General features: G+C 38.0%; 25 protein-coding genes and 4 long non-coding RNA genes across 43 annotated transcripts; 16 read left to right on the top strand and 13 right to left on the bottom strand.

Moving 5' to 3' along the window:
• Window positions 1-4,260: 4,260 nt before the first annotated feature.
• On the top strand, window positions 4,261-25,802 carry LOC5568294 (uncharacterized transmembrane protein DDB_G0289901). Its single transcript, XM_021841407.1, has 3 exons — window positions 4,261-4,441; window positions 4,512-4,764; window positions 23,504-25,802. Exons 1-3 carry the CDS (start codon window positions 4,397-4,399, stop codon window positions 25,732-25,734), a joined length of 2,529 nt encoding a protein of 842 aa, XP_021697099.1. The 5' UTR covers window positions 4,261-4,396; the 3' UTR covers window positions 25,735-25,802.
• Window positions 25,803-26,878: 1,076 nt separating this feature from the next.
• On the bottom strand, window positions 26,879-29,292 carry LOC5568295 (alpha-amylase I). Its single transcript, XM_001652122.2, has 2 exons — window positions 27,757-29,292; window positions 26,879-27,697 (listed from the first exon to the last, which is right to left on the bottom strand). The coding sequence occupies exons 1-2, from the start codon at window positions 29,238-29,240 to the stop codon at window positions 26,968-26,970; spliced, it is 2,214 nt and encodes a 737-aa protein (XP_001652172.1). The 5' UTR covers window positions 29,241-29,292; the 3' UTR covers window positions 26,879-26,967.
• A 5,423-nt stretch (window positions 29,293-34,715) lies between these two features.
• LOC5568296 (ubiquitin-conjugating enzyme E2 C) lies at window positions 34,716-47,326 on the top strand. The gene is made up of 2 exons (XM_001652123.2): window positions 34,716-35,369; window positions 45,177-47,326. The coding sequence occupies exons 1-2, from the start codon at window positions 35,266-35,268 to the stop codon at window positions 45,604-45,606; spliced, it is 534 nt and encodes a 177-aa protein (XP_001652173.1). The 5' UTR covers window positions 34,716-35,265; the 3' UTR covers window positions 45,607-47,326.
• Window positions 47,327-65,781: 18,455 nt separating this feature from the next.
• LOC5568297 (innexin inx4) lies at window positions 65,782-68,539 on the bottom strand. The gene is made up of 3 exons (XM_001652124.2): window positions 68,134-68,539; window positions 66,833-67,024; window positions 65,782-66,762 (listed from the first exon to the last, which is right to left on the bottom strand). Exons 1-3 carry the CDS (start codon window positions 68,381-68,383, stop codon window positions 66,035-66,037), a joined length of 1,170 nt encoding a protein of 389 aa, XP_001652174.1. The 5' UTR covers window positions 68,384-68,539; the 3' UTR covers window positions 65,782-66,034.
• A 33,794-nt stretch (window positions 68,540-102,333) lies between these two features.
• Window positions 102,334-108,698, top strand: LOC5568298. The gene is made up of 2 exons (XM_001652125.2): window positions 102,334-103,251; window positions 108,033-108,698. The coding sequence occupies exons 1-2, from the start codon at window positions 102,486-102,488 to the stop codon at window positions 108,569-108,571; spliced, it is 1,305 nt and encodes a 434-aa protein (XP_001652175.1). The 5' UTR covers window positions 102,334-102,485; the 3' UTR covers window positions 108,572-108,698.
• Window positions 108,699-113,546: 4,848 nt separating this feature from the next.
• Window positions 113,547-114,967, bottom strand: LOC5568299 (protein TSSC1). Its single transcript, XM_001652126.2, has 2 exons — window positions 114,732-114,967; window positions 113,547-114,671 (listed from the first exon to the last, which is right to left on the bottom strand). Exons 1-2 carry the CDS (start codon window positions 114,771-114,773, stop codon window positions 113,619-113,621), a joined length of 1,095 nt encoding a protein of 364 aa, XP_001652176.1. The 5' UTR covers window positions 114,774-114,967; the 3' UTR covers window positions 113,547-113,618.
• Window positions 114,968-120,405: 5,438 nt separating this feature from the next.
• On the bottom strand, window positions 120,406-127,278 carry LOC5568300 (splicing factor 3B subunit 2). Of its 2 annotated transcripts, none has more exons than XM_021841404.1 (3): window positions 127,112-127,278; window positions 125,191-127,026; window positions 120,406-121,177 (listed from the first exon to the last, which is right to left on the bottom strand). In XM_021841404.1, exons 1-3 carry the CDS (start codon window positions 127,127-127,129, stop codon window positions 120,542-120,544), a joined length of 2,490 nt encoding a protein of 829 aa, XP_021697096.1. In that variant the 5' UTR covers window positions 127,130-127,278; the 3' UTR covers window positions 120,406-120,541. The 2 variants fall into 2 exon arrangements, with proteins under 2 accessions (XP_021697096.1, XP_021697097.1); XM_021841405.1 differs by having other exon boundaries at window positions 125,191-127,023.
• Window positions 127,279-141,088: 13,810 nt separating this feature from the next.
• LOC5568301 (RNA exonuclease 1) lies at window positions 141,089-152,183 on the top strand. Its single transcript, XM_001652128.2, has 3 exons — window positions 141,089-141,270; window positions 141,465-142,383; window positions 150,970-152,183. Exons 2-3 carry the CDS (start codon window positions 141,468-141,470, stop codon window positions 152,052-152,054), a joined length of 2,001 nt encoding a protein of 666 aa, XP_001652178.2. The 5' UTR covers window positions 141,089-141,270; window positions 141,465-141,467; the 3' UTR covers window positions 152,055-152,183.
• A 112-nt stretch (window positions 152,184-152,295) lies between these two features.
• Window positions 152,296-156,363, top strand: LOC5568302 (putative uncharacterized protein DDB_G0290989). 4 transcript variants are annotated; one of them, XM_021841401.1, is made up of 3 exons: window positions 152,296-152,655; window positions 152,814-152,932; window positions 154,443-156,363. In XM_021841401.1, exon 3 carries the CDS (start codon window positions 154,478-154,480, stop codon window positions 156,218-156,220), a length of 1,743 nt encoding a protein of 580 aa, XP_021697093.1. In that variant the 5' UTR covers window positions 152,296-152,655; window positions 152,814-152,932; window positions 154,443-154,477; the 3' UTR covers window positions 156,221-156,363. The 4 variants fall into 4 exon arrangements, with proteins under 4 accessions (XP_021697093.1, XP_021697095.1, XP_021697094.1 ...); XM_021841403.1 differs by lacking the exon at window positions 152,814-152,932 and having other exon boundaries at window positions 152,296-152,445; XM_021841402.1 differs by lacking the exon at window positions 152,814-152,932 and having other exon boundaries at window positions 152,296-152,460.
• Window positions 156,364-159,572: 3,209 nt separating this feature from the next.
• On the top strand, window positions 159,573-164,176 carry LOC5568303 (probable serine/threonine-protein kinase DDB_G0282963). Its single transcript, XM_001652130.2, has one exon. The coding sequence runs from the start codon at window positions 162,020-162,022 to the stop codon at window positions 164,015-164,017; it is 1,998 nt and encodes a 665-aa protein (XP_001652180.1). The 5' UTR covers window positions 159,573-162,019; the 3' UTR covers window positions 164,018-164,176.
• Window positions 164,177-176,231: 12,055 nt separating this feature from the next.
• On the top strand, window positions 176,232-287,308 carry LOC5568305. Of its 5 annotated transcripts, none has more exons than XM_021841397.1 (5): window positions 176,232-176,458; window positions 176,703-176,783; window positions 176,857-176,920; window positions 270,542-271,174; window positions 284,863-287,308. In XM_021841397.1, the coding sequence occupies exons 4-5, from the start codon at window positions 270,861-270,863 to the stop codon at window positions 285,722-285,724; spliced, it is 1,176 nt and encodes a 391-aa protein (XP_021697089.1). In that variant the 5' UTR covers window positions 176,232-176,458; window positions 176,703-176,783; window positions 176,857-176,920; window positions 270,542-270,860; the 3' UTR covers window positions 285,725-287,308. The 5 variants fall into 5 exon arrangements, with proteins under 5 accessions (XP_021697089.1, XP_021697090.1, XP_021697088.1 ...); XM_021841398.1 differs by having other exon boundaries at window positions 176,703-176,787; window positions 176,862-176,920; XM_021841396.1 differs by having other exon boundaries at window positions 176,703-176,787.
• A 10,012-nt stretch (window positions 287,309-297,320) lies between these two features.
• On the bottom strand, window positions 297,321-299,643 carry LOC5568306 (protein TSSC4). Its single transcript, XM_001652133.2, has 2 exons — window positions 299,226-299,643; window positions 297,321-297,829 (listed from the first exon to the last, which is right to left on the bottom strand). Exons 1-2 carry the CDS (start codon window positions 299,493-299,495, stop codon window positions 297,392-297,394), a joined length of 708 nt encoding a protein of 235 aa, XP_001652183.1. The 5' UTR covers window positions 299,496-299,643; the 3' UTR covers window positions 297,321-297,391.
• Window positions 299,644-299,744: 101 nt separating this feature from the next.
• Window positions 299,745-313,313, top strand: LOC5568308 (N-alpha-acetyltransferase daf-31). 2 transcript variants are annotated; one of them, XM_021841392.1, is made up of 2 exons: window positions 299,745-299,894; window positions 312,394-313,313. In XM_021841392.1, the coding sequence occupies exon 2, from the start codon at window positions 312,623-312,625 to the stop codon at window positions 313,184-313,186; it is 564 nt and encodes a 187-aa protein (XP_021697084.1). In that variant the 5' UTR covers window positions 299,745-299,894; window positions 312,394-312,622; the 3' UTR covers window positions 313,187-313,313. The 2 variants fall into 2 exon arrangements, with proteins under 2 accessions (XP_021697084.1, XP_021697086.1); XM_021841394.1 differs by lacking the exon at window positions 299,745-299,894 and adding an exon at window positions 312,069-312,323.
• LOC5568307 (small integral membrane protein 13) lies at window positions 312,069-313,309 on the top strand. The gene is made up of 2 exons (XM_001652134.2): window positions 312,069-312,323; window positions 312,394-313,309. Exons 1-2 carry the CDS (start codon window positions 312,245-312,247, stop codon window positions 312,552-312,554), a joined length of 240 nt encoding a protein of 79 aa, XP_001652184.2. The 5' UTR covers window positions 312,069-312,244; the 3' UTR covers window positions 312,555-313,309.
• Window positions 313,314-329,557: 16,244 nt separating the features above from the next.
• Window positions 329,558-331,675, bottom strand: LOC110675710. Its single transcript, XR_002499734.1, has 2 exons — window positions 331,123-331,675; window positions 329,558-331,051 (listed from the first exon to the last, which is right to left on the bottom strand). It is a non-coding gene; the product is annotated as an uncharacterized LOC110675710 (long non-coding RNA).
• Window positions 331,676-334,127: 2,452 nt separating this feature from the next.
• Window positions 334,128-785,576, bottom strand: LOC5568309 (breast cancer anti-estrogen resistance protein 1). Of its 2 annotated transcripts, none has more exons than XM_021841383.1 (6): window positions 784,925-785,576; window positions 619,211-619,354; window positions 475,055-475,315; window positions 335,558-336,279; window positions 335,339-335,499; window positions 334,128-335,272 (listed from the first exon to the last, which is right to left on the bottom strand). In XM_021841383.1, exons 1-6 carry the CDS (start codon window positions 785,150-785,152, stop codon window positions 334,341-334,343), a joined length of 2,448 nt encoding a protein of 815 aa, XP_021697075.1. In that variant the 5' UTR covers window positions 785,153-785,576; the 3' UTR covers window positions 334,128-334,340. The 2 variants fall into 2 exon arrangements, with proteins under 2 accessions (XP_021697075.1, XP_021697076.1); XM_021841384.1 differs by lacking the exon at window positions 784,925-785,576 and adding an exon at window positions 682,483-683,777.
• On the top strand, window positions 543,479-566,277 carry LOC5570242. Of its 4 annotated transcripts, XM_021841387.1 has the most exons (9): window positions 543,481-543,698; window positions 543,753-543,943; window positions 556,832-557,037; window positions 557,198-557,265; window positions 557,319-557,406; window positions 557,683-557,766; window positions 557,836-557,956; window positions 564,702-565,198; window positions 565,805-566,277. In XM_021841387.1, the coding sequence occupies exons 3-9, from the start codon at window positions 556,845-556,847 to the stop codon at window positions 566,227-566,229; spliced, it is 1,476 nt and encodes a 491-aa protein (XP_021697079.1). In that variant the 5' UTR covers window positions 543,481-543,698; window positions 543,753-543,943; window positions 556,832-556,844; the 3' UTR covers window positions 566,230-566,277. The 4 variants fall into 4 exon arrangements, with proteins under 4 accessions (XP_021697080.1, XP_021697079.1, XP_021697078.1 ...); XM_021841388.1 differs by having other exon boundaries at window positions 543,479-543,943; window positions 557,328-557,406; XM_021841386.1 differs by having other exon boundaries at window positions 543,481-543,943.
• Window positions 552,074-582,802, bottom strand: LOC110675709. Of its 2 annotated transcripts, none has more exons than XM_021841391.1 (4): window positions 581,953-582,787; window positions 581,706-581,896; window positions 577,868-578,015; window positions 552,074-552,905 (listed from the first exon to the last, which is right to left on the bottom strand). In XM_021841391.1, the coding sequence occupies exons 1-4, from the start codon at window positions 582,006-582,008 to the stop codon at window positions 552,821-552,823; spliced, it is 480 nt and encodes a 159-aa protein (XP_021697083.1). In that variant the 5' UTR covers window positions 582,009-582,787; the 3' UTR covers window positions 552,074-552,820. The 2 variants fall into 2 exon arrangements, with proteins under 2 accessions (XP_021697083.1, XP_021697082.1); XM_021841390.1 differs by lacking the exon at window positions 552,074-552,905 and adding an exon at window positions 577,089-577,800 and having other exon boundaries at window positions 581,953-582,802.
• A 117,614-nt stretch (window positions 785,577-903,190) lies between the features above and the next one.
• LOC110677246 (DC-STAMP domain-containing protein 2-like) lies at window positions 903,191-904,825 on the top strand. Its single transcript, XM_021848349.1, has 2 exons — window positions 903,191-903,495; window positions 903,708-904,825. Exons 1-2 carry the CDS (start codon window positions 903,227-903,229, stop codon window positions 904,663-904,665), a joined length of 1,227 nt encoding a protein of 408 aa, XP_021704041.1. The 5' UTR covers window positions 903,191-903,226; the 3' UTR covers window positions 904,666-904,825.
• A 22,602-nt stretch (window positions 904,826-927,427) lies between these two features.
• LOC5568311 (DC-STAMP domain-containing protein 2) lies at window positions 927,428-929,824 on the bottom strand. The gene is made up of 3 exons (XM_021839489.1): window positions 929,296-929,824; window positions 928,758-929,232; window positions 927,428-928,545 (listed from the first exon to the last, which is right to left on the bottom strand). The coding sequence occupies exons 1-3, from the start codon at window positions 929,822-929,824 to the stop codon at window positions 927,588-927,590; spliced, it is 1,962 nt and encodes a 653-aa protein (XP_021695181.1). The 3' UTR covers window positions 927,428-927,587.
• Window positions 929,825-939,438: 9,614 nt separating this feature from the next.
• LOC5568312 (UPF0489 protein C5orf22 homolog) lies at window positions 939,439-949,463 on the top strand. Its single transcript, XM_001652139.2, has 3 exons — window positions 939,439-939,592; window positions 939,674-940,518; window positions 948,363-949,463. The coding sequence occupies exons 2-3, from the start codon at window positions 940,091-940,093 to the stop codon at window positions 949,177-949,179; spliced, it is 1,245 nt and encodes a 414-aa protein (XP_001652189.1). The 5' UTR covers window positions 939,439-939,592; window positions 939,674-940,090; the 3' UTR covers window positions 949,180-949,463.
• Window positions 949,464-976,165: 26,702 nt separating this feature from the next.
• LOC5568313 (protein Gemin2) lies at window positions 976,166-977,478 on the bottom strand. Its single transcript, XM_001652140.2, has 2 exons — window positions 977,122-977,478; window positions 976,166-976,836 (listed from the first exon to the last, which is right to left on the bottom strand). Exons 1-2 carry the CDS (start codon window positions 977,344-977,346, stop codon window positions 976,288-976,290), a joined length of 774 nt encoding a protein of 257 aa, XP_001652190.1. The 5' UTR covers window positions 977,347-977,478; the 3' UTR covers window positions 976,166-976,287.
• Window positions 977,479-985,612: 8,134 nt separating this feature from the next.
• On the top strand, window positions 985,613-1,036,712 carry LOC5568314 (cap-specific mRNA (nucleoside-2'-O-)-methyltransferase 2). The gene is made up of 2 exons (XM_001652141.2): window positions 985,613-986,515; window positions 1,035,101-1,036,712. The coding sequence occupies exons 1-2, from the start codon at window positions 985,796-985,798 to the stop codon at window positions 1,036,490-1,036,492; spliced, it is 2,112 nt and encodes a 703-aa protein (XP_001652191.1). The 5' UTR covers window positions 985,613-985,795; the 3' UTR covers window positions 1,036,493-1,036,712.
• Window positions 1,000,510-1,019,143, bottom strand: LOC5568315. Its single transcript, XM_001652142.2, has 2 exons — window positions 1,018,974-1,019,143; window positions 1,000,510-1,004,161 (listed from the first exon to the last, which is right to left on the bottom strand). The coding sequence occupies exons 1-2, from the start codon at window positions 1,019,036-1,019,038 to the stop codon at window positions 1,000,558-1,000,560; spliced, it is 3,669 nt and encodes a 1,222-aa protein (XP_001652192.2). The 5' UTR covers window positions 1,019,039-1,019,143; the 3' UTR covers window positions 1,000,510-1,000,557.
• A 33,424-nt stretch (window positions 1,036,713-1,070,136) lies between the features above and the next one.
• LOC110677242 lies at window positions 1,070,137-1,071,470 on the top strand. Its single transcript, XM_021848320.1, has 2 exons — window positions 1,070,137-1,070,477; window positions 1,070,833-1,071,470. Exons 1-2 carry the CDS (start codon window positions 1,070,316-1,070,318, stop codon window positions 1,071,316-1,071,318), a joined length of 648 nt encoding a protein of 215 aa, XP_021704012.1. The 5' UTR covers window positions 1,070,137-1,070,315; the 3' UTR covers window positions 1,071,319-1,071,470.
• A 4,788-nt stretch (window positions 1,071,471-1,076,258) lies between these two features.
• LOC110677241 lies at window positions 1,076,259-1,076,598 on the bottom strand. The gene is made up of 2 exons (XR_002501048.1): window positions 1,076,373-1,076,598; window positions 1,076,259-1,076,315 (listed from the first exon to the last, which is right to left on the bottom strand). It is a non-coding gene; the product is annotated as an uncharacterized LOC110677241 (long non-coding RNA).
• A 13,513-nt stretch (window positions 1,076,599-1,090,111) lies between these two features.
• LOC5568316 lies at window positions 1,090,112-1,090,555 on the bottom strand. Its single transcript, XR_002499730.1, has 2 exons — window positions 1,090,373-1,090,555; window positions 1,090,112-1,090,294 (listed from the first exon to the last, which is right to left on the bottom strand). It is a non-coding gene; the product is annotated as an uncharacterized LOC5568316 (long non-coding RNA).
• A 128-nt stretch (window positions 1,090,556-1,090,683) lies between these two features.
• LOC110675706 lies at window positions 1,090,684-1,105,641 on the top strand. The gene is made up of 3 exons (XR_002499731.1): window positions 1,090,684-1,090,874; window positions 1,105,294-1,105,340; window positions 1,105,414-1,105,641. It is a non-coding gene; the product is annotated as an uncharacterized LOC110675706 (long non-coding RNA).
• Window positions 1,105,642-1,113,995: 8,354 nt separating this feature from the next.
• Window positions 1,113,996-1,146,625, top strand: LOC5568317 (protein singed wings 2). Its single transcript, XM_001652144.2, has 4 exons — window positions 1,113,996-1,114,339; window positions 1,144,712-1,145,217; window positions 1,145,299-1,145,786; window positions 1,146,036-1,146,625. The coding sequence occupies exons 1-4, from the start codon at window positions 1,114,272-1,114,274 to the stop codon at window positions 1,146,420-1,146,422; spliced, it is 1,449 nt and encodes a 482-aa protein (XP_001652194.1). The 5' UTR covers window positions 1,113,996-1,114,271; the 3' UTR covers window positions 1,146,423-1,146,625.
• Window positions 1,146,626-1,146,988: the final 363 nt, after the last annotated feature.

The following is a 1,146,988-nucleotide window of genomic DNA, read 5'->3' as shown; positions in this document are numbered from 1 at the left end:
GATGCACATCTAAATGACGTTAATTTCAGGCAAATTTTTAATACGTTATTGTCTGATTCGGGAAACGTCGATCACAGTTCTTTCGATTTCGTTTTCGTGTCCTTTAACATGTAAAATAACATATTTTGCCCAATAAATCTTCAATGACACGTTTTTGTGTCGTTCCATAACTTACATCATGTGTCATTCAGTCATGACGAGTATTACGTCCACAGTAATTTTCATTATTCTTAAGAGTGTAGTTTAGAATGCTAAAATTTAGAATAAAATTTCTTACCCTCCGAAAGTTTTTGACTTTCTGAACAACTTTACTGAAGACTGAAACTATCTATCTAATGTGGATCACAAGATTGAGCTAGTTTACAACGCTCAATATTACATGCTCACTAGTGCCACCTAGCGGAAAAAAATACGAACCAGACAGTTTACCTTCCGCATGTTCCTTTCAAATGTGTTTGACCTTCCGAACTACTTTGCCTGAGACTCGAACTTTATTTTATATGTGCATCACAAAATAGAAAATGCTTAAAATTCTCAGGAATATATGATGACTAGGGCCACCCAGCGGCGAAATTACGCACCAAACTATGTACTTACCGAATGTCCTTGATCTGCTGAAGAACTTTGCTCAAGACCGCACCATTAAAGATCATCAGCATCTCGAGATATAGTAATGTGAATGTTCCTGTTTTGAGGTGATGCTAAACTTTTGAGGATGTTTCAAAATTCAGCTGGGTATTGCAATACTTTTTTTTAGTGAGTTCGTATTTATCCAGGTAGTGTATGGAATTTATCATGCTTTCTTAATATAATTACAAATATAATACAAGCCAGTTCTTCTACGCATAAGTCTTGGAATAAGGTTTACGACGATGATTTCAACGTTGCGTACAATATTTATAAGTAGATTAATATACTTCATTTTGATGATAAAATTATTATTTCAGGTCCCTGGTATGAATTTTGTGTTCAATTTCAGCTACACTTTGGATCAAAACTTGGTCAGAAAGCTGTTACAAATATCATTAGACAGAATAAAACGGTTCTGTGAAGGGAAGCTTTGATCAATCATAGAAAACCTAAATTACGCGTATGAATTTATGAACAAATCGAACACCATTGTTAAATAGTTTTCCTGGAAAACTGCAGGGTACTGTTAGATGCTTAAGGATATTCTACAAGAAATCATGAATGACATTGAGAGGTAGAACACTTTTTTCAATTTTTTTAATGTTTTCTCATTCTTCCTTTTGCTTTCGTTATGTTCTGCAAATGCGGTCAATGTAAAATTTTAAGTTAAAATGAAATTATAAACGCAGAAACTATATAAACTAGTCTTACAGACACTTAAGGCCTCAGTGAAGTATAACTCATCAAAAGCCATATAAAATAAATCAATCTTTATGATTCCTCCGCGCTATCGAGTCTTCAAATCATTTAACTTTCGAATGGTGGGTGAAAATTTTCATTCTGCTACATGAATGATTTTAAATAAATAGAAACGCGTGGATTTTTCATGACTATTATTCCTGACAATCTCTCACCTTTGTCTCATATTCCGGATACTTTGATTCGAATTCCGGACAGCTCAAGCAAATCATTAATAGAAAAGTAAAATCATCAATAGAAATCGTCGAACCACTAAAGAGACGTCTAAGGCAATTGAGCATAATAAATCCTCATAGACATTTATGAAAAATGCTTATTGAAACCAGCCTCCATATTGTGAACTTTTGAACGGCAAAAATTGAAACATTTCGTGTGAAATGTTTCCCATACAAAGTAGAGTGTCCGGAATTTGAAGCTGCCTGTTATATGAATCAAAACGGTACATAAATTCAGGGAATATGAAAAATTTGAGCGAGGTGGTCTTAAGGCTTTGCCCGTCGTCACTGTAGCTAAAAAGTTTGGAACACATTGTTCTAAGTTACCACTTAAATAAGCACAGGTGTGGATCAACCATACATTGGATATGTGTAGCTACGCCACTCTGCATCGGCATTACAAACTTGATCGTCCATTGTCTTTGAAAAAAGATCGTTGGCACCTGTTGAAAGGTAAGTGTCCGAAACGAAGTTATCTTCCTGGCCATTCGTTACTTGGTAAATGCAAATATACCGCGGTTGACCCCCAAGAACTTCCGCTTAGGTTTATTAGTGGGGAAAATCGGTGAACAATAGTGAATCAAATTAAGATCATTCGATTTTTAACATATATGCCTATAGAACGTGTCCGTAAATTCTCATCGATGGGGAATAACTGAGCTCATACGGATGATTGATAGTTCTAGTTTAACCAGTTTTTGAACTGAATCAGCACGTGACAGGTGTTAAAACCCTGATTTTTGCTCCAAAGTGAATTCAATTATTGCTATAACAAAACAGTTGCATGTTCTCGTTATCAGCAACATACAGAGAAAATCAATCTAATTATAGATTGATAATAAAAGAGCTTGTAAACTGAACTACGAACATAGCAAAATGTAAATTTAACGTCACTAATTTGTCGTTTGCTGACAAATACCTCCTGCTGGGCGGTGTTCGATGTGACTGCGTTTGCTTCTCTAGAGGAATACAGCGTGAAATAGCGATCGCACATGGGAAGATCTGCATACATAAGTTCACAGTCGAATGATATTCTAATGAGGAGATGAGGGGAACGAGCATTGCCGCCGATTGTGATGTCCGGTAGTTTAGCACGTATTAAAACGAACGTTTTTTTTGTGATAAATTCCTACTTGATTGAATTTGATCATACTGTGAATTGCAGTTTGATGAGGATGTACTAAACCATAAAATTACTATGGAGCTTCAACATTGATACAGCTTAATCAAATTTTCTCAGTAGTGTGCAAAAAAGTTCCACACGAGACCCACTTGCGTGAAGGTAGAGAAGAATAATTCCAGCCTCAACCTCAACCTTATTTCTAGTTTTCCAATTCCCGATTCCTATTTTGCATTTCCCATTTCCAATTTCTTATTTTGCATTTTGCATTTTCCATTTCCTATTTTCCATTTTCCATTTTCCATTTTCCATTTTCCATTTTCCATTTTCCATTTTCCATTTTCCATTTTCCATTTTCCATTTTCCATTTTCCATTTTCCATTTTCCATTTTCCATTTTCCATTTCTTATGTCTTCTTATTTCTGGCGTTAAATCCCAACTGTGACAGACCCTGCTTCTCTACATGATTTGCCATTTTACCAATTTTGCTTATGCATAGATACTTGATGCCCTCAAAACACTAGAAGACTTCCCACCTGGTAAGATTCCCGACCGGATTCAAACCCATGACCCTCAGCATGATCTTTTTGATAGCTAGGCTAGCGTTTGCCGCTACTGATATCTTGAATCTGAAGATGAATTGAAGCCAAACCTTAAATTTTCAAAAGAACAAATCTGGAGAACCAAGCCTTCGTTTAAGCTGAAAACATAATCGATTGGTCACTAGTTGGTGGTGACCAATCGATTAAGTTTTCAGCTCAAACGGGTGTTCGGTCTCCAGATTTTTGCTTTTGAAAATTTGAAGTTTGGCTTCGTTTCACCTTCATCTTAAACGACTATGGACGATAAGAAATGGGCTGATTGTTACGCCTAGTTGTCTGTGATGGTGTTCGTCAAGGTAGTTGTATTCAAACATTTAGTAGGTACTTGTTTATCCCGGAAACCCTGAGGCACATCTTGAACTACCCTAATTGACTAATTATTCGATAATTTATTGTCCCTCGTTTTCTCGAATACAAACACTATAATCTCTTTACTCGCGAATCAATCAAACAGCTGATGATCGATCGCGTTTAGTGTATCAATTAACCAGCAAGGTGGATCATCTACTTGGAAGCGCCTTTTTAAGCCAGAACCAACAGCGGCACGATTTACAGTCAGTCCCCAAAACACTATTATTAACGAACAATTTGATGGACCTACCACAATCTCGTCGATAGTACGACGACACGATCGATCCGGCTTTTCATGAACGTAGAAAAACGCTTAACATTTTCACCTACAACTGTGTTCGACAAGATCACCATCACTGTCATCAACTTTTATGACAAATCTATCCAATAAATGGGGATGCTATATCTACTCCTAACATGAATCATTAGTATGGGAAATGAATAGTAAAACGATAGGCTCGAGCATTGTCGGAAGGGAGGGTGTGGCAGCTGGTGGACAAAGATGGGGATGCTGCATTTGAATCTATCGGACAAGATCGTTACTAGTCTTAGTCTGGAATATGAGCTAACGCCAATTAGAATCGTCACACTTTGCGCTACCGTTGCGTGGGATTATAAAAGCTTTGATTCTGGTCGTCCGGTAGAACACTAAGTCGGGAATCGTTGAAGCTGGATAATCGATCGCGATCGATAGGTCATTAAAGTGAAAATATAGTGCAATGCGATTGTACCAGAAGATACCGTTGCAAAGGTGCACACTGACGGTGAATTGAACAGAAGAATGTCTTAAAAAACGAATTAACTGTGCTCATTGGTGTTTTTGATGCTTTATAGATTGTGTTATCCCTATTGTTAGGATCGATTACGGTACCATGTGCTACAGTTAATCCAGCATCATACTATCAGCGAAGCAACGATGGCTCGTACAGATATGCATACAACGCCGGTGATGGGTTCAATGCCAGACAAAGTGCAAATGCGGCCAACGAAGTGGTTGGCCAGTACACGCAGTTGCAACCGGATGGAAGGATAGACAATGTCCGATATAAGGCCGGAGTGGGAGGTTTTCGGCCACAATATGGAGCAGGTGGGTTAAACTCAGCGCAAAGAATAATTGTTTTAACATATTTTTTTAAGTATAGATTTTTTACAAAAAAAAATAGTTCACACATGTGTTCTGAAATGCTTGAAGCAAATCAGTCAACCATGAGACAATGTATTATTTCCTTTCAATAATTGTGCGACAAGGAGGAGGAAAGTTTATCTGCTTAGTGAACTCGTGAACCGAACCTACCAGTGAAGTGAAACCGGTCAGAAACGGCTCAAATTAAATAAACTATCAAAAAAAGGATTAAGGTACCCCGGGGCAAGTGGGACCTAAAACATCGATAGTTCAAACAAATTGTGCAATACAATTTTGAAATGTTAAGTCACAATTTGGCAACATATTTACTGGTATGTGCATGAATTTGATCGAATAATTTCGAAGAAAGTTGTATAATGAACCATTAGACGCAGTTACCTCTCTAAACGGGGCAAGTGGAACCCATCCAGTTTCATGCGTCAATCCACATCAGTAAATCAACTATTGTAATAAACGGATTGATAAATCATGAAATTCTAATTTTGAGTAAATATTTGATGTACACAAGGGGTCAACCATAAAATATATAACGCTTTAGGAAGAAAACATATATTTAATGGTATGCTACTTCGCACTTAATATTAACTTAAAATCCTCACTAAAAGCAAAACACATGTTCAAAATATATCATTTTTAAGTTATTGATTGAAAAGTTGTACGTAATTATTCACGAAATTGTAAATATGTGCTGTTATGCATGGCAAAAACCACTTAATGGGATGGAACTGTTTTTCACAACTACAAAATTTGGTACAAATAACAAGTAAAGTCAAATAAAAGTAAATAAGTAATCGTTCTCAAATATCGTCTATATCTTTTTTCAATTTTGAATTCTTATTTCAAAAAAAAAAAACAAAAAAATATATAGAAAAAATTATATGGAAATTACTATGGAAAACGCCAACCTTTTGTGTTCAGTCCTCTATCTCTTCGTCATAATATTTTATGGGAAAGGGAACAATCTCTGCTCATGTGAAATCTTCCCAGCTACAACTTTGCCGAAGACCACATTTTGATTGGACGTCAGGATAAATTGTATTCATAATTATAAAGTGGGTTCGCATTTTGCATACTTCACCAACTGCTCAGCAGGCAACAATGGACCTCCTGGCGGGAAGAATAGATCAAAATAATCCAGGCTACTATGTTCTACAGTAAAAAAAAAGTAATTGAATGATCATCTCTGCATGATCTACACTTTGGAATGAATAATAACAAATTATCCTTACGTCCCATCATGTGGTCTTAGGCAAAGTTGTAGCTGGGAAGATTTCACATAAGCAGAGTTTGTTCACTTTTCTATAGATTATCACGACGAGCAGTTAGATGACTGAACACAAAAGGTTTGTCTTTTCCATAGTAATTCCCATATCAACTTCAAATGGCGTATGCACAACCAAATTTCTTCCAAATCACTTCAAATTTTTGGAGAATTATTTTCATCATAATTGACACCGTTTAAGCATAGGGGAGTAAAAACTTCAAAATTCGCATCAGTCTAATTCTTCTTCATTTTTGTTGGGGACGGACCTGGTGTAGTGGTTAGAACGCACGCCTCTCACGCCGAGGACCTGGGATCGAATCCCATCCCCGAGATAGTCACTGACAAAAATGTTATAGTGACGACTTCCTTCGGAAGGGAAGTAAAGCCGTTGGTCCCGAGATGAACTAGCCCAGGGCTAAAAATCTCGTTAGTAAAGATAAAAAAAATCATTTTTGTTGCATTTACGCTCCCACTGGAACCAAGCTTGCAACTCATTTCAATTTTCTATGAAAACTTTGATGATTATTGATTTATTACTTTGCATTCAGATCAAACTCGGATTGGACTTGTTTGTTGACGGACCCCTCTGCCATCGCCAATGCATTTAACGTATAATTGATAATATTTTTCCAAAAATGCCTAAGGAAATATTTAGCTAGTGCTCTAGGCGTTCCTACAGATGTTCTTTACATGCTTAAAAAAATTGATGTTCCTCCTGAAATTCCTTCAATAATTTCTCCATGGACTCATCTTAAACCTTTCTGATAGTCAAATATCAAAACTATTTTTATATTTCCTTCAGGGATCTCCCCAAAATTTCACTAGTTAACCCTCCTGATATTCATGTGTAAATACATCTGAGATTTTCTTCACAAATGATTCCAGCGATTCCACCATATGTGCTTTCAAACGACATCAGTTATTCCTCCATGAGTTTTTAGGAAAATTTGATCAGTATTGACTTGACGGATTCCCGTCTTAAGCATTCTTTGAGGAATTTCACCAGAAAAATCTCATTGAATTCCACCAATAAATGGTTCGAATATTCCTCCAGGAATTTATCCAGAATATGTCCAAGAGCTTTTTCAAAAGAATGGTGGATTCTAGGAAATTTAAATTCAAGGATTATGAATTTCTCCAATAGTTTTTTTAATATATCAATAAAATCTACTATGTCATTGAAAAAAATTCACCAAGATATAAAGTGGATTCAACTATGAATTCTTCAAACCATTCCGCCTACAATATTTTTTTTCCGGAGTCTATAGATTCATAAATTATTCCAATATTTTTTATCAATTCTTCCGGCGGCCCTTTTAAAGAACAATCCAAAAAAAATCTTGGAATGATCTAGAAGTTACTCCAAAAAATCGTATAGGGATTCGTCTCAAAACCTGAAAAATAATCTTCTCGAAATATCTCCAGCAACTTCAATATAAGTTTATGCAGATTTTTCTCCAAATATTTTTGCAAGTTTCATTGCATTGTTTCGATTTGTAGATTTTGAAGAAGAGAAGTGCTTTTTCACTTTTGAAATTTGCTCCATTTTTACTGGGGCCCTTACTTTTTTAAAGATTTCAGAGAGATCTCATCTCATTCATGAATTTCAATTAGGATTTCTGAGTGTTCAAGAACTCCTCCAAAGATTTTTTAGGAATATATTTGTTTAAGGATTTCCCTAATACATATCTTTAAGGATTTCTTTAAAAGACATAAAAAAATGAAAAAAATAAGTATAGAAAAATATCGAAAAAAAATTTGTAAGAGAGACTTAAAATGCCTGCTAGGGGATCGTTCAAATATTACGTAACGCAACAGGGAGAGGGAGGGGGTCTTGCATTGTGTTACGGTCCATACAAAAATTCGAAATGTTCAATACAAACGCTGTTACGGGGGGGGGGGAGAGAGGGGGTCTAATATAGGAAAATTTTGCGTTACGTAATATGTGAATGACCCCTAGGTCAATAACATCAATTTTAGATCCATTTTCTTATACACGTTGAAAGAAATTTAGAAAAAAAAATGTTTCGATATAACGTAACGAAAATAGAAATCGATTTACCGTTTTATCCAGGTACTGTATTATCAAATCAATATTACCGTAAAATCGGGTGTAATTGATCAGAAGGGTGAAATTGATCATCGTATCACACGATTTCATTTATTCGTAATGGAGCACAAATGTCAATGTAAGCTGCAGTAAATGAACGTTGTTTGTCGTAACTATTGTCGAATTGTGTGTTGTGAAGTTTTTTGCGTTAAAGAATGTTTATTACTATGAAAATAATGTAAAATTTCAAAATCATGCACGGTGCAATATTGACAAACACCTATAAACTTCTATTTATAAGCAAGGATTTGAACATGGTATAAACCTGAAAGTTTGTGAAGATGCTTGATATATATCCCCAAACTAGATTTCATCACCAAAACTCGTACCAATTAGCTCATATGGTTGAAATAATTAAATTTATGTTGGATATCATTGAATTCCTTAGGAAATTGCATACATTTAGGCGTTTTCCGCGTAATTCTTTAAATTTAACTATTCGTTATTTATATAAATATTGCATTGTTAAGAATTTGACAAGCATTTTCGGATTCAGGGAGCTCAAATTTATCAAATAGAGTTGTTTTGAAAACTAACAATAATGGCATTGACAAGTGATCAATTTTACCCCGAAATGAAATCCTCTGATTTTTTATTTTAGAAATGTTTTTTAACACTAAAATGACATTTGTTAGAAAATTTCGGTACAGAAGTCGATGAGGCTTACCCTCGTACTTGTTTTCCTGCATTTAGTTGTTTGGCATGGTTAATATTATAGAAAACAGACTAGGAAAACCGTGAAAAATGATCAATTTCACCCGAAATTACGGTACTATCTTTTGGAATGATTCTCAAAGAAATTTATATTGTACGTTTTACAATATCCTTTACAAATCTTTGGCTTCCCAACAACTTTATGGTCGTTGGTTTTACTTTATTCTTTTTAAAAGTTTCTTACTGAGCTCTTGGAGAGATGTTTGATAGACTCATGTCAAGATTTTTAGTAGACCCAGATTATCCTGTTAGAATTCTTGCATTTTCCGTGGTGAAATACCGACGTGACTTATGGCTATATCAAGAATATCTTTTGATTCATTATATGTGAATGACCCCTAGGTCAATAACATCAATTTTAGATCCATTTTCTTATACACGTTGAAAGAAATTTAGAAAAAAAAATGTTTCGATATAACGTAACGAAAATAGAAATCGATTTACCGTTTTATCCAGGTACTGTATTATCAAATCAATATTACCGTAAAATCGGGTGTAATTGATCAGAAGGGTGAAATTGATCATCGTATCACACGATTTCATTTATTCGTAATGGAGCACAAATGTCAATGTAAGCTGCAGTAAATGAACGTTGTTTGTCGTAACTATTGTCGAATTGTGTGTTGTGAAGTTTTTTGCGTTAAAGAATGTTTATTACTATGAAAATAATGTAAAATTTCAAAATCATGCACGGTGCAATATTGACAAACACCTATAAACTTCTATTTATAAGCAAGGATTTGAACATGGTATAAACCTGAAAGTTTGTGAAGATGCTTGATATATATCTCCAAACTAGATTTCATCACCAAAACTCGTACCAATTAGCTCATATGGTTGAAATAATTAAATTTATGTTGGATATCATTGAATTCCTTAGGAAATTGCATACATTTAGGCGTTTTCCGCGTAATTCTTTAAATTTAACTATTCGTTATTTATATAAATATTGCATTGTTAAGAATTTGACAAGCATTTTCGGATTCAGGGAGCTCAAATTTATCAAATAGAGTTGTTTTGAAAACTAACAATAATGGCATTGACAAGTGATCAATTTTACCCCGAAATGAAATCCTCTGATTTTTTATTTTAGAAATGTTTTTTAACACTAAAATGACATTTGTTAGAAAATTTCGGTACAGAAGTCGATGAGGCTTACCCTCGTACTTGTTTTCCTGCATTTAGTTGTTTGGCATGGTTAATATTATAGAAAACAGACTAGGAAAACCGTGAAAAATGATCAATTTCACCCGAAATTACGGTACTATCTTTTGGAATGATTCTCAAAGAAATTTATATTGTACGTTTTACAATATCCTTTACAAATCTTTGGCTTCCCAACAACTTTATGGTCGTTGGTTTTACTTTATTCTTTTTAAAAGTTTCTTACTGAGCTCTTGGAGAGATGTTTGATAGACTCATGTCAAGATTTTTAGTAGACCCAGATTATCCTGTTAGAATTCTTGCATTTTCCGTGGTGAAATACCGACGTGACTTATGGCTATATCAAGAATATCTTTTGATTCATTATATGTGAATGACCCCTAGGTCAATAACATCAATTTTAGATCCATTTTCTTATACACGTTGAAAGAAATTTAGAAAAAAAAATGTTTCGATATAACGTAACGAAAATAGAAATCGATTTACCGTTTTATCCAGGTACTGTATTATCAAATCAATATTACCGTAAAATCGGGTGTAATTGATCAGAAGGGTGAAATTGATCATCGTATCACACGATTTCATTTATTCGTAATGGAGCACAAATGTCAATGTAAGCTGCAGTAAATGAACGTTGTTTGTCGTAACTATTGTCGAATTGTGTGTTGTGAAGTTTTTTGCGTTAAAGAATGTTTATTACTATGAAAATAATGTAAAATTTCAAAATCATGCACGGTGCAATATTGACAAACACCTATAAACTTCTATTTATAAGCAAGGATTTGAACATGGTATAAACCTGAAAGTTTGTGAAGATGCTTGATATATATCTCCAAACTAGATTTCATCACCAAAACTCGTACCAATTAGCTCATATGGTTGAAATAATTAAATTTATGTTGGATATCATTGAATTCCTTAGGAAATTGCATACATTTAGGCGTTTTCCGCGTAATTCTTTAAATTTAACTATTCGTTATTTATATAAATATTGCATTGTTAAGAATTTGACAAGCATTTTCGGATTCAGGGAGCTCAAATTTATCAAATAGAGTTGTTTTGAAAACTAACAATAATGGCATTGACAAGTGATCAATTTTACCCCGAAATGAAATCCTCTGATTTTTTATTTTAGAAATGTTTTTTAACACTAAAATGACATTTGTTAGAAAATTTCGGTACAGAAGTCGATGAGGCTTACCCTCGTACTTGTTTTCCTGCATTTAGTTGTTTGGCATGGTTAATATTATAGAAAACAGACTAGGAAAACCGTGAAAAATGATCAATTTCACCCGAAATTACGGTACTATCTTTTGGAATGATTCTCAAAGAAATTTATATTGTACGTTTTACAATATCCTTTACAAATCTTTGGCTTCCCAACAACTTTATGGTCGTTGGTTTTACTTTATTCTTTTTAAAAGTTTCTTACTGAGCTCTTGGAGAGATGTTTGATAGACTCATGTCAAGATTTTTAGTAGACCCAGATTATCCTGTTAGAATTCTTGCATTTTCCGTGGTGAAATACCGACGTGACTTATGGCTATATCAAGAATATCTTTTGATTCATTATAAGATCTTTGGAAGGTTTTCAAAAACTTTCATTTCGAGAACATTCATGATATCGTTGTTAGAGACGAACCGGCCTTGGGCCGAAAGTCTCTTTAATAAAGAAAAAAAAAATGATATCGCTACTTGCATAGCACATCTTTTTTACTCAAATCTGGGTAAACATTTACTGCGCACTCCATTCCCAAATTGAACTATGCCAAAAGTTGTAGAATACAGAAAAAAATATGATAAAAGTGCACGTTTGCATCAGTAGGGTTCTTCATTCCGACGTATTTAATACACTTCTCGATTACTTTTTCAAACCGACGTAAGTAACTTCTATACGGTTTTGAGAAAATTAATTCAGAAGAACCACAACCTGTCTTCTAAAACTGTTTTAAAATGAATCACCTTTTTAACATTTTTTCGACGAGTATATTGCTTAAATTTTGCATACAATGAGCTCGCGTTCAAAAACTATGGAGTTCCTATTATTTCACACAGAAATTTTATGACAAAATGATAAGCCGTTTTATTCAGTTAAGGTACAGTGGGGGAAGTGTAGCAGTGGGGTAAGTGGATCATTTGTCAATATAAAGCATAAATACTTGAATATGTTGAATGTTTTCGCACCATTGCTTCGTTTTAGGTTATATTCTTACGCCCACACTGAAACTATTGCAAAACTGGTACTACACGTACACTAACACAAGCAAACTTGTTAGCTGCAAAAAGTAATTAATTTGAAATTTGTTTTCCATCAATCAAAAATTCATTGTATCTCTGTCTAAAATCGAATTCTATTATTTTTTTCGACGCATGGTGAGCATTTCAGTTCTAATTGAATGAATCACAATGAAAAATATGTCATTTTTATAAATAAATACAAATATATTGGACATGGTACACTTACCCCTACTTTTTAATGGGGTGGGGTAAGTGGATCAAGAATAATTATCATTTATTGGCAGACTGCTTACGAGAAATTTAATAAGCTATAATATCCGCAAATGTTGTTTTCCTTTATTTTGTTCCATTCCCAGCTTGAATTTGTCAAATTGGCCATAGAAAATTTGATTTAATCCACCTAAAAGTTTTTTTTAACCTTTCTTGTATAAAAAAATATTAAAAGAATAATAATTTCAAAATTCACACGAAACTTTTCGTGGTTTATCTAAGCTGAGTTGTAAAATAGCAAAATATACTTATTTTCCAATCGAAAGCATCGTATTGTACCTTATTTGACCATATAAATTGTTCTAGACACATATATTCATAAATAAAATAGAAGGATTTCAGTTTGTTATTCAAAAGTAAATGTAACTAATGTTTTTAAACCATGAGTGTTTTTCGAAAATATCTTTAAGAATAATCCTACAATACTCCTGTTTAATTTATGCGTATAAAAGGAAGAATGTGCTCCAAATTTTTCTAGTCACAATGTTTTTTTTTTTGTTCAAATTAGTATGAATTAATATATACATACTTTTTATAATATTTTGATTTAATAAAAATACTTTTTAATTTTAAAGTATTAAAATGTAACTTAAGTAGCACTAATAACAAGAGCGAGGGTAATATCATTCTTATTAAACATAATCACACTACATTTGTTTCGAGAACAGATTTTTTTTTAAAGGTGATCCACTTACCCCACCATGGTGGGCAATTAGATCATTTGGCGCAAATTTTTAAGTGTCTCATACTCAATACATAACAATCAGAAAAATCGAAATAAATGACGATTTGAAGTATAATAGTCCCTTATTTGTTATCCACAGAAAAAAGTTTGAGTTACATTATTCACGTTAGCTGTACATAATAATGAAGTTAACTATTGATTTTTCTGTATCCACTTACCCCACGGTACCTTACTTGCGACGTTTTTCTACCAGTGTAAAATCGACTCAAGTAGTGTTTTGTTTTGATTCGTGGTTAAGTCACTTTGTCTCTCCATACAGCGGGGCGGCGAAAGTAATGGTTAGGTTGCGAAAGTTAAAAATCTTACTTTCGTCGTTTTGTAAATCCGAAAATTAAACGTTCTAAAAGAGAAAAATCGAGTTGGTTCAGAGCGAAACGTGTAGATGTTCGTCTGCGAAACACGTAGGATCGATAAAGTAAGTTTGTATACTTTTATGACTTGAGTCTATATGAATAAGTTTTCGAGACTTGTTGCTTGAACTACAAAAAATAAATGCACCGCAAACGCCATCAGGATAAGACATAACATTGAGCCCAGATAGCCGTAGCGGTAAACGCGCAGCTATTCAACATGACCATGCTGAGGGTCGTGGGTGCGAATCCCGCTGGTCGAAGATCTTTTCGTAAAGGAAATTTATACAATTTATACAAGTAGCTTTTTCAAAACATGTTTGATAAACTCAAATCCCTTTTGGAGCAGAACAGGATAAATCCCATCCGCTCCTGGAGATTTGAAAGGAGCAAAACTATTAAGTGCCCATTGAATTGATTCAGTAGTTACGATACTGCGAGCCGAGGCCAGAGACTCGTAACTACATGAAAAGACATTTGGTTCATCCGTAGATGCTATGTCCACACATCCGGGGAAGTGTTTATTAATAAACATTCTACAACTTCTTCATCAGAAGAAGTAAAGCCACCATTAGGTAAGCGAATTTCGTTCACTTGGAAATCCTTTGAACGAAGCAGAACGAAGAGCCTTCTTGTAAGCCTTGCGAGCCGACTTGAACGACTCTGATCCAGTTGAACGGCGTCAGTTCCAACTCCTTCTACATTGTTTCCTGAGTCTAGTTAGATCGGAATTCCACCATGGGGTGACCGCAGACCGCAGAGGACATGCTTCTTCAAAAGCTTCCATAATGTAGGATGTTGTAGTATCAACGGCATCATCCAAATCACTTGGATTTTCAATGGACGGAGAATATCCATGAAATTTGATCGCAACCAATTCAGTGTAGAGTTCCCAGTTTGTTGACCGGTGATTCCTAAAACGCAAAGTCTGCGCAGTTACATTTGAATGTTCAAAAAAGATGTAGCGATGATCAGATAACGATTCCTCATCTGATACATGCCAATTCGTCAACTCATGACTGATTCTATTCGAGCAGAGCGTTATGTCTAACACTTCTTCTCTATTAGATACCATGAAGGTTGGGCGATTGCCTATGTTAAGTACTACTTAAGTATTCCATCAAATTGGAGCCTCTCAAATTTATAACTGAGCTGCCCCAGATGATGTGATGAGCATTGGCATCACTGTCCACAATCAGCGGAAGGCCTTTTGTTACGCAGTGTACGACAACTCGTTTGAACTCATCCGTTGGGGATGGTTCATCATGTGGTAAATATACCGAGCAATAGACGTATTTCCTGTTGAAGTCACCAACAGAAACATCGATTGTGACAGCACATACATCTCTGGTAGTTAACTCAGAAATGAGTGTAGCAACGATTGCTTTATTAACGAGCACGCATGCGCGGGGCATGGAGCGCGAGTTTGCCATTTCAAGTTTGCTGAAAGTAGCAAAAACTGGATCCACAAGATTACCTAGATAGAAGTTCCCTCTACGAAAGTAGGGTTCTTGGACTAGCGCCACTTGGGCTGTACCATTTTGCATGAGTCTGCAAAGATTGATCGTTGCTGTTCTTTTATGCTGAAGATTAATCTGAGCTAACCTAACCGTAGCCACTACCCAAACTAGGCAGGATTAAGCTTTTTGCAATCTCAGCACGAAAAAGACCAGCAGCGAAAAAAACAGATCGGTATCTATTGAACAGTGGTGCATTTTGAACTGAACGCGAGCCAAAAGTGAACCGAGCCCGAGCCAAATTTGCACTTGAACGTAGTAGTCAATGAACTTACAAGCAAGAGTTTGCCGCTGCTCAAGAACGGCCCGTTCAGTTCACAATAATGATTGGAGGCCCCACTTGAGAAATGAATGTATTAATCGTCGTTATGTATCATGAATATAGAAATCATATAGCCCTTGATATTATACATATCAAAAACATAACTTTGACCTAGATTTTGTCGTAAATCAGTCAAAACTTATTGCGTTCATTTTTGTTGGAATAGAGGTAGTGTCGCACCTCAGGTAGAAGAATCGTCGGTTGAGAAGCATGCGTCGTCGTAGGTAAAAGTGTGGAAGTTCGTTGAAAGAGGTATGATATTTGTGTAGGATATTGGTTTGAATAAAGAGAGTTGCAGCTGCTGATTGAGGTATCAGTCAGTTAGCTGCCCAGTTGAAGGAAACATCTACTGTATTGTATTTCTTTATGATTTGCAATCGGATGTGGACGGGCTAGCCTCGCTAGGATCTGCGTGGTCTTAGCGGACTAGCCTTTCAACAATTTTTCGGCTCGCACGGGTTCATATTTTTGAGCTGCTCATTGTTCAAGCCTACTTGATCGTTGCGTTCAGCAAACTGAACTGGAACGCGAACTGAACGCGTTCAAATGCATCACTGCTATTGAAAGTCACCAAAGGCGAAAAAGCACATAATACGCTGTGTAAAACGCATAATGCGAAACCATATAGGTGAAAATTTAAATTAAATAGCAACATATTCATAATACCAACCTTATTTAGCTTCAAGCTAGAGACTGAAGAAGAGCAGCCGATTATCTCGGAGAAACACAAGATCACCTGCGCCATTGCTCCGGGTAGCACAATACTGCAGAGGGTGTCCTGGTACTCCACAGGCTCCGTTAGCGGTTAGGATAAATTATGGTTACACCATAAATTAGGGGTCACCTTGTTACCGTTTGTAACAATAAGCCTGTTAGTTTGTAAGTTTTGTTTTTTTCTATTATTATTATTTATATGTCTCCGTGAAATTTTAAATTTAAATTCTATTGCATGCCATAAAAACACCCCTACACCTGATATAAATTTAGTACACTACACTACAATAAAAACTAGCTATAAGTAAATGTATAACAGTTAGAGTTCAGTGGAGGAAAAGTAAGAGAAAAAGACTACCCAACGATAGAGGGATTAGGCATCGGAGAAGGATAGATTCGGTCTATTTCCTATAAGGATCCAATTCGAAGTGGACGTTAGAAGTTAAAAGAAAGTTAAAAGGAAGTTAAGAGAGTTAAGAAAGAGAAGTGAGGAGCGAAGAAGCGAATCAGGTATGCCTGTGACTGCAGAAAAATTGTTAGACCCTAAAAGGTTATATTCATGAATTTAGGACCCGTGGAGTTTAATTCTGGAAACTCCTTCCGGATTGAGTCCCTTAGAGCCCACTAGGGCATTTGAATCCAGGTTGGTAGTAGAACGAAGCCTGCCCCAAGACCAAGTGACCGAGTACGTAGAATCCCGTGGCCGACGACCCGGTTTCGAAGGACGCTAACCTCCAGGACGGGTCGTTTTTAGGAGTCGAGGCCAACGAGCGTCTATTCCCAGCACCCCGTTCAGCTTTTCCACGCTGTCAGTTCCGTCGAACCTGCTCCGTAGTATACCGTGCCACCATCCCTGCAGAGATCCCTGAATATACCGGCCGGTTAGGTAATTAGATATAACGACACTACACAGCACACCCACCCACACAGATATGTACATTGAGGGCAATATACAGGCTACATTATAAATCACCAAAGCTTTCATTTACACCCATCCCAATATCCGAGGTCTGATTAGCCTAATAGAGTACTCCAGCCGACCTTGAGACCAGAGAGGTGCTCCAGATCGCGCTAGCCAAGAAAAGAGGTCCTTGACGCACCCAACCTCAAAAGGCAGGCCGTTGCTTAGCCAAGCTTGCCGAGGTCTTTGTCCTGGCAGCCCACGTGTTGTCTATTGATGAGTAGTGATTGACGATATCTTCTTTATGGCAACACTGCCTCCGTTAAACGGCGTCGGCGAGACGCGCGAGTGAAGAGTAGAAGAAAATGTTCATTGTTTCATTCCAAGTTAAGCTATCGAATAAAGCACACGTAGTGAAAAGTTTGTCCGTTTTTATTCTCTTCCACGGTGACGCGAATCTCGAGTGGTTTTCTCCGGTCGGTTATCCGTTCCGTTCGGATTGTCCGCTGCGTAGCCTGCTGGTGTTGCATATTCCCACAGGTTATGGTGCCCAGGACAGTGGAAGAAGATCTGAGTGAAATTCGATAGTGCAAAGCGTGCGAGAAATTTCCGGCATCCGCCATTTTGGCTGATGGCCGATAGCGTCGGTACAGAAAAAAAAAGTGTTTCGTTGGTGTGCGGTTGGCGTGATCGTTTTCGACACGAACGAGTTCTTTCGGTTCGTCAGTGGTGTGGTGGTGTACGATCCATCCGATTGCAACGTAGCAGTACGCTTACGGTTGTGTGCGTGACGAACGGAGTGTCGAAAGTCGACAGCGCAGCGCGTGTGGTTGTGTAAGAACAAACCGAGTGAATGTTTTGAGAAGTCGAAATGGCTGAGAAATTCCTGTTTTCACGGTTAAACAACCAAAACTACCAAACGTGGAAAACACGAATGGAGATGCTCCTCAAGCGGGAGGACTTGTGGTTTGTGGTAGTGGACGCGAAACCTAACCCGTTGACGGATGCTTGGAAGAAAGCAGACCAAAAGTGTGTGGCAACAATTGTGTTGTATGTTGAAGACAATCAATTGAATCTCGTGAAGAATGCCACGGAAGCCCAAGCAGTGTGGAACGCGCTGAAAACCTACCACGAGAAGGCAACTATGACGTCGCGTGTGTCGCTCCTCAAGAGAATTTGTAGTTTGAATATGAGTGAGGGCGGTGATCTCGATCAACATTTGCAAGAGCTCGAAAGTCTCTTTGACCGGCTAACGTGCGCGGGACAGGCAATCGAAGATTCTTTGAAAATCGCGATGATTCATAGAAGTTTGCCCGATTCGTATAACGGTTTAGTTACGGCACTGGAAAGTCGTCCAGACGCCGACTTGACGATTGATTTCGTAAAACAAAAGTTGTTGGACGAATTCCAACGAAGAATCGAACTGTCGGGTGTGCGGTCGGGTGGCTCGAACGAAAAAGTGATGAAGGCAAAAGACAAGAAGAACAAAGTTTGCTTTCATTGTCAAAAGCCGGGCCATTTTAAGGCACAGTGTCGGTTGCTAAAGCAACAACATCGGTTGTGGGGGGATCGGTTGTGGCTACCGGTGTAACAAGTGGCAACCTGTACCTGTTGAAAACGGCAGAGCATGCAAAGCTGGGAAAAGTGATGCAGCACCTGAAGAACTGCCAGCACACCTGGCACAGGCGGATGGGTCATCGGGATCCAGCCGTATTGGAACGTGCCAAGGAGCTGTCGGAAGGAGTCGACGTACAGGATTGCGGAATCAGACAGGTTTGCGAACCGTGTCTACAAGGTAAATTGCCTCGTAATTCTTTCCCCAAAGCGTCATCGCATAGATCGAGTCGTGTTCTAGACCTCATACACACAGATATGTGCGGCCCGATGGCGAACGTAACACCCGGAGGTTGTCGGTACATTCTGACCTTGACCGACGATTTCAGTCGTTACTGTGTTGCGTTCTTACTTCGACAAAAGTCGGATGTAGCGGGGTGTATTAAACGGTATGTAGCCCATTGCAAAACCCGTTTTGGACGACCGCCTTGCATCATACGGTCAGATGGAGGTGGGGAATTTATTAATCGAGAATTGAAGGAGTTCTACGATCTCGAGGGTATCCAGTCTCAGGTAACCGCCCCATACTCCCCCCAGCAAAACGGCGTCGCTGAACGCAAGAACCGGACCCTGCAGGAGATGGCGTCATGTATGCTGCTGGACGCCGGGCTAGCGAAGAAATATTGGGGAGAGGCTGTTATGACGGCGACCTATTTACAAAACCGTTTGCCGTCTCGTTCCGTGAATCGTACACCGTACGAGAAGTGGTTCGGTGTTAAACCGAATCTCAAGCACCTTCGTGTATTTGGGTCAACAGCTTACGTCCACGTGCCCAACGTGAAGCGTGTGAAGTTCGATGCGAAAGGCCGAAAGCTTGTGTTCGTAGGTTACTGTGAGGATCGAAAGGCATACAGGTTCCTGGATCCGGAGGATGACAGCATTACCATCAGTCGCGATGTTTATTTCATCGAGCAGAAGAACGGGTCATCGTCCAATGGACCAGGTGGCACCAGCGAATCAGACGTTGTGGATTTGGACTGGCCTGGTTTGACAAGCATGGATGGCAAGCTTCAGATGGAACCGGACAAAGACCAGTGCTCTCTTCAGGAGGAGCAAGCAGAATCCGATGAAGAGCTTCACAGCTGCGAAGAAGACGAGGCTGAAACGGGACAGGAGGAGATCGCCAGTGGAAGCAGTGCTGCCGGCAAACGCTCTACGCGAGGAAATTTGCCAGTACGGTTCAACGATTACGTCGTGGATGTTGCTATGGCCGTGGAAGCAGAACCAGCGAGTTATGGCGAGGCAGTCGCTGGACCTGAAAAGGATTTGTGGACCGAAGCCATGCGTGAAGAGTTCCAGTCGTTAATCAAGAACAAGACCTGGAAGTTAGTAGACCTACCAGCCGGGCGCAAACCGATTGGCTGTAAGTGGGTTTACCGTCGTAAAGAAGACAGCGAAGGGAACATCACCCGTTTCAAGGCGCGCTTAGTCGCGCAAGGCTTTACACAGCAGTATGGCATCGACTATAGTGAGGTGTTCTCTCCTGTGGCGAGTCAAACAACATTGAGAGTTTTGTTGTCGGTGGCGGGCCACAAACAGATGGCAGTGCAGCATTTGGATGTAAAATGTGCATACCTGCATGGAAAACTGACGGAAGAGATTTTTATGCAGCAACCGCCAGGTTTTGTGCAACGAGGTAGTGAGAAGAAGGTTTGCAAACTCGAGCGCAGTTTGTACGGCCTAAAGCAGAGTGCTCGTGTTTGGAACGAGACAATTCACGGACTACTGGTTGACTATGGATTCGAACAGTCCAAAACTGATCCTTGCTTGTATACAATGGTAACAGCTGAAGGAGCCCGAACATATATGATCATCTATGTTGATGATATGGTTGTCGCTAGTACCGACGCAAGAGATATTACAAGACTGGAAGTAGCTTTGAAGAAGAAAATCGAGTTGACATCACTGGGAAAAATCAAACATTTCTTGGGGATTCGAATCACCAGAGACGTCGATGGTTATTTCTGTCTTGATCAGCAAGCGTATATCAGGAAGGTAGCAGCACAATTCGGTTTGGAGCATGCCAAAGGGTCGAAGCACCCGCTCGATGTTGGATACTTCAAAAGCCGCGAAGGAAGCAACAAGTTGCCGAATAATAATCGCTACCGCAGCCTAGTCGGGGCGCTACTGTATATAGCTCTCAACACTCGCCCGGATATAACAGCAAGCGTCACGATCTTGAGCAGGCAGACAAGTGAACCAACTGAAGTGGACTGGAGTGAGCTCAAAAGAGTCGTCCGATACTTGATGAAGACTAGCAAATACAAGTTGAAGTTGGCAAGCAACAGGAAGAATCCGGTCTCGCTACATGGATATTGTGATTCCGACTGGAGTGGCGATACTGCAGATAGGAAATCTACAACGGGATATATATATTCCAGCTAGGAGACGCTACTGTGTGTTTGGTAAGCCGCAAACAAACCAGCGTGGCTCTCTCAAGCATGGAAGCAGAATACGCAGCATTGTCAGAAGCATGTAAGGAGTTACTTTGGCTACGACGACTGTTGGAGGATTTTCAGGAGATTCAATCGGAGCCGACAATAGTTTACGAAGACAACAGAAGTTGCATCGACTTCGTACAACTTGATCATCTGTCACGTCGATCGAAGCATATAGATACCCGGATGCATTTCGCTAAGGATCTTGCAGAGAAAGGTGTTGTTGTGCTTCAATATTGCAGTTCAGAAGAAATGAAGGCAGACATGCTGACCAAGCCTTTGGGAAGCGTAAAGCTGAAGGTTTTTGCGGAAGCTATTGGATTAGTGGTTGCTGATTGAGAAGATTGATAAAGAACATATCGAGGAGGAGTATTGATGAGTAGTGATTGACGATATCTTCTTTATGGCAACACTGCCTCCGTTAAACGGCGTCGGCGAGACGCGCGAGTGAAGAGTAGAAGAAAATGTTCATTGTTTCATTCCAAGTTAAGCTATCGAATAAAGCACACGTAGTGAAAAGTTTGTCCGTTTTTATTCTCTTCCACGGTGACGCGAATCTCGAGTGGTTTTCTCCGGTCGGTTATCCGTTCCGTTCGGATTGTCCGCTGCGTAGCCTGCTGGTGTTGCATATTCCCACATTGTCCAACCTAGCAGTAACAACCTGTGAGGTGGACTTTTACCACCGGAACAGGCAGTCCGTAGTGTTAATTCTTAGCCAGTTGAAACAACCGCTACCGACTATCTACTACTACTATACTATCTACGCGGCTATCTAGGCTGCTCGGGAAAAGGAGGTTAATATTGATGATTAACTCCTGACGTGCCCAAGCAGCCTTGCATCAAATCATCCCGACGTATTTAATACACTTGTTGTTTGAACTACAAAAAATAAATGCACCACATACGCCATCAGGATAAGACATAGCCTTGAGCCGTTATCACACTTTGAAGGTGCGCGATTGTCCAATAGAGTCTGTAACTGCTGGTTAGCTCAGAGGGGAGCCTTCCTGAGACTCCCTGAAACATGACCTCAGGGTCGGCATGCTTACTCATTACAATTTTTCGCGAGGTAGGGAATGATCGCACTGTCACACATAAAACTCACGTCACATTGGTTTCGACACAAACTACATTTATTCCGGACTTTTCCGGCCTTTACTTTCACAGCTTTCCCACTTTCTTAATCTACTCTAACCTGTCCTTTTCTTCTAACTTCTTCGGGGCCCCTCTTCTTCCACCATCCATCACCACGACCTTCTCCATTGCTGTGTCTACGATGATCGTCGGCTTCTCTCCTACTCCTTCCATTTTGGGATGACGATGACGGCATTTCTGGACCTCATCCATTCCCCGGGCCTCCGAGTATGGTGACGGACTCGGTCAACGGCGTCTTCGCCGGAACTGCCCAACGTAAAGGGGGGGTGGGGGTTGGTTGATGAACCACCAGAACCGAAGTTCTGTCCAAAACAGCGGGGCTCTGGGAATCCAGAAATTTGCCATTAGATTCTAGAGTGGCATTGGGAGACGAACCTTGTTACTTGCTGTTCTTCTCCGCACGACACACTTCACCACTATCTTTTCCACCAATTCACACTGCTGGAGCAAAATTAAATAAACCTTATCGGTTGATGGTTACTTGATTAGTCACGTGATGCTTCTTAGGTCACTGTCCTTGAACGTACGGTCAGTGACCTAGACATTTCGGGAAACATCGTATCCGTTAGACGGTCCATATTGGTTTAATGTCTCTTTTCCCGTTTTGGCTACCAATCTTATCCTGTTCGTCGCTCTGGTGGTGGGTATTGGAAACTGCTTTAATGCAGTTGATGGTGAATGATGGTATAGTACGGTGGACTGTTCTACTATGGCCTAACATGGGTCTAACTGACGGAGAAAACTGCACAACATATACGGACACTACCTGCACTGTCTTTTTACAAAATTTACGATTCACTTACAAACAAAATCTCAAAAATACTCTACACTGAACTACGAACACTTACAAGTCCTAAACCTTGGTTCCAACTTTAGTACCAAACGCTTAAGTTTAGACCAGAAAAAAAGAGTTTACTCAGCTTTACCACCACATAGTGGTCAAAGTTGGTAGTTTTCGATGAGGGACGTTCATAAATCAGAACATGGTCGATTTGTGATTCTTTCTGTTGTGGTGTTACGATTGGTCTTATTCTTGGAGGCGAAGAATCAACCAGTCGCATAGTTTATCACATATGTATAACTGACTTATGTGCGAACGATTCTTCACTTCTGAACAGTAGAAATAACTAATTCCACCAATTATCTTATGTTTCTCTTTCATCCAGCATATTCACCTTACAATGGTGCTGATTCTGGACAACGTGCGAGACAATATGCTGGATACGGTGTTTATGGAGGTGGGTCAGGCCCTTTCGGAACTCGGTCGCTGAATGGTGGATCGCAATTTGGCTACGGGGGATATTATACACCTGGATTCCATAACAACGCCCAATCGTATGGAGGTCTTGGCGGTGAATCTTATGATGCCCGATCTTTAGGTGGTGGATCTCTAGGAGGAGGTGCAGTTGGCGCCGGATCATTAGGTGGTGGACTTGGTAGTCGATCACTTGGAGGTGGATATGTAGGAAATGGTGCAGGTGCAGGTGCCGGTGGACTGCAAGCTGGCGGAGGTCTTGGTTCTAATTTTGATGGTAGTTCCTTAGGTAATCATCCTCAAGGGGGATCACCGAGTGAACCAAACAGCAGTTCTTTGGGACCTGGATCGATCGCTAGTAGGTCGCCTATTGGGGGCTCTCTTGATGCAGGCGCACTCAATCGAAGAACGCCTGCTGATGGAACATCTGCGCTTGGTTCGACAGATGGTATAGGTTCTTCCACTGGCAGCAATCCGTTTGGAACAAATGCATTTGGACGAAGTCCCCAGCAAATTGGATCTGTTTATGGTGGAATTCCCAGTTATGCTACAAATCCTGCGCTTGGTAGAACGTTTGGTTATCCTCGTATACCTTTAGCATTTGTATACACTACACCTCGATCGTTCATCGCGCCCTCAGTTACCTCAACGCCAATAAACGGAGTAGGGACGAATCGTTTCCCTAACAATGATGGCAGAAGCACTACTCGGGGAAACCAATTCCAAGATGACGCTGGTATTCGTGATCTTGGTGCAGCCGGACCAAACACTGGATATCGTCCAACCGGTGGTAATGCTGCAACTACCCCAAATGGTCTTCCGAATCAAATTGCATCTTCCTCGCAGAATTCGCGTCCCGGGTCTCAAACGAATCCCCAGAATGACGGCACATACAACTTTGCATACAGAACTCCGGATTCTACGAGACAGGAATCAGCCGATGGCCAAGGAAACGTGCATGGTTCATACGCATTCCGTAATGCAAACGGCAATCATGATCTGTCTTTCGTAGCTGGACCAAATACCGGATTTCAACCCACGGGTGGTAGCCTAGCTGTTCCGAATGGTCTCGGACAGGGAAGATCTAATGTTAACGGGTCACCCGTTTCACCAGTTGCCTCAACTGCGGTACGGAACGACAACAATGGTGGTAATGGCCTCGGGGATCCATCGAGACATGGTTCTGGAATCGGGCAGAACAATAATGGTGCTCAAAACAGTGGTTCCAATGGGGAAGCGTTGAATGGAGGACGATCTGGTAATGATCAACGTTTGCTAAGTGATGGAACCGGTTCTGGAAGTGCAATAGGAGGAAATCTCGGTGCAGGAGGACCTAATGTGTTTCAGCAAACTGGGCTACGTGGATTAGACGGTAATTTGGGTAGCAGCGGTTCAACGGGTAATCATGGAAACGGATTAGCAAATACCGGGTTTGGAGGCAATGGTGGGGGTCCGTTATCCAATGGAAATGGGCAATCTGGCGAAGGAACTTTTGGAGGAAATTCAGGATCTGGAACACAATCTACAACTGGGAACCAGCGATCACCTAGCAGTGGTTCAAGTTTCAACAGAGGAAATGGGTTAACTAATACTGGCTCTGGTGTTAATGGTGGAGGATCCTTATCTAACACGAACGGCCAATCCGTAGCAGGCAATTCGGGTGGTCATGGAACACAATTAACGGATGGAAATTCAGGGTCATTATCGAGCACCAGTTCAACCTTAAATCGTGGGAATGGGTTTTCAAACTCCGAGTTCGGAAATATTGGAGCTGGATCGATATCTAACTCGTACGGTCAATCTGTTGGAGAAATTTCTGGTGGAACATTGGGTTCCAGTAGCGGTTCAACGTTGAATCGTGGAAATGGTTTAACAAACGCTGGGTTCAGGAATAACAATGGAGGAAGCTCCACGGGGAGTTCTAGTTTTGGCACAGCGTCGGCCAATTTATATGAAGGCGGAAACGGATCATATGGGTTTTCCAACGACGGCAGAAAAACCCGCCAAGGAAATAGGAATGGAAGATTAGATGGACAATATTCGTATCTTAGTGGTGGAAGCCAACAGAGTCTGCGTTATCGGGTAAGACCAGAGACTAGTTTTGAGGCAGCTGGAGCAACAAAAACTGCTATTCCAAAATAGTTTGCTTAGTATTCGATCCCAACACCACATGATTTTATTTGTAATAATAAACCCTACTGCTGAATTTAGCAAGTGTTTCATTCATTCTATGAAAGCCTTGAAGGTACATAAATGTACAGTTGCCTCAACTGCGGTACGGAACGACAACAATGGTGGTAATGGCCTCGGGGATCCATCGAGACATGGTTCTGGAATCGGGCAGAACAATAATGGTGCTCAAAACAGTGGTTCCAATGGGGAAGCGTTGAATGGAGGACGATCTGTTAATGATCAACGTTTGCTAAGTGATGGAACCGGTTCTGGAAGTGCAATAGGAGGAAATCTCGGTGCAGGAGGACCTAATGTGTTTCAGCAAACTGGGCTACGTGGATTAGACGGTAATTTGGGTAGCAGCGGTTCAACGGGTAATCATGGAAACGGATTAGCAAATACCGGGTTTGGAGGCAATGGTGGGGGTCCGTTATCCAATGGAAATGGGCAATCTGGCGAAGGAACTTTTGGAGGAAATTCAGGATCTGGAACACAATCTACAACTGGGAACCAACGATCACCTAGCAGTGGTTCAAGTTTCAACAGAGGAAATGGGTTAACTAATACTGGCTCTGGTGTTAATGGTGGAGGATCCTTATCTAACACGAACGGCCAATCCGTAGCAGGCAATTCGGGTGGTCATGGAACACAATTAACGGATGGAAATTCAGGGTCATTATCGAGCACCAGTTCAACCTTAAATCGTGGGAATGGGTTTTCAAACTCCGAGTTCGGAAATATTGGAGCTGGATCGATATCTAACTCGTACGGTCAATCTGTTGGAGAAATTTCTGGTGGAACATTGGGTTCCAGTAGCGGTTCAACGTTGAATCGTGGAAATGGTTTAACAAACGCTGGGTTCAGGAATAACAATGGAGGAAGCTCCACGGGGAGTTCTAGTTTTGGCACAGCGTCGGCCAATTTATATGAAGGCGGAAACGGATCATATGGGTTTTCCAACGACGGCAGAAAAACCCGCCAAGGAAATAGGAATGGAAGATTAGATGGACAATATTCGTATCTTAGTGGTGGAAGCCAACAGAGTCTGCGTTATCGGGTAAGACCAGAGACTAGTTTTGAGGCGAATAGGGCTACAAAAACTGCTATTCCAAAATAGTTTGCTTGGTATTCTATCCCAACACCACATGATTTTATTTGTAATAATAAACCCTACTGCTGAATTTTACAAGTGTTTCATTCATTCTATGAAAGCCTTGAAGGTACATAAATGGCTACAATTGAATTCTTGGGGAGCGTTATTTCTGCATCACCATTTGCATCAACATTAACTACGGTTCCTGTACATGTGCTCTGTGAAACTTCTCCGGAAATGATGTCACAATATTGACCCTGTGGAAGACACGTATGGTACTGTTGCGTGATCGTGTTTTCAGAATTGTTGAAGACGATGAAACCCTTCTCTCCGCGACAGAAAGCGAACGTGTTTTGTGTCGCTTGTATATGGTCCAGCGATGAACCAGCTACGAAGTTCTTGAATTGGATCATCTTCCTAATTTCTGGCCAACGGTGTTCGCATACCCAGCCGTTGCTACATGAGTTATTCGCTGCGAATCCGGGTGATTTTATTACTTGAACGGTATCTTGCGGGGGGCCTTGATCTGGATCCGAGAAATTGTATGAACTCATAACCCGCGCAATTCCGTAATCGGTGGCAAGAGTGAACGCCACTGCCTGGATGTACTGCCGTTTTGTCTTATAGGTCAAGATAGAATCACCTCCGGCTCCATGACCTCGTTGGTTATCGTGATTATCTACGAACACCAGAGCCTGACTTGACGGAAGAAGAACCCCAGCTGAACCATTCTTCGTAAGCAATTCTAAGGCATCCGCATTGGTTGTTCCTCGAAAGACACCTCCCACTGCAATACACCAATTGAACTCCGTTACAACTCCAAGATTGGTATATTCTTTACTGAAAAGTGTAGATAACATTACACAACTACGTTTTTGTATTGTTACATAATTACTTACGCTGAAACGCCTTCAGTACCCAAATCGATCACTTCCTGAAAGATAAAAGGCCTTGCACCAGGTGGAAAAAGAAACATTGCATTGACTGGCTTTAGGCGAACATAAATTGATTTAAGATCTTCTGGTCGCATATGTTTGCAAGCGTCCATCCTGAATCCTGCCACTCCAAGATCGAGGAGATGATTCAAATATTGGATGATCTTGTTTTGGACAAATCTATTGGATTGGTCCAAATCCGGAAGCGCAGCTAGCTCGCAATTCCGAACATTAGTCGCATTATTGTAATCGTTGATCTGGCAATCAGCGTGGAAGTGGGACCTGTTGAACGGTACACCTGGATAATCCCTAGCCTGCGGATCACAAGTTGATCCAGCCGTCCCATACAAAGGCGCTGAAGCCCCAGGAGCAGCCATGTGGTTGACTACTACATCCACGTAGATTCGAACGCCGGCTTTCATACAACGCTTCACCATATCCGAGAATTGCTTCTCGTTACCCGATCGTGACTTTATTTCGAAAGATATAGGTTGATATCTTTCCCACCAAGCTCGTGATGGCGATACCAAGTACTCGTTGATCGGAGAAACCTGCACACCGCCATACCCGTTAGGTCCCAGCACATTCTCACATTCTTCAGCAATATCGCTGAATTTCCACTCGAACAGGTGAACAATTCCCGAATGTCCTGGGAAGAAGAATGGTTGATTGCGAAGTGTAGTGTTGAGGCTTTGATCCTGCATTAAATTGGGTAAACTTTGGGCAATATTTTTCATGGCAGAAGTTATGTTCGATAGCATTTGGGTCATCGACTCAATTCTATTCTGCATTTCATGTTTGATGTCGTTGGATATATTCTTCCATATTCCAGAATTGGCAGCGGACTTAGCATAGTTAGCAACGCTATTAGCAATGCGAGATACATCGGGTAAAAATTTGTTCACCTGATTAAACATCTGCCCGGGGTCGTTGATGCCTTGATTAGTCATATTTCTCAAAGAGTTCACAAAAGGACCGAAAACATCACTCGGGTTTCCGAAACTCGGTATTTCTGGCACCTTAGGTATTTCTGGTACACGTGGTACCCCTGATAGTCCTGGTATGCGATTCAGCACCTCGTTGATGGCATTTCTGGCGCCACTGGTGCCCTCATTCGCTTGATTGCTATTGAAATTCTGATTGTTGTTGGAGTTCGCATTTGTCGAACCACTTGAACTTGTCGGTCTTGCAAATCGAGAGAATGCTGACAGAGGATTAGTAAATTGCGGTATTTTTGGAAGATTACGTTGCACATTATTCGCTACGTCCCTAAACCTTGAAGCAATGTCCGAAATACGATCTACCGGATTTGCAGGCGCGAATGAAGCGTTGAACAAAGGATTCGAAAGTGAAAAGCCCCCAAATCCACTAGGACCAAAACTGAAGCCCGGCAATTGGGCATTGGTCACCACTAAGGCACTGTACAAAATCACCAATAACTGCTTCATTTTGCTGGCCGAGTATGGAATAAGAAACTAACGAAATTGTTTTACCAAACCGTACTTTTATAATAAGGTATCGAATGTTGTTTTCTAAGCTGGAGCATGTGGATCGATCTGCATATTCTATCGATGTTTGCTATCGTATTCTTTGCACTTATTAACTGATCAACTGTGTCATTAAACAGACTGAATTTTAAATTAATCAAAACGTGACTATTTTATGGTCGTTGATATCGTAGGAATATTCTTACATCATAAGCGTATGTGTGAAAGATAAATGAATTTTAAATTAACCTCAGATACATTGTGTTACGGGTCTTTGTAGCTTAGTGAACGAACTGTGAAAAGGCCATACTGAATGTAGATGAGTTATGTATATATCCATTCCCGTTAAGTATCTACTCAGTTTTGTTAAGTGCTAAGTACACGATGGGTATAAAGAAATTCATTTCAAGTGCTACATCTGTTTGTCTGTGGAATCAAATACAACTAGATGAATGCAAAATGGCAGCATTAGCAGAAAGATCTTTTTCAAATAGAGTGATTCGCCCATTATTGCGGTATTTGCAATTATTATGGTATAAGAATTAAATCCTAATTATTAATCGAAAACTCTATTTTATATGGATATTATATGGTGTCTCAGTAAGTATTGGCACGGCTTTGATAATGAAAATCACAATATTTTTTCAGATAAATAGTTTTATGTTTTCGTATTTTTCCTTGAGGTATTTTAAATGCTCCCTGATAAAACTTTGTTTTATAATATAGCATTTAACATTGATATTTTTGATTTTAGAAAATCGATTCTTATCCAGCCAGCACTGCCCATAACTGCATAACAGTCACATTCGACATTTTTGACAAATTGGAGTTAATGCCATGGAGAGTCATCACATGAAAAATACTTTCTATTAACTTACTAAAATCTGTGAGATTGTTCTAGAAAATTCGAAAAAAATACCAAGTTGTTTTGTCACATTGGCAATTGTAACCGCATAACAGTCACATTGAGATTATACATGAGCCTCAAAATGTAGTAGCAACGAAATTTCTATCAGAATTATTTTCTTACTATTCATCCAATATGCGATATGAGTTGTACAAAATTTCAGCCTCAAATAAGCTCTTTTGAATTTTTAATGATTTTTTGAAATTTTAGTTTCCTCCCATACTGCAGTAAAATGCAAACTTGGTATCCCATTTACTCAATGCCTACTTTTGTCGAATGTTACAAATATGCAGTTATGGGCAGCAGCACGGACCCTACTTTTATGTTTTGTTGGAACTTAACTAGTAATTAATGTTTTAATCAAAATCATTCGATATGATGAGTTCAAGTGCATTGTATCTAAGATGTTCCACAAGAAATCATAGCTTTTCAGGTACTTTCAATGTAAATGGAAAAAAAATCATTTCAAATTTACTTATCTCAAATATCTATACTTTTGGACAGACAACAAAAATGTTAGATTTTACATTTCTTTTCCACGTATTTTATACTATTTAACAGACACAACTGTAACTCTTTAAGTCTTTACAAATGTAATGAAATCCTGGAAGAGAATTCTCAGAAGAAATTTCTGCGTAAATAGGGTAATGTAATTTCGGCCTGAGTTCTTACATTATCTTAAGGTTTACACAATTATAGAAAGGTATTGTAGCAGGATTCTCTGCAGGACATTGAAAGGATTCTCACACAATACGAGTAAAGATGAACTTGTGAATTTTCGGCAGTTTTTTCTGTTTGTAATGAAAGTTTATTGCATGCAAAATTGTATGATATCAAAACCATTATTTGAATTTTGCGTCCAGTCAGATATAACATCCGTTCATGACTAAAAGAGCAAAGCTGTCGGAAATGCAACCTCCTAATCACCCTAGTTATCACAGGAAATGCTGGATTTATCTGTGTATTTTAACATAATACCACAGACAAACAGACGTAGCACTAACCAAATTTTCATCGATTACTCATTTACCAATAAATTTGAATTCATTATGTTACAAACTTCACAACCAGAGGCGCGCGCATCGCTTTTCTTCGTGTATGACGTTTAACACTACTGCCGTCTGCGAGACTTGTTGCACGAAACAGTATTTCGTGCAACATGCGCACCATATGATGATGGTGTAACCTGGGCGATGGAATTCAAAGTAATTTGTTCTAAGTGTTTGTCATGTCAAGTGTTACGTCTGTTTGTCTGTGCTGTCACTTTCGGCGCACAAAATCAAAACGAAGACGAAAAAGTTAGTATCCAAGCATGCTGTCAAACTAATGTGTGATGTGTGCAAATGTGCAAATGTGCAAGATGCTCAATCATTTCTGGTAAAATCACTGGAGGAATATTTAAAAAAAGACCCTTGAGAACTCTCTGGAGGAGCCTTTGGAGAAATTCTCTTCCCACACCATTGGTCTCATTATCAATCTGACCAAGACGAATTAATAATTTGGTTTACTTCTATACTACACAGCTTTCAACGGTTGCTATGTAACGCAAGTTCGACGAACCAACATGCTTGAATGCACGAATATGTTCCTACAAAATTTTTGCAAGTTGTTTGTGCTCATATTTCACAGTTCTCACAAACATTCGTGCAACTTGCACAAATTTTCGTGCATTGCCCGCACTGTGTAATCAAATTCGATGTGAATGAGCTGAGCATTAATCCAAGCAAATGCTCTGTAATAGCATACGCAAGAAGAGTTCAACCAATTATATTTGACTACAGCTTGGGACACACGATCTTGCGGCGCGTAGGGGCCCATTCATAAATTTCATAACGCTAGAGGGGGTGGGTGGGTGTCCTAGCGATGTTGAGACCCATACAAAAATTGAATAACATTCATACAAAAAGCGTAACAAGGGGGTGGGTGGGTTCCCTAAATGTCCAATTTCAGCGTTATGAAATAAATGAATGAACCCTAGAAACTGTTCGCGATCTAGGTGTGACGATGGATCAGTGCTTAACGTTTAACGACCACATCAACACATCGTTCGACGAAAAGTTTTCACCGACTGCAGCGGGTATGGTCTTATCCATCGGTGTACTAAATTCACTCGGTCTGAGAATTTTGACACTTGAGCGGGTCCGAAACACGTGGGGAGCATACAGAAGCGTGCCCCGCTCAAGTGTCACAATTCTCAGACCGAGTGAATTTAGTACACCGGTGGATTAGACCATCGAATCCACACTTCGTGGCACAATGGTCTAATCCACCGGTGTACTAAATTCACTCGGTCTGAGAATTGTGACACTTGAGCGGGGCACGCTTCTGTATGCTCCCCACGTGTTTCGGACCCGCTCAAGTGTCAAAATTCTCAGACCGAGTGAATTTAGTACACCGATGGATAAGACCATGGTCTAATCCACCGGTGTACTAAATTCACTCGGTCGAAGAATTTTGACACTTGAGCGGGGCACGCTCCCGTATGATCCCCACGTGATCTGGACCCGCTCTAGTGTCAAAATTCTTCGACCGAGTCAGTTTAGTACACCAGTGGATAAGACCATAAAGGATTTCTAATCTGAACGATGCGCAAATTAGTGGAGTACAGATTAAAAAGTGTTCAGATTAAATGTGGTCAAACCAACGGGGGTACCCGGTATGCTTTTCGATGAGTAACACTTCACTGAGGCCTTAAGTGTCCGTAATATGAATCAAAACGGTACATTCTCGAAGGAAAACAAGTTTATTATGTTTTTCAATCCTCTCTGATCGTCTACAAAACAACTATTCCGAGCAAAAGTGTAAATTGTGTGTTCCTTCCTATGCTACACATGGTGCATTCTCAACCCAACCTCTTTTTTGACGGACAACATGAAGCACTCAGCAGCCCAGTGATTAATTTATCGTTCGACGAAAAGTTTTCACCGACTGGAGCGGGTATCGAATCCACACTTCGTGGCACAATACGCCCAGACGACTGACGCCGCTAACCGCAAGGCCATGAAGCCCAGCGTTATGAAATAAATGAATAAGCCCAAACGGAACATTTCTCGAATCTTTCTCTGAAATTGCATTTTTTTTATCTGTGATCTCTTCGAATCACACACGCTGTTGGGTAGGAGTATTCGGGACTCTTTTCAGCAAGAAACTACACCAAATGTTGAATCCAGAAACGCTAAAAGCTATATTTAATCATTTAATAATAAGTATTTGCAATCACAACAACAATAAAGTTACTCACACTGGCAACACACGCAAAAAAATTGTGCGGTACAAACTACCATATTAGGGGGTTAACTTAAGCGCTCGCACCGGCAATTTTCAGCAGACCAGAAATGCGCTTGATTTTACCATGTCTGTAGTCGAAATCAGATTGTTGTAAATTATTGCTGTCAAATGTAACAGTAATATAGTGGGATGTACCGTAAACATAGTAAATTGGTCTGAAATTGCATGGTAGTTTCAAGAATGGGCGTAGTCAGCTAAAATAGTCATTTTTACCACAAAATTATTTCCCGTGCACTGAAATGAATTTTATTGTAGAAACTACTGAATCCATGGTAAAATTAAGAACTGCACCAACGATTTTCAACCGACTACATTAATCTGTTAACTCTACCAAAACATAGTCAACATCACTACGCATGAAAATTTCTTCTGTTGATTTAACCAGAGTTGTAGTATTTTTGACTAGAAATATTCTAGATTTGAGAAGTTTAGCATCATACTTGTTGTACGGTGGGTGTCACGGATTGAAATACAATGCTTTGTAGTGGATACTACTATGGACATAGTCAAATTTACTGCACTGCTCAGTGATTTACACCAGATTATAGTAAACTTAACAGATTTTTGTAGTCGGTTGAAAATCGTTGGTGCAGTTCTTAATTCTACCATGGATTCGGTAGATTATACAACAAAATTTGTTTGCGTGCATCCTCACTCGTGATTAGCATTATTTCTGAGTGTGATCGTGAAACATTTCACTCCCAACAGCATCGATCGCATCGATGGCTGGTGCATTTTGAAATATTCCGTTTGACATCGGATTGAATTTTCTCTCATTCCAGGCAGTGTTGGCAGTGTTTTATTGAAGTAATCAACCAGAACAATTGAGCTCTCGCCGAGCGGTGTCACGAACACGTGCGCAAATTTGCTGGTTGAAAATACTGCCGTTTGATTTTGCTGGGAACAGCTGATCTTTGTTTATATTTTCAACCAGCACTCTTTAAGTAGTTTGGTGTCATGTAGCGTGTATGTACACGAGCGCAGAAACCACTATGTTTATGAGCATATGCAAATCGCCGCATATGGGTGCAACATTTCTTATTCATATGCCGTTACGTATGAAGTGATACGCTGTTTCTAAATAAATTAAAAGTTTTATATATAATGCTCGACAGTAAACGACAGTATACAATGTTAATCTTGGACTTCCTTTATTGCTTGTTTGCTTTCAACTTCGCCTAGTTCAATTCCATGATCGGCATCACTGCACTCTAAAGAACGCGAGAGAAAAAGTCCGTTTCTCTCTCCGCTCCGCCTTCCAGTGCGTGAATCGAAATTATAACGACAAAACGAATGTCAGATCTTGGCACAAAAGCAGCAGCAAACGAACGAAAGCCAGTTTGAAGAAAGGAAAAAAGACATCATCATCATCACACGAAGCTGCTGTTTGCTTTTGATGTGAAATTTTCTACGGAAAAGTGTTCCGATCCCAGTGCCAGTGCAGGTGCAAAGTTTCCGACGGGTTATTGCGCTACTGATAACACCGGTGGAAGAAGAGGAAAAAGTTCCCACATCCGGAAATTGTCCGCGAGAAAAGAGGTCCCGTAATTTGGTCGAAAGAAAAACAGTGCAAAGAAGGAAGCCATCATCGTTTTGAGGAAAGCAGAAGGCACCGCACTCTGGAAACTGGGTGTCATAAAGAAGGCGGCGTTGAAAAGTAGTTTTCGAAGATTAGAAGATTTTTGCCAACAGAGACGAAGCTCTCGTCAGCCAGGAACAGAACAAACGACAATTTCCGACGATTATTCCGTTGCTAACACGAAACTGCTGGCGGAGGGAAGACGACACAACATGGCGCAGAACATCAATCCGGAACGGGCTGCTGCCTCCAACCAGTCGTCGAAGCAGAGTGACGAAACTTTGATCAATAACAACAATCATGCCGTCAGTAAAAGGTGAGTCTCGGGGAAAAATCGGGATTTTATTTTCCCAGCAATGCAGTTATGGAGGTTGCATTGGGGATCGATGCTTCCTCAATCATATTTTGTGTTGGTCGCGTAAAATCGATGTTTTAAGGTTCAGTGTTGCCAATTATGCTGCTGCATGATGGCATAACTTTAAAACGTTTTGGACGAAATACCTGCGTTAGCCTGTCTGCGCTTCACTACAAAAACACGATTTGGTTACAATTTATTGCATGAAAATTAACGTTCAATTGCAATATTATTTCAATTTAACCAATATTTTCTTGACGACAAATTCGCTTATCACATTGTAATTGTAATTTTATTGTTAACATCACGTTAACTTATTGGTAACAACCATTATTCAAGTCAAGGAAGTACCCTATGATCATGAATGACGAGGGAATCAATAAATCACATATTTAATCGACCGCACGAATCTTCTTCTGCTGTAGAGATTTCCTTGTACCTTACATCACCACTTAAACACTCTTCTACACTTCAATTTTCTTATTTCATCATCTATTTTAGATGATTTTCAAAAGGCCACATTGGTGGCCAAGATGGTAAAAAATAGGTCACAACTAGAAGGCCTCAACACATGTTAGAGTAAACAAAGGCGTCAACTCACTGGCCTCATCAGCGTCGGCCGGCGTCTATGGGCACAAATCAAAAGGGTTCAACAGCTTTTGGTGAAATAAAAGCCTCATTTCCTTTGACTCGTTTTTTTAGCAGGATTGTTTGCTAAAATGATAGTAATGAATATTCATTGCTGTAACTCAGTTTGTTCAGCGACTTTCTGGACGATAAAATAATATACAATGCACAAAATCATTATATAAATTTGATTTATAGTTGAACAAAACAAGATTGCGTTTTTCTCATTGTTTACTTTTTGGAGATGATGCCTTTTGAATTATTAGTCTTGAAATGCGTTAAAAGGGGGTGGGTTGGTGTTGAAAATGACCATTTTTGACGTTATGAAATGTGTGATTTCCGTGAATCACAAGTCTGTCTCTTCTGCATGTTCGTCAAAATTTAATTTAGGTAATTATCATTTCTGCACTGTTACTGCATAAGGGCTTAACTTACATAAGCGATTTCTCTTCATCGATCGTCTCTCGCTAAGAACTTCGCTAAATTAGATAAATAATAATAAATAAATAAATAATAATAATAAATAAATAATTCATGTTAATGGAGCAAGAGATAGGGTAAGTGTACCAGATATGGCCATAGTGATTCCCTATTTGGCCATACGGGATAACTTGAATGTCTTCACATTTTGAAAGGTTTTGTGTGTTTTAGCAGTAAGCTGTTTACTGCCCATAACTGCATATTTGTAACATTCGACAAAAGTAGGCATTGAGTAAATGGAATAACAAGTGTGCATTTTATGGCAGTATGGAAGGAAACTTAAATTTCAAATAAATACCAGGAACTCAAAAGTGCTTATTTGAGACTGATGTTTTGTACAACTTATACCGCATACTGAGTGAATAGTGAAAAAACAGTTCTGATAGAAATTTGATGTTTATTACATTACTAGGCTCATTTATAATCTTAATGTGACTGTTATGCGGTTATAATTGCCAGTGTGACAAACAACTTGTTATTTTTTTCGAATTTTCTAGAACAATCTTACAGATTTCATTAAGTTGATCGAAAGTTTTTATCATTTAATGACTCTCTACGGTATTAACTCCAATGTATCAAAAATGTCGAATGTGACAAATATGCAGTTATGGGCAGTTTAGTAGAATACCTATAAGTAGATGAAAAAACCGAATTTAGTACTATACCATTTAATTCCACTAGAGTTTGTATCCTTTGACAGATACGCGTATTTCGACTCGACGAAGAAAACTTGAATATTTATGCATGCTGTTTCAAAGAATTAAGGCCCAAGTAAAAATGGAGCAAATGTCAAAAGTGAAAAAGCAGTTTTCGGCGTTAAAATCGACTAATCGAAAAAAAATAAAAACACACAGCTGTTTTATTTGCAAAATAAAAAGGCTGTGTATTCTTATTTTTTCCGATTTGTTGATTTCAAGGGCGAAAACTGCTTTTTCATTTTCGACATTTGCCTCATTTTTTTCTTGCACCTTAAAATTTATATTTTTTAAACAAGTATTGGTATCCTAACCATCGATTGCAGTTGATAGATTGCCAAAAGATTTGTTCTGAATGGATATACAATTTTGCATATAATCGAAAGACGGTTTTCTGTTTTCGGGTTACTTGGTAGTGGAGTATAAATCAAACAACATTGGATGAATTACGGAACATTTATAGGGCGTTGCATAACTCTAGGCGTTTAACGCTACAGTGATACCTCCATGAGTCGATGTTCCATGACTCGATATCGACTCATGGAACCATACTAAAATCAAAATTTCATGGTTACTATGATGGTCCCTAGAAGCAGCTTTCCAAAGGATTGCTGTTCCATGACTCGATATTTCCATGAGTCGATGGTCCCTTCAATATCGACTCATGGAGGTTTCACTGTATATGGAAATTTCTGACTTAGATTACAAAAATGGTCCCAATTTGTACAAATGGTATTCGCTAAGAGATTTGCCAAGGGTAAGTGACGAACTTATTAAGACTTCATCAAATAATGATCGTAGAACAGATTGTTTGTAAGCGTTCCAAAAATGCAAAAATCTTATTATTTTTTAATATTTGCATATAAATCCTCAAATGTACTTGGCTCCAACGAAAATAGCTTTAACATGAAATGCCATACAAATACTCTTCATTATTGCATTCGTTTTTCTTTACTGATTAACAGAAATTTTGTTATTTCGTTTAGTGTGTTGTGGGTCTCGCACTATTCGAGGGACCATTATAGTAACCTTGAAAGTATGGTTCCATGAGTCGATATCGAGTCATAGAACAACTCATGGAAGTTTAACTGTAATTAACTTCGTTCCATTAAAGTGGATAATTACGCTTCCGGTCGCAATATTCCGCGCAATAATTGCAAAATTCGCAATCCAACATAATTATTCGCCGTTATTACGGTGAAACTTCGTCGGTAACCTCGTCGACTCCGGTGATCGCAACGATGCCAAGCGGCTAAAACGTACCCACTGTCAGCTTTCCCCAGCAGACGATCACAATTCTCTCCCGATGGAGATCGGAACATCAATCCAACCGATGGTTGTTACTCAGAACCTCTTGGAAACGCTGTCCACTGACGACCTAGATGGAAACGTTAACAACAGATCGTTATCGCCACACAACTCAACTCCTCCAATCTCCAATCACAATCGTAAACAAAGGTACCAAACACTCTCGTGAGCTGATGAATCTGGCCAATATCCCGCAGTCCGGTTACCAACTAAAAGCTGTTACAACTGGTACACAGCTTAATGCGACGGACGAGGATGTTTTCAAGGCCGTCATCAAGGTGCCACAAGACTCCAACACGGAATATTTCACCTACACTCCATCGCACCAACAACCCGTGCGATTCTTACTTTCGGGTCTCGCACTGTATGATTTGGCAGAAGGATCGCGTTATTTTCGGCTGATGGTGCTATGCCACCCGGCACTAATTTCGAAGTGAAAAAAGTGCAAAATAGTGAAAAACGGAATACCCGGTAAATTAGCAATGCTATAATTTTGTACCACATTCAATATATAATCGTTTAGAAGTCCCTATGGACGCAAGGATCGTAAAGTGATGGACTGATTGCCGAAGATATATGTGTTTGTGTTTTTTTTTTCGAACGAGCTGACGTACTTATAAGTGGAAATATGGTTTAGAAAATTGTGTTCGTTGGAATGCTAGTAGACTATTGTATCGCTTGGCTGGCTTCCTGCTATATTACACCTCTGAAATAGGAACGGTTGGATTATCCGGTGAGTTTGTTCCATATTATTCTACACTTTTTATTTTAAATAGCTCTAGATAAACCTTGTTAAAAGCAAAGGAAAAGAATCGGTTTTGTTTTATTTGTATAGGGAAAGTGTACCAGTTATGGCCATAGTGGTTCCCTATTTGGCCATATGCAAAATTTGGATAACTTTCACATTTTTAATCTTTTTGAATGTTTTAACATCAAGATATATCCTATATCTTACTGCTAAAACTCAAAAAAAACTTTTAAAAATGTTGAGAGTTCAAGTTATCACGTATGGCGAAATAGGGTACCACTATGGCCATAACTGGTACACCTACCCTATTTGTGTATCGCCGGTTTAATTTCACTAAAATCAAGTAGCTCGCGTCCGCGCTTTTTTTTTTTTTTTTAATTTGTTTCCGTTTTTGCTTTTCTTTGTTCTTTTTTTTTTTGTTTTCATAGCAATACTACGATACGATATAATGCGTGTTTTAGTTGAAACGCGGAGCACCGTAATTTTTTTTGTCAATATTCAATACTTTATTAACGGACAGTAGTATTTTTTTCCTTTTTTTTTTTTTTTAATTCTTAAAATGTTTTCTAAACAATTCGATGACCCTAGAGGGATCGTTTCTGCTTTGAACTTACAACTGAGCAGAAAAAGACGATTAATCAATTAGTACTACTCGAAACACGATTATCCATAAAGTTAATAATAAATAACTTCTCTTTTGATTGTCGGAATTCAAGAGATTAAATTAAAAACAAGTAAACAACAAATGCTCTGGGTCCATTGATGGCTTTTCAGGCGAATCCTAATGATCTAATATCCCTCCTAACCCCCAACTCCGTAGTACTTATGAGGGTGTCGCTGAGTCGGAGGCCTCTCGTTAAGTAAATGCTACATCAACATTTCCTTCCCCTATCCCAAGTTACGGTAAAGATGGGCGTGGCCAGGAATAGCGATATTTATGTTTTTAATATTCTTGTCAACGACTGGATCAAGGTTTACTCCCCGGCCTTGTTCCTGGAAGCAGTTTAGATGAGATTATTAAAAATAATCATAAATGTTGTTAGTATCCAATCTACGAAGTATACCGTAACTACGCTAACGCTAACGCACTGTATGATTTGGCAGAAGGAGGAATTATTGCTCAATGAAGTGCGCCCGTTCGACCTTAAAATTTTCTCTCAGACAAAAGTGATCCCGAAGAATGTGTGCTGTATCTGCTTTGATTTGAGAAAGGATCTACCAAGCTTTCGGAGCTGCAAAGAGTAAAGACTTTGTTCAACACGGTGGTAAACTGGAGATTCTTCACCAGAAAACCAGACGATTCGGTCCAGTGCCATCGATATCAGCGCTTCGACCCTGGAATGCGCTTTTGTAACATCTCTCCATCTTGTGTTAAATGCGGGGAGAAACATCTCACAGCAAACTGCAAACTCCCGGTGAAGGCCAACTTCAAGGATGCTTCTGTCTCACGCAGTCTTATTCGGTGCGCTAACTGCAGTGGAAGTCCCACGGCCAACTTTCGAGGCTGGCCCTGTCAGCTGAATTATATCAAGCAACCCGAAGAGAATTGTCAGCGTGCTTTTAAGAAAACTACAGCGCCAAACACCCGCGCACCTGCAACCTCTCTTCCTAGGATCAATTCCAACGTTCAAAATCCATTGAATAATCCTAGTGTCGCCGAAGGACCTTCTTACTCGCAAGTACTACAGGGTTCTGGCCAACCAGAGCGATGCGCACATCTTTTCTCCGTCAGCGAGTTTCTTTGTCTGGCGAGGGATCTTTTTCATCGTTTGCAAGGCTGCCGTACTAAGGAGCAACAATTCCTAGCTTTACAATAGCTAGCCTACCTTGTCTGCGCGTAGTTTCAATTAGTTCGAACAAAAGATCCATTCCCAGTAAATCGCTAGAATTTTTCGATTCGACAACGTCATGACATAGATGTAGTTGTCGTCACCGGAACCTGGTTGCGCCCAATTATTTCATTTCTTCATCCAAATCAGGGGCCCAGATAGCCGTAGCGGTGAACGCGCAGCTATTCAGCATGACCAAGCTGAGGGTCGTGGGTTCGAATCCCACCGGTCGAGGATCTTTTCGGGTTGGAAATTTTCTCGACTTCCCAGGGCATAGTGTATCTTCGTACCTGCCACACGATATACACATGCAAAAATGGTCATTGGCATAGTAAGCTCTCAGTGAATAACTGTGGAAGTGCTCATAAGAACACTAAGCTGAGAAGCAGGCTCTGTCCCAGTGAGGACGTAACGCCAGAAAGAAGAAGAATCAAAATTTCACCTGTGTTCGTCTCGATCGGCCATCAAGTCATGAAGGCAGCAGAGCAGAAGGTGTACTAATAGCTGTTCGAAGAGGATTGGCTTTCAAGCAGCTGGATATTTCGACCAAAAAAATCGAGGCAACAGGCACTACCATTTCATCGACTGATAATGATATACGCATTATTGCTGCATACTTTTCTGGAACGCTTCGGGCCTCTGAGTGGTCACAGTTTCGACGTGAAATCCGCTCTGTCGTTACGCAAAACTGACCGTATCATCTAGCTTCGTAATCGACGTCGACGGCAGTGGATGAGAACCAGGGATCCTATGCTGAAACACATTGTTCTTTCGCTCAACGATCGCATTCGTGGGGAATGCGCAAACGAACGGTTCAGCAAATTTTCTCAAATCTTAGCTACAATGAAGCGTGACGATAATAAACTGGCGCATCACCAAAGCTCTGAAGAAAACGACCTAGTACAGTCCTCCGCTGCGCAGTGGAGACACGTTATTCACTTGTCCTAAGGAAAAAGCCAAACTACTTGCTGAAAGTTCCACTAGCGACAGGAACACTGTTGAGCGTACTGTCGAACAGATCGACCTTTCTCCGTCTGTTGTCGATAACTCCTGATTAGTTCGCCCCAAGAAACTATTCGCAATATGAAACCCGCTTTGCCCGGTCATGGTGAAATCAATAACTTGATTTTGAAACGACTTCCTCTAAAAGGGTATGTAGTTCTCGCTAAATTTTCTCCGCTTGCCTCAAACTATGCGTCTTTCCCGAAGACTGAAAACACGCTATAGTTGTCGCCATTCCGGAAGCGAGTAAGGACCATTCCATTCCTTCTAACTACAGTCCAATCAGCCTGTTGCCAACATTGAACAAGCATACCCCGAACGCGTCATTTTGACGTGTATCGAGAAACACCTGGAAACAGTACGTTTGATTTACAACAAATAGCCATATGTTTCCTAAACCAAATGATGTTAAACTAAATGGATTAATGTCAAACGACCCAGAACCTAGTGCTACTATAGACACATGTGTTCATATAGCGGCACAAGTGATATTAACTCTCACGCACTCAACTTTCAAAGTTTGAGCCGTCGCATGATATGAGTAAATAGGATTATTGGTCCATGGCATTACAGCTGTAGTGTTCATTATGAAAAATCATGTATATTGAGCCGTCACACGGTACTATTCTTTAAGTTTCAGAAAATGTCCTCTTTGGGTACATTCAGGAACCGGTGCCAGGTGACCGGGTATCCGAAAAGGCCATAATCATTGAAAAATAATGTCTTCTTGTAACTTTTTAGTTATATAACACGCACAGCGGGTAATTTTCTTATCGCTAATCTAGAAAATCTACGTAAAACATCACCTCCAGAACGAATATACCACATTTGAATCCGGAATAACTCCGGAATCAAGTGGTCAATCCAATTTCTCTTGGAAAATAATAAAACTTGGAGTATGTGGTTTGTTTGAGACCAAAGGATCCAAAATCGGTCTATAACTGGTCAAGTTATGATTTTTTAAGGTTCCTCAAAAGTTTAAAGATATGAGTGAATAGGATTACAAAAGTGTTCCTCTGAGGCCCTATCGAAACCAAATCCTGGGTATCTGGATGTGGCCAAGATCTCATATTGGTTCATGGCATTATAGCTGTGGTGTTCAGAATAAAAAATCATGAATGTTGAGCTGTCCCACGATATGAGTAAATAGGATTACAAAAAGTGTCCCACTGAGACCCAGCCGGAGCCAATTCCGGGGTATCCGGAAGCGGCCAGAACCTCATATTGGTCCATGGCATTATAGCTATTATATTCAGGATAAAAAATAATCCATTTTGAGCCGTCGCACGATATGAAAGAATAGGTTGCAAAAGTGTCCCTCTGAGGCCCTAATGGAACCGATTCCGCGGTATAGAAATCTGACTAGACCGCGTTGGCAGAACGCGCCCATACCCCTTTCTAAACCGAACGGTTGGAAAATTGTAAAACTCAAAATAGAACAGAAAGTACTATTACTAGGGTAAATCGCCAAATGTTGAACGGTTAAGATAGACGTTTTTTTGTTATTTGATTTTCATGGAAATTTTGATAGAAAGGTTGCTAAAAATGCATTCAACACCGTAGACGATTGTTTAACATTATTTCTGTAACATTTTTAGCACGGTAATGTCCATTTTTAATTGAAAAAGTATATATTTAAAAAGATAGTTCTATACCCAATTGTTGAACACATACATAACCCATCTTATCCTGATGTTGAACGATTGTCGCTAAATGTTGACCGTTTTACTCCCGCATTCATTCAACTTGCAAGTTCGCGCTCCTCGTCGGTTGTGAGGCCAGGGTTAGGTCCGCGAAGCACTTTCCCTGACCACTCTGGGCTGAAACGGAAGTGAATCGTCCCCTACGACACTCCATAGACTTTAGCGGCTTCTCCTAATGTACATTATTTTCGACATTACAGCATCAATCGCGAGATTGAGGTTATACTCCGGATAAATCAGCTGCCGATGCGTAATTTCAATCATGGTGTAAACAAACAAACGATGATGGCATTGATGCCATAGTGAAGATAGTGAAATTCGAAAAAAAAAAGAATCAGAATGGCTATGGGAATGGGATGCAATTAATTATACTTTTCTGAATCGCGTTTTTCACCATTGCAACATACACCATTATAGGATTTTTTATAATAATTATTCAACAGATAATTAAAGCAAAAAAACAATACTATATTGTGTAATGCAATATTCCATTTCAATATAGGTGTTTGGTACGAAAATAAAAAATCTGGCAATACTGTTGATGAAACCAAGCCTTTCATGTTATGCTAGTGTTCAACAAATTGAAAATGTACGTGAAACGAAAGTGCAATTGAAAATGATTTTATGTAATTAATACATACGAGTAAATTGTACGGATGTTTAGAAAATAACTAAAGTAGACTTTTACTGATATCGTGAATAGGTGCTTAACCCAATATACGTAGTATGTTTTACCACACAGCTTATTTCATAGCAGCCCCAGCTTAAGTTATTTTTTAAGAGAATTGAAATTTTCGTTCCACCTACCGATAAAAATTTTCAATAAATATTTCGTTTCAGAAATTGATGTGCTAATTAAATTTATTGTATCCAATAGTACAGCTAACTTACAAAATAGTCTGTATAATTTATTGAAACTGGTTCAATTTCCTGTTTTAACATGGTTTGTACAAATCGTTCAACATTTGGGTAGCGTTCAACAATTAGCGAATTACCCTACTATGTATTATTTTGAGCGATTTAATCTGGTGCTTAACTTTTTAACAGGTGCTTAAATCAATGCTTCAAATTTTGTGTTATTGAACTTGGGCATATTAAATATGCATGAAATTTTGTAGTTCCTTATCAAAATTTCATGCTTATTGATCATAAGGAAATGAAGTTACAGCATGCTAAAGCTGAGAATTTTATGTATGAAAATCGGCTTCTACAACTATTATCCTGAACGGTTAGCGTAAGTTTCTGTTGTAGTGATTCTGAACTTACCGTGATTATGAATTGTCTGACTTGCACTTTTTTTCTCTGTGCTTTTATTACCCCCAAAAAACGCTAACAAAGTTGATTGCACCTAATACATAACCGTCTCTTTTTTCCAGACTCCAGAAAGAGTTGATGGCACTGATGATGTCGTCGGATAAGTCGATTTCGGCCTTCCCCGAAGGTGAAAACTTCTTCAAATGGATCGGCACCATCTGCGGTCCGGAGGGAACCGTCTACAAGGGGCAGAAGTACAAGCTCCTGTTGGAGTTCCCCAACTCGTACCCGTACTCGGCACCGAACGTGAAATTCCTGACGCCTTGCTTCCACCCCAATGTGGATCTCAGCGGGTCCATCTGCTTGGACATCCTGAAGGACAAGTGGTCGGCACTGTACGACGTGCGGACAATCTTGCTCTCGATCCAGTCGCTGCTTGGGGAGCCCAACAACGACAGCCCGCTGAATTCACAAGCCTCGCAGATGTGGCCCAACCAGGACGAGTACAAAAAGTTTCTGGATGAGTTCTACGAGAAGCATAAAGAGGCTTAAGCTGCTGATGATGAGTGGCGGGAGCGACGCGACGAGAGATAAGGAATGAACGCGATATTGATGATGATGATGATGTTCGAGCGTGAGAGCGTGTGCGAGAGCGAAAGGATTCACACACATACAAAATAAGGTAAAATTTAACAAAAAATGGACAAAAATCGCAAGGGTGAGCGCGGACACCACACAATCTAAAGGATATACAAAGGAAGCAACGGATACAGTTTGGCAATGCGAATGGTCGGAAATAGTCAGGGGGCAAACGCAGACAGAGCCCACGGAATCAAGGATGCAGATTGAAGTGGTAGTTGCTTTCTTTCGTTGGACAATTTTGAATAATTTTTAACTTTGATGAATATTTATTATGAACATATTGATTAAAAGGTTTTACTTGTACGCATAACTCCCTGTGGTTGCAAGTTATTTTCTAGAAAACTTTCGGAAATTTCGTAACTGGATCATAGTATGTAGAAAACTATAACTTCTGTTTATTTGTTGAAACTCTGTACGTATGATGCTTTACGCGCTTTGGACCGAATTGTGTGTACTATTGAAGGGCTGGTAGCAGATCTCTTTTTAGAGACTAAGTCACTATTTGAATGCAAATCCCTAGAAACACTTTAATTTTAATGAAGATCCCTAAAGTCTCTTTTTTACATAAAATGATCCCTTTTCTGCTTGCACTGAATTCTGGTGCAACTCCAGATAAATCCTTAGAGACTCTTACACAACTATTCCAATCGTTCTTCAGGAATTTCTCCTCAAATTCCCCGAGGAAAAGTTTTAGGAATTTACGTTTCCTCGTGTTATCTCAGTTTTGAGACACTCAGCCGCTATCAGCCCCGTTATTGAAAAAAATCTCATACATTTCGAGACAATTTGCATGAAATCTTTCAATACATTCTTCAAAAATGCGTAATTTTCGATACTGCGCATGGTTTTGGCATACACGGTCTAATTGGTGTAACAATAAACTACAAGAAGAGTTTTCCAGAAAATTACGTACCATCACAGCCCACTGTTCTAAGATCTGTTCACTTTCCTGTAAACCTAATTTATTCCGACGAAAAATGTGTCGTTCAGAACCTTCCAAGTAGGACCCTAAATATATGTTTAATATAACACCTTATAGTGTACAGGCAGATTTTCGATAGAACTGAGGTTGCGGAAGTTAATACAAGTTTCAGCGATTTTGCCCCATCACTAGAGATTGTACGATATTTCCCACAAGTGGAAGATGGGAGTAAAGATCCCTTGAAAATGGATATATTTTCGAAAACCACGAACAAAAATAAATCTTAGCCATGCATGCTTTAAAAAATATCTTGGCTATTCTTGAATGAATCTAATATCACAAAAAATAAATTAACTTCGTTCATGTCCAAAATGACTTTGTTTCTCGTAGATACTATCAATTGACGTGTTAATTTCCAAAACCGGTAGATACAGTAGACAAATGAAAGTACATTATAGAGTAAAGAACAGCACGCAGCACACGTAACTAGACGCAACGATAACTCATAGCAGAGAGCTTTCAACTACCAAACCGAAGAAGCATTGTAATCGATCAAAAAGATCACCAACAAAAGCATAGAATTCTTTGCACTAACTTTTATGCGTTTCAAAATCTCTTAGTTATCCCTCTTTCCGTATACCCTTTATTTAACTATACATTGATTGGTATTTGTACACGTAATAAATGAATTACAATTATTCCAATGAAGCAATAGAATTGAACCTCTTTAGTGATGACATCTTTCTTTTTTATTAGATGCTGGTTTCAATCAAGACGTAGAAGGGCACTAAGGGCATGTGCTCAGTTCGTGGGTCTCACCTAGGGTCCTACACACTTAAATTATTTCACCGACCTCAGTAAAATTTTTCGCCGAGAATTCAACAGCTGAGAATTCGGTAATTTTTAACGCCGAATCTCGGTAAGGTACCGCGGGGCAAGTGGGTAAATGGGGTAAGTGAAAACAATTGATATATTTTACTGAATATGTGAATTAAAGTTTTAAACTCATTCGTCAACCTTTGAGGTCATTGAGAACATTACTATAGGTAAGAGATTTCTGAGATTTATTAGCCATTATTGCATAATAGAGTGAAAAATTGTTAACCTGTCAACTGTTACTCCGTAACAAGTTGGCGGCGTGCAATCTTATTTTAATATTTTCAGTAGAAAAAAGTTGCGGTAAATAATTTTCTGTACCACTTCTTAGTTGTCCTCTGTGACAGTTTCAAACTGCAATAAAAAAAGTTTTAGAATTAATTCGACGTAGACCTAAAAATAACTAAGTTTAAACACCGTCAATTTTCTTATCAGGTGGGGCAAGTGAAAAGTTTATCATTAGAGATTGAATTTGTGTTTTCTCTTTAACTAGCCATAAGTAAACATGGTTCGCAATTATCATAGAAAAACATAATGTGCTGATAATTCAAGAGACACTATACTCAAGCGTTAAAAGCTATTAGAAATCATGGAAATTCTCTAAAAGATGTTGCCAAACATTACAATATCAATATGTCTACTTCGGGCAGCCAATTAAAAGGAAGACGTTGACTGAAAAGTTGCAATATTAGAGAACACACGGAAATCTCGTGGAATGTCTATGTAAACCTAATTCAAAACATAAAAATGGGGTATAGGTCTATCCACATAAAAAAGACCCTAAAATTTATTTATACGTATTTAATACGTTATTGAAGAATTCCGTTTGATTTCACCCGAAGAGTTATCCGACGTCATATCCGACTTTCTCAAAAACAAATAACGAGCCGTGGAAATTCTACAGAGCAGAAATGCAATTGCTGTCCTATAATGTAAGACTTAACATTGGAAATGTTGCACTTATAATGTTGCCGAATCATTTCAACTAACATAACTGAACAGAAGAAAATTGAAGTGAAAAGAATAACATTTTCTTTGTTTACTGTTACTTATGTTATTGTTCATTGGGAAGCCTTAACAAGTGTTAAAGCTAATAGAAATCGTGAATATAACTGTTTGTTTTTGAATTTATTGTTCAAAACGGTAAACTTTTCACTTTTTACTTGAAAAGTAAGGACACATTTTTCAAAAACTTTTTCTGTATTTATTTCTTCAATTTTTCATAAAAATCGATTTCAGCATGCTGCTTATATATGGTGGGAGTCAAGCTAAAAAATATACACAATCTCATTTGTTTCAATTTAAAGTCCCTAGAATTGGAAGAATCTCAACTATGCGAATTCCATTACCCACTTGCCCCACGGTACCTTACTTATTTTACCGAGATTTCGGCAATCCGAATTTTTTGCTGAGATCGGCGAACGTTACCGAGATCTCGGTAAAAGTTTTACCGAGAATCGTCAAATTATTACCGAGATATCAGCTGTTGGGTTCTCGGCGAAACCGTTTAAGTGTGTAATACTGATACAAATGTGCTTATTCTGCGCGGCGTGCGAGGTGAGACGAGTCGAACAAGGTGATAATTGCAGGCTTGATAATTCTCCTCAACATCATCAGAGTTCGGTGAAATACTCTAGAGCAGCGTGCTGCCTTTGCCTCTTCGCTAGGGAGTGAAAAAAAGGTAAGCAGAGAGGCAACGAAAAATAAGCGAGGAAGATGCAGCACAAAACACAGCAGAGTAAAATTCCATCAAAAAAGGGTGCTCTCACAACTCCCCGAGGACTGTTCGGGCGGAAGACTCCAGAGTTCTTTTGAAGTGTGAGTAAAGGTGAGCATCGCAATAGCAGAGAGAGAGAGTACCTGAAAAAATCCTCGTATTTTTTTGCACTCTCACACAAATTGCTTGAGGATCGGTGTTGAAAATTTTGAGTTCAGTTTTTCTCCTCAGAAAAACGGCAAAATCACCTCCTCTTTGCCTCGCAGAGGAGTTTCTATCAAGCCTGGACAATTGTCGACTCGCTCCTATTTGATTAACATTAGTCGTCTCACGTCACTGGAGGTGAGAGCGACTCGTCTCGCCTCGCGCAGAATAAGCCCAACATTTATTGCACACTTAATCGTAGCATTTCATTTCGGTAAACTTAAATGACGAATTCAGTCGGTAAAACATATTTTCACTGATATCTCGTTCAATTTTGACAGATTAGCGATATTGACAGAAGCAAATTGACGAAAATCGGTATTTTACATAAATAACTGAGGCTCGGTAATCTATGTTTCCACAAAAATCAGTAAACAATTTTTTTACTGAATTTCGGCAAAGCGCATCTGTCAAAAACGAAAAATCAGAGCTGCAGATACCAACATATGCTCGGAGTGTATTAAAACGTTCTTGAAAAGAACGCGTGGAGAGCGCTTACATGTAAGCATTTACATAATTTATTGTATTATGACATATAATTAGGCCTACAATTCATTCGATTCAGCAATAATTAAAGCCTTTTTTCATACTTCTAGGAAGATTTCCCGGAACTTCTACTTCTCAGCATGAAAGTGAGGCGAAAAAGAACAACATTTCTCAAAATGAGTAAAAAGTTAGATGTTTATAGTGGTGGTGATTATAATGCAATAAATCATTTAGTTTCAACAATTTGGTTTTATTATTAGAATTTATGTGTTGCGTTTTCTTCTTATTTTTCTTCCAAGCGATAAATAATCATATGCCGAATTTCGGTAATAGTGTGCCGAGATTTTCGGCAACGGATTATCGATCTCTTCGTCGTATTTTGACAGCTGAGTTGATTTAACATTTTACAGCACAATCGGAACTTCAAACTTTTACCGAGATTTTCATCGAAATCTCAGCTGTTGGGTTATCGGCAATTATTTTTGCCAGTATCGGAGAAACAAATTATGTGTGTAGTTTTACTCTAGGCCTAAACGATGCCAATTTATCATGGGGCTACCCCGAATAGCATAATTAAATGGTCAAGGGTCATAATGGGCATAATGTTTATTTCGTATACTGGCAATTTGGCATGAACCACAGCTTATTTAAAAAGGAGGAGCATAACTATGATGGAACAACAGTTATGCCAAACGACCATATGCGAAATGGCCACTCAGTATTGAAAATAGATATGCCAGTAGCCTCCATGCTAAATAGGCTCCCCGCACGGTGCTCCCCTAACCGTTATTATCAGAAAAAAATCTCTATCAAATCTGTGCTCACCAGTCGTTTTCTTGGTAAATCAAGCGTGTGTTAGAATAAGGGCGTAAGTCGCATGATCGATTTCTCTTCATCGATCCTCTCTTCTGTGAAGAACAGTGACAATATGCGGGTTTGTTAGCATTTTTTCACTTCAGACCGTTTGGCAGCGATGCAATCTTGCGTCCTGAGCTGAAAAAATACTGACAAACTTGCGTCTTGTCACTTTTATTCGAAGAAGAGAGGATCGATGAAGAGAAATCGATCATGCGACTTACGCCCTTATTCTAGCACACGCTTGAAATTAAAAATATGTAGGGCCCGTTTTGCACTTACACCCTTTTGATTGTATAAGTCCACAAACTTAAAGGAAATCTAGACTTTTTAACGGGTTTTCATTGGTCGTGATTATCAGATGAATCATCCCATCAAAAGTTTATTTAAATTTGTTTATTTGGTTATTTGTACCTTATGAATTTTTGAGTTCCACCCTTTCGGAGGTGGAACCATAAAAAACACTAATTTTAAATAGATTAATTATGCATTCTCAATCAGTTAATCAAGTTTAAATGTTTTCGATAGCACATTGCACTTACATGCCGTAAGCGTTTTTCACAATCAACTGATTGTTCATAGGCTCAAGCGCTTTAAGGCATTGCGGAGTCAATTTCGTCATGTAGTTATGTTAGTTTTTGTAGCACAATATTCTGGATAGTTTGGTGTGCCGATGTACTCACGATTCAAATTATTATACACGTAACGCGTTGGTACCAAGTATTTTTCAAATAATTCTTTCAGGCTTGAGTTTTCTGTTATATGTAGCAATTCGTAATTCTTGGTTAAGTATTTCAATGAAAGTTGTTGTGACGGAGATTCTCTGTGAAACTGGAAACACTGAATAAAATAAATTGTCAGTAGTGCAGTAGAAGTGGAAGAGTTGGGAAGCTGTTTCTTTGGTAGTGCGGAGTGAACACCAAATTGTACGTAATTATATGAATAATAATTAGATAATATTTTGCATTCAATAAACCATTTTCAGCATTGAAGCTGCAAACATGAAAGTTGCTATCAATCTTTGTGTGTTATTGCCAAAGGTGACTCTCCCCAACAATCTTCAATGAATTTGTTCAAATTCAACGCAGTGCAACATGGAGGCCACAATTCAAAGGCTCAAACAGATCGAAGAGCAAAGTAAGTTGTGGCAGAAGCATTGCAAGGAGGAAGAGAGACGTATCGAGGACGAATACAACCGTGGAATAGCTGAGGTCGAGAGGGCATTTAGGGAAGAGGGCAGAAAAATTCAGTTGGAATTCCAAGCTAAGAGGGAAGCACTGAAAAGGCAGTACTGTGATGAAGATGTATGCGAGAAAACTGATGCGAAATCTCTATCGAAATGTGTATCACCGCAGACGACATCTCATGAGGAAGACATTTCTCATTTGTTGTCATCAGTATCTTACCCGTGTCTACCCGACGTCCTTGCAGAGCAAAGCGTCGTAGATGTAAAGCAAGTGGAAAGAAGACCACCGATGATGGTATCTGTGTCTCATCATCAAAATATCATCACTGATCATGCGATGGGCAAAGATGAGATAACCGAAGACATTCCAATCGAGAGAAGCAACATTCGTTGTATATTTTGCGAGATGTTTATTTATTTATTTGTTCCATCAACAGGCTAATACTAAGCCCTAAAGATACTATATCTACAAAAAACTCTTTTAAAAATTCGCTTGATCGCTTCTCTAGACAGATGGAAATCGAAATAATCTGCAACTCTATTAAAAAGCCTTAGAAGACCAACAATGGCCCCATAAGATCCGTAATTCGTACGCCGAAGGGGAATTTGTAGAAAACTCCGGTTTCGTAGGGTTCTTGGTTGCACCTGCAGCTGGATACTGTTGAGCAATACCTGGCACTCGATCCTGGAAGTGAAGACATCCGAAACGAATAACGCACGAGCAACATTACGACGTATTGTCAGCGTTTCCAACTGTATGAGCTGACAGCGGCTCTCGTAGCTGGGTAAACTGAATGGGTTGCTCCATGGAAGGCGTCGCAGGGCGAAACGGATGAACCTTCGCTGTACAGCTTCAATCCTTTCCACTGCATTATTGTAATAAGGATTCCAAACCGGCGAACAATATTCTAGGGTGGAACGCACCAGCGAGCAGTATAAATTCTTCAGGCAGTAGATGTCAGTAAACTCCTTGCCGACACGAAACAGAAATCCGAGGCTTCTGGAGGCTTTCCCGACCATGTATGATATGTGCTGCTGGAAAGATAATTTGCTATCAAGCTGCACCCCTAGATCCTTTATGCAGCTGGTTCTTTCGATAGAAGTGCCGAAAATATTGTATTCGAACAACAAAGGTTCCTTCTTCCGGCAAAAAGATATGACGGCACACTTGCTTGGGTTGACTCTCATCCGGTTTGTACTGCACCAATCCGCAAAGTGTATCAAATCCTGCTGGAGAATGTGAGCATCAGCGAACTTACTTGAAAATAAATTTTCATATCGTCGGCGAACGACAAACGAGGAACTTTCATTTTTTTATTGACGTCGTTGAAGTAAAGAAGAAATATCATTGGACCGAGGTGGCTGCCTTGAGGAACGCCTGACGGAGCAGCAAATTTGTGTGAGGTGACGTCTCCAATTCTCACTTCGAGCTGGCGGCCAATAAGGTAGGAGCGCAACCAGCCAAGAATTCTCCCACCGAAACCAAGCTTTTCTAATTTAGCCAACGCAATTTCATGGTTAATGCTGTCGAAGGCAGCAGTGAGGTTCAAATAAATTGCATCAGTTTGCTTTGCGTTATTAAAGCCTTCGGTAATGTATGAAGTAAAAGAAAGCAGATTTGTACTGGTAGATCATGAGGCATGAAGCCGTGTTGCTCTTCAACAATGTAATGTCGGCAGTGGCTAAACATAGGTTCCAGTAGCACAAGCTCAAAGAGTTTAGCAATTGAACTCACAGCGGATATTCCACGGTAGTTTTGGATGTGCATTTTGTCACCTTTCTTGTGAACAGGAAACAAGAATGCAGACTTCCATGAGTCTGGGAATTTGCCAGTGGCTAGCGACAAACTAAATATGCGCTGAAGAGGAACAACCAAACTCGAAGCACACTTTTTCAGCAAAATAGGAGGGATTCCATCGGGGCCCGTGGAGCAAGAAACTTTAAGTTTACTGGTAGCCGTCATAATCATTGATCGATCAACATCGATATGAGTGATTGATTCGCCGAGATAGGAGACATCTTCCACAGCTGCTTCAATTTGTTGAGGCGTAATCCCTTCTTCCGAAAAAACGCTACCAAACTTATCGGCAAAAAAGTCGCAAACGATTTTAGGGTCAGAGCTCCAATTTCACTCATACATCATCGTCGTGGGTAGACCAGATTCCTTTCTTTGGTCGTTTACGAACTTCCAGAAAGATTTCGGGTTCGCTTTAAGCTTGAGCTGCATGTTTTTCATGTACGATTGGTAACACGATTGGTTCATTCGTTTATACTCGTTATTCAGTTGAACGTAATAATGTCTTGACGATTCAGTCCGGTGCTTTGTATAGTATCGCAATGCCGCCCTTTTAGCAGTTTTGATTGACCGTAGCTCGTTTGTTTGCCAAGGAGTTTGTGTGTGCTTGGAATTAACTCGTTTAGGCACATGTCTATCAATCACGTAGTTCATAATATTGGAGAAATATTGCACTGCAGTATCAATTTCGTCATCACCTAAAACGTCTTCCCAATCGATATTCGATAGGACGTCAGAAATTGCGTCAAAGTCAGCATTTTTAAAATCGTAGTATACTGCAGCTACCGTTTGTCTGAAGCAATCGTTAGACCGGTTTTCTAAGACAATGTGCAGTGGAGGGTGGTGATTAACGAGTTTATCGAGCGGAGCAACAGCCTCGGAGATTACAGGAGCATAGTCGACGTTGCTTACGAAGCAGAGATCCAAAATTCTTCCATTACTGTTCTCAACGGGGTTGATTTGCTGCAGCAAATTGGTACTATACGAATCGAGCAAACTAGTAGTACTGTTTGGAAGCGTAGAACGATCGGCGTCGGGGTGCATGAAACCAAAACGGGTGGGTAACCATTTTATTCCAGGGAGATTGAAGTCGCCAATAATCACGATCTCATCCACGGGTTTCAGTGTATGGATGTGTTACAGTAGTGGGTTCTGCGATGTAAATATGTTAAAAGCAGCCGTTGTGTATATTATCTTTGATCCCGGTGGTGAGCATTCGCACAACAACTATTTGTCTACCTACACTCTGCACTCTTCCACGCATCAGATTGCTTGGGTGAGCGTACTGTTCAACAAACGATCGCAATTCCATTTGAATGCACAATTTGTTCAGACCCGTTACCAGTTTCACGGGTGGGGGTATGTTGTGACGGAGATTCTCTGTGAAACTGGAAACACTGAATAAAATAAATTGTCAGTAGTGCAGTAGAAGTGGAAGAGTTGGGAAGCTGTTTCTTTGGTAGTGCGGAGTGAACACCAAATTGTACGTAATTATATGAATAATAATTAGATAATATTTTGCATTCAATAAACCATTTTCAGCATTGAAGCTGCAAACATGAAAGTTGCTATCAATCTTTGTGTGTTATTGCCAAAGGTGACTCTCCCCAACAAAAGTAGTGTATGGAAGAAAATGAAATTAACGACATAACAATAAAATTATGCAAAATGTAGACCTTCCGTAATTATTTTGTTTAATTGAATTCAAAATTTTAACACTTATAAGCGGTTTCTTCACCACCACCTAAACCTGGTTTAATTGTATGGGTAAACTTGGTTTACGGCTTAATCGAAGGTGAAGATTTTGGCCCTTACACAGCTTAACTTTAAAAGTTTGTCTTCGTCAGCTTGGAAAAGTTTGTGTAACTCCCAAAGTACGGGTTTTTCGTTTGCCTTAACTGGTTATAGCAGCTGGTGAGTTTTAAGTTTGTTACCGAATAAAATGAAAATTTACAGAGAAATCGTCAGTTTGTGTACAGGATTCAAACCATGTTATGGTAGGCAGACCACCAGGTAACTAACAGAGCCACAAAACAATTACCGATTACCGAAAAAAAATACAAAGAATCTATTCACAACTCTGTATTTATCATATTTCATACATCTTTTTAAAATTATACCCTTTAACCCACAATTCCAGTTCCTAAAGATTAGACTCAGAAAAAATGCGACACTTTGTTTTGGGTGTAACTTTATCGCGTGGGTAAAAATTTATGAAATTTTTGATGAAACTAGTTTTTGTTATGTTATGTTTATGTGTGCAAAATTTTATCGCGATCTAAAGACAATTTACACTGTCTTCAGCGCAAAGGCTGCACAGACTGAACGTTTGACGAAAAGTTTTCACTGACTGGAGCGGGAATCGAACCCACACCCCGTGGCACAATAAGCCTAGACGACTGACGCCGCTAACAGCATGGCCACGAAGCCCACTATCATTTAGTTTTCAAGATGCATTCGAAACAAGAAGAGCTACGCCAGCAAATCTTGGGCGCGGTGATCAATAATCCTGGTCAGTCGCACAGAGGGATCGGTCAAAGACTTGGAATCCACCATTCCACCGTGTCTCGCGTTGTAAAGATGTCAATTCGTCGAAGTGGTTCGTCTAGCAGACCATGAAGCGACTACGTGTTCATAAGGTTAGGAAAGCGCCAAACCGGACTGACAAGCAACTCACGGTGGCCGATTTGCGTGCGCGGAAGCTGTAGCGTGAGTGGCTGGTCAAGCCAGACTGTCGCGTCAAGGACGACGAGACATACAGTCGGTGACAAGTACTAACTAATATTGTTCGATATAATTAAAAAAACAGTAACCTGTAAGTAGGATGATGTGTTCTGCAAGTTTGTGTAACTTCCGAAAGTGAATAACTTTGCCGAAGAAACTAATCAACCAAAACTTATCGTTTTTGAATTAAATCTCTGCTCTTTGAGCTCAGTATACACAAAAGTTCAGGTTATTTGTAGTTCGTCATCCGAATTTCAGAAAATTCGGGCTACCAGAAGCTGAGATACAAATCTAAAACTTGGGTATTTCGTATGGAAAAAAAAAGCATTTGCTTATTAACTTTTGTTACTGACTGCACATCAAGGCGGACACCAAACAAATCCCCGGCCTCGAGTTTTTTGTCAGTACGTCTTGCATGGAGATTCCGGAAGAGAAAGATGGTTAATTAACTTAGTTAACATCTTAACAATTATTGAATTAGTAAATTAATTAGTTAACAAATACTAACAAACAATACTAATTCAACTATTTCACGTCACAATGATCAGTTCGTGACAGCATCTCTCCCACCGCTGTTCTGCCCACGCTCGTCAAAATCGCCCACCTAGCTCTCTACGCTCCACAGCTTCTTGTATCAACTGAATCCGATGTGGGTTGCTGTTCGATATTCTTGCTACATGCCTATCGTATCCTTCCAGCATTGGTCACCTTCTGGATACAGGATTCATCGTAGAGTTGGGCGAGTTCGTGGTTCTATGTGGCCTCTATCGCGCCTGTCCACGCTCCATACCCGTAAAGGACTAGGGGAAAGTGGGGCAGTTTGGCCACCTTAAGAAAAAGTCGATAAAAGTGCTGGAAGTATTGTGAAATCTTCGAATTTTTGCATGATTTCCATCAATTTATAGATCAATATACTAGATCCGAATGATTTCCGTTGTCTCATAAAGTTCACAATTAAAGGAATAATTAAATAAAAGTCGATTTTTTATTGACGGGGTGATATGAGCACCCTATTTTTAGTTGTAAAATTATCTCATATAATCTAAAAACTACACTTGAAAGTTATCAGTGTTTAAAAACACTCCGTGCAAAAATATTACATTTTAAAGAACCGTCTAATAGTCAATCATCATCATTCTAAAATGATGAAATTTGAAAGAGCCGTTCGATGCAATATGAGCAGATTTTTCGAACATCATTTACCATAAAGTACCCATATTTCGCACGCGCTCCTAATTTCGCTCACTGACATTTTAAACATGCTTTGAGAAAAAAATATGTTAGGTAATATTTTGAATTATTCTTCTTCAGCCATGTTTACATAACATGCAAAAATGTAGTCCAATTTGTATCAATAAATATGAATAAAATGGCAGTGAGCGAAAAGACCCTCCCCTTGGTTATGCGACCTTGCCGCGATGGGAGGGCATATGATGGAAACCAAAGGCGTAACCTGTAGTGGTGGTATCACATTTTGGCACTTTTTGCTTAAAGCCGCGTCATAATTCATATGGCATAGACGCAATAATATCTCGGATGTGATCCAACGGACATTCTGCGTCATTGATAGAATTGATGCCCATTTCAAATAATTAATCTATTCGAAGTGGACATTAATACTATTGGTGATGTTCAGTTTGCCTTTTGCTAACCAGAATGATCCGTAGCCACTCTTACTATCAGCTAGTTAGATACATCGTTATCATATACGACGTAGGGAATACATAGGAACTTTTAGGAAAATGACTAGTAGATTCACTGAGTAGAAATAAGTGGCGACAATCTTATTTTAATATGGTTTTTACATTGCCATAATAAGAAATACCTCTTTTGTAACAGCGGTATAAATAATCTAATTCCAGCTTCATTTTCGCAAAATTTACAAGTAGAAAGTAGGCGTTGTGAAGCATTGCATTTGCCACCGAAAAGTGAATCTTGTAGGAGACTGTAATAGAAGCATAAGGTAACTTTACTCTTCAATATTCTCTATAAAATGACTATGGAAAGTAAGACGCTGAGATCGATCATTACGGTACACTTGCTAGTTTCGAAAAATTGTTGAACAGACAAGGAAAGCGACTTTTTTCTTTAAGGATATATGAACGTAATGACCAATAAACACTTTTAACAACAAAAAATAAAATTAACTAGAACTACTACTAAACAGCCTAATTTTGTCAAAACTTGACGACAATTGACATTTGGTCGGCGTTAAGTCAGAGGGGACCAAGTACAAAACTTGGAAAAATTGGCTTATTCTATCATTAAATGCGAAATTACCTTACCTCCATTTCACTTTGATCAGATTTGATGAATACTGTAAACTGCGAGAGATATGTAATAAATTTACTTTGGATGATCAATAAAAATCGATAAAAGTATGCAGTCAGAGTGGACCAAGTGCTTATTACCATAACAGCAAAAATGATCAGCGCGTTGAGGAATGCGAAAAAATTAAAAACATTTTAAGAGATTTGTCTGAATTTTCAACATCGAATGATTCTTCTATTCATCCATCAATAGGAATTCATAAATTTTATTTTATTCGATGCATTGGATTTTGATTTTTGACCATTTTCTACGTTTGAATGGGTGGTCAGAAATTTCAACAATTTCTGTGCAGACAGAGCGGACCAAGTGTTGAAATGCAATAAACTGATGTATTATTGTATTTTTTGAGTCAAGTTCAGAGTCCGATAGAAGTTTATGGTAGTTCTATGGTGTATGTATCGAATGCCATAAAACCCGCTTATTGGACCAATATATTTTGGTCGTTACTCAAGATTTTCACTTGGTCCACTCTGACTGAACGCAAATTTGAAAATTTCTGGTCTTCAATGCCCTGACCCTGCAAAACCTTAATTTTCGAGCTATCGTAATACCACTGATATCGGGATTGACGATATGGATTATTGAAGAATTTACGATACTGGTGTTGAAGGGTCTTGATAATCTGTTTATTTTAGAGATATGCACCCAGTTTGACCTTGCAAGTATTAAATGATTGTTATTTTCCTAGAAACTGTTCAGTCAGAGTGACCAACTCACTGAACGGTGGTCTTCAGTTCAGTCAGAGTGGACCAAATACATATAGTCCATCAAAAAATCGTTCTATCAGAGGTTTGGATTATGATTTTTCGTGATTATCACTTTACATTATATTGTTTGAAAGTAACACAAAGATGTGTAGAAATATTTAATTAAAATTTTAACGAGTTAAAAAATTACAAAGCGTTAGACTTTAAGCCCATTTTTCTCAACAAATGAAAAATGTCACTTGGTCCACTCTGACTTAACGCCGACCATTTAAGACTCTAATCTTACGTAAAAGACAGGAGTAATCAGAATAGCACTTGAATGATAAATTATTCAAAACCATTTCGACTAGTCAGTATTAGTAATGACACTACTACACAACTATTTCAAACAAATTCTGATGGAGCTGCTGATTTTCACAATGCTTTCTTTTCTCAGAAGCAAGGGAATATGGGTACTTTTCAAAAACTACCACGTCACAATACTAATAAAAAACAGTGTTCATGTGGGCGCCATTGCCTAGTCCGTCTGAGTATTGGTCCTGGTAGAGGGGAAGCTTGGCAAAAGCCAGACCGAGGGTTCAGCCTTGACAAGTTAAGCTGTCAGGCAGCACCAACTGAACACCATACAAAAAAAAAAATAAAAAAAAAATAAACTGGCAGTGAGCGAAATTAGGAGCGTGCGCGAAATATGGTAGCATCACAGTATTTCTTATTATTTGAGTTTTGTACACTGACTTATAATATGCCTATTGCTCCATTTCCTTGCTAGCTTTGGGGTTGCATGGTATTTCAGATGAAATTTGAAGAATTTATGCAGTTTTCAAGGGGTGCTCATTCCACCCCATTAGACAAACCGCCCCGACTACCGCTACCGGTCTTACGAGCGATTTTGGTACATAGCACATTTGGTGCGGGGTGAATATTTTTTTACCGCAGCTTCTTGTGGAGGCCATAGAAGGCCCAACTCCCACTAATGATGAGCGCCTCCGTAAATCACGTCTAACATTATTATCAACCTTCAGCAAGGATCCAAGATAGACGAAATCGTCGACCACCTCGAACGTATTCCCGTCTATAATAACACTACTTCCTAGGCGAATCCTGACGCGCTCTGCTCCACCTACTAGCATGTACTTTGTCTTGGACGCATTCACCACCAGTCCATCTTTTGCTGCCAGGCGGGTGTACAGGTCTGCCACCTTTCCAAATGTTCGGCCAGCAATGTCCATATAATCTGCGAAACAAACAAATTGACTGGATCTCGTGAAAATCGTACTCCGGCTGTTAAGTACGGCTCTCCTTAAAATACTTTCTACTGCGATATTGAACAACAGGCACGGAAGTTCATCACCTTGTCGTACTGGAATGTGGAACAGGAATGTTCACCTAAAACCTTCACACAATTTTGCACGCCTTTGCTCTTATTAGACTTGTGAGCTTCCCGGGAAAGCAGTTTTCGTCCTCTATCGATGAAAAAGGTGATGCGTTGGGCCCTGGTATTCACGACATTTTTGGAGGATTTGACGTACAGTAAAAATCTGATCCGTTGTCGATCGACCATCAAGGAAGCCGGGTTGAAAAGCTTGATAACTTTAACTGAGCATGAGCATAACGGCGCCGGCCACGTCCTTACGGTCATCAGGGAAGGGAAGGAATGTTAGTGTGACATCCATTGTTATTAAAGACCGAGTATACCTCTGCATCTTCATGGTTGTGACGGGAAGAAGTTTTGTTAGTGGGAGGGCTTAAAAGCTACATGATCAGGATTCACCTTGGTAAGTGATGTGATTAATGTAACCTCTGTAAAAAAAGTTATTAATAAATGCGTCGACATCTTAAACATCGAACTATTCAAAGGTTTGAATCTCGAAATTATTTAAAACATGAATAAGCGCGTATTTCAACACTTTAAGTGTCGAACCATCCTAAGTTTGTTCAACAAGTACATAAAAAATACATGTCATGGTACAAATGTGTTATTAAAATCATAAAACGAGCTTACCAGTTAGTAATCCATACTCGACTGAACAGTCACAACCTCAGCGTCAACACGCTGGGATACATAATCACTCGAATGGCGCGCGAACTTATTCTAAATGAAAAAAAAAAATCTCTCTGGGCGCGCGAAAATGAATCGGCCTTCGTAACCCAAGCGAACAAAGTCACCGATAAAACACTCCGAGCGCGCGAAAATGAATCGGACAGCTTGGGCCTTCGCAAAGCACTCCCGGCTTGATAACTTTAACTTTTCACGAATTCGTTTACTGCTGGTGACAGACGACGGAAGATGATCTGCGATAACACTTTGCAGGCCGCATTTAAAAAGGCGTGGGTGGTAAATGACTGGACAATGCGTACCATTGGTATTTCGCGTACCTGCATGTATAAAATAGACCCCATTTGTGGTCCTAAGCCTCTTGTTCAGTAACTCCTTTCCCTACCTCCCCGTGGTGCTGCCTGGGGTACGAGTAACCGTAGGGAAGATCGGGTAACCAACCCTGGTGGGACCTTGGTCGTATGCTGACAGGGAAGGGGGGCTCCTCTCTTTTGAGGGTGTAGCTTATCAGAGCGATGGTTTTACCATCTACCAGAGCTGCGGCAACAGACATGAGCTGGGCACAGTTTTTATCGTGATGGGTGGTGGCCAATCGACAACAGAATGTGCAAGTTGAGGATGGAAGGCTGTTTCTTCAATATCAGCATAATCAACGTGCACAGCCCTCATCTAGCAAGTGACTATGACGATAAGGACGCTTTCTACGCGCAGCTGGAACGTGAATACGACGGCTCCCAAAGCCATGATGTCAAAATAGTTATCGGAGATCTCAACGCTCAGGTTGGCCAGGAGGAGGAATTTAGACCGATCATAGGGAAGTTCAGCGCTCACTGACTGATTAATTTCGCCGCCTCCAAAAACATGGCAATACGTAGTTCCTACTTCCAGCACAGCCTCCCGTATCGGTACACCTGGAGATCACCCCAACAAACTGAATCGCAAATCGACCACGTTTTGATTGATGGAAGACACTTCTCGGACATTATCGACGTCAGAACCTATCGCGGCGCAAACATCGATTCGAGCCACTACCTAGTGACAGTTAAAGTGCGCCAACGACTCTCCGTTGTGAACAACATTCGATACCGACGCCTGCCACGGTACAATCTGGAACGATTCAAGCTACCCGAAGTCGCAACTGATTACGCGCAAAGCCTTGAAGAAGCGTTTCCGGAAGAGGGAGAGCTCACCGAAGCCCCTCTTGAGGACTGCTGGAGTAGTCCAAAAGCAGCCATCAACAACGCAGCGGAAGTGCCATTGGCTTCGTGGAAGCAAATCGACGAAACAGTTGGTTCGACGAGGAGTGTCAGACGGTTTTGGACGAGAAGAATGCAGCGCGGGCGATGATGCTGCAGCAAGGCACCCGTCAAAACGTGGAACGATACAAACAGAAGCGAAGACAGCGAACTCATCTATTCCGGGATAAAAAGCGCCGCCTGGAAGAGTTGGAGTGCGAAGAGATGGAGCACCTGTATCGTTCTCAAGAAACACGTGAGTTCTACAAGAAACTCAATGCATCCCGCAAAGGCTTTGTGCCGCGAGCCGAAATGTGCCGGGATAAGCATGGAGGTATCTTGACGGACGAACGTGAGGTTATTTGAAAGGTGGAAGCAGCATATCGATGAACACCTAAACGGCGCAGAGGAGGAAGATCAAGACAGCAGGAGGAATGGCTTCATCAGTACAGCGGGGATCAGTAGGGAGACGTGCCAACTCCCACAATAGGTGAAGTTAAAGATGCTATCAAACAGCTCAAGAACAACAAAGCAGCTGGAAAGGATGGTATTGGAGCGGAACTTATTAAAATGGGCCCGGACAGGTTGGCCACTTGTCTGCACCGATTGATAGCCAGGATCGGGGATACAGAACAGCTACCGGAGGAATGGAAGGAGGGAATAATATACTCAATATACAAAAAGGGTGACAAGTTAGAATGTGAGAACTATCGAGCGATCACCATTCTGAACGCAGCCTTTAAAATGTTTTCCCAGATCATCTTCCGCCGTTTATCGCCACTGGTAAGCAGATTTGTTGGAAGTTATCAAGCCGGTTTTGTAAACGGGCGATCGTCGACAGACAAAATCTTTATGTTACGGCAAATCCTCCAAAAGTGTCGCGAATTTCAAGTCCCTACGCACCACCTATTCATCGATTTCAAAGCGGCCTATGATACCATCGACCGCGAAGAGCTATGGAAGATTATGGACGAAAATGGTTTTCCCGGGGAACTGACTAGGCAGATCAAAGCAACGATGGATAGTGTACACTGTACAGTGCTGTGTGAAGATATCGGGTACATTATCGGACCCGTTTGAAACACGCAAAGGACTTCGACAAGGCGATGGTCTTTCCTGCCTCCTGTTCAATATTGCGCTAGAAGGTGTTATGAAACGGGCGGGCTTCAACATGCGGGGCACGATGTTCAATAAATCCAGCCAGTTCATCTGCTCTGCTGACGACGTGGACATTGTCGGAAGAACGTTCCAGGTGGTTTCTGAACAGTATACCAGGCTGAAACGTGAAGCAGATCGGGTTGGATTGAAGGTAAATACGTCGAAGACGAAATATCTGCTGGTTGAAGCAAACGAGCGCGATGGAGCTCGCAATGGCAGACGCGTGACGATCGACGGGGATAAGTTCGAGGTGGTGGACGAATTTGTCTATCTCGGATCATTGATAACGTCGGATAACAACTGCAGCAGAGAAATTCGAAGACGTATCATTGCCGGAAGTCGTGCTTACTACGGACTCCACAAGACCTTGCGGTCTGGTAAACTTCATTTCCGTACTAAGTGTACCATGCACAAGACGCTAATAAGACCGGTAGTCCTCTACGGGCATGAGACGTGGACAATGCTCGAAGAGGACCTGCAAGCGCTAGGAGTTTTTGAACGACGTGTGCTTAGGACGATCTTCGGCGGAGTATGTGAGAACGGCGTATGGAGGAGAAGAATGAACCACGAGCTTGCGCAACTATACGGTGAACCCAGTATCCAGAAAGTCGCCAAAGCTGGAAGGGTACGATGGGCGGGACACGTTGTGAGAATGCTGGACAACAATCCCGCAAAAATGATGTTCACCTCAAATCCGGCCGGTACAAGACGAAGGGGAGCGCAACGAGCTAGGTGTTTGGACCAAGTGGAGCAGGATCTTGGAAGGGTGGGACGATCGAGAAATTGGAGGATATCAGCCATGGACCGAGTTAATTGGCGTAACATTGTGGCGCAGGTCATGCCTTGAAGGACGTAGAGCCAGCAAAAGTAAGTAAATATTTAAAAAGATGATCACTCGGAAGTTCACAATCTAACTTGTCGTGTTTGTTGTAGATGGGGCATATTACCCCTTCCTTCTGCTCCTCCGGAAGCTGTTCACTTTTCCAGATTCTGCCTATCAGCCGATGCAGCTGAATGGTCAACCTCTCCGTGCAAATCTTTATGAGTTCAGTTCCGATACCATCATTACCAGCTGCTTTACTGACTTTACTTGACCTCTCTCAAAGTGGAGGCTGATTGATTTCCAAGCATTTCCTGCGTCTCCGTTGTTTCGACCTTCATTGCCTGCACTCTCAGCGCCATTCAAGTGTTCGTCGAAGTGCTGTTTCCACCTTTCGATCACCGCACGTTCGTCCGTCAAGATGCTCCCATCCTTATCCCTGCACACCTCGGCTAGCGGTACGAAACCATTGCGGAATGCGTTGAGCTTATGATAGATTTTCCGCGTCTCTTAAGACCGGCTCAACTGTTTCATCTCCTCGCACCTTGTCTCCTCCAGGCGGCGTTTTTTTTCTCCCGAAAGAGGCGGGTCTGCTGTTACCGTTTCCGTCTGGTCGTTCCCTAAACCAATTTATTCTAAAATTTTGGAATAAGCCCTTGTTGATGTTCTTGGAAGTAGAAATCAATGTATTACAACTGACGAAATCGGTGGAAGAAGTAATGGAAAATCTCTAGAGGAAATCCTGGGATAGTTCTCTAAAAATATTTCAGAGTAAACCCAGTGGCAATTACTGAAGCTAATAGTGTCTCTCCAATAAAGAAAAATAATAATATTAACTACAAGGAAAAATATAAGACTTTTAGGCTAAAATAAAGACTTCAGAGACCTTCCATTAAGAAAAGAGAATTTTAAGAGACTTACGGTCTCTAAATAAGAGTAACTACCAGCCCTGACCACGTGACCTCACTTATTGTTTGTGAACAATTTGTAATTATACAAATCCTGAAAACCTCTTATGTTTCACATACTTTATTCTATATTTGCAATATAAGTTTCCTTAAGCCTATAAGGAACACATTAGTACAACAATATGTCGCTTGGATTGGCATATGAACGACGTCAATATAAAAAGAAAAACCCCTCACCAGTTCAATTATTTACACAACAAAACAGAAACTCAACTCAATAATAATTCAATTGATTTCGTGGTACCTTCTCTCCTTGGGCCACACTTCTGAATAAGTCTTAGGACGATACTTTTATCGATCACACCGTTGCCTCGTCATCTTCAATCTCCTCCAATTCATCCTCGGCCTCGACCTCCAATTGCAGCTCATTTACGTTCGATTTCGACATGTTTAGCTCTTGATCGATTCTGGACAGATCCCGGATGATTTCCCTCATCACACCCTTATTGATGTTGCGAGCCATTTGGTACAGTAGAAACCAGTATCCGATGTTGGCTTCCCGGACAACTCGCTTCAAACGATGGTAGCTGATTGGGTCCAACAAGCTGAACAACAGTTGGAACCGAACGCTGCGGCAGGAAAGCTGCGCCAGCCTGTAGCACAGTTGCACACCGGATACGACGGCCAGCACAATGAACCAAAGCCACAGGAAGGCGAAGATTTTCTCGTTGACGATGTTCTGCGGCAGAAGGCACAGGGCATCAAAGTTTTGCTTGGATCCACTTGGGCCAATATAGCTGAAGTCACATTTGGCCAGCTTCGGAAAGACCAGAGAATTATACGAAGTCCAGGCGTTCATGTCCAGTGAAAGCAGTGCCTGAATGGCCGGTTGGTAACTGGCCCAAAAACCTCCGAACAAGAAGTTCATCAAGAACATGTTCAGGAGGACTATGAAAAAGTTGAGAATCTCACATCCGATAAAAATCAATGCGTATTTGTTGTGTCCCTTGCGGCTCTCTTGGGTCAAATAAAGTAGAGTTAAGGCTTTACGCTTCCGAGTCCACGCACCAGGTGAAAGGATAGAAGCTGGAACATGGTGATAGTATCATTTCGGGATTCATTCTAACCTTAAGAAATTCATGGTTTTCATACTTACTCAGATTGTGACACAACGTTTCAAGACGACCGCGTTCGCAAAATCGCCACAAGTGTTTGGGGAACGAGAACAGGAATGCCTGAATGGCCAACAGGAACGGAACCCACTGGTAGTACTTCTGGTAGAGTCGTTCTTCTTTGGGAATGTGACCCATGTGCGTTCCTATTTCGATGATGTCCCAGCTGGCTTCCACTGGTGGGTCAAAATACAAAAAAAAATCATTAAGGAGGATTGTACAGCTTGTGTAAACGAACTGAACCATCACCAACCAGCACAGGTTCATAAGTAACTACTGAGCCCTGCCGGGCCCTCCGTTCGAAGAGGACCCGATAATGTGCCGAAACATATTAACAGATCCTCCGCCTGAATGCAGCCGTTTCATGATAAATCATGAACCGTTAGAGGTGTGCCAAAGTATTGGGAAGGTGATATGTTTCAAGGACGGGTATTTTTATGCTGCACCTTCTACTTTGGCACCGTCAAACCCTGTGTTCTTGGTCTGGGGAGGTTTGGCTTCGATTCATCTTCACCTTAAAATAGGAATTATAAATATGGTGTAGAATCTTCAATCGAAAATTTCTCAATGTTAACGTTTCGAGTGAAGAACTTGCCGGATAATTCACACAAATAAAGTTTAAAAAAAATAGCTGATTTTCAAATACTTCGCTAGAGAAAAACACCGGTCGTCGTTAGACATTTCGGTTCTTTTCTGGTAAAAAAGGTCCGATTGTATGCCAAAGACTATGGCTCACGCTTTTCAATACAGCTGGAAAAACAAGAACTACACCCAGCACCAAATAGTATGTAACTATGAGGTGAACCGGAAGATTTGTTCCTTGACATGATTTAAAGTGTAAATACTAACATGTTATCGTATTGCCAATAAATTACAATTACAATTACAATTTGATGAGCAATCCCCACCCAAAAAAAAACAGCCCAAAATATGAGAGAAAATGAAAAGTATATGAAAAGGTCTATCTGATTTTGATGTAGATTTCCAGATAGGCCCTCTTCGGTTTACCATTTTCAGATAGGCCCTTTTAAAATTTGAATAAATTTACCTCTAAAAATGCATTTTGCATGTCCGTGAGAATATGTAGGGATAATTTATGAAAATAAATAAAATAATGAAAAATCGAGATTGTTTACATTTTGCAGTTAGGGCCTTTTCAAATGTTACGTTAGAATTCTGCTTATAAACATCCTATGATGTATTGAGCCCTCAAGTGAAATATTGACACACCCTAATGCTTATGTACCTAACCTGGCATCATGCCGAATTTCGTTGTCTCACTTACCAAAATTCGGATCGCGGCTGATGTACGTTCCCAGTGTCCAACAGAAGCTGTGTAGACTGGCCCTAACGGTGGGTGCTGCCGAGCTGATGCATTCGATCGGTTCCCCAAAATAAGACCGGGCCGACAGCAGGATGGTGAAAAAGACCAACATGTACACGGTGATCCGGCTGTGGAGGCGCCAAACCGTGTTGGTCGAGTCGAATGATTTGGGCACGAGAATATCCCGCAAGGACTTGGTGATTTCCAGCATGATGATTTAGGGGTTTGAACGTTTCTTTTTTCGGTATTTGTTGTAGGTATTTATCGTTTCAAAAAATCACATTTCAAGCACTTTTCACTTCAACACTACACAGCTTGCCGTCGTCTGGGAAGCAAAAGATGGAGAACGAGTTTGGATTGAGGTGGGGTTGTCGTTAGCCGTGAAATAGTCGATCATTTTAACGAATCGGCTACTTTCAATATGAGACATCCCTACACTGATAAAAATCCACACACGGAGACGGAATTCAATTTTGGGTTGTTTCAACGCAATTCCGTAGTTGAGCCCAATAACTCAATTTTGGCTAAATTTCCAAGGTCCCCACTAGGTAGTTTGGCTTTAATTCCATTAGAAAAATATACTCAATTTTGGGTTGATTTAACGCAAAATTGAGTTCTTTCGACCCAAACATAAGAAAAGTTGCATTTACCCAAATTTGGCTTATTGGGCCAAAGTACCCCCATTGGGTAGATGCAGCTCTCTCTATTTTTGACAACATTCGTGTGGGAGAAAGAGAAAACCGAGAGATTTTGGGTTGAAACTATAATCGATATACTTAATTTTGGGTAAAGTAAACTAAAAAATTAGGTAATAATATTTCTCCGTGCACGCTCGATCTGTGTGTTTAAAATTATGGATCGATTCATGAACGTCCATATCGATTTGCTATGATTTTCTTGCAAACTTCGTGTGTGTTACACATTAAATTCCTGTGTTTTGCTTCATGGATTGATTCATCAACCGACAACAGGGATTCCATATTTTTTCCACATAAGTTCCCAAAGCTTTCTCTTCAGATTCGTATGTGTCAACCTATAGGCCTTTTCATGTGACAGATCCGTCTATGCATTTGTTTACATCGGTGGAGGACCGGTGCTAACACGGGCCTGTCATTTTCATAGAAGAAATGTCAAAGTGCTTCCCGATCAGCTGATTTGAGACGTCATTTGAATAGGCCTATGGACGCATAGATCATCACTCCAACACGGATTCAGTGTGTTTTGCTTATGGTTATCTTGTGTCATAATCATCATGTTCAAGTTGGTCGATTCATTGATTTGCGCAATGAGATTGTTATGATGAAATCCATGAGCTATGCTATCGATTTCCATGTTCAAAGCTTCTAAATTGTTTGTGATCAACCCATGGGATGCATAGTGAACTGAATTGCGGTTGGACCTCGTGTCGAACGACAGTCATCATCATGCTTCCAAAGAGAAGAAGCAAATTTTGAAGCTGAAAGTGTTGATGAAAATTTGTGAATTCGATTTTTCTTTTATTAGTGAAGTTGACCGATATACGAGAGTTCTACCTTTCTATAAGAAAACATTGATTAATGTATAGTTTAGTAGAAAAATCGGATTCCACTAACAGATTTTCCTGGCTTTCAGTTTCGAAAAAATGAAATATGCTTATCCCTGGCTTCCCAAATTATGTATTTGCGGAGCCCCGCTTGTTGCTGGCTCACGGGTTTGAAAAAAAAATCAAGAGAGCTTGCGACAAGCAGAGGAGTCTCGGATCCATATTTTGGGGAGCTACCAAATTTCTTCTTGCAGTCCCTTGACATTTATGTTCTATCACACATGACTATCTAAAGCTACTACATTTCGAATTCAATAAGCAAATCAGTTGGTTTTCATGATTTAATATTTGGAAATTCATGTTTGTTTCACATGACAACCTAATGTTGATACACATGTTATTATACCGTGAAATCAATGATGAAATCCATATGGCTACCACACTCAAATCATGTGGTTTTCCTCATTGCGCAAATCTATAAGTAAAACACACGACCTTGACGTGTAGATTTTTCTCAGTGTATAAGCCAAAAGTTATCCGAGCAGGACTTTAGGATTCATTCAAATATTACGTAACGCAATAGGGGGAGGGAGGGGGTCTTACATAGTGTTACGGGTCATACAAAAATCTAAAATTTTCCATACAAAATCTGTTACGTAGGGGAGGGAGGGGGTCAAAAGTTGGAAAATGTTGCGTTACGTAATATTTGAATGAACCCTTAGAAAATAGGCCTATTCAAATGACGTCTCAAATCAGCTGATCGGGAAGCACTTTGACATTTCTTCTATGAAAATGACAGGCCCGTGTTAGCACCGGTCCTCCACCGATGTAAACAAATGCATAGACGGATCTGTCACATGAAAAGGTCTATGGTCGATTCTGAAAACACGGAGCCACAAATCAACCCAACTTTGACTTCTTTTGACGCAATGGATCATTAAAATAACTAAAACGGCCGCTATGGAATGCATAGATTCGTCATCAAACGTCAACATCCCACCGCAAAATCGCTAGGGTTTGGAGGGGATTTTAACCTCCAAATTGCCAAATAACCTCCAAATCATCACCTCCAAGTTAGTTCAAATACCCTCCGTTTTATGAAATATGGTGGCGCGTCGATCGTCGCAAGTTTATCGTTAAACAGTCAATAGCGCCACCGTAGCCTTGTGTGTTTGACAGAACAGCAATGCTGTCACAAGTTAAATCCCATATATAGTGGCGCCTTTGTTTTGATGCGGTGAGAGCACTGAAAAAAAACTACCTTCAATGATCCATTCTGTTCTTCCGTGGGATAGGCCTGTTCACATGACGTTCCAAATCAGCTGATCGGGAAGCTCTTTGACAGTTCTTCTATGGAAATGACAGACTCGTGTTAGCACCGGTCCTCCATCGATGTAAACAAATGCAAACACGGACCTGTCAAATGAAAAGGCCTATAATTCAAATTTGGGTAAACTGACATATAACTATCGTTAGCTAGTTCTCCTTTGACAGCAGGGAAAAAAAACAACCCAGTGCAAAAAAAAATATTACCCAGCGATAGCTGTCGAAGTCTCTGTAGTGGGTTAAAACAACTTAATTTAGGGTAAACTCGAAAGAACCCAAATTTGGCTTATTCCATTGAACTTCGACGATGGGTTGGTGCGTCTCTCTCTGTTTTTGACAACATTGCTGTTGCGAGAGAGGCAAAACAACCCAACCGTGGCTAAAAACTAAATGCAGTTTACCAAAATTTGAGTAAAAAGAACTTATTTTTTGGGTAGTCTCTTGACCTTTTATCCTGGGTGCTGCGAACTAACTCAAAATGCTTGTTAAGCGGGAGCCTGATTGCCGGAGCCAAACATCAGTATTGTGGTTAGGTTTCTCTTGAGAATGTATTGTAATCTCACGAGAAGGTATTGTTATCTCAGAGATAAAAAATATATGTGTTTTAAATATATGATCTTCCACATCAGAGGCTTTATATATGAAACCGGCGTATGTTATCAAAAAGAGTGAGCAATGAATTAAGTAAGAGCGTTCGAGATGCTGATGTCACCCGAATCTTTGCTTTCGATGTTATTCGGTATGATGTTAGGAATCGAGTTCATATCATATTAGCCCACCTTGTTGATTGAGGGGATAGTGCGTTCCTTCGACAACCTTCAAACGGACACCGCATTGTAATTCACAGGCACAATAACATAAAAATGGTATATATCCACCTTGATATCCACGCACTTCTCGCAGACCGGCTATAGTGGTTTCTGCGCTCGTGTACATACACGTTACATGTCACCAACACTACTTAAAGAGTGCTGGTGGAAAATAATAACAAAGATCAGCTGTTCCCAGCAAAATCAAACGGCAGTATTTTCAACCAGCAAATTTGCGCACGTGGTCATGACACCGCTCGGCGAGAGCTCAATTAGCCAATTTCAAGATATTTATAAACACACTTTGAGAAAATCATGTGAGCTAGAATGCATACAAGCTCTCCAGAGAGAGATCAGAGAGCGAAATTCAATAAACAGAGAATTTAAAGTGACGTTTGAGGGACTAATACGACAAATCCAATTCTTCACAAGAAACATGTTTCAAGATTTGCTTGAAAATATTAAGGGGTTTAGTTCGCAGCCTCCAGCTTTTATCTTAATATTTTAATATTTTGAAGCTGAATCATCATTTAATAACTAAAGTTTATTAAGTCAAACAAAAAAGTTTTATAAGAAACTGTTTGTTATTTTTTCAGCATTGCTCCTTTTTACCTACATGCCTCAAAATGCTACGTCCGATAGTTGGGACCTCTCCCCTCCCCCCGTCACAAATCGTCACAAATTTGTGAAGACCCCCCTCCCCCTAAATGCTACGTCATTTATGGACGACCCCTAACATAAATAGCGCAGTATCATTACGCTGATCCGTACCGGGCGCTGCTAACCGGAGTAGCAAAATGACAGCGCTGCTTTCGGAAAGCATCTGGTGAGCAAATTTAGCTGCGCTGCTATTCGATTTAAATTCAAGTTTTTGAAATAGGGTGTTTTATGTATTTTGGACAGAGCGTTACGCGTATATAATTTGGTTACCTCCATTTGAATTTGCCGTAAATGGCCAAATTATATACGGTCTGTCCAAATAACTTTGATCTCCCTATTCGATTCCTCGTAAAAATATAGATTTCGAAAAATTCTGGGATTTTGGGAATCCGACTGGAATCCTCGGGATTCTGACTGAGGGATTACTGAAACCCAAATGATATTCGCAAGGATTCCCATCAGAATCCCAAGGATTCCAGTCGGAATCCGAAGGACTCCAGTCGGAATCCCAAGAATTGGCTTGTTTAGGGATATCCTGTTTTTTTACATATTCTGATTCTATGTTAAAAACTGAGCCAGAATCCAAAGTTTCATAATTTTCCGTGCCCTAAAACTATCTTTAAAACCCATTTGAACTTAGTATGAAAATCGCATTTGAATCACCCCTCGGCAAATTTTACTTCGGGATGAACTGTCATTATGTAAATTGAATTGTCATGGAGTCGACGGAATGAAATTTTTTTTAATCATTTTCTATATCAAAATTAAGATATTAAAGCGCAGTAAAATCGTGTTACACTTAAAAAAACGTGCTCTTTTTATCAAGCTACAAAAAAACCGTGAATTTGTTATCACAGTCGGATTCATAAGCAATCTCAAAAATTTCCGATGGAATTCTAATAATTTCGCACCAGAATATAATAGATATTCCAACAGAGCTCCAAAAATCCCCAAACTGAAATGATTGACATTATTTTCATAACCCAATATACTGCTTCGCGTTAGAAAATGGGTTAACCAAACGCGCGAAGTTTGATTTTTGACCAACTTCGCCGCGTACTCGATTCTCAATAGGGTCCTAAAATGTATAATGAAATCTTGTTTTTATTTAGTAACACAAAAGAGCATGTTACTGTAACTACTTCAGCATTTTTTCCCGCTCAAATAACGGCTATATCATATTTAAACTTTAATTTCAAAATTGGGTCCATAAATGAACCTTGACACTTTTGATCATGTTTGACGTTCGCTTAGTCGACAAAAACACCACAGGGCTTTTAGTTTTAACACTGGGGTTGTTCCTATCTGACATTTTGGAAGGGACACAGAAAACAAAATACACCCAAAATTTGAGTTTGAGGCAAGGGGTGTGACAAAATATAAAGAAACATAAAAACATTTTTTTTTTTTGGACTTTAAGAAACGAAAAACATTAAAAAATTGAGTAAACATGTGTTTTTGGCCTAAGCTTAACCGTTTGGCACTAAAATTGGGACAGGGCTTTAGGACCCTATAGTGCGCATAATGCACACGTTGGTTCATCCATTTTTAGTCCCGAAGCAGTATATGTTAACTCAAAAGGCAACGACCGGTACGGAAACGTGTTAAATGCGGGAAATGCAGTGGGAAATAGAACATTTTTCTACAGTAGTTTTGGGTTGCCCTTAGCAACGGGTGTTTTGCTATTTTCAAGGCATTTTGCCTACAGCAGCGATACGCGGGATACGCGTGAGTTTCACTGGCTCCGCTGACTGTGATTTGTTACGCTTGCCTACTGTAGTGTGAATTTCAGAACTTTTCCCAGCTCTGGTAACAGCAATATTATCAGTGTTGTCGTTTTGTAAAATGGATTATACCGAGAGATTTGGGGTTGAGAGAATAATCGATATACTTAATTTTGGGTAAAGTCAAGTCAAAATATATAATTTATACTTATAGGTTGGTTTGCTACTGACAAGACAAGGAATCGCCTATCTCGATGCGTGGGAAATTTCTTCCAAGAAATGGTCCAGAAAATCACATTTTTCTGATCGCAGTATGCAGTTGAGAAGAAATGTCATTTCAAATGGGGCTCTCTGTACACAGCAAAAAATAATGTAATATGACTCGATGTAATAGTGCCGATGTAACAAAATATCAATGTAATCGCAAATTTCAGATGCATAATAACATCAACTGCAATGTGATATCACATCGCTCTTGAATTACATTGGAAGGACATGATTATTTTGCAGTACGTTGATCTTGTGTAATATTTACATATGAAACACAAACAATATTACACATAAACAGCTGCAACCACATCGTTCCGAACTGTTTTCGTGATATTACACAAAATCGATGCTTTTTCACATTCAATTCAGATGTGATAATAAATCGCGCAACACTGTCCGCATGTTGTTGTTTGATGGTCGACGGACGACGACGCCATATTTTTTTTGTTCGAAGATCTTCGCGTTTCAATTTGAATCTTTATTAAATTTTAGTGGTTTATCGCGAACCTTTTAAAATAAAATTCGAAAGTCTAGTGCTTAAGATATATTTAGTTTGGTAAGTATCGGTTTCAGATAAAAAAGCGGTGATTCATTTGAATCACAGCGGTCGTTGGAATCCGCCGAAATTGTCTTGCATATTAAATTTTTCTTTCATTCAATAGGACCAGAAAGCAGCTAAATTCATCCGGTGCAAGGACCATCAGCGGTAGCAACTCAATGAAGGAATCCGTGCCAGCAATCCTGACGGACAAACCATCGAAGGACAAACTTATTCCGATGCCTCCGCTCTCACAGCCCATCTTCCGCTTGTTAATACGCCTGGCAAGGAGAACAAGAAACTTTTCGTCGGGGAATCGGTTCCGATCCGCGCTTGTAAGTGTCCCGCTTTCTGCAGATGTTGGCCTATCAGTCGACGTAATCTTTTGGCGAGAAGGATGTCTATTTCAAGAAGCTGGAGAAACAAGGCGGGATTTGCGATTGCCAGCTCGCGGGACACTATTGTATATGCGGCCAACGCCGACAGCCGGGGACTGAAATCGGTGTCACGGATACTGGTCGATGTCGTGCTGCTGATGGTGCTATGGCTGATGGTGCCAAAACTGGCCATCGAGGAAGTGATCCGGGCATCGAGGAAGTGATCAAGGCAAGCGGTTAAATTCTAGTTGGAAACGCTAGAAAAACACCCGGAGCAGGAAACGGTTTTGACGGACAGGATCCATGTGCCAGCATTTAGAGACAACACTGCCGAAACTATGCTAGCTGAATAATGTGAAAGGGTAATTATTCATATGATTCTCTCTCAAACTTCTACTTCTCACTAGCGTTACGTTCCATTTGGATAACTCTATTTCTCAGCTTAGTATTCTGTGAGCTCTATTTTATTTGCTTTTTTATATATTTTTGCATTTTTTTATCGTGTAATGTAGTCAGCACGAGAACATCTTGAATTTTTGAAAAAAAAATCGGTTCTTTTAATTGTTTTGATAGTGAATTTTAACGCCCTCCATTAGCCGAGTGCTTAGAGTCCGCGGCTACAAAGCAAAACCATGCTGAAGGTGTCCGGGTTCTAATGCCGGTCCAGAATCTACTCGTAATGAAATTTTTCTTGACTTCCCTGGGCATAGAGTATCATCGTATCTGCCACACGATATACGAACGCGAAAATGGCAACTTTGGAAAAAGAAAGCTCTCAGTTAATAACTGGGGAAGTGCTCATAAGAACACTAAACTCAGAAGCAGGTTTTGTTCCAGTGAGGACGTTATGCCAACAAGAAGAACATAGTATATTTTCGACAAATGCTGAGTAGGGAGCCTGACCCTATTATTGGCACTTATAATTCACTTCGGCAGTGTTTTTTTTAAGCTGCGTCATATTGAAGTGAATCATGAAAGTGCCGAAGTAGCTCTGCATCCAATTCTGGCTGATTCTGGTATTTAGTTATAAATAGTTATTAGTGTCAATCCTTGCTTTACTATTAATTGTCTCAGATTCCAAATACATTGATTCATGTACAAATTTTGTTAACAGAATTAATAACTCAATTTTAAATAATATCAGGGCTGGTAGCAGGTTATTTTTTAGAGACTTTTACCCTAATTTTTGTTTGTGGTGGATCTAACTTACGATCGAATCCCCGGTCCATTTGATTGTGCTGGCGTAAACGGGAATGCACAGCGACTTTCGATAATAAGTTCATTCGTACGTACACAAGAGTAGGTGTCTATTTCAAAGGAAGCATCTAAACAGATCTGTAAGGAAGTCTCTTTTTCAATTATAAATAATTTTTGAATCGCCTCTTGGCTTTAATTCGGAAAATGTTTGCATATTATAGTTGAGTGTTTACAACTTCTAGGAAAATGCATGAAAACTATGCAAAACTTTAGGATCTTCTGGGCGATTATTTGAGAACAACTAGACTCGACTCAAGTCGAGTCTAGTACACGACACTGAAGACGGCCTTACAGTTGAGGTCGAAATACGCGTATCTGTCAAAGGATACAAACTCTAGTGGTATTAAATGGTATAGTACTAAAATCGGTTTTTTCATCTACTTATAGGTAATCTACTAAACAGCCCGAAGATTTATTACATCTTGAATGGAGAGCTTCAAAAATTATGAAACTTTCTATAGGTACGATTTGTAATGTTGCTGTAGATGACCCAAGGATTCCAAATGAGTTTTGTTGCACCGCCACTAAACCGGACAACGTGACTCACTCGCGACGTGTTTCAACTGTTTAGATTTTTATAAACATAGGTACGGTGAAATGTCAAATTAAAAATATTCAAGTCAACCTTGGTTGTTTGTCAATTATTTCAATAATTTTGAAAATAAGTGACTGATGAAATCTTGAAGCTTTTGAAAAATAAAATTTGAAGACAACGGCAATCTGAATAAAATATTTGAATTTTACGAATATTTCCACACTCAGTGAGTGCTCAGGAGTTGGGTGAATATTTGACAAATCTAAATCGAATCATCTATAACTCAACTCAAATCAAGATTTGTGAAGCTATAACATTATCAGAATATTTCTAAATGATTGGTGAGTGCGTAGCATTTCCGGGAGAATATTTGAGTATTTCTGCGGAAGAAATGGGCAAGAAACTGTGTACTGCGATTATTGACCATTTCTTGCGAGAAATTTTCCACGTATCGACCTAGGCGATTACTTTTCTTTTCAGGTGTATAGTAGGGCGATTCAAAATACAAAAATGTTTGAAAATCCAATCTCCCATATCATTTTTACCATTCTTACCATATAGTGTTCTGTGAAAATTTCAGCTTTTTCGGTGATGATTCAAAAATGGTTCAAAGCCAATGTAAATGTATATGGAGATTACCATGAAGACATTTTTAAAAATGTTACAAACACGTTAGTACTGTAATGTAAGTAAATCTTATTGTCCAATAGTGAAAACTCAATCTTCATACCTTATTGAAGGATGCAGCCGAAGAAACAAATCCCTTTTGAGCTAATTTTGTTTTGAGATTTTTGTAGATGTTTTCAAGGCTATAATCCCATAGGAAGTTAAATAATGGCAAACGAACTCATGAGTATCTCTTCTCCTATTCGTCGAATTGAATTCCTCCTTTAAATCATAACCGAAAAAGCTAAAAATAAAAAAAAACTCTACTTTTATGGTAAGGATGGTAAGGGAGATATGGGACATTGAATTTTCAAACTTTTTTAAATTTTGAACCGCCCTAATGTGTTTATACAGACTTCTTCAGTGTCCTTAAAATAATATTTATGAGAAATTTGCAAGATAATCTATTTAAAAATTCCCAAAAACTGGTTTTGAGATCTAGTGGCATCATTTTGGGCAATTGCATAATATTATTTGAGAGATTTCTTTGAAGGCCCATCATGGGTTCTTGACGAAATGTGAAAATTTCTATCAAGACCGTTGAAATAAGCCTGATCGAAAATTGGACTTCAAGAATCCTAGAATAGAATTCATGATGCATTTTTTTATGGTATTTAGTTGGAGCTGCCTGACAGCTTAACTTGTCAAGGCTAAACCCTTGGTCTGGCTTTTGCCAAGTTTCCCCTCTACCAGGACCAATACTCAGACGGACTAGGCTGTGGTGCCCATATGAACACTGTTTTTTTATTAGTATTGTGACTTGGTAGTTTTTTAAAAATATCCATATTCCCTTCTTCTGAGAAAAGAAAGCATTGTGAAAATCAGCAGCTCTTCAGATTTTTTTGAAATAGTAGTGTAGTAGTGTCATTACTGATACTGTCTAGTCGAAATGGTTTTGAATAATTTGTCATTTCAGTGCTTTTCTGATTACTCCTGTCTTTTACGTAAGATTAGAGTCTTAAATCTCAATTGTCGTCGAGTATAAACAGTTTAGTTTAGGCTGTTTAGTAGTAGTTCTAGTCAATTTCAGGTCTTTACGTTCATGTATCCTTAAAGAAAAAAATTCACTTTCCTTGTCTGTTCAACAATTTCTCTAAACTAGCAAGTTTACCCTAATGATCGATCTCAGCGTCTTTCTTTCCATAGTCATTTTTATAGTGAATATTTAAGATTAAAGTTATCTTAGGCTTCTATTACAGTCTCCTACAAGATTCACTTTTCGGTGGCAAATGCAATGCTTCACAACGCCTACTTTATACTTGTAAATTTCTTTATATTTTGACTTTGACTTTGTAAAATCAGATTATTTATACCGTTGTTACAAAAGAGGTATTTCTTATTATGGCAATGTTAAAACCATATTAAAATAAGATTGTCGCCACTTATTTCTACTCAGTGAATCTACTAGTAATTTTCGTCAGAGTAATATTCCCTACGTCGAATATAAAAACGATATGTCTAGCTAGCTAATACCGTGAGGGCCCCTAACTCTGCGCAGCTCCTAACTCTGCGCACTTTCACCAAAATCCACCAAAATCTGGTAAAATGCTTAAATTTTTGTTTACAATTTTTTTTCATATATTGCTACAATAGTAATAAAAAAGTACGCGGAGAACTTTCTTGACAAATTTACGTTTAATACTTTAATAAAAAATAAAATAGCTATAAAAATATTGAAAAACGTCCAAATTGACTGCCCGTTAGCAAAAATGCTAAGGGAGTACCTCATCACTTAAGTCATTTGAAGCAAATTAAAGATAATATATTTCAGATTTTTAGTACGTAGGCACTAGTTTATTTATCGAGCAATCATCACTGGTAAAGTGCAACTTTTTTTTATTCATTTTCTTATTCTTCTTAAGTGCGCATAGTAAGGAACCAATTTTTAAACTATGTTCCTTACTATGCGCAGCAGTGATAAAACGTTATTTTCAATAAACAATCAACCCTCCAGAGGTCGATATTGAAGGGAACCATCGACTTGTCGACACCATCGTGATATGGAATAGAAATGCTTTGGAAAATGATTTGAGGGGACCATCATAGTAAGGGAAGATTAAAAAATGACGTCCATCATATTTTAAGGATTTTTTTACAGTTCCTAATGCATGCATTGTCACATTTTCATAGACTCTTCCTCCCATCAATGATGGACGTAATTTTTGAATGCTCCCTAACCATGCAATAAAAATTTAAAAATTATTTAATAATTTAGATTTTTTGTATAGTTCCATGAGTCAATATCGAGTAATGGAACATCGAGGTTTAATCGTATTTGCTATATAGAAACGCCCATAAAGTACTGTTATTGATCTGCAATAGGAATCGTTCATTAATCGGACCCGAACCGAATCAAAGTAAATTTGGTTTTTATATTTTCTAGTGAGAATACATAAACAGTCCAAGCTAATTTTTCTTTACACGCCTAGGGTGAACGAAAAAAAGACGTAGTTTGTACCCTTTTTGTATGTTGGTTTAGATTTTAGAAAACTAAGTTAATTACATGTTTTGGAAATCATATATACCTCATTCTTGTTTACGTTCGAATGCGCTTTTGATCGAAAATTTCGCATTCTCGTTTAAGCTAGCAAAATCAAATGGGCCATGGATTCGATCGAAAGTTGGATCCACCGTAAACAAGAATAAGGGTGATAATGATTTCGATTATTTTGAGAGTTGCACTTAATGGCATTCATTAACAGTAATTATCATGGATTGAATTAAAGATAAAATTCACTTAATGTTAGAAACATTCCACGCTCCATTAGGGACGTAATGCCGGATAAAGTAAGAAAATGAAGATTAATTCAGAGTTCAACTGCTAGTAATGCTTTTAGTAAAATACTTTAACTGTTATACAGGGTGATTACTATTTCCTGTCAGTAAAATAAGTAATCATAGAAAAAAAATGGTTGATTGAATTTTAATTACCGGTGCGTATCCAGTTTTGGACATCTATAGCATTTGTCTTCACTATACATAGATAACATATTTATTTTTTTACCTTAATTTCCAGCTACATGCGTTGTTTCAGAAGCATTACAGTTAACACGAACGTTATTTAGAAGCATATATTTTAATCAAAAAAGACATATTTTTTCGCTTAAATTTTCCATAATCAGTCTTATGCTACTCCCTAGTAAGTCTGAAAGATTGTGGTAACATACTGTTTTAATCGGGCAAGTTTTTCAGCGGATTTTAGTCAAAAATACATATCTGTGGAAAACGTGCGTGCCAGGAGTTATGCTTTTAAAACAACACATATGACTAAAAACTAAGGTAAATGAAAAAAGATTTAATCTTTACTTTGTCAAAACAAACTTTATAGATGTACAAAACAGAATGTACACAGGAAATTAAAATTCATACATACATCTTTTATCTACGATCAGTTACTTTACTGACAGGAATTAGTAATCACCCTGTAAAGAATTTATCGAGTGCGCAGAGTTAGGAACCTAAATGCGCAGAATAAGGAGCATTGCAAAAATGAGTGCGCAGAGTTAGGAACACGGACACCCTTAAGAAAAAAGTAAAAATTTGCATAAAAATCATTACTTATTGAAGCTTTTACATTTTTTTCTTATACATAAGATCAATAAGTATTTGCTCCCAAAATTTCAGACTATTGTGTTTAGTTTTCAATTAATTACAGCTGTTTGAAATTTGAAAAGCCTTAACTGCGCAGAGTATGGGGCCTTCACGGTAGGAAGAGTGGCTACGGATCATTCAGGTTAGTAAAAGGCAAACTGATCGTTACCAATAGTATTAATGTCCACTTCGAATAGATTAATTATTTGAAATGAGCATCAATTCTATCAACGACGCAGAATGTCCGTTGGTTCACATCCGAGATATTAGTGCGCCTATGCCATATGAATTATGACGCGGCTTTAAGCAAAAAATGCCAAAATGTGATACCACCACTACAGGTTACGCCTTTGGTTTCCATCATATGGGCTAATGGATTATGCCCTCCCATCGCGGCAAGGTCGCATAACCAAGGGGAGGGATCATGATGCAATTTGTTAATTAATATGAATTCTGGAGATAACCTTCGAACATGTATTTATTTATCTATAAACTAAACTTTCTTATTAAACCATGTATTTTCATTGATCAAAGGGGGAAAAGATCTAACAACTAATCAGTTTTGTATGTTCCACATATGATTGTCGAAAGTTTTATAATTCTTAGATGAAACTTTTGATCGCATTTTTTCTAAAATTATTCAAGGATAGATTTCAGGATTATTAAGAAAGTTGTTTCACAAAATCGTGTAAGTTTGTAAAAAATATTCTGAAAATTATGAAATTGTTTGTTATTTATAGATTTTTTTCCTTAGAAAATTTTTTGGTTGTAATCTTGCAAAAACTGAACGACAATTCTTGAAGATATTCTAAGAAATCAGTGGAGGCATCACTGGAGAAATTATTCATCGAGTTCTAAGCGAATACCTTCGACAAAATTCTTGTGAAATAGATTGAAGAATAACTGGATGAAATCCATAATTTTCTTGAGAAGTTCATAAAAGAATCTTTGCAGGTATTCCTGAAGAAATTCGTGGCGATGTTTGTGAACTTATTTCCTAGGTTATCCTGCCAGCCCTGAAAATATTATCTAGGGGCCCAGATAGCCGTAGCGGTAAACGCGCAGCTATTCAGCAAGACCAAGCTGAGGGTCGTGGGTTCGAATCCCACCGGTCGAGGATCTTTTCGGGTTGGAAATTTTCTCGACTTCCCAGGGCATAGAGTATCTTCGTACCTGCCGCACGATATACACATGCAAAAATGGTCAATTGGCATAGAAAGCTCTCAGTTAATAACTGTGGAAGTGCTCATAAGAACACTAAGCTGAGAAGCAGGCTTTGTCCCAGTTGGGACGTAACGCCAGAAAGAAGAAGAAGAAGGGATTCATTTGTTTTTTTAGTTCCTTTATTAGTATCATTCCCATCATTATATTCATTTCGAATATCTAAGTGTTCTGTGTTGGAAAACAATATCATCCAAAATTAAGCTTTTATTAACATTTGGTTTACCGTAGCAGTTCAGAATTGTTGCAGGTGAGTTGATTCCAGAGAAAAAAAAAACCGTTTCAATTAACTTAACTTAACCTAGATAAATAACGAATTTATCGTGGCAATAGAAGATTGTTGTCTAAAATTATTATTAAATTTATTCGACATTTGTTCCAATGTTTCAGCATTGGATATTCTATGTAACTCATTAGTACTATACCAGGGAGAGAGCTTCAGAATCATTTTCAAAATTTTATTTTGAATCCGCTGCAAAGCTTTTTTTCTAATATTACATCAGCTAGTCCATATTGGTACATACAAGTGGCTGGCCTGAAAATTTGTTTGAATATCAAGAGCTTGTTCTTAAGACCCTGTCCTTTGGTTCAGAAAGGGGTACGGGCGCGTTCTGCCAACTCGGTCGAGGCAGATTTCTTGTGTGAACAAGTTACAACATGGACGTTCTAAAGTGCCAGAATGAAGTGTTGTGCTTGTGGGGAGCACTTGAAGATGGAGTGGAAGGTCATTATTTCGCGTTCGTGCTATACTTCTGCTTATCTATAAAGTTATATACAATTACTGACCCTTAGCTTAACTATTTAAATTAAAACTTGCAACTACAATAATCGTTTTGAGCTTACTAACATGTCGTCGCGTTAATTTAACCATAATGATCTTTTATCTACATCCATCGAACCATTCTGAATGGCCGTTGTGAGAATATTACTAAAAACTTCTCACATGCAATAAAGCTGGATTGTCCTACATTGAAACATTAAGGTTTTTGCTCTTTTGGATTCATTTTTTGTTGTTCGTCATCAGTAGTGTTGAGATGTTCTGAATGCCGCACATGGCGTACAGTGATCATTGCCATGGAGTTTCTCGTAAGCTGCATGGGGATTGTTATCATGGGAATCCAAAGAGCAAATGTTGTATGATTTCATTGTAGGTCAATACAGCAATAAAGCATGTAACAATCACTAACATTTCTTTTCTCTTTATCCTTGTTTTCATATCTAACCCGCCATTACAACGAGGAAAAAATCATCCGAGAGGAAAGACATGGCAGCGTATTAACCGAGAAAAGATAAGTATTATGTTTCTGTAAATATTCTTATTACTGATTGCAAGGTGAATAAGATCAACTAAATTTTTAACTAATAACAAACTTGTTCCACAGAGCTATTTACAAAAAAACCACACAAAATCCCTCCTTTTCCATATTCTTAGGCAAAACACTTCACTACCGCTATATGTATGACTGATTCATGTACTTTTGGCCTTGCATCATTCATACGTGTATTGGAAGTCAAGAGTAGAAGCAAAACTTAAAGAACCTTCTGGTCAAAGATGTTGCGTTGCCTACTTCCCAAACTCCAAAACCCCCTCGGAGTATTATGGACGGTGTGAGTTTTCAAACTTATGCTGGAGACTTGGCCCCTGACCCCCTTGTACATCAATAAAATAAAATAGAATAAAATAAAATATCAAGAGCTTGTTCTTAAGACAATGTTTAGATTTTCTATTAATAAGTGGATAAAACCATTTTACATATGTGTTACATTTGGCTTGGATGCTCTTTATATAGCATGAGTTCTAGTTATCTAACTTCATCTTATTGGAAATCCTTTTTTAGTGTATTAAGAATTACTATCGAAATTTTAACATACATTTCCATTGGAATTGTTCGGCAAATTTGTAGATCATAACACTACATGAAAATTTGCTGAATACACTTTAGCTCTATCTATTGAGTTTTATGAGATAAACCATTCTAAACATTATTTCAGCTGAATAAACTGTTATTCAGCTACTAATGTTACTTGTGGTGTCTCTCATATTTTCGGAGTTGTATGATAAATTGACTATTTCACCATCCTCTAACATTTACAGGGGCAAATTGGGGCAACATTTGTAGCTTGCATATAAAAAAGTAACTCAACAGCTATCAAATCCATGGTAACTAACTCGTGGCACTGCTGCTTTCCTTGACTTGAAATATGTTCTGTAAAATGTTTAAAAATTAAAATTATGCATCTTTTAATACCGTGTATTTTTTAAATACGCCATTTTTCAGGGCTGAGTGACAATTGTCAAGTCTTCTAGGCAATGATATATTCGGTTTGGCTAATGCTGATATTGCTTAAGATAGGATATCTTGATATCAAACGTCATACTTCTCATTTACAGTGGAAACTAGATGTATGAATCCTAAGAGAGATCCTATATTACATAACATCAGCTCTATTCTGAACGTAGTATGAAGCACATTGAATAATGTTAGTAATATTTTTGTCTTAAAACGGAAGTCATCCTTTTTTTTTCCTTCCCCTTGGTTATGCGACCTTGCCGCGATGGGAGGGCATAATCCATTAGCCCATATGATGGAAACCAAAGGCGTAACCTGTAGTGGTGGTATCACATTTTGGCACTTTTTGCTTAAAGCCGCGTCATAATTCATATGGCATAGACGCAATAATATCTCGGATGTGATCCAACGGACATTCTGCGTCATTGATAGAATTGATGCCCATTTCAAATAATTAATCTATTCGAAGTGGACATTAATACTATTGGTGACGTTCAGTTTGCCTTTTGCTAACCAGAATGATCCGTAGCCACTCTTACTATTAGCTAGTTAGATACATCGTTATCATATACGACGTAGGGAATACATAGGAACTCTTAGGAAAATGACTAGTAGATTCACTGAGTAGAAATAAGTGGCGACAATCTTATTTTAATATGGTTTTTACATTGCCATAATAAGAAATACCTCTTTTGTAACAGCGGTATAAATAATCTAATTCCAGCTTCATTTTCGCAAAATTTACAAGTAGAAAGTAGGCGTTGTGAAGCATTGCGTTTGCCACCGAAAAGTGAAGCATGTAGGAGACTGTAATAGAAGCCTAAGGTAACTTTACTCTTCAATATTCACTATAAAATGACTATGGAAAGTAAGACGCTGAGATCGATCATTAGGGTACACTTGCTAGTTTCGAAAAATTGTTGAACAGACAAGGAAAGCGACTTTTTTCTTTAAGGATATATGAACGTAATGACCAATAAACACTTTTAACAACAAAAAATAAAATTAACTAGAACTACTACTAAACAGCCTAATGTTGTTAAAACTTGACGACAATTGACATTTAAGACTCTAATCTTACGTAAAAGACAGGAGTAATCAGAATAGCACTTGAATGACAAATTATTCAAAACCATTTCGACTAGACAGTATTAGTAATGACACTACTACACAACTATTTCAAACAAATTCTGATGGAGCTGTTGATTTTCACAATGCTTCCTTTTCTCAGAAGCAAGGGAATATGGGCACTTTTCAAAAACTACCACGTCACAATACTAATAAAAAAACAGTGTTCATGTGGGCGCCATTGCCTAGTCCGTCTGAGTATTGGTCCTGGTAGAGGGGAAACTTGGCAAAAGCCAGACCGAGGGTTCAGCCTTGACAAGTTAAGCTGTCAGGCAGCTCCAACTGAATACCATACAAAAAAAAGGAAGTCATCCTTTTTAAGCTTAAAATAATAATAATAATAATAATCATAAAGGAAGGAATGTTTTCTTTAGCTTTGGTATTTTGCTTTTTTGGATTTACAAGAGAACATAATCTTTATAAATCTATCCATCTTGCTATATAAATAACATTAAAGTGGTGTTCGTATGTCACGAAACGGCTTTCAATCGGACTATCATCTGTTACCATGAACAGGCTATATATTTCGCTGTTGTGTGTATTTTCACGATTTTAGATACTACTTTTAGTGAACGTGAAGAAGAAAATTTTAAATAAGATCCTTTTTATATATTTCTGTGCGATAATACAGTCGCCTATCCACATTTCAATATGTTTGCCTTTAGATTATTTCTTTGGTCCTCTCTCTCTACAATTTCTTTCTTCATTAAAAGACTACCTTTTTTATTATTATTACTATTATTATTATTACACAAGTGTTCATATGATGATTTGTAGTCGTAGGTGAATTGATTACTTACATTATCCATTGTGCTCAAAGTGAAACATATCGGAATCTAGAGGTGGTCATCTCAATGGCCGACTTATGTCATGTAACTGTCCGAATTCTAAAAGCACTTAACTGAACAAATATTGAATTAACAATTGTAACTTACAGGCCGTGTTACTCCCAGCCTAGATGAGACCCCCGTCTCCAAGCCTCAGGGTCGGCGCTACGCTCGTGACACTCCGCGAAAGAAAACACTTACAGATCGGCTCTAGTAAAACTCCCTCTATTTCGTGGTCAATGTGCACACTTATATTTCCACTTCCTTGACGTCCTACTTCCTGTTCTACTCCTGACCCTCTCCTAATATTTCCTTCTCTTTACTTGCGTCCGTCCTTAACACCGGACGACGCCTCCCACTTTCTTATCCTACTCCTACCTTACAATTCCTTCACTTTTTCGGGGCCCCGCGTACTGCAGCACCTTCTCCACTCCTCTGTCGACCGCTTAAACTTCTCCTTCTCTCCTGGCCAGGGGCGGATGAATGGTCCTTCACTACTCTCCTGCTTCGGCTGCAGCCTCTCGTGGACCTCCTGCTTGTTCCGTGCGCCCCTCGAGTGTGGTGACGGACTCGAGGCTTCAGTGATCCGTAGATTCACTGGGAAACCTGGGTTTTGTGGCGCACTTGAAGGTCGAACTTCAGGGGTTTAGGGACACACTACAGGTTCTTCAGTAACGATTTTGAATGAAAACCGCGATGGCGATTTCAAATTAAAACCGCGAGGTCCTGTGGGCACGACGGATTCAAAATGGTGGGAGTTAGACGCGGTACGGTCAGGCTAGGTTCGGGGTTATCTGGGGACGGAAATTTACCTGGATGTCCAGTTCAACTTCACTTCCTTTCTCCTCTTCAAAATATCTAGTTTCTTAAACTTCTTCAAACTTTCTCTTATAACTTTATAACTTTTTGGAAAGCACTTCTGCTGTCTTCAACGATCACCAGGCTTATGATGTTTCGTTTTGGTGATCGTTGACCCCGAACCTCTGGCCGTTGACCCATGTCCAACTACGTCATCGATGATCCGCCTCATCATGGCCACCCATTTCGCCACCCCCATGGCCGCCCATTCGTGTGGTTTAGCGCAGCCCTGGTGGTGACTAGCGGTACTACTCTCGTCCTTCTATAGGGTGGAGCTGTGTTGGCTGCGTTCGTGGGAGCTTTCGGGACATCTTACTTAAATCTATCTACAAACGTTTTCTTTTTTTCAACAATACACTTACGAAACTAAACGCGACAAATCTCATCAACACTAGACATCACACTGACACTGGTTACACTCTCCCCCCGCTCGGGTAAAAAAAATATTAGTGGAGCTAATATTTTTTTCATTTACACACTCAACACTCTGACAACTTAACACGTACCTCTGAACCTGAAATTCACAAACTTCGTTGACATACACTTATTTTTTTTACAATGAAATAGACAAAATCTTGACACACTGCTCCACTCCTTCAATTTCAAAAATCCACCCGGGTAAAAGAGCATTTTATTTTAGCATATACATGGGACGGGGTCATAAGGCATCATCGTTGGCTTAGCCAACTCCACGCAATTTAAAGGTTCAACCTTCTACTGACCATCAACGTACTAAGACTCCGGTCTCCAACGTACCCAAGATACTAAATTTTATTGACCAACATTGATGAGAAACAATTTAAAAATATTTACAACGAATTAAAAAATTACCTATCACCAAATAAAAATGTTGCTTATACTACAATAAAAATACTACACATTCTACAATTGAAACGACATGCAAAATAATCAAACTAAATTCCGGAATTATTATTTAAAAAAACAACGTTGCAGAGATACCCTCTACTATGGTACGAAACATTTCGTTTAGTATTTTGCAATATTTCTCAGTGTCGGAGTTCACTGTCGATCGGCCGATCTACTATTATATACGCGCGTTATCGTTATCATGATCAACTGTGTGCTGTTCGGGAAGATCGAGTTATACTTATGGACTGCATATGTGGCTATTGTTAGGACGTGGTAAGTATCCAATGTGGTTCTAGTTAGGATAAATTTGTGAAAACAGGCATTTTAGAGCTTTTTTATCATTTTAATGACATTTCGTCGACGAAAGTTTGGCCAAATGATCATTTTGATGGTTCAATTCTCATAAAAAGGCCTAGTTTTCCAGGTTTATTCCTGACTAGAAGCTCATTGTGGTGCTTGCCATGAGGCATGATTCCAGGTAAGTACTTTTAATTGTACTGTGCACCGTTAAACTATTGTGAGCGATTAATTGGTTATCCTAAATTTGTTTGTCTATTGATGTGTTTCCTACAATTATTGTGGTAAGAGTTTATGTGGCTCGATCTTGCCTAGCCCATGCTCTATGGATATACTATTTTCCATGCTCACTCTCATCTATCACTAACATAGCAACCTTAGACTGGTCCATTTACAAGGAAGCTAGCTAAATGATAAAACGTACTTTGCATTTGAATACATATTTAATTATATAATTTCCAACACTTTCCAACACGGTTTAAAACAAACAAATTAAAAACAAAAGGAGAAAATAACACATAAAATTTTACTTCACAAAATTATTAAAATATTCTACGGTTTCCTAGGATTTTTGAATGGATGCGATGCCTCGTTCGTTAACGATGGGCATTGATGAATGAATGCATCTGCAGCTGCACACATTTGAATGTGTCCGTTTGTTCCATCCCCGAATTGAGCTTATGCGAATGGTATCTGACGTGACTTCCTGATGAGGATTTTACGGAAAACCTGTCGTCAACCGATTCGACCACTCGATTCTCAGGAACAAGACGTACCAAGGAGTGTTGACTACGCCTTTAAATCTGCCGACGAAAAGACGCCGAGAGATTTTCCATTCATGTCGGAGAGTTCGTATGAGCTGGTACCCTTTTTGGCAACAATGATGCAGGGGGAGTAGACTGGGCCGAGCTTGGCGTTGTAGTCGTGCCCAGCTGAGGATTGTCGGAATGACCTCTTATACACTCGCTGTCCTACATCGAATGTTGGTGAGTACCTCTTGTGCCGTAAATCGTACTGCCTTTTCGTACTCTCGTGTGTCCTTTTTAGGTTTTCTACAACCATCTCCCACACCTTTTTGGACACACCTCTCATCTTCTCCATACGAACTTCATCGTTGAGTTCCTCGTTACTCTCTAAACGGTGGTCAGATCCACGAGTCATGATCTCATTTCCGAACACGATTCGATGTGGAGAGAATTTGGTTGACGAGTGAACTGTGTTGTTCAACACGTACTCCATCTCCGACACTTTAGTGTCCCACAGACGTTGATCTGATCTGACGTATGATCTGATCATCGCGTTGATTGTACGGTTCAAACGTTCCGCAGGATTCGCCTGACTCCTGTGACGAGCATTCGCCCAGTGTTGAATCTCGTACTTTTTCAACAGTTCTTGGAACTCTTTCGACAAGAACGTTGTTGCATTGTCGGAAATCAGATATTGGGGCACCGACAACTTTCGCAGCCACAACTCTTCCACCATCTTGCACAGACTAGCGGACGAGATCTTCTTCACCGGGACAAGCAGGCAATACTTAGAGAAAATGTCAAGAATGACCAATAAGTGTGCATTTCCCTGCTTGCTCCGGGGTAAAGACTGAATGTAGTCCATACAAATGATCTGGAACGGCTTGGTTGCGATCCGTTGTTGGCCCATTTGAGGTGCAGTAGAAATTGTCGACGGTTTGTTTTCTTTGCACGAAACGCAGTTGCTTATATACTTTTTTAGGTTGGCACTCATTCGAGGCCAGTAATACCGCCTTTTGAGTTTTTCCACACATTTTTCGAAGCCGATGTGCAAGTTATCATCGTGCTCCTGCTTCATGATTTGTGGACGAGATGATTCTGGAACGCATTCCTTCCACTGGAAGCTGTAATCCAGGACATCTGATCGGGCTGATACAAGTTTGTACAATTTGCCACCGTCTATTCGGAAATCCATATAATTTTCGGGATCTTCTTCGACAGCATTGTACAAATTTTTGTACCACTCGTCCTCATCCTCTACTTCTAGAGCTTCGATTGATCGAGAAAGGGCATCCGGTACAATGTTGTCCTTCCCTTTCCTGTGCTTCACTTCCATGTCGTATTGCTGTAGAGTAATACTCCACCTGCTCAGACGTGAAGATGACCTCCATTTGGCCTTCATTATAAAGGTCAAAGCCGAGGAATCGGTTATCAGAATAAAGTGTGTGCCCTCAATGTAGCATCTGAATTTATCAATGCAGCGTAAGGCGGCTAGTCCCTCCTTTTCCGCTGCATGATAGTTCAGTTCTGCGCCCTTTAACTTTTCGGAATGGTACGCAATCACCCTTTCCTCCCCATTCTGGACCTGCGTAAGAACTCCAGCGATTGCCGTGTCACTTGCGTCTGTTTGGACACAAAAAGGCAGACTAAAGTCTGGGTTGGCCATCACAGGCGCTGATATCAGCCTCTCTTTAATGGCCTTAAAAGCTTCATTTGCTGCGTTGTTCCACTGCACTCTCTTTGGCTTGTTTTTAAGCAAGTCGGTGAGAGGTGCAGTGAGTTCACTAAATTTATCGATGAACCTACGGTAGTAGTTGACCATACCGAGGAATCGCCTTAATGAACGCACCGAGTTTGGGACCTCAAAACCCAATATCGCTTGGACTCGATCTGGGTTAGGTCTAAGACCTTCTCGGGATAAAATGTAGCCCAAATAGGGCAGTTCTTGGCAGCAAAAGTTAGACTTCTCAAGGTTTATGTAGAGATTTGCCTCCTTGAGACGTCTCGCAAGTTCTCGCAGTTTTTGGATATGATCCGCAAACGTATGACTGGCCACTACAATATCATCCAGATATACAAAAATGAAGGGTTCCAGGGCACCATACCCTAAAACACGGTCCATAAGTTTGCTTAAGGTGGCTGGGCTGTTTACCAGTCCAAACGGTAAACGTGTGAACTGATATAGACCCTTCCCTGGTACTGAGAATGCCGTAAATTTACGAGATTCTTGCCCCAAGGGCACCTGTAAAAAGGCTTGGGATAGATCTATAGTGGACAGATACTTAAATGGTCCTAAATGGCTTAAAATGCGATTTTGGTGGGGGAGGGGGTACGCATCCCTTTTTGTGCGCTCGTTGAGCTTTCTAGCGTCAAGGCACAACCTTACTTCTTCGCTATCACGTTTCTTTACTGATACTACAGGTAGAGCCCAGTCAGATTCAGAAGGTTCGATGATGTTGTCTTGGAGCATTTTGTCGACGGAATTATGTATTTTCTTCTGTATTTCTGGACTCCAGGGGTACGGATTCTTCCGAACAGGTTCCGCTCCCTGAAACTCCTCCTTAAAATCTATACGGTGTTCAATAAGATCCGTCTTTCCAAAACTCCCAGGACTGGCTACCAAGAACAACTTTTTCACCTCCTCTAACTGTTGAACCTGCTCTTCGCTCAACTGTTCTTCTTCTTCTAGCTCCCTGTTAGTGTCTTCGTCAACGGACTCGACAGACTGGCTAAACGTCGGACGAATCCCAAATTTTCGCCAAAAATCGTACCCTAGGATGCATCTACGATTGAGTTTTGGAGCAATCACTACGGGTAAGATCTTCGTTTCACCGTTAAAACTAATTGGAATGTCTGCTGAACCAATCACCTCTAACCTTTCTCCAGCTGCTGTTCTCAGATTTGTGTTCGTGGGTTTAATTTTCAGTTTTAATGAACTAATCAGCCTCCTACTTCCTACACCTAATACAGTCCTCTCCGCACCGCTGTCTAACAAACCTAACACAGAAATACCTAGAATCTCAACCTTCGCAAATGGTCTCGGATCGTTGCTCAGCGTGACAATGGTTGCGATCTCTTCACTTCCTGAGTTCTCACCGAGTACCTGCTCATAGCCGAGTTGGTTCAGTATTTCTGGAGGTTCGGACGCGACAATTTCGTGAGGACTTTCTACGTTATTTGGGAGACTGACTTGCCTCACTGAGCAGTCTCGTGCATGTTTTTTGATTGACAGTAAGGGCAGTTTTTCAATGTGAATCCAGGGAATCCACATTTGAAACAAAACATATGTTTCTCCTTAGGACATTCCTCAAAACTGTGATCATTTTCATGGCAGTTGAAGCAAATGCCCTTCTTAATTGGAATGTAAGCCTTGACAATACGCTGTAAGGCACTACTTCCACTCGGTCCTGGAGTTGGACTTTTCTGTCTCTGAGGATTGTGAGTTTTGTTGTCTGATTTCTCAGATTTCTTGTACTCATCCCTTTTTTGGTTTTCCTCACCCGAACTGCGCTGCTTCCAATAACCTTTCTGCCCATTATCTTTATTGAAATTCTGCCTGAAATTTCCCGATTCCTTCCTCCTATCTGGTTCATTTTTGTTGTATCTATCCTGTCTATTTGGGAAATTCTGTCGGTGGTAATTAATCTCATCTACCCGAATTGGCCTATTATTAAAGAATCTTTCATTTCGCTGGTATAGTTGCCAGTTGATCGCATCAAACTTCTTACCGAATTCTTTCATTTTAGCTACGTCGGTCACGTTGGCAGCAAGCATGGCGATACGCACATCCTCACGCGTATTGCGAAAGAGCACATCAAACTTGCGCCTATCATCCCAGGGGTTGGACATACCTCGGAAAATACGGACCATGTCCAAGTAATAGTCTTGAAACTTTTCCTTGGCGCCCTGTTTCCGATTATACGCCTGTCTTTCGTAGACGTAATCGATGTCAATCGGTAAGAATTCGTTTTTAATTTCGCGAACTAACACTTTCCAAGACCCTAATTCGTAATCACCATTCACCTCCATGAACCAAGCTCTGGCTTTGTTAGTGAACAGGTGATGAGCACTCTGAAACAGTTCATCTTCAGAGAACCCTTCTGAACGAGCATTGAACTCAACCTCCTTCACAAACTCATTCAGGCATTTACCGTTGTCCATGCCGTCATACCGAATCGTCCATTTATGCACCGGCAAACGGTTGCTATTTACTTTCGACCATTCTCTCTCTGACGATTTCGGTTGGCTAGGATCAACCACTACTTTTCTTGGTTCTGCTAACTGCTCTGAACTATCCATTGAACTGTTCCTGTCTTTCAACCACTCCAGAAAATCTGTCGGCTTTGGCTGAGAAGATTTTGGTGGAACCTTCTCAGTTTCGCCTAAGTGGGTGCTGTTGAACGTTTTGGCTTGTTGTTCTTGTATCGCTTGTTTTGGTTGCTTAGCCTCCAAAACTTCGATACGTTGAAGCAACTGGCTGACTACCTCTAACAATTGCTTGTTTTCGGCGGACAGCTTTTCCTGTTCTTTCTTCAACTTTTCTACATTTTCGTCTTCCTCAAGATTTCCTTCAACGGCATTTTCATTCTCATCTACTCTTTGCGTCATTCTACGCTCCTGTTCTCCTACATTCTCATCTCCATCTAAGTTCAAGCTGTTGATTTCCTTCAACTAACTCGCCTCTCATACGATTTAAACTTTCGTTTACCATCGCTAACTCGGCTGCTCTAATCTCCGGGAGATGTGAGGTGGCAGAAAAGTATGTGTTTAACAATCGCAAGCACTCTCCAGTAGAGATGGTCGGGTTTCACATTTTTCAAACCCGAACCCGACCCGTACCCGAATTATTTTATTCCTTCAAACCCGGACCCGACCCGAACCCGAGACAAAAATTGAGAAGCAAACCCGGACCCGACCCGAACCCGAAATTTTTTTCCTGTTCAAACCCGAACCCGACCCGAAACCCGAAAAAGTTTTCAAAGAAAAACCCGAATGGAACCCGAGTTCGAAAAAATGATAAATTCATCGTTTCTGATGCACAGGGAAGCTTGCTGGTTGTTACTTTGTGAACAATTCTCATCAAACCCGACCTAAACCCGAAAGTTTTGAAGCCCGAACCCGACCCGTACCCGATAATTGTTCAGCCTTCAAACCCGACCCGAACCCGAACCCGAAAAAATAAAAATTTTCAAACCCGAACCCGACCCGAACCCGTCGGGTTCGGGTTCGGGTCGGGTTTCGGGTTTGAAAACCCGAGACCCGACCATCTCTACTCTCCAGCAATTACAGCCAGGCTGTTCATACACTCTTCGCTCAACTCCCGATCTTTCAATCTTTCCATACGAAATAGAATGTGAAATAACCTGCTCTTGAAAACCTGGTCTGGAGCTTTCTTCGATCGTCTGTTCTCCAAAAACGCCTTGATCGAATTCAATTTATCGTCACATGTTTCTAACTCTTCAACAACATTTACTTTGGCAAAATCGTATGTAACATTTGACTGACTATCCTCTTCTTTCAGACGACTACGCAACGCTCTCTCCAAACTGGCACGAGGTGCGAGTTTGTCCATGCGACGGATCACTAACTCATGTTCGAGTTCATCCACGGTGAGGTGGGCAGTATTCAACGTACTGTACTGTGCACGCAGCACTGACATCTCCATGATTGCAGCTCTATCCACCGGAAATCAGTAGAATTAAATTAAAAGAAACCTATTTCAGCACAAAGCTGTAAAATTTGAAAAAAAATACCTAGTTTTGTAAACGCTTTCGTTTTTCGAAAGCTAAATTAATTTGAAAAAGTACCTAAAATTTGTTCACGCTTCTTAGCAAAAGCTCTAAATAATTTGAAAATCCTAGAAAAAATGCTGACCAAGTCTGATTGGTTCACTCGGTTAAAATTGAAATATAGTTCCTAGATTTGCTCGGTGTTTCTCTACACTCTTCTCCGAAACACACAGATCAAGATAACTTCCGGAATTCTATCGCGAAATTTAACAAATTACTCCGATTCTGTTTTAAATTCGTTCTCAACAATGATTGGTAGCTATCTTGCCACTTGGGACTTCCAAGACCTCCGTTATGGTAACAATGATTACAAGTTCTGAACAACTCCAAAGTAGTTCGTGACGTCAATTCCGTAAGTGACTTCGGGATGTTTTCCCAGAGACCTCCGCAAAGAAAAGTTATCAGAATCTAAAGTGTTTTCCTAGCACGGAATGCCAAAGACAATTCACGTTGGGTGCCAAAGTGTAACTTGCAGGCCGTGTTACTCCCAGCCTAGATGAGACCCCCGTCTCCAAGCCTCAGGGTCGGCGCTACGCTCGTGACACTCCGCGAAAGAAAACACTTACAGATCGGCTCTAGTAAAACTCCCTCTATTTCGTGGTCAATGTGCACACTTATATTTCCACTTCCTTGACGTCCTACTTCCTGTTCTACTCCTGACCCTCTCCTAATATTTCCTTCTCTTTACTTGCGTCCGTCCTTAACACCGGACGACGCCTCCCACTTTCTTATCCTACTCCTACCTTACAATTCCTTCACTTCTTCGGGGCCCCGCGTACTGCAGCACCTTCTCCACTCCTCTGTCGACCGCTTAAACTTCTCCTTCTCTCCTGGCCAGGGGCGGATGAATGGTCCTTCACTACTCTCCTGCTTCGGCTGCAGCCTCTCGTGGACCTCCTGCTTGTTCCGTGCGCCCCTCGAGTGTGGTGACGGACTCGAGGCTTCAGTGATCCGTAGATTCACTGGGAAACCTGGGTTTTGTGGCGCACTTGAAGGTCGAACTTCAGGGGTTTAGGGACACACTACAGGTTCTTCAGTAACGATTTTGAATGAAAACCGCGATGGCGATTTCAAATTAAAACCGCGAGGTCCTGTGGGCACGACGGATTCAAAATGGTGGGAGTTAGACGCGGTACGGTCAGGCTAGGTTCGGGGTTATCTGGGGACGGAAATTTACCTGGATGTCCAGTTCAACTTCACTTCCTTTCTCCTCTTCAAAATATCTAGTTTCTTAAACTTCTTCAAACTTTCTCTTATAACTTTATAACTTTTTGGAAAGCACTTCTGCTGTCTTCAACGATCACCAGGCTTATGATGTTTCGTTTTGGTGATCGTTGACCCCGAACCTCTGGCCGTTGACCCATGTCCAACTACGTCATCGATGATCCGCCTCATCATGGCCACCCATTTCGCCACCCCCATGGCCGCCCATTCGTGTGGTTTAGCGCAGCCCTGGTGGTGACTAGCGGTACTACTCTCGTCCTTCTATAGGGTGGAGCTGTGTTGGCTGCGTTCGTGGGAGCTTTCGGGACATCTTACTTAAATCTATCTACAAACGTTTTCTTTTTTTCAACAATACACTTACGAAACTAAACGCGACAAATCTCATCAACACTAGACATCACACTGACACTGGTTACACAATAGTGACGTACTTATTTGCGCTGCATAAGAACAGCGGGAGAGTAAAAGAGAGAACTAGTGGCACGCATCAATGATCTGCGCCACCTGAGTAAATCCAGAAGCTTGGGACTAATCCACAGTGATGGATGAACCATATAATGTAGCGTCTCATATAAAAAAGAGGGTAATCAGGGAGCGTAAGGGGTCAAAAATTGTCGTTTATATCTGAAATTTGTGAAATTATTTCTGAGGGAGGTCACCCTTCTTTGTAACAATTTTACATGTAACTATCGCGCTTGAAGCTTGGCATGGTCAGTACACCTACTGATTTCAGGATTTTCTGATTACTTATCTGCTCACATTGCTCTTACGAATTTAGATGTCGAAAAGTAAATGTGAATTAAGTAAAATACTTAGTTTTATCTAACTTGAATTGTTCAAGAAAATTATCTGTCAGATGGATTTTACTGAATTTAAAGCTGTTGTTTTGTTTTTCATTCCACATATTGTTTTCCAATGATGACATAAAATATACATATGTTATACAAATACTTAGTCGGATATTAATTTTCTTGTAAAACATGAAACGACATAAGTACGTGTCGGTTCAAATTAACCAATTTAACCCTTTCTTTCCCACAGCTTTGTTCGACAATTTAACTATCAAAATGGAGTTTCTAAAAAAAGGGCTTGAACAAAAGTTGTTCCAAATAAGCTATATTATTCAAAACCACAATAAAATTGATTGGTTTTCAATAGCTAGTTGATTGGTTTTCAATAGTTTGACCCTTAGGTCACTTATTTCGATGTTTGATAAGACATATGAGCGTATAAATTTATTCCAATTATTATTGAGCTACTCGTACCAATTCGGTTTAGCCCGCGTTCGTCGAAAATCGGTGGATCACCTGTGCTACCATGGGAAAGAGAGGGTTAATAATCTGTATTTTTTTTTTCTGGATCGCGGAATGCGACTGGAAGGTCAGGGAAAGTCAGGGAATTTTATTTTCAAATTTGAATTGAACTATGCTAATTCTACCGGATAAAATATTGAGAATATTATATTTTATTCTTCGTTTATGTGAAAGTATTCCAAATGAACTTTTTAGAGAAATCTTCTCTCCAGAGATTCTCTCTCAAACGATACTTTCAATTCTTGTATCCTCATGGAACTTCTGCAGCAATGTTATAAGTTACTAAACGAGGAGTTCATATATAAACCTTGAAGAAATTCTGAAAGAATTCCTCAAGAAAGACCCAAAGTAGCCTATGAACAATTTCATAAAATCCTCCGAGTGGAATTTTGAATAGAGTTCTGCTCAAAAATCTTCCTCTCTTTAACTCATGCAATTTGTAAACAAGTAAGGCCAGTAAAAGTGAAATCCCATGCAAAATCAGGCACCAATTTACAGATTCTAAGAGAAAATCTTGGAATATTTGCAGAAAACATTCCTGAAGGGTTCACAAAAGTTACATCTACCATGACCCCACAGTTATGGATCAAATAGTGTGGAGTCCAACCTATAAAATTCAATAAAACGACATGGAAAACGTAAAATTGTGATATAAAAGCACGAATCGAATCGTTTCAAATTGGAACTTCGGTTAGTAAACTGTTTTGAGTGTAATATTTACATAGGATTGCATAAAAATTAAAAATTGTATCGGTTCCTGAAAACCATATTATGGATCAATTTTCATATTTTGGATCAAAATGTGACATATTACGGATCAGTGCGCAAAATCAAGAGATTTTCAACTCAATGCATCTGTATTGCATGGTATAGCGAAAGTTAACAATGTGTCATATATTACTGCAAAAAATAGCAGTGTTAGAGCTGGAAACAAGGGTAAAATGACCTTTTTTGTGATACTGCATTGTAGTAACTGAGACATGAACTGTTTTCGCTATACACCAAGTTTTCCACCCATTTTTGTCTGCTAAAAAATGAAATTTACAAACCTTGATGTTTTATTAGTTTTATCCTTAGTGCTATTGTCTGAAAATGTCGAATCCAATGCACAAAATAGCAGAAATCTACATTCTTTGGAAGTGATCCATTACCGTGGTAAACGATCATTTCTGGTCCATATTATGGATCACTAGTTAGAAGTGCTAATATTCGATATTTAGAATCAACAATCAAGAAAAATGTTTTCCAAAGATGAATTCATACTCAATCGAAGCGAACGAGCATAAAATATGTTATAACATTTGAATTTTACCACCTGTGGGAGCTTATGAATGCTGACGGCACTTCTTACAGAAAACGACCATATAATGATAGCTGTGTGGTACCAACTAAACATTTGTCAAATACACCGTTATTTAGCGGTCGAATGTTGTGCTTAACATTACAAATGGTAGAAGACAAATAGTAAAACATGGGAAAAAATATGTTTTACGTCAACGTTTATGTTTTGAGCGAGTTATCCGATGTTGGACGCCAAAGTGATCCGTAACTGTGTGGGTATGGTACAATAATTTTAAGCCGGTTGTAACCCATGGAACAATTAAACTCCTGCGAGAATTTCATAGTAAAAATTCATGAAGAAATTTAAGATATAATTTTAATAGAAACTACAAGAAAAAAATGTATAGAAATTTTGGAAGAATTCCAATATGAAATTCTTGAAGAAATCCACAACAGAACACATAGAACAATTTTGCCAGAACACTCTGTAGCTTTTTCATACATAACTCTTAAATTATTGATAAATAACCTCATGGAGGAATTTTTGAGATAACTCCTGATTAAAAAAATTAAAGGTTTTTCTGATGGAATTGTAGAAATAATTCAAAAGCTCGAGAACTTCAAAACTTAAGACATTCTACAAAATATTGAAGGAATTACAAATAAAAGTATCCTGAAATTTTTGTCACGAAGAATTTGTTAAGTATTTATAGAGAGCTACTGGAAAAAATCGGAAGTCTGCCCACAAATCCAGAGAAAAAAAAACATTTTAAAAATAATTGAAAAATCGTCCGTAGAAAGAAATTTTTTGGGAAAATTCTTGGGACCTCCATAACAAACATGTGATGATAAATTTTAAAAGTAACTCTTTGAGTAATCCCAAGATAAATTGAAGGAGGAGGGTTATTTTTTCGTTTATTGGTAGGGGTATACATTTTTGGGTCACAATAATTTCAGTATCTGTATTTTTAATTTCTGCGGTAGAGAAAAACAATATCGGATTATTGTTGAAGTTCAAAAACAACTGTTGGTAAATTTCCTGAGTATTACAAACAAGCAAGACGGACGGACATGGGGTTCGACCACACGCCTCTCACGTTGAGGACCTGAGATTGAATCACATCATCTTGGAGTCACGTATGACGTAAGATTTATAGTGACGACTTGCTTCGGAAGGGAAGATTGGTCCAGAGATGAACTAGTCAAGGACCAAAAATCTCGTTAGTAATGATAAAAAAAAAAAACAAACAAGACTAAAAGTTTCTGGAAAACTTTTAGATGATTCTAAAAGTGTCAGTGAAAGCCAAAATTTTCAAAAATGTTTGAATCGTTAAAAATCGAATTTGAATTTATTTGGTTTTATGAATTATTAATGAATATTTAAAAATAACTTGAAATATTGAAAATTGTTAGAAATTTCTAGGGGAAGCTGATTTCTAAAAATGTTTGACAGTGATGAGCGACCTCGAAAAATATCTGGTTAGTTTCTTACAAAGTAATTCCAAGAAAAATATGCTTTTCAGATACTCTACATTATCATCGAAGTACTCAAAACGCATAAATAATGTATCATTTCTTTGTTCAGTTATTGGTTATTTTGAAGCCGAAACCATGTTTCTAAAAAAAGTGATCACACATAAATTCTTACTCTTTTTTTTCAGATGACTTTAGTTTGAAATGCCAAACAAGAAGACAAAAAATGCGCGCGCCTGTGGCTGTGAGGTTAGAAACATAGCAAATTTGAAATGATCGGTAAAAGAGTGGTTAATTAGAATTTCTTCAGTATTACGTCTGCTTGTCTATGACAATATTCTGTGCTATATTACAAGCAAGGTTAACAGATTCCTTAAATTGTATGAATTTCTACAAAAAGCATATTTTTGCTTAATTTGTTTATTTTTGCTTAATTTGGAGTATAATCTCTAGTAGTATTCCTAATGACATTTTAGGAACGCTTCCTAAGAAAAAATAAACTTAGAATCTTTGGGATCAACAGGATGATTAGAAGATGAATTTCTTGCGAAATGCATGCAAGAATTTTGATACAAGCTTTGCACCTAAGAGTTCCCCAAAAACAAAGAAAAGAATTAAGTCCTTGAGAACTGATATTACTTTTAAGTGTTTGAATATAACCTCCATTTAACATAATAATATCTCTTTCAATATTTACTATAGATCTAGAGATTATTGGAGAAGACTAACGTCATAGATGTGTATAAATTGAATAATATTTCTGTTTTTCTTTTCTTTATTTTTAGATTGGCACGAAGCATTTCAACGGGCTCTGCGATCGTATGCTGAGCACATCTTGTACCATGAACGTCTTTTGGCTATCTGAAGGAGCCAATGCAACTCCTCGGGATTATCTCCTACGTTAGGCGTCCCAGCCATTATGTTTGATCATTCATTTGATTGTCTAGTGAAATAAAAATGTAATAAATAATCAAAATTTATTATTTTTAGTTTGAAACATATTTTATTTTGTTACCATCAAATTCTATTCAATGGTTGGTTGAATTGCTTTAATTTATTTCAAAATTATAAATATTTTATCAATAATTCTTAAATTTGAGTAAAACTTCGAGAAAAGGGAAAAAAAAGCAATTTGATCAACCATTGAAAAGAATTTGTGATCGAGTTTTCCGTTAAATCGCTTCGTTTACATAGTTCTCATATTACATTGTATCGATTACATCGTATTCTGTACGTTGAATATATTACATCGGACAAATTACATCGGTCGCATTTATTACACCAAAAGCCCTCGAGTACGTCGGGTTGTGTAATATTACACAACCGAGGGAATGACTTGGTTGCAGCGGTTTCGATGTAATATTCAACAACTTTTTTTGCTGTGTAGGAAATTTCTTGACCCATTCAATCAAGAAATTTCTTTACTTTTCTTGAGCGAAACAGCATACTTAGCTTATAGGTAAAATGGTTTTCCCGTGCATTTATTTTTTTTTGTCTCCTCTCTCTCAGATTTTCAGTCACAGGCGGAGATGGAAAGCGACGCTTCACACGAATTATTTTCAAACACCAACAGCACTGCAGATAGGGCACCAGCAAAGCAAGCACTGTCAAACGTTACTGTTGTTAGTTGACCGGCTCCAAAATTTCGGTTTCTATCGCCCAGAATAATCGGTTTTATCTCTATAAAATAAACTGTTGGGGACACTTCGGGGGCTGCAAGATGGGGGACAACAACCTCCTGGCGGCGTACAAGCTTATTAACTCGCAGTTGGTACTAAGCAACCAGAAACTGAAGGAAGAAATCAAGGAAAAGGTGGAGATGATTAACGGTTTAAATGCGGAACTGATGCAGTACAGGATTGAAAACAAAACTCTCCGGGACATGGTCCAGAAGCTGTTGGAGCAGTTCAAAATGGTTACGAAGATAATGGGATCGGTTCGGGATCAGAGCGAGTCGGTGTTCAACACGGTTTTCAACGAGCACGCCAAAAAGGAACACGAACAACAGACGCGCGGACTGGTGGCCGAAATATTCTACGAAAAGCGCCGGGCGGAACGGCAACCGTATGTGGACGAAGCGGCAATCGAGGAAGCGGAGGACGAAAACCACTCGATGGAGGATTACGAAATTTCGGCCCGGGAAGGCGAGGAAACGGCCGAGGAGCTTGGCGAGGAAGAGGAAGAAATAGAGGACGCAAATTCGACTCCATCCAAAAGTCCGTTGGTCAAACGGTTGGGAAAGAAATCCCGGAATCGTAGCTTCGATGAATCATTCGAAACCATCGATACCAATCGGGTGGTCAAAGCGATGCGCAAAAGCCAAGAATACATCCAGCGGAGAGATTCACGGGATGGGAGGCAGCCAAGCGACGAAGAAAGTCTGCAGGAGAAAAGCGAAAAGAAAGAGGAGACAGATACGTCTAATGTGACCCTGACGGCACCGGTTATAACTATTGATGCCACGAGCGCCACGATTGATACGAAAGGTATGTACAAAATATAAGAGCACTTAAAGGTAAAAGAAAGGAAGAATGGTCATCCTCAGCCTAGTAATAACGTCCCCGTAAGATGCAGTGCGAAACTTGTGTTTGTCTCAAGCATCAAAATACCGCTATTTATCTTATTTAAAGTTGTTGATTATAATGCTGTTCTCTAAAATATCATAGCATGCATGCAAGTTTCGCAGCATGTATGGTGATTCATTTGCTTAATTTGCCACAGAATTCAAACTTTATGTGTTATCAACAAAGTTCATAAAACTTTCGCTGCTCAAATATTATTTATCAATGATTTAGGACAGTACTGTATATTGTTATACAAAGAAAGCAAAGAATTTTGTATGGAGACTGCAAGCATGTTGAAAAAATTGAGGAGGGCCATACGGCAGTAAAAAATCTAATTGAGAATTTATCCGCTAGGTGGCGCTAGTAACGAATTTTTTTCAATTTTCTATATCTCAAGATCCTGATAAGCTAGAAAATTGATGTCTTCGACAAAGTTGTTCAGCAGACTAAGGACTATCTGGCAATTTCAAAACTAGTTAAGAATTTCTACACTAGGTGGCGCTAGTAACAAATTTTCTTCAATTTTCTTTATCCCAAGATCCTGATTAGCTAGAAGGCAAATTTGTTTAGTAGACCAAGGACTATCTGGCCGTGATTAAGAAATTATTCGCTAGGTGGCGATAGTAACAAATTTTCTTCAATCTTCTATGTTACGAGATATTGATAAGCTAGAAAGTTTGGTGTTTTTCGCAAAGTTGTTCAGCAGATTTAGGATTTTGAGCACTTGCAAATCTAATTGAAAAATCATCCCCTAGGTGGCGCCAATAAAAAAATTTCTCAAACTTTCTGTAACTTGAGATACTGATAAGCTTAGGTAAATTTGTTCAACATATCAAGGGATATTTGGCAGTGAAACATCCTGTTGAGAATTCATGCGCTAGGTGTCGCTAGCAATATTTTTTTAAGCTGCAAAATATTTAGATCTCGAAGAGCTAGCAGGCTGGCGGTAAAAAACTAGAATGGGAATGTATCTACAAGGTGGCGCTAGTAACAATATTTCTCCAATTTTCTATACATTGAGAACGTTCATGTGTTCAGCAAACGTTTTCGAATTTAGGAATACAGAAATACATATAGAAAAAAATGAATCACGGGTCAGTCAACAATCTCAATATTTCTGTGGGCCATTTTGGGTCTCACCATATTCAAAATAGGTAAATTTAATTTGTGGTCATCACGATGATAGAAGTTTTAATTAGACGGGTTTGGTGGTCTAATGGCTACCGCTTCAGCTTCATAAGCAGAAGGTCATTGGTTCAATCCCAGGCCCGTCCCTTTCCTCGTACTTTGTAGTTGTATCTTTCACTCGCTTCTATCTACCACTCTTAATATATCACAGTTGATGTATCTATCACAGTTCATAGCATTGGCTAGAACCCGAAACTGACAGTAATAAACCGTTTCCCTACGCTTACATTCGTTCATCATTATAGCATTCCTGATACATTGGCACTGTATATCTGGCGGTGAAAAATCTGTTTGAGAGTTTATTTGCTGAAAGGTTGTTGTATACAGTATATATATTTCTAGACTGCTATAGAAGGTTTTTCGCTATCCTATAATCCTAATCAATTCCTAATATTTTGAGAATAGACTACCGGCTACGCTCATACTTACAGTTGAACAAAATAATTTAAAACGTTTCATTTTTTTATGAATAAAGTTATTTCACTGCAAATTTTCTCGAGCCATACGAAATGATTTCATATAACTTGTCGATTTATGTGCATATATAGAAGTACATCGAATCTTTTAGTACAGGAATCTCTTTGTATTTTAATTATTCATGGAAATAACGTTTAACATAATTCCAGTAAATAAATATTGTCAATATCGTGTTAAAGAACGTCGACTCATGAAAGTTTTTAATTACTCATAACTCAAAGAAATTTTCAACAAGATTTGTTATCAGTGGCATTATATGTTATTACTATGGCATTTACCTGTATTTGCTCAGATTGCTCTAACTTTAAACATTAGTGTTGAGCAGCAAGTTGAGCATCCAACCCGTCGTCTATAACATTTAGGTTGGATTGTTATACGAAAGATTATTGTTGTCTGAGAAAAAAAGCCACAAAGACCGGCATTCTAACGTAAGAGGATCTCATATTTCCATTCTATGTAAAATAAGTATTTACCTAACGTGTCCAATATGCCCCTAATCCTCCTATTCATGAGTATTTTGCATATTATTATAATACACCCTTTTTTAATACATTCCCATAAAATATACAGACTATATGTTTATTTTTGCATATATAGTGATGCACCCTTCTTTCAGTATTATCTCATTAATGATATAGGCAAAATATATCGATGGAGAGCCCATATAGCAAAAGGTCACTTGGCATAAAATAATTTGGTATAAAGCCATTTGCCATCCAGCCATACTTATGCTCCTTCTTTTCAAAAAGGATGTTCTTCATGTCATGCCAAATGGTCATAGGCCAAGTGACCATTATATCAAATGGTCCTTGATCATTTAATCAATCATGCCAAATGCCTTCTTGCCATTTGGTATCCTTACGGAAAATTTTGTCTATATCGTCAACAGGATAAGACTGAAAAAAGGGTGTATCACTATTTTGTGCAAAATTAAACAAGTCATTTGTAATTTAGACTTGACGCAAAGAAGGGCGTATCATTTTAATGTGCAGAATAGTAAGTTTTTATTCTGCCGAGTTTACGTAATCATTATATCGGAAACGTATAATATGATACTACGAACGTCTTTATTCTAATTGGTGTAGCCCTAAAAAGTAAGAGATGATGCACCTTCTTAAAACATTGATGAAAAGCTGCATACATCACTACATTTGATAAAAATTGGACATACATGTGAAATTATACATTTGGAATCTACTATACCGAAAGAAGGGTGTACCTAGCTCTATTTTGTGCAGAGCAGTGTTGCATTTGAACGCGTTCAGTTTGCGTTCCAGTTCAAATATTTGAACGAGGGATCAAGTAGGCTTGAACATTGATCAGTTCAAAAAATTGAACCCATGGGAGCTGAAAAACGAACGCGGAAAGAAAATTGTTCCCAAGGCTCATACACAACGCATTTCCACGCCAAAGTCATACAAAAGATGCTAAGAAACATCGATGGTACCATCAATTCGGAATGATATGAATTCAACATAGTTTGATTTTTTTTTCGTATTTAGGCTGCAGTGTGCATTTATAAGTGAACGGGGTGTTCTTGAACATTGACAAAATTTTGCACGAGAGTTCAATGTTAACTGCGTTTTTGTTCAAAAAAGGAACGCGTTCAGTTCATTTTTGGCTGGCGTTCAGTTCAAAATGCAGCACTGGTGCAGAGTAGTGATGAGTTGTATTCTTTTTAATAAATATTGGATAATGTGTTTCCCCATAGACTGATCTATCAGTTTTCATAAGTGCCAATAAAAGTGAAACCACTGTGATAGTTCATTTGCAAATGAAATTTGAATTATGCGTAAAGTGTTCATAATTAGCAGCACCAATGCTAATCTTCTCATGTACTTGTAAACAACTTTGTATGGAGTTCAATTTTCAAGTTTTTTAAATAGATTATTTCAAAACTTTAAAGTAGGTATATAATTTTCTGGGGAATGGTCCATTCTGGGGATTGGTTTTCTGGGGAATGGTTCATTCTGGTGAGTGAAATTCTGGGGAATGAGATTTTGGGGAATGGAATTCTGGGGAATGGGTTTCGGGGGAATGGTTTTCTGGGGAATGTTATAGAATCGTCTTTTGCATGTGAAAAGTTTGTTGGCTGGATGAAGGTTAATGGCTATGGAAAGTATACTTATAAGCCGCTGCGATTGATCATTAAGGATAAGTAGCCCCTCATTCGTTTTGGCCTGATGACTTTTCAGCTTGCATTTCAAAGTGATAAAACTCAGTCTTGATAGTTTATATTGACTTGGAAAAGTATCACTGTACGCGCTAACATGCATAAAGTATGCTAATACTTTTTCAGGTGTATCAGTGCAAAACCAACTGATTTTCTTTGATTCGAAATCGTGAGATGAATTAGCAACAATCAACAACAGCGCATACAAATTTCAATGACGGCCTACTTCGCCTTAAGGTACACATGCTAGTTGGTGAACAGACAAGGAAAGTGACTCATTTCTTCAAGGACATATGGCCAATAAAAACTTTCAACAACAAGAATAACGAAATGATCTAAAACTAAGACTAAACAATCTGATTTTGTTGAGACTTGACGATAATTAACATTTAAGACTTACGTAAAAGACAGAAGTAATCACAATAACACGACTAAAAAGGACACTTAAATGTAAAAATATTCAAAATTATTTTGATAAGACAGTATGGTAATGACACTACATTTCAAAGAAATTCTAATGGAGTAGCTGATTTGCACAATGCTTCCTTTTCTCAGAAGCAAGGGAATATGGGTATTAATCAATAACTATCACGTCACAATACTAATGAAAAAACAGTGTTCATGTGGGCGCCATTGCCAAGTCCGTCTGAGTATTGGTTCTTGTAGAGGGGAAACTTGGCAAAAGCCAGACCGAGGGTTCAGTCTTGACGAGTAAAGCTGCCATGCACCTCCAATTGAATACCATAAAAAAGACAAAGAAAATCATAAATTTCTGGGAGTTATTACTCCTAAGGGGTCATACCGTATTGATCATAATTGTATGTTCCTAAGTACATTGAACAAATCAATGATTTTTCTATTATAGGACAAATAACCATACGGAACAGCACACAACTGGAGGTCAGTAGTTTCTCTAGCAACTCGGGCGTTAGTGACCAGAGCACCCAAAGTGATTTGAATCCAACTACGGACCAGAGCTTACGCCCCGTTTCTATCAAGCGTATGGCCAGCGATTCCATGCTAACGACCCTCATCGAGCGCGAAGCCAACAAAGAGAACAGCTTTGTCAATAACGATACGATTTCCAACGCTGCCTCGTCCACACCTGTGGTGAAGAAGAGAGGTCGTCCGCAAAAGCCCAAACCGTCCTACCCGCACGGAATTGCCGGATTATCACCCGTGCCGTTTGTGTCGCTGAAGCCATTGACCAAACAGAATCTCAGCCTGCACGACATATCCATCGATGCGTTCGCCAATGACAACGATCTCAAGAAACCGAAAATCGAAGATAATTGTAGCGATCACAATAGTATAGAATCCAACGAATCTGGGAGACCCCGACGAAAGGCAGCTCCCAAAACGTTGAAGGAACCGAAAATTAACGTAAAACAGCGACGGACATAGTGTACTTTTATCCTGTTGATGTAATTTAAGGACTTTCTGCACCAGTGTTGTCTACATCAGTCATTGCTATTGATTTGTACACCCTTTAATGTAGATTGCAAGTAACAATATAGACTTAGTGTTTCAAGTTGTAGTAATTTATTTACGATCACAATATCGGGGCTGGTAGCCAGTGGCTATTTAATAGTAGTGACTTATGATTTTCAAAAAAAAATGGCTTGAAAGTCAAAACGTAATCAGTTTATTTAGTACATTTACACTGCATTACAATGAAGAAAAAAAACATCTAAATTGATCTACTGCATGTTATAGGTCTAGTCGAGTACAATTTGAAAACCAAATTATGACATTTTTACTATATTGTACTCCGCAAATATTTAAGACTCACAAACATGTTTAATTGAACACTTTCGTGAACAACTATTTTTTTTATCAAGGATCTAGAACATAATATTTCCATAAATAAAAAGGAGCTTATTTACATTCCAAAAACGATCGATTTTTGGCAGATTCTTTGTCAAAAAGGTCAAAACATGATTATCAATAGATATCTATTTTGTACAAATTATAATCAATTATCAAATCAAATGGTGTTTGTCATGTTTGTTTCGACTGAACAAAAACTTTTGAAGGTGATTTTTTTCTATGAATCCAATCAAGTACCAACTGCTATGATATCAAATAGTATCATCAAGTTATCCCAATGCCGAAAACCGACTTAAGATTGTATGAAAAATTATAGGTGCATTCGAAATTAATAGTTATGCAATCTTACAAGTGCTTGTTTTAAAAATGTAAAATAAAAATCCTGCAAACAGAATGCTCAGAATATTCCGATTTTCAGGGCTGGTAGAAGTTGGACAGCAAAATAATAGTGACTTTAGTGACCAAAATGATCAAAATAGTGACCAAATAGTGACCATAAAGTGACCTAGAAGTGACTTCAAAATTACAAGTATTAGTCATTAAAATGACTAGAAATGAAAATACGTTATATGTGTAGCCAATCTACATATTGGGTGAATTTAGAATGTAAAGAACTGCAGTAATTTCAAATCTTAAGCAATAAGCTATCTGGAATGAGGCAAAAAGATGACTCATTGAAGATTTCACATACCATTTTTTACGAGACGATCATTAACTTAATATAGGTTACTATTTTATATTTCTGATTTCAGTCGAAAAAAAAATCAAATACATGAACTATGGTACTCGTGATAGAATGTTTAGAATAATTCCTGTTCATGATGAACTAACAGGTAAAATTCATTGAAGATTTTGAAGAATTACTAGAAGCATTTCTCAACAAATCTGTGAAATAAATCGGTGGAAAAATGTTGGTTGAAGACAAAACTGTGGTGAAAATCGTGAATTTATTTCAAAGTATTCTGAAAAAAAAATTCTTACGGAATTACAAGTTCAAAAACCAACGAAATATTAACACTCAAGCTAAATTTTCGACAGAATTTCTGTAAAGTTAAACCATTTCTTCCAAATAAACAACGGTAACTCTAGAACACAACTGATTATTGGCCAACTCGAGACAAACCAAATTCGATGAATGTCTTGCATAAAGATTTAGAAAATAATTCCATGCATACTTAAAATGTTTATATTTCAATTGATCGTTTCAATAACTAAATTAGGTTTTGAAAACAATCATATCATTCAGTGGCGACTCGTAACCACACGTTTTATCTGATCTACAACCCTTAAAATGACTAATTTTAATTAATTTTAATACTTAGATCATAAAGCAAACAATAAACGATAGATATCGCATATGTTTTGCTCATATGAGTTGCTCCATAAACAGGTGGATTTGATGTTGGGGAATAGTCACTGATATCATCTTTAATTAATTATTATCGTCTCATAATGTTCAAGCATTCATTAGAGTAACGTGTTTTTTATATAGAAAGAGTTGACCATAGTCATGTATAAAACTGCCCAAAGGTAATCAATGAAAACATGTATAGTTTATATGTTGGAATATCTAATGTAATATCTGCAATGGTTCCTAGCAAAACTAGTACTTGCTATTGAAATCCTGGACGAGTTTATGACAAACTTTTTGAATTTTTGTTGTTATTTGTAATCGTCTTTGGCTTTGGCTATTATAGTATATAGGCATATAGTGGAGTTTTGATGATGTTCTTTCAGGAGGCAGGTTTAGGATTCCTTCTATAGCCGTAGATTACTGCAGAAAGATCACTGGTAATTTATTCAGCACGTCTGTTAGATATTAGTCCTGCGTTGTGTCAAAATTTATCCAAATATTTCGGACAAAAATTTCTTCCCGAAGTCGCTTCCTAAGTATTGCCAATATCTTCTCCAAAACTTTTCCCAGGAAATTTTTACATTTTCCGTTGGAAATGACTAAGGAATATTCACCTGAATTCTTCCAGAAAGTTAGTCGGGAGTCTCCATTTTACTTGAGTCAAGAATCTTAACACTTTGATTTCAAAATCACACTTTAGTTTTTTTTACTATTTCATTTATTTGAAGGCTCACACGCCGATATTCAGCATCACAGAGCCGATATTGAATAGTTGAAAAAAGTTGAACTTCTATTATGAATAGAAAAATTTAAACCCTTAACATGTTTATTATTCGGTAAACCCTTTTCAACTTCCGATGAAACAGCGGTCGCAGTGTGATCAGTGTTTGGGGAACACTGATCAGAACAAGCTTTTTTTTTTTCATTCTTCTCGTTGACCCGCCTCGATCGTCGTCGCTTATTTGTAGCCCCATTGTGTTCCGTGGATGAGTTTGACGCATTGTCATCAATCGTCCAGTCGTCGTTATTGTCGTCGTCGTTCTGTTGTTTCGCATCTGCTGGCTCATTTTCACGAACAGGAGATGGTGATTTTTGCCGGTTGTTGTTAATCGGAGGAAAGTCATCCTGATTGAACAACTCGTCCGACGATTTGGATGTTGTTGCTGTTCGCGATGATTTATTAAGAGGTGTGGGACTTGAATCTGGACACTTCTCGCCGGGATGAGACGGTTGCCCGCATCGTTGACATGATTTGGGCTGGTTAATATACGAAACCATTGTAGGCTCGTTTTCGATAGTGATGAAGGAAGGAATTTGTCGAAACAAGTTCATCCTAAGAACTCGCACTCCGTTAGATATCCCGGGAAAGTAGTGCTTCCACTTCTCGTTTCTAATGGAGATCACCTCTCCATATTTCATCATGTGGTCAGCAACGGTAACGTGACTCATCGACGGTGGGAGGTCGTGGACCCGGACCGTCACTGCGTCACAATCGATGTAGACCGGAATCCGAAATTTAGTATTACCACAAAGCATTGTACGCTTCCAATTATGCTCGGATTGGTAGCGAGCAACAATTTCTTGTGAATTCATTTCTATTAGCACACAGTTGCGCGTGTGATGCAACTGTATGCTTTTAAGGTCCGTAAGCTGGAGCTTTATTTCATTCTCCAAAAAATCCTTCACTTTTGCCACATCAGGGCGAACGGGGAGGACACTAAAGTCTACCACTAGAGTATTTTTCCGCGTACCGGACATTTTATACTAACTGCGAACGAAAGCAAGAGAGACAAAGAAGTACGTCCGACGCGAGCAGAGTTTGGGTTGCAACTGACACTTTAGTTGCCCTGATAATGATAAATATCCATTTATTTTTGATTATGTTTGAAAAGCTATCCCTGTCTAAGATTTCATTATCATCTGACCAGGAAAAAAGTGACTTTAGTGACCATTTTTCTGAAAATAGTGACTTTTTGTCGAAAATAGTGACTTTTTAGTGATCAGGTCGAAAAAAGTGACCAAGTCACTAAAAAGTGACTTACTACCAGCCCTGGATTTTCTCCCAAAAAACTGGGTGCTGCGAATTGAATCCTTTTTTATTTTCAAGCAAGTCTTGAAACATGCTTCTTGTGAAGAATTGAGTTTGTCGTATTAGTCCCACAAACGTCACTTTGAGTTCTCTGTTTATCAAATTTCGCTCTCTGATCTCTCTCTGGAGAGCTTGAATGCGTCCTAGCTTGAATGACTTTTTCATTGTGAAATCGGCTAATAGTGGGTCTGCTAGAAGTCCGTGGATCTATTCCATTTTTATGTGACTGTGCCTTTGGATTACAACGCTGAGTTCATTCAAAAGTTGCCGGAGCAGCAATTGAAAGGATCATGTCGATGGTTTTATTATTCCGGCCGTAGCATACCCCCTCAATCAAGAAGGTGAGCTAATAAGATGTATAAACTCTCGCATAACTTCTGATCTCGCCCTAAAAGCCATTGGTAACCATGAGTGTAGCTCGTTGTTTCTGAGCATTTGAATGGATTTTCATGCTATTTAACAACGCTATGAGGAAGAAAGGATCATTATCTACCTGCCCGTGATGTTGGTTTGGATGCTTATTCCTTCTTCTGCCCAGAAACAACGAGCTACACAGGTGGCTACCAATGGCTTTTAGGACGTTATCTCAGAGTATGCGAGAACTCGATTCCTAGCTTCAAACCGAATAACATCGAAAACGACGATTCTGATTAATCAATTTCGGAAACACCGATGGCGTTAGCATCTCGAACGCTTTGATTTTGAAGATTATTTGGGTGGCCAAAAGCCAAAAAGAGAAGAAATACTCAACCGACAAAATGTTGCGCATGGAGTGTCAAGTATTTTTCCTTGTGTGTATTTTAGGTACACTGTTGTTGAAATAAGTCTTAAATATTATTTAGACTATTAAGCAATTTGTTGCAATATAAAGAAATAACAAAAATAAATATATTTTTTATCTCTGAGATTACAATACTTTCTCACAAGATCACATTACTCTCTCACAAGTAACATAACCACAATCTGGAATGTTTGGCTCCGACATTCAGGCTCCCGCTTGACAAGCAAATTGAGTCAGACCGCAGCACCCAGCCAAAAAACTATCAAAGTTACCCCGTTCTATGGTAATCGCATCCTTCAAAAGATATTCTTAAGTTCAAGGAATATAATTCTAATGTTTTAAGTTGTAATAATTTATTTACGATCACGGAATATGCATTCATATAATAGACCTAAGCTTACAGCAATATTTGATACTTGTACTGTTTGGGAACCTTCGAGATTACCAATCTCCCATCGTAGCTCAGCGAAGCGAACACCCACGGATCTGCGGTACTCCACTCCACGCAGTAAACCGAATCCTCATGCTGGTCAAACATTTGCAACAATCCATCGGCCAGCTGTTCCTTGTCACTGAGATTGTCCCCGCCACTTTCCAGTGTCTCCGAACTCACACTACTGGCACAAGTCAGCAGGACTTTGCCATCGCTACTACTGGAGAGGAGCAGCTGATCGTGATAGGTGTTGTACCGTACATTCCAAATCCAATGGTGATGGTCATTCCGGGCAAATACGTGCTCCTTGGTATTCCGGAAGTCCCAAATCTTCATCACTCCGTCGTCTCCCCCCGTGACGATGTGGCACTGCTTATTCGGATTGCAGTCTAGGTCACGAACCAGCTGACTATGGGCATCCTCAATGGTCCACGCACAGTGATTCGGATCCCGGACGTCGTACGATTTGATGCTGCAATCGAACAGCGTTATAAATTGATTACCCTGGTTGAAATGGGACCAACGGCCTCCGGAGAATTTGGGCATGTGTTTGGCGTTAATTTCCGCTACCAATTTCGTACTGGCCTCTGCCCGGTTGAATAGTAACACCTTCCCATCTACAACGGTACTCAGTAGAGCCGAATCGGTTGGATGAAATTCCGTTGCCCGTATTTCTCCCCCATATCCATCCGTCTTCAAAATGTCTACGTCAGCAAACTGCAGGAACTCCTCGCTGGATTCAAACTGATCTGGCAGGCGCAATAAAGCCGTCTGCATGGTGGTTTGTGTGCCCCGGTGGATACTGTAGCAAGAGGCCAACGTGTTGCCATCGTGCGGGCTGGCGGTCAGTTTCCACACTTCGCCCAGTGGATGGGAGAACACTTTCGCCTCCAGGGAAGGGCAGCTGTCTTCGTTGAGATCCAGGACGTGCAACTGGTTATTCGGTTTCAACGACTGGGTGGCACAGAAGAAACGGACCTGGTCGCTTTCGGTCTGCCTTGATGCTAGTGCCCGGGCCTTGAAACGGGGAAAAGATGGTTCAAATATGATTTTCTATTGATATCACAAAACACATACCTGGAACTCCAAACCGTAAACCAGTGAGTTATTTTCGTCCATGTTTCACACTCACTAGCCGAGAAAATTATATCGATTTGAATTTGTTTATAAGGTCATGTATTTAATAGTAGTTTAGTGAATAAATTACATCACTTATTTCATGTATTTGAAAATTAAATTCGATGATTGCGATCCTACTGGGGAATGAGAAACTTTCCTGTAAAATACTGTTTACAAATTTGACGCAACAACCAAAACACAAAAACAAAACAGCTCAACCTGTCAATTGACGGCATCGGGCATTTCCCCGAAACGCCCAACAACGAATGAAGGCGAATGTTGTTCATTCTCTCCACTGAGAACAGCGTTGCGGTTGAAAATATTATGTATCCGGTAGAAATCAAGACCAACATTTATTTATAATTATTGTTTTCTCGGGCCCCGTGCGTCGCAGCTAATAAGTGAATAGTGTGCTTTGTTCATAAAAATCGTAAGAATGCAGCGCCACACTAAAAAACTGATTTCAAAATCGCGCGAGTTGAGGCGCGTCGCGAGTCTCACTGGCGCGATCCGGTTTGGTGGCGGTGCGACACTATATTAGAGGGTTAAATAAAATACACAACGCCACTTGATTTGTGCAGATTAAATTCGCATTTATTTAGAATATTTTAAGCATTCAATTTTACCATGGCACCATTTGTATAGTAAAAATTACTATATCATGGTTAAAAACTTGCAGCAGACCAGAATCGAACCAAGGATCTGGCGATTGCCAAGCGCGAACGCTTACCGCTCGGCTATCGATGCGGTTGGATTGAGAGAGGACAAAACGCAAATAAAAAGCGTTCATGATAGCTCAATCGTGGTTGGAATAGTAAATTTAAAAACACGTTCATGGTTCTCATTACTGCAACGCTTGTTTCAGTGTCCAAACCACTCGAGCGGTTCAGACGGTCTCTGACAAGGATTGTGAAGCGCGAAAAAGAAAAAGTGCCTGACTAATCTCAAGCAAAAAGTTGTGTTCTCCTTCATGTTAATTCAATTAGGTGTAAGAATAGAAATAATAAACCATAGAAGAATAATGTCGCTGATGCTCCCTTTGTTCTCGCTCAGAAACATGTTGGGTACCGTGAAGGCCCCTAACTCTGCGCAGCTCCTAATTCTGCGCACTTTCACCAAAATCTGGTAAAATACTTACATTTTTGTTCAAAATTTATTTTTCATATATTGCTACAATAGTAATAAAAAAGTACGCGAAGAATTTCCTTGACAAATTTACGTTTATTACTTTAATAAAAAATAAAATTGCTTTAAAAATATTGAAAAACGTCCAAATTGACTGCCCGTTAGCAAAAATGCTAAGGGAGTACCTCATCACTTAAGTCATTTTAAGCAAATTAATTAGTACGTAGTCACTAGTTTATTTATCGAGCAATGATCACTGGTGAAGTGCAACTTATTTTCTCTTCATTTTCTTATTCTTCTTAAGTGCGCATAGTAAGGAACCATTTTTCAACTATGTTCCTTACTATGCGCAGCAGGTACACTGAGGCAAAAATACTTAGGTTTTCCATAAATCAAGACTTATGAACCAGCCAAATTATGGTTTCATTGCACGCTTAAACATTTCGAAAATGGGATCATAAGTTTCATAAGTGAGAGCTTTGAATTCTTTAACAACAATTACTTGAAATTTTTATCATAGCAATCGCTAGAAGAACTACTCCGCTTTCGATGTTGGCTACAAGTTAATCAAAAACAGATCACATGTTATCAAAACATGTCAATTTTTGTGCACGCCTGAAATAAAAGGCGAACAACATTATCGATTGATAATACGATTTGAGTTAATTCCATTGCGTTTATTACCGAATTTCATTGATTGACTTATGAAATTCATTACTGAAATTCTTCACCCAAATCATAAGTAAAACTTACAAATTTTAACAATAATCGTTGTGGCGCCAAATCATAATTATTCCTTAAGAAATTATTAAGTTTTTTTGCCTCATATAAAACGTTATTTTCAACATAAAATCAACCCTCCAGAGGTCGATATTGTAGGGAACCATCGACTTGTCGACACCATCGAGATATGGAATAGAAATGCTTTGGAAAATTGTTTGAGGGGACCATCATAGTAAGGGAAGATTAAAAAATGACGTCCATCATATTTTAAGGATTTCTACACTTCGTCCCCTCAATCCCCTGTTGCGATTTTACAGTACCTAATGAATGCATTGTCACATTTTCGTATACTCCTCCTCCCCTGAACGATGGACGTAATTTTTGAATGCTCCCTAACCATGCAAAAAAAATAATTTTGATTTTTTGTATAGTTTCATGAGTCAATATCGAGTAATGGAACATCGAGGTTTAATCGTTGGTTTAGATTTTAGAAAACTAAGTTAAATAGATGTTTTGGAAAACATATGATAATTTCGATTGTTTTGAGAGTTGCACTTAATGGCATTCAATTGAATTATAGATAAAATTCACTTCACTCAGTAAACTTGTGTTAGAGACATTCTACGCTCCACTGGGAACGTAAAGCCATATAAAGCAAGGAAATGAAGATTAATTCGGAGTTTAAATGCTAGTAATGCTTTTAGTAAAATACTTCAACTGTTATAAAGAATTTATCGAGTGCGCAGAGTTAGGAACCTAAATGCGCAGAATAAGGAGCATTGCAAAAATGAATGCGCAGAGTTAGGAACACGAACACCCTTGAGAAAAATTAAAAATTTGCTATACAAATCATTACTTAGTGGAGCTTTTATATTTTTTCCTTATACATAAGATCAATAAGTATTTGTTTCCAAAATTTCAGAATATTGTGTTTTGTTTTCAATTAATTACAGCTGTTTAAAAATTGAAAAGCCTTAAGTGCGCAGAGTATGGGGCCTTCACGGTACATAAATGTCAAACTGCATACATTTTCGCGTTGACATTTATAGACTCGCCTATCTCCACCAGCAAAAGATGTTCCTACTGCGACGCCAGCGACATTCTTCTTCTATGGTTTATTACTTCTTTGGTGTAAGACTATAAAAGTGCTTTTTGGGGATATTGATATATAAGGGAGGGTAGGGAATTTTGATGTGGAAACATGATGGGGACGGGAGTTGAAGACAAGATGGAGGATGATGATTGGGCAAAAGTACCATTGCTGAAGTCAAAAGATTGACACAAAGACACAGACGACAACAGTGACTATGACAGAGAGACAAAGAGAAATAAAAAACAAGGCAACTAGGCAAGGAAATTGGACAAATATCAGGCCACAAGAGTATTGAATGACGCTAACCGGGCCTACAACTACGAACGAAAAACAAATCCAAGAAAAACAAAATGGCGACTTTCCTGAAAACAACGAAAATCAGACCACACGCACACAAAAACAGACAGGTACAGTACACAGCCGCATTTATTTAAATATATAGTCTTTAAAATTTGAAGAATCTCAACTATACGATTTCCATTACCCACTTGCGGTACCTTATAAAAAAATATTAAAAATAATAAAATCAAAAAAGATCATAATTCAATCCAGGTAGACAAATTATCGTTTTTTATTAAAAAAAAATCTTAATCTGAATTTAATGAAGTGTTAATATCATTCAATATACCAAATGATTGGAAAGTTATACCACTCCTTAAACCCTCAAAGGATTCAGATAATCCACAATCATATAGACCACTAGCGATGCTAAATGTAATGATTATGTTTAGTTAAACATATATTAAATAAGTTCATAGAATTTGATAAGCATTGGCTAGCGGCTCCGTGTATAGATCTGAAGGTCAAGAGTTCGACACTCGTTGCCGACTTTTCCCTGTCCTTCGGTTTAGAAAGGGGTATGGGCGCGTTCTGCCAACTCGGTCTAGGCAGATTTCTTGTGTGAACAAGTTTCAACATGGACGTTCTAAAGTGCCAGCATGAAGTGTTGTGCTTGTGGTGAGCACTTGAAGATGAGATGGAAGGTCATTACTTCACGTTCACGCTTGACTTTTACTTCTGTAGAAAATTAAATACAATAATCGAGCCTGAGCATAACTATCTAAATTAACAGTTGCAAATACAATAGTCGTTCTTAGCTTACTAACATGCCGTCGCGTTGATTTTATCATAATGATCTTTTATCTACATCCGTCGAACTATTCTGAATGGCCGTTCTGAGAATATCACCAAGAACTTCTCACATGCAATAAAGCTGGATTGTCCTACATAGGCCTTTTCATGTGACAGATCCGTCTATGCATTTGTTTACATCAGTGGAGGACCGGTGCTAACACGGGCCTGTCATTTTCATAGAAGAACTGTCAAAGTGCTTCCCGATCAGCTGATTTGAGACGTCATGTGAATAGGCCTATTGAAACATTAAAATTTTCGCTCTTTGGGATTAGTTTCTTGTTGTTTATAATCAGTTTCAGGGATTGTTATCGTGGGAATCCAATGAGCGAATTTTGTATGACTTCAGTGTAGGCCAATACTGCAATAAAGCATGTTACAATCACTAACATTTCTTCTCTCCCTTCTTCTTCTTCTTGGCATTAACGTCCCCACTGGGACAGAGCCGGCTACTCAGCTTAGTGTTCTTATGAGCACTTCCACAGTTATTGACTGAGAGCTTTCATTGCCAAAGTTGCCATTTTCGCATTCGTATATCGTGTGGCAGGTACGATGATACTTTATGCCCAGGGAAGTCAAGAAAATTTCCATTACGAAAAGATCCTGGACCGACCGGGATTCGAACCCAGACACCTTCAGCATGGCTTTGCTTTGTAGCCGCGGACTCTAACTACTCGGCTAAGGAAGGCCCGTATTCTATCAATTAGCTCAAAAAATAGACCCAATTTATGATGAAAATTTTAATAATAAATTATCTATTGTCAACAACATTAAAGATCTAAAAAAGAAAACATTAATTATTAATTCACAAAAACAATTCTCGAAAACTTATTCAAACAGACTCAATTCAAAAATGTATACAAACTTACTTTATCGATTCTACGTGTTTCGCAGACGAAATTCTACACATTTTGCTCTAAACCAACTCGATTTTTCACTTTTAGAACGTTTACATTCCGAATTTACAAAACGACGAAAGTAAGATTCTCAACTTTCGCTACCTAACCACTACTTTCGCCGCTCCGTTGTATGGAGAGACAAAGTGACTTAACCACGAATCAAAACAAAACACTACTTGAGTCGATTTTACACTGGTACAAAAACGTCGTAAGTAACCGAATAAATCGGCTTATCATTTTGTAATAAAATTTTTGTGGGAAATAACAGGAACTCCCTAGTTTTTGAATGCGAGCTTATTGTGTGCAAAATTTAAGCAATGTACACGGCGAAAAAATGTCAAAAAGGTGATTCATTTTAAAACAGTTTTAGAAGACAGGTTGTGATTTTTCTGAATTAATTTTCTCAAAACCGTATGGAAGTTACTTACGTCGATTTGAAAAAGTAATCGAGAATTAGTTCTAGAGTTAATTTCGAACAAATACAATAATTTTTATCTCGGCTGAATTTTATGAGCTTTCACAATAAGAAGTACTCCAGTATAGCGCACATCTTAGCCAAATATGAGGTTAAAAACCTTACCGAAGTGAATCAAAAATGCCACAAAGTTGGAAGTCAATTGGAATGGTTCGGTACGCCTTAGTACATCAAAAGCCTCGTTCATTACCATTTTGCCAAATAGTAAGTGATAGGCTTTTATTGATCCTATCGGGTTGAACAGACATAAATGTGATTGAAAATGTTTTGAAAAATGTCGTACCTTGACACAATATTCTCGTTCCGCCGCGCCGCCACCAGCCTAGAATTTGAATTCCTTGTACTTCTTGGTCTGTTTGCTGGTGGTGTCCGTTTGCTGTCGTTTTCGTTTGGATTTTTGCCTGGCCACGTGCTCGGCCAACATATCGGACAGATCTTCCTTCTGCAGGTGGCTTTGCTGTTCGCGCATTTGCTGTTCATACCGCTGGGCCATCGCTTCGTTGTCCATGTCCAGTTCGGACGGATCGAGAGCCAGCTCAACCATACCTTCCCGGTCGACAGCTCCTCCACGAGCCCCACGGGAACCACCGGCCGCAGCTGCAGCAGCCGCTCCGGCCAGATCGTACACGTGGGTAGATCCCATCATGGAGGCCCCGACACGCTCGGCACGTCTCTCCTGCAGCACCTGGTACAGGACAGGTGTCTCGTTGTCCTCCATTTCGCTCTCGATCTTCTTCTTGCGAAGTTCGATGGTGTCCGGGGTTTCCATGCCGGCAGGAACGCCACTCGTCAGCCCGGACGGTGTAACCAATCCTTCGGCCGGAGTAATCAGACCGCTTTCATCCGGTGGAGCACCCAGATCCTCGCCGTCCTCCTCCTCTTCTTCAGATGACTCTTCGGACTCCGATTCCAGTTCGCCCCATTGGGTGCGATCAACTTCCTCCTCGCCGAGACCATTCTAGAAAAGAGAGTTTGATTTAATTGAAAACTACTAACATATTACATCGGGGTTTCCCAAACGGTGATCCGCGGACCTCTAAGGAAGTTACTGATGTTCTAAATTTTATTCTTCGCGGACGTTCGCAGGTTAATCTAAATACTACAATAGTTCCAGGAAACATTTACAAAAAAACTCTAGGATATTTTTGCCAGGGATCCTTGACCGATTTAACCAAAGATGTTTGTCAGATTCCTGACAAAATGAACATTTCGGCATACTATTAGCGAAATTCAAGACAGTTTCCTTTAGAAATTCCTGATTGCAATGGCGGATTCTATCTATATCAGATATCTAATTCAGGTCAATTTTTGACTCCTCAGATAACTCTAAGTGAGACAAAATGGATGTTGATATCCTTGGAGAAAATCTTTCAAAACATGTGAAATTGAATTATTTTTGGGGGGATTTACGAGGTTGAAAGCATGAGAAAGAGTAATAAACTTTTGGCGGCTTTATGTTTCTTAGTGGATTCTAGGAAAGATAGAAGGCTGCATTATTCCAATATTTTGGAAGACTTTAGTGATAAAAAACATTATATTTTCCTATTTAGTATTGAAAAAGATTTCAAAATATATGCACAATGACATTTCAATTCACATAATGGTAACTCGTCCCGTAGTAAAATTTGCCAAGGGATGATAGAGTGATTTACATACTAATTGAAAATGCGTTTTAAAAAAAGTACCAAGGCACAGACAATTTTGTAACTTGAATTATAATTCAATTTGTAGAATCGAAATATATAAAATACACAATACACCTAAACAGTCCAATTATGTCACATGATCATTGATGTATGATGCTTTTCTAGATCTCTGGCAGGTTTCTCTGTTGTTTTGTAGTTGCAAATTTGTTTTCAGAATGATTTCTGTTTTTCTATTGATGGTTTAATTCAATTATTTTGAACAGCTACTCTTCATACTAATGGAGGCATAATAACATCAAACTTGCTGGTTTTATATGGCGTTGGTTCTAATACTGGTCCCTTAGATATGGAGTCATGGAAGTTTGACTGGATACTAAAAAAATATTGTGATTTATTTGTGAGGTTCATTATAGAACTTGCATCATACCTACGTAAGTTATGTTTGAAGTGTCGAGATTGTTTAGTCAAACTTAGGTCATCAATCTTGTGATTATAACTTTCACACGAACAACATATTATCCTCCACGATGAATATGACAGAATGTAAAGCTAATGATGCTCGTATTCAAATTTCGGTATTTCCCGGGATTTTCCAAAAATATCCCGGGATTCTCGATTTTAGGATAATAATTAATTTCAAAACAATATACGCAACTGTTCCCGTTTTTTTTTTTAAAATAAAAATAGAAACTGTAAAATGTACGGCTTTCTGTCAGATATTAATCTTCTTGAAGCTAGAAACGTTTAATTTGCAGTTTTTTTATTTGTATTGAATACATAATCTCAAAAATCAATGCTTTTCAGGATTGGTAACCAAGAGCCATTTTGATGCCTAAGACAGCTCAATGTTCAAAGAAGTTAATTTTAACTAGAGCATGCGACACGCAATAATCATTAATTCACCACTGGTTTTGAAAATTGTAATCGAGCACATTTAGCAATGCCCTGCAAAACAACCTGTAAAACTTAATCCCTCTGCTTTTCCCTTTTTTGTTCTAAATTATTTAGTTAAAATAAATAAATAACTAAATAAATAACCTGTAAAACTCTTGAATATTGTATTTTTTTGATAAATATTTACTAAGTTCATTAAAGATCAGAATGGCAGAAGTAGTTTTTTGGTAGAGGCGCAGCCGAAAACTTTTTGATTGAAAACAGTATTGTAGCAATAAAGTGGTTTCTTAACGTTTAGCTCTGGGGAATTTCAACGCTAAAATCCCTCGTTGTTTTGCTTCAAAATAAATGTACTGACAATGAATATGGCCGTAGTACTGAAATTCTTTGCACTTTATTTAGTATGACGAATATCTGATAATAATAACTAAATAGAAAATGACTGTGGAACTCCTGGAGGAATAGTAGAGTTCCCTAAAAAATCCTTAAACGCATTAGAGCATAAATGACCGTATAATTCGCAGTTGCTACTACAAGGAACCAACACACAGAGCTTGGGAGCAGCTTGTGTACCATTTCGAGAATTTCGAGAATTTCAAACATTACAAAGTCAGTAACGGCGCCGGTCACGTCCTTACGATCATCGGGGAAGGGAAGGAATGTTAGTGCGATAACCATTTCAACTAAAGATACCTTTGCATCTTCATGGTTTTTACGGAAAGGATGTTAGTGAAAAGAATTCAGAAGCTTCAAAATCTGGATTCATCTTGGTAAGTAATGCGATTCATGTAAACTCAAGACTAAATACAAAATATGTCGACACCTATGGTGACGAACAATTCCTAGCATTGAACCATTCAATTTTTTTTTTTTGCAATTACAAAAACAAAAGTTTAGGTATGTTTATTAAAATGTGTTATGTGAAACATTGATAAGAATATGCCGACACTTGTAGTGACGAACAAATCCATTTTTTCAATTAATACATGTACGTTACACTAAAACCGTTGTCACAAAATAGATCTGTGTTAACATATAGGGGAGGTGTACCAGTTTAGGCCACCCTAAGGAAAAATATTGTTTATACATAAATCAAACGACCTTTGGTTACTGTCAATACATTAAACGAAATCTTTTGAATCCATGCTCAGCAGGGAAAATATAAAAACTAATCAGAAACTTTGTTTTTGTATTAACTTGCCACCTACGTTGATTTCTTATGGAGGGTGGCGAATCAGGAACACCATGGCGAAAAATAGGTGCAGAGGAGCAAAAAATTTAAAGAAAATGATTTTTTTCTATTATTTTCTGAGAAAATTTTGCGGTTTCCAAGAATGTTTCCGTGTCATCTCAAAGCAATATAGCGAACACTAAACAACTGGCAACCATATATATCTTAAAACGGTATATATCCCGGGGTGGCGAATAACTGGAACATAGCGAATACCGGTACACCTTCCCTACAACTCATTTGAAATAGAAGCATAGAACGAGCTCACTTATTAATATTCCATCGTTGATATGGCAATTGCCAATCACTTTCCATTTCGCCAGCAGCGCCTTCAACAATCACGGATTTGCGATAGTTCTTTCGAGCCCGCACATCACGAACCGGACACTATTGATCTTGGCTCCGTAGCTCTCTCTACAAGAGTATGCAAAAGCATCAAAAGACCACTCTCGACTACGCAACAAGCAGCTAGGTATCAAGCAAAACACGAAAAACAAACGTTCACTTCGGTGGTCACAAATGAAACCGCTGCAAAATGCTTCCTAAGCGCACTCAGTTTCCTGGAAAAATCCTTAAACGAATTTATTCGAAAACTCTGTAATAAACCTTTGTGGATTTTCTCTTCTGTAGTAACAGTTGGAGAAGTCGGTGGAAGAATTTGTGGAATAATTTTTGGACGAAATGCTGGGATAGTCCCTGAGAAATTCTTCAGATGCGTTCCAGGGGAAGTGATGGGAAATAGTAGCGTTGGGAGTGCTCATCATTTCTTGGAGCAAACGTTGGAGAAATTTTGTCTTCTCTTGAAAAATCGCTGGAGGAATTACTGGACGATTATCCAAGAGAATTGATGGAGAAGTCTCAAGAGGAGCTTCGGGAGGGATCTCTGGAGAAATTGTTGAAAGTATTTCAGAGAAAATAGCTTGTAGAATCCCTAAAGTTTTTTCTCAATACATCTGAGAAGAAATTTAAAAAAAAAGAACCTATGGAATAGAGTTGTAAGAATTCACTGAAGGCATTAGGATTTTGCACTAAGAAAAACTACGAGCTTGACAATTCTGCAGTTAGAATAACTAATAGCTTGAAAAGGAAAAGAGACTTTCGAAACTTTCAATTGAAAACAGAAATTTTCATTAGTTTCATAGTGGCCGTGTCACAGCTTCAAAAAGGTTTAGAAACTACTGATTCAAAAGTCAGACTTACCTCATTCTCGCTGGCACTCATGCCGAACACATCTCCGTACAGGGGTTTGCCGTTCTCGTCGACCGGTGGTTTACCCCAACCTCCGGCATGGTAACCAAAGGAGCACCCCTCCGGAATAGGCGCATTCAAGCCGGGGATCCTCAGGTTCGGATAGCTCGGCGGTGGGCCGTAACGCTGCTGGGCGATCAACCAGGGCGGGGGAATCTTGTGACAAGCCGGACCAATGGGCATTCCGAGAGCAACGCGCAATTCTTCTGATAAATCTCCGGGTTTTTTCTCTTTGAGACGCGTCTCGAACTCCTTTCCCTCGTAGTACAAATCGCCGTGGATGGTCATTCGGGGTTTTGTTTGCCACTTGAAGAAGGCGTCGTGCAGCTTCTGGTAATCAATGTCGATCTTGCCCATTTTGGGTCGGGCCCTTTCGCGCATCTTCGCTTTGAGGGTTTTGGATTCGTCCTTCTCCTGGAGGGAGGCTCGCATTTCCATGATGCCGGTTTTCTTGATGAAGGCTGGGAGTTCGAAGGGAGGCTTCTCGATACCGCGCTTGCCCTGGAGGTACTTCCTTTTGAAGCACCAATGTCGCGGGACTTGCACCGTATTGCGATGGGATTTAAGCTGGATGAGCAGCTTTGGATCCCGGGCTGTGACGTCGTGCATTTCGACAACATCCGGACGGGCAACTAGCTGTTTCAGCTCGGCCACACTCAACCGGGTGAGCTTCTTCATTTTGCGTTTGGAAATTCTCTCCTTTTCGTCCTTCTGATCGTCATCCATGGCGTCGTCTTCGTCATCATCATCATCGTCGTCTTTTTCGTTGGCCTTCTTTAAGGCCGCGGCCCTCTCGTTTTCCGCTATTTCGGCCTTGGTTGGCTCTTTAGGTTTCGTCTCCAGTTTGAAGATTTCAAATACTCTGTAGAACTGGCGATACATCGGAGCAAGGTCTGCTATGGTCACCTTCTCCGGGACGTATTCTATTTCAACGTTATCAAGCTCGTCTTCGATCAATGTTCCGCTGCTCTTCTCTTTATCCTTCTTGCTTTCCTTGGCTTTGGCCTTATCCTTCGAGGATTTGTCCCCATCATTCTCTTTCTTGTCCTTTTCAGCGTCAGCTTTGTCCTCTTCTTTGCCATTCTCTTTCTCCGGCTCATCTTCATCGTGGTCCTCAACATCCGCTTCATCTGCCAGATCCTTTTCCTTTTCCGCCTGGCGTTCCTTGTTGGCCACATCCTTAACATTTAGCCCTTCCTTGTCCTTCTCCCGCTGCTGGAGAACTATCGCTTGCTGCTCCCTCCTGGCTTTCCTATTCTCCTTCTTCCGTTGCTTCCGTCGTCGATTCCGGTCTAGTCGTCCCTCGGCCTTCGATATGACCGGAGGCGGCGGAACCAACCCATCCAAATTGTCGTCATCCGAGTCTCCATCCATGTCCAAATACGAGCTCATAACTCCCGCTGGCGGAGGCGGAAGCATAAGCCCCGGGGCGGGAACCACTGCTCCCGTTGTGGCCAATACTTCCTCGGCGCCCAATTCCTTAGCCCTGAGCGTCTTCAGAGCCAACACATCTTCAAGCGCCTTAGGCAGTACCAACTCGGAAGGTTTCTTCGGAATTTCCGGTTCTGCCGGATTCCCAATATTGAGCGACATCAGTGGCGGAGGGACATTTTTGTTCGATTCATCTCCCGGGGGACCACATTCACCACTTCCGGTTGGGGGAGGTCCCATTAGGGATGCGGGAGGGCCGCCGAGGCCCGGTGGCCACATAGGAGGCCCACCGCTTGTCAGTAACATTTCAGGTGGAGGCGGAGGAGGAGGAAGCAATCCTCCCGAATTTGACTGCTGCTGCCAAGTAAACACGAAACATAACCTCATGAAAATTGCCGTTTTCTTCAAGATATTCAGTAAAAATCGAACATCATTCACTTACCTCGGGTTTATTCTCCATTTTAAGGATGAAATGCAGTCATTTAGGAACGAAAATCACTAGAAAAAATGATATTATTTTACGTACTGTTGATCGATTACAAGCAAAGCGGAATGATTTTCGGCAGAATCGCACACAAACTCAACAATTCGACCCGTCAAATGACTGTGCATCGCACTTGTTTGACATTATTAGCTCCCTTTAGAAACGTTTTTTGCTTTCTGAAATTTGGCAACCCTGCCTTGGGTTGGTGCACGGGAAAAAAATCTGTGCATGCGAAAAATAGCTGCCTGCAGTCAAAATTATTGTATTATTTGTACACTCAGGCAAATGGACTATCGATTAACATAGGAACCCCTTATGAAAATTCGCCACAAGGAATCGGGTTGAAATTCATAAATTTGCCTTATGAAACAGAAATTTGAAAACAAAAATAGTTTTCGCGGCAACCTGGAATCAAACCAAGGACCTTGCGATCGATAGGCTCGTGCGTATACCCTGCGCCTATCGACGCCTTGGTTTGGAGTGATGCTAAAACTATACATTAAGCGTTCGTATTGCAATATTCGTTCCACCTTTCATAAGGCAAAATGTATGAAATTCGATAGTCCAGTTCGCTGCGTGTATTATTGTATATTATTATATTTAAACCTAATAGTTCATTTAACGAAACGTTTTTGAATTGCTGATCGCTTATTTTATTAATTAAATTTTGACAGTAGGCTGTGTCGTAACGTGTGAACGTAACAGCAATATCATCAGTGTTGTCGTTTCGTAAAATGGACTATGAACCAATGCACGAGTTCATTATTTGACGTTTTAGCGGTGCCGTGTTATTTATGTGATCATGGAGACCAGTGAATTTGGCACCGCTCAAACGTCAAATTAGTGAACTCGTGCATCGATCCATGGACCTATGGAACACGACTGCCTTCAATCCAGCGAATCCGACCCGTTAGGAACGACTGACAGCTGGTGAAAATGTTCCACACTAACGCATCTGGAGAGCAAACCGAAACGCACATATACATACACTGAAAACAGCGTTGCGGTTAAAAATACTATATCAGAGGGTTAAATTAAATACACAATGCCACTTGATAAGTGCAGACTAAATTCGCATTTATTTCAAATATTTTGTGCACTCAATTTTACCATGACACCATTTTGACAGTAAAAATTACTATATCATGGTTAAAATCTTGCAGCAAGCCAGAATTGAACCGGGGATCTTGCGATTGTCAAGCGCGAACGCTTACCGCACGGCTATCGATACGGTTGGATGGACAGGGAACAAAACGCAATTAAAAAGCGTTCATGATATCTCAATCATGATTGGAATAGTAAATTTAAAAACTTGTTCATGGTTCTCATTACTTCAATGCTCGTTTCAATGTATGCATTTGTTCTATATATGGAGACTTCAATGCGACGGTACTCAGACGTCAAAGTCAGTTTGACATTTTCTGTCGAAATTTGAGTGCTTTTTAGTTGGAATATTTTCCAACAAACGAAAACCAGGTTGCATCGTGTCATTCCATGTAGCGGACCCCCAACGAGCGAATTCCCACCCAAGTAACCACTAAGCCGTAAAAACTAGCACGAACTCGGTTCTATAGTTGAATAAAAGGCATAGCCAACAGGGCTAGCAGGATCTATATCATAATTAAGGGCTGTTAAAAAGCCATTTTTTTTATTCGGTTGATAAACAGCCTATTCGTACCGAGTCACTAAAATGAGAGATGTCAAAATTTTATACACGCAAAAAAATTGTGCGGTAAAAACTATCGTTTTAGGGGGTTAACTCAAGCGCTCGCACCGGCAATTTTCAGCAGACCAGAAATGCGCTTGATTTTACCATGTCTGTTGTCGAAATTTGATTGTTGTAAATTAGTTCTGTCAAATGTATCATTAATGTGGTGGGATGTACCGTAAACATAGTAAATTGGTCTGAAATTCCATGGTAGTTTCAAGAATGGGCGTAGTCAGCTAAAATAGTTATAATCATTCCCTGTCGAGCTTTCGGACGAGTCAGACGCATTGTTCCGTTTATCATCGCGCGATAATCTTTCCACAAGTGGAGTTTTTGTTTTTTCCTCACGCTGAGGTTTTTATTTTATATCCTTGCCATCCTGCTTGTGCAATAATTCGCAAGGTGATTCCTGCCGACGACGGGAAGCGAGCTGGCATTGGCGATGCCATTGCAGCATCGTTCATCTTTAACCAAAGACGATCATCGAAGTCCATCATCGTCATCATCTGGTCGCCAATAACAACAACGACGACGGCGACATAGACGAGTACGGCTGCTGTATTGGAAATTGGCGCAGCAACAAAAAAACTACCTACACCCCGAACGGATAGATAAGTAGTTTTACTCTTTATTGCTTTTCGCCTTATTGTTTTCCCATCCATCGTCTCACGTGATAGTTGTTTTCGGGTACATATCAGTGGTTGCCAACTTACGGCCCACGTTAGTAAGTTTAAAAAGTTTTTTTTTTTTTTATTATTATTATTAATATTTGGATTGATTCATCAGTTATCATTATCATTACTACTAGTATCCTTCTTCTTTTTTTTTTTGTTTTGTTTTGTTTTGTAAATATTAGGTTAGTTGTTGATAGTTTTACTATTGTTTTTGGTTTCGGCTGTCCACTAGGGTGGTGCTAAGCCATCTCAATGGACGTAACCGATGACGGCGGGGGGGCGAAAAGGTTCGATATCTCTGATGATGATGTTGAATCAGTAGAATCTCCCTCATTTGAACTATTGAGTAAGCTCCAAGAATCGATGGATACGTCCGTCGAGGATAATGCAGTGCTTCCCTCCACCTCAGGGATGAACAATACTGGTCTGAAAATGCATTCTGTGGTTCCCCAAGCAATAAGTCTTCCTCATTCCCAGACAAATGGTTCTTCTAGCGCTTCTTCCACTGCCACCCCCCGCCTTAAAGCTTATCCGCCCGGATCTAAGGGTCCCTTTCTGGTTTTTTTTCGGCCCAAAGGCAAACCGTTAAACAAGCTTCAAATTCAGAAGGATCTGGCAAAGTCGTTTCGAGACATTGTCGAGGTGTCTTCGCCCAACCGTAATAAATTGCGGGTCACCGTCAGTGACCGCGAACAAGCAAATCGGATTGCTGGCTACGAGCTTTTTCTGAGGGAGTACCATGTCTACTTGCCTAGTCAAGAGATCGAGTGCTCAGGAGTAGTTACCGAACCGTTTTTGACATGTGAGGACATCAGATCTGGTACTGGAGGTTTTAAAAATCGTGCCGTTCCTCCAGTACAGATAATTGATGTCAAACAAATGAACCACGTGTCATCTGATGGCACCAAAAAACCTTCAAATTCGTTTCGAGTGACTTTTTCTGGGTCAGCCCTCCCGGACGTCCTCGTGATTGGGCTTCTTCGTTTACCTGTCCGTCTCTATAAACCGACGGTCATGCACTGCGAAAAATGCCAACAATTAGGGCACACCGCAACGTACTGCTGTAACAAACCTCGTTGCAGCAAGTGCGGAGAACAGCATGTGGAGGGCCCTTGTCCAAGCGAACCAAAATGTACATGCTGTGGACAAGCTCCACATGAACTAGTCGCATGCCCGAAGTTTATAGAGCGGGAGAAACACACAATTCGATCCTTGCAACAACGATCGAAGCGATCCTACGCAGAAATTCTGAAAAAGATCGCTCCGACCAATGATCCACCAGCCCAATCGAGTAACAGCAATAACCTCTTCACTTCCCTGCCTATTGAAGATCTGGGCTCTGGCACTGAGGATGGAGAAGAGTACACTGTCATTAACACAGGAACCAAGAGGAAGCGAGCCATTGCAAAGCGGCTCAAACAACGCCAGCATGATCCTCAAAACGTTTCTGTTGAACAGGTTCTCCAACCATCTCTGGTAAAATCAAGAAGGGACAGAAACTCTACTAACGCAGTACCTCCGGGTTTCAAATTCTCAGTTGGAGACTTTCCGTCACTTCCAGGAACATCCAAAACCCCGGATGCCCCCATTTTTTGCTCAGAAAACCAACAATCTTGTCACCAGAAAAGTCGACAAGAACAGGTCGACGCTTCCGGAAAAATGACTCTTTCTGGGTTAGTGGATATCATCTTCCAAATGTTCGAAGTCTCGCCCGCAATAAGGAACCTTATCAATATGATTCTTCCTTTGGTAAAACCTCTTCTGAAGCAACTGGCTTCAAATAGGGTCCTAAAGCCCTGTCCCAATTTTAGTGCCAAACGCTTAAGCTTAGGCCAATAACACATGTTTACTCAATTTTCTAATGTTTTCCGTTGGTTTGAGTCCAAAAAACATTTTTTTTAGATTTTATTACACTCCTTGGCTTAAACTCAAATTTTGGGTGTATTTTGTTTTCCGTGTCCCTTCCGAAATGTCAGATAGGAACAACCCCAGTGGTAAAACTAAAACCCCTGTGGTGTTTTTGTCGACTAAGCAAACGTCAAACATGATCTTAAGTGTCAAGGTTCATTTATGAACCCAATTTTTAAATTAAAGTTTAAACATGATATAGATGTTATTTGAGCGGGAAATATTGCTAAAGTAGTTGCAGTAAGATGCTCTTTCGTGTTATTGAATAAAAACAAGATTTCATTAAAAATTTTAGGACCCAATTGGCCAATTCTTGACTCGTTCATATCTTTCGATGGCTAATTTAACCAACGAGGTCGGGGATATGATCGAAGTGCTACAGTGGAATTGTAGAAGCATTTTAAAAAATATAGACGAGTTCAAATTTTTAGTTCACAGTACGCGCTGTGACGTATTTGCCCTTTGTGAAACATGGCTAACTTCCGATAAAGATGTCCCTTTCCACGATTTTAATATTATTCGTCTAGATCGAGGGGATGGGTATGGAGGAGTGCTTTTAGGGATCAATAAACTCCACTCCTTTTATAGAATTGATTTCCCCCCGATGGTAGGCACTGAAGTAGTTGCTTGTCATGTTACTATACGAGGTAAAAGTTGCAGCATAGCCAGCGTGTACATACCACCTAATGTCAGAGTATCTCGCAGAGATCTTTCGGCCATATGCTGCGCTATGCCTGCACCATGGTTGATCCTAGGGGATTTCAATTCTCACGGTACAGCCTGGGGGTCACCGAGGGACGACAACCGCGCTTCTTTGATATATGACCTTTGTGACTACTTCAACTTGACAATTTTGAACTCGGGGGAAGCAACACGATTAAAACCTCCAGATCCTCCAAGCATGTTAGACCTCTCAATCTGTTCGAGTTCACTATCATTGGATTGCACGTGGAAAGTAATTCAAGATCCCCATGGTAGTGATCACTTGCCTATCAGAATTTCAGTTACCAATAATTCGAATCCAATTCGTCAGATAAACCGCCCGTATGATCTCACCAAGCACATTGACTGGGACAAATACGCCGAGGTGGTCTCCGATGGCGAACAGTTAGTGGATGTCCTTCCTCCGATGGAAGAATGTCAATTTCTCTCCGGGTTAATTATTGAGAGTGCTCTTCAAGCCCAGCGTCGCCCTTTTCCAGGATCTGCAGTACGAAGCCGGCCACCCACTCTGTGGTGGGACGACGAGTGTACTAAGGTCTATCGCGATAAATCCGCCGCGTTCAAAGAATTTCGCAAACGCGGTACACTAGAAAATTACGACCGGTTTACCAAGCTCGAGCGAAAATTTAAAAGCCTTGTAAAGGCGAAAAAACGCGGATATTGGCGTAATTTTGTTAACGGGCTATCGCGCGAAACGTCAATGAGAACACTTTGGACCGTCGGGAAAAGAATGCGGAACGCTTCAAAAGTTAATGAGGATCGCGAAAGCTCTCCTCGGTGGATCTTCGACTTCGCCAAGAAGGTCTGCCCGGATTCCGTTCCAACCCAACAAATCATTCGCGACACGCAAACCAACAGAAACGAGATGGATGCACCATTTACGATGGTTGAATTTTCACTTGCTCTCCTCTCATGTAACAACTCTGCCCCAGGCATGGATGGAATTAAATTCAGCATGCTTAAAAACCTCCCAGACGTCATGAAGAGGCGCATGCTGAATCTTTTCAATCGATTCTTGGAGGGCAACATTGTTCCGGATGACTGGAGACAAGTGAGAGTAATAGCCATCCAAAAACCCGGTAAACCCGCGTCGGATTATAACTCGTATCGACCTATCGCGATGTTATCATGCATTCGAAAGCTATTAGAGAAAATGATTCTCTTTCGGCTTGACAAATGGGTTGAATCGAATGGCCTTCTATCAGATACGCAATTTGGTTTCCGCAGAGGTAAGGGAACAAGCGACTGTCTAGCGTTGCTTTCTACAGAAATCCAACTGGCCTATGCTCAAAAGGAACAAATGGGTTCAGTATTCTTGGACATTAAAGGGGCTTTTGATTCAGTTAATGTAGACGTCCTTTCAGACAAACTCCACGAGTGTGGTCTTTCCCCAATTTTAAATAACTACTTGCATAACTTGTTGTCTGAGAAACGTATGAGCTTTTCTCACGGAACCTCAACAACTTCACGAATTAGTTACATGGGTCTCCCCCAGGGCTCATGCCTAAGCCCCCTTCTTTACAATTTCTATGTCAGAGACATCGATGACTGTCTCGTGGAAAATTGCTCGTTAAGACAGCTTGCAGATGATGCCGTTGTTTCCGTAACAGGACCAGGGGCGGATGATCTGCAAAGACCACTGCAAGATACTTTAGACAATTTGTCTACTTGGGCTGTAAAGCTGGGTATCGAATTCTCTCCGGAGAAAACTGAGTTAGTTGTCTTTTCTAGGAAGCGTGACCCAGTAGAGATCAAGCTTCAATTCATGGGTAAGGAACTCACTCAAGGCCTTTCGCACATGTATCTAGGGGTCTGGTTCGACTCCAAATGCACCTGGGGAAAGCACATCAAGTATCTGCATCAGAAGTGCCAGCAACGAATCAATTTCATGCGTACACTCACAGGAACATGGTGGGGAGCTCATCCGGAAGATCTGATAAAGCTATATCGTACAACAATACTCTCGGTCCTCGAATACGGTAGCTTTTGCTTCCAATCCGCCGCGAAAACTCACATCTTGAAGCTGCAGCGTGTTCAGTATCGCTGTATTCGAATCGCTTTAGGATGCATGAACTCAACTCATACAATGAGTTTAGAAGTATTAGCAGGAGTTCTCCCATTATCAGATCGTTTCGCGGAATTGTCGCTCCGGTTCCTCATCCGCTGTGAAGTGTTAAACCCATTGGTAATTGAAAACTTTGAAAAGCTAATCGAACGAAATCCTCAAACAAAATTCATGACACTGTACTACCGGTACATGACTCTGGAGATTAATCCTTCCTCGAATGTATCCCACGGTTGTTGCTTCCCAGTATTCTCCAGTTCAACTGTAGCTTTTGATCTGACCATGAAGCGAGAAATCCATGGAATTCCAGATCCACTCCGCTCGGAGTATATACCATTAATTTTCACAGACAAGTTTGGCCAAGTCAGCAGCGACAGAACGTTTTACACAGACGGGTCAAAAATAAATGATTCCACTGGTTAGGTGTATTTAATGAATTTCATAGCGCCGCCCATAAACTTCAGAATCCTTGTTCCGTATATGTTGCTGAATTAGCGGCAATACACTACGCATTAGAGCGAATTGCCTCTCTTCCCTCTGATCAATACTTCATTTTCACGGATAGTCTTAGCTCCATCGAGGCTATTCGTTCAATGAGGCCGGTAAAGCACTCGTCGTATTTCTTACGGGAAATACGATCCATTTTGAGTGCTATATCGAATCACAAAATCACCTTGGTTTGGGTCCCTTCTCATTGCTCGATTCCGGGCAATGAGAAAGCGGACTCACTCGCCAAGGTGGGCGCTATGGAAGGTGATATTTACGAACGGCGTATTACCTTCAATGAATTTTTCACAATTGCTCGTCAGCAAGCCATGATCAGTTGGCAACAAAAATGGAATGAAGGGGATATGGGCAGGTGGTTACATTCTATTCTCCCACAGGTATCGAATAGACCGTGGTTTAAGGGGTTGGACATGAGCCGAGATTTTATCAAGGTAATGTGTCGTCTGATGTCCAATCACTACTCCCTGGGCTCACACTTTTATCGAATAGGGCTCGCAGACAGCAATCGTTGTAGTTGCGGCGCAGGCTACCAAGACATCAATCATATTGTTTGGTACTGTCCCGAATACGAAATTGCCAGAACCAATTTATGTGCATCCCTCAGGGCCCAAGGAAAACCAGATAAGGAAGACATTAGAGATGTGTTGGGTAGGTTAGATTTCGATTACATGTTCCTCCTCTTCAAATTTTTGAAGAAAATCGATGTTTTTGTTTGATTACCCTGTCTGTCGTTCCACTCGTCCGCCTCGTTCCCCTTGAAACCATTTTGTTGTATCGTTACAGGTCGTTTAAGTCCGCCCCATGATTGACGAACAGCATCATACCGCCACTTTGCTGCTATCTGTGATCAATCAAACCCTTAAATCCCATCCTTTCCCCAAAGATAATTGTATTCCCTAACCTCGACCAAACCGCGAGTTTTACGGTTCCCCAAAACTAACATAGATGTTTAAGAAGCAAACAGATTTTGTAAACCAAATCAAATGAATTCGGCTCCGTTATGCCTGTCGGCGCATGAGCCTACCAAATAAACGAATAAGTAAAAAAAAAAAAAAAATAAAATAGTTATTGTTACCACAGATTTTTTTCCCGTGTAGCGAGCGGCAAAAAAAAAAAAGTTTTGTCTATAAGCCATTTTACGAAGCCTGGTCAAATGACAGGAGACCTGGGATTTTTCAATCATCGTCGTCAGTTTTCGCGATGATGATGGTTGATGACTGTGCGCATCTCTAGCGTAGCTCTTCATCCAGGCGAAAACTTAAATGGAGAAAAATTATTAAAATATTTCTGATCACAAAAGTGCTTTTTTATGTGCAATATGGGTAACAAAGAGGTAGCTGATACAATAACTAGGTGTAATGTTGCAGTAACGAACATTTTTGGATCTCATTTTTGTCATTTTCTCCATGTCCACGTTTGGTAAGATGAGGCGTTGTTGAAAATCACGCTGGATTTAATCCCAGGTCTACTGTCAATTGACGCCGTCGCGACGATCAGCTGTTCCGAAACGTCTCGTAAAATGGCTCATTGTTGTTTTTTTCTTTTTCTCACGCTTTCTTCTGTGATGTTTTTTTTGTTGCTGCGTGATCCAGGCTCAAACTGCAGTTGTCAGTGTTCTTATCGGTAATGCTTGTCGTTTTCCCATCTGCTCCATTGTTGCACAAGTAAATTAGTAGGTTTAACATCGTATTTGAAAGAGATAACTTTGCAGCGGCATGTGTATATTTTTCCTGCTAAATCATGAGCAATACTGGTTATGCCGTCGAGGTCCTGATGGAATGCGTCTAGAGATATTTATTACCACATAGCAGCGCGACGAAAGCTAAATCCACAGAAAAACTAACCGCCAATCAACCAACAAACCAACCCCCCTCACCCCTTCCCAAACCTTTACAATCGATTTAATACATATTTTGTTTCATAACTAAAAATCTCTAGCATCATAAATCGTGATCAAACGTCAACATCCCGCCGCAAAATCGCTAGTGTTTGGAGGTGATTTTAACCTCCAAATTGCGAAATCATCACCTCCAAGTTAGTTCCAATACCCTCCGTTACATTAATGATGGTGAACGGAGAGATATGAAAATACTATTTAGAGTACTAATAGGGTCCTAAAGGCCTGTCCCAATTTTAATGCCAAACGCTTAAGTTTAGGCCAAAAACACATGTTTACTCAATTTTTTAATATTTTTTTTTGTTTAAGACCAAACAACTTTTTTTTTTAGATTTTGTCACATTCCTTGGCTTAAACTCAAATTTTGGGTGTATTTTGCATTCCGTGTCCCTTCCGAAATGTCAGATAGGAACAACCCCAGTGTTAAAACTAAAAGCCCTGTGGTGTTTTTGTCGTTTAAGCGAACGTCAAACATGATCAAAAGTGTCAAGGTTCATTTATGGACCAAATTTTTAAATTAAAGTTTAAATATGATGTAGTCGTTATTTGAGCGGGAAAAATTGCTAAAATAGTTGTAGTAACATGTTCTTTCGTGTCAATAAATAAAAACAAGATTTCATTAAACATTTTAGGACCCAATTATTACATCTACCACATTTAAGACTTTTAATCCTTGCTAATCATATTCGTTTATACTCAAGGGGGAGGTCACTCTACACACTTCAGTCGGCACAGCTGTGCCTTCAAAGCGCCAAGGTGCGCCAAGCGCGCCAAACGTACCATAATACTACATACCATAAAAATCAATGAACTGAAATTATGGAAAAACGATATCAGCAATCATTGACATATGTAAATTGAAATACTCAGAATTTTTCATTACATATTCGGGAATGCATTTGACATTGTTACGGGAAATTTACGGAACTTGCGATACAAAGCGTCAACGATTATGTACAAGGGCGTGGTGGGCGTGATATCGAGTTTGAAAAGAGGCAAGAAAGGTACAGTCAGATCTCCTATAAGACGCTGTCATTCCTTTTACGGCAAGATAGCCGAGGAATTGCGGTGGGCGTAAAGTGGGTGGTAGCGTCTAATAGGAAGCCTGACTAATTCCAAGAAGATTTTGCTCATATTTGTGCATTCGCTGTAGTATGGGTATTTGAACACGACGTGCAGAAGTACAGTTTTAGGACTAGGGAATGTTTAGAACCAGAGACTATCTAATGAAGGGAGAGTATGGACATTTCGCGGTCAGTGCGTTCGAGCCTTTAGACTGCAAAACCTTCAGAAATTTACTTGATTTGTTAGGTTTCGAATAGATATTAAACTTTTTGCCCATGCGATACTTCGTGTAAAGAGTGGTATTGACTCATTTTTTTTGTTGGATTCCCCTACTTATGTTCTCCCAGTTCCCCGGCTTTGAAATTTACTATTAGTTGGTTACAAGGCCACTGAAGCTTTTTTTTATTGGTATATATTTTATCCTATTAACTTTTTATTCACTATAAATTTAGTAGCCATGACACAAAGCAGCTACCATCACATTCAGTTCAGTTCGATGGGCTTTGCAGGTTTGGTGCCACACGATACCTTCGTTCTGAAATAAGAAAAGTTTATAAATGTAAAATCGACACTTTTTAATTTTAGCAGGTTCTTTTTGAATCCGAAACCAACTTGAAAATTTCGCGATATCCATGTTTGTCAGATAACAACAACTCAGAAAACTCAATGATTGCTGAGACGAAAATTTCAGTTCACTGCGATTTTTATGGCAACACACTATAAAACAAATCGTGCCAGTTAGTGCGCCGAAATGTGCCATAGCTGCGCAAGGCACACTGCGTAGAGTGACCACCCCCTTGTTTATACTTTCTCATGCATTTTCAAGAAATATTTTTGGCGGTGCATTTGCGTTGACAGATGCTACACTTCGGACTTGGTTGTTTTTGTCTGTTGCAGATTTGTTCTATTTTCGCTCTCAGTCAGGAGCATCTTTGAGATGTCTCCAAGTTCGCGGAATTTAGTGGATTTCAAGTATGTAGTGGCGTTTAAGAGTTTTAGCTGAAAGGCTTCTACACTGTATGTACTTTCGGAACGAAATGCTGCTATTGTTGTAGCGAAAAGTTCACTCCCTCCTGATGGAGAATATCATACTCCACATGTGCGGACAAATGGTAAGTTCCGGAATAACGTACATGTATCAGCGTACCAACCACTATCTTGGGGCACTAATCAGACTTATTTTCCATTTTCCCCATGTTTTCTCCATTAAGCGAAGCGTGGGAAATTTCTTGCAAGAAATGCTCAAGAAAAGCATTTTTCTTTGATCTCAGTACGCAGTTGAAGAGAAATGTCAATTCAAATGGAGCTCACTGTAGAAAATTTCTTGACCATTTCTTGCGCAGAAATTTTTACTTTTCTTGAGCAGAACAGCATACTTAGCTTTACCCAGCATCGGGGGAGTAAAATATTATCATCAAGCGAGCCAAGTGATTCTTGAATCAGCGAGGAAGATCGCAAGATGTCGATGAATTCATCTTGTGGCAGCAGTATTTGCGATACATAATTTGTTTTTACCGAAGGTGTCTAAGCACAACGCGATAGATGATAACAACGATCATGTGACTTATTTAAATAAACCGACATTTATCATTTTGTTTCATTTTTTACTTTGTTTGTTTTCATATTCTTCCTTGAAATCTTGAAGGTAAACAAAAGCATAGCGCAGCATAAAAAAGAAAGACATTTATGCATTACGATTGATAAATGTCGTTTATACTAAGAATAATTAAACCCCAGATATGCACCCCATGGGGTGAATAGATTGAATATCATTTTAGTATGACCTTTAAGCTTTTCAGTATTTAATTATTTAAGCGTGTGGCGCATCGGTCGTCGCAAGTTTCTCGTTAAACAGTCAATAGTGCAGCAATGCAGCATGCATCAAAGCATTCATGGCAACGTCTTCCACCGCAGATTCGTTCTGAAAGTTTTTCGGGACTTCGAAGGTCATGATACATTCGTGGATACATTATTTGCATTGTCTTGGGTGTGAGAAAAAGAGGCAGATAAGTGTGTTTCACTTTATTCTCTCATGCGTTGCCAGCTGCCTACGGTATTTTTCGTAGGTGCGAGCGCGATATGAAAATTCTTTTGGTTTCGCAACCACGATTAATTTTTGTTTTGGTTTGCAAAAGTCATGACAATAGGCCGTTGAACAGCATTGACAGTCGTTTGAACATCCGCTCTAACGAAGGTACGGTGCTGCCATCTGGAAAAAGTTTACTCTATGCGTGAAGCGTCGAAAATTTAACCCGGCAAGGTATAGGAAGTGAAATTTCAAATGCTTATATAAAATTAATTACAATAGCTATTTAAATTCTTTTCAGTACATTTGATAGACTATTGATGGGCTACATTATAGACACATTATTTTGATTTTTATATTTTTTCCTCAATATTCTGCGGATTTTATAGCTTATCATATATCTAACCCCGTACACTTAACAGAATTTAATTAAATTTAGTTTTGATTTTTTTAGAAGCATTTGAAAATTGACTTCCTATGCTTTACCATGTAAAGAAATCGTAGCTTCACGCATAGGGTCAACTGTGGTAATTGCCTCCGTCATCGCGAATTGGGAACGGTGACCACAATTTACCACAGTTCATCGATTCTGCCAGTCAACCAAAACACAAAGCAGCAGCAGCATCAATACCATCAGGCGTTGCGCTGCCAACGGTTCACACACTGCTTGAATGTTTTTGTCTCTCCACTATGATCGTTTTCGGGCAGCCATCTCGAGGTGAATGATTGAAAAAAAAAGTTCAATAATTCAATCGCTAATATTTCGCTTGTGTTTTCAACTAATTGAAATCTATTAGCGCTAATAGCAAGAGCATAATCATTCCGTTGCGATACATATAAAAAGTTCAATTTCATGCTGCCTTTATCGAGCAAAAATGCAAAACCTCAAAAAACGGAAAATCGTGTCACCACTATGCTCGAGTCATTTCGCATTCGGGATTGAAAATACGTTGCGAAGAAGAAAATTACAGTTTTGAAGAGCCGTGACATTTTTTTTGTTTTGAACGGTCATGGTTTGCTTTGAATTTTGATGGTGGTGTGGAAACATGTAAATAATGTTTGCTACAGTACTTTTCCCATCCCTGGTCTGAGAAAACTTGATGACAATTCATGTTAAAATGGTCAACAGTAGTTAAAATTAATCGTAGGAATAATATTCTTACATTTTGGAAGGATATTTAACATTGAGATAATTGAAATTCACGTGTCCGGATATTAGTCCCGTCCGGATTTTGATTCATCACGGTACTTTCAGGTACTTTGGGTGGTTCTCTATCTCACAAGCTCAGTCACAGGGGCAACTATTTACAGTTATTTATCTACCGCCCGGTCGAGCCGAGAAGTGAGCTCTGCTGCCGAAGCGATGGTTTTTTTTCATTCACGTCTCACTCGCTGTCACGAACGCGTCGAAAGAAAATCGTCTGAAGAAGTGTGGAGAAGTGAAATGGCGTTGTAAAGTGCAAATTACTGTGTTCCTACACGAGGCATCGATTTTTCTGGTAAAAAGTGATAGAATTCCGTTGATTCCGGTTACATTCATCGCGGTAAGTTGCCTTTTATCGTTTTTTGATAGTTTATGATGGAATAAGTTGGAGTTTTCGGCATAATCCGGAATAATTTCACCGGCGAAATATCGATTCGCGGCGCCATTTTTTCTTCGGTCATGTTCTTTATGATGCGTACCCTCGAAAAATAGTGTTCTTGTTTCTACCCAAATTTTCCGTTTTGTTCCGCGCAGCAAATGAAAGAACCCAACCTGACCATGCTTTCGTCTTCCAGCAGTAGTTCCGTTAGCCGGAAGGAACAACGTCTGGAACGCAAAAAGCGGAAAATCCTCGCCCTGGCCGAGGTAATGCAGTTGAACGAGCGAGACAGGGCTAGTTCTTCTGCTGGCGTGTCTTCTTGTCTCGCTTCTTCGTTGAATGAAGAAGGCAGTTCTGTTTTGGAAGTAGAGGTGAAAGGTTCTCAAGAGCTTCAAGAGCCGGATCAGAAGAAGGCAAAGTTGGAAGACGCAGATTTCCGAACCCTTAAAGCGGAAGTGAACCAAAAACGTGACAGAATGCGGAACATTCCGAAACTCCGTCTGAAGGAAGTGGGAGAGGAAGCCCTGATGAAGACCAAACCGGAAGAACGAGTTCCCTTGCTGCTGGATGACATTCAGGCCTTGTTGATGTATACCCTGTTGAGGACGGATTCCCCCACGAATCCCAACCGCTGGGCAGCACTGGAAAAATCCGCTAAACTAACACACACCACGGTTCTCCTAATCGAGGGCCTCACCTCGGACGATTTCACCGAATACGAATCCGATTTCAAGGAGTGCAAAAAGATCTTCCACAACATCCTGCAGGTGGTGACCCCGAGCGAACGGCTCGTAGAGGAGCTGGCCTGCATTCCGCTGAGCGACTCACACAAGGACATCCTGCTGGCCGAGTACGGGTCCCTGGAGGCCGCCATGTTGGCCTGCAAGGACAATCTCCTCATCCGAAAGAGCATCTTTAACAACATCGGGCTGGAACAACCAGGGGAAGGCGAAGACAACGGAGGGGAGGAGTACGACGATGTGGAGCTGCCGCCGGGTGACAAATTTCCGCGGACGCAGCTGCTCCTGTCGCCGATCCAGATGATCAACGAGGACTATCCGCTGCCGTTGACGGGTAAGTGTTATGTTTGTTTATTTAATTGTTCCTCTTGTTTCTAGCAACTTCGTTTGAATCGTTGGAACTCGTTTAAAAAAGCTTACTCAGCTATTTTGCTCCGTTCATTCGAGATAACACGTTTGAGTCATTGGTTTTGCTACCCGTTGAAATGTAACGTAAACTCAGGGTAGATTTTTTTGAAAGCAAAAAGTTCTTGCTGTCCTACAAACGAGGTAATAAATTTTGAATGCAATTTAAAAGTAATCATCAAGTAGAACTTGCTGGGCTGGTAGCAGGTTTCTTTTTAGAGACTAGGTCTCTATTTGGATGCAAGCCTTCAAAAAGTTCAAATTTTTTAATGGCAAGTCTCTAAAGCCTCCTGTTTACCTCTAAAGTAACTTGTTTCCCTATTTCTCTTTGTGGATGAAGCTTGGTGTAACATTATCGAGGCTTCAGAGATGATACAGAGATTTCACAGGTTATTCAGGAATTCCTTCACGAATTTCTCAAGGAAATGCTTCAAGAAATCAAGAAGGGATTTCTCCCAAATTTCAAGAATTCGTCCAGAAATTCCTTCGGCGGTTTATCAAGAGATGATAAAAGGAATTTCTCCAGAATTTTTTTACAACAATTTTTTTAGCACTACTACAAGCTTTACTAACTAATTTCTACAGGAATTACTCTTTCCAAAGGAATAAATACAGACTTTAATGCAGTTATTCTCCAGTTTGCACAGGTACACTTTCAAAAAAAAAAGGTTCCTTCAAATACTCATCCACGGTTGCTTCCAGGAATTGCATAAAATAATAGGTCAGGGTTATTCCAGGAAATCTATTAAGAACTCTTCCAGGATGTCCTCAATATATTACAGAATGGATTCCTCATGAAGTTTCGCTTAGAATTTTCCCACACGCAGAGAAATATATTGTAAATGCAAACGAAATCTGTAGATTCAACAAATTTTATTGTTGACTCACGGCTTATCGGCAATTTTTGTTGACTCAATGATAACTTCCATTTATTCCTACAAAATAAATTGTTGTTTCTAAAATTGTCTCAAATTAGCCAGCTGTCAAAAACAAAAAGAAATGCAATTGAAACAAAAATATAATTTGTTGATTCTAAAAACACCCCATATTGAAGTAACAAAGAATGTGTGTTGAAAGAAAAACCAACTATTGTTGTTTCTACAGTTCTGTTCATTGATATTAACAAAGTATTTATTTGATTTAAAAATCATTTTTTATTAACATTCCTACTAATTCAATGCGCAAGATTTACAGATTATATTTGATCATTGAGTTTGTGTTTCGAATTAATAGGTGTAAGATGATATAGTCCGGTACCATCGCCGCTGCACAACCGACCGGTCGGAACAAATTTAGGAAATTCTGAAATAAAATTAAAATAATCAACTTGTCGATTGTTGTTTCATTAATCGATTGTTTTTCATTACCTATAGCTTTCCTTCCTTTTGCATTTACACCGTCATAACCATCATGAATAGTAAAATCATCTTTTTCATGTGATTACTAAAATAATATTGTATTTAAATTAAACTACGACGGAAAATGTATATGTACTCACCAAAGGTATTAAAATTGACAGCTACCGAATATCCCATGAACACTTCTTTTTCAACTTTAAACAAAATTTAATTTTTGCCTCTAACTTCTCTGTTTATTTCTCAAATACAACATGGCGACAAGAAAAAAAAAAAGATTCAACAAAATGATATTGTTGAAACAACAATTGTCATTTGTTGAAATGAAAATCGAGCATCAATATTTCATTCGGCACATAGTTTTGTTGTTTCAAAAATATGCCGGATTAGAAACAATCCAGCAGATGGGTTGATTCAATTCAAACAAGAATTGTTGGTTCTAACAGGCGCGTTCTTAGATTCAACCCTGCAATATTGTTCTGCGTGCAGCATTTACCTAATACAGGAATTATTCCTGCAGTCGTTCCAGGCATTTTTGACGAGTAATTTCGCTACACCCTAAAACATTGTCATGTACGAATCATTACAATAAACATATAGCTTTTTTCCACAAAGTTCATTATGAAAATCACATAATTTTCAAGCGAAAAGATTATGGATATGTAATCCAATGGAAGTTAGTATCGTAGACAAAATCATTGACCTTTTGTGCGAAACTAACGTAAATTATAAATGTTTCTTTAATAAAAATGACAATTGGCAGTTGCTACATGATTGATAATCCAAAATAAAATTTCCAAAATAATAAATATGTTCAACGATAAATTTTAAAAAGACTATATTATTTTTTATTTGGCCGTTCTTCGATACAAAGTTAGCAGAATTCACACAAAAATTATTTGTTGAAGTGATTTTCGAGAAACCTAATACTTCGCCATTCTCCAAACGTTTCATAATTCGGGTGTTCGCACTCACTACATTCACCAGCTTATAGTTCTACGTCTGTCTAAATATGTAATTGCAGAGGGATTGTTGTGGTAGCAATTTCATGAAATCTCGATTACTTTTTCAAATCGACGTAAGTAACTTTTATACGGTTTTGAGAAAATTAATTAAGAAAAATCACAATCTATCTTCTAAAACTGTTTTAAATTGAATAATTTTTTTAACATTTTTTTACCGTGTACTTCGCTCAAATTTTGTATACACTCAGATCACGTTCAAAAACTAGGTAGTTTCTATAATTTCCCACAAAATAATTATAAGAAAATGATAAGCCGTTTCATTCAGTTACTTTCGACGTTTTTCTACCAGTGTAAAATCGGCTCAAGTAGTGTTTTGTTTTGATTCGTGGTTAAGTCACTTTGTCTCTCCATACAGCGGGGCGGCGAAAGTAGTGGTTAGGTTGCGAAAGTTGAAAATGTTACTTTCGTCGTTTTGTAAATCCGGAAATCAAACGTTCTTAAAGTGAAAAGTTGAGTTGGTACAGAGCGGTACGTGTAGAATTCCGCCTGATTAACACGTAGGATCGATAAAGTAAGTTTGTATACTTTTTTGACTTGAGTCTGTATGAATAAGTTTTCGAGAAATAATGAAAAAATAATGAATTTCAAGTCCAAAGCAAACTGCTAAATAATATAAATTACTTAGATAGCGTTAAACAGAACTTTGAAGTACAAAGTAGCAAAATTTTTAACGAAGTAAGCTCATAAAGAGTGGATCTTTGTTCTGAATTAAATGAAAAAAAAAAACATAATAAAAAATGAGCTAATCTTCACATTTTACCTTTGAAAAATTTGCAACATCTCGTAATTCTAAAACCCGCCAGCAAATTGTGTGCAGTGGCCGCGTCATCGTGACTCAGTGTAGTTAAGTCTGCACCATTTACACACTAAACGCATTTTACCGATTCCGGTGAATTTTACCATAGTATCAACAGCTGAACAAACAGTTCGAAAAATTAAAATACAGTAATTCCGTAAAAATATAGATTCCGGGTTGACAGATACACTCCAACCTCTTTTTACGACGGTTCTTTTAACGATCGAAATTCAGATTGAAATGTGGAATTCTGCCACCAGGCAGCGCTAGTGCGCATCGAAATTGTGTTTTTCTGATGTATTCAGGATTCTGACTACTTAGAAAGTTGGCGTCTTCGGTAAAGTTGCTCAGCAGCTCAAGCGCTATCATGGAAGCCATGAGATTCGACATTTAGCCAACAGGAGGCGCTAGTGAGGGATCTTGACCACTTGGAAATATGGCGGCTTCGGAAAAAATGTTTTATTCTAGCCTGAGAGAGAGGAGACAGCTGGCTTAGATTGCGAGCTTCTAAAAGTCAAGGGAACCTGTCATCAACTGTCACTGGAAAACCGCACATTCGAAGGGCAGAGCATGAAAAACCGTCAAAATTAGGCCAAACTAAAACTGGATGTGATTGAAAATGTAGGTTGTTTTCCTTTGCTCTCGCATATAAAATCGATGATTATTTAAATATTGTCGATTGGACTCAAAGTGCTATTGAATTTTTTAAATTTTTTGATCTTTTTGAAAAGAAATGGGATGTGAAAATAGTTTTTACCCAGATTGTGCTCTCCGAACCATTGTTCCCAACCCAAACATGAAAAAAAGAAATTAAAGAAGCCAAGAAAACAAGCCAGTTGTCAGTGAGCTGTCTCCTCTCTCTCAGATTCTAGCCAAGCGTTCTGAGATTTTGCCATCAGGTGGCGCAAGTGAGCAACTTTTATTTTGGAAATATCTTAGGATCCTGACCACTTAGGGCTCATTCATTTATTTCATAACGCTGAACATTACCATTTTTGACACCCACCCACCCCTTCGTAACGCTTTTTATATGATTATTTTACAAATTTTGTATGAGGCGTAACATCGTGGGGACACCCACCCCCTTCAGCGTTATGAAATTTGTGAATAAGCCCTTAGAAAATTGACGCGTTGAGCAAACTTGTTCATTAAGTCAAGGGTTATCATTGTTCGGGCCATGCAATCCAATATTTTGTCATTAGACAGTGAGTATGATTTTTTTTGTTTAAGGGATATCTCAGGATACTGGGATTTAGGAAATATGGGGTATATGGTGAAATTATTAAGTAGATCAAAGTTTGTCATTATTTTGACCATGAAATTTATTTTTTTTCCTAAAAACTTTTGTTTCTCAGAAAGATGTTGCTCAGTAGAAAATGGCATTCATGGAAGAGTTTTTATGAACGAAAAATGCTACTCTATTCGATACAGTTGATTTTTTACCTAGTGAACTTCAAATGGCGTGTGCACAGTCAAATTTCATCCAAATCACTTCAAACTTTGGGAGGACGCTATTTACCATAATTAAAATCGTTTTAATTAAATCGTTTAAATAAAATCACTAGAAATCAACCCTAGAGTCGACGGATTTCGCCAAATTTACAGTAGCTTCTGAGAGTCCAAATGAAATTTTTTGTGGGTTGAAAATTAGATTTTTACGGGTTGATTTTTCCATATAAAAATGGACCACCTCTATAGCACCTCTGCGTATCTTCCAACCCCAACGTGCAACCTACCTTATTTTTTCTTGAGGCTATTTTGAAGGCTTTCCTGTTACAGGACCTACAGTACGTCAAGTTCTTCTAAACTCTAAAACTCTGTTATAGTTTCACTTTCATTCGCCGAATCATCTATTGCCAAATTCAGAACCCCTCATCTTATACTTGTTTGTTAAAAGAACTTTTACCCGAAGGTCATTCACCCTAAGAAAAAAAACCCTAATATCTCTTAGGAAACAACCATGCAGATCAGAACGGCAAAGAATATGAGCTTCTTTTCAATCTGGCGATCCATCAGTTGCTGAATTAACCAAGTTTGCGGCTCGAAGACCAGGTCAACTTTTTATCGTTTTCTTTAATATCATTACTCCGCTTAGTTCGCCTTTTGACTTGTATACCTATTAGCTTTAGTGGATAAGCTTTGATGCCTTGTCATTGTCAGTCCAGTCATTGTCGTGGTGCTGTTTTGAGGTATCTACACAAACGGGATGTGCTTATTTTGCCGGTCATCATTAACATATGCAAAATCTTGATTAATGCAGATAAAGCCGAGATCAGCAAGTTTGGAATCAACACGCATTGAAAGTTAATCTATACATGGAGTAATGGACAAATACAATTTTTTTATTTGGTAACAATTGCTCATGAGTTTTTTTTTTTGAAAAAAATCTTAATTCATGTTTTTGCGTTCAGATTTTCTGATATTCAGCAGTGAGATGCGCTTGTATGTAAACGCACTTATTCTTTTATACAGAACATTTGTTAAAGTTACACAATTTTGTATTAGAATTATACACCTTCACATTCCCATCTCTTTTCTGTCCAGTTTTCGCTAATTTTCCACCGGATGAGATATCGGTAGTTTCTGGATTCTCTTGTAAAAGCTGTCCAGCAGTTTACATCAGGCAAACTCGCCGACAAGTGAGAGTTCACCTTAAAAAACAGAAATGATTTTGCTTAAAAAAATTAAACTCATCCAGTGTGACAGTTAATGCAGTAGATTCCAATCATGAAAATTCGAATACTTTTTCAAATCGACGTAAGTAACTTTCATACGGTTTGAGGAAATTAATTGAGAGAAATCGCAACCTATCTTCTAAAACTACTTTAACATAAATCATCTTTTGCTCTAAAAAATTGATGACAAAATCATACACCGTTTTATTCAATTCAAGCATAATTCTTCAATCCGACGTATTTGCAAAAATAAACAAACCGAGATTTGCTTTGCATGGGCTTGACAAACGCATAATCTACATATTGAGCCAACAAAAGTATTCCTAAAACCATTTTTCGATTTTTTGAAATAAATTTCAATTCTGCCCTATGTGCACTTTACTCAGTGTTTTTAATTTGGCTACATACACCATGTGTTTGTAAAGCGACTCAACTGTCAACATTTTCATGCTAGCACATACACCGTACATATGCTCATAGTAAAGCGACCGTCGGCAAACTGATGTGGAACATCATCAGTATTCGGTTCTAGACAATATTTCTTACCAAATTTCTCACAAGAACTGTTCTCCATCTACTTTTGTTACTCACAGCTACGTCCGGTGCTCCTGTTAGTCGAGTTGATATTGGAAACATTCGCAAACCAATATTCGTTGTAGTTGAACGTAGAAATTGTCGAATTAACGAACTCTATTAGGTTTTAAGGGATTTTTTAAGGGATTAAGCAAACCGGTGTATGTGCAACTTCAAAACAATACTGGTGTATATGACGTGACGCATGTGAAAAACGAACTGTCAAACCGACGCATCAAGCAAGGTGTATGTATCAATCAAGGTATGGTATCGACGAATCATCATGGTGTATGTGAGCAGCACAAAGCAAAAGGGTTTATTCGATAATTTCACCAGTTTTTCAATCTAATTCAAAACGAATCGGAATTGTTTAATAGTGGTTAGAAACAGTGTTCTTTTTTTCAACTTGTAGAAGACACAACAATAGAAAAAATGCAACACATTTTAAATAGGATTTAAAATGCTTTACAATATATTGCATCGCATTTTTCTCGAATCCATCCAAATGTTAAATACGCCGATTTGAAAAATTATGCTTGAATTACTTGCGACGTTTAGGTACCAGTGGAAAATTGACTCAAGTAGTGTTTTGTTTTTATTCGTGGTAAAGTCACTTTCACCCTTATTGTTGTTTACGGCGGATCCAACTTTTGATTGAATCCTATTCGTTGGAATCCATGGCCCATTTGATTTTGCTGGCGTAAACGGGAATGGAAAACGGTTTTCGATCGAAAGAGCATTCGAACGTAAACAAGAATAGGGATGTTTGTCTCTCCATATAACGGAGCCGTAAAAGTAATGGATAGGTTGCGAAGGTTGAAAATCTCACTTACGTTGTTTTGTGAATTCGGGAATTAAATATTCTGATAGCGAAAAATCGAGATGGTTTAGAGCGGAATGTGTAGAAATTCGTCTGTGAAACACGCAGGACAGATAAACTAAGTTTGTTCACTTTTATGACTTGAGGATGTTGCAATAAGTATTCGAGAAATATATTGGGAAAGTGCAAGGCTCGTAAAAAGTGCATCAAAAGCCAAAATCAATCAATCAATTCATGTTCATTAGCAACAACCAAGGACTGTTGATGAATGAAGACGATCTTCCTATAGTTTCGAGTCTATTAGATCTGGACACTTCATGAGCCGGTCGACAGAAAGATTATTTTTTTATCTATATTGACGATAGTAAGAACTATATGTGATATGTCTTGTTTCTTTTTGCGTTTTAAGAATGTCGTGTTGTTCATACGATAGCACAAATAACTCTAATTGATAGTAAAATTTGTTCATCATAAAATTTTTCTACAAACTTTTCAAAATATTTGTGTAGGGATTTCTCTAGCATTATATCTGGGATCACTCCTGCAGTCTCTTCCAAAGATTTCGCACAAACATCGTGTATGGATTCTTCAGAAGGTCATTAAGGGTTGCAAACCAAAAGTTGCTACGAAAATTCCCGCCGAAGTTTTACAGGGTTCCTCCAGAAAATCCTGTTGGATACTATCCCTGGTTTCGTTTAGAGACATCTCCAACAATTATTTGAGCATTTTTTTTTTGAGTTCGTCTATTTAAGATTCTCGATGGTCCAGACGTTCCTTCTACAAAAATAGAAGTTCGCTCCCGTAAGAGTTTGTCATATATTTCACCAGGTCATCAGTGCTAACTTCGGAAAAAAAATCCGAACCGTATCCCGGCCTTCAAAAAACTAAAATAAACTCTGATAATTTCATGGAGGAATTTTTTGAAGGCTTCTCTGGGAAATTTCTGAGAGGATATGTTGGGTAGTTCCTGAAGGAATCTTTGGTGTAATACTTCCTGAAATATGAGATGAATGCCCAACTAAATTCTCACATATACCATCTGAAAGATGTATGGTCGAATTCACTGAAGAATCCTTCTAAAAACATTATGCTGTATGACATTGTGCTAAACAGTGAATGTCCAATAAATTTCAGCCCATATTCCTAGATTATTCCTTCGATATAAAATCAAGATCTCGATATTCGAGATGTCTGTCATAATATTGAAAGCAATATTCACCAATCCCCCGATCATTGACCGCTAAACTATTTTGTCTCGTTGTCTCTGCTAGGATGTCTCAAGCATCGATACGCCGGGTACGTGACCACTAACGACCATTACGCACCGGTTTCGCCCAAATCGCCCATGTTCGGTCTGGATTGCGAAATGTGCAAGACCAGCATTGGCGCATCGGAACTGACCCGAGTGTCCATCATCGACGAAGAGGGCAACGAGTTCTACGAAACGTTGGTCCGACCGGAGAACAAAATCGTAGACTATCTGACGCAATTCTCCGGCATCACTGCCGAAATGATGAAAGACGTGTCGAAAACGTTGAAAGACGTCCAGAAGGATCTGAGGAACAAGCTTCCCCCGGATGCGATCCTGGTCGGTCAGTCTTTGAACTTCGATTTGAACGCCTTGAAGATGATGCACCCGTATGTGATAGATACCAGTATACTCTTCAACGTAACGGGAACGCCCGGTACGAAGAGCAAACTGAAGGTATTGTCTCAGAAGTTTTTGAAACGAGACATCCAGTGTTCCTCCAGGGGTCACAACTCCATCGAAGATTGTACGGCGTCGTTAGAGTTGGTGAAACTAAAGCTGTCGAAAAACATCTACTTCGGTGACCAGTGGCTTCAAGATCGACGTAACTACCACAAGAGGGTGAAAAGCAAGGTGGGAATCGCTACGCCAGAGGACATCCAGCGACTTGGTGAGAACTCCACCACGACCGAGATCACGGCCACCTTGTTCGGGCATGCTCGGAAGAAGAACAAGAAATCCGAGATCGTCACCAATGGTGACAATTTGGATAACTTTGCAGGATACTTCGGGGAAGCAATCAAGGCGAATGCGGCCGCTAAGAATTTACTTAGTTTCCAGAAGCTGGACAGCGACAAGGCGGCCATTGAGCACACGATGGAGAAGTGTCTCAACTACGACTTCAACCTGTGCTGCCTACAACTGAAGCGGGATGATTTGGCCACCGTGGATGCCAAACGTGCCAAAATTGAACAGATCGACGGCTGGGTTCGGAAGCTGTTCACCTCGATATCGGTGAATGGACTGCTGGTGGTGCTGCTGGCAGGCGGCGAAGTGAACGAACGCAGCCGAATGGCCGTGGCCATGATCCAAACCAGGAAGGGTTAGGAGCAACGAGGCTCCTATTAGAAGAAGTGGAGGACGTGTTCGTTATTATTTCTATGTTGAATTTTTTTAAGTTTGATTCGTTAATCGAAATAAAATCAGAGCAAAGTTCTATCTGCTGTTAATTCATAATATGCTTTTGTTTGTTGAGTTTTTGCGGTGGACTCGTGTCGTCATTTGTTGATCTCACGGTCACATTTCATGGCACGGAATCTGCTGGCGATGGAAGTTTTCCTTTTTTTGGGCTGTAGCGTAGTTCGCCTCCCCGTGGTGCAGCCTGGGTAACGCTAAATGGACTACACGCACTTCCTAGAGGCTGGAACTCTTGCCCGGGGTGGTCCATTTCTTTGATTGGAACGCATTTTCTGGGTGAAAGTTCCAGTCGTGGATGAAAGTGATACGAATTTTTGGAAATTTTAGTTTTATGGACGTAACTAAACGTTTCGGCCCTTGTTGTTTCATATTATGCGGGCTCTGGTACATAGCTATAGTTGTTTGGATCTGTTACGTTGCTAATTTTTGTCGTTTTTTTTTTAATTTAAGTTGATTACAGATAACCTAGAAGGAGTGTTCGTGCACATCAAGGCTGACTAAAAGTAAATTGGTATGTATGAAAAGACCTTTGATTCGTGATTAAATTGATAATGAAGCTTGAAAAGTCCATTAATGGTTGCTTTACAGTACTTTGATTAAAACTTCAAATTTACTGCATTAGATAGAAACATTTCTCCAGTTCTAACGAAATCTTGAACCTTCCTCTAGATGGAGTATATCTGTGCCCGTACAGTGAAAACGGAAACGAAATCAGCACATTTCCTTCAATCCTTCCGCATTGGCTGGATGTCCATGTTTGCCCGCCGCTTCTTCAAAGTCACTTCTTTGTAAGTATTTCTCGATAATGGTCATAATTGTGGCCAATTTGGAGGATTCATTAACTTGATCATCAAGTCTTGATAAAAAAAAGTCGATCTATCACTTGAAAACATACTTGGAGTAGTGACAGCTGGCCAATGTTATCGTTAAGTTTGAAAAAAGCTTTGTTTCATATTTTGTGAGCATTATCTGAGCCTCCCTCCTAGGCTGCTCCTACACGCTATGAACTAGACTATCGAAATGCATACATTTTGCCTTATGAAAGGTGGAACGGGCATTGCAATACAAACGCTTTATGTATTATGTCGATAGGCGCGTGGTGCACGCACGGGCGTAAGGGTCGCAAGGTCCTTGGTTCGATTCCAGGTAGCCGAGAAAACATTTTTTGTTTGGTTTATAAATCAAAGCTATGAATTTCAACCCGATTTATTGTGGCGAATTTTCATAAGTGGTTCCTATGTATATCGATAGTCAATTTGCCTAAGTGTATGCTTGCGGGTAAACGGCAATACACGCTTTTTCAGGCATGCTGCGATGTAAACTTGGGATGTCCTCGTCCACGGCATAAAAATTAACAAGGCAGGCTCTTTACTGGTGCAAACATCAAATTTGATCACAAGATCATTTTTTTTTTCAAAAATTTGTTTGGGGTGGATAGGAATGACGTCGTCAAATAGCTGTCAGTTTTCGGATATATCACCTTCTTAATATTGCACACCGTGTCCTCGTCGAGGGTATGTCGTTTTCAGGATGCAATTGCAAATCGCTTGCCAAATCATGGCTTTCTTCAAGAACTTGTCGGCAAACATGTACTTGAAATCTTCCCGGCACATCCCCACGTTCAGTCGCGATGTAAAACGGAAAGCTTAAATCGAGTTTGGCGCATGTTCTGTCATCGATCAAAGCGCATCCCTTGTGTTTTGACAAAACACGGGTCGTACAAGAGTTTTGTACGCATTTTGGCCACAGAAATTGGCTTTCTGTGCCAGTTCGGATGATTGTTGGCTTTGTACGACTTGTATCTTTCCCTGGCAAGGATGTTTCGAACCGTTTGAAAGTTGGCGTCGTGCCTTCTGGGCTCATCTCGGCCATATTTCTTCTTTCGAGTTCCATTTCACGTTATTTCAGAATGCGATGGACTACTTTGATCAAACTTGCATCAGTTTGTTCTCCATAGAAGTGAGGCGTGCTATAGGGGAGCACCAATTTACTTTTAGTCAGCCTTCTTTGATCAAGATAGGTATCATTGTTAACAGAGCCTAATTGAAATTGTGTTTCGATCTAGTGATTTAGTTATCAAATTCGGTGTTGAACTTTGGTTGGTATTGATCAAATTCCTGGTCGTTCAAAGTTGATTACTGTCGATTTCTCAACTCCAAAAAAGTGGAACCTTCTGTTCTCTACGATTCCAGAGCCATCGCATAAAATTGGACCGAAACCTTTAGGTAAATCGTCAAGGCCGTGGATAGTAGAATCCACAATGGCACTAATGTCGATTTTCTCTGGTTTCGCCAACAGCATAAAACCCTAAAAGCTAGCAACCAGTATCCACCATGAGTACTCCAGTTGCCGATACCAAGTCAGCTGCAGAGGAGCAGGCGCCGAAAGCAGAGAAGAAGCAGGAAACTTCTACAGCCTCAGAGGATGTACAAGTGGAAGGTGACAAAGAAGGGGCTACCCCAGAGCCCTCTACTGCTGCGGAACCGGCTGCAAGTGAGGTGGACTCGTTAACGAGCGAGACGGAACCTGAAGCTGCTTCCGGCGAAGAAGCCAAACCTGCTGAAGGTGAGCAAAGCGACGACACCAAGGCGAAGAACGACAAGATTCGTCGCAATGGTGCCACTCGCAAGCGTTACAAATGGTTGCTAGAACAGGGCTACTCACGCGAAGAGGCTGCAGACAAGGCCAAGGAACCTCTCAAGGTCCAGGAGCTGGAGGAATTCAAGAGCCTCAGTGGCGCAGCAAAGAAGCGATACAATTGGTTGTTGAAAAATGGTAACAACGAAAAGGAAGCCCTTAGATTGGCCCGTGAGCCAATGGGCACATCCAAGCGCAATCTATCGGCAAACAGCGGTCCTCCGACCAAGGTCACGAAGGCAGGAGTCGATCCTGCCGGAGGTATGGTAATGGCAGTTGCGTTTATGGACTACCCCAACTCGTCATTTAGCAAAACTCAAGCCAACGAGTTTAAGTCTGCCATCTTGAAGGAGGTCATAGCTCAAAAAGACTCGGAGCTGAAGCCTCACTTCCAGAGCTGCAATTACGTCAAGGGATATCTCAGGGTTCACTGCTCCGATGAAGATACGCGTCGTTGGCTTCAACGGGTCGTAGCCAAGCTAGCCGTTCCGGAGGGTATGGCCAACTTGAAGATTATCGCGGAAAGGAATCTGCTCAAGGGGGACATCTACATCGGATTCTTCCCCGATAGTCGCAAGGACAACAATGAAGCCATTATGGAGTTCGTCGAAAGCCAGAACGAAAGCATCGACACTTCCAAGTGGAAGATTTTGTCCCGCAAGGAGGTTCAGAATAAGCAGACGGTTGAGCTCACGTTCACAATGGACCAGGCGTCCGCCAAAAGCCTGCAAGCTCTTAGCTATGAGCTGAACTACAAGTTCAACAAGATCAAGCTTCGCAAGCAGACCAGATCTGGTGATGCGCAGCCGAATCCCAACCCTAATATGCGACCTGTTGGAAACATGGGTCCGCCGCATGCAAGACAACCCTTCATTCCACAACAGGGTCCATCGTTGAACTTGAACACCTGGGACAAGAATTTTGGCCAGAACCGTGGGGGTGTCAACAATTTCAACCGTTTCGATAACTCGCGCAACTCATTTGGCTCCAATAGTGGTGCATTCGGTTGGAACAGCGGTGGCAACTCCTTTGGCTTGGGTGGAAGTGGATCGAACAGCTCTTTTGCCAATAGCAATCCCTTTGCAAATGCCATCGCTTCGGCTGGCAATCGCGGTGGGTACCAGTCAAACAGTGACCGCCCATTCAACAACTTGATCGAAAGCCTGTACGATCAGTTGAAATTAATCAGTAACACTAGCAATAGCAGTGGCAACAACAGCAACACTAACTTTAACCCTAACAACTTCGGAAATGCTCGTCGTTCCGTCAGCGGAGCTGGGGACAACGATAACAACGGCTCCAACAACGGCAACAATAACCAATGGGGGCGGAATACTGGCGGCAATCCTGGTACTTCGTCTTCTTACACAGGTCGTAGCAGCAACAACTATTACGGTAATCGAAGCTTCTTCACAACTACACGAACAGGCTTCTTTTGAATAGCTCTACATACATCACAGTATTCCTTATAACGGAAGTGACATTTTCATTCAAATGCATTATCTTAAGTATTCGAATTCGAATTTGACTCGGTATGAACCTATACTTTGACTTAAAATAAATTTAATGTAACCCCAAATAACGACTGTGTCCGACTAACTAACTAATCCGAAACTTCTTCGGTCATGCTCGAATAAAGTTGACTGCAAAATATCACAATTTGGGCTGCAAAGTAGTCCGCCTCCCCGCGGTGCAGCCTGGGTAACGCTAAATGGACTACAACCCCCCCTTCGGAGGACCCTCTCCTTCCGCCTCGGACGAGTTCGGAGCCCTTCTGGGCAAAGGACAGAGATCGAGGCGGGGAGAGCGGAAATCCAAACCGTGGATGCTTCTTGCCGGGACTCGGCGAACGGAGCAACTAATCATTCTCCCCATTCTTTTCCGTTCCAGCTATGTACTTCCAAGCGGATGCAACTAAACGTTCCGGCCCCTACCTGTGCGGCACTAGTGTCTTGTGGAGGAAAAGCGCTTTCTTCTCCCGAAGAAATTGAAAGTCGGTCGGCATTTTAGTTTTGGTTTCTGGGAAGTTCTCTCTTGGTGTCCACTTTAGAGCACAATGGATGCGCCAGGAGGAACCAAACGGGTCGGTCCTGATCCTGATGGCGATTCCGAATCGCGTCTGTTGTTTCAGTAGAGGTATGGCACGGTCTCATTGACCAGCTTGTGGGCCAGAATTTCTAATCTTTTTGTTAGATTTGAAATCATTTCCGGGTTTTATTCGTAACGTTTTCGAAGTGAATGCTATATGAAGTGTTCTCATGTGTTTTATAAGATAATGAAGATGAAGCTGGAATATGACTGTAAATCAGAAATAACTTCAAATTCGACCTATTATGGAATAATGCCGTGGATCGTGGAACAGTGCATATAGAATACTTAAATATCTCATTTAAATCTATGTACTTCCTTTCAGTTGTTAGATAGTAGTAGATAAAAATAATATCCGCAGTCGCTCTACAGTTATGGACAACCTTCAGATATGGATCAGTGTTGGACCAAACACAGAATTCCTCATCAAATAATTTTGCAATCGCGAAAGATTACCTTACCTAATAATCTATCAAGCTTTGCAATCAGTTATAATGAGCTTTTTAAATATGTTTCTCCCATCCGTTGGAAACAATTGTTCCTATACTGCCCATAAACGCATGTCAGTCCCATGTTTGCTGGATTTCCTATTCGCATGGGACAATTATGCGTTTATGGGCAGTATACTACAGTTGTGAATTAAAGATAAAACTCATGCCTTCTCGATAACTACACAAAATCGGGCTCGTCTAGATCACACTATCTGTGTAATTACAAATCCTGAAAAACCGATTTTCTGCTGATGTCTGCTTCATTTGCTCAAATTTTACGGCACGCAGAGATGCTTAGTATTGCGAAGTTTTTTTTTTATATGTCATAAACTTACTTTGCGAAAAAGAAGAAAAGTGCGTTTCGGAAACCCTATCAAGCGGTTCATATGTTTGCATCGTCGGAGTGCTTTTTTGGTTTTTGCATTTTACTGAGCCGTGCTGGTGACGGTGATTGAGAGTGATTGACAACAAGCCCTATCAACGATGGATTATCAATTGGTGAGCTCGTTTCATGCTTCTATTTCAAATAAGTTTTATATGTAATCACAAATGGTTCTGTGACAATGGTTTCAAAGTTACCGCAGGGTGTCTACTATCTCGAAAACCCTGAAATACCTGGAATTATCAGAAAAAATAATCAACCTGGAAAACCTGGACTTCTGGAATTAAAATTAGGGAAAATATTTTGTGGCAGTAATTCATGGTACAATCTGTTCACGACAAAGGATTGTGCGTCAAAATCCAGAGATAGCCATCATTTGCCAAAAAACTCCTCAATAAAAAAAATTCGGCTGCGTCGCTATCAAAACGCTGCTTGACACGTTTATGCATTTGAGTATCCAACGGTTGCTTAGCACATGTTGGATTCGAAAAGATGGCGGCGGTGCTTAAAGAGATTTCCTGATACAAATTCTTGAGCACTTCAACGTTACTACCTCCAGTAATTTTCTCAGGAATTACTTTGAATTTTTTTCCAAAGACTATTCTAGGAGTTCCTCCAGATATTTTTCACTAACTTTTCAACCGAATTCTCCAGCGTTTACTCCAATAGATCTTCCAAAGATTCCCACAGATTTTTTTCCAAGAAGACCCACAAAGGTTGATTTATGGGTTTTTAATGAAATTTGTTCAGGGATTTCTTTAAGAAATTCTACGCCATTTTGTCCGCATTCACTCCAAAGAATTGTTACAAAAAGTTCTCGAGTGGTTGCTCGAGTAAATCTATTGGGAATGTTTCAAATAATTCCTCAAATTCGACTTGTGTTTCGTGATTCAGTTTCTGTAGAATTTTTTCTTGGAATTTCCTCAGCATTTCATCCAAGGATTACTGCAGTTCTTTTAAATATTTGTCAATAAATTTGTTATTCACACCAGTTGCTACTACTACAGTTATTTTTCCAAGAAACCGTCCGTTCATTCATACACAGTTTCTCAGAGATTTTGTTTTTAAAGAAAAAAATGATTTGTATTTTTTTTTTCAATTATCTTAGTAATTAATCTAGAAAATTTTCTAATGTTTTGTTAAGAGTTCCTCTAGAAATCTTTGTTTATCAAGAATGACTTAAGAACTTATACATGTTTTATCAGAGGTTACTCTAAGATTTGCTTCAGAAATTCGTCACGAAAACCGTCTGGAAGAATGCTACATTTTTGCTACATGGACACATTTTTGAAGACTTCTTTGAAAAATCCCTTAGAGTTACTGGAGGAATTTCCAAAGAAAGCTTATGAGCAATCTCTGGAGTAATTCCTGAAGGTGTCCTTAGAGAAATTCCTAGTCAAAATCTCAAAGACATTCTGAAGGACAATAGGAAATGCCGAAAAATTCTTGGAGGCATCTCTGGAGAAGTTTCTGGTTGATTATTCCAACATTTTTTAAATGGGAGCCTTGGAGGGTGTTCTAGGAAAACCGATAGGAGAATCACCGGAGAAAAACCTTGAGGACTAAAGGCTTTCTTGCAAAAAATATCTGAAATTATACATGAAGTTATTCCTGATGGAATCTCTGACAAAATTCTTGGAGGAATTGCTTAGGAAAATTCTTGAAGCGATTTCATAAGAAATAATACAGTCAGTGACAAAAGTTAGTAACCAAATGCTGATTTTCCATACAAGTTTGGGGATCTGTATCTCAGCTTCTGGTAGTCCGAATTGGCTGAAATTTGACTGACGAACTACAAATAACCTGAAGTTTTGCGAGCTCACTAAGTTTCAGAGGGTTGGTCAAAGAGAAAAGTAAGTAACCGAGAGATTTTTCGATTTAATTTAAAAACGGTAAGTGGTTGGTTAGTTTCTTTGGCAAAGTTGTTCACTTTCGAAAGTTTCATAAATTTGCAGAACACACCAATCGCTTACATCTCACCGTTTTTTTTTTTGAATAAATCGAAAAATCTCTCGATTACTTACTTTCCTCTTTGACCAACCTTCTAAAGGTCCTCGGAAAGTGATTAAAGTTCAATAAGCTTAGCATACACAAAACTTCAGGTTATTTGTAGTTCGTCATCCAAATTTCAGCCAATTCGGGCTACCCCAAGCTTGGGCATTTTCAATGAAAAAAAACAGCATTTGATAACTTTTGTCACCGACCGTAACTAAATGAATTCCTGAAGAAAAATGCAAATCACTCAAATTAAAATATTTATCTATCTATCCAACCTGCAGAAATTTACACTCAGTAGCTACCAGTTCTGTTTCATTAACAGTTTTTAAAAAATATTGGAGAATATTTGATTTAGGAAAAAACCGATTCCGGAAAAGTAATCTGGAATTAAGGCAACTTTCGATTTCGTAACGATCATGATTGATTTAGAGCTCTTGAACGTTTTCAAATGAAATGCAAACAATACATCATTTCGTTCCCTTGATGCTACAAAATTTGGAATTATGTGTCAAAACATGATTATCAATTAGATCTGCAAAAAAAATATGATTAGTTTGTTTTGGTCATATAAAATTAAAGTATTTCTTGAACCTGAAATTGTTCCATAATACCTAGAAGTATCAGGGAAATTTATTGCGGTAAGCGAGTAGACACCCTGTAACGATTTTGCATTTATTATAAAAAAACATTGATTGGTATTGGTTCGACACTACAAGTGTCGACATATTCTTTTTCATGTTCTACATAGCAAATCGAAACAAACATATCTATACTTTTGTTTTTGTAATTGTAAGAGAAAACTTTGAAAGGTTTGATACTAAGAGTGTCGATGTTTTCTTTAGCTACTGATGAAGGGCTATCTATCAAAACTATATGCTGTAACTTGTGAATCCGCTCTACTAAAAGAAATCTCTTTCTGTGATAATCATTGAGATACAGAAGTATGTTCGGTTGTAATAATATTAAATATCATAAATTTTCCTTTCTTCACTTAACGATCGTAACATAAAAACACATCGCACATGTCTGTTTTTGTATTTAAAAAAATCTTTGAATGGTTCGTCACCATAAGTGTCGACATATTTTGTATTTAGTCTTCATCTGTGCCAATAGATGACTTTTTTAATTGAGGTTACTTACCAAGGTGAATCCAGGTTGTATAGCCTTCTGCATCCTTCCCACTAACAAAAACTCCTTCCCGGGACAACCATGAAGATGCAGAGGTATACTCGGTCTCAAGTAACAATGGATGTCACATGCTTGATAATTACACGCTTAAATCAAACTCCTCTGGACCAACAGAAGAGTTTGATTCTATGCGAAACGTACTCTTACTGATTCATATCTGTGAAATAGACAATGTTTGTAACATCTTTCAAAATCCATAGGTTTATCGATGGATGTTTGAAAATTTTGCAGTTTCAGAATGATCATTCGTTTTTGTACAGCATCGTCTTTTTTATCACGTTTTCTTCTGAAAATGACCCTTAGTTGATTCATAACTGTGAAGTGATCGTAAATTTGCTAAGAAAACGACAATTAACGGTCGTATCCGTTTACAGTCTATGATGTTGAATCGTCATCTGGACTGTGGCTTAGTTGGTTAAGTCGCCTTACTGATGTATTGACAATCGTGGGTTCGAACTCTCATCAGTACATTGTGGACTTTTTTATTCAATACATAATAGTCGATTTCAATTATAGGTTAGATTTTATATGATTCAAATTGAAGTTATTTCTGAGGCACGTTAAAATTCCACTTAAATCATCGTTAGTTAACTCCCGAATAGTGATAACTCTGAATCAGGAAATCTCATATTTCCAAGTGTTTCAATGATATCCTAATTGCAATAACTGAAGTACAATTTATTGAATTGTAATCATACTGTACCGGATGTAAGAACAATATAGTTCATACGAAGCCAGACAGTTAACCAAATTTTCAACGATTGCTATCCTAATTCTATAGTTAGAATTACGTCTGAAGATTCCTCTTAGAGCATTTCGTAATGAAATGCTGGTTCAAATTTGGTTTGGTAGACTTCCATCCACCGTAAGCTTATTCAACGACCAGAAACTCCCTTTCTTCTCCACACTGTCCACCTGTTTCCCGCGCTTCCAGCACCTCCAAAGTCAGCATCACCCGCCTCGGACCGGAACCTTTAGTCACATCGCATTCAGCCACGAATTCCCGGCTTGTCACTAATTCTTCGATTCTCCCATGTTTTCGCCAACAGCATTAAGCAAAACAAGTATTAACTAGCAACCATCAATCAACCATGAGTACTCCAGCTACCGAAACCAAGCCAGCTGAGGAGCAGCAGGTTCCGAAGGCCGAAGAAAAGCAGGAAACTACTACAACTTCGACAGAGGCTGCCACAGAGCCTCCGAAGGGTGAGGAGTCGTCCGCAATGGAGGTGGACGCCTCGCAGACCGAGACGAAAACTGAAGCCGCTTCCGGTGAGGACGCCGCCGCCAAACCCGCCGAGGAAAAACCCGAGGGCGAAGGCGCCAAGTCCGAGGAAGCCAAACCGAAACCCGACAACAAGTTTCGCCTAAGTGGTACCGCCCGGAAGCGCTTCAGGTGGTTGCTAGACCAGGGCTACTCACGGGATGAGGCCGCCGAGCTGGCAAAGGAACCGCTGAAGACTAAGGAGCTTCGGGACAGGTTCAACGCCGACACCAAGAGGGGCAAAAAACCGAAAGACGAAAAAGTGATTGAAGCGGAAGTCAAGAAATTGAATCCCGCCGATAAGAAACGCTTTGCGTGGCTTTTGCAGAATGGCCACACCGAGGAAGAAGCCCTCGAGGTGGTGCAGAAGAAGCGTGCTACCGCACCCAAGCGCAACCTGGCAACCAATGGTGGCCCAGCGATGAAAATGTCCAAGCCAAGTCCCGACGCGGTCGGAGGTATGATTATGGCTGTCGTTGCCAAGGATTACCCTACCACGACTCTCACTCATGCACAATCGAACGAGGTCAAGGACGCCATCCTGAAGGAAGTGGTCCAACAGAAAGATTCCGAAACGAAACCACGTTTCGAAAGTTGCGCCCACGTCAAGGCTGGCTATCTGCGGGTCAACTGCTGCGACGGCACTACTCGTCAGTGGCTTCATCGTGTCGTTGTTAAGTTGACCGTCCCGGAAGGAATTTCGCTGAAATTAGTTTCTGAGAAGAACCTGATCAAGGGCGACATCTATACGGGTCTTTTCCCCGACAGCAAGAAAGAGACCAATGAAGCTATTTTGGAATTTGTCAAGAGCCAGAACGATGGTTTGGATATTTCCAAGTGGAAGGTCCTTTCTCGCAAGGAACCCCAGAATAAGCAAGCCATTGAATTGATGTTCTCGGTGGATCCTGCATCCTCCCGGAGCATTCAAAAACTTGGCGACGAGTTGAATTACAAGTTCAACAAGGTCCCTCTCCGCAAGCAAGTCAAGTCCAGCGATTCGCAAGGCCAAGGTTCGAACAGAAATGTCGTCGCTAGAACCGGTGGTAGATCCATGGGTCCACCACAGAGAAGACCACAAAACCAGCTAAGAATGCAAAACCAACAGCCAAGATTGCAAAATCAACCAAGATCGCTCAGCCAGCGAAGACCAAACTCGAACTCGTTCGTTTCTGTTTGGGACAGCAATGTGTCCCAGAGGAGCAGCAACTTCAATCAGTTCGACAATATGCGCTCGAACTCTGTGAGCTCTAGCAATAACTGGGGCAGTGGAGGTGGCCTGAACTCGTTCGGTTTGGGCAACTCTGGAAACAACGGCTACGGAATGGATAACAATTCCTTTGGTAACAACTCCTTCGGAGGTTCCAATTCATTGCGAGGCTCAAGCTCATTTTCGGATAGAAACTCCTTTGGAGGTGGTTCCAACTCCTTCGGTAGTTCGAACTCCTTCAGCAATGGCAGCAGCTTCTACGGAGGTTCAAACTCCTTTGGAGGCAGCTCAGGCAACCTATACAGCCGGCGTAACGGTGGTGGTGGAAACCAATCCGGCAGCAGCCGCCCCTTCAATTTGTCCGACAGTCTGTACGATCAGCTGAAGCTTATCGGCAGCAGTGGTGGCAATGGTAACAGCGGAAACAGCTTCGGTGGATCATCACGCCGCGCCGGTGGCCAAGGGTCATCGCGACGCACCGGTGGTGGTGGTGGTAACAGTGGCAACAACAATTCCCGGGGTCGTAATGCCGGCGGCAATTCGTCGAAACAATCGAATCGAAGCAACAGCCTGGGCAATCGCAACTTCTTCACTACCACCAGGACAGGTTTCTTCTAAGGAAGAACGATTAGGTGCAGTGGTGGTACCTTTTCGCAATTGGTGTGAATTTTCTTTTAATTGACTATCCTTACAACTATAAATATTTGAACTACAAATACATAAAGAATGTGTACTCTGAATATCTGACAAGAATAAACTTAACTACTCTAGCCGTAACTGTACTGTTTTGGTTTTTGCAGCCCTAAATATCCGAATTCCTTAACACAGGGCTTGTAGCAGGTCTTTTTTTTAATGCAAGCCTCTAAAATGTCTATTTTTAACGAAAGGTCACTAAAGTCTTCTAAAGATTTCTTCTGAAATACTTTTAGGACTCCTCTAGAGATGTTTACAGAAATTATTTAATTAGTGATTCCACCACCAGGTCTCCCAGAAATCCTTCCAGCATGTCAAAGGATGCTTAGAGGAATTTCTTCAGAATTTTCCAAGAGACTTTCTCAGGGTTTTCTCCAGAGAGTTTTTGTACATCCACTGATTTCCTTAGTTGTTACTATAGGAAATCTTCCTAAGACTTCTACAGTAGTTCAGGGATTTCCTGGAAGATCTACAAGAATTCCTACGTAAATTACTCCAGTTATACTTCTAGGCGTTTTCATATAGATTCCTTCAAGCAGGGCTGTGCATTTTCGAAAGCATTTTGTGAAACACGAAGGCTTGGTTGTGTCGTCTCGATGGTGACGAACAACTGCGTCGCTTTGTTTTTCGTTCCACACTCATTCGTTTCGTTATCCGAATTGAAAGCAACGAACAAGAAAGGTGAAATGAAAGAGTAAGAATTTCGTTTCATTTAATTTCATTGAAATCTATCAAAATGTTTCAAATTGCATTTGACCTATTTTTTGCAGTGTAATTATGTAACTTGTTGAGTAATTAATTAAGATAGAGATACTATACGGGCCACCACGTTGTTCATTTGAATTAATCAGCTCCTAAAGTTAGAGACTACCGATTGAAAGACCAGCTCGCTGCGGTGAGGCTCCGATTTATGACGCGCGACGCATAAGCAGCACGAAAGAGATGAGAGACTACGCTTGCTGCGATGAAAGGAAAGGTTCGTCGGATTGAAACGAAACAGTAGAGTTTCAACTCAAAGGCAAGCTTGAGTCAGTCAGTTGGGGACTGAAAATGCTTTCAATGAAATGCAAATGTACGGCCCTGCCTTCAAGAATTCATCACATTTAAACCCAGGATTTTCTCCGAAAATTCCTTAAGGGGTTATTCAAGGAGAGCTGTCCTGCCCACGCCCTTGCGAAAGCTGGAGAATTGGAAAGGATTGATTGAACACCTACTTAAGAAAGATGCAGAGAACTCTACGACCTCTCATAGGTGTTACGGGATGTTGTGGAATGTTGATGGAAAGGGTAGGATACAATTGGTAGATGTTCTGGCACATATAAATAATATTTGGGCATTGGTTCGTATTGGAACAAACTCACCTAATTCTGCCTTTGAAACCAATTCTGCAATTCATCCATGAATCGACCGTCCAAATAAAACATGTCTACACACGGGTTCGTTTAAACGATCCTGATGGCAGAGATCGCATTCGCAAAACACGCAAATACGAACCCAAGTAACCACTAGCCCGCTAATTCGCCTTTTTGGCCTTATAGGGCTGTTATGCGGCTAATATAGGGCTTGTCAGCTCTATAATAGATCTATACAGTTAAACCTTCTTGAGTCGATGTTCCATTACTCGATATCGACTCATGGAACCATACTAAAAATCTAATTTCATGGTTACTATGATGGTCCCCTCAAACAGCTTTCCATAGCATTGCTGTTCCATGACTCGATATTTCCATGAGTCGATGGTCCCTTCAATATCGACTCATGGAGGGTTGACTGTATTAGCACGGAGGGCGAAATAAAGTGCTAATTGGTTACTTGGGAAAGCCGAGAAAAAAAAATCATTCCGGCGACGCACAAACCGAACTAGCTTGCTTGGGATCTCTAAAGCACACTTTGACTTAGTTATTGCATGAGAATGAGCATGATTGACCGCCCGCAGTTGCTACTCCGTTATTGCAAGAACAGCTGTACTTACACAGGGAACCAACAGACGCTACTCGGGTTCAGTATCATCCTCAATGTGTACATACTGGTGGTCTTATTATTATAATAAACAATACCGGCGCCGGCTGCGTCCGAATGCAGGTCAATTTGGGAATGGGAGGGAAATGTTGACGTGTTGCTTGCTTTACAGAAGCCGAGGAGTCCTCTGCACTTCCACAAGAAAACACTGGGAGTTTGGATATGGGAAAGGATTCGTTTTGGTAAGCGATAAATATATAATTCGAAATGAATACGTGAGCATATACACGAATGACCGCACTATCCAAACCAGACACGATACTGATTTCGTTGCTCGCTCGACAGGAGCATACAACAGGTTCAACGTATCAAACTCTACTGACGCGTTTTTTTTTTGTTTTTCACCGGCGCATTTTGTTTTTTCTTCCGCGCAACGCGAACCAGACACAATGGATCCGGATTCCGTCGCTCGCCCACAAGGAGCATGCAACAGATTCAACGGATCCAACACTACTGACGCGTTTGTTTTTTTGTTTCACCGGCACACTTCGTTTTTTCTTCCGCACAGCACAAACTGGACACAATGGATCCGGATTCCGTCGCTCGCTCACAAGGAGCATGCAACAGATTCAACGGATCCAACACTACTCAGCACACTTTGATTTAGTTATTCTACAAAAACTACCTAAACACATGATTTTTTAAAGAAAAAATCAAATTTCTTTGGATTGTTTAAGTTTTTTTGAAGGACATTATATTTTTTCCAAAATTTAGGTTTATAAAGCATCTTGTTTTAATTATGAGTTGAATAGTGCATATATATTTTGATATGTGCAAAAATATTTTTAATTGAAAATTATTTAAAAATTGCTGCAAAAGTTTAACAAATAAGAAAAACCAGTTTCAGTTTTTTTTAGAGATAATGGTTAACTGGCAAAAAATTGAAAAAAATGGCATTTTTCGTTAAAAAATCATGTTTTTGTGCAGTTTTTGTTGAATAACTTGGTCAAATATATTTTTCAGTGAAATGTGTTGTATGAGCAGTTTGAAAACAGCTAAATTAGCTTTAAAGGCATGGGTAAATATTTGAATCGGTTTAGTATTCATGAAGTTATGGTCAAACAAAGATGACATTTTCAGTAAAATGAGGAAACATTTAACTAAATCTAGAGAAACTTTAAAGTAGATGGAGTACCGTGTACCTTTTAATTCCGCTCCTAAATGCTTATCTTTGACAGATACGCGTATTTCGACTACCACTTGCAGTCTTCTTCAGTGTCAGTTACTCGTATCCACACGGTACTCCATCTACTTTGAAGTTTCTCTATTTGAGATTCTGCTCAGAGGATTCGAACATTCATTAAAGAGTTAACTAAATCTAGTTATGATTTCAGACAAATTTGGTGTTCTACAAAGTTTTCATTAATATTTGATTTAATTCGAAAAATAAACAAGTAATGTTTATTTCACTGAAGGTCATTCGTTATAACGTTCGTATACGACTTAAAAATGCACCTTCAAGTCGCTTGCGCCACCACGCGTTAATATTTTTGGCTCAAATTTTGAATTTTCTCTTCTGATGTGATTTGAATTCAGAAGAGCACACGAATTTTGGTTTTGAGAACTTATCCTGGGCAATCAACAAGATCGGGTTAATCAGGATTTTTTTTTTCAGGAGGGGGCCTATCAAATTTTAGTTAATGTCGGTCGCAATAATCGTAGAATTTCGTAGATTGTGTAGATGTGTATCGTTTTTATTTATATGTGATTTTGTTCCATATCGCTGCACATCAGTGATATTTATAAATCTCAATTTTCACTACGGAAAATATTAATTTTTTGTCTAATTCAGTAAAAATCGTTGGATTCCTTACGAGGAATATCCCTTTTTTCCACAAACTTTTTAGGTATTAGGCTTTTAAGAGATTCCTCTGAGAATTTACTCGGGGATTTCTTCATAAATTAATGTTGTACCTTTTCAGTGCTTTCTTCAAGAACTCCTTCGCAGTTTTCTCTGAATTTACCCTAGGATTCCCACGGAAAATCATTCCTGGGATTAGTAGTTCTTATTCAACAGATTTTTCTTGAAGTTTTTAAAGGTTTCCTGATCCTACCAGAAAGTTCTTCGAAGTATATCTATCAAATTGCCAAACAAATCTCTTGTAGAATTCCGATAGAGCATGCTTTAGAAATTCGTTTAACTGTTTTATAGCGATTTGTCAGAGCTCCGATCTCAAAGCGTTTCTTTAGATTTCTATAAAAAATCAGTTTGATGTTGCTCCCTGCATTTCTTCATAACTCTCTCGAAAAAAATATCTTAAAATTTATTCAAAATGTCTACGTAAGAAAAAAAAATCAAATACAAATACTTATATGTACATATATTCAAAAATTTCCCGACAATTTCGTTCAGGGATTTCTTTAGGGAATTATGTTACAGTGATACCTCCATGAGTCGATGTTCCATGACTCGATATCGACTCATGGAACCATACTAAAAACAAAATTTCATGGTTACTATGATGGTCCCTAGAAACAGCTTTCCAAAGGATTGCTGTTCCATAACTCGATATTTCCATGAGTCGATGGTCCCTTCAATATCGACTCATGGAGGTTTCACTGTATTTCCCCTGGGATATCGTCCTAGGATACTTCTGTAAATTTATCAGATATTCATCCAAGCATTTTACAGAGATTTTTTCTATAAGCAGCACTAGCGTTTCGTATAGAAATATTTAAAACAAAAATTACAACAGTTTTTTAAAGGACTTAGTTGGATTTATGAATTCTTCCATAAATAACATCTAGAAATCTATCCACTCATTATTTTTGATTGAAAAACTGCTCCACAAAAGCTTGATAATTTTTAAAGGTATTTTTTTGTCATAACTCTACGAATCCCTTCATATCCATATCCAACTAGGTTAAAATGCAATTTTTATATCAGTAGATCAAGTGAAAGGACTTAATTATTTAACTATTTATTTTGAAAATTACACTATCGATCACATTGCAGACCTGGTGGCGTTCAAGTGCCTTGAATATAGGAACTTTAGAGAACTCTAGCTTGAAAAAATGGACTAAAATGAGATCAGACAGGGAACAAAAAGAGAACGAAAATAGATCAAACAGGAAACAGAAAAACAAAATGTAGCCTACAATGAACTAGAAAAAAGAGAATCAGGCCTGACATTTCTCTTTTTTGTAATTCTTCATTACGACATTACGACAGTAATACTACTGGTATTACGTATTATTCATGTTTTTTTTCTAGGAATTGTGAAAATTTAGGTATTTTCTCAAAGATTCAGAGATAATTCCGAAGATTGAGTTATTATTTCCTGTGGAATTCCTCCGAGAATTTTGTTTCGGATATCTCAAGAATATAACCTGGATTTTAACAAGGATAACAATAGAAACTACCCAGGATTTTTTTCAAAGATTCTTTTAAATATTTCAAGTTTTTCTTGGAGAAAGTCCTAAGTATCCTTTGCAAAACCTGCTGAGAAGCTGCATTAAAATCCTGGATTTTTTTTCTCTAGGGCCTATATATTTTTTTCTCTGGAGTCCATATATATTTAGCATCAGGATTCACTGCAATCTTAATGAGAGAAAAAGATACTCTAGAGAGAATTTTATAGTTTATAGGTTATTTTAATAGAGATCTTAGAGATCTTCTATTAACATTAGAATTTTTCAGAGACTTTCATTAAAATAGAGCTTCCCAATAAACATTAGTAACTGAATAATAATTTATCCGGCTAAAATATGTTTGAGAGGTTGATTCAACTCTTATTCCGTGAACATATTTGATGGGAAGTCTCTATCAGCCATACAGCAATTTCTTCAACTCACAACTGTCTAATAAAACTGTTTGTTAAACAAATTGAATATTAAACATGAATAGAATAATCATAATTTGAATTAAAGTACCTATTAGAAGAGAATCGTCAAATGAATTTTGTTGTTGACATTGACATTGATAGACATTGACAATCTACTGAAATGTATTAAACATAAAAAAAAACATTACCTACATTAATTTAAATTTCAAATTGGTTTACGTTCATAGGGAATTCAAAATATTTTTTAACACTATAAAATAGTTTGACTCTGGTAAAGACAACCTTATAAAAACATTGCAAATATCTAGTCTATGCTCAAGTATTTTTTTTTTTCTGGGGAAAGGGTCCCCACAAGATAATGGCCCCCGGGCCTCCACATTTAGAAATCCGGCCCTGACTGGAGTTATTTGTGTTTATCATCTTAAACAATGTTTAGCATGCACTCCAAACTTTTATGATACTTCATGGCGAAAAGATTGATGTAGAAACCAAAATTCTTCCTACTTGCAGGAATTCCAAACCAACGTTTTTTAGAGGGACTATTTTTAATTATTGTGGTAGAACTGTTGAAACTCAACGTGAAAATATTGGCGATATTTTACAAAAACATTGCCATAGATCACATGGTAAAATTCGTAGTGTAACATTTTACTGAATTTGAATCTTGCATTACTTTGTCTGTCTGAATTTAATTTTTGCATTACTTTGCTTGTTGAGGAATTTCTGATGGGCTTTCAGAACTCAGGAACCAGAACTCTGCATCTTGTAAAATCCTGGGAGGGAGGCACCGATACTACACACGAAATATAGAACAATGTTTGTTTGAACTGCAAGATAACTCCAGCTTGCCAACAACAATCAAGGCAGGCTTGGGGAAAATCGCTAGTTTTCTTTTGTTGTGTACTTTTGATTTTTCCTGACAAACATGGAAAAAGGGCCACAGTTTTCTATGCACTAAATATTCATTTTTATTGGAAAAAGTAAAACGATGCGTTTTTCAATGCTTTATATTCAATCAGATTGAAAGGTGCTCACGTGGCATTACTTGCATTATGTGCATGAATTGATTTTCATTCGATTTTTGTCACTTTGTCACTTTTGATGAAATGCGAAAATGTGTTTTAATCAGTTACGCTCTTTTTCCATGTTAGTCCAATGTTTGAAATCTGGGCTCACAGTGACAGTTCGTGACAGCGGAATCCCGGCTCACTATGATGTACAGAAATTTTGTATTGGTTTCTCCCTCCCAGGTAAAATCTATAGAGTAAGGTGGGGCAAAATTTCGACCTTAGTGGTATAATCGAAGTTTTCAGGAAAACAATAGCAGTTGAAACAATACAAATACCATACAGTGAAACTTCAACATATTGGCTATAATTTTGCTCAACAAACCTTTGTCAAAATATTTACCCATTTTTAGTTATAACAGTTTAAAAATTGATTGTCTTAAACGAACTTTTGCCCCACCGGTGGGGCAAGAGTTCGAATCTAGTGTGGGGCAAAAGTTCGCTGGTTAAAACACAAAATATCAATACTTTTATGACAGGCATACTTTATACCAGCCGTAAACTTAAGTTTGCCGAAAAACACACACTAAATTTTCATCAAAAAATTGCCCAAAACAGGGTTAATTGTAATATACTCAAAAATAGCGGTTTTACGTAAAACTAAGTGGAAATGTAAAATTTTGTTAACATTTTTCGCACGATCACTCAAATTTTGCTAAATTTGAAGATAATATGTGGATTTAAGGCAATTTGCAAATTATTCCGCAAGTTTATACATGGTTCGAACTTTTGCCCCGCTGATTCGAACTTTTGCCCCACTATAGGCTAAAAATTGTTTCCAAGCATTTATGCAAAAGTCAAATACACCTCAAAGCATCCTTATGATAGGCCTAGAAACGTCCTTATATAAAATATTGAAAAAGATTTTATATTCAATTGGTTCCATGCAACGAAAGTTTGACCAAAAATTACAATATTCACACCGAAAAACAACAAATATCCATAACTTTTTCAAATCTCAATTGATTTTTATGATATTTGGAGTGAAAGTCTCTTACTTGAATAGCATTCGAACTACCATGACATGTATGCTTTTTCTAAGTTCTGTATCGGAGTTTTGGATGTTTGGTATTCTCCTGGCATGGCTCTTAGTACACTAAGTGATTTCCAGATGATCTTATCAGAATTCTTGCGTTGTCTTTGGTGACTAACAGGCGTGACTTCTGCGTGTGTCTTATAAGGACAGTTTTTTAATTATAATATATTTGGTAATTTGATTCTATGGGGTTCGTGGGATGTTTGTTGAACTTCAAAGGGGGTCGAAGCCTTAAAAGGTTGAACTCTCGCTCAACGTTTCTAAAGGACCTATCTAACATTGAGAGGTTCTCTTTGTTTACTTTCTCTTTAATTAATAACTGAGTCACATTAAACTCTTCTGTTGTTTTTTTTTTGTATGAAACGCTAGTCAAGGTAAAAAAAGGTAAAAAAGCTTTAGTATTCCGCTATTATAATCGAAAAAGAGAGGAGAGAATCCCTCATTTGTACATAGGTCATTTAGTAATGTTTAGCGAGAACTACTCTAATGAATTAAAAAAAAACTTCTCATGCACATGAGATGAACCAGCCTAGGGCTGAAAATCTCAATAATAAAGAAGAAAAAAAAACTTCTCAAGAAGCTCCGTTTTTTCTTCCGCCCTAATAGTGTGAAGTAAATGAAAACCCGAATTTAGTACTCTACCATTAAATTCCACTAGAGTTGGTAGAGTACTCGCTCGAAGATTTATTAATAAAACAGTGTTTTAAGGATGATCTTATTTATGATCTCCAGATTTATTTATGGGCAAATAAGCATAGCGTCTTATTCCGAAAACAAAAACAATTGAGATTTTGAAAATATTTCTGAAAAACTTAAAAAACTTAGCGAAAGAATTCGCAATATTTTTTTTCTGTAGATTATTTGATTGAATTCACAGAGAAAGTAGAACATGAAATATCATCAGTATCAGTATAAAATTGAACAGAACCAATGATTAACTGAAATTTTTAAAGGTAAGGTAATTTTGTAGTTGAATCCAGGAACATACTCCGGAATCAATTTGTAGATGAACAGTAGACATAGAAAAAATGGTTGTCCTTCATGATGAATTCACATTGAAAGGATGAACAAATATCACATCATTATTTGACTAATTTCCAAAAGATTTGCAGCAAAAGTTCTGAAGTCACTCTTCGATATTTATTGAGGCTTGAAGAATTTAATTATACCGAAATCAATCAAGTAATATCGAAGTCTGACTTCATACATCTGTTGGAAATTAGTAAATATATTTTGAAATTTCTTAGCAATTTAAAACATAATTACCGTCAAGCTACCATTCATCGTGCATTTAAGAAAAATTTGTACTTCAAAAAATTATATAACTTTTCCAAATAATTTGAAGCGTATTAGAATACCACTACGTAGCGTACAATTATATAACAATTCAGGAAAAAATCTAAAACTAGTGATGCATAACTAAAAATTACTCAAAAATTATGTTTGAAAATCTCATGTTAAGGTCGCCTCGTACCGTTCTATGTCACCATTTACCGTGCACACTAGTGCACCATTCACCGTGAGTATAGATTTCGCCATGATTTAATTTTGTTTCTTGAAGAAACGTTGTTGATAGAGCAACTATGTTGCTAAATAGTGAGCGCACTCATTTTTAAGACTGTTCAAATCTTCATTTTCAATAAAATCCATAAAAAGTTTAAAAATTGGCTAAATAATTATTTTTTCATTAAAATCGTTATAGGAGGTTTGACTGTATTGTCCAAATCATTCCATATTCTTAGCTTAGCTTAGCTTAGCTTAGACTGACTGCACATATCAATGGTTGCTATTCCGTGATTGACCAAAGTCAGTGAAAATGCACAAAGAATCAACTAGAAGTTTGGCTGGGATTGGCCATAATCTTCTTCAGTGTGCATAATTCAGTGCCTCTATTTATACATGGTCAATAACGGCGCCGGCCACGTCCTTACAGTCAGGTGGGATTGGGGGAAGGACTGTTAGTGTGTAATCTTTGCTATTTGGAGACCGTGTTTGCCTCTGCATCTCCACAAAGGTTACTGGGAGGGATGTTTGTTAATGGGGAGGATCGTTGGGTCACAGGATTCACTTTGATAAGCGATTAGACCATGATAAATAATTATTTGTGAGATATAAACATGTTTATGTGTAAATATAATATTATATTTTATTTGATATGAACAATATCTATGTAGAGAAAAAATATGCCGACACTTGAGGTGACGAACCTTTCAAAGTTTGTTGAATAAAGTGAACCTTTTGGAAGTCTACACTTGAAGTGTCGAACCATTCAAAGTTTATTTTTAATTACAAAAAAGGTAAAAATAAGGTGTTTTTAATAAAAAAAATTAGGCAGAAATAATTTGTGAATCAGAGTTTATGTCGACACTCACAGTGACGAACCATTCATATTTTTTGAAAAATCATATTTACGTGTCACCGTTTTAACGATTAAAGGTGCAGTCATACATATTTTATAGATTAGAAACAATAGCATGAAACGAGCTCACCAATTGATCCGTCATCCTTGAGCAGCAACAATCCTCTTTCAGCTTCACTCGTTTGCTCAGCTATATAAAAGCACTCAGAGAAAATAGGCGCGCAACCCGTGAGGGAAAACAACTGACGACTGCTGGGGCTTTCTTGACGCACTCCCCAGGAGCAAGCGTCAACGTCGGAAGATCAAAAAGAACTAATCGAAAGCGGCACTTTTTCACTTTACTCGATCGACGCGGCACTTTTTCACTTTACTCGATCGACGCGGCACTGTTTCACTTTACTCAATCGACGCGCGACATGTTTGATCCTGTCCTCATCGCCGGCCCGCAGGAGCAAGCGTCAAGGTCGGAAGATCAAACTCAACTCTGTATTGTCCAAATCATTCCATATTCACTCAAAAACTAAATATGGAGTAGTTTAATGACGATATAACAATAAATCTAATATTACCGAATAATTTCATGCCTTTTACACTAACGCACGGTAATAGGAACCATACATACTGAGATGGATCCATTCACCGTGCATTTGGGTTTCGACTGAAACACGATATAAAATTCTAATTTGCATAAAATCTCATTGCTCATACGATGAAATACATCTTACTAATAGTATCTACAAAAAAAAAAAAAAAAAAATTGTTGAAATTTTGAAAAAAATCATACTCTATCGTTAAAATGAAAGATGTGAATTTTTGGTGTTTCTACTAAGAGTGTTGAAAAATCTTATTATCAAATAGAATTCACATGATTTTTACTACATAAACTAGGTTTTTCAAAATGCTTTGTGACAAAAACTACTTCATTTCATCAGTTTTATCTTATTTTGCTGACAAAAAAATAAGTTGTGAAAATTGTATGAATATTCTGTAGGAATTTGTATATGTGCACGGTGAATGGAGGCCGCACGGTGACTGGTGACTTGGAGAAATGTAGTTTAGAGTTTAAGCAATAGGTTTATCCATGTGGAATTGCTTTAAAAATTCAAAACTTTCCAATTTTAGCGTTACGTAATAAATGGATGCTGCCCTAGTGGCGTGCAAGTACCAATTAACTTTTAGTCAACATTTATTGTATAACCACAATACGCAAAGCCTTGATTTGCGTTTTCGTGCGACTGTTTGCAGGTTAAATACGCTACACGCTTATACAACATGTGGGTATACGTTCAGTGTATGTATTCAAAAGCTTCGTGGATTCACTCCAATTATTCTCTCACCCACCACTCATCTTGCAAACCATCTTATGCTCCGGCTCAGCTTTTGTGAGTGACTGAGTTACACGTGTATTGCGACTGCGATAACGATACAGAACGTCCGATGTTATCTCGTCAATATCAGACAGGGTTTCCCCTCTCACGAGGTTCGTAAAGATTTTCCTTCATCGTTCAAACAATCATGGGGCGCTTGACTGGGGGAAAACGCTCTCTTTCTCTGTTATCGGAAATTAGGGTCTGCTGTTTTCTAACTTTCTTGGAGAAAGAATTTCTCCCTGAAATGACCTATGATCACAGATGATCTCTGTGCTATGATCACTGTCTGGCAGTGAATCAATCTATCGACCAAAGTACCTGAATAACCTGAATGTACATGTACACTCTTTCAAGTGCTTACTTTGCACATGGTCAGTATTGTTTGCGCGCGCTCACCGCTCGCTCTGCCGAAGAAGGCATCGTGAGAGTTGAGTGTGCAGTCAAAAAGATCACGCGCGCAAGAATCTGCTGCTGATGTTGGTCTTCAACCAGTAGCTAGCTAGTGCAGCAGTCGATCGTGGTTGGTTCAATGCAATAGCCGTTGCGACGCGTGTTCTTCTAATTGTGGTACATCTCGTCTTCGATAACAACGTAGTGCGGGGGTGCTTTGTTATTTAAGGTTTGTTTTCTTTCGGTCGGTTTAGATTATCAAAGCGCTACAATATTGATAACAGGACCAACTGATTTACAGTGTATAATTGCGTTCGAACTTCGGTTTAGTTTTTCTATTGTAAGTTTTTTCAATCGTTAGAAAATTCAATTCGTCGAAAACAGATTTTTCTCGGAACCCATACAAGATACCCTACTTCGGAAGTGTGGCGCATTAGAGCGCATCCGGATGCGAATCGAATGCATCACTTCCGAAGATAGTTAGGTCTCGCAAAGATTTTGAGAAAAATCCAACTTCGGTGAGAAACCCTTTCTAACTTTTTACCGCGCCGACAATATTACTAATAAGTGTGACATCACTCCAGCTGTTCCAGACTTGTAGAAGAAGTATTGCCGTCGCGGTCGTGATAACAGCGAGTCGATATCGAACGTTACGTCCAGCGAGCGTGAGTGGGTGTTTGATTCTTGTGACGGCTTCTGTTTATGGTTCAGTGATATGATAGATATCTCTCGTTGTAGCTCAGATTTGAAAAGGTGCTGTTTATTACGGTACTCGTGCCACTGACGGTACCGATTGATCAAGGTAAGATTTTTGTTTTGTAAATTAATATTCTGGCTATAACTCGTTCACTGTGTTCTCTGAAAATTCAAAGCTTCAAATTCAAGTTTTAAACATTTTAGGAAAAAGACTTACTACCCTGAGTTTTATGGAGCGTAGCCATGCTGGACCAAAAGTCTTACTTTTGTAATTCCTTTATTAGTATCATTTAAAAGGAAAAAAATTATTTAAATTTTTTTTTTTCAAAATTGAAACAATCTTTATTAAAATTTATTATTAAATTGCACACGGCATATGTAATGCGGTGATAGATTTTCATGAGCTTTTCTTTAAATTTGAACGAAAAAATTGGTTTTTAATTTTAGATGTTTGCTGATGATACTTGAGCCTTAAAAATTACATTATATTATTATACATACATAGCTGTTCTGTGTTCTTACTAATAAAAATAACTTCCATTCCTTCTAATCAACCATTTTAATTATACAATGATTTCTTCATTGACACATATATTGAGCGGTTCGGTAATCTAATGAGCATGGTTTTTGAATTAATTAACTCATTAGGCTTGGTAACGATGGATAAATTATAAGTAAAACCTAGAATCTAGTAATTTTGCTAGCTTTCTGCAAAGGATTTCTCACTACGAATATGTTTCTTACAAAAAATGCAAGAATCCATGACCTGTCCCTAGGGAAGGGAGTGGCACTAGTATCTGGAAGTAAGTTGAGGAAGCATAACAATTTACAGGCCCGAACTGCTCTGAATGATTTGATCCATTAGTCGTGAAAATTGTGTGTGCATGAAATACTGTCGCGAAACCCGCGGATTTATCAAATCGTGTTGCGAAATTCATATGGTATTTAATCAATTCATATGTGTAGTTTTGAATTACGAAATTCACGAAGAGAAACTTTTTGTTTATATTGGATGTGCAGACAATTTTGAACAATTCCCTTCAAGAATGGTCATAAATTTCTTTAGTTTTTTTTTTGTATAAATACATTTTTAGGATTTGGGAGACAGACACTATGGAGTCCCCGTTTGTTTAACTTTCTAGAAATATTTAAAAAAATATAGATGAGGAGGCTTAGATGGTCACGAATTTTCGGAGGAATTCTAAGATCTTTAATTTTAATTAATCTTCCGGTATGAGTGCTCGACAATGAAAAAGTCTGTTAGTCGCAGACGAAATAGTCTTATCTGACAAGATATGCAACATATTAGAATTAAAAGATATTTGCTTGCCTTTCTAGTGATTTTTAGTATTTTCTTTTTTTTGTAAAAGTGAAGTGGTACAGGAAACAATCTACATTTTTATGTGTCACTTGGATTTTAATTATGTGTGGGAAATGTGGCATTTACGGAACTTTCAGCACCTTATTCCGTATTATTACATGATCGACATTACCTTTGAAAATCGAAGACACAGACAGTCAGACTTCAGAATATGCTTGGTTTGACAAAATGTATTAATGGACCCCGGGGCAAGTGGGACCTAAAAAAACGATAGTTCGAACAAATAGTTTAATATAATTTTCAAATGTCAATATTTTTCAAATCCAGCAACACGGTCACATTTCGGCAATATGCTTGCTGGTGTGTGCATGAAATTGATCGATTAATTTCGAAATTGTGAAAACCTTAGAAGAACGTTTTAGAATGAGCCAGTTACTTCGCTAAACTGGGCAAGTGGGACACGCTAAACTGGGCAAGTGTACATAAGGAATCAACCATAAAATACGTAACGCTTTAGGAGTAAAACATTTATTTAATAGTATGTCACATTAGACTGATGCATATTTTGAAATTTTTGCTGAAATTTGAAGTGATTTAGAAGAAGTTTGGTTGCGCACACGCCATTTTAACTTTATGGAATATGGAAATTACTATGGAAAATGCAAACCTTTTGTGTTCAGTCCTCTTACTTATCGTCGTAATAATCTAATATGGGAAAGTGAACAAACACTTCTCATGTGAAGTTTTCCCAGCTACAACTTTGCCGACGACCACATTTTGGTAAGGATAATTGGTTATTATTGATAACAAAGTCTGAACCATGCTGAGATGATTATCTAACTACTTTCAGAGCAACACTGCTTTTTTGCTGTAGAACTAGAGTTACATATTTCTCAGGAGCACATAAATGTACTGACGAGCCTCTAACCAAACCGTCTCATAGCTCATCATAATCCTAGTGTGCTGCGCTAGACTGGGGCTCACGAAAATTCTAAAAGCGCGCGCTAGGTGATGTGCACCAGAGGAGACTCGTCACAGGCGCTGCTAGGCGCTGCGGCTTGCCATCGGTATCCAAGTTTTAAAACAACTGCTTAGTAACGAAGAGCCTCTACAACTATTTTCGCCTCAATATGCAGGCGTCTAGATGGTGTACATGATATGGTCGAAGACTCTCGATCCAAGGGTTACAATTTCGATCCTCGTTGAAAACTTTTGTAATCACTTCAATTATTGCGCTGAATTTTAAACAGCACATGTGACGGAGCGCATGAGATTGCATTGAAGCACATCTCAAGAAAAAAGAGGCGCACCAAAACAGGTCTCACAATGCCCGTGTGTGTGCCCAAGTTCTAGCAGAAAGGATTCCACATGAGAAGAGTTTGTTCACTTTTTCATAAAATGTTATGACGAAGAGATAGAGGGCTGAACACAAAAGATTGGCGTTTTCCATAGTAATCTCCATATAAACTTCAAATGGTGTGTGCACAGTCAAATTTCATCCAAATCATTTTAAACTTTGGGAGGATGCTATTTACCATAATCATAATCGTTTAAGCATAAGGGAGCCAACATTTCAAAATTTGCATCACTGTAATGTCACATCGCACTTAAGGTGAAACATCTTGTAATCCAAAGATGGGCGTCACAATGGCCGACTTGTGCCCCTACTCACGTTTTCAAAGGCACTAAACTGGAGAAATTGTTGGCAGACGTTTCTGATCTTCTTATTTTAAGCTTTCTGCTAGTGCGCAAAACCGAAATAAAAAGTTCACTGTTGTTGGATGCTTTATTCGCGAGATTTGTGCCTTCGAAGTTTTAGTGCAATCCTAGAAGTTGATTCCAACTAGTGATCCTTTTTAAGAGAGATACGCGGAAGCTGACATTTCTGTCAAAGTGTGAGCCAATCGAGCAGCGAGAGCTGTCAAAGCGTGAGCCAAACGAGCATGCGTTATGTTTGTTTTGAACTTTTCTTGATGAGTAATGTAATCCGCTTGAAATTATTTCGGTGAAAGTTGTTTTGCATAGAGCAAAAAATATGAAATATTTACCTCTTTTGAATATTTGTCAATGCGATATTTAGTTAGTATTCTTTTCTGCTGTTGCTTAGTTTGGAAATGTAGCTCAAAGATCTATAACGAAACAAAATACACTTTTTAGCAATGAGAAAGTCATGTCCGTGTTATAATATTATTCTCGACGCTGAGCAAACTCAGCACTGCTGGTCTGTTGCCAAATCATTCCATTTTTCTTCCGCTAATCTCTCATATAAAGGATCACTAATTCCAACCTGTGTCACCTTAATGTTAACTGAGAATGAGAATGAGGGGCCCAAATTCAAAGTAGTGTAAGTGACATTTTCGGTTGTGAGCTATACTGCCGTGAATCGCAAGTCAGTCCCATCTGTAAAAAGTAGGCATTGAAAAAATGGGCTGTGAAGTTTCCAAACTCGTTTTCCATACGAATATTCAATTAATTCCAGAGGATTGAAACATGTTCAAATCTTTTTGCAATTTCTCATCGTAATAGGCTGTTTTTCCTCACGCCAATCTGTCATGAAACGGCCTACTTTCCTGCACTGAAGTATGCAGTGCGGGAATAGTCATTACGCAACTGAAACCAGTGCTGTAATGATTCATTACGCAACCCTTTCTCATTACGCAACTATTTTGAGTTGCGTAATGAATCATAACAAAACAATTTTTCAGAAATTGTAAAATAATGGTGAATGGATTCCGATATAATTTCTGATACCCTCAAGTGGTCTTCTACGAAATTGCAAAAAATGTTGTACGTAACTCGTTGCAGAACTCGATTTTTACAGCACTCGTCGCAATTATCCTACTCGGCAAGCCTCGTAGGACAAATTTACGACTCGTGCTGTAAAAATCATCATTCTGCAACTTGTTCCGTAAACTACTATTATGAAATTTTCACGATTTGCTTTTCAATACGATATCTTTCCGAGAAAAATATAAAGATGAACAAAACACGGTCTATTTTTGTGTTACACGGTGTGGAAATCTGTAGTGGGACTGATATGCGGTTACTTTTCATTATGGGACAATTTGACTTGCTGTTTTTCCCTATTTTTTCCTAACAGATCATATTATCTCATTAGTGCAGTTGAAAGAGCATTGGAAGCTATGTTGAAAACTGAACTCAACTCATTTTTGACGAAAATACAGATGGGACTGACTTGCGATTCACGGCAGTATATACATTGCAAAATTCGTCTGTTTTCAATAGTTTTTTGTGGTGATTTTTCCGTCCAAAGTGAAAAATATAATAATTTTTAGAAGATTGGCTGTTTTTATTGGCTAAATAATTTGTGTGGAGTAACAAATTGCTGAAAATCATCAAAGCCGTTTTTCTTTTCCTTTTGACTCTATTTAGTACAAGTTTCCAGTTTGTCTCGGTTGCCGCATTCTCTGGAAAAAAAAAATATTTATAGTATTGGCAAGAATACAGTATACAAGGCCGATTGACCTGAAAATTGAACTGCAGGTTGGAAAAAGCTTTATTTGTAAATGAATCATCAAATTCTATGCAAAGTACCTATGTTCTTAAAATCCACCCATGTCGACAAAAATGTCCAAATGTTGATATTTGAATATTTTGAAAACAAACAATTTAGGATAAGTATAATCTTCTACAAAGTTTTGCAATTAATTTAAGTGAACCAATTTGCTGAAGCATGCCTTTTTCTAAATTTTAACATTTAAAAAATATTCCAATTTGAAAATTTGGGCATTTTTCTCATAACAGTATTTTTGTACCCTCTTTAATGAATGTTCGAATCCTCTGAGCAGAATCTCAAATAGAGAAACTTTAAAGTAGATGGAGTACCGTGTACCTTTTAATTCCGCTCCTAAATGCTTATCTTTGACAGATACGCGTATTTCGACTACCACTTGCAGTCTTCTTCAGTGTCAGTTACTCGTATCCACTGAAGAAATCGTCGCATCTCTCTACCTTAAATACTAACACCAGATAAGTACCTACACAATCAAACTACCTAGGAAAAAATTTTCGACAGGAGCCCTGTCATGTCTTGGTCAAAAATTGAAAAGGGGATAATAATAATTATACAAATCCCTAACTATCTACCTATGTATTCAAGTTCGTTTATATTTCTTAGGTACAAACTTAAATAGCCTTGATTGTCCGTTTCCTTGATCCCTATTAAGAAGTAGTGAAGGCTTTTGTTTGTAAATTTCTAAACTTTCAGCGACGTCTAGTTTCCAAGATGAAGATACGCTTCGTACGATGTCTATGTTATCGCTTGTCATTTGATGTCCATCCTGGAATGTTCAGCCACTTTTGATTTAAAATCATACGCTAATCCCTTTTCTAATTCCTTGTCCGCTTTTTTTACCTCAGCAATATGTTCTTTGAATCTTATTTCTAGAGTTCGTTTTGTTTGTCCTATATAGATTTTATTACAATGGGGGCATTTTTGTAGTTGCTTCAAAACTTTTGAATCGAATTTGGTTAATTGCTCATAAATCAAATTTCAAATTATTTATGAGATGTAGTTCGAATTTCAGGTCAATCGGTTCATTAAAAGCTGTTATACAGTGCCCTTAACTTGACCATTTTTGTATGAAAATCGGCCTTCATGTACTTTATTCTTGGCAGTACTGTATATTCTATAAATTATATTCAAAGTTTACTATAAGCCTTTACTGAACTTCTCTTACGATTCATGTTTCTGATAGAATTGCAAATATGATTAAATTTCAAATTTCTGATAGGTACCAGATAAACTCTTTGAATTGAGCAGTGCATTAGAGGTTTAGTCGCATTTTTTAAGATTCTGCAAATACGTCAAGCGCATTTTCTATTCAAATATTTTTTGAAAACTAACTAGAGAAGAGTTTCAAAGATTTTGGCTTAATATTCATGACTTTTTTGTAATTTGTAATATACTGAAGGATAAAAATTGACGAAATTATACTGTGCAATCAGGTAATAAAAAATATAACTCAAATATTGGAAAGTTGACCTTGACGTTAGAATTATATGTGCAAATGTTGAAAGAGAAACTATTGTAACATATTTAATTTTTTTTGCTCTCAACTTTGATTCCTCGGGGGGCCCCTTCATCGGGGGGCCGGGGCATTTGCCCCCTTGGCACCCCCCCAAATCCGGGCCTGGCTCAGATATGAGTAATGAGTGATGGAAAATGGTGAATATGCCTGCTGAACCAGAACAAAAATAAAACGAAATGCTCGCAAGCATCAGAGTGCTGATTTTATCGCATCTGTCGTGCTCGCTTTCGAGTAAACGACGCTGTGAACGTGAACGTGTTCGGAGCTGTTCAGAGTCTATTGCTTTCTTGGTAAAATGCTATTTTCCCTCCGAAGCTTTTGGTTTTAAAGGTTTTTAAATACAAACTGATAGTTTCCCAAGTAACACCAAGCATTATAATATTACACGTATTCTACTGCATATCAACAATACTTTTGCTACATTGCTTTCATTCGACAAATTACAAGAGCTGTCAAACAAAAGAGCATTTACTCTACATTACACATGTATCAATGTACTAATATTACTTTATGAATTGCTTGGTTGCTGTATAAACATTCTTGCATTTGTTCGACTATATCAGGTCCTTTTTCCACTTTTAAACTACTTTAATGGTAGGCTTACGGCAATGCAGCTGCTTTATATAAGCAATGATATAATGCTCCTTCGTTACTTGGGTTAGTATCGATTTGATGGATATAAAATTGAATTGACAGTCAAAACCGTAATAAACCACACCTTGTTAGTCGCGAGTAAAGCTATTTTTTGTATGTTTTCCCGAGCAGGGGGAAGCGAACTTACTCACACTAAGTCTGTTCGCGAGTCGGTCATGTTTGTTTTGCGTTGGTTTACACTCGTGAGGTGCTTCGTGATGTGAATATTTCCAACACTGGAAGTAACATGAGTTTTACTCATTCACAATATCCCGAACACAAACTTCTGTGTTATTGTAAATCTCCCATTTTGCAAAAACGGCAAAAAAAAAAAATAATTTGTAGCTTCTTTGGAAGCAATCAGTTTTGACAACAATATCCTTAAACGTGTTTGTCTTATCAAATTGAACAATTTTACACAAAAGCACATTTCGTCCATGCTTGCATGATCAACGTAACCACCAGCACCATCCTTGCTGGGAAATACGTTCTTGTGTTCCAGGCTGCATTATTGCATCTGTTAACAATTTTACCCCAATAATCTGTACATTAGCAAAATATTGAAACTCAAAGGTTGACCTAGATTTTTTTATTTCATGCCAAAATTTTATAAATTAAAAACGCATACATCATTTACATCCGGAGATCCGTTTTTCTCTAATTATGACGTGAAGAATGCATAGCAACGAAAAAATGCATTTTGGCCATATTGGCGCATACGTCGACGATGCGAACATTGTCAGCATTGCTTTAAATATTTCTATTTCCTGTTATTTCAAACTCAAAATTTTGTCAAAATTGTTGATTTGCGATTACTTAAAATGTAGTTCATATACAAAGCAGTGTATTTCCAACTACGTAAATTTGAAGTTATTCTCAAATTAATGTGACAATGTCCCCATTTGACCATTTTGTAAGTCATAACTTAAACAAATAAGTATGGTTGAGTATTTACGAATAGTTGAAGCTGTTCTAAACCACAGAATCGTTTGCCAAACATTTTTTTGAAGTATGCTCAAGGCTAATTTGCTGCTGAAAAGTAATTTCTCTGTTAATCTATGTGTGGGAAATGCAGGGAATCGATCAAGAAAGCTTTTTTTGCTGATAGCATTACGCATTTGAAACGAAATGTCAGCTCAAATGTGAGTCGCTGTAAAAAAATTCTGCAAGAATTTTCTTCAGCGATCCATTTTTAACAGCAAATTAGTCTTAAAGGGGAATATGCACCTGAAAAGAAATGTAATGGCCTATTTCGATGCGTGGGAAATTTCTTATCAGGAATGGTCGAATAAATCATTTTTCTTTTATCGCAGTACGTACTTTAGAAGAAACATCATTTCAAAGGTTTGGTAGAAAATTTCTTGACCATTTCTGTTAAATAAACTATTACTCGTCATTGAATTCTGTATTCATCATTTCTCTTAGTCGATTTTCTCTTTTGCAAATTACTTGGCCGGGTGACTGTTTTCCACTGCTGATTTTGATTTAGTATAATCATAATGTAGTCATCGTTCTTCGTCATGCAGCTACGTAAAATGTTCCGAAAATCGATAACATTTCGTACACTATTCCAAAGGAAAAAAACGACGAAGAGAAATCGATCAATGCAAACGCGAGACATGTTTTTCAGCGTGTTCTGTACTTTTTCACTTATCTACTCAAGATTTGACCCTTATTTAGTGCTGATCTAGCGAAATATCATCTGAAACCGCCTTAGTTACTGTATTACCAGTATGGACTATATATGTATGTCGTATGGAATGGAGGCAAAAACAACAATTTCAGTTATTCGAATTGACTAGTATAGAGTTCCGTGATAAACTTAGATATAAAGCATACTCTTATGACGGAAAACTTAACAATATATTTCATCTTATCGATAAGCCTCTGCTTTGTAAGTTACATAAATAGGAAATAAATAAATTTTCATTACACATCGAACTTTATGCCATGTTTATTCGATGGCCGTTTGCCCCATAGTGCTGGAAAATACGCTTTTTTGGATGATATTTGGGAAGCTCCAAAACTAATACTTTTCGAAGTTATGTTCTTTTTAAATGACACACTGCTTACGAAAATATGAGAAACTAACATCATAAGGTTAAAATGGTGGGTTGAATTTTAAGTTCAATAAGCTTTGGACAAAGTTAGAGAACAATTAAGGTGCTTAAGGTGACACGCTTGTCCCAAATTCCACTACGTATGCACATACACTGCCTTGAATAGAAAGATCTGTAAAAGTAGGCATTGAGAAAACGGGTTGAGAAATTTTCAAACTTGTTTTACACACAAATATTAAAAAAATACAGGAAATCGGAACATGATTGAAACTTAATGGGAATTCCACGTCTTGCTTTTCACTCCGATATGGTGGGTGTTCCTTCAATAGACAGTCCACTATAGTCGCAGTCTGGGAGGGAGAAACCGATACGAAATTTATTTACGCCAAAGTGAGCCGAGGTTTTGCTGTCACGAACTGTCACTGTGAGCCCAGATCTTAAACAATGGACAAACATGATAAAAGCGCGTAATCGATCAAAACATATTTTCGCATTTTATCAAATGTGACAAAAAATCGTTTGAAAAGCTATTCATGCTTATTCAAAAGTAATGTCACGATAGCACCTTTTATTCTGATTGAATATACAGTATTCAAATACGCATCATTTAACTTTTTCCAAAAAAAAAAGAAAAAAAACGAAAATGAAATACATAGAAAACTTCGGCCCTTTTTCCAAGTTTGTCCAGAACGATCGAAGGTACACAACAAAAGAAAACTAGCAATTTTCATCACGCCTGCCTTGATTGTCGTAGGCAACCTGGAGTTTTCTTGAAGTTTGAAATAACTTTGTGAAATATTTCGTGTGTAGTATCTGTGCCTCCCTCCCAGGTCGCAGTAAATGCTTTTTACGATCGGTTTGCTAGAAATCATAGCGACATATTTTTCGCCACGAACTTTTTATCTAAGTACCAGATGTACTATCAATTCACAACTTGATTTTGTCCAAAAAATGATAGAAATAAATAGTTTTGATTAAAACTTCTTTGAACCTATAGTAGCACGACTGTACCTATAGTTGTACTACTTCTAACGATAATTAGTACATCTACCCTACCTTTGTAAGTAAAATATAAAGACACGGTTCATTTTTGTGTTACACAGTGTAGACATGAATAGTGGAACAATTTCACTTGGAGTTGTTTCCCAATTTCACCGCTACGTCATTGGAAGATTTGTTGCAAATTTATATCTACTAAATGTTGCCCAAAATGTATATGGGACTGACTGGTGATTCATGCCAGATGAGAAAAAAAAGTAGTTGAATTCCAAAATAGGACGTAAAATATAATTGTAATTTATGAAATTTAATTCGAATGGAACTCAAACATGTTAGCATCAAACGAAACATACGGATTACTATTGATCCGGCAAACTAATAAATTTGTTCACACAATCTTTACGTCTCCTTATCTCACGATCTGATCTCTCTCTATTTCTCCGACTCATAAAAGTGAGCGAGCAAAGCATGAATCGACCACTGTGCCAAGTTAAGTTGAGTGCCCATTTCGGTCTCCTCAACATTATTGCATCGCAACACATTGAGCCTTGAGCGCCAGTGAAAAGGCAAAGTCGGGAAAGTGCTCAGTCAGTTCTCACAGAGTGGTGTTTGTGTTGTGGAACCGTTCAGGTTTCAAGATTAAAAGTGCATTTCCCTCGCAAAAAGTAAGTAATTTGAACTCGATCTATTTCCCACAGTGAACTCAAATGATGTCGATTTGAAATGTGTCGGAATTTTATTGTTAAACTGATCACATACGATACTACCGATACTACAAGTGCGGAAAACATTCCACAGTGTCACAAGAAAAGTATCGATTTTTTCCTCCTCGAAGCGAAGGATGTATGCATCAGGCACCTATTTTGGTTTTCCCTTTCCGTGTTGTTTTTTTCTTTCTGCGAGAGAGTGGTCCATTACAACCGCACACAAACAAGCGTTCCAATTGAAAACATTACTATGCCAAACGAAGCGGCGAATTTTTACCACCCACAGCTCGCACAACTATACAGTAGGCCAGGTTTTTCCGGGTAGAAGAGAATCTTATCTGATAACTAATAAATATCAAAATTTGACAGGTTTTTCAATACGTTTTTAAAGTGTCAAACCAATGTGAAATTATAACCATGATAACATATTTGGTTATTCCTATGTTGCCATAAGTAATTCAAGTAGAACTCGTGAATATCAAAACTTGATCTGACAATAAATTTAGTCATTACAGGTCGGACTCGATTATCCGGAGACTCGATTATCCGGGGACTCGATTATCCGGGATTCGATTAACCGGAATTTTAGACTCGATTATCCGGAATTAGTATTTCGATGTTTTTGTTTTTCAATTTTTATGCATAAATCTGAGATAATTTGGTATTGTAACATACAATATGGATGGTTTTGCAGTTTTGAACCTATTTAAGAAAACGGGGGGTTGAAAAAGTGTTATTTGTGTATGCTGGTCAAAAAAAAAATTCTTGTGAAGACCCCTACTGTTCCTAGAAATAATTTCTGGTTACGCCACCGCAACAGTTAAATAAAACAACAAAAAAGAGAATAATTAAGTTCGTTAATTGAAGATTTCATTAGGGGTATTCACTTAAAGCTGTGTAAATTGAGTATTTGCGTAAATAGATTCATGAAACATTTCAAATGAAATTTTCCTGTTCTGACTCAGAGCAATGACAGATCAGATACTAATAATCTAGTTACCTATCACAACCTATCACAAACGACAGACATTTCAAAGATTGTTATTGTTTGAGCTTATTTTTTTTCTTGGAATTTTTTGGTTTAGTTGAAGACCGTTTGACCATGTCTATTGTACCTTGGCCATCATCGACGATTGAAAACTATCTCGAATGTTAGAAAAGTTCCCCATTTATCACAAATAAAAAGACTCGATGGTTGTGTCTTGTAGTCGGATTTTATATTTTCCTTATGGTCATTGTTTTTGGATCGTTATGAAGGTCAATGATCACAAGCAGAAATATTATTGAGTTTTGTAGGCAAGAAATAAAACGCAGCTCACAGTTTCACATGAGTGAGTTATTTTATTCGACGGAAATCAATTGGTATGAAACGATTGATGGTGGTTGTTTTAAACTGGGTTGGGATTTTCGTATTAGAATTAATTATCACACATAATGTTAGATACTGCACATTGATATAGGAAGGTAGCTTGAAAGTAATCCAATACGATCAGTACATCTTGCTTGTCATGGAAAAATGGTTGGGTTTTTCATTACTTATTCTTGATAAATCTACCACCGGCATCAGTTCAAGCACTTATCGCTCTCCGGCAACCTCTCTTTAGTAGGAAACTGTAGGAAAGTTTTCTAAATCAACGACGTTTTTTTGAATGAAAATGTGTTTGTTATTTTGTGATGACAAGACGACATATAGCAACGAATAACGCATTCTTGGATTGTTAGACTGCCAAACTTCAGCAACTTGAAATGTTTCGTGCGCAGTTAACACATTTCTGTGAAAGATTTAAAATACTCAGTTTAGCACGATATACGCAAAGAATTACGCCATTTAGTGAATCCCCCTATTAATTTTCTTAGTGATTCGATTATCCGGAGGATTCGATTTTCCGGAGTGAAAAAAAAATCGATACTCCGAATAATCGAGTCCGACCTGTACTCTTAGTTTGTCCGCTCGTCATTCACCTCTACCCGGGCTAGGTGGAAGGGATTGCGGTGGAGTCGAGCGTGGTTGTAAACAAACATGTGGCTCTCCGAAACTCAACATTGTTGATCTTCTCCCAGGACCGATAGCTTTCGTCTTAGGGAGTGCGATATTAGTCACTCTCGTGGACGCGAGTAAGGTTAGTTGTCAATTTTCCCTCTGCATATTGGTGTTAGTGAGAGATCATTTTCCAAGTGGGTTGGAGACGAGAGGGAAAACTAGGTCATAGAACGAGCGGTGGTTTGCTACGGAGAATAGGATAACATAGAACGCAGAACGGTGCGTGGGGGTTTTCCTTTAGAGACAAGTGTACGCACTCTTGTGTTGTCTGTGTTTTTTACACTGTTGTCGCGTTGTTAAGCCGTTTTAACTCGATTAATTTTTATCTTGTTTGCAAGAGAACTGCATTTTGGTCAATTAAACATACAACACAGCCCATAAAAGCATAACTGTCTCACGTTGGTTTTCGAAATGACAACTTTTAAATTTGTTTTGCCTGTATAGTTTATATCTATGGTTCATTCACGCGAGGGCCAGCATATTATAACCTGGGGGATGCGAACAGAAAATCAACAAACAGCCAGGCTGCTGTCAAACATAAATTTTCTGGAAATCGATCCGAGTATGCCTACACGGATAAAAATCTGATTCCCACACCATGATTTACAAGTCATGAAATTCATAAATTGGTTAGGCCATGATATCAGGACGACAAATCATGGTTTCTGGAGCCATAATCATGATTCTTCATAAACGCAACATCCAGAGCGACAACACAAAGCGGTGCACTTTGCTTCAACTCATTCGCATCGATCACCCATCATTCATCACGATAGATTGGTACTGTGGTTAGGGGCGGTCCATTAATTACATAAGACAATTTTCGTGGATTTTCAACCCCCCCTCCCCCCATAGTAATATTTTTTGTATGAAAATTAAAAATAAATTGCATGGCGCGTAAGAAATCTCAGACCCCCCCACTCCCCATAAACTCTTACGTAATTAATGGACAGCCCCTTAAGGGGACACGGGAGACCGTGTTATTTTCCCTATCTTTTGTCTCACTCTAACAATCATCATCAAAACTTTGTGAAAGCAAATCTCGAGTTTTAGTGAACCGATGAAGCTGAAAATGTATTAGGTTGTGCACTACATAGGTACCGTAAAATCGGGTGTAATTGATCAGAAGGGTGAAATTGATCATCGTATCACACGATTTTATTTATTCGTAATGGAGCACAAATATCAATGTAAGTTGCAGTAAATTAACGTTGCTTGTCGTAATTATTGTCGAATTATGGGTTGTAAAGTTTTTTGCGTTAAAGAATGTTTATTACTATGAAAATAACGAAAAATTCCAAAATCATGCACGGTGCAGTATTGACAAACACCTATGAACTTCTATTTATAAGCAAGGATTTGAACATGGTATAAACCTGAAAGTTTGTGAGGGTGCATGAGATATATCCCCAAACCAGATTTCACCATAAAAACTCGTACCAATTTGCTCATATGGTTGAAATAGCATAGCATGCATAGCATAGTATAGACTGACTGTACATGTCAATGATTGCTACTCCGTGATTGATCGGAACTGGTAAGAATTGCACTACGATCCAAATGAATAAGGGATGGGAGTTTCCGCTTACTCTCGAAGTGCAATTTTAGCAGATCTAATATTATTGATCAATAACGGCGCCGGCCAAGTCCTTACAGTCAGTTGGGATGGGGAAGGAATGTTAGGGTGTAATGATTGTTGCTTCTAGAGACCGAGAATACCTCTGCATCTCCACAATCACCACGGGAAGGGTGTTTATAAGTGAGGGAGGAAAAGATCTGGGAGTCACCTCTGGTCGATGATGCGATCCATGGACAAGGGGGAAATATACGACTTATATTTAAAGCTAGTTTTGTATTTTTGTCTCGAGAAGTTTTTGGTAGAAGCTTTAAAAAATACGTCAACATCTATAATGGCGAACAATTCAAAAGATGTTTTTGTTAATGACGAAAACTGAAAATTACATGTATATATTTTAAATTATATGAAACAGGAATAATGCCGACACTTGTAGTGACGAACTATACATAGTTTGTTTGAAAATTACATATGAGTATTACTGTGCATTTTGTCTCGATATGGTAGAAATTTTAAAAAATACGTCAACATTCACAATGTCGAACAATTCAAAAGATAATTTTTAATAATGTCAAAAAGAGAAAAATAAATGTATATTGAAATTGTATAAGAAAAAAGCATAATGCCGACACTTATAGTGACGAACCATACAAAGTTTGTTTTAATATTACTTAAAAGTTACGCTTTCAAGAAAATATGTGTTATCACAAGCATGAAACGAACTCACCAGTTGGTAATCCATCCTCGACTGAACACAAAACTGACACTGACAGCAAAACTTCTTGGCGTCCCGACAACAAACCGTCTTGCTTGTGCCTTCCCAAATACCTACCCAGCAAGACGCTCCAAAACAAAAACAAAAAAAAAAAAAGAAAAAAAATCTTCGGAGACGAAAACACGCGCGAAACCGTGAGCCATATCTATCCGACGACGCAAAACCGAACTGTCCTGCTTGGGCTTCACGAAGCACTACCCAGCAAGACGCTCCAAAACAGGAAAACAAAAAATCTCCAGCGACAAAAGCACGCGCGAAACCGTGAGCCAAATCTATCGGATGACGCAAAACCGAACTGTCCTGCTTGGGCTTCACACAGACTTGTGGTTTGAAGAAAATTCGAAAAATTAAGGCGATCAGATTATTCACGAATGAATAACATGATAGACGAAATTTTTTGAAGTGTTGCGAAGAAGAAACGGGGACAACCGTACCAACCGTTCCATAATGGGAGATAGGCAAAATCGTTGGAAGTGGCGTTGCTAAGAAAGTTATTGCGCACTCCATTGTTGTTTCCAATCCTTTTCGTGGGATGGGACATAGGTATTTTTCCCGTATGTCCTGGCTCTAGAGCCTAGGCTATAGCGCCATTACTCGCTCTGCAATTTGCTCATATGGTTGAAATAATTGAATTTCTGTTACATATCATTGAATTCCTTAGGAAATTGCATACATTTAGGCGTTTTCCGCGTAATTCTTGAAATTTAACTATTCGTTATTTATATAAATAATGCATTGTTAAGAATTTTACAAGCATATTCGGATTCAGGGAGCTCAAATTTATCATATAGAGTTATTTTGAAAACTAACAATAATGGCATTGACAAGTGATCAATTTCACCCCGAAATGAGATCCCCTGATTTTTTATTTTAGAGGCATTTGTTAACACTAAAATGTCATTTGTTAGAAAATTTCGCTACATAAGTCGATGAGGCTCACCTTCGTACTTGTTTTCCTGCATTTAGTTGTTTGGCATTGTGAACATTATAGAAAAGAGACTAGAAGAACCGTGAAAAATGATCAATTTCACCCGAAATTACGGTATATAGAATCATAGTGATACATTTTTCGCATCGATATATGGAGTGGTTCTTGGGATTTGCTTCTTCAAATGGATAGGGTGATTATGATGACGTCCCGTGCGGCCTTAAGTACGTGACTCTCAATCAGAAGGTTCTTGGTTCGAATCTTGCTTTTCAATATTTTGTTTTTTTTTTTGTTTTCATTTTATCGGGTTGACTGACAGAAATATAAATACAGTCGACTCTCCACAACTCGATATTCTATAACTCGATATACTCTATAACTCGATGGATTTTTCGGCCCCTTCAAATTCCCATACATCGTGCTCTCCATAAGTCGATATTTCTATAACTCGATATCTCCATTAGTCGATGTCACGTGAGAGGAAAATTTCCCTCCATAACTCGATATCCATTTTAAAATCCTTCTTTTACGGGGAAACTTGGGCTAATTTTTGTTTGGAAGTGAATAAATACTTGCAAGTTGTAATAAATGTTTAAAAACATTAAAATAAAAAATAATGTATGTTAAAAAAGGGGTTTTCCAAACATTTCGGAAAAAGTTTTCAAATAATTGATTGTAAAATAATATCAACAAAATATTATTGCTTTCTTACAGTAGTAATCATATATGTATTGGAAATACAGAAATTTTGCTTCTTCGATTTTGTGATTTTTTGCGTTGGTATATTCTATAACTCGATAATTCTATAAGTCGATGGTCCCTTGAATATCGAGTTATGGAGAGTCAAATGTAGATCCGAAATGGATGCACGAATCATGATTTTCGAGCATTCGATGCATGATTTCGAGCACTCAGCTGCAACTTGTGTCGCATTACGACAATCTGACTCATGATATCGTGAGCCCAAATCATGGTGTATTTCCATAAGATGAGAACACACAGGAATCATGATATCCGGGTGCATAATCATGATTTTGGATTCAGATTTCTACCCGTGTAGGGTTGTTCGGCCATGATTTTGTCACGCTAAAAAATGTTACCCGTTTCACTTACCTAGTCATGATGTTGAAGTGAGGGAGAGGAGGGAGAGAAAAATAACTCAAAAATAAGTGAAAAAACACTCAAATATGAGTTTTTCGTTTTCTCCGTAAAAATGTGCCGCTCAATTATTCCGCAACTAAAAGTGACATTTCGCTCATACTGGATCAGCTGTCAAAACTACTTTGGTAAAAAGGAGGAATCTTACCTAAGCGCTTTACGTTTTAGGTGCATACCACGCATATATGGGTGGGATGTACTACAAACATAGTAATTTTCTCTGAAATTCCATGGTAGTTTTAAGCATGGGCGTAGTCAGCTAAAATAGTAAATTTTACCACAGATTTTTTTTTCCCGTGTACAATATTTGGAATTGGAACACAAATTAATCAATGCATAAGGAACGAGTGTGTAAAATGTTATAGTTAGACAACATGAATGTGCAAGTTTACTAAAGAAGTTGCTTGAGTATTTTATTTGGTGTGCAATCCGTGCTGCTTTTTTGCAAAACGGCGGTATCGTTAAAGTCTCCCCCAACCATCATGTGAGTTCTAGCTATTCCCAAGAAGACCCGCATAAAGTTAAACCATTTTCATTGCTGTCTGCGGGAGTACTTAATTGGATAATGTTGCCATTCTTGGTCGGCCCGTTGCAGACGGTTTTTTTTAACCAATCGATGCAATGTTGCAGTCCAAGCTAATGCGACTTTCTGGGCATTTCCGTTTTATGTTTTGCCATGAAAAATACACTCGTTTGCTTTCCGTAGACGAAGACGACCGACGCCAACAGTCGTAAAGCGTCCAGAGTGTGATGGGTGGGTGATGAAATGGTCTCTTCCCACCGGATGCCTGATAAAGCAAGGTTACGGCGTATAATTCTCATTTTCACATGAATCACTCGCACCATTCCAGCACCGATGATGCAATGTAGTTTTCCATCTCGAACGGAACCATCTCATATACCTTAAGGTAGGCGTTTTCCACCCGTGGAATCGGGATCTTCTTACCCATTCACCGACGTAGTGTTCGCTTGCCTAAGAATAGCATTTCTGTGTCAAGGTTTATCGAATCTTGAGCAGAACACTGTTGCTACTACATATATGCACCAGCTCGTCGAGAAGAAAGCCGAAGCCGATACGACGACATGGCCAATTCGGGGTGATTCATGGGGAAAACTCGCGCGTTCGATTCGCTCCATTCGAGCTCCCTACGTGGATTCCAAAAGCAGCGTGAAATATTTTAAATACACCTAGAATGGGATGCTCGGTTGAGACAGTCAGTGGATGCGAGTTTCCGATACACGTAGCAAAGCGTGTTCAATAGAGTGTTCCAAAATCTGGTTGAAAAAAAGAAATTTTTACGTAACCGTCAAAATTGTTGATTTCTGTTCATAAGAGTTGTATTTGAACAGTGAAAATATTTAGATTTTCATGTTTTGAAATGATATTTGTACATATTTAGATTTAAGTCGCGTTTGTAAAAAGTAAGCATGACTTGTTAATGTAATCACTAGTTTGAAGTTTTGCAACATCACCGAAATAAACAGTTTCAGTATTGAAGTGATTTAAAGCCTGTAAACTTTGGTTTTCAAAATTGTTGTCTTTGTACCAATAATAGTGCTCCTGTCATTCACCATAAAAGTATACTAGTTGTGGACTCTCGATTATTTGCACAAAATGAATTCAAATTCCTTACAGAGCGATTGATAATAAATAATGAAGTGTTGCTTACAACATTTTCCAGAAATGTTGTGTTAAATTGATATTAAGTCAATTATTCGCAATGCGTCGAAAGGGAGTCAAAACTTTGCGAAAATTGTTTTTATTTCATTTAATATTATTTTATCAGATGAAGTAGTTTTACCGGACGAAAACATAAAATTCGGTACGACTGTCCTTGAGCAAACTGTTAAGAAGGAGACATAGGCGTGATGCAAAGTTTCTAAGTGTTCGTTTTTTTTAATAGTATTGCACGAATGTTCTTATCCAGGCCTATTTACCGTTTTCTTTGAAATGCCGAATATATGACTCATATTTATAACAGTGCGATAACCACTTTCCGTATTTCCTCAGTGAAATACGATCTACTCTGAGTGTTTTACTGAATTATACTATCACCTTGGTTTTGGTCCCTTCACATTGTTCAATTCCGGGCAATGAGAAAGTGGACGCACTCACCAAGGTTGGCGCTATGAAAGGCGATATTTATGAACGCCATATTGCCATTGTTGAATTTTTCATAATTGTACGTCAGCAACCCTTACTTAGTTGGCAACAAAAATTCCATTCTCCCGCGGGTGTCGAAGTAGGCGTGGTTCAAAAGGATAAAAATAAGTCGAGCCATCGATATGGACATATGGATATGGACATCAACCATGTTGTGTGGTACTGCCCTGATTTCAGAATTTCCAGAACTGATTTATGCGTATGCCTCAGGGCCCGAGAGAAACCAGACAAAGAGGTCATAAGGGACGTGTAGGGTAGGCTGGACTTTGATTATGATGCTTATTTTCAAATTTTTAAAGCGAATTGATATCCATGTTTGATTGTGAATCTTGTGCCGCTTGTCCAAATTGTTCCCCTCGAAACCCGTTTGTTTGTATCGTTCCACTCTTCGTTGGCCAGCATTAGTATCATGTCAGTGCACTGAATTACATTAAGCTGCTGAAAAACAACGTAAAGACCCTCAAATCTAATCCTTTCCCCAAAAATAATTGTTTTCTCTAAGCTTGACCAAACCGCGAGTTTTACGGTTCCCCAAAACTAACATAGTACAATAAGAAGCAACCATAATTTGTAATACAAAACCGTTGAACCGTGTGTGTATTACAGATATAATCACAGAACGTAAGTTAATCTTAAAATTAAATTTAATACATTAAAAACTACACAAGTTCTTAGAGGATCAAGAACATCAGTAGAATCAAAACGATACTCCATTTACTTATGTAAATAGCTAAGGGTCTGTATCATAATCAAAACCTATCAACAGACACGCTTATAGATCCTGAGGCCTATACTCGATGGAGTACTTGGAGGACCAAGAAAATCCGTATAAATCAATGCAATGCTCCTTTCTAGTTATATTAAGGGTTAAAAGTCTATATCATTATTAAAAACCACCAATGTACTACTCCTTGGGCTTGTAGATCCTCATGCCCGTATTTCATAGAGCCTTTGGAGGACTAAGAACATCGGTACCTATCCATACAATGACAAACAGACTAACAGACCTAGCACATATAACAAATTCCATTAAAATCCATCGCTTATTTTACATTACCATCATCTGGTGAGCATGTTCACGAAACACTGTTTTGTGCCTACAAGACCTGCAGATGGCGGTAGTGAGAAACGTCAAGCACGAAGAAAAACGATGCGCGAGCTTATGGGCGTGGGGTTTGAAACATAGAAAATTTGAAATGATCGTTATAAAAGTGGTCGATGGAAATTTCTTCAGTGTTCCTTCTGTTTGTCTGTGGGGTTGGGGTTGGGGCCGTATTTATTTTTATATATAGAATGTTTGCATTTCTGGCAAAACTAGAAACTTTCACCTAACCCGGCTATCTGGGGAGCACATGGGGTTTAGGCTCTGTGGTTCTCACTTAACGGTCTATTACGGTCTATTACTCAACGTCTACTGCGGACGCACGTCTCGTGTGCGGTGACGCCTTTGCGTCACCTCTTGCTCTGTTCGATCTGGCTGCAATTTGTCTCTTCAACGTCACTCACATTTTGGGGCCGACTACACGCCTGGGCCGTGTGAGAATTTTTCGATGGATGCTGCTACTGTGTTTTGTTGGTGTGCTTGACTCCATTTTTCTGCTCGTCATGCTCTACGGGCGGACCGGTTGGATGCCGAGGTCGGTCTTGCGATTCCGGTTGAGGGGTGACTTCCGGTTCGCAAGCGCCCCGACGACCCAAAGCCGACGGTTCGTCGTGATCGATACTACTCGGCTTAGTTCCCGACGGTGAAGCTAGCCTACTCCGATGGAGAGTACCTCGACGGAGGAATATCTCCCGAAACCGGTAACGTTACGCGTTGTTCATACTCCGTTGCTGGCCGGTAGAGTGCCGAAGTCGGCCCAGAGATTCCGGTTGGAGGATGGCTTCCGGTTCATTGGCGCTCCGACGTCTCAAGCCGGTGATACGCTCGCACTACTCGGAATAGCACCCGACGGTGGATCTGTCCTACTCCGACGAAGATTTCCCCGGTGGCGGAAGATCTTCCGAACCGATTCTATCCGGGCAGATGCCGAGGCCGATCCTGCGATTCCGGTGGAAGGAAACTTCCGGTTCACAGGCGCCCCGACGACAATTTGCCGGTGCTGTTTCGCGATCTACTCAGATAGTCCCCGACGGAGGATCTAGCCTACTCCGATCGCGACCGATGGTCTTCCTCTCCTGACTTATCGGGATTGGTGCCGTATTAAAACCATCAAAATATTGCTTACCATATAAGTGTATTCAATGTAATTATTCCAGGGAGTTTTAGAATGAGCTAGAACACCTCTTGTAGGTACTCACTTAGTTAGCGAAACGGTCATTTTGACGTTACAAACGGTTCTTTAAAATACAATAATTATTATCTTCTAGCATCCAGTATTGTGAGATAGTGTTCTACTTAGAAATAATGAATTGATCTTTATTTAAACATGTAGAATCATATGCCAACTCCAAGAAATTCTTAGAGGCCTTAACTTGCACACTATTTAGCCTGGTTCAGACTATGCTTTGGATACTAAAAAAGCAAAATTTTACGAAATAACAAAAATTAATTTATTTTTTTACTTAATCATTTATTTTTCAGGCTCAAGCGCCATTAGGCATAATGGAGCCGAATTAATTTTATTTTATTTATTTTTCAAAATCATATTTGCTTCTTAATGTTCTATGTTAGTTATGGGGAAACGGAAAACTCGTGGTTTGGTCGAGGTCAGGGAGTACTATGATTTTCGGGGAAGGATATGATTTAAGGGACGCTCGTTGACGCGTTCAGCAGCGTATTGTAGTGTTTCGCGTAGATAGATAATCAAACAAGGACATCAATTTGCTTCAAATACTTGTAAATTACCATCATAACTTCGAAATCCAGCCTTGTCTCTGTATCACTACTCATTTTTATAGTTTGCACCAACGTAAAAACTACACGACATTCACGAGACGCGACGGAGACAAGACATAACACTTATCGTTCTTACAAATCTGAATCACTAAAATCTTTGTAAGATTTGTAAAAACGATAGTGTTATGTCTTGTCTCCGTCGCGTCTCGTGAATGTTGTCTCTGTATCCTGCACCAAAACCGCAACGGTTACTGTCTGAGAGCTCTATCCGATAGGGGTGCGATCCCAAAGAGTAGTGGTTGGACATCAGCCACCACATTACCTCGATAAAGTCTCGACTAATGTCTGACCCTTTACATTGCTGTGTGCGTTTGAAACGCAAATATCAAATACGGGAACACCAAACGCGGTAAGATTTTCCACAAGTAAGGCGAAGTCAAAAATCCTCTGATTATTTTGTGTTGTTGAAGCTCTTTTAGACAGCATTTGCACGTCAAACGTAAACAGCAATACCATGCCTTCTTGGACACCCGAGGGAGAATGGAATGCAACGACCTACTCAAGTCACCATTGACCCATTTGCCGGATTTGCTGACGAACAATTGCGAAAAATTAATTAAAGGCGATTTAACGGTCATAAATATCGCATTCCATAGCACCCACTTTGGTGAGTGAGTCTGCTTTCTGATTGCCCGGTATCGAGCAATGTGAAGGGACCCATACCAAGGTGATGGTGTGATTCGATATAGCACTCAATGAAGATCGTATTTCGCGAAGGAAATACGAGGAATGTTTTACCGGCCTCATTGAACGTATTGAACGTATGTATAAAGCTGAGTTTATCCGTAAAAATGAAATATCGATCAGATCAGAGGGAAGAGAGGCAAATCGCTCTAATGCATAGTGTATAGCCGCTAATTCTGCGACGAAAACTGAGCATGAATTAATTTCTTACAAGTAGACTCCAAAATGCAAAACCACGTTTTACGAATTTAGCTCCCTCATTTTACGACCAGATTCAATTTACGAACCCCCGATCTAGTTCGTAATTTGAGGTTACAGTGTATCATAAGAAATAAATAGGTGCATCATTTCTGAGAATATTAGCCGTTACATAATAAATAATAAAAAAATAATAAACAAACAGACGTCATCTCGCGTTCCAAAATTGTTCTGAATCACTAAAATCTAGTCTATTCACCTTTGATTATGGTCATATCGACATCGAAATATGGAGATATTGAGATATGGAGGATATCGATATACGGAGAAAAAAATGTATGCAGATTGAAGGGACCGAAGAAATCATCGTCATACGGAGAGATATCGAGATATCTCTCCGTATGACGATCTCGATCTCATCGAGATGTGGAGAGTTCATTGTAATAACATAAATCACTTTTTAGTTAGTTTAATTGGTATTACATATAGCATATATTTAGCATAAAACACTACAGCCTATGTTATATAATATGTTATCATAAAAAGGCGAAGAAGGTAAATATTTCATATATTCTCTTTATGCAAAATATTTTTTACCAAAATAATTTCAATTGTTGTATCACATTACTGAACAAGAAAAATTTGAAAAAAAAACTTAACACTTGTTTGTTTAGCTCGCCAACCATGAAAACCAACTTTTACTATGGTTCTCTAACTCGATATCGAGATACCGAATATCGAGTAAGGGGGAGTTGACTAGTACATCATTTTTCAAATATTAAAAAAATCAGCTTCGGGAACTTTCGTGAAAAACGTATAGATATTTTTTTTCTCTATATTGTCTGTTTCATGGACAACTAAACGCGCCACCAACTTTTGAACTGATCGATTAAATCGTCGCTAGCAAACGAATCATGGGAGTCAATTTGCCTTTTGTGCTGGTAAGGCTGGCGAAACGTCAAAAACGCAGCGGCTTACAAATACAAAAAAATACAATTACAAATCATCGCGTTCGATAAATGCCAAATTCACAATGTTTTCAACTCTAATAAATACATCAAAAATATGTATAAAGAGAATGGGTGTCGTGTTGATTTGAATTATTCAGACGTTTCACCAGCCAAACATTTCAACAACAATTTCTTCAACTTTTATTGATGAAGAATGTAGAAGTTATCATAATCATGTAGGTATCCTTAGAGAAAAAACCGGAAATACCTTAAAAAGCGAGTGTCCTGCTTTCAAAGCGTCTGGAAATTCGAAGCAGCACGGTAACGCGAAAATTTACACAACTAAACATATATTTTTCAAGTCACGAAATCGACCTTATTCGAAAATCCCAACGGAGCAACCTCGAAAGGATGATAGTCAAACTTTGGGACACCCTACTGTATGTACGCACGTGAGATGATGTAGGAGATTTTAACTCTTATTAGTTTTTCAGTAATTACATGGAAAAGCGTACCAAATGATGGCAGACTCAGCTCATAAACAAATTTTCGTTGACCTCATCGGAACAGAAACATTTTTCTTTTAGAAGAAACCATCCTTGAATATCGGCTCCCGTTTTTACGGTTCTATTCCGTCGTGTAATGTTTGCCTTATGTCGGCGCTTGGTATTGCTACGCTACAACATACCTAGTCAACACGATTCGAGTTGGGATGGGATGGGAGTAGGTATTTTATCGTTTTTTCAGGGTGCTTCCTTCTCCGCCTGTAACCATTCACAAGTGGCGTTCAGTGCTGAGCCGTGGATGTTGAGCATAAAACAAACATTGCCTAGCTCGAGTTCTAACCCATGGAAATAGACGGGAACGCGAACGCATGGTGGTTGTGGAGTGAAATTTTTGAATTTGTGCTGCTGCAAGGCTAAAATTAAAACTCTGTTGGGGAAGGTGGGATGGAAAATGTATAGTTGTGTGTGCAGTGCACGCATCGTTCGGTGGTTGCCGGCATTCGTAGGGAATTGTTTATATTTCCTAACTATAATCCACGGAGTGTGTGCGTTTTGAGATCGTGGAGTGGATTTTAATTAATGCGTTTAGCAACAGATAGAAAAGGTATAGCCTTTCTCGAATTTGCGTAATAAGGAGATTAGCTGTCGGATGGTTTCAAAATAAAACAGATAAAATTGTGTCACCAATGTTATTCTAGAACGCCAAATTCGCTGTAGAAAATTGAATACACTAAAATATGTGAAGATGCATCGAAGCAAAACCCCAAATTTTCAAAGCGCAAATCTAGACAATCGTTTGTGCTGAAAATTTAACTTACTGGTAATTACCAGCTACGAACCAATTTACCAACTGCTCTAATGAAAGAATTTTGTTCTACTTAATTATTACCAATCTATTCAAGAAGCAGTAAACAATTTGGTGATGTTTTGCAAAAGTTTTTTGTACGTCGTATTCATGATGTCATTCAGAATGATACAATTATACCGTTTGCACTAGGTAGATTAATTAACGCTAAGTTTAACCCGCCTATGAAACCAATAAATGGTGTTAATTATAACTCGTCGCTTAGGCGTTGTGTGGAACTAAGTGAATATTAAATACAGGAAGTTGTAAACTATGTTCAAAATCAGCTCTTTATCGTGTCTATGCTAATATGCAAATACTGCAGGCCTTTAAAACGTCTATTTGAGAATCTATGCTCCGGATATCATAAAGAATGGTGAGCATCTCAGGAAAACATTTGTTTGATCACGTTCAGCGTTTGTTTGAACATCGTGGTCTTCATATGATTTTTATTATTCGGTATATGAGAAAAAGCCAGATATTGAAAGACACTGAAAGATCTGAAACAGTTTGGATATTTTTCATAGCGAATCAATTTTTTATCTATTACTACTAACTAACTCACTTCCTATAAATCAAATTATCCCACGCATATGTCTCAAGTTAAATCAATCACAATTAAAGGAATCCCACTCTCATCCATTGTCTTATCAGCTCAGCACCTCCAAATTACTATTATCATTTCCTCTAGTTATCGATATGCAAACTTTCCCTTCCAAGATAGACCATATGTCGTCATCAAAACTTGACCGCGTAGCCAGCAGTGGGCCATTTTCGCTATCAAAAAAAATTTAATTAACGCTCGAGCGTGATTTACTGCCCCCCATTGGAATTGTCGCCAGCATCATATTTTGATTGAGTGGAGTGTGTGGGTGACGTCTTATCGATCGGAACAATAATTAGTGGGTAACCTAAGATATGGAACCGTGACGCACCACGCCGATGAACTCTCAATGCCCCGGGGTATTGTAAATAATCGTAATCTCTTCAATGCTGTTGCAGTGACATTCTAGTAGCGATTGGCGGAAAAATAGGACAGCGAATGTGCCTTGGTAACACCCGAATTTCGTTTTCGGAAGCTTCACTACTGATACATAAATTTTAGAGGAAAGTTTTTTTTTAATTTTTATCAAACTAAAAAAAATCTGTCAAAAATAAGTGAAAATGATCAAGATTATTCTTTTGTTTCCTCTGTTTTAATGTGAGTTATAATTCAGGGCCCGACTGAACATTAGATCCAGAAAGTTTACCAACTTGCTTGATCATGCATAAGAAAAGGCTAACTCTTCAAAGCCTTTTTTCCCATTGCCACATTATCGTTCACTTTGCTTTTAATGACCGCAACCCGCATATTGCCAATTCATGCAAGAACTACCATGGAGGGTCCCTTAATTGAATCAGCGATTCAAGAATGGCCCGTTATTTTTAACTTTCAATTCAGACTGTTCCAGCATTGCACAGTGGGATAAAACCTAACTTGAAATAATAAATCTTCAAGCTGTTTAGTAGAATACCTATAAGTAGATGAAAAAACGAATTTAGTACTATACTAGTACTAAATTCGGTTTTTTTCATCTACTAATTTGAAATCTCTTGTAGTTTCAGAAACGCAATATTGATAATAAGAGCTCCAAATGAAAATTTTTAATCTGAAAGTCAATCGTGCATGGTATGTGAGAAAGTTTATCCGTGAGTTTTGAATTGATTCGCATTAATCGCAACATGTTACAATGTCAGACAAACTCGTCCTACGACAAACAGTTCATCGGATGCACGATATATCTATGATTGGTGAGGTGGTGAGGTATTAAAATCATGTTGCTGCAAGAGCGACGGCCCTCTTGGACCATTCAAATACCGTGTTGTTTCCATTTTCCATTATCCCTTAAACCCAGTATCCTCTTCATAATAACTGTGGAGATGCAGAGGAATACTCGTAGTAACAATAGTTGTCTAACAAACATTCCTTCTCTCACCCGAAGATCGTATGGACGTGGCCGGTGCCGTTATAAGACTGGAATTTCAGCTCTCGATTTTTCCATGGTAAGTAGTGGTAAACTAATTCCATGTAGCTTCGAAAGCTCTAATCAATCACGGAGTAGCAACTACGAATTTTACGGTCATCTATGCTCATGCTCATTCTTGATTTCTTATGAAGATGACGCAGTCGACAAATCTGTTCAGTAAACCAAATGCTGTCATTGATCAAGCCATGAAATTCGAGATTTTACTTCTAGGTGGCGCTAGTGAACATGAATGAATTGCGGTTATCGACAAATAAGACAGCGTCTTCTGAAAAATTGCTCTGTATTTGAAGGGCTATCATTATTTGAGCAAAATTGTTTAGTAACTCTATGGTGAGCTTTGAGATTTTGCCTCCAGGTGATACTGGTGAGCATGAAACTTTAATTTTGAATACTATCAAGACCACTAAGAAAGATGGCTTCTTCATAAAAATTGTTTGTTCTTGCCAAGAAATTCAAGATTTTTAGCACAAAATCCTAGTGAGTATGGTTTGGGGGCAAAATAATGAATTGCATGGCTCGAACAATGATAAACATTGATTTTCAAAACAATGTTTGCCAAAGGCGTTATTTCTCTAAGCAGAAACCTAATATATACGCAAATGAGTTGTGCTTGATCCTTCGACCTTTACGCTTGCTCTTGCGGGGGCCGGCGATGAGGGCAGGATCAAACATGTCGCGAGTAAAGTAAAAAAGTGCTGCGTTTCGATTAGTTTCTTTTTGATCTTTCGACGTTGACGCTTGCTCCTGGGCAGTGCGTCAAGAAAGCCTGAGCAATCGTCAGATTGTTTTCCCTCTCGGGTCGAGCGCCTATTTTCTCAGTGCTTTTATATAGCCGAGCAAACGAGTGAAGCTGAAAGTGGATTGTTGCTGCTCAAGGATGACGGACCAATTGGTGAGCTCGTTTCATGCTACTATTTCTAATCTATAAAATATGTATGACTGCACCTTCAATCGTTACAATGGTGAGATGTAAATATGAATTTTCAACAAACTTTGAAAGGTTCGTCACTGTGAGTGTCGACATAAACTCTGATTCATAAATTATTTATGTCTAATTTTTTAACCTTTATTTTTGTAATTAAAAATAACTTTGAATGGTTCGACACTACAAGTGTAGACTTGCCAGTTATCGCTCAGCTTATGAGACGCAAAGACGTGTTTACGATTGCGCTCCTCATTAGTCAGGCATTTTTTTTCAGATCGATCTTTCGATATTCCGTTGTGCCGCGTCGCGTGTGAGGTGATTACGCGATGAGGCGAGAAAACACCTTTCGGATCGACTATTCAAACTTCCCCGTGAAGCCGTCGTTCGAAAAGGTCCACGGCTTTTGCCGTACAGTGCTCGGCCTGAAGAAGGAAGATGTGTTGAGACTACAGTGTAGTAGAGGTGAACAATGTGCGTTCGTCAAGGTCGGCGACCTGACGCTCGCACAGAAAATAGTAGAAGAACATGATGGACGTCACGAAGTGGAAATAGACGGGAAGAAGCACAAGCTTCGAATAACCATCGAGGATGGAAGTGTCGAAGTGAAGGTCCATGACCTCCCCGAAAACGTGACGAAGGAGAAGATCGTGGAGTTCTTGTGTGCGTTCGGTGAAGTGATCTCGATTCACGAACTAACGTGGGGCGAGAGCTACGAGTTCGCCGGTGTACCGCTCGGCATATGGTCGGCCCGTATGCTACTCAACCGAAACATCGACTCGTGGGTCACCATTGATGGGCAGCAGGCGTACTTGGTGTACAAGGGGCAGGTGCTCTCATGCAAACACTGCAAAGAGCAGGCACACTCTGGCATATCATGTGTCCAGAATAAAAAACTGCTTGTGCAGAAGAGCTACGCCAACGTAGCGAAGCAGAGTGGCAACCGTCAGCCACCGAAAAAATCGTCCGGTGTGAAACCACCGAGCATGAAACCGGTGGGTCCTACCGCGCCATCACTCACCTCTTCGGCTGCTTTCCCCGAGCTGCCGAAGCCTCCGAGTCGGACCGAACAGTCTGCCCCGGTGACGAAAGCAAACAGTCAATCCGATAAGATTGACTTAACGGTGTCCCCCAGCATGCAACAGCAACGCGCGCACGGCTCGTCGTCGTCTCACCGATCGACTCAACAAGCCACCGAAGCTAACCAACCCAATGTTGCTGTGGTGGACTTGTTCAAAAAGCCGATCCATGCGCTGCGATCGCACAGCAAGAATGGCAACGGCAACGAAACCGACGAATCATCGGCATCCACGAGCAGCAGGCGAAGCAGAGGCCGACCACCCGGCAAAAAGCCCCGCCGAGAAGACGATGACGACGAGCAGGATGAGGATTCCCAACTGTAATGGCTCTCACATCCTACAATATCGCATCCATCAACATCGGCACCATCACCAACCCCACGAGGCTAGCGGCGCTGCGCACCTTCATCAACAGTCAAGGCCTCGATATTGTGTGTCTGCAAGAAGTGGAAAACGACCAGCTCTCCTTGCCTGGCTTCGTCGTATACACGAATGTAGACCACACGAAAAGAGGAACAGCTGTTGCTCTGAAGGAGTACATTCAGGTATCTCACATTGAGAAAAGCCTGGATAGCCGCCTAATCGCTCTGCGAGTGCATGATACCACGATTTGTAACATCTACGCTCCCTCCGGCTCTGCACAGCGCGCAGCACGGGAAGATTTTTTCAACGGCACTCTCGCTTACTATCTCCGTCATGCCACTCAGCACGTCATCCTCGCTGGCGACTTCAATTGCGTGCTTCGCTCATGCGATTCGTCCAGCCCAAACACAAGCCCTGCACTCAAAACTGCCGTTCAGCAGCTGCAACTCCACGATGCGTGGGAAAAGTTATGCCCGCGGGATGCCGGCTTTACGTAGGTTTGCCGAAACGCACAATCGCGCCTCGACCGCATATATGTGAGCAGCGGATTGCGGGAGCATTTGCGTACAGCACATACGCATGTCTGCTCGTTCACGGACCACAAAGCGCTTACACTCCGTCTGTGCCTCCCCCAGCTAGGGCATGAGCCCGGCCGTGGTTTCTGGTCCCTTCGACCGCATCTTCTCACCGACGAGAACATTGCCGAGTTCCAAACACAGTGGCAATATTGGACTCGGCAGCGCAGAAACTACGGCGTGGATCGAGTGGTGGATTTCGTACGCTAAGCCAAAAATCAAAACTTTTTTCAAGCGTAAATCGCGTATCGTCTTTGACGAATTTCACGACGCACACCAACGTCTATACGCGGAGCTACGGCTAGCGTACGACGGGTACTATCAGCACCCCGAAATGTTACCCACCATCAATCGATTAAAGGGCGAAATGTTGGCGTTGCAACGCAACTTTTCGAACATGTTCATCCGAATGAATGAGACGCACGTGGCGGGAGAACCCATATCAAGCATAATTCTTCAAATCGGCGTATCTAACATTTGCATGAAATCGAGAAAAATGCGATGCAACATATTGTAAAGCATTTCAAATCCTATTTAAAATGTTTTACATTTTTTGTATTGCTGTGTCTTGTAAAAGTTGAAGAAAAGAACACTGTTTCTAACCACTATTAAACAATTCAGATTTGTTTTGAATTGGATTGAAAAACTGGTGAAATTATCGAATAAACCCTTTTGCTTTGTGCCGCTCACATACACCATGATGATTCGTCGATACCATACCTTGATTGATACATACACCTTGCTTGATGCGTCGGTTTGACAGTTCGTTTTTCACATGCGTCACGTCGTATACACCAGTATTATTTTGAAGTTGCACATACACCGGTTTGCAAATTCCCATAAAACCTAATAAAGTTAGTAAATTCGACAGTTTCTACCTTTAACTACAACGAATATTGGGTTTCCGAATGTTTCCAGTTTCAACTCGACTAACAGGAGCGCGGACGGAGCCGTGAGTAACAAAAGTAGATGGAGAACAGTTCTTGTGAGAAAATTGGTAAGAAATATTGACTAGAACCGAATACGAACGAATGTTCCACATCAGTTTGCCGACGCGTCAGCTAGCTGCAGCTGTAGAAATCCCAATATCTCGATTTCCAACATGTTTAGTGATTCGGAAACGGTATGACGTATCTGCTGATTCAAATTTTATGTTTTGATTCTGCATATAGGTCGCTTTACTATGAGCATATGTACGGTGTATGTGCTAGCATGAACAGTGTTGACAGTTGAGTCGCTTTGCAAACGTAGGGTGTATGTAGCCAAATTAAAAACACTGAGTAAAGTGCACATAGGGCAGAATTGAAATTTATTTCAAAAAATCGAAAAATGGTTTTAGGAATACTTTTGTAGGCTCAATATGTAGATTATGCGTTTGTCAAGCCCATGCAAAACAAATCTTGGTTTGTTTATTTTTGCAGATACGTCGGAATGAAGAATTATGCTTGATATCAATTTTTCAATTGGGGGAAAGACGAAGGAGAAGGACCGTCATCACCCAGTTGCGAACGGAGGAGAATGAGACCATTGCCGAGCCAGCAGCAATCGAAGCGAATCTGCTCAACTTTTTCTCAGGCCTCTACACAGAAGAAGCAGCGGAAAACAACAACGATGACGGGTTTGCATGCGAGCGTGTAATCCCACCCGACGATCCCATCAATCAAGCCTGCACGGAGGAGATCACCACAGCAGAAATCCTCTCTGCCATCAGAGCGAGTGCCCCACGGCGTTCCCCTGGCAATGACGGTATCCCACGGGAATTTTATTTACGTCTCTTCGACGTGATCCATCGCGAACTCAATCTCCTGCTCAACGAAGCACTAGCAGGCAACCTTCCCCCTGCTTTTGTGGAGGGCATCATCGTGCTGGTGAAGAAGAAGGGTGGCGACAACACGGCCCGATCGTATCGACCCATCTCGCTGCTGAACAGCGACTACAAGCTTCTCTCGCGCATTCTAAAATCCAGACTGGAGTGCGTCATGCGAGCCCACCACGTGCTGAGCGACGGGCAGAAATGCTCTAACTCGGAGCGTAACATTTTTCAGGCCACTCTTGCTCTGAAAGATCGGATTGCGAGTCTCCGTCACCACCGGCGCGCCGGCAAGCTAATTAGCTTTGATTTGGAGAATGCATTCGATCGGGTCCGGCACTCATTTCTGTTCGACACCATGTGCTCGCTCGGCTTCAGTCGGGATCTCGTCTCTCTTCTCGCGCAAATTGCAAGACGATCCACCTCTCGGCTGCTCATCAACGGGCGTCTCTCACGTCCGTTCGAGATCCAACGTTCGGTCCGGCAGGGTGACCCGTTGTCCATGCATCTCTTCGTTCTCTACCTCCACCCCCTGGTGTGTAGACTCGAACAAGCATGTGGCAACGATTTGTTGGTTGCGTATGCCGACGATATCAGCGTCATCGTGACGTCAGCTTGGCAGATCGAGCTGATGAATGGGATTTTCGTTCGCTTCGAGGCTGTCGCCGGCGCGCGGTTGAATCTGCGCAAAACAGTGGCGATCGATGTCGGGTTTTGCGAAGGTAATCAAATTAACACCCAATGGCTGCAAACAACAAATGTGGTCAAAATTTTGGGTATTACCTTCGCAAATTCGATAAGATTAATGACCACACTAAACTGGAATGCGCTAGTGGGGAAGTTTGCGCAACAGCTGTGGCTACACTCGCTGCGCATGTTGACACTGCACCAGAAGGTGATAATGCTCAACACGTTCGGCACCAGCAAGTTGTGGTACGTTTCGTCGGTGTTGCCACCACTAGGAGTACACACGGCGAAAGTCACCTCCACGATGGGCGCGTTTCTCTGGAGAGGAATTCCCGCCCGCGTCCCGATGGTACAGTTGGCTCGTAGCAAGAAGCAAGGAGGTTTGAATCTCCATCTGCCAGCGTTTAAGGCAAAGTCGTTGGCAATCAACCGACATCTCAAGGAGATCGATTCCCTTCCCCACTATAAATCCCTTCTTTTCCATGTTCATCCTCGCCCAGCAATTTCAATAGACAATCCTGACCTCAAAATTATCCTATCAAACTATTCCCACATTCCACCCCTAATCCAAGAAAACCCCTCCGCCGATCTCATCCACCGGCACTTCGTGCAGCAGACCGATCCGCCCAAGGTGGAAGTAAACAACCCAGCTACCGACTGGCCACGTGCGTGGCGAAATATTCAATGCAAGCAGCTCTCTTCGACAGAGCGTACGAAACTGTACATGCTGGTGAATGAAAAGTGGGAGCACCGAAAACTTCTCTTCGTTATGCGGAGAGCAGACAGTGAGTTCTGCACACATTGTAACGGACAGCAAGTAGAAACGCTCCGGCATAAATTTTACGACTGTGCTCGTGTTGGCCCGGCTTGGACGGTCCTACAGCAGAGGCTGACGGTCGTAATGAATGGTTGGAGGCGACTATCTTTCGACGACCTGGTGAAAGCTGCTTTGCCAGGAGTAAATAGAGTAAAACGAGTCCAAATACTGAAATTTTTAGTTAAGTATATCACCTACGTTAACGAGTGTAACGGTGGAATAGATGTCAATGCACTAAATTTTCATTTTGACCTAGAATTTTAAGATCAACCTTTGTAAATATTTAAACCGACAAATAAACCTCAATTTTAAAACCAAAAAAAAAAAAAAAAGGTTCACTTTATTCAACAAACTTTGAAAGGTTCGTCACGTCAAGTGTCGGCATAATTTTTCTCTACATAGATATTGTTCATATCAAATGAAAATATTATATTTACATATAAGCATGTTTATATCTCACAAATAATTATTTATCATGGTCTAATCGCTTATCAAAGTGAATCCTGTGACCCAACGATCCTCCCCATTAACAAATATCCCTCCCAGTAACCTTTGTGGATATGCAGAGGCAAACACGGTCTCCAAATAGTCCCACCTGACTGCAAGGACGTGGCCGGCGCCGTTATTGACCATGTATAAATAGAGGCACTGAATTATGCACACTGAAGAAGATTATGGCCAATCCCAGCCGAACTTCTAGTTGATTCTTTGTGCATTTTCACTGACTTCGGTCAATCACGGAATAGCAACCATTGATATGTGTAGTCAGTCTAAGCTAAGCTAAGCTAAGCTAAGCAGGAACCTAATATATACACAAAATAAAAGTTTCATGCTCACTTGCACCACCTGTTAGCAAAATCTCGAATATCTTGACTAGAATAACAATTTTACGAAGACGCCATCTTACAAAGTGGTCAGGATCCTGGTCCGCAAAACAAATGTTTCATGCTTACTAGCGCCACCTGGTGGTAAAATCTCAAATCTCTTAGTTGGAATAAAGATAACCCTTGACCTGGCGAAGCTGCCGAAAACGACATTTCTTTAGGTGGCCAGGATCATGAGATATCCGAAAAAAAAAACAAAAGTTTCATGCTCACTAGCAGCGCATGGTGGATAAATCTCGAATCTCTTGACTAGAATATTGATAGCCCTTGAGCTACTGAACCACTTTGTCGAAGACGCCATTTTTCTAAATGCTCAGGATCTTTAGATATCCGCAAAACAAAAAAATAATGCACTCTAGCACTGCCTGGTGTCGGAATTTCACTTTAGCAGTGTTGCCAGCTACGACAAAATTTTGAACCCTCCATGAAAAACTGGATTCAATAGAAGAGTATGCCTATGTTGCTAAGCATTCTATTTTTCTATTCTGCTCGAGTTTTATGATTTTGATTTTTTCTTAATTCTCTTTAAACAGTGTTGCCACATAAACATATATGCTTTAGACTGGATGGCAAGCAACACTTGCTTCAACTTTGGTGATCATTCGGTATCGTTATATTTTAAATTTATTGGTATCTGCATATAACACTCCCATATAATTGGGTCTTTTGATAACAATTGAGCAGTGTTGTCATCTATTATAAGAGTATGAAAACTTGAATGGCCATTTTGGAAAGTTCTCAATCCATCCTTCAACTTTGCCGAATATCTCGGATTAGTGTTTCCACATCTAGACGCTGCATTTTTGAAAAACATTATTATAAGCCTGATTTTTTTACTACCGATTCGTTTTACGAAGCCCCCTATAACGGTCGTTAAAAGAGGTTGGGATGTTTGAACAAATATATTTTTGAATTTTTGTATGGTCGAACGCGGGGGTCTAGAATCCAAAAAAATGACCATGTGGTTAATGGACAGCTCCTTATCATCTTCTGCTACAGCTCTGATTAGATTGGGGATAACGGTGCATGGTAAAACCTATCTTAAAAGCTCCAAAGTATTGCTATCGAATGTTTTGGGATTGTTTATTACGCCTATAAAATAATACACCTACAACCAATAGTAAATATCGAGACAAATGAGTTTTATCATCGCTCTCTTTTTTGGGCTCTCGTTCGCTGCTGTTGTTTATCAAGCTTGTTACAACTTGCGAAATATTACTGATTATGGAGCAATACAGATGTGATATTTTTCTTCGCTTGTTCGATCTTGCTTCGAAATCAAATGGGAACGGATTCTGCAAAGCCTGGTTCTAAGATATTCCGTACTGATACCTTGTCGATAACCAATCATTTAATTGCTGCTGTGTAAAACACTTGGTCCTCTCTGTCTGCATAGAAATTGTTGCAATTTCTAAATAACTATCTAAATATGGTAAATGTCCAAAAATCAAATTCAAATCAACCGCATTATGTAAAATTTACCGATTTCTATTGATTGATGAGAAGAAGAATCGTTCGATGTCGAAAAAACTGACTTAACAATTGATATTTTTGCATTCCTCAAGGCACTGATTATTTTCGTCCACTCTGACTGTTTCTTTTTATTGATTTTTATTGACATTAAAAACAATGTTTCTTTTATTTCGCAGTTTATAACATTAATCAAATCTATTCAAAGTGCTCTTGAAGATTCGTGGAACGGCTACGATTCACTTTACCTTAATTTGGTCACCGTTAATGTGTTAAACTATTATCTTGTCCTAATGTTCCATAGCAGATTGTTCAAATATTCTATCGAACATTTCTGACATTCGTCACTTCCGGATTGAGGAAAACATAAATACACCGCTTCGAAGTTCGCGTGTCGCGTGGCGACGTCTTCTTACAAAACCAACAGTTTACATTACCCGCGTTGCGCGTTGCGATGATGGCCGATGGCAGTGAAGCGCATCTGGTGTCTGATTAGCACGTTTGGCGGGTGTTTACACATGTTTCGCTTCAGATAAACATCTGAGGCGATGTGCTGATTTTTTATTGATGCGGTGGATGAATGCTCACATCAATCGATCCGTTATAATGTACTGACGGTCACCGTTTTAAAAATAGTTACCGTAAAACGGGGTAACTTTGATAATGCGGGTAACTTTGATACTGCAAGACCCCCAACATATTAAACGAAATAACGAAGTTTCTGTCAATCAGTCTAGAAAAACGACAGCAAAAGTAAAGAGTATTAGTATGACACTTCATGCCAAAGCTATTTTCTTTGAAATCAAGTGCATTTGAAAATTTTTATTCAAAGATTAAAAATTTACAAGATTTTAGCATTTTCACAACGCTCACAAACAATCTGTTCTACGACCACTATTTAATAAAGTCATAATGAGTTCGTCACTTACCCATGACAGCCTAGCCTCTTAGCGAAAACCATTTTTACAAACTGGGACCATTTTTGTAATCTATGTCAGAAATTTCCATATAGCGTTAAACGCCTAGAGGTATGCAACGCCCTATAAATGTTCCGTAATTCATTCAATCTTGTTCGATTTATACACCATTATCGAAGTTACCCCAAAACAGAAAACCGACTTTCGATTATATGAAAAATTATATATCCATTCAGAATAAATCTTTTGGCAATCTATCAAGTGCAATCGATAGCTAGGATGTAAGTACTTGTTTTAAAAATATAAATTGTAATTCTTTGAAACAGCATGCATAAATATTGAAGTTTTCTTCGAAAAAACTATCAAAGTTACCCCGTTTTACGGTATATCTGAATTCGAGTGAGGTCTCCACAGTTCAAGATTAGGCATTTGCATTGGTTCACTTGGGGAACACAGGGTAGACTTGATCCAAACCTGTTCTCTCAGATTAAGGGATTTTTTGCAATATGGAAAGTGTGCTAGTTATGACTATAGTGGTTCCCTGTTTGGCCATATGTAAAATTTCGATAACCTTGATTTTTAATCTTTTTAAAGTTTAAACCTGAAGATATATCCTGTATCTTACTGCCAAAACACACAAAACCTTTTGAAATGTGAAAACGATCAAATTATCACATATGGCGAAATAGGGAACCACTATGGTCATAACCTTCCCTGCTTCATCTATAGTTCATTCATACAGGAATATGATTGTATACAAATAGTCATACAATCTTGAGCAAATTGTTTGATTAGAACAGGGCATCGTTACCGGTGAATACCTAGCAACAATAGATAGCAATTTATTTCAATCATATTCGCGTGATTGTTTTGCTCATTTTAAGGACAAAATCATGGATTTGTTTCTAGGTCAAATGGGTTCGGACAGAAATTGAAAGAACGGCTGATAATATTACAACAGCTTTCACCCGAGTACATCTAAACAGGTTTGAAATAAAATTTCAATGTTTGTTCAATCCCACTTGACATAAAAACAAATCAATGATTTGACTTCAAATGTCGGGTTTGATTAAAACGATTGAAGGAACTTGTAGGCCAAAATCACGTCAATAAATCCTAAACGCATTTAGTAATATACGATCTTGCAAAACATATTACTTGAGAGCTTCTGTACAGTCAAATTATGCGATGTCTCTGAAGACTTAGTATTAGACTTGAATGTATTGAATTACGATTTATACTGCAAGTTGTAATAACTGGCACGAGTTGACAAACGAATTTCATTACAGTTGTTCAATAATCAAACCTTCTTGCGCGAGTCATCTTCACAATCCGACTGCCGGCCGGTGTTTTAGCGACGAAGCACGTGAGTTTCAGCTGACTGAGCATGCGCCGCGGTGGCGCTTAGAAGTCTCACATATTTCGCGGCATGCCTCTGTTCATACTAGGAAGTAACACCTTCCACCGCGCCGGTACCGGACTGCACTGTCTGCTTCGCTGGGGTTGCCACAACGAACGACCCTGATATTGAACCTGTGCAGCTCCATCCAATCATATATCGGCTATCTCAAACTAAACAATCCCAACCGTTGTTTGATTCCCGCATCTTCCGTTAACGGTGGATATGAAATATGATGAGATCTAGTGTTGAGCTTTGTGTTTACATCTGGGAAGCGCATCTCAGGAAGTTCTACTGTAGCCTGGAACATGTGGATGCAAAACAAACAAGTAACCTACATTTTGCTAAATACAATTATGGCACAAACGAAATTTTCCGAGCAGCAAATCGAAGCAGGCTCTTGCCCAGTTTCTTCGATTCAAGCGAGGAAGCAAAGGATGCCACCTGGGAAGGAGAAACCGATACGAAATTTCTGTACGTAAAAGGGAGCCGAAATTCTGCTGTCACAAATTGTCACTGAGAGCCTTGATCTTAAACAATGGACAAACATGATAAAAGCGCGTAATCAAACAAAACATATTTGCATTTCGTCAAAGCTGACAAAAATCGAATGAGAATCAATTCAGGCTTTTCAAAAGTTATCCCGACTATAGCGAAGTATGCACTTCAACAGAAAAGTAATCGCCTATCTGAATGCGTGGGAAATTTCTCGCAAGAAATGCTCAAGAAAAGCATTTTTCTTTGATAGCAGTACTCAGTTGAACAGAAATGTCATTTCAAATGGAGCTCCCTGTAGGAAATTTCTTGACCATTTCTTGAGCAGAAATTTTTACTTTTCTTGAGCGGAACAGCATACCTAGCTTAATGGTACATAACAAAATTATATCAGCACATGTTATGTTATAAAGTTTTTTTCGAACATAGGTTGTTACAAAATTAATGCAGGATGTTGTTAAAATAACTAAAATTATAACAAAAAGTGTATAAATAGTAACATCAACATAACAAAATGTATTTTAATTCTATCGAAAACATATCAAAATATATTATAATGTTTGATACAAACTATCAAAATTATAATACTGTCTAATATAAGGAGTGACTCATTCAGCTACAAGCTTTTTGATAAATTGTATGACAATTCAAACAAAGCATGATACTTGGTGCAATTGACTAAAAAACGTATGATTTCACGCATACTCTGAGATAACGCCCTAAAAGCCATTGGTAACCACGTGTGTAACTCGTTGTTTCTGAGCACAAGAAAGAATAAGCATCCAAACCAACATCACGGGCAGGTAGATAATGATCCTTTCTTCCTCATAGCGTTGTTAAATAACATGAAAATCCATTCAAATGCTCAGAAACAACGAGCTACACACATGGTTACCAATGGCTTTTAGGGCGAGATCAGAAGTTATGCGAGATTTGATGTAAACAAGCAATTTAAAATTGAACTTGTGTCGCAACGAGTTAATATTCAATCACCTACATTAATCAAAAATTGAATGATGATCATAACATTCTATGAATGCTTTGATAGTTTGGCAAATCCATTCTTCGCAAATGAAACAAAGTTGCTCATTTTTATCATCATTTAGTTTATATTTGTCAAAATGTTACATGATCTGATCAACAACAATATAAATTTAGATTTTAGATCACACACACAAATCAAAAACTCAAGTTGAATGAATTGGATACAACATTATAATATCAAATAATCGTTAGTCTAAAAGAAAAGAAAAAGTTTTAAATATTGTATATTATTGAAAAGCATAAGTATGTATTTAATTTCGTTATAAAGTTGTTAAAAATGAACGCATTATGTTATGTTTTGTTTTAATGTGTTCTAAGGATAACGAAGCCTAACGAAATTATATCATAAGATGATATGCATATCATATTCTGATAAAATTTTATTATATTTTTGTTACAAGCCTCTAGTCGGGATGCTAAGTGAACACCTTCTATTCTGATTGAATATAAAATATTTAAATACGCATATTTTTACTTTTTCCAACAAAAATTAAATTTAATGCATAGAAAACTGTGGCCCTTTTTCCATGTTTGTCCAGAAAGATCGATGGTACACAACAAAAGAAAACTAACAATTCCCATCAAGTGTGTCTTGATCGTCTTTGGTAAAATGGAGTTATCTTGCAGTTTTGAGAAACTTTGTTACATATTTCGTGTGTGGTATCTGTGCCTCCCTCCCAGGATGCCACCAATTGTGATGAGTATTTCTGAATTTGGTGAATTTAGGTAAAAGATCCTAAGCTATATTAGGGAAATTAAGCTTTCCTTGTAACTCGCCATGAAAGGAAACCGTGGCGTTGTGCCGAAAAGTTTCAACGATCTCAAATGTCTTGAAGTAAAGAATCCCTAATTTATCACTTACGATGGCAGAACTGAGCGTTCGTCTTGAAAGGTATCTCAAGTGACTTTAAACAACCTGAAGGAATAAAAAGTGAACAAAATAATTTACCTTAAATTGCCAAAAAAAAAAAAATCTGCAAATTTTAGGAACGGTTTTTCTCAAGAATTTCAATTACTATTCACACTCAATCACGATTTGCTTGTTCGGTAATTTTTTGTACTGGGTATTGCGGAGAAATTTAAAAATTTGGATTGCTTCGCGGAAATAACGCGCAGCGAGCAATCCCCGCATAGAGGCAATGAACTACAGCAAGCATTGCAGGCTTGAGGAAAGAAGGCTCATTTCAATGTCAGTAAGCAAAAACTACATTGCGATTTTCTGCTTCTTTCCCTTTATTTAAGCTATAACTATCTTCACAAAGTGGGGGACTAACATCCATTGAAATCAGCTTATCTGTTGATCTGTCCATGAATTCAAAAAGTCCAAATCCGTGAATCCTAGTAATGTACCGGGATTTTTTTCGCCAACGGTTCTTTTCTTACGAGAAGCGTATCACCAATTTTGCATTCTTCTTACGATTCGTTGAAGAATAAATTGCTGGTTTGACCCAACTATCTAACGACTTGACGTAATCATCGCTCTTAACTCCTCATAAAGCATTTCAATTCCATAGATTTTTGAACACACAGTTCATTTTGCGGATATGTTACCACTCCTATCAGTTTTCATGTCAAGCATGTCTTGCTTGTTCAAAAGTCTGATTCTTCGAAATACTCATACAAGATTACATACATTTGGCACAACAGGTAAAATCAGTGCTGGGAATGGTAATAGTAGTAGGCTTGAATTTCGCGAAAATCACGTGGGTCTTCCCAGTACAGTAGTTCAAAAACGTGAATCTCATCATGTTGGGTGAATGAATTTTCTAAATCGTTAGAGCAATGTGATATATATCACAATGTCGTTAGTGTCATTGAAGGCTCTAAATGCGGGAAATGCAGCGGGAAATAGAACATTTTTCTACAGTAATTTCGAGTTGCCCTTAGCAACGGGTGTTTTGCAATTTTCAAGGCTTTTTGACTACAGCAACATTGGGCGTTAGCTAAGACAAGACGTGACAGGTCAAAGTACAAAAATGAAACCAATTGCCTGTCAAAAAAGACCACTTCTCATTGGTCGTTTTGGCAAAGGCCTACTTTCACATCGTTGAGTTGGATTGCAACAGGGCACTTTGTTGCTAGCCCGGCCGTGTTGCTAGTTCGTACATTAGGATTTTCATCAAAAGTTTAAATTTTTTTTCATGAAATCTTTTTGTTTCAAATCTATTTATATTCATTGTTGAGTTTACCCCACGTGCTTCTATAATGCTAAAATAAATAAAAAATACTCAATTGAGTGCAATATAATGAAAATGGTTTAAATTATCTTGAAAAACGTCTCCGGTTTTGAATATTACCCTAATATTAAAAAAAAGTATAGCACCCTCTATTGCACTAAATTAATGAAGCGTGCAAGAAACAATCAAAATGTGAGCTATGTTTTTTTATTTTTTCCACAAGATTTGCTTAAAAAAGATACTGGTAGCACTGGCTTTTGTATCGTCAAGGTTATCGACTGAAAAACAACGGGGCAGTCTTAGTTGAGCTGTCACGTCCTGTCCTAGGGCGTGAGTTTCACTGGCTTCGCTGAATGCGATTGGCTTTGTTTTGCTACTGTAGAGTGAGTTTCAGATTTTTTCCCAACCCTGGGTAAAATCTGCACATTGACAGACAGAAGCTGCAACAAAGTCACGGGTGACTAAGATGAATTTGATGGAAAATTTCCCGATAGTTTGCTTTCGATTTTCCATGAATCAAAATTGTTCTTGCAACGCTTAATACGAATTGTAAATCATTATATATACCGAACTTTCAGCTTTTTTATTGAAAACTTCTGAGGTTCAGTAATATTTTTTTATTTTTAACTGAACTACGCTAGCTGTTAGACCCAATTTTGCAACATTACCGAATAGACCGAAAAGTCGGAAGGGTAAACCGGGATAATGCGCCCGCTTCATTTTCAAAGGGTTGAGGCTAAATTCGGTAAATTCGGTTGGTTTCCATACTAGAGGTAAATTCATCAGCATCATTGAGTTTGCCTCTTGTATGCAAACCAACCACATAATAATTATTTTGTTTTTCGATTAATTCCACTGAGATATTAGCATACGTAGATGTTTATTCTCACGAAAAATGCTTAATTAAGGACATGTCCATGACGATTGGGCTTTTATTTGTATTGATTTTTGTAGAAACAACAAAAAAACAGAATCCGGAGGATGAAAGCTTGAAGCATGAAAAATTGGAAAGCCAGTAAAAACGCTCTTCAATTTTACTGACTAAGTCAGTAATTTCCAACAATTTTGGTTTACTGTTTTTTTTTTCGGTAATCGTAAACATTACCGAAAAATCCGTAATTCCAAAACCCAGTGAAAAAAGGTGGAACGGTTATTGCAATACGAACGCTTTATATATCGTTTTAGCAGCACATCACATCAAGGTGTCGATAGGCGCGTGATGTACGCACGGGCCTATCGATCGCAAGGACCTTGGTTCGATACCAGGTTACCATAAGTGGTCCCTATGTATTTCGATAGTCCATTTGCCTGAGTGATAGACATTCCCAAAGTGCACAACACCTAATCGATACAAGGAAGAACAAAGACATCTTCGATGATTAAAAGTTCAAACAAAAGTAAGCTTATCCTTAATCATGAGCATGAGCATAATAGAAGACCTTCAATTTGCAGTTGTACGAAGTACGTGATTGACCATAATAATCAAGGTTGTCCAGAGATTTAATTAATGTGGCTTTAGATTAGCTTACCATTATCAAAAAGCACAAATCGAGAGTTCAAAGTTTAAAAGTCAGTAACGGTGCCGGCCACGTCCTTACGCAGAGTTTGGATTTTGATTCGAAAAAGCCGTTCGAAGCATATTCAGAGAGTGTAACAACACAGTTAAAAATAATGAAGATTACACGTCATGTAAACTTCATTTATGCGATGTAAACATGACGTCATGTAAATTTCAGTTTGAAATCATGTAAAAATGTGTTATATGTCATGTAACCACTCAGGATCCTGCTAGATTACATGACATATAATTGAAGTTTACATGACATATCATGTAAATATCCATGATATTCCACGCTCCAATTATGTGCATTATATGTCTCAGAAATTTACACGTTTCGTTCGAACTGTGAAGTTCGTGAATTATAACAGTTCTTGGTACATCGCATTCGGAGATCCCTGAATGTATTTATTCACTCTCTCGTATGGCACGTAACGAGAGAGCGTTCAACAGCAGTAACTCTCTTAGACGACAACGATATCGAGCTGTTCGGCAAATTTATGTTTTGCTCAAAATTGGTAACAATTTTCATGTTTTCTGGTTATGCAGCACAAAGCAAGTAAATTATTATCTATTGGTTCATATAACACCGCTTTGGTCGCAACAATCATTGTTACTACAGACCGAAAAATCTGCTGCATCTTCACAGTTGCCATGGAAAGTGTAGAAGATAAGCTGTAGAATGAATATTGTGCCTTGTTATAAATCACTTCAATGCAGTGGCGCGGGAAGTGGGTAGGACAGGTAGGACATGTACTACGCACGAAAATACCTGGGTAGGACAGTCAAAGAATTGTCCTACCCACGATTCAACAAAAAAAATAAAACAAAATCGATTGAAAAATAACATGAACTATTCATCATATGTTCAATATACATAAAACTCGATCAAAGTCGTATAATAATGTAAAGTATTTAATGGAGTTTCTGAGCAATGAAACATGTTTGAAACTTATCCTGAAAAGTTTTTCGTTAACCGGGTCACTTTCAGTGCAAAGAAAAAAAAAATATACACAAAATCTCATAATTTTCGCTGTTTATCCATTTGTTATCTTGAATTAGATGAATTAGATGAGCAAATTGGAATCCTCACTGGTTGTAAAGGCAAGTTGTTTGACATATTTTTGTTATTAAACAAAGTTGATTTATAAAGGATATGAATTTAAAGGATTCTTATATTTTTTAAATGAATGATTACAAAAGTTGATCCAATGTAAAATGTCAAAGGCAGGACTGACATTAGGTTTCTTTTTAAAGACTTGGTCTCTGTTTTTTTGCAGGTCTCTAAAAAATCTGTATTTTTAATGGAGGGTTTCGAAAGTATCTACCGTTTTGATTCATATTACGGACACTTAAGGCCTCAATGAACTACAACCCATCAAGAAGCATAAAAATTAATCAATCTGTATGATTCCTCGGTTATATCGTGCCTTCAAAACACTTAACTTTCGAATGGTGGGCAAATATTTTGATTCCGCTACATGAAATATTTTAAATAAATGGAAATGTGTGGACTTTCCATGATTCTTATTCCGGACGCTTCCTTACTTTTGCCTCATATTCCGGACACTTTGATTCGAATTCCGGACAGCTCATGAAAATCATAAAAAGAAAAGTCAAATCATTATTTGAAATCGAAAAACCACTAAAGGAGCGTCTAAGGCAGTCGAGTATTATAAATTTTCACAGATATCTGTGGAAAAAATCATTAAAACGAGCTTCGAAAGTGTGAACTTTTGAACGGCAAAAATTGAAACATTTCGTGTGAAATGTTTCCCATACAAAGCAGAGTGTCCGGAATAAGATGCTGTCCGTAATATGAATCAAAACGGTATTTTATCCAAAGTGTCCTCTAAAGTCTCTTTTTCCTTATTTTGATTAAAGCCTGATGCAAAATTGTACAGGCTCCAAAAAACCTTCGGAGACTATACCGTTTTGATTCGAAACCCGGACAGCTTCAAATTCCGGACACTCTACTTTGTATGGGAAAGATTTCACTCGAAATGTTTCAAAATGCGCCGTCAAAAAGTTCCCAATTTGAATGATGATTTTTATAAACATTTTACATAGCAATCCATGAAAATTTACAATGGTCAACTAGTTTTGACGTTTTTCTTACGGCTTAGTGCGTTTAAATAATGATTCGATTATTCTGTTTGTTTTTTTCAAGAGCTGTCTGGAATTCGAAACAAAGTGTCCGGAATATGAAGCGAAAGTGTGATTGTGTCCGGAATAAAAATCATGAAGAGCCCGAACATTTTTATCGATTAAAGTGAATCAAAAATGTGTAATCCGAATCTTCGCCCACCATTCGAAATTTAAGTATTTGTAAGGCCTGATTACGCTAAACTTTTGTAGAGAGCGATTCAATTTGTATGTGTAGTGATTAGTTGTACTTCACTGAAGCCTTAAGTGTCCGTAATATGAATCAAAACGGTACTGCCCTTCTACGCCTACTTGTCCCATGTTCTATGTAAACTTTATGGAGCGCGAGAAAAACATGCGTAGAGTGGCAGTATAACAGATTCAACATGCTCTTCAAGAATTGCGTCATAGATTCCTCGAAGTAGAGCTTCAGAAATTATCATAGTGATTTTATTTAGTATACTTTCAGGTTTCCTACATAGATCTCTTCAGAAATACTTCTTAAATTTCTCTCTTTCTCCCAAAAAATTTTTCAGCGATTTTTCAAAGGATGCTAAAAAGAATTTCTCTAGAATTTGATCAAGGAAATCCATTAGAATTCCAAAGCTACCATCTCTAGTAATTTCCTCAGGTCTTCTTCTTTCTGGCGTTACGTCCCACCTGGGACAAAGCCTGCTTCTCAGATGTTCTTCTGAGCAGTTCCACAGTTATTAACTGAGAACTTTTTTTGTCAATTGACCATTTTTGCATGTGTATATCGTGTTTCCTCAGGTATCACTTGATTTTTTTTCCAAAACTATTTTTGAATTTCCTCCTTACATTCTTTCACAAATCTTTCAACCGAATTCGTCAGTTGTTACTCTAGCAGATCTTACAAAGATTTTACAGAATTTTTTTTCGAGGAAATTCATAAAGGTTCAGTCCAGAGTGTTTGAAAACAATAGCTCAAGGTTTTTTTTTTAAATTCCATGTAGATTCCTTCAAAAATTCATCCACGTTTTTTTTCAGAAATCTAAAATTCCTTGACAGGTTCTTCAAACTACCAGTCTTACCAAGCATTTATTGAGAAGTTTCTTAAAAAATCCATGCAATCTTCAAAAATTTGTGGTAGTTTGCCCACCAGTTTATACTACAGGGTGTCCGCAAATTATCCGAACAGCAAAATATGGGAAAGATGATCTCCCATTGAAAACAATGAAAAATCAATGACCATGTACCTTTTATAATACATCTATATGCTTACACAAAATACAACTTTAAACAATTTTGAGTTGATTGCTTGTTATTGAGATAGGCAAATTTAAATTTTTTGGAGACGTTTTTCCTGAGTGTCGCTAGTCATACTGGAGATGTGTTATCCCTAAAATCTAAAAGCGATAAATCCAAATGTCCAATTATTATTTGAAGTATCCTACAGTTTAGTGGCTTCAAGTTACACTTGGTTTTACAAATATTTGAAATCGGAATTGTGTCAAACTTACTTCTTAAGAATATAATAAGACAATGGTTAAAATCATGCAAGAATATTGAATTTATTATGCTTGATTGTATAGATCCATATCTTCAAAGTTTGTACGGATAACTTGCGGACACCCTGTACAGCAATTTTCCCAATATATAATTTAATATGCGAACCTTGTTCATTAAGAATGACTTTAAAACTTACCCCAGTTTTAGAGTTTACTCTAGGATTAACTTAAAAAAATCCTAGGCATTTCCCTGAAGATATTCCTGGGAGAATTCCTGGAGAAAAAAAACTTTAAAGACTGAAGCTTAGTATGCTGTTTTGCTAAAGAAATGTAACCGAAAGATTCTTGGACTGGATGGGTCCAGAATTTTTTTAGAAAACCCTATTTGAAATAAAAATGAAACTACGTTCAGCGATCAAAGAAATGTGATTTTAATGAACATATTTAAAAGCAAATTTTCCACGCATCGAAATAAGCGATTACTTTTCTTGTCATCAGCAAACCAGCCTTTACTTGTGAAATTCGCATGAAATTACTGGAGGAATTTCTTTTGAAATCTTAGATGGAATCTCTGGAGCAAGTGCTTAAGGTATCTCTGGAGAAATCCCTAGTTGAAATCCTATATAAATCTTGAAACACATTATTAAACGAAATCCCTAGAAATATCTGGTAAAGTTATTGATTGAAATTTAGAAGATGTTATGACCGGGAATATTCGAGGATTTCCCGGGAAAATCGACGGATAAAATCTTGAAGAAGTCAGGACTCTCTTTGAAAATTTACCAAAGAAATTTTGGTGGAATTCAGAAGATTTCTGAAATAATCTTTGGAGAATTTCCACTTCTGGGTTCTCCTTGGGAAAACCCATGTTGAATTCTTGAGGTATTTATTTTTTTTTTTTTTTGGGGAAATTCCCCAGGAAAACTCGTGGAGACATTCATTGCAAAATATTCATTAAATAAATTCCTAAAGAAATTTCCGGAGTAATATCTAAATATTTGAGCATATACCTGAATAAATTTCTGAAGAAATTCCTAGAGAAAATCATGCGAAAACACATACCGTAATACTTGTCGTAATGTACTAGGAATTCTAAAAAAAAAGTATTTGATCGTAGGCATACGCCTGCTCTGATACTAAGAAGAGTCAAACTCATATCTCCTTGCTTTTATTAGGGTTTCTTTGTTTCTTTTTCTAAGAATTATGATGAAAACATCGTTAGAACGCTTGGAAACAGTATAATTTCTTCAACCCAACTATAAAACCTACAAAAATGTCACTTACACCCTTTGTGTTTGAGCCTCTCAAATATAGTAACATTTAATTTCCAGTTCAGGGTTAAAATTTCTCCTTGCTTCACTGTGCAACAATATTTGCCAAGGTTTGTCCTACCCATGGTTGTGACCGTGGACGCGCCTCTGCTTCAATGCATTATATATAAAAGAAAGTGTTGTAGAAAATCTATTGATGATGATGATATGAGCTGCCATCTATTGTAGCAAGGTATCCACCGGTAGCAATGGTCTATTCCTGGGAGGGAGAAACCAATACAAAATTTTTGTACGTCATAGTGAGCCGAGATTCCGCTGTCACGAACTGTCACTGTGAGCCCAGATCTCAAACATTGGACTAACATGAAAAAAGCGCGTAACTGATTAAAACACATTTTCGTATTTCTTCAAAAGTGATAAAAATCGAATGAAAATCAATTCATGCACATAACGCAAGTAATTTCACGTGAGCACCATTTAATCTGATTGAACATAAAGCATTGAAAAACGCATCGTTCTACTTTTTCCAATGAAAATGAATATTTGGTGCATAGAAAACTGTGGCCCTTTTTTCATGTTTGTCAGGAAAGATCGAAGGTGCACAACAAAAGGAAACTACCGATTTTCTCGAAGCCTGCCTTGATTGTTGTTGGCAAGCTGGAGTTATCTTGCAGTTCAAAATAACGTTGTCTTATATTTCGTGTGTAGTATCGGTGCCTCCCTCCCAGGTCTATTCTAACAAAACAATTTGTTCAAGACTGTATAACTCTTTATGTTCAATCATACTCCTGTCTGAAGGGCCAAAAACGAATGCGGACTCGTAAACAGATACACTTACACGAAACCCGCAGGGAAAAAAGAATCTCCTTCCAAAAGTAAGTTCACACAAACAGTCGTACAATCAAGCCCTTGCTTGCCAGAAAGACCCAATAGATGGGGAGAAGAGCCCGCCCTTTTTCCACGAAATGTTAGCGATAGGAAGTTGACAGTTTCACTCTTTCTATCCATCTCGTTTCAATCGGGTGCCCTGATGGTCCCACCCAACCCAAAATGCATATATTAGAAATATAATCAACAAATCAGTTTATGTATTATGAATAAAATAAATGTGGTAGAAAGTGGAAAGATCTCACCAAATTAGCTGGAACCGTTGGAAGCTGTTGTCCAGTTTGTCAATAGTGAGCCAAAGTGTTCAAGTCAAGTCGTAGTATTTGCTACGACTTCGAAATTAAATGGCATTTCTCATTAATGTTTCCTAATGAGGCTTATCTTCACTATCTTCTAATATTTGATACTCCAATCTCACGCACAGCTAACACTTTGCTTGCGAATTTGCTCAAAATTTCATTAACACTACACATTTATTTTATTTTTTCATTAAACAGCAACTGCAAATCGCGCCTGCCCTTCCAGTCCTCTAGCAATTCTTTTCCAGAAAAATTCACAATAACAATATATTGTCGTACCCCCAATTCTATCGCTTTACACAAAACACGATAAACTGCATTACTCCGCCCACAGTACACATGAATCCACACATACTGAGTATTGACCTCAGTAGGGTGCTTTTTGCTGCATATCATTGCTATCACTACCACATTTTTAATACAACCAAAATGCACTACACGCTCACTATCCCATACCCGCTGTTCTAAAAATGCACGCATCACTTTTACATTATTGCCCACAACAAACTTTCACCACACACCCACCAGCAGAGCAGCTGCGTCCCCCCGGAGTGAGGAACACTGACTTTGTCACCTTTTACTTCTACCCACGATAGAAATGTGTTAGTGCATAATGAGCATCAACTCGTCGAGGTATGGCCAGAATCAGTGTTGTAGAAAATCTATTATACAAAAACTCTTCTATAGCTCATAGCGGTGAACCTCTTGTGAGAACGAGAGACTAAAGAGCGAGAGAGCCGGGATGCTCGAGCTCTCGTTAATGGAGTTTGGAAGTCAGTCATAAAAGCGATTCGCGTGAAGGCGGTTGTATCGCTTGTGAGTCATCACGGAGAAACGGAAGAACGAAGATGATAGGGCGAAACTATAATCCGAATCACCGAACGGAGCAATCCGTTGATCCCGGCCCAGATAAGGTTCTTATGAGCACTTCCACAGTTATTAACTGAGAGCTTACTATGCCAATGACCATTTTTGCATGCATATATCGTGTTTTTTTTTCTTCTAAGCAATGGGGGGATAATCTGCTCAACAGACTCCGGACCGAGGTCCGGGAGTGTGGGGTTGGGGACCATTTACTACGTACAAGCAGTAAACAGGACTACACCCCCGACCCACTAAACCATTTCCATTGCCGCCAAACCCTTCGTCTCTCCGGGACCACCAAGAAGGCATTGCTTCGGAGAGGGGCTATTGCACATCGCATCCTCCAGGTTAGCTGCGTAGCCATGCAGCAACGAACATCGATGACACGCTTATGGGGGTCCACCAAGGTAGCATACTGGCGCATTGCCAGCTTCCCGGGTGGTCCTCACCTCCCGTTGTCCGCTGAAAGCGGGCAGGGTCGACCACTAAGCCCGCGCCCAGCTGCACCGCAGGTATCAAGAACTGATACTGCGGGCTTCGCAATTTGACCTACTGATGGCTCAGGCCCTATCAGCTAGCACCAGCTGGGATTGCTGACGAAGGGGCCTCCACCTGCCCCGAACAACCAGAGGCTCGTATCCACCCAGTAGGCCGGCGCCACGACAGCAGCGCTACCAGGATGTTCTCCCCGCGGCCACTTAATCGCTGTAAGGGTCGATTTCGACCGTAGGGCACCGGTATGACCTACGTAGCCGACTGCGAACCCTTGGACCACCTGTTGATTAGCGTCTGCACTAGTCACTCCTCGAGTCCACACGCCACCTCCTTTGGAGTTCCGAGACAATGTGGGTGATAGCCGATGAAACGGCATTCCAGCCAAACTCGTCTGCACACATCCTCTGGACCAAATTGTCCGGAGTCGTGTCCCGACCGCATGTGGCAAACATGCGGTCACGCATTGTGCGGAAACGCGGGCACACGAACAAAACTTGTTCCGCCGTTTCCTCTAAACCTGCACAAACTGGACATTCGGGAGAACCCGCATGACCGAAACTGTCTAAAGCATCCATGGCCCGAAAGGACCTGTGTTAGGTGGAATGTTAGTTCCCCATGGCGCCTATTGACCCAGATATTTAACCTCGGAATCAACCTGTGAGTCCACACTCCCTTGGTGGAACTGTCCCACGCACGCTGCCATTTGACCATGGAGGTCAGTCTGGCAGTCCTGCGTATGCCTCTTGTGCCGCGCCTTTCGAAACACTCTATGTCTTCCATGATAAGGATACCAATAGGCATCATACCGGTGATGACACAGAGTGCATCGTGTGACACGGTACGGTACCCGCTCGCAACCCTCAGGCACATTAGCCTATAAGTACTCTCTAGCTTGCTACGGTAGCTATCGGTACTCAAAGCCGTGCCCCAAGCCGGGCCACCATACCTCAGTATGGACGAGGCGACACTGGCCAGAAGCTTACGCTTGCTGGCGTACACCGCAGAACTATTGGACATCATCCGGGACAGTGCCACAATAGCTGTGGAGGCTCTCTTGCAGGCATAATCGACATGGCTACCGAAGGTAAGCTTGTCGTCGATCATCACCCCCAAGTGTTTGACGGAGCGCTTAGAAGTGATTGTGCAGTCGCCTACACTGATCACCGCTTGCTGCACCGACTTTCGGTTGTTGACAACAACAGCCTCAGTTTTGTGGTGAGCCAATTCCAGTTTCCTGGAGCTCATCCACTCCTCCACAATTGCGATCGAGTGGGCTGCAGCCAATTCCACTTCTTCGATCGATTCACCGTAGACCTCCAGCGTAATATCGTCGGCAAAGCCAACGATGACCACACCCGCCGGGAATTTTAATCTCAACACCTCGTCGTACATGACATTCCATAACACCGGACCCAGGATGGAACCTTGCGGGACTCCTGAGGTTATGTGAAAGCACTTCCGACCCACCTCTGTGTCATAGACTAATACCCGATTCTGGAAGTAACTTCCGAGAATCTTGTACAGGTACTCGGGTATCCCCAGACGCAGGAGCGCATCAGCAATAGCCGCCCAACTGGCACTATTAAATGCGTTCCTTACATCCAGAGTCACTACTGCGCAGTAGCGAATACCCCTCCTCTTACGCTGGAGTGCTATCTCAGCGGTTTTCTTAACCGTCAGAATAGCGTCTACGGTGGACCTCCCTTTCCGGAAGCCGAACTGGTTGCCTGAGAGACCATTTACACCCTCGGTGTACCTCGACAGTCTGTTGAGGATGATCTTCTCGAGCACTTTCTCCACCGTGTCAATCAAGCATATTGGTCTATACGCCGACGGGTCACCGGGTGGTTTTCCCGCCTTTGGCAATAATACCAGGCTCTGCCTCTTCCACGCATCTGGAAATACTCCCTCGTCCAGGCATATCTGCATAGCAGATCTGAACATACCGGGAGCCTCCAAGATTGCGACTTTGAGGGCCAGGTTTGGAACTCCGTCCGGACCTGGTGCCTTCCCCATGCCTAGGGATTTTGCAATCCCTACAAGTTCCTCATCAGTTACTCTATCCTCATCGCCAGCCCCAATCCCCGGCTGTCCTACGAAAGGAGGCCATGGGCTAGGGTTGTGGCGCGGGAAGAGCCCCTCGATGATCCCCTCCAGCATCTGTGGAGATTGCTCCGTAGGAGCAATTGCACCTCTTGTCTTCGCCATAACGATCCTGTAGGCATGTGGGGTTCGCGTTGGCACTCTGACAGAGTCCCTCGAAGCAGGCCTTTTTGCTCGCCTTTATCTCGGACTTCAGCGCGACTTTGGCAGCGGTGAACATCGCCCGTCGTTCTTCACGCTCCTGCTCGGTACGTGCTCGCTGCATCCGTCTCCTGGCCCGTAGGCAGGCACGGCGCAGGTTCGCAATAGCTTGAGTCCACCAGTACGTCGGTGGTCTCCCATTCCTTGGGTGGACTTTTCTAGGCATGGTCGCATCGCATGCACGCGTAAGCACCGCTACCAGTTCGTCCCCGCTTAGGCCGAGTAGGTTACGCTCACGGAGTAGCGTAAGCGGAGGCGGAGCGCCTCCCTAAGTACTTCATCATTGAAGTACGATGTCTTCCACCTACGAGGGCTTGGCCTTGACCTAGCCGCTTCCTCAACCCGCTGCCTGCTGTTGTTGTAGTCTATACTGTAGCGAACCGCCAGGTGGTCGCTGTGAGTGTAGGCATCGTCTACCCTCCAGTTCGAACTACTCGTTAGGCCAGGACTACAAAAAGTAACGTCGATAATCGACTCCACTCCGTTACGGCTGAAGGTACTTTTGGTACCAACATTAGCCAGATCGACATCTAGCACGGCCAGTGCCTCTAGCAGGATTTGACCTCGCTGGTTCGTGTTACGGCTTCCCCATTCCACGGCCCAGGCATTGAAGTCACCCGCTATTACAACTGGCCTTCGCCCTGTCAGCGCGGTCGTCATACAGTCCAGCATCTGCGTGAACCGCTCGGTCGACCAACTCGGAGGCGCATAGCAGCTACAGAAGAGGACCCCGTTTACCTTGGCGATCACGAAGCCCTCGTAGGTAGTAGACACCAACTGCTGGACAGGGTATTTACCCGTAGTCCATATCGCCGCCATTTTTCCGGATCCATCCACGACCCAGTTGCCGTTGCCGGCGGGTACTCGGTATGGGTCCGATATGATGGCGATGTCCGTCCCCCACTCAGCAACTGACTGGTACAGCAGTTGCTGAGCTGCGTCACAGTGGTTCAGGTTCAGCTGCGTTACCTGCACTGTGACTTTTCGTTAATGGCTCGTTTGAAGGTCGGGCACCTTGAGCCTCCCGTTGGGTGATTGTTGTTCACGGACTTGCCGGAACAAATCAAGCACTTGGGAGGGTTCTTGCAGCCTAGTGCCTTATGACCTTCCTCACCACAACACCTGCACAACTTGGTCCTATCAGGGCCTTTACAGCCCCAGGACTTGTGTCCAGGTTCCCTGCACCTAAAGCAGCTCACTGGTTGCTCATGTATGTTCAGTGAACATACTGACCAACCAACCTTGATCTTACCTACCTTAGCGGACTTATTTGCGTCTGCCACAGGTAGGTGTACTAAGGCCACCTGAGTACCTGCCGGACCTTTCCGTAGCTGAACGGCGGTGGTGGGCACCTGTACTTCGCACTGTTGCCGCAGTGCCGTGGCGAGCTCTTCTGCGTTGGTGATCTCGTCAAGGTTCATCACCTTCAGAGTCACTGACTGCGTCAGAGCCCTCACTTCAACACCAGCGCCAAGGACCTCTTCCGCCAAACTTTTGTAGGCGGCGCCCTTGCGCTCCTTGTCGCGCTTAAGCTCGAGGATCATTTCACCTGCACGAGTGCGTCTGACACTGCGTACGTCGGCTCTTAGATCCGCAAGCTTCGCGTCACTGCGCATCGCCTTCAGGACTTCCGAGTACTTGGACTCTTCCGTCTTGATGATGATCGCATCACCCTTTTCGCGCTTGGCACCTACCCTCCTACCTTTCTTAGGTCTGGTATCCCTGCGCTCCTGGTTCTCCTGTTTCTTCTTCTTCTTCTTCCTCACTACGGTTGTCCAGGGGGCGTCCCCCCCTGCTCCGCCCTGACCTGTGGTGATGGAGGACCTCTCAAAGGTCGTATCACTCCGTGAGGGGCCAGCCTTTTCGGGCCCACCCTTCTCGGCTTTCCGGGACGCCTGGCTGGGGTCCGATTTTCCGGCACTTCTGCCGGTTTTCGGGGTTAGTATCCGCCTGGCCTTACGAGCGCCGCCGGGTAGCTCCTCCCCTGACGGCTGCCTCGCGCGCTTCTGCGATTGCTTGTTGTAAGCATTCGCTTCCACGCTTTTGGGGCTACCCGCGAAAACGAAGGGTTCCGTCTGGGTAGACTTCGGCACCTTCAATTCCACGGGTTCTGCCGCAGCCACAGTCACCATGGGTTCAGCATGGTTCTGCTTGGCCGCCAACATTGACTTACGAAGTCTAAACAAGGCCTGCTTGAGGTCCTTGCTGATGTTAGACTTCGAGGACGCAAAGTCAATTATGGAGTCGAGCTGCTGTGCAGCCACTTCCATCGCAGAGAGCCCATCTCTACTTTTATTGATGGCCCTTATCAACCACGCTCCATCCATAACTTCACCCGATGCGTTAGCCGGGGATGAAATATGGTTTCCAGCACTGGCACTACGTGCACTGCTGCCTCCTCCTGCTTCTACTCTCCTCAACGGAGATCTAGCTAGCCCACTTCTTGCGAAGGGGTTCGCTTCCCTACTACTGCTACTACCTGCACTACCACTACTATTCTGATTATTGTTTGAAATTGTACTCATTTTTGGATCCCACGAGTAGCACGGGAAAAGAGGTCCACCACGCCAGAGCCCTGCATTAACGCGGTAAGGGACAAAATACTGTGAGGGGTGCCCAGGTGCCCCACAGGCTCCGTTAATGGCCGAACATCTTTTTCACCCCTTCGACCATTCATTCCTCAGCACGGTTTTTCGCATCACACCTTGAATTGGGGTTACCCCGTTTGGTGGACTCTTACCACCGGAACAGGTCGTCCGTAGTTCTATTCTATACGCCGGAACTACACGGCTAATGCGTATATCGTGTGGCAGGTACGAAGGTACTCTATGCCCTGGGAAGTCGAGAAAATTTCCAACCCGAAAAGATCCTCGACCGGTGGGATTCGAACCCACGACCCTCGGCTTGGTCTTGCTGAATAGCTGCGCGTTTACCGCTACGGCTATCTGGGCCCCTCACTGACCAAAATGCTCACTAATGTCACAGTTTATTGGTAAGCAAAAATTGACATGATTAAGCCTGTCAAATGGATTGAAATTTACCTTGAACAATTTATAAAAGAAGATAATTCGCAAGTTTCTTTCTTGGGAGTTTCAAATTCATGGAATTTCAAAGATTTCTCTGTCAAATTGAATCCGAAGCGATAGTTATCTATGCGTAGCTTATTTTGCCCATAGAAAACAAGGAGAGAGAACCTTATTGTTTTATATTTTTGTCACATTATTTTCATTGATGTTTATTCATGTCTCTTGTACTTCGTCACCACTTATAAAACCAAACAATTTCAAGCAATAAATTCGTGTCCCAGACGAGTGATTGTAAAGAAATATTACGAATTACTACATTTTATATTGCGTATATAACTAAGTAACTATTTCAAGGCTGGTTGCGACTAGACAGCAAAATAATAGTGACTTTATTGACTAAAGTGATCAAAATAGTGTCCGAATAGTGTCTAAAAAGTGACTTCTAAACTTAAAATAACAGTTACATAAAATTCGTTTTTTGTACTAATGGGAATGAGCATTAGTACAAAAAACGAATTTTATTTAACTGTTATTTTAAGTTTAGAAGTCACTTTTTAGACACTATTCGGACACTATTTTGATCACTTTAGTCAATAAAGTCACTATTATTTTGCTGTCTAGTCGCAACCAGCCTTGAAATAGTTACTTACAGGTTTCATAAAAGTTACTAAAAGTGACTTAAAAGTCAAAACATCAAATCAATTTAACTACAGTTCAATTCGATTCGAGTGCTACGATGGAGAGAGATCATCTGAGTTGATCTACTACATGCCTTAGAGTCCAGCACTATCCATAACCAAATTAGTAAATTTATAATTACTGTATTTTGCTGTATTGCAATCTCAAATCATCAAGATATTGCTTGAAACTTTTTTTCAGAAGTACATGCTTTCATGAACCACTCAGTAAATTTGTTTCGAATTTTCAAACTGTTTAATGTTTTAGGAAGAAGAAAGATGTTCAAATTTATTAGTTCAAACTAGTGTAGAATAATCAACAAAGCAACATGGGCTTGTATCTAGGAGAAAGAAAGGTCTTGATGTGGCTCGGTAGCTTAGTTGGTAAAATACTCGTCTAGCATACAAGACTCGTGGGTTCAAATCCCACCTGAGCACGTGTATTTTTTCACAATTTCACTCATAATTTATCCATCTGCACCACGCGTAATGAGTCAATTATCATCATGTTTTGTGATTTTGGAATTTTCTCGACAAATCTCGATTACTTTTTCAAATTGACGTAAGTAACTTCCATACAGTTTTGAGAAAATTAATCAAACATAATCACAACCTGTCTTCTAAAACTGTTTCAAAATGTATCCCATTTTTAACATTTCTTCACCGTGTACATTGCTTTAGTTTGGCATGCAATCATCTCGCGTTATAATACTAGCCAGTTCCTATCGTTTCCCAAAAAAAAATGTATGACAAACTGAAAAGCCGTTTCATTCAGTTACTTTCGACGTTCTGCGAAACACGTTAGATTGATAAAGAAGGTTTGTTTACTTTTCTAACTTGAGTATGTTAATAATACTTGAGTTTGTTTGATAATATTTCAAAGATGGTATTTTAAGATTTTGTGATAGATAACTACCGTCGCAATCACTAAACAACATCATTTTCTTAGAAATATGTTTTCTTAGAAATACACGGTTTGTTTTTTTTTTTCATTGATCCGATAACGATTATCTCATGCCTAACGTTGTGCCCGAACGATTTTATTGCTACGTCAATTGAATAAACTCAGCGGCTAAACGATTAGATGCAGACTAATTATAACAACCTTCTGCATATTTATTTTGGGCAAACATCAACGCCTACTTCGCCCCATGCACGTGTATCGCCGTTCAGCTGTAGCGTTCTATCTGAGATTTTAGAACCTACTGTAAAGAAAGACGCCACCGAATCCCAAGCTACACAATCTCCGATTCAGTGGACAATGACTACATACATATATTCCTGGTAGGTAGGTGCAAAGCTTGTCGGGGACCATAGCTTCGGCTAGGTACAAGGCTTGTTTGAACTCGGCGGTCGTGTTTGCACATTGATACAGATCGCCGCCGATGTCTGTCTGCTTTACTGCCCGGGGCTGGCTGTTGATTATATTCTACCATTGTCACACCCTAAAAATGAGGTGCATCGATTCGGTAAACATGTGATAATGTAGAGGTTCACTTGCTATGGGGATACTGTTTTGAGGCAGAGGCTCTCTTCCGCAACTAATCATCATAACAAAGAAAACATCTGAATCCAATTTTATGACTTCATTGAGATATTGATGACTATCAAAATATTTATACAACACAAAAACAACGGATATGTGATTGAAGGATTCATCGTAGTGGCCTTAAAACTTTTATAAAGGCAAAATTCCAAAAAATGACTAACTTCCATGTTTTAATATAGTTTTACCTCTAATCAATTGTATTATCTTACCAGCTTACATTTAGTACATTGAGTTATATTTAGTACGGTACGAATATAGCTAATCTAAAAATTTACAAACATCGATGGCGCAATACGCATAGCGTATAAACAATATGACTCATTCGCTTCAACTTCGTTTGACTGTAATTCTTGCAAACCGAAGCTGGAGAAATCATTGAACGTAACTAGAATTCATAGCATACATATTTTCTTAAGAGTTTATTGTTTTAACTTGTAAAGTTGAACTGTTTAGAAAACTCAAACTATATGTTTCTTGAAATTGCATTAATACAAGAGCGAAAAGAATGACTGTATCTTAGTCATAGAACAAATTATGCACTACAGCAATCATCAGCAAACACCTTCCACTTATCAGGTGCGTAAAGATTGTAAAACGTCCAAATGGTGCTTGAAATAATTGCACTAAATCTCCAAGTGATTGCCACTCCTTTCGATTGATAACAACTCAAGTACATGGCGTCCGCCCAGCAGATCTTAAGTGGACAATTCCAGATTGAAAGCATTTGAGCATGTCCCTCGTTGATTTGTCATCTTTCAAAAAAGAGTGATAACTCTTTTCATTTAAAGCATTTATTTTTTACAAATGATTGTTGAGAAGGGTCAAATTGTTGTGCGAAGTTAAAGAACGACTTCTTCCTGAAAAATTATAGGCTTAATTAAATAAATACAAATAAAATAACGCATTGCAAGAAAAATTTAGATTACTGGAATATCCAGGGAAACCCACTGGAAAATTTTCTACCATCAACAACAACGACAAATTTCAATGACGGCCTACTTCGCCTGTCAACGGACAATTTCGGCCAGCGGTGTCATTATTTGATATTATGATTAGAAATAACCAGTATTCCGGATTAGGGAACTTGTGTACCTTATTACCGGGTCCCTTATTCTCTTGAATGTTGTTTCAATGGATCATTAAAATAACCAAAACGGTCGCTATGGAAAGCATAGATAGCGCCACCGTAGCCTTGTGTGTTTTTTTTTTGTAAAATTTTATATTGTCGTTTAGATGTTATTTACAGTGTTGTGAAACATAAAACTATCCAAGCCTAAATTATTTTCAGGTGTTTCTATTACATAGCTAAAGTAATTTCCTAGGGATTTGATGATATATTCTCTACTGTTGCGGCTAATGTTATGCAGGACAGGATATATGAAGTCTTCAGGTTCTAGCCTACGCAAGCTAGGTTCACATCTCAAAATAAGACTTCGCTGGTATCGCCAAATATCCCTAACTCGTTGACACCGGAAAAGCTTATGCACAACAGATTCTGGTTCTCCTGGACAAATTTCACAAACTTCATCGTCTACAGCACCTCGTTGAAAGAGCAATTCTCTATGTTTGATCTTTTTGTTCATTATTGTGTACCAGTTTGCACGCTGAGAGGAATTTAACGTGTTGCAATGAAGAATTTTGAAAATTGCTTTCCAATTTCGTTGAATTGCTGAGACAAATCCTGGATCCGGTTTCTGTGCAAGCAAATGATGGTAAATGCCTTGAGAGGACGGGTTGTCCTTAAGTTGATCCGGTAGTCTGGGCAACTCTTCTCTTAATCGAATGATATGATTGAACATGGGAGGAATCGGGTCATTTGGGTTATCCAGAAAACTGCTCAAAAATGGAAGCTGGTGCATCAAAATAATCATGCGATTAAGAAGTAAGGCTTTTGATTTAGTTTCCGGGCAGTGGAGATTTAATCCTCCTCGATTTTTGGGAAGAATCAGATTGGAGAAAGCTATCCGTTGAAGCGTTTGACCGTGCCAGACAAATTTCCCGATTTCTGCTCTAATTTTATTGATGAATCCTTTAGTGAGTGCAATATTAGACGCCATGTACCATACTTTGGAGTTAATGTAGGTGTTAAGCAAAATAATTTTCTGAATCAAGTTTAGCTTTCTTGGGTGATGCAACCATAGCCGTGTTCGCAACCCATTCAATACTGCTTGCCAATTCAGTTTTTGGGCTTGTCTGATGTTGTCACCATAGCGCACTCCAAGAATGTTGACAAAGTTTTCTATGGTTAGCCATTCCGTGTCCATAGTCAAGTTGATGTTGCCTATCATCACCGCAACAGTTTTTTGCTTGTTTAAGACCGCACCTGAGATTAGGCCGAATTCGTGAAAGATGTTAGCTACTTCGACAAGCATTTCTTCATTATCAAAAAACATGGAAATATCATCTGCATAGGCATTGATTACTGCAGTCGGGAAACGATGTACGATACGATCTAGTAACGGTTGCAAATATAGTACAAATAAGTGCATTGAGAGCGGATCCCCTTGCCTCACTGATCGATCAATTTTAAATTCCTGGGTTAGATGTCCATTGATCAGGATTTTAGAGAACGATTGACTCCAAATTGTAGCGAGAAGATTTACAAACTGCGGATTGAAGTTCATTCGAAGCATAGTTTCTTTCAAGAACTGATGATTCACTCTATCAAAGGCATGATCGAGATCAAAAGAAACCAGAAGTGCATTTCGGCGAGAATGTTTCAGTTGAGCAATTTTATCAGAGATACGGCATGTTGCTTCGAAAATAGTTCTCCTTCCATTTGAACATTTCTGATGATCTGTCAGTACGAATGAAAGCAAATTATTCATCCTTTGTTTGAGCACTCTTGCTAAGACTTTATAATCGTAGTTCAGAAGGGATATTGGACGATAACCTTTTATGCTTTTGTCTCTTCCTTTCTTCTTAACTAGAACTATGATTCCATCGAAGAATTGCTTCATCACATTTCCATGCAAAGCGTCGTTGATCACATTTGTGAATTCAAGCGCTATGATGCGCCAAGCTTTCAAGAAGAATTCTTTTGGAAGCCCATCTACGCCTGGAGACTTTCTTGATGAGCTACCTTTGATTGCAGCAAGAACTTCATCTTGTGTTGCTGCATGCATAAGATGTTCATTGGAGTAATTGTTTTCAGGAATAATTTTTGTCGGCAAGAAAACTTCAGACTCTTCATTTTCTGCTAAAGAGTACAATGATTCAAAGTACGTTTTGATCGTGTTCTTTATTTGAGCTTGATCACGGATTTCGCTTCCGTTTTCTGTTTCGAGCATGGTAATTGTACTTTTAGTTCTCTTTCCTTGGATTTGAGCTACGTGAAAAAGTGTTGTCGATTCGCCAGATAGAAACGTTTCGTTGATTTTTCTGAATTGCGTAGAAAAGTTTCGTTGATGACTAAGCATTTGAGCTTTAATATGGTTTATCGTAGCTAGTTGATCTGGATTACCGAAATAGTTATCGTAGGCTTCTTTCAGTAAACTCCGATATAATTCCATTGCGTCTCTGAAGTCACGGTGTACGATCGACGTTTTCCATTTTAGAAATGAGACTAACTTCGGTTTGGTGAATAAAACCCACCATTCTAACCAAGAACGAAAGTTTCTTCTAGAACGCACCCAGTATGCCCATTTCCTAGATAGCTCGTTCAAAACTTCAATATCGTCCAAAATGTGTGGTTGTAGGCGCCAAATTCCACGTCCAGCCGGAGTACCCAAGTTAGGAAGAACCATCCGTACTACAAAAGCCTTATGATCCGAAAACGCAGTAACTGAGAAGTGGGCAGTACGCAGTTGAGGCTTCATAACGTTTGAAATAAGTATGCGATCAAGTCGTGATGCCGTATTTGATCGAATGAAGGAAAATTCCACCCTGTTTCCATTCAGTACTTCCCAAGAATCTGCTAATTGTGCTGCGTTCATCAACCGTTTACACATCGGACTAATACTACTGCTACCTGTCGCATCTTTAGGATTAACTACCGCATTAAAGTCCCCACCTAGCACTACAAATTTCGTGGAATGATGAAGGTAATGTGCAACTGATGAATTGAAAAATTCCTCTCTCGCGTTCCTTAACAAAGCACCAGAGGGAGCATAGATGTTGATGAAAGTGACTGATCCTATCCTTAATGAGATTATGCGATTGTCTAAACTCTTTTCTATATTATGTACGTTGTACAGATCTCTAACCGCCACAGCAGTACCACGTTGTGCAGCATCAACATTGAATATCATTGTGTACCCTGGCATTTGTATCTCTTCGCTTTGCACTTCTTGCAGAAAAATAATATCCAGTTCTAAAGAACGAATGAATGATTTCAGTGCATCAACTTTTGTTTGGTTTGAGATGTTGGAGATATTAATTGTAGCTATCTTATAGCTCAACAAATCCATCGAAATAAATTTACAGAGTCGTACCTGGCGGAGCCTTACATAAACCTTGTGTGCGTTCCATGTCTCTGATCATCAATGTGACGTGGACAAAGCAGACACAATGAAGCGAAGTGCTTGTCAAACGATCAGCTGTTCGTGTGACGTCAGTTACGATGGATATTGGTTGATGTTTTGAAAGCAGAATTAGTTTCCCTATTCGCTCACCTGTGAATCGTGAATGAACTGAGTCGACATCGATCATCCTGTGGCGATTCAATAACTCGGTGAATGAAGCAGTTTTTTGCGATGGTCCGTGGTCCGAGATCAATGTGTAGTTCGTCAGTGTATGCATCTTAGCTGCCGGAGTGAAGTGAACCCACCAGGTGCGTAGTGTGTGGAAAGTTTTCGGGTCTGCAAGAAGTGTTCGGTTTTCTAGTGCGGCAGTAACTGGAATTGCTTCGGTAGGACATATACTTTGGCTTACCTCATAAAGGGAAAAGCCCACGATGCGGTAGGTGGTGTTATTCACGATGGCATGGATAGAAGTGCTGGTACATACTGGTTGCTTCCTAAGGTTGTGCGTTTTCTCGTCAATTGGAACGTTGTGATGAGTTTGTTGAATAGTTTGCAGGATGTGCAGGGTTGATAACGAATGCCAGTGTAGTTTTGTGAAAAGAGATACAAATTGCTTTAAAACGACGGCAGCATCTGTGGCTTCGGCAGTACATATACTAGGGCTTACCTGTGAAAAGGAGTAGCCCTCGCTAGAGTGAAGAATGTTTACGTTGGGTGAGTGCCGTGCATTATTGTACTCCATATCATAGCTACGTATTTTATTGTATTTTGCTGATAATAACGTCCGGCACGGTTTGAAGATGAATGATGTTGAAGAGAATGAAAGTGGAATTTGCTTGAGACGAGTGGTAGCATCTTGACTAGCTTCGGCGTGACATACACCAATTCTAAAGCTTACCGTGAAGAGGAAGTGTTATTGGTCCTACTTCTGCTCTTGCGTTTAACTTCTAAGAAGGGGGCGTCGGTTGATGTGACAGATTTTGGAGAACGATGTCTTTTGGGGGCGATGATACTTGCCGATGCTTCTTCGCCATCATCTGAGATGACGAAATCCGTGGTCTGGGGCGGGGAATCAGCACACGCATTGTTCTTGCTTGGTCCAGCGACCTGGGAGTTTCCCGATGGCAGACGCGTCACTGAAGAGGGTCTGCTAGTTGGTTTCCCAGCCGTCGCCATAATGCGATCAGTAATTGCAGCTACCAGATTGTTGTGAGCTCTGGTATTCTCTTCGGTTTCGTTTGATGTTTCCATAGCAATAGATGTGTTTGGTGACGTTGAAGATGGCGGATTTGTTGTAGATGCTGACGATGGTGGTAACATTCCCTGTACCACTTGTGCAGCCGTTAGCCGGCTATTGATGTCGAGGCCCATCTCTTTGCGGACCTCATTGCATGTACGACCAATATGCAGAGGCCGGACGCAATAACGACAGGTGCGAACCTGGTTGCGGTAAGCGATGAAGGCAGTGTATGTTCCGATCGATATGTACGATGGAATCGGTTTTTGTATCCTCATTCGTACTAGTCTTACGCCAGTGGGTAGGCCAGGCCAAAAGTCTTTCCACAGTTCATCTTGTGTGGAAAGAACTTCACCGTAGGGTGCTAGGTGCTTAACTATGCTCTCGGTAGAGATATATGACGGCATATCAGCTACCTTAACCTCAATAGCATTGTCGTATGGTACTAGCGGGATAGCATACTGTTTATCGTTGAGCTCAACGGTATGCTTCAGGCTATGTTCTGCTACTAATTCCTCCACATAAGCCTGCGATTTGAGCTCGATAATGACTCGCGCTTTACTCATGCTTGGTTGGATACAGTTTACCCTAGACATGTCTAGGTTGATTTTTTTGCTGATGAGCTCGTGAACTTTTTCCAGCTTGGGGCGGGTTGGCATGGCACTGAAGTCTAGGTAGAGGGAATCCTTGCGGTGGTCATTCATCTTGACGATGGTTTGGCCCACTCCACCGGGAGGACAGAATTCGGCAACGCGCCGACACGCGACGGTATATTAAGAACAATAGCAATTGTTTTCACTTATCGGTAAGCACAAAACACGTCTACACGATGCGAAAACGAAATGTCAACTGTTTGACAGAACAGTAAAGCTGTCACAATGTTAAATCCCATATACAGTGGCGCCTTTGTTTTGATGCGGTGAGCACTGACAAAAACGACCTTCAATGATCCATTGAAAAATTCCGAACCACATCGCCGGATTGCAGTATCTTCTTTCTAAGCCCAATGGCTCTGAGAAGTCATAAACTGATTAGGTTTCTACTGAAGGGATCTACTGAACACACCTTCTATCCCGTTTTGAAAACGGTAACCTAAACGAATGAAAAGAATTCCACTTTTTACGCAGCGGCTCAACAGAAGAAGTTGCAATTGGATTTTCGTAGAGCTGCTTACTGTCATTGAATTTAATCATGTGGTTCATTTGTTCTATGCGGAGATTGTTCACTGCGCGTTATTTCCGCGAAGCAATCCAAATTTTTAAATTTCCCCGCAATAGAATATTTTTTAAATATTGTCGTTAGTATTTATGTTAATAAGAAAGAAGCAACTATTTCTTGAGAAACTCCTTGGTAAATACTTACTTGATACTTGATGGGCAACAATTCCTTGCTATTGCGTTGAATCTACGCCGAATGAAGAAGCCTGAACGTTAAGCGACCTTAAATACTCCTTTAAGCTATCTGGTGCGACGGCTTCTCCCTGGTTCTGCTGAATATTTAGTTTAACTTGACGCCAAGCCCACCGCAGCCTGCCGTGTTTTATACGCTTAACAATATTTATTTCTCTATATACTTGGTATACCTCGTGATTCATGCGACGCCGCCAGATGCCATTGTCCAATTTACCGCCGAGTATTGTTCGCAGCACTTTACGTTCAAAAGCTCTCCGGTCGACCTCTTTCGACGTCCAACATTCGTGCCCGTACAGAGCTACCGGAAGAATTAGAGTCTTGTACAACGCGAGTTTGGTCTTCGTCTGTAAGCTGCAGGACTTGAGCTAATTACGAAGTCCGTAAAAAGCCCAACTCGCGGGTAACATTTATTATCGCAAGTCACTAGAATTCCAAGGTACACAAATTCTTCAACTACTTCAAAAATATCACCACCTATCACCACTACCAACATCACCTATGGGCCCACGGTGTCTGCCAGCGACCATGTACTTCCCAAGTAACCACTAATGGCTGCTTGGGCACGTCAGGAGTTAATCATCAATATTAACCTCCTTTTCCCGAGCAGCCTAGATAGCCGCGTAGTGTCGGTAGCGGTTGTTTCAACTGGCTAAGAATTAACACTACGGACTGCCTGTTCCGGTGGTAAAAGTCCACCTCACAGGTGACCCCTAATTTATGGTGTGATGCGTACCGTGCCTAAGAATGAATGGTTAGGGGGGTCTAAATAAAACCTAACCGCAAACGGAGCCTGTGGGGTACCAGGGCGCCCTCCACAGTATTGAGTCCTTCCTGTGCTACCCGGAGCAATGGTGCAGGTGACCTTGTGTTTCTCCGAGATAATCGGCTGCCCTTCTTCAGTCTCTATCCTGAGGCTTAATAAGGGTGGGATTATGAATATGTTGACATTTAATTTAAATTATCACCTATATGGATTCGCATTATGCGTTTTACACAGTGTATTCTGTGCTCTTTCGCCTTTGGCGACTTTAAATAGATACCGATCTGGTTTTTTCGTTGCTGGTCTTTTTCGTGCTGAGATTGCAAAAAGCTTAATCCTGCCTAGTTTGGGTAGTGGCTACGGTTAGGTTAGCTCAGATCAATCTTCAGCATAAAAGAACAGCAACGATCAATCTTTGCAGACTCATGCAAAATGGTGCAGCCCAAGTGGCGCTAGTTCAAGAACCCTACTTTCGTAGAGGGAACTTCTATCTAGGTAACCTTGTGGACCCAGTTTTTGCTACTTTCAGCAAACTAGAAACGGCAAACTCGCGCTCCATGCCCCGCGCATGCGTGCTCGTTAATAAAGCAATCGTTGCTACACTCATTTCTGAGTTAACTACCAGAGATGTATGTGCTGTCACAATCGATGTTTCTGTTGGTGACCTCAACAGGAAATACGTCTATTGTTCGGTATATTTACCACATGATGAACCATCCCCAACGGATGACTTCAAACGAGTTGTCGTACACTGCGTAACAAAAGGCCTTCCGCTGATTGTGGGCAGTGATGCCAATGCTCATCACATCATCTGGGGCAGCTCGGATATCAATTTGAGAGGCTCCAGTCTGATGGAATACTTAAGTAGTACAGACCTTGGATTACTTAACATAGGCAATCGCCCAACCTTCATGGTTTCTAATAGAGAAGAAGTGTTAGACATAACGCTCTGCTCGAATAGAATCAGTCACGAGTTGACGAATTGGCATGTATCAGATGAGGAATCATTATCTGATCATCGCTACATCTTCTTTGAACATTCAAATGTAACTGCGCAGACTTTGCGTTTTAGGAATCCCCGGTCAACAAACTGGGAACTCTACATTGAATTGGTTGCGACCAAATTTCATGGATATTCTCCGTCCATTGAAAATCCAAGTGATCTGGATGATGCCGTTGATACTACAACATCCTACATTATGGAAGCTTTTGAAGAAGCATGTCCTCTGCGGTCTGTAAAGACTACAAGAGGGACCCCATGGTGGAATTCCGATCTGACTAGACTCAGGAAACAATGTAGAAGGAGTTGGAACAGACGCCGTTCAGCTGGATCAGAGTCGTTCAAGTCAGCTCGCAAGGCTTCCAAGAAGGCTCTTCGTTCTGCTGAACGATCCGGCTGGAAAAACCTTTGTACAAATGTTTCCAGTTTGAGTGAAGTTAGTCGGTTGAACAAAATTCTTGCAAAATCTAAGGATTTCCAAGTGAACGAAATTCGCTTACCTAATGGTGACTTTACTTCTTCCGATGAAGAAGTTTTAGAATGTTTATTCAATACACACTTCCCCGGATGTGTGGACATAGCATCTACGGATGAACCAAATGTCTTTTCATGTAGTTACGAGTCTCTGGCCTCGGCTCGCAGTATCGTAACTACTGAATCGATTCAATGGGCACTTAATAGTTTTGCTCCTTTCAAATCTCCAGGAGCGGATGGGATTTATCCTGTTCTGCTCCAAAAGGGATTTGAGTCTATCAAACATGTTTTGAAAAAGCTACTTGTAAGCAGTTTTGCTACCGGGTACATTCCCAAATCCTGGCGTGATATTACTGTAAAGTTTATCCCAAAAGGAGGACGTGCGTCGTATGAGGAAGCGAAGAGTTTTAGACCAATCAGTCTGACCTCTTTTCTTCTGAAATGTCTGGAACGCATTATCGATCATCACATCCGTGATGTTTATTTGGCAAACATGCCTCTTCATGTGAATCAACATGCTTACCAATCTGGAAAGTCCACTGTGACTCTCTTACACAAAGTTGTATACGATATCGAGAAAGCATTCGCTCAGAAGCAATCCTGCTTGGGTGTTTTCTTGGATATTGAGGGTGCCTTTGATAACGTGTCTTTCGATGCCATATTGGAAGCCGCACGAAACCATGGGCTACCTACAATGATTACCAATTGGATTCATCAAATGCTCAAAAACCGACATCTCTTCTCGACATTGCGTCAAGCAACGATTCGAAAATTGAGTGTTTGCGGATGCCCCCAAGGGGGAGTCTTGTCACCACTTTTGTGGAATCTCGTAGCAGATACGCTATTGAGGCAACTCAATAATTGCGGTTTTCCAACTTATGGATTTGCCGACGACTATCTAGCTCTGATAGTTGGTATGTGCATAAGCACCCTATTCGACCTGATGCAAAGTGCTCTTCAGGTAGTCGAGAGTTGGTGTCGCCAATATGGCCTTTCGGTTAACCCGAATAAAACATCTATTGTTCTTTTTACGGAAAGACGAAACCGCGATGGAATTCGACCTTTACGTCTTTTTGGCACTGAGATTAATGTGACTGATCAAGTAAAGTATGTTGGAGTCATTCTAGATTCCAAACTTTCATGGACACCTCACATTGATTTCAGAGTCAAAAAAGCTTGCATGGCCTTCGGTCAATGCCGGCGAACCTTTGGTAAAACTTGGGGCCTCAAACCCAAATATATCAAATGGATTTACACAACAGTTGTTCGGCCAATATTGGCATATGGATGTCTTGTGTGGTGGCAAAAGGGCGAAGTGAGAACAATCCAATCAAAATTGGGCCATCTCCAAAGGATGTGCTTGATGGCGATGTCTGGTGCGTTCTCTACAACTCCCACAGCAGCGCTCGAGGCCCTTTTCGACGTTGCGCCACTACACATATATCTTAAACAAGAAGCACTTTCTTGCTCTTACCGTTTATGGGTACTGGATCTACTGGAGAAAAATCCAGTGAATCGTAGATCTACACACACTTCGTTGTTTCCACTTTTGGTGAATTGGGACAAAATTGTCCTTGCTCCAAGTGATCTCACAATTGCTTGTAACTTTCCTTACAGGACATTTACCACACAATTCCCTTCACGGGAAGAGTGGACGTCTGGCTATTTGGAAAGAAGTATATCAAGCAATATAGTATGTTACACTGATGGCTCCCTTCTTGAAGGTAGAGCTGGTGCAGGAGTATATTCTCGTGAGCTAAGGCTGAATCAGTTTTACTCACTTGGTAGAAACTGCACCGTTTTTCAGGCGGAAATATTTGCTCTTATGTGTGGAGTGCAATCAGCACTCCAACAGCGCGTAATGGGTAAAGTCATATACTTCTGTTCAGATAGTCAGGCTGCTATAAAAGCTCTCGCTTCGGCCAACTCAAGGTCGAAGCTTGTTATCGCATGTCGAACTCAAATTGAGGAACTGAATTCAGTCAACTCTGTAAACCTTGTATGGGTACCTGGCCATTCTTCCATCGCTGGAAATGAATTGGCTGATGAGCTAGCTCGCGATGGAGCATCGCATGACTTCATTGGCCCTGAGCCGGCTATTCCAATTTCGAAGTGCTGGGTGAAGCTTCAGATAAACTCTTGGGCGGCAACTCAGCACAAGCAATATTGGAATAGTTTGGAGTCGTGTCGTCAAACAAAATTGTATATTACTGAGCCATCTCCAAAGGTGGCGAAGTATTTAACAAATCTGTCAAAGCAGAATTGCAGTCTCTTGGTCAGAGCGTTGACAGGCCACTGCCGACTCAACTATCACATGGCAAATATTTAGCGTGCTGACTCATCTGTGTGTGATAGTTGTGACTCCGATTATGGAACTTCGTATCACCTGATATGTAACTGTCCAGTTTTTGCGCAAATGCGATTCCAATTACTTGGTAAACACTTATTAAGTGAAACTGAATACAGAAGCCTGAATCTTCAGGACATCCTGTTATTCTTAACCCGCTGTGGTAATGAGCTATAGGCTCTCTTTACGCTCATGCGTTTTGCAGTGCCCTTTTTAGGGCGCTGTTCGAACCCATTGTGGTATGGAGCTACATGCTCTCATTTCGCTTATGCGATCTTCCCTCTTCAAGGGACCCCACTCCTATTTCCTCCCATCTTTCCCTTCCCTTTCCTCTCCCATCGGGTAGATGATGAAATAGGCTCAAATATGGCGATGGCACAAATCTCCCAACTGGTGGGGAACGTGCCTTTGGAGCCGGCCTTCTGATACCTGGTATACCTCGTGATTCATGCGACGCCGCCAGATGCCATTGTCCAATTTACCGCCGAGTATTGTTCGCAGCACTTTACGTTCAAAAGCTCTCCGGTCGACCTCTTTCGACGTCCAACATTCGTGCCCGTACAGAGCTACCGGAAGAATTAGAGTCTTGTACAACGCGAGTTTGGTCTTCGTCTGTAAGCTGCAGGACTTGAGCTAATTACGAAGTCCGTAAAAAGCCCGACTCGCGGGTAACATTTATTATCGCAAGTCACTAGAATTCCAAGGTACACAAATTCTTCAACTACTTCAAAAATATCACCACCTATCACCACTACCAACATCACCTATGGGCCCACGGTGTCTGCCAGCGACCATGTACTTCCCAAGTAACCACTAGCCCGCTAATTCACCTTTTTGGCCTTATTTCATGGCACGTATGTCTCTGCCACGGCTCGGCGATCAATCTCGATTATGTCGATATTGTCGGCAAAACCAAGGACCATATACGAACGTGTGATAATAGTGCAATTCCCATGCACGCAAGCTCTCCTTATTGCTCCTTATTACGCTATGTTGAACAATAGGTTTGAAAGTGCATCGCCCTGCTTCAATCCGTCTAAGGTTACGGAGCATGCAATCCGTGTACTTGATTTCGATCCTTCCAACGTTGCACGAATCAGTCTAATCAGCTTCGCCGGAAAACCATGTTCCATCATTATTGCTGTGTGCGTTTGAAACGCAAATATCAAATGCGGAAACACCAAACGCGGTAAGATCTTTCACAAGAAATGCGATGTCAAAGATAGGTTTTTCTATCTAGGTCAGCGGTGATTTAGATACTCGTTGCTAGGAGTCCTTTGATTGGTTTGTGTTACCGCAATTGAAGGATATTTAGTCAAGATTTGCACCTCAAATGCAAACAGAAATATTTCCCACAACTCGTTTCTTCTCACTGAATCGCACGCCCCACAGTGCGTCGAATGTATGGAGATGCGGGACAAAAATCAAAACTGGACGATCTAACCATTTGAGCACCTTGGTAAGAAAAGGAAAGTTGTTTCTGGTCAAAAGAGCTATAATTTGCATAATTGACATATAATATACGCATAATCGCAGAATTGTCCCAAGCGTCAATTTAATCATTTTCCAAGAAAAACCTTGCAATTTATACTTTAATTGGCCATAATGATGTAAGAAGCTATTTGCGAACATGTCTCTTCTCACTCGTAGCTGCAAAAGTAACTTATACGCCTTTATGCAAAAAAATCTCTTTTTTTAATTTTGCGGTTTTTTATATAAAATTTGAATAACTTAAACTATTATTACAATATATTATTTTAAGCATAAACTTGCTCTGGTGTAATGTATGGTTGAGCCGTGAACACGTAACGTTGCAATATTTTAGGATTTTTTTTATCACAAACTTTTTTTCATACTTCTGCTGGTTAAGGAGTATACCTAAAATATACCTAAAAATGATCAAAAATCTCGAAGAGTTGCAGGGAGTTGCAGCTGTATCTTTCAGACCTCTTAGAGGATACTCTAAGAAACATGTCTGTGCGTGATTTAGGGTGGAACTCGGTGGAACTTTTTTTGAATCGATAATCAAAGTTACTTGTTGGAATATCATAAGTTTGATTTCATAGCCAACTCATCGTGACGATTTATCATATTCTCAGATAAAATTAGTGTTCTTATCACATCAAATATACTTAACCAACCTTCAGCCATGTTCTCTTTTAGATTTTGATTGAATAGATTGGTTCCAACACTATCCATACTAGTTGAAAGAAATTCTGAAAACAAGCGACAAAATTTAGTTTTTCTGCTACTCCGACAACTGTCACTTTCGACGCATGTTGTAGTAGTTTAAGCGCTTTTTAAACCTTATAAATACTTGTTTCAATAGCGTATGCTATCTATAAGCACTTGTAGAAACTTATTATCACAGGATAAAATAACTTGAAATTTGATTTTTGTCTATGGAGCAACGCATTGTGCGCCGTCTTGAAATCAATGAAATCAATGAACAGATGATAAGTCTGCAAGTTGTACTCCCGGAATCTATCGAGGATCTGTCGCAGGGTAAACATTTGATCCGACGTCGATCGGCGCTCACGAAAACCAGTTCGGTATTCGCCGACGAAGGACCCTTCAAGTGGCCTCAACATATTACGTGACATTATTTTGTACGCTGAATTGAGGAGCGTTATTCCTCGGTAATTGGCGCACTCCAATCTATGTCCTTTTTTTTGAAGAGAGGGCAAATGAGGCCATCCATCCAGCTAGCAGGCATATCATTAGCAGTAGTGAATTATTCTATGCAGCTGCTCACTACCGTGCTTGACAAGTTCGGCCGGGAGCTTATCCTTCCCAGCAGCCTTGTTGTTCTTCAGCTCCTTAATCGCCTTCTTAACCTCACCTAGTGATGGAAGTTCCACAGCTGGACCATCGTTGTCGATGTTTATTCTGTTCTCCGATGCTCTATCGTTCCCTCCACTCAATAACGTTTCGAAGCGCTTCCACCTGGCAGCCACCATCGTTTCATCTGTCAGCAAATTACCTTCACGGTCGTTGCACGCGACGGGAGACGGTGCTGACTTTCTCCGCACGCCATTGACAGCTTCATAGAATCGTCTCCTATTGTTCTGTTCCATACAGTTTTGCGCCTCAGCTATCACATTCTTATCATACTATTTTTTCTTCCTGCGATAGATTCACCTTTCGGCTGATCTTGCTTCCTTATACCGCTCTCTGTTCAGCCTGGTACCAAACACTAACATCCGACGTCTGGCCATGTTCTTCTCATGCGCCACCCTCTGGCACTCCTCGTCGGTCCATCCGCTTCTGGGGCGTCTTCGGGTAGTACCTCTCGCGCTGTTTCACTTACCACTCCATGGATTGCATCCTAGAGCATAGGTTCCCAAACTTTTTGGTTGCGCGACCCATCTAGCCAATAAGCATATTCCTTGCGACCCACCAGTGGAAAATAGTCCAGAGTAAGTTTTGTACTGAAGCATCTGAGATCACGTATTACTTTGTTTGGAATAGAATTTGATCACAAGACGTAATTGACATTGACATGTGCTTGATTGAAACTACAGTGAATACAAATCTATTTGTTAACTTGCAACTGCTATTAAAAGTGAAAATATTAACATAGAAAACTACAATGAATTGTTTCAATGTCTCGACATCTATCAACATTTCATATAGAACTGATTATATTCTTGCAAAACTTTCCAATTGAGTAAAACCTCCACGAGCTCAATATTGACTCACGGAATCAATATTTCGATTATAATCGATGTTGCATGTACCTCAGATTGTTTTTGATCCTGAAAGTTACTTCTACACCATGAAAATTTGAAAATATTTTGTCGGAGAAAATTGGAAATTTTCAAATCTTAAAGGTTATTTTACATACTTAATTCAAAAAAGTCTATTTTGCAGCTTAAACAGTTCCATACAAAATGTATGGGGAAAATTCTACGACAGAATTTGTTTTATTCTTCTGACCATAAAATCTTAGCTGAAATGCTAAACGTTTTCGTAGGAGGAGGAGCATTATATTAATTGAGATTTTGACACCGTAAACCATACCAAAATTTTATTGTGTTGTTCCTCTCAAACACCTTCCCAAAAATATTTGTTCCATTATTCGATATTTCCATGGGCCGATAATCCCTTCGACTCATGGAAATTCGACTATAGACGCTTTATTTAATAATTATTTAAATGTTTTAGCCTTAGATCTTAGCCTTAGAATACTGCCGTGAATCTCAAGTCAGTCCCATCTGTAAAAAGTAGGCATTGAAAAAATCGGCATTGAAGTTAACAATCACGTTTTCCAAACGAATGTTTAAAAATTTCCAGAAGATTGAACCATGCTTCAATTTGATTGAAACTTTCACAATTTGCTCACTTCCATATCTTTCCAATAAAAATATAAAGATGACCAATACGATCAATTTTTGTGTTACACGATGCGGAAATCAGTAGTGGGACTAATATGCGTTTACTTTTTATCATGGGACAATTTGACTTGGTGTATTTTACTGATTTTCACCAACCAATCATGTTGTCCCATTAATGCAGCTGAAAGACTATTGAAAGATATGTTGAAAACTGAACTCAATTTCGATGAAAATGCAGATGAGACTGACTTGCAATTAAATGCAGTGCCAACTGATCCAATGCCTGATCACTGGAAGAAACAATTTTAGTGTAAGTAAGAATATGATGAATAAGTTTTAACCAGTGGCCAAAGTTTTGGGAAACTTTGGAAATAAATTAATATTTTAATAAATTAAAGTTTCGGAAATTTTGGAAAATTTGGAAATAGATTACTATTTTGGGTTTTTTTCGCGACCCACCAAAAACTGGCTCACGACCCCCCAGGGGGTCGCGACCCACAGTTTGGGAAACTATGTCCTAGAGATTGTTGAGGTTTTACGCTCACATTGACCTCTCCATGAAAAATGGTTGACTGAGTAGTAACATTTCGCATTTTCGAAAAATAAGGGACGGCCTACTGAGTAGGTTGGTTTTTGGTAAAACCCCACCTCCCCTATCGTAGCCTATTTTCCCATACCTAAATACATGGTTCGTCGCAAAACAGCAGATTCCCCTCCCCCCTAAAATGATACGACATGTATGAACGGTCCCTAATGTGCAATGTTTTTAGATTTTCCCTTGATAACGACTAAATAAATCCATCCGAAACGACAAGTAATCCAAAACTAGCCGTTTTGATAACCCCTAGACTGAGAAAGCCAATCAGAAAGTACATTGGACGCAATTATTTTTTTCCGGTTGAATTAACTATTTTTATTAGTTATTTTGGAGATAACCATGTAATTTTGTTTAAAGAAATCGTAATGTAATTTTGTTTAAAGAAATAGGAGTTGCTCCAAATCAATTGTTCTAAAACATTGAACATTGTATAGGCCTAAAAAAAGCAGTAAAAATCGTATGCTGATCTAGTAAACCATGCGGGCCACCCTAATTTCACATCACTGAAAAAAAAATGTCTAAAAAGTATGGAGAAACTCTCCCGAAGACATCATATACCTAAAACTGACGGTTAAGGCACAAACATGTTTGTCGTCCTAGATATGGCTTTGGGACCAATGTGCATTGTTGATAAGTTTTTTTTAACGAGATTTTTAACTGGGCTAATTTCTCTCGGGACCAACGGCTTTACTTCCCTTCCGAAAGAAGTCGTCACTATAACTCTTACGTCATAAGTGACTGTCTCGGGGATGGGAATCGATCCCAGGTCCTTGGCATGAAAGGTGTGTGCTCTAACCACTACACCAGGCCCGTTCCCTATTGATAAGTATTGTTATACGCATGAAGCTTGAATTCTGTAGGACATTAAGCAAATAAATTATCATATAAAGCCTGATTTGCTGCTGAACAGGAATCGCTAAAGAAATTTCTCGCCGATTCCTTGCAGAAATTTTCTACAGTGACTCCCGTTTGAACTGACAGTTCTTTTCAATTGCGTACTGCGATCAGAAAAAAGCGCATTCTTGATCGATTCCTTGCAGAAATTTCCCATGCATTAAAATAGGCCGAGAAATTACTTGTCAGCAGCGAATCAGGCTTAAGCGGGTAAACTTGCATGCTAGTTGGCTGAAATAATCAAATTTTGCATTTTCAACAGCTAATATCTCAATAACTAGACGTGCTATGATATTTATGAAAACGGCAATGGATTCAGCATCCCTTGATTAAGTAATTAGAGGTTTTTTGGTGTTTGAAACAAAAACGTGCTTCGCAGTGAATTTCTACGGTTTCTAAATTCCGAATCTTTAATAATTAATTTTAAGTATGATCCCCTACAGTATCTTTAATGATCTTATAGCGTTGTTTTCGTTCGTCATAGTTATGATGACTTTTAGAACTTTCAGGCACACATTGTATTAATACTATGACTTAAATCGCAGCTTAAATGTTCACTGTACTATCATTTATATTACAGTGAAACTTCCATACAGAATAGATAATTTTCAGGTTCATCGGTCGACTAAATCGCGAAATTTGCTTCCGAACAGTGTTGATGATAATATTTAGAATAAGATGAATGATAGAAAAATAGCATGGCCTTTCGTGTTACAGTCAAACTTCCATTCGTTGATGTTGATTTTTTTACAGTGTGGTTCCATGAATCGATATCGCATAAGGCCTGCAGGCAGTACATGTACTCGAAAAAAATGCACCAGACAAAAGTGCTTGCCAAAAATATATTTTAAGTCGGATTTTTTTGAAACTTCCATTAAAACATATGGATTATGTTTCGTCATAATTATTTTATTCAATGACCTTTCCTTCGCTGAAAGCCCGCACCGTTCCCTTAAGATCCCTCATTACATTTTGTGCAATGGTGGAGTCAACCTTTTTGGTCACTTTCATCCATGCTTTCTTCAATTCCAGCTCGTTTTTAAACACTTTGGACGACTTTCCACCGGACGAATTCCTGGTGAATTTGGGGGGCTGGCGGTTTTTGGCACAAAAACAACGTTATTGTCTCTGTACAACTTCCATGCGTGGGATTTGGCCGCCGTGTTTTGTTGAACACGCCGGTTCGGTGCCTTCCAGACCTTGAATACACGAAGCCCAGCTCGTTTCATGGTTTGCTGAACGAACCAGAAGGGACGCTTGGTCTTCAGAGCGACGTCGCGAATCGAAAGGTTCGGATTACGCTTTTAATAATCCAACACCTTCCGGGCCTTCACAGGGTCAGCTGTCTTCGATTTTCTTCCATTTCCAGCCCGCTGCTCGGTCGTCTGGGACTCCTTAAAACATTTTACCACCCGAGAGACAGTTGTATGGGTGATTCCCAGTTGTGTTCCGATCCATCTCATGCTCGCAGTCGGATTTTCCATGACAGCGCGCAAAAATCCCCGGCGATTTTCTTCTTGTTTCGATGCCATCTCAATAATCACTGAACCGATGAAATTATGTTATGAAATTTTGCACATGTAAACAATACACTCCAATCTAGTCATACCCAGATTTTAATCAATTTTACCCACGGACAAAAAAGTTACACACAGATAAAAATGGTGATTTTTTTTTCGAGTACAGGCCTTAATGGACCACATCGACTCATGGAGGGTTGACTGTACCTTCATTAAATGACAGAATGATTCTCAAGCCTGTGGTAGAACCTGGCAGCTCCTGAGTACAGTGTGATGATTTATTACATACCTTTCATCTCATCCAAAATCTGGTAGTTTTCAAGAAAATATTCTCGATACAATTTCATAACAAACATTTCTTTCTTATGTCATAATCATGGTTCCGGTTCTAATTGACTAATAAAAACCCCGCACTATTTATCGTCTTATCATAGGGGGTTTCCTTTCGTGACAATTCGTCATCCTTTAGGTGATTACGACCAATGTTCGTTTGCATTAACATTGTCTATTGCGTGACAGTTTGGTAACTGATACTGTTTAGCCTAAAATCGAGTATGATCGCAAACCATCAACACTCTCTGTCTGATGTGCGGCTTGATTGGCCGATAATGGCTCGGGAATCACCTATATCGGTAGGTGATAAGGATTTCAAAAATTGATGAAATAAACCAGAGCTTACTGAATTACACGTGGGTCTCCAGTAAACGTAGTGAGCAATGGTTTGGGATTGTCGATTCGACTGAACGAGGTTCGATTACCGACCTAGTCGAGGCATAGTGTACCATTGTACCGTCAAGTAATAATACATTAGGTCTGTTGAACACAGGTCCAGCTCCAATTGAAGTGTAAAGCTACATAGAATAAGATAATCTTAATAAACTAACACAGTAAACCGATTTATTTTTGCAAAGAAATTACCCGCCTCCAAGAATAAACACTAATAGATTGATCACTTGAAAATTATCACCAATAGCCCGTGTATCTAGGTGCATTACACACCTTGTTTTGATAGTACCGCACGGGTCATGTCAACGGTTTCGATGTTTGATAACAACCGGCCGGAAGCGTGCGAAAACCAGTGGATGATTAATTTGAAAACAAAACCGAATAACGCAATGCATTATATTATTACGTTTACAGTGGGGATTCGCTCGTTGGGGGTCCGCTACATGGAATGACTCGATTGTTGGATGTTCGCTGGTTGGAAACTATTCCAACTAAAAAGCACTCAAATGTCACCAGAAAATGTCAAACTGACTTTGACGTCTGAGTACCGTCGCATTGAAGTATCCATATATAGAACAAATGCGTATGTATATGTGCGTTTCGTGACGATTTGCTCTCCAGATGCGTTAGTGTGGAGCATTTTCACCAGCTGTCAGTCGTCCCAACTAACGGGTCGGATTCGATAGATGAAAGGCAGTCGTGTTCCAACCAGCGAACCCCCACTGTATTTACAAACGGTAGGCGACAAACCTATGATCATATGAGAGGTAAATATGGATTGAAAGATACTTTTTGTTGTTGATACTTTTTGCAATTTCTTATCGTAGTAGGCCGTGCAACAGCCAACTTTACCACATCGAATGATGCATTGTCGTATTTGAGTTCATCTCTTGATTTCATCGATTTTTGCCTTCAATCATTGATAATTTTGCTGGACAATTTCTCCAATGCTTCAAAATAGGATATTCTGTGTAATTCTTAGTCATCTTCAAATGGATCATTGAAGGTAGTTTTGGTCAGTGCTCACCGCATCAAAACAAAGGCGCCACTGTATATGGGATTTAACATTGTGACAGCATTGCTGTTCTGTCAAACACACAAGACTAGGGTGGCGCTATCTATGCTTTCCATAGCGGCCGTTTTGGTTATTTTAATGATCCATTGTTATTTCAAATCCTCAATAGAATCTTCTTCGTGGTATTACAACAGTTAGTCCATATTGGTAGAGTCCAGTTGGGTTGAAAATCAAAAGCAACCGTATGAAAACGCACCATTTAGTGAATGGAATAAACCTGGGAGGGAGAAACCAATGCAAAATTTCTCTACGTCACAGTGAGCCGAGATTTTGCTGTCACGAACTGTCACTGTGAGCCCGGATCTTAAACAATGAACAAACATGATAAAAGCGCGTATTTAGCCAAAGCATATTTTTACATTTTACATTTACAATTTTCATCAAAAGTAGCAAAAATCGAATTAGAATCAATTCATGCACATTCAAAAGTAACGTAACGAGAGCACCATTTATTCTAATTGAATACAACGTAATGTAATGAGGCTCTTTTTACTGTTTTCAATAAAAACTAAAAATTAAACTGTGGCCCTTTTTCAATGTTTGTCCAGAAAGATCGAAGGTACACAACAAATGAAAACTAGCGATTTTCACCAAGCCTGCCTTGATTGTCGTTGGCAAACTGTAGTTATCTTGCAGTTTGGAAAAAAATTGTATCAAATTTCGTGTGTAGTATCGGTGCCTCCCTCCCAGGAATAAACCATAATAACAATAAATACAATGGACGAATGCACGTGTTAACTAATTTGACGTTTGAGCGGTGCCAAATTCATTCGTAGCCATGACCACATAAATAACACGGTACCGCTCAAACGTCAAAAAGTGAACTCGTGCTAGTTGATACTTGATGGGATGCAATTCGCTACGTTGAATCTGCGCCGAATAGATGAGTCTTCTCCACTGTGCTCGGTCCTGGGCCAATCAATTCCAGTCGCCCTTAAGTCCTCCTTTAAGTGCCCTTAAGTCCTCCTCAACTGCAGAAAGCCATCGTATGCGCGGCCTACCACGAAGTCGGCAGCCGGGTTCCCTGTTGAATATTATCTTTGCTTGTCGTTCTTCCGGCATACGGGCAACGGGACCAGCCCAACGCAGCCTGCCGTGTTTTATACGCTTGACAATATCCACCTCTTTATACACTTGGTACAACTCGTGATTCATGCAACGCCGCCAGATGCCGTTTTCTAGTTTACCACCGAGTATTGTTTGCATCACTTTCAAACACCCCGAAAGGTCTCCGGTCGACTTCCTTCAATGTCCATGATTCATGGCCATATAGGACAACCGGAAGGATTAGTGTCTTGTATAACGCGAGTTTTGTTTTCGTTTGCAGGCTACGGCTTTCATAGAGGAGAGAAGTGGTCTAGAAATCCTGAAAAACAATGGACGTCATTCTTGAATCTTTCCTAAAGTTCCTTACTTTGTTAGTAAACTAGCTGACTCTATTACCTTATCCACGTCTGCTATACGATCTGCTTCCTAAACATATGCGCGTACATGAGTCGGATTTGGATCGTCCAACGGGCACCATTAAATGTTCAAAAGTTACATTTTTCAGTTCTGTTTGTTGCAATTTCTCATCGTAATAGGCTGTTTTTCATCACGCCAATCTGTCATGAAACGGCCTACTTTCCTGCATTGATTTATGCAGTATCGTAAAAGTTATTATATCAGGTATCAGAAGGCCGGCTCCAAAGGCACGTTCCCCACCAGTTGGGAGATTTGTGCCATCGCCATATTTGAGCCTATTTCATCATCTACCCGATGGGAGAGGAAAGGGAAGGGAAAGATGGGAGGAAATAGGAGTGGGTCCCTTGAAGAGGGAAGATCGCATAAGCGAAATGAGAGCATGTAGCTCCATACCACAATGGGTTCGAACAGCGCCCTAAAAAGGGCACTGCAAAACGCGTGAGCGTAAAGAGAGCCTATAGCTCATTACCACAGCGGGTTAAGAATAACAGGATGTCCTGAAGATTCAGGCTTCTGTATTCAGTTTCACTTAATAAGTGTTTACCAAGTAATTGGAATCGCATTTGCGCAAAAACTGGACAGTTACATATCAGGTGATACGAAGTTCCATAATCGGAGTCACAACTATCACACACAAATGAGTCAGCACGCTGAATATTTGCCATGTGATAGTTGAGTCGGCAGTGGCCTGTCAACGCTCTGACCAAGAGACTGCAATTCTGCTTTGACAGATTTGTTAAATACTTCGCCACCTTTGGAGATGGCTCAGTAATATACAATTTTGTTTGACGACACGACTCCAAACTATTCCAATATTGCTTGTGCTGAGTTGCCGCCCAAGAGTTTATCTGAAGCTTCACCCAGCACTTCGAAATTGGAATAGCCGGCTCAGGGCCAATGAAGTCATGCGATGCTCCATCGCGAGCTAGCTCATCAGCCAATTCATTTCCAGCGATGGAAGAATGGCCAGGTACCCATACAAGGTTTACAGAGTTGACTGAATTCAGTTCCTCAATTTGAGTTCGACATGCGATAACAAGCTTCGACCTTGAGTTGGCCGAAGCGAGAGCTTTTATAGCAGCCTGACTATCTGAACAGAAGTATATGACTTTACCCATTACGCGCTGTTGAAGTGCTGATTGCACTCCACACATAAGAGCAAATATTTCCGCCTGAAAAACGGTGCAGTTTCTACCAAGTGAGTAAAACTGATTCAGCCTTAGCTCACGAGAATATACTCCTGCACCAGCTCTACCTTCAAGAAGGGAGCCATCAGTGTAACATACTATATTGTTTGATATACTTCTTTCCAAATAGCCAGACGTCCACTCTTCCCGTGAAGGGAATTGTGTGGTAAATGTCCTGTAAGGAAAGTTACAAGCAATTGTGAGATCACTTGGAGCAAGGACAATTTTGTCCCAATTCACCAAAAGTGGAAACAACGAAGTGTGTGTAGATCTACGATTCACTGGATTTTTCTCCAGTAGATCCAGTACCCATAAACGGTAAGAGCAAGAAAGTGCTTCTTGTTTAAGATATATGTGTAGTGGCGCAACGTCGAAAAGGGCCTCGAGCGCTGCTGTGGGAGTTGTAGAGAACGCACCAGACATCGCCATCAAGCACATCCTTTGGAGATGGCCCAATTTTGATTGGATTGTTCTCACTTCGCCCTTTTGCCACCACACAAGACATCCATATGCCAATATTGGTCGAACAACTGTTGTGTAAATCCATTTGATATATTTGGGTTTGAGGCCCCAAGTTTTACCAAAGGTTCGCCGGCATTGACCGAAGGCCATGCAAGCTTTTTTGACTCTGAAATCAATGTGAGGTGTCCATGAAAGTTTGGAATCTAGAATGACTCCGACATACTTTACTTGATCAGTCACATTAATCTCAGTGCCAAAAAGACGTAAAGGTCGAATTCCATCGCGGTTTCGTCTTTCCGTAAAAAGAACAATAGATGTTTTATTCGGGTTAACCGAAAGGCCATATTGGCGACACCAACTCTCGACTACCTGAAGAGCACTTTGCATCAGGTCGAATAGGGTGCTTATGCACATACCAACTATCAGAGCTAGATAGTCGTCGGCAAATCCATAAGTTGGAAAACCGCAATTATTGAGTTGCCTCAATAGCGTATCTGCTACGAGATTCCACAAAAGTGGTGACAAGACTCCCCCTTGGGGGCATCCGCAAACACTCAATTTTCGAATCGCTGATTGACGCAATGTCGAGAAGAGATGTCGGTTTTTGAGCATTTGATGAATCCAATTGGTAATCATTGTAGGTAGCCCATGGTTTCGTGCGGCTTCCAATATGGCATCGAAAGACACGTTATCAAAGGCACCCTCAATATCCAAGAAAACACCCAAGCACGATTGCTTCTGAGCGAATGCTTTCTCGATATCGTATACAACTTTGTGTAAAAGAGTCACAGTGGACTTTCCAGATTGGTAAGCATGTTGATTCACATGAAGAGGCATGTTTGCCAAATAAACATCACGGATGTGATGATCGATAATCCGTTCCAGACATTTCAGAAGAAAAGAGGTCAGACTGATTGGTCTAAAACTCTTCGCTTCCTCATACGACGCACGTCCTCCTTTTGGGATAAACTTTACAGTAATATCACGCCAGGATTTGGGAATGTACCCGGTAGCAAAACTGCTTACAAGTAGCTTTTTCAAAACATGTTTGATAAACTCAAATCCCTTTTGGAGCAGAACAGGATAAATCCCATCCGCTCCTGGAGATTTGAAAGGAGCAAAACTATTAAGTGCCCATTGAATCGATTCAGTAGTTACGATACTGCGAGCCGAGGCCAGAGACTCGTAACTACATGAAAAGACATTTGATTCATCCGTAGATGCTATGTCCACACATCCGGGGAAGTGTGTATTGAATAAACATTCTAAAACTTCTTCATCGGAAGAAGTAAAGTCACCATTAGGTAAGCGAATTTCGTTCACTTGGAAATCCTTAGATTTTGCAAGAATTTTGTTCAACCGACTGACTTCACTCAAACTGGAAACATTTGTACAAAGGTTTTTCCAGCCGGATCGTTCAGCAGAACGAAGAGCCTTCTTGTAAGCCTTGCGAGCTGACTTGAACGACTCTGATCCAGCTGAACGGCGTCTGTTCCAACTCCTTCTACATTGTTTCCTGAGTCTAGTCAGATCGGAATTCCACCATGGGGTCCCTCTTGTAGTCTTTACAGACCGCAGAGGACATGCTTCTTCAAAAGCTTCCATAATGTAGGATGTTGTAGTATCAACGGCATCATCCAGATCACTTGGATTTTCAATGGACGGAGAATATCCATGAAATTTGGTCGCAACCAATTCAATGTAGAGTTCCCAGTTTGTTGACCGGGGATTCCTAAAACGCAAAGTCTGCGCAGTTACATTTGAATGTTCAAAGAAGATGTAGCGATGATCAGATAATGATTCCTCATCTGATACATGCCAATTCGTCAACTCGTGACTGATTCTATTCGAGCAGAGCGTTATGTCTAACACTTCTTCTCTATTAGAAACCATGAAGGTTGGGCGATTGCCTATGTTAAGTAATCCAAGGTCTGTACTACTTAAGTATTCCATCAGACTGGAGCCTCTCAAATTGATATCCGAGCTGCCCCAGATGATGTGATGAGCATTGGCATCACTGCCCACAATCAGCGGAAGGCCTTTTGTTACGCAGTGTACGACAACTCGTTTGAAGTCATCCGTTGGGGATGGTTCATCATGTGGTAAATATACCGAACAATAGACGTATTTCCTGTTGAGGTCACCAACAGAAACATCGATTGTGATAGCACATACATCTCTGGTAGTTAACTCAGAAATGAGTGTAGCAACGATTGCTTTATTAACGAGCACGCATGCGCGGGGCATGGAGCGCGAGTTTGCCATTTCAAGCTTGCTAAAAGTAGCAAAAACTGGGTCCACAAGGTTACCTAGATAGAAGTTCCCTCTACGAAAGTAGGGTTCTTGAACTAGCGCCACTTGGGCTGCACCATTTTGCATGAGTCTGCAAAGATTGATCGTTGCTGTTCTTTTATGCTGAAGATTGATCTGAGCTAACCTAACCGTAGCCACTACCCAAACTAGGCAGGATTAAGCTTTTTGCAATCTCAGCACGAAAAAGACCAGCAACGAAAAAACCAGATCGGTATCTATTTAAAGTCGCCAAAGGCGAAAGAGCACAGAATACACTGTGTAAAACGCATAATGCGAATCCATATAGGTGATAATTTAAATTAAATGTCAACATATTCATAATCCCACCCTTATTAAGCCTCAAGATAGAGACTGAAGAAGGGCAGCCGATTATCTCGGAGAAACACAAGGTCACCTGCACCATTGCTCCGGGTAGCACAGGAAGGACTCAATACTGTGGAGGGCGCCCTGGTACCCCACAGGCTCCGTTTGCGGTTAGGTTTTATTTAGACCCCCCTAACCATTCATTCTTAGGCACGGTACGCATCACACCATAAATTAGGGGTCACCTGTGAGGTGGACTTTTACCACCGGAACAGGCAATCCGTAGTGTTAATTCTTAGCCAGTTGAAACAACCGCTACCGACACTACGCGGCTATCTAGGCTGCTCGGGAAAAGGAGGTTAATATTGATGATTAACTCCTGACGTGCCCAAGCAGCCAAGTAGTTCTGTTTGTTGCAATTTCTCATCGTAATAGGCTGTTTTTCATCACGCCAATCTGTCATGAAACGGCCTACTTTCCTGCATTGATTTATGCAGTATCGTAAAAGTTATTATGCAACTGATTTCAGTTACGTAATGATTATTACGAAACGCTTTTTCATTACGCAACTGTTTTGCGTTATTAGTCATAACCAGGGCCCTGCAGGCAGAGCCGTAGCGTTGCCTCATGGCGCCCTTGGCAAACCCTCATTTGGGCGCCCCCTAGTCAAAGGTAAAAACAAAACTTATCTTCGTTTTTTTTCATGAAACAAGCATTCGTCAAACATACCAAAAAAACATAAAGTTTCCAACAGGCTTTAGTCCGATAAATGTTGACGTAAAATTGAAATGCACTGAACTGTTGTAATATAAAAAATATGAACTAAAAACCTTAACTATACATGTTTATACGAGGTATTATTGTAGGTCTGTTTATCTACAGAAACTTGCTGATGTACCTATTAGGTAAACATTTCATTTGAAGTTTTAGTGAAATGCATGGAGCAAGATAAAGCGTCTTTTGAAAACTCAGCAAATTTTCCAGGTATTCCTAAAGAAAATCTTCAGGATATAGTTTTTTTTCTTTCTTTATCCATTTGTCCAACTTACAGTAGAAATCGTAGATAATCTCGTTAACCAAATTCTAAAAAACAACTCATAAAAATTAAGGGTTTCAAAAAATTATACCATATAGGGGAAGAGCACCAATTTTCGACCTATTCATAGATTTTGGTTTACTTTGTACGAAAGTCCGAAAATTGGCACAGAATTCTTGTAGGTCGAAAATTAGTGCTTTTCCCCTAGTAAAAAAATTTACAAATAGTTTGTTTTCGACTCATGAATAGTTACGCACAGTTAATTAATTGTCAGATTCCAGCCTGAGAAATTTTGCTGCTATAAGGTTTTGAAGTTTACATGTACACGACAAAACACGTGTCAAATGTACAAATTGAAACTGTGAAAAGAAACCACGTGCTCCAGTGGGGACTATTCGCTAGATGGACGGTTGGGTGACAATACGTCGAAAGACAAAACGTTGAATGCCAAAAAGTCGAAGGGACAAAACATCAAAGGGACAAAACGTCGAGAGGATAAAATTTCGAAAAGAAAGAAATTGAAGGAACCTAGATTTCTTGAAAGAATGATTCTCTTCCAAAAGAATAAATAATTCATTATGTGCCGAACGTTATTCATAGCCTATTTGATCGATCCTGATGTAAAAGAGAAGGGAAAAAATGTTGAAAATGCACCGCTTTGATGTTAACATGTACACGACGATGTATGTGTCAAATGTACATCGCATACATCCGAAGGAAGTTAAAACTGCGCAAATGATACCATGTGCTTTGGGGTAATCGAGTTCAGTTCGCCTCCGAGCGTGTGTGTTTCTCAATGATTTTCAATATGTGTAAAACATTCTTGAAGTAAACTTACCAGGATCTTGCAAGATTTTTTTCCTAAAGTTTCATCGGAAAATCGGGTGAAATTCTTTGAAAATTGTGCCAAGGGCAATATGAGAAAGACATCCGGGATTTTTACATTATTCTGCTCAAAAAATCATCAGAAGTACTCAGGCTAGTATTCTGTTCATCTAGTGTTATGTGAGAATGACATCGAATACTATGTTAAATTTCATAGATTTTTCTGAAATTTCCTTTGATAAATAGGGTGATTAGAGAGGTTTGTGCCTTTCGTCATGGACGATTGTTTAAAATTCAAATAAATTTTTATTTCGCAGTTGTATATCAGGAGCAAAAGTTTCATAACAAAATGAAAAAATTGCCGAAACAAATTCATCTATGTCTCGTATAAATCTTACTTAAGATAATGTATGAACTCTGTCCAAAATTTTCCAAAACCATTGCCCTATTTACGATGGAATTTCTCCCAAGAATTCTCTCCAGGATTTCATTAGATTTGTACTCAAATATATTATTATAGGTTAATTCAGTCTACGATCCAGTAAAGTTGTGTTTACAAATTTTGCTGTAACACAACCACTTTTCTCCAAGTTTTACAGAAATACAGTTTTGCTTGATAAATAGTTTAGAATACGTGACAGAGGAATGTTTTTTTCTATGCCGGTATTTTTCTCTCATTTATTATCGTGATTTTTGTTTCTATTGGCTAGTTCATCACTGTGATAGGGCTTGTAAAATAAACCAATTGAATAAAAAAAATGTGCATTTTCATTTTGAATCTCAAATCAAATAACAAATTAAATTTATGTGTAAAATAGCTATGATAAAGATTGCTACTTAACACTGCAAAGTTAACTTCATAAAACATGAAATTAAACTTTACAATTATATAATTTAAAAAATCTTAAATGATAATTTTAAGAACTTCTCTCAGGAATTTTCAAATTTTGAATATTGATATTTTTTTAAAGTTAGTACCCTTGTTGAAAAGCGAATCCACCGCAGAAAGAAAAGGCAGCACGAAGAAAGTGTGGTAGCTGACGCACAAGAAAGCATGAACCGGAATGATATGCGGAGATTTTATGCAACGGTCAATGGTGCGCGGCACAATACCGTACCAGTGCCCGCCATGTGCAATGACCGAGAAGGGAATTTGCTGACCGATAAAACGGCGGTGTCTGCCAGGTGGAAGGAGCACTTTCAGCAATTGTTGAACGGTGAGAATGGAAATGTAGCGAGGAACAGTATGAACATAGATGATGACGATCAAGCTGTGGACCCACCGACCATAGGAGAGGTTAAAAAGGCTATCAGCGAGCTGAAGAACTGTAAGGCTGCTGCGAAGGACGAGATCCCGGTCGAGCTTCTCAAGCACGGAAGCGAGCAGCTATACCAGTAGATCCACCGAGTACTTCTGAAGGTATGGGAGGACGAAGAATTGCCCGCCGGCTGGTTGGATGGCCTCATCCGCCCTATCTACAAGAAAGGGCACAGACTAGAGTGTGCCAATTACAGAGGAATTACCCTGCTGAATTCGGCGTACAAAATTCTGTCGCGCATCCTGTTTAACAGACTGAGACCGCTCAAGGAGTCCTTCGTCGGCGAATACCAAGCTGGTTTTCGTGAGGGCCGTTCGACAACGGACCAGATGTTTAGCTTGCGAATGATCCTAGACAAATTCCGGGAGTATAACTTGCAGACTCACCATCTGTTTATTGATTTCAAGGCAGCGTACGACTCAGTGAAAAGAAATGAGCTTTGGCAGATAATGTCTGAAAATGGTTTTCCTAATTAGGCTGATACGTGCTACGCTGGATGGTTCGAAATCAAGTGTTCGGATCGCAGACGAGGTGTCAACCTCGTTCGTGACGTTAGACGGATTAAAGCAGGGAGACGCACTTTCGAATTTACTGTTCAACATTGCACTTAAGAGTGCTATTAGGAGATCTGGCGTGCAAAGAAATGGCACTATTATCACAAGGTCGCACATGCTCCTTGGCTTTGCGGACAATATAGACCTGATTGGAATCGATCGCAGGTTAGTGGAAGAGGCCTTCGTGCCTCTGAAGAGGGAGACAGCGAGGATAGGCCTGACCATCAATTCTACCAAGACGAAGTACATGGTTGCAGGTAGAGATAGAGTCAGGCATGGTGGTGTAAGTGCTGAGGTAGTGTTTGATGGGGATGTGTTTGAAGTTGTTGAAGAATTTGTTTACCTTGGAACACTTGTGACATGTGACAACGACGTTTCCCGCGAAGTGAAAAGACGTGTTGCGGCTGCGAATAGGGCCTTTTACGGACTACGTAACCAGCTTAGGTCCCGCAGCTTGCAAACCGAAACAAAATTCGCCCTGTATAAAACATTGATTCTTCCGGTGGCTCTCTACGGGCCCGAAGTGTGGACGTTGAAAGAGTCAGACCGGAAAGCTCTCGGTGTTTTCGAGCGTACTTAAAGTACTGCGGACAATACTCGGTGGGAAACTCGAAAATGGTGTGTGGCGCAGACGCATGAATCACGAGTTGTATCAAGTGTACAAAGATGCGAATATTATCAATCGTGTAAAATACGGCAGACTTCAGGGGGCTGGTCACTTAGTGCGAATGTCGGAAGAAAGAATTGCGAAAATAATATTCAGCAGGGAACCAGGTAGAGGTCGGCGGCTTCGGGGAAGACCACGAATTCGCTGGCTGTACGCAGTGGAAGAGGACCTGGCGACCCTAAACGTTCGGGACAACTGGAGAAGTTTCGCCCAAGACCGACGAAGATGAAGCTCTACAATACGCCCGGCAATGGCGTGATGCTACGCTGTAGCCATCAAGGTATCAAGGTAGGCACCCTTGTTGAATTTGTCTTTTACAAAACTTTGTCAAGTGCATCACGAAATTTGGCGCCCCCTGGAGGCTGGCGCCCTTGGCGGGTGCCAACCTGGCCAACCGCACGCTACGGCACTGCCTGCAGGGCTGTTAAGTATCATGATCGGCTTGCGACACTGACGAAACGAGTCTTTTCACTGTCACTAGCCAAAATTATATTGCATGCTCTCACTTCGTCAAGTCGCAATGACGGAGTTCTCATGAGAACAATTTTAATGTTGTTTTGCTATTAAAGTTTCTATTTCATTTTGGAGAATTTCGGGAAGTAAATGTGTTTGACACGTTAAGTGGATATTCTTCCATGATTACAGCGATATAAACAACAATTATTCCAGATGAACTAAAAATAGTCAAGCTTGCGATTCCGTCACACGCCGTAGCGACGGAAAAATGAAAGAGAATTTAGAGAAAATCTCTGTCATTGTCTCGCCGTCCGATGGCAGTGAGGGAAGCATCTGCGTGAAAGATGTGCGATACCCTGTATTTACATTGACGCTTTCCAGCCCTGGACGACACAACTTTTTTTTTATAAATTGCTAAATAATGTCGAACGTATTTCGATATGATTTCTGGTACCCTCAAGTGGCCTTTTACGAAATTAAAGAAAATGTTGTACGTAACTCGTTGCAGAACTCGATTTTTACAGCACTCGTTCCAGTTATCGAACTCGGCAAGCCTCGTAGGCTCCGTAAACTACTATTACGCAACAAGTTGCAGAATGATGATTTTTACAGCACGAGTCCAACGAGGCTTGCCGCACCATTGATGGTGCTTAAATTTTGCGCAGTTGTTTAAGACATTATTTGAACCAGATATCGAACGGTTTTTGAAAAAAAAATTTATCTCAGATGATTGTCTTCCCGTTTTAAGCTGGAAAAGAATTGATAATTAGAAATTGTTATTATAAAAGCGCTGAACATCAATACTCGGTGCATTACCCAAGGAACAATTGGTAGCTTTTAAGATACTTACGTGCTTAATACAAGCTGCATAGCAGCAACCATTGCTGAACAAATTTTAAGTTGAATCATTAATTGAATAAAATTAATTTCCACTTATAGAAAAGCTGTTATTCCACTTGCAGTTTGTGTTTTGCATAAGAGCTGAATAAACCTCCGAAAATGCAAATATAGTAGCTTTTGTTCTACAACACATAAGAAGTTTAACAATTGACTGATTAAAAGCTTCTATAGGTTGTAGCCATCATTTTAGTAGAATATTTAACATTTGATTAACAACAAATCGTACAAAAGTTTCAGTGTCTAATACTTAAAATGTTGACCAGCATGATTAGTAAAACTTGTAAACAATGTGAATAACAGTATATTAGTATGCTCTTATTCAAGCAAAACGCGTTATGTCTTTTTATGTTATTTTCAAATGTTTCAAATGTTTTTCAAATCAAATCCAAGACGTGTATGCGATGGATGGATTAACGTAATGGACGTAATGGCGACGTAATGGATCAACGAGGGTAAAGTTCAAATCACATTGGATTAAAAATATCAAAATTTAATTTTTCCAAATGTAGTGATCATCATCTGCGACGTTATTGATATCGGAAAAAGTTACTAAGCATAACCTTTTTAATGATAATCAAATTATACATAATAATTTAACAATAGTTACATGAAAGTGGTTACCCAACTTACAGTCCAGTGTCACAAATAAACATATACATCGTTAATTATTATTGAATAATGGTGACAGCTGAAAAAATGCCCTACAAAGAGCTGATAAGATGGTATTTAGATCCAAATTTAAGTCAATGTTCAACATTTTTCATTGGAATGAATAATAGTAGAATCAACACTTATTAAACTTCTCCAAAGAATCTCTGCCGACTTGTCAAGATTGTTTTACTAATGAGTTGAACAAGTCATTTTTCCTTCTATTAAAGAGCCAATATTCCACCAAGCAAATATAATTGTGTAAACAGATGTACAGGAGACGAACTAACGTTTTGGTTGCTTCGCACTTCAGCTGTTTCCATGTTTAACATGAACATGATTAAAAGCTGAATAGGTATTTTATAAAATCCTAATACAACATAGATATATCATCCGAGCAGGTCATCCAAAGAAGTCCAAAATAACGATTACTAAACACATTGTTCAGCAACAAAGAAGCCTTACAGAATAGGTCACACCATAGCCAAATTTTTGAAAAATGGATAAAATATCTAAATAATCTAATGTATTGCAATGTTCAACTTACTAATATTATTATTATTTATCTTTATTTGAGTGGCTTTTCGCCCTTGGCGAATTCGTCACTAACTTACTAATATATAAAAACGTGTTGGATACAATAATAACTGATGCTTTCTCAATACAATATTCAAATATGTTTAGAAAATATTTTGAATCAGTCTTCTGACATAGGATTATTGATTGAAATATATTTTATATTTGTATAATGTTTAATAGATGGAAAAAAGTGCGACAATTAATTAAAATGTTAACCTAGTAGAAATATCATACATTTAATAAATGAATTTTAGTATAGTTAGATGAACAATTCAATTAAAGTTTTAACAAGTTAAAACTTATTATGAAATTCGATTAATCATTTCAGACTGTTTTTACTTTGTGAATAAACTTTATTTTTGACCAGCATTGTAATAAATTTTCTCACTGTGCGCTGTAAATAGCCCTCTGTGTTCAGCTCGCATCAGTACTGAACAGCAGCAGAAGTAATGCGCTTATTCAGTTGTTGATCAGCATAGCACGTGTTGATTAGTTATTGTTGAATAGAAGCTCAAGCATGATCAATAATCAGCTACAAGAGGTTTATATTGCGCACTGGAAGGCTGATATATGAATTCAAGGATGGCGCAGATGGCAAGGTATACCGCTGACGATGGGAAGGTCTCGAGTTTGAATCCAGTATTCAGGTAATTATTGAAAGTGTGGTTATTAATTCATGGTAAAGGTGTACACTGCATTTGATGTATACAGTGTTAGCTATTTTTAGTAATTTATTTGTTTTCAATCAATTTTGTGGCAGTTGAATAAAAGCTGAGATGAATGCTTATAAAGCGTTTTTGAAGTTGTAGAATAAAGTCAATATACAACGACACGCTTTATAACTTCTCCAAATTTGTGTGAACAACGCCTGAACAAAGGCTGCACTTGGAAATAATTAAAATGTTGTTAAACATGATGCTGAATTAAACTGCAATAATGTAGTTTGTTAAACTAGCGTTGTTAAATCATCAGTCCTTATTAAGCTAAGTGAAACCTGAATAAACATCATTGCAATATGTGATTACAGTCACTAAATGATAAGAAGCTTAATAATTTCGCCAGATTTGCTTGAACAATGTGTGCATAGCAGCTGCAAAGTAATATAATAAAGCAACTATTCAGTATGTAGTTGTGAAAATTTGCTTAATAAATGATTATAAAATAGGCAAATGTTTCTTGGGTACTACTCAAAAGCATGATCTGGAAATAATTGATTATGATGACACACCCTACCAACAACCCTGTAACGTTTATCTTAGGCTTCTAGTTTTTATCAGTTACCGATACCGTAAAGACAGTAGCCATAATGATTCGCATTCAAATAGTTGTATATATCGCATAAAATACAAGCCCTTCAACCTAGAATACATTCATATAACTGCAAATACATGAAAAGACCACAACGTGTGAAACAAACCTAATCTATCAACGCATTTTTTTTATCAATTTCTATTTTGTTTTCGCAGATTTCCGTCGCACACCGGTACTACGATTGGCGGCGTGGGTACAACATCGCATCGCCTGCTTAGACCATCGCACAACGTCCAGTCAGCTTCGAATCGTGATTCCATCCAGACGTCTGGACGTGTCCGGGAAAAGTCGTATCCTATATAGGACTATCTAGACTAGAAGTTTAGTTTATTGAGTTCCTCTGCCCATCGAGTGCCTGTGTGTAGTGTGCAATAAGGTGTAGCTATATTTGCACCCACCAGTAGTTGTCTATGACTCACGGTGGCTGTGGAGGAGCCTCGCAACTCGTCCGCAACGACGACAAATCCCGGTGCAATGGTGCGCCCTTTCAACACTTCGGCAGAGAACGGTGGCGTCCAGGCCGCTGCTAATATGCCACGACCCACGGCACCTCCCCTGGTGCAGGTCAACGGGGAAGGGGACGACTTCACGAACGCCGACCTGTACGTGGACTTTCTGATCCTGGGGAACAAGGAAAACTACAGCGTGCGCGCCGAGAAGAAACCGGTGCTGGATTCCAACACCCAACTGGCGCACATGATCAACGGCGCCGTTCCCTCCGCGACCATCGTCGATGGGAAGTACGTGGTGCGGGACGTGGACAAGGATAATTTCGAGATTTTTGTCAGGTGAGTTTCGGTTTTCGTGGAAGCTCTGCGCACTAGACTGTCTTTCTGATTTGGGTCGCGTCGTGGCTTTTGCTTATGCTGTTTGCTGTGCAGCTAATAAGCATTGGCGTAGAAACAGTGGGCCAAAACGCCCCCTCCCTTGAAATTTTTAATGATGAAAAAAAATAAACATATTTACTAAGAACTACCCAAGCAACCAAAATTTTGTTCTTGAAAAGGAATCAATTGTGTTTATTAGTTACTGAAAAGTTTCTCACTTCTTTCTAAATGAGCGCAAAATTTCACAATAAGTTAATTCACTTGTCTACAATTGGGTTGTTAAGTGATGAAAAATTCACAGTTTCTTGTAGCTTGATCGAAAGAGCACATTTTCTAAGTGTAACACGATTGTATTGCGCTTTAACATCCTAATTTTGATATAGTAAATTAATAGAAAAGCTTTTCATTCCGTCGACTCAATGACATTTCAATTTACATTATGGCAGCTCGTCTCGAAGTAAAATTTGTCGAGGGGTGATTCAAACGCAATTTCCATACTAAGTTCAAACGTGTTTTAAAATAGTTCCAGGGCACGAAAAATAATGAAACTTTGGATTCCGGCTCAGTTTTAACATAGAATCAGAATATGTAAAAATAGCCAACATGTTAAAAACAGCCAACAAGCCAATTGAGAAATATCCTAGTAGGCTATGCAAAAACCCTATCCAAAATGTTAGGTTTGTATTCGCTGTTTATTATTACTTTTTCACAACTTTTTCAATTATTTTAGTCCACACGAAGACGTCGCAGCCCTTCACCATTCTAACTATGGAAAAATTGTTAAAATCCTTTGAACCGTTCTCAAGCCTATTCGTGACATACAAACGCCTCCCATTTTTATTTATATATAGATAGATAGGAGAGGACAAACGCATAAATTGAAACTTGTGCAGTATGGTTATTTGGGTACTTGTTTCGAACCTTACCATAATGCTCACTCACTCACTGTACCTATTTTGAACTATTTTACGTCTAAGAAGTATACTTAAGGTTCCAAAAAAGATCGTAATCTAACTTCAAAACGAAGAATGTAAATTCTGTACAAAGATTATTTATTTATCTAACCGCACCTAAAGTGAACTTGTTTAAAAGTTCTGAAAAGAAAACAGAGCTTAAACGGAATTTCATCAGTTTACGCTGTTTTCTATATAAAGTTCAAACTGTTGCTTTCCTGTACATTATCAATGTACAATGTGTCTAAAAACTGTGTCCTTATTTGGAAATGTCTAAATCCTATCCTAAAGATCAAAACCAAAGTACATCGTTTAGATATATTTTAAAAAGAGGCACTACGGAGTTGTAGATGAGGTTCTTTCAATTTGCTTGATAATTTTTGCTTGTTGCACTGTGCCAACAGACAGTCCATTAAAACATCTTGAATTATTTTTCCACAAACTATCGTATAAATTCTTATCACACCACCTCATTCTTCGTTCAGTAATAAATCACTACCAAACAAAACAAATCGAGAAACTTGAAATTATTAAAGTTTATAATCAGTTCCAAGTGTACTTTATTCGAAGTAGAGATTAAGTTTTGGTGTTATCTCTCACGGGGATTGGAAGTTCACGGATGGTTCTTAATTGCATTTTTAGAAGCACAATTACGACATCAGCATATTAAGTTAAACCATAGAGCATAGATTCCCAAATTTATCGATAGCGCGACCCACCTAACCATCTGGATTATTTTCCGCGACCCTCCAGAGCAAAACGATAAAAAACTCAAGTAACTACTAAAAAATCTCAGTTCAATGCATTAACTCCAGGGAATCATCAGCTGCAAAAGTATATAATTCATTAGGATTTTTGTCTGCATTCATTGTGACAGAAAGCTTCAAATCGTTATTAGGTGAACCATTTTATATTCAACTATATAGTAATAGTTCTAGGACAGAAACGATCATAAGGGACATACAAATCAGCCTCATAAAACATAATATCACGGTACTATATTCACTTAAAACGTTAAAGTGATTTAATAAAATATTATTGTAATAAAATAATAATAATATGTCCTAGGATCTACCATAAAGGGTAAAATATAAACAATGATTTTGAATGAATATTCTCGAGAAAAAAAAAGATAGTCACAAAAGACACTCCATTAACAAAAATCGAATTGAAACACTGCCAAAACGGAGTTGGTAGATAATAGTGAGGGGAAGAAATGAAAAAATTTCTATATTCAAGATAAAGTGTTGATAAACAATTATACAATAGACAATACAGAACAAACAGTCAAGATATTTCAGATAAAATTATTGAAGAATTGTTTGACAGAACTTCTTTATAAGATTTTGGTGGAACTCTTTGACGAATCGATTAAGAAATTCCTGAATAAAAAACTATCAGGAAGCAAGAGAATGCTTCAATAATTGTTTACAGAAAATTTGATTTACTTCTGCAAATCTGCAATTTGAACATAGTTTTTTAACCAATTCCATAGGAATAACTCAAAAATCTTTAGAAATTGGAAAATAATTTAAACGGACTTGGCCAAACATTTCACCGAGATAACAACAAGAATTTCTAAATAAAAATGATAAAAATAAACTTCTACAGTAATTTTGACATTGATTTTGTCAAATACTTCGAGAAAAGTCTTTTAAGAATTTCACCAGAAATTTCTCTAGCTTAAGTGTAATAACATATTTATCATAACATAAAAAAATACCTTGCAATGTCAGCAATTGCAGAAGTTTAATCGGCAGATATATCGACAAGAAATTTCGTGAAAAATCTTCGACTATTCGTAAAGGAATTCAAAAAAAAAATCATCGAATAACTCAAGAAGTTAAATCAATATTTTCTCAGTTTTTTTAGATTAGAATTTCAATTGAGATCACCAACGCAAACCTGTATTCCGACAAGCTTAGTGGGTATTGTTTTCTTTGAATCGCATTATTTTTTATTCTGGGTTGGATTTTGAAATTTGTTATCAGTTCTGGATGGGTTAGTGAAAAAAAAAGTCTTGAAAAATTTCCGGAGAAATGTTTAAATGAAAAGCTAATAATATTTCCAAAGCATTCTTTGAATACTGGTGGAGAAAGCAATAAAAAAATTTATAGATAATTATTTTTAAATAATGCATATTGGAATGGGGGGGGGGGGGCCTTCCTTAGCTGAGTGGTTAGAGTCCGCGACTACAAAGCAAAGCCATTAGATTATTTGATCTGGTTCGATTCCCGGTCGGTCCAGGAACTTTTCGTGATGGAAATTTCCTGGACTTCCCCGGACATAGAGTTTCATCGTACCTGTCACACGATATACGAATGCAAAAATGGCAACATTAGCAAAGAAAGCTATCAGTTAATAACTGTGGAAGTGCTCATAAGAACACTAAGCTGAGAAGCAGGCTCCGTCCCAATGAGGACGTGACGCTAAGAAGTAGAAGAAGTCCATTTAGGATTATGTAGTGAATTTTCTAAAGCAAGATGATACGCTTGAAGGAATATTTAGAGGATTTGCAGAAATCAATTCCCAAAACAATTCCTGTAACAAGCACTGAAGAAGTTTTTATTAAAAAAAATACAAACTGTGAAAGGAATATTGAAGGCCTCTCTTGGGGAACTTTCACAGGAATTTCTGGTGGAACTTTTTAAAGAAAATTCATGCTAATATCTGAGATCTTCCAACTCACCGCCACTTAACTGTAATTTCCATATAAACCTGCATGGGCTACATTTAAATCACCGCCGAAAAAGCTGAAAATTTTGCAGAACACTATTTGTTTCGTAATCGTATCTGCCCCTTCCAGAAAAAACACACTAGTTACGCCAATGCCAACAAGTAAAGTAGCGATATCGATAAAAACGACGCGTGACGTCGCGCCGAAGAATGGACGAAATTCCGGGGAAATTCGATACTTCTGTATGCGCTGTGGCAGATGCAGCAATGTGGAACGGTCTGAGTCGCGAAGGATTTTCATGGATGGATGCACTGTAATGTGTGGCTACTGTATATGCATTGAAAGCCTTCGGAAGCCTGGTAGGATAATAAACATGCATCTGTTTAAATACGCCGCACAAAGACCGGTCGGCACAGGTGAATAAAACGATACCAGTGAAACCAGTAAAACATGACATTAGATTATTTGATGTGATGGAAAGTGAAATGAGAGTTTTATAATTCTTTCCTGCACTAAATACCACAAGACTAAGAAAGCTTTACGTCTTTACAGAACTGGTAGATACTGAGTACCTTAAACAATAGGAAATTAGAGACCTCTTGTTTGGAAAATGAGACCAATCAGAGACCTAAAAGGAACAAACAAAAAAAGAGACCAAACAAGAACTAGAAAACGAAACCTGATAGAAGCCAGGAGATAAGAGTTTGTTCAGAGCAGACATTTATCAAAGGCCAAAGATTTTTTTTTAGAATTCCTCGTGGCATTACGACAAGTATTGTAAATTTCTTCAGAAATGTATTCATATATTTGCTCAAATGTTCCGATATTACTCCGCAAATTTCTAAATGATCATTTAGTGATTATTTCCCAAGGAATTACAACACGATTTTTTTCTAGGGACTTTCTTCAAACATTTTGTTCAGAATACCTTAAGAGTTCAAGCTTTTTCCAAGGAGAACCACAGAAATGGAATCACTCCAAAAATTATTTCGGAAATCATCAGAATACCTCCAAAAATTGTTTGATAAATTTTTTAAGTAAGTTTCGAAGACTTTTTTTAGTGATTGATCCATCGATTTTCCTGGGACATCCTCCAAGATTCCCGGTCGAAACGTATTCTAAAATTTAATTAAGCTGTAGTATTAACTGTTGTGAAAAATTAAATAAATTGTTGAAGATTGCATGCGAATTTTTTGAGAAACTTTTTGAGAAATGTTTGGAAAAAATGCAGTAATACTTGGATGAATTGCTTTAAAAATTCCTATAGCTTGTTTGAAGAACTTCGCAAGAAAGGAATCCACATGAATTTATTGAAAAAATCCTTAAGCTATTTTCTCCTGAAACTCCGGAATAAACCTTTGTGGATTTCCTCGAGCGAAATTCTGTACAAACCTTTGGAAGATATTCTACAGTAAAAACTGGAGAATTTGGTTGAATGATTAGTGAAAAAATATCTGGAGGATATTCTAGGATAGTTTTGGAAAAAAATCAAAATAATACCTGAGGAAATTACTGGAGTTTGTTGCTTTGAAGTTCTCAAGGATTTCCTGTAGCAAATTCTAGAGAAATTTTCCTAAGTATCCTTTGAAAAATCGCGGCAAGAGAATTATCCAGAATAATTTCTGTAGAGACCTCTGTAAGAGACTCTGAATGTAGTCTTAATAAAATCAATATGATAATCTTTAAAGTTCTCCCTTGGGGAAAATAAATAACTTAGAGACCTTCCATTAAGAATAGAGACTTGCATAAAAATAAAGACCAAGTCTCTAAAAATGAACCTCCTACCAGCCTTGTCTTTAGGATCATTCATTGGACAAACTTTTGTCATCATTCATATTTTAAAATATGATTATCGTCCTTCATAAATCAATTTTAATAAACAAATTTTACAAAAATATACCAAACTGCTTACCACTACAACCAGTGAGGTTGTTCAAATTTTCTCATCTATTTCTAGTTAAAAAAATGAATGAGCAGCAAAAATTCTGTGAATTCTTGTAGTTTTTTTTTCTTTGCTTCGATGTGTCCCGGCTAATCGCTAAAGAACTGAAGATGAAGATTCTTTTCAAATGTTTCATCGCGCAGGAAATCCATTAAATATAACGCTAGTATTTCTTTGATCATTCTGCAAACAAAATCTTCCAGCAAATCTTCATAATCTGCCCAAAAAAATTCTATGCATGATGCCACAAAATATCAGTAGGAATTTAGTCACACTTGTGCTGTGTACAACACGATGCGAGTGGTATTAGATTATTCCAATACTGCATCCAATGATTTTTCAATAATCATCTGATAATACTCTTTGGATGTTCCAGAAAATATGCCCCAGAACATGTACAAGGTAGGCGGTAGATAATTTAATAAAAAACATCCATTGATTCATTCAGAAATACCATAGAGGATTGCTCCAGTGTTATTGTAGTTGTTATTTAGTTTCCCATGATGTTTACATTCTCAATCGTTCTTCTCACAAGCCAGAACTTTTGGGGATCATGCACATGTCACGCTCTACTAGGCATGAGAAAACCATGAAAAACCTTATCGTGAGTTCCATTCTCCTTAGTATAAGTACGACGCTTATCATTTTTTTATGTATATTGAACAGATGATAAATAGTTTATTTTATTCTTAAAGCTATCTACCGATCTTTTTTTTTTGAATCTTGGGTAGGACAACCCTTTGACTGTCCTACACAGGTGTTTTTGTGCGTAGCACATGTCCTACCTGTATTACCCACATCCTGCGCCACTGGTTAAAATAGTTCCAATGCCAGAAACCAGAAGCTTGTCGAATAATTTCAAGTTTTTGATACTTTTTTGATACAGGAACCACGGGCGGCCAATCAAGCTCAAGCTCAAGCTCAAGCTAACAGGAATCGTATTTAAAGGACCCCATTCACCATGCAGACATTGAGCGAAAAATCATCAAAATAATACATTTATATTTGATCTTTCGGCTCATGCGATAAAGCATATCTTATTGAACGGAGCTAAGGTGAAAATATTTTTAAAATTATGCAATAATGAATGTTTTATCCTTAAAATGTGTAATGTTAATAATAATAATGTTAAAAAGTCTACTACCCAAGATTTTCAGAATATTTTGTAACAATCCTGGTCAAGCAGTCAGTGATTTTCGATAGCAATCGATATCGTTTCGTTTTGAATTGTTAACCATCGCCATCGTTGGACAATGATCGGTAAAGATTTATAAAGACTGAAAAATGTCGTTCGTGAAAATTTTATAAAAAATTCTGTTGGTATCAGCATATGTGCACGGTGAATCCGCACGCCGCCTGATGACTTGATGTAGTCCCCTTTTTGATCCCTTGATTATTCATGCAAGCATGGAGGTCACGCTAGGGTTGATGTAGTCCTTCATGTGTTAGTATATTAGAGCCGGATTAGCGCAAGTCAGGTAATCGCATCTGAGCCTACTCTAGGAACTCGTTAAGCCTGTGGACATTTGCCTCTGTAGCTTCGATGGCGTGTAGAATCATGCCCTTGTCACTTTGCTCCTTTGGCCTCCTACTATGTTGCTGAAGTCTACCTGGTTCCAGACTAAATGCTATTTTTGCTATTCTTTCTACCGATATTCGCACCAAGTCACAAGCCTACTAAAGTCTGCCATATTTTGCACACATACGAATATTCTTTGTACTCTTGATGTAACTCATTATTCATGTGTATACGTCAGATACACCATTTTCTACTTTGTCGCAATTGGTCACCTTACGTTCCGCAGGTAGATCACCTTTACGTTGTACGTTACTAGGTAAGATCTACCGGGGCAGCAAGGACGAAACTTCAGGGGCTTAACGGACTTCCTCCAGGACCTTCTGCGAGTTGGAGTGCTGCCCAGGATGTGGTGGAGTTCACAGTGGGCTTAGAGTACGTTCCAAATCCGTCGCCTGATTGTTCCAACTGGGCGGGAGTAGGCTCAGATGCCATTACCTGACTTGCGCCGATCCGGCTCTGAACATAGTACCCCATAAACGACTCTTTCAACCCTAGCATGGCCTCCCTGCTTGCATGGATAATCATGGGATTATAAAGGCGACTAGTCCAGCGGAGATGGATAGCGGTTTTTAGGGGGACCCATAAGAGATGATCAAACAACTAGCGGAATGTGAAGGAGAGGCTTCTGGACCCATCAGTAATCGGCTAAGGTTCCCGCCTAGAAAGGAGGCGACCAACATCGACTTAAGTGAAAACAGTGTGGGCAAAATCCTAGACACTGTGACGACGGCAGGCACAGGCCGTTTCAGTGCAACATGTGAGGTGATCGAGGCCATGGATGGATCGGCCGTGGATCTTCCGAAAATGCAGGTAGTTGCTGAGCAACTCGATGTCATCATCGAGTTTGTTAAGATCAAAGGCTTGAAAACAAGTCTTCTGAAATTGCGACTATCAGTCCTAGCTGTATAGCAGGACTACGAGAAAGCCAAGGCACAACCTGGCAAAGTAGAAGGCGAAAGAGACACTAAGTCGCGTCAGACCGAAGTGTTTTTTTTTCACAGGCAACGCGAATATATCTGATGATATTTTCGATACGCGATGCGAAAGAGAGGACCTTCCGAGGGTAAATACGTGGGAAAAGACGTATGGTTGCTAAGGGAAAAGTGACCTACGTGGCCGTCCTCCAGAGCGGAAAAGCTGACACGAGTCAAGTTCCGCGATCAAGAGGATATGGCAATGGTGGAGAGGCCAACACTAAGCCTAAGGCGAATATTGCCAAGAAAAAAAGAGCCACGGGTTAGTTCGAACTAGGCAGTGCATCCCCAGGAACCACGGGCGCAAGGCAACAGCAACCCGTGGATACGAGCCGGAAAAAAGAGAGAAAGGAGAAAACCGAAAACGAAGCCCAAGGAGAATGTTAAACCGGAAACAGCGAAACGTAGGAATTTAGGCGAGGCCTTCGTTATCAAAACGAAGGAAGCGAAATACGCCGAGGTTCTGAAGGCGATGCGAACCACAGAGAAGTTATCGCCATTGGGCGCACATGTGCGGAGCATAAGGCGGACTAGGGTTGGTGAAATGATCCTAGCCTTAAAGAAGGACGCCAAGCAAAAGGGTGCAATCTATATGTATAAGCAAATGACACAAGACGTACTTGGCGACGAGGATGATGTTAGATCCCTGACTACATAAGCGACTCTCCACTGGAGCGACGACGAAGTGTTCACTGAAGCACTGAGGCGGAACACTCTGAACCTAAACGGTGAAGAGCGTGTGATGCTTTCATGCCGAGAAAAGCCCCTCCTAGAGAGAATAGGCCGCAGGTGTACTGGTGGTGCGAATCAATTGCAAATCTTCGAGCAATCTGTTTTTGAAAGTGTGGTGAAATTACCAATTGTATCTGTTTTTGAAAGTGTGGTGAAATTACCGATTTGAGTTGAACCAAATTGTTCTTCAGAGCTGACGAAATTGTCGTTTATTGTGAACATAGTTGTTCTTTTGTGAAGCAATTGCTGTATTGAGATGAACGAAATTGTTCTTTAGAGTTGGCGAATTTGTCAAATGCAATGTTGAGCAGTAAATCCAATGATTTAAATGTTTTATTGTAGTCATGGAATTAGCAAATTTGCGCATTTCAGATAAGATCGTGGAATTCTTTGGATATATTTTCGATTGTTTGTTGTATGAGTTGTTGCAACTTGTAGGTGGCTTTTAAAGAGTTATTAGAAAGTTTCTAAAGGGGAAAGGACTGTCATGTCTACCTATCTCAAGTAATATTAATTATTCTACCTTTCGACTTGGTACCTTTTATCTGTTCGTACCTACGGTATTTTTGAACTATAAGTACTGGCTGCAGTTGGCGCAGAAGAGAGACTTCCCGAACTGTGGACGGATCAACATATTATTTTATTCTTTATTTACAGGATATAAAAGCTGTCAAAAAGGAAATCAAGAGTCGAAAACGGGCATGCTTTGATAGTCTATGCCAGAGTGCCAATTCGAGTACGTGGGGTAACGCCTACAGCATAGTTTCCCAAACTGTGGGTCGCGACCCCCTGGGGGGTCGTGAGCCAGTTTTTGGTGGGTCGCGAAAAAAACCCAAAATAGTAATCTATTTCCAAATTTTCCAAAATTTCCGAAACTTTAATTTATTAAAATATTAATTTATTTCCAAAGTTTCCCAAAACTTTGGCCACTGGTTAAAACTTATTCATCATATTCTTACTTACACTAAAATTGTTTCTTCCAGTGATCAGGCATTGGATCAGTTGGCACTGCATTTAATTGCAAGTCAGTCTCATCTGCATTTTCATCGAAATTGAGTTCAGTTTTCAACATATCTTTCAATAGTCTTTCAGCTGCATTAATGGGACAACATGATTGGTTGGTGAAAATCAGTAAAATACACCAAGTCAAATTGTCCCATGATAAAAAGTAAACGCATATTAGTCCCACTACTGATTTCCGCATCGTGTAACACAAAAATTGATCGTATTGGTCATCTTTATATTTTTATTGGAAAGATATGGAAGTGAGCAAATTGTGAAAGTTTCAATCAAATTGAAGCATGGTTCAATCTTCTGGAAATTTTTAAACATTCGTTTGGAAAACGTGATTGTTAACTTCAATGCCGATTTTTTCAATGCCTACTTTTTACAGATGGGACTGACTTGAGATTCACGGCAGTATTCTAAGGCTAAGATCTAAGGCTAAAACATTTAAATAATTATTAAATAAAGCGTCTATAGTCGAATTTCCATGAGTCGAAGGGATTATCGGCCCATGGAAATATCGAATAATGGAACAAATATTTTTGGGAAGGTGTTTGAGAGGAACAACACAATAAAATTTTGGTATGGTTTACGGTGTCAAAATCTCAATTAATATAATGCTCCTCCTCCTACGAAAACGTTTAGCATTTCAGCTAAGATTTTATGGTCAGAAGAATAAAACAAATTCTGTCGTAGAATTTTCCCCATACATTTTGTATGGAACTGTTTAAGCTGCAAAATAGACTTTTTTGAATTAAGTATGTAAAATAACCTTTAAGATTTGAAAATTTCCAATTTTCTCCGACAAAATATTTTCAAATTTTCATGGTGTAGAAGTAACTTTCAGGATCAAAAACAATCTGAGGTACATGCAACATCGATTATAATCGAAATATTGATTCCGTGAGTCAATATTGAGCTCGTGGAGGTTTTACTCAATTGGAAAGTTTTGCAAGAATATAATCAGTTCTATATGAAATGTTGATAGATGTCGAGACATTGAAACAATTCATTGTAGTTTTCTATGTTAATATTTTCACTTTTAATAGCAGTTGCAAGTTAACAAATAGATTTGTATTCACTGTAGTTTCAATCAAGCACATGTCAATGTCAATTACGTCTTGTGATCAAATTCTATTCCAAACAAAGTAATACGTGATCTCAGATGCTTCAGTACAAAACTTACTCTGGACTATTTTCCACTGGTGGGTCGCAAGGAATATGCTTATTGGCTAGATGGGTCGCGCAACCAAAAAGTTTGGGAACCTATGGCCTACAGAGTGGTAATGGCTAAGATCAAAGGTGCCATAGCGCCCTAAGAGAAGTCGCTCGAGTTGCTGCGATCGATAATCGATGTACTCTTCCCGCACCATCCCATAAGCCCATGGCCCCCAGCGCCGTACACTGAGAAAAAACCACACGTTTGATCCGTGTGCCGAAAATTATGGATCGATTCATGAACGTCTATATCGATTTGTTGTGATTTTCTTACAAACCTCGTGTGTGTTACACATTCAATTCTTTAGTTTTGCTTCATGGACTGATTCATCAAAATATGGATTTGCGGCGCCACGCTTGTTGCTGACTCACTTGCTTGAAAAAAACATTCAAGTGAGCTTGCGACAAGCAGAGGAGCCTCGAATCCATATTTTGGGGAGCAAGAGTTCTTCTACCAAATTTCTTCTTTCAGTCTCATGACATTCATGTTCTATCACACATAACTATCTAAAGCCACTACATTTCGAATTCAATAAGCAAATCAGTTGGTTTTCATGATTTAATATTTTGACATTCATGTTCGTTTCACATGACAACCTAATGTTGATACACATGTTATTATACCGTGAAGTCAATTACGAAATCCATATGGCTACCACACTCAAGTCATGTGGTTTTCCTCTTTGCGCAAATCTATAAGTAAAACACACGACCTTGACGTGTAGTTTTTTCTCAGTGTATGCATGAACGAAGAGCTGGTAGAAGCCGTGAAATCATTCGCGTCAAACAAGGCACCGGGACGCGATGGTATCCCAAATGTTGCCTTAAAAGCGGCAGTGAATGCGAATCCGGTCATGTTCAGAACCACGATGCAACGCTGCATAGATCAAAGAATCTTCCCGGATGTATGGAAGCGACATAACCATAAGCGGGGAAACCACCAGGTGACCTGTCGGCGTATAGACATATCTGTCTACTAGATACGACAGGCAAGTTATTGGAGAGGTTGATCCTTGACAGGCTAGTACCGTATACGGAAGGTGCGGACGGCCTGTCCAACAACCAGTTTGGATTCAGGAAAGGTAAATCTACTCTGGACGCTATCCAGTTGGTCGTTCAGACAGCTGATGTGGCAATCGAGCATAAAAGGAGCGGCATCCGTTACTGTGCGGTCGTCACTCTGGATGTGAAGAATGCATTCAACAGCGCAAGCTTGGAAGCGTTAGCCCACGCACTTCACCGCCTCAAGGTACTGGTGCAGTTATGTAAGCTTCTAGAAAGCTATTTTGAAGGTAGGATTCTACTGTATGACACAGAGGAAGGTCAGAAAAGCGATCGAATTACCGCGGGAGTGAGTACTTCAAGGTTCAATCCTGGGCCCGCTGTTATGGAATGCGATGTACGATGACGTACTGAGGCTGCCTCTTCCGACGGGTGTTGAGATTGTTCGCTTCGCCGGCGATATCACCCTAGTGGTCTATGGTGAATCGATGGGAAAAGTAGAGTTGACAACAGCGCACTCTATTTCCATAGTTGAGGAATGGATGAGGTCTAGGAAACTAGGACTGGCCTGCCACAAGATTGAAGTGGTGGTGGCCAGTCCGAGCAACTGGCGCTTATCTCGGTTGGTGGTTGCACTATAGAGTCCAAGTAATCCCTTAGGCGTCTTGGGGTAATGATCGATGACAAGTTCAGCTTCGCTAGCTACGTTGAATATGCCTGTAAAAGAGTATCTACGGCTATAGCGACGCTTTTGAGGATGATGTCTAACAGCTCTGCTGTAATTGCCAGTGGCAGGTGTGACGCTATCCATACTAAGGTATGGAGGACCAATCTGGTCAAAAGCGCTTAAAACGAGCAGAAACCTAAAGCGGTTGGAAAGCACGTACAAGATAATGTGCTTAAGAGTAGCAAGTAAATACCGGACGGTAACAGTTTGCCGTGTGCATCATAGCCGGGATGACGCCCATAGGGCTCATCATCAAGGAAGATGTTCAATGCTTCAACCAAAGAGGTACCAGAGGAGTCCGCGACACGTGTAAAGAGGAAACGCTCAGAGGTTGGCAGGAGGAATGGGATAACTCCCCTAAGGGTAGATGGACCCATCGGCTAATACCAAATGTGTCAGATCGGTATGGTAGAAACCATGGGGAAGTGAACTTCCACCTGTCAGGACATGGTTGCTATAGACAGTACCTGCATAAGTTCAGGCGCTCAGAATCTCCTGCGTGCCCCAATTGTGCTGGTGTGGAGGAAACAGCGGATCATGTCGTGTTCGGTTGCCCCCGTTTCATTGTTGTAAGAGATCGCATGCTCGCTACATGCGGAGGGGACAATATAGTAGAGAAAATCTGTGCGGATGCCGAGTGATGGAATGTAGTAACTACGGCTGTCACTCACATTATGTTAGAATTGCAGCGCTAATGGCGTGCCAATCAAGAGTTGGCTGCAGAGCATTAACTGTTATTAATATATTCGAATCCTCTGAGCAGAATCCCAGAACTTTGATTTTAAAGAATGCAATCTATAATAACAATCGCAATAACGATTCTCCTGCATTTTCTTCCAGGTACCTCGAAACCAAATTCATCAAATTCCACTCACCAAGCCATATGCTCCAGATGCTGGAGTTGGCATCCCGCTTCCAGTGCCGGCAGCTGGAAATACACTGCGTCAAGGAACTGGATCACAATCTAACGATCGATCACGTACTGGAAGTGTTTCGCGCCCTTTGGTACTACAACTCGATCACACCGGTAAAGGCCTCGATCGTCACCGAACAGAAGAAGAAACGCCGCCACAGAAAGAACGACAAACCGGAAGGACCGGTCACTCCGGAGGAATACTTTGCTGCGTTGCTGAACAATTGTCTCCAGTTGATCGACATGCACGCAGAGGACGTTTTCGCACAAGAAGCAATGCTCGCGTTGAGATTTGAAGAGCTGGAGATGATTGCCCGGCGCGATGCCTTGCAGATGTCTTCCGAGATAGTCCTCCTGGATTTGCTAGCCAATTGGAGTCGCGAAGAATGCATGCGTAAGAATCTCGAGCTGTCGGACGAAAATCGTCGTCGCGTTCTGGGGGCGCTGTGTTACGCGCCACACTATCTCACCATGACACGGAAGGAGTTTGAAAACGTTAAGGATCGCATCGAGCTGCTGGACCCTGCCGAGTCCAAACTGGTCGGAGATATGCTGAACGGGCGCAAAGTGACGAACCTAACGCCGGAGCAGCAAACGATGGTAGCCAACTTCAAGCAACAACGGCCACCCTTTGCTGGGATGCCGATTCAGCTGAGTGCCCGCAGCAACCCGAAGAACTACCCCAAGAAAATGCGCAAAGCGGCCGAAGAGGCAGAAGGTGACAAACGAAGCTGCTGTGATAGGTTCATCTTGAACTGCATATCGGTATTTGCCTGTATCTTCGACTAGCGAGTGCTTGTCTAGGGAGGGGAGGGTAAGGGTGCAGGAGTAATCTCAACGGATTGAGCTCAGCTTGTAGTGGTAAGGCACATTTTTGTATGAATTCTCGTCGCCGTGGCATAATAGCGGCGAAATGCGGAGGTGACTTTCAAGTGTTCAAAGGCGGGGGGTGGTATTTCTGTTCAAAGTTCAGCTTTTTATACCTCACGAAACTCGTTTTTAATGCAATTATGTGTTCGCGGGACACGCTATATATCAGTATCGCAATGTTTTACTTTAAATCAATCTAGAACAAGTGGATCCAAGAATGAATATTTTTACTGAAATGTTATCGAAACTCTATTGAAAGATTAATATTTGTTAATTATTGTTAGTAGTGAATTCTAGAGCCCATTTTGTATCAAATACGAAGGTTTTATTTTTGGAAATTTTGTTGAAATTATTATCCGTGGTTCGAATTTTATGTTGTAGTCAAAACTATGTATTTTTGATTTATTTCTCTTCGAGACAAACTTACTAAGTTAAGAAACTTTCGATGATTGTTTTAAACAATTTACTTTTGGAAAAGAATAGTGAAATAGTGAATATATTAGTCGAAAATACGTTTAACATCAGAAAGGTTGAATGTTCTAGTCTATGAGTGATTTTATAACAAACATTTAGCTTAGCTTGCCATCAAATGTTCAAACACACAATATATACGAGCGCTACAAAGTTTGTGAAATCAGTTGAAAAAAATCTATTGAAACCAGTTGACATTATACGTACCTATATTCAGACACAGAATTTATTACTCCAACACGCATGGCTAAAGTAAAAGCCCCATAATAGCAGTAGCAGATACACAGCAGCATCACACAGCGAAGCAACTCCCCATGTTAAGTTTGCTTTTTGAAAGCAGTACACTCAAATTCTACAGCAAAGCTAAGAAGTTTTAAACAAGATCAAGAATATATAGCTAAAAGAAAGAGCAAGCATCATTCAGGCCATGCTTGATTATTGACCACAGCAGACCAGAATAAGATTTTAAGAACAAACCGTAATGTTAGTGCATATAAACTAAAACATAATCAATCATATATACATAATTCTCGTTGCCATATTATCCACTTTATATACAAAACAGACTTTTATGTGCTCCTAGTGTAGGCTAATGGTCGTTCATTTACCGCTTAAGTTGTACGTTAGAACGTGACTGTTTTAACAGCATACATGTAATGTGATTTCAGTGTTTAGTTTCTAAACGAAAACGAACAAAACTCAACTCGATAACAGTGAAAGATTCAAAAAGTTCTTACATCGTATTAACAACACAGTCCAATTTGCGATTCGGCAAACACTAAACTTCGTTTAGACTTCAAGACTAAAAATATGTAGTATGTCGTCTAACACGAATCTGCATAACGTTTTCAGATCTATCTAAAATACATTGGACTGTATTGTTAATAGAGTGAACTTTATTTGGTAGCTGCTACTCGTACTAAAACAATTCAGTGCCATAACTTTTGGAACGAGAAAAGAACGGTACAGCGTCAATGAGGCGCTGTTCGACGCTGTCGGTTTGGTAGTTGATTAAACGTGTGAAAAACTGTATCAAACCATATTCAATTTTGTCAGATGAATTCTTCGAAATTTCCTCCAACTATAGAATCTATGGTGTGATGGTTCTTTTTCTTCTTTCTGGCGTTACGTTCCAACTGGCACAAAGCCTGCTTCTCAGATTAGTGTTCTTATGAGCACTTCCACAGTTATTAACTGAGAGCTTTCTTTGCCGATTGACCATTTTTGCATGTGTATATCGTGTGGCATGTACGAAGATACTCTATGCCCTGGGAATCGAGAAAATTTCCTTTACGAAAAGATCCTCGACCAGCGGGATTCGAACCCACGACCCTCAGCATGGTCATGCTGAATAGCTGCGTGTTTACCGCTACGGCTATCTGGGCCCCATGGTAGTTATTATTATTATTTATCTTTATTTGGGTGGCTTTTCGCCACTTTAAACCGTGGTTGTTCCAGAGCTGATTTTTGACGAACTTGAAAAAAAAAAACGGAATAAGATAATTATTTTGCAGCTGTTACTAAAATATGATTCAATACTCAGAAGATTCATCCAAAAGTCAACTAACTGTTTCAATTGTAAAACTATTGATAAACAGAGTAGTGTTTGATCCAACGAATCTGTTGCATGCTCCTTTGTGGGCGAGCGATGAAATCCGGATCAATGTGTCCGGTTCGCGTTGTGCGGGAGAAAAAAATAAATCATGCGCGTGAAAAAAAAAAACGGAAAATGACAATAATGTTTGATCCGTTGAATCTGTTGCATGCTCCTTTGTGAGCGACCGACGCAATCCGTGTCTTGTTCGCTTAGAAACCGCATTATCGATATCGCTCGTCTGTGTGTATATTGCTGTTTGCCTTTGAGGTGCAAATCTTCACTAAACGTCCTCCAAATGCGGTAACACCAAACAATCAAAGGACACCTAGCAACGATCATACAAATCACCGCCGACCTAGCAAGAAAAATGTATCTTCGACATCGCATTTCTTGTGGAAAATCTTATCGCGTTTGGTGTTCCCGCATTTGATATTTGCATTTCAAACGCACACAGCAATACTATGACCCCACAGTTATGGATCAAATAGTGTGGAGTCCAACCTATAAAATTCAATAAAACGACATGGAAAAAGTAAAATTGTAATTTAAAAGCACGAATTGAATCGTTTCAAATTGTAACTTCGGTTAGTAAACTGTTTTGAGTGTAATATTTACATAGGATTGCATAAACATTAATAATTGTATCGGTTTCTGAAAACCGTATTATGGATCAATTTTCACAATATGGGTCAAATTGTGACATAATACGGATCAGTGCGCAAAATCATGAGATTTTTAACTCAATGCATCTGTATTGCATGATTTGGCGAAAGTTAACAATGTGTCACATATTACTGCAAAAAATAGCAGTGTTAGAGCTGGAAACAAGGGTAAAATGCCATTTTTGTGTAATACTACATGGTAGTAACTGAGACATGTACTGTTTTCGCTTCACACCAAGTTTTCCACCCATTTTTGTCTGCTAAAAAACGAAATTGACAAACCTTGATGTTTTATTAGTTTTATCCTATACTAAATCCAAGCGAACGAGCATTCATGCTATAACATTTGAGTTTTACTAACTGTGGGAGCTTATGAATGCTGACGCCACTTCTTACAGAAAACGACCATATAATGATAGTTGTGTGATACCAAGTTAACATTTGTCAAATACGTCGTTATTTAGCGGTTGAATGTTGTGGTTAACATTACAAATGGTAGAAGACAAATAGTATAACATGCGAAAAATATGTTTTTTGCAATTTCTCATCGTAATAGGCTGTTTTTCATCGCGCCAATCTGTCATGAAACGGCCTACTTTCCTGCACTGAAGTATGCAGTGCAGGAATGGTCATTACGTAACTGAAACCAGTGCTGTAATGATTAATTACGCTACGCTTTCTCATTATATAACAAATATTTTTTTCAGAAATTGTAAAATAATGGTGAATGCATTCTGATATAATTTTTGATACCCTCAAGTGGTCTTCTACGAAATTGCAAAAAATGTTGTACGTAACTCGTTGCAGAACTCGATTTTTACCGCACTCGTCGTAATTATCCTACTCGGCAAGCCTCGTAGGATAAATTTACGACTCGTGCTGTAAAAATCATCATTCTGCAACTTGTTTCGTAAACTACTATTACGTCAACGTTTATGTTTTGAGCGAGTTACCCGATGTTGAACGCCAAAGTGATCCGTCACTGTGGGTGATCCGTAACTGTGTGGGCATGGTACTCAACTGTCCATTTCAAATTACATATTTATCGTTTACCAAAACGAATCCTTTCCCATATGCAAACTCCCAGTGTTTTCTTGTGGAAGTGCAGAGGACTCCTCAGCTTCTATGAAGCAAGTAACACGTCAACATTTCTCTCCCATCCCCAAATTGACCTGCATTCGGACGCTGCCGGCGCCGGTTTTGCTTGTTATAATAATGAGAGCACTAGTATTGCCTGGTCCGCTGGATGTGATACGCCGTACGGCTGTTGTACAGTTTCCAAAAACGCGCATTTTCCCAAAATTCCACGCTGCGAATGGTGCAGGAAAAGAACGATCGCGTTTGATGAAACACCGCAAGAGTGAAGTAAAAAGGGAGCAAAACCGTGGTTGTTCTTTTCCTCCGGGAAACGCCGCGTGTCCTTTTGAGTAAACGCGGTAATAGGGGGACATGGGGCAAGAAGGACACCCGGGGCAAAAGTGCCACCTCTAATTTCACGTAGTTCAAATCAATATTTTGATGTTTTACGCAGGATAAGTATAAATTGAGTACTAATTGAGGGTTGTGTAAATATTACAGTTAAAAATGTTTAGTACAAAAAATTATAAAAATGTCTTTAACTCTCCTACGCAAAATATGCGAAATATTATAAGAATGTAAGACTGGAAAACAAGGTTTGACTCCCAATAAATACAAAACATATTGATTTTTCCGCACAGTATTGATGATTTTCAATTGTTTAATATACTGCCGTGAATCGCAAGTCAGTCCCATCTGCATTTTCGTTAAAATTGAGTTGTGTTCAGTTTTTAACATATTTCCCAATGCTCTTTCAGCTGCACTAATGAGATAATAAGATTTGTTCGGAAAAACAAGGAAAAAACACCAAGTCAAATTGTCCCATAATGAAAAGTAACCGCATATCAGTCCCACTACAGATTTTCGCAACGTGTAACACAAAAATGAACCGTGTTTTGATCATCTTTATATTTTTCCCGAAGGGATATCGTAGTGAAGAGCAAATTGTGAAAGTTTCATTAAGATTTGAACATGTTTAAATTCTCTGGAATTTTTTGAATATTCACATGGAAAACGGGTTTAGAAACTTCACAGCCCATTTTCTCAATGCCTACTTTTTACAGATGGGACTGACTTGCGATTCACGGCAGTATAGCTGTGAAGAATTTTTTTTCGAAAAAGTCCTTTTGACATTAAATTTTCCTATATAATAACAGTATGTCTTATGGGGCAATAGGGACACCGCAATTTTCTCATGTAAAATCGAATGAACTTTTATTTTTCTTGTTTAATATTGCATTAAATCAATGTTTCCTACTAAATAAAATCAAAATAAACCATCTCGGACATTCAAAATGGTTTCTGAAAATTTTTACTATTATTGTTACAGTCAAATAAGATGAAAACTAAATTAATTTCGTAAAATTACTTTTTAACTATAAGTCATCTTTTAACCCACAGTTTTTATCTTTACTTACTCTACAATTTATCGCTTAGGCGGGGAAATAATATACACAATTTATGGCATTTTGCTCTGGTAGTCTTCTTGCCCCATACGAGTGGCACTCTTGCCCCGTGTCTCGTTTAAAAACCTCATAAGAAGGGACATTTTCAAAAATCTCAAATCATCATGTGTTTCATATATTTTTGAAATCTATCGATAACATCATTTAGAGGTCAGCTTGCCCCTACACTGGAAAAATCTTCAAAAATTGTGCTAATCAACCATGATTTGAACCTATATATCTTAAGGTGTCCTTCTTGCTCCCAGCCCCCCTATTTACACATTGAGGATGCTACTGATCCTGAGTAGCGTCTGTTGGCCGCATGTGTAAGTACAGTTGTTCTTGCAATAAAGGTGTAGCAACTGCGGGCGGTCAATCATGCTCATGCTCAAGTTCATGAATAATGAAATAAACTGTATCGTAAAACTTTTAAGGGCTATGTCCCATTTATTGAGCCCGTTTGCTTGTAATTAAACATTCAAATGAATTTAAAATTTTCTTAACTTCCTTGGAGTGCTTTCCAACATTAGGCTAACAAAATTTGTCCTATTCAAGGTTATGACATAAACGCATGTATGTAGTGCTATTTAAATAATAACTAACCTCTAATTTAATGGTAAATCTGATAAATGCAAGTGTAAATGTAGATAAATGGAAGAGAGAGAATATAATAATTGATCCGGAACGTAATGCTTCTCTTGGCGTTAAGGCAGATCCTGATCCTCAGGGGCCTTCCTTAGCCGAGTGGTTAGAGTCCGCGGCTACAAAGCAAAGCCATGCTGAAGTTGTCTGGATTCCATTCCCGGTCGGTCCAGGATCTTTTCGTAATGGAAATTTCATTGACTTCCCTGGGCATAAAGTATAATCGTACCTGCCACACGATATACGAATGCGAAAATAGCAACTAAGGCAAAGAAAGCTCTCAGTTAATATCTGTGGAAGTGCTCATAAGAACACTACGCTGAGTGGCCGGCTCTGTCCCAGTAGGGGCGTTAATGCCAAGAAGAAGAAGAAGAAGAAGAAGAAGAAGAAGAAGAAGAAGAAGAAGTAGAAGAAGAAGAAGATCCTGATTCTCAGATTAGTGGTTGAATAGAACCTACATTACATTTATTGGTATTACATTGATATTACAATAAAACCGCATCAACAATTCCACGCCATACAACTCGCTTCGCAGCTGCCTCCCTCCATCCTCGGCTGCGGCCCACTCTCGCCAGATCTTGCAGCACCTGGTTGGCCCACCGTGCCCGCTGCGCTCCTCGCCTTGTTGTACCTGCCGGATCGGAAGCAAACACCATTATTGCAGGGTTGTTGTCCGGCATTCTTACAACATGCCCCGCCCAACGCATTCTTCCAGCTTTTGACACCTTCCGGGTGCTAGGTTCGCCATAGAGTGCAGCGAGCTCGTGGTTCATCCTTCGCCGCCACACAAGGTTCTCCTGCACACCGCCAAAGATCGTCCTAAGCACCCGACGTTCGAAGACTCCGAGTGCTTGCAGCTGCTCCTCGAGCATCGTTCACGTTTCATGCCCATAGAGGACTACCGTCCTTATGAACGTTTTGTACATGGTACATTTGGTGCAGGCGGGAATCTTCTTCTGGAGGCCATAGTAGGCCCGACTTCCACTGATGATGCGCCTGCGTATTTCACGGCTAACATTGTTGTCCGCCGTCAGCAAGGATCCAAGGTAAATGAATTAATCATTTACCACCAGTCCGACTCTTGTATCTTCGCGTTTCAGGCGGGTGTACATTTCTGCCACCGTTTCAAATGTTCTTCCAATTACATTTATGTCATCAGCAAAGCAAACAAATTGACTGGACCTTGAGAAAATCGTGCCTCGGCTGTTAAACCCGGCGCAATATTGAACAACAGGCACGATAGTACATCACCTTGATTTAGCCCCCGGCGGGATTCGAACGAACTGAAATGTTCGCCCGAAATCTTTACGCAGTTCTGCACACCGTCCATCGTCGCTTTAATCAGTCTTGTGAGCTTCACGGGAAAGCTGTTCTCGTCCATGATTTCCCATAGCTCTACGCGATCGATACTATCGTATGCCGCCTTGAAATCGATGAAAAGCTGATGCGTTGGGACCTGGTATTCACGACATTTTTGGAGGATTTACCGTACAGTAAAGATCTGGTCCGATCTGGGATAATACTTTGTAGGCCACATTTAGAATGGTGCTCGCTCGAAAGTTCTCACAATCTAACTTGTCGCCTTTCTTGTCGATGGGCATATTACCCCTGCCTTCCACTCCTCCGGTAGCTGTTCTGTTTCCCAGATTGCCTATCCCTGATAGGCACCAGTCGGTGCAAACAAATGGCCAGCCTCTCCGGGTCCATCTTTATGAGTTCAGCTCCGATACCATCCTTACCAGCAGCTTTATTGTTCTTGAGCTAGTGAATGGCATCCTTAACCTCCCTCAAAGTGGAGGCTGGTTGGTTTTCCATCCTCCGCAGTATCGACGAAGGCATTTCCTCCGTTGTCCCGACTTTCATTGTCTGTGCTCTCAGCGCCATTCAGGTGTTCGTCGAAGTGCTGCTTCCACCTTTCGATCACCCGGCGCTCGTCCGTCAAAATGCTCTCATCTTTATCCCTCCACATCTCGGCTCGCGGCACGAAGCCGTTGCGGGATGCATTGAGCGTCTAATAGAACTTGCGTGTTTCTTGAGACCGGCACAGCTGTTCCATCTCCTCAAGGCGGCGTTTTTTCTCCCGAACGAGGCGGGTCTGCTGTTGCCGTTTCCGTCTATAACGTTCCAAGTTCTGCCGGGTTCCTTGCTGCACCATGACCGCCCGTGCTGCATTCTTCTCCTCCAAAACCTCCTGGCACTCCTCGTCGAATAAATCGTTCCGTCGACTTCGTCCCACGTACCCGACGTTGCTCTCAGCTGCATCGTTGATGGCTGCTTTTACTGTTCTCCAGCAGTCCTCAAGAGGGGCTTCATCCAGCTCCCCCTCTTCTCAATGCAGCCTCGAGGTGCTGCGCGTATGCAGCTGCAACATCCGGTTGCTTAAGCCGCTCTAGGTCATACCGGGGCGGCCGTCGGTACCGTACGTTGTTACCGACGGAGAGTTTTAGGCGCAGTTTCATCAGGTCCGTCCCACTCGGGCTCAAATTTGGTACCACTTCTAATACTGCATTTGGTCCCTCGGTGGTGCAAAAGGTACCCAAGTTTGACAGTTCGCAGTACACTTTTCACGGCATTCTAGATTACCTTATGAGCCATAACTTTTTTGGCAACTGCAAGGGACATGGAGGTCTTTAATTTGTCTTTGGTTTCATCATCACCAGATAGTGGCCAGAGTCGATGTTAGCGTCACAATAGGTCCTGACGTCGATAATGTCGGAGAAGTGCCGACCATCAATCAGAACGTGGTCGATTTGCGATTCTGTCTGCTGTGGTGACCTCCAGGTGTATCGGTACGGAAGGCTGTGCTGGACGTAGGTGCTACGAATGGCCATATTCTTGGAGGCGGCGAAATCAATTAATTGTAGGCCGTTTTCGTCCGTCAGCCGGTGGGCGCTGGACTTTCCAATAGTCGGTCTGAATTCCTACTCCTGGCCAACCTGAGCGTTTAGATCTCCTATGAAGATTTTGACGTCGTAGCTTGGGCAGCTGTCGTACTCGCGTTCGAGCTGCGCGTAAAAAGCGTCTTTATCATCATCAGTGCTTCCAGAGTGAGGGCTGTGCACGTTTATTATGCTGAAGTTGAAGAACCGGCGTTTGAGCAGGTCCGTCACACTCGGGCTCAGATTGGGTACCACTTCTAGTACTGCATTTGGTCCCTCGGTAGTGCAAACGGTACCCAAGTTTGACAGATCGCAGTACACTTTTCACGGCATTCTAGATTACCTTATGAGCCATAAAATTTTGGGCAACTGCAAGGGACATGGAGGTCTTTAATCTGTCTTTGGTTTGAGCCTCAACTTGCACATTCTCTCATTGATCAGCAACCACCCGATCACGCGCCTCTGCATATCACCTATCACTATAAAAGCTGTTCCCAGCTCGTGTGTGTTGCTGCAGCTCTGGTAAGGGATCGTTCAAATATTACGTAACGCAACAGGGGGAGGGAGGGGGTCTAGCATAGTGTTACGGTCCATACAAAATTTTAAAATTTTCTATACAAAAGCTGTTACGTGGGGGAGGGAGGGGGTCTAAAATTGGCAAATTTTGCGTTACGAAATATTTGAATGAACCCTAAATGGAATGGTTACCTCTAAACGTTCGAACCTGGGAGGGAGGCACCGATACTACACACGAAATATAAGACAACTTTATTTTGAACTGCAAGATAACTCCAGCTTGCCAACAACAATCAAGGCAGGCTTCGAGAAAATCAGTAGTTTCCTTTTGTTGTGCACCTTCGATCTTTCCTGACAAACATGAAAAAAGGGCCACAGTTTTCTATACACTAAATATTCATTTTCATTGGAAAAAGTAGAACGAAGCGTTTTTCAATGCTTTATGTTCAATCATATTAAATGGTGCTCACGTGAAATTACTTGCGTTATGTGCATGAATTGATTTCCATTCGATTTATATCATTTTTGAAGAAATACGAAAATGTGTTATAATCAGTTACGCGCTTTTTTCATGTTAGTCCAATGTTTGAGATCTGGGCTCACAGTGACAGTTCGTGACAGCGGAATCTCGGCTCACTATGACGTACAGAAATTTTGTATTGGTTTCTCCCTCCCAGGTTCGCACCATTGATCCCTTCCAACACACTTCCTGAAAACAGCCAAGGGCTGAAAATCTCCCTAATAAAGATAAATAATAATACACTTCCTGCAGCGCTACGATGCCTAATCCACGGTCCTTCAGCACGTCGGCGAGTATGCGGGTGCTTCCGATGAAGTTGAGAGATTTACAGTTCCACATACCGAGTTTCCAATCGTCAGTCCTTTTTCGTCGTATTGGTTTATGCCGATTGTACCGGTCCGTATTATTCTGTTGACGTTCTTGTGTTTTTTATTTTTACGGTTGGCTAAATGTTCATAACGTCATAGTGCGCAGTTTAGCTTATGTTGAATTCGTTTTCGAACCTAGGTTGGAACTGGTGCAACCCGTTCTGAATCACAGTTTCAACCCCAACCCGATTCAGGTTCGACCGGACTACAATTTTCTTGACGTTGGTTTGTTTATGTCTTGATCACCGACCCAGTTTCTAAATACGATAACGACCAAGGTATCTAGAAGGGAGGTACCCCAATGTGTCAGATTTCCCATTCCGCCATTTTGAAATGCCAAGTGACAGCTGGCGAGTTTGTTTTGGTTGTTTGGATATCAGATGCATGGTGTGACAAAGTAGGTAAGAATGATTCTTTTACACTCACATCTGTGTGGTATACGCGGCAAAGTATCTGAATTTACTTCACTGTGTAATGCACTGATAGTAGAATGACTTAACTTACAAGATAAAGTTACAAGAATACAACCGACATCGTCAAACGGCGCATCCTCTCTTTCATCTGTAGACCATCGGTGGTGGGTGGCTCTCACCCGCTGCACTATTCGAAATTTCCACATTGCACATGCATGTATTACATGCAATTGTAAACCAATTTTTCAAATAATCTGCTTTTCTTCGACACAAAACACCGGAATACTACATTAAAGACGAAATTTGATTCGCGACAAAATGCTGGAGAAAATTTTCACTTCACTGTGTTTATGTTTGTTGGAATAAACATTCCCTAACAACCCCATAGAAACGGTTGAGTACACAAACCCGCCAGCTAGCCAACTCGCCAACTGTCACTTCCGCCTTCCCCGCAGCTAATTACACCGCGCACCCACTGACTGCTGAGATCGGTAAACCTGTCATTATAATAATCTTGATAACGACATTAGATTGCTTCTCGGGCACCCGTACGATGATCAGCCGCCCCTGACATGGGGAACAGACGCTGTTAACATGGAGTGCAGACGCTCAAGGTTTGCAGAAGAAAAAGCAAACTTCTTCTTTCCTGTCAGCATACGACCAGATTTCCCACCGGGGTTGGTTACTCGATCTTCCCTAAGGCTACTCGTACCCCGGCCTGTACCGCGAGGAGGTAGGGATAGGAGTTGCTGGGCAAGAGGCTAAGGACCACACAAAGGGGTATATTTTATTCCTGCAGGTACGCGAGGTACCAATGGTACCAATGACCAGTTATTTACCGTCCCTTGAATAAGACCTCCACATGGGAATTTTTTGTTAAAATTTTTAAGGATATTTTCTTTCGAATCTTCTTTGACAGACTACCTAAATTATTTACATTACATTTAATGTAGAACCACTTATTTAAAGCTTACCATCTAATTAATTTCATTATTTTCAATTCATTTCATCATCGTCATCCTCTCCGTCTGGATCTTCCTCTTCATCCATGAGATGATCCAGCTTAAGTTCCTTCGAACGATCTCGCTTGCTGGACGCCATACCCAACTTGACCGGTTTGGGCTTCTTCACTTTCTGCCCAATTACATACTCCGGCATAACGACCTTCGTACTTTTAACCTTCGGTTTTTCTTCCTCCGTGGGCGGCGTTTCCTGCTCCTCTTCCAGCTGGGACTTCAATTTGATCGACCGGTTAAATTTAACTTTGCCTCGGAATCCATGGGTGGCGGATTCGCTACCGGTCGCCTCCAGGGAGGGTTGATCTTGTTTCTTATTCTCCATTTCTCGCAGAAAGCTGAACGCGGCAGCAGTGTTGCTCCGGTCACTAATGTCCACATCTTCCAGAGAGTATTTGGTCCATTTTTGGGGATTTTTCTTGAAAGAAAAAAATAATTTAATCATATTAACTGCTCAACTTCATAACCAAAGAAAATAGAAGAAGAGATCAAACGGGAATCATAAATAGATTATGATAACAGCGTGGCAACTTATGGAGGAATTCTTATTAGGTTTCATGGAATAATCCTTTGACTAATTTCTTCAAAAAATCTGGAGTAAACCTTTGTGGATTTTCATAGAAGAGTTTCTGTACAAACCATAGTTTCTGTGGACAATAGATGAATGATAGCCTGAGATTATCCCTTTCAAAGTTCATGTAAGGGAAGTTGTATTAAATAAATTGCTAAAGGTAGTAGCGTTGAAGTGCCAAAGAATTTCTTTTAGAAAATTGTGGGGAAATTACTCTAAGCATCTTTTGAGAAATCATTGAAGGAACTTCTGGACGAATTATACGATGCGTTAATGGAGAAATTCCCAGAGGAATAGCTGAAGAGTTTCTTAAATGACTTGGAAGAAATTTCTGGAGAAATCACTAGAAGAATTCTTTAAACATTTCCATTGGAAACCCCTGAAGAAAAGCTTGAAAACATTTGGAATAGTCATGTTACATTATCTGAAGACACCTCTGGAGCCTCCAGAATACAGCACCTGAATTATTCTACGAAGAGCAAGAGGAAAAATGGGGAGATCATTTTGGTAAAAAGATACCTCCCACTAAAAATAGTGACTTTTTTGAGAATTACATTAAAGTAGAGACAAGTCTTTAAAAAGAGATTGGTACCAGCCCTCCCTGTATGAATCGTTGAACGATCTGCTAGAATAACTACTGGAAAAATTGGAGGATAACTGGAATTGGGTCCTAAAATTTTTGATAAAATCTTGTTTTTATTGAACAACACGAAAGAGCATGTTACTTCAACTACTTTAGCAATTTTTCCCGCTCAAATAACGGCTATATAATGTTTAAAATTTAATTTAAAAATTGGGTCCATAAATGAACCATGACACTTGTGATCATGTTTGACGTTCGCTTAGTCGACAAAAACACCACAGGGGTTCTAGTTTTAACACTGGGGTTGTTCCTATCTGACATTTCGGAAGGGACATGGAAAACAAAATATACCCAAAATTTGAGTTCAAGCCAAGGGGTGTGACAAAATCTATGAAAACACAAAAAAAAATGTTATTTAGACTGAGGCCAACGGAAAACATAAGAAAATTAGGTAAACATGTGTTTTTGGCCTAAACATAAGCGTTTGTCACTAAAATCGGGACAGGGCTTTAGGACCCTATTGATGAAAAATCTGAGAAGGAAATCCTGGAATAGTATTTTGGAAATTTTACAGCGTTTTGAATTAAAATAGTGACCAAGTCTCTAAAGAGAGATGTGCTACCAGCCCTGTATTACGATATTCGGGATATTCATGCTTACTTTGAAATCCGGAACCCGGGACATGGGTAAACATTTCGATATCGGCGCCGCTGGCCTTTTGAAGATGCTTTCTTTGCCGCGGAATTTCCTGATCGGGCCCCGTTCGGACGACGACCTTCGATTCCTGCGGCTTCCGCTGTCCCGATCGGTTCGTCGCCGCTGATCGTAATCTACGTTATCATCCTGGTGCAAAACGGAGTCCACTGGAATGCTGCGCTCGGCACTTTCCAAACTGGCAAACAGCGCTTTCTTTTTGTCCTCAAAGCTCATTTCGAGGCGGGACTCGAAAAGTTATTAGAGTACATATATTTAGCACTTTTCTTGATGAATATTTTAAAACTTTGATCAGATATCCAAAAATCGTCTGAACGTCTGAACTCTCAGGTCTGAACTACGACTGATTTTGTTTTGGTTTTGATAATGATGATGATGACAGCCAAATCCGAGGACCATCATCATCAAAATCCGCCACCGAGGTCGTCATTTTCGAACTCGTTCGATTTCACATACACATGTGCGCAGCAACGCACCGCACATCTTCGAGCAAAACGTCAAAAAGGTTCTCGCGGGGTGCGAAGAAAAAAGTTTCTTGTGCGGAAAGTTGGTGAAAATCGTGCCATTTGACTTTATTTCGTCAAATAAATTAACTAACGCTTTCGATTCTCTCAGGTTAGTGTCGTTTCTCTATTATATGACTGAATTTCATGTTAATGGCGTGGAATTAGATATATTTTCTAAGTTGTGTGTTAGGTTGAAGTTATAACCTTATAACCTCCAAGTTGGTTCGGCATTAGTTTTTGTTTACAAAAAAATGGTCTGCTACATGAATCTTAAAATACTTGATTAAAGCATAGAATTGAAGAGAATAATCTGTTGGATAATTCATAATCCTTGTCAAAATCAATAAAATCATATTAAATATTTTCGGTGTTGAAATATATAGTTTTCTGCTAATATGGTGAAGCGAATCCAACCCACCCAATCAATCCCGATTCAGCATCGTACCATAGATTATCGAACAGATGTAGATTTGTCAATTGAATAAGATTGATAAACTCGATTACTTTTTCAAATCGACGTATGTAACTTTCATACGATTTCGAGAAAATTAATTAAGAAGAATCACAACCTGTCTTGTAAAACCGTTTTAAAATGAATCAACTTTTAAACATTTTTTCGCCGTGTACATCGCTTAAATTTTGCATACAATCAGCTTGCGTTCAAAAACTAGGTAGTTTCTTTTATTTCCCACAAAAATAATTATAATAAAAGGATAAGCCGTTTCATTCAGTTACTTTCGACGTTTTTTTACCAGTGTAAAATCTGCTCAAGTAGTGTTTTGTTTTGATTCGTGGTTAAGTCACTTTGTCTCTCCATACAACGGGGCGGCGAAAGTGGTGGTTAGGTTGCGAAAGTTGAAAATCTTACTTTCGACGTTTTGTAAATCCGGAAATTAAACGTTCTAAAAGTGAAAAATCTAGTTGGGTGAGAGCGGAACTTGTGGAATTTCGTCTGTGAAACACGTAGGATCGATAAAGTAAGTTTGTTCACTTTTCTGACTTGAGACTATTTGAATAAGTTTTCGATAAATATTCTTAAACTAAGTTGAAGAAATATAATTCAAATTTAGGATAACAACACTGTAAGATCAAAATCTCGATTACTTTTTCAAATCGACGTAAGTAACTTTCATACGGTTTTGAGAAAATTAATTCAGAAGAATCACAACCTGTCTTCTAAAACTGTTATAAAATGAATCACCTTTTAACCAACTTTTTTTTTAGCGTATATATTTCTTAAATTTGGTATACAATGAGCTCGCGTTCAAAAAATAAGGAGTTCCTATTATTTCACACAAGAATTTTATGGCAAAATGATAAGCCGTTTTATTCAGTTACTTGCGACGTTTTTCTACCAGTGTAAAATCGACTCAAGTAGTGTTTTGTTTTGATTCGTGGTTAAGTCACTTTGTCTCTCCATACAGCGGGGCGGCGAAAGTGGTGGTTAGGTTGCGAAAGTTGAAAATCTTACTTTCGACGTTTTGTAAATCCGGAAATTAAACGTTCTAAAAGTGAAACGTTGAGTTGGTACAGAGTGGTACGTGTAGAGTTCTGCCTGCTCAACACGTAGGATTGATAAAGTAAGTTTGTATACTTTTTTGACTTGAGTCTGTATGAATAAGTTTTCGAGAAATACCCTTTGAAGAATAGAAGTAATATACCATAGAAGAAGAATGTCGCTGGTGTCGCAGTAGGAACATCTTTTGCTGGCAGAGATAGGCGGGGCTATAAATGTCAACGCGAAAATGTATGCAGTTTGACACTTACAGTATTGGACAAAACATTTGCAACTTTTTCAATTTTTCATACAAAATGACCAACTTCGGAAAGCTAGAACTCAGTTATTTATGGACCGATTCGAATGAAACTTTGACAGAACATCAGATATAACTTGAATTTTAACATATATTTTTGAATAGTTTTTCCAATCACGAGTTTATAAGTAATAACGGTTTGAAATAAAGTGTAATTTTCGACGAAAAATTCAAAACTTTTTATCTCAAAATCTGATAGCCCTACACAAAAATTGTCTTTAGCAAACTTATTCATCTCGTCAAAATCTGCAACTTTGCTGAAGATACCATGAAGCTATTCCTTCAATATGTTGAGTTATGGCAATTATAAAAAAATCGTCAAAAAATTCACTTTAGTCAAACCGTTACTGCTTTTCAACTTGTGATTGGAAAAATCACTCAAAAATATATGTTAAAATTCAAGTTATGTCTGATATTCTGTGAAAATTTCATTCAAATCAGTTCATAAATAACTGAGAATAGTTTATCAAAGTTGGTCATTTTGTATGACAAATCGAAAAAGTTGCACATGTTTTGTCCAATACTGTATGTACCCAACATGATTCTGAGCGAGAGCAAAGGGAACACCAGCGACATTATTCTTCTATGGTTTATTATTTATATTCTTTGAAGAGTAAAATAATATCTACTTTGAGAAAAACTAATTAAACTCATAAGAGGAGTAAAGTACGAGTATTTTTGAAGGGTCAGAATCCTTCATTGATTTGAGAATTTTCATAACTAGTTTTTTCGTTCGAAATCAAAAGGTTTTACTTGCAAATGTGCTCACTGTATTCTATTCTCCAAACCAAACACAGTGAACAAATTTTTATCGAATAAATTTTCAGTTTTGAACAGAAAAACTGAATTTGAAATTCTAAAGTGAGTATTTTTAACATTCAAGAATAAAGGAGAGTTTACACTGAAGGCCATGCTATCCTTGTCACTTTCAAATATATTTACTATTGCACGGTGACTTCATCAGAAAATCGCTCAATCTCACTCAATTCAGACCAGAACAATAGAATTTATGGTACTTCTATTGGATTGGTTTGAAGGCATTTTTTCGCAAAAAAGACAGTAAAATTCAATGTTTTTCATACAACAATAACATTTTTGTGTTTGTTTTGTTTTCATTTTGAATTATGATTCGTTGTTTACGGCAAACCAACTAAGTAATAGTTTATCAAGTACCGGAAGACTGAACATTACATATACGTTGCAATTAGAATAAATGGACAAATTGATGTGAAATTTGCGATAAAGTTACACGTCTTCTCGGTGATAATCGAACTCACGACTCCCTGTTCACTAGAAAGAGCGCTTTTGCGAACTATATAAGTTAAATGGCAGGGTCACATGAGTATTTTTTTTTATAAAAAACTAAAGGATTTAACTGCTCGGTTTGGAGAACGAAATTAGAATGATTTATTATTTCCAGTGTTGCGATGGATCTTCTTCGTGAACAATGATCGACGCATCTTCGCGATCCAACATTCGCCAAAATTCATTTATCATTTTTGCGTCACGAAGAGCATCGCAAAAAGCGAACGGATGCAACGCCGAAGAAGCAAAATGAACACACCGATAAGTGGTTCGCGAAGCCTTTCCACTCATAGGATTCATTTATCCACGCGCTGTTCATTCTCGTGATTTATTGCAAGGTTGCTTCTTCTCGTAAAGTCAAGCAAACACTCCACGCTAAGCCAGCTCCACGCAGCGCATGTGTTAAAACTACACAGAATGAGGCAACCAATGCAGAACTGGCTGACTGAGTCAAAATTCTGTGTAGGTCGCACTCATTCTGTGAGTTGCCGACGTGTTGGCCCTCGGCTGTGCAGGGCTCGATGGAAACGGAACTGTCAATGATCTCCCGCGCGGCAGCAAACAGTTGGCCGTTGGTAAGATGGGGAGTTTTCTGAGATGTTTTCTAGCGAAAAGCCGGAAGATGGCCGCATATGCGAAAGGGAAGATTCAAATATAGGGGACGGACCTGGTGTAGTGGTTAGAACACACGCCTCTCACGCCGAGGACCTGGGATCGAATCCCATCCCCGAGATAGTCACTAAAAAAATCAGTGACGACTTCCTTCGGAAGGGAAGTAAAGCCGTTGGTCCCGAGATGAACTAGCCCAGGGCTAAAAATCTCGTTAATAAAGATAGAAAAAAAAGAAGAAGATTCAAATATGACGTCCATCGTTTTTCGGAATTTGTAAACACCCCCCTCTGTCACGCTTTTTCCAATACCAAATACATGCACTGTCACACTTCCGTAGACCCCCCCTCCCCATAATGATGGACGTCATTTATGGATGACCCCAAAGTTTTTTCCTCATTTGCTTCCACTTCGGCTATTCAAATGAAAAAATCTCTGAAAAACTTTAAAATTGGAAGTGACTTCCGCATTCCAAGCATTCCTTCTCTGTGCGAATTTCACTCATTCAGTTTTGTTTACCACCGTTTGCACAAAACTGTGTACAGCCCCTTTGCACAGAATCTGTGCTGCACGATAAGAGGCCCATTTTGTGCGCTCGGTACTCATTTTTGAGCGGAGCAATTTTAGCGTGATTGTTGCGAGCCCGCATGAAGACGATCGAAATGAATATTTTCCTGCTCTTCGCGAAGAACAGGCCGCGTGAATCGTATCGTTCACATTACCGAGCGATGGAAAATCACCCGATGATAGCGTCAGGAGAAACAGCAATTTGAAAATGAAACACGAACGAATGAAGCGCCCGAGCGGTTGTTTGTGTTTATTCGCAGATTCTGTTTTGATGCCTACGAAAATTCATCGTGCCTCGCGTTTCCTATCGTTGTTCAGCAACATTGATTATTTTTGAATTAATTGGGTCCTAAAATTTTTAATAAAATCTTGTTTTTATTTAATAACACGAAAAAGCATGTTACTGTAACTACTTTAGCAATTGGGTCCTAAAATTTTTAATGAAATCTTTTTTTTATTTAATAAAACGAAAAAGCATGTTACTGTAACTACTTTAGCAATTTTTCCCGCTCAAATAATGGCTATAACATGTTTAAACTTTAATTTAAAAATTTGGTCCATAAATGAACCTTGACACTTTTGATCATGTTTGACGTTCGCTTAGTCGACAAAAACACCACAGGGGTTTTAGTTCGACCACTGGGGTTGTTCCAATCTGACATTTCGTAAGGGACACGGAAAACAAAATACACCCAAAATTTGAGTTTAAGCCAAAGGATGTGACAAAATCTAAAAAAAATGTTTTTTGGGCTTAAACCAACGGAAAACATTAGAAAATTGAGTAAACATGTGTTTTTGGCCTAAACTTAAGCGTTCGGCACTAAAATTGGGACAAGGCTTTAGGACCCTATTTTTCCTGCTCAAATAATGGCTATATCATGTTCAAACTTTAATTTAAAAATTTAGTCCATAAATGAACCTTGACACTTTTGATCATGTTTGACGTTCGCTTAGTCGACAAAAACACCATAGGGGTTTTAGTTCGACCACTGGGGTTGTTACTATCTGACATTTCGTAAGGGACACGGAAAACAAAATATACCCAAAATTTAAGTTTAAGCCAAAAGATTTGACAAAATCTAAAAAAATGTTCTTTGGGCTTAAACCAACGGAAAACATTAGAAAATTGAGTAAACATGTGTTTTTGGCCTAAACTTAAGCGTTTGGCACTAAAATTGGGACAGGGTTTTAGGACCCAATTGTTACAGGGGCCTAGCTTGGAAGAGAAAAAAGCCCTAGCTAAGTTAAAATATTGTAACTTAATCGCGTCGTTCTGTCGTCGTCGCGTGTAGCTCATTCGGCAAGATATGACAACTTACATTTGAATGGTTGGTTGCCAGGTGTTTTCGTGGAATTTGATGGGGTATAGTTGCTGGGTATTAGCTTGATGATTGTAGTCGATTATAATGCTGACGGTGGGTGGGGCCCAGATAGCCGTAGCGGTAAACGCGCAGCTATTCAGCATGACCATGCTGAGGGTCGTGGATTCAAATCCCGCTGGTCGAGGATCTTTTCGTAAAGGAAATTTTCTCGATTCCCAGGGCATAGACTATCTTCGTACCTGCCACACGATATACACATGCAAAAATGGTCAATCGGCAAAGAAAGCTCTCAGTTAATAACTGTGGAAGTGCTCATAAGAACACTAATCTGAGAAGCAGGCTTTGTTCCAGTTGGGACGTAACGCCAGAAAAAAAGAAGAATACTGCTGACCGTCACTTTATAATTGTGATGGTTATTCCAATGCGGCTTGTTGTTGTAGTTTTAGAGATTGACTGGGGTCGGTTGTTAGAGTTGAGGTTTTAGTACACACTCAATTTAGAATGCCGAACCTCGGCTAATTTTAGCCGAGATCCGCACAGCCGAGTAGTCGGCGAACAGATTTCCTGGGATCTCAGCAAATAAAAGCCGAGTATCAGTAAATCGTGCTTCGTTGCTAAGCAACCGGTCAACTTATTAGCTGAGTCTCGGTTAAAAACGGGAAACTGAGATTTGCACAGCCGAGCTCGTGAAAAAAAAACTGAGTGTGTAGAGGGATCGATTGTAACTGTATACGTTTTTTCGGTAGTTGCTAAACTCCTACTCGGCTGGTTAGCCGTAATTAATTGTTGCAGCAAGGCACTCGACCGGTGTGCGTTATTGGATTTTTGGCTTGACAAAAGGCGAGTATCATAAAGGGCGCAATAGAAGGGAGTGGTCACTCTACGCACTTCAGTCGTGCCTTCAATGTGCCAAGGTGCTCCAAGCGCGCCAATCGTGCTATAATGCTACATGCCATAAAAATTCAATGAACTGAAATCTCGGAAAAACGTTCTCAGCAAGCATTGACATTTTATTCTTGTTTATCCCTCGTTCTTCAGATTAAGGATACCCTGAATTTGGCATTGTGCATTGTGGGGCTTCGTGGCCGTGCGGTTAGCGGCATCAGTCGTTTAGTACTGGATAAAGTTTCAACCATAACGATTATTGTTTTCGACGATACTAACAACGGGTTGTTGAGAATGTTTACCGTTTCAAAATTGGATTTCTCTCATGCAAATTTCGTTTGTTGATTGTAACGGGAATGTATCTCGTACGGTTAACAAATCTACTGCAAGAAAATAAGAATCATTGTTTGCTTAAAGTCAAACCATAACGTTGAACAGTTGTAGGTAAGGTACACATTTCGTATTATTGCGGATTTTTATGTCTCAGAAAAAAAAAACACACACACAAAAGGAACGCTTATTTTTTTGCTTTTGCATTGATTTTTTATTAAATACACTGAAATATACATTCATCTATTTTACACTATTGATTATCACTAGGTGAATAATGATGCAATGCTGATGCGATGCTGATAAAATTGAGGCGTAAAATATTCTTAAAGCGCTTATTTCCCGAACGTGGAACTTGTATTCTTCTCCTTATTTGGGAAAACAGATTCCTGCTTCGGATGTTGGTAGGGTTCGTCCAGGTTCTTCCTTCATTGAAGTGGTATTCCTTTTCCAATTTCCCACTGGATGAACTCTTCCTGATTCCTGCATTTTGCGCTTGGTTATGCTGTGAAATAGAGACAATATGAGAACTTTCACCATTACAGGGTGTCCGCAAATAGGGTCCTAAAGCCCTGTCCCAATTTTAGTGCCAAACGCTTAAGTTTAGGCCAAAAACACATGTTTACTCAATTTTCTAATGTTTTCCGTTGGTTTAAGCCCAAAAAACTTTTTTTTAGATTTTGTCACATCCTTTGGCTTAAACTCAAATTTTGGGTGTATTTTGTTTTCCGTGTCCCTTACGAAATGTCAGATAGGAACAACCCCAGTGGTCGAACTAAAACCCCTGTGGTGTTTTTGTCGACTAAGCGAACGTCAAACATGATCAAAAGTGTCAAGGTTCATTTATGGACCAAATTTTTAAATTAAAGTTTAAACATGATATAGCCATTATTTGAGCGGGAAAAATTGCTAAAGTTGTTACAGTAACATGCTCTTTCGTGTTATTAAATAAAAACAAGATTTCATTAAAAATTTTAGGACCCAATTATCTGTACAAACTTTGAAGACATGGCTCTTTACAATCAAGCATAATAAATTCAATATTTTTGCATGGTTTTAAACATTGGCTTCCCGCATAAACCAGAACCATACTGGTACAATTTACCAAACTATCCACAACCACTAACGACAATATCTAACCCGTTTCCTGTAACATCCAAAATAACAATAAACCGACACTACCGCAAACCACTTTAACAGTTCGGTAAATGGTAAATGGGCAAATAACAATGTGAGGAATAGGCGGTTAAGTTATGTAACCATTCAAAAACGACGATTTTCTTGAACAAAATTTGTCGTGGATGGTTTGCCAAAGGGTGGTTAAACCATCCATTTTTTGCCAAATCTAATGTTGGGCAATCAGTTGAGAAATTGTTAAACCATATTTATTTATTGAAATCAAATAATGTTTGTGTAATTGTTGGCTTATAATACTTTATGGTATTTTGAACGTATGCTGAACTGTTCTATTACATTTATACGATTAAAGAAAGAACGGGGATATTTCTCAAAAGAAGCAATGAAACAAGTAAATACGTGTGAAAAAACTTAGTTTTAATTAAAACCTATGGAATTACGACTGATCACGAATAACTTGTTATCACTTTATAAACAAAATTTTTGTTTGAAATGAGTTCAGCCCACACGCACTACTTGTTTCATTATTCGCTATTGAAAATGATCAACTAGAATTGTAGAACTAAAACTATTATTATTCATCATTCAATCACTAGCATTTTAATGTAGGAGCACGGGACACTGGTTTGATAAGGTGCAATCCAAGCTGCGTGGCATCATCATCATTCCGTCCCGGTTTTTCCGCTTATCATCGTTCCGACCGAAGCAAAAACGGCAGCTGTTTTCTGGAGAGAAAAAAACAGATGAACATTACATGATGATTCATGGGATCAAACTTGGGATCAGATTACTTACCAGCACTTCCGGATCCGGTTCAATTACATTAGATATTTTTCATTTCAATGAAAAATCGACTATAAACTACTAGGAGCAGAAATAATAAACTCGCGACGTGTTTTATTTTTCTATTTTTCAGACTGCGTGAAAACAAACACGCATGGAAAATTCAACAGAGTGTATGATAAAACTTTTACACAGTAGTTATTTTTTTAAGGATTTTACATGTTCTAAAAAAACAAAACAGCAGCGCTTGTTTTAATATTGTTTTCGAGGGTGAGGAGGAATCAATTTTTTTTTCTACAAAATATACTGTGAATTTTATCACGGTGTAAATTTTCTAGCGTGTATCGCTCTAACAGTTTGCCAAACTGTTGCTGAAAAGTAGTTTATAGTTAAATATTCATGTGTTTGTGTTGCACAAAAAGAAACAAAAACCATTCCCCAGAGGGTAGATTTATGTTGTTACTGTTTCTCACGACTTTCAACTTCATATCATTCAACAATATAAGGACAAAATACTAAATTGTAACAATTTGCAATGGCCTTAGTAAAACGTTATTTATTGTTTAGAGTTTGAGGTTTCAAAGTGTTCGACATAAATGCAACAGTTTGTGATATTTTAACCGTATCAATTACATGCAGCTTATTGTTTGGGAACTAAGGCAAATTGTATTTTTCTATGCGGGTTATTATATTCTTAAGAAGTAAGTTTGACACATTTCCGATTTCAAATAATTGCACAACCAATCCAAATGTATTGAGGTGTCTTAAAGGGAGCTGTTTTCCAAGCTTTATGACGGAAGAGAAATGTCCATACAACTCACTGGATTTGAACCGTACAATTTTCTATTTCCAGTCTAACTTGAAACCACTAACCTGTAGACTACTTCAAATAATAATAGGACAATTAGATTCATCTCTTTTAGGTTTTAGGGATAACACATCTCCAGTATGACTAGCGGCCCTCAGAAAAACGTCTCCGAAATATTTAAATTTGCTTATCTCAGTAACGAGCAATTATTTTGAAATTTTTTAAAGTTGTATTTTGTGTTAACATATAGATATATTATAAAAGGTACATGGACATTGATTTTTCATTGTTTTCAATGCGAGATCATCTTTCCAATATTTTGCTGTTCGGATAATTTGCGGACACCCTGTAAACAAAATTATTAGTTTACTTACCGCGTATGATGGGCGTTGTTCATCGTGTTTTCGTCGTTAAAAGCCTGTTTTATAACTAAAATAGCCTTAATTATTGTGGAATGCACTTCTCAAAACAAATCAATCAACTAAGATGGCTTTTCGAATCTGACCTGAGTTCATCGTACGGTAGAATAATATTCATTAATGGTAACCCATATTGAGAATTGTTCTAGTGTAAAGGCCCAAACGCAATGATAGCGGAACGGCAACGGAATGCGGAACCGGTTCGCCAGCATGAACTATAACATGCTTGTCGACTCAGTGTTGGTTCACTTTCATTCGTTGACAGCTCAGTCGAGAGATGTGATTCATGTTGGCGAACCGGTTCCGTATTCCGTTGCCGTTCCGCTATCATTGCGTTTGGGCCTTAAGTGAACCATAATCAATGCTGTTAGCTTAATAGGGTCCTAAAGCCCTGTCCCAATTTTAGTGCCAAACGCTTAAGTTTAGGCCAAAAACACATGTTTACTCAATTTTCTAATGTTTTCCGTTGGTTTAAGCCCAAAAAACATTTTTTTTTAGATTTGGTCACATCCTTTGGCTTAAACTCAAATTTTGGGTGTATTTTGTTTTCCGTGTCCCTTACGAAATGTCAGATAGGAACAACCCCAGTGGCCGGACTAAAACCCCTGTGGTGTTTTTGTCGACTAAGCGAACGTCAAACATGATCAAAAGTGTCAAGGTTCATTTATGAATCAAATTTTTAAAGTAAATTTTAAACATGTTATAGCCATTATTTGAGCGGGAAAAATTGCTAAAGTAGTTACAATAACATGCTTTTTCGTGTTATTAAATAAAAACAAGATTTCATTAAAAATTTTAGGACCCAATTATAGTTAGTTGCAATATGGTTTTACCATTATACATGGACTTCATGGCGATCATAGGATTAACGGGTAACAACAGTATCTATGTTTGTGTTATATTTGCAACTGTTACATATACGGTAATTTTCTATGCGGGTAGTGAACTGCACATTTTCCTTGTTCATATCAATTGCATAACTTATGTGAGACATGAATTTTTAGTAGTGTCATTCAACTCAATAACTTTTTTTCTTTTTCGATATTTTTGCGCCATTCTAAAATTTTCAAAAAACTTCTTCAAGAATCTGTGTCGATTTTGTTCATTGGTCATCTGGATCTGGAGATATTCCGAAATTCCTTGAGAGAACGACGCGTAGTCATTACCCACGTAAATATTAAGGATTTTGCCCTCCAATACACTCACACCTGAAAAATGTTATCCCATCAAAATATTCTCACACGATGTTTGTCATATATTGGATGGCGTTGTAGCTAACAAAACCAACACGTAACGCACACCTTTGGATTGTGTATTGAATGCAACGAGCATGCGTCTGCTAAATTGCCATATAAAGTGCAGTGTAAGCATTTATTTCTCCTCGTTGAAAATTTGCACAACCATCTATTCGGCAACAAAACGAACAATATCTCAGGCTAAAGAGTTATTCTCATGTTCAGCTAATCGCGTATCGAGACATGATCAATACTTTGATGAGAGTCTGTAGTGAAAAAATGAAACAAAGTGGTGCAACCGTTTCTAAGTAACGAACTGGAAAAGTTCTTCAAAGATTCATCATCAAACAAAATTGATTAATATTAAGGGGAAAAATCATAGTTAATGCTCTTTCCAACTATAATTGACATTCTGATAAGGTATGATTCACACATTATGTTACGTTAAATTTAAACATTTTCGATCATTTTCTCCCCCGTGACAAATATTTTTTGTATGAATTCTTTGAAAATTTTGTAAGCCTTGTCACATTTAATTTGACTCTCTCCCCCTATGTTGAAGCGTGACATAATTTGTGCATGACCACTAACCACTTTTGAAGTTCAAGTGTGTGCTAGAGTAAGAACGTAAGTAACATGATCGATTTCTCTTCAGCGAATTTTTTTTTTCTGTGAATAAAGGAGACAAGATGCAAGTTTGTCAGCATTTTTTACCTCAGGACGCAAGATTACTTCGCTGCCAAGCGGTCTCAAATGAAAAAATGCTGGCAAATTTGCATCTTGTCACCTTTATTCACAGAAAAAAGAATCGTTGAAAAGAAATCGATCATGCGACTCACGTCCGTATTCTAGTACACGCTTGAATTTTGTTAAACAAAAATTTATTGTCGACGAATTAAATTATTTTCATCAAGCATCTCATCTGGACAGCATCTGTGTCCCATGCAACGTGCGATTCGCCCTTGTTTTGATGGAGACTTGCAAGTGTGTGCGTGCGATGGTATTTCGAAATTCGAACAGTCATCGAAAATGATTGCTCTTTGACAGCTTTTGTTTTCCCACCCAGTCAGTCAGTCATCGTCAGGCCAGGCAGTGTTGTTTCCACATCAGATCCATCGAAGAGTTCAATCAGTGTTCAGCTGTTCGTCATCTCATGAACTAAATTTCAATATTATACTTAACTTTCATTTGTTGTATCGCTCTCTAAGGGTACATTTAGCATTTAGTGTTAATGAAAGCGATGAAATGAATTTCCAAGAAGGTCTAATCGCTGCATTTTCCGTGGTTGCTTCACTGCTCATTGTCCTTGTTGTGGTTTGTTTAGGTTCGAGTGTGACGAAAGAATAACGCATTTCAAAAATGTATTGATTTTGAAACTTCATTTTCCTTTGCAGGTTGGTACCTGGTGTGGAAGCTGTTCCTGTCCCGATTCAAGCTGGTTCGGGAGCTATTGGGGCTGAAGCAGTCTACGGATTCGCCAACGTACGCGGAGAACCTTTCCGGAGAGGGGGCCAGCAGTAAAACACGTAACGCCCGTAAGGTACGAAGAGATTGATCCGTCTGGGAGTTGAGACACATAATTGATTTAACTAAAGAGCTCGAAGCGTAGAAAGTGCCAGCAAGATGAATATCCGTTGCGCCAAACCCGAAGACTTGATGAACATGCAGCACTGCAATTTGCTGTGCCTTCCGGAAAACTATCAGATGAAATACTACTTCTACCACGGGCTTACGTGGCCACAGCTCAGTTACGTAGCCGAGGACGATAAGGGCAATATCGTTGGGTACGTTTTGGCCAAAATGGAAGAACCGGAGCCGGGTGAGGAGAGCACCCATGGTCACATTACCTCCCTGGCGGTTAAACGCTCCTATCGTCGGCTGGGACTGGCCCAGAAGCTTATGAACCAGGCTTCGCATGCGATGGTGGAATGCTTCAACGCTCAGTACGTGTCGTTGCATGTGCGGAAATCAAACAGAGCTGCCCTGAACCTATACACCAACTCGCTTGGGTTCCGAATCCTGGAGATCGAGCCCAAATACTACGCAGACGGCGAGGATGCCTACTCGATGCGACGTGATCTAGCCGAGCTGGCGGAATTGTACGGTGCCGGACGGGAACACAGCGATGCTGTGATATCCAATCACACGGGTGGGAGCCATGCTGGACACGATGGACACTGCTGTTGAACTGCCGAAGGTATAAACCAAATAATGGATCAACTTCTCTTTTTTACTACGACAACAAATAATGAGCTAGGTAAAATGATTCTAAGCAACATCAATATAAAAGATGAACATCGATGAGGTAAACGGATTTTGCGTCCTAGAGATGATGTTGTCATTGTGTCCGAAATGTCCGGTTTTTTGTTTGTTTGAAAATTGAGTGTTATATTAGCGGAAATTTTTCAATTTTGCACAACAATTATTTCTATGGTTATGAAACATTCGTGCTTTACCTACTTGAATTTCCTAGATGATGGAGCGTATCTCGATTTAAAAACACATTAGGCTCTTATTCTGTGATCATTTTTCTTAGGTACACGGATGCGTCATACAGACTTATCATATGAATACAAATTTCATCTACATCCGTGCCAAGCAGACTGCTCGTAAGGTTATGGAAAGCTACCTGCTCGCTAGTACGCCCCAGCTATCAGAGAAAGCCAAAAGAAGGCTTATCGTTATCGGCCATAAACTGTTGCTTTATGAAAGAAAATTCCTATTTAATAACCTGTATTTATAACTAGTGAAGCTGAGTGTCAGGCTCGATTCCGGTAGGGACGTAACGTCAGGAAAATGAAGAATAATAAAAAGAAAAGTAAATTCGACAGGCTGAGTGCCATCAAGGTGAAAAATTCATTCTACTACTTAAAATCAAGATGGCGTCAAAATCCAAGATGGCCACCAGATTTTATCACTCAAAATAATACTCTTATTCTTTACTCGACTCGAACACCAACGACTCAAAACTTGTTTCTTTGTTGTACAAAAAATAATGTTTGCATTGATTGCACTCGCCATATACGTTCAAATCGTAGAACATGATTTAGAAAATCGTTCATTTCATAGGGTAAATACCATTGCTCACCTAGTTTTTGTAGCCTATCTTACGCAATTTTTCCTCAGCTTTCTGATGGTGATCTCATAATTCAAAACGAGCGGTGCGCTAATGGCGAAAAATCGATTTTTCTAACAAAATTCAAGATGGAGGTCAAATTTTTTTTGAGTTGAAAGCTATATCCTTTCTCTATACGATGCCACTAAGTTTACTATGTGCTCCAAAGGAAATATGAGACATATCACGTGAAGAAATACCCAAGATTTATCAAAAAATGGGCCTTTTCGCCAACTATTTAGCTAGCTGGCGTACGAGGGGTCCACCAATTTGAGAAAACCGAAAGGACCATCCTTAAGTTTTATCGAAAACTAGCGATCAGTGACATAAAATTGAAATTTTAACGATGGCGGCCTAGTTTCAGCGAGAATTGCTCTTATAGGGATCTCTCCAGAAATTCTACTAGAGATTCCTACACCGTAAAGTGCCGTAATTCAGCGCAGTTAAGGAATAAAACGATTCAAATTGTTAATTAAAAATTAGTATTGCATCAACAAAAAAGCTTTATGGGTGGCTCGCTAGCAAATATATTCAAGATTATGGGAAAAATATAAACTAGACTGTATTCATAATTTACAATTGTGATTTTTTTGAAATAGTTCACTCGTTGAAATTGCCTAATTCCGCGCATTTTTTAAACGCTTTTCCATATTCCGCGCAGAAGAATGCCTAATTCCGCGCACTCATGAAACAATAAAATTAACATTAATTTTGATAAGAAGCTGCATCCATTAGTTACGTAACACTTAAAATTGAAAATTTTCAACCCCCTCCCCTTCCGTAACACTTTTTGTATGGGAAAACTTAGAGTTTTGTATGAACCGTAACTTTTCAGTCTACGTTCAGTTTTTTTTTATTAACTTTTTGTCTATCACATGAAATAAAGATAACCAAAACCGTGGCATTGCTACGTGTGAATTTCGTCTAGGGGAAAGTGGGGCAATTTGGCCATCTTAAGAAAAGTCCAAAAGGGCCCCAGATAGCCGTAGCGGTAAACGCGCAGCTATTCAGCATGACCATGCTGAGGGTCGTGGGTTCGAATCCCACTGGTCGAGGATCTTTTCGTAAAGGAAATTTTCTCGATTCCCAGGGCATAGCGTATCTTCGTACCTGCCACACGATATACACATGCAAAAATGGTCAATCGGCAAAGAAAGCTCTCAGTTAATAACTGTAGAAGTGCTCATAAGAACACTAATCTGAGAAGCAAGCTTTGTCCCAGTTGGGACGTAACGCCAGAAAGAAGAAGAAGAAGAAAAGTCGTAATAATTGAAATTTTCAGATCAATACACTAGATACGCACGATTTCCGTCGTCTTAAAAAAAACACGAATGAATTTTTCGTCGATTTTTCTGTCGATGGGGTGATATGAGCACCCTATTTTATGTTGTGAAATCATCCCATAGAATCTAACAATTTAATTATTTAATTCACTGAACTGGAAAGTTTAGAAATGAAATAATCTTTCGAAATCTACTGAGCTCATATTTGGCTTAAATATGCTTCTTATTGCATAGTTTTAGACAATTCGGTCGAGAAAAAACCCCCATCTTCTTCTTCTTAGCATTAACGTCCTCACTGGGACAGAGCCTGCTTCTCATTTTAGGGTTCTTATGAGCACTTCCACAGTTATTAACTGAAGCTTTCTTTGTCAAAGTTGCCATTTTTGCATTCGTATATATTGTGTGGCAGGCACGATGATACCTCATGCCCAGGGAAGTCAAGGAAATTTCCACTACGAAAAGATCCTGGACCGACCGGGAATCGAACCCAGACACCTTCAGCATGGCTTTGCTTTGTAGCAAACTGCACTGTTCATACAATACAAGGACCAGTTCGCATTATTGCTTGGAATCAAAGGGTTTTAAGCATATCAATTAATGGTATCCACTAATGCCACGGGTAACTGAAACTTATTTTTTTAAGCAAAAAGAAACCTCAGAAGAACCTAAGAGTCATCCATAAATTACGTCACACAAAATATGGCCATTTTCAATCCCTCTCCCCCGTATTATCATACTTTTTGTATGGAGGCTTCGTAAATTATGTAGAGATCGTAAAGTTTCCGTGAATCATTTCCCGAGAGTGTGTCGTAATTTGTGGGGTCTTCTACAAATTACGACCTGTTGAACATGTGAACGATATGTTGTTTTTACAATAATTCTATATGGATTGTATAATATAAATAAGAATCATAAACAAGTATACATTGCCAATGTTATGTGTGGTTCATTATGCTAAGTAAATTTTGTGCGCACAGATGCACACACTTAATTCAGAATGCCGAATCTCGGCTTATTTCAACCGAGATCCGCACAGCCGAGCTCGTGAAAAAAATCTAAGTGTGTATAGACTATTTTGTTGAGGCTGTGCATAAACCACGTGGTATTTTTCCCTGTAAGGGACCGTCTATAAATGACGTAGCATTTTAGGGAGGAGGGGGGAGTCTACGATTTTGCTACGAACCATGTATTAAGTATGGGAAAATAAGCTACGAAGGGGGAAGGGGTGTCAAAAATTGGTCAAAAGATGTTACGTCATTTATGGCCGCTGCCTAAGTGGGCTTTCCCGATATTCCGCTTGTACATGAAAAGTATGTATGCATAAAGTTACTTTTCAGAGAAATAGACAGATGTGACGGATATAGCATGTTTTACTTGTCTGTTGTTATGCGAAGAACAGTGCGCGGAATTAGGGAATTATGAAAAAAGACGTGGCCTAACTCCGCGCAATACTTTTTTGAATAAAACTCAATAATTATGCTAATATTTGATAAGATTTCATAGAAGCACCATGAAACATATCTGTAGCAAGTAGTTCCATGGAATATTGCATAAAAAATAAAACATTTTTAATAAAGAAATCGCGTTTGTTGTTGTCCTACAGTCTTAGCGCGGACGCTAAGAAAATTAGAAATATAACGTCTACTCACTGATTATTTTTTTATGCCGCGAAAAAATGCCTTATTTGCTTTTATTTGTGATTCAAACTTATTCTTAATCAAAGTAGCCTCGAATAGCATTAAAAGTTGCTGAAATATTAATGTGTATTTCCATATATAAATAATTTTGTATGAAATGCGCGGAATTAGGCACTGCGCTGAATTAGGGCACTTTACGGTACCAATTTCCCAAAATATTGGGTACCACGTCTAGTACTGCATTTCGTCCCTCGGTAGTACAAAAGGTACCCAAGTTTGACAGATCGCAGTACACTTTTAACGGCATTCTAGATTACCTTATGGTGATTATAGAACGAAGCCACACCTCAAATTTTCAAGAGCACAAGACTTAAAAACCAAACAGCGCTCCGCGTTAAAAATCTATCCCATTGGTCACCACCAGCAAGCAAGCAAGTTGATTGGTTTTCAAAGCGAACTGTTGTCGGATACTCTCGTCTTGTGCACTTGAAAATTCAAAGTTTGGCTTCGTTTTATAATCACCTTATGAGCCATAAAATTTTGGGCAACTGCAAGGGACAGGGGGGTCCGTAGCCTTGAGGTTACGCTTTCGCTTCATAAGCATAAGGTCATGGATTCAATTCCCAGCCCCTCCACAAAAAAAACCCGTCCAGCCACCAGAAGACACCGCACGGATGAGCGTGCTTTGGGGGAGCACATTCATCCTCCGTCAGTATCAGATTGGTGACTGAGACAAACTGACCCTCTTCGCAGGCAGCTAGCCTCACTAACAGCAGAGCTCTCTCCTACCTGCTCGGTGTGAGAGTGAAAGAGTAGGAAAGAGTGAAAGTTGATGTAAAATATATAAGTTAAAAATAGATCTGTATCGATAAAGAAGCTACAGATCAACTGATTCCGGCACAGTAGTGGCCACGAGCACAAAGTGCCTTAACAAAAAAAAAAAAAAAAAAAACAAAACTGCAAGGGACATGGAGGTTTTTAATTTGTCTTTGATTTTAACGTTACTATCTCTAGTTATTTGGTCAAGGATTACTATGATTTTTTCACAAACACTATCCTAGAACTTCCTCTTGATTTTTTTCTCTAATCTTTCAACCGAATTTTCCAAACCTCCCAAAGTTTTTTACTAAACTTTTCCTACAAAATCCGCAAATGTTAATTTCAGAGTTCCAGAGACAAAAATTGTTTAGGGTTTTACGTAACTTTATATACGGTAACTGCAAAGAATTTCTCCAAAAAATCCTTGAGGGGTTATTCAAGAAATTTATCAAGAACTTTAAAAAAAATCCTCTTATTCGACCTTATGTTTCATCATTCAGTCCAACTGAAAACTAGAGGTTTCTATGAATTTTGTTACAACGGCAGCTCTTCCAAACATTTCTCAAAAAAAAAAAAAAATCCAATGGAATCTAAAAAGATTATTAAAGGTTACATACTACTAACACTATGGCATTTTTTCAGAAAATCATCCTACACATTTTTGAATTGATTCTGAGAAATATTAAAGAAATTATTTCCTACATTATATAGAGATATCCTTAAAGAAATTCTTAGTAAAAATCTTGAAGAAATTGTTTGTTTGTTTGTTTGTTTATTTCCAGTGGCGTTCCACCTGCGTTTTTAACGAGTCAAATACAATAAAAACTTAACATATAAACTACTCTTACATTCTACAATATTCACATTACATACGGTTCCAAAACTCTAGACAGCCCTTTTTAAAAACTGCTTCTGATGTCGAGCATTTGACCGCAGGAGGAAGCATATTATAATAAACCACACCTCGAACAAATAACGAGTTGGAATAGCACATTGAGTTATTGGGAGGGATCATCAAATTCTGCAAGCGACGTCCTCGGAACGGCAACAACTTTTGATGGAGTATTGGCGAAGTGTTCGTTTTCACCAACTTATACAGGAACACACAAGAACGGTGAGCATAGAAGTTTTCAAATGGGCAGCCGATCAAGTTCCTTTGTAAATGACTAACGTGCGCGTAGCGGTTCAGCCCATAAACGAAACGTACGCAGGAATTCAATGCGACACGTAGCCTGTCCATAGAATAGGCACAGGATCTGCCATGAAGTAGTTCGCCGAACATAAAGTGAGGAAGAATGAGTGCTTTGAACAGTTTCAGACGTGTACTAATAGGAGCTCCAGAAGAACAAGAATAGAGCGATCTGAGGCATGCGTAAATTTTTCCACATTGTTGATTCACAAGGCCTTCCCACTGCAGGTCTGATTGAAAGTTCAATCCAAGATTGGCAGCACTTTCCGTCCACTCTATAGTCTGCCCAGCCATACTGATAAGAGGCAGCAACTCCGTTTGAACGGTGTTTCTCCGTCGATTCTTTACCAGCATTGCTTTGCTTTTTGATTGGTTAACAAAAAGCTGATTTCGTTGAGACCATTCCGTGATTCTCTCGAGGTCCATATTCACCATACTGATGAGATCGCGAGTACAGGGACCAAGGCGACAGATATACAACTGTACATCGTCTGCATACAGTTGTATCGAACAGTATTTTAGGACGGTAGGCAAATCGTTGATATGACAGCAGAATAATAAAGGTCCAATCACCGACCCTTGAGGAACACCATACGTTAAAAAGCCACGTTCGGATTGTTGGTTCGGATTGTTTTAAAGGACAATTTTTAAGAAATCCCTGGAGGCATCTTTGGAGAAACTTCTGGTTATATTTTTGAAGAAGTTTAGCTAATAAACAAACTGAAGTCTTGGAGGATGTCCTAGGAAAATGAATGGACGAATCGCCAGATAAAATCCTGAATGACTTAGGGCTTTCTTGAAATTTTTTTGAAAAAATCTTCAAACAAATTCCTGATGAGTTCTGATTGTATTTCTGTGGTTATAATTGGCAAAAACCAGGTTGTGTTCATGAGATATAAAAAAAAATCCATGGGAAATGATCAATAAATAAACTCCTGAAAAAATTAAGAGCCTCGGGCTGCAAATCTCTCAAATGAAGAAATCTATTCATCTATCTTATCCTGAGGAAATCTTCGGAGTGATATCTGAATCTTTGGGTAAACACCTGAAATGATTGCTGACGAAATTCCTTGAGGAAATCATTGAAGAATGCATACAGTGATACAAGAAGTATTATTTGACGTAATGTCACGAGGAATTGAAAAAAAAATCTTATTTCTGATCTAACTTTATGAGAAATCAAAGTTTTATTATTTCTGCTTGTTTTTTTTTTGCTCCGGTTTGGTCTCTCTTTTGCCTCTTTTTCAGGGAAAAAGTCTCTAAAGTTCATGTTTTCAAGACACTCAGTCGCTAAAAGGGATTTGTTTCTTCAGTAACATCCTTCATTAAAGTTTGAAGAATCAGTTTTCACTATGGGATGATAAGTTACATTACAGTACTAACGTGTTTTGAACATTTTTCATAATTTCTCCTGAAAAAAATTCTTCTGAAGAGTATTTTTCAGCATTTTTTTTTTGTAGGAAATATATTGTTCATCTTCTTGATGAAAAGTTGATTGATTTACAACGAAAGTATAAAAATGCAACCTTTTTAAATCGGATATTACCTAGCTCATGCAAATTAAATTAACGAGATTCTAAAAGAAATCGAGGCTGTTCTTTATGGTTGTTGAAGATATGGTTTGACCAAACAAAAATATCAGGATAAGTAACAAAATTCAAAGCAATGCATTTTGTAGTGTTTGTCATGAAATCTGTATATCGTGAGCGGACAAATTGTGACATACAAATAGTATTGATCGACGCAATAGTTATGTTATGATACACATTTAAACACATAATTCCCCTTAAATGAGCGGAATCTAGTGCATTGATGGTATTAATAACCTTCGTAGCAAACTAGTTGATTTTTTTCCATCAGCCAGGGGGCAACGGCTCTTTCTTGCCCCTCTGGCTACGCCCATAGTTATAATTTTATTAGATTAGTCTTATTCCAATACCTACGTTACAATATGGAACTGACTCAGTATAGAGGGCGATCATGCCAATTTTCTTATAATGTTTAGAATCAAACCAAAATTTTAGGGTAGTTTTATACATATATTTACTTTTAAAATATATGTATCCATCAAAGTCAGTTCTGCTCAAGCATCTCTGTGATTCAGACGTAATTATCTCGCTCTCAGCAATCCCCTCTGTTCTATTGTTTTGCCGCTGATGGCGGTCATCGGACTTCGGCAAAATACATTCAAAGTGAATTTTGACAATTTTCAAACACGTCCGTCGTTTGAAGATATCCACCGTTTCATCCATGGATCGATCGGCCTACGTTCGGATCAGATCCAAAGGTTGCAAGTGCATCATGTGCACAATTGTGCATATGTAAAGTGCAGTGATGAAAGAATCGCTGAAAATGTTGTTCAACAACACGATGGAAAGCACAGCATCGAAGTTGGTGGTGTGAAATATAAAGTGCGTCTCTGCATGGACGACGAAAGCATTGAAGTTAAAATTCACGACCTATCCGAGAACGTTAGCAACGATGAAATTGCTGCTTATCTAAAGCAGTACGGAGATGTCCACCAAATTAAAGAACTAGTTTGAGGACCAACGTTTGCCTACAACGGGATTCCATCAGGTGTTCGCGTTGCAAAGATGACGCTTCGGCGCCACATCAAGTCATTCATCACTGTGCAAACAGAGAAAACGATGATTTCGTACAAAAATCAGCCTAAAAGCTGCCGCCATTGCACCCAGCTCCTTCACCCTGGCAAGAAGTGCACTCAGAATAAAAAGTCAGCCAAAAACAACTCTGCTTCATTCTGTGAAACAGGCACCACCGGAGCAACATTTGCAGAAGTTCTCTCTCAGCCACCCATTGGCGTAAATAGGGAGGGGCCAGAGGGGGCCTGGCCCCCCCCCCTGAACCATGGGCTTGACCCCCCGAAAAAAAAATGGAGAAGAAAAGACAATACAGTTAAAACTAGTTTTTAGTATCGATACTAGACGCATTAAATGCATTTTGAATATAAATTTATGGATGATCATTGTTTGACAGGCAATAGCAATATGTTATTTTGAAACGTCACATACTGCCATACTGTTTCCTTTTTGCCTTTCCCGATATTGAAATTCATTGAAGCAAGTTTTAGAATTAGAAGAACTGGCTTGATCTATTTGTAGTGGTATTAACAATGGTGCAGTAAGCGAAATTTTGTTTGTATACATTTTTCGCGAATTTTTAAATGTTTAATATTCAAATTTATGAGCCATTCGATAAATTTGTCTCCGAGACGTCGGGAACAGATATAAGCTGCTAGTAAGTAGACGACACTGAAGCAGTTGCATTCAAATGTGACTGCAAAACTGTGAAATTCCTTCACATATAGTAAGATAGTGGCGGATTTGTACAAAAAACCACATCGAATCGTGTAAAATCGTAGATGTCGCAACATTTTTTTTTTTTTCAATGTTATGTTGACACCAATTTTCTGAAGTTTTTCGATTGAAAAGATAATAAGACCATGTTACTATTTGTTTCTGTAGAATAAACGTAAAACCTTATTCATACTGAAGATTGTTTAAAGACACGTTTTTAATTCTTAAAAGACAATTTACACCGTCTTCAACCATAGGCTGCACAGACTGAACACAACTAACATTAGACAACGGACACACGAAACGACCAGTGGACGTGGACCAGTGAAAAAAATTTCATCTGACGAAAAGTTTTCTCCTACTGGCGCGGGAATCGAACCCACACTCCGTAGCACAATACGCCTAAACGACTGACACCACTAACCGCACGGCTACGAAGCCCATTCTACTATAAGTGTTTATAATATGACCCTTTTTTTTATTTATTTTTATTATATTTTATTGTGCCAATTTTTGTTGGCGTCTTACGTAGTTTATATGGACATTACATCAATTCTTTTTGTTTGTCTTTATTAACGAGATATTTAACCCTGGGCTAGTTCATTTCGAGACCAGCAGCTTCACTTCCCTTCCAAATAAAGTCGCCACTATAATTTTTTGAGTCATAAGTGACTACCTCCAGAATGGGATCCGATCCCAGGTCCTCGACGTGTGTTCTACACCAGGTCCGTCACCACATCAATTCGGTTCAGAAATGTTTTTTATTTCGTTATAAATATATATGCATTCATTTCTGTAATTAGAGGACGTTGCATTGTTTGTAAGAAAAATAGATAAAACTTGTTTCTAGATTAATGATAAGCTATCGAATGTTTAGGATTTCTAGCTCAAATCAAAGCTAATAAATGCCATATTGTTCAAGTAAGAGACTTTCACTACAAATATCATAAGAATCGATTCAGATTTGGAAAAATAATGGCTATTTGTTGATTTTTTGACATAAATATTATAATTTTTTATCAATTTTCCATTGCATGTAAATAAATAAGGATAAAAACTTCTTTGATTTTTTATGTAAGGGCGTTTCATAAGGATTCTTTGAAGTGTATTAGTTACTACACAACTGCTTTGAATCAATTTTTGGCCCATAATGTGGCAAAAGTTCAAATCAGCGGGCCAAAAGTTCGACCCATATAATCTAGCAGAGAAATTTACAAATTACCCCAAATTCACATATTATCTTCAAGTTTAGCGAAAGCGAAAAGCCTGATCGTGCAAAAAAAGTCACCAACATTTCACGTTTTCACCTAATTTTGCAAAAAACTGTTTTTTTGGACTTTGTGAAATTTTTTGACGAAAAATTAGAGTGTATTTATCTGTAAACATAAGTTTATATAAAATACAGTTAAATCTCCCTTACTCGATATTCCGTATCTCGATATCGAGTTGGAGAACCATAGTAAAAGTTGGTTTTCATGGCTAACTTGATGGTCCCTTAGATCGCAGTTGCACTGGTTTTGTGTTCTGTAACTCGATACCTCCCTAACTCGATGGTCCCTTCAATATCGAGTAAGGGAGAGATGACTGTATGTCTATCGTAAAAGTGTCGAACCCCACCGATGGGGCAAAAGTTTGTTGAAGACAATTAGCGAAATTATAGCAAATATGTTGTTTTTTTTATAAAAAAAAATGATTATACCACTAAGGTCGAACTTTTGCTCTGCCTTACTATGATTGGATATTAATCAATCCATGAGCAAAATACCTTCCATCCTGTTTTCTTTAAATAACTGTTATCGTACGAATTTGCTGACGACAGCTTTATTTGAATACCTAAAAACTTCAATCTTTCGATATTATGGTAGCCAAGCAACTTACGGATTTAATGTTCTTAACTCTAACAAACAAAGTATTATTCAATACTATGTACAAATGTTGGTTTCGAGAGGTTTAGAGAAATGTATCGTCTGGTACAAAAATGCTGAGCAACAATAATCCATATTTTCAAACTAGCATTTTTTTTTTCAAAGGCTTGGGCGATACATTTAAATCTTTATCTTGTTTTATAACTTTGCAAACATCTCGTTCAAATCGAATTGGAAAGGTAAATCCTGATAATAATCTGCTTATGAGGCTCAAGAATCCATCATTCAATCATCAGCAATCATCAAAAATGAAAAACCAGTTTTTTCGTTGAAAATGTATCACTGCATTACAGATAGCAAGTTCAATGCAATGATAGATTTTCATGAACATTGCCTTAGTTTTGATCAAGAAAAACTGGTTTTGAAAATTCGATAAACGATGATGGTTATTTTCCTCTTAAATTCTTGTATTCTATTCGAGAAATATAAGTTTGGGTTGAACAGGTCATCTTGGCAATCTACAACGAAAACATAAATTTTTACTATTTTCCATAAAAGTGACATTTGGTATCTAAAACAGTTGATCAGTCGGTTTTGGACGATTTTTAAATTTTTATCTACCTCTGTATGAAAGTGCGCCACTATAATCGGTTCACAAATATTATCGAAACAAGCATTGCTAAGTTATCTAAATCTTTTACGACTTTCATATCTCATGAGAAGGGGCCGTGGCCCCCCTCAAGTCTGATGGCTATTTACGCCCATGCAGCCACCACCGGTCACGCAGAACTCACATCATGTGGAATCCGACAATAAACAACTAGAGCAGCAACAAAAAAATACTCGTCCACGTTCGTCCAGCTCGCCGGAGATAAAATCACCACCACGAAATAAAACAGTTCAACAGCAAAATGAAAGCGATGGGCAAGATAGCACACAGGATAGCGAAATGGAATCAGTATGCAGTGTTCAACTTTCGGACTCGGAAGCTGAACCGGACTCGAACGATATAGGAAAGTGGATTGCACGGTTTAGTAAACAAAGGCGAAAGATAACCAAAAAGTATTGTAAAGATATTGAAAGAGGTAAACAGTTGTAATACTTTGTAGTTCAATAAAAAACCAGACCTGAATGACCCTTTAAAGGGTTAAAAGGTCTTTAAACAAAAAAAAAAAAAACATCAAAGTCTTTACAGTGTCATCCGGTACCAGTTTCTCAGTTCTTTTTTCCATTTTCTTAACATGTCCTTTTCGTCTTTGACTGTCTTCTTGCTCTTCCGAAGTTCCCGCTTCATTATTGCCCCGTACTACTTCACTGGGCGCAGCTCCGGACAGTTTGGCGGATTCATGTCCTTTGGAACAAAATGGACAGAATTGGTCTCATACCACTCCAGGACACTTTTAGAATAGTGGCATAATGCCAAATCTGGCCCAAATAGCGAAGCTTCGTCGTGCTGCTGCAAGAACGGCAAAAGGCGCTTCTCGAGGCACTCAGATTTGTATATCTCGACCTTTGTCACGAAAGGCTCACTCCTCAGTTCGCAAGAGTAGATGGCCTGCCAAATGAGATATTTGGTTTCGAACTTCGACATTTTTTTCTTCTTAAATTTGTCGTCCACATCGAACTTGCTCTTGCCGGTGAAAAACTCCAACCCCGGAATTGGCTTAAAATCGGCTTTCATATACGTTTCGTCGTCCATCACACAGCAGCAATATTTTGTCTGCATCTTCTCGTAGAGCTTCCGTGCCCGAGTTTTAACCGTTGTTGCCGCTCATCGCGGTTTGGGAAGTTCTGTAACTTGTATGTATGTAGTCTAGCTCTCTTCTTTGCATTCTGGACGTAGCTCTGCGACATGCCGATCTTTTTAGCCATATCACGGCTTGAGACGTTAGGATTTGCTTTAATCATCCGCTTCACCTTTCCCTCCGTCTTTTTGTTCTCCGGTCTCGGGTTTCTTCCAGCTCCTTTGCCGTGGTCCAACGTCAACCGCTCCTGGAACCGCTTCAACACTGTGGAGACGGTTGAATGATGAATGTTCAACATTTTTCCCAACTGCCGGTGCGGCAGGTCAGGAAATTCCAGGTGTTTGGAAAGAATTTGTTCTCTCGACTCGCGTTGGTTCACCTCCATTTTCGTTGAATCGAAAAACACGATTTCGAGTTTGACCGCATGTAAACAATACACAATAATGAGAAAGTGTGCAAAATTTGGTTGATTTTTACCCAATGGTAGGAAAGTTATGCCCTGTTGAATGTGTCGCAATAATTTCCTGTTCGCCCTTTATATTGGATTCGTCGAAAAGTGGTTTAAATTTTCAAAATCTTTATTAAAGGAAGAATACTTACACTGTTTCGGTACAGTTCAAGTGGATTGAACGTACTTCGCTCAATACCAATGAAGATAGAGCTCTGCGCTCCTTGCGATTCTGGTAAGTATTGCTGGTTGTGATATTCAATAGTGCAGATAAAAAGCTCCGATTTGTCTTCGAATAATTTATTTCATTATCTTAATATTCGGAAACTCCACTCAATGCGACGCGAAGTTCCCTCGCCAGTGTACAGAACAAACGTTCCTAAAACGTTTCGTTGAGCCCATTTGCTCCACCATTATGGGTATACCGTAACCGTGCACAACTGGCGTTGCATGACTACATTTACACAAGACTACATTCACTTAATTGCTAGGGGTTTTTTGCTCTCTAAAGTTTAGACAAAAGTGATAGTACCATTTCATCGCGCGATTATTCGATTTCTGTTCTTTTCGGTGTCGCGCAAAACTATAATGCGTATCTAAATCATCCGTTTAAAGCAACTTACTGTTGGCATCATAATTACTACTGCTGTACATAACTAACGTTTATCGAATTGATTTCAGCGAGTTGGATTAATTATTGCAAATTTCATGACGTGTCTTTTTTTTGTTTGTAAATTCCAATCTCAATTCTACTTCGTTTCGTTTTATCTTACGCTTGCAATTTGGTATGTGTGCTTTTTTCTAACAATCTATTAAATTTATATCGCTTCAAAGAAGCTTACTTGCATAAAAATGTATTCAAAATCAATAAAGTGAACAACCAATAGAAAAATACCAAGAATACTGACTATATGTACATTTTTTTTCTTTTTACCACGGAAATGTTTGACTTGATTCTAATGCTTGTTCAGATATCCATTATTACACAATAAAAAAAAACTAATAGGTAGTAATTGATAGACGACAATAATGACGAAAATCGTTTTACAGTTCGGTTCAAAGTTTCACGCCAAAGATTAGATTTACGTAGATTTTTATCGATTTCTAAAGTTCTAGGGGCATGTAAAAAGTAAATTATATCACAAATAGAAATATACAATGCGTCTCAACCCGAATCGGTGCCCAATGCTCATTTTCAGCGTCTTTTTTCTACAATCAATAATTGTTCAATTTCTTCGTTCTGTTGTGTATAGATAAAAACCTCTGCTGCTTTGCAAAAATTTTCGTTTAATTTGGCATTGTTTGTTGTGCTTATTGGCCCACCATTGATTTGTAATAATTTGTTTTACCGGTTTTTTGTTTAATACTTATTTTTGTTACTCGATGTATATTGACAGTTTTTTTTTCTGATCGATAGAATGGTCTTTTGGTGTTGCAGTAAGAGCTTTTAAGCTTATTGGAGCTATCTTTTTTTTTTCTTTATAATCGATTTTCCTCTATAACCGGTGAAATTTCAAGTCTGATAATGAGAGAAAATAATGAGATTATTTTTTACTTTTCTAATGTTATCCTCTTTTTTCTTTTTCTCATTGAAGGGAAGAATTTTTCCAGCAGTGCCTATGCAGATGTTTCCAGTTATTCTTCCTGCTTTATAATTCATTCACGGTTTTCACAGGAATTAATCTATAAATTTCTTCAGGAAAATTTCCAGGAAATCTATTGAGAACATTTCCAGGATTTCTTCAATCATTTAGACATGAGATTTCTTAAGATATCCTTTAGAATTGTTGTAGTTTTTTACAAATGGATAACTCATGCAGTTCTTTCAAACATTTTTTAAGTAATTTTTAAAGTAAATTCTTCCAACGGTAATTCAGTGCATCACGCAAGCAAATACTACAACATTCCAGTTAATTCCTCGGAAAGAAATTCATCAGAGCTTCTGTCCGGTTTTTTTCACGAGTTTGTTCAGAACCACCTGAATCTAGGAATTTGGTTACTTTTCCAATAAGCAATCAGTATGATCTAGAACAACCTCCAAGACTTACTCCAGAGTCGAGGAATTCTGCTAGATATTCTTGTAGGAATTTCTGGGAGAATTCATGATGGAACCTCAGGAAGAATCGCTGAAGTTATTCCTGAAGATATTTTTAGAGAAATATCTGAAATCTTTGACAAACCCTGAACGATTTTTTTTGACAAAACCCTTCGAAATCCCTGGAGGAATCTCTGGAAGGGAATTACCCGAAATATTCTTAGGGAAATTACTGGTTCAATTCTTCAATTAGGCCTACATGGAAATCTTAAGAAAATGGATGAAAGACTTGCTAGATAAATTCCTTGAGGTTTTAGGACTTTCTTGAGAAATTTCAAAAATAATCTTTGGATGATTTCCTGAAGAAATTCATTATGAAACCTGTAGAGTTTATACGTTAGCAAAAAAAAAAAATAGGATGAAATTTAAAAGGTATCACGAACGAAGGACAAATCGCTGAATGAGCTTCTGTAGAAATCTTCGTAGTAATACCTACCGGAAGGAAACTTTGAGCAAATACCTGAACACGGATTATTCCTGCAATTCATTCAAACATTTCTTGAATAATTTCTTAAGTTAATGTCCCATGAATTCTTCAAAAGTAATACAGGGTTTCATGCAAGCAAATTATTTAGCATTGCAGTCATCCGATGTTTTTTCAGGAATTCTTGCGAAAAATCCTGGATGATATCCAGAAATTTGTTTGATTATTTTCAAACGAGCAATCAATCTGGTCTGGACCCGAGAATTTTCCTGGAGATTGGTGTAGGAGCAATGTCTCAAAGAGTTTCTGGAAGAATTCCTAGTAAAACCTTAGGGGGAATCTCTGAAGTAATTCTTGAAGGTATCTGGTTTGAATTTGGTAAGAAATCCTGAACGAAAATTTGCAGAAAATCTATAGAAATACCTAGAGGGATTTCTCGCAATATTCTTAGGGAAATTACTGGTCGAATTCTTGAAGAAGGCCGTAATGGAAATCTTGAAGGAAATATTAGGGCAATGGATGAAGGATTTCCTAGAGGTTCCAGGATTTACTCGAGAAATTTCCGAGAATCTTTGGGTGATTTTCTGAAGGAGTTTATGGTGAAATTTCTAACGTTTATACTTTTTATAAGGTTACTTAAAAAAAAAACAGGTTGTATCCATAAAGGTATTATGAACGAAAAACTTGGAGGAATTGTTCAGGAAGTCGTTTAAAGAATCGCTGAATTAGCACCTGAAGAAAGCTTCGTAGTAATACCTGAGGGAAACTTTGAGCAAATACCTGAATTTTCCTGTGATGAGATTCATGAATTTCTGCAGAGTTTTCTCAAGAAATTTTAGGACTGTTTGCATATGGAAAAACAATCCTGAAATAGCTTCAGGACATTATGCTGAAATTTATGCAAAAATACTTTTATCTGCTTTCTTCAGGATATCTCTATAAATTTCCCTGAAGATTTTTATTACATTTAAAGTGGTTGTTCCAAGCAATTTCCTAAAATTTAGCTCTGCCAGATTTTATCAATTCTTCTGACATTTTATGAGAAATTGTTTTTCTTCAAAGTTATTCAAAAAAAAAATCCGAGAGGATTTCCCCAGAAACTTTTCCAGAACTCCACCAGGATTTGCACCAAGGTTTTCTACATGGAATTCTTCTAGTATTTCCCCATTTCTCTGCAGATTCAATAAGCAATTTACCCAGGAATGTATGTAAATAATTTGAAAGCTCTGGAGGTAATGATGGAGGATTTTCTAGATAACTTCTTCTTATAACGTATAACGTCCTCACTGGGACAGAGCCTGCTTTTCAGCTTAGTGTTCCTATGAGCACTTTCACAGTTCTTAACTGAGAGCTTTCTTTGCCAAAGTTGCCATTTTCGTATTCGTATATCGTATGGCAGTGTAGTATCCGCAACGCGGAATTGCATTCGGCTGATTCCGCCATCAGCCGAATTATACTCCCGCTGCTACTTACAGCACATCTTCACTCCACAACAATATTCACTCAACTGACTTTGCAAGTTTTACAAGCCTGCTTCACCTGCACGGTTAAAAAAATATATGCTAAACAGCATAACAGTCATACTAAAACCATATTCGGTCTATTCACCCCTTGCCATGCATATTTCAACATTATGATTCGCTAGTATAAATGACTTTTATATTACAGCATGCATATTGCGTGATTAATTTCGTCATGCATAAAACGGTTTAATTCCTCATTACCATTTAAATGTTTGTTTTTCTTATTGTTTTTTTATTTATCAATAATAAAACACAAGTTTGTGCGATGAATGTAGATTTATTAACATAATATTATCCACTTACATTCCGTTTTGACGATATTCTCGCAGAATCCATCATATCGAAACAGGATCTGCAGATCGTACGGATCCAATACGCTGTACCGCAACACAACACTACAACTTGGTCTCTGTTTGGGCCGATGTGAATCGATCAAATGAAATAGCGGAAACGGCAATGATCCCTGTCACTTAAAGCAAATTAGTTGCCGGTTGTAGTAAAGATACTGACATACCGATTCTGGATCCTTTTCCAGATGGAGGATGCAGAAATGGAGGCGTCCATGACAGGCCAATCGGACCGAGATTTTGTTCTAAGGGAAAAATAATGATTTAATTTTATCAAATATACGCAACAGTGGTAACAACTGACTGGGAAACTTACCTTTAATGGTGCCTGACAAGATGCATGATTATCCAGATGTATTTTATCGCGACATTGAACTTTTGCAAACACAGACTTGAAAATTTGACTCTACGTTCGTGAGGGCTTCCGTTTTGTAGTGGAAGAAAATGGCTAGCAAATATTGTTAAGTCCCCAGAGTAATATCTGCTGCAATATGCATAACCGATAATATCTCAAGAATAAGATTTGGAAAGTATAAAATAAATTTCAGCAGAGCATTTTTGTTATCTATTCCAATGATTAAAGCGAACTTATAGCTGGAGTGTCATATATAAAATGTTAACTAGTATTTTCAGTTTTCTCCGTGTGCATGATTTCGAACTGTCACTCATGCACGCTGAGACAATCATAGGTAATATCGTATTTATATTAACCTTCTTAGAGCACGCTCAAATAATGCTATTCTTGCAAATCGACTATATTCCTTTCCATCTACAAACTCCAGATCCTACAGGCAGGTGCGATTATACTCTATGCCCAGGGAAGTCAAGGAAATTTCCATTACGAAAAGCTCCTGGACCGACCGGGAATCGAACCCAGACACCTTCAGCATGGCTTTGCTTTGTAGCCGCGAGCTCTAACCACTTGGCTAAGGAAGGCCCTAACTAGGCAGCAGTTATGAGCATGATAATTTTGTTTTGCGAATATCTCAGGATCCTGATCACTTAGAAAAATGGCGTCTTCCCCAAAGTTGTTCACTACCTCAAGGTTTTAATTGTTCGAGATAAATAATTCAACATTTTGTCACAAGTTTACGCTAGTGAGCATGGAACTTTTCGTCTACGAATATCACAGGAGCCTAACTACTCATAAAGATGGCGTCTTCGGCATAGTTGTTCAGTAGCTTAAGAGCTAAATCAAGGAAAGCCAATCTCGAATTTCAAAGCTTAAATAAAGATCGGTTTCAAGCTACAGAACAACTCTGCCCATTACGCCATCTTTATAAGTGGGCAGGCTTCTAAGATATTTGCAAAACCAATATTTCATGCTCACTTGCGTCACTTGGTGGAAAAAAAAATAGAATCAACTAGCTCGATCAATGATTGCTCCTGGCTTATTAATTAACTTTGCCGAAGACGCCATCTCTATGAGTGGTCAGTTCTGAGACATCTGCAGAACAAAAGTTTCGTGTTCAAAATCAATTTGGTGAGCTCGTTTCATGCTTTAATTTTAAATATATAATTTTATGATGACAGCAATAGGAATGTCACTCTTATGTATTTATTCAACATAATAGGAATGTTTCGTCACAAAAAGTGTCGACAGAAACTCTTGTTTATGTATAACATAACATAGGTTCACGTTGCCTTCATTGGCTTATGTATGACTTTATAAACTGAGGCTGCATGAATTGCGCCACTTACCAAGGTGAATCTTAATTGTGTAGCCTTTGAAAACTCCCCATTAAAAATTACTTCCTTCAACTATCATTGATATGCAGAGGTGATCTCGGTCTCTAGTAATAATAGATGTCTCACTTATAATCCATCCTTTCCCCCGATAACCTTAAGGACGTGGCCAGCGCTGTGTTTGATTTTATATTGTTTGGCGTTCTCGAAGATTGAAACTACTTCCAAGCTACAACTGTTGGTACCTCAAATAAAGATAGGTGGTCAATCAAAGAGTAGCAAATACGAATTGTACTGCCAGAGCATGGTCAATCTCTTGTTTAAAACAAAAAAAAAATTGAAACTCCAAGATCATGCTTTGAAATATTTCTAGAAATTTCAGCATTAATTTCTGATTTTCATCGAAAACTTTTATATACATCTTTTGGAGAACCTTCTTATGAATTCTTGAAAATACTTTTTAATAAAATTTATACATCTGGAAGCTGGAGTACTTTATGTTCCTAGATAAAATCACGGAAAAATCTAAAAGAAGCTTCTGGTGATACTCCTTTCCATCATTTGAATTAAATCGTATGTGAATTGGGTCCTTAAATGTTTGATAAAATCTTGTTTTTATTCAACAACACGAAAGAGCATGTTACTTCAACTACTTTAGCATTTTTTCCCGCTCAAATAACGGCTATACCATGTTTAAACATTAATTTTAAAATTGGGTCCATAAATGAACCTTGACACTTGAGATCATGTTTGACGTTCGCTTAGTCGACAAAAACACCACAGGGGTTTTAGTTTTAACACTGGGGTTGTTCCTATCTGACATTTCGGAAGGGACACGGAAAACAAAATTCACCCAAAATTTGAGTTTGAGCCAAGGGGTGTGACAAAATCTAAAAAAACATAAAAACATGTTTTTCGGACTTAAACCAACGGAAAACAGTGGAAAATTGAGTAAATATGTGTTTTTGGCCTAAACTTAAGCGTTTGGCACTAAAATCGGGACAGGGCTTTAGGACCTTATTCCTGGAACCAGTTTAGAATAAAAATGTGCAGAAACTACACATAGACTCGGACCCTTGGTAAAATTATGTCCAGGTCACTATGGACCAAAGCACGAGTTCACTCGTTGACGTTTTAGCGGTGCCATGTTATTTATGTCACCATGGAAACTAGTGAATTCGGCACCGCTCAAACGTCAAATTAGTGAACTCGTGCACCGCTCCATTAATGGACCTGTGCACGAGTTCACGAATTTGACGTTTGAGCGGTGCCGAATTCACTTGTTGCCATGGTCACGTAAATAACAAGGCACCGCTCAAACGTCAGATAGTGAACTCGTGCATCGGTCCATTATGAGATGTACCAGCCTGAGGCTGAAAATCTCTTAAATAAAGATAATAATAATAATAACTATCAGCTTGGTATGATCTGTTATTCTGAATTAAGAAATAACCCCTTGAATCATGCTGAAGAATCTGCTTCTCAGCTTAATGTTCAATGAGCACTTCCACAGTTATTAACTGAGAGCTTTCTTAGTCAATGTTGCCATTCTCGCATTCGAATATCGTGTGGCAGGTACGATTATACTATATGCCCAGGGAAGTCAAGGCAATTTCTATTACGAAAAGATCCTGAACCGACTGGGACTCAAACCCAGATACCTTCAGCATGGCTTTGCTCTGTAGCCGCGGACTCTAACGCCGAGGAAGGCCTCGGAGGTTATAAGCTCTTCCAATGAACCAATGACCAATCCAACCATTCAGAACCATTTCCCAAAGAAAACGTTCAAAAAGTTGAGACCTAACCGACTTCTACGTACGCTACTTCCCCTCATAAACCCCGCCCATCTTACTGCTGCACCGCTTCCAACATGGCCACCTTCAGGTCACTCGCCAGGTGCGAAATGTCCACCACCGAGTCAACCATCTCCTGCACGGCTGTCACGCTGGGAAAGTGCTGCGCCGCCTTCTTCGTTTTGGCGACGCACGTCTTCAGCGCTTCCGACAGGGCATCGGCACACTGCAGCACCCGGGTCTTGACGTTCTCCCGGGAAACGTTCCGGTGCACGATGTCCCCGATGTTGACCAGATTGTGCGCGCTGAGCACCACAAACTTCCCGTACGCCAGGAAGAACTTTGGCGGTTGGTTGTGCTCCACGGTTTGCAGGAAGGCGTCGATGGCCTGCGTCAGGTAGCCCATGTGGGTCACCGTTTGGGTCGCGTAGTAAACCAGTACGGATTTATCGTTCGGGTCAAGGGCTTCCTTGGCCTCACTACTGCCGACGGCCGCAGCTGCGTCAGCATTCCGCACCACGTTTTCGAAATTCTTCTTCAAATCCTGAGGCAACGCGTCGTGAATCTCCGCGTTGGATTTGGCCGTAGCTTCCTTCGACTCCAGGCTGACGTAGTCGTAGTCCTCGGGCCATTCACCCTGGCCGCTAGTCCTGCTACTGTTGTTGTTGATGATGCTCTTAACGTGACCGGTTGGAGTCTGCGGAGTTGTAGCCGTGGAGGAAGAAGTGCTCCGTTTGAACAGGAGCGTTCCGTTACCCTGGATGAAGGAAGCGGTTTGTCGGACGTCCTCGGTCAACGTTTGAGCACACGCAATCAGCTGGTCCAAACTATCCGGCGGGAGCTGCTGTTGAAGCTTCTGGGTGGCCTCGGGCCGCTGGAGTGTCACCATGGTCCAGCCTTGGTTGTCCAGGTTCTGTGATGCTTCGTGAACGAGTTTGTCCGCGTCGCGTAAAGCTTTCACCAGCGGTCGAAGCTTCTGGGCTAGGCCTGAATGAAAAAGGACGATTCATTTATAAGCTTGTTACATGAAGTTCAGATTCTACGGGATGTTACCTTTATCTTCCGCTTTGGTTGCATTGCCGAGGGCGCCGTCGCCGAACTCGGCTAAGTCGTGCAGAGCAGTACGGAGCCGCACAGCGGCCAATTTGAGATCCATCAGAATCGGATCCAGCTTTTCCTTCGTCCTCCAGTTCGGGGAGACGAAGCCAAGTAGTCTACGAAAATTCGTACGTTAGTAAGCTGAACATGAAGTCCCGTTTTCACCGATCTTACCTTGAAACAGCGGAAGTAGCTTCATTCTGTAACCGAGCGAGGGTTTCCAGCGCCGACGATAGCTCCAGAGGAAGTTCCTTCGATGGCAGTGGCGTTTGCGGAGTTAGCACGTGCTGATGCTGCGGCTGCTGTTGATGAAGCGGGGTTTGAGGAACATCGTAAGTACTAGTGCTGGAGGAGAACGACGATATGGACATCGAATGGTTGCTGCTGAAGATGCCGCTGGTTTGCGAGTGGGGCGTCGCGGGATGCTGTGGAGGGGGTGGGGTGGAACGTATCGATACGGGGTTCCTCCGGGGAACGTCGTAATCGGGCATGTTGGCCAAGGAGGATCTGTTTGATGAGGACAGACTCAGACTGTCCGAGGTGAGCAAGGAGGAATTGGAACTGCTGGGAGTAAGGTTTTGTTGAGCAAGAAGGTTGTTGACCGGCCGCGGAGTGTCGTAGGACTCTTCCATCCTATTACTAAAGTGATAGGGACGGTGGGGATGACCGTAGCTCGGTGTGTGCGGCGAGTGGTGTGGATTGTGGTGGGTGTAGTAGGGTGGCGTCCGGGACCACGCTCGCGGTGTGTCGTAGTTTATGGGAACCGCCGGCTTCGGGACGTCGTATGTATCGAGGGCGTCGGCCGAACCGCTATGCTGATATGGGCTGCCTCCTCTTGTGGGGGTTGGTAGCAGATCATACAGATAGACGTCTCCACATTTTTGAGGTGTTAGGACCTGAGGTAGAAGAAGAGATGAAAATAGGAAAATCTTTAATTACTTGCTGTATACGGCAGTAGGGTAAAGTTTTTCATAGAGCTAGCTAAATTGTGGAAGATAAACTTTGCAGACAGGTGAAGGTGGCAAAGGTAAATTCCGATAGCACACCTATTGCCGTTCGGAAGCAATCAGGGGGAGTGAACTAAATGCAATTTGGTTTGCAATTGTTCCCATGAGACGGGATGAGATTTTACTCGTTGTCATTTTAGCTGCCATTGCCGATTTACTGCATTGATATGCTCTTCCTATTTTTCATTATTCCATAAAGAACGTGTTTTACAGTTTGGGGTTAAAGATGGGAAGACTAAACTTAACCAAATTGTTTTTTTGGAAACACGTTGGGAAATCCGAAGACATTTTTCTTGTAGACATTTCAAGAATAATTTCTGGAAATATTCTAAAACAATCGGTATAATCGTTCGCCGTTTTTTTTTCACGATGATTCGAAATTCTCTTTTCAAATTTCAGCAAAGTTATTAAGGAATTCTTGAAAGGATTTCTGAATGAATATATCTGTAGAGTATGGTAAACTGTTGAGTTGGAAATAAGAGTGTAACTGGAGAGATATGTAGAAAAGCGGGGTAGAGAGATAGGAGAGTCGGAACCGGAGGGGACTTGGTGTTGTGTATTGTAAGCGGACGGTTGTGGAAAATAAACGAGTAGAAATCTAAAGTGTTTTGTGAATTGGTTTGGAGTGTTGGCGTTAATCCGAAAGGTAAGACTCTACATTTTGGCGCACCGTCGGTAGGATATGATTCCGCAAGCTATAAAATTATAATTACGATTATAATAAAAAAATTGCAGCAGCGAAAAAAAAAACATAACCAAAGAACAAATGTTTAATGCGAGTCCGGTTTTGTACCGAAGCGCACCAATACCAGTCTGTATGCTGTGAAATTAGCGAGTCCGGTCTTGCACCGAAGCGCACTAGCACCATTTGCAAATGTGATTTAAAAAAAGCGAGTCCGGCTCAGTACCGAAGCGCACCAATACTGTTCAGCGAGTCCGGTTTTTGTACCGAAGCGCAGAGACATATGACAATAGTATAGTCAGCGAGTCCGGCCTTGTACCGAAGCGCACCACTACAAATCAGCCCAGCCCATACACTGGGAGCAAATATGAGTCCGGTACACACACCCAAGCGCACCATTACAATCTTAGCTCACCAGCTTATCTTTGGCTTGCAAAAAAGAGAAAAAAAAAACACCAGAAAAAAAAGTTTTGAAATTCCATGTCTTGATTTGTTTTTTTTTAATGTGTTTTATTACGTATTATTCTCAATGAGTTTTAAATATCTAACGGTATTGACGTCCTTCCTGATTGTTAAATCATCGGCATGTTAACGATTTCAATTTAATTCACGATTATTTCAAACTTCCTAGACCTCACGCTGAATATTAAAGTAATGATATATGTTCATAAACTAGGTCGATCGTTTCTTTCGGTGTACCTATCGAACTGTCATCTGTTTACAGAACGATGAACATAAACATTGAGTGTCGGTTTTGTTTTTATCTGCTGGTGTTAAGTTTGCTCATAACCGTCGTCTACGTGAAACTATTGAAGTAAATTGCAAAGAACTTAAGAAAATCAAGTGCTATAATTACATTCTTATGACCAACATTTACAGATGGTTTTCGAAGGAAAGCAGTTATCGTTTGAACCTTTCAATGATAAGGTCGACACCCACGATTTAAGGCGCGAGTGGGAGGAGTGGCACAGAGCTTTCGAGTTGACACTGGAGCTACGGAATCTCGAGTCGCAACATGAGAAACTCGTTCTGTTGCTAGCTAGCGGCGGAAGAGGTCTACAGCGTATATTTTATAACCTGAGGCCGTCGTCGGATGAAATCTACCCCGGACCTGTGAAAGTGCCATTGATGCCTGTTGAAGTTCCCGAGTACGATAACGCCATAAAGAGGCTAAATAAGTTCTTTATTGGCAAACGGAATGAACGGATTGAGTTGGAAGTGTTCCGTTCGATGAAACAGACAGGTGATGAAACTTTTAATCAATTCCTGTTGAGGCTTCGTGGACAAGCAGCGAGATGCGATTTTTCCGACCGAGAAGAAAAAGAGGTACTTCAACAAATCACCATGGGCGCACAGGATGAAAGAGTGCGCGACAAGGGGCTTGAGGATGTTATGGACCTCGACGAATTGATCAATTACGCCATCAATCGTGAAATCCTCATGAAGCAAAAAGGAAAATCGAAGCTACTTGGAGATGAGCAACCGGGATCATCAGTAGCTGCAGTGCATCAGAACTGGAATAAGCGGCAAAATTATAACGATGCGAACCAGGTCAAACATCGTAGAAATTTGGAGGTCGAGAACCGACAAACCGTTGGTAAACGGGATCAGTCCGAATGCGGCCGATGCGGATCATCAAACCACAAGACCGAATCTCCAACCTGTTACGCCCGGAATGCACGTTGCAATGGGTGCGGAAGACTTGGGCACTACATGAGGAAATGTCGGTACCTTGGTCGGAACGTGACCAGACAACGCGCTGGCTCCGATACTCGATACAGACGAGGTCGCCCGAATGCTGATCTGAATGCTGTTAACCGTTACGAAGAGTGGACGAAGGAAACAAAACCGCTAACTGATGAGGAGCCGAGACCAAAGGTAGTGTGTTATAAATAAATTAAAAAAAAATGTGAATAATAATGATGGGTTGGATTTCTGATGAATAAATCAAACCGAATATTTTGAGAATTTTATTTAATAAGAACGTATATGTCCATATAGCTCACTGTTCTCTTATTTGTCCTAGGTTAAAACTCTAATTGAACCGGATGTTTGTAGTAATGGAATGGTAGAGTGTTCGATAGACAATTACCCGGTGACTTTCTTAGTTGATTCGGGATCAGCAATTAACGCTGTCACGGAGGAGGTATGGAACAGTCTCGTTAGAAATAATGCAACTGTATACAAAACAAAACTACAATGCAATCGAACATTTACGGCATACGCGAGCCAACAACCGTTACGAGTAAGAGCTATGTTCGAAGCATGGATTTCAGTTAATGATTCGAAACCCAGCTGTTACGCAGAGTTTTTTGTGATAGAAGGAGCAACCAAGTCACTCCTGAGCAAAACTACCGCCGAACTATTGAAAATACTCAAAATTGGTCTCGATGTGAACAATGTTGATGTGTCGACCGAACATTTTCCCAAATTTCCCAACGTACTTGTAAAGCTGTCCATTGATAAGTCGATTGTTCCTCGGAAAATTGCTTACCTTAAAGTACCCGAAGCACTGAAAGAGAAAGTGGATATGAAGATTATGGATATGTTGCGTTCTGACGTGATTGAACCAGCCAACGGTCCAGCGGAATGGATTTCACCTATGGTCGTTGTGCCAAAAGGCAAGGACGACATCCGGCTCTGTATAAATATGAGACACCCCAACAAAGCGATTCAGCGCGAGCATTTTCCATTACCGATTATCGAAACATTTTTAAATAAATTGCGGGGTGCTACGTATTTTTCGAAGCTCGATATAACGTCAGCATATCATCACGTGGAGCTGCATCCAGAGTCACGAAGCATCACTACGTTTATGACGGATAGAGGTCTAATGCGGTTTAAAAGGCTGATGTTTGGCATAAACTGTGCCCCTGAGATCTTTCAGCGGATCATGACTCAGATGCTTGCAGGTACGTTTTTATGTTCCTTATGCTTTTAAGGGGTTGGGTTAAATTACATGATATACAATACTCTGTTTTAACTCAGGTGTTGAAGGGGTAATCGTTTACATTGACGACATTGTCGTATTTGGTAGAAATCAGCAGGAGCATGATGAACGACTGCGACAGGTCCTGGAGATTCTTGAGAAAAACAACGCTAAACTCAACAGAGACAAGTGTGTATTTGGCGTGGGTGAGCTCGAAATCCTTGGTTTCAAGGTGAGTGCTGCGGGTATCAGTCCAACGGAAGAGAAAATTGAAGCTATCAAGAACTTCAGAAAACCTGAAAGCAAGGAGGAAGTTAGAAGTTTTCTGGGGCTTGTAAACTTCGTAGGTCATTTTATCCCTCATCTTTCGACTAGAACAGAACCCTTACGTCAGTTTATTCGTGGTGATGCTACTGTCTTTGGCGAGGAGCAAACAAAGGCATTTGATGACCTGCGATGTGAACTGGCTAACAGCGTAAGAAAACTAGGCTACTTTGATTCGGCTGATGAGACCGAATTAGGGTAGGTGTACCAGTTATGGCCATAGTGGTTCCCTATTTCGCCATACGTGTTAACTTGATTTTTTTCACATTTTGAAAAATTTTGTGTGTTTTAGCAGTAAGATGAAGGATGTATCTAGATGTTAAAACATTCAAAAATATAAAAAATGTGAAAGTTATCGAAATTTCACATATGGCCAAATAGGGAACCACTATGGCCATAACTGGTACAATTTCCCTATACGTAGATGCGTCTCCCGTTGGCCTCGGGGCTGTGCTGGTACAGCGATATCGAGGTTCCCCCAGAATCATTTGCTTCGCGTCAAAGGGTTTAACTGCGGCCGAACGTGTGTATCCTCAAACACAACGTGAAGCGCTAGCAGTTGTATGGGCCGTCGAGAAATTTTACTTGTACCTCTTCGGTCTACGCTTCACCATATTCACGGACCATAAAACGCTTGAGTTCATTTACGGAAACAAGCACGTAGAAGGGAAAAGAGCTCTTTCGAGGGCCGAAGGCTGGGCTCTGCGCCTTCAACCGTTTGATTTTGAGGTTAAACACATTGCAGGGCTGATGAACATATCTGATCCGTTATCCAGATTGTGCTCCCAAATAGATGCTCCGTTTGACGATAACGCTGATCATTACCTATTCGCCGTCGGAGAAGGACCCACGGCAATATCGCTCGAGGAAATTAGAGACGAAACTAAACGGGACGAAATATTGATCGCAGTCAAACTGGCACTTGAATCTGGAAATTGGCACCCTGATTTATTCCGCTTCCAGGCATTTTCTAAGGAGTTGGGGATTTCCAATGGTATAATTATTCGGAATGAAAGAATTGTACTTCCGAAAAAACTTCGTTCCAGGGCTCTGGATATTGCTCATAGGGGCCATCCCGGAATAGTAGCCATGCGTAGAAATTTGAGGGAAAAGGTGTGGTGGCCGTGTATGGACCGTGACGTTATCGAGAAAATTGAGGAGTGTGCTGGCTGCGCAGCTGTCAGAAGTCAAATGCCACCCGAACCGATGTTCAGAAAGGAAATGCCGGATCGTGCTTGGCAGCAGATAGCTATCGACTTCTTTTCGGCGAAAGAATGTGCTACGTTTTTAGTAGTCATTGATTATTATAGCAGATTTTTGCAAGTCGTCGAAATGAAAAGTACAACGGCTACTAAAACAGTTGATGCATTGGAAGCAATTTTCTTGGATCACACGTACCCGGAGTGTATACGCAGCGACAACGGCCCGCCATTTTCGAGTGAAGAATTTGCTAATTACTGTTCGATTAAAAACATCAAGCTCGTTCGCACAATACCGTACTGGCCCCAAATGAACGGGCTCGTAGAAAGGGTGAATCAGGGTATTCTTCGTGCACTCAGGATCGCTAAAGCGACTAACACGGATTGGCGAAAAGCATTGAAGGAGCATGTGTACATCTATAATACGACTCCTCATTCGGTTACTGAGAAAGCACCGATGGAACTTCTAACAGGACGTCCGGTAAAAGATCTACTACCGTCCTTGCGAACGGACCCAGCTTGGAACCGCGACGAAAGCGTGCGTGATAAAGATGCCATTAGGAAAATGCAGGGTAAAATCTATGCTGATCAGCGTCGACATGCCAAAACCTCCAAGATAGAAGTAGGAGATGAAGTGATGATCAAAAACTTCAATAGCGGAAAACTGGAGCCTACTTTCAGACTGGAAAAATTTAAAGTCGTCAGTAAGTCTGGAAACGACACTACCGTTAAAGGCGAAGACGGGGTCACGTTGCGTCGCTCTGTTACCCATCTTAGGAAATGGCCCAAATCACCATCTGCATCATTTCAACAAACTTCATCAGAACTAACGCCGGCCTCTCCATCATCGCTCACATCATCTAATCAAGGAGTGGACGGAACATCTTTACACGGATGCTCAAATGAAGGAAAGCGGAAGAATGGTAATGCACATGGGGAACAAGCCACGCCTGCAAAACGTCCCATGAGGAACAAAAAAGTGCCTAAAAGATATGTACAAGTTATCAATACAGTCGAATGATTTTTTTTTTTGAGTAGGAGAGGGATGTAGAGTATGGTAAACTGTTGAGTTGGAAATAAGAGTGTAACTGGAGAGATATGTAGAAAAGCGGGGTAGAGAGATAGGAGAGTCGGAACCGGAGGGGACTTGGTGTTGTGTATTGTAAGCGGACGGTTGTGGAAAATAAACGAGTAGAAATCTAAAGTGTTTTGTGAATTGGTTTGGAGTGTTGGCGTTAATCCGAAAGGTAAGACTCTACAATATCTTGGAAGGATTTTAGATGCAACGACTTTGTGAGACGTACCAATGTGTGACGTATTCCATACCGAGAAATAATTGTTGATCGATTTAGAACAACTCCTAATAACTTCCTTCATTAAGGTGACACGGGAGACCGTGTTATTTTCCCTATCTTTTGTCTCACTCTAACAATTATCATCAAAACTTTGTGGAAGCAAATCTCGAGTTTTAGTGAACCGATGGAGCTGAACGTTTTACTATGACCGATTGAATGAATTGGTTGCTTTTCCCATAGTAATTCCCATATAAACTTTAAAGGGCTTGTGCAGTCTCAGTTTTCATCCAAATGAGCTCAAATTTTGGGGGTACACTCAGAATTTAATATAGAATCGAATTAGCAGTGTGCAGCAAAAATGATTTTTTAAACCACTTTAATATATAGAATCATAGTGATACATTTTTTTATAGTGATTTTTTTTTCTTCATTATTTTTTTTTTTTGCAGAATTCATGAAAGCATGTCTTGCGACATTTATCGAGGATTTGTAGCAGATGATTTTTTAGCCAAATGGTTTCAGGAGATTTGTTTTTGCACCCGCCTGAGTGTTATCAAATCGAACTCATAAGAAATTCTTCAATATCTATGATTTCGATTTGAAATTATAAAGAATTATAACTTTTCCTGTTCATATTTATAAAAAAATAATCCAGAAGAATTTTTACCAAAATGCAAGATGCATCGAAGCCAAACGTCGTATATCTAAGAGCACAAATCTAGAGAACTAAACAGCCGTTCAAGCTGATTTGTGCTCATGAAAATTTGAGGTTTGGCTTCGATGCATCTTCACCTTAACGTCGATGGATTCCAGAAATTACTCTAGCAATATTTCCGCAATAGTGTTCTATAAAAAAAAATGTTCGTTAGATGTGCTGCATGTTTGGTCAGCTCTACATTCTTCCACTAGGAGGCGTGCGTTAGTAAGCATTAATATTTTCAAACTGCTAATGCAGATCGAATAGAATGCTGGGAGTTTCGGTAAAATTGTTCATTGGGCCAATGGCTATGCGCTACACATCTAATAGGTCCTATATTTAGCCACTAGTAGGCTATAGTGAGTATCAAACTTTTCAATCGTATATATCATATATAGGAGCTTGGTGTGAAATGCAGTCCTTGAACTGACGAACAATTTTGCCCACGTCTCTTGTCTCTACTACTAAGAATGAGTTAATTGGGTCCTAAAATTTTTAATGAAATCTTGTTTTTATTCAATAACACGAAAGAGCATCTTACTGCAACTACTTTAGCAATATTTCCCGCTCAAATAACATCTATATCATGTTTAAACTTTAATTTAAAAATTGGGTTCATAAATGAACCTTGACACTTAAGATCATGTTTGACGTTTGCTTAGTCGACAAAAACACCACAGGGGTTTTAGTTTTACCACTGGGGTTGTTCCTATCTGACATTTCGGAAGGGACACGGAAAACAAAATACACCCAAAATTTGAGTTTAAGCCAAGGAGTGTAATAAAATCTAAAAAAAATGTTTTTTGGACTCAAACCAACGGAAAACATTAGAAAATTGAGTAAACATGTGTTATTGGCCTAAGCTTAAGCGTTTGGCACTAAAATTGGGACAGGGCTTTAGGACCCTATTCTTGAAATTTATGAATTTGAAAAAATCGAAGCGTCATTAGCGTCTTCTAGTGGCAAAGTGTAAGAATTTTTTCCGATATTGTGATAAATTGGCTTTCGTCAAACGTTCCAAAGATGCGTACACCTGCAAAGCCACCATGGGGGAATGCTCGACTCCGTTCGCTAAAGCGCGCGAAAAACTCATGTCAACGCCACTACCGCAAGCAGCGGACGCCACTTCATAAGCGGTGTTTTCAAGATGCAAGTGATGCATACAAATCGCTCAACGAACATCTTTACGCGCAGTATGTTGATAGAATGCAAGACGGCCTCCGTCGATATCCAAAACGTTTTTGGAATTTCGTTAACTCTAAGCGCAAGCAAACCGATGGTGTCCCTGCCTCGGTATCTTTTGTCGACGAAGTAGCATCGACTGCACCGGAAAAATGCGAACTCTACGCTAAGCATTTTTCAAGTGTTTTTAATGCTGATTGTGCAACTGTTAATGATGCGATGCGTGCTAGCTCCACAGTGCCAGAAAACGTATGCGACATTGGTTTGCCACTCGTTACTGATCAAGTCCTACGAAAAGCTGCGAAGAAAATGAAATCGTCTATCACTCCTGGGCCGGATGGGATTCCTGTTATCGTCTTCAAGAAATGCATCGACGTCCTTACCGTTCCGTTGTGTTACATCTTCACCCTCTTGCTACAGCAGAAGCAATTTCCTGCTAAGTGGAAAAAATCCTTCATTTTCCCAGTCTACAAAACCGGTGACAAAAGCGATGTTCGGAACTACCGGGGAATAACTTCATTATGCGCTGGCTCCAAACTGTTTGAGACAGTCATCAATGATTACCTTTTTGCCAAAACAAAAGCGTTCATCTCCAGCGACCAGCATGGTTTTTACCCTGGCAGGTCAGTAACAACAAATCTTCTTCGTTTCACCTCAAGTTGCATCAACCAGCTAGAGGATGGGAAACAAGTAGATGCCGTTTACACCGATTTGAAGGCCGCCTTTGACAACCTTCCACCGCTCCGCAGTACCACTTCGTATGGACTACACAATTGGCGATACAACAATTCAGCGTGTTAGTCACATAAGAGATTTGGGTGTATTACTCGACTCTAGACTCACTTTCAACGATCATCGTTCGGAAATCATTGATCGAGCAAATCGACAGCTGGGGTTTGTTATGCGGACGACCAAAAATTTTACTAATGTCCATTGTTTGAAAGCACTCTCCACCTCACTTGTTCGTTCAATTTTGGAATCCTCTTCCATTGTATGGTGTCCGTATCAGCCGAACTGGATTGACAGGATTGAACGTATTCAAAAACGGTTCGTGCGCTATGCTCTACGGTTGCTTCCGTGGAGGGACCGTTCAAATCTTCCACCATACGCTGACCGGTGTTGCTTGCTTGGGTTGGAAACCCTTGAACAACGTCGAATCACCCAACAAGCTGTTGCAGTCGCCAAGGTATTGAACGGAGAGATAGACTGTCCGAATCTCCTAGCAAAGCTAGCTCTGAACGCTCCAAACAGGATTCAACGCAGGAGCCTGGAAAGGATGCTTGCTCCACAGTTCCACCGTTTGCTTTTCGGGTACAACGAACCATTGTCTTCCGTAATGAGAGCATTCAACGATGTAGCGTACCTATTTCATTTTGGAATGTCCTCAACAGTGTTCAGACGAAAAATTTTAGATTCGATGAGACCTAGATTTGTTTAAATTAGTACAGTAACATTCATTGAGACTTATGTCAGATGAATTAAGAAAAAAAAAAAAAATAAATAAATAAATAAAATGTTGAAGTAGTGTTGCATGTTTGCATTGTATAAAAGAGTGGATCAAAAAAATCGGTTTTGCTCCACACCGCTCATTAGATTTTAGATCAAATTTTGAATATTTTCCCAAAATTTGAGCACATTTAGATGAAAACTGAGATTGCACAAGCCCCAACGAATTTCTATATTTCTATAGGAAAAACAAGCAATTCATTCAATCGGTCATAATGTTTGTCCATATGTTCTTGATGGCTACGCTTATTCTGTTAGATACATTCGTTAGCTACAACTTTGTCGGAGACTATTTTCAAATCGGACGCCTCAGTAATTTACGTAAAGCTTTATACACTAGGGTTGAAACTTATTTTTCGAAAGTTCTTGAAACCAAATATTCGTGTGCTCTTATAAATTCAAATTACATCAAAACGACACCTCAAAATTTTTTTGATCCTACTGGGTGGTTTGATCTAAAAAAACTGAAGAGGTGGTGCAAGCGTCTTGAATATGAATGTTTAAGTTATAGAATATGACCTACAGTTATTTCTTCATAACTTTGTAACATTCGTAACCAATTTTGGAGCTATAGTATCATTCTTCTCATTGAATTAAAATTTCTGGATAATTTGTGGAACATCAAAATTGTCTTAAATCAAAGCTTGTCTTGATTAAAAGTAGTTTTCTCCAAATATTTCCTTATTTTACTAAAAAAAAAATGCTTTGTATATGGGCATTTTTTTAAATTATCGGACAGGTTTGGGCCGGAGGTTCTCCGATTTGCATGAAATTTTCACCAGAGGTAGAGCTAGTGGATACATGACCAAAAGCGAAATTCAAAAAAATTATAGTGGCCTATTTTCCCGGAAAACTCTAGATGAATTTTCACGATTTCTCTATATACCTCAAACTTTGAAAATTCATATCTCCTGAACTATGCATCGTAGAACAAAAGTTTTTTAGTGAAATCGAAAGGAAATTTTCTCAGCAATCTATTAAAAATATAAAAAGAAAAACATTTCTTGGAAAAATTTTCACCATGGAGAAAATTGTCGGAAAAATAGCGAAAAAACTATCGTCTGTATCATGAAAAATTTTCAAAAAAATATTTTTTGTTTCATCAATCCATACTCTAACTGTCGTCCATAGACGCCAAAGTGGTATCTTTTACCGTTTAGGCGACAGAACTGAAAAACCGATGACCACCCGCACGCTTCCCATAGGAAAATGTGTTCTATTGTGGGCCTCATAATCGTGCGCTAACGGCGGCAGTAATTTACACGCATTGTAAGTGTAACACAGTAAACCATCCTTTCCTTTCCAGTCAGAAGAAGCTTTTCGTCAATCGGACCACTCTCCATTGGTCAGTTGGGTGTTTTGTGTGCCCTTCATCAGCAACGTTATTTAGTATTAAAGCTAACAGCCTCTATGAAAGCCGCACGGGAAGTTCTTGTTACAATCGATCATTATGGTACCGTTTGAAGGATCAAATCTCCAGATCCACTTTCTTGGAAAACTTATGAATATATTGTTAACTAGTGGTCCCGGCAAACTTCGTCTTGCCATCAAGTAGGCTGTTGAAAAATGCTATGAATCGTCCCATACAAAATGACAGTTCCGTGCATTCTCATTTTCCGACTTTCCCGGTGAATCTCCTAGGAATTTTATACACACAAACACGTCGGAACCCGTGCTAAACAAAACGGAGAAAGAATCATTCAGATCCGCTGACCCGTTCGTAAGTCATTTCGTGACATACAAACACCATTCCATTTTTATTTATATACACAGAAAAAAATATGTAATTTTCAATGTGATGTAAACTGAAGTCTACTGTAAAAATAAATCAAATTCGTGTGTAATTACAGCATCATGTAAATTTAAATGAATATACATTTAATTTTCAACTAAAAATGGTTGAATATTACATGATCGTGTAAATTTGAAGTGAATTCAATTGAAAAATAATGGATTGGTCGTTGAAATTTAGGTTTATTTTGATGTAATATGTGCATGAAAATAAACTCAAATTTACATTATATTTTTAGCTGTGTAGATATGTTGTTTCGGCCAGGACGTCTTTCCTACGTTGTCTTTTACGATACAACGGACGGCAAATCAAGCGAACGGCTTCATTTTAACAGATTTATTACCACTGAGAGGCAGCATGCCTACTCGGTGGAGAAACGAAAGAAACTACATTCTTACAAATTCAATGGGTGCGCCTTATATAGGCGCACGATACGGCCAGACAAAACATACAATAATTATTCATTACGCGCGTACACTTTGTTAGCATCGGAAGGTAATTATGACTGAAAATCACCGCTATGACATTGTTTTAACATAATCTACTTTTATGCAGAGGAAGAAATCGAATTTCATCAGAAGCAATAAATGATAATCGACTGATGAACTATCCACCTCGCTGTCCACAGAGATGTGACGTAGAATTATGACCAATACGAGTTGCCTCAACAAGTTGCCAATTTTTAGTTCGTCTGCTTCTACCGTTTATTATAATTAATTGTTATATCATACCACATATATTGTGGCCGTTGCAATGTGTCAATCAATCTATATAATAAACTATTTTTCTTTATTTTTGCTCATTATTGGATATAACAAGGAAACCCAAAAACGTCCATTAATATGATTTGTCTGATCAATATACTCCATTGAAGCCGCCCATGTAAAGTATGTGTCTAGGTTATGAATCGAATATAAAGTAATCATACTTTAAATGGAAATAAAGATTGGCGACACCTCATTGATTTCGCACATACATTCCATGTGCAAACCCCCATTGCAAAAATCCATATGGGTTGGCACATGCATCAAATGAGGACATTATCTTGAGTGTAGATAGCGTCCCTGAGTGTTATACAGTTGATTGATATTATATACATGCAAATACTATACTATATTCTTCCAAGGAACAATCAGAATTTACATCAAATATATCACTTTGTATAGAAAACAAAACTGAACATTGATTCGCGCGCTTTTAGTTAATTATCTAATCATTTGATAAATTGAACGAAATTTGAAAATTAAAAATAGCACTTTATGTATGCATAAATATCCTTTTTGCTTGGCAACTATACACTGAGGAAAGCAAACGTAAGACTGTCATAAGATTTGCTTATGGAATTACGACACAAGAAAAATCTTTGAAATTCATAAGACCATCGTATGGTTTTCGGCAGATGTTGTTTCCATAATACACTTCGAAGGAATTTCGTAAGATGATCTTATGAACCATCATTGACTTGATAATAAAATCCATAGATAGTCTTATGAATTACGTTCTGAACCATTCTTGGTTCCATAAGACTGTCTTGTGTAATTTGAGCTTTAGATTATAAATTTCAATGAATGAATAATACTAATCCGCGTTGAAAAATAGGTTAACCAACTTGGGAAAATCAAATTTTCATCCATTTTGTCACGCCGCAATTCGATCAAAGCACTTTACTGTAAGCATTAGAATCGATTTGCGATATGACAAAATGGATGAAAATTCGATTTTCTCTAGTTGGCGAACCTATTTTGAACGCAAAGAAGTATATCATAGCAGCGAAACATTATTGAGAAAAGTTGTGAAGAACGCCTGAATTGTTGCAGGTTTACGTTAGGGGCGGATTAATGGATGAGGGGGGTTTGTGATTTCTTACGCGTCATACAAATTGTTTTGAATTTTCATTCCCAAATCTTATTGTTTGGATCCAATTCCTTAATCTGTTCGAAAGAAAGTGTTAGTTACAGCGGAATTGATGATAAATAGAAAATATTTACCCTTTGATGCATTAGAAACGGAGTCAGCCAACGACAAATCAGTAAACACGTTCTTTTCGGAAGCCATATTGAATTTCTGATAGTGAAATGAGAAAATTTGCCTCACATGGTTCTTCACAATGATGAGCAATGGGGTTCATAAGCGTATTTATGACATTGACAATTGATTGTTATGAAAAAAATACACTTGTCTTATGAATCTCAATCTCGTCGAATGAAATACACAAGTGTCTTATGAACCAACAAACAAATAATAAAAAACGCGTTCATTAGTGTGATCTTATGAAAATCATGCGAGATTTTTGCCTCAGTGTATGATACTGAGGGTTAAGCATGGGAAACACCTACTCAGTTATTGTGTTTCCCTCACTCGCTTTCACGCGGAGCGAAAAAGCCGTTTTTTACCAAGCCGAACGTTTCAATTTCCAGTGCCCATTCTGTTTCTTCGGCGAGCACTAAGCGAAACAAAAAATGGCATCTGATCAGTCGAATGCAATACCAAAATTCGGACAAAGGACAAACATTTGGAAAGGGCCTAAGAGGTCTTGAGCCCTTTTTAGCCCGTCCACGCAAACTAACCCCACTATCAGAAAGATTGATGTTAGCTCTTCCTGATAGTGTTATTGGTGAGCGTGATCGAGTTGAATTGGGTTCAACAGCGGCTTGCAAAGCCAATGTTTACCAATGTCGATGTGCCCTTTTGAAATGTTTGTCCAGGAATGATTGTTTACATTCTGATTCCGTTCGAATGGCATTCCGGTTTGATTGCTAATGAGCGTTCACTGACTGGCAGTCCACACCACGGAATGATTCAGTGAGTAGGAATCCTCTCAGTCAGTTCAATGCATTCGGCGAATGGATGCTAAGTGCATTAACTCGTGCCTCGCAGATACAAGTGTATTGGTATTCACTTCTCTTCGCGTTCCTTCCGATTGTCGCTTTTACACAATCGGTTTCGACGCTTCCATGCTACACTCCGCCTAGGACGGTTCAGTATCACTGTATGTTCGATAGCAGCAGATTTTTTGCTATGGACCAATGCACGAGTTCACTAGTTTGACGTTTGAGCTGTGCCGAATTCACTCGTTGCCATGGTCACATAAATAACACGGCACCGCTCAAACGACAGATAGTGAACTCGTGCATCGCTCAATTTTTCATCGGTGGCGTTCGGGTGAGTGAGTGAATTTTCCCATGCTTGCTGAGGGTCAGTTCCTATCAGGGGGGTGAAATGAGACAATAATTAGCTACCCAACATTGATTCAACATGGCGTCCAGTGTCTTTGTTTTGATTCTTTTGGGACTAACAAAACATATGATTTTTTGGATAGGAGACATCAATGATACCTCACGGATGCGTAAAACATTCAACAAAATGTTGAAAAGGGGAAAAGCGTCATCAAATATGACGATGCAACGCAATATAATTAATTGCCAGAAACTAGCACTAGCAGCACTTGAGCCGTATACTCGAAAATCAGGAGCAAGTTAGGGCAAACCGACTAGAAAGTGGGTACCAAAACGCGAAGTACCAAAAACGATGTGAGGAAGAGCAAAAATGTATGCAGGATGACAGCGGTGTCAGTCCTCTGGTTCCTATTACCTATATTATTAAATGTTAGGATCGTTTTCAATTAAAGACTGTTGGTCTCAATAGTAAAGGTTACGACATACAAAACACCCAACAGACCAAAGGAGAGTGCTCCGATTGACGAAAAGCTTCTTCTGACTGGAAAGGAAAGGATGGTTTACTGCGTTACACTTACAATACGTGTAAATTACTGCCGCCGTTAGCGCACGGTTATGATGCCCACAGTAGAACACATTTTTCTATGGTAAGCGTGCGGGTGGTCATCGGTTTTTCAGTTCTGTCGCCTAAACGGTAAAAGATACCACTTTGGCGTCTATGGACGAAAGTTAGAGTATGGATTGATGAAACAAAAAATATTTTTTTGAAAATTTTTCATGATACAGACGATAGTTTTTTCGCTATTTTTCCTACAGTTTTCTCCATGGTGAAAAATTTTCCGAGAAATGTTTTTCTTTTTATATTTTTAATACATTGCTGAGAAAATTTCCTTTCGATTTCACTAAAAAACTTTTATTCTACGATGCATAGTTCAGGAGATATGAATTTTCAAAGTTTGAGGTATATAGAGAAATCGTGAAAATTCATCTAGAGTTTTCCGGGAAAATAGGCCACTATAATTTTTTTGAATTTCGCTTTTGGTCATGTATCCAAGAGCTCTACCTCTGGTGAAAATTTCATGCAAATCGGAGAACCTTCGGCCCAAATTGTCCGATAATAAAAAAAAATCCCCATATAACACATCTAACTAAAAAAATGCTGTGACTAAGTTATTTAGCTAAAACTGCCCAAAATCATAAATTTTTTTAACGAAAAATACATTTTTTTTTTAATTTTTGCTAGTCAAACGTCAAGATCAGAGCTGAAAATGGTTTTGTCATTTTTCAAACCTTCATAAATGTATCAGTAATATTTTTAATGAATTTTATGACCAACCTATTTCTGCGTTTTTTTTAAAAAATGTGAAGATTTTTTAACTCGTAGTTTTGTTTTATAAATTTCAGTTGAATAGTAAACATGTAATATGCGGCGAATAAAATTGAAAAATACAAAGAAATTTATTTTATTTAATGAACTTGATATTTTTGTTGAATAACTAGTAAAAGCTTTTTTTTTTTCTAAATGATGCTAAATGTGTTCTACACACAGTTTCAAAACTACTAAATTGGCTTCAAGATCACGTACATAATTTGTTACGGAGTTTGGCTGATACATATATTAACTTCTTTTTGTGTCACTTCTCCTTCGTCAAAATTCCAAAAAATGTATCTAAGAGAAAAAAAACCATAATATTAGGTTAGGTATTTGAAATTTTTGGAGCAAAGAACAGATAAAATGACGATTCTGAGGTTGATTGAAAAAAGATCAACAACTATCGTTGAAAATAAAAACTCAAAAAAAAAAACTTTTTCATTTATATTATTTTGTTCCTTATTTATTTTTATCCGCCCCCTCGTACCTCGGACATAAAAGAAAATAATATTTGTTTCAGCCTAATGGTGTTGGTGTTACTTAGGGTACTGTGTAAATGTGCTTTTGATCATTTTCCGCTTTTCTTTACAGTATTGAACAATACATTTGCAACTTTCTCGATTTTATATCGAGTAATTCTCGCAGCAATCGGCCCACTATTTACACTTGGTCTTTCAAAATGTTCAAATTTACACCCATTCAAAAGCTCCTGTCGAGTAAGTAAAGAAAATGCATTCGGTTGGTCAGATTGATGGGCTTCTGGGTAGTTATCCAGCTTTTTACGCTAGCTAAAAAATAACAGGGTTGATTCGATTTCCACATTTCTTGCCTACAGGTTCTATAGTTAAAGCTAGGTATGCTGTTCCGTTCAAGAAAAGTAAAAAATTTCTGCTCAAGAAATGGTCAAGAAATTTTCTACAGTGAGCTCCATTTGAATTGACATTTCTTTTCAACTGCGTATTGCGATCAGAAAAAAATGCTGTTCTTGAGCATTTCTTGCAAGAAATTTTCCACGCAACGAGATAGGTGATTACAGTCGACTCTCCACAACTCGATGTTCTATAACTCGATGGATTTTTTCGGTCCCTTGAAATTCCCATACATCTTGCCCTCCATAAGTCGATATTTCTATAACTCGATGTCTCCACTAGTCGATGTCACGTGTGAGCTAAATTTCCCTCCATGACTCGATATCTCTCTAAAAATCCTTTTTATAAAGGGAAACATGGATCACTTCTTGTTTGGAAGTGAAGAAAGACTTGCAAGTTGTAATGAAAGTTGAAAAAACCCGAAAATAACATTATTGATTTTCAGTAAAAATAAGTGATTTCTCGAAAATTTTAAGAAAAGTTTTTTAAATATGATTTTTTAAAATGCTATCAACAAAATAATATTGCTTTTTTACAAATGTGATCATAAAAGATTTGGAAGTACAGAAATTTGATCCTTTGATTTTAGGTTTTTTTTGTCGGTGTGTTCTATAACTCGATAATTCTATAAGTCGATGGTCCCTTGGATATCGAGTTATGGAGAGTCGACTGTACTTTTCTGTTGAGGTGCATATTTCCCATAAGTCTTAGTAGGCACTGATTTGAATTTGTTGACTGAACTGTCAATAATTTTCGCCACATTTGTTATTTATTTCCTAGTAATCATATTATTTTACATTTACCATTTATATTTACATTTTTTCATAAACTTATATTTTTTCTACGATTCTAGGTGTTCGAATTGAAGTAATAATTTCATCACAGAGAATAGATTAAAAGAGCATTTGTTTTGGAAATCCACGGAATAGAAATAAACTGTTTTTATGTTACCGATGAGCATCGATTTATATTCGAATCCTTCATTTTGTAGTATTTGCTTCATGCCAGGCCGATAGAAGATTCACTTGACAAAGAAGCGTTAGAAGAATAGTTGCTGGCTGATCTTACTTTTAGTCAATGTGCACTTAATTATGGATGTTTTGATGGGGATGAAAAACATCCAGTGGACGGTCATTTGACAGTTTTTTATTCGCCTGAATAACGGTTGAATGGTTGGTGTAGCTTACCCTGCAGTCTTATCAAATTCCAAAGCCAAACAGGCGTTTGGCAAATCTATTACCAATCCCTATGGACTTAGGGGCAGTCCATTTATTACGTAAGACAATTTTCGGGTTTTTCGAACCAACCTCCACCAGAGATAAGATTTTTTTGATATTAGGCGGCCATATTGAATTTGGCCGCCATATTGGATTTTATTTGAAAAATTGGAATTGGCGTGGCATGATTTGCGTGAGATACCTATGAAGTATCTAGACTAAGAACAAAAAGGTATGTGTGGCCGATACAGAATTGAATGATCAATTCAAGAAATAATTATATTTCTTTACGGGAGTCTTCTATATTAACACCCTCCCTCTCTTTGAACCCTTTCCTTTCTAGCACTGCCCATAACTGCATATTTGTAACATTCGACAAAAGTAGGCAACGAGTAAATAATGGAACACCAAGTGTGCATTAGGCCGTCCCTTATTTTTCGAAAATGCGGAATGTTATAAGTTCGTCATTGTAAAGTGCTCGTTATGGTAAGAAAAAAATCAGGTAAAATTTTGAAGTCCCTACGTGGAAGCTAAGTGGTCCCCCAACGGCCTTGAAGGTATCAGGTGTAGATGATCCCCGTGCGCAAATCGAGCTCGCTGCTCCAGTGCGATTGGAAATTGAGCTGGGAACAGCTTTTATAGTGATCGGTGATATGTAAAGGCGCGTGATCGGGTGGTGGCCGATCAATGAACGAATGTGCAAGTTAAGAATCAAAGGCCGAATTTGTAACTTCAGCATAATCAACGTGCACAGCCCACACTCCGGAAGCACTGATGATGACAAGGACGCATTTTACGCGCAGCTCGATGACGAGTACGACCGCTGCCGAAGCCACGACGTCAAGATCATCATGGGAGATTTGAACGCTCAGGTTGCTCAGGAGGAGGAGTTCAGACCGACGATTGGAAAGTTCAGTGCCCACCAGCTGACGAACGAGAGCGGCCTACGACTGATAGATTTTGCCGCCTCCAAGAACATGGCCATTCGTAGCACCTATTTCCAGCACAGCCTACACTTGGAAATCACCTCAGCAGACAGAATCGCAAACCGACCACGTTTTGATCGATGGAGGGCACTTCTCCGACATAACCGACGTTAGAACCTATCGTGGCGCTAACATTGACTCCGACCACTATCTGGTGATGGTGTAACTGCACCCAAAACTATTCGTCATCAACAGTGGCGCGGGAAGTGGGTAGGACAGGTAGGACATGTACTACGCACAAAAACACCTGGGTAGGACAGTCAAAGGATTGTCCTACCCACGATCCAACGAAAAAAAAAAAACACAAGTTCAGCAGAAAGCTGATTTATCAACTGTTCAAGATATTAAATATATGAAGAATGGAAGACACGATATAGTTTTCCATTGTTTCGTATGCCTTGTGAAGCGTGTCATAGTGTATGTATGGGCCTCAAACAGTTTTGGCTCGTTTGAGGAACGTTTGAGAATATCTCTAGAGAAAATCTTTGGAAACTAACTGTAAGAATTGTTACAAGAAACTTATTCAACCGTTAGAAAAACAAATGGAGTAATCCTCTGTGGCATTTCTGAATCAATCAATGGATGGTTTCTTAAAAAAAATGTAAATGTTCTAGGACAAATTACCGTAAATATTTCAGAAAGTAATTCTTGAACAGTTTCTGGAACATCCATCAAAATATTCTTGAAGAGCATTTGTAAGAAAAATGGATTAAACTGAGACCAATTGCATAGTTTTTTACACAATACAAGTGTGATGTTGCATGCGATTTCTGATCGTGCTATCACTCTTGATATAATCTAACAAAATATCGCTGAGTCTCTTGACGATTAACAGAGCAATTTCTATAGAACTCCTAGAGTATCAAGAAGTTCTTGGATGATTCAGAATTGCCGTAGAAGTTTCTGCAAGTAGTCCTTGATTAATTCTTCTTAAATAATAATTTGATCAAATCCCCTTTGTTATTTTGTGGCACTTTTCATGAAAATATTTAGAGCAGGAAGGAATATGATACTCTTTTTTAAATCTCTTTGTTACTTATTATGCATGAATTTAATCCTGATGCAGAATTGTACAGGCTCCAGAAACTATTACGGGTTCAACAGCCTCTTCTCAGATTCTCCGAGGAAAAGCTTCAGGAATTATCATAGTAATTTTATTTAGAATTCATTCAGGGTCTCCTAGAGAAGAAATTCTTCTAGAGATTTCTCTACCAATTCTCCCAGAAATAATTCCAGCGATTTTTCAAATGATCTTCTTCTTCTTTTCTGGCGTTACGTCCCCACTGGGACAGAGCCTGCTTCTCAGCTTAGTGTTCTTATGAGCACTTCCACAGTTATTAACTGAGAGCTTACTATGCCAATGACCATTTTTGCATGCGTATATTGTGTGGCAGGTACGAAGATACTCTATGCCCTGGGAAGTCGAGAAAATTTCCAACCCGAAAAGATCCTCGACCGGTGGGATTCGAACCCACGACCCTCAGCTTGGTCTTGCTGAATAGCTGCGCGTTTACCGCTACGGCTATCTGGGCCCCAAATGATTCAAATAATGTTTAGAGGAATTTCTCCAGAATTTGCTCCAGCAAATCCATGAAAACTCCAATGCTATTACCTCTTCTTCCACCGAATTCTCTAGTTGTTACTTTAGGAGATCTTCCAATGATTTCTACGGAATTTCTCCCCAATAAATCTACAAAGGTTTATTCCAGAGTTCTAGAATTGCTCAAGGGTTTTTTTTTTAGCAAGAAACCCTTAAAGAACTCCTCCGCCTGTTCATGTGGATTCCTTCAAGAATTCATCCACGTTTCTTCCAGAAATGTAATATTTCTTTAGGGGTTCTGCGAACAAATCTATTTTTGCAAGTGATTTTCCAGCATTTTATCCAAGTATTACTCCCGCAGTTTTTTCTACACATTTTTTAAAAATTTCTCAAAAAAATTCCCATGCAATCTTAAAAAGTTTATCTAAGTTCTTACGCCAGTTAATACTGTTGTATCCTTATCTGAATTATCCTATTCACCAAATGCTATAGAACCCCATGTTCGATGTTTCGTTAGGAGAATAAGCCCTTTTGGGTTTTCGGTTTAAACCTGTTCCACAACGGAACGGTCGAAAACAGATCCAAAAAGAAACAAAACTAAAAATATACGAGGCGAAGGTCTCATTCGATTATCGGAATTCTACATCTACACTTCACTAAAGCAATCACGGTCTTGCTATAAATTAGAGTACAAAGATATAAAAGTGGATACGAGGTAGTAGGATAAAACGCGTGCATAGAAAGAGAAGTTAACCTTTACGTGCGAGTGTTAGTTTTCTCCATCGCTGGCGCCCAAGGGTGGAAAAGGTCGGCAGAGTCCATTTTGACGTCGGTCTGGTGAGGTCGAAACGCTAAGCGTTCTGTACGGGCGACAAATTTTTTTCGTATCACCGAGGAAGCCTAATCTAAAGCGACTGAACATCTTAGGCTGAAGTTTTCGCCGATTCTTCTTGGAAGCCAGCCAGATTTTAAGTGCTAAAAACCGATTGTCAAGTGATTTTATCACAAGGCTCATTGGCGGTATCGACGACAAAACTGGTGGACGAATCAGGAGGAGCCAAATCCCGGAAAATAACTAATCGGCACCGCTGCTACGCCCAATTCCGGTCGGCATTTATTCCGGTTAAAACCAAGGTTGGGACTTTCTTGTTCGGCAAAGGTCGCAAGCGGGCAAAGGCCAGGATTCAATTGGTGAGTCAGACATTTTTTTCCTTTTTCCTCTTTTATTATTTGTTAATCATTACATCAAAAGAGCTTTTTGTTCATTTGTACATTCAATTTGATAGTTATTGTTGCTTTTGTTTCTTTTTCAAATTTCATTCTTTGTTCGGTAGTCCGGAAACATTGCTCAATTGACTATTTATTGCAAATTTCAATATTTAGATTTACAGACAGTAATTTATTTCTGCTAAATCAATATGAGTTCTTCAAGCATTGCCTGCACTGTAGAGCCTTATCGTAGAGGCAACAGTTTTAATGACTGGTACACACGTCTAAAATATTTCTTCAAAGTTAATAAAGTGAAAGATGAAGATAAGATGGCCTACTTTATAACTCTTAGTGGACCAGTCATCTTTGAGGAGATAAAGCTCCTTTATCCCACTGGAAACTTTGAGGAAATTCCTTTTGATGATTTAATCAATAAATTGAAAAATAGATTAGATAAAATTGATCCAGATTTAGTACAACGCTATAAATTTAGCACCAGGGTTCAACAGCCCGATGAGACTACAGAAGATTTCGTGCTAGCACTCAAGTTGCAGGCGGAATTTTGTGGCTTCGAAAATTTTAAGGAGGTAGCAGTTCTCGATCGCATTATTGCGGGACTACGAGACAAAAATTTGAGGCAGAAATTGCTTAGTGAAGAAAAGTTGAAATTAGCTTCGGCTGAAAAAATTATTGCTACATGGGAGGTCGCGAAAGCGAATGCGGGAACTGCTGAAACTTCTAGGGATTCTCCAAATATGGTGGCTGCAATAGGAAATTATTCCGGACGAGAGAGTGGAATGGCTATGAGGAAGCTCGCAAAGGTCTATGGTGGAATTAATGATTACCAGAGAGAAGAGGTAGGAGGTGAGGCCAGCGGTAGTCGTGGGCCAGTCAAGAATCGATTAGGGTACAGGCCATATGGAAGGACAGATCAAACAGGCAGAGGAAGACAGAATTCTGGATCAGCAGGCAGGAGAGGAGAAATGTATGCAAGACAACGACCAGACTATTCTCAGATGGTGTGCAATTACTGTGGCATTAAAGGCCACATAAAGAAAAAATGCTTCAAACTAAAAAACCTTCATCGAGATGCGGTAAATTTAGTGGAGTCCTACAAGCCTGGGCCTTCGGCCAACAGGCACATCAACGAGTTGCTCAGCAGAATGCGGACGCGGGATTCGGAAGATGATGACAGCGATACAGGTGATTTGGAATGCATGTTGGTGGCGTCCATAAATAAAATTAGTAATCCTTGTTTAATACAAGTGAAAATTGAGGGTAAATACCTTGAAATGGAAATCGACTGTGGTTCTTCCGTTTCGGTAATAAGCAAAAGGCAGTACTTTGCATTATTTGACAAACCTTTACAAAGTTATAGCAATCAATTGATTGTCGTTAATGGGGCTAAACTTAAAATTGCTGGAGAGACGATGGTTTCGGTGAGAATTAATGGACTAGAAAAGCTCATGAGTCTGTTGGTTCTTGATTGTGAAAATTCCTTCTATCCTTTGTTCGGCCGGCCTTGGCTAGATGTCTTTTATAGTGATTGGAGGCATTTTTTTTCAAACTCTATGACTATTAACAGTTTACAAGATGAGTCCAGCGAAAATGTTGTTGATAAATTGAAAAAAAAGTATAGCAAGGTGTTCGAAAAAAATTTTTCTAGCCCTATTCAGGGATTTAAGGCGGAACTTGTGATGAAAGATGAAACGCCCATTTTCAAAAAGGCGTATGATGTTCCGTACAGACTGAGAGAACAAGTGGCAGATTATCTTGATAAACTGGAAAACGAAAAGGTTATAACACCGATTGATACAAGCCAATGGGCTTCACCTATTATCATAGTCATGAAGAAAAACAGTGATATCCGTTTGGTAATAGATTGTAAAGTATCACTCAATAAATTATTGGTTCCTAACACATATCCTTTGCCTACTGCCCAAGACATTTTTGCTAATTTGGCAGGTTGTAAGTTTTTCTGTGCCCTTGATTTGGAAGGAGCTTATACTCAGTTGGAACTCTCTAAGAGATCCAAACGATTTGTAGTGATCAATACAATGAAAGGGCTGTACACTTACAATAGACTGCCACAAGGGGCTTCATCAAGCGCATCCATTTTCCAACAGGTGATGGACAAAGTGTTAGAGGGGATTGAGAACGTTACAGTTTATCTGGATGACGTATTAATTGCCGGGAAAACAGAGTGTTTAAAAAAACTTGTGATTGTTTTGGATAGGTTAACTAAAGCTAATATAAAAGTGAATTTCGATAAATGCAAATTTTTTGTGACCAAACTCACGCATTTAGGACATTTGATTACGGACAAAGGGTTATTGCCTTGCCCAGATAAAATTTTGACGATAGAGAAAGCTAATGCTCCGAAAAATGAGTCTGAGCTTAAGTCATTCTTAGGTTTGATAAATTACTATCACAAATTTATTCCGCATTTATCAGCTAAATTGCACTATTTATACAATTTACTTAAAAACAATACAAAATTTAGCTGGGATGGCAACTGCCAAAAAGCCTTCGAAGAAAGTAAAGCTGCCCTGGTAAATGCAAACATTTTAGAATTTTTTGACGCCAATAAACCAATTGTAGTTATTTCTGACGCTTCTAGTTATGGTTTAGGAGGACTTATAGCTCATGTTGTGGACGAAATGGAAAAACCTGAGAGAGACTCGCGAAGAGGAAAAATATCAACGTCATATGCAGCCCAGATTCCCCTCTCACGAAACGTCAAATGCAGCCCACCGTTTTTATGGCTGAAAAAGTGAAAAGTATTGTGTTCAAAGTAAACTGTTATTAAAAACCTCAGTCGGCGGAGCAGTTTTTTCCAAAGTTGCTGATAAATCTAAGCAGAAGATTAATTATTTCTAATGTCTGCTACGTTTGCTGGCATGAAATTTCACTCAAATGGCTATTTATGATTCGAAGTGATGCAAACTTAATCATTTTTTGCTGAGAGGTTCATGTGAGGATTTGAACAGCATGCGCATAATTGGTATGCGCATGCGCATAATTGGTATGCGCATGCGCATAATTGGTGGAATAAGAAAAAAACTCAGCAATCACAGAAAAAGAAGACCGTCTTCGCGAGTCTCGTCTCAGGGAAAAACCAATTAGTTTCACATCCTTCTCGTTAAACTCGGCCCAAAAGAAATATCCTATATTACATTTGGAAGCATTAGCTCTAATATGTACTATAAAAAAATTTCATAAATATTTATATGGAAAACATTTTACAATCTACACGGACCACAAGCCTCTAGTTGGAATTTTTGGAAAAGAGGGTAAACATTCTATTTATGTAACTAGGCTCCAGAGATTTATTTTAGATTTGTCTATTTATGATTTCGATATAATATACAGACCATCACATAAACTAGCAAATGCAGACTTTTGTTCTAGATTCCCTCTACAGCAGGGGGTCCCCGAGGAGTTAGACACAGATGTGATCAAAAGCATAAATTTCGGTAAACATATACCTATTGATTCAAAAATGATTGCAGAAGAAACTAAAAAGGATGATTTCTTGCACAAAATTAAATGGTTTATGCAAAACGGTTGGCCTGAAAGAGTGGAAAAACGTTTTGTGGATGTATTTGCAAATCAACACGATTTAGAACTGATCGATGATTGTTTGCTTTATAACGACAGAGTAATTGTGCCCACAATTTATCAAAAACAAATACTAAAGCTGTTACATGGCAATCACTCTGGTATAGTGAAGATGAAGCAGTTAGCACGAAGGATGGTTTATTGGTTTGGCATTAACACAGACATAGAAAATTATGTGAGTAAATGTGATGCATGCAACGGCATGTCAATTTCGAGCAAACCAAAGGAGTCTTCCTAATGGATGCCTACAAATAAACCATTTAGCAGAATCCATATAGATTTCTTCTTTTTTGAGCACCATACATACCTTTTGATAGTAGATAGCTTCTCCAAATGGATTGAGATTGAACATATGAAACAGGGAACGGATTGTAACAAAGTGTTGAAGAAGTTAGTGTGCTTTTTCGCAAGGTTTGGTTTGCCAGATGTTTTAGTCTCCGATAATGGACCTCCTTTCAATTCCCATAATTTTGTAAACTTTTTAGAAAGGTAAGGTATAAGGGTTATGAAAAGTCCACCTTATAACCCAGCAAGTAATGGACAAGCGGAAAGATTAGTTAGAACAGTTAAAGAGGTTCTAAAATGTTTCTTATTGGAGCCAGAAGTGGCAATTTTGGACCTGGAAGACCAGATAAATCTGTTTTTGTTCAACTTTAGAAATAATAACTTATCTAAGGACGGAAGGTTTCCTTCTGAGAAGATATTTTGCTATAAGCCGAAAACAGTGTTGGACCTTATCAATCCAAAGAAACATTACAAGAATAACATTTCGGAACCTCAGTCGGATGAAGAGACCACTACAAAGAATCAGTGCGGGAGAATCCCGAGGCGTCCAAATGATGCAATTGATGAGCTGATGACAGGGGACGAGGTGTGGTATAAAAACCACAATCCTCAAATTCACGCAAGATGGATAAAGGCAACCTTCATTAAAAAGTATTCTCACAATACTTTCCAGATACGCATTGGAAGCGCCAACGTAATGGCTCATCGGATGCAGATCAAGATCTGTAAGGATACATCCTGGCAAAGGCCAAACGTCCTGATCAACTTAGGTGGAGCAGAAAGTGTGTCAAACGAAGAGCAGGGGGCATCAACCGTGCAACAAAATGAATCTCGAGACAAACCTAAGGAGCTTCCCAGGGGAAGTAAGAAAAGGAAACATCCTGTTTCTGAAGATGAAGCAACGGAGCCCAGAAGATCAAAGCGAGAACGAAAAACAAACAAAAGTGATGATTATTTCTATTCATGATTAAGATACCGTAATTTCGGATTAGGTTAAGTGTTGAATTAGTTTTCATTCTGAAGTTGTGCAATACACTTAAAGGGGGAAGGAACTGTTGTATCCTTATCTGAATTATCCTATTCACCAAATGCTATAGAACCCCATGTTCGATGTTTCGTTAGGAGAATAAGCCCTTTTGGGTTTTCGGTTTAAACCTGTTCCACAACGGAACGGTCGAAAACAGATCCAAAAAGAAACAAAACTAAAAATATACGAGGCGAAGGTCTCATTCGATTATCGGAATTCTACATCTACACTTCACTAAAGCAATCACGGTCTTGCTATAAATTAGAGTACAAAGATATAAAAAATACTACAGATTTTTTTCCAATAATTCCTCCGATAATTTCTACACGATTTTCTTTTCTGTCCAATGTTTTTCGAGATAATCCTTTAGAAAATCCTGCGTAATACTATCCATAGATTCGATTGATTTTATCTTTGAAAGATTGACGGATTGTATCTGGTTTTTTCAAAGGTTACTTAAGGATTTTCTTTAGGATTTATTTTTCTGAAAATAATTTCATGGCATTTTCCTTGAGACATTCTTGGAAGAATTCCTGAAAAAAATACCCTTAAAACTTATTTCTGAAAATCTCTTAGGATTAGTAGAGGAATTTCTATAGTAAACTTAAAAGGAATCTCTGGAGCAATTGCTGAAGGTGCCTCCAAAAAAAAAAAAAACGCTTCAATTGAATTCATAAGAAATCCCAAGAAATTTCTAGGGGCATTTCTGGAGAAGTTATTGATTGAATTTCAAAAGACGTCTTGTACAGGAATCTTAGAGCGTATCCCAGGGAAATTGATGGATGAATCACTGGATAAAATCTTAGGGAAGTTAGGGCCATCTAAAAAAAATCAAAGAATTCCGATGATTTTTGAAATAATCTTTCTCCTTTTTCCTTCGCTGTGGCATTGGTAAATCCAGGTTGAATTCTTGAGGTATCCTTAACAAAATTCTTGGGGAAATTCCCTATGCATATTCGTGGATAAATTTCTTGGGAAATAATTACTAAATGTACTCCTTTAGAAACTTCCGGAGTAATATCTGAACATACCTGAAACAATTTCTGAAGAAATTCTTAGAAAAGATCATGAAAGAGCACATACTCAATACGAGCAGTAATCGGGTAATTTACATCTTCGGCACCATTCGACTGTTATCGGTAACCAAATTTTAAACGCCAAATACACAATATTTTTATCAAAATACACCATCAAAAAAGCACGCTTCAAATTCGACTGATTTGGAGCTTCCGAAGAGATTTGCTTGCAGTAGTTCTTATGGGAAAGCTGCCGAAGAGAAAAAGGTTGCCAACAGAAGACATACGAACATGAGGTATTCGAAGCATTGTAGAAACTTTTCCAAAAAGCTTTAAACAGGTCCGTGGGTGTGAATTGATAGAAGATTGAGCTGCTCATTATTAATGTGAACAGACAAACGCGTATGTCTGCTGATGTCCGAGAACACTACAGAAGAAGTGCAGCATTGGCTTAGGATTCGTTTTGTTTTCTTGGTTTCTGATTGATATTATTTTTGACCACTTCTTGATTCCATTTAGGTTTTTTTTTTTTTCAGGCAAAAGTTCTCTAATTTCCTATTTTTTAAGGTCCTCAGTCACTACCAGCTACGTAAAGACGAAATTTTTTATATTCTTGTGGTAACGACTGGCACCCTTTACGTTTGAGCTCCTAAAATATAGTAGCTTTCAATTTCCAGCCTAAGATTCCATAGGGTTAATTTTTTTCTTTACAACACCATGCATAAAATATCTGTCAACATTTGTCCTACCCATGATTTAGAACGTGGACGCGCCTCTGGTCATCAATGATGTAAGGTACCGACGCCCGCTTCGGTACAATCTAGCGCGACTGAAACAACCGGATATCGCCATTGAGTACGCGCAGCATCTTGAGGCAGCGTTGCCGTATGAGGGCGAGTCAAAGCAGCCATTTACACCGCTGTCGAAAGCATTGTCGGATATGTGGAACGCAGATCGAGAAACGATTGGTTCGACGAGGAGTGCCAGGAGGTTCTAGAAGAGAAGAATGCAGCGCGGTCTGCAATGCTGCAGCATGGTACGCGGCAAAACGTGAAACGATACAAACTGAAGCGGAAACAATAAACCCACCTATTCCGGGACAAAAAGCGCCGCCTGGAAGAGGTGGAATGCCAAGAGATGAAGTTGCTATACCGTTCCCAAGAAACGCGGAAGTTCTATCAGAAGCTCAACACATCCCACAAAGGCTTCGTGCCGCGAGCTGAAATGTGCCGGGATATGGATCGAAGCATCTTGACGGACGAGCGTGAGGTGATTGAAAGGTGGAAGCAGCACTGCGATGAACACCTGAATGGCGCAGAGAACACAGGCACAGAAGGTCAGGACAGCGAAGGCGTTATATGTCCTATTTACAGAAAGGGGGACAAACTGGAGTGTGAAAATTATTGTGCAATCACTATCCTAAACGCCGCCTACAAAGTGCTATCCCAGATTCTCTTCCGTCGTCTATCACCTATAGCAAACGAGTTCGTGGGAAGTTATCAAGCAGGTTTCATCGACGGCCGCTCGACAACGGACCAGATCTTTTCCGTGCGGCAAATCGTCCAGAAATGCCGTGAGTACCAGGTCCCTACGCACCATCTGTTCATCGATTTCAAGGCGGCATACGACAGTATCGACCGTGTAGAGCTATGGAAGATCATGGACGAGAACAGCTTTCCCGGGAAGCTCACAAGATTGATTAGAGCAACGATGGATGGTGTACAAATCTGCGTGAAGGCGAACACTCCAGTTCGTTTGAGTCTCGGCGGGGACTACGACAGGGCGACGGACTTTCGTGCCTGTTGTTCAATATTGCGCTTGAAGGTGTCATGCGGAGAGCCGGACTTAACAGTCGAGGCACGATTTTCACGAGATCCGGACAATTTGTTTGCTTCGCGGACGACATGGATTTGAGAAAAAAATTGAAACGGTGGTAGATTTGTTCACCCGCCTTAAACGCGAAGCAACAAGAGTCTAACAAGGGCTAATGGTGAATGCGTCGAAAACAAAGTACATGCTGGTAGGCGGAACTGAGCGCGACAGAGCCCGCCTAGGAAGCAACTAGAAAGGTTTATCACAAACAAAAGCAACTGCAAATATATAAATCATTAAATTCCACAAGTTCTTCTTTTTAAATTGCTGAATTAAAGTGATATGCTTACCGACTGCTGAATGAAACGATAAAGCCGTTCGTTGCTTCCCACTCGAATGCACTGACTTTCCTACAGTGATATTTGCCTTGCCATTCTCTCAACCGCAGACATTGCACTCACAATTCTCCAATTCCAATAACTCTCTACTAGTAGTGCATTGTTAGAGCAACTCCTTCTCGTTATATGTCTGATTTGTCTATCACAGAAGCGAAATTTCACTTAACCTAGTCTTCACTTACGACTGTTTCCAATCCTCCAGAGAACGTACTGCCGAAATGATTTCAATGACTCTTTGCTTCCATTTCAGTTCCGAATCACACTGATATGTTGTATATAGCCTGGTTTACTTCAAATTTTCCTCAGTCGTCTTGCAATAAAGCTTTTTCACCACTTCCGGTTGCAGAGATACCGCCCATTCTTTGTTAGGGTTACGGAAGAAAATGGAAAACCATTCCACAAATACGAGTCATCGACCAATTTAGCGTTTACTTTCAGAATACTGATTAAAGAGGCCAAGAGAGCAGAAAGATATTTACCAATAACAGAATTATGATTACACTCCTCAGCAAGGATCAGGACGAGCCTTCCTTCGCGATTGTCTAGCAACTAACTGACAGCGGGACTGATACAATCAAAAGTTGCCGCTCCTGGTTTCCACCCATCTTCCACCATGGCATCGACCGGATAGTGAATGCATCTCCCAACTTCGCTTCCTGTATTTTCACTCTGTCTGTAATGCTAAAACGTGAGCACAGACAAACAGACGTAACACTTAGAACAAATCGCGACCAAAAACATAGTCGCGAGAACATGTACGCCCAATGCTAAAATCACGGTGTTTGGCCGATGGGCCAACAGGTGGCGGTAGTGTGTAAACGTCAAACACGAACTAAAACGATGCGAGCGCTGCTGGTGGTGGATTGGCCACCTACCATATATTTGAATCGACCGTTAAAAAGGTGGTCGATGGACATCGATGAGAGTGTAACGTCTGTTTGTCTGTGACGTGAGTGTGTGTATGTGATAGAATAAGGATTTTCCGGGCGCATGCGCCCCTAATGATCTCCGTCCGTGGGGTGTTGACGGATGAAATGGTAACGATGGGGTGGTTGGAAAACGGGAAATGGATTGTTTTTGTTGTGCTTCGTGTACAGGTGGTCTACATTTTTGCGACGAACAACTTAAATTACTCTCTGTGCTGATTTGTGATTCAAGTTAGCTGATTCATTTTCAAGCATTCATTCGGTTAATTTTGCAATAAAATTGAGCGTGGTGTTTCGGGGGATGCAAATATTTTTTTTTGCACTGGCTATAACGCAGATTGGACACATCGATCATGCGGCTGCCCCTCGTTTTTTGGTAAAGATCTACAGTCAGGTCTCCTATTAGACGCTGCCACTCACTTTCCTTCCACGGCAATTTTTCAGTCATTTCTAATGGGATGAGGCCCATATTTTATTTACAGATAACCTATAAAACAAACTTACTGTCCATAACTGCAAAACAGTCACATTCGACATTTTTGACAAATTGGAGTTAGTACCATGAAGAGAGTCATCAAATGATAAATACTTTCGATAAACTTAATAAAATCTGTGAGATTTACGAAACGCGACGCGAGACAAGACATTCACGAAACGCGACGCGAGACAAGACATAACACACAATCTGTGAGATTGTTCTAGAAAATTCGAAAAAAATACCAAGTTGTTTTGTCACATTGGTAACTATAACCGCATAACAGTCACATTGAGATTATAAATAAGCCTCGTGATGTAATAGCAATGAAATTTCTATCAGAATTGTTTCCTGACAATTCACCTAGTATGCGATATGATTTGTACAAAATATCAGCCTCAAATGAGCACTTTTGAGTTCCTGGTAATTTTTAGAAATTCTAGTTTCCACCTATATGTAGTAACCGAAACCTAACTGATCGGCCAAACATGAGCCGAATCAACAAATAAATACATAGCAAACACCGTCCGTTCGCTACAAATGTTGTCACCAAACTGATCGAGTTGTTCTCAAAACTGATTTCTTTTCCGCACAGTTCTCGCTTCGCCCGTTTCGCCTAATCTGCTTTTCGTTCATTTTCGCTCGTTGTTTGACATCTCTTGTACACGCTTAGCATAATACAAGTAGAATCGAAAACAATTTACTTTTTTTTTTTTATATTTCAATTTATAACAACTCTATTTGCCACATTCGCCCTCTTCTCCACACTTATGATAATGATGTAGTTAAACTTGATAAATTGGTTTCTTACAACAAATCCAAAATCAATCCTTTTTTCAACCAAAATTTGAGACTAATCAAATCAAAATTCATTCTAAATTTCAATTTAAATGTAATCAAAATTCAAACAAAATTCAATTGAAATTGTATTTAAATCCAAATTCATACGATTCTAAACCAGATGAAATCCAAATTTGATTCCACCTTAAATAAAGTCCAATCAAAATAAAATACATTATTAATCACATTCAAATTCAATCGAAGTTGAACGAAAATTCAATCCATATCCAATCTACTTTTTACATTGCTCAAAAAGCTCTTTCCGACAATTTGCATTCGCTTCGGAAAAACTCTTTAACAATTGGGTCCTAAAGCCCTGTCCCAATTTTAGTGCCAAACGCTTAAGTTTAGGCCAAAAACACATGTTTACTCAATTTTCTAATGTTTTCCGTTGGTTTAAGCCCAAAAAACATTTTTTTAGATTTTGTCAAATCTTTTGGCTTAAACTCAAATTTTGGGTATATTTTGTTTTCCGTGTCCCTTACGAAATGTCAGATAGTAACAACCCCAGTGGTCGAACTAAAACCCCTATGGTGTTTTTGTCGACTAAGCGAACGTCAAACATGATCAAAAGTGTCAAGGTTCATTTATGGACTAAATTTTTAAATTAAAGTTTGAACATGATATAGCCATTATTTGAGCAGGAAAAATTGCTAAAGTAGTTACAGTAACATGCTTTTTCGTGTTATTAAATAAAAACAAGATTTCATTAAAAATTTTAGGACCCAATTTCTGATCGGAATACTCTCTTCTCGGCAATTTGGATTCATTTTGAAAAATTCTCTTTCCAAAATCTGCTCGGAAAACTCTCTTTCCGTCCTTGAAAAACTCTCTCCATAATCCACTTTTCACATTGCTCGGAAAATTCTCTTCCCGGCAATTTGGATTGATTTTGGAAAACACTCTTTTCAGAATCCGGCTCAGAAAACTCTTTCCGGCCTTGGAGAACTTTCTCTCCATAATCCACTTTTCACATTGCTCGGAAAACTTTCTTCCCGGCAAACTCTCTTTCCAAAATCTGGCTCGGAAAACCCTTTCCGGCCTTGGAGAACTCACTCTTCATAATCCACTTTTCACATTGCTCGGCAAACTCTTCTCGGCAATTTGGATTGATTTTGGAACTCTCTTTCTAGAATCCGGCTCGGAAAACTCTCTTTCCGGCCTTGGAGAACTCTCTCTCCAATTTTTTTTACATTGCTCGGAAAACTCTCTTTTCGGCAATTGAGATTCATTTCGGAAAACTCTCTTTCTAGAATCCGGCTCGGAAAACTCTCTTTCCGGCCTTGGAGAACTCTCTCCATAATCAACTTTTCACATTGCTCGGAAAACTCTCTTTCCGGCCCTGGAGAACTCTCTCTCCGTAATCAACATACAATATTGCTCGGAAAACTCTTTTCCCGGCAATAAAAATACATTCGATGTTTATCTCCTGTAGAGATAAACACAACTTACCATTAACCGATTGCGCCATGTAGTAACCGAAACCTAACTGATCGGCCAAACTTGAGCCGAATCAACAAATAAACACACTATAGCAAACACCGTCCGTTCGCTACAAAAGTTGTCACCAAACTGATCGAGTTGTTCTCAAAACTGGTTTCTTTTCCGCACAGTTCTCGTTTCGCCCATTTCGCCTAATCTGCTTTTCGTTCATTTTCGCTCGTTGTTTGACATCTCTTGTACACGCTTAGCATAATACAAGTAGAATCGAAAACAATTTACTTTATTTTTTTTTATATTTCAATTTATAACAACTCTATTTGCCACACTATACTGCCATAAAATTAACACTTTGTATTCCATTTATTTATTTTTTAACAAGAAATTCCTGTAAGAATTCCTTTATAAATTCCTTCCGAAAGTTCACCTGGAATTCCTCATGGGATTCCATCAGGAGTTCCTACAGGGATTCCGTCAGGGTTTTATCAGCTCTAGGGATTCCATCGGAAGTTCCCCTAGGAATTCCATCAAGAATTCTTCTGGGGGTTTCATCAGATGTTCGTCTAGGGATTCCATCAGGAATTCTTCAGGGATTCTATCTGGAATTCCTCCAGAGATTCGATCAGGGGTTCTTACAGGGATTGCACCTGGAGCTCAACTAGGGATTTCATCAGAAGTTTCTCCTGGGATTCTATCAGGAGATATTTTAGAGATTCGACCTGGAATTCCTCCATGGACTCTGTCCATCGTTGCTCTAGGGATTCCATCAGGAGTTCTTCTCGGGATTTTAACAGAAATTCCTCCAATGATTCCATCCAGAGTTCCTTCAAGAATATCTTTACAAATTCTTCCAAGGCTTCCTTCAGGAGTTCGCCCAGGGATTTCATTAGGAGCTCCTGTAGTAATTCTATCGGGAGTACCTTCAGGGCTTCTGGAGATTTCATCATGCGTTTTGATCCTCCAGGGATTCCATCAAGAGTAACTTCTAAAATTTCACCCGGAATACTTCGAGAGATTAAATCAGATGTTCCTCGAGGAATCCCATCAATGTTTCTTCTAGAAATATCAGGAGTTCCTCTAGGGCTTTTCTATCTGGAGAATTCTATCTGGAGATCTATCAGATACTTCAACAGTGTTTTCCCTAATTATATCACTTGTAATTTTTCGCGAGAGGAGTTTTTTAAGGAATTTCACAAGGAGTTCTTCTAGCGTTAACACTGGGAATATCACCAGAGTTTCGCTAGAATTACCACCAGAAACATCTTCCAGAGTTTCGCCAGAAGTTCAACCATAAAATTCTTCAAAGGTATTACTAGGATTGCGCTTCAGGATTATCATAAATTCCTCCAGTGAGTTAACTGATATTTACTCAGAGTTTCAAACAACACATTTCTCTAAATGCCTCAAGATGATTCCCTAAAGTAGACCTAAAATATTTTATTTTATTTCTGAAAAAAAAAACATGGAGATATATCTTTAGAAACTCTTGGAGTTATCACTAAAGAAATCAATAGATTAATTCCTAGAGAGTTTCCTGGAGGAACTTTCAAAGCACTCCCTGAAGGAGTTTCTGAAAGATTCTCTAAGGTAATTCCTGGTAGATTCCTTTGAAAAAATCCTTCAAGAAATACTGGATGGAATTGATGGATAAATTCTTTTAGGAATCCTCGGAGAAATTTATATTAGATTATTGAAGTAATTCCTACAGAAATCCCAGGACGAATGCCTCGTAGGGTCTTTTCAGAGATACAAGGAAGAATCTTTGGAGGAAACACTGGTGGAGTTTATAAAAGAATTTATTGAAGATTCTCTCTAGAGGAATACCGAGAGGGATCCTCTCAAAAAATTACAAGTGGAATCTCTAAAGGATTTCCTGCTAATTAAGTTTTTATGATTTTGTTTTCAGTATATCTCTTGAAATCTTTGAAGACTTTCTGATGTAATTTTTGGAGAAATTGTTGGTGGAATCCCTGGAGGAACTTGATGAATCCTTGGATAAATTGTGGGTAGTATCTGTATAGAAATGCTTGAAGTTTCGCTGGATGAATTCTTAAATGAATCTTTGGAGGATTTTTTGGTGGAATTCTTGAAGGAAGCATTGGATGAACCACTGGAGAAATCCCTTTGGAAGTATTTGTATAGATCCCTGGAGAAATTTGATGAAAAATTGCTAGAAAGAATCACTGAAGAAATTTCCGGTGGATTTTCTGATGTAACTCCTTGAGGAATTTGAGGAGGAGTCCTAGGAGCAAGCCCTTGGGGTAATTTCTGCTGATGATTTTTTTTTTTTTGAGAAATCCCTTGAGAAGTATCTGAATTAGTTCGTGATGAGATTCCTGGGTAACGCGTGATGAAATCCTTGGAACTAACTTCTAGAGAAATTTCTGAAGAAATCTTTGAAAAAAAAATGTTATAACAATCTGGAGGAATTCTAGGAGGCAGCCTTGGAGTTAGCCCTAAAGAAATTCCTTGGGATTTTTTTGGACAGATCTTTGAAGGAATCAGTGGTTGAAATCCACAATAATTTGTAGAGGAACCTCCAAAGGAATCCTTGGAAAAATTCCACCTGAAGGTATACCTGAAGAATGTTCCCCGGTGAAATTTCTGGTTGAATCTGTGGATAAATTTCTAAAGGAATTATTGACAAAATTCGTGGTAGAATCCCAGGAAGAGCTTTTGGTGGAATCCTTAGTATAGCTTATGGATTCATGGAAAAACTTCAAAGCAGAATAACTAGAGGAAACGACTAAAAAATTCTGGATAGAATGTTTGAAAAAAAAAATCCCTTGGCCATTCCCATATCAATGACTGCTCAGAATACTTCCCGAAAGAGACCCGTCATGATTTCTGAGTTTTGCCAGAATATTTCGTACGAATTATAACTGGAAATCCTCTTAAATATTTATTTCTTCCGGTACTTAAATATTGAAAGTTCTTCTCTTCCTTACTGCGATTATTGCCAGAAAATCGCGAAAAGATTCTCCCTCACAGCCACAGCATTCGAAAAAATAATAATCACAGACTCACTAGACTCTCGGCAAGTCTAAAAACACGCGAAGAAATATCGTGTTGCTGCAATCAACCTTGAGAGTCGGTTGTATCAACATAAGTCGGTTTTGACTAACATGGGGGCGGAGGCAATGTTGGTCAAACCGTCTGAGCGTCTTGGGCTGCATTAGGCATGAGTGGTTTTGCTCGGCAAAATTGTCTTAAAGTGTGCGTGGGGCCTTCTATAGCCGAGTAATTAGTGCGGCTACAAAGCAAGGTGTCTGGGTTCGATTCCCGGTCGGTCCACGATCTTTTCGTACTGAAATTGCCTTGACTTCTCTCTGCATTTTTCGATGATACTCGATATCGATATACGAATGCGAAAATGGTAGCTTTGGCAAAGAAAGCTCTCAGTGATTAACTGTGGAAGTGCTCATTGAATACTAAGCTGAAAAGCTTTGTCCCATTATGGACGTAATGCCAAGAAGAAGAAGAGAAAGAAGAAGTTGCTTAAATTTGTTGTTTAAGTGCAGAAATTTGAGGAGAGAACCTCCGCATGTATTCCTGGACCAATTTTGGGAACAATCACTGGAGGAATTGAAGAAAATTGAATTGTTTCTGGATTTTAATAGCCAGCTTTCTCAATCATCATCTAACTTTCAAACGCGCAATCAATTAGTTAAACTCCTCTCAGCAAATCTGCTACCAAAATTATTTAATTTCTTCAAAGCACTAAAACGCAGCTGTGGAAATTTATTTACACTTTTTCTTCAAAGAATTTGCAACAGCAAAGCACAACATCATACACCCTTGCATCAAAGTAATTAGTGGAAATTACTTCGTATGCGACTTAAACCACTGCTTGGCTGTGTGTTGCGTTACACAACAGTAAAAACCACACCTCTTTACAGTAAACCCTTTTCAGCCCAACAAGGGAGTAGGGGGACGGTTTGCCAGGAAAAACAGCAAATCATTGCACTCCGCGCCCAGTCTGCACACCACTTTTCCAAACCATTTACTTTGCAACATGGAACAGTTTCTCGCAATGGGGACCGAGCTGGATGGTATGGTAGTTAATGGCGTTGGTTTGGAAGTGTTGAAAAGTTCCAAATTAAAATTTGCTAATTACATCCACACGTTTGGCAGTCACCGTCTGGAAGATGCTCGCAGTAAACCACCAGTAACATTTACATGCGAGACCGAAGGCGAAGCTATGTGCGGGATTATGGGTTTACGGGGAGCAAGCCATTCGTTGTTCTTGAATGCTATGTTATAAAACTGCACAATAATAAGCTCAGAGTCGTAATTGAACAGCATTCGAGCCAGAGAAATATATTTTATAAACGAAAATATTGGTTTTCATTGGCTAGTTTATGCTTATTTTCCTTGACAGGGATAGTACACAAATTAGGGAAACTTACGTATTGTCGGCAGCCTAAGCAGCTGAACTTTTAAGGTGAAGCGGCGTGTAACTCAAAGAATCATTAGAAATATCATTGATGTAACAGTAGTAGTGTCGCCTTTCCATGTATATTTTCAAAACAAACAAACAAAAAATATAACATTTGTGTTAAGCATATTTTTATGTAAACACATGGAAAATTTAGTAGATTGACGAGTATTGGAAATCAAAATCAACTGTTCGATAGTACATATCAAAAGAAAACATTACAATTTAATGAAAGGCAACGGAATTTCTCTGTTTTTTATTGGATTTATCGCATATTTTTGTTATGCATCGGTATGGTTTATGTTTGCAAGGGATGACGGTGTTGCCAGGTGATTGGTGACAGATTTTTCTAGCAATTGTTATATGCTTGTTTTCGGAACATTTGCTGCATATTATAAAAATTTATCATTTTGCAAATAGTTTTCCATCACAAGATCACTGATTTAATAAAGTTTTAATGATTTTTGTGATCAATCCACATTAAATGCTGTGATTTTACAGATAGCAACTCTGACGTCACTGCGCTCAACGATCGCGATGATTGTGCACACACGATAGACGCGTCCCGACGCATCGCACTGTGGAGCTTTTCAATTATTTTGGATGGTCCAAATTGATAAACACTCGGTATGATTTTATGCTTCGTAGAGATGGTTTCTGTAATTTGAGAGAATCGAAAAACAAACAACGTATGAATTTGCTTTGCCCAACCTTTCCGCACTGAAAATTAAAACAACAGAAAAAAAAGTTGAATATTTTAGACTATAAACACAGGCATGTCTCAGTGTGCGGTGGCGGCATCGATTCGCAACAAGTGAAAATCATCGTCATAATGGTTTTGAGTGATGCGGTTGATAAAACTTTATAAATATTGAAATCCCGGTGGAAATGTGTTCCTTTAAGGAAAGTGAATAAAAGATTTGTTTAGTGGAAGTGTAGTGAACGCAATATGGAATCCAAAACACAAATGCTTGCCGCTGAATTACAATCGAAAAGGTAAGCACCTTCTATTTACAAGTGTAGTTGTGTGAGGCAATGAAATCGGAGATATTTTTTGAGAATATAATGTATATTTTCGCTAAATTGATAATGCTGTATCTGAAAGTGTTGATTAAATATTGAAATACCACCTGAAGCATTTCTCTTCGCATAAATTATCCATTTAATCAGGTGATAAGCAGTTATATTTCATCGATGTTGCATATACCAATACTATCATGATCCAAAATCATTAACATATTGTTATGCATAACAATATGTTAATGATTTTGGAAGAAGCCATTTTGTGGTGACGCACCAAAAGGCCTTAAGAGGGCAATTTTACGCAACAATAGAGCATAAAAATTAGCAGCAGACACCTTAACTACACTTGAACACTCTTCATTTGTTAATTATTATACACAAAACACTATTTTTTTCTCTTAATCTTCTATTTTTCTTCACCAAAGTCACGAGGCACTTGTTCTTTTATCGGTAATGCAATTACTATTGTCGGCAACAAAAATGTTCACTTCGGCAATCCAAAACTGCGCAAAAACTAGTTTATGTATTGGTAACATTTCGTATTTGTTGACAAATCCTGAAATTAAACGTTATCCATTATGTTCTACTCGTTAAAAGGGCCAATGCAGAAAAATACAGACTACACTGAGAACAGAATTGCAGTTATAAATAGAATAGCAGAGAGTCAAATTGAATACACAACGCCACTAAATTTATGCAGACTAAGGCACCGTCCACAAATTACGTAACGCTCTAGGGGTAGGAGGAGTAGGCTCGAACACAAAATTTATTTTTTTCATGCAAAGACCGTTGCGGAGTTGGTTGGTCGAAAATTGTGCATTTTAACGGTACCGTCAAACGGGGTAACTTGCAACAGGGGTGAAACTTGCAACACAACGACATGTAACTGAATTGACGTTTTCTAAAGCATTAAGTTAAATTGTTCTAATTTGTTACACCGGTCAATGACCTTAGGTATAAAAAGAGAGGTTTTGGTATTATTTCTACTTTGGTTGGTTTGCTGGAGGAGAAAATTATATCACACGTTTGATCGTATAAAACAAGGCGAAAAATCGTTCCTAGTACCATACAAACGGGTGATAAATATTATTCTAGGTATTTGCTTTTCGCTACAGTATTTAATAGTGTGCAAAAGCACTATAAAAAAGTTTTGTTAATTTCACGATTTTACACTGAAAATAAATGAAAACGTTTTTGACTACCCTTGTGGGGTAACTTGCAACAGCAATTTCAATCTCGATGGCAAGATGTTTTCTGCCGCTTGTCATCAAAAACACATGAAAAAGCAAGATTGATCATTTATTTGTAGAATTACATTAAAATTGTTAAACCTCAACCAACTTATTACACGTTTGGTAGAAAAAAGTAACATTAATCGCATTATTATTGGAATTTATTATTTTTTATTCGTGAAAACTATGATTAATTTTAAAAATATGTTTCAAATGTAACTTGCAGATCTGTCATTATGAACTTTTTGCATGAAATATAAATATAGCTATTTTCAATGACCAACAGAGGCCATTTCAAGACATGCGATCATATTATGATACGTTGCTTTGATTAAAACATGAATGAAAAATATCTTATGTGAAACAAAACCTCAAAACCATTGCAGTTGAATAAAAAGTAGCACTAAAACTTTTAAATGGCTTTCTAGCCGTCAAGACTTGTGATTTGCTAAAAAATTCCACTTGTGGAACAAATAAAGTACAAAATCAATCGATTTTTTAATCGTATATGGTCAATACTCATAGTTCAATCAAAAATAATGATTTTTCAAAAATGATGATACCTAGTTTCTGTTTAATGTCATGTTTTTACTGCAGTTAATTATTTAATGATTTAAAAAACGGTGTTGATAACATTTTTGATAGTAAACTTCAGTCTGTATTGTGTTTTGCATGTTACCCCACATCAGGGGTAGCATGAAAAATAGTAGTTTACGGAACAAGTTGCAGAATGATGATTTTTAAAGCACGAGTCGTAAATTTATTCTACGAGGCTTGCCGAGTAGAATAATTACGACGAGTGCTGTAAAAATCGAGTTTTGCAACGAGTTACGTACAACATTTTTTGCAATTTCGTAGAAGACCACTTGATGGTATCAGAAATTATATCGGAATGCATTCACCATTATTTTACAATTTCTGAGGAATTGTTGTGTTATGATTCATTACGCAACTCAAAACAGTTGCGTAATGAGAAAGCGTTGCGTAATGAATCATTACAGCACTGGTTTCAGTTAGGTAATGAATATTCCCGCACTGCGTACTCCAGTGCAGGAAAGTAGGCCGTTTCATGACAGATTGGCGTGATGGAAAACAGCCTATTACGATGAGAAATTGCAAAATAGTTATTTAAGCAACAAGTTGCAAAATGAAGATTTTTTCAGCACGAGTCGTACATTTATCCAACGAGGCTTGCCGAGTTGGATAAATACGACGAGTGTTGAAAAAATCGAGTTTTGCAACGAGTTGCATACAACATTTTTTGCTATTACGAAAAATGCCGTGTTGGATTATTTCTATTAGCATAAACATATTTCAAGAGTATCCACGTGGCTATTCTTGCGTAGTATCGTCTCAAAAATTTTCGATCACGTAGGCTGTGAGGTGGAGGTGGTGGTATGACTGTCACAAATTTTCACACCTGCATCGATACTATACTGATTGAAATGCTATGCTCCCAGGCTATTCCTATTCGAGGACAGAAGCCAAAAGTAATTCTGAATAATATTGTACTGTTGCTTTTGATGTGCCAAAATGCTTACCGAATCGTCGCGTGAAACATCAGACTAAAAAAACTGACTGTTCTGCCTTCACAATGTCCACTAAACGTTCCGATTTCATATCAGAAAGAACGTAGCAAGGTCCGGATCCCCCAACAAATGTATAGTTTAAATCAAATAGAAATCCATAGATTTTTGACCCCCTCTCCTCCCGTAATGCTTTTTGTATGGAAAGTTTGAAAAAATTGTATGAGTTGTAACGCTAGAGCCTACCTCTCCCCCTTCGAACGTTACATAATTTGTGGACAGCGCCTCAGAGGAATCACGTATGAAGAGACTCAGATAATGTTTAATCTGACATCACAATCAGAACTGAAAAGTGTTACTTTTCAGCACCGCTAACAGTGCTGAAAAGTAGCACTTTTCGATACTGTTTCTTTTGTTTGGAAAAGTAGGCCGTTATGTTGATCAACTTCTCAATGAAAAGTTGATTTATTTGCAACGGAATTGCAAAAATCATATTTTCAGCCTCTCCTGATCCCAGGAAAACAAATTTTAATAAAATAAATACCACATGGCATTCTTTACGTAGCGGTTTTGGCCTTCAGTGAAGTCACCAAAACTTCAGTAATTTCTAACCAGTTTTGAAACTTTCAGCACCATTATCTTAAAAACTAAATTTATGAAAACTTTGTAGAACATCAAATTTGTGTAAAATCAAAACTAGTTTCAATAAAAAAGTAGTTTACTCCAAATGTTTCCTCATTTTACTAAAATGATATCTTTGTTTGACCATAACTTCATGAATACTCAACCGATTCCAAATCTTTTTGCATGGTTTAGAAGCTTACTTAATTAATTTCATACTTTTCATTCGACACATTTCACTAAAAAAAATATTTGACCAAGTTATTCAACAAAAACTGCACAAAACCATGATTTCTTAACGAAAAACGTCAGTTTTTTTTTTATTTTTGTCAGTTAAACAATATTTTTAAAGCTGAAACTGGTTTTCCTCATTTGATAAACCTTTGAAAAGGACTTGTCAACAATTTTAAAAAAGTTTTGAAACAATAATATTTTTGCTCATGTTAAAAAAATATATGCACTATTTAACTCGTAATTAAAATAAAATGCTTTATAAACACAAGTTTTATAGGAAAAATGTAATTTTTGGTGAAAAAAACATAAATAATCCAAAGAAATTATTTAAAAAATCATGTTTTTGGGTAGTTCTTGTTACAAAACTAAGCCAAAACCATTTTCAGAAACATATGTATGAAAATAACTATTTTTTGCTTCAAAAACATGTACAGTCGAAGCTCGTTATAACGATCACTTTAATAGCGACAAAAGCTCTCTATAGCGACATTTTTCGGTCCCTTGAAAAAGATTTTAATGTTATCACTATTCTCTATAACGACATTTCTCTATTACGACGCTCCCTTGCCATGTCGTTATAACAAGCTTCGACTGTACAAATATTTGAAATAGGTTGAGTATTTATGAAGTTATGGTCAAACAAATATGAATTTTCCAGTAAAATGAAGAAAAATTTCGAGAAAACTACTTTTATTTCGATTTAAGACAAATTTGATGTTCTACAAAGTTTTCATGTATTTAATTTTGAAAATAATGATGCTAAAAGATTTGAAATAAGTGATAAATAACCGAAGTTATGGTGACTTCACTGAAGGCCATTTTTATAACTTGAAAATTCACCTTCAAGACGCATGCGCCAAAGAAAGCTCTCAGTTAATAACTGTGGAAGTGCTCATAAGAACACTAATCTGAGAAGCAGGCTTTATCCCAGTTGGGACGTAACGCCAGAAAGAAGAAGAAGAAGAACGCATGCGCTAGCCCTAAATTGTTAATAGGATAAGAGATAGAATTTAAATAAAGTACATAATATTAAGTTTTCAGTCTGTGTGACCTGTAGTCAAAGACGGTGAATAAATAAACATATAAATCTTCATATTTTTGGCTCAAACTTTGAGGTTTCTCTTCTAATATTGAATTCAAAAGAGCACACGAATTTTTGGTTTTGAGGGCTTTTGGAAAATAAGCCGCACCCTAGTGTCTATGCGCAAAAATCGCTAAAAGGTAACGCGAAATTGAAAATTCTACAGGCTATTTTTACATTTTTTTTACGTTCATATTGTTCTCAGAGTATGAGAAAATCAGAATAGGCCCTTTGCAAATCAATGCACTTATGACTTGACACAAAAACACCATCCTCTGATTGCCTGTAGAACAACAGGAGTGTTGCCAAAATAGTCTACCTATTGAAAGACGTATATTTTATATGTTTCTCAGTATATTGAAGTTTATGCGCTACAATCTTCAGAAAAGGAAAGTATTGAAAGGCTCAATTATTACCAATGCATGCTTTGTTGCCTAATTCCAATGAAATAATTAGTTGTGTTCGATTTTTTCAATGAATTTAAAGTGTGAATAAAAAATACACCGCAATGGTTTTCTGGCAACCTATTCCCGTAATAAAAAGTGATTGCCGAGGAAAGCAAAGTGCATTGATTTTAATTTGTGATTTGAAGCATAAAAAGTCAGTATTTTCGAGTGCTTTATAGACAAATATAGTGCATGAGTGATCGGTGCGTAGCTTTTGTGACAAATTGGTATTGGAGCGGAGAATTGGACCTTTCAAAGTGGTGAGTTTTTCTTAAGCTGTTCTTGTGTTGTTTTATTCTGCAGCTCACGAATGACGATAATTTCGTAAGAATTTATTTCATTCAATGATAAAACCCATGTTATATCATATTTTTGTGAAAGATGAGGTTTACATGGAAGATTATAGTTCAAGGAATATATTGAGTACATTGAAGGTAACTCTTGTTCCGTAGATAAATTTCAACAAGGACGATAAGTTAGTGCTGCCGAAAACACCCTCAGGGTGCCGAAGCCATCATTTACCCTATATCGCGGTAAATTTGAACAAATTTGATCCTATCCAACCCCCCCTTGCTATTGACTGAACAAATTGCACCCAAAGTTTGATTTTTTCAGTTTTATTTAACAAGTAAGCTATTATAAAACGACTCTCATATTCACGAAAGAGTCATGTGATAGCTACCTTATTCGTTGGTTTTCTTTTATCGACAAAATGTTTTTTATCCTATCCAAAACTTTTAAACAATATTATCCAGATTCTTTTTCAAGTTCTATTGGGTGATTTAAATGTGTATGCACCAGAACGAACTTTGCGTAGGCGTCTCTTCATTAGTCTCGAAAGTCGGAGTACTCTTTATGGACAGCATGATCCTGATTCATGACTACAAAGTTCAACGAAGTCTTCCATTTGTTCGATTTCAACGTATTGATTATAATACCTCGGAATCGTTTTGTGGAGTAATTTAGTAGAAACTGACTGTTTATGTTTGTAAGATGTACAATACACATTATATACTTAAACTAGGTACAAATTCATAATTCTAAACAGGAAAGGAAATTACAGTCGAAGGGATCATCGAGATACGGAGAGATCGAGACAAAGAACACATTTTTAATGAACACTAGATTGAAAATCACTCCATTACCAGGACAATAATAAACAAGCAGACGCGTTCTGAAATTGTTTTTTTATCCCTAAAATCTAGTCTAGTCACCTTTGATTATGGTCATATCGACATACGGAGAGAAAATTTGGAACTAACAATCAACAGGAGCACATCGAGATATGGAGATATCGAGATAAGGAGGATATCGAGATATGGAGAGAGAAAATGTATGCAGACTGAAGGGACCGAAGAAATCATCGACATAGGGAGAGATATCGATATAAAGAACATCGAGATGTGGAGAGTCGACTGTAGCATGAACCGGAACGGTATGCGGCGCAATTAACGAGAAGGGAATTTGCTGACCGATAAAACGGCGGTGGCTGCCAGGTGGAAGAAGCACTTACAGCAATTGTTGAACGATGAAAATAGAAATGTACCGAGAAATAGTTTGAACATTGATGATTACGACCAAGTTGTGGACCCACCGATTATAAAAGAGGCTATCAGCGAGCTGAAGAACTGTAAGGCTGCTGGGAAGGACGAGATCCCTGTCGAGCTTCTCAAGCAAGGAAGCGAGCAACTTTACCAGTCGATCAACCGAGTACTTCGGAAAGTATGGGAGGACCAAGAAATGGCCATCAGCTGGTTGGATGGCCCCATACACCCAATCTACAAGAAAGGGCACAGACCGGAGTGTGATGGGCAATGCTTCGTGGAAGCCCAAGCAATTGTGTTGTTTTTTTCGTGTCATTGGAATATTTTTTTTGCGTCTCCAGAGTTTTTTCTTTCTTAGTTAGTCTGTATGCGTTAAGTGAAGCTGAGTGTGGTTTTGGCTGCTGGAGGCTTGGTGGCTGGTGGCTTGGTGGAGGATCAATTGGTGAGCTCGTTCCATGCTTTTATTTAAAACCTGTAAAATATGTATGGCTAAACATTTTATCGAAACAGCGGTGAGAATGTTACGTAAATATGATTATTAAAAAACTATGCATGGTTCATCACAGTGATAAGTGGAATTTTTTGAAAATATTGAAAATCTGGTATAAACTTTAGAATTCGTGTGGGATTGGGTATTCCGGTTATTAATCTCTTGGAATTCTGTGGGTATATTTGAGACAGTATTTCTGTAAAAATCTATGAGATTTCGGTGGGATTCTTGCAAACTCTGGGGTGAATCTTTGGAATTTTGAAGTCAATCCTTGGAAACCTTGTAAAAACCTTTGAGATTTCGTTGATTTCCAGTTTGGATTTCAGAGCAAAACTTTAATGTTATCTTTTTGAATGTCGGTGTTGTGGTGATTAACTAGTGTTGTGAAACTGGCAACACTGAACTGAAAGCACTTGAGAGCGTATATATAAGTTTTGTATGAATAGAAGAAAAAGTCTGTCGGTTTCGCTTCTGGTTAGCGAATTACAATCCTCTAAGTTGATTTATTGGATGTTTTTATCTAAGTTGATTGCGATGATGTTTCTAATATAAGCATTTGGTTTGTTGATTCAACCACTATTCCGCATCATATCAGCAGAACACTATCCAGACTGGTTTGAACATCATCCATAGATATTGACGACGGACGATGCTTAATAGTTTATTCAAAAAAACGTGGAAGCTGGTCATCAAAAAACGATAAACGATTAGGGTTCATTCAAATATTACGTAACGCAAAATTTGGCAATTTTAAACCCCCTCCCTCCCCAATGTAACAGCTTTTGTATGGACAATTTTAAATTTTTGTATGGACCGTAACATTATTTGAGACCCCCTTCCTCCCCCTGTTGCGTTACGTAATATTTGAACGATCCCTTATGGGAAAGGGAAAGCCATGCCTTCTCCCTGTAGTTGGGTTGGGGATCAGTCCCTTAATGGGAAACATCCCTATCGAACTGGGAAGCGATACGTATATCAAAGCCTTACCCGGGTAGAGGAAAATAGCAAAAGAATAACAAAATTTACCATTAAAATAGAATGTTTGAATAGCAAAATTTGTTCTTTGTTTGTTTGAAATAAGAGATAAAATAGCAAAAATAATAACTAAGTTTGTATGGCATAAAAACTAAATAAAAGCATATTTTGCCATTGTAATAACAAAATAAGAGCAAAAGTATGGGCAACAGTAAATAACAAAATATGTTATTATTAAGATATTGATAACAAAATAATAGCAAAATAAGCTATTCACGAGTAGATCAAAATAATGGTAATTAATATCTTTAATATCTAAATTTAGCATGATTAAAAAATAAACGTTTTGCTTTCCTGCAAAAAAAAAAATTGCTTTTCAAATCTTCAATGAACATCATACGAATAGTAAAAAAAGCTATTATGGCAAAATTTGATATTGGTTTGTTCTCATGAATTATTTAAATAAAGTTTTCAAATATCAAAATAATGACATATTTTACTGTGATGGCGATGTTTGTTATTCTTTAGATATTGAATGTTTTTTTAGCATTTTTGCACAAATAACAAATTTTACCATGACAGTATATTTTGTTATTGATTAGTTATTAGCTTAATTTCAAGTATAACATATCAATGACAAATTTTGCTATGATTGTATGTTTTGCTATTGATGAGATATTTAATGTCATATATCAATAACATAATAATGGTTAAACTAGATATGATTGCAAAATATGTTCTTATTTTACCATTATTTTGTTATTCACCTCTACCCGGGTATCCATGCACACGATTTTCCCGCCGCTCTTGTGTGGCATGGTGGCTCATGGTTGTACGGTGACAAGTTAGCCTGACTAAACGAGTATGCTCTAACTCTGTGGAAAGACATCAAAACCCATCCTCTGTACTTAGCAGTAAAAACGAGGCTTGTATGAAAGGGGGGCTGTTGAAGCATTCAAGAGAGTTGGCAGTCAGATGACTTGCTGAAGAACGCGTGCGTTTGCATCCTTGATGGCTGATGGCAGTAAAGTGAATTACCCATATTGGAGGCAGATATTATTTGTGCAAACATAATTTTGTTGCCATCAAAAGAAATTTCGAATTTAGCACTTTGAATGTTAAACCAACTTTACCCTTCTATTTCTCAACGCTTTTCACAAGTTTTTGAAAACACAGGTGCTAGCTTTTCTTTTCGGAATTTCGGAAAAATAAAGCTGGCAACACTCTTATCACGGCATCCAGAGGCAATATGGGGCACATTTTTCCATTACTTTGTGGAGAATGGGAAACTAACTGAGTGCTGTATGATGACGCTGCCTGCAACACAGTCAGCAAGATACGATATACTGAAGGGTGGAAACTCTAGGCGAATGGCGTTGGAGACGAAAAAGCAGAGCAGAAGGGTTGATATCATTATAATTTCATTATGATCTCACTAAACAATGTATGCGCGTCGGAGATGCTTAATTTCAGTCGGTCCCAGTCGCCCTCTCGAGAGGGCATTGTTTTCCCCATTAAAGCTCGCCACAGTGCATGCATTTTGAAGTTGAGCATTTCATTATTCTATAAAGCTCCCATTGTTCTATAAATTAACTTCACTTTTGGAGTTAAGTTTGAATGAATAATAGTTATATTAAGATATATGACTGATCACAACAATAGTCTTAGTTTGTTAAATTACCATTACCAAGAAATGTTTTTTTTTCATTGATTATCAAAGATATCTCGTTTTACGGTATTAAAGTAGATGTTTTCAGTAATAAAAACAGCTTTGCTTCCTATTTGAAAAACTCCTTTTTGCAAACAGTTTTAGTTTTCCTTGCTTAGCATAACTATAGCAAGAATAATAAACTTCTTCTGCTATCCAACCACAACTACTAAAAACCATTTAACCGAGCATCGCACAAACTCAAGCTGATCAATATTCCGCAATTTGGATCCAGATAAATCATTCCTATTATCCGTCCAGGAAACACCAATCTTTCCCCCCAAATAATCGTATCGGAAAGCATCGATCAGCAAAAAGCCCCCCTCGAGTTATGTTGAATTTTATTACCGAAAAAAGTGAATTCTTCCCCATGTCCCATGCGGCAAAAGAAGATGCTTCCATAAACGGAGAGATTTTTCCTATCAAGTAAATGAATATGTGATTCCGCTTTCCCCCGGGGATGGTTGACCCCATCGAACCGTGACAAAAAACGAGAGGGAGGAAAGGGGAGATTCGACCTATATCCATTCCGGTCTGGCGGTTATCTAATATTTTTACTATTATTGCATTTTTATTGTCGGTATGACATCCGTGTCCGTGCTGTCTGTCGTCTTTCGGTTGGTTCCGGAATTCTGATGAGGCGAGACGTCATATTTTTTTTTTGCTGGGGTGCTTCCTTTCCATTACCGAGAGAGATGAATACAGTAATCAATAGCACAAAAGGCACTCTTCCACTAGAGTGGCTTGAGCTTTTTCAGCAATGAAGAGCACTTAGAATGGATCCCGCATACTATTCTAGCAAATTTTGATATTTTGAACCACCCTAACCAGCTTAGGGGTCTTTTCTAGTCGAGTGGTTAGAGTCCGCGGTTACAAAACAAAGCCATGCTGAAAATGTCTGTGATCAATTTCCGGGCGGTACAGGATCTTTCCCTAATGGAAATTTCCTTGACTTCCCTGGGCATAGAGTATCATCGTACCTGCCATACGATATACTAATGCGAAAATAGCAGCTCTGGCAAAGAAGGCTCTCAGTTGATAACTGTGGAAGTGCTCATTGAACACTACGCTGATAAGCAGATGCTGTCCCAGTGAGAACGTAAAAATAATGAGATTTACAGGTGACGTAAAGCTTATTGTTATTTAATATTATGCGACCTAATCTCAAAAATGAATGAATTTTACGTTTCAATTGATGTATTAGGCAATTTTATTGTCTTTAGAAGAAGAAGATAAGCATTGGAATATGAAAAAAATAGAGGCGTTTCATTTAACTTACAATTTTACGCAATTGGTCATATAATTTTGAAAAGCCTCATTTGCCATACACCCCCGTGCAAAAATTTGGGTTCAACCCATCAAAAACATACAAAAGTGTTTTTCCATAACTCTGTGATTGCACTCTAAATGAAGCCGTCTGTAGCGCATTCGAAAGACAATGAGTTAAATTTACTTCGTAGATATTTTAACGAAAACATTTTTTTAATTTTGTTTACAAGATTTTACATGAAGTTGTGACAATTTCCCAAAAATAATCTGAAGAAACATGACTCAATTTCTTAATATTATTAGATTGACCAAAATTGACAATTAAAGTGTCATTAGAATTGCAAAAATCTGAAAACTATTCAAAATCAGTGAAACAGTCAAGCTAGTTATCGTGTAAAAGTTTGGGTTCACTCCTTGGTATAAAGTATGCATCGTGCAAAAGTTTTGATTTGGAAAATGTCACAAATTTAAGTAAAAATTTAGTAGGCAACATTCGGAAAATGCTTTTGTTTACATACCTACGAAGTAAGAATAACTTATTGCCTTTCGAATGCGCCATAGAGAGTTTGAATTATACAGTATCGGACATATAAAATGCACCAAAACCGTTTTCCTATACAAAATGGTCAACTTCAGAGAGCTATATCTCCGCCGTTTCTCAACCGATTCTTCTCATTTTTTCTATCGTCAAGCATGAGGCTGGGTAGTGTGGCGGTTCTGAATTCGTTGAATTGTGCGACCATCGAAAAATTAATCGTCCTGCCCAAGTAACCAGTAAGCACGATAATGCGGCACGGTAACAGCATTATATGCGCATATAGGGTAATCATTTGATGCATGCCAGTTTTATAATCGCATATAATGCTATTATAATGCCAGAAAAGGCGAAATAGCGTGCCATTATAGTGCCAAGATATAACCGTGCTTCTCTGCACCACTAATGCTGATATAAGACCACGTGAGAAACATCAGTTGTTTTCGCCAGGTTTTTAGGGCGAATATTTTGTGCTTTCGCGTACGCAGCCAGAGAGCTTTCGCGTATGCGGGCAAGCAACTGGTACACGAGGTAAATAAATTAATGAATGAAAACGGAAACCTCTAATAGTATGCAAAAATGTAATAAAATGATACAAATAGTACTTCTCCGTATCAGACATATTCGTTTTGGTAGTTTTCATCCTTTTGAAGACTTGCAATTGCCACATTTTGATCCTCGTTTGATGATGAAATTCCTCATTTTGCGTCTCGAACCTGCGACACCCGTATAGTTGAGTTGTTGTCCTGCTCCTTTGCTCCTACGGCCATATAAGATGAATAGTATTGGAAAAAAAAGTGACTAATTTAAACCATCACTTTTCCCCGTCATAAAACCTGCAATTGTAGTAGTGAGAAGATTTATGTTTGACTCCCCCTTACCACTATATGCAAACACAAAGCACGTGGTATTTCTGTCAAAACACTGGATGGCATTTAAACATGCCCTGTATTCGAATATAAAGTCAATATAGTGCTTATTTAATGCCTGTATGCATCAGGCTTAGAAGCATTAATACTGCTGTGATAGGGTTTCTATGCAGCGGAAGTGCTGTTATAAGGTGTGTAAGCATTTGTGGTGCTATTATAATGCATGTACGCATCTATGATGCTGATTAAGGGCTTATTATTAGTGTTTATGGTTACTTGGGTGCTGTCGCTCGACATCTCCGTTTCAAAATATTGTGATACTAAAAAGCGTCAGTATCCTAAAAAATCGGTTCCTTAAATTCGTATTTTCTGAGTAGGGCAAACCATACTATTTCAAATGTTCTAGCACAGTGTAGCCTTTTAACTGAATCACGATTTCCTGTGTTTTTGGAGGGTGCCCTGATCGAGGTGTCCGGTGATGATGATTGTCCCCATAAGATTTCTTTAAAGAAATTCATTGATAAAAAAGGTCTCTGCAAATAAATAAATAGGCAAAATTACTAAATGAACTTCTAAGACGTAAAATAGCTGCAATTATTGGCGAAAAACAAGGCCAAATTCAAAACATATCTCTTCAAAGAATTTCGAACTTACCTAAGGCTTAAAAAAAAAAAGTAAAAAGAATCGGTCATAATTTTTGATTCCAGCAATATGTTCTTTCTCTGTTTCGCTTCATTTTTTTAAATAATTTCGTATGAATGCAATTTTTAATTTATCTCTAAACTACGTTTTACCAAGTAAGTTTTTCACAGTCTCAAGAATTTTAGTGATCAAATTCGTTAATGTATATCGAAGAGTGGTTTATACCTTTTGCTTCAAATCTTTTAGAAAGTAGTCAAATAATATTGAGATTTGCTAAAAATTGCTAAACCTTGAAAAACTTCAAACTTGTTCCTAACATTTTTTTTCTAAATAATCGTTGATTCTGTCAAATTCCTTCATATAGGGAAATTTACGTATTCTTGGCAGTCCAAACCGATGTCGCGCTTCTTTTGCAATTTTCTCGAACATCAGCAGACAAATTACGTTTTTGCCTGTTTACATGTATGCGCTGCTCAATCCTCTATCAATTCACACCGATAGACTTGTTAAAACCTTCTTGGAAAACGCTTCGAACAACCAATATCCGTGTGACTAATGTCGGCAGCCTTAAATATTCTCTTCGGCAGATTTTCCATAAGAACTGTAGATAAATCTCCAAATCAGTCGCACTTTGAGGCGTGTTCATTTGAATTGATGACATCTATGGTGAAATTGTTCGTCCAGTCTCGGCAATCTCGTCAACGGAAAGCTGACAAAACAAAGAAACATCTGAATGTTTTTGATGTGTTTTGAAGAAAAAATTCTGTGTATCTGGCATTTTAAATTTGGTTGCCGATAATAGTCCAATGGTGCCGAAGCCGTAAATGACCCTAGTTTTCCCAAAAAAGTTATTAAAAACTTTTTCGCAAAGTTCATAATAAGTCCTTCAGAAATATTTTTAAAATGCATTGTAAATTGCGTTACAAATTTTCCTTCGTTTTTTTTTTTTGTAAATTCTACTTCAAATCCCCAGATTCTACAGGAATTATATACGAAAAGTATTTTTGGAATGCCTTTTGGCTTCGAATCTCCAGAAGAAATTTATTGAAAAATCCCAGGCATATTTTCACTTCCGAAATTAGCAATTTAGCAAAATAACAGGACAGGGATTAATTAAGAAATTCATGAAGACATTTGTGAAGATCTTTGTTTTTTTATATGATTTGAGCGATTTCTATTATCCTGCAGTTTATTGTTTATTTATGCAGCCCATTGATTCACCTCTAGAGAAAAAATATAGATAATCACTTATCTTTGGTTGTTTCGATCTGATTTAACATTTTGTTGTTTCTCCTTCCTTCACATGACGTATTCTAAGGCACCTGCGTACACAAATTCGTACTCTAAAAAGAAATTTTTTAAAGAATCTAAAGGAGAAAAATGAATTCCAGGAGTTTAAAAATTTTTCAGAGTTCTTATACGTATGGCTCCTGATTTCTAAAAATCTATCAGGAATTCCTCAACGAATTTTCAAAGTTATACAAAAATTTACTCCAAATTTTAAATTATGAATTTTGTTATAAAACATTTTTAGCAGAGTTCTTGATAAAAACCGCCAATATTTTCACCTTCAACTTTTACAGTTCCACCACAATAGTTAAAAGTTTTCAGATTAATCTGCCATATTAAAGCTTCGGAGTTCATGCGAAAGATTTTCTAAAATGTAAGATACAAACACCTTCATAAAATGCTATGTGTTTTAACATAAACCATTGTCTATTATAAAGACGATAAAAATTAACAAGATTTTTTGTAGTTAATCCTACAAAAAACGCCAAAGACGATGAGTAACATTGTCAGGACGTCAGAAAGTTCCAAAAATTCTACGATTAATTCTTGAGTTTCCCGATAAGAGTTCAATATTTTTCCAAATTCAATTTGAACTTTAATAATAAAAAAAGAGAAATCTCTGAACAAATTTCTCGATTTTTTTTTTTGAATATTTGCACGGAAGAGTTTATGAAAGAATAGCTGAACCCATTCCACTAAAAACTTTGAAATGATTGAATTGAAAAAAAATGTGTAAGGAATTCGATTAATATCAAATTGATATTTAGATAAATCTAAAGAAACACTTAGAACATTTTCTGTGAAATAATGCAGATAGATCTGTTGAAAACTTCCCTGAGAAATCACTAAGAACATTTTCCCAGATAAATCTTATTCCATTATTTATGAAAACCTTGTGGAATATTAGGAGAAATCAAGAGAGAATAAATAATTTTTGCTGTGAATTTTTCAAGCAATCATCTACAGGGTGTCGGCTCAATTTGGAAAATAAAATTCCCTGACTTTCCCAGACAATTTTTCAGAAACATTTCAGAGTACTGAATTTGGTTTAAAGACGAAATAAAAATATAGTTGTCGGGCTCAGCGCTACATTTTGTTTTCCAAGTTTGACATATCGCAGTACACTTTCTACGACATTCTAGATTTTGATGTATTACTTCAAGTGCCGTCAAATTTTGAGCAACTACAAGGAAAATTTAGGTCTTTTTTGGACCGTAACAGGTCGTATAAAGAAAAAGCTTTCGCTCAGTTTAGCAAAGGCTTTCACTTTACTCGAATACAACTGTTAGATAATTTTCTAGAGCGTGTTTTAAAGCATCACTGATCACTTAAGAGTTTTCTTTCAAATCTTAAAGATTCGTATGAAACAAAAAATAGTGAAACCTGAGTAGATACCCAGAAAATCCTGAGTCATCTACTTACTAATCATACTCAGTTAAAATTTTCAAGATTTCAAATTCTCAATGTTTTTCTCTACATGTATTTGTTTAATATAAGAAGATGCTATTTCATAAACTATTACAGAAAATCTTACATCCATAAACTAATGCGAATATTTCTTCAAGAATACTTAGGAAGATTTTTTCAAGAGTCTCAATTTTTTTCACTCAAAATTAATTCATTTTTTATCGAATAGGTACTTCAAATAATTCTTCGCAAAGATTTCTTACAATTTATTTATTTTAATAAAAAAATTGGACTTTCCATATGAATTATGCCTTGGTTTTCTTCCCCGAAGAATTCATCTAAAGATGCTTTAAAAAATCATTCAGGGATTTATTATTGTTCTAATAAAAACTTGTCGTGCCTCCAGCAATGCTGTGAGGAACTGCTCCAAGAATTCAATAATCGATTCTTCTAAGAGTATCTTCAAGAAATCTCACAAAATTTCAATCTATCATAGCAGAAATTCTATTTAGAGAATTTCTGGATTCTTAAAAATCTTGGAGCGGGGGAAAAGCACTAAAATTTCGACTCACAAGAATTCGGTAAACCTTCGGTAAATGTTACAATTTGAATTTCACCGGAAAAGGCCGATGAAATTGTCAATAAAATTAAATTTATGATAGCGGGGATGATCTAGACATTACAAATTGCAAAGAATCGCAGATTGATCACTTAAGGAGAATTTCAGAAGAATCTCCAGAATATCTGGGAAATTTTTTGTGTTCATTCTGCGATTCTAAACATCAGTATAGGAAAGCTTCTAATGAAAATCCTAAAGTAGCGCTTGGAACCTTATTCATCACGTTTTCAAAATTCGAAATTCCGAGGATTTTTTTTATAGATAGTAAAATATAGTTTACTTTACCATACATAACAGCGGTTTATCAATGGTTAATAGCTAAGATTGATTACCCATTTCGTCCAACAAATTTATCGTATTCAATAATTTGCAGATAATCAACTCGTTTGATGTTGTAATGTAGTATTGATAGATAACTTTCCCTGACCTGTAGTGAGTCCCTGACTTTCCAGGTCAAAAATTGGATTCCCTGACATTCCCTGACTTTCCAGGTTTTTTCAGGTAGTCGACAACCTAACTTTAAGAATTTCAGAGAGATTTTTGAACACAATTTTGGTAGCATTCATTGTAATATTTCTTGGAGAAATCCTAAGTATTTCCAGAAAATCCTTAACACATTATTAATGAACAACTTAAGGATATTTTCAACAATTAAAATTTATGTGTGATAAGTACGTAGTTTAGCTTCATGGAGAAATGTTGAAAATTCTGATGTCTTCGTTTGAACAATTTGATACAGTTTCTTCGAAAAATTCCAGTTTATAAAGCCAAAAGAAACTCCGGGAAAAATCTGTTTAATAATAACTACTTATTACGTGGGAGTCCCAGTAAAAACTGAGTGAAAACGGGTAAAGGCGTTATTGCACTGGAAAAGTACGGAAATACTTCATGAAGAGATCCCCGATACTTGAAAAGTTTGTGCAAGAACTTCAAGATATTCTTCGTGAGTTCTTTGGAAAAATTCTTCAAGGATTTTATTTACTGGATTAGACAAAGAATTGATATTTTCCGTAATTATTATTATTATTATTATTAATATTTATTTAGGACGCTTTACCATACGTGTGGCATTCGTGTCGAATTTTCCGTGATGAAAATTGTAATTTACAAGCATTACTGATATTCAGAGATAATAGCTGATATGAGACAAAAACACAAACAGATAAAATCAACGCAAATTTTCGCAAACTACGAAATTTGCGAAAATCGGTAAATCAAGAATTTTCTAGACCCCCCCCCCCCTAGGCCCCCTCCAGGAAAAAATCATAGCTACGCCAATGCTGACGTTTAGAATAGATCATAATAATCCAGGCTACTAGGTATGTTCTACTGCAAAAAGGCAGTAATTGAATGATCATCTCAGCATGATTTAGACTTCGTTATCAATAATAACAAATTAGTTTGTTCACTTTTCCATACATTATTATTAAGAGCAGTTAGAGGACTTAACACAAAAGGTTTGCCTTTTCCATAGTAATTTCCATATAAACTTCAAATGGCGTGTGCACAACCATATTTCTTCGAAATCACTTCAAATTTTGGGAAAATGATTTTCATCATAATTGACGACACCGTTTAGGGCGAAGTAGGCCGTCATTGAAATTTGTACGCGTCGTTGATGATTTTTACTAATTCATCTCCAGATTTTGAATCGAAGAAAATCGATTAGTTTTGCACTGACGCAGTATCAGCATACATTATGCATGTTAGCGCGTATAGTGATACTTTTTCAAGTCAACATAAACTATTAAGACTGAGTTTTATCACTTTGAAATTGCAAGCTGTAAAGTCATCATCGCTGTCAAAACAAATGACGGGCTACTTAGCCTTAAGCGTAGAAGAGCAAAACCTTCAAAATTTGCATCAGTCTGATTGGCAAACACTTCTGATCTAAAATCTAATGGGCGATATGGAGCAAACACGATTTTTGAACCACCCTAAAGGACATGATCGTCCACATGTTTTTTTTTCGTTTTCTGTAATAACCATGTTTGTTCGCAATTTCAGCCCTCCTCGTCAAAACAAGGAACATATTTTTCTCCAACATATGCTAATGCCGTTCTCCGCATCACGCTAATGATGTGCTGATTGACTTTCGTCCAAAAGCCCAAAATTTATTCCACCGCAGCACTTGAGGGGGAAAAACTTGGAAAAGTCAATTTTCAGTTCACCAGAACCAGCGCAGCAGAGGTTGTATGTTTGCTTGCGCTCCGTTGATATTGGTGGGCGGTAAAAATTGAATTTGCATATTTCGGCTTCATTGATTCTCGGGTCTGGTGCTGATGATGATTTGCATCTCTTCTTCCGAGGGGGAGGGAAAATTAAATTTTCTGGAAAAAATGCCTTTCGGTTCGGATCAATTTCGCAACATGCAAATATCGACCGACAGATAGTCAGACGAGCGCATCTCATTGCTAGTCTAGTACAACTGCAGTATTTAAGGCTGCATAAATGTTAAAACAAGTAGCAGTCGGATTGTATCCAACGGTGCACAAAGTCATGTCGCTGCCTGTTTCCAGAAGAGGGTAGGGCTGAAGAGGGCGTCTCGCCTCTGAGGCTCTCAAGACGAAACGAATTTGCATAATGCACAATTTATACATTCGTTTGCTTGCACTATTGTGTGTGAGAATACGCGAAGCGAGTAGCAATTGCACCAGACAGACAGCTGGAGCAACTGTCCTGTGTAGCTGTATGACATTTTATTCCGAAGAGAGCGAAAACGTTACTCGAACTTGATTGTGATACACGGGAAAAAATCTTTTTAGCTTGAAACAACATTATTTTTTTTCATTTTCAATCCAAGAATTAGATTTCTTTTATACATTAATACCTAGTTAACACTTCTGTTTATGAACAGGTGTTCAGTAAAAAATGAGAATGATTTCCATACATTTCTGTAATTATAGTAAAGAGCGTATTTTTTTTGTCTCTAAGAGCGTTGCTCTCTGGACTCCGTAAAAATGGGTGGCATGTTTGTTTTTTCTCGGGTGCTGTCAGTTCAATCGAAGATGGCGTCGAAACATCTGATTATTTCGAATATTGAATTTATTTATAACAAATTTACGACTAACAACTTCAAACTTTTTTTTCTGGATGATTTCATATAAATGCATCAATTGTTTTCACCAATGCCAAATTAAACAACTAATATTTTGTTTGGTTTCGAATAATTTTTGTTGGATTTTAATGTTTTGTCTAGAAAGGTTTGTTTCAATCATTACAAGATGCTGAATAAAACTAAGGTTTTTCTTAGCAATATTCAACTTTACTTTGAAAATAACTAAAATTTATGTAGGTTTACCACACTATTTCCTTCGTGTACGCATACGACTAGTACCCCGTTTGTATGATGATGATGCATATCTGATAGTTTCCATCTCTCGTCGTTTGCCATTTTTGCTCAACATTTCGCCGAACCATAATTTTGCCGGCGCTACAAAACGACAATGATGACACCGACCGATGACATTAGGAACCAGGGGGGATGTTGTTGCAACAATCGCTGATACTAGATAAGAAATGTCAAGCTGGGTTTGCTTCTCTTCGTCTGGTGCAGTAACTGATACGAAACCATTTAACTTGGACAGAAAGCTGGATGCACCATCACTCTTCATGGACTCCGGAGAAGATCCCTAGACAAGTGTCGTGGTAATTCCACTTTTTCCACTGCTAGTAACTGCACTATAAATTACACAGGATTATGAAGTGATGAGCAAGAGATATCAAAATGCAAATTTCATTATTGCACACCCGAGACGTCTTTGTTTGGTGCATATTTTACGGGGTATTAAGTTTTATGGCGCTGTCAAAATCTTAATCTGTTTGGAGTATGTCAAAATGTGTTTGACGACACTCTCACGTCAAAGTCGTTCTGCATACGAAGTATTTCACCCTTGCCTGCGGATGACACACACGCGTCACGTCAGACGCAGGGGTGTGCTCTGGTTTGCATGTGAATAAAGGACGGAAGTTGAGTCAATTTATTAGCATTGGTTGGTTACACACTTGCATGGATAAAAGATTGGCAAACATCCTCACGTCGCACAGACGAGTAACTAGAACAAATTCATAGTCATATATTAAAATTTGAAAAATTGAGATTCTTGATCCCGCAGTCATTTTGTAATATAGCTAATAGTAGGTACACCTCATGGTGTGGCTATATTGAGATGATATAGAAAAACATTGAACATATAAATAATTTTTTATCATATTTTCGCATATTTTAACGCGCGTTTCAATAACCTTGAATTTGCAATCAATTAATTTTCATGATTTCAATGCGGTTGAAATAACATTAATAACATTAATAGCTTTTAAGTTGATAGTTTGTTAGTTCATTGTTCCATCGGGAAATCAATACTATACATATTGAAGTCCTTTTCTTCGAGTTTTCCCGTATCAATTCCCAGAAATTATGGGGACCTGAAGAATACTTCATGAGCTTGATGTTTGTATGAAATAATTGGTAAAATGATTCTATCCCATTACCCCGAATGCCATTAACCCGAATGCCATCACTTCGAATGTTATTTCCCCGAATTCACAAATATCTTGACATGATGACTTTTTCCCATGATATTGGAATTCGGGGTAATGTCATTCGGGATTATGGGTCGTTCGGGGGTTTGGAATTCGGGGTAATGGCACTCGGGGTAATGGTATCCGGGGTAATGGGCTAGCATCACATTAAGTCTATTCTCTCAATAAAATATTCAGACTTAAAATTTATGTGTCAGATTTTTGTCCATAAGTAAATAAAAATTATACTTGTTTTTAATTATGAATCGTGGTTTACGGCTAACCAGCCGAGTGGAAGTTTAACAACTACCGAAAAGCTAAACATTACATATAATTTGCAATTGGATTAGATGGACAAATTGATGTGAAGATTTGCGAAAAAGTTACACGTCTTCTCAGTGAGAATCGAACTCACGACTCCCCGATCTCTAGTTGGGTGCACTTTGTGAAAAAGGACCACGTGATTTTTGAGCTGAAATCGAATTCAGGTTAACTTCTGCGTTCATGAGTCCTCTCATGGCGTAGTGGTAACGCACCCCAACTAGAGATCGGGGAGTCGTGAGTTCGATTCTCACTGAGAAGACGTGTAACTTTTTCGCAAATCTTCACATCAATTTGTCCATCTAATCCAATTGCAAATTATATGTAATGTTTAGCTTTTCGGTAGTTGTTAAAAATTATACAAAAAACGCGATCAAAAACGTTTCAGATACCGTTTTGATTCATATTACGGACAGCTTTTAATTCCGGACACTCTACTTTGTATGGGAAACATTTCACACGAAATGTTTCAAATTTTGTCGTTCGAAAGTTCTCAATTTCGAGGCTGGTTTTAATAAGCTATTTTGATAAATATCTATGCAAATTTATAATGCACAACTGCCTTAGACGACTCTTTAGTGGTTTAACAACTTCATTTGATGATTTGACTTTTCTATTAATGATTTTCATTAATTGTCCGGAATTCGAATCAAAGTGTACGGAATATGAGGCAAAAATGAGGACTCGTCCGGAATAAGAATCATCAAAAGGCTATACATTTCGATTTATTTGAAATTAATTAAGTTGCGGAAGCGTATTCTTTACCCACGATTTGAAAGTTAAGGGCTTCCGGCGCTCGATAACGCTGAGGAATCATACAGAATGATTTATTTTGAATGTTCTATGCTGTGCTATACTTCACTGAGGCCTTAAGTGTCCGTAATATGAATCAAAACGGTAAAACATGCAAGCTAATTCTTTCATTACTTTAAATAAGAAATTTGATTTTATGAATTTCACATACAATAGGAAATAAAAATTGTTTCAACGAAATATAGTTACGTTAAAGATGGTTAAAGATTTTGTATCATTATGCGGCATTTAATCTCTTAGAACTCAAGCCAAAACAGATCCCTATTGGAAAATTAAGCTATAATGACCAAAAACTGCTGAAAATATTATTTTTCCTCCATTGCTTGAACTATTTCTCTTCTGTTTCAAGAATATGACAACGGTTGTTCATCAAAAATGAACTCAGAAACTGTTTGTCTATAACAGCATATTTTTCGAACTAACTACTAACTGATAGGTGGATAGGTGTCCTGCACAGTGTTGTGAAAAACTCAATTTCTCTTAACTCACGCTTGAGATGTTTCATGCGTGAGTTGTCAATCAAGCAACTCAGCAGTCAAAAAATCATGGATGAGTTTGCTCACCTTTTTGGCTCATTGTCTCGTATTTCCACAGTTTACTCACACACTGCAATGATTTCTTGTTAGTCTGATAAAATTATAGTAATCCTTTCTAACGTAAGCAACAACATTCGGGTTTCACGAGTGTTTGACGGGATTAGCGACTGAATCATTTTTTTACGGTTTGAATTGATTGAGTGATTATGCATCAACATGTCAAGCGTGAGATTTGCGAAGCAGATCTCTAATGAGTTTGCTCTCACGGGAGAGCGTATTGATTGAGATTTGAGTGTGAGTCTATAAACACTGGTCCTGCAATGGTTTAAAACTAATCCTCATCAAGCTACAACCATGTTTAGTCAATACTAGGCTATGAGAAGATCATTGAAGGCAGTAAATAATTTTAGCCATGATTGATCCAATTTACTCCTATGTGCATCGATTCATAAACGATGAGTATACGACGTGTCCGGTCGACCCCCCTGTGGATCTCATTCGTTCGGTCTGACTGAATGGCCAATAAATTAGAAAAGCAAATAGGAGTGAGTTGAACATGGGGTGTGGTCTCCGGAAGCAAACCGACAAGGAAGTAGGATTTATTCTGAAAATTTGCTAGTCACACCAAGTGTCCATATTGATGAGGTGGATGGCATTTTACTTGTTGATTTCATGCGGGGCCGTTGTTCGAGCAAAAGGGCCTGTATGCCCCAGCAACCAGAAGGCAGACAAGCTGGAATGTGACCTAACTATCATCGGTCTATGTAAGTCTTCGACTACACATATGTCTAATAATTGCCAGTTTTCTATCTTGGGATATTATTTGCTGGATCACGATAAATCTCAGAGATTAGGTGTACTGATGGTACATTCTGGAAAGGCTTCCGAAGTGAGATTTGTATAATCTTCAGAACTCACAGCTGGAGCAACTGCACGATTTATTGAACAAATTCATATTTTACTTACCAAAAAAGGATTTGAAATCCAAATTAGTCCCAATTTATTATTTGCACAGCGTACCCATGTTAAAGAACATGCCACAATGTAGAGAAAAATTTCCTCTACGACAGGTCAGCCTTTTTGAATCGCGTACCAAATCTCAGCCCAGATAGCCGTAGCGATAAATGCGCAGCTACTCAGCATAACCATGCTGAGGGTCGTGGGTTCGAATCCCACTGGTCGAGGATCTTTTCGTAAAGGAAATTTTCTCGAATCCCAGGGCATAGAGTATCATCGTACCTGCCACACGATATACACATGCAAAAATGGTCAATCGGCAAAGAAAGCTCTCAGTTAATAACTGTGGAAGTGCTCATAAGAACACCTATCTGAGAAGCAGGCTTTGTACAATTGGGACGTAACGCCAGAAAGAAGAAGAACCAAATCTCAGAAATAATATTGTGCCAAACTTTTCTCAATGCAGCAATTTCATTTTTTTTAATATAAATATAAAAGTTAAACAAACCTCCTTTGGAAAACATCAAAACTGATATTTGCTTCTGCCAGAATCTTACCGAAGATTCTGCGAAAATCGTGCTGAACAAGAACAAGATAATTCAAGAATAATTCTGGCTTGAACCCTGTGGGAATATTGTCCACGATTTTATAAAAATTTTCTCAAGATTTTATTAAAATTTTCTGTGGGAATCTCATCTAGTACTGTTTAAAAGTCCTGTTCAGTGTTCTATAAGACTCATGTCCCAAATTTGCGTTATTCCAGCATAGGAATTTATGAAAATTGACGTCAATTTCGTCAGAACTCAACTCTAAATTTATTTAAAAATCCTGTTTTAGAATCTGGAAGTCTGTGCTACTCACTATTCTGTAAAAAAAAACATTAATGATTATGTAAGAACCTTCCGCAGAATAACGGGATTCGGTAATAGTTATGCCTATTATGATTCAGGGACAATCTTGTTCAACATTTTGTGAGAATCCTGCCTAATTTGATGGTGAAATTTCCTTGAGAATCCTGCAATAAATTTAATAAGCTATTGTTTGTGATTTCAATTCAGTGAGATTGTGTTTGGCCTTCATCTTGTTGCAGACAACATTTGTCCGAACTTGATATAAACTCATTGTCCTTTTCGATAGAAAAGAAAGTTATTGGTTTGATCCGTATAAAATTAAGTATATCTTTTAATGAAAAGTTTTCAATCACATGAGAAATAAAACCAAAATTCAAATTAAAAAAGCACAACATATAATAATCTTATGTTTCAATAATCAATCTTGGAATGTTCAAACATAAAGTTTCTAAAGCAGCTAAAGGGCCAGATATGAGAAAGGTCTTCAAGCTCCTCGCGGGCCGCACAAAATGAACTGGTGGGTCGTACGTTGGGCATGCCTGCTTTACGAGATAAAATTCTCGCGTTCAGTATCATAAGGGCGTAACTGCAATGAACGATTTCTCTTCGTCGATTTTCTCTTTAGCTAATTTCTCGGCTGGCAACCGTTTTTGGCTGCTATTTTTGATTTAATAGAAAGCGCTCGTCGTCCTTCGGCATGCTACATCGTAAAATGTTACGAAAATCGTTTGATATACACGTACTATCGCAAAGAGAAAATCGATGAAGAGAAATCGATCATTTCAGTTACGCCCAAAGTATATGTAATGTTTAGTTTTTCGGTAGTTGTTAAACTTCCACTCGGCTGGTTATCCGTAAACCACGATTCATAATTAAAATCAAGTATTTATCGAGCAACGGACTCATGTTCCGTAGCCGGTCGTTTGAGAACGTCGCGAACCATTGAAAGCCCACACAATAGAAACCTCAGCCAGCGCAGTTGCTGGCTAGTGTAGTGTGCTATTTCAATGCCTTAAAAACAATGCGCTCTCGGGCTAGGCATTGGATATATATAGAAAGCGTTGTGTTTGGATGGGCATCTAATTCTTCCGAAAGAGGTTCACTTTGCGAAAAAGGACCACGTGATTATTGAGCTGAAATCGAATTCAGGTAAACTTCTGCGTTCATGAGTCCTCTCATGGCGTAGGGGTAACGCGCCCTAACTAGAGATCAGGGAATCGTGAGTTCGATTCTCACTGAGAAGACGTGTAACTTTTTCGCAAAACTTCACATAAATTTGTCCATTTATTCCAATTGCAAAGTATATGTAATGTTTAGCTTTTCGGTAGTTGTGAAACTTCCACTCGGTTGGTTATCCGTAAACCACGATTCATAATTAAAAACAAGGCTTTATCATATTTAAACTTTGTAGTACATACATACATAATATTTCCTACACAATCAAATAACTACTGCGGTTGTTTGAAAACGTGCAGAAAATGATACACCCACAGAAAATGCGCCAAGATTAATCCAATTCATCTGACGATCTCATTCAAACAAATATTTCCGCCACAACACGCCACAACCGGTGGTGGATTCCGGTTCCCAAGTTTAGACACGTTCCATCGAGATGCCGGTCTCACTAGCCAAAGTATCCAAATTCTTGCAACCGACACAGCATCCAATAGGACACGACCAAGAACGTGATACGAAAACCGGAAATAAATGCGATCCCTGACTCACACCACAAACAAATCACGTAGATTCCGTCTAGAATGGCGAAGATGGCGACAGCAGCGGCGTGGAAACTGTTTTGACTGGGCGAACCGTTTTCCATCATTTTCAGACAAGTGTTGCGGAGAAGGGGTTGCGATTCGAGGAAAGGGAAATACGTTTTGTGTGTGTTTTTACACAAATAAAATTCCGGGAAGGAACTGGGAATTGCCCGCCCAAGCGTTTTATCAACCGCCAGTTGAACAAGATGACATCCTGCCTTTCTGATGGAGTTGGAGATTTAACCAGATTTTCTTCTTTAAGAAATGTAACAGAAAAGGATGTCAATTCAGGACAAGGAACAGTTGCTTCTAACATCTCAAAATGAACTCTCGAAGAAATCAAATCCTTAATTGAAATGGCGGCTTTGGTAGGGCAAAAATATTATACTTTTCCATCAGACTCCAAAAGTTATCCCAAAGCTATTTTCGCACCCCATTCGAGGGGGGCCAAGTAACACCATCCAGCTTAACACCGCGGGCCACCCTTACCAAACATTTTCATTTCACCAGCTCCCGTCAACACCGAACGACGAACGATGATCTCCCCAACGTGCTCCGCCTAATAAATATAGCATTCTTTCCGGGCGCGATGATGAAGGAGTCCCGGTTGTGCGGGATTCTTCATCTACTATACTTGCCTTCGGTGTTGTTCTAAATTTCTTCGCAGAAATGTTATACTTTGAGGGGGTCCCATTCCAGATGCGAACATATGAAATTCAATGAATAAAAAAGTGGATGCTTTTCCTCATTCTTTGTTGTGAGCTGGGAGGGAAAAGTAGTGCAAAGTAGATCCTTTGGAATATATTTCTCAACTAACATTTTCAGGAGCTGCTTGAATTTATTCAGGTTCTATGAGAGTTACATGATGGTCATGCATATCGAAATTGATAGAATTTTTATTGAAGACTATAAGTATTCTTTAACACTTATGTAATTTATCAAATATTTTTTTATGGTTGTCAAGGGTACCTTCAATCCGAATTTAGGTCATAACAAACATTCTTAATATTCACATTAAATCTTGTTGGACGAAGTAAACACACATGTTAATCGAACTTTGAACGGATTTATTATTGCTCTTGAAATGGTAATGATTAGTGATCCTTTATAAGAGAGATACGCGGAAGCTGACATTTCTCTCAAAGTGTGAGCCAATCGAGCAGCAAAAAATGTCAAAGCATGAGCCAAACGAACATGCGTTATGTTTGTTTTGAACTTTTCTTGAGGAGTAATGTAATCTGCTTGAAATTATTTCGGTGAAAATTGTTTTGCATAGTGCAAAAATAATGAATTATTTTTCTTTTTTTTTTCAATTTTTGTCAATGAGATATTTGATTTTTTCTGATGTTTATTTGTTTGGAAATGTAGCTCAAAGATCTATAACGAAACAAAACACACTTTTTATCAATAGCAATGAGGAAGTCACACCCAGGGACCCAGATAGCCGTAGCGGTAAACGCGCAGCTATTCAGCAAGACCAAGTTGAGGGTCGTGGGTTCGAATCCCACCGGTCGAGGATCTTTTCAGGTTGGAAATTTTCTCGACTTCCCAGGGCATATAGTATCTTCGTACCTGCCACACGATATACGCATGCAAAAATGGTCATGACATAGTAAGCTCTCAGTTAATAACTGTGGAAGTGCTCATAAGAACACTAAGCTGAGAAGCAGGCTCTGTCCCAGTGGGGACGTAACGCCAGAAAGAAGATGAAGTCACATCCGTGTTACAATATTATTTTCGACGCCAATTAAACTCAGCACTGCTGGTTTGTTGCCAAATCATTCCATTTTACCTCCGCTTATCTCTCATATAAAGGATCACTAGTAATGATAACTCCTTGAAGGGTGGCCTACTTGATTGGGAGATGATCTATTAGCGGTTGTTAGTAGATTGTAATGATGCAGTATGCTTCATAAGAAGTTTTATAAAATTGTACACGACAATAAACAGAATTTTACTTAGGATGTATTTTCCTGATGCGAATACCAGTATTTCAATATTACAAGACGTAAATATAAGACTTATACAATAAGAATATAGCAATAGATAGAAAACCCGGTTCACATTACACCACTTACCCCTGTGGCAACAATCAAAGGGACGATTGCTGCTTAAGTATCTATAGATGAAAAGTTGAAAATTTGTTCTCTTTTCGTTTCAGTTTCCTCACGTAGCTGACGAATATCGAAAACGCAAAAACTTCCGGCTATGGAGGAGTTCCAAACCGTCATGTACAAGAATTTGTTTTCTTCTGGATTTTTTGTATCTTTGCTTCCAGGTTTTGTTCTGCTAGGAAAGAACTTTTCCTATCGAATACGTTAAAACCATAAGAATCAACGCGAAATATTTGGCAACCTCATTGCAGTGACCTTCCAAGGAGGTGAACACGTTGAGCTCAGGTTCAAAGAACTTTGTGAAACAGTTGAAGCTTCTCAAATCAAATAAATAACATTGCGATTGTCTGCTATTACGAAAGGAAACAGCATCCTAAGGAATATTTGTAGCTGAATAATACTTTGTTCAGTTGAAATATGTTGTCAAGTATAATGTTGTGCTGAAACAATCCAACTACACAAAAACAACCATTTTCAAATTTAATTGAATCACTACTTGTTGCGTTTTTATGAGAGAACAGCTTATGGTTGCTTGCTGACAAATTAGTTATAGCAGACTTTGAACTCGATCTCAATTTTTTTTTAGCAAGAAGCAGTGGCGTAGCTAGGGATTTCGGGCCCGATGTTGAGTCACACTCGGAAGCCCTTCCAAATATGAGTCTACCGCTAAGCTAACAAACGATTAATCGAAATCATAATATACTTTCTATCAACATTAAGATTTGTGATGAAAAATAATAGAACTTGAGTACATCTATTATTGAGATCGTTTTCAACTCATTATTTAGGAGTCAACCACATCGACCACTTTAGAGCTGGAACTTTTGGGACCTCACCTGAGAAACGTGACTAATAGGAGACTGAACAGGAGCCACGTCATAAGAAGGATTCCCCAGAGAATCCAACCTGATCTATCTCAAAGGATCTTTCTTAAAATTTATGTGGGGATTCCTCATGACGTTACGACAAATACTACTTAGTATATGTATTTCTTTTTTTTCAATTATTTTCCAAGCAGGTATTTTATTAAAGTTTCCTTCTGCTATGAACTCGAAGATTACTTCAAGATTTCATTGAGATGTTGCACCTCAAACTTCCCTAAGAATTCTTCCCAGATTTTCATTCAGAAATGTTTCCAAAGATACCCTGATATGTTATGGTCATAGGCTCGTTCAGGAATTTCTCAAAGCAATGATTTTTCTCGGAGCTCATCTAACAATTATTTCATAGATTTCAGAAACTGCTCCGGAGATCCCATCGGAGTTTTTTTTTGGAGAATTTCATCTTATGTTCGTTCAGAAATTCTTTCATATTCCAACATTATGTAAACATTCCTAAAGAATTTATTCTGGATTTCTCTAGGAATTTCTCCAAGTAGATGCTGAGGATTTTTTTGTAAATAATTGGAGCTAATTCCTGAAACAAAACAAAAAGAACTGGATATATTTCTAAACTGAATCCTAAAGATATCACTGATTCTTGTGAAAAACATTATAAATTCCAACAAGACAGAAGTTTTTTAAAGATTTTCGAAAAAAGGAGAAATCTGTAAATCTTTGAAAGTCTTCTCATTTGTTTGAATTATTTAGAAAAAAAAAAGATAAGATAATTATTGGAAAATTTATCAAACGAAAACCTGAGCAATTCTCGCTGAAACCAGACTGCCATCGGCACCCATCGTTAGAATTCCAATTTTATGTCACTGATCGCTATTAGTACTTAAGAGTGGTCCCATAGGTTTTCTTAATTGGTGTACCCCTCGTACGACAGCTAGCGAACAGTTTACGAAAAAGCCCATTTTTTATAAATCTTAAGTGTTTCTTCGCGTGATATATCTCATATTTCCCTTGGAACATATAACAAACTTAATGCATCGTATAGAGAAAAGATATAGCTTTCATATCGTCCCCTTAATGCTACAACTAGATAACTCGAAAATCAAAATTTTGGGATGGGCCACTTTGAAAATATGACCGTTTTACAAGGTGACGGTTAATCGCAGAGGATATGGTTGAAAAATAAACTTTAACTTGTGTATTTTGAATCACACGTTTATGAGCTGTAGGTATTTTACAGATCTAATTAATAAAAATGTTTTGGCATATTGAAGTCAAAAATTTCAAATTTCGAGTTATCTAGTTGTAGCATCAAGGGGACGATATGAAGCTAAACAAAATTTGGCGGCCATTTTGAATTTGACCACCAATTTGATTTTTGTTAGAAAAATCGTCTTTTCACCATTATCGAGCGGTGCCGTTTTGAATTCTGAGATCACCATCAGAAAATTCAGAAAAAATGAGTAAGATAGGCTACAAACATTAGGTGAGCAATGGTAATTACCCTATTAAATAAACGATTTTCTAAATCATGTTCTACGATTTTGACGTATATGGCGAGTGCAATCAATGCAAACATAATTCTTTGTACAATAAAGAAACAAGTTTTCAATCGTTGGTGTTTTTTCGAGTCATGTGAAGAATAGGAGTAACATTTTGAGTGAAAAAATCTGTCGGCCATCTTGGATTTTGACGCCATCTTGATTTTAAGTAGTTGTGGGGTTAGATTTCACCAACTCTCTGAAGAAAACACGATTTTGAGGTTTTGTGCGCTTTATGCTAAAATAAATTGTATTTAATTATTTATAATAATTATAGACACTTTAGGATATCTTACATATTTAGTGTACTGATCAGAAATAGGAAGGGTCGTATCTTACGTTCTCCGAATAATTTTAGTAATCTTCTGTAAATAAATCTTTTAGTTTTTCAACAAATCTAATTTTGAGTTGATGGGGTAGAAGTTGTTTTCTTTTGCAGCCATGCGTAAAAATACCTACTGGCTTTCACTTTTTCACTCAACCAGCAGATCATATAACTCAACTTCCAGTACTATGCCACTTACTAAAATTTGATATAACGCACTAATGTTCGATTTTTGAGTTGTTTTGCTCTTCGCTCTCTGACAACAATAGAAGGAGCGAATGAAATAGGGAGAGGAAAATAACTCAAAAATAAGTTTGAAAATACACAAATATGGGTTTTCCGTTTTCTCCGTGTATGGAAATGATATACACTGTAAACTCGTCATTACTCTTTAATGTGTGAAATCTACCCATTATTTTCTGGTGTCTTCTTCTTCTTTCTGGCATCACGTCCCCACTGGGACAAAGCCTGCTTCTCAGCTAAGTGTTTTTATTAGCACTTCCACAGTTATTAACTGAGAGCTTACTGTGCCAATGACCATTTTTGCATGCGTATATCGTGTGGCAGGTACGAAGATACTCTATGCCCTGGGAAGTCGAATCCTCGACCGGTGGGATTCGAACCCACGACCCTCAGCTTGGTCCTGCTGAATAGCTGCGCGTTTACCGCTACGGCTATCTGAGCCCCTATCTGGCTATCTGGTGTATGAAACGTCAAAATAACGGGTAATTTATTTTTTCACATAATGGGTATTTTGTGCCCTTTTATTTGTTTCAGACATGTACATGAAAAATCCCTTGCAATTTATAATATAGCTAAATTCTTCATCCATGTTTAGTATATACATATAGTATATTGTGTGTTTTTTTTAATAGTAAGAACAATTTTCAGAAATAAGTATAAATTTAAGGTAGGTTTATTAAGTTAGTTTTTCTGTAATGTTCTGATTTAATAAACGATCAAATTTCTTTAACTGCCGACTAAATACAATGCATGATGCGTTGTCCCACCAATAACAGAAGCCCCATTTTCCAGACCACCTAATCCTCGAGCAGTTTAATTAATGATTCGCCAGCATCGGAACATTGTTGATATGGTATTTAATAAAATGTTTTTATGTATACAAGAGTCTAATGTTGCTTATTCTATGAAAATAAATATGAAAATTAAATTATATTTCCATATTTGAAAAAGAGTAAATTTTACTCTGTTTCTCAATTAATTAGTTTGGCATAGTGGGTAAAATTTACTCGTCGATCTGACGTACAAGCCTTTACAAGACGTAAAGGCCCTTTACTCTTTTCATGAGTTAAACTAGTTTCTCTCAAAGAGGGTACTTTTTTACCCTTTGAAGAGTACTTTGTACCCCCAGAGAATTTGTTTATATACACGCAAAAAAAAATGTGCGGTAAAAACTACCATTTTAGGGGGTTAACCTAAGCGCTCCCACCGGCAATTTTCTGCAGACCAGGAATGCGCTTGATTTTACCATGTCAGTAATCGAAATCAGATTGTTGCAAATGATTTCTGTCGAATGTACCAGCAATGTGGTGGAATGTATCGTAAACATGGTAAAATGGCATTAAATTCCATGGTAGTTTTAAGAATGGGCGTAGTCAGCTAAAATAGTAATTTTTACCACAGATTTTTTTCCCGTGTAGAGAAGCGCGAATTCTGAAACCAAAGGTTCCAATTGGGTCCTAAAATTTTTAATGAAATTTTGTTTTTATTCAATAACACGAAAAAGCATCTTACTGTAACTACTTTAGCAATTTTTCCCGCTCAAATAACGGCTATATCATGTTTAAACTTTAATTTAAAAATTGGGTCCATAAATGAACCTTGACACTTAAGATCATGTTTGACGTTCGCTTATGCGACAAAAACACCACAGGGCTTTTAGTTTTAACACTGGGGTTTTTCCTATCTGACATTTCGGAAGAGACACGGAAAACAAAATACACCCAAAATTTGAGTTTAAGCCAAGGGGTGTAACAATATCTAAAAAAATGTTTTTTTTTGGGCTCAAACCAACGGAAAACATTAGAAAATTGAGTAAACATGTGTTATTAGCCTAATCTTAAGCGTTTGGCACTAAAATTGGGACAGGGCTTTAGGACCCTATTGAACCGTCAAACGTGGTTCCAATCGAGCAAATTCAATGATACTCAAACAGAAGTTACGCAAAAGAAATGATGGATGTGTGTTAGTGAAAAGCGATACTTATGTGACGTCAATGATAAGCTTGGTTTCTTACGGTGACTGACAGGATGACACGCACACTCAAATATTGTTTGAATGACCTCAATTATTGATAGTCATTACAAATGTTGTTTATAAACAAAGTCAAAATCCTCTCCACGTTTCTCTAGTATAAGGTGGCAGGGACCGTCATTGACTTCTAAATTTTCAGAAGCAGTTTTTCCTTCAAAATCAAAAACATTCACAGGAAAATGTGTTCACTGTATTCTATTTTCGAACCCAAAAACAGTGAACACATTTTCATCGAATAATTTTTAGTTTCGAACAGAAAAACTGACTCACAGAATGAGTGCGACCTACACAGAATTTTCACTCAGTCAGCCAGTTCTGCATTGGTTGCCTCATTCTGTCTAGTTTTAACACATGCGTTGCGTGGAGCTGGCTTAGCGTGTGGTTAACCACAGTGAGTGTTATGCTTTTTCTCTCTTGTGGAACAACCGGCCGCTCCTCAGTGAGACCGAAACACTTGCACTCCAGTGCTTCACACTGGTGAAATGCCATCACTGAACAAGAATATTATAAACATGAAAATTGCTATTCCCGGCCTCGGGCATATTTATCGTGATTTGGGATAGAGGAGGGAATTATAATGCAGCACTTACTTAATGAGAAAATAATAAATCCTTAATATATTCCTTGTTGCACATTTAGCATCTCCATGTTGACTTCGCTTCCAAAACACGACAAAAGGCTGACTCAAACGATTAACCTCTTCATCTCGGAAGTTTTCCTCAGCCACGTAGGAAACCGCATCCTCAAACTTATTATCATAGAATGTAGCCGTCGCTGGTAATTACACTCGGCACACTTTGCAACTTTCCAAGTAAAGTCTTCCGACTTTTCCTCGAACCAACAAACGCAAGTTATTGCAGTCAGTGCAGAGCATCGTCAGCTTCCAACAATACAGAGCAACTTCGAGTACATGTACCAACGTCTCAGCAGGAAACCAAAAGATAAGAAAAGTTTTCCGCCATAACACTTCATGCTTCTTCATTCGGTGGGACAGTTGCCAGTGTAAAAGTGGAAAAGCGTTTGTTCGGTAACGAGAATAGACATTTGTCTTGATAGGATGCTTCTGTCTGTGTAACATCCTTCTGGTTTGCTTCCGGGATAACATATTTCATTAAAGTTTTTTTTACAAAGAATCAGATGGTTCTTTTGTTTTTCTTAAATTTTAAGCATTTCGTCAAGAATATTATATCTTAAAGTGTATGATTTGAGCATATCATATTTTTGTAGACATTGCTGAGGCAACTTCTCTGCTTTCTTCGATTAAATCCCTACCGGAATTATACACCAAATAATATCAGTTGCTTTCCCATGCCCCTACAAAGCGTGAACAAAAACCTGAAGAAGCATTTCTCAGGAGACCCATCAAATCCGTGCACAGCCAACCACAACGGGAGTAATTACACCAACAACTTTTGGCTACCCATGACGGTGCTTAAAGCTTTCGACAACGTATTTCATAGGTATCGCTGCGCTGCGAAACGGATGCCTAAGTTTGGGGAAAAACTTTTCACCAGCACCAGTAATACAGCACGCCGCCGCCGAGAAGTCATTAGCCAACGGTAAATTGCTTTTTCCGGAAAATTTTGCATATTTTATGAAATCAACACCTCGGGCGAGTCTGTCGGGCGCGTGGTGGCAACTGTTGAGGTATGCAAAACTAAAGCTACCGAATGGAGTGAGCTCTAGCTTCGTGTTTACTCGCTAGATTAGTTTTTCCGAGGAAGTAATGAACTCCTAGGCTTAATAAGCATTAAATCATGGAGGATTGAACAGGAAAGTTTTCAAATTTATGGGAGAATTTAGCACGATTTGTTTCTTGTTACCTGTCATAGAATAAGGAACTTGTTGATCCGTGAGTTTACCTGCAAAAAGAAATGAAAAAGATAGTTATTAAATAGGTAAGTGTTGAGATTTACTGTTCTGTTTATTGTAGCATAATTATCGGCTCTATTTATTGTGCTTTTCTGTGTGTTGTATTTTGAGCTATTCTGCTTTTTCTGTATATTTTGTGTGTACCGTCAGTTCTGTTTATTCTGCATTTTTGTCTATTCTGTCTGTTCTGAGAATTCTGTTTGTTTGTCTGGGGCCCAGATAGCCGTAGCGGTAAACGCGCAGCTATTCAGCATGACCAAGCTGAGGGTCGTGGGTTCGAATCCCACCGGTCGAGGATCTTTTCGGGTTGGAAATTTTCTCGACTCTCCAGGGCATAAAGTATCATCGTACCTGCCACACGATATACGCATGCAAAAATGGTCATTGGCATAGTAAGCTCTCAGTTAATAACTGTGGAAGTGCTCATAAGAAAACTAAGCAGAGAAGCAGGCTCTGTCCCAGTGTGGACGTAATGCCAGAAAGAAGAAGAAGTCTGTTTTGTCAGTTATATCTGTTTCGTCTGTTCTGTTTTTTTCTGTCTATTCTATCTGTTCTGTCTGTCTGTTCTATTCTATCTGTTCTGTTTGTCCTGTTTGTTCTGTCTGTTCTTTATGGTCTGCCTGTTTTATCTGTTCTGTCTGTTTTACTGTTATGTTTGTTTTGTCATTTCTGTCTGTGTTATCTGTTCTGTCTGTTCTGACTGTACTGCCTATCCCATCTGTTTTATCTGTTCTGTCCGTTCTGTCTGTTCTGTTTGTTCTGTTTTTTGTCTTTCCTGTCTGTTATGTTTGCTTTATATATTCTGGTTGTTCTGTAAGTTCTGTCTGCTCTGTTTGTTCTGTCTTTTCTGTTTTTTTGTCTTTCCTGCCTGTTATGTTTGTTTTATATGTTCTAGTTGTTATGTAAGTTCTGTCTGTTCTGTCTGATCTGTCTGTTATATCTGTTCTGTCTGTTCTGTGTATTCTGTTTGTTTGTTCTTCCTGTCTTGTCTATTCTGGCTGCCTATCCAATCTTATTTTCCAGTTTTCCAAATGTATCAGATCCAAAATTGAATTTCTGTTGCAAAAAAAGTTTCTTAAAGGCACACCAAAAATGTTTATCTCCATCACTTAACAGCCCATTACGCAGTCCACCATCCCGGTTTTTTGCCTCATCAAAAAAGCATCCCGCCAACCATCCAACAACATCCGGAAAAATTTCCATTTAATAGTCTGTCATAATGAGCCTGCAAAAATTAGATTAAATCGTGACTGACATCCACCACCACCACCGCCATTCAGCAGCTCCGATGGGCTGGTTCGCTGATGGCGAAATATTGCAAAACAAGCGAGCCCACAAGCGACCATCAGCGTTAAGGTTGAAAAGTTCTACCGGTTGTTTTTCCGCGCGGAAAAATGGTCCGTTTTCCGGGATGTTTTTTTTTCTACGTTCGGAGGGAAATGTCCAACAGGATATAATCCGATTGGGAGCTATTTTTTTGTTGGTGATTCAAATAACGATCAGTCTTTGTTGCACGACGGAGCGACATTTACTATCGTGTTTTTTATGGCAGTAGAAGGATATGTATGGAATTAAGCACAATGGCAAAATGATGACCGTGGACATGGAAAAGTGGATCTTCCGAATGAGTTTGTTCAAATAAAAGTAATGTTTTCACTGGTTGAATTCGTTCGTTATTTTAAATGTTTGCTTTCGAAAATTTAAGTTGAAATTATCAATTAATTGTGTTTTTCAAACTTATGACGACCAACAATTTGATACTAAAATCATATTTTGTTTTTCATTGTCAAACGCACTTTGAGTTGAATATGGAATTACAACAAAATTCAAACAGCATTTGTTATATCAACAAAGGGTGTTTTCTTTTTAACAACACAACTGTGAAAAAATGTCCCTATAAATCAGGAAGCATTGGATTATGTATTGTTCATTCGCTAATTTATATGTGAACGTAACGTTAAATAATTGTCAAACTGACAATTGTTTTAGTTGAACATTTTAAACAATAATTTGCTCATGGAAAATATCAGAATCTTATTTCCTTTTTATTCTGCGTGAGCCGTAACGTTTGAGCCTACCCTCTCTACCTCTTTTCAAGCGTTACGTAATTTGAGGACGGAGCCTTATAGTTTTGTTAAGATTGTATAATTTTATTACATTATTGTTTGAAGTAGCGGTTATTTTTTAATATATTTTGTTATTTTCATTTTTCTGTGTTATTTTAAAACATTTTGTTAGAAATAAAATTTGCTTCTTAGTAACAAAATACAGTCCGGAGTGACATTGGGTCTATATTTTTACAGCAAGCTTACGCCAGAATAATGAAAACAATGAGGCAAATTTCAAGAATACGTTATAAATAGCCAATAGATGCTCATTAGAGTGATGCAAATTTTGAAATTTTGGCTCCCCTATGCTTAAACGATTTATATTATGTATATAGCATCCTCCCAAAGTTTGAAATGAATCGGAAGAAATTTGACTGTGCACAGGCCAATTGAAGTTTATATGGAAAACGCCATCCTTTTGTGTTCAGCGCTCTATCTCTTCGTCGTAATATTTTATGGAAAAGTAAACACAATCTTCTCATGTGAAATCCTTTTAGCTACAACTTTGCCGAAGACCACATTTTGATTGGACATCAGGATAAATTGCTATTCATAATCAAAAACTGGGTATGCATTTTGCATGCTTAACCAATTGCCCGGCAGGCAACAGTGGTGCTCCTGGCGGGTAGAATAGATCAAAGTAATCCAGGCTACTATGTTCTACACTGAGAACAGCGTTGCGGTTGAAATTACTATATCAGAGGGTTAAATTAAATACACAACGCCACTTGATTTGTGCAGACTAAATTCGCATTTATTTGGAATATTTTGTGCATTCAATTTTACCATGGCACCATTTGTATAGTAAAAATTACTATATCATGGTTAAAAACTTGCAGCAGACCAGAATCGAACCGAGGATCTGGCGATTGTCAAGCGCGAACGCTAGCCGCTCGGCTATCGACGCGGTTTGATTGAGAGGAAACAAAACGCAAATAAAAGGCGTTCATGATAGCTCAATCGTGGTTGGAATAGTAAATTTAAAAACACGTTCATGGTTCTCATTACTGCAACGCTTGTTTCAGTGTACAGCAAAAAAGCAGTGTTGCTATGAAAGTAATTGAATGATCATCTCAGCATGGTTCAGACTTTGTTTTCAATAATAACAAATCATCCTTACGTCCTATCGAAATGTAGTCTTCGACAAAGTTGTAGCTGGGAAGATTTCACATAAGAAGAGTTTGTTTACTTCGAATGTTGCAGTGTTGAAAATCGAAATTCTATCAGAGTTCAAAAATATTGTATAATGATTGCCGAAAGGGTAAAATGTCATTTAAAAATAACATACATATCTGACAACACAGTCATGTTAAATTTGCTGAAAAAGATTTTCCGATTATGAAAATAATGGCTAATTTGAAGAAAAGATATGATTATAAGAATAACACAGCGGAACACGTATTTGTCTCAAGCACCAAAATACTGCTATTTACTAAATTAAAGATTGCTGACTCCATTGCCGTTTTCAGAAATATCATGGCACGTTTAATTTTCGAGATATTGACTGTTGAAAATGCAAAATTCGACTGTTTCAGCCAACTTGCATGCAAGTTTACCAGCTTGAACAGCAATTTATTTGCTTAATTTGTCACAAAATTCAAACTTCATGTATAAAACAATTATTATCAACAAAGTTCATAATATGGTAAAATGTTGTTTTTTGGTGGTTCAGAAAAGTATTGTATTTAGCCATATTAGAGAATCGAAGAATTTGTTATGAAGACTGCAAGTATGTTGCAAAAAATCGATTTCAACTAAATGCACTCATCAAATAAAATTCTGCCGTTGGAACTACTATGAGAATTATTCCATGACCGATGTTATATATAATTTTATCGTGAAATTTCTACTCAATTGTTTCTAAATTAAAAGTTTAAGTTCTATTTAGCATGTTTGGTTGATTATATCACAAAAAGGTTTGATAAATCATACTTTAAATTTACGACCTGTAGCTAAAAACTGTGATGTGCTGGAACATTTCTGAGAACGGCATCAGATTCAGCGACCCAAAATCTACTAGAGACACATCATTTAATCCTTGAGACACGCAAAAATGTCATTTTTGTTACGCTGTGTAAGTGTTGATTGTACAATTCGTAGTTGCTACTCCGTAATTGTCCGGAATATACAAAATTGTACAGGGAGCCAACAGATGCAGCTTGGGAGTAGCATACACTAAAACCTCAATTTACAAAGTCTTTTTCTACGCTACCTCAATTTAAGTCACTTTTTTTATGAAGTAAACTCAATTTAAGTCACTTTTTTTACGCAGTGCGTAAATTGAGTTTTGACAATTCTGTGGGAAATCATTGACCTCTGGTTTGGGAAAATCGTTGGAAACCCATACAATATGGGTATTTTTGGAACGGGCACGACGAGGAGATGACGATAATCGATGTCCGGCGCCATTTTGGAATCCAATATGGCGACCTCCGGTTTCAGAAAATCGTTTGAAATTCATGCAGTATGGGTATTTTCGGAACGGGCACGGTGAGAGTAGGGTTTTGATACCGGGAGTACCGGTACCGAAAGTACCGGTACTACCGACCATTTTTTGGTACCGAAATACCGGTACCGGAGAGCACTGAGTACCGGTATTTTCGGTACTGATGAAAAATCTAATAACCGTTTGAATCAACAAATTCCTTCACAATAAATGGTACGTAAGTTTGGAAAGGCGGCGTACGATTCAGTTAAAAGAAACGAGTTGTGGGAAATAATGATGGAACATGGCTTTCCGACGAAGCTGATTAGACTGATTCGTGCAACGTTGGAAGGATCGAAATCAAGTATACGTGTTGCGGATGAGATTTCCACATCCTTCGTAACCTTAGACGGATTGAAGCAGGGCGATGCACTTTCAAACATAGGGTAGGTGTACCAGTTATGGCCATAGTGGTTCCCTATTTCGCCATACGGGATAATTTGAAAAACAAAAAACATTTTGAAAAGTTTTTTGTGTTTTAGCAGTAAGATAGAGGATATATCTTGATGTTGAAACATTCAAAAAGATTAAAAATGTGAAAGCTATCCGAATTCCGCATATGGCCAAATAGGGAACCACTATGTCCATAACTGGTACACTTTCCCTATTGTTCAACATAGCGTTAGAAGGAGCAATAAGGAGAGCTTGCGTGCATAGGAATGGCACTATTATCACACGTTCGTATATGCTCCTTGGTTTTGCGGACGATATCGACATAATCGGGATTGATCGCCGAGCCGTGGAAGAGGCATACGTGCCTTTTAAAAGGGAGACAACGCGAATTGGGCTCATTATCAATACCACGAAGACAAAGTACATGGTCGCTGGTAGACATCGTGGGCCCATAGGTGATGTTGATAGTGAGGTGGTGATAGGTGGTGATATATTTGAAGTAGTTGAAGAATTTGTGTACCTTGGAACTCTAGTGACTCGCGATAATGATGTTACCCGCGAGGTTAAAAGGCGTATTGCAGCTGCGAGTCGGGCTTTTTACGGACTTCGGAACCAGCTAAAGTCCCGCAGCTTACAGACGAAGACCAAACTCGCGTTGTACAAGACTCTAATTCTTCCGGTAGCTCTGTACGGCCACGAATCTTGGACGTTGAAAGAGGTCGACCGGAGAGCTTTTGGGGTCTTTGAACGTAAAGTGCTGCAAACAATACTCGGCGGTAAATTGGACAATGGCATCTGGCGGCGTCGCATGAATCACGAGTTATACCAAGTCTATAATGAAATGGATATTGTTAAGCGTATAAAACACGGCAGGCTGCGGTGGGCTGGGCATGTAGCTCGCATGTCGGAGGAACGTCAAGCTAAACAAATATTCAGCAGGGAACCAGGAAGAGGCCGTCGCCTCCGTGGAAGGCCGCGCACCAGATGGCTTTTTGCAGTTGAGGAGGATTTAAGGTCGCTTAACGTTCAGGGCGACTGGAAGCGATTGGCCCAGGACCGGGTCCAATGGAGAAGGCTTCTTCATTCGGCGTAGATTCAACGCAATAGCAAGGAATTGTTGCCCATCAAGTAAGTAAGTAAGTTTGGAAAAGTTTGTTGATGGTGAATTTCTCAGGTCGATCAAGGAACATTTACATACATGCCTATACGCTCAAAAAAGCGTTCTGGAAAACGTGAACTGTCAAAAATACACCGTGAACTACCATCATTGGTCACGGATACATGATCTAGTTCACGGTGTATTTTTGCTTGTTGACGAGTTCACGTCTGTTGTTCACGGATACGAGAATGGATTTTTTTCTGTGTATTCGAATTATAATCTTTCCAGCACTAAGGACGGTTTATCTCCGTACATAAAACGTTAGAGGCACGCTCATTGTTTGCATCTTGTTAAAACAATTTTTTTGAACATCTAAATTAAAACTTAACTTAACTTATTGAACGGAAATGGTTCAGCAGATCCTATGGTTATCAACAGGATTATCGAATTATCAATTGCCGAATACAAATGAAGTTTCTAATGGTGAATATCAAGCTTTTTAGACAACTAGGTACAAACAATATCAGGATATTGAAGCATTTAAAGGTGCTACAATTATGATACAAAGATTGATATAAATTTTTGGAATAATTCGTGAATTGCGAATCTGTTCAAAACGAAAAAAATGTTGACACTCCAGGATGCATGGGCAACAATTCAAGATGCATCCAGATGGGCTAGGAAAGAGATATCTCCGTATCTGAAGGTTTAGTTATATAAATACACAAGTATGGCAGTTAAACATTGACCTTTCAACAAGCTTTGCATTTTTAAATCCTTTTTTATGAATGATAAGCAAGGTGTTAACATGAAAATAGTCAATAAACTATTCATTTTGAACGATTTTCCGCACTATATAGAATATTACACAATGCATCTGCAACTTTTTCTAATTTCCTGTAAAACGGTCAACTATGGATGGTTAAAGAACTTATATGAATTAATGTGACCCACCACGTCAGACCAAACTTGAATGTCCACGCCTATTTTTGATTGTTTCATGAGTTATAAAGTTAGAACGGTTTACTCATTTATAAAAATGAAGAACAAGATTTAGCAAACTTGGGCTTATTGGTGAATGTGAAAAAGATGATTTAATTTTGTCCAATATTGAATGCTTTATATTGATTGCAAAAAAAATCTTCCAGTACCGGTATTTTACCGGTACTACCGGTACTGAGAGTTACAGTACCGTGGAACCGGTACTCGTCAAAAGGGGTCGGTACTAGGAACCCTAGGTGAGAGGATGACGAAAATTATTTTTTCGTGGCAGTAATTTTTCTTGCAATCGCGTGAAATTCATGCCAAAGAAAATTTACCGGTGGAATGACAAAAAAAAATCGATTTACAACAACGCGCCACAATTACAACATCATAATTGCCTATCTAATATTTTATTCCATTACTTTTTTAGAATGATTTCATGCTCTTCTCAATCTTTAATTGAGATTTCCCACACATATTGTAATTACGAACCCGAAACGGCGTTAATAAAAATGGATTCTATTTAATTTAACTTTAATTTAAATGGATTCTATTTGATTTAACTCTTGCTGGTCTTGTCTGGGATGGATTAAGATCAATTGGTGATTATTCCGTACAATATAATCATTCATGAGAGGGTTTGATCTTAAGGATCCTTGCACAAAATCCTCCTCTGGCTATTACATTCTTAAATCGGATTATTTTTTCTACAGTAAGACAAATAGATTTTATGGGAGCCTTGGCTTAAACTTATTGCGCTCAAGAAAGCTAGTGCTGTCAAAATGGTAAACAAATCGGAAGATTTGGTTTTGTGGTATAATTTAATGAACTAATTCGTGTTGTTACATATTTAACTATACTGTTACTGGAATGAATTATTGTGATAACGCCCGTGGTTGATCGATTGTGCTGATGCAGAAAACAGTAAGTTATAAGTGGATGAAAATGGAAGCTTTTTTTCGAGTAGCTCAGCTGTTGTGTGCAGCATAGTTGTCCCACGAGAAAGGGAAGTTCGGGCAAGCATGGGAAAAATATGCTACACACGGTAGTCAGATAATTCTGCGAGCGGAATGTTTGCCAGTTTATTGTGTTTTATGATTCTTTAAATTCGTGTTTCAAAACACGATGATTACATGATTTACAAAATTATCATTATCCACATAATGATTTTGGACCACTCGCAGACCATAACTTGCATCAGACATTTAAGTTTTGAGAAGACTTTAACATGACTTAGTGCAGTCTAAGGAGTTTTATCGATGCCTCTGTAAGACAAGCAAGCTAAGGTTATAAGTATAGGTTTTAATAGACACTTTATAGCTCCTTCAACATACAATTTATTATTAACAAATTTAGCTAGCATACAAGTTTTAACTGAAGCACTTAAAGGTATCTACAAAGCAATTTAAAGTGGTTTTTACTGGAAAGATCGTTTAGTACTCAATTTTAGTTTAGTTTAGTTAGTTTAGTTTAGTTTAGTTTAGATCAAAGAGCATTGAAATTGTTACTTGGGGGCCTATATTCAATGGAGTCCTTGGATGACCTAGGACATCCGCACAAATTATTACAATACACCGTTTACTCACATGAATTGTTAGGGGCTTGTGGAGTAATTGAAAAGTAACCGCTAATCTCTAATTACGGTCGTAGATCCCAAGGCCTATATTCAATAGAGCTCTTGGAGGACCTAGGACATCGGCACAAATTATAAAAATACTCATTTTACTACTATAACCCTTTCGGGACGGACCATATTTGAGTGATTATTTCAAAATTTACCTTATAAACTCATCATCTCGTAGAACAAAACATTCTTTATTTTGGCTATTCTATCACTCCATGAACTTTTTAGGGTCAAATTCAGACCAGCACAATTGTGCTGGTCCGTCCCCAAGGCGGTCGATGTTCGAAAAAAAAAAATATTTTTTTTTTATTTTTTTAGAAAGTTATTTAAATCATGCCTTTTTAAAAAATTTTGGACCCGTATTTTTTTACTTCGTCATTAGGGTGCTCTTTCGTGAGATAGGGTGACCCAAAAATTCAGAAATAATTATGTTTTTTAATGCACATTGAAATTTAAAAAAATAATGTATTTTAATTAATATGATTTTTTTTTTATAAATGGAACGAGAACAATGTACGAGAGATAAAAATACTTCATATTCTCTCTAAGATTCAAAGCATCACGTGACGATGACGTTTATCGAGATTATTCAAGAACTAGTCTACGTCATATAAAAATGGGTTAAAATACATGTGTGAATAACTTGAAAACTAATTGGCTCAATCAAATCGTCTTTGTTTTGCTATGTTTGTTTATATCCTCCTAAATTATGTGGGATTTTTCCTCAAAAATAATTATGCAATAAAAATTAAAATTGAAAATAATAATAAACCTTCGAATTGTTTAGTGGAATACCTATAACTAAATGAAAACCGAATTGAGAACTAAATCATTTTATTCCACCACAGTTTGTATCCTTTGACAGTTACGCATAATTCGACCTCCACTATAAGGCCGTTGTCAGAGTCGTGTACTAGACTCGAAAATTAAATTATTTTTTTAGAGACTCCCTCCAACCTCTTTCACTCACTTTACCTAACATATACACTATCACTTTTGAAATCACATAGCCCTCCTTCAAATGATGCTTGAACGATGTTTTTGTTAAGGTTGGTAACATGGAACTAATTTATTTTAAATAACTGGAATCATTCCTTTTATTCCTAGAGCTAAAAAGGAAACGTCAAAATATTCAGTCTGCGTAAGCAGCTTTCCTAAAATTCATGTAAATTCACGTCATATGTGCCCGACAGCTTGGACGTTTTTAAGTGCAAATAATTACCATAAAATTTCTTCTTCTTCTTTCTGACGCTAAAGAAGCCTGCTTCTCAACTTCTCATGAGCACTTCCACAGATATTAACTAACAGCTATCTTTGTCAATCGACCAATGTATATCGTGTGACAGGTACGATCATACTCTACGCTCAGGGAAGTCGAGAAAATTCCCTTTACGAAAAGATGCTCGACCGGCTGGACTCTAACCTACGACCCTCAGCATGATCTTACTTAGTATCTGCGTGTATACCGTATGGCTATCTGGCTCCCAATATCAAATTTATTTTATTTTATTTTTTACATCGAGTCTATTTGCTTAAAATGGAATTTAAGTCATTGTAATACAGTAGAGACCCGATTTTGTCAGCCCCCCGATGAATTTTAGGCTGACAAAATGGGGAACCTGACAAAATCGGGACATATATTTTGTTTCTGTTTTTTTCAAATTTTAACATGTTAATATTTGCTTATGAACTACGTTTACGACCTACATAGCTTTTAAAGGGGGCGAGGGACATGGGCGTAGTCAGGTTTTTTTGGTTATCAGGGGGAGAAAAGCGGCCCTCACAATTTCATTCTCAAATTTCACGCCAAAGGATCCCTTTGATCGGCAATTTCGCTCTGGCCTGTAATACAACCAGCATCAATCTGAATCTTAGTTCTACCTAACCGTTGAATTATCTAAGCATTTTTCTTACAGCTAAACAGCTGCAAACAGTAGACTTTTTGATTTTCCATGAGCTTTTAAAGTTTCGCAATCGGTGTGACCGTTGGATTACTAAGGAAAATGTAAAGCTCGACCATACTCGTAAGTTTTGTTTTCCCTTTCGTTTCGGTTGCATGTACATTTTTAGCTGTCAATCCTACCGTGGAATGTTTCCTGGAAAGCATTATGTACGATTATGGCCTTTAAAGGAAGCATCACACGAACCAACGGACTAGCATGCAACGCCAAATGGCACAATCGTAATACGTATCTGACGAAAAAAATACTGCAGCGGGAATTGAACCTAAACTTCTTTGATCGATACTGCTAGTTGCTTTGCAACACTATACGCACGGCAATAAAGTACAGATTTTTATTTTTATTATATCTGCTGATCTAAGTCTCAAAATTCCAGATTTAGACAATATATTTTTAAACGTAAAAGGAATAAAACGATATTTTTTATATGAGTGGATAATCTAGACTTTATAACTTCATACATTGTTTAATAGTTAAGTAGACTATTTCAAACGCATTTCATACATCATAAACAACATATTTGCGAGTAATACCTGCAGGGGCCTTCCTTAGCCGAGTGGTTAGAGTCCACGACTAAAAAGCAAAGCCATGCTGAAGGTGTCTGGGTTCGATTCCCGGTCAGTCCATGATCTTTTCGTAATGGAAATGTTTTTGACTTCCCTGGGCATAGAGTTTCATCGTACTTGCTAGAGATGGTCGAGTCCCGGGTTTTCAAACCCAAAACCCGACCCGTACCCGAACCCGACGGGTTCAAGTCGGGTTCGGGTTCGAAAATTTAAAATTTTTCGGGTTCGGGTTCGGGTCGGGTTTGAAATCTTCAAAATTATCGGGTACGGGTCGGGTTCGGGCTTCAAAAAGCTCGGGTTGAGTCGGGTTTGGGTCGGGTTTGGTGAAAATTGTGAACAAAGTAGCAACCTGAAAGCTTCCCTATGCATCAAAAACGATGAATTTACCATTTTTTCGAGCTCGGGTTTTATTCGGGTTTTTCTTACAAAATTTTTCGGGTTTCGGGTCGGGTTCGGGTTGAAATAGTGAAATATTTTCGGGTTCGGGTTGGGTCCGGGTTTGCCTTTCAATTATTTTCTCGGGTTCGGGTCGGGTCCGGGTTTGATGAAATAAAATAAGTCGGGTACGGGTCGGGTTCGGGTTTGAAAAATGTGAAACCCGACCATCTCTAGTACTTGCCACATAGGGTAGGTGTACCAGTTATGGCCATAGTGGTTCCCTATTTCGCCATACGTGATATCTTGAATGCCTTCACATTTTGAAAAATCTTTTGTGTTTCAGCACTAAAATAAAGGATAAATCTTGATGTTACAACATTCAAATAGATTAAAAATGTAAAAGTTATCCAAATTTTGCAAATGGCCAAATAGGGAACCACTATGTCCATAACTGGTACACTTTCCCTAATATACGAATGTGAAAATGGCAACTTTGGCAATGGAAGTTCTCAGGTAATAACTATGGAAGTGCTCATTGAACACTAAGCTGAGAAGCAGGCTCTATCCCAGTGAGGATGTAATGCCAAGAAGAAAAAGAAGAAGAAGACTAGCATGGGCTGCATACATCAATAGTATGCCATTCAAAGGACTCTGTGATTTGGAAGCAAATAGTAAGTAAAGGTTTTCAGCTTCAGTTGTCAAATTTCATAAATATTATGGCAGAAATTGAACCGGCATACATTGTAGAACACCAAAATGGATTATCGCGTCAACATGGTATTGATCGATTATCAAAGCAAGGGGAAATTCAAAAATTACGTCCATTGTTGCTAAGTCAATCTAAATCCTCCCCATGTCCACTATCACGCTTTTGCCCACATGCACTCTCGCACTTTCATACACCTCTACTCCCCTAAATGAATGACGTAATTTTTGAACGTTCCCCTAAACTTTTACTTTGTCTTAAACTTTGCTAAAGGAGATTTAAAACATTAAATGTGGTTCCCAATCTATTTCAAATATGGACGTATAAAAAATAAAAGTTTTTAAACCAAAGCTATGAGTTTCTGTTACATAGTTTTCGAACGGTACATCATCTATATGATTCGTATGAAATCACTCATTCATGTTTTAATGCAATATTTTGCACTATTGTGGACATTAGAACCAGATTCAGCCACTTAATTCGATCAAAATACTGAAAATGAAAATTGGTTGTCTACAACGAACATCGACCGGGTAAGTGCCGGCACCAGCACAATTGTGCTGGTCCCACTTTGTCCCTCCAGAAATATTTGTTGTGTGAATCAATTCTCATTTGGTCTTCACCATTTCAAAGAATGACTCTTTCACTCTCGATTCGTATCTGTGCATACCTAGAAATAACGAATAGTTGAAAAGTTGCGACAGATAAAACTTTTTCAATTCTTACGGTGTTTGTTTACTTTTTGTTTACCCTGAGCTGGTGTTTTCTAAACACGATGTAAACAAAAGCTGTTGTGCTTGATTACAAGTAACAATGATAATTCAATAATCGAAATCGAAAAAGTTTAGTAAAACAATGATTTATTGGCTGAAATAGTCATTCGATGTCAAGGGTGCCGAACAGCACAATTGTGCTGGTTCGTCCCGAAAGGGATAAATAGATAAGGGCCTGTGCCATATAAAAAAAAAAACATCAAAGGATCGCTAAATATGCCAGTACATTGCAGGTATATATTCCAGGAAGTTTTTGGATGAACTAGAACACATGTTGTACTCACTTAATTACCAAAAACTTGGATCTGACACTACAAACACTTCTTAAAAATTTAACAGTCTTCTAGGGTCCAGTATTGTGAGACATTCTAGAGAAGTTACATAATATTGACCTTAATATCGTCAATTATGGCGCCGGCCACGTCCTTACGGTCATCGGGGGAAGACAAGAAATATTAGTGTGGCATATTACGATGAGAAATTCAAAAAAAAATAATGTAGTTTTAAAATTGATAAGTAGTTATGGATCCAGTTGTAATTTGCGTTCAACAATAAGTTTAGCATGGTTCTTGCCAAATGAAACGAATGTGTGAAAAAAATCTTAGAATTCAGTAAGAAAATAGTAGAAACTAATTAAAAACCTTAACTTTGCTCCTTTTTAGCAGTAATATTGGTGCGTTCTTATATACAATATTGAATCTTATTAGGAAAACAATGGAAACCACTACTATAAGAACAAGTTCGAATACTGGATAAAATGCTTTATGAAAGATTCAATTATTCAAATATTTTTTTTCGAGAAATAGAATAGAGAAGCTTTGGAGTGACGTATTCAGTTATGAAAAACTAGCTATCATTATTTTTTTTACGATTTTTTATTCCTCAACCTGCTACTATTGTCTACAATTGAATGTTTTATGTTGAATTTATCGCATATTTTTGTTTTGAAACGGAACTGTTTATGTTTGCAAGAGATGACGGTGTTGCCAAGTGGTAAGTGACAAATTTTTCTTCCAATTGTAATATGTTTGTTTTCGGAACATTTGCTGCGTATTATAAAAATCTATTATTCTTAAAAAAGTGTTTCACAAGATCACCGACTTAATGATTCACATTAAATGCAATGATTTTACGGATCGCAAACCTTACATCACTGCACTCAACGATCGCGATGATTGTGTACACACGGTAGCTTGTCATTATTTTGGTCGGTCCGAATTGCTACAATTTTATGCTTTGTATAGAAGGCTTCTGTAATTTGAGACAACGCAAACAAGTAAACGTTTGAGTTCTAAGCTTCCATGCTTTACCCAAGCTTCCCGAGTTGAAAATTACTCCAACAGAAAAAAATGTTGGAAGGCTCAAATCATGTATCTCTAGAAAATTTGGGGTTTCTAAATCTGGTGTCGTTCTCAGAAATGTTCAAGTACATCACAATTTTGAGCTGCAGGACGCGAAAATTGTATACTATACTCATTACGGTTGTTTAGAAAATTTTCCGATTTACGGTAGCCGCAGAGTTCTACCGCAGCTGTCAACGTGCTACCGCAGGATTCGAAATCATCCTATCATTGAAGCAGACAATACATGCTTGAAGGCTGATTTGTTGTTGACAAGAAAAGTAATCGCCTATCTCGATGCATGGAAAATTTCTTTCCAGAAATGATCAAGAAAATCGGGTTTGTTTGATCGCAGTTAAGCAGAAATGTCATTTCAAATGGAGCTCCTGTAGGAAGTTTCCTGACTCATACAGTCTAGAAACTTCTCTTCTTAACTTGAGCGAAACAGCATACTTAGCTTGAAAGAGAAATCGCATATAACCGCATATCAGTCACATTGAGGGGCCTATTTTGTAAATCGAGCAGATCTATGTGACACGTCTGTATCTGAGAGAGACTCGCGAAGAGGAAAAATAGCAACGTCATATGCAGCCCAGATTCCCCTCTCACGAAACGTCAAATGCAGCTTACCGTTTTTATGGCTGAAAAAGTGAAAAGTGTTGTGTTCAAAGTAAATTGTTGTTGAAACCCTCAGTCAGCAGAGCAGTTTTTTCCAAAGTTGCTGATAAATCTAAGCAGAAGATACATTATTTCTAATGTCTGCTACGTTTGCTGGCATGAAATTTCACTCAAACGGCTATTTATGATTCGATGTGATGCAAACTCAATCATTTTTTGCTGAGAGGTTCATGTGAGGATTTGAACGGCTTGCGCATAATTGGTATAAACACAAAGTGGAATAAGAAAAAAACTCAGCAATCACAGAAAAAGAAGACCGTCTTCGCGAGTCTCGTCTCATGTCTGTATTAATTGTCGATCAAAGCAAGCATGCATATTTCAGATGTCGCCCGTCGACTCCCATAGAAATCCAGTCACATAGAGTGACAACTGTCGAAAAACTCGAGTGACAGAGCCGTGTCGTGCGAATTTTTTGGTCGACAGTGACTCCAGTCGAGTCATTTTGATCGACTCGACTTATAAAATAGGGCCCTGAGATTATACATGAGTCTTGTAATTTAGTAGCAATGAAATTTTTATCAGAATTATTTTCTGACTATTCATACAATATGTAATATTAGCTGTATAAAATTTAAGGCTCAAGCACTTTTGAAATCTTGGTAATTTTTAGAAATGGACACTTGGTATTCCATTTCTCGCATAATTTGTGATCTCGCCCTAAAAGCCATTGGTAACCGAGTGTGTAGCTCTTTGTTTCTAAGCAAATGAATGGCCCAGGATGAAAACTACACTGGGAGATAGAGGAGGATCTTCTCTTCATCGTACTATTGTTGAATAACGTGTAAACCCATTCGTTTGCTCGGTAACAACAAGCTACACACTCGGTTACGGTAATTTAGGGCGAGATCACAGGTTATGCGAGATTTAGGGGTCTATTTTGTAACTCGAGCGAATTCACGTGACTCGTCTGTGGTCATTGTCAATCAAAGCAAGCATGCATATTTCAGATGTCATCCATCGACTCCCATAGTAATCAAGTCACATCGAGTGACAACTGTCGATAAACTCGAGTGACAGAGCCAAGTCGAGCGAAATTTTTAGTCGACAGTGACTCCAGTCGAGTCCTTTTTGGTCTACTCGACTTATAAAATAGGGCCCTTATTCTATGCCTACTTTTGTCCTAATGGACCGATGCACGAGTACACTATTTGACGTTTGAGCGGTCCCGTGATTTTTACGTGACCATGGCAACGAGTGAATTCGACACCGCTCAAACGTCAAGTTAGTGAACTCGTGCATCGGTCCATGTTGCAAATATGCACCCAGGGTGGACAATCGTCACCGTCAAATGGAAAAAGTTGTCGACGAAACTAAAAGAAGCATCGTTATCGTCATTCAACTAACGTCGGATGACGATTTGCCGCAGAGATCCAGTCACATAGGCGCGGTGTCATGACGAACAAATACGATTTCTTCGTTATGGGCGAATCTTCGTTCGGAAGCACTGAGCCGACTACAAATATGAATCGTGTCTTCGACGAATCGAAAGATGTTTTTGAAAAAATAAAACAAAATCAAAACAGCAAAACACGTCTGGAATCAAACAAACGATCTCTGAATCGTCAACTCCACGCGCTTACCAGCAGAGCTATTGTAGAATTGGGTTCATTTGCCAATACAAGCAATTATGTGGTGGCATTCGTTGGTTGGTGCGAAGCAAGGTATATTCGCAGCAAGGTATAAACATATCAGCAGAGGAACATGGTCCAAGACGCACTGATGGGGTAAAATGGCTCACCTCATTGAATCATTCCCAGAACGTTTCAATTTGTATTCTTTGCCAAACGATGTTGAAATATGTTTACCCAAGTGTTGCCGCCACAACCCTTGGACATAAAATCATAGATTTTTTTCTTAATTTTCCGGTGAAATTCAACATTTTTCCCATTTTTGCCTTAATATTGAGGTTTTCCGATGATTTCATCAAGGAATAAGCGTTTCCATTCCACAGAGCAAATCCATGGAGAAACATGGTTGCTAACTACTAGTTCTCCATACTAAATGGCATTTTATCCCATCTATTTGGTCATTTTGAACCACCCCCATTTTTCAACCAACCTTTCTACACGATTTAAACCCGTTAAAAAACTCTAATTTGGGAAATGTTTTCATGATGGCAGCTAGCAAATATTGGAAAGTTGTTGTTAGCACATCGAATGGCGTTAAAATGTGGATCTAATTAGGAGGAACGACACAAATCCTTAAAGTGGCATTTTGGACCATTGGACCTAAACACTTTCTTCATGTGAGTAAGGGCTGGGAGGGAGGCACCGATACTACACATGAAATTGGATACAATTGTTTTCCAAAGGGGCGGTCCATTAATTACGTAAGGGTTTATGGGGGGAGGGGGGATCTGAGATTTCTTACGCGCCATACAATATATTTTTAATTTTCATACAAAAAATCTTACCATGGGGGGGGGGGGAGGGGTGGTTGAAAACCCCCAAAAATTGTCTTAAGTAATTAATGGATCACCCCAAACTGCAAGATAACTCCAGTTTGCCAACGACAATCAAGGCAGGCTTAGAGAAAATCGCTAGTTTTCATTTGTTGTGTACCTTCGATCTTTCTGGACAAACATTTAAAAAGGGCCACAGTTTTCTATGTGTTTAATTTTCAGTTTTAATGAAAACAGTAAAAAGAGCCTCATTCCAATACGTTACATTCAATAAGAATAAACGGTGCTCTCGTGACGTTACTTTTGAATGTGCATGAATTGATTCTAATTCGATTTTTGCTACTTTTGATGAAATTCAAAAATATACTCAGGCTAATTACGCGCTTTTATCATGTTTGTCCATTGTTTAAGATCCGGGATCACAGTGACAGTTCGTGACAGCAAAATCTCGGCTCACTGTGACGTAGAGAAATTTTGTATTGGTTTCTCCCTCCCAGAGTAAGGGTAGCAAACGGATTGAAGAAAAATGTGATCATTGACGATTTTGGATTAAAGTTAGTCGTGCATTCTTTCGTCGATGACGAGACGACAACCTGCTAGAGTTATTATACTAGATGATGATGCCACATGGTGACGAATTTGAAGGTTGTCTGCTCTCGTTATGGGCTGAGAGGGAGGCACAGATACTACACACGAAATATCAAAAAACGTTTGTTTGAGCTGCAAGATAACTCCCGCTTGCCAACAACAATCAAGGCAGGCTTGGGGAAAATCGCTAGTTTTCTTTGGTTGTGTACTTTCGATCTTTCCTGACAAATATGGAAAAAGGGCCACTGTTTTCTATGCACTAAATATTCATTTTCATTAGAAAAGTAAAACGATGCGTTTTTCAATGCTTAACCCCTCTACCGGCAGCTTCATTTTTTACCGCAGGATATTCAATCGGATTGAAAGATGCTCACGTGACATTACTTGCATTATGTGCATGCATTGATTTTCATTGGATTTTTTTCACTTTTGACTAAATGCGAATATGTGTTTTAATCAGTTACGCGCTTTTTCCATGTTAGTCCAATGTATGAGAACTGGGCTCACAGTGACAGTTCGTGACAGCGGAATCCCGGCTCACTATGACGTACAGAAATTTTGTATCGGTTTCTCCCTTCCAGGTTATGGGTCATATAGAATTCTTTGTTTCTCTTAAAGGGCAAGATGCAATACTTTTCTAAACCACCAAAAATAAGGCTGATACAAATATTAATTTTCTTTTATGTCACCCCCCTTCAAAAATCCGAAAATTTTAAAGGGGAGAGGTTTTTTTTAATTTTTAGTGTAAAAACCAGGTAAAATAATGATCCAGATGACGATGGAAAAAAGTTTAACAACTATCGTTAAAAATAAAAGATCGACAAAATAATTTTTGTTTTTCAATTTTATTTTTTTGTTCCTTATTTATTTTTATCCCCCCCTCGTAACTTCCAAGTGGGCTCGGACATAAAAGAAAATTATTATTTGTATCAGCCTAACTGTAGATCAACGAAAAAGTAAAATGAACTTCATGATAAGTATTTTTTTAACACAAACAGTTTGGATTCTATGGTGAATTAGGCAAATAAATCGCAGTAAAGTTGCATGCAAGTAGGCTGAAATCTAAAGAAATGCATTTCAACAGCTAATATCTCAAAACCTACACGTTTAATGATATTTAAAAAACGGAAATGGATTTAGCAACCCTACATTTAACACTTCAGTCGTCGCGCTGTTGTATTTTGTACAACAATGGTGAAAAAACCTCGCTTATCGTACACAACATCAACGTGGTGGTTCTGACGGCGGCAAACCGTGCGACGACTGAAAGGTTAATAAACAGCGAAATTTAAGTACTTGAGAAAAAAAACTTGGAAAATAAAGCTTTCACCTTTCAGAAACTGTAGAAGTGCATGTTGAACACAAAGCTGAGAGGAAAGAAGCATACAGTCAGTGACATAAGTTATTAACCAAATGCTGTTTTTCCATACAAAATGCCCAAGTTTGGAGTGCTGTATCTCAGCTTCTGGCAGTCCGAATTGGCTGAAATTTGGATGACGAACTACAAATAGCTTGAAGTTTTGCCTGTAAGGGAATTATTACATTGCAGTCATTCTACACAGAGTTTCAGAGGGTTGTTCTAAGACAAAAGTAAGTAACCAAGAAACTAATTTAATTCGAAAACGGTAAGTCGTCGAAAGTTGGTCTGTTCCACAAAGTTGTTCAGTTTCAGAAGTCACACATGTTTGCAAAACACACCAAATTTCCACGACTAACCGTTTTCGAATTAAATTAAAAAGTCTCTCGGTTACTTACTTTTGTCTTTGAACAACCCTCTGAAACTCTGTGTAAAAAGACTGCAATGTAATAATTCCCTTACAGGCAAAACTTCAAGCTATTTGTAGTTCGTCATCCAAATTTCAGCCAATTCGGACTACCAGAAGCTGAGATACAGCACCCCAAACTTGGGCATTTTGTATGGAAAAACAGCATTTGGTTACTAACTTATGTCACTGACTGTATCTCGCATTCAGTATCATAAGGGCGTTTTTACTTGGCTGAAAAATATTATGAAATAAATTGAAAAAGAAAATTGATGAAGCGAATTCGATTATTGCAGATACGCCTTTATGATTCTAAATGAGAGATATTATGAACGACGGAATAGTAACCGTATATGAACATTTTGATCTCGCTAAACGCTAGAACTCACTCGTGACGTTCCTAAATTGGAGAACCGTTTCGAGTTCATCAAAATCTTATGGCACAATCTAATTTCAAATTCCTATTATCCAATTACGCTGCACAAGTGCAGCTCGCCCAATCCAACAATGTACAGCGCGGTCAATAATTGCAGGAAAACATGTGTACGTACAGGCTTAGGCTAGGCCCATTCTCTGCAGGTCGCCAGGGAGAAAAATCATGTCAATCCATCATTGCTCCTATAAAAAGGCTTGCGACAGTCTCAACCGCCGACTGGCTGAGGCCGCCTCGCGGTCGGTATAGGTAGAGTGCGTTGGGGCAAAAAATCGATTTTAGTGGAATAATCAAAATATCCAGAAAAACTATAGAAGTTGAAGAGGATCAAATACCTCACAGTGGACCTTTGACATATCGGTTATAATTTTGCTGAATAAACTTGTCTCAAATCACTTACCTATTTTTAGTTATATCAGTTTCAAAATTTATTGTGCTAATCGAACTATTGCACCATCAGTGGGGCAAAAGTTCGAAACTAGTGTGGGTTGAAATTTCGTAAACTGAAACTCGAAATATCGATGTTTTTGTACCAGGAATACATTTTGCGAGTCATATTGTGATATCAAAAAAAAAAAAAACAATAAAATTTTTATCAGAAACATGACCAATATGAGATTTTCTTTAATATACTCAAAAAAGCAAATTTTCGCAAAACTAAGGTAAAATTGAAATTGAGTGTTGGTAATCTTTTTCGCGTGATCAGACAAACTTCGTTAGTTAGAAGTAATATGTTAGGCAATTTAGAAGTATTTGAAATCATATATGGCACGAGTTTTTATCCCGCTGATTCTAACTTTTGCCCCACTTTATGCCAAAAAATGGTTTCCAAGCATTTATTCAAAAAGAATACATTCCAAATCAGATGAACGATGAAAATTCACTTAGGATTTTATTTTAATTTAGTTGTATGTAATCAAAGATCGACCGAAAATTACAATTTTCTATATCAAGGAACAATAATTAGCTCAAATTTTTCCAAAACTCAATCGATTTCTATAACATTTGGCCTGAAGGTCTCTTACTTGAATAGCATTTGAACCACCGTAACATTAACCCCTCTACCGGGAGCTTCATTTTTTACCGCAAAATAAATATTCAAATTGCGATAACTTTAGTGTTTATCGATATTTTTGCACCATTTTTTCACAAGATCTCAAAAAACTCTTCTAGTTTAAGAATCCTAGTCGATATCAATCATTGGTGACCTAATTTTGAAGATATTCCGATGTTCTTGAGGGACCAACATTTTCCATTTTAAATGTCTTTGGTGACCATTTTGTTTTTGATCAATTTATCAAAAAAATAAAATATGGGCTATATACTGCCAGGTAATAAGGAGCTACTCTGAAGAAATCATACAAATCAATTAAGAATTCTTAGAGATACCCGAAAATTAAGATATGCTGTTTTTTTTTTAAGTTTTTAAGATCATTATTTGGCCAGCGCGGTTCCAGAAACCTAAATGCTCATTACTTAAAGACGGCTGCACTAAATTGCTTAATTATTTCACAATATACTCTCATTAATGTATTGTTCCGACGTGCAAATATCTGAATACGATTAAAGTCCTATAGCCTGAGAAATTAACGGGGGGATCAGGTTACGCGTCGGTCCACCAAGAGATTTTGGAATAACTTCAAAACCATATGACCAATGATCAATATCGTCACAGATCCTGAAACTAGAAGAGTTTTTTGAGAACTTTTGAGAACTCTTTTGAGAAGGGTTAATAACATTTATTAAGGTTATTTATTTCAAGAGCACAAATCTGGAGAACCAAACATCCGTTTAAGCTGAAAATTTAATCGATTGGTCACTAGCTGGTGGTGACCAATCGATTAAGTTTTCATCCTAAACGGGTGTTCGGTTCTCCAGATTTGTGCTCTTGAAAATTTGAAGTTTCTCCTCGATTCATCTTCACCTTAAGGATTGAATTTTAGGAGACAAACTCATACCCCAACTTACTCTACTGTTTGTCTGGTTAAAGCAGGTAGCTATAGTTGCAAACCGAATCGACAGGGAAAATAAATCTTAATCAAATTAGAATTTTATGTCGTGTCATTTGCTCAGGGCAGCTCCAACCATTGGAGAACCGGTCTCGTCAAGCGGGGACCCATCGACGCTTTTTACTGTGTCACTGAGACACCGCTGCCGCCATCAGTCCAACCCGTTGCAATCGGTTGATGGATTCGTTATTGCAGTTTCAATCTGTAGGAATACCGGCAGTACGGCAGTAGGCTTTGAAAGCCTATTAACCAGTAAGTAAAGTAGCGATCGAAGAGGGCTTCTTTTCCAAGGCTTCTGTTACTACTAACTGGCTTACTTGGATGGTTTTATAACTTTACACCGCAACTTTTGCATCTTATTTCTGGTGCTACGACCCCACTGGGACAGAGCCTGCTTATCAGCATAGTGTTCTTATGAGCACTTCCACAGTTTTGACAATTGACCATTTTTGCATGTGTATATTATAAGGCAGGTACGAAGATACTATATGCCCTGAGAAGTCAAACAAATTTTCAACCCGAAGTGACTTTGGACCGGTGGGATTCGAACCCACGACGACCCTCAGGCTGGTCTTGTTGAATAGCTGCGCGTTTACCGCTACGACTATCAGGGCCCCTAAACACCGCAACTAAGGGTAGGTGATCTAGTTTTTTTTGCTCTTTTCACTCTCCACTCCGTCGATAAAAGCATTAGCATAGAAACGGCACCGCAATTTCCATGGAGATGACCGACCCAGTTGTGGAGCCTACTCAGTTGTCTGGCGTGATCGAACGTCACGCACCGGTTAGTGTCTACCGCAGAAACTGAACAGTTTGCTGAGATGTGATTTTATTTATCATCCTGTCTAAGTAATTAGAGGGCTTAGTAAACTCATATTGATCTTTCCATCAATTTGTTTGCTTCGGTTGAGTCACAAAAAGGCTTTCGGGAATTACTCTACAGACGTTTTAGAAAATCTTCGTAGGATTAATAGATCCGATTTCAATTTTATAAAAACAAAAATTTACAGCAGAATTCTGAAATTTATTAGTGATTCAGATGTCCGATGCATAAAATACGATATATTGCAGATAGTAAAAGTTGATTTAGCAACGTTTGCAAGAACATCAATTGCACTCTTTGTGACATATGACCTACAGCTTACGGGTAAAATGTCTCCTATATCTGCCGAACAAATACACTGAAAAAGACTCATCAAACACTTAGGAACCTATCTTTCCTCAAAAGGACCACGTGTCGAACCATGCGGGGAACAAAAGGACTAGACAGCAAAACGACTGGCGCACAGAGAGAGAAAGTCATCGTACTGACAATACGGCTAGAGACTCTCAAGCCAATTGTTTCTCGTTCTGGAAAAGATCATCGTCACACGCCCGCCAACACATTGTAAGGAGATGAAGATTTATGGCAGGAAGATTTCTTAGGACCAAGCTTGTCCTCTTTGGGCTTCGTTGCCTGACGCCATCAGCCACTGAGAATTGAGAGTGAAAGTAAGGCAAAAGTTTTGTGTCGTTATCTGTGTACATCTTTTAACGGTTCTTACACCGGAGAAGCGAGTTTTTGTCTAGCTGCGGAACATACTGTAGCCGTTTTACGAAGCCTTGATTAGTTTTTTCTACACGGTTTGCACATTGAATTAGAACGATTCAATGAAATATGATGTATTGAAATGATAATTTTCACGGAAAGAGTGTGATATTTTTGACCCGTTTGTTTTGTAATTCAATTGAAGCACGTTTAACTTATAAGACTTCTTTTTTATCACACCTGCCATCCACTCCAGAAGACTCTGGTCTACATGCGTAACAAGTAACAAATTGACATGCTCATAGAAACTCAAAAAAGTTAACATTATTGAATCAGAATAGAATTTGATGGAAACGATGTTCTAATCTGGGTCATCCAAGAACTCCCTGCAATATAGATATTGAAATCTGCGAGCATATCTATTGAAGTATACGTATTGAATCCAGTATACGTCCATAAAGGTTGAAAGAATTAAAACGTGATTTTTAATCGATACAACAGATGTTTCTAGTCATCCAAGAACCTGCGGGAACAGAAGTACTTTTAGCTTCATAACTGATAGCTTAGGCTGTGAACCGTTTCACTGATTCGTTTAACTTTTAGTTAAAATTTTACATTTCGATGCTTTCTCCTCAAATGGTTAAATTGAAGTTCACGGTCGACTCATTTGAGTTTTGACAGTCGAGTAGTAGTTCAGAATAAAGTTGACAGGTGTTTAGTTATATTCAAAATTATATGGAGTAGAAAATAACTTTTGAGCTGTCAAGTCTAACCATGCTCCAGAGCAGGGTTATTTTGAACCGGAGGGGAAATAACAATCGAACTGTCAAATTTTAACTAAAAGTTCAACGATTAAGCAGAATGGTTCACAGCCTTAATATTTTTGAAGCAGTTTACATCCTGTGAGTTATCCTTTAAAAGCCCGAGACGAACCTCGATTTTTTAATGGGCCCTAATTCGGAGACAAGTAGATCAATTAATTTGAAATAATTTTTGAAGTAATTGCGGTTAGTTGGTCTTAAAATTCTTGAGTGAGATGTCCCCCATGACCCCTCCCCATTTTCTAGATAACGGAAAAAGCGTGGACACGAGGGGTCCAAAATTGGCCTCCGCCACTAGGTGGCGCAATTGACAAACTTTATACAATCATCTGTTTTTCAAGATCCTTATCAGCTAAGTGGGAGTTTGGTGGCTTCGGCAAAGATATTCAGCAAATTGAGGGCTATATGGAGAAAAACTAATCTAATTGAAAATTTACCCGCTAGGTGGCGCTAGTAACAAATTATCTTCAATTGTCTGTATCTTAAGATCTTTATCAGCTATATGGTTCAGCAGAATAGATGCAGCTCGATAGGCCGAATGTCGTTAGGCCGAATGCCGTTACACCAAAAGGGTCGTTCGACCAAAAGGGTCGTTGGGCCGAAATAACATTTGATTATTTACTATTTTTTCAAAAAGCCAACAAATTCATCAGTGTTTTTACCATCTTTTGATCAAAGGCTGTTCTTTCTAGTTATATATCACAGCGGATATTGTGAGTTTCTATGTAATGCAAATATCCTGATCTAACAACTGACAATCCATTCGACCTGAAAATTCATTCCGCAGCTTCTAGGTGATGCAAAGTGTACTGACCTATCTCTGTTAGCTACCCATTCGACATTACGGTTCTTTAGAACTATTGGTTATTTTCGGCCTAATGACCCTTTCGGCCTAACGACCCTTTCGGCCTAACGGCATTCGGCCCAATGGCTTTCGGCCTAACGGGATAGCATCTCTTCAATTGTCGATATATTTCGATCTTTAGCAACTAGCAGGGTGGTGCCTTCAGCAAAAATATTCAGCAGCTTGAGGGCTATCGGGAGGTGAAAAAATAAATGACATCAATGTATGGCCAACCAACGCGTTACTTAACAGTTATGAAGTGTGCCACATACATAATAAAACTTAAAATCAATGCAACTGAGTTTCAAGAGACTTTAAAGGAAGTATTGAAAACTTTTAATATGGTTCGATAACTGAATTTTAAAGATTATTTATATAGTATTATGGAGAGATGATGAATGGAATTTGTCACTCGCTTCAGCTAGCGAGAAAATTCTCAATCAGATTCTTCACCACCAGATAGCCCTTGATCTGCAGAACAGCTTTGCCGAATACACCAACCTTCTAGCTGAAAAGCTAGCTGAGATACGGATGATTGAAGGAAATTTGTTACTAGCGCCTCCTATCGAATGAATTCACAATCAGATTCTTCATCGCTAGATAGCCCTTGATCTGATGAATAACTTTGCGCAAGACACCAACCTTCTAGCTCATTTGCATGTTGAGACATCCGTTTGAGGCCCATTGTGGACCCGTTTTTTTTTCCATTACCTACAAAATGGGGAGCGGCCAGGGGGGATGTTTCAACAAAGGACTATAAGACTAACTAACAGCATTTACTTCAAAATTTATTTCAAAATTATTTATATACTGGTCTCTGAATTTTGCACGTTCAAAAATTCGAGATTCGTCTCGGGTTTGCAAGGGTTAATGTAATTGTACTGGAGGAACTGTTGAGTTCAATGGGCGTATTTCTTTAACCAATGACTTCTTGAAGTACAGTCAACTGTCCATAATTCGATATTGACGGAACCATCGAGTCAGGGAGGTATTGAGTTACAGAACACAAAACCAGTGTATCTGCGATCCTAGGGATCTGAGCTTGAGCTTGAGTTTGATTGGCCGCCCGTGGATGCTACTCCAGTATCGACAGATCAGCTGCACTTACATAAGAAACCAACCGAATGAATGTTTGGGATTAACAGACACCCTCAGTGTATAAGTGCTGGTGATATTCTAGTTTTAGGAAACAATGGCGCCTGCCACGTCAGAATGCAGACCAATGTGTGAAAGGGGGAGGAATTGATATTGCACTTATACTGGCCCACTGTAGACCGTGGAGTCCGACTGCATCTACACCAGTTCATGTGGAAGTGTATTGGCTTGGGGAAGGGTATGGCTGAGAGGTTTGCTGTTTGCAGATTGCCTATATATCAGGCGTAAGGAAAGGCGTGCTATAATTATAGAAGAATGTGTTGGGAAACGGTTTCTAGCGTTTGCTATGAACGAATTGCTTTGAGAGTGATAGAGTGAACGATAGAAGGGACGGGCTTGGGATTGACCCCATGACTGTCTGCTTGTGAAGCAGAAGCGGTAACCATTAGACCACCAACTCCGTCTTGTAACTGCGATCCATCGAGTAAGCCATGAAAACCAACTTTTACTATGGTTCTCTAACTCGATATCAAGATACAAAATATCGGGTAAGGGTGAGTTGACTGTAGAATTCTAAAAAAAACGTAAGTTCTTAAAAAAAAACGAAAAGATAAAAGGAATGTGAGAAATATCAAAAAAGGAAAAAAAACAGTGATAATTGACATGTGATTGAAATGTAAAATAATAAGAATCAAATCTGTTTAGAAATATTATTTGCAAATAGTGTTTAACAAACGTTGATGATCAGTCATGAAGTTGATTACGATTATTTGATTATTTTTTAGTCAAAATACATTTGTTTGGCATACGGGAAAATCAAATCCATATCTGGAATCAAACATTTTTTGATCTCATATCTCAATCTGATACTAAAAAGATGTTCAAAAACTTGGTAAACTTCTCCGCGATAGCTACGCTGCTATTTTTTATATGACAATATAACAAAAAAATCACCATGTCTCAAATTTTGTTCGATGAAAGCCAAGATTTTCCCTTCCAAATTTGCTCAAAATAATAATGAAAAAAAAAAAAAAATAAATAAAAAATATCAGGATCACGCAACTTTTTTTTTTAATTTATTTGATTGTAATGTTTTTTTAAACGTTCCATATATCAAACAATTAAGATAAGATGAACAGTTGAAACAGATTTGAAATATTTTTTTTTGAAAAATTTTGTATCAAACTTTTGTTTTATATGATTCTTACCATAAAAGCATAACTGTCCCATATTGATTTTCGAGACGACAATTTTTTTGGTCGTAATATCCGTGTTTTAATGTATATTTTACTATGCATATAAAGATTTGTTTGAAAATGTTATGGAAAAGTTGAAGTTGATGCAGTCCCGTATTGAAAAATAAAGGCATAACAGTCTCTATATGAACTTCCAACCGTAATAACAACTGCAAAATGGGAATTGCGTTCAAGTTTATATTTTTTGCAGATCAATAGACTGCCCATAAACTCATAACTGTCCCATATGGAAAAAGTAGGCATTGAGAAAATAGCGCTCAAAGTTTAAAGTTTGTCTTTTCATATAAATATTCATAAATTTCTAGTATATTTCTACATGTCATATTTGTTTAACACAACCGCTCAGACAATAAAAATACAGGCATGGGTTCCAGTGTTGGAATTAGTATTGGTATCACAATTACGTATATCAAATAACAAGGCCACGAAACTTCAAACACTTGAAAAGTTTTTACCTGAGCAACCTCGGCGTACAATGCCCTATGGTGCTCTAACTCGATATCGAGTTGACTGTATATCAAACAACATCGTTTGATTTGACAAAATATAATACTGCCAATAAATACATAACTGCTCCATATGGATTTTCGAAGCAATATCTATTTTTATCGCAACATGCATGCTTTAAAACCAGAGCTACAAGTCAGCACCAAGAAGGCAGCCCATCTAGCACGATGTAGGTCGAGCAACCCTGCTTAGGTGGCCAATCGAAGATTTTTCACCAACCAAGGAAGGCAAAAGTACAGCACGTGGCTTGATTTTACGGCAACAGACCCGGCAACGAATGAAGAACAACGATTGGAAAGTCGGATCTTGGAGCGTCTCCTTCCTCTTCTACAGTTATCAACTGACAAAGTTCGATGATACTATAAGATCTGAGAAATCAAGGGAATTTTCATTACGAAATGATCGGAGAAGAAGACTTCTTCCGACCCGTCGTTGTAACGAAAATCCTCCATTCCGTTACCAATGATAATGTCCTTAGGCTTGCAATCTTCGCTGCTGCTAGAGGGATGGCAATCAGCAGTACTTCGCACGCAATAATGTCCGCATACACACCTGGAGTCACCCGATAGGCAATGCCTACTCCCAAATGTTGGTTGATTGGCGACATTCCTCAGATGTAATGGACCTTTCGAGGCCCTAATATCGACTCGGATCATTATCTCGTTGTAGCTAAACTTCAAGCGTAATCCAGCGTCACGAGTTCCAGAACTAAGAGAACGCTGCGCTTTATTATTCCAACCTTTGTCGCACAGTACGAGCAGCTAGGAATAATCAATGTTTCTAGAGATATCAACAGCCTGTGGGACCCTATTTGCGAAGCTGTGATAACAACGGCGAGGGAAGTGATTGGCACTGGTCAACGGCGCAGCCGAAACGACTGGTTCGATGAAGAGTGCCAGAGAGTGACAGACGCGAAGAATATCGCTAGAAGCCGTATGCTTGTGGTCGGTACCCGACAGAACAGAGATCGGTACAGGGTAGCGAGAGCTGAAGAAAAGCGTATCCACCGCAAAAAGAAAAGGCGGCACGAATGAAGTGTGGTAGCTGAAGCTTAAGATAGCATGAACCGGAACGATATGCGGAGTTTTTACGCAACGGTTAATGGAATGGCTGCAAGGTTGAAGGAGCATTTTAAGCAGTTGTTGAACGGTGAAAATGGAAATGTAGCGAGATACAGAATTACCATTGATAATGACGATGAAGCTGTGGACCCAGCGATTAGAGGAGAGGTTAAAAAGGCAATCAGCGAGCTGAAGAACTGTAAAGCTGCTGGGAGGGACGATATCTTGGTCGAGCTACTCATGCACGGAAGTAAGCAGCTTTACCAGTCGATCCACCGAGTACTTCTGGAGGTATGGAAGGACGAAGAAATGCTCACTAGCTGGTTGGATGGCCTCATACGCCCAAACTACATGAAAGGGCACAGACTGTAGTGGATGCCAGTTACACAGCGTAACAAAAATGACATTTTTGCGTGTCTCAAGGATTGAATTATGTGTGTCTAGTAGTTTTGGGGTTGCTGAATCTGATGCCGTTCTCAGAAATGTTCCAGCATATCACAACTTTAAGCTACAGGACGCCAAATTTGTATAGAACACCGGTTTCATTGATGTTCACATGAAATTTAAAGTATGATTTGTTAAACTTTTTTGTAATCTAACACAGCAAGCATGAAGAATTGGACTTTAACTATCATTTCAAATATAATTTGGTTGAAATTGTATGATTAAATCGATTTTTTCAACATTTTTCAACATTTATTTTACACAACTTGTTTTACAGCCAATTTGATTTACTTTCAAAGTTGTAAGAAAAGTTCCACGCCCTTCAATGCATAAACAACGGGGACATCTCTTTCACAGTTCCTTTAAGTACGAAGTCGTAAGTTTGAAATGCAACCAGGCCGTTTGATTCCTACGGCTAGAAGTCCTCAAGACGAAAAGGACGAATCAAAAGACAGAAAACGATAGAAGGTTTATCGCAAAAGTGTTCCTGTTATGTAAGACGACAATGAAAACAAAAAAAAAACGATTCTTCTTACGCAACTGGAACGCCGGGCCCTCAGTTGGACACTTTAAGGATAAGAGGGTGTGTTCCTTTTTCGTAGAATGAGACTCAATTGAAAAGAACACACAAACATGAGGGCAGATGTCGGCAAGGACCTAATTGCCGAAGGTCATAAACGCGCCATGTGGTTTTCTATTTTTAACTGGAAACCCGTAAATAATACTGGGATGACAAGCGAGCCACTTTCGAATGGTTTAATAGCTAATGTCAATTCAGGAACGGCGCACATGTTCGAAGTTTTATTGATATTTACTGCACGGTCGATCGTACATATTAATCAACATCCATTAGCTTTCGGTGCTCGTTACGAAGGAAATGGCGCCATTTACTTGTGTCCTTTAATATTCTGCCATGTTTCTGCGAAGGAAACCAATCTGATCGAATGGAGCTTTCTTGGGAGGAAGAATCGTTTCCAATAAAATGTGGGGTGGTTCCTAGGATGGAACCGAAAGCAGTGAAAATTACTTTCGTTTTCGCATCAATGGATGCGCGTCGAAGTAAATGAGAGTGCCAATTATTTTCGAACATGAAAAGGTCATCGTATAACGGTATTTCAATTTTATGGACATTGCTTGTGTCTTTTCGTAAATACAGTCACTCCACGCAGTTGAATCACCCACAATTTATGAATCAGCTGACTTCAAAAGACAAAATTATTATCAAACTTGTCACAAAACAACACAGAATTATTTTTACTCTAAGAAACTATGTGTAAAAATAATTCTGTGATGTTTTGTGACAAGTTTGATAATAATTTTGTCTTTTGAAATCAACTGATTCATAAATTGTGGGTGATTCAACTGCGTGGGGTCACTGTAGTTATCCGTAAATTTTATCAATGCATCGTCAAATACAGACAAAAATGCTTCAGGATTCAACCAATTTCTCAATTCTTCTTCATATCCCTGAAGAAATGCTTGCATCACACTGCAAGCTAGATTGCATTTAGACCTCAAGCCACAAAGATTTTTCGTCGAAAATGAAACATCGAATGCCATAACGTCGAACAGCGAATCGTAGAATTCGACATTTGAAAGAGAATCATTCTTCCAAAAAAATTTCGTTCACAGGATGGATGGGTGACTAAACATCGAAAGACAAAGCGTCGTATTCCAAAACGTCTAATGCTAAAACGTCAAAAGAACAAAACGTCGAAAGAAGCAAATTGGAAGGGAACGAAAATTTCTTGGAAGAATGACTTTCTTCCGAAAGAATAAATAATTCGACATACTGTCCTTACGACGATTTGTCACATTCGACGTTTTAGGATTTGATGTTTAGACATTCGAAGTTTGGTCTTCCGACATTTCATCCCTAAACCCAATGAATTACTAGTTGTGCTCTCATGAGATGAAAACGATATTTCAACAACCAAAAGTTCCTTGAGCATGTTTTCGATTAAATCTGCAATGCAGCTGCTGCAAAAAAAATGAAATCCTACGCGGCAGACAAGCTAATTGGATCAACTTTTCGCGCATAATTACCGCCGCGCAACTTTTATCGCCACTTAAATCAATCCCACTCACTTCTGTTTGACGGCTTGGGCAGCTCCGGGACCGCACATTCATTCATGACTAATCTAGAGAGCTGTCAAATTTTCGCCCCTCGACGAGTGTATGTATCTCAAGCACTCGACAAGCAAGTGTTTTAGCGGGCGCGTTCCAACAACGCCTTTCCAAAATCTGCGCGGTCGGTACATGGCGGGCGCATAATGCAAACGGAACCGCAATATATCAAGTTGCAAATATCTGCTCCAGATAAATGCACTTTTCCATGGCGTAATTGACTGCAACCAGCCGCCTACTGTGACACCCTTTTGGAGACTCCCGAGTAAAATATTGTAGCTTCTGTATGGTCAATTCCACTAGAGTTTGTATCTTTTGACAATAAAGCGAAGTATTGTCTGTTTCATGGGCAACAAAACGCGCCGCCAACTTTCAAACAGACCAACCAAATCGTCGCCAGCTAACAAATCAAAGCAGGTGATGTGCCGTTATGTTGGTAAGACTGGTAAAACGTCAAATTCACAGCGGTTGGTTGCCTGGCGACGATTTTGGCGACGGTTTCACCAGCGACGATTACAAATCGTCGCGTTTGATAAGGTGCAAAATTTACAATATGCACTTCAACAGAAAAGTAATCGCCTATCTCGATGCGTGGAAAATTTCTTGCAAGAAATGGTCAAGAAAAGCATTTTTCTTTGATCGCAGTACGCAGTTGAAAAGAAATGTCATTTCAAATAGAGCTCACTGTGGAAAATTTCTTGACCATTTCTTCCGCAGAAATTTTTACTTTTCTTGAGCGGAACAGCATACTTAGCTTAACTCTTAAGGGGCTCCGCAGCTTGTAAGTTAAAGCGCCCATCTCATGTAAAGTTAAAAACTTCAAAACCTTACAACAGCATGCTTAATGCACCCCACAGACGCTCAAACGGTTTGACCAATATTGACTCAGCCCCCAGGTTGTTGCTCATGTTGGTGTTATGTTTGACCGTGTGTGATGATGTCAAATTAAGAACTGCATCAACGATTTTAAGGTGAAACTCCTTTGAATCCACAAACAACTGTATAAAAGTAGTGGTACACAAAAATATTCTCCTATTTGTTGGTAATAGTGAAATTATAATAATTGATAAGACGTTGTTGCCAGTAACCGCTACTTCAATTTGAGTCTTTTCCCCTTCGACTAAATAAGATTGCTTGATGTCGTACGTAACCATCAACGTATCTGACAGCACTGCAAGCGAGCAGCCGGCGTGAAATTAGAAAAACAAAAAAAGCGAAAGACTGTGGTCAAGTGATTGTTTTTAGCACGGTTTGGTGAAATTTTAAGTTGTTTTCATTAGAAATTAACCAGTAATTATTCTTTAATTAACAAGTAGTGAAAGTAAACAGTGTTGAAGGTTCTACGTTCAGCAAAAGTAGTAAAATTCGGCGAAAATTGTTCTTCGTTCACAGGCCGATAAGTGTAAACAATTGTAGCAAAGTTAAACGTCCGTGTTGAAAATTAGCACGGTTCATGAAATTTCCATCAGTTACTAGTGTTAAAACTACGAAAATCGTAAGGTAATAGTGTACTGATGTCTCGTTAGCAATTTGGGAGTGAACTAAGTGTAGGTAAGTGAAATATTTTGAGAAATGATGTGGACTTCCAGAAATATGTTTGTATTTGTGAAAAAGCCATTTTCAATGCCATGACAGGGATTCCTTCCTATATGTCCTTAAACCAACTACAAAAATCTGTTAAATTCACTATATTATGGTAAAAATCACTGAGCAGTGCAGTAAATGTGACTATGTCCATAGTAGCATCCACTACAAAGCATTGTATTTCAATCTGTGACACCCACCGTGCAACACAGTGTGGTCAAAAGTATAATGCCAAACTTGTCAAATCTAGAATGTTTATAGTCAGAAATACTACACCTCTGGTTAAATGAACAGACTATATTTGCTGGTGTTGTGATGTTGACTATTTTTTGGTAGAGTTAACAGATTAATGTAGTCGGTATAAAATCGTTGGTGCAGTTCTTAGTTTTAGCATGGATTCAGTAGTTTCTACAGTAAAATTCATTTCAGTGTGCTTGACAAACCAATCTGACAGATTGTGAAACCGATTTTACTCAAACCACCGGTGGGCGGAGCCAAATGAACGAACTGATCGAACCGTCTGTAGGGATGTTGCACGAACATCGACGTCAGCATGCCAAATTGAAGCTTCGACGTCCCATGAACTGCGGATGCAGATGGGTGGCAAGTCAAAATGCGTGATTTTTCACAGCGACGACGACATGATGACCTAGCAAATGAGCGCTCTTGAGTTGTTGCTATATATTCGACTGGCGTTTTCCCACAATCCTTAGCCTATTTATTTTTAGCAAATACACCAGCAGTTCTATCGATTATTCCAAAATACGGAATTCCTCCAGAGATTGTACCAGGAATTCCTACAAGGAATCCATAGGGAATTTCACCAGGAATTCAACCAGAGGAAGATTTCTTTTAAAGTTCTTTCAGAGATTCCATCAGGAGTATTTCTATCAGAAATTGTTGTAAAGATTACACCAGGTATTCAATCAGAGCTTCCACCAAGCACTCCAACAAAATTTTCTCCAGGAATTCCATCAGGAGTACTGCTAAAGTTTCAATCATGAGTTCCACGAATGATTACATCTAGAGATCCATTAGGGTTTCCATTAGAAGTTTCTCTAGGGATTCCATCGGATGTTCTTCTATGGATTCTATTAGAAGTTCCTCTAGGGATTCCATCGGTAGTGTCACTAGGAATTCCAACATGGGGATTTCATCAGATGTTCTTCTAGGGATTCCATAAGGAGTTCCTTCAATGATTCCATCTGGAATTCCTCAGAGATTATTTCATGAGTTCCTCGAAGAATTTCATCAGGAGTTATTCTAGAGATATCATAAGGAGTTCCTTTAAGAATTCTATCGAGAGTTCCATCAGGAATGTTATCAGGGATTCCTCCAGGAATTTCATCAAAAGTTCCTATAGGAGTTCCATCATGATTTCTTCTAGGGAACTCATCACAAGTTCCTCCATTGATTTCATCAGGAGTTCCTTCAAGAATATTTTAAGAATTTCCTCCAAGGATTCCATCAGGAGTTGCTATAGGAATTCCATCAGGAGTTCCTCCGGAGCTCTAGCGATTCTATCAGGAGTTGTATCAGGAATCTAATCAGGAATTCATCCAGGGATTTCATCAGGAGTTCCTGTAGAAATTCCATCAGTAACTCTTCTAGGGAATTCATCAGAAGTTTCTAAGGAGTTCCGCTTGGGATTCTATCAGGAGTTCTATCAGGAATTTCTCTAGGGATTTCAGCAGGAGCTCCTATAGGTATTCCATCAGAAGTTTTTCTAGAGATTTCATCAGAATTTTCTTCAGAAATACCACCTGAAATTCTTCTAGGGATTATATCAGGATTGCCTCAAGAAAGTGCAACAGGATTTCTTTTAGGGAGTGCATAAGGAGTTCCTCCAGAGATTCCATCAGGAATCCCTTCAGGAATCTTATCAGTAATTTCTTCAGAAATATCAACAGGAGTTTCTATAGAGATTCCCTCAGAAATTCCTCTAGATATTACAACATAAGTTTCGTTAGATATTCCACCTGGTACTCCTCCAGGGATTACATCACAAATTCTTCCAGGAATAACATCAGGAGTTCTTTAAGGGATTACTTCAGGAGTTTATTAAGAATCCCACCTGGAATCTTTGATGTTTTTTTTTCTCAGAAGTTTCGCCAGGGAGTTCCTTCGGAAATTGCATATGGAATTTATCTCAAGTAATCTCTAGATTCCTCAAGGAATTCCATCAGGATTTCTTCTTGGGATTTTATAAGGAGTTTTGCCAGGCATATTATCAGGTCTCCCCTTAAGGGATTTCTTCAGGAGTTCTTATAAGGATACCGTCAGAAGTTCCTTCAGATATTCCATTAGGTGTTCCTCCAGGCATTACATCAGAAGTTCTGCAGGAGTTCTTCTAGGGGTTCCTTTAGGAGTCCTTCTAGGGACTCTATCAAGAGTTCCTGCGAAAAATTGATCAGGAGTTCTTTCGAGAATATCAAAAGTTTATGTAGGAATTCCTTTAGGCGTTACTTCAGATATTCTACCTGGAATTCCTACAGCAATTCTATCAATAATTTCTCTAGGGATCTGATGAAATTTCTCCAGGGATCAGATCAGAGGTTCTTCCAAGGATTCCATCAGAAGTTTCTCTAGGGATTTCATCAGGAGTCTTTCAATAGTTTTCATTGGGAGTTTTTTCAGGGATTAAATCAAAAGTTATTCAATGGATTCCTTTTGCCATACTTCTAAGATTTCATTATAAAATCCTCATGAGACTCCATCATGAACACCTTCTGGAGCTCCATCAGAAGTTTTGTCAGGGATTCTATCAGGAATTCTTCTATGGTTTTATGGATTCCATCAGGCTATTTACTACGGATTCCTTCCAGAATTTATTGAGAGATTCTACCAGAATTTCCTACCAGTGGTTTTTCTAGGGAACTCTTCAAGGGATTCCTTCAGAAATTCTTAAAGGGAGTCCTCCCTGAATTGATCAAGTGATGCCTCCCGAAATTCTTTAAGGAATTAACATCTCCAAGGGTTATCAGTAAGAACAATGGTTATTTACGATTTCGCGGAAGCCGGGAAATTTAGTCCTCTCCGCGAAATATAGATAATCCCGCGAAATGCGGCGAAATTAGTCAAATTTGGAGAATTCATATGACAAACACAGTAAATTCCAAGTTTTTTTTCTTATGCAAATGTTTCATTCATCTTAAGTCAAAGTTCTACCAAAATGTTATAACAGTTTAGACTTAACTTGCACGTCCTTTTGGCTTGTTACTTTCGTTTGGAATTTCAGAAATTTTACCAAATATTTCTTATGAGGAACCACAAATAATTTGGGAATCCACCAGTATTTTCTCCAGTGACTCTATGACGAGTTCCTACTGGGATTCAAAAAAGGAATTCCGCCAGGGATTTCTTTGAGAATTCCTTCAGTAATATTACCAGGAATTCCTTCGAAAATTCCGCTAAGATTTCCTCAAATGGAACTAAAATACCCCTAAAAATCCTCTAAGGATTCCAACTAAAACTCCTCCAGTGATTCCACCAGAGGTTCCTCCATGGATTGCATCTGGAACTTACCCAGATAATTCTCCCCGATTTCCATCAGGAAAACCTTCAAGAATTTCAGCTGAAATTCTCATAGGGATTCCACTAGAAATTCTTTCGGAAACTCCATATTTTTCCAGTGATTTTATCGGGAATTAAAAAATCCTCCCAAACAAAGCATTTCTCTGAATGTCTTCAGGTTGAATCCCTAGAAGATTTTTTTTGAAAATTCCGGTGAAAAGTTTATTGTGATATCCTTCGAGAAATCACCAAAGAAATCACTGGAGAAATTCCTCAATACATCTCTGGAAGAACTTTTAAAGCAATTCTACAGCATTCTCAAAGGTAATTCCTGGTGGGCTCCTCCTCTGGAAGGAATTGATGAATAAATTCCTCGGAGAAATTTCTGGTAGATTTTTGAAGTAATCTTTTCAAAAACCCCAGGTCGAAAGCCTCGTAAGATCCCTTCAGAAATACAAGGAAGAATCTTTGAAGGAAGCACCTCTGAGAATAACCTGGGAAACATCTCAAAAAATTGCAAGCGGAATCGCTAAAGGAGTTCCTGTGGGAATCCCGTCTAGGATTTTTTTTATTTCTTGCAGTACTTTTTGTAGTTTCCCTGAAAGTTTCCTAGTGGAATCCCTGAGAAAACTCCTTGGAGAAATTTTGGGTAGAATCACTTTACGAGTTTCTGGAGTAAATCTCGGCATGTATTTCTGTAGGAATTATTGAAGGAATTTCTAGCGAAAATCGTGTAGGACTCTCTGAAGCAATCTCTACAAGAATGTTTGGATTATTAACTGAAGATTTTTTGGAGGTGTTCCAAGGGAAATAACTGCAAGATTTTTGGTAGGAGCAATTCCTTGTGGAATTTTTGACGATGTATTAATTTCTCGAGAGGGACTCATTGAATAATCTTTTTAAGATTTTTTAGAGGAATTCCTGATGGAATCACAAGAAAAAAATTCTCATTGAATCTGTTTAGAAATTTTTGAAGTTTCGCTGGAGGGATTCCTGAATAAATCGATGGAGAACTTTTAGGTGGAATACCTGAAGGAAGCACTATTAAACCCGGAGCACTCTGTAGAAAAAAGACAATAAAGAATCGCTGAAGAAATTCCTTTTGGTGGAATATTAGGAGGACTCCTAGGAGGAAGCCCTGAAAAAAGTCCTAGTGAAATTCTTGGAGGAATTTCTGGTGATGAATTTCTTGAGAAGTATCTCAAAGAATTTGTGATGTGATTCCTGAATAGTGGGATGATGGAATCCTTGGAACTAACTTCTAGAAGAATTCCTGAAGGAATCTTTGAAGAAATTGTTATAGCAATTTCTGGAGGAATTCTTTAAGGCAGCCTTGAAGTAAGCTCTGAAAAATTACTGCAGAAATCACTTGAGGTTTTATTGGGTTGATCTTTGCCCGAGATGAACCAGCCTCGGCCTGCAAATCTCGTTAATAAAGATAATAAAAATAATAATAAATTAATCTTTGAATGAATCAGTGGAGGAAATCTTGAATAATTAGTAAATGAACCTTTGAAGGAATCTCTGGAAGAAGGGTATGCCTGAAGAGACCCAACAGAAGCCCGTCATAATTTTAGAGTTTTGCCGGAGTTTTTCGTGCGAATTATAACTGCCATTCCTCATCAATATCGATTTCTTCCGGTACTTAAATTTTGAAAGTTCTGCTCTTCCTCATTACGATTAGTGCCCAAAAATCGTGGAAATATGTCCAACAACAGCCACACAATTCGAATAAAAATAACAATCACTCATTCACTAGACTTGCCGAGATTTTTCAGAATATTCGAAGAAATATAGTGTTGCTGCAACGAACTTAGACAGTCGATCCAACGGTTGCAGCAACATAAATCGGTTTGACTAACTTGGGGGCGGAGTCAATGTTGGTCAAACCGTCTGAGCATCTGTGGGCTGCATAAAACGTTAAGAAAACAAAACACAGTATACAGTTACAAGCTATGGGTGCCAATTTTAATACATTGCTGTCAGAAATATTATTTGTAGAACTAATTTTAACTCTACTTCACAAATTACAGAGGGGTAACATGAAAATTAGTAAAAAATATTTTTATTCGGCTGCCCTCAGTAACCTGCATGCATTGTACAGCTTCCCGATTCATATGTTGGCAACTTAGTCACCGGCGAGCCGTTCCACTTTTCACCAATAACCAATTCTAACCAAATTGGGTGCAATCGGAAACCCACTGCTAGCTGCAATCGCGTGGGTTTCATTCAGATCTGCAACAACACCTAGACCCTCTAGACAGTGTGCAATATCCAGCCTACTTGTTCGTTGTGGTTGCACCTGGGCCAACGGCGACTCCGTTCATCGATGTTGTGAATGAGGAGCCGCATCAGTTTGCAAGTTTTGCTCCAGCCTACTCGATTGGAAAAAAGTCAATTTCCATGAAGCAATCCAAGTGACGATGACCAGCCTACTGCCACGAGGCAATGACTTCAGACGCTTACGTAGTCAGCCATTCGTGTGTAAGAGGATATTTTTATCTACAATCTCAAGAGGTCCAAGAAAAATCTCACACTTTACGGTCCCACATGGGCAACGGCTACACGCGAGGAAGGGGAACTAGAAATTCTTCGCGTGAGTTGAATTGACTCGTAGCTCTCTGGAGTGGAAATCAAGTTGCAATTTTAGTCAATTGACTCCAAGCAATGGGACACCAGCCAGCACCGGTATGAGTTCGATACGTTGTTGTTGGCACACAGGTTGTCGTCCCCCTAGGACCCGGCATGCATGCAGAAACAGGAAGCGCAATCGTATATACAGCAATTCAATTGGCTGCTTCGTTACATGTTGGATTGCGAACAATCTCGGTCTCCAGAGGGTGCCATTTGGTTGCGATGGTACCCACTCAATTGGCAGTTTCTCGTCACTGTCGGGACTGTTTGGGATGCTAAGGACTGTATACGAAAAAAGTGCATTTTCCATTGTGTATAACTTTTTTGCTGCACGTGTAAAATTGGTGAAATTTTGGGAAAAATTAGTTTAAAGTGTAATGTTTACAGGTGAAAAATTTCGTCAGGATCTTCCAAGCTGTTATCAAGATGGCTTCCGGATAAGAAATGCTTAGACAACATAAATTGGGCATGGTCGTGAAAAAGCCAGGAATGTTTTTCGACTTCCCAGGCCATAAAGTATCTTTGTACCTGCCATACGATATACACATGCTAGAAAAGGTCAATTGGTAATGAAAGCTCTTAGTTAATAACTTTGGAAGTGCTCAAAAGAATACTTATCTGAGAGGCAGGCTCTATCTCACTTGGGACGTAACGCCAGAAAGAAAGAAATGTCAACGATCATTTTTGTATGTTTGTTCCAGCACAGTCCTTACACAGCAATAACTGTTCGATCGGTTTCAAGGAAAATGGTTCATTCCCAGTTTCCCTGTGCGCCTTTGGCACTGCTGACGACGAAGGAGAGTCCATTGACTGGTGTATTGTTTGAATTGGTTCCACTTAAGGGGCGGCTCAATTACAAACTAGCTGTAACGAGTTCTATCTGATTGCAAAGTATTCTGTTGCGATCAGGGAACTTCATTGGAATGAACATCACAGGAATTGATTTATTCATTTTCGTCCGATATAACAGTGCCTACATTATAGATTAAATCGTTCAATATATTTCCAACCAAAAAAATAAATATAGGGGAACTTACGTATTATCGGCAGTCTAAGCCGATGCCGCGCTTCTCTAGTGATTTTTTCGGACATCAGCAGACAAATTACGTGTTTGTTTGTTTGCATTTATGCTCTGCTCAATCCTTTATCGATTCACACCGACAGACTTGTTAAAAGCTTTTCGGAAACGTTTTTACAACGCTGCGAACATCTCTTGTCAGTGTGACTATTGTCGGCAGCCTCATTCTGTTCGGCAGCTTTCCCATAAGAGCTGCAAACGAATCACTTCGGCAGCTCCAGATCAGTCGCATTTTGAGGTGTGCTTATTTAATTGCTGACATCTCTGGCGAAATTGTTTGTTCCGTCTCGGAAATCCCGTCAGCGGGTAGCGGCAGAACAAAGAATCATCTGCATGTTTTCATTGATGTGTTTTGATAGAAAAATACTGTGTATTTGGCGTTTGATATTTGGTTGCCGATAATAGTCGCAAGGTGCCGAAGCCGTAAGTCTCTCTATATGCTCTTCATATCTATATATGATTGATTTTAACCCTCTAATACCCAACCCCGTCTTCAGACGAGGTACACTTTGGAATTTTATGTATTTTTTCGTAGCTCGTGAATCAAAATGATTTCATTTTTGGCTTAAACCTTGACTCATAAAACGCATATAAAATTTTTTTTTCCATAGCACATTAAGTAAACAAATATGAGTGTAATCAAAAATTTCTATTTCTACTCAAACATGCTCAGTTGACTTCTATAAGAAAATTCATGCTGAAAAAACTACATGTCATAGCCTTCAATTTTGATTTACAGACAAAAAAGCTCAGGAAATACGTTTTCTGTGTGGTTTTCTGGGTACAATAAATTTTGAGTGTTATCGGAAATTTAGTTATTTACTCAAATATGTTCACTTGGCTTTCACAATCAGTTTTATGTCGAAAAAACTATAAGTCATTGCTTTGAATTATGAGTTACAAGCAAACGGGTTCAAAGAATAGGGATTTTCGTAATATTTTACTTAATAGAAATTTTGAGTGTGTTAAAAAAATATATGTCTGCTCAAACATGTTCACCAGACTTAAACAAGTAAATTAATGTCGAAAAAACTATATAGCACCGTTTTGAATTTGTGAAAAAATGCATTTTTCAAAAATTTAGGAAGTGCCTTTACTTAATTATTTTGGGTAAACGCATCTATTTAAAAAAAAAAACGTTAAAATGAACGTCAATCTTGAATAATGTCCTGCTCCATTGCTGATTTTTTTTTTGAGAATCACTCCGAGAAACGACAGGTCAAAGTTGCACTTCCAACTTTATTTGGACCCTTGGCAGTTGGCGTAAGTTTTCACCCCCTTCGTGGAAGAAGTGTTGTGTTAGCGTCGGGGCTTCCACCTCTAATGAGTTGCAAGCCGAATACAATGGAATACTTTAACTTTTAAGGTGAACTAGTAAAACATACTAAATACCATAGGTGCATTGTAACATCATTGGCAAAATTAACGTTTTTTTTAACTAAGTTTGTTTTCCAAAAATCAATACAAAATAATTTTGCACTTTTCCTCACAAAGCTAAGTTTATCAAGTTAGGCCGAAATTTAAGGTGAAACTGTTTGGAATCAACTTCTAAGATTGCACTAAAACTTCAAAGGCACAAATCTCGCGAAGAAAGCATCCCACAACAGTGCACTGTTTATTTTAGCTTTGTGCACTAGCAGAAAGCTGAAAATAAGAAGATCAGAAACATTTGCCAACTATTCCTACAGTTTCGTGCCGTTGAAAACGTGAGTAGGTGGAGAAGTCGGCCATTGTGCCGGCCATCTTTGCATTCCGAGATGTTTCACCTTAAGTTGTTCAGTTTAAACAAAATTGAACTCGATAAAGTGCAATGAAATAATGTAGGGGGAGATCCCCCAGTACCGGACACTTAAGCCACTAAATTCATAATTCGAAAAATATTGATTTTATGGGCTCGTGTTACCCATTTATGATAAATATTATCATTTTTATAGTGTACAAAAATAAATTTGAAAATATAAATATGAATTTTGACATTGCATTTTGATGATATATTTTAGTACCAAATTGATTGATCTTGAAATGTGGCACCCAATACCGGACACGATCTGGAAATGCCTAAAATTCTGTAAATTGGAACATCATTGAATGTGTACACTATAGGAATAGTTTATAATTACCAATTCAATGCATTTGCAACATTTACAAGAATAATTTGAGTTTTTCTTAGTTTGCAAGATGCCTATCAAAAACCTCTTCCATATATGATGAAAAATAGCACATTTTACGATGTTGTTCTGAATGTTCATTCTTGTTAATTTTATTGCATGTTTGATACCATGATCGACGAAACCCATGAAAAATGAAAGTATTTTGAGACACTGGTGCAATAATGACAATGATATCATATAACAAATCAAGCTGTCCGAAACTGAGGGACAGGAGGTGCTTAACCAAAATTGTAATTTGTCAATATTTAGTTCAATTATGGTACAAAATACATTCATACTATCAAATAAGGATTATGTTCGATCATGCTTGCGGGATCCAAAGTGTTTTTTCATATTCAAAAAAATTACTAAATAGGCTCAAAATGAAGAGCATACGTCAATTTTTTAAAGATTTTCAATCTTTTCTACTTTTTTTAAAAGGCATGCATATTTCAAGGATGTGTTATTCTACGCAAACATTAGTCTACATAATAGCTTTCTTTTCTACTAATACACCATCTTGATTGGACCATGATTTCTCAATGTTTCGACTTTGTCCGGTATTGGGTGCTGTCCGGCACTGGGGGATCTCCCCCTAATAAATCAAATAAGCTTGTTGGTATACATGTTCTCAATAATGCGAAATTCATCTCTGTTTGTATTAAAAACTAGTGGTCCCGGCAAACTTCGTCTTGCCATCAAGTAGGCTGTTCAAAAACACTATAAATCGTCCTATACAAAATATCAGCTCCGTTGACGCTCGTTTTTCCGACTTTCCCGGTGAATATCCTGAAATTTGTATACACACAAACACGTCGGAACACTTGACGAACAAAACGGAAATATAATCATTCAAATCCATTGACCCGTTCGGAAGCCATTTCGTGACATACAAACCCCATTCCATTTTTATTTACATAGATAGGTTTTCGATTTTTTTTTCGAAATTTTGAGTTAAGACTCCTAGTGCAAGGATTGTGCCAGACATTTGCCTTTAATAGTTTTAAGATATTATAGTTGCAATTTGTTGAAGAATGATTATTGGTCTCTTCAAGAAAATTTGCAGAATTCTACAGATTAATGGAATTTGTTTAGGAATTTTCTCTAGAATATTTTTCAAAACACCCTTCTTGGATCATACAAAAAATTATTCCATATATCACATACAAATTTCTTATAATAACTCCTGTAAGATTTTCTGTAGGATTCCGTCAAAGATTTTTTGGAGAATTTTATCCAGAAATTCTTCCTGGAGTTATTTCAAGGGTATTCTTCTTCTTCTTTCTGGCGTTACGTCCCCTCTGGGACAGAGCCTGCTTCTCAGCTTAGTGTTCTTATGAGCACTTCCACAGTTATTAACTGAGAGCTTACTATGCCAATGACCATTTTTGCACGTGTATATCGTGTGGCAAGTACGAAGATACTCTATGCCCTGGGAAGTCGAGAAAATTTCCAATCCGAAAAGATCCTCGACCGGTGGGATTCGAACCCACGACCCTCAGCTAGGTCATTCCGAATAGCTGCGCGTTTTCAAGGGTATCTTAAACTTAAATTTCTAAAATTTGGTATTTTTGAAGAGTACTCAAAGCATTATGTTTTGATCTCCTCCAGTTCACATAGTTTATCTGAAACATCTAGCATTCCCTTGAATATTTTTTTTCAGAACTCCTCTAAATATTAAAATTGTATATAAAATAAATATGAAATTTTTTCAGGAATTTTCCCAATGCTTCTTTAGGAGGTTTTCTATAATTCTAAATACATTACGAACAATTACTGAAGTATCTATCTGGATAGATTTATGCTTATGATTAAATTTGTTCCAAAGAATGCTAAGAAGGACGCCTTAAGAAAATATTTGCCAGATTTTTCTAATAAAAAATGCAGAGAAATACTGAAGAAATATTCAACGTGATAAAATCGAAAGAATGTGAGAAAATTACTTAAATTAATCCAGGAAAAATAACTTGACGAATTGTTTAGAGTAGATTACGGAGGAATCTAACAACCCAAGCCGTAAAGATTGATACAATGTCGGTTCTATAGTCGAATAAAATACATGATTAACAGGGCTAATAGGAACTATATCGTGATTAGCCACTTTGAGCGAATTATTTAGCTGATATACTGCCTACTCGTACTAAGTCTCTGGAGCGAAATATGACAAAATTTATAGCAAAATAGAACAAAAAAAGAAAAAAAAAGTTTTTTTTTTGTACTTTTCTTTCTTTATTTGACCTAATTCACGTTGATTTTTTTGTAAGGTGGTTTAGAGTTGAACTGATGTTCTCCAGGGTCATACTGGATGATTCGGTCACATTTCCCAGTAGAAGCATTAGCCGTAGAAGGCCAATGTCGCGACTGTTCGTGTGACAAACATCTAGTTTGCCACGCTCTGACAGTCTGAGTATCGGGTCTTTAAGTGTCAAATCAAATTTTTCAACCATAATAAAACATTCTCTACAACATAGCACTAAACAAACAATCAAAAACTTTAATGGTAAGTATTAATAAAATAATTATATTTTGTGATAACAGCGCCACTAGCGTTCTACTACTTATATTTCTATTCATTTCCCTTCTGTTCCATCGATGCTCTCTGTAAATGACAGTAGTCTAACCTGGAATTAATTGTATCTTAATACGACGGCCGCTAAGCAAAGTGAAAAATAATGAGGAACCCCTAAACAATCAAGAATCAATTTCATTAATGTTCAAGTGTCGCAGTCTTCAAAATCCGGATGGTCACCGGAACGACCGGGAGAGTGTGATATTCAAAAAAAAAAAAAATCGCGTAATTTCTGGACCTCGGAATACAGATTTATATGAAGATTAAGACATCAGGTTTTTCTCCTTCGAAAATTTCCCATAGCAACAATCTTGTTGCAATTCAAAATTTACCACTTCAAATCTATCATGCCTAACAATTTACATCGTTACAACTTACAACAATTTACGGCTTACGACTAATTGATTTTACCGTCTTCAAGAAAATGACCATTCGTAGCACCTACTTCCAGCACAGCCTTCCATACCGATTCACCTGGAGATTAACACAGTAGACAGAATCGCAAATCGACCGTTTTGATTGATGGACGGCACTTCTCCGACATTATCGACGTCAGGACCTATCGTAAACTGGTAAACTGCGCCCAAAACTCTCCGTTGTTAACAACGTACGGTACCGACGGCCGCCCCGGTATGACCTAGAGCGGCTCAAGCAACCGGATGTCGCAGCGGCATACGCGCAGCACCTCGAGGCTGCATTACCGGAAGAGGGTGAGCTGGACGAAGCCCCTCTTGAGGACTGCTGGAGAACAGTAAAAGCAGCCATCAACGATGCAGCTGAGAGCAACGTCGGGTACATGGGACGGAGTCGACGGAACAATTGGTTCGACGAGGAGTGCCAGGAGGTTTTGGAGGAGAAGAATGCAGCGCGGAACGTTATAAACGGAAACGGCAACAGCAGACCCGCCTCTTTCGGGAGAAAAAACGCCGCCTGGAGGAGATGGAACAGCTGTGCTGGTCTCAAGAAACGCGTAAGTTCTATCAGAAGCTCAACGCATCCCGCATCGACAACGGACCAGATTTTTACTGTACGGCAAATCCTCCAAAAATGTCGTGAATACCAGGTCCCAACGCATCACCTTCTCATCGATTTCAAGGCGGCATACGACAGTATCGACCGCGTAGAGCTATGGAAAATCATGGACGAGAACAGCTTCCCCGGGAAGCTCACGAAACTGACAAGAGCGACGATGGAAGGTGTGCAAAATTGTGTGAAGGTTTCAGGCGAACACTCCAGTTCGTTTGGATCCCACTGGGGACTACGACGAGGTGATGGATTTTCGTGCCTGTTGTTCAATATTGCGCTAGAAGGTGTTATGCGGAGAGCCGGGCTTAACAGCCGGGGTACGATTTTTTACGAGATCCAGTCAATTTGTTTGCTTCGCGGATGATATGGACATTGTCGGCCGAACCTTTGAAAAGGTGGCAGACCTGTGCACCCGCCTGAAACGCGAGGCAGCAAAAGATGGACTGGTGGTGAAGGCGACCAAGCCAAAGTACATGCTAGCTGGTTGGGCCGAGCGCTACAGTGCTCGCTTAGGTAGCGGTATTACGATAAACGAGGATACGTTCCCCTACTATGGCCTCCATAAGAAGCTGCGGTCAAAACAGATTCACACCGAAACCAATTGTACCATGTACAATACGCTCATACGGCCGGTAGTCCTCTACGGCGGCGAAGGGTGAACCACGAGCTCGCCCAACTCTACGGCGAACCCAGTATCCAAAAGGTGGCCAAAGCTGGAAGGATACGATGGATAGGGCATGTTGCAAGCATGCCGGACAACAATTCTGTAAAGAAGTTGTTAGCTTCAGATGCGGTTGATACAAGAAGGCGTGGAGCGCAGCGAGTTAGGTTGGTGGTTCAAGTGTGCATCGATTTGGCGAGCATGGGGCAGAACCGAGGATGATGAGATGTGGCTACGAACCGAGTATTGTGACGTGAAATTGTTGATTCAGTGTTATCTATATAGATGTTAACTAAATAAATGAAAATGACCATTTTGCTTTTGGCGTTTAGTGGCAGCAAAAGTTACATTGAAACCTTAGCTCACTATAGCAAATCCCTGTCCATTTCCATTTCGTTTTCTTCGTCCCATCTGCTAAATTACCTTCCGTCATTGAGTCAAATCCATAATCCCATCGGAGATGGGCATAATAGAGCTCATAAATTTCAATTTGCAAGCCGCCCTCCTGCCCTCCCTCGGTTAGTTTTGTTCTTTGCAATCCTTACCGCCGTTCCCTTGCTACCAGCAACGATGACGACGACGACGACGACGACGACGACGTTGCAAAAATATTATGCAAATTTATATCGTCCTGTGTGAGGGTCCTGTCCCCCCACTGTTCTGCCATATCCGGAGGCAATGCGCTCCTCGGGTGAGGTGTGGGTCGATATTATGGCTTTTACAGAACCACAACAGATTGTCTTTTACGATTATTCCATTAGAGTGGTTCAAAAAATCGTTTTTGCTCCACACCGCTCATTCGATTCTAAATCAAATTCTGAGTGTCCTCCCAAAATTTGAACTCATTTGGGTGAAAACTGAGACTGCACAAGTCCTTTGAAGTTTATATGGGAATTACTATGGGAATAGCAAGCAATTCATTCAATCGGTCATAGTTATTACCCATGTGCTCTTAGGGATTAGAGCTACATTGATACTGTGAGATACATTCGTCAGCTACAACTTTACTGAAGACCGTTTTCAAATCGGACGCCTCAGTAATTAGTTATTGATTTATATACAGTCACAAATTCTTCAGCAGTGCTCATTTAACTTCTGAACAGGCAACATTGCTGCACCTGGCGCGAAAGATAGCACGCACAAATCATGGCTACTATGTTTTACTGCACATATGCAGTGATGTCCGCAGAACAGCCCAATAATTATAGATAAAGTTTTTCAACTCATTCAAAAATCAATAATTAATTACTGGGGCGTCCGATTTAAAAACGGTCTTCGCCAAATTTGTAGCTGACTATTGTATCTCACAGTATCAACGTAGTTCTAATCCCCAAGAGCACATGGGCAAACAGTATGACCGATTGAGTGAATTGGTTGCTTTTCTCATAGTAATTCCCATATAAACTTTAAAGGGCTTGTGCAGTCTCAGTTTTCATCCAAATGAGCTCAAATTTTGGGAGGACACTCAGAATTTGATCTAGGATCGAATGAGCGGTGTGGAGCAAAAACGATTTTTTGAACCACTCTATTATTCCATATGAATTGACCCGACGACGAGTCGTTGTCTGTCTGAATGTGGTTATGTCGAGTGTGGCCATGATTTCGCACTCCTGGGATCGTAAAAGAGAAGCGTACCGCTGCTGCAGTCAATGGCATACATCCTGCCTGACGGTGATACTCCCACACCCGTCAAATGGAACCACAAGATAAGAGCCTTCGTCCCGGGCAACGAACACATAGGGCAAATGTACCATTAGTGGTGCACCTAAGGGAAAACTGCTAAAACGCAGTGTTAAAATCATCAAATGTATGATTTTAACGTATCAGTCGATAGATTTCAAATCCTTCTATCATTCAAATGTATAAAAATCACGATTCATTTAAAATTTCCCTGTAAAAAGCCTTGCACCAATAATAGGAACACTGTTCCTTTAGTGGAGGTATGTTTTAAGAATGGTTCCTTTAGTGGCGCAATCCATTGATTTCTTATGGGACCCTCCACTATGGGTACTGATGCACCACTATAGGTGCAAAGGAGCAAAAATGTTAAGCAAAATAATTGTTTTAAATACTTTAACGGTTAAATTTCATGAATATTTTTCGATAACTTATATCATTTTCGCATCGTGCATCATAGAAAAATATCACATAGCCATAAATTAGTGCGAAACATGTCAAAACACACTACCTCCACTATTGGAGCTACCTCCACTAAGGGAGCGTTTGCCCTATGTGTCTAAAGTTTTATTGCTATTGGTACACTCGGTGACAAAAGTTAGTAATCAAATGCTGTTTATTCATACAAAATGTCCTAGTTTGGGAGTCCATATCCATAAAGTATATTTCATTTAATATAAATAGTTTCTTTTGACTACTCTCATTCTGGATTGGTCTCATCTATAGGTAAAATTCCAGGTCATGTGTGTTTCATCATTTCATTACTTAATTCGGATCAATAGAAGTCGAGATACAAATCCATAACCTCTGCATTTTGTTTTGGAAAACATTCTTTTGTTACTAACTTTTGTCATCGACTGTATATTCAAGTGTAGTAGGCAGATGACGTTCTTGACGGGGGGGGGGGGGACTGGGGCTGTGGCTGGGGTATTTCCGCAGCGGAATCGATGATTCCTATCAATCGATTCGTCGTTCGCGACCCAGCAGGCGAGAATAAACCATCTGTCTGGCTTTGGCGGTTGTCGTGGGTTGCTTCGTTGCTGCAATGACATAAGATGAAAGACAAACACCAGCGAACGAAGCACCTGATGCCCCCGATGACGAGATCGGATTTGCATGTCTTCATATCTGCTCTTTGCGGATTGTAGTCATATAGATATACCTAAATGAACTGCAAAAATATGAAGAGTTCATGCCCTGATTCGCTGCTCACCACATAGTAACGCACTTGCGCTAGTGTCTATGCACGAAAAATCGCTAAAAGGTAACACGAAAATCGTTTGTGTGGCGAAATTCATCTAACAATTTATTTCCCAAAATTGTGAACTATTTTCGAAAAAGAATTGGTACCGGTTGCACCTAATGCTAATGAAGATCACGCCTACTAAATATGTTTTCGATTATTGCTTTCATTTACGAGAAATTTGAAGTTAGATGCCTTTCCCCATACAAGCAGGCTATCTATTACCAAACAGCTCTAAGTTTAAATAGTGGAAATACCCTGGGAGGGAGAAACCGATACGAAATTTATGTACGTCAAGGTGAGCCGAGATTCTTCTGTCACGAACTGTCACTGTGAGCCCAGATCTTAAACAATGGACAAACATGATAAAAGCGCGTAATTCATCAAAACATATTTTTGCATTTTATCAAATGTGATAAAAAATCGATTGAAAAGCTATTCATGCTGATTCAAAAGTGATGTCACGATAGCAACTTTTATTCTGTTTGAATATAAAGTATTCAAATACTCATAATTTTACTTTTTCCAATAAAAACGAAAATTGACTGCATAGAAAACTTTGACTCTTTTTCCATGTTTGTCCAGAAAGATCGAAGGTTCACAACAAAAGAAAGCTACACGCAAAAAAATGGTGCGGTAAAAGCTACCATTTTAGGGGGTTAACTTAAGCGCTCGCACCGGCAATTTTCAGCAGACCAGAAATGCGCTTGATTTTACCATGTCTGTAGTTGGAATCAGATTGTTGTAAATTACTTCTGTCAAATGTACCAGTAATGCGGTGGGGTGTACCGTAAACATAGTAAATTGGTCTGAATTTCCATGGTAGTTTTAAGAATGGGCGTAGTCAGCTAAAATTGTTATTTTTACCACAGAATTTTTTCCCGTGTAGCGATTTTCATCAAGTCTGCCTTGATTGTTGTTGGCAAGTTGGAGTTTTCTTGCAGTTTGAAACAACTTTGTGTCATATTTCGTGTGTAGTAATACTACACTGTAGTATCGGTGCCTCCCTCCCAGGAAATACCCATCGAACACTAAGCTGAGAAGCAAGCTCTGCTTTAGTAGGGACGTAACATCTGAAATAAGTTGAAAAAATAAAGTAGTTGTCTAAATTGCAGGCTTTGATTTGAATTGAAAAGCCATTAAATATTTTTTGTACCTTTAATCTGTACTGTTGGCATCATGCAATTTTTTAACGTGTTGCCAAAATCAAACAAACTATAATGTAACAGATAGAACTCGATATCTCGAATATGCTGCAAATTAACAAATTTAAATTTTCAATTATGCTTGCAATGGAAGCGAAATCCCTCACTGTGTCAAAATCTATGTATCTCGAATAATTTGTTTTATAATTTTATCATTGGATGGTTAAAAAATATTTAATAGGCGAAACACTTTCCTTAAATTTTGTACGGGACGGATTTATCTTTCAAACTTGCAAATCATAAATTTAGTATGGAAAAATGTAGAAAAAAATCAAACTGTCAGTTTCTGTTATCAGGTTACTTATCCTCGTCGAAAAAGTACTAAGATACATACAGCTGCGATAGAAATTCGAAATTTTCACATCGTGTTGCGTCCAATATTGTTTATAATGATACATTCGATATCTTCTTCTTCTTTTCTGGCGTTACGTCCCCACTGGGACAGAGCCTGCTTCTCAGCTTAGTGTTCTTATGAGCACTTCCACAGTTATTAACTGAGAGCTTTCTATGCCAATGACCATTTTTGCATGTGTATATCGTGTGGCAGGTACGAAGATACTCTATGCCCTGGGAAGTCGAGAAAATTTCCAACCCGAAAAGATCCTCGACCGGTGGGATTCGAACCCACGACCCTCAGCTTGGTCTTGCTGAATAGCTGCGCGTTTACCGCTACGGCTATCTGGGCCCCCCATTCGATATACACTTTCTGAAAAAGTTTGGGTTTACCCCCTAAAAACATACAAAAGTATTTCGTCTACATCTCTGTGACTACACGTCTAATTGAAACTCTCTATGGCTCATTCGAAAAACAGGTTCCCGATTATTTGGCTGAATGCCGTTTGTCCGAACGCCATTTGGCCGAAAGAGTCATTTGGCCGAATGTCATTTGGGCGAAATTGGAAACATAAGTGAACAACAATTAGCATGCATTTGGAATGAATTTCAAAACTAAATTTCAAAGAACAGTTTATTCTTAAAGAAGGATAGATCATCACTGATATATGAATAATTAGCTTTTAACTTGTTTAGAAGGGCATTCTAAATGTTAGCAAATATTCACTTATCTGCTAGTGGTAATAGCTGTCAGTAAAGGTGTTTGCGTTGCGTTTGTAGTCAGCATTTAACAGTAACTAAAACGGTTTGCTTCGATACCTCGAATCGTACTTAGTAAATTATTTCATAGTTCTAGTTTCACAGTTAGTTTTTTTGACGTAAGAATTCTTATAACTATGAAAAATACTTTTCTCTTGAAAGAACAGCCTGTGATCAAGAGAGGGAAAAATCTACTATGAAAATTCAAGCAAGTGTAATGCAAATAAACGTTATATCAGTACAAATACAAAGAACAGCCGATGATTTAAAGAAGGTAGAATTCTGAAATAAAATATAAACTGAATTATTGTCAATAGATATGAAACCAGTATAACTCGAAAGAACAGCAAATGTTAAAAAAAGGAAAATTTTCTGATGCAATCATTAAGAAACACTTTGAACCCTAGCACACCATTGGTAACCCAGAGACGAACCAACCATCAGCTTAGAGTCTTGACGCAAAGGGTTTAGTTCACAACTTCGTCCTGAATTAACGGATCATTCTCTTTGAAACACTTATACAACAACAAACATAACGTTTCACCACATTATATAAAACAACAAATGAATTAGCTGATCAGTTATTGGACCACACTTATGAATCCTAACGTTAGCGTTGAAGAAATTAGATTATTTTTTGTTCGTAATTCGGTCAAATGGCATTCGGCCAAATGGCCGGACACCCCAAAAACAATGAGGTAATAGAGTGATACAAATTTTAAAATTTTTGCTCCCCTATGCTTAAACGATTTTTATTATGGTAAATAGCATCCTCCCAAAGTTTGAAGTGATTCGGAAGAAATTTGACTGTGCACACGCCATTTGAAGTTTCTATGGAGATTACTATGGAAAACTCTAACCTTTGTGTTCAGCCCTCTATCTCGTCGTCATAATATTTCATGAATAAGTGAACGAACTCTACTCATGTGAAATCCTTGCAGCTACAACTTTGCCGAAGACCACATTTCGATTGGACGTCAGGATAAATTGCTATTCATAATCATAAAGTGGGTTTGCATTATGCATGCTTAACCAACTGCAGGCAACAGTGGTGCTCCTGGCGGGTAGAATAGATCAAAGTAATCCAGGCTACTATGTTCTACAGCAAAAAAGCAGTGTTGCTCTGAAAGTAATTGAATGAAAATTTCAGCGTAATTAAGACTTTGTTATCAATTATTGTACCCCGTTTGGCATAAAGTCGTTTGACATAAGGTCGTTTGGCATAAAGCCGTTTGGCATAAAGTCATTTGGCATAATGGTTGTTTGGCATAATGGCCGTTTGGCATAATGATTGACTTAGAATGAATATCGGCATTTTCGAAGCTTTTACCGAGATCAGCTCCACTGAGCCCAAAGCAAAAAATTTTCGTAGGTTCTCAATAAGCGTAGGGGTTGTTCGGAGATAATCCAAGCTACAGGGGATAGGCAAAATGATTGAGATAGGCAAAATTTTGCCCAAATTCAAATGCATATAACTTTATGAAAAATGGATTAAATTGGATGCATCTGGAAGCAGTCGACGGCAAATTTGATCCAGTTATAGGAACTTCCTTGGCCATGCATATTGGCCACTGGACACCGGAGATGTTCCGGATTTTCTGAGGTCATGTCCAAATGTCATTTTGTCTGTCGCTTGTATTTTTGTACGGTGTAAAGTTAGATAGATGTTTGCAATTTTCCTAGAAACTAGAACTAATAGGAAGTTGAATGCCACCGGACGCATTAAGATTGGTTGGAAATCTTCAGAAATATGACCATTTCCGTAAAACTGGTTCCGGAAAGCATGGTCAGTCATGTTTGTATTTCCAATCATGTAAATATTATCCGGAGCTATATCCAAGCGGACACCAACCTTAAAAATGATGTTTCCTGCAGTGTATTCAGAACCATTAGATGCACAGGCCACTCTATAGAAGGTTCCAGGTGCCCTGGGGGAAGTGGTCAATTAGGAACATATCTGGAACCATATCAATATGGGCATCAAACTTCATGATTTTCAAAGGTTATGCTTTCCGAAGCATTTCCAGCACCACCGGCTGCCATGACCACTTTATAGTAGATTCCAGGTGCCCCGGGGATTTGTCCAATTCAAAACATGCCCGAAAACACATCAATATGGGTAAAAACATCAAGATTTTTGAAGGTGATGCTAATAGAAGTATTTACAGTGCAACTTATTTATATGACCACTGTATTGTAGGTTCCATGGGCCCTGGGGGATGAGGTCATGTTTCGAATTGGCCACATCTCTAGGAGCCCCTGGAATCTACTATAGAGGGGTTATTACATCTTGTGGTTCTAAAAATGCTCGCCATTTTCCAAGTCACATGGATCTTACTGTTTATGGTAGAATGTGATTCTAAACAGATGAACGGACATGTTCCGAATTGGACACATCCACCGGGGCACCTGGAATCTACTATAAAGTGGTCATGGCAGCCGGTGGTGCTGGAAATGCTTCGGAAAGCATAACCTTTGAAAATCATGAAGTTTGATGCCCATATTGATATGGTTCCGGATATGTTCCTAATTGACCACTACCCCCAGGGTACCTGGAACCTTCTATAGAGTGGTCTGTGCATCTAATGGTTCTGAATACGCTGCAGGAAACCTCATTTTTAAGGTTGGTGTCCGCTTGGATATAGCTCCGGATAATATTTACATGATTGGAAATACAAACATGACTGACCATGCTTTCCGGAACCAGTTTTACGGAAATGGTCATATTTCTGAAGATTTCCAACCAATCTTAATGCGTCCGGTGGCATTCAACTTCCTATTAGTTCTAGTTTCTAGGAAAATTGCAAACATCTATCTAACTTTACACCGTACAAAAATACAAGCGACAGAAAAAATGACATTTGGACATGACCTCAGAAAATCCGGAACATCTCCGGTGTCCAGTGGCCAATATGCATGGCCAAGGAAGTTCCTATAACTGGATCAAATTTGCCGTTGACTGCTTCCAGATGCATCCAATATAATCCATTTTTCATAAAGTTATAAGCATTTGAATTTGGGCAAAATTTTGCCTATCTCAATCATTTTGCCTATCCCCTGTATGAATGTCAAAAATTGTGACGTTAAAGAGCATAACTAAATAAAACGCGTGACGGGTCTGGTGGAAGATCTTTTAAGAATAATAATTTTCTCCACATCCCAGAATATAGAGTATCGTTGAGCTTGTTGCGATGTACATATTTGACAATAGTTAATTGGCAAAGAAAGTTCGCAGTTATGAATAAAGAGAACGCTCATAGAATATTTTACTGCAGTTCAAGCTCTGTCCCAGTTTGGACATAACACTTGATCATAATTACTTGGAAAAAGAATGGAAAATGTATTTGCAAAATATTAAAAACTCTTATTCAAAGATCTATTATTGCAGCATAATGCAAAAATAGCCTATATACGAGAGCAGATTATGTTTTGATTAAAATGTTTAAGGCTCTAAAGCAAAACATCTTTTCACAACATAATTCAAATGAACAACACATTTCTGAAGGAAAATATTTGTGGCAAAACTTTTGAACGATTCAATATAAATTTTAATTTTGAAAGTGTACATCAAAAACACTGTCTATTATCGAAAGGAGGGAAAATTTGTGATTGAAATAATATTTTTCCAGCATATCTCGAAAGGAGATCTTGTATTTTGCAAAAAAAAAACAAATTTATATTGACTATTGGCAGGCTCTAAATTAATTAGTATTATAACAGCACATCTTGCAAGAATTGATAAAATAGCGAAATATAAAAATGGTTAACATTTAGCTTTACTAAATAATTAAATTTAAAACAGTATAATTATAAAGAACAGCCTATTTATAAAAGAAGGCAAAATTTATGATTAAACCAATAGAAGATTGGACGCCAAAAATTATTGCGGCATAATAAAACGAAAAGACATAAAAATTGCGTTCAAAATCAAAGCTGCTACTTTTCCACGAATACCATTTCTCAGAATGATTCGCTTCCCCGAAAAGTGGTGCATTTCAAATAGGTGCTATAATAGTCTTTAGTGGCTGGATGGTGAACGTGCAAGAACGATAAGCAATCAAAAGAAGGAGTTATTCTGCCATTCTCGGCTATATACATGTTGGCAAAAATGCTGATGACGGTTAAACTCAAAAGAACCGCCAATTAAATAAAGAATGGTGCATATCAGATGACCAGTTCGTTCACCACCCTGAAATGTTTAAAGTTACGACAAGTATAAGTGCCACAAACTTTTCGGGGAAGTAGACTGTTCTGGGAAACGGGATATTCGAGGAACTGGCGTTCGGGGAAACGACATTCGGGGAACTGGCAGTGATCGATTTCTCTTTTCGCTGATAACATGAGCATATCAATGTTATCGATTGCCACCCTTTTGTCAGTTGGAAACAAAAAAAAATCTAAAAAATAATGCTTCAAAGAACAGCCTATGTATAAAAGAATGTGAAATTTGTTTAAATTTCAAATCAACAGTTTTTATGCCTATGATTATGGTTACATCATATTTAAAAAAAAAACATCCGATGTTCGAAATACCCTTCTTTATAGCTGTGCTAAATGTATAAAAATCTTCAGTGCAAAAATTTATTCCAATAGCGGAACTCAAAAAAAGAATCAATATTCGAAAGAAGGGTAATTTCTGCATAAATAATACAATAATTTTGGCAATAACTTTCCTGATATGCTTTAGTTTATTCAAGAGCATATGATTGTAGAATAAAGTGACATTTTGTATCAATTGGTCGGTGTTCAGACAGACCAGACTAGATCATAGTTTCGTGCTCTAAAGATACGTGAAGAACTCCATCGATTTTTAATTCTCCGATGCTTTTTTGATGCAGATGTATCATCAAATAGATAAGTTTCATTTTAACAGCAAACAATAGAAATATTTTAATATTTCGAATGTCTACGGTACGTTTTCCTGAAACTATTAAAAACACTTGGTTCAGTCTGTCTGAACACCGACCAATTGACTCCACAACAAGCCTGATGTCATCAGAAAGATTCAATAGAAACGTAAAAACGAATGTTCTTAAGAAATTCTTGGTTTCAGACTCATTATGCCAAACGACTATTATGCCAAACGACCATTATGCCAAACGACCGTTATGCCAAACGACTTTATGCCAAATGACCATTATGCCAAACGACTTTATGCCAAACGGCTTTATGCCAAACGACTTTATACCAAATGACCTACCACCGTTATCAATAATTACAAATTATCCTTACGTTCAATCAAAATGTGGTCTTCGGCAAAGTTGTAGCTGGGAAGAATTCACATGAGAAGAGTGTGTTCACTTTTCTATTGATTATTATTACAAGCAGTTAGAGGACTGAACACAAAAGGTTTGCCTTTTCCATAGTAATTTACATATAAACTTCAAATGGCGTGTGCACAACCAAATTTCTTCCAAATCACTTCAAATTTTGGGAGAATGATTTTTATCATAATTGACATTGTTTAAGCATATGGGAGCAGAAACTTCAAAATTTGCATCAGTCTAATGAGGTAATCTTCGTATTTTGACAAAACATTTTTTAAATTTTGTTTAGGAACATTTTTTGAATTTCATTTACGAATTTTTAGCTCAAAGTTGTGAGTTGTAGCATGTTAAAAAAAAATAAACGCACTGACAAAACATGGCTAAATTTCTCAGTATTTCTACTTAATGCGGCATTAGAACCATAATATTATATTCTTTATAGCAAAGCATTTGCTTAAATTCTGAAATATTTCATCGTGCAAAAGTTTGAGTCTAATTTTTAGTATGATGTGGTCGGGGTTCTGCCAAACCGCACCAAGTGTCATTTTTTCCCAAATTGAGTTTTTTACACCAGAGGACTCAAATAATCCAAACCTTTCTACCATAAAAATATCAAGTAATTTGAACAGTCCCTCGTAATCTTAGATCACAAATTTTCTTTGGAAGGACACGTAAACTGAAATTTAGTTCAGCCAGAGAGAACCATAAACCAACGCACGTCATCAGAGGGAATTTATTTTTCAGACATAAAACTAGATATTTCAATTTTTTTCAATTCAATTCAATTTTCTTACAATTTATCCATTCCAAGCAACTCATAGAAACAGAGGCCAGTAAGATTTGGCAGCAATTGACTTATTACAATTTAATATTGTTTCGGTGGCGTTGATCTATTTTCTTTGAAATTTTATCCAACCAAACCGCACAAAGTACTGTTCATCTGAAATTCACATTTTGAAGCCGTAATGAAATAACGAATTAATTTAATCTGATACTGTGTGAACAATTGAGGTGGACTTGGTGCGCTTAAGTTGTTCTGATAATTGCATTATTGCCATCAAACCCCGTCAGACAGAGTGCACATAACTTGTTTCTAGTTTATCACCATTCATTAATGAAGTGAAGATGACCAAGTGGTAGCTCACTAGATTACCACTAATAAGGCACGAGTTCGAATCCCGAAGAAACTTTTTTTCTGTTGTTCTATCCGATGGTAATGGAAATCAAACGACTCTTTTGATTATGTGATTATTTTTATATTGCATAAACATCAGCAGGTTAATGTACAGCTGAAATGATGGTCATTCCTGGTGAGCACTTCACGCATTGAACTGGTGAACTTGATCAGCAAAAGTGCATCAAATGGGAGCAACTTGTTGCGCTTTGGCAGAGCAAATTCATGGTTTTCTTCGATCATTAAAATCTATGAAAGAACACGTGAGGACCTTGATTCAATGCAAACGAATCCTTCCTAATCATAGTACATAAATACTTGTGACATGGATTCCAACATGCATGGTGATGATAAACATCATTTGTCTCCAATTATACTTGTGTTGTTGAAAACTACGAACTACATCCAACAATACCGAACCAAGAACCATATTATTCAATTTTTGTTCAGCCAGAGCGAACTGAGTGCTTCATATGTTTTAATAAAATGCAACTACATCGATAATTCATGATGATTTACTTGTATATTTGATCAAGTTAGCCTATGGACCAATGCACGAGTTCACTATTTGACGTTTGAGCGGTGCCGTGTTGTTTACGTGACCATGACAACGAATGAATTCGGCACCGCTCAAACGTCAAATTAGTGAATTCGTGCATCGGTCCATATTACGTTATGGATCAATGCACGAGTTCATTATTTGACGTTTTAGCAGTGCCGTGTTATTAATGTGGCCATGGAAACGAATGAATTTGGCACCGCTCAAACGTCAAATTCGTGAACTTGTGCATTGGTTTATATCAGCACTAGTCTGAACGTAGCATTACACAGTGTGTGATATATCTAGTCCAATTGAAAATGAAGTTACTCAGGAGTTCGAAAATATTCTCAATCAAGAGAACGTTTTCGAAAATGCCTGGGAGACTGATTTGGAAGAAGTGAGAACTATTATTAAAAAATTCAAAAACATGAAAGCTCCTGGCGATGATGGAATTTTCTACATCCTCATCAAGAAACTTCCAGAAAGTAGCTTATCATTTTTAGTTGATATATTTAACAAATGTTTTCAATTAGCATATTTTCCTGACAAATGGAAAAATGCTAAGGTTGTTCCAATTTTAAAACCAGACAAAAATCCTGCAGAAGCTTCTAGCTATCGTCCAATCAGTTTGCTTTCCTCCATCAGTAAACTTTTTGAAAAGGTTATTTTGAACAGAATGATGGCCCACATCAACGAAAATTCAATTTTTGCCATTGAACAGTTCGGATTCCGCCATGGACATTCGACCACTCATCAACTTTTACGTGTAACAAATTTGATCCGTTCCAACAAATCTGAAGGCTATTCTACTGGTCTTGCTCTTCTAGACATAGAAAAAGCATTCGACAGTGTTTGGCATGAAGGTTTGATTGTAAAATTAAAAAACTTTAATTTTCCAACATACATTGTTAGAATAATTCAAAGTTATCTGTCAAATCGTACACTTCAGGTTAATTATCAGAACTCCAGATCTGAAAGACTTCCTGTAAGAGCTGGTGTTCCTCAAGGCAGCATTTTGGGATCAATATTATACAATATTTTCACATCTGACTTACCTGAGCTACCTCAGGGATGTCAAAAATCTTTGTTTGCGGATGACACAGGCCTCTCCGCCAAAGGACGTAGCCTGCGTGTCATCTGTAGTCGATTGCAAAAAAGTTTGGATATTTTTTCTTCATACTTGCAAAAATGGAAGATTTCTCCTAATGCTTCCAAAACTCAACTAATAATATTCCCACATAAACCAAAAGCTCTTTATTTGAAACCTTCAAGTAGACATGTTGTCACGATGAGAGGAGTTCCAATAAATTGGTCAGATGAAGTTAAGTATCTAGGGCTCATGTTAGATAAGAATTTAACTTTCAAAAATCACATTGAGGGCATTCAAGCCAAATGTAACAAATATGTAAAATGTCTCTATCCCCTTATTAATAGAAAATCAAAACTTTGTCTTAAGAACAAGCTTTTGATATTCAAACAAATTTTCAGGCCAGCCATGTTGTATGCTGTACCAATATGGACTAGCTGTTGTAATACCAGGAAGAAAGCTCTGCAGAGAATTCAAAATAAAATTTTGAAAATGATTCTGAGACTTCCTCCCTGGTATAGTACCAATGAGTTACATAGAATATCCAATGTTGAAACATTGGAACAAATGTCAAATACAATCATTAATAATTTCAGGCAAAAATCGTTACAATCTTCTATTGCCACGATTAATGCGTTATATGTTTAGGTTAAGTTAGGTTAAGTATATTAAAAACATTTTTTTTTCTTTCTCTTATAAGCAGGTGAAATCAACTCACCTGTAAAAAAACTGAACTGCTACGGCAAATAAAATGTAATATGTTGTTAACAAAATGTTAATTAAATCTTAAATTTGTTTTACCAAATTAGGATGATAGTGTTGTCAAATAACACAGAACACCTAGATATAAGAAATGAATGTAATGTTTGGAATGATACTAATGAAGAAATTAAAAAAAAAAAAAAAAAAGTGTGTGATATACGTGGCAATCGTCAGTGATAAGTGGTTCTCATCCGAAGAACTATTCGGAATTCACACAATATGTGGGGATAGTACATACAAGAATTTATTCGCGGCAAAAAAGCTCATGAATGCTGGAGACAATTATCACTTCACTGTGTTTATGTTTGTTCGAGTAAACAAAAGCAAAACAAAATCAATTTTCATCATAAACCTTAGCGGAACAATTTGATAAAAATAATTTTTGATTTTGAACTTACCATTGAAATCATCAGAAATCATACATTTTTTCTTCTTTTATTGTAGGCTAATCTTTCTTCGCTTTAACTCAACGGCTTAACCCTCAAAGCCCCGGGACAGAACTTTTCTTTAGAATCGACTGGCGCTTAGAAACAAATAAGTTCAATGAAATGCGGTTTTCACTATGATCGATGGATCGTTAGACTTCCTGCGAGTGGAGTTTTCAAACCGGAAGTTCAGGTCTGGACATGTTTTTCAGCCGGAAATAGTTGTTCCTTAAACTTCATGAAATAACCTCATCGTAGTTGCTGGAATATGCTTCATGTCCGTATTGGCTTATCGCCAAGTTAGCCAGGTAACGACCGGATTCTGAGATCAAAAATTATCTCGCATGTATCAACACTTTAGATATAGATTCGTTCGATGAAACAAATATGAAAAAATCTACCGGTCTTTTTTTCAATAATTTTATTTTTCACATCCAACAAATGTAGCTGCCTTTCATCAGAAAATTGATTAAAAATTCGTACAAACCGTGTATTTAACAACTGAGTTGCAAAGTAAACAGCAATGCAAAACTGCGATGATTTCATGAAGTTCTAGTAGTCACGCACCTCTTTTTGTACTTTGTTCATGTTTGTCTTCGAATTCACCGAAAGTGACCTCAGAAACCGGTCATCTGGCCGAAGTGTCAATACAAGCAAGAAACATGTTCTTACAGCAACGCTGAGGTTATTTCATGTAGTTTGAGCAGTCATATGTCTAGTTTTGAGTTTCATCCATGTTTGTTTCCTGGTCCACCGGAAGTGACCTCCCAGCTCGCAGTAAGTCTAACTCATCCCATCGACCGCAGTGAAAATCGCATTTGATTTAATTTATTTGTTAGCATTAGCATTAACGTTAAGCATTTCGCACACATTCGTAGGTGGTACAAAGTCAGAAATTTGGGATTAACCTCTAACTCTTAGACAAGATTGACGCATATTCCAACAATCGAAAGCTGACCGGGTCACGCCCTTGTGAAAGCTGAGGAATGGGAAAGGATGATTGATTAAACACCTACTTAAGAAAGATGCAGAGAACTGTACGACCTCTCATCGGTATTACGGGATGTTGTGGAATGCTGATGGAAAGTGTAGTGCCGTAGGATACGTTCGGTAGACGTTTTGGCCGACAAATAGTTAACATTTAGCATTGTAATCATGCGCTTCTGATCAGAACAAACTCACAAAATTCCTTTTTTGAAACTCCTCTGAAATCCGTCGCTCCTCTTATGATGAATTACCGCTCGAAAAATCTACATTGAAACTTCAATTTTTTAATTAACGAGTCGCGCGAAACGAATTCAATTGCTGAAGCCATCACGAAGTACGCAAGCAAATCGAATAAAAGTAAAAAAAGACACTTTAATCAATTTGAAAAATATATTTCCATAGAACATTTGCACGTGGCATAGCACCATCCGCCAAATCTCTTGATTAAATTTATTTGTTTATGACATAAAAGTTCTGTACCGAGGCTTTGAGGGTTGATGGTACGGTCGACATAATTTGACAAAACTTACTTTGGCGTAATGAACATAGGCCCAATGTCCCAGTACCGCTCTGGAGATACAAGAAAGTACACTTGCTTATGAGTTTGGAAACACAAAAAAAAACTATTTCAAACTGAACTGCTTCAATACAAGTATGATTAAACTTAAAACCTGGCTGGGCCACGGAAATTCGATAAATCTAGTCTGGAACGAAACAGAAAGTTTGGCATAAAATGACACTCCCATTATTCCGGTCACATTAACTTGTTGAGCTGCTGGAAATAACGATCCGAGTTCCAAATCCAGGGCGGAATCGATCCAAAGTTATGCCTTCTCCACCATACGCAGTAACATAACGACGATTCCACCAAAGGAAGGAAGTTAAATACCAACATTCCCGAAATGTTAGGTTATAACTCACAGCTAGGAATAAAACTTCTCATTGGCTTCTCCCAGCAGTAAACGGGTGACACGACTGGAATCTCTGATGAGTTTGATCCTTGGAAGAATCCCCCGCTCAAAGAACCAAAGGAGAAAGTTCCCCACTACTGCTGGTGCTGGGAACGAATTGCCCTGCAGGACTCGGACATAATCCCCTAATGTATAATTAAAATCCATCTTCATCCCTTCTTCGATGTCGTCCTTGCACAGAGGTCCAGTTTTCTGTAAATGCTGGCATAGATCCGATTTCTAAACATGTGTTAAGTTGAAAAACAAAGTCAAACATGCATCAACAAAATAAGATAGTTGAGAACTCATAAGAAAATAAAAAAAAAATCGTTTTTAGAAAAAGTTGAGAGCTACTAAATGTATAAAAAACAGAAATTTTGATTTACGAGAACCAATATATAATGACTTTGCCAAAATGGGATATATAACACAAGAGCATGTTCCACAATACCAGTCATGACCAAAACTTTTAAAATGTTTGGAATGCGTAATTTCTGGCAAGATTTTTTAAATCTAGACCACTTGGCCTTGGTGAAATGCGTGATTGTCCTCTCGCTGGACGATTGAGAAGAAAAAAAAACCTACCTTGTTGGGATTTATGTGCCAGGATCTCCGCTTGCCCTGGTGCTGCTGATACTTTTGGTGCTTGGATCCCGGAGTCGGCATGGACGTGGCCGACGAAATGCTCGATGCCGTAGTGGTGTTCTCGTAGATGTCGCTCGGGACCGGACTGTTGAGATTGGTACAGGGCCCAATCGAGGGACATGGGGACGAAGCCGGCGAGAGGGTGAAACAGCCGGAATCATGTGGTTGGATGATTTTCAGTCTGTTCCCGGGACAGATACCCTGTGGGGGTGGGAGGAGAGAAAGAAAACAGAGATGTGAGGTGATTGATTATTTCGTGTTAACGGTAGAACTGGGAAAATTTGAATTTTTTTGTTGGTTCATAACAAGAAATGCCATTAAGAGCAGCCATGAGCGTAGCCGGGTTTTCCATCAGGGATGCGGGGAAAATCCCCAACAGTTCTTTCACGTATTTCACCCGGAAACGTTCATTTTTTTGTCTCACTCCTTGATTATCTATGGTTACGCCCATGAGAGCAGCTTATCTCCCTCGCCATAGCAGACGACAGGACCAGATCTCGTGGATAAGTAATTGCCTGTTTCACATTCCCGCTTCAAATTGTGCGTGTAATCAAATTTCGCTTCCCGAAGGGACACGAATATCGCCCAGGGGCATCTTGAAGTCGTCTCTTTTCGGTGGCAAACAGAATCAACATAATCCGGCTAATTTATATGACTGTCTCCCGTGTACTGTCACCACCTAGAAAATGTCCCCAAGTCTTGGGCGAGTTATAGGGCGTAGGCTCGGAGGATTCGCTGACATGTCCCTATAAACGGAACGAAAAAATACCTTTTACGACCAAAAGGACCTCCATAAACAAACATCCCCAAGCATAAGCAGTGCTGTTGAGTGTTGCTTCTGTCTGTCGGTTTTGCCTTTGGGGCTCATAAAATAATACCTTCCACGTGCGCTGTCGGTTGGTGCAAGGTCGCCCTAGACAAATAGATAAAATGAAAAAATGTCTTTCGTGGGCGTTTTTCTCCTTTTCGCGTGCATAAACATGTTACTTTCGTTTGATTATAGGGTGGTGAAGTCAGTGCCGAAGGGGGACTGTTTGGATCGAATCATATTAAAGACGAATTGTCAATTAGGAAATCGTCGGTTGAATTTGGCGTGAAGAGAGTGTTCCTACATTCTTCCTATATTTGAAGTTGTAGGAGTTGGATGAAAAGGAACATCAACGACTAAACAAATAGGTTGCAATAATGGTCAAAAATAATAAAATAAGTAAGTTGAGGTTTAAAACAGGGTTTCCCACCGGGAGCCGTGTTGTGTATATTTCAATCCTCGAATAAGAAATCAATGTCAAGAAAAGATTTCTAGTGAAATCCTGAAGAAAATTTTTCAAATTTTAAATCCCCCGGATCACTGGGAAAATCTATGGAGAATATCTGGCGGAATTTTTGGAGTATTTCTACGAATTTCACCTGCATGACCTTTGTGGAATTCCGGCAAGATCCTGTAGGGTTGTTCCTTAGCAAGCTGCTTAGCAAACTCCAGAAGACCATAGCAGATTTATTACATGTATTCCAGACGTGATCTTTCATGCACCTTTCAAGGACATCTGTTGATTCATTTGTGACTTTTTGTAAACTTTTAAACAGGCTTCTTCATTGATTTTAACCTTGTCTGATAAGATCATTACCAAATCCTTAGTGAGATCATTTTTTAAATGCCTAAGCGAACTTTGGAAAATTACCATATTAATGGTGAAGTGATTGCAGTCAGTTTAATTTTAACCATATTTTGACATACATTCAAATTATCAAGCCTTCATTTTCAAGAATCCGCGGAATGTTTGTAGGACACAACAGAAAGAATTTAAAGCATGGCACAGTGGGAAAAATGTATGCATATCAGCACCTGATTCATGCGGCTGATTGCGGTACTCAAAAACTTTCATATCCAATGAAAAAAAAAAGTCAAGTAATCGAATGTTGACAGTTGCATTCACCGGAATCGTGTTGAACTTCCCGTTTTGCCCTTATTTGTCATAAAAAATGTTATTTTTATGGGACGAGCAACAGTCTTAACTGATTGCGGCTAACTGAATGTATTTTTACTGGTGTAGAATAACCTGGGTAATATATTGGACCAGACTTCATTAAGTGCCAATAACTGTAAGCGCCTGTTTTACCTCATTTTGCCCAAAAAATTGACGTTAGGCATAGGTATTAGTGTGAGACAACATTTTGTTTTTTTTATCCTTTCCTTTTTGGATAGCATTTAAGTCCCATAAGAACTGCGCAGAATTTCAGCTTGATCGGTAAAACTATCTATTACTGCCAGCCTTTCAAAGTTTGTATGGGATTTACTATGGCAAAATTAACTTTTGCAAAGAAAGATCACAATCGCCCATTGACCTCTATAATAAAATCTGAACACAGACCTCGATCTGACACTTGTGAAAAAAGTTATGCAATTAAAATCTATTGGCAAGGCGACGTTGACTAACGTACGTAAAGGGCAAAATTTCTATTTTCCTATCGAGATCTGTGTTCAGAACTTTTATAGAGGACAATGGGCAACCTCTGGCGAATTTTTTTTGCAAAAGTAAGTTTTCCCATAGTAAATCCATTAGCGTAACTTGAACTCAAATCTAGAGGGGGCTTGACCCTTCTGATCGAAAAAATCCCTTAAGTAAAGCGTATACTTAGCATGAGAGTTAAAATTTTATAGGGGGGGGGGTGTCTGAACTTTTCTAGGGGGGTCTAAGACCCCCCTAGCCCCCCCTAGCCCCCCCGTATCTACGCCAATGAGTAAATCCAATAAAAACTTTGACCAGCTGGCGCTAAGACATAGTTTCACCGATCGAGCTGAAATTTTGCATAATTATTATGGGATCTAAATGTAATCCAAAAGTGGACTGGAGCGAGAATCTAAATTTTTCATATAACAGTGTCCCGGGATAATAGGTATGTTCGGCATAATGGACATTAGGCATAAAGACATCAGGCATAATGGACGTTTGCCATAAAATAACTTGCATGTTGGTAATTCAAAACTCGTCTTATATAGAAAATTGGTCGGGTTCATTTACAAATTGGGTGGGATAATTGGTTGATTAAAAATTTAATATTTTCTGTGTTATAAAATTTGACAATGAATCCATTATCGCAAGATAAGAAAGAAGATTGTTGCCAAAGTCATTGCTATCATTCTAAAGTCCAGCTCAATCCTCACAGCGTAACAAAAATTACATTTTTGCGAGTAAGGATCAAATTATGTGTCTCTAATAGATTTGGGGTTGTTATATCTAATGCCGTTCTCAGAAATGTTCCAGTACGTCCCAACTTTCAGTTACATGTCGCCTAAGTTTTATAAAATACTGTTTTAATTGATGTTTACATTAAATGGTTCATCAAATGTTTCTGTGATCTAATCCACCAAGCATGCAAAATATGATTATAATTTTCATTTCAGATATAATTTGGTTGAAATTGCACGATTAAATTGAGATTGCATCGATTTTTCCAACATGCTTGCAGTTTCCATACAGAATTTTTCGTTTCTCTTATATGGCAGAATACAATACTTTTCGAAACCATGCAAATCAACAACTTTTGAGCATCGAAAGTATTATAAACCTTGTTGATAAGTATTGTTATACACATGAAGTTTGAATTTTGTGGCAAAGCAATTTATGCCACACAAGCTGGCAAACTTCCATGTAAGTTGGCTGAAATAGTAAAATTTTTCATTTTAAACAGTCAATATCTTAAAACTAGACGTGCTATGATACTTTTGAAAACGGCAATGGATTGAGCAACCCTTATTTTAGTAAAATGCGGTATTTTGGTGCTTGAGACTAAATTGTGTTCCGCAGTGTTATTGTTAGTATCCATTAAAATTTGCGATGTGCAAGTGTTATTTGTTTCTAGAGATTTTTTTGTCGAGTATATGACAGTTTTTGTTATATTTCTCTTAGGGTAGATGTACCGAAAGTCGAGGCACTAAGCACGATTGAATTTCATTGAATCGCCTTAATTCAAGAAACGCAATTAATGTACATCTTAATGAGTTGCAACGGGAAATAACGGCCATTGACTTAATGAGAAAAATGATTTCATCGCCGTAACCCACGGCATGTCAGTTAAAATTAATACCTCCACTATTGGTACACTGTTCCTTTAGTTGCGGTAGATTTTTAATTTGTGTTCCTATAGTTGCGGTATCTGTTGTTTTCTTATGGGATCCTCCGCTATAGGAACACTTTACCGCAACTATTGGTACAAGTAAGAAACGTGTTAGCAATTTTAGTAATATTTCATCAGTTTTAAAGCAATTTGAACGCACTTTTCAACTATTCCGTGTACATACAAACCAATAGTCGATTGGCAGTGTCAGTTTTGTGGTTGATGCAATAACATCAGTAAAATTGGCATTACCACAACTATAGGAACACTCACAACTAATGAATCTCTTACCCTACATAATTGCGTGGATTAAAAAAAGATAAATCTTAGATGTTTTTATTAGTACCATCGTGCAGGGTGACATTGGTCCATAAGGGTGTCTTTGGGCCAATATTTTTATAGCAAGCTAATGCCAGAATAAGGGAAACAATGTGTCAAGCTCTTAGAATACTTTATAAATAGCCAATAGATGATCATAGATTTGTTTTTCGGCATTCCTACTTATGATGAGATGCATCGAAAGAGGCGGTCAAAGGGGTGACTTATAATGCACATTAGCAGTAGTAACTCTAAAAATTTTGTCCAAAGTATAACTTTAAAGAACAGCCTTCAATTCAAAGAAGGAAAATCTCTGATGAAAAATTTGCCAATAATATGTGTACAACCCAACTCGAAACATGAGCAGCAGTTACAGTGTCGTTATTATTATTGGCATTACGCCCCAACTCAAGTTCTAAGCTTAGTGTTCTTCCACAGCTATCAACCAAAAGTTTGCTTTGCCAAAGTAGCCATTTTGCATTTTTACTTGTGCACGATACATGAGCACGATTAATTTAAAGTGAGCACGATTATATTTCATGGCTAAGGATCTTGGATCGACTTCTAACCGAACTAAAATACCTTCAGCATGGCTTTGCTCTTTGGTCGTAGAAGTTATCACAAAGCTAATGAAGGCAATTTACAGCCTTTTTATGCCAATCATTCAATCAAGTTTTGTCCTAGAAATTGAACTCAAAAGGATTCACAATTATGGGACTTCAAGGCACTCGCATTTCAAAGGACACACTTTTGTTCTTTGAAGCTCTTCACAATTCCCAAAACAAAGTCAGCTCACTTTTCACATAAACGAATTCAATTTTCATTTTGGAAATTATGCTTATCGACCATTATACTTAATGTATATTATGTCAAACATCCATTACGCCAAACGTCCATTATGCCTATCGTACTTATGCCTAACTTCCTCATGTCTAACGTAGTTATACTTAACGTCGTGCAAAGTTTTTAGAATTGATTGCGTTTATTCAAATTATCATATTCCGGCGTCGAACCATCTGGGGAATTCAATGTAGCACTATTCACAGTCTGGCGGATAGAACTATCGGAGCCAATCGAACATAACAGGTAAAGAGTGCTTGAATCGGTGAGCAGTATTGTGCCCGTAGAGATATTTAAATAAAAGAATAATAAGAAATAATTCGCATTGAAGGACAAAATAACTAAACTAAGCGGTGCTCTGCTTCGTTCCATCACATCGAGGCTTACATCTCTGTTGTGCAGGTCTGTATGAATCAAAATTTCTTCACCTTCAGGGGAAAATTCTACAGACAAACTTCGCTTAATCACATCGAGGCTTACATCTCTGTTGCGCAGGTCTGTATGAATCAAAATTTCTTCACCTTCAGGGGAAAATTCTACAGACAAACGTTCGGCCTTAGCATGGGCAGCAAACTTTCACCTCTGTTGGCAGATGTGTTTATGAGTGATTTTGAGAACAAAGCTCAAAAACATAAACTCTTCCCCCGAGTGTGGTGGCGTTATGTAGATGACGTGTTTGCCCCTGTGAAAGAACGCTACCTTGATCAAACATTAACCATGCTAAACTCACAACATGAAACCATAAAGTTTACAGTCGAGAAAGAGCAAGATGGGAAATTGCCCTTCCTCGATCTAATGATCAGCAGGAAGGATGACAACACGCTGAGTTTTGGAATTTTTCGAAAACCCACTTCCACCGATCGGTATATTACATCCGATTCAAGCCATTCGGGTGCCCAGAAACAAGCGGCTTTCCATTCTATGGCACACCGACTCTACAATGTGCCTATGGATAATGAAGAATTCGAGGAGGAGCGAGCTCGAATCTACAACGCTGCCGAGGTGAATGGTTACGAAAGGAAGTTTGTGGATAAAATCTTCCAGAAACACAAACTCAGAAAACAACGCCAACATGTTACTACATTAGAACCGATAAAAGAAGAAACGAGAAGAGTCAGCCTGCCATTTTACCCTAAAGTAACTAATCCCATTAAAACATCATTGCAACGACAAGGTATTCAAGTTGTACACAAAAGTGACAACACGCTTCGAGACCTTCTATGCAACCTGAAGGACAAAGTTCCACCCGACGATCAGTCGGGTATCTACCAGATTCCATGCCAGGACTGCTCTGCGGTCTATATAGAACAAACCCGGCGTAAGATAAAAATAAGATTAAGAGAACACAGGAATGCTGTGGTTTCCAATAGAACAAATGAATCCAGCGTAGCGGTTCATGCATCAAATTGTAACCATAGCATAAACTGGCAAGGTGCGAAGTTAATAAAAGCAGTAAGGAAAGTTTCGCACCTAAATGCATGGGAGTCCATGTTCATCAATAAGTCTGAAGAGCCATTGATGAATGAAGACGACCCTCCGATCACGTCGTGCCTCTTCAACATAGCAGACATCACAATACATTGAAGCATCTCTTCGTTTTGGACGTATACGATCAACGTACGAGATCATCGCAGTCAGTCGGACATTGTCCTGTAGATGGGCTACATCGCGCCCGAAACCGGTCGACAAAAGGTAAAATTTTTTAACTTTTTTGACGATTGTAAGAACGATAAGTGTTATGTCTTGTCTCGCGTCGCGTCTTGTATGTGTCGTTTAGTTCTTACGTTAGCACACACCACAAAATGAGTGACTTTAAGAAACTCATTGGTTGATCAAGCGAAAATATTATTTTGTCATTGTTCAAGCAAAAAGGTCACTTGAAGGTTTTAACTTCTTGCTCAGTCGCCAGTGACTTTAGTGAGATTATCACGATATTAGTGCTTGAGATTTTCTATTCGCCAGACTGTGATTAGAGTGACTGTAATATAAATTGGTCTCGTTCACTAAAAATGCAAATTTCGTCTCATTTTGCGCTAGAATGTAATTTTGTAACTGATTGCTTTCAACGAAATATATTTTTGCTAGTTTTGAATAATCTGGGTAATTTGATAAGCGCCTGTTTAACTCCATTTTTCCTAAAATTTGATTTTTCGGTATTTTAGAGTGCCGCAAAATTAGGGACTTCCTTAGCCGAGGGGTTAGAGTCCTCGGCTACAAAGCAAAGCCATGCTGAAGGTGTCTGGGTTTGAATCCCGGTCGGTCCAGGATCTTTTCGTAATGTAAATTTCCTTGACTTCCCTGGGCATAGAGTATAATTGTACCTGCCACACGATATACGAGTGCGAAATGGCAACTTTGGCAAGGAAAGCTCTCAGCTAATAACTGTAGAAGTGCTCATGAGAACACTAAGCTGAGAAGCACGCTTAGTTCCAATGAGTACGTTAATGCCAATAAGAAGAAGAAGAAGAATTATTCCGGCTACTCAAATTATACTTTACCTGCGTCGAATCATCTGGGGAATACAATGTCGCACATTACAAATAGTCACGGTAACTGAAAAAAACCTATTTTGTCTTAGAAATGCTTTTTTTTTCTGGAATAAAGAACAGTGGTATCAAGGTGAACTATCCACTCTATTTCTATTTATTTCCTTATTTTCATTTGCATTTTTTGGATGTAATGTGATATAAGTATAATTTGAATAACCGCAATCAGTTGTAAACACTCCCAAATATCGAAAAATCAGTCATTGACACTAAATGAAGTATGTTCCATCATATGACCCAGTTTTGCATTCCAGAAAAAAGGGCAAATGGGGCAAAATGGACCCTCGCAGTTACCAAGATTTGTTTAAATGTAGTCCATTGTATTCCCCAGATGATTCTACGTCAGAAACGTATAATTTGAATAGCCGCAATTTTCACCCACAATAGTTCTAAAAAATGGACGCAGTGATCTCACACCCGACAGAAGAAGAATAGTCGCATTCAGTAGTAAATACTATTGGATATTCAATAATCTAATTTTAGGGCGAAATGGGGAAAACAGGCTCTTCTTGTCATTGGCTGTAATTAAAGTGTGTTCCATCATATTACCCAGATAATTCTACACCAGCAAATATATGTTCCGTTAGTTGCAATCTGTTACCAAAATTCTTTTTTTTTTAAGAAGAGCATTTTAGGGTGAAATGGGCACTTTTAGTCACCGAAACCACTTCAAATGTGGTCCATTGTACCTTCCGAATGGATCTACGTCGTAGAAGTATTATTTGAATAGCAGCAATCAATTGCAAATATCTTGAAACATCAATTATCAAATTTTAGGGTCTCTAATTTGGTCTTATATCTCAATCTGATTTTGAAAGGATGATCGAATACTTGGAAAAAATCACCGCGATAGCTCGAAATCTGCAAATATGTACACATGATCAAAATTAAATCAAGATGCTCTTATTAGAGTCCAGATGACATTAGCCTGGGACAACTTGGGACAACGAGTATGGAATGCGATAAAATATCAAATATATTTCTGAAAGTATAATTTTTTATTTATTTTTTTGCTGAGATTTTCTGAAGGCTGAGAAAGCCAAACTCATCAACCAACTTCCAAGATGGGCATGGTAAAATGGTAAGAAGCTGGTTGACGAGTATATATTGTTTTAAAGTTAGGCTTTCTAAGCCTTTTGAAAATCTCAGAAAAAAAATAAAAATTTGTACTCTCAGAAATATATTCGATATTTTATCACACTCTACACTATTTGTCCTAGGCTAAAATATATTTTCAAGAGTATTTCAGGATGTAAACTAAAGGATCTTGGAGAATTTAGCTGCACATATTTGCACTTTTTTAATTTTGAGCTTATTGACTTTTTTCAATATTTTTGACAATTTTCTTTTAATTACAGCTGAATATTATACCAGGGGATCATTGGACATCGTAAAATGATTGATATCATCATTACTATGTAAGTTCCAATATTTTTAATTGGTTTCACAACGTTAAACGCATAAGTGGCTTATATGCATTTAGAAAAAATAGTAATAAAACTCATTTTTCCGCTACAGGCCCTTTTTAAAAATTGGCTTGCTTTTTGAAAACAAAACATCAAATTCGTATCACAAAACTTATAAATATAACATGAGGTGGCAACAATATTTTTGGTCGCCAGTCTATATGAAAATCACCCATAGTAAAACGTCGGGAAAAACTAATCTTTTTGATTTTCCAAAGACAAAGAAAGCTTAACTAATCTCAAACATGTCATGTTCATCTACCATAAATTTTAGTAGATTTTTTTTATTCTTCGTCGTATGTAAGATAATATTATTATATTGATGTGTTGGTCAATCAATAAACATGCCTTATATTATTTTGATCCTATAATAACTTAACAAGATGTTCCCTAATACTTTTGGAAATAATTGGAAATCTCTTATTCTCAAAATAGCTAGAAATTCGATTATTCATTTTAGAACAATAAATTATGATCTTGTTCGGCTTTATTAATTAAGCTACTTACAACTTTAAATGTTTTCGATTTTTGACTAATTCCGTAACAATTTTGTAAAGATTTGTCTACCTTAGGTTTAATTTTACCATTACTTATAATCTTTGTTAGAAAACTGTGATAACTGTATTAAGAATATTGCTTGTCTTAAAATTATCATTGCCAGTTTATCTTTGTGCAAGGAAAATTCCTAGAACTAGGCTGCCCATAACTGCAAAACAGTCACATTCGACATTTGTGACAAAATGGAGTTAATACCATGGAGAGTCATCAAATGATAAATACTTTCGATCAACTAACTGAAATCTGTTAGATTGTTCTAGAAAATTCGAAAAAAATACCAAGTTGTTTTGTCACATTCGTAATTATAACCGCATAACAGTCACATTGAGATTATAAATGAGCCTTGTAATGCAGTAGCAATTAAATTTCTATCAGAATTATTTTCTGACTATTTACCTACTACATGATATGATTTGTACACAATTTCAGTCTCAAATAAGCACTTTTGAGTTCCTGGTAATTTTTAGAAATTTAAGTTTCCTCCCATACTGCCATAAAATTTACTCTTGGTATTCCATTTACTCAATGCCTACTTTTACTCGAATGTTACAAATATGCAGTTATGGGCAGTAGGTTCAATGCGGTAGTGCCGTTTTCACTGCCAATCGACGTATTGGCTTGTTGATACACGGAATAGTTAAAAAGAGCGTTCAAATTGCTTCAAAACTGATGAAATATCACTAAAATAACTAAAACTTGTCTTACTTGTACCAATAGTTGCGGTAAAGTGTTCCTATAGAGGAGGATCCCATAAGAAAACAACGGATACCGCAACTATAGAAACACAAATTTAAAATATACCTCAACTAAAGGAACAGTGTATCAATAGTGGAGGTATTATTTTTCACTGACATTCCGTGATTTACTGCGATGAAATCATTTTTCTTATCAAATCAATAGTTGTTATTTCCCGTTACAACATTATCATGTACTTTAATTGCGCTTCTTAAATTTAGGCGGTTAAATGAAGTTCAATCGTGCCAAGTATCTCCACTATTGGTACATCTACCCTACAGAATATTATTTATAAAGGCTATAAAAATAAAAAGGTAGGAAAAAAAATGTTAGTACAAGTTGCATGAAGCAGTGAGATCAAACTGAATAAGAATATTTGAAAAAGTGAAGTTATTTTTATGATAGCATAATAACTATCATGATCACCTCTCTAGTAGCCATTTTCAAATTATTTCAAGTTTAATGTAAAAATTTAATAAATCAATAATAAAATAGACCATTCCCATTAGGTTTTTGTGATTCTCCATAAAGAAAAATAAATTCACTTGAGAGGAGTATGGCCTATACTCTCAAAATTATATTTTTCTTGATGAAGAATCGTGAATAGCTAATTGAAATGGCATATTTTATTCTTTAATGAATAAATTTTTGACCAAACTTGAAATAACTCGAAACAACTACTCCAGGATTATTATTTTTTTATCAGAATGTATTTATTTTGATAAAAAATCATAATAGGGAAAGTTTACCAGTTATGGCCATAGTGGTTCCTTATTTGGCCATATGCAAAATTTTGATAACTTTCACATTTTTTATATTTTTGAATGTTTTAACATCTAGATACATCCTTTATCTTACTGCTAAAACACACAAAACTTTTCAAAATGTGAAGAAATTTAAGTTAACACGTATGGCGAAATAGGGAACCACTATGGCCATAACTGGTACACCTACCCTACTGAAAATCGATCAAAAGTTGCTTTTAGAAAAACTTTTCTATAAACAATTTCTCAATCATGAAACTCTGTCTCAAATATCTGTATCGCATCAAGATTATATGGTGAAAATTAAAAAAAAAATATTGAAATGTGGTTTTTGTGTTACAGTCGAAGCGCGTTATAACGACATTGCAAGGGACCGCCGCAATAGAGAAAAGTCGTTATAGAGAATAGATATAACATTGTAATATTTTTCATGGGACCAAAATGGTTGCAGAATGGTAAATATTTCGATCAAGGTAGGTTTATTTTTTAAAACATTTAACTTTTCACATGTTGACGAAATCGGACACTTTAGCATGAACAGGAAGAATATATGTTCAATTGAATTGGAGTGAAAAAAAGGATGATGAACAAAACAATAATCCAACTAAAGAATAAAATAGTAAGAAAAGTCAGATTAGCCAGATTAGTAAAAAATAGTACAATTTGTAAGAATTTAAATAATAATAAGAAAAGCTAGAAAGACAGAATAGCAGGACTAGTGAAAATAGAAAAAAAAATGGAAATAGTAATAATAGCGACACCTGTTAGAATAAATTTTGATTTTCATTATAAAGTTTATTTTTAGTTCTAAATGATTTTTCGTCAAATAAGCGAATTCCGATTGATTTGTTTTATTGCACATTGCTCAACCGAAAATATTTAGCTATTCGAGATGCTTTTCGGTTGATAGTTAAATTATGTACAAAGGCTGATTCTAATTAGATGTAAAAAAGGCTGATTTGTTATACAGTATCACTAGCAGGGTTTTACTGAAAGCATCATTGGTTTGTATGTTCCAATGAAGTTTTGTGTCTATGAAGGTGCAATGAGCTGCTCTTGGCAATTGCTTCAAGAATAAAATTTTTGAACTCAATCTGAAACACTTCTGACCATTTGGAGATATTTTAGAAACAAATAAAAAAAATTGATTCAAATAATAGATAATGTACAAAAGCATGTGGACATTTGGAGACTCTAGGAATGGATCAAAAAATTCAAGAGTGAAATAATATGCAATAAACCAAATTTGAAAAAAAAACAAACACAAAATAATAGATAATTAATATAGATAACAACGATGAGTGAGAACAACAAAATTGTAAAAAAGCAAAAGGTATTGAACAATTTGCAAATATTCAAAGAAACTTTAGAAAAAAAAAACTCAGCTCGTCTAAACTTTTACTTATGTGTTTAACAACATTGGCACCCACTTTCCCAACAATTCAACTTTCATGCAAACAAACCGAGGGAAAGTTCTTCCTAATGAATACAAATTGCCACAACAAGTTCAATTCTCGTCAAAACTAGCTAGGCTCGGCGTCGTCGTCGTCGGTGGTGCCCGGCCACGCATCAAAGCACGCAAAACGTCACGGAAGGGAGCTGAAAATCAATCTTAATTTCCTCACCATCCCACCAGCCGGGCAGGGCACACACCTTCCCTCATCCCTCAATGTTTTTCACACGTCAACGCGAACAACATCGCCCGGTCGTAGAAGAAACGATGATGGCGCATAGAGGCACGCACGCACGAATAAATACGTCAAAATTAATTTACACCCAACCCGTTTGTTTGAGTTTTGTATCGCTTGGAAGACTGCGGGCTGTTACTCTGACGATGCTGAGGGAAATAGAAGGGGTGCATGGGGGAGAATCTGTGCCTGCTATGTTTGCAGCAAACATAGCCTACTACTGGACGAGGAACGCTTGATTGTTGTTTTGCGGTAAATTGAAGGGAGAACTGCCTACTTGTGATGTTCCTGGAAGATAGAAACCTTGTCCCGGGTATCTTCGATGCGGCGGCAAACAGCGTAAACGAAGTTGCTTTTATCGCACAATTAAAATCACAGTTTTCAATTGCTCAGTTACAGCTGGGATGCTGGGCAACAAGTTATTACTTGCACCGTAACGGACAACATTTCTACTAAGTTGGCAGATACTGCCAATGAAGATGCACGGCAATGTGCCGAAGAGAACGATCAATTAAGTGTTGTTTTATGTAGATGGATCGGATATCTGAGCGAAGTGCATGTTCAATTCAAGCAATTGACGACCTTTTTACAGAGACTCGTTGAATTGGGTTTTCAGCTTATGGATTCATTTCTCAATTGTCGGTGTACGGTATTAATAAACACTTTTTTCATGGTTTGACAGAACTAAATTAAACATTTATTAGCATTTTGCAAAATCATATTACATTCCATTTGCGCAGTTATTCGAATTTTGTACAGGAGATACTAAACCTAAATAATTATACAATAATTATAAAAAAAATGAAAAATAAACTTGAAATGCGTAGAAATTGAAATAATCCATAAAAATGAAAAATGGAAAGCTCTCACCAGATCGGTGTGGCTTCATTCGAACACCAAACTCCGAGTTTTTATTGTTTCTTCCTTTATCCATCGACGATAAGCTGAGTTGGCCAACGGACAATCGTTGCCGCGACTGCGCCCTCATCGCCGCCGATAGCAAAGTGATAAAAAATCAATAATCATTAGCTCGAATGGGAAAGTGATCGTAAACCAACATCGCAGCCGCAAGCTCCGAGATGGCTTGCGGGTTTGTGCATTTGCATAAGCTTTGTGCGCTATCATCGAAATGGTGCGCAGCTTTGGCCTGCAGCGAGAGGAAACAGCGCCCCATTGTTCGGAAGCGTCGTCGCTATAAAAGAGTGATTTTTTAAATTATAGACGAGCTGATGTCTTTATGAATTTGCTTCGGGTCAAATTGGGGGGCAACGATGGGGCTATATAGTTGATCAGTTGGCGGGCTTCTGAAAGTGGCGGTTATGGTCACGGCTATTTACACCCCAAACTATTAGCTTGTCGTTTTTTTTTTTGGATTGGAAGGGTGAAAGTTGGGAGAATTGCTTTATTTGATACAAACGATGAATAGAGTAAGGTGGGGCGAAAGTTCGAATGAGATCTGGAAGAGTTATGACTGTATGCCGTGTTTAGACTACAGCATTTTAATTTTCGGTCGAATCATTACATAGAGAAAAATAAATATTAAATATTATGCGACTTTTAACGCAAATTCGAAACTAAATTTATCGTAAATTTGTTATTGTATAAATGTTTAGAAATAATTTCATTTCATTAAGTGTCCTATATTGAGCAACGCGATTTTCAATGGGAAAATAAGATTTATGCTCAGTCCCGTTTTTTATACATGATATGAACTGAAAGCTTACATTTGTCATATTTGCAGTGCATATTGGGCTTTCCATATATATTATTGTGTATTTCTTTCACTACTGGACTGTGAAGTGCGGCCTCATAAGTGCGAAAGTGTGAATAAAAGTGCGGGATTGCATTGAATCCTGTTGGTGTCTTCAGAGCACTTATTCTTTGATTTACGAAGAATAAGTCCCCCAAAGACACCTACCAGATTTGATGCAATTGCGCACTTTTATTAGCGTTTCCGCACTTGTAAAAAAATCTGCGATAGTCCAGTGGTGAAAGAAATGCGCAATATCATAGGTATGTTCCCTTAGGCAGGCCAAAACCGGTGCTTCTACTACCATCTTATGAATAAAATACTAATGTTAGAAACAAAAATGCTTGGAATTTAGTTAGAAATCTTAAAAACTTTTGCCCCACTGTACTCTACAGATGATAGATTGAGCATGAGAGGTATCTATATAATTTAAGGGATACCTTTTTCAAATTATAAGTATCGAGCTAAGGAGAATGTCGATTGCTATTATTATTAGAAATGGTTATCTTCTCTTCCAATACAAAACTTCCCGCTTCAATTTCTTTCGTCATCTGTTATGCAATACCATCGATTGGCTGGTGTCGATTTGACCACTGCGGTGTAAATTTCGCAGAAGATTTTATGAACAGGATAAATCATTCGGCGTATTGCAGAAAATCTCCGCTTTGCTTCCTCCCTAGTACATTGATAGCCATCAATCGGCATCCTGTTTTCGTCTTTCAGTCTCAAGTCGCCACTCTCGAGGGAAAGAAAAGTCGTAAATAAAACCCCTAAACAATCAACCCAGCTTGAGACTTGAGAGTGAGCCCAATTGTACCGCAATCTTTCCGTATTGGTCTTTGTCGTCGTCGTCGTCTTCGGCAGATTTCGAAGCCGATATCTTTTCAATTTATGTCCGCTCTCTGCACGGCTTCCTCTTATTCGCATCGATCGAGATTAGAATTGTACCTTGAAACTATATACCCACTAGATTAAGGATAACAGATCTTGAAAACGTCATTGGATGGCAATGGCTTTCTTCGTGCCAGCATGGAAGAGTCTGTAGAGACATCTGCGGTATTTTTTTTTATCATTCTTAATACTAATTTAGAAGAGCAGTAAGCAAATTATCATGTGTGTTATTCCATACATTTACATATTTTGTTCAACCAACGTTTTACAACTAAAAAAATGGTTCGAAGGCAAATAAAATATTTGAAATTTTTTAAATATGTGAATGGTCATTGATTCCTACGTATTGCGGTGTAGGAAATGCAATTTCTAAAAAAAAAAAAAATACACGGACACCGTCTTCAGCCATTTAGCTGCACAGACTGTAACTTAACACTAGACAACGGACAAGCATGCTCCAGTGGCACAGCCACGAAACATTCTTGACGAAAAGTTTCAATGGCTGAAGCGGGAATCGAACCCACACCCCATGGCACGATGCGCTTAAATGCCTGACGACACTAACCGCACGGCCACGAGGCCCCATTTCGTCGCAATATTTACAATTATTATGATTTTTAAAGTTTTCGTGAATTTTGAGTCATTTCATATTTTGTCATTTTTGCCGATATATCATTTTCTCCCAAATTGCTATGCATTAACAGTTTCCGTTATTTGTTGTGGCGGAATTTTATGTGAAACTGGCAACACTGACTGACAGAAATTGGAGAAGTGAAAAACGAACTCGAAGTGTTGGGAGGTCACATCTTGGAATTTTTTTTAGTGTATACCATAATATACGTATAATATTAAGTATAATATAATATAATAGTATATGTATAATGTTAATATTAATAATTGAATTAGAGCATTGAATTTGCTACCACGCAAGCTGCTTTCAATAATTGGTGTATTGCGCCAACGATGACGATCCCCAACATAATTTAAAATTTCAATATAGAAAATTTTGAAAGTAAACTTCTTGGATCGGTCTAAGAGCTACCTGAAGTCCTTCGTAGAGTTCCTTCACGAATTTCATTTTTATAATTCTGAGATTCCTCTAGGAATTCTTTCATGGAAAAGTACAGGAATTATCAAAAGTTTTTTTTAACATTTTTTTTCAAAATTATTAGAAAAAAATAACTTAAGAACATCTAGAATTCCCCTGAAAATCCTAGAAATCTATCATTTACAAAAGCATGGATTCTTCCCACACTTTTTCTACGGCTTACATTAGTTTTGCGTTTAGGGATTTTACTGAAACTCTTCCTAAAGATTCCCCAAACTTTAAACCATGAATTTCTCAAAAAAATCTAAAATATTTTCTCAGCGATGTTGACAGTGTATAACCTAATAATTTCTATTTTCAATGTTTTTTTTGGTTAGATTCTGTCTTCTGATATTTCTTTTGAATATTCTTAACAAATCCAAAAGGATTTCATTCATGAAATCTTGCATGAGATTTTTCGAACTGCTGCCAGTGCTTCCGTTAGATATTTTTCCAGTGTATTCCTTTAGAATTATCTCAAATAATTGTTCTATAGATACATTCCTCCAGAGATTAATCCATTACTTGTTTTAGAAATTTCAAAAAAGAACCTCAAGGAAAATTATGTGATTTTCTTCCCAACATTTCTCCGGATATTCATCGACAATTTGCTCTAAGTCTCAGTTCTCGGATTTATCTATTAATTCCACCGGAGATATGTCCCGTCTTTTTTCAATCGATTTTTCTTGGGAAAGCAAAATTGATCCTTACGGGATTCTTCCTGAAGTTTGCAGTGTATTTTTCAATTAATTGAAAAGATCTTACAAACATTTCATCTAGAAATCGAAAAGGAATTTTGCATTAACTTTATTCACTCCATTCCTCAACAATAATCTCTGGGGTTCTATGATAAATTCCTCAAGTAGAAGATTTCCCAGAAATAGCTCCAAAAAAGTTTGTTTCGAAGTTTATTTCATAAATTTGGCTAAGGGGCCGTCCATAAATGACGTAGCATTTTTTCACTGATTTTTACACCCCCCTCCCCCTTCGTAGCATTTCGTCACAAATGCTGGTATCCCCCCTGGAAAATACGTAGCATATCGAGCACCCTTGTTTTCCTTAGTGACTGGGTTGAAACAAAAAATTGGAATTGAGAAGTTCAATACAAAGTTTGATATTAATAACTGACTTAAATGAAAGGATAATCTATTCTAACAGTTTGATATACAGTAGCGCTCAAAAGTAATTTGGAAAAGTTTTAAATAAACATTTTCCTTGGTTTTGGTTTTTAGTTTCTTATACACTAAATTATATTACTATTGCTGTTCTTACCATAAAAAAAAACAAGTTTACTAAAAAAAATGTGAAAAAAAATTGATTGGATTGATGAAGCTCGTTACTGTCGAGTTAGGGTCCAATATATTTTATAGTATATTGAACAAAAATTTCGTTATATTAGAGGATTGTTTTTTTTTTAATTATTCGTTGTTAGGAAATAGATTTCAATGAATATGATCAAGAAAATAGATTAATTTTAAATGAATCATCGTTAATATTATCAAATTTAAAATCATTTTAGCAAACAGTGGCCAGATACGTAAAAGATTACACTTGAAATATTTGGAATGCTTAGAAAATTATACAAATACAATAACCTCTATTAATATTTCAGTTGATTTTCATTATCGTTTCCATACTGAAATAATCTTACACAACCTAAAATGAAACCGTTAAATAATAAAAATTCTTCAAATTACCGAGTTATTAACAAAATTTAATGATAGGGCAATTTTGTTAACACTCGAATCTATTATCCTCATTAATGTTCAGGCTATTCCATCAAGAGCATTGATATATCAAAACAAATGATGAGTTGATTGGGTGGAGATCTTTTGCAACAATGAAGGTATAATTCACGGAATAAATATCTTGCTTTAAATGTAATATTTGCCAAAAATGTATAATGTATATGTATAATGTTAATATTAATAATTGAATTAGAGCATTGAATTTGCTACCACGCAAGCTGCTTTCAATAATTGGTGTATTGCGCCAACGATGACGATCCCCAACATAATTTAAAATTTCAATATAGAAAATTTTGAAAGTAAACTTCTTGGATCGGTCTAAGAGCTACCTGAAGTCCTTCGTAGAGTTCCTTCACGAATTTCATTTTTATAATTCTGAGATTCCTCTAGGAATTCTTTCATGGAAAAGTACAGGAATTATCAAAAGTTTTTTTTAACATTTTTTTTCAAAATTATTAGAAAAAAATAACTTAAGAACATCTAGAATTCCCCTGAAAATCCTAGAAATCTATCATTTACAAAAGCATGGATTCTTCCCACACTTTTTCTACGGCTTACATTAGTTTTGCGTTTAGGGATTTTACTGAAACTCTTCCTAAAGATTCCCCAAACTTTAAACCATGAATTTCTCAAAAAAATCTAAAATATTTTCTCAGCGATGTTGACAGTGTATAACCTAATAATTTCTATTTTCAATGTTTTTTTTGGTTAGATTCTGTCTTCTGATATTTCTTTTGAATATTCTTAACAAATCCAAAAGGATTTCATTCATGAAATCTTGCATGAGATTTTTCGAACTGCTGCCAGTGCTTCCGTTAGATATTTTTCCAGTGTATTCCTTTAGAATTATCTCAAATAATTGTTCTATAGATACATTCCTCCAGAGATTAATCCATTACTTGTTTTAGAAATTTCAAAAAAGAACCTCAAGGAAAATTATGTGATTTTCTTCCCAACATTTCTCCGGATATTCATCGACAATTTGCTCTAAGTCTCAGTTCTCGGATTTATCTATTAATTCCACCGGAGATATGTCCCGTCTTTTTTCAATCGATTTTTCTTGGGAAAGCAAAATTGATCCTTACGGGATTCTTCCTGAAGTTTGCAGTGTATTTTTCAATTAATTGAAAAGATCTTACAAACATTTCATCTAGAAATCGAAAAGGAATTTTGCATTAACTTTATTCACTCCATTCCTCAACAATAATCTCTGGGGTTCTATGATAAATTCCTCAAGTAGAAGATTTCCCAGAAATAGCTCCAAAAAAGTTTGTTTCGAAGTTTATTTCATAAATTTGGCTAAGGGGCCGTCCATAAATGACGTAGCATTTTTTCACTGATTTTTACACCCCCCTCCCCCTTCGTAGCATTTCGTCACAAATGCTGGTATCCCCCCTGGAAAATACGTAGCATATCGAGCACCCTTGTTTTCCTTAGTGACTGGGTTGAAACAAAAAATTGGAATTGAGAAGTTCAATACAAAGTTTGATATTAATAACTGACTTAAATGAAAGGATAATCTATTCTAACAGTTTGATATACAGTAGCGCTCAAAAGTAATTTGGAAAAGTTTTAAATAAACATTTTCCTTGGTTTTGGTTTTTAGTTTCTTATACACTAAATTATATTACTATTGCTGTTCTTACCATAAAAAAAAACAAGTTTACTAAAAAAAATGTGAAAAAAAATTGATTGGATTGATGAAGCTCGTTACTGTCGAGTTAGGGTCCAATATATTTTATAGTATATTGAACAAAAATTTCGTTATATTAGAGGATTGTTTTTTTTTTAATTATTCGTTGTTAGGAAATAGATTTCAATGAATATGATCAAGAAAATAGATTAATTTTAAATGAATCATCGTTAATATTATCAAATTTAAAATCATTTTAGCAAACAGTGGCCAGATACGTAAAAGATTACACTTGAAATATTTGGAATGCTTAGAAAATTATACAAATACAATAACCTCTATTAATATTTCAGTTGATTTTCATTATCGTTTCCATACTGAAATAATCTTACACAACCTAAAATGAAACCGTTAAATAATAAAAATTCTTCAAATTACCGAGTTATTAACAAAATTTAATGATAGGGCAATTTTGTTAACACTCGAATCTATTATCCTCATTAATGTTCAGGCTATTCCATCAAGAGCATTGATATATCAAAACAAATGATGAGTTGATTGGGTGGAGATCTTTTGCAACAATGAAGGTATAATTCACGGAATAAATATCTTGCTTTAAATGTAATATTTGCCAAAAAGGGCATATTTTATTTTCTTGAAGAAATAAAGCCCCAACAGAAAATATGGAGAAAACTAAAACGGCTGACTTTATGTCATGTTAACAAATTAATTTAGACGCGAATATAATATAATATTCACATAATTATTTAAAGCTTCAAAACATCTGTTTGATTGCATTTATCAAGAAAATCTAAAGTTTCATAGATATTTTTTCAATCTTGTCATATGAATGTTTTGAAGCTTAATCATAATTTTATAACCCAAGTTTATAAGTTGAAAAAAAGGTTTCATAAAAAATAATTGTATGCAATTTTTTTCAGCGCCTTTCTTTTTACGGACTTGATTCAAAATGCTACGTCCACTAGCTAGGACCCCTCCCTCCCCCTCGTCACACTTCGTCACAAATTCGTGAAGACCCCCCTCCCCCCTAAAAAGCTACGTCATTTATGGACGACCCCTAAGGTTTCATTCAAAAAGATGCATTCAAAGGTGAAAGGTGAACAGTTCTTATGGGATTTTTGAAATATTCATACAGAGATCTTATTTGGCTTTACATGAATTATCTTGATAAAGCCTCGCCAACAATATTTCACCAATTCACTCGGTTCATGGCCGCTTCTCTCCATCCTCGACTGTGACCCACGCTCTCCAGGTCTTGGTGCACCTGGTCAATCCATCTAGCTCGCTGCGCCCCACGACTTCTTGTTCCGATTCGTAGCGAACACCATCTTTACAGGGTTGTTGTCCGGCATTCTTGCAACATGCCCTACCCAGCGCATCCTTCCGGCTTTCACAACCTTCTGGATACTGGGTTCGCCGTAGGTAGAGCCTAACGAGCTTGTGGTTTATTCTCCGCCGCCACACACCGTTCTCCTGTACACTGCCAAAGATGGTCCTAAGCACCCTTCGTTCGAACACTCCAAGTGCTTGCAGGTCCTCTTCCCAGACAACCAAAATGTACGTATAACGAAATCATCTGGAGGCTTTGTATGTGCAAAAATTCACTTATAAGTAGTCGCGAAAAGGCCTTCTACGAACAAAAGTGGAGGCGATATGCGTGTATGTATTATGTGATGAATAATAACATACAATGCGAGTGAATAAATATTCTAACGAACTAACCTGCGATGTTATGCGACTTAACTTATGATAACAAATGTTGATTTGACAGCTGCTACGGATTGATGCGACTTACTTTGTAGGAGTGTACGGGACGAAACAAAATGTACAAATGAACTCAGAAAAGAAGTGTTTTATGCGAGGAAACTCATCAATCTGACGAGTTTATCCACGGTGTTTTGCGGGTTTGATGTAATTAGTATGAATCAACGAGTTGTAACGTGAACTTTCATGCGATTTCTGGTTGTCTGGGTTCCAGCATCGTCCATGCTTCATGTAGAGGACCACCGGTCTTATAAGCGTTTTGTACATGGTACATTTGGTGCGGGGGTGAATCTTTCTCGACCGCAGCTTCTTCTGGAGCCCATAGTAGGCGCGACTTCCACTGATGATGCGTCTCCGTATTTCACGACTAACGTTGTTATCAGCCGTCAACAAGGATCCGAGGTAGACGAACTCATCAACCACCTCAAAAGTATCCCCGTCTATCGTAACACTGCTTCCTAGGCGGGCCCTGTCGCGCTCAGTTCCGCCACCCAGCATGTACTTTGTTTTCGACGCATTCACCACTAGCCCGACTCTTGTTGCTTCGCGTTTTAGGCGGGTGAACAAATCTGCCACCGTTTCAAATTTTCTCCCAATAATATCCATGTCGTCCGCGAAGCAAACAAATTGTCCGGATCTCGTGAAAATCGTGCCTCGACTGTTAAGTCCGGCTCTCCGCATAACACCTTCAAGCGCAATATTGAACAACAGGCACGAAAGTCCATCGCCCTGTCGTAGTTCCCGCCGAGACTCAAACGAACTGGAGTGTTCGCCCGAGATCTTCACACAGTTTTTCACACCGTCCATCGTTGCTCTGATCAATCTTGTGAGCTTCCCGGGAAAGCTGTTCTCGTCCATGATCTTCCATAGCTCTACACGGTCGATACTGTCGTATGCCGCCTTGAAATCGATGAACAAATGGTGCGTAGGGACCTGGTGCTCACGGCATTTCTGGAGGATTTGCCGCACGGAAAAGATCTGGTCCGTTGTCGAGCGGTCGTCGATGAAACCTGCTTGATAACTTCCCACAAACTCGTTTGCTATAGGTGATACACGACGGAAGAGAATCTGGGATAGGCGGCGTTTAGGATGGTGATTGCACGATAATTTTTACACTCCAGTTTGTCACCCTTTTTGTAGATAGGGCATATAACGCCTTATTTCCACTCCGCCGGTAGCTGTTCCGACTATCAGCCGATGCAGACAAGCGGCCAACCTGCTCGGGCCTATCTTGATGAGTTCGGCTCCGATACCATCCATGCCAGCGGCCTTGTTGTTCTTGAGCTGTTGAATGGCATCCTTAACTTCCCCCATCGTGGGAGCTGGTTGGTTTCCGCTGCCCGCTGAGCTGACGTTGCCATCGCCTTCGCTGTCCTGACCTTCTGTGCCTGTGTTCTCTGCGTCATTCAGGTGTTCATCGTAGTGCTGCTTCCATCTTTCGATCACCTCACGTCCGTCCGTCACGATGCTCCCATCCTTATCCCGGCACATCTCAGCTCGCGGCAGAAGCCTTTGCGGGATATGTTGAGCTTCTGATAGAACTTCCACGTTTCTTGAGAACGGTACAGCAACTCCATCTCTTGGCATTCCACCTCTTCCAGGCGGCGCTTTTTGTCCCGGAATAGGCGGGTTTGCTGTTTCCGCTTCAGCCTATATCGTTCCACGTTTTGCCGCGTACCATGCTGCAGCATTGCAACCCGCGCTGCATCCTTCTCCTCTAAAACCTCCTGGCACTCCACGTCGAACCAATCGTTTCTTGAGCTCCTTTCCACATATCCGACAATGCTTTCGGCAGCGTCGTTAATGGCTACTTTGACTGTCCTCCAGCAGTCCTCAAGAGGGGCCCTATCGAGCTCGCCCTCATCCGGCAACGCTGCCTCAAGATGCTGCGCGTACGCATTGGCGACATCCGGTTGTTTCAGCCGCTCGAGATTGTACCTGGTCGGGCGTCGGTACCGTACATCATTGATGATGGATAGTTTTGGGCGCAGTTTCACCATCACCAGGTAGTGGTCGGAGTCAATGTTAGCGCCACGATAGGTTCTGTCGTCGGTTATGTCGGAGAAGTACCGTCCATCGATCAAAACGTGGTCAATTTGCGATTCTGTCTGCTGTGGTGATCTCCAGGTGTACCGATACGGAAGGCTATGCTGGAAATTGGTGCTACGAAAGGCCATCTTCTTGGAGGCGGCAAAATCTACCAGTCTAAGGCCGTTCTCGTTCGTCAGCCGGTGGGCGCTGAACTTTCCAATCGTCGGCTTGAACTTCTCCTCCTGGCCAACCTGAGCGTTCAAATCTCCTATGATGATCTTGACGTCGTGACTTGGGCAGCGGTAGTACTCGCGTTCGAGCTGCGCGTAAAATGCGTCCTTGTCATCATCAGTGCTTCCGGAGTGAGGGCTATGCATGGCAATTTCTATAAAAGTTTCTTAAAGACTCTAGTAAGAATGTAGCATTTGTCAGAATTTTCGATGCAGTTTATTCCGATATTCAAACAAATAACAAAAATGAACAAGAACGTCAATTTATCGGTCTTTTTTTCTAGATTTGTTGTCTAGTCTGGACAAAACTGCAATTCTCGTTTTTGCAAAAGTACGATTCTCAATAGAACCTTAATGAATATAGGAACGCCAGATAGATCTATTAATAATCTATCAATATTATGGTGGTTTTAGGAACAAAGCATTTTTTTCTTCAAAAATTACTAAAAATATCCTGATTAATTATTAAGGTCACCAATTTGGGTGATTTTGGGCCGTAATGAGTGTCAGCAAAATTGAAATATGAAACTACCGGATAGCGTACTTAAGTATTTACAACTGGATCGCGTTTAGCTATTAAAAGTTTCAGTTCTCTCATGCGTGCTATCGTTTGAACAACAACAAAAACTTACAACACACATAATTGTGAAGGCCCCTGATACGGGAGGCCCAAAACCACGGCCACCCGGGGCCCTCGGTCCATTTTAAACCTAGCTCTGAAATATCAAATATAAGGAGTCATCAAGGGGCCCCTGTACATCATTGATCCAAGTCTCCTGTAAAACTTATTCTTGTCATGCTCATTTTCTTTTTGGGATCTTACAAATTGTCAGTCGAACTTTTAATACTATGAGAAATCTTCACTGCGATTTTGGGGGCCCTAAGAGCTCGGCGCCTGGTGCGAACCGCACCCCTCCCCCTAGCTACGCTACTGCGCTTGAGATTTTGATGCAAAATCACTCAATCAACTCAAACCGTAAAAAATGATTCAGTCGCAAAACCCGTCAAAAACTCGTGAAACCCGAATGTTGTAGTTTACGTTAGAAATGATAATTTTACCAGACTAACAAGAAATTATTGCCGTGTATGAGTAAACTTTAGAAATACGAGTCAATAAGTCAAACAGATGAGCAAACTCATCCATGATTTTTTGACTGCTGAGTTGCGTGATTGACAAGTCACGCATGGAAAATCTCAAGTGTGAGTTATGAGAAATTGAGTTTTTAACAACACTGGCTACAAGTTTATTAGTGCGTATTTTTTAATTTCAAAAATATCTTTGTTATAAAAATTTTGTGCTCGAGTCTTTTTGCATTCGGGCTTGAATGGGGCTCTGCACTGTTTTGATTTTGTATAGGATTTTGACGTTTACTGGCCTTGATGTTTACTAATATCATGGAAGAGTGAAAGAGAGGGACTGATTTTTGTGCAGAGCCCCATGGCAGTTGGGAAGAAGAAGATTACAGTTTTGAAGGGCCGTGACATTTTTTTGTTTTGAACGGTCATGGTTTGCTTTGGATTTTTATGGTCGTGTGGAAAGATGTAAATGTAGAGGTGGTAAATGTTTGCTCCAGCACTTTTCCCATCCCTGTGTAAGACCGACCAAACGCCCCGAACGTGGATCGATTGCCTCAGGAATTCACAGCCTGCTGCAATCGTCGTCGAAATTGGTTGCGAACCGTATCGAATTTCGATTCCTTTTCTTCCACCAGACAAACAAATAAAAATTAAGCACATTGCCACTGTGCATTTCGCCGTCATCATCATCCTCATAACCGCCGAGAGACCGTTGTAAATTTTTGTAGGATCGGATTTTGCGAGGAAGGACGGTCGGTTTCCAAATGCCACGGAAGATATCTGCGTGGCCTATACCTACATCTAGCCCCCGATACTTACCTACAGTTGTGTTCAGAATAATAGTAGTGAAAGCTGATTTTCATACAAAATGCTCAACTTTGGCATGCTGTAACTTTGTTTCCATATGAGCAATTGACATGAAATTTTGACAGTGAACTACAAATATACTCAAATTTAATATCACAAGATTTGAAAATTTTCACACTACCAGCTAAAAAGTTAAGCACCAGGTTAAATCGCTCAAAATAATAGTAGTTTTAATAATTTAAATATCTGCTGTATTTTAATTTTTTGATTTTTTCTTTATTCATCGTTTCAACCATTTCCACCTAAGCTATGAATATATAAACAACCCAATTTATTGCAAAATTGTTGCTGAACAAAAATTTGCAAAAGAAAAACTACTATTATTTTGAGCGATTTCACCTGGTGCTCAACTTTTTAGCCGGTAGTGTTAAAATTTTCAAATCTTGTGATATTAAATTTGAGTATATTTGTAGTTCACTGTCAAAATTTAATGTCGATTGCTCATATGGGAACAAAGTAACAGCATGCCAAAGTTGAGCTTTTTGTATGAAAATCGGCTTTCACTACTATTATTCTGAACACAACTGTATATACAATTGGGGTGGAAAGAAAAGGTAAAGGACGCACCTGAAAAATGAGAACAGCAAAAATTTGTTCAATGCATTCCTTCGATTTGTTGCCGGGACGAATAGCAAACGATTCAAGGTTATGGCCATTGGAGAACCAGTCCAATTAAGGCAAGCCCTACCTAGATGGCGGTTGAAGTCGTAGAGAGAGAGAGAGACATTGCCATTGCTGAAGTGGAATGAAAAATTACACCGATAAATGAATTTATTGAGCAGTAATAATAGGCCACTTTTACGATTCTGGAGTTTTTTTCGTTGATGCTAAGTGGAAGGATTTACAGTATTGGACAAAAAATAAGCATTTTTTTTTGTTTGATTCACGAAATGGATAAGTTTTAATAGACTGAATAAATGAATTTCAACACTTTTTTTTTGTAATCGTTTAATCTACGAATTCAAAAGTAATAAAAATTTGACTAGAAGAAAAGTAAAAGACATGGTTTTAGAAAGCAGTTTTTTATATATAGCTCTCCAAGGTTGGCCATTTTGTAACAAAAATAAAAATATAAATGATGCAAATATTTTGTCCACTACTGTGAAAAAGTAATGGTTATCGATTTTAAGCCCCTTGATTTGATTGCAGTCGTAATGCAACGGGATATAAAAACACTAATTTAGTACCATGTAAATCTGGCTGTGTGGTATGCTTGTTTTGACATCGACTGTCAAGACACGGAAAACTTTGAAGAAAGCCGCGACCAAAAAATAACACACAGGATGTTTGATCATAGCAAACCAGCTCCGGAAATTTCAATTTGTTTTTCTCATATTGTATAGTGTGCTTCACGGTGATTCGGCCAACTTGGATATTGACCCGCCCTCTGCCTGCATGGGGTCGTCTTTCACCGTTTATGGAGCCGCAGAGACGAAGACGAAGAAAGAACACTGACCAAGCCCAAATCGGATTACTTTGCACGAATCAATAAACGTATCGCGCATTTGAGGAAATTGCTTGTTGTTCGGGGTTCGGTCGACAAAAACAGGGAAAACAAATTATTTTGATGTCCTTGAAATGGGATGAGACCGACACGGACATAACAAATTATTTATTGCTTACAAAGTTGGGAATCGTACGGCTAGGCTGTTTGGCCTAAAGTTTGATTGCGGCAGTGTCCTTCGCATGTCTTAAGCAATCGAAATAGTAGACGAACTTTTATTCCGTGTGATTGAGCAGGTCCATTTCCGACACCAGAATTGGATATAGGGTCCTGCCACAGGCATTTCCTCATTGAGTAACGAAACCATATTCAGTACTAGTACAGACATCAGAACCGTACGATCGCAAGAAGGACGATTGGATTCAGTTGGTTGGTAGGTTCTACATACACCCCCCATACGGTAAGAAAACGGTAGGGATAAATAGAGATTCCAGTAGTGTCTCTCCCAAGCACTTCATTAGAAGGCGCTAGTATGAAACGCGAAAAACAAAGGAAAACGAAACGCGCGCCTCTGGTTGTGAGTTATGAAATGATAATTATAAGCTGGGAGGGAGAAACCAATACAAAATTTCTGTACATAGAGGGGAGCCGAGATTTTGCTGTCACGAATTGTCACTGTGAGCCTACATCTTAAAGATTGGACAGACATGGTAAAAGCGCGTAATTAAGGCTCAAGAATCCATCATTCAATCATCAGCAATCATCAAAAATGAAAAACCAGTTTTTTCGTTCAAATTTAAAGAAATCCTCTTGAAAATCTATCACTGTCCTATAGATAGAAAGTTTAATGCAATAATAGATTTTCATAAGCATTGTTTCAATTTTGAGCAAAAAAACTGGTTTGGAAAATTTGTAAAACGATGATGGTTATTTTCCTCTTAAGCAAAATATATTTTTGCATTTTATCAAAGTTGACAACAATTGAAAATCAATTCCTGCACATCCAAAAGCAATGTCACGATAGCACCTTTTATTTTGATTGATTATAAAGTATTGAAACACGCATATTTTAACTTCTTTTCAACAATAAATGTTTGTTAATGTTTCTGAACTACGTGTACTCTGGTTGACGGTTGCGCATAAGGTGAAAGAAATTAAATAATCATCACCTACTAGATCACATTACCTAGAGGGCCTGTAAACTAGAGTGACGTCATGTTCCAGTTTTGACAGGTCTCCTGCTCGACTGGAACGCGGATTTGTATGCACGGAGAAAACGGAAAACCCATATTTGAGTATTTTTTAACTTCTTTAATTAATATTCGTATCCTCTGAGCAGAATCTCGATAGAGAAACTTAAAAGTAGATGTAGTACCGTATACCTTTTAATTCCGCTCCTAAATGCTTATCTTTGACAGATACGCGTATTTCGAATACCACTTGCAGTCTTCTTCAGTGTCAGTTACGCGTACTAAGCATTGCGATCTCCTGTATTTGTACAAGTCGAACGGGCAATTGATTATTGTGGTCAAAAATGTTCCACATGAGCTCGACAGACTTGGTACATACTATATTTATATACTTTTACATAAAAACATTCGAAACATATTGAAATTTCATCAAGAATCACTGATAGAGTGAGAAGTGTACACTACATTTCTGGCTGTGTATCCGGACTGGCCACAGATATCCAAATATTTGTGGATGCATTTGGAAGTGCAACGATTCCCCTACACAAAGCTGTTAAAATTACGAGAATTGGTCAATACGGTCCTAATGCCCTGTCCCAATTTTAGTGCCAAACGCTTGAGTTTTGGTCAAAACACATGTTTACTCATTTTTTGTTATTGTTTTTCGTTTGTTGAGGTCCAAAAATTTTTTTCTATTTTTTTAGGTTTTGTCACACCTCTTGGCCTAAACTCAAATTTTGGGTGTATAATGTTTTCCGTGTCTCTTCCGAAATGTCATAGAGGAACAACCCCAGTGTTAAAACTTAAACCCCTGTGGTGTTTTTGTGGACTAAGCGAACGTCCAACATGATCAAAAGTGTCAAGGGTTATTTATGGACCCAATTTTAAAATTAATGTTTAATTATGATCTAACCGTTATTTGAGCGGGAAAAAATGCTAAAGTAATTGCAGTAACATGCTTTTCCGTGTTATTAAATAAAAACAAGATTTCATCAAACATTTTAGGACCCTATTGAGTCAAAAGGTATAAGCTAAAGAGTGCAAAAAAGTCATCCACGCCTTTTTAAGGGTAAACTGCCACATAATTCAAACCTTATGAGTTAAACAATGCTTATTAATAAAGATCATAACATTTCCGATGCTCAAAATTTATGTTTTGATGTTTTAGAAAAACGATGTATTTTGTCATATAAAAGACGTGAAGAATTTTGCATGGAGATTACATGAATGACGAAAAATAAACGATTTGAACGAAATTCAATCGCGTAATTTAAATCAGATTATATCCAACATGAGAGTTGAAGTCCTATTTAGTATGCTTGGTGGCATAGATAACACCATATTTGGTTGAACCATACTAAAAATGTCATGTACACATTTTTTTTGACACAGCACCGTTGACAACGACAGGTGAGAAATAAAGAGAAGGGGAAATGACGGATGTCATAGAACTGTCATCATTAAAGGTAAATGTAAATAAAAACAAATAAGAGTTAGAAATTAGAAAAGGTGAAAACATAGTTGAGCGGGGATGTGAAAATAATTTGGAATATCAAAAGTTGTTTTTTGGAGAAAAAGTTTAGCGAAGTTTTACCGAATCAGTCACAAACGTGGAGTCGCTGAAGGCAGTAAGTTTGTTAATTTGTTATAAAAAAACGAGAAAGACGTAAGACTGTCATATGATTTGCTTATGGAATTACGACACAAGAAAAATCTCAAGAAACAGAAGAAAAAAAATGGAATATCCACACAAGAAAAATATATGACACAAGAAAAAAAGGGCCCAGATACCCGTAGCGGTAAACGCGCAGCTATTCAGCATGACCATGCTGAGGGTCGTGGGTTCGAATCCCACTGGTCGAGGATCTTTTCGTAAAGGAAATTTTCTCGATTCCCAGGGCATAGAGTATCTTCGTACCTGCCACACGATATACACATGCAAAAATGGTCAATCGGCAAAGAAAGCTCTCAGTTAATAACTGTGGAAGTGCTCATAAGAACACTACTGAGAAGCAGGCTTTGTCCCAGTTGGGACGTAACGCCAGAAAGAAGAAGACAAGAAAAAAATATGTCACAAGAAAAAAAAAAGACACAAGAAAAAAAAAGTCTAGTGTAAAATTAAATCAAATTCGTGTGTGGTTACAGCATCATGTAAATTTAAATGAATATACATCCAATTTTCTACTAAAAATGGTTGAACATTACATGATCGTGTAAATTTAAAGTGAATTCGATTAAAAAATAATGGATTAGTCGTTGAAAGTTAGGTTTATTTTGATGCTACAAATATGTGCATGAAAATAAACTTAAATTTATAACATATTTTTAGCTGTGACATGATGACAAAATCCATAGAAAGTCTTATGAATTCCGTACCAATCCATTTTTGCTTAATTTGTAATAGTGAAATGCCGGCAGGGAGAAAATTTGTCTCACGTAGTTTTTCAATAATATCAATAGCATAGTCACAGCGTTGAAATTGACAATGGATAGTTATGAAAAAAATACACTAGTCGTTAAATCTTAATCTAGTTGTATGATATACACGAGTGTCTTATGAAAAAACAAGAAATAATAAACGCTTCCATTAGTTTCACCTTATGAAAATCATGCGAGATTTAGCCTTAGTGTACATCCACTATACGGATACGGACGCTAGACGATACGGATAATCAATCAAATAGACGGTAAACAATTCAAGAGAACTCAAGACGGACAGGTAAAGGACAATTATTACTGTAAATAAGACGAACTAGAATGTTAATTTTACAACAGACAAAGGACGCATGATATTGAACTCAAACAGTCGGTTTATAGTAAATAGTTCCACCGGAAAATTGTAAGTTGTTAGTGATTAGGGTGGAACAGAAAACATGATAGGGGGAGATCCCCCAGTACCAGACACTTAAGCCACTAAATTCATAATTCGAAAAATATTGATTTTATGGGCTCGTGTTACCCATTTATGATAAATATTATCGTTTTTGTAGTGAACAAAAATAAATTTGAAAATAGAAATATGAATTTTGACATTGCGTTTTGATGATGTATTTTAGTACCAAATGGATCGATCTTGAAAGGTGGCACCCAATACCGGACACGATCTGGAAATGCCTCGAATTCTATAAATTTGAACATCATTGAATGTGTACACTGTAGGAATAGTTTATAATTACCAATTCAATGCATTTGCAACATTTACAAGAATAATGTGAGTTTTTCTTAGTTTGCAAGATGCCTATCAAAAACCTCTTTCATATATGATGAAAAATAGCACATTTTACGATGTTGTTCTGAATGTTCATTCTTCTCAATTTTATTGCATGTTTGATACCATGATCGACGGAACCCATGAAAAATGAAAGTATTTTGAGACACTGATGCAATAATTACAAAGATTTCATATAACAAATCAAGCTGTCCGAAACTAAGGGACAGGAGCAGTCTTCAAAATCTCCTTTGCATTACGTTGCTTTGATCTATAAATCAGGGAGAAGGAAAATGCACACTCCTCTTATCCCAATCCAGCATTGCTTTGATTTGTTCCTATCATTTCGAGAAAATACTGCATCAATGATCTAGAAAAATATTAGCTCCTTCCGTTGGGCAAATATGGATAGTAGGCATAGCAACCGGACAATTTTCGTTTCATTGCGTGGTTGAAAAATTTGAAAACTGTCAGACTGCAGTTGTTTGCAGGTGAAAATGTCCATTGTTGGAAACTGGTGGAGTATTTTATAATGCGAAATTTTAGTTTATTTGATTTTATTGAATTTATTTGTTGATCTTTTTTTTCTTATAGAGAACACCCAATGGATGGTACGGGCATACAAAAGCCAACGATAAACGACTATGTCATAAAAGTCCCATTACATTTGGTCGAGGCTTGTCCGATGAGAACCTAAACCCCCAAAAACAATCGAACCCAGTGACAATCTTCATACCCATCAAGTGCTATTTTCACTTCAAGTGTTTTTTTACTATGAACTATAAATTTAATCTTATTGCAAAAATTTCCCTCATGTCTTTTTTTCGGTTAGCGTTTTAATCTGACTGTCCTTAATCCGACTGTCTTCGCCATTGGCCATTGGTTCTATCAGGAGCAATATGGAGCATATTTTTTTACTACCACGCCTATACTGACAACATTGGGAATTTCGTGCATCGAGCTTTAAGGAGGCAGAATCCGTCATCAATTTGGAAATTTTGAACTTTTCTTATTCTACTTTCAACTGAATGCGACTAGACTCTGCAGCTCTTTCTGACGATTGAAAGCATCTATTCCACTACTTATCAGTTTTTTATACGTCGTTCCCGGGAACAGTTCACTTAGTTATTACATGCGACATTTTCACCAAAAACTACCCTCTTATGACATGTATCGAATCTTAAACCAAAACTCCTCCACATCCCAGAAATCTTTACGGGGCTATGTACGATTCAGATTTCGCTAGATTACATGGTGAACTCAACAAGGAGCTTCCTTATGAGCAACTACCCACTTCATTCAAATTATTCTTCCTTGAAGTTCTCCCTGCTAGACACTTTCCTAAAAAAAAGCGTGGTTATCACACATACTCTTCCGTCGAAAAAAGTTATTCTTTCGTATGGGATTGTTATTCGGATAATAGAAAGTTTCTGTAGCATTTATTAATTAAAGCAATCACTTTAAATCATGTGATGCTATATCCAAACGACAAAAAACGTTCTAATCCAGATCAGCTGAAATGATTTGCATCAATGATGCAATATTCTAGATCAAATGATCATAGGAGCATTGAAATGCGAGGATTCAAATTCATCATAATGAAATGAAATTTTTCAAGGCATGCTTTTTAAATCTTTCTTGCGCAATGATGGTTTTGGAAGACTGGACAGGAGGTACTTAACCAAAATTGTAATTTGTCCATATTTACTTCAGTTATGCTACAAAATACATTCATACTATCAAATTAGGATTATGTTCGACCATGCTTGCGGGATCCAAAGTATTTTTTCATATTCAAAATATTTACTTAATAGGCTCAAAATTAAGAAAATTCGTCATTTTTTTTTAAGATTTTCAAACTTTTCTACTTTTTTAAAAAGGCATGCATCGGAAAGGAAGAAAATAAGCCTTATTGTGAAGGCAAACTAAAATTGGAAGTGGGCTCATTTACCATGAATGTTACATCCTGAATACTAATACTGAACATTTAATTAAAATTGCAGTTTGATCTGTCAAATTGAAGAGGCTGATTAACAAAAATCATTTGTGCTACCGACTTGATCCGAAAAATATCAAAAATAGAGTTTCTATACAATTTGGACCCACTTTTAGCTCAAAGCTGGAATATTTCTATGAACAACATCAGTTTATTAATTTCATCCTTGAGACACTAAAAAAGATTTGTTACACTGTATAACTTGGCAAGTGCTCTTTGAACACTAAGCACAGAAGCAGATTCTGTTCCAGCGAAGCTTAATGCCTGAAAGGAACAAGGAAATGGTAATATTGTGCATCCCGATAAAATTCAGAAAAAGAACTTCGCTCATTTTCCTCTTCTTTATCAACGAACTTAAGGTAACACACGATAGACTCATCGTGGCATCCATGAACAATCTATGTTCAAACTATCGTTGAAAAGAAAATATTTCTGGTGTATATCATATCGATCATTCGGTGATCTATCCGGATCATATGCTTGCTAACAACAGGCATGTTGATACACTTTCAGTTCATCTATGTCCGGTAGAACCGATATCACATCCCCAAAACTACAAAATCGATCATCATTTATGGATAGCAAACAGTTGCACCTTAAGCACCGCCAACACATTTTCAATCGGAAGGATTTTGGCGCGCTCGAACTGACAAATCCTCCGTTGTGGTGAAACTTCTTCCGTCGACGTGATGTTGGACAGTTTTCTAAAACAGTCGAGATAAAAGCCGAGCCGGCAGAGCAATGACAGTTAGTTCGTTCAAAACTTCGCTTCGGAAGTCCAACCGGCGAACTCCAGATTGGTGCTGCGAAGTCAATATATACAATACTACACTATTCAGTGATACTATTATAAAACGAACCATTGTTTGCATGAAGATTTTATCGGAGATAATGAACCCGTAAGAATTATTGCTTTCTAAATAAGATTCCATCGAGTAGGAATCTCCTTTCAACTATCCGATGGGTCTCTAGAACTTTATTGAAGAGATTAACCTTAATTACATCTCCCAAAACAAAAGACTTCTTCGTCGCACTTACTCCTTACTCCTATCCAGCCAAACAAAGGCATATCCCATCCTAGCAGGCCAATAAATTCTTATCCTCGGCTGGGCCCTAAATGGACCATTCTCTCGGGAAGATGAAAAAACAGGACCTGCTGCCTTCTAATGAAATTAGAAGGTACGGCTACCGACACCGGCCCTTCTTCGGGCGTTCGATCTAATCAAGATCGAAAAACATACAAATCTTGAGAAAAGATACAAATTCCATTCGACCCATAATAAATCCCTTCCGCCTTCGCTTTCCTAGGAATGCCTAGCTAAGTTTAATCCCTTCGGTGGTGTCATCCGAGCCGAAGTCAACTTAAACTTCCAATCCTTTCAAAGATATGTTGAGGAACGAAAAAACCCGTTTTGTTTTGCTTCCTTTTTTACAACAGAGGTAGTGTCAGGGAAAAAAGTGTAAATATTTACCAGCTGATTAGATTTTACGCCACAAGTCGTCTGCTTTAGACGGAATACTGGTAAGTACCAGTAGGCCGGGTGATGCCGCAAGATGCGAGGACCCGTGAAGGACTTAGCAACCGAGTGCAGCCTACTACGCTTCCACCCGGTATTGATTCTGCGTTATCTTGATTCAGGTAGCTGTTTTCCAGTTTGAGCTCAAGGAACGGCAACCACCTTCGGAGGATTATGTAGATTGTTCAAGTTTTACGGTGTTTTGTTTGTCAAGTGGATGGAGAGCACGTGGAGTGAGGGAACTTTACGCGTCATGGTTCCAAAAATCCTTACTGAATGGCAGCCAAGAAGTTCGTTACTACCGATACTAAGGATGTTACTGACTGAAATGAAGTCAATATTTCTTCGTTATCAATTAGGGGAACGAGGAAGCAAATTGAAAAACTTTTACCATTATCGTTAGGGTGATTGAATTGCGATTGAAGTTTTCTCGACCGATTTCGGCATTTGAAACTGTGTTTGACTTCTCAACAATTATCATATTTTGAAGTTGTTAAGGTAATGCTAAACATGCTGATAAGGTAGGAATTGGAGATCCCAGATGCAAGACATTTGCTACAGAAATTGGACCCTATCATCGGTACCACTTCTAGTACTATATTCGGTTCCTTGGTAGGTTACTTTTGGTACCCAAGTTTGACAGATCCAAGAACGCCTTTCACATAATTTGAAATTTTGTTTTTTACCTCATGTGCTACAAAATGTTGTGCAACTGCAAGAACATCAAGGTCCTTATTTCATTTTTGATGCCATACCTGAAAATAAAAAAAAGAGAAAATTATTAGTTAAATATGGACAGGCAATGAAAACATCTTTCAAAAACATTGTTTAATTAAAATGAAAATTGGTAGCAAAAGTTGATAAGAAGTAAACTCTCGTTTCCCACAGTTAGAGTCTCTCTAAATTTCCTGTCCCGAACAGAAGTGGCCCAAAACGACCCCGTAAATCCATGCAAATTATGTGTGCTCAATCAAGCGGAGCAACCGTGTCGGTCGGTCGCGGCCATTATCAAAAGGGCAAACACCAACCAGAAGAAAGAGCTCTGAATTAAATCGGATTTATGAACATAAACAACATCCAGCTTGCCACGCTGGTGAAGAAGTTTAGTCGAGTCAGTGAGTAGTGAAGTGAGTGGTTAACTGACTGACTAACTGGCGGACGACGACCATGGCAATCATAAAAAATAAAATCAAAAAGCATCATAATAAAAAAATGGAAAGAAAGGCAAACGCCGCCGCCTGCGATCGTTTCGCTTCGCTTTTCCCAGGCTGTCTTCTGGTGGCGACGGACGCGAAGTAAGTTTGCGAAAGAAGCGCAATACCCGACTAGGGGATTGCAACAAAATTGTTTCACAGGTTATATCAAAATTTGATATAATAAACAAATTTTCTTTCATTTTTGTTAGATGCACTATGAGTTGGTTGAGATCATCTTCCCAAGCAGAGCTATTTGCCACACTTTTTTTTTTTGGTGAGCTGTTTGGATTTAATCACGGTTTATGAGAGTTTTGTAACGGTCATGAATAATGTCAAGTTTGATTAGGTACTTTAAGAGTTCTTTGAAACCATGATAAAACCTTTACAAAACTTTGCGTTTGATTCATTGATGATTGATTTATTTTATGGTTTTCAAGAACTCCATCAATCAAACCAACTTTTAGCACCGTTATATAGTTTTAACATTTTTTATATTTTTGACATTGTATTTGCAAACAACTGGTGTTTGAAACAACTGATGATTCACATCAGTCTGTTACGATCTTGTTTCTTCTACCTGGTCGGGTGGTAAACCAACGCGAGGATCAGTAGATATGTACCCGGCAGCAGCCAACGAACCTGTGGGATGACGACGACAACGACGGAACACATTATTTGATATGTTAATTATGCGAATCGTGTCGTTCTTCGATGTAGCCTTCCAACGTTGTCCGGTTGTCCGTGTCCGAAGACGACGACGACGTATTTTGCAACGACTTTTTGGCCGACGGGTCTTGTGGAGTTTCGTGAAACTGCGCTTCAGATGAGGTGCAATCAGGCCGTCAAAAGGTTCAACAACCGTTGCCGGTTTACTGAAGTAGTTTGACGATTATACTGATGCCTTCTTTTCCGAAAGTTCTATTAGCGTAAAGTTACGTAAATAGAATTTGTGTGCATTTTTTAATACTGAGTGTTGAAGCTTGTGACATTATGCATGATCAAACAGCTCTGATCTATTATGCTTGGGTTCAATATTTCAATATAGGACTTCATATCTACACGTGTTACCAGTGACTATTTTGAAGTTAACCTTTACAACATCGAAGTTTCAAAATTCTGTATATTCGCCATCGTTCAGTTTTCAGTGTACCAGATGGAGCAAATGCATTGAGGCAATTAAGTGTCACCAGTTATTTAGAATTTGAAAAATTCTGGGTCCATGAACTTTGTATTTTTTTTTTAAATTTTATAATTGAAAGATCTTAATATAAGATCTTTTATAAGTCAATACAAGAAAGTTAGATAAATTAAAACCTACCCCAATAAGAAAAGAGTGAAGCACAATCAACATGCGCGTCCAGCGGTCACTTTCTCGCAGCTTGAAGGAGTTGTACCATACCCCATGCAGCAAGCAACTCCAGGTGTTAGCCTGGCCACGCCAACCTCATCATTACTTTATCAGCACCGAAGGCAATTCGATATCCGTCCGGTTGTTGGTTGATTGGATGAGTTGGTTGCAGGAGTTGCTAGGCTCTAAAATGGCCCATTTCCCATCGTTCAAGTCGTGGACATGGTGACGGGACGAACCTAGGGTTGTTGCAAATTAATCGATTATTTCGATTAATCGATTAATCGACTCACTAATCGATTATTTTTTCATCGATACCTGGCTCGCTCATTAATCGAGATAATCGAATAATTGGTGTCGATTATAGCAAAAAAAAAGTCCAGTTCAAGCTGTTTTCCTCAAAAACTCACGCCGTAAATCTTAAAACGACGGAATATGCTTATAGATCTTCGTAGTTACATTTAATAGTTTTCTCTGTTCATTTACCTCAACTTATCGGTGTGAGAATGTTTTGCGCCATGTACTGTCTAACGCTCCCATTCACCATGGAATGAACCTCCTCTGGAAGTAAGCCGCTCGAGTCGCTCCTTCATCAACCCAATCAATTCATTCAATAGTTGTTTTCTATAGTAACTTTCGTCAAACTCGATATTTTTTAATTCGATGGCTTACTTAATAGGGTAACGACTGTTTATTTCGTTTATAACCACTAACAGTTGGCGCCAGCGGCAAAAATTGCAGACAACAACCTTTCGAACATTCAGTTTCTCTTACCGGCCTCAAACTTTCAACACAAGCGCATGGAAGAATGGTAGTCGGAGAGCTGTCAAAACGTATAGAAAATAATGAAAATCGTAAATTGCTCGCAATTAGGAAAGTGAATCAAAAAAGTAGTGATTAGAAATCAAGTGTAGAGTGAAAACATAACTTTTTGTGTTTAGTTCATCATCCGTGGTGCTTTCTTTGCTTCAGGATTTCGATTTTACTACCATTGAAAAAGAGCCATCTATTGCCTTTTCAGTTTTGATTATCGCCCTATTGTGTTTTGTATATTGGCTTCACAGGTTGAAATATTCGTTCCAATAGCCACGGTTCAACGTTTTTCGTAGTTGGCATGAATTAATAGTGATTGTATTTTTATGATGTTTGTAGATCTATCCTGCTGTCTGACGTAATTGAGTATTTTCAACAATACTTATAATTAGTATTGTTTAAAATGGAATAATTTAAAGCAGTGCTACTCAACCAGTGGTCCATTGATGGCCATCTTTGGGACTGTGATGACTTTTTAAATGACCTGAAAAGTCTTGCCAAAATATATCGCTGTTTAATCTTGGAGAAGTCAAAACCAAATCTTGTTGAGTTATTTGGACAACTTATTACGAAATGCCAGCCACTTTTGGTATGAAGTTTTTAGACGATCCATGCGACCTCTATGGGCGGCATAGCAAAAAAAATTACACATTATGCATTGAGAATCAAAAATGTCCAATGACCTTCAAATATCATTTTGTACCGATTTTCATTTTGTTCAGTGCCTTAACTCTGACCATTTTTGTAAATTTGGTCATACTGTAAACAAGGGTACTTAGCCTATTTAGAGTAAACAATTGGGACACACATTATATTCAGAATTTTATACGCATTCATGTCTGTTATCTTATTTATTTTTTTATTTCTATTTACAAAAGCAACATGTCATGGACGATTAGATTTGGCCATTTCGTAGTATTCCGATGATTTTTTTCTCACATTCAAACAGACGTCATGTTATAGAGCCAACAATTAAAACGTTATATCTGGTTCCAACCCTGAAAAACCAGGACGATTTTATAATACAACAAAGACGTGTCGGAATTCATGATTTTGTTTTATTCTGAAGTAAAAACACCTAAAACATTCGACCAACACAACAACTCTCTCGTGATTCCTCCAAAAATTCTCTAAGAGGCCTATACGAATTTTCCCAGAATTCTAGAGATTGCCATCCAAAATTTCTCCTTGGATTTCTGCAGGAAGTCTTACAGAAATACCACTAAGAAGTCTTTTAGAGATTCAAAAAACAAAAAATGTGATGTAATTGTCTAAGAAATCTGAATACAAATGAGAAACAAATTCAATACTAAATTCGTTTATCAATAATTTATAGGCATTCCACTAAACTAACTGCTTGAAGATTTATTAAAACAATCTTTCATAATTCGGTCAGAAATTGTTTTAGAAATTCATTCCTTGATATCTTCATGAATTCTTCCAAGGCTCCTCTAGGAATTTCTCCAAAAATATCTTCTGGGGTTTCTGGAAGAATTCTTCGAAAGATTCGTCTATCAATAGAGTCCTAAAGTTCTGTTCCAATTTTAGTATCAAACGCTTATGTTTAGACCAAACACACATGTTTACTCAATTTTTAAATGTTTTTTCTTCGTTGAAGCCCACAGGACATTGTTTCCTGATTTTTGAGATTTTGTCACAACCCTTGGTTTAAACTCAAATATCGAGTGTTTTTTGTTTTTCATGTCCCTTCTGAAATATTAGATAAGAACATCTCCAGTGTTAAAAAGTTAAACCCCTGTGGGATTTTTGTCGACTAAGCGAACGTCAAATATGATCAAAAGTGTCAAGGTTCAGATTTGGACCCGCTTTGGGAAAAGCGGGAAAAGTAATTTCATAAAAATTGTAGGTTCATTCATCCTGGAATTCTTCTAGAAAATTCAACAAGAGAACTCTCATATACTCTTGCATGGCATCCTTTATTTGCAGCTCCAATATTTACCTCAAGAATCCTTACAGAAACTCTCCACGCTCTTCTTTTTTTAAATTCCGTACGAAATTCCTGCAAGAATTCTTTCTGGTATTCTTTTGAAAAATGCCTGAAGTAAATCCTGGAGGAATTTTAAAAGAAAATTTTGAAGTAATCCTTGAAGAGATTTCTGAACAAATCCAAGATGGAAGGTCTTTGAAGAAATTCAAGAAATGATGAATGGATAAATATTGTGTAATTCTCCTAGGATTCGACTAAACAGCTCGTAGATTTATTATCAGAAATATTGCCAAGAGAATTCTCTTGAAGAATTCATGTATGTACCTCTAGGGATTTCAGGAGGAATAAATATATATTACTAATAATATATTACTTAAGGAACTTCATGAGATACATCTTCTTTAATTCCTGAAGGAATCTCAAATTGAATGAATTCCTAGAGGAATCCCAGGGTACATTCCAGGAGACGTTTGTGGAAAAACAAATGTTTAGAAGCCTTAGAGAAATTTTTGAAGAATCCCTATAAGAATCTTTGGAGAAATATTTGGAATAATGCATGGAGGAATCTCTGAAAGAATTCTTGAAGCAATTCCAAAAAGAAATTTTGGAAGCCTCCTCCTCCAAAGAGAAATCCCTAGTGGAATTTTGAGACAAAGCCCCGACAAAATTATTGAAAAAAAAATTCTTGGTGGAATCTCTAATTAAATTCCTGGAACATTCCTTGGTGTAATTTATACTGCAATCTCTGTCGGAATTCTTAGAGAAATTCTCTGTGGAATGCCTAGAGCAATCTTTTTTCGTTTTGTTTGTAACTTCAACAGGAGTTCTTTCTGGGATGTATCTTGGCGTATCTTGGTGGAATTTTCAGAGGAATCCTTGTTGAAGTTCCTGCAGCGACACATGGTGAATAAAAACCGTTTGCAAGAATCCAATAGTTGCCATATACATCAACGGGTAAAAGTAATTCTAGCTTTGGATTAGAAAAAAAAACATGAATTTCGATCCGTCGAATGATATCTTTGAATTATGTTATAAAATTGTTCTGATTTGGTAGGTTCTTTGGAATAGTAATCCGCATATAACCGTTTTATTGTTTTGAAGTGACGTCTACCTATTTGAACGGATAAAAAAAAATTCGAGTGGTCGAATGATGGTATTATATGATGACCTAAAATTGTCTACACCACGCTCTACACGAACTACTATCGGAATGTTCCGGTATGTTCAAATCAAATTGTTCGTGACTTTATGCCCTTATACATCGAAATAAAAAGTCATAAAATTTGAGCCGTCATACAACAAGCGTATGATATTCTGTGCGCAATTCTTACTCAGATAGGTGTCCTTGTATCCAGAATGGCCAAACTTACATAAACTGTCAATGGCTCCATTCTAGGGTCTAATATATTTCCATCAAAGCTAAAAAAATTCAAAGCGGTTTTAAAATAGGGTTTGACTCGTGTATCTGTTTTTTAACGCATTATTAGGAAGGTTAAATCATCATCTAAAAATTTCTCCAGTATTTCCAGCAAGAATCCTCTGATAAATTGTACCAAAAATTTCCCTTAACATTCCTCCTGATATGTCTTAACCAGAATTTAAAATGTTCTTTAGGAATCAAATTCTAGAAATCTGTAAAACTTTTACGCAGTTTCCTTAGATTTTTTTTCGGACATTTTTGCTTAAAAAAATATGGCTCATATTCCTACGAAATTATACAAAAAGTAATTTATTAATATTTTTAAAGACATTCCAGAACTAATATGCGAAATTTTATAATTGAAAATACCTTGCTTCAAAATTGTTAGAACATTTCACGTGAAAATAATTGACGATCTATTTAGCAGAACTTTGGCAAAAGAGGTATAAAGAATACAAAATAATTAGATGAAATGAAATTTAGTTGTATTTTTTGGAGAAGTTCATTTTGTTCATCCATTAAAGGTGACAGCACAATCACTATTCGTATCGATACGTTAGGATTTCTAACATTACTTTTAAGATATAAGTACCCACAATCTTAGAAGAGTCTCTTACGTAATAGTTTACGGAATCGTGGACAACATTTTTTGCATTTTTTTTTTCGGAATTATTTTATGCGATACGTAGATTCTATAGTTAAAACTGATATAAATCCGAATTTTCACGTTTTCGTAACAAATTAACTTCATTCAAATGAAAATTTTCTGATCACAAAAATGTCTGCCATACATCATGGCTGGCTATTTTTGTCCGTAACGGATGTCATCTGCTCAAATCTCGACGAACCTAACTTCCTTCTCAACAATTCAGCTCAATTCACACTCCTACCGCTACACTCAAGAAAAAATAGTAATGACTCTCACAAACTGCTACATTACCAAGTTCAGAAATATAACTGTTAAAAGTTATTGAGCATCCAGCTGAAATATTTATAGAGATTTTTTAAGTTATTTTATCTTGGATTTTTTTCGTGGAATACATATTACTCAACATATATGGTGTTCAATCCACAATAATGAAGGTGTCTTTTTTAGAAATTGTGTCAAAGATGCCTTCTTAAATTTTATCTATATTGTATTAAAAACATTTTCCTGTAATTCAATAAATCTACTAAAAATTATGAAGGTGCTCCTTCCATAAACCTATGCGAAAATGTTCTACCACGAATCTATTTGAGAAATTGCACCAGAATTGTACCCAACAATAACTAACGTTTTCTAAGGCTACCATAAAATATTTTTCCAAAGTCTTGGGTTTGGGGGCATTTGTATCGAGGTCTATGCAATTGAAAAATTTAAATCTTTTTGTTAGAAACATCTTAGATTCACACTTTTTCACGGTTTTTCAGGAAGACATAGTCGCCTATCACACTTAAACTAAACCTCAACTCCTGTTCATCAGAATTCGGTCTCCAACGGTTTAGATATGGATCACTCCTATTATTTTACATGGGCGAATGTCCGAGACAAGACCTGTGAAGAATCTCTCACCATCGTAGACGTTCTAAAAGCTCACATTAAAAAATATGTTAAGCTTGATCAAATTAGATGGAATGTTTTCAATTCTCTTAAATATATATTTTTTATACTGAATATCATCTTAGTTTGAACGAAATATAAAGAACATTAAGGAATAATTTACTAAACATGAGCTCATCTATAAGGTTTAAAGTTTGGTGTTTGGTTTCACTAGGGGTTGAACCTACATTCTTTTAACAAGGACTTATTTATTGCGAGTATTTCTTCAAACTGTGTTTTGCCTGAATTACGGTGAAGTAGCAGTTGTTTGAGAACAAATTAGTGATTACAGTGGAGCATATATCAATAAAAACACATATTTACCGAAATTAATTCGATCAATCGAATAATACTGACCGATTAATCGTTATCTATAATCGACATTCTTTGACTGTAATCGATTATGAACTAATCGATTAATTGAGATTTTGCGACAACCCTAGACGAACCTGACTGATGGTGATGGAGCAAGCGATACCTTCTCTAATGGTGAAATGCGATACCCACATCCATCGGTTGGGCAGAGAAGCAGCAGCTGGATCGATGCTTACTCGGTTGGTCGCGCTTACAGCAACCGGTCCGATGTATCAGCTGTTATTGCTACGTTTCAATTACGTTTCGATGGTGCGCTGCTTGCTTCCAACGACTTCAACGAAGTGCGCCCGCCAATCAGCATTTCTCCGCAAATAACGGATAGGTCGTGGCCGGAGTCGGCGTTTGATGAGACCAAGTTTCACTTTCCTGCTGTTGCTGCTGCTGCTACCGACTAATGAATAGCGTCAGTGCTTCTGCTGTAGACTCCAATAAGGGGGCTTCCCCCAGGTGCTTTTCAGACACCAGGAAGTAAATTAGACTCGATTCGACGACTGACTGCGCGAGTGGTTACCATTCATTATCTTCAAGCCATTTGGACTTCTTGCTGTGTGACATTTACTACAAAATGTCCGCTTATCAACCGTGAGCTGATTTTAATCTACTTTGAGGACTGAGAGGAGTCAAAAAAGGAACTGATGTCACCGAAAAGATTCGTACAAGCGTGTAATTCGCATTGACATCCAGCAGGATGTTGCTTCGCACTTGATTGCTCCGTCCAAGATCCCATGTCAGACGTATCAGTTTTGTCTGATTTGTGGCGTCTGGTATTTTTTTTCCTTCCTTCTGAGTTGCCACTGAATGTCGGGTTGAGTGACAGTAACAACTTGTTTGAGGGATTGGATGGTATCTTGAAAAGTTCCTTGTCTCATTTAACGATGGTACCGAAATTATCACTATATTGAGATATTTCCAAATAATCAAATACATTAAGATGCCATTACCATCCAGTATCTTTTTGACAAAATACATACAGGTCTCAGCAGTTTTTAATGATTTTTTTTTAAATTTAGATGTGTAACATGAGCCTTTAAAAGTACTCATAAAAATTACTTAAACAATAGTTTAAGGTTAAATTACTTAAACAATCAATTAAGGCTTAATCGAAGCAAATTTAATTTAATTTGGTTTGGGACTTTGTCTTAGCAGACAAAATCACTTAACTGTCACTGTGTATTTCTATCAGACACCCCAGCGGTTTTGCACTGCTGCCATTGACCACTGCCGTCATCGTTGAAGAGTTGACTGCACTTGACAAAATGCTTAATTTCGATTTTCCGGTTCTCTTTTACCATCGCGACTTCATCATCTCCCCCTGTTTCGATGTAGTCATCTTCGCTGCATCACAGATTGAGTCTTTGGGATTCGGATTTACTGCACCTACTGGAAGTTGTTTCAGTTTAGCACCACGACCGATGCACGGCTAAGTGCACTCGACGAATGCAACGACGACACAGGTCAGGTGCTTCTTTTCCGCTAGCTATCCAAAGTCAGGGCTCACTATGGATGGCACCAAGCAGGTGGACGACACAGGGCATCCACACGGAGTCACGTTTTCCAATATTGTATAGCTTTTGCGAGAGTCGGAAACTCGTGTCACTTCCTTCTTGTGGCGACGGAGAGCTGTCGTAAAATCGATGCGACGTACCGTAATTCGGGGTTAAATTGATGACTGGGATGTATTTTATCATTTTGGAACCTTATTGCAATTTCTGACAGTACAGGTAAGTCAGATGTAAAAATATTGTATAATATTGGCCTCAAAATGCTGCCTTAAGGAACACCGGCTCTTACAGGAAGTCTTTCAGATTTGGAGCTCTGATAATTAACCTGAAGTGTACGGTTTGTTAGATACTTTGGATTATTCTAACAATGTACGTTGGAAAAATATTTTTTTAAATTTTACGATCAAGCCTTTATGTAAAACACCATCAAATGCTTTTTCTATGTCTAGAAGAGCAAAACCTGTGGGAATAGAATTTGTTACACGTAATAGTTGATGTGTGGTCTTTTTTTTTTCTGTTCGGAACATAAACCACTGCGACCAATATTTGATCTATTGTAGTATATCCCGTGTCCTTTGTGTAGTGCATGTCGTTTTACTTTGTCACTATCGAGAAGTGATAAAGCATTCGGTTTTCTTACAGTTGTAATTCCTAACTTGATCACAGGAAAGGATTCTAACTGAAAGGTTCCTACCTTTCGAAGAGTGTGGTGCATGCACTCTCCACAGGCGCGCCCCTTTATCAGACAAAATCGGATCCCTCGATAAAGCCAAGAAATTACACCGATATTGTCCATGCATCAAAATCCTAGTCCCTACTTACTACAAACTAGAGAACAAAATAAATAAAAGATTAGAAAACAAATTGTTATTCGACTCATTTTTTTTCCATGTCTCAAGATCATTCTCGGCAACTGGGAAAACCGAGACTTGTCACTTTCAACAAGGTTTAAAATGTAACAAGGACTAAAAGTGTTCCTTTGATTACTATAACATCCTGTTCTCTTCGTTTGAAGCAGTCAGAACTAGGGTTCACTGGTAGATCTTTACCCCATAACGCACCACGAAAAGGTGATCTACCCGCGTTATGGGTATGATGTGTGGTCTAATATCCATGGCGGAATCCGAACTGTTATTGGCAAAAGATGAATTTTCATTGATGTGGACTATCATTCTGTTCAAAACGACTTTTTCAAAAAGTTTACTGATGGAAAAAGGCAGGCTTATTGGACAATACTAAGAAGTTTCTGCAGGATTTTATCTGGTTTTAAAATTGGTACAACTTGATTTTCGATTGGGCTAGTGAGTCCTAAATGAAAATTGTGCTTTAAAAGTACATAGCAAGTGTTTGAGCTTTTTCGAAATTACAGGGCTGGGCTGCAAAATAATAGTGATTTTAGTGATCAAAATGATCAAAATAGTGACGATTAGTCATTAAAATGACTAGAAATGAAAATTTAGAGAACTGCAGTAATTTTTAATATTTCCTAACAGTTATCTGTGCGAGATAAGATTATTTGTCATGAATGAAGAATTAAAAAGTAAATTGGAGTACTTTGTACCTTTCAATTCCGCCCTAAATGCTTACCTTGATAGATACGCGTATTCGACTACCACTTGCAATTTTCTTCAGTGTCAGTTACTCGTATCCACTGAAACTGAAGAAGACTGCAAGTGGTAGTCGAATACGCGTATCTGTCAAAGATAAGCATTTAAGGATGAATTAAAAGGTACAAGGTACCTCAATCTACTTTTTAGTTTCTCTATGAGATTCTGCTCGGAGGATTCGAATACATTAAAAATACAGTTAACTCTCCCTTACTCGATATTCCGTATCTCGATATCGAGTTAGAGAACCATAGTAAAAGTTGGTTTTCATGGCTAACTCGATGATCCCTTGGAACGCAGTTGCACTGCTTTTGTGTTCTGTAACTCGATACCTCCCTAACTCGATGGTCCCTTCAATATCGAGTAAGGGAGAGATGACTGTACTTGTCATGAATGTCATGTATAACGCATTGGAAATAAGCTGTCGACTTATTTTTTTACGAGACGAACATTAGCTATTTTTGGCATGCTCCGTTTTTGGCACCCCCCGATTTTGGCAACAAAATGGATCCGTTTTTGGCAACATTTTTCAATATCATTAAAATTTATATTTTTCTGTAAATATTATTGTGTCGTTTGTTTTAGTCATTTGAAAAGCAATCCAGCTTTACGCTTACCGCATACCAGAGTTCAATTTTCGCCGATATTTCTCAAAATGTCATCAACTTCTGCGCTTATTTAATTCTAGATGGCCGTATAGTCGCAACGTTTCATGAAGTCATTAATCTCTATGAGTATCAACTAGAGTTCCAACATCTTTTCTCAGGCATTCATGCTTTATGACCAGCTCACTTAAGTATGCCGGTAGAGAATTGTAATTAGTAAAAGTCAGTTTTCTTCAGATTTGGAATAGCTTTTCTTAACAAAGCAACATTGACAGGAACAAAAAGTCTAAAAATCACACAGAGTTTTCATCTACAAATTCGTTTCGCCATTTCAGTTCACTGTTATTTTTATTGTAGAATTACATGCATTGCTTATATAGAACATACCACAGCAAAAAATGCAAATCTCTTTTTGAAGAAACGATCCAACATTATATTCTAGTATTACTCAAGTTAAAGTATACTACGTGCCATATCAAGATTTAATTCAAGTATGCCTGCCGCATGAAATTATCAAAATGTTCCTTACGAGATCCTGGTGACCCCTGGCTGGGTCTAGGGGTTGTCTAACTGGATTCTGGAGAATCCTATCGTTTTTTGACTCTTTTGTTTTTAATATCAGCTTCTAAGAATTTTCAGTGAATTCTTGGAAATACTGAGCGAAATTTGGGAATTCCTATCGATTATTACTTAGGGATTTCTCGCGGGAACCTGAGAATGTATATAGTGGATGCTGTGTAAAATCTGTCGATTCCTTGTAAACTCCTAAGATTTCTAAGGCAGCCTGTGATTTTTTAGAGGAATACTGCGGATTCTTAATTGTATTTTGAATATCTTTGGTAAGATCTTGAGGATTCTGAATAGGTTTCCAGCGGAATGTGGGGATTGCTAGTGGCACTCTGGAAAGTCCTTATGAGCTTTTGAAAATTTCGATCAGAAACTTGAGAATTTTCAGCTATATCGCAGCGGAATCTTGAAAGTTTAAGCACTATCTTCAAAATTATCAGCAAGCTATTGGGTAGATGTGAATTCCTATCTGGCTCCTAAGTAAGATCCAAAGAATACTAAATAAGATTCTGTGGATTCTTAGCAAGCTAGTATAGAACACAAACGGATTCTATACCATTTTGTAATAATTTTCAGATGAATTTTTCATCCATATTTGAAAGACAATATACACAGGCCCGGATTTGGGGGGGGGGGGGGGGGGGGGGTTGCCAAGGGGGCAAATGCCCTTGGCCCCCCGATCAAGGGGGCCCCCGAGGAGTGAAAAAAAAGAGTTAAATGATTTATTTTTACATTAATGATTTTAAATTTCAAATACAAATTCAATATGATTTTTTACAGAGATATTCTGCCATGAGATTATTTTATTTGAAAGTAAGTAGCTAATTTCATACGACGATCATCGGAACTATTCCGTTTCAATGAAAATTCTTCTATTCAAAATTCAGCAAATTGACACAGCTTTTTGGAAACTTACTTACTTTTGCTGGCGCTACGTCCTTCAAGACATGACCTGCGCCACAATGTTACGCCAACTAACTCGGTCCATGGCTGCTAACCTCCAATTCCTCGATCGTCCCACACTTCCAAGATCCTGTTCCACTTGGTCAAACCACCTAGCTCGTTGCGCTCCCCTTCGTCTTGTACCGGCCGGATTTGAGTTGAACACCATTTTTGCGGGATTGTTGTTCGGCATTCTCACAACGTGTCCCGCCCATCGTACCCTTCCAGCTTTGGCGACTTTCGTGATACTGGGTTCACCGTAGAGTTGCGCAAGCTCGTGGTTCATTCTTCTCCTCCATACGCCGTTCTCACATACTCCGCCGAAGATCGTCCTAAGCACACGTCGTTCAAAAACTCCTAGCGCTTGCAGGTCCTCTTCGAGCATTGTCCACGTCTCATGCCCGTAGAGGACTACCGGTCTTATTAGCGTCTTGTACATGGTACACTTAGTACGGAAGTGAAGTTTACCAGACCGCAAGGTCTTGTGGAGTCCATAGTAAGCACGACTTCCGGCGATGATACGTCTTCGAATTTCTCTGCTGCAGTTGTTATCCGACGTTATCAATGATCCGAGATAGACGAATTCGTCCACCACCTCGAACTCATCCCCGTCGATCGTCACGCGTCTGCCTATGCGAGCTCTATCGCGCTCGGTTCCCCCAGCCAGCAGATATTTCGTCTTCGACGTATTTACCTTCAATCCAACCCGATCTGCTTCACGTTTCAGCCTGGTATACTGTTCAGCAACCACCTGGAACGTTCTTCCGACAATGTCCACGTCGTCAGCGAAACAAATGAACTGGCTGGATTTATTGAAGATCGTGCCCCGCATGTTGAAGCCCGCCCGTTTCATAACACCTTCTAGCGCAATATTGAACAGGAGGCAGGAAAGACCATCGCCTTGTCGAAGTCCTTTGCGTGTTTCAAACGGGTCCGATAAAGCACCCGATATCTTCACACAGCACTGTACACTATCCATCGTAGCTTTGATCAGTCTAGTCAGTTTCCCGGGAAAACCGTTCTCGTCCATAATCTTCCATAGCTCTTCGCGGTCGATGGTATCGTAGGCCGCTTTGAAATCGATGAATAGGTGGTGCGTAGGGACTTGATATTCGCGACACTTTTGGAGGATCTGCCGCAACATAAAGATTTGGTCTGTCGTCGATCGACCGTCCACAAATCCGGCTTGATAACTTCCAACAAATCTGCTTGCCAGTGGCGATAGACGGCGGAAGATGATCTGGGAAAGCACTTTATAGGCTGCATTAAGAATGGTGATCGCTCGATAGTTCTCACATTCTAACTTGTCACCCTTTTTGTATATTGGGTATATTATTCCCTCCTTCCACTCCTCCGGTAGCTGTTCTGTATCCCAGATCCTGGCTATCAATCGGTGCAGACAAGTGGCCAACCTGTCCGGGCCCATTTTAATAAGTTCCGCTCCAATACCATCCTTTCCAGCTGCTTTGTTGTTCTTGAGCTGTTTGATAGCATCCTTAACTTCACCTATTGTGGGAGTTGGCACGTCTCCCTCATCCGCCGTACTGATGAAGCCATTCCTCCTGCTGTCTTGATCTTCCTCCTCTGCGCCGTTTAGGTGTTCATCGTAGTACTGCTTCCACCTTTCAATCACCTCACGTTCGTCCGTCAAGATACCACCATCCTTATCCCGGCACATTTCGGCTCGCGGCACAAAGCCTTTGCGGGATGCATTTAGTTTCTTGTAGAACTTACGTGTTTCTTGAGAACGATACAACTGCTCCATCTCTTCGCACTCCAACTCTTCCAGGCGGCGCTTTTTATCCCGGAATAGATGGGTTTGCTGTCTTCGCTTCTGTTTGTATCGTTCCACGTTTTGACGGGTGCCTTGCTGCAGCATCATCGCCCGCGCTGCATTCTTCTCGTCCAAAACCGTCTGACACTCCTCGTCGAACCAACCGTTCCGTCGATTTGCTTCCACGAACCCAATGGCACCTTCCGCTGCGTTGTTTATGGCTGCTTTGAGACTACTCCAGCAGTCCTCAAGAGGGGCTTCGGTGAGCTCTCCCTCTTCCGGCAACGCTGCCTCAAGGCTTTGCGCGTATTCAGTTGCGACTTCGGGTTGCTTGAGTCGCTCCAGATTGTACCGGGGCGGGCGTCGGTACCGAATGTTGTTCACAACGGAAAGTCGTTGGCGCACTTTAACCGTCACAAGGTAGTGGTCCGAATCGATGTTTGCGCCGCGATAGGTTCTGACGTCGATAATGTCCGAGAAGTGCCTTCCATCAATCAAAACGTGGTCGATTTGCGATTCAGTCTGTTGGGGTGATCTCCAGGTGTACCGATACGGGAGGCTGTGCTGGAAGTAGGTACTACGTATAGCCATGTTTTTGGAGGCGGCGAAATCAATCAGTCTAAGGCCGTTTTCGTTCGTAAGCTGGTGAGCGCTGAACTTCCCTATAATCGGTCTAAATTCCTCCTCCTGGCCAACCTGAGCGTTGAGATCTCCGATAACGATTTTGACATCATGGCTTGGGCAGCCGTCGTATTCACGTTCCAGCTGCGCGTAGAAAGCGTCCTTATCGTCATCGTCACTTGCTAGGTGAGGGCTGTGCACGTTGATTATGCTGATATTGAAGAAACGGCCTTTGATCCTCAACTTGCACATTCTGTTGTCGATTGGCCACCACCCAATCACGCGCCTCTGCATTTCGCCCATCACGATAAAAGCTGTGCCCAGTTCATGTCTATTGCCGCAGCTCTGGTAGATGGTATAACCATCCCTATACGTATGTACCGTCGACCCTTTCCAGCAAACCTCCTGCAGCGCTACGATGTCGAACTTGCGGACCCTCAATAATTCGGAAAGAATGCGGGTACTTCCCAAGAAATTGAGAGACTTACAGTTCCATGATCCGAGTTTCCAATCGTTAGTCCGTTTTCGATGCCTGGGTCTATGCCGATTGTTCCGGTCCGAATTTACATTGTATGCTTCCTGTACTGATGATTTTTACGGCTGGCTTGTAAGGCCTGCACCAACCCCCTGTCTCGCCGGAGGATCATCGTGCACAGCACTGTTTAGAGTCCCACGCTGGCACTAGGACGATGATCAGCCGCTCCTAACATGGAGAACAGACGCTGTTTTGAGCCGCCCCTAACATGGAGAACAGACGCTCTGATAAGCTACACCCTCAGAAGAGAGGAGCCCCCCTTCCCTGTCAGCATACGACCAAGGTTCCACCAGGGTTGGTTACCCGATCTTCCCTACGGTTACTCGTATCCCAGGCGGCACCACGGGGAGGTAGGGATAGGAGTTACTGGACAAGAGGCTAAGGACCACAAATGGGGTCTATTTTATACCTGCAGGTACGCGAAGTACCAATGGTACGCATTGTCCAGTCATTTACCACCCAGCTTTTTGGAAAGATACTGTCAAATTAGCAATGCCCTATACCCTGGAATGATCTTGATAAGATGTCTTTTCGCTGTGTTTAAACATCTTGAAGTGCGAAAACGTTTGCTTTAAAATTCCAAAATTGAGTGTGATTGCTCCTGAGTCACTGAGCTAGTTATTCAGTGTATACGTTTTGTTTTGTTACGTTTAACGCCGATAATAAATCGACGTGAATAAATTGTGTGTTGAAACTATTGCTTCGACCATTTTCCATCTTATCGCAATGGCAAAGATTTGTGAGAAATCTCGCGTAACTTTTCAAAACGGCCTATCTAACAATTCACACATTTCGAGTAAATCGAGCTTGATGGTTGTGAAAATATATTTTGAAACTGTATCAAAATGAAACAATTTTTCCCCACTGTGTTGCTTGTAGAGGGAAGCAGTGTAATAGAGTTCAACGTAAGAAATAAAATTTTGTCAATTTATTTGGAAATTACACTGAAATCTATAAAAACATCAGATAGGACGTTTTGACCAAAAATATGTACATAGGATAAATCACATAGGTCGTTCTGTTTCAACAATTGTTACATTGGACATTCACTTCGGTCATTTTGTTTCAGTTATAGTAACATCGGACATTTTGATTTGAGCACACAGCAAGCATGTTTTATTTCATTTTGTATCCACGTGCGTTGAACTGCTTTAACATGCAAATTGAACTGCTCATTTTGTTGCAGTGTGATAATCGCAGGCACCAGCTGTGCTTTGTTTTGATTCATTTGAAGAAGGAACGAATGACCTTCGGGTTAAAGTCCCTCACAAACAACAACAATTTGATTCATTCAATGCCACGCCGTCACTTTTTCCCCTCCGTCTATGTATCCTATGTAACAACAGAAGGAGGGGAAACGTTGAGCTGTACATGGGACTTTTTGCTTTCTCGCTGTTTCTCTTTCAATCTTCCCCCCGTTTTAATGCTGGTTTCGCCCACACTTGTTCGTGTGTGAGTTACCCAATGCACGACGGGTGGTGACGACTGTGTTCATTCGGCACCAGCCGTCGGCGCAAACAAGAAATAGCGGTGGGAAATGATGACGATGACGGCGCCGTCGATTGTGTTGTAGGAAACCAATGCCAAACAAATACATACAGCTTCTCCGCTCTTCGGTGAATGATTGCTCTGCAAATATATGTGCGCAAGTCGCGCATGCACGTTGCTCATGTTGCTGCCGTGCCAAAATACAGTTTTGTGTACTTCGTTCTCTTTTTGTTATTAATATTAATATTAATATTTGAGCGTATTCAATATTGCGAGGCAGAGCGACACTGAAAATATCGACATTTTGTTGCGGTGTGCTAATCGGAGACACCAGCTGTGTTTTGTTTTGATTCATTCAATCCCACGACGTCACTTCTTCCGCTCTGTCTATGTGTCCTATGTAACAACACAAGAAGGGGAAACGTTGAGCGATATGTAGGACATTTTGCTCTCTCACTGATTCTCCCTCAATTTTCCCCCCGTTTTTATGACGGTTTCGCTCACATGATCATGTGTGAGTTTCCCACTGCATGACGTGGTGGTGGTGACAGCTGTGTTGCAATCAGCACCAGCCGTCGGTTGAAACAAGAAATTGCGGTGGGGAATGATGACGATGACAACGCCGTCCATCTTGTTGTAGGAACTTGAGAAAGGAGCCCACGCCTAACAAATGCATACAGCTTCTCATCTCTTCGGTGATTGATCGCTCTGAAAATATGTGTGAGCAAGTCGCGCATGTACGTTGCTCGTGTTGCTGCCGGGAAGCATATTTATATGCTTGATCGATCATGCATCTGAATAGGGATTGATACAATGACATCATGATGCTCAATCTTGTGCTCAATATCATTCCCCTATATGCACGCAATGCGCTAATGATATGAAAAGAGAAGTTGCAGCTAATCCAATCCACACGGTAAAAAATAGGCACCATGCTATCAATAGTTCAGCACTTGGATTTGCACTACTGTTGAATCTTGGCAAAATCAAGGTAACAGCACTTGAATTCAACGTTGCATGTTTTGATTTGAAATTAAAAAAAAAGTTAAAATAAACATTTCCGCCTGACCCAGATTTGAACCACCAACCTTCGGAATGCAAGTCCAGTGTCTTACCTCGACACTAACTCACATCTGTTGAAACGAATTGAATTGATCTCAATCACTTTCTACAACGAGCTGTCAATGTTTGCACTCATACAAAAGACATGATGTTCAAAATCAACGACTTTTCACTTCAGAGTCTAGTTCTAGAGACAGTAGAGCAAATCCAAAGCTGAAACTCTTCAAATCATGGTGATTTGTGTTTTGAATTGAGTCAAGTGATCAATCTATTCAATCGAACGTGCTGATTTTTTACCGTGCAGCGAAACGGTAAAACATGGTATGGCAAAAAGACCAAAATACAGTTTTGTGTAACTCATTCTCTTTTTGTCATTTGAGCGTTTTCAATTTTGCGACTCTGAAAATATCGACTGAAATGACTGAGAACCAGTTATTATGGCATTCTATACATTTAAGTAGTGTCTCAGACACGCTTCTACATTCATTCTACCTTTTAAACTCCATTTCAAAGCTTTATTCAGGAATGTCCAATGTAACATTAGAATCGTGTTTATTCATAAATGTTACATAGGACATGTGGTTGGTTTTCTGATCAAAGGTCCAATGTAACAATTGATTAAAAGCGATGCAGTTTTGAACATTGGTCATTTTGTTAAGCTTTTAATAGGTTAATTTATTGTTAATATATCAGAACGAGTGTTCTAGTGTGCTGCTAAGTGGTGCAACGCAAATGATTTGTAATGATAATCTCGATTTGTTTACATTTGTTACTTAGGACGTTTTGAAAAGTTACGCGAGAAATGCTCTCTCCCTATCAATGTCAACAACGAATCATTCACAGTGTGTGAAGGGCATTGCGCCAAATTGTTCCATGCCGCCTGTGTTGGTATCACCGAAACGGATTTGTGTGCTTTATCGACAAACATTATTTGGATATGTGATCCCTGTATGAAGCTGTTCTGCAAACTGAGAGAGAGAACGAGTATTGATGCGTCTACGAACACTGAATCGTCCCGATCGATCGAAGATGACATAGAAGAATTAAAATGTGCTGTAACAGAAATCGCCAACAAACTCGCCAATGTTCTACCTAGAACAGAAGATGTTGCTCCATTCCGCCATTCCACGCCTGCGTTGTCACCCAATGTTTCGAACGGATCTGATGGAATGATCTCTAGTGGACGATTGCAATCCGAGCCGCCGCAGTGTCCTGTTGAGATGTTTAACAGTGATGAAACGTTCGCTTTGTACCTAACTAACATTGATAGAAGCGCTACTGAGGATGATATTAGTGTAATGGTAGCAAGCTCTTTGAATGCTCCTATTTCGTGCAGCAAAGATGTAGTGAAACTTGTACCGAAACACAAAAACACGAACACTCCAGACTATGTGTCTTTCAAGGTTCTATTGAATATGGATTTGAAACGAATAGCATTGAGCGCTTCTTCTTGGCCTAATGGCATTAAATTTCGTGAATTTGAAAACCGAATGGATAGAACGTGGAAGCCTTCTAGATAAATGTACAGTATAAAATTGTCCTTTCTAGTTCTAGATAAATAGTTTTCTGTTTCTTGTTGATATGATAATTATGTATAATGTTTGCGAAATGATAAATCACGTAGTTCTATTTATTTGATGTGTTATTGTTGCTCTTGGAAAATTTGTTATTATCTGAAGTACGATGTAATATGGTGTTTTATGCTTAAAAAATTGTAGTGATTTAGATCTGTATTATAGATATGTACTGTAATGTGATCACTTTTACTGTTTAGCTGTTTGTTGTACGATTGTATTTTGTTTTCGCTGTTAGTTTAATCGTTTAATATTAAGTTTAACAGTCCGTACGGCATAAGTCGAAGACGGTGATTAAATAAATAAATAAATAAGATACTCGCTAATTAATACATTCTTGATTGTACCATCAGGATACTGAAACTACTATTCTATCAAACACATCTGAATTATACCAGAAATACTATATTTGTATATTTTACAGTTCTACATTATTATAGTTTTTTTTTAATTTTATATTAATATTTCCATGGCTTTGTTTTAATATTGAAATTTTTGCTAAGAGCTTCAAATTTGACCAATATCTACAGAATTTAAATAATTACGAAACTTTAGCATCATCTGCGATTTGTCGTGCATAGTTCTTCCAAACTTTTGAATATCTGGAACATTAGAATTATAAAGCAAGGAACTTAGTCATGAGCCTTTGGGAAAGCTCATACAGCTAATTCTGGAAGATGTTAGTTGACCGAGAGTGAAGCCTATGTGCTTTCTGAAAGCAATTGCTCCTTGTTCGCAAATACTAGTCGTGAGTTCCTTTCCTGTTATGAAAACCAAATTGAGTATTTCAAAGCATACTACAATAATAAGTTTTGACAATAAATGCATCAAATCAGTAAATTTGTACTCAATAAAATAATATAGCTAAACGAGTTGCTTATTGCTTCAATAATGCCTATCATTCAAGTTTATTCATTGGAAATATCTGCGGTAAAATTGAAAAAGATTTAAAAGACACGGACACCGTCTTCAGCCATTTAGCTGCACAGACTGTAACTTAACACTAGACAACGGACAAGCATGCTCCAGTGGCACAGCCGAGAAACATTCCTGACGAAAAGTTTCGACGGCTGAAGCGGGAATCGAACCCACACCCCATGACACGAAGCGATTACTGCCTGGCGACACTAACCACTCGGCCACGAAGCCCATAAATATATTTGCTATTGTTATCCAAGTCTCGATTAATCAGATAGTCTTCATTTCAACTGGAACATTTTTAATTGTGGACTTGATTGAGAACAATTCAGTCAAAAATAAATCTACTCATGTGCTATATGCGACTTTTCAAGTATTTTATACAGATGGTTTATATTACACAATATTCACGAAGTGATATGGGGATAGTCAAATTCGAGTAATATTAGAATTGTTTTGATTTTTCCGGATATTTCATTCTCAAAGAACCTAACTTTTATATGCTTAGCGTTTACCGTCCATTTTGTGCCAAGGGCCCCCGTCAAGAGATCTGACCCGGGCCCCCCGAAGCCCAAATCCAGCACTGAATATACACCGTCTTAAACCAAAGGCTGCACTTCTAGAAAGATTCGCGAATTAGGCGAAACTGACAAAATGTACACAATTTAAGAATATATAACGTTGAAATTGTAGCTTGATTGTCTATTCACTGCACTTGAACTTTTCCCCTATGGATAATTTAACTATTCAAAAAACGCAAATTTGTAGAAGACGAAACTTCACCTCATGCAAAACCACACACTTTATTGATTACGCCTGTGTTTTTGTTTATCAAAGTGATGGGCGCATCTGAAATCGAAATCAAAACACGGCGAGAGTAAAAGGCGACACTGCAAACAAAAAATAAACAAGGCGTACATAGCGGGCTTAATTGAAACCAGAATGTAAATACGACGCAAAAGTAATAGACGACACTGAAAATAATATCGATTACAGGCTCATAACATTGGGCGATACTAGCATTCTCGAGTACGTTTTGGGCGAAACCTTTAAATATATTTTGAGTACGAAATAGCTAGGGGAATTGTAGGAGATGTTTGTGGTATTGATGAGGATTTTAAAACTAGGTTTATGAAATGTGTATTAAAGTGAAAAGGTCAAAGTTTATATTTTCTCCAATTGGGATTTAAAATTGCACATGAGAATTTCATTGATTATTTTCTCATTGTTATTGATTTGTCAGATAGGCCCTTATCGCGAATCCCTCTAGACTTATATTATACAACGAACACACGGAACAACCATTCAATGAAGATGAAGAATTTTTGATTCCTGAAATTGAAAAGATTCCTCCGACAAAGGGCGAACCTTCACGAAATCGAACCTACACTCCGTAGAACAATACGCCTAAACGATTGACGCCGCTGACCTTACGGCTACGAAGCCCACATTTCTATGGAAAATCCTATTGAAGGCTTTGTCAATATTATGTTCAAAAAAATATAATAGTTTTTTATTGGTACAGCAAATGATTTCAGCTGTCTTTGTGTACTCTTTGACTGTAGTCAATCATTTGATATCAGGTACCTTACTAGGCAAGAAATTTAATTTAAAATAATCATTTTCAAATTAATGCTATAAAAAATGTGTAGAACGCCTGTCAAAATAAATATGACGAATCTTCAGATTTATAACATAGTCCTATCCTACGGAAATCTACTTCGAAATGGACCGTTCGGAACTCTGGTCATCATTTGGTTCCATAATTATGATGGAACAACGTCAAAATGATATTTTTGAAATTGGAAAAATGGGTTCCGATTTTGGCACGGTTCCGTTTTTGGCAACTGAAAATTTCGACTTTGTTGCTAAAAACGGAATCCCACCGTACATGATTTCCGGTAAACAAACGGATTGCGTTTTTAACAAAATTCTTGTTCATGAAGAGTTAACTGGCAAAAAAGTCATTGAACATTTTGAGGTAGATTTCATACCAAATCTATGGACTGAATTGAGGGAAAGTTTTTTGTTGTATACAATATTGTGGCGAAAATCGTGAATTTTGAAAAAAAAAACCTTACAAAATTAAAAAAATAGAAACTCAGGCACATTTGTGGCAGAATTCCTGTTAAGTTAAACTCTTTCATCCTAATAAACGCTAACTCCAGAATTCAATTGATTATAACACTGCGGAACACGTTTTTGTCTCAAGCACCAAAATACCGCTATTTACTAAATTAAGGGTCCATTGCTGTTTTCAGAAATGTCATGGCACGTGTAGTTGAACGGTTGAAAATGCAAAATTTGACTGTTTCATACAACTTGCATGCAAGTTTGTCAGCTTGTACGGCAATTTATTTGCTTAATTTGTCACAGAATTTAAAAAAGTTCGTCATATTTTCGATGGTAAAATGTTATTTTTTGGTGGTTCAGAAAAATATTGTTCTTTGCAATGTAAGAGAAATGAAGACGGCAGGCATGTTGAAAAAAATCGATTTAAACCAAATTGAATCGTGAAATTTCAACTAAATTGTATCTAAACCCCAGACAACCAGAATGTACGTATGACCAAATCACCTTTTGCGTTATGCGATGCTTATATGTGCAAAGTTTCACGTATAAGATGTCGAGAGAAGGCCTTATACGTACAAAAGTGGAGGTACATATATCGGTACATATTTTATATGATGAAACATAACATGCAGTGCGAGTGCGTAGATTTTCTTGCGAATTAGTCTGTACTCTTATGCGACTTAATTTATGATAACAAAGTTTATTTGACAGCTGCTACGGATTGATCCGATTTACTCTGTAAAACTATACGGGACGAAACGGAATGTACGTATTAGCTCATAAAACAACATTTTATGCGAGGAAACTCATGAATCAAACGATTTGATACACCATGTAGTGCGGAACTGATGCAGTTTGTACAAATAAACGACTTTGTTCGCATACTGCTATGCGACTTCTCGTTGTCTGGGACTGAAAGTTCAACTGCTATTTTTCAAGTTTGGTAGAATATACCACAAAAATGTTTGATAAATCATACTGTAAATTTCATGTTAACATGAATAAAACTAGTGTTTTATACAACTTTGGTGACCTGTAGCTAAAAATTGTGACATGCTGGAACATTTCTGAGAACGGAATCAGATTCAGCGACCTAAAATTTACTAGAGACACATAATTTGATCCTTATGACACGCAAAAATGTCATTTTTGTTACGCTGTGTTATTGACGAACTAGAGACAAATCGAATGTGTATTGAAAACAATCATATCACTTAGTTGTAACTCGTAACCTCACGTTTTATCTGATGTACGACCCAGTAAACAGTAAACCATAGAAATCGCACATTTGTTGCTAAAATTCATGAACAGGTGGATTTGACGATAGGAAATAGCCAAAAATAAGTGTGAAAGGTTTATCAGTTGAAAAATGTATAGTTTATTTATTGGAATATGAAATGAAATTAGTGCAATGAGTTTGAGCAAAATTAGTTTCTGACAAACTTTTTGAATTTATTTGGTTATTATTCCTAACCGTTTATGGCTTTTCTTCCGGAAGGGTTTTCATGATGTTCTCTCAGAAGGCAGGTTTAGGGTTCCTTCTAAGCCCGTACACGCAGCAAACTGGACTTTCAAAATTGATATATTTTGCCTTATGAAAGATGTAACGATTATTGCAATACAAAAGCTTTATGTGTCGCTTTAGCATCACTCTATGATGATGATGATGATGATGGTCCCACCACATACCCCTACAAAGGATTGAGCGAGACGATATATCTTTAAGGGCCGATTTCTTCACCTTCGCTTAAGCCGTAAACCACGTTTACCCATACGATTAAACCAGGTTTAAGGCCTAAGCGGTGGTGAAGAAACCGCTTATAAGATAATTAATTATGATCAATGTTAACCAGATTTGCAAACAATAAACGGTCTGATTATTTCAACAGATATAAACAACATTACAAGTTCCCATACTATACAGCAAAAAAAAAAATGGTAAAAATCTGTTGGTCTCAACCACACTTCATAAGTTTTAATAGTGATCAAGAAAGTTCAACAAAATCCTAAACATTGCCAGAATTGATCACCCCGCCGATTATGTCAAATCTATCGGAAACATTTGCATTTTCAACAAATTTCCGACATTCAACCAGAAAACTTACTACTAATGCATGGCATCCACCAACAGCATAAATTCTCAATTCAAATGATAAGTAATCAAACAGTCGTTTATACCTGTGTACCGCGCGCGGGACTCAAACCTCCGTAGACTACACATAAAAAGGAATAAACTATAACTACGTCAATATATAAAAAAATCCATCATCATCATTGAGGCGAACATCGTAGTTTATTAGTGCCCCAATAATTATTAAACATGTTTTACAATATAGTCAATACAAAATATCCGTTAGTCAAAACTTCGTCAAGATACAATATTAGTCAAGTACAAAAAAGTTGACATGTAGCTGTTCAGAAGGCAGCTTTGACGTGTGAATTACATATTCTCTTAAACTGTGATGAAGTTGCAGCACGTTTGATGTGTATAGGCATCGAATTGAAAACATTTATTCCTTTAAAAAAACAATGAGTTTTGTGAAGCACCGTACAAAAACTGTGGTGTTCTTAATTCAGTCGCGTTTCTAGTATTATATCTATGAATGTCACTTCCTCTTTCAATTCGATCACACAAATATCGAGGCAATAAACCGTTAATTACTTTAAAAATGAACACCATCACAATTCTTTGCTTCACCGATAACCACTGAAGAGCATCTAATAAGAAAGACGAGGAAGTGAATCTGTTGCATCTCAAAATCAAACGCATTATTTTATTTTTCAAACAAAAAGTTGTCAAATAGTGATCAATTTGCCCTTGATTTACGGTACCTACTTTTTGCCGGTTGGCGAAACGGTCGTAAAACTGTGCGAGATACGCTTCTTTCCTACAGCTTGGCTACTTTTTCCGCATCGCGAAGAAAGTAAAGTAACTTCCCTAAAGAGCATCATGATTTTTTTCTCTCCTACCAGGACGGAAGCGATTCAACGCAATGTAGAGGAAATTTATGGTTTCTCGTTTAGGAAGAATGCTTCCACGTTTCTGCCATTTTTTCAACCTGATTAGATTTTTATACGCGGCGGAAACTCATCACGCATAAAAAGCCCTGATTCAATCAGCTATGCTCCTAACCTATAGCAAACGGGACAGTAAACACACTCTCGAGGGCCACAAATTGACTCAAGTGAGGGTCTTCCCCTCATCTCGAAGCGGGGAACATTTCTGGGAAGACATCTGCCGAGAGACATTCGAAGAAATTCCACCTCGGAATGTATTTGGTATGCATCGGTGGGCACTAATCGGCAAGGCAAACCAATTTATATTCACACAAAGGTAGTGCTGTTTCTCGTTGCCGGGCACTTCATAAATTACCTACCATCTTCAGATGGAGTTTCTCAAGAGCAGGGGATTACACCTTGGGAGGGAAGGGACTGAGCGATAGGCAGCCGACCGAATAGTAGCTAGTAGCTTCTTGTCTTGTTGGGATCAAGATCCCTAAAGATAAGCCGCACACAAGTGATTCATAATGTAGGAGGGCGATGGGCTTCTGCAGTTTGTAAGATTGTTTATAAGCTCCTTTTACACGGTGATGGCCTGGCCTCTCTAATCGAAGAGTGGAAACGAGGGAGAAGGAATTCGTAATGAGAAGCCGAACCCTTATCGAGTGTATTCGGTGTCTATAGTTGAACATCTTCTTCAGTTTTCTTTATTTCTACGTCTGCTGTGGAAAATATTTAGACATTGCCTTAGACACTTCTGCATTGTTTTTTTTCTACAGATTTTATTGAAAAACCTTCAACATCTTCTTCAGAGGATAGCTCCTGGAATTCCTCCAGGGATTAAAACAAAATTTTCTCCAAAGGTTCATCCTGAAACACCTACAAAGACACCTCGAAGATTTTAGCAGGAATTCCTTTCCAAATTAATATCCAAAAGAACAATTCCTCACCAAGGATTTTTCCAAACATGTCTCTAAGTATTCGGCCAGGTAAGAAAAGGATTCCATCAGAAATTTCTCTAAAAATTCTTCCTTGTTAAAGTATTTTTCGGGGGATTTCTCCAGTGTTTCGTCTGTGATTCTTTTTCATTCGAGGCAATTATACCAGCAATTTATCAAGAGATCCCTCCAGGTATTCCTTCATAGATATCTTCAGTGATTCCATTAAGTATATCCAACAACTTTTTCCAAGGAATTGTCTTCGAGGATCTCTCCAATATGTTTCTTTATGGATTTCTCCACTGATTTCTTCACCAATGTCTTCACAAATGTTTCTAAGAATTCCTCTGTGGACATTTAAAGTATTTCCCTATGACCAGATTTTGTTTTCGGGACATAATTTGCGAAAAAATCAGCATATTTTTTTAATGTTCATGTGGTATGCTTAGGAGGTAATCAAATTAAAGACCTAACAAAGAGATTTCGGAATTGTTATTTTCATGTTGAAAATATGGCGTTTTAAAAAAAGTGAAAAAATCGTCAATTAAGTTTTTAGTGGGGAGTTGTTTAGAGCAAGAATTCTAGATCAATTAATTAATGAATTAGCATTAGCATTAAGCATTTCGCACAAATTCGTAGGTGGTACAGTCCTATACAATTGTATGAGGGTAGCTTCCTTCCCGTCCGATACCAAAGTCAGAGATTTGGGACTAACCTCTAACTCTTAGACAAGATTGACGCATCCTCCAATAATCGAGAGCTGTCCAGGCCACGTCCTTGCGAAAGCTGGGGAATGGGAAAGGATGATTGATTGAACACTTACTTAAGAAAGATGCAGAGAACTCTACGACCTCTCATAGATGTTACGGGATGTTGTGGAATGTTGATGGAAAGGGTAGTGCCAAAGGATACGTTCGGTAGACGTTCTGGGCGACATATGGTTAGTATTTACGCATTGTGATTATGCGCTGCTGATCAGAACAAACTCACCAAGTTCCATTTTCGAAAATCTTCCGTAGTCTATCGCTCCTTTAATAATGAACAATAGCTTGAGTCGTAACTTAGCACAGCCCATCAATATGCACGCACTGCAATTCTTAATCCATCCCGAACTAAGCATCCACGAATCACATTCAATTTTTGAATCAACACGCACGGGGGTTAAAAAAAACGAGTCACCCGAAACGAATTTAATTGATGGTGCCATCACAGAGCACTCTCGAGCAAAACGCAAACAAAACTTCACAAAACATCTTCGGTTTTAATCTCCGATAAAAAAATTATCTATCACTTTGAAAAACATGTTCCCACAGATCATTTGCACGTGGCGTAGCACCATCCGCCGAATCTAATTTTCACCAGCGAAACGAAAAAAAAAAAAAAAAAGCGAAAGAACGCGGACGAGGTAAACGTGACACAAAATTCAAAACCCAGCCGCCCGCGCGCATGGCCTGCTGCGATCTCTAGATCAATAAATCAATGAATACTCAAGAATTTTATTTTTGCCATTACACTCTCAAAGTATGCTTCTCACTTGTTTTATGAATGTTTTCATTTATTAAATCTGAAATCATTTCCAATATCTTGTATATCGTGTGTCAAAACTTGAAGTGAATCCAAAATATGTCAAAAGTAGGTAGAGAGTACACCAAAAAAAATTGAAAGATGTATTTTTTGTTTCAAATTTTATTGATAGATTAAAATACTTTGTCACAGGTGGTCAACAACTCCTCACACCACTTTTTTTTAATAATTTTGTTTTTGCATCAACAAAAACACTAGATACACGTTTACATGAGACAATTCTCACTGGCAAAGTGAGCTCTTATTACAAGTGGTGTTTGACATGAATTACCATTAATTTTAGCTACAGCGGTTTCAGAATTATTGAAGTGGTCATAAACTCCCAACCGTCCTCTATTTAAAATTATTGCTTAGTGATAGAACAGAATAGAGAGCGATACAAGGAAGTGAGAGCAGCTGAGAAAATAATTCACCAAAAAACAGTGTGAAGAAGATATCATTACTGAGGCAGCAAACAGCATGGAACAAAAGGATATGCGGATATTTCACGAAACTATCTATGGCGTGCGAAGAAAAACAGCGCCGTCTCCCGTCATGGGCAATGACCATGAAGAAAACTTGTTGACAGTCAAAATCATGGTGTCTACCAGGTGAAAAGAGCACTTCAAGCATTTGCTGAACGGAGAGCTCACAAGCACGCCTGAGAATAGATTAACCATCAGCAACGATGGTCAAGCTGTGGAGCAACCGAAGCTAAATGATGTTATAAAAGTGAACAAGGTGTGGAAGAACAGTAAGACTGCTAGAAAAGACGAACTCCTGGCCGCACATTTCAAGCACGGTAGTGAGCAATTGTACTAAATTTCACCGTATTCTGTTAAGGATATGGGAAGAAGAAGTTGCTCAATTTGGCGTACAAATTAATGTCGCGCATTTTGTTTAAAAGGTTTGAGCCGTAGGAGAAGTTCTTCATCGGATAACATCAAGATCAATGACGGATTGAATGTTTATCTTGCGACAAATCCTTGATAAGTTCCGGGAATTCAACTTGCAGACTCATCATCTGCTCATTTATTTTAAGGCGGCGTACGATTCAGTAGAGAGAAATCGTTATGGCAGATAATTATAGAACACGGTTTTCCGACGAAACTGATTAGACTGATTCGTGCATTTTCAGGTGGATTGAAATCAAGTGTGCGGTTGCGGATGAAACCGAACACTTGATTTCAACGAACCTTTTGTTCAAAATTGCCCTCGAAGCAGCTATTAGGAGAACAGACATGCAAAAAAGCATCGTTAACCAGTCGCATTTGCTCATATGTTTTGCAGACGATATTGATAAGGGGCTCTGCACAAAAATCATTCGCTCTTTTTCACTCCTTAATGAAATTAGTAAACAACAAGGCCATTAAACGTCAAAGTCCCATGCAAAATCAAAACACTACAGAACCCCATAATCGGAATTAATCGTCGAACAGTAGAAGAAGCATTCGTGCCTTGACTGTAATCTGCATTACCTGAAACATCAATTGTTCTTCAAACAATCTGTTGCGTTATCGAGTTCCAAAACTTCCGAAGACATTCAACACTGACACACCGAGCGAGCCTGTTAAGCCTTTGGGAGTTCTTCCAGATATTTGTCCATAAATCCCTTCAGAACCATCTTATAGTATGGACCAATGCACGAGTTCACTTATTTGACGTTTGAGCGAATTCACTCGTTGCCATGGTCACGTAAATAACACGACACCGCTCAAACGTCAGATAGTGAACTCGCCCAAGTAGCACTGGTAACAAATGCAATATTTTAGAAAAATAAAACAAATTACATTGCCGTTGCATTTCAGATAATTTGTAGCATATCTTATTGATGATTTTCAATTTTGGTTACTAAACTATTACATTGTAACTTACGCTTTGTTTACATTACATAGGTGTTGCATTTTTACTTGCATGTAAATTAACCTAGAGCTGTCAAAATGAATAAGTTACATTGAAATTAAATCTGTGGTTGCAGAGAAACAAATAACACGCTAGGTTACATACAGATTGCTAAGTCACATGTGTGTAACAGCATGCAGTTTGTTTACCATTTGTCATAGGGGAAAGGGTAAAAAAATGAACAGGATGGTAAAATGAACACCAAACTTGTTACGCATGAACAACAAATTTCAATGATTTTTATTGCGCACGGATGATTTAGAGCATAAATAAGAGTGTTTTTGTTGATACGGAGATAAATTGAAGTCAGAACCACGTTCAGAAATTAAAACTTATGTAATTTTAGGCACGGAGATGTTGAGGTTTTTCAAAGAGGTGAATATCGTTATGATATGATGTCGAAGCAGAAACCTTTAGAACTGTTTTCGAAGGGATTATAATCATTCATAGATGTTTTTAGGACTGTGATTAAAAAAATCAAAAATGTTTGTTTTGCTCGTGTGTTTTACCACCAACATAAAATGAACATTTCCATAATATATTAATGACAATGAAAGTTTGTGAAAATTTAGCTGTCTTAGTCTTAATTCGTGTCGCTGCTTTAATTAACATCTCTTATTTTGATGTTGTGCGATAGAACTAATTATAATTAGTAAACAAATTAATAAATGAAGGACAATTTCTGCGAGTAGACATATCACAGAACATCGAGTTACATTTGCAATGTTCTCTTTATTACTTTTGTGGGGAACGCCAATCTTTGAGCCGATGACACGGAATGACGAGAACTAGTTTAAGAAGGCAGGATCCGTCATCAATTCGATAATTTTCAAAAGCAGTTTTTTCGAACAAAATCATGAATATATTCATGTGTTCACTGTATTTTATTCTATAATCGAAACACAGTGAACACATTTTCGACGAGTAAATTTCAGTTTTGAACAGAAAAATGGCTATTGAAGTTTCGGTGATTACGATGACGGATCCTTTAACGTTAAAGTGTTTGGGTCCTCTAGACAATTCGTAATGGATTAAATACATCGGCATTTGACACGTTTCGCCGAGAGAGGCGCTTTTGACTTTTCTCACCTCTAACGGAAACTGATGGAAAGTACTGAACGTTCCATTGAACTCCGATAGATGGTGACTCAGTAGAGTAAACAATCCTACAGTGGATGTACCAAATAAGGGCCAATGATATATTAAGAATTATTATATTAAAATAAGGTATTCAGCGTACAGTTCACAAATGTTCAAATTATTTTAAATGGACCATTCATGAAATATATCGGCTTGAGTCTTGGTTTTGATTAATAGTGTCAAAATTTTATGTTAAAAACAATAAAAAAAATAAGTTTGTTCCTGAGAATGGAACGGGACGGTAATTTCGCATAATGACAACAGTGCGACAAGATAAAAGAGATTTCACAATGTACTCTAACTAACAGAAAACCTCGTAAGAAACTGTCACCGTGTGTGTGAAAAAAGCCAAAAAAAAATATTTCTCTCCTTGTTTTGCTCAAACGAAACCGAAGGAAACATCTGCAACGTCGTCGTCGTGTTGGCTCAGCTGTCAATTTGTTGTGTTATTATTGTGTTCCTTTCGCGAATCATATCCAGCTTGTTGTATTTAGTTGGAAATACCTTCAGTTTTTTGCAAATATCGAGCAAACCGCTAAGAACAGACAGATTGTGAAGCAGTGTTTAATTAATTCGGTGATACCATTCAGCAGCCGATCTAGTTTGTTGGTAATTGCACGACGACCGCAGCTAGAATTTATATAACGAATTTCCGATACATAGTGCGGACACCATCAAGGATTCTTAATGCAACAGGACCTTCCAGCCGGCGTCGAGCAGGAAATAGCAAACTGATGATCACCTAATAGATGTTTAAGCCGGAAAACCAAATCAGGACCGACGAAAAACAATACTTTAGCACGTAAGCCCAAAGGAACGCTCATCCAAGAGAAATCAGCTGCTACTTCCTACAGGTAGGCATGAGTTTGGCATCTGCTTCCAATAAGAAATGGCGTTACATACCAACTGCGGCAAAGTATGCTTCTCAGCTTAGTGTTCTTATGAGCTTCTCCACAGCTATTAACTGAGAGCTTACTTTGCCGATTGACCATTTAAAATGATACTCCATGCCCTCGAAAATCGAGTAAATTTCAAAACCGAAAAGATCCTTGACCGATGAAATTCAAACCAATGACCCCAAGCTTGGTCTAACCGAATAGCTGTGAGTTTACGGTTATCTGGGCCCCAAATTTTGGAATGCCCTCAACTCTTTTTGCTTCGGTCAATTTGTATGAAACCCTGCAGTAAGATGCCTATAATAACTTTTGAAAATACAATACAACCTATGATATTGAGCAGATTACAAATTCAACGATTCCAGGGTGTCCGCTACCTGGAACACCTGTAATTATTTGGGAATTTCATCCCACCTGAAAAAAAAAAAAACTAGAATTCTTAGGGAATTTCTGCCACAAACATGGAAATTGTTATGAACCAGTAAGGGTAGAATATGTTCATTTTGTGGCACGAACTCTTTTCAATCAAATAAATTTAGTACTAATTTATTTATGAGTTTTCCAATCATTCCAATATTTTCCCCATTACTATGTTTCTTGTAAGAATAGGGCAAAAATTGAAACAAAAAAACAGCGTATATTTTATAGAGACCTTTAGGAAATCCGAGAAAAAAAAACGCCCGGAGAAACTTTCTGCTTTCGCCGTTGATTTTTTCGTTAAGTTCGTATTCACACTAGAAGGTAGAAGATTTACTAAGAATTCCAGAAAAAAATTAAGGATTTTAGATCAATAAAAAAAATGTTCTGTACAAGTACGTTGATGAACAGAAATATTAATAATGCAGCCAAATTTTACGAAATTTGTAGTAATTAGTTCACACCAATGCTTCTCAGCAAGAAGTGTTAGTAATATGATTGGAAAAGTTAGTGGAATTCCTGAAGTCATTCTATAGTTCATACTTTGCAGATGTTTTTCGCTTTAATATCTATATAAAGCAAACTTGTTATATTTTAAGAAATTAAATAAAAAGCTCCCAAAATTGTTCCCATTACTTCTCGATTACTTTTTCAAATCGACGTAAGTAACTTTCACACGGTTTTGAGAAAATTAATTAAGAAGAATCACAACCTGTCTTCGAAAACTGTTTTAAAATGATTCAACTTTTTAACATTTTTTCGCCGTGTACATCGCTTAAATTTTGCATACAATCAGCTCGCGTTCTAAAACTTGGTAGTTTCTATTATTTCCCACAAAAAATATAACAAAATGATAAGCCGTTTCATTCAGTTACTTTCGACGTTTTTGTACCAGTGTAAAATCGGCTCAAGTAGTGTTTTTTTTTATTCGTGGTTAAGTCACTTTGTCTCTCCATACAACGGAGCGGTGAAAGTAGCGGTTGGGTTGCGAAAGTTTAAATTCTTACTTACGCCGTTTTGTAATTCCGCAATTTAACGTTCTAAAAGTGAAAAACCTAGTTGGGTAAGAGCGGAACGTGTGGAATTTCGTCTGCGATACACGTAGGACCGATAAAGTAAGTTTGTTCACTTTTTTGACTTGAGACTATTTGAATAAGTTTTCGAGACTTTAAGTGGTTAACACACTTAGAACAAAAATGTATGCACCAAATAACTAAAGATATCTTTTTCCTTGGTTCCTTTAAGAGTTTTTTTTTCTTATTTTATTTTTTTATTCCTTTTTTTCTTTTATTTTTTTTAACATATTTTCAACAATTACTGTCTACTGTTAAGGTGATTGTAGAACGAAGCCACACCTCACATTTTCAAGAGCACAAGACTTGAGAACCAAACAGCGCTCTGCGTTGAAAATTTATCCCATTGATCACCAGCAAGCAAGCAATTTGATTGATTTTCAACGCAAACTGTTGTGCACTTGAAAATTCAAAGTTTGGTTTTGTTTTATAATCACCTTAATGATTATAATTAACCTTTACAGTACTAAGTGCCGACATCAAAGTTCCAAAATTATGTAACTTCACAATCGTTTCATCGATTTCGATTAAATTATCAGAACAGAAATTTCGATTGAATTATTCAGCAGAAAAACTGCAGTTGAAGTTTCGATCATGACGATTATTACGATGATGGATCGTTGAACGTTAACGCTCTGGTGCAAACAGAGAACAGTTGTCAAAATTACCACGTACCACGTGGAGACGAAATGACAAATGAAAGAAAAGGCTGTTAAGGTGATTATAAAACGAAGCCAAACTTTGAATTTTCAAGTGCACAAGACTGGAGAATCGGACAACAGTTCGCGTTGAAAATCAATCAAATTACTTGCTTGCTGGTGGTGACCAATGGGATAAATTTTCAACGCGTAGCGCTGGTTAGTTCTCTCTTCGTTATATAATCACCTTAAGAAGTTAAGCAGCTTTCAAGTTTGACAAAATTCATAATGAACCTTAGGAAAAATTTGCGGAAAAGCTCATCAAAAGTTTATTGTGTGCTTGTTTAACCTTCATTAATGCATAAATAGGCAATGTTGTAGAATGTGTTGATTTTTGTTCAATGATTGAACTTGTTATTAAGATTATGATTACTGAATAAAATTAGCGACACCCTGGTTTCTCGGGCACCGTTCAAACAGAAATAAAATAATGATAAAATACAATTTTACATCTATTTCAAGAGTTTCATGGAAATGGTAATGGTATCTTTGTTGGAAAAAAATATCACATAACATTTATGACATTTTTTATATGTAAATTTTAAAAGGTGATTAAAAAATAAACCATTACAAGATAGAAACAATTGATATTTATTTTGATAACGTTTATTCGTCAGCGGCTTAAAGCCTGAAAAGATGACACATACTGAAAAGAACCCTTCAGGATACCTTTTTATTGTTATAAAAGAAGCAGGACACTGTCAAATACGACCAAACAAATCGTAGAGCACCGTGATTGTTAATGGAAAAATAATCCCTAATGATTGCATGTCACAAAACATGTTAAACTACCAAAAATGCTATAACAATATTACTATAATGCACGGGTTTAGTTGAAATTTGGCATGATCACTCTCTATTATGTAAACTTCTAAACGAGCACAGTATTTTGGTTAAAACAAATGCTGCACATCGAGAAAAAAAAAATGTTTTTCATAAACCAAATTATGATTTTTAAATCGACTTACCAACCCGAACTAGATCGAAAAACTAAATACGATGTATTGTAAGGTAAATCAAATTCTTTCATTTAAGATGTATTCTAGGAAGACTGTTTTAAAATTTTTTGATTTAGTTTTTTGTTGTTGGAACTTAAACAGACAATCAATTAACGGTAAGCACAACCTTAAGGCATGTCAACTATTGAACTCTTCTAACTCTGTTGAAATGTACGTGCATTTGCATTAGTATTGGTTTCATTCCATTCCATTTGATTCAAATTATCATTTAAGGTGAAACAGTTAGGAATCAACTTCTAAGATTGCACTGAAACTTCAAAGGCACAAATCTCGCGAAGAAAGCATCCAACAACAGTGAACTTTTTATTTTGGCTTTGTGCACTAGCCGAAAGCTTAAAATAAGAAGATCAGAAACATTTGCCAACTATTTCTCCAGTTTTGTGCCTTTGAAAACGTGAGTGAGGGCACAAGTCGGCCATTGTCACGGCCATCTTTGTATTCCGAGATGTTTCACCTTTAACCTAAGGTGAAACACGTTGGAATCAACTACTATAATTGCACTAAAACTTCAAAGGCACAAATCTCGCGAAGAAAGCATCCAACAACAGGGCACTTTTTATTTTGGCCTCGTGCACTAGCTTCTTCTTCTTTCTGGCGTTACGTCCCAACTGGGACAAAGCCTGCTTCTCAGATTAGTGTTCTTATGAGCACTTCCACAGTTATTAACTGAGAGCTTTCTTTGCCGATTGACCATTTTTGCATGTGTATATTGTGTGGCAGGTACGAAGATACTCTATGCCCTGGGAATCGAGAAAATTTCCTTTACGAAAAGATCCTCGACCAGCGGGATTCGAACCCACGACTCTCAGCATGGTCATGCTGAATAGCTGCGCGTTTACCGCTACGGCTATCTGGGCCGTAGCAGAAAGCTTGAAATAAGAAGATCAGAAACGTTTGCCAACTATTTCTCAAGTTTAGTGCCTTCGAAAACGTGAGTAGGGGCACAAGTCGGCTATTTTTGGATTCCGAGATGTTTCACCTTAATAGTGTCGTACAATAGAGTCCTACATTTTTTTTATTAAATCTTGTTTTTATTTGATAATACGGTAGATTATGTTGTTTCAATTACTTTGGCAAACTTCCCTGCTCAAATAACGGCTAATTTATAATTGAACTCTTATTCAAAAATGCCTTGAAAATACGTGGTTAATAGACAGCCCCTTATTTCTCAAGAAACTTATATTTTTAGAATTTGTGTCGATATTGACCATCGATCATCTGGTTTTGTAGATATTTCGATATCCCTTGGGGAACCGACATATCCCATATAAAATTTCTTTGACCGCCATTTTATTTTTAGTCAATTTATCAAATAATAATAATAATAATAAAATGTAAGCTACACAATGTAATAAAATCAGGAGCTTCTCTGAAAAAATCATAGAAATCGGTTGCGTTTTCTCCAAGAAATCTAAAAATTAGAATATAATTTTTTTTATGTTTTTAAGATCTTTTTCAACGGAGTGGTACCAGAAACATTAATGTTCATTCACATTATTTATGGCGGTCCCCCAAGATTTTGTGGATTATCGCTGTATCCAGATAAAGAAAGATCAGTATCGACACATATTCTGCAGGTGTTTTTTGAAAACTTGTAAATAATTGTGCGAAAAAAATTGAAAAATAAGTTTTAATGGTAAAAAAGGGATCCTACTACTGCAAAGAAGGGTTAAGCATTGTTTTTCTGTGGAAAATATAAGATGAATAAACTAATTGTTTTGCAATTTTATTTAGAAATCTTTATCGTTTGATAATGAATCATCGAGAGCTAATTTTTTTCTGCATTTTTACTCTATTTGTCACTGTTGATTTATAGCTGCGTTTTGTTGGCATATGTCTTTCATAAAGCCAAAAATGTGCACGTTGGCTTCCAGTTTGCCCTCCATGTATAAGGTTTATATGTCGTACTCTTATAATAGTCCGGCTCTTAAAGTATCGTTGAGCAATCGTAGGATCACAACCGGGAAATAGCCGTGAAGCTTCATCGACAGTTTTCTGTACTATATTGGTTTTGCTTTCAAATCCGGCTCTTCCGTTTGTGGAAATGAAAACCTACTCCAGTGGGTATCCCATTTCGATGAACTCGTTAATGGGCGAAGTTAATCCACCATAGGATAAGTTCGCTAGGTATAGTTGCAGATGCTGTGAATTACATTTGCATGTCGGTGAACCAAGCTCCGGATGCGTTATTTTTAACTTATGCGCTACCCATCCTAGTAAGTAGACAAATCCATAATATTTCTGATCAGACAATAAAATATCAGTTGGCAGCAATTTTCGCTCAACTTGCACTGAATCTGCTTCGGGATTTGAATTTTTTTTCGGGATGATTCATGTTATCATTGATAAACAGGATATTTTTGATATCCTGGAATGTTCCCTTTAAAAACAAAATATTTTTTAAGAATCAAAATATGATCAATGTTTCCTCGGATAACGAACTGTAACATTTTAACTTTACTTTTTAAACAATTTATTACATTCAAACATTATATTTTAATGGTAAATGTTGTTATGCATTTGCAATTCTCTTCTACCTGGGTTACTCCTTAATGTTTCATATTATTCGATGCACTATGGCAGGGGTTTTAGCCTTTCTGGCTTGCGGAGCACTTTTTGAAACAAAAATGTTGCGCGAAGCACATGTTCTTCATCATCAATTCGTTTGAAATTTTGATTTTTTACAAGCTTCCTACGAAAATCATGAAGTGAAATTTGTGTTGGACATTCTTTCATTGATTTCGATTTTAGTTTTAAAATTGAATTTATGTTTTTCAGTCTATTTTTTCAACTATTTAAAAATTCGTGGCTTGAAAACATCAAAATTACTTTGGTTGGCATTTTTTTTCTATTTAGTTGTTAGTGCGATCAACTGAGCGATTAACCACAAGTTCAGAACTGTAGGAAATTTTCATACCTTTGATGAAACTCGTGGAATATTCCTAATTGTGTACAACAGTGTCAATTAAGGTTGTTTTATTTTGAAGATTCTTTACATTATTTTTTGATCCTTATAAATTTGATTGATTTGTTTTTCAATAGTCAAAACATTTTTTATTCAAAAAATAGTTAAATTTTGTGGGGTTTGAATACAAGAAATCTAATCAATGACTTAACGTTAAACAGAGTGAATTATCACAATTAATTTGATTTCTGAAGGAGATTACAAAATACATAAGGCAGATCTGGACGCTGATTGATAGTTTATACAGTTTTAGGCAGGATTCTCAAATAAATTTCAAGGAAAACTTGGACAGAATTCCCACAAGATTTTCACAGGATTTTCTTACAGAATTTTGAGCTGATTTTCCGAAGGAATCCTGAAAACAGTTTTCACAGAATCCCCGTATTCTCGCAAAATCCCGAATTTTATTATAAGAAAATCCTAAGCCGGATTTTCTAATGATGCTTGATGAGATTCTGACGAAATCCAATGAATATTTGTGACAGAATCCTTAGAATACTTTTTTATAAAAGCTTAGGCAAGGCTCCAGGCCAGAATTTTTAAATAATCCTGGGCATTATTCTGACGAAATCATAAACGCAGTTCTCACAGAATATTCGGCAAGATTATCATAAAACATGTCTTCTTCTTGGCATAACGTCCCCACTGGACAGAGCCTGCTTCTCAGCAGTTCAATGAGCACTTCCATAGTTGTTAACTGAGAGCTTTCTTTTCCAAAGTTGTCATTTTCGCATTTGTATATCGTGTGGCAGGTACGATGATACTCTATGTCTAGGGAAGTCAAAGCAATTTCCATTACGAAAAGATCCTGGATCGACCGGGAATCGAACCCAGACACCTTCAGCATGGCTTTGCTTTGTAGCCGCGAACTCTAACCACTCGGCTAAGGAAGGCCCCATGTAGCATGTATTTATGTTCAATCGCTTCAAAGGAAATTTTCGAAACTGCTACACTAAAAAAATGGTTCGCCGCACAATACTGTACCTGAGATTTGGCCCGCCATTTAAAAAGTTTGGACTGCCCTGCTGTCGAACATCACTAACTCAGTACTTCATAAACTGTGCACCGTAACAGATACGCCGCAAGTTGGATCATTATTAACTTGAAAACAAGCCCATAATCATAAATTTTAAACGTCAGGTAAAATTATAAGTGGAATATTAAATAATAACAGACGCTTAGATCATATTTCATTTGTGAGGTATATATTTCAAAGTTGCATATTACGAAACTATATTTTTGTTACTTACACCCATTAGGTTCCAACCCCTTCATTTGAATTATATCATATCTTTGAGGTTGAATTAGAAAAAAATGTCTCAATATTGTACAAAACTTTTTTTTTAGTATTGAGCTTCCTATTCAAACTTACCTTATTTTGTTGTCTTCGTATGGCCACAGAGGATCTTCAGGTATTTAGGTACATTGTGCCAAGGAATGTGAGTTCGATTCCCGCTCCAAGTAGATAAAAATGCAAATGCAAATGTTGACGGTGCCTTTTGATAATCGATGCACAGTCACAGACAAACATACATAAACTCGCATTTATTTCATCTTTCGAGTTTGGAGTTTGTACACTACCGCCACCTAGCTGCCGTAAGGCGAAAATCAGTATTTTTAGCATTGGGCGTTAATGTTCGCGGTACCATATATTAAATATATAATTGTTCTAACTGTTATGTCTGTTTGTCTGGGGTGTCAAATTTCAAAACCATTATCTTTCTTTCTTATTTTCCATTGTTTTATTGTCAACAAAATTCAACATTTTTTTACATCAATTAAAACCAAATTTTTTACAATATTCTTCACAGAATACTTCCTTATAAAACTTATCTAGAGATGGTAATATGGAGTTAATGAAGTTTATATCATACGGTATGGTAGTAACGTGGATGCCTTTTGTGGTATATACTACAAAATGGCATTTTTTTGCTCGTGTTACGTGCAATTGAAATTGCACTTGGTAATAGTATTGGTGCGAACGGATAAGGTGTCCTGAATCGTTCAAATAATCAGCCTTAGTTGGCTCCTGAAACCTTATTTTGTAAGGACATTTTATTTCAATGATTTCAGCTCGACAACAACAAATTCCGTCCGGTGATGCCGCCAAATAGTGTCGAGACAAGTCAATGAAAAGGCCGCACTCTCGGAATGTCTTCGAACTTAGATTTTGGGCTTGAAACAGCTGAAATGCCTCTTTTTCGCGAGACTTTCCCCATGCGATAGCCGGAATCTTGGACAGATCTTTTGCTTCAAAGTTGTATCGTGCGGGTGTGACGCTGCATGCCTTATTTTGCGTACAGCTTGTTCTTATCGCTGTGCAAATTCCTTTGATGTTGGAAGCGGTAATTCTACTCCTGCGTGCTTCGAACCAACTTTTGTTGCCATTTTGTCCCATTGTATTCTGTTCTAGCTGACTGGCTTTATTCTCGTCAACATAGTTGATGTCTTCGACCGTAGTTTCGAAAAGCGATTTTCGCAAATAGAAGTGGTCATTCGCCAAGCCATGAATATTGGCTTTTCTACTTGTGTGAATGCTCAAGTTGAGTCCACTGTTCAATGAACGATTCACAAAATCGGTCGTGGCTGATGTTGATTTTGTTCGATTGTAGTGTGTTTCTTTTGTCTTTTGTCGCTTCCTCAACATTAACGAAATGGGTTCATTAATGGAACGTTTCGGTGCATGTTTTGGGGGTCGATGCCAGGCTTGCAATGTGTTTGTGCACCCTAGATCCTGCGTAACGGTACCTAAAAATTGAAACATAAAATTGTTCAAGAGATTAGGTTTGATTAGTTTTCTTATCATTCATTGTTCAGATTGCAGGGTGTCCATTCAAAATCAGTTTTTGGATTCCCGGATTTTTCCCGGATGCATAAACTTTCAAAAATAAACGATTTCAGTTTGGCTACAACTTTTTACTTCTTTCATGCAAAATGGTTCAATTTGAAAGACTTGATCTAAGATAGCTACGAATAAATTTCGATTACATCTTCCAAATGTCGTGACCGTGTGTTCAAAACAGTTTGAATTTCGATTTTTTTTTTGACATATAAACTTTAAATTGAAATATCTAATAGATATTTCAACAAACCTTCATGGATTATCAGAACTGAATTTTAAGTTAACTTAAGACTAGGTCTTCATTTTTTCTACACTATATATTTTTTTTCTTTGTCAATTGGATATGTTGAAGAATGTATTCCTACAGAGGAAATACCCTACTGGGAATCTTGTAATCAGAAGGCACAGTAAGTGTTTGATTAGTTTGAATTTTCAATCGAGTTGGCAAAATTACAGGAGATACTGAGCACTAAATATAAACTTAATACAAATGGTATCTAAGTTAAGACCATAGTTTTTTTTTGTTTTTCACAAGGAGGAAATCTGCAAACAGATCCCCTGAGAAGGTATACCTTATAATTATAACTCAGGGAATGCGGGGATGACGCACCAACGAGGACCCGCTAAAACCAGCCTATGCACTGTACTTGAGCAATTATTTTAGAATTGCTCAAGTGGTGTACAGTGCATCGACATTACCCTTGGCCTCATACACTTATCTCCCCGGAACCATCTTACGGTATTTCTTCGGGGAGGGGTCATATAGCACAACACGTGTAGCAGAAGTAGCCTAGGCAAACTGCTTCTCCTAGCCGACTTAAACAATGTTACAAGGAACCAGCCTCGGCAGGGCTAATCCTCTGCAGCCAACTCTTGGTCGGCGCGCCATAGGCGCTGCAATTCTAACATAATGCGAGTGACAGCCGTGATTACTGCATTCCAGCACTCGGCATCCGCACACATTCTCTCTATTATATTGCCGGGGGACGTGTCCCCTCCGCATGTAGCGAGCATGCGACCTCTCACAACAATGAAACGAGGGCAATCGAACACGACATGCTCCGTTGTTTCCTCCACACCAGGCTTCCCAAATGTACCGCCTCACGACAGTATTTCGACGGCTGTCATCAACTGCTTCCCATAACAGCCTTTTGAATGATCTATCCATGACAGCCTACCATGAGGTGGTCATGCGACATGTAACGATGCCGTCTTGTACAGCACACGGCAGATTGGTCACATTGCCTGTAGTGTGTTCGTTTGCCGATGACAAGCTCGGTTGTTCATTCATAACATGTCTCGTACACCCGAGCGTCGTACTGGCAAAATGAATATGCAGTCGGGGCCTCTCGTGTTCTGTATTTTGCGCAATGTGATACGTCACGCTTAAGCATTTTCAAACGTATTTTTTGAATCTTTAAAATGTTTGCTCTGCAATCACTAGACTATGCGCCTACAAGACGAACATAGTTTTGAACATAATCATATTATCAATGATTTTCAAATCATATTACTCAAAATACGTTCATATTCTCCTTTTTGTACAACATTGTATTCTTATGTGTAAAATGTTTAGCGTGAATCTCAAGTTTCATGACAGCCCACGACAGCATTCTCGCGACAGCTGGCTTGAGTAGCCGAAGTCTGTCACAGCCCTTCGGTGGCTGCAATGTAAGACAGCCCGTTCGGCTCGCTACGACATGATCACGAATGCTGTCAGCTGAGTTCGTTTGGTAGCGACTGTTCCAATACAGCCAACATTCATGCGTGTGTGTCTGGTTGCCATTACGTTCAATGTTTGTTGCGAAACTTACAGCAGCAAGAGGCAGTGAAAACACACAGCGAATGTCGGCAGGGTGTTTTCGGCTGCTGTCGTGTCGAGGCTGTACATTTGGAAGTTGGAGTCCACACCAGCACAATTGGGGCACACAGGAGATTCTAAGTGCCCGAACCTATGCAGTTACTGTCTATAGCAATCATGTCCTGACAGAAACTGCGTCAGGTTCACTTCCCCATGGTTTCTACCATACTAATCTGTCACATTTGGTATTAGCCGACTGATTTTTTAGTACCACCCTAACTTGTTTATTAAAAAAAAACATTACTCGCGAACTATAAGAGATAGAAATTTGGGTTCTTCGGTAAAGCTGCTCCAAGTTGGTTATTCCAAAACTTTTTAGAAAATTGTATAGACCTAAACTGCCCATTAGACCTATTCATTTGTCTGGAAATTTCCCAGTCAACCAATACTTTGATTTTTTATGTCAAAATGAACTTCTTGTCAAAATTTCAGTCATTTTGGAGATAATTTAGGTGTGCTTCAAATCAATTATATGTTTCTGAGCTGATTTCAAGCTTTAAAAATTCATAACTATCGAACGGAACACCAAAAATGATCGAAAATACCTCTACATAGTAGTTGATTCAATTCTACGAACATTTGTCGAACACACTTTTATGATTGGAGCAAGTTTTAACATAGTTTGGTTGAGGTTTGTGCTTCAAGGTTCTTGAAAATCACTATTTTTAGGGAGTGTTCTCTCTGAAAAGCACACCTGTATGAAACTTTCGGATTTTTAATTTACATAACATGATGACTATACATATCTAAAACTCAATCCCGATTTAAGTTACAATTTATCTTTCGGAAATAAATTATAAAAAATAGAAAATTAGGAAGGACTTTTATAAACCCGCTGTGGATGAGCTTTGGCGGGTGTAAAAAATGATTGTTTTCAAATCTTTCTGAATCGTCAATGAAATGCAATCCAAACAATCATCACTTGGAAAGAAAAAGCAATGCTAACTTGTTCAATTCATTCATTGGTTGGTACATGTGTCATGCGTGAATTAACTATCATCAGGTTGCGATGCGGTTTTCGATCTTTGGGCATTTTTTGTAATTTATTGCCTTAAGCAATATGTAAGCTGTTAATGGTTAATGAATTCATAGATTTATTTCGTTCGATTCCTGTTGACTATGTTCTGAAAAACTAATGTCAATGTGTGTTTTTTCTACCATATATATTCAGAAAACTGTGATTTTTGGGTACTATGGAGAACAAATCATGATCAAACAATGTTTAAACTCATTTTAATCTTATTTGCGTGTTCGACAAACTTGAACAGAATAGAATTAGCTTTCAAATAGTGGTAATAGCAAGTGGTTTTGATTTTCCAAATGCTAGTTATGATTTTTCAAACCTTGAAATTAGCCCTAAAACACATTTTTAACTTGAAGCATACTAAAATCTTTATCAAATTAGCTGAAAATTTGACCATACATTGTTCTTAGTACAAGAATTCAGGATACCGCTTGACCGGTAGATTTCCAGACATTTTTTCAAATATGAACAGGTCTACTGCCCATAAATGCATATCAGTCCCATGTTTGCTGGATTTCCTATTAACATGGGACAATTATGCGTTTATGGGCAGTAAATGCGCCAAGAAAAAAGTTTATATTCTGATCTCGTAAACCATGTGGGTCACCCTAACTTCACATCACCGAAAAAACTGTCTGAAAAGTATGGAGAAACTTTGCCGAAGACACCATATATCTAAAATTGACGGTTGAGACACAATCATTTTTGTCTTCCTAGTAATGTGCAATGGCTTTTAGGGCGAGATCACAGGTTATGCGAGAAATGTAGGGATCCTTTTGATTTATTTCGCCAGGGTTTTTTAAGTGAATCTTGAAGGAAACCAAGTAGTTCTGTATTCTATAATCACTTAATTTACTTCTTTAACAAATGTTTACATCGGGGTATTTTCTCGGCCAAATTGTCTGAAACTTTGCAATAAAAAGCACTTGAATCATAATCTTTTGCAGGGAAATCATCATCATGCCAACGAAGTGTTTCGCATTTGGGTGTAAAAGCATTTTACGCAAAAATCATATAAAATTTTATAGATTGCCTACCGGAAAGCATAGATTGAAGAAGTGGTTGCAAATACTAAAAATTGGAGGAACTCTAAATCACCGAACAGCAAAAATATGCTCGCTTCATTTCTCCCGCAATCAATTCCTTAATTCTGGTGAGTATAAGAATTTTTTGTCGAAGCTTCCATTTCGTGGGTGTCTTGGATACTATTTTTTTAAATCACGTTCTTCAATCCGTAACGATCAATCCAATGTACATTCTAACCTTACGATGCATTTCAAAATTTACTATAATTTCGATTATTTATTCAACAGTTTCTTACATACTTCGACCTCGTGCAGTTCCAGATCAGAATATATATGAATTTTCGCAAAAATCGGAGGTAAAAAAAATAGATACGTGTTGCTTCAACATAAGTGTTTAATTTTTTTTTAGTTAACTCAGGTGCCGCTCGAAGTGATGGAGTGCATTTCCGACTCTGTGGTAAACATTGACATGGATAATCATTCACCTACGACGAAAGGTAAATTAAAAATTTGGCATAGTTTATGTACGTGTTTTTTTAATGTCAGGCAACATTTCCAGAAGTGCCTTATAATAAATTAGTTATTTATTGATTTATTAATTCAGACTATCATATCATATCATATCTGTAACTATTGTAAGTCTCAAAATTAGTGACTACCGCTCCCCCTTAAAATGCTACGTATTTTAAACCCTCAAATAACCGTTATTGCAAAAATTTAATTTAATATTGTTTGTGCAAGTCAATACAAAAAAAGTTTGCTTTTCACTACAGGTAACCGTTTCGATCAACCATTTAGAACGTATCTACCCAGTTCACGCAAAAGGATAGTACAATCATCTGAACAAGTTTTAGAATGTACGTATATTTTATGATTGTCTCATCAGGTTTTTTTTACTTAGTTTAATATATTTGTGTTCTTTATAGATGTTCCCTCTTGCTCCGATAATTTTGGAAGTGATGTAGCTTCATATGTAGAACTGGAAACTGCAGAGGAAAAAGAATTAAGTTTTGAGGGTGTATCTAATGCAGTCGATGGTAGCGATAGGTATGACAAATTCAGTTAAATATAATGGGATTGGCATTTTTTGTGACTTAACTCTCTTTTTCCAACGACTTTGGGCTAAATTTTACGAAATCAGTTCGAAACATTTTATTTGTTTTTCAATAGTAAATTGGTGGTTTATAAGCAATTTTACTATTGAAACAATTAGTTGTCTGCTGGATAGATTATATGAGTACGGAATCATATTCTAGAAACTATTATAAACTATTAACCTGATTCGGTTTGTCTGAAGTTCGTCGAAAAACAATGGCGCCCTGGAGCTAACAGAATCTCCAAATAAATCTCTAAATATCATGCAATCTCAAACGATATTACATAGAATTGAGTACGATTAGCACAAAAGCAAGCAATTCTGGACTAACACATCATGATTCTAATTTCAACATTATTCTGAAATACTGCTCCTTTGTTGGTTTCTTCTGCTTTTTCGTACAGAGTATGACACATGAAGATGCTTCGCAATAATAAGCATCTCGTTGATGAGTCGTTAAATTTATCAGTACAAATCAGAACAAAATCAGCATAAATCAGTACATAATCAAGCTGTGTGTATTTCACTATCTTCCTTGCAGAGAAGAATCTTCTTCTTCTTTCTGGCGTTAGGCCCCAACTGGGACAAAGCCTGCTTCTCAGATTAGTGTTCTTATGAGCACTTCCACAGTTATTAACTGAGAGCTTTCTTTGCCGATTGACCATTTTTGCATGTGTATATCGTGTGGCAGGTACGAAGATACTCTATGCCCTGGGAATCGAGAAAATTTCCTTTACGAAAAGATCCTCGACCAGCGGGATTCGAACCCACGACCCTCAGCATGGTCATGCTGAATAGCTGCGCGTTTACCGCTACGGCTATCTGGGCCGAGAAGAATGGCAATGGTGTATCAAATTGGTCCATTGAAACACAATGTTTAAATGCCAAAATTTGTTATTTTTTTTAATAAAAGTTAAAATGACAAAAATAATAACTCAGTTGGAATGGCATGAAAACTCAAGAATATCTTATTTATAATATCAAAACATTAAACAAAAAGAATTAAATATAGTTATTGTTTAGATATTGATCACAAAATAATAACTAAATTAATCATTAATCAAGATAAAAATAAACTCAGCTGTTGAAATTCTTATTCTGTAGTTTACTTTTGTCTCAATTTTTTACACACTTGACATTTTTACAAACTTTCAAGATTTGATGAAAATTTTCTATTGTTTGCAGGTTGCTCATTAACCGGGAAAAGCGGGAATGTATGGGAAAAATACAGGAAATTGTAGAAAACACCAGGAAAAAATACTATAAGCGAAACAAGCAAACTTTGCCAGAGGATTTACGACACCTTTGACAACTGTATTTTGTTTTCCAGAAAACATGTTTGGCAGATTTTTCTCACATTTGGTGAAATTCTGGCTGAGAATATCGTTCAGATTCAACTGAAATCTTATAGAAAACCATCATTGTGATACATACAACCATTCTATCGTATTTTATTTGAATAAATAGCAACGTCGTTTAGTTTTGTATAGTTCTTGATGTCATTCTTGGGAAATCTTCGATCGATTCCTGGAAGACACAGCTCGATGAGGAAGAAATAACTCGCAATAACATATGAATACCTTATTTTGGTATCATACCGTAATTAGGAATTGTTCAGTTATTAATACCTCAATTTGGTATTATAATGGTATTGCAAAAACTGTTAAAAAAAAATCAAAAATACTTCATCGAGGCATTCGACAGCTATTGAGGACTGAGAACTATTATTCAAAAATTTAAATTTTATAAGAAAATCCATCACGTATTATTTAGGTATTACAATACCTGATCTAGTTATCAGTTTGGTGTTAGTAGAGCATGCATGAGATATTATTTGAGGTATTTTCCCAGACAACCAAAATGTGCGTATAACTAAATCATCTGGAGGCTTTGCACGTGCAACATTTCACTTATAAGATGTCGCGAAAAAGCCTTCTACGTACAAAAGTGGAGGCAATATACGTGCATATTGTTGAAAACTTCACCACAGTGGAAACACAACAGCGGGACGAGAAAGGAACTTTACGGACCGGAGAAAGAGCAAAACACTTGTGTTCTCTTTAACGACACTCGAACGAATATTTATTCACATCATAATATAAACAATAACAACTCGACAACACACAACATAATCATGGTATGTCCATAAAACATATAAGTTGTCTCGAGCGCGAGAGGTGTCGATTGAACATACACGGAAAGTAACATTCAACACCCCCTCTCAAGTCGACAACTCGAGTATCACAGTAAAACTTATCACAGATCCTATCATCAATAGTCCAAAGCGTAACTGTTATCGTCTCATTCTCAAACACCAAAAAACAACACTTCTCTCTTCGTCAGATCGCCAAATCTTGGCACATTACAAAATCTCGTACACGATCACAACGTCAATAACAGTAACTTTTAACAAAACAATTCTTGTCTAACTAACACATCTTTCAACAAATCGTCAACTACATTGTCTAAAAATGCTCCTTCCCACGGCGACTCCTCCTTCGCCTTCTTTTCGCTCCAGTCTTCGCATTAGCTCTTCTCTGCACTATCGGTTCTTCAAATTCTCCTAAATTCATCACATTCTTCTTATCATTTTCTTTTCCGTTCAATGGTAGCTCCGGACTCCTCGCCGCCATGTTGCACTTCTCCACATCTGCATTTCTTACGACCGGCATGGCCGCTACCACTTTTCGTCGGTTGCACTCACACCAAACCTCCAACTCGTACAGTCTTCCTGTGTAGTGCCCGACACCAGACACTGTCCCTTGCTTCACAATTTCAGCTTTATTACCGGTGAAGTTCACCTCCATTCCTGATCACGCCACACGGTTGACCGAAAACAAATTGTGGCCCAAACCGGGGAGATACAGGACATTTCTCACTTCGCACTTTTTCATCTTCTCGCCGACGACAGCGTGCACCACTACATCGCCAAAGAATTCCGCCAACATCTTCTCACCGTTCGCCACGCTCACGCTCGTTGCTCCAATCGTCGCATTTCCTTGAAGACACTGGGATCCTTCACCATGTGGTCCGTCGCACCAGAGTCTAGGAACCACTGTACCTTCACCAGCTCTTCTTCTTCTTCTTTCGACGCTACGAAGCAAACGCCGGCACGATCCGAGGAGCGATCTTCTTCAACCACTATGTCTGCTTTGTTTCTACGTTTCACAAACTCGCTCTCACTCGGAATCACTAGCAAACGCACACGGCAATCGGCTTGCTTGCGCCCAATTTTTCCACACCGAAAACAACGCAGTTTTCGCCGCACATGCCAACTGGCCATGGCGACATCTTCACTTTTGGCTTCGGGGGTCAAAAAGTTCTTCTTCTTCATGTCCACATCAAGCAACCGCTTCTTCACAAACGCCAGTGTCACGCCGCCTGGAAGCGTTTCTATGGCGGTATCAAACGAATCAAACGACGACGGCATTGTCAACAACAAATGACAAATCGCGTCGGAATCTTCCACTGCCGCACCACTCTCCTTCAACTCGCTCATCGAACGATCAAACTTTAACAAGTGTTCCGGCAAACCACCAGCAGCCCCCTCTTCATATTTCAACCGGAGGAGCTGCTTCCGAATAAATAATTGCCCGGCAACACCGCAACGCTCAAACACTGCCTTTAGCGTGTCCCATATTTGCTTCGGATTCGCGCAGTCTTTCACAAGCTCCAGCTGACTATCCGCGATGGCCGAAATAATCATCGCCTTACACTTTTTCTCAGCGGCTCTTCGTTCCACCATTTGCCTTTTCTTCTCGATCTTCACTTCCGCGGAATCGGTGGCCATCTCACGCAACTCGTCGATCTCAGCGATCTCCCGGTGGACGCAATCGAGCAGATCGTACGTGTCGAGGACGGTCTCCATCCGGAACTTCCAGTTGTGGAAGCCGGCATCGTCGAACGCGGCAACTTTCACTTTCTCGTCCATCCCTGGGCCGATAACCTGTTGAAAACTTCACCACAGTGGAAACACAACAGCGGGACGAGAATAGTAGTTTACGTAACAAGTTGCAGAATGACGATTTTTACAGCACGAGTCGTACATTTGTCCAACGAGGCTTGCCGAGTTGGATAACTACGACGAGTGCTGAAAAAATCGAGTGCTGCAACGAGTTGCGTACAACATTTTTTGCAATTTCGTAGTACACCACTGGAGGGTATCAGAAATAACATCTGGATGCTTGCACCATCATTTTGCAATTTCTGAAAATAGTTGGGTAATGAGTCATTACGCAACTCAAAACAGTTGCGTAATGAGAAAGCGTTGTGTAATGAACCATTACAGCACTGGTTTCAGTTAGGTAATGACTATTCCCGCACTGTATACTTCAGTGCAGGAAAGTAGGCCGTTTCATGACAGATTGGCGTGATGAAAAACAGCCTATTACGATGAGAAATGGCAAAAAGGAACTTTACGGACCGGAGAAAGAGCAAAACACTTGTGTTCTCTTTAACGACACTCGAACGAATATTTATTCACATCATAATATAAACAATAACAACTCGACAACACACAACATAATCATGGTGTGTCCATAAAACATATAAGTTGTCTCGAGCGCGAGAGGTGTCGATTGAACATACACGGAAAGTAACATTCAACACATATATCATGTAATGAATAGTACCATACAATGCGAGTGTATAATTTTCCACCGAACTAACCTGTAATATTATGCGACTTAATTTATGATAACAAATGTTGATTTGACAGCTGCTACGGATTGATCCGACTTACTTTGTACGAGTGTACGAGACGAACTAAAATTTACAAATGAACTCAGATAAAAGGCGTTTTATGCGAGGAAATTTATCTATCTGACGATTTGACGTGTTTTGCGGGTTTGATGTAATTTGTATGAATAAACGAGTAATTACGTGAACTTTGATGCGATTTCTGGTTGTCTGGGTTACCTCTTATGCAGGGCTCATTCGTACCTCATTCAGGTTGTTAGCATAGGAAATTATCAGGTATCGTAGGTTTTTTCTCAAAAACATTTTTTGAAATTTGTTTACTAAATTTTTACTTGAAGTTTTTTTTTTTTCAACACACTGGAAATTTATGGCTAATATATTCAGCATTGGATCGACCAAAATGGAAAATTGATGCATCATTACAACCGTAATCTTGTATTCTTTAAAAAGCACTTGCAAAAATGTGGCGGAAAAATCTGAAAACTATTCAAAATTAATGAAACAGTCATTCAGTCATCGTGCAAAAGTTTGGAATCACTCCTTAGTATATATCGTCAAAAGTTTGGGTTTACCTGAGCCGCACGTAAATCATTTTTGTCAATAATTATGTTATTTTTCGAGTAATAAAGTAATACAGAAACAATCGATTTGATGAAAACATTTGCAACTTCTTCGATAATATAAAATAATCAAATTTAAAGACTTAATAAAAAAATAGATGAAATTGTAAACTGTGGGTTTGAATTTGAAAGAGATATGGTCGGTGTTCAGACAGACCGGACTAGAAGATATTTTGGCGTTTTAAAGATACATTAAGGACTCCATTAATTCTGATTTTCCGATGCTATTTTGATACAGATGTACCGATGTACCATCAAACATTTATTCTCTATTATGTATTTCAACATAAAAGCACAGATAACAGATGTTTATGTCCGATTGTAAAACTGTGTAAGACAATTAATGGTGATTTTAAGTGGCAACACAAGTAGCAATATCATGGTGGCGCTGTTATCGCTAAGTTCCCATAGTGATGTCGGTGGTGAATATGAAACATTTCAAGATACTTATATTCACCACTGATTGCAGCAATACGTTGTGTGGCGGCGCTAGTGTTTTCAACGTGTTTTAGTTTGAATATTTACACAAGTTTTCAGAAGATTTTTGTTCTAACATAAACATCTGTTATCTGTGATAAAAGTATTTTCGATATTCTGGATGCTTGGGGTAGGTTTTCCTGAACCCATTAAGGTGAATATGAATCGAAGCCATAACTGAAATTTTCAAGAGCACAAATCTGGAGAACCGATGGCTTCGACTCATTTTCACCTTAAAAACACTTAATCCAGTTTGTCTGAACGCCGACCATATGGACAAACATATATAAATGGTTCATTGAAAAATCTAAAAGAACAACATCGCTTTTAGCCTCTCTATCAGCAGCTTCAAATTTTTACCATAAAAAAAAAAAACATTTAAATCACTATAACCTTTTTTGTTTTTTAATATTTGTTTATTTGTTTACAAACAAAATAAACAAATATTTTAGCACGAAGTTTTCAGAAACTCTTCTATTTTCAGAATCTGCTTCGATTTTGATCATTGGTCATCTGGTTTTAAAGATAATCCGATGTTCTTTGGGGGGCTGACATTCTCCATGTAAAATATCTTTGGGCGTCATTTTGTTTAGTCAACTTTTGTTTTTTTTTTTGGTGAAAAAAAATGGAAAAAAAAAACAGAAAAGTTATAGCGATCTTAATTATATTTCTGTTTTAAAAATTTTATCCTGCTAGTAGACGTCAAATTAGGCCTTATAGTTACATCGAACTGTTGAACTTCGGTTGCTGTAATTTCAACAGCAGTGAATTCGGCAAAAAATTACAGTATACTGTAAAAAATGTTAGATGTATAGTTTATTACAATGGCGAAATAAGATAGTTTTAGTTTTTATTGTTTTATATTATTCCATGCTGTTCAATAATCAAAAGTTCTTTCTAGTTCAAGCTGCAACGAAAACATAAATCAAAGCCAAATTAAAGCGGTGACCACATCAGCTGGAATTCTATCGGTGGAAACATTATATGATGAACAAATGAAGTATCTAACTGGCCATAGCAAAGTTGAATTCAATTTCATTCTGCAGTACATGACAGCAAATCAGCCTGATTCAAAATGGCCAACGGAAAAATTGAGGCTATCGGAACAACTACTGCTAACATTAATAAAATACAGGCTTAATTTAGACTATTTGCTGCTGAGTATAATGTTCAAAATTGGTTGCAGAACAGTTTCCAAAATATTTTCTTATTGGACTAACTTGATGTACGATAAACTAAGTATTATAGACTTTTGGAGCTTGCGTGCCAAATCGGAAAGCTTGTACACAGTTATTCTAGACTGTACTGAGATCCCAATCGAGAAACCCATTTCTGCCGAAGAACAGCAAATAACATGGTCCTCGTATAAGAACTGCAATACGTTCAAAGGATTGATAGGTAAGTTTATGTTTCATAAAGTAATTTCCTGTGTATCGCAAAGGGCCCTAACCAATCGCATTACCTAATTCCGCGCATTTAATTCAAATTAAGAAAATAAATAAGTAAAAATTATTTATCTTTGCGGATTTTTGTATATAATTATTATAAGGTACCGTGGGACAAGTGGGTAATGGATTAGACTGGCCCAGCTCAGTATGGGAGAAAAATAAAGTTGTATGTGGCAAGTTAACAATATTTTGATCTATTATGCAAAAATTGCTGAAAATCTCAGAAATCTCTTACGTATCGTAATGTTCTGAACGGCCTCAAAGTTTTACGCATGCGTTTAAAATGTTAATTCACATATTCAGTAAAATATACCAATTATTTTCACTTACCCCATTTACCCACTTGCCCCACGGTACCTTAGTTTGCTTTTCTACAAAACAAATATACTTGTGTATAGATATATTCTGAACTACGGCATTTTACGATACACGTCACTACTTTGGATTTTTAGGATGAACCTTAAAGAAAATGACTGCTTCAGTTCTCATTTAATTATATAAGAAATGTAAACTAAAAAAACACATGGTCACCAATATATTTTTTTTATTTATTTAGGAATTGACGAAGCAGGAACCGTTATTTTTGTGTCCAAACTATTTGGAGGAGCAGCTACCGATAACACTATTGTTAAAAATTCTGGAATACTAGAGCTACTTTCTGCTGGAGATTTTATACTAGCTGACAGAGGATTTGAAGCAACGGATGCGCTGTCGGAAAAAGGGATTATTTTAAACAAACCTCCGAAGAAAAAAGGTTTACAAATGAGTGAAACTGAGGTCGCAACTACACGGTTAGTAGCATCTCGACGCATTAACGTCGAAAGAATAATTGGTCATGCTAAAAATAGTCGCATATTATCGCAAAAAGTTGACCATAGCATGTTTAAGCATATGGATACAATTTTTTATGTTATTTTTGCATTAGTAAACATCAAGGCCTCAATATGTAAACCTGTGAAAGTCGATTGTTGGTGTAAGTAGTGTTTCTCATGAAATAGAACAAAAAATGAATAAAGCAAATAACAATTATTAATTTGATTTTTGATAATGTTCTTCGATTACATCACAACAAACTGATAGTTTTGACAGCAAATGAGCAAATGAGTTCGTGGGAAGTTATTAGGCCGGTGACGGACCAGAATCCTCCAAAAATGCCGGGAATATCTAGGGTTACTACCCGTCTTGATTTAGCAGGACATGTCCTGATTTTGAATTTTGATTGAAGTGTCCTGATTTATTTTCCATCTTTCAAGTTTTCAAGTGCTTTTTTCTGCTTGCCGAACACCTTGAAATTTGACAGATAAATCTAATTAAGAAGAGCTATCATTCTATCGCTGTCAGAATCTTCGAAACTCTGATCATTTTTTTTACAAATGGTAGCAATCATGGGAACATAAGAATGTTTCACTCCGCCGCTTAATGTTTTATGAATTGCAAGAAGGCATTCCCTCATGTGAATGTCATCTTTTTGGAACTCAAAATAGTATCGAATTGAAGATGCTTTCAAAAAGCACATTTCAGTTGAGATAATATTAATAGAAACCATGACCGTAACTACTTACTATCACTACTACTACTTACAGGGGATTCACGACCGCCTAACATCTCGTACTCCACATAATAACTTACAAAAGCATGAGAATTTGGAAAGATTATAAACGAATGCTTCTCAGAATAATAAGATCTCTGTCAAAAACTTTGATTATTAGAAGGAACCTTAGTCATATTTTGGCGAGATCCTTAGCGGATTCTAACAACATCTGAATGGAAACATAACGGAAGCTTCTTTGTGAAATTTTTAATAATATTTTTAGCAGATTGTTTGTAAAACCATGATTTGAGGAATCATAGCGCATCTTCAATAAATCTGTGAAAAATGTTTTAGTGGATTTTGAATAAGTTTTTTAGATCCTATGAAGTAGTTTTCTGATATTAATAATAATTTTCTATCGAGATCTTGATCAGACGCTAAGCCAGACCTGCCCAACCTTCTTAAACCGCGGGCCAATTCTCAGAAATAATATTGCGCGGCGGGTCGGAGCATTTTCAACTTTTTTTTTTGTTGAAACGAAAAAGAAAATCCAACATTTATTGTGTAAAAATTCAGTAAGGATCAGTAAGAATCCCTCTCAGTATTCTCTATTGATCTGTCGAAAGAGTTGTGTCCAATATTGCGTCAGAATTTAGTTGGAGAATAATTTAAAATTCTGCTCTAAATTTTATTTTATTTTAAAATCATGTCAAAGATTTAATATGAATACTACTCAGAATTTTATCTCAGTCTCTTCCTCCATTATTTGGAAATTCTGGTTAGAATTATCCTGAGAATACTGGTTGACATTTGACGAAAATCCAACGCAGGTTTCTGCAAGAAATGTTTCTATGATATCCTCGGAATCGTCATTCTAAAATCTGTTAAATATCTTTCCAAAATCGCATATGAATCCTGTTCAGAATTCCGTCAAAAAACCACTTAGAATTATTTGGAAACCTGGCTCAGAATATCTGGATAATTTAATTTTAAGAATTCTGAGATATGCTGCTAAACGTCTTGTGAGAATTTTGCCCAAGTGATCTTAATATGTATAATTAGAATGATTCTATGTTATTGGTAAAATTTATGGATTCTCATAATGAAAGTCAAACTATTGTTTGCAAGCTAGACATATGTGTGGAATAATTTTGTCGCCTTTTCACTTAAAAAAATGATATGAATTTTCCAGTTTCCAAAATTTTCAAGAGCTGCAAGTTTCATTTTTCTAAGTAAATTTAGAATTTCAGTAGCTTGAAAATCGATAGTTTAGTTATGATCCTTAGTATATTCTATCTTAAAATAAATAGAATATTCAACGGGCTAGATATGAGAAGAATCTTGACACTCTTCGAGGGCTGCACAAAACAACATAGCGAGCCGCACGTTAGGAAGCCCTGCACTAAGCAGATTTCTTTCAAAATCATCGGTAAATTCCAGACGAGATTGTTGCAGGAATTCTTTTGATATCTAAATTGATATTTTGAGGTCCTCGGTATCCTGACATCAATCACTAACCTTGAGAAATCTCTTATTAGGAATGCACCAAATCCAGTGATGAACTTCAGGCGAATCGTAAGATACTTGCATAGTCGAAACACCCGAATATATGACATTTGGTCGAATGACGTTTGGTCGAAAGTACATTTGGCCGAATGGACATTTCGTCGAATGGACATTTGGTCGAAAAGGTTTAACTGCAACATTTTGTTGAACCGGCATTTCTTGGAAAGTATATGTGGTCCAATCTTAATAGTATGTACAATTTGAAGTTTTACGTTAAGTCCGATTATCGCCGAAATTAGGATTTTGTCGCTTAAACACCGAGTGATTGAATAATTAAAAAAAAGTATCAGCCATTTTACCAACAATCTATATGCGGTTAGCACAATTTTGTTATTTAATTTGATAGACGCTACTCTCCCGACATATTTATTAACCTCTTGCGTATTGATTACATATTACATATTGATCACTGGGGTGAATTTGATCACGTCGGTACCAAATAGCATTTCCTTTCAAGGATGCTTAAAACTTCGTTGCCTCACAGTCATTCCATGTTTTCTAGTTTATAGATGTCTAATGATGATTTTAAACTATTTCATGTTTATTAAAGACAGTTTTGCATAGAAATATTCACAGTTTTGAAGGTGTTAGCAATTCTGCTGGAAATGTCGGTACTAAACAATCCGCTGGTACTAAGCCTGAATGTAAACTACAGTGTTCAAAAAGTTGTGTAAGCTTCAGTTTGAATTGCTGAACTCATTTTTGAAATCGTAAAACATTACAAGAATAGTTTTTTTTTTCACAAAACCGTTTATTGTTGAATAACGCGCTTATTTCAAGGGAAATTGCATACATTTAGGCGTATTGTGAAGATTAACAAAGTTTTATTTTGCAATAAAATGATGATATACACGAGTTGTAAGAATTTTGACATCATTTTCAGATTCAGGAGACCCAAATTTAGTAGATAGGGAAATTTTGCATTCAAAAATAAGCTTTGTTGTATAGTGATCAATTTCGCCCCAATGTGTCATTTTCGACTTTCGATATAAAAACTAATTTTATAAAATGTTAAATTTTATTTCATAGAAAATCGATTACATAAACTGATAGAGATCAATGAAGTACTGATTTTACCGAAATAAATTTGACAATTTTTGAATTCCAAAGGAAAACATGTTAAAAAGTTGTGAAATAGTGATCAATTTGCCCCCGGATTACGGTAATAGCTTTACATGTCCCTAGGAGTTCTACATTGGATTACTCTATGAGTTGTTTTGTTTCGATTATTTAAGGAATTTTGTCAATAATTACCTCTGCGCAGCTCCTAACTCTGCGCACTATCTACAAAATCCATCAATATCCGATAAAATACCTAAATCTTTGTTTAATATTTTTTTCATATATTGCTACAATAGTAATAAAAAAGTACGCAAAGAATTTTCTTGACAAATTTACGTTTATTAATTTAATAAAAAATAAAATAGCTTTGAAAATATTAAAAAAACTGCCCACCAGCAAAAATGCTAAGGGAGTACCTCATCACTTAAGTCATTTGAAGCATATTAAAGAGAATATATTCAGATTTTTAGTACGTAGGCACTAGTTTATTTATTGAGCAATCATCACTGGTAAAGTGCAACTTATTTTTTCTTTATTTTCTTATTCTTCTTAAGTGCGCATAGTAAGGAACCATTTTTAAACTATGTTTCTTACTATGCGCAGCTGTTATAAAACGTTTTTTTCAACATACAATCAACCCTCCAGAGGTCGATATTGAAGAGAACCAACGACTTGTCGACACCATCGAGATATGGAATAGAAATGCTTTGGAAAATTGTTTGAGGAGACCATATTAGTAAAAGAAGATTTAAAAATGACGTCCATCATATTTCAAAAATTTCTACACTCCGTCCCCTCAATCCCATCAATATGATGATTTCGATAATTTTGAGAGTTGCACTTAATGGCATTCAGTAACAGTAATATCATGGATTGAATTATAGATAAAACGTAGTAAACTTCTACAGGGTGTCTACTACCTGGAAAAACCTGGAATAATCAGGGAATTTTGATCACAATCAGGGAAATTATTTTGAGGCAGTAATTCATGATAGAATATGTTCACGACCGAGGATTTTTGCTTTATAACCAAGAGCTATCATTAATTGCCAGAAAACTATCTCCATTTGAAAAAAAATTCGGCTGCGCCGCTCTCCAAACACTATATGAGCTGTTCAGTGAGGATCCATTCGAGTATGAAATTTTATTAGCTTATCAAAACATGATTGATGTTTTTAATGTATCTCAATTTCTTCGGTAAAGGATTAACATATCTAGGGCTGGTAGCAGGTTTCTTTTTAGATACCATTTTTATGCAAGTCTCTAAAAAATCTCTATTTTTGATAAAAGGTATCTGAACTCTCTATTTTAACCAAAATAGTCTCTAAAGTCTCTTTTTTTCCTTATCTTGCTTGCTGATAACTGAGATGCAAAATTTCTTCTTTCTTTCACAATTTCTGCAAAATTTTTCGAGAACAGTCTCAGGAAATATCCTTGAGGTTTCTCCAGAGATTTTATCAGGAAAACAGTCTAAGGAAATATCCTTGAGGTTTCTCCAGAGATTTGATCAGGAATTTTTCAAGAAATTCCTTCAGAATTTTTGCATAGGATGCTTACACTGCCCATAACTGCTAATTTGTAACATTCGACAAAAGTAGGCATTGAGTAAATGGAATACCAAGTGTGCATTTTATGGCAGCATGGGAGGAAACCAAAATTTCTAAAAATTACCAGGAACTCAAAAGTGCTTATTTGAGGCTGATATTTTGTACAACTCATATCACATACTAGGTGAATAGCCAGAAAATAATTCTGATAGAAATTTCATTGCTATTACATTTCGAGGCTCACCTATAATCTCAATGTGGCTGTTATGCGGTTATAATCACCAATGTGACAAAACAACTTGCTATTTTTTTGAACTTTCTAGAACAAACTCACAGATTTCAGTGAGTTGATCGAAAGTATTTATCATTTGATGACTCTCCATGGCATTAACTCTAATTTGTCAAAAATGTCGAATGTGACTGTTTATGCAGTTATGGGCAGTACAGGAGTTCCTCCATAATTTGCTTCAGGAAATCCTTGAACATTTCAACGTTACCACTTCTATAGGGTGTCCCATAAAGTACTTCCTCCAGATATTTTTTCACTAACTATCCAATTCTACAGTCGTTAATCTAAGAGATATCCAAAGTTTTCCACAGAATTTCTCCCAACAAAACTGGACAAGAATTTCAACGCCATTTCATCTACAGTTATTCCAAAGAATAGATCCAAAAGCTCCTCGAGGGGTTATTCGAGTGAATATATAAGAACATTTCAAATAATTCCCTCAATTCGACCTGCGTTTCGTTATTAAGTTCCTTTAAAAAAAAATTCTAGGAATTTCTCCAGCATTTCATCCATGGATTACTGAAGTTCATCCAAACATTTTTCAATGAATTTCTAAAAAAATCCCCATGGAATATTGACAAGTTCTTTTAAGGTTCCACACAATTTAACACCACAGCAATTTTTTTCTATGAAATCCTTCGATTGTAGGAATGATTATTCCTACACAATTTTCTAGTAATTTCGTCCTGTGTTCCAGGAGATCCTGTGCAATATCCTGCGAGATATTATGATTTTTTTTATTGTAGCAATAATCTTGGAAATCTTCTAAAAGTTCTTAAAGAGTGAGTCTTCCTGAAAATGCTCTTTGATCAAGGGTGACCTAAGAGATTACATAAGTAACTGTAACAGAAGATACCCGTAAATTTGCTTCAGGAATACGTCACGAATTTTCTCAACAATTTCTCAGCTTTCTGGGAAATTACATTCAAATTTACTTGGTGAAAACTCCTAAAAAATGCTTGAGAAAAAAGTTTTGAAAACTTCCTTGAGAAATCTCTTAGAATTAATAGAGGAATTTCCGAAGAAATCCTAGGAGCAATCTCTGGAGTAATTGCTGAAGGTATCCTCAGAGAAACTTGTACTCAAAATCTTATAAAAAATCTAAAGAACAATTTTGTAGAAAAACCTAAGAAATCCTTGGAGGCATCTGAAGAAGTTTCTGGTTGAATATTACAACATGTATGTCGCCCTTAAACATACACCGATACACCACGACAGCGTGAATAATGTATATTGTATTTGAAATGATAATAAACGATGCGAGCAGCTACTCGTTCTCTTTCAACGTCTAGCTGTTGACCAAATCAGATGTCTTTCATTTTACTTAAAAACATCCCTTAATAGTTTAACGTATTTTAAACTTAGATCGTATTGTACCTTAATACCGGTATGTAAAAATGTATTAAACGGGAGTCTGTTCTAGAAAGGGCTTTTTTTTTTTAATTATCTGAAATAATATGTAAAGGAATTTCTGATGAAAGCCTTGAGGTATTTTTTGTGATATTGTTTGAAAAATCCTGGTTCTATTTTGAGATATCCAAAACCCATTTTTTGGAGGAATTCCTTAGGAAAAATTTTGGAGAGTGAATATCTCAAATATAGATATCAATTCATCCCTCTCGTAATGTCGTCGTAATACATCAATGAATGTTTGTCCTTTACTGGCATATACCAGATGCGCTGGTATGTCGTCGTAATGTCGCGAAAAAAAAATTGAGAAAAAAAAGTTTTAAAAATATTTTTAGAGAAATGTCTGGTCTGATTAAACTATTTTGTCCTGGTTCCTGTTAGACTTCGTATTTTGATTACTGTTTTGTCTCTTTTCGGTCTCTTCTCAATTATTTTTTAATCTTTTTTTCCTGGAAAGGTTTCTAAATTTAATATTTTCAAGAAATTCATTCGATTGTGAAAGACTTCATGCACAATTTTCAAAATTATGGAAAATATTTAATTTCAGAGAAAATTTTTTTCGAAAAGTAAACTGGAATTTGAACAACTTTAAATTCGAAATTTCATAACAGTCTTGATTAATTTAGAACTTTTTCGAACAAAACGCAAACATTTATAATTTATTCATATTACCACAGTTGAATGTTATACGGTCGAACGCGATTACCAAGGGGCTTGATAATCCGTGATTCTATTATCAAATAAAAGTACTGATGCACTTGAAAGTTCCGTTCAGTTCACAGAGCTCTTACAAACGAAATAAAAAACATCATCATTGGAAAATACGATTCCTTTGAATAAAACTTAGCTTTGGTATTGTTATAATCTTCATATTGTAATATTGGATATTGGAACAGTTTCAGTATGCTTTACATAATGTTTAGAAGTGTATAAATAGCTATCAAATCGAAAACACTTTAAAATTTGTCATTAATTTGTTTTAGACATATAAAATTAGTGTATTTCTTGAACCTGGAATTAATTTTATAAAACCTGGAAATATCAGGGAATTTCATTTCGCTCAACGAGTAGACACCCTGTTCTATGTTAGAGACATTTCACGCTCCACTGGGGACGTAAAACCGTATAAAGCAAGCAAATGAAGATTAATTCAGAGTTTAAATGCTAGTAATGCTTTTAGTAAAATACCTAAACTGTTATAAAGAATTTATCAAGTGCGTAGAGCTAGGAACCTAAATGCACAGAATAAGGAGCATTGCAAAAAAGAGTGCGCAGAGTTAGGAACACGGAAACCCTTGAGAAAAATTAAAAATTTGCAATAAAAGTCATCACTTAGTGAAGCTTTTATATTTTTTCCTCATACATAAGATCAATAAGTATTTGATCCCAATATTTCAGAGTATTGTGTTTTGTTTTCATTCAATTACAGCTGTTTGAAAGTGAGCAGAGTATGGGGCCTTCACGGTACCGTAATCCGGGGTAACATTGATCATTTTTTTGAATATTTCTTAAATATTTCGTTTGAAAATGCAAATGTTCTACTTTTTATATTTTTAAAACAAGTACTGCCACCCATAGCTCGTGACTATAAACTGCATTTTCTTTTTTGAAAAATTTAAGCATGTTTAAATAAATGTTTTAAGCGATTTTTTCATTTAGCTGATATGGGGTAACATTGATCACCTATGTAAACAACGTTCGGTTATATTGAAAATGTCGTTACTTACTTAAATCATGACCCCTGAAGCCGAATATGAAGGCCAAACGCTTACAAGTCATTTACTTTTTGAGTTATTTTAAAATTAAAAACACCTCGAACCACGGAATACGCCTAAAGGTAGGCAATTTCCTAAGGGAATTCTATATTCTTCACAATAATTCGTTTATGTTACCTAATTGAGCATGCTTATGAAAGTTTTGACAACGGTATCGTTTTCAGCGATGCCATTTTTAGTAAGAACCGCATTTTCCTTGCTCATATCGTTTACAGAACTTATGTGAGACATAAATCTTCGGTAGTGTCATCCTTACCCATTGAAATCATTGTTTCGAAAAGTGGACAAATTTACGCATTAGGTAAACGCAATTTTCGCAAAAATCTTCACTTTCATTAGCTTATGAATATGAGAAAGAGAAGCACCATTCATTATTTGGAAATGTTCCATCAATAAATGATGATACGAACTTTTTATGAGATGAGTCATTCCGATCAATGTTACCCCGCTGATCAATGATACCCCGGATTACGGTACTTCAAATCATTTGTTGATTGTTATTTTATTAAAATATGTGCTGTTTGTCGTTCATATAACGAAAACTTCAGTGATGCTTGCGAACATGGGCAGACCAGCCCTGGAAAGTTATGGAGATCGTTTCATTAGGTGACACATCTTACTCATCCTTACCCTATTGACCTCAAGGAGGCGAACGTCTCCAGTAATTTCAAATTAAAATATTGTTCTAAGATTGCATTGTGCTATCAAGTAATTTATCTGGGTATGCTTTTATTTTTATGGAATTTCGTTGGGCATCCATTTTAAGGAATTTCAACAAAAGGCATTAAAACATAAAAATAAGCAATCAATATTTCCAGAGATCCCAGGTAATCCAAGGAAATAGTTATTGAAAACTATTGTTTTTGGGCATAATTTATGGAAAATAAACAAACTAAAAATAATACTTACCAGTTGTCACGAAATCTTCAACGCAACACATCAGAGCAGCACAATGCTTACAGGCGGATGAGTTACCGGCACCTGCTACGCATTCACAACGTGATTTTGTAATTCTCTGATTTTGGCAGCAGATTTCAAATTGGACCTTGTACAACACCTGTTTCTTCATTGTAGCTCCACAATATCCTCTGAATTGTAGAACGTTTTCAGAAACCTATAATTGTTAAAACATAACCAACGTTAAATTAACACAGCAAACTAATGTAATATAACACATAACAAATAATACGCAATAACATAGAGCAAAAACAATTTACACCATTATTACAAACATCTAATAAAATATCATGCAAAGAAACAAAATGATTTGTTAAGTTTGTTAATACGCAACACAATACGAATATTAGTTTCAAACAACATTATTTTCAGCAAGTTACCATGATCACCCTACCAAATTTGACTTGAAATCCAGATTAGCATTAATAATATAAAATCACTTTTGGACATACTTCAAAACTCACCTTGAAAACTTAGACGTGTTCTGTGGATGTTTTACAAATTTATTTTTTTCTTATTTTGATACAATAGGCTAAAATATCATGATTATCACTTTTATTTGTTTATATATAAAAACGCGACAATAAAATTCACCTGAAAGCGCACACAACTTCAATTTAGGACATACTAGTCCAATACAAAATTAAGTTACTCACGATTTCGAAAACATTCTCAATCAAGAAAACGTTTTTTCGAAAATTCATGATAGACTGATTTGGAAGAAATGTGAACTATTATGACCGAATTCAAAAATATGAAAGCCCCTGGCGATGATGGAATTTTCTACGTGGAAAGTATCAGAATAAAATTCGTGAGATTTTATATTAATTTATATTAATTAATTTTATATTTATTTATAAAAAATAATTTTAGGCTGTTTTATGCGATAAACATGAGTTTAACAATGATTTTATTATGGCAGATCGAAAAATCTTAGCTGTCACGATTTAATATGTTGTTGTACTATACTGCCGTGAATCGCAAGTCAGTCCCATCTGTAAAAATGGGCTGTAAAGTCGCCAAACTCGTTTTCCATACGAATATTCAAACAATTCCAGAGGATTGGAACATGTTCAAATCTTAAGGAAACACAATTTTCATAATTTGCTTTTCACTAGATATCGTACGAGAAAAATATAAAGATGATCAAAACACGACTCATTTTTATTTTACAGTGAGGAAATCTGTAGTGGGACTAATATGCGGTTACTTTTCATTATGGGACAATTAGACCTGCTGTTTGTTCTTAATTTTTCCGAACAAATCATATAACCTTATTACTGCAGCTGAAAGAGCATTGGAAGATATGTTGAAAATTGAACTCAACTCAATTTTGACGAAAATGCAGATGGGACTGAATTGCGATTCACGGCAGTATAGTACAAATAATACAATCAGCTAATGAAAGTAAATTAATTTGCACTAGTGCTGTATATAGGGCCTCATACTCAGGATGAGCGATGAATGGCGCCCTAAATCTGTATCATTTGCATACATGTCTACCATACATTTTTCACAATTCATCTTTTTTTTACAAAAACAAATGGTTTATCTTGCGTCTATTGCAAAAAGTTGTGAAAAATATCGAACAGCCGATTTTTGACTGAATTTAACCTGTTGAAAAGCAGTTAAATGAGCGGTAAATGGCGTCCTTACGGTAGAAGTGATAACCAGCATTACCATGCTCAACCGATGCCAAGTTTTTTTTTTCGAAAATGGTTTCCAATTTTGAGAAATCATTCGTTAGATGCATTTCGCCATACAAATATTTTTCGCGTTATCTACTTTTTACTCTATTCCACTTGTCTCACGTAACAGTTAGAACAAATCCCAATAAAAATCAACGTTGCGAGAGCATGTACGTCTAATGCTAAAATCACTGTGTTTGGCCAATACAAAACCAAGTGGCAGCAGTGTGTAGTTATCAAACCCGGACAAATATAAAGCGAGCGCTCTGTATGACCGATTGGCTACCTATCACATGTTTGAATCAATCATTAAAATAGTGGTCGACGAGAGTGCGTCTGTCGACCAGTTTACAAACTTAACAACACCAAATCTACATATACCATATTACTACTAAATAACATTTACTGTAAATATCAATTCTACTAATTACAAATAAATATAGCTTAGTAAAGCTTCATTAAAATCATTACCCGTCCATACGATACATGTTTTAGGAAGCAATCCTTTAATAGCGTTCTTCCGTTTTTGTAACTATTCATAGCATTTCTATCTTGAAAGTAGTTGAAAACGGCAACTGCAGACAGCCAGGTGATATTAGCAACCGAAATGTCACGCAAGGCCCAGTAAGGTGGCACATCGCGAAACTCTGTAGCATCCAGAGGCAAGACAGTCATAGCAGTTTCGACAAGGCTTCGGTTCAGATCATTTTCTCTGTATATTTTTAATCTACAACAGACAAAAAGAACGAGTTATTGTACATTGGTCATTTTGTTTAATTGAGTGAATAGCTCACCGTTTTTCTAGTTGGGCCTTTGTTCCTTTTGTAGGTAACTTCAGCTGTGTCGCCTCCTCTTGTAATCGCTTCAACGTCTTCTTTCCGTTTGCTGTTTGTATCGTTTGTTCATCATATGACGCAGGAGCTGAACCAAAAGCTGTAGATGCTAAAATAAGATAAAAAAGACGAAATTCATTAAAATAGTTTGAAGTTACCTTCTATTTTACTATCCAGAAGAAAAAACGCATTTTTAGCGGTTAAACGATCGCGCAAAAAGCAATATTTACTTTATCTCTAATACTTAATTTTTTTATTTTCGCTCTAAATATCAGTTTTTGCTATTTAAAATTGGTCTGTGCACGTTTTGGGCAATAATTTATTTTAAATCGCGAATTTATAAATTTGATCTTTTTAATGTTTATTCCTATCCTTTTTCATTTTTCTCTGGAAATTCCTATTTCTACACATTTTACCAATGTGATCAATTTTTTTTAATAGTTTCATTAAGAGCCAGTTCGCGAGAACCGCAACCCCCTTTCCAAGGGAAGTTGTATTGATATTGTCCGATCTGGCTGAAATTTTCAGGGATTGTTCTTCTATATAAAAGAAGATGTTTTGCAAAGTTTTAGATTTTTATATTAGGGGGAAGTGGGACAAAATGACCCCCAATGGTTCCATGTCACTTAACATGCAAAATCACAAAAACTGATATAACTATAGTAAGTTTATATCTTGAATAGAATTTTGATTTTTCCTGGCCTTGATGCTTGCAATTTTCACTAAAAAGTGAAAGAGAGAGAGAAAGATTGTTGGAAGTTGCATTTTCTCACGAAAATTATGTATTTTTGAAATGGCATATCTGGATTACATCTCAAATGAAAGCCCATGAGTTGCCCTACAAAACGTCATATTTAGATTTTTGACCTAGTTCGGTTGGCAAAAAAAAAAATCGATTTGAAAATCACTAATTTTTTTTATGAAAAACTCATTTTTCTCGATTTGAAGTACTTTCAAAATCCATATACCATGCCAATCTTAAAGTTTATATAACGTAGAGTAATCATGCCAAATTTTAACATAATCCGTGCACTTTTACTATAGTTATATCAGTTTTTGTGATTTCGCATGTTAAGTGACATGAAATCATTGGGGGTCATTTTGTCCCACTTCCCCCTAATATTAAAATCTAAAACATTGCAAAACATCTTCTTTTATATAGAAGAACAATCCCTGAAAATTTCAGCCTGATCGAAGAACATCGATACAAGAAGGGGTTGCGGCGTTCGCGAACTGGCTCTAAAAACCCCCATATTCACACTCATATGCTTTTATTCAACTCTTACTATAAAGGGGGAGACAACTTACGCTTACTAGAACAGGGTCCAGAAAAAGATCAAAGTCCAACTTTGACGATGCATATCTCACACTTTTGTTATCCTTCTAACTTCTATCGTGCGACGGCTCAAAATTCGTGATTTTTTATCCTGAACATCATAGCTATAATGCCTTGGTCCATTGGAGGTTCTGGCCACTTTCGGATTCCCCGTAGTCGGTTCTGGCAGGGCCACTTTGGGACACTTTTGTAATCCATGATTTTTTTCTATCCTGGACACCATAACTATAGTGGGGCCCAGATAGCCGTAGTGGTAAACGCGCAGCTATTCAGCAAGACCATTCTGAGGGTCGTGGGTTCGAATCCCGCTGGTCGAGGATCTTTTCGTAAAGGAAATTTTCTCGATTCCCAGGGCATAGAATATCTTCGTATCTGCCACACGATATACACATGCAAAAATGGTCAATCGGCAAAGAAAGCTCTCAGTTTATAACTGTGGAAGTGCTCATAAGAACACTAATCTGAGAAGCAGGCTCTGTCCCAGTTGGGACGTAACGCCAGAAAGAAGAAGAACCATAACTATAATGCCATGGACCAATATGAGGTTTTGGTTACATCCGAAAACCCCGGAATAGGTTCCGGCTGGGACTCAGTGGGACACTTTTGTAATCCTACTAACTTATATCGTGCGACGGCTCAAAATTCGTGATTTTTTATCCTAAAATCCTTTATTCAATTTTTTTCTGACATATTCAAAACGTATAATGACGTCGCACGATATAAGTTAGTAGGATTACAAAAGTGTCCCACTGGATCCCTGCCGGAACCGATTCCAGTGTATCCGGAAATGGCCAGAACCTTATATTGGTCCTTGGCATTATATCTATGGTGTTCAGGATAAAAAACCACGAATTTTGAGCCGTCGCACGATATAAGTTAGTAGGATTACAAAAGTGTCCCACTGGCTCCCTGCCGGAACCGATTCCGGCATCCGAAAGTGGCCAGAACCTCATATTGGTCCATGGCATTATATCTATAAAAAATCACGAACTTTGAGCCGTCGCACGATATAAGTTAGTAGGATTATAAGTGTCCCTGCCGGAACCGGTTCCGGGGTATCCGGAAGTGGCCAGAACCTCATATTGGTCCTTGGCATTATATCTATGGTGTTCAGGATAAAAAATCACGAATTTTAAGCCGTCGCACTGTACTATAATGTTCAGGAGTTATTAGGATGTACAAAAGTGTCCCACTAAGGCCCTGCCGGAACCGATTCCGGGGTATCCGGAAGTGATAAGAACCTCATATTGGTCCTTGGCATTATATATATGATCTTCTTCTTTCTGGCGTTACGTCCCCACTGGGACAGAGCCTGCTTCTCAGCTTAGTGTTCTTATGAGCACTTCCACAGTTAACTGAGAGCTTACTATGCCAATGACCATTTTTGCACGCGTATATCGTGTGGCAGGTACAAAGATACTCTATGCCCTGGGAAGTCGAGAAAATTTCCATTACGAAAAGATCCTCGACCGGTGGGATTCGAACCCACGACCCTCAGCTCGGTCTTGCTGAATAGCTGCGCGTTTACCGCTACGGCTATCTGGGTCCCTTATATATATATGATGTTCAGGATAAAGAATCACGAATTTTGAGGCGTCGCACGATATAAGTTAGTAGGATTACAAAAGCGTCTCACTGAGGCCCTGCCGGAACCAATTCCGGGGTATCCGGAAGTTGCCAGAACCACATATTGAACCTTGGCATTATATCTATAGTGTTCAGGATAAAAAAACCACGAATTTTAAGCCCCTCGGGTTTAGGCCCTTCTCAAACGATTTTTTTTTTTAAATCACGAATTTTAAGCCGTCGCACGGTACTATTCTGTAAGTTTCATAAAATGTCCTCTCAGGGTACAGGTGACCGGGTATCCGAAATGGCCAGAATTAATGAGAACCAATATCATTCGACCTTCTGACAGCTATTTACTTATAGAAAGTACACAATGAATAATTTTCTTACCGCTTATCTTGAAAAATCTACGTGAACCATCACTTCCGGAACGAATATACCCCATTTGAATTCGTAATAACTCCGGAACCAATTGGCAATCCCCTTTTTTCTGGAACATAATAAATCTGTTCGAGACCAAAAGATCCAAAATCGGTTAATAATTGGCCAAATTATGATTTTTAATGAAAAGTGAGACATTGTAGGTTTGAGAGTTAATATGTATGCCCAGAGACCTCCACACATACCACAAATCTGGGGCACATGGAACTCTACATATTGAACCCATCAAGACATGGGCCAGGACCAACGGCATCACTTCCCTTCCGAAGGCAGACATGATCATAGATTTTTTCCCAGAAAATCCCTACGGCGTCGGGGGGGAATCAATAACCGACCGACTGGGGTGGGAGGCAATCACGCTTGCCACTACACCACCTACAGGGCTGCGAAAAACCGGTAGGCGATTACTTTTCTTTTCAGGTACATATTCCTCATTAGAACGGAAAAACTTACCGAATATATGCGCGTTGCTCTCATTGATGTACCTCCGGACTACAGAGGATGGCAGCCTCTGCACCAAAACCATGGGAGTTTTTCCTCTGCTAGTTCCGCACTCTGGCTCCGGCGGGTCCGGCAGGTACCAATCTGATTCCGACACGTACACCGCCTCTACTTGCAGCGGCGAAGAGGCTTCCGGATGGCATCTGTAATACATTTTTTGTTAACAAAACGCACTCCCTGAATAATATATTATACAAACCTTTCCCAATCGCCGTCCTGCGGGCCTTCACTGCCGGTCAATCCGGTTGCTTGCATTTTTCAGGCACGTCGAGAAAAAAACCTGCTTTGCGGAGGAGCTTAGTGTTCAGAATAAAAAAACCAACGTTCCTAAGCCAGTCGAAAAATAAAAACAAACAAACGCGTGTTCTGACACTTAAGCTAACAAAAATCCATGTATATTTATCAGGAAATGGATCCCATGTATATAGAAATGCAAGAGCATGAAAAGTCAAACCAGGAGTTTTCGGTCATTGAAAATGTATGGAGATTTCAATATATTTTCAAATATTTCAAAAATGTCGTAGTTTCCGCGAAAAATATTTGGTCCCGGAGTTAGCCAACATTATTACCTACAACCTGTACCAAATATTTTCCATGATAATTCGTTTGTTGAGCATAAAATCTAATTTTAATAAATTTCTCCATACATTTAAAATGCTCAAGACTTCTGCTCACTAATGCCATCTGTTGCATTTTTTGCCGAAGCCAATAATCCATTAAACGTCAACATTCCACCGCAAAATCGCTAGTTTTTGGAGGTGATGTTTACTTCAAATTTTCGAAATCAACATCTTCAACTTAGTTCTAATACCCTCCGTCCACAAATTATTGTGGCGCGTCGATCGTCGCAAGTTTCTCGTTAAACAGTCAATCCAGTAAATGATTGTGTTTTGTTAAGCTTAATTACTTTTGGACGACAGCAGTCAGTGGCTGTCTTCTTTGTTGAAATTTGTTCTGGGATTACAACCGCCACAGGGTCCACTTATGCACTGTCATAGTTTGTATTACGTGCAATAAATATGGTAAATTTGTTCTTGAAAAACTTTCGAAGGACCTAAACTTTAATCAACTCGTGGGGCAAAACGGCCACCCCCATTTCATAACACCAAAACAGCCGTATGAATTCAAATTCTACCAAACGTGCCACGCTCAAGTAACGCGCAAATTAGAACCTTACAAATGTAAATTTTTCGCATCAGCATGTAGGTATGCAATGCAGAATCGATGAAGAGAAATCACTCATGTTAGTTAGGCCCTATTGAAGTGACAGCACAGAAATGCACAAGGGGCTACCATTAACAACGCTGTTATTTTTTCCCAATTTTAGACCCACCTTCTCCCTAGTAGTCATTTGTCCATACACAAAATTTACATTTTTTTGGTCCGTGGTCATTGAGCAGAATCTCTCCCCTCCCCTAATAAATGACTACGTGGTTTATGGATGACCCATAAGCACGCATTTTTTTAATTGATTTATTAACCCTAGAAATACTTAAATGGATGGATGTTGTTTCTACTATTTGATAGAGAACATATTTGTATATCCGATTATAATAAAAAGCATGTTTTTCAAATCTAAATCGCTATTTTCCTTGTCGGGCATATTACCCTCAGTCCCAAATATTTTCACAAATTGATCAATTTCTAAATTCAATTCGTTGTTTCACCTCAGGAGGCAAGATTGCATTACTTCCTAGCGTCTTGTAGTGAAAAATTGTTAACAAACCCGCACCTTGTCACCTTTATTCACAGAAGAGAAAATCGATGAAGAGAAATCGATCATGCGACTTGCGCCCTTATTATAGCACGCCCTTATTATAGCATTTACCTTCTTTGGAGCTATTTGAGCCATTTGAGCACGTCACAAACCATGTGATTGCTTGGACGGGGCATTTAATTTTCATACTTTTGTAAGGTTCCAGTCATTTGGCTTAGGGGATTTTTGCACATTATTTGATGATTTAGCGCAAATTCATCGTTTTTCCCATTAACCTTCCGTCAGTCGCTCAAAAAAAAGTTACACCAGCGGTCGCATCGTGTACTGAGTACACGCGGAGCAATTTTGATTGTACATCCAAAGCTAGGCAAGATAGAATATGGATGTCTTCGACAAATTTCTCCAGTCCAACGGTACCAATTGGTCAGTGGACAGAGAACACTTTGGAAACATCCTCATCTTTCTGTGGCCATCGGATTGTGCCCCGGGGGAACCGATGTAGTGGTCATTTCGCAATGCAACATCTCGTACACAAATATCTCAGGATCTAGATTTTTTAGCAAGATGGTGTCTTCGGCAAAGTTGTTCAGTAGATCAAGGGCTAACATGTGATAGGCTGCTTGTTTAGAAATTCTGCCGCCAGATGGTGCTAGTGAGCATTTAATTTTTCAAACACCGATATCTCAAGATCCTGATTACCTAGAAAGATGATGTCTTCGACAAAGTTGTTTAGTAGGTCAAGGACTAACATATGATAAGCTACCTAACAAGAAAAACTGCCACAAGATGGCGCTAGTGAGCATGCAATATTTCAATCACGAATATCTCAGGATCCCGATTTTTTAGAAAGATGGTGTTTTCAGCAAAGTTGTTCAGTAGTTCAAGGGCTACCATGTGATGATCTTCTAGATTCAGAATTCTTTCAATAGATGGCGCTAGTGAGCATGATATATTGCAAACACAGATATCTCAGGATCCAGGCTACCTATAAAGTTGACGTCTTCGACAAAAGTTTTGAATAGGTCAAGGTCTAGTATGTAATATGCCACCCAACTTGAAATTCTATCACCAAATGGCAATAGTAATCATGCTGTATTTTGATCGCGAATATCTTAAGATAATGATATTTTAGCAAGATGGTGTTTTCAGCAAAGATGTTTAGTAGGTCAAAGACTAAACATGTGATATGCAGTTTGATTCAGAATTCTTCCACAAAACGAAATTTTCGAATTGAATTATTTCAGGATCCTGGTTAGAAAAATGAAATTAGATTACAAAGATGGTGTCTTTGATGAAGTGGTTCTGTATATCATGGACCAACGTGTTAAGTATAAAATATACCTACTCAAAATTCTTCCGCATTCAATTCAAAATGCAATGGGCCGTTAGAGTTCAAACAATTCCATCAGGCTAGAGAAAGAGCTCTTGGTTTAATTTTTTTCAAATATCGAATCTCAAGTTCCCGATTATTTTAAAACTTGACGTCTTCATAAAATTTATTAGGTAAAGAAAGTGCTCACATGTTATTGGCAATTATATTTTGAGTAATCCTGCGCCAGTGAGCATTTAATTTGCTGAACATCTTATGATACTGATCATTTGGGCTCATCAATACACGTTTTGTCAAATGTTAAAACATTTCGCTACCAGTAAATTAATAAATAAGCACAAAATAAAATTAAACATATAGGGTTCATTCTACTTCAAATTCAAGATTCAAATTGAACAATATTATTTTTATGTTTAGTAGAAAAGTAGGACGCAAACTTCTCGTTGCTGGTGATAATCTAAATTCGTTGCTGCACATCTCGTGAGAGCACACTCTCGCAGTACTGGTCGGGTTTGATATTATGGCACGTCTTTTTCCTCCGGAAAATCAGCTTGAGAGATAGGCTTATGATTATCGCCGTGACCGATAATTTCACTTTCTGATTGTTTACAAATAAATTCAAAGTGCTATTTGTGCTAGTATAATCATAATATCTAGAAAGATTCGCGAGCCAGGCGAAACTGACAAAATGTACACAATTTAAGAAAATATAGCGTTGAAATTGTAGCTTGATTGTCTATTCACTGCACTTGAACTTTTCCCCTGTCGATAATTTAACTATTCGAAAAACGCAAATTTGTAGAAGACGAAACTTCACCTCATGCAAAACCACACACTTTATTGATTACGCCTGTGTTTTTGTTTATCAAAGTGATGGGCGCATCTGAAATCGAAATCAAAACACGGCGAGAGTAAACGGCGACACTGCAAACAAAAAATAAACAAGGCGTACATGGCGGGCTTAATTGAAACCAGAATGTAGACACGGCGCTAAAGTAATAGGCGACACTGAAAATAATATCGATTACAGGCTCATAACATTGGGCGATACTGGCATTCTTGAGTAAGTTTTAGGCGAAACCTTTAAAGATCTTTTGAGTACGAAATAGCTAGGGGATATTGTAGGAGATGTGTGTGGTATTGATGAGGATTTTAAAACTAGGTTTATGAAATATGTTTTAAAGTGAAAAGGTTTAAGTTTGAGTATATTTTCTCCAATTGGGATTTAAAATTGCACATGAGAATTTCATTGATTATTTTCTCATTGTTATTGATTTGTCAGATAGGCCCTAATCGCAAATTCCTCTAGATATGGTTATACTAGCACAAAGAGCACTTTGAATTGATTTGTAAACAACACAGGCAATATCTATCACATTCGAGGTGATTCAAACAATGTTGTAGTGTGCGTGCCATCCCGTGAGTCGCCATGAGAGACCGAGTTTCTCATATCACTTTGCACTAACACATCCATCTTTGTTTTTGTGTAACGTCTTTCTGCCGCCCATGAGCCGCTGTACGTGCCATAAATTCTTTTGTTCTTTAACTCATGAGCCTATGCATGCTATAAAACGTTTGACTTTTACTGTGCGCTCTGTTTTCAAGTTGCCCGTGAGAGAGAAAGAGACAGCACCAACACACGGCGCACAGTAAAAGTCATGAGAACAAAAGAATTTATGGCACGTACAAAGGCTCATTAGATATTTGATAGGCCTTTTCATTTTTTTTTCAAATGGAAGTAAAAATGAAAAGCATCGTGTGCTAAGTCTAGCACCAGTTTTAAGGCTATTATTCGCATTATTTAAACCAATCAATGTGCTTGAAATATACTGTTTGATAGCAGAAAAATATCACGTGCTACTGCAGTATGCTATTGATAATTTTATCAGAAAATTCAGTTGAATTCTCAGAATAGATGTTTTCTGGAAAACCGATTACGCCTTCATAATTATTTGATCGTTATTTTGTATTATTGTTTACCTTTTAGAACCACCGACACGTTCGGCATTTGTATAGAAGAACTGTCAAAGACCTTCCGAATCAGCTGATTTGAGACGTCTCGTGAAAAGGCCTATTGCTCAAATGTAACCACCATTGACAGTTCTTCAGTTGATTCAGGCACAGACAAAAAGGCGTCACACTCTCATAGGTGTCCATCGATCATTTTTTTAACGACCGACTCGTATATATGCGACCAACTGCAGGCTGCAATGATTTTGATCGTCATATTTTTAAATATAGTCAAACCTGTATTAGTCGATGTTCCATAGTTCGATATCGACTCATGAAACCATAATTAAAAACAAAAAAATCATAATTACTATAATGCTCCCTTTTATCAGCTTTCTGAAGAATATCTGTTCCATGAGTCGATGATCTTTTGAGTATCGACTGGAAATTTGACTGTCCATGAAAGTATATTCTAATGGGATTTTCATGCTGAAGAGCACCGTTTTCGAATCACACGGTTTATTACATGGTAAACATGCATCAGTCTTGGACAGAATAAACAACTTAGTTGAAGACGTCATTTTCATGATTAAGCAATCACGATCCTAGATATTTGGGTTGAAAATTTAGCATACTCAGTGGCACCATCTAGTGGAAGAATTCCCAAACAAGTGTGGCCCATCACAAGTTTGTACTTGACTTACTGAACTTTTGAGCCGAGAAGTTTTTATTTGGATGTAATCGGGATCCTCAGATATTAGCAATCAAAATATGCATGCTGAATATCGCTACCAGTTGAAAGAATTTTAAAACATGAGGTTCCTTGCATTTAGGCCTTCATCTTAGAACAACCTTGCCGAAGGGGTAATATTTATTAGTTATGAAAATATCTCAGGATCATTTTTCTAAGCGATCAGGATCCAAATATATCTGCGTTCGGAAAATTGCATCTTCAGCGTCGTTTTGTGGAAGAAATCCGAATCAAACGGCACATCACACGTTTAGTCCTTAATCTGCTAAACATCTTTGCCGATTACACCATCTTGCTAAAATATTGTTATCCTGAGATATTCGCGATCAAAATACGCCATCTGTTGGTAGAATTTCAAGTTAGGTGGCTTATTACATGCTAGACCTTAACCTATTCAACACTTTTGTCCAAGACGTCAACTTTACAGGTAACCAGGATCCTGAGATATCTGTCTTCGCAAAATATCATGCTCACTAGCGCCATCTATTGAAAGAATTCCGAATCAAGAAGATCATCACATGGTAGCCCTTGAACTACTGAACAACTTTGCTGAAAACACCATCTTTCTAAAAAATCGGGATCCTGAGATATTCGTGATTGAAATATTGCATGCTCACTAGCGCCATCTTGTGGCAGTTTTTCTTGTTAGGTAGCTTATCATATGTTAGTCCTTGACCTACTAAACAACTTTGTCGAAGACATCATCTTTCTAGGTAATCAGGATCTTGAGATATCGGTGTTTGAAAAAATAAATGCTCACTAGCACCATCTGGCGGCAGAATTTCTAAACAAGCAGCCTATCAAATGTTAGCCCTTGACCTACTGAACAACTTTGCCGAAGACACCATCTTGCTAAAAAATCTAGATCCTGAGATATTTTTGTTCGAGATGTTGCATTGCGAAATGTCCACTACATCGGTTCCCCCGGGGAACACAATCCGATGGCCACAGGAAGATGAGGATGTTTCCAAAGTGTTTTCTGTCCACTGATCAATTGGTACTGTTGGACTGAAGAAATTTGTCGAAGACATTCATATTCTATCTTGCCTAGCTTTGGATGTACAATAGAGTGATGCAAATTTTGAAATTTTAGCTCCCCTATGCTTAAACGATTTTAATTATGGTAAAAGGCATCCTCCTAAAGTTTGAAGTGATTCGGTAGAAATTTGACTGTGCACACGCCATTTGAAGTTTATATGGAGATTGCTATGGAAAACGCCAATCTTTTGTGTTCAGCCCTCTATCTCTTCGTCATAATATTTTATGGAAAAGTGAACACACTCATCTCATGTGAAAACTTCCCACCTACAAATTTGCAGAAGACCACTTTTTGATTGGACGTCAGGATAAATTGTTATTTATCATCATAAAGTTAGTTTGCATGTAGCATGCTTCACCAACTGTTCGCCAGGCAACAGTGGTGCTCCTGGCGAAAAGAATAGATCAAAGTAATCCAGGCTACTATGTTCTACAGCAAAAAAGCAGTGTTGCTCTGAAAGTAATTGAATGATCATCTTAGCATGATTTAGACTTTGTTATCAATGATAACAAATTATCCTTACGTCTCATCAAAATGTGGTCTTCAGCAAAGTTGTAGCTGGGAAGTTTTCACATGAGATGAGTGTGTTCACTTTTCCATAAAATATTATGATTAAGAGATAGAGGGCTGAACACAAAACATTGGCGTTTTCCATAGTAATCTCCATATAAACTTCAAATGGCGTGTGCACAGTCATATATCTTCCGAATCACTTCAAATTTTGGGAGGATCATTTTCATCATAATTGGCATCGTTTAAGCATAGGGGAGCAAAAACTTCAAAATTTGCATCAGTCTAATGTACAATCAAAATTGCTCCGCGTGTACTCAGTACACGATGCGACCGCTCGTGTGACGGGCCTGGTAAAAAAAAGTTACACGAGCGGTCGCACTGGTGTACTGAGTACACACCTAAAAACTTAGGTTAAAAACACGATGTTTTCGAATACTTTTCGTTGATTTTTTCGAAAAATTTCTTCTCTACAAGCAAGAAGAAGAGTAGATCTTGGAATAGGATCAACACCCGGATCAATTTGAAGGGATTTTCAACGTATTTTTCGACTTTTCGCAAAGTGCGTGTACTCAGTACACTAGGGCGACCGACGGTGGGTTAAAAGCAAGATACTAGGTGTTCATTTTAATACCCCTTCTCCTATTAACAGCAGTGTAATTTATAGGCAGTTTCAGTATAGTTACACATCAGTTTCAAAATAACATAAGATTTCTGGGTGATTGATGTGTAACAAACGAGTAACTTGCTGACAGTGGTCAACACTACATGCCAAAAGTTTTCATACGTATTGTGAATTTTGATATAAAAACTTTACTATTTTATGACTAGTTATTGTTTTCATAGATATTTTTCCAGTGATTAATTAAAATTGTTGAATTTACAATTTGCAGCCTCTCTAACAGCTTTTTAATAGTTTTCATCATTTTAGATTGACTGTCCTCAAACAGTTATTCGGAAGTGTTTCTGCAGCAAGATGAAATTAAATGGCGATTTATGATAGGCAACCCAGAAAATCCAACTGTGGGACACGAAACAACGTGATTTTAGAATCACAATCTTCACAAACAATTAAGGTAAAATCAAAAACACTGCTGATTTGAGTAACAGTGTCAATTTCCATTTTTTTGTGTCAGTTCTAATGGAATAATATCTCAATAATGCAGGTATCATGTGTTATTCAATATAAAATTATTATCTATTTTATGAGCGCGTCAATTTTAAGCAAGTTAAATCTATTATGTACTTGTGAAAAATTACGCGTTCGAAAATCATACGTATTACTTTTATTGACATTCAATTGTAAAATGGTTGTTCGGTTCCAAAATTGTCAGAAAGTAACAACAACTTTAACGCCGTTCCATTTATTTTGTCGCAGGAAAACCCATGCGTAATCAACAAATTACATAGCAGTCGCTTGTAAACTACTTATGTAACGGACAAACAAGTTACATAAGGCTCGACTTTTTGCGCTTTTTCGGTTACATAGCAGTATTTTTCCATGTTGCAAATGTATCATATTGTAACTATTGAATATGTTAGGTAGCCGTTGCTGTAAGCTACTTGTAACAATATGTGCTGCTTGGGCGTGCATCGGTTCATAGGTATAAACATTTTCTTTGTGATCGTTCAAGAGGAAATGCATGCATTGCTCTTGGCTACTGCGATTGACTTCTGCATAGGGAAATTATAGGTAAAATGAACACCCACAGCAATTTTGGAGTTTTAGTTCTGAATTCGTTTTAAATTGCTCAGATGGCTTAAAGATGGCTTTTTATATTACGTAATGAGTTGAAATAACTGTCTTTTCTTCAGACATGTGCGTAAAATAATCATGTAACGGGGGTAATATGAACGTTTAATTAGGGTAATAAGAAAAGCGGCTGAGAGTATGATAAACATGCAGTGGAAGTAAAATGAGCACCATTCAAATAGAACTCTTCTCGGCCAACTCATATGCTAGTTTTTGCATATCTGTCATAGTAATCCTGTTGTAGCGTGAATTAAAATGCAGGGTGTGCTTCAACAGTTCGTTTTCCTGTTCCACGAAAAATCCTGGTTTCTTTCATCCTCAGTCTCTTCCAGGATATCAGTCTTTTGCATAAAATGAAAATTTTAGATGGGTCTAAACGATATCCGATTGTTTTTCTTTCGAATAAAGTCCTATAGAAAATATCAAGTCTTTTCCACTTTTTAGCGCCAACTAAGCAGTGTTGTAATCCTAAGTGTTGCTTCACACGAGAAAAACAGCGCATACAAAAAAGTGTCACCCATGAAGCCATTACGGAGGCGTGGGCGATTGCAAATTTATGACCACATATCGGTATGGGTTACCTACCTATTCTCCACGCTCAGCACCGGTAGGTATAGGTACGCAATATGCAATAATTTGTAATGAAATTGAGATTAATGCCATCCGGGGCCTTACCGTTTTCGATGGCAAAATATCTGCGAGCCTTACATCGCTGCCACGTGGGTGTAGACTGTTGCGAACACCAAAGTTTCCCGAGTAGGAACGAATAACTCGTATCTATCTATGCGTACCATAATTTGGTATTTTGGTATAGTCCACACCTCAATTTGTTATTATTAAATGAATAAAAATACCTTTTGAGGAATTCTTGAGGTATTGAACTACTATTGACTAATTTCACTTCTATATAAAAATGTATCACGAATCATTTAGGTATTGCAATACCTGATTTGTAGAATTTGCATGATATATTATTTGAGGTATTTTACATCTTATGCAGGGCTCTTTCAAACCTATTTCGGATGGAAAATATTGAAAACTATCTGGTACGGAATACCTTGGTTTGGCATTCTGTAGAAATTCCTTCTGCTCGGGTCACCATAGGATCGGCGGATGCGGTGAATGGCCGACCAACCAGAATGGTCAACCGAGACTGCTTGCAAGCAGCTGTTAATTTATTAGCCATATAAAACTATGATATTTATATTCACGCAAACCGTCGATTATATGGATTATATACATTCATTCAACCCCAGTCCGAATGTGGGCGTTTGTTGCTCGGAGAGAATGGACTGAAAGGGGTCTCGAAACGATGAGTGGTTCGGGCTTTCAACTGTGCGTAGGTTCATTCATAAAATGTTGGATTGAGATCGCAGGAAGGTGGATTAGTTGCTGCTGTTTTAATGGTCCACACGTATTCGAAAATTGGATTTGTGGTCGAATAAATTGGTTTTCTTTCCGAGCGTCTTTGTTTGCTCTTAAATATTATTCGAACTACAAGGCTTGCAAACGACTTTGATGTGGAAAATTCCCGGCACGAACCCCACATCCTTTTATGATTCCAATTTTGGGTGTCAAAACACACGTCAAAGATCACGTTCAGCGACACCTAAACACCATATAAGTGAAATATGCAAATTACGCCATTCGTACATTTACGGAGGGCCAGTGGTTCTCATTCTTCTTATCACATTTGGTCGGCGTTAAGTCAGAATGGACCAAGTACAAAACTTGAGAAAATTGGATTATTCTGTCATGAGATGCTTTTGATTTCTGACCAATTACCATATTTCGATAGGTGGTCAGAAATTCCAACAGTTTCTGTGCAGAAAAGCTAAGAGCTGATTAATTACTGCATTTTTCATGTCGATTCCAGAGTCCGATAGAAGTTTTTGATAGTGTCAGGTGGTATTTGGTGGTGTCTGTATGGAAAATCTTAGAGCCCTTCTATTGGATATGTATATTCTGGTCGGTACTCAAGATTATCGCTTGGTCCATTCTGATTGAACGCAAGTTTGAATATTTCTGGTCTCCAATGCTCTGATCCAACAATATTTTAGTTTTGAAGCTATCGTAATGTCACTGATATCAGATTTAAAGATATGGATACGTGAAAAATTTACGATACTAATGTCGAAGGATAATCAATTTATCTCAAAGATATGAACCCAGTTTGACTATGCTAACATCAAATGACTGTTACTTTCCAAGAAATTTTCAGTCAGAGTGAACTAAGACACTGAACGGTATTCTTCAGTTCGGTTAGAGTGGACCAACTCTAATAAGTCCATCAAAAAATCGTTCTATTAGAGATTTGAATTATGTTTCTTCATGATTATCATTTCAGGTTTTATTGTTCGAAAGTAACGCTAAGATGTGTAGAAAAATTGATCCAAAATGTTTAAGATTAGACAAAACTAATAAAAATGCAATGTGTATGAAATCCTTTAGCACAACGATACTTAATTCCAGTTATTTTCTCAGGAATTACCTCGATTTTTTTTGTGCAAAGATCCTCTACATATTTTTTTCACTAGCCTTTCAAACGCATTTTCCAGTTGTTTCTCTAGGAGATCTAACAACGATTTTTGATGATGTTCTAATCGGAAATCTTGAAGGATAAACTAATAAAATCGATGAAAGGATCACAAGATAAAATCCCGGAAAACTTGGGACTTTCTTAAAAAAATATCAAAATGATTTTTTGGAGAAATACCTGAAGTAAACATGTAAAAATCTAGGTTACATTCTTGAGATATCCAAAACAAAATACTTGGAGGGATTTTTTCAAAAAATAATTACTTAATGAACCTCTGGAGAAATCTTCAGAATAATCTCTGAATCTTTATAAAAATACCTAAATTTTTACGAAATTCCTTGAGAAAGTCATGAAAAAATACCGTTTTGATTCGAATCCCGGACAGCTTCAAATTCCGGACACTCTACTTTGTTCTTCTTCTTCTTTCTGGCGTTACGTCCCCACTGGGACAGAGCCTTCTTCTCAGCTTAGTGTTCTTATGAGCACTTCCACAGTTATTAACTGAGAGCTTACTGTGCCAATGACCATTTTTGCATGCGTATATCGTGTGGCAGGTACGAAGATACTCTATGCCCTGGGAAGTCGAGAAAATTTCCAACCCGAAAAGATCCTCGACCGGTGGGATTCGAACCCACGACCCTCAGCTTGGTCATGCTGAATAGCTGCGCGTTTACCGCTACGGCTATCTGGGCCCCTACTTCTACTTTGTATGGGAAAGATTTCACTCGAAATGTTTCAGAATGGACCGTTAAAAAGTTCCCAATTTGAAAGATGATTTTTATCAACATGCTACATAGCAATCCATGAAAATTTACAATGTTCAACTAGTTTTGACGTCTTTCTAACGGATTAGTGCATTTAGTTAATGATTCGACTATTCTAATTGTGTTTTTCATGAGCTGTCCGGAATTCGAATCAATGTGTCCGGAATATGAAGCAAAAGTGTGGTTGTGTCCGGAATAAAAATCATGAAGAGGCCGAACATTTTTGTTGATTAAAGTGAATTAAAGCTGTAGAATCCAAATCTTCACCCAGCATTTGAAATATAAGTGTTTGCAAGGCCAGTGCGCATCGTACCTTCGTGCTGTGCGTACACGAATTCTCTCTGCTCTTGGAAGTTTTCTTAAAAACTACCTAAAGCAATAAAACAGTACTTTTCAGTGCTACAAAAAAGTACTTTTCAGTGCTAAAATTAAAAACGGTACTTTTCAGTGCTACTAAAACAGTACTTTTCAGTACTATTTTTTCTACTATTGATCCCTTTACGATCCTTGTTTGGACCCGTGCCTTCGATTTTTCGTTGGACCCGTTGGCGAAAGCTAGCGGTGGTAATCCTTCTTGGACACCGTCTTGGGAAAAAACCTCTCGAAGGCCACGTCTTCTTTCGTTTATTAACTAAACATGGTATCAACAACAAACAAAAGGAAGGGTGAATCTCTGAATTCACTACTTCCTTCCAAAAAAGTGGGTTTTAAAACTGTCACTACACGTGGCAAGAATGGAAGAAAGGACGCTTCCCCGGAATGCGAACTTTCTTCCAAGGGTGAAATGAATAATTGTATCGAAATGAGCAATCAGTTCGATGCTCTAGACAAATTTTCCGAACACCAAATCGAAGCAGCCTCTAGCCCAGGCTCTTTGATTCAAGTGAGGAAGCAAAGAGTGCCGCCTATCGTGGTCAGTTGTTCCGAATTTGGGGGATTTAGGCAGGAGATCTTGAACTCCATTAGGGGAATCAAGGTTTCCTTCCAAATCGCAAAGAAAGGAGACTGTCGCGTTTTGCCGGAAACTCTTAAAGATCGTGAGCTTCTTCTCAAACATCTTGAAGAGAAGAAGCACAAATTTTTTACTTATGACGACAAAACTGAACGTTTGTTCAAAGTTGTCTTGAAAGGTCTCTCAAGTGACTATAAATCACCTGAAGAGATCAAAAATGGAATAAATGATTTACTTGGATTTTCCCCAGTCCAAGTAATCATTATGAAAAAGAGAACCCAATCTGGCATTGTTCGGAAAGGGCTTTCTCAAGAATTTTATTTAGTTCACTTTAACAAAAAAGAACTAAATAATATTAAAGCTTTAGAAAAAGCAAAACTTTTGTTTGATGTCCGTGTGACATGGGAACATTTCCAGAAACCTGGAGGAAATTACCAGAACCCCACTCAGTGCCGTCGGTGCCAAAAGTGGGGTCATGGTACAAAAAATTGTCGCATGGATGCTAAATGCATGATTTGCGGAGGTTCTTCTCACGCCAAAGACGTCTGTCCAGTGAAGGAAGATACCACCAAATTCATATGTTGTAATTGCGGGCTAACCATAAGTCCAATTTTTGGAATTGTCCTTCACGAAAAAAGGTCATTGAGGCTCGTGCCAGGCAGATGAAAGATAATATCCGTTACGATAACGGTCGTTTCCGGAATTTGCCTGGTAGAGTATCGAACAATGCTCATTTTTCAGTTAACGATCGCTTGATTAGGAATCATACCCATCAGGAAGATCATAATCATGCTCAGTCACAAACTAATTTTAATCCGTCGGGTAGCCGTTCGAATCTTTCTATTTCGAATGTATCTACCCACGGTAAATCCTTTGCCGATATCGTAGCAGGAAATTCGAACTCCTCCCCTGCTCGATCCATGGGTACCCATTCTACTAGTTTCAAATCAAATGGAAAAAACCCTACCGCCACAGGTAACTCCGCTTCTTCGTCTACCGAAAATTCCAATGGGAAATCACATGACATGTCTGCCTCTGATTTTAATTTTCTTACTGAACAATTGAATCTAATGATTGATGCAATGTTCAAAGCCACCACTATGACTGAAGCAGTCCAAGTAGGTGTAAAATTTACAAATCAAATTGTTATTGGATTACGTTTTTCTAATGGATCCAAATAATAATTTAAATATTTTAAATTGGAATGCTCGTTCTCTGAATGGTAAAGAGGACGAGCTGTTTAATTTTCTTACGGTTAATAACGTGCATATAGCAGTTATTACCGAAACGTATTTAAAACCTGGATCTAAACTCAAAAGAGATCCTAACTTTTTTGTTTATCGTAATGATCGACTTGATGGGGCATGTGGGGGAGTTGCAATCATCATTCATAGGCGTATAAAACATCAACTGTTTTCATCATTTGAAACTAAAGTTTTTGAAACTTTAGGTATTTCTGTTGAAACACAGTTTGGTAAATATACTTTCATAGCTGCCTATTTGCCTTTTCAATGCTCTGGGCAGCAAGTTAATTTGCTCCAAACTGACTTGCGTAAATTGACTCGCAATAAGTCAAAATTTTTTGTCATTGGTGACTTTAATGCCAAACATCGGTCATGGAATAATTCTCAAAGTAATTCCAACGGCAGAATTTTATTTGATGAGTGCTCTTCAGGATATTTCTCAATTCAATACCCTGATAGCCCCACATGTTTTTCCTCTTCGAGAAATCCATCTACGATTGATTTGGTCTTAACCGACTCTAGTCATCTTTGTAGCCAACTGATTACTCATGCTGATTTTGATTCTGATCATGTCCCTGTTACATTTCAAATATCCCAAGAAGCGATTCTCAATCCTATCAGCTCCACTTTCAATTATTTACGAGCCGACTGGAATATATATAAAACGTATGTTGACTCCAATCTTGATGTTAACATTTCTTTAGAAACTAAACTTGATATTGACAATGCTCTTGAAACTTTAACAAATTCCATTGTTGAAGCCCGGAGCATTGCAATTCCAAAATGTGAAGTAAAATTTGAATCCGTGATTATAGACGATGATTTTAAACTCTTGATCCGTCTTAAAAACGTGAGGAGAAGGCAATTTCAACGCACTCGCGATCCTGCTATGAAAATTATATGGCAGGATTTGCAGAAAGAAATCAAGAAACGTTTTGCTCAATTAAGAAACAAAAATTTTGAAAATAAAATTTCTCAATTGGACCCTGGCTCTAAGCCCTTTTGGAAATTATCGAAAATCTTGAAAAAACCTCAGAAGCCAATACCGGCATTGAAAGAGGAAAACAAATTATTACTAACTAATTGCGAAAAAGCTCAAAAACTTGCTATGCAGTTTGAAAGTGCGCACAATTTTAATTTAGGACTTACTAGTCCAATTGAAAATGAAGTTACTCAGGAGTTCGAAAATATTCTCAATCAAGAGAACGTTTTCGAAAATGCCTGGGAGACTGATTTGGAAGAAGTGAGAACTATTATTAAAAAATTCAAAAACATGAAAGCTCCTGGCGATGATGGAATTTTCTACATCCTCATCAAGAAACTTCCAGAAAGTAGCTTATCATTTTTAGTTGATATATTTAACAAATGTTTTCAATTAGCATATTTTCCTGACAAATGGAAAAATGCTAAGGTTGTTCCAATTTTAAAACCAGACAAAAATCCTGCAGAAGCTTCTAGCTATCGTCCAATCAGTTTGCTTTCCTCCATCAGTAAACTTTTTGAAAAGGTTATTTTGAACAGAATGATGGCCCACATCAACGAAAATTCAATTTTTGCCAATGAACAGTTCGGATTCCGCCATGGACATTCGACCACTCATCAACTTTTACGTGTAACAAATTTGATCCGTTCCAACAAATCTGAAGGCTATTCTACTGGTCTTGCTCTTCTAGACATAGAAAAAGCATTCGACAGTGTTTGGCATGAAGGTTTGATTGTAAAATTGAAAAACTTTAATTTTCCAACATACATTGTTAGAATAATTCAAAGTTATCTGTCAAATCGTACACTTCAGGTTAATTATCAGAACTCCAAATCTGAAAGACTTCCTGTAAGAGCTGGTGTTCCCCAAGGCAGCATTTTGGGACCAATATTATACAATATTTTCACATCTGACTTACCTGAGTTACCTCAGGGATGTCAAAAATCTTTGTTTGCGGATGACACAGGCCTCTCCGCCAAAGGACGAAGCCTGCGTGTCATCTGTAGTCGATTGCAAAAAAGTTTGGATATTTTTTCTTCATACTTGCAAAAATGGAAGATTTCTCCTAATGCTTCCAAAACTCAACTAATAATATTCCCACATAAACCAAAAGCTCTTTATTTGAAACCTTCAAGTAGACATGTTGTCACGATGAGAGGGGTTCCAATAAATTGGTCAGATGAAGTTAAGTATCTAGGGCTCATGCTAGATAAGAATTTAACTTTCAAAAATCACATTGAGGGCATTCAAGCCAAATGTAATAAATATGTAAAATGTCTCTATCCCCTTATTAATAGAAAATCAAAACTTTGTCTTAAGAACAAGCTGTTGATATTCAAACAAATTTTCAGGCCAGCCATGTTGTATGCTGTACCAATATGGACTAGCTGTTGTAATACCAGGAAGAAAGCTCTGCAGAGAATTCAAAATAAAATTTTGAAAATGATTCTGAGGCTTCCTCCCTGGTATAGTACCAATGAGTTACATAGAATATCCAATGTTGAAACATTGGAACAAATGTCAAATACAATCATTAATAATTTCAGGCAAAAATCGTTACAATCTTCTATTGCCACGATTAATGCGTTATATGTTTAGGTTAAGTTAGGTTAAGTATATTAAAAACATTTTTTTTCTCTTATAAGCAGGTGAAATCAACTCACCTGTAAAAAAAAAACTGAACTGCTACGGCAAATGAAATGTAATATGTTGTTAACAAAATGTTAATTAAATCTTAAATTTGTTTTACCAAATTAGGATGATAGTGTTGTCAAATAACACAGAACACCTAGATATAAGAAATGAATGTAATGTTTGGAATGATACTAATAAAGAAATTAAAAAAAAAAAAAAAAAAAAAAAAAAAAAAAAAAAAAAAAAAAAAAAAAAAAAAAAATTGTTTGCAAGGCCTGATTACGCTAAAGTTGTAAAGGGAACGATTCAATTTATATATGTTTCGATTAGTTGAAGTTCACTGAAGCCTTAAGTGTCCGTAATATGAATCAAAACGGTACATATGTTATAAGGAGTTACAAAAAAAAAGAGAAGAAGATTTTCGAAGAAAAATCAAACTTTTTTTTCTGATTCCTATTATTTTACGTTTTGATTTTCTGTTTCCTGTTTGGTCCATTTTTGGTTTCGTTTTGTTTCTTGCCTGGTCTCTTTTTGGTCTTTTTTCAGGCTAGAAGTCTGAAGTTCATATTTTCAAGGCTTTTTATTTAGTTTTTTTTTTTTTTTTTTTTTTTTTTTTTTTTTTTTTTTTTTTTTTTTTTTTTTTTTTTTTTTTTTTTATTTGAGTATGCCAAGGGCTGAAAATCTCCCTAATAAAGATAAATAATAATAATAATATTTGAGTATTACTTGATCGATTGTACGACATTTCCCAGAATGACGTTCCCCAGAATGACATTCCCCAGAACGCCATTCCCCAGAATGAGACATTCCCCAGAAATCCATTCCCCAGAAAACCATTCACCAGAATGGGACATTCCCCAGAAAAAAATTACAAGAGATTTTTGGGCTGTTTAAATCCAGGTAAATTGTAAATAGTAAATAGTAAACACATTATACTGAAAAATTCGAGGAAACCCAAATTTTAGTATTGATAGGTAAAACATTTTAGTTTTGTTTTTTTTAACGACAGCACTTCCGATTTGTTGCAGTCTTTCATTTATTAATAAGAAATCTTTGGAACTATTTAACAATTAGAAATCTTTAGAACCGCTTGGATGATTTTTATATATCTTGACGATTTTCTCCTTACAAATTTCAAGCTGGTTGAGCTCCTAAAAAGAAATTATCAAAGACAAGAGAAATTTTCTAGCGTAATTGTGATTCATTAATCTACATAATTACGAAGACAATAAACCTAGGAAGAACAGCATATGTTCAAAAGAAGGGATAATATGCTATGAAAGCAAAAAAAAACATTCCATCAATTTATTTTGTATATATGAAGAATATTACAGTAATATAAATCACCCTTTGGAAATACAATTAGAAATAACAGCCAATTTTTTAAGAAGGAAGAATAACTATGAAAACAAACAAAAAATCAATAGCTTGGGTCAAGTTTGATCATAAAACATAGTATGACATATGTAAGAACGGTTGTGCTACTTTTCTCCGAATGACGGTTCCCCGAATTTCGTTTCCACGAACGCCAGTTCCAATAATGCTAGTGCCGCGATTACCCTGTTTCCCCGAATAGCCTAATTCCCCAAAAAAGTATTTAGCTCTTATAATTGTCATAACTTTAGGACTATTCTTTACTTGATTTGCGGTTCTTTCGAGTTTCACCATCATCGGCATTTTTGGCAAAATGTTCTTACATATTTAGTCGAGGATAACCTTATAATCTACATTATCTTCTTCTTTTAATTGCTTATCATTCTTTATAGTTCAGCACCTAGTCCCCAAAGACTATTCTTGCACCTGTTTGAACTGCATCTTTTTTCAGGGAAACTTGCATCACTTCATTTGGGGAAATATCTTTTGTGGAAATGTATCATTCGGTAAGCTGGCATTCGGGGAAATTATATTCAGGAAAATGACAGTAGCAAAATCATGTTAATCAGATGTAAAATTGTTAAACAGTATTTTCCCCTTAAGATTTTGGTTGGTGAACCACGTAGACAATTGTTTTGGAATCTCAAACCCCCATCTTTCGTCATTGGCCCGTACAAACGTTTTGAAATTTGTATAGGCCGTGGTCTTTGGACAAACCATGCACCTCCTCCCATAGATGACCAAGTGGTTTATGGACGGCCCCAGATGGTTTGCCTGAGTAAAGGGAAGCAAACACTCGCCTTTTAAAATATTTTTTTTTGACTCCATCCTGATTTTATTTGCTTGAGATCCATAATAATAATTTTGATCAAATAATATTTTGGGTGAATTGACGCCTGTGTCCGGAATTCGAAGTTTCTGGGAATTAGAATCAATTCAGCAGGTACATTTTTTAACAACAATAAAACTAAATAACCAAATTTATTTTTTCCACTCTTTTATAACGTACTAGTGGCCCCGGAAAACTTCGTCTTGCCATCAAGTCATCAAGTAGGCTGTTGAAAAATGTCATGGTATCTCCTATACAAAATGACATATTAGTACTCCCCCGTTTTACCAAATTTTCCGATAACTTCCCTAAACTTTTTCATCACACGAACACGTCGGAGCCCTTCAAGAAGACAATAGTGAAAGAATTGTGCAAATAAGATGTTCTGTTCTCAAGTTATTTCGTGACATACAAACACCACTCCATTTTTATTTATATAGATAGATAGATAAAAACGATTCTGGGGAATGGATTTCTGGGGAATGTCCCATTCTGGGAAATGGGATTCTGGTGAACGTCATTCTGGGGAATGTCGTTCTGGGGTTTGGCTTTCTGGGAAATGTGGTACAACCACTTGATCTGCATATATATAAATTGCATTCAATCCTAGTCATAAACATCGTTGGGAAAGCTTTCGTTACAGTTGAAAAGTCACTTTAAAAATCGTTAGGAATTTGAGGACAATGATGTCACTTTAATTGTTTATACAAATCGTTTTTGAATCTTTCTCAATCTTCTTGTTCCCTGTGAAGTCAACGAAATCCCATTCTGAATTTTATGATGTGTTGTTTTAGTAATTTTATTTGAGTTTATTTGCATAAATTTCGCCCATTATTCCGGATTTATGGAACCACCTTGAATCTTTTAAATCATGTGGAGTAAATCCAAAAAGTATGTACCATTGCATTGATTCTAATTATTCAAAAAAGCCTTACTATAAATATATTAGTCGAGATTAGTGAGGGGCCCTAAAATGTGGGGGCCCGGGGGCCATGGTCCCCTCGGCCCCCCCCATAAATGCGGCTCTGGGTGCAAGTCACCCCGTTTGACGGTAGGTTTTTTGTAGTGTTTTGGTACAAAAACTCAGTTCAGTAAAAATGTCAGTTTTTCCCATTTTTTGGCAAAAACGGTATATATTTTAGCATGACTGTCTTCCACAAACATTTGCTTTTAATGATCTCAAGCAAATTTGCAGAACGTTTCTTGTATTGGTCATATGAGCAATTTCAGTGCTGTTGTTTTTTGTGTACAAACTGCATCCCTGAAAACCTGGAAAAACCTGAATCGTCGATCATTTAATATCAGGTTCAGCAATAATATGGACATTATAAGACATCAATACAAATTGAAGATAATTTGTTTAGCCTTACGCATCTGGTATATACAGAAGTTAAAATTGTCTCATACTTACCGTTAAATAGAAAATGCACTAAAACGCTATGAAAAACTGTGAATAGTGCCTCAACATGTTCACAAACGTTGTGCTATTTTGTGTGAAGAATATTTCGTCGGAAGATGGCATTTAGGAATTCACAATACCTTATGAGCTCTATCGTACGATTCTACCCCGTTTGGCATAAGGTCGTTTGGCATAAAGCCGTTTGGCATAAAGTCGTTTGGCATAAAGGTCGTTTGGCATAAAGGTCGTTTGGCATAATGACCGTTTGGCATAATGACCGTTTGACATAATGGTCGTTTGGCATAATGGCCGTTTGGCATAATGATTGAATTAGAATGGATATCGGCATTTTCGAAGTTTTCACCGAGATCAACATCACCGAGCCCATAGCAAAAATTTTTCGTAGATTCTTAATAAGCATGCTGATTGTTCAGAGATATTCCAAGCTATGGATGTCAAAAATTGTAGTGATAATAGAGAGCATTGCTGACGGGTCTGGTGGATGATGTTTTCAGAATGATAATTTTCTCTACATCACAGAACATAGAGTATCTTTGAGCTTGTTGCGATATACATATTTGAAAATAGTAAATCGGCAAAGAAAGTTTGCAATTATTAATAAAGGAAACGCTCATAGAATATTTCGCAGCAGATCAAGCTCTGTCCCAGTTTGGACGTAACACTTGATGAAAATTACTTGGTTAAAGAAGGGAAAAATTATTTGCAAAATCTTATCCCAAGAACTATTATTGCAGCATAATGCAAAAATAGCCTATATACGAGAGCAGATTATTTTTCGTTGAAAATGTTTAAGACTCTAACCAAAGATGGTAAGAAGGAAAAAGATAATCGACTCTCGTGTTTTCTAGGCGACATGAATAGTACCGCTCTGGTGAGTCAAAAGCCAACTAATATGCAATGTTCTCCTAGTAACCACCAGATGTTGAGGTGTTCGTTAATGACATTCACGCATGAAAAAAGGTACACAGCTCAAACGAGGACATTGCCAATCATCTCTAAATGGCATAAAATGGGAGAAAAAGAAGAAAAAATAGCACATGAACAGTTTTTAGTATATATAAAAATTACTTAAATTTTGTGTTGTTCAAGAAAAGCCTGATGTTATGTGAGTCGAACTCACTTCTGTGTAACAATTTTTAAGCGTGGTTGTTTTGATTTCTTCCACTTTTCGTTTTTTGATTGTACGATGATTTTAATTTAGCTGAATATAATGTTTACGCGCTTTTGACTCAACAGATGGCAGTAGTTTTACTTGAATAACGTGTCGTCGACAAAATATATGGCAAAATAAAGAGTCGATCATCTTTTTCCTTTTAACCATCTTTGCTCTAACGCAAAAAAAAAACTTCTCACAACATAACTCAAATGAACAACACATTTTTTGAAAGTAATTATTGTGGCAAAAGTTTTGAACGATTCAATATAAATTTTAATTTTGGAAGTGTACATCAAAAACACTGTCTATTATTGAAAGAAGGGGAAATTTGTGAATAAAATAATATTTTTTCAGCACATCTCGAAAAAAGATCATGTGTTTGCAAAAAAAATATGTAAATATTGGCAAATTTTAAAGCGCATCTTGCAAGAATTGATAAAACAGCAAAATATGAAAATGGTTAACATGTAGCTTAACTTATAAATAAAATGTAAAAAGAAAAATAGTTTAAATATTAAGAACAGCCTATTTCTATAAGAAGGCAAAATGTATGATTCAATAGAAGATTAGACGTCAAAAATAATTGCGGCATAATATAACAAAAAGACATCAAAAATTGCGTTCAGCATCATCGAAGTGATTGTGCAACTTATCTCCGAATGTCGGTTCCCCGAATGCCAGTTCCCCAAATGCCAGTTCCCCGAATGACCCTTTTTCCCGAGTGTCATTCCTCCGAATGACCCGTTTCCCCGAAAAGTTGTGCAGTTTAAATAGGTGCTATAATAGTCTTTAGTGGCTAAAGAACTGCCAATTAAATAAAGAAGGGTGCATATCAAATGGCCAGTTCATTCACCACCCTGAAACGTTTAAAGTTATGACAATTATGAATCCCAAAGTATTTTCGAGGAACTGGAGTTCGGGATAACGACATTCGTTGAACCGATCTTCGGGGAAAAGTAGCACAACCCATCGAAGTCATCGATTTCTCGTTTCGCTGATAACTTGAGCAGATTATTAAATCGATTGCCGCCGTTTTGTAAGATGGAAACAAAAAAATATCTAAAAATAAAGCTCCAAAGAACAGCCTATGTATAAAAAAAGGTGAAATTTATTTAAATTTTAAATCAACAGTTTTGTACCTTTATTTATAGTTTTATCATATTAAAAAAAAAAACATAGAATGTTTAGAAGAAGGGTAAATTTGTGCTAAATATATCAAAATCTTCAATGCAAAATTTTATTCCAATAGCGGGACTCAAATAAAGAATAAATATTTGAAAGAAGGGTAATTTCTGGATAAATTATAAAATAGTATTGGCAATAACTTTCCTTTAGTTTATTGTAGAGCATATGATTGTTGAATAATGCGACGTTTTGTATCAATTGACTCCACAACCTTCCTGTTATCATCAGAAAGATTCAATAGAAACGTAAAAACGAATGTCATCTTAATAAATTCTTGGTTTCATTATGCCAAATGACTATTATGCCAAACGATCATTATGCTAAACGACCATTATGCCAAACGACTTTATGCCAAATGACCATTATGCCAAACGACTTTATGCCAAACGGCTGCCAAAAGACTTTATGCCAAATGACCTAGCACCCTATCGTACTAAGGAAAAATCAAGATGAAAGACTGAAAAGGGCTTAACAATAAATTTTGAGCTAATCTTTTTTTTAAACCAAAATAGGGTTTTGCGAGTATGGGTGTGCACTTTCAAGAACTGCAGTCAGAATTTTTTAACATTCTGTGTGTTGCACTGTGTTATCATAGGAGAGTTCGCTGGTGACGCTTGTAGATATGACAACCTCATTACGTGAAAGGCAGGTGCCAGTATTTTTCATTCAGAAATTCCAAATAGTTTACGAAGCAAAGGCAATATCCAGCCTAAAACATGAAAATGGCCCAACTGAAAAATTCAAACTAAATAGACATATATTAAAAAGGATGTTGAAAGCTATTTTCAGCCAATGAAGTCAGAATGTTGTTTGTGTTTAATTATTATTATTATTTATTAAGGAGGTTTTAACTTCAAATGTTTGTGTTTAATGTGGTCCTATGTGTTATAATTGAGAATCTCTGTCGTTGGCTGGTGTGTAAGGACCCATCTTCACCATCGACATCGAAACATAACGTTAATAATCCTTTTGTTCACCCCTTCCCCCCTGGCCCTGTCTACATGTGAGATTTTATGCTTTCCAGAAAGAACGGTTTCCTTTCAGAACCTTCTTTCACATGTGCCTTCAAGAAGAAAGAGAGCTTGCCGGGGATCATCATCATATTCAAAGCGTATAATTTTTGATTATACCTGCGCTCCCACTTCGAAACTCTGCGGATGGACTTTATTGTGAAGGTACAAGGAGGACAGACAGAGATTCCAATGATGGTGCCTTCAATAAACTTCCTAATGTGCGTTCCGATTCGTAACTTCGACTATGGAACGGTTCCACGCCATAGTTTGTACTGTATTGGACAATACATTACTAAAATTTTCGATCACGGTTCAAAGCTAATGAATTCATGTGAGAAATATGTATTCTTTAAAATCGATCCATAAACAGCCGAGAATTGATCCACGAAAGTTTGCCATTTTGAACGAAACGTCGAAAAAGTTTCAAATGTTTCGTCCAATACTGTAGGTAGAGAGCAGGAACAAAACTGAGAGCGCGGTTCGAGGATCGTGAAATTAAGATTGAGGTAAATATTTACACGTTTCGAAGCACTTTTCGAATGGTTCTGGAGGGTGGTGCGGATGGCGGCGATGCCATCGAGGAGGAAGAATTCATTCTGAATTCTGCACAGTTTTGCTCTGTAGATTTATGGGGGAGTCCTCATGCACCTTCTGCCAGTGACGGCACACGTTTCCGTTCTGGCGATGTCGGGAGGATTATTAAATTTTGCGCCTCGCGTTCAAAAATGGGAAAGATTAAAAGCGAAATTGTGTGCTTTGTGAATTATTATCATTAGAGCTAGGGCGGGTGGTGAGAGCTGCTCGCTGCTGGTGGCGAAGGAATTTGCCAAGACGATTCGACGAAGGATCGCTGTGTTTTTTGCTTGGCGTAATTAGTGGATCATTGAGGATATGACTTTGGCTTTCGAGCTTTATTGTGTTCTTCTGGTCTGATTCTTCGGAAGTGTGGAATTTGCTAAAACATCTTCATCATCTAATGACCTTGTTTCATATTTTAGTGTTCGTTTAAGTTGTCCATAGTTAGTGGTTTTAGTGTATTGGAAATGTGACAGAGACATGATCAGAATCAATATCAGCATGAGTAACCAGTTGGCTACAAAGGTGACTAGAGTCGATTAAGACCAAATAAATCGTAGCAGGGTATCTAGAAGAGGAAAAGCAAGTAGGGCTACCAGGGTATTAAATTGAGAAATATCCCGAAAAGCACTCGTCAAATAAAATACTGCCATTGGAATTACTTTACGAATTATTCCTTGAGCGATGTTTGGCATTAAATGCCATGACAATTACAATGGCAATGACTTATCGCGAGTCAATTTCCGCAAGTCATTTTGAAGCAAATTAACTTGCTGCCCAGAGCATTGAAAATGCAAATAGGCAGCTATAAAAGTATATTTACCAAAATGTGTTTCAACAGAAACACCTAAAGTTTCAAAAAAAAAAAAAAATTGTTTCAAACGACAAAAAAAAGTTGATGTTTTACTTGATAGCAACTCCACCATATGCTCCATCCAGTCGATCATTGTGATACACAAAAAAGTTCGGATCTCTTTCGGGTTTGGATCCAGCTTTCAAATAAGTTTCAATAAAACTGCTATATGTAAAAACTTACCCTTTAATTGCGTTATGTCTCCCTCATTCCCATCAACAGTCCCGTATTCCCTTCGCAAAGAAAAACACGAAAGCAACAAATCAATCGAAATGCTGGCAGCTGTCCGAGGACTTCTCATTTTTTAAAACTCATTTCGTTGAGTCAATTCGAGTAGTGCGGTGCGCTGCTTGCATATGGTGGCGCGAGGAATTTGATTCCGCATATGCGGGTGCAGGTAATTATGGGCGACTTCATTGACGCCCGCCCTCATGCCATAATCAGTGATTCATCAGTTTAAATGACTCGTGCGTATGCGTTTTCGTTCTGGTTGTTGTTGTGGTAATTGAATAAATTTTAATAAACCGAGATGTGGGGTTTAACCCTACCAATGGTGTTGAATTTTGATCAAGTTCCCCATGAATAGTTTTGATTAAGAGAGATTATTTATTTGGTGACCGATTCAAACTGGCAATAATGCCACAACAGTTTGACAGCCGAAAAGGATGTCAAACATTCCATGGCATTTTAAACCAGAACTCAAACTCAAGGTACAAATTGTTTCGTTTATCTAAATATATGCATTGATGGAGCACGTGGTGGAGTTGCTACCATCATTCATAAGCGTATAAAACAACAACTTTTTTCGTGTTTTCGAATCAATGGTTTGGAAACTTTGGGAGTTTCGCTTGAAGCAGAGCTTGTGAATATCCTTTCAAAGCTGCCTTTTTTCCATTTCAATGTACTGAAAAGTAAGTTCAACTGCTTCAAATTGACATGCGGAAATTGATTAACAATAAGTTCTGAAGGAATCCTTTCAGGATTGCTTAAGCAAACCTTCAGGATTTCTGAAGGAGTTCTTTTAGGATTTCTGAAGGAATCCTAGCAGGATTTCTGAATGTATCCTTGCTGGATTCTTTCAGGATTACAGATGGGTTCCTTTCAGGATTTCTGAAGGAATCCTTTCAGGATAATCGTATCTGGATTTCTGAAGGAATTCTGTTAATGTTTCTGGAGAAATCGTTTCAGGATTTTCGAAGGAATCCAGTTTCTTAAACAATCGAGTCCAGATTTTTGAAGGAATTCTCTCAGGATTTCTGAAGAAATCCTGGCAAGATTTCTGTAGGAATTCTGTCAAAACTTCTGAAGGAATTCTGTCAAGATTGCTGTAAGAATCCTGGCAGGATTTCTACAAAGTTCCTGACAAGATCTCTGGAATCCTTTCTGGATTTCCGAAGGAATCCTTTTGAGGATTGCTGCAAGAATCCTGTCAAGATTTCTGCAAGAATCTTGTCAGGATTTGTGCAAATACCCTGTCGGTTTTTTTTAAGAATTCTGACAGGATTTCTGCGAGAATTCTGACAGAATTTCTGCAAAAAAACTTGACTGGATGTCTGAAAAAATCCTGACCAAATTTCTGCAAGAATCCTGACAAAATTTCTGTAAGATTCCTGACAAGATTTCTTCAAGAATCCTGACCGGATTTCTGGAAGTACCGTAATCTGAGGGCAAATTGATCACTGGGGCGAATTTGATCAGGTCGGTACCAAAAAACATTTCTTCCCAAGGATGCTGAAGGTTTCGTTGGCACCACTTACATCCCATGCTTTATAGTTTATAGATGTCTAATGATGATTTTGAACTATTTAATTTTTATTAGGGTCAGTTTTGCATAGACATATTCACAGTTTTTGAAGCTGTAAGCAATACAGTTGGAAATGTCGGTGCTAAACAATCCACTGGTGCTATGCCTACATGTCAACATTAAGTGTTTAAAATGTTGTGTAAGCTTAGGTATGAACTACTGAACTCATTTTTGATATCAAACAGCATAGCAAGTATGGAAGTTTTTGCTCATAAAACCGTTTATTCTCTAATAATGTGCTTATTTCAAAGAAAATTGCCTACATTTAGGCGTTTAAGGCAGATTTTCTAAGTTTAATTTTGCAATAAAATGATCAAAAACCCAAGTTGTAAGAATTTTGACATCAATTTTAGATTCAGGAGACCCAAATTGAGTAGATAGGGAATTTTTTTTATTCTTAAACCAGCTCTGTTATATGATGATCAATTTCGCCCCAGTGTGTCATTTTAATTTTTTGATATTTAAACTATTTTTATGACATGTTAAATATTATTTCACGAAAAGTAGATTACATAAATTGATAAAGATCGATGGAGTACTAAAAGTAGTAAAAGTTGTAAAAAAGTGATCAATTTGCCCCCGGATTACGGTACCGAGACAGTATTTCTGCAAGAATTTCTAATATTCAAGATCCTTTCAGGATTTCCGGAGGAATCCTTTCAGGATTTCCGAAGGAATCCTTCCAGGATTTCCGAAGGAATCCTTTCAGGATTTTCGGAGGAATCCTTTCGGGATTTCCGGAGGACTCCTTTCAGGATTTCCGGAGGAATCCTTTCAGTATTTCCGGAAGAATCCTTTCAGGATTTCCGGAGGAATCCTTTCAGGATTTCTGGAGGAATCTTTTCAGGATTTCCGGAGGAATCTTTCTAGGATATCCAGAGGAATCCTTTCAGGATTTCCGGAGGGCTCCTTTCAGGATTTCCGGAGGAATCCTTTCAGGATTTCCGGAGGAATCCTTTCAGGATTTCCGGAGGAATCCTTTCAGGATTTCCGGAGGAATCCTTTCAGGATTTCCGGAGGAATCCTTTCAGGATTTCCGGAGGAATCCTTTCAGGATTTCCGGAGGAATCCTTTCAGGATTTCCGGAGGAATCCTTTCAGGATTTCCGGAGGAATCCTTTCAGGATTTCCGGAGGAATCCTTTCAGGATTTCCGGAGGAATCCTTTCAGGATTTCCGGAGGAATCCTTTCAGGATTTCCGGAGGAATCCTTTCAGGATTTCCGGAGGAATCCTTTCAGGATTTCCGGAGGAATCCTTTCAGGATTTCCGGAGGAATCCTTTCAGGATTTCCGGAGGAATCCTTTCAGGATTTCCGGAGGAATCCTTTCAGGATTTCCGGAGGAATCCTTTCAGGATTTCCGGAAAAATCCTTTCAGGATTTCCGGAGGAATCCTTTCAGGATTTCCGGAGGAATCCTTTCAGGATTTCCGGAGGAATCCTTTCAGGATTTCCGGAGGAATCCTTTCAGGATTTCCGGAGGAATCCTTTCAGGATTTCCGGAGGAATCCTTTCAGGATTTCCGGAGGAATCCTTTCAGGATTTCCGGAGGAATCCTTTCAGGATTTCCAGAGGAATCCTTTTAGCATTTCTGAGGGAATCGTGTTTGGATGTCTGAAGGAATCCTGTTCAGATTTCCGAAGAAATCCTGCCAAGATTTCCGAAGAAATCCTGCCAAGATTTCCGAAGAAATCCTGTCAAGATTTTGAATGAATCCTTCCAGAATTTCTGAATGAATCTTGTCAAAATTTCATTTCTGTCAGGATTTCTGACGGAATCCCGTTAGGATTTATGAAATAATTCTGTCAGGATTCCTGAAGGAATGTTGCCAGGTTTTCTGTAGCAACCCTGTCAAGATTTCTAAATGAATCCTGTCCGAATTTCTGAAGGAATCCTGTCAGGATTTCTGAAGGAATCCTATCAGGTTTTCTGAAGAAATGGAGTCATGATTTACGAAGGAATCTAGTCAGGATTTCTGAAACAATCTTGTCCCGATTTTCAAGGAATCCTGGTAGGATTTCTGTGGGAACTCTGTTTAGACTAATGAAAGAATCCTGTCAGGATTTCTGAAAGAATCCTGGCAGGATTTCTGAAAAGTTCCTGGCAGGATTTCTGAAGGAATCCTTTCAGGATTTCTGAAGTAATCCTTTTAGGATTTCTGAAGAAATTCTTTCAGAGTTTCAAAAGGATTTCCTTCAGGATTTCTGAAGGAATCGTGACTGGATTTCTGAAGGAATCCTGTCAAGATTTCTTTGGAAATCCTGTCAGGAGATCTGAAGGATCCTGTCAAGATCTGATTTCCGAAGAAATCCTGTCAAGTTTTCTAAAAGAATCCTGCCAGAATTTCTGAATGAATCTTGTTTGAATTTCTGTGAGGATTTCTGAATGAATCATGACAGGATTTCTGACGGAATATTGTCAGGATTTCCGTAGGAATCCTGGCAAGATTTCTAAATGAATCCTGTCGAATTCCTGAATGTCAGTATTTTTGAAGAAATCGTGTCAGGATTTCCGAAGGAATCCAGTCAGGATTTCTGAAACCATCCTGTCCGGATTTTTGAAGAATTCCTGGCAGGATTTCTATGGGAATTCTATCAAGACTTCTGAAGGAATCCTGTCAGGATTTCTGAAGGAACCATTTAAGGATTTCTTAAGGAATCCTGTCAGGATTAATTGAAGGATTTTTCCAGGATTTCTGAAGTAATCCTTTCCGGATTTTTAATGGAATCTTTTCACGATTTCTGAAGTATTTACTTAAGGATTTATGACGGAATCATTACCTGATGTATGAAGGAATCCGTGCAGAATTTCTAATGAAATCTCTGCAGAAATTCTGAAAAAATCTTTACAGGATTTCTGAAGAAATTATTAAATAATTTCTGAAGGAATCTTTTTAAAATTTTTGAAGCAATCCTTGCAAGATTTCAAAGGATTTCATTGCAGGAGCTGTTTTTCAACAGGAATCCTGTGAGGATTTCTGATAAATAATGCACTGATTGTCCTCGCACAAAGCAAGATGAAAATCAGGTCAAATTTATTTCTTTGAAAGCCTTATTCAATTTATTAGCTCAACCACAATGGCTCCCTCTGCCATTTCAGAAAAGATAACAAATAGAACATCCATAAAGGAGCAACACTTACTTATTTTTACTCCAATCCAGCGCCTCTCATTCTTTCGATTGAGCTTGCAATTGTGAGAAGCTTTCGAAGAGATCAAAGATTCATCGACTCCATCCCGACGTTCGACGAGCACGAGATAATTGGATTGCTACTTATTGAATTCTTGAGTTCTTCCTTGGTGGTTTTTCGAGTCGAGTCAGCTTTCTCGAGTCGCACTTGAAGCGATTCTTTCGCTGCTTTTCAAGAACTTTAGCTCCGCTTCCGGAGATGGCTCTATTTGCCTAATTTACCCATGACCCAGCTGTGTACTCTATTAGCACAATTGGAATCCAGAAATCCTGTGTGTGTGTCTACCATAACCCGACCCGAGTAGATTAAAGTGGAATGAAATTCGTTCCATAAACACGTGTCCCACCTTGCCTGGCCTTTCCCCGATGAATATGCGGAGGCGTTTCTTTGAACATTCTGCCGGAATAGATATTCCCGACGACAGGCAGCCAGCCGTTCTATTCAAAACAACATACCATAACCTCGATGACGACGACGGCCCAGCATAATGTGCCACATTCATGCCCTCCTGCTGCAGCTGCACAGTGGCCTGAAGATGACCAAAAATGAAATAAATAGGTTTACAAATTCTATCACTGATTCATTTCCTTGCTTTCTATTGTATTGGATTGTAACTCTCCAAATGTTTCGATCGATTGGTATATATTTCGGTTTTTCACATCCTGTGAACTGAAGAGATGTCAGCAAAATATTTTGAACTTTCCAAAATTTCTTGTTGTTCTTTCAGAACCACAATATTTGGACTTAATCTCGATCAAATTTAGCTCAAACAATTTCATTAGAAAGAAAAAAAAACATATTCTATGTTTTGAAGATGTTTAGAATCGAATTTGACATGTTTACCTTTAAATATATAAAGATCTATGGTATAGAAGAAATCTAAAAATTTTGAAATTTTTCAAAGCTGTTTTAAGAATTAAAGTACTATGGAAATATTTGTTTAACAAATGGGTGTTTGTTTAACAAATGTTGTATGTTATTATTGTAGTATGTTACAAATGTTGTATGATGTGTATGGCTTCGTTTGCCTTTTTTTGTGTTAAAAACCATAATTCAAAAATGTTTATTGTACAGTAAATAGGATCATCAATTATCAGACTCGTTTTTATCAACGCATTTTTTTGCTTTTTCGGCTTCCAAATAAATCAAGAAATCACTAGAACATAGGGCACGGATGTTCTTTTTTAAGTCTTTGTGCAAACAATTACGCTTCAGTACAGTTTTATTTAGATATCGTTGCTGTATTATGGGTTTTGAAAAAATTGAAATAGTTTCGAGATTTTAGTCACATTTAGTATGAATCGCAACCACTGTCTGTCGTTGGCGTAGTTGCTTTTTCATTTCTGAGCCTCCTTTCAGTTCAGAAAGTACGGCGCACACATCACCCTTTTGGATTCATGTGTGTTTTCATAGAAACGGGTCCTGCCTCAACTGGTCGTCCGATTCCATTCCCCGGGATGTTTTGTTTGCATTCCTACTTCACTTCCCTCCTTCAGCATCCGATGGTCCATCGGAGGCGCTCTGACTGATGCTGTTGTTGTTTGCTTACTAGGGAGCCTTTGGTTTGGATGCTTTGAAATTGAATTGAAATGAAATTATTTTCCTCTCGGTGAGCAACAGCAGTAGAGTGGGATTACCTGCAAACAATTTGTTCAAACTGTGATGGAAATTTTGCGGGACTTGTTGGGAATTGGACTATGTTGGGAATTGGAGCTGAATTTTTGTAAAGAGCGCTCGTTAGGATGATTGTTTGTCCAAGCAACAAAATTCAGTTTTTCTATTTTTGTTATCGACATCAGTCAGTTAAGCATTTGCACAGAATTCAAAAATAGATGACAAAGATTTTTTTTATATTTGAATGCCTTAAAACAAATAAGAATTAAATATGTAAGTAGATTCAAAAATAATTATTATTGAATTTATCACTTTATATATTTATGAAAGAATTCTTTCAGATATCTCAAAAAAAAAATTTCAGGAATCCTCAAAAGATTCTTTCGGAAACCCTAAAAGGATTCTAATAAAAATCATGACAGGATTCTTCAAAAAAGCTTGACAGGACTCTTCCAAAATTTTCAACAGGATTCTTCCAGAAACTTCTAAGGATTATCCTAGAAATCCTGTCAGCATTCTTCCAGAAATACTGACAGAATTCTTCCAAACATCTTAGAAGATTTCTTCCAAAAGTCGTGAAAGGATTCCCCCAGAAATTCTGTCAGGATTCTTCCAAATAACCTGACAGGATTCTTCAAAAAATTCTTCCAGAAATCCTCTTAGGATCCTTCCAGATATCCTGTCAGGATACTTCCAGTTATCCTGTCAAGATTCTTCCATATATCCTGAAAAGATTCTATCAAAAATTTCTGAGAGAATTGTTCAAAAAATCGGGACAGGAATCTTCCAGAAATCCTCTCAGGATTCCTCCAGAAATCCTGACAGGATTTCCCCAGAAATCCAGGAATTCTGTGAGGATTCTTCCAAAAAAACTGACAGGATTCTTTCAGAAATTCTGACTAGATTTTTTCAAATATCCTCAAAGGCACCTTTCAGAAATCCTTAAAAAATTCTTTCAGGAATCCTAACAGGATTCCTTCAGGATGGGAAGGATTGTTTCAGATTCTTGCAAAAATCCTGACCAGATTCTCTCAGAAACCCTGACAGAATTCTGTCAGAAATAAAACAGGGTTATCATAAAAATCCTCATAAGATTTTCTAGGAAATCCTCGCATGATAAGCTTAGAAATCCCGACAGGATACTTTCAGAAAACCTGACAGGATTCTTTCAGAAATGATGACAGGGTTTTCTCAGAAATCCTGACAGGATTCTTTCCGAAATCCTGGAAGGATTATTTTACAAACATTGACAGCATTCTTTCTGAAATCCTAACAGCATGCTTTCAGTCATCCTGACAGCATTCTATCAGAAATCCTGACAGAATGCTTTCAGAAATCCCGAAAGTATTATTTCAGAAATCCCGACAGTGTTCTTTCAGAAAACCTAAAAGGAATCTTTCAAAAATCCTGAAAAAATTCTTCTAAAAACATGAAAGGATTCTTTCACAAATCGTGAAAGGATTCTTTCACAAATCCTGAAAGCATTCTTTCAGAAATCCTGACAAGATTCTTTAAGAAATCCTGACAGAATTCTTTCAGAAATCCGGACCAGATTTTTTCAGAAATTTAAACCGGATTTTATCAGAAATTTTGACAGGATTGTTTCAGAAATCCTGACAGATTTCTCTAAGAAATCCTGATAGGATTCCTTCAGAAATCCTGGCAGGATTCTTTCAGAAATGCTGGCAGGGGTTTTTCAGAAATCCTGACAGGATTCTTTAAGAAATCCTGACCAAATTCTTTCAGAAATCCTGACAGAATTCTTTCAGAAATCCTGACAGATTTCTCTAAGAAATCCTGATAGGATTCCTTCAGAAATCCTGGCAGGATTCTTTCAGAAATGCTGTCAGGATTTTTTTTCAGAAATTCTGACAGGATTCTTCGAGAACTCCAGACAGGATTCTTTCAGAAATTCTGACAGGGTTCTTTCAGAAATCCTGACAGGATTTTTTCAGAAATCCTGACAGGATTTTTTCAGAAATCCTGACAGAGCTCTTTCAGAAATCCTTACCGGATTTTTTTCAGAAATATCTACCGCATTTTTCAGAAATTTTGACAGGATTCTTTCAGAAATCCTGACAGATTTCTCTGAGAAATCCTGATAGGATTCCTTCAGAAATCCTGGCAGGATTCTTTCAGAAATGCTGGCAGGATTTTTTTCAGAAATTCTGACAGGATTCTTCGAGAACTCCAGACAGGATTCTTTCAGAAATTCTGACAGGATTCTTTCAGAAATCCTGACAAGATTCTTTCAGAAATCCTGACAGAGCTCTTTCAGAAATCCTTACCGGATTTTTTTCAGAAATATCTACCGAATTTTTTCAGAAATTTTGACAGGATTTGTCAAAATTTCTGAAAAAATGCGGTAGATATTTCTGAAAAAAATCCGGTAAGGATTTCTGAAAGAGCTCTGTCAGGATTTCTGAAAAAATCCTGTCAGGACTGACCGGGTTCTTTCAGAAATTCTGACAGGATTCTTCGAGAACTCCAGACAGGATTCTTTCAGAAATCCTGACAGGATTCTTTCAGATATCCTGACAGGATTCTTTCAGAGAATCAGGATTTTTTCAGAAAATTATTTCAGTAATCCTGACAGGATTCTTTCAGAAATCCTGACAGGTTTCATTCAGAAATCCTGACATGATTCTTTAAGAAATCCTGACAGGATTCTTCCACAAATCCTGAAAGGATTCATTCAAAAATCCTTAAAGGATTCTTTCAGAAATCCTGAAAGGATTCTTCAGAAATCCTGAAAGCATTCTTTCAGATATCCTGACAAGATTCTTTAGGAAATCCTGACAGAATTCTTTCAGAAATCCTGACAGGATTCCTTCAGGAATCCTGACAGAATTCTTTCAGAAATTCTGACCGGATTTTTTCAGAATTTTTAACCGGATTTTTTCAGAAATTTTGACTGGATTTTTTCAGAAATTTTGACAGGATTCTTTCAGAAATCCTGACAGATTTCTCTAAGAAATCCTGATAGGATTCCTTCAGAAATCCTGGCAGGATTCTTTCAGAAATGCTGGCAGGATTTTATTCAGAAATTCTGACAGGATTCTTCGAGAACTCCAGACAGGATTCTTTCAGAAATTCTGACAGGATTCTTTCAGAAATCCTGACAGGATTTTTTCAGAAATCCTGACAGAGCTCTTTCAGAAATCCTTACCGGTTTTATTTCAGAAATATCTACCGCAATTTGTCAGAAATTTTGACAGGATTGTTTCAGAAATCCTGACATGTTTCTCTAAGAAATCCTGATAGGATTCCTTCAGAAATTCTGGCAGGATTCTTTTAGAAATGCTGGCAGGATTTTTTCGGAAATCCTGACAGGATCCTTTCAGAAATCCTGACCGGGTTCTTTCAGAAATTCTGACAGGATTCTTCGAGAACTCCAGACAGGATTCTTTCAGAAATCCTGGCAGGATTCTTTCAGAAATCCTGACAGGATTCTTTGAAAAATCCTGAAAGAACTCTTTCAGAAATCCTCCTTAGATTTTTTCAGAAATATCACCGCATTTTTTCAGAAATTTTGACAGGATTATTTCAAAAATCCTGACAGGTTTCTCTCAGAAATCCTGATGGGATTCCTTCAGAAATTCTGGCAGGATTCTTTCAGAAATGCTGGCAGGATTTTTTCGGAAATCCTGACAGGATCCTTTCAGAAAACCTGACCGGATTCTTTCAGAAATCCTGACAAAATTATTTCAGAAATCCTGACCAGATTTTTTCAAAAATTTTGACAGGATTTTTTCAGAAATCCTGACAGATTTCTTTAAGAACTCCTGGAAGGATTCTTTCAGAAATCCTAAAAGGATTCTTCCTTTCTTTCAGAAATGCTGGCAGGATTTTTTCAGAAATCCTGACAGGATTCTTACAGAAATCCTGTCAGGATTCTTTCAGAAATCCTGACCAGACTTTCAGAAATCCTGACAGAATACTTTCAGAAATTCTGACAGGATTCTTTCGAGGATGCTGACAGGTTTCTCTCAGATTTTTTTCAGAAATATCGACTGGATTTTTTCAGAAATTTTGACTGGATTTTTTCAGAAATCCTGACAGATTTCTCTCAGAAATCCTGACAGGATTCTTTCAGAATTTCTGAATTTTTTTGGGAGGTTTTTTACAGAAATTGTCCAAACAAGAAGTCAGATTTTTTTTAATCCTGCCATCTGAGAATGATACTATCTGTTATTTAAAAAAAAAAGTCCTACGTTGTACATTTTAATTCACTGTTGGAAGTATTTTCATCGCATTCATTAATTGTTCAGGGTGCAGAATAATTTGTTGACTCTCTTACTTGTTTTCATCGTTCCAACCCATCAAAAACACTCATTCAAAACTTATGTTCAACCCCAAACAAACAACTACTTTATGGCGACACGTTTTCCATCTCATTATACGGCAGCATTTTATTTGACGGTAGCTAAATGGCTCATATTAATCATCGTGAATAATTCATAGTAGGAAAGGTATGCCCTCCATGTCTGGCTCACCCATCAGCGCCGAACCTTTCCGGAACATTCCGGCGTTCTTCTCACATTCGGCAGAGTGGAAACAAGAGATAAATTAGAAGTAGGAAAACACCCATGTATACGTAGGAAAGCGCCTACCTTGCATAAAACATTCACCATGTCACTCTGCTGATGTAAGACAAGACAAACGCTTGCGGGGAGTGATGCAACCTTTAGGTTGGTACTTGAGTTAACATATAGAAGCTATAGTGTGAATAAAGTTTCAACATCTATGCGCCATGTAGCTGGGATGCCGGCCGGCATCCAAGATAGCGTTGGAAGAAGATTGGCAAGCCGGATGATGTCTATAACGTTTGATATAGTAGCGCCACGCTCGAGAAAAAAATAGAACTATGTTTAACCTTCCGTTTTGACAACAAATTTGTATAGAAGCAATGCTACTCAAAAATGTTTCGATTTTAAGTACTCTATATATAGATTGTAATTTAAGTTGTCAATCTTCCCAGAATTTAGTTTTGCAGGCAATCTCAAAACCTAAACAGCGATAAATTATTCACCCGGGAACAACAGCATTTTCCACTTTGTCATCATTCCCGGGAATCCATCGGATCGAAACAAAGAGGAGAAAAATGAGTGTTTTTCGGAAGAAAACAAAGCAATCGCGTTGTAACCATCCAGCCAAAGATTTCAACAAAAAATGCGACGCCTACAATGTTTCGAAATTTGTAAACCCTATGTATCTATCCCATATCATCCCTTTCCCTTAATCGCGTGGATCTAGGGTTACTGAACGGTGGTGGTCCTACCTGTCGTCCCCGCAGCTGGCACAGCCACCACCCCTTGAGGTCGCTGGTGTCCGTTTCGATGACCGTCAGAATGTCGCCCTTGCGGAAGGCCAACTCGTCGGTGCTCTCGGCGATGTTATCGTAGATGGCTTTGGCCAGGATTTTCTGCAAAACAAAACGAAAAAGCAAAGCAAGCGCGTGCGATTAATGGGATTGTTTCCGAAGGGGTAATTATTGTTGCAAGGTTTGGATTCTAGCTCGGTTTTTGCTACGGTACATGGCGTTTAAAAAGATTGGATCCATTAGTATAGATGTAATCCCCTCGAGGACTGATTGCAACGTGGAGATCACGGGCGGGTCGTAAATAGAGATACAATGAGATATAAGCGTTTTAAGCATCGATGCTTGTCTTTTCCATTCTAGTATCCGTAGAGGGAGGAAAAACTATGCTAATTATGCTAATGAGTCGTATGTACGGACGCGCGGTATTAATTTCGCAGTCGCTGTTGTCGCTTTTGTTTGTTTATTTGAAGCTATGTGGAAATTGTACCTTTGAGAGATGGAAATCGCATGGGAAATGCAAACACACGAGGTATCTAGTACTGTCTACTTGTCATAATGGGGCAATTAGCACGAGCCCGTGGTCTTTGAGGTGATGACAATTGAAGATACATTGAGAGAATGCGAATTCTATTGCAAAGCAGCGTTGGAGAAGGCGTTTACTCATTATGCTAATTTTAACGCCATGTTGAAGGTTACACTTATGGTTATCTCTGATTTATGCCAGCAAATACAAAACACCTCATGAACTTTGGCTAGACTTAACACAGAGACGAAATAAAAACGTAGTTATCAGGCTCAGAATTGGCACCTCCTCTAGTACTATACTCGGTATTCAAGTAAGACTAATCGCAGTAAACTATTTTAAGTATTATTCAGATTCTGCTGTATTTGGAAGCACAATCAAAGCAAGCGAAGAAAAACATAGCATATGTGTCGGTCCATGATCGGCAATGTTTCGCAAATTGTAATAAGCTCGATAAATTATAGCAGCGTATAACAATAGTGAACCCCAGATTTGGAGCTTGTTTACGATGTGTTGTGGATCATGATTGTTACAGAGAGCGATGATTGAGAGATGCTCTCAATTTTGTCCAAATTCAACCGCTCGACATGAACATTTTTGATTAACACTCAATTGAAATTGGTGTTGTGCTCAACAACTTGATGTATATTGAATCCAAATTTTTTATCTTTGACAAATTTCAGGGCAAACTATCTAAAGAAAATTATTTAGCCGTTTCAGATGCCATCCAATGGTGAAAAATTAAAATTATGGTGTTTCTTGGATAAAACCTTGAAGTCGCTCTAAAAATGGCAAAACCTATCCAATTTAGTTATTTAGTTGTAGATATTTTAACGTATTACCTTACGAGTACTTTTCGAGGACAAATGCTTATTTTCAGGTAACGTTCTCAATGCATTGGGTTTAAAAAATCACTTGGGATCGCTCACAAAATTCCATTTTCGAACCGATATTGTTGTAAGTATGACCATTCTGAACACAAGAGCACCTGCAATCTATTTCAGAAGGAACTGGTCATATCATATTCAGAAGATCATACGCATGTATGGTACAACGGTTCAGATTTCATGATTCTTCATTCTGATCTACAAGAGCGGACAAACAATTAGATTTGACCAGATTTGGATGGAATAACCGGTTCCGGTATGGTGTTATGTGGACATTTGCAGACCATCATACAGTTCCATCATGCGTCAGCTCAAAAGTCATGACTTTACATCCAAATCAGACATTGCCGAATCCATTCTCAACTGACATCGAAGCACGATCAAAGCAAGCAAAGAAATACATCGCATTCGTATCGGCCCATGATCGGCAATGATTCGCAAGTTGTAACAGACTTGATAAATAGCATTTAGGAAAGAGAGCCCCAAAGAGAGAGAGCGATGAAAGAACCCATTTTTCTCGCTCAATTACTATGGGGCAGGGCCGCATTTACGAGGGGGCCATGGCCCCGGGCCCCACCATTTTAGGGGCCCCCACAAATCTTGCCAAATATTCTTGTATTTAAAATTTAACGAATAATTAGAATCAATGCAATAGTACATACTTTTTTGAATCGCATCATATGATTTGAAAGCTTCAATTTATTTTGAGAAATCGGCGAAATTTATGTATATAACCTCAAATGAATTTCCAAAACAAAATATTAGAATGGAATTTTGTAGACTTCATGAGAAACTGGAAGATTAAGAAAGATTCCAAAAAGATTTAGATCAACAAACAGAGTGTAATTCTTTTGCTTAAATTCCTTACGATTTTAAATGCGACTTTTCCAACTGTTACGAAAACTTTCTCAACAAAGTTTAAGACTAGGATCGAATGCAAATTATAGATCAGCAGATTAAGTATTAGAACTTAACTATTAGTATCATTTTTAAAAATGACTAACGATCACATTGCAAGGCTAGTTATGTTTAAGTGTCTTGAATATAGGAGCTTTTGAGACATTTAGCTTGGAGAAAGAGACCAGACAGGAAACAGAAAGAGAGCAAAAATGGCCCAAACAGGAACCAAAAACGTAACGTAATAGGAAACAGAAGATAAGAGTTTGATTCTTGATCATAGAATCAGGCGAGACATTTATTACTCTTTTTTTGTGATTCCTCATGTCTTTCCGATAGTATAACTGTTTGTATTTTTGTCATGCTTTTCTCTAGAAATTTCGTGAGAACTCTGGTATTTTCCGAAACATTCAGAGCTTATTTTGAAGATAAGCTTATTTCTAAGAAATTCATTAGGTGATTATTTTTCGAGGAGAATTTTCATAAGGAAATCCTCCAAGAATTTTGTTTCGGTATCTCAACAATATAACCTGTAGTTTTACAAGTATAACCATAAAAACTACCGTAGAGATTCTATCAAAAGTTTATTTAAAGATCCGTGTAGATATTTTTAAGGAAGTTTAAAGTCACCAAGGAGTTTCCGGTGATTTTTCCATCGATTTCCTATGTCCTCCAGGCTTTACGTTGAGACTCCAGGCATTACGTTAAGAACAACTTCAAAAAATATTAGTAAGATCTCCTAGAATACAAATGGAGAATTCGGTTGAAGAATTAGTGAAAATCTACCTAGGGGAACTCTTGGTACAGTCTTTGGAAAGCAATCTGAGGAAATTACAATCGATTTCCTGGTGAAAATTATCTAATAATCTTCTAAAATTTTCTAGAATTTTTGGGAGAATTAGAAGAGAAATCTCTAGAAGAATTTCTAGAGGGATCCCTGTATAAGTTTCTTAAAGTATTCCAGACAAATAACTAGAAGGTTTCTTGAAGTTTTCCCTCGAGACATGTAAGACGAAAGACTTGAAGAACCTGTTGAATAGCCGCGTTCAAGTTTTTGATTTTTTTTTTCTGGAATCTGTAGAATTTTCCATCAGGATTCACTGCAATCCAAATAAGAAAAAAAGATACTTTAGAGACACATTTTGATTGAACTAGAGACCTTAGAGACGTTCCTTGAAAAATAGAGACCAAGTTTCTAGATAAAGACTACACCAATTTCTTCAACTCAAATCTGTCAAATGAATCTGTATGTTTAACAACTTGTATAGAAAACAGAAATAGAATAAGCATAATTTGAATGAATTTTATGTTGAAAAAAAAATTTTTTTCTATAAGATGTAAAATGTATTTCTGGGAAAAGTACCCCCACAAGACAATGGTCCCGGGCCCCAACATTTGTAAATCCGGCCCTGATGTTAGGGAGCATTTAAGGCTAAATATATGAAAATCGAAGGATTTAACTACACGCAAACAAATTTTGTTGTATAATCTACCGAATCCATGGTAGAATTAAGAACTGCACCAACGATTTTTAACCGACTACAAAAATCTGTTAAGTTTACTATAATCTGGTAAAAATCACTGAGTCGTGTAGTAAATGTGACTATGTCCATAGTAGCCACGACTACAAAGCATTGTATTTCAATCCGTGACACCCACCGTACAACACAGTATGGTGAAAGGTACAATGCCAAACTTGTCAAATCTAGAATGTTTCTAGTCACAAATACTACAACTCTGGTTAAATAAACAGAATATATTTTCTTGTTGACTATGTTATGGTAGAGTTAACAGATTAATGTAGTCGGTTGAAAATCGTTGGTGCAGTTCTTAATTTTACCATGGATTCAGTTGTTTCTACAATAAAATTCATTTCAGTGTATATCATATAAAAACACGATAAGTAGAAATTGATAAGCGTGGATTTCAACTTCCTTTCTGTCTATTTTGTGCTATCGTTCTCAACCTCGGTTGCAACCGAAGATTTGTATCAAAATTTGGACCGCTGTTACAATCGCAGTACAAATGAACCAGCGTTCGAACCGGTGTTCAAACCGATGCTCGCTTTACACATGTTTGAGTCTACATGTATTTACTAAGAACTTTCTCCAGTGATTTATCATTTTCACAGGTGTATATTTTCACCTATAGACCTCAGCTTGGTCATGCTGAAAAGCAAAGCGTTTACCTCTACAGCTATCTAGGCCTCCCGAACAAAAAAAAGTATTCAAATACCCGGAACCAGATCCTTTAATGTCATATTATTAAAATTTGATAATGTTACAACTCACCATCATTTATTTAGTCATAAATCATGTGTTTTACCTTGAAGTAATAAGGCGTTATATTGCTGATCAATTAGAGCTTTTTAAGCAGGCGCAATTTTGGGAACGGTTTGAATAAGGCTTCCGCAATTCTTTCAGGAAAACCTCCAGAGATTTCGTTGAGAATTCCTCTTGAAATATCTCAAGCAGTTTCTCCAAAGACTCTTCCAGAGATTTTTCCAAGAATTCCTTCGAAGATTCCTTCAGGGATTTTATCATAAATTCTTTCAAAATAATCTTCACAATAATCCCTACAGCGATTTCACCGGAAGTTCTTCTTAGATTTCTCCAGGAAGAATTTTTGATCGCTACCAGATTTTTAGACCGAATTCGATAGGAATTCAGGAATACCTTCAGTAATTCCTCCAGGAGTTCTTCCAGGGATTCCATTAAGGATTGTTCCAGGTATTCCTGCAGCAAAATCTCAATTGGGATTGGGAATAGAGATTTCGCAAGATTTCCTCCAGGGATTCTTTTGCAGATTTTTTTTTGTAAAATCTTTACTGGGTTTTCTCGAAGAATTTCGCTAAGACTTCCTCTAGGATCGTTTTAATGAGCTCTTCCATACATTGTTCCAGGGATTACACTGGAGATTCTTCCAGATATTCTTCAATCAATTTCTCCTGATAATCCTTCAGAGAAATTCTCCCAGGTTCTCTTCCAACAATCCCTCTAAGAAAATCTCTACAGGGATTTTTATAGAGCTGTTTTTACGGCACTCTCCATAAATCCCTCCAGAGGTTACACGAGGAAAATCTCTTTAATGATTACTCCAGATATTTATCCAGTAATTTCTCCAAAAAATCCTCCAACGTTACATGCAGGGATATCTTCAGGTAGTTCTCTTGTGTTTCCTCTAGGAATTATTCCACAGATTTCTGCAGGGATCGCTTCAAAGATTCTACAAGGAATTCTTTCAGAAATATCATCAGAAATTCCTCCAGGTATTCTTCAAAGAATTACTTCACGACTTTTCAAAAGATTTCTCAAGAGTTTCCTTTAAGAATTCTACTAGAGATACCTTTAAAAAAATCACTACATGAATTACTTCATGGGTTTTCCCGGGTGATTCGTCAGGGATTCCTCCAGAAATTCATCTGTGGATTCCTACAACAGTTCCTCTAGGGATTTCTCCCCTATTGATACCTCGAGGAAAAAAGAAAAAACAAAAATTACACTTGGAATTTCTCCAAGGATTACATTAAGAAAATCTCTACATGAATTCCTCTAGGAAAATCCTTTCACATATTCATAGAGATTTATCCATGGATTCCTCCAAATTTCTCCATGAATACCTCCAAGGATTATTTCACGAATTTGTCCAGAACAATTTCTAAAGGTTTTTTTTTTCTAGGGTTGTATCCAGCAGTATCTTCATAGTGATTTTTCAAGAATACCTCCAAGGATTACACCAGGAATTTCTCCAGAGATTCCTGCAGGCATTCTTCCCGAGGATTCTACCAGAGATATACCTCCAGGGAGACGTGCAGCAATAGGGTGATATTCAAAACTGAAAAGGCAATAGATGGTTCTTGTTCAGTGGTATTAAAAACTGAAGCAAAGAAAGCACCACAGAAGATGAACTAAACACTAAAAGTTATGTATTCAATTTACACTTGATTTCTTATCACGACTTTTTTGATCCAGTTTCCTAATTGCAAGTAATTTACGTTTTTCATTATTTTCCATACGTTTTGACAGTTCTCCGACTACCATTCTTCCATGCGCTTGTGTTGAAAGTTTGAGAAATTTGAGAATCCAGCGTAGCGCAATCAGTGGGAGGAATACAAACAACAGTGTCGTCGCTCGGCGGCCAATGAAAGAAGCTGAATGTTCGAAAGGTTGTTGCCTGTACTTTTTGCCGCTGGTGCCAACTATTAGCGTTTAAGAACGAAATAAATATTTACTCAGGTAATCCTTCAGATATTTCTACAAAAAAATCTTCATAGATCTCTTCCAGGTATCCGTCTAGCAAAATCTCTACAGGGATTGCACCAGAGACTTATTCAGCAAATTTGGTTCCAAGATTAGTCCAGAGAAATCTCTACATGGGTTCCTCTAAAAATTGTTCCAGTGATTTCTTCAGGAATTCCTCCAGATAACTACGGGTATCCCTCCATCCCTCCGCTTCTTCAAGAATTAGTCCTTTAGGTCCTACAGAGATTTCACCAGAATTTTTTCTTGAGGTTCGTCCAAGGACTTCTTCAGGAAAATCTCTGCATGACTATTTGCACAGTACAATTTACTTCTTTCTGTATCACCAATATAGGTGAAGGTTTTAAAATTGATACGGTTTACGGGGATCTGCAATCTGCATTTGATCAAGTTAACCAGTCGATGTTCTTTTTGGAGCTACTGCTGTCATGGATAGTTCATTCTAAAGGGCTGTCGTGGCAAGCAGTTGATGACAGCCGTCGAAATACTGTCGAGAGGCGGTACATTTGGGAAGCCTGCACGCAAGGCTGCAAAGATCGGGTCACAAGCAACCCAAAAGCAAAGAAACCTAAGTATGACGTACAAACTACACTACAAACGACTTCAAAAAGGCATACGACATAGTACCGCACTCTGAGTCCTTCTCATCAGCGTTGAAGCAATTTGATTTTTTTTTTTCGTAATTTGGCCACACGGTATTCGGCCAAACGACCCGTTCGGCCAAATGGCATTCGGCAAAATGGCGTTCGACCAAACGGCACCAGTTAAGCCGCTTTTCGTAATAATGGTTACACGATTCCCATTTATTGCGTACTCTTAAGTTTAAGTTGTAGGGGAGACCTGGGAGAGACTATCGAGCATGTCACTACCAGCTGTTACATACAAATTGCCCTGGGTAGGTGACTGTTTCCAGCATTTTTTTGCTGAGAAGTGCCTAAACACTCTGAGTCCTTCTCATCAGCGTTGAAGCAATTTGATTTTTTTTTCGTAATTTGGCCACACGGTATTCGGCCAAACGACCCGTTCGGCCAAATGGCATTCGGCAAAATGGCGTTCGACCAAACGGCACCAGTTAAGCCGCTTTTCGTAATAATGGTTACACGATTCCCATTTATTGCGTACTCTTAAGTTTAAGTTGTAGGGGAGACCTGGGAGAGACTATCGAGCATGTCACTACCAGCTGTTACATACAAATTGCCCTGGGTAGGTGACTGTTTCCAGCATTTTTTTGCTGAGAAGTGCCTAAACTATAAAATTAATAATAAAAGAAATAGCGAGATTATTCATGACGCTGTCCAATATGACAGCTACATCATTTACAACATTATTGTTGTTTCAATAAGGGGTTTTTATTTTAAACGATATTTATATTTGAAAGTAATATTGGTGTTATAAATAACAAATTTGCTTTATTTTCTATTGTAAACTAGTGGGCCCGGCAAACTCCGTCTTGCCATCAAGTAGGCTGTTGGAAAACGTCAAGAAATCCCCCATACAAAATGACACATCAGTTCTCTCCCGTTTTCCCGATTATTCCGGAGAATTTCCTGAACTTTTTCCTCGCACGAACACGTCACACCACTTGTAGAGGGCAACAGTGAAAAACTTGCGACCATTTGTTGACCCGTTCTCGAGCCATTTCGTGACATACAAACACCACTCCATTTTTATTTATATAGATATGATACAAGATTTTATTGTCTATATAATATATAATATATAAATATATAATACATTGAATGATAGTTAAAAAACCTAAAATCGTTAGGTAATTTATGTCGTGACACCACTTGTATGTATTGTTCATGGACTTCTTATGTAAAAGATTCGAGTTCTCTTCGAAATTTGACTTGTATGTTTCATTAATTTCAAATCGGTATACAAGCCAGGTGATGGAAGAATATGTTTTTTTACCAAAGAAACAAACCCAGAGAAAGTATTTCTTGCTAGTGTGAATTTCTACATATCAAAAATATGGACACTAATTTACAAAATTGTATTCACTAAATTTCAAGAGTGCACATTGGTCCCAAAGCCATATCTAGGAAGACAAAAATGGTTGCGCCTAAACCGTCAATTTTAGATATATGGTGTCTTCGGCAAAGTTTCTCCATATTTTTCAGACATTTTTTTCAGAGTTGTGAAATTAGGGTGGCCCACATGGTTTACGAGATCAGCACATAAACTTTTTTGCAGACGCATTTAGGACTACACAATGTTCTACAATGTTTTAGAACAACCGATTTGGAGCAACTTTGCCGAAGAACCCAAATTTCAATCTCTTATGGTTCGCGAGTAATGATTTTTTTTAACACAAAAGTTAGGGTGGTACTGAAAAATCAGTTTTTTCTTGATAACTTTTTATACGATAATTTCTCACAAAAACTTTGTTCAAAGCACTTTTAGAACTTTTGATTGCGTAACTTTTTGCCCAAGAAACTATTGTTCTATCTCTTATGGTTACAGAGTTATCAGAAATTTTCTTCGAAAAAAATGGTTGCTTTCAAATGCCGATATCTCCGAAAGGCGCAAACGGATTTTCAATCTTTTGTCGGCATCAGAAAGATAATTTCTTTCTCTATTTAAGGTGAAAAAAGCTGTGAGGACGTTTTTTGTTTGAAAATATTGACAAAATTTTGAAAATGATGTGTTTTTCAACCGAAAATTGTCCATAACTTGAAAAACATTCGAGATAGCTCTTTGGTGCCTTCAGCAAAAATGTGCAAAATTGAAAGTTCTAAAAGTGCTTCATATAAAGTTTTCATAAAAAATCATTGCTTTAAGATATATTCACCATAAACCGAATTTTGTATGGTAAAGAAAGCGAAAAAAAAGATATTTGCTGGAATGTAAAGTCATTTAATATTGAACATATATGTAATGAAATAAGATCGATCACAGTAAGCGAAATGTTTGGAGTTAGGGAAAGTTAGTTGCTGAAGCAGTTTTACCAGTGATCCATGGAACATTAATCCATAAACGGTGTCTTGTTATTTAACGCGACATAATGTTTGTCCAGCTAACCTATGCCGTGAGTTATAAATTGCTACCGCTTCGGCTTACTAAGCAGAAGGTCATGCGTTCAATACCGGTTCCGTTTATTATATTATCAACCCCAAACGATAACAAAACGAAATTCCTTCGAATTACCAAAACCTTACATCCGGTGATATCCTCCCATAGAAATAAAGAAGTATCTGCAATTATTCTATCCAGGCCTCCAACTTATCCCATTCAATTCAATCAAATCCAATAAATCTGCTACAACAAATCAGTCAGGGCAGCATTCGCCTGTTGAAGAATACATGAATCTTGAACAAGAGCCAGATATAAATCCCAGATATCTGTCTAAGGTAACGAACCAGAAGGTGGGCCTTGATCACTTGAAAACTGCTTCAGCAAATAATTTTCCGTTTTTCAACTCCTTAGATTCCGCTTACTATGATCGATATCAATACATGTGTATTCAATTTTAAATGACATACATACAGTTATTTCGATTGTTCTAGAAAATATCTCCTTTTTTGCTTTTTTACCATATAAAATTCGGTTTATGGTGAATTTATGTGTAAGCGTTGATTTTTTATGAATACTTTGTATGAAGCACTATCAGAACATTCAATTTTGCACATTTTTGCTGAAGGCACCATAGAGCTATCTCGAATATTTTTCAAGTTTTAGACAATTTTCGGTTAAACACAGATTATTTTCAAAATTTTGTCAATCTTTTCAAACAAAAAACGTCCTCACAGTTTGTTTCACCTTAAACAGAGAAAGAAATAATCTTTCTAATGCCGACAAAAGATTGAAAATCCGTTTGCGCCTTTCGGAGATATCGGCATTTGAAAACAACCATTTTTTCGAAGAAAATTTCTGATAACTCTGTAACCATAAGAGATAGAACAGTAGTTTCTTCGGCAAAAAGTTGCGCAATCAAAACTTCTAAAAGTGCTTTGAACAAAGTTTTTGCGAGAAATTATCGTATAAAAAGTTATCAAGAAAAAATGGATTTTTCAGTACCACCCTAACTTTTTTGTTAAAAAAAAATCATAACTCGCGAACCATAAGAGATAGAAATTTGGGTTCTTCGGCAAAGTTGCTCCAAATCGGTTGTTCTAAAACATTGTAGAACATTGTGTAGTCCTAAATGCGTCAGCAAAAAAGTTTATGTGCTGATCTCGTAAACCATGTGGGCCACCCTAATTTCAAAACTCTGAAAAAAATGTCTGAAAAATATGGAGAATCTTTGCCTAAGACACCATATATCTAAAATTGACGGTTTAGGCGCAATCATTTTTGCCTTCCTAGATATGGCTTTGGGACCAATGTGGAGTGTATTTTCCTGGATACCCTTTTATTACTCATTTTTGTACCTTATTTTATGTCTCGTTTTTCTTACATTTGATATGATTTTTATTGCCATGATTGAATTCAGCACGCCATACTTATATGAAACAAGAAAACTAATGGAATGTAATTGAAAAGAATAGTACGATACTCAAAACTGAAAAGGCAATGACTCTTTTTAGTGACAGTAAAAACGAAATCCTGAAGCAAAGAAAGCACCACAGAAGATGAATTATCACTACATTTACGATCCAGTTTCCTAATTGCAAGTAATTAACGTTTTTCATTATTTTCCATACGTTTTGACAGTTTTCGACTACCATTCATCCATGCGCTTGTGTTGGAAATTTGAGAAACGAACGTAGCGCGCAGTGATGCCACATACACAGATTTATCTGTAATTACACAGATTTTTTTCCTGTTCTTGCCTACAGATATCTTTGACCACAGATCACAGATTAATGAGATGTAAAAGATTATAAAGGTTTTAGGATAATTTCACGAGTCAAGGACACAGTTTTGAATGATTTAAAGCAGAAATGTTATTACACTGTTTAGTTATTCTGAAATTTTAAACTTTTATAAACAATTTTGCATCTTTGACTTACTTTTAGTAGAATTAGTTCAATTTAATAATTGTTGACATGCCAAATACAGCTTAAATACGTTTTCGAAGGTTTTTTCAATATAAAAAATTAATAATTTTTAAATTTTTGCACAACACAGATTTTTACTAAGATTTTTGGAGGTTGACCTAAGATAAAAAAGATTTTTTCGGCCGAAAACACAGATGAGATTCAGAAAAAATGTGGCAACACTGGTAGCGCGGTCAGTGAGTGGAATGCAAACATCAGTCTCGCTGCTCGGCGGCCAGTGAGAGAAACTGCATGTTCGAAAGGTGGTTGTCAGTACTCTTTGCCGCTGACGCCAACTTTTAGCAGTTTAGAACGATGTAAACAGTCGTTACCCTATTGCCGTGTTATGGTCCTGCAATGAACTCAAGCTTGCTTTGTCCAGTAATCTCTTAATTCCCCTACGTTTGTTGTTTAGGTATGGGTTGTTTGTTCAAATAATGAGTAAACAAATTTTAAAGATAAAATATTTTTTTTAAACTACTATTATTTTGAACGATTTTATCACATATTTATAAGATATTCCCTATTTGAGTGTCAAAGGTGGATCAAATCTGTCACTACAAGTACCCACCAATTTTGTTGATGTTCAACCCGTCAGACATGTTATCCAATTTCAACAAACAACCTCTGCCCCATGTCATCCGATTTTTCCGAAAGCCAAACAAAATGACATGCACAAAATTTAATTACAATCAATGGCATCGTTCAACAATCGCAATAATGCCCAATGGTAGTAATCCTCTTTGAACATTGCATTGGAAGCGCCAGGCCAATTACCCAACCAACTGCACATTTTCACCATGATTTGCAAATGTTTGAGTTTGAGCCATTTCAACGACAATGACAGAATGAACGCATGAGTGAAATATTCCAAAACCTATCGAAAATCTTACAAATTGGATTAAATTTGAACCGATGCCGAAATAGCCTCGGGGGTGCGTGAAATTAATGATTCGACCAACAATGTGAAAAGCAGCATCCAACAACAACGGTTGAAATCTGTCGATTCATCTCCCTGAAGATAGGGTCTCGTCAAATCAACGGTGCGATTTATAGGGGGAAGTAGTCAATAACGATACAGCCTAATGCACAATGTGTACAATAGGGTGCAAAAGTTCTCTAAACTAAGAATTTATGAAAAATAAACTGTAAAAATGTTGAACGGTACTTAAGTAATGTCATTGCAAGAAATGTTCCCCTACAGCTTCTAGCTGGAAAGTCGTTCCATGTGATACCAACCAGCTTCGTGATCCGATCAAATCGAGATGGAAACGCACAATCCGGCACCGTCATTCCAATCATCCAGCAGCGACAGATGTTAATCTGACATTTTGATTCTGGTGTGGTGACTGTTTGCCTATGTACGAGCGCAAACAAATTAGAAGATTACAGTGTATCGATTGGGCTTTGATGTAAAAATCACAGTTATAAGGAACGGTTTAACTGCTGCCATCGAGCGAAAGAAGACTTGGTACGACCGACATTGGGGGAAGTGACTTTGACCTTTACCATTTTTGGAGTTTTGGATCTGATGGGAAAAGCATTTGCTGAAACCAGACGAAGGGGCTCCCCAAATAGCATTAGGAAGGTAAATTATTCAAATCGCCGACATCGAAGACAACCAGGGAAGCCAGATTGTTTTTTCGAGTAACTGAGGTACAACATAATTTAGAAAATAAAACTTTAGTCAAACGGACGAATACATAGATTTAAAATATCAAATTGATTTTCTAGAGATTGAAAAACAATGAATTATAATTTCAAAAACTATTGATTTGAAGTGTTATAGCAAGAATTGAGGAACCTTCCTTAGGCGAGTGGTTAGAGTCCGCAGCTACAAAACAAAGCCGTGGTGAAGGTGTCAGGGTTCAATTTCCGGTCGGTCCATGATCTTATCGTAATGAAAATTTCCTTGACTTTCCTGGGCATAGAGTATCGTCGTACCTGCCACACGATATACGAATGCGAAAATGGCAACTTTTGTCAAAAGCTCTCAGTTATTAACTATTGAAGTGCTCATCTGATTCTATCCCAGACATTTGAATAGAGTGGAAGAGAATTTTTGATTGTTCTTCTTCTCTTTGGCATTACGTCCCCAATGCCAAAAAGAAGAAGAACAATCAAAAATTCTCTTCCACTCTACACAAATGTCTTCCAATGGACATTTGGGCATTCTATCCTGGCATCCCTGCTCTCGAAGACGACAAAGAAGGCGATGACGACTGTTGGGCAAAAAGACCTAAAACAGACTTCGAGCCAAAGCTGTCACAACAAAGTAACCCGGGCGAATGGCTTCCCAAATTGAATCCAAACAAAGCACCATGAATAAAATAGGGGATTTATCTTCGGAGAAATGGAAAATGTGTATTTGCATTGCTTCTCGTTTTGGGCATAAAACGTATTTGGGATTCCTAAAACGATGGGGCACAAGAATAACAAGATCCGATCGGCCCACGCGCTCGATTGGAGAAAATGTCACATGAACTGTTTTTTGGCTCAGTATCTGTCGCAGGGGTGGGCTACTTTGATCAGCAGCCCTGGTGTCTGTTCTATCAACTGGCGTGAATAATGATAATTTATTTAATCGCTTAATAAATTTGTAATTCAATCTCCGAATAATCCCCGTATAGTGCCTCACACAGTGTGAATTTATGCGGTCCAATTCACTATTTTAATAACCAAATTTATGTCGGTACCGTTGTTGTCTGTCGCTCGGCGTTGGAAAAGCCGTACAGGGAAGCTTCACATACGAAACATGATGGTGGTGGGGTCTTTGACTGTCAACCGTTTTTGAAGTGGCCATAAATTTCGTGTTGGCCTTTTGCCTTCACTATGCTGACTGTCGGTTGGGTCTTCATTGGGTAAAACGTGGACCGACGGTAGGGCTTGCTATTATGCTCAATGCTTTATGGCTTCAAAGTTGGAAAGTGCAACTTTTTGAATGGTTGCCATGTAATGCGGTGGAGCTGCGGTTCATTTGAGTTTTCATTACCAGAGTTCGTAGCTAGTAATATCCATACATTTTTACTCTGACAGTGTGTGGCATAGTATGTACCGTCGATGGGGGTGACAATGGGTCTAGGGGGTGAGATTGGGTCAAAACGGAAAAATATGTTTTATGAAATATTATGCATATGTTAGGGAACATATTCAGGGTGTCTACTCATATACAGAAATGCAATTCCCTGATATTTCCAGGTTTTTCCAGATTTTAAAAATAATTCCAGTTGTGCGAAATTCTGCAGAAAACAAATGATTGACGAATGATTAAATATATATAACTAAAAATTTGTTTTCAAAAATAGCTGGTTTGGCTTCGAAACACTCAAACAAAAAAAAACTAACGATAAATTTCAAAGTTGTTTTTACATCAATAAATAATCTATAAATCTGTTTTTTCTAAATGCATAAACAATATACGAAAAATTAAGAGAAATTTGGTTTATGCAATTATTCAATGACCACGAAAAACAAAAATGATTATAAAATGATCTGAAAGTGTATTTAATCATCAAAATCAGAAATGAAAGAAAAGGAAGGCCCAAGCAAGACGGTTTATTTTCGGGACGCCAAGAAGTTTTGCTGTCAGTGTCAGTTTTGTGTTCAGTCGAGAATGGATTACCAACTGGTGAGTTCGTTTCATGCTTATGATAACACATATTTTCTTGAAAGCGTTACTTTTATGTAATATTAAAACAAACTTTGTATGGTTCGTCACTATATGTGTCGGCATTATGCTTTTTTCTTATACAATTTGAATATACATATATTTTTCTCTTTTTGACATTATTAAAAATTATTTATTAAAAAATCTTTTGAATTGTTCGACAATGTGAATGTTGACGTATTTTCTAAAACTTCTACCATATCGAGACAAAGTGCACAGTAATACTCATATGTAATTTTCAAACAAACTATGTATGGTTCGTCACTACACTGCCCATACTCGCAATACAGTCCCATTAGGAAAACCATCATATCGAGAAAAACACATCTAAACATAAATGTTGAAGTTTTCGTTACGCCGCTGCTGGCAGTCGAAAATTCTGGTGGCATTACTCAACACATTATCATTGATGTATAAGAATTTGTTCAATAACTAAAATTTAGTTGATGCGATTGTTTTTTACGTGCAAATCCAAGATAAGAGCAAATGGGACTCGTTATCCGAGTATTTTTCTCGCAAAATGCAAGTATACCCGCATACCAGTCCCATTACTTGGGACTCGCTTACTTTGTTATCGCGGACGATGACATATTTATTTTCAATTTTACAAGACATTCCAAGACACCGTTCCTTTTGAAACTTTTAGGACTCGCATTTTTTAATCGTAAACGTAATTGTAGTGCTGAAGATTACCCTAGATTGGTTGGGCCGGTGCGACCGATCAACACGAACAATTTTCTGGATCCACTTGCTGTTGAAGTTCTAGAGGCCTGATGTCAGCGAAGCAGTTGGAAATTCAATAGATATAGATAATCATACTAAGTGTCCAGGACCTTCTTATTTTCCGGCATTCGATGTCACACTCAGTTTGACCTACCTTGTCGACTGCATGTGCCAATGGCTATGTGCGCATTTCTACGCTGGTATCAAAAGCTTTCCCCTTCATGACTTCGGATGATAAATCTACAAGAGATTTCGTTGTTATAACCGGATCATGATAGTAATGACCGACATGGACTCTACGGGAAGCTTTCGTCTCCAGGATACACGGCAAGATGTGGTTCTATAACTTATCCCGTAAAAAGGCTTACTGGGAATATTTTCAAGTCGAACAAAAACAACCATCTTTCTTGAATAAAACTGATTTGAACCTCTGTAATTTGTATTATATCTACTTTTAATGTGATCAAAACTAGGATGTAAGATTGCAGAGATCCTTACAGTAATTATACACGGGAAAATATTCTGTGGTAAAAATAACTATTTTAGCTGACTACGCCCATTCTTAAAACTACCATGAAAATTCAGACCAATTTACTATGTTTACGATACACCCCACCGCAGTACTGGTACATTTGACAGAAATAATTTACAACCCGACTACAGACATGGTAAAATCAAGCGCATTTCTGGTCTGCTGAAAATTGCCGGTGCGAGCGCTTAAGTTAACCCCCTAAAATGGTAGTTCTTACCGCACAATTTTTTTGCGTGTAGTGTAACCGTAAAGCGGTTCAATAAACCCTAGTCCAAGAGAAATGTAGATACTTGTGCGATTCTCACCATCTTGCTAGTTGTCCTAGATAGGACGTAAAGTTTAGAACCCTATTCGCGGGTGAGGCAATGGTAGCAAGCCAAATTACCCCTAGATGGCTTGAGCGGGTGTGGTTACCAACAGGTTTTGGAGGAAGTGGTGACCCTGCAAACGGAACATGTGGAAAGAGGAATGAGCGTGCAAAAAGGGGCAGCTGGAGCCTCGGAAAAGGGACTCGGGTCTCTTAAGTTGTGACCGTGGTCGTGCACAGTCGAAGAAGCCTTGTGCTAATAAGTTTTCCGAAAAAGTGAGCTAGTGAGCCGTTGGGACGGTCCAACTGACTACAGTGTCCCGATCACCACCCCTAGTGGCTGGTTGAACGCCAAGGATCGGTAAGAGTAAACCGGTCTCGCCCGGAACGGTTTCGAATCGTCACGGCTAACCGTAAAAGAGACAAGCCGGTGTTCGTCGCGGATCCCTCTCGGAAGCTGCAGCGATCCGACACACCATCCGCTAATCGCTAAGGACGAATAGATCTGCGGATCTCCATCCTGCCAGAAGGGTCCCAAAAGGAAACTCACCAATCAACAATAGTCAAGCGTGCGCATCCCTGGTTGGTCGCACAGCAAGCCATTGGCCACGTGCCTCATCTTCCACTTCTGCCGCTCGCCTCCAATCCACCGCCGCCATTGCTGAGAACCCGATATCCCCGTCAAACCTCCCGCCGTCGAGCCACCCGCCATCAAGCCACCCGCCGTCAAGCCACCCGCCGTCAAGCCACCCCCGTCGTCCACTCGCCACCATGCCATCAACCCAAAGCCTAGATCTCGCAACGTAACCTCCAACCATCAATCCGTGAGTAATAAAGTGTCTAAATTCACTTCCGAACTTTGACCACTAGCAAGGTCCGAAAACCTCCCCATAACCTCCAACGACCCTGGGACTCGAGGACCAAAAGAGGCCTTGTGTGCCCGCCCCGTAGGTTGCCGTTGGCTTTAGACCAGCAACCTGGGGTTTAGGACGTTCCCCCTTCTGGGTGCGTCGATCATATCCTCGAGGGCTAAGAGGCCGTACCAGAAACGGTAACATTTGGCGCCCAACGTAAAATTCTGGAAGTTACCCAGCAAGGAAAAGTATTCAGGGAATATTTTTTCTCTCGAGGTGTGGGGGAGTTTTCGCGAAAATCGCATTTTCTCTCAATCAATTAAATTCGCCCTGGTTGGTCCTTATCTAGCCTGCCAAAATTAGCTTGATTGCGCTGGGGAAAGTATTGAAAACGTGTCGCGGTCGCGGGTGCTGAAGCACAAAATAGGCTCAGTAGAATATCTATCAGACAGATTATCGAAAAATACTAACCTGCTTTGTTCATCTACGGAAAATTAGCTACATGTGAGTTTGAAGACTTAGAAACTATCGGAGTTTTCGTTCGTCCTAAAGGTGAATCCAATCGACATACATCCCTCCCATAGTTGAGTTTATTAGCCAATTGTCCAGAAGATCATTTTCAAAATGCCACGACTCTCAGGAGAAGAATTCTGCACCGTGTACCGTACGCTTCGCGTTGACCACCTCACAGCGGGTGAGTTAGATTACGAACTGCTTCTTCGAAACATCGCGATCGCCGAAGATGAGTCTCTTTGTAAACGTAGACGCCGGTTGCGGGAGATCCTAAAACAAGAGAAAGAAGGCCATGAGAATATTATGGAGTTCGATCTAGATCCGGAAGTTGATTTTAACTATTGCTTGAAGATTTTCCAAGAGATCAGAAGAACCCTTGAAATTAAAGACAAGAGCAGCGACCATTGTAGAGCTAGACTTCTTCACTTAGGTCATCGTTTGACCGTGATTAGAAACCACTGTAGTGGCGAGTTAGCGTCAAAATGCCATGAGTTGTATCAAAAGGTAATAGCCTTGTTCTCAAACCATTTTGGGAATGAAAACAGTTTTTCCACCGACGGTGATTCTTCAACTTCAAGTGGAAATGAATTACCACAAGGAGCGGCTGCGCTTAGGCCCCCTCCTGCGGCACCTTATACGGGAACAAAACCAAAACGAATGATGGTAAAATATGTGACTAAGCAAGATTTTACATCCGCCATGAAAGAAGTTGCTGATCTTTTCAAGGGGTTGACTACTGAACTCCGAGAATTGAAAACGGAACTTCAAACAAGAAAATCTACACCGGTTTGTGACTTTGATCTGTCAGACATCAGCGACCCTATCGCTGAATCCGAACGGAAAGGTGAACATATCACAACTGAGGTGGAAACTAAATCGTTTCCGCGTCCCGTAACTCAGGTAACGACTGCAATCAGTCAGAGCATTCCTTTTCCTCCCCCTCAAGCGGTTCAGAATTTCACTGAATCATCACGCTCACAAGCGCCAACTACACTGCCTCCCATTGGGAATAACCTTATGTTCAACACCACGAACCCTTTTACCCAAGATGTTTCAGGGTTGGGTCAGACAGTGGATCCAGGTCGCTCTGAACCGACAGTGACATTCGCTAGACCACCGGCCGCATATCGAGAGTTTGTTCCATCGACGGCGCCAATGAATGGATCGTTTCAGATAAGTCCTACTTGGTATAATAATCGATACAATACAGAGGTAGTCCAATATCCCCGGTGGTCGGAGTCCGAAGCTCCCCCACCACCACAGGTTCACAACCCTGGGTTAACGCGTTCATTCTCACCTGTCCTTGGATGCCAACCATCCCTTCCGGTGATGCACAGCCATCCCAACCCCCAGAGAGAAAGACGCACACCCGTCTTCCAGCCTCGTAAAGTTATCCCTGTTTCGCAGTGGAAAATCCAAAAATACAAGGCAGACGACCAAGGACTAGGAATGAATGAGTTCTTGGAGAATGTGAATCAAATGGCTCTCTCTGAGCATGTTTCAGAAGAGGATTTGTTTGACTCAGCCATCCATCTATTTGACGGGCCAGCACTTAGTTGGTACACGGCCATGAGGAGTCAAGGTCGGTTGAGGGATTGGAGCCACTTGATTCAAGAACTAAAACAAGCATTCCGACATCCCGATTTGGATGCGGTGCTTAGAGTAAAAATTTATCAATACCGACAACAGCGACATGAAACGTTCCAGCAATATTATTTGCACATGGAAAAAATGTTCCGGAGCATGAGCCAACCAATGACAGAGTTGGACAAGCTAGAAGTTCTCAAAATGAACCTTAGGTTTGACTACCGAAAATTATTGGTAGGAAGACCAATAACGTCACTGCAATCACTGGTAACCCTAGGTCATGATCTCGATGCAGCAGACTCGTCTGCTTTCGCTAGAGTTTTCGGGAATTCGAAAAAGGAGGCTTGTGCCCTCAGCAGCAGTGGTAAAGGTAGTCCACAAGCTACGCGAGGGTGTCCCAATAAGAATCCGCAAGCTGGGAAATTTAATCAGTATCCTAAAAATGACAAAAATTCCAAAGCGGTTTCAACACCTAAACAACTCAAAACCGACAACAACACCAATGATTACCGGAAACCGAAAGGAGATCAGCATCCACCAAAGCGAGGATCTGCCGATCCGTTCACTAAGATGGTGAAAAACTATCGTCCTCCCCCGCATGGTGAATGCTTTAACTGTAGAGACGATCACGACACAGGAGAATGTCCTCTGCCAAAACGACTATTCTGTCAAATCTGTGCGTTCCCAGGAGTGGAGTATAAAAATTGCCCGTTCTGTACAAAAAACCCGTTAAGAGAGTCCTAAAGCCGCCGGATTCTCCTCAGGCGCTCGTTCATCAGACTTTCACGGCACTCGTTGCAGACCTGGGTAAGTTTTATGAGCCTTGTTCCAATATCGTTAGGGAAGACATTCGGCTACCGCAAGTTAATAAAATTACTCTAACTTCTCCTGATGGGGATGATGACCGACCTCACGTCCACTTAAAAATATTTGATGTGGCCGTGAATGCCCTTCTTGATAGCGGAAGTCACAGAACAATGTTCAACTCCAACATTTATCAACGATTAAAAAACGTACGATTTCGGAACCCAGTGGAACCCACCGAGTTGGTCACGGCTAGTGGTGATCCATTGGAAATAGCCGGAGAAGTATTAGTACCTTATTCCTTCCAAGGTAAAACCCGGGTCATACCCACACTATATGTTCCTGGTCTAGCTGTTGATTGCATATGTGGAATTGATTTTTGGCAAGCTTATCGCATTCGACCGACTGTCTCATCCTTCGCGATAACAAAGCCCTCCAATATCCAGCAATCGAACGTAGAACAATCCGTCAGATTGACAGAAAATCAAAAATTTATTCTGGAACAAGTAAAAGGAGCTTTCAAAGTAGCGTCTCCTGAAAAGCTAGATACCACTCCACTAGTCGAGCACAGGATAATTCTCGGAGAAGAAGCTCAAAAACTCAAACCAGTTCGACAGTACCCCTACCCGATATCTCCAAAGATTCAGGCCGGTCTCTTCAAAGAAATAGATCGCCTATTAGCTAAGGGGATCATTGAGGAATCCAACTCAGAATGGTCCCTTAACATAGTTCCCATTAAGAAAAGTTCAGGAGATATACGATTATGCCTCGACGCCCGCAAACTAAACGAGCGGACGATCCGTGATGCTTATCCCCTACCACATCCTGGGCGCATCCTTGGGCGATTACCACGAGCCAGATATCTTAGCACAATAGATCTCACAGAAGCATTTCTGCAAATCCCGTTGGCTCGGGGATCGCGTAAGTACTGTGCGTTCAGCGTCCAGGGTAAGGGGATGTTCCAGTTCACCAGGCTCCCATTCGGTCTCATCAACAGTCCCGCTACGTTGGCTCGTCTGATGAACCGAGTGCTCGGGCAGGGTGTACTGGAACCAAACGTCTTCGTGTACTTAGACGATATAGTCATTGTCTCGGAGACGTTTGAAGAACACGTTCGTCTGCTCAATGACGTTGTGAGGCGCCTTAGCGCAGCCAATTTATCAATTAAATTGGAAAAATCCCATTTTTGTGTATCAGAAATCCCATTTCTGGGATATATTCTGTCTTCCCGAGGTTTACAGACGAACCCGGAAAAGATCAGACCAATTGTGGAGTTTGAGCGACCTGTTACAGTGTCGAAGCTTCGCCGGTTCCTCGGCATGTCGAACTACTATAGGCGTTTTATCGCCGACTATAGCAGTATCACTGCTCCCCTTTCAGAGCTTTTGAAATCCCAATCTAAAAATCTGAAATGGAATCAGGATGCAGAAGAAGCATTCCAAAATATTAAAGAAAAACTCATCACTACTCCAATTTTAGCAAGTGCTAATTTCGATCATGAATTTATCATCCACACGGATGCCAGCGACCAAGCTATTGCGGGAATATTAACCCAGAAAATAGAGGGCCGAGAGCATGTCATAGAATACTTTTCAAAAAAACTGACTACACCTGAGCGAAGCTATCACGCCACTGAGAAAGAAGGATTGGCTGCCCTTCTTTCGATCGAACATTTTCGGGGCTACGTTGAAGGAAGTCACTTCACACTTGTGACGGATTCTTCAGCATTGACTTTCATAATGCGGACAAAATGGAAGACATCATCGCGATTAAGCCGCTGGAGCTTATCATTACAACAATTTGACATTACCATTCTCCACCGCCGTGGGAAAGAAAATGTAGTGCCAGATGCGTTATCCAGAAGCGTACTAATGATTTCGCAGAAATCGGACTCCTCTTGGTACCATACACTCAAGGATAAAGTGGAGCACACCCCTGAAGAGTATCCGGATTTCCGGATTCAGGATGGTCAACTAAGGAAATATGTATTTTCCAACGATCCCACCGATCACAGGTTTGATTGGAAAATCGTACCCTCTCCCGACGCTCGGAAAATGATCGTTGTCAACGCCCACGATGAGTCGATGCATATCGGGGTGGATAAAACGATAGCTAAAATCCGCCTAAAATATTACTGGCCTCGTTTAACGAACGATGTGCGGACACACATACAAAAATGCACAGTTTGCAAAGAAATCAAGCCGTCCAATGTACCAACTGTTCCTTTAATGGGAAGTATGCGAGTTTCCAGTCAACCCTGGCAGATAATAGCCTTGGACTATATCGGCCCTTTGCCAAGGACACGTTCTGGAAAACAGTACATACTTGTCATCATGGATCTGTTTAGCAAATGGACGCAGCTGCATGCATTTCCAAGCATTTCCGTGTCTTCCCTCAAGATGGTTCTGCAGGACCATTGGTTTTTTAGGAACTCTGTCCCTTCCATTTTGCTATCGGACAATGCTAGCACATTTTTATCGAAAGATTTCGGTGCTTTACTGGAAAGGTTTGGAGTGAAACACTGGCTGACAACCAGATATCACTCCCAAGCCAATCCAGTAGAACGCGTTAATCGGTCAATAAACACGGCCGTTCGTTCCTATGCTAGGGAAGACCAGAGATCCTGGGATTGCAAATTATCTGAAATTGAGCTGGTAATCAACTCTACCATTCATGCCTCCACAGGTTATTCACCTTTCATGATAACAAGGGGGCAGGAGATCGTGGTGGATGGGGGAGACTATCATCGCTTCGAGAACGACGACGAACAGTCCCTTGAAGCTCGAATGGTTAGGATCAAATCAAATTCGCCTCGAATTTATGATTTAGTCACAAAAAACCTCCGAAAGGCGCATGATCTATCAAGTCACAACTACAATCTACGCCATCGTAAAAATGCAAAACCTTTCAATGTAGGTGACAAGGTATATAAGCGCAACACTCGACAATCAAACGCCAGTGACTACTATAATGCAAAACTGGGGTCTCAATATCTTCCGTGCACTGTAGTGGCAAAGCACGGCTATTCCTCTTATGAGTTGATGGATAGCACTGGCCGAAATATCGGTGTTTGGCCAGCAAATTTGATAAAGCCAGCATGAAACAAAAGAAATCTTCACACAATAGTTATAACAACCAATCCTACCGTTTTGGAGATCAGCCTAAAAAGAAAGAAACAACTGTTATATACTTAGGTACGACACCGCATGTGGTGATATCGGATGGATACTTACCAGCTCATAAACGCTTATCTTAGGGAGTTTTACGCCGTGTTCCTTGGCCATTGGTCCCGTATATAGGTATTTTGCTCATTGTGAAGGTCCATCGAAGCCCATGCGGGTCCGAAAATAGTCCCATCGCAAATACTTTGCGAAAATCGAGGCAGCATATTAGGGTACAGAATCAAATCGCGCGCGGTAATCGATCTGTGCCGATCAAATGATAATGGTTAACTGAAGCCGATGTGGAAGCCGAGCTTCATTTCTCTCCTCACTAATCGTCCCTCTCTCGCCGGATAACTTCGCCCTGAAAAGCCGATCGGAAGAGTAGGCAAATAGTCGAGCAGTTTTATAGCACTTTTGAATCTCCTAGACGAATATATAAGTAGGTAACTGATACCTGGGTCTTCGGAAAAGATTCGTCGCGTTAGATAACCCGATCTGCGAATCAAATGGTCGAGGTGAAGAGGACTTGATCATTATAGTTAGTGCCATTTTGATCGTGGGCAACCTAGGATCGGTCCTCGGAAGGTAGTTTTCTTCACGTCGCGGTCGTCGCGTTTGTAAATATGTATAGATGTATATATAAGCAGTTCATGTGTTAATATGTTAGTGAAATGTACCGGTACATAAGTTGTTTTTCCGTTATTTACATAGAATATTCCGTTAGTTTTGTTCCTCATTATTTGCATGTAGTTAACTTATATTATACTTACAACTAAGAAAATAGTGTATGGTCAGGATCCAGTAAAGAAACGATTCTCTGAAAGGTAATGTTCTACAAGAGTCGGTCGGCGATTAGAGTTAAAGTATTCCATAGCATGTATGGACGCCCCAGTAACATCTTAGCTACAAGTAAGCAAACAGATAATTTTCGAAAAAGAAATATTATACATATTTCTTTTTCTCTCCAACCACAGGCGAGTTGTAACCGTAAAGCGGTTCAATAAACCCTAGTCCAAGAGAAATGTAGATACTTGTGCGATTCTCACCATCTTGCTAGTTGTCCTAGATAGGACGTAAAGTTTAGAACCCTATTCGCGGGTGAGGCAATGGTAGCAAGCCAAATTACCCCTAGATGGCTTGAGCGGGTGTGGTTACCAACAGGTTTTGGAGGAAGTGGTGACCCTGCAAACGGAACATGTGGAAAGAGGAATGAGCGTGCAAAAAGGGGCAGCTGGAGCCTCGGAAAAGGGACTCGGGTCTCTTAAGTTGTGACCGTGGTCGTGCACAGTCGAAGAAGCCTTGTGCTAATAAGTTTTCCGAAAAAGTGAGCTAGTGAGCCGTTGGGACGGTCCAACTGACTACAGTGTCCCGATCACCACCCCTAGTGGCTGGTTGAACGCCAAGGATCGGTAAGAGTAAACCGGTCTCGCCCGGAACGGTTTCGAATCGTCACGGCTAACCGTAAAAGAGACAAGCCGGTGTTCGTCGCGGATCCCTCTCGGAAGCTGCAGCGATCCGACACACCATCCGCTAATCGCTAAGGACGAATAGATCTGCGGATCTCCATCCTGCCAGAAGGGTCCCAAAAGGAAACTCACCAATCAACAATAGTCAAGCGTGCGCATCCCTGGTTGGTCGCACAGCAAGCCATTGGCCACGTGCCTCATCTTCCACTTCTGCCGCTCGCCTCCAATCCACCGCCGCCATTGCTGAGAACCCGATATCCCCGTCAAACCTCCCGCCGTCGAGCCACCCGCCATCAAGCCACCCGCCGTCAAGCCACCCGCCGTCAAGCCACCCCCGTCGTCCACTCGCCACCATGCCATCAACCCAAAGCCTAGATCTCGCAACGTAACCTCCAACCATCAATCCGTGAGTAATAAAGTGTCTAAATTCACTTCCGAACTTTGACCACTAGCAAGGTCCGAAAACCTCCCCATAACCTCCAACGACCCTGGGACTCGAGGACCAAAAGAGGCCTTGTGTGCCCGCCCCGTAGGTTGCCGTTGGCTTTAGACCAGCAACCTGGGGTTTAGGACGTTCCCCCTTCTGGGTGCGTCGATCATATCCTCGAGGGCTAAGAGGCCGTACCAGAAACGGTAACAGTAGTAATACTTTTGGTTGAATTTCATCGTAATTTACTAATGGGACTGTTATGCGGGTATATTCAATATGGGACGCACATGGTTTGGTATTTTTTTCGCATTTTGTCCATACAAAAACACAATTTTAAGAATGGTACCGAAAAGTACACTAAAAATAAACACTATTCATGGAGCTAACTCAAATGTGTCGAAAATTGAAATGGGACTGTTATGCGAGTATGGGCAGTACAAGTGTCGGCATTATTCCTGTTTCATATAAGTTAAAATATATACATGTAATTTTCAGTTTTCGTCATTAATAAAAACGTCTTTTGAATTGTTCGACATTATAGATGTTGACGTATTTTTCCAAAAACTTCTCGAGACAAAAATACAAAACTAGCTTTAAATACAAGTCATATATTTCCCCCTTGTCCATGGATCGCATCACCGACCAGAGGTGACTCCCAGATCTTTTCCTCCCTCACTAATAAACACCCTTCCCGTGGTGATTGTGGAGATGCAGAGGTATTCTCGGTCTCTAGAAGCAACAATCATTACACCCTAACATTCCTTCCCCACCCCAACTGACTGTAAGGACTTGGCCGGCGCCGTTATTGATCAATAATATTAGATCTGCTAAAATTGCACTTCGAGAGTAAGCGGAAACTCCCATCCCTTATTCATTTGGATCGTAGTGCAATTCTTACCAGTTCCGATCAATCACGGAGTAGCAACCATTGACATGTACAGTCAGTCTATGCTATGCTATGCTATGCTATCAAAATCAGAAATGAAAGAAAAATCTATTTGATCTTGAAGAAAAATTAACCTTTCCCTTAAAATTGGATTACTATTTAGAAATATTCAGCGACGTACACAGACTATTTCTCTGAAGGCCGTTTTGTATTTTTCCAAGACGATCATGGGGAAATCAGGGCTGATAGCGACTTATAGTCTTAGAAATAGAACTAATAAACCATCTATGAAAAATAAACCATCTATGAATTATGAATATAAAAATAAACCTAACATGAACCACGACATGAGATTTTGATTCCTAATTTGAACAGACATTCAAGAATATTTCTAAGACTTCGACGTGAAATTAATAGAAAGTATTACTACTCGTTTCAATGTGAATTTCTTTCACATATAGGAGTTTGTTTTGTGATTTTCACGAACTTTTTATGTAATTCTTCGAAGAATCGTTTAAATAACTAAAAAAAAAATCAATCGATTTTTTTTAACAAAAACCACGCTTATTCATTAACACTATACCCTTACATCTACCACGGATGGTTTTCTACAGTTTTCTTTATAAGAGTAATGATTTTAGTTCAAAAGATCATCAAAATGGTTGGTTCTTTATCATGGCGAAGCAATCAATTATATCAATCAGGAATTTCCCCAAAGATTGTTTCAGACATTTCTCGATTACTTTTTCAAATCGGCGTAAGTAACTTCCATACGGTTTTGAGAAAATTAATTCAGAAGAATCACAACCTGTCTTCTAAAATTGTTTTAAAATGAATCACCTTTATAACATCTTTTCGACGTATATATTGCTTAAGTTTTGCATACAATGAGCTTGCGTTCAAAAAGTATAGAGTTCCTATTATTTTACACAAGAATTTTATGACAAAATGATAAGCCGTTTTATTCAGTTACTTGTGACGTTTTTCTACCAGTGTAAAATCGACTCAAGTAGTGTTTTGTTTTGATTCGTGGTTAAGTCACTTTGTCTCTCCATACAACGAAAGTAGAGGTTAGGTTGCGAAAGTTGAAAATCTTACTTTTGTCGTTTTGTAAATCCGAAAATTAAACGTTTTAAAAGTATAAAATCTTAAATTTGTTTTACCAAATTAGGATGATAGTGTTGTCTAATAACACAGAACACCTAGATATAAGAAATGAATGTAATGTTTGGAATTATACTAATAAAAAAATTGAAAAAAAAAACGTACTAAAAGTGAAAAATTAAGTTGGTTCAGAGCGAAGAGTGAAGAATTTCGTCTGCGAAACACGTAGGATCGATAAAGTAAGTGTGTATACTTTTTTGACTTGAGTCTATATGAATAAGTTTTCGAGATTATTCAAGAAAGTCCCAAGTTCTACGAAAATTAATTTTTGCGTGTTTCATTGATTTCCCTAGGACCTACCTTTTTTTTAGGATCCCCAGGAAAGAATTCAAAGTCTTCAGGGAAACGACAACAACAAATTTCAGATTTTTTATGTAGAATTTTAAAAAATCCGTGAGGAATTTCTAAGGCAAATCCTAGTGTAATTTCTGATGAAACTTGTGTAAGTTATAATGATGAATGCTTATAAGGGTCTATGAAAGAAGTCCTGGATTCTTGATATTTTATTTTCTAAGATTTTCTTGATAAATTGCTTAGATGATGGAAAAATAAATCGAAGCTCAGAATAATATCCTACAAGGCTTTTTGAAGAAATTCGAAATGAATCCAGTAATAATTGTAATAATTGCTGTAGTTATAACTGGTATGGAACCTTGAATGAAGTTTTGAAGAATCCATTGAGATTTAGAAATTGTATTTGAAAAAATATAAGTGAAGTGTTTGAACCGCAGCAACAGTATTTTGATGAAATTCTGGATACATTTCTAGAGGAATCAAATGAGGAATCTCAGTTGCAGTTTATCAAGGAATTCTTGGAAAAGTTTTTAATAGATTTCATCGTATAATGATTTAAGGAAGTCTTGAGTAGTTCCGGAGAGTTGTTGTAGATGTAACACTTGGAGAAATCGGTGAAAGAATCATTAGAAAAACATCTGGAGGAAATACTGAGATTTTTTCTTCAGAGTAATCTCTGTGAAAATAACTAGAATAGTAATAGCGTAGGAGTGCTCTAAAATTTTCTGGATCAAATTCTGAAGAATTTCCTCTAAGCATCATTGAAAAATCACTGGTTGGATCCCTGATGGAGTTCTTGAAAGTGTTCCAGAAGAAATCTTTGGAGAAATAATTACGTAATAGTCTCTGAAAGTTTTTCTGGAGCCTCTAGAATGTTGCACCAAAATTCACTGCAAGCAGATTAACCCTTTCTTTCCCACGACTTTGATCGACTGAAATGAAAAAGCGTTTTATAATAAGTAAATGAACGAACAATGTTTCAAACAGTTTATTTATGTTTTAATCAGTTGATTTTTTTGGTTGTTTTATAACAGTCAATTGATTGTTCATCAATAGCTTTACTATTCGAACAGTTAGTTGACTTTTGAATTAATCTGATGATTATAGAACCAAATTTAGTATTCATCTGGTTCGGTTTGTTCAAGTTCGTTGAATATTAATGGAGTTCTGGAGCTTCCATGGGAAAGAGAGGGTTAAGCCAAAAAGTGACTTTGGAGACCATACCCGGTCAACCATATCTTTAAATTTCTTCACTTTTCTTTACATCGAGCTTTAAAGACACTCATATCACAAATCGATAGCGATCGTCATCGATTCGTAAAAAAATAACTGTGCGTAAAGAATATTCGATAAATGTTATCAAAATTTCGACACCAAAATAAGCGGACTTCTTCTGCTTTACCGACTTTGAAAAAAATAATCATTAATCAAAAACATTTGTGGGGTTCCATGCGAACCGAACCGTTTATGTTTAATATGATTTTTTTTTGTCAATATCTTTATGATTGGGAATTGAACTCTAATTGTTAGAGGAATAGCAAGCCGAAGGACACTTATCAACTATGCCACACTATATCACATCCCTAAGGGTGGCAAAAGGCATTCATAAACTAGGCCTCAAGAATGACCAGCACTCTAGCAGCAGGTATGTTTCTTGCGCATACATATTTGCGATAATACCTACCAATTCAAGAGCATCCTTCTGGTTATGATATTAAAAATGCTTATCAGTAATGTTTCCGATCTGAAAGAAAAGATCCGAAAAAGCCATGCAGAATCATATTCGGTCTCAAATATGCCGATCCTTGGAAAATCAAAACATCGAGACCTGCCATGCGATGTACCAGAATACCTTTACGCTGCTAGAAAAAGCATTCGACAGTGTTTGGCATGAAGGTTTGATTGTAAAATTAAAAAACTTTAATTTTCCAACATACATTGTTAGAATAATTCAAATTTATCTGTCAAATCGTACACTTCAGGTTAATTATCAGAACTCCAGATCTGAAAGACTTCCTGTAAGAGCTGGTGTTCCTCAAGGCAGCATTTTGGGACCAATATTATACAATATTTTCACATCTGACTTACCTGAGCTACCTCAGGGATGTCAAAAATCTTTGTTTGCGGATGACACAGGCCTCTCCGCCAAAGGACGAAGCCTGCGTGTCATCTGTAGTCGATTGCAAAAAAGTTTGGATATTTTTTCTTCATACTTGCAAAAATGGAAGATTTCTCCTAATGCTTCCAAAACTCAACTAATAATATTCCCACATAAACCAAAAGCTCTTTATTTGAAACCTTCAAGTAGACATGTTGTCACGATGAGAGGGGTTCCAATAAATTGGTCAGATGAAGTTAAGTATCTAGGGCTCATGCTAGATAAGAATTTAACTTTCAAAAATCACATTGAGGGCATTCAAGCCAAATGTAATAAATATGTAAAATGTCTCTATCCCCTTATTAATAGAAAATCAAAACTTTGTCTTAAGAACAAGCTGTTGATATTCAAACAAATTTTCAGGCCAGCCATGTTGTATGCTGTACCTATATGGACTAGCTGTTGTAATACCAGGAAGAAAGCTCTGCAGAGAATTCAAAATAAAATTTTGAAAATGATTCTGAGGCTTCCTCCCTGGTATAGTACCAATGAGTTACATAGAATATCCAATGTTGAAACATTGGAACAAATGTCAAATACAATCATTAATAATTTCAGGCAAAAATCGTTACAATCTTCTATTGCCACGATTAATGCGTTATATGTTTAGGATAAGTTAGGTTAAGTATATTAAAAACGTTTTTTTTTTCTCTTATAAGCAGGTGAAATCAACTCACCTGTAAAAAAAACTGAACTGCTACGGCAAATGAAATGTAATATGTTGTTAACAAAATGTTAATAAAATCTTAAATTTGTTTTACCAAATTAGGATGATAGTGCTGTCAAATAACACAGAACACCTAGATATAAGAAATGAATGTAATGTTTGGAATGATACTAATAAAGAAAAAAAAAAAACCTTTACGCTGCTTTACGAAACGATATGGAAAAGAATGATAAAGGTGATTCGATACAAAGCTTCATTTTTCTTTGTCAATATATAACTTTACATTGACGTAAAACATGATCAAATGTGCCAAGGTTCAAATTTGTCCCATTTTCAAAATTAATGTTCAAATATAGCCGAATTGTCAAAGTGACAGCAAGAACACACTCTATAGTGTCATGCAATAAAAACCGGGTTTTATCAACCATTTTAGGACCCTATTATGAAACTCACAAACTTTTCCTGAAATGCTTCCGAAATGTCGATCAACTGAGCATGATTGTTTGGTTTTGCTTATCATGGGAAACGATCGATAAGTGTTCCTTTCCTACTATATGTGTAATTGTCGACAATTAACGGGGAATCGCCCTACATTTATCGGGCGTAACTCGGTCAGCACTCAACCAACCCAACCGAAGCAAATACCTAACGTAAACTGGATTGCTTCGTACTTTATCTAACTACTAGTAGAAAAAGAACGCGATAGATAGCCTTAGAAGCGTTATCTTCGGTCGGGTGACAGCGTAGCTTGTTATCGCTATCATCAGCTTTTACCTGGAACCACAGTTGGATACAATTTACACAACCTTAGCCCCATATCGTTATCACTTCTTCTTGTTGTTGGCATTACGTCCCTATTGGGACAGAGCCTGCTTCTCAGCTTCGTGTTCAATGAACACTCCCATAGTTGTTACCTGAGAGCTTTCTACTGCCAAACTTACCATTTTCGTATTCGAAGTCATGGAAAAGCCATTAGAAAAATATCTTGAAACGACCGAGAATCAAACCCAAACACCTTCAGCATGGCTTTATTTTGTGGCCGCCTACGTTACCACTAAGCTATGGAAGGCCCCCGAAATCGTTATCAGGAATAGATACCAACAACGAAACAGTTTCAGTTATTTGAACGAGCGCGTGATGATTGAAGTCACTTTGTTTGTCCAACGTAGAAACACCTTTTCGTCCAACATATTCTGTTGACCTCTCCCTTCAATGAATCATAAAAAAGCCAGCAATTTCAAGCATTCCTGGAAAGTACTGATTCACCATCATAATTATAAATCACGTACAGCTGAGTAGGGCCCAACTTTTGCAAATTCCTCTTTACCTTTTACCTCACACGCAAAGGTACATATTTACGATTCTTCTGTTGATCCATCCAGTCCGTATGATTCATGTTCAAACTTGCCAAACAACAACAGTCACCGTATACCAATACGTGAGAGACCCTGAAAACGACCGAACAACCGTTTAATAACCCCCCGAAACGGATTTGCAAGTTGATATACCTGCCTGTGCTCGGATTCGGTGAGCTGATGCTGCTGGTGGTTGAAATAGGGTCCTAAAGTTATTTCTCAATGTTTATACCAAACGCTTGAGCTTACATCAACAATACACGATTACTCAAATTACTACTGTTTTGTAAAGGTTAAACTTAGAAAATCCTTTTTGTTTTTGCTTTTTCTGGGTTTATGGTACATTCCTAGATTTCAACTCAGATTTTGGGACAATTATCTTTTCCGTGTAGCTTCCGATCTATGTCAGAAAGGAACAACCCCAGTGTTAAAAAGCAAAACACCAGTGGGATTTTGTCGGCGAATTAAAAGTCAAAGATGATCAAAAGTTCTTCTTCTTTCTGGCGTTACGTCCCCATTGGGACAGAGCCTACTTCTCAGCTTAGTGTTCTAATGAGCACTTCCACAGTTATTAACTGAGAGCTTACTATGCCAATGACCATTTTTGCATGCGTATATCGTGTGGCAGGTACGAAGATACTTGATGCCCTTGGAAGTCGAGAAAATTTCCAACCCGAAAAGATCCTCGACCGGTGGGATTCGAACCCACGACCCTCAGCTTGGTCTTGCTGAATAGCTGCGCGTTTACCGCTACGGCTATCTAGGCCCCTGATCAAAAGTGTTAAGGTTAAATTTCAATTGCAGTTTCATTTTTGTAAATTAATTTAGGAATAACTAGTTGAATGAACCAGTTGTAAGGACATAGAAATAAAAACAAGATTTTATCAACAATTTTAGGACCCTATTACTCTTCAAGAGACTCGTCCAGCAGGTACACGAAAGTGTGTAAAGGGACTCATGCGGTGATCCGAAAAATAACTCCATACTCACTCACATCCGGAAGCTGGGCAGAATAAGCCATGATCAATGGCTTTGGTTGCGATACGGAGGTATGAACTCGACAGAATGCGCGTTCCAGTCATAAGCAAAGCATTACGCCAACAGAACCTGTATATTTAGCATGCTCTGCTTGGTAGTCAGTGGTAGCGGTATACAGTGGTTCCATTTGTTTTTCGAAGTGGTCATAAATTATCTCATTGCATACTAGGTGGAAAAACCTTCATAAATTGTCGAATAAATTATTTCCTGACTGTCAAAAACACTCCCGTTGTTGTTGTTGTCATTTACAGCACAAAAATTCTCATAAGGATTTCACCCTAAAAAATGAGTTTTATTCAAAAGACTATATGAGCAATGGCATGAGGATGGGTATTGATGATCGTACAATTCATAGTTGCTATTTCTTAATTCACAAGAATGATCGAAATTGCATATTATTTCATATTATTGAGAATAAAGTGTAGTTTGGACTGTGTTCGCATTTGTCATGGTACTGGTGGAATTCTTAAAAGAATAATACAGAATGTAGTAAAATATGCAGTCTTAAACATTGACACTTCTACAATTCTCTTGAATAATGCAATTCGTTCAATAAAAATCCTGAAGAGTTATGATGCACGACATTTTTCTGTATTTATATCAATTACTGCGGTGTGTTTTACATATGCAATGTATGATAATCCGTAATAATAAAAACAGTGAGCCAAAAAGCTGAGACGAAATTTAGGATTGCAACTCTGTGTGAGTCATAGAATTTTTGTTCCTCTTATGTCGGTGCTTGTGTTCAAACAAGCTGTTCCAAATATGAAGAAAATTGTTTGTTTGTGTATCAGCTACTGGCAGACTCAAGTGGGCTGGTCACTCAGTATGAGTGCCTAAGAAAAGAGATTGGTCTCTAGTTGAGATACTAGTGGAAATTATTGGCCTCATGAAACGTTGCGGATGCATGACCAATGACCATCCCAAAGTAAATAAGCGCGTACGGGAGCCCTTAGTAGTTTGTGAGATTTGGGGGAATATCGACGAAAATGGAGCTCTGGAATGTAATCGGTGTGGAGTTGACTGTTATTCAAATGACTAAAGCAACAAACACAAAAATATTTACAAAAATTCGTAAATTTTAATGGTATTCAAAGCTCAAAGCTTTGAGCCAACCCTTTTCCAGTAGAGAAGCTAGGCAAAATACAGGACGCTTCGATGCTTACTGACTTTAAAAATGGCTTGCTCAATTTTCACCACCTAATTAAAAATTTTCAATCTTGTCGCTCCCTTGCGACGCCTATGCACCTATTCGTTTCCATCATTTGCTTCTATAGACTCCCTTTAGCTTTGAGTCGCATGACCGCTATAGCCGTAAAACAAAATAAAATAAAACAATCACGGTCGATACCTTCTCCTAGGTATTCAAAAATGTTGCCAAAAACGGATCCATTTTGTTGCCAAAATCGGGGGGTGCCAAAAATGGAGCATGCCAAAAACGGAATCCCACTGTATAATTATGCATATAAAACTGAAATATATACAGTCTTTTTTTTTTAAATTCATTTAAGACAGTTGTATTCTTTTTGATATGCGCTAATTTCTATGAATATTGTAATCTAGCCTCTAGGAATGTATTTCATCGGGATGGTGTCTTCGGAGGATTATCTTGGATTAATTTGTTCTTTTATTTGATGATAAAAGTTACCTCATAGGTGGTGCTGCAATGTAATCTTTTTCGTGTCCTAAAGCCTCCACGTCTGCGGCGTAAAATGCGACAAGTTATCGAAGACACCAAGATTCTAGTACATTACATGACAAAGTTATGGCAAAACATGTTAAGAAATACTACAATTTTAAGTTTTGTTTTGTCTCTTCACGTCAAAATCATAAAATGTTTCATTTAAACACCTTGTTAAAACATATATGTGCTTTATGAAAAAAAATCTTCTTTTTAATTGAAAAGTATATGTTTTGAAAAAAAAAAATTGCAGAAATATCATTATTTTTAATATAACTTTACTCAAAAAGATGCAAATACGATATATTTCATCTACCAAATGTCAAAGTTTGCTGGATATATATTTTGGTATTACTAAGATATCTGAATTCAAAATAACCTCCTTCTTTATAATAATAGAATAAAATTAGTGTTGCTCTCATATATTATTTATTATATTGCAAAATTCACAATACATTCTATGAATTGTGATTTATATCAGAGAACTGTCTCGTCGTGGTCATCACAGGGTATGAAAAATAAATTATAGTAGGCCACGCGAATTACCAACAGTGTTGCTACTGGAGGAGACACAAAAGTCTTTCAACTATTAAAAAAATTCTAGATATTTAAACACCTGGCTAACAGAAAGTAAATGTTCAACGGCTTCTTTTGAGATCTGACTTCGTATTATCTAAGACCGAGTTTTCTTTGACTAACAAATCATAATTGACGAAGTTTGTTCAAATATTTATAGTTCATATATCTCAAATATATCAAAATAAATATCCAACAAACTTTGAAAGATGAAATATAGCATATATTAGAATATTGATAAGTTTTTGTAGAAACTTGCACCTTTTTTAGTGAAGGGGTATTAGAAATTATGATACATTTACAATATTTAATAATTTGATTTTTTTAAATAAATATCAAGATTTTTTCATATATCACATGCTTGTTATCTAATTTTAGTGAAACAAAAAAAAAACGAAAAACTTTAGTAATAATAATTTTCTATCATAATTTTGCTATTTGAAGTCCTAGAACTTTGGTATCTTCAAAAACTCGCCTTATTTTACATGTTCTAAAACTTAGCCAAAGCACAAAAGCTCTAGGATGCGAAATAAAAAAGTTCGCATCGCAGCGCCACCTATGCGGCGAAATTTCTTACTAACTTTTTGCATCAAATTAAAGAACAAAGATAAGTCTCCAAAGTTATCAACCCAGAAAAATGCACTCCTAAAGCAATGAAGGTTTTGTCTGGCTAAACTCTGTTTCTGGCCCTGTGTGCGTTGAAGGTACAATATTTGCAGTTAGAACCTTCACAAAACGTCGATTGCCAAAACAATAAAACATCGAATTCCAAAACGTCAAATGCAAAACGTCGAAAGGACAATACGTCGAATAGAGAGAATATGAACGAAACGGAAGTTTTTTGGGTGAATGAATCTCTTACTTAAGAATAAATATGTGAATAATGTGCCAGAGGTTATTGATCGCATATTAAATCGAACACGATGTGAAAAAATGAATTTGGAAATAATCTTAAATTGCTGAAGAAAAATTGACTGTTTCCGACGTTTTGTCGTTTCGATGTTTTGTCCCTTTCAAAGTTTGGTCTTTCGAAGTTTTGGGTTTCGACATTTTGTCCCTAGACCACTACAAAAAAAAAAGTTTTGAAGGCATTAAATGAGCTTGTTTCTGTGCTTTAAGTGAAATAACATTAAATGATTTAGAAAGACAAAACGTCGAAACCCATAACGTCGAGAGGGAAAAAAACGTCGAAAGGATAAAACTTCGAAAGCAACTAATTTACAAAGGCGATTTGGCGGTTAATTGTGTAAAATCCGTAAATTTTTCACGACGAACTTTAGCTTAATTTTCTCGCGAGCCCGACAGATGCGAGTAAATCAGCACTCTGATGTTCGCGAGTACTTTGTTTGTTTTTTTTTTCAGTTCAATAGACATGTTCACTACTTTTCATCACTGTTCAAGAGCTTAATAAGTTATTGAGTTGGTATTACATAACTAATCAATATCAAATTATGTAATTAAGATGGTATTCAATAACAAATCATGCCTGGTATGTTTTCGAAAAATCTTCACTCTTGACCCTTCTACTAGCAACTTATTTTTTTGTAGCAAATAATATATTCAAATTGTGATAACTTTTTTGTTTCTCAATATCTTTCAACAAATTTTTCAGAAGTTATCAAACAAAAAATTCTATCTTTAGAATTTGTATCGATATTGATCATTGGTCTTTTGGATCCGGAGTTATTCCAAAATGCTATGGGGAACGATGCCTAGCCATAACGCACGTGAATTTATCAGGCTAGAGAATTTTTATCGTATCCGCATATTCACTCTTCCGAACAATAAATTAATGAGATTATGTTGTGAAAAAATATAAGCATTGTGGTGCAGCCGTCTTTGAGTAATGGGCATTTAGATTTCTGGTACAACGCAAACCAAATAAAAATCTTGAAAACTTTTAAAAACATCATATCGTAATTTTCAGATATTTCCATGAGTACTTTACCGATTTGTATGATTTTTTCATAGTAGCTCCTTATCAGAGCAGTGGAGTGGCCTTTGCTGATAAGGAGCGACATTTCCAAAATCACACAATAACGTATTTAAAATTCGACACAAGTTTACGTTGTTCGGCTCGCTTCTTTTATGTGCATCTAAAAAACGTAAAATAACACGATTTTTTGGGAGTGTGCTGCTATGGAGCACTATTTTAATATTATTGTTTTTTTTTATAGCTAAGTCCAAAAATCAGGGAAATTTTAATTAATTTTAATTTAAGTTTCAATCTACCATGTTTTTGAACAGAGCTAATAAGTTTTATAGAAAGAATGACGTGACATTAGTCCTCTACAGTTATTTATCGATAATTGTTTATGTACGTGATTGTTTTTCCAAACATTATAACGCTTTTACTAAACTTGTACAGTCGACTCTCCACATTTCGATATCGAAGGGACCATCGAGAAAGGGAGAGATCGAGACATAGAACAATATATTATTGAATACTAGATTGGAAATCACTGCGTTACTACGAAAATTCAAAACAAACAGACATCATTTCGTCTTTGAAAATTGCTCTGAATCCCTAAAATCTAGTCTTGTAACCTTTGATAATGGGCATATCGACATACGGAGAAAACCAGGAATGAAAATTTTCATCGAGATAGTGAGATATCGAGATAAGGACCATATCGAGATATGAAGAGTGAAAATGTATGCAGAAGAAAGGGACCGAAAAAATTATCGACATAGGGAGAGATTTCGAGATGTAGAACATCGAGATGAGGAGAGTCGACCGTATCTCCAAAAATATCCTGTTACTAAATATGCATCTTCCAAAATTGCCCATTTTGGCGCCCCCTGTAGCCAGGCGCCCTTGGCGGGTGCCAATCTGGTCAACCGCACGCTACGGCACTGCTCATTATAACTTGGCATTGTTGAGTCCACATTTTATTTATTTTTATTTTTTGATAAATTAACCAAAAACAAAATGGCCACAAAAGACATTTTATATGGAGAATGTGAGTCGCCCAAGAAGCGTCGGAATATTAGTTCGTTGCTCGATAAACCACGATTCATAATTAAAAACAAGTCTCGATTACTTTTTCAAATCGACGTAAGTAACTTTTATACGGTTTTGAGAAAATTAATTAGGAAAAATCACAATCTGTCTTCTAAAACTGTTTTTAAATGAATCACCTTTTTAACATTTTTTTTTGCCGTGTACTTCGCTCAAATTTTGCATACACTCAGCTCACGTTCAAAAACTAGGTAGTTTCTATTATTTCCCACAAAAATAATTATAAGAAAATGATAAGCCGTTTTATTCCATTACTTTCGACGTTTTTCTACCAGTGTAAAATCGGCTCAAGTAGTGTTTTGTTTTGATTCGTGGTTAAGTCACTTTGTCACTCCATACAGCGGGGCGGCGAAAGTAGTGGTTAGGTTGCGAAAGTTGAAAATGTTACTTTCGTCGTTTTGTAAATCCGGAATTTAAACGTTCTAAAAGTGAAAAGTTGAGTTGGTACAGAGCGGTACGTGTAGAATTTCGCCTGCTTAACACGTAGGATCGATAAAGTAAGTTTGTATACTTTTTTGACTTGAGTCTGTATGAATAAGTTTTCGAGAAGTATTTATCGAGCAACGGACTCTTGTTCCGTAACCGATCGTTTGAGAACGTCGCGACCCATTGGAAGCCCACACAATAGAAACCTCAGCCAGCGCAGTTGCTGGCTAGTGTAGTGTGCTATTTCCATACCTAAAAAATAATGCGCTCTCGGGCTAGGCATTGGATATATATAGAAAGCGTTGTGTTTGGATGGGCATCTAATTCTTCCGAAAGAGGTGCACTTTGCAAAAAAGTACCACGTGATTATTGAGGTGAAATCGAATTCAGGTTAACATCTGCGTTCATGAGTTCTCTCATGGCGTAGGAGTAACGCGCCCTAACTAGAGATCAGGGAGTCGTGAGTTCGATTCTCACAGAGAAGACGTGTAACTTTTTCGCAAATCTTCACATCAATTTGTCCATCTAATCCAATTGCAAATTATATGTAATGTTTAGCTTTTCGGTAGTTGATAAAATTTATGTTTCTACATTCTTGAGATCGTAAGTGATTCATATGAGAGTGAAAATAAGACAATTTAGTTTTTAAATTGTGGCCTATGGCCGATACCACTGTGTGCTGTGGTGGAATGCCTTTTAGCACTTGCCGCACCACCGATCGGCACCACGTTGTCCATAAATGGAAGAAATTCGGTTGTCCATTGCCGGTGAGTTTTTTCTGCTGCTACTGCTGCCACTCAGGGTTGAGTTTGATTATAATATTGGCTGACTTCGGCCGAACAACAACCGAAGCTAAACGGATGGACAAACCCAGCGTGAATTGGATATTGAAGGTTACCTGAACTGGCTGAATCAGCTGTTTTGTTCCAATGTGCAAATTTGTTTGTCGCAGTTCTGAAATCCCCTAAAATTCAACGCCCAATGTACGTCTTAGACTTGGCTAGCAACACTCACTCAGTACAATTAACCTCTGAGGGCACAGACAATCATACATAACACCAATAAAATTTCCTTCGAACATACTTCAAACAATCATTTCCAATTTCTTATGTTTGATAGCTCATCGTTTTTCTTCGCGTTTGACGTTTGAGCGCTTTCTACATGCCTTGTTGCACATAATCGTATTTCGTACAACATGGCTACCAGATGATAATTGTATAATGTGGTGAATGAATTCCAAAGGGTATGGTGCTAAGTGTCACGTCTGTTTGTCTGTATCTGAGGGTATTACTTTTCAGATATTTTTGCTAATCGTGTGCACCGACAGAGGCGATAAACGGTGCAGTAAACTTGCAATTATTTGCGGATTTCATGTGTCCCATGGACAATTTTGTTAGAGAACGTCAACAGAAGGTGCACGAAATAGGTACCTGTAGCTCAACAAACGCAAACACTTCGTAATGTCGAGTATACTTGAGAACATATTGAAACAAGAGACGACAGCCTGTAGCAAAGGCAATGGAATTGTTTGAACGAAACTCGAAAAATCGCACCTTCGGTTCTACTGATAAGAGTTGTGGTACAGTTCACGATAAGATACGAAATTTGCTATGGGTATGCTTTTTTTAGACCTTTCCACTTTTTCTCAGGTTTTCATTGTGCAGTCTCAATTTTCAACTCTAAAAAAAGATGAGACGACAAATACGATTGCTCCTTTTAAAAATAGTTACTTAATAAAAACAGATTACCACAGCTTTCTCCATTCGATGACATCGGCAAGTTGAAATCAAAATCCATACAGCACTTTTACAACACCCCCATAAAGATAATTGCATTGATAAGGGATGTTCGCCTAAAGTACCATGGACATTCCTAGGCGATCTTTGTACTGGGTATCACATTGTGGAAAGGCTCGGCTAGCTTCTCAGTAAAAGCATACAAGCGTCCAACACACAGTGTGTGGACAAAAATCATGATTTATTACCCTTTGTAGTACATCGCTTGCAATATGTGCGATATCAGAGCCTGATGGTGCAACAACGACAACAACATCGAGCTACGTAAAAGTAGTAAACAATTCAGGGGTGGAATGCAACTCTGGCAGACATACCCCTGCTTCACCAAACGACGGAGCTGATGGCGATGACTTCGATAACGGAAGATTGCTGTTGCTAGCTGTTGATTAATGGCCGGATAATATGGTTGGTGTGAAAACAATCTCTCGACGCTCTTTCAAACCTGCAGCAGGTTGCGTTTGCGTGTAAACATAATTGTAAATTGAAAGTAATGCCTGTTTTGATGTGAATAGACCACACTGAAACCTTTATTTACGTTATGAGTCAGGGCCAGGTATTGCAGAATTCATTCTCAGTTGATTTCGAAGCACGATCAAAGCATGCGAAGAGAAACATTGCATCTGTAAGTTCTTACGAGTTTGATAAATATCAACAGCGAATGAGAGCTCTAAAGAGAAAGCGATGATAAAACCCTTTTTTGTCGTTCTTTTACCGTAGAGAATAGGTGTTTTATTTCACTGGCAAGACAAATAATCCCCTAACATCTGATAGCAATAGTGTCCTCCAGGTTTAGAGCTTGTTTAGATGGGGTTTATCCATCAGCGTGGGCCCCCCAATTCAATCATAGCTGTAGCAGTAGATGATCAACAGGTTCTCATAATGTGTTGCGGATCATGATTGTTACGGAGAGCGATAAGTGAGAGATACTCTCAAATTTCTCCGAATTCAATCCCTGATTATTATAATCAAATAACTTAAAGTAAGGAATTAAGTCAATTTATGAAATTAGAATTCACGCAAACGTAGGTTTTAGTGTACCATGGAAAAGAGAAAATTGGTTGTATTGTGTTGATTGCAATGAAGTTGAAACCGGATAATAATACCGTTTTGTTTATCATATTGTAGCGAACTTCATGAGTGCGATGGCTCCAAAACTGCAAAATGTTTGGACGTCTCCTGGAACAATATTGTGAGCACGTTGTAGGGTTGAACTCTTCAGCTCAACCTCGGACCGGCCACCGCGTCCGTCATAGCGGACACGAAACGACCTTTACTCACCTAGCTGAGTGATAGTGACCGCAAGAATCATAACAGCAACCACAAGTAGGTACAGTGCAGAACAACAGCTATTCATGACCAAAACAACCGGCGTCAGCAAAACAGTTTTGCGTTTGCAGTAGCAACAAAAAAAGTCCACAAAAATGCGAAACATGCAGCAAAGGTAAATGCGCTGCAAGTAAACGCCACTAATACCTCACATACGTTCATAACAGAACGGTGTAGCCTTGTCCAAGGAGGACTCCAATGGCAAAAACAGCACGTTGCGTCTTGGGTTTGCTTGACTTTTACGGCCGTACGTGCATAGGTGTGGGCAGAATTTAGATCAGGAGGGGGAAGTCGAACAACCTCAAAGGCATCATTCATCAATTTCTCACGAAACTACCATTCTTTTCGGGCGGTTAAGCACATTAATCCTCATCTTTTCATAACAGTGGGAAGTAGAGCCCAAAATGTGACCTAATAGATTTTTGTCCAATAGATAGCAGGCCCAACTACGGGTTTTGGACAGTTAGAAAAATGTCTGAAAATTGTATAGACTGTCTGATTTTGCCCTGGCTAGTCGAAGGCTCATGAAGAGCCTGAGGAAATCTACAAGAAATAATCCTCCACCCACACAACCAGAATGTATATATATAACAAAATCACCTTTTGCGTTATGCGATGCTTATATGCGCAAAGTTTCACGTATAAGATGTCGTGAAAAGGCCTTATACGTACAAAAGTGGAGGCGATACACGTGCAAATTTTATATGATAAAAAGTAGTATGCAATGCGAGTGTGTATACTTTATTGCGAACTAATCTGTACTCTTATACGACTTAATTTGTAACAACAAAGTTTATTTGACAGCTGCTACGGATTGATCTGACTTACTTTGTATGTGTATGTGGGACGAAACGAAATGTACATATGAACCCATAAAAAAGCGTTTTATGCGAGGAAACTCGTCGGTCAAACGATTTCGCACACCATGTAGTGCGGGTGTGATGCAATTTGTATTAATAAACGACTTTGATTGTATACTGTTATGCGACTTCTGATTGTCTGGGCAGCGTTTCCATCACTAATAACTCTAGAATGGCTCAAGGAATCCTGCGTAAATCTGTGAAAGAATCTGTCAGGAATACCCCAGAATATTTTTTCGTTGGATTTTTGTAGATTTTACAGATCGTTTCATCACAATACTGCCCATAAAAGCATAACTGTCCCATATTGATTTTCGAACCAACAGCTTTTTTCATCGCAACATTCATGTTTTAACATACACTTCACTACGCATATGAACATTTATACACTTTGTTTGAAAATGTTCTGGAAAAATATGAAGTTGGTGCAGTCCCATATTGAAAAATAAAGGCATAACAGTCTCTATATGAACTTTGAACCCCAATAACAACTACTAAACTGTAATTATGTTCAACTTTATATTTTTTACTGATCAATATAAAGAAAATGAGTATTCTGTGGGGTGAAGACAAATGAATATTGCATTCAAAAATTAACTGGAAAATTATAAACATTTGTATGAAAATGTGGACTTCAAACTTTGATCGGTATTTTCTCAATGCCTACTAATTCCATATGGGACAGTTATGTCCTTATGGGCAGAATACATGAGCTTTAAAAAACGCTTTAGGTTCCAACAAAGATTTTGTTTTTAAAATCACATGAAATCACTTAATGTTTTTTTTAGTAATTTCAGCCAAAGTTCCTGCATAAGCTATTACGATTTCTTCATGAATTTTCCAAGGATTTCTCCTTCAATCATTTCATGCTTAGATTTATTCAGAATAAACATCCCAAACTACTCAAGTAGTCCATATATTACTCCCAGATCACTATTTTCCTTTCACAATGGTCGGGCTCCATATAAAGGAGCGGTCAAAACTACCAAAACACTTTTTTTTGAGATTTTCATGGTTTTTATCATTTTAAAATATACCTCATGTATTATATTATTATGATTCTTAATTGAAATTGAACTAACATTTAAATTTCTTTGGCTTTTATGACGTCATACTGATTGAAGTCAAAAAATTGAAAAATGTAACAATAAAATAAGGTACACAATTAATATTTAAGGAATGCAATATTTTCCCAAAGTTACACACTATCTGAAAGCTTATGGTTCAACACTTTTATCGAGTTTGAGGATGAAAAAATATTTGGTTGAAGCTTGATCACTATTCAATTTTACAATATATAGTAATTTTGATTATTTTAAACATGAAAAACAACTCTTGTCGCGTCATGTCACCGCCATTTCGAACATTGCACTTTAAAATGCATCCTTAGATCTTACAAAAAACGTTTAATTTTTTTGCAGAAATTTGCTGATTTGCAAGTTAGAGCTATTTGAATAATTCAATATTTTCATACATTTTGAAGATATTTTTCATACAAAGTTGATATGAAATATATTTAACCACTCTTCATACAAATTTTGATCAAACTCGTTAAAATACAAACATAATTTGTGCTTTCAGCCAAATTTGATTGCATTTCTAATAAAAAAAAGCTTTTTAAAAAAAGTTACGTAGTATGTGAACAACCCCTTCTGAATCAATTAAGATGCTAAATAACATATTCAGATTACATATTTCATCGATTAAGACGATAAAACTAGTTTTGGCCAAACTTCGTTTTTTTTTCGACCATTGTGCCTTTGTAAATTCATTCAAAAATATAGAAATTCATAAATTTACAGTGGAATTCATTTTTTTTACTTTCTAGAATATCTCCAGTGATTCCACCGGAAGTTCATTCAGAAATTTGTCAACGAAATATCGAAAAATTGCTCAGGAGCATCTTTTTTGAACTTTCAGGTTCAGCAAAAGTAATCAGATGGTACTGTAGCAGTGAAATCCAAAGATTACTTTTTGTAAAAATCTAGTTTCAGTGAAACTTATTCGCCGATTATGAAAACATTACGGATATCGACGGAACTTGATTCTCGAAAGAGTAACTCGTGAAATTATCAATAACTAGAATGTTCAGAACAAGCTTGAATTGAACTTCTTTCTGACTTGAAGGTGAATGTCATTCTCTATAAGCAACCCAAACGAACTTTGTCTAATCTGTAAAGTTCAGTTTAAAAAGTGTTAACAAATTTTTTACTCTTCTATTTGAAGAATTTGTGCCGATATTCATCGTTAGTTCTCTGGTTCCTTAGATATTCCAAAATGTCTTGAGGGAACGACGTTTATCCATAACACACGTGAATACCTTAAGCCAGTGCTTCCCAAACTTTTTCAACTTTCGCCCCCTTGAGGCCAATATTTATCTGGAATCGCCCCCCTGATATGTGATTTCAATATTTAATTAACACCGAAAAATGTCTTCGACTCGCATATCCATAGAATCATAATGGAATAATCTTTAAAATATTTTCTCAAATATCAGTAATCCCCAATTATTTGGAATTATTTACTGGACTGCAAGTTATCATAGCAATTTTCACAATATTTTGCGTGCATTGTAGGCTACTGAGTCAATTTTTGATACAAGTTCGGTCCAGTTAAATGTAATATATGTTATATATGTTCGGTCTAGTTAAATGTAATATATGCAAAGGCGCCAACTAGTGGAGTAGTTGGAGGATGATTCGTAAATTGTGATTTCAAACTGATTTATCTACTATTTCTAAAATGACTCCATTAATGTTTGATATTTCTGGGAACGCTTTTTTATCTAATCTAAAAACACTGAAAAAATGTACATGGAAATCCAGAATGGGTTTCAACTTATGTTTCAATGATGTAATATATTTAAAGGATATTTTTGTAATATCAAGAAAAACTCAGATTTTTTTGGACGCCCTGATATTTCTGCATTTTTTTAAATTGAGTGTTACTTGGGATCGGCATCAAACGGTTTTGTCGTTGGAATCCGATTTTTGTCTGCTAAATTTTTCAAAATTTGTATTTAAAATGATTTGTACCATTATAAATGATAAGAATGAGTTTAACCGAAATTTCAAAAGTTCAGTACCCATAATTTTTTTTTCCGTAAAAAGCTGGATTCCAATAAAATAAATATTAGCTTCTTAACCTCAAATTTCTCACACAAAAAAATCATTGTATAAAATATTGGACATTTGCAAAAAAATCTAATCATTCTCAGATACATGTTTTATACATCTTAAATATGTTGTGTTTTAAATGTTATCAGTGACTTACCATCTGACCTTGTGAAAATCTCAAATACCGAATATTCTAAAAAACTCACATGATATTAAAAAACCTGAACGCATTACACAAACATTTTGTGTTTGACAATTATCACATGTTGTTCATCATAATTTTAAAATGGCCACGATTAGAGATATATCGATCTAAGGTATAAATTCCTGGGATTAGTTAAGTTTGGAATTGATTAACATTCAGATGTGTGGTTATGCGTTATTATTTTCAAATGATCCCGTGTTAGCCTTCTCGCCCCCCCCCTTAAAATCTGTTGTACAAATTTTTGCCCTCTCGAGCCTGAAAATCGCCCCCAGGGTGGCGAATTTTCCCACTTTGGGAATCATTGCCTTCGGCTATAGATTTTTCTCAAATTCTCACATTTGTTTCTCGAAACAATACTTCGGTGAGAGTCTACTCTAAAAAAATGAAGCAAATTGGTGCAACAGTTTTCGAGTAATGATCATTTTTGTTTTTGGTACCAATCTGGCCTTATAAAGGTATTGAAATTTTCGAAAAACATAGTTTTGTAATTTTCAGATTTCTCAACCGATTTTCATGATTTTTCAGAGAAGCTCCACATTGGATAGCCCACATTTGAATTTTTTAAATTAACTAAAAACAAAATGGCGACCAAAGGATTTTTATACGGGAAAATAGGTCCTCCAAGGAACATCTAAATATCTCCAAAACCACATGATCCATGACCATATTGACACAGATTCTAAAACGTTTTTTGAACGTTCGTGAAAAAATGGTGCAAAAATATCGAAAAACAAAAACGTTATCACTGTTTGGATATTGTTTTGTGCTTAAAAAATGAAGCTGCCGGTAGAGAAGTTTAGCCAAAACATGCTCTTTATTCGAACTTTTGGTTGCTTGGGCGAGGTTTAGAAAAAAAAGTGTAACATAATATACTAGGGAAATAGCTGGATTATTTTCCACCAAAAAGAAATTGTTTGTTTCTGAATACACCCTAGAGGAAACAAAGGGATGACAATTAGAAAAACATCTAAAAAAGAACACTTATTTTTCTATGTTCAGAAAAAAAACATTGAAAACAAACTTATGGAAAAACACAAATTCCAGGCGTTTCTGTAAGAATTTCTTGAGTAAAAAACTCTTTATTATTTTTGAGCAATTCAGGACAACATTATTGGAAAAAGTTGTTGAAAGTATATCTTATGATATTCCCACCTAGATAGTGGCATAGTGACTTGCTTTAGGTGAGTACCAGGTCGAATCCTTGACAGATTTCTGTGAGAGTATTTTAAACATTATAAAATATAATATCTTAATGTCTACAGATATGCTTGTAAAAAGGTTTGACAAATTTAAGACTTGCCTTTATAGACACTGTTGTAGGATTGCAAGCCCTATTAAATGTAGTGATTTTTTGCACTAGACCCATATATGAGCTTTTTTTTAGAAATACTTGAAAAACCCGGGTAAAATCGCTCATAAATCTGTGAAAAGCATGCCGAAGCGAACGAAGTGGAATTTCTTGAGGATATTTCAAAGTTACCTATGAATGAGTTTTTGGATGAGTTATTCATTTTTGATTAATTTCAGGATAGGAATCTTTTAAGAGACTCAGAAAGAATTTATGGAGTTGTTCAAGGCCAAATCTATGAAGAATTAACCTTTTTTTTCTGACTTTAGGTCCCACTGGAATAAAGCCTGCTTCTCAACTTATGAGCACATCCACAGATATTAACTAAGGTCTCTTTGCCAATGCCTATTTTTGCATGTATATATCATGTGGCAAATACGAAGATAGTCTATGCCCTGCGAAGTTGAGAAAATTTCCTTAACGGATAGATCCTTGACCGGCGAGGTTCAAACCTTCGACCCTTGGCTTGATCTAGCTGAATAGCTGCCCGATTACTGCTACGGTTATCTAGGCTCAACGAAGAACTATCCAGAATGCATTGTCAAGATATCGTGAGATCTATTTTTAAGAAATTTTTGATAATTTACTAAAAATCTCTTAAATACCAAAAATTTTGAGGAAGAATGTTTGATTTTTTTTAAGTATAAGGTGAAGATGAATTGAAGCCAAACTTCAAACCTTCAAGAGCACGGATCTGGAGTACCAAACATCCGTTTAAGCTGAAAACTTAATCGAATGGTCACCACCAGCGACTGACCAATCGATTCAGTTTTCAGCTTAAACGGATGTTTGGTTCTCCAGATTCGTGCTCTTGAAAATTTGAAGTTTGGCTTCGATTCATATTCACCATAAGTAAAGAATCGCCCGGAGGTGGTATTAGTTGACATCCTAGACGAATACATGGCATAATCCTCAGACATTTTTATATCAATGTTACCAAGATTATTTTTCGAAAAATACTTGAAAAGATTCATGAAGTAATTTATTTATATTTTTAAAGAAAATGTATTTTCAGATGATATTTTGTCTAGTGAGAGTAATTGGAGGTAATTCATGGGAGATTTTCTGAAAGAATTCTTATAAGAAATCATGAGACTATCTGCAGAGGAAAGTTCGAAATACTTTTCTTGTAAGATCTTCGGCAGAAGGCTGATTTTATGTGGACCCTAAAAATACTATCATTACGCATTTTTTATGAATATGAATACTGGAGACAATGTTTCAATACACAACTTTAATTTTTTTTTCGCTTTTCTTTTTGCACGGTTTTTTACACGGCTTTTTGCACAGATTTCGGAATTTACACGGTATTTTTTAACGGCACGTATCCCCAGTGTAAAAAAAAACTTTAGTGTAGTTTAATAAATTATTATTATTTAGATTGAATGTTTGAAAAGTTCAAAGATATATAAGTTTTCAAGACCACTTGATTTAAATTCCTTTTCTGTCGACCACCCCTTGCCCCCCTTGGTAACGCCCTTGCAAGCACGTCACCACTTAAGCAAACAACAGCCACAAAGAGGATTGAACTTTTGTGGGTCTGCGGTCTATTATGGTCTTCTTTGGCCAGGGTACATCGCACTGGTGAAATATAGTCCATTGGGCATGAAATTACTCCTAGCTCAAGGTCTCCAGGGTGAAGTTGGGCTATGGACAGTTCACAAAACAGAACCTCTTTCTCAATGACGCCATTGCAACAAAACAGCGCATCAAAATTGGCGCTATAGAATCGTTGTTTTAGTGGAAACAGTCGATTAAGCTGATGAGCAAAAAAGGGACTCCAATTTTTCTTCTTCTTTTTGACATTACGTCCTCACTGGGACAGAGCCTGCTTCTCAATTTAGTGTTATCATTAGAAATTCCATAGTTGTTAAGCATTCTTTGCTAAAGTTGCCATTTTACCATTCGTATTTCGCGTGGCAAGTACGATGATACTCTATGCGCAGGGAAGTCTAGGAAATTTCCATTTCGAGAATATCCAGGAAACGAACCCAGACACCTTCAGCATGGCTTTGCTTTGTAGCCGCAGACTTTTACCACTCGGCTAAGGAAGGCCCGGTTATTGTATTAATTATTTGTGTGATTGTCCTTTTCTGACGTCTTTATGCATTAGTCACTATGGGTTAGTAGATAATATAGAGTAAGGTAGGTCAAAAACTCGAACTTTGTGAAAAAAAACAACATTTTGAAGAATTAAGTTGGTTGAAATGGAGTAAAACCCACACGGTGAATTGTTAATCAGTTGATCAAAAAGTAGCTAATCAATCATTCATGTATATACTGACTTATAGTTTGAAAATTGATTGTAATTGATAATTTGTAACATGATTCGGTAATTTTGCGTCACGGTATCAACTGGCAGATAGTTTTTATGTAAAATGGAATATTTCTTACGAAAATCATAGTATGCTGAATCTCTGAGGTAGCGCAGATTGGCGCCAGAAGCGGGTGCCGCTGTAAAAAAAACAGCAAACATGCGACATTGCAGACCTGATGTCTCACACCACTCCTGACTTCTCGGGGTTGCTACAGCAGGAGGAGGTATCTCCCCACGTTCCCATTCCAGAGCCGCAGTGTTACGGCAGTTGTGGCAGAAAAGTTCAAACGAAGCATGAACCCTTGTTGTGTCGTGTGCACTTTATAGCTATCACACAGCCAGAGTACACCTATCTGCAGTTACGACGGCGGCGGCGGCAGTGCTTACGCCTTTGCACGTTTTCACCGCCTGCTTGTCGTCGATGCGGCCGACGACGAAAGCGAGGTGAAGCGAGAGGAAAATGATATCGATTTTAAAGAGTACTTCTGGAGTTGCTCCAGCAGCCGCCTCAGTCACTTGTTTCTGCATCTGCATTTCTCGCCACGTGAACCACGTGTAAGCAGTCTCGCAGCAGACTACAATGAACTCGAACATGAAAGTCGTGTTTTTGGCCATGCTATTGCAGTCGACGGATGCAGTTCACGTTGCAAATCACGAAATGGATCGTTAAAAAGCGATACACAGTCCGGTGCATTCACGAATCCGAATCTAATCTGCTGTCGAGTGGATAAAAACACCTGGAGTTCGTTGGACTACCGGTTGGAATCATGCTGAGCTGGTGTAAAACAACTAACTGGGAGTTGTCAAAATAGAAGAGAGTTGTGTGGTAGGGAATCATACAAAGTAAATCGACATAAATCAGTTTAACATTTTCACCTTTCCAATAATACTTCCATCCTATTTCGGCATTAAGCCAGTTGGCCATTTGAATGTTTGTGCAATCTACATTTTATCCTTTCAACAGTTTGCCCTTTTGAACCCTACTTCTTCAACCTTCTGTTCTATGATGTTCTGAAGAAGGTCTCAAATCTCTCTATTTTTACCAACATTGTCTCTAAAGTTTCTTTTTCCTTATTCGGTTCCAGAATAAACCTTCAGAGACCATTACGCGACTATTGTATAGGTTTCTCAAGAATTTCTTCTCATATTTATTCCTCGAGGAAAGGCTTCTTCTGGTATACTTTCATGGAATCCTCCAGGGCTCCCTCCGCTTACAGCAATCTTCCCAGTGATGTTTCCAGGTATCTTTAGAGGAATTTCTTCATAATTTTCTCTAGGAAATGCTAGAGCACTTCAACTACCTCTAGTAAATTCCACAGGGATCACTATTAATTGTTTTACTGATACTATCTGGTATATTGCTCCACATATTTTAAGACTGATTGGTCGGCGTTAAATCGTAGGGGACCAACAACAAAACTTAAAAAAAAAAACAGATTGTTCTGCCATTAGCTGAAGATTTACTTGATCTTTATTCCACTTTGATAAGATATGATAAATGTTGTTAACTGCTAAAGATATTTAACAAATTTTGTTTCAATGATTCATAAAAATTGTTAGAAGTATGTAGCGGGTCACCCTGGCTACATGCTTCTACCCATGTTTATTGATCATACAAAACAAAATATTACATATCTCTATCAGTTTACACATTCATCAAATCTTATCAAAGTGAAATGAAGCTGAGGTAGTGATCATAAGCATAACAACAAAAACGATCAGTGCGCTGAGGAATATTTCGTCAGAAATTGCAACAATTTCTACTGAAGACATATGTCAAAAAGCTGTTAGATTATTTCCCTCTTCAGATATGTCGTTCAACATTCACTCCAAATCCAAATTTGCGATAAGTTTCGAGCCCCGGAAATAATTTGAAAAAATATGAGATAATTTTGAAGAAAAATTTTAATTCAGGCTACATGGCTTTGACAAACTACGCCATGTTCGTCCAGACAACCTGTGTTCATCCTTACACAATGGCCTCCTTTGCAATTCGTCAACAAACTATGAACGACATATTAGGGTAAAAATTGAGCTGTTATCAAGATATCCGTCTGTAAATAAGGCAATCTGACGTTTATTCAGCTTTCTCTTTCCTGCATACGTACGCTTATGGATTGTTTTCATACGGAAACCGTTTCCGTATGAAAACAACAAACAAAAAAACCCATTCGATCTTGTTGCTGGAAAGAGAAGGGTGCGAGAGCCTTATAAGCGAAGTTTTATCCAGCTTTTTACGCTAGCTATAAAAGTACGGAGGGTAATTTGACTTTGAAATTTCTTGCTACCGTTTTTATAGTTAGGTCTTAGTAGGCCATTGAGCTTTTGCCGAGCGGTGCCACGAACACGTGCGCAAATTTGCTGGTGGAAAATTCTGCCGTTTGATTTTGCTGAGAACAGCTGATCTTTGTTTATATTTTCCACCAGCACTCTTTAAGTAGTGTTGGTGACATGCTGAAAGAGAGGAGACAGCTCACTGACAACCAAGGCGAGTCCAATTCCAAGAGAATTGGGCTCGCCTTGCTGACAACTGGCTTGTTTTCTTGGCTTCTTCGATTTATTCTTCTCATGTTTGGGTTGTGTACAATGGTTTCGAGAGCACAAACTGGATCAAAACCATTTTTACATCCCATTTATTATCAAAAAAAATCATAAAATTAAAAACAATCTATACTCCACTGCACTGTGACGTCACGCATCAATTTTGACAGGTACTGGTCCTGTTGTTTACAGTTTGGACTTAGTACTTTTTTCGAATTATTCTTAATTTCGTGAAAGTTTGCTGCGAGGAGAGGTCAAATCCACTGCAGATACCCACGGATCGTATTATTCTATCTTCCTACCATGGAAAATCGTCACCATCAGCATGCTGGTGATAGAAATGCGAAGATGAAAAAATGATGTAAAAAACGACTAAGTCCGTAACGTAAACAACAGGATAAATAAGTGAGGTTAGGCTCGTCATATGCAGTGCTCTATAGCAATTTGAGTCCAATCGACAAGATTTATATATTCAACAATTTTATATGCGAGGGCACAGGAAAAGAACTCATTCACAAATTTCATAACGCTGTAGCGGGTGGGTGGGTGTCGATAAGTTGTTACAGTTCATACAACATTTGAAAAATATTCATACAAAATGCGTTATAAGGGGGTGGGTAGGTGTCAAAAATGGTCATTTTTGGCGTTATGAAATTTGTGAATTCGCCCAAACAACCTGTATTTTCAGTCACATCCAGTTTTAGTTAGGCAAGTTTTGACGGTTTTTTCACGCTCTGCCCTTCGAATGTGCGGTTTTCCAGTGACAGTTGATGACAGGTTCCCTTGACTTTTGGGAGTTCGCAATCGAAGCCAGCTGTCCTAATTATTGCCGATAAAGAAATTCGAGAGAATAGCATTTTGGACATCGTTATTGGCATCGATTACTCTGATTAATAGGATCAGCAAACATAACCAAACCTGGCTTGGCCTTTATTTGCTAATCTTTCAGTAACTTCATGAAAAAGAGGATATATTAAAACTAACATGCAAATTTTCAAAGGTACCCGACTAGAGGCTTGTAACAAAAATATAATAAAGTTTTATCAGAATATGATATGCATATCATATTATGATATAATTTTGTTATCCACAGAACATATCAAAACAAAAATATAACATAATGTGTTTTATTTCCCTTTAAGATATTTTTTTGTTCATTTTTAACAACTTAATAACAAAATTAAATAGATACTTATGCATTTCAATAATATACAATATTATCGTCTATCGAACAGAATTTTAATTTTGATACTTTGCATCAAACATTATAACTTGGTTTGATATGTTTTTGATATAATAAAATACATTTTTTTATGTTTATGTTACTATTCATACACTTTTTGTTATAAATTTAGTTATTTTAACAACATCCTGCATCAAGTTTATAACAACCTATGTTCGAAAAAAACCTTATAACATAATAACATGTGCTGATATAATTTTGTTATGTACCTTTAGTCGGGTAGAGTGGACTGAGATGTTCGAATATTGATCTTCGTCAAGGTGTTTGTCATTCATATATGCTGATGCATTTGGGATTTTTCTACGAATGGCGTGACGTGAGAAATTTAGGTCTGGTATAGCGAGGTGACAATTCTAGACTTAAGTGAAGTGACTCGCCGTGTAAACCAACTGCAGTCGAGTATTGTCACCTCGCTATACGAGACCGAGATTTTTCACCTCACGCCACTCGTAGAATAAACCGATATTTCTTAACCATTGTCGGAGAGTTGGCTTGTTTATATCATTTGTGAGGACAGTCTACCTATTGGATCCAGAAAACGTGACCCAAGCTAGAGGTGCGATAAAAATATGTTTGACTTCTTCGTATTCAAAAATGGTCAGTAACGGCTCAGGCATTGATTTGGGCTGTTTTTAAGGCTGCTACTGACAATAAAAGGAACCGCCTATCTTGATACGTTGAAAATTTCTTCCCAGAAATGGTCCAAAAAATCACATTTTTCTGATCGCAGTACGCAGTTGAAAAGATATGTCATTTCAAATGGGACTCTCTGTAGGAAACTTCTTAATCTTAGTCAATGTTCATGTCAATGGTTGCTACTCCGTGATTGATCGGAACTGGTAAGAATAGCACTACGATCCAAATGAATAAGGGATGGGAGTTTCCGCTTACGCTCGCAATTTTAGCAGATCTAATATTATTGAACAATAACGGCGCCGGCCAAGTCCTTACAGTCAGTTGGGATGGGGAAGGAATGTTAGGGTGTAATGATTGTTGCTTCTAGAGACCGAGAATACCTCTGCATCTCCACAATCACCACGGGAAGGTTATTTATTAGTGAGGGAGGAAAAAATCTGGGAGTCACCTTTGGTCGGTGATGCGATCCATGGACAAGGGAGAAAATATACGACTTATATTTAAAGCTTGTTTTGTATTCTTGTCTCGAGGAAGTTTTGGTCCCGAAAACAAACCGTCTTGCTTGGGCTTTCCTTAATACCTACCCAGCAAGACGCGTGTAAACAAGAAAAAAAAGAAGTTCTCCGTTGACGAAAACACGCGCGAAACCGAGAACAAAACCTATCCGACGACGCATCAACGAACCATCCTGCTTGGGCTTTACGAAGCACTACCCAGCAAGACGCTCGAAAACAGCGAAAAAATCTCCGTCGACGAAAACACGCGCGAAACCGAGAACAAAACCTCTCCGACGATGCAAAAATCGAACTGTCCCGCTTGGGCTTCACGAAGCACTCTCCAAAACAGCATACTTAGCTTTAAACGAGAATTACTCAGAACTCCATAAATTTATTCGTTTATTATTTATTTATTAAGGTATGTCTTACAGAAAATCTCAAGCAAAATCATTAGTATTCGATCCCTGTAGCAATTTGTTTGGCACCAAATTTGTTGTTTGTTCGTAAAATTCGTTCACGTGATTCAGTTCTAATGGCTTCTTTTATCATAAATCTAAAACGGCAAAATATATAATTGAATTGTATAAAATGCAGAAAATTCGGAATAAAGCTTTCAGATTTTTGATACCTCAATGAGGGATTATTTTTTTTTGACTTTCCTTGGCATAAACATGAAAAAATTTCCACAACGCAAAGCTTGCGTAGATCGAACCATAAAAAAAATATAATGTAGGCGAGAAACGTCAAAAAGGGGTGATTCAAATATTATAGCTAGCTTGCGTAACAAGCTGGATTTTTGCGTTGTTATTCATGTCTCGCGATTGAGAGGAGCAAAAATCTAAAAAAATAATGTTAATAACTTCCAGAAAACCCCAATTGATTGATTATTACATATTTTCGGTCGATTACAGAATCAGATGGAAGTTTATGGTAGGTATGGAATATCCTAGAGCCCGCTTTTTGGACCATTACACTTCGACTGGCACTCAAAAATCTTTCTTGGTCTACTCTGACTGAATGCACATTTGAATATTATGTTCTTCAATGCCTTGAGCCAAAAAAAGTTTAGTTTTCAAATTGAAGTAGTGAAAAAACCAGGCAACTAAAGATACTGATGTCAAAGACAAATAGATCAAGTTTTCAGTCTGATCAGCTGACTAGATTTCCAAATTTGTGCTTTTGTAATTCATCTTTATCTATAGAAATACAAATATAATAAGAATGCCATGCTTTTATTTTTTTTAATATCCAATACTATCAAAAATTAATCGAAACACGTTTCGGAATTATTTTTTTTATTCGCTAATTAAAGAATTTGTTAGTTTTTTTATAATTGATCATCACTTTTCTTATTTATTTTTGAGGCCTCTTTTGATTACCGAATATACGAATATTTTCATTTTTTTATTATTTGTTTCTAATTTCCTTGTGACCACCGAAAAAAACGGGTTTGAACTTGTCTTTTCTTCTATGATAGACTGATTGTGGTAAAATATTAAATATTTTACGCTTGTCAATATATTAACCCATTTTTAGTTGTAACAGATTAAAAATTGATTGTCTTAAACGAATCGGTGGGGCAAGAGTTCGAATCAAGTGGGGGGTAAATTTTTTTTTATCGATAATTTTTGCACCGAGAATAGATCTCACTCATTATAAAATGCATAAAAATACACACTCAATTTAGATCAAATCACAATCGATCACACCCAATCACAAATCACAAACGCATTCTATGATATTTGGAACGCAACTTCAAGTTCCTTACTTGAATATTGTAAATTTTGCACCTTATCAAACGCGACGATTTGTAATCGTCGCTGGTGAAACCGTCGCCAAAATCGTCGCCAGCCAACCAACCGCTGTGAATTTGACGTTTTACCAGTCTTACCAACATAACGGCACATCACCTGCTTTGATTTGTTAGCTGGCGACGATTTGGTTGGTCTGTTTGAAAGTTGGCGGCGCGTTTTGTTGCCCATGAAACAGACAATACTCTAGCGTCGAACGAACGAGCGAACAGTACAGCGACTTGAGGCAATTCATATTGGTGAAGTCCTTGGCGATACGAAAAATAAATCCCAAGGTTATGCCTATCCTCTGTATTGTGTAGACTATTCTCAGAATGATTGGAAGAGTTTCTTGGAAAACCATTAGTGCATCCAACAGTTGTCTTTAAGTCAATTTTTGTAAAATCATAGCTAGCTTCATTACGAAGGATCGCAGCAATCTGTGAGCGTGGACGGACGTTCAAAAAATGTGGCTGTCATTTTTTGCGTATAAAAAGTTGAGCTTTTGCTGCTGGTTGAAGATTGTGCGTAAATTGAAGAGCTGGAGAAATTTGATGAAGTGGGAAAAGCTGACCCGAAAAAAATCGCTGGATTTGGAAGCAGATGATCCTGATCGACAAGACAGATTTCCTATTTTATTCATCGAGAACTGCTTGGACTTACGATTAAAGAAAGAAGATGTTGTACATCAATTTGGTGAGAGAATTCCATTTGATTATGTTTAACTGTGAACAAGTCATTCTAGCTTCATGACTAATTTGTGTATGGATTTAACCGTGGATAAGTATTTCACAGCGGTATATTTTTCGACACAGAATGACTTTTGCAAGCTTCAATTTATTTTTTTAGCCATGGGCATTCATTAGCCAATAAGCATTCATAGCCTATTTTTGCTCCTGTGTTTTCCAAACATTGATTTGTTTCTTAATGGGGAATAGGAATGTTTTCTTTTCTTTTCATTTCAGAGAGCGAGTAATGGCACTTAAGCCAAGGCTCTAGAGCCAGGGCATAAGGCAGAAATACCTATGTCCCATCCCAGGAATAGTGCACTACAATGGAGTGCGCCCTAACATTCTTAGCAAAGCCACTCCCAACGATTTTATCTATCCCCTGCAATGAAACGGTTGGTACGGTTGTCCCCGTTTCTTCCTTCAAACAGATTAGGAATTTTCGTCTATCATATTATTCATGAGTGAATAATCTGATCGCCGCCAGTTTCTAAACTATCTTCAATACAAAGTCTGCACAGCGGGCCTGGCCATTTTAATATTTGTATCATATTACCGATTTGCTGCAAATATTAATGCTGACAAGAAACTACTGGAAGAAATTTCGGAATTTCCAGGATGCTTTTCAACATTGGCTGTGCAAGCGCTTAGAATAGAATAGAATAGAATCATAGCTAGCTTCATTACAATAAGTTTTTGCTCTAGCATAAAATCCACCACTTCAATTTCTTGAGATTTATTCAGGAATCTTTAGAATAAATGCTGGTAAAATTGTTCATGAATGTCTACAGAGATACTTCTAGATCTAACTTCAAGAATTCTTGAAGCAATGTCTAGATGAATTGCTGAAGTTATCCTTAAAATCATAATTGAAGGCGTTCCAAGAGGCATCTTCAAGAATCACTCAAGTTTTCATATTAAGGCTGTGAACCGTTTCACCAGTTCGTTTAACTTTTAGTTAAAATTTGACAGCTCGATAGTTATTTCCCCTCCGGTTAGAAATAACCCTGCTCTGGAGAATGGTTAAACTTGACAGTTCGAAAATTATTTTTTGCTAACGTGAATTTGAGAATAACTAACCATCCGTCAACTTTGTTCTGAAATAACTACTCGACTGTCAAACCTCAAATGGGTCGACTGCGATGTTCAATTTAACCATTTGAGGGGAAAATAACTATTGAAATGTCAAATTTTAACTAATAGTTAAACGAACTGGTGAAACGGTTCACAGCCTAAGAGAGTTTTAACTTTGAGCGTTTCTTTTCGTCAATGCCTACTTTTTCCATAAAGGACAGTGAAGCTTTTATGGGCAGTATGTGCAGTGAACAAATCGATCCAATTGATGCAATCAACAGTCAAAACGGCCTCCGCCGTTTGCATTATTCACGGTTGCAACAATTGATGACAGCAGTCGGTAAGCGACGCCATCCGAAACCGAATTATGGACTACGTAATTAACCATCTGGACTTCCACCGTTTGTTCTCCCGGACCCGGTATTGATTGCCAATATACAGCCTAAGGCTACAGTGTAAACTAATTTTCAACCGTCGACGATGTCGCCCTCGCTCAGTTTCGTTGCTAACTTCACATCCTTTATTGCTCCGTGGTCATTCGGAAACCGGAAAGCTTGCCTAACTGACCGTGCTTATTTTCAAATTAGCCCGCTAGAATGGAATCGCAGTGTTGCCAGTATCTTTTCTAAGTGCAAAAGCATTTATTTTCAGATATGTCGCAATACTGAGTCGCAAACATATTAATAATTTCGCATACTAAAATTTGGATTTATGGTATAGTAGATTTATTACAAATTTCCATAGCTTGCTCAAAAGAACTAATTTTTCTAAGTACGACAGAACTGAACCAGAACACTGCGATCCTATGTTGCCAGATTTCTTAAATTTTCTTCTCTCCACGAATTTGACAAATAATTCATGTTCTTGTTGAAGTTATCTTGAATAACCAGATCGATTTTAACGTAGATCTGGCACCCCTTAACACCCCGTGTATCGAATCAAGTAGCCCGCGGAGCATTGATCGACCAACGCAACGATCGGAAATCGATTTTGACTTTCTCCCCCTGCGGTTCTACCATCAACAACACTGATGATTGGTTTTTGTTTTGGCTCGTGCACTCCGCCGCCTACTGCGAGTTGTTTCCAAACAAAGGTGCGCAAATGCTTTCGTTTTCATCAATCAACTGTCGATACACGTTTTTTGACGTTGGATAACGTCTTACGGCAACATACTGGGGTACAAATTTCGAAAAACGAAAAATCGCTCGCGTCACGAAAAGTGGTTAGATTTTGACTGTTAATAACTTACTAACGCCCGCATAAATTTTCAAGATTCTTGCACCAATCGTTTGCAAATCTTTCTACGAATCTACTCAAATAATGAAAACTATTGATTTTCATGGCTAAACTATTGAACAATTGGTAAATATCGAGGCATGTCTTATTTTTAATAGAAAAGCACATTTTTCTTGCTGTTATAAGGTTTTGACGTTTTGGAGTTTACATGTGCCGTAATTTAGTGATAATTGTAATTTAGGTAATTGATAATTTAGGTAATTGATAATTTTTCATGGTTTTTCTTGTCTGTTTTCAATCATGTTGAAAATGACAAACAACTGAATACAAGTACGACGGTCTAGCCTCTTTGGCTCATGTGCCAAAATTTTATAACAAATGTGGTTTTAGTGCTAAAAATCATCCCTTAAATAAAAAATCGGGTAATCCCATTTCGGGGTGAAATTGATCTCTTGTCAATGCGATTATTGTTATTTTTTGAAACGACTCTACATAATGAATATGAGCTCCCTGAATTCGAATATGCTTGCAAAATGCTTAATAATGCAGTATGTAAAGAAATAATGAACAGTTAATTTCAAGAAATGTGATAAAAACGCCTAGATGTAGGCAATTTCCTAAGGAAAAACCTGATATATAACAGAAATTTAATTATTTCAACCGTATGAGCTAATTGGTACCAGTTTAGAAGATGAAATTGGGCTCGGGGATATATTTTAAGCATCCTTACAAACTTTACTTACTTTGAATAATTCCGTTGTCGTCGTCGCTACCTACATGCAAATGCATGCTAGAGCGATCAGAGTATTAATTTGTCAAACAAAGAGCTAAAACTAATCAGCAACAGCTAACTAGAAAACTAATCAACCAAAATTATAATTGATAAATTTCGTATAATTTGTGATCTCGCCCTAAAAGCCATTGGTAACCTAGTATGTAGCTCCCCGTTTCTAAGCAAATGAATGGTCCAGGATGGAAACTGTTACCACTAGGAGATAGAGGAGAATCTTCTCTTTATCGTATCATAGTTGAATAATGTGTAAATTCATTCATTTGCTCGGTAATAAAAAGCTACACGCTTGGTTACCAATGGCTTTTGAGGCGAGATCACAGGTGATGCGAGAAATGAATAATTTAATTAATAAATTAATAGTAATAGATGAAATGTCTCTGGTTGCAACTCTTTTACGTCGAATACATTGTTGTGACCCGTTTTGTTTGAAATTGTGCTGCAATTCAATTTAAGCGCGTTCTCCACGGATACGACGAGTCAGTTGGATGTCCTTCGATATGATGCTGAAACGCTTGGCGTGGATCGCGCACAGGTTGGTAATCTTAAACAAACCGATCAGATAGGCCATTCGCTTCCTGCATGACCATGACGGCCGAGCTCTGGAATTGCAGATTTGCCTCTACATTTCCCTGGATACCACTACGAAGCAGAAAAAGTTCTTCATGGTGCGGAACTTCTTCCAGTATCAAAAGGAACTTTAACATCGATTTGAGCAAAGAGGAGAACATGGAGCTCGCGGACTTCATGGAGAAGTACCTCAACCTCAAACTGGATTCGTAAACTACTAAAGAAACCAATCTTAGTGGATCATGCGTGGATCTAACTTTCGACCGAAATATTTGTTTGGGAAGCAAGAGTTACCGCTCATGCTTATTCTTCCATCAACCGAGTCTATCGGTGTTGAAGTGTTAACCGAACCAAACTTACACCACAGATTTTCTGTGCTAACACACAATGTCCACAATAGGTCAGAATTGACATGCAACAAATAATATGAAAATTGATAAGATTTTTATCAGTAGAAATCTTCCATAAGTTTGTGCCGGTCTTAAGCCAGGAAATAGATGAAGCTAACGTTATCCAACGTCAACTTGGCGGTTGTATCTCGGAAACAACCTTTTACTTTTTTTCTCATTATTTTTCCTAGCAATTGCAAAGACTGGTACACAATAAAAGGAAGAAACCACTTGTCACTCGTGTTGTGGCGAAAAGCTTTTAATTATTACCTGAGACGAGACTCGCGGAGACGGTCTTCTTTTTCTGCGATTGCTGAGTTTTTTTTCTTATTCCATTCAGTGTGTACATCAATTTTGCGCAAGCCGTTCAAGCTCTCACATGATCATCTCAGCAAAAAACTATTGCGTTCGCTTCACACTGAAGTATAAACGGCATTTTGAGTGAAATTTCATGTCAGAAAACGTAGCAGACATTATAAATAATTAGTCTTGTGTTTAGATTTATCAGTATTTTTGGAAAAATTGCTCCGCTGACGGAGGTCTTTAATAACAGTTTATTTTGAATACAATACTTTTCACTTTTTCAGCCATGAAAACGATGGGCTGCATTTGACGTTTCGTGACAGCGGAATCTGGGCTGCATATGACGTTGATATTTTTCCTCTTCGCGAGTCTCTCTCGGATTATTACGAAACAGTGAACAACATCATTATTGTTGATCTGCTGTTATGCATGTGCCCGTGAGTGACGGCTAACTGTAAGATGACGAATCACACCTACTTTCGGTAATGGCAATTTATGACACTTTGCCGAGTTTCACCTTAAATGGATGAAAGTGCAAGTACAAATATAGCACTGTTTTCTGTTATTAAATGTAACAGTTGGAGTACGGTTTTCAACGGATTCAATCAATTTGTTTGCTTGAGCTTTATCAGACGAACGGAATGTTTGAACTTTATCAGACGATCTTTTGAAAACATGACAGAAATCAACAACGATGTCCTCGTCATAATCAGTCATTTGTATATGATAAATTTTAGGTAATACCGTTACATGAGATTGTAAAAGTAAGCAGTAGAAAAAAAAAAACAATATTAATATGAATATGTCTATATGAATTTGTTACACTCATTCAACGTAAAAATGGTGCAAAAGTCAAAACTGAAAACGCAGTTTTCTCCTTTTAAACCAACAACTTGAAGAAACTAAAAACTCACAGCTGTTTTATTTGGCAAATAATAAAGCTGTGTTTTTATTTTTTTTTATTTGTCTAGTTAAAATCTGAGAGAGAGGAGACAGCTCACTGACAACTGGCTTGATTTCTTGACTTTTTTGATTTCTTCTTCTCATGTTTGAGTTGTGCACAATGGTGCACTATTTTCACATCTCATTTCTTATCAAAAAGATCACAAAATTGAAAAATATCAATAGCAATTTGAGTCCAATCGACAATATTTAAATAATCAACGATTTTATATGCGAGAGCAAAGGGAAACAACCTGCATTTTCAATCATATACAGTTTTAGTTTGGCCTAGTTTTGACGGTTTTTCACGCTCTGCCCTTCGAATGTGCGGTTTTCCAGTGACAGTTGATGACAGGTCCCTTGACTTTTGGGAGCTTGCAATCTAAGCCAGCTGTCTCCTCTCTCTCAGGTCAAAATGAGAAAACTGCTTTTTTCAGTTATGACTTTTGCACCATTTTGACTTGGACCTTGAATAACTTAAGAAAATAGTAAAACTATGCATAGAAGAACAATGTTGGTTAATTCGATTGACATGATTTTGGTAAACAGACATTAATTGTATTTACAATTTTATGATGCAATAAATACAAGTACAATTGAAACAGATCGAATAAACTCAGACTTAAAACGATAACAAATCCCTAAACAAAACATTCCCCACCTTTGCCGGCTTCGGTTCATCATAGTCGTATTCGATGTGCATGCTGCTACCACGACTGCTGCTTAGCAACGTCGGCGTCGGTGACTGTGGTGACATTGGATGCGGCATGATGATACGTTCTTGTCAACTTGTCAACCCAACGCCTACTACAAGATTCCTGTTCCAGCGAAGCAGGCTTTCACTCACTTTGTCCACAACCTTTTTTTTTCTTCTTTCTTTCTCCTCTTTCGTGCCCTGTAGAAGTCACGTTTTCGTGACAACTGAACGTTTAGCTAATCTACGTTAATGACCGCCACTGCTGCTGCTGCTTGGATTTGCCTTTTCACTTAATCTCCTGCTTGCGTGAGCTGGCTTTGCCTCGATCAAACGACACTGAACTGGTTAGCTGGACTCCGTTACTGCATCCAATTAGCTAATTAATCGCACACACAAACCGAGACCGAATCACCATTTTACCAGTTGAGGTAGCTTTGAACTTGACGTGACTGGGCGATATCAATTCAAAATATTTCCGCTTCACATCACTTGTACCGCTGCCAATCGGAAGCCGTGATTTTTCATCTTTCCTTTCATTCACTTTTCACAACATTCCCGAAAATCATTTCAAGTAATTTTCACCTCACACTTATCATCGCTTTGTGCTTCATCACTTTCTCGAAACTTTCGCACCTCTGGACGATTTGCTTGGAATTCTCTTCTACTCAACTGCACCTTTTCATCGCGGCAATTGGTCAAGCAATTTTAACGCAATTATTTTGCATACATATGCACAATACGCGATCACGCAGAGTGAACTCCACAACACTTCTCAGCATGAGCACTTTGGCCACATCAAGTGAGCACTTCAGCACTGAAAAACATTCAATCAATCATTTATCATTACATTTCGATTGCATTCTCCTTTGCGGCAATCTTCTGCCGGTTATATCGCAAAAGCCGCACGTTAACTGCCGGCTGCACCGAAACTTTCCGCTCTTTTGACAAACCACAACAATCCGGTCCAATAAATAAAATTTATTATCCAAATGGACCGAATTTCTCGATATCACACTTTTCTCCGGCTATAATCACTTCGATGATGACAATGTCACGCGCGCGTTGGTGACCGAAACACTTGTAAAAACATCAACGCTTATACCGACAAATACCGCACACGGTGGTATGCACAATTCACCTTTTCCCAACGACAACAATAAAAAAAAATCGATCGGAAAATCGTATTTGGAAGCGTGACAACAATAGGAAACGACGACGACGTCCGAGTGTACCCGTACGCTTCGGACGACGGCTCACGAGCGAATGACGAGAGAGGTTGCGTTGGTTCGTCGCGATGCGTTCGGCGCATTCGGCCGGCGCTGATTGGTACACGAGAGAGAGAGAGGGCCGAAGTTCGGGAGATGCAGAGAGAATATCTTTCATCGTTATTTGCTGGAGAAGCGAAAAAAGCGGGCGAAATTCATTGATGAATGCGTGAGAACAAACAGACTCTCGGAATTTTGGTTTGATTGATATGGGCAGGACAAATTCAAATATCAAAGCATGTTGGAAAATAGGGAATAAGTATCGTTGAATCAGTTGTAGCTTAGTTGAAACGATGCGTGGGAAACTTCTTGCAAGAAAAGGCCATAAGCAAATTATCTTGAAATTTCTTAGCAAATAACTACGAGGATTATTTGTCTAAAAATTTTAAATGCTGACAGATTTATACACTCACCTAAGCGCTTGCTTGGAATGTATTGTTACATTAGACGACGAACCTTCAAAAAGCATATCTCTCCAAATGAGGTTCGAATTCATGCATTCACATAGAGCGCATGTGAAGTTTCATCTTCTCTAAATTTTTATTAAGCTTTTATCATGACCATAACGATGGTCAACGCCACCCAAGGAAAGGTTCCTAGAAAGCCGCTATGTTGTGATCCAATTTAACGCTTCCTCATGTTAACGACCACTCATTTAGAGACATAGGTTTCATGATCCCTTTGCTCATTCGTAGGATACTAACTAATAGGTGGCAGCCACCAGCCATCAAGATCGAGACCCCCTTTCTTGACAGAGATCTACGCAGATAGCTAGTTAATTAGTTAAGCCTGGCACATGAAGCTCAACTTTGTACCTTCGAGTTCGAATCATCAGATGAAGATATCAGCCTCGGTAGAATCCGGTTTGCGGCGCCACAGAGAAATTATGCCGAGACATCAGTAACAGTTTTCTGTTGTCATCATCATAGTTAAGGCGAAGAGAGGTGAAGGTGCACTGAGTTTATTTTTGATATAATTCATAATGAAAACATTTTCTCAGTGTTTGTAACGAGTGAACAAGCAATCAATAACTATTTTTTCCTGTATCTTTATAAGCCCTAAGCTAGTTAATCTCGGGACCAACGGCTTTACATCCCTTCCGAATGAAGTCGTCACTATGACATGTGTGTCATATGTGACAAATTCGGGATTGGGATTCAATCCCAGGTCCTCAGCGTGAGAGGCGTGAGTTATATCTTTATGATCTTGATAGGACTGTTAAATGATTACCCAAGTAACTATAAGTGGGAGACCGGATCAGCATTAGATATAGGGATTGGGTAGCTTTCCCCAATAATGCAGCAATGCGTTCTGATGCCTGTCAGTTTTATGTAGGGTGGGTGTACCAAATATGAATGCAATTAGTCAACAGTGTGGATAAAAATCAAAATTGTTGGCTTGTTGATGTTAATTATAAACTTTCAGCCTAGCGGAACAGATTAATTAAACAGTTTAAGTGCTAAATTAACTTAAAGTTCCAAAACAATGTTTTAAAAAAATATGTAGTGTTCCTATCATTCGGCGTAAATGTGTTGCGATCAAGATTTATTGAAGGCAGGTTCAGCAATCTAAGCAGTCAGTGAGTGCGAGATGAGGTCAGCTACAGGGAAAATGGAAGTGTTAGGGATTGTTTACCACAGAAAACAAATCCTACCGGTAATGTGAAAATAAAGTAAAGTAACGTTTACCTTCTTCGTGTGTTTTAGAGGATGTAAAATTCAAGTGTTTTTTTTATTTAATTGAAGAGAAGCTATTATGATGCTAAATGCCTTCTATGACATGGTGAATTAAAAAGACAAACGAAACGAGATGGCGTGTGGCTGTGAAAAATGTCTGGAGGTGCGTCTTGAGTTAGCATCTTCAAACAAAAACAAACTCGCTTGGTATTTCAAAATGGCGAATAGGACATCATGACACTATGAACTACCTCCCTTCTAGATACCTTGGTTCCGATGATGTATGGATTATTTTCATTAATGAACTCCAATGCCATCCACAATTATTGATATTGTTACACTTATAAGTAAAGAAGTAATAAATCAATTTATTGCAATGGGTTCATGGGAGCAAATACATTTTCGAAAAGGAGTCGAAAAATTGTGGAAATTCTAAATATGATACAGAACAGCATTCATGAAGATACATTGGTTTTTCGGTTCGTGGTTTTGGGGAAAATACTGCGAAAATTCAAAATTTAGCATCGCTAACATGAAGTCAGCAGCTGCCGCTTGCTAATGTTTTTGTAGACATAAAACTGTGCAACAAACATAACATTTTTGCGTGTTACAAAGATCAAATTATGTGTCTAGGAGTTGTTGAATCTGATGCCGTTTTAGGAAATGTTCCAGCTCGTCACAATTTTGAGCGTTATTGTAACGTTTAAATTTATATTTCAATGCATTGAATTGAACATGAACGAATTTATTGCATGGTATATTGTATACAAGCTTAATACTGAAGCCAAGCTATAATTTTAAATTCTAATGAATAAAATGGGATGAATGGGATAAAGGTGATTTTGTTACGTGATAGTCAATGTAACACTTTTTTTAAATGTATACTTTTGCAAAAAAACATGTTTTTTTAATTATGATTCGTGGTTCACGACTAACTAGCCGAGTGGAAGTTTGACAACTACCAAAACTAAGCATTACATAAAAAAGTTACACGTTCGAGTAAAGACTTCACGCCAACTCGACAAAGGGATTGGCAGTACCCCTTTAGAATTCAATGAAACTTTCTGGGTGTGATGACTATGTGAAACTAAGATACTTTACATACTTTGTTTTTTTTTTCAAAATCGATCTAGACTAACATTTGGAAAGGGTCAAAGTTTGTTTATACTTTTTTTTATAAACCCGTATAACTCGAAAACGATAAGACCTACAAAAAAGTGTTGTATGGGGGACTGTCGTGAAATTTTCTGACGTTTTAGAGAAAAAAAATGAAAAAATAATAACACATTTTCTACACTGAAAAAAAAAATGATTCAAAACTTTAAAGTCGATTTAAAAAAAAACGGCCATTTCAGATTTTGATCATCTTTAAGCAAAAAGTTTTGTAATTAAATTTACTAAAAGTCGTCCATACATTGCAAATTGGGCATATTTTAGGGAAAAAAGTTTTTCTAACATCGAATTTTTTAAGTCCCAAAGTTTTTTTTTTACTTTTTTTATAAACCCGTATAACTCGAAAACGGTAAAACCAACAAAAAAGTGTTGTATGGGGGACTGTCGTGAAATTTCCTGACGTTTTAGAGAAAAATAAAAACACATTTTCTGCACTGAAAAAAAAATATTCAAAACTTTAAAAACGATTTAAAAAAAAACGGCCATTTCAGATTTTAATCACCCTTAAGCAAAACGTTTCGTAATTAAATTAAATAAAAGTCGTCCATACATTGCAAATTGGGCATATTTTAGGGAAAAAAGTTTTTCTAACATCGAATTTTTTAAGTCCCAAAGTTTTTTTTTTACTTTTTTTATAAACCTGTATAACTCGAAAACGGTAAGACCTACAAAAAAGTGTTGTATGGGGGACTGTCGTGAAATTTCCTGAAGTTTTAGAAAAAAATATTGAAAAAATAAAAACACATTTTCTACACTGAAAAAAAAAATATTCAAAACTTTAAAGTCGATTTAAAATAAAAACGGCCATTTCAAATTTTGATCATCCTTAAGCAAAAATTTTCGTAATTAAATTTTCTAAAAGTCGTCCATACATTGCAAATTGGGCATACCTAGTCAACATTTTGGTTGGTATAACTTTTGTTATACATCATTCTATATGAATCAATTCAATCGTATAGAATGCACGACCAGGCTATATACCTACCAAAGGGGAGGCTATATGCGTACTTGGCACGACTTATTCGGACTTTCTGCGATCAGATATACGATGTCACAAAATTTGGATGAAAATAAAAAAAAAAAAGTTTCCAGCAAGTCTCGAACACGGGACCTCTGGATCAGGAATCGGGCACCTTACTATTGTACCACCAAGGGTTACTTATCTGATGGGTGATCATTTGCCAATTTTAATACATGTTTCATGTAAAGCGACACATACTTTGTTGTTCTTTGAGGCCCATCGTCAGCAGATAGACAAAGTTTGGGAAGCAATTTTTGCTAAGTTATTGCGATTTCATACGATGCTTACTGGATTGATATATGATCTGTCAGTTTGTATAACATAACGTGATTCTATGTTGCACTATTTACGACATGTTTTGTTGTCAACACAGATTGTCGTTTATGAATCGTATTGGGGATTTATATACAACTTGTATTGACATTGAGAACGCTTAATATGGCATCTTGTGCAATTCTGGTTTTGGACGCATGAATATGTGATTTTGGATGCACATTCTTATACGATACGTGGTTCACTTGGTATTTTAGGAAAAAAGTTTTTCTAACTTCAAACTGAAATTTATTTTTTCAAAGATTTTGTTTTAAACCGTCAAATATGATCGTTTTTTTCAAGTGATAAATGAGTTTGAATCAGAAAATAGATTGTATTTTTTATTGAGAATAGTTAAAAAACGGAATTATACAGTGATTATGTTTTTTAAAAGCAGGCAATCAATGGACTTCGCCTCTGTCTATGAGAAAATCAACTCCGTCTAACAATCCCACGGATTTTTATGGTTTGAAAGGTATCACAACAGTATTGCAAACATTAAAAAGTAACAACCTTATCCATACCCCATTTAAAAGTTTTGTGAAAAAAAAAATTACTAAACGTACTTGCGTTAAACGCCAGATGAGTCAGAAATAATGAATATGTTTGTATTGCTATCTACCTAATAAAAGTTGATAAGCTGACTCATGATTTTACTTGCAAATAACAGTCTGCTTTTCTACGAAACAAAAAAGACTCCTTTAAACAAGGTTAAATACTGGTAATTAGCGACTTTTCAGAGAATTATAACGCTGCTCAAGGATATCACTGGAATAATTTCCAAGCAACGATACACCAATTCTAGATTTACCATAAAAAAGATAATAAATTGGAAAATGTTAGTTTTATTATAATATCAGACCCATGACACAGTAGCAGTTCAGCTATTTATTTCAAAATTGATAAATTTTGTTAAACAAATCAAAAGTTATTTTTAAGTCAGATGGAGCTGCAGCTCATTATAAAAAAAGGAAACAGAGTGGCACTTTTTTGCAACATCTCACGGCAAAGGCCCCTGTGACGCTATTGGTGGAACTCTCAAGCAAATGGCAAAAGAGCAAGTCTTGCAAAATGCTATGGAAACACAATCGCAACTCCGCGAGAACTATTCGACTGGGCAGTGAAACAAACTGATACATGTATCACCAAATTAAATTTCTGTTATAAATCTCATGAACAATATGTTAAAATGTCAGAGGAATTGGTGGAATTGTTTGATAAGGTTAAAACTGTCCCTGGTACCCAAAAATATCATTGTTTTATGCCTATTAGTGATACACAAATTGCACCCAAACGGTATACCAATTCAGAGGATGAACCAAAAATATTCAATTTATTCAGTAAAGCCCAAAACTAATGTAAATATTCACGTGCAGATACTACGTTTAAGGATATATAGCAATAATAAAAATAAAAACAAACCACGACTTTTTTCATAAGCATAATATTGACCCTTTCCAGACACCTGTTAAGATTGGCTTTGACCAAATAAGAAATTAAATATTATTGTGATATCTTTCCAACCATAAAAACCCATCGGATTGTTAGACGGAGTTGATTTTCTCAAAAGCGGTATGGTGCAAGATCAATTGAATTTAATTAAAAAAAAAACACTGTATAATTCCGTTTTATTTCTTTTAACTACTCCCAATAAAACAAATATGGGCTGTTTTGTGATTAAAACTCATTTATCACTTGAAAATATGATCATACTAGACTATTTAAAGCGAAATAAACATAAAATAAAAAAATCATTTTGGACTTAAAAAAAATGATGTTAGAAAAACTTTTTTCTCTAAAATATGCCCAATTTGCAATGTATGGACGACTTTTAGTAAATTTAATTACGAAACTTTTTGCTTAAGGATGATCAAAATCTGAAGTGGCCGTTTTTTTTAAATCGACTGTAAAGTTTTGAATCATTTTTTTTTCAGTGTAGAAAATGTGTTTTTATTTTTTCATTTTTTTTCTCTAAAAAGTCAGGAAATTTCACGAAAGTCCCCCATACAACACTTTTTTGTACACTTTACCCTAATTTCCCAATTTTTAAGGTATTATATCTCTTTACATTTTCATACAATAAGCTACACTAAGAATTCTTCAAGCGATGCCTAAAATAATATCTGCACTGTTTCCTGTGCAATTTAACTTCCTAAATTATTCTAGGAATTTGTACCGTTTTTTTTTTTGTTTCAATTTCCAGTAAGTCATTTTATGAGACGTTTCGAACCATATGTTTTCCAGGTAGTCCCTTGAATCTGTTGCATGCTCCTGTGGAGCTGGCAACGACATCCGGATCGTATCCGGTTCGCGTAGTGACCGCACTATCGGTATCGATCATCCGTGTAAACGCTTACGTATTCATTTCAAATCATACCAAAACGAATCTTTTCCCATGTCCAAACTCCCAGTATTTTCTTGTGGAAGTACAGAGGACTCCTCGGCTCCTATAAAGCAAGTAACTCGTCAACATTCTCCTCCGATTTCCAAATTGACCTGCATTCGGATGCAGCCGGCGCCGGTATTGTTTGTTATAATAATGAGATCACCAGTACTTATACCTACATCGAAGATGCTACTGATCCTGAGTAGCGTCTGTTGTAGTACAACTATTCTTGCAATAACGGAGTAGCATCTGCGGGTGGTCAATCATGCTCATGCTCATGCTCAACGAAGGTCGTAGGTGTCATCTTTTGTTCGGCAATAATAAATTAATGAATACAATTTGAATCTTTGGAATAATGGAAAAGTATTGAATATGTCTCAAAAATTAACCCGATTCCATATTCGTAAACTTAACAAAAATCAAACATAACACAATAAAAACTTTTTTTTCAATGTGCTAGATGCTTTCTCAAGTCCTTCAAAATGTTGTTTATGTGTAGTAGAGTCTACTGGGATATTTTATTATCGAAGATTTTTGAAGCTCGATTAATTTTAAGAAAAAAAAACGTATTTTCAATGATTTAGCGTAGCATAGCTATAACGACTGTACAAATCGTAGGTGGCTGTACAATACTCAGCTCTATTAATTTTGAGAAATCGATATGGAGTGTCGCAAAAAAAAAAAACGTTTGGGATGAACGTATTTTTCTACATAATAGAAATATACAAAACAAGCATCACATTGTATACCTGACCACGTCCTTACAATCGCTGGAGGATGGAAGGAATGTTAGTTCAACGTCTACTTAAGAAGATACAGGGAACTCAAACTATCTTCATACACGTCACGGGATATGGAGATTGTGTTAGTAGGGTAGAGTGTATAGAAAGATGAGCTCAATTCGAAAACTTAGAGCATTATAAATAAAATACGGCAAAAAGTACATAAATATCAATTTGAAATTTACCTGATTTATCCGAACCATTACTGAAAGAAAAGTTTTAATTAGTTAGACCTCAAAGATATATATTTGCATAGCGTTTTCTCTTTTAAGCATACTAAGGGTGTGAACCGTTTCATCGATTCGTTAAACTTTCAGTTAAAATTTGACAGCTCAATGGTTATTTCTCCTCCTATTAAAAATAACCCTGCTCTGAAGCATGGCAACTTGACAGTTTGAAAGTTATTTACTGCTCCCGCTAATTTGAGAATCACTAACCATCTGTCCTGTCAACTTTGTTCTGAAATAACTACTCGACTGTCAAAGCTCAAATGGGTCGACCGCGAAGTTCAATTTAACCATTTCAGGGGAAAATAACAGGGGGCCAACGAAAGACGATTTCTCCGTAGCTTACAACAATAACACGTTGAAAATAGTTTCTCCTTTTATATAATGGCCTACACAATTGTTTACTCATTCACTTGCATATTTCTAGCAATCGTGTAATTTTTGAACAATAGCACACTAAAATCAATTTCGTCATTATGCGTCTTACCCAGCTTAAACCCACGTTAATGAGTAGTTATAAGTTGACGTGAAGAACCCAAAATTTTTGGATTTCCAAAAATGTCAAAATCATGTTGACCACGGTTCATATATATGTGGTTGACAAGCTTGGAGGACCCGTGGAAAATAACTATCGAAACGTCAAATTTAAACTAATAGTTAAACGAATTGGTGAAACAGTTTACAGCCTAAGATTAAATTGTTTGCTTCAATGATAAAATGATTTCGAGATATCGAAATAAGGAGGATATCGAGATATGGAGAGTGATGAGATTTTTCATAAAATTTGTTCCATGCTTACTTTCACGGCATAAAAATTAACAAGGCAGGATCTTTACGGGTGTAAACATCGAACTTGATTGTAAACCTGTGACGTCACTCCTATCGTACCATATACCATCCGGACAACTAGATCATTTTTTCACAATGTTTTACTGGTTCTAACAGCAATTCCGAGACGGTTAATGTAGTTGGAAACAGCTCTAGCTGAAATATTTAATTGCTTTTTAAATTCAGTTACATATAATTTTACAGGTACACTCCAACCTCTTTTTACGACCGTTTTTTACCGACGGTTCTTTTTCCGACCACTTTTTTACGACCGAAATTCAGATTAACGACCGTTTTTATAAATGATTATTATCTTAAAAAGTGTTTAAAATAGAGGATCATGATTTTCAGCAAAATTGTTCAGTAGTTCAAAGGCTAACATATGGTGGTCATTGAATTGCGGAATTCTGCCGCTAGGTGGCGTTAGTAAGCATAGAAATTTTGTTTGCGGATATCTCAGGATCCTGACCACTTAGAAAGATGGCGTCTTCGACAAAGTTGTTCAGTAGCTCAAGGACTATCATTTTAAACGCTATGAGGTTCAAAATTTTGCCACCAGGCGACACAAGTGGGCATGAAACTTTTGTTTTGCGGTTATCTTAATATCCTGGCCACTTAGAAAGATGACGCTCTCGGCAAATTTGTTCAGTAGCTCAAGCGCTACCATTATAAAAGCTATGAGATTCAAAATGTTGCCACCAGACGGCGCTAGTGAGCATAGATTTTTTGTTTTCCGGATAGCTCAGGATCCTGACGACTTAGATAGATGGCGTCTTCGGCAAAGTTGGTCAGTAGCTCAAGCGCTATCATCATAAAAGTTATGAGATTCGAAATTTTGCCACCAGGTGGTGCTAGTGAGCATAGAATGTTTGTTTTGTGGATAGCTCAGGATCCTGGCCACTTAGAAAGATGGCGCCTTCGGCAAAGTTGTTCAGTAGCTTAAGGACTATCATTATAAAAGCTATGAGATTCAAAATTTCCATAGTATTGCTGTTCCATTTCTCGATATTTCCATGAGTCGATGGTCCCTTCAATATCGACTCATGTAGGGTTGACTGTATCAATGTTTTATCAAAAAGTGAAATTGGTTCAGAGTTGAATCAAAGTTTGTTTGCTCTTCTGAAATACGGTTGTTTTAAAAAGTATTCGAGAATTTTCATCCAGTGCGAGAAACGTAGGTGGAAGACAAACACAAAAATATACGAAAACGCATATCTACGAATTGTATATCGCACATTTTACGACTATTTCATAAAGACATTGAATAATCGTGAAATTCAGTCAAGTACAAATATTTCGTACAATGAATGATAATAGCGTTAGATGTACGAAATCTTGTTTTACGAAATGGGTTTAGGATAAAATACGAAGAGTTGTATTCAGTGTAAGAATGCGAATAAAATGGAAAATAACCTAAAGGAGGTCAAATTGCTAACTTTGGATTACGAAAATCAGCTAAATACGTGCTAAATCTGTTCAATTATATTAGAGTTCCATCTCATAAACACTTTTCGTAGATTGAGGCACCCGGTCGACCTAACGACAACTCGTCCAACAATACGCTTCTCTTCATTGTAAGAAAAACAAAGAGAAACAACAGAATAACAAAGTTGCAATTATCACCAACCAAAAGCCGTGATGACCATAATCGAATTATCGATCTTACGTGGTCCCAACTCGAAGCGAATTCCGTTCTTTCGCTGTTTGCTTCTGATTGTTGTTTTTTTTTTATTTCAATCCCCCCATGATGGGTCGCAATTCCAATCACGGTTGTTCATTAAAAATCCGAAAGGTGCACTCGTATTCCTTCTCCACAAATGTTGATCATTAATTCGATCGCCCCGGTAGATCCAGATGGAACGTAACGAGTAAATGGAGAACGAAACAAAAAATTGAATCGAAGTTAAAGATTCGCGCCTTAACCTTAAACACCACCTCACAATTATGGACTGAGCTGTAATTAACCCAATCGCCAAAATTGGCGGGTGATTCAACTGGGGAAAGGGCTCTGGTAACGAGATTCAAAAAAGGAAGAAGGAAAAAAGATTAGCAGAGATAAAGTTTGACGGAAATGGTTATCATTTGTTAAATATTTGTAATGCGAATGGAGCATTTGAAATTCGTGTTATTCGTTGTAGATACATAGTGCAGAGCTACTTGGGTACTGCCATGATTCACTTTGGCACGGTTATTTTTACGGCTGAATTGTCTTCTTGTCTTCTTGTCTTCTTGTCTTCTTGTCTTCTTGTCTTCTTGTCTTCTTGTCTTCTTGTCTTCTTGTCTTCTTGTCTTCTTGTCTTCTTGTCTTCTTGTCTTCTTGTCTTCTTGTCTTCTTGTCTTCTTGTCTTCTTGTCTTCTTGTCTTCTTGTCTTCTTGTCTTCTTGTCTTCTTGTCTTCTTGTCTTCTTGTCTTCTTGTCTTCTTGTCTTCTTGTCTTCTTGTCTTCTTGTCTTCTTGTCTTCTTGTCTTCTTGTCTTCTTGTCTTCTTGTCTTCTTGTCTTCTTGTCTTCTTGTCTTCTTATCTTCTTGTCTTCTTGTCTTCATTTATTTAACTATTTGTGAACCACCCTTCTACACGTTTTGAGCGTAGCCGTATGTTCGTATTACTTTGTTTCATGTTCGTATTCGAAGCTTACCTGTAATGCGAACACGTAACAAAGGCATTCCATAAATCTCCCCGGTTGCGTCATCAAGTTTCACGAGCAAACAAATGATCCGCTATTATAACGTACAAGTTGTAATTAATCAGCAGTAAAATTGATTACACTACCTACTCTGCTTGTATTACAAGGTGCTCAACTCTTCATCGCCTCCACTGAAAGACGAAGTCGCAAAAGCTCAAAAATGGGCTCACCTTTAAAAATATACGAACAATGCCGTCAGTCAATAAATTTTCTTTTACTCCGTATCTCCTCGGAAATATTGATACTCATTAATTCCAAATTACAAAACAATTAGCTTTTTTTCAGTTTAGATAAATCAACAAACTCACGATTTCAAGGACGACAAAAACCATCAGCGTTTAAGTATGACGGCTCGGCATCAAAGCAGGCCGGATCGAATTTCGTCCGGTTGCATATGGACGGGGAATGCACTGGCTACTTGGACTGATGGCCTTCCATCAGCAACAGATCAAGCCAATGAAAGATTGCTGCAAAAGAGCGCCTCAAGGGCCTCACGAGCGGCGAGCAAAACACGACAAAGAGAAGTGATTACGCTTCACTGAAGACCACATTTACGCCTCATCCCATTCGAATTCTGGTGCCGCTTTTGTCGCTTTTTGTCGCCAAATACAAATCGATGTCGTGAGTCGGCTGTCTGTGATGCGATCAAGGACTTAAGTGTCACAATTTAATCGTATTTTGCTGATAAAGATACCATTATTTTTCGAGGATTTATCTTGATAAGTGGTAAACATTATGTCAAAATATCTGAGATTTTGTTGAAGACTCAATCAAATAAGATTTGTTTGAGAATTTTTATAGGAAAGGATTTTTATGACTTTTTACGACTAGATCAAAAGATCAAAGGAAAGGAAAGGAATAATTTAGCAAAAAATGACACCTAGCAAATCACAAAAAAAACTGAAAGTCCAAAAGCATTCTCATTGAGGACTGTTCAGAATATTGTGGTACAAAATTAGTTTAAATAATAAAATTAGCTCCGTAATGATTTATAGCGCTTGAGCAATGCAAGATCAATTATTTGTGAAAAACTACAGCATGTAACTGTGGTTTGCGTTGACAGCATTTGTACACGATTATTGATATTAGACCGCCTGATATCAAATGATGAATAAAATTAATGTTTATTAGATTACGCCACAAACGAGCGTAACGCAAATTTTGTTGCCTTTCTCATTTAAAACTTCTCTCTTAGGAATCAAACAACTAATCAAACTTACTTTTAATTAAGTTTTGAGCTATATTTTTTCTGATAATCATGGAAAATTTAAACATGTTTAAAGTTTTACATTTGGACACACACACACACACACCATAGAAAAGGCGTAACTTTAAAACGGAGCTAACTTTTTTTTCAGTGTAGATTATCCATAGCAAACAACGGGTGGGCACAGATTCAATTACGTTTAAGTAGAGTTAAAAGAAGATACAAATAATATATACACAAATATTGTTAATCGGAATTTTAATGTATTAGTCTGATCGTATCAGTTTCACATCACTTCCTTTCCAAAAGCAAACAAATCCTTACTTAGAAGTAAAATACGAAACATTAACAGAAAAGGATGCTGCCATCCGGGCAATTTAATTATACACTAACAACAGTGAGAGATACCATTCAGTGTTTTTCCCTTATTTTACATTTATTACCCACTTCGTGGTCATATAAACAAATTTCATTTCCCGTTCTTCGGTCACATTTCTCGCGTCCAATATCATAAGGGCGTAATTGCAATGATCGATTTCTTTTATATGATTTTCTCTAACTATTATTTTAGCTAGGTGACTGTTTTCGACAGATATTTTCAATTCGTGCTTCATCATGTTGCATCAAAATCATCGAAGAGAAATCGATCTCTGCAGACACGCCAGTATGATACTGAACTCGAGATTTATTTAATTTTTGCTCCTGACGTCTTCTTGTTACAGAAACCCAAAGCGGCCCAACTAGCACCATCGAGATGATCTGCTCAAGTGATACAATTGCGGTGCCTTTAGTTTTGCAACTCGAGAAATTGCAGCTTCGCTTCTGGCAGAAAAAAAGACATAAAATATGATCCCAAGAAAAAAGAATCAAAACAAAACACTTGTGTATCTCATCATCATCACGAATCGACTCTCGGGCTTTGGAGCATAAGAAAGTGATTTCCGTTGAAGGCGTTTTTGCTCTGCCTTTGCACCATACGTGCATCTTCTTCGGTTGCAAAGGGCACAGAAAGCGAAACAGATTTCTTCAAGTGTCGGCTTCGTTGGTCAACCTCTGCTCTCGAAAACATGGTGTTAATGAAATTTCTCGGAAGTTTGGAAATTATTACGCCATGGGTAATGACATTTACGGCCACTTCCAAGGAACGGGCGAGAGAGCTTGTTTGAGAGTGAACATTTGAAGTAGGAAAATAAACAGAACAAGTGGTTGCAGGAAATTATGACACTGGATTCAAAATAAATCCAGATTTCGTTTTAGATAGTATAACAAGAAGACAAGAAGACAAAAGACGAAGACAAGAAGACAAGAAGACAAGAAGACAAGAAGACAAGAAGACAAGAAGACAAAGAAGACAAGAAGACAAGAAGACAAGAAGACAAGAAGACAAGAAGACAAGAAGACAAGAAGACAAGAAGACAAGAAGACAAGAAGACAAGAAGACAAGAAGACAAGAAGACAAGAAGACAAGAAGACAAGAAGACAAGAAGACAAGAAGACAAGAAGACAAGAAGACAAGAAGACAAGAAGACAAGAAGACAAGAAGACAAGAAGACAAGAAGACAAGAAGACAAGAAGACAAGAAGACAAGAAGACAAGAAGACAAGAAGACAAGAAGACAAGAAGACAAGAAGACAAGAAGACAAGAAGACAAGAAGACAAGAAGACAAGAAGACAAGAAGACAAGAAGACAAGAAGACAAGAAGACAAGAAGACAAGAAGACAAGAAGACAAGAAGACAAGAAGACAAGAACAAGAAGACAAGAAGACAAGAAGACAAGAAGACAAGAAGACAAGAAGACAAGAAGACAAGAAGACAAGAAGACAAGAAGACAAGAAGACAAGAAGACAAGAAGACAAGAAGACAAGAAGACAAGAAGACAAGAAGACAAGAAGACAAGAAGACAAGAAGACAAGAAGACAAGAAGACAAGAAGACAAGAAGACAAGAAGACAAGAACACAAGAAGGACAAGACAAAATGTTTAAAAGACTAAAAAATGGCTAGCGGGCATAGAAATGACGACAAGAATTTAACAAGAAAACATTAAGAAGACCAAAATGTGATAAGCAGACAACAAGACAAGACGACAAAATGACCACAATTAAATTTCAGATGCATTATATCCCGAAACTGAAAATTAACATGAAGAAACAATTACACAAATGCGCAGCCGACAACGTGACGACACCACGATCCAGAGCCGCCGACACAGAGAGAGAGAGAGTAATAAAATGCACCGTCTTCAAGCATTATAATGGCAGTTGCAGAAAAGTAGCACTCAATTAAATCGAGCTCAATACGAAAAGCAGTATAACAATAAAATCCACCCGAGGACCCGTGGCATGCATGGCTGGGCACCAGCACAAAACTAGTCAGCCGGCAGCTTTTGCAATCGGCTCCATTAGGATCTTCAGTTTCCTGTCTAGCGAGCAGAGCGATTTTCTGCACGTGATCACTTCGGGAGCCCGAGAGCATGTATGGCAGGGCTTCCCAACCGGTGGTTTGCGGACCACTAGGGGACTATGAGACGGATGGCTCTAAATGGTCATTGCAGATTTTTACATGACCTTTGGTGGGTTTTAGCGTTGGATACCTGTCAAGAATATCTGTTGATTCTTTCAAAAATTATCGGCCTCCACAAGATGTTTGTATGGAGGTCGTAGCTCAGAAAAGGGTTGAGAACCACTGGTGTTTGGCATGGCAGTGGTGGTAGCTGAATCGGTTCAGGTGGAGTAACACCCACTTGTACTTTAGGTTTTAATGGTCATTTTGTTGGGGTGGGTGGTGGCAACTGTTTCGGTCGCTAATGAACAGATGGCTTCATTGCAGCCAGAGCGTAACATTTCATTTCATACCATGGAGCCCGTTCGTGACTTGTGTTCGCTAGTGATTAGGTATTGATTTATTTATTCCTATTTGGCACAATATTAGACTCGTAGGTGTTCCACGAATTGTCTTGATTCATCGGGTAAATCGAATTTTCTACGCTTGCCACACCATGTAAATCATAAGAGAATCATTAATATCGCAGCAATCCATCATTCACGTGACGAGCGTGAGCCCAGTTTGCGGGTGGCACGACAAGCGATCTTCAGAGAAGCCTACTGCGTTAGCAATGTATTCTCATAGTCACGGTGCTCCTCAGACTGTTACTTACTAAAAAAAATCTCCATAAAATTTGTTCTCACCAGTCGTTTTCTATGGCAAAACTGCATATCTGGCGAAATGGAAGGAGTCCGGCTTCCACACATGCAGCGTCGGCCGGCGTGGAAGGGAGAAGCCTCGAGACAATTCGAATATATCGGTTCTAGATCGGGGATAGCGCGTGATTTCCAATCCGTACAGCACGCGACTATCGATGATGGCAGCGGCTACACGGAATCGGTTGTTGCTGTGATGAGGTCTCGATAAGGATCTCAATAAATTTAGGCGACTTTGGCAGTCGGCTCTGACTCCTTTTTAGTGGGGCTCGAAGATCAGGCCTCGGTCGATGGTGACACCGAGGATTCTTGCTGTTTTACGGACGGGGATGGCTTGGTTGTTGATGTTGATCGGAGGCCCAGTAATCCTGTGCCCGGATTCGCACACACGGCATCGGACACTTTTAGAAGCCGACCTAGTTAAGCCCTCTTGGCTAGCTGGTAACGGCAGCTTGGGATTTCCTTCGTGCACGGATAAAAATCTGATTCCCACACCATGATTTAAAAGTCATGAAATTCATAATATGGTTAGGTCGTGATATCTGGACGACAAATCATGGTTTCTGGAGTCATAATCATGATTCTTCATAAACGTAACATCCAGAGCGACAACACAAAGTGGTGCACTTTGCTTCAATTCATTCGCATCGATCACCCATCATTCATCACGATACACGGGTAAAAATGTGGCACTAAAAATAAGGAGAAAAGGTGATGATTTTTGGAGGAATGTGTATTTTAATGTTATGAAAATACAACATGACCAAAAGTCATGAAATCATGAATCTTTTCACCGTAACTCCAGCTGTGCGTTACGTTTCCAACGTGTAAATTCAAATCATCAAATCATAAACTATGTATGGTGGAACCATGAATAAAATTCATGAAATCATGAACGCTATTCATGGATTTAGATACCTGGCATTCATGATTCCAGTTTTGGCGATGAAAAGTGGAAATTTGAGTCATGAAATCATGAAGCAGGGCCATGAAATCATGAACTAACTTCATGAAAACATACAAACGTCAATTATGATCCCAGTATATTTGTCATAGGTTAACAAATAACATGGAGATGGATTTTGCGCCGGTAGTTTCGGAATAAACTGTGAGAAGAGTCAACTTAAGGTGAAACTCCATTGAATCCGTAAATTTATGTGTGCAAGTAGTGGTACACAAGAAACATTCTCGTAACTGCTAGTATTAGTGAAGTTATAATTAATAATACGATGTTGCCAGTAATCACTGCATCAGTTTGAGTCTTTTTCACTTCGAGTGAATAATATCGCTTGATGTCGTACTCAATCATCAACATTCCTGACAGCACTGCAAGCGATCAGTCGAACCAAAATTAGAAAAATAAAAAAGCGAAAATTTGTGATCGAGTGATTGTTTTAAGCACGGGTTTGTGAAGTTTTAAGATGTTTTCCTCAGAAATCAACTATACAGGGTGTCCGCAAATTATCCGAACAGCAAAATATTGGAAAGATGATCTCACATTGAAAACAATGAAAAGTCAATGTCCATGTACCTTTTATAATAAATCTATATGTTAACTCAAAATACAACTTTAAAAAATTTCGAAATAATTGCTTGTTACTGAGATAGGCAAATTTAATTTTTTCAGAGACGTTTTTCCTGAGGGCCGCTAGTTATGCTTGAGATGTGTTATCCCTAAAACCTAAAAGAGATGAATCCAAATGTGCTATTATTATTTGAAGTAATCTACAGGTTATTGGCTTCAAGTTAGAATGGAAATAGAAAATTGTACGGTTCAAATCCAGTGAGTTGTATGGACATTTCTCTTCCGTCATAAAGCTTGGAAAACAGCTCCCTTTAAGACACCTCAATACATTTGGGTTGGTTGTGCAATTATTTGAAATCGGAAATGTGTCAAACTTACTTCTTAAGAATATAATAAGCCAATGTTGAAAACCATGCAAGAATATTGAATTTATTATGCTTGATTGTATAGAGCCATGTCTTCAAAGTTTGTACGGATAATTTGCGGACACCCTGTAAAGTGTTCTTTAATAAACGAGTAAAGAAAGTAAACTGTATAAGATGGTCTACGTGTGGCAAAAATTATACAATTGTGGGAAAAGTGTCCTCTGGTCGCGGGTGAATAAGTGTAAACAAACGTAGCAATGTTCGCCGCTCGTGTTGAAAATTAGCACGATTCGTGAAAATTTGAATAGTTACTAGTTAAAAAACTATGAAAATTGTAAGGTAGCAGTGTTCGGATGTCCCTTTAGCAATATGGGAGTGATTAATTATAGGTAGGGAAAGTGTACCAGTTATGGCCATAGTGGTTCCCTATTTGGCCATATGTGAAATGTCGATGACTTTCACATTTTTAAACTTTTTGAATGTTTTAACATCAAGTTATATCCTATTTCTTACTGCTGAAACACACAAAACTTTTCAAAATATGGAGACATTCAAGTTATCACGTATGGCGAAATAGGGAACCACTATGGCCATAACTGGTACACCTACCCTAAGTAAAATAATTTGAGAAAAACGCGAACCACCGTCAAATGCGTTTGTAAGTGTGAGGCAGCCATTTTTCCTGCCATGACAGGGATTCGTTCCTATATGTCCTTAAAGAGTGCCACATCTTGGGCAGGAACGCGAACATCCGGTGGTTAGGTTTGCACGCAAAATGTCAGTTCAAACATCAATTGAATTGGCTCATCGTCTCTGGACTGCAATGGTACTTGTGGGCTTCGTAGCCGTGCGGTTAGCGGCGTCAGTCGTTTAGGCGTATTGTGCTACGGAGTGTGGGTTCGATTCCCGCCCCAGCCGAAGAAAACTTTTCGTCAAACGAAAAACTCTTCACTGGTCCACTGGTCGTTCCGTGTGTCCGTTGTCTAATGTTAGTTATGTTCAGTCTGTGCAGCCTATAGCTGAAGACGGTGTAAATTGTCTTTCCAAAATGCCGCTGGATTGTATTGGCTATGGAAAAATCCTAAACGACTCTGCAGGCGTGGAAAGTGGTAAAGATCATCCGGCTGCCGAAGGTTTGTGTGAGCTGCTCTATTGTAAGATGTGAGGATGCACCACATCCAAACATTTAAAATCGCCGACGAATTTGTCAAGAAAAACCTTCGTCAATCATTTCCCGGTACGGAATAATTCGTGAGAAAGCTGGCAAGTACATTTTCGCACATCTTATAGAATCCGACAGTTTAATTCGGTCATCGGAAATGTCATCGACATGATGGCAAAGTTCCGACGAGCATGGTATTCAGATTAACTCCTTCCTAACTTAATTATAATTTCATTTAAAAAAAAAACACTACCGATCGCAAAAGACGTGTTGACATAAATGAAAAAAGTGACAGTTGGATTTATGTAACGCCCTGAGCACACAAATTCTTGATTAATAGCCATGGTTTCATGACTTGTAGTCATGATATTATGAAACATAAAATTTTATGATTTCATGACTTATTGTTCATGATTCCGGCAACGATTTTTTTTTCGTGTAGAATGGTACTGTGGTAAAGTACGTGGCTCTCAATCTGAAGGTTCTTGGTTCGCAACTTGTGTCGCGTGGTGTATTTTCATAAGATGAAAACACACTGGAATCATGACATCCGGGTGCATAATCATGATTTTGGATTCTGATTACTACCCGCGTGTAGCCGAGATTGTAGGTCCGGATACTAAAATAACGATGTAGTCAGCGTAGAAAAATATTTTGACGCTGTTTGGAAGGTCTTGGAAGACGCCGTTCATAATTATAAGGAAAAAAATTACCGATATGACAGATCCTTGCGGAATGCCGAACACTTATAAAAAAAATCCATAGTAATTTCAATATAATTTTTATGGTAAGGATTGTAAGAAAGATATGGGAGATGGGATGTTCAAACATTTTTTAAATTTGTACAACCCTAGTGCACCCGTAAGTTTATGCATACAAATCTGAACAGGAAAGCTTCTGGAACTTATGTAGAAAAAATATGGAATCTCGGTTGTTGAATCAGTCCATAAAGCAAAACTAAAGAATTGAATGTGTAACACACGCGAAGTTTAATAACTTTTCTTAACAATAGGTTTCTTGATTGGAAGATAACAAGCAGCTTCAGTAAGATTTCTTTCCAGTTTTGAAATAGTTACAACCTTGGAATTTTTCATTCGTCAGAACAATGTTCCAACTGAAAACATGTGGTTAATATATCAACCGAGAATGATAAGCCACTTTCGTGAAGTTTCCTGAAGAATCTGTGAATTTACATCAACGCATTCATATTTTTGAATTTTTCTATAATAATTCGCATTCAGTTTCCAGAGAAAACTTTTATTTTTATTTGCAATCAGATTAGTTTTTTGACATGTGTACAAGTCATGATATCTATCCAAAAAGGCGGCAAATGTCCCTTCATGAAGATGTATCACAGAATATAACGTTGAGTCTATTTCGTTTAAAAATTATCTTACAGTGTAAACGATGTTTACCCGTGTTAAGAGCAAATCCGTAATCCCACTTCGAAGCAATACCATAATCTTGGTCACATCCTATTTAGACCACCAATTGCCACTTTCTTTTTGTGGCACTTCTTTATGGTTTTGAACCCAATCGATGTAGTCAATTCCCTCCCATAATAATCGACTCTGAACACATGTGCGACGAGTATAAAACATGCAACTCACTATCGAAACGAACAGCTTCAGCAAAGGTCTCCCAAATGCACCCATGTCTGGTCTGGTGCATGACACTTATGGCATGTAAGTGAAGAAAAAAAAACCCGTAAGTAAGTTATTGGCTAGTTTCGAGTTTACCCACATAAATTACGAAAGTGGTTGCCATTTCTCTTTCTGAAAAAGTTTCGTTCGAAACGGATGCTGACCCGGCCCGAAGTGAAATTGAAAACTGGTGTCGCTGGGACAGTTTTCGTCGTGTAGTCTAAGTGTAAGTTGCAATCTTCAATGTCACCACTTGAAAGACGACTGGACCCAACCAACCAACATCTTGGACCCTTTTTCATCTGGAGGCGAGATGAGAAATCGTTTCCCCTAGTGAGTGTGTTACTCAATAATGATCATGATGATGACTTGACCAGTGGTATATTCATGGGTGTAACCTAAGGGGAGCTGGTAGGGACGTTGTGGCCCCCTAGCAGACGAAAAAAAACTTAATAATTGATTTCTTACGAAGGTTAGTTAGTTGTTAGGATTTTTCTAAAATTGTTTTCAGCAACTATTTTATAAAAATTCACATTCTTTGAGTTAAACAAAAAATCAGGCTCTTGCGAAAAGGTTTGATTGTAAAATAATAAAAAAAAACTTTAATTTTCCAACATACATTGTTAGACAAATCTAAAGTTATCTGTCAATTCGTACACTTCAGATTAATTATAAGAACTCCAAGCCTGAAAGACTTCATGTGAGAGCTGGTGTTCCTCAAATCAGCATTTTGGGACCAATATTGTACGATATTTACACATCTGGGGATTTTTTTTATTTCCGTACGGGTTTGGGCCGAAAGGTCTCAGATTTTCATGAAACTTTTTCCACAGGCAGGGCTCATCAATATATAAATAAAAAAAATTGAGAAAAATTCAGGGTCGCCTATTTTCCCGGAAAACTCAGTTGGAAATTTTTTGTTTTCCTCTGACACTACTTACTTCAAAAATCATAACTCAAGAACGAAGCATCATAGAAACAAAGTTTTTTTTATGAAATGAAAGCAAATTTTCTCAGGAATAAAAAAAATATTAACTGGAAAAAGTTTTCCACAAAATTTTCCACCGTTGAGAAAATTCGTAAAGAAAAGCCAGAAAAACTTTGCTTCAACTCGTGAAAAATTTTCAAAAAAATATTTTTGAGAAGATAGTTTTATAAGCTTCAATCGCTGAAATTTTTGAAATGTATTTTTTTACGTTTTTCAGTTATGGCCATTTTTTTAAAAAATGTGCAAATGTGTTATTTTGAGCCTTTTCTTTGAAAAATTATAACTCAAGAAAGAAGCATCGTAGAAACAAAGATTTTTCGTCAAAGCAATTGCAAATTTTCTAAAACATCTGAAAAAAAGATATGGGATTGGTTTTAATGAAGTATAAGTCGGAATGGATGATATTTTTCATGAAAAATTACACCGCTAAGAAAAACTGAAAAAACTGTTTCTGCCTCAATTTTTCATTACACCGAAAAGGGATTCTTTCTTTTCTATGGAACAAATAAGATTATTATTATTTTTTTTAAATTTTATTTATTCAATTATTCAGTATATAACTTACATTTTCATCTTAATACTACCTTTTTTTTAACCGGGAAGATTATCTTTGGTTGCTAACACCAGAAGATTTTCGTTTCTTTGTATTATTAAGAACAAAGCATGCTGTATATGCTTCGTTCGTCTTTTGGTATAAACGAATGATATTTTTTTGTTCCAGGAATTGGAACAAGGTTAGAAAATCTTTCCTGAAGAAATTTTTCAGCCTCTGAATAGTCATTTTCAGTTGCATGGATAAATTCCCAATCTTTTTTAAATTGGTCTTTCACCTTTTGCGACACAGCCCAGTCGAAAACTTGTTTGGCGTTTTTAATTTCTGCTGACTTTCTAATACTAGCATCTCTAGCCATTCGCTTAATGTTGCCACCGATACCATCACAAAGACCTTTTCCATGTGAGGTTGGGAAAAAGTGCCATTCTGCTTTAATTTTAAAATCATTTTCATGGTTGCATACATTTTCGAAATTTGACATTAAGCGAATGGCTAGAGATGCTAGTATTAGAAAGTCAGCAGAAAAGAATAACGCCAAACAATTAGAATCTATTTTATTTTATGGAATTCTCTTAAGGAAATAGAAATGAATTTCTACATAAATATTTCCATGGTCGATGTCAGCATTTCCAGGGGATGACAAGATGAGACTTAATGTAACGTAACCACCAAGCAACGGGTTCAGTTAACGGTTCTGAACGGATTGGATAAATTCCGATGATCGGCGGCGAAAAGGTCCAAAAACAAATCTCCCCGAGAATTTTTTTTTTCCGCGTCCAGTTTTTTAATCACAGTTCTTGCAGGCATTCTTCAGACAGTGTTTGATAGGATACTTCCAATAAAGGAGATTGTGCAAATCTGGGCCCGGAATGTACACAAATGACTCATGTGTCATTTGAAAGATTTAAATGAGACAAGAAAAAGTTAGTATGGGGTCAAAAATATCCGTCGTGGGAGAAAAAAGTTATTCCGCATGGTTTGAGATGGATTTTCTATGTATTTTATTATATTTTTGCTATATTTTTTTATCGATTTAAAATGAAAACATATATTTTTCTGCACCTATATGATGATTAGAAGCTATATGTTTTAAAGAAATGATTTAGGGCTTTGATTCAAAGATGAAAACATTACAAGGTGATGTTAGACCGTAATAACATTAAAAATCGTTTTAAAATACTTATGTATATTCAGTAAAGTTTTCTACCAGACCCTACTACCCACATTATACTAATCAAAATTCCCAACGGTTTTTCAACCGACTTATACGATACTTTTTGTTCGAATAAGGTAATATTACGACTTGTATTCAAGTAAAAAAGTCGGCCTCATTCGATGAAAAATAATTGGGAAATAGTGGTTAAAGAAAAGTTTGTGGTGTCTTATGAAAGAACTGACTGCAATTGTTTTTGCTGAAGTAAATATTTTTCCAGAACGAATTTTGCGAAGACATCAATAAAATCATCAGCTCAACCTCAATGAACAACATCATCTGCATAAAAAAAAAGTTTAATGTAAGTTGAAATGCTCATTGCTAAATGCTACGCAGTAACATATGCGTAGTTTCAGGATTTCATGTGTATAAATCAATGACAATCTATCTCGCTAGTATAAACCATCTCGCGCTGTATACTGCATACGAGGATGTTTAGTATCACCTGTACTACTACATTATCCAACCGTTTTACGAGTTGGTATACAAAATCCGTGGAGTCCAATGACGTTATTTTTTCTAATGAGTGCATATCTTATATTTTCTCCTATCTCTCTCTTCGTCTATTACCCTCCAGTAACTTGTGTTCAAGCCCTTGACAATCTCTATACTAGTATTACAGATAGAAGAAAACACAGATAGATAAGCTCTAACGTTTTCTGTAGATAGACTATTTAACCCCTTGGGTCTACTCCTCTTGCAGATGTTATGTCTGCCAGGTTCTTACTATCAGCCGATGCAGACAAGCGATCAACTTTTCCGGGCTCATCTTGATGAGTTCCAGTCATATACCATCCACAGCAATTGCTGTGTTATTCTTGAGCTGTTGAACGTTATCCTTTACTCAAATGGGATCTGGTTGACTTCTTTTGTCCAACATTCAAACGTAGAAATGCTCTCCTTTGTCTTGAACCTCCGGTCTTGTGTCATCAATTCAAGTCTGCTGCTTCCGCTTATGTGTATGGTGCTTCAAAATTTTTACCTTTAGAATAATTCTACACCCTTCAGCAAACCAATCGTACCATGGACTACGTTCAACGCACAATGACCTGTGAGACGATGGCTACTTTTACTGTAGTACAACAGCCAAGAAGGGTTTCAGCAATCAAAACCTATTCCGGTTACGCTTGCAAGAGAAGTAGAACGATACTGTGGAGACAACCTTCTTCTCCAGACGCTGAAGGTCATGCTGAAGCGGGCGTCGGTACCATTCACTGTTAACTGTTCACTGTTAAGCGCATTTTTACAATTATCAGGTAGTGGGTAGAGTGAATGTTAGAACCACGATAGAATTTGACGTTGAATATGTCGGAGATGTGCAATCATCAAGCAATACTTGATCGATTCGAGATTCCATTTGCTGTGAATAACTGGCGATCACCATTGGTACGGGAGGTTATCTTGGAAGTAGGTGCTAGACCATAATGACCATATTCTTAGAGGCGGCAAAACAATCAAACATTGGACATTGCCAGTCCAAGAGCACTGATCTTCCCAATCGTCCATCTCAATTCCTTATCTTGGCGTTTTAATCTCCTATAATGATCTTGACGTGGAATCATGGGTGGCCGTCCTACTTGCGTTCCAGCTGCGTCTTTGTCATCATCCGTTGATCTATTCTTTCTATATTCTTTTGTTGGTCAACCCCATCCGATCTCCTGTTTTTGCATGTCGTTCATCACGATGAAAGCTGATCCCAGCTCAAGTGTGTCGCGCAGCTCTGGAAGATGATATGATTACTTCTAAACATTCACATTGACATCATTATGAGTATTTAGCGTTCTTAGCGAAGCATTTGTAGAGCCACATGTGCTCAGGCATCGCCAATGGAGCAGACATTGATAGCAAACTGAAGTGGTTCTACTCGGATGATTGGCAGCTTGTTCGCAGCAAACAGTCAAACACTACATTTACTTCTAGTTCAAATGATCTCCTTCTCTAAAAAGCAATAGCATGCTAGTATAATGTTATTGATATCAAAGATTTTAGTGTGGTAACTGTCGCGCGGATTTCCAGCACGCTAAAGCTGTGTACGATAAGCGAGGTATTTCTTCCAGTGTAGTACACAATACCACAAGGCAACCACTGTAATGTTAAAACGGATATCGTCTGACAATCCTTCCTGAGTAAACCACCGGTTTATACAAACATATTGCTAGAACACTGAAATAGGATAACACGATTTGATATTTGTGTTCAACTGTTACCCCAGACAACCAAAATGTACGTATAACGAAATCACCTGGAGGCTTTATATGTGCAAAACTTCACTTATAAGATGTCGCGAAAAGGCCTTCTATATACAAAAGTGGAGGCGATATGCGTGCATAAATTATGTGATGAATAGAGTAAAGTGGGGCAAAAGTTCGAGTGGGGTAAGAGTTTCTTTTTAAGATTTCTAGCTCAATTCAAAACAAATCTTATAAATGTCATTGTGGTTCGAATGCTATTCAAGTAAGAGACTTTCACTCCAAATATCATAAAAATCGATTGAGATTTGGAAAAGTTATGGCTATTTGTTGTTTTTCAACGTGAATAGAGTAAAGTGGGGCAAAAGTTCGAGTGGGGTAAGAGTTTCTTTTTAAGATTTCTTGCTTAATTCAAAACAAATCTTATAAATGTCATGGTGGTTCGAATTCTATTCAAGTAAGAGACTTTCACTCCAAATATCATAAAAATCGATTGAGATTTGGAAAAGTTATGGCTATTTGTTGTTTTTCGACGTAAATATTGTAATTTTTAGTCAAACCTTCGTTGCATGGAACCAATTGAATATAAAATCTTTTTCAATATTTTATGTAAGGGCGTTTCTAGGCCTATCATAAGGTTGCTTTGAGGTGTATTAGTTTTTGCATAAATGCTTGAAAACAATTTTTGGCCCATAGTGGGGCAAAAGTTCGAATCAGCGGGGCAAAAGTTCGACCCATGTTCAAAATCACGGCAAAATTTGCAAATTGCCTAAAATCCACATATTTTCTTCAAATTTAGGTAAATTTGTCTGATCGTGTGAAAATTGTCACCAAAATTTTACATTTCCACTTAGTTTTGCGAAAAACTGCTATTTTTGAGTATATTACAATTAACTCGGTTTTGGGCAATTTTTTGATGAAAGTTTAGTGTGTATTTTTCGTTAAACTTAAGTTTACGGCTGGTGTAAGGTATGCCTGTCATAAAAGGATCGATATTTTGTGTTTTAGCCAGCGAACTTTTGCCCCACACTAGATTCGAACTGTTGCCCCACCGGTGGGGCAAAAGTTCGAATAAGACAATCAATTTTGAAACTGTTATAACTAAAAATGAGTAAATATTTTGACACAAGTTTGTTCAGCAAAATTATAGCCAATATGTTGAAGGTTCACTGTATGGTATTTGTTTTGTTTAAACTGCTATTGTTTTCCTGGAAACTTTGATTATACCACTAAGGTCGAACTTTTGCCCCACCTTACTCTATTGTAATTTTTGGTCAAACTTTCGTTGCGTGGAACCAATTGAAGATAAAATCTTTTTCAATATTTTATGTAAAGGCGTTTCTAGGCCTATCATAAGGTTGCTTTGAAGTGTATTAGATTTTACATAAATGCTTGAAAACAATTTTTGGCCCATAGTGGGGCAAAAGTTCGAATCAGCGGGGCAAAAGTTCGACCCATGTATAAAATCACGGAAAAATTTGAAAATTGCCTAAAATCCACATATTATCTTCAAATTTAATTAAATTTGTCTGATCGTGTGAAAACTGTCACCAAAATTTTACATTTCCACTTAGTTTTGCGAAAAACTGTTATATTTGAGTATATTACAATTAACCCGCTGCTATTGTTTTCCTGGAAACTTAGATTATACCACTAAGGTCGAACTTTTGCCCCACCTTACTCTAATAACATACAATCCGAGTGTATAAATATTCTACCGAATCAACCTGTGATTTTATGCGACTTAACTTATGATAACAAATGTTGATTTGACAGCTGCTACGGATTGATGCGACTTACTTTGTACGAGCGTACGAGACGAAAAAAAATGTATAAATGAACTCAGAAAAGAAGTGTTTTATGCGAGGATACTCATCAAACTGAGGTGTTTTGCGAGTTTGATGTAATTAGTATGAATAAACGAGTTGTAACGTGAACTTTCATGCGATTTCTGGTTGTCTGGGACCTAAAGTGACATGTTTGTCAAACGCTCATACCTATATCTTTATATTATTTATCTCCGTATGTTTTAAGTATTCACATTTCAGCAACTCAAAACGTTCTGAAATCTGTGCCAAATCACAATATTTTTAAAATATTTACAATTAAGATAAAACATTCCTAAGCACATACATAGGCATGAATTCATTACATTAGCGCAAGCAAATATTATTAAATAGAAATCTGTCCAAAACACACCTCTTTTTACACCATTCCAGCACACATAACTTTTTTCTCCCACGACGATTATTTATGGCCCCATAACATCTTTTTTTTTGTCTCATTTAGATCTTTCAAATGATATATGTGTCATCCGTGTACATTCTGGGACTAAACTCCATATATTTTTACCCAATCTCCTTTGGCTTCGATTCATATTCACCTCTAGGACAGGACGTGGCAGCTCAACTAAGACTGCCCCGTTGTTTTTCAGTCGACAACATTGACTATACTGAATCCTGTGTTACCAGTATCCTATTAAAGCAAATCTTGTGAACAAATTTGAATACAAAGCCTCATAATTTGACTGTTTTTCGCACGATTCATTCATTAAGTACAATAGGGGAAGCTATATTTAAAAAAAATAGGGTATAATTGAAAACTGGCGATATTTTTAGTAGGAATTGACAAAATTCCTTTATATTGGTTACAATTAGTTATTGTTTTTATCCATTTTTGCATTGAAGGAGCACATGTTTTGAACATAACATCGAATATAAAAAGATTTCAAACAAAAAGATATCATGAATAATTTCCAAACTTTTGATAAAAACTCCAGTCTATGAACTAGCGACACGGCCGGACTAGCAACAAAGTGCCCTGTTGCAATCCAACTCAACGATGTGAAAGTAGGCCTTTGCCAAAACAACCAATTAGAAGTAGTCTTTTTTGTAAGGTTTTTTGGTTTCGTTTTTGTATTTTGACCTGTCACGTCTTGTCTAAGGGGAAAACTTCTTTCTCCCCTGTTTGAAATCCTGGCTACACCCATTAGTAGATTACTCACTTAGGTAGCCGCGCTAGGTAATGGAGCACAGAGAGTCACTTTATGAACTTCATCATCGAACGGTTGTTGCCTCTCGACGACGCGGGAAAACGATAATTAGTTTCGTATGCAAACCATCACTCAACGTCAGACTGACCTGAAAAGCCGCGACCGGCTACCAGTTGTGAAATTGCCATTTATGGATCACTTTAGACGCGCACGATATCACTTCGGTTCGGCTGGGACATTTACCTCAATCTTGATTTGAATCTACGAGGCGAGGCGACGTGACGGTATTGCAGTCATCGAGGCATAGCCAAAACATTCTTAACCTCAAAACAAATTCCAGTCGAATCGAATCCATCAGAGGTCGTTTACTATGGGCGAAACGGTCACACGCTTTGGGCTTCGAATTTTCGCCAACGGTATTCAAACCATTCGATCAAGGTCTTTCTTGTGGTCCAGTAGCCTACTACGGCTACCACAGCATATGTGCGATTCGAACCATTTGTCCATCTGTGACGGTCGGTGGTCTGCATGTTGCAACACTCAATCCAACAAATGGATGACCTAATGTAGTAGGCTTTGGTGCCAAACTGATGACCATTCCAAATGGAAGTCAAGCGCAGCCTACTCATTAATTTCGATTGGAAAAGTAATAAACATGAATTTGTCGAAATTAACTCTAATTACATATGTATGCCAGCATCTTGTATTTAGTCAAGAATCGATGGAACGTTCCAAATGACCGACGAGTAAGTCGACCAGCAGCCTTCACCCTCAGGCATTGTTTTGACTTTTAAATTGGAGATAAATTAAGGACCATTGTATATATTTTCTTTTTTTCTAACATTGTATTATATTATTGCTCACTGGCGACTCAATGGCGAACTATCGGTAGGTCTGACAACAATCGCTAACATTCAAATAACTAGAACTAGCATCTATTGCATTTATGATGACCGTTTCACAGATATCCAGTCAATCTATCGATCTTCATGCAATACTTCACATCTGATAATGCGTGGGGGCCTTTGACCGGAAGACCTCGTTGAACGAACAATCAAATTCCTGCTTCAATCATTCGTTGGTAGGATTCCATCAATCTCCTTCCTTGACTGAGTGCTTTCCCGGCCAAGTCTCACGCTCCTTTACACCGGATCCATTGCTCACCCGTGTGATTCAAACACTCTCCATCACAAAAGCAATAAATCACATCGCATCGTGGCAATTACAGAACAACAATAACAACAAAAGCGATAACCGTGATTTTTGTTTTTCTTTCCGCTGAGTTCGGTTTAGAGGGCTGACGAACGATTTATGACCCATATTTCATGACAAACATGACAGAACCGGTGCGCACATTCAACCGAAGGCTAAGTGGGGCCACTTTAGACGAATAATTGCTGGGTTCTACAACCAATTCTAGATGGAATTATTGTCACGGTGCTCCACAGGCCGTCGATATCAGAAACAAATATCCATTGAATATGTGCTCACCAGGCCTTTTAGAAGGCTAAGCGAAAATGTGAGGAAAAAAAGTAGAACTCATTTTGAAGGAAATTTTTTAATTCCATGTTTCGAAATTGAAAAAAAAAAAATATGTTCAAGCGGGTTTCCATTTACCGTGATTATCAGAAGAAAAACAAAATAAATCTGTGTGAAGGTTGGTTTATTTAATTGAGCGAAGTGAAATGAATAGGGATAGCAATATGAACACTAGCCTGGGTCACGGTAATATGAAAAATTTAGATTCTCGCTCCAGTCCACTTTTTGGATTGCATTTAGGTCCCATAACAACTGTGCAAAATTTCAGCTCGATCGGTGAAACTATATTTACGCGCCAGCCGTTCAAAGTTTTTATGGGATTTACTATGGGAAAACTTACTTTTGCAAAGAAAAATCGCCAAAGGTCTCCCATTGACCTCTATAAAAATACTGAACACACATCTCGATAAGTATTTCTACAATGAACAACATTGTCAAAGACCGCAAAGCAATCCGACGCTTGTGAAAAAAGTTATTAAACAAATACTATTCGGAAATTTTGCCCCAATTTTGTTATTATTGTTATTACTTTACGTGTTAATCAAAGTCGCCTTGCTAATAGGTTTTCATTGAATAACTTTTTTCACAAGTGTCGGATTGTTTCGCACTCTTCGGCAATATTCTTCATCGTTGAAATACCTATCGAGGTCTGTGCTCAGAATTTTTAAAGAGGTCAATGGGCAGCCTCTGGCAATTTTTCTTTGCAAAAGTAAGTTTTCCCATAGTAAATCCCATACAAACTTTGAACGGCTGGCGCGTAAATATAGTTTCACCGATCGAGCTGAAATTTTGCACAGTTGTTATGGGACCTAAATGCAATCCAAAAAGTGGACTGGAGCGAGAATATAAATTTTGTCCTACACTAATGAACACCCAGCTGAATACAAATAAAAAATCAAACTTTAGATAATTTTGATTTGGAGGTTAATTGATCTGACAACGAATCTATGACATTTGGTCGAAAGACATTTGGTCGAATGACGTTTGGTCGAAAGTACATTTGGTCGAACGGACATTTCGTCGAATGGACATTTGGTCGAAAAGGTTTAGTTGCAACAGAATGCATTTGATATTTGGTCGAACCGACATTTCGTGGAAAGGATAGTGGTCGAATCTAAATAGTGTTGAAACAAAGTTTTATGTTCAGTCTGGATATCGTCGAGAGTAGCATTTTGTAACTAATAAAAGAGTGATTGAATAATCCAAACAGTATCAGCCATTTAACGAACAATCTCTATGCGATTAGTAAAATTTTATTTTTCGATTTGATGGACGCTCTTTCATCATATTGATCAAACTCTTACGTTTTTAATGTTTCGTGCTGCATTTTAGTTCAGCGTTCAGCTTCAAGCTGATCCTAAATGGAAGCCATCCAACTTTTGTCTCCTAAGACAATTCGTCTTTCCTTACCCGATACATAGAGTCAGCACAATTTTCATTTTTAATTATTCAAATCTTCTAATGCAAACTCTGTTATTGACCCGAGGTCATCAACACTGTCAGCAAAGCCATATACTTGCTTGAGGAATGTCACAATAAGACAATCGGCCATAAGTCGAGTTACCGACACCTGACATTCACTTCGTCATAGAGGTTTTTCTTGAAGAATTTTTTAAATTCTGATTTCCGCATTCAAAAATCTTACCCACGTCCGTAAGCTGCAAGACCAGGAATTCAAAGCAAGATCCCGAGCACTCTCTCTGAATTATTCCATCAAATGAAGATCAGCAGTTCATTACGTAGAACGATGACATTTCAAATGAAGAATAAATAATGAACACATTATGTTCACATCGTTGAGTAATAAAATAAAAACTTGTTAAGCTGGTTTTCAAAGAATAGTGATATTTTCAAAGAATAATAAATTCACTAGAGCGAAATATTTTAGTCAATGTACAAAAAAATAACTTCCAAAATGTTCATTTGAATAATCATCGAAATCCTAGATTTTGGCATAACTTCAAATTACAAATCAAAAGATGTATGAAATGTGTATAACACTACAAAAAATGTCCCATTTTTTTTATTCAACTACAGTTAATGATTCAGATTATTCAAAAGAATACGTTATCTTACCAACTTTGCGAAATCTAGAGAACAATAATCAATTTTATGAAACTATCTTTCAATAAACCATTTGAAAATAAGCTTTCAATCAAATTTCCATTCAGCCAAACGTCATTCGACCAAAATAAATGTTCCAAAGCGATTCGACCAAATGTCCATTCGACCAAATGTCCTTTCGACCAATGTACTTTCGACCAAATATCATTCGACCAAACGTCATTCGACGAAATGTCCTAAAGCCCTGACAACATCAACACAAATGAAAAATATAAGATCAGTAGGTGAATTTCGGCGCAAATTTTCTTCGAAGAGAAGAAATTTTCTTCCATAATCCACCAGCAAGAAAATTTTCTTCGAAGAAAAGAAAATTTTCTTGCTGGTGAGTAATGGAAGACAATAGCTGTGATGGTAAATCCACCAAAATGGTTTTGGTGAGTGAATTTGACGGATAGCGCCGACAATTTTTGTCGCATAGGATTCATCGAATGTAGCGCGGTTGTTGCACCATGGACAGATGCACAAGTTCACTAATTTGACGTTTGAGCGGTGCCATATTCACGCGTTTCCATGGTCACATGAATAACACAGCACCGCTCAAACGTCAAATAATGAACTCGTGCATTGGTCCATGGCCAGATTCATTTCCGAGCGCGTGCACGGAAAGAAATAACAATTGTGATTGAAAACAAATCTGTAGGGGAAAATCAACTGATGATCATTGTCGTTCTACTAAACGTTGCGTGAAAAAATATTGCAAACAATATTTTTAATAAAAATAAAATGCTTTTAGAAGTGCGCAGCAATGGTAAATCGGTCTGGTGTATTCTGCGCAGTTCATACTTATTTTAGACACGCTCTCCTATAATTGTCTTTAATCCACTTCGATACCGTCAATCCGCCTCCAATCTGGATGGCGTATTCAGCTCAACGCAATTTATGATTATGTATTGAGTTGTATATATTAGTATATATTAGATGTGGTGCTAGAGTACTTCTTGAAAATCCACTGAGATTCTTTCAGAAACCCTTCTGAAATTATTAAATGTAGTTATTTCTTGATCGCTCTGTGATTCTTCCAATGACCTCCTTGGGACTTCCTATTGGATTATCCCGGAAACCCATCTTTGGTTATTATGGAAATCCTTTCAGGATTCTTCTGTAAAATTTCCCTGGAATTCTGCCGAAAATGATTTAATGATTGCTTTCGCGTGGAATGGAATCTATTTCAAAATCTGGGTTTCATCTGGGTTCTTGGATTCTCACAAAATTTCTCGGGATTTCTTCTGGAAATCCAACCGAAATTAATACTTAAATTCTGATATTTTCCTCGTAATCCTTCAGTATTTCTTCCGTGAAACTCTTTGAAACTTCTTCAAAAATCCCTCTGAGATTCTTTCAGAAAAATGTCTTAGATTATACCTATTATCCTGGAATACTTTTGGAAACACGCCTGAGACTATAATGAAAAAAAATCTATTATTTCACTCCACTTTCTTCCGTGCAAACTCTTGGGATTCTTTCGGAAATTCCTCTGGGATTCTTTTGTAAATCCCAATGGAATTCGCCCAGAAATCCCTGTGAAATACTTTCGAAAATCCTGTGGAATACTTTCGAAAAGAATTTTCAGAAGGATATTTTTCCCTAAGAATCTCAATGTAATTTCTGGAAAAAATACCAGAACGATTTACGGTCGAATCTCACGAAAACTTCCGGGAGAATTCTTGAATGCTAATCATTCAAGGTGAATTCCAGTCGTATTTCCGGATGACTCTCAGCAGGTTTTATGGAAGAATCCCAGCAGAATTTCTTGAAAAATTCTAGTAAAATTTCTGGAAGAATCTTCGAAAGATGTTTTGAAGCCCTCCAGCAGGATAACAGAAAGAAATCTGGGGGTATTTCAGAAGAATTTCCGAAAAAATCCTAGAGAGATACTCGAAAGAATAACCGAGTTTTCTTGGAAAATTCAGGATACTCCCAGATCCTAGAGGTAATTTGGGAAGAATTTCTGCAAGAATCTTCAACAGAAGGATTTGAAGGATCCTCAGAAAGATTTACGAAAGAATCCCAGAAGGCTTCCCGAAAGAATGCTAGAAAGATATCCGGAAGATTTTCAACAGAATTTTTGGAAGAGTCCCAGAAAAATTTCAAGACTATTGACGTAAAAATCTCAGTGGCATTTCTAGAATAATTTCAGAAAGATTTTCGGAAGCATCCTCGAAAGTATTCTAAAAGGATTCCGAAAGCATCCCAGGTTATTTCCGGAAGAATACCAGAGGTATTCTCATAATAATCCCAGAAGAATTTCTAGTAGAGTCGTAGTACATTTTTTGGCAAAATCCTCTAAAAATATCCAGAAGAATTGCATTAGGATTTTCGGTAGAATTTTCCACTGAATTCCGAAAGAATCTTCGTGAATTTCGATTCGAATTTAATTTCTAGGATTTCAAAAGTAATCCTTAAGGAGATAAACGCAAAATCACATACAGATTTCTGCAAACATTCCAATAAGATGTCCAGAAGAACCACAAAGGATATCCGAAAGAATCTCAGAAATAGTACCGGAATGCTAACGATTTTTTTAGATGAATTCAAAAGCGATATCTGGAAGTATTATTTGATTTACAAGTAATCAAGGTTGTTCATTTTACCCCCCCCCTGTTCATTTTACCCACAGTTCCCCTAATAAATAAGTATGTATGGAACAGTAACAATTTTATTTTATCGTCATAATTGAACGACAATTTTAATTAGAATGTGCATCCACCACATCATCTCTCTCAGAAGGATTTCGATTCTCAATATTTTTGCGGTGATTCAGAATTGTAATCACATACTAGTTTAATTGTATGTGGTGTCATTCAATATTTAAACTAAGATTCGTTAAGCCGAACATTCGATAAGAATCAACGAGCATTGATTACTGATTAATTTTTCTGAGAATCTTCTAAAAGTTACTTTCAAATGAAATCTTCTGGAGGTCTGTGAATTTCCTTTAAATCTTTCAGGGATTCTTGCGAAATAACTTCTGGGACTCTTTTAAATATCACTGTAATTTGGATTTAGAATTCTCATGGGGTTGTTTCTGATATTTACGAAAATCCTTCATACAGAAGTAATTCTTCTGTAAATCGACCTGGAATTCTTCCGGAAATCCTTTTATAATCCCAAAGCAATTCCCAGAAAAATTTTCTGAAGGATATTTTTAAGAATTCAAAGAATCTCAATGGAACTTATGAAAAAATACCAGAACGTTCTACGGTTGAATCTCACGAAAACTTTCGGTAGAATTCTTGAATGATATCCGGAAGAATGACAGTCGTATTTTTGGATGAATCTCGGCACTGCCCATAACTGCAAAACAGTCACATTCGACATTTTTGACAAATTGGAGTTAATACCATGGAGAGTCATCAAATGACAAATACGTTCGATCAACTTACTGATTGATTGATTGATGATTAAGTTGATCGAAAGTATTTGTCATTTGATGACTCTCCATGGTATTAAGGGCAGTGCAGGTTTTACGGCACAATCCCAGCAAAATTTATTGAAAAATTTCTGGAAGCATCTTTGAAAGATATTTTGAAGCCTTCCAGCAGGATAACAAAAAAAATCTGGGGGTATTTCAAAAAAAAAATCCGAAAGAACGCTAGGGAGATACTCGAAAGAATAGAAAGTTTTTATGAAAAATTCAGAATGCTCCTGGATCCTAGAGGACATTCGGGGAAAATTTCTGCATGAATCCTCAAAAAATCTAGCACGAAGGATTTGAAGGATCCTCAGAAAGATTTTCGAAAGAATGCCGCAGATATCACAGATTAAAATGATTTTCAACATAAAGTAGAAAAAATATATAAAAATAGTAAAAATAAAAACAAACACTGTCCAAAATTTTGATTGTCGGAGAGAGTTCAAGAGGCAAGGAAGAACAAAAATCAAAGTAGAGCAAACTAGAATAAACAATCATCACTAGAAATCTCCTTAAATTCAAGAAAGCACAAGCAATTTTTGATGACACCAAAAAGAGGAAAAATCAAATAAATTTATGGAATTTGTAGCTAACATCGATCCATCACTAAACTCTTCCCAACTCTGGGACCAAATTAATAAATATATTATAAATCATTTATCTCGGATATGAGTGGCGTAAATCAAATTCCAAAGTTGAACGAAAATATTTATTTCCATTCCCTTCGTTACCACTCAGGATATATGTTTTCTTTGATATATTTCAATACAATGCTGATTAATGTATTGGTTGTATAACTCTTTTGACATTTCAATGTCCTTATACCAGCATGCTAATACAGTACTGACCCGATTTTGTCAGCCTCCGATTTTGTCTACCCCCGATTTTGTTAGCCTATTTTAAATTTGTCAAAAAATTGTTATCGTTATGTTTTACCATGTTTACATTAAAATTGATGATGATTTTTGATATACACGCATGGGCGTAGCCAGAGGGGGCAATGGCAATGCCTTTTATTAAGTGTTAAAAATCGATATAACCAATATAAGGGAGGGGGAGCCCCGGATAAAAAAAAACTAGCTACGCCCATGTTCATCGCCCTCTTTAAAGTTCATATAACCATGTAACACGTCAAAATTTGAAAAACGGGAACAAAATAATGTGACCCGATTTTGTCAGGTTCCCCATTTTGTCAGCCTAAAATTCATCGAGGGGCTGACAAAATCGGGTCCTTACTGTATTAAAGTGGGTACAACTTTTTAAGCTCGAGTTCCACTTATAATATGTGGTATGGGTCTATTATGCGCAAAGACATTTTGCTTGAGGACTTTTGACGTAATAGGGTAACCAATATATTTTGGACCCCTATATAACACGTTACACACAAAAATTGAAGCCGTCAGAATTTTTTTTTCAAATGTTAACAAACACTTTTTCAAATTTCTGATCTAAAAGCGTAGAGTTTCTTTGGTTTTCCATTGTCAATCGATTGATTAGACTATGGCAGAAGCATATTAGGGTAGAAGCACCGGTTTTGGCCATACGCCAGTTGTAGCCATAGTGGATTATACACCGTTTTACATAGCCAATCAGCATGAAACCTTTTGTGTTCAGTAGATTATATTCATATGATAGAGCTACATTCATTTACTCGTCCAAATTGATTCAAAACATAAGAAAAATAATTCATTTTCCTTATAATTTTAACTCCCATACACCTAATTTGGCCAGGGCACTCCTAATTTAGCAACTCACTTGAGAAATCAATGCAATTGGCCAAATTAGGAAGCGAATTTAAATCTCTGGCCGAAGCTGGTTCCGTTGGCCTATATTGACCAACGGGATTTTGAAAGCGAAAAAATTGTTTTAGCTCAGTTTTGATATTTTACACACATAATATGGATTGAAAGCTTACATTTGACATATTTGTAGTAAAAATACGGCTTCCGATTTATTTTTTATTTACATTTTCTCTTAGGCTGGCCAAAACCGGTGCTTTTACCCTAAACAACCAGTGTCGTGGACTTTGTCGCCAAACGGTAAAAAATGCCGGGTGTCCAAAATATATACTTCGAGGGTCCAAAATGTATTGGTGTGTCCAAAATAATGAAAAACAGCGCTTCACTATTCAATTATTTTCGACGTTTTTTTGGATCCTACATGACCGTATGGGCATGTTTATCTTGTAGAGGTAGTTTTTCTCTACATTTTGGCATGTTCTTTGACTTGGTTACGCTGTTCAAATAATTAATTGTTACAAAAAACTAAAACCACTTCCTTAGGGGGTCCGAAATACGACCGTTACTCTAGACGTTTCGAACAAAACAGTTTTATGCAAGACCAGGTAACATTATGAAGGTTTATGTATATCATTATGTGAAATATACAAGGATAATGCTTAATTCAAAACGTGTGCGCAAGTTATTTATGCGGAATGCCCACTAACGTAATAAATGGACAATGACCGCACATTGTTTTACCGAGTACAGTAAGATAAATCTTAAGATCCGAATTTAGGCTTAATTCAATCAAAATAATCCATTTCCAAAAGGTATCCCCATAGCGTATTTGAAAGATAGTCAAATCTTTCTATAGTCACCGGTAGTGCACACTTCATCCCGGACAACATCCGTAGGTGTAGCAATTACAAGCTTATCGCCCTTTAAGGTTGAATGAAAATGGCGTGCGAAAAGGTCGCTGGTTCCTCACCGGCACAAATCGTGCCCAAAACAATACCCTGAATATGTAGCAGTACCAGCAATCAACGTTGGTATACCTTCCTAGTAAAATTCACCTTTGTCAACGGTGGCAACTGCGACGTCGCACAGTGGCGCATGGCCGGACCAAATCTCGAAAACCTTTGTTCTCCGAATTACTTGGTAATATATTTTTACTATTGTGTGACGATTACTTAAAATTTAACCTTTATTAGGTTTGTTTTCAATATAAAAATCTTGTTACTTTTTAGATTTGTTTCGGAGTTAGTAAATAATATCTTAGTGCCTCCATCGAATTGCTCTGGGTTCGTCAATGGCATTGTCTACTAACTTCTGGTTCTATACTCTTTGGACGACCCGAATTCGACTCAGATTAGGGATTCTGAGTGAAAATAGGATCGATGTTCCTAGAAACAATCTATCTAGGTATACCGACATTTTTCGTACTTGCGAAAAATGTTGCCTCGTTGGAAAAATTTATGACTTCTGCAGAAAACATGTTCGTTTTGCAACTTGTTGCTTAAATAACTAATTTATATCTATATCAAACGTTTGAAAACCCATTACTTTAGAAAGAATCATCAACATGTTTGTATAGTATGTTTACTGCCCATAACTGCATAACAGTCACATTCGACATTTTTGACAATTTAGAGTTAATACCGGGGAGAGTCATCAAATGACAAATACTTCCGATCCACTTACTAAAATCTGTGAGATTGTTCTAGAAAATTTGAAAAAAATACCAAGTTGTTTTGTCACATTGGCAATTGTAACCGCATAACAGTCACATGGAGATTATACTTGAGCCTCATAATGCAGTGGCAACGAAATTTCTATCAGATTTTTTTTCTGACTATTCACCCATTAAGTGATATGAGTTGTACAAAGTTTCAGCCTCAAATAAGCACTTCTGAATTCTTAGTGATTTTTTGAAATATCAGTTCCTTGCCATACTGCAATAAAATGCAAACTTGGTATCCCATTTACTCAATGCCTACTTTTGTCGAATGTTACAAATATGCAGTTATGGGCAGTTTAGTTCTTATACAACCAAAGTTTATATGGTTCAAATGACATGGTTGGTGGTCTAATGGCTACCGCTTCTGCTTCACAAGCAGAAAGTCTTGGGTTCAATCCCAATCCCGTCCCTTTCCACGTACTTTGAAGTTGTATCTATCATTTGCTTCTATCTACCACTCTAATATATCACAGTTCCATAACATTTGCTAGAACCCGGGACGGACAGAAATAAACCGTTTCCCTACGCTTCCATTCTTTCATCATTATAGCACGCCTTTCCTTACGCCTGATACATATGCAGTCTGCTAACCAAACAGCAGCCTCTCTGCCTTAAAAAATACCCCACCTTTTCACCCTTCCCGCATAAACTGGCGTAGATGCAGTGGTATATACGGTCTACCGTGGGAGCCAGTTGAATGCATCATCAATTCCTCCCCCTTTCCCTCATTGGTCCGCAATCTGACGTGGCAGGCACCATTATCGCCTAAACATAGAAGATCACCAGCACTAATACACTGAGGGTGCCTGTGAAACCCAAGCAGTCATCTGGTTCGTTCCTTGTGTAAGTGCAGCTGATCTGGCGATACTGGAGTAGCCACCACGGGTGGCAATCAAGCTCAAGCTCAACGAAGGTTTATATGGTTAATACAGTAAATTTTACGGGAATACTGATAAATCAAAAACTATCGATTTCGATTTTGGTAAAAAAAAAACGATTTAAGCTTTCATAGAGATCCTACCCTATTACCCCGAATGCCATCACCCTGAATTCCATTACCCCGAATGTAACATTACCCCGAATGCTATTTCCCCGAATTTACAATTATCTTGACATGATGATATTAATGACATTTCCCCATTATATTGGAATTCGGGGTAATGTCATTCGGGGTGATGGATAGTTCGCGGTTTTGGAATTCGGGCTAATGGCGTTCGGGTTAATGGCATTCGGGGTATTAATGATATTCGGGGTAATGGGGTAGAATCTTCATAGAGTTTGTCTGGTAACAGCTAGGGTGAAATTACCAGAATAATGAATTTTTTTACTAGTTATAAGGTCTATGTAGTTTTTATGCATTACATCCAAATTATAATTAATACAAGCCTTTTTTCATGGAATGGAGAACATAATTTGAACAAATTTCATTCAAAAACCGAATTTTCAATTTGACTTAAACTTTAAACGCGATGAATTGTGGTATCAGAGAAATTTAGGAAATAGATTATCGTTTTCAATCGATTTGCGAAGTATTTGGATTTTTTCTCGACCTTTGTATGGAGGCGCGTCACTGTGCATCGGACGACAACACGGGGACTGGCAATTGGAATGAATGTTACTGCCCTCACTGACTTTAGATGGGACGTGCAGTTATGGACCCTTTCCGCTGCTGGTGCGTGGCTTGACGGCCGTGTTGACTCTATGTTCATTTATTTGAAACGTGCCTTATCGGGCAAACCATTGGTGCAATCTTTTTTTTGTTTCTTGCGCTGGAACCCGACGCTGGAGGAACTTTTTCACGATCGCAGCTTTAATGTTTGAAATAGGAATTCGTTGAATTTCAGTACAAGCAGCGGTATTGCAAACTGTCGTCATTACCGTCGAATCTGGAATTCGGCGTTTGAGACTTGATGGAATGAATGATTTTTTTTTTTTTCAAATTATATGACATTTAACGAGAATAATTACCCCTGAAATCAGAGATTGCAATAGAAAATAAAACCATCAATACATGTAAGTTGAAGCCATAAAAAAATTCAATTTTTAAAAAGATACACGGCTAAAAATATGTTTACTATCTTCTTCTATTTACGCTGCATCGAAATTTAAATATTTTTATCTGTGTATCTCCCTGTAATGTAAGAAAGTTTATTCTGCTCAAATACATTCAGGACAAAACGATGAGCTTGCAAGGATCAGCATACTCTCTCGGTCTATGATTTCAGCATCTTCGAACCATAAAATTTAATGAACTACAAACACTTAAATCAATGCACCGGCAACTTCATGCTTTGAATTACCAACTCTGTCAAAGGATGAAACGGCCAAGTTTTGCTATCGTCGATTGTCACCGGTATCGAAATGGTCGTTGTTGTGCATTTCGCGTAAGCTAAGGATAGTTTTCTGCACTTTAGTACTCCATCTCGACTAACAATACCAGGCTCAACAAGGATGTCGTTGACATAAGATACGTGAATAAGTGAAAGATGAAGTTTCCAACGAGTTTTATATGAAGAGAACAATGAACTGGTAAGCACAAGTTTTCGCTTTACTCAGCTTACGTCGAAGCAAGGTGTCAAGATGCTGTTGGATGCTCACTTTGAACTACTGTTTCATGCTTCTTTGTATTACGTTCTCACTGGGACAGAGCCTGCTTCTCAGCTTAGTGTTCTATGAGCCACAGTTATTAACTGAGAGCTTTCTTTGTAAAAGTTGTCGTTTTTCGCATTCGTATCTCGTGTGGCAGGTACAATGATACTCTATGTCCAGTATTGTTTGTATTTCAGTCGTGTTAAACCAAAGATATCCGAAGTCGAAGTAGAGTCTAATACACGAAACTGAAGATGGCCTTACATAAAAACTTGTTTCTGATTCCGCAAGAAAATATCCTACACTATTACTTTGGGCTTACGCACAAATAACCTAGGAAACCAAAATTTTAAGAAATTCATCCGAAAATTCCCCAACGAAATCCTATCACATCGATCGAGATTCTCGCCCATGGTGCAAATTCTTAAGGAATCTGTTAAAAATTTCTGTAATATATCTGTTCGCTCAGTTGAAAATAAGCGAATTAATTTCACGAAGGAATTTTGGGAAAAGCGAAATCGAAATTTCTGCTGGAATTTCTTTTTTGGATTCCTAAATATAATTATCCTAAATATAATTATCAAGATACCTACCTTGACACCTTGATGGCTACAGCGTAGCGTCACGCCATTGCCGGGCGTATTGTAGAACTCCATCTTCGTCGGTCTTGGGCGAAATACAGCCAGCATATTCGTGGTCTTCCCCGAAGCCGCCGACCTCTACCTGGTTCCCTGCTAAGTTATTTTCGCAATTCTTTCTTCCGACATTCGCACTAAGTACCCAGCCCACTGAAGTCTGCCGTATTTTACACGCTTGATAATATTCGCATCTTTGTACACTTGATACAACTCGTGATTCATGCGTCTGCGCCACACACCATTTTCGAGTTTCCCACGGAGTATTGTCCGCAGCACTTTACGCTCGAAAACACCAAGAGCTTTCCGATCTGACTCTTTCAACATCCACGCTTCGTGCCCGTAGAGAGTCACCGGAAGAATCAATGTTTTATACAGGGCGAATTTGTTTCCGTTTGCAAGCTGCGAGACCTAAGCTGGTTACGTAGTCCGTAAAAGGCATGTAAAATCAATCTGTTTACTCTACTTTTTACCATCCACGTTTATCAGGATTTTGGACCTGTAGCTGTGGTTCTCAATAGTTTCAAGTTCTTTCAGACGTACTACTATGGTGAGCCGTGATGCACTAGCGGTGTTATTCCATGAATACCTCAAGGTATTTCTATAAGAATGCTCCAGGCATTCCTATAGCAATACTTTCCAGGATTTCTTAATGAATTCCTGCTTAGGTTCCGGCTCCTAAGATTTTTCTGAAATGTTGCCAAAAATTCCTACTGGATAACTAACAACGATTCTTTCAGCAATTTCTCCAGGGATTTGTACAGAAGTTCTCCAGTAACTCCTTCAATGATTCTTGAAAAGTATTCCTGCAGAAATTCCCCAGCGGTTTCTCCAGGAATGTTTTCAGAAATATCAGAAATATCTCTAGGGCTTCCTCTGCAATTGTCTCAAAGGAATTGTCTATGCATACCGACGAGGTTTTTCTTTATGAATATCTATCTCCAAAGGATTTGTCCTAAAATACCTCCAGAAATTCTTATAATAATATCTCTAGAGCTTTTTTAAAGAATAACACCACGTTTTTCCCCAGAAATATCTCCAGAGATTCCATCAATAACATCCCCAAGGAACCCTCCTGGAATACCTCCGGATCCTTGGAATAAGTACAAGGATTTCGTCAGAAATAGCTCTAAAAGTTTCTCCACGAATATCCATAAGGATTGCTCCAGGAAAACCACCAAGGTTTCCTTCAGGGATTTATTCTGAAATTATTCCATGAATTCTTCGGGAGATTCCTTCAGTAATCCCTTCAGGCATAACTCTAAGAAGTTTTCCAGGAATTCCTCTAGGATATCATCCAACAATTTCCCTTGGAGTCCCTCCAAAGATTCCTTCCGGGGCTCCTCCAATGTTTTCTCCAGGAATTCTTCCAGAGTATCTTCCAGTTTCTAAGAATACTTCCAGAACTTTCTTTGGAATTCTTTCAGGAATTTCTCTAATGAAGATTTCTACAGTGACGCATCCAGAAACAACTCCCAGAAGATTTCCAGAAATTCTACCACGAATATCTGCAAGGATTCTTTCAGAAATACCTCCGAAAATTCCTTTTGCTTGAAAGGTTTTGTTCAATAATTCACCAAAGGTTTACTGGGAAACTCCCCAAGCAATTTCCCCTCGAATTACTACAGAAGCTGTTTATCTAGCGCTTTAGAAAGGTTTCCTTTTTTTTTCAGTGATATTTCCAGATATTTTGCCTGATATTCTTTCAGGTATTTTCTACAAATTCCTATAGAAATGCTTTCAGGAATTCCCAGAAGAGTAGTTGAGCAATCCTCGCTGAAACCAGGCCGCCATCGGCACCCATCGTTAGAATTCCTATTTTATATCACTGATCGCTAGTTTTCGATAAAACTTAAGGGTGGTCCTTTCTGTTTTCTCAAATTGGTGGACCCCTCGTACGCCAGCCAGCTGAACAGTTTGCGAAAAAGCCCATTTTTTGATAAATCTTGGGTATTTCTTCACGGGATATGTCTCATATTTCGCTTGGAACACATAGCAAACGTAGTGGCATCGTATAGAGAAAGGATATAGCTTTCATTTAAACTTGAAAAAATTTCCACGGCCATTTTGAATTTGGCCGCCATCTTGAATTTTGTTTGAAAAATCAATTTTTCACCATTAGCGCACCGCTAGTTTTAAATTCTGAGATCACCATCAGAAAGCTGAGGAAAAATTGCGTAAGATAGGCTACAGAAACTAGGTGAGCAAAGGTATTTACCCTATGATATGAACGATTTTTTAAATCATGTTCTACTATTTTGACGTATATGGCGAGTGAAATCAATGCAAACATAATTTTTTGTACAATAAACAAACAAGTTTTCAACCTTTGGTCAAATAGAATTTTTTTAACACTTATTTGCTACCTGAATGATTCTTCTGCATATCTTCGAGTTGTAAAATAGCATTATTTCTTTCATTTATTTGGTATAAAACCATTGATACATATGAACAATCAGTTGAACAGCTGAGATAAAATAAGAAAGATAGAATCTGATAATTTTTTTTTTAACGGAGGCCTTATAATTCAACATGATGAGCACTGAGATGTTAAAAAATCATGCAACTGCTAAAAACCAAGATGGCGTCGAAAGCCAAGATGGCCGCCAGTTTTTGTAACCTCGAAATTATACACCTGCGTTTCAGCATTACGTCCACATTAGAACAAAACCTGCTTCTCATCTTTCAATTTCGCTATTTTCCACATGCATGTTAGGCGGTACTAAAAACGATACTTTATGACTTAGAAAATCAATCTATAAACTTCATACAATGAACAACAATGCATAGGGTAAAAAATATTTGTTTAATACAATCAATGTTTTTCGACGGTTTTCATTTATTGAATTTATTTATTCATTATTACTGAATTCAAAGATATGTCGAAGAATTATTCTGTTGTCAGCAATCGCATTAAAAAGAAAATTCCTGTTTAATAACCTGGATTTATAACTAATAAAGCTGAGTATCAGGCTCGGTTCCAGTAGGGACGTAACGTCAGTAAAATGAAGAATAATAAGAAGAAGAGTATACGTAACCTTTTTTATTGGTAGCCTCTAAATTCGACATGCTGAGTGCTATCAAGGTGAAAAATTAATTCTACTACCTAAAATCAAGATGGCGTCAAAATCCAAGATGGCCGCCAGATTTTTTCACCAAAAATAATATTCTTATTCTTTACTCGACTCGAATAAAACACCAAAGGTTGAAAACTTGTTTCTTTGTTGTACAAAAAATGATGTTTGTATTGATTGCACACGCCAAATACGTCAAAATTGTATAACATGATTTAGAAAATCGTTCATTTGATAGAGTAAATACCATTGCTCACCTAGTTTCTGTAGCCTATCTTACGCAATTTTTCCTCAGCTTCCTGATGGTGATCTCAGAATTCAAAACTAGCGGTGCGCTAATGGTGAAAAATCGATTTTTCAAACAAAATTCAAGATGGCGGCCAAATTCAAAATGGCCGTGGAAATTTTTTCAAGTTTAAATAAAAGCTATATTCTTTCTCTATACGATGCCACTAAGTTTGCTATGTGTTCCAAGCGAAATATGAGACATATCCCGTGAAGAAATACCCAAGATTTATCTAAAAATGGGCTTTTTCGCAAACGGTTCAGCTAGCTGGCGTACGAGGGGTCCACCAATTTGAGAAAACAGAAAGGACCACCCTTAAGTTTTATCGAAAACTAGCGATCAGTGACATTAAATTGGAATTCTAACGATTGGTGCCGATGGCGGCCTGGTTTCAGCAAGAATTGCTCAGTTCCAGACTTTCTACCTGGAGCTCTTCCAGAGTTTACTCCAAGAACTTATCCAGGCTTTCCTCCATCAATTTTCCCATTTCATCTTCCAGGAAATTCTCCAGAGATTCCTCTAGGAACTATTTTAAGAATTTCCCTAAAAAACATCTCTAGATACTTTGAGACATTTAGAAATTCTTAAGTATTTCCTCCAAAAACTCCTCCTTGAAGTTCTCCAAGAACTCTAGAAACTCTTTAATTATTTTTTAAATCCATCCAACAAGTGCTGGTGAAGCATCTTCAAATATTTACGAATGCATTCTTTTTTATTCTATTGTTTTTCGTTAAAAAATCCTGAAAAAATCATCGGTCATAAGTCGGTGATAAGTATCATAAGTATGAAATTTGAACAGAAACTAAAATACCGATTTCAGCTATGGTTGATTTTCAAAAGGGTCAAAACCAAGTCCTTGTTTATCTGTTGGGACATGTAAAAATGTTTTTTTTTTGTTGCATATCTGAAAGTATAAAGATTTGACATAAGTCACATTGAAATGAATTATTTTTGTACAGTAAAAATATCTGGATGGAATTAAAAGAGAAATCTTTGAACAAAATGTCGTATAAAATAAAAATAGGGTGCCGGTCGTATTTTGGACCCCCTAAGGAAGTGATTTTAGTTTTTTGTCCCAACTAATTATTTGCACAGCATAACTAAGTCAAAGAACATGCCAAAATGCAGAGAAAAACTTCTTCTACGAGATAAAACTGTCCATACGGTAATGTAGAATCCAAAAAATGGAGAAAATAATTGAATTGTGAAGCACGGTTTTTCATTATTTTGAACACACTAATACATTTTGGACCCTCAAAGTATATATTTTTGACCCCCGGTATTTTTTATCGTTTGGCGACAAAGTCCACGACACTGATTTTATGATATGCTTGCCCATAGTCAAATCAATCGATTGACAATGGAAAACCGAAGAAATTCTACGCTTTTAATTCAGAAATTTGAAAAAAGTTTTTGTTTACATTTGGAAATCATCTCACGGCTCCAATTTCTGTGTGTAACGTGTTGTAACGGTTGCATGGATGAATCAATTAAATTAAACTTAGGGTAACCAATATATTGTGGCCCTCTATGTATTTTGGACCCCCTGGGCCATTTTCCTGCAAAATTTCCAGTTTAAATCGAAAGACCAATATAATCCGCATGCCATTTGGAAAGATAGGACCATTCCGCACTTGCATCAAGCGTTTGTGCATGGAAAATGTGTTTATTTTATCTGAAATTAATTTAATTTAATCGGTTCATCGATGCAAAAAGTCACACACAGAAATTGAAGACGTCAGAAATTTTTCAAATGTAAACAAAAACTTTTTTCTAATTTCTGAACTAAAAGCGTAGAATTTCCTCGCTTTTCCATTGTCAATCGATTGATTAGATTATGGGCAAGCATATTATACAACCAGTGCCGTGGACTTTGTCGCCAAACGATAAAAAATTGCCGGGGGTCCAAAATATATACTTTGAGGGTCCAAAATGTATTGGTGTGTCCAAAATAAAGAAAAACAGTGCATCACAATTCAATTATTTTCGACGCCTTTTGAATCCTACATGCCCGTATGGGCATTTTTATCTCGTAGTGGAAGTATTGGTATGTTATTTGACTTGGTTACGCTGTGCAATTAATTAATTGGGACAACAATGTAAAATCACTTCCTTAGGGGGTCCAAAATACGACCGTTACCCTATTTCAGATAAAATAAACACATTTTCTTTGTACAAACGGTTGATGCAACTGCGGAATAATCCTACCTTTCCAAATGGCATGCGAATTGAGTTGGTCTTTCGATTCAAACTGGGAAATTTGAAGGAAAATGGCCCACGGGGTCCAAAATATATTGGTTACCCTATTCCCAATTAAGGATTTTCAATAACAACTGAATAATAACTGATTACCTTGGGAAATGTTTCACGATTTCTTTGCAATACTCACGCAAAAAAATATGGAAGAATCCAAATTGAAAAGAATCCTATATAATTTTTCAAGAGATTAATTAAAATGTTTAAAGTAATATTTTCAAGATGTGTTCAGATAATTCCAATGATATATAACTTTTAGAAAGTGAGGCTACATGAAGATAGGCGATATCTTACCAAGATGTAAACCATGGAGATGCAAAGGAGACTGGGTCTCTGGTAGCAAAGTCACATTAACATTCCTTCCCTTCCCCGATGACCGTAAGGACGTGGCCGCCGCCGTTATTGACATTACTAAGTTTGAAGTCCTCGAAATTGTACATTGAATATGATATGCTACTCTCAAGCTACATCTGTCTGTTCTCTGCGCCATTTTGATTTTTCTGATCAACTTTAACGGTCATCAATGTTAATGCTTATGCTTTATACTAAAAACTATCTGATATATTGTTAATATGCAATGTAAAACTTAGATTTGAGTTCTATAGTGAATTTTTATTCTTCGCTTTATTCTCATATGTTAGTCAAACAATGAAGTCGCGCGTTTAGACCATGAGTCAGCTTAGGTTGATCCATCATCTCTTTCATCTGAACAGGATTTACAAACGGCCTTGGCACTTCTTCTCACAGCACAAGAACACACCGGAGCATTCCTTTTCGCCTCGGTAATCGTTATTATCGTCTTTGTCTCACCTTCAGCAAAGGTAAGAATACCAGCAGTCCTGTCGCTACACGAGGTTCCTCTCCATTGAATTCATCTCAGCCGTATCGAAACAGGTTATAGGTATGTAGCTATGTATAATTATATTCAAACAAGAAAGTGAAAAGCAAGGCGTCCGCGGCAGGAGCCGCCTCAAGATTCTGGATTGAGATCAGCCGCGGGCTGTCAAAGGTTCGAACTATTTGTACGACGATCAACCGGCCGGCGCGGTGAACGGATGCCCGTGATCTAACTAATAAGAAATTAATCAGAAACAGAGAACGGATGATTTAAGATGCGCGAGATAGAGCCAGGGCTGGTGGTGACTGGGAGCCTTAACCCGTATAGGCCTGAGAGAAAGGAAAAAAAAAACTAAAACTCTCACCGCTCAGCTAATACTTGCAATTATGTTTTATAATTACAGATTTCAGTTTTGTCAGTATACTCGTACAAATATCTAGTTCCTAAAAGTGGTCAAAGGATCTCGGACATGTTTCTGTGGCCGGAGTTTTTGCGGTTAGTCACTGGGTTAGGTCGGATGACAAGGGTTCCGTGCTGTTTTGCCCCTTGAGGAAGGCAAATTTCAAGTCACAGATAATTTCCTGAATTGGCTATAATGTGGCCACTATATCAAGGAGTTTTAAGGAAAACTTTTAGAGAATTGAAACGGTGGAGTATCCAACAAATCTAGAGCCGGTTCTTAAGAGCATCATTACAAGTGGCCACATCTGGTACATTCTAAACGGTGCAAACTATTCATTTATAATGTTGAATATCAGATTTTAATGGTTTATGCAAATTAAAAAGATTGCCATTGGAAATAAATAGAGATAAGTTTGCATGTCTAAAAAAATCATCTTTTTTTACCCGACTTAACCCAGTAGCCCACCGGAATAACTCCGGCTTCAAATTATTCCTGAGTTCCTCTGGCCACTTCTAGAAACTGGATATGTGTACTAGTAAACTGACAAAAAAAAGTGAATCCGTTAGGTATTCGCTGAGCTTTAGTATTTTTGCTTTCACTCAGGCCTAAAAAAAAGGAACTTTGGTGACCGCCAGAAAAAGAGATCAAGAAACAGAAATGCTAGGAATGCCTGCTAAGATATTATCAGAAATTTCTCAAGAAAGTTCCAATTATATTGAAATGAATTAATCCAGACCTCTTCGAGGAATCCGATAAGGGACAACTCCACATGTTCATCAGGATTCCTCTATATATTACTACTATATATGTTGTTTAAATAGCGCAAGGAATTCGTTTAATGACTATTTTAATAATTTATTTCAGAAATCGTTTCTGGAACAGGCTCTCATTTCTTCAGCAACAGTTCTCAACAATATCTCAGGATAGTTTTGTGCGATTCAATTTTTATCCTTCATTTCATCAGAGAATTTCTATGAAATCTCACCAAAGTTTCACAAAACATTTCTCTCAAGACACCTCCAAGAATTAGTTTATGGAATCCCATTTTTTTTTCAAAATTGTAAAATTACTTAATTAATTGTTTCGGTAATTCTAGCACAGCACATATTGAAAAAAATGTAGAAGTTCCTTCATGTAGTAGTTTAAAATTCTCCGACATTCTCCCATAATTAAGCTTTAAGAACTGACTTTTTTATAAATATGATTTTTTAATTTTTCCTTGTAACATTCTTCTAGATGTATCCATCAGACGTCTATGGTAACCCCTCAAGATATTCTTTTAGAAATTGATCCTAATAACTCTCCTGATATTTTGCTTTAAATGATTCAATGCGGTCCTTCATGTAAAGATTCTTGAAATTTGAAAATTTCCCAGGGTTACATTAATTTCACCAAAAGTACCTACCTAAAACATGATATTCTTATTTTCTCCAGGAAGTACAGAAAAGTGTATGTTTAACATGTCGCATTGATTTCTCCAGGAATTAATCCAATAGCTTCTCAGAAATTTTTTTTCTCAGAATTCCTCCAAATATTGAAACAACGAAATTTCACGAGATATTATTTCTTGGATTTTATTAATTTTTGCTAGGCATATTTTTAAATGATGGATAAATCCATAAAAGAGTTGCTGCAGAAAAAATGTAGTGTTCTTAGGAGAAATTCATAAAGAATCGTCTAGATGGATTTTCCAGGAATTCTGAGGAAAAAATATGCGAAAACCTCTTTACAAAAAAAAAGAAGAAAAATCATTCAAATTATACACAAAGGAGTGCTAAGAGAACCTCTTGAGAAAATAACTGTTTGAAGTTTCTGAAGAAATCCACAGTGCAGCTCAGTGATTCTAAGTTTAATTCTTGATTTTAAAGGTATCCCATACAACCAGATTGTACATATAACGAAGTCACCTTTGCGTTATGCGATGCTTAAATATGCAAAATACATGTGTCTGAAATGTAGGATGTAAGCGAAAATGCGTTTTTGAGTTTTATTTAAGACTGAAAGCCATAACCTCAAACATATGTGCAAAGATGCAGTATAAGATGTCGTCTAAAATGTAGGTATATTTTAAATAAATGTATAATTCTATACACTCGAATTATAGATTTTATAGTTAATCAATCTGTAATCTTATGCGACATTATTAATAATAACAAAGTTTATTTGACAGCTTCTACATATTGATTCGATTTACTTTGTACGTGTATGAAGAACTAGACAAAATGTACGGATGAACTCAGAAAATAGAGTTTCATGCGAGAAAACTATTCAATCAAATGATTTCAATCATCCTGTTGTACGGATGTTATGTATTTCATAGAAGTAAATGTCTTTTTACGTCATTCCTTGTACGACTTCTGGTTGTCTAGGTAGTTGTTGATGTCGCAAAAAAAAATATTTATAGAATTTTAAAAGTTTATTAAAAATAAATCGTGGGAGAACTTTTGGAGAAATCCTTAGATGTATTTCATTAAAACCCTCGAGGGAATTCCGCCTCAGGCATCGATAGAAGAATACTTGAGAGAATTCTGGAACATGTATGGTAGAATCCCAGAAACAAAGTTCTAGGAGTAGTAATCAATTTCTGCTTGAAGGAATTCTGAGTGTAGTTTCTAAAGAAGTTTAAAAGGAAATATTCGCAAGAATCTATTGAGATATTTAATATATTATAAGTAAAACTTTTAACAAATAATTAGAGGAATCCATGAAAAAATGCTTTTGTAGTTTGGGGAGGAATCTTTGCAACAAATGTTCCCGATTGGTGTAGAATCACAAACTAAATTATTCCATACCAGATAATTTCAGATACTTACCGCCTGAAGTTATGAAAGAGACCTGCATAAGAGGTAAAATACCTCAGATAATTAGATCATTAGATTAGGTTTTGAGACCTTCTCGGGGTTTCGGGCTTTCTGTATTTTTTGCTCGGTAATGCAGCATAAAATTAAACTTGTTTTTATGTTTTGTAACGGAATGATTGATTGAACATTTTTTTCAATCATTCATCTTGGAATTCGAATCTACGAAGGTACGGTGCTGCCATCTGAAAAATGTTTGCTCGATGCGTGAAGCGTCGAAAATTTAACCTGGAAAGGTATAGAAAGAAATGACTACGTCGAAATGTTGGACAATAGCAACCAATCAGCTCCCACTTTGAGGGAAGTTAAGAAAGCCGTTCAACAGCTCAAGAATAACAAAGCAGCTGGGAAGGATTGTATCGGAGCGGAACTCATTAAAATGGCTCAGAATCTGGAAAACGGAACAGCTACCGGAGAAGTGGAAGCAAGGGGTTATATGCCCTATCGACAAAAGGAGCGACAAGCTAGAATGTGAGAACTATCGAGCGATCACTATTCTAAATGCCGCCTACGAAGTGTTATCCAAGATCATCTTTCGTCGTCTATCGCCAATAGCAAATGAGTTCGTGGGAAGTTATCAAGCTGGTTTCGTGAACGGTCGCTCGACGACGGCCAGATCTTAAAAGTACAACAAATCCTCCAAAAATGCCGGGAATATCAGGTCCCTACGCATCACCTGTTCATTGATTTTAAAGCGGCATACGACAATATCGACCGCATAGAGCTATGGAGAATCATGGACTAAAACAGCTTCCCTGGAAAGCTCACAACACTGATTAGAGCGGTGGGTGTGCAGGACTCCGTAAAGATTTCGGGCGAACACTCCAGTTCGTTCGAAACCCGCCGGGGGCTAAGACTGTTATTCAACATTGCACTAGAGGGTGTCATGTGGAGAGCCGGGTTTAACAGCCGAGGCACGATTTTCACAAGATCCAGTCAATTTATTTGCTTTGCTGATGACATGGATATTATCGGAAGAACATTTGAAACGGTGGCAGGAATGTACACCCGCCTGAAACGTGAAGCAACAAGAGTCGGACTGGTGGTGAATGCGTCGAAAACAAAGTAGGGTAGAAGCACCAGTTTTGGCCATACGCCAGTTGTAGCCATAATGGATTATACATCGTATTACGTAGCCAATCAGCATGAAACCTTTTGTATTCATTAGATCACATTCACATGATGGATCTATATTCATTTACTCGTCCAAATTGATTCAAAATATAAGAAAAACAATTCATTTTCCTTATAATTTCAACTCTCATACACCTAATTTCACCAGGTTACTCCTAATTTGGCCACTCTTATAAGAAATCAATGTGATTGGTCAATTTAGGAACCGGAGTTAAGTCTCTGGCCAAAACTGGTTCTGGTGGCCTATATTGACCAATGATATTTTCGAAGAGAAACGATGGTTTTAGCTCAGTTTCGATATTTACACACATAATATGGATTAAAAGCTTGTTGTTGTGGTGGCGATTCAATCGTTGCTCAGCTTTTTAAAGCAGATCAAATCACGGTGTTTTGTGGATCAGCTTAAACTATAAATAACTTTATTGAATTTCATTTCACATTAAATCTTATCATTACTACTTACAATTTACAGTGCTTCTTTCCACTCACTACGATATAAACTTAAATCTCCAAGATGTTGTAATTATACTTCTTATCAAACCCTATGCAACAATTCAACTGTCTAGAGATTTATTTTCCTTTGTCTTATGCATTCTCTTATGCTACTTATATAGCGTTGCCATTTGTAGTTAGCGCGCCAACACTTGCAGTTGACATATTTGTAGTATAAATACGGCTTTCTATATAATTTTTATTGATTTTCTCTTAGACTGGTCAAAACCGGTGCTTTCACCCTACACGCTGTTAGGCGAAACCAAACGCGACAGTGTTACGATAGATGGGGATCAGTGAATCAATTGTCACCCATCACGGAATAACAAAGACATTGTCATCTCCTGTGCTTGTTGCAACAATTTCATTCCGTAACATCAGTTTATCATCACTTGAACAGAATATGACAATGATCGATCATTACGAGCGCAGCGATTTTCTGGGCTTCGCATTGCAATTTTCGAGAACTTTCTCCGTGTTGGTAAACATTAGCACATTATCGAATAACATCTATAAAACAAATATGGTTTTTTGTTTAAAATAACTGATTAATCCAGAGTTGAAAAGGTTGCAACAATGTTGCGCCCTGTGATTGTCATGACAATTTTGCTTTTGATTGTATCCTTATTCGCAACAGTTGGGACACACGGTTGTGAGCGAGCTTGGTTTGTTGTTTGTTTTTCATCTGTTTTGATGACAATTTGATTCACTGATGGGGATACGTTCGAGGTGGTCGACGAGTTTGTCTACCTTGGATGCTTGCTGACGGCTGACGATAACGTTAGCCGTGAAATACGGAGGCGCATCATCAGTGAAAGTCGGGCCTACTATGGCCTCCAGAAGAAGCTGCGGTCAAAACAGATTCACGCCCGCACCAAATGTATCATGGACAAAACGCTCATGAGGCCGGTAGTCTTCTACGGGTATGAAACGTGGACGATGCTCGAGGAGGACCTGCAAGCACTTGGAGTCTTCGAACGTCGGGTGCTTAGGATGATCTTCAGCGGTGTGCAGGAAAACGGTGTGTGGCGGCAAAGGATGTACCACGAGCTCGCCCAACTCTACCGCGAACCCAGTATCCAGAAGGTAGGCAAAGCTGGAAGGATACGATGGGCAGGGCATGTTGCAAGAATGCCGGATAGCAACCCTGCAAAAATGGTGTTCGCTTCGGATCCGATTGGTACAAGAAGGCGTGGAGCGCAGCGAGCTAGGTGGGTAGATCAAGTGCGCATTGATTTGACGAGTGTGGGGCAGAACCGAATATACGGCTACGAACCGAGTATTGTGGCGTGAAATTGTTGTTTCAGTGTTACATGTTTAGATGTTAACTAAATAAACAAACAGTAACTCTTTTTTTACATGCAACAGTTATGTTTTTATAGGCAGTGTGTCATTGAAGGCTTGTATAGAGTCTCAAGAATATTGTACCAGGATTTACTGCAAGCATAAAAAGGCTAGAAGGGACTATTGCGATCATTTTGTTTCAAATAAAGATTTTAGAGATCTTCCATTAACAATAAATACTTCTGAGAAACTTGCTTTAAAATAGTAACCAGCCTGCTACCAGCCCTGTAAGAAGGCAAATTTGCCACTACTTGTAGGTATGTTCATGCCTCGTACCTGCGCGCTGATGATGATCAAGCACTTGATCATTTGAATACACGAAGCCTCTGCCCATGATCGCACCCGGGAGGATGACGCGTCAAGTCGGGTGCAATCCGAAACACTTCGCCGACGAGTGCAATGTTCATATAGAATAAACGGGCCCTTGGCACGACGCGCGGTACCTTATAAGGAGGGGGTCTTCGTCTGCGAAAAATGCAAATCTGATTCTATCGTTGCGCGTGGTCAGGACAAGATCGTGTTCTGTTGTGCGGGTATGCGATGTTTTCGATGATTCCGAAAGAAAATCCTGGCCTAAAATTTATTTGAAGATCTGACAAAGTTTCGATTTTCTATTAATAAGTGGAATCAGGCATTTTATATATTTGTTACATTTGTAAGAGTGATTTTTGAAAGTTAAATTTTTGTCTAGCATGAGCCCTAGACACTTAGCTTCATCTGACCAAATTATTGGAACTCCTCTCAACCTGACAACATGTCTACTTGAAGGTTTCAAATAATGAGCTTATGGCTTATGTGGGAATATTATTAGTTAAGTTTTGGAAGCATAGGATAAAACTTCAATTCAGTGGAGAAAAAATATCCAAACTTTTTATTTTGCAATCTACTACAGATGACATGCAGTCTTCTTCCTTTGGCGGACAGGCCTGTGTCATCGGCAAACAAAGATTTTTGACAACTCTGAGGTAACTCAGGTAAGACAGATGTAAAATATTGTATAAAATCGGTCCCGAAATGCTGCCTTGAGGAAAACCAGCTCTTACAGGATGTCTTTCAGACTTTTAGTTCTAATAATTAACTTGAAGTGTACGATTTGACAGATAACTTTGGATTATTCCAAAAATGTATCTTGGAAAATTAAAAATTTTCAATTTTACAGCCGCCGCATACCCTTATTCTGATCAACTGACCGGTGCAGTTAGCTCAAGTGGCCTGTCATGTTCGCTTGAACAGAACACAACGACGACTCGAGCTGGGACACGGAGTATTCTGCGGCCGTTAGTGTTTTGACTCATATCATGAACCTTCTTGCGAACGTAGATCGTCAACAAGGCGCGAAATAAATTGACGCGTCATATTGACCCATCGGACTGTCGTGGACGCATCAACCATCAACTGTCGATCGATTTGATGAGTAATGGCAAAAATAAACACGTCTTGAGATGAGCATTAGGCGCTAATAGTGGCGGCAATCATCGCACCATGAGCCCAAGAATGGGCACCTAATGAGGAGTTGGAGTAATTTGCAAGATGAGAGAGAAGGGTCATGGTCGTATGGTTGGTTGACTAGGTGAACGGCTCAGTGGCGCCATCGAGAAATGACCTTCTCACAGTCTATTTCTGATCGTGATGCTTTCCACTCAGGAGAATTTGTATCATTCCAGGGACGGAATTCAATTAACGACTAATAGAGGCACGACGTGAACCGATTCAAAGCCTATTCACCGAAAGAGTCGATTGAATTCAAATTTTCACTTTTCCTATAGCCTGTCATGCATTCGTCACGGTATTACAGCGGCCTTTCTACAAAGCAGCTGTGGCGGATAGACCTGTGCACCGCCGTCGATTAGTTTTACGTCATAATCATCGCTACGCCGATTTTTTTTTTTGACGACGCTAAAACAAATGTTCCTAGAGGCATTGTTTCAAGAACTCCTAAAAAAATTCTTACAGACCATGAATAGAAGATTTCTTTATAGATTCAATCGAGAATCCTCTAAACGTCTTTCCACTTAGAGAGATTAGGGTATGAACATTCCCTTGTTCTCCGAGAATATATACATTGTATCTCAGTAGCGCAACCAGGATTAGGTTCTGGGGGGGGTTTGTCAGCTTCAAGGTAATGCTTTCTGGTAATAAGTAACGAACAAATGGAGAGTTGAAGAATTGTTATATATTTAACTTTTTAAAACACATGATGAAAGAGTGAGAGTTGATCTAAAACTTCTTCTTCATCTACAGCTTCATTAAGATGCACATACATCAACGCGATACCGTTCAATCGCTCTTCACCTGTGCTGTTTCTCAAATACGTTTTCAAGTTCTTTAATGATGAGAATAATCGTTCGGCGCAGCAAGTTGTGACAGGAAGCGTTGCCATTATCGTTAGCAGTTGATGCATGGTAGGAAGTAAATCGACATTGCACAACTTCAGTGCTTCGATAGCATTCCGTGGTTTCTTCTCCTTGATAATTGAATACCAGAGGATCGCTTCTCCGGGAATTCCTGTGCTCTGTAGGTCGTAAAATTCGGATAGATGCTGCACTGACTGCGAGATTTTCGATGCATCTGATAGCACGAGCGCCGTCGTATTCCTGACCAACAAGGTACTTCGTATTGATTCCGATATCAACCAGGGCTGTACAAATTACATCAGCCAGACCTTTCCCTGTGACGTCTGTTACCGGAATAAACTGCAAAAACTCTTCGCAAACAATGTTGTTCTCAACAAACCTCACGCACAAGGAAAGCTGACAAACGTTCGATATATCTGTTGTTTCATCGCTTAAGACGGTGAAGTACCTGGCCTTGTTGACTCGATCAACAAGTTATCGTAGAATAATATTGTTGAATGCTTGAATTATATCGTTCTGCGATTTCCAACTGATATACCTACCATTTTTTGCTGAATTCTCCAAATGACTCTTCAGACCGTTATCTCCTGATTCAACACGAAACTTCAGAAGAGACCTAAAGTTACCATCTCCCTTTTTCAAGCCTTCATTCAACTGAAATATGTCAGTATCCCGATGACCCCTAAAAGCTAGTCCACGCCGGGCCAAAAACATAGCTGTTTTAATAATCGGTTTCAGAGTCTCTCTGTTTTTCTCCTCTTGGGATTTTTTTTCCATCATCAAGAGCCTTGTCAATACTACACGCAAAAAAATTGTGCGGTAATAACCTGAGAGAGACTCGCGAAGAGGAAAAATATCAACGTCATATGCAGCCCAGATTCCCCTCTCACGAAACGTCAAATGCAGCCCACCGTTTTTATAGCTGAAAAAGTGAAAAGTATTGTGTTCAAAGTAAACTGTTATTAAAATCCTCAGTCAGCGGAGCAGTTTTTTCCAAAGTTGCTGATAAATCTAAGCAGAAGATTAATTATTTCTAATGTCTACTACGTTTGCTGGCATGAAATTTCACTTAAACGGCTATTTATGATTCGATGTGATGCAAACTCAATCATTTTCTTCTGAGAGGTACATGTGACGGTTTGAACGGCTTGCGCATAATTGGTATAAACACAAAGGGGAATAAGAAAAAAACTCAGCAATCACAGAAAAAGAAGACCGTCTTCGCGAGTCTCGTCTCAGGTAATAACTACCATTTTAGAGGGTTAACTTAAGCGTTCGCACCGGCAATTTTAAGCAGACCAGAAATGCGCTTGATTTTACCATGTCTGTAGTCGAAATCAGATTGTTGTAAATTCTTTCTGTCAAATGCACCAGTTATGTGGTGTGATGTACCGTAAACATAGTAAATTGGTCTGAAATTCCATGGTAGTTTTAAGAACGGGCGTAGTCAGCTAAAATAGTAATTTTTATCACAGAATTTTTTCCCGTGTAGTAACTGACTCAGAGAACGTAGCCGTAAACAGTCCTGCCTTTTCTATGCAAAACTAATGATATTTCGTGCCTTCATGGTGGCGAAAATCTTCCGTTGCCTTTTTCCATTGCGTATAAGCTTGTTTCACAAGCTTTCCACCTTGACTACCTTGCTGACCGACTGTCATTGCAAAAAGAGTGCAAAATTTGCAGTATGCCCCATCTTGAGAGGGAGAGTACGTGAGCCAGTTCCATTCTCCTAGCCATCGTAGATTGAATTTCAGATTTCGTGGACCTGATGAAGGGAACTTGAAACCAATATCCGGTTTCCATGAATTGGTCAGCAGTTTGAATTTTTGCGAATCACTGATCTGTAAGATCAGTGCTTTCCCACAAATAAGCCGAAATCATTGCTGAAATTATCACTTAACGTGGAACCCGATGTGGACGGTTCGGTGATACTACTACTTTCCGAATAGCGGACCTTCTTATAGGGACTTTCCGCAGGTTTTTCATCACCTGTCGCTGTGACCGAAAGTTCGTCACTTTCTTTTTTATCTAGGATGCGTGAAAATGATAAATATTGTACCTACCCAATAAGACAGCATTTTGTGTGCTCACCTTGACTCTGACGCTTTCGCTTTCACAGCAAAGAAACATCTGATGTCCATCGTAGAACCCGAATTTGCTTTTTGGAGAGATTGAGAAAAACACGACTAGGGAATACTGTTTTAAACAATTGAAATTCACACCGTTCGTTCAAATGAAACTCAAACTAATCTGCACCAAGTAACTGCGCCAACGTACCAAAGTTCAATGGTAGACGGCTTGTCATACAGACACTGTCCACACTCACACAACGAATCATCGAACGTCGCTTCATTCATATTCTCACGATATATGCCCGTGTGTGAGTGTGAATATAACTCGAAAACATGTTCAAAGTGAACACGAAAAAGAAAGATTACCCATTCATCAACTTGGCTTGACGATCTTTGCAAGTTTTATTTATAGAATATTGAGTGGTGTTTTTCAAAATTTGCACACAATCAACAACAACAACATGCCACAACACAACAAATATCTCATGAATTGGTTCAAGAGTTCCAGTAAAAACTAGCTGCAAAGTTTTCAAGAATTCCTACAAGTATTCGTGTAAAATAACACCTTCGGGAATTCTTCCGCATATTTTTCAAGAATTTTTTCACGCCTGCTGTCTGGAATTCGGTTAGGAGTTAAATTATGAAATCCACCAGGTGTTTTCAGGAATTACACGGGGTTTTTCTCGTCTGATATTCCTTTAGAAACTTCTCCTAGGATTTTGTTTTGGGCTCATAAATAACTCCATGATCTCCTTCAATGATTCTTTTAAAATCCCTTTTTCTGGCATTTTTTTCTAGAAATCTTTGATAAAAATTGATAAAGATTAGTGTGTGGTCTTCCGATTTTGTGGCATGCTCTTGCAGAGCGGGCGACAGAATCAAAGCCAATCGTTTTCGGTCTGCGTGACGCGAGTGCGAAAAAATATTCACGTTAGTAGTGTAAGGTCTTCCGATTCTGTGGCACGCTCTTGCAGGGCGAGCGACGGAATCAAGACCAATTGTTTTCGGTCCACGTGGTGCGAGTGCGAAAAAAGATTCGCGTTTCTCAGTTAGTATGTATGCTTCAAACAAAACTGAAAATTGTGGCTGCTCAATCAAGGATGAAAGATCAGTGGGTGAGCTCGTTTTTTTTAATCTATAAAATATATATGACAGCACATTTAATCGTTACAACGGTGGGACATAATATAAATATGATTATTCAACAAACTATGAATGTTTCGTCACTGTAGGTGTCGGCATAAACTCTAATTCATTTTTTTTGTTTTATCTTTTCATATAAAATCGCTTGCCTTTTACCTTTATTTTTATAAAAAAAAAAGCTTCGAATGGTTCGGTCTGTTTGTCTGTGCTAGAAGTATAGACTTGCAAAACGTTCATTTTATTCAAAACACTTTGAATGGTTCGCCACTGTAAGTGTCGGCATAAGAATATTATATGATGGTCCAGACAATCGATTTATTTTTTCAATTTGAGTAATATATTGTTACACATGCTTTCGTCCTAACAGCTGTAGGAATGTTGCTTTTAGCTATTTGTTCAACAAACTTTGAATGGTTCGTCACTTCAAGTAACGACATTATTTACTCCTGTTTGGAAATTTTCCATGTCAATTGAAAATATTATATTCCTTAGCATGTTATGTTTATATCTAACAAATAATCGTTTATTATAGTCTAATCGCTTATCAAAGTGAATCCTGTGACTCATCAATCCTCCCCATTAACAAACATCCCTCCCAGTAGCCTTTGTGCAGATGCAGAGGAAAACACGGTCTCCAAATAGCAAAGGTTACACACTAACATTCCTTCCCTCAATCCCACCTGACTGCAAGGACGTGGCCGGCGCCGTTATTGACCATGTATAAATAGAGGCACTGAATTATGCACACTGAAGAAGATTATGGCCAATCCCAGCCGAACTTCTAGTTGATTCTTTGTGCATCTTCACTGACTTTGGTCAATCACGGAATAGCAACCATTGATATGTGTAGTCAGTCTAAGCTAAGCTAAGCTAAATCTTTGATAAAAATTGATAACGTTCTGGGATACCTATGAGAATTGTTCCCTAGCACTATTTCAGAGCTTCGTACATACCTAACTTGTTTTTCTTCCGAAGTTTCTATAAAACTTACATCAATATCATTTCATTTTCACCTGAAACTGCTAAGATTATAGAAGGATTCCTATAAAAAAACTTCAAGGATGAATTTCACTTAAAACATCTGTATGCATTGCCTTAGGGAGAAATTGCAAAGTAGTTTGCCTAAAATAGGTTTTGGATACTATCCTACGGATTTTACCGGAAACACCATTGGAGATGCTTCAAAAAAGTTCGCCGAATACCTCCAAGGACTGGAATTTGTTAAGAAACTTCCCAAGTTAATTTATCCATTCTTAACCGAATGTTTACAGGAATTATTCCAAGTATTATATCAATAGATTTTAGACGTTTCCTGAAGATATTTCTCCAGGTAATTTTGGTGATTTCTTAAACGATTCTCAAGAATTTATTCAAGGAATTATATTTGGAGTTCTCAAAGATTTCTTGGAATATTCTTATAGAGTATTCGGAAACTTTCAAGAGTTCCTTCATGAATTTAACCAGAATTACCAGCTGGAACGTATCGTATCGATTATTCCGGAAGGCAGCTCCTGGAAGAATTTCTTGGATGTTTATGTCAAATCTGGTGGTAGGTCATTTGACATAAAGTCGTTTGGCATAAAGCCGTTTGGCATAAAGTCGTTTGGCATAACGGTCGTTTGGCATAATGGTCGTTTGGCATAATAGTCGTTTGGCATAATGAGTCTGAAACCAAGAATTTCTTAAAATATGACATTAGTTTTTTTTACTTTTCTATTGAATCTTTCTGATGACATCAGGCTTGTTGTGGAGTCAATTGGTCGGTGTTCAGACACACTGAAACAAGTGTTTTTAATAGCTTCAGGAACGTACCGCAGACCGGAGAATTAAGAATTGATGGAGTTCTTCACGTATCTTTAGAGCACGAAAGTATCATCATCATTTCTGAACACCGACCAATTGATACAAAATGTCACTTTATTCTACAATCATATGCTCTTGAATAAACTAAAGCATATTATGAAAGTTATTGCCAACAGTATTTTATTGTTTATGCAGAAATTACCCTTCTTTCAAATATAAATTCTTTTTTTGAGTTCTGCTATTGAAATAAATTTTTGCACTGAAGATTTTTATATATTTAGCACTAATTTACCCTTCTTTCAAATATTGGAAGCTTTTTTTAGATATTTTTTTGTTTCCAACTGACAAAAGGGCGGCAATCGATAACATTGATCTGCTCAAGTTTTCAGCGAAAAGAGAAATCGATTACTGCAGTTACTTTGATGAGTTGTGCTACTTTTCCCGTAATGTCGGTTCTCCGCATGTCGTTACCTCGAACGCCAGTTCCCCGAATGACTGTTCCTCGAATATTCCGTTTCCCCGAACAGTCCACTTCTCCGAAAAGTTTGTGGCACTCATACTTGTCGTAGCTTTATACATTTCAGGGTGGTGAACGAACTGACCATCTGATATGCACCCTTTTTTATTTAATTGGCGGTTCTTTCGAGTTTATCCGTCCTCAGAATTTTTGCCAACATGTGTATAGCCGAAAATGACAGAATACCTCCTTCTTTTGATTGCTTATCTTTCTTGCTCGTTCACCTATTCTTGCTATTTAAACTGCACCACTTTTCGGGGAAACGAGTCATTCTAGGAAATGGCATTCGGGGAAAAAGGTCTTTCGGGGAACTGGCATTCGGGAAACCGAAATTCAGAGAAACGACATTTGGGGAAAAGTAGCACAATCACTTCTATGATTCTGAACGCAATTTTTGATGTCTTTTCGTTTTGTTAGGCCGCAATAATTGTTAGCGTCCAATCTTCTATTGGTCTAATCATAAATTTTGCCTTCTTTTAAAAATAGGCTGTTCTTTATATTTATACTGTTTTAAATTTTATTATTTAGTCAAGCTAAATGTTGATCACTTTTATATTTCGCTATTTTATCAATTCTCGCAAGACGTGCTGTTAGAATGACAATTACATTAGTTTAGAACCTGCCAATATTCAACATATTTTTTTGCAAACACAAGATCTCCTTTCGTGATATGCTGGAAAAATAAAATTTCAATCACAAATTTTGCCTTCTTTCGATAATAGACAGTGTTTTTGATGTACACTTTCAAAATTAAAATTTATATTGAATCGTTCAAAAGTTTTGCCATAAATATGTTCTTTAAAAAATGTGTTGTTCATTTGAGTTATGTTGTGAGAAGATATTTTGCGTTAGAGCCTTAAACATTTTGAACGAAAAATAATCTGCTCTCGTATAAAGGCTATTTTTGCATTTTGCTGCAATAATAAATCTTTGGATAACAGCTTTTAATATTTTGCAAATAAATTTTCCCTTCTTTTACTAATTAATTTTCATCTAGGGTTACGTCCAAACTGTTTCAGAGCTAGATCTGCAGCAAAATATTCTATGAGCGTTTCCTTTATTAATAACTGCGAACTTTCTTTGCCAATTTACTATTTTCAAATATATGTATCGCAACAAGCTCAAAGATACTCTATGTTCTGGGATGTGGAGAAAATTATTATTCCGAAAAGATCTTCCAGCAGATTCGTCACCAGTTTTATATAGTTATGCTCTAATGTCACTACAATTTTTGACATTCATAGCTTGGATTATCTATGAACGACCACCACGCTAATTGAGAACTTACGAAAATGTTTTGCTATGGGCTCAGTGATGTTCGTCTCGGTAAATGCTTCGAAAATGATATTCGTTCTAAGTCAATCATTATGCCAAACGGCCATTATGCCAAACGACCATTATGCCAAACGGCTATTATGCCAAACGACCATTATGCCAAACGATTTAATGCCAAACGGCTTTATGCCAAACGACCTTATGCCAAACGACTTTATGCCAAACGGGGTACAATCGTCAAATCTGTGGATGAAATTCTGATGGAATTATTTAATTAAAGGGATTCCAAGAAGAGCTCCTGAGAAAATTGTTACTTTTTTGGTGGAATTTCCATCGAAAACCTAGTTAAATTTTCGGAATTTCAGTGATGTGAAAGAAAGTTCTTGGTGTAATTGTTGGAAGATGTGCTATAATAAATTTCTGTATTCTTTTAAGATTTTTCCAAAGTTTTGCCAGAATCGTTTCTTAAATAACTTTTGATAAAATCCTTGAATGATTTTTTTTTCAAGAATTCCCATAGATATACATCAGAAAAGAGATGGATGAATGATTATTTTAATAAATTAATAGAAAATGTATGGCATAGTCTTAGAAAAAAATAACCGTACTAATGTCTAAAGAACGATACATGTTTAGGTTAAGTTAGGTTAAGTAAATTGAAAACGTTATTTTTTTTTCTCTTATAAGCAGGTGAAATCAACTCACCTGTAAAAAATCTGAACTGCTACGGCAATTGAAATGTAATATGTTGTTAACAAAATGTTAATAAAATCATAGATTTGTGTTACCAAATTAGGATGATAGTGTTGTCTAATAACACAGAATACCTAGATATAAGAAATGAATGTAATGTTTGGAACGATACTAATAAAGAAAAAGAAAAAAAATCTAAAAAAAATATCTTGAGAATACTTCAAGGAAAAAAATCTTGTAAAATCTTGAACTGCTTCCTGATCAACAGACTTTCAAATGTAATTCCTGAAGGAATTTTAAAGAAATCATTTGAAGGCATCTATTGGATGTATTATTAGTTGAACACTGAGAAAAATACTTAGTGGAGTCCAGAAAAAAATTGGTTTAATTTACGGAGGAAATTAGCAAAAAAAATATTAGTACAGACTTTACAGATTCGATGACCTCGTGCATTGTGTTTTTGTAGAAAGGGTGACTGATATTCGCCACCCTGGATTATATACCGTTCTTCGACACAAATAGACAAAAATTGTATAGTGTTCGTCAAATCACCTTAAAAATGATACGGAAACATTCTTAGACACCTCGTGCTCAAAAAATAACAATAAAAAAACATTTTCCTTCAAATTTTTGTTTCTTTAGGTGCAAAGAAACTATGATGTTTCTGAATTTTCCGCCCATTATCGCAAATTATCTGAACGAGAAATTAAAAACATGTCTTGGAAAAAAAGCACTCTACAGGAATTCCTAGACATTTTACTCAGGAACTTTTTGTTAAATTCATTGGAGGAATACTTGCTAGATAAAATGATGGTGGAATCTATGTTGAAATTACCGCTCAATAGGAACTCTCGCAACATAATCCAATCTTCCATTCTCATAACTTGTCAAGGCTTCAAATGGATTCGGTTATCAGCTAACAATTTGTATCAAGATATGTTTAAAGGCTTCACTCTGCTCACTATAGACGAAAGGGAAGGTGAATGTCCTTCATAACGTAAGGTGAAGATGAATCGAAGCCAAACCTCGAATTTTCAAGAGGACAAATTTAGAGAACCGTCTCTGCTGAAATTTTACCTCACTGGTCACTCGCTGGTGGTAACCATTTGATCAAATTTTCAGCGCGAACAGTTGTCAGGTTCTCTTGGTTAAGTACAATGATCGTTTTGCGTGAAATACGTGAATGAATTTATGAGCTCACTTACAAAAATTTCACCACAATTTTGCCCAAAAACTTTTCGAATGAATTATTTCCAAGGATAAGTCTATTATCGGCATTCCTGCAAACTTTCTTACGGATGGAATCTACCAAAAAATACTCATAGGTCTCTTCAGAAAAGAATCGAATAATCCTACCTGAATTTCTGCAAAGAATCATTCAAGAATTTCTACAGATTTCATCAGAATTCTTCTAAGAGATCCTCCAAGTCTTAATCCAACTGCTTCTCTAGATCTTTTTCTTCTTGCTGGCGTTACGTCCCAACTGGGACAAAGCCTGCTTATCAGATTAGTGTTCTTATGAGCACTTCCACAGTTACTAACTGAGAGCTTTCTTTGCCGATTGACCACTTTTGCATGTGTATATCGTGTGGCAGGTACGAAGATACTCTATGCCCAGGGAATCGAAAAAAATTCCTTTACGACAAGATCCTCGACCAGTAGGATTTGAACCCACGACCCTCTGCATGGTCATGCTGAATAGCTGCGCGTTTACCGCTACGGCTATCTGGGCCCCTCTAGATATTCTTCCGTTTGTTCCTTCAAGATCTTATTCAAGTATTTCTTCAGACATTTTTTCTCAAAAACTTCCAAGTAATTTATTGAAGAAATCTTCCTGAGAATCCTCTCAGCTTTTTCTAAGGAATAATCATATGACTAATGCGCGCATCTGCGTCCTTCTTTATAGGCATTCCTTCAAAAATTCGTCCAGAAATTTCATTAGAAATCCTTAACAGTTATTCTGTCTTGTGTTTACCCAGGTTTAGATTTTCTCTCATTTTTGAGGGGTTGCTGTTGTGGATTTTTTCTCTCGGTTTTCGCATTTGCTGAGAAGATTATGGTTTGTTCTTTTGATTCTGTGGTATATTCCTGTGGAACGAGCGAAGCAATCTGGATCAATCGTGTTCGATACGCGTTGTGCGAGTGCAAAAAATATTCGTTAACATTCGAGGGTGGATTGCCAACTGGTGAGCTCGTTTCATGCCTAAGATAACACTCTTTTTATCGTGGTAACGTTAGTTTTCAAACAAACTATGCATGGTTCATCTCTCACGGTGCTCCCCTGACCGTTATTATCAGACAAAAATCTCCATCAAATCTGTGCTCTCCAGTCGATTTCTATAGCTAAGATGCATGGCTGGGCAAAATTTAAAAAAAAAAACGTAGGGCCCGTTTTTAAGTAAAGCCCTTTTGAATGTGTAAGTCCATTAATTCTAAGGAAATCTGAGATATTAAAATAAGTTTTTATTGGTTGTGATTACCAGAATAGATATAATATTTAAATTTGAATCAAAGTTGGTTTATGTAGTTGTTTGTAACTTCTGGGAGTGGTTTTGAATGAGTAGATAGACGAAATTTGGAATTACGTCCTTTTGGAAGCGTAACCATTGAAAACACTAATTTCCAATAGATTAATTAGGCATTCTTTTAAGCAGGCATTCCGTTAAGCATGTTCAAATGTTTTCAATGACACATTGAACTTACATGTCGCCAAAGTCTTTTACAATTGATTATTTTTTCAAAGGCTCAAGCGCTGTAAGACATTATGGAGCAATTTTCGTGTCATTATTATTATTCATAAAATATTGTTATGAATCAACTAGCTACCTTGGGCCTTCCTTAGACGAGTGATTAGAGTCCGCGGCTAAAAAGTAAAGCCATTGGGGTGATTGGGTTCAATTCCCAGTCGGTCCAGGATCTTTACGTAATGGAAATTTCTTTCCCTGGGCATAAAGTATATTCGTACCTGCCACACGATATACGATGCGAAAATGGCAACTTTGGCAAAGAAAGCTCTCAGTTAATAATTAAGAAAGTGCTCATTAAACATTAAGTAGAGAAGCAGGCTCTGTCCCAGTGGGGACGTAATGCCAATAAGAAGGAGCAGAAGCTACCGGCTATTGCGGCTAGTTTTGTACTGCATCAGAACATAAACATTAATTGCTGAGTAATGCACAATTGGCCAAACTATAGAAGTAGAGTTCTGTCAATACTTTTATGATCATTTGTAGCATACATTACTACATTTATATTTTTCAAAAATCTACAATTTTACCTTTGGGATTCTCGGTCTTTTCGATTACACAAACACGTAAGAGCTCTGTATAAATATAATAGTGAAATAATTGTATAAATCAATCAATTAATCCATTCTCATGCTAACTCGTGAATAGAAAGCCTCAGTACTTGAAATATGCTTAAGAAAAGTAAGAAACATTCGTTTGTATTTGGTTTCATTGAATTTAAAATCATAACACTTTCAGAGCTTTATGTTACTATATGTCACGCTAAATTTCAACTTTTTGACCCCCCCCCCTTGGTCACACTTTTTGTATGAATCCTCCGAAATTTGTGCTAGCACCCCCCCCCCCCCCCCCCCCCTTGGAGCGTGACATAATTTGTGCATGACCCCATATGTGATCATCAAATCCATGAAAAATTAATAAATTTTTAAACATTGATGATAAAATAGCGAAGATATCTCGTTGGACTTTTTACCGATTTAACAATGACAGATTTTTTCTTCCCTCGCTTTCTAAAAAAAATGCAATACCAGAGCTTATGCTAAGTTTTTCACTTTAGATCGAAAGACAATGTCCTTGGCAAGCGTTTCATACAAAAAAAATGCAACAGAAGAGGTTAATGTAGACTAAAGAGAAAGTAAACAAAGAGAGCCTCTAAATGTGAGATGAATCCCCTCGAAAATTTACGCGAGATATTCTTCAATAAATCAAGTTGTCATTTCGGCGCACGAGTCTAATGGCGACGTGGTGCTGCTGACTGACAATAATGCCCGCAAATCAAACAGATTGTGAAGTTCGTGGAAAAGTTTGTTATTTCTTCAACACGGGTGCGCGCGATGAATAGTCAATTTGTGTATAGAATAATGCCGCACCATATCAAAATATTCATACACCCAATCCAAAGAGGTACCGTACGGGTACGAACTTCTGGCGGCATGTTCAAGAATTCCCATAAACGATCTACGTCTATTGTAGTAGATCTGAAAGAGACACATTAAAAAATCAATTGAGAATTCCGACATCTTCCAAAAATTGAATCTGTCCGCAAATGGGTTCAACACGGATTATATCTGTCCTAAGCTATCATCCACAAGGCGCTCATGATGGCAAGATAGAAGGGAGAACAGGTATCAATAGAATTTCTGTGAACATATCAGCCTTTTTTCAATTTGGGCTTCTATTCTAGCATTATGAATGCGTCGTTCTTTTCCTCGATGTCCACCGCACGTGTTCGGCGGGATCTCATTAATGGCTCCCGTAGTGCATTTTAATTGAAAGCTATTCGCCACGCTTCCACCATGTTCTGGATGACCTGTCAGCTGTCATATGAGACATTGTGCCGGTCGGCCAATTCTTGAAAGCTAGTGTTTCTCGGTATAGACGATGGCATGTTTTTCTCTCGTCGTTATTATGTGGATACCGAGAATCATGGATCCAATAAGGATGGTAAACATGGGTTGTTCTCAAAATATTCCGCATATTTGATTTTCCATATCCTGGAATGGAAATTAACACTCGTGGACAGTAAACATAAAACATCATTCATACATAACATTCATTTACAATTTGAAACAGATTAAAATGAAAGGCTATTAGCAGCGTTCCCTTTAATATCAAGTTTTGAAAAGTTGACTGTATGTCAAACTATTGAAGAGCTACTGCGGAACTGACTCTTCCGAACAGTTGATCGTCTCTGCAGCATGTTCCAATGACAAAACTCAAAACATTAATCCTCCGACTGCAATACCAGTTACTTAATCCCAAATACTTTCACCGACGATTCGTTAGCAACGAGCAATTACTTTCGTGAGTTATTCATAAATGTCCCCGAAAGCCACCCACTGCGATTCACCATATTCATTTCATCCGAAACCACTCGGTCATTAATTCCAAATTTATCCCCCAATCCACATAAGCGCTTCCCCCGAGGTCATTAATTCACGTATTTATCAATGTACACACAGATTTATCGCTTATTTAAATTATCTCCTTAATGACACTTTTTCCTTTGCCGAAAAATGAGCTTCGAATTAATCTGAATTATTTATGTGGCAACTTTGAACGGCATCTGACCCTCCTCTTGGCACTGAGAACCCGTCCCATTCTTTCCTCATTCTTTGCCCGATTCGTTCCGAGTGGTGGGTTATGTAGTGTCACCAAATACGACCCGAGACGAATGCAGCGGAGAATGACCACATGTGGGACTTCTTAACATAGAAATTGGGTCCTAAAATTTTTAATAAAATCTTGTTTTTATTTAACAACACGAAAGAGCATGTTACTTCAACTACTTTAACATTTTTTCCCGCTCAAATAACGGCTATGTCATGTTTTAACTTTAATTTAAAAATTGGGTCCATAAATGAACCTTGACACTTGAGATCATGTTTGACGTTCGCTTAGTCGACAAAAACACCACAGGGGTTTTAGTTTTAACACTGGGGTTGTTCCTATCTGACATTTCGGAAGGGACACGGAAAACAAAATACACCCAAAATTTGAGTTTAAGCCAAGGGGTGTGACAAAATCTGAAAAAAACATAAGAAAATGTTTTTTGGACTTAAACCAACGGAAAACATGAGAAAATTGAGTAAACATGTATTTTTGGCCTAAACTTAAGCGATTGGCACTAAAATCGGGACAGGGCTTTAGGACCCTATTCTGAACCTTAGAAATAGCGGTTTTCAGATCGTGCTCTCCGGAGCTTTTCGCAACATTTCGTAAAATTCTAACAAAGCTCTAGAATTTTGAGTAACTTGAAAATTGAAGTAAAGTTTGAACTGTAATATATAGTGCTAAATATCTTAAATTTCCGACTAAAATTACTTGCTGACAAATAATGGTGTAGTATCAAATATAATCTTTATTTACCTAAATACATTTGAACATTTGAAAATGAATATTCAAGCTTATGTGTGTCTAGTAGTTTTGGGGTTGCTAAATCTGATGCCATTCTCAGACATTTTCCAGCACGTCACAATTTTTAGCTACAGGTCGCCAAGTTGTATAAAATACTGGTTTTCTTGATGTTTACATAAAATTTAAAGTATAATTTATCAAACTTTTTTTGTGATCTTATCCACTAAGCATGCGAAATAGGACCTGAACTTTCAATTTGGATATAATTTGGTTGAAATTGAACGATTGAATTTAGTTTAAATTGATTTTTTCAACATACTTGCTGTATCTATACAAAATTCTTCGTTTCTCTTGTATGGGAAAATACAATACTTCTTCAAATCATCGAAAAATAACTTTCCCGCATCGAAAGTATTATAAACTTTACTAATAAGCATTGTTATACACCCCGCATAAAACAATACAATTTGCCTAAGTTTCCAAACAATATGTTGCATGTAATTAAAATGGTTAAAATATCACAAACAGTTGCATTAATGTCGAACATTATGAAACCTCAAACTCTCAACAATAAAAAACGTTTTGGTTGAAACATTGCAAATAGTTACAATACGGGAATATGTCCTTACATTGTTGAATGGTATGAAGTAAAAACTCGGAGAAATAGTGGCAACATAAATTCACCGTCTGTGGAATGGTAATAGCTTATATTCGTGCAACACATACACAGATGAATATTTTACTTTATACTACTTTTATTTAACAATTAGGCAAACAGTTGAATGACTGGTGTAAGTATAAGCGACACACGCTAAAAAATTTACACCGTGATGAAATTCACAGTATATATGTAGAACTTACATATTTCAATACAAAACAAAAATGTCTCCACAGATTCGATTAAAATATTGAAACAACGCTTCTACTCCTATATAAAAATGTAAAGTAAAACAAAACTGCCATGCAAAATTTGTGACATACGCTCGGTTCAATTTTTCATGCGTGCTTGTTTTCACGCTGTCTAAAAAAACAGAAAAATAAAAAAAAAACTCGCGAGCTTATAATTTTTGCTCCTACTAGTTTGCATTCGTTTTGTTTTCAACCAACGTGATATTAGAACCGAATCCGGAACTGCTGGTAAGTAAGCTGATCCCAAACGTGCAACTGTTTTTTTTTCTCCAGAAAAGATGTGCGATGGAATCATCCAAGCAGGAACGAGTATAAACCGAAGAACCGGGACGGATTGATGGTCTACCGTGCCGATCAAGCTCGCTGTCGCTGCTTCATATTGCACCTAATTCACCCAGTCTCTAGTGTTCCTAATTATGGTCTTAATTACAGACGTGAAAATTCCAGTGCACAGTGGGACGGATAGGGGTTTTAGGAGGAAAGATGGAACTCACGCCTTCAATTGCGATTTTACGTAAAAATGATGTTCTACAAAGTTGTTTCTAATATAAAAACAATTTTTTTGGTCGGAACGAAAATTAGGGTGGCCCTATGTAAAAAAAGATAACCATTAAAACTTTTTTATTTTAAGGAATATTGACATAGCTTGTTCTACAAAGTTGAAGATCGGAGAATTTTAAGCTGATTTGATAAAAAAAAGTTTTGTCCTAGCTCAAAAATTGACCGTTTTAGAGCATTGTTTGCTATTGATGTAGGGTGGCCCTTTAAAAATAGGTTTTTGTGTTATTTTCTTTTTTATTTTTAAATATCTCATCAAAGTTGTCATTCCTTCATCTTAAGACGATTAAGACGCATATTTTAAGGCCTATAGAATTTTGTCGATGAATAGTTATAAACATTTTTCATGAAAAACAAACGTTTTTGTACATGTAAATGTAGTTGGGGCAAAAGCAGATTTTATTTTGCATGACAATAATTATCTTTCGGCTTTAAATCGGAATAAAAAAACTAACTTATTTCATATTCTTATATACGTACTTCCGAAAAGAGTCAGAGGAGCTCAGCAATATAAATAAGGAGAAAAGTTTTTTGAAAATATATTCTAAATTTACCTCACGGTTGAATTTCCTGACATGGCTCATCCCAAACTTCCGAATACTTCTGTTCTGGGATTTGCCGGGCTCTTTGGGAAACATTCTGATTGGAAGTAACGAATGCTCAGTTACTAGTAATTTGTCCACCGTAGGAGATATATCGTATCTGGAACGGTATATTACTAGAGTACGATTTCTGATTATGACGCTGACTTTCAAGGCTAGATTAAGAAGAATAACTATATGCATTATTTGATCATGTTTAGATGTTTTGATTAATTAAGGCTATAATTTAGAGGTAGCCATGCCTGAACATTGAACATTATAGTTAATCTGGGAGTTCCTTCAAAAATCTGTTAGTAACGGTTATTAATATGGTTGGTTGGTTTGACTTTATTAACGAGATTTTTAGCCCTGGGCTAGTTCATCTCGGGACCAACGGCTTTACTTCCCTTCCGAAGGAAGTCGTCACTATAACTATAAGTGACTATGTCGGGGATGGGATTCGATCCCAGGTCCTCGGCGTGAGAGGCGAGTGTTCTAACCAGGTTATTAATATATGAACCAGTCATATCATCAGCAAACAGATCCGCCGAAGCTTAAAAATGTGAATAATCGTATTATATATTCACATTTTTAAGCTGACAAACACTATCGTCATGTCAACACAATTCATTTTGTTTTCCCAACTATACAAACACATAAACATGTTTTTTTTTGGTTATCAAAAAGCCTTTAACTTTTCATCAGAAAAAAATTGTATCAATATTCTTTTTTTTGGCATCGCGTCCCTACTGGAACAGATTATACCTCTCAGGTTATTGTTGTTAGGAGCACTTCCACAGTTATAAACTGAGAGCTTTCTTTGCCATATTGTTCATTTAGCATTCGTATATCGTATGTATTAGTATCGATGATACTTTATGTCCAAGGAAGTAAATTAAATTTTCATTACGAAAAGACTCTTGTATCTATTTGTTTCCATTAGCTATATCTTTTATGTTTGCGTTTCAATTAGTCTTGAAAGTAATGGGAAGACAATTTTACTAAGAAACTTGAAATAATAAAAATTAAACATAAAAAAAATTTTTTTTGATGGGCCACCCTACATCAATAGCGAAAAATGCTCTAAAACGGTCAATTTCTGAGCAAGAAAAAAACTTTTTTTATCAAATCACCTTAAAATTTTTCGATCTTCAACTTTGTAGAACAATCTATATCAATATTCCGTAAATTAAAAAAGTATTATTTATTTAAATCTTTATTTGAGTGTATTTTAACGAATTAAAAAAGTTTTGATGGTTATCTTTTTTAACATAGGGCCACCCTAATTTTCGTTCCGACCAAAAAAATTGTTTTTATATTAGAAACAACTTTGTAGAACATCATTTTTACGTAAAATCACAATTGAAGGCGTGAGTTCCATCTTTCCTCCTAAAACCTCAATCCGTCCCACTGTGCAGTGATTACATACAAAAATTGTGTACAAATGTTAGGATTTAGTGATGAAAATTAATCATTTTTAGAAAAAAAAAATTCTTATTTATTATTTTTATTATAACGATTAATTTATTATAACGATTAACATATTTTTAAGAAGAGGCAATGAAACAAGTAGGTACGTGTGGAAAAACTCAATTCAATTAAAAATACATAATCACTTTTTGAAATGAATTCAGTCTTGTTTGAAATGAATTCAGTCCACATGTTCTACTTGTTTCATTAACCCCTCTACCGGCAGCTTATTTTTTTACCGCAAGAAAAAAATTCAAATCGCGATAACTTTTTTGTTTCTCGGTATTTTTGCACCATTTTTTCACAAGTTCTCAAAAAACTCTTCTAGTTTGAGGATCCGTGTCGATATTAATGATTGGTGATCTGGTTTTAAAGATATTCCAATGTTCCTTGGGGGAAAATAAGGTAAAAAATGCGGTAAAAAATGAAGCTGCCGGTAGATGGGTTAATGAAACAAGTAGAACATGTGGACTGAATTCATTTCAAACAAGACTGAATTCATTTCAAAAAGTGATTATGTATTTTTAATTGAATTGAGTTTTTCCACACGTACCTACTTGTTTCATTGCCTCTTCTTAAAAATATCCCAATACATTGTTTAATGGTATAAATATAATATAACGGTTCGGTATACGGTTAAAATACCATGAAGTACCATAAGCCTATAATTACTCATACATTATTTGCTTTTTATGAATAAATATGGTTTAACAATTCTTTAACTGTTTGCCTTACATTGAATTTGTCAAAAAATGGATGGTTTACGTACCTTTTCGCAAACCATCCACGACAAATTTTGTTCTAGAAAATCGTTGTTTTTGAATGGTTACATCACTTAACCGCCTATTCCCCACATTGTTATTTGTCCATTTACCATTCACCAATCTGTCGAAACAGTCTGCGGTAGTGTTGCTTTATTGTTATTTTAGATGTTATAGGAAACTGGCTAGATATTGTCGTTTATTGTTGTGGATAGTTTGGTGAATAGTGCGAGTACGGTTCTGGTTTATGCGGGACGTAAAGTTTAACTTCTGTGGCAAATTAGGCAAATAAATTGCCTTACAAGTCGGCAAACTTGCATGCAAGTTGGCTAAAATAGGCAATTTTTGCATTTTCAACAGCCAATATCTCAAAAACTAGACGTGATATTGTTGAAAACGGCAATGGACTCAGCAACCCTTAATCAAGTAAATAGCGGTATTTTGGTAATTGAGACAAAAACGTGTTCCGCGGTGTAACAAGCTTGTATATTCATTTTCAAATGTTTGTTTGTTTCGAAATCTTATTGATTATGTTTAAGGACATATCTCCATGAGTACCAAAATGGCCTCTAATATGGCACCTTACTCCCCCCCTTCACTTTCCGCTCCCGCCTCCCACGCTTCTCACAGTGTTTTCGAGAGCGATCACAACAAATGATTATTTGAAGTTATTAACCTTATTGTAGAGGGGTAGTTTCTTAACTGAGAGCATTCCATAATGTATTTTTCATAAATTGGGTCCTAAAATTTTAATGAAATCTTGTTTTTATTTAATAACACGAAAAAGCATGTTACTGTAACTACTTTAGCAATTTTTTCCCGCTCAAATAATGGCTATATCATGTTTAAACTTTAATTTAAAAATTTGGTTCATAAATGAACCTTGACACTTTTGATCATGTTTGACGTTCGCTTAGTCGACAAAAACACCACAGGGGTTTTAGTTCGACCACTTGGGTGGTTCCTATCTGACATTTCGTAAGGGACACAGAAAACAAAATACACCCAAAATTTGAGTTTAAGCCAAAATCTAAAAAAATGTTTTTTGGGCTTAAACCAACGGAAAACTTTAGAAAATTGAGTAAACATGTGTTTTTTGCCTAAACTTAGGAGTTTGGCACTAAAATTGGGACAGGGCTTTAGGACCCTATTACAGTCGAAGCGCGTTATAACGACATCGCAAGGGACCGTTGCAATAGAGAAAAGTCGTTATAGAGAATAGATATAACATTGAAATATTTTTCATTGGACCGAAAAATGTCGCTATAGAGAGCTTTTGTCATAATAAAAGTTGTCGTTATAACGAGCTTCGACTGTACCGGTTTTTGAATGCAAACACCTAGTTATTGCTGTGATTTGTGTTAAAAAATACTACGCACTATCGAATCACTTCTTCTTCACGCACCGATATATTGTTTGCTGGCTTTTCGGTGCCCGTTTAAAACTCACTTTTAATCGTATTTCTACTCACCGTAGCACTTCAAAAATCTAATGCAATACTTGAAACACTTTGATTTTTTGGGCACAATGCTCATGGGAGCAATAAATCACTTAAATTAGTCAATTTGTGCTCGAAAACAGCACCGGAACGCGAATTCACTGAGTCAACATTGTTTATGAATCGGATGCGCCGCTCTCACTGATTGGAAGTGATGTCAGTTTTTATGTTTGGAATTAAAATTGTTTAGATATTCATACACTTGCTACAACCACGCATTCTACAATTTCGTAACACTCAAAAAGTGTACAATGTCACAAGTGTTGTAAAACATTTTTATGCGTGAGAAAAACAATGTACGATGCAATTTAACGGCAAAAATGAATATAAGATATTATACAGTACAATTGACTGTAGAATTCAAATGCATACTTATGGCAACTTTCTCCGTCCGTGAGAAGCGAGAGAAGAGAGGAGAAAACTGCCAAAAAAGTAAGCAACACACGCATGGTGTGAACAATGCTTATAATTTTGGTCAAAAAACATGTTTTCACTGCCAAATGAAATAAATTGTGCTTTTGAGCTTTTATGAAGTTGTTGATGAATTCATACCGACAATAATACTTTTGTATGAAACGAGTGCTAGTTATACTGCCTACATAATTCTGTGGGTGGAGGTATACATGGAACATGATGATTTATTTTTGGCCGACGCAATAACATTGTGCTCCGCGAGTATACCCCATTAGGCATAAAGACGTTAGGCATAAGGACGTTAGGCATAAGTATGTTAGGCATAAAGACGTTAGGCATAAGGACGTTAGGCATAAGTATGTTAGGCATAATGGACGTTAGGCATAAAGACATTAGGCATAATGGACGTTAGGCATAAAATACGTTAGGCATAATGGACGTTTGGCATAAAATAACGTGCGTGTGTGTCATTCAAAAATTCTTCTCATATCAAAAATTGTTCGGGTCCATTTACAAATTCCATTACGTTGATGGGGGTGGGTAGGTGTCCTTAAGATGTAACAGCTCATACAAATAGCCGACAATTCAGTCCATTTCAAACCATTTTTTAAGTTTCCATTTTTATTTGCAATGTGCAAGTGTTATTTATTTCTAGAGATGTTTAGTTTGGTGAATATATGCCATTTTTTACATTACTCTTACATATTTGCGTTAATTCTAAAGAAGGGAAATCTTCCATATAATTATTAGTACTTATAATGCAAATAATTAACTTGAAGACAGCAATCTAGAGTCAAGCCAAAAATTAATGTTATGATAGGTGACATTAAATTCAACAATAATATTCTGTTAGTGTGACGCCAATAAGAGCGTTACATTTCTAATCCGAGTCTGCTCGTCAATTTAATGTGGTAAAAACAGTTCTTTTGCCTCTTCTGCTAACAATTTTCGATGATTTTCAAACAATTTTGATCAGCCACATTTGAAATCATTGCCAAAAGGCGCCTTGAAAATATTTGAAATTCGACGTGTTTGAATAGTAAAACTTGATTTGAAGTCAATTTAACAGTCAAGCTTAAATTTAACATAACATAGCATTTAGCATAAAGCATGGCGTTCATTTTTTAATGGAAATATTACCATCTATAATTCCAATAACTATTAGAACAGAAAGAATCCACAAAACAGCATTTAATTGGAAGAAGGTGCCTTTCTTACAGTCATCAAATTGCCCGTAAATGTATAAAGAACAGCCTATGATTCAAAGAAGGCAAAATGTATGATGGAAGTATTAAGAGCAATAGTGATATTAATTTTTGAATAAATAAGTCTCGAAAGAACAGTTTAATTATAAAAGAAGAAAAAAATCCTGATTTAAACATTAGCAGCACTAACTCCAATAATTTTGTCGACAGTATAACTACCGTAAGGATGCCATTCACCGTTCATGCTCCATACACCGCTCATTGAATTATTTTGAAAAATCTGAACAAATGTTTGCAGTAAAAGTTATCAGCATGTATAAGTATACCAGAATAGATTGTATCACAATGAAATTCACATGATTCTATATTATAGATAATTTATAAAAAAAAATATTTTAAGCTGTTTACAGTGGCAAACATTAGTTTAACAAAGATTTTATTATGGCAGATCGAAAAATGCTTCTTAGCTGCCACGGTTCAATATGCTGTCGTACTATAGTACAAAGAATACAATCAGCAAATGAAAGTAAATTAATTCCAACTAGTGCTGTATGTAGGGCCTCATACTGAGGATGAGCGGTGGATGGCGCACTAAACCTGTATCATTGGCATAAATGTTATTCGGTACTATTATACATTTTTCACATTTCAACTTTTTTCCTACAAAACTAAATGTTGAATCTTGCATCTAGTGCAAAAAGTTGTGAAAAATAACGAGCAGCCGATTTTTGACAAAATTTTACATGTTGAAATGCTGTTAAATGGGCGGTGAATGGCGTCTTTACGGTATAAAGAACAGCCTCCAATTTAAAGAAGGGACAATCTCTGATGAAAAATTTGTCAATAATATGTGTACGACATAACTCAAAAGATGAACAGCAGTTACAGCGTCGTTCATATTCTTGGCATTACTCCCCAATCCAAGCTCTTAGCTTAGTGTTCCACAGTTATCAACCAAATGTTTGCTTTGCCAAAGTAGCCATTTTGCATTCTTATTTGTGCACGACACATGAACACGTTTGCACTGCATGGCCAAGGATCCTGGATCGACTTGAAACCTAACTAAAATACCTTCACCACTCTATGGTCAAAGAAGTTACCACAAAGTAAATGAAGGCAATTAACAGCATTTTCATGCTAATTATTTTATAAAGTTTTGTCCTAGAAATTGACCTCAAACTATGATACGACTGCAAGGCAATTGTATTTCAAAGGACACAATTTTGATCTTTGAAGCCCTCCACAATTACCAAAAAAGTCTGCTCACTTTTCATTTTGAGAATTATGCCTATCGTCCATTATGCCTAATGTCCATTATGCCAAACATCCATTGTGCCAAACGTCTATTATGCCTATCGTATTTATGCCTATCGTACTTATGCCTAACGTCCTTATGCCTAACGTATTTATGCCTAACGTCGTGCACCCGTGCTCCGCCTTGTTGGGTGGCTCGAGTGGGTGGCGACATTATGTTTACGTGCTCAATGAGCTTTCACCTTAAGAATATAAATCATTTTTATTAGTATAAATCTGAAAGAACAAAATAACAATTTATCTTGAAAATTTGATCTGTTTGTGACTCTTTCGCTCTGATCAATCAAAATCAAAATAAATAATTCTAACGAAAATCGTGAAGTAATATTTGTGCTGTTTTCATTCAACAAAAATCAAAAATGTATGTTAAAGTATTTACATCAATTAAGCGTGTCAAAATTTCCATATTTCAAACAGATTATCGAAATAACAGGTGCTCCGCGAAACAATATAATTTCAAAAAGAGCTCCGCGGCTACAAAAACATAGAAACCTCTGTTCTAAAACAACAATGAATGAAACGAAAATGTGACCGACACCTTTTCCAGAACGAAGTGTTTCTTTTTGTAATGGGGGAGGGTAAAGAGTGACCTACCACATGTTGCTGGGCCACCAATCGCACCTATTTAGTTTGTTAGTCAGTATCCGATTTCAAAGGCGGTCTGTGTCTTCTTGTCGCGCAGAGAATGAGAGTCTTATTTGCGGAATCAACAGCTTATGTGCTCAAAGTGAATTGTCCACTGGCAATTTGATTTGTCCCAACGAAGATTGGACTTACTAAGCTTACCTATCTATCTATACAGAAAAATGTCAGACAATATGCGATGATTGAGTCCCGAAGTACGTAGGAGCCCCTGTACGACAATCGAACCAGCTGGATGTGGTTTACTAGGTTTTTTATGTGTTTTTTGTCAGTTCAGTAGCAACAGCCAGAAAGTGGCTATCATCAATCAAGTTTGGACTTGCGGGTCATGCTTTGTTATCGGCTTTTATGAGTGTATGTATCGAACAGCTCAGACCATTAGACGAATGTTACCTCAAAAGACATCGTCGTACAAAGCTCAAAAGAGGGAAAGGGGGGTCGTTATGGATAAGGGCAGTTTATTTTTCATTCGGTCCCAAATCAAGAGGGGTCGAAAGTAGGTCAATGGTCGTTATTTTTCGTTCGGCTTCCAGAAGGATGAGCTGCAATAAAAATGATACCCATGATGGAGAATATCTATTTGTGGTGTGTGGTTTATCCATTTGGAGAATCAACTTAAGATTGAGGGAGGTACGGCGCTGCTATGCGATATGTTGAGGATGGTCCAAGATTGAAGCGGATATGAAATGGAAAAAGTGATTAAGTTTTAACTGCCACAATGTTTGAGCTTCAACTGGTAGTAAACTGGACAACTGTGTGCTGTTTTAGCAATTAGTGTTGTAATACGAGGCGGGACATTGGAATTACATGGGTTTACGAGTTTTGGTCAACTGATATTTATGGTTTGTCTGTTTCTTTGTAGACAACACATAAAAGGAGGAATATTTTAATCGTTTCAATGATCATCAAAATTAAATATTATGAATTGTTTCGGAAATATATTATTTAAAGCATTTTTTAAAACGTTTCATCATTATTGTTATCTTTATTAATAAGACTGTCAGCCTACTAATAATTTCAAAAATATCAACAAGAGAAGCTTAGGCATTTTTGTCAAATTTCAAAATTGGTACAAACTTGATATTTTACCATTTGATAGGAAAATAGGCTGTAAAATGAAAACTGGACTCGGAAAAAAATGCGACACTTTGTTTTCGGTGTTTAATTTTACCGCGTAGGTAAAAATTAATGAAACTTTGAGTAATACTAATTTAAAGTGTTATGTTTATGTGTGGAAAATTTTATCGTGATTTGTCCAGTAGTTTTCAAAATGCATTCAAAACAAGAAGAGCTACGTCAGCAAATCTTGGGCGCGTTTGTTGATAAACCTGGTCAGTCACACAGATGGGCTTGGAATTCACCATTCCACAGTGACTCGCGTTGTGAAGATGTTCCAGAAGACGAAGTCCATCGAGCGGCGAGCTGGAAGCGGCCGAAAACCGAAAACGGAATACCCAGAGAAGGTGCGGAAGATAAGGCCAAACTTTAAGAATAACCCGAACCTTTCCACCCGAGACGTGGCCAAAAAGGTCAATTCGTTGAAGTGGTTCGTCCAGCAGACCATGAAATGAGCTGGGCTACGTGTTTTTGAGATCGGGAAGGTGCCAAACAGGACTGACAAGCAAAACACGGTGGCCAAATTGCGTGCGCGGAAGCTGTACCGTGAGTGGCTGGTCAAACCAGGCTGTCTCGTCATGGACGACGGTCCATGTCGGTTTTGTCGATATGTCACGCATGGAGTTTCCGAAAAAAAAAAAAGATGGACAAATTCGCGAAGAATTACCTGTTGTGGCAAGCGATCTGCGAGTGCGGACGGTACAGCATGCCGTTCGTTACAACCGGCACCAAAAACGGGCAGATTAATCGAGAGGAATACTTGCAGAAGTGCTTGTTGCCCTTCCTCCGCTCTCACCGTGGACACGCTGTTCTGGTCGGATCTCACTTCGTGCCATTACGTCAAGCCTTAATGGATTGGGGGCAGTGTTAAGAGAAATGTACGAGGATACAGCTTGGGAAAGGAAATTCAATAAATAAATTATGCCAAAACATAGCTAGGATAAAGTTATTCAATTGCTGAAAATTTGAAGAGTATCTGATTTAAAATGAAGTTTTGGTGATGTCTCATTCTTCTCGAGTCCAGTCTTAAATAGTCTTCGGAAGTTTCTTGATAAGGATATAAAAAATTCAATCATCGCCAAGGTATTTCTCATTTTTGAGTTTTCCGATAATAACTCTCACTTTAAACCCGTCTCCCAGAAATTTTCGAAAACGTGCTCATGATTGGGAATGCTTTCGAAGTCCTGAGTAACTTGATTTTCTATTGAACTACACAGTTAAAAATATGTTGTAAATTTCAGTTCATTTTCATGCACATATTTGGAGCATCAAAATAAACTGAAATGTCAACGACGCTTTTACGCTGTTTACGCTACATTGCAATTTAAATATTTTTATCTGTGTAGTAAATCCTAAATTAAAATTGTGCGCGCTTTCAAACTGCATAGCAAGTTTTTGAGCTTTTTGGCAACTTTTGGCACTTTATTGGAAGGAAGTTGTGAATTCAGAGATTCACCCTTCCTTTTGTTTGTAGTCACAACCATGTTTAGTGAATAAACGAAAGAAGACGCGACCTTCAAGAGGTTTTTTTTTCCAAGACGGTGTCCAAGAAGGATTACCACCGCTAGCTTTCAATAACGGGTCTAACGAAAAATCGAAGGTATGGGTCCTAACACGAATCGTAAAGGGATCAATAGTAGAAAAAATAGTACTGCAAAGTACTGTTTAAGTAGCACTGAAAAGGGGATATTTTATTTTCATACTAGCAAAAATGGAAGATTTCTCCTAATGCTCCCAGAACCCAACTAATAATATTCCCACATGAACCAAAAGCTGTTTTTTTTTAAACCTTCAAGTAGACATGTTGTTACGATGAGAGGGGTTCCAATAAATTGGTCAGATGAAGTTAAGCATCTAGAGCTCATGATAGATAATAATTTAACTTTCAAAAATCACATTGAGGGCATTCAAGCCATATGTATTAAATATGAAAAATGTCTCTATCCCCTTATTAATATAAAATCAAAACTTTGTCTTAAGAACAAGCTATTAATATTCAAACAAATTTTCAGGACAGCCATGTTGTATGCTGTACCAATATGGACTAGCTGTTGTAATACCAGGAAGAAAGCTCTGCGGAGAATGCAAAATAAAATTTTGAAAATTATTCTGAAGCTCCCTCCTTAGTATAGTACTAGTAGTAGAATATCCATTATTGAAACATTCAAACAAATGTCAAATAAAATAATTAATAATTTTATATTAAAATCATTGCAATCTTCTATTGTGTTATATACTTAGGTTTAGTAAATCGAAAACATTTTTTCTCTCTCTTATAAGCAGGTGATATGTTGTTACCCTACATTTTTACCAAATTAGGATGACACACAGAAAAAGAAATCCGTTCTCGTATCCGTAAACAGCAGTCGTGAACTCGTCGACAAGCAAAATTACACCGTGAACTAGATCATGTTTATAAGAACGTTCATGTAAACATGATGGTTGTTATCGGTGTATTTTGACAGTTCACGTTTTCCAGAACGCTTTTTTGAGCGTGTAGTGTTGTCTAACCCAGAACACCTAGATATAAGATATGAATGTAATGTTTGAAATAAACACTGATAAAAAAAAATCTTGAAGATTGGGATTCTTGAAGCAATTCCAGGTAAAATTGTAGGAACAATCCTTGGCTGAATTTCTGAAGGAAACCTTGGTAAACTTCTTGGATATATCTTAAGTTGTCCCTGGTAGAACTTTTAGAGGAATGCCTGATAGAATATCTTCCGGAATGTCTGGTGGAACTTCTGAAGGAATCCCTGATACAATTGATAGTGAAATCCTTATGTGAATTGCTGTTGGAATCCTTAAGTGACTTCATAAAAGAATACCTTGCGGGATTCCTGGAGAAATCTCCGGCAGTTTTCCGTGAAGAATTCCTGAAGGAATAACTGGCGGATTTTCTCGAGGAAAATTCCTGGAGAGATCACTGGCGGAATACCTGGAGCAATTATTGGCAAAAATAATGGAGGTGTTTTTGGTGAAGTTTTTGAAAGAACCCCAGGTGTAAATTGATGGAAGAATCCATGATGAAATTGCTGGAAAAAATTCTGTTGGAGCACCTTAGGTTGTTGGTGAGATTACTGAAGTTATCACTGGTGGGTTTGGCAAAAAAAACCACGGTGCAAACAATTTTCAGCTGATTTAAGGACAGGACAGGGCTAAGTGGATTTAAGTGGACTTCCTTAGATAATCTTCTTCTTCTTCTTTCTGGCGTTACGTCCCAACTGGGACAAAGCATGCTTCTCAGATTAGTGTTCTTATGAGCACTTAGATAACATTTGGTGAAATCATTGGAGAAATTTTTGAAGGCAGCCCTAGAAGAATTCCTGAATACAATGAGAAGCTCGTTCTCTGGAGGAATCATTGAAGTAATTTTATGAAGAAATTATTCATATGCTTATTGGAGGAATCCCTGGCGGAATTACTAGGGACACTCTGTCTGTGAGAAATTCCAGCGGTAATTCTCGGAGAGGTCTCCGGAGGTGTTCCTGGAGGAATTTCTGGAAAATGTTTGATTTTCTTTCATGGTGAAATATTTGAAAAAAATCTTGAAAGAAATACTGGAATCCATGTAGAAGTTCTCAAAAATATATTTTATTCCTTGTCGAAATGATCTTAGACAAATTCCGTGAGAAGTACATGAGGTAGCTTAGGGAGAAATTCCTTAGGGAATCCTTAGAAATCTAAAGAGGAATTACTTAAATTCATTCAGGAGTTTCCGACAACAAAATATTATTATTGTTTATTATTTCCCCAGTGCATTTCTTCAATAAATTCCTGAAGAAGTTAAAGGAATTCTGTGGAGGAAAACCTGAAAAAAAAATGCTGAAACTCTATAAAGTCCTTTTGGAATTTCTCGAAAGAATTTCCGGAAAAGTCTGAAATATTTCATGGAGATATTTTTGAAGATTCTCTGAAGGATTTACTGCATTTTCTGGACGAGTTTTTTAACAAGATCATTGAATCATTTCCTGTTAAAATATTCCTAAAGAAATTAGTTGAGAACTCCCTGAACTTCTGGAGTAATTCCTAATAAAATCCTAGGAAAAATTCATAAAAAAATGTTCGTGAAGGGGTCCCTAGAAAAATGGCAGAAAAAAATGCCTGGAGGAATCCTTTGAGGAACTCTGAAGGAATGTCATGAAGAGTTCTTGGAGGAATATCTGGACGAATCCTTGAAGAAATTTCTAGAAATTGAATTGAGATATCTGTTGAAATCTTCGAATAAATTTCTGATATGCCTGTAGGGGTTTCTGAAGGAAATTTGAGATTTCTTCAAAGACATCTTTGGAATAATTACTGGAGGTTTCTTTAGAAAAATTTTTGGGAAATATTTGGAATTTTTCTTGGAGCAAACTTTCAAGTAAATCAGTCTAAAGGAGCTACTGAAGCTTCCCAGAGGAATCCTTTTGAGAAATTCTTTATAGCAATTGAAAAATAGAGCAATTGCAGATGGAATTCATAGAGGAATTCTTGGAGACGTTTCTGGAGGAGTCTCTGGAAGAACCCGTTGAGAAATTCCTGGATAATATCTGAATTGCGTCTAGGTCTAGGAGTAGTGTTTGACCCGTTGAATCTGTTGCATGCTCCTTTGTGGGCGAGCGATGGAATCCGGATCATTTGTTCCGTTTTGCGATGTGCGGGAGAAAAAAAAACAAAGCATGCGAGAGAAAAAACGAAAATTGACAATAGTGTTTGATCTATAGACGTGCCAATACTTCCGAAATATTGGAATATAGATATTTTGCTTTCGATATTCGATATTTTAGTATCGATATTTCCTATTCAATATATCGGTGGTATCGATATTTTCTTCTGATATATCGTAAATCAAAATTTAGAAAACAATTGTAGGGGTTCTCGTACAACAATTGATTTTTATATACTTGAAAGTAGTTCACATTCCAATTGTTATATGATATACCATGACCCCACAGTTATGGATCAAATAGTGTGGAGTCCAACCTATAAAATTCAATAAAACAACATGGAAAACGTAAAACTGTAATTTAAAAGCACGAATTGAATCGTTTCATATTGGAACTTCGATTAGTAATCTTTTTTGTGTGTCATATTTACATAGGATTGCATAAAAATTAAAAATTGTATCGGTTTCTGAAAACCATATTATGGATCAATGTTCAAATTATGGATCAATTTGTGACATATTATGGATCAGTGTGCAAAATCAACACCGCTAGTGCATGACGGCTCACCATAGGGTTCATTAAAATATTACGAAACGCAAAATTTATTGATTTAAGACCCCCTCCCTCCCCCACGTACCAACTTTTGTATGGCAAATTTTAATTTTTTGTATGGACCGTAACACTACGTAAGACCCCCTCCCTCCCCCTGATGCGTTACGTAATATTTGAACGATCCCATAGTAGCATGTCTGAAAGAACTTAAAACTATTGAGAACCAGAGCTACAGGTCCAAAGCCCTGATAAAGGTGGATGGTTGTAATGGCTATGACCGTGGTCATCATGTAAAGAACAAACGGACAATGCTGTATCGTGTCATCACCGAGGAGGCAGTCCCTCTAGCACAACCCTGGTTAGGTGGCCAATCGAAGACTCTTCACCAACCAAGAAAGGCAAAAGTAGAGCAAACGGATTGATTTTACGGCAACAGACTCGGCAACGAATAAAGGACAACAATTGGAAAGTTGGATCTTGGAACGTGAGAACTTTGAATGAACCCGCGCGTGTTGGGCTCCTGGCGCGTGAAATGCGGAATGTCGGCGTGAACGTGGCAGCTATCCAGGAAATACGCTGGCCGAGAACCGGAGAACGCGAATTCCGAGCGGTGGACCCCATCGCCAACATTTCATTCAAGTACCACATCTACTATAGCGGTGGCGACAGAGCAGAACGTGGAGTTGGCTTCATAGTGATTGGGAAGCAGATGAAGCGAATTATTCGGTGGAAACCGGTAAGCGACCGAATCTGTGTGTTGAGAATGAAGGGCAAGTTCTTCAACTACAGCCTGATCAGCATATATGCGCCAACGAATGATAAGCCCGATGACATGAAGGATGAGTTCTATGAGAGCCTGGATAAGGCCTACAGAAAGTGCCCAAAACAAGACGTCAAGATAGTCATCGGCGACGCAAATGCGCAGATCGGGAAAGAAGATTTCTTCCGACCCGTCATTGTAACGGAAAGCCTTCATTCCGTTACCAATGATAATGGCCTGCGGTTAGTAAACTTCGCTGCTGCTAGAGGGATGGCAATCAGCAGTACCTACTTCGCACGAAAGAATATCCGCAAACACACCTGGCGACCCCCGAGTGGCGATGCCTGCTCCCAAATAGACCACGTGCTGGTTGATGGGCGACATTTCTCAGGATCTTCCGAGGCACAAATATCGACTCGGATCATTATCTCTTCTTCTTCTTCTTCTTGGCATTTAACGTCCTCGCTGGGACAGAGCCTGCTTCTCAGCTTAGTGTTCTTATGAGCACTTCCACAGTCATTAAATGAGAGCTTTCATTGCCAAATTTGCCATTTTCGCATTCGTATATCGTGTGGTAGGTACTATGATACTCTATGTCCAGGGAAGTCAAGGAAATTTCCATTACGAAAAGATCCTGGACCGACCGGGAATCGAACCCAGACACCTTCAGCATGGCTTTGCTTTGTAGCCGAGGACTCTAACCACTCGGCTAAGGAAGGCCCCGGATCATTATCTCGTTGTAGCTAAAATTCGGGCGCGGTTATCCAGCGTCACGAGTTCCACGACAAACAGAACGCTGCGCTCCAATATACAACGCTTGTCAACTGATGGGGTAGCTGCGCAATATTGTCAGCAACTAGACGAGCAGTTGGGAAGAATCAACGTTGTTGGAGACGACGACAGCCTGTGGGACCCTATCCACGAAGCTGTGACAAAATCGGCGCGGGAAGTTATCGGCTCTGGTCAACGACGAAGACGAAACGACTGGTTCGATGAAGAGTGCCAGAGGGTAACAGACATGAAGAATGTCGCCAGAAGCCGTATGCTTTTGGCCGGTACCCGACAGAACAGAGAGCGGTACAGGACAGCGAGAGTCGAAGAAAAGCGAATCCACCGCAGAAAGAAAAGGCAGCACGAAGAAAGTGTGCTAGCTGATGCTCATGAAAGCATGAACCGGAATGATATGCGGAGATTCTAGGCAACGGTCAATGGTGCGCGGCACAATGCCGTACCCGTGCCCGCCACGTGCAATGATCAAAAAGGGAATTTGCTGACCGATTAAACGGCAGCGGCTTCCAGGTAGAAGGAGCGCTTTCAGCAATTGTTGAACGGTGGAAATGGAAATGTAGCGAGGAACAGGATGACGATCAAGCTGTGGACCCATCGACCACAGGAGAGGTTAAAAACGCTATCAGCGAGCTGAAGAACTGTAAGGCTGCTGGGAAGGACGAGATCCCGGTCTTGCTTCTCAAGCGCGGAAGCGAGCAGCTTTACCAGTCGATCCACCGAGTACTCCTGAAGGTATGGGAGGACGAAGAATTGCCCACCGACTGGTTGGATGGTCTCATCCGCCCTATCTACAAGAAAGGGCACAGACTGGAGTGTGCCAATTACAGAGGAATTGCCCTGCTGAATTCGGCGTACAAATTCTGTCGCACATCCTGTTTAACAGACTGAGACCGCTCGAGGAGTCCTTCGTCGGCGAATACCAAGCTGGTTTTCGTGATGGCCGTTCGACAACGGACCAGATATTAAGCTTGCGAATGATCCTAGACAAATTCCGGGAGTATAACTTGCAGACTCACCATCTGTTTATTGATTTCAAGGCGGCGTACGACTCAGTGAAAAGAAATGAGCTTTGGCAGATAATGTCTGAAAATAGTTTTCCGGCGAAATTAATTAGGCTGATAAGTGCTACGCTGGATGGTTCGAAATCAAGTGTTCGGATTGGAGACGAGGTGCCAACCTCGTTCGTGACGTTAGGCGGATTGAAGCAGGGATAATAAAAATTTGTTGTTTCGTATACTTTAGCTCCTAAAACTGATTTCTGCAGAAAATTTGGCAAATAAAACATCATAGAAACTGGGAAACTTGCATACAAGTTGACAACAGTCAATATCTGAAAAATCAGATGTTCTATGATATTTTTGAAAACGGCAAAAACTTCAACGACTTCAAATCAAGTAGAAAGCGGTATTTTGGTACTGAAGACTAAAATTTGTTCCGCTGTGTTATGACCAATAAAACTGTAAAAAAAGTCATTTTATCGGATTGATTGCACTAGAATACTACGAAAAAATGAGAGTACCGCCACGACATGTTCACGAAAGATGTGCCTTTTATAGTGAAAAAAAATCGTCTAAAGATTGTATTGTGAAATTCCCAATAATTCGTGAGATACACATTTAAATTATTTCACTGACCTCAACAAAACATTTTTCGGTAAAACATTTCGGTAATTTTCAATACTGAATCTTGGTACTTTTTTACCGAGATTTCGGCAAACCTAATTTTTTACCGAAATTCGGGAGACATTTACCGACATCTCGGTAAAAAATTACCGAGATATCAGCTGTTGGGTTCTCGGCGATTTCCGAATTGAAGTGTGAATAGCTGTACCAAGGAAAAACCTAGCTCAAATTTAAAAAAGGCGTAACTCCAATTTTTAAACTAACCTTTCCAAAACCCAAACAAGGTTTTGCTAGTATAGGTGTGCACTTTCAATAAATGCATTCAGAATCTTGTTTATATTTTGTGTGAGGAAAATTAAAAAAAAAGGAGTGGAATACGATAGCACAGACAAACAGACGTAACACTTAGAACAAATCTTGATCAAAATCATAGTCACGAGGACATGTACGCCCAATGCTAAAATCAGCGAGTTTGGCCGACGGGCCGACAGATGACGGTAGTGTGTAAATGTCAAACACGAACACAAACGAAGCAAGCGCTGCGTGTGGCGGATTGGCCACCTAACATATTTTTGAATCGACCGTTAAAAAGGTGGTCGATGGACAATGATGAGAGTGTGACGTCTGTTTGTCTGTGACGATAGTTTGGTTTGTTCAATGCGTTTGACCTTATGTGTAGAAATATTTTGATCCTACTGTGCATTTTAATACTAGTGTATTTAATAATCATTGTACATACCTAATATTTACCCAATCGGATGAACGGTTGAATTTTCAATTTTCACTTTTCATGTAAGGCTTGTAATGAGGTCGTCCCAAACCATCGCCATCCACGTTGAACCTCATCATGTCACACCATTTCACAAACAGCAGAGGCGTTGAGCTGGAATTCGGATGCCTCAATGTTTCGCATGAATGACGATGCCTGTGTTTGCCAGTTCCCAGACCCAAACTGGCATTTGTTCGTCATTTAACACCCAGTCAAGCGTGCTGCTGCTGATGCGATATCACACCAACCGGACAACCGCCGATATGTCCGTCCACCTTGTACCTCTCGTACCACAACTCTGGATGTGAAGCTGTCGGCAGCGAATCAACCTCATTTTCCGAAAGCTGACGCTTTTCCCCAGCTTCAGAGACAACTCGCCGGCAGCTTTGGGTGATGATCGACTAAATGAGGTGTAGAACGGGTTTCATTCTTTGCCGCCGTCGTTCCCCACTGGGCACCGCCTAGATCTGAACTGGACCCGGTGAAGGGACGAACAATGGAAAACCAATGGCAGCCTGTTTAATGCACCAATAAAAATGTAAAAATGCGTATTAGACAATTGAAAACTGCTCCATGTTTGATCAAGTTATTTGCCATTACTATTAATAAAAATCACGAATTTGAAAAAGATTTCTAAAGTTTTACACACACTATAGTTTGTAAAATATTTATTTAGGATACTAGTGGTCTCGGCAAACTTCGTCTTGCCATCAAGTAGGCTGTTGAAAAACGCCATGGAACGCTCCGGTTCACAGAGTAACATTAAACTATCTTGGCAAGAAGCCATGCAGTCGGGTGACGACCTTTGCTTTTATGCTAAATGTGATAAACTAGTTGACTGTGAAATACCTCATTGTTTAGTCAAAAGTTTGTAAAGTTCGACATTACGCGAAAGCTTTACAACACAGAATAATTGAGGAAATACTAGAGTGAACGCACCCTTTGTGGAGGTAGTGTAATTTGCCATATTTTGCACTAATAAATTACTAAGTGACATTTTTCTATGATGCATGGTTCAGGCAATCGTAAAATATCTGTGAAATTAGATCGCTGAACTATAAAAAGAAACAATAAATTTGCTTCACAATTTTACTCCTTTGTACTTTCTTTGTTTTGCCTTATAAGAATGCAATGTATTGCGTCATTGAAGGAATTGGTAAGTTACCTCCTCTAAAGGAAAAGTGTTTCAATCATCAGTGGAAGGATTTATGCAGTGGATGTCAAATTGATCGTGACTTTCTGATATTTGATATAAAATAATACGGATACCGTTTTCAACCATTAAGCTGTACAGGCATGAACTTAAGAGAAAAATAACCATTACCAATACAATTACCAATTTTCAAAACAAGTTTTTTTTTTAACAAAATTTAAGCAATGTTGAAGAAAATCTATCATTGCATTACACTTGCTATCTGGACTGTAAGATTGTACCCCGTTTGGCATAAAGTCGTTGGGCATAAGCAGTGTTGATAGACTCACATTCAAATCTCAATCAATACTGTCAAAAACTCGTGAAACCCGAATGTTTTTGTTTTCGTAAGAAAGGATTACTATAATTCTAGCCGACTAACAAGAAATTATTGACATGTGCGAGTAAACTGTGGAAATACGACACAATGAGTCAAAAAGGTAAGCCAACTCATCCATGATTTTTTGACTGCTGAGTTGCGTGATGGACAACTCACGCATGAAAAATCTCAAGCGTGAGTTATGAGAAATTGAGTTTTTCACAATACTAGGCATAAGGCCGTTCTATTCTATTATATTCTAAGTGCTTGCACAGCCAATAATGAAAAGCATCCTGGAAATATCGGAACGTCTCCTGATATTTTCTTGTCAGTATTAATATTTGCAGCATATCAGTGATATGATCCAGGTATAAAAATGGCCAGGCCCACTGTGCAGACTTTGGTTTGAAGATAATTTGAAAATTTGTGGCGATGGGTATTTCTCCCTAGGCTGTAAAGCCTACGCTAATGCGCCATTACTCGCTCTCTGAAACGAGATAAAAAGTCATCCTGACCTCTCACGCAGCAGTCATAGATAATTAAAAAGATAGCATTATTTATGGTATTTTGATGAATTAAATTAAATGTCGTGGGAATGTTTATAATGTAACAAAAATAAAGAACTAAATTGAAAACGTCGAAAACTAAAGATAAGTAGGAACGAACTCACTAAATAACGTTATTGTTGTCTGTTGCCAAAATTACTCATCGTGTAGGTGAGTTGTAGAACGACCGCATTCCACACTGCCCGGGTAGAGGTGAATAACAAAATAATGGTAAAATAAGAACAAATTTTGCAATCATATCTAGTTTAACCATTATTATGTTATTAATATATGACATTGAATATCTCATCAATAGCAAAACATACTATCATAGAAATATTTGTCATTGATATGTTATTCTTGAAAGTCATGTAATAAATACCCGGGTAGAGGAAAATAGCAAAAGAATAACAAAATTTACCGTTAAAATAGAATGTTTGAATAGCAAAATTTGTTCTTTGTTTGTTTGAGATAAGAGATAAAATAACAAAAATAATAACTGAGTTTGTATGGCATAAAAACCAAATCATAACATATTTTGCTATTGTAATAACAAAATAATAGCAAAAATATAGGCAACCGTAAATAACAAAATATGTTATTATTTTGATATTGATAACAAAATAATAACTAAATAAGCTATTCACGAGTAGATCAAAATAACGGTAATATTAGTTCTTTGACTTTAATATCTAAATTTAGCATGATTAAAAAATGAACTTTTAGCTTTCCTGCTAAACAACTTTTGCTTTTTGAATCTTTAATGAATATCATACAAATAGTAAAATGAGCTATTATGGCAAAACTTGATATTGGTTTGTTCTCATGAATTATTTAAATAAAGTTTTCAAACATCAAAATAATAACATATTTTACTATGATGGTGATGTTTGTTATTCTTAAGATATTTAATGTTTTTAGTATTTTTGCACAAATAGCAAATTTTACCATGATAGTATATTTTGTTATTGATTATTTATTACATGACTTTTAAGAATAACATATCAATGACAAATTTTGCTATGATAGTATGTTTTGCTATTGATGAGATATTCAATGTCATATATTAATAACATAATAATGGTTAAACTAGATATGATTGCAAAATTTGTTCTTATTTTACCATTATTTTGTTATTCACCTATACCCGGGTAATCAATAACAAAATATACTATCATGGTAAAATTTGCTATTTGTGCAAAAATACTAAAACATTAAATATCTTAAGAATAACAAACATCACCATCATAGTAAAATATGTTATTATTTTGATGTTTGAAAACTTTATTTAAATAATTCATGAGAACAAACCAATATCAAGTTTTGCCATAATAGCTCATTTTACTATTTGTATGATATTCATTAAAGATTCAAAAAGCAAAAGTTGTTTAGCAGGAAAGCTAAAAGTTCATTTTTTAATCATGCTAAATTTAGATATTAAAGTCAAAGAACTAATATTACCGTTATTTTGATCTACTCGTGAATAGCTTATTTAGTTATTATTTTGTTGTCAATATCAAAATAATAACATATTTTGTTATTTACGGTTGCCTATATTTTTGCTATTATTTTGTTATTACAATAGCAAAATATGTTATGATTTGGTTTTTATGCCATACAAACTCAGTTATTATTTTTGTTATTTTATCTCTTATCTCAAACAAACAAAGAACAAATTTTGCTATTCAAACATTCTATTTTAAAGGTAAATTTTGTTATTCTTTTGCTATTTTCCTCTACCCGGGTGGCTTTCCACTGTTTTCGTTGACATCAGATTCCTGGACATCAGTCATCGAATGACCACGCGCCACGCAGATTCTGTCTGAATCAACCTTTCTCAAACAATCCACCAAATTTTTCACAATGTTTTGAACCTAAATAGTCGACTTCCCGTTCCGATCACAGCACGCACATGTTACACAAGAAGTTAATGCACCATCTGACATCATCCCCCAAATTACCATAGAATCGTGGAAACAGGAGCTTGAGACCACTCATCACAAAACACTATCGATCGCGTTTGAATTCGCATTTCTCGTATACTTCCGGGCATTGATATGCTTCTAAAATATCAGCCATTACAAAAAAAAAAACGATTTCCTTCGAATCACTTGCCGGGTGGCATAGCACCATGATCCTTTCCTACACTTCATCTGCTAAATTGAATAAAAAAAAATCCACGCGGAACCGAGATGAATCGTGACAGCCAAATCCACAATATTAGGCATAAGGCCGTTTGCCATAATGGCAAACGAGTGATTTAGAATGAATGTGTGCATTTTTTTCCGAGATCAACGCAAGCCCATAGCAAAAATGGTAGGTGTTCTTTTAGAGATTTCCAAACTCTGGATGTCAAAAATTGTTGTGACATGAGAGAGTATAACTAAATGCAACTCGTGACGAGTCTGGGAAAAGATATTTTCAGAATAATAATTTTCTCTAAATCCCAGAACAAAGAGAATTATTGAGCTTGTTGTAAATTGGCAAAGAAATATAGCAAATAATGACGAAGGGAACGATCTAAGTACATTTCGTTGTGGATTGAGCTCTGCCCCAGATGGGAAGTAACACTTCATGAAAATTACTTGGTAAAAGAAGGAAAAATTCATATGCAAAATATTGAAAGCTCTAATCGAAAGATCTATTATTGCAGCATAGTGAAAAAATAGCCTATATACGAGAGCCGATTATTTTTCCTTTAAAATGTTTAAGGCTTTAACGCAAAACAAAATCTTCTCACAGCATAACTTGAATAAGCTAAACATTTTCATAGGAATTAATTTTAATAATGGAAGTGTAAATCAAAAACACCGCCTATTACCGAAAGAATGAAATTGTGATTAAATTATAGTGTTTCCAGCGTATCTCGAAAGGAGATCATGTGTTAGTAAAAACAATGTATATTGAAATATTGGCAAGTTCTAAAGTAATGATAATTTTAATAGTAATGATAATTTTAATTTTTATTATGAAAACAATAGAAGATTGGACGCCAAAAAAATATTGCGGCATAATAGGAAGAAAGGACATCAAAAATTGTGTTCAGAATCATCGGAGTAAGTGCAGTAATCGATTTCTCTTTTCGCTGATAACTTGAGCAGATCAATGTCATCGATTGCCGCCCTTAAATCAGTTGGAAACAAAAAAATGTCTTAAATTATAGCGCAAAAGGACAGCCTATGCATAACACACACACAAAAGGACAGCCTATGCATGCACACACACACACACACACACACACACACACACACACACACACACACACACACACACACACACAAGGACAGCCTATGCATAAAAAAAGGCAAATTTCTTTTGATTTCAAATTAGCAGTTTTCATATTTGTATTTATGGTTACATCATATTTGGAAAGAACATTCAATGTTTTACAGAAGGGTAAATTTGTCCTAAATATATCAACATCTTCAGTGCTAAAATGTATTCCAATTAGGGTTGGGAAAAATCTAGTAATTCACTCTACAGTAGCCAAGCAAAGCAAATCACAGTCAGCAAAGCTAGTGAAACCCAATGTGATATATAAGAGGTGAGGAGAAACTCGTCGTGTGCTTGTATTAGTGCAGTGTAAAATCAAAACAAACATTGAGGGGAAATGGGTGACGTCATACGGATTCATTCAAATGCTTTAAGTGGGCAATGTGCAGTGGCAAAGTAAGTTGGTACAAAACGTCCTATGTTGTAGAACTAGTCAAGAGTACACGGGGAAATATCTGCAGCTAAGTCCTAAACTTACTATTTGTATAATAATTATATCACAGGAGTCATATTATCCAGCAATAAATTCGCGAATAAATTTTATTTTCCCAGTTATAATGAATATTAGCACTGCATTCGAACACGAAATTTTGGTATATGTCATGCTCAGCCATTATTTTCGAAAACTTTACGGCTCAGTATTTTACGAATTAATATTTTATGGGTACCTTCCATGGTTTTATTTTCTGCATTGTAGAATTATTCCTAAAATAAAATAAAAAATAGAATCAAATTACATAAATCACCTGTAGTGCCATCTTCCCTTGCTGAATTTTTCATGTTTTTGTTTGAGTAACAACACGCATAACAACCTTGGTAACCAAAGAATGGCTAGCAACGAAGCCTCAGAAACTTTTGATAATAAACTGTATGACATCACACACAGTCACGATTCAATGGGCTGCTGTGTGAAAATGCAACCGGTGCACAAATACATACAAACAGCTGTGTATTATACAGAAGCATCTCCTCACATTGAGTTAAACCAGCCTCCTGACACCGCCCATACAACCCCATTGGAAAATAACGAGCAAACATCTCTGGTTCCCACTGGAAAGTGGTTCCCTCTGACAACTCAATGTTTGTAAACAAATAGTCGTTTAAGGACTAACAATCGAGGAAAGCGCTATCATTTTTGCCGAAAAATATCTTTTTTTCACAACAACAGTTATATTAGCACAAATAAACGGTTGCAAACTATTCTTTTGCTGTACAGCAAGTTAATTAGAGTTGATATGGTTAGCGTGGAACACATTAAATATCGAAGAAAAATTTCCTTAATATGATTACACCAATGTACGTTGTTGTTCTTGAGTTTGATGCTGACCTCGAAAAAATGGCTGCCTAGCACCAGCCTGAGTGAAACCTACGCCCATTACTGCTGTAGGCAAAAAGCCTTGAAAATAGCAAAACACCCGTTGCTAAGGGCAACCCAGAATTACTGTAGAAAAAATTTAAGCTTCAATCAAGCAAAGTCATTTCTCATGTATTATTCAATGATAAAACATATAAACACATCTATTACATCCAACAATGTTACCAAAATCCTTAATATTGAACGCGAAACGTCTTCTCTCAAAGAATGTTGCATGTAAAACGGCTTGGTTGTCAGGACGTACTTTAAACCTAAAAATTCCACTCATATCAGTTCCATGTAAATTTAAAATGTTTTTCTCTTGAAAAATCGATAAAAATTATTTTATGGTATCCAAAAAATAACTAAATATTTTTGAGCCTCATTCAAAATATAGATTGTCGAAATTTTTCCACCCATTTCCTGATAGTCATTGTTTCTGATAACCTTCAAAAATCGTCTGTTTTAAACGTTGTGCCTTATCAGTGTGAAATATAATTATTTTGGTGGCCTTTTTACTACCACCATATTTTACAGTAGAAGTCGAACAGTAGGAAACCTGATTGTTATTTGATTGATAAACTTAAAAGTTATTGCATGTACAAGGTGTCCATTTTATAAAATGAACAGTCCTTAAAATTCAATCATAGATAATGCACATGGAATGACAAGCCGTCGATCCATACATGTGCATTATTTTTGTCAGAATGTTCAGCGTAGAATCGTGTAAACCGAGAACTCTTGTTTGCAATTTCACCTTCAAGATGCAAGAAAGCATGCAATATTGGCGAATGTTGGATGTAGGATCATGAAATGTTTCAGTTTCACTTCTCTACCACGAGGTGTCTTCGGCAAAGATGTTCAGCAGATTGAGCTATAATGGATTCATACTGGATACAGTATTTCGATAGACTGGAAAAATACAGATTCGTGTCTAACGGTGGAAGCTAATTCAAGCGTGTGCTAGAATGAGGGCGAATGTAACATGATCGATTAATTTTCATCAATCTTCTCTTCTGTGAATAAAAAAAAGAAAAGACAATTCACAACGTCTTCAACCAAAGGCTGCACAGACTGAACAATCATTAACATAAAGCAAGGGACAGCACGAAACACTCAGTAGCCTAGTGATGAATTCTTTGTTTTGACGAAAAGTTTTCACCGACTGGAGCGGGAATCGTACCCATACCTCGTGGCACAATGCACCTAAACGACTGACGCCGCCACGAAGCCCACAAATAATGATAAAGAAGACAAGATGCAAGTTGTTGACATGCTTCCACATCTGGAAGCATTCAATGGAGTCTTTGGATGACCAAAAACATCGGTAGAAACCAATGAAATATTCCGATAACTTTAATTAAGTTGATTAATTGGTTAAGAGACTGTGCCATATTAAGGTGAAGATGAATCGAAGCCAAACCTCAAATTTTCAAAAGCACGGATCTGGAGAACCGAACACCCGTTTGGGCTGAAAACTTAATCGATTGGTCACCACCAGTTTTCAGCTTAAACGGATGTTTGGTTCTCCAGATCCGTGCTTTTGAAAATTTGAGGTTTGGCTTCGATTTATCTTCACCTTAAAAAAAGACCATTGATCACTCTACAACCAAATGCCTAGATTCTATAAATACCTTGGAGGACCTAGGACATCGGTACAAATAATAACAATACTCATTTTACTGCTATGAATAGATATGAGCCTGTACCATATGAAAAAAATCTATTGATAATTGGTTAGACCTATAGATCCTAAGGCTTATATTCGAAAAAGATGTTGGAGAACCAAGAAGATCCGCACAAATTAATACAATACACCGTTTACTCACATGAATGGCTAAGGACCTTTGGAAACTAACCTTATCACTTATTACGGTTTACTGAAGCTTTACCCAGCACCCAGCGGTATTACTAAAACTTCATCCAGCATTTCGAAATTGGAATATCTGCGTGAGGGCCAATGAAGTCATGCGATGCTCCATTGCGAGCTAATTCATTCCCAGCAATGGAAGAATAGCCAGGATCCAGTTCACTGAATTCAGTTCCTTAAATTGAGTTCGACGTGCGAAAACAAGCTTAGACCCTGAGTTGGCTGAAGCAAGAGCATTAAAAGCAGCCTGACTGTCTGACAAATTAACATATGTTCATAGAGATGATCAGATAATGATTCATCATCTGATACATACCAATTCGTTAACTCGTGACTGATTCTATTCGAGCAGAGCATTATGACTAACACATCTTCTCTAGCAGATACCATGAAGGTTGGGCGATTTCCTATAATAGGTAATCCAAGATTTGAACTAGGTACTTAAGCATTCCATCAGACTGGAGCTTCTCAAATTGATATCTGAGCTGCTCTAAATGATGTGATGAGTATTAGCATCACTGCCCACAATCAGCAGAAAGCCTTTTTGTACGCAGTGTACGACAACTCGTTTGAAATCATCCGTTGGGGATGGACGTATTTCCTATTGAGGTCATCAACAGAAATATCAATTGTGACAGCACATACATCTCTTATTTTCTACTCAGAAATGAGTGCAGCAGCGTTAGCGCTATTTACGAGCACACATGCGCGAGGCCTGGTACTCGAGTTTGCCATTCCATGTTTCCGAAAGTAGTAAAAACTGGGTCCACAAGGTTACCTACATAAAAGTTCCCCTCACAAAAGTAAGGTTTTTCAACTAGCACCACTTGAGCTGTTCCATTTTGCATGAGTCTACAAAGATTGATCGTTGCTAATATTTTATGTTGAAGATTGATCTAAGCTACCCAACCGTAGCCACTACCCAAACTAGGCAGTGTTAAGCTTTTTGCAATCTCAGCACGAAAAAGGCCAGCAGCGAAAACAAAACAGAATGGTATCTATTAAAAGTCGCCATAGGCGAAAAGCACAGAATACACTGTGTAAAACGCATAATGCGAAACCATATAGGTGAAAATTTAAACAACGCATTAATAATCCCATTCTTATTTAGTCTCAGGCTTGAGACTGAAGAAGGGCAACCGATTATCTCGGAGAAACACAAGATCATCTGCACCATTGCTCCGGGTAGCACAGGAAGCACATAATACTGTAGAGGGCACCCTGGTACTCCACAGGCTCCGTTTACGGTTAGGTTTTATTTAGGCCCCCCTATCCATTCATTCTTAGGCACGGTAAGCTTAAAGCCACATGAATTCAGGGTCACCTATGATGTGGACTCTTACCACCGGAACAGACAGTCCGTAGTGTTAATTCTTAGTCAATTGAAACAACCGCTACCGACACTACGCGGCCATCTAGGCTGATCGGGAAAAGGAAGTTAGCATTGATGATTAACTCCTAGCGTGCCCAAACTGCCCCATTAATTTCCATTTACTCATGTATACTCAAACTCCAAGGATTTCTTAGAAGATCTTAACTTGCACACATTCTATCTTGATTAATAACCAAATGTGTATATCAATAATATGTTAATTTTACTAAAAGAACATACTTTCTCCAAATAATAAAAAAATATTTCATACAAGTAGACTCCAAAAGGCAAAACCTCGTTTTACGAACTAAGCTCCCTCGTTTAAAGCACTGATTCAATTTACGAACCAATTTAATTTACATACCCCCGATCTAGTTCATAAATTGAGGTTACAGTGTAATCTGGTATTCTTATAGATAAATTGTTATCAATGTTGTAGGTAAATAAGACTGTATATCTTTTTTAAATTGAATATTTCTAGGTTGGTATTTTACCTGGTCCGTCTTTGAATATAGGATATAGAGCAGTATTGTATCCATAGAATCATGAACTTTTGTTTAATTATTCCTTCTTTTAAAATTTCTTCATGTTAAAACATCGATAAAAAAAAATACACGACATGAGATGGGAGAGATGGGCCTACCCCTACACTGATATGGTTAGAACGTGCAACATTTAGATCGAATTGATTCACATCGATTTGAACATAAACAGTCATAAATATCACATTACGACCTTTTATACTTGCGACCCAGTTTTGATTACAGTAAAGCTGGGTTCGCTGATTCCTAAGTAATTCTCATGCCGGTGAGTAGTGTATCAAACAAGCTGCCACTGAAATGACATCGTAGTAGCAATAGAAATGGAATGCTTTCATGAGATATGATGCGATATAGCATTATATCATCCGACAACGGTGCTCCGTATTATCCGCGAACCGAATACGAAATTCAGCTGGAATCTCCCTCGACCGGTATTGTTGCAAAATTTATACCCTCTGCTAGTGACGTGCTTTACGTGCTTCTGTTCTCAGCGCATCGGAGAACTGGCTGGCAGCTTTTGATAAAATTTTGCTCACGTACCTTCTTCGTCTTGGATGCTGTCCGACCGTCGTCCGGCTGTTGCTCATCCGTTCCATCATCGGTATCCTTACCACCCGTTTGGTCCTCCCTTTGCGAATCATCGTCGTCGTCATCATCATCACATCCAAGGCGGTTCTCACCTCTACCGCTACCGGCCGGCGAACCAGAACGTGACTCCGGTTCGCCCATCTCCAGCAAAAAGTCCAACGAGGGACGTGACGATTCCATTCCGGAACTAATTTTCGCACCCGCCTCACTCACACCCTTGCTCGGGAAAAAGAAACTTCCTTTGTAACACCGAATTCCACTTTTGGCAACAGCTGATTACATAATTGGATTTACTGGAAAGACCCACTTTCCGGCTTGATGGCACTCCCAGAATCCTTTCGGGGATTCGACTGATACTTGGAAACTCTTTATCACTCCTGAATCGCACTCAATCGTGTAGCCCTACCTCAATCCAGATCGAATTATTCGCGAACAAAGGATAATCACTCACTCGCCTTCGATACCCACAAGGACCCCGAGGAAACGAACTTTTCACCTAATATCCCGTCGGAACAACCGAGGAACAACGCGAACCAAAAAATTCAATACTTGAACTGATGGTCCCGAATCGGAATTCCGGCGCAAGACGACTAAGTTTGTTCCTTCGATTTCCACGGTGCATCCTAGCAGCCGAGGAGCAGACTCTAGCATGGACCGTTTTCTCGTACACAGAATCTCTCACGCTCTCTCACGGATTGGTCCAGGATACTCTTGCTAGCAATTTGTGGCCAGGTGGGGAGCCGTGACGATATGGCTGGTGGAGGAATTGGAGCAAGGGAAAACGAACTTCGTTTGCCATTCACAAAAGTGGAATTTGTAGGGCAGTGTTATTCAACCTGTTTCAAGGATTCTGTCATTCTGTCAGCTTTAGGAGAAATCTTCCATTTTTGCAAGTGTGCAGAACAATATCCGAGCTTTTATGCAATCTACCACACGGCTTTTGGTGGAGAGGCCTGTGTCATCCGAAAACAAAGATTTTTGACATCCCTGAGGTAACTCAGGTAAGTCAGATGTGAAAATATTGTATAATATTGGTCCCAAAATGCTGCCTTGAGGAACACCAGCTCTTACAGGAAGTCTTTCAGATCTGGAGTTCTGATAATTAACCTGAAATGTACGATTTGACAGATAACTTTGAATTATTCCAACAATGTATGTTGGAAAATTAAAGTTTTTTAATTTTGCGATCAAACCTTCATGCCAAACACTGTCGAATGCTTTTTCTATGTCTAGAAGAGCAAGACCAGTAAAATAGCCTTCAGATTTGTTGGAACGGATCAAATTTGTTACACGTAAAAGTTGATGAGTGGTCGAATGTCCATGGCGGAACCCGAACTGTTCACTGTCAAAAATTGAATTTTCATTGATGTGGACCATCATTCTGTTCAAAAAGACCTTCTCAAAAAGTTTACTGATGGAGGAAAGCAAACTGATTAGACGATAGCTAGAAGCTTCTGCATGATTTTCGTCTGGTATTAAGATTTTTACAACCTTATCATTTTTCCATTTGTCAGGAAAATATGCCAACTGAAAACATTTGTTAAATATATCAACTAAGAATTAGAAGCTACTTTCTGGAAGTTTCTTAATGAGGATGTAGAAAATTCCATTTCTCACTTCTTCCAAAACCGTCTTCCAGGAATTTCCGAAAACGTTCTCTTGATTGAGAATATTTTCGAAGTCCTGAGCAATTTGATTTTCAATTGGACTAGTAAGTCCTAAATTGAAATTGTGCGCGCTTTAAAAATGCATAGCAAGTTTTTGAGCTTTTTCGCAATTAGTTAGTAATAATTTGTTTTGCTCTTTCAATGCCGCAATTGGCTTTCAAGGATTTTTAAAAATTTTAAATAATATCTAAAGGGGCTTTGAGCCAGGGTACAATTGAGATATTTTATATTCAATATTTTTGTTTCCTAATTGTGAAAATCATTTATAATTTATTTCTGTTGATCCTGCCATATAATTTTCATAGCAAGATCGCGAGTGCGTTGGAATTACCTTCTTCACACGGTTTCTAGATGGATCAATAGTTTAAGATCATCGTCTATAATCACGGATTCAAATTTTACTTCACATTTTGGTATTGCAATGCCCCTGGCTTCAACAGTGGAATTTGTTAATGTTTCAAGAGCATTATCAATATCAAGTTTTGTTTGTAAAGAAATGTAAACATCAAGATTACTATCGATATACGTTTCATATGTATTCCAGTCGGCTAGGAAACAATTGAAAGGATTGAGAATCGCTTCATGGGATTTTATAAATGTAACAGGGACATGATCAGAATCAAACTCAGCATGAGTAATTAGTTGGCTACAAAGATGACAAGAGTCGTTAAGACCAAATCAATCGTAGATGGGTTTCTAGAAGAGGAAAAACATGTAGGGCTATCAGGGTATTCAATTACAACTTTGTGTAAAAGAGTCACAGTGGACTTTCCGGATGGGTAAGCATGTTGATTCACATGAAGAGGCATGTTTGCCAAACATCACGGATAAGAAGATCGATAATGCGTTCCAGACATTTCAGAAAAGAGGTCAGACTCTTCGCTTCTTCATACGACGCACGTCCTCTTTTCGGGATAAACTTCACAGTAATATCACGCCAGGATCTGGGAATGTACCCGGTAGCAAAACTGCTTACAAGTAGCTATTTCAAAACATGTTTGATAAACTCAAATCCCTTTTGGAGCAGAACAGCATAAATCCCATCCGCTCCTGGAGATTTGAAAGGAGCAAAACTATTAAGTGCCTATGGAATCGATTCAGTAGTTACGATACTGCGAGCCGAGGCCAGAGACTCGTAATTACATGAAAAGACATTTGGTTCATCCGTAGATTCTATGTCCACACATCCGGGAAGGTGTGCATTGAATAAACATTCTAAAACTTCTTCATCGGAAGAAGTAAAGCAGTGTTTCCCAAATTTTTTTGACTTTCGCCCCCTAGAGAGCAATATTTTTTTGGAATCGCCCCCTGATATGAAATTAAAACATTTTTATTAAGCGTTAAATTCCGATGAAGTTTCGATCAATATTTCATCAAAACTAAACCGAAAATTGGTCAAATTCAAAGGGTATAGTAGTCAATCATAATGCTCTGATCAGAATTCCCAAAAATAATGTTTTCTACTTGTATATTCATAAAAGATTCATGCAATATCTATCAAATGCATCAATGGTCTTATACAGGGTGTTTGGTTCCATGTTTTTAATAATTGGAGGGTAGATAGGTCTCCATGAGATATGAAAAAGTGCCCATGGAACATAGGGTCGCAAATCACTGCTAAGTGAGTTATTCACGATTTTAAGATTTTCAACTTGTTCATCTTTGGAACCACATATCTAATTAACTATGCGTCATACATTTAATCTCAGCACATGAATCGAAAGCTTATGATCTAATCTATCTTAGTTTCTTGGACGTAATTTTTGTAGAAAATGATTCAAAGGCTCAAATTACGAAAAGTTTGCAAAAAGTGACGGAAAAATCAGCATTTTTCGACGTATTTTTATGAATTTTATTAAAATTATCGTAATTAATGTTAAAAAAATTCTTCTACAAAATATGCATTAACTTGTTAGCTACCAAAGTGTCTTTGAGAGCATAAGTGTATCTCTTGTAGATTCGTCACAATATCATGTTGAAAGTTGTGCTTCAAAAAGCAAAAAAATCAAAATAAATATCGGCTGATAACTCTATTCGTTCATCCGTTCGTGTGTTGATGCCTCCGCGTGTGGATGAAGTGCTCGGAAACGACAGATGTCGGTCGTGCCGAAGCGAACGGGAAATGAAATCGCTTAACAACATGCGCCATTTATTTTCTTCTCTTCGCGGCGTTTGGTTTGCAAACAGACGCATAAATAGATTTAGTGCGGTCGCCGCACGACCACCGCAGTAGCGAAAGTGTGTTCATAAAGACTGATCCCTTTAAATTCCTCGCACTAGTAGCTGAGCTACGGTGCAGAGCAGATGGGGGGTGCGCTTGCGCGTGTAGCGAGGACTCAATTTATGCATTTCTCGCCTATGACGTGGAACTTTTGATGCATTTTGAAGGGTTTTAGGTCGTCTATTAATTACATAGAGGTGGACAAGTGAGAGTAGAATTTATGACGTGCCATTCACGCCGTTGTAAAAGTACAACACTACCAAGTAAACCTCGCCCGTGATACACAGCACGAGCGAGGTGAATTCTTAGGTTCAATAAAGTAATTTAGGTATCGCACTAATGCTCAGCGTGAACTGTTGGAGCAGCAGGATGAAATATCTCACAAAATTAGTGACCGTCTATCCTACAACAGCTTGGTTTTCTGTATAAGGTTGCTTACAAATTATGTTCAATAGATCAATAATCTCTCAGTTAAATATTTTTATAAAATCAAATAATAGACCTACATGTAATATTTCATATAATTTTCAGTGTCGTATCCAGAAAATTGCTCAGGGGATACGAACGACGCAAAAAAGTGGATATTTTTACAAAAATTGGGATGGCTTAAGACGGTTCAACCACATCATTTTGTTTTTCTTTTATCCAGCAATATAATGGAATAACTGCATAAAATTAAGAATTTCTTTTGAAATTGAGACTTTGGCAGTTTAATAGGTTCTATGTGCAGTCACAACAATTAACAGTCACAATTTGTAGATCAGTACTTTTCTTAAAAAAAGCCTGAAGCCTTGCAATGTTTGTAATATGAAATCAAATATTTTGAAAAAAAAAATCAAATAATTCATCAAATTCCAACATTTTTACTTCATTATTGAAACAATTTATGATAGATTGAACGAAAACGACACAATTTTATCAAGCAGGTTGATGAGGTTCTTGTACAAGAATAATAAAATATTAATAAACCTTTTGTTATGCTCTAAATCAAATAGTAATCAGATCAGTACCCAAATATTTGTAGTTCAAAATTTCATTTTTTTTTTCTCTCTCTCTCTCTCTCTGTTGAGTTACTGAGTCTTATTTTTTTTTAATTTGAATTAAAAACCAAGAGAAGTGTTAATTTTGAACGATAACATTTGAAGTATTTGCAGTTTGCTTCAATAGATGGAAAATTAGAAATCAAATTGAATATAATTTAACAATTAAATGTATTAAAATGAACTTAAAACAGTCACAGTCACAATTAGAAATTGAAGCTCTTTCCAAACTTTAATCATCAAGTTAACTGTAACTCTAGCGATGGCAAAATCATTTGAAATTTGACTCATGGAACATATTCAAGGCATAAATGTGTATGATTTTACACGAATTAAATTTAAAAAAAAAATACCTGCTGGAAACCCACCAAAACCCGGAAATATGAGAATATGTAATTTTTCAAACAAAACTAGTTTCATGTTATTTAAAGCTCCCACAGCAATTTACGGATGCTAATGGTTGTCACTATGGCAAGCCTGTAAAATTTCGTGAAGGGAAATATCCTTCATCATTTTAGTAACAGAACCTCCGAAATGTCAAGAAGGCGAAAGTGTAAACACGACACGTAGCAAAACATTATTTGGGATGAACAATATTTCATTAATAGTATCAAGAACTTTGGTGATCACTAAAGCCTCTCACTAATTTGAATTTCAAATCCAAATGTTTAGTTTTAAAAATAAAATTCAATTCACATTTTCAAAACTGAAGAAGCCAAACATGCTTTTAAGAGCGTTTTTCGTATTTCAAGTGGTTTCACACCAAAAACTTACTCCAAAACCCACTAACCCTCAAACACACCCCCTCCCACTGATCACTTGTTTCTGTTTTGTAGACAATATGATCTTAATATTCTTTCTGGCGTTATGTCCCAACTGAGACAGAGCCCTGCTCCTCAGCTTAGTGTACTTATGTGCACTTACATAGTTGTTAACTGAAAGCTTTTCTCACCCAAAGTTGCTGTTTTGTATGTGTATATGGGCAGAGGCATATACGTTTTAAATATTTTATATGGGACAAAGTCCACGAGACCCCTCCCAGCTCTGAAATTCTTTGGAAATGAGCATGTAGCTTAAGGACAGCCATAAAAGCACTGCAATATTATATAAATGAAAAAAAAAAACTCTAGTGGAATTAAATGGTATAGTACTAGACTCGGGTTTTCTTTTATTTATAGGTATTCCACTAAACAGCTCGAAGATTTAATACACAATATTCTTAATTTTTCTCATGATCTCAATTAAATGCTTTTCACACAAAACAAAAGCATGATTACTGCATTCACATGAAAATATTAATTTAGAAAATATTCAAGATCTATCCTGCAATTTCCAAGTTGTTCCAATAATTTCTCCACAAATTCCTTCAGGAATTCTTTCAGTTAATGTTCTCAGGAGTTTCCCAGGGATACCTTCAGACTGAGACCACTTGAGGAATCCTTTGTCGGCCAATACCAGGCTGGTTTTTGGGAGGGCCGATCCGACAACGAATCAGATATTATCAGATACATCTTGCAAATGTACTTAGATAAATTCTTGGAAGTTATACTTGGAAGCAGACTCACCATCTGTTTGGATTGGAGACGAGGTATCAATGTCGTGTGTGAATTTAGATGGAAGTAAGGAGACGCACTTTGGAATTCATTGTTCAACATTGCACTCCAGGGTGATATTAGGAGACCAGCGAGCAAAGAAATGACACTATCATGACACGGTCACATCTTCTTCTTCTTCTTGACATTACGTCCTCACTGGGACAGAGCCTGATTCTCAGCTTAGTGTTCTTATGAGCACTACCACAGTAGTTAACTGAGAGCTTTCTTTGCCAAAGTTATCATTTTCGCATTCGTATATCGGGTAGCAGGTACGATGATACTTTATGCGCAGAGAAGTCAAGGAAATTTCCATTACGAAAAGATGCTGGACCAACCGGGAATCGAACCGAGACACCTTCAGCATGGCTTTACTTTGTAGCCGCGGACTCTAACCACTCGGCTAAGGAAGGCCTACGGTCACATATGGTCCTTGGTCTTGTGGACGATATCGGCCTTATTTAATTCGATCGCAGGTCAGTGGAGGAGGTTTTCGAGGCTCTGAAGAAACTGTATTTTTAGGGATTACCCCTGATACTCCTTCAAGAATTATTTTATGAATTTCTCCAGGGTTTTCTCCAGAAATTGTTTGGTAAATTCTGGCAAATTTTTTTTTCAGGGATTTCCTATGAGAAACATCAAAGGATTCCTCTAGGAACTCTAAAATTTCTTCGGGGATTTCGCGGATTTCACCTAGCACTCCTTCTCTTGGGAATTCCACTAGGGATTTGTTCAGAATTTCTTCCAAAGATTTTAACAGGAATTCTTCCAAAGATTCTATCAGGAATACCTCTTTGAATGCCTCCAGAAATATTTACAAGGATTTCTCGTAAAATGCTTCCAGAGCTCCCTCCAGGAATTCCTTAAATTACATTCCTTCAGCATTTTTTCTAGAAATACCACCAAGAATACCTCCAAGAGTTTCTCTAAGGATTCCTCTAAAAATACGTCCAAGGTTTCCTCCACGATCTACACAAGAAATAACTTTAAAATTCTACTAAGAATAGCTCCAGGGATTCTTTAGGATTAACTTCATGGTTTCTTCCAGGAATACCTTCAGGTAGAGGAATATCTTTCAGGATTCGTCCATAAATTACTGCTAACTGGAATATCTCTGATGAATTATTAGGAATACCGTCAGGGTTTTCTCTAGCAATCAATAATATATCCATTGATTTTTTTCAAGAGTACCACTAGGGTTTTCTCTAGGATTCCGTCAGTTATAACCCGATGAATCCTCTAAAGCAGTGATTCCTAAAGTGGGCGAATTCGCCCCCCTAGGGGCGATTTTTAGGTCCAAGAAGGCGAAAATTTGTAAAACAGAAATTGGGGAGCGAAAATCTAGAAAAAGCTGACATGGGAGCAGTTGAAAATTGTTACTTATAACCTTTGAAGAACACACTCAAGTACAACTATACAACAAGAAACTATTACTAATGCATCTGAAGGAGAATCATTTCTAAACTAAACCATTTTCATGATTTCCTTTATCTTAGACTGCTTAGAACTCTAAGCATGTTCCGTTTAAAATTATGATAGAAAACACTGAATGATTGTCAAAAACAAAATGTTTGTAATATGCATTCATTTTTTCCATATCATGTGAATGATCGGTATTTGAGATTTTTTCTGAATCGAAAAGATAAATCACTGATATCATTGAGAACACAGATAACATGTTTTGAAAGTTCAAAACATTTATCTGAGAATTTTAAGTAATTATCCCAATGTTCAATATTGAATACCAGGAACTTTTTTGTATGGAACTTTGAAATTAAGGACTGTTCATTTTATAAAATGGACACTTTGTGCATGCTATAACTTTTAAATTTATTAATGAAATATCAATCGGGTTTCTGTACATCGTTCGACTAGTATTTTACAATGTTGTGATAATAAAAAATCTCCAAAATAATTAAATTTCACACGAATATAGAACAACGATTAGAACGGTCGATTTTTGGAGGTTATCAAAACCAATGATTGCTCAAATTGGCTGATAAATTCGACAATTTATATTTTTTATTTTCATAAAAGGCTTGTTCTTAGAAAACATCATCAATCAGAAGCCTGATGGTAAAAATCGAATTATTTTTGGAGCAACGATTTTACAGATATCATAAAATCATTTTTCCCCTATATTTTTTAGAGAAAAATATTTTAAATTTGAAAGGAACTGATATGATTAGATTTTTTTGGATAAAAGTACGCCCTGACGGAAGTGCTTATATAGTATTAATTTGAAAAATAACTTACGCCTTCACAGAGTTACTTATTAAGTCCCAATGTCACATTTAAAGCACAATAGAAACACAATTGCTTCATTCTTAGAAGACCATTCAAAGTACATTGACAATCATCAAAATTGGCAACACTGCTGTAATGAAATGGATTCTATTTTTCACATTTTGTTTTCATAATATGTTATTCTGAGATAACCTATCGAAATATTCGAAGAAAATCGTTAACAATTTGCTGTAGATCGATAAATATGCGTACAAAACAGAATTGTTAACGTTAATCAACGATTAACGTCGTTTCGTTAATTCGTTGACGTTAACCTTAAACAGTTTACGAAGCATGCGTTGATTGCGTGGAAATACGAAGGAAAATAAGCAAAATAATAAACAAGCAGACGTCATCTTATGCACCTATATTATTTTGAATCACGAAAATTTGAACTAGTATCCTTTGATAATGGGCATAGCGACGTACGGAAAGAAAATCAGGAATGAAAAAACTACAAGACTAAACTATCCATATCTGCATATTTGTAACATTCGACAAAAGTAGGCATTTAGTAAATGATATACCTAGTTTGCATTTCATTGCAGTATTGAAGGAAACTAAAATTTCAAAAAAAATCACTATGAATCCATAATTGCTTATTTGAGGCTGAAATTTTGTACAACTCATGTTGCATATAGGAAGAGTAGTCAAAAAATAATTCTGATAGAAATTTTGTTGCTACTACATTATGGAGCTCATGTATAATCTCAATGTGACTGTTATGCGGTTACAATTGCCAATGTGACAAAACAACTATGCATTTTTTTTTTCTAGAACAATCTCATAGATTTCGGTAACTTGATCGAAAGTATTTGTCATTTGATAACTCTCCCCGGTACAAACTTGAAATTTTCAAAAATGTCGATTTTGACAAATATGCAGTTATCGACACATGGAGATGATAATTATATGCAGAATAAAAGGACCGAAGAATTCATCAACATAGGGTGAGATATCGAGATGTGGATAGTCGACTGTATAAAATACGGTTCAGTTAATCGTTTTTAATCATTGTCCGATAACCGACAATATTAAGGGATATGCAAATCGAAGACATTTTTTGGCATACATATGTGTTTCATAAATTAAAGTGGCGATTCCAAAAAATATTAGCCTAAAGGGGGCGAAAGTTAATAAAGTTTGGGAAACACTGCTCTAAGAAGTTCCTCCAAGAATTCCTTTAGGATTTCATCCAACAATTTCCATAGGAATCTCTCCGATGATTCCGTCCGGAGCTTCTTCATTGGTTTCTCCAGGAATTCTTCCAGAGTTTCTCCCTGTTTTTAAGAATGGATTGATTCCTGAAGTGGTCACTGTAGACATCTCCATAAGAATTCTTGAAAAGATCATGAAAAATATCCTAAAATTATTCTAAGAAGGATTCTTTGAAGTTCCAAGAGAAAATCCAAATCGTTATTCTTAAAAACAGGGAGAAACTCTGGAAGAATTCCTGAAGAAACCAATGGAGAAGCTCCGGATGGAATCCTTGGAGAGATTCCTAAGGAAATAGTTGGATGAAACCCTAAAGGAATTCTTGGAGGAACTCTTTAGAGGAATGCCTGCAGGAGTCACCGAAGAAAAGTTTAAACAGAATTCCAGAAAGACTCCCTGAAGGAAATCTTCATAGTTTACTTGGAGCAATCTTTTGAGATATTCATGGAGGTAGGATATTTCTGAAGAAATCTTTGAACGTTTTCCAGTAGGGATTCATGGGTTTATAACTGACGGAATCCTTGGAGGTATTCCTAGAGAAAACCCTAGTGGTACTCTTGAAAAAAAATCAATGGATATGTTATTGATTGCTAGAGAAAACCCTGACGGTTTTCCTAACAAATCATTGGAGATATTCCTGGAGGAAAAAATGAAAGTATTTCTGGAGTAATTTCTGCAGGAATCTCCGGAGGAGTTACAGGATGTTAGTAGACAGCTCCTATACAAATGAGGGAGAAATTGATAAAAATATCCTGAAGTTTATCAGGAGGAACCCATGGTCAAATTTCAGGAGGAATCTTAGAAGCTATTGCTAGCGGAATCTAAACAGTAATTTATGGACGAATCCTGAAAGATATTCCTCTACCTGAAGGTATTCCTGGAAGAAACCATGAAGTTAATCCTAAAGAATCCCTGGAGCTATTCTTAGTAGAATTTTAAAGTTATTTCTTGTGTAGTTCGTGGAGGAAACCTTGAACGTATTTTTAGAGGAATCCTTAGAGAAACTCTTGGAGGTATTCTTGGTGGTATTTCTGGAGAAAATGCTGAAGGAATGTAATTTAAGGAATTCCTGGAGGGAGCTCTGGATGTATTTCACGAGAAATCCTTTTAAATATTTTTCTGTATGAGTGAAGAACTAGCCATATGTGTTAAAATTCACATTAATAAAGAAAAAAAAATGTAAATATTTCTGGAGGCATTCAAAGAGGTATTCCTGATAGAATCTTTGGAAGAATTCCTGTTAAAATCTTTGGAGGAAATTCTGAACAAATCCCTAGTGGAATTCCTAAGAGAAGGAGTGCTAGGTGAAATCCGCGAAATCCCCGAAGAAATTTTAGAGGAGTTCCTAGAGGAATCCTGCGATCGATTTAAATAAGGCCGATATCGTCCACAAGACCAAGGACCATATGTGACCGTAGGCCTTCCTTAGCCGAGTGGTTAGAGTCCGCGGCTACAAAGTAAAGCCATGCTGAAGGTGTCTCGGTTCGATTCCCGTTCGGTCCAGCATCTTTTCGTAATGGAAATTTCCTTGACTTCTTTGCGCATAAAGTATCATCGTACCTGCTACCCGATATACGAATGCGAAAATGGCAACTTTGGCAAAGAAAGCTCTCAGTTAACTACTGTGGTAGTGCTCATAAGAACACTAAGCTGAGAATCAGGCTCTGTCCCAGTGAGGACGTAATGTCAAGAAGAAGAAGAAGATGTGACCGTGTCATGATCTGTTTTTTCTTTGCTCGCTGGTCTCCTAATATCACCCTGGAGTGCAATGTTGAACAATGAATTCCAAAGTGCGTCTCCTTACTTCCATCTAAATTCACACACGACATTGACACCTCGTCTCCAATCCAAACAGATGGTGAGTCTGCTAGTTATACTCCAAGAATTTATCTAAGTACATTTGCAAGATGTATCTGGTAATATCTTATTCGTTATCGGATCGGCCCTCCCAAAAACCAGCCTGGTATTGACCGACAAAGGATTCCTCAAGTGGTCTCAGTCTGAAGGTATCCCTGGGAAACTCCTGAGAACATTAACTGAAAAAATTCCTGAAGGAATTTGTGGAGAAATTATTGGAACAACTTGGAAATTGCAGGATAGATCTTGAATATTTTCTAAATTAATATTTTCATGTGAATGCAGTAATCATGCTTTTGTTTTGTGTGAAAAGCAATTAATTGAGATCATGAGAAAAATTAAGAATATTGTGTATTAAATCTTCGAGCTGTTAAGTGGAATACCTATAAATAAAAGAACACCCGAATCTAGTACTATACCATTTAATTCCACTAGAGTTTTTTTTTTCATTTATTTAATATTCCAGTGCTTTTTTAGTTGTCCTTAAGCTACATGCTCATTTCCAAAGAATTTCAGAGCTGGGAGGGGTCTCGTGGACTTTGTCCCATATAAAATATTTAAAACGTATATGCCTCTGCCCATATACACATACAAAACAGCAACTTTGGGTGAGAAAAGCTTTCAGTTAACAACTATGTAAGTGCACATAAGTACACTAAGCTGAGGAGCAGGGCTCTGTCTCAGTTGGGACATAACGCCAGAAAGAATATTAAGATCATATTGTCTACAAAACAGAAACAAGTGATCAGTGGGAGGGGGTGTGTTTGAGGGTTAGTGGGTTTTGGAGTAAGTTTTTGGTGTGAAACCACTTGAAATACGAAAAACGCTCTTAAAAGCATGTTTGGCTTCTTCAGTTTTGAAAATGTGAATTGAATTTTATTTTTAAAATTAAACATTTGGATTTGAAATTCAAATTAGTGAGAGGCTTTAGTGATCACCAAAGTTCTTGATACTATTAATGAAATATTGTTCATCCCAAATAATGTTTTGCTACGTGTCGTGTTTACACTTTCGCCTTCTTGACATTTCGGAGGTTCTGTTACTAAAATGATGAAGGATATTTCCCTTCACGAAATTTTACAGGCTTGCCATAGTGACAACCATTAGCATCCGTAAATTGCTGTGGGAGCTTTAAATAACATGAAACTAGTTTTGTTTGAAAAATTACATATTCTCATATTTCCGGGTTTTGGTGGGTTTCCAGCAGGTATTTTTTTTTAAATTTAATTCGTGTAAAATCATACACATTTATGCCTTGAATATGTTCCATGAGTCAAATTTCAAATGATTTTGCCATCGCTAGAGTTACAGTTAACTTGATGATTAAAGTTTGGAAAGAGCTTCAATTTCTAATTGTGACTGTGACTGTTTTAAGTTCATTTTAATACATTTAATTGTTAAATTATATTCAATTTGATTTCTAATTTTCCATCTATTGAAGCAAACTGCAAATACTTCAAATGTTATCGTTCAAAATTAACACTTCTCTTGGTTTTTAATTCAAATTAAAAAAAAATAAGACTCAGTAACTCAACAGAGAGAGAGAGAGAGAGAAAAAAAATGAAATTTTGAACTACAAATATTTGGGTACTGATCTGATTACTATTTGATTTAGAGCATAACAAAAGGTTTATTAATATTTTATTATTCTTGTACAAGAACCTCATCAACCTGCTTGATAAAATTGTGTCGTTTTCGTTCAATCTATCATAAATTGTTTCAATAATGAAGTAAAAATGTTGGAATTTGATGAATTATTTGATTTTTTTTTTTCAAAATATTTGATTTCATATTACAAACATTGCAAGGCTTCAGGCTTTTTTTAAGAAAAGTACTGATCTACAAATTGTGACTGTTAATTGTTGTGACTGCACATAGAACCTATTAAACTGCCAAAGTCTCAATTTCAAAAGAAATTCTTAATTTTATGCAGTTATTCTATTATTTTGCTGGATAAAAGAAAAACAAAATGATGTGGTTGAACCGTCTTAAGCCATACCAATTTTTGTAAAAATATCCACTTTTTTGCGTCGTTCGTCTCCCCTGAGCAATTTTCTGGATACGACACTGAAAATTATATGAAATATTACATGTAGGTCTATTATTTGATTTTATAAAAATATTTAACTGAGAGATTATTGATCTATTGAACATAATTTGTACACACTTAAATTATTTTACGGATTCCGGTGAATTTCACCGTAATCTCAACAGCTGAACAGTTCGGTAAAATAAATTAACGGAGTACGGTAAATTTTTACAGTATTCCGTAAAAAATCACCGGAATCCGTTAAATTCCGACGAAGTTACGGTGTTTTATTTCACCGAACTGTTCAGCTGTTGAGATTACGGTGAAATTCACCGTAAGAGCTTAGTGTGTAAGCAACCTTATACAGAAAACCAAGCTGTAGTAGGATAGACGGTCACTAATTTTGTGAGATATTTCATCCTGCTGCTCCAACAGTTCACGCTGAGCATTAGTGCGATACCTAAATTACTTTATTGAACCTAAGAATTCACCTCGCTCGTGCTGTGTATCACGGGCGAGGTTTACTTGGTAGTGTTGTACTTTTACAACGGCGTGAATGGCACGTCATAAATTCTACTCTCACTTGTCCACCTCTATGTAATTAATAGACGACCTAAAACCCTTCAAAATGCATCAAAAGTTCCACGTCATAGGCGAGAAATGCATAAATTGAGTCCTCGCTACACGCGCAAGCGCACCCCCCATCTGCTCTGCACCGTAGCTCAGCTACTAGTGCGAGGAATTTAAAGGGATCAGTCTTTATGAACACACTTTCGCTACTGCGGTGGTCGTGCGGCGACCGCACTAAATCTATTTATGCGTCTGTTTGTAAACCAAACGCCGCGAAGAGAAGAAAATAAATGGCGCATGTTGTTAAGCGATTTCATTTCCCGTTCGCTTCGGCACGACCGACATCTGTCGTTTCCGAGCACTTCATCCACACGCGGAGGCATCCACACACGAACGGACGAACGAATAGAGTTATCAGCCGATATTTATTTTGATTTTTTTGCTTTTTGAAGCACAACTTTCAACATGATATTGTGACGAATCTACAAGAGATACACTTATGCTCTCAAAGACACTTTGGTACCTAACAAGTTAATGCATATTTTGTAGAAGAATTTTTTTAACATTAATTACGATAATTTTAATAAAATTCATAAAAATACGTCGAAAAATGCTGATTTTTCCGTCACTTTTTGCAAACTTTTCGTAATTTGAGCCTTTGAATCATTTTCTACAAAAATTACGTCCAAGAAACTAAGATAGATTAGATCATAAGCTTTCGATTCATGCGCTGAGATTAAATGTATGACGCATAGTTAATTAGATATGTGGTTCCAAAGATGAACAAGTTGAAAATCTTAAAATCGTGAATAACTCACTTAGCAGTGATTTGCGACCCTATGTTCCATGGGCACTTTTTCATATCTCATGGAGACCTATCTACCCTCCAATTATTAAAAACATGGAACCAAACACCCTGTATAACCAAATCTATTATACTGGCTACTGTTCGATCTGAAAAATAATTTCGATCATCGAAACAGTTTTGAGCCTCTTTCTAAAGTCACATAATTTTCCATTCTTTATTCACTGAAATATAACGTAAAAGACGTTGTTTTTTTATTCGGTACAATTTAGATTTTTCTTAAAGCTTTGGCCTATTTTTAAGTAAAGTGATTAACCTGTGTCGCATTCCGGGATTTTATCGTTGGAACTCTATTTTTGTCCACCAAAATCACATACATTTATTTATGAAATGATTTGTACTATAAATACTATTTGGAATGAGTGCAAAACAAATACGTAAACAATAATAGACACATAAGCCGCCTTATTCTAAAGATCATCTGACAAAAGTGACTTTTTGTTAGAAGATCTTTAGAATAAAGCGGCTTATGTATCTATTATTTTTTTACTTTATTTCTGAACTAAATTTCAAATATCGCTAGAAGTTCTAACATATTTTCTCTTTTGATCACAATGATAAACGTCAAGTGTTGTCTATCATAATTTATAAACCAGCGTTTAGAGCAGATTAAATAGTTAGGTGTCAAATCAATTATATCTCAGATGTAAACACTAAGGTTTTTTACACGGAGGATACGTGCCATGTAAAAAAAAATAACAAACAAAACTGTGTAAATTCCGAAATCAGTGCAGGAATAACGTGTTAATTCTGGAATCCGTGTAAATAGAATCACGCTACTTCTGAAATCCAAGTGTGTTGAAAAAAAAACTGGTAATTTCGGAATCTGTGTAAAAAGCCGTGTAAAAATCTTTAGTGTTTGCTTTTATTAAAACATAAGTGTCTCTCACGAACGTTATGATTTTTTTTTGTTTTTCAATTGCTTCCATACCATTACTTTCGCCCCCTTTAAAAAAATTTCGCCCCCCTAATTCCGTTTTACAAATTGTCGCCCCCCTGGATCTGAAAACCGCCTCCAGGGGGCGAATTCGCCCACTTGCGGAATCACTGAAGTAAAGTCACCATTAGGTAAGCGAATTTCGTTCACTTGAAAATCCTTAGATTTTGCAAGGATTTTGTTCAGCCGACTGGCTTCACTCAAACTGGAAACATTTGTACAAAGGTTTTTCCAGCCGGATCGTTCAGCAGAACGAAGAGCCTTATTGTAAGCCTTGCGAGCCGACTTGAACGACTCTGATCCAGCTGAACGGCGTCTGTTCCAACTCCTTCTACATTGTTTCCTGAGTCTAGTCAAATCATAATTCCACCATGGGGTCCCTCTTGTAGTTTTTACAGACCGCAGAGGACATGCTTCTTCAAAAGCTTCCATAATGTAGGATGTTGTAGTATCAACGGCATCATCCAGATCACTTGGATTTTCAATGGACGGAGAATATCCATGAAATTTGGTCGCAACCTATTCAATATAGAGTTCCCAGTTTGTTGAGCGGGGATTCCTTAAACACGAAGTCTGCGCAGTTACATTTGAATGTTTAAAGAAGATGTAGCGTTGATCAGATAATGATTCCTCATCTGATACATGCCAATTCGTCAACTCGTGACTGATTCTATTCGAGCAGAGCGTTATGTCTAACACTTCTTCTCTATTAGAAATCATGAAGGTTGGGCGATTGCCTATGTTAAGTAATCCAAGGTCCGTACTACTTAAGTATTCCATCAGACTGGGGCCTCTCAAATTGATATCTGAGCTGCCCCAGATGATGTGATGAGCATTGGCATCACTGCCTACAATCAGCGGAAGGCCTTTTGTTACGCAGTGTACGACAACTCGTTTGAAGTCATCCGTTGGGGATGGTTCATCATGTGGTAAATATACCGAACAATAGACGTATTTCCTGTTGAGGTAGTTAACTCAGAAATGAGTGTAGCAACGATTGCTTTATTAACGAGCACGCATGCGCGGGCATGGAGCGCGAGTTTGTCATTTCAAGTTTGCTGGAAGTAGCAAAAACTGGGTCTACAAAGTTACCTAGATAGAAGTTCCCACTACGAAAGCGCCACTTGGGCTACACCATTTTGCATGAGTCTGCAAAGATTGATCGTTGCTGTTCTTTTATGCTGAAGATTGATCTGAGCCCTACACGCTCGTTCAAATCTACTCAAAAGAGAGTAACTTTGACTCACTTTTGAAGTTTCAAGTGAGTGACTTTATTTTATCAAAGTGAGTAACTTTTTACTCAACCATGAAAGAAAACGACGTTACTCACTTTTGAGTAAACACAAACATATTTGACTCACTTTGTAAACGTCAAAGTGAAAATTTCGCGCGCTCGAACTGACAAATCTTTCGTTGTGGTGAAATTTCTTCCGTCGACGTTATATCGGACTGTTTTCAAAAACAGTGAGACAAAAGCCGAGCCGGCAGAGCAATGACAGTTAGTTTGCTTGAAACTTCACTTCGGAAGTCCATCCGGCGAATTCCAGATTATTGCTGCAAAGTAAATAATCCTGATATCAAGTGAAGCGAGGTTGGAGTGAAAATGACCAAGTCCTGGTTTTGATCGAACAACCGCAAGAAAAAAAAAAATATAAACAGTAAGTTTTACCGTCGTACTTTTTTATTGGACTAATTATCAATTCTTTACAGTCTAACTGGGAAGGCTACTCGCTCGGTCAAACTACATACTCCATGACTTTCATCAATCCCCAGAGATTTATAACATCCGAGGATCGATTCCAGAGCAGCGGAAATTTCAACACAAATATCATTTTTTTTACTTGTTGTAATGTATTATTCATATAGTTATGTAAGAGATAATGAACAAATATTATGCTCTTTGTATATTTCTTCTGATTTTATGAATAACATAATACATTTATTTCCAAAAATATTATTTCCTGAAGTGAGTGACTTCTACTCACATTCGCAAATTTTAGATTAAACGAAGTGAGTAAGTGTTACTCCCATATTGACATTTGACAATGTTACTCTAAAGTGAGTAACGATGGTGTTACTCACTTTTGAGCAGTTCCACTTTGTTCCGAAGTGAGTCGAATTCTACTCACTTTTGAGTAGATCTTAACGAGCGTGTAACCATTCATTCCTAGGCACGGTACGCATCACACCATAAATGAGGGGAAACCTGTGAGGTGGACTTTTACCACCGGAACAGGCCGTCCGTACACAGTTCGAACGAAACGTGTAAATTTCTGAGACATATGATGCACATATCTAGAGCGTGGCAAATCATGGATATTTACATGTTATGTCATGTAAACTTCAATTATATGTCATGTAATCCAGCAGGATCCTCTGTGATTACATGACATATAACACAAATTTACATGATTTCAGACTTAAATTTACATGACGTAATGTTTACATCGCATACATGAAGTTTACATGACGTGTAATCTTCATTATTTTTAACTGTGTAGTGTTAATTCTTAGCCAGTTGAAACAACCGCTACCGACACTACGCGGCTATCTAGGCTGCTCGGGAAAAGGAGGTTAATATTGATGATTAACTCCTGACGTGCGCAAGCAGCCTGAAAAAAACAATGTTATTACTAAATGTTATTACTAAATTTTACAACAACTTGGACTGCTTCAGTAATAGTGGTGGTTTCGAACATTGCATCAATCATTTGATACAATTGTTCAGTTGGAAAATTAAATTCAGAGGGAGAAATATTATTAGAAGTACACAGTTAAAAATAATGAAGATTACACGTCATGTAAACTTCATTTATGCGATGTAAACTTTACGTCATGTAAATTTAAGTCTGAAATCATGTAAATATGTGTTATATGTCACGTAATCACACAGGATCCTGCTGGATTACATGACATATAATTGAAGTTTACATGACATAACATGTAAATATCCATGATTTGCCACGCTCCAATTATGTGCATTATATGTCTCAGAAATTTACACGTTTCGTTTGAACTGTGTAGGTACATTATCTGATGATTTTGGGGCCTTCCTTAGCCGAGTGGTTAGCATCCGCGGCTACAAAGCAAAGCCATGCTGAAGGTGTCTGGGTTCGAATCCCGGTCGGTCCAGGATCTTTTCGTTATGGAAATTTCCTTGACTTCCCAGGGCATATAGTATCATCGTACCTGCCACACGATATTACGAATGCGACTTTGGCAAAGAAAGCTCAGTCAAAAACTGTGGAAGTGCTCATAAGAACACTAAGCTGAGAAGCAGGCTATGTCTCAGTGATTTACGTTAGGATTTTCGGTAGATGAAGAGGTGGAGTAGAAGCTTCCTGTGGCGGCAGGGGTTTTTCCATATTATTTGAAGCAATTAGAACGGTTATCCATAGGAAGACTATTTGAAGGGGATGAACTGAAACTGCATGTTACAATATTCGCAAAGGAGTTTCCTTGGGTAAATCCATTCGAAATTAAAAGATTACAGCGACTACCCGACGGAAGAAAATTAGCTTGTGAATGAGCATGATGAAAATGATGGGGATGATTCTTAAGGTGAAGATGAATCGAAGCCAAATCTCAAATTTTCAAGAGCACAAATGTGGAGAACCGAACACCCGTTTGAACTGAAAACTTAATCGATTCGTCACCACCAGCGAGTGACTAATCGATTAAGTTTTCAGCTTAAACGGATGTTTGGATCTCCAGATCCGTGCTCTTGAAAATTTGAGGTTTGGCTTCGATTCATCTTCACCTTAAGCATTATTGAAGATTATATCTGTGCATTTCCGGCTACGAAAAACGTTGCCTTCCATTTGCCTGGTATGAACTTCATTGATCCGTTTGCGAGAAGGACAATCGCAAAAGATAGACTTTTGGGTGCCCCCGCAATTTGCGCATACCAACTTTTTGGTATTTTCCTTCCAGACGTCTTGAGCTTGAGAAGAACCTCCGCAAATCATGCATTTAGCATTCATGAGGCAATATTTGGTACGCTGACCTCACTTTTGGCACCGATGGTACTGAGTGGGGTTCTGGAAATGTTCCCATGTCACACGGACATCCCAAGTAGCACTTGTAACTTGTTCCAGAAAGATTCACGTGAGAAATACACTTATGATACAGAGAAAAATATAGATTTAATTCGTCACAATATTGTTGTCACTCTTTTTTTTTAAGGCACTTTGTGCTCGTGGCCACTACTGTGCCGGAATCAGTTGATCTGTAGCTTCTTCTTTACCGATACAGATCTATTTTCAACTTATCTATATTTTTATCTTATTTTCACTCTCTCCTACTCTTTTACTCTCACACCGAGCAGGTAGGAGAGAACTCTGTTGTTAGTGAGGCTAGCTGCCTGCGAAGAGGGTCAGTTTGTCTCAGAATGGATGTGCTCCCCAAAGCACGGTCCGCCGTGAGGCGTCTTCTGGTGGCTGGACGGGTTGTTTTTGTGGAGGGGCTGGGAATCGAACCCATGACCTTCCGCTTATGAAGCGAAAGCGTAACCTCAAGAACAATTTCAAAACGGTCCATCAGTAACATTGAAGAAATTCAATTAATTCCTATGTTACTGTGTAGTTATTGATACTGGTACAATAAAATCAATAATTGCAAATTAGTTATACTGCAACTGAACTTAATGATGACTTTTAAAATGCAAAAAACAGAATTTCTACAATGAATTATCAACTACATGACATAGTTAAGGTATAGTTCATTAAAATCACTCTAAAATAAAGATAGCTTTTTACTTACGACATGCCATTTATTATTTAGGTCGACATGATTTCACTACCAATGACATTGATCACTCATTTACACGGGATTCAGACGATTATACATTCTAAAACTTCAGCGACACTTGCGTACAACATAGAACACACTTTATCATTTCATTTCATAGATATTAAAACGTTCTTCTATTTAAATTCACAGACAATTTAACTTTCTTCATTTGTTAATTTGAAGATTAGTAAACAAACAATACCTGAATAATTTTAATCTACTCTACAGTCACCAGAGAAAGTTACAGCATATGTCTCAGAAGACATACCTGCAACAATAATAGCTGTGTTCAACGAGCTGCTCGAACTTGGTTGCAACCACTTGCCGACTGAGCCGAAGGTGGGGCTCAAACCAAATCATTGAGCCACTCCAACCTACTTCGAGTCGCTCGGGTTTGTGTTCATTGAGCCGAGTCCAACCAACTCCGAGTCGCTCGAAACAGGTTGGAAGCTAGAGTCCGAGCTAGTTCAACCAGCTCGCAGTAGCTCGTGTTTTTGACGTTTAAAAACGTAAACATTGAGAAAAAAAAGCAAAATTCCGAAGCGATACGGATTGTTAAGTGCGCGAATTTTTTTTCACGTGGAATTCCGGTAAATTAGTAAAAAGAGTAAAAAGAGCGTTCATTGAGAAAGCAGCTTGGAGTTGCTCGAAGTAGCTTTGACAGTTATTTGTTGACAAAAAATACGAGCTAGTACAACCAACCCCGAGCAAGTTCGATCAAAGTCATTGAACACAGCTAATGTAACAATCATGTTATTGTATTGAGCGGTTCCACCGAAAATAACGACTTTTTTCCCAAATTTCATTTTGATATTTTTTGATTTGGATGAAATTTTGCACATGCTTTCTTTATGACCAAAAATGCCTTTTTGCATCATCGGTTCGCCATTTTGACTCTAGCCTTACTTTTGAGAAGGGCCTAAGAAAAAATTCCTTAATAATTTTCAAAAAATAATAACTTAGAAACGGTTTGTCCGATCAGTTTGGTGTCTTTCGCAAAGTTTTAGGTTATTGTTGGGACTATCTGGAAAAAATATGCACTGTACAAAAATGTTGTATATTTTTATATTTCGAAAATAAAGCTTTAAAATCAATTTTCTCAAAAATCGTTATTTTGATTTTTTTATTTTTTTAAATGTTAAAGTAGACAAAAAATGAAGTCTTTCGCACAGTGGGTCAGATGGAGAAAGTTATGATTTTTTTAAAATAAGGTGAATTTTTAAAAATGGTCATAATAAACTTTTTAAATGTTTTTCAACTCGATTTTATGAAAGTACGCAAAATTTACAACAAAAAAGGTATACGGGAAAATCAGGCTAACTTTTACCGTTTTAGAGATACAGCGATTTTAATAAAAAATTATGATGAAATTTTCAATTTTCGGTCATTTTCGAATATTTTTCGAGGCTCATAAGCCTAGAAATTTGTTCATTATCTGAAAGATCAGATAGTTTTTGACTAAAATGTTTGAAAAAATATTGATCTGGTAATTTTTCATGGTATGAGGCGAAATAAAAAATGTGCCCTGTAAAAATGATTTATTTATTTTTTAACGAAACACAACTTCAACATTCAACATTGTGATATTTTGGGCTTTGCGATGCATTAGGGGGAACAATAAAACGCATGGCTACAAAGGCTAGTCTAGCTAAAGAACGTGAACATCCCATCAAAAATGCCAAGGAATTATTTGATTGGGCTCAAAAGCGAAAGGAGGAGCATCTAACACAAATTTTCTTTTCTTATGCAACTACAACAGAGTATGAACATATCAAGGAGCAGCTTAATGAACAATATTCGAAAGCAATAACTATTCAGTGAACACAAAAATACCATTCATTTATTCCAGTTTCCGTAGATAAAATAGAAATTAGGCAATTTTCAAACTGAAATGATAGTAAACAAAATTGTAAACATTATGATAATAGGACAAAATAGGACGCTCCACCATTGTATAAGAACATGAAATAAAATGCTTTCAGAAAAAAAAGATATTCTTTATTTTATCAAATCGAGAAAAACATCCGAACTTTTGGTTGTTAAAGTTGTGAATTTTCAGTAAATTTAATTTTAAAATCGCTGTATCTCGGAAACGGTAGCAATTATCAAAAAAAAAATTTAAATATCTTTTTTGTTGCACATTTTGCGTACTTTCATAAAATCGAAAAGCATTCAAAAAGTTTATTTATACCATATTGAAAAATCAACCTTTTTAAAAAAAAATCATAACTTTTTTGTCCATGATTTCTCCATCTTGACCCACTGTGCAAAAGACTCCTATTTTTGTCTACTTTAAAATATAAAAAAATAAAAAAATCAAAATAACGGTTTTTGAGAAAATGGATTTTTAAGCTTTATTTTCGAAATATAAAAAAATACATTTTTTTACAGTGTATATTTTTTCCAGATAGTTCCAACAATAACCTAAAACTTTACGGAAGACACCAAACAGATCAGACAAATAGTTACTGAGTTTTAATTTTTTGAAATTGTTAAGGTTTTTTTTCTTAGGCCCTTCTCAAAAGTAACGCTAGGGTAAAAATGGCGAACCGATGATGCAAATAGGCATTTTTGGGTATAAAGAAAGCATATGCCAAATTTCAGCCAAATCAAAATATACAAAAGTAAACCGACATTCGAATTCAAATGGAACCGCTCTATTGCATTGTATATTTTTTTCTTGGACAGAATATTATCTTATATTGATGAATCAGTATTACGAATATTTATTATAATAAAGTTTTTTATTATTATTATTATTCCCACTGTGCATGACACTTTGGAACTTCTTTCAGAATGCACAAAAAGTTTGTTTTACTCGTTTGTATGTAACCTGAGGCACTATGGAGTTGGTGACAAAATGCCCTATGAATGGTTGCAAATAAATTTTATAAATCAAAACATGACCTTAATGCAAGAATGACTAACATGAAACTGGACAGTGATTTGATTTATTTATATACACTACCAGGCCCGGATTTGGGGGGTGCCGAGGGGGCAAATGCCCCGGGCCCCCCGATGAAGGGGGCCCCCCAAGAAGTGAATACTGTTCAATGAATTATTTTTACATTAATGATTAAACATTTTTAATTGAAAATACAAATCCGATACCATTTCTAACAGAGATATTATGACATGAGATTATGTTTTTTTTTAAGTGAGTAGCTAATTCAATACGATGTTTGTCTCATTTTTCCAGTTCCAATGAAAATCCTCTCTGATGAAAATTATCAAGGTTATATCAAAAACTTTAAAACTTTTCGTGGGTTAATAATAGCAAGCTGTCGCAACTTTTTGGAGAGAAACTGTCAAAATTACAGTGCTCTTCGTCCTGGAATGATCTTGAAAAGACAAAGATACTCGATAATTCGTGGATTTTCCTGATTTCGCTATCACGATACTGAAGCAGCTATTCTGTCTGAAATCCTACCGGAATTTCGATATTTCCATATTCTACTGTAGTCTTTTCCAGTTGTATTTGTATATATTTGTATTAATATTTTCTTTGTTTCCTTGCAATATATCAAATTTTACTAAAAGCTTATAATTAACTACAGTTTTGACCCAAATCCACATATTTCGTTTGAATATAGCAATATTCACTAAGAGTTTAGAATATATCATAATTTTGGCCATAATCTACAGAATTTTTATACAATTATATTTTCCCCGATGCTTAAATTATTAGCTTATATATTATCAAGGTAATTTTGCTATGGTCTTTGCAGGATTTTCGTTTGATAGGCTATTTACAGATACTAGAGCATCATCTGCAAATTATCTAAGTGTCCATAGTTCTTCCAAACTGTTGTTAATATCGGGAACATTAAAATTATAAAGCAAGTAACTAAGACTTTAGCCTTGGGCACTAGGCCATCCCTTATTTTCCGAAAATGTGAAATGTTTTTAGTTCGTTATTGTAAAGTGCTCGTTTTGGTAAGAAAAAAATCAGGTAAAATTTTGAAGTCCCTACGTGGACGCTAAGTAGTCCCCCAAAGGCCTTAAAGGTATACATGAACCCCGTGCGCAAATCGAGCTCGCTGCTCTAGTGCACGCTTCGTGACTACGTTTGTTTTCTTTGTAGTTGTTGATTTTATGTCAGCGTGCACTGTAATAAAGATGTACAAAGTATAAAATATTATTTTAGTAAGTAAGTTCCTATCAATTTGTCAAATCAGGTAAAAATAACCTTATTTTTCTTTATTGTCAACATTTACCCTACTACGTGGTACTGGCCAAACTAATAACTTGTTTTAAACAATAAAAATCTATTGAACAAAGCTAGTTGATATAACATTCACAATTACAAAGGAAATAAACTTTTATGATGACTATCAACGCGCACAGGAGAATGTGTAACTAGTGGCTGTTTATACCCATGTAGCGTGCACTAGAGCAGCAAGCACGATTTGCGCACGGGGTTCATGTACATGCTTTCCAAATATCTTATTTTCGTAATACTAAGCTTTCCCGATCATTTTGTACCAAGGGTCCCCGTAAAGAGATCTGACCCGGCCCCCCCGAAGCCCAAATCCGGCACTGTACACTACTGGTCATACATTTCGGTATATCTGCAACTATTTCTAGATTTCATTTGATTAATTTGCATTTTTCCTAATATTCAGTTAAAGTTTCTAACGTTAATCGTTTTCGAATATTTTGAAAGTTATTCATTCAGAAATTTTTTGACACATTCTACTCTAACTCATTTCGATTATAAGCAACGCAATCAGGATTCATGTATGTGTACCTATATCTTTTAGAAGGTAGTGCATGTGAGATGACGAATGGATTATCGAAAAGAGATCAGTACCGTGAACATATTGCATGCACCGACGATTATTATTTTAAAAATGTCAGAAATATTTGCTTATATGATTGAGGCGCATGTATTTTTCCAAAGTATCATATAAAAGATCACGATGAATATTCAATTACATTAAAAGTTGCGATAACTTCAGTATGAAAATTAATATAAAGAGATCCAGAATAATTACCCATCTTCAAATTCCCTACTTGATTTTGTTTTGCTTTTGTAGATATGTTGTTAGGCTCAAATGTAATTTGATTACATGTATTTTGGTAACACTTTGTCTGGGATTCTGCAATTAACTTGCGCTGTTTGTGTGTTGCATAGTTCAAGCAATTTGAATAACTGTAATTCATATGTGACTATGTAATAATGTAATGTAGTAATAATTTGTTTCAGTTGTTACATATTGGCTCCACCTTCTGCATTTTTTTCGTCCCATAGGTGTTAAATATTTCGTTGCATTTCCGTTTCCTTTCAATTAGTTACACACAATTGACTATGATTTTAAAATGACATGATATGCTACTTGGGATCGTAAGATTTTATTTTTTCTAAAGCTTTAATATTCTTTTAATCCCTGTTGTTAAAATTAACTGAATAATATTTTTAAGAAGGCCTTTCCGAAGAATGCCAGATTGGTTTCTTCTTTTCATAATGATTACTTGGATTGGGGGAAATCCAAGTAAATCATTTATTCCATTTTTGATCTTTTCAGGTGACTTATAGTCACTTGAGAGACCTTTCAAGACAACGTTGAACAAACATTCAGTTTTGTCATAATAAGTAAAAAATGTGCTTCTTCTTTTCAAGATGTTTGAGAAGAAGATGACGATCTTTAAGAGTTTCCGGCAAAACTCAACAGTCTGCTTTCTTTATGATAAGGCCCCCTAATAAAATTCAAGGTCTCCTGCCTAAATCCACGAAATTCGGAACAACAGACCACGATTGGTGGGACTCCTTGCTTTCTCACTGGAATCAAAGAGCCTGCCTGGGCTAGAGGTTGCTTCGATTTAATGTTCGGAATTTTTGATGCAATTACCAACATTAACCATTTCACCCTTGGAAGAAAGCGCGCATTCCGGAGAAATGACCTATCTTCCATTTTTGCCACGTGTAGTATCAGTTTTAAAACCTACTTTTTTGGAATGAAGTTGTGAATTCTGAGATTCACTCTTGCTTTTGTTTGCGGTTGCAACCATGTTCAGTGAATAAACGAAAGAAGACGTGGCGGTTTTATCATAACCTTGGGAACCTCTGCCGTAAACGAATTACGTCGACAATAGTACTCGTCTGCGGGTAGAGTTTCCACTATACCGACGACAGACACGCTCAACAGGAAGTTTGTACGTAGCTCTAAACTAACTATCCATTCACTACTACACACATCCACTATCACGAGAAGCGGCAAATCTGAGCTATCTGGCGTGTCTGGCTTCCGCCCGCCGTAGCGCTCCATTGTTTGCTTATTCGTTTTGTCCTCATAGTCTGAGAGCAGCAGGACAATGACGACAACGACGACCGCGAAAAAACGATATGCCGCCGCCGGTCGAACCGTACCTTCTATTGTGTTTCGTTAACGATGCACACTAATTAGATGAGCAGAGCGAACGAGATGCTCTCTCCTGTTGGCTCTCGCGAATTTTCCAACCCCAAACCCACACGGAGGATGCAGTTTTCCGCCCGGTTACAGTGACGACATATACACACAGTAGGGGAACGTGGTTCAAAATGACAAATTGACTATGTTTAATATTTTCTATATTTAGCGAATTAGATTTCGAATTGCTTCAAATATTTAGAGCAATATACTGTTCTACAAAATTGTTCAGTTTGATGAGACCTACAAGCTTGTCGAAGAACGTGTTTTTAGTATTTTTTGTTATCGAAATATTTCCAAACTAAATTGATGGCAAATGATCATAACCCCGGAAACCATAATACAGGTTTCCAAACTTGACCGTTCAGATATTCAAGATATTCGAAATCTATGTGCTAAAATGTGGAACGTTTTCCTGGATTTGTACAATTTGAAAAACCTCTGTGGGTGAATTTTATCGCACGTTTCCTTATTCTGATTTCATTTCAGTCTGAAAGCACGACGAACGACCCGGTTACCAGCAACAACGGCGGGCACCGCGGGTACGCGACGATTTTCTCTTTAATCTCGAGCTTCTATAGAACTCGGTAGGGAGTTTCCTTTGTGGGAAAGTGTGAGAGAGTGCTGTTTATTATGCAACTGAGTATAAACTGCTCCATGTTGAATGGGTGGGAGAGAAATGTGTTAAACGATTCTAGAGGATAAAATGGTGTTACCATAATTATTTCTGAAAACAATCATCCAAACCAACCAAATAATCCCTATGTGGAGGAGGCTTATTCTTATTAAAATTGTCATCCAATTATGGGGTGAAATTAAAATTGTTAATGTTCCATTCATACATATTTTTATAATTGTTATTTTTAAATTTGAATTGTTAATTTGTTGGTACAATATAATTCAAGTATTTATCATCAAATAACAAATTTATGTATATCCTTGATGAGAATTTCTTTTAAAATCCTGGAAATCAAAATCTCAATTTTTTTCGGAAATATTACGGAAGTTTCTACCGAAAATCCTGATGCAATTCTATCCGATATTTTTAAATATTTTTTCCAAAGATTTCCTAGAGCCCTAGAAAATTGAAATTCTTCTGGAATTCCTCCAAACTCTTGGATTCTTCCGATAAATTTTATAAGATTTTTCCGGTAATACTTTGGAATACTTCGGATATCTTTCTAGGATGCTTTCGAAAATGCTTCTGAAATTCTTCTAAAATACTTCTGTAATTATTTTGTCGATATACTTCTAATACTACTGGGACTCCTCCGAAAATCCTGTTGGAATTCTTCCGGATATCATTGGATGAATCTTTCGGAAAACCTTATGGGCTTCTTTCGGAAATCTTTCTGAGGATCCTCTGAAAACTAGCAGATATTTTTCGAAGATTATTTCATAAGTTCTTCCGGAATTACTTCTACGATACTTCTGGGCATTCCTCCTGAATTTCCCAAGAAATCTCCGTGTGCTTATTCTATAGAGTATCTCCTTAGCTGGAAGGCTCCATAATTTCTTTCAGAGATTCTTCCGGTTTTTTTTTTGTGAATTATTCCTACTCTTCCGTAAAGCTTCTGAGAGTGATCCAAAAATACCATATCATCCAGATATCATTCAAGGATGCTAATGGATGTTTTCCTGGGATTCTTTGGAATTGTAGAAAGATTTTCGAGATAATTTGCGAAAGAATCGCCGAGAGATTTCTGAATGAATTTTGGGGGGATTTCTGGAAGAATAACTGATGGATTTCCGTAAAAATCGTAAGAGAGTCTCATGAAAATTTATGAAGATTATTTCGGTTGAATCTCTGTAAAATTTTTGGGAAATTCACAGGGTTTTTGGAAGAATTCACGAAGAATTCCTGAAATTTTTTCAGAATTCTTTCAGACCGATGTCCGGAAGAACTCCACAAAGATTTACGGAAGAATTTCAAACGGAATTTCCGGAACTACCTCAGAGTGACTTTTATAAGAGTATTAGAAAGATTTCCGCAGGAATCTCAGAGTTATTTTTAAGAGTCCCTCAAGGAATTTCCATTTGAATTCAAGAGTGATTTTCTGAAGATTAACTAATCAATGAAAATTGGCCAATAAATCAAAAAAATTAAGAACATTTCCCGAAGAATCACAGGGAGATTGTATCAGAATATCAGAATTTTTAACGGACATTCAAAATTTTCCCAGAAAGATTTTTATAAAAACTTAAACAGGATTTCCGTTAGAAATGAAGAAGGATTTCTAGAAAAGGGACAGAAGGATTTCAAAACAATTTCTGAGGAGTTTTTGGAAGAATTTCTGAAAAAAAATCATAAAATTCTCAATAGTAATTCTGTTTTTTTTTTTTTTGGATTTCTATAAAAAAAAAATTGCATAATAAATCCCCAACAGGTATCTGGAAGAATTTCAACATGATTTCCGGAAGAATCCCGAGAATTTGAACGGAATAATCTGACAGTGAAGGATTTCAGACGGATTTCTGGGAGAACCCCAGAAGAATCGGAATAATCCTGAGAGCATCTAAGGGGGATATCCAAAAATTCCCAGGGATATTCACGAAAGAATTACTGATGGATTTCTGAAAAAAAATCAGAGGGTTTAATATAATAATTTCGGCTGGATTTCCGGAAGAAATCCTGAGGGTTTTTTTGTAAGAAACCCTGAAAGATTTCTGGAAAAATAGTCAAAGGATATTCAGAAGAATCCCAGATCTTTTTAAAGAATTACATCCCTCAAAAAATCATGGAAACATTTTCGGCAGAATTCCAGGAAAATGATACGAAAAAATACTGGAAGGATTTTAAATAAAAATCCAAGAGGGATTTCCGAAATAATCCAAAAGAAGGAAAATGTTCGGAAGAATCACAGAGCGATCAGAGAGACAAAAACAATAGTTTCAGAAGGATTTCTGAAAGAAACTCAAAGGAATTTTCCGAGAAATTTCTGGAAGAATCCCAGAATTGGTTTTTGGAAGCATCTCCAAGGGATTCTTTGAAAATAGGGATTGAAAAAGGGATCTATTGACAAATTTCAGAAGGATTTCATATAAGGTATTTCACGAGAATTACCGAAAGATATTCAGAGATTTTTGGGATAATTCCAGAGAAATTTTCGGAAGAAATAATTAGGGGTTCCAAGAAGAATCTCAGTAAGATTTTCCGAATAATCTTAGGAAGATTTTCAAAAGAATCCCAGAGAGCTGTGGAATTTCTTGATGAATCCTAAAGTGATTCAATTTATAATCTTGAATGAACTTCCGAAAGCATCCCAGAATAAATGAAACAAGAATAGAAAATAATGATATATGCATAAATTTTTTTTCGTGTATGCGTTCGAGAAATGAATCTGGCCATGGTGCAACAACTGCGCTACATTCGATGAATCCTATGCAACAAAAATTGTCGGCGCTATCGATCAGATTCGCTCACCAAAACCATTTTGGTGAATGTAACAACACCGCTATTGTTTTATGCAACAAGACCTGGAGATGAAAAGTGTAGTGTGAAATCATCAAATACAAAGAAAAATTATGCGCTTGCCTCTAGGTGTGAGGCTTGAAACATTGCAAATTTGAAATGATCGTTAAATACATAAGGAGTAATTGGAAATGACTTCAGTGTCTCATCAGTTTGTCTGTGCATCGTTTCTCATTACATTAACGAAATCAAGAAAATTTTTAGCTCAAAAACATAAGATTTTCACTTTAAATTAATGCATTTTTGACAATGTTTAACAATAAAACTATAAATATCATCACAAGACTTGCCGATGACCCAACGCACAATATATAAACTTCATATATTACTACCGTAATCCGGGGTAACATTGATCATTTGTTTTAGTTTTTCTTAAATTATTCATTTCACAATACAAATGTTACAAGTTTCATATTTTTAAAACAAGTACTGGCACCCACCGTTCCTAACTATGTACTTTATTTTGTTTTTCGAATGATCTAAGCATGTTTAAATAAATGTTTTAAGTGATTTTTTGATTCAGCTGATATGGGGTAACATTGATCACCCAAGTAAACAACGTTCGCTAATATTGGAAATGTCGTGACTTACTAAAATCAGGGCCCCTGAAGCCGAATATGAAGACCAAACTCCAAGTCATTTACTTTTTGAGTTATTTCAAAATTAAAAACACTTTGAACCGCGGAATACGCCTAAAAGTAGGCAATTTCCTCAGGAAATTCTACATTCGTAATAGTAATTAGTTAATGCTGCCTAATTGAATAAACTTATGAAAGATTTGACAACGGAATCGTTTTCGGCGATGCCATTTTTAGTAACACCCGCATTTTCCTTGATCACATCGTCTGCAGAACTCATGTGAGACATGCATTTTCGGTAGTGTCAAATTTGCGCATGAACTAAACGCAATTTTGGCAAAAACCATAGTTATCATTAGCTTATGAATATACGAAAGAGAGGCATCATTCATGGTTCGAAAATGTTTCATCAATAAATCTTTATTTGAATGTTTAACAAGATGAGTCATCCCGATCAATGTTAACCCGCTGATCAATGTTACCCCGGATTACGGTAACATCAAACGTGGTAAGATTTTTCACTAGGAAGGCGAAGTCAAAGATTGATTAACTTTACTAGGTTGGCACTGATATGGATCATGGTTGCTAACTATCCTTTGATTACATTGTGTTACCGCATTTGAAGCCAAGTTGGACAAGATTTGCACGTCAAAAGCAAACATCAATACTTCCATATGGTTCAAAAATGTGTTTGTTGATTTCAACCAACAACGGAAGGATTTTCCGAAATTCAAAGATATGTCAAAGAATCATTTTGGTATCAAAAAGCATTATAGATGAGAATTAGACTGGCCCTTAAACAAAAAAGTTGAAAAACTCAACGGGGCACCCCTTAGATATGTGCCTTAGGGTAAGAAAAAAGCTCTCTTAAAATTTCAACTCATTTGGTTGCTGTTTCCCATATGTGTGAGCTGAAAATCCCATATTAACTTCAATTCAATTGCGCCAACTCATGGAACGAGCAAATCAGCTGAAATTTTCAGGAAGTCTTCCTCTAACACTAAGAAATAATCCTAGGGAGTGCCCCGTGGAATTATACAACTTTATTTTTCTCCCATACTGAGCTGGGCCAGTCTAATGAGAATTCCTATCTTATAACTTGTTTTTATAATCAACTAAGCTGAGAAGCAGGCTCTGTTCCATTAAGCTCGTAACTCCAGGAAAAAGAAGAATAAGATGAAGACGAGTAAGCAAAGCCAGTTTTCAACGGTAGTCTCAAAATGCTAACAAGCTGAGAAAATCATTCTATTACTTAGAACTAAGATGGCGTCCAAATCCAAGATGGCCGCCAGATATTTTCACTCAAAATAATACACCTGATCTTTAACTGAAACAAAGAAAAAATAACTTGTTTCTTTGTTCAAAAAATGATGATTGCACTTGCCAAATACGTCAAAATTGTAGAACATGATATAAAAAATCGTTCATTTCAAAGTGTGAGTACTATTTCTCACCTAATTTTTGAAGCCTATCCTACTCAGTTTTTTCAGCTTTCTGATGATCTCAGAACTCAATACCAGCGGTGCGTTAATGATGAAAAAAACGTTTTTCTTTTTTTGACAAAATTCAAAATGGCGGCCTAATTTAAAATGATCGGTGTTTTTTTTTAGTTTCAAACGTAAATTACATCTTTGTTCTATTCGATGCTATTAAGTTTACTATGTATTTCAAAGGAAATATGAGACATATCTCGCAAAGAAATACCTAAGATAAATAAAAAAAAATGGTTTTAACGACTGTTTAGTTAGCTGGCGTTCCACCACCACCACCAATTTGAGAAATCCGAAACAACATAGCATATACAGTCAGGTCTCCTATTAGACACATGGTTGGGGGGCGTAATAGGAATCTACGTTATAGGAGACCCAGGGCTTATGGGATTTCATCACTTTGGGGGTGTCGTTGAATATCTCGTATGCCAAAAGAGATGGCGCAGTACTGTCTTCGGCGAAGTTTCAGTGCTAAGTACGATCTATCTTTCGGCGAAGTTTCAGTGTTAAGTACGATCTATCTTTAGCAGTTGAGGATCATCCTTTTAGTTGAGAACTTGGCCGGTAGGGGCGCTTTTCTGATTTGCACTATATGAGCCATGAGGGATATGAATGCAAAATTGTGTAACATATGATATCTCTAGATCCTGATGTTTTGGAAGGTTGATGTCTTTGGAAGAGTTGTTCAGTAGCTGAAGGGCTGACATACGGAATTACGCCACCAGGCGGCGCTAGTGGGCATGAAATTTTTGTTTTGCGCATAGCTCAGTAGCCTGACCACTTATAAAGATGGCGTCTTCGGCAAAGTTGCTCAGTATCACAAGGGCTAACATTATTTGACCCGAAAATTTCGAAATTTTGCCACCAGGCGGCGCAAGTGAGCAAAGAGTTTTTGTTTTGCGCATAGCTCCCTAGCTTGACTACTTAGAAAGATGGCGTCCTCGGCAAAGTTGCTCAGTATCACAAGGGCTGACATTATTTGAGCCGAAAGTTTCGAAATTTTGCCACTAGGCGGCGCTAGTGAGCAAAGAATTTTTGTTTTGCGCATAGCTCCGTAGCTTGACTACTTAGAAAGATGGCGTCATCGGCAAAGTTGCTCACTATCACAAGGGCTAACATTATTTGAGCCGAAAGTTTCGACATTTTGCCACTAGACGGCGCTAGTGAGCAAAGAATTTTTGTTTTTCGCATAGCTCAGTGAATAGAAGTGTACCCCCCACATGAAATTTCCGAAATCGAAATTTTTTTTGATGCCAGATGTCCTAGAAATGCATGAAACGTCGAGATCTGGTGTTATTTGGAAATTTTTTTTTTTTTTTTAAATCGACCTTTTGGGACTTAGTAAATTTTTGAGTTGGGGGAGTGAATTGAATTTGAAATGAACGATTTGAATTCAATTGCTGAGAAATTCAAGGCAATAGTATTGAAACATATTCTATATCATTGTTGGCCACTGAAAGCATATTATATGTGATATTTCATTAGGGTGGTTCATTTACTTTCCATTAGGGTGGTCCTTATTGTTAAAAAATAAAAAATAAATAAAAAATTGAATTTTAATTGAATGTTGAAGACAATAGTATTGGTACATTTCTCACATTATCGTAAGCCATTTTCTACATTTAATATGTGGTATTTTATTAGGGTGGTTCACCTATTTTCCATTATGGTGGGCCTTTCTGTCGAAAAATCATAATTTGATTGGGGTATTAAAAATAATAGTATTCTATCACCTCTTTCATCATCGTAGGGCATTCCCTTCATTAGATTCGTGATATTTTATTAGGGTGGCTCACTTATTTTCCATTGGTGTTTGTCGGAAATTAAAAAAAATCAAGAAATTTTGAATTTGATCCTTTTAGTATTTTAACACCTCTTTTATAATCGTAGGCCATTGTCTTCATTTTTGTTTAGAGAGGCTTTAAATTCCTCTGAATTCATGTGCCTCTAGTTCCATTTGATATGCGACATCATCGTAGGACACTGTTAACATATTTCATTAGGGAGTTTCTCTCATTTTCCATTAGGGTGCATCATTTTTCGTACAGTTTGAAACCATGATTTCTCGAAAAAGTCTTGTCCACTTTCCTTAATTATGGTTTCATTGTAAAAATTTCAACTTTAATATCTACAGACCGAAAGATTATGGTGTGGACTACTACATAATATTTGCGTAATGTTCGACGAAAAATGTAAAGGTAACTTAGTTAACAACAAAAGAGTTTTGTAGAAAGCCTCTCATTGTTAGAAAGGTCCTTTTGAAAAGTTTTGCGTGATTTTCATTCGTAATGCAACACTTCACAAAGCTGAACCAGTTCGGAGTCCTCGTCTCATACAAAATCCGCTTGCTACTTCGTGATTTCAGATGCACTCATCTCAGAGATCAAGCATTGAGCCTCAGTGACCTTTCCAATTTAGTTTTGCAAATTCCGAAGGAAATTCCAGAGAAAATTCTGAAGGAAATACTGAAGGAAATTCCAACGGAAATTCCAGAGGGAATTACGAAGGAAATTCCAGTGGAAATTCTGAAGGAAATTCCGAAAGAAATTTCAGAGAAAATTCCGAAGGAAATTCCAGACGAAATTTCTCAGGAAATTCCAGAAGATATTTCGTAGGAAATTCTAGAGGAAATTCCGAAGGAAATTCCAAAGGCAACAAAAATTATAGAGGTACTTCCGAAGAAAATTCCTAAATAATTTCAAAGCTTCAAAAGAAATTCCAAATGAAATTTAGAATGAAGCTCCAGAAGGAATTCCGAAGGAAACTCCAGAAGAAATTCCGAAGCAAATTGCAAAGTAAATTTCGACGAAAATAATGTAGAAAATTCCAAATGAAATCCCGAAGGTAGCTCCAAAAGAAATTCCAAACGAAATTCCTAAGCAAATCCCGAAAGAAATTCCAAAGCAAATTCAAAAAGAAATTCCATAAAAATAAATCCGAATGGAATTTTGAAGGATGTTCCGAAGCAAATTCCAAAGAAAACGCGGACGAAAATTGCGCAGAAAATTCCAAATGAAATTTCGAAGCCAGCTCTAAAAGAAATTGCAAAGGAAATTCCATAAGAAATTTCAAAGGAACTTCCGAAGCGAATTCCAAAGGAAATTCCGAAGGCAATTCCAGAAGAAATTCCGAAAGAAATTCCAAAGTAAACGCCGAAGAAAATTTTGAAGAACTGTAAAAGGAAATTCCGAAAGTAATTCCAAAGAAATCCAAAATAACTTCCTGAAGCAACTTACTGAAAGAAATTCATGAAGAAATTCCAAAGGAAATTCTGAAGTAAATGAGATATGAAGTTCCGAAGAATACAAAGGAATTTTAAAGGATACTTCTAAGAAAATTCCAAAAAAAAAAAACAATTCGAAGGAGATTCCAAAGTAAATTCCGAGAAAATTTAACGGAAATTCTGATGAAAATTACGTAAAACAGTCCAAAGGAAAATTCCGTAAAAAATTCCATTCAAAACTTCTAAATAAAATTCCGAAATCTCCAAAGGAAATTCCAAAGGTTATTTCAAATGAAATTCCGAGAAAACTCTATAACAAATTTGGAAGTAAATTTCAAACGAAATTCCGAAAGAAATTTCAAAGAGAATTTTGAAGGAAATAAAAATGGAATTCTAAAGGAAATTCTGAAGAAAATTTGATAAGTAGCCTCAAAGAAAACTGCAAAGGAATTTTAAAGGATACTCCTAAGGAAATTTCGACGGAAATTCCAAAGTTAATTCCGAAGGAAACTTAAAAAAAATCCAACGGAATTTCCGAAGCAAATTTCAGAGGAAATTCTGACGAAAATTGCGTAGAAAATTCCAAAGGAAATTCCGAAAAAAATCCAAATGAAATTCCGAAGAAAATTCCGTGGAAAATTCCAAAGGAAATTCCAAAAACTCCATAGGAAATTCCATAAAAAAATTCAAAGCAAATTCCGAATGAAATTCAAAAAGGAAATTTCGAAGAAAAAATCACAGCTCCAAAAGAAATTCCAAAGGAAACTTCGATGGAAACTTTCAAGATATAAGGGAAATCCTGAAAAAAAATTAAAAAAAAACTGAATAAAATTCTAAAAGAAATTCTGAAGCACATTCCAAAGGACATTCCAACGACAATTCTGAAAAATATCCAAAGCATATTCAAAAGGGAATTTCTAAGGAAATTCCAAAGAAAATTCCAAAGCAAATTGCAATGAAAAAAGGAAGTTAAAAGGAAATTTCGTAGAAAATTTCTAAGGAATTTTCTATGGAATATCCAAAGCAAATTTGTAAGGAAATTCTCAAGAAAACTCTGTACAAATTCCAAAGAAAATTGTAAAGGAAATTTCTAGGAATATTCCGCACTAAATTTCAAAGGTCCAAAAGAAATCCCAAATGAAATTCCGAAGAAAGCCCCAAGGAAAATTTCGAAGGAAATTCCAAAGTTAATTCCAATGCTTCGAAAGAAATTCCAAATAATATTTCGAATACAATTCTGAAGGAAGCTTCAAAGATAATTAAAAGGAAATTCCGAAACAAACTCTAGAAGAATTTCGGAAGGAAACTCCAAATTTCGAAGGAATTTCAAAAAGAAACTCCGAAGTAAATTTCGAAGAGAATTCCAATGAAAAGTTCAGAATGAAATTCCGAAGGACACTTCATTTCGAAGGAAATAACACAGAAAATTCAAAAGGGCACTTCTAAAGATACCGAAAATTCCACAGGATATTCCGAAGCAAATTCAGGATAAATTTCCAATTTTGATGAAAATTTCCTAGAAAATTTCAAAGGAAATCTCGTAGAAAAGTCCAATAAAAAATTTTAAAAGGAAATTCGAAAGAAATTTCGATTAAAATTCCAAAGGAAACTCCAAAGAAAATTCCGTTGAAAACTCCAACGAAAAAATCCATATGAAATTCCGACGAAATTTCTATAAGGAACTTTGTTACATCTTTGAAGAATAAACGAGAACTGATTGTTAAAACTGGAATTGCCTATGTTGTCACAACCGAATCGCGTGTACTATAGCAAGCAGAATGAAGGAGCCCAAGGCTGAGAATCTCTTTTGAAAATATAAACTAAACACTTTTGTTGCCCTTCATCGTCGCCCATCAAGCTATTGTCATAATTTGAATACGTCAAAAATTATTTCATTCCTTTTTTATCTGTATTTTGATTATGGCAGTTAGAGTTGTGCTTCACTGAATTCACAGATTATTGTTATTGGAACGTTTTACTTTAACTATTCAAAAGAAAACCTTAATGAAAATATCTTAGCGAAGAGTTGCATGCCAATGAAAAATCATGATTCAAAACTATACAAACAAAGTTGATTTGTTAGATCTGTTGAGAATATTTTTTTTTTAATTTACAAATTAAATGATCACCCTTTTGCAAAACTGAGGACAATAGCCCCAATGAAATATCAGTTATTATTTGTTAACAGTGGCCTACGATGACATAGGGGATGTTTAATTACTCTTGTATTTATTATTCCATTCAAATTCTCAATTTTTTTTAAAGGACCACCGTAATGGAATATAAGTGAGCCTTCCCAATGAAATATCACGAATCTAATGAAGGAAATGGCCTACGATGATGAAAGAGGTGATAAAATACTATTGTTTTTAATATTTCATTCAAATTATGATTTTTCGACAGAAAGGCCCACCGTAATGGAAAATAAGTAAACCACTCTAATAAAATACCACATATTAAATGTAGAAAATAATTACGATAATGTGAGAGATGTTCCATTACTATTGTCTTCAATATTCAATTTAAATTCAATGTTTTAATTCTTTTATTTTTTAACAAAAAGGACCACCCTAATGGAAAGTAAATGAACCACCCTAATGAAATATCACATATAATATGCTTTCATGGCCAACAATGATATAGGATATGTTTCAATACTATTGCCTTGAATTTCTCAGCAATTGAATTCAAATCGTTCATTTCAAATTCAATTCACTCCCCCAACTCAAAATTTACGTCCCAAAAGGTCGATTTTTTCAAAAAAAAATTTTTCCAAATAACACCAGATCTCGACGTTTCATGCATTTCTAAGACATCTGGCATCAAAAAAAAATTTCTTTTTCGGAAATGTCATGTACACCCCCCCCCCCCTTTGGAGATTTTTCATGGGTCAAAAAAGCCAAACTTTGACCGCTTTGGGGGTCCACTTAATGAAACCCATTTGAGCTCAAATTTTGCATGGGGACTTTTTTCGAGGAGACAAAACTTTTGAGCACTACCATTTTTTGAAATTCGATGGCAAAATTTTTCCCATACATTCCATTGGCACCCTAGAGTGCACGTTATAGGAATGCGTTTAATAGGAGACCCGACTGTACTAGCGATCAGTGACATAAAATTGATATTCAAACGATGAGGCAGCCTGGTTTCATCGAGAATTGATAATCTCTTAAATTTGAGGACCAATTTCTAGAAAAAAAAATTTAAGAGTCTGAAGGTTTATTAAGACTAAGAGCCATTCTCGAAGGGTTTTTTTTACCACACACTCAAATCAACTCAACTTCATTCAATCTCATGTTTTGTTTGTTTTCTAATAGACATCAGATGACTTGAAAAGCTCACTGTTTACCGAATGTACTAAGAGAAGTGACAGAACTGAAGTCTGGAACGTTATATACGCTTGGCACAAAGCTGATTTACAAGTATGCCAAACATTGGATTTGATCAATCAAAGCTACGTGACTTTCCCATTTTTTTCCTATGGCCATAAAAAGCAATCTCCTTCCCACATCCCACTCAATTGAAAGATAATTCTTCCATAAAATAAAGTAGCTCCCACTATGTCATCCATTAATAGCATAAAGATTTGTTCGACAGTGCTTATTTATCATTTCGATATTTATTTTACGATCAACTAACTGCCGAAACGTTTCAATTCAAAATATCGAAATCGATGTCGGTCTACCTATCTTGAAAGCTTCCAATGAAACGATAACCTTTCAGCGCGTGTGGAAGCCATTTTTCTGTGAATCAAAGTTCCCATGGAATATACGGTCGGACGAACGACGGTCAAAATTAGAATTTTACGACAGTTTAATCTTCTCTTCTAACGACTTTCACGAGCGTGCGTTACTCCGTGATTTGCCGGGCACAATAAGAGAAGACGCTTCAGGCCAGGATGTACTTAAATCTGAATTGATTATCTGCGACAGGTAATTCAATTGCCGATGGCGACTCAGCAGGTTCTCATCATCGATAATTCTCATCTTTTGTGTGAAATAATTTGCTGTGTTTTATTTGCACAGCTGATTTCTGCTGCTCAGAAGCGCCAACCACTTGAAGAGATTGATGGAATAAATTAACCTCGAGCAGGATTAGAATGCCAATGGTAATGGGATCGCTCAATTCGAATCAGTAAAGAACCTACCGGTTACATTGGAACACTGTTTTTTGCATACCAATCAGGATTAAGACGGGGATAAAAATTCAATCAACTTGCTGTAACTTTAGTGGTCGAGCTGAATTGATGCATGTGTTGAAAAAAGCCGATCGTAATTCGAACCTGAGCCGTGTTTGTTAATGGTTTCGCACTTTTAGTGTCAGATTATCTACGTGTTTGCTCACTTTGAAATCAAGCAATCACGAGTGAAGGGCAGCAGAATTGGCAAAATACGCACAAGCAATTACACAGCTAGTCAGTAGGGTAGTTCAGAATTAGCATATGAGAAAGCTATGGGATTTATATTTGTAGATCTGTGTCGTATCGATAAAACTAGATTCAACGACAAGAAGACAAAAAGACAAGAAGACAAGAAGACAAGAAGACAAGAAGACAAGAAGACAAGAAGACAAGAAGACAAGAAGACAAGAAGACAAGAAGACAAAGACAAGAAGACAAGAAGACAAGAAGACAAGAAGACAAGAAGACAAGAAGACAAGAAGACAAGAAGACAAGAAGACAAGAAGACAAGAAGACAAGAAGACAAGAAGACAAGAAGACAAGAAGACAAGAAGACAAGAAGACAAGAAGACAAGAAGACAAGAAGACAAGAAGACAAGAAGACAAGAAGACAAGAAGACAAGAAGACAAGAAGACAAGAAGACAAGAAGACAAGAAGACAAGAAGACAAGAAGACAAGAAGACAAGAAGACAAGAAGACAAGAAGACAAGAAGACAGAAGACAAGAAGACAAGAAGACAAGAAGACAAGAAGACAAGAAGACATGAAGACAAGAAGACAAGAAGACAAGAAGACAAGAAGACAAGAAGACAAGAAGACAAGAAGACAAGAAGACAAGAAGACAAGAAGACAAGAAGACAAAAAGACAGGAGGACAGGTTCGTCTAAGAGCAAAGAAGAAATAAACCGTTAACTTGCATCAAATTCTTCACATACCTTTAAATACATTTCATCTTTGTCATGACTCACAAACTAAAAATAGCCATCTTTATCATCTCTGCAGTTTTCTTAATGCACCTTTTTCATCGGCCCTACCGAAAGGCAGACGGTTGGCACTTTATCACTCGCGTCATCATCCGAGACAGCAGGTATCCAACCAACCAATCAAGGTACCATATTCGTTCACCGATCCATAAATGACAACTCTGCGATCAAATCAAGATTTTTGCTTCATTCTCCGTATCTTGCGGTATCTCCGCGCAATAACCGCTCGGTGGTGATAAGTTTAACCGCGATTTTGAGTTTGCTGGAATTGAGGGAAGGGAAAGCTTTCATCTCTTACCTTAACGGGGCAATTCTAAGAACACCGCAAAAGAAATTTGCCTGCCTTTTTTGTCTGAAAACCAGACGATGCCGATAAGGGCTTGGAAAGGCATCGTCGTGTTTCCCTTCTTGCTTACAATCCAATGAAGGAAAAGCGATAAAAGTCACTCGATGTCTTTCTGTGTAAGCAGACAGACGGCTTGACTTGAATCGATCTTGTTCGATGATGAGGCGGAGAAAATATACTTAACGTTATCACATCACACCGGGAGCACGCACAGACGTAATGGAGACACTCGTGTCCTCTGCGAAAACGTGGGGAGATGTGAATGAGGGCTTGTGAGCTAGCCCTTTGATGGTTATTGTCGTGGGCGTAGCCAGGATTTTAATCAGGGGGATGCCGACGTACAGTTATTCCTCTCCATACAAATGGTGGAAAACAGTCTTAAAATGGATTTCTCATGTTCGGAAAAGATCCCTTAGCGTGGAGAGGAGCAAATATCATAGAAATCGATTAGGATTGGGAAAAATTATGACCTTTTGTTGTTTTAAGACGAAAAAATTGTAATTTTCGGCTCAACTATCATTGCATGGAACACAAAAAAATAAAATCTAATTCGATTTATTATGAAAGGACGATTTATTATGATTTATTATGTAACACCGCTAGCGCATAACGGCTCACCATACACACTCCAAAAAAAAATAATGTGATTTTACGTCTTTTGGATGCACATAAAAGAAGCGAGCAGTATGACGTGAATTTATGTCACATTTCAAATACCATAGCGTATGATTCGGGAAATGCCGATCATAGTGACATCGTTTTCGTATCTTTCAACGTGTAAAACTACATTTTTTGTTGAATACAACTTCAAGGACACATTTTTGTGTCGTTTTATCATTTACATCAAGTGTGATTCAGTCATACTTTGAATTACGTCCACAGTAATTTCCATTATTTTTAAGAGTGTAGTAGCATGGCCGAAAGAACTTGAAACTATTGAGAACCAGAGCTACGGGTCCAAAGCCCTGATAACGGTGGATGGTTGTGATGGCTATGACCGTGGTCATCATGTAAAGAACAAACGAACATTGACGGATTTCACGCCAACTTGACAAAGGGATTGGCAGCACCCCTTCAGAATTCAATAAAACTTTCTGGGTGTGAAGACTATGTGAAACTAAGATATTTAACATACTTTGTTTTTTCAAAATCGGTCTCGAATAACATTTGGAAAGGGTCAAAGTTTTTTTTTTTACTTTTTTTTATAAACCCGTATAACTCGAAAACGGTAACACCTACAAAAAAGTGTTGTATGGGGTATGGGGGACTGTCGTGAAATTTCCTGAAGTTTTAGAGAAAAAATATTGAAAAAATAAAACAACATTTTCTACACTGAAAAAACAATGTTTTAAAATTACAAAATCGATTTAAAAAAAACGGCCATTTCAGATTTTGATCGTTCTTAGGCAAAAAGTTTCGCAATTAAGTTTACTAAAAGTCGTCCATACATTGCAAATTGGGCATATTTAAGGGAAAAAAGTTTTTCTAACAACGAATTTTTCAAGTCCAAAACTGATTTTTTTTTTCAAATATTTTGTTCTAAACCATCAAATATGATCGTGTTTTCAAGTGATAAATGAGTTTGAATCAGAAAATAACACTGCGGAACACGGTTTTGTCTCAAGCATCAAAATACCGCTATTAACTTAATAAGGGTTGCTGAATCCATTGCCATTTTCAGAAATATCATAGCACGTCTAGTTTATGAGATATTAACTGTTGAAAATGCTAAATTTGACTATTTCAGCCAACTTGCATGCAAGTTTGCCAGCTTGTATGGCAATTTATTTGCTTAATTTGCCTCAGAACTCAAACTTCAAGTGTTTAACAATACTTATAAACAAAGCTCATAATACTTCCGATACACAAAACTTATTTTTTGTTGGTTTAGAAAAGTATTGTATTTTGCCATATAAGAGAAACGAAGAATTTTGTATGGAGACTGTGAGCATGTTGAAAAAATCGATTTATTCTAAATTTAATAATTTTAACCAAAATATTTCTGAAATGAAAGTTAAAGTCCTATTTTGCATGCTTGTTGGATTAGATCTCAAAGGTTTTCGATAAATCATTGTTTAATTTTTATGTAAACATCAATAAAACCAGTGTTTTATGCAACTTTGGCGACCTGTAGCTAAAAATTGTGACGTGCTGGAACATTTCTGAGAACGGCATCAGATTCAGCAGCCCTAAAACTACTAGAGACACATAATTTGATCCTTGAGACACGCAAAATAGTTATTTATGCACCAAGATGCAAAATGATGATTTTTTCAGTACGAGTCGTACATTTATCCAATGAGGCTTGCCGAGTTGGATAAATTACGATGAGTACTGAAAAAATCGAGTTTTGCAACGAGTTGCATACAACATTTTTTGCAATTACGAAAACTACCGTTACAGTAGGATTATATCTAATAGCATAAATGTACTTCACGAGAACCCACATGGACGGACATCCATGCGTAGTAACAGCTCATTCTATTTCAATCAGGTAGGCTGTGATAAAGTTGAAAGGCTTGTCAAAAATTTTCCAGGTTCCATAGCTGATTCAGTAGTCGAAGGCACACTAGGTAAGACACCGAATACAATTTTCTATCCAAATTATGCAGTCATGCTGCGTATGTTGAACTGCTTAAGTGCTTATACGTATCGCGTGATGCTCTCGTCATTTTGAGGATAGTAAATAGTGAAACACTGACTCTACTGCCCCCTCTACATTCGCATGACGAGCCTATTCCCATTCAGAATCTCTGGGTCAGATTCAGATCGTCCAACGGATGTATGAATCAGAAGTCATCAAGAAATCCAGAGAAATTCGTTGAATGGTTCATGGAGCCATTCAGATATAATTTCTCCAATACCCAAAACAGAACTAAAAAGTGCTACTTTTCAGCACCGAAAACAGTGTTGAAAAGTAGCACTTTTCAGCACTGATTTTTTTTGTAGGAAAAGTAGGCCGTTATGACGTTCATTCTGTCGATAAAAATTAAGGGATATATTTTGTAAATCGAGCAGATTCACGTGACTCATCTGTAGTCACTGTCGATCAAAGTAAGCATGCATATTTCAGATGTCACCCGTCGACTCCCATAGTAATCCAGTCACATAAAGTGACAACTGTCGAAAAACTCGAGCGACAGAGCTGAGTCGAGCTATTTTTTCGATCGACAGTGACTCCAGTCGAGTCATTTTGATCGACTCGACTTATAAAATAGACCCCTAAGCTGATATGCAACGGAATTGCAAAAATGTCATTTTTTTTACGCTGTGTAAATTGTATTTTTTATTGAGAATAGTTAAAAAACGGAATTATATAGTGATTATGTTTTTTAAATGAAGGCAATCTATGGATTTCGCCTCTGCCTATGAGAAAATCAACTCCGTCTAACAATCCGACGGATTTTTATGGTTTGAAAGATTGCAAACATTGAAAAGAAACAACCTGATCCATACCCCATTAAATTTTCTTCTAGAAAAAGTTTTGTGAAAAAAAAACTTACTAAATGTACCTGCGTTACAAGCCAGATGAATAAGAAATAATGTTTGTATTGTTATCTACCTAAAATGTCCGTTAACGACCTGAGTTACTCAACAATCACCGCGTGAGTGTATAGAAAGATAGGTTTTTAACTTACAATTGTCGTTCTACCTATGCAGATAACTATTTAAGCTTGATGTCAATAAAACTCTTTTCATTTTATCTAAGTCATTTGTTAAGAAGTTAAAGATGGATCAACAAGATTTATCGCGCATTAAAATTTCGAGATGTTGCGCCGGTATTAACAATCCTAAGTGCAGGCTTAGCCAGTTGCGAAACTTGTCACCAACAATAATCGAAAACATACGTGCTATGGGATCAGTCATCAGCTTCATGAAACGATGCATATTTTGTGAGTCATGTCGCTAAGTGATCAGGCTCCACAGAAGTCCGCTTAAGAAAAAACGACGTTCGGGTGTGTCATGTCTACCTATCTCAAGTGATATTAATTATTTTACCTTTTGACTTGGTACCTTTTATCTGTTCGTACCTATGATATTTCTGAGCAATAAGTACTAGCTGCAGTTGGTGGAGAAGAGAGACTTCCCGAACTGTGGATTGATTAACATTATTTTATTCTTTATTTACAGGATATAAAAGTGGCGACGAGGATCATGGAAACGTGTGTTGAAGATAATCGATTTTCTTTGGGGTGGCGAATTGCCAATTGGATCTATTTTTTAAAGTGTGGTGAAATTGCCGATTTGAGTTGAACCAAATTGTTCTTCAGAGCTGACGAAATTGTCGTTTATTGTGAACATAGTTGTTCTTTTGTGAAGCGATTGCTGTATTGAGATGAACGAAATTGTTCTTTAGTGTTGACGAATTTGTCAAATGTAATGTTGCGCAGTGTAATCCAATGATTTGAATGTTTTGTTGTAGTCATAGAATTTGCGTATTTGAGATAAGATCGTGGAATTCTTTGTATAAATTTTCGATTGTTCGTTGTATGAGTTGTTGCAACTTGTAAATGGTTTTTAAAGAGTTATTAGAATGTTTCTGAAGGGGAAAGGACTGTCATGTCTGCCTATCTCAAGTGATTTTAATTATTTTACCTTTTGACTTGGTACCTTTTATCTGTTCGTACCTATGGTATATCTGAGCTATAAGTACTAGCTGTAGTTGGTGGAGAAGAGAGACTTCCCGAACTGTGGACTGATTAACATATTATTTTATTCTTTATTTACAGGATATAAAAGGGTGGAGACGAAATGAATCGAAATCCACAACCACCAACAAGCGGTCAGGCCTCCAACGAAATGCTAGGTAAGAAAAATTAACTTAGCATCACATTAAACGACAAAGATTGTTTACATAGAACCCATATCAATATATTAATTCGACATTATTTAATATTTCAGAAGCAGTCCCGTCCTGTTCATCTTTGCCATCCGTCCCATCAGCGGATAAATTACTAGGCCCCTACAACGTGGAAAAATTCAACAGTATTATTGAAACGTTGAATTTACCCGCAATCTCGTCGAGAAACATGAGGAGCTTGGACTATCGAATTAAAAAGTCAGTGGAGATCACCAAAGCTGTATGTCATGACATACTAGGCATGGATGCAATGGACGTCGACAAGGTAGAGGCGTTCGAGGAAATCATCAATCAGTTGAAAGAAAAATTCAACTCACCTGGTATTGACAGAAATGACCAGTTGAAAATATTATCGGTTCTTCCTAAGTCGTGGTCCATCAACAAAATTGTCGAGGAGTTCGAGGCACCAATTTACATGGTAAGACAAGTGAAAAAACTTGTGAATGAACAGAGCATTCTATGTACCACAAGGGCTCGAAGTGGGCATGGAATTAGTGAAACAGATAAACAGGTTGTTATTGATTTCTTTGATAGTGATGATATTAGTAGGCCTATACCAGGAGCCAATGACTTCTTTTCTGAGTACCGAAATGGTAGTAAAGAACAAGTTCAAAAGCGTCTATTGATGATGTCTCTTAAAGAGGCGTACATGATTTTTGAAGAAAGATGCCAAAATGTAGAAATTGGTTTTGCTTTGTTTACTATATTGAGGCCTAAACATTGTAGGCTTCTCGATAGCACAGGAATTCACAATGTATGTGTGTGCACATACCACGAAAATGTGAAATTAATGCTTAACAGTTTAGGAATTGTCTCTCAGGCAGAAATTAGTAAAAAACTGTTATGCGAAGTTTTAGTAAGAACGACTGATTGTTTTTTTCGAGAACGTGAAAAGTGTAATTCCAAATAAAATATTACAGGAGAACTAATCTCGCTTTTAGAGGAAAGCGACAAAGAAGATGTAGTTTTTCAGCAATGGCTCACCACCGATCGCTGTAACTTAGAAACTATAATAAATCCTGTTGAAGAATTTGTTACGTCTTTCGTGGAGAAAGTTGATAAGCTAATAACTCATGATTTTATTTGCTATGAACAGACTTCTTTTCAAAGAACAAAAAAAAACTTAAAACAAGGTGAAATACTGATAATTAGCGACTTTTCTGAAAATTATAGTGTTATCATACAAAACGCTGCTCAAGGATATCACTGGAATAATTCCCAAGCAACGATACACCCATTCGAGATTTACCATAAAAAAGATAATGAATTGGAAAACGTTAGTTTTATTATAATATCAGAAGTGTTGACCCATGATACAGTAGCAGTTCAGCTATTTATTTCAAAGTTGATAAAATTTGTTAAACAAAAAATAATTTTTTCAAAAAGTTAGTTTTATGTCAGATGGATCTGTAGCTCATTATAAAAATAAAAATAAAATGCCAGCTTATGTAATTTCTAGAAAATATATGGATTGGAAGCAGAATGGCACTTTTTTGCCACATCCCACGGCAAAGGCCCCTGTGACGCTATTGGTGGCACTCTCAAGCGAATGGAAAAAAGAGCAAGTCTTGCAAAAGACTATGGAAACACAATCGCAACTCCGCGAGAACTATTCGACTGGGCAGTGAAACAAACTGATACATGTATCACCAAATTAAATTTCTGATACATGTATCACCAAATTAAATTTCATTATATATATATATAATGAACAGTATGTTAAAATGTCAGAGGAATTGATGGAATTGTTTCATAAGGTTAAAACTGTCCCTGGTACCAAAAATATCATTGTGTTATGCCTATTAGTGATACACAAATTGCAGCCAAACGGTATACCAATTCAGAGGATGAACCAAAAATATTCAATTTATTCAGTAAAGCCCAAAAATAATGTAAATATTCATGTGCAGATACTACGTTTTAGGATATATAGTAATAATAAAAATAATGATACATGATAGAAACAAACCACGACTTTTTTTCATAAGCATACTATTGACCCTTTCCAGACACCTGTTAAGATTGGCTCTGACCAAATAAGAAATAAAATATTATTGTGATATCTTTCCAACCATTAAAAACCCATCGGATTGTTTAGACGGAGTTGATTTACTCATAAGCGGTTTGGTGCGAGATCAGTTGTATTTAATTAAAAAAAAAACTCTGTATAATTTCGATTTATTTCTTTTAACTACTCCCAATAAAACAAATATAATCTATTTTGTGATTAAAACTAATTTATCACTTGAAAATATGAGCATACTAGACTATTTAAAGCGAAATAAAGAATAATAAAAAAAATTTTTGGACTTAAAAAATTCGTTGTTAGAAAAACTTTTTCCCTAAAATATGCCAAATTTGCAATGTATGGACGACTTTTAGTAAATTTAATTGCGAAACTTTTTGCTTAAGGATGATCAAAATATGAAATGGCCGTTTTTTTTAAATCGACTTTAAAGTTTTGAATCATTGTTTTTTAGTGGAGAATATTTGTTTTTATTTTTTCAATATTTGTTTCTTAAACTTCAGGAAATTTCACGACAGTCCTCCATACAACACTTTTTTGTAGGTCTTACCGTTTTCGAGTTATACGGGTTTATAAAAAAAGTAAAAAAAAAACTTTGACCCTTTTCAAATGTTAGTCTAGATCAATTTAAAAAAAAAAACAAAATATGCAAAGTATCTTAGTTTCACATACTTTTGACATTCAGAAAGTTTCATTGAATTCTGAAGGGGTGCTGCCAAACGCGTGTAGAGTTGGCGTGAAATCCGTCCATTGCTGTATCGTGTCAGCACCGAGGAGGCAGCGCCTTTTGCAAGATGTAGGTAGCGCAACCCTGGTTAGGTGGCCTATCGAAGACTCTTCACCAACCAAGAAAGGCAAAAGTAGAGCAAACGGATTGATTTTACGGCAACAGACCCGGCAACGAATAAAGGACATCGATTGAAAAGTTGGATCTTGGAACGTTAGAACTTTCAATGAACCTGCGCGTGTTGGGCTCCTGGCTCGTGAACTGCAGAATCTCGTCGTGAACGTGGCAGCTATCCAGGAAATATGCTGCACGCTATGCCTGCTCAACGCAGTGCATGTGTTAAAACTACACCGAATGAGGCAACCAATGCAGGACTGGCTGGCTGAGTGAAAATTCTGTGTAAGTCGCACTCATGCTATGTGTAACCGGTGTGTTGGCCATTGGCTGTGCGCGGATCGATGGAAATGGAACTGTCAGTCATCTCCCGCGCGGCAGCATACTGTTGGCCATTGGTAGGATGCGAAGTTTTCCGGGATTTTTTCAGGCGAAAAGCCGGAAAATGATCGCAAATGTGAAAGTTTTTTCCCCATTTGCGTCCGCTTCGGCTATTCGAATGAAAAAATCTCTGAAAACTTGAAAATTTGAATGTTTTTTTTTTAATATTTACAGAAGCAAAACCAAAATGGAAGCGAATTCCGCATTCCAAGCGTTCCTCCTCTGTGCGCATTTCACTCATTCGGTTTGTTTACCACCGTTTGCACAAAACTGTGTACAGCCCCCTTTTGCACAGAATCTGTGCTGCATGAAGAGAGGCTGATTTTGTGTACTCGGCACTCATTTTTGAGCGTGGCAAGTTTAGCGTGTGGCCGAGAACCGGAGAACGCGAATTCCGAGCAGTGGACCCCATCGCCAACACTTCATTCAAGTACCACATCTACTACAGCGGTGGCGACAAAGCAGAACGTGGAGTTGGCTTCATAGTGATTAAGAAGCAGGGGAAGCGAATTATTCGTTGGAAACCGGTAAGCGACCGGGCAAGTTCTTCAACTACAGCCTGATCAGCATATATCGCATATATGCGCCAACGAACGATAAACCCGATGACCTGAAGGATTAATTTTATAAAGGCCTGGATTAGGCCTACGGAGTGTTCCCAAAATAAGACGTCAAGATAGTCATCGGCGACGCAAATGCGCAGATCGGGAAAGAAGATTTCTTCCGACCCGTAATTGGAACGGAAAGCCTTCATTCCGTTACCAATGATAATGGCCTGCGGCTAGTAACCTTCGCTGCTGCTAGACGGACGGCAATCAGCAGTACCTAATTCGCACGAAAGAATATCCGCAAACACAACTGGCGACACCCGAGTGCCGATTCATGCTCCCAAATAGACTACATGCTGGTTGATGGGCGACATTTCTCAGATGTCATGGACCTTCCGAGGCCCTAATATTGCGCTTCAATATACAACGCTTGTCGACTGATGGGGTAGCTGCGCAGTACCGTCTAGACGAGCAGTTGGGAAGAATCAACGTTGCTGGAGACGTCGACAGCCTGTGGGACCCTATCCACGAAGCTGTGACAACAACGGCGCGGGAAGTGATCGGCACTAGTCAACGACGAAGACGTAACGACTGGTTCGATGAAGAGTGCCACAGAGTGACACTGTTTAACAGACTGCGACCGCTCGAGGAGTCCTTCGTCGGCGAATACCAAGCTGGTTTTCGTGAGGGCCGTTCGACAACGGACCAGATGTTTAGCTTGCCTAGCTAGACAACTTCCGGGAGTATAACTTGCAGATTCACCATCTGTTCATTGATTTCAAGGAGGCGTACGACTCAGTGAAAAGCAATGAGCTTTGGCAGATATTGTCTGAAAATGGTTTTCCGGCGAAACTAATTAGGCTGATACGTGCTACGCTGGATGGTTCGAAATCAAGTGTTCGGATCGCAGACGAGGTGTCAACCTCATTCGTGACGTCCCAGCCAACAAATTTGTTCGTACAGCAGAGTTTCAACTGAGAAATGTGAACGCTTATTCGAAAAAAAAGATTGTTTAAAATGCATAGATTCCCTCTATGTGAACAAATGTGGAGGCCATATACGTACATTCCTGAAAATTCAGTGTGGTAAATACAACTCCAGACGAGTGCGTTTGATGCTTTAACTTTTTTAACTTTGCAGATGATAGTGTTTTGCATTTTATGTAACTTTGATTTTACAAACAAACAAAACACAAAAAAGGTAAAACATGTAGGTGTAAGCCTCCATGCAATGATCTTCAGATCGCTAATCATACAAGCTACCACTGTGCCGTTGAGTCATTATTGAATGACACGGAAATTTGGCAAATATAAATCCAACAATATATTTCATTTGCACTGCCAGCTATATGCAAGAGAATTTGTCATAGGTATATTTCATAATTACACCAATTATATCCAAGTATTACACAGTTGAAACATGTTATGAATCAATCGATTTGTTCTTCATTTGACGGTGACTCAATAAAACGATCATTTATTCGGTAAAAATGAATGGTTGAATTGGGAACGATTTGTGACCTCAGTCGCCCCTCCTCAAAGTGAAGTGTTGAAAAATATACAGAAATGCTTATATAAAGTGATGTTATTGTGTTTCTATATAACTTTGATTTTTTGTTGTTTGTCTACTTTGTTAGTTTTATTAATGAACATCTCATTTTTTTATTCTCCCTGGTTTTGTGATGCATCCAGCGATTTGTAATCTTCCCCTGTATGATATAGTATTTACATCAGATGAATTCATATCCAATCTCATATTGAAGATTATAATAGAAGCAAATCAAGTAAAGTAAAAATCGTAAAAAATGACAATTAGAAGTTGCATATTTTGTCAAATGAAATTTGTACTTGATAAGATGCAAATTCAAATCAGATCATATTACTTACTCCATAAACAATTTCAATCGATTCAATTTTGCATCGTATCCGATTCTAACGTATACTGTACATTTATACAATTTGAAATTAACATCCTTGTATGATCTCTGGTTTGCTGGGGTTAAACGGATTGAAGCAGAGAGACGCACTTTCGAATTTACTGTTCAACATTGCAATCGAGGGTGCTATTAGGAAATCTGGCGTGCAGAGAAATGGCACTATTATCACAAGGTCGCACATGCTCCTTGGCTTTGCGGACGATATAGACCTAATTGGAATCGATCGCAGGTCAGTGGAAGAGGCCTTCGTGCCTCTGAAGAGAGAGACAGCGAGGATAGGCCTGACCATTAATTCTATCAAAACTAAGTACATGGTAGCAGGTAGAAATAGAGTCAGGCATGATGGTGTAGGTGCTGAGGTAGTGTTTGATGGGGATGTGTTTGAAGTTGTTGAAGAATTTGTTTATCTTGGAACACTTGTGACATGTGACAAGACAACGACGTTTCCCGCGAAATGAAAAGACGTGTTGCGGCTACTAATAGGGTCTTTTACGCACTACGTAACCAGCTTAAGTCCCGAAGCTTGCAAACGGAAACAAAATTCGCCCTGTATAACACATTGATTCTTCCGGTGGCTCTCTACGGGCACGAAGCGTGGACGTTGAAAGAGTCAGACCAGAAAGCTCTCGGTGTTTCGAGCTTGAAGTGCTGCAGATAATACTCGGTGGAAAACTCGAAAATGGTGTGTGGCGCAGACGCATGAATCACGAGTTGTATCAAGTGTACAAACATGCGAATATTATCAATCGTATAAAATACGGCAGACTTCAGTGGGCTGATCACTTAGTGCGAATGTCGGAAGAAAGAATTACGAAAACAATATTCAGCAGGGAACCAGGTAGAGGTCGGCGGCTTCGGGAAAGACCACGAATACACTGGCTGTACGCAGTGGAAGAGGACCTGGTGACCCTAAACGTTCGGGGCAACTGGAGAAGTTTCGCCCAAGACCGACGAAGGTGGAGCTCTGCAATACACCCGGCAATGGCGTGACGCTACGCTGTAGCCATCAAGGTATCAAGGTAGGTATGTAAGGACGTTTCTAAGAATTGTGCTACTTTTCCTCCAATGTCGTTTTCCCGAATAACCCAAATTACCTCGAAAAGTGATGCTGATGCTGAAGGCACGGCGAACTAGTAAAAACCAAAGGCTATCTAAAGAAGGAGGTATAGTTAGTTATTCTCGACTATCTACACACATATTGCCAAAAATGCTGAGAACGGTGAAACTCGAAAGAACCGCCAATCAAAATAAGAGTATCAGATCACCAGTTCTTTCACCACTTCACAAATAAAGATTTTTTTATTACGAATACTTAGACTATAGTTTCCTGAAATCTACTTAGTCCAGTCTGTTTGAGCACCGACCATATTCTACGTGGAAAGGCACCAAAATTCTACCTATTTATTAGGTTTAGCGAAAAATTGCTATTTTTAGATATATTACAAATATACTATTTTGAGCATTTTTTTTCATATAAACTTAGTATGTATTTTTTTGCAAACATGAGTTTATGGGTGGTATATATTATATCCGTCATAATAACTTTCGCAAAACGCGTTCAAGCAACTAAAAGTTCGGATAAAAGGGCATGTTTTGGCTTAGTCAGCGCACTTTTCAAGTAGCTAACCGAACTTTATAGTTTACATAAAGCTCGTTTAAGTTAGTTATTAACCTTCAAGTAGAGAAGAAGTTAAATTCAAACTTGTTCTGAACTTGGTAGTTGTTGACAAGTTTACCAGGTACCGTAATCCGGGGGCAAATTGATCACTACTTCACAACTTTTTTTAACATGTTTTCCTTTGGAATTCAAAAACTGTCAAATTTATTTCAGTAAAATCAGCACTTCATTGATCTCTATCAGTTTATGTAATCGGTTTTTTATGAAATAAAATTTAACGTTTCATAAAATTAGTTTTTATATCAAAAATTCAAAATGACACATTGGGGCAAAATTGATCACTATATAACAAAGCATATTTTTGAATGCAAAATTTCCCTATCTACTAAATTTAGGTCTCCTGAATCTGAAAATGATGTCGAAATTCTTACAACTCGTGTATATCATCATTTTATTGCAAAATTAAACTTTGTTAATCTGCACAATACGCCTAAAAGTATGTAATTTCCCCTGAAATAAGCACGTTATTCAACAATAAACGGTTTTATGGGCAAAAAACTATTCTTGTAATATTGTACGATTGAGTTCAGCAATTCACACTGAAGCTTACACAATATTTTGAACACTGAAGTTTACATTCAGGCTTAGTACCATCGGATTGTGTAGTACCGACATTTCCAACAGTTTTGATAACACCTTCAAAAACTGTGAATGAAAAAACTATGCAAAACTGACTTTAATAAAAAATAAAATAGTTTAGAATCATCATTAGACATCTATAAACTAAAAAACATGGAATGTCTGTGATCATCAGCCCTACCTCCATCTGGCAGCGCCCATGGTTATTGCATAAAAGGGGAAGCCCACATTTTAACGAAGTTGATTTTCCGATTTCGGAGAAGAGAACCAGTATCACTGATTTTAGAACTTGTCGATTTCGATTAAAACGGGCCATATTCACTCCGAGAGGCATTTCCGGGAACAAGGCCCACTTATTGAATTGGACAGATAACTGACGGTTCGGGATGCCAATCACAGGAGCCGGCTCCAACAAACTGCTTCTAAAATTAAACCAATCTGGCCTACTTTGACCTGGTTAGGCTAATTGCATTTCCTTGTAGGTGGAATTATTCGGAAAAGGAGGCTATGTAAGCTTGATTTTAACATAGAATTTTTTAATCATAGACGAAAACAGTAAGTTGAATAACCCATCTTCGCACAGGAATCAGACCGTCAATTTAGAAGATGGTAATTGTAGAGTGTTTAGCAAACACACAAAGTTAAAACATTTCTGAAAGCAAAAGTTAATACTACTTGTCTGTAAGCACTCTGGAATGCGCAAAAAAAAGCACAAGAAGATGAAACGAAACTTCTCCGCCATAATATTCCAACCGAGAGCAATTTTGGGTTGTGGCAATCCTCACCATGCTATTCCAGGACTTCTGATGGGGAAATGTGCACCGGGCCACACTTGTTGGGAAAGCACGAAAGCATTATGGAGTAGCTGTGGAGCGGCTGCAGGGCAGAAAATGCGGTACCATTAACTATATGAGAACCTACGAACGACGATTTCCGTCTTGCATTTGTGTGAGCTCACTTTGCGGAGTCATTCGGGAAACGGAAAGAGTGCTTCGGTGTATGTTCTTCCTAGTGCTCCAGACTCGCACTAGGACTTCCTCCAGAGCTGTAACTAAGCGAACTTCGAATGATACTGGATCGTTGGAAGTGAAAAGGGATGAATGTGTGGGATGGTGAAGTGCGCTTCCGACTAGTCTGGCCACTGACGCAGTCCCTGAAGGGAGTTCAAATTTTTGGAATGCTTCATTTGTAATTAAGGGTGATTCTGTGGTCGCATTGTATGTGAAAGTTTCTAATGAAATGTTAAAATTTATTTTAATGTTGTTGGAATAATAGTGGGTTCAGAAAGTGTACCAGTGATTGTCACAATGATTTTCAATTTAATTCCATATGTGATATTTCAACAAATTTCATACTAGAATCTTTTCAAAAATTCTTACATCAAGACAAGTCATCTAGTAATCTAGTCTACTAGTCTTCTAGTCTGCTGGTTTTCTGGTCTTCTAGCCTTCTAATCTTCTAGTCTTCATGTCTTCTAGTCTTCTAGTCTTCTAGCTTTCTAGTTTTCAAGTCTTCTAGTCTTCTAGTCTTCTAGTCTTCTAGTTCTCTAGTCTTCTAGTCTTCTAGTCTGCTGTTTTCTTGTCTTCTAGTCTTCTAGTCTTCTAGTCTTCTAGATCTCAAGTCTTCTAGTCTTCTAGTCTGCTGGTCTTCTGGTCTTCTAGCCTTCTAATCTTCTAGTCTTCTAGTCTTCATGTCTTCAAGTCTTCTAGTCTTCTAGTCTTTTAGTCTTCTAGTCTTCTAGTCTTCTAGTCTTCTAGTCTTCTAGTCTTCTAGTCTTCTAGTCTTCTAGTCTTCTAGTCTTCTAGTCTTCTAGTCTTCTAGTCTTCTAGTCTTCTAGTCTTCTAGTCTTCTAGTCTTCTAGTCTTCAAGTCTTTCAGTCTTCTAGTCTTCAAGTCTACAAGTTTTCTTGTCTTCTAATCTTCTAGTCTTCTAGTCTTCTAGTCTTCTAGTTCTCTAGTCTTCTAGTCTTCTAGTCTGCTGTTTTCTTGTCTTCTAGTCTTCTAGTCTTCTAGTCTTCTATTCTTCTAGTCTTCTAGTTCTCAAGTCTTCTAGTCTTCTAGTCTGCTGGTCTTCTGGTCTTCTAGCCTTCTAATCTTCTAGTCTTCTAGTCTTCATGTCATCAAGTCTTCTAGTCTTCTAGTCTTCTAGTCTTCTAGTCTTCTAGTCTTCTAGTCTTCTAGTCTTCTAGTCTTCTAGTCTTCTAGTCTTCTAGTCTTCTAGTCTTCTAGTCTTCTAGTCTTCTAGTCTTCTAGTCTTCTAGTCTTCTAGTCTTCTAGTCTTCTAGTCTTCTAGTCTTCTAGTCTTCTAGTCTTCTAGTCTTCTAGTCTTCTCTTCTAGTCTTCTAGTATTCAAGTCTTTCAGTCTTTCAGTCTTCTAGTCTTTAAGTCTACAAGTTTTCTTGTCTTCTAGTCTTTTAGTCTTCTAGTCTTCAAGTCTTTCAGTCTTTCAGTCTTCTAGTCTTTAAGTCTACAAGTTTTCTTGTCTTCTAGTCTTCTAGTCTTCTAGTCTTTTAGCCTTCTAGTCTTCTAGTCCTCTAGTCTTCTAGTCTTCCATTCTTCTGGTCTTAGTCTTTTTGTCTTCTAGTGTTCAAGTCTTCTAGTCTTCTTGTCTTCTAGTCTTCTAGTCTTCTAGTCTTCTTGTCTTCTAGTCTTCTAGTCTTCTAGTCTTCTAGTCTTCTAGTCTTCTAGCCTTCTAATCTTCTAGTCTTCATGTCGTCTAGTCTTCTAGTCTTCTAGTCTTCTAGTCTTGTAGTCTTCAAGTCTTCTAGTCTACAAGTTTTCTTGTCTTCTAGTCTTCTAGTCTTCTAGTCTGCTGGTCTTCTGGACTTCTAGCCTTCTAATCTTCTAGTCTTCTTGTCTTCTAGTCTTCTAGCCTTCTAGTCTTCTAGTCTTCTAGTCTTCTAGTCTTCTAGTCTTGTAGTCTTCTAGTCTTCTAGTCTACAAGTTTTCTTGTCTTCTAGTCTTCTAGTCTTCTAGTCTGCTGGTCTTCTGGACTTCTAGCCTTCTAATCTTCTAGTCTTCTTGTCTTCTAGTCTTCTAGTCTTCTAGTCTTCTAGTCTTCTAGTCTTCTAGTCTTCTAGTCTTCAAGTCTACACGGATAAAAATCTGATCCCCACACCATGATTTACAAATCATGAAATTCATAAATTGGTTAGGTCATAGTATCAAGATCCCAAATCATGGTTCCTGGAGTCATAATCATGATTCCTCATAAGCGTAACATCCAGTGTGAAAACACTAAGCGGCGCCCTTTGCTTCATCTGATTCGTATCGATCACTCTAAATTCAAGATGACGAAATGGTTGAGTGGTAGAGTACGTGGCTCACAATCGGAAGGTTCTTGGCTCGAAACTCAATGTATGCTATTTTTAACTTTTTTTTTATTTTGTCGATCATAAACGGATGCGCGACTCAGCATTTTTGGCATTTGAATCATGATTCCTTGCAATCAGCTACAAAAACCTAACGCGTGTGTTGCGTTACGGCAATCTGACTCATGATACCATGAGTCCAAATCATGGTGTATTTTCATAAGACGAAAACACGCTGGAATCATGATATCATGAGTCATAATCTTGTTTTTGGATACTGATTTCTACCCGTGTACAAGTTTTCTTGTCTTCTAGTCTTCTAGTCTTCTAGTCTTCTAGTCTACTAGTCTTCTAGCCTTCTAATCTTCTAGTCTTCATGTCGTCTAGTCTTCTAGTCTTCTAGTCTTCAAGTCTTTCGGTCTTCTAGTCTTCAAGTCTACAAGTTTTCTTGTCTTCTAGTCTTCTAGTCTTCTAGTCTTCTAGTCTTCTAGTCTTCTAGTCTTCTAGTCTTCTAGTCTTCAAGTCTACAAGTTTTCTTGTCTTCTAGTCTTCTAGTCTTCTAGTCTTCTAGTCATCTAGTCTTCTAGTCTTCATGTCGTCTAGTCTTCTAGTCTTCTAGTCTTCTAGTCTTCTAGTCTTCTAGTCTTCTAGTCTTCTAGTCTTCTAGTCTTCTAGTCTTCTAGTCTTCTAGTCTTCTAGTCTTCTAGTCTTCTAGTCTTCTAGTCTTCTAGTCTTCTAGTCTTCTAGTCTTCTAGTCTTCTAGTCTTCTAGTCTTCTAGTCTTCTAGTCTTCTAGTCTTCTAGTCTTCTAATCTTCTTCATGTCGTCTAGTCTTCTAGTCTTCTAGTCTTCTCGTCTTCTAGTCTTGTAGTATTCTAGTCTTCAAGTCTACAAGTTTTCTTGTCTTCTAGTCTTCTAGTCTTCTAGTCTTCTAGTCTTCTAGTCTTCATGTCGTCTAGTCTTCTAGTCTTCTAGTCTTCTAGTCTTCTAGTCTTCTAGTCTTCTAGTCTTCAAGTCTTTCAGTCTTCTAGTCTTCAAGTCTACCCCAACTAACAATTCAGAGCCACAAGCAAGCATGCATGTTTAATTATTGTTCAATAATGCTAATGACAGCTGAATAAAAATTTTGCTCTATAACGAGCTGAGAAGGTGCTTTTTTAACACAAACTTAGGTCAATGTTCAACGTTATGCATTAGAAGGAACAAAAGTTGAATCGCCACTTATCAAACGTTTCCAAAGATTCTCATTCGACTAGTCAATATTGTTTTACTAATGAGCTGAACAAGACATGTTTCCCCCAATTAAAAAGCCAATATTCCACTAAACAAAGGTATATGTATGAAAGGATATTCAGAAGACGAACTAACGTTTTACTTGCATCGCACTTCAGCTATTTCCACATGTTTAACATAAGCATGAATAAGAGCTGAATAAGTATCTTATAAAATCCTAATTCAACTTCGGTATATTATAAGAACAGTTGATCCAATAGAGGCCAAAATGACGATTAACAAACACATTGTTCAGTAATAAATAAGCCTTGTAAAAGCGATCACACTATAGCTAAATTTCATGAAATGGACAAAATATTCGAAATGCGTGTTGAGTTCCGAATGCATTTCAAAGCTTATAACTTAAGCTTTCTCAAAACTTTTTGAATAGTCGTTCAGAAAATAAACATGGTCAGCCTCCAGAAATGTAGGATTATTTTGAAAAACAAACATTTGAGCTAAATATTCCTAGTAGGAGCGAAGTACTGACAAACAAAGCGTGATATTGACTTGATTGACATAAAAGATCCGAAGACAACATCAAAATTTTGTTTGATTTTTGTATGTAGTTAATTTTAGATATCGTTTCCAGATCTTTTACATATTATATCTCTCAGGTTATTATCACTTTCTGCTATCCATATCATAATTGCTAAGCTTTTTTCGCCTGCTCGGGATGTTGTTCCGTACAAGAAAAGTGGACATTTCTTTGACAGAATTGATTAAATAAATATCTATAGCGAGCTACATTTAAAATGACATTTCTTCCCAACTGAATAGTGCGATCTAAGAAAAATGATTTACTTGGCCATTTCTGAAAAAAAAACCCACGCGTCAAGATATTCGAACATTTTTCAATTCAGGCGCATAGTCTTCAGAACACTTCAAATGATTTAAATATACTCATAATAGGTTTATGAAAAATACAAATCAATAATATAATTAATAAATACAAATATAATTTATAAAATAAATGAATTTCAATTTAAGTTAATGAATTATTAAGATTTAAGTTTTGAACAAACTAAAAATTATTATGAAATTAGATTAAGGTGAAGATGCATCGAAGCCAAACCTCAAATTTTCAAGAACATAAATCTAGAGAACTAAACATCCGTTCAAGCTGAAAACTTAATCGATTGGTTACCACCAGCGTGTGACCAACCGATTAGGTTTTCAGCTCGAACCTGGTTCTCTAGATTTGTGCTCTTGAAAATTTGAGGTTTGGCTTCGATGCATATTCACCTTAATCATTTCAGACTGATTTCACTTTGTGTAAATAAACATTATTTTTGACAATCATTGACATACATTTTCTCACTGTGCTCTAAAAATAGCCGACTGAACTCAGCTTGGATCTGCACTAAACAGCAGCTGAATAATATGCTTGTTCAGTTGTTGATTAGCGTACCATGTGTTGATTAGACGATGTCGAATAGAAGCTCAAACAAGATCAATATTCAGCTATGAGAGGTTTATATTTTGCACTGGACGATTCATTCATCAATTCTAGTATGGTGCAGATGGCAAGGCATACCGCTGACGATAGGAAGGTTTCGAGTTCGAATCTAGTATACAGGCGATTTTTAAATATGGTTGTCAAATCATGATAATTGTGTACACTACATTTTAATTGAAGGCCTGAAAAATATTTTTTTGTTTTTTATTTGTTTTTAATTATTTTTGGACCAGTCGTATAAAAGCTGAACTAAATGCTTGTAAAACGTTTTAAAAGCTGAAAAATAAAGTTGGAATTCGACGACATGCTTTAAAGTTTCTCCAAATTTGTGTGAAAAACGCCTGAATAAAGGTTGGCCATGAAAATTATTAAAATGTTATTAAACATGATGCTGAATAAAACTGCCATAATGGTGTTTCTTAAATGAGTGAATGTTAGTTGGGACAAGTTAGTCTTCTAGTCTTCTAGTCTTCTAGTCTTCTAGTCTTCTAGTCTGTCTTCAAGTCTTTCAGTCTTCTAGTCTTCAAGTCTACAAGTTTTCTTGTCTTCTAGTCTTCTAGTCTTCTAGTCTTCTAGTCTTGTAGTCTTCTAGTCTTTTAGCCTTCTAGTCTTCTAGTACTCTAGTCTTCTAGTCTTCCATTCTTCTGGTCTTAGTCTTTTTGTCTTCTAGTGTTCAAGTCTTCTAGTCTTCTTGTCTTCTAGTCTTCTAGTCTTCTAGTCTTCTAGTCTTCTAGTCTTCTAGTCTTTTAGCCTTCTAGTCTTCTAGTCCTCTAGTCTTCTAGTCTTCCATTCTTCTGGTCTTAGTCTTTTTGTCTTCTAGTGTTCAAGTCTTCTAGTCTTCTTGTCTTCTAGTCTTCTAGTCTTCTAGTCTTCTAGTCTTCTAGTCTTCTAGTCTTCTAGTCTTGTAGTCTTCTAGTCTTCTAGTCTACAAGTTTTCTTGTCTTCTAGTCTTCTAGTCTTCTAGTCTGCTGGTCTTCTGGACTTCTAGCCTTCTAATCTTCTAGTTTTCTTGTCTTCTAGTCTTCTAGTCTTCTAGTCTTCTAGTCTTCTAGTCTTCTAGTCTTCTAGTCTTCTAGTCTTGTAGTCTTCTAGTCTTCTAGTCTACAAGTTTTCTTGTCTTCTAGCCTTCTAGTCTTCTAGTCTGCTGGTCTTCTGGACTTCTAGCCTTCTAATCTTCTAATCTTCTAGTCTTCTTGTCTTCTAGTCTTCTAGTCTTCTAGTCTTCTAGTCTTCTATTCTTCTAGTCTTATAGTCTTCTATTCTTCTAGTATACTAGTCTTATAGTCTTCTATTCTTCTGGTCTTCTAGTCTTCAAGTCTTCTAGTCTTCTAGTCTTCAAGTCTTCTAGTCTTCAAGTCTTCTAGTCTTCTTGCCTTCTAATTTTCTAGTCTTCTAGTCTTCTGGTCTTCTAGTCTTCTAGTCTACAAGTTTTCTTGTCTGCTAGTCTTCTAGTCTTCTTGCCTTCTAGTCTTCTATTCTTCTAGTCTTCTGGTCTTCTAGTCTTGTAGTCGTCTAGTCTATGATAGATGCTATGATTCCTAACCGTAGCTCAGTGGCAACAATGTATATTGTTTCACTTCTGTAGATGTTATTTTTTGACGTCATTTCCGAGCATAAAGTATGTTTCGAGTATCAAACTTGATTGAGCGAATAAAAAAAAACTTTGGGTTGATAGGCCAACTCCAGAACCTAAACTTTCGGCTGTCAGTCAAAATAAGTGTGTATCATTTTCTCCACGCTCAAGTGAAGAAGACTGTAACTTTCCAGTACGTATGGTCTGCACGCAAAGCGATCAACCCAGAAACGATTATCCAGCGAAAAAGAAACAACACCTTCTGCAGTAACTGGCAAATGTACAAACAGGCGTAAGCCTATCCACGTCGATATCGATTTGCATGCCTCTTTTATTTTCAATCTTTTCAGTCATAACAAAAACGAAGAGCATGCAAGACCACACCAATCCACTGCACTAGCCAATCCACTCCGATGATGATGACGACGACGATTACAGGAATTGCGAGTGCAAAACGATACATCCCACTCTACTACAGTAATGGGAAGAATAAAGATCGCAAGTCCGATTTTCATACAAAATGGACAAGTTTTCTTTCACAGTTATTAACTTAGAGCTTTCTTTGCCAAAGTTGCCATTTTCACATTTTGGCATTTTTCTCAAAATGTTATTATTCAAAAACTTCTAGATATATCCCCATTAATTTCTCACAGATCAAACTTATTTAAGAACTTTGTGATTCATTGTGTACTTAATATCTTCCCAGTACTGTACGTCCCCTTCGGCCAACAACGGATTCGTCTGCGCACTGACTGCACTGGACTCGATGAAATCAGTTTTTGTTTTTCTGCCCCATCATCAAATTACCATTCTAAACAACCTGTCACCCATCCATCATTCGCACCGATCCATCTATCCAATGGGTGGGGGGGGATGGCGTTTAACTGATACGTATTTAGCGAAGCAGAGCGGTAGTCATGCCACCATCAAGAAAAGCATTTCTGTGTGGGAAGAATAACATCAGGCTGGAGTAACATAATGGAAAGAAACATAAGAAACGGAAAAGTGCAACATAAGTCCAGAAGTACATTGAACAGAGGGGATCCAACAAATAAATATTGTTATAACAAAATCACAGTCTCCGACTGTCATAAGCTGATAAACATACAAAGAAAAACGGTAAAACTAAATTTACCTATCATTAAATTTAAGATCATCGTCTATAATCACGGATTCTAGTTTTACTTGACATTTCGATATTGCAATGCCCCTTGGTTCAACAATGGAATTTGTTAAAGTTTCGAGAGCATTGTCAATATCAAACTTTGTTTGCAAAGAAATGTTAACATCAAGATTACGATCAAAATGTTTCATGTGTATTCCTGTCGGCTCGAAGGCTGATAGCAACTTCACCACATGTTCCATGCAGGCGATCATTTTGATAAACGAAAATGTTAGGATTTCTTTTGAGTGTGGATTCAGGTTTCAAATAAGTTTCAGTGATAACCGCTATATGTATGTTATTGGCTGTTAGAAAATATTCCAGTATTCCGTGATTCCAATTTAAAATCTATCACTCTGTGTAGTATGATATGAGCGTGCAAAAGAGTAAAACAGAGAGAACAATCACTATCACTCTCTTCAAGAGCGGGCGAAATTCATTCGAAATCCGATTCTCACGCCTCATGAATTCATGACTGAAACAATAACTGTAAGAAAACCATGCACTGCTGCCCTGTTTGCCTTTTTTCGCATTTGGCTAGCGGCTTACGGTGAGGTTGAAGGCCATTCACGGTCGTTTTATGCTCTTATGCGCTCTTACGTCGCTTATAGTGGCCCTCTAGCCTACCGAGTCCGAAATAAGTAACACCGCACTCTTATGATTGCGAATATCACATACCTGAGCGCGCTTACCTCTCCACTCCAGAATCCGCGCGAATCGCGTCGCGGGAGGTTTCCATATTTTTGTTATTTATTTACCACACAATTCGGCGAATGGCCGGGCGGTGGCCTTTTGTGCCGAGTACCCCCCTCCCCTCTTATGGATAACGTGTGAGTGAGTAAGAGAAACAAGAACCACGCGGGGACGACGTGTGATATCGGCGAGTACGTGAGTGGAATTTCGGATTAAATTAACTGGAATTTTTTCGGGCCTTCTGTGCCAGTCAGGGGCTTGATTTATCGGCGATATAATGTTTCAATCATTAAAAGCGGTAATAATGCTTTTATGGGCCTTAATTCATGCTACCGATTGTCTGTTGAGAGGATTGGGGATTGAATAGATCAATATTTATGAATAGATGAAGTCTGTGATTCAAATTTGAGTTATCAGGCCATTTAGAAATCATGCGGACTATTATGGCGAGAAGACCAACCAAAGTCTATGTTCGACTCCACCACAGACTAACAGATGTAATACTGACGAAATTTCCATCAACCACTCATTAACGACTACCGTTTTGTCTCAAATTCCGAACAGACTCATATTCCGAACACTCGGTTTTTGTATGGCGGTTTGTTTGAAATGTTTTACTGAAATATATCTTCAAATACAAAGAAATAGCAGTCAATTGTAAATCAGTTTTAGTATATTTGAATATATTTCAAACTTTGAGTGTTGTTGTGATCCTCAAGTTCGAGGTCAGTAATACTAGCTCAGATAAATTTGTTTGCGAAATTATTCATTTGAATACGCTTTATTCGTGCTGTTCAGAATTTAAATCAAGGTGATCGGAATATGAGACAGAATGGACACAGTGTTCGACATTTGAATCAAAATGTTGTTCCATAGTTTAACGTACAAACAATACTGAAATACAAAACCTCGACATTGCCATCGGCATGCCCAACAGCTAACAGTTAGGTTTTGCGAAGAAACTAAAATATTCACAAATATCAGCTTATTTAGCCCTATCACACGCATTTGAAGTCACTGTTGGTCTTAACCCGTATAGGCCTGAGTGAAAGCAAAAATTCTAAAACCCTCACCGCTCAGCGAATTCTTAATGTATTCAAATGATTTTTTGTCAGTATACTGGTACACATATCTAGTTTCTAGAAGTGGACAGAGTAACAGGTCGGGTAAGAAGGGTACTGTGAGTTTGTGCCCCTGAAGGTAGGCAAATTTCAAGTCACAGATAATTTCCGGAATCGGCTATAATGTGGCCACTACATGACGGAATTTTAAGAAAATTGCATCAGTGTAAACCTTTTGAGAAACGATTGAATTGGAAAACTATGAGTTTTACATTAGATTTGTCATACAAATGACCATTTTCGGGTCCCGGGACGCCTCAAACTTATGATTATGCAATCTGCAGGTCTTGTTGCACAAAACAGTATTCTCTTATACGGATGGTAAACATTCAACAAAATATTTAATATATGAGTGTGCGTGAAAATTGCAATTGGAGTATAAATTTATGCTCCCGATAAGAAGGCACAACAAGACCTGTCAAATACCATATTAAAAGACTATGATGCCATCCCTCTGCTAAAGACCGAGTATATCTCTGCATCTTCATGGTTGTCACGGGAATGAGTTTTTATTAGTGGAAAGGATTCAGTAGCTACACAACCTGTGTAACCTCGGCTATGGTGACGAACCATTCAAAGAGTTTTTGTGTTTATAAAGTGATTTATAAAACATGAACCGAAATAGTTTTCCTTTGGTCTATTAAAACTAACGTCGACACTTCTTGTGTCGGACTATTAAAAATTATTTTTGTAAATTCAAAACCGAAGTAAGGGTATATGTCCTTCAATATGTATTATGTTAAAATATCAATTATAGTACGCCGACACTTAGTGTGTCAAACTTATTATCGTTTTTTGAAAAAATACATAAATGCAACATTCATACCATTCTCACGGTACAAGTGTTAATAAACATACTCCCGTGCATAAATAAAAATGATTTATTTCAGATTTACTTATGTCAAATATCTATACTTTTGGATGGACAACAAAAATTTAAATTTTTTACATATTTCAACGTATACATAAAGATCTTATTTATACCCTTTTTGAAATCACCACAACTGAAATCGATGTTTTAGTTTCTATTCAAATTGTGAAAAACTGATAAGAGGAGTTTCTAGAAATGTATCACCTCCAATTAACAGGTAGCGGGAAAATTGTGTAATATTCAAAATCTGTGTGAATGTGTGAAAGTCAGATTTTTATTTGCACTAGTCTCAAAATGTAGTATCGTAAAGTCGTGCCCATACTTTCTGGGACACCCTATATTTATGTATCATTAAGATTTCACCTTAAACCTTTTGCACTTTTGATTTACTTCAGCTTTTTTTATCAAAAAACAAGGTAGAAAGGGTTCTTGATACTACTTTGGCAAATTTTCCAGCTCAAATAACGGCTATATCATATTCAAGCTTTAATTTAAAAAATGGGAGCAAATTTGAATCTTGACACTTTTGATCATGTTTGACGTTCAGTTAGGCGGCATAAACGCCACAGGGATTCAACCTTTTAAAACTGAGGTTCTTCCTATCTGACTTTTCGGAAGAGACACGGAAAACAAAATACACACAAAACTTGAGTTTAAGGGATGTGACAAAATTTCAAAAACCGGAAAAGAAATTTATTGAACTTAAACCAAGAAAAAACATTTAAAAATTAAGTAAACATATGTTTCTAGTCAAAACTTAGGCGTTTGGCAGTGAAATAGGGACAGGGATTTAGGACCTTATTTATCGATTTCTAATACAGTCAACTCTCCATAACTCGATATTGCAAGGACCATCGAGTTAGGGAGGTATCGAGTTACAGAACACAAAACCAGTGCAACTGCGATTCAAGAGACCATCGAGTTAGCCATGAAAACCAGCTATTACTAAGGTTTCTAACTCGATATCGAGATACGGAATATCGAGTAAGGGGGAGTTCACTGTAGTTCATAAATCTTCAATAATCAATATTTTTAGTCGTAATTTGTGGGACTCCTAAAATGTGGGGGCCCGAAGGCCACCCCCTATAAATTCGGCCCTGTTGCGGGGTATCCTGCCAACGAAACGTTCATCCGCCGGCCCATCAAGGTTAAATTTTTCTTTTCATCACTGGTGGTGTTCAGGGGCAAGACATCTTTAATGAAATTAGTGGGATCATGTAGTATTTGATGGTATTAATACTTATATAATACTTTTGAGGTGCAGAATTCATAGAGTTAGCCATGATTCAAACTTAAGTTTTGATGTATGACCCTAAGAAGGGACATCGTGGAGGGTTTCAGAACAGTTGAGTTGCAACAGAAAAAAGGCTTCTGAGTAAGCAGTGCTGAAAATGTTTCTGGGCTTCGTGGCCGTGGTTGTAACACCAACCACCAAGAATTTGGCCTCATCGAGTCAAGGGGTGAGGGTTCGACTCCCGCTTCAGTCTGGAAAACTTTTCGTCTGGAATGTATTTCGACTGTGCCACTGGGCGTTGCATGCTAGTCCATTGTATAGTGTGGTGCTTCCTTCAAAGGGCAAATCGTCCCCTGGAAGCATTAACGTGTCGCGCTTTTTTATTTAATAATAAAACAATTTCCTATTTTTCCATGTTACTATTTAAAAATTATAATCTTGACTAAACACAAATTTTATAAGAATTTCGTCTGATTCTATTAAACAACGAAAACAAAATTATTATCCTTTATCCAAAGGATTTATCCAAATGACGAATTTGGCAAAACACATGTTTTCTTGAAGGTGTTGTTAAGTAAAATAACTATACAGTTTCTAGAAGCCTCTTCAATTTTATTTTGAAATAAATGAAATATAGCTAGCATGTATGATTAAATATTAATAATTAGGTAATAAATTCAAAAAATAAAATTAATGGTTCAGCGTTTTCAAAGAGAATTTCTATGCTGCTAAGCTCAATTTTTTTTAGCAGGTGCTTATCATAATTTTCATATGCATTTCTTCAAAATATTTTTAGATAATCTTCATCAACTCTCATAAGGAACTATCTGGTACACTTTCTATTGATATTTACCAATTATTTTAATGTCCTTTTAAACAGTGAATACTTAAGTCACTACATAATATTTTTTAAGTGGATTTCGATAGTTATTTCATACATCCTAGTACCTACTTGAAAAAAAAATCTTTATTACCAATTGACTAGTATTAAAAGTGTCAATTTATATCACATTTCATTTAAATTTACACAAACAATTCCTTGTTTGAAATATTGTACGCAAGATCCATACTTAGGTCAACCTGTAATTTTAAAAATAGATGAAAAAGTGTGGTGAATGCGATAGAGCCCGAGGAGGAACAAATAACTCCTCAATAACTTATACATACCATATTTTGGTATCATACCAAAATTAGGTATTGTTCAGTTGTCAATACCTCAATTTGGTATTATAACCCTCTAATACCCAACCCCGCCTTTAGACGGGGTACACTTTGGAATTTTGTGTATTTTTTCGTAGCTCGGAAATCAAAATGATTTTATTTTTGGCTTATACCTTGACTCATAACACGCATATAAGAAAAGTTTTTTATGACTTTTGAAACTTTTTTGTATTTTTAGAAATTGTTTGAAAAATTGCATTCTTATATAACCTAAAAATGCCTGGGCTTCATTTAACGTGTAATATAAAATATCGTACCTTTTATATTTTTCTACGATTAACCTATCACAAACGAAGAGCCTGGTGGTTTTAAAATCATTTCAAACCTGTTTTTCCGTTAGTTACACGGAAAATAAAATACGCTCCGAAAAAAAATTAAAAATTTAATATTTTTCAAAATACCGCAACAATTAAAATTTTTATTATTGCCAAAAATCAACAACTAGAAAAGGCTTCAAGAAAAAATGAAAAAAGCTAGGGATGTTCAAAAATAAAAATTATAAAAATCAAAAACCAAAATTTAAAAATTTGCGAATAAAAATAAATAAATGCCCAAAACGTGTTTAGAACGATTTTAGATAACGAAAAATAATACTTAAACCGAAAATAAAAATTTGGGTATTAGAGGGATAATGGTATTGAAAAAAATCTTTAAAACAATTAAAAATGCATCATTAAGGTTTTTTTTTTTTTTTTATTAGTATCATTCCAAACATTACATTCATTTCTTATATCTAATATCTAGGTGTTCTGTGTTATTAGACAACACTATCATCCTAATTTGGTAAAACAAATTTAAGATTTTATTAACATTTTGTTAACAACATATAACATTTCATTTGCCGTAGCAGTTCAGATTTTTTACAGGTGAGTTGATTTCACCTGCTTATAAGAGAAAAAAAAACGCTTTAAATATACTTAACCTATCTTAACCTAAACATATAACGCATTAATCGTGGCAATAGAAGATTGTAACGATTTTTGCCTGAAATTATTTATTATTTTATTTGACATTTGTTCCAATGTTTCAACATTGGATATTCTATGTAACTCATTGGTATTATACCAGGGAGGAAGCCTCAGAATCATTTTCAAAATTTTATTTTGAATTCTCTGCAGAGCTTTCTTCCTGGTATTACAACAGCTAGTCCATATTGGTACAGCATACAACATGGCTGGCCTGAAAATTTGTTAGAATATCAAAAGCTTGTTCTTAAGACAAAGTTTTGATTTTCTATTAATAAGGGGATAGAGACATTTTACATATTTATTAGATTTGGCTTGAATGCCCTCAATGTGATTTTTGAAAGTTAAATTCTTATCTAGCATGAGCCCTAGATACTTAACTTCATCTGAACAATTTATTGGAACCCCTCTCATCGTGACAACATGTCTACTTGAAGGTTTATGTGGTTTATGTGGGAATATTATTAGTTGAGTGCTTCCATTAGGAGAAATCTTCCATTTTTGCAAGTATGAAGAAAAAATATCCAAACTTTTTTGCAATCAACTACAGATGACACGCAGGCTTCGACCTTTGGCGGAGAGGCCTGTGTCATCCGCAAACAAAGATTTTTGACATCCCTGAGGTAACTCAGGTAAGTCAGATGTGAAAATATTGTATAATATTGGTCCCAAAATGCTGCCTTGAGGAACACCAGCTCTTACAGGAAGTCTTTCAGATCTGGAGTTCTGATAATTAACCTGAAGTGTACGATTTGACAGATAACTTTGAATTATTCTAACAATGTATGTTGGAAAATTAAAGTTTTTTAATTTTACAATCAAACCTTCATGCCAAACACTGTCGAATGCTTTTTCTATGTCTAGAAGAGCAAGACCAGTAGAATAGCCTTCAGATTTGTTGGAACGGATCAAATTTGTTACACGTAAAAGTTGATGAGTGGTCGAATGTCCATGGCGGAATCCGAACTGTTCATTGGCAAAAATTGAATTTTCGTTGATGTGAGCCATCATTCTGTTCAAAATAACCTTTTCAAAAAGTTTACTGATGGAGGAAAGCAAACTGATTGGACGATAGCTAGAAGCTTCTGCAGGATTTTTGTCTGGTTTTAAAATTGGAACAACCTTAGCATTTTTCCATTTGTCAGGAAAATATGCTAATTGAAAACATTTGTTAAATATATCAACTAGAAATGATAAGCTACTTTCTGGAAGTTTCTTGATGAGGATGTAGAAAATTCCATCATCGCCAGGAGCTTTCATGTTTTTGATTTTTTTAATAATAGTTCTCACTTCTTCCAAATCAGTCTCCCAGGCATTTTCGAAAACGTTCTCTTGATTGAGAATATTTTCGAACTCCTGAGTAACTTCATCTTCAATTGGACTAGTCCAATAAGTCCTAAATTAAAATTGTGCGCGCTTTCAAACTGCATAGCAAGTTTTTGAGCATTTTCGCAATTAGTTAGTAATAATTTGTTTTCCTCTTTCAATGCTGGTATAGGCTTCTGAGGTTTTTTCAAGATTTTAGATAATTTCCAAAAGGGCTTAGAGCCAGGGTCCAATTGAGAAATTTTATTTTCAAAATTTTTGTTTCTTAATTGAGCAAAGCGCTTTTTGATTTCTTTCTGCAAATCCTGCCATGTAATTTTCATAGCAGGATCGCGAGTGCGTTGAAATTGCCTTCTCCTCACGTTTTTAAGACGGATCAAGAGTTTAAGATCATCGTCTATAATCACGGATTCAAATTTTACTTCACATTTTGGAATTGCAATGTTCCTGGCTTCAACAATGGAATTTGTTAAAGTTTCAAGAGGATTGTCAATATCCATTTTAGTTTCTAAAGAAATGTTAACATCAAGATTAGAGTCAACATACGTTTCATATATATTCCAGTCGGCTCGTAAATAATTGAAAGTGGAGCTGATAGGATTGAGAATCGCTTCATGCGATACTTGAAATGTAACAGGGACATGATCAGAATCAAAATCAGCATGAGTAACTAATTGGCTACAAAGATGACTAGAGTCGGTTAAGACCAAGTCAATCGTAGAAGGGTTTCTAGAAGAGGAAAAACATGTAGGGCTATCAGGGTATTGAATTGAGAAATATCCTGAAGAGCACTCATCAAATAAAATTCTGCCGTTGGAATTACTTTGAGAATTATTCCATGACCGATGTTTGGCATTAAAGTCACCAATGACAAAAAATTTTGACTTATTGCGAGTCAATTTTCGCAAGTCAGTTTGGAGCAAATTAACTTGCTGCCCAGAGCATTGAAAAGGCAAATAGGCAGCTATGAAAGTATATTTACCAAACTGTGTTTCAACAGAAACACCTAAAGTTTCAAAAACTTTAGTTTCAAATGATGAAAACAGTTGATGTTTTATACGCCTATGAATGATGATTGCAACTCCCCCACATGCCCCATCAAGTCGATCATTACGATAAACAAAAAAGTTAGGATCTCTTTTGAGTTTAGATCCAGGTTTCAAATACGTTTCGGTAATAACTGCTATATGCACGTTATTAACCGTAAGAAAATTAAACAGCTCGTCCTCTTTACCATTCAGAGAACGAGCATTCCAATTTAAAATATTTAAATTATTATTTGGATCCATTAGAAAAACGTAATCCAATAATAATTTGATTTGTAAATTTTACACCTACTTGGACTGCTTCAGTCATAGTGGTGGCTTTGAGCATTGCATCAATCATTAGATTCAATTGTTCAGTTAGAAAATTAAAATCAGAGGCAGACATGTCATGTGATTTCCCATTAGAATTTCCGGTAGACGAAGAAGCGGAATTACCTGTGGCGGTAGGGTTTTTTACATTTGATTTGAAACAAGTAGAATGGGTACCCATGGATCGAACAGGGGAGGAGTTCAAATTTCCTGCTACGATATCGGCAAAGGATTTACCGTGGGTAGATACATTCGAAATTGAAAGATTCGAACAGCTACCCGACGGATTAAAATTAGTTTGTGAATGAGCATGATTATGATCTTCCTGATGGGTATGATTCATGATCAAGCGATCGTTAACTGAAAAATGAGCATTGTTCGATACTCTACCAGGCAAATTGCGGAAACGACCGTTATCGTAACGGATATTATCTTTCATCTGCCTGGCACGAGCCTCAATGACCCTTTTGCGTGAAGGGCATTCCCAAAAGTTAGCTTTATGAGGGCCCTTGCAATTGGCGCATTCAAACTTTCTGGTATCTTCTTTCACAGGACAGACGTCCTTAGCGTGAGAAGAACCTCCGCAAATCATGCATTTAGCATCCATGCGACAATTTTTTGTACCATGACCCCACTTTTGGCACCGACGGCACTGAGTGGGGTTCTGGTAATTTCCTCCAGGTTTCTGGAAATGTTCCCATGTCACACGGACATCAAACAAATGTTTTGCTTTTTCTAGAGCTTTAATATTATTTAGTTCTTTTTTGTTAAAGTGAACTAAATAATATTCTTGAGAAAGCCCTTTCCGAACAATGCCAGATTGGGTTCTCGTTTTCAAAATGGTTACTTGGACTGGGGAAAATCCAAGTAAATCATTTATTCCATTTTTGATCTCTTCAGGTGACTTATAGTCATTTGAGAGACCTTGTAACCTGTTCTTCTCGCTTGATGGCCGTGGCGGGCAATCGTTGTACCGTGCATCGAGCCCTTGATGGTGCTCTCAGCCTCGCAAAGAAGTTTTGGTTTATTAAACCGTGTCAAATCACCACACTAAACAACAGAACAAGATCTTCGGGTTGATCGTTATCAAATGTCGATCGACCGCGCCGCATGCCTTACTGGATGCTCCGCTGGGCGCAAACTGCTTAATGCACAGACAAATTAAAAATTGATTATCCCCATAGCAGCATTTTGTAAATACCACCCACTCATTCCACTAATAGCCAATCAATCATTGAAGCACCATAAAAACCCATGCACCGGTATCAGGAACACTACCTGCACTCGTCAACTTCAGAGAGATCAATATTCTCCCGTTATCAGAGATCCCGATCAACCATGAGCACCACTAGATCGTGTATCACTCACGAGTCCACTCACTTAGTGCCGATAAAACTAATGCACAAGAGCAGGAGAACCAACAGTTATCGGTTAATCTTTAAGCAGACCGCGTGAAACCCAGTAAAGTGTGTGGCATAGCGATAGTGAAGTTTGCAATTGTTGTTCAATTATTGGTCTGACCGATGTGAGTTGGCCTATTGTGTGAGTTGTTCGTTTCTATTCTAAATCCTTTATTCCTCCTTAGAGCGAAGTGAACAAACAATGCTTGAAATTGCAAAAATGATGTGCAGTGTGGTGCAATGGCGGTAGAGCGATAAGCTTCTTCGAGATCGGTAAGCCATTTAGACAAGTGAACACCCTAAACAGCATCCCAAAGGGTCATAAGTATTAATGTTTGAATACGACGCCTTCTGTAGGCCTTTCTTTAACACCAGCTATGTTCATGGTGGTGCGTTAACGGTGGTGATGTCGTGCGGTGGTATTGCTATTGGCGTGCTAAGCAGCGGGGTGGCCGGCATGGCGCCGGTAGTCCTTCCCCCCAAACTGTCCGGACAGGCTAGACGTTTTGCAGACGCCGAGGGATACACGAAGAATACACTGTCATCACTCCAACACAACTTAGGATAAGCTGCATCTAGGATAAGTACAACAAATAAAATGTAAGTACACTCTAAGTCTAAATGATCACCTCCACTTTATTTTGTGAAACTGGAATTTCTCTTTTGACTTGGGATGGCTCGTTAACGTTCAGCGTTGGTTCCGCTCTTCTCGAACCTGGTTCTTGCTACCTATTAAGTATTTGGATCGGGGGATCAATACTCATAAGAACCGTTCTAAATTACTTAACTTTGTCTCCGAGTCTCATGTGCCCTCTACGGAGCGGTGACAACCTTTCAAGACAACTTTGAACAAACGTTCAGTTTTGTCGTCATAAGTAAAAAATTTGTGCTTCTTCTCTTCAAGATGTCTGAGAAGAAGTTCACGATCTTTAAGAGTTTCCGGCAAAACGCGACAGTCTCCTTTCTTTGCGATTTGGAAGGAAACCTTGATTCCCCTAATGGAGTTCAAGATCTCCTGCCTAAATCCCCCAAATTCGGAACAACTGACCACGATAGGCGGCACTCTTTGCTTCCTCACTTGAATCAAAGAGCCTGGGCTAGAGGCTACTTCGATTTGGTGTTCGGAAAATTTGTTTAGAGCATCGAACTGATTGCTCATTTCGATACAATTGTTCATTTCACCCTTGGAAGAAAGTTCGCATTCCGGGGAAGCGTCCTTTCTTCCATTCTTACCACGTGTAGTGACAGTTTTAAAACGCACTTTTTTGGAAGGAAGTAGTGAATTAAGAGATTCGCCCTTCCTTTTGTTAGTTGTTGATACCATGTTTAGTTAATAAACGAGAATTACTGTTTATGTAGCACTGAAAAGTACTGATTTATTGCTTTAGGTAGTTTTTAAGAAAACTCCCAAGAGCAGAGAGAATTCGTGTACGCACAGCACGAAGGTACGATGCGCACTGCATCATTGAGGTATTAAACAGCTCTTGAGGTCTGCTGTTAGTATTGAACTACTATTGAAAAATTTCACTTTTATATGAAAATCCATCGAGTGTAATTGAGCTATTACAATACCTGATCTAGTTATCAGTTTGGTGTTCGTAGAATATGCTTGAGATATTATTTGAGGTATTTTACTTCTTATGCAGGGCTCATTCATACCTCATTCAGTTTGTAAGTATTGGAAATTATCTGGTATGGAATACCTTAGATTGGTATTCAGAAGTTATTTTCTTCTGCTCGGGAGGTCATTTTGTTATATGCAACTCGATGTAAAATTTTAACTGTGTACAATCAAAGTTGATTTAAAGTGGGACAGGAGTCTATCATTAAACAGAATTCGCTCGACTTTGACAACATAGACTAAATTTTCAAAATGAATTTTTACTAGAACTACTTCATTTCATTAGTTTTATCTTATTTTACAAACAAAACAATAATTTAATTTAAGTCCGCGGCTACAAAGCAAGGCCATGCTGAAGGCGTCTGGGTTCGATCCCCGGTCAGTCCAGGATCTTTTCATAATGGAAATTTCCTTGACTTCCCTGGGCATAGAGTATCATCGCACCTGCCACACGATATACGAATGCAAAAATGGCAACTTTGGCAAAGAAAGCTCTCGGTTAATAACTGTGGAAGTGCTCATTGAACACTAAGCTGAGAAGCAGGCCCTGTCCCAGTGAGGACGTAAATGCCAAGTAGAAGAAGTAGAAGAATGAACATTCTGTAGGAATTTGTATATGTGCACGGTGCAAGTCTGGGCATGTTGTGCCGACACAATCAGCGCGGAATGGGGACGATTTTATCATATGTTGTGTTCTGGAACTGCTAAATATTTGCTAAACTCCACGTTTTGATACTGGAAGATCCAATTCCTGTATGATATTCTTCCGAGAAAGCCTTAGATTCATTACCATATGCTTCATTTCACGTTACTATCGAAATTATAAAGACGGACGTCTTTTCCTATAGCTTGCAATCTCACGAAACTTCAGCCCATTTACACATATTTGTCCACGCTCAAAATCAAATAGATTTGCCAATTTCAGCTTTAAAACAAATCCTTAAAAAATAGTATGTATTCTTTAATATTATGTACGAAAACTAACAGGGAAAGCAAACTCAAAATCTTATGGTATTTTCCTTTGAAGAATATGAACATAACCAAGTTATCGTGTATAACACAAAGCAGTGCAACAACTGTTAGGCAAATATTAAATGACTTTAAATACTAGAACACCGTAAAAATGTGTACATATAATAACTTAGTAAGAATGGATCATTAAAATAACCAAAACGACCGCAATGGAAAGCATAGATAGCGCCACCGTAGCCTTGTGTGTTTGACAGAACAGCAATGCTGTTACAATGTTAAATCCCATATACAGTGGTGCCTTTGTTTTGATGCGATGAGCACTGACAAAAACTACCTTGAATGATTCATTCCAAATTATTAACTTTCCTTATATTTATTTTGCACAGTGTAGACCACTCAAAGCAAAGGCAAGCGTCACTTTCTGACAAAACAAAAGTCTCAAAGTTGATAGCCCTGAATTTCTTATAGTTTAACCCGATTAATAAAAGTCTTTCGCTAGATTCAGTCAAAGCAGGTCTAAAACTGTTTTAGACAACAACAGACAAACATGGAAAGCTCATAAACGGTAAACAGACATAAATAGCCATTTCAGAGTCACACACACAAAGTGTTTCTATGGTACTTTCCCAAGATTCTACCTGAACGACACTTTGCAAAGGCAAACACAATTCAATACCATATGTCACGAACAGTGCACAAATAGATAGAAAACCGGCAAAATGGTAAATAATTGCTTTATGGCTTCACACCTTCGGAGCATGCATTGTTGGGCAGGCAGAAGAGCGCATATTTACAAATTAAGTACTTACAGATAAAGAGAAAAGGTAAAACACGCATATATAATCGTTAATTTGTTGACATACTGCAAACTTTCGATAAATAGTATAAAAGCTGGGACCGCGAAGGAAATTACTTACTTTTCACAGTCCCACTTAATTACCTGAACTGCAGCGGTTGGTCATAATTGTATAACACCAAACTCCAATCGCAAACGCAAAACCACACTCGAGTTCAAATCGCAAATGCCGAAAAGTCATCATTCGGTAACTTCCTTGACCTGCAGCCCAGTCAATCATTTCGTATCTTTCGCTCAATCTTTCTACGTATGCAAAAGGGAAACTAGACCTCCAGAGACCTCCTCAAGCAATCACGACGAGTGCCAGAGTGATGTGAGCCCTGAACTGAGTTGAGCCTCGCTATGAGTCTGCATTAATTCAGGCTCATAATTGAAACATAAACAATAAATTGATTGTAATGCCTTAACTGCGTCCATTGAATAGAGGAAACCGTTTCAGGAATCGCGAAATGGTTCACCGCGCGAGATAGGTACAGTAAAGGCCCAAACGCAATGATAGCGGAACGGCAACGGAATGCGGAGCCGGTTCGCCAGCATGAATCACAACATCTCGACTGAGCTGACAACGAATGAAATTGGATCAACACTGAGTCGACAAGCTGATTATAGTTCATGCTGGCGAACCGGTTCCGCATTCCGTTGCCGTTCCGCTATCATTGCGTTTGGGCCTTAATGGGCTTAGCGAGATATAGTGTGGGCGCCAAGTCGGGGACGCCTATCTCAGAGTGGTTTCCAACCGTTTTGAAGCTTAGACTCACTTTGAAGTTTTACTAACGTTCTGCGGATCACTTATACCTACAAAAGATTTCATTATAAAACAACACACATTTACAGACACATCTAAATAATTAAAAAAAAAACTTTCAAAACATTAAAACAAGGATTTTGACAAAATCTGAATAATTCAACAAAAACTATTACCACAAATTTGTAAAAAAAATCTTTCCAGATAGAGATTTCTCCGATAACCATCCCGAATGACTTGAAAAAAAGTCGGGTAAACCCAAAAGCTTTAGCAAAAACCATGCAGTTCAAACGTATGTTAGGAGTCCACGCATCACCTCTCCAGCTGCTCCTCAAGTTAAAAAAAAAATCTCAATGGGATTCACAGGAGCCAGTTGAGGGCTGTAGGAAGAATTCGTCAAAAATTGCAACAGGGACTTTTCCAAAATCTTGCAGAAATTTTGTCAAGAATTTTTGCACATTGTTCCAACAGATAACCGTCCCAAATTTTATCCTTTTAATCATCAATAATAAACGACATTTATTTACGAATTTGTCGAATGCCGTCATTGCCTTCTAGGAGTCCGGGGACCTCATGTTGGGAAACCCTGGCTCAACTGAATAGTAACTGCGAGGTTATCTCTGTGGGAAAAAGAGCACTCAATTTTCACGTAATCCCTCTTCTGTTTGGTCACATGCGACGTGCTGTGCCTTTGAACCAGACATCAAACTCCATGTGCTCTCCTCTGTCTGGAAATGGTCATAACAAGCAAGATTTCCAAGTGTCTGTCCAATCCAAGTGAGTCTGGTCCGGAGGAACGAGATGACCAAGTCTGATTGTTGGCGAAAGGTACCACCTAAGTAACGGACAAAAAATTACCGAACGCCCTAGGCGGTGTGGAACTAGAAGTGGGTACTTGCGGTTTCACTCTCCTTATCCGTTCGATGCAATCGCGTTTTCGACCTGGACGACGAACTGGAACTGGAACGGCACAAAAACGCTGTTTTGCCGTGCGAACTTTTACTTCAAAGCGAGTTGAGGCTTTTTTTGAAGTTAATTTTTTCGTACATGCTGTTATTGGCGTACATTCGACGAAAGTGAGTTTGGATCTGATTAGGTACATGGATGAGCTTTTGCATGAAGGAAAGGTCACGTAATTGGTAATATTTCTTCCCATACATAAGTGATGGCAATGGGAATATGTACGGCAACAGGTTCGATGATGAAATAATGAAGCTTACTAAGCGAAAATGGTATTCCTATTTCTATTCCTATTACTATTCCTATTCCTATTCCTATTCCTATTCCTATTCCTATTCCTATTCCTATTTCTATTCCTATTCATATTCATATTCATATTCCTATTCCTATTCCTATTCCTATTCATATTCCTATTCCTATTCCTATTCCTATTCCTATTCCTATTCCTATTCATATTCCTATTCCTATTCCTATTCCTATTCCTATTCTATTCCTATTCATATTCCTATTCCTATTCTATTCCTATTCCTATTCCTATTCCTATTCCTATTCCTATTCCTATTCCTATTCCTATTCCTATTCCTATTCCTATTCCTATTCCTATTCCTATTCCTATTCCTATTCCTATTCCTATTCCTATTCCTATTCCTATTCCTATTCCTATTCCTATTCCTATTCCTATTCCTATTCCTATTCCTATTCCTATTCCTATTCCTATTCCTATTCCTATTCCTATTCCTATTCCTATTCCTATTCCTATTCCTATTCCTATTCCTATTCCTATTCCTATTCCTATTCCTATTCCTATTCCTATTCCTATTCCTATTCCTATTCCTATTCCTATTCCTATTCCTATTCCTATTCCTATTCCTATTCCTATTCCTATTCCTATTCCTATTCCTATTCCTATTCCTATTCCTATTCCTATTCCTATTCCTATTCCTATTCCTATTCCTATTCCTATTCCTATTCCTATTCCTATTCCTATTCCTATTCCTATTCCTATTCCTATTCCTATTCCTATTCCTATTCCTATTCCTATTCCTATTCCTATTCCTATTCCTATTCCTATTCCTATTCCTATTCCTATTCCTATTCCTATTCCTATTCCTATTCCTATTCCTATTCCTATTCCTATTCCTATTCCTATTCCTATTCCTATTCCTATTCCTATTCCTATTCCTATTCCTATTCCTATTCCTATTCCTATTCCTATTCCTATTCCTATTCCTATTCCTATTCCTATTCCTATTCCTATTCCTATTCCTATTCCTATTCCTATTCCTATTCCTATTCCTATTCCTATTCCTATTCCTATTCCTATTCCTATTCCTATTCCTATTCCTATTCCTTCCTATTCCTATTCCTATTCCTATTCCTATTCCTATTCCTATTCCTATTCCTATTCCTATTCCTATTCCTATTCCTATTCCTATTCCTATTCCTATTCCTATTCCTATTCCTATTCCTATTCCTATTCCTATTCCTATTCCTATTCCTATTCCTATTCCTATTCCTATTCCTATTCCTATCTATTCCTATTCCTATTCCTATTCCTATTCCTATTCCTATTCTATTCCTATTCCTATTCCTATTCCTATTCCTATTCCTATTCCTATTCCTATTCCTATTCCTATTCCTATTCCTATTCCTATTCCTATTCCTATTCCTATTCCTATTCCTATTCCTATTCCTATTCCTATTCCTATTCCTATTCCTATTCCTATTCCTATTCCTATTCCTATTCCTATTCCTATTCCTATTCCTATTCCTATTCCTATTCCTATTCCTATTCCTATTCCTATTCCTATTCCTATTCCTATTCCTATTCCTATTCCTATTCCTATTCCTATTCCTATTCCTATTCCTATTCCTATTCCTATTCCTATTCCTATTCCTATTCCTATTCCTATTCCTATTCCTATTCCTATTCCTATTCCTATTCCTATTCCTATTCCTATTCCTATTCCTATTCCTATTCCTATTCCTATTCCTATTCCTATTCCTATTCCTATTCCTATTCCTATTCCTATTCCTATTCCTATTCCTATTCCTATTCCTATTCCTATTCCTATTCCTATTCCTATTCCTATTCCTATTCCTATTCCTATTCCTATTCCTATTCCTATTCCTATTCCTATTCCTATTCCTATTCCTATTCCTATTCCTATTCCTATTCCTATTCCTATTCCTATTCCTATTCCTATTCCTATTCCTATTCCTATTCCTATTCCTATTCCTATTCCTATTCCTATTCCTATTCCTATTCCTATTCCTATTCCTATTCCTATTCCTATTCCTATTCCTATTCCTATTCCTATTCCTATTCCTATTCCTATTCCTATTCCTATTCCTATTCCTATTCCTATTCCTATTCCTATTCCTATTCCTATTCCTATTCCTATTCCTATTCCTATTCCTATTCCTATTCCTATTCCTATTCCTATTCCTATTCCTATTCCTATTCCTATTCCTATTCCTATTCCTATTCCTATTCCTATTCCTATTCCTATTCCTATTCCTATTCCTATTCCTATTCCTATTCCTATTCCTATTCCTATTCCTATTCCTATTCCTATTCCTATTCCTATTCCTATTCCTATTCCTATTCCTATTCCTATTCCTATTCCTATTCCTATTCCTATTCCTATTCCTATTCCTATTCCTATTCCTATTCCTATTCTATTCCTATTCCTATTCCTATTCCTACTCCGATTTATATTCCTCAATATTACACAAACTTACGACACTCTTCTTCACTTTCTATCCAAAAATCAATAACTTCAACCAAATTGCACCGATTTTCCCCAGAATTTATGCAAAACATAGCGACAATGACCGTTCGTCCGGTAAGACCAATTTTCTTTCTCCCATAGGACTGCACACCATGCCTACAGAGTTGAGTCACAAAGTGCAGCTCCAAAGAAGGCAAACATTTCCATAAATGCAAATTTTGCGTGCACCTAATTGGTCTTGCTCTCTGTCGTTGGTGTGTTTGCCGCTGCGGCTGGCTTCGATCGAGAATGCCAATGCCGACCTGCCCTTGATTCTATGGGCTCCGTAGCCAAACAGCTCGATAGTGTTTGTCGGTTTGTTTGTCGTTTTATTTTTCGAGATTGGACAAATAATTAAATCGAACCCAAACCCCAAGCCAAATGGATCCTGGTTCGGTACTGCGGGCCATTTATTCTCCATTGTGGATTAAAGTGTTATAAAGGCGCGTGATGAAGGACCGAGGTGAGATAACTTCTAAAACGGTGCCGAGTTTTACCCCGGGCTTGCCCGAAGAGTTGTCGAAGTTGAAATATGCAAATGAGATACAATTAAAAGACATAGTGCTTGCAAAGAGACTAGCTGACTAGATAGGCAGTCAATGAGCGTTGGGGTGCATTAAGTCAATAGAGGAGTGGCGTGGGATTGCATTTTAGCTTGTTTGAGGTGCTATTAAAGCCGCGCTCAATCAAACGACTTTAATGTTTGAAAGTACCTAAGAATGGTTTCCTTAAAGTGACACCTAATAATGTCGATATTTAAGCTAACGTGAGCATAATTGGGTAGCTTAACCATTTGTATGTCCTCTGGGGTTGAACACTTTGAAGGGCTGGAAACTTTTTTATTAACCTTCCTAATGCACTTAGAGTCGAACACGTTCAATGTTTAAAACGCTTTCAGAAATTGTTTTTTCATTATCTTAGCATTATTTTTTTATTTGTTAATTTGGCCCTTTTGAACCCAAGGGCACCTGGATCCTATTTCAGAAGGAACTGTTACACACCATATTTAGAATGTCATACGTTTGGGTTGTATGATGGCTTAACTTTCGTGATTTTTAATTTTGATTTACAAAATTCAGTAAAGAGTGGTGCGACCATTTTCAGATACCTACTTATAGCACCATTCGAAAGGTCATAATTTATGACATGTACAGTCAGATTCAAATACACGAAGCGAAATTAAAACAGGATCACCATGAGCTTCACTTCAAGAATTTTTTTTAACTTCTATTCATTTTAGAAAAAAGAATATTTTGTTGTATGTGTGAGTATTATTGGATATTAACACTACAGTGGAACATGATTCCTTGGACAAATTAGGAAAAAAAAACAAGCGTGTACAAGGATGAAAGTGTTAGTAAGATCGATTTCTTTTCATCGATCATCTCTTTTATTAATAAACAAGATATATGCCTTGGCACTTTTTCACATAATGACGCAAGATTACATCACTGGCAAGCACGTATGCACAAAAAAGTTGTAGCTGTTATAAATAACATTATTTTCTAATTCAATGAACATAACATAACAGTTTGTCTTTTAAGTACAAGCGTCAAATTTTACAATGACGGGGCTGGTGGTCTAATAGCTATCGCTTCTGCTGCCAAATTTTACAAGATTCCATCAATTGAAAATCGCTCTTCAAAATGATGTTCTTTGCATAGTATAATACCTTATATAAAATAATTTATTACAATGAAAGGGACAAACAGAAACAGCTGAAATCAATCAGAATATATTTATAGAAACATAGTAGGGGATTCACTTAACGACGTAAAACCCCGCGTATATCGCGAGAAGTGATCGCAGCAAGCCGTGAGCGCGGGCGGCTGCGTTTCAAATTTTCTGTCACGTTTACTTCGGTTCTATCGAAAAATGTTTTTTAAAGTGATAAGTGTTTCTCTTCGCGAAGATTTATTTCAACGATAGCTTGTTTCGTTCTGGGTGCTTGATTTCTACGTGTATTTGCTGGTGCTTTTGGTCGGTACTACGCCACCCGTTTTTTTCCTATGTGATTCCGCATTCTCGTATTGGCAAGTTTTCCCAATTAAGCATGTGCTTTGAAACTATTCAAGCTTAGTAAAATTAAACGAAAAAATCGGTAGTTAGAAATCACATAGAGCAAAATATGTGCATCGGAAAAAAAATGAAAAAATGTCCACCTGACGTGACGGGTGATCGATTGTGACCATTTCCCGCATGACTGAAATGGGATGATGGAAGCGCAGTAGAAGCTTACATACTGACGACAACACCACGGGCGCCTTCAAGGAACTTGGTGAGATTGTTCTGATTCTTTTATTTTTTTTTATGTAATTTGCAGGGCAAAACAAACAAAAAGGAGAAAGTGGTCAACAATGCCACTTTGAGAATTGGTTGCGTTTTCGTGGGTATTCATTGTGTTTTAATCTCTCTTTACATACATTTTTTGAATATTTTAACACAATTCATGAGAAGTTTTAATCTAATGAGGATGCATACATAATAGATTGCTGTTAAACGGGTGGAAGGTCAGAATAACTTTTCGTTTCAGAGAGCGAGTAAGGGCGCTTAAGCCTAGGCTTTAGAGCCAGGACACACGGGTGAAATACCTGTGTCCCATCATAGGAAAAAAGGACCAAAAAAAACAATGGAGTGCGCATTAACTTTCTTAGCAACGCCACTCCCAACGATTTTGCATATCCACTTAAATGGAACGGTAGGTACGGTTGTCCCCGTTTCTTCCATCACAAAATTCAAAACTTGTTCGTCTATCATATTATTCATCCGTGAATAATCTGATCGCAATAACGAAAACGAGCTTAATGAAAAAAAAAATGTAATCATGATTAAGAATCTTTATCTGATGTGATCTGAAATAACTGGACAGTATTGCAATTTTAGAGATAATTTTCCGTTCTACGGTTGAACAGAAAGCTACCGCAGCTGTCGCATTACTGATTTACACAAAGCGTCATCAATCGGCTGCGATGATGCCATGGCAACCACGCCAATGACTAATGTTTTATGCTGTTTTTCAGTGCTTTGGACTCTACTAGCATACTTTGATTAGATGGTTTCGTGCAATGATACAATGATTTTCAAGCCTGTGGTAGAACTTTGACAGCTGCGGTAGAACTTAACGGCTACCGCAGAACGGAAAATTTTCTAAAGAACCGTAATATTGGGTTACCAGACGTACTCTTTTTAGAGTACAAGTACTCTTTTTTGCCTTAAAAAATTGTGTACTCTTCTTTTTTGCTAAACGAGCTCAAGTGTACTATTTTTCAGTTATTACTGACGATAATTGTCAAATCAAATAACCTGTTGAAGAAACCATATCTACCTTTTTCCCAGGATAATACAGATAATAGGGTCCTAAAATGTTGATGAATGAAATCTTGTTTTTATTTAATAACACAAAAGAGCATGTTACTGCAACTACTTTAGCAATTTTTGCCGCTTATATAACGGCTATATCGTATTTTAACTTTTATTTCAAAATTGGGTAAATAAATGAATCTTGACACTTTTGATCATGTTTGAAGTTCCCATAGTCGACAAAAACACCCCAGGGGTTTCAATTTTAACACTAGGGTTGTTCCTATCTTACATTTCGGAAGGGACACGGAAAACAAAATACACCCCAAATTTGAGTTTACGCCAAGTCAAAAAAAAATGTTTTTGAACTTAAACAAACGAAAAACATTCAAAAAATTGAGTTAACATGTGTATTCGGCCTAAACTTAAACGTTTGGCACTAAAATTGGGAAAGGGATTTAGAACCCTATTCACCGATTTTCGATAAAAACTGGCACGCAATCAACCTACTAATTATTTTCAATTAAAAAAAAGTCAGTCAAAATTCAAAATCACTTTGTTTCGAACAATTTAATCTTATTGAAGCAACTTTTTATTATTAAACACTTTTTATAGAAACGTCGTTTTTGCGATGCAATTTTTTATAAACATAGATATGGGAATGAAAAAGTTTCAGTTTGAATCAAAAAAATAAACTATTAAATCAATCAAGTTTCTAAGTTTCATAATGTTTTAAAAAGTCCTTAATAAAACTTAAATCGAAGACAATGGTTGAGGTTCTTTTCAGATCCACGTTTCACTCTTCTCAGTTCTTCTGGTTCCTTCACATACTCAAATTGTTCTACGTTTTTAAAAGAATTAAAAAAAATCAAACAACTTTTGGTATAGTGAATATAATTGAAAAAAAGGATTGAAAAAATCAATTCACTTAGAGTCAATGTTCAATATAGTAAGAAAGTATAGCATGAGAAAAATAAGAGTTAAATTTTGTAAAATATTTGATGAAAACTTGAGAATAGTGTCTCCCTGGAAAAACTTAATTTTAATTGAAATGTAGGAAAAGTGACTGTGATTAAAGGCCCAAACGCAATAATAGCAAAACGGCGGAAAGTGGAACCGGTTCGCCAGCATGAACTATAGGAAGAAAATGTCGAAATTATTAATTAGTAGTGCATTCAAAATGTTTCAATGTATGCTATGTGTACGCTTAAGTACTCTTTTTTCAGAGTTGAAAAAATGTACTCTTTTCAGTGAGAGCAAATATGGTGACCCTACCGTAATAATTGTTACGCTAAACTTGGCAAACTATTTGGTGGACTTCGTAGGACACGGAACGCAAAACGGATAGTGATGAGAATAAAAAAAAAATGTTATTTCCTTAAGAACGAGTAATGGGGGACCCAATAAAGCGTTTTGTAACAGACAACACATTTAATTCAGGTCTCTATGTTTAATATGCTAGATTGAAGAAAACAAATTAACAATTCGGTAACAATATGTTGCTTATACTTTTTGTTGTTACAATTTAAAACCGTTTTACCCGAACAATTTTTGATCCAATTTTACAAAGAATTGAGCAACTATGAAACTCCACATGCCTCCAGGGCCTTCCTTAGCCGAGTGGTTAGAGTCCGCGGCTACAAAGCAAAGCCATGCTGAAGGTGTCTGGGTTCAATTCCCGGTCGGTCCAGGATCTTTTCGTTATGGAAATTTCCTTGACTTCCCTGGGCATAGAGTATAATCGTACCTGCCACACGATATACGAATGCGAAAATGGCAACTTTGGCATAGAAAGCTCTCAGTTAATAACTGTGGAAGTGCTCATAAGAACACTAAGCTGAGAAGCAGGCTCTGTCCCAGTGGGGACGTTAATGCCAAGAAGAAGAAGAAGAAACTCCACATAACATGATTATGCAAAACTAAGAATTACACATTTTTTTACTCCTAGATGAAACTTTCACATGCATGATTATCAATGATTATTAGGAGCATTTTGCCACATACAATACTGCCAAATCCACAACACATTCAACTTTGAATTAAACCACTTTTAAGACAATATGCCAAATTAGAAGTTTATTTGGTTTTGACTTCGATATAATCTGCAAAAAAAAAGCTTAAATTTGAAACGCCCAAGAGCTCAAACAATGTTAAAACGTCAGCTTTTTGTGATGGGTAACTAGATTTTTTGTTCCTCATTTGACATCGCACTGAGCCAGAATAAGAATATTTCATTTGAAAGGACTTTCCAGACTACCAATAGCAATCTCCATACTTTCTCGGGGATACGACTATGAAGATTATGTTCTAGGTAAAGGCTTTCAGTCTCTTATGCTCAAAAACGGATTTTGCATTTTCATCCGACGTTTCGGACGTATTTATTGTGCCTTTTTCAAGGAATTAACTGTGTTCCGTTTTATCGTTAACATGCCCACAGCATAGGCAGCATAAGTCATACCTCGTATGTTGAGGTAATCTCCATATTCCGCTGTAAACCTATTCAGAATCTTAAAGATTTTGCTAACAATGTTCAGAAAAATTCCTACGTCTCAAGCAACTAATTATATCTCTTAAGGATCCCGCAAGAAACCTTTAATGTCCGATAGGAATAACCAGATTTCGCTCAGTATTTTCAAGATTCCGTTGAAAATTCCCAGAAGCTCACAATAACAACATAGGATCCCGTAAGGATTCTCCAAAATGCAGTTATAAAATTCCTAAACCTAGCTAAGGATCACCAGAAAACTATTAGGAACATTATGAATTAATCAAAATCATGATATGGCACGAATTATACTCCAGCGTGAGCAACATTAGATAGTTTTTTTCAAATTTCTAACATTATACAGAGACTCTATCGTATTCATCGCACGCTTTGGTTACCTTATTGAAAATAAAGTGTAGTTTTGACTATGTTTGCATGTGTCATGGTGGCGAAACAGCGTATAGAAGCAGGTATTGTCAAGAAAATTCTATAAAAAGCTAAGAAATCCGACTTTTTCCTTGGTTTGTTTTTATTGATATGAATGCTTTTACATACGGTATGCATGTAATTCCACAATAAAAGGAACAGTGAGCTGTAGAGCCGAGACGAAATTTATGATAAAAACTCATAGACTTTTTGTTGCTCTAGTATCGATGCTTGTGATTTGTTAAAATGAGCTTTTCCAAATTCGAAGATGAGATACTCATAAAGAATAATAATTTTATGAAACGTTGCAAACCCACACCCTTTTAGAAGTAAATAGGCGCGTAGCAGCAGACGGTAGCAGTTGGTGCAATTTGGGGAAATATCAACGAAAATTGAGCTGTGGAATGCGATAAGCGTGAAACTGAATTGCTTTTCAAATGACTTACACAAAAGACACATAGATATTTACAAAAGTTTACAAATTTGAATGGTTTTCAAAAATGTTGCCACAAACGGATCCATTTTGTTGCCAAAATCGGGGTGTGCCAAAAATGGAGCATGCCAAAAACGGAATCCCAATGTATTTCAAGTCTGATTCAATTCATTGTTTAGTGATTCGGGTCTGATTTGCTTTAAAGAATTCAGTACTGATTTACTTCATTTTTATGTGATTCAGGTCTCATTTGATAATTTTACAGTAATCAAGTTGTTTTAATTTTTGTTCAATTGACTCAGGTCTGATGCTTTTAATTTTCAAATGATTTAGGTTGTAATATCTTCATGATAGAGATTGATTCGCTTTATATTCAAGTATTTCAGGTCTGTCATGCTTCATATTTATGTGATTTTGGTCACATTCATTTCGAGTTTGGAAATTTGTTTTTTTTTTCTGCATTTTCAAACAGCTAAGTACCGATTTACTTCATTTTCTAATGATTCAGGTCTAATTCACTCCGTGTTCAAATTATTTAGTACTGATTTACTTCATTTTTGCTAGATTTTAGCAAATCATGTCTGATTCACCTCATAATTGAGTGATTCAGGTCTGACTCACATTGGCGTAGCTAGGATGGAGGGGGCCTAACAAATACTTGTTTTACAGATGTAATGTCGGTGGTCGCAATAATCACTATTTTCACAAATTTCGTAGTTTTAACAGATTTGTATTGATTTCATTTATTTGTCATGTTGTCTCATTTCGCGGCACATCAGTAAATATGTGTATATTTCAATTTTTGTTTCGAAAAAGAATCATTCTTTTTGAAATCCAGTCAAAAATGTTTCAAGAATTCTAGCAAAAAAAAATTTACAATGTCTTTTGTGTTTCTTCCTTGATCTTTTCAGGTATTCAACCATGTGCTTTAAAGAGATTCCTCTGAGAATTCCTACGAGAATTTCTTCATGAATTATATTCGTACATTTCAGTGTTTTCTCCAAGAACTCCTTTACCAGTTTTCCTGGAAGGGGGACGGACCTGGTGTAGTGGTTAGAACACACGCCTCTCACGCCGAGGACCTGGGATCGAATCCCATCCCCGAGATAGTCACTAAAAATTTCAGTGATGACTTCCTTCGGAAGGGAAGCAAAGCCGTTGGTCCCAAGATGAACTAGCCCAAAATCTCGTTAATAAAGATAGAAAAAAAAAGTTTTCCTGGAAATCCCAGACTTTCTTAACTCACCAGAAAAATTCTCGAAGAATCTCTATCCCATTGCTTAAAACATATCTTGAAGAATTTCACCAGATAATGCATTAGAAATTCATTAAAGCCTTTTTCCTGGAAGGTCCTCTGGGTACTTATTATATAAAATTTTCAATTGTTAGTTTAAAGAATTATTAAAGGAATTTATAAGTATTTCACTAAAAAATAGTACAAAAAATTCTAGGAGTCTCACCAAAAATGTCCTCAAAATCGCAAGTCAAGGATTAATTCCACGAATTCTCCAGAGAGTTCGCCAACAGTTTTTCCAACTTTGCTTTTGAAGTTATTTGTAAAGTTTCTCTACATGATTGTTTGAAAAAATCTCGGCAAAAATTATCCCGATTTACGTGAAAAAATCAAATGACTCTTTCAGGTGTTACTTGAAGGATTCGTTGTAATACTCTACAATTATTTCATGAGCAATTAAAAAGAATTCAATTGGGAACATGTTATTCATGATTTCTCAGAGAAGTTCTCCGCCAATCTATCTGTATTTTTCACAGATAATTATTTTAGATTTATCTAAAATCAAGGAGGAGATGTAGCTCGCACTTCTTCAAAACGCTCTCGAAAAAAAATATTTTTATTTGTTCAAAAATGTCTAAATAAGAAGTTCTAAATTTCCTATTATTTTTTTTAGCGAATTACTGTTCTTCCTTATCCGACTAGAGGCATATAACAAAAATAAAATATGAGAATATTATTTACATATCTTATTATGATATAATTTTGTTAGACACTGATATCCACAGAATTATTAAAACAAAAATATATCATAAGGGCCCATTCACAAATTTCATAACGCCGAAGGGGGTGGGTGGATGTCATCGTGCTGTTACGGCTCATACAAAATTTGTAAAATGTTTATACAAAAAGCGTTACGAGGGGGTGGGTGGGTGTCGAAAATGACCATTTTTGGCGTTATGAAATTTGTGAACAGACCCTAATATGTTATATTTATTATGAACATGTTCTTATTTGTTTATTTTTAACAGTTTTATATTAAAACTAGTGATCCCGGCCAACTTCGTCTTGCCATCAAGTAGGCTGTTGATCAACGCAACGGATACTCATTTTGCATGGGAGTGTGCAGCTTAAATGTGATTCGGAAAAATATACTAAATTCCTCACATAATACCTTAAGTGGTCCTTGAAAGATTTACTAAAAAATAAACTTGTTCTTTTTTTGTATGTGTTTTATAATAGAAAATGATTGGTGTTAAAACAGATGAAATATTTAATGAAAATATCTGTTACAAAAATCTTAGATAATATTTTGTATCAACTCCAAGTTTCATGTTACTATGGTGATACACATTGATGTAGAACCTATTTTTTCTACCTCTACAAATTCCAAACATACTTTTTAAAGGGTCTTTTATAGACTTTTTTGTAGTACTGTAGAAATCTAATGCGAAAATGTAAGATTTAATTGAATTTAAATCATAGTAGAAACTTCTGCATTACTTTGAAAATTTGTTGTGGAATTCCTGCTGGACTTTCAGGAATCATTTTTAAACTCGTTTTTTAAACTCTTTAAAACGTTGCTTTTTGGAAAAGTGTAAAGGCACATCAAACATATAAGACGCAAATGCTCCAAAATCTATGACCTTAGCAAAATATGTTATTGTGACCATGAAAATTACGTTCTCTAAGACCTCCTCTATCTTTTGATACCAATCAAACTAATATTTTCATCAATTAGGTAAGTGTGGTTTTCGAAAAGGGAAAGTTTATCATCAGAGTATACGACGATCAAACGCTTTTCCTGACTTTTAGCGAACAAAACCCACAAACTGTTTTGCTTTAATACATAATTTGGGTTAGAGAGAAAAAAAAATGAAAAATATCATCTCAGATAGTGGAGTTATGTCAGAACATACTACAGTAATTAAAAATTTCATTAACTCACGAAAACAATGAAAATAACGCTTGTGAATGCTAAATTCATGATCAAACAAATTTCGCTGTTTTTTAGGCCATACTGTAGAACAATAGATGGGCAATGGTGAATGAACGATAATTTATAATCTTTTTTTCAAGAGTTTAATTACAGGATAGTTAAAACCTCTCTACGCCAATGATGACTCATATCATATTCAAAAGTTTCAGTTCTGAATCACTGCATATTCCAGTTATTCAGTTTTGATTCACATCATTTCCTAACTATTCAGGTCGAAATCATTAGATATTGAATTTTATTGCTTTCTCAGTCTTTTAATTGAAAACGGCTTGTTTGGCTAAGCCCGACGTTTTGGTCCCGTGTATTGGACCTTTTTCCAAAGGATAAGCAGTCAACCGTCTCTCGTCACCTAACTTTGAAATCTTTAGGAGAGATATAGCTTCTTGTAATGCCATTTAACATTAGGTTGTTGAAAATCTAGGGGGACTGACTACACTATACACTACTAACGATAACACAATTCACAAACTGACTATTGTCAACTGTGACTGTGGACGGTATAGTAAACTGGAACGTTTAAAGTTTATTATCTGGTATGCTTGTTATTTGTTTCATTGAATGATATCCACTTGACTTATCAAACGCATTTACTTCTCAAAATTCCTCCAAATTAGGTAACAAAATGCAATAGCAAAACAACACTAAAATTGCTCTCATGAGAACTCCGTCATTCCGATATGACAAAGTGAGATCATAAAATGTAGCTTCCTCAAGTGACGGTGAAAAGAATAGTTTCGTCAGCCGGTCATGATACTTGACATCTCTGATTGAAACACTCGTTTCGAATATTATCCAAAAAGTTTAGACGCAACGATAAGCTCTGCAAGCATAATTTGCTGTTGACTGCCCGAGCAAAGCTTGAGATCATATTGAAAACTAATTTTGATGTTGTGCTGTCGCGGATTTTGATAACTCAGTTTGTTGTCATTTTGGTCGTTTTAACGGTTAAAATATCAAAACTGAGAGCAGAAAAATGTTCCCATGAAATCAAATTGAAAACTCTTTTTGCTGTCAGTGAAAGCAAATTGAAAACAGTTTCTGCTGTCATTGAAAGCAAATTGAGAAGTCGCTAAGATAAACATATTTTCGATTGATATTGAAACATGGCTGCGACTAGATAAATGCTTTATTTTTATATTCTCTTAGTATTTAAACATGTAGCACGAATAAATTTATAATTAAATAAAAAGAAAATATAAGTAAAAAATTAAAATGATAGCAGGAAGAAAACAAAATATGATATTGAATACAGTGGGATTCCGTTTTTGGCAACAAAGTTGAAATTTTCAGTTGCCAAAAACGGAACCGTGCCAAAATCGGAACCCATTTTTCCAATTTCAAAAATATCATTTTGACGTTGTTCCATCATAATTATGGAACCAAATGATGACCAGACTTCCGAACGGTCCATTTCGAAGTAGATTTCCGTAGGATAGGACTATGTTATAAATCTGAAGATTCGTCATATTTATTTTGACAGGCGTTCTACACATTTTTTATAGCATTAATTTGAAAATGATTATTTTAAATTAAATTTCTTGCATAGTAAGGTATCTGATATCAAATGATTGACTACAGTCAAAGAGTACACAAAGACAGCTGAAATCATGTGCTGTACCAATAAAAAACTATTATATTTTAATGAACATAATATTGACAAAGCCTTCAATAGGATTTTCCATAGAAATGTGGGCTTCGTAGCCGTAAGGTCAGCGGCGTCAATCGTTTAGGCGTAGGAGTGTAGGTTCGATTTCGTGAAGGTTCGCCCCTTGTCGGAGGAATCTTTTCACTTTCAGGAATCAAAAATTCTTCATCTTCATTGAATGGTTGTTCCGTGTCTTCTTCTTCTTGGCATTAACGTCCCCACTGGGACAGAGCCGGCTACTCAGCTTAGTGTTCTTATGAGCACTTCCACAGTTATTAACTGAGAGCTTTCTTTGCCTAAGTTGCCATTTTCGCATTCGTATATTGTGTGGCAGGTACGATGATACGCTATGCCCAGGGAAATCAAGGAAATTTCCATTACGAAGAGATCCGACCGGGAATCGAACCCAGACACCTTCAGCATGGCTTTGCTTTGTAGCCGCGGACTCTAACCACTCGGCTAAAGAAGGCCCCACGGTTGTTCCGTGTGTTCGTTGTATAATATAAGTCTAGAGGGATTCGCGATAAGGGCCTATCTGACAAATCAATAACAATGAGAAAATAATCAATGAAATTCTCATGTGAAATTTTAAATCCCAATTGGAGAAAATATACTCAAACTTTGACCTTTTCACTTTAATACACATTTCATAAACCTAGTTTTAAAATCCTCATCAATACCACAAACATCTTCTACAATTCCCCTAGCTATTTCGTACTCAAAATATATTTAAAGGTTTCGCCCAAAACGTACTAGAGAATGCCAGTATCGCCCAATGTTATGAGCCTGTAATCGATATTATTTTCAGTGTCGTCTATTACTTTTGCGCCGTATTTACATTCTGGTTTCAATTGAGCCCGCTATGTACGCCTTGTTTATTTTTTGTTTACAGTGTCGCCTTTTACTCTCGCCGTGTTTTGATTTCGATTTCAGATGCGCCCATCACTTTGATAAACAAAAACACAGGCGTAATCAATAAAGTGTGTGGTTTTGCATAAGGTGAAGTTTTGTCTTCTACAAATTTGCGTTTTTTGAATAGTTAAATTATCCATAGGGGAAAAGTTCAAGTGCAGTGAATAGACAATCATGCTACAATTTCAACGTTATATATTCTTAAATTGTGTACATTTTGTCAGTTTCGCCTAATTCGCGAATCTTTCTAGAAATGCAGCCTTTGGTTTAAGACGGTGTATATTCAGTGCTGGATTTGGGCTTCGGGGGGCCCGGGTCAGATCTCTTGACGGGGGCCCTTGGCACAAAATGAGCGGAAAACGCTAAGCATATAAAAGTTAGGTTATATGAGAATGAAATATCCGGAAAAATCAAAACAATTCTAATATTACTCGAATTTGAGTATCCCCATATCACTTCGTGAATATTGTGTAATATAAACCATCTGTATAAAATACTTGAAAAGTCGCATATAGCACATGAGTAGATTGATTTTTGACTGAATTGTTCTCAATCAAGTCCACAATTAAAAATGTTCCAGTTGAAATGAAGACTATCTGATTAATCGAGACTTGGATAACAATAGCAAATATTATATTCATATCTTTTTCAATTTAACCGCAGATATTTCCAATGAATGAACTTGAATGATAGGCATTATTGAAGCAATAAGCAACTCGTTTAGCTATTTTATTTTATTGTGTAGAAATTTACTGATTTCATGCATTTATTGTCAAAACTTATTATTGCAGTATGCTTTGAAATACTCAATTTGGTTTTCATAACAGGAAAGGAACTCACGACTAGTATTATTAGCTTCACTCTCGGTCAACTAACATCTTCCAGAATTAGCTGTATGAGCTTTCCCAAAGGCTCATGACTAAGTTCCTTGCTTAATAATTCTAATGTTACAGATATTCAAAAGTTTGGAAGAACTATGCACGACAAATCGCAGATGATGCTAAAGTTTCGTAATTATTTAAATTCTGTAGATATTGGTCAAATTTGAAGCTCTTAGCAAAAATTTCAATATTAAAACAAAGCCAATGAAATATTAATATAAAATTTAAAAAAAAAACTTTAATATTGTAGAACTGTAAAATATACAAATATAGTATTTCTGGTTTAATTGAGATGTGTTTGATAGAATATTAGTTTCAGTATCCTGATGGTACAATCAAGAATGTATGAATTAGCATTGTATTAAATCTTATCAAGATCATTCCAGGGCATAGGGCATTGCTAATTTGACAGTATCTTTCAAAAAAGCTGTGTCAATTTGCTGAATTTTGAATAGAAAAATTTTCATTGAAACGGAATAGTTCCGATGATCGTCGTATGGAATTAGCTACTTACTTTCAAATAAAATAATCTCATGGCAGAATATCTCTGTAAGAAATCATATTGAATTTGTATTTGAAATTTAAAATCATTAATGTAAAAATAAATCATTTAACTCTATTTTTTTTCACTCCTCGGGGGCCCCCTTGATCGGGGGGCCAAGGGCATTCGCCCTCTTGCCACCCCCCCCCCCCCCCCCCAAATCCGGGCCTGTGTATATTGTCTTTCAAATATGGATGAAAAATTCATCTGAAAATTATTACAAAATGGTATAGAATCCGTTTGTGTTCTATACTAGCTTGCTAAGAATCCACAGAATCTTATTTAGTATTCTTTGGATCTTACTTAGGAACCAGATAGGAATTCACATCTACCCAATAGCTTGCTGATAATTTTGAAGATAGTGCTTAAACTTTCAAGATTCCGCTGCGATATAGCTGAAAATTCTCAAGTTTCTGATCGAAATTTTCAAAAGCTCATAAGGACTTTCCAGAGTGCCACTAGCAATCCCCACATTCCGCTGGAAACCTATTCAGAATCCTCAAGATCTTACCAAAGATATTCAAAATACAATTAAGAATCCGCAGTATTCCTCTAAAAAATCACAGGCTGCCTTAGAAATCTTAGGAGTTTACAAGGAATCGACAGATTTTACACAACATCCACTATATACATTCTCAGGTTCCCGCGAGAAATCCCTAAGTAATAATCGATAGGAATTCCCAAATTTCGCTCAGTATTTCCAAGAATTCACTGAAAATTCTTAGAAGCTGATATTAAAAACAAAAGAGTCAAAAAACGTAAGGATTCTCCAGAATCCAGTTAGACAACCCCTAGACCCAGCCAGGGGTCACCAGGATCTCGTAAGGAACATTTTGATAATTTCATGCGGCAGGCATACTTGAATTAAATCTTGATATGGCACGTAGTATACTTTAACTTGAGTAATACTAGAATATAATGTTGGATCGTTTCTTCAAAAAGAGATTTGCATTTTTTGCTGTGGTATGTTCTATATAAGCAATGCATGTAATTCTACAATAAAAATAACAGTGAACTGAAATGGCGAAACGAATTTGTAGATGAAAACTCTGTGTGATTTTTAGACTTTTTGTTCCTGTCAATGTTGCTTTGTTAAGAAAAGCTATTCCAAATCTGAAGAAAACTGACTTTTACTAATTACAATTCTCTACCGGCATACTTAAGTGAGCTGGTCATAAAGCATGAATGCCTGAGAAAAGATGTTGGAACTCTAGTTGATACTCATAGAGATTAATGACTTCATGAAACGTTGCGACTATACGGCCATCTAGAATTAAATAAGCGCATACGGTGCTCCTAGAAGTTGATGACATTTTGAGAAATATCGGCGAAAATTGAACTCTGGTATGCGGTAAGCGTAAAGCTGGATTGCTTTTCAAATGACTAAAACAAACGACACAATAATATTTACAGAAAAATATAAATTTTAATGATATTGAAAAATGTTGCCAAAAACGGATCCATTTTGTTGCCAAAATCGGGGGGTGCCAAAAACGGAGCATGCCAAAAACGGAATCCCACTGTATTTCATTGATTAATTTGTATCAAATTATGATATCAACTTGATGCTGAAAACAATATATGTTTTCATCTTGTTTTCATTTTGATGTTGGACTTTGCTCGGGTGGTCCGCTGGATATGATACACTGCACGGCTATCGCATAGTTTCCAAAAACGTGCATTTTTCCAAAAATCCACGCAGCGAATTGTCCAGGAAAGGAACATTCGCGTTTGATGATATACCGCAATGTTATCTCCAATAAAAAAAGAAAAAAGGAAGCAGGCTGTTCCTTTCCTGTGGGAAACGCTGCGTGTCCTTTTGAGCAAATGCGCCAAAACTGATTCTTAACTTTTCGGAGGTCGTTGTTTGATTCGAAACGTTTTTTTTTTTTTCAGACTCGGTTAAACAATTCCAAACTTACTGCTGTGAATCGCAAGTCAGTCCCATCTGTAAAAAGTAGGCATTGAGAAAATCGACTTAGAAGTGTTATATACAGTTGCCTCTCCACATCTCGATATCGAAGGGACCATCGAGATAGAGAGAGAGCGAGACAAAGAACAAATTTTTGATGAATACTAGATTGAAAAACACTCCGTTGCCAAGAAAGTAATACACAAACAAACGTCATTTTGCGCTTCTAATTTGTTTTGAATCCCAAAACTTTGGTCTAGTAACCTTCGATATTGGTCATAATATTATGTATCCGGTAGAAATCAAGACCAACATTTATTTATAATTATTGTTTTCTCGGGCCCCGTGCGTCGCAGCTAATATGTGAATAGTGCGCTGTGTTCATAAAAATCGTAAGAATGCAGCGCCACATTAAAAAACTGATTTCAAAATGCGGCAAGTTGAGGCGCGTTGCGAGTCTCGCTGGCGCGATCCGGTTTCGTGGCGGTGAGACAATACATCGAGATATGGAGATATCGAGATAAGGAGGATATCGAGATATGGAGAGTGAAAATGTATGCAAACTGAAGGGACTTATGAAATCATCAACATAAGGAGAGATATCGGGATTTGGAGAGTCGACTGTACATACATCTACATACCTACGGGATTATAAATTCCAAGGTTTTTATAATGACAGGTTTACTGATCTGAGCAGTCAATGGGTGCGCGGTGTGGTTAGCTGCGGGGAAGGTGAAAGTGACAGCTGGCGAGTTGGCTAGCTGGCGGGTTTGTGTACACTGTTTTCACGCTACCGTTTCTATGGGGTTGTTAGGTAATGTTTAACAGGTGATGTTTCAGTGTTCTGAATCGCAGAAGATGTTCTGATTGAGAACCATATCTGTTCAAATTCGGAAAGACAAAGCATGGACTGTTCGGTGTTACAACAAATTTTAAAAGTGGTTGAGGAATTGCCTGTAATGTGTACCCCGTGAAAGTAAAAGGAACATTCTATAGCTGCTGTGTGAAGCCCTGGATCTGATATCTCTGAATCTCAAAAAAAAACGAATTTAGTGAAATTAAACCAAAAACATTTCAAAGTATGTGCTTGATAAGCGAACTTTGTCGAAGAATATTTCTTATGATACGTTGTTTCAATGTAGTGTTCGTTCACAATCAAAACAAACTTGCCAGCTGTCATATAGTATTTCGAAATGATGGAATGGAAAATCTGACACATCGGACTACCTCCCTTCTAGATACCTTGATAAATACTGGCCGCTGTACACTGAAATGAATTTTATTGTAGAAACTACTGAATCCATGGTAAAATTAAGAACTGCACCAACGGTTTTCAACCGACTACATTAATCTGTTAACTCTACCATAACATAGTCAACAAGAAAATATGTTCTGTTTATTTAACCAGAGTTGTAGTATTTATGACTAGAAACATTCTAGATTTGATAAGTTTGGCATTGTACTTTTCACCGTACTATGTTGTACGGTGGGTGTCACGGATTGAAATACAATGCTTTGTAGTCGAGGCTACTATGGACATAGTCACGTTTACTACACTGCTCAGTGATTTTTACCAGATTATAGTAAACTTAACAGATTTTTGTAGTCGGTTGAAAATCGTTGGTGCAGTTCTCAATTCTACCATGGATTCGGTAGATTATACAAAAAAAAATTTTGCTTGTAGGTGCTGAAAAAAAAACTTCCCGGACTATAGACAGATTAAAATATTATTTTATTCTTTATTTACAGGATATACAGAGAAGTTTACGAACTCGTTTTCTATACGTATATTTAAAAAATCCAGAAGATTAGAACATGTTCAAATCTCAATAAAACTTTTTTTTTTAATTCTTTATTAGTATCATTCCAAATATTATATTCATTTCTTATATCTATGTGTTCTGTGTTAGACAACTGTGTTAGCTTTTCACTACGATATCTTTCTGTAAAAAATATAAAGATGATCAAAACATCGGTCTTTTTTGCAAGGGACTGGCAGCACTATACCAACCAACACAATGTTTCCGTAGCCAGCATTACGAGGCTCAAGCCAAAGGCCCAAGCTGACAGCCAACCACAATACAGTGTTGCATAGTATTGGTATTGATGTTGGCTACGGAACCCGATCAACCAGTGTAACAATTTCTTTATAGATCTTTGTTCAACGATGACGATCGCCAACGATTCAAAACGAATCGATATCGATCGCTATCGATAATCACTGACTGGCTGATCGGGAAGCATCACAATCTGACAGCCCCTTGCTTTTTTGTGTTACACGGAGCGGATACCTGTAGTGTGACTGATATGCGGCTATTTTTCATTGTGGGACAATTTGGCTCCCTTTTTTTACTATTTTTCCGGACGAATTATATGGGGCTCTGCACAAAAATCTTTATCTGTCTTACACTCTTACATAAAATCTGTAAACAACAAGGCCAGTAAACGTCAAAATCTCATACAAAATCAAAACAGTGCAGAGCCCCATTGTCCAATTAGTGCAGCTGACAGAGCATTGGAACTGAACTCACCTCAGTTTTGACGAAAATGCAGATGGGTCTAACTTGCGATTCACGGCAGTTTATTTATGTCGATATTTTAATTTTCCGGCAACGCAGTCTTTATTAAAGTAAAACTAGGTGCTTATTTGCCCGACATTTCGACACGGGTATTGTGTCTTCCTCAGGGGGTAAATATAGTTTTCGTTCTTTGTCCTATGTTTTGTCGAACTATAACTGTCTGGTGTAGGTTTTTTTGGTACATAGCTACGAAAATCACTTCCTTTTTTGTGCACAACTTGTACGATATTTAAATCTTAGGTAGTGTGCATAATTGAACAGCTTAAAGCTTGTTGTGGCTTCATCTTTCAGGTTTCTAAAAACGCTGCTTCAAGCACAACCTCAGAAAAATCATCACTTATAACGGCGGTAAATTTCCAATCCCTTCGTGTGTTCGGTACTTTCTCGATAACCGTAGTAAGTTCCCGTCAACCCAAAGGTCGGTTCCGGATTTGTTTACACGTGCTATCTCGACGTGAAATATCGGTTAAGTGCTTTTGTGTTGTACCGCTCTCAACAGCTAAATGGACGTCTGTGCATGCTTTCTATTTACAGCATTTCCATTTACAGATGAGAAAGGCAATTGATTCCAAATGCCATTTCTCCACCAACAAACGCGTGTTTAAACCCTTTTCGGCCTATGCATTTTACCGTGACTAAAACACTACACTAGTAAATTGGATGGCAACCGACTATCTAACTGGTGGGAATGAACACGAAACCAAAACGGGTTAAGTGCCTTCATTGAGCCCAGAATATGCCCAAATGGTACGTGACTTATCGGGAACAAGTGTGCTCCAGATCGGCAGGCGTGCTGAGTATCCTGGTTCTCGTCCCTTCACGAGTGCCAGCCATTTATGTCCCATTGACATAGAATGGGAAATGCTGACACAGCAGCATTTATCCCTACTGGTCTCCTGAATGCGACATTGAATGTAATTTACGACCTTACAAGAGCGACAATTGATCTCCGAAAATTAGGTCACACCAACAGGAGTGCTAATTGAGAATCACTAGGCAATGCAGCTGTTCTCAAGTGTTTAAGTATGATGAAAATAGTTTTCTCACGCCGTTACCGCTAGAATCAAATTTGTTTCCTTACAAATAGGTAGGTATAATTACTATGATTTAGTCAATGAAATTCATAGCAATCGATCAATCTACTAGTTCATGACACTGAAGACGGCCTTATAGTTAAGGTGAAGATGAATCGAAGCCAAACCTCAAATTTTCAAGAGCACGGATCTGGAGAACCAAACATCCGTTTAAGCTGAAAACTTAATCGATTGGTCACTCGCTGATGATGACCAATCGATAAATTCACTTCACCTTAAGGTCGAAATACGATGTCAAAGGATACAAACTTCAATAGGATTAAATGGTACGTTACTAAATTCGGTACTTAAGTACCGTGAATTCTGGCGAAATTTATCACCGTATCACACGTATTACTAATAGAGCAACAAATCCAATACAGTTGACTCTCCACATCTCGATATCGAATGGACCATCGAGATAGGGAGAGATCGATACATAGAACACGTTTGTAATGAATACTAGATTGAAAATCACAGTAAAATTCAAAACAAACAAACGTCATTCCGTCTTCGCAAAATGTTTTGAATCCGTAAAATCTAGTTTGGTGACCTTTGGGCATATCGATATACAGAGAGAAAATCGGGAATGAAATTCAAATTTAGATAGGGAGATATCGAGATAAGAGAGTGAAAATGTATGCAGAATGTAGGGACCGAAGAAATCATCGACATAGGGAGAGATATCGAGATTTGGAGAGTCGACTATATAACCTATAGTAAATGATCGTCATTTCTCAAATCTATGATCAAATTGCGTGTTTTGAAATTTTTAATATTAAGGAATGTTTATTTCTATGGAAATAATCTAAAATTCCAGAATCGTGTTCGGTGTGAAATTGAATGACATTCGTAAACTTTCAGTTCTAAACAAGGATTTGAACATGATGTAGGCCCAAGTGTAGACCTGAAAGTTTATGAGGATACTTAAAATATATCCTTGAAACAAATTTTATCATCAAAATCCATATCAATTCGCTTATTTAGTAGAAATAATTCAATTTCTGTTAGATGGCTTACAATTCCTTTGGACATTGCATACCTTTCGGCGTTTTACTCAGTATGCTTGAAACTTAATAATCAATTATTTTCATAAATATTGTATTGTTAGGAATTTGGCAAGCATATTCAGATTTAGGAAGCCCAAAATAAGTAATCAGAGTTGTTTTCAAAACTAACAATAATCGCATTCACATGTGATCAATTTCACCTCGACGTTATTTTGAACCACTAAAGTCACATTTGTTAGAAAATGTCGGTACACGAGCCAATGAAGCTCATCGTTGTACTTGTTTTGCTACATTTAGTTGTTTGGCATTGACAACATTATAGAAAACATATCAGAAAAACCGTGAAAAATGATCAATTTAATCCAATATTACGGTATAACTGCGTAAAGTAAATAAACTCTAGGCGTCTAGCGTCATATGAAAATTTCTCACTGATTATAAAAATGGTACCGTCGGACGAGGCTACTTTTGATTCCGGGGGCTATCAGGTATCAGGTATCAGAAGGCCGGCTCCAAAGGCACGTTCCCCACCAGTTCACAGTGGCCGCATCCCATACAAATGCTGGCCAAAAGTACAATTCTCACTCAAAACGTTTAAAAATGCTAAATATTTGACAAAACATGATTTTTAGAGGTAATTTGATAGAAATAGTCGCTGAAACAGAAAATCGATATTTCCGATACATTTGACAGAACTTGTTTAAAATAACACATTTTTGTAATTCAATCAATGAAATCCGTATCCAGATCAAAATCAAATGAAACGTCATTCTTTTGATGCCAATTTGAAGTTAAATATCGTGGGCAAGCTCAAGATGGTTTTTGAATCAATTCGGGAGCTTATAAAGGTAAAAAATGCGATATTTATATCAAGTATGATGGTCTAATGGGCTGATTCGTAGTGTAACTAAAAATAATTTTTCTTATCTTGGCGCAAAAAAGCGCAAGTGAAGCCATAGTACATCGAAAACTATGGAATATTTGCTACACATTGAGGGGTAATTGATCATTTTAGAGCGTTTCCCAGATATCTTGCACTACCTTTGAAAAAATGACTTATTTTTTAGGGAGCTCTATGTTACACACTTCTTGACATTCTCAAATGGTAAACTTGTCAAATATGGTTTAAAATATCTTCAAAACAAGGCTTAAGGTATATTCTTTCGAATGAGACCGGTTGAGAAAGGTTTGGTCATGATTTAGTACAGAAACTGCAATTTCTATAGAACAACCTTCACGAAATTTGAAGAATTCAAAAGGGTCAATTTCAGCTGACATCTCTCCAGGTCACATGCTGTGAAATGTAAATTCCACCGAATTCCACCGGTCGAGGATCTTTTCGGGTTGGAAATTTTCTCGACTTCCCAGGGCATAGAGTATCTTCGTACCTGCCACACGATATACACATGCAAAAATGGTCATTGGCATAGTAAGCTCTCAGTTAATAACTGTGGAAGTGCTCATAAGAACACTAAGCTGAGAAGCAGGCTCTGTCCCAGTGGGGACGTAACGCCAGAAAGAAGAAAGAAGAAGAAGAAAGGCCATATTGTCGACACCAACTTTCGACTACCTGAAGAGCACTTTGCATCAGGTCGAATAGGGTGCTTATGCACAAAATTTCTCACTGATTATAAAAATGGTACCGTCGGACGAGGCTACTTTTGATTCCGGGGGCTACTTTGTACACTCCCCTTTTGTATTTATTTGCAGCGTAAATATTAATCGGAGCAATTTTGTGTCTTCTGTACTTTTATTAACCAATGTATGCTCTACCACTAGGCATGATTGTTTTTGGAACAATATCAACGATAACAGGATAAACAAGAAAATATTCAAGAAAGTTAGAATTAATATTCACAAGGTATAAAACATTGGCTAGGCAAACATTGTTTGAATTTTTCCCACGTCGTGGAAAGTTATTGGAAGCATCTCAAAACTATCGAATCGTTTTTTTTTTTTTTAAATTCCTTTATTAGTATCATTCCAAACATTACATTCATTTCTTATATCTAGGTGTTCTGTGTTTTAGACAACACTATCATCCTAATTTGGTAAAACAAATTTAAGATTTAATTAACATTTTGTTAACAACATATTACATTTCATTTGCCGTAGCAGTTCAGATTTTTTACAGGTGAGTTTATTTCACCTGCTTATAAGAGAAAAAAAAACGCTTTGAATATACACAGCTAAAAATATGTTGTAAATTTAAGTTTATTTTCATGCACATATTTGGAGCATCAAAATAAACGTAAATTTCAACGACCAATCCATTATTTTTCAATTGAATTCACTTTCAATTTACACGACCATGTAATATTCAACCATTTTCAGTTGAAAATTGAATGTATATTTATTTAAATTTACATGATACTGTAATAACACACGAATTTGATTTATTTTTACAGTAGACTTCAGTTTACATCACATTGAAAATTAAATATTTTTTTCTGTGTACTTAACCTAACTTAACCTAAACATATAATGCATTAATCGTGGCAATAGAAGATTGTAACGATTTTTGAATGAAATTATTTATTATTTTATTTGACATTTGTTCCAATTTTTCAACATTGGATATTCCATGTAACTCATTGGTACTATACCAGGGAGGAAGCCTCAGTACTATCGAATCGTTATGTTTCATAAAAATCTTGTGATTTGGTTTGCTTAAAATTGTTGTATTATTAAAATAATTGATCTAAGGTCTTATTTTTAGAACTTTTATTTTATTGTAATGTTTTGGTTTGTATATTTTACAACATAAAAAAATTAAAATAAAAATTTGGAAAAGTGAATAGACATAAACCACCCATATATCACCACGTACCACTGACCAGTTCACTACCTAATCTCTAAAAAAAATCTGTTTCTGTTCGGGATGAATCACTGCGACCAGTTTTCTTTGATCTTTTGTGTTATACCCCTGCCCTTTGTTTAGTGTATGTCGTTCTACTCCACTACTATTGAGAAATAATGAAGTAGTCGTTTTTAATACAATTATCATTCTTTACCATTTTTTTGTAGAGCCTCTTTAGAAAAAGATACCGCTATTTACACCTTTTGGAGAAAACAGTTTGTCACCATTAAACTCACAAAAGCGCGCCCCTCAATCAGGTTCGGCCACTAAGCTGAAACAAATAGTTTCCGTCATATTTTACGTGAATTTACAGTACAAAACAATTGCATCCTTCAATTGCTTAATATACTACTCTTAAGCTAGCTCTAAACCGCTGAGAAGCTAAAAGCATATTACAAAAGCAAACTTTTACTTTTTTACAATCTCGCAAAACTTTACTTTTTGCGTTTTTAATGAAAATTACTTTTAAGTTACAGGTATTAATGTGATCCTTCTACATATCGGTCATAAGAAGAACGTAAGAATAAAAAAGACAATTTTTGTACATAACTTATTAATTATCGCACTACCTAGTAGTTACATCGTTTGTTTATTTCAACTTAAAAATAAAGCATTCGTAATCGATAGTTTCATTTAAGAGGAAGTTGAAAGTTTAAGTTTCATACCGCAAACTAAAAACAGTGAATAGCATGTTTCGCTGAAATTTGTTATATGTGTGTAAGTTTCGAGCTTTCCAAAGTATGTTTATCAATGAAAAACCGTTCAATAACATCACAATGGACGATGATCTATAGAATCAGTTTGAAATTTATAAGTAAAAATCATTTCATTATCAAATTGTGAAAATGTCCAAAGTAGCCCCTTTTTTGTCTTGAAGGACACACATTTTTCGCTATTCAAGCATTTTTTGTTATTTCTTGATGGATTTGCCTCATCCTTTGCACATTTGTTACGTACATATACAACTTAAATATATGCAAGAATTATCAATATCTATCCACAATTATAAGAGTTACAAATTTTTAAAGTTGAAGAATGTGAAAATAATGTCAAAAGAAGCCCCGTTTGACGGTACTAGTAAAAATGATTTTCGTAATTAGTAAAAATGATTTTTGCTAAGAGATTAAAAACCGAAGTCAACTTCTACTATAACTTGGATGTCGAATATAAGTGACAAACTCTTTGTAACTTCGGTTCTCTTTTCGATGAATCGCACGGCAACCGAAAGATTTTGACGAAAACTAAGGCTTTATTCATTTCAGTTCATTTTTTTAAGTTATTTTTATAAATAAACGTATTACTCAAATTAAAAACTAAACTTTTTCAAGAAAAAGTTTTATGTTTTAAATTGTTGAGAATTCCAAAAAAAATAATTTTGGATAATTTCCAAAAGATTTGAAGCAAAGTTTTTGAAGCCAGCCTTGGCTTTTACTTTTCTTGGTTTTGGTTAGTATAATCAAATTTCTCATAGAATGGTGGCTTCAAAACTTTTGCTACAAATCTCTTGGAAATTAGGCTAATAATATTGTCAGATTTGTTCGTATTTTCAACGTGAATTTTTCCGGGACAAGAACGATTGTTTCTACGTCTACTTCTTATCCGCAAATTGATTCCGGAACAATATTAACTAAACCTTTCAAAAATTCAAAGTTTTCCCCTCACAATCCTTCCAAAAAAAAAACATTGATTCTGTAAAATCTTAAGAAAATCTGTAAAAAAATTCTCAATGAATTCCTTGAAATAGTTTTCACAGATCCAGTGACTATCCGACATTTCCCCGAAAACCGTTTCCCCAAAGGATTTTTGCCTGAAAACGATTTCCCCGAATGAATTGTTTTCCCGAATGTAGCATTTCCACGGAAGGTTTTCCACATTTCTAGATTTTGTTCAATTATCGGTGTAACTGATTGAATTCAACAAGTTTGATAATCGTTTCAAATGTATGTTTCCCTTATGAATGTTTTGAATTGAAAAACGACAGCCAAGATATCACGGTTAGAGGAACATTTATAACAGTTTTCATTGACAGGTATGCTTTAAAAAGTAGGTTGTAAAATAGTTATTTATGCAACAAGTTGCAAAATGATGATTTTTTCAGCACGAGTTGTACGTTTATCCAACGAGGCTCGCCGAGTTGGATAAATACAACGAGTGCTAAAAAAATCGAGTTTTGCAACGAGTTGCATACAACTTTTTTTGCTATTTCGAAAAATGCTATTGAACTGGATGAACTCTAAGCACAAACAAATATTTCAAGAGAACCCACATAGGCATACAGCCATGCGTAGTTTCAATTCAGTATTTTTCAATCACGTAGGCTGTGCACAATAGTATCCATGAATGTCACAAATTTTCTCACTCCCATCGGTATCATGCAGAGCTATAGACCTATGCACGGATTCACTATTTGACGTTTTAGCGGTGCCGTGTTATTTATGTGACCATGGAAACCAGTGAATTCGGCACCGCTCAAAAGTCAAATTAGTGAACACGTGCATAGGTCCATACTTCCTATGGACCAGTGCACGAGTTCACTATTTGGCGTTTGAGCGGTGCCGTATTATTTATGTGGCCATGGTAACCAGTGAATTTGGCACCGCTCAAACGTCAAATTAGTGAACTCGTGCACTGATCCATTGGATGAATGAACACTGAATATTGAACAGGTAATCGAGAACAGTAGCTGACTACAAATGCTGGACGATCCGATCCCACATCAAAATCGCCAACCTGTGTCGGAACAAGATCGCACAACGGGGTTAGACTCTAGTGAAGTGACTCGCCGTGTAAACCAAATGGACATTCACTTCACTCGAGTCGAGAATTGTCACCTCGCTATACGATATCAACAATTCTTACCTCACGTCGATTCTACGACCGGCGATCCCTAGAATCAGATACAATTGTGCTTATTCTGCGCGGCATGGCGAGACGAGTTGGTGAGGTGTCGACTCGCTTCAATTTGATTAACATTAGTCGCCTAACGTCACCCGAGGTGAGAACGACTCATCTCGACTCACACGCAGCGCAGAATAAGCATGGCATGAAGAGACTGGGTTATTCGGTTGACGCTTACCAAAACAGTACTGAAAAGTGCTACTTTTCAGCACCGAAAAGAGTGCTGAAAAGTAGCACTTTTCAGCATTGTTTCTTTCGGTAGGAAAAGTAGGCCGTTATGTTGATCAACTTCTCAATGAAAAGTTGATTGATTTGCAACGGAATTGCAAAAAAAAAAATTTTAAAATCTAAAATCAGAAACTGCATGAGGTAGAATTTGTGACAATATACAAAAGATGAACAAATTTGATGCTTCATGCCGTTTGTCTCGACATATTTTATCTAAATGACATCTAGCTGAACAGGCAATGGCTGAATTATAAAAAAAATGTGAATGGTTGAAAACAATTTGCGTTCAAAGGCGTGACCCAAAACTTTAAACGGACATTATAATTTTTACTCAATATTAAATTTAAGACAACATATGAGATTAATTTGTTTGGGACGCATCTGAAAGTTAAGCACATCCTGTTGGGGCTTTTAGTCCATCATTACTTCCGGCTTAGTGGTTTTGTATATCATGAAACATAAGCAGATGTTTCAATAGGTATTTATTTTTCTGTAGCTTTCATTGATAGCGTGAAAGTTGATAGTTAACAAACTTAGAAATATCTTTAGATAATAGGTTGCTCTTCCCAATTTTACTGGTTATACAATCAATAGCATTATAATAGTTAAAAACCTAATCTCTCCTTTTTGAAGTTTTACTGCGTTGATATTTTTTTCGTTTGCAGCTTCCAACCATTTTAACAGAATTTTTACGTTCTTTTTTAAGAAGACTGTTCTTCATAGATAGATATATAGGAAAAAATACTAACAGAGCTACTAACACTTTAATCAGATTTTTTTCTGGTAATGTTAAGCTGTTCGTTCAAATTTCATTGTAAAAGGGATTATTACAGATTCTTATGTTTTGATCTCACTCTAGAGTACTTCAAAGTTTGGAGTAGTGTTTGATCCGTTGAATCTGTTGCATCAAAGACAAATTAAAGACCTCCATGTCCCTTGCAGTTGCCCAAAATTTTATGGCTCATAAGGTAATCTAGAATGCCGTGAAAAGTGTACTGCGATCTGTCAAACTTGGGTACCTTTTGTACCACCGAGGGACAAAATGCAGTACTAGAAGTGGTACCCAATCTGAGCCCGAGTGTGACGGACCTGGTTGCATGCTCCTTTGAGGGCGAGCGACGGAATCCGGATCAATTGTGTCTGGTTCGCGTTTTGCGGAAGAAAAAAAAACGAAAGCAAAGTGTGCGGTTGAAAAAAATTGACGCGTCAGTAGTGTTTGATCCGTTGAATCTGTTGCATGCTCCTTTGTGGGCGTGCGACGGAATTCGGATCGTGTCCGATACGCATAGTAACCGCACTATCGGTATCGATCATTCGTGTATATGCTTACGTATTCATTTAAAATTATATCTTTATCGTTTACCAAAACAAATCCTTTCACATATCCAAACTCCCAGTCTTTTCTTGTGGAAGTGCAGAGGACTCCTCGGCTTCTTTGAAGCAAGTAACACGTCAACATTTCCCTCCCAGTCCCAAATTGACCTGCATTCGGACGCAGCCTGTGCCGGTATTGTGTGTTATGATAATGAGAGCCCCAGTACTTACACATTGAAGATGCTACTAATCCTGAGTAGCATCTGTTGGTTCCCTGTGTAAGTACAGCTGTTTTTGCAATAACGGAGTAGCAACTGCGGGCGGTCAATCATGCTCATGCTCTAGAGTACTTCAAAGCCTTCGATCAACTCATAATGAAGCCTTATTTTAATAGATAATTATTTTCTAAAGCAAAGTATGCACTTCAACAGAAAAGTAATCGCCTATCTCGATGCGTGGGAAATTTCTTGCAAGAAATGCTCAAGAATAGTATTGTTCTTTGATCGCAGTACGCAGTTGAAAAGAAATGTCATTTCTAATGGAACTCACTGTAAGAAATTTCTTGACCAGAATTTTTTACTTTTCTTGAGTGGAACAGCATACCTAGCTTAAGTAGTGATTATCAGTATTTTGAGTAATCATTACTGATATCCTCACTTTATTTGATCTTTCCAGCAAGATGGCTATTGCAACTTAATGACTTTTGGGATTGTTTTTAAAACAAAACTTAAGAAGAATTTTTTTGGAAAATGTATACTAACTGTCATAAAATTAATGAAGAAGTATGCAATTGCGTTTTTTAAACAAGAAGCAACATTGCAGAGGTTCAATTCTGTAGGGCAATAAATAACAAATTCTATCTCTAGCCTGACGTACTAACACTTAATGAACTTATTGTTGTTATATTCTTCTATGTCACATTAAGTATGATGAAACAAATACGAACACGGGCGTTTGGCCGAATAGTGTATCTTTGCAAAACAATGTGAAACCATTTGAAAGAACAGCCTTCATTTAAATAAGGGGGAGCTCTAATTGAAATATTATTGGCGTGGTGCCAATAATTATTGAAACAGTATAACTCAAAAGAATAGCCTATTGTTTTTAGAAGGCAAAACTCAACCGAACGTCCAATCGACCAAATGTTCATAATATAAACACCAAATCGACCAAATGTTCAAGATAGAAACCCAAACATACCGCTTGAAACTGTTTATCATGTGCTCTCCTTTTCATGTCAAGCTATCACAAGATTTTATAGTTGTTTCGAGTTTAATGCACGTGGCTCATTCTATTGAACATCAGTTACTTTTACACATGAATTTTATAACAAACTAGTGGTCCTGGCAAACTTCGTTTTGCCATCAAGTAGGCTGTTGAAATACGCCACGAAACGTCCCACACAAAATAATAGTTCCGTTCACTTCAGTTATTTCGACTTTCCCGGCGAATATTCTGAACTTTTCATACAAACAAACACGTCGGAACACTTTACGAACACTTTAGTGAAAGAATTGTCAGAATCTGGTGGCCCGTTCGCGTGCCATTTCGTGACATACAAACACCACTCCATTTTTATTTATATAGATAGATATATCCAACTTTCAAGGAAACTTTCACCAGTTAGCACGTTGAACAATTTTTAACAGCAGAATTTTGATTAGTTTTTTGTATGTATAAAACATAATGTAATGTATAATACATTTTTCGGGGAATTGGTACATTCCGGAAAATAGTTTTCAAGGAAGTAGTTCATTCGGGAAAACGTCATTCGAAGAAATGCCCTTCGGGGAAATGGTTTTCGAAGAAATATCCGACAATCGTTTGTATACATGAAAATCACAGGAAAAGTCGGAAAAACGGGAGTGAACGGAACTGTCTTTTTTACAGGACGTTTCATGGCGATTTTCAACAGCCTACTTGATGGCAAGACAAAGTTTGCCGGGATCACTGGTAAATAACAAGAATACAGTCGACTCTCCACATCTCGATGTTCTACATCTCGATATCTCTCCCTATGTCGATGATTTCATAAGTCCCTTCAGTCTGCATACATTTTCACTCTCCATATCCTCGATATCCTCCTTATCTCGCTATCACCATATCTTGATGTTTTTCTGTTGATTTTTCGTTCTCAATTTTCACTCCGTATGTCGATATGACCAATATCGAAGTAGTATCATGAAGTTTCGGAGTTCACGCAAAACATTTTCTAAGATGTAAGATACAAATACCTTCAGTAACAATTCCATCCATTCAACGCAAAACCCAGTCCATTATAGAAGACAAAGAATATGTAACGATATTTTCAACAGTAAATTCCACAAAAATCACTTAAGCTTTTCCTTAAGACATATCGTAAGGAATTCCGCCAAAAGCTTCAGAAATTCCACGGTGAATTATTGAATTCTCCAACAGGAATTTAACATATTTTTCGAATTCATTTTCTGTTTAGTTCAAATTATTCAACAAATTTCTTTGAAAATGTGGATCGCAGCAAGCTGCGCGGGCGGCTGCGATTTGAATTCGCTGTTACGTTTTGTTTCGTTTCCGTGATTCAAAACTCGGTTGGTGAAATATGGAAACGTTACCTATCAAAAATTGTGAAGAGAAAAGTAGCTTTGTGAAGTGATAATAGTGGATATAATAAAACATATAAGTATCAAAATATGTTACGTTTGCCAGCGAGTCACGATCGATTGTCAGGAAGTGCGTCAGGAAGTCAGCTGTGTTGAATTTTGGTCGGGTTTTGGTCGGGTTTGGTGAGAATGGTGAACAGAGTAACAACCTTAAAGCTTCCCTATGCATCAGAAACGATGAATTTGTAATCTTTTCAAACTCGGGTTCTACTCGGGTTTTTCTTAGAAAACTTTTTCGGGTTTCGGGTCGGGGTCGGGTTTGAACAGCGAAAATTTTTCGGGTTCGGATCGGGTCCGGGTTTGCTTTTCAATTACAGTCTCGGGTTCGGGTCGGATCCGGGTTTTAAAAAATAAAATAAATCGGGTACGGGTCGGGTTCGGGTTTGAAAAATGTGAAACCCGACCATCTCTAATGAACAGCCATGAGCCTCTGTACGTGCCATACATTCTTTTGTTCTTTTGACTTTCACTGTGCGCCGTGTGTTGGTGCTGTCTCGCTCTCTCTCACGGGATATTTGAAAACAGGGCGCACAGTAAAAGTCAAACATTTAATAGCATGATCCGGAGTATGCCCGGAATTAAATGATCCGAGTATGCCCAGGAATGTTCGGTCATGATTTCGTCACGCTAAAAAATATTATGCAATTTATATAACACAAAGACTGCCAACTGTTAAAGTTGAGCTTGGTTCATATTATGCATAAGACTTTTACAACTTTTCTCAAATATGTTTCCTTTTAGCACAAGGCCAGAAGCTTTCTGATTAAGTCTGTTCATTGGGAAAATCATCAGCATTGAATTGTTGATACTTTGCGTGAAGTATTTTAAGAGTGTACTTTAGAAGTGGTAACCTGCGAGATAAGCAAACAAACAACGGTTAGCACTCGCGGAAAAGATTGTGTTCAATTTGAACAATTAAAATATTCTAGTCCGCACCCCCTAGATTTAAAGAAAAAAAATCTCGGGATAATACTTGGATGAACCTTTTGTGATTTTTTTCGGAAGAATCCTAGGACGACATCCCAAGGGAAACGATAATATAATTCTCTGAAAAATCCCTGAACAAATTTCTCGCAAAGTTAAGTTTGTCAGTATTTTTATGGCAGAATTTTTAACAACAGTTGAACGTTTTCCGCTAGAAGCTGTATAAGAATGAACAAATATTAACAAATTACGATTTATATAAATACATACATTTTGGTGTTCTTTCCGAACTACCAAGGAAACGGCCTCCCGAAGTCCTCTCTTCTATGGGACCAAAGACGCAATAAAAACCTTCATGTTCCTTGCAATTGTCCAAAATTGTATGGCACATAAGGTAATAGAGCAAAATCTAGAATGCCGTGAAAGGTTTACTGCGAACTGTCAAACATGGGTACCTTTTGCAGTACGACGTGGTACCCATTTTCAACCCGACTAAAATGGTTATATTCGTCTCTGGTGGAACACTACTGATCATTTCTTTTATTCAGTGTTGCCAGTTTCACAAACAATTTCCATCACAACAGGAGGAATCCTTTTAAGGATAGTTTTTACTCTGAACTTTTCGAGCATTACTTAAAGAATACCCGATACCGTAAAATGGGGTGTTAAGGAATTGAACCTTTCAAAATATTTTTGTTCGATTTTTATGGGCTAAATACATTTATCCACTAAGCCATGAAATAAATTTGAGAAAAATTCGCGAGTGAGATAGCACATAAGGAAATTTAATTGAGATGATAGTACAGACATAAACTTCTTTAAATTATGTCTGGGTTTCGATGTTTAAGAACTTTTATGAAAAAAGTCTCGTTTTGAAAATAAGTGGGGTGTTAAGGAATTATGTACTCTAACTTTTCTTAGTTACTAAACTCATTAAATTTATGTCATAATATATTTCTATACAGTTTTGAGTTGTTCTGTGAAGTTGAACTGCAATGTAAAGTTAAGGGATCTATTTCGTAAGTCACTGAATATCACCAAAAATAACTTATCACAAAATTTGGTAAAATTGGTAGGGAAATGTAGATGAAAACTGATTAATGTGAATATGGGTTTTTAATGATAATATTTTCAAAAGTTGTTCCATCACATTGGTGAAAAGTTTACAAAAAGGAATGATTTGGAGCTATTAATTCTATTAAGCACTACCTAGGTCCTAGATAAACAATTATAATATAAGGTTATTTCCAAGCTCTTTTTGGAAAATATATAGTGTGCAATATAGTGTGTGCGATTTCCGCTCTATATTGGAAACTTTTCGTCAGGATTTCTCTCGTTCATGCCACTGGGTGTTACATGTAAATCCGTTATTTGGTGTGATGCTTTATTAAAAAGGCAAATTGGACGCTCAGCCTATTCAAACTTAAAGCTTGTTAAAATTATCCTTCTCTAGTCTATCTGCTACATCACTTTGTGTCTTGGTGTATTTTTTATGTCAAAATTCAACCTATCTGTAACTTTTGAACCAATAGTTTTCACACAAATTTTTCTATAGTTATCGAAAATTTAAGCAATTTGTAGTTCGTCACAGAAAAATTTAGAAGAATCAGTTGAGAAACTGCGGAGATATGGCTATCTGAAGTTGACCATTTTGTATGGGAAAACGGCTTTGGTGCATTTTATATGTCCGATACTGTAAGTATAAAAATCTTTGAACAAGACCTTCAGAGTTGAAGGGACACATCAACGATGTTGACCAAAATAATATTTTTTTGCTGATTGCAAAATATAGTTTTATAAACAAAGCTCTAATTCCTTAACACCCCATTTTGCATTCTCGTCAAAAATCACACATTTTAATAATTACCTCAGAAATCTGCCATATGATCCTCTTCATTGTAATTGGCTTTCGATATATACGCCGGGAGAGGTAGGACTGTATTTTGTTCAATTATTGGCATACTAGAAGTTGCTCGAATTTTAAGTGGAATTTTTTTTCATCCCTTAACACCCCATTTTACGGTAGATTTTCTGCAAAATATATTAAATAAATCAGAAGAAAAACTTTGGGAAGAATTTAATGGGCAAAGTTGGAAAACCTGTTGGTGAGGTCTCTGAAGAATTTGTGGGTTTGGTGATCTTGAAGACAATTTTGGTGAAAGTTCTAGAATTTCAAAGAAATATTCAAAAGAATTTCTAAAGCATTCTATGGCTTAAGATTTTTTTTTAAATAATTTGATTAAAAATTATTTGAAATTAGTTTTGGTAAGATCAAAAAGCCTAAAGAAACTTCAAGGAAAATTTGTTGAAAATTTACCACTAATCTTGGGAATGATTTACCGTCGGAATCCCAGGAGGAACAGAAAACTGGTAAAGAAGTTCTTCTGAAAAAGTACGGAAATAATTTACGAAGAAATCCCCAAGTAAGTTCTGAGAGGAATCTCTTAAAAGCACATGGTTGAATATCTGAAAATTTCGTTGAATCATCACAAGGGATATTCCTCGTGAGTATGTTGAAAAAAATCTTGACTTTTTTCTTACTATTTTCTGTAGTGAAAACTGAGATTTACAAATATCACTGATAAACAGCGATATGAGACAAAATCACAAACAAAAAATCAGTACAAATTTATCCAAACTACGAAACTTGTGAAAATCGTGATTATTGCGACCAACCCCAACTAACAATTTTAGCGCTATAAGCCAAGATTATTTGCTTTGTGCTGTATAACAGTTGAATTGAAGCAGCAAACGCAGCAAAAAATGAAAGCTGTCAAAAATAGAACGATTAGCGTTAATACAGCTGTAACGCAAACGTTTTGCAGCTACAAATTTTAGCTGAATAAATTTCGTCAGTTATCGCTTTTGCTGCTTTCACTAAGCTGTAACTCAACACCGTTAAAGATAGCAACCTAATGATGTGGAATAAAACTCGCCATCATCAATCCGGCTGCTTCTATACAATATGATTTGTTATGCTGCTCAATATATATTTAAGAAGTGCTTTGTCGTTAGTTATACAGCGAGCATACAGCAGTATGCTGTAAAACAACAACTTGTGGCGCATCTACTCAGCGTGTTGGATGTAAACATTGCGTTTGACGTTTCGCACCCTTTTACAGCCTGATGAAGTGGTGTAAGCGCGGCTATGGCATCTTTTACGATCATTATAAAATATTGTGTGAACCGTTTTCGATGTAGAACAAAACGGCGTGTTTTCTTTGCCTTTCGATATAGACTGTGGTGGCAACAAGGACAGCGTTGAGACATGTGGATGCAGAGATCGTGAGTTCGATTCCAAGCGATGGCAGGTAACGTTGGGAACATTAAATTCAGATTCTTATGATAAAGAAGAGATAAGACATGGCTCGGTCCGGAGAGATTACTACCATTGTAGATAATAAATGAGTTATTTATTTGGTCAAAAAAAATACCATGTTTTTGTCTTGTTCTTTTCAATTCACTGCATGTGAGATTTACAACCCGTTCCGCCAATCGTATGAAGGTGTCCGGTCCACCTCCACGGTTTTACCACGAAAGAGTTTCTAACTACTCCTGCTCCCAAGTAGTTCCATTTCTATATGCACGGAGGATAAGAATTATAATTAAATATTTCTTAGTACAATGCCACAAAGATCCGATGAAAATATTTGCTTGATTATCTGAAAGAATAATTTTTAGCAATGGATCATCATATATAAGAACAATCATGCACAACAACAAATACGCGTTGCTATTGGGCTCTGTACAAAAATCATTCGCTCCTTTTCACTCCTTACGAAGTTAGTAAACAACAAGGCCAGTAAACGTCAAAAACCCATTCAATCAAAACAGTGCAGAGCCCCATAGAAAGCTACGTTGATGAGGTGGTGTTGCTAACACAATGGACCAATGCACGAGTTCATTATTTGACGTTTGAGCGGTGCCGTGTTATTTACATGACCATGAAAACAAGTGAATTTGGCCCCGCTCAAACGTCAAATTAGTGAATTCGTGCATCGGTCCATGCTAAGTTGATGCAAATGAACCAATGCAAGTGTTCACTATTTGACGTTTGAGCGGTGCCGAATTCACTAGTTTCCATGGTCACATAAATAACACGGCACCGCTCAAATGTCAAATAATGAACTCGTGCATTGTCCATGGCGAAAAAATGCATTTGATTGCAAATGAATGTACATTTGATGCACATTGAACAACCACCCCTTGGTCAAAATTCATGTAAACGTAATTGAATCTCCTAGGTATTTTTTTGATGATTCCACATTTTAAAAAGTTGAACTTCTAATCATAGTTGTGTGTTGTCAAACTGCTATTGATTTTTATATGCATATCCTTTTTTAGTGAACAATAATGGGAAGTATGCAGTTCAACAGAAAAGTAATCGCCTATTTCGATGCGTGGGAAGTTTCTTGAAGAAATGCTCAAGAAAACCATTTTCTTTTATCCCAGTACGCTGGTTGAAAAGAAATGTCAATTCAAATGGAGCTCACATGTAGAAAATTCTTGACCATTAAATAGTGAACTCGTGCATCGGTCCATTGCTGTTCAACGAAAACTTTTGAACGATCGATGCAGCTCTGTCATTCAGAATTTCAGGAACATAGTAACCCATTGCTTCACTAACTTCACCTTGTTCTTTAATTTCTTTCCAAACATGGACTTCCAAAATGTCACACAGGAATTCTTCCCAAACTACTCGCCGATCTAAACTACGTCGCAAAACCCGCAAATTTGCAATCGGCCTAGCCCTAGGCCTGTTCAAAACGGCAACCCTCTACATACTGTTGCGGCACCAGTTGGGCATCAGTCGGAAGACCACGTGCATTGCGGCCGCCATTTTGGGCACTCTTTTCACCATCCAGTCCTGCTGGAGTTTCCAGCTTTCAGTGCGTAACTCTTCTGATGGTGCCGCAAATATTGAGCAAACGTGGACGCGCCACAACTATTGCCTATGTCTTTGTGCTGGCCATGAATGGCCCCGCTAGGAATACGATAGCCAACGTGGACCGTCTTGGCAGGGCACTCAGCTGTAGTCAGGATCGCTTGAAGTCAGCTTATGGCACGACGCGTTGCAAGCCGTTAAGGTTCCCTTCTTGGCCATGAAGAAGCTATCGGGGTGATCCTCAGCGAAGTGGAGAAGGCGTTTATGAAGATTCAACGGATTCTGATACAGATTATGAGGCTCGTCAAACGCATTTGTACGCCTTGAGTTTGAGAGATACTCTGGGTAGAACATGAGTAACGAACTATTTTGCTTTACAGTGAGCTCCATCAAAAGAGGTTTCAATTGGCTTGGGAACATAGCTGCGGTTTTGCAACCAGAAGAATGGAACACCGTTTGATCAATGTATTCCGATCGCTTGAATTCGGCAGTGGAAGATTGTAAGCAAAAACTTGAGTCGTGGATTTTATGTGTGAAGTAACCCACGTGGCAAAGGTTGTCTGCTACAGCGTTAAGGTCGTCGACTACATGTGTGAACTGATTGATTTCGTCAGCGATCAGATTGTAGAAACCATTGAGAAGAAACTGCAAGAGTTCATCCATAATATCCAGGTGATGTTCAGGGTGAAGGTCGACTTCGACCATTCGTTCGAGTTCCAAACGAATTTTTCGAGGAATTACACGGATATTGTCAGCGCTATCACTCAGGAGATCAATCACCGAAGTCGGTATCTGTTCACACTGTTCAATGTTTTTACGATTGTTTCCAGTTTCTGTTTCATTTGTGTTGTTATTAGGTAAGATTTTCAGATTTCTTATTCACTTCTGACATGGAATTCGCCACTGAGTTGAAATTATCAGAAATCGTACCCGATATTCTTCGGTTTATCATGCACTATACCAACAACATGAGTGAAATTTAATCCAAATTGAAAATGTTCGAGTTCGGAGACAGACCGACTTGACATGGAATTTGCCTTCTGATTTCAACTTTAACTGCCAATTTCAGATCAGTAAGATACAAAATGAAGTACCTAACCAAGGATAGCTTCGACAACTTCTACATCAGTCGGGACTTCATTGCTATCGATGAACATCGACGATCGATGAATCGGGACACCGTACTTCCGCTGACACGTAAGGAGCGTAATCGCTACATACATCTAACGTCGATGTCCTTGATTCGCAAGGAGAAGCTGCGCATTGCGCGTAGTGCAGTCTTCCTGTTCATTTCCTCGATCCATATCCTGGGGCTGATGGCGGCCGACTACTGTCTGTACTGGCTTCTGGCACTGATTCGGCATGTCTTTCTGAGGCAAGCGGACATCGAACGACCTCCAATGGTCACGTTGGAAGTTAGTGGTTCCGGCATTATCGCTGATATGTACCGAGGGATCGTTGGAGCTTTCGAACCAATGGTAAAACATGCGGACATTCTAGATCCGGCACGGTGCGCACCGGATCCAAAGACTCCCGACTTCATTCGGTACTTGCAGATCAGCTTGCTCTTGTTGTTTTGTTGGATGTGTATTGTGCTGGAACCATATGGTCTCCGTATCCGTCAGATAATCATGAGGGCCTATTACCCCGATAGGGCAAAGGAACGAGCCACCTGGTTGTACAATGATGTTCTGCTGAAAAGGGAGTCCTTCGTTAAGATCCTACGGCGACAATTGGGATTAGGCTCCGGTGATTCCAAGCCAAGAAAGTTGATGGATATCTTCAGAGCAAAGACTAATCTGTTCTGGATTTGCCGCAAGATATTGGGATCAAATGGTGGTGGAAAGAAGTGTATCTTCTGTAGCGAACGGATAGCGGAGAACGAGGCGGTGAGTTGTCTACGACCTGGTTGCGTAGGAGTGTACTGCTACGAGTGTTTTGTGGAAATTCAAAACCTTTGTACGATTTGTTCCGAACCGATGGATTCCAGTGATCAAAGTGACATATCAATAGAAAGGTTTGAGTGATTTTTTTTTCAACATGAATCTATATCTCTGTATTATTTTCTTTTATTCTAGAGATTCTTCTGAAGAAGAGAGTTACTTATAAAGCGAATCTCAATGAAGCATGCCTTACTCAATGCAAAATGACATCGCGTAATTCTATTCTCAAACTGATAAAGAACTGGAAATATATACCGTTACAAAAAAATATTTTCCATGCAATATTGCATCATTAAATTCAGTGCTCCAATCCTTGTATGTTCTAGGGCTGTGTCTTTGAAGTCATACTGAAGAATGGAACTTTTAGATCCGAAATACCGTGCACACCCGCTTATTTGAACGATAGGTATCTCTTGCAAACCATCAAGCTCTTGTTTTGGTGAAAGCTAAGTTCAGTACGCACCCTTTTCTCTCCCAGAAAGTTTTTCTCTCTTAGAACTTATTTTGAAAGCATAAGAAATCAATTTAAACAGCTTTGGCGTAGCTAGATTTTATTTTCTGGCGGGGCCTAGCAAATTCATGTTTTACAAAAGTAATGTCCCAACTAACTGTAGTAATAATGATGTACTTGGGAAAAATAATTAATGATTTAATAAAACAATTCGCAAGTGTATGTCTGAAAATACTTGAGAGTGTCAGATTTCGAATGTATCGTGGTTCATCTTCGTTTGGTTGCTTCAAGTTCTACTTCTTGTTGTAACAACGGACCAGTTATGTGAGTGTGTGAGTCTGAAACTAACAACACATGCTTGGGCTTGCTTTCTGGTACAGGTAGCATGGTTGAGTGACGGCAAAGATTGAATGCGTGTGATAGGGAATGAGAATAAGTTCAACCAGAGTTGGTGTGCGTGACGTGTTACTGCTGGGCTTGATGTTGAAGGCCGTTGTGTTGAAATGATGCGTGCGTAAGAGATTCTGTGAACGACTTTGTTGGCGAATGGACGTGTTGTCCTTGATTCGCGTTTTCGGTTACTACAATGGCGCAGTCGGTAGGATCAAAGACGAAATAAAGACGTATGACTTCCTTATAAAATGACTTTTTTTTGGGATCATGAAGTACTAGAATAGCAAACACAATACCTACATTTGTATCTGCCTTGCAAAGCTGAAATCTAATTCATCTCGCTACCCGCGAAATTCAAATCCGCGTTGCCATGTGATAATAAATAAACAATCGTTGATTCGCCATGGGGAAAATTTGTTGTATCGACAGTTGCAAAACTCGGGACAAATTCGGCATCCCATCCCATACGGTGGTTTCCCTTCACCGTTTTCCCGAAGACAACGACAAGTAAGTTAACGAATTTATAATCTTCTTTATACATTAGTTTATCTTCCGTTTATTTTTAGCTTAACCGTTTGGAAAGAATTCTGCCGTAAACACGGCACGGTGTTCAAAGGGAAGCTAGACCATCGCCGAATTTGTTCTCGGCATTTTGATGCATCATGCTTCAAGGATCCGTTTGATTTCATGAAAGGGTTAGTAAGATTATTCATTATATTGCTAGTTTCACCCCAAATTGGATCGGCACAAAAGTGTGCACGCTTCTTCAAAGTGTGATAGCAGCTCGGAGTTACGTCGAATCCTGATGGTGTCTTCGGTGTACTTATTCTATGTAGTTCATGGCACAAGTGCACCATATACGTCGAAACGATCCGATGCAAACGAATACTTATATAACACTTTTCTGCACTCTACAACTGGTGTGATAGTCCAATTTAGGGTGAAATGCGCTATAAAGATCACTAAGTTTGCACTCAAAACAGTTCAGTTCAAATGAGAGGTTCCATAGAAGACGTCTGGCAAACAAAACACAGTAGTGTTTATTCTACGAGTTACGCGAGATGACAATTGTCGGTCTCACATAGCGAGGTGACAATTCTCGACTCGAGTGAAGATATTCTCCGTTTGGTTTACACGGCGAATCACTTCACTCGAGTCGAGAACTATAACCTCGCTATATGAGACCGACAATTGTCATCTCGCGTATTTCGTACAATAAACTCAAGTGTATGCCTTTTAAAACATTGTCCTAAACAGTTTGATAATTCCAGGTTGAACAAGGGTGCTGTTCCAACGCTATTAGAGGGCGAACCCCTGAATGGAGTGGAATACTTAGAGATATATAGAGAACAGATAGAACAGAGTGTGCAGCCGAAAAAAAATCAAAATGAAGGTATTTACTGCTATTTTACAATGATGACAAACTTTACACACCAAACCAACAATAGTCATAGAATTACACAATTTTAGTAAATTCTGAATATTTCCTATTTGTCTCCCTCTTACTCTGCTGTGTATTTTTATGCCACTTGTCAAATCACCTGGGCTGAAACATCGTATGAACCTAGTCGAAATGATAGTTGGCGTAAGAATCCACAGCAGATTGAGAGAGAGATACAGTAGTGGACAAAACTTTTGCATTTTCTTTCGATTTACCATACAAAATGACCAACTTTGGTAAGCTATATCTCAGTTATTTATGGATCGATTCAAATGAAATTTTGGCAGAACATCAGACATAACTTGGAATTTAACATATATTTTTGAGTGATTTTGTCAATCAAAATGCAATCAAGTTGCAAATGTTTTGTCCAATACTATATATGGCATTTAGTTAAAAGTGAATAAACTTAAATTAATCGTGTTTTTTGCACAAATCAATTCATGTTTAAAGTAAAAGATAACAAACACACGAACATTGTTTCGTTATTTCTAGCAAATACTGGAATTGATTACCGGGTAAAGTACGAGGCTGAATTAAAAAACGTTCATGAGTTGCAATGTAAATTACTTAACGAAAGAAAAATCAACAGAAATGTTCTCCGATTATGTAAAAAACGAAAAGAAAGTTTAATTAAGAAAAAGCAACAAATTATCAAACTGAATAATGAGATCAAGCGAAAAACAAAACTATCTAGAGATGATAAGTATATACTACAAACCGTGAAAAGCAATCCTGTTTTGCTGGAGTCCATAAAAAACCTAAATAGAAACAAGCATGGCAGACGATACAAATTTGCGAAAAAGTTCGCTACCCGACAAAGATTAGTGTCGACTGCTGGTTATAAGAAGTTGAGATCAGCAAACGTTCTATGTTTACCACATCCTAAAACAATTTACAAATGGCATCAAGATATCAGTATTAGTCCTGGCTTCAACGAAGAGATACTGCATCGTATGAGAATAGCAGGAGAAACTATGAGTGATAAAGATAAGGTGGTATCAATTTTAATAGATGGGATGGCGTTAAAACCTATGCTTGACTATCATGCACGAACAGATAGATTCCACGGATTACCGACTGTGGAAACTGCACGGAGCCAGTTGTATGAAAATAATGATCCACAAGTTTTAGCGACAGAAAGCGTTACTGTTATGGTGAGGAGTATCAATACAAACTATAAGCAGGTACAATTATCATATTTAATAAAAATAAATTGAATAACTATTTTTTTTTGTTTACATACAGGTCATCGGCTACTTTTTTGCCAATGCGACTTTGGGCAGTGATGTGCAAAAAGAGATTGTTAGTGAAGCTGTTAGGAAAATGATTGCTATCGGATTTCACCCCGTTTTATTAATAATGGATCAGCATCCTACAAATGTAAAAATGGCTGAAAGTCTGGGAGCGACATATGAAAATCCCGTTTTCAAAGTGGACGAAATACCAATTGTTATAATGTTCGATAATCCTCATTTAATTAAATCAGCAAGGAACAATTTGTTTGCCAAAAATTTGTTAATAGATGGTAAAATAATATCGTTTAAATATATAAATGAATTATACAATTTGGACATTAAAAATGTCCCTCGGTTGGCACCACGATTGACGAAAAAAGCAATATTGTTACCTGGATTTTCAAAAATGAATGTAAGCCTGGCCACCCGTACGTTGAGTAGAACCGTCTCAAAAGCTCTCCAAGCGTATGTTGAAATGGGTAGCATGAGCAGCGAAGTAATTCCCACGATAGAATTCATAGACCTGATGGACAGCTTGTTCGATACTTTTAACTCTCGTTTTGAACATGATAAGCTAAAGGTATGTATTTCATATTTTATGTATCTTTAAATAATGTTTTCTTTTGGTTTAAAATTATACTCGCGAGAAAATGTGCGCCCAATGCTGAACTAATTAAGAAAAAATAATAATATGATATAATATATTGAACGATTTTATTAAATTTTAATTTTCTACTTGCAGCCTCTACGATCTGCTATATGCGATAATAGCGAACATTGGGAATTTCTCGTTAAAGCAAAAAATATTCTTGAGAAAGCCAAGTTTATCCCGAAATCGTGCTTCGATACCTCAACGGTTGTTTACAAAAAATATATTTTTCGAACCAATAATGAATATTACTTTTCTAGGCATTGGATGAAGCTCAAAATCTGCTCACAGCTAAACAGAGATTCCCTCCATTTATGAAAGGATTCATTCAGAACATAAATGCGATTCGACTGCTGTGGGATATTTTAAAAACAAAATTCAATTTCCTCTATCTGTGTACTAATTGTATCTGTCAAGACCCACTGGAGAATGAATTTGCTAAAGTGAGACGTTGCTGTGGCTGTAATGATACGCCTAATGTTTTGCAGTTTAGCACGGCAATCAAGTATAATGGGGTGGAAAGAACATTAGACCAGCAAGACAATACAAACTGTATGCCGGATGAAACGGTCACCCTGATTGATATCAATGATGAAGAAGCGAAAACTGGAGACCCTTTGAGCGTTATTGATAAAAATAGCCTAGTTGATTTACCTGATGATAATTTAGATTATGAAAACCTAGAAGTACCAGACAAACCCGAAATGAATGCATTAGTATATGTCATTGGTTTTGTAATATCTAAATTACCCCATGAAGCGTGCAGGAGACACCTACGTTCATCATCATCTGGTAGACACATGGATGACGAAAGTTTTGTTTTTACAAGGCTGAAACATTTTCTGGACGCCATTAACTTTAATTTTCCAAATGAAGTTGCTCTAGACATTGGGTTAACTTTACTAATAGCATTCAAGCAAAAGTTTTACATCTATTTCAAACAACATCGTTGTGGAGTCAAAAAGCGATTACAAAAATTTGTTGATCGTCAGACGTATCATGAAACTGTTTGCTTTCAATGCGTTAATAAATTTTGCGATTGTCTTTTGAACACGTTTATAAATGCGGAAGTCAAGAAAATGCAAGAGAAATATGGAAGGAAATGTCGAAGGAATGGAAAGGCGCGTAGGCTAAACATTAATCCAAAAGCAACGGGAAAACGTAAGAATAACAAAACCGTGAAAATGAGAAAAGTAAATAGAAAGACTACAAAAAGAAAATCTGAAGATACAAGAGGTACTGGTCAGAAGCATTCCATGGGCTCTAAAAAGCGAAAAGTCATGGTATTCATATCATTTACGAGATTGATTGAACATTTCATGGTAATGATTTGTATTTTCAGGTACAGAAGCATAAATAGTAAGAAGAACTGCAGAAAATATAGGAATTGCCTTTTAGTTAAGATTCATTTACACCTAACTGAATTTAATCAAAAATTGTATTCTGCAAAACGAAAAACACCTTGTTTCCTATAATTATTATGAATAGTTTGTCATTGTTCTATTAATATTAATACCTAGTTTATGCCATGATAATCATTGTATGTTTTTTTTGTATAACTATTATATTCATCGATACATAAGAAGTACACCAAAACAATGAAACATTCATTACTGTAGTTTCAATGAATTTTTAAAACTGGATAAATCACATTGAAGGGTCGGGAACAATGAACATCTAGTAAAAATGCTATGGTAGGTCAAATCCTTTTTCAGCTCGGCAGGGTGTTTGAAATCTCGCTTTTTGCACACAACATTAACGCAGTGCATCTGGTGATGGTCAACCGCTCGACGACCGGAAGGTTAAATTTTCACAAGGAAATGTCAACCTCCTGTTATGGGCAGTAACATCGCAAGGCTGATATAAAATTAGGTGTTAGGGCCAAATGTCAAACTTGGGTACCGGGGACGAAATGTAGTACTAGAAGAGGTACCCGTTGTGAGCCCGAGTGCTACGTCTCTATTTGTCTCTGGTAGGATGTCTATCAGAAGTGATTAGAAATCAGGTTACACTCAAAATGTGTTATTGTATTTGAGAAAAGCGTAAGTATTTTACCTGGGGAAGCGGAAAAAATATGAGATTTTGGAGTATAAAAAAAAAGTGATTTGTTTAAAGTATCAATTTCTAACGGAATTCCAGTAGGCTCACCATGATTTAAAAGTGGTGAGTAGGCTGCGAATGATCCAAGATGGAAGCAAAAATGCTAAAAATAAAAGGAATTCCAGTAGGCTCTCCAGGTAGTGAGTAGGCTGAGAATGATCCGTATTTAAGAAAAAAATAAGGAAGAGAAATTAAATTGAAACAAAAAAAAATGGAGTTCCAGTGGCTTATCAGGAGATGAGTGGGCTGTGAATGATCCTAGTATGTAAAAAAAAAAAGTGAAACGGAATTCCAGTAGGCTCGCACTTGAGTGAGTAGGCTGAGAATGATCCTATGTTAAGATAAAAAAAAGCAGTGAAAACTGGTCTACTTCAGTTGACAACAATACAGATTTTATTTTCTTTTTTCAATAACCCTGGCAAGCTTTATTGATTGAAAGGTGATTTTTGATTGATGAACTCTATTAGGAATCTACATATACAGTAAAATGGACGCTAGCCACATCCATTTATGTATGAGTGGATTTTCAATAAAGTTTCTGATGATAAAGTTTTTGATTGAATTTGGATTGGATTTAGACTGGATTGAATTTGGATTGGATTTTAATTGAATTTGGATTAGATTTGGATTTGGATTAGATTGGATTTTGGTTGGATATTAAATCAGTTATTAAATTATTAAATTGAATTTGGATTGGATTTGAATTAGATTTGAATTAGATTTGGATTGGATTGGATTGGATTGGATTGGATTTGGATTGGATTTGGATTGGATTTGGATTGGATTTGAATTGGATTTGGATTGGATTTGGATTGGATTTGGATTGGATTTGGATTGGATTTGGATTGGATTTGGATTGGATTTGGATTGGATTTGGATTGGATTTGGATTGGATTTGGATTGGATTTGGATTGGATTTGGATTGGATTTGGATTGGATTTGGATTGGATTTGGATTGGATTTGGATAGGATTTGGATTGGATTTGGATTGGATTTGGATTGGATTTGGATTGGATTTGGATTGGATTTGGATTGGATTTGGATTGGATTTGGATTGGATTTGGATTGGATTTGGATTGGATTTGGATTGGATTTGGATTGGATTTGGATTGGATTTGGATTGGATTTGGATTGGATTTGGATTGGATTTGGATTGGATTTGGATTGGATTTGGATTGGATTTGGATTGGATTTGGATTGGATTTGGATTGGATTTGGATTGGATTTGGATTGGATTTGGATTGGATTTGGATTGGATTTGGATTGGATTGGATTTGGATTGGATTTGGATTGGATTTGGATTGGATTTGGATTGGATTTGGATTGGATTTGGATTGGATTTGGATTGGATTTGGATTGGATTTGGATTGGATTTGGATTGGATTTGGATTGGATTTGGATTGGATTTGGATTGGATTTGGATTGGATTTGGATTGGATTTGGATTGGATTTGGATTGGATTTGGATTGGATTTGGATTGGATTTGGATTGGATTTGGATTGGATTTGGATTGGATTTGGATTGGATTTGGATTGGATTTGGATTGGATTTGGATTGGATTTGGATTGGATTTGGATTGGATTTGGATTGGATTTGGATTGGATTTGGATTGGATTGGATTGGATTGGATTTGGATTGGATTTGGATTGGATTTGGATTGGATTTGGATTGGATTTGGATTGGATTTGGATTGGATTGGATTGGATTTGGATTGGATTTGGATTGGATTTGGATTGGATTTGGATTGGATTTGGATTGGATTTGGATTGGATTTGGATTGGATTTGGATTGGATTTGGATTGGATTTGGATTGGATTTGGATTGGATTTGGATTGGATTTGGATTGGATTTGGATTGGATTTGGATTGGATTTGGATTGGATTGGATTTGGATTGGATTTGGATTGGATTTGGATTGGATTTGGATTGGATTGGATTGGATTTGGATTGGATTTGGATTGGATTTGGATTGGATTTGGATTGGATTTGGATTGGATTTGGATTGGATTTGGATTGGATTTGGATTGGATTTGGATTGGATTTGGATTGGATTTGGATTGGATTTGGATTGGATTTGGATTGGATTGGATTGGATTTGGATTGGATTTGGATTGGATTTGAATTTGGATAGGAATTGGAATTGATTTGGATTGGATTTGGTTTGAATTTGGATCGGATATTAATTTGAAACCAATTTTGAATTTATTGTGAGATGAAGTGTTGGTAGAATTGAATTTGATTTTTTTTCTCACAACGGAATCAGATTTTTTTTTTTATTTTGAATAGATGTTTATTAAAATCGGATGATGATTTCAAGTCATGATAAGGTTCCGATTGAATAGAGTGGAGAAGGGGGAGAATGTAGTAATAATGATGTACTTGGGAAAAATAATTAATGATTTAATAAAACAATTCGCAAGTGTATGTCTGAAAATACTTGAGAGTGTCAGATTTCGAATGTATCGTGGTTCATCTTCGTTTGGTTGCTTCAAGTTCTACTTCTTGTTGTAACAACGGACCAGTTATGTGAGTGTGTGAGTCTGAAACTAACAACACATGCTTGGGCTTGCTTTCTGGTACAGGTAGCATGGTTGAGTGACGGCAAAGATTGAATGCGTGTGATAGGGAATGAGAATAAGTTCAACCAGAGTTGGTGTGCGTGACGTGTTACTGCTGGGCTTGATGTTGAAGGCCGTTGTGTTGAAATGATGCGTGCGTAAGAGATTCTGTGAACGACTTTGTTGGCGAATGGACGTGTTGTCCTTGATTCGCGTTTTCGGTTACTACACTAACATTTATTGCAAATGTAAAGGCCCTCTTTACACGGATTTATGCTGAGTAAAGGCGCTGTACATACGAACGAAAGCTTCTATGCGATCCTTTTACCAACAAATCTGGCGAATCTACTCAGTTACTTTTAAGCTGTGTTGGCAGCTCTTATTCATACCGATCATTGCTCTATCTCGACAGTTATACGACAAGTAGCTGTGTAACATCTTCGGAAGGCGCTTTCTCAACCATTTTGCAACTGTTGAATAATTATTATACAGCTTCGCTGTATTATCGATTAAATATTATTTTCAAGCTGTTTCACAGCTTCCGAAATTCATATCATAAGAATCTGAATTTAATGTTCCCAACGTTACCTGCCATCGCTTGGAATCGAACTCACGATCTCTGCATCCACATGTCTCAACGCTGTCCTTGTTGCCACCACAGTCTATATCGAAAGGCAAAGAAAACACGCCGTTTTGTTCTACATCGAAAACGGTTCACACAATATTTTATAATGATCGTAAAAGATGCCATAGCCGCGCTTACACCACTTCATCAGGCTGTAAAAGGGTGCGAAACGTCAAACGCAATGTTTACATCCAACACGCTGAGTAGATGCGCCACAAGTTGTTGTTTTACAGCATACTGCTGTATGCTCGCTGTATAACTAACGACAAAGCACTTCTTAAATATATATTGAGCAGCATAACAAATCATATTGTATAGAAGCAGCCGGATTGATGATGGCGAGTTTTATTCCACATCATTAGGTTGCTATCTTTAACGGTGTTGAGTTACAGCTTAGTGAAAGCAGCAAAAGCGATAACTGACGAAATTTATTCAGCTAAAATTTGTAGCTGCAAAACGTTTGCGTTACAGCTGTATTAACGCTAATCGTTCTATTTTTGACAGCTTTCATTTTTTGCTGCGTTTGCTGCTTCAATTCAACTGTTATACAGCACAAAGCAAATAATCTTGGCTTATAGCGCTAAAATTGTTAGTTGGGGTTGGTCGCAATAATCACGATTTTCACAAGTTTCGTAGTTTGGATAAATTTGTACTGATTTTTTGTTTGTGATTTTGTCTCATATCGCTGTTTATCAGTGATATTTGTAAATCTCAGTTTTCACTACAGAAAATAGTAAGAAAAAAGTCAAGATTTTTTTCAACATACTCACGAGGAATATCCCTTGTGATGATTCAACGAAATTTTCAGATATTCAACCATGTGCTTTTAAGAGATTCCTCTCAGAACTTACTTGGGGATTTCTTCGTAAATTATTTCCGTACTTTTTCAGAAGAACTTCTTTACCAGTTTTCTGTTCCTCCTGGGATTCCGACGGTAAATCATTCCCAAGATTAGTGGTAAATTTTCAACAAATTTTCCTTGAAGTTTCTTTAGGCTTTTTGATCTTACCAAAACTAATTTCAAATAATTTTTAATCAAATTATTTAAAAAAAAATCTTAAGCCATAGAATGCTTTAGAAATTCTTTTGAATATTTCTTTGAAATTCTAGAACTTTCACCAAAATTGTCTTCAAGATCACCAAACCCACAAATTCTTCAGAGACCTCACCAACAGGTTTTCCAACTTTGCCCATTAAATTCTTCCCAAAGTTTTTCTTCTGATTTATTTAATATATTTTGCAGAAAATCTACCGTAAAATGGGGTGTTAAGGGATGAAAAAAAATTCCACTTAAAATTCGAGCAACTTCTAGTATGCCAATAATTGAACAAAATACAGTCCTACCTCTCCCGGCGTATATATCGAAAGCCAATTACAATGAAGAGGATCATATGGCAGATTTCTGAGGTAATTATTAAAATGTGTGATTTTTGACGAGAATGCAAAATGGGGTGTTAAGGAATTAGAGCTTTGTTTATAAAACTATATTTTGCAATCAGCAAAAAAATATTATTTTGGTCAACATCGTTGATGTGTCCCTTCAACTCTGAAGGTCTTGTTCAAAGATTTTTATACTTACAGTATCGGACATATAAAATGCACCAAAGCCGTTTTCCCATACAAAATGGTCAACTTCAGATAGCCATATCTCCGCAGTTTCTCAACTGATTCTTCTAAATTTTTCTGTGACGAACTACAAATTGCTTAAATTTTCGATAACTATAGAAAAATTTGTGTGAAAACTATTGGTTCAAAAGTTACAGATAGGTTGAATTTTGACATAAAAAATACACCAAGACACAAAGTGATGTAGCAGATAGACTAGAGAAGGATAATTTTAACAAGCTTTAAGTTTGAATAGGCTGAGCGTCCAATTTGCCTTTTTAATAAAGCATCACACCAAATAACGGATTTACATGTAACACCCAGTGGCATGAACGAGAGAAATCCTGACGAAAAGTTTCCAATATAGAGCGGAAATCGCACACACTATATTGCACACTATATATTTTCCAAAAAGAGCTTGGAAATAACCTTATATTATAATTGTTTATCTAGGACCTAGGTAGTGCTTAATAGAATTAATAGCTCCAAATCATTCCTTTTTGTAAACTTTTCACCAATGTGATGGAACAACTTTTGAAAATATTATCATTAAAAACCCATATTCACATTAATCAGTTTTCATCTACATTTCCCTACCAATTTTACCAAATTTTGTGATAAGTTATTTTTGGTGATATTCAGTGACTTACGAAATAGATCCCTTAACTTTACATTGCAGTTCAACTTCACAGAACAACTCAAAACTGTATAGAAATATATTATGACATAAATTTAATGAGTTTAGTAACTAAGAAAAGTTAGAGTACATAATTCCTTAACACCCCACTTATTTTCAAAACGAGACTTTTTTCATAAAAGTTCTTAAACATCGAAACCCAGACATAATTTAAAGAAGTTTATGTCTGTACTATCATCTCAATTAAATTTCCTTATGTGCTATCTCACTCGCGAATTTTTCTCAAATTTATTTCATGGCTTAGTGGATAAATGTATTTAGCCCATAAAAATCGAACAAAAATATTTTGAAAGGTTCAATTCCTTAACACCCCATTTTACGGTATCGGGTATTCTTTAAGTAATGCTCGAAAAGTTCAGAGTAAAAACTATCCTTAAAAGGATTCCTCCTGTTGTGATGGAAATTGTTTGTGAAACTGGCAACACTGAATAAAAGAAATGATCAGTAGTGTTCCACCAGAGACGAATATAACCATTTTAGTCGGGTTGAAAATGGGTACCACGTCGTACTGCAAAAGGTACCCATGTTTGACAGTTCGCAGTAAACCTTTCACGGCATTCTAGATTTTGCTCTATTACCTTATGTGCCATACAATTTTGGACAATTGCAAGGAACATGAAGGTTTTTATTGCGTCTTTGGTCCCATAGAAGAGAGGACTTCGGGAGGCCGTTTCCTTGGTAGTTCGGAAAGAACACCAAAATGTATGTATTTATATAAATCGTAATTTGTTAATATTTGTTCATTCTTATACAGCTTCTAGCGGAAAACGTTCAACTGTTGTTAAAAATTCTGCCATAAAAATACTGACAAACTTAACTTTGCGAGAAATTTGTTCAGGGATTTTTCAGAGAATTATATTATCGTTTCCCTTGGGATGTCGTCCTAGGATTCTTCCGAAAAAAATCACAAAAGGTTCATCCAAGTATTATCCCGAGATTTTTTTTCTTTAAATCTAGGGGGTGCGGACTAGAATATTTTAATTGTTCAAATTGAACACAATCTTTTCCGCGAGTGCTAACCGTTGTTTGTTTGCTTATCTCGCAGGTTACCACTTCTAAAGTACACTCTTAAAATACTTCACGCAAAGTATCAACAATTCAATGCTGATGATTTTCCCAATGAACAGACTTAATCAGAAAGCTTCTGGCCTTGTGCTAAAAGGAAACATATTTGAGAAAAGTTGTAAAAGTCTTATGCATAATATGAACCAAGCTCAACTTTAACAGTTGGCAGTCTTTGTGTTATATAAATTGCATAATATTTTTTAGCGTGACGAAATCATGACCGAACATTCCTGGGCATACTCGGATCATTTAATTCCGGGCATACTCCGGATCATGCTATTAAATGTTTGACTTTTACTGTGCGCCCTGTTTTCAAATATCCCGTGAGAGAGAGCGAGACAGCACCAACACACGGCGCACAGTGAAAGTCAAAAGAACAAAAGAATGTATGGCACGTACAGAGGCTCATGGCTGTTCATTAGAGATGGTCGGGTTTCACATTTTTCAAACCCGAACCCGACCCGTACCCGATTTATTTTATTTTTTAAAACCCGGATCCGACCCGAACCCGAGACTGTAATTGAAAAGCAAACCCGGACCCGATCCGAACCCGAAAAATTTTCGCTGTTCAAACCCGACCCCGACCCGAAACCCGAAAAAGTTTTCTAAGAAAAACCCGAGTAGAACCCGAGTTTGAAAAGATTACAAATTCATCGTTTCTGATGCATAGGGAAACGTTTAAGTTGTTTATCTGTCTGTTACCATTCTCTGCCGTTTTAATTCGCGCGGACCATTTAGATACTCTCGTGTGGTACCAAAATTGCTAACACAAAGCTTTGATCTGTCGTTGTGTAGGCGGCATGCTGTGTGCCTGACTTGGCCAATCGATGGTTCGTTGGCTGTTTCGCTTTGTGCGTGAAACGGTAAACTTGGAGAATTTCGGAAGCTGTGAAACAGCTTGAAAATAATATTTAATCGATAATACAGCGAAGCTGTATAATAATTATTCAACAGTTGCAAAATGGTTGAGAAAGCGCCTTCCGAAGATGTTACACAGCTACTTGTCGTATAACTGTCGAGATAGAGCAATGATCGGTATGAATAAGAGCTGCCAACACAGCTTAAAAGTAACTGAGTAGATTCGCCAGATTTGTTGGTAAAAGGATCGCATAGAAGCTTTCGTTCGTATGTACAGCGCCTTTACTCAGCATAAATCCGTGTAAAGAGGGCCTTTACATTTGCAATAAATGTTAGTGTAGTAACCGAAAACGCGAATCAAGGACAACACGTCCATTCGCCAACAAAGTCGTTCACAGAATCTCTTACGCACGCATCATTTCAACACAACGGCCTTCAACATCAAGCCCAGCAGTAACACGTCACGCACACCAACTCTGGTTGAACTTATTCTCATTCCCTATCACACGCATTCAATCTTTGCCGTCACTCAACCATGCTACCTGTACCAGAAAGCAAGCCCAAGCATGTGTTGTTAGTTTCAGACTCACACACTCACATAACTGGTCCGTTGTTACAACAAGAAGTAGAACTTGAAGCAACCAAACGAAGATGAACCACGATACATTCGAAATCTGACACTCTCAAGTATTTTCAGACATACACTTGCGAATTGTTTTATTAAATCATTAATTATTTTTCCCAAGTACATCATTATTACTACATTCTCCCCCTTCTCCACTCTATTCAATCGGAACCTTATCATGACTTGAAATCATCATCCGATTTTAATAAACATCTATTCAAAATAAAAAAAAAAATCTGATTCCGTTGTGAGAAAAAAAATCAAATTCAATTCTACCAACACTTCATCTCACAATAAATTCAAAATTGGTTTCAAATTAATATCCGATCCAAATTCAAACCAAATCCAATCCAAATCAATTCCAATTCCTATCCAAATTCAATCCAATCCAAATCCAATCCAATCCAATCCAAATCCAATCCAAATCCATCCAAATCCAATCCCAAATCAATCCAAATCCAATCCAAATCCAATCCAAATCCAATCCAAATCCAATCCAAATCCAATCCAAATCCAATCCAAATCCAATCCAAATCCAATCCAAATCCAATCCAAATCCAATCCAAATCCAATCCAAATCCAATCCAAATCCAATCCAATCCAATCCAAATCCAATCCAAATCCAATCCAAATCCAATCCAAATCCAATCCAAATCCAATCCAATCCAATCCAATCCAATCCAATCCAATCCAATCCAAATCCAATCCAAATCCAATCCAAATCCAATCCAAATCCAATCCAAATCCAATCCAAATCCATCCAAATCCAATCCAAATCCAATCCAAATCCAATCCAAATCCAATCCAAATCCAATCCAAATCCAATCCAAATCCAATCCAAATCCAATCCAAATCCAATCCAAATCCAATCCAAATCCAATCCAAATCCAATCCAAATCCAATCCAAATCCAATCCAAATCCAATCCAAATCCAATCCAAATCCAATCCAAATCCAATCCAAAATCCAATCCAAATCCAATCCAAATCCAATCCAAATCCAATCCAAATCCAATCCAAATCCAATCCAAATCCAATCCAAATCCAATCCAAATCCAATCCAAATCCAATCCAAATCCAATCCAAAATCCAATCCAAATCCAATCCAAATCCAATCCAAATCCAATCCAAATCCAATCCAAATCCAATCCAATCAATCCAATCCAATCCAAATCCAATCCAAATCCAATCCAAATCCAATCCAAATCCAATCCAAATCCATCCAAATCCAATCCAAATCCAATCCAAATCCAATCCAAATCCAATCCAAATCCAATCCAAATCCAATCCAAATCCAATCCAAATCCAATCCAAATCCAATCCAAATCCAATCCAAATCCAATCCAAATCCAATCCAAATCCAATCCAATCCAATCCAAATCCAATCCAAATCCAATCCAAATCCAATCCAAATCCAATCCAAATCCAATCCAAATCCAATCCAAATCCAATCCAAATCCAATCCAATCCAATCCAAATCCAATCCAAATCCAATCCAAATCCAATCCAAATCCAATCCAAATCCAATCCAAATCCAATCCAAATCCAATCCAAATCCATCCAAATCCAATCCAAATCCAATCCAAATCCAATCCAAATCCAATCCAAATCCAATCCAAATCCAATCCAAATCCAATCCAAATCCAATCCAAATCCAATCCAAATCCAATCCAATCCAAATCCAATCCAAATCCAATCCAAATCCAATCCAAATCCAATCCAAATCCAATTCAAATCCAATCCAAATCCAATCCAAATCCAATCCAAATCCAATCCAATCCAAATCCAATCCAAATCTAATTCAAATCTAATTCAAATCCAATCCAAATTCAATTTAATAATTTAATAACTGATTTAATATCCAACCAAAATCCAATCTAATCCAAATCCAAATCTAATCCAAATTCAATTAAAATCCAATCCAAATTCAATCCAGTCTAAATCCAATCCAAATTCAATCAAAAACTTTATCATCAGAAACTTTATTGAAAATCCACTCATACATAAATGGATGTGGCTAGCGTCCATTTTACTGTATATGTAGATTCCTAATAGAGTTCATCAATCAAAAATCACCTTTCAATCAATAAAGCTTGCCAGGGTTATTGAAAAAAGAAAATAAAATCTGTATTGTTGTCAACTGAAGTAGACCAGTTTTCACTGCTTTTTTTTATCTTAACATAGGATCATTCTCAGCCTACTCACTCAAGTGCGAGCCTACTGGAATTCCGTTTCACTTTTTTTTTTTACATACTAGGATCATTCACAGCCCACTCATCTCCTGATAAGCCACTGGAACTCCATTTTTTTTTGTTTCAATTTAATTTCTCTTCCTTATTTTTTTCTTAAATACGGATCATTCTCAGCCTACTCACTACCTGGAGAGCCTACTGGAATTCCTTTTATTTTTAGCATTTTTGCTTCCATCTTGGATCATTCGCAGCCTACTCACCACTTTTAAATCATGGTGAGCCTACTGGAATTCCGTTAGAAATTGATACTTTAAACAAATCACTTTTTTTTTATACTCCAAAATCTCATATTTTTTCCGCTTCCCCAGGTAAAATACTTACGCTTTTCTCAAATACAATAACACATTTTGAGTGTAACCTGATTTCTAATCACTTCTGATAGACATCCTACCAGAGACAAATAGAGACGTAGCACTCGGGCTCACAACGGGTACCTCTTCTAGTACTACATTTCGTCCCCGGTACCCAAGTTTGACATTTGGCCCTAACACCTAATTTTATATCAGCCTTGCGATGTTACTGCCCATAACAGGAGGTTGACATTTCCTTGTGAAAATTTAACCTTCCGGTCGTCGAGCGGTTGACCATCACCAGATGCACTGCGTTAATGTTGTGTGCAAAAAGCGAGATTTCAAACACCCTGCCGAGCTGAAAAAGGATTTGACCTACCATAGCATTTTTACTAGATGTTCATTGTTCCCGACCCTTCAATGTGATTTATCCAGTTTTAAAAATTCATTGAAACTACAGTAATGAATGTTTCATTGTTTTGGTGTACTTCTTATGTATCGATGAATATAATAGTTATACAAAAAAAAACATACAATGATTATCATGGCATAAACTAGGTATTAATATTAATAGAACAATGACAAACTATTCATAATAATTATAGGAAACAAGGTGTTTTTCGTTTTGCAGAATACAATTTTTGATTAAATTCAGTTAGGTGTAAATGAATCTTAACTAAAAGGCAATTCCTATATTTTCTGCAGTTCTTCTTACTATTTATGCTTCTGTACCTGAAAATACAAATCATTACCATGAAATGTTCAATCAATCTCGTAAATGATATGAATACCATGACTTTTCGCTTTTTAGAGCCCATGGAATGCTTCTGACCAGTACCTCTTGTATCTTCAGATTTTCTTTTTGTAGTCTTTCTATTTACTTTTCTCATTTTCACGGTTTTGTTATTCTTACGTTTTCCCGTTGCTTTTGGATTAATGTTTAGCCTACGCGCCTTTCCATTCCTTCGACATTTCCTTCCATATTTCTCTTGCATTTTCTTGACTTCCGCATTTATAAACGTGTTCAAAAGACAATCGCAAAATTTATTAACGCATTGAAAGCAAACAGTTTCATGATACGTCTGACGATCAACAAATTTTTGTAATCGCTTTTTGACTCCACAACGATGTTGTTTGAAATAGATGTAAAACTTTTGCTTGAATGCTATTAGTAAAGTTAACCCAATGTCTAGAGCAACTTCATTTGGAAAATTAAAGTTAATGGCGTCCAGAAAATGTTTCAGCCTTGTAAAAACAAAACTTTCGTCATCCATGTGTCTACCAGATGATGATGAACGTAGGTGTCTCCTGCACGCTTCATGGGGTAATTTAGATATTACAAAACCAATGACATATACTAATGCATTCATTTCGGGTTTGTCTGGTACTTCTAGGTTTTCATAATCTAAATTATCATCAGGTAAATCAACTAGGCTATTTTTATCAATAACGCTCAAAGGGTCTCCAGTTTTCGCTTCTTCATCATTGATATCAATCAGGGTGACCGTTTCATCCGGCATACAGTTTGTATTGTCTTGCTGGTCTAATGTTCTTTCCACCCCATTATACTTGATTGCCGTGCTAAACTGCAAAACATTAGGCGTATCATTACAGCCACAGCAACGTCTCACTTTAGCAAATTCATTCTCCAGTGGGTCTTGACAGATACAATTAGTACACAGATAGAGGAAATTGAATTTTGTTTTTAAAATATCCCACAGCAGTCGAATCGCATTTATGTTCTGAATGAATCCTTTCATAAATGGAGGGAATCTCTGTTTAGCTGTGAGCAGATTTTGAGCTTCATCCAATGCCTAGAAAAGTAATATTCATTATTGGTTCGAAAAATATATTTTTTGTAAACAACCGTTGAGGTATCGAAGCACGATTTCGGGATAAACTTGGCTTTCTCAAGAATATTTTTTGCTTTAACGAGAAATTCCCAATGTTCGCTATTATCGCATATAGCAGATCGTAGAGGCTGCAAGTAGAAAATTAAAATTTAATAAAATCGTTCAATATATTATATCATATTATTATTTTTTCTTAATTAGTTCAGCATTGGGCGCACATTTTCTCGCGAGTATAATTTTAAACCAAAAGAAAACATTATTTAAAGATACATAAAATATGAAATACATACCTTTAGCTTATCATGTTCAAAACGAGAGTTAAAAGTATCGAACAAGCTGTCCATCAGGTCTATGAATTCTATCGTGGGAATTACTTCGCTGCTCATGCTACCCATTTCAACATACGCTTGGAGAGCTTTTGAGACGGTTCTACTCAACGTACGGGTGGCCAGGCTTACATTCATTTTTGAAAATCCAGGTAACAATATTGCTTTTTTCGTCAATCGTGGTGCCAACCGAGGGACATTTTTAATGTCCAAATTGTATAATTCATTTATATATTTAAACGATATTATTTTACCATCTATTAACAAATTTTTGGCAAACAAATTGTTCCTTGCTGATTTAATTAAATGAGGATTATCGAACATTATAACAATTGGTATTTCGTCCACTTTGAAAACGGGATTTTCATATGTCGCTCCCAGACTTTCAGCCATTTTTACATTTGTAGGATGCTGATCCATTATTAATAAAACGGGGTGAAATCCGATAGCAATCATTTTCCTAACAGCTTCACTAACAATCTCTTTTTGCACATCACTGCCCAAAGTCGCATTGGCAAAAAAGTAGCCGATGACCTGTATGTAAACAAAAAAAAATAGTTATTCAATTTATTTTTATTAAATATGATAATTGTACCTGCTTATAGTTTGTATTGATACTCCTCACCATAACAGTAACGCTTTCTGTCGCTAAAACTTGTGGATCATTATTTTCATACAACTGGCTCCGTGCAGTTTCCACAGTCGGTAATCCGTGGAATCTATCTGTTCGTGCATGATAGTCAAGCATAGGTTTTAACGCCATCCCATCTATTAAAATTGATACCACCTTATCTTTATCACTCATAGTTTCTCCTGCTATTCTCATACGATGCAGTATCTCTTCGTTGAAGCCAGGACTAATACTGATATCTTGATGCCATTTGTAAATTGTTTTAGGATGTGGTAAACATAGAACGTTTGCTGATCTCAACTTCTTATAACCAGCAGTCGACACTAATCTTTGTCGGGTAGCGAACTTTTTCGCAAATTTGTATCGTCTGCCATGCTTGTTTCTATTTAGGTTTTTTATGGACTCCAGCAAAACAGGATTGCTTTTCACGGTTTGTAGTATATACTTATCATCTCTAGATAGTTTTGTTTTTCGCTTGATCTCATTATTCAGTTTGATAATTTGTTGCTTTTTCTTAATTAAACTTTCTTTTCGTTTTTTACATAATCGGAGAACATTTCTGTTGATTTTTCTTTCGTTAAGTAATTTACATTGCAACTCATGAACGTTTTTTAATTCAGCCTCGTACTTTACCCGGTAATCAATTCCAGTATTTGCTAGAAATAACGAAACAATGTTCGTGTGTTTGTTATCTTTTACTTTAAACATGAATTGATTTGTGCAAAAAACACGATTAATTTAAGTTTATTCACTTTTAACTAAATGCCATATATAGTATTGGACAAAACATTTGCAACTTGATTGCATTTTGATTGACAAAATCACTCAAAAATATATGTTAAATTCCAAGTTATGTCTGATGTTCTGCCAAAATTTCATTTGAATCGATCCATAAATAACTGAGATATAGCTTACCAAAGTTGGTCATTTTGTATGGTAAATCGAAAGAAAATGCAAAAGTTTTGTCCACTACTGTATCTCTCTCTCAATCTGCTGTGGATTCTTACGCCAACTATCATTTCGACTAGGTTCATACGATGTTTCAGCCCAGGTGATTTGACAAGTGGCATAAAAATACACAGCAGAGTAAGAGGGAGACAAATAGGAAATATTCAGAATTTACTAAAATTGTGTAATTCTATGACTATTGTTGGTTTGGTGTGTAAAGTTTGTCATCATTGTAAAATAGCAGTAAATACCTTCATTTTGATTTTTTTTCGGCTGCACACTCTGTTCTATCTGTTCTCTATATATCTCTAAGTATTCCACTCCATTCAGGGGTTCGCCCTCTAATAGCGTTGGAACAGCACCCTTGTTCAACCTGGAATTATCAAACTGTTTAGGACAATGTTTTAAAAGGCATACACTTGAGTTTATTGTACGAAATACGCGAGATGACAATTGTCGGTCTCATATAGCGAGGTTATAGTTCTCGACTCGAGTGAAGTGATTCGCCGTGTAAACCAAACGGAGAATATCTTCACTCGAGTCGAGAATTGTCACCTCGCTATGTGAGACCGACAATTGTCATCTCGCGTAACTCGTAGAATAAACACTACTGTGTTTTGTTTGCCAGACGTCTTCTATGGAACCTCTCATTTGAACTGAACTGTTTTGAGTGCAAACTTAGTGATCTTTATAGCGCATTTCACCCTAAATTGGACTATCACACCAGTTGTAGAGTGCAGAAAAGTGTTATATAAGTATTCGTTTGCATCGGATCGTTTCGACGTATATGGTGCACTTGTGCCATGAACTACATAGAATAAGTACACCGAAGACACCATCAGGATTCGACGTAACTCCGAGCTGCTATCACACTTTGAAGAAGCGTGCACACTTTTGTGCCGATCCAATTTGGGGTGAAACTAGCAATATAATGAATAATCTTACTAACCCTTTCATGAAATCAAACGGATCCTTGAAGCATGATGCATCAAAATGCCGAGAACAAATTCGGCGATGGTCTAGCTTCCCTTTGAACACCGTGCCGTGTTTACGGCAGAATTCTTTCCAAACGGTTAAGCTAAAAATAAACGGAAGATAAACTAATGTATAAAGAAGATTATAAATTCGTTAACTTACTTGTCGTTGTCTTCGGGAAAACGGTGAAGGGAAACCACCGTATGGGATGGGATGCCGAATTTGTCCCGAGTTTTGCAACTGTCGATACAACAAATTTTCCCCATGGCGAATCAACGATTGTTTATTTATTATCACATGGCAACGCGGATTTGAATTTCGCGGGTAGCGAGATGAATTAGATTTCAGCTTTGCAAGGCAGATACAAATGTAGGTATTGTGTTTGCTATTCTAGTACTTCATGATCCCAAAAAAAAGTCATTTTATAAGGAAGTCATACGTCTTTATTTCGTCTTTGATCCTACCGACTGCGCCATTGTAGTAACCGAAAACGCGAATCAAGGACAACACGTCCATTCGCCAACAAAGTCGTTCACAGAATCTCTTACGCACGCATCATTTCAACACAACGGCCTTCAACATCAAGCCCAGCAGTAACACGTCACGCACACCAACTCTGGTTGAACTTATTCTCATTCCCTATCACACGCATTCAATCTTTGCCGTCACTCAACCATGCTACCTGTACCAGAAAGCAAGCCCAAGCATGTGTTGTTAGTTTCAGACTCACACACTCACATAACTGGTCCGTTGTTACAACAAGAAGTAGAACTTGAAGCAACCAAACGAAGATGAACCACGATACATTCGAAATCTGACACTCTCAAGTATTTTCAGACATACACTTGCGAATTGTTTTATTAAATCATTAATTATTTTTCCCAAGTACATCATTATTACTACAGTTAGTTGGGACATTACTTTTGTAAAACATGAATTTGCTAGGCCCCGCCAGAAAATAAAATCTAGCTACGCCAAAGCTGTTTAAATTGATTTCTTATGCTTTCAAAATAAGTTCTAAGAGAGAAAAACTTTCTGGGAGAGAAAAGGGTGCGTACTGAACTTAGCTTTCACCAAAACAAGAGCTTGATGGTTTGCAAGAGATACCTATCGTTCAAATAAGCGGGTGTGCACGGTATTTCGGATCTAAAAGTTCCATTCTTCAGTATGACTTCAAAGACACAGCCCTAGAACATACAAGGATTGGAGCACTGAATTTAATGATGCAATATTGCATGGAAAATATTTTTTTGTAACGGTATATATTTCCAGTTCTTTATCAGTTTGAGAATAGAATTACGCGATGTCATTTTGCATTGAGTAAGGCATGCTTCATTGAGATTCGCTTTATAAGTAACTCTCTTCTTCAGAAGAATCTCTAGAATAAAAGAAAATAATACAGAGATATAGATTCATGTTGAAAAAAAAATCACTCAAACCTTTCTATTGATATGTCACTTTGATCACTGGAATCCATCGGTTCGGAACAAATCGTACAAAGGTTTTGAATTTCCACAAAACACTCGTAGCAGTACACTCCTACGCAACCAGGTCGTAGACAACTCACCGCCTCGTTCTCCGCTATCCGTTCGCTACAGAAGATACACTTCTTTCCACCACCATTTGATCCCAATATCTTGCGGCAAATCCAGAACAGATTAGTCTTTGCTCTGAAGATATCCATCAACTTTCTTGGCTTGGAATCACCGGAGCCTAATCCCAATTGTCGCCGTAGGATCTTAACGAAGGACTCCCTTTTCAGCAGAACATCATTGTACAACCAGGTGGCTCGTTCCTTTGCCCTATCGGGGTAATAGGCCCTCATGATTATCTGACGGATACGGAGACCATATGGTTCCAGCACAATACACATCCAACAAAACAACAAGAGCAAGCTGATCTGCAAGTACCGAATGAAGTCGGGAGTCTTTGGATCCGGTGCGCACCGTGCCGGATCTAGAATGTCCGCATGTTTTACCATTGGTTCGAAAGCTCCAACGATCCCTCGGTACATATCAGCGATAATGCCGGAACCACTAACTTCCAACGTGACCATTGGAGGTCGTTCGATGTCCGCTTGCCTCAGAAAGACATGCCGAATCAGTGCCAGAAGCCAGTACAGACAGTAGTCGGCCGCCATCAGCCCCAGGATATGGATCGAGGAAATGAACAGGAAGACTGCACTACGCGCAATGCGCAGCTTCTCCTTGCGAATCAAGGACATCGACGTTAGATGTATGTAGCGATTACGCTCCTTACGTGTCAGCGGAAGTACGGTGTCCCGATTCATCGATCGTCGATGTTCATCGATAGCAATGAAGTCCCGACTGATGTAGAAGTTGTCGAAGCTATCCTTGGTTAGGTACTTCATTTTGTATCTTACTGATCTGAAATTGGCAGTTAAAGTTGAAATCAGAAGGCAAATTCCATGTCAAGTCGGTCTGTCTCCGAACTCGAACATTTTCAATTTGGATTAAATTTCACTCATGTTGTTGGTATAGTGCATGATAAACCGAAGAATATCGGGTACGATTTCTGATAATTTCAACTCAGTGGCGAATTCCATGTCAGAAGTGAATAAGAAATCTGAAAATCTTACCTAATAACAACACAAATGAAACAGAAACTGGAAACAATCGTAAAAACATTGAACAGTGTGAACAGATACCGACTTCGGTGATTGATCTCCTGAGTGATAGCGCTGACAATATCCGTGTAATTCCTCGAAAAATTCGTTTGGAACTCGAACGAATGGTCGAAGTCGACCTTCACCCTGAACATCACCTGGATATTATGGATGAACTCTTGCAGTTTCTTCTCAATGGTTTCTACAATCTGATCGCTGACGAAATCAATCAGTTCACACATGTAGTCGACGACCTTAACGCTGTAGCAGACAACCTTTGCCACGTGGGTTACTTCACACATAAAATCCACGACTCCAAGTTTTTGCTTACAATCTTCCACTGCCGATTCAAGCGATCGAATACATTGATCAAACGGTGTTCCATTCTTCTGGTTGCAAACCGCAGCTATGTTCCCAAGCCAATTGAAACCTCTTTTGATGGAGCTCACTGTAAAGCAAAATAGTTCGTTACTCATGTTCTACCCAAGTATCTCTCAAACTCAAGGCGTACAAATGCGTTTGACGAGCCTCATAATCTGTATCAGAATCCGTTGAATCTTCATAAACGCCTTCTCCACTTCGCTGAGGATCACCCCGATAGCTTTCTTCATGGCCAAGAAGGGAACCTTAACGGCTTGCAACGCGTCGTGCATAGCTGACTTCAAGCGATCCTGACTACAGCTGAGTGCCCTGCCAAGACGGTCCACGTTGGCTATCGTATTCCTAGCGGGGCCATTCATGGCCAGCACAAAGACATAGGCAATAGTTGTGGCGCGTCCACGTTTGCTCAATATTTGCGGCACCATCAGAAGAGTTACGCACTGAAAGCTGGAACTCCAGCAGGACTGGATGGTGAAAAGAGTGCCCAAAATGGCGGCCGCAATGCACGTGGTCTTCCGACTGATGCCCAACTGGTGCCGCAACAGTATGTAGAGGGTTGCCGTTTTGAACAGGCCTAGGGCTAGGCCGATTGCAAATTTGCGGGTTTTGCGACGTAGTTTAGATCGGCGAGTAGTTTGGGAAGAATTCCTGTGTGACATTTTGGAAGTCCATGTTTGGAAGAAATTAAAGAACAAGGTGAAGTTAGTGAACAATGGGTTACTATGTTCCTGAAATTCTGAATGACAGAGCTGCATCGATCGTTCAAAGTTTTTCGTTGAACAGCAATGGACCGATGCACGAGTTCACTATTTAATGGTCAAGAAATTTTCTACAGTGAGCTCCATTTGAATTGACATTTCTTTTCAACAGCGTACTGGGATAAAAGAAAAATGGTTTTCTTGAGCATTTCTTACAAGAAACTTCCCACGCATCGAAATAGGCGATTACTTTTCTGTTGAACTGCATACTTCCCATTATTGTTCACTAAAAAAGGATATGCATATAAAAAATCAATAGCAGTTTGACAACACACAACTATGATTAGAAGTTCAACTTTTTAAAATGTGGAATCATCAAAAAATACCTAGGAGATTCAATTACGTTTACATGAATTTTGACCAAGGGGTGGTTGTTCAATGTGCATCAAATGTACATTCATTTGCATCAAATGCATTTTTTCGCCATGGACCAATGCACGAGTTCATTATTTGACATTTGAGCGGTGCCGTGTTATTTATGTGACCATGGAAACTAGTGAATTCGGCACCGCTCAAACGTCAAATTAGTGAACACTTGCATTGGTTCATTTGCATCAACTTAGCATGGACCGATGCACGAATTCACTAATTTGACGTTTGAGCGGGGCCAAATTCACTTGTTTTCATGGTCATGTAAATAACACGGCACCGCTCAAACGTCAAATAATGAACTCGTGCATTGGTCCATTGGTGTTAGCAACACCACCTCATCAACGTAGCTTTCTATGGGGCTCTGCACTGTTTTGATTTTGAATGGGTTTTTGACGTTTACTGGCCTTGTTGTTTACTAACTTCGTGAAGGAGTGAAAGAGAGCGAATGATTTTTGTACAGAGCCCAATAGCAACGCGTATTTGTTTGTTGTGCATGATTGTTCTTTATTATGATGATCCATTGCTAAAAATTATTTCTTTCAGATAATCAAGCAAATATTTTCATCGGATCTTTGTGGCATTGTACTAAGAAATATTGTAATTATAATTCTTATCCTCCGTGCATATAGAAATGGAACTACTTGGGAGCAGGAGTAGTTAGAAACTCTTTCGTGGTAAACCCGTGGAGGTGGACCGGAACACCTTCATACGATTGGGCGGAACGGGTTGTAAATCTCACATGCAGGTGAATTGAAAAGAACAAGACAAAAACATGGTATTTTTTTTGACCAAATAAATAACTCATTTTATTATCTACAATGGTAGTAATCTCTCCGGACCGAGCCATGTCTTGAACTTACAACATATATTGCACTGTTTGGTCCACGTAGTTAGTGTACTACTGTCAGTGGAAAAGGTTCTTGACTGGAATTAGTGTATGGTCATCCAGATGACGGAATTAGTGTATGGTCATGCAGAAACTCTCTAACCTAGTGAACTCAATTCACCATTCCACTGTTCTGGACAAATTTTCTTCCTCGTTGAGAACGCAGACAGCCCACAATCACGGTGACTATCTTAAGCTTCATTTTGTTACAGAAATCCTCCTTGTCCAATTTCGTACCTACAATAATCCCAAAAGGATGGCAAACCAGAAGAACATGGCTTATGACTCTGAAACTAAACATCTGCGCTAACGAACGGAATACGGGGAATTAGTCTAACAAAAAATAAAGTACCTACTTTACATATCACCTTAGACACTCTCCGTATTCGAAATCCAATGGACCGATGCACGAGTTCACTATATGACGTTTGAGCGGTGCCGTGTTATTTATGTGACCATGGCAACGAGTGAATTAAGCACCGGTCAAACGTCAAACTAGTGAACTCGTGCATCGGTCCATTGCCGTCCATTAGGAAGCGTTGTAAAACTTTTGATTCAACATGTTCTGGATGAGGCAGGCGTCTTCTCAAGTTTGTGGAATGACAAGTTTGACACTTTGACAAAGAAAAACGTTTGAGCAAGCCATGATTTGCAAATTTGCTAGAAGTGTACATTTAAATGCATTTGAATGCATCAAATTTTCTCGGAATATCAGATGCATCAGAAGTGATCCACCCCTTGATTTTGACGGTTTTTTATGCTTTGCCCTTCAAATGTGAGGTTTTCCAGTGACAGTTGATGACAGATTCTCTTGACTTTTGGTAGTTCGCGATCTAATGTCGTTTTCGTTTTTAGGAACTGGGTAGGTGATCAACACATAAACAAACAAACGTCAAGCAAATTGTGGTTCGGTCGAACCTGAATTGGGTTGGGGTTGAAACTGTGATTCAGAACGGGTTGCGCCAGTTCCAACCTGGGTTCAAAAACGAATTCGACATAAGTTAGCTGTCTCCTCTCTCTCAGATTAAGAGTAGCTTTTGTCACGCTTAATCTAAACTTTTTAGCCCCCCCCCCCCTCCCTTAAGCTTCTTGTATGAGACTTCCAAAAATTTTGTAAGACTTGTCACGCTTGACTTGACAATTCACCCCCCCCCCCCCCTCTCTTGGAACGTGACATAATTAGTGCATGACCCCTTTTGGAACTCGCCGCTTCGAAACAGAGGCACCACAGTATATGAGAGTTGAAATTTAAAAAGAAAACATATCTTCACATCTGGCATCTCTGCACAGTTCAAACATTCATAAAAAGTACCCCTCGTTCAAACGCAGTTGTCGGCCGCCGTCAGCCAGACGTGAGATCCCGTTATTTTCGCTGCCTTGTGAGAACACGGAGAACACAGCCGTCAAACGACACTTTCTGACACCCGCGCAACAGCACCGAAGTTTGACGTTCCCGGCGTACAGTAGTTTGCGTATCGTATCAGGCGTATGCGTAAATGAGCGCGCGCGTGGTGCACACGGTGGAACGAATTTAAGCAACATAGAGCGTAGAGCTGTTGGAACATTGATCCTAATATTATTACCATTCTACGATCCGGAAAACAATATAGAAGATCGATAATGAAACGATTTCACAGCAATTTATTCAGTATGGATATCTTACTTATATTTTGCCCAGCGCTGCCCGGTTTTGTGTATATAGAATTTGTTGCGCAATTTCGTTTCACAGTGCAACATCACGAACACTCACGTTTCCGAATGCGATGGTATTTTCTGAGTGCCACTCCAGGCACGCGTGAAGCGCAGAGTGTAGCATGGCGGGGTAGTGGTGCTGTCCCGTTTCCGTTCAAGTTAGAGCAGTGATCTTCAAACGGCGGCCCTCAAAATGCGATAATAGTCATTGATCGTAACTGAATTGCACTAATATTATGTATCCGGCAGAAATAAAGACGAACATTTTATTTAAATTTATTTTTTTCTAATCTACAAGCATCGCGACTAATATTTGAACAGTGCGCTGTGTTCTTAAACATCGTAAGAATGCAGCGCCACATTTAAAAAATGATTTAAAAAAGCGGCGAGTTGGAAAGCGTCGGAGTCTCACTGGCGCGATCCGGTTTGGTGGCGGCGCGACAATATAAAGACCTAATATAAAACTCGAGAATAATCTCGAAGTGCACTTTTTAGCAGCTCTCATATTTTTGATCAATAACGGCGCCGGCCAAGTTTTTACAGTCAGTTGGGATGGGAAAGGGATGTTAGTATGTAATGATTGTTACTTCTAGAGATCGACAATACCTCTGCATCTTCACAATCACCACGGGAAGGGTGTTTATTAGTGAGATTGAAAAAGATCTGGGAATCACCTTTAATCGGTAATGCGATCCATGGATAAGGAGGAAAAATACGTTTCTTACTTAAATGATATTGAAATAAGGGATGGTACACAAATTATGTCACGCTAAATTTCAACTTTTTTGACCACTCGTTTGAGCGGGTCAATAGGCTCAAACAGTCGTCAATCTCAGCAGATATTTGGGGAACTGACATTCGTGGAACTGGCGGTCAGGGAAACGACATTCAGGGAAACGACATTCGAGGAATCGGCATTGGGGGAGTCTATGAAATCCTGTTGAAGATTCTGATAGAATCCTGCACATATTACTCGTGAAAGTCATTTCCAGAAGTCTTGGAGAATATTTTCCAAAATTTTGTGAAAAGCCCGTCTGTTTTTTATAATCCTGCTAAGAATGTTGCGTACATCAATCTTGGGGATTGGTAACATCCATTTCAAGGATTCAGCGAATATTACCCTATGAATCGGTAAAATAATGTTTTAACATTTAACCTTTCAGCAATTACGTTTGTTTTGGCTTCATTTATCAAGTATTTAAGAAATTTTTTATTTGTTGTAATTCTAACATTGTTGTTGTAATTCTTATTACCGTCGATGGGGGTGACAATGGGTCTAGGGGGTGAGATTGGGTCAAAACGGAAAATTATGATTTATGTAATATATCAGCTAATAACGCTGATATCGCTAGAAATAATTATTCATATGTTGGGGAACATATTATTACATATAATTCATCACAATATACATTTTTAAAATTAGTAGTTTTTGTTTGCTATATCAATAAACTTGTATGTTAAAACTAGATAAAATTTACAACATTAAATTTCTCCTGTGCAAAGTATAACGCATATACTTTAACCTCTATAGTTGTATAAGTAGAAGGTTGAAAGACTTTTCATTACACTTCACAAGTATTTTCCGGAATCTAATTGATTTTTCCACAAAATTTTTATTTTTTTCGGTACGGTGTCTAAAACATTGAAAATGGGGGTGAGATTGGGTCAAGCAAGAACGACAGTAAATTAAATTGCAAGACCACTTTTTTGACATTTTACGGTGCCGGGTGTTCTCATTCCTCATTCACCTTTCTAAATACAACATCTCTGAAACATCAAACAAGTCTACTTGAGGATTCCGTGCATCGAATAACAATGCAACGAATTTTGACAACTTCTCAAACCAGCAACTGTGTTTCGTGCGCAGCATCATCGTAAAATTTTATCAATTGTTTTTTTTTTTAATAAATTTAATTATTTATTAGCGTTTTCATATTACAGAAACATCTCACGAAAGTACGAATGAGTTGGATCGCTGAAATACCGATACTATGAAGTCAAAATCTGCCTGAAATATATTGATCGAGGAATGTCGCACCGAAATATTACTATTTGCAAGGGTTTAAAATAATCACTGTTTCAGTACATCTCTGGGAAAACTGAATAGGCTTTATGGCAATGGGGATGAGACTTTGAAGATAATTTGAGGGAAACAAACAAGAAAATGTATTTAAACTTGACGATAAATGTTGGGTCTCATATATTTTCTCATAGCTATTAAAATTTTTGGTATGATCGTTCTTATAAGTGGGTTTATCATACTTGTGAAACATCTTGGATATCTTTTCGTCTTGTTTGCATCGTATTTCATCAATATTTTTCAGCTGTGAATGGTTTTGCAATCATATTCTCAAAAATAAGTTATTTCAATAATACTGACCCAATGTCACCCCACTTTTTTCGGGGGTTTGTGCTAACGTAAGAACTTCATGTACACTCACGGAACGCGACACGAGACCGGACATAACACATATTGTTCTTACAAACGATTAAAAAAGACTGCACATCTGTTTACATCGGCCAAACTCGTCGGAAATTTAAAGTTCGCCTACATAAGAACATAAGAACGCCGTTGAGAATGAACGAGTGAACGATTCTAGTGTCGCAATGCATGCGGTAGCTGAGAATCATATCATTGATTGGCAGAATGCGAAACTAATAAAAAATGTTAGAAAATCATCACATCTGAATGCATGGGAATCAATGTATATCGCCACTGCTGATTCTCTCCTGATGAATGAAGATGAGGCTCCACTAGTTTCCTCTCTCTTCGGTTTGACAAAATCATGAACACATTGAAACGTTTTAATCTTGTTTACGACGTGTACTGTGCAAAGTACGAATAAGTATGAGTGAATCATCGTAATTAGTCGGACATCGTCCCGTAGATGGGCTAGATCGAGCCCGAAACCGGTCGACTAAAAAGGTAAATTTAAACCCTTTTTTAATCGTTTGTAAGAACAATATGTGTTATGTCCGGTCTTGTGTCGCGTTCCGTGATTGCAATGTCACCCCCTCTATGGGTTGAGATTGGGTCATTTTTCATTCACTTGTAGTGCCGCTGTGAAGAAAAATTTTTCCATCATTTTTTGAACAGTTGTTAATGTACCATCAAAGTACATACACACCAAATTTGAAGTTTATTGGAGCTAAATTGCGATAGTTATTCAATAAACAAATCGTACATATGCCTTTTTGACCCATTCACAATGGTCGGGCTCCATATAAAGGGGCGGCCAAAACTACCAAAAACTTTTTTGAGATTTTTATGATTTTTTTAATTTTAAAAATATACCTCATGTGTTATATTATTATGATCCTTAATTGTAATTGAACTAAAATTTAAATTTCTCTGACTTTGATGACGGCAAACAGGCTGAAGTCAAAAAATTGAAAAATGTAACAATAAAATAAAGCACAAAATTTATAATTAAGGAATGCAATATTTCTCTAAAGTTACCCACTATCTGAAAGCTTATGGTTCAACACTTTTATCGAGCATGAGGATGGAAAAAAAAATTTGGTTGAAGTTTTAATACTTTTCAATATTACACTTTAGTAATTTTGATGATTTTGAACATGAAAAACAATTCTTGTCGCGTCATGTCGCCGCAATAACGAATATTGCACATCAAAAAACATCCTTAGATCTTACAAAAAACCTTTAAAATTTTTGCTGGTTAGAGCTATTTGAAAAACTTAATATTTTACATATATTTTGACGATATTTTTCATACAAAGTTTATTTAAAATATATTTAACCACTATTTATACACATTTTGATCAAACTCGATCAAATATAAACAAAATTTGTGCTTTCAGCCCAGTTTGATAACAATTTTATTTATTTTAATCTTTTTTTTTCAAGTTACGTAATTTATGAATAACCCCTTCTGAAACAACAAAAACGTCAAATAACATATTCAGATTACATATTTCATCGATTAAGGCGATAAAAATAGTTTTGGCCAAACTTCACTTTTTTCCGACCATTGTGCCATTGTCACCCCCAACGACGGTACTTTATATAAGAATCTCAAATGTATCTCACCAGAGAGCAGAATGAATCACAAATCAATCTTTTTAAAGTTACATTACTGCCCAAATGACCAAGTAGCGAGTATACGACAGTGCTTAAAATCTAGCTGCAAAACATACAGAATATTTTTAAAATTAACAATTAAGCCTTCGAAGAATCGTTGAAACACTTACCGAGTTGAAATATTAGAATAAAACTAAACTTAAAACTAAAAATCATTTCTTTGCATGTTTTCACAGGGTATCCGCAAATTTAATCTATGATAAAAGGTCGAAAGCGCAGAAGGTCGAAAGACAAAACGTCGAAAGGACAAAAGGCCGAAGAACAAAAAAGAAGGGACAAAAGGTCGAAAATATACTTTCAAAAGAAGGAAAAATTTCCCACCAAGTAAATCATTTTCGACCTTTTGTCCTTTCGACCTTTTGTCTTTCGACCTTTTGTCTTTTCGACCTTTTGTCCATAAACCCTGCAAATTATTCGTACAAACTTAGGCATAGGCATGGCTCTATGCAATCAAGCAGAATAAATTCAATGTTCTTGCATGGTTTAATACATTGATACAAAATAAAAATAAAAAAATAAAAAATAAAAATGTGTTGGATGATCTTAGAAAGAGACGTTTTTCGAACTTTATGACGGAAATTAAAGGTCCCTGAAACTCACAATTTCGAATCGTATAATTTTCTATATTCTGCCTAATTTTAAACCAATGATCTTTAGGTTAGTTCGAAGAATAATAGGTGATTTGGATTTTTTTTTATTTTGGGGTTGAAACACCTGTACTATGACAAGCAGCCCTCAGGAATAACGTCCCCGAAAAAAATAAATTTGACTGTTTCAGAAAGAAGCAATCATTTGTAAATTAATTTAAATACTATTTTGTTTTAACATATAGATGTACTAAAAAATGTACAAGGCCATTGATTTTTCATGATTTTAAATGTGAGATGATGTTTCTCAAATTTGGTTGTTCGGGTAATTTACGGACATCCTGTACTTCAGAATAGTGGTAGAATAGTCAACGGCTTTAATTCTTCTAATAATTTTTGAAACATCCGCAGGCCGGTTGTCGCCCATGAGCCGTACGTTGGGCAGTCCAGTTTTAAAGTTTTCAAGATTATTTTCGGCCTGATTTGTATCAGAAACATAAATGCTACTCAAAAACAGTTGCGCCACTTTGTTTCATTTTTTAACAACCGATTCTCATCAAAGAAAGCAAATAGCCGAACATGGGAAAAAATACTAAGCCTGAGATATTTACGTGGGTTATGGTTGCGCGTCGATTTCAGATGTCCAACGACCAAAATCGACAAAGCAGTGGAGGGTTTAAATCAGGCAGAACCAAAAACCACAGTCTTGACTAAAGAAAATTCTGAGATAGTATTATGGTTTTAAAGCAAAAAATGTCAAATACATTGAACATTCTGCAACTTTTTTTTTGTGTGGATAGGTTTTCCAGTCGCGTATTGATTTTTTTTGCAATTTCACATCGTAATAGGCTGTTTTTCATCCCTCCGATCTGTCATGAAACGATCTACTTTCCTGCACTGAATTATACAGTGCGGTAATAGTCATTACGTAACGGAAACCAGTGCTGTAATGATCCATTCTCAAAAAACAAACGTCATTGCTACGTGAAATATCACGTAGATGATTCCAAATCCATTTTACCTCCACTTCACCTGACTAAGGTAAAGATCACTAAACCATTCATAACCACCAAATAGTGACTCGGTAATTTTTACTGCGGTTACCTATCGCACTTACGTGAAATTCACGTAGGTGCCTAAGTTCATTTTGACATCTGCATAGTGTACGTACATTCAGTGTTGAGCTCAAACCCGCTTGATTTTTGAAGAACTTCAGAAGCTGCTGCTGCTTAAACACTGTGTAAGATTGATTTCAAGGTAAATATGCTTTTAATACCGAAGAATCCCTGCATTACTTCATATTTTATACCTGATCTATAACCTCCATTTATATAAGCACGCGAAGGCTACAACAAGACAGACCAAACTCACAAAATTGGGGAAACATGATTCAAAATGCTCAGATTGACATTAAAAATATCACAATCTTTTAAGTTTGTTTATTATTTCCGATTGGGAATTAGTTTTCTTCCAGTTATTACAGTTAAATTTAATTCAAAATCATCTATGTTCTATTGAAACGCTTCGTAAAGGCTACCGGAAAATCCACGTAGATTATTTTGAGTGATACGCAACGCTTTCTCATTACGCAACTGTTTTGAGTTGCGTCATGAATCATTACACAATAATTTTTCAGAAATTGTAAAATAATGGTGAATGCTTTCCGATATAATTTCTGATTTCTGATTTCTCAAGTGGTCTTCTACGAAATTTCAAAAAAATTGTAAATGTTAAAATGTTAAAAATGTAAACTACTATCGAAAGTCGCGATTTTGAAGATTTTATAACAGCCCTGGAAGTGGCCCGCATAATCAGTTGGACTGAGGACCACTGAGTAGGAGCGCGAGCCGTAATCCATCGTCATACGCCAGCCAGCTGGTACTCACAGTCAGTCGTCGTCGTCCAGCCATACAGAACTGGTGGAGGAGAAGGAACAGTGAGTGCGCGCCAGAATTCTCGTGCACATCTGCCTGTCCTATTAGAACAGAACAGTAGAGTGTCGTAACCGAGTTTGAATCAAACCAAAGCGAGTAAGTGCGTTTAGAAGGTTTAGATTAGTTAATATCCTAACATGAATCCTGGAGTTCTAACAGTTTGCACTTTCGTTGTAGGTTACGCCAGCCGGGATTGATTCGGTGGGTCAGAAACAAACTAAGCCAGACCGAATTCGACCCCGTTGAAGGCTTAAAGGCAGACAGACAGAGGTCAAAGACATCACTAGTTGGAAGGCCTTGAGGCCGCGAGGAGGGAAGGAAAAAAACGTATATGTATACTCACACGGTCACGGTTTAGAGATACAGATTGTTAGACGTTAGAGAAGAGAGGGCACATAGACAGACAGATAGATAGATAGAAGGGGCGCTCAGTGTTTTCTGGATCCGAACGTCTGGTCTGAGGCGTAGATTGTTGTTTGATCCGAATAATAGATATCACTCAGTGTGTATCTACAGTCAAAGTGAGAAGAAGTGTACCGGGACGCAGTGTGTGAAGAATATTTCTGTTTGGTTCGAAGAAGATCTGGTTCCAAAATGAGTGATGAAGATGGTGAGGGACGGTTGACCACCGCAACGGCCACGTCCTCTACGGCGACAATCGTGACACAAGCCTCCTCTTCAACTCCTGCCTCGAATTCGACGGTGGATTCCTCCGAGAGGGCACGTGCCTTCTCCAAGGTCCCCATCTTCATCGTGGAGGATCACCATGACGTGCTGACGTTCCTGTACCGGTGTATCGGATCGAGGCATCTGCCCCTGCGCGGAAACACCATCATTCACTTCGATTCCCATCCGGATATGTGCATTCCGAAGCATATGCCCGCCGGGTACGTGTTCAACAAGGAAGACCTGCTCGACAGTATCAGTATTGAGAACTGGATGATGCCAACGGTGTTCGCCGGGCATGTGGAGCGGATTGTGTGGATTAAGCCGGAGTGGGCCAACCAGATGCCCAAGGGCAAGTAAGTGGGACCGGAATTAGATGTTGCGCTAAGTGTTGATTGATGGGTTTAGGGTTTGTTTTGTGATACTTATGTACTTAGCAGCTGTGCATGGAAGTTAAAGCAGTACTTTGTACTTTGATTTCAAATCCATTACAATTTTTTTAAATTTGATTTCATTTGTTTGCCATAGATGTAGATAAATGTGTATTCGATTTGTGATTGAGAAAAAAAATTACCAACATCGTTTCACAAATTTTCAAAACCAGTTTTTTTTGCTCAAAATTTAAGCAATGATCAAGAAATTCTATCACTGCATTGCACTTGCTATCTGAAATACGATGCTAGTTTTTCATGCGTATTTCGCTAAACTTGAATGAAAATTTGTAATTTTTGTTGACTGCTGATGATTGAATGATAGATTCTTGAGCCTTCATGTAGATAGGCGCTGTTAATAATTTTACTTTCTGGATGGCAAATACTATTTTACATACCAATATTATACATATAAGGATTTTTGTGTCTTTGGTAGAAAAAGCATTCGAGTCGAACAAGTCGAAGCGTTTAGAGTCATAGTAGGCATACAGTAATATAATTTACAGACATCGGCCTACTGCCATGGGCTAAAGGCAGGGCACACTAACTAGAATCGATTTTTTTCTCGCTGAAGATTCGCGTTATCTCGAATTCCGAACATGAATCATTATTCAAACACTCGACTTATTCTAACGGTTCTTCAAGAAAACCTCTCAATTTTTGTCTAGATCATCAATTATTCTATAATATGAGTTCTTCTACATAAAAAATGTAGAAATATTGTAATTAATCTATAATTTAAGTCCTCTACATTAAAAAAATATCAATTTTAAGCTTGCAAACCGCCGTTGATTATATATGAGTCATGTTCGGAACTTGCGACAAAACGAAATTTGGTCATAATCAAAAGGTTTCAGAATATTCTATCAAAGAATTTTTCAAATACATTTTAAATGTGCACAAATCGATGAATTTCCATGGATTTAGAAAAGTCGGCATGGGTTTAGCACATAGTTATAGTTTATCAAATACAGTCAACTCATCCTAACTAGATATTCTGTATCTAGATATTATCCCGAACTAAATAGGATGAACGGGCAAGCTAGCAATTCGATGCGATTTGTTTCAATTGCCTACACTGATAAAAAATGTGTGGTACTACAAACAATTATCGTGTGCTTAATTCTACTATCACAATTTATAGTTAAAGTGAACACATATTAAGTCGCTTTAACCATGTTTTAGTTTGAATAACCATGGGCTTATGCCATAGCGCATAGTACCTACAACTACCAATTATAGTCAACTCCAGTGGGAAAAAAAATATCTAGCGTCAGATCAACTTGGAACTAAATCTCGTCCCTGAAATTATAAATTAGCACGTTTAACTCAAATTTATTTATAAAAAATATACAGGGTAGGTATCAATGGTACCAAACGCAACCATGTCAGTGTAGATACTAATTCAGATTTTTATAACTTTCCAGAATTTCAACAATCGACCATTTCTGCCTTTCATGAAATTATCGAGTTATTTTTTTATGAAAATTTTTAAATCTTCTCCGAATGTCAATAAATTTTATGAATTTCAGTATTCTGATTATTCAGATAGTAAAATGAAAGTTGACCACCCATTTCAGGGTCAAACAATTTGAAATATTCAAAGATTTTGTAAAAAATGCATTGTAGGTGAATTTACATTTTAATTACTATAGTCTATTTTACGAAACGGCAACACTGATGATATTGCTGTCACTTTCACACGTTACGACACCGCCTTCTGTCAAAATTTCATTCATAAAACAAGCGATCAGCTGTTCAAAAACGTCTCGTAAAATGGACTATTTCTTTTATAAAGATTATTCATTGCAAATAGAAGCATGAAACGAGCTCACCAGTTGATGATCCATCGTTGACAGGGCAGCTCCAAATTACTTCAATTTCGTCACCAGCACGCTTAACGTATACAAGCTAAATGGTTAACGAGCCCTGTCCAGCAAGACTCGCGAAATCGAGAAAAAACGTCCTGCCGCGCAAAACGAACTGTTCTGCTTGAGCTGAAGCACTGTTCTTGGACGATTTTGAAATCACGAGTTCAAAAATAATAACGGTTTGACTAAAGTGAAATTTTCGACGAAAATTTTTAAAAGATTTATCTGATAATAGGAAAGCCCTGCACGAAAACTGTCTTCGGTAAACTTTGGTAATCTTGACTAAACCTACAACTTTGCTGAATTTACCATGAAGCTATTCTTTTAACTTTCTAAACTGCATAAACTGCTGAAAATTGTGATAAAAATCGCTTTAGCCAATCCGTTATTGTTTTTCAATTTTTCAATTTGAGATTGAAATCGCTCAAAAATATATGTATGTTAAAATTTAAGTTATGTCTGAATAACTGTGAAAATTTCATTTGAATCGAATCCAATTGAATCGAATCCATTTGAATTGAATCCAATAACTAGAGAGGAAAAATCTTTTATACGTTTGATTTTTGGGCTCTGTTAAAAATCAACTGATTTCCCACAAAGACTTTTTTTTCAATTGAATCCAGCATTCATATCCACACAAAAAAATGCGTATGTTTTAAGAGAATTCATAGAGTTCAACTGAAAATCAGGCTTCTGCCAAAGATATTAACGGATGCCGTGCACCCCCGCTAATTTGAACAGTACCTCATGCAAGCTACAACCGGGTTCATTTTTAATTTGAACTTCTAGTCACGCTAGAACCGTGTTTCTGATTACCTGTTTCTCCGTTTTGTTTTGATTCTACGTTTCGTTCCACAGCTTTCCATTTCACTTTACTTCGTTCCATGAGCTAAACGGGTTTCGAACCATTTTTGGAACGAAATGGGACGCGGACAAACCAGCCAAGAAGAGTGCATGGTGACGTCACGAAAAATTATGCATCTCCAACCCTCTTTCATAACGCTCAACTGATTGTCCTGCTCTTTGACACTCACTGCTGGTATCGTTTTGATTTTTTTATATGGAGTTGACATTCACTGCCGTAATTGTTGAAATTTTTTCATATGGAGTTTCGAGGTTAGGTCAGGCGTGCAACGATCTATGAAGTGACCAGAAACATGTTTTTTCGTTGAAGTTCGAATAAAAATGAATCCCAACATTTTGCATGAGATACCGTTCAAATTAGCGGAGTTGCACCAAGAATCATGATAAACAAATTCGTCAAAAAACCCGCAACGGATCTAGCAAGGAATTTTACATTTTTTTTTTCATATTCTCCATAATCCAAGGATTTTTCCAGTAAATGCATAAGTAACCTATCGCAAGGTAACTTTATTTAGGAAGGATGGTCGTTGAATTCTTCTAGGAATTTCTCAAAGCATTCCTTAAAATATTGTTACAAAAGCTTTGATGATATTTTTCAAACATTCCACCAAAAATTACTTAAGTTTACCTTAATTTTTCTCATGAAATATTCTGAATTCCTTCAGAGATTCCTCAGCGATTACTTCAACTATTTTTGCGAGCACTCATTTAATAATTGTTCCAGAAGGTTTTCCATGAATTCCTCCGGGGACGGTCCTGGGGTAGTGGTTAGAACACACACCTCTCACGCCGAGGACCTGGGAATGAATCCCATTCCCGAGACGGTCACTAAAAATTTCACGACTTCCTTCGGAAGGGAAGTAAAGCCGTTGGCCCCGAGATGAACTAGCTCAGGGCTAAAAATCTCGTTAATAAAGATAAAAAAAATTCCTCCGAGAATTTTCATATTTTTGCAAGAAATTGCAGAGAATTTATCTAAACACTCCTCCAAAAGTTCATACAGGAATAGCTGTATGATTTTATTTTGGAGACCCAATGTTTTTTCATGAATCTATTCAGTACTTTTTTGCAAAAAATCCTACAAGTCATTGTTTAAGAACTATGCTAAGGTCTAGAAATACATACTCATTTGTTTCTAATGTCATCGTGAATAATTCACAGTGATATATGTTTTAACTCATCCCACGTCTTTCAATTGAAATTGAATTCAGGGTGCCTTTTGTGATAAATTTTAAAATAATTGCTAAAGGATCAGCTAGGATTGCTAGACATTATCAGCTTTTAATTTCAAATAAATGGTCGACAAATAATCAAAAGGCCTTCTTAGTCTGTAGTCAGTTTTGAAGCATAAAAGTTACTAATAAAAATTTCGAACCTAAGAAAAAAATTACATTTCTCGACAGATGGCCATTTTCAAATTTCTAATCAAGATAGGTTGTCTCTCATGAAACTGATTACTTCACACCGAAGTATTCATTGTCGTATGAGTTCTTTACGTAAATGATTTGAGTCGCATAATAAGTCATTACACAACGAATTTCAGAAATTGCTACACAATGTTGCACTAATATCAATATTATGATTTTTCCAAGTGGTATTTTACTAAAACGCAAATCATGTAGACAAACTTGATTTTTACAGCAGCATTTGTCCTAATTATCAAAACGGAAAGCCTCGAAGGATAAAGGCACGTCTTGTGCTGTGAAATCATCATTAAGTTAAGAAATGAATGAGGCATAAATGCAATGCTGTGGCTTGTTTCAAAGTGATTTTGTTGATTTTTAGTCTACATCTACCTCCGTATGTCGATATGCCCATTATCAAACGTTACAAGATCAAAGTTTGGTGAATATTAATAGTTCAAGAACTCATTAATGTTACTAATAGTGTTCATTATTTTGTTTGACCGAAGAGTTTTTCAAACTAGCGTTTTGTTCCGATCTCTCCTTAACTCGATAGTCCCTATAATAATACCCAAATTTTTATTTTCGATCTAAATATCATTTTTAGTTTTCTAAAACCGTGCTAAACGCGTTTTGGGCAATGATTTATTTTTATTCTCAAATCTATGAATTTTGGTTTTTTATTTTTATAATTTTTATGTTTGAACATACAAATGTATCGACCGTGATAATTGTATTTGATTTGTTTACCGGCATAACGATCTATTTTGTTCGAAGTCTTGGCTGTCTTGGTAGTGTTATTCGAACAACACGCCAAGCCGTTCCCATAGGTGACGTTAGCCAAAAGGAAGGACGTTTCAAGTAATACTGATTCATATGGTATACCCTCTTCATGCATGCCATGCTCCATGCTGCTTCAAAACTCTTACTTAAAGCAAAATAGACCGATATGCCGGTAAACAAATTAAATATTTTTGAACATCCCTTATTAAGTTTTTACGGTACCATTTTAAATCATATTATGGAGAGCTTCAAATTCTGGACACTCTACTTTGTATGGGAAATATTTCACACGAAATGTTTCATTTTTTGCCGTTCAAAAGTTCTCGAGGCTTGTTTTAATAAGCTTTTTCCATAAAAATCTATGCATAATGTCTTATAATGTCCAACTGCCTTAGACGTCTCTTTAGTGGCTTGACGACTTCAACTGATGATTTGACTTTTCTATTAATGATTTCCATGTGTTGTCCGGGATTTGAATCAAAGTGTCCGGAATATGAGGCAAAAGGGAGAAAGCGTCCGGAATAATTATCATGAAAAGGCCACACATTTCGATTTACTTAAAATTATTCAAATTGCGGAATCAAAATCTTCACTCACCATTCGAAATTTAAGGGTTTCCGACGCTCGATAACGCCGAGAAACAATACAGAATGATTTATTTGGTATGGTCTATGCTGAGTTATACTTCACTAAGGCCTTAAGTGTCCGTAATATGAATCAAAACGGTACTTTTGAAAATATTAAATTTTTAATTTTGTTCCTAGATTTTTTTGTTTTCCGTGTAATTAACGGAAAAAACAGGTTTGAAATTATTTTAATACCACCAAGCTCTTCTTCTGTGATAGGTTGATCGGAGAAAAATATAAAAGGTACGATTTTTTACATTACACTTTAAATGAACCCCGGGCATTTGTAAGTTATATGACAATACCATTTTTCAAACAATTTTCAAAACTACAAAAAAGTTTCAAATGCATAAAAAAAACTTTTCTTATATGCGTGTTATGAGTCAAGGTTTAAGCCAAAAATAAAATCATTTTGATTTCCGAGCTACGAAAAAATACACAAAATTCCAAAGTGTACCCCGTCTAAAGGCGACTGTATCTTTTAAGGAGTTTCATCAGAGACCATTTCCGTTTTTAGGAATTTCTCTCAGGAAGAAATTTCTGATACGATTTCTGGAGAAACTCCTGGAGCAATCTTAGGAGAAGGAATTTCTTCGAGACACTCTGCAGAAATTCCTCGGGAATAAATAAGGCAATGCAGTTTTCAATGAAGTTATCGATAGTCTAGAAGTGATATCTGAAGAAATATCTTAAAGCAATAGTTACCCTAAGAAACAGAATTTGATGTATTCTCGAAGAATATATCAAAGTGATTCCTTGGATTTAAACAAATATCTTTGAAAAAAAATAGTATAGACTGTAGAAATTTTCAGAAAAGTCTTAAGGAATTTATAAATGAAACTTTCAAATAATGTCTTGAGATATTATTTTCAAAATCATTGGTGGTTTTCCTAGAAATTCTGGAAGAATTGCTTGTTATTTCTGACGGATTTATCGGAAAAATTGTAAAATTGTCGTTTTTACATGAAATATCTGAAATTATGTTTATGGTCGTTCACCCAGATCGTTTCAAAACTTCAACCTTAGCTTTTTATTTGATTCACTCTCGTTGTTCCCTGGTGTAAGTGTAACCAGCAAACTATGCGATATGAATATCACTAAAATAACCCCAACTTAGCTGGTATTCAAGTGCGACCTTGAATATAGACGCGCACGATATTGTATGTCGCGTACTACACTCTAATTGGTTGTGTCGTTTCACAAAATATCACCATTCTTCCGCTTCCCTGTGTTGGTGCTGATAACATAGGAAAAAAAAGTTGGTCAACAACCGCTGCGAGTCCTTCAGGGTTATCCAGTCCCGTTCGGTCGTTCATCTGAATTTTACTACCTACATCCGTTTTTTTTTTTTTTGCTCTCGTCACTAGGTCAGCGTTCGACGCTTTTTGTATGCGTGTTAGAATGAGTGTGGTCGGCTCAGCTGTGAGCGCGTCCGAAACATGCGCAGTTTTATATTGCACACACTCCACCTACTCTCCCCGGCTTCCTTATGTGTGAGCGGCACACGTGGAAGCATATCTAAACATGTGGAAACAAACGATTGATAGATAAAGCGGGCCAAGTAGACGCGTTGATGTCATAGGCGACCTTCAAAATCATTAGCAGGGCGTTGAACCCGCGTTGTGTGTTTGTATACTATTCATCAAATCGGTTCGGCGGAATTGCTTCGCGAAGCACTTGGCGCTTTGAATTTAACGCGAAAATAAATAGGTAATTCTCAACTAAGTTAAAGTGGTTAGACGTCCCGGATTGTGCGGGACAGTCCCGGATTTGAGTAACCTGTCCCGCATCACCAAGAGTCCCGGAAAACGTCCCGGATTGTAAAGATAATCAAAACTCTCCATGAACTAATAAGATATAAGTTAACATTTTAACAGGGCTTCTAATTCTTACAAAATGTATGTTGAAATCGTTGCATAATGTTACTGAATCCTAACATAATTCATTTAGCAAGACAAATAAGAACAAAGGCTTAGTTTTCTACGAACGAATACCAGAGATGCTCGCCAGGAACACCTCATAAAACTCTATAAAACTACTATTCACTCTATTTTACTGTACAGTTTTTAAAAAAATATTTGTCGCTTTCTTATAAGCATATCTGTACAGCAATATGTATACGTTTATACGAAAAAAAAAATCAAGAAAGTTTCTATACTTAAACCATCCTCACAAATTCCTACTCTTCAAACCTTCATCTTTTTCTTTCATCCTACTCACAGATTCCAGTTCAACGTCGGAGAGCACGAGGGCAGCATTCGCACAGATTCAACACTAGAATACTTCGTCTCGGAAGGGTGCTACCAACCCGAAGATGAGATGGAAAACAAAAAGTCCCTGCAACTGCAAGTCTGCGCCATCGAAGAGTACAAAGTCGCGGACGACGACGGCCTCAAAAGTGGCTACATCCTGGACATCGATCTGGACTACTTCAGCACACACAATCCGTTCTTGAAGATCTACGAAAAGGTCGGCCTGTACGATAAGCTGAAGGAAATTTTCATCTCACCCGAACTGGCGGACACCACAGAGAACGACTTGGAGAGGTTACAACAGATCGCCAAGAACCGAGAAGAAAAGTTAGAGTTTCTCGAATCGATGTTCCTCTACCTGGAAGAGGTGGGGAACTTGAAACACTTCCTGGTGGATTACCAGCAGGAAATCAGCGAAGAGTACACACATCTGTTGGAAAAGGTCTCCAACCTGGTGACGGTCCTGAAGAAAGAGTACGCCGAAGAGGAAATCGACTGGTCGATGATCTACGACGCGGGTTGCACGTGTGATGTGACGGATCTGCCCCATCACGAGTCGACCCGAGAGGAAATCCAAACCATGGTACAGCAACTCGAGAGCTTCCTTGTGCGACTTCCAGCACCGCCAACCGTGATCACCATGTCCCGATCGAGCGAGGACGACTACACGCCCGCCGATCAGGTGGAACAGATCCAGGAGCTGGTTCTGGGGGCACTTCAAAAGTGCCTCCGAACCGAACTGGACAACCCCATACTGTACTATAAGGACCAGGAGTTTAAGCTTTAGGATGGCCCCAGGGGCAAATTACCGTGTTTCCTTCCCCATGTCTACAACTTCACACGTTTATATAGAAACAATCGTACCCCTACTTTTGTAGGCCGAAAAGGATAACCTGTTTTCAAACAAAACTTCCCAGTGTACCATTTTACTATTTAAAACTAAATACTATACGCTGTAACCAGTTGAAACGCAAGTTAGAAAACAAAAACTAACGTTTAACTTTTTAAGTCAGTTAAGAATAATAATTACCAACAAATAAAAACACCAAACCAACGATGTCGAAAAAATGATCGGCTTAGGTATGTTGTATCACTGTTCTCCGAAATTACATACCGAAATCCTGATCCCTATTCAGAAGTTATGATTGATTCATTCGTGGACTTCCCATGAAGTACCTTCAAGATTTTCTGACAGGATAGTTTCAAGAGGTCAACCATGAATTTCCCCATGCATAGGCGCACGCTATGTCTGAACCAACGGATTATAAAAATCGAATGTACATCGGATTTTTTCTCGCTACAGGTTCGGTCCATATATTTATTTATTTATTTATTTATTTGCCTGGGCACTTACCAGGTGTAATTCAACTGACCTTACAGTCTTATTGAATATTCTCAACTCAGGGTGTCGACTACCTGGAAAAACCTGGAAAGTCAGGGAATGTCAGGGAATTTAATTTTTGACCTGGAAAGTCAGGGAAAATCAGGGAATTTCACTAGAGGTCAGGGAAAAATGTAATTACTATAACATCAATCAAGTTGATTGTCTGCAATTTAAAACGAATAATGGAAAAAGATGGTAATCCATCTTTCAAAAATGCAGTGCATCATAGAGCAAATGCTTAAATGCATTGTAGAGTGAACTGTACTTTACTACTTATACTTATCCTCAAAATCTAAATTTTTCTAAAATGAAAAGCATCAACAGTACTCTTCGAAGTTGGCGTGGACCGCTCCAAAAATATTTAGTTCTAAAGTTTCCTAAATCAACTCGTTGCCTAGTTTCGCTTATTTTTCTCAAAATCTTGAGAAAAAATGGAGTTCACTTCATGAAATCATGTCAATTTTGACGAGTTTGCTCAATATTTTAGTAAAACTGGTAAAACCATAAATAGAGGAAAAACAATAAAGCATCTCATTTGAAGAGAACAAATCTGTAGAACAGGATATTTACTGTTTTTTTTTTTTTTTCTATCAGGTTGTTACTGGAAATAGTACGTATTAAGATAATATCGCAAAGTGCTCTTATACTGATATTTTTTTCATTTGGCTATCTCTTTCAATTTCAATTTTTCCATTTTGCTATATTTCAAATTTCCAATTTTTTTTTTAAATTTCCTGAATTAGAATTCAAACGTTACTTCAGGATTTTTACAGCTTACTAACAAATATGTCCAGTTTGTTTTTTTTTTCTAGGATACTCATGAAATTATCCAGATATTCTTAAGATCCTTCTTCAACCGAAATTCTTATGAAATTCCAGAAAATGCTTGAAAGCTAAAATTTGCGGAATTTGTTTTCAAGGAATATGTGTCTTGACAGTTTGACAGATTACGTGGAGATACTCATAGAAAAATTCTTAGAGGAGTTTCTCCGAGCTTTGCTAAAGATACGACAAACTCAAGAAGAGTATCTGAAAACTTATTATTGGAGCGTTATTCAATCCCAAAATGCATTCTGTTAGAAATGTCTTGATGAATTCTTCAGGGAAAAAAAATTCCGATATGATATGATCCGATCCTAAAATATTAGGTAAAATAAATAACCTGTAACGAACCATCGTGAAATGCTGTTGGCAGTATTCTATGAAAAAATGAAAACATTATCCAAAAAATTCTTTGCGGCTCCTGAAAAAAAAAATCTTTTGACGTATTCTTGTAATAAACCTAAAAGATTAATAATGATTCATTTTTCAAATTCAGAAATTCTCGGCTAGTGTTCAAAATTTATATAAGTACGACGTGCTGCTTTCATTCACGGTAATGATAGTCACACTAAATGTCTGAAAAACTAGTTCGAAAATGGATCATTGAAGGTAGATTTTGCAAGTGCTCACCGCACAAAACAAAGGCGCCACTGTATATGGAATTTAACATTCTGACAGCATTGATGTTCTGTCAAACACACGAGGCTACGGTGGCGCTATCTATACTTTCCATAGCGGCCGTTTTAGTTATTTCAATGATCCATTGGGACGAAATAGTATCAGGCAACATGAACACTTTCGTGAAATCTAGTGAATTTTGAATGGCTGACAATCGTTCTGATATGTAAAAGGACTCTTCCTTGATCACACTAACAAGAAAAAACTTCTCTGGTTTTGTTACATTGTACAAAAATTAGATTCTCCCACCAAAAAAAAAAAATAAGGAGTTTATGGGAGAAGTGAAGAAAAGTCCCTGAAGAAGTATTTTTTATATGAAGACACGGAGACCGTCTTCAGTTATTTAGCTGGACAGACTGTAACTTAACACTAGACAACGGACAAGCAAGCTCCAGTAGTAGTTTAGTATCGGAGTACTTCTTTTTTACAATTTTAAATGTATATTTTGCGCTTGAAAGTTCCAAATGATATGGTCAATACGTGACTCAGAATTTTCTGAGCTTATACTTAACTTTTACTGCTATGAATTATGAAGTTTAAAAGTAAATAATCAATTATCATATCATCTTGAATAAACGCACGAGAAAGTTATCTGACATGTGTATTTAGGTAAAAGCTTTTTCTCAGTTTCATACGATCTAAAACATACCAAACCAACAAATCAGCATGGTCTGGAATTTTTCTGGAAAACGACTGGAAGGTCAGGGAAAGTCAGGGAATTTTATTTTCAAAATTGAGTCGACACCCTGCAACTATAACTAAGAGATGTAATTACATAAACACACATACCTTAACAATATACAAATATACATTTACAAACATTTTCAATCTTTTCTGAACATCATGTGAATACGAACATCAACATCTGCATTTCATTTGCATTTACAACATTACGTTTTCAACCACGAACAATTTATAAAGGACATTTAAATTGAGTTACGTATAAGGCTTCCATGTACACTTATTTGAGCAAATGAATTCCCTAAACTTGACATTCTTTGGCCACGTCGTAGGATTCATAACACGAGATTTAAATTTTAAAGGCACAATTACTTTAAACGAAACAAAATCTAATCGCGAATGACTTTTAATTTTTGACACTAATTTTGTCACATCAATTCGTTCAGGATCAAGATCACCAATCGCCCGAGCAACCATCCATTGTACATCTCGTTCAGTGGCACTAGTGTCGATGTTCGTGAGAAACAATGAGAAACCGTTTCTATCATTGTTTACGTCCTCTCTACGTAGAATATTCATAATCAATCGGTTTTTCTCTATTTGTATGGGAAGAAATAAATCACAAAACGAGATTTCCATAGATTGTAGTATGGAAAAAAGTTGAAAAAATCAAAATTTTACCGGTAGAATACTTTTGAACTTGGTAATAAAATTATGAATATAATACTATTCTCTAACGGAAAAAATCCGGTGTACACTCAAACTAATCCACCCGTCAAGGCTACGTAAAAAATCACGTAAATTCTAACAAAAATATTTTTTCTCCAGTTTACCTGACGACGGTAACTGTTGTAATCGGATTCAACAACTGTAATAAACTCGAATTTAATCCCGGTCCAAAAACACATTACTTTATTTCCTTTCCGTTCGTTACACTCTCCTCTAAACTCCCTCCTTCTCTCTACTATTTACCTTAAGGGTACATATTGGAATCATACACTGAGCCAGAAATTGCGTACGAATTTCATAAGAGAACGCTTGTGAATTGATTTCTTGACTGGTTTTCTCTCTTTCATAAGATTCTTATGAAACACAAAACGTCCGATATTCACAAGAAATTCTTGTCGTTATCATTAGAGATCTTATGAATATCTTTATTTTCCTAAATTCAAAGAGCAATTCTCTAAATACATAATGGTCCTAAAGAATTCCATAATTGATATCTATGATCCTTCATAAGAGTATCTTATGATATTATACATATTTGTATTATGAACGCAATGATCGATGGAAGTTCACAAGTTTTTCTTATGAGTCTCATTAGATGCTTCTTATGTCTTTATTCCAAAAGAATTTCGAATGAAATTCTTACGTGGTTTTTGATAGGAAGTCGACTGTTTTTCACAAGTGTTACTAATCATTGTCATACGCGCGCTTATGAATCTCAATCGTGAATATTTTGTTATTAGCATCTCTCCACGTAATCCATAAGATTTTCGAATGAAATTGTTAAGAAAATCGTACTCCATTAGATTGTCTTATGAATGCCAATGATCAATGCGTTTGATATCCAAAAAGAGTTTCTTATGGAATTATATCTGTGTATGTAATGAGTGTTATTTCATAAGTCTGTTGTGAAATGTTATAAGATTCTCGAATGAAGAACAAAATACTTCTTATGTCGTTATTCCATAAGAAATTCTTATGTACCTCATACGTTCCGTTTCCTCAGTGTAGACATAAGAACTCTTTTTGGATATCAAACGCATTGATCATTGGCATTCATAAGACAATCTAATGGAGTACGACTTTCTTAACAATTTCATTCGAAAATCTTATGGATTACGTGGAGAGATGCTAATAACAAAATATTCACGATTGAGATTCATAAGCGCGCGTATGACAATGATTAGTAACACTTGTGAAAAACAGTCGACTTCCTATCAATAACCACGTAAGAATTTCATTCGAAATTCTTTTGGAATAAAGACATAAGAAGCATCTAATGAGACTCATAAGAAAAACTTGTGAACTTCCATCGATCATTGCGTTCATAATACAAATATGTATAATATCATAAGATACTCTTATGAAGGATCATAGATATCAATTATGGAATTCTTTAGGACCATTATGTATTTAGAGAATTGCTCTTTGAATTTAGGAAAATAAAGATATTCATAAGATCTCTAATGATAACGACAAGAATTTCTTGTGAATATCGGACGTTTTGTGTTTCATAAGAATCTTATGAAAGAGAGAAAACCAGTCAAGAAATCAATTCACAAGCGTTCTCTTATGAAATTCGTACGCAATTTCTGGCTCAGTGTATGTAATGAGTGTTATTTCATAAGTCTGTTATGAAATGTTATAAGATTCTCGAATGAAGAACAAAATACTTCTTATGTCGTTATTCCATAAGAAATTCTTATGTACCTCATACGTTCCGTTTCCTCAGTGTAACACTTTCCCCTTTTCACAGCTTGGTCCTTTAGTCTCTATTAACACCGACATCCAGGACATAATCATCAAATCGTAGTGGTCGCTTGATATGTCTCTCAGGTCTTGGGGAATTCTCCTGTGCTACTCTCGAAGTCGTCTGTTGCGGGTTAGCTGCTGCTTCACGCTGGGCTACAGGTGAGTTCTCCATCGTCGTTGGAGTAGCCCAGTCTTGATGTTCATCATCGCTCGTAGAATTGGTTCTTTCCGGTTCCGGGGAGTGCACCTTCTTGAGATGCGATGAGTTTCTACGGTACCGCACACCTTCCGGGGTTTCGACGATGACTGAATTGCCTTGCTTACTGATTACCTTCGCTGGTCCTGGGAGAAACGTGGCAGAAAGCTTGTTCGAAGGATGCATGTTTTTCATCAGCACCTGGTCACCTCTGTCAATCTCGGACTCTTTAGCTCCTCTAGCTGCATCCACTTGGCACTTTGCTTGATATTTGTAGACCGCGTCTTTATCCTTGACCTCTTCATCTTGGTTTCGAACACTGGAAAGTTGGGGTATCCAGTCCCGAAACTGACGACCAAAGGCAAGTTCGGCTGGTGATCGCCCCGTTGCGGGATGAGGCGTTAGCGCATAAACGTAGTTGTGCTCCTCCAAATCTTGCTTCCAGTCCGTATGGTTTAATTCAGCAATCCTCAAAATCTTCAGCAGGGCGCGATTTTGGCGCTCCACCTCGCCGTTCGCCTGCGGCCAATATGGAGTGGTCCGTTTTAGCTGAATTCCAAACGCCTTGCAAAAATCCTCCAGTTCCTTGCTCGTGAAGTTTCGTGCATTGTCCGTCATCAAGATGGACGGAAGGCCCATTCTCATGAATAACGGCTTCAACTTATTGATGATATCGGCGGACGTCGTTTGCCTCAATATTACCACGATTTTGAACCGACTGTGGCAATCGATGATCACCAAAAGCGATTCTCCGCTGGGTAGCGGACCCAAAATATCCATGCTAAGATACTCCCAAGGGTGCTCAGGAAGTTTTCTTAACGCCATCGGTTCTGGTGGAGCGGCTCTACCTACTATCTGACAATCCAGACATTTGCGTACTGCATGCTCGACGTCCTTGTCCATAGACGGCCACCACACTTTGGAACGTAGTCTTTGCTTGGATCTTTCTATTCCGGGATGTCCAATATGAGCTAGGGACAGGACGCGCTTTTGGAGATTTCCCGGAATAACTATTCTTTCACCTCGTAGTAGCATTTCACGACAGCCGTACAGTTCGACCATAAACGGTGCAAACTTCTTCACTCCTTCATTCCAACGGCCCGTGGTTAGAGCCTCCTTCAGCAACGCCAGCTCCGGGTCCAATTTAGTATGGTCAACGATGTCCTCCGTAGTCAATGCAGTAGGCACAGCTCTTTGCAAAATAGCAAAAATGGCTTCCTCTCCGAACTGGTCATACGTCTTGCACCTCGTGTATGTCGGCAACCTCGATAGGGGATCGGCGATGTTCACCTTTCCTGGGATGTGGATAACCGTAAATCGTCCATTTATCCATCTTTACCACGCGTAATGAGTTAATTAATTTCCCTAAATACATTTCTAGAAAAAAATCTGACAAAAATTTTCAAGAATTACTTGAGAAAATCTCAGAGAATTACTGGAGGAATTTCTGTAGAAATCTTAGAAGGAATCTCTGCAGTGATTGCTGAAGGCATCTTTAGAGAAATCCCTAGTTGAAGTGTTATATAAATCCTAAAAGATAATTTTAGAGGAAACCTCTAGAAATTTCTGAAGAAGTTATTGCTTGAAGTTTAGAAGATGTTTCGATTATTCTTAACAAAAATCCTTGGAAAAATCCCTTAGTAAAATCCTTGGAAAAATTTCTTGCGGAATAATCATTAAATGAACTCCTTTAGAAGTTTCCGGAGTAATATCTGAACATTTGAATAAGGTACCGCGGGGCAAGTGGGTTAAAGGGGTAAGTGAAAACAATTGATATATTTTACTGAATATGTGAATTAACGTTTTAAACTCATGCGTAAACCTTTGAGGCCATTCAGAACATTACGATAGGTAAGAGATTTCTGAGATTTTTCAGCCATTTTTGCGTAATAGAGCAAAAAATTGTTAACCTGTCAACTGTTACTCCGTAACAAGTTCGCGGCGTACAAACTTATTTTAAAAAAAATGCGGAAAATAATTTCCTGTACCACTTCTTAGTTTTCCTCTGTGACAGTTTCAAACTGCAATAAAAAAAGTTTTAGAATTAATTCGACGTAGAGCTAAAAATAACTAAATTTAAACACCGTCAATTTTCTTATCAGGTGGGGCAGTGAAAAGTTTATTATTAGAGATTAAATTTAAATTTGAGTTTTCTTTCTTAAGTAGCCATAAGTAAACATGGTTCGCAATTATCATAGAAAAACATAACGTGCTGATAATTCAAGAAACACTATACTCAAGCGTTAAAAGCTATTAGAAATCATGGAACTTCTCTAAAAGATGTTGTCAAACATTACAATATTAATATGTCTACTTCGGGCAGCCAATTAAAATGAAGACGTTGACTGAAAAGTTGCAATATAAGAGAACACACGGAAACCTCGTGGAATGTCTATGTAAGCTAGTTCAAAACATAAAAATGGGGTATAGGTCTATCCACATAAAAAAGATTCTAAATACGTTATTGAAGGATTCCATTTGATTTCTCCCGAAGATAACGACGTCATATTCGACTTTCTCAAAAACAAATAACGAGCGGTGGAAATTCTACAGAGCAGAAATGCAATGTCGAATCGTTTCAACTAACAAAACTGAACAGAAGAAAATTCAGGTGAAAAGAATAACATTTGCTTTGTTTACATGTTATTTATGTTATTGTTCATTGGGAAGCCTTAACAAATGTTAAAGCTAATAGAAATCGTGAATATAACTGTTTGTTTTTGAAATAATTGTTCAAAACGGTAAACTTTTCACTTGCCCACTTTTGGGGCAAGTGAAAAGTAAGAAGACATTTTTCAAAAACTTTTTCTGAATTTTTTTCTTCAATTTTTCATGAAAATTAATTTCAGCATGCTGCTTATATTTAGTGGGAGTCAAGCTAAAAAATATACACGACCTCATTTGTTTCAATTTAAAATCTCTAAAATTTGAAGAATCTCAACTATGCGAATTCCATTACTCACTTGCCCCACGGTACCTTTTTTTTTTCTATTTCATTTATTTGAGGCTCAATCGCGTTTAACGCTTTACGGAGCCGAAATTCATTTTTTGTATTGTTTACAAATCATTCACTTTTTTGTACTAAGATTAGTATGGGATGGAGCCAGGGTACTCGTGGCAACTCGAGGTTAATGGTCACAATTTTTGGAAGGAAGGACATGGTGAGGATTGGGTTTAGGGTTTTCTGCAGCACATCCGGGAGGTATATCGTGGTATCGCGATGAACGTGTAGTGGCGTTGGTACCAATTTCTTGCCGGTATTCGTCTGCCGGATGGCCAGGATCCTCAATCCAACATACAGGGGACAAAACACAGAGAAAAAAAAAAAAACTGGAGAAGAGAACACAGGAGAATTAAACTTTTATACTGGACAAGCGAAGAAAATCGTAAATTGCGACCATGTAAATGAGATCGCGGGTGCCCAACACATCTCTAACAGGAACATAGGGTTGTCTACCTCGGGCCGCAAGGGTATCCAAAAGTTGCGCTCTGGAGGCGTCCATATCCGGGCATTTCCAAACTACGTGATCGATGTCATCATAACCATAACCACACCTATTACAAACATTGCTCAGCGCGAGGTTAATCCTGTGCAAATGTGTACCTAGCGAGTAATGGTTGGACATGAGTCTTGACATCACGCGAATGAAATCTCGACCTACATCCAAACCATTCCACCACGCTCGCAAGGAAACTTTAGGAATTATGGAATGTAACCACCGTCCCAATTGGTCATTTAGCCAATCGCTTTGCCAACCGTGAAGAGAACTTTGACGTACTAAATGAAAAAATTCATCGTGTGAAATTTGTCTATCATAAATCTCACCTTCCTCAGCGCCCACCTTTGCGAGAGAGTCCGCCTTCTCATTGCCATAAATTAAGCAATGTGAGGGGACCCATACAAAGGTAATCTTATATGATCTTTCGACCAGTGCACACATCTGCTCTCTTATTTGTGTAAGAAAGTAAGATGCATGCTTAACATGTTTCATCGATCGAAGTGCCTCAATAGAACTGAGGCTATCCGAAAAGATGAAGAAGTGGTCTGCGGGCATGTTTGAGATCATCCCCAATGCGAAGTTGATTGCTGCCAGCTCAGCAACGTAAACCGTGCAAGGTTCCTGAAGTTTTCGGAAGGCGGAAGAGTTTTCATTGAAGACACCGAAGCCAGTGGATCCATTGATGCGGGACCCGTCAGTGAAATATCTCCTGTAGAAATCGACATTCTGGTACTTTGCGTTAAAAATACGTGGAATCGTTATACATCGAAGTTGATCTGGGATTCCATGAATAGCTTGTTTCATGGACAGATCGTATTCAACAGAGGAACTGTCATTGGTGAAGCGTACACGTGGAGGGTTATAACATGGAAGACTTATGTCAGATGACATGTAGTAGAGATAAACTCTCATGAATTTTGACTGAGTATTCAGTTTGAGCATTTCTTCGAAGTTTTCGATAACGAGTGTGTTGCTCACCCCACACTTAATAAGTATTCTTAGCGAGAGCTCCCAGAATCGGTTCTGTAGTGGTAAAACCCCTGCCAGCACCTCCAGGCTCGCATTGTGAGTCGAATGCATACAACCTAGGGCGATACGCAAACAACGATATTGAATTCGTTCCAATTTAATAAGGTGGCTGTTTGCTGCTGAGAGAAAACAGAAAGAGCCATACTCTAGAACAGAGAGAATTGTTGTTTTATAGAGTTTTATGAGGTCTTCCGGGTGAGCACCCCACCATGTTCCGGTAATTGTTCGTAGAAAATTGATCCTTTGTTGGCATTTTTCCGTTAAATACCTAGTATGGGTTCGCCAAGTGCCTTTTGAATCAAACCAGACCCCAAGGTATTTTGAAGTCAAAGACTGGTCGATGTCTGTTCCCAATAGCTTAAGCTTTAGTTGGGCAGGATTCCGCTTCCTTGAAAATACAACCAGTTGAGTTTTTTGCGGCGCAAACTCGATCCCTAAATTTCTAGCCCAAGTGGATAGATTATCAAGGGAATTTTGCAATGGTCTTTGCAAGATTTCCGCTCGTGGGCCCTTCATAGAGACCACAGCATCATCTGCAAGTTGTCTAAGCGTGCATGGTTCTTCCAAACAGTTGTCAATATCTTTAACATAAAAATTATAAAGCAAGGGACTTAGACATGAGCCTTGGGGAAGACCCATATAGCTAATTCTGGAAGTTGTCAGTTGACCGAGAGTGAAGCTCATGTGTTTTTCTGACAACAGATTGTACAAGAAATTATTCAATATTCCAGGTAGTCCACTATTGTGCAGGCTTTCTGACAATATCTCTATGGAAACTGAATCAAAAGCGCCCTTAATATCCAAGAAAACCGAAGCCAATTGCTCCTTGTCCGCAAAAGCTAGTTGAATATCTGATGAAAGCAACGCTAGACAATCGTTTGTTCCTTTGCCCTTGCGAAAGCCAAATTGAGTACTGGAAAGCATGTTGTTTGATTCGACCCAGTGATCGAGTCGGGATAGGATCATTTTTTCTAACAATTTCCTTAAACATGATAACATAGCGATCGGGCGGTACGAATTATGATCAGACGCTGGTTTCCCAGGCTTTTGAATAGCTATTACTTTGACCTGTCTCCATTCAGATGGAACAATGTTGTGCTCCATGAATAAGTTGAACAGGTCAAGCAACCGTCTTTTAGCGATATCAGGGAGATTTTTAAGAAGATTGAACTTAATCATATCGCGTCCCGGAGAGGAGTTGTTTGATGAAAGAAGAGCCATAGAAAATTCCAGCATAGTGAATGGCCTGTCCAACGCATCGTCTCTCTGGGTTTCCCAAAATGGCGGTTGAGCTGGAACTGAGTCTGGACAGACCTTTTTTGCGAAGTTGAATATCCAACGATTGGAGTATTCGTCACTCTCATTTGAGGATGAGCGGTTTCGCATGTTGCGAGCCACTCTCCAAAGCGTCGTCATTGAAGTTTCTCGTGAGAGGCCATCGATGAAATGTCGCCAATAGCTACGCTTCTTCGCTTTAATAAGATTCTTCAGTCTTTTTTCGAGCTTCGAGTACTCTAAATAAAGTTCTGAGGTACCGTATCTACGAAAAGCTTTAAAGGCATTAGATTTTTCTCGATACAACTGAGTGCATTCATCATCCCAACCAGGTGTGGCTGGTCGTCTTTTGAAGGATGCACTTGGAACTCGTTGCTTTTGGGATTCTAATGCACTATTATAAATCAATTCTGATAGGAATCGATACTCATCCAACGGTGGGAGAGTGTTGAATGATTCGATACCGAAAGTTACCGCTGATGCAAATTTTTGCCAATCTATATTCCTAGTGAGGTCAAAAGGAACCTGAATTGACTGTTCTGACCTTTCAAAATTATTTCTGATAGAAGTTATTATGGGCAAGTGATCACTACCATGGGGATCATCGATAACCTTCCACATGCAATCGAATGATAGTGAACTTGAACCCAAAGACAGGTCAAGGCGGCTTTCTTTGCCGTCGGATGAAATACGTGTCACTTCACCTGTGTTTAAAATATTCAAGTTGAAATCATCGCATAAGTCATAGAAAATAGCCGCTCTATAATCGTCATAAGATTCGCCCCATCCAGTACCATGGGAGTTCATATCACCCAGTATTAAAACCGGGAATGAGAGCATAGAGACTGCATTCCAAAGATGACGGCGGTTTATTGAAACTCTTGGAGGAATATAAACAGAAGCTACGCAAAGATCTTTACCCTTTACGTTTATTTGGCAAGCAACGATTTCTATGCCTGGATGAGTCGGGATGGGGATTCTGTAGAATGAATGGCACTTTTTGATCCCTAAAAGCACACCCCCGTAATTATCATCTCGATCCTGGCGTATAATGTTAAAGTCGTAGAAGTTAAGATCATCTTCAGAAGAAAGCCATGTTTCACAGAGTGCAAATATATCACAATCGGAATTGTGAAGCAAAAACTTAAATGTGTCTAATTTAGGTTTTAGACTATGACAGTTCCACTGTAGCACAGTGATCATATCTTGTACCTCACTTGATGAATTAGCCATCGAAAGATATGATCGAAGCAAGGAGGGGCCACGAGATAGTCAATTCCCGGAGATATTCTTCTATTGCGGGGAGAAAAAGGTCGAGTATGCCTCTGAATGAGTCTGAAACTCCGAGAGCATTACATATGCGATCCACCAGGGCCCTAAAAGTTATCAGTCCTCGCTTAGCCCGGGGCGTTTTCGAGGAAGAGCGAGGGACTTCAGTAGCATTTCTTTTGCTTTCTTGTCTAGAGCTTCTTTTCGAAGTGTATTTTATCTGTGGAGGCGGGGGCGGCAGATCTTTACTGCAACACGGAACGGAAGCATCAAAGACCTGTTTCTTCGGGTTTTTCAAATTTGCCCCACCTCCTTTGGAATTAGGCAAACTTCTGAGGGAAGATTTCAATACCTTACGGCGCAGTCCCGGAGAAGATGGAGACTTTCTTTTACCGGGTGCGTGTACCTCCGAAGAATCTCCCCCATCGGTTTCGTCGTCGTTCGCTTCATCGGAAGACAACTCTTGAAAAGAGTTACCAACTGGGATGGCTGATGAAGACTCTTTTGCAGGCGGATTCAAAGCTTTCACCATTTCCGCATACGTCTTCTTGGAGCGCTTCACAATTGAGCGACTCTCATTTCGAATGCGCTTTTTGTATGCCGGGCATTTTTGCAAGTCATGCAGATCCTTGCTACAGTAGCTGCATTTTTCAGCTTCCTGTGTGCAAGCATCTTCCAAGTGAGCTTGGTTGCATTTGCCACAACGGGGCTTGTTGTCGCAAAAGCTAGCACTGTGGCCAAGCTGCTTGCAGTTGGTACAATTGAATACCTTCGGCACGTAAAGACGCACTGGGTAAAAAACACTATCAATGCAAACAAATTTCGGGAGGACGGAACCAGGAAAAGTCACTCGAAACGAGGCTGACGGCGAAAAAACTTTCTTATTTCCTTCCATGGAAACTGATTGCAATTGTTTGCAATCCAGTATAGCCACATCAGGAATTGACCGGTTATCAAAAACACCTTTGCCAGTCTTAATGTCCTCACATGTCAGACTCGCGTCGATGATTTTCCCTTCCACCTCGACTTCTCGTGCCGGAATGTAGGTAAAGTATTCCACAGCAAAAGCCTCATGCTGAGCAATCTCATTCGCTGCTTTGTAACTAGGTGCAGTTACACGCAGCTTGGATTGCTTCACTTGGTGAATAACGGTCCCTGGATATTTACGCGTCAGCTCTCGAGAGATCGAGAGCACGTTCAAAATCTTATTTTTGCGCCGGAAATAGACAACCCAAGGCCCAGCCGAAGACGGTTGGTAAAACCGCGTTCGAGCAACGAGATCTTTTGGAGGCGTATCGCCTCCATCCGAATCGTCCATGCGGGAATAAATCCAACCGCAACCAAATCAACAAAAAATAAAAAAATGTGGAGAAAAAAAAAAAAACGTTTGAAAAATATTAATTAATTAGTGGACTATTTTGTACACACCTCCCCTATACGGGCAAAAAATAATAATACTAATTAAAGAAGAAAGAAAAAAATATATAAAAAAAAAACTTAACCGATCAGTGGGCTATTTTGTACAAGCCTCCCCTATACGGGCAAAACTTGCACCGGGAGAGAGACAGAGGTGAAGCGAAAAACAACCTTGAACTTGTTTGTTCGGAAATGTAGAGCAATTCAATAGATATACAAATTGATACTTATCCGTATAGCAGCAGAACGTCCAAGCACCGTAGGTAGCAGACTGACCGAATCGCCTTCTGCTTCGATGTTGCTCTCGGTGCGGGAAAAAAAGTCAATCACCGTTGTGCCGGTGGTGATGACTTTTTTTTGCGGTGGAACGATACTAGTTACACTAGTTCGCTTCCTTCGCAAAGCGCGATCGCCTAAGCACTTAAATGCACTAATAAGATTATTATTAACCGTCGAAACTAGACCAAAAACCCACGCGGTCGGTGGGAGAAAAAGGCCAAATAAACTTTGCAACTTTGTGCCGTGCGATGAGACCGGGAACCTGTCAACCGACTCGTGCAAGCGCTAAGCAAGGAATGACCCCACGGTACCTTATCTGAATGAATTATTGATGAAGTTCCTTGAAAAAATCATGCAAAACAACACATACAGTAATACTTGTCGTAATTTCAAAGGAATTATCGAATGTTTTAGACCTTAAGAAAATGTTCGCTATGAAGAATCAAACTCTTAACTCTTGGCTCCTATTAGGTTTCGTTTTGTTTGGTCTGTTTTGGTCTCTTTGTAATTCCTTTTGGATCTTTTTTTGGTCATTTATTGCTGGCAAGTGCGAGAGCGTTTCATAATTTTAAGGTGAGAAACTACCAGCCCTGTACAGACGAAAAGCTTTCTCGGACTTGTTGTGGTAACGACTGGCATGAAAATAAAATAATTTGAAACAAAGTGATGTCGGTGATGAAAACCTAGTTTTGAAGAAATCTTGTCTGAATTTTTTCAACTGTTTTTCATCCTATTCATATTTTATGGGAGTAAAAAAACAAGCGTTGTTGAGCGGAATTATCGTTAACACGCTTAGAAACAGTAGAATTTCCTCATGTTAACTCAACTCAAGACCAACCAAAACGTCACTTTCACCTCTTTTCGTTTGAGCCCCTCAAATATAGTAACTTTCAATGATCTTTCCATGATGACTTGTGTTATTTGATTATATTTCCAATGTTATATGCATTTTGGGTTGAGTGGGACCATCAGGGCACCCGATTGAAGCGAGATGGATAGGAAGAGTGAAACTGTCAACTTCCTATCGCTAACATTTCGTGGAAAAAGGGCGGGCTCTTCTTCCCATCTATTGGGTCTTTCGGTCTTTCTGAGAAGCAAGGGCTTGATTGTACGACTGTTCGTGTGAACTTACTTTTGGAAGGAGATTCTTTTTCCTTGCGGGTTTCGCGTAAGTGTCTCTGCTTACGGGTCCGCCATTCGTTTTTGGCCCTTTAGACAGGAGTATGATTGAATACGAATAGTCATACAATCTTGAACAAATTGTTTTGTTAGAATAGGCCATTGCAACCGGTGGATACCTTGCTACAATAGATGGTAGCCTATATCATCATCATCATCATCAAATATAGTAACTTTCAATTTCCAATGCAAGGTTGAAATTTCTCTTAGCTTCACTGTGCACACAATATATGTGGCACAGTTTGTCCTACCCATGGTTTCGAACGTGGACGCCCTCTGGTTTAAATAATTCTCTATATTAGAAATACAACACCCTGTGAGCGTATTTTAGATCAGTAGGTATTGAAAAATAAAATAAAAAAAAGATTGTGGTTTACAGCAATCGTTATTGTTGTTGTAGATATGGTTTGACCATAAAAAAGTATTAGGATAAATAACAAAATTCGAAATAATACATTATTTAGTATGTTGGCGCGCCGACCAAGACGGCTGCAGAGGATTAGCCCTGCGGAGCTGGTCCCTTGTAACATTGTTTAAGTCGGCTAGGAGAAGCAGTTTTCCTAAGCTACTTATGCTATACGTGTTGTATGCTCTGGCCCCACCCCGAAGAAATACCGTAAGGTGGTTCCGGGGAGATGAAGGTCCGAGGCCAAAAGTATAATTCCTTAGGCTGGAATCTCAGCCTAGAACTAGACAATTTAAATATGCAAGTGTTACACTAAAAGTGGAAAGATTTATTATTCAATGTTCGGTTTTTGAATCAATTTTTTTAGAGTGTAAAACAGAATCAAATGTTTTATTTTTCTCTGTGTGCTACCGGCGCAGACGACAGGAGGTGTAGAAAGAAAGCGAGGGTTTGTGTAGATTTGGCGCGATGCGAACGGAAGTAGGAAGGAGAAAGGAAAGAAGGAAATCATAAAAGTAAAAATTCCGTCGAGTTAAGACGTGTTTGTTTTCGTTAAATAAAATTCTTAAAATACAGTCCACTTGCTTTTCGTCCCTGAACTATCCGAAGAACATTCCGATCGTGCCGGATGTCGGATTAGTGGATGGAAGCAGATTAGATTCTCGATTCGTGCGCGGAACGAGAAAGAATCGACGCGAGTTTCGGCGGTTGCGACGGTCGAATCGCGAAGTGAATCCGATTGCATGCGTTGCATCGGATAGTGATTTCCGATAAACGTGGTCGGAAATTGAATTCTGTTCCCGATTGAGTGGTCGAAGAAAGCTTCCGGTTACTTGCGCGTTCCGGAAGTGTGTGCTGCTAGTCGGACGGCAGAATAGAACTTTGAAAAGTGGAAGTCAAGCCTCAACGAAGAAGAAGAGCGTGAAAATTGTGCGGTAGTGAGAAGAAGAACTAAAAGAACTATTCGCATGTAATGTTTTTGCGTTCTGGTAAAGTGAAGAAAGTGTTGTTTCCGTCGACGCCATTTTCAACCCCGACCGGTGAATTCAGTGTGCTTCGTAGTGTGCGTGAGCAGAAGGAGGAAGCTGAACAGCGGCAGAAAGAGAAGGAAATGGCGGAAAGTGTTGTTGCGTTGGAGCAGTATTGCCACGCTGCAAGGTCGAAAGTGGTGCGAATAAAGTCGGCCATTTTGAAAGCAGAACAGGATCCTGAAAAGTTCACGCATCATGGCTTGAAGCTGTATCTGAAGACGGTCGATTCTTCTTATGAGGAATACAACAATTTTCAGAATCGTATTTACCTCACCGATCCACAGAGGAGAGAAGAATTCGAGCCAAAATTCGTCGATTTTGAAGAGCTGTACGAGTTCGTCCGAATTTCCCTCTGTGAGATGATACAGCACTACGAAGACATCGAGAAGGCCATTGCGAACGAGGCAGCGTTGGAGCGAGAGAAGCAGCTGCTGGCTGTGAAGTTTCAAGGTAATGCTGTGGCAATCGAAAATCGTGCTGGATCCAGTGGCGTACCAGAAAGTGTCGTGCCGTATAGAATGCCACCATCGTTGTTGTTGCAGCAAACACCATTGCCAACATTCGACGGCAAATACGAGCACTGGCACAAGTTCAAGGCGCGATTTTGCGATATTGTCGACCGGTGCACCCAGGATTCCCCGGCGACGAAACTCCATTATTTGGATAAGGCCTTGGTCGGAGAAGCGAAGGGGGCAATCGATGAGCAGACCCTCAACGATAACAACTACGAAGGTGCATGGAGAATTCTGGTCGAACGTTACGAGAACCTCTCGATGGTGATTCATGGCCACGTGACAAGGTTGCTGAACTTGAAGCAGATGGCCAAGGAGTCGTCAGTGGAACTGCGAACGTTGATCGACGACTGTACGAAGCGTGTGGAGTCCCTGGAGTTCCACAAGCTCAAGATGGACAAGATGTCTGAAGCCATCGTTATCACGTTGCTAGCGTCGAAGCTGGATCCGAGTACCCGAAGAAGCTGGGAAGCATCTTGTGAACACGGTAAGTTACCTGTGTATAAGGACACGATTGCATTCCTGCGAAAGCATTGCCATGTTCTGGAGTGGTGTGAACAAAATGTCATGCCAATCAAGAGCAAGATCGTGCCGATGAAGACCCAGCCATCTATCATTACCAGTAAGACGCACACTGTGATGATTTCGAAGACGACCGATGGATGTCCCGTGTGCGGAAGTGCTCATTCGATTGATGCATGTGGAGCGTTCAAAAGGTTGTATGTTGACGAGCGGTATATGAAGGCGAAGCAGCTGGGATTATGTTTCAGCTGCCTGCTACGAGGACATCGAACGGTAGCCTGCAAGAGCGGTAAAACGTGTCCAACTTGCTCGAAGAAACATCATGCACTGATGCATCCGGAAGAGAAGAAGCCTGTTGCAGTTGAATTCCCTCAGCCACCTGCGGCAGAGCAAGCAACGAGTTCCTCCCATCCACTGACAGCAGCAAAGTGCACGATTCCAATCGAGCCAATGCAGCCGAAGCAGATTTTGTTGGCGACAGCTATCGTGATGGTGTATGATTCCAACGAAGTAGCGCATAAGTGCCGTGTGCTGCTGGATTCCGGAGTGATGGCAAACTTCATGTCAACCAGAATGGCGGAATTGTTGCGGCTGCGAAAGGAGGGTGCCAATATCCCAATCGATGGAGTGAATGGGATGAAGACTGTCGTGAAGTACAGAGTGAACGCTAAAGTGGCATCAAGAACAACTGGTTTCCAATCATCGTTGGATTATCTGGTTGTGCCCCGAGTGACCGATGCATTGCCGGCTTCTAAGATCGACCCACACAGCTGGCAGATTCCCAAGTCGGTGGAACTAGCAGATCCGCATTTCTACGAACCAGGTCGCATTGACATGCTACTCGGTGCGGAGCTGTTTTTCGAAGTGCTTCAAGAAGGTAAGATAAATTTGGCCCCGAATCTACCATTGTTGCAGGAGAGTCAGCTTGGATGGCTTGTTTCTGGACCGGTGTCCGACTCTGTGATCGGAACCGTGAAGGTGTGTCAAGCTGGAAAATCGGAGGAAACCGACGTGCAACTGTGCCAACTGCTGCGGCGGTTTTGGACCATCGACAAGTTTGGAGGTGATGCGTCGCCAAGGCCAGACGATAGATGTGAACTAAGTTTCCAAGAGACGCACAGTAGAACCGCAGACAGACGTTTAAGCAGGAACAAATTTATTCAAAATTCCTGTGTAAATTCTACCGTGGTGTCACCTAGGGAGCAAATTGCTGCAGTACAGTGACAGTTCGTAAAAGCACGTGGCATCTACTTCTCGCTTACCACCCAATCCACCACCCACTGAACAAAACTATCAAAACAATCACTTTAAAAATGATTCACACAATTGTGATACTTTCACGCCATTTTATTTTACGTGACTAACGATCATTCAAGGTTATTATACTAGTATGAATCTGTGAGTAAATTAAATGCCAACCTGTGGTAAAAATTACAAAAGATTTAATTAACTTTTACATGAGAAATTAGATCCAAAAAGGAACATCACCCACCTAGCGCAAAAAAAAGGTGCATAGTTTTTAGCGTTGAGCTCGCCGGCTGTGGGAGCGGTTGTGTGTCATGCTGTCAACGAAATGTGATCGGGGTGGTGGCGGGACGCATACGCCACTAACGCCATCTGTTAGCTGATTGCCACTTGGCGATTTGTGGCGGCCATGTTTTTACACAAGTGGCTGAGTCTAACTTGAACGTCTGTCTGCGGTAGAACCAAGGATGGTCGTTACGTGGTAATGCTGCCATTCCGCGATAATGTTGGAGAGCTCGGAGAATCCCGAAACCAAGCGATGCGACGATTTTTGTCTCTGGAGCGTCGCTTAGAAGGTCAACCGGAGTTGAAGCAAATGTACGTTGATTTCATCAGCGAGTATTTGGCACTTGGCCATTGCCGAGTTGTGACGGATTCCGAATGCGATAGGCCTGAGTCTGTCTACTATCTTCCACACCACTGCGTGATTAAACCGGACAGCTCAACTACCAAGCTGAGAATGGTGTTTGACGCTTCGGCGAAGAGTAGTTCAGATTTGTCGTTGAACGATGTGATGGATATTGGGCCCACAGTGCAAGAGTCACTCTTCAATGTGATATTGAGATTTCGCTTGCATAAATTCGTCTTCACCGCCGACATCCCGAAAATGTATCGGCAGGTGATGGTTCACGAGGCTCATCGAAGGTATCAGCGAATTCTGTGGAGAGAAGATAAAAATCAGCCAATGAAGGAGTTGGAGTTAAATACTGTTACTTACGGTACAGCTGCAGCGCCTTTCCTGGCGACACGATCGGTTGTCCAGTTGGCTAGAGACGAGCAAGAAGATTTCCCAGCGGCGAGCGAGGCAGTTGAGAAATGCTTTTACGTCGATGATGTGATGACTGCTTGGGCACGTCAGGAGTTAATCATCAATATTAACCTCCTTTTCCCGAGCAGCCTAGATAGCCGCGTAGTGTCGGTAGCGGTTGTTTCAACTGGCTAAGAATTAACACTACGGATTGCCTGTTCCGGTGGTAAAAGTCCACCTCACAGGTGACCCCTAATTTATGGTGTGATGCGTACCGTGCCTAAGAATGAATGGTTAGGGGGGTCTAAATAAAACCTAACCGCAAACGGAGCCTGTGGGGTACCAGGGCGCCCTCCACAGTATTGAGTCCTTCCTGTGCTACCCGGAGCAATGGTGCAGGTGACCTTGTGTTTCTCCGAGATAATCGGCTGCCCTTCTTCAGTCTCTATCTTGAGGCTTAATAAGGGTGGGATTATGAATATGTTGACATTTAATTTAAATTATCACCTATATGGATTCGCATTATGCGTTTTACACAGTGTATTCTGTGCTCTTTCGCCTTTGGCGACTTTAAATAGATACCGATCTGGTTTTTTCGTTGCTGGTCTTTTTCGTGCTGAGATTGCAAAAAGCTTAATCCTGCCTAGTTTGGGTAGTGGCTACGGTTAGGTTAGCTCAGATCAATCTTCAGCATAAAAGAACAGCAACGATCAATCTTTGCAGACTCATGCAAAATGGTGCAGCCCAAGTGGCGCTAGTTCAAGAACCCTACTTTCGTAGAGGGAACTTCTATCTAGGTAACCTTGTGGACCCAGTTTTTGCTACTTTTAGCAAGCTTGAAATGGCAAACTCGCGCTCCATGCCCCGCGCATGCGTGCTCGTTAATAAAGCAATCGTTGCTACACTCATTTCTGAGTTAACTACCAGAGATGTATGTGCTGTCACAATCGATGTTTCTGTTGGTGACCTCAACAGGAAATACGTCTATTGTTCGGTATATTTACCACATGATGAACCATCCCCAACGGATGACTTCAAACGAGTTGTCGTACACTGCGTAACAAAAGGCCTTCCGCTGATTGTGGGCAGTGATGCCAATGCTCATCACATCATCTGGGGCAGCTCGGATATCAATTTGAGAGGCTCCAGTCTGATGGAATACTTAAGTAGTACAGACCTTGGATTACTTAACATAGGCAATCGCCCAACCTTCATGGTTTCTAATAGAGAAGAAGTGTTAGACATAACGCTCTGCTCGAATAGAATCAGTCACGAGTTGACGAATTGGCATGTATCAGATGAGGAATCATTATCTGATCATCGCTACATCTTCTTTGAACATTCAAATGTAACTGCGCAGACTTTGCGTTTTAGGAATCCCCGGTCAACAAACTGGGAACTCTACATTGAATTGGTTGCGACCAAATTTCATGGATATTCTCCGTCCATTGAAAATCCAAGTGATCTGGATGATGCCGTTGATACTACAACATCCTACATTATGGAAGCTTTTGAAGAAGCATGTCCTCTGCGGTCTGTAAAGACTACAAGAGGGACCCCATGGTGGAATTCCGATCTGACTAGACTCAGGAAACAATGTAGAAGGAGTTGGAACAGACGCCGTTCAGCTGGATCAGAGTCGTTCAAGTCAGCTCGCAAGGCTTACAAGAAGGCTCTTCGTTCTGCTGAACGATCCGGCTGGAAAAACCTTTGTACAAATGTTTCCAGTTTGAGTGAAGTCAGTCGGTTGAACAAAATTCTTGCAAAATCTAAGGATTTCCAAGTGAACGAAATTCGCTTACCTAATGGTGACTTTACTTCTTCCGATGAAGAAGTTTTAGAATGTTTATTCAATACACACTTCCCCGGATGTGTGGACATAGCATCTACGGATGAATCAAATGTCTTTTCATGTAGTTACGAGTCTCTGGCCTCGGCTCGCAGTATCGTAACTACTGAATCGATTCAATGGGCACTTAATAGTTTTGCTCCTTTCAAATCTCCAGGAGCGGATGGGATTTATCCTGTTCTGCTCCAAAAGGGATTTGAGTTTATCAAACATGTTTTGAAAAAGCTACTTGTAAGCAGTTTTGCTACCGGGTACATTCCCAAATCCTGGCGTGATATTACTGTAAAGTTTATCCCAAAAGGAGGACGTGCGTCGTATGAGGAAGCGAAGAGTTTTAGACCAATCAGTCTGACCTCTTTTCTTCTGAAATGTCTGGAACGGATTATCGATCATCACATCCGTGATGTTTATTTGGCAAACATGCCTCTTCATGTGAATCAACATGCTTACCAATCTGGAAAGTCCACTGTGACTCTTTTACACAAAGTTGTATACGATATCGAGAAAGCATTCGCTCAGAAGCAATCGTGCTTGGGTGTTTTCTTGGATATTGAGGGTGCCTTTGATAACGTGTCTTTCGATGCCATATTGGAAGCCGCACGAAACCATGGGCTACCTACAATGATTACCAATTGGATTCATCAAATGCTCAAAAACCGACATCTCTTCTCGACATTGCGTCAATCAGCGATTCGAAAATTGAGTGTTTGCGGATGCCCCCAAGGGGGAGTCTTGTCACCACTTTTGTGGAATCTCGTAGCAGATACGCTATTGAGGCAACTCAATAATTGCGGTTTTCCAACTTATGGATTTGCCGACGACTATCTAGCTCTGATAGTTGGTATGTGCATAAGCACCCTATTCGACCTGATGCAAAGTGCTCTTCAGGTAGTCGAGAGTTGGTGTCGCCAATATGGCCTTTCGGTTAACCCGAATAAAACATCTATTGTTCTTTTTACGGAAAGACGAAACCGCGATGGAATTCGACCTTTACGTCTTTTTGGCACTGAGATTAATGTGACTGATCAAGTAAAGTATGTCGGAGTCATTCTAGATTCCAAACTTTCATGGACACCTCACATTGATTTCAGAGTCAAAAAAGCTTGCATGGCCTTCGGTCAATGCCGGCGAACCTTTGGTAAAACTTGGGGCCTCAAACCCAAATATATCAAATGGATTTACACAACAGTTGTTCGACCAATATTGGCATATGGATGTCTTGTGTGGTGGCAAAAGGGCGAAGTGAGAACAATCCAATCAAAATTGGGCCATCTCCAAAGGATGTGCTTGATGGCGATGTCTGGTGCGTTCTCTACAACTCCCACAGCAGCGCTCGAGGCCCTTTTCGACGTTGCGCCACTACACATATATCTTAAACAAGAAGCACTTTCTTGCTCTTACCGTTTATGGGTACTGGATCTACTGGAGAAAAATCCAGTGAATCGTAGATCTACACACACTTCGTTGTTTCCACTTTTGGTGAATTGGGACAAAATTGTCCTTGCTCCAAGTGATCTCACAATTGCTTGTAACTTTCCTTACAGGACATTTACCACACAATTCCCTTCACGGGAAGAGTGGACGTCTGGCTATTTGGAAAGAAGTATATCAAACAATATAGTATGTTACACTGATGGCTCCCTTCTTGAAGGTAGAGCTGGTGCAGGAGTATATTCTCGTGAGCTAAGGCTGAATCAGTTTTACTCACTTGGTAGAAACTGCACCGTTTTTCAGGCGGAAATATTTGCTCTTATGTGTGGAGTGCAATCAGCACTTCAACAGCGCGTAATGGGTAAAGTCATATACTTCTGTTCAGATAGTCAGGCTGCTATAAAAGCTCTCGCTTCGGCCAACTCAAGGTCGAAGCTTGTTATCGCATGTCGAACTCAAATTGAGGAACTGAATTCAGTCAACTCTGTAAACCTTGTATGGGTACCTGGCCATTCTTCCATCGCTGGAAATGAATTGGCTGATGAGCTAGCTCGCGATGGAGCATCGCATGACTTCATTGGCCCTGAGCCGGCTATTCCAATTTCGAAGTGCTGGGTGAAGCTTCAGATAAACTCTTGGGCGGCAACTCAGCACAAGCAATATTGGAATAGTTTGGAGTCGTGTCGTCAAACAAAATTGTATATTACTGAGCCATCTCCAAAGGTGGCGAAGTATTTAACAAATCTGTCAAAGCAGAATTGCAGTCTCTTGGTCAGAGCGTTGACAGGCCACTGCCGACTCAACTATCACATGGCAAATATTCAGCGTGCTGACTCATTTGTGTGTGATAGTTGTGACTCCGATTATGGAACTTCGTATCACCTGATATGTAACTGTCCAGTTTTTGCGCAAATGCGATTCCAATTACTTGGTAAACACTTATTAAGTGAAACTGAATACAGAAGCCTGAATCTTCAGGACATCCTGTTATTCTTAACCCGCTGTGGTAATGAGCTATAGGCTCTCTTTACGCTCACGCGTTTTGCAGTGCCCTTTTTAGGGCGCTGTTCGAACCCATTGTGGTATGGAGCTACATGCTCTCATTTCGCTTATGCGATCTTCCCTCTTCAAGGGACCCACTCCTATTTCCTCCCATCTTTCCCTTCCCTTTCCTCTCCCATCGGGTAGATGATGAAATAGGCTCAAATATGGCGATGGCACAAATCTCCCAACTGGTGGGGAACGTGCCTTTGGAGCCGGCCTTCTGATACCTGATACCAGCGAGATTTGATCGCACTATTGGATAGAGGTGGTTTCCAGCTTCACAAATGGTGTGCGAATGATGAGGCGTTACTTGAGGACATTCCAGCAGATGCCAGGGAGAAGCAGATGAACTTCGAGGACTGCGAGATCAACGGAGTGATAAAAACTCTTGGCATTCTTTGGGATCCCTCCAGCGATGAATTCCTGTTCCACGTGAAGCCAATTAGCGATGGCTCTGAAGTTCCCACGAAGAGGTCAGTGCTGTCCGATATGTCAAAACTGTTCGATCCTCATGGCTTACTAGCACCGGTGGTACTCATCGCCAAACTGGTAATGCAACAGCTATGGCAACAGAACGTAGGATGGGATGATGCGATTCCAAAGGAGCAATTTCGTATATGGAACCGATTCAGATCCGAGCTTTACTGTTTGAATTCCCTCCGGATCGATCGGCGGATTACTATTGACGATACGGTTGCTGTGGAGCTGCATGGATTTGCTGACGCTTCCAAGGTGGCGTACGGATGTTGCATCTATATGAGAAGCGTGAAGAGTGATGGTGCTGCAGAAGTTCGACTGATTTGTGGCAAGTCACGAGTTGCCCCAATGAAAGAACTACAACGAGACATCAAGGTGGACGCAACCCCTGATGAGATGACGATCCCAAGGCTGGAGCTATGCGCTGCGTTGCTGCTGGCTGAACAAGTGGATAAAGTGCGCGAAACCTTAGCATTAACAACCGCAAAGGTGGTGCTTTGGTCGGACTCGAAAATAGTATTGAACTGGTTGAAACTAATGAAGCCAAATACCCCAGTGTTCGTACAAAATCGCGTAGTGAAAATAAGAAAACTTTTTGCATGGCACACGTGGCACTATATTTCGACTCAGCACAACCCAGCGGATTTGGTGTCACGTGGTGTATTCCCTGAGGATTTAATGCGGTGTGAAGAATGGTGGTTTGACCCAAGTGTGATTTCTGTTGTTGAAGACGATGAATGTGGTGTGGTGGAACCGGAAGAATATGCCCACCAAATTGTGATGACTTTGGTACCGGAACGTGATTCTGTAATACCGAAGAAACAACTTGAACCGTACGAAGTGATCCTGAAGTACAGCAGTTATCGAAAGCTGCAGCGTATTTTCGGGTACGTGGTTCGTTTCCTACACAACTGCCGCTTGAAGGGAAACAAGACGACGCGCAGAAGTGGTGCACTGAATAGTGAAGACTACACCGAAGCACAGAAGGCGATGGTGACCATTGTCCAGCTGGTGGTCTATAAGGAAGAAATCAGTTGTATCCAAGCGAATCAATCAGTGAAGGGAAAACTGCGCAATTTGAACCCAATGTACGATGATTTGAAGGAGACGAGCTTGTCACGATACCAGCTGGTGCAAAAACGAATGCAGCATTTTTGGCAACGGTGGTCGAATGAGTACGTGACGGGTCTTCAGAAGCGCAGCAAGTGGTACAAGGGCCCTACTTTGCTGCGAACTGGATTGCTGGTAATTCTGAAGGAGGACAACATACCACCCAAGACCTGGAAGTTGGGTCGCATTGTTGAAACGCATCCAGGTAAGGACGGAGTGGTACGTGTGGTTACGATCCGCACTAGCAACAGCATCTACAAGCGACCGACGACCCAGATCGCTGTGCTTCCCATTGATGACTGCACGGATCAAGCAGAGCCCAAGGAGAAGTGAGACCTTCGACTCACCCGGGGGAGTATGTTACACTAAAAGTGGAAAGATTTATTATTCAATGTTCGGTTTTTGAATCAATTTTTTTAGAGTGTAAAACAGAATCAAATGTTTTATTTTTCTCTGTGTGCTACCGGCGCAGACGACAGGAGGTGTAGAAAGAAAGCGAGGGTTTGTGTAGATTTGGCGCGATGCGAACGGAAGTAGGAAGGAGAAAGGAAAGAAGGAAATCATAAAAGTAAAAATTCCGTCGAGTTAAGACGTGTTTGTTTTCGTTAAATAAAATTCTTAAAATACAGTACACTTGCTTTTCGTCCCTGAACTATCCGAAGAATATGCAAGTAACTCACCATTCTCAAACTTCTGGAGAAAGAAACCTAATTCCAACCGAAGCTCGTTAAAACGACAACTTTTAAAGTGACAAAAGCTCTGTATAGCGTCATTTTTCGGTCCCTTGAAAAATATTTCGATGTTACAACTATTCTCTATAGTGACAATTCCTGAATACGACGGCCCCTTGCGATGTCGTTATAACAAGCTTCGACTGTATGCCAATGATTAAGCCACACGGCGTTTCGGATTAATAAACACCCCGACATCAAATCCGTTTCGAGTTTCACGTTACTTTTACTAAACCTAAATTAAAAAAATTTCAATAAAAAAGTGTCAGTATAAAAAAAAATAAACAGGACATAAAATTTTGCGTCCGCAACCGGTGGTGGTTATCACTCAACGTTATCGCCCAGGTCGAGCTGATTGAAGTTTTTCGAAATAATACAGATCAGCAAGTTCAGCGGCAGTACCTTCAGTTCGTCCTCGGCGGCCAGATCGTTCCGCATGGCGATGCACATCTTGGCAATGTCCCGCAGGACGCTGTGCACGTACGGTTCCAGCGGGGTGATAATGCAGGCCAGGATGGCGTAGATCCACTGGGTGATCCAGTCCTTCCGGTAGATTCGATCCTCCACGGAGACCTCCTCGTTGCGTTCCTCCTGCAGCCACTCGTACAGGTACTCCAGCAGGATTTCCAGATTGCGCTGCGGCATACTCAGGAGAATCCGCACGAATGGCTGGTTTTTGGCACAGTAATCATGAAGTTGCTTTCGATTTTCGAAGTTCAAGTAGATGTGTGTTTTCTGCAGGTTCTCCTGGTAGTGCGGTCCGTTCCGATAACCGGTGATCGTATCCCTGAGCTCGGTGAATTTCCGGTTCTGTATCGATTCCCATTCCTTGGTGGGCATCAGAGCCCGAGGTGCGACGTTTTTCACTAGATCCTGAAAGACGAAATAAATTGATCATCACCGATAAAAATTTCACTTCAAGAAATGCTCATCATTTTGGGGTCTCAAAATTTCACTTTGTCAGAAATTTTGGGGTCTCAACCTGATTCAATGATCAAACTTTAAAAAAAATAGTATTGTAAATAGTGACCAGATCGTCACTAAAGGTGACTCGCTCCCAGCCCTGCTGAGTTGTTCTCTACATAAGTCTGCAGCTACCGTTTTGAGGTTCAGCCTCCAAATTTTGTGACAAAGTGATATTTGAGACATTCTACTCACCATGGGAATGGCCCCACTCCCGGACAGACCTCTGGATCCTTGCTGGTGTTCCTGATGGCGCCGTTTTGGGCTCGGTTTGGCCACAACAACTGCGGGACAGTGCTTCCGCTCGTAGATGACCTTCTGCAGGTATTGCTCTCCCGTTTCTGGCTGCAGTTCCGGGTCAAAGTACTCATCCGGGGGATCAACGGCAAGCGCTTGCTTCTGGATAACGTCCGAGTCCATGGAACAGAAGGCCACAGGTTCAATTTAAACTGCAATTCTCCTAGATTTTAGCATTGATTTGACCACAACAAACTTCCGCACCAGCACTTTTTACGCACCGACTTCCAATGATGCGATGTTTTTTCGGAAATGTTGTTTTTGTTGTCGTCGGGGATAGGAATGGCGCTTTATCGTCTGTCATTTTGGTAGTGCTGCCAGTTTGAAATCTCAATTATCTTCATAGCAGCATTGTGGAGATTGTGGAACAACGTGTAAATCCATTCGTTTGTTGAGTAACAACAAGCTACACACTTGATTACCAACGGCTTTTAGGGCGAGATTGCAAGCTATGCGAGAAATTATCGTAAGTTTTAAAATTCTTTATTGCACCAAAATATTGCGATCTCTCGCATAGCTTACACGCAGCGAACTGGTCTATCGAAATTCATACATTTTGCCTTATGAAAGATGAAACGATTATTGCGATACGAACGCTTTATGTATCGATTTAGCATCCCCCTACATCAAGGCGTTGCTACACGGCTCTTTTCAACTCATGTATGGTGTAAAAACGGGTAAAATTTTACTCTTAAATATGGGTGAAAAATTAGTTTTAATATATTCGCAGTATACACGCAGAGGAAAATATTGTAAAAGCTAAAGAATTCTGTATAGAATCAACAAATTTTATTGTTGACTCCCGCCTTACCAGCAACTTTTTTCAATTCGCTAAATTTGCTTATATATTTTGAAGAATAAATTTGTTGTTTCTAAAAATGCTCAAAAAGGCAAGCTGTCAATAGCAAATGTGAGATATTGTAGAACCAACAATTATGATTTGAAGAATCTACAAAAGCTATGCATAGATGCAACAAAAGGAGGCGTATTGAAATAAAAAAAAAATCGTGTTTTTAAGTTTATGACTTGTTTAGTGTTTTATTTTCACATTTATGCATGTTCAATAATGAATGGATGACAATTGGGTCCTAAAGCCCTGTCCCAATTTTAGTGCCAAACGCTTAAGTTTAGGCCATAAACACTTGTTTACTCATTTTTTTTAATGTTTTCCGTTTGTTTAAGTTCACAAAACATTTTTTATGTTTTTTATTAGATTTTGTCACACCCCTTGGCTTAAACTCAAATTTTGGGTGTATTTTGTTTTCCGTGTCCCTTCCGAAATGTCAGATAGGAACAACCCCAGTGAAAAAACTATAACCCCTGTGGTGTTTTTGTCGACTGAGCGAACGTCAAACATGATCTTAAGTGTCAAGGTTCATTTATGGACCCAATTTTTAAATTAAAGTTTAAACATGATATAGCCGTTATTTGAGCGGGAAAAAATGCTAAAGTAGTTACAGTAACATGCTCTTTCGTGTTAATAAATAAAAACAAGATTTCATTCAACATTTTAGGACCCTATTTATTGTGATTAATGCAACACAAATTCATCTACGAATCTACGGCCCTGGGACAAACGTCTCCGTGGCGATGGGAAGCTATCCAACAGTATTCCAAGCGGAGATTTTCGCCATACTAGAATGCGCTAATATTTGTCTTAAGAGAAAATACAGACATGTAAATATCTGTATTGTTTCTGATAGCCAAGCTGCGTTGAAGGCATTTTGCGCTATAAATGCTCATCAAGACTTGTCTGGGAATGCATTCTCTCATTGCGAAAGGTATGCCATGAAAACTCTGTATGTTTGTATTGGGTTCCGGGACACAATGGCTTTGTAGGAAGTGAAAAGGCAGACGAGCTTGCTAAACAGGGTTCAAATACACAGTTCATTGGACCGGAACCATTCTGTGGCATATCGTACTGTGCACTAAATATAGAACTAAAAAGCTGGGAACGACAAAGGGTGATGACTAATTGGATGGTCACCACAAGGTGTAATCAATCTAAAAGATTTTTAATTCCAAATGAAACTATCACGAAAAGACTCTTAGAGCTCAACAAGAGAGTTCTTTGTATATACACTGGTCTATTAACTGGACACTGTCCGAATAGATATCATTTAAAGAATATTCGTCAGGTTCAGAATGATATCTGTCGTTTCTGTAATATGGAACGCGAAACCTCGGAACACCTGCTCTGCAGTTGTAGTGCATTATACAAGCGCAGATCCAAATTTCTAAACGGGGGTTATTTACAACCAAGTGAAATATGAACTGGAAATCCCAATAAGGTTGTGGGTTTTATTAACTCTATTTTGCCTGACTGGGAAAAGACGCGTCAAAGTGCTTAAGCTGTTCACTTGATTCATGGTGGACAGTTTTAGTTCCTTCAATGATGCGAATAGTAAAAAGGGACATGCCACAAAAGTTCAATCCAATGGACGCAGTGGCTTAACCTTCCCAACAAAAAAACACAAATTCAAAAATTATGGTACACAGCAAAAAATAATGTAATTTGCATCGACGTAATTCAACCGATGTAATAAAAATCTGAAGTAACAGCAAAAATGAGATGCATAATAGCATCGCTTTGATGTTATATTACATCGCCCTGAAATTGGGTCCTAAAATTTTTTATGAAATCTCGCGTAACTTTTCAAAACGTCCTAAGTAACAAATGTAAACAAATCGAGATTATCATTGCAAATCATTTGCGTTGCACCACTTAGCAGCACACTAGAACACTCGTTCTGATATATTAACAATAAATTAATCTATTAAAAGCTTAACAAAATGACCAATGTTCAAAACTGCATCACTTTTATTCAATTGTTATATTGGACCTTTGATCAGAGAACCAACCACATGTCCTAAGTAACATTTATGAATAAACACGATTCTAATGTTACATTGGACATTCCTGAATAAAGCTTTGGATTGGAGTTTAAAAGGTAGAATGATTTGTAGAAGCGTGTCTGAGACGCTACTTAGATGTATAAAATGCCATAATAAATGCTTCACAATCATTTCAGTCGATATTTTCAGAGTCGCACTGCCTCGCAAAATTGAAAACGCTCAAGTGACAAAAAGAGAATGAGTTACACAAAACTGTATTTTGGTCTTTTTGCCAAACCATGTTTTACCGTTTCGCTGTGCATATAGGGGAATGATATTGAGCAAAAGATTGAGCATCATGATGTCATTGTATCAATCTGATTCAGATGCATGATCGATCAAGCATATAAATATGCTTCCCGGCAGCAACGTACATGCGCGACTTGCTCACACATATTTTCAGAGCGATCAATCACCGAAGGGAGGAGAAGCTGTATGTATTTGTTAGGCGTGGGCTCCATTCTCAAGTTCCTACAACAAGATGGACGACGTCGGCATCGTCATCATTCCCCACCGCAATTTCTTGTTTCAACCGACGGCTGGTGCTGATTGCAACACAGCCGTCACCATCACCACGTCATGCAGTGGGAAACTCACACATGATCATGTGGGCGAAACCGTCATAAAAACGGGGGGGAAATTGAGGGAGAATCAGTGAGCAAAATGTCCTACATACAGCTCAACGTTTCCCCTCCTTCTGTTGTTACATAGGACACATTGACGGAGGGAAGAAGTAACGTCGTGGGATTGAATGAATCAAAACAAAGCACAGCTGGTGTCTCCGATTAGCACACCGCAACAAAATGTCCATATTTTCAGAGTCGCTCTGCCTCGCAATATTGAATACGCTCAAATAAATAACAAAAAGAGAACAAGGTACACAGAACTGTATTTTGGCACGGCAGCAACACGAGCAACGTGCATGCGCGACTTGCGCACATAGATTTGCAGAGCAATCATTCACCGAAGAGCGGAGAAGCTGTATATATTTGTTTGGCATTGGTTTCCTACAACACAATCGACGGCGCCGTCATCATCATCATTTCCCACCGCTATTTCTTGTTTGCGCCGACGGCTGGTGCCGAATGCAACACAGTCGTCACCACCCGTCGTGCAGTGGGTAACTCACACACGAACAAGTGTGGGCGAAACCAGCATTAAAACGAGGGGGAAGATTGAGAGAGAAACAGCGAGAAAGCAAAAAGTCCCATGTACAGCTCAACGTTTCCCCTCCTTCTGTTGTTACATAGGACACATAGACGGAGAGAAAAAAGTGACGGCGTGGCATTGAATGAATCAAATTGTTGTTGTTTGTGAGGGACTTTAACCCGAAGGTCATTCGTCCCTTCTTCAAATGAATCAAAACAAAGCACAGCTGGTGCCTGCGATTATCACACTGCAACAAAATGAGCAGTTCAACTTGAATGTTGAAGCAGTTCAACGCACGTGGATACAAAATGAAATAAAACATGCTTGCTGTGTGCTCAAATCAAAATGTCCGATGCTACTATAACTAAAACAAAATGACTGAAGTGAATGTCCAATGTAACAATTGTTGAAACAGAACGACCTATGTGATTTATCCTATGTACATATTTTTGGTCAAAACGTCCTATCTGATGTTTTTATAGATTTCAGTGTAATTTCCAAATAAATTGACAAAATTTCATTTCTTACGTTGAACTTTATTACACTGCTTCCCTCTACAAGCAACACAGTAAGGAAAAATTGTTTCATTTTGATACAGTTTCAAAATATATTTTCACAACCTTCAAGCTCGATTTACTCGAAATGTGTGAATTGTTAGATAGGCCGTTTTGAAAAGTTACGCGAGAAATCTTGTTTTTATTTAATAACACGAAAAAGCATGTTACTGTAACTACTTTAGCATTTTTTCCCGCTCAAATAATGGCTATATCATGTTTAAACTTTAATTTAAAAATTTGGTCCATAAATGAACCTTGACACTTTTGATCATGTTTGACGTTCGCTTAGTCGACAAAAACACCATAGGGGTTTTAGTTCGACCACTGGGGTTGTTCCTATCTGACATTTCGTAAGGGACACGGAAAACAAAATACACCCAAAATTTGAGTTTAAGCCAAAGGATTTGACAAAATTTAAAAAAATGTTTTTTGAGCTTAAACCAACGGAAAATATTAGAAAATTGAGTAAACATGTGTTTTTGGCCTAAACTTAAGCGTTCGGCACTAAAATTGGGACAGGGCTTTAGGACCCTATAACACGAAAATAAGAAATCAATTTCTCATTACATGGTACTTGTGTAATATTCACATCTAATATATAGAAATATCGGAAGTAAGCAAAGTTGCCAGTTTGCCAACGACCTTCCGACAATTTTTGTCTAAATGCACAATATCTGATAGGGTTAGTGTATCGCAAACGATTGCTCTTATGTTGAACAATATGAAACCAAAATCTTGATACTATAAAAAGCTATTTGAGTACTGTTTACCAATCAGTGATAGTATATTTTAGAATGTGGAAATAATGCTATCCATGAGGACTTTCCGCGATAGGACTGACAGCTAAAAGTGTGCATAGAACCAAAACAGAATGGTAAACAACACATGCGAGTGTTATCAGAGCTTAACATTTTCCTTTGTAATCGAATGGTCTCTCCGATCGCGAAACGTCAAAAGCTCATGGTAAACAAAAAACCAGCTGCTGGCAGCTGTCTCATTAATTGCCTTATTGTTGAACCATAAGAGAATACAAACCCGTGAGAAATAGTATCAAAATAAAACAACATTTTATGAAACAGTCATATTTTATATATCAACAAAACACTCACATGTTTTCATTTAACTATATGGTACTTTTAATCAACTATTTGGCAAACTGTTGGACGCGTTGGTGTTTGTGACGAAGTCAGCGGCATTTATTGTACACACTCAAAAAACGTGGTCTCGGTGTATATGGCATATCATGAACAAAAAGAATGCGTTTTCACATGAATTGATCGAAAAAATGAACAATATTTACAATACCTGTTTTTAATTATGAATCGTGGTTTACGGCTAACCAGCCGAGTGTAAGTTTAACAACTACCGAAAGCTAAACATTACATATATTTTGCAATTGGATTAAATGGACAAATTGATGTGAAGTTTTGCGAAAAAGTTACACGTCTTCTCAGTGAGAATTGAACTCACGACTCCCTTATCTCTAGTTAGGGCGCGTTACCACTACGCCATGAGAGGACCCATGAACGCAGAAGTTAACCTGAATTCTATTTCAGCTCAATAATCACGTGGTCCTTTTTCGCAAAGTGCACCTCTTTCGGAAGAATTAGATGCCCATCCAAACACAACGATGAATGGTAAATGGTGTTTGAAAATGTACCATCAGTACTTTCGTGAAAATTACAATACCATTATTGAACAATAATTAAACATGCATGCTTGTTTGTGGCTCTGAATTGTTAGTTGAGTTTGCTTTGTAGCTGCGGACTCTGACCACTCGGCTAAGGAAGGCCTCCATAGTATATTTTTCTATTGGAATTAAATGGCAAACTTCCGGGTCATTTGGCCGAACGCCATTTGGCCGAAAGGGTCCTTTGGCTGAATGCCATTTGGCCGAATGCCGTTTGAGCGAAAAATAAAACAATAAGAAACTGTAGTAGTTAGCATGTAATTGAAATGAATTTTAAAGATGAATTTCAAGGTACAGCTTATTTTTGAAGAAGAATAAATCATCATAATGAGTCCAAGCAACAGTCAGAGCTGAAGGAAGAACATCATTAATGTAAGCAACTATTCACTTCTCTACTACCCGGAACAGCTGCCAGTTGAGATTTTTCTCATTGCGTTTGTAATCAACTTTTGACAGTGATTTAAACGATTTACGACTTCAGGATCGGTTTGCTTAGATTCCCCAAGAATCGTACTTGGAAAATTATTTCATAGTACTAGCAATCAAATTAACATGCAGCTTATGCAAACACGAAATATTGGCTTATTCTTTTGACAACGGAGAAACAGTTAGCGTAAGTGTACGCCGAGTCACTTGATTTACGGCTTCACGCAAACAACGGTACAGGGTTCAGTTCACACGTTGCAATCTTAATTTTGGAAGAGTAACATCTCTAACAACCCTTGTGCTGTTTTGAATAAGTCTCTGTGAACGTTTATAATACGTTCTTAATGCCATAATTCCAAAAAATATGAAAGAACAGCCTTTGGTAAAAAGAAGGAAAAATCTCATATGAAAATATAAGCAAGGGTAATGCAAATAACCATTATATTATTACAACTACGAAGAATTGCCGATGATTTAAAGAAGGTAAAATCCCTAAATTATTGCCAATAATTATGAGCAATACGTTGCTTTCGAAAGAGCAGCCTTATGTCAAAAGAATAAAATCACTTCTATGAAAACATTAGCAAATGTATTGCAAATAATCGTTAGATTAGTATTGCCACAAAGATCTGCCGATGATTTAAAGAAGGCATAATACCCAATCAAAATGTAAGCGAAATTATTTCCAAAAGTAATGAAACCAGTAGAATTCGAAAGAATAGCCTATGTCTAAGAGAAAGAAAAAAATCGGATGAAATAATTGAAAATCATCTTAAACTTCAGCACACCGTTGATAAACCAGAAACGAACCAATCATCAGCTTAGAGTCTTTAAACGGTGTGAAGTTCACAACTTCGTCCTAAATTAACAAGTCGATTATTTTCATTCTCAACAAAAATGACGACCTATCCTATCACAGTTATGGGGCCACTCTACAGAATCCTACACATCAGTGTTGAAGCAATTGGATTATATTTTGTTCGTAATTCGGCCAAATGGCATTCAGCCAGATGACCCGTTCGGCCAGATGACATTCGGACAAATGGCGTTCGGCCAAACGGCGTTCGGCCAAATGGCCGGACACCCTATTGGGGAACTTAGAAATTTAGCCAAAATAGAGTAATTTGGCTAAAGGGCCCATTCACAAATTTCATAACGCTAAAGGGGGTGGGTGGGTGTCCTCGTGGTGTTACGGCTCATACGAAATTCGTAAATTATTCATACAAAAAGCGTTACGAGGGGGTGGGTGGGTGTCGAAAATGGCCATTTTTGGCGTTATGAAATTTGTGAATAAACCCAAACTACGGTGTTTAAGGTAACACGGGAGACCGTGTTATTTTCCCTATCTTTCGTCTCACTCTAACAAAACTTTGTGAAAGCAAATCTCGGGTTTTAGTTAACCGATAAAGCTGAAAATTTATTGGATTGTACACTACATATATAGAATCCTAGTGATACATTTTCGTATCGATATATGGAGTGGTTCTTGGGATTTGCTTCTTGAAATGGATAGGATGATTATGATGACGTCCCGTGTGGCCTTAAGCAACCCAAAATTGAGTTGAATCCCGTATCCGTGTTAGCCTGATTTGGAATCTTTTAATTGGCCCTTTCAAAATGCAACGCGCAAGTTTTTTTTTCCTTTTTTTCCTATCGTTTTTACCATCCGATAGCCCCTCGGAAGCACGTGAATAAAAACATCGCACACAAAACAACACAGGATGAAACGCAAATAAATAAATCAAAAGGATGTTTGCAATCAATCCGTGAAAAATAGGAAAAGTTCTGAAAATTTTCGATCTGTTAGTGTCCGGAAGTGCATTGTGATAAAGTGACCACAAATCCGTTCCGAAAAATGGGAAGAAAATCCCCGTCTCGCCGTCGTTCTTTCTACCGCGAACGTCGAAATACCGTCAATCACTACCAATCGGAGGAAATCGCACGGGAAGTCGCGGACCAGTTCAACAAAAAGTTCCGCTTTCTCCGGATCGGTGACGACGGTGATCAGGATCCGGTGCTTCCGCCGCTGGAGAGTGTATTTGCCTCCCGCACAGCTTACCAGGTGGAATCGCTCCAGAAGGTAAAAACCGCCCTGAATAAGGTGAAGAGCCGGTTGAATGATTTTGAGATAAGCGACTGGCATCAGCATACCCGGCGCCGATCTTCCCTGCAGCCGATTCTCAGCGAATTGCGGAACCGGATCCGGGCGGAATTTGTGACGCAGGCCTTTGCCAAATTGTACGAGTGCGTGGCAACTTATGAGCTGGTTCCTCCGTTCAGCGTCGGGAAGCACCGGGAGTTCTATAGTGTCCATTTGTGTGAAGCGCCTGGGGCATTTATAACCGGATTGAATCACTATCTGAAGCTGAATCGGGGAGATGAGGTGAAGTGGCGTTGGTTTGCCAACACGTTGAATCCGTACTACGAGGGAAATTGTCTGGGGAACATGATTGCGGACGATCGATTTATATTGCACACAATGGACTCGTGGTGTTTTGGAGCGGATTACACCGGAGATATCATGCGGAAGGAGAATCTGGGCGAGATCGTGCGGCGGAGTAAGGACTTTCCCATGGTGAGTACGAATCGATTTTGTTCTGTTAGGACTAATGAAATTGGAATCAATTCCTTACCATTGGCGTATTGGAGCCGAATCCTATTCTTGGCACTTCTGATTCATTTCGGCAGTGGGAATTTTGAAACCTGATGAACTCGTATTTGGTCACAACATGCATTGTATTGAAGTGCTTCTTATTGCAAAGTTTCAGACGATTCAGCCGAGAAACCCCTTCTGGCAAACTGAATTATGGAAGTGCATAAGTAGCTCTGCACCCTATAATGTTTCTTTTAAAGTTCGCCAAGAAAGATTATTATTTCTGAGCATCTCCTACTTCTGTGGTGAACTTGCTCAAGACTCTGGTGAGAATTTGACCAGGATAACGTTAGTCTAGCTCAGAAGTCTTTTAAACTATTGATTTGGTTTTTGTGCGCTCTAAATTCTCCGAATCTGTTTCAAGATTTATTTTAGAATCCTGTTCTGAAGAATAGAGAATGCTGTCCAAACATTTATAAAATTCTAGCTCAAAGTTTTATAAGAAATTTACTTAGGATTTTGTGAGAAATCCTCCAAGGAGTGTCTCAGATTCGATTATATTCCTGGGTAGGATTCTGTGAAATCATGACAAAGATTCTGTTGTAAACCAAATAGTTGCAACACAAAATATTGACTGATCCGCTGGATATGATAGGCCGCGCGGCTGTTGTAAAGTTAAAAAAAAAATCCACGCCACAAGTAGTCCAGGAAAGGAACAACCGCGTTTGATTAAACGTCGCAATGTTATCTCCCATAAGAATGAAGTATAAAGTGGCCAAAACCGTTGTTGTTCTTTTTCTCCGGGGTATGCCGCGTGTCCTTTTTAGCAAACGCGCTAATAAATCGCACTCGCTCTGCGCGCGTCTGTAGTATACATGAGATGCACGGATATGGGTTATGAAAAGCGTCTGCGTGATCTGTGGGGATGTGAATTCGAAACTTGTAACCTTCTGATTTATTGGCTCACCAAGTGGCTCGGTAGCTTATTTGGTAAAGCGCTTATCTAGCATACAAGAGTCCTAGGTTCGAATCCCAGCCGAGAACGTGATTATTTTTTCATAACTTCTCCACTTTTATCATGCGTAATGAGATAACTACCGTGAGGGCCCCTAACTCTGCGCACTTTTATCAAAATCCACCAAAATCTGGTAAATCATTTGATCTTTTGTTTAAAATTTGTTATCCATATATTGATACAATAGTAATAAAAAAGTACGCGAAGAATTTTCTTGACAAATTTACGTTTATTACTTTAGTAGATTTAAAAATATTGAAAAACGTCCAAATTGACTGCCCGTTAGCAAAAATGCTAAGGGAGTCACTTAAGTCATTTGAATCAAGTTAAAGAGAATATATTTCAGATTTTAAGTATGTAGGCACTAGTTTATTTATCGAGCAATCATCACTGGTAAAGTGCACCTTATTTTCTCTTCATTTTCTTATTCTTGTTAAGTGCGCATAGTAAGGAACCATTTTTCAACTATGTCCCTTACTATGCGCAGCAGTTATAAAACGTTATTTTCAACATACAATCAACCCTCCAGAGGTCGATATTGAAGGGAACCATCGACTTGTCGACACCATCGAGATATGGAATGGAAATGCTTTGGTAAATTGTTTAAGGGGATCATCATAGTAAGGGAGGATTAACACTGCTTATACCGACGACGGTTTTTGTAACGTAAAGTACCGACGGGTCAAAAAATGTGGAACGGTAAACTTTGCACGACGACATCTCAGCTGATAATCAATCAATTTCCATATTTTTTTCACCATTGCAACCGTTTACTCTTCTGGATGACCGATTGAAATTTTATGCCACCGTGGCTGAGAATTGGCCGGATCAAGACCGTCCACATTTTTTGCCCACCTCCCGCTGCTTGTATACAAGCGTTGCATGCAAGTTGGTTATTCCGGAACTAGGTTTGTGGCCGGATATTTCAAAATTTTGACCAGCTAGAAGGGTTCTGTCTTCGGGAGAGTTGTACAGGGCAGTGCTCGCTTCCTCATGGTATATGTAATGATACAAAATTCCACCACTACGTGGCGCTAGTGTACATAAACACTTCCGGGTTACTACTATTGAGGGATATCTCGGAACCTAAACGAGATAGAAAATTCCTGTGTTCGAGAAAGTTGTTCAGAGTGAGCAAAGCTTCCCAGAGGGGCCTAGCATAGTTCCAGATTTATCCACTACGTGGCGCTAGTGTAGGTAAATACTTCCGGAATAAATTCATTCAGGGATATCTCGGAACCTGAACGAGAAATAAAATTCCTGTCTTCGAGAAAGTTGTTCAGAGTGAGCAATGCTTTCCCGAGGAATCCGACGAAGTTTCAAATTCATCCACTACATGGCGCTAGTGTACATAAACACTTCCTGTTTACTGCTATTGAGGGATATCTCGGAACCTAAACGAGATAGAAAATTTCTGTCTTCGAGAAAGTTGTTCAGAGTGAGCTAAGCTTCCCCGAGGGACCTAGCATAGTTTCAAATTCATCCGCTACGTGGCGCTACTGTACATAAACACTTCCGGTTTATTGCTATTGAGGGATATCTCGGAACTTAAACGAGATAGAAAATTCCTGTCTTCGAGAAAGTTGACTGCTTGGGACTAACAGATACCCTCTGTGTATAAATGCTGGTGATCTTCTATTTTTAGGCAACAATGGCGCCTGCCACGTCAGAATGCAGACCAATGTGGGGAAGGGGATGAATTGATGTTGCATTTAGACTGGCCCACTGTAGACCGTGGAGTCCGACTGCATCTACGCCAAATCATGCGGGACTGTATGGATTGGGGGAAAGGCATGGCAGAGAGGTTTGCGTTTTGTGGTTAGCCGACTGCCTAAGTATCAGGCGTAAGAAGGCTATAAGGGACCGTCCATAAATGACGTAGCATGTTTTCACTGATTGTTTATACCCCCCTCCCCCCTCGTAGCATTTAGTCACAAATGCAGATACCCCCCTTGGAAAATACGTAGCATATCAAGCACCCCCCCCCCCCTTAAATTTTTTGTTTGTTTTCCTCAAGAATTGAGCTTAAACAAAACATTAAAATCCAGAAGTTAAAAACAAAGTTTTATATTAATTGATAGTTAATTACTGACGGGAAACGTCAGGATAATCTGACGAATAACAGTTTGAAATACTGTAGTGCTCAAAAAATATTTGGGAAACAGTTTAAACTAACTTATTTTCTGTTGATTTTACATAATGTTGATTTCCAGTTTATATTTATTTGTTATATTTAGGATAAATTTAAATTGTAGTACTCTTACTATTGTTAAAACCTTAAAGATGTTTACAGCCAAATATGTAGAAAAAAGATAAAATTCTTGTTTGGAGTGATAAAACGAACAGCAATAAGTGAGTTTTTAAAATAATTCGTGGTTAGAAACAGATTCCAGTGAATATGATCAACAAAATACCTTAAAAGGAAAATAACCATCATCGTTTTACAAATTTTCCAAACCAGTTTTTTTTTCTCAAATTTGAAGCAATGCTCATAAAAATCTATCATTGCTTAACACTTGCTATCTTTGATACAATGATAGATTTTCTTGAGGATTTCTTTAAATTTGAACGAAAAAACTGGTTTTTATTTTTAATGATTGCTGATGATTGAATGATGGATTCTTGAACCTTAATTTGGAATGGTTCTCCGTCATTATTCCCTTAATTAAAATCCATTCAGCGAATAGTGGCCAGATAGAGAAAAAATAAAAATTATAATATTTGGAATGTTTCAAAAATCAGCAATTTCAGGGCTGTTCCATCAAGACTGTGTGGAGATCTCATGCAACATTGAACGCACTGAATAAATATCTTGTTTTTACTAAAATAACGTTAATATTTGTCTAAATGAGCATATTATGAAATAATATATTTAAATAAATAAATCTCTAACAGAAGATATTAATTAAACTAAAACGGTTGATTGTATATCTTGTTAACAAATTGAAAAATAATACTTTCCAAGTCGATAAAGGATTGATTTTTACTTAATTTATTGAGCTTTTGATTTGTTTATTCATAAATAAATAGTTTGGACACGAATATAATGTAAAATTCACATAACTATTTAAACCTTCATAAAATCTGTTTAGTGGTCAGGAATTAAATGATTAAGGGATTAATGCTTTGAAGCTGACTCATTATTTTATAACTTAAGTTAAATAGTTCAAACAAATAAGTTTGATAAAAACCGTTTTTAATTTTTTTCCAGCGCAACTTTTTTTACCGAAATTATTTAAAATGCTACGTCTACAAGTTGGGACCCCTCCCTCCCCTTCGTCACACATCGTCACAAATTCGTGAAGACCCCCCTCCCCCCTAAAATGCTACGTCATTTATGGACGACCCCTAATGTTGGAAGATCAGTAGTCGAGAAGCTTGACCTCGGGGCTATATTACATATGTAATTGCTTGGCATCAAATGCGAATGTTGTTTGAAACACGACTGCGTTGATGACATTAGATAGCTGTTTTCTTCAATCATCATCCATCATTGAAAAAGCAAAGCTACTATGTTCAATTTTGTAACATGTCATCAATTGCGCCATTTGGCAGCAGCTCTAAATGTAGAGGAATGAGAAATGTCGTATTTCCGACGATTTTTTACAATTTATCTTTAATTCGGATACAAAAATGATGTACTACAATAATGTTCAGAAATGACAAAGGAATGATACTACGGTTGAACTTTTATGATTAGGCATGAGGTTAAAAATCTTGTAGAACAAAAACTGTAGAGAAATGTATGTTTTACAGGTACTTTAATGAACAGAAATCAATTTTATGAGATCAAAACCATCTCTAATCAGCATACAGTGTTCTCAAAAGTTCTTCTTCTTCTTTCTGGCGTTACGTCCCAACTGGGACAGAGCCTGCTTCTCAGCTTAGTGTTTTTATGAGCACTTCCACAGTTATTAACTGAGAGCTTTCTATGCCAATTGACCATTTTTGCATGTGTATATCGTGTGGCAGGTACGAAGATACTCTATGCTCTGGGAAGTCGAGAAAATTTCCAACCCGAAAAGATCCTCGACCGGTGGGATTCGAACCCACGACCCTCAGCTTGGTCTTGCTGAATAACTGCGCGTTTACCGCTACGGCTATCTGGGCCCTGAGTTGTAAAGTACTAATAATACGTTCAACTAGTGGTATTTATTTTGATTTTCGTTTTTCCAATTTGTTAGAATTTTTTGAATGTAAAAAATAGCCAAAAAACACAAATTCGACTTGAGGCACCTCCTAATCTTCTCCAAATTGAATGAAAATTTGTCTGGTAGTTTGTTTTAGTATTGCAACTAGGACTAGGGGGTGACTGGTTGAATCCCAGAAATTTTGATTTTTGTGAAACTGTCTAATGAACATATACTTGGGGGTAAAATGAACATACAATGGGGGTAATATGAACATATCCTGGGGGTAAAATGAACATGTAGTGGGGGTAAAATGAACACCATTCAAATTGAACGGGTGGCGGTATGATTCTCGGCATCTGGTATATGATAAATGCATACCTCACACACAATCCGGAATCGATGGAACGTTTAGCCACGACCATTTGGATGGCTGTCCATTTCTCCGGAAAACTATCGGCACCTGAAAAAAATTCTGTAGTATTCGCCCTGGAAAGGTGTTCATATTACCCCCATCTCGAGCGGTTCATTTTACCCCCAAAGAATCAACATATTATAATCAGGGTGTCGACTACCTGGAAAACCTGGAAAGTCGGGGAATTTGATTTTTGAACTGGAAAGTCAGGGAAAGTCAGGGAATTTCACTAAAGGTCAGGGAAAAATATTCAATACTACAACATCAAACAAGTTGATTGGGAAGATGCTTTTATGCACATGAGAGTGAGCTGTACTTAACTACCTATATGTCGTTTCTGGAAACAATAAAGATAATACCCCAAAGTGCTCTAATATTGATATTTGTCCATTTTGCTATCTATTTCAATTTAGATTTTTCAATTTAAATTTTCCAGGATTTTATGAAAATATTGTGAATTCCAAGCGTTACTTCAGGATTTTATTCAGGAGCTTACTTACAGATATATCCAGTTTGTTTTTTGTTCTGATAATATACAGGAAATTCTCCAAAAAATATGAAGATTATTATCTAAGATATCTTTGTGAATCCATAAAATCCATGGAAGCAGAACTTGCAGGAATTTAATTTGAAGTAATTTGCTCGATAATCCTTTGATAGTTTGTGAGATTACTTTGAAGGCTAATCGAACATCTTCCCGTAGTTGGGCTAGATCGAAACCGGTCGAATAAAAAGGTAAATTTGAATCCTTTTTTCAATTGTTTGTAACAACAATATGTGTTATGTTCGTTGTCGTGTCGCGTTCTGTGAGTGTACATAAAGTTCTTACGTTAGCACAAACCCCCGAAAAAAGTACTTGGAAGATACTCATTGAATACTCATTCTTAGTGTAGTTAAATCGAGGACTGTTGAAGGCACGACACATTAAAATGAACATCTGAAAACTTATTATTAGCGCGTTTTCAATTCCAGAATTCATTCTGTTAAAAATATTTAGATAAATTTCTGGGTAGAACGGTTGCTTGAATTAAAAAAATCACATCGGAATTCTAAAAATTAACTAACATAAATTACCTGTAAATAATCATGGTGAAGAATTTTATGAAAAAAATGAATACATTTTGGAAAAAGTATCTATGCGATCCCTAAACATTTTTTTCCTGTAATATTCCTATGTTTTTAGTATTTCTGTAATATTCCTATGTTTTCTAAACTAATTTCTAGGAAAAAACATCATGACTGAAATAAATTCTTCAATATTTTTTAGAGATTCCTGTAGGTGAATTCCGGTGAACAATTTCTTCAAAGAGAAGAAACTTTCTTTCATTATTCACCAGCAAGAAAATTTTCTTTTCTTCAAAGAAAATACGCGCCGGAATTCGCCTACTTGAGGTGTAATTATAAAATTCTTAAACTAGTTAACAAATCTTTGGACTTGTTTTTGGAGGAACAACATAATTCTTTGTGATATTAAAGTCATTAGATAAAACATTTGAGGAGGTTCTGGGAGAAATATTAGAGGAGTTCCTTGAAAAATAAGTTTTGGAGAAAGACATGGAAAAATACATTTAAGAATTTAAATTGGAATTTCTGAGAATTTTTTGTTGAATTCCTCGTTGAATTTTAGAAAGAAAGTTCCTTGTCAATGGCTGTAATTTTACCTGAAAAAGTAAAGAAGTAGCCAAATTTCAGGAAGAAAATACTTCCAACAAAAAAGCATAGTAATGATCTTAATAGAGTGACGTCTTATGAAAAATGGTATAATCATCTTGCGGAAGGTGTCCAAAATTGTCCTTCATGCCTGAAACTTGTCAAATTATATCTGAGGTAGTTCAATATCCGAATACTTCGTTTTCTATAATTTTAAAAGTAACTTTTGCGCTTGAAGATTTCAATATGATCAATAGATGACTCAGAATTTACTTAGCTTCTACTCAGCTTTTACCGCTTTATTAATACGAATTATCAAGTTTGAAAAGTACACACCCAATTGCTCAGTTTTATCATATCAACTTGAAGAAAATTATCGTTAAAACTATTGTTCAGTTTATTCATACGACCTAAAACATAAACTCTACCAAACAAACAAATCAACATGGTCTGGATTTTTTCTGGAAAACGACTGGAAGGTCAGGGAAAGTCAGGGAATTTTATTTTCAAAATTGGGTCGACACCCTGATAATCATTAGTTCTAAGAATTTAGAAGATAAAAAAAACTTTCTATTTCCGTCTACTTATCATAAATACTTTAAAGATATGGAGTGCTACGCAGTTCAATAGGTTTTTGATGATTTTAGTCATCAAAACCTTAAATTCCACGAGTGAAAATTTACATCATATGAGAAAACGGAGAGGCGTACTTTGTTTTTGTTTACTTTTTTAGCTTTTGACAGTTCTAGATCGCGCTAGAGTTGTCGAAATAGTTCCTTAGTTTGAGGATTGAGGATGGTACTATTTTTTGCATAGATTTATAGCAGAATTACTGTAAAACACAAACCTGTTCATTTTACCCCCCCCCCCCCTGTTCATTTTACCCACAGTTCCCCTATGATGCGAATTTCAACTCAAATTATTCCTTTGCACGATTGACGAAAATCTCATATATAGCGGCACCTACTGTACTTTACTGGAAACATGACTGGACACTCCAAACCTATGGCAGAAGTACAATTTTCCGGTAGCCCCATATCGTACTGCAGACGAATACTTTTTGTCTGGTCTGCTGCCCGCTGCAAAACATAAGATTTTTTTTTATTTTCATCATCAGAGGAATTTCATTTCTTCAACTGTGAAGTATAAGAACTTACCTGAGGTTTGATATCAGGATTATGTTTCACGGTTTCATTACGTTTTTTTTTCAATCAAATTGTGGGAATTGTTTTTTTGTTTACCATGTGCTTTTGACGTTTCGTGATCGGAGTGACTTTTCGATTACTAAGGAAAATGTAAAGCTCCGATAATACTCGCATGATTTGTTTACTCTTTCATTTCGGTTGTATTCACACTTTTGCCTGTCAGTCCTATCACGAAAAGTCCTCATGGATAGCCTTATTGTCAGTTTTTGTCTGAGAATAAGAAAATGCTTCTTTAAGGAAAAGGATTTTTATCGATAGCTATGTTTCCCAATTCTGATGGAGAAACATAACAAATGGAACTTTCCAAATGTATATAGTATCCAATATTTAAATTAGGCATGTAAAATAATTTGTAAACGTTTTGTTTTGGAGCCCTTATCAAATGTTTGATATTTATGCCACGCAGGACGGGTATCTATTATGGTTAGATAACATTCACTTATGGTAATTCATATGGGAAATTGTTTTACAATAAGTAGACATTATTCGATGTCATAACCTCAGTCACTGCTATCTACATAACTCTCTTACCGTACAGCTGAGATTGTGAGGCGAACATATCGTTAATGGGTAACAACATTGAATACGTTCACATTATGAGTTCTGTTTGATCTTTCGACCTTGACGCTTGCTTTTGCCGGAGCGAGCGACGAGGGCAGGATCAAACATGTCGCGCGTCGGTCTCGTAAGTGAAAAAGTGGCGTGATCGGGGAGTTCGGTTGGAGTAAGTGAAAAAGTGCCGCGATCGGTTAGTTCTGTTTGATCTTTCAACCTTGACGCTTGCTTTTGCCGGAGCGAGCGACGAGGGCAGGATCAAACATGTCGCGCGTCGATCTCGTAAGTGAAAAAGTGGCGTGATCGGGGAGTTCGGTTGGAGTAAGTTAAAAAGTGCCACGATCGGTTCGTTCTTTTTGATCTTTCGACGACCTTGACGCTTGCTCCTGGGCAGTGCGTCAAGAAAGCCCGAGCTGTCGTCCGTGTTTTTTTTCGGGTCGCGCGCCTATTTTTTTTTTCTGAGTGCTAGCCGAGCAAACGAGTGAAGCTGAAAGTGGATTGTGGCTGCTCAGTCAAGGATAACGGATCAATTGGTGAGCTCGTTTCATGCTACTATTTCTAATCTATAAAATATGTATGACTGCACAGTTAATCGTTACAATGGTGGGATGTAAATATAATGTTTCAACAAACTATGGATGGTTCGTCACTGTGAGTGTCGACACAAACTCTGATTCATGATTTATTTATGTTTAACATTTTTTTTTCAGAACACCCCTTATATACCTTTATTTTTGTAATTAAAAAAACTTTGAATGGTTCGACACTACAAGTGTAGACTTGCGAAAGGTTCACTTTATTCAACAAACTTTGGATGGTTCGCCACTGTAAGTGTCGGCATAAGAATAAGAGTGTTCTATGATGTCCCAACCAATTGAGTCTTTTGTTTCTTTTCAAATGAGTAAAATATAATAACACATGCTTTCGTACTGACAGCTGTAGGAATGTTACATTTAGGTATTTGTTCAACAAACTTTGAATGGTTCGTCACCTCAAGTGTCGGCATAATTTTCCTCTACATAGAAATTATATGAACAATTATATTTACGTATAAGCATTAATATATCTCACAAATCATTGTTTATCATGGTTTAATCGCTTATCAAAGTGAATCCTTTAACCCAACGATCCGCCCCATTAACAAACATCCCTCCCAGTAACCTTTGTGGAGATGCAGAGGCAAACACGGTCTCCAAATAGCAAAGGTTACACACTAACATTCCTTCCCTCAATCCCACCTGACTGCAAGGACGTGGCCGGCGCCGTTATTGACCTTGTATAAATAGAGGCACTGAATTATGCACACTGAAGAAGATTATGGCCAATCCCAGCTGAACTTCTAGTTGATTCTTTGTGCATTTTCACTGACTTCGGTCAATCACGGAATAGCAACCATTGATATGTGTAGTCAGTCTAAGCTAAGCTAAGCTAACAACATTGAATACGTTCACATTATGTTTGTGTATATTTTAAGTACGGTAATTTTCTATGCGGGAACATGAATTCGATTTCAACTCAATAATCACGTGGTTCTCTATCGCGAAGCGCACCTCTTCCGGAAGAATTAAATGCCCATCCAAACACAACGCTTTCTATTGTGTATGCGATGCCTAGCCGAGAGCGCATTATTTATTAGGTATTGAAAGACCACACACTACTCGGGAACGTCGTGCTGGCCAAGATTTGTACAGTACGGGCTCCGAATGGGTCACGACGTTCTCAAACGACCGGTTACGGAACATAAGTCGGTTGCTCAATAAAAGCTTTTTAATTATGATTTCGTCGTGAAGTTTCTGAGTGATTTTTTACAGTAAATTCTTCTTGGATTCTTCAGAGACCTAATTTAATTTAGGTAGGTATTGAGCTATAAAATGTCCCCTTGGCTTCCACTCATTGTTTTTCAGTAGGGGGAGATCCCCCAGTACCGGACACTTAAGCCACTAAATTCATAGTTCGAAAAATATTGATTTTATGGAAAATAAATTTGAAAATATAAACATGAATTTTGACATTACATTTTGATGATGTATTTTAGTACCAAATTGATCGATCTTGAAAGGTGGCACCCAATACCGGACACGATCTAGAAATGCCTCGAAATCTGAAAATTTGAACATCATTGAAAGTGTACACTATAGGAATAGTTTATAATTACCAATTCAATGCATTTGCATCATTTACAAGAATAATTTGAGTTTTTCTTAGTTTGCAAGATGCCTATCAAAAACATATATGATGAAAAATAGCACATTTTACGATGTTGTTCTGAATGTTAATTCTTACTAATTTTATTGCATGTTTGATACCATGATAGACTGAACCCATGAACAATGAAAGTATTTTGAGACACTGACGCAATAATTACAAAGATATCATATAACAAATCAAGCTGTCCGAAACTGAGGGACAGGAGGTGCTTAACGAAAATTGTAATTTGTCCATATTAAGTTCGATTATGGTACAAAATACATTCATACTATCAAATTAGGATTATTTTCGATCATACTTGCGTGATCCAAAGTATTTTTTCTTATTCAAAATAATTACTAAATAGGCTCAAAATTAAGGGGATACGTCAATTTTTTAAAGATTTTCAAACTTTTCAAACATATTTCAAGGATGTGTTATTCTACGCAAACATTAGTCTCCATAATAGCTTTCTTTTCTACTAATACACCTTCTTGATTGGACCATGATTTCTCAATGTTTCGACTTTGTCCGGTATTGGGTGCTGTCCGGCACTGGGGGATCTCCCCCTAATTCCTTTAGAAAATCCCCAAGTAACACCAAGCATTATGACATTGCACGTATTCTACTGCATAATAACAATACTGATGTGACATTACTTTCATTCGACAAATTACAAGAGCTGTCAAGCAAAAGAGCATTAATGCTACATTACAAATGTGTCAATACACTAATATCTCTTTATGAATTGCTTGCATTAGGTCGAGTATATCAGGGCCTTTTTCCACTTCTAAACTACTTTAATGGTAGGCTTACGGCAAAGCAGCTGCTCTATGAAAGCAATAATATAGGTAATGCTCCATGGTTACTTGGGTCCTGCATGATATAGTCCAGTATTCTGTTCGGTAGTTCTTCCAATAATTTATCTAGCAATCTTTCAAGACCTCATAAGGGCAATTCTGTGGAACTGCTATGAGGTACAAGCAGATAAGCTTAGAAGCAAGTTCTATCCCGTTTGGGACGTAGCACAGTGGCGCATGGCCGGACAAAACCTCAAAAATCCATGTTCTCAAAATCACTAGTTAATATTTTTTATAAACTTCGTTATCATTCAGTGACAGTTTCTCAAAATTTAAGAGTGATCTGTTTTGTTTTCGATTTTTGGCAGCATCGTAAGTGCGGCAAAGTCAGCAAAATTGGACTGCTTAAAATTCATCAACCATGGTTTACCTATCAAACTTCAAACAGCCGTATCTCAACGAAATCATAACCGATTTAATCTCAATAGGTTTCATTTGAAAGCGTAGTTTCAAGCCTTTGATTGGCCTATGATTACATAATTTTCAACACATTGAGTTGTTATTTGTAGCAAAAAATGTTTATCGCAATCTTTCTCCAAAATTTTGTAAAATTTTCAAAACTTCGTCCGTTTTATGTGAAGTCTTCTTCTTTCTGGCGTTACGTCCCCACTGGGACAGAGCCTGCTTCTCAGCTTAGTGTTCTAATGAGCACTTCCACAGTTATTAACTGAGAGCTTACTATGCCAATGACCATTTTTGCATGCGTATATCGTGTGGCAGGTACGAAGATACTTGATGCCCTGGGAAGTCGAGAAAATTTCCAACCCGAAAAGATCCTCGACCGGTGGGATTCGAACCCACGACCCTCAGCTTGGTCTTGCTGAAGTTTACCGCTACGGCTATCTAGGCCCCCTTTATGTGAAGTGTTTCGGTAAAATGAGTCACTCACTATGAAGCAGCATATCATTCATACTTTCTAAAGTGCAACAGTTTTTCTTGCCCCTCTTTGCCCCTAGAGGTGTAATTCCATTTTCATTTTTCATTATTATTTATCTATTTCATCATTCAAATGAGTATAATATGCAATAACCCGTTTGAAACTTTACTGGATTTACTGAAAGTAACTTAAATGTGTATCTCTAGTTCAGGTTTATGCACAAATTTTTGCATTACGACCCATTTTTTTTGTAATAATAGCATTTTTATTCGATTGGATGCAAAAGATAATTTTGTCAAATTTCACTGAAAAATCGAATTTTCAGTGACAGTTATTTCCAACGGGATGATGTCAGGTATCCAAGATAGGTAATAGATAACCATTATCAAGCGATTTTGGACGTATTTGAGGTTTTGTCCGACCTTTGTATGAAAGACCGCCACTGTGCGTAGCCAGAGTGAAGAAGAGCGGTCCAAAAATACCTTGAGTGATCCTCTCAGCAGTTCATTAAGTATTTTGCAAAAAGTTACATAAGAGATTATACCAGGATTTCTACAGACATCCTTAAAAAAAATACATGTTGAGTTCTCGAAAAATTTCTCAACGTGAACTTTTGTAGAATTTACAAAAGAACTGGAAGCAATGTTTGAAACTCTGAAGGAAATCCATGAGAGAACCACTGGTTGACTAAATGTATAAATTTATTGCAAAAGTCTATGATAATTTTCAGGAAGAATTTTGATGGAATCCTTATAATATTCTGAAGCTATTTTTAGAGGAGTTTCTTGTTGAGAGCAAAGGGCAGAAGAACTTAAAAAAATTGGGGGAATTCCTAGGAAAATGAGATACTGGTTCAAATCTAGAAAAAATCTAAAATCTTGAAATAAATTTTGGAAAAAAAAAACCTTCGGAATGCTAGATGCATGGAGTGCTAACTATCTGAAGAAATTCCAAGAAAAAGGTTAAAACTTAATAGATGACTAGAGCTCAAACAATGTTAAGGTTAAAACTTAAAGAAGTATTAAATGTTTCTTAATAAAATGCGATAAGTGATGTTTCGGAATAATTGAAATTGAAGAAAGTTATTGAATGTTTTTTTTATTTCTTCATACATAATACTTCGAAATAAACTACAAACTTCTAAAAATCTCCAAAATATCATCACGATTGAGTTCCTCGGCCAGCATCCAGGGGCTTTTGCCATCTTGATCCTTCACATGAAGCCCCAAGTAACCGTAACGCTGCATGAGGCGAACAGCTTTACTGTTATCATACTCCACGGCATAATGCAGCGGAAGTCTTCCCGTGTGATCGGTTATGTTCTGATTCGCACCAACTTCTCTCAATAGTACTTCCAAATCCTGTAAATTGAAGTAGCTCTGAGAAATGATCGCCTTATGCATTTTGGTTTGACCAAGGTTATCCTGAGCGTTCACATTCAGGCCGTAGCGATCAACTAGATATTGATACAGTGCAAATGATCCCGCCTGCAGTAAGAACATAATTGTTTCGCCTTCGTTATTCCTGTCATCTATATCCATGTCAGGTTTAGCTAGGAACAGATCCAGATGACGGCGATCTTGAGCCAATGCTGCGAAGTGTAAAACGCTTTGTCCGCTTTTACTGCAACGTTTCCGATAGTCAGCCCCAGCTTCCAGAAGCACGTCTACAAACTTCGGGTTATGCGCTGCCAATGCTTCATGCAGCGCTGTTCGTCCAGTTTCCTCACATTCCAAGTCTACGTTGTCATACTTGGTTAGGAGGAAACGCAAGACTTCCGGATTATCGTGAAACTCGACGTAGTAGTGCAGGAAAAGCTTCCCATATTCGTCCTTTGTGTAGTAGTCGAACTGAGTTTCGCGTAGCTCTTCGATAGTCAGTTTAGCTAGACCTTCAAAGTTTACAGTCGGCTTGAAATCAAAGGTATCAATCATGAATTTCAACAGCTCACGGTTAGAAGGCGTATCGAATATTTTACTAGTATCTGCTCCCTTTTCAACAAGGAACTTGACTACTTCAAGATTTTCGAAGCGTACGGCAGTCGCTAAAGCCGTATAGTGCGTATCATCCTCCAAGTCCAAGTGATCACGGAACCCAGCATCGTACAGATATTGGACAATGGGAAGACTCCCCCATGCAGCAGCTCTTATAAGCCCATAAGTCCCATGTTCTTGCTTCAAAGGGTCCCATCCCTCACGTTCCACTTCATTGCGAACCAAATCCAGATTGTCCGAATAGCATGCTCTAAAAAATACCGATTCTTGTGGATCTTGCGGGGCTTCGTTCGATTCGCCTTCATCCATCGGCGTATCTTGATCAATGTTTTTGGCGCTCTTGCTCCGTAGATACTTCACAACTGCAACGTCAGTAGCCTCGTGTAGAACTGTGTTACGGCTGTAATCCACTGCATCGACGTCGAACTGTAATTTTTCCACCAAAAATCGGCACAGCTTCAAGTTATTGCTGTAGGCTGCCAAGTGAAGTGCCGTATTACCCCACATATAGCGATAGGGAGCTTCCCGTGAAGGAAGATCTTGATCGTATGCCAATTCCAGGATCCGGAAGGCTAACTCTTGATCAAACTCTTCGTAGACACTGATCGTGTAGATAGTTGATTGTGTTATCCGAATGTCCGGGCGATTGTCGAGAATCCATCGAATCACGTCCGGAAAATTGTACATGATGCAGTCATTGAGAACCTTTGTCAAATCGGCAGATGGCATCATGCGAAGGCGAAGGTTTTGGAAGTTCGTAGATGCACCATTATTGATCAACAAATTGACTAGCTGCCAATCTTGACGTTCATCTGCCATCTGAAGAGGGGTATAGTTCGATAGGAGACAACAGGCTTCAAGGTTGATTCCAACAGCGGTGATTAGAACTTCCGCAATGAGTAGAGCCTCATGGCACAGATGTAGGGGCGTTCGTTGAAGGACGTCTATTGCTGTTTCGTATTGATCAAGATTCGCTCGCACTTCGTCAATATTCTTGTTCAGAACTGATCTAGAAAGTGGACAGTTCTTAGTTATTATTCGATCAAGCAGGTTCCCCAAGTATTTGTGATTGCGGAGAACTTCCAGGGATACGTATTCGTGGTGCTTTGCGAGGTATCTCGCCGCCAAGTATTCTACTACAGTTGAGTACAGACACAGATGTTTCACTTCCGGGTCGCAGTGATCGTTCACAACTGTTTCGTAACACCTTTTCTCGATCTCTTCCAATCGATCGGCTGGACAATGCTTCATTACAAATGCTTCAAGCAGTTCAGGCTCGTATTTCGATTGATCTTCAGTTAGACCTACATCTGCCAGCAACTGAAGATGAAATACATTTCCCGTGTATGGATGTGTTATGGGATGACCATCAGCGTCGTAGAGATTCTGTTTGCGGGCCGAGTCCAGCATGTTTTCCACTTGATCGTTTGGAGCATTTGGTATCTTTATCTTCAGATATGTTGCTTGCTCAGATTCATCCAATACCGGAAATTCATGTCTTACGATCGGGAAGTTCGATTCGATAGTATTTCGTGTCTTCGGTCCTGCAGCAATCCAAACTTTTACAGCTCCTTCAAGCTCTTCTAATCCTTTCAAGAATCGTACTAGTTCATTACCCAAATGATCCACATGGTCGATCAACAGAAGCATGTCTTGTTTGCCTTTCATAAAAATCTTTAAAACTTCCAACTCTCGATCCGTATGAACCCCACCAAGTTTGATCAACCCATCCTGCACCGTTAGCTCAACAATCCCTCTCAATTCTTCACCATCAACCATCCGAACCCATCCGAAAGGTTTGACTCTTCTGAACTCCTTTTCAAGAAATCTCAAGAACTCGGTCTTTCCGGAAGTTCGCTCGGCGTAAATCACGTTCAACCAATGGGAAGGGGGAATACACAGCTCGTAGTGGTCCACACCTGCAGTGCTCAAGAACGGAGCCAGATCATTCGTAGGGCCGGAACTTCGCTGCCAGTATACCAATCCGTAGTCTTCGCGGAAGATGACCTCATGGCAGCGGGCTGTCGGACATCGTTCGCAAACGGCTTCGAACGATACGGCGTCACTGACGATGAATCGGGTCTGGGCGGTTATGTCGGAGAGTTCCCGAACCGGTTGGATGAGAGTTATCAGTGGATAGTTGCGCGGAGCCTCTCGAATCAGGAACACTCCAAGTTCGGTGCCTCGGGGACTCTCGTAGAGCTCCATGAGGGGCATGGCGTTCTTGGCGATGGGGTCTAGTCTGTAGTATGTGCCTTTGGAAATGGATTTTTCGGATTTTTCAGAGATCAACAGCTCTTTCAAAGGTTTTTCGGAGTTTTCGTGAGTGAGGAGAATTTCGTAGATGTTTTGAGCGCCGAATTCTTGATCAAGTCGTGCCGCTCGTAAGGCATTCTGTAGCACTTGGGAATGGCCCGATACATATTCCATGTGTAGTTCTTTTTGGTCTACCACTTCAACGTCGTCTTCGGTGATTGTTTCTCGGTGATTTGCAAGAATCAGGACATGTTTAGTATGCACAGGTGGCTGTACTCCTTCGGGAAGGCTCTGCTGCAGTTTTGCAAAAATATCGTCCCTGGATGTTACATGTCGATAATCTTCCTTACTGAAACGATGTTCTACGATGGTCAACTGCGATTCCATTGATTCGATTTGATGGAATATGGCGATATAGTTATGGAAATCTTTGTGTATTGCGATGCCGGATTCGACGTAGAAATATTTGGAGTATTTAGCGAATCTGGAACGAAAAAAAGAGATACATTATTTTACAAAAATCAAAGCCTAAAAACATTTGGCATAATTGAACTGTATGAAAAGAGACCGACATTTGAAACAAATGTCCACCATGCTTTTGAAAAACGGATTTGATTTCAGAAGTAATCCATCTGAGTAATAACTTATACTAATATTGAAAATATAGCTAATGAGTGTTACAAATTTTGTGTAAGCTTATATGTGTGCTACTTGACTTCTTCTTAGAATTGTACAGCATTACAAGAATAGTTTTGGCTCATAAAACCGAATATTTCTAGGTTTATTCTCGATTACCGTACTTGTTTCAAGGAAATTGCCTATAATTAGGCATATCATGCAGATTTACAAAGCTCAATTTTGAAATGCAATGAAATGATCAAACACACGAGTTGAAATTCGACAACTTTTTAGATTCAGGAAATTCAAATTTAGAAGATAGCGACGTTTTTATTCTAGAACCTGTTTTGTTATATAGTGATCAATTTCGCCACAGAGTCGTTTTCTTTTTTTATATTAAAATTAATATTATGAAATGTTAAATTTTGTTCCATAAAAATAGATTACATAATCTAATAGAGATCTGTGAAATACTGATTTTGTCCAAAATTTGACAATGTTCGAATTCCAAAAGATAACATAACAACAAATTGTAAAATAGTGATCAATTTGCCCCGGATTACGGTACAACCGATACTTCTGAAGATCACCACAGCAAATTGAATCACAAATCGACCAGATTCCGAGCATTTCCTAGGATTTCCTCCAAAATTATTGTTCAGGATTTCTTCAAGATTTCCAATCGGAATTTCTTTAAGGATATCTTGTTCAGAAATGAGACCGGGAATGCTTCTTAAGGTTCCTTCAGGAATTCTTTCGAAAAATCTTTGAGAAATTTCCTGACTCCTACCCCACATATTCAACGAATTTATGTAGGATTTTTTTCAGAGATGTCTGCTGGCAATTGCCATTGATTTTTTTTTCAGAAGTTGTTAGAGAAAGTTTTGAAAAAAATATGGGAGGTAGGTATTTCTAACAGAAATCCAATTGTAAATTCTAAGTTTTTTTGTTATGGAATTCCTGATGAATTTCTTCAAGGATCTTTGAAAGAACTCTTGGACTCCCTTGGAGGATTTTGTAGATGAATTGTTAGGATAATGATTAAAAAAGTAAAACATCTAATCCCTGGAAAACAACATAACAGGATTTCTTCTAGGAATAGCTTGAAAACCCTAGGACGATATACCTACCTACCTAAAGAAATTTGCGTAGGTGTGATCGAAGCAATAACTAAGATAACTGCTGCTGCTGTAGATATTTCAATGAAGTGCATGACAAGTTCGATTTTAATATAACAAAGACGACATTTAAAAGTAGGATTTAATTAATTTAAGCTACAGTCTGTGCAACCATTAAGTTGAAGGCAAAGAAGAATAAATAAATAAATAATAATAATAAATAAATAAACAATAAATAATAATAATAATAAATAATAAATAAATAATAATAATAATGGAGAAATAATTAAAAAAAAATTGAAGACGCTTCAAGAAAAAAATCGAATTGAATTTATTAAATATTCCCTGGAAGAATTCTGGAACAATTCCTGGGAAAGTGAGAAAAAGACGGGAATTTGATCCCATCGGGGAAAATCAGGAATATGAGATGGAAATCGGAAAAATTGTATCAGACATAATTTTTCAAAGCTTAAAATTTACCTAGTGATGAAAATTAGTTGTATAAAATCGTAACATTTGATTCTCAAGCCTTTCTTTTAATCAAGCACGGCACATCAAATGTGTTTTGAAGAATTCTACAAGAAGGAAATCTACTTTCCTTCATTAAGGAACTCGATAAATTCGACCAATGATTCATCATTGACTTACTCAAAAAATGGATTTACAATTTTCTCCAACATTTTATCCACGCATTGCTGCTGCAGTTCTTCCCAAAAACTGTCGAGTAATTTTCCAAGTAAAATCTTCATGGATTCTTCAATATTTTATTTGAGGTTTCACACTAGCAAATACTACGGCAATTTTTCCGACCATTTTTACATAATTTTCTTCAGGGATTCTATTCAATAGGTGCAGAACCACTTGGGCACTTCCATGATTCACTTTGGCATGGGGGTTTTTCTCGGCCGAATTGTCTGAAACTTTGCAATAAGAAGCGCTCCATTACGACGCATATTATGGCCAAATATGAGCTCTGTAGCTTCCAAAAAACTCCACTGCCGAAGTGAATCAAAAGTGCCAAGAATTGTCTTACAAATTCATGTAGACTTGCTCAAAAGTAAGATTTATTTAGCGATCCTCCTACAAAAGTTTTATCAAAGATTACTATATAATTTGCTAACGATACATTCGTTTTTTTTCAAAGATTTCAAAATGTCTTAACCTTCGGGCTGTCGCGCTGTTGTACTTTGTACAACAGTTGTGATTTATATGCTATAATTCTGCAACAAAGATATATATCGACACCAAACCAAAATGTTTTCCTCAAGATTCTTCTTAAGAACAATACTCGACAGTTTTTATTTACAGTATGACCCTTTATAATACGGTAAAATCAACAAATGTACATGGAAGTCGCATAATAATGAACGCACAATGTACGGTTCGAGGAAACCACAGTTTGAAATCGTCATATCTCGAAGTCCAGATGATATAGAAACTTGGGGTCTTTAGTAAAGTTGTTCTGGAGGTGAAGCGCTATCTGATGGTACCTCATTTAATTCGGATTTTTACCGCTAGGTGGCACTAGTGGGCATGGAAGTTTTACTTTTGTTTTGCAGATTTTTCAGGATCTTGACCATTTAGAAGGATGTCGTCTTCGGCAAAGTTGTTTAGTAAGTTAAGGACAATCATTTTTCGAGCTAGTTGATTTAAAATTTTGCCACTAGGCGGCGCTCGTGAGTATGAAACTTTTGTTTGCAGATATCTCAGGAGCCTGAACACTTAGAAATATGGTGTCTTCGGCAAAGTAGTTTGGTAGCTCAAGGGCTATCATTATTTGAGCCAAGAAATAAAATATTTTGCCATCAGGCGGCGCTAGTGAGCATGAAATTTTTGTTTTGCGGATACTGCAGGATCTTGACTTTTTAGACAGACACCTTTGGCAAAGTTGTTCAGAAGCTCATTATTTTAATAAATCTCTAACTTTAAGGATTAAACAATGAAAGAATTTGAGCTACTGAACAACTCTGCCGAAGACACCATCTCTCTAAATGATCAGGCTCCTGAGATATTTGCGAAAAAAATGTTTTATGCTCACTAGCGCCGCCTAGTGGCAACATTTTGAATCAACTAGCTCAAACAATGATAGTCCATGAGTTACCGAACAACTTTGCGCGAAGACGCCATCTTTCTAAGTGGTCAGGATCATGAGATCTAGGAAACAAAAGCTTAATGCTCACTAGCGCCGCCTAGTGGCAAAATCCCGAATTTCTTGGCTATGATAATGATAGCCCATAAGCTACTGAAAAATTTTGCCGAAGACGTCATCTATCTAAGTGGTCAGACTCCTGAGATATTCGCAAAACCAAGGGTGTTGTACAAAGTACAACGCGCGACTACTCGCGTTACAAAAATTCGCGCGACGACCGAAAGGTTAAAGATTCCTTTGCAATTTCTTCGAAAACATCCTTTGGAAATTTCTCAAAGAATTTTTGCTGGGCTCTCAGAAGAAATCATAGGAAGAACCTCTGGAGTAACTTTTAAAGGTATCCTTCTTGGTTGAAATCTTTAAAAAACTGAACATTTCTGGATGAAATCCTAGAACCCAGTGGAGACAACTCTGGAGAAAATATTACTTTGAAAATGTCCTAGACGAAAATCGGCTGAAGAATCGCTGAATTCCAGAATTTTATTGCGAAATTCGTGAAAGAAACTGTTGAGGAGTTCTTGAAGAAATTAATGGTGGATTCTCAGGGTCCTTGTTGAATTCTCTAAGGTATCTTGAATCGATTTCATAGAGTAATTCCTTAAGAAGTCCGTTAAGGATACAATTTAAAAAAATAAAAACAAAAAAAAAATTTTTTGGTCTTTTTTTTTAAATTTTTTTATAAAACTTGTATTTTCTGATTCCTGTTTGATTTTTTTAAATCCCTATTAGTTTTTTTTTGTCTCTATTTTCAAGCATCACGTCTCTAAAGTTCCTATTTTAAAGGCACTCAGTCGCTATCAGCCCTGTAATTAACAGTGGTACAGTTAGCTTTCTCTTTCGTTGCACTAAACCAGTAACCCACCTACACTGTAAGACCAAAGTACTCTTTAAAGGGTAAAAATTCACCCACTTTGAAATAAACTAGTTTAACTCATAAAAAGAGTAAGGGGCCTTTACTCATTAAAGAGTAAACGGCCTGTACGTCAGATCGACGAGTAAATTTTACCCACTTTGCCAACCTAATTATTTGAGAAACAGAGTAAAATTTACTCTTTTTCAAATACGAAAATTTTATATAATTTTTATAACTATTTGCGTAGAATAATTAACACTAGACTTTTATAAATATATAAACATTTTATTAAATAATATATCAAAAATGTTCTGAAGCGGTCGAATCATTAATTAAACTCTCATTTGCTCGAGGTTTAGCTGGTCGAGAAAATGAGGCTTCTGTTACTGGAGGGACAACGGAACATGCAAGGTATTCAATAGGCAGCAAAATCATCCTGTAAATTTTGATTGTTTATTTAATCGGAACACTACGGGGAAGGTAATCTAATGAACCAACCTTAGATTTACACGCATATCTGCATTTTTTTCTTATTATTTGAAAAAAAAAACTGGTAAATGATGGTGGTAAATGACTGGACAATGCGTACCATTGGTACTTCGCGTACCTGCAGGTATAAAATAGACCCCATTTGTGGTCCTTAGCCTCTTGTCCAGTAACTCCTATCCCTACCTCCCCGTGGTGCCGCCTGGGATACGAGTAACCGTAGGGAAGATCGGGTAACCAACCCTGGTGGAACCTTGGTCGTATGCTGACAGGGAAGGGGGGCTCCTCTCTTCTGAGGGTGTAGCTTATCAGAGCGTCGGTTCTCCATGTTAGGGGCGGCTCAAAACAGCGTCTGTTCTGTTCAATAAATCCATCCTGTCGAAATATCGAATACAATAAAAATTCAGGGCTACCGACATTGATAAATCCAGATTTATTTAAAAAAGTGACGTTTGTTTTCGTTTTAAGCGGGCTATACTGCCGTGAATCGCAAGTCAGTCCCATCTGTAAAAGTAGGCATTGAGAAAATCGACTTAGAAGTTTGCAAACTTGTTTTCCATACGAATATTTAAAAAAAATCCAGGAGATTCGAACGTGTACCAATCTTGATGGAACTTTCACAATTTGCTTTTCACTATGATATCTATTTGAGAAAAATATAAAGATGATCGGAACAACGCTCTTTTTTGTGTTACACGGTACGGAAATCTGTAATGGGACTGATATACGATTACTTTTCATTATGAGACAATTTGACTTGTTGTTTTTCCTTAATTTTTTCGAACAAATTATATTGTATCATTAGTGTAGCTGAAAGGGCATTGGAATATATGTTGAAAACTGAACTCAACTCAATTTTGACGAAAATGCAGATGGGGCTGACTTGCGATTCATGGCAGTATAGCCCACCGAACGAAATTCGACTGTAGGGTAGAAGCACCGGTTTTGGCCACACTCCAGTTGTGGCCATAGTGGATTATACGCCGTTTTACATAGCCAATCAGCATGAAATCTTTTGTGTTCAGTAGAACACCTTCATATGATAGAGCTACATTCATTTACTCATCCGAATTGATTGAAAAAGTAAGGAAAACGATTAGTTTTCCTTATAATTTTAACTCCCACACACCTAATTTGGCCAGGGTACTACTAATTTGACAGGGTAGACCCTGCAAAAACCTGGAAAACCTGGAATTCTCAGGGAATTTCATTCAACCTGGAAAAAACCTGGAATTCGCAGGGAATTTTGGCCACACTCAGGGAAATAATTTTGAAACAGTAATTGAATATGTTCACGATTAACTATTTCGAAACTATTTTTGCAAACTTTATTTAATATAAAAACTTTCGCTTAAAAATGCTAATAGGGTCCTAAAGCCCTGTCCTAATATTGATACCAAACGCTTAAGTTTAGGCTAAAAACACATGTTTACTCAATTTATAAATGATTTTCGTTGGTTAAAGTTAATAGAACATTGTTTTTATTGTTTTTGAGATTTTGTCACACCCCTTGACTTAAACTCAACATGATAAAAAGTGTCAAAGTCCATATTTGGAACAATTTTTAAAAATACATTTTAAATATGTTATAGCCGTTATTTGAGCTGGAAAATTGCTAAAGTAGTTGCAAGAACATGCTCTTTCGTATTATTCAATAATAACAAGAATTCATTAAACATTTTAGGACCCAATTGAACGGTTCAGTTCATTAATAAACTTGGACGTTTTCCGTGAAATGCTTTCAAATATTTTACCATATGTTTATTATTAAGTAATCATTAAGTAAATCATCGATTATTCGTAGTTCCGGAAAAAAGGCCGGTTTGTTGCAGGTTATACATCTGCATGATTAAAACTTGGTAAGTAAGAGTAAGCATGGAAGTAAGAGGGAGCATGGAGAAGGAAGCAATGAATACTAGATGGATATATAAAATAAAATTATCACGGTCGATACCTTTGTATGCTTGGTAATTGATTAATGTAAGGGATCGTTCAAATATTACGTAACGCAACAGGGGGAGGGAGGGGGTCTTACAAAGTGTTACGGTCCATACAAAAAAATAAAATTTTCCATACAAAAGCTGTTACGTGGGAGAGGGAGGGGGTCTAAAATTGGCAAATTTTGCGTTACGTAATATTTGAATGAACCCTAAAAGATTGACGCCCAGATAGCCGTAGCGGTAAACGCGCAGCAATTCAGCATGACCATGCTGAGGGTCGTGGGTTCGAATCCCGCTGGTCGAGGATCTTTTCGGGTTGGAAATTTTCTCGATTCCCAGGGCATAGAGTATCTTCGTACCTGCCACAATACACATGCAAAAATGGTCAATCGGCAAAGAAAGCTCTCAGTTAATAACTGTGGAAGTGCTCATAAGAACACTAATCTGAGAAGCTGGCTTTATCCCAGTTGGGACTTAATGCCAAAAACAAGAAGAACAAAAGGCTGTTCTTTAAAAAGAAACGTATTGCTCATTATTATTGGCAATAATTTAGGCATGTTGCCTTCTTTAAATCATCGGCAGTTCTTCGTAGTTGTACTAATATAATAATTATTTGCCTTACCATTGCTTATATTTTCATATGAGATTTTTCCTTCTTTTTACCAAAGCCTGTTCTTTCATAATTATTGGAATTAATGCGTTAAGCACGTATTATAAACGTTCATAGCGTCTTATTCAAAACAGCACAAGGATTATTAGAGACGTTATTCTATTCCAAAATTGAGATTACAACGTTAACTGAACTCTGTAGCTACCGTTGCTTGCGTGAAGCCGTAAATCAAATGACTCGGCGTACACTCACGTCAAAGAAGCAAACTGTTTCTACGTTGTCAAAAGAATAAGCCAATATTTCGTGTTTGCAAAAGCTGCATGTTAATTTGATTGCTAGAATTATGAAATAATTTACTAAGTACGATTCTTGGGAATCTAAGCAAACCGATCCTGCAGAAGGACGAGTAAGTCGTAAACCGTTTTAGTCACTGTCAAAAGTTGATTACATACACAATGAGATAAACCTCTACTGGCAGCTGTTGCGGCTAGTAGAGAAGTGAATAGTTGCTTACATTAAGGATGTTCTTCTTTCAACTCTGACTGTTGTTGGACTGAAGAGCTCATTATGATGATTAATTCTTCTTCAAAAATATGCTGTCCTTCGAAATTCAACTATGAAATTCATTTGAATTACATGCTAACTGTTAAAGTTCCCTATTGTTTTAATTTTCGGCCAGACGGTATTCGGCCAAATGACATTCGGACAAATGACCCTTTCGGCCAAATGGCGTTCGGCCAAATGACCCGGTACCGCTCAGAATTCCGCTGCGATATGCCTGAACATTTTTAAAAGTTCACAAGTATTTCCCGGAATACCAATAACAATCTCTACATTCCGCCGGAAACCTATTCAAAATCTTCAAGATTTTGCAAGAAATATTCAGAATATAATTATAAAATCACATCATTCCGCTAGAAACTTACAGGACGTCTGAGATCTTACTAAGTATGTTTACTCAGGATCACGCAAGAAATTCCTAAGGTCCGATAGGAATACCCAGCGCTCAGTATTTTCTAAAAACCGCTGAAAATTCCCAGAAGAATATAGGAGCCGTAAGGATTCTCTAGAATCCAGTAAGAAAACTCTTAGACATAGCTAAGGATCACCAGGATATCGTTAGGAACATTTTGATTCATGCGGCCCACATCTTGATATGGCTCGTACTGTACTCCAGCCTGCGCAACATTGGATCGTTTCTTCAAATGTCAAACATTATACATATTTTCTATCGTATTCAATGCAGTTCAGTTGCGACTGTGTTTGCATGTGTTATGGTGGTGAAACAGCGTATAGAAGCAGCTTGTGAACCATTTATTTATCTAAGTATTATTAAAGTTATGAGATACTTCTGAATACGAATTTGCTTGAAATACGCAATTTATTTTATGAAATTCCATAAAAAGCTAAGAGACCCGACTTTTTGCTTGGTTTACTTCTATTGTTATGGATGCTTTTACATACGCTATGTATATAATTCCACAATAAATGGAACAATGAGCTTAAGAGGCGAGATGAAATATATGATAGAAATTGATAGACTTTTTGTTGCTCTTGTGTCGATGCTTGTGCTTTGTTCAAAAGAGCTTTTCCAAATTCAAAGAAAAATGTGTATCATCTACCAACATACTCAAGTGGGCTGGTCATACAGCGTGAATGCCTGAGAAAATATATTGGAACTCTATTTGAGATACTCATAGAGATTAATGACATCATGAAACGGTGCGAACACACGACCATTTAGAAGTAAATAGGCGCGTACGGTAATACTAGCAGTTGGTGCAATTTAAGGAATATCAACAAAAAATAAGCTCTGGAATGCGGCAAGCGTGAAGCTAACTTGCTTTTCAAATGACTAACACAAAAAACACACAGATACAGTACTGGACAGAATAAAGTACGCATTGGCCGTTTTTCCATACAAAATGGTCAAGTTTGGAGGTCTCAATCTCGGCTTGTAGTGGTCCGATTGATCTAAAATTTTCACCACAGCTCAGATATAACATAAATTTTACCCACCTGAAATATCACAGTATTTGAAACACAATCATATGAATTATTAAATATTTATCAATTTACAAAAAATGGCATGATTTTATTTTGGAAATATTTTGAACACAATCAATTTTATCGAAAAATGATGTTCTGTGTGTCTTATCAAATTGCATATTTTTGCAGAAGAGCATATTGCTCTAAAAATTTCCATTAAAATTTATTTGTATTTCAAAATTTTGTCATTTTTATCAAAATTTCAGATTTGCGATAACTCAAAAGTTTGTTAATGAAAAACTCTGAATTTATAGACTAGCAAATTTGAAGTTACTTTTAAGCTGCGGTGAAAATTTCAGGTCAATCGGACATCTAGAAACCGAGATTTAGGCCTCTAAACTTGACCATTTTGTATGAAAAAACGGCCAGTGCGTACTTTATTCTGTCCAGTACTGTATTTACAAAAGTTTACAAATTTTAAAGGTTTTCAAAAATGTTGCCAAAAACGGATCCATTTTGTTGCCAAAATCGGGGGGTGCCAAAAATGGAGCATGCCAAAAACGGAATCCCACTGTATGTCCTTTGCAGAGATGGTAGGTTTTTGGGTGTCTATTTCAATGCAAGTCTTGAAAAACTTTCTATTTTTGAAGGAAAATATTTTGAACAAAATGGTCTCTAAAATCACTATAATGAATAACATTGCTTGCAGTTAATCCTGATGCAAAATTATACACAGTAACATTCAGAGACTATAATGCGACTATTCAACAGGCTCATCTAGATTTTTTTTTTCTCAGATCCTTCGAGGAAAAGCTTCAAGAAATATCCCAGTAATTCCAAGAGATTTGATCTGGAATACTTTCAAAGATGTTCTTTATTTTTGTATATAGAGTTCTCTCTACCAATTATCCCAGAATTTCATCCAGCGACTTTCCGAAGGATGCTTAGAGGAATTTCTCCAGATTGTGCTTCCGTAATTTCTTCATTTATTTCTTTGACTTATTTTTTCGAAAACTATCCCTAACTATGCACTAATCGATTCAATCGATTCCTCCAGTTTTTGTTCTAAAGAATTTTCCAAAGATTCATATACAGAAATTTCTTCAAGAAAACCCACAAAGATATATTCCATAGTTTTGAAGTAATTCGCTTAGATATTTTACCAACCCCACAAGAATTCCTAAGCTTTTTCATGTGATTTCCTTTAGAGTTCATCCAAGGTTACTTCCAGGAATCGCTCCAACAGTTTCTCGAGGGGTTATTCGAGGAATTAGGAAGGAAGGATTCCCCAATAAGCTCGATCGTCGATTCAACATAATGCTCATAGAGGTTTTTTTCTAGGAGTTTCTTCAGCATTTCATCCAAACGTTTTCGAATGAATTTTTCGAATAAAATACCCTTGGAATCTTCTAAAGTTTATTCAAGGCTCCACACCAGTTAACACCACTGCAAATTTTCCAGTAATTACTCAGATCATTCTTATACAAACTTCTTTGGGAATTCCTTCCGATGTTATGGAATTAGAATTCAGAAAGCCGACAGGATAAGCTATTCGATTGATTTTTGTTTTCAATATCTTAACAATTGGGGCCCAGGTATCCGTAGCGGTAAACGCGCAGCTATTCAGCATGACCTGCTGAGGGTCGTGGGTTCGAATCCCGCCGATCGAGGATCTTTTCGTAAAGGAAATTTTCTCGATTCCCAGGGCATTGAGTATCTTCGTGCCTGCCACACGATACACACATGCAAAAATGGTCATTTGGCAAAGAAAGCTCTCAGTTAATAACTGTGGAAGTGCTCATAAGAACACTAAGCTGAGAAGCCGGCTCTGTCCCAGTTGGAACGTAACGGTAGGAAGAGAAAGATTTTAACAATTGATCTAGGAAATCTTCTAAAACTTCCTCAAGTGTCCAGGAGTTCTTTCAGGGATCCTTGTTCATCAAGAGTTATGTACTTTAAGGTGAAGTTGAATCGAGGCCAAAGTTAAAATTTTCAAGAGCACGGATCTGGAGGACCGAACATCCGTTCGGATGTTTGCTTCTCCAGATCCGTGCTCTTGAAAATTTGAACTTTGGCTTCGCTTCATCTTCACCTTAAACCTTACACAAGCTTCATCAGAGTTTACTTTAGGTTTCTTCTAAAATATTACTCGTCCAGGTTTTTATCAAAAAATTATTTAATAATTTCTGTAAAATTTTCATGATATTTCTCTGGAGATATTATTTTAAAAATGCATGAAAAAAATATTCGAAGACTTACTCGGGAAATATCTCAAAGAATTACTAAAGTAATTTCTGAAGAAATTTTAGAAGGAATCTCTAGGGTACATCCAGAAAGTATCCATAGAAAATTTTCAAGTTGGAATGTTAAAGATATCCTGAAAAACAATGTTGTAAGGGATTCTAAGAAAGACCCAGAGGTGCTTTCTGGAGAAGATACTGTTTTTGAAATGTTCTAAACGGGTATTTTTGAGAGCGATGGAAAGCGATGAAAGAATCATTGCATAAAAGTCTGGAGGACTTATAACTTTGTAGAAGAATCTTTGGAGGAATTCCTAATGAAATCTCTGAGGTGTTTTCTGTGGTTCTCCTTCGAAAAATCCATATTGCATTCTTGAGGTTTCTAGAACAGGGCTGAAAAGCGTCAATTAAAATAGAAGGTGTCGCGCGACTTTTACATAGATGCTTCTCTCACTGTCATCGGACGGCGAGACAATGACAGAAGCTTTTTTCAAATTCTCCTTCATTTTAGGGCTTATTCACAAATTTCATAACGCTAAAGAGGGTGGGTGGGTGTCCTCACAATGTTACGGCTCATACAAAATTTGTAGAATATTCATACAAAAAGCGTTACGAAGGGGTGGGTGGGTGTCAAAAATGGTCATTTTCAGCGTTATGAAATAAATGAATGAGCCCTTACCTTCGCTACGGCTTGTGACGGAATTGTAAACTAGACCATATTTATTTCATTATCAGATATGATTGTAATTTATATCGATAGAATCATGAAAGGATATCCACTTTACTTATCAAACACTTTCGCTTCTCGAAATTTTCCAAAATTAGATAGAAATTTTAAAAGCAAAACAACTTTACAATTGCTCTCATGAGAGCCCCGTCATTGCGACCTGACGGAGTGAGAAGACTGGTTTCGTCAGTGTCGCAATCCGGTCATGATTCTTAACAGCCCTGTTCTAGAATGAAATTGTAGGGGGAATTCCTTTGGAAATAACCACTAAAGAATTAAAGAAATCTTTGTTCTTTGTTCAAGTGTTTTGAAGCCATTTAAGACCTACTGTTAGAAATGAATTCAAATTCATTCAAATTGAATAATTTGATAACCATTAGTATTTAAGAGTTTTTCTTGAGCCTGGAATTATTTCTTAAGACCTGGAGAAAACCTGGAAATATCAGGGAATTTCATTTCAGTAAACGAGTAGACACTCTGTTCGACCACTCTCATAAGAAATCAATGTGATTGGCCAATTTAGGAAACGAAGTTAAGTCTCTGGCCGAAACTGGTTCTGGTATATTGACCAATGATATTTTCAATGCGAAATAATGGTTTTAGCTCAGATTCGATATTTTACACACATAATATGAACTGAAAGCATGCATTTGACATATTTGTAGAATAAATACGGCTTCCCATGTAATGTTTATTGATATTTTGTTTTACGCTAGCCAAAACCGGTGCTTTTACTCTACAATGTTTTAGAAGATGGAACATGAATCAAATTGATTGTATATATCTCGCGTTTAGGTTGTTGGTTATACGAAAGTGTGACAGTACGTAAATAAGGTATTAGAAAAGGCTTGACAGAGAGGAGGAGGTATAGAAATCTCGAAAAAAAAACTATGGACGTCATTTTTTAATCTTCCCTGTAGAATATTTTTATTTTTCTTGAGTATTTCAACACCAATCATGATAATCAAATTTAAATAAAAATGTTTAGGTATCTTTGTCAATGCTATGCTTTTTGAACAATAATGACAGTTCAGCAACATTTCTAACTAAATTTTTCAATGTTCTTTTCTGTATGATGTGTGAATTTATTTCTAATTATGCGACACTGGATATGCTTGTCTCCTGTGCAAACATGTAACGGCTATACTGCCCATAAATGCATACGAGTCTCACTAGCAAAACAACGAACCTAAGAAAAACGCGATAGAAGTCGTGAGCACTTTTTTGCTCTATTTACTCCAATTAAGTTGAAAAAAAGATGTTTTCGCACCCAAATTTGCACTCAAATGGTGCAATGAACTCTTGATTACAGTATTACATACATTTTGTTTATTAATTTTCTCAAATAATTGATTAATTTGCGGGAAAATGTACGAGAATAAACGCATAACGGTATCAGTGCTTACTATGATGCATCGGTCTTCACATGTGAATTATTGTTGTTTTGACAGTTTAGTGTCCACATTAAAAGTTGCGGAAATGTTTGCTCTCGATTATTTGAAAAGTTCTGGTACTTCTGATAGTTCCGAGGATGAGTGTAGGATATTGGCCGATGGCGACCCGTTGGACAATGACGCGGGCTCTGAAGACAACTTCGTTGGCTTCAACAATAAGGACGGCTGTGACCGCAATGCTGGTGGCGACGACACCTTTCAGTTTCCACCGAAGGCGTACCCTGAACATTGGGTAAGCTATTTGAAATCTTTGGAGGACACTGAATATGCGACGGGGACTGATGAAATGGACTCAGACGGAAGTTGTACGGCCATTGATGAACTCGCCAAAAACGCAAGAGAACAAAAAAAGAATTGAAAGCGAGATACACCGTCACCAATAAGCGCCTTTCATCACACCAACTAATGCTTGTCGATTATGGGTGTATAATGAACTGCGGGCTTAACATCTCGAAGGACCACCGTATTCGTCTCAACACGGTGCTCTGGGCATTGGATTCACGAGAGCAAACCATGATGTTCAAAGACGGCGGCGTCGCTACAAGTACAAGAAAAAATCACACGTTTATGATCTGTGAATATCTGCAAGATTTAATTAAGATTTATGTTTCGACAAATTGAACTCTAAGAAGTTGTAGCATTAAGGGGACAAATTGTGGGTAAATATATTTCCCTTACTTGACATCCTTATTAACACAATTGGTCGCGAGTCCTTATCACACAAGTCGCGAGACTGACATGCGTTTATTAGTAACGTGGGACAGACCAAGTTCGATGTTGTTTTTCACATTTCTAGAACAAATGTACTGTTTTCTTATAATACCATGAAAGTACATACAATTTAATGAAGTTTCCCGTAACTAACTAAAAATTGACGAAAACTCACGTGGGACTGTTATGCATTTATGGGCAGTATAATCCCATTGATTGGGAAACTCTGTCTACACACAACTGTTTATCCTATCATTCACGTGAAATAAATAAACATTGCTACCTCAAGACATGCATGACTTCATCCACTCACAGGTCATATCAATCGAAATCTAAATCCATTTCACATTCACAGGAGTTCCGATAAGATACAACTCACAGCACAAATATATCTGTAATACCTTTTGGCCAGCGTCAGCACGATCCGGTCGAACGATTCGTCCATTTCGCAACTCTTGAAATACATTGTAGGCAACGTGCGGCAGTCTAATGCAATCGATTAAATGTGTGAACGAATAAAGCCAAACGCCGGAACTGGTCGCGATGAAGGTAGAAGCAGTACTGTTTGGTGAACTCATCTGCTCATCGTTTCAACTTGGAATGAATACTAAGAAATGTGCAGTGATATTGACAAATTATTGGCTCTGTGTTACAACTATAAGAGAGTATAGGCTGAGACGTATCAGTTACGTGATATTTGATACACAATTTCTCGCAGTAGGCGAGGATCTTGTCTTCATCGTAGCATTGTTGGAAAACGTGGAAATCCATTCTTTTGCTGAGTAAGAACAAGCTACACACTTGGTTACCAATGGCTTTTAGGAAGAGATCTGAAATTATGCGAGATTTTGTCAGTTCTTTTGAATTAAACAATTCGTAGCAGATGACGCCTACAAGTGCATTGCAACGTTTATCAATTTGGCCCCACTTGCTCTATGAAGGTTGTTGTTCTGAGTGACTCTCCCTCTCTGCAAATCAGCTTGTAGCTGTAGCTTTACCGGCGTCCATTCATACACAAGCAAGTGAGACTGTGACTCATGCAGTGGTGTTCAATTTGTTCGCATATTTACCTAAGATAAGCTTGTTCTTAAGACAAAGTTTTGATTTACTATTAATAAGTGGATATAGACATTTTATATATTTGTTACATTTGGCTTGATGGCATTCAATGTGATTTTCTATCTAACATGAACCCTAGATACTTATTTCATCTGATCAATTTATTGGATCGTGACAACATGTTTACTTGAAAGTTTTAAATAAACAGCATTTAGTTTTCGTTGATGTGGACCATCATTCTGTGCAAGAATGACTTTTCAAAAACATTTGTTAAAACCAAGATTGATAAGCTACTCTCTGGAAGTTTCTTGATGAGGATGTAAAAAACTCCATCATCGCCAGGGGCTTGTGTTGATTTTTTTTTAGTAATAGTTCTCACTTCTTCAAAATCAGTCACCCAGGAATTTTCGCAAACGTTCTCATGATTGAGACTGCTTTCGAAGTCCTGAGTAACTTAATTTGCAATTGGACTAGTAAGTCCTATTTTTTTTTACCCAGGATGGGCATTTGTCTCTCATAAGTCCTAAATTAAAATTATGCGCGCTTTCAAACTGCATAGCAAGTTTTTGAGTTTTTTAGATACACGGATAAAAAACACCTTAGTTTGGAGCAACCAAAATTTTGGTTGAATTTCAAACTAACAATCTTGTTGGTGGAGATTGCTCATCAAATCTTCCGGTCCGCCTCATAGTTACATACTATTTGGTGCTGGGTGTAGTTCTTGCAGTCTTCCCAAACGAACACCGAACACGTTGGTTCAGTCGGTTTCGGTACTCTCCTTGTACTCTGTTTTCGTGTGTAAAGTAAACATCGGTGCAAACGCCGGTTCGAAAACCGGTCCATTTGTACCTCGATTGCAACCGCGGTTCACATTTTGGTGCAAATCTTCGGTTGCATCCGAGGTTAAGAACGATGACACAAATGGACAGACAGAAAATTGTTGATATCCACGCTTATCAATTTCTACTTATCGTGTCTTGTTGTTTGATATAGTAAAATCCTTGTTTTTTTTCATAAAGTTACCACTAAATTTTATTCAAAGTATTGATCTCAATTTATCTGCTTAAATGAACCATTTATTCAAGCCTCAATGGTCTTGCGATTTGAACCAAGAAGTTTCATTTATGATCGTAGAAGTTTATCCGCGTGTATTTCAACAGTTCTCTGTCTGTATGCTTTGTGCTATTATTTGAACCCAAGTTTGAACCAAAGTTTGACACGAAGTACACATGTACCGAGTTCGGTTTGATAACTGGTACAGAGACGAAGCGCGTTTGTGGTTCAACACAAGTTGTAAGGTTCAAACCAAAGTTGCACATCGGATCGGTTCATGGGACGACTGAGTTCTTGTTTTTTCAGTTGTATCGAAAAGCATGAGCCATAGTCTTTGGCATACAATCGGATCTTTCTTTACCAGAAAAGAACCGAAATGTCTATCGACGACCGGTGACTGCTAGCAGATATAGTGGAGAGCTTGTCTTGAAACGTTCATCGCTTCAAGCTAGTTGAAAAACTGAATACACTGATTGCCTGTCGATCAGAGCCGAACTAGGCATAGATCGTACACATACATCTAAATCTGCATGTCTCCGATGTATTACATCGTTCCAGGTGGGAGTTATCTGATATGTGAATATGGTACCAATTCTCATCTGAATGAAGTGACAAATCAATATTCCGCAAACTATATCACACATCTAAACAATGTAGGTATTGCGTGAAGTTAAGACACAGCAGATTATTGGGTACAGAGGACCAAGTGCCTGCCGGGTAGCGCGAAACTGATGAGCAATAGACAATAGAATCATCAACACTGTCATATGCAAGGCTGGTAGCGAGTCACTTTTTAGTGACTTGGTCACTTTTTTGAGGCCAGTCACTTCAAAGTCTCTTTTTTGAAGTCATTTCAACTAAAGTCACTTTTTTCGTCAAAAAGTCACTTTTTTCAACTATTTTGAGCTCAATTTTCGGAAGAAAATTATGAATCGGTCTTTTTTAATTTAGGCCAAGTTTTAAGTTGGAAAAACTTCATGTCAGTATCAAAATATTGGTTCATGTGAAAAAAGCTTGGAATAAAGTTAATCTTTCATAGAGTTCCACGTAATTTGTAATAGTATCCAAATTATCATTAGTATGGTGTAAGTTCACTGTTATAAAACTAAAGGTTTAAATGTTTATTATTCTCTTTGAATATCTCAAGAATTCTCATTTAATAGAAATGTTTATACCTTGTGATGGATAATTAGATGCTTATCTTCTATTGCCGAGCACTACGTTTTAAAATACGCATCCTAATCATTCTCTTTGTCTTTGAAATTCGTATTATTTACCAAACCTTCCTGGTATAAAGCACATTAGGTCCTTATTTTTTTTTACAAAATCTATAATATAGATATTTAACACTAAAACGCAAAACAAAAAAGAATTATTCAATGTTCTATTTGAGAGTAAAAACTTATCATACTTCCTAGGACAGACTTTATTTGTAAACCAAACCAAAAATGGATTGATCCAAATGGATTCTAAAAACTACGTAAAAAAGACCTCGTGTTTTTCGACTATTCATTTATCGCGAATTTATCGTTTTCATTGAATCGTTCATGAAATCATGTATGCTTTCTTCAAATAAATGTGGGGTGTCGGATCCTCTTCTTGACTTTTTTTATTCACTTCGGCAGGGGGTTTTTGAAAGCCACAGAGTTTATATTTGACAATAATATGCGCGGTATTGGGGGCCTTCCTTAGCCGAGTGGTTAGAGTCCGCGGCTACAAAGCAAAGCCATGCTGAAGGTGTCTGGGTTAAATTCCCGGTCGGTCCAGGATCTTTTCGTAATGGAAATTTCCTTGGCTTCCCTGGGCATAGTGTATAATCGTACCTGCCACATGATATACGAATGCGAAAATGGCAACTTTGGCAAAGAAATCAGTTAATAACTCAGTTAATAACTGTGGAAGTGCTCATAAGAACACTAAACTGAGAAGCAGGCAATGTCCCAGTGAGGACGTTAATGCTAAGAAGAAGAAGAAGATGCGCGGTATTGAAGTATTTTTTATTACATAGTTTATTACAATCGACCAACTATGACCCCACTTGACATTGAGTGAATCATTAAAGTGTCCAAGTAATTTTGATTGAATTTTTAGAAGCTTAGTGCTATTAACTACTTTAACAGCTTATATCAACCATTTATTCTTCCTTAGTCGGTGTTTGAAGGACGCAGTTTTTAGTAGTATTTCAATCATATTCGATCTACTATCATCATTTTTGATTTGAAATATTGATTAATGCCCATGTATAACATTTTCCGTAATCTTGATCTAGTTACATAAAATATTGACCTTATTAGGTAGAAGAGTTAGAGTATGGATAGAAAAGTGAAATGACAAAAAATTAATTTTACGAATGTTCCAAATGTTTAATATGTTTAATACTTACTTACTTAGCTTGTCATCAGAATTGACAAACCGACTCATTGAAGTCTAAAACAAAAGTCATTTATTGATCCAAATTTAGATTACAAGATAACTTAAGTCTACAATGGAATTTTTTAACTCTACACAAAATATAACCTAGTGGGAGGTGCTTGGAGTTCCACTTGTTTAATAATTTTGGATGTATTGAAAAGTAGCCACACCCTCTTACAGTTTGTATACAACACGGTTCATATAGGGTAGAAGCACCGGTTTTGGCCATACGCCAGTTGTAGCCATAGTGGATTATACACAATTTTACATAGCCAATCAGCATGAAACCTTTTGTGTTCAGTAGATCACATTCATATGATAGAGCTACATTCATTTACTCGTCCAAATTGATTCAAAACATAAGAAAAACAATTCATTTTCTTTATAATTTTAAATTCCATACACCTTATTTGGCCAGGGCACTCCTAATTTGGCCACTCTCATGAGAAATCAATGCAATTGGCCAATTCAGGAACCAAAGTTAAATCTCTGACCGAAACTGGTTCCGTTGGCCTATATTGACCAACGGGATTTTGAAAGCGAAAAAATGGTTTTTGCTCAGTTTTGATATTTTACACACATAATATGGATTGAAAGCTTGCATTTGACATATTTGAAGTATAAATACGGCTTCCAATTTAATTTTTATTTACATTTTCTCTTAGGCTGGCCAAAACCGGTGCTTTTACCCTATAGCTGTCCTATACATCGATGCGTAAGCAGGAAAAATCAACTCGCCACTTGCGCCGTGGGAAACGATGCGCCAATGCACCGATGCGCCTAGCACAATTAGTGAGATCGAATTACGTCTCGCACTTATCGATGGTATGGGAATGCATTTTGGATAGGTGTCGATGACATGGGTCATCGTCTTTGGTTTGGATATAGAAAGGTTAGCCATTAATTTGCTTGAAGTGGATTGCACTTGACAACGTTCATTGGAACGCTGGTTATGCATTCCAAGTATTTTGGTTGTGAGAAACTCTTAACATTCAAGTATGTGCGAATCATAGAGGTTTTGGGAATTCTGATATGTTGCTATAGATTTCTAGACTGTGGGAAACTCTAAGAAGTTTAACTAAAAATGTTATCGGGTAATTTGATATGCTACAAATGTTTATTAAAATTTGCAAAATAAAATATTTTGGTGATATAAAAGACAACACATTTTGAAAAGATTGAAAATCTGCTAAAAAAATTAGGCAATATCTTGAAATTTTTGAAGCACAATAAAATTTACAAATATGGTACTCAATTAGACCTACCAGCTGCAGAAGATCATATTGCATATTCCCTATCATATTGGATATTGATCGTAGAACAGTATTTAAGATTTGAAATAAAGCTGATTACGGTTCGGGTCACTTCTAGTCACTTTTTCGAGAATCGAAAGTCACTTTTTAGTCACTTATTTTTCAAATCTGGTCACTAAAATGACGTTTTTCGGTACCACTTTTTGCTACCAGCCCTGGTCATATGGGATAGTAAGCATGTGACTATTGTCGAAACTATCATTTGTTAGCCAAATCAAAATCTCAAGATCAAAATGTTTGTTGCAACCAAATGTAGGTATTATTAAATTAGGCTGATAGATTATCAACTTTCCGTTCGTCGTGCGATTTTTTACCGTTAGAACCACTAAGCTGATACTATGTACGACAAGCTAGGTTTCCCACTACATACACCGATACAACAGCACGAATACTGAAGTATCATACCCGCGCGTTGAAATTTTTTCAATATCCGTTTAGTACATTAATAGTGAATTATTGTATATAGCTGGTATAAATAACAGTATCATCAACTTCTTCAACATTCTTCAACTGAAAACTGGATGTTTGTTTTATTAAACATGCTAAATTTGCACTTAAAATCTCGGATCCAAATAGTTTGCTAAATAAAGATTGTGTGTCAGGTAACGTATAGGCCGACAAAACATAATTCCGTAGGAGTTTACAAGTTACTCAGGGACTTGAAAGCACATGAAAAGCACTTTGAGGTGACACGGAAGACCGTGTTATTTTCCCTAACTTTTGTCTTAATCTAACAATTACCATCAAAACTTTGCAGAAGCAAATCTCGAGTTTTAGTAAACTGATGAGCTGGAAAATGTATGGGTTGTATACTACATATATAGAATATAATGATTAATTTTTCGAATCAATATATGGAGTAGTTCTTGAGATTTGCTTCTTCAAATGGATAGGGTGTTTATAATGACGTCCCGTGCGGCCTTATATTAATTTATTAGTAGATCAACACTGCTCACATTTTTATATTCTCATTTCATCATGGTCCTCAATGCTCGAGCGGAGACGAACATCCTGGAGATAGAAACAAACAAATGCGCTACGATAAGGGAAACGTAACAGATGAGAAACTATCGACACATTTATCAATTATAAAACCCCATTTTCATGTTAACATTTTGTTTCTGTTTTTTTCGTTTCAGCAATCTAACAACCGAACCAACTCTACTATCTTTTCATTTCTTCTTCGTTGTATATATAGTCCCTCTGACACTAAATCGAGTGGCACGCCTTCCGCTTTTTTACTGGCGCTGCCTTTTCTGTACGTTTGGCATAGTGTCGGAGGTGGTGTACTGTATAAATCATCTGATTTGCTATACAACGCGCTACTTTCTATATTGTGTTTGGCGTGCAGGGAGTCAGCGCTAGTGGTGAAGCGGAAGGCGCCATTCGGTTTAGTGCCAAAGGGACTATATCTATTTAATGTATCTGAAACTTGTGGGACCGCTTTAATTTCGGCGCCTGCTTGTGGAAGATCCCGGTGTGCTAATCGGTATAGGACATGTTAACGGGGGAGGCTTGGTAGGTCCTCACCCAGCCCGTGTCTAGATTGGCGGATAATTCTCGCGTAACTTTTCAAAACGTCCTAAGTAACAAATGTAAACAAATCGAGATTATCATTGCAAATCATTTGCGTTGCACCACTTAGCAGCACACTAGAACACTCGTTCTGATATATTAACAACAAATTAATCTATTCAAAGCTTAACAAAATGACCAATGTACAAAACTGAATCGCTTTTAATTAATTGTTACATTGGACCTTTGATCAAAGAACCAACCACATGTCCTATGTAACATTTATGAATAAACACGATTCTAATGTTACATTGGACATTCCTGAATAAAGCTTTGGAATGGAGTTTAAAAGGTAGAATGATTTGTAGAAGCGTGTCTGAGACACTACTTAGATGCATAGAATGCCATAATAACTGCTTCTCAATCATTTCAGTCGATATTTTCAGAGTCGCACTGCCTCGCAAAATTAAAAACGCTCAAGTGACAAAAAGAGAATGAGTTACACAAAACTGTATTTTGGTCTTTTTGCCAAACCATGTTTTACCGTTTCGCTGGATTGGATCAGCTGCAACATCTCTTTTCATATTATTAGCGCATTGCGTGCATATAGGGGAATGATATTGAGCACAAGATTGCGCATCATGATGTCATTGTATCAATCTGATTCAGATGCATGGTCGATCAAGCATATGGTCTTATCCACTGGTGTACTAAACTGACTCGGTCGAAGAATTTTGACACTAGAGCGGGTCCAGATCACGTGGGGATCATACGGGAGCGTGCCCCGCTCAAGTGTCAAAATTCTTCGACCGAGTGAATCTAGTACATCGGTGGATTAGACCATAAACATGCTTCCCGGCAGCAACACGAGCAACGTACATGCGCGACTTGCTCACACATATTTGCAGAGCGATCAATCACCGAAGGGCGCTGCCATAGTAAACGCGTCGAGCGATCCCGCAAAGCAGAATATCAACAACAGAAATCCTTTGATCGCATCGCGTTCGCGGACGCGGACGCGTTACTATGGCCGCGCCGGAAGAGAGGAGAAGCTGTATGTATTTGTTAGACGTGGGCCCCTTTCTCGAGTTCCTACAACAAGATGGACGGCGTCGTCATCGTCATCATTCCCCACCGCAATTTTTTGTTTGAACCGACGGCTGGTGCTGATTGCAACACAGCCGTCACCACCACCACGCATGCAGTGGGAAACTCTCACATGATCATGTGGGCGAAACCGTCATAAAAACGGGGGGAAAATTGAGGGAGAATCAGTGAGAGAGCAAAATGTCCTACATACAGCTCAACGTTTCTCCTCCTTCTGTTGTTACATAGGACACATAGACGGATGGGAAGAAGTGACGTCGTGGGATTGAATGAATCAAAACAAAGCACAGCTGGTGTCTCCGATTAGCACACCGCAACAAAATGTCGATTATCAGCGAATTGAGTGCATTTAGGGAAATGATATTCAGCATTATGATCTTATTGTATCAATCCGATTCAGATCCATGGTCGATGAATCATATACATATGCTTCACGGCAGCAACACGAGCAACGTGCATGCGCGACTTGCGCACATATATTTGCAGAGCAATCATTCACCGAAGAGCGGAGAAGCTGTATGTATTTGTTTGGCATTGGTTTCCTACAACACAATCGACGGCGCCGTCATCGTCATCATTTCCCACCGCTATTTCTTGTTTGCGCCGACGGCTGGTGCCGAATGCAACACAGTCGTCACCACCCGTCGTGCAGTGCGTAACTCACACACGAACAAGTGTGGGCGAAACCAGCATTGAAACGGGGGGAATATAGGCCAGGAGAAGTGGATGAACTTGTCATTCATTTTTCTGTCAAATCTCATACAAAATCTACTTTTTCTTTGACAGAAATTCACTCTAGGTGAACCACTTCCCCTGGCCTATTGAGAGAGAAACAGTGAGAAAGCAAAAAGTCCCAAATACAGCTCAACGTTTCCCCTCCTTCTGTTGTTACATAGGACACATAGACGGGGGGAAAAGTGACGGCGTGGCATTGAATGAATCAAATTGTTGTTGTTAGTGAGAGACTTTAACCCGAAGGTCATTCGTCTCTTCTTCAAATGTATAAAAACAAAGCACAGCTGGTGCCTGCGATTATCACACCGCAACAAAATGAGCAGTTCAACTTGAATGTTGAAGCAGTTCAACGCACGTGGATACAAAATGAAATAAAACATGATTGTTGTGTGCTCAAATCAAAATATCCGATGTTACTATAACTGAAACAAAATGACAGAAATGAATGTCCAATGTAACAATTGTTGAAACAGAACGACCTATGTGATTTATCCTATGTACATATTTTTGGTCAAAATGTCCTATCTGATGTTTTTATAGATTTCAGTGTAATTTCCAAATAAATTGACAAAATTTCATTTCATACGTTGAACTCTATTACACTGCTTCCCTCTACAAGCAACACAGTGGGGAAAAATTGTTTCATTTTGATACAGTTTCAAAATATATTTTCACAACCTTCAAGCTCGATTTACTCGAAATGTGTGAATTGTTAGATAGGCCGTTTTGAAAAGTTACGCGAGTAATTGTCTGCCAGGGTACACGGAAAAAAAATCCGTGGTTAAAACTACTATTTTAGCTGACTACGCCCATTCTTGAAACTACCATGGAATTTTAGACCAATTTACTATGTTTACGGTACATCACACCACATTACTGGTACGTTTGACAGAAATAATTTACAACAATCTGACTTCGACTACAGACATGGTAAAATCAAGCGCATTTCTGGTCTGCTAAAAATTGCCGGTGCGAGCGCTTAGGTTAACCCCCTAAAATGGTAGTTTTTACCGCACAATTTTTTTGCGTGTATGGATTAGCATAGCATAGCATAGCATAGACTGACTGTACATGTCAATGGTTGCTACTCCGTGATTGATCGGAACTGGTAAGAATTGCACTACGATCCAAATGAATAAGGGATGGGAGTTTCCGCTTACTCTCGAAGTGCAATTTTAGCAGATCTAATATTATTGATCAATAACGGCGCCGACCAAGTCCTTACAGTCAGTTGGGATGGGGAAGGAATGTTAGGGTGTAATGATTGTTGCTTCTAGAGACCGAGAATACCTCTGCATCTCCACAATCATCAAGGGAAGAGTGTTTATTAGTGAGGGAGGAAAAGATCTGGGAGTAACCTCTGGTCGGTGATGCGATCCATGGACAAGGGGGAAATATACGACTTATATTTAAAGCTAGTTTTGTATTTTTGTCTCGAAAAGTTTTTGGTAGAAGCTTTAAAAAATACGTAAACATCTATAATGTCGAACAATTCAAAAGGCGTTTTTATTAATGACGAAAACTGAAAATTACATGTATATATTTTAAATTATATGAAACAGGAATAATGACGACACTTATAGTGACGAACCATACATAGTTTGTTTGAAAATTACATATGAGTATTACTGTACATTTTGTCTCGATATTGTAGAAGTTTTAGAAAATAGTCAACATTCACAATGTCGAACAATTCAAAAGATAATTTTTAATAATGTCAAAAAGCGAAAAATATATGTATATTGAAATTGTATTACATAAAAGTTACGCTTTCAAGTAAAAATGTGTTATCATAAGCATGAAACGAACTCACCAGTTGGTAATCCATTCTCGACTGAACACAAAACTGACACTGACAGCAAAACTTCTTGGCGTCCCGAAAACAAACCGTCTTGCTTGGGCCTTCCCAAATACCTACCCAGCAAGACGCTCCAAAACAGGAAAAAAATTCTCCGGCGACGAAAACAAGCGCGAAACCGTGAGCAAAATCTATCGGACGACGCAAAACCGAACTGTCCTGCTTGGGCTTCATGAAGCACTCTATCCGGGGTAAGTGGGACTTATCAAAACAAAAACCAGAATCAACACTTTTCCTACACGTTTCAAACATTTTTCCAGAGAGTAGCATCACAACATTTAAACAAATGATTTTTATCAAAAAATATCAATCTCAAGTTACGTAATTGCGTGTAACTCTTCAATATTTTTTTATTTATTTTAATTTTTGATATACGAATTCAAAATCAGGGTGTCGACTACCTGGAAAAACCTGGAAAGTCAGGGAATGTCAGGGAATTCGATTTTTGACCTGGAAAGTCAGGGAATTTCACTTGAGGTCAGGGAAAAATATTCAATACTACAACATCAAACAAGTTGATTGAGAAAACGCTTTTATGCATATGAGAGTAAGCTGTACTGTACTACATATATTAATGCATATAATCCAAAATTTTCTGAAATGAAAAGCATCAACAATGCACTCTGAACAATTTCTTCAAATTTGGCGTAGTTTACTTTATTAATATTTAGGGTAGGTGTACCAGTTATGGCCATAGTGGTTCCCTATTTCGCCATACGTGATATCTTAAATGCCTTCACATTTTGAAAAATCTTTGGTGTTTTAGCAGTAAAATAAAGGATAAATCTTGATGTTTAAACATTCAAAAAGATTAAAAATGTAAAAGTTATCCAAATTTTGCATATGGCCAAATAGGGAACCACTATGGCCATAACTGGTACACTTTCCCTAGTTCTAAAGTTTGCTAAAATCATTGTCGTCTCTTCAAAATCTTGACGATAAAATGGAATCCACTTCATCAAATCACGTCAATATTTACACGCTTGCTCAAAATATCTAAGTTAAACTGATAAAACGAAATATAGAGCACAACCAATGAAGATTCTCGTGTATAGGTGACGATGGAAACCGTTTCTCAGCAGCACAAATCTGCAAGACAGGATATTTCCTGAATTTTTTTTATCATTTCGTTTCTGGAAACAATAAAGATTATACCGCAAAGCGCTCTAATATTGATATTTGTCCCTCATTCTGATCAAGAAAAATTGCGAATATTTTCCATTTTCTTTGCTATGTTTACAACTAAGAGGGTGTTTGATGATCCAATAGATTATAATTAGGTAGTTAATGGCTGCATTACTAGAAAATGTGAAAGTTATTGCCAGTTTTATGCAAAACATAAATAATCCGAATGGCTCGTCAGTCTGTGAGAGTTGCTGCTCTTGAACGTTCTCGTGCCACGCATTAAACGAGAGAGTGAATGTTTACATTCATAGGGCTCTCTGAATGCGATGTGCCATGAACTGCTATGGTTTGCAAACTGTTACACTCTCCGAATATGGTTCGATCAGCTTATTCGGATCAAAATCCAAACACTGGTTCTAAGAATATACAGGAAATTCTCCAAAAATTATGAAGATCATTATCTAAGATATCTTTGTGAATCCATAAAATCCATGGAAGCAGAAATTTCAGGAATTTAATTTGAAGGAATCTTTTCGATAATCCTTTGCTACTTTGTGAGATTATTCGGAAGGTTAGTCGGACATCGTCCCTTAGATTGGCTAGATCGAGCTCAAAACCGGTCGATTAAATAGGTAAATTTAAATCCTTTATTAATTATTTGTAAGAACAATATGTGTTATGTCCGTTCTCGTATCGCGTTCTATGAGTGTACATGAAGTTCTTACGTTAGCACAAACCCCCGAAAAAAGTACTTGAAAGAAATTCATTAAATACTCATTCTTAGTAGAGTTAAATCGAGGCACATCACATTAAAACGAACATCTGAAAACTTATTTTTAGCGTGTTGTTCAATTCCAGAATTCATTCCGTTAAAAATATTTAGATAAATTTCTCGGGGAAAACGGTTGCTTGAATTAAAAAATTACATCGGAATCCTAAAAATTAACTAAAATAAATTACCTGTAAAGAATTATGGTGAAAATTTTTAAGAAAAAATGAATACAACTTGGAAAAAGTGTCTATGTGATCCCTAAACATTTTTTCAAATATTTCTGTAATATTCCTATGAATTCTAAATTAAATTCTAGGAAAAAAATCATGACTAAAATAAATTCTTCAATATTTTTAGAGATTCCTGTAGGTGAATTTCGGTGAACAATTTCTTCAAAGAGAAGAAATTTTCTTCTATTATTCACCAGCAAGAAAATTTTCTTCAAAGAAAATACGCGCCGGAATTCGTCTACTGGAGGTGTAATTATAAAATTATTAAACTAGTTAAAAATCTTTGAACTAGTTTATGGAGGAACAACGTAAGAATTTTTAAAACATAATTGTTTGTGATATTAAGATCATATATTTGGATAAAACATTTAAGGAGGTTTTTGGAGAAATATTAGAGGAGTTCTTGGAGAAAGAAGTATTGGAGGAATACTTAGAAATATACACATAAGACTACACATTGGAATTTCTGAGAATTTTATGTTGAATTCCTTGATGCATTTTTCAAATTAAGTTCTTTGACAATGGCTGTAATTTTACGTGAAAAAGAATTAGCCAACTTTCAGGAGGAAAGTCCTTCCAATAAAAAAGCATAGTAATAATCTTAATAGAGTGACGTCTTATGTTTGAAAAATGGTATACAGTCGATGCTTGTTATAACGACATCGCAAGGGATCATCGTAATAGAGAAAAGTCGTTATAAAGAATAGTTATAACATTAGGATATTTTTCAAGGGACTGAAAAATGTCGTTATAACGAGCTTCGACTGTATTCAGGTTGCGGAAGGTATCCAAAATTGTCCTTTATGCCTGAAACTTGTGAAATTATATCTAAGGTAGTTCAATATCCGAATACATCGTTTTCTACAATTTTAAAAGTAACTTTTGCGCTTGAAGATTTCATGACTCAGAATTAACTTATCTTTCACTCAGCTTTTACCGCTTTATTAATACGAATGATCAAGTTTGAAAAGCACATAACCAAGTGCTTAGTTTTATCATATCAACTTGAAAAAAATTATCGTAAAAACTATTGCTCAGTTTATTTATACGACCTAAAACATAAACTCTACCAAACAAACAAATCAACATGGTCTGGATTTTTTCTGGAAAACGACTGGTAGGTCAGGGAAAGTCAGGGAATTTTATTTACAAAATTGGGTCGACACCCTAAAAATTGAACAAAGACAGAAAATATTTTTTTTTTTTAACTCTACTTGTTATTTCTACCCTAAATTTGGTAAAGTTGCGGAAAACAATTCCATCCCATTAAGTGGTTTCTGTCATGCATTTCAATAATAGCAGAACATATTCATAATTTCGTTAATTATTAAAAGCTTATGTGCTACTTTTCAACTAATAACTTAAAATGATATATTTTAAATACGTTTCATTGCTCTTTACGCTTTTATTGAGGAATTTTCAGTTAATATTAAGTGCGATGTGACATACCATTAAATGTACGTTTTATTCCTAAAGCGTTATGTATTCTATGGTTGATCCCTTATGTAAATCAAAAATGTACTCAACATTAAAAATTTATGATTTATGAATCCTTTTATAGTAATGGTCAGTGTTGATGGACTCACACTCAAAATCTCAATCAATACGCTCTCCCGTGAGAGCTAACTCATTACAGATCTGCTTCGCAAATCTCACGTTTGAGATTTTGATGTAAAATCAACTCTATCAACTCAAACCGTAAAAAATGATTCAGTCGCAAAACCCGGCAAAAACTCGTGAAACCCGAATGTTGTTGTTTACGCTAGAAAGGATTAACATAATTTTATAAGACTAACAAGAAATTATTGCCGTGTGTGAGTAAACTGTGGAAATACGAGACAATGAGTTAAAAAGGTGAGCCAACTCATCCATGATTTTTTGACTGCTGAGTTGCATGATTGACAACTCACGCATGAAATATCCCAAGCGTGAGTTGTGAGAAATTGAGTTTTTCACAACACTGGTAATGGTTAACTTACTGATGTGGATTGACGATTGAAACTGGATGTGTCCCACTTGTCCCTTTCAGCGAGATAACTGCGTCTATCGGCTCATTCTAAAACTTTCTTCTAAGGTTTTCGCAATTTCGAAATTTTCTGGTCAATTTCATACACACGCCTGCAATTATGTTGCCAAAATGTGGTTGTGTTTTTGGATTTGAAAAATATTGACATTTGAAAATTTTATTGAACAATTTGTTTGAACTGTCGTTTATGTACCACTTGCCCCGGGGTACCTTATAATATATTATGTAAAGAATTTTTATCATGACAACGGTCGGAATGTTATTTAAATAAATTGATTTGAAACAAACATGAACAATTCGTCACTGTATGTGTCGATATTAACTCCTGTACATTAACATTAAAAACCTTATACCTTCCATTTTACCAGATTTTTATCATTATAAAAATGAACGAATAAACTTTGAATGGTTCGACGCTAAAAGTGTCGACTTACCGTACGTTCACGTTGTCTTCAGAGTACTGATAGGTGATTTTTTGAACTGAGGTTGCATGAATCGCATCAATTACCAAGGTGAATCCTGATCATGTAGTTCATAGCCATCTCCACTAAATTCTTTCCCGTGACAACCATGGACATGCAGAGGTAATCTCGGTGTCTAGTAACAATGGATGTCACACTAATATTCCCTCCCTTCCCCGATGACCGTAAGGACGTGGCCGGCGCCGTTATTGACTTTATAATGTTTGGAGTTATCGAAAGTGTACACTGAAGATGGAAAGCTACCCTCAAGCTACATCTGTTTGTTCCTTGTGCAACTTCGATTATTGTACTTAATCATGGAGTAGCAACTATGAATTGTATGGTCGTCAATGCTTATGCTTAATATGTATTTTTGGGAACGGTGAGTCAGATGGAGATGGCATCTTGCGCTTGTTAGTAAAACTAATCATGGTTATTGTGAGACATTTTAGTTTTTGTACCAAAAGTAGGCATGCGACGGCTCAATTTTCATGATTTTTAATACCTATGTCTCTTGTAGTTTAATGATAGATGAATGACCACTCTGACGTGTCTTGCGTTAGTGTATATACCTTTAAAAGGGCCGCTGACTAGATGTTCGGTAGATTCTCATATTGTTAGAATATTCTTTACTAAATGTTTGTCTTATTTCTAGCGTAATCCTAGACAGAATCAGGATAGCACTCACCTGTTGTAGTTATGAGTTTTGTGAGATTTTGTTGGTCGGGTGAATATAAAAGAGCTGTTCAATGATGCGTTGCATTTCATTTTAGAATTTATGCATTTCGGTATATCCTTCGTAGTTCTTGTACCACCACATTGAATAAACATATGCTTGTCTCTCCGTTGTGCCTCATTGCAGATAAATCTAGTCACGGCAGATGGATCCATTGACTGTTTGGATGTCCCGGAAGCACAGGAAGAGCACGTGTCCAAACTGCACCTAGCAGAAGCGGTGACGGCACTGAAAATCCTCACCACCGACGGATGTTTCATACTGAAAATGTTCACCTTCTTCGAGCACTCCAGCGTTGATCTGTTGTATCTTTTGTACGTGTGCTTCCGCGAGTTGCACGTTTTCAAACCGGCTACCTCGAAACCTGGCAATTCGGAAGTCTACGTAATCGCAAAGTACTTCCGGAAGCCGGATGGTCTGGACGCCTATCTGGATCGAATGTTCGATAATCTTCATTCCGAGTGTTCGATGTTCGATCTGAAAGACATTCCGTCGGCTTTCGTTGAGCAAGTGAAGAGTTGCGCAGAGCTGTTCATGATGCACCAGCAGGAAGTCATCGAGCACAACATCTATTACTATCATAAAAACGATACAAATGAAGAGGAACGTCTGGATATCTTTCGGAAGAAAATGTGCCGCAAGTTTTTCGACAAATATAACATCAAACCAATTCCACGGTCCGAAGCAATTCTGCACGGGGTGGATGTCTCCAGTGGTGTAGTCAATATCAATCCACGGGACAACCACGGCACGTATAACGAGCGTAGTCTATTAAGCCTGACCAATGGAGACGAAAGACTTACTATTCTTAGGAACAAGCTAGACGCAATGTACGACAATAAGCCACGATTCATGCCACGAGCAAAACTCTCGGATCGATCGTTGCCAAGCAGCCGCTCCAGCTTGGAAATCATCCAGTTGAGCTGTGGCAAGTCGGTTCGCAAGATCTTGAGTAGCAAATTTGTCGTATTTTCCTATATCCGTTTCCTGAGCGAAGTGATCGATACAGTTACCAGTATAATTCCGCCAGGGGAAGACACCCCGCCGCTACTGACCCTTGATCGATCCTCGTACACACTTTCAATCGATATCAACGTCTACGCTACAATGCCCAGTTACGACCTGTTCGAGAAGCAGCTGTTCCTTCGCCTCCTGGAATGCATCACAGACCTTCCGCTGCAGGAAGGCACCGACCATTTGGTGGTGGAAAATTGGCTTCTTCTAACGCAGTTCTGCGTGGGACTGGTGTTCTTCCTGAAGACGTATGTTTTCGAACACATCGAAACGGTGCAGGGCGGCAAGTTGCGTTTCTCTCGCCTGAAACCGGATGGAATCGACAGTTTGCGCTACCTGAACGAGACCATCCAGATGGAGAAGAACGGGTGTACCGAGGGCAAATCGGTGCTCGGGATCGTTCCCGCGTATGTGCTTTTCGATGGAAGCTTCTACTATGCTGTGATCAACTACAACACCGATCTGTGCTTACATTATTGTTCGGTACTGCTCGAAGATAAGTGAGAAGTAGGTGCATATATCGATCTGGAACATTTCTCGGAAAAGTGCAATTTTCCAGCAGAATGGAAATGTGGAACGCTTTTCCGGCCGGTGCATTTGAATACATCACAAATATTTAACTTTTTTTTGTATTTTAACACGAATCAGGAGATATTTACGAAACGAATTCGCAAAATGAGTTACCTCTTACAAAAGTGAATAAATTACACATTTGAATTGAAAAGTATGCCTAAAACATTGCTTTAAATCCGTAACGTATATTCAAGAAAACGATGTCGAGCTAGTTATGGTAAGTACCTATTATTGTTCACCCAAGTAAGGACTACGGGAGTTTTTTTTATTGGGTGTTCAGCTGGAGCTGCATGGCTGACAGCTCTTTTGTCAGTGCTCTTATTTTGCCATTTGGACGGAATAGATCATGTTGCTCGCTTTAACGCTATTTTGTTAGAATATTGTGCAGAAGTAGTTTTACCCTGGGCAAAGGCACAACCTTGTGATTGGCTTGATTGCTGTCAGGTCTCAGGGCTTAAATGTATCTTTAGAAGCACATGTGCATCGTGCAAGGCTGGTAGCAAGTCACTTTTTTTTAAGCCAGTCACTTTAAAGTCTCTTTTTTGACGCCGTTTCAACTAAAGTCACTTTTTCGTCAAGAAGTCACTTTTTTTAACTATTCCGAGCTAAACTTTGGAGAGAAAATAACGAATCGGTCTTCTTTTGATTAAGGCTGAGGCTGAAATTTTTTTTTAAATCTTGTGGTGTATTATGTTTGTCTTCTATTGTCGAGCACTACGTTTTAAAATATGAATCCTAATTATTCTCTTTATCTTCGAAATTTGTTTTATTATCCAAACCAGCCTATAGGCCTATAGTATGAAGCACATTAGCTCTTTAAAATTTACACTCAAAACAATCCACATGTCATTTGTACGTGAAAACATACGTGGTTTTTTTCCACCCCACTTTTCACGTAGCATGTACGTGAATCGTAGGTACCACAGAATGAACGCATGAACTATCGTACTATGCCCATTCCACCGGCGTTTCACGTAACAGCTACGTTGAATTCCCGATACTTTTTACAAAGCGATTTCATAGATTCTAGGTACCGCTTTGATTCATACGGACACTTAAGGCTTCGATGATATACAACTCATCAAAAAGCACATAAAAGAAAACATTCTGTATGATTCCTTCGCGTCATCACACTAAACTTTCGAATGGCGAGTAAAGATTTTGATTCTGTAACATGAACAATTTTAAATAAATAAAAATGTGTGGACTTTTCATGATTCTTTTTCCGGACGCTTCCTTACTTTTGCCTCATATTCCGGACACTTCGATTCAAATTCCGAACAACTAATAAAAAATCATGGAAGGGACAGTTAAACTCTCAATTGAAATCGTCAAACACTAAAGAGACGTCTAAGGCAGTTGAGCATTATAAATGTTCATACTTATCTATGGAAAATGCTTATTAAATTGAGTCTCGAAAAATGAGAACTTTTGAACTGCAGAAATTGAAACATTTCGTGTGAAATGTTTCCCATACAAAGTAGAGTGTCCGGAATTTGAAGCTGTCCGTAATATGAATCAAAACGGTAATTTTCAATAGAAGTTATTAATATATTTTCATATAATATTTATAATATAATTAATATTGGCTTCAGAAAGTTTATTTTCTTTTAATTTTACAAAACAGCATGCAATGAACGTAAAAGATTTAAATATTTATCATTTGCATTATTTGAATCAAATAACCAACAATAACTAACGATTCGGTGATAAAGTATAGTTCGACTGCATCCGTGATCCAGTTATATTTGAGCATTTTTCCTGTTGAATGGCAATGGAGACTACATTTAAATCCAGTATAAAACTGTCCAGAGCAATTTCCATTCAAAACATTACTCTTCACAAGATTAGAAAGTTACTTGGACAAGCTGAATATGGATTAAATGTTGGAAAACTCCATACTATTATACCTAGAAATACATTTCACAGATGGTCTGAAGTCTGGTAGCTCCCTAAACTCTTATAAAAACAAGAAAACTCTACGGATATCTTTCACGCATTTTACGCATCGCAACACAGAAAAAAAGCAAATGCGAATGTCAAAATGAATTCAAGGACCGATGTGATTTTCACGTAAGTACGATAGGCTAACCACGGTAAAAATGACCGGGTATTCATTAATGGTGGTAATCTCCATCGAAGTTAATACGCCAATCGCGTATTATCCTCGATTTTACTGAAAATGCTCTGGTAAACACTACCTTAGTCAGGTGAACTCAAGGCAAAATTAATTTCAAATGATCTCCGTGATTTTTCACATACCAATGACGTGTGGATTTTTTTGAGTGTACATAATCTATGATATAGGTATTTAACTCTAAAGAGAAAAAAAACTGAGAAAAAAAAAACTTTTTGGGGCAGCCTTTATTGGCAAACTAAACCTTTAAAAATAGCCGTATATACCTTGAGAAGAGTATACTTCCTTTTGTCTTATGCATGTATTTAAGCATCTTCTAGGAATGTATATTATCAATTCATAGGTTAATACATAATGCAGAAATGCTTCAGAGAATTTATCGTTTTCATTGAATTTCTAATGAAATCATGCATGCTTTCTTCAAAGAAATGTGGGGAGTTGGATCCTCTTCTTGGCACTTCTGAATCACTTCGGCAGGAGGTTTTTAGAAAGCCACGTAGTTTATATTTGACAAGAACATGCGTGGTAATAACATATTTTTAATTACATACTTTATGACAATTTGACCGACTCTAAAGCCCCAAACACAATGTGAACGGCAGCACGGTACAACGGCAAAACGGGAACAAGATGCCAGCATACGTCGTCGAACCATTTCGGCCCAAACAAATCTTGAAGATTGTCGGTAAGCAGCGATCCTGGCAACCCTGGCAGTATGCTACATTACCAATAGCAGATTATGTATAGATTTCGACGGATGAGCATGAGAGATTCGAATAGGTTTCACACTTCTGGTTATTGTGATATGGATGAACACATCTCTCTAATCTCTCTTATCTCGATCGGGAAACATCGCATCGGGATGAGATTGAGGAAGAAACTAGATTGTAAGGCAAATTAATGTTAGTCATAAGTAAGCTTCCAAAGAGTAGGGCACGCGTGTCAGTTTAGTGCTAAGCAATAAATGTTTTTTAGTCGTAATTAGTTTTTTGCGATAATACATGTGTTTGATTGCCGTTTAAAAAATGTGTTTTATGTGCAACCTTGGAGCTGGAAAACCCCGGAACTTACACGCTGATTAGGATCAAGGACATCGGCAAATGGTCACTGTTGGTGCGAGTATCACTAGGCCGCCATTATACCTATCGGTTGCACTTCACCAATGTTGGGGACGAAAAGCCACATACAGTCCACATCTCTATAAGGTACGTTGGATCCCCGACAGTGTTAGATAAAAGAAATCACATTCTCACCCACCCAGAGATGTCCAATATCTGAAAATATACAAATCCTCTTCGACAAGGAATGGGAAGTGGGGAGGTAGGGGTGATTTGAGCAAGTCGTAATCTACTATTCTGCGCTTGTTGTTTCATCACCATCTATGTATGGCAAAAGACAAAGTTTTTCAACAGATCTTTTCAGCACACCGTTTGAAGTTTTCAATGTCACCACCCTTACAACTCCATCGGTTCCTGGATGTAGGTCGCAAATTCGTCCCATCTTCCAATGTGATGGTGGTTGCTTTTCATCTTGGATAACAACTAGCTGACCGACTTGAAATTGAATTGGTGGTTTCCATCGCTTAGTGCGAGCCTGTAAAGTATGCAGATATTCTCTGCGCCATCTCGTCCAAAATAACTGCATCTTTTGCTGCATCTGTTGCATTCTGTTAAGACGATTCGAAGGTAAATCCTGAAAGTTAATATTTGGGACTGTCTGAAGCGACGAGCCGATCAAAATATGAGCCGGTGTCAATGGTTCCATGTCATTAGGATCGTCTGATAACGCAGTTAGAGGTCGCGAGTTTAAACATGCCTCGACTTGCGTCAGTAATGTGGCTAGGTCTTCTGGGGATTCAGGATTTTCGCCAAGTAGCTTTAGCAGATGGTGCTTAGCTGAGAGCACGGCTGACTCCCAGATGCCGCCAAAGTGTGGTGATCCGGGGGGGATGAAGCTCCATCGTATGCCTTCAGTACTGCAGAATTTGGCAACCGCTTCCTTATGGTCATCTTCGGATAATAACTTGAAAAGTTCCAGTAGCTTATTTCGGGCACCGACAAAGTTTGTCCCATTGTCGGAATATAGTACAGCACATCTTCCGCGTCGGGCAACAAAGCGGCGAAGTGCCTGAAGAAACCGATCAGTACTTAAGTCTGTCACGAGTTCCATGTGAACCGCTTTTGTGCACAGGCAAATGAAAACAGCTACGTAAGCTTTAACAGATGGCCTTCGTGGAGCTGGCCTCACGTAGATAGGTCCAAAAAAATCTACCCCGGTCTTCAGAAACGGTCGAGAGACGGTAATTTGTGATGCCGGAAGTTCGCCCATAAATTGTTGAACAGATGTTGGTTTCGCTCGGTAACATATCTTGCATTTATGAACTAACTCTCTAGCTAGATTTCTGCCCCCTAGAGGCCAGAAGCGAAGTCTTACTACTCCCAATAATAACTGGGGCCCTGCATGTAGTAATCGCACGTGATGATACTGAAGAAGCGTCCTAGTGAACAAATGTCTAGCTGGTAGGACAGCTGGGTGCTTAATTTCTTCCGGTTCCTCAGACTTACCGAGTCTTCCTCCAACTCTTATTACATTATTAGCTCCGATACATGGATGAAACCAACGCAGACATGATTTCTGGGAAACTGGATGTCCGTGGACAAGAGCGTTCCGTTCATCAGCGAATGTTTCTTGTTGTACAAGACGAACCAACAAATATTCAGACTCCCTTAATTCCTCAGTCGTCAAGTAGCCCTTGTTTTTACGATCCACTTTCGGTGTTTTCAGGAGATCAATCAAACGAATCCAATAAGCAGTATGTCGAATAAGTTTGCTGTATGACGAATACTTTCCAATGTAAAACTCGTTGAAACCTTCTGTCGCCGCTGTAGCAGCAACTGCAGTTCGTCTCTTTTCCATTTGTTCCGTATTTGTTGCTGAATTTTCAGGTGATAGTGGCCAGTTCGATGAGTCCTCCTTCAGCCATTCTGGGCCATGCCACCATAATTGATTTTGAACTACTTCTGTTGATGAGATCCCACTTGAAATCAAATCAGCAGGGTTAAAGATTCCTGGTATGTGTCTCCATTGGCTTTCATCCATAATTGTTTGTATTTTTGCTACCCTGTTGGCAACAAAAGTAACCCAAGTCAATGGGGGAGACTGAATCCATCGGAGTACACAAGTGGAATCCGTCCAGAAGTATGCTTGAACTTTCATTTTTATTGAGTCTCGAACCTTTTGGAAAAGCTGTGCTCCAAGTAGAGCTCCACAAAGTTCAAGACGAGGTATTGTTTGAGTCTTGAGTGGTGCAACCTTAGATTTTGAGGAGAGCAATTCAATCATCACTTTGCCATCAGAGTTCGTGCTGCGTACGTAGATGCAACAACCAAAGGCCTTCTCAGAGGCATCTGTGAAGCAATGTATCTGCACAGAAACAGCCTTCGGCAGAACAACACAACGCTTCATCCTGAGCTCGTTCAAAAGTGGTAATTGATCGTAATATTTTCTGAAGGTCTCACCCACCGTTGAAGGTACCGGTTGATCCCAGTTTAATCTTTGACCATCCTTGCCTATCAAAGTCCATAGTTGCTGCATTAAAACCTTCGCACTGGTGACAACCACTCCTACCAATCCTAATGGGTCAAATAACATAGCAACGACCGATAAGATTTGCCGTTTTGTAAGTTCTGCAGTTGCATCTATTGCAGGAAATTTGAACTCAAATCTAAAGACATCCATTTTTGGCATCCACGAGAGCCCCAAGGTTTTAACCGAAGGATCCGGGTCTAAACTAACGCTGTCCGTGTCTTGAATTGCCAGATTTTCCTCCGATATTCCCTCTAATACTTCAAAACAGTTCGATGCCCATTTTCGAAGTCTTAATCCTCCACATTCTGCCAGTTTTTCAAGTTGACATCGCAGCTCCTTGGCTTCCTCGATGTTATCAGCCCCTGTCAAAACATCGTCGACGTAGGTGTCCTCGTAGATAGCCTTCGCTGCTAGCGGAAAGCGATGTTCCTCATCCAAAGCCAGTTGATTGAGCGTCCTCGTGGCTAAGAATGGCGCTGATTTAGTCCCGTAAGTGACAGTACATAGTTCGTAGACGCTGATTTCCGCTGCTGTTGATGATCGCCACAGGATACTCTGCAAAGGTCGATCCTTCTGTCGTAGAAGAATTTGTCGGAACATCTTTTCAACGTCGGCCACCAACATTATTTGTTTTGTACGACACCGTAGAATGATCGAGCGAAGATCCTCTTGAACTGTTGGTCCGCATAGTAAGCAATCGTTGAGAGAAAACCCCGTAGAGGTCTTACAAGAAGCGTCGAATACTACCCTGACCTTTGTCGTTGTACTCGCTTCCTTGACGACAGGATGGTGCGGAAGGTAGCAGCGATTGGTAGAATCTTCGTTTAATACTTTCTGCATATGGCCCAGCAGAAGGTATTCCTCCATAAACCTGGAATATTGCTCGGTTAGACTGGTATTTCTCGCGAGTCTACGTTCTGTAGCTAAGAACCGCCGTAATGCTATATCCCTCGACTCACCGATCCGTGTTATTGTGTCATTTTTTGGTAGTGCTACGATATACCGCTCATCCTTTGAGCGTTCAACCGTCTTATATATCCTCGCATTTTCTTTCCTCTTTCGAGTACGCATTTGTTGATTCCAACTCCTCACATTTCCAAAATCTTTCGAACAATTCTTTCAAGTTGTTGAAAGACGAGTAGTTACAGCTGACCCGTAAAGAATGCTGAGAACTTGAAACTCCTCCGCCTATTACCCAGCCGAATACAGTTTCACTCAATGTTGGTAAGCGTTCTCCTAGTGGAAATCTCCGGCCGGTGTGGAATAAATCGAAAAAGCATTCAATTCCTAAGACTACATCTACCATGTTAAGTTGAAAGAATGAAGGATTTGCCAACATAAATCCACTTGGGATGGACCACCCTGCTGTGTTGACTGTAGTTGTTGGCAGATTAACAGTGACCCTAGGCAAGACCAAGAACTCCATCTGTCGGGAAAACTCAGTGTTTCTGGACAGGACTGTTGCAATGACAGAATGCTTGACTTTTGAAGCGGATTGGCCAATACCCAGCACAGAGACATCTACGGTGCTTCTTTGTACACGCATACGCTGCCACAAAGATTGCGTTATAAAGTTACTCTCTGATCCAGAGTCCAAGAGAGCTCTTGCTGGAAACCGATTTCCTTCGTCATCCTCCAGAAGAATTAGCGCCGTCGCCAGAAGGACTTGTGATGAAATCTGATGAGCTACATTAGATACCACGGTCTCAGAGACAACCGAACTTGCCACTTTAGAAGTACTTGCATTGCTTGATGATCCATGAGGTTCCTTAGGGTTTGGAAGATTGTTGACCTTGGAAGGTGGTACAACTTTCGCATCGTTATTCGACCTGAAGCATACAAGGGCGTGGTGCCTCCCTTTACATTTCCGACAAGAGTACCTTGATTGGCAATCCTTTGCCTGATGGCCAATCCTGAAACAATTACGACATAAACCATTAGCTTTCAGTATTCAATCCCGTTCCATAACGGACATTTGAAGAAATCCAGAACACTGATACAGTAAGTGGCTATCCTTGCAAACCGCACACCGTACTGTAGAGTTTTGTACCACATTATAACTAGTTTTAACTAGTGATCCTTTATAGAGAGATAAGCGGAAGTAAAATGGAATGATTTGGCAACAGACCAGCAGTGCTGATTTTGCTCGGCGTCGAGAATAATATTGTAACACGGACATGACTTCCTCATTGCTATAAAGTGTATTTTGTTTCGTTATAGATCTTTGAGCTACATATCAAAACTAATAAACAGCCGAAAAAATCAAAAACAAAAAATCGCATTGACAAAAATTCAAAAAAGTAAAACATTTCATTTTTTTTGCTTCATGCAAAATTACTTTTACCGAAATAATTTCAAGCGGATTACATTACTCCTCAAGAAAAGTTGAAAACAAACATAACGCATGTTCGTTTGGCTCACACTTTGACAGCTCTCGCTGCTCGATTGGCTCACACTTTGACAGAAATGTCAGCTTCCGCGAATCTCTCTCATAAAGGATTTCTAGTTTTAACTATCGAGGATTTAGGTTTCAAAGGGGCTTGTGATTGAGCAATATTCCTTTCCATCGGTTTCGACGGCATGGATTCCAATATCCTTATCCGTCTGTGTAGGAATTCCGTGAGATCCTTCACCGAATCCTGATCCTTAGATGCCGATTGTTCTTCCCAACTCCTAAGAGTCACCGGATCCAACCGTGTGGTGAGGAAGTTTACAAGGAGGAGGTCCTCATAATCTCGAGGTTGAACAACTTGATCGAGAGTTTGTATTATCCTTTCAAATCCTTCAAGAAGGCAATGCAATTCTGCGACAGATTCCTTCTGGAGTGCGGGCATCTTAAAAAGCGACTGAATCTGACGTTTCTTTAGCACCTCACTGTTATCATACCTTTTCAAAAGTAAATTCCAAGCCACTTGGTAATTTGCTTCGGTGAGGGGTAAAGGATCGATTAAGTTCTTTGGTTCCCCTTGTAGACATCCTTTAAGGTAGTGAAACTTGTTAACCTCAGGAAGTTCCGCCTTTGTATGGATGAGAGATGTGAAAAGATCCCTGAAACTTAACCAGTCGTCTACAGAACCATTGAAAGTTTGCAGCTTAATTTGAGGAAGCCGCACGTGATCCAATCCTCCAAACATAGAAGTATCGCGAAATGATTGCTCGTGTTCTCGTGATGGACGACGCTCTCGTGACTTACCGAGGAGAAATGCCTTGACTTCATAATAACGATCACTAATTGCCTGCCTTTCCTTGTCGTATACGTCGTCTTCATCTTCGAACTGGGCATGGTCCCTTACAAGCACTAAAGTTTCAGAATACCTTTCCCACAATTTGTCAACTCTATCTAAACGTAACGCTATTTCGGTGGTACTGGTTTCCTCCCTAAACTGTTCCACGAAACGAGATATGTCATGGAGAGACGACTGGATGTCCTTCAGTTGAGCCTTCAATGCCTTCAATGTTGGGGACGAAAAGCTACATACAGTCCACATCTCTATAAGGTGCGTTGGATCCCCGACATTAAATGGAATAACCTCGTCGACGCCTTTGTGATGGCAGCCGCTAAAACTTTACCGAAACCTTCTTCTTCAGTGACCCGAAGGAGAGCCCAAGCATCGAAAAATTACGCTGCGTGCCACTGTGGTATCCTATACCCCACTATGCCGTAACGTAATATATGGTTATACCTGAGGAGAGAAAGAACATTGAGTGTGGAGAGTACGGAGGGCGTGGAGAGAGAGATGAAAAGGGACTTGAAAAAGAAACGTGGACGTGATAGGAGGTACACGGTAAAAAATAAGCACCATGCTATCAATAATTCTGCACTTGGTTTCGCACTACTGTTTAATCTTGACAAAATCAAGGTAACAGCACTTGAATTCAACGTTGCATGTTTTGATTTGAAATAAAAAAAAAGTTAAAATAAACATTTCCGCCTGACCCAGATTTGAATCACCAATCTTCGGAGTGCAAGTCTAGTGTCTTACCTCGGCACCAACTTGCATCTGTTGAAAGGGGTTGAATTGATCTCAATCACTTTCTACAACGAGCTGTCAATGATTGCTTTCATACAAAAGACATGATGTTCAAAATCAACGACTTTTCACTTCAGAGTCTACTTCTAGAGACAGTAGAGCAAATCCAAAGTTAGAACCCTTCAAATCATGGTGATTGGTGTTTTGAATTGAGTCAAGTGATCAATCTATTCAATCGAACGTACTGATTTTTTACCGTGTAGAAAAGTTACGGCGGAGTTGAAATCGAAATAAAGAAGTTATGAAGTGTGAATAAGTTGTTTTTACTGTTGCATCCAGATATTACAAATTGGCGACGAGCGAGAAAAGTGAAGGTGAGTGATTATGGTGGATAATTTCCGAAAGATATGTTTTGAAAGCGTAATTTCGTGGACGGTCGATTACGCTTGAACCTGAAGAGACATGTTTTGCGCAGTGAGAAAATGGCGTCATGCTTCGTGAAAACGCTTGTATTGGTGCTGCTGTTTTGTTGGGAGTTATTGATTTTCTTCGATAAAGTTCTCTGATAAGATTTCCATTGTTTGTATGTGTATGCTTAATCAAATTGGGATCATCATCATCAATTATGGTTCTGGTGAAGTGAAGTGACGAAAAACCGAGATTAGGTTGCGGTTGCTGCTATCTAACAGCTGTTTGCGATGTGTTTGGGATGTTCAATTTTTGTAGGCAAGTTGCAGCAGTCTGGAATGTTGATGCAAAATGTGTGAAAATAAATGGTTTAAACGAATGCTTCAGGCTTAGAGACAGGTAGGAGCTGATTATGGCTCGGGTGGTGTATGAACTGTAGTGTCAGTTTTATATTTGTTTTGTTTTGTGACGTCGATGTAAATGGAATGTCTTCGAAGTCAGTTTGGGAGCTGGCTGGTAGTTTGAACATCGATTTGGGAATCGATACTGTGCACGTCAGTTTGGGAACTGATTAGTTTTCGATTTGGGAATCGACGAAAAAAGCCAGTTTGGGAACTGGATAAAGTATGGTAGTGCATCAGTTGGGGAACTGATATTTTTTTTTCTCGATTTGGGAATCGAAATCAGTTTGGGAACTGAGTTTTTTTTTCGATTTGGGAGTCGAAAATTACTGGAATAGATTAAATGTCAGTTTGGGAACTGACCAAGTTCTAAGAGTGTAGATCGATTTGGGAATCGACAGTAGTTACATCAATAAGTGAACTGATTAGATTTCGATTTGGGAATCGACAAAAAAAAGCCAGTTTGGGAACTGGATAAAGTATTGTAATGCATCAGTTGGAGAACTGAAATTTTTTTTCCGATTTGGGAATCGAAATCAGTTTGGGAACTGAGTTTTTTTTTCGATTTAGTGAATCGATAATTACTAGAATAGATAAAAAACATCAATTTGGTAACTGATTATGTTTTGAGGGCAATGGACGATTGGGGAATCATTAGTCGCCGTATCAGTATGGTAACTGAATATTACGTAATTACGTGCGCACAGGAAATATAGAACCACTAAATTTTAGTGCTGTATGATTGAATAAAGAGGTACCTATTATTATAGATACTTATGGTGGTTCTTTGTCTCCATTTTTTTTTTTCTAGATGAATGATTACAGGCCGATCGTCCAGTTCAAATGTAATGAGATTGAAACTGGAAAACTTCATAAAGAATGGGAAATATGGAAGCAATCGCTTGAATGTTACTTTGAGGCAGAAGAGATTACAGATCAGAAGAAAAAACGGGCGAAATTGTTGCACCTAGGCGGGCCACAGTTGCAGACACTCTTCAAAAGTTTGCCCAACAGCGAGAAGTTTTCTTATGTGACACCAGAACGACAGTTTTATGACGTAGCGATCGAAGCGTTCGATCAGTTTTTTAAACCCGGTCGTCAGGATGTTCTGGAACGTCACAAATTGCGCCACTTGAAACAAAGTCAGGGAGAAAGGTTTGCTGAATTTGTCATTCGGGTTCGTCAGCAGATCAAGGAATGTGGATTAGATCGATACCCCGAAGAATGTGGTAAAATGTTGGCAGATATTATGTTGATAGATGCCATCGTTGAGGGTTGTCTTTCAAACGAGCTACGTCGGCAAATACTGCAGAAAGACCGTAATGTAGAGGAAATTGAGGAGATCGGCAAAATGCTGGAGGGCGTAGAAAGGCAAGTCAAGGATTTCGATACAAAGTCCGGTGAAGAAAACAGATATGGCGAGGTTAACAAGATCACACGAAGACCGGCCAGAATGAATTCGTCACCGGTCAGTTCATGGGTACCCCGACTGTCTAAAATGGGAAAAGGTCAAGGAAAGGATGATGTTCGATGTTTCAAATGTGGTTTCAAAGGGCATATTTCGTCCGATGTTAAATGTCCTGCTCGTGGCAAAAAGTGCAACAACTGTAATCGCATTGGGCATTTTGAATCGCAGTGCAGGATTCGGAAATTTCAAGGACAAGATCGTTTTGTAACACCGGCGGTAGTTAAGAAGGTAAGAGCTGTGCAGGAAATAGAGGAAGTTAAACGTAATACACTAGGACAGCAGGATACTGAGGAAACCGCAAACCAGCAGGATAAGAAGACCTACTACGCCTTCTACGGTGGTAATGAAACGAACATCATGAAGTGCAAAGTGGGCGGCGTTGATTTGGACCTGCTGGTGGACTCTGGTGCGGATGCAAATCTAATTCCGCAAGCGACATGGGAGGATTTGAAGCAGAAAGGGATAACTGTGAAGCATTCCGAAAAAGGCAGCTCGAAGATTTTGAAAGGCTATGCCAGTGAGCAACCTTTGGTTATACTGGGAACATTCATCGCGAATATTGAGGTCGCCGGTAAGACCGAAGAGGCTACATTTTTCGTTGTTCAAGGAGGGCAGCGCTGTCTGTTGGGAGATTTCACAGCCAAACGGCTCGGAGTCCTAAGAGTTGGCGTGAATATCGACCAAGTGGTTTCGAAGACTGAGCCCTTAACAAAAATAAAGGGACTCCAGGTTCACATCCGAATGGACCCGTACGCCAAGCCGGTGTTCCAACCGATGCGACGCCTGCCGGTTGCTCTGGAGAGTGCTGTGAATAGTAAGTTGCAGGATCTGTTGGCTAGAGATGTGATCGAGGAAAAGAAAGGGCCGGCTACGTGGGTTTCACCGCTAGTAGTTGTTGGCAAGGCCAACGGTGAACCCCGTATATGTCTAGATTTGCGCAGAGTGAATGAAGCAGTGCAACGTGAACGACACCCGATGCCCCTCATAGACGATTTCTTGGCTCGGGTTGGCAGAGGTATGATCAGAAGCAAGCTCGATATCATGGACTCATTTTTGCAGTTAGAACTAGATGAAGAATCAAGAGACGTTATGGTTTTCATCACGAATCGTGGCATGTTTCGATTCAAAAGAATGCCGTTTGGGCTAGTAACAGCGCCGGAGGTGTTCCAAAGGACCATGGATGAAACATTAGCAGGCTGTGAGGGAACGTGGTGGTACATCGACGATATCTACGTCGAGGGAAAGGATCAAACTGAGCACGATGCTCGCCTAGCAAAGGTAGGCTGAAATGAACAGTTGTTTATTTACGAAACAACTGGTTTTTCATCGTTGTGCAACAATCTTTTCTGAATAAAGGATTTTCAAATTACTTTGTAAAAGTTTGGTTTCATTTTTTTCTCCTTTGTTTTATTTTTTATTTAGGTTCTAGCAAGACTGAAGGAGCGAAACATTAAACTGAATTGGAAAAAGTGTGTTATAGGGGTAACGGATTTAGAATTTCTGGGTCATTGCATCACTTCAGATGGAATAGTTCCATCCAAAGATAAGGTGGAAGCGTTAATGTCTTTCAGAAAACCGGAAACCTCCAATGAAGTTCGCAGTTTTTTGGGTTTGGCAAATTATCTAAATAGATTTTTGCCAAATTTGTCGACCATGGATGAGCCTTTAAGAGCGCTTACGAAAAAGGGAGCACCTTTCAAATGGACGGCGGAGCATGATCAAGCTTTCGAAGAGATCAAATCTAAAATGGCGAAACCTACGGTTCTGGGGTTCTTTAAGATGGGTGACAGGACACTTTTGATGGCGGATGCTAGTCCTTCTGGCTTAGGAGCTATTTTGATCCAAGTCGACACAAATGGAGATTATCGAATGATCAGTTACGCATCAAAATCGCTAACAGACACAGAAAAACGCTACTGCCAGACAGAGAAGGAGGCACTTTCTCTTGTGTGGGCGGTTGAGAAGTTTTATGTGTATCTCTATGGAAACGAATTTGAGCTGTTGACCGATTGCAAAGCGTTGATCTATCTCTTTACTCATCGCTCTAGGCCTTGCGCCAGAATCGAAAGGTGGGTATTGCGCCTGCAGAGTTTCGACTACAAAATTACACACGTGCCTGGCGACGAAAATCTGGCGGACGTGTTTTCAAGGTTATCGGTGATGCGTCCTATACCATTCGATGAGTTTGAGGAAATGACCATCAGGGAAATAGCATCTTCTTCGGCAAATGCAGTGGCTATTACTTGGGATGAGTTGGTAGAAGCCTCTTTGAATGACACGGAAATCCAACAAATTCTTCAATCTCTACACCAGGGTAAAATTCTACAGCTGCCATTGGAATTCAGAGCCTTCGCAAACGAGCTCTGTGAAGTTGCAGATATCCTTCTACGTACCGACCGTATTGTTGTTCCTGTTAAACTGCGTGACAGAGTACTGCAAATAGCACACGAGGGGCACTTGGGCATGCAGATGATGAAAGCATCATTACGTTCTTCTGTTTGGTGGCCTAAAATTGACAGGGCGGTCGAGGAATTTGTCAAAAAGTGTCGTGGCTGCTCTTTGGTTGCGGCTCCAGATGCTCCGGAGCCAATGACAAGAAAACGTATGCCGACTGGTCCCTAGGAAGATATAGCTGTAGACTTTCTGGGACCTTTGCCAGAGGGTCAGTGGCTTTTTGTAGTTGTGGATTACTATAGTCGATTCATGGAAGTTGTAGAGATGGACAGGATTACAGCAAAGGACACGATTGGGGAATTAGCAACAATTTTCGGTCGTTTTGGTATTCCAAGAACCATGAGAGCAGACAATGGTCCACAGTTGCGGGCAAATTGTGAAGAAATTCAGGATTATTGTCGAGAGCTGGGCATTGAGTTAGTGAACGTTACCCCATATTGGCCCCAGGCTAATGGGGAAGTGGAACGGCAAAACCGGACCATACTGAAGCGACTACGAATAGCACATGAGCTAGGGAAGGATTGGCGACTGGAGCTACGAGCATTCCTGTTGTCGTATCATGCCACGAATCATTCAGTAACTGGGAAATCGCCGTCGGAATTGATGTTTGAGAGGCGAATCAGAGGCAAGCTGCCGGAAGTTCCACGACTAATATATCACGATGGAGAGGAGAGAGATCGAGACAAATTATCAAAAGAAAAGGGGAAGGAATACGCGGACCTGAAGAGGAAAGCTTGTCGAAGCGAGGTGAAAGTAGGAGACAAGGTGTTAATGAAGCGGACAAAGAAGGAGCATAAGCTATCAACGAATTTCTCGCCAGAGTTATTTGTCGTAGTAGAAAGAATAGGATCAGAAGTAACGATCAAATCTTTGACAACGGGGAAGCAGTTTAAGCGCAATGTTAGCCACCTTAAGAAAACGGACTTGGAGAAGCAGATGGAATCGGATACTTCATCTACGGAAGTAAGCACTGATGTTGACAACTCGCTTGATGAAGACAAACAAGAGGATAAATTCTCGGATGATCCCCCAAATATCGACAGACCAGTCGCAGCTAAGCGGAAGCGCACAGAACCAACAAGATATCGCGATTTTGTTCCATATTAATTTGTGTTCATTTAAAAGAAGGGAGGGATGTGGTATCCTATACCCCACTATGCCGTAACGTAATATATGGTTATACCTGAGGAGAGAAAGAACATTGAGTGTGGAGAGTACGGAGGGCGTGGAGAGAGAGATGAAAAGGGACTTGAAAAAGAAACGTGGACGTGATCGGAGGTAGAAAAGTTACGGCGGAGTTGAAATCGAAATAAAGAAGTTATGAAGTGTGAATAAGTTGTTTTTACTGTTGCATCCAGATATTACAGCCACCAAAAGCTGCTAAGGGACAGAAACAACGTAGACCTGACAAAAAAATGCGATCAAGCCTGGAGAGAAAAAAAAAATAACGCTTTCGAACAACACTTCGAGGATAAAGTACAGCAATTCATAAACGACACCGCAACCTGGACAGAATGACGAAAACCTTTCGCTTTATCAAAGCACACAGGCGGAAGACGACCAAAGGAAAGCAAAAGTTCATCCACGTCCGAGAGTGGGAGATGAAGATTCGGGACCAATCAGCTGAAGTAGATGTCAAACTAATAGAGGAAGTTGATAATCGACCACCAGGTGCAGAGCCCACCTGAATCGAGATTGCAAAAATCCTATCCTCGATGAGAAACAACTCAGCCCCAAGGCTGGATGGAATAGTCTGTGAACTACTAAAACATGGTTCCGAGAACATGATGGACGTATTAGTAGAATTGATTACGGATATTTTTCGCACAAACAACGTCCCCTTGGGCTGGATGGACATCCCTAAAATCGAAAATGCCCAATCAGTAGAAGATTGCCGCTGCATCACGTTGTGCTCGATTGCATAAAAAAATTAAGCAAAAATCCTTTTTGACAGGCTCGAACAGCAGCTCCCTCCGCTGCCGCAGTACCAAATGGCATTCCAACAAAAACGCAGCGCCTGCAACCAAATTTTCGTGTGAATCCTAGATGAGAGGTGGCGCAAGGATAAACCCACCATTCTGGTATCGTTGGACATACGTCAAGCATTCGACAAAATAGACTCATCGAAACTACCTGCGATCCTTAAATCTATGAACGTATCTGGTGCGCTCATTAATCGAATGTTAAAAGAACCGTGGTATCAAACAAGAATGTCCGATAATCCCGATCCTGTTCATCCTAATACTGCGCCATGTCCTTTCGACGTGGGCTGCAAAATGATGAGTCGACGGAGTCCTCACAAGTTCCTACCTCATGCTTCCACGGGTCGACGGATGACAAATGACCGCCAGCTAAGAGTTGCGTGCTTAGCTGGTAGTGCAGCCTGGGTCCTGTAGTCCTTCTGACTTCAGCTAGATTGAGGAGGTACGTCCACCGAGCGTCTGTTCACCAAGGAGGTGCGGCTCAAACAGCGTCTGTCTGGCATCCTGCGGCTGAATAAGACATGCTCTTCCACGGAAGCTACACCTAAGATGGCAGCCCCAGCACGGCGGATAGGGAACCTTAGGCTAACAACCTACTGTCCCCGAAACATCAAAAAATGTTCAAGAAACCGATAGAGAAAGATTACGAACTGATTTAACGGCAACGACTTTTAGCGCGAAACAACGGGCACGAATTGGAACATGGAACGTACTAACCCTAGCCCAGCAGGGTAAACTGGCACAACTCGCCAACGAGGCGTGTCGCATGAAGCTGGAGATCCTAGGACTGAGCGAAGTCCGTTGGCCAAACTTTGGAGAACACAGAATACCATCGGGACAGATTCTGCTATATTCTGGCCTGCGAGGTGAACACGTTCCTCGGCACCGCGGGGTTGGCTTTTTGCTCAGCGCCCAAGCTTACGCCGCGCTTATGAAGTGGGAGCCTATAAATGAGAGAATAATCGTCGCCAGATTTAGAACACGGGTCCGAAACCTTACCATAGTCCAATGTTATGCGCCAACCGATGCTGCCGAATTGCAGGACAAAGAGAACTTTTACAGTCAACTCAATGCTGTCGTGGATAAGATTCCGAAGGGTGATATCAAGATCTACATGGGCGACTTCAATGCGAAGATCGGATCCGACAACTCGAGCTATGAGCCTGTCATGGGACGCCATGGTCTCGGAGAAATGAGCGAAAACGGACAACTGTTGGCAGAGTTTTGTGGCAATAACGACATGGTGATCGGGGGATTGCTCTTCCCCCATCGTCCGGTTCACAAGGTCACGTGGGTCTCCCGTGACGGCTTTACCGAAAATCAAATTGACTACATCTGTATCAGCCGAAAATGGAAACGGAGCCTTCTTGATGTGCGGAATAAACGTAGCGCTGACATCGCATCCGACCATCACCTCCTCATTGGCGAGGTGCGTCTGCGCATTGCGCGGATTCGTCGACAGGAGGAAAGAGTCGGACGTCGATTTAACACACGCCGACTGGAAGATGCCACAGTGAAAAGGTCCTTCGTCGAAGAACTGGAGACTCGTGCTGCTAATATTTCGGAAGGTGGCAGCGTAGAAGAGCAATGGACCGCCATCAAGAATGCCTTCATCACTACCAGCGAAAATAATCTGGGTGAGCTACGCACTCGGAGAAAACAGTGGATTACCGATGAAACCTGGAGGAAGATAGAGGAGCGGAGAGAAGCCAAAGCCGCGATAGAGCGGGCGAAAACCAGAGGAGCCAAGACACTTTCCCGTCACCGATACTCGGCTCTAGAAAGGGAAGTTATAAGCGCTCATGTAGGCGGGACAAACGAGCATGGGCGGACTCCCTTGCTGACGAAGGTGAGAAAGCCGCAGAAACCGACGACATTCGTCTTCTCTACGATATCTCACGACGCCTTAGCGGGGCAAAGATGAATACGACGATGCCCGTGAAAGACACGACTGGACAACTGTTAACCGACCCCACTGACCAGCTAAAACGCTGGTTTGAGCACTTCGAACAACTTTTCCAAGTGTCAACCCGGCCACCAACACCTCAGCATGATCCGCCTAGGGTTCGGCGTATTAGTCGCGTTAACACCGAAGCTCCATCACTGCATGAGATAGAAACAGCCATACAAAGTATGAAATCCAACAAAGCCCTTGGGGTCGATCGCATATCAGCCGAGATGCTCAAAGCAGACCCCGCAATATCCGCTGAACTGTTGCATAAACTATTCCGCAATATCTGGGACACCGCGACTTTTCCGCCCGACTGGATGCAAGGCGTGTTAGTGAAGGTACCCAAAAAGGGTGACCTCACTGTATGCGATAATTGGCGGGGCATCATGTTGCTATGTATTGTTCTCAAAGTTCTATGCAAAGTGATCCTGAACCGGATCCAGGAGAAGATCGATGCGACTCTCCGTCGACAGCAATCGGGATTCCGTGCCGGACGATCCTGTGTGGACCATATTGTCACGCTCCGTATCATCTTGGAGCAAGTCAATGAATTCCAAGAGTCCCTGTATATGGTATTCATTGACGAGTCCCTGTATATGACATTCATTGACGCAAGGGTGTTCCTGAGAAAATCATCGGCCTCATCGAAGCGCAGTACGAGGCCTTTACGTGCAGAGTATTGCACAACGGGGTCTTGTCTGAACCCATCCGGGTTGTAGCTGGAGTGAGGCAAGGATGTATACTATCACCACTACTGTTCCTCATCGTAATTGACGAGATCCTGATAGGCGCCATTGACCGTGAACAAAACCGTGGGCTGCTGTGGCAGCCTATTACTATGGAGCACTTAAATGATCTCGATTTGGCTGATGATATTGCTATACTAGCTCAACGGCGCTCTGATATGCAGAGTAAGCTAGACGATCTTGCCGAACGCTCCTCAGCGGCAGGTCTCAACATCAATGTCAACAAGACCAAATCGTTGGATGTAAACACGGCCGGCCCTTCCAGCTTCACAGTAGCCGGGCAAACAGTGGAGAACGTCGAAAACTTCCAATATCTTGGTAGCCAACTGGCGTCTGACGGCGGTACCAAGATCGACATAGGTGCACGGATCAAGAAGGCGAGGGCTGCTTTTGCGAGCTTAAGAAATATTTGGAAGAACAGTCTGATTAGTCAACGCACCAAAATTCGAATATTCAATTCCAATGTCAAATCTGTGCTGTTATACGCCAGTGAAACGTGGTCAGCGGAGAACACTCAACGGCTGCAGGTGTTCATCAACAGATGCCTGCGGTATATAATTCGGGCATGGTGGCCACACAACTGGATTTCTAATGCTGACCTCCATCGTCAGTGCCACCAGCAACCGATACAAACCGAAATTCGACAACGAAAGTGGGGGTGGGTCGGCCACACTCTACGTCGGGGCGGAAACGAAATCTGCAAACAAGCGCTGGAATGGAATCCAGCAGGACATCGCAGCAGAGGCAGACCCAGAGGATCATGGCGGCGCAGCCTCAAAAAAGAAGGCGATAGCTGGGAATCGCCCAGGATGGAAATCTTTCACGTCGGCCCTATGCACCAGAATGGGTGCCCAGGACCCATAAGTAAGTAAGTAAGTCCTTTCGACGCTAAAGGAAATTCTGCTGGAGCTCAATATAGACGAAATCACTGAAGTAGCTCTTCCGTTCATTCTCGCATACGCAGATGACCTACTCTTTCTCTGCGAGTCAGCAGAAGACATTGAAAAGTTTATTGAGTTGCTTGAACCACTACTCGACTCAATTGGATTGGAAATCAATCACTCAAAATCTAAAGTCTTTTTCCAGATACCCCAAATTTCGAACAACTGCGGTCCGGATTATGGCCAACAGTTTGGCAAATACACACTAAATGTTACCTCAAAAATACGCCACCTCGGAGCATATATTACAAGCAGCCTAACGTGGAAGGAAACGACATCAGAACGCATAAAAAAGGCGTATAAGCGTCCTGGGTAGCTTTCTCAGTAGACATCCGCTCCATTCGCTAAAATGGAACACTACAAAACAACTATGCCACTCGCTGATTACACGGATTACACCAGTCGTGCCATACAACATGGAACTACTTCCATGACATTGACTAAATACAACAGACGGACGGAGAACGCCATACTCATCGCTCTGAAAGCACTCAGTGTCCCAACAGATCGTGAAAATGATGTCCAATCGGAACAACCACAAAACGACGAAGTAGATTACAACGGAGACGTCGAAGAAGAGCCCCAGCCACAATCACATACCCCACAAGAACTGGGGGGCCGCACTATAAACAATAAAATTCGGATTAATAGACCAAACTTCATGGGCCATCTGTTTAGGAACTCTCCAAATGGGGTATTAACGAAAGCTCTTAATTACAAGATTCTGGGTAAAAAGAAGGTTGGACGGCCGTGCTACACCTGGAAAACATGTGCTAACAGGACATAGAAAGAAGTAGATGCTCTTTACAGTATTGGAAGGACATCGCCAACGACAGGCTCAAGTTTAAGGACGCTACCAAGCAATTATATCAGGAAATGATCGAATCGGAGTACGACGAAGACGACAGCTTTCTAGACACGGTGTGTTTCGTAGAACAAGTTTATTACAAAAAAATAGGTAAGTCTGAAACTTCTCCACAATAAAGTCTAGGTTTCTCGCGTTCATTTGCTGCTAAAACCAAAATAATCGGTCGGGGGATCCAGAGTAATTTTTTTTTTTTTTTGATTTCGAGAGACTTGCACATATGTTTGAATTTGCCTATCTATGCGTTTATGTACATTAGGGCGGTTCAAAATTAAAAAATGTTTGAGAATTCAATCTCACATATGTTCCTTACTATCCTTACTATAAAAATAGTGTTCTGTGAAATTCGCAGCTTTCTAGGTGGTGATTTAAGGTGGCCCAAAGACAATGTAGGTTTATATGGAAATTACTATGAAGAAATTTTGAGGTATGTTCCAAACACGCTTGTACTGTAATGTAAGTACAAACTTATTATCCCATTGTAAAAGCTCATTCTTGAAACCATAATAAAGAAATTTGCTAAAGAGAGGAATTCAATTCGACAGATAGCAGAAGAGATATTCATGAGTTTGTTTGCTATTATTTAGCTTTACCCCTCTACCGGCAGCTTCATTTTTTCAGTACAAAAATATATTTAAATCGCGATAACTTTTTCGTTTCTCTATATTTTTGCACCATTTTTTCACAACTTCTTAAAAAACTCTTCTACTTTTGGAATCTATGTCGGTATTGACCATTGGTCAACTGGTTTTAAAAATACTTCGGTGTTCCTTGGGGGACCGACATTTCCCATATAAAATTTCAATATGATGTTTTAAGAAGTTTTCAAAATCTCGTTACGGCTAGAGTGGTACCAAAAACATAGAAGCTCATTGCTCAAAAACAGTTACACTGATTTGTTTAATTTCTTCACAATAGACTTTCATCAAAGTTAAGTTTTGAAAAGCGAATAACCGAATATGAGAAAATTTTTGTACCCAGAGATAATACGAGAGTTATGGCTATGCGTCGGTCCCCCAAGGAATTTCGGAATATCTCCGAATATAGATGACCAATGCTCAAAACCGATACAGATTCTGAAAAAAGAGAGTTTTTTGAGAAGTTGTGGAAATTTTTTTCAAAAATATTGAGAACCAAAAAAGTTATCGCGATTTGAAGATTTTGAAAAAAATAAAGCTGCCGGTAGAGGGGTTAATATGGGGTTATAGTACTGCAAAGAAGTACAAAAATCCCAAACCCATTTTAGCCTCATGATGTTAGTTTCTGATCATTTCATAAGCATTGTGCCGTTAAGAAAATAGCATAAAAAATATAAGATTTGAAACTTCTCAAATACCATCCAAATTAGCGTATTTTCCAGCACCATGGGGCAAGTATATTACATGCCATATAACAAGGTTTATCACATGCGAAGCCCTCTACTAGTTAATTCGAATAACTGAAATTGTGTTGTTTGAAAGGTGGATAAGTCACTTTTGTATCTAAGGGTCATGCACAAATTACGTCACGCTCCAAGGGGGGGGGGAGGGGTTTATGCAATGCGTGACAAGCCTTACAAAATTATCGGAGGACTCATACAGAAAGTGTGACAAAGGTGGGGAGGGGGTCGAAAAAATTGTTAATTTAGCATGACATAATTTGTGTACCATCCCCTACGAGTAAAAAGAGAAATCTCGCATAGTTTATGATCTCATCCTAAAAGCCATAGCTTGTTATTACTGAGCAAACGAATGGATTTACACTTTATTTCACAATACTACGACGTAGAGAAGATCCTCCTCTGTCTCCCAGCGGTGACAGTTTTTATTTTGGTCCGTTTATCTGCTTAATAACAACGAGCTGCATACTCGGTTATCAATGGGTTTAAGGGTGAATATACATATAAGCCAAACCTCGAATTTTCAAAAGCACAAGTCTAGAGAAGCAGACAACCGGTAACTCACTGGTCACTCGCTGGTGGCGACTAATCAATAAAATGTTCAACGCAAAAGGTTGTCTGGTTCTCAAGATAAAAATCTACAAACAAGCTCTTGAAAATTCGAGGTTTGATATCGATGCATCTTCATCTATTAAAAATATTTCCTAATAACTTCTTACATCATTATGACCAATTTAAGTACGATTTTCAAGGTTTTTCGTGGACAATAACTAAAATGACGTTTGAGACAGTTTTGCAATTATGCGTATGTCATATGTCATATATGCTTATTACAGCTCTTTTGAGCAAGAACAACTTTACCTTCCAAGCCAAGGTGTTCAAATGGTTTGATCTTGCAGTTTGTCCCGTATCTATGTTCAATGCAATGTGTGTCGGTACAAAAACACATATCCATGAATACTTCACACAAAATAAAAAAAAATGTTCTGGACCCCCCGACCGATTATTTTGATTTTAGTCGCAAATGAAAGAGCAAAGTCTAATTGTTTTTAGTTCGAAATTTCAGACTTACCTATTTTTTTGTAATAAAGTTACTCCACAAAGACACCGTGTAGACACTGACAGCGAAGATGACCTTCAAATGACAGAATTGAAGGCTTCAGCGACGAAGAAGAAGAGAATTTCCAGGGTTATGACAATAAACTACTGAATAAATTGGTAGAACGACTGAATCAGATCAAATACTAATTCTTTCTCAAATCATTATATGGAATAAAGGTAACATAATTCATTTATCACTGACCATAAATTCTTCCACTGCGCACCTTTCCCAATATCATTAGGCAAAACACTTCACTATCGCTACGTGTATGATTAGTTCAGGTTCTTTTTCATGAATCTGATTTATTCATTCGTGTAGTGGAACTTCCACTACACTACTTCCAGTGGCTTAGATTCTCGCAAAATAGTCATGAGTTCAGAAAATGAATTTGTTTCGGTGTAGTCTGATGTATACAAATTAGAACCTTACGATGACCTCTTAGTTCTTGACATTTGCCTGATAGTTCATTCAGTTCATGCGATTGACAAATGAACTTCTTTTGTTATATCAATGAAAATAAGTTCTCGTAGGTATCGAACATCAAGCTGTCATTGTGATTTTCATCGTGAATGGGTAAGCTTGATTTTCATCTATGGCAGCATGAAATTCAACTTTAATGGCGACTTTATTTTCACAGACGTCGGCGAAATTCTATCCTGTTCCGAATCATGGATCCGCTTCAACTTGGCACGTCAGGAAGAGCACAAAAACGACGTAGTGAGCAAAAGCGCACATTGCAGGAAATCGCGCTACAATTTATTGACCGTGACGGAAACAGTGGTTCGTGCCGCATTGACCCGAAAAGTGGTTGTACCTACGTTCAGGTAACATGCGATATCGGCAACTTCGTGCGGCATTTCCGGACGCAGCACGCTGATGCTGCCAGAAGAAACGGATTATTCAAGGAGCAGGATACTGTCGCCAAGAAACCCAGAACGATCGCGAAGCGCCTTATCGCGATTGATAAGCGTTTGCTGTTTGAATCACTGGCAAAATGTGTGTGCTATCATAATCTCCCTCTCTCATGCATCGAGTGGGAGGGGTTGAAGCAACTGATCGACCCAATTGCAGTTGCAGTAGGCGTCTCATTGAATCGGAACAAAAATAAGGCATTCATACATGCCATAGCCAACCGGGTTCGTACGGCACTATCCAGTGAAATGAAGCATAAGTTGCTTTCTCTGAAAGTCGACTCCGCGTCTCGTTACCACCGACATGTCCTTGGAATTAATGTTCAATTTGTTCTGGATGGTAAATTTGTGATTAGAACATTAGGTAAGTAGCATATTTCTTATTTGGTTCTTACTATCTCTTCACCTTAAACATATAAGTATACATACAGCTATCGATTTATTACGTAAAGCTAAAAATGGAAATTTTAGATACCCTTTCCGTTCCGTAGTGCGTTTTTCATGAAAATTTTCAAATTTTTGTCTGAGCCTTAGCGTATGAGCCTACCCCCTTGAGCATTAAGTAATTTGTGGACGGTGCCTAATAGGGTTTAAAATATGATTTTGCCCCGAGCTACTTATTTTCTACTAAGTCAGACTTGAGATATTCTGAATCATTCAACTGAAAATCATAGTAGGATACGACGGGACTAGCGGGTCAGTGTTATTACAAACGCATTTTATATTTTTAGTGAAATGAACAACTTTGTTAGATGCCAAACATGTGCTACTCGAGCGAACCGTGCTGGTTTTATTGTTTCGTACTTGTAAAAAATAGTAATATAAAGTCGCTTAGTAGTTAGTTTCAAAAAATCCATAAATTTCATGTTGCCTTCTATTTGGGCAACGGAAATCGTACCGAATTCGAATGGTTTTTATGATGCATTTTTCTAGCACAATTCATTGTGAATTGAACTACAAAGTCATCCAACAACCTTGGTTTTTATTAAATTGTAGCAATTAATGATAATGATTGCAAAATTACAAAAAATGGAAATCCGTGCGATATTGGCACGGTGTCAAAATGTATGTTGCCTAAATTGAATGGTATGTTACCAAAACCACACGGGCACTGTATATACGAAAACTGCTCGTCAAAGACGGGTATTAAACTTTATGACTATTCATTTACCTATTATCCTCAGAGATGAAGATGGGCCAGTCTCGGGATACAAATATCGTTAATAAAGACAATAATAATAATTTGCCTATAATCATAGCTTCTTAGTGTGTCATAGGCTTAAGAATGAAAAAAGGTAAATCCTATTTGTATAAGAGAGTACTTTCCTTAGGTGACCCATCTTGCCCCTCCGTATACTATATATCAGTAGACCCTTGATTTTCATACTAAATATTGAAGTACGATGGCTTGGAGGTACTTAGTATCCGGTGAACCGTCTAAACTATAGTTTCCAAAACCTCTGGGTCGCGTTCCACAGGGAGGTCGTAAGCTAGCATTTGGTGAGTCGCAAAAAAAAATCTCATTTTGTATCTATTTTCTACTTTCTACGCTAAAACAATGTGAGGGTAATGTCAAAATAGTTTAGATGTTGCGTTAAAATTTATTTATTTTTCAGACAAGAACTTTATTTCATGATTAATGTTTATTTGTCCCTTAATTTGAATCATGATTGTTTTCTCTAAAAGTCTATTTACTGCTAATTAAAAACTGATCATTTCCACGTTTAAAGTAATTGTAGAATTGTAACTAGTATCATTCATCACATTGAGAACGTCTCAAATTCTGTAATTCGAACCTGTTTTCGTGCAAGTCATGCAATGTCATTGAATCCCATATTAGACAAGGTATAGAAAGATAAATTCTTCAATATAGAACTCATGCTTTCATGATGTTGGACGTGAGGAATATGTCTGACGGCTAAGAGTTAGAGATGGTCAGGTCTCGGATTTTCAAACCCGAAACCCGACCCGAACCCGAACCCGACAGGTTCGGGTTTGAAAATTTAATTTTTTTCGGGTTCGGGTTCGGGTCGGGTTTGAATGCTACAAAATTATCGGGTACGGGCTTGGAAAAAGTCGGGTTTTGTCGGGTTTGGGTCGAGTTTGGTGGTAATGGTGAACAGTAGACTGATGCAAATTTTGAAATTTTGCTCCCCTATGCTTAAACGATGTCAATTATGATGATAATGATCCTCCCAAAATTTGAAGTGATTCGGAAGAAATTTGGTTGTGCACATGCTGTTTGAAGTTTATATGGAAATTACTATGGAAAAGGCAAACCTTATGTGTTCAGTTCTCTAACTGCTCGTCATAATAATCTATGGAAAAGTAAACACACTCATCTCATGTGAAATCTTCCCAGCTACAACTTTGAAGAACACCACATTTTGATGGGACGTAAGGATAATTTGTTATCATTAGCTTAGCTTTAGCTTAGCTTAGCTTAGCTTAGACTGACTACACATATCAATGGTTGCTATTCCGTGATTGACCGAAGTCAGTGAAAATGCACAAAGAATCAACTAGAAGTTCGGCTGAGATTGGCCATAATCTTCTTCAATGTGCATAATTCAGTGCCTCTATACAGGGTCAATAACGGCGCCAGCCACGTCCTTGCAGTCAGGTGGGATTGGGGGAAGGAATGTTAGTGTGTAACCCTTGCTATTTGGAGACCGTGTTTGCCTCTGCATCTCCACAAAGGTTACTGGGAGGGATGTTTGTCAATGGGAAGGATCGTTGGGTCACAGGATTCACTTTGATAAGCGATTAGACCATGATAAATAATGATTTGTGAGATATAAACATGCTTATTTGTAAATATAATATTTTCATTTGATATGAACAATTTCTATGTAGTGGAAAATTATGCCGACACTTGAGGTGACGAACCATTCAAAGCCCGTTGAACAAATACCTAAATGCAACATTCCTACAGCTGTCAGGACGAAAGCATGTGTTATTATATTTTACTTATTTGAAAAGAAACAAAACACTCGATTGGTTGGAACATCATAGAACACTCTTATTCTTATGCCACCACTTACAGTGGCGAACCATCCAAAGTTTGTTGAATAAAGTGAACCTTTCGCAAGTCTACACTTGTAGTGTCGAACCATTCAAAGTTTTTTTTTATTTTCAATAATAAAGGTAAAAAGGGGTGTTCTGAAAAAAAAATGTGAAACATAAATAATTCGTGAATTAGAGTTTGTGTCGACACTCACAGTGACGAACAATTCATAGTTTGTTGAAAATTCATATTTACGTCCCACAATTGTAACGATTAAATGTGCAGTCATACATATTTTATAGATTATAAATAGTAGCATGAAACGAGCTCACCAATTGATCCTTTATCCTTCACTGTGCAGCCACAATCCACTCTCAGCCTCACTCGTTTGCTCGGCTATATAAAAGCACTCAGAAAAAAATAGGCGCGCGACCCGAAAAGGAAAAAAAACTTGGCTTTCTTGACGCACTGCCCAGCAGTAAGCGTCAAGGTCAAAGGATCAAAAAGAACTAACCGATCACGCCACTTTTTCACTTACTAGACCGACGCGCGACATGTTTGATCCTGCCTTCGTCGCTCGCCCCCGTAGGAGCAAGCGTCAAGGTCGAAAGATGCTGAGATGATCGTTCAATTACTTTCAGAGCAATTGATTTATTCTACCCGCCAGGAGCACCACTGTTGCCTGTCGAGCAGTTGGTTAAGCATGCAAAATGCAAACCCACTTTATGATTATGACTAGCAATTTATCCTGACGTCCAATCGAAATGTTATCTTCGGCAAAGTTGTAGCTGAAAGGATTTCATATGAGTAGAATTTGTTCACTTTTCCATAAAATATTATGACGACGAGATAGGGGCTGAATACAAAAGTTTGGGGTTTTCCATAGTAATCTCCATATAAACATCAAATGGCGTGTGCACAGTCAAATTTCTTCCGAATCACTTCAAACTTTGAGAGGATTCTATTTACCATAATATAAACCGCATAGCATAGGGGAGCCAAAATTTAAAAAATTGCATCACTCTAGTAAACAGAGTAACAACCTAAAAGCTTCCCTATGCATCAGAAACAATGAATTTATCATCTTTTCAAACTCGGGTTCTAATCGGGTTTTTCTTAGAAAACTTTTTCGAATTTCGGGTCGGTTTCGGGTTTGAACAGCGAAAATTGTTTGGGTTCGGGTCGGGTCCGGGTTTTATGAAATAATATAAGTCGGATACGAGTCGGGTTCGGGTTTGAAAAATGTGAAACCCGACCATCTCTACTAAGTGGGTCTCACAGTTTGGGAACCCATGCCTCCAACTATTCCACACATACTACCCGAAACTACATAACTGTCCGATATGTCTGGAAAATCAATCAATGATAGGACTGATAAGTGATTACAAATGAAACATTTAGATCATTCTAAGTAGGTCGTTCAAATGGCTTAGGGACAAAATGTCGAAAGACAAAACGTCGAATCCCAAAACGTCGAAAGGGACAAAATGTCAAAGGGTCAAAACGTCGAAAAATGTAATTTTTCCAGCGAAGTTGTTTGGACAACTAGCGTTGCCAAGAAAAAAAAGTGGTAACGATGCGCACGGCGTTGGAAACAGCAAAATTTACTATTTTCATCACAGTAAGCATGGAACATTTTTTCTGAAAAATGTCAATCTTACATCCATTACTGACGAAAAAGGAAGTAGCTCAGCACATTGCGAAGCAAATTGAAGCGTGAGATGGGTATGTTGATTGTATCAGATGTAATGAAGATGATAACAAGATTTAAAATGTAAAAAGACTAATAAGTATTCCTTTGATTATTATAACATCCTGTTCTCTTCGTTTGAAGCAGTAGCACATTCACAAATTTTATTACGCTGAAGGGGGTGGTTGGGTGTCCTGAAGTTGTTACGACTCATGTATTTTTTTTTTTTAATTTTCATATTAAAAGCGTTACAAGGGGGTGAATGGGTGCCAAATATGCCCTTTTTCAGCGTTATGAAACATAGGAATAAACCCAGTCAGGACTAGGGTTAACCATAACGCACCACGAAAAGGTGATCTATTCGCGTTATAGGTTTCGCAACCACTAAAATGTACTCTTTGTTATTAGTATTCAATAACTGTTTCATGATCTGAAAATTAAATTAAAAAAATTAAACTATTTCGACAAGTTTCGGCTTGTTTGCATATACCTTCCAAGACCAACCAAAAATTACGGTATCGCGGCATTCGGAAACATATACTGTTCGCTGCTTTAACTGTTCGAAAAATATTTTAATCGACTTTGTTTTTCAACTCGATATCGAGATACGAAATTTATATAATCTGTATAAATAAAAATGGAATGGTGTGAAATAACTTGAGAACGGAACAACGGATTGATATAAGTTTTTCACCGTTGCATCCGACAAGGGATGCGACGTGTTCGTGCGAGCAAAAAGTTTGGGAAAATCTCTGGAATAATCGGGAAAAAGGGAGATGATTAATGTGTCATTTTGTGTGGGGGAACACATGTCGTTTTACTACAGCCTACTTGATGGTAAGACGAAGTTTGCCGGGACCACTAGTATAATATGAAAATCTTGGACATTAGTAAGGAAGTACTGGAAAACAATTAAAAACCTTAACGTTTTTGCTCCTTTGCACCGGTAATAGTGAGGCGTTCCTATAATTCAATGGGAAATCAATGCAGTGTAAACCACTATTATAGGAACAGAAGTTAGCAAATACCACTACCGGGTACCCCCGTTGGTTTGACCACATTTAATCTGAACACTTTTTAATCTGTACCCCGCTAATTTGCACATCGTTCAGATTAAAAATGGTTCAAACGTCATTTAGCTCATGGAACGGAGTAAAGTGAGATGGAACGCTGTGGAACGGAACGCCGGGTGTGTGAAAGAGGTAACCAGAAATACGTTTCTAGGGTGACTAGATGATCAAATTAAAAATAGACACCGTTTGCATGAGGTACCGTTCAAATTAGCGGGGGTACACGGTATTACTGGAACATGTTCTAGTACTGGAAGAAATGCGTTTTTGAAAGATTCAATAATTTTATCGTCCTAAGATTATTTTTTGCGTGAAATAGAATAGAAAGGCTATCGAATGACGTATTCAGATATGGAAAACGAGCTTCCGTATTTATTTTTTTCGATTTTTTTATTCCTTAACTTGTTACTATTGTCTCCAACGCTGATACAGACGCCTTAGGCGGCATCCACTAATTACGTAACGCTCTAGGGGGAGGGGGGAGTAGGCTCATACGTTACGGCTCATACGTTACGGCTCATACAAAATCATAAAAAATTCCATACAAAAAGCGTTACGGAGGGGGGGGAGGGGTTCAAAAATTTCCAAATTCAGCATTACATAATAAATGGACGCTGCCTTATTGTGATTTACTTGTTAGCTGATATTCGCCAATTTATTCGATGGATTGTGGATCTTCCTCAACTTAGTGAAAATGCCCGTGACTACAAATCAAAGCCATGCTAAATTTGTCTGGATTGGATTCCAGTCAACATATTCCAAACGTACATATGTCAATCCATTATTATAATGTTCTTAATTTGCAAATACTGAAATGCATTTGATTAGCATGATTTGAAAATGTTAAATTTTCTGAGTTGTTATTTTTATTTATCGAAACGAACCATGGAATAATAAATACGAACGCCTACGAACTTTAATTTTAATTTTGCTTGGGTTTCAAATGCCTAGGTGCTCTGAAATATTTGTAGTGGTCTTCATCAGCTTATGTGTAGACTTAAATATTGTAAGAATATACAAGACTACACTCAAAACATGATCTAAAATTGAAGACGATATTTGGATCAATATCTCTTCAAGACAATCAAGACCAGTTATGAATATTGTCCAACTCTTAGTTCAATCTTAAAAATTTGGAAAAACCTGCCAAACCAACATCAATCGAAGAACGTTACATCGTCACAGATTTTTTTTCAGGCATGGTGGAAATCAGAGAACGTCAAACGGCTGCTTTCCTCAAGACGAAGATCCTGGATGTGCTGCAGTCATATGGTGTCTCCCTAGATCAAATTTTCTCCGTAACTGTTGATAATGGCGCGAACATGGTTGCGGCGGTCAATGGGTTGAAACATGAATTTGATGTGCTCATTACTCAGCAAATGTTATCTGAAGATGGTGGCGAATGCGAATCGAAAATGGTTGATGAAATCGACAATGAGGCAGATATTGAAAACGCGGCTTTAGAAAGTCAGGAGATATCGGATTCTTTGTCAGCAGAATTTCAGGAACAGCTTAATCTAGTACGATGTGCTGTACACACTTTACAGCTTGCTGTATTAGACGTTGTTGATAAAAAGGATGAATCCGTTAGACAAATCACAGAACTTGCAAAAAAATGCAAAAATGTCAAATATAATATGCATTTCGATCGCAGTGATTCAACCATTCCTCCAGTTTGGGCACCAACCAGATGGGGTGGCATATTCAAAATGCTTAACAGCTTCCACCGGCAGAAGGAGTTTTATGTTCAACTTGGCCTGCAGTTCCCAGAACTCGGTAAGAAAAAAAGTATAACTTATTTTCAATGCTCGCCATGTGTGCGGCTTATTTTTCAAAAGTTCACAAAACCAAAAATTCGTTTGCTCTACTGAATTTTAATCACATTACAAGAGAAAATTTGAGCCAAAAATATTAACATTTAGAGGTGGCGCAAGCGTCTTGAAGGTGATTTTTCAGGTTATGAAAAATGACCTTCAGTGAAATAAACAAAACTTCGTTAATTTTCAACCGATTTTTAAACTTTTAGCATCAATACCTTAATACCTTAATCAATATTAAATTTATGAAAACTTTATAGAACATAAAATTTGTCTAAAATGTTTTAGTTAGAAGCAATTTATTCCAAATTTTTCCTCATTTTTCTAAAAATGTCAACTTCGTTTGACCATAACTTCATGCTTACAGATCCGATTCCAAATCTTTTACATGATTTTGAAGGTGATTCAATTGTTTTCAAACCTTTCATACATCACATTTCACTTAAAAATCTCTTGACCAAGTTTTTCAGCAAAAACTGAACAAAAACATGATTTTTTAACGAAAAATGCCAGTTTTGACAAACTTACAAGTTAAATATTATATCTAAAGCTGAAACTGGTTTTTCTCATTTGCTAAACCTTTGTGAATGACTTTGCAACAATTTTTAAATAATTTTGAAACAAAAATATGTTTGCATGTGTTAAAAACTATATGCACTATTCAACTCGTAATTAAGGCAAGATGCTTTATAAATTTAAATTTTATAGAAAAAAATAGAAATTTGATTTTTTCATTGAAAAATCATGTTTCCGAATAGTTTTTGTTGAATAACTATGTCAAAACCATTTTTTTGAAAAATGTGTTGCATGAACAGTTTAAAAACAATTAAATTTGCTTCAAAAACATGTAAAAAGATTTGTAATCGATTGAGTAATTATGAAGTTATGGTCAAACAAAAATGATTTTTTTAGTAAAATGAGGAAAAATTTGGATAAAAGTTTTTTATCCAAGACTAGTTTTTTTTATCTAAGACTAGTTTTGATTTTAGACAGATTTGAGTTTTTATAAATTTAATTTTGAAGGTGTTTGTGCTAAAAGTTTCAAAATCGGTTGGAAAATAACAAATTTATGTATATTTAACTGAAGGTCATTTTTCATACCTTGAAAATTCACCTTCAAGACGCTTGCGCTACCTCTAAATGTTAATATTTTTGGCTCATATTTTGGGGTTTCTCTTTTAATGTAATTTAAATTCAGTAGAGCACACGATTTTTTGGTTTTGAGAACTTTTGAAAAATAAGCCGCACCCTACTGCCCAGTGGTGAATAGAATATGCAAGTTCTTCGACTACACTATGTAGCACTATGGAGTTTTTTTTAAGGCAAAGATCGGCAAACCTCGAATTATCAAGAGCACGAATCTAGAGATGCGGACAATCGTTTGCACTGAAAATTTGATCGATTTATAACCATCAGCAAGTGACCAACCGATCAACTTTTTAGCGCGAACGGTTGCCCGATTCTCTGGATTTTTGCTTTTGAAAATATGCAAAAATCCTCACCTCAAGTGCTGATTTATCGGCAGAGCGTTATATACTGTTTTATATCGACTTTGAGAAAATTTACAGAATTATGAAAATAACAGATAAAAGTGAAACGATTGAATTTTGAAATTTATTACATTTTTTTGAATATGTTTTGGTGCAACAGAATTTAAAAAGAAAAACAAAACTAATTACTGAAAAAAAATCTAATCTGAAAAATTATCTGATTTATAGAAGTAACCTCAAAAAACTGGGAGTTCATCGAACATTATGTGCAAGCCTTCGAGCCCTTGGACATCTGCACTAAGAAACTGCAGGAGCGTCATGTTTCGTTGTCTGACTTCTACATAGCGTGGCTGAAGACAATCAACGCAGTGCGGAATATGTTTTCCAATCCGTTCGCGCAGAAATTGACCAAAGCCTTAACCGATCGTTTGATTAAATTGAAGATGTCACAAGCATTCCAGATGGCCCTTTATATGGATCCTCGTTTGAATTACCTGAATTCAAAATTATTCAACGATGAGGAGAAGCTGCATGTTCAGGTATTTTTATAGTTCAACTGATTCCTATTTGTCATTACAATATTGAATAAATTACCCAAAATAAGTGAGGTATCGTTCAATGCCCATACATTATATTACAGTATGTACTTTGAAAAGTTTGGCATCAAAAATAAATATTTCTTGATTTTTGGATGCCAGTCAATATGACTTATGAGCTAATCTTTAAAACTGCTCCTTGATATCTAAGTGGTTATTTTATTTTAGTAGGAAGAACTTTTTCATTGCGTGTTGAATGGTGCTAAACTAAAAAATATGATATGTAAACTCACAGTACTTTTGAAGATTAATGTTTACATGCACTGCATTAATGTAAGATCTTTCTACATATCTTCAGGCATGCATTAAGGACACATGGAACAGGATTCGCAAATTGCAACCATCATCTGGTCCTGGAATATCGACCGAAAAGAATGCCAACGTCAACTCACAATTCGACGATTTCGTAACAGAGCTCTATGGAGGCACTCTATCGAAAACCGATAATGAGGCAACTGATTCATCATTTGCTCAACAACTAAAGGCATTAGATGCTGAACCTCGCCAAGACCATACGTACGACGTTTTTAAACATTGGCTAAAGCGTAGGGAGACTCATCCTGAGCTCTTTGAGGTTGCCATGGTTGTTTTGGCGACACCGTCGAATCAAGTTTCCGTCGAGCGAGCCTTTAGCGCACTTGCTCTAATCCTGACGTCCCATAGGGTTGGATTGGGACCAGATGCGCTAGAAGACATTCTGATTATAAAGCTTAATCGAGACATTTTTGAAAAGGAGACTGATTCAATCGATTGGGATGATATAGTCAATAATATCTATTCTTAAGCTTTCAACGAGATTATGCTTAGCATTACCAAAATTGTCATATAAGAGTAAAAGTATCGAACCATTTTTAATTTGTTATTTGTTAAACATGTTGAATTGTTCATTATGGAATGTTATAAACATTCATAAAATTACATGGATTGTATTATTTAAAACAATGAATATCATAGCTGATGTAGCCTTTATTTCTAGTCTTCTATATTCACCGCATATAGTAATTCGTCAATTGTTGAATGGCCAAAATGCTCGCTGATAGTCAAGCACGCCATTATCTACACGGACTATTCAACAATAGGCTGGATTTATATCCGTTCTTTGTCTTCTTCTAAGAATTACGTCGCCACTGAGACAGAGCCAGCTTCTCAGCTTTGCTTTGTAGCTGCGGACGTTACCGTTAGACTACGGATGTTCTACAATACTGCCCATGTTTGCATAGTCGAAGTAAGCGTCACTGATGTTTTCAACATATCTTCAATGATTTAAAGACGCATGATGCGTAATACGATATGAACCACGCGGGGCTCTAGATGAGGGTTAGAAATCACTCTATATTAATATCAATCATAGCATCTTCAATTGATTTCAATAAGGCAATATAACATCCCGTAAAAAAATATTGACAACACTTTCAAAATAAAATACCAGTTTTTTTAGAAGGGGACGGACGTGGTGTAGTGGTTAGAATACACACCTCTCATACCGAGGACCTGGGATCGAATCCTATCTCCGAGATAGTTGCTTATTATTTAAAAATCTCGTTAATAAAGATAGAAAAAAAACTTTGTTTTCCATTCCCAGCTACAAAACCTTCCCCCAACAAGACACATTTTGAGGGGAGGTGTTGTCAAATACCCCGGGTCTCTTGATCAAGGGGCCCTGACCATTGTAAAAAAGTGAAACATAATCTAAAATTTAAAATACAAATTTGATACGATTTCCAGAGGAAATATAATTAAATGCGATTAGTTCATATTGTAAGAAGTAGGTTGGGTCTTCTCGTAACACACGGTCTCCCATAGTTGCAATCGTGGCTTTTTACGGTCAATTTGTTTTAAATCGTAGTATATAGTAGTCGAAATTTTGGCATGGTATAAAATTAGGAATATTTCACGAGGGTGCCGAATTTGTGGTTAATCTAATCAGACATATTAGGGGTCTATTTTATAAGTCGAGTCGATCAAAATGACTCGACTGGAGTCACTGTCGACCGAAAAATTTGCTCGACTTAGCTCTGTCACTCGAGTTTTTCGACAGTTGTCACTCTATGTGACTGGATTACTATGGGAGTCTACGGATGACATCTGAAATATGCATGCTTGCTTTGATCGACAATGAATACAGACGAGTCACATGAATCTGCTCGATTTACAAAATAGGCCCCTTAGTAAAGGCTTAAAAAGAAATATTATGATCTCCATTTTGATGGCTTTAGAAATGATTACTAAAACTAAGAATTCATTATGACTTCAATCCGGAGAATTTATTTCCAATTATATTATTCTGGTAGTAAATCGAACAATTTACATTCAATGAGATACATTGATAGGTTGGCCAGAGTTCGACTGAAAACCTCTTAAAAAAAAAACAAAAAAAAAATAAAAATAAATAGATAGCTGATATGAGAAATAGTGTATAAATAGTGTTCGAAAACGACTATCATATTTCAATATAGGGTAGGTGTATCGATATTCGTTTTATATTTTTCCTCCTAAACATGGATTGAAAGCTTTAGTTTAACGTTTGTACAGTAGGGCGGTTCAAAATTCAAAAATGTTTGAAAATCCAATCTCCCATATGCTCCTTACTGTTGAAATAGTGTGCTGTGAAATTTTCTGCTTTCTAGATGGTGATTTAAAGGTGGCCCAAAGACAATGTAGGTTTATATGGAAATTACAATGGAAAATTTTGAGAAATGATCCAAATAGGCTAGTACTGTAATGTAAGTACAGTTAACTCTCCCTTACTCGATATTCCGTATCTCGATATCGAGTTAGAGAACCATAGTAAAAGTTGGTTTTCATGGCTAACTCGATGGCCCCTTGGATCGCAGTTGCACTGGTTTTGTGTTCTGTAACTCGATACCTCCCTTACTCGATGGTCCTTCAATATCGAGTAAGGGAGAGATGACTGTACAAACTTGTTATCCCATAGTTAAAACTTATTCTTCAAACCATAGTAAAGAAATTTGCCGAAGAAAGAAATTCAATCCGACGGAAGCAGATATTCATGAGTTTGTTTGCTATTATTTAGCTTAATATAGAATTATAGCCTTGCAAACATATACAAAAATCCCAAACTAAAATTAGCTACAAACGGATTTGTTTCTTCAGCAACATCCTTCATTAAGGTTGGAAGAATGATTTTTCAATATGGGCTGATAAGTTTCTACTTAGATTACAGTACTAGCGTGTTTGGAACATATCTCAAAATTTCTCCATAGTAATTTCTATATAAACCTACATTGTCTTTGGCCAACCTTTAATTCACCACCTAGAAAGCTGAAAATGTCACAGAACCTTATTTTTATGGTAAGGAGCATATGTGAGATTGGATGTTCAAATATTTTTATAATTTGAATCGCCCTAATGTACAGTGTGAGGGGCCCAGATAGCCGTAGCGGTAAACGCGCAGCTATTCAGCAAGACCAAGCTGAGAGTCGTGGGTTCGAATCCCACCGGTCGAGGATCTTTTCGGGTTGGAAATTTTCTCGACTTCCCAGGGCATAGAGTACCCAAGTAACCATAAGCACTAATAATAAGCCCTTAATCAGCATCATAGATGCGTACATGCATTATAATAGCACCACAAATGCTTACAGACCTTATCACAGCACTTCCGCTGCATAGAAACCCTATTACAGCATCATTAATGCTTCTAAGCCTGATGCCTACAGGCATTAAATAAGCACTATATTGGCTTTATATTCGAATACAGAGCATGTTTAAATGCCATCCAGTGTTTTGACAGATATATCACGTGCTTTGTGTTTGCATATAGTGGTAAGAGGGAGTCAAACATAAATCTACTCACTACTACAATTGCAGGATTTATGACGGGGAAAAGTGATGGTTTAAATTGGTCACTTTTCTTTCCAATACTATTCATCTTATGTGGCCGTAGGAACAAAGGAGCAGGACAACAACTCAACAATACGGGTGTCGTAGGTTCGAGACGCTAAATGAGGAATTTCATCATCATAAAACGAGGATCAAAATGTGGCAATTGCAAGTCCTCAGAAGGATGAAAACTACCAAAACAAATATGTCTGATACGGATTTTATTACATTTTTTGCATACTATTAGAGGTTTCCATTTTCATTCATTCATTTATTTACCTCATGTACTAGTTGCTTGGCCGCATACGCGAAAGCTCTCTGGCTGCGTACGCGAAAGCACAAAATATTCGCCCTAAAAACCTGGCGAAAACAACTGACGTTTCTCACGTGGTCTTATATCAGCATTAGTGGTGCCGAGAAGCCCGGTTATATCTTGGCATCATAATGGCACGCTATTTCGCCTTTTTTGGCATTATAATAGCATTATATGCGTATATAAAACTGACATGCATCAAATGATTACCCTATATGCGCATATAATGCTGTTACCGTGCCGCATTATCGTGCTTACTGGTTACTTGGGTATCTTCGTACCTGCCACACGATATACACATGCAAAAATGGTCATTGGCATAGTAAGCTCTCAGTTAATAACTGTGGAAGTGCTCATTAGAACACTAAGCTGAGAAGCAGGCTCTGTCCCAGTAGGGACGTAACGCCAGATAAAAAAAATGTACAGTGTAAAATCCTTTGATTGGTGTTAAAACATATTCTTCCTTTGGGTGGCGAATGCTGGTACATGTACCCTAGGGATGCAAATTTCCCATTTGATTGACAATGATTTAGAAAATCACGAACAAATTCTTTGAAACTATCAACTACTATTTACCGAAATTGTGATAATCACAATAGAAATAAATAATTATATTATGACGCCGTAACTCCTCATAAACCCCTCTTGTATTTATTTTGACTCGACGTGTAAATCAAAAGGAGAGTCACTTCACTCGAGTCGAGAATTGTCACTTCGCTATACGAGACCGACAATACTCACCTCACCCTACTCGTAAAATAGACCCATGAGCGTCGTGGGTTCGGATCCCGTCGGTCGAGGTTTTTTTTGTAATGGGAAATTTTCTCAATTTTTCATTGTATAGTGTATTTTTGTGATTACCACACGAAATACAAATGAACAAATAATATCAATTGTTGAGGACAGCTTTCGGTTAATAACTGTGGAAGTACTCATAATAACACTAAGCTGAGGAAGAGGCTCTATCTCTGTTAGGGTGTGAGGCCAGGAAGAAGGAGAATGGTACAAAAGCAAGGGTTGTGCAAAAAAGTAGATTTTTGTGAATAAAATATAATATAATTGTATTATAATCCCTGGATTATTTTCTTTATAAATAATAAAATACAATTTGTGTATTTTACACAGTCATCGAGTTGACTACAATATTTTATTTTTTTAAATCATCATGCAAACTCATTTGAGAGGATTAGAAGCAAAGGGGTGTAAGTGACAAAAATCTTCGTTCGACAAAATCGAGTTCGAAGCTTAAGAGCGGTACAATCTTTCAGTATACTTAACTCAAAACCGACCAAAATGTCACTTACACCTCTTTGCGTTCCCCTAGCAGAGTATGTATCTTCGAATTAGACTTTTCCCATATAATTTCTATCTCAAAGTAGTGTTTTATCACCCTCTCCTCTGCCTTGGACCGCGTACATCAGCTTCTGGCCACACACATCCAGGCGCTCAACATAACTGATTCTCAAATCCATCCGGTTAAATGCTTAGGATCGAAGGATAAGTATCTAAGCTTAAAATAGAACTTGTTGTGGCAAACTGCTAGCCACAAAGAGCGGATTTTTTTTTTCTGAATGGAGCTATTATTCCAATTTTGCCAATCAATAGCGAACGGGATTAGTTCCTGCCACCTGAAATAAACAAGATTGAAAACTAGATGTTGCAGATCGCAGATAATGATTACTTACTGTTTTCGAGTTGATGCGGAGATTGTTTTTTAATTTGCACAATTAATTAGTAATATTTGGTACTGCGGACAAAAAAAAAACACCAACAGAAACTCAGATTCGTTCACTGAGACGATGAACGATAATCAAATCTAGGCTATGAAGATCATTTTGACAGTTGTCAACAATCACAATGAACGTGACGTCTGTATGGTGAATGAACTTTGGAGTGATTTGAATGGCAGTAGTTCACTCGTTGGGATTCATCGGTTGTCGGATTTGGTCGTCTTGATTTTCGATTGATGTCCATAGGTTTTCAATGCAAAGTAGATTGAATGTCTCAATATATGAGTTCTATGAAGATGAATATTTACAGGACTGAGTGGAAGTATAGAGTAGAATCAGTGTTGATAGACTCACACTCAAAATCTCAATCAATACGCTCTCCCGTGAGAGCAAACTCATTAGAGATCTGCTTCGCAAATCTCACGCTTGAGATTTTGATGCAAAATCAACTCAATCAACTCAAACCGTAAAAAATGATTCAATCTCAAAACCCGGCAAAAGTTCGTGAAACCCGAATGTTGTTGTTTACGTTAGAAAGGATTAACATAATTTTAACAGACTAACAAGAAATTATTGCCGTGTGTGAGTAAACTGTGGAAATATGAGACAATGAGTTAAACAGGTGAGCCAACTCATCCATGATTTTTTGACTGCTGAGTTACATGATTGACAACTCACACATGAAAAATCTCAAGCGTGAGTTGTGAGAAATTGAGTTTTTCACAACACTGAGTAGAATCATAATTTAATGAACCTACTGGTCAAAGATGTTACGTTGTCTACTTCCCATACTCCTATACCCAGGGCTGTTTGGGCTGTTTGGGCACGTCAGGAGTTAATCATCAATGTTAACTTCCTTTTCCCGAACAGCCTAGATAGCCGTGTAGTGTCGGTAGCGGTTGTTTCAATTGGCTAAGAATTAACACTACGGACTGCCTGTTCCGGTGGTATAAGTCCATCTCACAGGTGACCCCTAATTCATGCCGCTTTAAGCTTACCGTGCCTAAGAATGAATGGTTAGGGGGGTCTAAACAAAACCTAACCGCAAACGGAGCCTGTGGAGTACCAGGGCGCCCTCTACAGTATTGTGCCCTTCCTGTGCTACCCGGAGCAATGGTGCAGGTGACCTTGTGTTTCTCCGAGATAATCGGCTTCCCTTCTTCAGTCTCAAACCTGAGGCTAAATAAGGGTGGGATTATAAGGATGTTGTAAATTACCTAGTTTAAATTTTTCACCCTTATGGCTTCGCATTATGCGTTTTTTTTGTTGGGGCAGCAGGGACGACAGTCCAGGGGCTTAACGGACCCCCCCCCCAGGACCTCTGCGAGTTGGGGAGTTGCCCAGGATGTGGTGAAGTTCGCAGTGGGCTCTGATGAACCTTCATAAAAACCACAAAAATCCGAATGCAACTCTGTCACAGCGACCGGTGCCGCTTAAAGTACCCTAGCCCAAACTAACAGGAGTGCAACCGGCACATCAGGATTGATACCAGTGAGATCCTGATTATGGCATACTGGTCGCGATACAAACGGACAAGGCATGGAATTACGAGTAGGAGTGCTTCGAGCACATTGGGACCAACGCCAGTACGGCCCCAATTATGTATACTGGCAGCGCACGACAAAGGACAAGTAACGGTATATGTACTGGATAATATGCTTTGAGGCTGACAGCGGCGACATTCTACTCCCTTAGTAGGGTCGGGTGACACTGGCCCGAAACGGCGAGTGGGTTAATGGCGCAGGCTGCCCCCGTCCCGTAAAACCGTGGCAGGCCTTAGAGTACGTTCCAAATCCGTCGCCTGGTTGTTCCAACTGGGCGGGAGTAGGCTCAGATGCCATTACCTGACCTGCGCCGATCCGGCTCTGAACATAGTACCCCATAAAGGACTATGTCAACCCTAGCATGGCCTCCCTGCTTGCATAGATAACCATGGGATTATAAAGGCGACTATTCCAGCGGAGATGGATAGCGGCTCTTAGGGGGACCCATAAGAGATGATCAACCAAAACAAACAACTAGCGGAATGTGAAGGAGAGGCTTCTGGACCTATCAGTAACCGGCTAAGGTTCCCGCCAAGGAAGGAGGCGACCAACTTTATTGAAAACAGTGTGGGCAAAAGCCTAGATACTGTGACGACGGCAGGCACTGGCCGCTCCAGTGCAACATGTGTGGTGACCGATGGCCCGGGACTAATCGAGGCCATGGATCGCAATAGGGAGTACCTCCCTAAAATGCAGGTAGCTGCTGAGCAACTTGATGTCATCATCGAATATGTTAAAAGCAAAACAAATATCAGCAAAGACTTGAAAACAAGTCTACTGAAATTGCGACAATCAGTCCTAGCTGCAAAGCAGGACTACGAGAAAGCCAAGGAACAACTGGGCAAGGTAGAAGGCCAAAAAGACACTAGGTCGTGTCAGACCGAAGTGTTTTCCTTCACAGGCAACGCGAATATATCTGATGATATTATTCGATACGCGATGCGGAAGAGGGAAGCTTCCGGGGATGAATATGCGGCGAAAAGACGTATGGTTGCTAAGGGAAAAGTGACCTACGCGGCCGTCCTCCAAAGCGGAAAAGCTGGCACGAGCCAAGCCCCGCGATCAAGAGGACATGGCAACAAAGGAGAGGCCAACACCAATCCTAAGGCCAAGAAAGCCAAGAAAAAGGAGCCACGGGTTAACCGGAACCAGGCAGTGCATCCACAGGAACCACGGGCACAAGGCAACAGCAACCCGTGGATACGAGTTGGAAATAAGAAAAAACAGAGGAAACCGAAAACGGAGCCCAAGGAGAGCGCTAAACCGAAAACAGCGAAACGTAGGAATTTAGGCGAAGCCCTCGTTATCAAAACAGAGGAAGCAAAATACGCCGAGGTTCTGAAGGCGATGCGAAGCACAGAGAAGCTATCGCCATTGGGCGCAGACGTGCGAAGCATAAGGCGAACTAGGATTGGTGAAATGATCCTAGTCTTAAAGAAGGACGCCAAGGAAAAGGGTGCAGTCTATAAGCAACTGGCACAAGAAGTACTTGGTGACGAGGTTGATGTAAGATCCCTTACTGCTGAAGCGACTCTCCAGTGTAAAAATCTGGATGAGGTCACCGATGCAGCGGAGGTCTCGGCTGCCCTCAAAGAGCAGTGTGACATCGACGTAGCCAGTAAGGCCATCCACCTTAGAAAGGGCCCGCAGGGCACCCAGGTGGCGGCGATCAGGCTGCCGGTCGCAGAGGCCAACAAAGCGAAGAACTTGGGAATACTCAAGGTAGGCTGGTCGGTTTGCCGGCTGAGCATACAACAGCCTCCTGAAGTTTGCTTCAAGTGTTTCGGGAAGGGCCATAAGTCGTGGAATTGCAATGGTCCCGACAGAAGTAAGATGTGCAGAAAATGCGGCGCTGAAGGCCATAGGGCAAGCGATTGTAAGCAAATCGCTAAGTGCCTAATATGTGTCTACAGAGCAGACAACGGACACTTAACGGGCGGACCCAAATGTCCGGGCACAAGCGGAGTATCAAAGCAGCCAAAACGGAAGTAACACAGTTAAATTTAAACCACTGTGATGCAGCCCAGCAGCTGCTTTGGCAGTCAGTCTCGGAAACCAAGACTGACGTGGTGTTATTATCGGACCCATACCGCATACCAGCCAACAACGGGAACTGGGTGGCGGATAGGTCTCAACAGCTAGCAGCTATAGGGACGACAGGACGATACCCAATCCAAGAAGTAGTCTCTAGCTCAAATGACGGTTTTGCGATAGCAAAAATCAACGGCGTGTTCTATTGCAGTTGTTACGCGCCCCCAAGGTGGTCGATTGAGGAATTTTCCCACATGGTTGACAGGATGATGGCCGAACTAGCTAATCGGCAGCCAGTAGTGATAGCTGGCGACTTTAATGCATGGGCAGTGGAGTGGGGTAGCCGCTGCACCAATCAAAGAGGCCAGCTATTGTTGGAATCCCTGGCCGCATTAAATGTAGAGCTGGCAAATGTGGGTACAGTGAGTACCTTCCGCAGAAATGGTGCAGAATCGATCATCGACGTGACGTTTTGTAGTCCTAACCTTTTAGGTACCATGAACTGGCGCGTTGATGACGGTTATACTCATAGCGATCATCAATCGATTCGCTATAGTATAATACCAGGCGGGCAGAAGGCAGCGCGATGTAACTCGACCCAAGCCCGAGGATGGAAAACAGCGCGCTTCGACGGCGAAGTATTCACTGAAGCCCTGAGGCGCGAACGGAACACTCTGGACCTAAACGGTGAAGAGCTAGTTGCTGTGATATCACGAGCGTGTGATGCTTCCATGCCGAGAAAAGCCCCTCCTAGAGAGAACAGGCCGCCAATGTATTGGTGGTGCGAATCAATTGCAAATCTTCGAGCAATCTGCCTTCGGGCTAGACGAAGACTGCAACGCGCACGCAGAAGCACAAAGAGAGGAACGCGGTGCAGCATTCAGAGAGGCAAAGTTGGTTCTCAAAAAGGAAATCAAGAGTCGAAAACGGGCATGCTTTGAAAGTCTATGTGAGAGTGCCAATTGTAGTCCATGGGGTGACGCCTACAGAGTGGTAATGGCTAAGACCAAAGGAGGGCTCCATCCCATTACCCCGAACGCCATTACCCCGAACGCCACTACCCCGAACGCCACTACCCCGAACGCCACTACCCCGAATGGGTCACTACCCCGAAAGCCATTACCCCGAATGGGCCATTACCCCGAACGTCACTACCCCGAATGAGCCATTACCCCGAATAGTATGAGATACAGTATAGTATCTTGTTTTGCGCAAAAATGCGTCTCTAATGAAGGCTGGTAATTAATGGCACGTAAAATTCGTCGGTAAAATGTTCATCATATATTTTCCCTTTTTTTATATGCCAGCTATTCTTTCGAAATATCTTGATGGCAACTATATTCTTCTCATTCTTTCTGAGACAGTGCCTGTTTATCAGCTCAGGAGGCACCTTCGCAATTCAAGGGTTCATTCACAATTGCCATTTTTAGCACCTACCCACCCCCTCGTACTTTTTTTTGTATGGAAATTCTACATATTGTGAATGGGCTGTAATATTTTGAGGACAACCACCCACAAACTTGTTTGCTCCCTTCAGCGTTACGATATTTGTGAATGGGCTTTAATAAAATAAGCCTTCTATTGACTGAAAGGAATTCGAACCCTCAATATGGTGTTGCCTAACAGATGCGTACTCACCGGTATTTGGACTTGTTGGTAGTGTTCATATTTCAGTTTTGTTTTTGAACAAATATTTTCCTTTCTTATGAATATAGGTTCTGTCATAGCGGCTCCATCCCATTACCCCGAACGCCATTACCCCGAACGCCACTACCCCGAACGCCACTACCCCGAATGGGTCACTACCCCGAAAGCCATTACCCCGAATGGGTCATTACCCCGAACGCCACTACCCCGAATGAGCCATTACCCCGAATAGTATGAGATACAGAGCGATATCTTGTTTGGCGGGCAAAAATGCATCTCTTATGAAAACTGGTAATTAATGGTACGTAAAATTCATCAGTAAAATGTTCATCACATATTTTCCCTTATTTTATATGTCAGCTATTCTTTCGAAATATCTTGTTGGTTACTATCTTCTCCTCATTCTTTCTGAGACAGTGCCTGTTTGTCAGCTCAGTAGATACTTTCGCAGCTCTAGGGTTCATTCCCAAATGTCATATCGCTAAAAATATCCTTTTTTGACACCTACCCACCCCTTCATACCATTTTTTGTATGGAAATTCTACATATTGTGTATGGGCTGTAACATTTAAGGACCACCACCCACAACACTTGTTTGTCCCCTTCAGCGTTACGAAATTTGTGAATGGGCTTTTAATAAAATTAGGGTGGCTGATCCAGTGGTAGTGTGTGTACCAATAATAGTGGTAGTGCGGTTTCGAGCGTGTTATAGTCAATTTTTATTTTTATGTGTATTTTTCTAACATGGCCCTTGTTAAATTGATATGAATGTGTAAAAAATTTGGTTGAAAATTAGTAAGGAAATAGTAGAAAACAATTAAAAGCCTTAACTTTTTTGCTCCTTTGCACCAGTGATAGTGGGACGTTCCTATAATAGTGGGTTTCAATGGAAAATCAATGTAAACCACTATTATAGGAACAGACGTTAGCAAATGCTGCTATTACTGGAACATGTTCCAGTAATGGAGGAAGTGCTTTTTTGAAAGATTCGGTGATTTTATTATTCTTAGATTATTTTTTTACGTAAAATAGAATAGAAAAGCTTTCATATAACGTATTCAGATATGAAAAAAGAGCATCCGTTATTTTCTGGCGATTTTTTATTCCTCAACCCGTTACTATTGCCACTATGACTGGTACAGACGCCCTACTCTTTTATTGACTAAAAGCTTTCCTTGTCAACTTTCCATTCTTGTACATGTGCCTCTATGCCCAGGGACTACAATAAAATGTTAAATGCATAAGATCAGCCACCGGAGGAATTCGAACCCATAACCCTCAATATGGTCTTGCTGAATAACTGCGTGATCACCGATATTTGGACTTCTTAGTGGTGTGCAAATTTCAATTTTGTGATTAAACAAATATTTTCCTTTCTTATGAATGTACGTTGTGCTATAACATCACGTTGTAACAATGATCATTCACGTCATAGCTGAAACCATTTCACCAGAAATTTGGCCTTCTTTCTTAAATAAGCTGTTCTTTCAAGTTTTCGTTGGAAAAGCTTGTCACTAATATTTCCATATAGAACAGTTTTTTTAAGGATGCACTAAAGTGAATACTGCTATAATTCTAATCAGAAATTTTCCCTTTCTTTTATCTTCTTGTATTTAAACAGACAGGTATCTTATGGATATGCTCACCACTTTCTGCCATAATAATTTCTTCATTGTCTTGAATTAAATAAAAAAGTTTTTTTAGTGATTATCTCAACGAAATCCAAATTAATGATCCCACAAACCAACGAAAGTTTTTACTGTAGCAAAAATCAGAGGCTGCTGGTTTTTCTAACATGTACAAGTATATTAAGGTTTCCTTGCTATAGCGGAGCGGTTGTCTATCAGGCTGGTCTTCAAGCGGATTCCATAGGACAACACTTGCGACGACTATCTCAGGGTGATCTTCCATTACCATTGTTTACGAAACAAAATCTTTAGGAAGAACCTAATGCTAGTACCCCGACACCTACAAAAATGAGTAAAGAAAGTGGGTACTGACGTCCAACAAGAGACTTTACTACATCCTATTTTTTGCATATTATAGCTATCCTTATCATAATAAATTCACCCTTCTTTTCGAAATAGGCTGTTCTTCAGAGTATTGCGATGTGGCTGTGTGAATCTCACCAAAATTAGAGGAATAATCCAAACGAAACTTAGTATGTAAAAATTATTTGCTGAAAATATAGTTGCTTTTTTATCTTCTTATCTTTGAAAAATACATTGTTGAGCCAAACTCGGTAAATACTCATAAAGAATCGTGCAATTGTCTCCTCACTCTCTAACTAGAATAAGCCTAAGAATGTCATGCATTCGGGGTAATGGCGTTCGGGGTAGTGACCCATTCGGGGTAGTGGCGTTCGGGGTAATGACCCATTCGGGGTAATGGCTTTCGGGGTAATGGCGTTCGGGGTAGTGGCATTCGGGGTAGTGGCGTTCGGGGTAGTGTCATAGAATCGTCATAGCATCACGTTGTTACAGTGATCGTTCACGTCATAGCTGCAAACATTTCACCAGAAATTTGCCCTTCTTTTTTAGATAGGCTGTTCTTTCACAATTTTGTTGGATAAGCTAGTCACTAATATTTCCATATAGAACAGCTTTTTATAAAGGAATATATCTTGAAGGCATTCACTAAAGTGATTCCTGCTATAATTCTAATCGGAAATTTTCCCTTTCTTTTATCTGCTTGTATTAAAACAGACAGGTCTCTTATGGATTTACTCACCATTTTTCATCATTATTTCATTAGAGTAAAGTGGGGCAAAAGTTCGAGTGGGGCAAGAGTTTCTTTTTGAGATTTCTCGCTCAAATCAAATCAAAACTTAGATATGTCATGGTGGTTCGAATGCTATTCAAGTAAGAGACTTTCACTGCAAATATCATAAAAATCTATTGAGATTTGGAAAAGTTATGGCTATTAGTTGTTTTTCGACGTAAATATTGTAATATTTGGTCAAACTTTCGATGCATGGAATTATATGAAGATAAAATATTTTTCAATATTTTATGTAAGGGCGTTTCTAGGCCTATCATAAGGATGCTTTGACGTGTATTAGTTTTTCCATAAATAGTTGGAATCAATTTTTGGCCCATAGCGGGGCAAAAGTTCGAATCTGCGGGGCAAAAGTTCGACCCATGTATAAACCCACGTAAAATTTTTCAAATTTCCTGAAATCTACATATTATCTTCAAATTTAGCGAAATTTGCCTGATCGTGCGAAAAATGTCACAAAAATTTTACATTTTCACTTAGTTTTGCGAAAAACTGCTATTTTTTGGGTGTATTACAATTAACCCTGTTTTGGGCATTTTTTGATGAAAATTTAGTGTGTATTTTTTGGCAAACATAAGTTTACGGCTGGTATAAAGTATGTTTGGCATAAAAGTATTGATATTTTGTGTTTTAGCCAACGAACTTTTGCCCCACACTAGATTCGAACTTTTGCCCCACCGGTGGGGCAAAAGTTCGTTTAAGACAATCAATTTTGAAACTGTTATAACTAAAAATGGGTAAATATTTTGACACAAGTTTGTTCAGCAAAGTTATAGCCAATATGTTGAAGGTTCACTGTATGGTATATGTTTTGTTTCATCTGCTATTGTTTTCCTGGAAATTTTGATTATACCACTAAGGTCGAACTTTTGCCCCACCTTACTCTATCTTGAATCAAAAAAAATATTTTTTTTTGTGGTTATCTCACAGAAATTCAAATCAATGATCCCACAAATCAACAAAAGTTCTTACTGTAGCGTCAATCAGAGGCCGCCGATTTTTCTAACATGTACAAGTGTGGCGTGAAACTGTTGATTCAGTGTTATCTGTGTAGATGTTAACTAAATAAATGAAATAATGAAAGTGTACAAGTGCGATAGCGGAACGGTCGTCTATTAGGTTGGTTTTAGGCGGGTTCCATAGAACAACACTTGCAGCGACTATCCATTACCATCGTTTACGAAACAAAATCTTTAAGAAGATCTTAATCTTAATGCCCGACACCTATAAAAATGAGTAAAGGAAGTGGCTACCGACGTCCAATAAGAGACTTTACTACATCCTAATTTTGTGCATATTATAGCTATCCTTCTCATAATAAATTCACCCTTCTTTTCGAAATAGGCTGTTCTTCAGAGCATTGCAATGTGGCTGTGTGAATCTTCCCAAAATTAGAGGACAAAACTTAGTGTGTAAAATTTTTTTGCTGAACAACTAGCTGCTTTTTTATCTTCTAATATTTGCAAAATACATTTTTGACCCAAACTCGTGAAATACTCAAAAGGAATCGTAAAATTATCTCCCCACTCTCTAACTAGAATATGTCTCAATATGTTATCCATTCGGGGTAATGGCGTTCGGGGTAGTGACCCATTCGGGGTAGTGGCGTTCGGGGTAATGACCCATTCGGGGTAATGGCTTTCGGGGTAATGGCGTTCGGGGTAGTGGCATTCGGGGTAGTGGCGTTCGGGGTAGTGTCATAGAATCCCAAAGGAGCCATAGCGCCCCAAGAGAAATCGCCCGAGTTGCTGCGATCGATAATCGATGTACTCTTCCCGCACCATCCCATAAGCCCATGGCCCCCAGCGCCGTATGCAGCAGATGAAGGAGAAGAAGTGGCGAGAGTGACGAACGAAGAGCTGGCAGAAGTCGTGAAATCATTCGCGTCAAACAAGGCACCGGGACCCGATGGTATCCCGAATTTTGCTTTAAAAGCGGCAGTGAACACGGATCCGGACATGTTCAGAACCACGATGCAACGCTGCATTGATCAAGGAATCTTCCCGGATGTATGGAAGCGACAGAAATTGGTGCTACTACCAAAGGCGGGGAAACCACCAGGTGACCCGTCGGCGTATAGACCTATCTGTCTACTAGATACGACGGGCAAATTATTGGAGAGGTTGATTCTCAACAGACTAGTACCGTATACGGAGAGTGCGGACGGCCTGTCCAACAACCAGTTTGGATTCAGAAAAGGTAAATCTACTCTGGACGCCATCCAGTCGGTCGTTCAAACAGCTGAGGTGGCAATCGAGCATAAAAGGAGCGGCATCCGTTACTGCGCGGTTGTCACTCTGGATGTGAAGAATGCGTTCAACAGCGCAAGCTGGGAAGCAATAGCACACGCGCTTCACCGCCTCAAGGTACCGGTGCAGTTGTGTAAGCTTCTAGAAAGCTATTTTGATGGTAGGATTCTACTGTATGACACAGAGGAGGGGCAGAAAAGCGTTCGAATTACCGCGGGAGTACCTCAAGGTTCAATCCTGGGCCCGCTGTTATGGAATGCGATGTACGATGACGTACTGAGGCTGCCCCTTCCGACGGGTGTTAAGATTGTTGGCTTCGCCGACGATATCACCCTAGTGGTCTATGGTGAATCGATGGAGGAAGTAGAGTTGACAGCAGCGCACACTATTTCCCTGGTTGAGGAATGGATGAAGTCTAGGAAACTAGGACTGGCCCGTCACAAGACGGAGGTGGTGGTGGTCAACAACCGCAAGTCCGAGCAACGGGCGCTTATCTCGGTAGGTGATTGCACCATAGAGTCCAAGCGATCCCTTAGGCATCTTGGGGTAATGATCGATGACAAGCTGAGCTTCGCTAGCCACGTTGAATATGCCTGTAAAAGGGCATCTACGGCTATAGCGGCGCTTTCGAGGATGATGTCTAACAGCTCTGCTGTAATTGCCAGCAAACGCAAGCTGCTGGCAAGCGTGGCGCTATCCATACTAAGGTATGGAGGACCAATCTGGTCAAAAGCGCTTAGAACGAACAGAAACCTAAAGCGGTTGGAAAGCACGTACAGGATAATGTGCTTAAGAGTAGCAAGTGCATACCGGACGGTATCTAAAGAGGCCGTGTGCATCATAGCCGGGATGACGCCCATCGGGCTCATCATCAAGGAAGATGTTCAATGCTTCAACCAAAGGGGTACCAGAGGAGTCCGCGACACGTGTAAAGAGGAAACGCTCAGAAGCTGGCAGCAGGAATGGGATAACTCCACTAAGGGTAGATGGACCCATCGACTAATACCAAATGTGTCAGATTGGTATGGTAGAAGCCATGGGGAAGTGAACTTCCACCTGACGCAGTTTCTGTCAGGACATGGTTGCTATAGACAGTACCTGCATAGGTTCGGGCACTCAGAATCTCCTGCGTGCCCCAATTGTGCTGGTGTAGAGGAAACAGCGGAGCATGTCGTGTTCGATTGCCCCCGTTTCATTGTTGTGAGAGGTCGCATGCTCACTACATGCGGAGGGGACACGTCCCCCGACAATATTATAGAGAGAATGTGTGCGGATACCGAGTGCTGGAATGCAGTAACTACGGCTGTCACTCACATTATGTTAGAATTGCAGCGTCTATGGCGCGCCGACCAAGAGTTGGCTGCAGAGGATTAGCCCTGCCGAGGCTGGTCCCTTGTAACATTGTTTAAGTCGGCTAGGAGAAGCAGTTTGCCTAGGCTACTTCTGCTACACGTGTTGTGCTATATGCACTGGTCCCTTCCCGAAGAAATACCGTAAGGTGGTTCCGGGGAGATGAGGGTCTGAGTCCAAGGGTCATGTCGATGCACTGTTCACCACTTGAGCAATTCTAAATGAATTGCTCATGCACAGTGCATAGGCTGGTTTTAGCGGGTCGTCGTTGGTGCGTCATCCCCGCATTCCCTGAGTTATCTTCTCAGGGGATCTGTTTGCAGATTTCCCCCTTGTAAAAAACAAAAAAAAAAAAAAAATACTCCTATACCCCGGTGTATTATGGAAGGTGTAAGTTTTTGAACTTATGCTGGTGACTTGGCCCCTGACCCCCTTGTACATCAATAAAAAAAAATATTGTGCAGAAGTAGATTTATTAAATTCATTTTTTTTTTGCTTCAGTTTCCCTCCCGTTGTTATGCTACTGATCCTGAGTAGCGTCTGTTTATTCCCTGTGTAAGTACAGCTCTGCCTATATTCGCATAACAGTCCCATGTGTATAGGAAATCCCATAGAACATGGGACTGTAATGCGAATATGGGCAGAGCTGTTCTTGCAATAACGGAGTAGCATCTGCGGGCGGTCAATCTTGCTCATGCTCATGAGCGTTTGGTAATTCGGATTATTGGAACGCATGGAGAAGCGACATGATAATATATGTTGTTAATAATCGTTGATGTAACTTTTGAACGGATATTCGTAAGATTTTTTGAGGACTTTTTAAAGGTAATACCAGAGAAATATTTGGACAATATCTCAGGTGAATTAATAAAGTGCCATGCCCACACAGTTACGGATCACCCACAGTGACGGATCACTTTGGCGTTCATCATCGGATAACTCGCTCAAAACATAAACGTTGACGTAAAACATATTTTTCGCATGTTATACTATTTGTCTTCTACCATTTGTAATGTTAAGCACAACATTCAACCGCTAAATAACGGTGTATTTGATAAATGTTCAGTTGGTATCACACAGCTATTATTATATGGTCGTTTTCTGTAAGAAGTGCCGTCAGCATACATAAGCTCCCACAGGTGGTAAAATGCAAATGTTATAGCATGTTTTATGCTCGTTCGCTTCGATTTAGTATGAATTCATCTTTGGAAAACATTTTACTTGAATTTTTTTTCAAAATACCGAATATTAGCTCTTTTAACTAGTGATCCATAATATGGACCAGGATATGATTGTTTACCACGGTTATGGATCACTTCCAAAGAATGTAAATTTCTGCTATTTTATGCATTGGATTCGAAATTTTCAGACAATAGCACTAAGGATAAAACTCATAAAACATCAAGGTTTGTGAATTTCATTTTCAGCAGACAAAAATGGGTGGAAAACTTGGTGTGGAGCGAAAACAGTTCATGTCTCAGTTACTACACTGCAGTATCACAATAAAAAGAGCCTTTTACCCTTGTTTCCAGCTCTAACACTGCTATTTTTTGCAGTAATATATGACACATTGTTAACTTTCGCCATACCATGCAATACAAATGCATTGAGTTGAAAATCTCTTCATTTTGCGCACTGATCCGTAATATGTCACAATTTGATCCATAATATGAAAATTGATCCATAATTTGGTTTTCAGGAACCGACACAATTTTTATTTTTTATGCATTCCTATGTAAATATTACACTCAAAACAGTTTACTAACCAAAGTTCCAATTTTAAACGATTCGACTCGTGCTTTTAAATTACAATTTTACGTTTTCCATGTCGTTTTATTGAATTTTATAGGTTGGACTCCACACTTTTTGATCCATAACTGTGGGGTCATGGTAATTGTTAGAATAATTTTTTAAAATCCCCGAAAGAATAGAATAAAAAGGGCTTCATATTGCAAAAATTTAGACAATTTGGCCGAGAAATACCCCTCATGCCAAAGAGAATCATGAAATGACCAAGTAGTTCCTTACCCTTCCTACCAGATCAATACAAATGAAATCCCCGGAACTGAAATTTTTCCTGAATAATATTTAAAACTATGTTCTACACTATCTTATATTCAATCATAAATAATACATATAATACACAGTTTTTAAACATATGAGCAGAAACATCGTCCAATCTGGCACTGCCCTGTGCGGTATCCTCGTCCTCTACATTGGGCCTTACAGTTGGGACTGGTGCAGTTGAGCACTTGTACGAACATGCGGTTTGAACGATCTGTAGAATCAACGTGAAGAACACATATCACACATATGGTATGACCTGTTTGCGGAATCTAAATGCAAAAAATCTTACCACCAATGGCATTGCTCTCCGCATCTACGGGAATGGCAGCGCAATACCCGACATTTATCGCCAGGAACAGCAGCAAAACGCAGTACAGAAACTTCATCCTGGATGCTTTTTCCTGGAATTCTCCCAAAATTTACAATGCTTCTCTACAGCCAACCGTACAACCAAACCGAGCAAAAGAAGATTTTTAATCAAACTAATGGCACTGTTGTTCGAACCAATTAACTTATATCGTTTCGCAAGCACCTCTGGTCATGTGCCTTATCAGTTAAGGTGCTACATAGAAAGAAAATTCTTGCCTGGACGAATTCTTGCCCGAAGATGGGTTTGCCCGCGCTAGCAGTGACTGATAACACGGATGACGAACCTCAGAGGAAAAAAGGCATGACAGGCGAACATCAGAACATCACACGTTGAGCAAAGTAATAAACACATTCGTTGAGTTGTTGATTGACGCCGTAGGTAATTCTATTGTGTTCAGGGCAAGGTTCAGGAAGACATAGTGGTAAGAAAACGACATTTCGGAGGAATGCTATCGACTGAGGGAACTGGCAGTAATCTGTTATTGGCGTTGCAGTCAGTGTAAATCAAAAGCTGATTCGTTTCAATTGTCCGACGTTTCGATGTATTTAACATTCATATTCTTCTAATCCTTGAAAAAGGTGTTAAATACATCGAAACGTCGGACAATTGAAACGAATCAGCTTTTGATTTACACTGACTGCAACGCCAATAACAGATTACTGAAACGACATTTCTACAAGACAAATTTCTGAGGGCCTCCCTTAGTCTAGTGAAAACGTCTGCGACTATTAAGCAGACCCATGCTGGGGGAGTCTGGGTTCGTTTCCCGATTGGTCCAGTATCTTGCCGTAATGGAAATTTCCTTGACATCCCTGGGCATAGAGTATTAGAATTAGAGTATCATCGTTCTTGCCATACGATATACAAATGCGGAAATGGAAACATTGGCAAAGAAAGTTCTCGGTTTATAATTGTGGAAGCGCTCTTTGAACACTAAGCTGAGAAGCACGTCACACGTGAGTGAGGACGTAATGCCAAGAAGAAGAAGAAGAAGCCATTAGCAGTACGATTTCGATTTTTACATTACGATTTCCTTCCGTTCTTTACTTATTCAATAAAGACTCAAGCGATAACTTGCACTATTGGCGACAATGATGCATTTAATAAGATAATGTAACCTTGCATGAGAAAATAGCATTGCGAAATGCGAAGGACATTGTTGAATTACAGTAATGCTACAAAACATTTATGATGCCGAATAAGTGTATCAGTGCTTGACAGTTATTGAATAAGTGCAAAGATGCATGCGTAATGCAAACAATGTTCGATCAAATTAGTGCAATGTTATAAAGCTTGTAGTTGTATAGATAGGGCAACTTCACCGGTGGTCCATTTTTTGGTCCAAATTTATACCAAAAATGGACCTGTCAAAAATAAATAGACCAACCGCACGCGCATGCACCGGTTGTTGTATTTGTTTCGATCCATTTCGAATGTGATCAACAAAAACAAAAACAAATAGTGAATTGAACAGCAGAATTTATTAAACCTGAAGAATTCCTAAGGAACTCTGAAGGGGCCCAGATAGCCGTAGCGGTAAACGCGCAGCTATTCAGCATGACCATGCTGAGGGTCGTGGGTTCGAATCCCACTGGTCGATGATCTTTTCGTAAAGGAAATTTTCTCGATTCCCAGGGCATAGAAGTATCTTCGTACCTGCCACACGATATACACATGCAAAAATGGTCAATCGGCAAAGAAAGCTCTCAATTAATAACTGTGGAGGTGCTCATAAGAACACTAATCTGAGAAGCAGGCTTTGTCCCAGTTGGGACGTAACGCCAGAAAAAAGAAAAAACTCTGAAGGAGTACACGGATGAACTGCAAAGAAATTCCTGGATGAATCTCGACAGAATCCGCTTGAAAAAAAAATCCGACAGAGCTCCGAAATTAGTCTCGGTGGAGCTTTTCTCCAGGAATTTTAAAGGGAATTCCCAACAGCAATTCCTTCGGGGATTTCATCTAGAAATTCTTCCGGAGATTTACTCTAGACGCATCTCCAAAGATTTCATCAATAAATACCTCCAAAGATTCAATTAACAAAATAATTTGTGGATTTTCTCCAAATATTATTAAGGGGATTTCGTCCAGAAATTCCTCCGGAGATTTTTCCAAGAGCTCCTCCGGGGATTTCGTATAGAAAATGCCTTCGAGGATTTTCTCCAGAAATTCCTTCGGAGACTTTTTCAGAGAATTTATCCGAATATTTCTTTCAGGAACATCTCTGGGGATTTACACCAGCAATTTTTCAAGAGATTTCCTACAGGAATTCCTCAGAGGATTTCCGATAGCAATTCCTCTGGGGATTTGGTCCACGATTTACTCTGGGGATTTCGTCCAGAAGTTCATTAGGAAATTCACCTGAGGATTTTCTCCAGAAATTCTTTCGGGATTTTTTTCAGAGAATTTTTCCATCCTTTAGGAATTTATTTTGGAATTTAAACCAGGAATTTCTCCGGAGATTTTTTGCAGGAATTTCTCCTAGAATTCCTGCAGGAACTCCTCCGGGGATTTCAAGGATTCCTCCGGCGATATCCCCAGAAACTCCTCCGAGAATTTTCTCCAGAAATTGCTCAGGGGTTTGTCAATAGCTATTACTCCGGAGATTTTGTCCAGAAATTCCTCGGGGAATTTTGTCCTGAAATTCTTCCGGGGATTTCCTCCAGGAATTGTCCCGTGGATTTCCACAAGAAGCACCTCCGAGGATTTTCTCCTGCAACTCCTCCTAGGAATTCTTCTGGGGATTTCATCCAGAAACTCTCCTGGCGAGCTGCTCCAGGTATTCCTCCGTAGATTTTCTCCAGAAATTTCTCCGAAGATTTTTTTCCAAGAATTCTTCCGGGGTTTCTCCCAAAAACTCCTCCAGGATGTCCTTTAGGAATTTTTAAGGGTATTTAAACAGCAATTCCTCCGAGGATTTACATCAGAAATACTTCTGGGGATTTCGTCCAGCAATTTCTCCGGGGATATCATCCAGCAATTCCTCCGAGTATATCCTCCAGAAACTCCTCTGGCAATTTTTCTTCAGAAATCCCTCAGGAGTTCTCCAATAGTAATTCCTCCAGAGATTTACTCCAGAAATTACTCCGGAGATTTCCTCGAGGAATTCCTCCGAAGATATTATCTAGAAATGCCTCCGGAGATTTGTTCATAGAATTCCTCTGGGGAGTTCCCCCAAGAATTCTTCCGAGGATTAACTTCTGAAATTTTTCCGAGAATTTCAAATAGTTATTCCTCTGGGATTTCCTCCGGGATTTTCAAGAATTTCTCCCCAAGACCCATTCGGGGTGATAGAATTCGGGGTAATAGTACATTCGGGGTAATGGAATTCGAGGTGATGGCATTCGGGGAACTGGCATTCAATTTCAATGATTCTCCCGGAGAAAGAACTCCTCCGGAGATTTTCTCCGGAAATTATTCTGGGGCTTTCCTCCAAAAATTTCTCCGTGGATTACCTCCAAAATATCTTCCGGAGATTTGCTCCCTTTGAGATTTCCCCCCGAGATTTGCTGCGGGGATGTGGTCCATGAATTCCTCCTCCTCCTCCTTCATTAAAAAAATCCTCCGAAGATTTCGTCCATGAATTCTACCGAGGTTTTTTTTTAGAGAATTCATACAGGAATTCATTTGGAAATTGCACGTGGAATTTCTCCGGGAATTTTCTCCAGGAATTCCCCAGGGGATTTCTAATAGTAATTCATCCGGGGATTTCATACAGAAATTCTTCCGGGCTTTCCTTAGGATTTGTTCCGGGAATTTCCTCCAGAAGCACCTCTTTCCGGAGATTGGTCCTGGAATTCCTCCGTGGGTTTCCTCCAGAAATCCCTCTGACACTATGCTCTACGAATTTCTCCGGGGATTTTCTACACAAATTCCTCAGAGGATTTCATTCAGAAATTTGTCCGGGGATTTCGTCCAGGATTCTTTCTGGGGATTCATTCAATGGATTTTTCCAGGAATTAATCTGGGGATTTCTCCCCAGAGTTCCTCAGGGGGTTTTCACAAGGATTTCCGCTGAGGCCGAGGGTTTTCATCAACGATTTCCTCCGGAGATATTCTCCAAGAATTCATCCGGGAATTCTTTTGGAGGCCTACCAGAAATTACTTTGAATTCCCTCCTTAATTTTTCCAGAATTTTATCCAGAATTCCTTTGTAGGTCCTCCAGCAATTCTTCCGGAGTTCCTTCAGCAATTTCTCCGAAGTTCCTTCTGAAGCTTTGGAGGAACTTCAAAGGGTATGCTGGATAGAATCCAAAAGAATTTCTAAAAGAACTCCGGATCTCTAGAGCAACTCAGAAGGAATTACCGGCGACGCTTCGAAGGAATTCCAGGAGAAACTCTAAAAGAATTCCTGTAGGAACTCTTGACCAAATCCTAGAGAATATCCAAAGCAATTCCTGGAGAAGAGAAACTAAAAAGAACATTCGAAGCAAAGGGAGCAAATCCCCTGAAGAATTTTTGGAGGTAACCTACGGAGCAATTTATGGAGGAATTCCTGGAGAAAAGCCCCGGAATAATTTCTAGAGAAAATCCCCGGAGGAGTTCTTGGGGGATATCTCCGGATGAACCATTGAAATCCCCGAAGGAATTCTAAGAAAAATAGAAGTTCTTGATACCCCGGAGGAATTCCAGGAGGAAATTCTCGAACCACTTCATGGAGGAATTCCACGAGCAATTTCCAAATAAAGTCCTGGATGAATTCTCTGAAAAAATTCCCGGGAGAATTCCTAGACGAAATCCCCGGAGGAATTTTTCGACGAAATCCCTAGAAGAAATCCCCGAAAGAATATCTGGACAAAATCCCCAGAGGAATTCCTGGACGACATTCCCGCAGGATTTCTCGGGAGAAATTCTCAAAGGGAGCAAATTCCCGGAAGATATTTAGGAGGTAATCCACGGAGAGGAATTCCTGGAGGAAAGCCCCAGAATAATGTCTGGAGAAAATCCCCGAAGGAATTCATGAAAAAAAAGAGTTCTTGATATCCCCGGAGGAATCCTTGAAGTTCCCGGAGGAATTCCTGGAGGAAATTCTCGGACCAATTCCTCGAGTAAATCTCCTAAGGAATTTCTGGAGGAAAATTCCCGAAGAAATTCCACGTGCAATTTCCAAATGAATTCCAAATGAATTCCTGGGCACCAAAAATCTTACTCATATTACTCATGTTCACTTATTAATTTATGTGGTGTCTAGTACCTGCAATGATTCCAACAAGATTTGAAACATATGCGAGTTGTCTTGTTGAACCTTCAGCTTTCTTGTTTCTATGTCAGACAATTTAGCGATAAATTCTTAAAGAAGCCCTCAATTATTTAAGAATTTATCGCTAAATTGTCTGACATTGAAACGAGAAAGCTGAAGGTTCAACCAAATATTCAAATCAATAGAGTAACGTGATGTAAATACATATGTCATAATCCATGTCTAAGAGAGCTGTCTGAGATCTACTGGTAAACATGGAGAATACTTAATTGAGAACTATTCAAAAAGGTTTGGAAGAAAATGTGCAGAAACTAATTTATCGTCAAAGTTTTTCTTCAATAGATTTGCCACATCTTATTGAATGGTGGGTTGTTATCACTGAACTATGAAATATGCTTCGGAATGTGAACGAGATGCATCCAGGATGCATTTGTAATTCTTCCGAAATACCTTATTTGATTTATATAGTAACTATTATTTTTGAGGACTACTTTAGAATAATTCAACTTTCATGAATCTTTCCAGGAATCTCTCCTAAGAATCTGCAATTAACTTATACAGCAACAGTTTATATCAGGTCAACCTTTTTGAATCACGGGTCAAATCGCAGTAATAATTTTGTGAGGTTATTCATTTTTGAAATGCTCAAATATTCGCATGAAATTTGACGAATGTCAGTAAATTAAGCAAATTTATTTTGTGGAAAAGGAAAAAACAGATACAGTATCGGACATATAAAATGCACCAAAGTCGTTTTCCCATACAAAATGGTCTACTTCAGAGAGCTATATCTCCGCCGTTTCTCAACTGTTTCTTATCATTTTTTTCTGTGACGAACTACAAATTATCTCTATTTTTGATAAGTATTGAAAAAGTTTTGTGAAAGCTATTGGTTTAAAAGTTACAGATAGGTTGAATTTTGACATAAAAAATGCACCAACACGAAAAGTGATATATCAGACAAACTATGTGTCCTATCCTTTCGGTGTCTTCAGCGCATTTGGTTCTTATCACTCAATGAACAAATGCGCTGAAGACACCAATATGCTATCAAACCTAGTTTTTCTGCTACATCACTTTGTGTCTTGGTGCATTTTTTATGTCAAAATTCAACCTATCTGTATGTTTTTAATTAATGGTTTTCACACAATGTTTACAATAGTTTTCGAAATTTGAGGAAATTTGTAAGTTGACACAGAAAAAATGAAAAGAATCGGTTAAGAAACGGCGGAGATATAGCAACCTGAAGTTGGCCATTTTGTATGGGAAAACGGCTTTGGTGCATTTTATATGTCTGATACTGTGAATGCTGATGGATATTGAGAGAATCCTTTAAGAAATCATATTATGATCTTGCACATTATATGTTGAAGAGTCTAGCTCAGAAATTTTGGACCCTTTGATAATAATACCGAAGATTTTATATGAATTATATACGGATTCTAAATTCTGCTTAGGATTCTGTGAGACTCAAGACCCGGAATTTTAAAAAGAATTTTGCCATTAATTCCTTCAGAAATTCGCCCAATATTCATTTCGAAAATCTATTTTGAAATATTTGAAAATGCTGTCCAAAATTCCATTCTAACATTGGCAAAAAAATTCCTGCTAGAAGTCTATGAAATGCTGTTAAAGATTCTGTGAGGATCCTGCCCATGTTATTCGCGAAGCTCTCATCCAGAACTCATGGCAAATTCTGCCTAAGATTTCGTGAAAATCATGTCTGTTTTTTTTATAATCCTGCCGAAGTTTCTATGTTTACCACTCCCAAAAATTGTTAAAATTAATTTCGAGCATTCTGACAAAATATTATTCTATTATTCAGTGAACTTAGATTTGAAAATCTTGCCTCATGGCAATAACTTTTCTTAGTTTTTTATTTATCGAATTTTGAAGGAAGTCATGGTAAAATTTTTTGTTGTTACCTAACGGGCGTAATTTTGTAAACTTGATTTTTTTTTTTCATTTTTATTGATCCTCAAATGTATCTTCTCTGGTAAAAATAATTTGCACAATAATTTAAACTAGGAATAGTAACTGCATTTTATCGATGGAGTAACATTATAATATCAAACTCAGTTATTTCAATGAAAAACCAGCCATTTATATAAATAAGAAGGACATTTTCAACCCAACGAGCATTATTATGGAGCTGAACAAAATTATAGAGTTCCATTATCAAGAAAACAATTTGTCATTATATAATTGTTTGCTTTTTTTAAGCTGGCGTATTGGTCCCTATGGACATATCACTTAATCGATTGCCATTGTACCCACTAAACGAGTAAATCAATATACGGACACAAGCCTCATTCTTTTACTATACATCATAATGATTTAAGACAAACACCTCTATTTTAGGGGCCCCCAAATCTTACTCCGCACCGGACCCCGAAAACCCTAGCTACGCCACTGTTCGGGGTAATGGGATTCGGGGTAATGGGGTAGAATCCCCGAAGGAATTCTTGGAAAAAAGTAATTCTTGATATCCTGGAGGAAATTTTTAAAGTTTTTTTGAGGCCTTCCAAATATGTTTTTTAACCAAAATAATCTCCAAAGTCTCTTTTTATCTTATTCTCTTGCATTGCATCCTAATGCAAAATTAAGCAGGCTTTAGTCTTCAGAGACTAAAACGGGTTCAACAGACTTTTCAAAAATTGAGTCTCGAACTTCCTGAGGAAAAGCTTTAGGAATTATCGTAGTGATTTTCTTTAGAATACTTCTACTCTTACAAGGATCTCTCCAGAAAATCTCTAAGAGATTTCTCTACTACTTCTCCCAGAAATTCTTCCAGCGATTTTTCAAAGGATGCTCAGAAATATTTTTCAGAATTTACTTTAGGAAATCTTAAGAACTCCAAAGCTACTACTTGCAGTAATTTCGTCAGGAACTACCTTGATTTTATTTCCAACCAAACTCTTCAGTTGTTACTCTAGGAGATCTTTAAAAAATGTCTACAGAATTTCTACCGAGGAAATCCAAAGTATTATTGCAAAGTGTTTGAAAAAAAAACATAGCTCAGGGTTTTTTTCAAGCAACCCTACAAGAATTCCATGTGGATTCTTTAAAAATAAATTCACGTTTCCTCCCAGGAATCCAAAATTCCTTGAGGGGTTCTTCAAACAATATTTTTTTTAGGATTTGTTCCAGCATTTTATCCAAATATTAGTTCTACAGTTTTCCCATACGTTTCTTAAAAAACTACAAATGAAGTTTAACACTTCACTTTTTGCAAAAAAAAATAAAATACTAAAATCACTAAGGTGAGCAAATACCTTTAAACTCTAATATGTGTTGCTTATCTTGACAGATAGGCCTATTTCGTATTTGCTCACCTTAGTGATTTTAGTATTTTATATTTTTTTTGCAAAAAGTGAAGTGTTAAAGTTCATTTGTAGTTTTAAACATACTCTAATAATCCCTCCCAAAGTTTAATATAAAAAAGTGTAGGTTTCTTAAAAAGTTTCTCAAAAAAATCCCATGCAATCTTCAAAAGTTTATTTAGGTTTCCAAACCAGTTTATACTACAGTATTTTTTCCAATAATTCCTCCGAGCATTCATATACACATTTCTATAGAGATTCTGCATAATATTTTCGAGAAATTTGTTTAGAAAATCTTGCGAAACAAATGCGGGATTTGTTAGATTTTTTTCGATTATCTTTGACAATTATCTAGGAAATCTCTTAAAACATCTACAAGAGTCCAGGAGTTATTTCAGAGATCCTTTTTATTAAGAGTGATTTTAAAACATGCCCAAGTTTTCTTCTTCTTCTTTCTGGCGTTACGTCCCAACTGGGACAAAGCCTGCTTCTCAGATTAGTGTTCTTATGAGCACTTCCACAGTTATTAACTGAGAGCTTTCTTTGCCGGTTGACCATTTTTGCATGTGTATATCGTGTGGCAGGTACGATGATACTCTATGCCCTGGGAATCGAGAAAATTTCCTTTACGAAAAGATCCTCGACCAGTGGGATTCGAACCCATGACCCTCAGCATGGTCATGCTGAATAGCTGCGCGTTTACCGCTACGGCTATCTGGCCCCCAGTTTTATCAGAGGATAATTTAGGATTTTCATTAAAACCACCTCACGGATTTATTTTTCAGAAAAATGTCCTCGACGTTTCATAGATGAATTCCTAAAAAAACACTTTCAAGACTTACTTGAGAAAATCTCAAAAAATTACTAGAGGAATTTCTGTAGAAATCTTAGAAGGAATCTCTGGAGCAAATCTTCTTCTTCTTGGCATTACGTCCTCACTGGGACAGAGCCTGCTTCTCAGCTTAGTGTTCTTATGAGCACTTCCACAGCTATTAACTGAGAGCTTTCTTTGCCAAAGTTGCCATTTTCACAATCGTATATCGTGTGGCAGGTACGATCGCACTCTATGTCCAGGGAAGTCAAGAAAATTTCCATTTCGAAAAGATCTTGGACCGATCGGAATTCGAACCCAGACACCTTCAGCATGGCTTTGCTTTGTAGCCGCGGACACTAAACACTCGGGTAAGGAAGGCCCCCTGGAGCAAATACTGAAGCTATCTTTGAAGCAATTTCTAGTTGAAATCTTATATAAATCCTGAAAGATAATTTTAAAGTAAATCTCTAGAAATGTCTGGAGAAAGGGTTAATTGAATTTAAGAACATGTATGGATGGATCACTGAATACAATCTTGGAGAAGTTAGTACATTCTTGAAAAATGACACAAACAATTTTTGAAGGAATTCAGATGATTTCTGAAATAATCTTCGGAGAAATTACATTTCTGTGGTCCTCTTTGGGGAAATCAAGGTTGAATTCGTGGAGAAATTTCTTGGGAAATGATTACTAAAGAACTCCTTCAAAAATTCTGAACATTTTGGTAAATATCTGAATTCCGATGAAATTCCTAGTGAAAATCATGAATAAACTCATACAGTTATTCGTGTCGTAATGTCTTAAGGAATTCAGAAAATAAAGTCTTAGATCTTAGAGAAATGTCTGCTCTGATGCTATGAAGAATCGAACTATTATCCCCTGGCTCATATTAGGTTTCGCTTTGTTTTCGTGGATCGTGTTTGGTCTCTTTTGGGCCTCGTTTTGATTCCTTTTAGTTTTTTTTGGTTTAAGGTACACCGGGGCAAGTTAAAACGGGTGAGGCAAGCTGAAATGCGAAGTTAGGAATATGATGCCAATAAATATGTGCAGATTCTTCTTCCCCAAAAATTTGTTCCATCTGTGAACTTAATGTTGTTGTAAATATTTTTCCCTATTATAAAATTTCACTATGATATGATATGATATGATATGACCATTTAATCTTACCCCAGCCGTTTCAACTTGCCCCGGTGCACCTTATGCTTTCTGGCAAGAGGTCTTCAATTCCCTATTTTTAAGGTTCTCAGTCGCTACCAGTCTTTTTAAGACAAAAAGCTTTCTTAATCTTGTGATATCGACTGGCATTAAAATGAGCGGGTTGTCAAAACTAGAAAATCCACATTGTAGTTTTTTCATAAATTTTTCATTCTATACAAATACCTAGTATGGTAGTCAAAAAAAAACTGGTGTCTTGTAAGAATTATATTAGTTTTTCTGTTGACCCGAAAATCACCTAAAAATTTCGTTAGAACGCTTGGAAAGAGTACTATGTCTTCAACTTAAAACCGATCAAAATATAACTTGTATCCCTTTGCGCTTGAGCCCGTCAAAAATAGTAACTTTCAATTTACAGTCCATGATAAAAAAAATTCTTAGCTTCACGAATTGGTGCGTCAGATAGATGACGTTTGGCCCGAGTGGATCCGATTGAAGGAAATCCAATTCTTGAGCGAATTGTTGAATATGAGAGATGACGTTCGATCCGGATGGATCAGATTGAAGGAAATCCAATTCTTGAGCGAATTGTTCAATATGAGAGATGACGTTCAATCCGAATGGATCAGTTTGAAAGGAAATCCAATTCTTGAGCAAATTGATGCGTCTGAGAGATGACGTTCGATCCTGGTGGATCAGATTGAAAGAAATCCAATTGTTGTACGAATTGGTGGGTCTGAGAGATGTCGTTTAATCCAAGTGGATCTGATTGAAGGAAATCCAATTCTTGAACGAATTGTTGAATATGAGAGATGACGTTCGATTCGAGTGGATCCGATTGAAGGGATATCTAATTCTTGAGCGGATTGTTGAATATGAGATATGATTGAAGGGAAATCCTATTCTTGAGCGAATTGTTGAATATGAGAGATGACGTTTGATCCGAGTGGATCCGATTAAAGGTCTTGGTAAAGGAATTGGTGCGTCTGATAGATGACGTTTGGTCCGTCTGGATCAGATTGAAGGAAATTTGTATCTTGAGCAGATTGGTCATTTCGAAGCAGTAGTTCATTGAATTAGAATAATGTGGGTAAAGGGATGCATATATATAATAAAATATATTATATTCAACTGAGTTATAAGGAAATATTATTTTTATATTTATTTATTCTTCCTACACCTTTAATCGGATCCATTCGTATCAAACGTCATCTCTCAGGTGCACCAAACCGCTCAAGAATTGGATTTCCTTTCAATCTAATCCATCCGGATCGAACGTCATCTCTCATATTGAACAATTCGCTCAAGAATAGGATTTCCTTCAATCTGATCCATCCGGATCGAACGTCATCTATCAGATCCACTCGGATCAAACGTCATCTCTCAGACGCACCAATTCGCTCAAGAATTGGATTTCTCTTCAATCCGGATCAAACGTCATCTCTCATATTGAACAATTCGCTCAAGAATTGGATTTATTTCAATCGGATCCACTCGGACCAAACGTCATCTATCAGACGCACTTATTCGCTCAAGAATTGAATTTCCCTTCAATCTGATCCATCTGGGTCGAACATCATCTCTCATATTTAACAATCCGCTCAAGAATTAGATTCCCTTCAATCGGATCCACTCGGATCGAACGTCATCTATCAGATCTACTCGGATCAAACGTCATCTCTCATATTGAACAATTCGCTCAAGAATTGGATTTCTCTTCAATCTGATCCATCCGGATCGAACGTCATCTCTCATATGAAACAATTCGCTCAAGAATTGGATTTCTCTTCAATCCGGATCAAACGTCATCTCTCATATTGAACAATTCGCTCAAGAATTGGATTTATTTCAATCGGATCCACTCGGACCAAACGTCATCTTTCAGACGCACTTATTCGCTCAAGAATTGAATTTCCCTTCAATCTCATCCATCTGGGTCGAACATCATCTCTCATATTGAACAATCCGCTCAAGAATTAGATTTCCTTTTGTAGGAAGAATAAATAAATATAAAAATAAATAAAATCAGTTTTATTGAATCTAGGTGAAAATTTATTAGAGTATAAGTTTGATGAGAAGGATTCTGCAAAAGACGATCCAGCACATCAGCACCGGTTGAGCTTCCATGAACGCGTGGGTAGATGTCAGAAAAAGAGGGACGGAACGATTGTTGTGAATGAACGAAGAGACAAAAGATGCGCTGGTGAACGGGTAGGCTACACAATTGTGTCAGTTTTGAGAAGGATGTTGTTGAGGGAAGACATGTGAATTGAATCATTGAATGTAGTTTTTGCAAGTGCTCGCCGCATCAAAACAAAGGCGCCACTGTATAAGCTATTTTACGAGACGTTCGAATGACGTTTTCTGGCGGGCCGCTCATTGTTGTTGTTCAAAAAACTAGCATGATATCTGAATGGCGCTGGTCACATTTTTGTTGCCGATGACTTCCCCGTCTCTTTCAGCGCATTTTTCTACCCGGTTTACATGTATTACAGGTAACGAAGATGAAAAATATCTTCCCTGCCTACTGATTTAAATTTTACATGCGAACATTAAAAACTTTGTTGCATTGCCACCAGCGCCATTATTGAATATGCTCCTTCCAAATGTAGCGCTAGAAGAAACGTAAACAAATCGGCCCGCCAGAAACTTTCAAAGCTGGTAAACAAACGGAAACCATATGATAGGCCTTTTCACATGACGTTTTAAATCAGCTGATCTGGAAGCTCTTTGACAGTTCTTATATGAAAATGACAGGCCCGTGTTAGCACCGGTCCTCCATCGATGTAAACAAATGCATAGACGGACCTGTCACATGAAAAGGCCTATTCGAAACGTCTCATAAAATGGCTTATATGGGATTTAACATTGTGACAGCATTGCTGTTCTGTCAAACACACAAGGCTACGGTGGCGCTATCTATGCTTTCCATAGCGACCGTTTTGGTTATTTTAATGATCCATTGAAAGTGAAAGTGAGTGAAGAAAAAGGAATAAAAAGGAGTGCTTTTGTTCAAAAGGTTATTTGTTTGTTTTATTTCTGTGGAATCCTACATGCACAAAATATTTGCCAACGTTTGACCTACCCATGGTTTCGAACAAGAACGCGCCTCTGCTAGTTGCCAATAGTGTTTCCTTAGTCTAGACCTCTAGACTACGATTCGGTATGTTGCAAATTTGTGTTCTATGGCTAGGTACAGCGACACCAATTTCTTATTATTGCATATCTTATCTTGCACATCGACAAGATTCTCAATTTGAAGAAACAAACTTCATTTATCTTTTCTGATGGCATATCGAGAAGCATACAGATACAGTGATAATGATAATTGAAAACATGCAGCGCAGTCAAATAGGCCTATTCTATAGAGAAGGTGGGCTCAATCAGCCAGCAACAGTCATGTTACCGAAGTGACCGTTTCGCCTTACATTACTTATAGAATCGGCAGAGGTAAAAGACAAGCCCATAAATAGTTATCAATGATCAACAAATTAAAACACAGTTTACAAAGTAGTACAAATTTATAGACAATGTACTTGTCAACCAAAAAGCAATTCATTCACGAAAATAATATTCAACAAAAATCAATAAAACAATTCAGATAACCGACGATTTCAGGTGAAGCTTGAATTTGTCATTCTTAATGACACGTTGTTTCTCTAACAAAATGTTTTCACTCAATTAACGCAGCCTACCATCATTGCAATTAAACTAACGAGAATAAAATTTAATACGCAGTGGCAGCATAGTATAAATTATGCCACTTTTCGCGCACAACACGTGCAAAACAATTCCAGTGCGATCTCATTGGCATTCATGGATAAATATTTGGTCATATTGGGCAATAAAAGAGATTATGGGGAACAAGTGAAAACGTTTGAACTTGGTGTACAGCTCGGTTTATTCGAAATGGGGTCAGCTGGAAGGTTTTACTGTCCTATTCTTTCACCCGATGTGGAAGAAAATTAGCTGTGTAGACTCATGCACTTCTAATATTGTAATTTTAATAAAACCTCATAGGATAATTATGAAATTGCTAACGGAACCATAAACATTCATAGCGAGATTTCAACGAAATTTGAACATTTTTATTGAGATTAATTAGGAGTATTGAGGATAATGAGCGGAACCTTATTTGAATATGGGGAGTCTCAGCTATATTCTAAGGACACGGGACCAAAACGATTCCTACAAGGAATATTTAACTGAACAAATTTAATTTCAATTCATAACATTTTTACATTTACATTTATTGATAATCTCAACTTGTTTTTATAGAAACCGACATAAAACTAATAAAATATCTATCAATCTCTCTTTAAATGACCATTTCATAACTCACAACCAGAGATAGAAATCGTTTATGATGTAACGTCTGTTTGTCAGTGGTTGCAGGTTAGTATCATTTAAGGAATACTTTCAAGGGCGTTTTTGTTGAATCTTTCAAACCTGAGTCTTTATCCCGCAGGAGCAGATACAACGTAATTACGAATGCCGCAGCAAAATGCACCGCGTCATCGTTGGATGCCTCATTAATATATTCTTGCTCCTCCGGGAACAAACATTCTGTGACAAACTACAGGTATTACTCGATAAAATGAAATTGTAAATTAGATATGTAATAACCGATCCAATGAAGGCAATGAATAGAAGAATGTATCACACTTAGAATATAGCAAAGAATTTTGTAAAATAAAACACATAATTGGTTTTTAAGTTTTCAAAATCAATAAAATGTACATGATAATGTGTTCACTGTATTCTATTCCCCAACCCTCAAACGTTAACTTTTTTGATTTGAAAAAAAAACAACTTTTAAGTTTTGGTGATGACGATGATTGCGATGACGGATAATTTAGCATTTCAAGCATAGATAGCAAAACCCGAAACCTTCAGCTGTATTAGTTGTATAGTATTGGACAAAATATTTGCATTTTTTCGATTTCCATACAAAATGGTCAACTTTGGTAAACTACATCTCAGTTATTTAACATCTAACATAACTTGATTTTTTCCAATCACGAGTTTAAAAGTTATAACGATTTTACTGAAGTGTAATTTTCGTCGAAAAATTCAAAACTATTTATCTGACAATCTAACAGCTCGACAGAAAAAAAACTGTTTTCAGCAAACTTGTTCATCTCGGCAACATCTACAACTTTGCTGAAGATACCATAAAGTGTTCCAACTGGGACAAGCAGGCTTCTCAGATTAGTGTTCTTATGAGCAGTGCTGGAAATGGTAATAGTAGTAGGCTTGAATTTCGCGAAAATCATGTGGCTTTCCAAGTACAGTAGTTCAAAAACGTGAATCTCATCAAGTAGCCTATGTTGGGTGCATGAGTATTCTAAATCGTTAGTGTCATTGAAGGCTCTAAATGCGGGAAATGCAACGGGAAATACAGTAAAATCTCCATGAGTCGATATTGAAGGGACCATCGAGTCATGGAACAGCTATTCTTTGGAAAGCTGTTTGAAGGGACCATCATAGTAACCATGATTTTATGTTTTTAGTATGGTTCCATGTCGATATCGAGTAATGGAACATCGACTCATGGTGGGATGACTGTAGAACATTTTTCTATAGTAATTTTTGGTTGCCCTTAGCAACGGGTGTTTTGCAATTTTCAAGGCTCTTTGTCTACAGCAGCGATAGGCGTGAGTTTCACTGGCTTTGCTGACTGCGATTGGCTTTGTTTGGCTACTGTAGAATGAATTTCAGATGTTTTCCCAATCTTGCTTATGAGCACTTCCACAGTTATTAACTGAGCGCTTTCTATGCCGTTTTTGCATTCGTATATCGTGTGGCAGGTACGAAGATACTCTATGCCCTGGGAATCGAGAAAATTTCCTTTACGAAAAGATCCTCGACCAGCGGGATTCGAACTCACGACCCTCAGTATGGTCATGCTGAATAGCTGCGCGTTTACCGCTATGGCTATCTGGGTCATAAACATTATTGTACTTCAACTCTTGGTTTGAAAAATCACACTAAAAATAAATTGAAGCTCAAGTTATTTCTGAAGCACTGTAAAAGTTCCATTCAAATCGATTCATAAAGAACTCAGATAGAATACTCTAAAGTTGACCATTTTGTATGGAAAATCGAAAAAGTTGCGAATGGTTTGTCCAATACTGTATATATCAGGTTCACAGAAATGGATCAAATGTTCACTGCATTGGCGTAGCTAGGACTTTTTTAGAGAAGGGGCCTAAGGGGGGCCTAGCATTTTTTTGTTTTACATAAGTAATGTCGGTCGCAATAATCACGATTTTCACAAATATCGAAGTTTGCATAAATTTGTATTGATTTTATGATTTTGTCTTAAATCGCTGCCCATCCGTGATTTTTTTTTATTTCAGTTTTCACTATAGAAAGCATAAAATAGTAAAAAAGCCAAGAATTTTTCCAAAGAATTCACAAGGAATCCCTTGTGATTCTTCAACGGAACTTTCCTCGGAGATTCCTCTATGAATTACCAGGGAGATTTCTGCATGAATTATTTACGAACTGTTTCAGTGCTTTCTGCTGGAAGTTCTTTACCATTTTTCATTTACTCCTGGGATTCCCACGCAGCACCATTTTCAAGATTAGTAGTTATTATTCGATAAATTTTTCCTGAAATTTCTTCAGGCTTTCTGATTTTACCAGAAAATTTCTTAAATAATCTCTATCAAATTACTTTGAAAAATCTAAAAATCTTTTGAACATTTCTCCAGAAAGGTTCTCTACATACTCACTACAGACAAATTACAATTTTTAATTTTTAGATATCGTCGAGTTGGTCATTCATAACTGAGGATTTCTAAAAAAATGGCACGAGAAATACTAGCATTCTCACCAAAACCGTCTTGGAGATCACCAAGCAAGGATTTTTTTTCCAAAAATTCTTCAGAGAGTTCACCATCAGTTTTTTGCATTTTGTATATGAAGTTCTTTCTGAAGTTTTAATTCAGATTCCTTTGATATTTTTTTCAGAAAATCTCTCGTAAATTCTTTAAGGGTTGCTTAAAAATTCGCATTCCATGACTCCCTACAGAAAACAAAACATTAAATGATTCTTCCAGGTGTTAGTCTAAGGATTTCTTTTAATATTCCACAAGATTTATACAAGCGATTAAACAGGATACAATTAGAAACATGTTCTTAGATTTACCTTTTTCTTTAGATTCTTAAAAGTGTTGCTTTTTGGAGTATGAAAAGATTTTTGTACGAAGTTCCTCGCAAAAAAGTTATACGAAGGATGAAGAAAGAACAAAGTGTTGAAGCAGATGGACAGTCAAATATAAGTGATTATTTATAAATGTTTTCTCTACCAATGAATTATAACAGGATAATTAAAAGTTGTCTAATGAATAAAAAAAACAAATTTCTCAAAAAGTTCTATCAGAATCTTGACTTAAAAAGACACGGACACCGTTTTCAGCCATTTAGCTGCACAGAATGTAACTTAACACTAGACAACGGACAAGCATGCTCCAGTGGCACAGACGAAAAACATTCCAGAAGAAAAGTTTCAATGGCTGAAGCGGGAATCAAATCCAAAACCCCATGACACGATGTGCTTAAATGAATGACGACACTAACCGCCCGGCTCACTAGACTTCTAGATCCCCCAGAGTTTTTTTTTTACAGTTATTTCGAATGAAATGTTTTAAGGTAGATCCTTACAATATTCTTTATGAACATTTTAATAAATCATTTACCCCTTCGCAGCTATTTTGCTGAATGGTTTTCCACAAATAATTTTATCGCTATTCTGATTTCAGAACCAACATTTTTTCTGGATTTAACAAAATTTCTTCGAAGGCAAGAGACATTTCAAAAACATTTTTCGTATGTAATTCGTATGATCTGGAGATTTGAATCAGAATTACCAGGCAACAAAAACCTTCGAAGAATTTCTGAAGTAATTTGTAATACATTTTGGAAATATTTCTGAAAGACTATTGATGAACTTTGTCGAAGAATTTGTAATATTTTTTGTGAAAACTATTTTAAGGAATTCACAGAGACATATCTTGCAGAACCTTCAGTAAAATATTTCAGCATAAGATTTGACAAAACCAATTAACTTTTGAAAGGTTTAGTTTATTATGTACTATTGAGTCCGAGAACATATACCGGAATCAATTTGTGTATACAAAGTAGGCGTATAATAAATCGTTGTTGTTCTTCAGAAATTTACCTTGAAATTATGAACAAATCTGACAATATTTGTTGGCTAATTTTCAATAGATTTGTAGCAAGAATTCTGAAACCATCCTTCGATATTCCAAGAGAAATTTGATTACCGTAAAACGGGGTAACTTTGATAATGCGGGTAACTTTGATAGTGCGAGACCCACAACATACTAAACAAAATAACAAAGTTTCTGTTAATCAGTTAAGCAAAACGAATGCAAAAGTGAAGAGTATTATTATGACGCTTCATGTCAAAGCTATTTTCGTTGGAATCAAGTACATTTGAGAATTTTTATGCAAATATTAAAAATTTGTTAGATTTTAGCATTTTTGAAACGCTTACAAACAATCTGTTCTACGATCATTATTTGATGAAGTCATAATGAGTTCGTCACTTATTTTTGAAAGCCTAGTTTTAGTAGAACATGAATTCGGTCTCAAATCTCTTAGCGAAACCCATTTTTACAAACTGGGGTCATTTTTATAATCTAAGTAAGAAATTTCCATTTAGCGTTAAAAGCCTAGAGGTATGCAAAGCCCTATAAATGTTCCGTAATTGATTCAATTTTGTTCGATTTGTACTCCATTATCAAAGTTACCCCAAAACAGAAAACCGACTTTCGATTATATGAAAAAATATATATCTATTCAGAATAATTCTTTTGGCAATCTATCAACTGCAATCAATAGTTTGGATGCCAGTACTTGTTTTAAAAATATAAATTATAATTCTTTGAAACAGTATGCATAAATATTCAAGTTTTCTTCGAAAAAACTATCAAAGTTACCCCGTTTTACGGTATACTAAATACTTCAGGGAAAATCGACGAGTGGCTTCATAAACGTTGCTACATTGTTTTTGGAAATTAGTCAAATATTTTTTAGATTTTTTCAAGAATTTAAAACATAATAAGTTTTCTTGTAAAAGTGTAGTTGAGAATTTGAGTAATGGGTTTATTCATAAAACAACTTCATAAAATTGAAGCAAAATCATAGAAAGAATGTATTGTTGTAATAAAAAACTGTGGTCGATTTGGTTAAACTTTTTTACACCAGTTGTCTGTCATTCATCTGAAAAAAAAAACAACTTAGCCAGGTTTGAATTCCTTGAAAAGATCTAAAAAATTAAAAGAACTTAGAATTTTCTTTAGTAATTTTCACTTTTTTTCAAATTGATTCAGTAGATTTTTCTTCACGTTAGTATGAAGTGACCAGACGTCCCGGATTCGAGCCATCTGTCCCGCATTAGCAAGCGTACCGGAAAACGTCCCGAATGTGATCAGTTTATCAACAATAATTGATATATAATTATTTAAAAGTCATGCCGAGATTTTTAACAATTAGGGATGTTCCTTATTCTCATGGTAGACAAATTTTACAAAAAAAAAAATATATAGGGTAAATGATGGCTTCGGCACCCTGAGGGTATTTTCGGCAACACTAACTTATCGTCCTTGTTAGAATTTATCTACTGAACAAGGGTTACCTTCAATGTACTCAACATGTTCCTTGAACTATAATCTTCCATATAAATCACATTCTTGACAAAAATATTATATAACATAGGTTTTATCATTAAATGAAATAAATGCTTACGAAATCATCGTCATTCGTGAGCTGCCGAACAGAACAACACAAGAACAGCTTAGGAAAAACTCACCACTTCGAAGGGTCCAATCCTCCGCTCCAATGCCAATTTTTTCACAAAACCTACGCACCGATCACTTATGCACAATTAAACTTTTGATTGGTCTATAAAACACTCGAAAATACTTAATTTTTATGCTTCAAATCACAAGTAAAAATTAATGAACTTTGTTTTCCTCGGCAATCACTTTTTATTACTGCACCAGGTTGCCAGAAAACCATATTCAATTGCGATGTAATTATTATGCACGATTTAAATTCACAGAAAAGATCGAACACAACTAATTAATTTATTGGAATTATGCAACAAAGCATGCATGGGTAATAATTGAGTCTTTCAATGCCTTCCTTATTTGAAGATTGGAGCGCATAAACTTCAAAATACTGAGAAACATATAAAATATACGTCTTTTAATAGGTTAACTATTTTAGCAACACTCCTGTTGTTCTACCAGGCAATTAGTGGATGATGTAATTGTGTCAAATCAAAAGTGAGTAGATTTGAAAAGGGTCTATTCTGATTTTCTCATACACTGAGAAGAATATGAACCTTAAAAATTACTGGCAAGGTTTGGATTTGATCCGAATTAGCTGATTGAACCATATTCGGAGAGTGATATTCAGCAGTTCAACATTGAGACTGGCGGGCAGTAAAATCTTCGTCGCCAGATGCAAAATCGGAAGAGAGCAGGATCCTTTCCGGGGACTATTCGTAAAATCAATCGTGGAGCACCACAGCAGCTTCCGGCAAGGAGATGAAGGGGATGTTGTGATCGTGTAGGGTTCCGTATTGGTAGAAGACCATGAATCCGTCCCATGAAGCTACAATGATGGCCATTTTCCGAGAGTCCTTATAATTCTGTTGACGGTGAGGACCACAATTTGAAAAAAAAAAAAAAAATGCTGCTCATTTTTTATATCGAGGAAGATTCGCGATTAGGGCTTATCTGACTAATCAATAACAATCAATGAGAAAAAAATAAATGAAATTCTCAAATACAATTTTTAGTCCTAATTGAAGAAAATATAATCAAACTTAAGCCCCTTTTATTTAATTTACGTTAAATAAATCTATTTTCAAAACTCCTATGAATACCACACATATCTATTCTATTTGGTTCTAAAAATATCTTATCATGTTTCGCCGAAAACGTGCTGGAGAATGCTAGTACAACCCAATCTTAAAAGCCTGTTATAGATATCATTTTCAATATAGCCTGTTAGGTGCTTTACGCCAATGTCAATAATTAAATTATCGCTTGTTTGTTTCGCCCGAATCGCGAAGCACCCCGGATATGAGCGAGCGAGTCAGTTTTGTTGTGTGCTGGGATTTGACATTTCATTATGTCTACAAACATTCAATGCAGGGATGTTACTGATCGTTGAGGAAAAATCTAAACTTTGTATTCCCATAGGGTTGAAACAACTGTGCCGCACGACGGTATTCACCTCAAATTTGGTGAATACATACATTTTCAAAACATTGTAAGAAAATCAGGAGTGCATCTGCAAGCGTCAATAATCATAAAAAATAATCGCCTTTCGAAGAATGGGGGGTAATGTTTGACGGAAATGGTCTATTATTACACTATGTCAAACTATATTATTGAACGAAAAATTCCAGAATTATTCTTCAGCAGCTTCCGATTTTTATCTGATTTAATAGAGACAAAGTTGTTCTTATAAAATCTTCATTTGACAAAATTGACATTAAACTGATCCACCGGTAGATTCTGTCGATACGGACAAAAGAAGTAACTCATCCATCCCGACTACAATTAACAATAGCGCTCGATCCCCCGTGGAGTCGATTTGGATGGATGGAAGGATGGCGACATCGTATCGCTACAGTAGGTACTGCTCAAAACCTTACTCTGAGATGGATAAGATGAATGGAGATGAAAATGCGCGCCACCGACTACCGATGACAACGAAGAACAAGTAGGGTAAACGCTCCCTTAGTGGAGGTAGCTCCAATAGCGGAGGTAGTGTGTTTTGACATGTTTCGTACTGATAAATAGCTGTGTGATATTCTTATATGATGTATAATGCGAAAAAGATACGAGCAATTGATTTTTTATTTTCCTTTTTCTATATAATTTCAAATATTACATACCACTGTGTTTTATTTTGTCGATTTCATGCGCTTTTTTAATAGCGCCCAAACCGTTGATTTTAGCGGTATAGTTTGTTCGGAGCAGTTATATTGAAGGGCATCTTTTGATGCAGAGTTCTATGATCTATCCACCTAGCAGTGAGATACAAAAACTTTTTTTTTTGCAATTTCTTACCGTAATAGGCTGTTTTTCATCACGCTAATCTGTCATGAGACGGCTTTCTTTCCTGAACTGAAGTATGCAGGAATAGTCATTACGCAACTGAAACCAGTGCTGTAATGATTCATTTCGCAACGCTTTCTCATTATGCAGCTATTTTGAGTTGTGTAATGAATCATTACACAACTATTTTTCAGAAATTGTAAAATAATGGTGAATTCATTCCGATATGATTTCTGATGCCCTCAAGTAGTCTTCAACGAAATTGCAAAAAATGTTGTACGTAACTCGTTGCAGAACTCGATTTTTACAGCACGAGTCGTACTTATCCTACTCGGCAAGCTTTGTAGGATAAATTTATTACCCGTGCTGTTTTAAAAACATAGAACTTTCAGAAAACAAAATATAGTATTGTGCAATGGATTCCAGTACTAGTTTTGAAATTATAAAACCTGTAACATTAGTATTTTCCTAAGATTTTTTTCAAGAAATACAGAAAAAAATATCAATATTATACCGGATTACAGTACAAGGATGTTTGCAGGAAAGGGATCATGCACAAATTACGTCACGCTCCGAGGGGGGGAGGGGGTCAAGCCAAGCGTGACAAGTCTTACAAAAATTTCGGAGGACTCATACAAAAAACGTGACAAAAGGGTGGGGGGGAGGTGGTCAAAAAAGTTGAAATTTAGCGTGACATAATTTGTGTACCATCCCATACTTTAAATGAATTGTCATTTTCGTGTAATTTTAATGCTAGAAGGAATCGAAATCTATCGGGTGATACGTTAAAATCACATATATCGTGATTTGGTCAGCATATTTTAGCTGTTATCGCGCTCCACTAATGGTACATTCACCCTATCATCGAAGATGATGATGATGATGTTGGCGCGCAGATGACGAGCAGAGCACGGCACACGCGATATCGACGGTGGGTGAATTCACTTCGCGCTATCAGTCGAGGGCCATCCGCGTCCGCGAGCGCCGGTTTTGTACTTTTAGTGGGTAATCCCAAGGTCCTACGTCGCATCAATTTCGTTTTTTTTTCGGTGATAAACTGTTTTGGCGCTTCAACTTAACTCCTACGCGCGGTTGGTGTGTAATTACGATATTGTACTTCAATGTGTTTAATACTGTCGGATTTCGGCACCGCTGAATTAAGGTCGTCGACAGTGGACTACTGAACCGGAAGGACAACGGGTTGACCACTGCAACTATGGTTCTGAGCTGTAACCGTAAAGTGTCTCTCTGGATGTGGCCTTGGTGGTGGATCGGTTTAACGTTGTAAGTCTCGTTGGTCTGGTGTTCTTCAGATAAACGTTAGGGCGGTTTAAATTGGAGAAAAAATGTTTAGAAAAAAGTATTCTCATGCCTTTATTACAATTTTCATGATAAAAATAGAGTTTTGTCAAATATATAGTCAATTTGGTGGTGATTTAAAGGAGGCAAACACCAAACACGATATAAGTTTATATGGAAATAACTATAAAAAATGGTGAAATGTTCTAAACACGATAGATTTTATCTAAATCATCAACGGCTTTGAGCCTCCTTTGAATCCGCACTCACAGAACTCAGTTTTCATCATAAAAATTGCAAGGAAGTCGTGATTTTTAAACTTTTTGTATGTTTGAACCACCCTAATGTACGCATGCTGCTTGCTAGCTAGTTGGTGACGCGACTTCTCTCTCCCTGGAAGGCAAATAACATGTGATTCAGCATCCCAATGTTTGCTTCTATTTTTGTTTTCGGATAGTCGGGCAGGTGTATTTTTTTCGGTGGTTTCCATGCTTTTTGTAAACGGCGGATTTTAAGTTGTGTGTAGCAAAATTACGTTTCAACGTCATCAATTATAATGCAAACAAGCCCCATTTCATGGCGTCGGTAAATACGCTGGTTGGTGTTAATCAAGAGGAGATTAAATTATCACGTCGGCTTTCGGTTTAGCGCCAAAACTGGTAGGGCCAAGTGGGTAGGAGTAATGTTCGAATTTAAAAGCACAATGAACAATCGAATTGGGGAAGCCTTGAGAGTGATTTTCAATCACATTGATTTTTGTTTCCATTGTGGTAAAAGTAATTGGTTGTTATTCTGCCCGTGAATAAAAATAGACTGATAGCTAGGTACATTCATTCAACTGTACACAAAAATCTTGTTCTACAAAATCTGAATTTGATTTCGATTCAACTTACGTTACTTTTTACTTTAGAAGAAAGGTACAGTCAACCCACGCAGTTGAATCACCCACAATTTATGAATCAGCTGATTAAAAACGACAAAATTATTATCAAATTTAGCACAAAACATCACAGAATCATTTTTACTGATAAGCAGCACATAGTGTTCAGCCATTTCAATGCTTTTTATCTCAGTAAAACAGCTCTTGGTCGCGGTATGAACCAACAATATTACTAAATTCTTTTTGTACCTAGGGGAACTTACGTATTGTCGGCAGCCTAAGCAGCTGAACTTTTAAGAAGGCAATTTTACGCAACAATGGAGCACAACAATTAGCAGGAGACAACTGAACTACACTTGAGCACTCTTCGTTTATTGATAGTTATACATAAAACACTATTTTGTTCTATTAATCTTCTATTTTTCCTCACCAAAGTCACGAGGCACTTGTTCTTTTATCGGCAATGCAATTACTATTGTCGGCAACAAAAATGTTCACTTCGGCAATCCAAAACTGCGCAAAAACTATTTTATGTATTGGTAACATTTCGTATTTGTTGATAATTCCTGAAATTAAACGTCACTCATTATGTTCTACTCGTTGAAAGGGCCAATGCAGAAAAATACAGACTACACTGAGAAAAGAATTACAGTTAGAAATAAAATAGCAGAGATTCAAATTGAATACACAACGCCACTAAATTTATGCAGACTAAGGCAGTGATTCCCAAAGTGGGCGAATTCGCCCCCCTGGGGGCGTTTTTTAGTCTCAAGGGGGCGAAAATTTGTAAAACCGAATTTGGGGGGCGAAAAATCCAGAAAGGGGGCGAAAAAGCTAACATGGGAGCATTTGAAAATAATTACTCATAACCTTTGGTTGACTCTTTGGATGGATCTGAAGGTTAATCAATTTCATCGTTATATCTTTAATCATTGTCATTTTAAAATTATTATAGAAAACATTACATGATTGTCAAACTCGAAATATTTCTGTTATTCATTGCGCTTTTTAAATATCATGTGAGTTTTAAGAATGGTCAGAATTTGAAATTTTCACGAGATTTTGCAGATGCACAATATATATAAGGATCTCTTTTTGTATGTGAACTTTAAGGTTTGGAAGTTAATATTTCTGGCATCCAGCTTTTACAAAAAAAATCTACAGTGTCATTTATGATGTTTTTAATCATGTTATAAACAAATTTTGGAAAAATTTAGCCTACAAAAATCTCGTTCCAGCGATGCCAAAGACAAAAAAACTCTATTTGTAAATAGATTTGAAGAAATTTCAGAGATGCGGTGGATTTATACCTCCAGAACGTCCGAAAAATTCGAGTTTTTCTTGGTGTTAGAAAAACACCCTTTTGATAAATTGAATTGATGAATTAGTTGAAAAACGTTCTGGATTTACATATAATTTTCAGGGTTTTCGGATTGGATAAAGAAAAGCGTAAGAAACGTCAGGCACTGATTATTCACAATTTCTGAAAATTATTCCAGTAATTTTAGAAATAGCAGATAAATCACAATTCACGGGGTGAGATCTTTCAAAAACGAACAATTGCGAACAAAATCATTGCAGTTCATCCAAATATGACATATTCATGTAAAAATAAATGCGTTTGCTTGGAACATATTGCAATTGGTTCAGTTTTGGAGAACTTTGCCCCCAACTACGTCACAAGGCGCCTATGAATACATTACAGTTGTTAAATTGAAACTGGACCAAACTTTTACCGACTAAATCAGTAGCCTGTAATGTACGCAAGATATTTTTCAAATCGATATTATAATTTACAGCCCAGGTTACCGATATTTAAGAAAATAATTTTAAATGTACATAATAGTTCTTGTATTATGATTCTTTGGATATGCGAGTCGAAGACATTTTTTGTCCTTATTAAAATATTTGAATCACATATCAGGGGGGCGATTCCAGATTAAAATTGGCCTCAAGGGGGCGAAAGTTGAAAAAGTTTGGGAAGCACTGAAGGCGTCGTCCACATATTACGAACGCTCTAGGGGGAGGGGGAGTAGGCTCAAACACATTTTTTTTTCATGCAAAGACCGTTGCGGAGGGGGAATGGTCGAAAATTGTACGTTTTAGTGTTATGTCATAAATGGACACTGCCTAATTTCATTTTCATTTATTTTATCGAATAAATTTTGTATTCAATCTCACTATGGCAGCATTTCGGCTTTAAAAATTGCCATGTCATGGTAATAAACTTGCAGCAGGTGCTAATCCAACCTAGAAGTTGCAGCGTAACGTTGTGGTTAATTGATTCATAATATTGTGCTCTGCAAAAAAAAAATCCACGGAACGCGATTATTGGATTACTTGAATTTCAGAGTTGCGTTTGAATGAGTTACATGCATGCTCCTATTTGCTACTCGCACATGCGCTACAGTCTATTTAGGGTGCGGCTTATTTTTCAAAAGTTCTCAAAACCAAAAATTCGTGTACTCTTCTGAATTCGAATCATATTAGTAGAGAAACTTCGAAGTTTGAGCCAAAAATATTAAAATTTAGAGGTGCAAGCGTCTTGGAGGTGAATTTTCAAGTTATAAAAAATGGCCTTCAGGGAAGTCACCATAACTTCGGTAATTTCAGCACCATTACCTTAAAAATTATTTTTTTTTGAAAACTTTGTAGAACATCAAATTTGTGTAAAATCAAAACTAGTTTCAATAAAAAGTAGTTTACTCCAATTTTTTTTTATTTTACTGAAAAAATATCTTTGTTTGACCATAACTTCATGAATACTCAACCGATTCCAAATCTTTTTGCATGGTTTTTAAGCTTATTTAAATGTGTTCAAGCTTTGCATACACCGCATTTTACTGTTTTGACCAAGTTATTTAACATTTTAATTTTTATCAGTTAAACAATATTTTTAAAGCTGAAACTGGTTTTCTTTATTTGTTAAACCTTTAAAAAGGACTTGGCAACATTTTTTAAATAATTTTGAAACAATGATATATTTGCATATGTTAAAAAAACACACTATTCAACTTGTAATTCAAACAAAATTCTTTAGAAACATAAGTTTTATATGAAACATGTAATATTCGGCAAAAAAACTTAAATAATCCAAAGAAATTCGATTTTTTTCTTCAAAAAATCATGTTTTTGGGTAGTTTTTGTTACAAAACTAAGCAAGGTCCTTGGTTCGATTCCAGGTTGCCACGAAAACTATTTTTGTTTTCGAATTTCGGTTCCATGACGTAAATTTATGAATTTCAATCCAATTTCTTGTGGCGAATTTTCATATGGGGTTCCTATGTTTATCGATAATTCGTTTTCCTGAGTGTAGTTTGTTTGGCCCAATGTCACCTTCTCGAAGGGGTGAGTTTGGGCCAATTTTCAAATGATTCCTATTTAAAGGAAAATAATCAGATTTCAATTATTTGTTCAGCATTTGCAACGTATTCTCATATTTAACCGAACATATCAAGTCAAATTGCGAAAGTTATTTAAAAATAAATGAGAACTTACGCATTTTTGGCCAAATCTCACCCCTAACGATGGTACTTGCATAGTTGTTTTCATTTTTTTTAATGTCAAGAATTTAACCGTGAATTGAACTATTCACTGACAAGCTGAATGGCTCGATATGGTTTTGGTCTGTAAAGGTTGCTGCTCTTGAACGCTCTATCACCAAGTTATTACCGAGAGAATGAATGGTATTACAGTCCAACCTCTTTTTACGACCATTGTTTTACCGACGGTTCGTTTTACGACCACTTTTTAACGACTGAAATTCAGATTGACGACCGTTTTTATAAATGACCAATATCTTACAAAGTATTCAAAATAGAGGATCATGATGTTCAGCAAAATTGTTCAGTAGTTCAAGGGCTAGCACCACCATCACTGAATTGCGGAATTCTACCACTAGGTGATGCTAGTGAGCATGAAACATTTGTTTTGCGGTTATCTTAGGATTCTGGCCACTTAGAAATATGACGCCTTCTGCAAAGTTGTTCAGTAGCTCAAGGACTATCATTATAAAAGCTATGAGATTCAAATTTTTGCCACCAGGCGGCGCTAGTGAGCATCAAACTTTTGTTTTGCGGATATATCAGGATCCTGGCCACTCAGAAAGATGGCGCCTTCGGCAAAGTTGTTCAGTAGCTCAAGGACTATCATTTAAAAGCTATGAGATTCAAAATTTTGCCACCAGGCGGCACAAGTGAGCATGAAACCACAGACAAACAGACGTAACACTTAGAACAAATGTCGATCAAAATCATAGTCACGAGGACATGTACGCCCAATGCTAAAATCGGTGTGTTTGGCCGATAGGCCAACAGATGGCGGTAGTGTGCAAACGTCAAACACGAACAAAAACGATGCGAGCGCTGCGGGTGGTGAATCGGCCACCTACCATATTTTTGAACCGATCGTTAAAAAGGTGGTAGATGGCCAATGATGAGAGTGTGACGTCTGTTTGTCTGTGATGAAACTTTTGTTTTGCGGATATATCAGGATCCTGACTACCTAGAAAGATGGCGTCTTCGATAAACTTGCTGAGAAGCTCAACTTTGCCCAAGACGCCATGTCTATGTAGTCAGGACCAAAAACAAAAGTTTCATGCTCACTAGCGCCGCCAGGAGGAAAAAATTTGAAGCGCATAGCTTTTATAATGATAGCGCTTGAGCTTCTGAATAACTTTGCCGAAGGCGCCATCTTTCTAAGTGGCCAGGATCCTGAGACATCCGCAAAACAAAAAATATCGTACTTACTAGCGCTGCCTGGTGGGAAAAACCTTATATCTTTTGACAAAAATAATAATAGCCCTTGGCAAAATTTTGAATCGCATAGCTTTTATAATGATAGCGCATCCGCTTCTGAACAACTTCGCCGAAGGCGTTATTTTTCTAAGTGGTCAGGATCCTGAGATATTTGCAAAACAAAAATTCTACGCTCACTAGCGCTACCTGGTGGCCAAATCTCGAATCTCTTGGCCAGAATAATGATAGTCCTTGAGCTACTGAATAACTTTGCCGAAGACGCCATATTTCTAAGTGGTCAGGATCCTGAGATATCCGCAAAACAAAAATTCTACGCTCACTAGCGCCGCCTGGTGGCCAAATCTCGAATCTCTTGGACAGAATAATGATAGTCCTTGAGCTACTGAATAACTTTGCCGAAGACGCCATCTCTGTAAGTGGTCAGCATCCTGAAATATCCGCAAAACAAAAATTCTACGCTCATTAGCGCCGCCTGGTGGCCAAATCTTGAATCTCTTGGCCAGAATAATGATAGTCCTTGAGCTCTTGAACAACTTTGCCGAAGACGCCCTCTTTCTAAGTGGTCAGGATCCTGAGATATCCGCAAAACAAAAATTCTACGCTCACTAGCGTCGCCTGGTGGCCAAATCTCGAATCTCTTGGCCAGAATAATGATACTCCTTGAGCTACTGAATAACTTTGCCGAAGACGCCATCTTTCTAAGTGGTCAGGATCCTGAGATATCCGCAAAACAAAAATTCTACGCTCACTAGCGCCGCCTGGTGGCAAAATTTTGAATCTCATATCTTTAATAGGGATAGCACTTGAGCTATTGAACAACTTTGCCAAAGACGCCATCTTTCCAAGTGGTCAGGATCCTGAGATATCCGCAAAACAAAAGTTGCATGCACTCTTGTACTGCCGGTGACGCAATTTCACTTAAGCAGTGTTGCCAGCTACGACAAAATTTTGAACCCTTCATGAAAAACTGGATTACAGTTGAAGAGTATTGCTATGTTGCTAAGCATTCTATTTTTCTGTTCCGCTCAAGTTTTATGGTTTTGATCTTTTCTTTATTCTTCTTGAACAGTGCTGCCAGCCACATGAACATTTGTGATTCGGCCGACTGTATAGCACGCAACACTTCCTTCAACTTTGGTCAACATTCGGTACCGTCATCTTTGAAATTTCTTGGTATTTGCATATCACACCCCCATAAAATTGGCTCTTTTGATAACAATCGAGCAGTGTTGCCATCTATTACCAAAATATGAAAACTAGAACGGCCATTTTGGAAAGTTCTCAACCCATGCTTCAACTTTGCCGAATATCCCGAATCAGTATTTCCGCATATAGACGTTGCATTTTTCAAAAACATAATTATTACCCGGATTTTTTTTACGACCCCCCGATAACGGTCGTAAAAAGAGGTTGGGGTGTATTAAAAAAAATCCGATTGCGATGTCCCAGGATTTATTTTTTTTTGTTTTTGAATATCACTCTCCGAATATGGATCAAAATCCAAACCTTGCCAGTAATTTTTAAGGTTCATATTCTTCTCAGTGTATGAGAAAATCAGAATAGACCCTTTTCAAATCTACTCACTTTTGATTTGACACAATTACATCATCCACTGATTGTCTGTAAAACAACAGGAGTGTTGCCAAAATAGTCAACCTATTAAAAGACGTATATTTTATATGTTTCTCAGTATTTTGAAGTTTATGCGCCACAATCTTCAAATAAGGAAGGCATTGAAAGACTCAATTATTACCCATGCATGCTTTGTTGCATAATTCCAATAAATTAATTAGTTGTGTTCGATCTTTTCTGTGAATTTAAATCGTGAATAATAATTACACCGCAATTGAATATGGTTTTCTGGCAACCTGGTGCAGTAATAAAAAGTGATTGCCGAGGAAAACAAAGTTCATTAATTTTTACTTGTGATTTGAAGCATAAAAATTAAGTATTTTCGAGTGCTTTATAGACCAATTAAAAGTTTAATTGTGCATAAGTAATCGGTGCGTAGATTTTGTGAAAAAATTGGCATTGGAGCGGAGAATTGGACCTTTCGAAGTGGTGAGTTTTTCCTAAGCTGTTCTTGTGTTGTTCTGTTCGGCAGTTCAAAAATGACGATGATTTCGTAAGCATTTATTTCATTTAATAATAAAACCCATGTTGTATAATATTTTCGTCAAGAATGTGATTTATATGGAAGATTATAGTTCAAGGAACATGTTGAGTACATTGAAGGTAACCCTTGTTCCGTAGATAAATTCTAACAAGAACGATAAGTTAGAGTTGCCGAAAATACCCTCAGGGTGCCGAAGCCATCATTTACCCTACTAAAAATAGAATCGCCGAAAATGATCCCGTAGTCAAAACTCTCATAAGTATGTTCAACTATGCTAAATTAATGAATTACTCTAATGAATGCTGAATTTCCTTAGGAAATTGCCTTCCTTTAGGCGTATTTCACGGCTCAAGAAGTTTTTAATTTCAAAATTACTAAAAAAGTAAAGGACTTGTAAGAGTTTGGACTTCATATTGGGCTTTACGGGCCATGATTTGAGTAAGAAACAACATTTTGAATGTTACCGATCATTATTTAGATGGATGATTAATGTTATATCAGCAAAATAAAAAAATAAACTGCCTGAAACATTTTTTAAACGTGCTTTAAGGTGAAGATAAATCGAAGCCAAACCTCAAATTTTCAAGAGCACAAATCTGGAGAACCAAACATCCGTTTAAGCCGAAAACTTAATCGATTGGTCACTAGCTGGTGGTGACCAATCGAATAAGTTTTCGGCTCGGCTCTTGAAATTAAAAGGTTTGGCTCCAATTCATCTTCACCTTAAATGTTTCAAAGATCAAAATGCAGTATACTTTTACGAATGATAGGTGCCAGTACTTGTTTTAAAAATATGAAGTTTGATTCATCTGCATTTTCAAATGAAATATTTAAGAAATATTCAAAAAACTGATCAATGTTTCCACGGATTGCAGTGCTAATGCATTTCCATGATTTTGGAAAAAAAACTAATTCTTATGAAAAAAGTTATTTAGGGGAATTATAGTCTTATTTGACCATTGTTATGTTGAATAATTTATGGACAAATGAAAATCCTAAATTTGTGAGGACCAAAAAATAAACAGTATAGACGTAAACAAATTTAATTACACCTGATAGCTGCTTTCTAATTTTGCTATAAAACAGGGTATTGCTTTAGCAGAAGGACCAAAAGCAAAGAGTGGGAAACGAAAGAACTGGTTTGCATCCTCCCTGATTGATATCAATATCAATTGTTTGTCAGTTTTATGACAACTTATGTTGCACGTAAGTTTCTTTAGATTAACTCGCAGGCTGAACTGTTTTCTCTTCTATCAGACACATGGAGAAATAAAAGGTATTCACACATCATCTTCCAAATAAACATGCTCCAGAATAAATCCACAAATTCAATATTCACAAGGCCCTAGCAAAAAAAAATCCAGCAATGTCATGCAGATTCTTGAAATACTTGGTTCCGGTTCACCCCCGGATATAATTGAAGTTGTCCAAAGAGGTGTTCTTGTAAACAAATAAACTGCAAAATGCATTTAATTGCAAAATAATTGAAAGTAAACAACTGATTCATAAATCGTGTTCATATTGATTCATATTTGTGGACAACTTTTTAGCCGATTAATAAATTGTGGTTTTAGACCATGTTCAAATCTGGGTGCTGCGAATTGAATCCCTTTTTATTTTCAAGCAAATCTTGAAACATGCTTCTTGTGAAGAATTGAGTTTGTCGTATTAGTCCCTCAAACGTCACTTTGAGTTCTCTGTTTATCAAATTTCGCTCTCTGATCTCTCTCTGGAGAGCTTGAATGCGTCCTAGCTCGAATGACTTTCTCATTGTGAAATCGGCTAATAGTGGGTCTGCTAGAAGTCCGTGGATCTGTTCCATTTTTATGTGACAGTGCCTTTGGATTACAACGCTGAGTTCGTTCAAAAGTTGCCGGAGCAGCAATTGAAAGTATCATGTCGATGGTTTTATTTTTCCGGCCGTAGCATACCCCCTCAATCAAGAAGGTGGGCTAATAAGATGTATTAACTCGATTCCTAGCTTCAAACCGAATAACATCGAAAACGATGATTCTGATTAATCAATTTCGGAAACACCGATGGCGTCAGCATCTCGAACGCTTTGATTTTAAAGATTATTTGGGTGGCCAAAAGCCAAAAGGAGAAGAAGTACTCAACCGACAAAATGTTGCGCATGGAGTGTCAAGTACTTTTCCTTGTGTGTATATTAGGTTACACTGTTGTTGAAATAAGTCTTAAATATTATTTAGACTATTAAACAATTTGTTGCAATATAAATAAAATAACAAAAATAAATATATTTTTTATCTCTGAGATTACAATACTTTCTCACGAGATCACATTACTCTCTCACAAATAACATAACCATAATCTCGAATGTTTGGCTCCGACATTCAGGCTCCCGCTTGGCAAGCAAATTGAGTCAGACCGCAGCACCCAGGTTCAAATAAATAAAATTTTCAAATGTTTTCAACCATTTTAATGACAATATTGTGCATGAACTGCAGGTATACATCCTACTTTACCATTCGGCATTAATTTCATAGAAAAATATTGTTTATTTTGCTCTCTATAATTTTTCAAATTTAAGCAGAGCCTTGAATGATTCATAACTGTGGGACCAGTGTATGCAATATCGGCAGATATAGATATGTTTGCCAAATTAAGTGTAATTGTGGTAACATTATGCTACAAAATTATGTAGCCGGCGGGACTTGAACCCACTACGGTAGACTGAAGCTACTGACCATGGACATTTGCACGGGATAACTATTTGACGTTTTAGCGGTGCCGTGTTATTTATGTGACCATGGCAAACAGTGATTTCGGCATCGCTCAAACGTCATATTAGTGAACACGTGCATCGGTCCATTGCAGCATCCCTAAGCTCCTCGATCACTCTAGTGCAATATACCACACTTATTCCTCACCATATCTACAGTGGCTCAATTTCATATTCGTACAGGATACTGTTTTCACATCAAGTTAGTAAAAAACTATTAAATAATGTATTGAGTTTAAAATACTTTATCCACATTGCAGGCAATAGTTGTCATCTATTATTTGCCAATCACATAATGTTTCCATTTTCATTCATCTTTGGATAATTGGAAAAGTATTGAATTTATGTCAAAAATTCACCCAATTCCATATTCGTACACCTACCAAAATTCAAACATACAACATTCAAAATAAAATTTAAAAGCTCTATTTGATTGCTGAAGTGCTTTATTATGATGTTCAGATGTAGTGAAGCACTTTTATACAATTTATTAGCGGACATATATGAAATTTAGGTAAAATTATGAGAAATGCCAGCTTTCCAATGATTTTTGCTAAAAAATCCAATAATTCGAACTATAACATTAATTTTGGTCACTGACTCCAATCTATTAATTATATTCGTGAGCTCTGATAGAAACTTAGTTGAAATATATAGAGTAAAGTGGGGCAAAAGTTCGAGTGGGGTAAGAGTTTCTTTTTAAGATTTCTAGCTCAATTCAAAACAAAACTTATAAATGTCATGGTGGTTCAAATGCTACCCAGACAACCAGAAATCACATGAAAGTTCACGTTACAACACCAAAACACCAAGCATAAACTCGTCAGTTTGATGAGTTTCCTCGCATAAAACACTTTTTTTCTGAGTTCGTTTGTACATTTTGTTTCGTCTCGTGCACTTGTACAAAGTAAGTCGCATCAATTCGTAGCAGCTGTCAAATCAACATTTGTTATCATAAGTTAAGTCGCATAAGATCACAGGTTGGTTCGGTAGAATATTTATACACTCGCATTGTATGTTATTATTCATCACATAATATATGCACGCATATCGCCTCCACTTTTGTACGTAGAAGGCCTTTTCGCAACATCTTATAAGTGAAATTTTGCACATATAAAGCCTCCAGGTGATTTCGTTATACGTACATTTTGGTTGTCTGGGTAGTCAAGTAAGAGACTTTCACTCCAAAAATCATAAAATTCGATGGAGATTTGGAAAAGTTATGGCTATTTGTTGTTTTTTGACGTGAATATTGTAATTTTTGGTCATACTTTCGTTGCATGGAACCAATTGGAGAAAAAACCTTTTTCAGTGGATACGAGTAACTGACACTGAAGAAGACTGCAAGTGGTAGTCGAAATACGCGTATCTGTCAAAGATAAGCATTTAGGAGCGGAATTAAAAGGTACACGGTACTCCATCTACTTTAAAGTTTCTCTACCTTTTTCAATATTTTATGTAAGGGCGTTTCTAGGCCTATCATAAGGCTGCTTTGAGGTGTATTAGTTTTTGCATAAATGCTTGGAAACAATTTTTGGCCCATAGTGGGGCAAAAGTTCGAATCAGCGGGGCAAAAGTTCGACCCATGTATAAACTCACGGAAAAATTTGCAAATTGCCTAAAATCTACATATTATCTTCAAATTTAGCAAAATTTGTCTGATTGTGCGAAAACTGTCACCAATATTTTATATTTCCTCTTAGTTTTGCGAAAAACTGCTATTTTTGAGTATATTACAATTAACCCGGTTTTGGGTAATTTTTTGATGGAAATTTAGTGTGTATTTTTCGGCAAATTTAAGTTTACGGCTGGTGTAAAGTATGCCTGTCATAAAAGTATCGATATTTTGTGTTTTAGCCAGCGAACTTTTGCCCCACACTAGATTCTAACTCTTGCCCCACCGGTGGGGCAAAAGTTCGTTTATGACAATCAATTTTGAAACTGTTATAACTAAAAATGGGTAAATATTTTGACACAAGTTTGTTCAGCAAAATTATAGCCAATATGTTGAAGGTTCACTGTATGGTATTTGTTTTGTTTCAACTGCTATTGTTTCCCTGGAAACTTTGATTATACCACTAAGGTCGAACTTTTGCCCCACCTTACTCTACAGTTTACAGAAATCATGAACAGTTTTTATCACTTTTTGAGTTCAGAAAATTGTTGTGCCATAACTTCAAAACTCTTATAAAATGATATTTTTAATCAATGTGAACCAAATTTTCATTCTAAACAACAGGTAAAGGTTCATTTTGAACGTGTATGTAAAAATAATTTAAACTATGGACTTCGTTTTACAATAAAGTACCCTAAACTAAGTCATACATACTTCCACATAATTGATGTTATCGCCATATTCAATCATCTTTTAATTAATATTCAAATTATATTCAAAATAGCAATGACCTATTTTGCAATTTATTGATTTCATAAAAAAATACTAAATAACTTGAATGAACAGAGAGCATTGATATACTTTTTTCTAGCATATGTCCTGTTGTTTTCATCATTTAAAAAACGCCTGTGTTGCGGTTACGCCAATAATATTTATTCTATAATCATGTTTGGTAGTAAAATGTAAATTAAAAATAATAATTACGCAAGGTTTTGATACGAACATTAACTAGGAATTATGTATATCCATTTAGGAGACAAACTGAGAGAAATTGGCCAAATTTGTTGGTATGGGATTTGTTATAAATGTTATGTTACTTAAGATCCACAAGTATAAGTTGTCGATATCCACTCCTAGCTACTCTAAAACTGATTATAATTTTTTGAAACTTGTGCAATATGCGCAGTAATCATTCTTAAGGAAGTTATGTTGAAAAAAATGTAAGTTATTGTTCAACTTACCGAATATTTTAGCAGAAAACATGGAAAAAGTGGTATATTTCTTAAATTTACTTAAGTTTCAAATATGTCCACTTATAAATTTTCCAAATGTACTCTACTACATCTGAACAACACAACGAAGAACTTAAGCAATCATCTAGCCCATTAAAAATTAGTTTTGAATGTTGCATATATCTATTTCGTTAAGTGTACGAATATGGAATTGGGTCAATTACACAGCGTAACAAAAATGACATTTCTGCGTGTCTCAAGGATCAAATTATGTGTCTTTAATAGATTTGAGGTTGCTGAATCTGATGCCAATCTCAAAAATGTTCCAGCACGTCACAATTTTTAGCTGCAGGTCGCCAAAGTTGTATAAAACACTGATTTTATTTATGTTTACATGTAATTTAATGTACGATTCATCAATCTTTTTTGTAATATAATCCACCAAGCATGCAAAATAGAACTTAAACTTTCATTTCAGATATAATTTTATTGAAATTGCATGATAAAATTTCGATTAAGCCAACTTTTTCAACATGCTTGCAATCTCCATACAAAGCTCTTCGTTTCTCTTATATGGCAAAATACAATAATTCTCTAAACCATCAAAAATAAGTTTTCCGCATTGAAAGTATTATAAACTTTGATGATAAGTATTGTTATACATATAAAGTTTGAATTCTGTGGCAAATTAAGCAAATAAATTGCCTTACAAGCTGGCAAACTTGCATGCAAGTTGGCTGAAATAGTCATGTTTTGCATTTTCAACAGTCAATATCTCAAAAACTAGACGTGCTATGATATTTCTGAAAACGGTAATGGATTCAGCAACCCTTATTTAAGTGAATAGCGGTACTTTGGTTCTGGAGACAAAAACGTGTTCCGCAGTGTTATAGACACAAACCCAATACTTTTCCATTATTCCAAAGATTTAAGTAAATTAATACAATTTTAAATTGCCAAACAATAGATGACACATATGACCCTCGTTATTGATAAAGTATATCGAAGTCCATGCACCATTTAATCGTTTGATACCAACTTGATATGAAAACAGTGCCCCGTACGAAAATGAAATTGAGTCACTGTATATCTGCCGGCGTTGTGAAACGCAACACTATTGTAGGGTAAATGATGGCTTCGGCACCCTGAGGGTATTTTCGGCAACTCTAACTTATCGTTCTTGTTAGAATTTATCTACGGAACAAGGGTTACCTTCAATGTACTCAACATGTTCCTTGAACTATAATCTTCCATATAAATCACATTCTTGACGAAAATATTATACAACATGGGTTTTATTATTAAATGAAATAAATGCTTACGAAATCATCGTCATTTTTGAACTGCCGAACAGAACAACACAAGAACAGCTTAGGAAAAACTCACCACTTCGAAAGGTCCAATTCTCCGCTCCAATGCCAATTTTTTCACAAAATCTACGCACCGATTACTTATGCACAATTAAACTTTTAATTGGTCTATAAAGCACTCGAAAATACTTAATTTTTATGCTTCAAATCACAAGTAAAAATTAATGAACTTTGTTTTCCTCGGCAATCACTTTTTATTACTGCACCAGGTTGCCAGAAAACCATATTCAATTGCGGTGTAATTATTATTCACGATTTAAATTCACAGAAAAGATCGAACACAACTAATTAATTTATTGGAATTATGCAACAAAGCATGCATGGGTAATAATTGAGTCTTTCAATGCCTTCCTTATTTGAAGATTGTGGCGCATAAACTTCAAAATACTGAGAAACATATAAAATATACGTCTTTTAATAGGTTGACTATTTTGGCAACACTCCTGTTGTTTTACAGACAATCAGTGGATGATGTAATTGTGTCAAATCAAAAGTGAGTAGATTTGAAAAGGGTCTATTCTGATTTTCTCATACACTGAGAAGAATATGAACCTTAAAAATTACTGGCAAGGTTTGGATTTTGATCCATATTCGGAGAGTGATATTCAAAAACAAAAAAAAATAAATCCTGGGACATCGCAATCGGATTTTTTTTAATACACCCCAACCTCTTTTTACGACCGTTATCGGGGGGTCGTAAAAAAAATCCGGGTAATAATTATGTTTTTGAAAAATGCAACGTCTATATGCGGAAATACTGATTCGGGATATTCGGCAAAGTTGAAGCATGGGTTGAGAACTTTCCAAAATGGCCGTTCTAGTTTTCATATTTTGGTAATAGATGGCAACACTGCTCGATTGTTATCAAAAGAGCCAATTTTATGGGGGTGTGATATGCAAATACCAAGAAATTTCAAAGATGACGGTACCGAATGTTGACCAAAGTTGAAGGAAGTGTTGCGTGCTATACAGTCGGCCGAATCACAAATGTTCATGTGGCTGGCAGCACTGTTCAAGAAGAATAAAGAAAAGATCAAAACCATAAAACTTGAGCGGAACAGAAAAATAGAATGCTTAGCAACATAGCAATACTCTTCAACTGTAATCCAGTTTTTCATGAAGGGTTCAAAATTTTGTCGTAGCTGGCAACACTGCTTAAGTGAAATTGCGTCACCGGCAGTACAAGAGTGCATGCAACTTTTGTTTTGCGGATATCTCAGGATCCTGACCACTTGGAAAGATGGCGTCTTTGGCAAAGTTGTTCAATAGCTCAAGTGCTATCCCTATTAAAGATATGAGATTCAAAATTTTGCCACCAGGCGGCGCTAGTGAGCGTAGAATTTTTGTTTTGCGGATATCTCAGGATCCTGACCACTTAGAAAGATGGCGTCTTCGGCAAAGTTATTCAGTAGCTCAAGGAGTATCATTATTCTGGCCAAGAGATTCGAGATTTGGCCACCAGGCGACGCTAGTGAGCGTAGAATTTTTGTTTTGCGGATATCTCAGGATCCTGACCACTTAGAAAGAGGGCGTCTTCGGCAAAGTTGTTCAAGAGCTCAAGGACTATCATTATTCTGGCCAAGAGATTCAAGATTTGGCCACCAGGCGGCGCTAATGAGCGTAGAATTTTTGTTTTGCGGATATTTCAGGATGCTGACCACTTACAGAGATGGCGTCTTCGGCAAAGTTATTCAGTAGCTCAAGGACTATCATTATTCTGTCCAAGAGATTCGAGATTTGGCCACCAGGCGGCGCTAGTGAGCGTAGAATTTTTGTTTTGCGGATATCTCAGGATCCTGACCACTTAGAAATATGGCGTCTTCGGCAAAGTTATTCAGTAGCTCAAGGACTATCATTATTCTGGCCAAGAGATTCGAGATTTGGCCACCAGGTAGCGCTAGTGAGCGTAGAATTTTTGTTTTGCAAATATCTCAGGATCCTGACCACTTAGAAAAATAACGCCTTCGGCGAAGTTGTTCAGAAGCGGATGCGCTATCATTATAAAAGCTATGCGATTCAAAATTTTGCCAAGGGCTATTATTATTTTTGTCAAAAGATATAAGGTTTTTCCCACCAGGCAGCGCTAGTAAGTACGATATTTTTTGTTTTGCGGATGTCTCAGGATCCTGGCCACTTAGAAAGATGGCGCCTTCGGCAAAGTTATTCAGAAGCTCAAGCGCTATCATTATAAAAGCTATGCGCTTCAAATTTTTTCCTCCTGGCGGCGCTAGTGAGCATGAAACTTTTGTTTTTGGTCCTGACTACATAGACATGGCGTCTTGGGCAAAGTTGAGCTTCTCAGCAAGTTTATCGAAGACGCCATCTTTCTAGGTAGTCAGGATCCTGATATATCCGCAAAACAAAAGCTTCATCACAGACAAACAGACGTCACACTCTCATCATTGGCCATCTACCACCTTTTTAACGATCGGTTCAAAAATATGGTAGGTGGCCGATTCACCACCCGCAGCGCTCGCATCGTTTTTGTTCGTGTTTGACGTTTGCACACTACCGCCATCTGTTGGCCTATCGGCCAAACACACCGATTTTAGCATTGGGCGTACATGTCCTCGTGACTATGATTTTGATCGACATTTGTTCTAAGTGTTACGTCTGTTTGTCTGTGGTTTCATGCTCACTTGTGCCGCCTGGTGGCAAAATTTTGAATCTCATAGCTTTTAAATGATAGTCCTTGAGCTACTGAACAACTTTGCCGAAGGCGCCATCTTTCTGAGTGGCCAGGATCCTGATATATCCGCAAAACAAAAGTTTGATGCTCACTAGCGCCGCCTGGTGGCAAAAATTTGAATCTCATAGCTTTTATAATGATAGTCCTTGAGCTACTGAACAACTTTGCAGAAGGCGTCATATTTCTAAGTGGCCAGAATCCTAAGATAACCGCAAAACAAATGTTTCATGCTCACTAGCATCACCTAGTGGTAGAATTCCGCAATTCAGTGATGGTGGTGCTAGCCCTTGAACTACTGAACAATTTTGCTGAACATCATGATCCTCTATTTTGAATACTTTGTAAGATATTGGTCATTTATAAAAACGGTCGTCAATCTGAATTTCAGTCGTTAAAAAGTGGTCGTAAAACGAACCGTCGGTAAAACAATGGTCGTAAAAAGAGGTTGGACTGTAATACCATTCATTCTCTCGGTAATAACTTGGTGATAGAGCGTTCAAGAGCAGCAACCTTTACAGACCAAAACCATATCGAGCCATTCAGCTTGTCAGTGAATAGTTCAATTCACGGTTAAATTCTTGACATTAAAAAAAATGAAAACAACTATGCAAGTACCATCGTTAGGGGTGAGATTTGGCCAAAAATGCGTAAGTTCTCATTTATTTTTAAATAACTTTCGCAATTTGACTTGATATGTTCGGTTAAATATGAGAATACGTTGCAAATGCTGAACAAATAATTGAAATCTGATTATTTTCCTTTAAATAGGAATCATTTGAAAATTGGCCCAAACTCACCCCTTCGAGAAGGTGACATTGGGCCAAACAAACTACACTCAGGAAAACGAATTATCGATAAACATAGGAACCCCATATGAAAATTCGCCACAAGAAATTGGATTGAAATTCATAAATTTACGTCATGGAACCGAAATTCGAAAACAAAAATAGTTTTCGTGGCAACCTGGAATCGAACCAAGGACCTTGCTTAGTTTTGTAACAAAAACTACCCAAAAACATGATTTTTTGAAGAAAAAAATCGAATTTCTTTGGATTATTTAAGTTTTTTTGCCGAATATTACATGTTTCATATAAAACTTATGTTTCTAAAGAATTTTGTTTGAATTACAAGTTGAATAGTGTGTTTTTTTAACATATGCAAATATATCATTGTTTCAAAATTATTTAAAAAATGTTGCCAAGTCCTTTTTAAAGGTTTAACAAATAAAGAAAACCAGTTTCAGCTTTAAAAATATTGTTTAACTGATAAAAATTAAAATGTTAAATAACTTGGTCAAAACAGTAAAATGCGGTGTATGCAAAGCTTGAACACATTTAAATAAGCTTAAAAACCATGCAAAAAGATTTGGAATCGGTTGAGTATTCATGAAGTTATGGTCAAACAAAGATATTTTTTCAGTAAAATAAAAAAAAATTGGAGTAAACTACTTTTTATTGAAACTAGTTTTGATTTTACACAAATTTGATGTTCTACAAAGTTTTCAAAAAAAAATAATTTTTAAGGTAATGGTGCTGAAATTACCGAAGTTATGGTGACTTCCCTGAAGGCCATTTTTTATAACTTGAAAATTCACCTCCAAGACGCTTGCACCTCTAAATTTTAATATTTTTGGCTCAAACTTCGAAGTTTCTCTACTAATATGATTCGAATTCAGAAGAGTACACGAATTTTTGGTTTTGAGAACTTTTGAAAAATAAGCCGCACCCTAAATAGACTGTAGCGCATGTGCGAGTAGCAAATAGGAGCATGCATGTAACTCATTCAAACGCAACTCTGAAATTCAAGTAATCCAATAATCGCGTTCCGTGGATTTTTTTTTTGCAGAGCACAATATTATGAATCAATTAACCACAACGTTACGCTGCAACTTCTAGGTTGGATTAGCACCTGCTGCAAGTTTATTACCATGACATGGCAATTTTTAAAGCCGAAATGCTGCCATAGTGAGATTGAATACAAAATTTATTCGATAAAATAAATGAAAATGAAATTAGGCAGTGTCCATTTATGACATAACACTAAAACGTACAATTTTCGACCATTCCCCCTCCGCAACGGTCTTTGCATGAAAAAAAAATGTGTTTGAGCCTACTCCCCCTCCCCCTAGAGCGTTCGTAATATGTGGACGACGCCTTCAGTGCTTCCCAAACTTTTTCAACTTTCGCCCCCTTGAGGCCAATTTTAATCTGGAATCGCCCCCCTGATATGTGATTCAAATATTTTAATAAGGACAAAAAATGTCTTCGACTCGCATATCCAAAGAATCATAATACAAGAACTATTATGTACATTTAAAATTATTTTCTTAAATATCGGTAACCTGGGCTGTAAATTATAATATCGATTTGAAAAATATCTTGCGTACATTACAGGCTACTGATTTAGTCGGTAAAAGTTTGGTCCAGTTTCAATTTAACAACTGTAATGTATTCATAGGCGCCTTGTGACGTAGTTGGGGGCAAAGTTCTCCAAAACTGAACCAATTGCAATATGTTCCAAGCAAACGCATTTATTTTTACATGAATATGTCATATTTGGATGAACTGCAATGATTTTGTTCGCAATTGTTCGTTTTTGAAAGATCTCACCCCGTGAATTGTGATTTATCTGCTATTTCTAAAATTACTGGAATAATTTTCAGAAATTGTGAATAATCAGTGCCTGACGTTTCTTACGCTTTTCTTTATCCAATCCGAAAACCCTGAAAATTATATGTAAATCCAGAACGTTTTTCAACTAATTCATCAATTCAATTTATCAAAAGGGTGTTTTTCTAACACCAAGAAAAACTCGAATTTTTCGGACGTTCTGGAGGTATAAATCCACCGCATCTCTGAAATTTCTTCAAATCTATTTACAAATAGAGTTTTTTTGTCTTTGGCATCGCTGGAACGAGATTTTTGTAGGCTAAATTTTTCCAAAATTTGTTTATAACATGATTAAAAACATCATAAATGACACTGTAGATTTTTTTTGTAAAAGCTGGATGCCAGAAATATTAACTTCCAAACCTTAAAGTTCACATACAAAAAGAGATCCTTATATATATTGTGCATCTGCAAAATCTCGTGAAAATTTCAAATTCTGACCATTCTTAAAACTCACATGATATTTAAAAAGCGCAATGAATAACAGAAATATTTCGAGTTTGACAATCATGTAATGTTTTCTATAATAATTTTAAAATGACAATGATTAAAGATATAACGATGAAATTGATTAACCTTCAGATCCATCCAAAGAGTCAACCAAAGGTTATGAGTAATTATTTTCAAATGCTCCCATGTTAGCTTTTTCGCCCCCTTTCTGGATTTTTCGCCCCCCAAATTCGGTTTTACAAATTTTCGCCCCCTTGAGACTAAAAAACGCCCCCAGGGGGGCGAATTCGCCCACTTTGGGAATCACTGCCTTAGTCTGCATAAATTTAGTGGCGTTGTGTATTCAATTTGAATCTCTGCTATTTTATTTCTAACTGTAATTCTTTTCTCAGTGTAGTCTGTATTTTTCTGCATTGGCCCTTTCAACGAGTAGAACATAATGAGTGACGTTTAATTTCAGGAATTATCAACAAATACGAAATGTTACCAATACATAAAATAGTTTTTGCGCAGTTTTGGATTGCCGAAGTGAACATTTTTGTTGCCGACAATAGTAATTGCATTGCCGATAAAAGAACAAGTGCCTCGTGACTTTGGTGAGGAAAAATAGAAGATTAATAGAACAAAATAGTGTTTTATGTATAACTATCAATAAACGAAGAGTGCTCAAGTGTAGTTCAGTTGTCTCCTGCTAATTGTTGTGCTCCATTGTTGCGTAAAATTGCCTTCTTAAAAGTTCAGCTGCTTAGGCTGCCGACAATACGTAAGTTCCCCTACTTACATCCATATAATCTCACGGGTTGTTGATTCCGCTGAGGAATAGGTATGTGGTTTGCGTATACTAAAAGCGTATAATCAATTTTCGTAATTTTCGATCATGAAAAATATCCGCTCACATTCACGAAATTGCACATGCCATTGTAAAACTTCGTGATTTTGAAAATTTTCGTAAACGCTATTGCTAATTCAAGGGCAAACAGATTGACTAGCAAAGAAACAGTTTAGAAAGAAAAATATTACAATTCTGAGCCCCGTGAAATGGATTACGAAACACACCTTCTCTGATTCGATTGCTCGCCATGTGAAAAGCACCAATAAATCTATGGAATGCGGCAATAAACACGTTACTGACGAATGTTACCATCTCCGGCTTCACCTGTGTGCTGAAATTTGATACACCGAAACGATCATTTATAGCCCCGTCCGAAAAAAATAGATGCTCCAATATAATCAGGCTTTTGGTAAATCGTGCCCAGCCGATGAACACATCATCATCGTCGAATTGTACATATAAACTGCCTACAATCCATTATCCACCGCATATTAGACGGTCTTTAGCGGTTTGATGGAACTATGGGATAAACATAAATTTTCTTGGATCGAAAATGGGGAGCCCACATCCAATGATATGCTCATTACATAAATATTTAGACGCATTTTACTGGACAAGTGCTTCGAAATTTGGCTTTTACTTGTTATTACTTAAAAAAAAATAATGAGCGGATAGAAAGTTGTTTGCAGAGGGCAAACATGTGGTTAACAAACAACTAATTTCAGTTTCATTATGACTCATTACGCAACGCTATTTCATTACGTAACCTATTTAAGTTGTTTATGACCACAGATGTCTGTGATGACTCGTTATACAACGATTTTTGGAAATAACTAGTTTATATGATTTTTGATAGCCTTAAAGGGTATTTTACTAAATTGCAAAAAATGTTGTACGCAGCTCGATGCAGAACTATATTTTTAAAGCACACGTTTCAATAATCCAACTCAGCGAGCCCCGTGGCATGAATTCTGCACAAACATTTGAAAAGGACCCAAGGCTGTAAAAATCATCATTCTGCAACTTGTTTCGTAAACTACTATTACAGCACGAGTCGTTATTACGATGAGTGCTGTTCGATTTGAATTCTGCACCGAATTGCGTGAAACATTTTTTGCAATTTCATGAAAGGTTACTTGAGGAATAATTTTAAAACTATTTTTCATCAATTCGCACATGACAGTCCGTCGTAGCCATGCTTAGCTTAGCTTAGCTTAGCTTAGCTTAGACTGACTACACATATCAATGGTTGCTATTCCGTGATTGACCGAAGTCAGTGAAAATGCACAAATAATCAACTAGAAGATCGGCTGGGATTGGCCATAATCTTCTTCAGTGTACATAATTCAGTGCCTCTATTTATACATGATCAATAACGGCGCCGGCCACGTCCTTGCAGTCAGGTGGGATTGGGGGAAGGAATGTTAGTGTGTAACCTTTGCTATTTGGAGACCGTGTTTGCCTCTGCATCTCCACAAAAGTTACTGGGAGGGATGTTTGTTAATGGGGAGGATCGTTGGGTCACAGGATTCACTTTGATAAGCGATTAGACCATGATAAATAATTATTTGTGAGATATAAACATGCTTATATGTAAATATAATATTTTCATTTGATATGAACAATATCTATGTAGAGAAAAATTATGCCGACACTTGAGGTGACGAACCTTCCAAAGTTTGTTGAATAAAGTGAACCTTTCGCAAGTCTACACTTGTAGTGTCGATCCATTCAATGTTTTTTTTTAATTACAAAAATAAAGGTAAAAAGAAAAAGGAGTTTTGAAAAAATAAATAGACATAAATAATTTATGAATCAGAGTTTATGTCGACACTCACAGTGACGAACCTTTCAAAGTTTGTTGAAAAATCATATTTACGTCTCACCGTTGTAACGATTAAAGGTACAGCCCTACATATTTTATAGATTAGAAATAGTAGCATGAAACGAGCTCACCAATTGATCCGTCATCCTTGAGCAGCAACAATCTACTTTCAGCTTCACTCGTTTGCTCGGCTATATAAAAGCACTCCGAGAATATAGGCGCGCGACCCGACAGGGAAAATAACTGACGACTGCTCAGGCTTTCTTGACGCACTGCCCAGGAGCAAGCGTCAAGGTCGAAAGATGAAAAAAAACTCTGGCAGTCCGTCGTAGCCATGTTTGACAAATTCTGATGATAGTAGGTTGTGCTGTGTAGGGTAACGTATATAACTTGGACATGCATATAATTTGGACAGGCTGGTCGTTCTATGCTCATTTCCATTGAGATGGTGAGGAATATATGTATGGGAAATCATGCATTGAATTATCAATACACTATGCTACTTATTAATGACGACCATGTTCATATCAATTCTAAATTGGCTTCAAAAATATCAAAATTGTAAATTGTACCAACAAAACATCTGTGAAACCTACGAATGCATTTCATGAACATACATTAAATGCAATAGGGTTTTGTTCTACTTCGTCGTAAGCGCTACTATTCGTCGTATCAAACTTTAAATGTTTGACTACGGCGGATATTTAAACTTACCTGCAACATAGATTCATTATCCAAGTGTAATTTTGTGAAAGCTGTTATGGTTTGTACACTTGTACACCAAAAATGCAATAAAACTACTGTATACAAATATATTTCGGTAAATAACTTCAGTTCAATTATCCACTTTGCACTTTTTCACCGAAATAGCATGGACGAACACGATTTGAGAGAAATGCTTAGCGATCGACTGAGCTACACCACTGTCCAACACAAGTTTCTTCCCGCCCCCCGTGGGTGACTTACTTCGCCGGGCACTTATTTTCACTATGGAAAACCTTCGTACTTCTTCACTGAAGGATTTCATTCCAATCACACGCCGTAAAATTTCAATAAATCACCAAATTTTACGAAATTTCCTCAACCACCGCGTATACAAAGTTCTTCTTCTTCTTCTTCTTTCTTTTCCGAGCTGGTGGTTGTCAGCTCGAGTGTTTGGGCCAGTGTCTAGACTATAAGCCATTTTACGAGACGTTTCGGAACAGCTGATCGCCGGAATGGCGTCAATTGACAGGAGACCTGGGATTAAATCCAGCGTGATTTTTAACAACGCCTCATCTTACTAAACGAGGACATGGAGAAAATGGTAAAAAAAGAGATCTAAAAATGTTCGTTACTGCAACATTACACCTAGATATTGTATAAGCTATCTCTTTCTCACCTATATTTCACATAAAAAGGCATGTTTGTGATCAGAAATATTTTAATATTTTTTCTCCATTTAAGTTTTTGCCTGTATGAAAAGCTACGCTTGAAATGCGCACAGTCATCAACCATCATCATCGCCATAACTGACGCCGATGATTGAAAAATCCCAGGTCTCCTGTCATTTGACCTGCTTCGTAAAATGGCTCATAAGCCATTTTACGAAGCCTGGTCAAATGACAGGAGACCTGGGATTTTTCAATCATCGGCGTCAGTTTTCGCGATGATGATGGTTGATGACTGTGCGCATTTCTAGCGTAGCTTTTCATCCAGGCGAAAACTTAAATGGGGAAAAATTATTAAAATATTTCTGATCACAAAAGTGCTTTTTTATGTGCAATATGGGTAACAAAGAGGTAGCTGATACAATAACTAGGTGTAATGTTGCAGTAACGAACATTTTTGGATCTCATTTTTGTCATTTTCTCCATGTCCTCGTTTGGTAAGATGAGGCGTTATTGAAAATCACGCTGGATTTAATCCCAGGTCTCCTGTCAATTGACGCCGTTGCGGCGATCAGCTGTTCCGAAACGTCTCGTAAAATGGCTCATATGCCCATAAACAAAGTTCAATCCGTCGTACTGAGAAAAAAAAGCTTGTGCGCATCAATGTGTGCGCGACGCTCGACGTAAAAATACGCTTCCTTTGATTGTATTGTTTTCGCTGTACTGTGAGCAAATGCCATAATTGTACGGTCACAAGGAATTGTGTTCATATGTTCGGGCTGAATTTTGATAACAAACAATTAATTTTAAAGGAAATTAGTATATTCCATCATGCTGAAGGAATGGAGGGAGATGCCCTTAGATCTATATTTTCTAGTAAAACATTTTATTATAGCGTTGATATGTTGTGTTTTAACCACTCAACACACACAGTGAGCCGTAAGTTGTGAGACGAATCTGGAAACTGATTGCGACGGAGTTGAAAACGATACGACGGATTGAGAATACGGTAAGATGCATTTTCTTTGCATTATTTCCAAAACGAGATCAAGATTTATCAAAATGTTATTGTACAATGCTAAAGCCGTTTTGAGAAAGAACTGTTTGGCATCGGTTTGTATCAGCATCATTAACTGCAATACTGGGAAAATTGCAGTTCTCACTGATCAATGCTTAATACGATGGATACTAGCACATCACCCTAATAGCGCTCAGAAAAGGAATACATACAAAGTTTAAAAGTGGCAATATGATAAAATATGTCTAAAATTGAAGCTAAGTTCATCTATAATCTTAACATGAGTAAATAAGGTATACATTAGGTGATGTCCATAATAGATAACGGTTTTTGTTCAGTTGATATAATTTGGTCATCTGATGAAACACACTGGAATGTCGCATGCATGCATACTTGCAGGCGTTTTTTGTGGAGCTGATGATATTCGCTGGCATTAAATGAAATTATTGATTATCACTAATTTACACATCCAATAAGCGAAAAAATGCATAAGTCACATGTAAACTCTCAAAACTTCATGATATGACCGTCTTTTTAAGAAACAGTTGTATAGATATTGAGATTACGCCCCTGTCCAAATTATATTTGCATGAGGGTGTCCAAAATGTATATTTGATGTCCGAAATGTATAACAGACAGGCCGCTTAAAAACGCTATTTTGGAAGCTAATGCTACAGTTTGTAAACTTTTTCTGTTCAGAAACTCAAAGTACAATGAGACATCAAGCATATAAGTAACATAACGTAATAAAATATCTGTATCTAAGGCAGTTAATCGATCGCCGTTTCCAGACATATCCTTAGCCTGTCCAAAATACATAATTTACCCTAATTGTCACAATTTTCAAAGCCTTCGTCCGGATAGCATCGTTACTCGAAACAATGAGAGAATTCGATTCTGAAGTTCCGATTGATATTAAGTCGGCAGCGGAAGTGGCCCTGGCTGGTCTCTTACCGAAGAAATCTATTCCAGTTCAAATAACGGCGAGAAAAGCCATGAGTTTTCCACTGAACTGAATATTCCTCAGCTCCCTAGTACAGTTTCTAAGTTCCAACGTTTGCATGCACTATTTTGACTGAAAGCTCGAATGTTCCAAACCCAGTTCAAATTAATAATTTGACTGTGTTATTATTGTTTACCAAAATAAATAAATATTTTTTTCAAAGAAATATACTCATTTGAACTGATAAAAGTAGTGATATGTTATTTTATTAAAAATAGAACAACTTATTGAACTCTCATGAACTTTCTACTTTGTTCTTATAATAATAATTACACAAATCGTAAGAATAAAAATTCATAGACCTTTCCGTTTTTCTAAGAATGATAGTTATATACATCGCATATGCTTTCATTACGTTACTCAAAAGCGTTGCGCAATGAACCATTACGCAACTAAAATGCGTTGCGCAATGAGTCACAACCAAACGCTTTTCAGTTCAGGGTAATAGACTCATACGACAATGCGGGAAAGTACACTGTAAACTCCTCATTACTCTTTAATGTGGGAAAAATACCCATTATTTGCTGATACATGGAAACGTCAAAATAACGGGTAATTTTTTTTCCACATAATAAGTATTTAGTACTTTTTTACATATTCAATTCATTTACTCTATAATGGGTGAAAAATTCCTTACAGTTTATGGAAGATAAATCCTCTACCAGACCTAGGTTCACCTTAGTGTTTTGTGCAAAATAATAAGAAAAGTTTCCAAAAATGCATGTAGCTCTAAGGTAGGTTCATTGAATTAATTTTCCTGCCGTGATCTGATTAGATAATGAAATTTTACAGGATGCTTTTACTGCCGAGCAAATACAATGCATGTTCCATGTCCCTCCAGTCGCATCAGCCTTGTTTTCCAGACCAACAAATCCAACGAGGAAGCGATGTGTTAAGATAGTCACTCCGAAACAAACCAATGGAATTACTTACGTTTTGAAGAATATCCCTTGTAAAATGTTTGATGATTCAATGCGTTCCACCTCTAAGCTAACACTGGCAACCTGATTTGTTATAAAATGCGAGATTTTTGCTTTAACTACATTTTTTGTTCACTAATTTCGTAATGGCGGTTGTGATAAAACCAAACCATCATGTGGATTATTTACCCACTATTCTAAAGTGGGCTTCGTGGCCGTGCGGTTAGCGGCGTCAGTCGTTCAAGCGTATTGTTCCACGAAGCGTGGGTTCGATTCCCGCTCCAGTCGGTGGAAACTTTTCTTCAAACGGAAAATCCATCACTAGACTACTGGGTGTTTCGTGTAGTCCGTTGCCTAATGTTAGTGATCGTTCAGTCTGTGCAGCCTATGGCTGAAGACGGTGTAAATTGTCTAATGAAAGTATTATGGATCCGACAGAAATAAGGAGCAACATATTTTTTAAAAATATTTTTTCTCAATCTCCAAGCGTCGCGACTAATATTTGAATAGTGCGCTGTGTTCATAAACATCGTAAGAATGCAGCGCCACACATGTCATTATGACAGTTATGTCGGGAACGAGTCACACGTCGCGTGTCCCACACGCGCGTTCCGATTTGGTGGGCGCGCGACAATATACTTCATAATGGGGCTATTGTACCCTTTTTAATGTCATATAAAAATACCCTTTTTCTGACATTCCCATACTGCTTATAAAAATGTCGAAAAAGTCGAAATTTAGCGTGACATTATTTGTGTGCCATCCATGAGATATACTATTTTTATATACACCAAACTAAATGTCAGAACTTTTACCAAAAACTTTCTTCCCAGCTTTATCGATCATTCGCAAATCATCATTATTGTGCGAACAAATCATAATATTTTTGATTAAATGGACGTTAAACCTTGTTTGCCAATCCTAGCATTCAACATTTTGAAATTTTCGTGATGAGGTTGGCTCAAGCGTTACGACTCACACAAAATTTTGAAAATGTTCATACAAAAAGCATTACAAATGGGGGGAGGGGGCCAAAATTTCCAGCGTTACGTAATAAATGGACACTGCCTTAACGCTCCCACCGATCACTGATCCTCCGACGAACACTATAGCTTAATCTAATGGATCATTGAAGGTAGTTTTTTTTTATCTTTATTGACGAGATTTTTAGCCCTGAGCTAGTTCATCTCGGGACCAACGGCTTTACTTCCCTTCCAAAGGAAGTCGTCACAGAAATTTATAGTGACTATCTCGGGGATGGGATTCGATCCCAGATCCTAGGCGTGAGAGGCGTGTATTCTAACCTCTACACCAGGTGTGACAGCATTGCTGTTCTGTCAAGCACACAAGGCTACGGTGGCACTGTCTATGCTTTCCATAGCGGCCGTTTTAATTTTTTTAATGATCCATTGATAATCGTATCAAAAAGATCAATCGCTAAAAAGATTAGAATAAATCTATATATAGATTATACGCGTATACGCTCATTTGTCTTATAAAGCATTGACAAAAGTGACTAACTATTGATTTTCAATCACAATTTTGTATAGTAATGTTGAATATTTTAGCTTATCAGCATTTTTTTTCCAGAAACGTTATTTTTATAATGAAATTTGCCAACAACCGGAAAGAAAAGATTAAATCAAATATGAAAACTAAAGTACAAAATATCGATAATGGATATTTAAAATTTTAAAACAGATCCAGGCAGGGCATTCTTGTAACCTTTAGTCTAGTTTTTCCTTCGTACCTGATGCCTACCGTTTTGATTCATATTACCTTCATATTCCGAACACTGTACTTTGTATGGGAAACATTTCACACGAAATGTTTCAATTTTTGCCATTCAGTTCTCGCTTTCGAGACTCGTTTTAGCCAACATTTTCCACAGATATCTATAAAAATTTAAAATGCTCAGCTGCCTTAGACGCCTCTTTAGTGGTTTGCCGATCTCAATCAAATATTTGACTTTTCTATCTATGATTTTCATGAGCTGTCCGGACTTCGAATCATGGTGTCCGGAATATGAGGCAAAAGTAAGGAAGCGTCCGGAAAAATAATCATAAAAAGTCCGCATATTTCTATTTATTGAAAATTATTCATGTTGCGGAATTAAAATCTTCATCCACCATTCAAAAGTTAATTGTTTTGAAGGCTCGATAACGCGGAGGAATCATACAGATTGATTATTTTTATATGATTTCTGATGAGTTATACTACACTGAGGTGTAGTATACTACACTTAAGTGTCCGAAATATGAATCGAAACGGTATGTGTTCAATGATTTCTCAAGACTTATTCAATAAAACAACCATTTTGAAGCAATAAAAATTTGATTAATTGAAACTTAGTTGCCTAACGGTGATAATGAGACAAAAATATTTGGCTACAGAGAGTATGAGTGTAAACTAGACAAACAATTGTAGATTTCAATAGATCAACTTTTATTATTATTTTAAGAGAATAATTTACATCTTCAACAATATTATGATTGTTTTCTCGTCATATTCTCAAATTTATTGAATAACTATCATAAAATGGTAAATCCTTCAAGATTTTTTGAAATAATAATCTACATTGGGCAAATCGAAGTGTGCTTTCTATTAACGCCCATGGGCGTAAAGGCTAATGTCTTGTTACTGAATATGGGATATATGGTACGGTATATGATTTGCAATCTTTATTCTAAACCCAGTCAGTGTCCAATGCAATCAATCAGCCAGAGAAGAGCACATGACTGCGATTTGCATTTCATTTAGAGTCAATTAGAACGCATCAGCTAGCATATGCAATTGTCTCGCGTATCAATTCACTATAGATTGGTATACCAATTCCTAACTCATACTGTCCCTAATCTCGTTATACAGATACTGTCACATGCTGGTGGCCGAGCTTCCGTTGAGTCTGAAGAACCTGGCGATCGAGAATATTGCCGTCAACGAGTGTTCTGACCCGGAAAGACTGTTCGAAGCACGTCCTCAATGCTATTTCGATCAACCGAACAAAACGGTCTGTTTCCGGGGCATAGAGAACCGTCGAATGCGACACAGTCGGGCTCGGTTCAATCGCACCACGGAGCTGATCCTGTGCCATTGGCCATGGAGAAGTTTCAATCCCAACGAGCTTGTGGACTTGACACCCAACATTGAAAAGCTGTCCATCACGGGTGAAAGTTTGTGGACGCTGAAGGGGGATTTCCCGATGCTTCCTAATCTGAGGGCTATCAATATCACAGGCACGAAGCTAAATTTTACTAGCAATACGACGTTCAGGGAATTGCCAGCGTTGCAGCAGGTGAACATGCGAGGAAACGCCCTGATACAGGTTGTTCCGTACGAGTTCAGCAGCGAACACGTGGACATCTTCCTTCATGGTAGGTCTTGCTCGAGCAGGTGCTCGCGGGGCAGTAGAGTAGACCAAGCCTCTTCAACTAATTTTCAAAAGTTCTTTACAGGTAATCCGTGGAATTGCACCAACGATATGATTTGGTTGCTGGAAGAACAGAGCGGCTTCTTCGCTGACAAATCGACTCTGGTTTGCAAGGATTGGAAGTACACTGGGCGACCCGTACTGACAGCCATGGAGTACAAGCGAAATTTACGGGAACATTGTAAGGATGAGGAGATTCGGAACTGCACCTGTAGAATATCGTATCTACGGCTGTGTGATAGCGGTCGTACCTTCCATCCGCTGATCACCGTCAACTGCACAGGTAAAGGATTTTACCAACTACCAAGCTATCTACCACCAAACACTACGGTGTTGCACATGGCCAACAACATGATCTCATCGGTGGAGCGATTAACCACTATCGACCACTACAAAAAGGTTCAGGACATCTACCTGGACAACAACAGGATAGTTTCTATAGATATTCTGGAAGATAGTGCGTGGCTGGACAACTTCCGGATACTCAGTTTGCGTGGGAACAAGATCAGCAGGGTAAGAAATCCCAGATCACCTGTTTATCAGGCTCAATTTCATGTATACGGCTTATATAGTGCTTTTTAACAGCGTATTGGTATTAAATCAGCCATAAATTAGGATTCTAGACCAATATACGGCTTTTTGATTACCTGGGTAAACACTATATAATCCGTATACAAGGGATTGTGCTGGATATACGGCTTATGGTTTACCTGAGATGTTAAATAAAAGCTAACGATCATCATCGCCTCCATCTTCCCCCAGATACGCGTCTACAGCGTGGAGCATGCTCTCGAGCGCAACACCCACGTGGGACAGCTCTTCCTCGGGGGCAACCCGTGGCGTTGTGGATGCCGTTTCGCCACCCGTATGCAGGCCTTCCTGCGGAAGCACGAATCCGTAGTGGTGGACTCGCGCAACATCACCTGTTACATCGTAGACGACGAGGGCGTCAAATCGTACCACTTCATGATGACACTGACCCCGAACGATGTCTGTCGGCCAACGGTCCACAACAAGGCGGCAGTTTACGACATCTTGAGCATTGTGTTCGCCTCGTTAATCCTGCTAATCGTCACCAAGCTGGCGTATGATTACTACATTTATCGGAAGTATGGGAAGCTACCGTGGCTGATAATGAAGATGCCGTAGAGGAGCGATGGGGGAAGGAAGGGCAAGGATGGAAGCCAAAGGAGCCAAGATGGGCTTGTTGTTTTGTGATATCGAGCAGAAAGAAGGGCTGCGATGATGACGCCGAGACGTCGTGTCGCGCTCGAATATATACTTAATTACATTTGTACATATATTAGAAGCTGTAAATCAAACGGCAAATAGACGCAGAATCTCATCTATGACGACTGTGGCGTTGTTTGACTCAATGAGAAAAGTTTCCATCTATATCGTAGAGCGCTATTGGACTGACTCGATTTTGAGCCTATTCTGCTAGAATGGTTGGGTTCAGGTTCAGCGCAACTGAATGGTTATTATATAAATTTTACATATATCTGTAAACAGTAAACATCTTAACTGGCAGCCAATTTGCGTAGTAATGGGGCTTGAAGGCAGACGAGCACAGAAACTCGTTCACTTTCCATTCATAATGAGTGTTTTTCAATCTAGTGTGTAGAAGGGCTTCTCCAGAATCATCACTCAACGTAACCTTCGAAGTTCATCGAAAAACCCAATGGGGTAAGTGGAACGTTCCGTCATAGCTCACT

This window comes from Aedes aegypti, chromosome 2 (assembly GCF_002204515.2).
Source record: "Aedes aegypti strain LVP_AGWG chromosome 2, AaegL5.0 Primary Assembly, whole genome shotgun sequence".
Taxonomy (NCBI): Eukaryota; Metazoa; Arthropoda; class Insecta; order Diptera; family Culicidae; genus Aedes; species Aedes aegypti.
This window is presented reverse-complemented; position numbering and strand designations above follow the sequence as displayed.

Excerpts from the sequence above, each read along its gene's own strand:
- LOC5568294 (XM_021841407.1), top strand. The coding sequence starts at position 4,397 with ATGCGATTGTACCAGAAGATACCGTTGCAAAGGTGCACACTGACG. Across the intron at positions 4,442-4,511 it reads TGCAAAGGTGCACACTGACG|ATTGTGTTATCCCTATTGTT; the intron begins GTGAATTGAACA and ends GATGCTTTATAG. Across the intron at positions 4,765-23,503 it reads TCGGCCACAATATGGAGCAG|CATATTCACCTTACAATGGT; the intron begins GTGGGTTAAACT and ends TCTTTCATCCAG.
- LOC5568295 (XM_001652122.2), bottom strand. The coding sequence starts at position 29,240 with ATGAAGCAGTTATTGGTGATTTTGTACAGTGCCTTAGTGGTGACCAAT. Across the intron at positions 27,698-27,756 it reads GGTACTGAAGGCGTTTCAGC|TAAAGAATATACCAATCTTG; the intron begins GTAAGTAATTAT and ends TACACTTTTCAG.
- LOC5568296 (XM_001652123.2), top strand. The coding sequence starts at position 35,266 with ATGGCGCAGAACATCAATCCGGAACGGGCTGCTGCCTCCAACCAGTCG. Across the intron at positions 35,370-45,176 it reads AATCATGCCGTCAGTAAAAG|ACTCCAGAAAGAGTTGATGG; the intron begins GTGAGTCTCGGG and ends TCTTTTTTCCAG.
- LOC5568297 (XM_001652124.2), bottom strand. The coding sequence starts at position 68,383 with ATGCTGGAAATCACCAAGTCCTTGCGGGATATTCTCGTGCCCAAATCA. Across the intron at positions 67,025-68,133 it reads CAGCCGCGATCCGAATTTTG|TGGAAGCCAGCTGGGACATC; the intron begins GTAAGTGAGACA and ends TTGACCCACCAG. Across the intron at positions 66,763-66,832 it reads AACGTTGTGTCACAATCTGA|CTTCTATCCTTTCACCTGGT; the intron begins GTAAGTATGAAA and ends ACCATGTTCCAG.
- LOC5568298 (XM_001652125.2), top strand. The coding sequence starts at position 102,486 with ATGGGGGACAACAACCTCCTGGCGGCGTACAAGCTTATTAACTCGCAG. Across the intron at positions 103,252-108,032 it reads CGCCACGATTGATACGAAAG|GACAAATAACCATACGGAAC; the intron begins GTATGTACAAAA and ends TTTCTATTATAG.
- LOC5568299 (XM_001652126.2), bottom strand. The coding sequence starts at position 114,773 with ATGGACGAAAATAACTCACTGGTTTACGGTTTGGAGTTCCAG. Across the intron at positions 114,672-114,731 it reads TTTACGGTTTGGAGTTCCAG|GCCCGGGCACTAGCATCAAG; the intron begins GTATGTGTTTTG and ends CCCCGTTTCAAG.
- LOC5568300 (XM_021841404.1), bottom strand. Across the intron at positions 121,178-125,190 it reads TGAGTGCCAGCGAGAATGAG|AATGGTCTCGGCGAGGAGGA; the intron begins GTAAGTCTGACT and ends TCTCTTTTCTAG.
- LOC5568301 (XM_001652128.2), top strand. The coding sequence starts at position 141,468 with ATGAAAGAACCCAACCTGACCATGCTTTCGTCTTCCAGCAGTAGTTCC. Across the intron at positions 142,384-150,969 it reads CTATCCGCTGCCGTTGACGG|GATGTCTCAAGCATCGATAC; the intron begins GTAAGTGTTATG and ends TGTCTCTGCTAG.
- LOC5568302 (XM_021841403.1), top strand. The coding sequence starts at position 154,478 with ATGAGTACTCCAGTTGCCGATACCAAGTCAGCTGCAGAGGAGCAGGCG.
- LOC5568303 (XM_001652130.2), top strand. The coding sequence starts at position 162,020 with ATGAGTACTCCAGCTACCGAAACCAAGCCAGCTGAGGAGCAGCAGGTT.
- LOC5568305 (XM_021841397.1), top strand. The coding sequence starts at position 270,861 with ATGGTGCGCCCTTTCAACACTTCGGCAGAGAACGGTGGCGTCCAGGCC. Across the intron at positions 271,175-284,862 it reads AATTTCGAGATTTTTGTCAG|GTACCTCGAAACCAAATTCA; the intron begins GTGAGTTTCGGT and ends ATTTTCTTCCAG.
- LOC5568306 (XM_001652133.2), bottom strand. The coding sequence starts at position 299,495 with ATGAGCTTTGAGGACAAAAAGAAAGCGCTGTTTGCCAGTTTGGAAAGT. Across the intron at positions 297,830-299,225 it reads CCCGGGTTCCGGATTTCAAA|AAAAATCCCCAAAAATGGAC; the intron begins GTAAGCATGAAT and ends TTTTCTTTCAAG.
- LOC5568307 (XM_001652134.2), top strand. The coding sequence starts at position 312,245 with ATGAATTTCCAAGAAGGTCTAATCGCTGCATTTTCCGTGGTTGCTTCA. Across the intron at positions 312,324-312,393 it reads CCTTGTTGTGGTTTGTTTAG|GTTGGTACCTGGTGTGGAAG; the intron begins GTTCGAGTGTGA and ends TTTCCTTTGCAG.
- LOC5568308 (XM_021841392.1), top strand. The coding sequence starts at position 312,623 with ATGAATATCCGTTGCGCCAAACCCGAAGACTTGATGAACATGCAGCAC.
- LOC5570242 (XM_021841387.1), top strand. The coding sequence starts at position 556,845 with ATGCCAACGAAGTGTTTCGCATTTGGGTGTAAAAGCATTTTACGCAAA. Across the intron at positions 557,407-557,682 it reads TCATTCACCTACGACGAAAG|GTAACCGTTTCGATCAACCA; the intron begins GTAAATTAAAAA and ends TTTTCACTACAG. Across the intron at positions 557,957-564,701 it reads GCAGTCGATGGTAGCGATAG|TTCAAGCTGCAACGAAAACA; the intron begins GTATGACAAATT and ends AGTTCTTTCTAG.
- LOC110675709 (XM_021841390.1), bottom strand. The coding sequence starts at position 582,008 with ATGCAAGCAACCGGATTGACCGGCAGTGAAGGCCCGCAGGACGGCGAT. Across the intron at positions 581,897-581,952 it reads CAGGACGGCGATTGGGAAAG|ATGCCATCCGGAAGCCTCTT; the intron begins GTTTGTATAATA and ends AATGTATTACAG. Across the intron at positions 577,801-577,867 it reads AAGGCCCAACTAGAAAAACG|ATTAAAAATATACAGAGAAA; the intron begins GTGAGCTATTCA and ends TGTCTGTTGTAG.
- LOC5568309 (XM_021841383.1), bottom strand. The coding sequence starts at position 785,152 with ATGGAATCGTCACGTCCCTCGTTGGACTTTTTGCTGGAGATGGGCGAA. Across the intron at positions 475,316-619,210 it reads GCCAGCTGCGGGGACGACAG|GGTATCTGTCCCGGGAACAG; the intron begins GTAGGACCACCA and ends CCACCCCCACAG. Across the intron at positions 335,500-335,557 it reads GCTACTTCCGCTGTTTCAAG|ACTACTTGGCTTCGTCTCCC; the intron begins GTAAGATCGGTG and ends GAATTTTCGTAG.
- LOC110677246 (XM_021848349.1), top strand. The coding sequence starts at position 903,227 with ATGTGTGAACTGATTGATTTCGTCAGCGATCAGATTGTAGAAACCATT. Across the intron at positions 903,496-903,707 it reads TTCATTTGTGTTGTTATTAG|ATCAGTAAGATACAAAATGA; the intron begins GTAAGATTTTCA and ends TGCCAATTTCAG.
- LOC5568311 (XM_021839489.1), bottom strand. The coding sequence starts at position 929,824 with ATGTCACACAGGAATTCTTCCCAAACTACTCGCCGATCTAAACTACGT. Across the intron at positions 929,233-929,295 it reads GAGGCTCGTCAAACGCATTT|TGAGCTCCATCAAAAGAGGT; the intron begins GTACGCCTTGAG and ends TTTGCTTTACAG. Across the intron at positions 928,546-928,757 it reads TTCATTTGTGTTGTTATTAG|ATCAGTAAGATACAAAATGA; the intron begins GTAAGATTTTCA and ends TGCCAATTTCAG.
- LOC5568312 (XM_001652139.2), top strand. The coding sequence starts at position 940,091 with ATGAGTGATGAAGATGGTGAGGGACGGTTGACCACCGCAACGGCCACG. Across the intron at positions 940,519-948,362 it reads AACCAGATGCCCAAGGGCAA|ATTCCAGTTCAACGTCGGAG; the intron begins GTAAGTGGGACC and ends TCCTACTCACAG.
- LOC5568313 (XM_001652140.2), bottom strand. The coding sequence starts at position 977,346 with ATGGACTCGGACGTTATCCAGAAGCAAGCGCTTGCCGTTGATCCCCCG. Across the intron at positions 976,837-977,121 it reads GGAGTGGGGCCATTCCCATG|GATCTAGTGAAAAACGTCGC; the intron begins GTGAGTAGAATG and ends TTCGTCTTTCAG.
- LOC5568314 (XM_001652141.2), top strand. The coding sequence starts at position 985,796 with ATGGGAAGAAAATCCCCGTCTCGCCGTCGTTCTTTCTACCGCGAACGT. Across the intron at positions 986,516-1,035,100 it reads GGAGTAAGGACTTTCCCATG|ATAAATCTAGTCACGGCAGA; the intron begins GTGAGTACGAAT and ends GCCTCATTGCAG.
- LOC5568315 (XM_001652142.2), bottom strand. The coding sequence starts at position 1,019,038 with ATGTATTTCAAGAGTTGCGAAATGGACGAATCGTTCGACCGGATCGTG. Across the intron at positions 1,004,162-1,018,973 it reads GTGCTGACGCTGGCCAAAAG|ATTCGCTAAATACTCCAAAT; the intron begins GTATTACAGATA and ends TTTTCGTTCCAG.
- LOC110677242 (XM_021848320.1), top strand. The coding sequence starts at position 1,070,316 with ATGTTTTCCAATCCGTTCGCGCAGAAATTGACCAAAGCCTTAACCGAT. Across the intron at positions 1,070,478-1,070,832 it reads AGGAGAAGCTGCATGTTCAG|GCATGCATTAAGGACACATG; the intron begins GTATTTTTATAG and ends ACATATCTTCAG.
- LOC5568317 (XM_001652144.2), top strand. The coding sequence starts at position 1,114,272 with ATGGTTCTGAGCTGTAACCGTAAAGTGTCTCTCTGGATGTGGCCTTGG. Across the intron at positions 1,114,340-1,144,711 it reads TGGTGGATCGGTTTAACGTT|ATACTGTCACATGCTGGTGG; the intron begins GTAAGTCTCGTT and ends CTCGTTATACAG. Across the intron at positions 1,145,218-1,145,298 it reads CGTGGACATCTTCCTTCATG|GTAATCCGTGGAATTGCACC; the intron begins GTAGGTCTTGCT and ends AGTTCTTTACAG.